General features: G+C 36.7%; 5 protein-coding genes and 1 pseudogene across 5 annotated transcripts; 3 read left to right on the top strand and 3 right to left on the bottom strand.

Annotated features, from left to right (window-relative positions):
• The first annotated feature begins 15,898 nt into the window (after window positions 1-15,898).
• Window positions 15,899-20,506, top strand: LOC122746234 (circumsporozoite protein-like). Its single transcript, XM_043991705.1, has 4 exons — window positions 15,899-15,977; window positions 19,355-19,471; window positions 19,568-20,024; window positions 20,430-20,506. The coding sequence occupies exons 1-3, from the start codon at window positions 15,899-15,901 to the stop codon at window positions 19,981-19,983; spliced, it is 612 nt and encodes a 203-aa protein (XP_043847640.1). The 3' UTR covers window positions 19,984-20,024; window positions 20,430-20,506.
• An 11,452-nt stretch (window positions 20,507-31,958) lies between these two features.
• Window positions 31,959-35,899, top strand: LOC122747271 (circumsporozoite protein-like). The gene is made up of 3 exons (XM_043993392.1): window positions 31,959-32,041; window positions 34,032-34,064; window positions 35,211-35,899. Exons 1-3 carry the CDS (start codon window positions 31,963-31,965, stop codon window positions 35,897-35,899), a joined length of 801 nt encoding a protein of 266 aa, XP_043849327.1. The 5' UTR covers window positions 31,959-31,962.
• Window positions 35,900-111,293: 75,394 nt separating this feature from the next.
• On the top strand, window positions 111,294-115,457 carry LOC122747270 (circumsporozoite protein-like). Its single transcript, XM_043993390.1, has 3 exons — window positions 111,294-111,372; window positions 114,721-114,882; window positions 114,955-115,457. The coding sequence occupies exons 1-3, from the start codon at window positions 111,294-111,296 to the stop codon at window positions 115,455-115,457; spliced, it is 744 nt and encodes a 247-aa protein (XP_043849325.1).
• Window positions 115,458-130,893: 15,436 nt separating this feature from the next.
• On the bottom strand, window positions 130,894-135,062 carry LOC122747269 (circumsporozoite protein-like). Its single transcript, XM_043993389.1, has 3 exons — window positions 134,984-135,062; window positions 131,469-131,630; window positions 130,894-131,396 (listed from the first exon to the last, which is right to left on the bottom strand). The coding sequence occupies exons 1-3, from the start codon at window positions 135,060-135,062 to the stop codon at window positions 130,894-130,896; spliced, it is 744 nt and encodes a 247-aa protein (XP_043849324.1).
• A 16,158-nt stretch (window positions 135,063-151,220) lies between these two features.
• Window positions 151,221-151,425, bottom strand: LOC122745594 (annotated as a pseudogene).
• A 112,100-nt stretch (window positions 151,426-263,525) lies between these two features.
• HS6ST3 (heparan sulfate 6-O-sulfotransferase 3) lies at window positions 263,526-1,075,432 on the bottom strand. Its single transcript, XM_043996634.1, has 2 exons — window positions 1,074,069-1,075,432; window positions 263,526-267,311 (listed from the first exon to the last, which is right to left on the bottom strand). Exons 1-2 carry the CDS (start codon window positions 1,074,746-1,074,748, stop codon window positions 266,612-266,614), a joined length of 1,380 nt encoding a protein of 459 aa, XP_043852569.1. The 5' UTR covers window positions 1,074,749-1,075,432; the 3' UTR covers window positions 263,526-266,611.
• Between the last annotated feature and the right edge of the window lie 78,001 nt (window positions 1,075,433-1,153,433).

Raw genomic sequence — 1,153,433 nt, 5'->3', positions numbered from 1 at the left:
ATATATCAGATTGAGACCAATAGATGACCAAGAATATAACCCAATGGTTAAATAAATAAGGATAATATGAACTGTTTTCTTTTTAAAAAAACCCATCATATTTATAAGTTTTGATTGTGTTGCAATTTAATTTCCAAATCCAGGACACCATTCCCATGGCATTATACCACCCTATGCAAGAAAGAATATAAAAGAAAAAAGAGAAAATATTAGTTTAAAAAAAATAGCCAACAACCAAGTCTCTGAGAACATGCACCTAAATATTTTTTCAGAAGGATTTCAATCAATTTACAACCATTTGAAAGATTGTTCGAAATTATTCATTATGAGTATAAAGTAAAACAACTCTGAAGTTTAGCCTTTTAACTTTCAACTACCAAAATTAAAGATGGACAGATGGATATAATCCATTTGTTAGGTATAATCAGCAGTTAAGTGACACAGTGGATAGAGTGCTAGGGCCAGGAGAGAGGAAGATGCATCTTCTTCAGTTTAAAACTGGCCTCAGAAACTTCCTACATGAGTGACCCAGGGCAAGACATTTAACTCCATTTGCCTTAGTAACTCACCTGTCAAATGAACATGAGAAAGAAATGCTAAACCAATACAGTATGTTTGCCAAGACAATCCAAAATGGGATCACAAAGAGGCAGACATTTCTTTTCTTTTCTTTTTTTTTTTTTAGAATAGAATTTTATTTTCCAAAATATATGTAAAAACAAATTTTAACATCAATTAAAAAAAAATTGTTCCAACTTCTCTTCCTCCTCTATTCCCACCCCCACCCACTAGAACTCAAGCATTTCAAAATAAATTATACATGAGTAGTCATGGAAAACATTCCCACATTAGCTAGGTTGTGAGGAAAAAACAGTCAAAAAACTCCCAAAACTTCAGATTGAGGAATTGTCAAAGAGAAAAAACATTTTTTTAAAAAATGTGTTTCCAGGGGCAGCTAGGTGGTGCAGCGGACAGAGCACCGGCCCTGGAACCAGGAGCACCCGAGTCCAAATCCGGCCCCACACACCCAACACCCACCAGCCACATGACCCCGGGCAAGCCACCCAACCCCAATCGCCTCACCAAAAAAGAAAAAAAAAAGAGGAAAGAAAAAAAAATGTGTTTCCAACTATTTCAGATACTATCACTTCTTTCTCTGTAGATGGGTTGCCATTTTCATAGTCCTTCAGGGTTATATTGGACCATTGCCTTGCTGAAAATAACCACATGCTTCCCAGCAGATCATTTTACACTATTGCTGTTATTTTGTATATAGTGCATTTCACTCTGCTTCAGTTCATGTAGGTCTTTCCAGGTTTTTCTAATAGTATCCTGTTCATCATACCCTAAATAATGTACCTTAAACTTGACAAAGAATTTTCTTCGTATTAGCCCAGCAAAGTCATCATAACTCTTTCCCTCCATCCTATTCCCCTCCCATGATATTTACTCTATTTTCCGTCTTCTTTTAAACTATTCCTCCTCAAAAGTATTTTACTTCTGACTGTCCCCTCCCCTACTCTACACTCCCTTTTTTTCCACCCTTCCTTCCTTATCCTCTTCCCCTCATACTTTCCTGTAAGGTTAAATAGATTACTCCTCCCAACTGGGTGTAAATGTTATTCCCTCCATGAGCCAACTCTGATGAGTTTAAGGTCTTTGAGCTAATTCTATGTTCCAAATTTTCTTCCTCCCTCTCTCCTCAACCCTCCCTATGAAATCAAGCAATTCAATATTTCATACTTGTGCCGTTATGCAGAACGTCTTCACCTTCCTTGAAAGTATTTTGCTTTTTACTACTCTCTCCTAGAATCTGCCCTTCCCTCCTTCCCCTCCCCCTCCCCCTTATCTCCCTCCCCTCCATCAGGGCAAAATATATTACTATACCCACTTGAGTATGTATGTTAGTCCTTCTTTGAGTCAATTCTGATGAGATTAAGGTTCAATCACTCCCCAATTCCTTCCCCCTCTTCCCCTCCCCTCCATAAGCTTTTTTCTTGTTTCCTTCATATGAATAACCTCTCCCCAGACCATCTCTCCCCTTCCCCCTCCCCCAGTCTATTTCTCCTACACCTCAACCCTATTTTAAGGATGTCATTATGGGTTAGTTAGGTGGCACAGTGGACAATGCACCAGCCCTGGACCCAGGAGGCCCCAAGCCCAAATCCGGCCCCATACATAAGACACCCCACAAAGAACAAAACATAACTTCCCTTCATATTCAGTTCAGACCTGTGTCCTCTGTATTATCTTCCCATATAGGAATGTTAACAGTTTGATCTTTTAATATCCCTCATGAAGTCTTTTTCCTGTTTATCTTTTTATGCTTCTCCAGGGTGTTGTATTTGAAAGTCAAATTTTCTATTCAGTTCAGGTCTTTTCATAACAAATGCCTGAAAGTCTTCTTTCTCCTTGAAGTTACATGTTTGCCTCTGAAAGAGGATGCTTCGTTTTGCTGGGTACATGATTTTTGGCTGTAGTCCCAGTTCCTTTGCCCTCTGGAATATCATATTCCATGCCCTCCGGTCCTTTAATGTAGAAGCTGCTAGATCTTGCTTTATCCTTATTGGAGCTCCACAGTATTTAAATTCCTTTTTTCTAGCTGCTTGCAATATTTTCTCCTTGACCTGGGAGTTCTGGAATTTGGCTATAATATTCCTGGAGGTTTTCCTTTTGGGATCTCTTTCAGGAGGTGATCGGTGGATTTTTTCAATTTCTATTTTAGCTTCTGCTTCAAGAATATCAGGGCAATTTTCCCTCACAATTTCTTGGAGGATGGTGTCTAAACTCTTGTTTTGGTCATGGTTTTCAGGTAGTCCAATGATTTTCAAATTATCTCTCCTGGATTTATTTTCCAGGTCAGCTGTTTTTCCAAGGACATATTTCACATTGCCCTCTATTTTTTAATTCAATTGGATTTGCTTTACCATGTCTTGGTTTCTTATAAGGTCACTAGCTTCCATTTGTTCAATCCTAATTCTTAGGCAATTATTTTCAGCAGACAGTTTTTTAATCTCCTTTTCCATTTGGCTTTTCAAACTGTTGACTTTTTTCTCATGACTCTCCTGCATTGCTCTCATTTCTCTTTCCATTCCTTCCTCTCTTTCTCTACATCTTCGTTCTATCTCTCCTACTTTCTCTTCAAAGTCCCTTTTGAGAGCTTCCATGGCCTGAGACCAGTTCATATTTTTCTTGGAATCTTTGGATGTTGGAGCTTTGACCCTATTATTATCTTCTTCTTCTGAGGATGTATTGTGGTCTACCTTTCCCCCAAAGAAGTTTTCGATGGTCTTCTGCTTTCTCTGCCTACTCATCCTGGCTTACTGTTTCTTGGCTTTTTACTCCTTAAAGTGTAGCGCTGCTTCCCGGACACACCGTTCGTGCTACAGCGTGGCCCAGGGGGTGATTGGGCTTCTTCTCAGCCTGCCTGGCTTGTGAGTAATCACAGCCGCTTTCTCTTTGACCCGGAAACAGAAGTCTGATTGAACTCTGATTCTCTATGGTCGGAAGCTTGGCGTGCTTTTACCCCTCCCCCACTGGGCCACCACCACTCGATTCAGCCCACTGTTTCAGACCCAGGGCGCTTTGCCCCAACTCCAGCAGATACTGCCTCCACTTCACCCCGGCCTACCTCTGAACCCCCTCACCAGTCTGTGATCAGAGCCTCAGAAGCTGCTGGTGCTGAAGACTCTGACGTGTTGGAAGCACTGTCCCTGGCTGGGTCGGGACCGCGCGCTGAGCTGTTCAGCCTGATCAGTAGGTGATCAGAATCGCCCTCTTTTGCGGAGAAACAGTCTCACTCTGTTCTTATGTGCATTAGGCTGTTCTGGGTTTTGATTTTTACCGCATTATTTGGGCGTGAATGGACGGGTTTATCTGGAGCTTGTGGGAGTCACAGCCTCTCCTCTGCCATCTTGGCTCCGCCCCCCCCCCCCAGGCAGACATTTCTAAAAGGCATCCACACCCCACCCTCAAAAAAATGGGGAAGATAGGCACATTTATACAGCATAAGTCAAGCTATGAAAAGATTAACATATTTTCACAACAATTTGGAATTATGTAAGACTAGTTAATAAGATTTTTTTTTTAGGCAATTGGGGTTAAGTGACTTGCCCAGGATCATACAGCTAGTAATTGTTAAGTGTCTGAGGCAGATTTGAACTCAGGTCCTCCTGACTCCAGGGCCGGTGCTCTATCCACTGCATTACCTAGCTGCCCCAGTTAATAACATTTTTATATCCTTTTTCTCAATCGCATGACTGCATAAATGTTAAGGAGGTCAAACTCAGAAGACACAATCTCACATCTAGAAAGCTTTTTATAAGTTTACTGTTAAAAATAGATGACAGAGAGGTGGAGCTGTGGTAAAAAGTTTTAACAGTTGGTTAGATAATGGAGAGACGCCAGTTATTTTTTAGGACCACCCTTTTGGGGAGGAGACCAACAGCATGAGCTACGCACACCAGTCCGCCTGTGACACACCAGATTGCCTGCTGAGCACTCGACTTCCGGGGTGCGAGTTTAAAAGGCAAGGAGAGAACAGAAGTGGGAGCTTTTTTCCTGCTCCGCTGGTCTCCTGGCTGCGCTGCACAGACAGATGCTGACTGGAGTTTGACTCGGCCCAGCTCTTGGTTAACAGCACGCACTTGACTCAGTCTCTCTCCCCAAAGGTGGCCTTGGGTTTTGGTGAGTTTTATACTGAATATAGACTAAGCCTAGACTTAAGATGATTTGTATTGTATTTCTACTTTCCTATCCTTCTAATCAACATCACCTTGTTACTACCATACAATAAAAGCTCTAACTAAAAAACCAGAAGCTTCTTCCATTTACTAGTCTGGGAGATAAATTAAGGGAAAGGTTAAATAGGGGAGATTTATGATCTAATATCCAATTTTAATCTCACAGAGCCAAGATGGCGGAGAGGAAACAGCAAGCTGCCTGAGCTCTCCTTCTGTTCCCTCAAAAAGAACATTAAATCAAGCCTCTGGACAGATTCTGAAACTACAGAACCTGCAAAGAGACAGAGAGACATAGTCTTCCAACCAGAGATAATTTAGAAGACTTCAGGAAAAGGTCGGTCTGACTTGGGCAAAAGGGAGGCCCAGCACAGGGCAGTAGCCCAGTGCTGAGGGGGTCAGGGCAAGTCAGCAGGAGCTGTGGGCCACAGCTGAACAACTGGGGCCCCTGGAACCTGGCTCAAAAATCTGGTGGCCAAGAAGGAAAGTGGAAAAACCTACCTGTACTGGCCAAGAGGGCAGGTTGCCAGCTGTAGGGCCACGAATAGGAAAGGTGGGATCGGGGGCCTGGCCCAGCGGGTGCAGACAGGAAGTGCAGGGGGGCGAACTACACACACTATAAAGGCCTCAGAGTAAAAAGCCAGTCACACAGCACCTATACCCCTGCACAAGAAGCCCAAAACAGGGACCCTGGTGCCCCCAGAGCAGACCTCAACCTAAAAAATAATAAATAAGCTGCAATAATGAGTAAGAAGCAAAAAAGAGCCCTCTCCATTAAGAGCTTCTGTATCAATAGGGAAGAAGCCAACACAAACTCAGATGAGGACAATACCCTCAAATTGCCTACATGTGAAGCCTCACAAGGGAAGGTGAATTGGTCTCAAGAACAAAAAGCCTTCCTGGAAGAGCTGAAAAAGGATTTAAAAAATCAGTTGAGAGAGGTAGAAGAAAAAATGGGGAGAGAAATGAAAGCAAAACAAGAAAACTACGAAAAAAGAATCAGCAGCTTGGAAAAGGAAGCACAAAGATTGACTGGCCAAATTGGAAAAAAAAAGTGCATAATCTCACTGAAGAAAACAATGCCTTAAAAATTAAAATGGGACAGTTGGAAGATAAGGAATCCATGAGACACCAGGAATCAGTCAAGCAGAATCAAAAGAATGAAAAAATAGAAGAAAATGTGAAATATCTCATTGGAAAGACAACTGATCTGGAAAACAGATCCAGGAGAGACAATTTGAGAATCATTGGACTGCCTGAAAGCCATGACCAGAAAAAGAATCTAGACACCATATTCCAGGAAATTATTAAGGAGAACTGCCCTGATATCATAGAATCAGAGGATAAAATCATCATTGAAAGAATCCACCGATCCCCTCCTGAAAGAGACCCCAAAAGGAAAACTCCAAGGAATATTGTAGCCAAATTCCAGAATTATCAGGTGAAGGAGAAAATACTCCAAGAAGCTAGAAAGAAGCAATATAAATATCATGGAGCCACAGTCAGGATTGCTCAGTACCTGGAAGCTTCAACATTAAAGGACCGCAAGGCTTGGAATATAATATTCTGGAAAGCAAAGGAGCTTGGACTGCAGCCAAGAATCTATTACCCAGCAAAAATGTGCATTCTCTTTCAGGAGCAAAGATGGACATTTAATGACATTGGGGACTTTCAATCTTTCCTGGTGAAAAGACCAGAACTGAATAGAAAATTCAATCTTAACATACAAGACTCAAGAGAAGTTTAAAAAGGTAAACAGAGGGAAAAAAATAAGGTTACCCAATTAGGTTAAACTGTTTATATCCCTACACGGGAAAATACTCATAACTCTTAAGAACTGTAAATGTATTAGGGCAGAGAGAAGGAGTTTACACAGAGGGTATAAATATAAATTGTCTTTGATGTGATGATACAAAAAAAATTAAGGGGTTAAAAAGGGAGTCTATGGGGAGGAGAGGGAAGGGGAGGTTGAATGGGATGAATTATATCATATGAAGGGGTCAAAAAAACCTATTACAATAGAGGGAAAGAAAGAGGGGTGAACATTGTTTCAACCCTAATCTCATTAGAATTGATTCAAAGAGGGAATAACATATACGTTCATTGGGATAAAGAAAGTTAGCTCAAGGGGGGGATTGATAGAAGGGAGGACAAAAGCAAGGGAGAAAAGGGTAAAGAAAAGAGAGGGGGTGATAAAAAGGGAGGGCAGATTGGGGCAGGCAGGGGTAAGAAGTAAAACGTCGGTGAGGAGGAATAGGGGGAAAGAAGGGGGGAAAGTACAAAGGGGGTAAATAGAATGGAGGGGAATAGACAGTCAGTAATAATAACTGTGAATGTGAATGGGATGAACTCTGCTATAAAACGGAAATGAATTGCAGAGTGAATTAAAAACCAGAAACCTAGAATATGCTGTTTACAAGAAACACATTTGAAGCAGAGAGATACTCACAGAGTAAAGGTAAAAGGCTGGAACAGAATATATTATGCTTCAGCTAAAGTAAAAAAAGCAGGGGTAGCAATCCTTATCTCAGACAAAGCACAGGCAAAAATAGATCTCATTAAAAGAGATAAGGAAGGAAATTACATCTTGCTTAAAGGTACTATAGATAATGAAGTAATATCAATATTAAATATGTATATGCCAAGTGGTATAGCATCCAAGTTCCTAGAGGAGAAGTTAAATGAGTTACAAGAGGAATTAGACAGTAATACTACACTAGTTTGGAACCTGAATCTCCCCCTCTCAGAATTAGATAAATCTAGTCGAAAAATAAATAAGAAAGAAGTGAAAGAGGTGAATAGATTACTAGAAAAGTTAGACATGATAGATGTCTGGAGAAAATTGAATGGGGACAGAAAGGAATATACCTTTTTCTCAGCAATACATGGCACATTTTCAAAAATTGACCATGTATTAGGGCACAAAAACATCATAGTCAAATGTAGAAAGGCAGAAATAGTAAATGCATCCTTCTCAGATCATGATGCAATAAAAATTACATGTAAGAAAGAGCCAGGGAAAAGTAGAATGAAAATCAATTGGAAACTAAATAATTTCATTCTAAAGAACGAATGGGCCAAACAACAAATCATAGAAACAATCAATAACTATATCCAAGAGAATGACAATAATGAGACAACATACCAAAATCTATGGGATGCAGCCAAAGCAGTGCTTAGGGGAAAATTTAAAGATCTAAATGCTTACATGAATAAAAAAGAGAAAAGGAGTTTAATGAATTGGGCATGCAACTTAAAAAGCTAGAAAAAGAGCAAATTAGAAATCCCCATTTAGATACTAAACCAGAGATCCTGAAAATTAAAGGAGAAATTAATAAGATTGAAAGCAAAAAAACCCTATAGAATTAATCAATAAAACTAAGAGCTGGTTTTATGAAAAAACCAATAAAATAGATAAAATATTGGTTAATTTCATTAAAAAAAAGAAAGAAGAAAACCAAATTACCAGTATCAAAAATGAAAAGGGTGATGTTACCGCAAATGAAGTGGAAATTAAATCAACAATTAGGAATTATTTTACCCAACTGTATGCCAAAAAATTTGACAATCTAAATGAAATGGATGAATATTTACAAAAATACAAACTGCCCAGGTTAACTGAAGAGGAAATAAAATCCTTAAATAAACCCATATCAGAAAAAGAAATTGAACAAGCCATTCATGAACTCCCTAAGAAAAAATTCCCAGGGCCAGATGGGTTTATGGGTGAATTTTACCAAACCTTTAAAGAACAATTAATTCCAATATTATACAAATTATTTGGAAAAAATAGGTAAAGAAGGAGTTCTACCAAATTCGTTTTATGACACAAATATGTGGGTGATACCAAAACCAGGCAAAGCAAAAACAGAGAAAGAAAATTATAGACCAATTTCCCTAATGAATATTGATGCTAAAATCTTAAATAAGATATTAGTAAGGAGATTATAGCAAGTGATCACCAGGATAATACACTATGACCACGTGGGATTTATACCACGAATGCAGGGCTGGTTCAACATTAGGAAAACTATTAACATAATCAACCACATCAATAAGAAAACCAACCAGAATCATATGATTATCTCAATAGATGCAGAGAAAGCTTTTGACAAAGTACAGCACCCATTCCTAATAAAAACACTAGAGAGTTTAGGAATAGGTGGAGCTTTCCTTAAAATAATAAACAGTATCTACCTAAAGCCATCAGCAAGTATTATATGCAATGGAGATAAATTAGAGGCCTTCCCAATAAGATCAGGGGTGAAACAGGGATGTCCATTATCACCCCTATTATTTAATATTGTTCTAGAAATGTTAGCTTTAGCAATCAGAGAAGAGAAAGGAATTAAAGGAATTAGAATAGGCAAGGAGGAAACAAAACTATCACTCTTTGCAGATGATATGATGGTATACTTAAAGAATCCTAGAGAATCAACTCAAAAATTACTTGAAACAATGAACAACCTTAGCAAAGTAGCAGGATATAAAATAAATCCACATAAATCATCAGCATTTCTGTACATGACCAACAAAGTCCAGCAACAAGAGATAGAAAGAGAAATTCCATTTAAAGTAACAGTAGATAATATAAAATACTTGGGAGTCTACTTGCCAAGACAAACCCAGGAACTCTATGAACACAACTACCAAACACTCTTCACACAAATCAAATCAGATCTAAATAATTGGAAAGATATCAATTGCTCATGGATAGGCAGAGCTAATATAGTAAAAATGATGATACTACCCAAATTAATTTATTTATTCAGTGCCATACCAATCAGACTACCTAAAAATTATTTTATAGAGCTAGAAAAAATAATAACAAAATTCATCTGGAAAAACAAAAAATCAAGAATATCCAGGGAAATAATGAAAAAAAATTCACAGGAAGGTGGGTTAGCGGTACCAAACCTGGAGCATTACTATAAAGCGGCAGTCATCAAAACTATCTGGTACAGGCTAAAAAATAGAGTGGTGGATCAATGGAATAGGCTAGGCACAGGAAATGCAGTAGTAAATGACACTAGTAATGCAGTGTTTGATAAACCCAAAGACTCCAGCTTCTGGGATAGGAACTCAGTATTTGACAAAAACTGCTGGGAAAACTGGAAGATAGTATGGCAGAAATTAGGCATAGACCAACATCTTACACCTTATACTAAAATAAGGTGAAAATGGATACATGATTTAGACATAAGAGGTGATACCATGGCTAAATTAGGAGAAAAAGGAATAGTATACCTATCAGATCTTTGGAAACGAAAACAGTTTATGACCAAACAAGAGATAGAGTATATTATAAAATGTAAAATGGATGATTTTGATTACATTAAATTAAAAAATTTTTGTACAAACAGAAACAATACATCCAAAAGTAGAAGGGAGGCATAAAGCTGGGAAACAATTTTTGTGGCCACTACTTCTGAAAAAGGCCTCATTTCTTTCTTTTTTTTTTTAATGTATGAGGTATTTTATTATTTCCGTTACATGTAAAGATAATTCTCAACTTTTGTTTATACATGCTTTACAATTTCAGATTTTTCTCCCTCCCTCCCCTCCCTCCCCCGTCCCCTAGACAGCAGGTAATCTGATATAGGTTATATCTATATATCTCTATACATATACATATACATATATATATATATATATATATATATATATATACACACACATATATATACACATAGTAACATTAATCCTATTTCTGCATTAATCCTGTTACAAGAGAAAGAATCAGAGCAGTGATGCAAAACCTCAAAATAGAAAAAAAAAACAACAGCACCCAAAACAAAAGAAATAATATGGTTCAATCAGCATCTATACTCCACAGTTCTTTCTTTTTCTTGGATTTGGAGATCCTCTTCTATCATGAGTTCCCTGGAACTCTTCTGTACCATTGCATTGGTGAGAAGAATATAGTCCATCACAGTAGGTCAACACTCAATGTTGATGATACTGTGTACAATGTTCTTCTGGTTCTGCTCATCTCACTCATCATCAGCTCATGTAAGTCCCTCCAGGCTTCTCTGAACTCTTCCTGCTCATCATTTCTTACAGCACAATAGTATTCCATTGTATTCATATACCACAACTTGTCCAGCCATTCCCCAATTGATGGGCACCCCCTCAACTTCCAATTCCTTGCTACCACGTAAAGAGCAGCTATAAATATTTTGTACATGTGGGTCCCTTTCCCCCTTCCATGATCTCTTTGGGCAAAAGACCTAAAAGTGGGATTGCTGGGTCAAAGGGTATGTACAGCTTTATTGCCCTTTGGGCATAATTCCAAATTGCTCTCCAGAATGGTTGGATCAGTTCACAGCTCCACCAACAATGCATTAGTGTTCCAATTTTCCCACAGCCTCTCCAACATTTATTATCTTCCTTTTTTGTCATTTTAGCCAATCTGATAGGTGTCAGGTGGTACCTCAGAGTTGTTTTAATTTGCATCTCTCTAATCATTAGAGATTTAGAGCATTTTTTCATATGGGAATAGATAGCTTTGGTTTCTTCATCAGAAAACTGCCTGTTCATAACCTTTGACCATTTCTCAATTGGGGAATGACTTGGATTCTTATAAATTTGATTTAATTCCCTATATATTTTAGAGATGAGGCCTTTATCAGAAGCACTGGCCTCAAAAATTGTTTCCCAGCTTTCTGCCTCCCTTCTAATTTTGGATGCATTGCTTCTGTTTGTACAAAAAATTTTTAATTTAATATAATCAAAATCATCCATTTTGCATTTTATAATATACTCTATCTCTTGTTTGGTCATAAACTGTTTTCGTTTCCAAAGATCTGATAGGTATACTATTCCTTTTTCTCCTAATTTAGCCATGGTATCACCTCTTATGTCTAAATCATGTATCCATTTTCACCTTATTTTAGTATAAGGTGTAAGATGTTGGTCTATGCCTAATTTCTGCCATACTATCTTCCAGTTTTCCCAGCAGTTTTTGTCAAATACTGAGTTCCTATCCCAGAAGCTGGAGTCTTTGGGTTTATCAAACACTGCATTACTAGTGTCATTTACTACTGCATTTCCTGTGCCTAGCCTATTCCATTGATCTACCACTCTATTTTTTAGCCAGTACCAGATAGTTTTGATGACTGCAGCTTTATAGTAAAGCTCCAGGTTTGGTACCGCTAACCCACCTTCCTGTGAATTTTTTTTCATTATTTCCCTGGATATTCTTGATTTTTTGTTTTTCCAGATGAATTTTGTTATTATTTTTTCTAGCTGTATAAAATAATTTTTAGGTAGTCTGATTGGTATGGCACTGAATAAATAAATTAATTTGGGTAGTATCATTATTTTTACTATATTAGCTCTGCCTATCCATGAGCAATTGATATATTTCCAATTATTTAGATCTGATTTGATTTGTGTGAAGAGTGTTTGGTTGTTGTGTTCATAGAGTTCCTGGGTTTGTCTTGGCAAGTAGACTCCCAAGTATTTTATATTATCTACTGTTACTTTAAATGGAATTTTTCTTTCTATCTCTTGTTGCTGGACTTTGTTGGTCATGTATAGAAATGCTGATGATTTATGTGGATTTATTTTATATCCTGCTACTTTGCTAAAGTTGTTCATTGTTTCAAGTAATTTTTGAGTTGATTCTCTAGGATTCTTTAAGTATACCATCATATCATCTGCAAAGAGTGATAGTTTTGTTTCCTCCTTGCCTATTCTAATTCCTTTAATTCCTTTCTCTTCTCTGATTGCTAAAGCTAACATTTCTAGAACAATATTAAATAATAGGGGTGATAATGGACATCCCTGTTTCACCCCTGATCTTATTGGGAAGGCCTCCAATTTATCTCCATTGCATATAATACTTGCTGATGGCTTTAGGTAGATACTGTTTGTTATTCTAAGGAAAGCTCCCCCTATTCCTAAACGCTCTAGTGTTTTTATTAGGAATGGGTGCTGTACTTTGTCAAAAGCTTTCTCTGCATCTATTGAGATAATCATATGATTTTGGTTGGTTGTCTTATTGATGTGGTTAATTATGTTAATAGTTTTCCTAATGTTGAACCAGCCCTGCATTCGTGGTATAAATCCCACGTGGTCATAGTGTATTATCCTGGTGATCACTTGCTGTAATCTCCTTGCTAATATCTTATTTAAGATTTTATCATCAATATTCATTAGGGAAATTGGTCTATAATTTTCTTTCTCTGTTTTTGCTTTGCCTGGTTTTGGTATCACCACCATATTTGTGTCATAAAACGAATTTGGTAGAACTCCTTCTTCACCTATTTTTCCAAACAATTTGTATAATATTGGAATTAATTGTTCTTTAAATGTTTGGTAAAATTCACCCGTATACCCATCTGGCCCTGGGGATTTTTTCTTAGGGAGTTCATTAATAGCTTGTTCAATTTCTTTTTCTAATATGGGTTTATTTAAGGATTTTATTTCCTCTTCAGTTAACCTGGGCAGTTTGTATTTTTGTAAATATTCATCCATTTCATTTAGATTGTCAAATTTATTGGCATACAGTTGGGCAAAAAAGGCCTCATTTCTAAAATATATAGGGAACTAAACCAAATTTATAAGAATCCAAGTCATTCCCCAATTGAGAAATGGTCAAAGCATATGAACAGGCAGTTTTCTGATGAAGAATCCAAAGCTATCTATTCCCATATGAAAAAATGCTCTAAATCTCTAATGATTAGAGAGATACAAATAAAAACAACTCCGAGGTACCACTTCACACATATCAGATTGGCTAATATGACAAAAAAGGAAAATAGTAAATGTTGAGAAGCTGTGGAAAAATTGGAACACTAATGGTTGGTGGAGCTGTGAACTGATCCAACCATTCTGGAGAGCAATTTGGAATTATGCCCAAAGGGTGATAAAGCTATGCATAACCTTTGACCCAGCAATACCACTTTTGGGTCTTTAGCCCAAAGAAATCATGGAAAGGGGAAAGGGACCCACATGTTCAAAGATATTTATAGCTGCTCTTTATGTGGTGGCAAGGAATTGGAAGTTGAGGGGATGCACATCAATTGGGGAATGGCTGGACAAGTCATGGTATATGAATACAATGGAATACTATTGTGCTGTAAGAAACGATGAGCAGGAGGAGTTCAGAGAAACCTGGAGGGTCTTGTGTCGGCTGATGATGAGTGAGATAAGCAGAACCAAAAGAACATTGTACCAAAAGAACATAGTATCATCAACATTGAGTGTTGATCTACTGTGATGGACTATATTCTTCTCACCAATGAAATGGTACCGAAGAGTTCCAGGGATCTCATGATAGAAGAGGATCTCCAAATCCAGGAAAAAAGAAAAGAACTGTGGAGTAGATGCTCAATGGACCATATTATTTCTTTTGTTTTTGGTGCTGATGTTTTTCTATTCTGAGGTTTTTCGTCATTGCTCTGATTTTTCTCTTATAACATGACTAATGCAGATATATGTTTAATGTTATTATGTATATATATATATATATATATATATATATATATATATATATATATGTGTGTGTGTGTGTGTGTGTGTATACAAATATATATAAAACCTATATCAGATGACCTGCTGTCTAGGGGAGGGGAGAGGGAGGGGAGGGAGAAAAATCTGAAATTGGAAAGTTTGTATAAACAAAAGTTGAGAACTATCTTTCCATGTAATGGGAAAAAAATAAAATACTTTATTAATTAAAAAAAAAGTAGATGAGAACGGAGCAGCTAGGTGGCACAGTGGATAAAGCACTGGCCCTGGCTTCAGGAGGACCTGATTTCAAATTTGGCCTCAGAAACTTCACACTTACTAACTGTGTGACCCTGGGCAAGTCACTTAACCCTCACTGCCCTGCAAAGAGAAAAAAAAAACACTAGATCATAAAACTTGAAATGACCTAAATGCCACATACTAGTAGATGGTTGAACAAACTATGATCTCATAATTGTAATGAACTATGCATTGAATCATCAGAAATAAAGACTATGATAAAATCAGAGAAACCAAAGAAAACTATTGTGAACTAGATGGAAAAAAACCCAAAGAATGAGAACAATATGTACTGTGACAACAGTAATGTAAATAAAAATCTCAAACATGATTAACTTTAAAGACTATACTTAATCCTGGAAAATAAAGGATGAATCAGTTCCCCCTCAATAGAATAAGGGATAGGTAAAAGTTTGTGCCCCAATATTGCTCTCTACTATCTAAAAATGGAGAAGGGACTTCATCTCCTTGGCCTCATGATCTTTAACTGGAAAGTGAATAGGGTGAACTATTTGTGCTCTAAATTCCCTTGTGACTCCAACTCTATGAAACTAGATTCTATGGCCCTAAGAATTTGGGAAGGAAATGGGCTGAGGGAAATGGGGAGGGGATATCAAAAGGAAATAACCAAGGGGAAGCTTCTCCACCTGGTGCAGTAGCACATGATGGCAGGGATTGGTTGAGCAGAATGTTTGGAAGAAGGAGGCAAGGAAACATAAGCTTTGGGTAAAAATGAGTTCTGAATATCAAATAGTTAAAAGTTAATTTAGTCAGGTGTTGGGAAATATCATTTAAGATATTGGGAAAGAAGAAATGATGGAAACAGGTATGGTGACTTGGTCCCATAAAAGCAGGGATGTGGTCGTGACCAAAGAGTACAGCTACTGATGTTTATGTAACTTCTACAAGGAGAGGATGGGCAGGAGTTTTCCTGCACAATTATTGTACCTAGTGACTTCATTTCTGTTATTTTATCCTTCTATTGAATATTGACCTTGCTGGCTCTTTCCCAGTACTGGAAGAAAGTTAGTGAAAGGATCTCAGGCAATGACATTTAAATGACCTGTGCACACAGGATATCAAAATATCATCAAGGAGTCCGGATTTCTGTATGGGAGGGAAATCATAAGATGGAAGACTACCCATGATTATAATCACAACATTATCTATGGGGTTTCCTGGCAAGAAGGCTTCAAAGGGTTGGGCCAATTTCTATTTGGTTCGTGACTTTTTAGACAGGGGTTTTTGCCACCCCTCAAAGTCAATTCAACCAAAACTCAGGGATGGGTGTGATCTGGACATGGACAATAACTGTGTGTGAAGTTTCAAAGGGGGCATTGTTCTCTGAGGTCTTTATAAGAGCAGTTCCCCTGGGTCCAGGCAGCACAGGTAACATCGCTACCATGGCTGCTACCAAGCTGGTACTGCTCCTTTTCTCAGTGGTCCTGTTGGGCTTGAGCTCAGCTCAATTCAACAATGAGGGTAAGTGGGGGCCACAGAGAAAGTATGATTGTTTTAGGAGGTTGTTGGAGGGAGGGGAATCAGGATATAATTTGACTGATGTTGTTTTGACTTATCCATCTAAGAAAAATGTGGTTTTGTCTTCTCAGAATTAGATAAATAGGAGGTAGTATTCTTGTTTTCCATGTTCTGATGACTCCTGAAGTTTCTTTGCAACCCTGGGTTGGAAGTCAACCCAACCTATTCTCTAAACTTTCCTTACTGTTCTTTGTGCCCAGCATTCCATTTTTTCTCATTTTTATCTGGCTCCCCCCCTCCATGTGCAATACATTTGTTACTTATCTCCATTTCTTAGAATTCCAGGCTTCTGTGGAAATTCTGTTTATGTCATCTCCTAGAGGAAATCTACATTGATTTCCTACCTTACTCCCTGTTTAGATGTTCCCTTGAACTAAAAAATATTATTGGATTTTACATATTTTACCATTTATTTTTTATACATATTGTTTTCTCAAATAGAATTTAAATTCCTCAACTTCAGGGACTGTTTCTTTTTTCCCTGTATGACCAATACCTAACATAGGGTCTGGTAGATCACAAAGCATTGAGTAACTTCTTAATACATTGAATTGAATTGTCTGGCAGGAAATAGTGGTAAGAAAAGCAAACATTTCCTGCCTCTAATGAGATTTTTCCTTTCCTGAAACAAAAAATAAAATGATTGTTCATTTTGAAACAGGCAATTGACTGAGTTTTTCACTTTCCATTCAGATTTTGACACTGTATAGGCATTCAGTTCACTTCTTCCCTTTACTGAATGCCTCATTCCTTTTTCTCAATGGGTTTATCCAATTCATCCAAGATATAGATCTCCCTACAATGAGACAGCTCAATCAGAGACAAAATTATCTTCTAAAGAGCTATGAATTCTTCCCCAGACCTTAAATCCTTTACTCTGGGTTAAAATGAGGCTATGTCTACATAATACCAATAATCAAGCAAGCAAGCAACAATCAATTATTCCTGAAGATTCTAAGGAAATAGGGCAACCAAAATTAGAGTAAAGCAGTCTCTTCTTTCAGGAAGTTCACATTCTAAGCAGAGATGATATAATACTGATAATTTTTAAAATATCCACCATATGGCATCCCAGGACTACTGTTTCATTTTTATGTTACTTGTTTCAGATATAGGTGGAATAAGGTGACAGAAGTACAATTCAGTGGAGAATAAATTTGACAGTTCTTCTGAAAAGACACATCTATCAGCATTTCCCAAAGACTGAGTCTCTTAGAGAGTTTCTTCGAGTACTAAATCAGTAAGCAATTTGCCTATGTTCATATGGCCAATAGGTGTCAGAAGTGGAAGAATTTAAACCCACAATTTTTGACCCTAGATCTAGCTTTCTATCAACTGTGCCTTTCTGCATCCCAGTGAGTGTATCCTTATCATTTTACAGATGAAGAAACTTGGGGTAACAGAGGTTAAATGACTCCCACTGACATAGCAGGCTAGTGGTCTGAAAGCTATGAGATGTGAACCATAATCCCATACCTCTTACTCTTGTTCTTTAGGGAAAAGCAACATGCTGGGTTAAAACAAGAATATTTGCAGTCAAAAGAACTGGATTAAAATTTTCCTTTTGCCAGTACGAGCTTGAGTAACTCACAATGCCTGCCACATTATTATCTGCTTAATAAAGCTTGTGGATCTGACAATTTTTCTTGAATTCCTTTAGTTTTCTCAACAGAACAATGTATCTTCAAGTCACAAGTTCCATGACATTAAAGCTTATGCAAAAAACAAATACTGTGATAGAAAAAAAAACCCTTCTTTGCACAAGGATATTATGGAAATCCTAACAGTGTGTAGAAAAAAATGATTACCTCCCCTTTGTGACTTGAGGTTGTTTTTGTTTTGTTTTGTTTTGTGGGGATGAGTGTGTGGGGCAATGAGGGTTAAGTGATTTACCCAGGGTCACACAACTAGTAGGTGTCAAGTGTCTGAGGCCAGATTTGAATTTAAGTTCTGCTGAGTCCAGGGATGGTACTTTTTCCACTGTGCCCCCTAGATGCCCTATGCCTTGAGTTTTAAGACCCAAGGAAGCCTTATCCAGATTTAACTTGATATTGGCCCAAGTTGGGGAAACCAAACCAAAACAAACCAAAACAAAATGTGTACTAAGTGGAAGAAGCAGAAAAGTTTATCATTCACTGTTATTTTTTCTCCCCATAGAGAACCAGGAAGAAAACTCTGTACAGAATGCAGGTAAGTCTACTGGTAGAAAACATTTTGATATTCCTCTGGATTTCACTTTTCCATTGAAGTGGTCTCTTTATGCATCACAAAGTAGGTTTTTCTAAGACATTAAATATCATATATTGAGTGTTGAGGAGAATTGAACTTGAGCCACTCCTCACTTTTAATGATTCTATCTCAAGTTGTTTTGGATATGTTTTATGCCAAGGGATGAGGCAATTCATTAGGTATTCTGTCCCACATTTCAGAAAAAAGAAACCCCCAAATTTCTCCTGTCCCAAAATCATTCCAGCAACCCGGCTTTGAACATTTTCCCCCAACTATATAGATTGAATATAAGAGGTCATTATTAGTTCAATTTATGACCATAATAATATCTAAATCCAATCTTTCTTTCTCATTTCTTCACTGCCTCTTTACCTCACTTCATTCTTCCCTTCTTTATCTCATAAGACACCTCTCACTCTGTAGCACCATTTAATTGCCCTAACTTCTGGGAATTCAATGTGTCAGAATCTTCTTTAAGAGGCCTCAATGAAGTGTTTTACTTTGTGCCAGTCTGTCACAGGATTTGGTACATTTTAAGCACTTAATAAATATTGACTGATGCACACATAACAGAGGCAAAGACAAATGATGTAAATTAATCCTTCACCAGTCTCATGACTCTCAAAAATTTGCTTTCTAAATATACACTAAGTTGAAGAGTGGACCTTTATAAGAAATGCATACATAGAGAACATGTGGGCATCTACAAATGATGGGGATGGTCATGTCACAAACCCATGGGACCAAGACACACATGGAGGAATATCTCATGATTTTGATACAGCAAGCTGCCAGTCTTCTACTGCTGTCATTTTATGAGACTATGCTTAAGCTTGTTTCCTGCCAATCATTCCCATGGTCACCTAACCACATGCAGGATTACCTTCAGAGAGGGAAAGCTTGGATGTCTAAAACCTTACCAAACATATATAGGTAACCCTGGGTCACCTTCATTCAACACTCATGAGAAGGTATTAATGGTTCCATCTTTGGACAGTTAGCCCATGACACAAACCATTCTGTCTGCAAGTACTGCATATCAGGCCACTTCCTTCCTTTGACTGTTCCATTCCTGTGCTGTCTCCTCTCAGAAGATGAACAAAAAGCAGATGATTCATTAGATGCCCAAGCACCAAGTGACTCCCAGGTGGATGATGAGAATGCTGGTGATAACCAAGGCCAAAAACCAGAAGGTGGCCAGCAAGGAGGTCAGCCAGGTGGTCAGCAAGGAGGTCGTCCAGGTGGCCCTCAAGGAGGTAATCCAGGTGGCCAGCAAGGAGGTCGTCCAGGTGGCCCTCAAGGAGGTAAGCCAGGTGGCCAGCAAGGAGGTCAGCCAGGTGGCCCTCAAGGAGGTCGTCCAGGTGGACCTCAAGGAGGTCGTCCAGGTGGCCAGCAAGGAGGTCGTCCAGGTGGCCAGCAAGGAGGTCAGCCAGGTGGCCAGCAAGGAGGTCGTCCAGGTGGTCAGCAAGGAGGTCGTCCAGGTGGCCAACAAGGTGGTCAGCCAGGTGGCCAGCAAGGAGGTCGTCCAGGTGGGCAGCAAGGGGGCCGTCCAGGTGGTCAGCAAGGAGGTCAGCCAGGTGGCCAGCAAGGAGGTCGTCCTGGTGGCCAGCAAGGAGGACGTCCAGGTGGCCAGCAAGGAGGTCGTCCAGGTGGCCAGCAAGGAGGTCGTCCAGGTGGCCAGCAAGGAGGTCAGCAAGGAGGCCAACAAGGAGGCCAGTAAGCTGTTTAGGAAGTCAGTCATCCACACTATCTACCCAAAAGGTACTTCATTTTTTTTTTATTGAATGAATATCTATTTTTCATGTCTTGGCTGTCAATTGATATCATATAACTCCCAAAATTTCTTTATTACACTTTCTCCCTTTCCATTAGTCAGCCTCTTTTTCCTTCTTCTTTTTCCAAACTCTTTGTTCACCTTTTTTTTCACTCTACACTATTTTTCCTGAGAGAGAGAGAGGGGGAGAGAGCGAGAGCAACTTTACCTATGCTTTTCCTTCTCTGTATTGTGCTATTTATCCTTCTTCCTACCCCTGGTCTCTTCCCTAATTTAGTTTTGTTTTCTTTTTTAAATTTCAGAAATGCAAGACTTTGTCATTGTCATTGCCATTAGTCAAGAGCAATAAGCAAGCACCTTTAATCTCTAAGTCTCTCCTTTTCTTGTTTCAGTGCAGCAAATGGAATATGGAGGTTGGAGAAGCACCACTGAAGTCCTTCTGTGGACCTGGACATTGGGACAGTGTATACCTCTTCATCTTCTCTCTCTCTTTCTTTAAAATACCAATAAATACACTAGTAACCTAAAAAAAGACTCCTGCTTCTCTCTCTCTCTCTCTCTCTCTCTCTCTCTCTCTCTCTCTCTCTCTCTGTCTTTCTTTTCTTTTCTTTTCTTTTTTTTTTTGGCGGGGGGGTGAGGCAATGAAGGTTAAGTGACTTGCCCAAGGTCACACACCTAGTAAGGGTCAGCAGTCTGAGCCTGGATTTGAACTCTGGTCCTCCTGAATCCACGGCCAGTGCTTCATCCACTACACCACCTAGCGGCCCCTACTGATTCTCTTTATGGTTCTTTGTAATACCTTTCATCGTAGTGAGTTCTAGATCTAAGGACACATGCATGATCCCAAGCTACTTGATATTTAGATAATTCCAGATTATTCAGTGGTTGCACAGCTCTGGCCTGGGGAACTTACAACCCCAATTGCTTTAAACATCCAGGGCCATCTCCACTTGTACTGATATATATTTATCTTGGCACTAGACCTACATGGTTCTGGAGGAAAGAGTGAGGTTGATGACTTGGAACAAGCCATCTTCACTTAAATCCAATTCACTGCAAGTCATGACATCACCTCCTGGTGACATAGTCCTCTAGAAGAAGGAAGGACAAAGAACTACAAAAAGCCCACTTCCCATCACATTTACCAATTAGATTTGAGTGCCATTTGATGGAGCACCTGCTGTTTTGAAAGGTATATGAACTATGAGTCTCATGCCATGAATGTGTTTGGCCTAAGAGAGATGGCAACACGACCTCAGTAATAAAATGTGTAAATTACTCAGAAATTATATCTTTAAAGTTTTTTATCATCACAATGCTAAATATGCCCAATTCCATTAAATAATCTCATATGGTATGTAATGGTGGCCCTTCCATTCACCATCTAATGGCTCTTATTTAGCTATTCTAAGCTTAAACACTGAAGAAAAATTATTTTGACCCATTAAACAGAAGACAAAAAATGATTCTATAAGAAACCAGCAATGTCAATTTCATGCCCCTTCTTTTTTGAAATAATGTACAAGAAATGCAACAATTCTTACTTTCAAAACTGTCCAGCTTTTGTGGTTCCTTGTGAACTTCTTTCTAGTCTTTTTCATGCAGTTAAAAAAATGCTACAATTTCCATCTTTTACTAATAATCACCATACCCTACCTTTCCACTCTGCCCCATCCTCACTTTAAAACAAAGAGAAACACAGAAAAAACAAATAATTATGCAAAGCAAAATGAATCCATATTGGAGGCATGCCTAAAATTGTATATCTCTACAACTTGTGTCTATCTATCAACTCTCTGTGAAGAGGTGGGTAACATGCTTCTTTTTAGGTCCTTTTGTGCTATGGTTGGTGATTACATTGTTCAGAGTGCTAATGTCTTTCAAAGTTGTTTTTTTAAAATGTTTTAACTTTGCATAAACTCTCCTGATCCCTCTCATTTTCTTCAACCGTAATTCATACTACCTAGGAACCTTGGAAAGTGTCTCTTGCCATTTCTAATAACACTTCATTGCATTCCTGTACCACAATTTAATCATTCTTCAATTGTCTGAGAGGCAACCTGTTCTACTGATCAATACCTCTATGTTTAATCTCTATTATGACTTTAAAAAAATGATTGCTGATTTATAGTAAAGTTTAAGAATAGGTATTGTTGACTTCCTTTAATTAGCTAAACAATTGAAATATTGCATACCCATTCAGATGGGCTCATTATCATTACATTTACTTAACTGTTTTATTTTGAAAAGAGAACTTCCACAAAATGAGAATAATCTCTGTTACTGTAAAAGCAAAACACAACAATGAAATGAAAAGTTTAAAAAAACCCCAAACCAGATATTTTTAAATAATAGGAATATAGTCTCATATTGGTTCAACACTTGCAGCCTTTTCAGCCTGACAGGATCTGCCTTGTAAACTATTAGGATAGACCTTGACATTCCAAGGACACATCTATCCTAAGAGGAGAAATGAGGTAGGACTTAGATGGAAGTTTTTCTCTTCTTCAGTTTAGAAAAAAATAAGTATAAAATATGCAAACTATTGTGGGGACCAATTTTTAATTGGGGAGTGTTAGCTAAGCGGCTTGCTGCAATATTGGGGTAAGGAAGGAGACTGGCAGCCTCCCTCAAAACAGAACAGGATTTACTTTAACAAGAACAAACTTAAAAAAACCCCACAAACAAGATCAGTAGGATCAAGGGAAAGGAAATAAAATGGGGAAAGGGAAATTTTAATACCTGAAAAAATACCACCGCCCAAGAATCAGCTGACAATACACAACAGAACGCCTGTCACCTTCCAGCTTCCCGCTGGCCAGCCCAATTCTCCCCAATCCCAGAAAACACTCCACACAGCCCCAGCCAATGGGATGGCCGCTCCGACAGTCACATGACTGCCCCCACTAGTCTTCCCATCATTATAATTTTGCCAGGCCCATGTAGGCATTGGCGAGTGGTGATGAAGTGAGGTGCCAGTGCCATGGCAATGGCTACAACCAGTGGGTGGACCACCATGCAGTTTGCGGAGCCCCAGACCAGTGCGCACCAAGGCATAAAAACCTCAAATAACATTAATTCTTTACACTATAGAAATAAAAAACCAATTTTGAGCCAAGGCCAGTTAGATTTTTTAATGGAATGATTTATGGCAACCTCTTTGGAAACAGACTCTTTTCTCACCTTTTTTCTTCATTTAAGCTCTTCAGGATTAGGAAGTTTATTTAGCTCCCTCTCCAATATTATCTTTCCTCTCCTCTCCCTCCCATCCCACTTTGAGTTTGATGTAGTTCAATCCTTCATTGTCCATTTTACTTAAAAGTTTGTTTTTCTTCTGGTGTCTACTCCTTCCAACCATGCTATCAGGTTAATAAACTCTTCTTCTCACAGAATGCACTTACCAGAGATAGAAATGTCCACATTTTTCCTTCTCTGCTTACATGGTACTGTATTTCTTCTCTTACTACCACCTGTTTACCTTACTCAAGTCCTCAAAACATATCCACCTTTGGCTCTCAATTTTTCTCATTTAATTCCCTCAATACCTTAAGAAGACCTTAGGATACTGAAGGGATATCTTTTTTCCCTTCTATTTAAATGCTTGTATGACATCATCATGTGGCTCCTTTCATGTAATCAAATAGCTTTTTATTTCTAAGTTTCTCTCCACTCTTGGACCTGTATTTCAAAATTCCTACTCATCTCTGGTCTTTTTATCAGAAATATTTGAAAGTGCTCTAGTCCATGAAAGTTCAATTTTTTTTTCCTATGGGATTATGGTCAGCATTTCTGGCAAAATTACTCTTGGTTGTAAACCTCTTTCTTTTGACCTCAGGAATATTGTATTCCAAGATCTCCTTTAGTTTACCATTGATGCCTCCAGATCTTTCCTGATCTTCTGTTTAGTTTCTGCCTACTTGAGTTGCTTCTTTCCTTATACTGATAAGGGAATTTGGGTTTTGGTTACTGGTTTTGCCTGACTTTTAGTTCTAGAATTGCTTTCAGGACATTACCGTCAAATTCTTTCTACTTTATACATTGCCCTCTACTTCTAACACATTGAATAAGCTTTCATGTTTTATTTCTTAATAGATATTATCCAAGCTTTTATATTGCCATAGTCTTTTGGTATTCCAGGTGTTCATAAATTGTTTCTCTTTGACATCTTTATGAGACATGTTTTAATATTAGATAGCCTATATTTTATTGCATTTTTTGATCTTTTGGTTTTGTTCTTTATAAAATAAACTATAACTATTCAATTTATTCTGATTTTCAGGAATGTCATCTCTTTTCTAAGCTATTTGTTCTCCAATTCGTTCATTCAGGGATTTTATTTAATCTTTCCTCTTGCATAATTTTTTCTAAGCATTGATAGAGTCCTTAGAAAAATCTATCCGTCCCCTCTTCTGATTGTATCTGCTTACATTTTCTTCCCCTTTTGTTGTGGGGGAATGATCATTAAATTTACAATAAATTTTTATACTACTTTATGTTTTCCTTTGTTAATTCATCTTACATGGATTGGAATAGTATTCCAGGGATAGTCTCTGCCCCTAAATATAATTTTATGTGGGTGCTCAGCAGTGAATCTTTCTTTTTGTCTTCTGGATTCTCAAGCTACATACATATATGCACATAATATAAATAATTGTTTGCATATTATCTCCATTAAACTTTGAGCTCCTTCACATCAGAGAATTTTTTTCACCTTTCTTTTTATCTCCAACATTGGACATGGTGCCTAAGAGCATAAGGACCTAATAAATACTTGCTGACTGGCAAAGTTCAGAGTATTGCTGAAATAATTTTAGGGGGATCTGTTTCCTGTTCAGGCAGCCATGTAGGCAGGAAGGATCCCATTTTCTTTGTCTAGACATTTACAAATTTATCAACGTCTTAAATAAAAGTTGCACCTAGATCTGAAAACAGTTATAGAAATGTGGTCTGACTAGGTCAGAGTATAGCATAAGGATATTTTCTTTATTTTTGAAAGCTTCTCCTAATGAAGTCTATTATTACATTAGTTTTCTTTGCTACCATGGCATACTGTTTAATCATAATTGCTTTGTGGTTCCCTAAAACCCAGTACTCATTTTCAGATGAAATGTCTAGTCGTGCTTTCCCAAACTTTTACCTGGGAAACTTAACTTTGAAAAAAACCCAAGTTTAAGACATTATCTTCATTCCTACACATTTAATCTAAGCATGTTTAGCCCAGTGTTTTATCCTGTTGAAATATTTTAAAATCCTGAATCTGTCACCTAGTTTGTTAAGTGCATCTCTGCTTTGTGTTAGCAGCTAATGAATTATATTTTGATGAAAATTAATGGGCTCAACTAGGTGGCACAGTGGATAAAGTATTGGCACAGGATTCAGGAGGACCTGAGTTCAAATCTGGCCTCAGACACTTGACACTAGCTGTGTGACCCTGGGCAAGTCCTTTAACCCTCATTGCCATGCACACACACACACATACACGCAAAAAATTAATGGAGGAAGAAGCAGAATCCCCATGATTTTAGGCACTAAAGAATACCTTGCCTGAAAGAGTTGACAACAAAAATTTGGGAAACATAAGAACCATTTAAGCAGAACAAGACATAATATTGATGTGGGCTTTCAAATATTTGAATACCTGTTCACATTTTCTCTGTCTTCCAAAAGAAAGGCAGTGGATGCATTGGTCATTTAGTAAAAAAATTTACCAATTCAAAAGGCAGAAGTTGTAAGAGGAGCCTCTATTCTTGCCCTGATAATAATCAACAAGGAGGCTGTGCTCCTGAAGTCGAAATAAAAGGAATCCTGAAGAAAAGTTCCTACTATTCCACCACAGAGTTTATGATAACAATAAAGAAGAAAGTAAAGTTTAGTGTGGCATGCAGCCTATATTTAAGGAGATATTTAAAGAAATGATATGTAGGATTTGATAGGCTATTTTTTTTCATAAAACACCAGCCAAGGAGAGATGGAAAATTCCCTAAAATGCAATCCTGAAGACTCAAGAAAAAATTAATCTAATGATGTTGGTGAAAATTTCTAAGTCACAGTGTTAGACAAAGAAAAGACACCCAAGTCTCCAAGCCAAAAGAAAATAGGTTTCTTGAAAGAGGGATCCTGTTTCACAACAAAACTTGTCTGAAGTCTAGGACCCAAGGACCCTGAGCCTCAGTATCCATGGATATTTATACACCCTGAATCCTCACACAAAATAATATAATCCAAGGGTTACATATAAAATAATTATGGAAGAAGAAAGAAACCTTTAGTCAGATATTAGTACAATCACTTGCCATTCTATATATGCTATTTAAAATGGACCTCTTACTAAGTAACAGGCTCATAACATAAGAAGCCATCTACTAGATTTCATCTTTGCCATCTCTTACAAAGCCTCTCTAGCCTATCTTTCTTTTTTTTCTCTTTCTTTTCTTTTCTTTTTTTTTGGCAGGGCAACTGGGGTTAAGCGACTTGCCCAGGGTCACACAGCTAGTAAGTGTCAAGTGTCTGAGGCCAGATTTGAACTCAGGTCCTCCTGAATCCAGGGCAGATGCTTTATCCACTGCATCACCTAGCTGTCCCACTGGCCTATCTTTCTCTGAGGTGTTTCTTAGCTATCAAGACTTTCCACCATTTTGGCTAAACTTGGTTTTCCAACTTCTCTCCCACCCTGATTGGTTCCTTATAACTCAGAAGATATGATTTTAGGTATCTGATCTTTAAGCAAATTGGTGGGTATACCTTATTAAAACTGGAGGTCAAATGGTTGAATCTTTGGTAAACATTGTAGAGTAGATAAGTTAGCATTTGCCTTAGCTCCTTTTCTTTTCTTTCTTTTTTTCTGCTTCAATTTGTATTTGAAAACCATTAGTTCCTTCTCTGGAGATGGATAACATTTTTCATAAGGCCTTCAGAATTATCTTGGATCATTGTGTTGCTGAGAGTATAATATAATATAACATTATATATATATATATATATTTAAATTTCAGGAAGAAGAGATCTCTGAAATAAGAATGAAGTGCTCAAGAAATAATAAATGTCCCATTCCACACTCTAAAGTGTGATCACTAGAGCAGACATTTATTTTGAGCTTCATGGAGAATACCTTCTATCACTTTCCCCTTAGCAGGGACCAATTGCGACATCCTACAGGCAATCCAAAATGGAGTGGAGTGAGCCTATCATATTTACCTAGTCTTATCTCAAGACAGTTCAGACTCTGAAAAGAAAATGGCATGTTTGTACCTCAGATTTACAAATCTAGAAGATAATATGACCAAATAGGGGAGAAAGACAATAGTGTATCTATTATAAGAGCACAGACTTTGGATAGAAATCAAAGTGACTTACTTTGAGGACAGGATAATCAGAGGTCATAGGAAAATCCCTGATATCTCAGGAAAGCTTTATTAATTAAAGGCCTGAATATATCACTGAAGGAAATAATTGATGCAAAAATGTTCAGAAGTAATAGCAGTGGGAGGAACTTATGACATCTAGAATACAAAGATTGTTACAAGTGAGAATCCACAATCACCAACCAGCTGTTAACATAGTGATTCACCTTTAGATTTTCAAGGTCATTCAAAAATGCCTTCAAGTAGTCATGAGAAAACTTTTAGGTATAATATATGCAAATTCTAATATATAAGATAAAAGAAAAGAAAATAAGATTGAAATATTAAAATTCCCCCTCCCTCAAATGATGAAAACTTCATGTATCTTGGAGCTCAGAGGACCAACTCCTTCATTTTAAAGTTGTGGAAAATGATGACTCATTAAAGGTTATGTGATTTTCAGATGTTCAATAGGAAACAAGATGTGGTAATAAAATAGGATGAAGATAGTTTTTCAATGCATGACTTCTGATTCTAAAACCAGGGCATCTGCCAAGAAAAGAACAGGATACAACTTGGGGTCATATATCCTCAGAAGATAAAGCTACATTTCAATAAAAATAAAAGAAAGTATTAAAAAATGATAGACATTGATTAATTCTACCAGAATAAACTAACATCCTATTTGAAAAGCAAAGATTTTAAATGGGATAGACTCACTTAAGGCATTTGATTTCAATCAACAAGAAAAACTATATAAAAAAATCAACTCTCTTAAAATTCCAAGACAGAATGGTGTTCCTAAAAGAAAATTCATTCTATATTTGAATATCAATGAGAAAGAAAGGAATTATTAAGAAGGAAGAAAGGTCTAAAAGGTTAAATATTTTTGGGGAGAATAACAGTTTCAAGAGAAGAAAAGGAAACTCAACTGAATTAGTATGCTCTGGAATTATGACTAGTATCACAGGAATGGGTCAATATTTTTTTGTGGAAGATATATGGTTAGCTCTGAGGGAAGTTTTTCAGATAAGAAGAAAGAAGTTAAGGGATGGGAAGAACTTAGTAAGCCACTCCCATCTGGAGAAGGAAATATTACTTGGGGTCCTTTGACTCTGGGAGAAAAAGAGAAGCATGAAAGAAGAAATTATAAAAATCACAAGAGAATCAGATAAAGTTGAAAACAAAAAGAATATAGAAAAAAAACAACCTCAGTGCTCATTTACTACCATATCAATCAAATTCCCAAATAATTATTTTATAGATTAGAAACAAATAATAACATAATTTCCTTGTAGGATCAAGTTGTCATGATCCTCAATGAAAGAAATGGGAACAAAAGAGGTATGACTAACAGAGGAGATATGAAAATACATCCCCAACCAATACTTTTGTAGAGCTGGAAGGTCCATTAATGAGAAAGATCCACTATATTTAAAACTTTGCAATATAAATACATAAAATCAATTATTTTATATACAAATAACAAAATAGGAGGAAATTATAAGAGAAAATGTCCATTGAATAGATCTTTAAAACATGACAATATTGAAGTTTACCTAACAACTTAGGTTGTATATTGCTACCACTAGAAACACACTTATAGACAAAAATGAAGAGAAATAAATAAAGCTATTTTTATTATATAATGTCAGGCCACACCAATATGAAAAAAGGACTAGTATTTATATTAATTTATACTTTTAATGCCTTAAAATTAAATTTCCATGAAGTTACTTTTTAGAAATGGTAAAAAACCAAAAACATTTATTTAGAGAAACAAATGATCAAGCGATTAAATCTAATATAATATTTCAAGTTACAATAAGAAATAATAATCATCATAATTTGTTGATATTGGTTCAAAATTGAAAAATAAGTAAATGGAACTGACTTAAATAAGCCAGATTGAGAAACAAATGAATACAATAGTCCATTGTTCAATATACTTAAGAACATAAAGATCAGGAGACAGACTATTTTTTTCAATGACAAGAACTGCTGCATAAAATGAAAGGTATTTAGGCAGAATTTTGTTTTAAGCCTACATGAAACACCACATATCAAAATGAAGAATAAATGTTTATTTTACCTAAATAAAAATATAATGAATGGATGGGGAGAAGAAAAGAAAGAAAGGAGGAAGCAAAGAAGGAAGAAAGGAAAAAAAAGAAAAAAGAAAAGGAAGAAAAGATGAAAGGAAGGAAAGAAGAAAAGAAAAGAAAGAAAACAGAAAAGAGTCCTTTTCATTTATGACTATGGTGAAATTTTGAGTATACAAAATGTAAAATATTTTACATGAATAAAGCCAATGTGACTAGAAAAAGAAGAAAAAGAGTAGAGTAGGAAATGATTTACAGTACATATGTCTGACATTCTGACCTCCCAGTCATATATCTAATATAGACCAATACATGACCAAGAATATTACCCAATACTTAAATGACTAATGACTGTATGAATTGTTCTCTCTTTTTAAAAAAATCCCAAAGTATTTATAAGTTTTGTTTGTGTTGTAATTTAATTTCCAAATCCAGTACACCCTTCCCTTGACATTATGCCATCCCTGGTAAGAGAGAATACAAATGAAAAAAGAGAAAAATATTAGTTCAATAAAAATAGCCAACAACCAACTCTCTGAGAATATGCAATTGAACATTATTTTTCAAAAGGATTTCAATCAATTTACAAATGTTTGAAAGATTGTTCCAAATTATTAATTATAAGATTAGTATAAATTAAAACAACTCTGAAGTTTGTATTGTAACTGTCAACTATGAAAATTAAAGACATACAGATGGACACAATTCACATTTTAGGTATATTTGGTAGTTAAGTGGCACAGTGGATAGAATGCTAGGGCCAGGAGAGAGGAGGATACATATTCCTGAGTTTAAATCTGACCTCAGGCACTTCCTACTGGAATGACCCTGAGCAAGACATTTAACTCTATTTGCCTTAGTAACTCATCTGTGAAATGAACTTGAGAAAGAAATGATAAACCATTACAGTATGTTTGCCAAGACAATCCAAAATAGGATCACAAAGAGACAAATATTACTAAAAGGCATCCCCCCCTAAAAAAAGACATTGGAAAGATAGGCACATTTATATATTGTAGGTCAAGCTGGGAACAGATTCACATATTTTTATAACAATTTGGACTTAATTAAGAATAGTTAATAACATGTTTATATCCTTTTTCTCAATCTCATGACTGCATATAGATTAAGGAGGTCAAACTCAGAAGGAACAATCTCATATCTAAAAAGATATTGATAAGTTTACAGTTAATAGTAGATAATAAAACTTGAAATGACCTAAATGCTGCATACTGGTAGATGGTTGAACAAACTATGATCTCACAATTGTATTGAGTCATCAGAAATAAAGACTATGATAAAAGCAGAGAAACAGAAGAAAAATATTGTGAACTAGAGGGGAAAAAACCACAAAAAATGAGAACAATATGTACTGTGGCAATAGTAATGTAAATAAAAATCCCAAATATTATTAACTGTAATGACTAAACTTAGTCCTGGAAAATAAAGGATGAATCAGTTCCCCCTCAATAGAATAAGCGATAGGTAAAAGTTTGTACCCCAACATTTCTCCCGACTATCTAAAAATGGAGAAGTGACTTCATCTCCTTGGCCTCATGATCTTTAACTGGAAAGTGAATAGGGTGAACTATTTGTGCTCTAAATTCCCTTGTGACTCCAACTCTATGAAACTAGATTCTATGACCCTAAGAATCTGGGAAAGAAATGGGCTGAGGGAAATGGGGAGGGGATATCAAAAGGAAATAACCAAGGGGAAGCTTCTCCACCTGGTGCAGTAGCACATGATGGCAGGGATTGGTTGAGCAGAATGTTTGGAAGAAGGAGGCAAGGAAACATAAGCTTTGGGTAAAAATGGGTTCTGAACATCAAATAATTAAAAGTTAATTTAGTCAGGTGTTGGGAAATATCATTTAAGATATTGGGAAAGAAGAAATGATGGAAACAGGTATGGTGACTTGGTCCCATAAAAGCAGGGATGTGGTAGTGACCAAAGAGTACAGCTACTGATGTTTATGTAACTTCTACAAGGAGAGGATGGGCAGGAGTTTTCCTGCACAATTATTGTACCTAGTGACTTCATTTCTGTTATTTTATCCTTCTATTGAATATTGACCTTGCTGGCTCTTTCCCAGTACTGGAAGAAAGTTAGTGAAAGGATCTCAGGCAATGACATTTAAATGACCTGTGCACACAGGATATCAAAATATCATCAAGGAGTCCGGATTTCTGTATGGGAGGGAAATCACAAGATGGAAGACTACCCATGATTATAATCACAACATTATCTATGGGGTTTCCTGGCAAGAAGGCTTCAAAGGGTTGGGCCAATTTCTATTTGGTTCGTGACTTTTTAGACAGGGGTTTTTGCCACCCCTCAAAGTCAATTCAACCAAAACTCAGGGATGGGTGTGATCTGGACATGGACAATAACTGTGTGTGAAGTTTCAAAGGGGGCATTGTTCTCTGAGGTCTTTATAAGAGCAGTTCCCCTGGGTCCAGGCAGCACAGGTAACATCACTACCATGGCTGCTACCAAGCTGGTACTGCTCCTTTTCTCAGTGGTCCTGTTGGGCCTGAGCTCAGCTCAATTCAACAATGAGGGTAAGTGGGGGCCACAGAGAAAGTATGATTGTGTTAGGAGGTTGTTGGAGGGAGGGGAATCAGGATATAATTTGACTGATGTTGTTTTGACTTATCCATCTAAGAAAAATGTGGTTTTGTCTTCTCAGAATTAGATAAATAGGAGGTAGTATTCTTGTTTTCCATGTTCTGATGACTCCTGAAGTTTCTTTGCAACCCTGGGTTGGAAGTCAACCCAACCTATTCTCTAAACTTTCCTTACTGTTCTTTGTGCCCAGCATTCCATTTTTTCTCATTTTTATCTGGCTCCCCCCCTCCATGTGCAATACATTTGTTACTTATCTCCATTTCTTAGAATTCCAGGCTTCTGTGGAAATTCTGTTTATGTCATCTCCTAGAGGAAATCTACATTGATTTCCTACCTTACTCCCTGTTTAGATGTTCCCTTGAACTAAAAATATTATTTGATTTTACATTTTTACAGTTTATTTTTATGCATATTGTTTTCTCAAATAGAATTTAAATTCCTCAACTTCAGGGACTGTTTCTTTTTTCCCTGTATGACCAATACCTAACATAGGGTCTGGTAGATCACAAAGCACTGAGTAACTTCTTAATACATTGAATTGAATTGTCTGGCAGGAAATAGTGGTAAGAAAAGCAAACATTTTCTGCCTCTAATGAGATTTTTCCTTTCCTGAGACAAAAAAGATTGTTCATTTTGAAACAGGCAATTGACTGAGTTTTTAACTTTCCATTCTATCTGTGACACTGCATAGGCATTAAGTTCAATCTTCTTACTGAATGCCTCATTCCTTTTTCTCAATGGATTTATCCAATTCTTCCAAGGTACAGATCTCCCTCCAATGGGACAGCTCAATCAGAGACAAAATTATCTTCTAAAGAGCTATGAATTCTTCCCCAGACCTTGAATCCTTTACTCTGGGTTAAAATGAGGCTATGTCTACATAATACCAATAATCAAGCAAGCAAGCAACAATCAATTATTCCTGAAGATTCTAAGGAAATAGGGCAACCAAAATTAGAGTAAAGCAGTCTCTTCTTTCAGGAAGTTCACATTCTAAGCAGAGATGATATAATACTGATAATTTTTAAAATATCCACCATATGGCATCCCAGGACTACTGTTTCATTTTTATGTTACTTGTTTCAGATATAGGTGGAATAAGGTGACAGAAGGACAGTTCATTGGAGAATTAATTTCAAACTCCTCACAATACAAATCTATCAGTATTCCTCAATGACTGAGTGTTTTAGAGAGTTTCTTGAACTACTGACTAAGCAATTTGCCTATTTTCATATAGGCAATACATGTCAGAGTTGGTAGAATTTAAACCCATGAATTTTTACCCTAGATCTAACTTTCTATCTACTGTGCCATTCTGCATCCCAGTTAGATTATCCTCATCATTTTACAGATGAAGAAACTTGGGGTCACAGAGGCTAAATGACTTTCCCACTGACATAGCTGGCTAGTAGTCTGAAAACTATGACACATGAACCCAATCCCTCTAACTCTAGTTCTTTAGGGAAAAGCAACATGCTGGGTTAAAACAAATGTATTTGCAGTCCAAAGACCTGGATTAAATTTTTCACTTTGACAATATAATCTTGAGTATCTCACAATGCCTGGCACATAATTAAGTGCTTATTAAAGCTTGTGGACCTGACAATCTTCCTTGAATTCCTTTAGTTTTTCCAACAGAACATGAAAGAGTTCTATTAGATGACCTCTAGGGTATCGTCACATCATAAATTCCATGACATTAAATCTTATGTGAAAAACAAACACTGTGATAGAAAAACATCTCTTCTTTCCTTGGTTTCCTGCCTTTGAGCCTTGAGGTTTAAGAGCCAAGGAAGCCTTATCCAGATTTAACATGATACTGGGCCAGGTTGGGAAAACCAAACCAAAACAAACCAAAACAAAATGTGGACTAAGTGAAAGAAGCAGAAAAGTTCATAATTCATTGTCATTTTCCCCCTATAGAATACCAAGAAGAAAATGCTGTACAGAACTCAGGTAAGACTGCTGGGTAGGAAACATTTTGATATTCCTCTGGATTTTACTTTTCCATTGAATTGGTCTCTTTATGCATCACAAAATAGGCTCTTCTAAGACTTTAAATATCATATATTGACTGTTGAGAATTGTGCTTGAGCCACTCCTCACTTTTAATGATTCTATCTCTCAGAATACAAGCTGTTTTAGATGTGTGTCATGTCAAGGGATGAGGCAATTCATTAGGGATCCTGCCCCACATTTCAGAAGAAAAAACAAATTTTCTCCTCTCCCCAAATCATTCCAGCAATCTTGCTTTGAACACTTTCCCCTTATTACATAGATTGAATTTAAGAGGTCATTACTATTTCAAATCATGACCATACCAATATTTAAATCCAATCTTTCTCATTTTTTCACTCCCTCTTTACCTCACTTCATTCTTCCCTTCTCTATCCCATAAGACACCTCTCACTCTGTAGCACCATTTACTTTCCCCAACTTATGGGAATTGAATGTGTCAGAATCTTCTTTAAACCATAGGCCACAAGGTTTCAAAGAGGTGTTTTACTTTGTGCCAGGCAGTCACAAGAACTGATACATTATAAGTACTTAATAAATATTGATTGAAGCACATAGTTCATAGCAGAGGCAAAGACAAATAATGTAGATTAATTCTTTAACAGTCTCATGACTCTCAAAAATTTGCTTTCTCAATATACACTAAATAGAAGAGTGGACCTTTATAAGAAATGCATACATAGAGAACATGTGGGCATCTACAAATGATGGGGATGATCATGTCACAAACCCATGGGACCAAGACACACATAGAGGAATATCTCATGATTTTGATACAGCAAGCAGCCAGTCTTCCACTGCTGTTATTTTATGAGACTATGCTTAAGCTTGTTTCCTGCCAATCATTCCCATGGTCACCTAACCACATGCAGGATTACCTTCAGAGAGGGAAAGCTTGGATGTCTAAAACCTTACCAAACATATATAGGTAACCCTGGGTCACCTTCATTCAACACTCATGAGAAGGTATTAATGGTTCCATCTTTGGACAGTTAGCCCATGACACAAACCATTCTGTCTGCAAGTACTGCATATCAGGCCACTTTCTTCCTTTGACTGTTCCATTCCTGTGCTGTCTCCTCTCAGAAGATGAACAAAAAGCAGATGATTCATTAGATGCCCAAGCACCAAGTGACTCCCAGGTGGATGATGAGAATGCTGGTGATAACCAAGGCCAAAAACCAGAAGGTGGCCAGCAAGGAGGTCAGCCAGGTGGTCAGCAAGGAGGTCATCCAGGTGGCCCTCAAGGAGGTAATCCAGGTGGCCAGCAAGGAGGTCGTCCAGGTGGCCCTCAAGGAGGTCGTCCAGGTGGCCCTCAAGGAGGTAAGCCAGGTGGCCAGCAAGGAGGTCAGCCAGGTGGCCAGCAAGGAGGTCAGCCAGGTGGCCAGCAAGGAGGTCGTCCAGGTGGCCAGCAAGGAGGTCAGCCAGGTGGCCAGCAAGGAGGTCGTCCAGGTGGCCAGCAAGGAGGTCAGCCAGGTGGCCAGCAAGGAGGTCGTCCAGGTGGTCAGCAAGGAGGTCGTCCAGGAGGCCAGCAAGGGGGCCGTCCAGGTGGCCAGCAAGGTGGCCAGCAAGGAGGCCGTCCAGGTAGCCAGCAAGGAGGTCGTCCTGGTGGCCAGCAAGGAGGTCGTCCTGGTGGCCAGCAAGGAGGTCGTCCAAGTGGCCAGCAAGGAGGTCGTCCAGGTGGCCAGCAAGGAGGTCGTCCAGGTGGCCAGCAAGGAGGTCAGCAAGGAGGCCAACAAGGAGGTCAGCAAGGAGGCCAACAAGGAGGCCAGTAATGTGTTTAGGAAGTCAGTCGTCCACACTATCTACCCAAAAGGTACTTTGTTTTCTTCTTAGTGAACCAATATCTATTTTTGAATATGTCTTGGCTGTCAATTGAAATCATTTAACTCCCCAAATTTCTTTATTACACTTTCTCCCTTTCCATTAGTCAGTCTCTTTTTCATTCTTATTTTTCCCCAACTCTTTGCTCACCTTTTTTTCACTCTACTATTTTCCCTCAGTGAGAAAGAGAGACACAGAGAGAGACACAGTAAGACACAGAAAGAGAAATTTACCTATGCTTTTCCTTGTCTCTATTATGCTACTCATCCTTATTCCTGTCCAGGGTCTCTCCCCTACTTTTGTTTTATTTTCTTCTTTAAATTTCAGTCATGTATGGCTTTGTCATTGCCATTGCCATTAGCCAAAAGAAATAAGCAAGCACTTTTAATGTCCTCTAAGTCTCTTCTTTTCTTGTTTCAGTGCAGCAAATGGAATATGGAGTTTGGAGAAGCACCATTGATGCCCTTCTGTGGACCTGGACATTGGGACAGTGTATACATCTTCATCTTCTCCATCTCTTTCTTTAAAATACCAATAAATACACTAGTCATCTAAAAATGACTCTTGCTTCTCTTTAAGGCTCTTTGTATCACTCAATATTCATCATAGTGGGTTCTAGATATAGGGACATATGCATGATCCCAAGCTACTTGATGCTTGGATGATTCCAGATTATTCAGTGGTTACACAGCCCTGATCTGGGGAAGTTACAATCCCAATTCCTTTAAATACCCATATCATCTCACGTTGTGTTGATATATTTATTTATATATCTAAATATCTATATCTATATATCGATATATACACACAGAGACACACACACATTTTTATGTTGATATATACACACACAGGCATATACATATATATGTATTTGTGTATATATGTAATGCATGTGTGCATATGTATTTGTATATGTATATATGTATATATTTATTTATTTTGGCACTAGACCTACATGGTTCTGGAGGAGAAAGTGAGGTTGATGACTTGGCACAGGCCACCCTCACTTAAATCCAATTCACTGCAAATCATGACATCACCTCCTGATAACATGGTCCCCTTCAAGAAGGAAGGACAAACATCTACAACAAGCCCACTTCCCATCACATTTACTAATTAGATTTGAGTGTTATTTGATGGATCACCTACTATTTTGAAGAGCATATAAACTATGAGTCTGATGTCATGATTGTGTTTGGTCTAAGAGAGATGGCAACATAACTTTTGTTTCATGAATAACCTGCTGGCCTCATTAATAAAATAAGTAAATTTCTCAGAAACAGTATCCTTTAAATTTTTATCATCACAGTGCTAAACATTCCTAGTTACATTAACTAATTCACATATGGTATATATTAGTGTCCCTTCCCTTCACCATCTAATGGCTCTTATTTATGTATTCTTCGTGTGTGTATATGTGTGTGTGTGTATGTTTTGGGGTTTCTCAAGTCTTGCCCTTTATACTTTTTTTGGTGGGGTAGTGAGGGTTAAGTGATTTGCCCAGGGTCACACAGCTAGTTAGTGTCAAGTGTCTGAGGCCAGATTTGAACTCAGGTCCTCCTGAATCCAAGGCTGGTGCTCTATCCATTGCGCCACCTAGCTGCCCCCTTATTTGTCTATTCTAAACTTAAACACTGAAGAAAAATTATTTCCACCCACAAAATAGAAGTAAAAAATGATTATATAAGAAACAATCAATCTCAATGTAATGCCCCTTTCTTTTTGAAATAATATGTAAGAAATGCAACCATTCTTACTTTCAAAACTGCCCAGCTTGTGTGTTTCCTTGTGAACTTCCTTATAGTCTCTTTTTTGCAGTTAAAAAAATGCTAAAATAGCCATCTTTTAGTTGTAATCACCCTTTCTCCCTTTCTACTCTGCCCCACCCTCACTTAAAAACAATGAGAAAGAAATAGAAAAAACAAATAAGCATGCAAAGCAAAATTAGTACATATTGGAGACAAGGTTATAATTGTATACCTCTATACCCTGTGTCTATCTATCAGTTCTCTGTGAAGAAGTGGATAACGTACTTCTTCTTAGGTCCTTTTGAATTATGTTGGTGATTGTATTGTTCAGGGTTCTAAAGACTTTCAAAATTGTTTTTCTTTATAATGTTTTTGTCTTTGCTCAAATTCTCCTGTTCTCTCTCATTTTATTCAACACTGATCCATACTACCAAGGAACCTTGGAAAGTGTCTCTTGACATTTCTAATAACACTTCATTTCATTCCTATACCACCATTTATTCTTCAGTTATCTGAGAGGTAATCTGTTCTACTGATCAATATCTTTATCTTTATTCTCTATTAAGACTTTAAAAAATAATTACTGATTTATAATAAAGTTTAAGAATAGGTATTGTTAGTCTTCCTTCAATTACCTAAAGAATTAAAATATTGCATACTCATTCAGATGGGTTCATTATCATTATATTTACTTAACTATTTTATTTTGTCAGGAGACCTATTCTAAAGTGTTAATAATCTCTGTTACTGTAAAAACAAAACACAACAATGAAATGAAAAGGTAAAAGAAAAAACACCAGAGATTTTTAAATAATAGGAATATGGTCTCCTATTGGTTCCACACTTACAAGCCTTTTCAGCCTTAAATGATATGACTTGTGTGAGAACATTATTAATAATAGGGGTTTTAACCACACCTACGTGAAAGCTTTATTTCCACGAGAGGACATGTTCTATGGGCTCTGACACCAGCTTGAACCAATAGATTGGAGTGATGCTAGCCAATGAGCCTTGAACAGTGTTTATGCGCAGGATTTTTGAGAGAAAGTAAGAGAAGTAGAGGGAAGATTTAGAGAGGCAGAGGAAAAATGGAAAGAGAAATGAGAGTGATGCAGGAGTGTAATGAAAAAAGTCAACAGCTTGAAAAGCCAAATTGGCCAAATGGAAAAGGAGGTACACAAACTCTCTGAAGAAAATCATTCCTTAAGAATTAGGATACAGCAAATAGAAGCTACTAACTTTATGAGAAATCAAGACACAATAAAGCAAATCCAAACAAAGAAAAAAATAGAGGGCAATATGAAATATCACCTTGGAAAAACAGCTGACCTGTCAAATAGATCCAGGAGAGATAATTTGAAAATCAATGGAAAACCTGAAAAGTGTGATCAAAATGAGAGGTTAGACATCATATTCCAAGAAATTTTCAGGGAATATTGCCCTGTTATTCTAGAAGCAGAAGGTAAACTAGAAATTGAAAGAATCCACTGATTACCTCCAGAAAGACATCCCAAAAGGAAAACTTCCAGGAATATTATAGGCAAATTCCAGAGTTCCCAGGTCAAGGAGAAAATATTGCAAGCCTGCTAGAAAAAAGGAATTTAAATACTGTGGAGCTATGGTCAGGATAGCACAAGATCTATCAGCTTCTATATTAAAGGACCAGAGGGCATGGGATATGATATTCCGGAGGGCAAAGAAATTGGGACTAGAACCAAAAGTCACTACCCAGTTTCAGGGGAAAAAATAGGACTTCAATGAAAAAGAGGAATTTTAGGCATTCATGATGAAAAGAACTGAACTGAATAGAAAATTTGACTTTCAAATAGAAGACCCTAGAGAAGCATAAAAAGGTATACAGGAAAAAGAAATCATGAGGGATTTTAAAAGGTTAAACTGTTTACATTCCTACATGGGAATATAATACTTCTAACTTATAAGAACTTTCTCAGTATTAGGGTGGCTGAAAGGAATATACTTACACAGAGGGCACAATTGTGACTTGAATATGAAGGGATGATATCTGTAAAGCATTTTTTTTGTTTATCTTTGTTTTTTGTGGGATATACAGGGTGGGGTGGCTTATGTCGGGCAAGATTTGGGCTCAGAACTTCCTGGGTCCAGGACTGGTGCTTTGTCCACTGTTTCTCCTAGCTGACCCATGCTGACATCTTTAAAATAAAATTAAGGGGTAAGAGGAATGCACTGGAAAAAAAGGGAAAGGGAGAGGTGGAATATGATAAAGTAGCTCACATAAAAGAAACAAGAAAATCTTATGGAGTCGATTGGAAGATGGGGAAGGAGAAGGGGAGTGAGTGAGCCTTACTCTCATCAGAATTGTCTCAAAGAAGGAATAAAATACACACTCAAGTAGGTATAGTAATATATATTTACTCTGAGGGAAAGTGGGTGAGGAAGGAGGCAAGGAGTATGTGTGATAGAAGGGAGGGCAGATTGGAGGAGGGGGCAGTAAAAAGCAAAACACTTTCAAGTAGGGATAGGGTGAAAGGAGATAGAAAAAAGAATAAATATTAAGGGGAGGGAATAAGATGGAGGATACTATAGTTAGCAATAGTAATTGTGAAAGAAATAATGAGCAAGATGCTATCAGGACATATGAAAAAAAGCTGACCATCAACAGAGGAAGAACTGACAGTATCTCAATAGAGATTGAAGTATAATTTTATTTGTTAGTTCCTCTTTCTAAAGTTATTTTGTCTATTTTCTTTCACAACCTGAATAATGTGAAGATGTTTTGCATGACTACACATGTATGATTTTTTAGGGAGGGTTGAGGAGGGAGGAAGAAAATTTAGAACACAAAGTTTTAAAAAAATCAAAAGAAAAAAAAAGAAACATATTTGCACCAGAGACAAGGAAGCTATGAATCTGTATACCATGTTCCACACGTGCAACTGCCCACACCAAAGAGCTTACCAGCACAAAGTTGGCAGCATAATTGAAACAATCATTACAGATGCCTTCCTTAAAACAAATACCTCCATATAAATAGAAGTTACTGAGGGGAAAAAATGCAAGCTTTCTACAGCAATTGATGATATGGAAGCTTATGCTAAACTTAGAGAACACATTTTTCTTGAGATTCTTCACTCTAGTGATCCCAGATTGGCTGAGGCATGAGAGATTTTACACAAAGTTGAATGTCATAAACTATATGAGTTTGTGGGCCAGACTCAGTTGAAAGGGGAAAAAGATTAAAATGGAGAAATATGATCAAATTCCAAAAGATGTTGCTGCTTTGATACCAGAAGGTATAACCCTACAAGTTGAATTGAAGGCTGAAGATTTCACAGTTGATGTTATTAACATGGATTATTGAATGAAAGAAAAAAAATTCTATTGATAATGTTCGTTTCTGCGGTAAGGTTGACAACCTAGTAAAACAGTCATGATTACAAAAGAACATGTTTCACACTTCTACTGGAGTATACTGTAAGAAAACTGATAAGCAAAGGCTAGATGCTGTCAGTCAATATTTTCTTCAGTCGTACATAAACAAAAACTTCACCAAACCTCAGGATGGTGATGTTGCAGCCCCAGAACTAACACCCAGGAAACCAAGTTGGAAATGAGAACATGAAGGACAAAGTCCACATCATGATAGAGAGGGTTCCAAAACCAGAGTCAACCAATAGAATGAGAATGTCCACATATCTGATTCCTATAAAGGAATCTAAGTGTCCATGCTACAAGAAGGCTTAAACATACCTCACATTTTCAAACAAAACTATTCTGTGTATTTCTTCACACTGTAAATAAATCACAAACTTTTTTTTTCTTGAATTAACTCAGGGAGCTGAGAGCTAGAAATTGAGGGATTTTATTATAACATTGGTAACAAAATCCATGGCAATTTTAGGTTTTTAGTTTGCAATAGAGAAATTTTTATTTGAGAGAACAGGAGTATTTTATATCAGGTAGGTATATAATCTGCACACTCTAGGAAAAGCATAAACATTTTTATTACTAAATCAGAATCAGCTTGATATCTACAGCTCTTAATTCTTTATGTTAAAAAAATAGCGCATATTCTTTTTATACACTCAAGTAATGCAGGAGGAAAACAATATATGAGAAGACTTGATAGACTTGGTGTGTTGTCTTCGTGGTTGTGGGATGGGAAACTGAAACTGTCTTGTCCATCCCTGGTTAAAACAGCAGAATCCTTGGGGCAGCTAGGTGGCACAGTGGATAAAGCACTGGCTCTGGATTCAGGAGGACCTGAGTTCAAATCCGGCCTCAGACACTTGACACTTACTAGCTGTGTGACCCTGGGCAAGTCACTTAATCCTCATCACCCTGCAAAAAACCAAAAAAAAAAACCCAAAACATATACACACACACACACACACACACACACACACACACACACACACACACACACACACAAAACAAAACAGCAGAATCCTTTAGAGACATCAGGCCCAGGCTGGTCGTACCTCCCAGTTAAGTGTATGGTTTGGTGAAAGGTACCAGACCTCATCCTGTTATCCTCCTGTAGACCTGAGAGAAAGCATATCTGGAGTTGGTACTTGGGAGAAAAATTGTTTCTAAGGAAAAAGCCCAACCATTCAAAGCACATTATTCCAAATCAAACTGATTTGGACAGAATAAAAGTGGTCTTTGGAGATCCTTGCCTGGTCTATCAGAGTCTAGACCACACCAGAGTCCTAACATAGTGCAATGTTGCCACTCTATAGTAGCTCCACCCTCAGCTAAATAACTTTCCTCTCTCTTAACAGATTTTGTTCCCTCTCATTTCTGAATAAACAAGACTTTTTTTTTTTTAATAAACAAGACGTTAAGAAGGTCTTGCTATACAAAAAACACTTTTCCAAGGCACTTCTCTGATGGGGTCATAAGTGTCTGCTGCTTCAACAAAATAGACTGCATCAAGATGTTGTTCAGGGGCGGAGCCAAGATGGCAAAGAGGAAGCAGCAAGCTGCCTGAGCTCTCCTTCTATTCCCTCAAAAAGAACATTAAATCAAGCCTCTGGACAGATTCTGAAACTACAGAACCTGAAAAGAGACAGAGAGACATAGTCTTCCAACCAGAGATAATTTAGAAGACTTCAGGAAAAGGTCGGTCTGACTTGGGCAAAAGGGAGGCCCAGCGCAGGGCAGTAGCCCAGCGCCGAGGGGGTCGGGGCAAGTCAGCAGGAGCTGCGGGCCACAGCTGAACAACTGAGGCCCCTGGAACCTGGCTCAAAAATCTGGTGGCCAAGAAGGAAAGTGGAAAAACCTACCTGCACCACCCGGGAGGGCAGGTTGTAGGGCCACAAACGGGACAGGCGGATCGGGTGCCGGGCTGAATGCACTCAGACAGGAAGTGCAGGGGGGCGAACTACACACACTATAAAGGCCTCAGAGGAAAAAGCCGGACACACAGCACCTATACACCTGCACAAGAAGCCCAAAACAGGGACCCTGGTGCCCCCAGAGCAGACCTCAACTTAAAAAATAAATAAACAAGCTGCAATAATGAGTAAGAAGCAAAAAAGAGCCCTCTCCATTGAGAGCTTCTGTATCAATAGGGAAGTAGCCAATACAAACTCAGATGAGGACAATACCCTCAAATTGCCTACAAATTTTTTTTGACAAAATACAGCACCCATTCCTAATAAAAACACTAGAGAGTTTAGGAATAGGTGGAGCTTTCCTTAAAATAATAAACAGTATCTACCTAAAGCCATCAGCAAGTATTTTATGCAATGGAGATAAATTAGAAGCCTTCCCAATAAGATCAGCGGTGAAACAGCGTTGTCCATTATCAACCCTATTATTTAATATTGTCCTAGAAATGTTAGCTTTAGCAATCAGAGAAGAGAAAGGAATTAAAGGTATTAGAATAGGCAAGGAGGAAACAAAATTATCATTCTTTGCAGATGATATGATGGTATACTTAAAGAATCCAAGAGAATCAACTCAAAAATTACTTGAAACAATTAACAACTTTAGCAAAGTAGCAGGATATAAAATAAATCCACATAAATCATCAGCATTTCTATACATGATCAACAAAGTCCAGCAGCAAGAGATAGAAAGAGAAATTCCATTTAAAATAACGGTAGATAATATAAAATACTTGGGAGTCTACTTGCCAAGACAAACCCAGGAGCTCTATGAACACAACTACCAAACACTCTTCACACAAATCAAATCAGATCTAAATGATTGGAAAGATATCAATTGCTCATGGATAGGCAGAGCTAATATAGTAAAAATGACAATACTGCCTAAATTAATTTACTTATTCAGTGCCATACCAATCAGACTACCTAAAAATTATTTTATAGAGCTAGAAGAAATAATAACAAAATTCATCTGGAAAAACAAAAAATCAAGAATATCTCGGGAAATAATGAAAAAAAAAATTCACAGGAAGTTGGGTTAGCGGTACCAAACCTGGAGCTTTACTATAAAGCGGCAGTTCTCAAAACTATCTGGTACTGGCTAAAAAATAGAGTGGTTGATCAATGGAATAGGCTAGGCTCAGGAAATGCAGTAGTAAATGACACTAGTAATGCAGTGTTTGATAAACCCAAAGACTCCAGCTTCTGGGATAGGAACTTAGTATTTGACAAAAATTGCTGGGAAAACTGGAAGATAGTATGGCAGAAATTAGGCATAGACCAACATCTTACACCTTATACTAAAATAAGGTCAAAATGGATACACAATTTAGACAGAAGAGGTGATACCATAGATAAATTAGGAGAGAAAGGAATAGTCTACCTATCAGATCTTTGGAGAGGAAAACAGTTTATGACCAAACAAAAGATAGAGCATATTATAAAATGCAAAATGGATGATTTTGATTACATTAAATTAAAAATTTTTTATACAAACAGAAGCAATGCATCCAAAATTAGAAGGGAGGCAGAAAGCTGGGAAACAATTTTTGTGGCCAGTACTTCTGATAAAAGCCTCCTCTCTAAAATATATAGGGAACTGTGGTAAAATATGAAAGTTTTTAACAGTCGGTTAGGATAAGTGAAAGACGCCAGTTTTTCACCCTTTGATTTTTCTCATCGGAATGTATTGGGACAGCATAACGTCCCGACTTAGAGGAATAGTTTACTCAATGGTCCTTCAAAACATTATTGGTTTTTTTCCTCATTCAGGCAGCAAAAAGTTTTTTGTATAATAGTATAAGTGAGAATCTTTGGGAAAATACGTTTAATATAAGTAGATGACTTACTTCTGGCTGCACCTAATGCTGAAATTTGTCAGGAAGATAGCCGTCACTTACTGCTGGAGCTGCACAAGAGAGACACGCCCACCAGCCCGCATCGATTCTGACAAAGGCACACATTTCACTGATTCGATTTTTATGACGCTGGACTAGACTCCCACAGGGATTTGTAGACAGTCCCACATTATTTTCCCAAATTTTACAGCAGGATCTGCCTCTATTACCTTTAAGGGCTCCACACTAGTAAGGGAGATTTATGATCTAATATCCAATTTTAAATTTCACAGTTTGGCGACCCCGAAGGGACCTTAAGGACCCTCCCACCCTCCCTAGTTTGGCCATAAGCCGGCTAATTCGGTGGATTTTCCGAATACCCCCCCCCCCCCCCCCCCCCTCCCCCCCCCCCCCCCCCGCCACGGACTTTCCCTTTGTCTAATCTCCCTTATCCAGAGTGGAATTATAATGATGATAGGGATTTCCAAAGATTAAAAGATGCTAGAGAAACACTTCTGAAGGAATGGAAACTTTCCTCTCTTCCTTTTCTGTATTGTTGTTCGCATATTATTAGGCAGCAAAAGTTATTATATTCTTTTTACTGTTCCATCAAGGAAAACATTCCGTTTCTTGAGGAAGCAAAGGGGGGAAATGTGGTAAAATATGAAAGTTTTTAACAGTCGGTTAGGATAAGTGAAAGACGCAGTTTTTCACCCTTTGATTTTTCTCATCGGAATGTATTGGGACAGCATAACGTCCGACTTAGAGGAATAGTTTACTCAATGGTCCTTCAAAACATTATTGGTTTTTTCCTCATTCAGGCAGCAAAAAGTTTTTTGTATAATAGTATAAGTGAGAGAATCTTTGGGAAAATACGTTTAATATACGTAGATGACTTACTTCTGCTGCACCTAATGCTGAATTTGTCAGGAAGATAGCCGTCAACTTACTGGCTGGAGCTCGCCCAAGAGAGGCCACGCCCACCAGCCGCATCCGATTCTGACAAAGGCACACATTTCACTGATTCGATTTTATGACCTGGACTAGACTCCCACAGGGATTTGTAGACAGTCCCACATTATTTTCCCAAATTTTACAGCAGGATCTGGCCTCTATTACCTTTAAGGGCTCCACACTAGTAAGGGAGATTTACGATCTAATATCCAATTTTAAATTTCACAGAACTGTGGTAAAATATGAAAGTTTTTAACAGTCGGTTAGGATAAGTGAAAGACGCCAGTTTTTCACCCTTTGATTTTTCTCATCGGAATGTATTGGGACAGCATAACGTCCCGACTTAGAGGAATAGTTTACTCAATGGTCCTTCAAAACATTATTGGTTTTTTTCCTCATTCAGGCAGCAAAAGTTTTTGTATAATAGTATAAGTGAGAATCTTTGGGAAAATACGTTTAATATAAGTAGATGACTTACTTCTGGCTGCACCTAATGCTGAAATTTGTCAGGAAGATAGCCGTCACTTACTGCTGGAGCTGCACAAGAGAGGACACGCCCACCAGCCCGCATCGATTCTGACAAAGGCACACATTTCACTGATTCGATTTTATGACCTGGACTAGACTCCCACAGGGATTTGTAGACAGTCCCACATTATTTTCCCAAATTTTACAGCAGGATCTGGCCTCTATTACCTTTAAGGGCTCCACACTAGTAAGGGAGATTTATGATCTAATATCCAATTTTAAATTTCACAGTTTGGCGACCCCGAAGGGACCTTAAGGACCCTCCCACCCTCCCTAGTTTGGCCATAAGCCGGCTAATTCGGTGGATTTTCCGAATACCCCCCCCCCCCCCCCCCCCCCCCCCCCCCCCCCCCCCCCGCCACGGACTTTCCCTTTGTCTAATCTCCCTTATCCAGAGTGGAATTATAATGATGATAGGGATTTCCAAAGATTAAAAGATGCTAGAGAAACACTTCTGAAGGGAATGGAAACTTTCCTCTCTTCCTTTTCTGTATTGTTGTTCGCATATTATTAGTCAGCAAAAGTTATTATATTCTTTTTACTGTTCCATCAAGGAAACATTCCGTTTCTTGAGGAAGCAAAGGGGGGAAATGTGGTAAAATATGAAAGTTTTTAACAGTCGGTTAGGATAAGTGAAAGACGCCAGTTTTTCACCCTTTGATTTTTCTCATCGGAATGTATTGGGACAGCATAACGTCCCGACTTAGAGGAATAGTTTACTCAATGGTCCTTCAAAACATTATTGGTTTTTTCCTCATTCAGGCAGCAAAAAGTTTTTTGTATAATAGTATAAGTGAGAATCTTTGGGAAAATACGTTTAATATAAGTAGATGACTTACTTCTGGCTGCACCTAATGCTGAAATTTGTCAGGAAGATAGCCGTCACTTACTGCTGGAGCTGCACAAGAGAGGACACGCCCACCAGCCCGCATCGATTCTGACAAAGGCACACATTTCACTGATTCGATTTTATGACCTGGACTAGACTCCCACAGGGATTTGTAGACAGTCCCACATTATTTTCCCAAATTTTACAGCAGGATCTGGCCTCTATTACCTTTAAGGGCTCCACACTAGTAAGGGAGATTTACGATCTAATATCCAATTTTAAATTTCACAGAACTAAATCAAATTTATAAGAATCCAAGTCATTCCCCAATTGAGAAATAGTCAAAGGATATGAACAGGCAGTTTTCTGATGAAGAAACCAAAGCTATCTATTTCCATATGAAAAAATGCTCTAAATCTCTAATGATTAGAGAGATGCAAATTAAAACAACTCTGAGGTACCACCAGACACCTATCAAATTGGCTAAAATGACAAAAAAGGAAAATAATAAATGTTGGAGAAGCTGTGGGAAAATTGGAACACTAATGCATTGTTGGTGGAGCTGTGAACTGATCCAACCATTCTGGAGAGCACTTTGGAATTATGCCCAAAGGGTGATAAAGCTGTCCATACCTTTTGACCCAGCAATACCACTTTTGGGTCTTTTCCCCAAAGAAATCATGGAAAGGAGAAAGGGACCCACATGTACAAAAATATTTATAGCTGCTCTTTATGTGGTGGCAAGGAATTGGAAGTTGAGGGGATGCCCATCAATTGGGGAATGGCTGGACAAGTTGTGGTATATGAATACAATGGAATACTATTGTGCTGTAAGAAATGATGAGCAGGAGGAGTTTAGAGAAACCTGGAGGGTCTTGTGTGAGCTGATAATGAGTGAGATGAGCAGAACCAGAAGAACATTGTACACAGGATCATCAACATTGAGTGCTGATCTACTGTGATGGACTATATTCTTCTCACCAATGCAATGGTACAGAAGAGTTCCAGGGAACTCATGATAGAAGAGGATCTCCAAATCTAAGGAAAAAAATGAACTGTGGAGTATAGATGCTGAATGAACCATACTATTTCTTTTGTTTTTGGTGCTGTTGTTTTTTCTATTTTGAGGTTTTTCATCATTGCTCTGATTTTTCTCTTATAACATGACTAATGAAGAAATAGGATTAATGTTATTATGTGTGTGTGTGTATATATATATAACCTATATCAGATTACCTGCTGTCTAGGGGAGGGGGGAGGGAGGGGAGGAAGGGAGAAAAATCTGAAATTGTAAAGCTTGTATAAACAAAAGTTGAGAACTATCTTTACATGTAATGGGAAAAAAATAAAATACTTTATTAATTTCAAAAAAAAAAGATGTTGTTCAGTTGAAAGGACCAGCCTTTGCTACCACCCTTGTGACTTCTTTGCTGACTCTCAGGCCCAGGTCAGTGTAGAATCTTCTTTTTCCCAATGTGTCCAGAGTGGGAATGGATAAAGAATCCTGGGTCCTTGCTCATCCTTCATATGTACATGGCAGCACGGCCTATGTTGTCCAAAGTTTTGGCTGGTCTAGGCCTTGCTGGCAGGGGAAAAGGGGAGTGCAGGCCATGTCCCCAAAGAAGTTCTTTCTGTACATTTCCAGACTCTCCTTGTGGAGGTAAAATCTTCAAAATCTTTCAGCAATACTTCGTTTATGAAACCTTCTGTGATCCCCCATTCGAAACAATCTTTGCTTTTTTGATTCTTTGTGGCACTTTATATACCTTTCATGTTACCTCATTATGTTCTATGTTGTATTGTAGTACAATACACCTCCCTTGCTGGATTATAAAATCCATGGGAACAGAGTTCATTTCTCATTATCTTTCGATCTCTCCCACTACCTAACATGGGGCCTTACACACAATAAGCACTTAAAAAAGCATTTGTTAATTTTTTTTTAATCTTTTGGTTTTGTTGTAAAATATCTTGCTTTTTTATACAATGAAATATTTCTGTTTAGTTTATTCTGATTTTCAGGAATGTTATCTCTTTTCTAAGCTATCAGTTCTCAATTTTTTTTCATTCAGGAATTTTATTTATTCTTTACCTCATGCATAATATTTTCTAAGTATTGATGGAGTCTTTGGAAAAGTGTAATCCCCCCTCCCAATATTGTATCTGCTTGCATTTGTTTCTACTTTTGTTGTAGCGGAAGGATCTCTAGATATACAATAAATTTTTACACTAGTTTATGTTTTACTTTATTAACTTATTTTTCATGAATTAGAACAGTAATCCAGGGATAGGCTCTGCCCTTTAATGTACTTCCATGTGGGTGGTCAGCATCAATTCTTGCTTTTTGTCTCCTGGGTTCTCAAGCTACAGATATATGTAACATAAATAACAGCAGAGACTTTTTTTTTACCTTTCTTCATATCTCCAATATTGAACACAGTGACTAAGAGGGTAAGAACCTAATAAAGACTTGCTGACTGGCAAAGTTCAGAGTATTGCTGAAGTAATCATAAGGGGGATCTATGCCCTGTTCAGGCAGCCACATTAGTAGAAAGAATCCCATTGTTTTTGTCTAGACATTCACAAATTTATCAATGTCCTAACTAAAAGTTGCACCTAGATCTTAAAACAATTATACAAATGTGGTCTGACTAGGACAGACTATAGCATAATTATATTTTCTTTATTTTTGGAAGCCTTTCCTAATGAAGTTTATTATTACATTAGTATTCTTTGCTACCATGTCATATTGTTTAATGATAATTTCCATGTGGTCCTCTAAAACCTAGCACTCATTTTCAAATGAACTGTCCATTCATGATTTCCAAATCTTTTACCTGGGAAACTGATTATTTTAAAAACCCAAGTAAAAGGCATTATATTTCTTCCTACAAATTTAATCTTAGTATGTTTAGCCCAGTGTTTTATTCTGTTGAAATGTTTTAAAATCCTAAATCTGCCACCTAGTTTGTTAACTTCTCTCTGTTTTGTGTCAGGAGCTAATGAATTATATTTTGATTAAAATTAATGGAGGAATAAGCAGAAGCCACATGATTGTAGACACTAAAAAATACCTTGCTTGAAAGAGTTGACAACAAAAATTTGGGAAACATAAGAAACCTGAAAGCAGAATAAGACATTGTATTGATGGGGACTTTCAAGTATTTGAATACTAGTTCACATTCCCTCTGTTTTCAGAAAGAAAGGCAACTGATGAATTGGTAATTTAGTAAAAAAATTTATCCTTCAAAAGGCAGAAGAAGTTGTTAAGGGTAGCCTCTAGTCTTGCCCTGATAATAGTTAAGAAGGAGTCCATGGTTCTGAAGTAGAAATAAAAGGAATCTTGAAGAAAAATAACTACTGTTCCACCATAGAGATTGTGCTAACAATGAAGAAGAAAGTCAAGCCTACTCTGGCATGCAGTCTATATTTAAGGAGAGATTTAAAGAAAGGGTATGTGTGGTCTACTAGGCATTTTTTTTCATAAAAAAAACCAGCCAAGGAGAGATGGAAAATACCCTAAAATGCAATCCTGAATACTCAAGCAAAAATTAGTCCAATGATTGAATAAAAGGGGAACTACTTATTAAGTAACCAATGTTGACAGACAAGAAATATCAAACAAGTCAAATGTTTTTTTTTCTTTTTTTTGTGGGGCAATGGGGGTTAAGTGACTTGCCCAGGGTCACACAGTTAGTAACTATTAAGTGTCTGAGGCTGTATTTGAACTCAGGTACTCCTGAATCCAGAGCCGATGCTATATCCACTGTGCCATCTAGCTGCCCCCCAAACAAGTCAAATTAAAACTACCATTTTTTTTCAGAATCATTTGCTTTGCATTTTAGTGAATTAGGCAGGAAAGTTAACAATGCAAGCATTTTTGACCAGCATCAACTTTTTTTTTGTAAGCAAAAGTTAAAGGGAATAAACTAGCCATATTGGGAATCTGTCTTTTATACCTGTGCAAGCACTGCATTGTGCTTTGATTCAATGATTAAAGATGGGCATGTGTTTTGCAAACTACTATTATGTAAAAGTTGACCAATAAAGCCTGAGTGAGTCTTTGGTAAAATAATACTTTTTCATCAGCAGCAGTAATAAGGATTATATGTTTCCCTATCTACCATGGTCATTTTGAGTTCTGTAGTTTTCTTTATATTCCAAGGTCACCACAAAGGATGTTCTGGAAAACAAGTCTTACTTTATTTTCTGAGTCCTTTTTGAGTCCTTCTATGGCCTGAGCCCAATTTATATTTTTCTTAGAAGGTTTGTATGTAGGAGCTTTGACTTTGTTATCTTCTGAGGGTGCATTTTTATCTTCCTTGTCACCATAGAAAATTTCTAGGGTCAGCATTTTTTTCTGTTTACTCATTTTCCTAGCCTATTTCTTGACATTTAACTCTTTGTTAAAGTTGGACACTGCCTTTAGGGTGGAGGGCACACTGTGCCAAGCTTCAGGGGTTTTGTCCAGATTCAGAGATATTTCTAGGAATTTGTAAGTTTTTAGTTTTTCCAAAGTAGTATGATTTAAGGAGATATATATGTTTATTACTCTCCCATCCTGCCCTCTGGTCTGCAAGCAACCACAGCCCTGCTTTTCTGCCCTGGAACTCCGAACAGAATCCTGCTCAACTGTGTCTACAAGCTCTTGTGTGCTTGTGTTCCTCCCCCACCTGGGATCACTACCCAAGACTATGACCCGGATCCAAGTATAGGCAAAACAAGAGAGTCCTGCCTCAGTGCTAGTAAAGAGATCACTGTAATCTCCTTCTGGTAAATTGTTCAATCCCCTTACCATCTGTGTACTGATTTCCAGAAGCAGCTGCTGCTGATTCAGAGGCTCCCAATGCCTGCTCCTCATTTGCTGTGGCTGTGGCTGGGTTGGCACTGGGTATGGATCTGTGCTGGTGGGCCTGCGCTGGGCTGTGTTCCACTCTTACTGTGGTACATTAGACCTTTCCTGCCAACCTTCTAAGTTGTCTTTGGCTGGAAAATTATTTCTCCCTGTCTTTTTGTGGGTTCTGCTCCTCAAGGAATTGTCATATGGGCATTATTTGAAGGTATTCAGAGGGGTCTTTGGGAGAGCTCAGGCAAGTCACTGCTGCCTTTCCTCCTCCATCTAGGCTCTGCCCCTTGGTCCAAATGTTTTAAAAAACAATTTAGAATTAACTGACTAGTTGATAATATATTTATATGCTTTCCCTCAATCTCACAACTTTTTATATAGGTCAAGGAGGTCAATTTTATTTTTTTGTGAAGCAGTTGGGGTTAAGTGACTTGCCCAGGGTCACACAGCTAGTAAGTGTCAAGTATCTAAGGCCGGATTTGAACTCAGGTCCTCCTGATTCCAGGGCCGGTGCTCTATCCACTGCACCACCTAGCTGCCCCTAAGGAAGTCAAATTTAAAAGCAATAGTCTCAAATCTAAAAAGCTATTTATAAGTTTACTTTTAGTAGTAGAAAACAACACTTAAAATTACCTAAATGGACATATACTAGAGGATGGTTGAAAAATTATGATCATATTAATGTAATGAACTATGTATTGAATCATCATAAATAAAGACTATGATAAAATCAGAGAAACAGAGAAAAATTTTGTGGACTAGAGGGGAAAAATACAAAGTATGAGAACAATATTACTGTGACAGATATTAAATAAAAATCCCAACTATGATTAATTATAATGACCAGACTCAGTCCTGGAGAATAAATGGTGTATCACTTTTACCTCAATAGGAAAAGTGATAGGTAAAAGTTTTTGCCTGACTCTGCTCCCTATTCTCTGACCATGGACAAGCCACTTCATCTCCTTGGCTTCAAGGTCATTAATGGGAAAATGAGGAAAGTGGATTATATGGCCTCTAAGATCCCTTGTGAATCTAAGTCTATGAAGCTATGACCCTATGAATCTGCAAAAGAAATGGGCTGAGGGAAATGGGGATGGGATTTCAAAAGGAAATAACCAAGGGAAAGCTTCTCCACCTGGTACATGGCACATGATGGCAGGGATTGATTGAGTAAAATATTTGAAAGAAAGAGGCAAGGAAAAATAAGCTTCGGGTAAGAATGGATTCTGAACATCAAATATTTAGTTAAAAGTTAATTTAGCCAAGTGTTGGGAAATATCATTTAAGACACTAGGGAAAAAGGAATGATGCAGATAGGTATGGTAGCTCGGTCCCATGAAAACAGGTATCTTTAGGTGACCAAAAGCATACAACTGCTGATGTTTATTTAACTTCTAATAGGAGAAGATGGGGCAGGGGCCTGCTTGCACAATTATTGTATCTAGTGATTTCATTTATGTTATTTTAACCTTCTATTGAATGTTGACCTTGCTGGCTCATTACCAGCACTGGAAGAAAGTTAGTGAAAGGACCTGTGTCAATGACATTTAAAGGACTTGTGCAACACAGGTCATCAAAATACCCTCAAGGAGTCCAGATTCTATATGGGAGGGAAATCACAAGATGGAAGACTACCCATTATTATAATCACAACATTATCTATGGGGTTTCCTGGCAAGGTGGTATCAAAGGATTTGGCTAATTCATATATGGTCATGACATTTTGGGCAGGAACTGTTGTAAGCCCTCAAACTCAATTCAAGCAAAACTTAGGGATGGGTGTGATCTGGACATAGACAATGCCTCCATATAAGGGATTGTATGTGAAGTTTCAAAAGGGACATTGTTCTCTAGGGTTCTTTGTTGGGGTTGCAGGTCAATGTGCTTGACGGGGGATGAGGATCAGAGACGATAATAATTGACACATCAGCATCACATTATATGTGTGAACAACTGTGTGCACTTTATTATTTGGGATAGCCCAGTATTTAAAAAAAACCAACCCAACCATAAAGTAATCAAATAAAGTCTCTGCAAGAATAATTCCAAGAGAATAAGAGTAATTTTCCAACCTTTCAGCCTTGACCTGTTAGAACTTGTTCTAGGCTTAGGCAGAGCAAAGTTTGTACAGCTGAGTCTTTGGACCCTGGGAGGCAAGCCAAGCATTGTCTCTGGAATCCAGGCCTTGAGCACAAAGTCTCCTAGGAGTCTTGATGCTTTGGTAACCATGTCCCAAGCCTGGGGAGGGGGAACTCAGTCAGAGGGGTGACAGAGAGCCCCTTGGGTTCTCCAACAGTTCTTATAAGGGCAGTTGTCCTCAATCCATGCAACACAAGTAACATTGCTACCACGGCTGCTACAAAGCTGCTACTGCTCCATTTCTCAGTGGCCCTGTTGGGACTGAGCTTAGCTCAATTCACCAAGGAAGTTAAGTAGGGGAAACAGAGAAAGTATGATTGTGTTAGGAGGTTGTTGGAGGGAGAAGTATCAGGGTATAATTCGACTGAGGCTGTTTTGAGGTAGCCATTCTAAGTATAATTTGCTTTTGTATTCTCAGAATTAGATAAATAGGAGACAGTATTCTTGTTTTCCATGTTCTGATGGCTCTGGAAAAATCTTTACCACCCTCGGTTTGAAGTCAAACCCAACCTATTCTCTGAACTCTATTTTTTTCCTTCAGTAGCCTACACTCCTTACTATTCTTTTTGCCCAGAATTCTATTTTTCCATATTTTTATTTGGGCTTTTCCCAAGCACATACAGCACATTTGTTCCTTATCTCTCTCTGTCTTAGAATTCCAAGCTTCTGTTAAAATTCTTTTCATGCCATCTCCTATAGGAAATCTACTTTGATTTCTTATTCTATCTTCTTTTCAGATGTTCCCTTCACCTAAAAATATCATTTAATTTTACACATTTTGCATTTTATTTTCTATATGCATGTTTTTTTCCTCAAATAGAATTTAAATTCATTAACATCAGAGACTGTTTCTTCTTTCTTTGTATAACCAATACATAACAAAGTGACTGGTAGATCATAAAGCACTTAATAACTTCTTAATTAATTTAATTGAATTGTCTGGCAGAAAATAGTAAGAAGAAAAGCAAAACTTTCCTATGCCTAATGAGACATTTCCAGTCCTGGGATAAAAAAAGACTACTTTTGGAAACATATAGTTGACTGAATTTTTCACTTTCCAGTAAGATTTTGACACTGTATAGGCATTCAGTTCAATTGTTCCCTTTCTTGCCTGCCTCCTTCCTTCTTAATGTGTTTATCTGACTCTTTCAAGATACAGAAGATCTACCTATGATGGGACAGCTCAGCCAAAGACAAAAGTATCTTCTAAAGAGTTATGAATTCCTCCCCAGACATTGGATCCTTTAGTCTATGTTAAGATGAAGCTATGTCTTCATAATACCAATAATGAAGCAAACTTTTTGTTCTTGTTAAATTTTTGTTGCTTTTTTACCCCTTTGTTCTGATTCTTCTCTTAAAACATGACTAATATGGAAATATGCTTAACATTACTGAAATATATAACCTATAGCAAATTGCTTACTATCTTCAGGAGGGAGGGTAGGAGAAAAATTTGGAACTCAAAAGATATCTTTACATGTAATTGGAAATAATTTAATTTAATTTAAAAAATAAATTAAAGCCCATGTTAATTAAAAAATAATCAAGCAAACAACAATTAATTATTTCTGAATATTCAGAAGAAAAGAGGGCAAAGTCAGAGTAGAGAAGTTACTTCCTTCAAGAAGCTCACATTCCAATCAGAGATGACACAACAATGATAAATTTTTTAAATTAAACAATGGATCCTAATACCACAAACTGGTCTAAACATTTTCAAACATAGAAATATTGAGAATTGTGTAATATTAAAATTAGGGCATTGTAATGAAATTTTATGATATAATTTTATCAGAAGTGTTGGCATCCTACAGAGTTAGTCTAAGTGGGGTAACATAATAATGTCCAACATGTAGGATCCCAGGACTCCTGTTAAATTATTGTTGTGCTTGTCTCAGATAGAGCTATAACAAGGCACTGTAACCACAGTTCAGTGGGGGATAAATTTGAAACTCCTTCTCACAAGAAACATCTATCAGCATTTCACAACAACTGAGTGTCTTAGAGAGTTTCTTGGAGTACTGAGTCAGTAACAAATTTCCCTATCTTCGTATGACCAATAGGTGTTAGAGGTGGTAAAATATAAACCCATGACTTTTTGACCCTGTAGCTAGCTTTTTATTTACTGTGCCCTTCTGCATCCCAGTAAGATTATCCTTATCATTTTACAGATGAAAAACTTGGGGCCAGAGAGGTTAGATGACTTTCCTACTAGCATAGCTGGCTAGTTTTCTGAAAGCTATGGCATGAACCCCAATCCCTTGATTCTAACTCTAGTTCTCTAATGAAAAGCAACATGCTGGGTTAAAACAAAATTATTTGGAGTCCAAAGACCTGGATTAATTTTTTTTTCCCTTTGCCAGTTTGACTCATTATATGAGTCTGTGCTAGGCCTGTTCCCTATAAATCACTTAGGTGATCAGCCATCACATAACCTCATCCAGGCTTAATTTCAGAAAGCCTAGATCTCTTAGATTCTTATCAGACATCAGCCAAGGAAGCCTGAGTCACCGTCATTCAACATTACTGAGAAGGTATTAAGGCTCCATATTTCAAAAGTTAGCCTATGACACAAAACATTCTGTCTGCATGCACTACATATCAGGCCTCTTCCTTCATCTGATATTTCTATACCTGTGCTGTGTCCTGTCAGAGTATGAACAAAATTTAAATGATTCATTAGATAGCCAAGCACCAAACAACTCCCAGGTTGGTGATCAGAATTCTGGTGAGAACCAAAGCCATTAAACTAGGAGGTTGTCAGTAGGGAGGTCATCCAGATGGCCTTCAAGGAGGTCAGTTTAGTGTGCAGCAAGGAGTTCAGCCAGGTGGCTAGCAAGGAGGTCATCCAGGTGAACAGCAAGTAAGTTATCCAGGAAGCCCACAAGGTGGCCAGTAAGTTGGTCAGCAAGGAGTTTGTCCACACTCCCTATCCCAAAGGTACTTCATTTTGCTTCCTAGTAAACCAATATTCATTTTTGAATATGTCTTGGTTGTCAATTGGTATCATATAACTCCCAGAATTTCTTTATTGCTCCGTCTTCTTTCCCATTATTCAGCCTCTTTTTCATTTTTCTTTTTTTTCAAACTATTTGCCCATTTTCGCTTCTCTCTGCACCATTCTCTGAGAGAGAGGGAGGGAGGGAGGGAGAGAGAGAGAGAGAGAGAGAGAGAGAGAGAGAGAGAGAGATCAAAATTTCACCTATGCCTTTCCATCTCTCTATTACATTACTCATCCCTATTCTGTCCTGGGATTTCTCTCCTATTTTTGTTCTGTTTTGTTTTTAAATTTCAGTAATGTATGACTTTGTCATTGCTATTGCCATTAGCCAAGGGACATAAGCAAGCACTTTTAATCTCCTCTAAATCTCTCCTTTTCTTGTTTCAGTGCATGAAATGGAATATGGAAGTTAGGGAAGCACCATTGAAGTCCTTCTGTGGACCTGGACATTGGAACAGTATATACCTCTTCATCTTCTCCATCTCTTTCTTTAAAATACCATTCAATAAACTAGTAACCTAACATTGATTCCTGCTTCTTTTTATAGTGCTTTGTGCCACTCAATTTTCATCATACTGGGTGCTAGATATGGGGGCAGAAATATGGTCCCAAGCTACTTGGTGCTTGGCTGTTTACAGATCATTACAGATGCCCAGCCTTGACCTGGACTTTATGGTATAGTAACGGGTCCTCAAACTGCATCTTGCTTAGGGTTGAATGGAGGCTAATCTTATAAAAAATATTTTTGAGCCCCTGTAACATGCATCATACTTGAAGGATATAAAGAAGTAGAATGGTTCACTCTTTGCAAAAGATATGATGGTATACTTAAAGAATCCTAAATAATCATCTAAAAACTGCTTGAAACAACAAATTTAGCAAAGTTGCAGGTTATAAAATAAACCCACATAAATCATCAGCATTTCTATACATGGCCAAAAAAGCTCAGCAACAAGAGACAGAAAGAGAAATTTCATTTAAAGTAACATTAGAAAATATAAAATACTTGGGAGTCTTCCTGCCAAGACAAACCCATGAACTCTATGAACACAATTACAAAACACTTTTCACACAAATAAAATCAGAACTACATAATTGGAAAAACATAAATTGCTCATGCATAGGCTGAGCTAATATAATAAAAATGACAATTCTACTTAAATTAATTTATCTATTCAGTGCCATACCAATCAGACTACCAAAAAATTATTTTATAGAGCTAGAAAAAAAATAATAAAATTCATCTGGAAAAACAAAAGGTCAAGAATATCAAGGGAATTAATGAAAAAAATGCACAGGAAGGTGGGCTAGCCATACCAAATTTGAAGCTATATTATAAAGCAGCAGTAATCAAAACTATGTGGTGGGCAGCTAGGTGGTGCAGTGGATAGAGCACTGGCCCTGGATTCAGGAGGACCTGAGTTCAAATCCGGCCTCAGACACTTCACACTTACTAACTGTGTGACCCTGGGAAAGTCACTTAACACTCCTTGCCCTGCAAAAAAAAAAAACAGAAAAAAACCCCAATGAAACAACAACAACAAAAACATCAAGAGATACTCAGCCCTTCATTTTAATATCGGCCACCTGTACCTAGGTGGCACAGTGGATAGAGCACTGCCACTGAAATTGGGAAGACCGGAGTTCAAATATAACCTCAGACATTTACCCAGTTGGCTCTGAAGGACAGAGTGAGGTTGGTGACTTTGCACACTCCACCTTCATTTAGATGCAATTCACTGCAAGTCATGACATCACCTCTGGATATTATGATCCTCTTCAAGAAGGAAGGACAAACAAGTCCATTTCCCATTACATTAACCAATTAGATTTGATTGCTGTTTGATCAACCACCTAATGTTTTGAAGGGTATATAAACTGTGAGTATGATGCAATGATTGTGTTTGGCCTAAAAGAGATGGCAACATAACCTTTGTTTTATTAATAACCTGCTGGTTTTATTAATAAAATGAGTAAATTGCTCAGAAACTATGAATCTCAATTTTTTTATCATCATAATGCTATACATGCCCAGTTCTATTCTCTAATTCTCATAAGGTATGAATTAATGTTCCTTCTCTTCCCCATCTAATTCCTTTTATTTATTTATTTATTTTAAATTAAACACCACAAAAGATATATTTCCACTTACAAAATACAACACATGTGACGTTCAAAATTTAATGTATGGTCACCTTATTTCTGACCCAAGTGTAGGGAAAATTAGCTAGCTATTCTAATACATGTGTTACTTAAAAGTTAGGAGGTTTAGCACCAGTTTTGGGCAGTAAGCATTTATTAAAGTTTAGTAAAAAGAGAACACCTATGGGGCGGCTAGGTGGCACAATGGATAGAGCACCAGCCCTGGAGTCAGGAGTACCTGAGTTCAAATCTGGCCTCAGACACTTAACACTTACTAGCAGTGTGACCCTGGGCAAGTCACTTAACCCCAATTACCTCACTAAAAAAAAAAAAAGAGAGAGAGAAAACCTGGGTCAGAAAGTTAAGAAAAGGCCTATCTAGTCTAGAGTTCCAGGCTGTCTTGGTTCTTCCTCAAGTACTACTCCAGGAGCCTCCTAGAGAGATGAATTGCCAGTGAAAGTTCCTTCTGTGTCTTGAGGAGAGGCAGTCCTTATACACTGCTTCAAGCTAATTGACTAGCATCACCCAAATCCATTGGTTCACTAGACTTGAGGGTTTTTCCCTATGCTGAGGTCAGAGTCTCTACCCCCTGAGATCCAGCATCTCGGGTAGGTGTGGTTTCAATCAAATCAACTTCAAGTGAGTCAATCAGCTGAATCAGTCAATCCAATCAACCCAATCAATCCAAATCAATCCCCTCAAGCTGGGGACTTTGGGCATTGGGAACATCCACTATTTCCTCTCACACAAAAGGGTATTATATATTTAACAAGCAATCTCAGTTTCATGCCCCTTGCTTTTTTTGAAATAATGTATGAGAAATGCTACAATTCTTACTTTTAAGACTTCCTTGATTTTCTTTGCTTTCTTCTTAACTTCCTTATAGTTTCTTTTGTGCAATTAAAAATGTTACAATGGACATCTATTAGTTGGAATCACCATGCCCTACCCTTCAATTCTGCCCAGCCACAGTTAAAAACAAAAAGAAACACAGAAAAACAAGTAACCATGGCAAAGTAAAATTTATTTTTTATTTTTAATTTTAATTTTTTTTTTAGTGAGGCAATTGGGGTTAAGTGACTTGCCCAGGGTCACACAGATAGTAAGGGTTATGTGTCTGAGGCCGGATTTGAACTCAGGTACTCCTGACTCCAGGGCTGGTGCTCTATCCACTGCGCCACCTAGCTGCCCCTATGGCAAAGTAAAATTAATCCATATTGTAGCCATGTTTAAAAATGTATATCTCTACATCTTGTGTCTATCACCTCTCTTTCAAGAAGTGAGTAAGAAGCCCAGTCTTAGGTACTTTTGAGATAGGATTATGATTTGTTCTAAAGTCTTTCAGTATTGTTTTCCTTTACATTGTTTTATTTTCTTTGCACAAATTATCCTGATTCTTTTCATTTTTTTCAACATTAATTCATACTACCTAGGATTCTGGAAAAGTTTTTTTGCCTTTTCAAATGATATTCCATCACATTCCTATACCACAATTTAGTTATTCTCTAATTGTCTAAGAGGAAATATGTTTTAATATGACCAATGTATCTATGTTTAATTACTATTAAGTTTTTTTTTAAATTACTGATTTGTAGTAAAGTTTAAGAATAGACACTATTAGATCTTCAGTAAACTATAGAATTGAAATATTGCATGAACATTCAGATGGGTGCACTATAGCATTACATTTATTTTACTATTTTATTTTGTCATGAGACCTCTCATAAAATGCGAGAACACTCTGTTTATACATGTATAAACAAAACACATCAATAAAATTAAAAATGTAAAAAACACAAAAACAAAAACAAACCTAGAGGGTTTAAATTACAGGCATGTAGCCTCCAGCTGGTTCCATACTTGTACCCTTTTCAGCCTGGTAGGACCTGTCTTGCAGTCTAATAGGATAGAACTCAAGATTCTAGGGGAACATCTATCACAAGATGAGAAATGTCGTAGGACCTGAATGGAATTTGTTCTGTTATTCAATATAGAAAAAATTTAGTACAAATAATGCAACGAAATGTATAAAAAGTCAATTAAAAAAACAAAAAAAATTTATTTAGAATTTTCCCCCACCTAACTCTCTCTCTTTTCCTTTCTCATAGTGCAATCCTCTCACCCCTTAATTTTATATTAAAGATGTCACCTGGGGCAGCTAAGTGACACAGTGGACAAAGCACCCACTGTGGCCCCTGGAGGACCTGAGTCCAAGTCTGGCCTCAGGCACAAGACACTCACCAGCTGCTTGACCATGGACATGCCACCCAACTCTGACTGGCCCACAAAAAAAAAAAAGATAAACAAAAAATAAATTCTTTACAGATATTGTCCCTTCACGATCAATTCTCACCTGTTCCCTCTGTCTAAATTTATTCCTATTGTAAGGGCCAAGTTTATTATGGGGAGAGTTAATTGGGTGGCTCACCATAATATTGGGGTTCAGAAAATAATGACAGACCTCTAGGTCCAAAGTTTTCTCCCTTCCAAAGTGGCTTTTTTAGTTATTTCTCCCAGACTAATAAGAAAGGAGATTAACAGCTTCTTTTCCACAAACAATCCAGGTTTATTAATGGGAACAAAATTTACAACAAAGGTGAATTTAATAAAGCCAGGGACAAGGGAATAGGGGAAGAGAAAATGAATAAGCTCCCTGGCTCTAGGAAAGACTTACCCAAACCCTAAACTTTCTTGCTGCTCAGCTAGCTCAAAGAGCTGGCCTCACTTCCACTCACCACCTGGGGTCTGTAGTTTTTCTTTTTTTTTTTCCTCAGGGCAATGAGGGTTCAGTGACTTGCCCAGGGTCACACAGCTAGTAAGTGTAAAGTGTCTGAGGCTGGATTTGAACTCAGGTCCTCCTGAATCCAGGGTTAGTCCTTTATCCACTGTGCCACCTAGCTGCTCCAGGTCCGTAGTTTTTTCAGTGAGAGTCAGCTGTGCAGTCCCTTTCTAGTTCACTCCAAAGCTCTCTCTCCCTCTCTCTCAGCAGAATGACTGTCTATTCCCCTCCTAGTTACTCTCTCCCTCTCCCAAAGAGGAGGTCCCTCAAGCTGGTTGGCTGAGAGTGGTCCCCTGCTGACATCAGCAGTACATCAACACCTCACTCAGGGTTGGCCAGGTTGACTCCATCCAATCATCCCCAAATACGTACTTAGTCAGTTTCTCATTCTCACCCAATTCAAACAATACTAAGTCAATCAGGTGGGGATCCTGAGAGTCTGCCAGATTCCCCTATTTTATCACACTATCATCTGTCCTAATACTGAGAAAGTTCTTATGAGTTAGAAGTATCATCTTCCCATGCAGGAATGTAAATAGTTTAACCTTTTATCAACCCTTATGATTTTTTTTCCTGTTTACTTTTTTATACGTCTCTAGAGTCTTGTATTTGAAAGTCATATTTTCTATTCAGTTCAGGTCTATTCATCACCAATGCCTGAAAGTCCTCTTTTTCATTGAAGTCCCATTTTTCCCCCTAAAGATTATACACAGTTTTATAAGGTAGGTCTTTTATTTGGGCCCTTAGAGAAGGTGACCAAGAGGGAAGTCAAAGAGTTCACCTCAAGGGGAGAGGAGTTGGCTTAGAGACATGTTTATCTGAGTTACCTTTCTCCTTGACTAGGCAGGAGGCCAAAGATTTTATAGAGGATGGATAATGGGGGGATGGGTGGAGTGACCACCTGACTATGGAAAGGTGCCTTTTGGGCCAGGTGGGAAAAGATTCCTAAGAATTAAGTTTTTTTTTTCTTTTGGAATAATAGTCCTGACCTCTAGAGTTCCTGAAGTTATCTGTCTCCTAGCTCAGGTAGTAGTCAGGGACTTTCCTGCTATAGAATTTAAACTCCCCTTACTTCTTATGTGTGTCATGTTGTAAGGGGCTAAAATTCTAGCTAGTCAGTCTAAAATATCTAATGAGTGGGCACCAATAAATTAGGAGCTTTAGCAAGAGTATTTAAGTATTTATTAAAGAGCATTAGGATAAGAAAGGTAAAAAATCTAACTATTTCTAAGAGACCCCATCATCTGACCTGCCATGGTGAGGTCAGGAACAAAAGAGACCAATGCTTCCTCCTTCCTTCCAGAAGCTGCCTGTGAAACTAGGAACATCCTATCCACATGCACAGACAGCTCCAAGCTAATTGGCTGGTAGCTTTGATAGACAGTACCCACGAGCAAATGTCACTTCCTGACACCAAGGAAAAGCTGCATGGCTTACCCTCAGATGCCTTCTCCTCATGGTGGAGCTTTCCTACAGTAACTCTGCAGCAGGTGGCATCACTCCAATCATCACAGTCCCTCGTTTGTTTCTTCAAGGAAAACAGGGTGTTTCCTTGATGAAACAGTAAAAAAATAGCAGAATATAATACCCTATGCTAACAAACAATATGTTAATAACAATATAGAAAAGGGAGAAAGAGGAAATTTTGTCCAGAGGGGCAGTCTCTCATGAACTGGTGCTGTGACACTGCCTGAATCCCTCTTCAGGGCCTCTGCAGAGAATACATGTTACAAATAGTGTATATGATAACAGAAGGGAAAAAGAAAAACAACAAAACAAAACTGTCCATTTAAAGTCTTTGAGTTCTTGTCTTCCTCGAGTGGTGAGATGTTATCATGAAAACTGGACTCTGGTATGGACTCTGGTTGTCTCTGGACTCACTTCTTTAGCTGTTGAAATGCTGGATTTTCACTAATCCTTAGCATAGCATTGTAAATTATCAAATTAAACAGTGAGAGTTCTTCAAAATGTAACTCATACTTAAACTTTATATATATATATATATATGTGTGTGTGTGTGTGTGTGTATGTATATATATATATGAGTGTGTGTGTATGTACATATATATATATATATATATATATATATATATATATATATATATATATATATATATAATTTTACATTCCCCCCTCTTTTTTTTCTTTTTTTTTTTTTAGTGAGGCAATTGGGGTTAAGTAACTTGCCCAGGGTCACACAGCTAGTGTTAAGTGTTAAGTGTCTGAGGCTGGATTTGAACTTAGGTACTCCTGACTCCAGGGCCGGTGCTCTAGCCATTGTGCTATCTAGCTGCCCCCTGACATTTCCCCCTTTTTAAAGCTAAGTATAAAACACAACCTTAAAAGCATGAAAATCACTCTGAAAATCAACCCATACTGTTAATTTCAAAATGTAGATGTAATAGCATTGAAATCTTTATGTAACCTCTAAACTGACATTATTTCTCTGAATGAATTTAGAACACTTTTGATTCTGATGGTGCCACCTGCTGGAGAGTTACTGTAGGCAAGCTCCACCACTGTCCTTTACTTTAGCTTCTCAAGGAGAGTTACCCCAGACCCATATCAAAAAAGGAAAAAAAATGGGGCAGGTTTTTTTTTTTTCAGGGCAATGAGGGTTATATGACGTGCCCAGGGTCACACAGCTAGTAAGTGTAAAGTGTCTGCGATCAGATTTGAACTCAGGTCCTCCTAAACCCAGGGCTGGTTCTTTATCCACTGTACCACCTAGCTGCCCCAAGATTGGTCCAGGTTGTGAAGGGCTTTAAGAACCAAAGAGAGGATTTCATGTTTCATCTTGGAATTAATGGGGAGCCACTAGTTTTATTGACTAAGTAAGTGCTTTAGGAAGATCAATTGGCCACATGAGTGAAGGATGTATTCAAGTGAAGAGACACTTTTCCTTTCGATTGGAGCAAGCCTTAAGCAGCTACATCCATGCTTCCTCCCTGGCTCCTGTAAATGTCTGTGACATAGACAAAATGTTCCCAATAAAAAGCTCCCTCATCCCAGAAAACTTCCAAAGACCTAGCCTTCCCCCATTTCAAAGAAATCTTTAAGTCCAATATCTCTCCAGTATTTTCTTAGTTCTATAATTCCTTAAATTTTCTTACCTACATATTGAAGCCTCCTTCTACCTCTCCTCTCCCCTGCCCCAGCCCCGGTTTTATGAAGTCTTCTTCTTAGGTGGTTGCAGATAGTTGAGGGAAGAACAAAAGTGGTGTTTGGCACAATTTCTGCACCAAGATGGGTGGGGGGGATATATACTATACAGCTTTGCATTCTTTTCTAGTCTCTTATGAATTTCTCTCAGTTTTGGTCTTTATAATTGCATGTCTAGGATGACTTTTTTAAAATCCATTTTTAGGACCTTATGTATGGTTATGGTATAAGGAAGAACATCCCATGTGGGCATGGGGGAGCTATTAGGGAAGGCTTAGTTACATAGTTTCAATAAATGTTCCCTGTGTTCAGAGTTCCTCTTATTTGTTCAATTATCTCCCAAAGTACACATCCAAGCTTACATTTTTTTCAGTCTGACCATAATAAAGCAAAGACAGGGTTATGAAAACCCCAAATCACAATTAATTCCTTACATTCCCTCCTTTCCTTCATTAAGAAACACGGGGTGTGGGACAGCTGGGTGGCGCAGTGAATAGAGTACTGGCCCTGGATTCAGGAGGACCTGAGTTCAAATCCGGCCTCAGACACTTAACACTTACTACCCGTGTAACCGTGGGCAAGTCACTTAACCCCAATTGCCTCACTTAAAAAAAAAAAAAGAAACACGGGGTGTTTTCTTGATGAAGCAATAAAAAACAAAAGAATATCATAACCTATGCTAACAAATAATATGCTAATAACAATATAGGAAAGGGAGAAAGTAAAAATTTCATCCAGAGGGGCAGTCCCTCATGGACTTGCACTTTGACAATGTCTACAGAGGGAAGGCCTTTGCAGAAAATACATATTACAAATTTTATATATATATATATATATATATATATATATATATATATATATAAACAGAAGGAAAAAACCAAAAATGTTCATTTAAAGTACTAGAAATCTTGTCTTTGTTGAGTGTTAAGATGCCATCAGCAAGACTGGATTCTGGTCCAGATTCTGGATTCTGGTTGTCTCTGGATACTTCTACTTCTTTAGCTGTTGAATTGCTGGATTTCCACTAATTTTTATTATAGCATTTTTAGTGATCAAATTAAACAGTGAGAGTTCTTCAAAATATAACTCATATAGAACAAATTTAAACTTGATACATACAGCACATTACAGCACCATATATTAGACTAAATAGTAATTTTTAGTTACAAAGAGAAAGTTGATGAGAAATTTAGAAGAGGGTTGAATGGAGAATTTAAAAGATTATTTAGTTAAGCATGTTCCTGTAAGTGGGAAAGATGGAAGTATGGAAGTAAGGAAGGATGAAGGGAGGAAAAAGAAAGAAAATGTGATGTTGAAAATAATTATTATAGACACAAGTTTTGGATAAGTTTATATTAATTTCTCAATATTATACAAGTAAGGGATAGGCCACATGTCTTCCTAACTTTTCATGGGCCCAGCCCGTGTGGTAGTGGAGACAGAGACCTTTAGTATGCCAGTTAGCAAAAGTCAGAAAAAAAAGTCCCCCAAACACACATGTCGTCTCCCAGTAGTACATGGTCCCAAAGAGACCCAAGAGACAGCACAAGAGAAACAGAGATCATGTATTACCAGGAAGCCAACATAAAAAAAAAATTAAAAAAAACAAAACCTGTCCAGGTTTTTTATCCCCTTTTGATAAGAGGTGAGTAGTTATACACCAATGAAATCTAAGTGGGTCATTATGCATCGAAATAATCTAATTGGTTAATATTATTAAAATCTAATTGGTGGACACGATTGGAGGTTGGCTATATTATAATGAACACCAGAGATGATATTAGAGAAAGGATGTAAGACTGACATACTCAAGTTGGTCTGGGCGACATCCATTCATCTAGAAGTGGTTTAATCTCATCAGTAAACCCTCTGGTATAATAGGGATCTTAGATATCATCCCATTAGAATGGAAAGAGATTTTTATCCAACATTCTTGTTTTACCAATGAGTGTAGAGAGGTAAGATGATTGGGCCAAAATCACTTAGTTATGAAGTAGCAGAATGACCATCTAAAATTAAGTTCTCTCTGCACTATAGCAACGCAGAAGAACAATTAGGCACTTAAAAATGCTTGTTAATTATTTGGTACACAGTAGCAGGAGAGGCACCCAGATAGTCATAAAAAACAAAATAATAAGAAAATACAGGAATAATATCTGTTAAGGGCTAAAATTCTAGCTAGTCTGTCTAAAATATCTAATGAGTGGTCGCCAATAAATTATAAGCTTCAGCAAGAGTTAGACTTTTAAGCATTTATTAAGGAGAATAAGAATTTGATAAAGAGAGAGAGAAAGGCCTAGATTTCTATCTATTAAAGGGAGAGCACATTTTTAGCTCCCTTCTCCGCCAGCATCCCCAGGAAAGAGAGCGAGACTGAGCGCCAGTCTCTTCCTTCCTCCTCCCACTAGCCCGCGTCACTTCCTGACTCCTGGTCTTGCCCTCAAAGACCTTCCCTTCATGGGCAGAACTCTTCTACAGTAAGTATCCAGCAGGTGGCGTTATTCCAATCGTTACAGTCCCCCCTGTTGTTCCTCAAGAAACAAAATGTTTCCTTGACGGAACAGTAAAAACAATATAATAACTATTGCTAACTAATAATATGTGAACAACAATATAGAAAAGGAAGAGAGGAAAGTTTTGTCCAGAGGGGCGATTTTTTTTTTGTCCTCATGAACTGACGCTTTGACATTAGTCTTGCAAAGGGAGGGCCTCTGCAGAGAATACATGTTACAGATGGTGTATATTATAACCGAAAGAGAAAAAAACAACAAAAACAACAAATCAAAACTATTCATTTAAAGTCTCTGAAAGTCTTTTCTTAGATGTCCTCTAGGTGTAGTCGTGGAATGGAAGTCTTTTCAGGGGTTGAGGTGTGGATGCTGGTAATCAGCCAGGAAATTTCCTACAAAATTGAGCTTAACACAACTTTAAAATAGCTTTGTCAATAATCAAATCAAACAATGAAAGTTCTCAAAAACATGTCTAAGGGAATTCAGAATCTTAGTTGTTACACATGAAACATATAATAAAACAACAATTGAACCATTCTTTAAAATTATAATATTACTATAGTCCCCCCCTTATGGAGGGTAATTGAGAAGACAATTGCTGCGATATTAATTATTAAAAATAATTTTTTATCTTTGTTTCATCACTTTTTGCATCATCTGCCTAATTATCCTCATGCCATTATGAGAAATTTTAAAAATCTAATATAATTGGTAACAGGTGTCAAGGCCAAATTCAACACTGTTATTTATCATGACACCTGAGATAATTATGGGGGTTACCATAAAAGAACAGAGAAATGATGGGATTTGAGCATTCCCACACTTGAGCAATATGTACTGCCCATACAGTATGCCAGGCTTAAAATAGGTGGATGGAATATACGTCCATGCCACCGAACATATTGGAGGAAACTGAGTCAGACTTAATCAGATCCATGGGATTAAGATGTCCATGGCATCAGGCATATAGGAGGGAGCATAGAAGCCAGGTGTAGAAGTGAGATGGGTGGGATGAATACTTCCAGCCATCTGTACAATATTGTGGGGAAAAATAAAATAAAATATTAAACCAAGAGAATCCAACCTCAACATTTGTCAAAAGCCGTTCCCTCGGCCATACCTTAACTTCGTGCATGTCTCCCCTCATGTAACAGTTCAATGTCTGCTCTTTGCATGTATTCCTCTTGTGACTGGATGGCATCTTGGCCAACTGGCATCTGATAACTCAGAATAAAGGCAATTAATGTCTTAAATGATAAGTTCCCATAATCCAAGTCTCATATGGATTTAAAAATTGAGGATAATAAATGATTGCAAAAAATGTGAATACATCTTGACTCAGAACACAATATATAATTATGCAACAATTTCAAATAATACCCCTTTTGTTTTACTTAGTATACAATTACTTTTGTGAAAAATCAGAACATATTTAAATACAAGTTAAAGCATAACAGAATCTCAAAGAAAACTTTTTTTTTGAAAAAAGAAAACTTTTACAAATGTTCCCCTCTTTTTTTTTTGGAATATGCTTATTAAAAATAATACTTCTTTACACTTGCCATGGCAACCAATTTGCCAAGGAAATGCTTTAAAGAGTTTGATCAAATAATCAGTTGAGAAAAAAAAATGACAAAAACAAACAACTCAGAATATGGGAGCACAATACTCCTAGAATTAACATTGTATAATAAAATCAAAACCATCTTGCAATGTTTCAAAATTAGATAGACAAATGAATAGAAGAAAATACACATGGAACAATAAAAGACAATGAAATTCAAACTAAGGAAATCCAAATGAATATGAACTTAATATTAATAAGAGTACTATAAAATATAAACTTGATCACATGACTATAAAGCTTTTACAAATATTCTCCTTGTTTTAAAAACTAAGTATGACACAATCTCAAAAGCATTAAAATCTCTATAAAAATAAACCCATACCATTAATTTCAAAATGTATATTTAATAGCATAGAAATCCTATGTAACCTCTGAACTGATACTATTACTCTGAGTGAATTCAGAACACTTTTGATTCCGGTATCTAAAATCCCCAATACTCATATCAATACCTTGCTGCTTACTTCTACATTTCTGTAAAATATATACCCTTCCATGGCAAAAGAAGCAGAGTCTTGAACTATGTTGATGATTGTCATTCTTATTCAGCTTAAGTTTTTCTTCTTTAACCCCTCTATATTGTCTGTCAGTCTTTTCACCATACAAATGCTTTATAAGATTACTAATTAAAGACAAAAGCAGGTTAGCAAAATTATGAACAAAACGAGCATATCTGGAATTTAAAGGGCTTTTTAAGGTTGTCTCAGAAGCACAGCCAGGCTGGGGAAGGGCTGAGCCTAAAGCTGCAAATGCAGGTAGAGAAAGCTGCACATGTGCATTAGATCTCTGGACTTCCCAGGCAGGGGAAGCAATGGGCTTGGCCATGGGAGGAGTAGAGGGTGGGGTTTGGAGAGGAGGGGAGGGACCAGCGCAATTAGAATCAGACTTGATTTTGAACTCAGGCCTGGATTCCTCTTCCCCCACTTTGCCTCTAGGTGCTAGGGGATTAAAAGCTTCCAGAGGGTGGGTCGTTGCCTCCAGGCATGCAAAATTAGAGCAACAATTAGTGTTAGAACTGGGAAAAGCTGCAGGAATCTCTTCAGGTTTCTCTGAAAACGCATGGTTGGGAGAGGGGGGGATATTTCTTTGTGGGAGTACATTGCTGGCTCTTCTAACAAAAATAAAAAGAAAAATAGAAAATCCACAAAAACAAAGCATTAACATGATCTTAGCCCCCATTTGTCTGGTTAAACAGACTAAAATCAAAAATAGGGTAATTAGGGAGTTTAAAAGGTCCATTTGAAAAAATTTAAAGGAAAACACAGCCAGTACGCCAGTACTTAGCAGTTAAAGGGAGAGGGTAGAGAAAATTTCTTACCCAACCAGAAGATCAGAAGAAGACTGAGGTTTAGCTTTCCTCTTCGTGGTCAGCCATCTGTTAAGGGCTAAAATTCTAGCTAGTCTGTCTAAAATATCTAATGAGTGGTCGCCAATAAATTATAAGCTTCAGCAAGAGTTAGACTTTTAAGCATTTATTAAGGAGAATAAGAATTTGATAAAGAGAGAGAGAAAGGCCTAGATTTCTATCTATTAAAGGGAGAGCACATTTTTAGCTCCCTTCTCCGCCAGCGTCCCCAGGAAAGAGAGCGAGACTGAGCGCCAGTCTCTTCCTTCCTCCTCCCACTAGCCCGCGTCACTTCCTGACTCCTGGTCTTGCCCTCAAAGACCTTCCCTTCATGGGCAGAACTCTTCTACAGTAAGTATCCAGCAGGTGGCGTTGTTCCAATCGTTACATATCCATGGCCTAAGATGGCATTCATAGGCATGTAGCAAAGCTAACAAACAAGAACAATTGATCTTCATAAAAGGAGTTGGAATTTGGCTTCATAGGCATCATTGAGACACTGTGGGTTATGGCAGGGCGGGGGCAAAGGTATTCATGTAGGGTACACATGTAGTCAGGGCAACTCAGAATCCTATGAGGGTTATATCCCATCTGGAACCGTTCTTTGTCTCAGGTAATGGAAGCTCTGCCACAAGATGTTCAAGTTGACTAATGGGGTGTCATTTGCTGATTCTCTTCTGTCATTGTCCTCTGATGGGATCTTTACTGGGCAACTTTCTTTGGGTTCTCTGCTACCTTCTGCTCTCATCTGCTAGCCTTCTGCTTAATTGTAACAACTCTGTGGTTTGGCCTTGCCTCTTCTGTATAGGGATAGGCCTCAGCAAGTTGAGCTAGTATGGCATTCATCATGGAAACAGATGGAGTACCTGAGAGTGACTGTGGAGATAAGGATTTGAACCATTGCAGTGGTTTTTGGGAATAGGCTTAGAAAAGAGAGTGAGAGGGAAGTGGACTGAAAATATAAAATTATATGGTTTGGGGGCTTGTGACCACTCTGTTAGCACTTACTTCAAACAGCACATACCAGAATGTAGAGATCAGTGAAAATAAAATAATATTTTGTCCCATACAACTTAGCTGAATTGTGCATACAGCTGAATTTTCCTCTGGGTTTCTGTTTTGGAAGTAGCATCTCCAGGACTGAGATTTTGTGTTATGTAATATTTGAATCAAGAATTATATTCCAGGATACCAATAAAGATGACACTATTAAAGGTCCCAACCAAACTCAACCCACCTCATATATAAAATGCCACAGGAACAATGGCAAAAGATATCAGGGAAAAAATAATTAGTCATGAATGAAGCAAAACTTCACCAAATTCCTTTATTCCATCTGAGATGCCAGGGTGATATCAGTAGAGTTCTAATAGTGGAGGCCTATCCAGGGGAAAAGGCCTAAATTCCTGGATTTCTGGAAGGGGATTGCCTGGGGTCATACTACCAATTTGACTCAGCCTGTCAGTGGTTCTTATCAAGTGTAGTAGTGGCATGTGTGTGTGTGTGTGTGTGTGCCTGCATGTGTGCTGTGTGTGCGCGCACACACAAGCACAATGTGGGTATGGGGGAGACTGCCATTGAACTCACTACAGACAGGAATAAAATTTATACCACTGTATCATTGCTTCTGAGAAGGCAAGGAAGGAGGAAAAGGGAAAGGATAGAAAGGACAAAGACTTCTATTACCTAGCTTGGGGACAGAAAGGTGTCAACATTGAAGTTTTGAGGTAGACCTGAGTGGAACAAATGCCACCCCCCCCCAACTCCTCCCAAAGAGACAGAGACAGAGACAGAGACAGAGACAGAGAAAAAGACACAGAAAGAATGTTGCCTGCCAGCATTCTTCATGGGTATTGCTTTCCAATAATTGATGATCTGAGGCCAGGAATTTGATTCCATTTGTACTTTGTGTACAAAGTATAGGTCATAAATATAGGGAACTCTAGTTCCTCTCCTCAAAAGATTTAAATTCAGTCTTTTGTGTATCGTTGAGGTTTAATAACATGAGAACCATCTCTGTATTTTTACTTTGCATACCTGTTTCAAATGGTACATAATAGATAAAAAAAGAGGGTAAAGAAGCACTGCATATAAAGAAGATACTCATGTAAGGATATTCAGAAACATATGGGGTAAATCATAAATCACCACATCCCCAAACTTCAGAGTTGGAAAGTACCTCAAGAGCTATCCAGTATAAAGAATACCTTCTACAGTATACCCACCAATTGATTGGGCAGTCTCTGTTTAAAGACCTTCAGAAAAGTAGAAATCACCACCTTTTGACGTATCCTCTTCTATTATTAGGCAATTATTAAGAAGCATTATATTTTGTTTTGCCAACATCAAGTTTAAATGTTCATATTTGCAATTTGTCCTTGTGAGAGATGGTGATGGTGGAATCTTTTCAGAATAGCTTGATACGAGAGGGGATCTTCTCAAGCGAAGCATGCCCATATAGGGAGCAGCAGGACAATATTATCTAGTGAATCTTGTCAACTCAAGAAAGAGAAAAGTAAGTTTTTCAGGGCTAGAGATAGAAACCAGTTTAAACTGGCTCTAGCTGGTGTCCTCGAGAAAGTAGGTAAAAGGTTAATCCTAGTCTCTACTGCACTTGCTTAATTTACTTATTAATATTTACTATGCCTCCCTTGTATAAAATCTCCATCTCATTTTTGATCATGGGTAGCATGAGGGTGTATGTTTTGGGGATGGGTATCATATCAAGGAGTATTTACCTAGAACTCTTCTGGGAAGATTGTGAACCTGTGCCTAGCAACCTATGGTGGCTTAGGGACAGACTGATTAGGGCAGGGTGTAGGATAAATACCAGATGCTTGCTTTCAGCATTGGCACTCACTGATTGGCTTTACTGTGTGTGCTCCATTCTCATGAGAGTGCAATAAATGCTTTTGTCATACCAAAGCTGCCTCTGAAAGAACTTATTTTGAGGAGGTGGTCTTCCCCTCTTTTTCACACTACCCATTTCTCTGAGGTTTGTCCCCTGGGGCCCAACAGGACATCTGAAAATCCCTCTTCCACATTACTGCCTCTCAAAAACTTGCAGGACAGCCATCCTATTCCCCATGAAGCTTTTCTTTTTTATATTGTGAGAAATTATTATTAATAACCAATATCTCGGAAGATTCAAGAGCTCTCCCCACTTCTTCTAAAGTTATATTTTTAAGTCCAATTTTCTTGTTGGATATTACTGATAATGAGATTACATTAACTCTCCTCAATCTTGGTCAAGACATCACTCAAATTTACAAGGCAATTAATCTAAGATGAGGCAGCCCATGGTGCTCTATTCAACCTTGAATGGAGACAGACTCTTTTGTCCAGATAGCAAGAAGACTGAGGGTGGGGTGGGGTGGGGGTGGTATGAGTAGTGATAATTTCTCTGTCCAAGGGATCATTCTCAGCCCTCTGTTGAAAAGGTTATACATTCTTTGAATTAATAGCCTAAAGTTATAGGCAGTCTGGTATAGAGGTACTTTCCCTATCCAAGAGATACTCAGCCCTTCATTTTAATGTAGCCCACTTGCCATCACCTTGACCAATTAGCTTTGATTGCTGTTTGATGGACCACCTACTGTTTTGAAGGGTATGTACACTGTGAGTCTGATGCCACATTTGGCATAAGAGAGATGGCCAAATGACCATTGTTTTAATAACCTGGGGGCCTTATTAATAAAATAATTATATTATAGAAATTATGTCTCTCAAATTTTTAATCTTCACGATGTTAAATTTTCCCAATTCTATTAGCTAATTCTCATCTGGTATGAATTGATTGCCCTTCCCTTCACCATTTAATTGCTTTTAATTTTCTATTTTAAACTTAAACACTGCAAAAAAAATACTTCCACTAACAAAGCAGAACACAAAAGAGGATTATATTTGAAAGAAACTCAATCCATGCCCCTTGCTTTTTTGAAATAACATACAGAATAACAATTCTTAGTTTTAAAACTTCCCTGTTTGTGCTTCCTTCTGAACATCCTTATAATCTTTGGTGCACTTAAAAAAAAGATGCAAAGGCCATGTTTATCTGGCATCACCTTACCTTCCCCTTCAGTTCTGGCCTAACCCCAATGTAAAATAAAGGTAAAGAAATAGAAAAACAAATAAGCATGGCAAAGCAATATAAGTCCTTATTGAAGCAATGTCAAAAATGTTATATCTCTATACCTTGCATCTATCAACTCTCTGTCAAGAAGTGGGTAACTTGCATATATATTCATAAAAATAAACTTATGGTATAGGGTGTGTTAAGTCCAATGACTATATTATTATTATTATTAATGATTCACTACTTAGCTAAAACCGTTAGGCTAACTAGAAGGAATTATGAGAGAAATTAGATTTACCTGGAGGTCATAGAAACAAGAGAGGTGCCCATCCATTGAATAATGGTCGAATAAATTATAGTATATGAATGGTCTTAAAATGTAAACTAGTAACAATATGACATAATGCTCCAAAGTACAAATAATAATGGAAATGTGCATCACAACCACCCTGAGGTATTATTTGAAACCCAGCAAATTAAAAAAAGATGAGAGAAAATGTGAATACTTAATATTGGGGGAGATGTGGGAAGATAGACAATGTAGTGGACTGTTGTGGAATGGTGAAGGAGTAACAACACTTTGGAGAGCAATTTGGAATTGCATAAAATGAGAAAATAGTGGGCCCATAGAGTCCACTATTGGCTTGTATACCTCACGGTATACTTTTGAGAAGAAGAAAGCCCTTATTGACATCAAAATATTTATAACAACATTTTTGTGGTAGCATAGAATTGGAAACATTGTAGATGTCAATAAGGTAAGAAATAACCAAGTAAATTGTAGCATTTCAATGGACTATAATTTTATTGTGCTGCAAGAAATGATTATGTTACATGTAGAAACACACACAAAAGATTTAGCTGATCTGATACAGAATGAAGTAAAACCAAGAAAATACAAGCAATGACTAAGTAACATAAATGGAAACAAACACAACAAGAAAAAGTTAATACTATAAAATTTTAAGAGTAGGTATGACCCAAAGAAGAGATATGAGAAGAGATCCCCACCCACTTTCTTTGTATAGGTGGAAGGTCCATGAATGAGATACAGTCACTGTATTTTCAAACTTTTTCAACATATTGATCATGTTTGATGATTTTCCCCTCTTTTTCTTTCACTTATTCTTCTTTAAAAATTTTGTTTATTGTATGGAATGGCTCTCAAGAAGAGAAGATTGATCCTGGGAGAAACAATTTTGGTGAATTAAAAAGCAAAAGACTAATAAAATGTCTTGTTAAATTGCACAGTTATAAACAAGAGAACCTACAGAAGGAGAACTTTACAGGCTGAATTTATTTCACACACACATACATATACACACACATATATATGTATGTTTAATGGAAACTATACATAATATATATTAATGCTTTCACACATAACCCTCTTTTTGAAAATATTTTGTGTTTTCTTGTGAAGAATCATTTTTGCAATTGCGAAGAACAGGGGGCAGCTAGGTAATGCAGTGGATAAAGCACTGGCCCTGGATTCAGGAGGACCTGAGTTCAAATCCAACTTCAGACACTTGACACTTACTAGCTGTGTGACCCTGTGCAAGTCACTTAACCCTCATTGTCCTGCAAAAAAACCAAACCCAAACAAGCCAAATAAAAAAAAGAAAAACAGACAAACAAACAAAAACCAAACCTGATTCACAATTGCAAAGAACAACAAAAAAGTCACTATTCAGAAGATATGGTGGTTTACTTAGGAACTCCAGATAGCCAGCAGAGAACCTAAGAAGTTTTATAGTTTTAGTAAGGAATGGCTATTAAAATAAATATATAAAACTAATCATTTTATATAGAAATAACAAAATAGGAAGAAATAATAGAAAAACAAAGTCCATACAATATAGCTATAAAACACATAAAATATTTTTAAGTTATCCTACTATGAGGAAATGGGTAATGGTCTCCTCTCAATAAGGATATAACCATCACCATTCAAATTACACTCCTCTGGACCTATTCTAGGAAAAGGTCTTAGTCCCTAGTTCTCCTTCCCTCTCCTCTGGCAAACAGATAATATGGTTCAAGTAGTCGTGAGCTGGTCTCAACTAGGTACTCTCTGGGGAGGATTGAAGGAATGTTCCTGTGTCCCCTCCCCATTACCTAAGAAACTGAAGAATAATTATGGAAATTGGGATCAAGAATATTGCATTCTGGTTAGCTAGCTTTCCCATGTAGACTGTAACCCTTGAGTAATCCAGTCAGGGATGAAAAAGGAGAGGGCCCATTCACATTAGGGACAAGAGGGTTAAAACAGGGCCTGTGAGCCCCCCATTCTTTGCACCCACCAGATGCCCACTGGGGTGCCCTTTCTCACGAGAAAGAAACAAATGAGCTTTTGTCACATCGCTGCCCCTGAGTTCCAGAGAATTATTGAGCAGGAGTCATTTTCCTCTCACCTACCAACACACACTTAAGTCTTATGCAGTTCCCACCAGAAATACTCTTTTACACACAGAAAGGAAGGAAAATTATTAAAGATATATTTATATTCCATGTCAGGAAATGTAAATATGATAATAAATGACTTTACCATTCAAATTAATTTACACATTTAGTGATATAAAAATTAAGCTACCAAGAGGTTACATTGTAGAAATATAGTCAAAATGTAACATTTGTTTAGAGAAATAAACCATCTTGAATAACAAGGAAATAAAAAACAGGAATGAAGTCAATCAATAGGATTTCAAGCTATATTGAGAAGTAATAATCATCAGAATTCCTGGGTATTGGTTAAAAATTGAAAAATAGATAAATGGAACTGACTAAATGAGCCAGATATAGAAACAAATTAATATAATGGTCCATTGTTCAATATACCTAAGAAAAAGACATCAGGCAAAGACTGCTTATTTAATGACAAAAACCGTTGCATAAATTGGAAGGCAGTTAGGCAGAATTTCTTCTAAACCTACATAAAACACTACATGTGTCAATAAACACCAAATATATGAGTCACCAAATATAAAAATAATGAAAGAAGGAAGGAAAGAGAGAAAGAAAAAAGGAAAAAAGAAAGAAGAAAAACATGGGAAGTAATACTTTCCGATTGTAAGCATGCTAAAATTTTTAGTATACAAAATGTAAAACATTTTACATGAATAAAGTCAATATAACTAGAAGGGGGGGGCAGTAAGGTGGCAGAGTGGATAAAGCACTGGCCCTGGAATCAAGAGGACTTGAGTTCAAATCCGGCTTCAGACACTTGACACTTACTAACTGTGTGACCCGAGGCAAATCATTTAACCCCCATTGTCCTGCAAAAAAAAAAAAAAAGAAAAAAAAAGAAAAAAATGTAACTAGAAGAAGAAAACAAAGAATGGAGTAGGAAAACATTTGCAATACATATATCTGACTATCTGATCTTCAAGTCATATATGAAATTGGGACCAATGGGAGAGCAAGAATATTACCCAATAATTAAGTAACTAAGGACAATATGAACTATTATCTTTTTCCAAGAAAGCTCATATTTGAATATTTTTGTTGTGTAACAATTCAATTTCCAAATAAACCTCAAACTTCCCTTTCCCAGAACACCATCCCTTGTACTAGAGAATCAAAAGAAAAAAAGAAAAAAAATATTCTATAAAAATAACCAACAATCAAGTCTCTGAGAATATGCAATTAAACATTTGTTCAAAAGGATTTCAAAGAATTTACAACTCTTTATAAATTATTACAAATCATTAATTAGAAGATGAATGTAAATAAAAACAACTCTGAAGTTTAGCCTTGTAACTCTTAGGAAGTTAGGTGGCACAGTGGATAGAGTACTGGGGCCTGGAGAAAGGCTCATCTTCTGAAATTAAATCCAGCCTCATACATCTACTACATGTACCATGTACTGTGTGACCCTGGGCAACCCTTTGCTGACAGAGTTTAACCACAGATGATCCTCATCAGTGAAATGAACTGGAGAAGGAAATCATAAATCACTCCAGGATCTTTGCCAATAAACTCTAAATGGGATCATAGAGAGTCAGACACTCCTTAAAGAATTGGACAAATATAATGAAAATACAGACACATTTTTATATTCTTGGTTAAGATGTGAATAGATCCACATAGTTTACAAAAAAAATTAGGAACTAAGTCTAGTTAGTAAATTGTTTATATCCTTTTTCTCAATCTCATGACTTTGCATATATGTTGAGGAGGTCAAACTTAGATGGAACAATGCTGTCCATGAAAAGTTATTTATAACTTTATGTTTAGTAGTAGAAAACAAAACTTCAAGTTCCCTAGATGGCCATCTACTAGAGGATGGCTGAACAGATTATGATCACATAATCAAAAATAAAGAATATGATAAAATCAGAGAAACAAAGGAAAAAATTGTGAACAAATATAGAGTGAAATAAGCTGAACTAGAACAATATACACAGTGACTATAGTAATGTAAATAAAAATCCCAACCATATTCAACTATAGTTATTAATCTCAGTTCTGGAGAATAAATGGAGAATCACTTTTCCTACAATAGAGAAAGTGATAAATAAGAGTTTTGCACCCTGGCTTTGCTACTTACTTTGGAGAAGTCACTTTATCTCCTTAGCTTCATGTTCTTTATTTGGAAAATGAAAATGTTGGATTATATGGCCACTAAAACCTGTTCTGATTCTATGAACCTAGATGCCATGACATTACGAATCTTGGAAAGGAATGGGTTGAGGGAAATGGGGTTGGGATATCAAAAAGAAATAACTGAAGGAAAGCTTCTCCACCTTGTGCAATTATTCATGATAACAAAGCTTTGGTGAACAGAATATTTGGAAGAGAGAGGGAGGGACACATTAACTTTGGGTAAAATGTGTTCATAAGATAAAATATTTAGTTAAAAGTTATTTTTGCTAAGTCTTGGAAAATATTATTTGAGAAGTGGGGAAAAAAAGGAATGATGGAGAGAAGTCTGGTAGCTTGGTCTCATAAAAGTTGGTATCTTCAGATGACCAAAGAATACAGGTACTGATAGTTATGTAACATCAAATAGGAGGGGAGGGGCAGGAGCTTGCCTGCACAATTATTGTATCTAGTGATTTCATTTCTGTTATTTTAGCCTTCTATTGTACATTGACCTCTCTGCCTCCTTCCAGACACTGGAAGAAAGCTAATGTAAGGACCTGAGTCAATGACATTTCAATGACTTGTGCAACACGGGATATCAAAATATCCTCAAGGGATCTGGATTTCTGTATGGGAGGAAGATCACAAGATGGAAGACTACCCATTATTGTAACCGCAACATTATCTGTGTGGTTTCCTGGAAAGGTGGCTTCAGAGCTTTGGGCTAATTTATTTTTGGTCATGACTTTTTGGGCAGAAGCTTTTGCCAGCCCTCAAACTCAATTCAACCAAAACTTAGGGATGGGAGTGATCTAGACATGGACAATGCCTTCATTTAAGGATTATGTATGAGGTTTCAAAGGGCACATTGTTCTCTGAGTTGCTTATAAAGGCTCAAAACTGGTCTAAGAATTTCCAAACACACCAATATTGGCCATCCTGTAGAAAAAATGTAGAGTGCTAGAATGAAATTTAAAATTTTTTTAAAATCAGAATTGTTGACATCATACAGAGTTAGTCTAAGAGGGGGAACACAATAATATCCCACAAATGGGATCCCAGGACTCCTGTTACAGTCCTTTGTTAACTGCTTTAATAAAGCGTATAATAAACCACACTTCAGTAGGGAACAAATCTGAAACACCTTGTGCAAGGCAAATCAATTTGCATATGCTCTACAACTTAGTTTCTTGGAGTACTGAGGAAGTAAGCAATTAGTTGCCTATATTCCTGTGTCTAATAGGTGTCAGAGGTGAAATTTGAACCCAACACTTTTTGACACTGAAGTTGGCTTCCTATCTACTGTGCCATTCTGCTTCTCAGTGAGATTTAACATCACCATTTTACAGATGAAGAAACTTGGAGTCAGAGAGGTTAAATGACTTTCCCATGGGCATAGCAGGCTAGTAATTTGAAAGCTATGACATGAACCCCAATCCCTTGATTCTAAATTTAGTACTCTAGGGAAAGTCAATATGCTGGGTTAAAAGAAAAGCATTTGGAGTCAAAAGACTTGAATTAAATCTTTCCCTTTGCCGGTATGAATGCCTTCCACAGTGCCTGGCAAATGGCTAAGGGCTTAAGAATGCTTGTTGACTTGACAATCTTCTTGAATTTCTTTGGTTTTCTCATTAGAAAATGAAAGAGTTCTATTAGGTGATCTCTAAGGTATCCTCCAGTTGTAAGTTCTATGATTTTAAATATTATGGGAAAAACAAATATTCTCATAAGCAATATGCACGAAATATATTTATTTGTATTTATAAGTAAAATATACTAAATAGAATAGAGGAGCTTTAATAGAGATATATAGGAGTTATGCATACATAGAGAACATGTAGGCATCCAGAAATGAGGGGATACACTTGTAAGAAACTCATGGCACCAAGACACACATAGAGGGGAAAATTCATGCTCTTGATTCAGCAAGCTGCCTATGTCTTCTACTGCTGTCATTATATGAGTCTATGCTAGGCTTGTGTCCCACCAATCACTTACATGATAATCCATCACAAAATCTCCTTCAGGTTTATCTTCATACTGGAAAACCCTGAATCTCTTATATCCTTATCAGACATCTACCAGGTAAACCAAGATCACCCTCATTCAACACTACTGGGAAGGTATTAAGGGCTCTATCCTTTGGGCAGTTAGCCTATGGTACAAACAATTTTGTCTGCATCCACTGCATATCTTTTTCTTCATCTGACTTTTCTATACCTGTGCTATCTTCTCTAAGAGGATGAACAAAATTCAGGAGATTCACTAGATATTCAAGCACCAAATGGTTCCCAGGTATCCCAGGATGCTGGTGAGAACCAAAGCCAAAAACCAGGAGGTGGTCAGCAAGGAGGACATCCAGGTGGCCAGCAAGGAGTTTGTCCAGGAGGCTCTCAAGGAGATCAACCAGGAAGGCAGCAAGGAGGTCAGCCAAGTGACCAGCAAGGAAGTTGTGCAGGAGGTCAACAAAGTGGTCAATAAGGAGGTCTTTCATGCCTTCCATCTGAAAAGTACTTCAGTTCTCTTCTCAGTGAACCAATGTCCATTTCTGAATATATACTGGCTGTCAACTGACTTCATAACACTTCTAAAATTTCTATCACTCACCCTTTTTCCATTAATCTAATTTTATTTCAATCTTCTTTTCTCCCTGATAAATGCAGATACAGAGGAGACAGAGAGACAATAGAGAGAGGAGAGAGATGGAAGACAGACAGATACAGACAGACAGACAGATAGACAGACTGAGTGAGATAAATAGACAGAGACAAAGAGCAAGAGAGACAGAGAGAGACAAAGAGATGAAAACTTCTCTTATTCTTTCTTCTTTCTCCTTTATGTTACTCATCCCTATCCCTGCCCATTAACTATGCAAATTTCATTTTGCTTTCTTTTAAAAATTTCATTAATGTATGACTTTCTCATTGCCTTTATCATTAGCCAAGGTCTGGCCAGATCAAGCACAGTTCATATCCTGTAAGCCTCTTCTTTTCTTGTTTCATTGCATGAAATGGAAGATGGAGGTTGGGGGAGGGTGTCCTTGAAATCTTTATGTGGATTTGGATATTGGGACATAATAGACCCCTGGATATTGCCATCTCTTTCTTTACAATACCAATAAATACACTAGTAATCAATCATTCACTCCTGCTTCACTTTATGGCATTTTGTGCCAGTCAACTTTCAGCATACTGGGTTCTAAATATAGAGACAGAAGTGTAGTCTCAAGCTACTTGGTGCTTGGCTGATTCCAGATTATTCTGTGCATGCACCGCCCTGACCAGGACTTAGTGGCATAGTCTTGAGTCCTTAAATTGTACCTTCCTTAAGGTTGGATGGGGACCATAACAAATATTTTTGAGCCGTTATAAAGTGCATAGTAGTAAGATATAAAGGAGTAGAATGTTAAGAACTCCTCATGATGAGAGGTTTAGAAGAAGGTTGAATGTAGAATTAAAAAGATTATTTAGTGAAGCATATTCATTTAAGTGGGAAAGAAAAAAGTAGGGAAGAAAGGAGGGATGGAAGGAGGGAAGAAAAGAAAACAAGAAGAAAAAAGTAAGTGGGAGAGGAAAGAAGGAGAAAAGGAAGGAAGAACAGAAGGAAAGAGGGAGAGAGGTAGGAAAGGAATTAGGGAAGGAAGGAAGAAAAGAAGGAAGGAAAAAACCCTTATTAAATGCCTACTATGTGCCAGACCCTATGCTAACCAAGAATAGATAACCACCCAAAAAATGATGATGTCTGAGAATGGGATTCTAGTTTTGGGGCCATTGCTTAAAATATGCTAATGATTGTCTCTTCTTTAGAAATGGACTAGAACTTAAAATTCTTTTGTAGAAGAAATTCTTTTGTCTTGCAAATCTAAGCAAAAGGGCATTAAACCTAAAAAAAAGGGGAGTCAGAAAAGGGTTCTGTAAAGATACTAAACTAAATCTTAGAAATCATTGAGTTAGAATGAAAAGGCACTTTATGTCCAATTTCTAATTTTGCCAATGAAAAAAAATCAAATCTAGAGAGTTATGACCAGCCCAAGTCATCCAGTTGTGAAATAGCAGAATCAGTATCTAAGACCAAGTTCTTTCTTCAGTGAAGCCATAGAAGAGGTTTACTAGTAGGCATTTAATAAAGGCTTGTTAATTATTTGGTCCACTATAGCAGTAGAAACAGCAGATAGTCATAGAAAAGAAAAGAAAAAGAAAAGCCAGCAACAAAACACATGGCCTCATGGAATACAAATGGATGGAATAGGGGCAGATAGCTGGCACAGTGGATAAAACACTGGCCCTGGATTCAGGAGTACCTGAGTTCAAATCCAGCCTCACTCTTGACACTGACTAGCTGTGTGACCCTGGGTAAGTCACTTAACCCTCACTGCCCCGCCCCCCAAAAAACCCCCAAAACAAATGGATGGAATACAAAGGCACAAGACAAAGCTAACAAAAAAAAAAACAGTTTTTTTTTTCATAAAAGGAGTTGGAACTGGGCTTAATCTGTTTCATTGAGACTGTGTGTTGTATGGGACACAGGGCCAAAGGTATACATGTAGGGTACCCATGTAGTCAGGGCAACTCAGACTCCTACTAGGGTTATATCCCACCTGGAACCACTCTTTGTTTCATGTATGGGATGCTCTGCCACAAGATGCTCAAGTTGGCTATTGTGGTGGCATTTGTTGATCCTTTCTTCATCTGATTGGGTGTTTGCTGGGCAGCTTTCTTTGGGGCATCTGCTACTTTCTCCTCCCATCTGTTAGCCTTCTGCTGAATTATAACAGCTCTCAGGTTTGGCCTTGCCTCTCCTGTGTAGTGATGGCCATCAGCAGCTTGAGCTAGTAGTGCATTCACCATGGAAACAGATGGAATGCCTGAAAGTGAGTGTGGAGATAAGGATTTGAACCAAAGCAGTGGTTTGTTGAAATAGTCTGAGAAGAGAGATTAAAAAGAAAGTGGACTGAGAATATAAAATTGTATGGGTTTGGGACTTGTGACCGATCTGCTAACATTCACTTCATACAAGATCTATCATAATGGAGAGATCAGTGAAAATCAAATAAAATTTTGTCCCTTACAACTTACGTTAATTGTGCATATAGCTGAATTCTTCTCTTGGTTTCTGTTTTGGAAGTAGTAACTCCAGGATTGATATACTCATTTATATACATTTTGATTTTTTTTGTCTTTTTGCAGGGCAATGAGGGTTAAGTGACTTGCCCAGGGTCACACAGTTAGTAAGTGGCAAGTGTCTGAGGCTGGATTTGAACTACATTTTAAACAAAGGCAGTTAAAGAATTTTGGAGGGAAAGGTGTGCTTAGTCAGTGATTTCTATTCTCAAGGGAAAGGGGAATGAGGAATTCCAGGAGTCAGGAGATTGCTTTGATACACAAATCAGAAAGCATCCTTGATGATAAGCAGTTGACCATTTAAGGTTTGATTAGAGGATCTCTTAAAAAAACAGGACAATTCAGAGAATCCCATAACCAGAGTTGGGGGAGTACTGGACACAAAAGGAATATAAATAGGATATGTTCATGGTCTCATAACTTGCAGTCAGGCAAGATAGGAATGTCTCTTGGTGGTCCACAGACCACCATGACCAAATAGTTCAGGATCTGCTTCAATGCTGGTATAAACTTAATTGGCTTTTAAGTTACTAATTTTTCAGAAAGGTTGACTTTGTTCACTGCAAAGCATTGCTGGTGTGTTAGCCAATGCAGCCAATCCTCATAAGTTGTTCTGATTACGCGGATAAGTCAGGGACTCAAGAAAATCAAGTTATCCATTTTAACATTTCCTTCTCTTGGACAAAGGGGGTGCCAGAACCCCAAAAGTCAATAAGATGTTTGCCAGATGTTGGTGTCTTAAAGAGGCAGGAGATACAAAAAAAGAAGTTCGGTGACTTAAAAGACACACATTAGCAAGGAGCAGTTATACAACAAAGTCACTAAGAAACTGAAACAAATACCAAAGTAATACAATAGTGATTAAATAAAAATATAAACCAGGTACAGTCAATTAGCATATATCATTTTGAGTTCAAAGTATCCCATGCGGTGGTCTGGTTCCTGGAAACATCTTTTCTTGAGGCAGTCTAGAAAATATCATGTTTCAGGTTCTTTGGTTTCAATTACCTTAGGGACTCCTTAGATGCTTCTGCTAAAATCCTTTACAAACCATCTCAATACAGGAGTTAAGCACAGGTTGTAGTGGTAGTCAGTCTAGTAGACCTGATGCCAGATAGGGATTCTTGGACCCTGAGGAGGAAATTCTGATTATGGATAAATATGGTCAATCAACTTGGTGGGGTTAGTAAGAGAGTACTCTTTTCTTGGAAAAGAAAAGTAGTTAATTAACCAGATAGTGCTTAGTCAAACAGATAACAAAGCAGTCACTCAGAAAGCTGGGTGCCTTGAATTTATAGTATGAGCATAGTTGTGTTTGCTGTGTGATCAGGACCAGGTAATGAAAATAATCCCAAATAAAGAATGTGACATATTTACTACTTCATGTATCCTACTCCCCAAATAGCTAGCATCATCATTTTCCAAACTGCTGTAACTTTATAGTCACTCCCCCAACCCCTTCTCTCCTCTCTAAAACTAAAAAACTGAGTGTATTTGTTGTTTCCTCTTTATGCCAACATTGATGAGAGTAAGGTTTAATCTTTGTCCATGTCCCCTATGTTTCCCTCCATTATGATAATTTATTTATTCATTTGTTTGCTTATTTATTTAAATTTTATTTTTATGTCTCTTTGTATATGTCTGTTCATCCCATTCAGTTTCTCCCTTCCTACTTCTTCCATGCAATCTCTTTTTAGCCCCTTATTTTATTTTCCGTGGTGTTATATCATCAGTGTCACCTTATGTTCATACCCTCTGTCTACATATACTCTTTCTAATCATTCTTATATTACATTTTTTAGAACTTACAAATATTATCATACCTTAACTATTACCTTAAGACCACAAGCTATTTACATATACTCCTAATTGCATTAAAAATTATTTTTATGATAAAGTTACTGAGAATTACAAATATTATTTTATCAGACAGAACTTGAAATACTGTTACCATATTAAATTTACTTAGTTTTCCTTTCTTATTTCTTGTTTTATCTTTTTATGTTTCACTTGAACTTTGTACTTATGTTTCACTTGAACCTTGTATTTGCAAGTCAAATTTCCCATTCAACTCTGGACTTTTAATAAAAAATGCTTTCAATTCCTCTATTTCATCAAATATTCATTTTTTTCCACTGAAAGGTTGTATTCAATTTTGCTGGGTATATAATTCTTGGTTGTAAACCTAACTCCTTTGCCTTTTGGTATATTGGTATATTATATTCCAAGCTCTATGATTCTTTAATGTGGATGCTGCCAAATCCTGCATGATTCTGATTGTAACTCCATAGTATTTGAATTTTTTTCTTTTCAGTTGTTTGCTATACTTTTTCTTTGATCTGTGAGTTTTGAAATTTGGCTATGATGTTCCTGGGAGTTTTCATTTTGGGATCTCTTTCAGGCAGGGATTGATGTATTAAAGGCTAAAATTCTAGCTAAACTATCTAAAATCTAATGAGTGGTCACCAATAAATTATAAGCTTTAGCAAGAGTTAGGCTTTTAAGCATTTATTAAGGAGAATAAGAATTTGGTAAAGAGAGAGAGAAAGGCCTAGATTCCTCTATCTATTAAAGGAAGAGAGCATTCCCAGCTTCGCTCTCTGCCAGAGTCCACATGAAAGAGAGAGAGTCAGAGTGCCAGGCTCCCCCTTCTTCCTAATGTAAGGAATTGGTTGTTATTTGGGGTTTTTGTGCCTCAGTGAGCACTGGCCTGTGGCTCCATGGGCTGCACGGTGCTCCACCCACTGGTTGTAGCCCTTGACAGGGCTCTGGCACCTCACATCATTGCCTCTCATTGCCTCGCTGATGCCTGCATGGGCCTGGCAAAATTGTGGTGATTGGAAGCCTAGTGAGGGCAGTCGTGTGACTGTCGGAGTTGCCATCCCATTGGCTGGGACTGTGTGGGGTGTTTTCTGGGTTTGGGGGAGGGGAATTGGGCATTCTAGGTGGAAGCTGGAGAGCGACAGGCATTCTGCTGTGTATTTTCAGCTGATTCCTGGGCGGTGGTATTTTTCAGGTATTATAATTTCCCTTTCTCCATTTTATTTCCTTTCCCTTGATTTTACTGATCCTGTTTGTGTTTATTTTTTAAGTTCGTTCTTGTTAAAATAAATCTTGTTTTGTTTTGAGGGAGGCTTCTGGTTTCCTTCCTTGCCCCAATATTGCGGCAAGCGTCTTAGCTAGCACTCCCCAATTAAAAATTTGTCCCCACACTCCCACAAGAAAACTTCACTTCCTGACGCCAAAGAAAAGACGCATGGTCTTGCCCTCAGAGACCTTCACCTCATGGTGGAGCTTTTCTACAGTAAGTCTCCAGCCGGTGGTGTCATTCCAATCGTTACAGATGGATTCTTTCAATATCTATTTTGCCCTCTGGTTCTAACATTTCAGGGCAATTTTCCTTGATAATTTTCTTAAAAGATATTATCCAGGTTTTTTTGTTTTGTTTTTTTTTTTGTTTTTTAACTGAGGCAATTGGGGTTAAGTGACTTGGCCAGGGTCACACAGCTAGTTAAGTGTTAAGTGTCTGAGGCCGGATTTGAACTCAGGTACTCCTGACTCCAGGACTGGTGCTCTATCCACTGCACCACCTAGCTGCCCCCAATAATTCTTATATTATCTTTCCTGGATGTATTTTCTAGGTCAGTTGATTTTTCAATGAGAAATTTTACAGTTTCTTCTATTTTTTGCTTTTTCTGATTTTGTTTTACTGTATCTTGGTGTCTTGTAGAGTCGCTAGTTTCCATTTGTTCAATTTTAATTTTTAAGAATTGTTATCTTCATTTACTTTTTGTAATTTATTTTCCATTTGACCAAAGATGTTCTTTTAAAAAAATTTATTTAGAGCATTTTATCATATGGCAATAAAGAGCTTTGATTTCTTCATCAGAAAACTGCCTGTTCATATCCTTTGACCATTTCTCAGTTGAGGAATGACTTGGATTCTTATAAATTTGTTGTAGTTCCTGATATACTTTAGAAATGAGGCCTTTATCAGAAGTACTGGTGATAAAAATTATTTCCCAGGTTTCTGCATCCTTTCTAATTTTGGATGCATTGCTTCTGTTTGTACAAACCCTTTTTAATTTAATGTAATCAAAATCATCCATTTTGCATTTCATAATATTCTCTATCTCTTGCTTGGTCACAAATTGTTCCCCTTTCCAAAGATCTGAGAGTTAAACTATCCCTTCCTCTCCTAATTTACCAATGGCATCACCTCTTATGTCGAAATCATGTACTCATTTTGACGTTATTTTAGTATAAGGTGTAAGGTGCTGGTCTATGCCCAGTTTTTGCCATACTGTCTTCCAGTTTTCCCAGCAGTTTTTGTCAAATACTGAGTTCCTATCCCAGAAGCTGGAGTCTTTGGGTTTATCAAACACTACATTACTAAAGTAATTTACTACTGTGTCCCCTGTGACTAGCCTATTCCATTGATCCTCCACTATTTCTTAGCTAGTACCAGACAGTTTTTATGACTGCCACTTTATAGTAAAGCTCCAGATTTGGTACAGCTAACCCACCTTCCTGTGCATTTTTTCCCCAATTAGTTTCCTTGATATTCTTGACCTTTTGTTTTTCCAGATGAATTTTGTTATTATTTTTTCCAGCTCTATAAAAATTTTTTAGGTAGTCTGATTGGTATGGCACTGAATAAGTACATTAATTTAGGTAGAATTGTCATTTTTATTATATTAGTTCAGCCTATACATGAGCAATTGATATCTTTCCAATTATTTAGATCTGATTTGATTTGTGTGAAAAGGGTTTTGTAATTTGTGTTCATAGAGTTCCTGGGTTTGTCTTGGCAAGTAGACTCCCAAGTATTTTATATTATCTACCATTACTTTAAATGGAATTTCTCTTTCTATCTCTTCCTGCTGGACTTTGTTGGTCATGTATAGAAATGCTGATGATTTATGTGGATTTATTTTATATCCTTCTACTTTCCTAAAGTTGTTAATTGTTTCAAGTAATTTTTGAGTTGATTCTCTGGGGTTCTCTAAGTTTATCATCATATCATCTGCAAAGACTGATAGTTTTATTTCCTCCTTGCCTATTCTAATTCATTTAATTCCTTTTTCTTCTCTTATTGCTAAAACTAACATTTTTAGTACATTATTAAATAATAGAGGTGATAGTGGACAACCCTGTTTCACCTCTGATCTTATTGGGAAGGCCTCTAACTTATCTCTATTACATGTAATGCATGCTGCTGGTTTTAGCTAGATACTGCTTATTATTTTAAAGAAAGCACCACTTATTCTTAAGCTCTGTAGTATTTTTTATTAGGAATGGGTGCTGTATTTTGTCAAAAGCTTTCTATGCATCTATTGAAATAATCATATGGTTTTGGTTACTTTTCTTTTTGATGTGGTTGATTATGTTAATAGTTGTCCTAATGTTGAACCAGCTCTGCATTCCTGGTATAAATCCCACCTGGTCATAGTGTATTATCCTGGTGATCACTTGCTGTAGTCTCCTTGCTAATATCTTATTTAAGATTTTTGCATCAATATTCATTAGGGAAATTGGTCTATAGTTCTCTTTCTGTTTTGGCTCTGCCTGGTTTTGGTATCAACACCATATTTATGTTGTGAAAGGAATTTGGTAGAACTCCTTCACCTCTTTTTCCAAATAATTTGAATAATATTGGAATTAATTGTTCTTTAAATGTTTGGTAGAATTCACTTGTAAACCCATCTGGCCCTGGAGATTTTTTCTTAGGGAGTTCATTAATGGCTTGTTCAATTTCTTTTTCTAATATGGGCTTATTTAAGGAATTTATTTCCTCTTCAGTTAACCTGGGTAGTTTTGTATTTTTGTAAATATTTATCCATTTCATTTAGATGGTCAACTTTATTGGCATACAGTTGGGCAAAATAATTCCTAATTATTGCTTTAATTTCCACTTCATTGGTGGTGAAATCACCCCTTTCATTTTTTATACTGATACTTTGGTTTTCTTCTTTCCTTTTATCAAATTAACCAAAGTTTTATCTAGTTATTGTTTTTTTTCATAAAACCAGCCTTTAGTTTTATTGATTAAATCTATATTTTTCTTGTTTTCAATTTTATTAATTTCTCCTTTGATTTTCAGAATTTCCAATTCATTATTTATTTGGGGATTTTTAATTTGTTTTTTTTTTCTAGCTTTTTTAGTTGCGTGCCCAATTCATTGATCTCCTCTTTCTCTTTTTTCTTCATGTAAGCATTTAGAGATGTAAAATTTCCCCTAAGCACTGCTTTTGCTGCATCCCATAGATTTTTGTATGTTGTCTCATTATTGTCATTGTCTTGAATAAAGTTATTGATTGTTTCTATGATTTGCTGTTTGACCCACTCATTCTTTTTTTAAAATTTTAAAAATTTTTTAATTTTTTTATGGAGTAATGAGGGTTAAGTGACTTGCCCAAGTTTACAGAGCTAGTAAGTGTCAAGTGTCTGAGACTGGATTTGAACTCAGGTCCTCCTGAATCTAGGGCCAGTGCTCTATCCACTGTGCCACCCAGCTGCCCCACCCCACTCATTCTTTAGAATGAAATTATTTAGTTTCCAATTAAGTTTCAGTCTACCTTTCCATGGCATTTTATTAGATATAATTTTTATTGCATCATGATCTGAGAAGGATGCATTTACTCTTTCTGTCCTTCTACATTTGTCTATAAGGTTTTTTTCCCCTAATACATGGTCAATTTTTAAATATGTGCCATGTACTGCTGAGAAAAAGGTATATTCCTTTCTATCCCTATTCAGTTTTCTCCAGACATCTATCATGTCTAACTTTTCTAACATTCTATTCACCTCTTTAACTTCTTATTTATTCTGTGGCTAGATTTATCTAATTCTGACAGGGTAAGATTCAGATCCCCCACTAGTATATTTGTGCTTCCTAGTTCCTCTTATATCTCATTTAATTTCTCCTCTAAGTATTTGGATGCTATACCACTTGGTGCATACATGTTCAGTATTGATATTTCTTCATTATCTATAGTACTTTTGAGCAACATATAGTTTCCTTCCTTATCTTTTTAAATTAGATCTATTTTCGTCTTTGCTTTGTCTAAGATAAGGATTGCTACCCCTGCTTTTTTGACTTCAGCTTGTGACATTTGGAATGACATCCCCTGCTGGACAGATACCATAGTAAAGTTCTGCCATGAGGAGAAGGCGTCTCAGGGCAAGCCATGTGGGTGGAAGGTCAGTTCCTTGGCATCAGGAAGTGACATTTGCTCGTGGGTACTGTCGATCAAAGCTACCAGCCAATTAGCTTGGAGCTGTGTGTGGGTGAATGGGATGTTTCCGGTTTTCATAGGAGGCTTGTGGGATGAAGAAAGGGTTGCTATCTCTCTCTTTCACTAGGACCTCGTGGGGAGTGGAGCAAAAATGCTGGCTTCCTGAGATAGATAGATGAGGGCATCTAGACCTCTTTTTCTCTCCTCACCGAATTCTTATGTTACCTAATAAATGCATAACAGTCTGAACTCTTGCTAAAGCTTCTAATTTATTGGTGACCATTCATTAGATTTTTAGACAGACTAGCTAAAGCACATTATAGACAGCAACCATTCAGATGGTGATCATGAAGTATTGAAGCTGAAGCATAATATATTCTGCTCCAACCTTTTACCTTTACTCTGTGTGTATCTCTCTGGTTCAAATGTATTTCTTGTCAACAGCACATTATAGGATTCTGGTTTTTAATCCATTCTGCTATTCATATCTATTTTATGGCAGAATTCATGCCATTTACATTCAGAGTTATTATTACTAGCTGTCTATTTCCCTCCATTCTATTTACCACCTTTTTACTTTTCCCTGCTTCTTTCACTCTATTCCTCCTCACCAACATGTTGCTTCTTACCCCTGCCTCCCCCAATTTGCCCTCCCTTTGATCAGCCCCTCTCCCATTTCTGTACCCTTTTCTCCCCTACTTCTGACCTCCCTTCTATCAGTCCCCCCCTTTTCTCTTTCTCTCTTACTTCACTAAAGAATATGCTAAGTTTCTTTACCTAAATGAACGTATATGTTACTCCCTCTTTGAATCAAATCTAGTGAGAGTAAGGTTGAAACAATGTTCACACCTCCCTTCTTTCCCTCTATTGCAATAGGGCTTTTGAACCTCTTCATGTGATGTAATTATCCCCATTCCATCTCCCCTTTCCTCTTCTCCTCATAAACTCTTTTTTTACCCCTTAATATTCTTTATATCATCACATCAAAGACAATTTATGCCCCTTGTGTATAATCCATCTGTGAGGACCAATTTTTAATTGGGGAGTGCTAGCTAAGCGGCTCGCTACAATATTGGGGCAAGGAAGGAGACTGGCAGCCTCCCTCAAAACAGAACAAGATTTATTTTAACAAGAACAAACTTAAAAACATAAACAGGACCAGTAGGATCAAGGGGAAGGAAATAAAATGGGGAAAGGGAAATTATAATACCTGAAAAAATACCACCGCTCAGGAATCCACTGAAAATACACAGCAGAATGCCTGTTGCTTTCCAGCTTCCACCTAGAATGCCCAATTCTCCTCCCCCAAACCTACAAACTCCCCACACAGCCCCAGCCAATGGGATGGCCACTCTGACAGTCACATGACTGCCCTCACTAGTCTTCCAATCATTATAATTTTGCCAGGCCCATGTAGGCATCAGCTAGTGGTGATGACTTGAGGTGCCAGAGCCCTGTCAAGGGCTACAACCAGTGGGTGGAGCACCATGCACTTTGTGGAGCCCCAGGCCAGTGCGTGCTGAGGCATAAAAACCTCAAATAACAATTAATTCTTTACATTCCATTGTTTCCGTGATGGAACAATAAACAATAAATAAATTTTAAAAAATAACAGAATATCATAACCAATGCTAACAAACAATATACTAATAACAATATAGGAAAGGGAAAATACATATTTCAGATGATGTATATAGTAACAGAAGGAAAAACAAACATGTCCATTTAAAGTCCTTAAAATCTTGTCTTCGAAGGAGGGTTGAGATGTCATCAGGGGAACTGGACTCTGGTCTGGATTCTGGCTGTCTCTGGATTCTGGTTGTTTCTGGAACTGCTGGATTTTCATTAATCTTTAGCATAGCATTGTCCAAAAATGTTCAAATTAAACAATGAAAGTTCTTCAAAATATACAAAACAAGTTTAAACTTGATATGTATATACAGCATATTGGAGTCCCCCCTTTGGAGGATACTCATATCCATATGCAATACAAAATTGAGACAGTTATGACATTACTAACACTTTTTACCACTATATGTCTGGATTGAGGTCAAATTTAGTTATGTGTCCTTGATGACACCTGAAAATGTTATGGAAAGGTTACCATACCACATCTCATGGTGCATAGAAATCAATATCATAGTAATTGTGCTAGGCCTCAGGTGGATCGATTCTGACCATGCCACCAGATTGAGTGAAGAAGCCAAGTAAAGTTAAACCAGGTGCATGCATTAGGGCTAAAATGACACCAGAACATTTTTGGAGTGAGAGAGGAAGAAACTGGACTATGTCCAGCAATTGTGCTCTACAAACCTACTCTCATAAGCAAACTATGGACTTCCTGAATGTATTTGGCTGTTCTTTCAGCTTCTATCAGGGTATCTTACATGTACCTGTCTCTCCTCCCGTTGTACATATATTCTCTCCAGGAGCCAAACTGGGATTATAATGATCCACAGCAATTCCAAGAATTAAAAAATGCTAGGGAAACACTACTGAAAGGAATGGAATCCTGTTCTAAGAAATCTGACAACTGTCAAAAGTTTTTAAAACTTGCTCAGGAGCCTAATGAACAACCTAATAGATTTTATGATAGACTTTGTGAAGCTGCTAGGCAATTTACAAGACTGGACCCACTAGACTCAAAAGATTTCTATATTGTACGGAATACATTCATATATCAATTATTGCCAGAAATACATAAATTTTTTGTGAAACAGTGTCCAGGCTGGAAAGATATGGCAAATTTGTGGCACAGAAAAAGCTGATGCTAAAGAATTCCATATTTTCTACCATAATGGTCATTATGACAGCATTAGAAGAAGCAATGATGATTCAGAAACCCCTGCCACTTTGGCATGCAGAGAATTGGGGAACCAGTTTAAAAAATGTGGTGTACACCAAATTCTTGCATTATAAGCTTTTACCTTAAACAAGCTTTTCCTCCTACAGGTGAAGAACTTGGCCACCAAGATCACATGGCTCTGTCTTCTAGAAAGGGTTATTGAACCTTATTGCTTGATTTATAAGGTAATTAATGAACATATTGAGTCTCGCTGATGTTTTATTTCCTTTTGATAAATTGTTTATCATTTCAAGTATCTGTTGTTGTCATTGTACTGGGTAGAGAATTCATGGACAAGATGATGTGGTTTACTTGCTTAATGAAGATTCTGTAATAATCTTTAATAATATCAGCCATTTACATTCATTTATCATTTGTATGTCATTGTGACTATGTATACTCTGGGTATGGTTTAGGATTATATATATTTCAAGTACATCCTAAGTTATGCAGTGTAGCATGCATTTTTACCATCAAATTGTCTTTGGTGAAATTAATACGAGATTTATGATTTATGGAAACCATTTCAGAGACTAATTGCTATTACAATGAGCTTAATGGAGATGGTTCAACTCCATGTTGCAGGCCCTGGAGAGAATAAGGAAATAAAATGGGGAAAGGGAAATTATAATACCTGAAAAAATACCACCACCCAGGAATCAGCTGAAAATATGCAGCAGAATGCCTGTCGCTTTCCAGCTTCCACCTAGAACGCCCAATTCTCCTCCCCCAAACCTAGAAACTCCCCACACAGCCCCAGCCAATGGGATGGCTGCTCTGACAATCACATGACTGCCCTCACTGGGCTACCAATCACTATAATTTTGCCAGGCCCATGTAGGCATCAGTGAATGGTGATGACGTGAGGTGCCAGAGCCCTGGCAACAGCTACAACCAATGGGTGGAGCACCATGTGGTTTGCAGAGCCCCAGGCCAGTGCACACTGAGGCATAAAAACCTCAAATAACAATTAATTCTTTACACATCTGTCTGCTCAAATATATATACAGTTCTCAAGAGTTATAGGCATTATTTTCCCAGGGAGGAATATAAACAGTTTAACCTTATTGAATAAGTTTTTCCCCCCTGTTTACCATTTTAAACTTCTCATGAGTCTTGTATGTTAAGATTGAATTTTCTATTCAGTTCTGGTCTTTTCATCAGGAAATCTTGAAAGTCCCTTATTTCACTGAATGTCCATCTTTTCCCCTGAAAGAGAATGATCAGTTTTCCTAGGTAATAGATTCCTGGCTGCAATCCAAGCTCCTTTGCTTTCTGTAATGTCATATTCCAAGCCTTGTGATCCTTTAATGTTGAAGCTGGCACGTCCTGAGTAATCCTGACTGTGGCTCCATGATATTTAAATAGCCTCTTTCTGGATGCTTGGAGTATTTTCTTCTTCATTTCATAATTCTGGAATTTGGATACAATATTCCTTGGAGTTTTCCTTTTAGGGTCTCTTTCAGGAGGTGATCACTGGATTCTTTCAATGATGATTTTATCCTCTGATTCTATAATATCAGGTCAGTGCTCCTTGATAATTTCCTGTAATATGGTGTCTAGACTATTTTTCTGATCATGTCTTTCAGGCAGTCCAATAATTCTCAAATTGTCTCTCCTGGATCTGTTTTCCAGGTTAATTGTCTTTCCAATGAGGTATTTCACCTTTTCTTATATTTTTTTTCATTCTTTAGATTCTGATTTTTGGTGTCTCATTGAGTCATTGGCTTCCAAATGTCCAATTTGAATTTTTAAGGTATTGTTTTCTTCAGTCAGATTGTGCACTTCCTTTTCCATTTGGCCAAATGAATTTTTTAAGGAATTGATTTCTTCACTCAATCTTTGTGCTTCCTTTTCTAAGCTGCTGATTCTTTTTTCATAATTTTCTTGTCTTGTTTTCATTTCTCTCCCCATTTTTTCTTCTACCTTTCTCAATTAATTTTTAAAATCCTGTATGAGCTCTTCCAAGAAGGCTTTTTGGTCTTGAAATCAATTCATCTTCCCTCTTGAGGCTTCACATGAAGGCAATTTAAGAGTATTGTCTTCATTTGAGTTTTTGTTTGGCTCTTCCCTGTTGACACAGAAGATCTCATATGGTAAGAGTTCTTTTTTGTTTCTTACTCATATTGCATCTCATTATTATTATTTTTAAAGTTGAGGTCCACTTCTTGGGCACCAAGGTCGCTGTTTCAGACTTCTTGTGCTGGGAGATAGGGGCCATATCACTGGATTTCTACTCTGAGGTCTCTATGGCTTGTGGATTTCTCACTTCCCTGTGCTTGCTCCCTGTGCTTGCTCCCAATGTGTGTTGGGATGGCCAGACTTGGTCATACCCATCCTGTGGGTGGCCCCCAGATGGCAGCCTGCCCTCTCATCTGGTGCTGGTGTATCTCACCACTGGCCTGCTATGCCACCAGCTGTCTAAGCCAGGATCAAGGGGCTTCAGTTGCTCCATTGTGGCCTAGAGCTTCCCAATGACTTGCCCTGACCCCTGCCACGCTGTGCAGTGTGAGGTGCACTGCACTCCCCCACTGCCTGAGTGAGACAGACCTTTCTTGAAGTATTTTAAATTATCTCAGGTTGGTAGATTGTGTCTTTCTGTCTTTTTATAGGTTTTGTAGTTTCAGAATCTGTTTAGAGGCTTGATTTAATGTTCTTTTTGAGGCAACCAAAGGAGAGCTCAGGCAGCTTGTTGGTTTCTCTCTGCCATCTTAGCTCTTCCCATTCCAAATCTGTTCCTTAGGGAATTATTTTCCTCAATAATTTTTTGTATTTTTATATTATTATTTTGTATTTCTTTTTCATGGTTCTGCTGCATCATTTCCAATCTTTCCTCAACCTCTCTAATTTGATTTTCAAAGTCCTTTTGACACTTTTCCAGTAGTTTATTTTGGGCCTGAGACCAATTTGTACTTCTCTTTGAAGGTTCATCTGTAATCATTTTTTTTTTTTACTGTTCTCCTCTATATTTGTGTCTTGAGATTTCCTTTTATTGAAGTAGCTGTCAATAGTCAAACTTTATTCATTGTTGTTTTCCATTTTTTTTACTCATTTTGTGTCAGCCCAGCCCTGGAGGAGGAGTGATCCCTTTGATCTTCAGGCCCTGTGGTGGCAAGCTGCTGGGTTGTTATGATAGCCTTTTACTCTGTTAACAAGCCCTTGAATAGTAATTTTGTTCCCATCTGCTAAATCCCTGGGGCTGGTTTTGCTCTGGAAATAGTCTCTCTTCATGGAGGTCACAGGCGTTGGAATCTGTTACTGACCTGCTTGGGCAGGGCTTCACTATTGTTCAGCAGGCTCAGTAATCTGTTGTAGGACCCTGCTGTGAGCTGAGAAGCTGTTATAACAAGTAAGAAAAGACTTGGGATAAATATAAATAATCTCAAATTGTAAACAGACAACAGATTAGAAAATGTTTCATATAATAGTATATAGTAAAACAGGTTCAGTTATTAACCATGTAAGCATAACCTTAGGATACTGCCTTCAGAATTTCTTTAAACAGTGGGAACAACTTTCAGGTGAATCAACTTGTTTCCAGGCATTTTTACACATGTTCTAATTCTAGATTAAATAACAAACATAGGTAAATTCAGATATCCTATTAAGGCAATATAAGGTCAGTTACTATTGTTTACTAACATATTTTTACATATGACAAGTTCAGATACTAATTTAACTAATGCTTAATATCAACAAATCCAGCTCAAAACAGAAAGATCTTTCTCACAATTTATTACAGTAATTTAGATGCTTTAGTATTAATTTAATAGCCAATTAATTCAATATTGCAATAAAAATTTCCACTTTGCCTATTCTGATTATAGAAATATGTTATGAGAGTTATAAGCAGAGCACAGCAATACTAAGAATGAAGCTCAAATAAAATATTCGGGTCCCAGAAAAGCTTTCATTCAATTAATAAAGCCTCACAAATCACAGTAGGTTTGTACATAATTGTTATCAATACCAAATTGTCATTGCAATAAATTAGCTTACAAATACATTTAGCTGACTGTCATGGGGAAAATAGGTGGTGGGAGTACTTAGGTATTCCTCTGTAAAGAATTAAAACTCTCTCACACAGTCCAATTAGAATAAAATGGTCTTTTATTTGGGCACTAGAAAAAAATGACCAAGAGGGAAATCAAAGACTTTGCCCCAAGGGGAGGAAATGGCTTAGAGATATCTTTTTCCCCTAATGGAAGAAAGGCCAAAGCTTTTATAGAGGATAGATGGGGTGACCACCTGACATCAGAAAGATCCTTTTGGGGGTGGGGAAAGCTTGAATGAGGTGTGGAATGGGAAAAGCTTCTGTAGTTATCTCTGACCTTTGGTACTGCCCCAGGTCTATAGAATTTTGTCACCCCTTAATTCTTAGGTGTGTCTGTCCTACTAACTAGTTGGCCAAGCTGAACTTTAATAGACCCTTAATTCCTTGATTTGTCCTAAACCCCATGTCACTGACCTTCTAAAATCACACAAGTTTTAATTGAACATGTACACACAAAATATATTTTTTTCTCAAATATCTCTTTCTGAAAGTACCTTTCTTTTAAGAAACAGCTTAAAATTTATCATGATGTTCAAACGAATATTCACCAAAGCTTCATGAGATAAAATACTTTTAAAATGACAACCATCCCTCTCTCATTTCCTTAGGCAAAAACAACCAACCAACCAAAAAACTTTAAAATTGGAATTTGTTCAGGTTAAGTTGATGGAAAGTTATCTTTAAACTAAGTAAATCCTCCCAGTTACCATATACCCTTTCATCAAAATGTGTTTGCAATGGGGAGGAATTTCAGTTTCTTCCAAACCAAAAAGGAAAATAACCAATTAATTTTTGCTTTATTTTAATAACAAATTTTACTAGGCCTTTAGAAATTCACTCAATCTTTATTTTTCCTCTGTCCTTAAATATATCACTAGAAATAAAAAAAATAATTACATAACTGTGTAAAGCATTAGCAGATGACAAACCTGAGTATTAATGTATGTAGTTGTTTGGCATATGGAGTGACCACACTTTCAGAGATCAGATATAAAAGGGAAAAGCAGGGAACAGTAACAAACTGGTGCTTCAGGCTTAGATCTAAGACATATAATGATGAAATATGTATGCCAGGATGGAGTATCCTTGGCTCTGTTTGGGTCCAGGTAAGAATGACAGTTGATCCATCAGACAACTGTACCTGAATTAAAAATCTAAACAATGCCAGTTATGTTTCCTAGAGCTTTTATCTCAATGACAATTTTCATTAATCATAGCTTAGGGTTGGGGGGATTTGTGACCTGGATTGGGGAGGGGGTTCTAGCTCAACCAAAGAATTGGAGGCTCATCATGAATCTTGTAAAAAAAAAAGAGATTTATTTGAAGAGAGGAACATATGACTAGGACACAGGTCACTAAGGAAAGCTGTCCCACTGCAGTAAGAGAAGAACTGGTCTGCTGTATCTTTAAAAAACAAAGAAAGGGGAATGAATTACAAAGTAAATGGGAGGAAAATACAAACAACTTGGGGGGGATATGTAGCCTCAGTAAGATATGCAGCAACCATCCATATCATGCATATCATCTTGAAGACCTTAGAATTGCTTATCAGCATACCAGCTTTATGCTCAGCCACATCTTATTACTTAGTTGTGAGGCAGAGTTGTTTTTCCCTTGGGAAAGTTTAAGGATTACTTGGGGGTTGGAATCTTTGGTTCTTTGGGGTCCTACTACATTCCCACAACATTAGGGCTTCATAGTTTTCCTTTTGGGGAGTCTCAATAAGCAATAACATTTTACTAGAGCGGACATAAACTCATCCTGGTGTAAAGATCAATCAGTAGGAATCACTTCTACATTATACACAAATTTGAAAATTCTCATTAAACCATATTCTTTGTTTAAGAACAACATAACTCAAAAAAGTTCTTTTCCCAGGGTTGATGGTAGTGCCCATATAAATGGGTTCCAATAACCTGGTCAGTATACAAAATAAGGGAATCTACAAGACTGTCAGGCACTCCTGCATTGTGTATCCTATCCACCCTAAGAGCTGCTGTGGGCTTTTCTCTGTGACACCCCAAATCATCATTCCCTCCATTTAACATAGTAATCTATTATCAGTTAAGTATGATAACTGATGTGGGCTGAATTTGCGGTCAAATTGATCATTAGTCGTCCCAAAAGAATTACAAGACTCAGTGACTCAGTTTATTAAATTTTATTGTAATGCTATGAGTGGTGACAGGGAGAGAACCAGAAAAGTGGAAAAGTATATCTAGAATAGCGAAAGGAAAGACAGTTATATTTATAGTATGGACAAATTGATTATCAATCCCATAATTATCTCCACCTTAGGGAGGTACAAGGGAGGGCCTGTCCTACTCATTACAATATTCTCTACCTTAGGGAGGTACAGGGGAGGGCTTATCCTAATTTGGAGTTCCTGGGGTCCTAAACCAATCCCCAAGGTTGGTACCTTTTTCAGTGAAGTTGTGTTTTGGGGCTTTACATGTCATAAGGTGAATGTGGGGACAAATTTGGTCTTTTCTGCACATGTCTCTTTCTGTTTCCCATGGCTTTTTTTTTCCACATTTTTCATTAGAATTTCTATACACCATCTTGGGTATTATTGTTATAAGACCTGACCCTTTATGGTCCCTTTGTGGGTACTGATCACTGTGCATATGATAACCTAGCATCCTGACTTTTATGTTATCCATTAACTGGGGTCTGACTACCTTTTGGAGCTAATATCTGAATTAAAGCTTGGGTCCCAGGTTTCTCCACCAACCCCATCTCTTCACCTCCTACATCAATATCCTTATCAGAATAAGAGTTCCCAAATAAGAAATCACAGAGCCTTCCCCCTTGCACAAAGCCAAACCATCAGAAGATTTCTTAACTTCCCTAAACCTTCTATTCATATTTATGTACCTTTCTTTTATGGGTCAAAACACCCTTCTTATTTCTGTCATGGGAGGATTATGGGCCCCGGTCACCCCAACAATTCTCTGGGGGGTTCAAGGAACCTTTTCCTTAAAACCTCAGGGGTTTTCCCTTGAAATCAAGTAGGCCTCTCCTTGAACACAATCAAGGACACACACACCCACCTAACGGAGATAAGCGGCACAGATTGAACTGAGCATGCTCCAGGACCATCACCCCACATTCCAGTCCTTCTAAGCATCTGGATGAGGTAATCCAGGAGAAGACCACCTGGAACCGCCCATCAGCAGACTGCTTAGACCCATCAGGACAAAGTTGACACCCACCACCAGATCTCTCATGAGGGAGTCTTCCTACCACAGTGCAACACGGGAAGACCACCAGTCCCTCACCCAATAAGAGACTCTTACCCACCCCCCATCTAAACCCTATAAAATGGCACCCCACAAGTCAGTTGGGGGGAAGCGTTTTGTTCTGGCAAAACCTTCCTCCCGGCCGGTTTCTCTTGTACCCCAATAAACCTGTTCTCTTATTCCTGATTAGGTCTTGTGTGAGAGTGTAATTCTTTACAGAGGAATCCTAAGGACCCACGTGCTTTCTCCTATCGCTTTCCCTATATCATTTCTATCACAATTTTTCCTCAAATCTTTATTATTTGTCTTTCCATACCTTCTAACCAAGTTTTTCAGACTATACAAATTTTCTATTCTTGCTTAGCCGTATTTTGGACTTTTTAGTTCTTTGAATAATTTCTTTTTATAATTTTAGAACAAACTCAATAACTTATTAAAGCCTTACCCTTTAGCTGCATAGTTAATTTAAACTCAAGTGACCTCTTGGTTTATACTAATAAAATTACCTTCTTTTCTACCTGTAAAATTTTAACTTATCCATTTCAGGGTTGGGAAAGGTGGAAGGTGGAAAGAAGAAAGAAAAATGGGAAAAAATACTCTTAATTTCCTTAAAACAAATTCTAAAGAAAATAAACCCAGACTTCCAGGGTGGAGCCAAGATAGCCAAATGAAAAAGGAGGTACAAAAGCTCTCTGATGAAAATAATTGCCTAAGAATTAGGATTGAACATTGAGTTTATGAGAAACCAAGACACAATAAAGCAAATACAAACAAATAATAATAAATACAAATAAATACATAAATACAAATAAATACAAATAAAATGGAGGGAAATGTGAAATATCTTCTGGGAAAAACTGCTGACCTGGAAAATAGGTTAAGGAGAGATAATTTGAAAATTATTGGTCTACCTGAAAACCATGATCAAGGAAAGAGCTTAGATATCATCTTCCAAGATATTCTCAGGGAAAATTGCCCTGAAATTCTAGACAGAAGGTAAAATAGAAATTGAAAGAATCCACCAATCACCTCCAAAAAGAGATCCCAAAAGGAAAACTCCCAGGAATATTCTAGCCAAATTCCAGAGCTCTCAGCTGAAGGAGAAAACATTGAGTGGAGTAATCTCTCTAACCCTGCGGGAAAATAGGAGGGGAAGGGGATAAAGAGAGAGAAGCAAAAGAAGGAAGGGCAGATTGGGGGAGGGGACAGACAGAAGCAAATCCCTTTGGATGAGGGATAGGATTAAAGAAGAGGGATAATAGAATCAATATCATGGGGAAGGGAATAGGATGGAAGGGAAACAGTCAACAATAGTAATAATGAAAAAGAGAAAAGGAGGAAAAATTGTACAAAAATATTTATAGCAACTCTATGTTGTGGCCAAGAATTGAGAATCAAGGGAATGTCCATCAATTGAGGAATGATGGAAGAAGCTGTGGTGTATGATTGTGGTGGCATGGTCTTGTGCTATGGGAAATACTAAACAGGATGATCCCAGAAAAACCTGGAAATACTCATGAACGGATGTATAGCAAAGTGAGCAGCACTGAGAGGACATTGTCCATAGTGACAGCAGTATTGTTCAATGAACAATTGTGAGAAAATGAACGCAATCATTTGCTGGCATATATTTTCAATATTTGCAGAGGCATTCAAACTACAATATAGGAATGCTTAGCGAGAATTTACATTTTAATTCCAAATTCAGTTTCTGAGTATTTCACAATGTAAAGATATTCTACAGTCAGACTCTGCCCTTCCCCCACTTTCCCAGCCTGTACACAGCTCAGGAAGGCAAAGGAATCTTAGAATTAGGTTTATCAATTACAACCCAAACTTTCCATCCATACACACAAGTACAACTTGTGATAGACACATAAATGCGCATAAGATGCATATAAGGCACACAAAACAAACCAACAACTATGAGATAATGCTCCCAATATTAAAGGTTACTTCTTCCTGTCTACCTTGAAATTTTCAGAGAGGCCATTCTATCTATCCCATACAAATACATATAGTTTAAGAAGTTATTATTTCCCTTTTTATCAATCATATTCTAAATAAACTTTGTTTTATAATCAATCATACAGTGGGCAAATGCCATTTAAAAGTTCTTCTAAACAGTGCTGAAAAATTGTAATCTTCACCTAGCCTATAGATTTTTAAGTTAAATTTAAAGTGTGCATTTGACTAAAATTCCAGATGTTTAACCATGGTCTATGGAATTTAAGACCAAGATTAGAAAAAGCAAATGGGGAGGGGGGAGACAACCAGAGACCTATTTCAACTCTCCTACAGAGATAACCAAGACACAATATTGAAACATTTATCCTTTTTCCAGAATACTAAAAGAAAAATTTACCTATTCTTCCAACTTTTGGGGCCAAATTTAGAGAGTTAATTGGGTGTCTTGCCATAATATTGGGGTTCAGAAAATAATGAGGGACCTCTAGGTCCAATATTTCCTCCCCTCCAAACTGCCTTTTTTGATATTTCTCCCAGGCCAAAAAGAAAGGAGCTTAACAGTTCCTTTTCCACAAACAAATGAGGTTTTATTAATGGGAATAAAATACACAACAAAGGTGAAATTAATAAAGTTGAAGACAAGGGAATAGGGAAAAAGAAAAATGGATAATCTCCCTGACTCTAACAAAGCCTATACAATCCCCAAACTTGCTTCCAGCTCAGGTAATTTAACTCACCACCTGGGGCCCATAGCTTCAATAGGAAACAGCTAAGCAGCCAGGGCCCACAGGACAAACCGCAAGGAAAAAAACTTTCTCTCTCATCCTGTCCTATTTGACAAACAGAGATTTCAAATGGCTAAAACATATTTAAGATCAATAAGTCCAGTTAATCAGAAAAAACTTAAATAATAAAAAAAGGATTTTAAAATTCCAAGATGCAAATAATGTTTCAAAAAGATTTTTTTAGACTATTTGAATTTGAAAGTGAAAGAAAAGCAATTCTTTAGAAGGAAGAAATATCTAAATGGCTAAATATATTTGGGAGAGTAACAGATTCAGGAAAAGGAAAGGATATTCAACTGAATAAGTGTTGCTTAGGCTAATGCCTAAAGTATCACATGAATGGATCAATATTTTTCTTAGAGGATTCATGGTTAACTCTGAGGGAAGTTGCTCAAATAGAGAAGAAAGTTAAGTGATATAAAGAAATTGGTAAAATACTCCCATCTCAAGGGGGAATTATTCTTTGTGGTCCTTTGACTCTGGGAGAAAAAGAGAAGCATAAAAAAAAATATAAAAATCACAGGAGAGGGGCAGCTAGGTGGCGCAGTGGATAGAGCACCGGCCCTGGAGCCAGGAGTACCTGAGTTCAAATCCGGCCTCAGACACTTAACACTTACTAGCTGTGTGACCCTGGGCAAGTCACTTAACCCCAATTGCCTCACTAAAAAAAAAAAATCACAGGAGAAACAGATAAAGTTGAAAAGAAAAAGACTATGTGAAAAAACCCTGAGAACTCATTTACTGCCATGCCATTCAAATTACCAAATGAATAATTTATATATTTAGAAAAAATACTAACATAACTTATTTGTAGGATCAAATAGTCAAATATTCTCAGTGAGAGGCAAGGGAACAAAAGAAGTCAAAAATGAGAAAATCTCAGACAAATCCTACAAGGCACTAATCATCAAAAATGTTTGGCTCTATTTAAAAATAGGAAAAAAGAAGTTACTCTGAAGAAGAGATTATGTATACATGAAAAAGAATAAAGAAACTACTGGTATAATGGTGTTCAGTCTAATGACTGTAGCTTTTTTATTAAAGATTCAGTATTTGGCCATAACCGTTAGGATAACTGGAATAAATTCTGATAAAAGCTAGGTATGGTTGGATAAATTAAAATATATGAATGGTCTCAAAAATGCAAAGTAATAACAATATGACATAAAACTCCAAAGCACAGATAAGAGTAGAAATACAAATTACAACCATCCTGAGGTATAAAATGGCACCCAGAAAATTAAAAAAGGTAGAAGATGTGAAGAATTAATATTGGAGGGAAAGTAAAATACTGTTGGTGAAACAGGAAAGCAGTACAAACATTTTGGAGAACAATTTAGAATTACATAAAGTTACTAAAATAGTGATATCTTTTGACCCAGAGAGTCCACCATTGTCTACCTGAAAACCATGATCAAGGAAAGAGATTAGACACCATCTTCCAAGCTATTTTCAGGGAGAATTGCCCTGAAATTCTAGAAGAAGCTAAAATAGAATTGAAAGAATCCAGTGATCACCTCCAGAAAGAGATCCCCAAAGGAAAACTCCTAGGAATATTATAGCCAAATTCCAGAGCTCTCAGGTCAAGGAGAAAACATTGCAAGCTACCAAAAAGAAAGAATTCAAGGGACAGCTAGATGGTGCAGTGGATAGAGCACTGACCCTGGATTCAGGAGGACCTGAAGTCAAATCTGGTCTCAGAAACTTAACAATTACTAGCTGTGTGACCCTGGGCAAGTTATTTAACCCCAATTGCCTCACAAAAAAAAAAAAAGAAAAAAGAAAAAAAAAGAAAGAATAAAAAAGTGAAAGAATTCAAGTACTTTGGAGCCCCAGTCAGGATAGCACAAGATCTAGCAGCTTCTACATTAAAGGACTGGAGGGCTTGGTATATGATATTCCAGAGGGCAAAGGAATTGAGATTATGACCAAGAATCTCCTACCCAGCAATACTCATCTTAATCTTTCAGAGGAAAAAAATGGGACTTTAATGAAAAGGAGGACTTTCAGATATTTGTGATGAAAAAACCTGAACAGAATGGCAAATTTGACTTTTCCAAATACAAGACCCTAGAGAACTAAAAAAAAATGGAGTTGGGGGACATGCCAGGGTTCATACAGTGGGTGACTCTCTGGTGTCTGAGGCCGAGATTTGGCTGGGATACCCTTGGGTCCAGGGGTGATGCTTTGTCCACTGTGTCTCCTAGCTGCCCCATGATGACATATGACATATTAAATTGGGGGGTGAGGGTAATGCACTGGGAGAGGAAGAAGGACAGAGGTGAAATCCTACATGAAAGAAATAGGAAAAGCCTTATGGAGTGGGGGAAGAGATGGGAGAAGAACAGGGCAGTAAATGAATTTTACACTTATCAGAAAAGGCTCAAAGACCTTAAACTCATCAGAGTTGCCTCAAGGAGGGATTAACACACACACCCAATTGGGTGGAGTAATCTATTTAATCTGGGCAGTAAATGAGCCTAACACTCATCAGAATTGGCTCAAAGACCTCAATCTCATTAGAATTGGCTCAAGGAGGGAATAATGGACACACTCAATTGGGTGGAGTAATCTCTCCAACCCTGAAGGAAAATAGGAGGGGAAGGGGATAAAGAGAGAGGGGCAAAAGAAGGAAGGGCAGACTGAGGGAGGGGATAGACAGAAGCAAATCTCTATTGAAGAGTGATAGGATGAAATAAGAGGGATAATAGAATCAATATTATGAGGAAGGCAATAGAATGGAAGGGAAACAGGCAGTAATAGTAATCATGAAAAAGAGAAAAGTGGGGAAATTGTACAAAAAATATTTATAGCAACTCTTTGTGGACACTAAGAATTGAGAATCAAGGGAATGTCAATCAATTGAGGAATGATGGAAGAAGCTGTGCTAGATGAATGTGGTGGAATGTTCTTGTGCTATAAGAAATGACAAACAGGATGATCCCAGAAAAACCTGGAAAGACTAATGAACATTGATGTATAGTGAAGTGTGCAGAGCTGGGAGTACATTGAGCATAGTGACAGCAGTATTGCTCAATGAGCAATTGTGAATGACTTAACTACTCTCAGCAATGCAATGATCCAAGACAATCCCAAGGAGCTAATGAGGAAGCTTACTATCCACCCCCAAAGAAAGAACTGATAAAAAGAACACTTGTGGATATATATAATGGTTGCAATCTTGTGGAGGGGGGAGGAAAGGGAGGGAGGGAAAGAGAAAAATTTGGAACTCTAAATTGTATGAAAATGAATGTTGAAAACTACCCTTACATGTAACTGGAAAAAATAAAATAAATGTTTGTTGCTAAAAAAAAAAAAAAGAAAGAAAAAAAGAAAACATTTTGTGTTTTCTTGTGAAAAATAATTTTTTGGATTGCAAGGAAAAACAAAAAAAGCCCCTATTGCAAAACACTTGATAGTCTACTTAGGACCTCCAGATAATCAGCAGAGAAACTTAGAAGTTTTGCATTTTTATTAAAAATAAGATATAAAATAAGTAAAGAAAAGTAAACATTTTAATATTGAAATAAAAAATAGGAAGAAATAATAGAAAAATCAAGACCATTCAATATAGCTTATAAAACATATGATACTTTTAAGTTAACCTAAGAACACACATTTTGGCCCTATATAGCTAAACCTGGAAATATTCTTTGCAGAGAAAAATGAAGAAAAACAATTAAAAATATATTTATTATTCCACATCAATTCTTGTCATGACAATAAAGGACTTTACCATTGAGAATAAATAATACATTTAGTGACATAAAAATTAAACTAGCAAGAGGTTGCATTTTAGAAAGGGCCAAAATGAAACAATATTTGCTTAGAGAGAAAAAATTATCTTGAATCACAAGGCAATAAAAAGCAGAAATGAAGCGAATCTAATGCAAGATTTCAAGCTATTTTAAGAACTAACCACCACTATATTTCCTTCATATTGGTTAAAATCTGAAAAAGAGATAAAGGACACCACCAAAATAAGCAAGTTGCAGAAACAAATGAATAAAATGGACTATTGTTCAATATACCAAAGAATATGAACATCAGGGAAAGAATTGTTTATTCAATGACAAGAACTGTTTCATAATATGGAAGGAAGTTAGGCAGAAATTTGTTTTAAACTTACATAAAATAACATGTGTGTCTATAAGGGCCAAATGCATATGTCACAAATATAAAAATAATGAAAGGAAAAAAGGAAGGAAGGAAGGAAAGAAGGCAAAAAGAAAGAACAAAGAAAAGAAAGAAAAATAAGAAAAGTACTTTTCATTTGTGAGAATGCCAACATTTTTAGTATTCAAAATGTAAAATATTTTGAATGAACAAATTCAATATAACTAGAATAAGAAGACAAATTGTAGAGTAGGAAAATATTTTTAATATCTATGTCTGATAATCTGATCTCCAAGTCATGTGTGAGATGAGATCAATAGATGACCAAGAATATTGCCCAACATGTGGGAATAAGTGACTAAGGAAACGGAGAAGTGGTTTCTCTTTTTAAAAAAATACATATTTGTACCTTTTGTTTGTGTAGCAATTCAATTTCCAAATAACCCTTAAACTTCCCATGCTCAAAATGGAATCCCTTTTAACAGAATCAGAAAGAAAAATGAGAAAATATTAGTTCAGTAAAAATAAACAAAAACCAATTCTCTGAGAACATACAATTCATTATTTTTCCAAATGGATTTCAAATAATTTACAACCATTTTAAAGATTGTTTGAAATCATTAATTAGAAAATGAATGTAAATGAAAACTCAGACATTTAGCCTTATCACTCTCAAACCATCATAGTCAAGATGGACAGAGTCCATTTTTGAGGGATAATAGGCCACACTGAATAGAGTGCTATGGCCTGGAGAGAGGAAGACACATCTTCTGGAGTTTAAATCTGGCCTCAGTCACTTATTAGCTGTGTGACCCAGTCCAAGTCTTGAACCCTATTTTCCTCAGATCTTCATCTGTGAAATGAGCTGGAGAAGGAAATGGCAAACCAATTCAGTGTCTTTGCCAAGAAAACTCCAAATGGTATCACAGAGTCAGACACTAGAGAAAAAACTAAACAACAATAACAATGGGAAAACAGACACAAGTATACATTCTTGGTCAGGCTATGTATAGGTCAACATATGTGTCACCACTATGTGGAACTAAGGAAGAGTAGTTAATAACTTATTTATATACTTTTTCATAATTTCACAATTTTGCAAATAGGTTAAGGAGGTTAAAATCAGAGGGAAAAATCACACATATAGATAGATATTAATAAAATTGCTTTTAATAGTAGAAACCAAGACTTGAAATGGCATGAATGTCCATCTACCAGAGGATGGCTGAACAAATGATGATCTTATAAATATAATGAACTACATACTGAATCATCGGAAATAAAGAATATGATGACTTCAGAGAAACAGAGGAAAGTAACTTTGACCTAATGTAGAGTGAAATAAGGTGAACTAGAAGAACAATATACATGGTGACTACAATAATGGAAATAAAAATCCCAACAATGACATTGGTAATGAACAATCTCAGTCCTAGATAATCAATGCTGAATCACTTCTCCCTCAATAGAGAGTAATAGGTAAAGGTTTGCACCCTGGCTCTTCTGCCTACTCTCAGACCATGGACAAGTCACTTTATCTCCTTGGCTTCTTGATCTTTATCCAGAAAATAAGGAGGTTGGATTATGTGGCCTCTAAAATCCCTTCTCACTCTAAATCTGTGAAACTAGATCCTATGACATGATGAGTATGGGAAGGGAATGGGCTTCAGGAAGCAGAGATGGGATATCAAAAAGAAACGACCAAGGGAAATCCTATAGACCTGAAGAAGAATTTCATGATGGCAGGGATTTGGTGAGCAGAGTATTTGGAACAAGGCAGGAGAGACACAAAAGCTTTAGGGAAGAATAGGTCTTGAATATCAAGTATGTAGCCAAAAGTTAATTTAGCAAAGTGTTGGAATGTATCATTTAAGATACTGGTGAAGAAGGAATGATGAAGAGGGACATGGTACCTTGGTCCCATAAAAGCTGGTATCTTCAGGTGACCCAAGAATATGGCTGCTAATGGTTATGCAACTTCTAGCAAGAGGGGATGGGGTAAGGGCTTGCCTGCACAATTATGGTATCTAGTGATTTCATTTCTATTATTTTATCCTTCTTTTGTACATTGACCTCTCTGGCTCATTCCTGGCAGTGGAAGAAAGCTGGTGAAAGGACCTGAGTCAATGACATTTGAATAACTTGTGCAACACAGGATATCACAATACCGTCAAGGAGTCTAGATTTCTGTATGGGAGAGAAACCACAGGATGGAAGACAGCCCATCATTATAATCACAACATTATCTTTGTGGTTTCCTGGCTAGGTGACTTCAGAGGCTTGGGCTAAGTTATATCTGGTTGTGACTTTTTGGGCAGGAGTTTTGCCAGCCCTCAAACTCAGTTCAACCAAAACTTAGGGATGGGTGTGATCTGGACATAGACGATGCCTTTATACAAGGGATTGTGTGTGAAGTTTCAAAGGGGACATTGTTCTCTGAGGTCTTTATAAGAGCAGTAGCCCTGGGTCCAGGCAGCACAGGTATCATCGCTACCATGGCTGCTACCAAGCTGCTACTGCTCCTTTTCTCAGTGGCCCTGTTGGGCCTGAGCTCAGCTCAATTTGCAAATGAGGGTAAGTGGGGACACAGAGACACTCTGATCATGTTAGGAGGTTGTTGGGTGGAAGGGTATCAGGGTATGTAATTCAAGTAAAATTGTTTGACGTTAGCCATGCTCAGTATAATTCAATTTTGTCTTCTCACAGTTAGAGAAATAGGAGGTAGTAATTCTTATTTTCCATGTTCTGATGAATCCTCAAATCTCTTCTCAGCCCTGGGTTGGAAGCCAAACCCAACCTATTCTTTAAACTCTAATTATTCTTTTTCCTAGGTGTCTATGCTCCTTGCTCTTCCTCATGCCCAGCATTCCTTTTTCCTTTTGGTTAACTTGTTGCTTCCCCCATATACAACCCATTTGCTACTTTTTATAATTCATAGCTCCTGTTACAATTCTGTTTCTGTCAGCTCCTTATGGGGAAGCTATCTTGATTTCTTGCTGTACCCCCTCTTCAGAAGTTCCCTTCACCTAAGAAAGTATCATTTCATTTTAACACGTTTTGCATTTTCTATATGCAGGCTGTTTTCCCAAATAGAATTCAAATTCCTCAGCATCAGGAACTGTTTCTTCCTCCTTTGTACACGCAGTACCTAAAAAGTGACTGACACATAAAAAGAACTGGATAGATTCTTAATGAATTGACCAGAATAGAACTGAATTATCTGGGACCCAATATTCATAAGAAAACAAAAATGGTACAGATGATCTTTCTGCAATGCTACTGCTCAGGCAGAGACAAAACCATCCACCAAAGAGTTGTGAATTCTTCTCCAGCCATTAGGCCCTTTGCTCTTGGTCAAGATGTTTTCATAATGACTTTTTCTTTAGAATACCAATAATCAATCAACAAGCATTTATTGCTGGGCATTCAAACAAAATGGGTAGAATAAAATCAGTCAAGCAGTTTCTGCCTCCATGGAGCTAAAATTCAAACCAGAGATGATACAACAATGATTAGTGATTTTTTGTTCATTAAAAAGGGGTCCTCATGCTCAAAACTGTTCAAGAATTTGTAAACACTCCAATATTGGGCATCCTGTAGAAGAAAATTTGAAGTTCTGGAATGGAATTTTATTATTTTTTTTATCAGATGTGTTTGCATTATACAGAGTTAGTCTAAGCAGGGGAACATGATAATGTCCAACATATGGGATCCCAGTACTTCTGTTACTGTCCTTTGTTAACCGATTCATATATGGCTGTAATAAAGGGATGGAACTGTATTTCAGTAGGGAACCAATCTCAAACTCCTTCTTGCAAGGCAGATCTATTGGTATGTGCTCAACAACTGTTTTCTTGGAGTCCCGAGGAAGTAAGCAATTAGTTGCCCATGTTCCTGTGGCCAATAGGTGCCCAAGGTGGAATCTGAACTCAGGACATTTTGACTTTAAGGCTGGTTTTCTATCTGCTATGCCATTTTCCCTCTAAGTGAGATTTAACCTCACCCTTTTACAGATGAAGAAACTTGGGGTCAGAGAGGTTAAATGACTCTCCCACTGGCATAGCTGGCCTGTATTTTGAAAGCTATGACATGAACCCCAATCCCTTTATTCTAAGTCTGGTATTCTAGGGAAAGTCATGCTGGGGTAATAGAAAAGTATTTGGAATCCAAAGACCTGCATTAAAATTTTGCCTTTGCCAATGAGACCTTGCATAACTCATAGTGCCAGGAACATGGCTGAGGATTTAAGAAAGTTTCTTGACTCGACAATCTTCCTTGAATTCCTTTGGTCTTCTCATTAGAAAATGAAAGATTTCTATTAGGTGATCTCTAAGGTATCCTCCAGTTGTAAGTTCCATGATCCTAAATCTTATGTGAAAAACAAATATTCTGATAGGCAAAATGTCTTCTTTACATGAGGATGTTTAGCTCTCTGGAAATCCTAACACTGTGTGGAAAAGAGATGATTTTCTTCCCTTTGATATGTGAGCTGTACAACCCAAGAATGTCTTATCCATATTTAAGTTCATATTCCCTCATTGTGAGGAAAAAGAAAGCAAAACCTGAAGAAGTTTAAAAGTTCTTCATTCATTGTTATTTTGTGTTTTCTCCATAGAGAACCAGGAAGAAAACTCTGCTCAGAGTGCAGGTAAGACTGCTGGGTAGGAAACATGCTGACGTGCATCTGGATTTTATTTTAATTTTTCCATTGAAATGGTCTCGTTATGCATCCCAACATAGGACCTTAAAGCAGGACCTTACAAGCATTTTCATAGCATAAATTGGGGTTGGGAGATCGAGTTGTGCTTGAGCCCCTCCAAACCTTTAAGGATTCTGTCACTCAGAGCTGCAGCTATTTTGAATGCATTCCATGTCAAGGGATAAAGCAATTCATTAGAAATTCTGTGCCACAATTCAAAAACAAACAAACAAACAGACAAACAAACGACAACAACAACAACAACAACAACAACAACAACAAAAACAAACCAAAAAGAGCCAACACTTCTCCTGTCCCCAAATAATTCTTGGAACCTTACTTTGTTCATTTGCACCCTGTTTAATAGCTAGAATGTAAAAGGTTCAATTCATGACTATAATGAATCTTTAGGACACAGGCTATCAATTTTTAAATCCATTCTTTGCTCCTGATTTTCTCATTCTCTCCTCCCATTTCATCCACCCCTTCCATGACCCATAAGACTCCTCTCACTCTAGAGCACCATTTAATTACCCCAAGTTCTAAAAATTTAATGGGACCAAATCTTGTTTAAACTATTGGCCAAAAGGCCCCATTGAGGTATTTTCCTTTGGACCAGTCAGTTATAGGAAGTGGCACATTTTAGGCACTTGAAAAATATTGAATGATGGACACAGTTCATAATAAAGGCAAAAGCATATGATATAAATAAAATACTTTAATAGTAACATGAGGCTCAACAATATAGTTTCTTACACATAATCTAAATAGAACAATGGAAAATATATGAGAAATATGTAGGAGTCATGCATACTTAGAGAATATGTGGGCATCCACAAATGAGGGAATGCATATGTGAGAAACCCATGGGACCAAGATACACATGGAGCAGAAAACTCATGTTTTTGGCACAGCAAGCTGCCAATGTCTTCTGCTCCTGTCCTTAAGTGAGTCTAGGCCTGTTTTGTCCCAATCACTTACATACTCATCCATCATGTAAGGCTTAATTTCAAACTGAAAAAGCCCAGATGTCTTACTTAGATCCTTATCAGACATCTACCAGGTAAACCAGGATCACCCTCATTCAATGCTATTGGGAAGGTATTAAGGGCTCCATCCTTTCAAAAGTTAGCCTATGGACACAAACCATGCTGTCTGCATGCACTGCCTATCAGGGCTCTTCCTTTATCTCACGTTTCTATACCTGTGCTTTCTCCTGTCAGAAGATGCCCAAAGTTCAGAAGATTCATTAGCCCCCCAAGCACCAAATGACTCCCAGGAGCAAGGTGAGAAACAAGGTCAAAAACCAGGAGGTGGTCAGCAAGGAGGTCATCCAGGTGGTCAGCAAGGAGGTCGTCCAGGTGGCCCTCAGGGAGGTCAGCCAGGTGGCCAGCAAGGAGGTCAGCCAGGAGGCCCTCAAGGAGGTCAGCCAGGAAGCCAGCAAGGAGGTAAGCCAGGAGGCCCTCAGGGAGGTCAGCCAGGAGGCCAGCAAGGAGGTAAGCCAGGAGGCCCTCAAGGAGGTCAGCCAGGAGGCCAGCAAGGAGGTCGTCCAGGTGGCCCTCAAGGTGGACAACCAGGAGGCCAGCAAGGAGGTCAACCAGGAGGCCAGCAAGGAGGTCAACCAGGAGGCCAGCAAGGAGGTCAACCAGGAGGCCCTCAAGGAGGTCAACCAGGAGGCCAGCAAGGAGGTCAACCAGGAGGCCAGCAAGGAGGTCAACCAGGAGGCCAGCAAGGAGGTCGTCCAGGAGGCCCTCAAGGAGGTCAACCAGGAGGCCAGCAAGGAAGTCGTCCAGGAGGCCCTCAAGGAGGTCAACCAGGAGGCCAGCAAGGAGGTCAACCAGGAGGCCAGCAAGGAGGTCATCCAGGAGGCCAGCAAGGAGGTCGTCCAGGAGGCCAGCAAGGAGGTCAACCAGGAGGCCAGCAAGGTGGTCAGCCAGGTGGCCAGCAAGGTGGCCAGTAAGGAGGTCTTTCATATCCTCTACCACAAAGGTAGTTCACTTTTATTCTCAGTGAACCAAAGTCCATTTTTCAATATGTACTGGCTGTCAACTCACATTACATAAGCCCCCAAATTTCTTTATACCATGTTTCCCTTTTCCATTAGTCTGACACTTTCCACTCTTCTTTTCTTCCACCTATTTGCTCACCATTTCTTCTTTCTGAACCTTTCTCCCTACTAGACAAAGAAACATTGAAGGAGACAGAGACATAAGGAGAAGGAAGGAAAGAGACAGACATTGAGAGAAAGATAGACAGAGAGATAGAAACAGACAGAAAGGGACAGAGAGAAATATAGAGAGAGCTCAAACTTTCTCCTATCCTTTTCTCTCTCTCCTTTATGCTACTCATTGCTATCCCTGCCCAGAATCTTTCCAAATTTTATTTTGTTTTCTTCTTTAAAATATATTAATGTATGACTTTCTCATTGCCATTGCCATTGCCATTAGCCGAGGCAACAGATCAGTCACAGTTCATCTTCTCTATGCCTCTTTGTTTTTCTTGTTTCAGTGCATGAAATGGAAGATGGAGGTTAGAGAAGCACCCTTGATGTCCTTGAATGGATCCGAATATTGGGACATTACAAATCTCTTGATCTTCTCCATTACTGTCTTTACAACACCAATAAATACAGTAGTAATCAAATATTGACTCCTGCTCCACTTTATGGCATTTTGTGTCAGTCAACTTTCAGCATACCAGGTGTTAGATATAGGGACAGTTCTATGCTCCCAAGCTATTTGGTGCTTGGCTCATTCCAGATTATTCTGTGCATGCACATCCCTGATTTGGAATTAGCAGCATAGTCCTGAGTCCCTACACTGCACCTTGCTTCAGACTGGAAGGGAATCACCCACAAAAGAAATATTTTTGAGCCCCTATGAAGTGCATAGTACTTAAAGGATAAAAAGAAGTAGCATGTTAAGAGTTCTTCAATCTTCTGTGCCATCTTCAATCATTTCCTTGGAATTATAGGGTCTGATTTTCTCTCTTTTCCTATTTTTGCTAGAGCAAAGACCTATTATGTGCCAGAGACTGTGGTAAGCACCTACATATAGAGACAGGCAGAAAACAAAGAACGAAACCAAAAAACAAAACAAAACAAAAAATAGGCAATGTGCTCTCAGGGAGCTCACAGTCTAAAGGTGGAGACAGCATTCAAAACAACTACATTCAGATGACTATGTACATTGGCCCTGTGGGGCCAAGTAAAGGAGGTCTCAAAGAGAAGGTACTAAGGATAAAGAGAGCTGAAAAGGGCTCATGTAGAAAGTAATGTTTCAGCAGATAGTTAAAGGAAATCAGGAGGTAAGGGTGAGGAGGGACAGAGGTCCAGGAAAGGGGATCAGCCATGAAAAATGCTCAGAGTTGGAACATGGAAAGTTGTGTATAAGAAACAATCATTCCTGGATCACACAGTACATGAGGGAAATAAACGATAAACAAAGTGAAAAAGTAAAAAGTGGTCAGGTTATGAAGAGCGTTAAGAACCAAAGAAAGGATTTCCTATTGCATCCTGGAATTAAGAAGGAATGACTGGGGTTTGTTGACTGAGTAGGTGACATAGTCACACCTTTGCTTTAGGAAGATCAGTTGGCCAGCTGAGTGAAGGATGGATTGGAGTAGAGAGACACTGTCCCTTTATATTGGAACAAATATAACATAATGAGGATCTTACACATCACTTATTTAGAACGGAAAAAGGCTTTATATCCTACATTTTCCTTATGCCAATGAGGAGAATGAAATGTAGAGAGATATGATGACTAACCCAAAGTCAAGCAGTTGTGAAATAGCAGAATCAGCATCTAAAACCAAGTCCTCTCTCTACTCCTGCAATAGATGAGAGGTACAGAAATAGGCGTTTAATAAGTGTGTGTTAATTATTTGATACATGGTAGCAGTAGAGATGCCCAGATGGTCATAGACAACAAAATAAAAAGAAAATCCAGGAATAAAATCCATGGCCTTCACGGAATACAAATGGATGGAATAGAAAGGCACCAAAATGCAGCTATCAATCAGGAATAGTTGATCTTCATATAAGGAGTTGGATCTTGGCTTCATAGGTACCATAGAGACTCTGTGGGAGATGGTACATGGGGTGGTGGCAAAGGTATTCATGTAGGACACACATGTAGTTAGGGCAACTCAGACTCCTATGAGAGCTGTATCCCATCTGGAACCCTTCTTTGTTTCAGGTAAGGGAAGCTCTGCCACAAGATGCTCAAGTTGACTATTGTGGTATCATTTGCTGATTCTCTTCTGTCATTGTCCTCTGTTGGGGTCTTTACCGGGTAGCTTCCTTTGGGTCCTCTGCTACCCTCTGCCCCTACCTCCTAGCCTTCTGCTGAATTGGAACAACTTTGTGGTTTGGCCTTGCCTCTTCTGTGTAGGGATAGGCTTCACTGAGTTGAGTTAGTAGTGTATTCACTATGGAAACAGAGTGCCTGAGAGAGAGTGTGGAGGTAAGGGATTGAATCAATGCAGTGGTTTGTGGGAATAGGTTGAGGAGACAGATGGAGGGAGAAGTGGACTGAGAAACACAAAACTGTATGGCTTTGTGGCATGTAATCTGTCTCCTATCACTGACTTCATACAGAATATACCAGAATGGATAGATCAGTGAAAATCAAATTTAGTATTGTACTGTGCAACTTACTTAAATTGTGCATGTGGCTGAATTCTCACCTGGGTTATTCTTTTGGAAGGAGCATCTCCAGGATTGAGGTAGTCAAAATTGCATTCCAGGCTACAAATAAAATTTCACTAGTAAAAGTACCAACCAAAGCCAACCCACCTCAACCATAAAACACCACGGGAACAATGTGGAAGGCCATGGGAAAAAATGATTAAACATAAATGAAGCAAAACTCTACTGGATTTCTTCATCCCATCTGAGATGCCAGGATGATGTCAGTAGTTTTGCTAGTGTAGAACTATCCAGGGGAAAGGGTCTAGATGCCTACACCTCCGGTGGGGGGTTGCTTGGGGCAGCAGCACCATGACCAGGTCCACTGCGACAAAGTGACCTTAGCCTGTCAAAGCTTCTTTTCACGGGTGGAAGGATGTAAGCCTATGTGAGGGGAAGACTTCTACCTCTTCCACTCATCAACCTGTCTATGTTTAATCATTCTCAAGTTTTTTTTTCTTTTAATACTTACTTATTTGTAGTAAAGGATAAGAACAGGTACTATCAGGTCTCCTTCAGCTAGCTATAGAAATGAAATATTGCATGCACATTAAGGTCAGCTTAATATATTCATTGCATTTACTTAACTTTTATTTTGTCAGGAGACCTCTCACAAAGTGAAAGTAACTTTATAATTGTGAAAACAAAACATATCAATGAAATACATTTTTTAAATAAACCAGGTGTTTGTAAAAAGTAGGCATATACCCTCCCACTGATTTCCCACTTCCAACCTTTTCAGCATGCTAGGACCTTTCTTGCAGTTCAGTAGGATAGACCCCAAGATTCCAGGGGCACATATATCAGGTAGGACCTGAATGGAAGTTTTTCTCTTCTTTAATATAGGAAAATTTAAGCATAGTTTATAAAAACTAAATCAATAAAAAGCCATTTTTTACACAAGGCTTGTCGACATTTTTTAAAGGAACCATCTAAGGTACTCCCTAGATAGTAACCCCTTTCTCATATCTTTTCTGAATTTAATCTCCTCATTGTTAGGATATTTCTTTTGCTCCCTCTCCAATGTAACCTCCCTCTCACAGTCCCAATTTGTGTTTAGTGTATTTCTACACCAAACTATGTGTTCAAACCTTCTTTGTCCATTTCACTGAAGCAGAAGTTTTCATCAGGCAGCTATTCTCTCCCACTCTTCCAACCTGTACATCAACCCTTCTTCTCACATAATCTAATTGTGATGAATAAAAATTTCCACATGTTTGTCTGTCTTCATCTCTACAATGAGGTATTTCTTCTCTTACTGCACCTGTTTACCCTGCCCAAAGCCTTGAAACATATCCACCCTGGGGCCTCAATTTTTCTTGTGTAATTCCCTTAATACCTTGAGATAATCTTAAGATTCTGAATGGACACTTCCTTTCCATCCTCCTATTAAAATGCCATTATGACATCATCGTGTGGCTCCTTCCATTTGATGAGATAAATGTATAATTCCAAGTTTCTCTGGACACTTGTGTCTGTGTTTCAAAGTTCCTACTCAACTCTTGTCTATTATTTTATTTTATTTTTTGCCTTATTATTTTATTTTATTGGTTCTTATATTTATTTAGAATTTGATTTTCCCCCAATTACATGTCAAAATAATTTAAAAATCCATTTTTAAAATATTGTGCTCCAAATTCTCTCCCTTCCCACTTCCCATGAGCCCCCTTCCCTGCCTTTGAGAAGACAAGCAATTCAGCATAAGTTGTACTTGCGCAATCATGAAAAACCTTTGCATATTAGTTATGTTGTAAAAGAAAACAGACCAAAAAAACCTCAAGAATAATAAAGTTTAAAAAATAGGCTTCAATCTGTATTCACACACCACCAGTTGTTTTTTTTTTTAAGTGAGGCAATTGGGGTTAAGTGACTTGCCCAGGGTCACACAACTAGTAAGTGTCAAGTGTCTGAGGCTGGATTTGAACTCAGGTACTCCAGGGCCAGTGCTCTATCCACTGTGCCACCTAGCTGCCCCACACCACCAGTTCTTTCTCTGGGGATGGACAGCATTTTTCATTATAAGTGCTTCACTGCTGATCATCTTATAATCTTGCTGTTACTTGGTGCACAGTATATTTCACTTTGTATTAGATCATGTTAAGTCTTTCTAGGTTTTTCTGAAGGCCTATCATTTCTTATAGCACAATATTATTCCCTCATAATCATATGCTGCAATTTTTTAAAGCCATTTCCCAACTGATGGACATTCACTCAATTTCCAAATCTTTGTCACCAGAAAAGAGCTGCTATAAATATTTTTTTTTATATATTGGTCCTTTTCCTTTTGTTTTCTAGCTCTTTTTGATATAGACCTAGTACTGGTATTACTAGCACAGGGTATACATGGTTTTATAGCCCTTAGGACATAGTTCCAAATTGCTCTACAGAATGGTTGAATCAGTTTCCAAGTCTACCAACAGTTTATTAATGTCTCATTTCCCCGATATCACCTGCAATATTCATCATTTTCCTCTGCTGTTCTATCATCCAATTCACTTGGTATGAGGTAGTACCCCAGAATTTTTGTGACTTACATCTTTCCAATTAATAGTGAGTTAGAACATATTTTTTCACAAGGCTGTAGATTGCTTTATTATTTCATCTGAAAATTGTCCATATATTTTGATCACTATCAATTGGGGAATGTCTCTTATTTTAACAAATTTGACTCAGTTCTCTATATGTTTGAGCAATAAGGCCTTTATCAGAAAAACTTGCTTCAAATTTTTTTTCATAGTTACTATATTTCTCTCCATCCTATTCCCTCCCCACACTGTTTATTCTATTCTCTATATTCTTTCATTCTGCCCATCCTCAAAAGAGTTTTGCTTCTGAATACTTAGTCCCCCAATTGATTCTCTCTTCTATCAACCCCTACCCCTTAACTCCTTCCCCTCCTACTTTCCTGCAGAGTAAGATAACTTTCTATACCTAATTGAGTGTGTATGTCATTCCCTCTTTCAGCCAATTCTGATGAGAGTCAGGTTCACTCACTCTCCCTTACCTCACCCATTTTCCCCTCCACTCTATACTCTTTTCCTTGCTTCTTTTGTGTGAGAAAATTTGCCCTATTCCACCTTACCCTTTCCCTTTCTCCCAATGCTTTCCTCTCTCAACCCTTAATTTTATTTTTTAAAAGATATTATCCCATAACATTCAACTCACACCTGTACCCTCTGTTATATATATATATATATATATGTGTGTGTGTGTGTATGTATATATGTATATGTGTGTATATATATATATTCCTTCCAACTTCCCTCATAAGAGGAAAGTTCTTATGACGTACAAGACATAAAAAATGAAAACTTATTTCATGTGTTAGAACCAGAGCCCTGCTTTAACAAAAAGTTAAAGTCAAAAAATAGGCTGGGAAAATAAGCAAATAAAAAAAAAACTTCTGATCATATAAAGTTACTTTGATGACAAGGAAGATCAAAACATTCCCTCAAAAGATGACAAAGTTAAAGCTCCTATATTTGAAGCCTCCAAGAAAAATATGAATTTGTCTCGTCATGGAGGGACTCAAAAAGCACTTTGAAAATAAAATAAGAAAGGTGGAAGAAAAAGTTGGAAGAGAAATGAGAGTGATGCAATAAAATTATGAAAAAAAGTCAAAATCTTGGTAAAGGACACAAAAATACTGAAGAAAATAACACCTTAAAAACAGACTAGGGGGCAGCTAGGTGGCACAGTGGATAGAGTGCTGGCCCTGGAGTCAGTAGTACCTGAGTTCAAATCTGGCCTCAGACACTTAACACTTACTCGCTGTGTGACCCTGGGCAAGTCACTTAACCCTGATTGCCTCACTAAAAAACAAAAACAAAAACAAAACAAAACAAAACAAAAAACAGACTAGGCCAAATGGTAAAATAAGTACAAAGACCCTTGAAAAGCCAAATTAGCCAAATGGAAAAGGAAGTTCAAAGTGATAAGCAGGGAGATTTCAGGAAAAAAAATCTTGGAAATACTTTCATTAATTGATACTGAATGAAATAAACAGAACCAAGAGGATATTGTAGACAGTGTCAACAATACTGTGTGATGATCAACTGTGATAGACTTAGCTCTTCTCAGCAATGCAATGATCCAAGACAATGCCAAAAAGACTCATGAAGGAAAATACTCTCCACATACAGAGAAAAGAATTGCTGCTTCTTAATATAGATGTAAACTTGCTATTTGTTGTTGCTTTATTGTTGTCATTGTTTCTTCTTTCTTGTGTTTCATTTTCCCTTTCTTCTGACACTACTGTTAAACCATGACTAATGTGTAAATATGTTTTATATGATTGTAATGTATAACCAATATCAGATTGCTAGCTGGCCTTGGGAGAGTGAAGGGAAAGGAGAGTGGGAGAAAAATATGGAACTCAAAATCTTACAAAAGTAAATGTTGAAATCTATCTTTACATGTAATTTTTTTTAAAAAACAAAGTCTGTTAAAAGGAATTTTTTAAAATAAATATGCCCTTTCATTCTTATTACTGAAAAAAATGGGACTACCTGAAAGCCATGATCAAAAAAAGAGTCTAGACATCATCTTCCAATAAATTATCAAGGAAAACTTCCCTGATGTTCTAGAAACAGAAGGCAAAATAGAAATTGAAAGAATCTGCTAATCACCTTCTGAAAGAGACCCTAAAATGAAAACTCCTAGGACTGTTTTAGCCAAATTCCAGAGCTCCTAAGTCAAGGAGAAAATATTGCAAGCAACCAGGAAGAAATAATTCAAGTCCTGTCAAGCCACAAGTAGGATAACACAGGATTTAGCTGCTTCTACTTTATAGTATTGTAGGGCTTGGAATATGATATTCTGGAGGGTAGGGGAACTGGGATTTCAACCAAGAATCACCTAGAATCATTCAGAAAAACTGAATCAAATCCTTCAGGGGGAGAGAATTGGGTATTTAATGAAAGAAAGGAATTTTAGGCCTTCTTTTAGAAAGGACCTGAGCTGAATACAAAGATTAACTTTCAAAGACAAGACTCACGAGACACATAAAAAGGTAAATAGGAAAAGGAAATCATAAGGGATTTTAAAAGGTTGAACTGCTTACATTCCTAGATGGGAAGTTGATACTTGTCATAAAAACTTTCTAGTTATGAGGGCAGTTGGAAGGAGTATATTTAGACAGAGGGCACAGGTGTGAGCTGAATGTTACAGGATCATATCTTTTAAAAAATAAAATTAAGGGATGAGAGAGGAAAGCATTGGGAGAAAGGGAAGCAAGAAAAAGGTTATAGAGTGGAGGCGAAGATGAGGGGAAGTGAGCAAGAGTGAATGGCCCTTACTCTCATCAGGTTTGGCTCAAAGAGGGAATAACATACACACTCAATTGGATATAGAAAGTTATATTACCGTTCAGGAAAGTAGGAGAGGAAGGGGATAATGGCAGTGGGTGGGGGGTGGGGTGATAGAAGAGAGGGCAGATTGGGAGGGGGAGTAGTCAGAAGCAAAACACTTTTGAGGAGGGACAGAATGAAAGGAGATAAAGAATAGAATAAACAGTGTAGGGTGGGAATATGAAGGAGAGAAATAATGCAAAAGAAATTGTGAAAAAAAATTTGAAGCAAATTTTTCTGATAAAAGCTTCATTTCTCATCTATTGCCATATGAAAAAAAATACTCTACATCATTATTGATCAGAGAAATGCAAATTAAAACAACACTGATGTATGACCTCATAATTATCAGATTGGCTAATATGACAAAAATGGAAGATAATTAATGTTGGAGAAGCTGTGGAAAAATTGGAACACTAATGCATTGTTGGTGGAGCTGTGAACTGATCCAACCATTCTGGAGAGCAATTTGGAACTATGCACAAAGTATTATGGCACTGTTCATACATTTGGCCCAGTAATACCACTACTAGGTCTGTATTATAAAGAGATCATCAAAGAGGGAAAAGGACCCACGTGTACAAAAATATTTATGGCAGCTCTCTCTGTGTTGGGAATACCTATCAATTGGGGGAAGGCTAAACAAGTTGTGGTATATAAATGAAATGGAATACTAATGTGCTATAAGAAACAATGAGCAGGAGGAGTTCAGAGAAAGCTGGAAAGACTTACATTAGCTGATGCTGAGAGGAGCAGAACCAGGAGAACGTTGTACAAAGTAACAGCAGCATTGTGTGATGAATGATTTGGAAAGACTTGGTTCTTCTCAGCAATGCAACAATCCAAAACAGTTTCAAATAACTCATGATAGAAAATGTTCTCAATATCCAGAAAAAAAGAACATTGGATTATGAATGCAGACTGAACCATACTGTTTCTACTTAGGGGCTTTTCTTCCTTCTTTTTTGAGGTTTTCCCTCTATGTTCTGATTCTTCTTTCACAAGAGGACTATTGTAATACAGAAGTATGTTTAATGTGAGTGTACATATGTAACCTCTATCAGACTGCTTTCCATCTTGGGGAGGAGGGAGGGAAAGGAGGGTGGTAGAAAAATTTGGAACTAAAAATCCTATGAAAACAAACGTTGAAACTATCCTTATGTGTAACTAGAAAATAATAAAATACTTTAATTTCTTTTTTCAAAAACATCATTTCTCAACATAAAGCGAACTGCATCAAATTTATTAAAATAAGAGACATTCCCCAACTGATATATGATCAAAATATATCGATGGTTTTCAGATGAAATAATAAAGTTATCTTTAGCCATGTGAAAAATATGTTCTAACTCTATCAGTCTTAAACAAGTAAGTCACAACAATTCTCAGGTACTACTTCATACCTATTGGATTGAATAATAGGATAACAGAGAAAAATTATGAATATTGTAGGGGATGTGGGGGAAATGAGACATTAATGAACTATTGGTGGAGTTGGAAACTGAATCAACCATTCTGTACAGCAATTTGGAACTATGTCCCAAGAGCTATAAAACGATGTAGACTCTGACCTAACAATACCACTACTAGGTCTGTATCTATAATGAGATAGAAAACAAAAAGAAAAAAGTCTTCTATAAACAAAATACATGCACACACACACACATATATTTATAAATATATATTTTAATAGAATCTCTTTCCTGGTGGCAAAGAACTGGAAATTGAGTGAATGTACATCAATTGGGGAATGGCAGAACAAATTGTGGCATATGGTTATGAGGGAATACTATTGTGCTATAAGAAATGATGAGCCTTCAGAAAAACCTGGAAAGACTTACATGAGCTAATACAAAGTCAAATATACTGTGTACAAAGTAACAGCAAGATTATGAGATGATCAGCAGTGAATGACTTAGCAATGCAATGATCCAGGACAACTCTGAATCATTTATGACGAAAAATGCTATCTTTCCCTAGAGAAAGATTTGACAGTGTCTGAATACAGATTGAAGCATCATTTTTAAACTTTATTTTTAGTGAGGTTTTTTGTCTGTTTTCTTTCACATCATGAATAAAACAGAAATGGTTTTTTGTTTTTTGTTTTTGTTGAGGCAATTGGGGCCAAGTGACTTGCCCAGGGTCACACAGCTAGTAAGTGTCAAGGGTCTGAGGACGGATTTGAACTCAGGTCCTCCTGAATCCAGGGCCGGGGCTCTCTCCACTGCACCACCTACCTGCCCCAGAAATCTTTTGCATGACTACACATGTATAACTTATGTAGAATAGCTTGCCTCCCCAAAGGCGGGGGGGGGAAATGAATGTTAAAATTATTTTACATGTAATTCAGTGTATATAAAATTCTAAATAAATATGAGAAACAATAAAATAAAATAATAAGAGAAAAATAAAATAACATGAAATAAAAGACCAGATTTGAGAAAGAACTTTGAAATACAGACACAGGAGTCCAGAGAAACTTGGAAATATACATTTATTTTATCAACCCGGAGGGAGCCACATGATGATATCATAATGGCATTTTAATAGGAGGATAAAAAGGAAGTATTCTAAGTTTTTCTCAAGGTATTAAGGGCATTAAACAAGAAAAATTGAGGCCCAACAGTGGATATGTTTTGAGGGTTTGGACAGGGTACACAGGAAGAGTAAAAGAAGAAATATCTCATTGTAGAGACAAAGACAGAAAAAAATGTGGACATTTCTATTCTTTGCAATTGTATTATGTGAGAAGAAGGGTTTGTGAACATGATGGAATAGTGGGAGTGAATAGGCATCAGATGAAAACCTCTGCTTAAGTGCAATGGACAAAGTTTGGTGTAGAAATACACCAAACTCTAAGTGGGATTGGGGGGAGATGGGAGGAGAGGTTATATTGGAGAGGAAGGAAAAGAAATGTCCTAATAGTGAGGAGATTAAATTCAGAAAAGATATGAGAAAGGTGTTAATATCTAGGGAGGGCCTTAGATTGTTCTTTTAAAAATAATTTGACTGGCCTTGTATAAAAATTAGTTTTCTATTTATTTAGTTTTTATAAATTATGCTTAAGTTTTCCTACATTGGGAGACAGCTAGGTGGCATAGTGAATAAACCACCAGCCCTGGATTAAGGAGGATCTGAGTTCAAAGCCAGCCTCAGGCACTTGACAATTAATAGCTGTGTGACCCTGGGCAAGTCACTTAACCCCCATTGCCTTGCCAAAAAAACAAACAAAAAAACAAATTTCCTATATTGAAGAAGAGAACAACTTTCAGTCCAGTCCTACCTGATTCATCATCCCAGGATATATGTGCCCCTGGAATCTTGAGGTCTATGCTACTAGTCTGCAAAACTGGTCCTACCAGGCTGAAAAGGCTGCAATTGTGAAATCAGTGGGAGGGTATATACTGGTTATCTAAAAACATCTGGGTTCTTTTTAAAAATTTATTTCATTGATGTGTTTTGTTTTCACATTTAGAAACAGTTACTCTCATTTTGTGAGAGGTTAAGAGAAGTTAAGTAAATGCAATGATGTACTAAGTCCATCTGAGTACACATGCAATATTTCAATTTTATATGTAGCTAAAGGAGACCCAATAATACCTGTTCTTCACCTTTACTACAAATCAGTAATTATTACAAGAAAAAAAAAACTTGATAATGACTAAACATAGAGAAAGAGATCCATACAACAGGTGGCAGCCTTCCCCCCCCCACAGGTTTACAAGCTACCACCCCTGACAAGAAGATTTAACAGGCTGTCACATAAGGTCACGTTGTCTTAGAGGACCTGGTATTGGTACTGCTGCCCCAAACAATCCCCCCATAGGAAGTCCAGCCATTTAGGTCCTTTCTCCTGGATAGTTCTCCATTAGGAAAACTATTGACATGATCCTAGCATCTCAGCTGCGATAAAGAAATTCAGTTGAGTTTTACTTCATTTATGTTTATTCTTTGGTTTTTTTCCATGTCCTCCATTGTTTGTGTGGTTTTTTTGTTTTTGTTTTTTATGGATGAGGTGAGTTGGGTACCATTAATTGTGTCATTTTATTGGTAGCCTGGAATGTCATTTTGCTTCCAATATCAGGTCCACAGAATTTCTCAATCCTGGAGATGCTACTTCTAAAAGAGTAACCTGGGAGAGAATTCAGCTGCATGCACCATTCAGGTAAGTTGTACAGGACACAATTAGATTTGGTTTTCACTGATCTATCAATTTTGGTATAATCTGTATGAAGTGAGTGCTAGGAGACAGGACACATGCCACAAAGCCAAACAATTTTATATTTTCAGTTCATTTACCTCTGTCTCCTCAGCTTATTCCCACAAACCACTTCAATGGCTCAAATTCTTATCTCCATACTCACTCTCAGGGACTCCTTCTATATCCATGGTGAATGCACTAGTAACTCAACTTAGTTAGGTATGAGAAAATAGGTAGTTGTCTCCTCTCAATGTGGATATAACAGTAAGTCATACTTCTCCTGACCTGTTTGTAGGACAAAGGTCTCAGATCCCCTTCTCCCCTTCAGGCTAGCAAGGTCACATGGTTCAAGGAGCCCTGGTCTCAATAAGGTCCACTCCAGATTTGTGTCCATATAAGGAAGTATAAGATCCACTCCTGACTTATGCCCATACAAGAAAGAGGGGTGGGAATACTGTGTTGCCATTAGCTCATTTTTGCACGGAGAATGTAACCCTTGAGTAATCTGACAGGTGATGAAAAAGGGGAAGGTCCAATTGCATTATGGACTAGGGTATAAAAGAGGGCCTGTGAGCCCCCTTTCTGGGCACCCACTAGCTATACCCTAGGGTGCATTCTTCTCATGAGAAGAAAATTAAGAGCCTTTGCCACACCCCTGTTGAATTCCGGAGAATTATTGAGAAGAAGATGGATTTTTCCCTCACACTAGGCCTATCTCTACACAGGAGAGGCAAGGCCAAACCACAAAGTTGTTACAATTCAGCAGAAGGCTAGGAGGTAGGGGCAGAGGGTAGCAGAAGACCCAAAGGAAGCTACCCGGTAAAGACCCCAACAGAGGACAATGACAGAAGAGAATCAGCAAATGATACCACAATAGTCAACTTGAGCATCTTGTGGCAGAGCTTCCCTTACCTGAGACAAAGAAGGGTTCCAGATGGGATATAGCCCTCATAGGAGGCTGCTTTGCCCTGATTACATGTGTGCCCTATGTGAATACCTTTGCCACCACCCCCACCTCATGTACCATCTCCCACAGAGTCTCTATGGTACCTATGAAGCCAAGATCCAACTCCTTATATGAAGATCAACTATTCCTGATTGTTAGCTGCATTTTGGTGCCTTTCTATTCCATCCATTTGTATTCCGTGAAGGCCATGGATTTTATTCCTGGATTTTCTTTTTATTTTGTTGTCTATGACCATCTGGGCATCTCTACTGCTACCATGTATCAAATAATTAACACACACTTATTAAACGCCTATTTCTGTACCTCTCATCTATTGCAGGAGTAGAGAGAGGACTTGGTTTTAGATGCTGATTCTGCTATTTCACAACTGCTTGACTTTGGGTTAGTCATCATATCTCTCTACATTTCATTCTCCTCATTGGCATAAGGAAAATGTAGGATATAAAGCCTTTTTCCGTTCTAAATAAGTGATGTGTAAGATCCTCATTATGTTATATTTGTTCCAATATAAAGGGACAGTGTCTCTCTACTCCAATCCATCCTTCACTCAGCTGGCCAACTGATCTTCCTAAAGCAAAGGTGTGACTATGTCACCTACTCAGTCAACAAACCCCAGTCATTCCTTCTTAATTCCAGGATGCAATAGGAAATCCTTTCTTTGGTTCTTAACGCTCTTCATAACCTGACCACTTTTTACTTTTTCACTTTGTTTATCGTTTATTTCCCTCATGTACTGTGTGATCCAGGAATGATTGTTTCTTATACACAACTTTCCATGTTCCAACTCTGAGCATTTTTCATGGCTGATCCCCTTTCCTGGACCTCTGTCCCTCCTCACCCTTACCTCCTGATTTCCTTTAACTATCTGCTGAAACATTACTTTCTACATGAGCCCTTTTCAGCTCTCTTTATCCTTAGTACCTTCTCTTTGAGACCTCCTTTACTTGGCCCCACAGGGCCAATGTACATAGTCATCTGAATGTAGTTGTTTTGAATGCTGTCTCCACCTTTAGACTGTGAGCTCCCTGAGAGCACATTGCCTATTTTTTGTTTTGTTTTGTTTTTTGGTTTCGTTCTTTGTTTTCTGCCTGTCTCTATATGTAGGTGCTTACCACAGTCTCTGGCACATAATAGGTCTTTGCTCTAGCAAAAATAGGAAAAGAGAGAAAATCAGACCCTATAATTCCAAGGAAATGATTGAAGATGGCACAGAAGATTGAAGAACTCTTAACATGCTACTTCTTTTTATCCTTTAAGTACTATGCACTTCATAGGGGCTCAAAAATATTTCTTTTGTGGGTGATTCCCTTCCAGTCTGAAGCAAGGTGCAGTGTAGGGACTCAGGACTATGCTGCTAATTCCAAATCAGGGATGTGCATGCACAGAATAATCTGGAATGAGCCAAGCACCAAATAGCTTGGGAGCATAGAACTGTCCCTATATCTAACACCTGGTATGCTGAAAGTTGACTGACACAAAATGCCATAAAGTGGAGCAGGAGTCAATATTTGATTACTACTGTATTTATTGGTGTTGTAAAGACAGTAATGGAGAAGATCAAGAGATTTGTAATGTCCCAATATTCGGATCCATTCAAGGACATCAAGGGTGCTTCTCTAACCTCCATCTTCCATTTCATGCACTGAAACAAGAAAAACAAAGAGGCATAGAGAAGATGAACTGTGACTGATCTGTTGCCTCGGCTAATGGCAATGGCAATGGCAATGAGAAAGTCATACATTAATATATTTTAAAGAAGAAAACAAAATAAAATTTGGAAAGATTCTGGGCAGGGATAGCAATGAGTAGCATAAAGGAGAGAGAGAAAAGGATAGGAGAAAGTTTGAGCTCTCTCTATATTTCTCTCTGTCCCTTTCTGTCTGTTTCTATCTCTCTGTCTATCTTTCTCTCAATGTCTGTCTCTTTCCTTCCTTCTCCTTATGTCTCTGTCTCCTTCAATGTTTCTTTGTCTATTAGGGAGAAAGGTTCAGAAAGAAGAAATGGTGAGCAAATAGGTGGAAGAAAAGAAGAGTGGAAAGTGTCAGACTAATGGAAAAGGGAAACATGGTATAAAGAAATTTGGGGGCTTATGTAATGTGAGTTGACAGCCAGTACATATTGAAAAATGGACTTTGGTTCACTGAGAATAAAAGTGAACTACCTTTGTGGTAGAGGATATGAAAGACCTCCTTACTGGCCACCTTGCTGGCCACCTGGCTGACCACCTTGCTGGCCTCCTGGTTGACCTCCTTGCTGGCCTCCTGGACGACCTCCTTGCTGGCCTCCTGGATGACCTCCTTGCTGGCCTCCTGGATGACCTCCTTGCTGGCCTCCTGGTTGACCTCCTTGAGGGCCTCCTGGACGACTTCCTTGCTGGCCTCCTGGTTGACCTCCTTGAGGGCCTCCTGGACGACCTCCTTGCTGGCCTCCTGGTTGACCTCCTTGCTGGCCTCCTGGTTGACCTCCTTGCTGGCCTCCTGGTTGACCTCCTTGAGGGCCTCCTGGACGACCTCCTTGCTGGCCTCCTGGTTGACCTCCTTGCTGGCCTCCTGGTTGACCTCCTTGCTGGCCTCCTGGTTGTCCACCTTGAGGGCCACCTGGACGACCTCCTTGCTGGCCTCCTGGCTGACCTCCTTGAGGGCCTCCTGGCTTACCTCCTTGCTGGCCTCCTGGCTGACCTCCCTGAGGGCCTCCTGGCTTACCTCCTTGCTGGCTTCCTGGCTGACCTCCTTGAGGGCCTCCTGGCTGACCTCCTTGCTGGCCACCTGGCTGACCTCCCTGAGGGCCACCTGGACGACCTCCTTGCTGACCACCTGGATGACCTCCTTGCTGACCACCTCCTGGTTTTTGACCTTGTTTCTCACCTTGCTCCTGGGAGTCATTTGGTGCTTGGGGGGCTAATGAATCTTCTGAACTTTGGGCATCTTCTGACAGGAGAAAGCACAGGTATAGAAACGTGAGATAAAGGAAGAGCCCTGATAGGCAGTGCATGCAGACAGCATGGTTTGTGTCCATAGGCTAACTTTTGAAAGGATGGAGCCCTTAATACCTTCCCAATAGCATTGAATGAGGGTGATCCTGGTTTACCTGGTAGATGTCTGATAAGGATCTAAGTAAGACATCTGGGCTTTTTCAGTTTGAAATTAAGCCTTACATGATGGATGAGTATGTAAGTGATTGGGACAAAACAGGCCTAGACTCACTTAAGGACAGGAGCAGAAGACATTGGCAGCTTGCTGTGCCAAAAACATGAGTTTTCTGCTCCATGTGTATCTTGGTCCCATGGGTTTCTCACATATGCATTCCCTCATTTGTGGATGCCCACATATTCTCTAAGTATGCATGACTCCTACATATTTCTCATATATTTTCCATTGTTCTATTTAGATTATGTGTAAGAAACTATATTGTTGAGCCTCATGTTACTATTAAAGTATTTTATTTATATCATATGCTTTTGCCTTTATTATGAACTGTGTCCATCATTCAATATTTTTCAAGTGCCTAAAATGTGCCACTTCCTATAACTGACTGGTCCAAAGGAAAATACCTCAATGGGGCCTTTTGGCCAATAGTTTAAACAAGATTTGGTCCCATTAAATTTTTAGAACTTGGGGTAATTAAATGGTGCTCTAGAGTGAGAGGAGTCTTATGGGTCATGGAAGGGGTGGATGAAATGGGAGGAGAGAATGAGAAAATCAGGAGCAAAGAATGGATTTAAAAATTGATAGCCTGTGTCCTAAAGATTCATTATAGTCATGAATTGAACCTTTTACATTCTAGCTATTAAACAGGGTGCAAATGAACAAAGTAAGGTTCCAAGAATTATTTGGGGACAGGAGAAGTGTTGGCTCTTTTTGGTTTGTTTTTGTTGTTGTTGTTGTTGTTGTTGTTGTTGTTGTTGTTGTCGTTTGTTTGTCTGTTTGTTTGTTTGTTTTTGAATTGTGGCACAGAATTTCTAATGAATTGCTTTATCCCTTGACATGGAATGCATTCAAAATAGCTGCAGCTCTGAGTGACAGAATCCTTAAAGGTTTGGAGGGGCTCAAGCACAACTCGATCTCCCAACCCCAATTTATGCTATGAAAATGCTTGTAAGGTCCTGCTTTAAGGTCCTATGTTGGGATGCATAACGAGACCATTTCAATGGAAAAATTAAAATAAAATCCAGATGCACGTCAGCATGTTTCCTACCCAGCAGTCTTACCTGCACTCTGAGCAGAGTTTTCTTCCTGGTTCTCTATGGAGAAAACACAAAATAACAATGAATGAAGAACTTTTAAACTTCTTCAGGTTTTGCTTTCTTTTTCCTCACAATGAGGGAATATGAACTTAAATATGGATAAGACATTCTTGGGTTGTACAGCTCACATATCAAAGGGAAGAAAATCATCTCTTTTCCACACAGTGTTAGGATTTCCAGAGAGCTAAACATCCTCATGTAAAGAAGACATTTTGCCTATCAGAATATTTGTTTTTCACATAAGATTTAGGATCATGGAACTTACAACTGGAGGATACCTTAGAGATCACCTAATAGAAATCTTTCATTTTCTAATGAGAAGACCAAAGGAATTCAAGGAAGATTGTCGAGTCAAGAAACTTTCTTAAATCCTCAGCCATGTTCCTGGCACTATGAGTTATGCAAGGTCTCATTGGCAAAGGCAAAATTTTAATGCAGGTCTTTGGATTCCAAATACTTTTCTATTACCCCAGCATGACTTTCCCTAGAATACCAGACTTAGAATAAAGGGATTGGGGTTCATGTCATAGCTTTCAAAATACAGGCCAGCTATGCCAGTGGGAGAGTCATTTAACCTCTCTGACCCCAAGTTTCTTCATCTGTAAAAGGGTGAGGTTAAATCTCACTTAGAGGGAAAATGGCATAGCAGATAGAAAACCAGCCTTAAAGTCAAAATGTCCTGAGTTCAGATTCCACCTTGGGCACCTATTGGCCACAGGAACATGGGCAACTAATTGCTTACTTCCTCGGGACTCCAAGAAAACAGTTGTTGAGCACATACCAATAGATCTGCCTTGCAAGAAGGAGTTTGAGATTGGTTCCCTACTGAAATACAGTTCCATCCCTTTATTACAGCCATATATGAATCGGTTAACAAAGGACAGTAACAGAAGTACTGGGATCCCATATGTTGGACATTATCATGTTCCCCTGCTTAGACTAACTCTGTATAATGCAAACACATCTGATAAAAAAAATAATAAAATTCCATTCCAGAACTTCAAATTTTCTTCTACAGGATGCCCAATATTGGAGTGTTTACAAATTCTTGAACAGTTTTGAGCATGAGGACCCCTTTTTAATGAACAAAAAATCACTAATCATTGTTGTATCATCTCTGGTTTGAATTTTAGCTCCATGGAGGCAGAAACTGCTTGACTGATTTTATTCTACCCATTTTGTTTGAATGCCCAGCAATAAATGCTTGTTGATTGATTATTGGTATTCTAAAGAAAAAGTCATTATGAAAACATCTTGACCAAGAGCAAAGGGCCTAATGGCTGGAGAAGAATTCACAACTCTTTGGTGGATGGTTTTGTCTCTGCCTGAGCAGTAGCATTGCAGAAAGATCATCTGTACCATTTTTGTTTTCTTATGAATATTGGGTCCCAGATAATTCAGTTCTATTCTGGTCAATTCATTAAGAATCTATCCAGTTCTTTTTATGTGTCAGTCACTTTTTAGGTACTGCGTGTACAAAGGAGGAAGAAACAGTTCCTGATGCTGAGGAATTTGAATTCTATTTGGGAAAACAGCCTGCATATAGAAAATGCAAAACGTGTTAAAATGAAATGATACTTTCTTAGGTGAAGGGAACTTCTGAAGAGGGGGTACAGCAAGAAATCAAGATAGCTTCCCCATAAGAGCTGACAGAAACAGAATTGTAACAGGAGCTATGAATTATAAAAAGTAGCAAATGGGTTGTATATGGGGGAAGCAACAAGTTAACCAAAAGGAAAAAGGAATGCTGGGCATGAGGAAGAGCAAGGAGCATAGACACCTAGGAAAAAGAATAATTAGAGTTTAAAGAATAGGTTGGGTTTGGCTTCCAACCCAGGGCTGAGAAGAGATTTGAGGATTCATCAGAACATGGAAAATAAGAATTACTACCTCCTATTTCTCTAACTGTGAGAAGACAAAATTGAATTATACTGAGCATGGCTAACGTCAAACAATTTTACTTGAATTACATACCCTGATACCCTTCCACCCAACAACCTCCTAACATGATCAGAGTGTCTCTGTGTCCCCACTTACCCTCATTTGCAAATTGAGCTGAGCTCAGGCCCAACAGGGCCACTGAGAAAAGGAGCAGTAGCAGCTTGGTAGCAGCCATGGTAGCGATGATACCTGTGCTGCCTGGACCCAGGGCTACTGCTCTTATAAAGACCTCAGAGAACAATGTCCCCTTTGAAACTTCACACACAATCCCTTGTATAAAGGCATCGTCTATGTCCAGATCACACCCATCCCTAAGTTTTGGTTGAACTGAGTTTGAGGGCTGGCAAAACTCCTGCCCAAAAAGTCACAACCAGATATAACTTAGCCCAAGCCTCTGAAGTCACCTAGCCAGGAAACCACAAAGATAATGTTGTGATTATAATGATGGGCTGTCTTCCATCCTGTGGTTTCTCTCCCATACAGAAATCTAGACTCCTTGACGGTATTGTGATATCCTGTGTTGCACAAGTTATTCAAATGTCATTGACTCAGGTCCTTTCACCAGCTTTCTTCCACTGCCAGGAATGAGCCAGAGAGGTCAATGTACAAAAGAAGGATAAAATAATAGAAATGAAATCACTAGATACCATAATTGTGCAGGCAAGCCCTTACCCCATCCCCTCTTGCTAGAAGTTGCATAACCATTAGCAGCCATATTCTTGGGTCACCTGAAGATACCAGCTTTTATGGGACCAAGGTACCATGTCCCTCTTCATCATTCCTTCTTCACCAGTATCTTAAATGATACATTCCAACACTTTGCTAAATTAACTTTTGGCTACATACTTGATATTCAAGACCTATTCTTCCCTAAAGCTTTTGTGTCTCTCCTGCCTTGTTCCAAATACTCTGCTCACCAAATCCCTGCCATCATGAAATTCTTCTTCAGGTCTATAGGATTTCCCTTGGTCGTTTCTTTTTGATATCCCATCTCTGCTTCCTGAAGCCCATTCCCTTCCCATACTCATCATGTCATAGGATCTAGTTTCACAGATTTAGAGTGAGAAGGGATTTTAGAGGCCACATAATCCAACCTCCTTATTTTCTGGATAAAGATCAAGAAGCCAAGGAGATAAAGTGACTTGTCCATGGTCTGAGAGTAGGCAGAAGAGCCAGGGTGCAAACCTTTACCTATTACTCTCTATTGAGGGAGAAGTGATTCAGCATTGATTATCTAGGACTGAGATTGTTCATTACCAATGTCATTGTTGGGATTTTTATTTCCATTATTGTAGTCACCATGTATATTGTTCTTCTAGTTCACCTTATTTCACTCTACATTAGGTCAAAGTTACTTTCCTCTGTTTCTCTGAAGTCATCATATTCTTTATTTCCGATGATTCAGTATGTAGTTCATTATATTTATAAGATCATCATTTGTTCAGCCATCCTCTGGTAGATGGACATTCATGCCATTTCAAGTCTTGGTTTCTACTATTAAAAGCAATTTTATTAATATCTATCTATATGTGTGATTTTTCCCTCTGATTTTAACCTCCTTAACCTATTTGCAAAATTGTGAAATTATGAAAAAGTATATAAATAAGTTATTAACTACTCTTCCTTAGTTCCACATAGTGGTGACACATATGTTGACCTATACATAGCCTGACCAAGAATGTATACTTGTGTCTGTTTTCCCATTGTTATTGTTGTTTAGTTTTTTCTCTAGTGTCTGACTCTGTGATACCATTTAGGGTTTTCTTGGCAAAGACACTGAATTGGTTTGCCATTTCCTTCTCCAGCTCATTTCACAGATGAGGATCTGAGGAAAATAGGGTTCAAGACTTGGACTGGGTCACACAGCTAATAAGTGACTGAGGCCAGATTTAAACTCCAGAAGATGTGTCTTCCTCTCTCCAGGCCATAGCACTCTATTCAGTGTGGCCTATTATCCCTCAAAAATGGACTCTGTCCATCTTGACTATGATGGTTTGAGAGTGATAAGGCTAAATGTCTGAGTTTTCATTTACATTCATTTTCTAATTAATGATTTCAAACAATCTTTAAAATGGTTGTAAATTATTTGAAATCCATTTGGAAAAATAATGAATTGTATGTTCTCAGAGAATTGGTTTTTGTTTATTTTTACTGAACTAATATTTTCTCATTTTTCTTTCTGATTCTGTTAAAAGGGATGCCATTTTGAGCATGGAAAGTTTAAGGGTTATTTGAAAATTGAATTGCTACACAAATGGTACAAATATGTATTTTTTTTTAAAAGAGAAAGCACTTCTCCTTTTCCTTAGTCACTTATTCCCACATGTTGGGCAATATTCTTGGTCATCTATATTGATCTCATCTCACACATGACTTGGAGACATAGTTATTGTAAATGTTTTCCTACTCTACTCTTTGTTTTCTTATTCTAGTTATGTGAACTTCATTCTTATAAAATATTCCACATTTTGAATACTAAAAATGTTGGCCTTCTCCCAAATCAAAAGTATTTTTCCTACTTTTTCTTTATTTTCTTTGTTCTTTCTTTTTGTTTGTTTGCCATCTTTCCTTCCTTCCTTCCTCCCTTTTTCCTTTCATTATTTTTATATTTGTGACATATTCATTTGGCCCTTATAGGCACATATTTTGTTTCATGTAGGTTTAAAACAAATTTCTGCCTAACTGCCTTCCATATTATGAAACAGTTCTTGTCATTGAATAAGCAATTCTTTCCCTGATGTTCTTATTCTTTGGTATATTGAACAATGGACCACTTATCCTAATGGTTATGGCTAAATACTGAATCTTTAATAAAAAGTTAAACTGAACACCATTATGCCAGTAGTTTCTTTATTCCTTTTCATATCTCTTCTTCTGAGTAACATTTTCCCCCTATTTTTAAAGAGCCAAACATTTTTGATGATTACTGCCTCATAGGATTTGTTTGAGATTTTCTCATTTTAGATTTCTTTTGTTCCCTTGGTTTTCACTGAGAATTTTTAACTATTTGATCCTACAAATAAATTATTTTAGTATTTTTTCTAAATATATAAACTAATCATTTGGTAATTTCATTGGTATGGCAGTAAAAGAGCTCTCAGGGTTTTTTCACATATTCTTTTTCATTTCAACTTTATCTGTTTCTCCTGTGATTTTTATAATTACTTTTTTTATGCTTCTCCTTTTCTCCCAGAGTCAAAGGACCACAACGAATACTTCCCCTCCAGATGGGAGTGTTTCACCAATTTCTTTATATCACTTAAGTTTCTTCCCTTTATTTAAGCAACTTCCCTCAAAGTTAGCCATGAATTCTCTAAGAAAAATAATGATCCATTCATGTGATGCTTTAACCGTTAGCCTAAACCACACTAATTCAGTTGAATATCCTTTCCTTTTCTTGAATCTGTTATTCCCCCAAATATATATTAGCCTTTTAGATATTTCTTCCTTCTAAAGAATTTCTTTTCTTTCCCTTTGAAATTCAAATAGTGCAAAAAATATTTTTGAAACATTATTCTTATCTTGGAATTTAATATCATTTTGCTTATTATTTAGGTTTTTTTCTGATTAACTGGACTTGTTTGCCTTAAGTATGTTTTCCCATTTGAAAGCTTTGCTTGTCAAATAGGATGCTAATTTAAGTGGAAGGAATTAATGACTATTTTGATTTAAATATCTAAGGTAAACTTCTACTCTTCTTTTCAGTCAGTGTACTCTAAATATGAGTTTCTCTATACTCTATTATGGATTGCATGAAGGATAACACAGTTGGCCATTGCTGAGAGGTTGGTGATAAATGGTTCTCTTTATGAACCTCAAAATGGGTGTCTGCCTAGTTAATCATAGTTCGGGGCATGGGAGGGGATGTATATTCTTCTTTTGTACTTCTTTATTATTTCAGAGATATGTCCTCTTCTTCCTGAAATTTTTATTTCTTTCTAACAGTTGTATAAGTTGTTGATTTGAAGAGATATGGTCTAGGAATCATAGGGAAGAATCAGCTTACTCCTCCATATTCTGTCACTCTTTGTTACTCTTTTGCATTTTCTTTCAGGTTCTGTTGTTTTAAGTTGATTTAATTGATGTGTTTCCTGTCCATTTTCATTGGTCCCTTAATAATTAGTTCCTCTTTTCCCTAATCATTGGACTAATTTTTGTTTGAGTTTTCAGAATTGCATTGTAGGGGATTTTCCATTTCTCATTGCCTGATTTTTTTATGAAAAAGCATTAACCCACCAAACCCTACATATCTTTTCTTTTTTTTTTTAAATATGTCCTCAAATATGGTCTGCATGCCAGACTATACTTACTTTCCTCTTCTTTGTTATCACAAACTCTAACATAGAACAACAGAAGCTTACTTGTCTTCAACATTCCTTTTATTGTAGAGCCAATATAATTTTAATAACTTAAATTTTACTTAACTAATCTATAGATTTTATGTCATTCCAATTAATTTTTTTAAAAATGATTTTGATGAGTTAGGAAAAATAATAACAAAGTTTATTTGAAAAAACAAAAGTTCAGGAACTTCCAAGAAACCAGGTAAAAAGAGTTAAAGGATTTAATTTCAGCAGTATTAGACTTCAAACTCTATTATATGATGAGAGTAGTATTGAAATATAAAATGGATAATTTCCATTATTTTAAATTATTTTTTGTTTTATAGATAAAACATATATAGCCAAGAATAGAAGGAATTCAGAAAATCAGGTAAAAATCTTTTATGGACAATCTCTCAGGTAGGATGTAATTGGATAGGAATATTGCTGTGGTATAGGAGATGATAAGCTGGTTGACTTGGAGAGGCATGGAAAGACTTGGACATGTGAAAGATGTTATCCAACTTCACAGATTAATGGAAATAACCATATTATTGTCTTACATATATGTGTATGTGTGTTCATGTGTTTACATGTGTGTTTGTGTGCATATATACACATATACATCTGTATATCCCTTCTATACAGTGGAGATGGGTGGGAAGTGAGGTGGAAACAATAATAAATGTAAAAGCATACAGCAGAAAGTAAAAGAAAACCAACAAGGAAGCAAAGAAATGCAAAGTCAATTTGAAAAGTGGATATAATTTATTATGTTTTCTTTAAATGGAAATTTATTGTTTTATAATAAATCCTCTCATATGTTCTGCTATGTACATGGTTAAGTTTCTTTTATCATTTTGTATTTAAGTTTAAAATGTTAAAAACTTAAAGAAAAAAAAGTATCGGGGTAAAAATATTTCTTTTATTTCTATGTCAACTCCAGGGCCTCTTTGATGATTATTTTTAGGGGAAGAATGGTGATTCCCCTTACCACAGTTGCCTTTGTAAGGGTAAAAATATTTCTAATTTACCAATTTTTCAGCTGCCTTTCTTTTGGAAGAAGGAGACGATGCCAACTGGTTTCCAAATGCTTGAAAGCCTCCATCAATATGATACCAAGTTTTTTTTTTTTAATAAAAGTATTTTATTATTTTCCAGTTACATGTAGAAATAATTTTCAACATTTGTTCAGATAAGATTTCCAATTTCAAATTTTTCTCCCTGCCTACTGTTAAGGGCTAAAATTCTAGCTAAACTGTCTAAAATATCTAATGAGTGGTCGCCAATAAATTATAAGCTTTAGCAAGAGTTAGACTTTTAAGCATTTATTAAGGAGAATAAGAATTTGGTAAAGAGAGAGAAAAAGGCCTAGATTCCTATCTATTAAAGGGAGAGCACATTTCTAGCTCCCTTCTCCGCCAGAGTCCAGAGGAAAGAGCCCCAGAGTCAGCGCCAGTCTCTTCCTTTCTCCTCCCACTAGTCTGCGTCACTTCCTCCCCGCCAAAGAAAAGACTCCTGGTCTTGCCCTCAAAGACCTTCGCTTCATGGGCAGAACTCTTCTACAGTAAGTATCCAGCAGGTGGCGTCATTCCAATCGTTACAGTCCCCCCTGTTGTTCCTCAAGAAACAAAATGTTTCCTTGACGGAACAGTAAAAACAATATAATAACTATTGCTAACTAATAATATGTGAACAACAATATAGAAAAGGAAGAGAGGAAAGTTTTGTCCAGAGGGGCGATTTTTTTTTTGTCCTCATGAACCGACGCTTTGACATTAGTCTTGCAAAGGGAGGGCCTCTGCAGAGAATACATGTTATAGATGGTGTATATTATAACAGAAAGAGAAAAAAAAACAACAAAAACAACAAATCAAAACTGTTCATTTAAAGTCTCTGAAAGTCTTTTCTCAGATGTCCTCTAGGTGTAGTCGTGGAATGGAAGTCTTTTCAGGGGTTGATGTGTGGATGCTGGTAATCAGCCAGGAAAATTTCCTACAAAATTGAGCTTAACACAACTTTAAAATAGCTTTGTCAATAATCAAATCAAACAATGAAAGTTCTCAAAAACATGTCTAAGGGAATTCAGAATCTTAGTTGTTACACATGAAACATATAATAAAACAAAAATTGAACCATTCTTTAAAATTATAATATTACTATAGTCCCCCCCTTATGGAGGGTAATTGAGAAGACAATTGCTGCGATATTAATTATTAAAAATAATTTTTATCTTTGTTTCATCACTTTTTGCATCATCTGCCTAATCATCCTCATGCCATTATGAGAAATTTTAAAAATCTAATATAATTGGTAACAGGTGTCAAGGCCAAATTCAACACTGTTATTTATCATGACACCTAAGATAATTATGGGGGTTACCATAAAAGAACAGAGAAATGATGGGATTTGAGCATTCCCACACTTGAGCAATATGTACTCTCCATGCAGTATGCCAGGCTTAAAATAGGTGGATGGAATACATGTCCATGCCACCGAACATATTGGAGGAAACTGAGTCAGACTTAATCAGATGCATGGGATTGAGATGTCCATGGCATCAGGCATATAGGAGGGAGCATAGAAGCCAGGTGTAGAAGTGAGATGGGTGGGATGAATACTTCCAGCCATCTGTACAATATTGTGAGGAAAAAGAGAATAAAATATTAAACCAAGAGAATCCAACCTCAACATTAGCCGTTCCCTCGGCCATACCTTGACTTCACGCATGTCTCCCCTCATGTGACAGTTCAGTGTCTGCTCTTGCATGTATTCCTCTTGTGATTGGATGGCACCTTGGCCAACTGGCATCTGATAACTCAGAATAAAGGCAATTAATGTCTTAAATGATAAGTTCCCATAATCCAAGTCTCATATGGGTTTAAAATTGAGGATAATAAATGGTTGCAAAAAATGTGAATACATCTTGACTCAAAATATAATATATAATTATGCAACAATTTCAAATAATACCCTTTTTTTTTACTTAGTATACAATTACTTTTGTGAAAAATCAGAACATATTTAAATACAAGTTAAAGCACAACAGAATCTCAAAGAAAACTTTTTTTTTTGAAAAAAAGAAAACTTTTACAAATGTTCCCCTCTTTTTTTTGGGGGGGGGAATATGCTTATCAAAAATAATACTTCTAGAATCAATTTACACTTGCCATGGCAACCAATTTGCCAGGGAAATGCTTTAAAGAGTTTGATCAAATAATCAGTTGAGGAAAAAAAAATAACAAAAACAAACAACTCAGAATATGGGAGCACAATACTCCTAGAATTAACATTGTATTATGAAATCAAAACCATCTTGCAATTTTTCAAAATTAGATAGATAAACGAATAGAAGAAAATACACATGGAACAATAAAAGACAATGAAATTCAAACTAGGGAAATCTAAATGAATATGAACTTAATATTAATGAGTCTTATAAAATATAAACTTGATCACAACTATAAAAAGCTTTTACAAATATTCTCCTTGTTTTAAAAACTAAGTATAAGACACAATCTCAAAAGCCTGAAAATCTCTATGAAAATAAACCCATACCATTAATTTCAAAATGTATATATAATAGCATAGAAATCCTATGTAACCTCTGAACTGACATTAATACTCTGAGTGAATTCAGAACACTTTTGATTCCGATATCTAAAATCCCCAATACTCATATCAATACCTTGCTGCTTACTTCTACATTTCTGTAAAATATATACCCTTCCATGGCAAAAGAAGCAGAGTCTTGAACTATGTTGATGATTGTCATTCTTATTCAGCTTAAGTTTTTCTTCTTTAACCCCTCTATATTGTCTGTCGGGCTTTTCACCATGCAAACGCTTTATAAGATTACTAATTAAAGACAAAAGCAGGTTAGCAAAATTATGAACAAATTGAGCATATCTGGAATTTAAAGGGTTTTCTAAAGTTGTCTCAGAAGCACAGCCAGGCTGGGGAAGGGCTGAGCCTGAAGCTGCAAATGTAGTTAGAGAAAGTTGCGCATGAGCATTAGATCTCTGGACTTCCCAGGCCGGGGAAGCAATGGGCTTGGCCATGGGAGGAGTAGAGGGTGGAGTCTGGAGAGGGGGGGAGGGACCAGCGCAATTTGAATCAGACTGGATTTTGAACTCAGGCCTGGATTCCTCTTCCCCCACTTTGCCTCCAGGTGCTAGGGGATTAAAAGCTTCTAGAGGGTGGGTCTTTGCCTCCAGGCATGCAAAATTAGAGCAACAATTAGTGTTAGAACTGGGAAAAGCTGAGGGAATCTCTTCAGGTTTCTCTGAAAAAGCATGGTTGGGAGAGGGAGAGATATTTCCTTGTGTGAGTAAGTTGCTGGCTCTTTTAACAAAAATAAAAAGAAAAATAGAAAATCCACAAAAACAAAGCATTAACATGATCTTATCTCCCATTTGTCTGGTTAAACAGACTAAAATCAAAAATAGGATAATTAGGGAGTTTAAAAGGTCCATTCGAAAAAATTTAAAGGAAAACACAGCCAGTGCGCCAGTACTTAGCAGTTAAAGGGAGAGGGAGGGGAAATTTCTTACCCAACCAGCAGATCAGAAGACTGAGGGTTAGCTTTCCTCTTCGTGGTCAGCCATCTGTTAAGGGTTAAAATTCTAGCTAAACTGTCTAAAATATCTAATGAGTGGTCGCCAATAAATTATAAGCTTTAGCAAGAGTTAGACTTTTAAGCATTTATTAAGGAGAATAAGAATTTGGTAAAGAGAGAGAAAAAGGCCTAGATTCCTATCTATTAAAGGGAGAGCACATTTCTAGCTCCCTTCTCCGCCAGAGTCCAGAGGAAAGAGCCCCAGAGTCAGCGCCAGTCTCTTCCTTCCTCCTCCCACTAGTCTGCGTCACTTCCTCCCCGCCAAAGAAAAGACTCCTGGTCTTGCCCTCAAAGACCTTCGCTTCATGGGCAGAACTCTTCTACAGTAAGTATCCAGCAGGTGGCGTCATTCCAATCGTTACACTACTCTTCTAATTTTGGACCCATTGCTTCTGTTTGTACAAAAGCTTTTTAATATAATGTAATCAAAATCATCCATTTTGCATTTCATACTATTCTCTATCTCTTGTTTGGTCATAAACTGTTCTCCTTTCCAAAGATCTGAAAGGTAGACTATTCGTTCTTCTCCTAATTTACCTATGGTATCACCTCTTATGTCTAAATCATGTACCCATTTTGAATTTATTTTAGTATAAGGTGTCAGATGTTGGTCTATGCCTAATTTCTGCTATACTATCTTCCAGTTTTCCCAGCAGTTTTTGTCAAATACTGAATTCCTATCCTAGATGCTGGAGTTTTGGGTTTATCAAACAGTACATTACTAATGTCATTTACTACTGTGTCTCCTGTACCTAACCTATTCCATTGGTCCTCCAGTCTATTTCTTAGCCAGTACCAGATAGTTTTGATGACTGCCACTTTATAGTAGAGCTCCAGATTTGGTAGAGCTAACCCACCTTGTTGTGCATTTTTTTCAGTATTTCCCTTGATATTCTTGACTTTTTTTTTCCAGGTGAATTTTGTTATTATTTTTTCTAGCTCTATAAAAATTTTTTTAGGTAGTCTGATTGGTATAGCACTGAATAAATACATTAATTTAGGTAGAATTATCATTTTTATTATATTAGCTCGGCCTATCCATAAGCAATTGATATCTTTCCAGGCATTTAGATCTAATTTGATTTGTGTGAAAAGTGTTTTGTAATTGTGTTCATAGAGTTCCTGGGTTTGTCTTGGCAAGTAGACTGCCAAGTATTTTATATTATCTACCATTACTTTAAATGGAATTTCCCTTTCTATCATTTCCTGCTGTACTTTGTTGGTCATGTATAGAAATGCTGATGACTTATGTGGATTTATTTTATATCCTGCTACTTTGCTAAAGTTGTTAATTGTTTCAAGTAATTTTTGAGTTGATTATCTAGGATTCTCTAAGTATACCACCATGTCATCTGCAAAGAGTGATAGTTTTGTTTCCTCCTTGCCTATTCTAATCCCTTTAATTCTTTTTTTGTCTCTTATTGCTAAAGCTAACATTTCTACTACAGTATTAAATAATAGAGGTGATAATGGACATCCCTGTTTCATACCTGATCTTATTGGGAAGGCCTCTAACTTATGTCTATTACATATAATGCTTGCTGATGGTTTTAGGTAGATACTGCTTATTATTTTAAGGAAAACTCCACCTATTCCTAAACTCTCTAGTGTTTTTATTAGGAATGGATGCTGTATTTTGTCAAAAGCTTTCTCTGCATCTATTCAGATAATCATATGATTTTGATTAATTTTCTTATTGATGTGATTGATTATGTTAATAGTTTTCCTAACATTGAACCAGCCCTGCATTCCAGTTATAAATCCCATAGTGTATTATCCTGGTGATCACCTGTTGTAATCTTCTCAATAAAATCTTATTTAAGATTTTTGCATCTGTATTCATTAGGGAAATCGGTCTATAATTTTCTTTCTCTGTTTTTGGCTCTGCCTGGTTTTGGTATCAACACCATATTTGTGTCATAAAACTAATTTGGTAGAACTCCTTCTTCACCTATTTTTCCAAAGAATTTGTATAATATTGGAGTTAATTGTTCTTTAAATGTTTGGTAGAATTCACCTGTAAAACCATCTGGCCCTGGGGATTTTTTCTTAGGGAGTTCATTAATGGCTTGTTCAATTTCTTTTTCTAATATGGGCTTATTTAAGGATTTCATTACCTCTTCAGTTAACCTGAGCAGTTTGTATTTTTGTAAATATTTATCCATTTCATTTAGATGGTCAACTTTATTGGCATAGAGTTGGGCAAAATAATTCCTAATTATTGCTTTAATTTCCACTTCATTGGTGGTGAAATCATGCCTTTCATTTTTGATACTGGTAATTTGGTTTTCTTCTTTCTTTTTTTTAAATCAAATTAACCAATATTTTATCTATTTTATTGTTTTTTTATAAAACCAGCTGTTAGTTTTATTTATTAATTCAATAGTTTTCTTGCTTTCAATGTTATTAATTTAACCTTTCATTTTCAGGATTTCTAGTTTAGTATTTAATTGGGGATTTCTAATTTGTTGTTTTTCTAGCTTTTTAAGTTGCATGCCCAATTCATTGATCTCTTCTTTCTTTTTTTTATTGATGTAAGCAGTTCGAGCTATAAAATTTCCACTAAACACTGCTTTGGCTTGCTCCCATAGATTTTGGTATGTTGTCTTGTTATTGTCATTCTCTTGGATAAAGTTATTGATTGTTTCTATGATTTGTTGTTTGACCCACTCATTCTTTAGAATGAAATTATTTAGTTTCCAATTGATTTTCAGTCTAGCATTGCATGGCTTTTTATTACATGTAATTTTTATTACATCATGATCTGAGAAGTGTGGGAACCAATTTTTAATTGGGAAGTGTTAGCTGAGTGGATTGCTGCAATATTGGGGCAAAGAAGGAGACTGGCAGCCTCCCTCAAAACAGAACAGGATTTATTTTAACAAGAATGAACTTAAAAAAAAACGCACCACAAATAGGATCAGTAGGATCAAGGGAAAGGAAATAAAATGGGGAAAGGGAAATTATACAACCTGAAAAACCACCACCCAGGAATCAGCTGAGAATACACAGCAGAGCTACTGTCATCTTCCAATTTCCAGCTAGAATGGCAACTTCTCCCCATTCCCAGAAACCCCACACAGCCCCCAACCAATTGTCTGGCTGCTCTGACAGTCACATGACTGCCCTCACTAGGCTTCTGATCATTATAATTTTGCCAGGCCCATGTAGGCGTCAGTGAGTGGCGATGATGTGAGGTGCCAGCGTCATGGCAACGGCTACAACCAGTGGGTGGAGCACCGTGTGGTTTGTGGAGCCCCAGGACAGTGCGTGCTGAGGCATAAAAACCTCAAATAACAATTAATTCTTTACAGAAGGATGCATTTACTCTTTCTGCCTTTCTACCTTTGACTATGATGTTTTTGTTCCCTAATACATGGTCAATTTTTGAAAATGTGCCATGTACTGCTGAGAAAATGGTATTTTCCTTTCTATCCCCATTCAATTTTCTCCAGACATCTATCATGTCTAACTTTTCTAGTATTCTATTCACCTCTTTTACTTCTTTCTTACTTATTTTTTGGCTAGATTTATCTAATTCTGAGCAGAGAAGATTCAGATCCCTCACTAGTATAGTACTTCTGTCTATTTCCTCTAGTAACTCATTTAACATCTCCTCTAAAAATTTGGATGCCATACCTCTTGGCACATACATGTTCAATATTGATATTACTTCATTATCTATAGTACCTTTTAGCAAGATGTAATTTCCTTCCTTATCTCTTTTAATTAGATCTATTTTTGCCTTTTCTTTGTCTGAGATAAGTATTGCTACCCTTGCTTTTTTGACTTTAGCTGAAACATAATATATTATGATCTAGCCTTTTACCTTTACTCTGTGTGTATCTCTCTGCTTCAAATGTGTTTCTTGTAAACACCATATTGTAGGATTCTGGTTTTTAATCCACTCTGGAATTCATTTCTGTTTTATGGGAGAGTTCATCCCATTCACATTCACAGTTAAAATTATTAACTGTTTATTTCCCTCCATCTTCTTTTCCCCTTTGTACTCTTTCCCCCCTTCTTTCCCACTATTCCACTTTACCAGTATTTTGCTTCTGACCACTGCCTCCCTCAATCTGCCCTCCTTTTTATCAGCTGCCCTTCTTTTACTTGCCCCCCTTTCTCCCATTTGTGCCCTCCCTTCCATCAATACCATCCTTTTCCCCCTTCTGCTTTTGGTTCCTTAAAGAGTAAGCTAAGTTTCTTTATACAAATGGCAGTGTATTTTATTCCCTCCCTGAACCAAATATGATGAGAGTAAGGTTGCAACAATGCCCACCCCTCCCTTCTTTCCCTCGGTTGTAATGGATTCTTTTTGTGCCTCTTCATACGACATAATTAACCCCATTTCACCTCCCCCTTCCTCTCCTCCCCCTAGTCTTCTTTCATTCTGCCCCTTTCTTTATATCATCATATCAAAGTTTATTTAATAACAATACCTTTACAGAGATACAGATCCCAAGAGTTAAAAGTATTATCCTCCCTCATACGGACTCAAGCAGTTTAACATTACTGAACAACCCTTTTCTCCCCCTTGTTCACCTCTTTCTATTTCTCTAGTCTTGTATTTGGTGATCAAATTTTCTGTTCAGTTCTGGTGTTTCTCTCAGGAAGTCTTGGAAGTCCCCCAGTTCATTGAATGTCCATTGTTTCCTCTGAAACAGAATGATCAGTTTTGCTGGGTAGTTGATCATGGATTGTAATCCAAGCTCCTTTGTCTTCCTGTATATCATATTCCAAGCCCTGTGATCCTTTAATGTTGAAGCTGCTATGTCTTATGCAATCCTGTCTGTGGCTCCATGGTATTTAAATGGTTTCTTTCTGGCTCCTTGGAGTATTTTCTCCCTCACTTGATAATTCTGGAGTTTGGCTACAATATTCCTTGAAGTGTTCCTTTTGGGGTTTCTTTCAGGAGGTATTAGGTGGATTCTTTCAATGATGATTTTATCCTCTGATTCTACAATTTCAGGGAAGTTCTCCTTAATAATTTCCTGGAATATGGTGTCTAGACTCTTTTCTTGATCATGGCTTTCAGGTAGTCCAATAATTCTCAGATTATCTCTCCTGGACCTATTTTCCAGGTCAGTTGTTTTTCAAATGAGGTATTTCACATTTTATTCTATTTTTTTCAGTCTTTTGATTCTGCTCATAAGATTCCTGTTGTCTCATGGAGTTATCAGCTTCCATCTGCTCAATTTTAATATTTAAGGCCTTATTTTCCACAGTAAGCTTTTGCACTTCTTTTTCTGTTTGGTTAATTTTTTCTCTCATTTGGCCAATTGTATTTTTTAAGGAATTGTTTTCCTCAGTCATTTTTTGTGCTTCTTTTTGCAGTGTAACTCACATTTCTCTTATTTCTTTTTCCATTTTTTATTCACCTATCTTATTTGGTTTTTAAAAGCCTTTTTGAGCTCTTCAAAGAAGTCTTTTTGGTCTTGAGGCAAGATCATCTTCCCTCTTGGGTCTTCATTTGTGGGCGTTTTGACCAACTCATCTGTGTTTGAGTTTTGGTCTTCCTTTTCACCATAGAAGTTATCAATGGTAAGGGTCCTTTTTTGTTTCTTACTCAAGTTGAAGTCTGCTCCTGGGGAACAGGGTTCATGGTTTCAAGCTTCTTACTGCTCTCAGCTGCCCCACTCTCAGCTGTGTTGAGTTGGCCCACTGAGCCAACCTATGCTGAGAGAGCTGCCCACTGAGCCAAGATTTTCTGAGGTGAGCTGCCAGCTGAGATGAGTAGTGCTGAGCCACACTGAGCCAAGCTTTGCTGAAGTGAGCTTCCAGCTGGGACTAGTAGTGCTGGGCTGCCCTCCCCTTTCACCCAGGTGAGACAGACCTTTTCTGAAGTCTTCTAAATTATCTCACATAGCAGGATTTTCTCTCTCTCTTTGTAGGTTCTGTAGTTCCAGAATCTGTTTAGAGGCTTGATTTAATGTTGTTTTTGAGGGAAATATGGGAAATCTCAGGAAAGTTCCTAGCTTCCTTCTGCTATCTTGACTCTGCCTAGATCTCTCTGATACCATGGTTTGATCTCAGGTTTCTGATGTTTCCCAAATTCTGTCTTACTCCTTGGATCAGTGTATTCTTTACTGTCCACTATCATGCTGCTTCTTTTTCTTTCTCTATTAATTGTCACCAAAATATTATTCATTTGTTGGTGACACAAAGCTTGGAAAGATAGCTAACAACCTAGGTGGTAGAGTCGGGATTTTAAAACATTTCAACAGGATAAAACATTAGACTTAACATACTCACATTAAATTTTTGGGGGATGAATATTCTGTCTTCAACTTGGCTTTTTGAAAAATCATCTTGCCAGGTGCAAGATTAGGAAAGTATGAATATACAGTTCATCTGAAAATAACTAATAGGTTTTAGGGGAATATTATACTTATGATTAAATAGGATGGTTTGGTATCAACAAAAACTAATATAATAATAGACTTCATCAAGATAGGTTTCCAAAACTAACAAAACTATAGTTATACCATACTCTATCCTAGTCAGACCAAATTTGTACTATTATTTTCAGATCTAGGTGAAACTTTTAGTTAGAACATTGATAACTTGGGAAAAGTCCAGACAAAGGTATTCTGACTGAGGACACAATATGCTTTCTACTAAATCATGTTACCTCTCACTTACATTACTTCCTATCTACATTCAAAAACTAAGTATTCTGGGAAGCTAGGTGGCACAGTGGATAGAGCACTGGCCCTGGATTCAGGAGAATCTGAGTTCAAATCTGGTCTCACACACTTGACACTCACTAGCTGTATGACCCTGGGCAAGTCACTTAACCCCAACTGCTTCACCAAAAAACAAACAAACCAAAAAGACACACAAACCCCCCCACCCAAAAAAAAACCACCAAGTGGTCTTCAACAAGACATGATTAAGATGGACTGTGCTTGTTAATATACAGCACAGGGCAGAGAACAGAACATTTTCTAACATTTTCACATCCCAAGGGGCAGCTTATTGAAATCTTCATTTCAGTATCCTATTTGAGAAATGGCAACACACAAGACAGTAGAAGGATATTCCCAAGTGTCCTGTGCTTCCCATATTTAAATCATAAGCCTTAGGTTGTAAAGACTGAATAATAAGTGGTTTATTCTTTACCCAGAATGGAGAAGTTTAGTTTAAAAAAATCCACATCGCACCTCCCCAACTTCCTAATAGTGTAACTTGCATCACTGGTGTTTTGAAAATTCAGAAAAATGTAATATTAATTTTTGGAATTAATATTTATGGGAACTACTAGCATTAACTCATTATAGATAAAATACTGTCTTCTCCAGTTATCACTCCACAGAGATGATCTCTATTTGTTGCAGAACAGAAGATATGAAGAAGTTTGTTTTCCCATCCAAATCAGACAGAAGCCTCTTCACTTCCTTTCAAATGGATCCAACCACACTTTTAATCCTGGTGGCTGCACATCTGCTTAGACAATACCAGCTCCATTTATGGCTTCTTCCAGCTTGTACTCCTCCGGTCTGCATCAGGGGCTGGAAATAGATGGGGTAGAAGGCAGTGCCCAGGAGGGCAGCAAAGCTGCCAAAAATCATCACTGTGGGCAGCTTCTGAGACATGACCCAACTCGGGATGCCCCGAACAAGCAGCCAACCAGTACTTCACTTTTCTTCTCAGTGAACCAATGTCCATTTTCCAATATGTATTGGCTATCAACTGAGAACATATTAGTCCCAAAATTTCTTTACATCACTTCCCCCTTTTCCATTAGTCTGACTCTTTTTCATTCTGCTTTTCTCCCAACTATTTGCTCACCTTTACTTCTCTCTGAACCATTCTCCCTGATAGAGACATAGACAGAGGAGACAGATAGAGACATAGATGGTATTAGTGTGAGAGAGAGACAGACTACAGAGAAACAGAGAGAGAGACACAGAGAGACCAAGAAAAACAAAGAGAGGCAGAGAGAGAGAGAGAGAGAGAGAGAGCAGACCTTCTCCTACACTTTTACACCCTTTCCTTTATGCCCAGGAAGTCTCCAAATTATGTTTTGTTTTGTTTTTTAAATTTTACTAATGTATGGCTTTCTCATTGGTGTTGCCATTAGTCAAGGGATTAGATCAAGCACAGTTCATCTCCTCTAAGCCTATTCTTTTCTTGTTTCAGTGCATGAAATGGAAGATGGACATGAAGGGGCAGCCTTGAAGTCCTTATGTTGAGCCTGCTATTGGAACAGACTGGATCTTGTCATCTCTTTCTTTACAAAACCAACATTGACTCTTTCTTTACTGTATGATGTTTTGTGTCAGTCAACTCTCAGCTTACTGGGTTCTTGATATAGGGACAATTATGCTCCCAAGTTACTAGGTGCTTGGATGCATAGCCCTGATTTGGACTTAGTGGCATAGTCCTGAGTCCCCAAATTGCACCTTGCTTAAGGTTTGAAGGGGACCACCCTTATAAGAAATATTTTTGAGCCCCTGTAAAGTTCATAGTCCTTGAAGGGTTAAAAGAAGTAGTATGTCAAAAGTTCCTCAATCTTCTGTGCCAACTTTAATCATTTCCTTGGAATTATAGTCTGATTTTCTCTCTTTTCCTATTTTTGCTAAATAGAGTAAAAAATCTCAGAACAAACCTTATGATCCCCCAAACTACTCTTAGTCAGTGAACTAACATTTAGTAAAGGGCTATTATGTGACAGACCCTGTGGTAAGCACCTAGATTTAGAGAAAGATAGAAAACCATGAAAGAAACCCAAACCACAAAAAATAAACAAAAACCTCTGCTCTCAAGGAGCTCACAGTCTAATGGTACAGACAGCATACACACAACTACATTCAGACAACTATGTATACACAGGACCAAGTGAAGATGATCTAAAAAGGAAGTCACTAAAGAAAAACAGAGCTGGAAAAGGCTCTTGTAGAAGGTGCTGTTTTAGCTGAGAGTTGAAGGAAATCAGGAGGTGAGGAGAAGGAAGGACAGATTTCCAGGAAGGGGGAAGCAGCCATTAAAAATGCTCAGAATTGGAACATGTTAAGATGTGGATAAGAAACAATCATTACTGGATCACACAGTACATGGAGGGAAATAAGGTATAAAGAAACAGACAATCTGAAAAGGTAAAACGTGGCCAAGGCTTCATAAGAAAGGAGTTCATATTTCATCCTGGAATTAAGAGGGAACCACTAGAGTTTATTGATTAAGTGGGCGACATAGTCTGACTTGTGCTTTAGGAAGATCAGTTGGTCAGCTAAGTGAAAGACCGATTGGAGTGGGGAGAAACTTTCCCTTTATATTGGAACAAGCCTTAAAGAACTGCATCTGTGCTTCTCTCCTGGTTCCTTCTCCCTGTTTCCTTTAAATGGCTGTGAGAAAAAACAGAAACAAAAAACATTCCCCAAATAAAGCATCCTCATCCCAGAATCCTACCAAAATCCTCCCCCATTTCAAAGAGATTTTAAAGTCCCTCATCTCTCCAGTACTCTCTCAGTTCTATAATCCCTTAAAGTTTCCTACCAAAGTATTGAACTTGCTCCCTCACTCCCCAACCCTGGCCTAGCCCCAGTCTTATGACTTCTTCTTTTTAAATGGTTCCTGATGCTTAAAGGAAGAGGGAAAGTGATGCCTGCCACAATTTCTGCACCAGAATCAGGAAAATATACTCCACATCTTTCTAGTCCTTTCTGGTCTCTACTGAATTCCTCTCAGTTTGGGTCATTGCAATTGCATATCCAGGATGACTTTTTAAATTCTCTTTTTGGTTACCTTATGGAAACTTATGGTACCAGGAAGAGCACTGGAGTTAAAGCTTTGAGCCGTGAGTCTATGTCCTGCCACCTTCTCCACGTGACACTGGGCAAGTCCATTCAGCCAGTGTCATCAATTTCCTCACCTGCAGAATGGGAATATTAATTCTTTTTCTGCCTACCTCACATGGTTATGGTGAGGATCCAATGAAACAATGTACATAAGTACTGTTGAAACCATGAAGTGTTCTACAATGTATTACCCTCACTCTCTATCTGGTGTTCCTAATCTTTCACAAGATATTTACCTGAGGAGGCTAGGGAATGTGGAGTGGAACACATGTATAATATTGTTGGCAGGCGTTTAGAAGGCAGCTAGGTGAAATGCTGGTAAGAACACTCAGATTGGATTCAGGAAAATCTGACTTTGAACCCTACTTCAGACAGTATTTATGTGACCTAGGTAAATCATTGGGCTTCTTCCTTCCCTAGTTACTTCCTTGGTAAAATGGGCATAATAATAACTCAGATTGCTGTTGTGAAGGTGATGTGAGATAGTATTTTCAAAATACTTCGAAAATCCTAAAGTAGTATATGTGTAATTATTATTATCCTTAGTAGTAGCAATACTAGTGTTGGTGGTATAGTTTGTAGTAGTAGTACTAGTAATTGCTGTTGCTGTAGTGGTTTTTGCAATGGCCCCTTCTGTTTCTTAGTATGTGTGTTTATTTGTGTTTTTTTCCCCAGTCTCTATTATACATGCACTTGGTGCAAATCATTCATTGGTTCAGAGGTGAAAGATTCTTCAAGATTCAGGTAAATAAAAATTGGCCTATTACAACCAATATGAACTAGCATTTAAGATACAATATCAACCTTTCTTGACAACTCAAATGCCATTTGCTTCAGCTGTAGGCAAAATAGACAGAGTTGTGGGTTTTTTTATTATTTTCCAGTTACATGCAGAGATAGTTTTCAACATTTATTTTTATAAAATTTCTAGTTTAAATTTTCTCCTTCCCTACCCTCCCTCCCTCCTCCCCAAGACAGTTTACAATCTGATATAGGTTATATATTTACAATCACATTAAACATATTTCTGCATTAGTCATGCTGTATAAGAAGAATCAGAGCAAAAAGGAAAAAACTTCAGAAAAGAAAAAAATAGAAATAATATGGTTCAATCTACATCTACATTCCATAGTTATTTTTTTTCTGGATTTAGAGAGCATTTTCCATCATGAGTCTTTTGGAACTATCTTGGACCATTGTATTTCTGAGAAGAGCCAAGTCTATCACAATTGATCAACACACAATGTTGTAGATACTGTGTACTTCTGCTCATCTTACTCATCATCAGTTCATGCAAGTCCTTCCAGGTTTCTATGAAATCCACCTGCTCATCGTTCTTACATCACAATAGTATTCCATTACATTCATATACCACAACTTGTTCAGCCATTCTCCAATTGATGAGCAACCTCTCAATTTCCAATTCCTTGCCACCACAAAAAGAACATCTAGCTATAAACATTTTTGTACATGTGGGTCCTTTTCCATTTTTTATGATCTCTTTGGGAAAAAGACATCATAGTGGAATTGCTGGGTCAAAGAGTATGCCCTGCTTTATAGCCCTTTGGGCATAGTTCCAAATTGCTCTCCAGAATGGTTGGGTTAGTTCATAGCTCCACCAACAATGCATTAGTGTCCCAATTTTTCCACAGCTTCTCCAACATTTATTATTTTCTTTTTTTGTCATATTAGCCATTCTGATAGGTGTCAGGTGGTACCTCAGAGTTGTTGTAATTTGCATTTCTCTAATAAGTAGTGATATAGAGCATTGTTTCATATGGCAATAGATAGCTTTGGTTTCTCCATCAGAAAACTGCCTGTTCATATCCTTTGACCGTTCTCAATTGGGAAATGACTTGGATTCTTATAAATTTGATGTTGTTCCTGATATATTTTAGAAATGAGGCCTTTATCAGAAATACTAGTTATGAAAATTGTTTCCCAGCTCTCTGCCTCCCTTCTAATTTTGGATGCATTGCATCTGTTTATACAAAACCTTTTTAATTTAATGTAATCAAAATCATCCATTTTGCTTTTCATAATATTCACTATCTTGTGTTTGGTCATAAACTGTTCTCCTTTCCATAAATCTGAGAGATAAACTATTCCTTCCTCTCCTAATTTACCTATGTTATCACCTTTTATGTCTAAATTATGTATCCAATTTTAGTATAAGGTGTAAGATGTTGGTCTAAGCCTAGTTTCTGCCATACTGTCTTTCAGTTTTCCCAGTGATTTTTGTCAAATACTGAGTTCCTATCCCAGAAGCTGGAGTCTTTGGTTTTATCAAATGGTATAGATTACTATAGTCATTTACTACTGCACTTCCTGTGCCTAACCTATTCTACTGAGCCACCATTATATTTCTTAGCCAGTACCAAATAGTTTTGATGAAGAAGAGTTGTTCTTTTTTGGGGGGGGTGGGGTGGGGCAATGAGGGTTAAGTGATTTGCCAAGGGTCACACAGCTAGTAAGTGTCAAGTGTCTGAGGCCGGATTTGAAGTCCAGTCCTCCTGAATCCGGGGCTGGTACTTTACCCACTGTGCCACCTTGCTGCCCCCAGAGTTGTTCTTGATTATGCAATTCCCATGATAAAAGAGTGGGCCCCTGTTGGGATAATACAATTATTTTAAAAATAGTTTCTTAGGGGGTAGCTAGGTGGCACAGTAGATAAAGCCCCGGCCTTGGATTTAGGAGGACCTGAGTTCAAATCTGGCCTCAGACACTTGACACTTACTAGCTTTGTGACCCTGGGCAAGTCACTTAACCCTCATTGCCCTACCAAAAAAAGTAAGTTCATAGAAATATCTTATTTTGTTTACTTGAAATGTCCCCATAATTCTTTGATGTTAAGAATATGAAAAGTGGGTTGCCAGTTATTTACCTAAGCACCACATTTTAGACTTAACAGCAATTATTAGTTGTGAAGATGAAGTTGATGATGGAAGATTTAAAAGAGGGTTGAATGGAGATTTAAAAAGATTATTTAGTGAAATGTATTCATTTAAGTAGGAGAGAAGGAAAAAGGGAAAGAAGTAGGGATGGAGGGAGGAAAGAAAAGATGAAAAGATGGAGGGAAAAAGGGATGTAGCAAAGGAAAGAAGGAAAAAGAAGGAAAAACAAAGAGAAAGAAGGAGAGAGGGAGGGAAGGAAGGAGAATGGAAGGAAAAAACATATTTATTAAATACCCACTATGTACCTGGCCCTCTGCTGAGAAAGAATAGGTATTCCAAAAAAAAAGGTGATGTCTAAGAATGGTATTCTGGTTTTTGGACCATTGCTTAGATAAAGTAAAGATGGCCTCTTCTCTAGAAACAGACTGGAACTTCTCAGAATACATTTGCATGAAGTCTTACAAATCTAATCAAAAGGTCCTTACACTGAAGTAGAAATGGGAAACAGAAAAGGCTTCTGTACATTCACCAAACTAAATATAAAACAGACCTTAGATATCATTGATTTATAATGGAAAGAGACTTTATTTCCAACATTCTTATTTTGCAATGAGGAAAATCAAATCTAGAGAGTTATGATCACTAGCCCAAGTCAACCAGTTGTGAAATAGCAGAATCAGCATCTTAAATCAAGTCTGCTCTCCATTCTAGTAATAGAGGTTTATTAGTAGACACTTAATACATGCTTGTTGATTATTTGATACACTGTAGTAGTAGAGACACCCAGATATCCATCAAAAACAAAAGTTTTAAAAAGGCCAGAAGTAAAATCCATTGTCTCAAATGGATACATACAAAGGCATGAAACAGAGCTAACCAACAAGAACAGTTGGTCTCCATAAAAGAAGATGGAATTGGGCTTCAGTGGGTTTATTGAGACTCTGGAGAGTATGACCCATATAAGCAAAGATATACATATAGGGAACACATGTAGTCAGGGCAACTCAGAGTCCTGCAGGGCTATATCCCATCTGGGACCCTTCTTTGTCTCAAATATGGGATTCTCTGCCACAAGATGCTTTAAAGTGACTATCTTGGTGTCATTTGATGATTCTCATCCATCGTTGTCATCTGATGGGGACTTGGCTGGGCAGCTTTCTTTGGGTCCTCTGCTGCTTTCAGCTCCCATCTGATACCCTTCTGCTTGATTGTAACAACTCTGTGATTTGGCCTTGTCTATCCTGTGTACAGATAGACCTCAGCAAGTTGAGTTAGTAAGTACCTTCACCATGGAAACAGAGTGCCTGTGAGTGAGTATGGAGATAATGATTTGAACCACTGCGGTGGTTTTTGGGAAGAGGCCGAGGAGACTTACTAGGAGGGAAGTGGACTGAGAATATAAAATTACATGGGTTTGGGAATTTTGACTTGCCTGCTGCAAGCATACACTTCATATAATACATGGCAGAATGGAGAGATCAATGAAAATAAAATCAAATTTTGTCCTGTACAACTTACCTCAATTGTGCATACAGCTGAATTCTCCTCTGGATTTTTGTTTTGGAAGTAGAGTCTCAAGGGTTAAGACATTATGTGTATTCAATTACAGATGTATAATTCAAGAATTACATTCCAGGCTACCTATATATATGACAATATTAAAGGTACCAATCAAACTCAACCTACTTCTACCTTAAAACACAACAGGAACAATGGAGAAGGACATGGAAAAAAATCAGTATCAAAAATAAACAAAAAACCAAACAAACAAATAAATACATGAATAAATGAGTGAGTTGAAAATAAGCAAATAAATAAATGAACAAATGCATGCACAAACAAATAAATGAATAAATAAATTAAAGGATTAGTGCACAAATAACTAAATAACTTCACTGAATTCCTTTATCCCATCTAAGATGCCAGAATGATGTCAGTAGAGTTCTGCTAGTAGAGGCCTATTCAGAGGAAAGGGCCCAAATGCCTGGACTTCTGGTGAGGTTGCAGTACCAATATCAGGTAAACTAAGATACAATGACACTATTTAACTCAGCCTCTTAAAGATTCTTATCAAAGTGGGGTGGTGGTGTCTGCATGTGTGTGGTGAAGACTGCAATTGAACTTATGGAAGAAAGGGCTAAAATCTATACCACTGTATCATTGCTGATTAAAAGTTGCCAGGAGAAAGGAGCAGTTAGGTGGCACAGTGGATAGAGCAATGGCCCTGAAGTCAGGAGGACCTGAGTTCAAATCCAGCTTCAGACACTTAACACTTACTAGCTGTGTGACCCTGGGCAAGTCACTTAACCCCAATTGCCTCACCAAAATAAATAAATTTAAAAAAAAAGTTGCCAGGAGAAAAAAGGGAAAGGAAAGAAAGAACAAAGCCTTCTATGACTAAGTGTGGGGATGGGCAGAGGTCAACACTGAAATTTCTCCCAAGTGGAAACACACACACACACACACACACACACACACACACACACACACACACACACACACACAGCCCAAAACCAACAAGCGCAGAGATGGAAAAAAACAGATTCTTACCTACAGGGGAAATAGGCTTGTGGTCTCAACAACTAGCTGTTCTTTCAGCTTCAAGATAAGCCTAAACAGAAAAAGAGAAAGAGACAGAGAGACAGACAGAGAAAGAGGCAGAGAAAGACAGAGAGAGACAGAGAAAGACAGAGAGAGAGAGAAAGAGAGAGGCACAGAGAGAGATACAGAGACAGAGAGAGACAGACAGAGATTGAGATAGACTAAGTACCAGCCTGCTACTTACTAGATAACAATTGCTAGGAAATGGGACTAAAGAAAAAAAGTCCTGTAGAAGAGAGTGATTCAAAGAAAATCTAAAAGACCACCACTATACCACTTTTGAAACAGTACACTAACTGAAAAAAAAAATCTGTAAAGAGATAAACAATTTAAAATAGGAGGTTAACCCAATGCCCAGTATTGGACACCTTGAAAAGCAGAATTATCCAAACAGAATTCAATGATTAAGCAAGACAATAAGAAATATTTGAACTACATCAAAAGACTGAAAAAAAGGAAACAACAAAAGAGATACCTAATAACAAAACCAACTAACTTGTACAAAAGAATGGAAGGAGAAACAACTAAATTATCTTTGGACTTTCTGAAAAGCAAGACCAAAGAAAAATCCTATCCATCCTATTTTCAAGAAATCATGGAAGAAAAGTATTCAGAACTGTGAAAATGAGGGGAAAATAAAAATAGAATCCACAGGATGCTCCCACTGAATGTAACTCCAAATTACACATACCCAGAAATGTTATAGTCAAAATCCAGGTCAAATCAAAATAACAAGCTGGGGAGAAAAGTAGTACAGTCATGATCCTTCATAATATTGTACTAGTAACTCTAAAGAAAAAATTGGGGGGGCAGAGAGCAAAAGGAAAAGATTTATAAAAAAGAATAACAGCTTGAAAAACTAAAGGGGAAAAATGGGCCTGTAATAAACATTATTACAAATCAGGTGAATTTGAAGAAAGTATTCAGACTTGAATGGAGCTTAAATAATTAAATCCTTCATGAATGTGTGTGTTAAAGAATAAATCACAGGAATACTTTTATCAATGAAATTTATAATAATGAGACAACATACCCACGCTTATAGAATGTAGTTGAAGCAGTCCTCAGGGGAACACTTTCATCAACAAAAAAGAGAGAATGGATTAATGAACTGAGCATACACTTAAAAAAATAACAACAACTATAAAAGAGACAAATTAAAGCACAAAAAAGAGATGATGAAAATAAAATATAAAACTGAATGAAGCTGAGTTTAAAAAATTTTAAAATATGATAGCTTTCATATATTACTTACAGATTTATAAGGAGCTTTACATGCATTATCTTATTTGATCCTCACAACTACTCAAGATAGGTTTCCATTTAACATGAGGAAACAGAGGTTGCCAGAGATTAAGTAACTTGACCAGGGCTACATAGATAGTAAGAGCCTGAAACAAGATCTGACTAAGATGACCTATGGTTAGTACACTCCTTTAAGGTGCAGTTATTGTAGTGTAGAGATGGGGTAAAGTGACCTATAGAAGAAGTAAGATGGCAATAAGACCCTTAGTGGATGGTAGACTGGGAAGGTAGAAGTAAGGCACTTCCTCCCCTGAAGGTATCAATATATGGAGAGGTAGAATTCCACCTCGCAGCAATCCTCTATGTAAGCCTGAATTTGTGTTGGCCTGGTGCCAGGTAGTAACCCTGTACAGGAGGAATGAGTATACCCTGAATGTTAGAGCCTTGGAGCAAAGCCCCAATCACTCCATGCTAGCATGGATGTCACCAAGAATGACAAAATGGGCTGGGGTAGAGAGAATTGTGAAATTGTGATAGTCAAACTGCCACATTAACCATTCTCTGAACTAACATGCCATTTTAGCTTATTACAGGATTATTTCCAAGCTAATGTATCTCCAACTTTTTAACAGAACTTAAGTAAACTGCTTATACAAATATTGCCTTGTGTTAAAGTCGAAATCTCAAATGGTGATTGGTCTTTAAATGTTATGTCTGTGACTTCCTTCATGTACAATTGAATTTAGTCCCATTCTTTCCAATGAAAAGTACAGTTATTTGTTCTATTAAATATTCCACAAAGTAATATTAAGAGTCACTGGAAGAAACTCTAGAATGGAATAGATTTAAGGGCATATTCTCCTCCTACACACTACTCTAAGCAATTTGTTGTTATTTTTCAAAAATGCTTTCAGTTTCCAGTATCTCAACAGTACAATCTCTTCAGATCTGAAGTGTCTTCCATTGAATTCCTGAAAGCAGGGAAATGGCATGCCAAGGGGCTGGCAGACTAGTACCTTTTCCCCTTTCTCCTGGTTCTTCTCCACCCCTTATGTCTTTCTAATATGAGGAAGTAGTCTCACCATGATTATAGTGCAAGACTGTGTTGTGATAGAGAGTGGGAGTCAGCATTTCAAAATGGATTTTCATGGTATTTTTGAAGAGACTTAATTATAAAGAAAGTGGTATTTTGACAATTCTTTCAAAAACTTAGAATAAGAGGAGATTTGGTGCTCAAATGACTCCTTTCCTTGATTATTCCAAATGTTCTCCTATGATGAGGGTCTTCTCCCAGCATGGGACAGGGAGCTCTGGCATACAGTAGAAAGGATGCTGGGTTTTATCACACAAAACAGATTAGTCAAAACTTTTTGCATTTATGGAAAGAACAATAGTAGCCAGACTACATGGTGGATAATGAAAATGTTATGCCTTGACATTCTTCCTGGCTTTCTAGTAGATGAAATGCTATGCCTGATGTTTGCAGAACAAATTGTAATTGTTCCAACTGTGTCCTCTCCTCCACTTCACACCTATTCATTCAAAGAAATAAGAACAGAGGGAGGCAAATTACACGAGAGGCACATGTGTTCACTCTTTGGACCTATGGGGTGGGCTTGTTGTTAAGGAAGGAGTGGGAGGCGTGTGTCTGTTTTCATAAGGGAGTTTCACTGTGTAACATTTGAAGTCCTAAGCTGAGACTTTGTTTTGAGTATGTACAAAACAGGTTCAATCAGACTAGGATTGGTTCATTAAATGAAAATGGGGGAAAGGAAATATATAATGAAAGAAATTTTTAGCAGATAACATTTTAAAATGTCTAAGTTAAAATGTGACTTTGAGATAAAATGGGGCATAGAAAAATCTATCACTCAAACACACATATATAAGATGAACTTGTAAGGGGCTAAAATTCTAGCTATACTATCTAAAATCTAATGAGTGGTCGCCAATAAATTATAAGCTTTAGCAAAACTATCTAAATGTTTAAGTATTTATTAAAGAGCATTAGGATCAGAGAGAAAGGTAAAAATCTAACTATTTCTAAGAGACCCCATCATCTGACCCACCATGGCAAGGTCAGGAACCAAAAAGAGAGAGAACCCTTCTGCCAGTGTCCGCTTCCTATTTCGTGTCCTCCTCCCAGAAATGGGAGGCTCTTCAACTTGATTGGCTGGTAGCCTTGATAAACAGTACCCACAAGAAAACATCACTTCCTGATGCCAAAGAAAAGCCGCATGGCCTTGCCCTCAGAGGCCTTCTCCTTCTGGTGGAGCTTTCCTACAATAAGTCTCCAGCAGGTGGCGTCATTCCAATCATTACAAACTTTTAGTGGTCTGAAAACTTAATGTGTCAATACTTGGATAAGGCAGCTAAAAGAGCTAATGAAATCCCAGGCTACCTGAAGAGGTGTATATTATCTAGGAATAGGAAAGCGATAGAAATGCTATATGCTATCTTGTAAGTTTCTTGAAGGCCAGTACTCTTTTCATTTTCATCCCAAGGACCTAGTACAGCGCTTGGCATATCAGAGGCATATAATAAATGCTATAGATTTTTTATTGCTTAGTCAGATCATATTTGTATACTGAATTAGGATCAGGCTGTCACATTTCAGAGAGGACAGGGATAATTTGTACAGTATTCAGAGTTGATGGACCAGAAATGTCGAAGGACCTTGAAAACATCACAGATGAATATCTCTTGACAGAACTGGAGAGGTTTAACCTGTTAAAGACATCATTTAGGGGGTAACTGATATGGGTTTTAAAGTATTTAAAGGGTTGTCTTATAAAGGAGCAATTAAACTTGTTTTGCTTTGCTCCAGGGGACAGAACAATGAATAGAAGTTACATCGTGTCAAATTTAGGCTTGTTTAAGGAAAATTTTTCTAACACAACTCCCCCCAAAAGTCGAAAGGGCTGCTTTAGTAATAAGTAGATTCCCCCTTACCTGAAGTCTTTGAGCAGTGGTTGGAAGACCACTAATCAAGTATGTCATAGAGGAATTCTTGTGCCAGTATAGATTATGTAAGATGGCCTCAGAGGTCTTTTTCTAGTCTAAGATTCTGTGATTCTCTAAAGATGACCTTCACAATGGTTTCAGAAAAAAAAATACTTGCAAGACTTATAGTACCTGGTGCAAAGTGAAATAAGCAGAACCAAGAGAAAAATTTATATAAAACAACAGTATTGTAAAGATAACCTATGTGGAAAGACTTAGTAACTTTGATCAACACAATGAACAACTGAAAATCCAAAGAACTCATGATGAAGCATCCTCTCTACCTCCAGAAAGAGAATTGATGAACTGAGTGCAAATTGCAGCAAATTTCATTTTCTTTCTTTATTTAAAAAAAAATAATTTTGGACATTTCTAATACCAGAATTTGTTTTGCATGAATATATATATATATATATATATATATATATACACACACACACACACACACACATGTATGTATGTATGTATATAAATAATTTTGTAATGGGTATTTTTTTCCTTGCCTTCTCAATTGCTAGAGCAGGGGGAGGAAGGTTTGAAACTAAAAATGCAATAAAATTGAATAAAAAATAAAAATGACCTTCAGGCATTTCAATATTTATTTATTTATGGTCAGTGGGACTCCTATATATTCTGGTGGCCCAACTTAAAAGTCAACTGAGAAATAAATATCGGGAGTGGAAAGATTGGCAGGGGTCAGAAATAGTTGCAATGTGTCATTCCTTTTGAGGGTCCAGAAACAATTTAACAAAAGAACAGGGCTAGGTGATTGAAACAATAACACCTTATTTTACTCTTCATAGGTAGTTAATGCTCTGCTCCTAGTCAAATCCAATAGCTCTCTGGGACATATGATATGACAGGCTAACTTAAAGTACTTGGGGTCATTCAGATGATTCAAATGACCGAGTAGAATTTATTACACTACCCTTTAGATCTACATAGTCACAACAATTTTTAGGCCAGCCCATCAGAAACCTTGGAAAACATTGATAAGTACTAGGTTTATCAAGAATAAGATTAACAGGGGCAGCTAGGTAGCACAGTGGATAGAGCACCGGCCCTGGAGTCAGGAGGACCTGAGTTCAAATCCAGTTTCAGACACTTAACACTAGCTGTGTGACCCTGGCTGGGCAAGTCACTTAACCCCAACTGCCTCACCAAAAAAAAAAGAATAAGATTAAACATTTAAAAATTAGACTCATAGTGTTTGGACAGATTTACTTCTTTTATCTATTCTGCTTTTAAAAAGCTGAGAAAATGCATCTTTTTTTTTTTAATAGAAGGCAATGGGGATTCTTCTAAATAGCAATACTACCTTCAAGATCCTGCATTAGCTTAGGATCTTAGAAGACCTGGGTTTGAATCTTGGCCCTACCAATTACTGTGTGATACTAGGCCAATCATGTACCAATCAGAGCTTCAGGTTTCTCATCTATAAAATCAACAAACTCGACTAGATAGCCTTTAAACTAGCTGCCCCTTAAAGTCCTTTCTAATTCTGTAATTGTATGACATATGGAGACTTGGATTTGAGCCCTGCTTCTGCCACTGATGATCACTGTGACCTTGGACAAGTCATTTAATCTCTGAGTCCTCAGCTTTTCTCATTTGTAAAGTGTTCTAAAATGCTACTATAATAGTGATTACTCTGCCTTATACTACCTGAGAGCCAGGTGTGTTACATTTCACCCCTCCTTCAGGGTTCTCCAGCAACTGTGTTCCTTCAGTTTCAGGGGTTCTCAGAATATATGTTCCATTTAACCACTTAACAGTCAGATTAGCTTTTACAAAGGAATATTTACTTCAAAAGTATAGTAAGAACAAATATACAAACATTCCCTATTCCCCTAACAGTTGGGGGGATAATACTGTGTACATCATCTCTGGAAAGGGGTGATGAAATTAGGTTCTCAGCTAAATTCAGTCCCTCTATATAATTACTATGACAAAATTTGAAATCTAAGTCCCCCTCAGGCATACTAGTTTCTCAGGACTTCCCTACTGGACAGACTACACCACTTTAATTCTTTTTTTTTTTTTTAAGTGAGGCAATTGGGGTTAAGTGACTTGCCCAGGGTCACACAGCTAGTACATGTTAAATGTCTGAGGCCGGATTTGAACTCAGGTACTCCTGACTCCAGGGCTGGTGCTCTATCCACTGTGCCACCTAGCTGCCCCTGGACTGACTACAAAATCCTGGCTTTGACATCCCCAGTGCTAGAGTTCCTGGAGCTCGGACTCATTGCCTGCACCTAGATCTGAAGAGGGCAAACAAAACAAACTAAAATCTCAAGCCCATTTCTTAGGGCCATAGAGTCTAAGGGGAAAGGGAAAGTGACCTTTCTCCCTACCAAGCTTAATACATGGTGCTCATGTAGTGGGTAAAAGACACCTTCATCAGTAGATGCCACCAGATGGCATCAAGCCTGGTATTTTAAAAGATGTAGTCAGTTCTACCAATACAGCTAATGAAAGGAGGCTGCTTCCACCCATATGATGGGGTAATGTAGCATGTCCTTTACCAGAAGCAAGTCCCTGGCATCTTCCATATGGTTTCTTCCATCTTAAGTGATCTAGGTATATAACAAAGCCTGATTGCAATGCTATATTATTTCCTATCTGAAATGGGGTAGTAACCTTGAGTTGCTATCCAATTTTTCTATGGAAACATTCATCGCTTGTTAAATATAAGCATTTTCTAGAATTTATAAGACATGGATTCCTTTTGTTAAATATTGTCAATAAGTACCTACTTTTTTTTTTGGAAAATATCAAAAAGTGTGTCAAATGAGGATAGATCTTATGTCTTTAAAATGCATGAAATAACTCCCCCTATTAAGCATTTCCCACAGATTATAATTTTATATAACACAAAAATAGCCTAAATGCTAACTTTAGCTGACTACTGGAAAAAAAACACCCTCTGTTCTATTAATTCCTGTCAGCACTATTTCTTCCTTCATGCCTTAAAGAATAGCTAAAATAAATGAACTTGTGAAACTCTTAGACTCATAAAGCATAATAAAAGGCACCAGTGATAAATAGGAAGAATTTTAGAGTCCAAATGTTTGACCAGCTTTGGTTTACTGTGTTCATTAATTTGAAAAAAAAAAAAAGCAACACTAGAGGTATTACCATTAGGATATTGGGGTTTGAGTAGAACATCCCTTCCATACTCATCTAACATTCTGAAATTTTGTTAATTTACCCAGTTACCTGTCTACATATTTTCTTTTAAAATCTGATAATCAGCCTCATAAACACACGCGCACACAAAGAGAAACAGAAACAAACAGAAACAAAAACAGAGCAATGAAAGAGACACACAAAGAGAAAGGAGAGACAGAAACAGATGAGAAGGAAGGACAGAGAGAATGAAAGATGAGAGAGAAAGAAGCAGAAGAGACAGATACAAATGGGGAGGGAGGGAGAAGAGAAAGAGAGAGAGAGAGAGAGAGAGAGAGAGAGAGAGAGAGAGAGAGAGAGAGAGAGAGAGAGAGAGAGAGAGATTTGACTATGTTTCCCTATTTTGAAGCTCAGTAGAAAGGAAAAGATTCTATTCTGCCCCAGTGTTTTGCCATTGGTTGGTGGAAAATCCAATGATTATTATTTCCAGTCAGTGTTCTTCTGGCTTCATAGGATTCTGTATCAAGCCAGGGAAATATTTGATTGAAAACAACAGAATTAGAAAGGGTTTCAGAGGTCAGCTAGCTCAACACCTTCATTTTACAGATGAGGAAACTGAAGAGCAGAGCATTTAAGTGTGTGAGGAAATTATTAATAATAGGGGTTTGGGGAATCACCAGGGACCCCCGCTGAGAGACCTTTCTTAAGGTCAGCCCAGAATCAGGAAGTTACCTCATTCAAAACCACACCTACCTGAAAACCTTGTTCCTGCCAGAGCATCTGTTCTCTGGCTCTGTCCTCAGTATGACTGCACCAAACCACCCTCAAATCCAGTGAATCAATAGATTTGAGTGATGCTGGCCAATTAGCTTTGAACAACGTGTATGGGTGGGCTTTGCTCCTGCCCTAATCAAGCTTGCACAGACACTCACTCTTTTTTGGTGCAGGAACTTGGTGACTGCAGATGCAGCCCTTTAGGGTTCCCCATTTTCTCTCTTCTCTCTCTCTTCTATTTTCTAGCTAGGCTTTCCTATCTTTCAGAGCCATGCACACTCTCAATATTTAATATACTTTAATAAATGCTTAATGTCCCCAAACTGGTGCAGTAGCCTCTAATTTTTAAGCTAATTTTCCCTACACTTGGGACAGTAGTTTTACTCACCACAAGTGGCTCTACCAGGTCATACCTCGCCCGGGTCAAGCTGCTCTGATAAAACACACATAGTCACGTGCATCTCCCAGCTTGTCCATTTGCATGTTGGTCATCTCTCATGGTCTTGTACAAGGGAACTGAAGATGTGGCAAAGCACCAACTGCTACCCTGGTCACATCACTATCATGAGATGACAAATAACCTTTTCTTTCCTCTCTCTCCTTGAGGGTTACCCCCAAAACTGCACCACTGTGCATGAAAAACTCTTTTCCACCATGTCCATCAGTTGCTCTCCTGATAGTTTACTCTCTTCCCAAAATGGGAAGGACCAGAAATCCCAGGGATTTTTGTGGCCAGCCAATAACTCGAGAGGGGTTGTTACACTTGTGATTGGTGCCTTGCTTAACTACCATATTCAAAATTAGTTTGCTCTCCACCCTGCTTTTCAAAGGACTATAATGACATAGGCCTACCTGGCCTTAGGGGTACTGCATGTCTCCTAATAGCACCAATTCTTTTACTATACCAGCCAGCCCAGGACTTGACTAACTAATGGTTATCTATTGGTTTGGTCCTGCTTTCCCCTAAATTTTCCTGATTTCTCTTACCACTCCTACCTTGCTCCACCCCAAACAGCATACTGACCTCAGGCATTTTTGAAAGGGTTTAACTTTATAGGAATTTACTATAAGGAAAATTTTAAAGTTCACATCAGGGCATAACAAATGAAAAAGAGCAATATTTATAAGTTACAAATGTGGATTATTCTTAGTCTTGTATACCAACTACAGGGAATTAAGCTTTGCTTGTTCTTAGCTGCAGTTTCTCTCCTTGGTCTTCTGTCAGATTTTCATATTAGTTCAGTTCTATCTTACTTATTGCAGCTTTGTCTGCCAAAGTTACAGTGTCTCCAGTGTCTCCACCCTCTAGGAGTTCTAGGAGTCAAGGGCCTGGAGGAGGTGCCAGCTTCATCATTTCTGTGAGTAGATTCCTTATCCATTGATTATGACCTGAACAAATGCCCTGGTTTCCAGGCAAAAAAAGATCCATTTATAAATTTTTGATGACATTATCTCCCCTCAATTTTCTGGCCTCTAGTTTCTCACCTTCTTCTAAAGAAGGGATTCTCAACCATGAGGAATCCATGGATAGATTTCAAAATGTCCATGAAATTGGATGGGAAAAAAGATCACCTTAATGAAGGGAGGTTCTGTCTGTCCCCTCCATACTAGTATCAGCATGGAATCTCCTAACAAGAGTCTAATTCTATTCCTCTTAATGGGCCCACCCCTGCCTTCTACAGATTGACAGCTATTCCAGACATTATTCACCACCATTTAGAGTTGGCCCTGAACATAAGGCACAATCCTGGAAAGTCTCCAGATGAAGAGAATTCACAGGTGAGTTTGTACAGCTTGGGATAAAAACAAGCACATTCCATATAGAGACAATGAAGGTTATATTTGTCAAGGCAAATAACTTGTTACTCACCTATATACTGATGTAATAAGGCCTGACCTCAGACCTCACCTCTCAAGGCCCCTTCAGATTTTGCTGTGATTTTGGTTTGATACTACTCTTGTTTTCTACATGGCTTACTCCCTTCAGTTCTCTGACTTATATCCCATGCAACTGATGTTGTAATGTTAATATACAGAAATTTTTTACTACCTGAATATTAGATTCCCTTAGAGGATCTTCCCTCACCTAGGCTCCCCAAACAAGGAAGACTTTGGCCAGTATTATGGGAAAGAAGAGATTTATCTCCCACATTAAATCCTATAGCATGTTATACTCTTCTCACATACTTATTCTTGAATATATCAGTGTATTTTTTAGTTTATCCATGTGGTTAATCATTCCACCGACACCTCCCATATCGGTCCATCTTGAGACCATGCTCAATTTTCTCTAAACATGCAATGTTATCAATGGACCACATGGGTTCTTGCTCTTTGAGGTGACTATTTCCCATCGACAGCTAAAAGACAATAGAAAGGTAAATGGTGGATGTGAGTAGACTACAACATATCACAAATGAATAATTATTGAGGAAAATTGATAGAAGAGAAGTAATCAAAGAAACATAAATGGAAATTTAGATATGCTCAGATTGAATTCTATCTAGACCTATCCAGACTGATTCCCCTACTTGGAAGGAAAGATATACAAAACATGCCTGAGAACCTTGGGAGCTGTAGTTCTAGAAGGATTCTTATTCTCTCCCAACCAAAAGAGACTGGAGATGTAGTGAATTTTTGAGCTGGGAGGGTTCACATTAGTCATACAGTTTTTTGAACTAGGCAGAAGGAATTGAGTACAGAGGGTTTAGATGGAGTGAGAGGAAAGATATGGAAAGGAGAGTGTTGTTGTAGAAAGAACAATATCTGCAGGAGAATTGATACCAGATATGGAAGATCAACATGAAGAGAGATGGTTGTGTGGACATTTGTGATTCACAGTCCAAGGTTAGACCTATGATTGATTGACCCTTCTGAATGACAAAAAGAGCTAACTCTTCCAGTTCTCCTCTCCTATGCCTTTTTTTTTAAACAGATGATTGTATATTCTTTTCCTTCCTATTTCTTTACATTGTTGCCTTTCCGTGGTTTTTGTTTCATATAAAAAAATCCCTTACTGCTTTGTGCTATGTGCTCAAATATTTTATTCATTGCTAGGAAAATACAAAATTAGGATATCAATGGCTATATGGAAATATACAGAATTTAACTTGGATATCTAGATCTCTGTCAATAACATTAAGCTTTTTTTTTTTTTTTGGTGGGGCAATTGGGGTTAACTGACTTGCCCAGGGTCACACAGCTAATGTCGAGTGTCTGAGACTGGATTTGAACTCAGGTCTTCCTGAATCCAGGGCCAGGGCTCTATCCACTGTGCTACCTAGCTGCCCCCAACATTAAGCATTTTTACATTTGTGAGAGGATTTTGTAGTAATTTTTATTAATAACTTTCATTTAAAAGTTACTATTACAGCAAAAGGAAAGACCAATGTCAACAAAGTGGGGCCAATTCAATCCTAGGCTAAAGCTGAACGAGCTATGGGTTTTTTTGTTTTTTTTTGTTTTTTTGGGGTGAGGCAATTGGGGTTAAGTGACTTGTCCAGGGTCACACAGCCAGTAAGTGTTAAGTGTCTGAGACCAGATTTGAACTCAGCTCCTCTTGAATCCAGGGCCGGTGCTCTATCCACTGTGCCACCTAGCTGCCCCTGAACTAGCTATGTTTTATAACTCAACGAAGGTCTTTACAATTCAGGGTCTTCAGTCAAACCTCCTATCTGTAAGAGAGGGGTTTGGTGGGCTTAGGGACCAAAATAAATGCCACCTGGTGGGGAAAAATGGTATGGCCTGAAAGGAATAATCTCCTTATTTGTTCATTTGGGAGGAGGGAATAAAAAAAGAGTGAATATCTGGCCAAACTTTGCTAAATAAGGAAGCCTGCTGGTGATAAATGTGCACCCAATTAGTTAAGCAGGTGAGCTGATTATATAGCAAAAAGTCAAGTGTTCCATTGGTATCATTGAAATTGTTATTAGTTTGAACCATGTATTTTGTGATTTGCAACTTAGAGGTACAATAATTTCCTCTCAGGCCTGAGGGTAATTTGAGCTGGAGCACTCAGAGACTTCTGTTGTGCCTAGGAGAAAAGAGATCTCAGATTATCTGAGCTGAGCAGTAGTGGCAATGTGGGAGATGGCATCCTCTCCTCTTCCTAGGACTTGATGAGTTAAAGTAGAAAGAAGTGATGACACAGGGGTAATAGGCACAGAGAAAGAAAGGAGAGATGAGAATGGGTTGTTGGGTTCCTTCAGGCATAGTAAAATAAAGTATTTTGACAAAACCAAATGGTTGTAATTTTTTTTTAAAGGATTAAAAAATCCTGAAAGGTCTGCTCCTCCCTGAGCTTCCTTCCCTTTCCCATGATTTTCTAGTAATAGGTACTATTATATATCCTTTCAGATTATTTTATCTTTGCATTTCTTGTGCCTTGATTTTATGTTATATATAAAGAAATCTGGGTACAGTCATGAAGGCTTGTGTTATATGCTTACTCTGTGCCAAAAAAAAAAAAAAGGGAGGGAACAAATGGAAGAAATTAAGGGTTAGTTGGAAATACACCACAAGATTTAAATCAAGGCAAAGAGCCAAACTTCTGTCCACACGTTAAGAATTTTCCTAACTGGGGGCTCTGAGCTATTGTAACATTATTAATAACTTTTCAATAAATATAAGCACCATAAGAGAGTAGATAAACAGACATGAACTTCAGGCAATTGGATTCCATCTAAGCCCATCATACTAATTATTTTAATTGGGTGTGAGTGGTTGTATCTCTAGATGCTGATCTGAAAATGAAATATAGGTATGCTCAAGAGGACTTTCTGAAGTAAAAGAGGAAATAAAAAGGATTGAGTAGGAACTGGTTGATTCTACCTTCCGCAGATACACCCATTGTGTTACCCAATGCTAATAGGAATTGAGGAAGACCCCCAATAGTCCACAAGGGATATTCTGAAAATGAACTTTCAACTTAATAATCTCTGATCACTGGTCTCTCTTTGTCTTTTAAATCACTTTTTCCAGCTGGTTATTTTTTAGAATGTTTTTTTTTCTCTTTCCCTTGAGAAATAAATATCTATTCAAACTTCTGGAGAAAGGAAAAGAAGTTACCCCAATAATCCAGATGGTTTCTGTAAATCTGTTGCCAACAATCAAGTAGAGGTCACCCAAGTGTAGCCCTGTCTTGACAGGCTGAATTCTATACCGTGTCTTCCTTTTTTGTTCCATCATTTTTTTTGCCTTTCAGACTGCTATTGAAAAATAAATATTCAAAACTCTTCATTTAATATCAAACATAAGAGGAGGTTCCATTTTCTTCTGGACAACAATCTGCCCCTGCCCCCTTTCATCATCCAGATAAAACACAGGGCTCCGCTGAATACTGGATTTGGGGAATTGGATTATTGTCTCATAAAATAGCATGGCTTTCCTGATATCCCCTAAATAAAGCTGCCATCACACTAGAACAAATAGGCAGAAAGGATCAAGTCTTTTAGCACCTAAAGCAGAAGCAGAAAATAAAAAGTGGATCTATAGGACCTCAGGATTGCTTCATTCTTCTTTAGTAGAAGGGCACAGATATAACAGGTTCTATCATCTTATCAATATGCAGTTTCTATCATCTTATCAAAAATACCCCAAGCCTGAACAGATCATAAGACCATGGAGAGATATCTGGCCCAGTTCCCTGCTGTTCAATAAAGGTAAACATCTAAGTTATCCAGAAAAAAAAAATCTATTCTTTTAAAATATCTTCAGAAATAGAGATCCCCATAATGGTTGCTTGGAACTTCTTTCGGTGTCTTAGTGGATTTGGTTAAGAACTTTCAAGAGAAATTCCTCTAGTTTGCACTTAAAACTGTCTCTTCTTGTGTCCATCATTCTTGTCCTAACACTTTGAGAGCATTCTCTTCTTCAAGTTAATGCTTCTTTGGGGATGTTGTTGACTTATTTTTCAGTTGTGCCTGACTTTTCATGACCCCATTTGGGGTTCTTGGCAGAGATACTGGAGTAGTTTGCCATTTCTTTCTCCAGCTCATTTTACATATGAGGAAATTGAGGCAAACAGGGTTAAGTGACTTGTCCAGGGTCAAACAGTTAGTATGTGTCTGAAGCTGGAAGATGAATCTTTATGATTCCAGGCCCCAGTACTCTATCCACTGTGCCACCTAGCTGCTATGCCTTGGGGATTGTGAATGTATTCATTGGCATATGTTTCTTTAGATATAGCAAATTCAGGGATCTAGGTCATGTGGCCATATTCAGTCACAGTGTTTATGAAACCTAAGAGGCTGTTTTCTGCAGCATGCTATTTCAATAAAAAGGCTAAGTGGGATGAGAAGTAGCCTAAGGCTGCACAGATCTTTCTTTCTCTAGTTATATTTCTGAATCCTGAAACTAATGGGTGTGTATTGCTAACATTCTGTACTGCTGGGTTCTGTCTGTGGGAGGGTTCTGTGAATAAGGTAATAGAAAAATAGAAATTAAGAGAAGATAGTGAAGGATTCTGGGTGGTTACAAGAGGATGATAATTTTCAGAATAAATGTGATTTGATTTTCCTTTGTTTTTTCACAGTGTGTTGTCTGACCTTCTATCCATTAATTTTCCAGTGTTTTGTCTTCTATTTCTATGGTTTTCTAGTATTTCATAGCATTAGTCCATTTGGAGTAGCCTCAGAAGTCATGTAGTCCAATTTTTATAGTATCCCAAACTAATGGTCAGTGTACTATTTTCTCTCCAGTTCAGTCATTTCAGTCGTGTCAGACTCTTCATGGCACCCCTATTTGGGGGTACTGGAATGGTTGGCCATTTCCTTCTCAATCCCATTTTACAGATGAGGAACTGAGGCAAACAGGGTGAAGCGACTTGGCCAGAGTCACACAGCTAGTAAGGGTCTGAGGCCAAATTTGAATTCAGGGCTTCCTGACTCAAGGTCTGCCTTGGACATGCTCAATTTTATTCAATTATTTTGCCCTGGACCTCAGATTCCATTATAAATATAGACTGATACTTGTTCTGAAACACAGAAGAGTTTGCCTGTGTCACCAAGAAGCTAAGTGACTTGTATGACAAGGTCACATAGCCAATATAGGTAAAAGGCAAGACTTGAATCCATGTTTTCCAAACATCAAGGTTTATTCTCTATTCACTATATCACATTGCCTTTCACAAAAAGACATTAAATAAAGGTTTTATGAGGCGAACTGGATTGGGAATTATTAACCTCATCAAGGTTAATAGGACCAAAGCTTTAGAATTGACTCAGAGGTCTTCTGGTTCAAAACTTTTCTTTTACAGGGAGAGCAAGTGAGATTTAGAGAGACTTAATACAAGGTTAGAAAGTGGTATCTCTCAGACCAGTATATTTGCCCATTAAGCTATAAATTTCTGCTTTGACTCTTCAGAATGGGGAACTTAGGACAATAGAGCTTAAAAACTATCTCTATCTCTATCTACATCTATATATGTGTGTATACACATGTATGCATGTGTATATGTATATATGTACATATACACATGCATATCTGTATATACATATGCACATATACACAATAAATGCATATACACAAATACATGCATATATACACACCATATCTATATATATTGTCTGTCTGTCTATCTATCTATCTATCTATCTATCTATCTATCTATCTATCTATCTATCTATCTATCTATCTATCTATCTCCCTATCTAGACATGAGGAGAAGTCAAATAGGATAGGGGAAGCCTTGTGGCACAGTGAATAGGGCATCAAGCCTAGAGTCAGGAAGACCTGGGTTCAAATCTGACTTCAGAAACTTACTAGCTTTGTGACCTTGGGCAAGTCACGTAACCCTGTTTGACTTACTTTCCTCATCTATAAAATGACCTAGAGAAGGAAATGGCAAACCAGTCCAGTATCTTTGCTAAGAAACCCCCAAAAGAAGCTAGGAAAAGTCATACATGACTGAAAAACAACTAAAGAACAGGAAGTAGGACCGGGGAATGTATCTTTTCCTTCTCCCTTTCTTCTATCTCCATGTGATTCTGGGGACCTTTGATGGCAGACCTTCTGACCGAGACCTAGTCCTGATTTTAAAGTTATCACCAGGAAAAGCTATAAATTGCATTCCTGAAAATGTCATCCAAGGTTGATAGGAATCATTTTGGTCTCCTTGGTTACACCAACTTATTTCTCTTGCAAATACCACCTTTTTCACAGGTGCATGCTGAGGGGTACAGTTCAAAATTAAAAGCACCAGGGCACAGTATAGAGATTACCAGGAATCAATAACAATGTTTTAAAAAAGAAGAATAAGGAAACAATTCTCAACAATGCAATATTGATACTTACAGAGGAAGAGTTGAGCTTTTTCACTTTCCCAGCTCAGGCCTGACACCTTCTAGGGGCTGTAATAATTAAGCATTATAACCACATCTGTGTATTATGACTATGTGCCCAGCAGTCAGTTAATGAACTTGTAAAGAGAGGCAAGGAGTGAAGGAAATAAGGTACTATGTTACATCCTTTATAGATATTATCTTGCTTAATTCTCACAACAACCTTGCAAGGTAGGTGCTGTTATTACCCCCATCTTACAGTTGAGGAACTGAGGAGGTAGAGTTAAAATGACTTGCCCAGGGTCACTCAGCTTTTAAGTATGTAAGGTTGGATTTGAATTCAGATCTTCCTGACTCCAGGCTCAGGATTCTATCTACTAGGTCACTTAGCTGTCTCAAGAACAGTGTTTCCTAATTCTCTGGATACTGTTCAGGCTTTAGTAGATAAAGATCTGAACTAAGATCTGTGAAAATACCTTGATTTGCATGACACTCCCCACCCCTCCCCAATTAGCCAGGTAACAACTGTATAAGGACTAGCTTCATTGTCTAACACACCATCAATCCTTTCTGTGACTAGGAGTGAACTTAGCTGGGTGTACAGGGAATTGGTAACCCTGAAGCCAATCAAAGACTTATCTGAAGGCTGGATATGTAACTATGGATAGGGACCTTATCTTCAGGTATTCCCCAGCTTTGGAATAATTTTTTTTTTTTCTTTTTGAAGAGATTTCCTCATGGAGACCTTGAACTGAACCACCTATCATGAAGACAAATTTGACTCAAAAACTTGAAACTTACAAGCTGTGTGACCTTGGGCAAGTCACTTAACCCGAATTGCCATCCTGATATATATCTTACCACTAGACCCAGATGGCTCTGGAGGAGAAAGTGAGGCTGGTGACTTTGCACAGCCCTCCTTCATTTAAATCCAATTCACTGCAAGTCATGACCTCACCTCCTGAAGTCCTGGTCCTTTTCAAGAAGGAAGGACAAACAACAGTAACAATCACCAAGAATATCTTCTAATTTGTGTATCAAAGGTCACATCCTCCACCCCTAAAATTCCACACACACACACACACACACACACACACACACACACACACACACACACACACACACACACACACACACACACACACCCTCCTTTTAGGAGTCACCCTTCCTATGTCTACCTTTCCTCTAAATTCCTTAACAGTCTTTGTTTAAACTGTATATAAACCCTTGCAATCTATAGCATAGTATCTTATTTGGCAATAGGCTGAATAGTTCCCATGATGGTACATGATTGCCTTCTTTGATTAGTAAAACCTTTATTTTAATTTTTATAGTCATTGTCTTTCTCTGTTTTTTCTTTCCTTTTAGGGCTTAAGGGGATTTAAATCTCAAGGAATGGCCTTAGTGTTCTCCAATCTTTCTGGGGAAGATATAAATTCCATTAAGAGAGCACTTGCCTCAGTTTACAAAGCTAAGAAGACTTCTAAGTGGCTTTGTGGTTGGAGCACTGTGCCTTGAGGCCTAAATTCAAATCTGATCTCAGACACTAGCTTCTGCCTTCCTCAGTTCCCTTAATTTGTAAAATGGGGATAATTATAGCACCTAACTCCCAGGGTTGTTGTAAAGACCAAATGAGATGACAATTGTAAAGTGCTTAGTACATAGGAAATGGTATATACAGTTATCATGGGCATTCTGGGATGTGACAAACCCAACATCTGGAAAATTCATATATAATTTTTTGGCCCTTCCTTCATACTAGAGAAAACCTATGTGAATTGATTCAGAGTAATGTGAGCAGAAAAACAGGATCCTAGGGAAGTCTCTAAAAGCTCTTCCCATTTTTGATATTTTTAGGAGAATTGCTCTCGATTTGACAAAAGAAGATGAGCACAATCAGCTTTGGTTCTGTAAGTCATACAGATGGGCTTCACACAGAGCACCTCCCTTGCTCCCAAGCTTCTAATGTCTTTTTTCTTTCCTACCTTCTCCGTGGAATGTGCTCTCTGCTCTCCAGCAGAGCTACAGCCTCCATCTCTTCACCAGCCACATGAGTGAGACCTGACATTGGAACAAAACCAGGAATAAGATCTCAAAACTTTATACACACCTAGAAACAAATCCATAGGAATACTTTTATTTGAAAACCGCTTTTTATGATGTTTTTGGGGTGTGCCAGAGTAGAAGTTATAGATGATAAATAAGGAATTTGATCAGTCAGTTTGGTCAATCAAAAAGTATTTATTAAGCCACTAGGTGGTGCAGTGGATAGAGTATGGCACCTAGAGTCAGGATGACAAAATCTAGCATGAGCTGTTAGCTGCGTGACCTTGGCAAGTCACTTAACCCTGTTGCCTTATTTTCTTCAATTGTAAAATGAGCTGGAGAAGGAAATGGCAAACTACTCCAGTGTCTTTGCCAAGAAAATGCCAAAAGCGGGTCATGAAGAGTTAGACATGACTGAAAACAACTAAACAGTGACAAATATGGCAAGCACCGTACTAAGCAAGTGTGATGAGAAGGTAAAACCTGTCTTTGTCCTTAAGGAGGTCACGGTCTAATGGGAAATAAGCCCACTTCCAAATAACTACATAAAAAGGATATTGGAGATAATCAATGGAGGAAAGGTATTAGCATTAAGGAGAATGGGGAAAGGGTTCTAGTAGAAGGTCAACAAGTCAAATCAAATCAATGTTTATTAAATTCTTACTTTGTTCTAAGTGCTGGGAACACAAATGTAAAAGAAAGAAAAAGATACTTTCTTCCCTCAAGGAGCTTATGGTCTAATGGGGAAGATTATACAAAAAAAGGAAGTTGAAGAGGAGGAGGAAAAGGAAGAATTTTAGAAAAGTCCAGAGTAGCGCAGCTGGTGGGGGAAAAAGATGCCTGGTCTAGTCTCCCACTTTTAATGGAGGTTCTTAAGAGGAGCCCAACACCCTCCAGTGAGGGGGAGGGGCTCTAGGGACAGAAGATACTGATGATGTCTGAGTTTCAGGTCTAAAGTGATATTCTAGGATGAAGAGGTTCCTTGGGCTTGATTGAGAAGTCTGGAGGAAGGCAACAGGGTAAGAAATGAGGACCGGGGTTTGAGGAATCTTGGGAAGCCAGAAGGCAGAAATAAGGAGTGAGGACATTCCAGGCATAGATATATGTTGATTGATTGATTGATTGATTGACTGGTCTCTAAAGTGCCTTTCAGCTTCGGATGTTACAACTTTGTAGATTCACAGATAGAGAAAGAAGCTTGCAGATCATCTAGCTCCTTTCTCAGAGAAGGATCATATTTTTTATTATTTGATAGGTCCCTGAGAGGCCATTTAAATCCAACCCAAACCTCCAAAAGAATCGCTATTACAACATTACTGAAAAATGATCATCTAACCTCTGCCTTAAAACTTCTAGAGCATTTTATGAATTAGTCTATGACACTTTTAGGAATTTTCCTACTTGTTAGGAAGTTTTTATTCATATAAAGTCTAAATTTACCTCCCTACAACCTTTACCCATCACCCTCTGGGGCCAAGCCTGGGTCTCACCTTCTTCCAGATGATGGCTTTTTTGACATTGGAAGATAGCTATTATGTCGCCCTAGACCTTCTCATTGCGATAGTTGACATAATCTTTCAAGCCATCCTCATGTGGATGAACTAAAGAATCTTCACCGGATTACCTTGTCTGGCCACTCTCTAAGTTAAAACCGAGGCCTGGAGAGGTTATTAGTGAATTATAAAGTTTGTTCTTATGCCTCATCAAGAGTGCTTATAAGTAGTTGGGATAGGGGGTTACCTATGCAGTATGATATGAGTATAGAGAAGGACCCCCTAACATAAGCCAGGAAAGTAGATAAAGTATTGGGCTTGGATTCAGGAAGACTTGAGTTCAAATGTGGCCTCAGATATTTGCTAGCTATGTGACCCTAGGTGAGTCACTTAACCTCTATTTGCCTCAATTTTCTCACCTGTAAAAATGAGGATAATAGCACCTCTCTCACTGGATTGTTGTAAAGATCAAATGAGATTATATTTGTAAAAATACTTAGCACAGTGCCTGGCCTTTGATAAGCTCTATAGAAATGCTTATTCTCTTCTCCCTTTCCTTAACATTATTGTTCTGTGAATAATATTTCAGCATAATACTTTCATTTTTTAAGGTTAGAAACCTTAGCATCATTCTTGACTTGTTCCTCTCCTTCACTTTTTTCAGGGTATCCATTGTCAAGCTTTGACTATTCTACCTCTCTGAAATATCCTTTCATTCATTTTGCCTGTTGAATGCAGCTGACTATGAGCTGACCTTCCTGTGATCCTGGAACTGTGAATTGCCTGAGGGGGATTGAAACCAGTTAAAAGATGACTATGGAAACCCATTAAAAAAAAGAAAAGAAAAAAAAAAAGAAAAAGGAGTCCACTCTTTTGAGAAAATATTTATCACTCCTGAACCTCCCTACCCTTTTCTATGGACTTTCTGTTGTTATGGCAAACAACTTATGTAATAGCTTGAGGAGGCTGCACCTTCCATGAAACTTCCTCCCTGTTGAAATGTATTTTAACCTGACTCCCCTGTCCCTTGTGGGCACTCTTCTACCCTAATGTTGTGTGGTGACCTCAGATTGTAATCCCCTTGTATCGATTAAAAGACATTTTGTCTTTGCTACTATGTTAATCCTTCATAATTCAAATTGACATGTCTTTCTCATTTCCACTGCCTCTCTTCTTACCTCTTGCCAGGACTTTCATAAACATCCCTTTAGATGATCTCCTTGTCTCATCCTGGTTTTTAGAATGATAATCCATGGGTCTGATCACATCACCCTCCTGCCTAAAAAATCTTCAATACCTTCCTATTGCATACAGGACAAAATGCAAACTCCTTTGTATTCAAGGTCTTCTACAACTTGCTGTGCCAACTTCCCTTTCTAATCTTTCTACATATTACTTCCTTTCATAAGCTCTATGCTCCAGCCAAATTGGGCTACTCACTGTTCTCTGATGCCACTTTGCCCTTTCCTTCTCTGTGTTTTTGTTGTGTTGTTGTTATTTTTTTTTTAATGGGCCATCCTCAATGTCTGGACCTGACTCTAAGCCTTCTCTACTTTTCCCATCTTTTTCAGATGATATAACTTTCCCATTCTTCAAAAGTCAACCCAAGGTGATGCCTCCTCTATAAAGCCTTTTCTTTGGTTTTTGGTCCTCCTTCCCCATTTAGAAGTAACTCCCACCTACAGTTGATCAAGTTATACTGCTTGACTTATTTATGTAAATGTCTTATCTCCCTATAAGACTATACATTACTTCAGAGCTGGTAATGTCATTCTTAGCTTTATATTCTCAGTACCCACCACAATGTCCAACACATAGTAGGGAAGGGAAAGGAATAAGAATTTATGTTGTACCTATTATATGCCAAACACCTTGTGCTAAGTATTTCACAAATATTATCTTGTTTGTTCCTCATAGTAATGCTTCAAGATAAATAATTTTATTATCCCCAGTTTACAGTTGAGGAAAGACCAGACAGGTTAAATGACCAGCCCAGAGACTTGTAAGTGTATGAATCTGAATTTCAACTCAGGACTTACTAATTCCAGGCTCAGTATTCTATCCACTGGACCACTTAGCCATAGAGATTTAGCAAGTGTTGAAATGGGCTGAATTCATGAGTTAGATAAGAGACTGTGTAGCAGAGAGGACAGCAAACCAGTATTGGAGTTAGGAATCAATCAATCAACAAGTATTCATTAAGTGCCTATCATATCCCAGGTAGGCACTGGAAATACAAAGCCAAACATGAAATAGCAAGCTTTAAAAATACTTACAGGAGGCAGCTAGGTGGCGCAGTGGGTAGAACGCCGGCCCTGGAGTCAGGAGGACCTGAGTTCAAATCCAGCCTCAGACACTTAACACTTACTAGCTGTGTGACCCTGGGCAAGTCACTTAACCCCAATTGCCTCACCCAAAAAAAAAAATAAAAAATACTTACAGCCTGGTTCAACTCCTACCTCTGGTACTTACTATCAATGTGAGCATGGGCAAGTCACAAGAGTAAAAGAAACAGCGTGCAACAGCATCAAGTGTTCAGGCTTTAGACAGAGGATCTGGGTTCAAATGTATTTGCCACCTGGCTAACCTTGGATTATCCACTTACTCTCTATAGGCCTCATTTTCTGTATCTAGAAAACCAGTGGGTTATATACTCAGTGGTCTTTCTGGTCCATTCCAGCTCTAAACCTATGTCCCTAATATTCAGTGAAGGTAGCACAATGGGTTAGAGAACCAGGCCTGGAGTCAGGAGTTCAAATCTAGATTCAGACACTATAACTGTATGACCCAGGCAAGTCACTTAACCCTATTTGCTTCAGTTTGCTTATCTGTCAAATAAGTTGTAGAAGAAAATGGCAATCTAAAGCATCTTTGCGAAGAAAACTCCAAATGGGGTCACAAAGAGTCTGACATGACTGAAAGTAATAAAGAACACTAACAGCATTCACTAAAGTTACTTAACCTCCCATTGCCCCCAGTATATAATGTTGTAGGAAATTTGTGATCTGCTTTGATGGAGGGTATTTTCCAGACTAATGAAATCACCCTGGAATGTCTCATCCTTTTCTCCTACACCCCATTCCCCCAAACAGGATAGATGATCTACATAGACTCATGCAAGTTTTATGGACACGGAATCACACCAAATGAAAAAGTGTAGAGGGAGAGGTTTCAATTTGTACCATTGAAGGGACTACCCACACTGATCTTTCAAAATGTCAAAATCAAAGTTCAATGTCAGATTCAAAGTTTAATGTCATCATTTACCTGTCATAGTGAGTCACAGAAATAGCAGTTTCATTTTTTTTTCTTTGCAGTAATAACACACGTGACAAAAGGATTCCACATGAATAAAGAGGAAATAATTTCTGAACACTTAATTTAAAATTGCCAAAGAATAAAATAAACATTAAATATATAAATGCTACTTACATGTGCTTATTATTCTGATGGCTCATCTCCATTATTAATACAGCCCTCTGTCTCCTGATTTTTCACTTGGTCACAGGTTCCACAAATCATCACCTGTGAGCAGCTTGTCAAGGAGTATTCCGGGTGACAAATGGGAGAAGGGCCCTGCACTTTACTACACGACAGATTTGGTCTGCATCTCTTTGCTTGGAGGAAAATGTAAGTATATGGGCAAAGCATAGAATATTGGAGGCAATGTGACATGCTGGTGGCTATCTGATTAAAGGAAACTGAGGCCCCTTTTCCAATATTACAGAAAGAGGATTTCTCTGTTAATGGAGAAATGATGCCTGAAACATCAGTATTCCCCACAATGTGCCCATGTTAAAAATCTAAGCTGCTAAGACTTGGGGGGGGGGTCTTTATCTTTAAGAGCAAAAAGGACATACTAAGTAGAGTGTCAAATCAGACTCAGGGAGATTTGGGTTCAAATCCGGACTCTGATACTTACTATCTACCCCTTCATGAAGAACAAAGTAGGGGCTGGGAGGGGCTGTTTCCTCCTGCCCCACCCCCACATCACTTTGGCTCTAGCTGACAAGCTGTGTTTTTCATTGTCTTTCCCGATTTCCTCTTCTTAGTTATAGAAATTATTAACCTGAGACTTGCTGAGTAACTCATCTTCATTAAATGGGCAACTCCTAAACATTAATAGGGTTTATCTGTCGTTATTCCATATTACCAGTTGTGGAGAGAGCTTTCAAGGTCTTCTTTATATGGAAGAAGCGTGGGAGTACTGGGCCTAGAGTCAGGAAGATTCATCTTCCTGAGTTTACATCCAGCCTTAGGCACTTACCAGCTGTGTGACCCTGGGCAAGTCATTTAGCCGTGTTTGCCTCAGTTTCCTCATCTGTAAAATGAACTGGAGAAGGAAATGGCAAACCACTTCTGTATCTTTGCCAAGAAAACCCCAAATGGAGTCAGGAAGAATCAGAAACTATTGAAAATGACTGGACAACAACAACAAAAGTGAGAGATGTGAGAGCATGGAACCTGACTGGAGTGATGTTTTTGGAGAGCCCTCTGATTTAACCAAAGCTCACTCAGAAGATTAGAGTGAGGGGGATAGGGGTGGCCTTAAAGGTGAAGTGCTGCCTCCCTTAACAGCTTTTAAAGAAAATATTATTTACTTATTTTTTTAACATTTAAAAACAATTTTTGAGTTCCAAATTCTTTTTCTAACTCCAGCCTTTCCCTCAACTAATGAGACAGCAAACAATATTATCAGTTATACATGTGAAATCATGGAAAACATTTTCATGTTACCCATGTTACAAAAAAAGCAAGAAAAACAAAGAAAGTGAAAAATTATACTTCAAATTGTATTTAGAGTTCATCATGGGTCCTTCAGAATTGTTGTAGAACATTGTAATCATCAGAGTGGCTAAGTCTTTTGCAATGGAACATTATTATAGTATTGCTATAACTGTATACAAGGATCTCTTGGTTCTGCTCACTTTACTCTGCATCAATTCACAGAGGTCTTCCCAGGTTTTTCTGAAACTATCCCCTTCATATTTCTTCTAGCATAATAGTATTCCATCACAATTATATACTATTTCTTCAGCCATTCCCAAATTCATAGCATCTCTTCAATTTCCAATTCTTTGCCACCCACCACAAAAAAGAGCTGCTATAAATATTTTTGTACATATTGTACCTTCTCCTTTTTCATTGACTGGGATGCAGACCTAGTAGTTAGTGGTATTGCTGGGTCAAAGGTTATGCACAGTTTTAGAGCCCTTTGGGTATAGTTCCAAATTGTTCTCCAGAGTGGCTAGATTAGTTCGCAATTCCCCCAACAATGCATTAATTTTCTTATTTTTTCACATCTCTTCCAGCATTTGTAATTTTTTTCTGTCATGTTAGCTATTCTGATAGTTATGAGGTGGTACCTCATAGTTGTTTTAATTTGCATTTTTTCTAATAAATATTGATTTAGACCATTTTTTCATATGACTATAAATAGCTTTTATTTTTTTCTTCTGAAAACTGTCCGTTCATATTCCTTGACCATTTATGAATTGGGAAATGTCTCTTATTTTTATAAATTTGACACAGTTTCCTTATATTTGAGAAATGAGGCCTTTATCAGAGAAACTATAAAAATTTCTGATGTTACCATGGAAACATTTAGCAAAATATGTTTTCTCCAGTTATATTTTATTAAAATTAGGGCTCTTTTTGCTTTTGCTTTGTCTGAGACCATGATTGCTACCCCTGAATTTTTAACCTCAGCTGAAGCATAATAGATGCTGCTCTAGTCCCTTATTATAACTCTGTGTATATATTTCTGTTTCAAGCATGCTTCTTATAAATAACATATTGCTGGGTTCTGGTTTCTAATCGATTCTGCTATCCACTTCCATTTTATTCTGCAACTTCATCTCATTCACATTCACAGTTATGATTTCTGTGTATTTCCCTCTATTTTATTTTCTTCTGTTTTCCCTTCTCTCTTTTTACTCTGTCCTTCTTTCAAAAGTTTGTTTTGCTTCTGACCACAGCCTCTTTTAGTCCACCTTCTCTTTTATCAACCCACCTCCTTTCTCTTATCCCCTTTCCCCTCCTACTTCCCTGTTGGGTAAGATAGATTTCTATATCCAACTGATTGTGTGTGTGTGTGTGTGTGTGTGTGTCTATACATTCTTCCTTCTTCAAACCAATTCCAATGAGAACCCCCCTCATTTTCTCCACTTGTAAAAGCTCTTACTTGTGTCCTTTTTATGTCAAATAATTTCTCCATTCTTCTTTCCCTCTCCCCATCTCCTAGTGCATCCCTATTTTTTACCTCTTCATTTAAAAAAATTCTAATCGGGGCAGCTAGGTGGCGCAGTGGATAGAGCACCGGCCCTGGAGTCAGGAGTACCTGAGTTCAAATCTGACCTCAGACACTTAACACTTACTAGCCATGTGACCTGGGGCAAGTCACTTAACCCCAATTGCCTCACTAAAAAAAGAAAAAAAAATTCTAATCTAATTAATTTACACCTCTATGTAGACTCCTTTTAAATGCCTACTAATGATGAAGTTCTTAGGAGTTACATGTATCATTTTCCCTTTAAGGAATGTTAATAGTTCAACCATATTAAGCCCCTTAAGATTTCATGTTTACCTTTTCATGATTCAATTAAGTATTCTGTTTGAATGTCAGAGTTTCTATTCAGCTCTAGTATTTTCATCAGGACTGCTTTAAATTCCTTTATTTCATTAAATATTCCTCTCCTCCCCCCCCGCCCCCCCCCCACAAAGGATTATACTCATTTTTGCTGGGTAGGTGATTCTTGGTTGTATCCTTAGTTCCTTTGCCTTCTAGATATCATAATCCAAGCCCTCCTATCCTTTAGGGTGGAAGCTGCTAAATCTTGTGTGATCCTGACTGTGGCTCCATGATATCTGAATTATTTCTTTCTGGATGCTTGCTATATTTTCTTCATGACTTGAGAGCTCTGGAATTTGACTATAATATTTTTGACAGTTTTAATTTTGGGATCTTTTAAAGGAGGTAAACAATGGGTACTTTCAAGTTTGATTTTACCTTCTGGTTCTAACATTCACATATAATGCTTCACCTCTTTTTTATGATAGTTTTCAGGTATAACAATAATTTTTAAATTAGCTCCCCATAATTTATTTTTCAGGTGAGTTGTGTTTTTTTTCTTTTCTGATGAGATATTTCATATTTTCCTTGTTCTTTTCAATCTTTTGACTTTGTTTTATTGTTTCTTAATATGCCATGGATTCATTAGCTTTCACTTGCCCAATGCTGTTTTTTTTTTTTAAAGTTCTTTCCTTCAGTAAATTTTTGTACATCTTTTAGCATTTGGTCAATTCTGGTTTTTAAGGTATTGTTTCTTCAGTATTTTTGTGCCTCTTTTACCAACCTATTAATTATCTTTTCATGATTTTCTTGCATCACTCTCATTTATTTTCTCAATTTTTCCTTTACCATTCTTATTTCTTTCTATAACTCTTCTAGGAATTCTTGTTGAACTTGTGTCCAGTTTGTATTTTTCTTTGAGGTTTTGCTTATAGCTATATTCCTGTTATTTTCTGACTCTGTGTCTTGATCTTTCCTATCATCATAGTAGCTTTTTATGATCAGGATTTATTGCTGTTTGTTAGCTCATTTTTTTCTAATCTATTTCTTGACTTTGAACTTTATGTATGGGTTCTGCTGGCTGGGGGATGGGAGTCATTGTCCAAGCTTCAGGCTTTTTCAGATTGCTGCTTTCAGATCTAGTTCTTAGGTTTCACAAGTTTTCACTGCTTCCAAAGTGGTGGGATCTAGGAGAGGCTTGGTCACTGCTCTCCTTGTCTACACTCTGATTATTACCTACAGATGACCCCTGCTCTTCTGTGGTCTCAAGTGCTAGTTTTCCTTTTGGTCCTGGAACTGTGACTAGGTCTCCTGCTCTCCTGCAGCTGCAAGTTCTAGTGCTCTTTGCTGTTCAGGAACTAAGACTAGGACCTCTGCTCCCTTATGAGGCACTATAGTCACTGCTCTCCATCCTGGAACCATGAAACAGAATTATATATGGGCAATGAAGTTTCCAAACTGCTTCTGCTCCTAGTTGCTAACTCAGGAATTTCTATAATCTTTTTCTGACCAATAATCCATTTCCTTACTATCTCTGAACTGAGAATTCCTGAAACTGCTGTTACTGCTGCAGCAGCTACCTTGAAAGCCCATGGTTGGTGTTACCTCTGCTAGCCTTTCCCCCAGTATTACAGACCTCTCCTGCTAACCTACTGAGTTGTCTTGTATTGGAAAAAATGTCTTAATCTTTTGTGGGATATGCCACTCCAGAATTTGAGGGGATGTTGAAAGAGTTCTTCTGGGTTACTGCCTCTACTCCACCATGTTGGTGCTTCTCCCCTATTCCCCCACCTATCATAACAGCCCCTCTCATACTTTAAATTACCTTATAACTTTTGTTTTGGTTTGGTTTGGTTGGGCAATGAGGGTTAAGTAACTTGCCCAGGGTCATGCAGCTAGTAAGTGTCAAGTGTTTGAGACCAGATTTGAACTGAGGTCTTCCTGAATCCAGGATCTGTGCTTTATCCACTGCATCACCTATCTGCTCCCTACCCTATGCCTTTTTTTTTTTACGGCATTATTTGGGAGTGAATGGATCTACCCTATACCTTTTAAAGAAGCCTCAGAGACATATCATTAAAATGGAAGTTTAGTTGTATAAGAAAGTGGTGAAATTATAATTCATTATGTCCTTAATGCAAAATACTTTAATCTTTTATTCTCAGGTATTAGGGAACACAGAAACTAAGGATGAAGGATAATGATGCTGGAAGTCCATGAAAGCTAAAAAAAGATACACCTCATCTAGTTCACTTGAATCTTCTAGTGCTTATTTGTGTTGGGATTCAGGGGTTGGCTTTTGATTTACATGCTTTTAAGAAATATGATGTTATAATTCTTTCTCAAATTCTGAGTCAAAATTCAGCAGATTAAAGAGTTGTCACAATCATTAGTTTTGTTTCACTGTTTTCTTTGAATACATTTATTTTTTTTTCCTCTGGGACCCTCAGGAACCCTCCCCCACTTCCTACCTTCTTCTTATTGAACATATTTATCATGACTTTCTTTTCCAAATTATTAGACAGTAGGAAGTGCCCAAAACTTTTTCTAGTACTTTGTGATCTAGACCTGAAGCTTGTGCTAGAAGTTAATAGACTGTTAGAGACAGTGACTATCCAATTCCTTAAGATGGACTATCTTTTGGAGAGACAGGATGCAATCTAAAGAGGCTCATTGGTAAACCTGGAATGCCATGCTGGTGGGGAATTGGGGTAGGGGAAGATTGGAATGGGACTGGCCAGAATTTCTCAAGCATGAGAACTGGTTGTTTTCTACCACCTTAGAGTTAATCCTTTTAGAGATGTGGGAAATGAAATGGTATTCACACTATCAATTACCCCAGCTGTTTACCTAATGAACCTAGTGGCAGGGACTGCCATGCTCGGGACCAATGGAGTATAATAACCACCTGCTACCCCTCCTGACAGTAACTAGCACTTTGGCCAAGCCAAGGTTTGAATTCACACTATTACAGGCTGCCTACAAGGAGGTGCCATCCTATTATTTATTGATAATGCCATGTTATTTATTGGAATAATTATGCTTTCTCACTCCCAAGGGAACTGTGTAATAGAAAGCAGGCTATTTATTCTTATTCATTCAGCATGAGAGTAAATTCACAATCAGAAAAGACCTCTCCAAATGATATTCTGTGGAGTCAGCCCTGCGGGTGTACACTGCTCTCCTGAAGATTATAGGGGCTCAAAGCCTTGCTGGAGTTCCATTAGTCACTGGAAAGTTGAAAAGCTCAGTTTAGGGAAATGATTTTTTTTTTGTTTCGTTAGTTTTTTCAGAGTTATCTTGCTTTGTTTGCACCCCTTCTCTTTAACTCTCCCTCCACCACTTTCTCCCTGCCACCACCTCCAGGCTAAAGTGCAAACATTTTGGCCCTATCTTCCTACCTTCTCTATTTCCCATTTCCATTATTGGAATACCATTTCTGTTGTTGATGTCATCCTAATAACATCTAATAAATTTCGGGAATTATTCTAACCATACTGTTTTGCTGTTTTTGGTTTCACTTTCATAATTATTTTAGGGAATTTGTGTGTGTGTGTGTGTGTGTGCATGTGTGTATGCATGCATGTTTGGATTATCCAACATTTTATGTCTAGACTACATGAGAATGAAAAATAGGACTTACTGGAGAACAGGAGAACTTTTTTTTTTTGTTTCAGATATATAATTTACTTTAATAACAGGGAGTTGGAGGGAGTGAGGATGCAGAGATGGAAAGTGGAGCTGTTTGGCATCTCCTATGATGGAACTCCCTCCACCTATGCAAATAAGCAACTTGTAGTTAACTTTTAATCCTAGTTGAATATGCCACACAAATTGTACATTTCAGTAGCTGAATGTGAGCCTAGGTGTTTCTGACTCAACTGCAGGTTGAGTATTATAGTGTCATCCTGCCTCTCAGAAAAAAAAAATGGTGGTTTCAATCACAACAAAAACAAAAAAACAAAAATGAAAACAACTTTGCCTCAGGATAAAATGAGAGTTTAATGTTCTCAGGATAATATGTAGTAAAGCCTCAGTAATTTGAAACAATTTGTGAGAAGACCAGTCTGACTTAAATGAAAAGAATTGTGAAATATGTTTAAAAATATATAGTTTTATTTCATTTAATTATAGACAATAACAATAACCTAAATTAACAAAGCAGTAACAAGTTGAGGCCTTATAGGACCTGCTTTAATGAATAGAGAAGAAATCATTTATAATTGGCTATACCCAAATAAATGTCACTAAAGTTACTTTAAAAGCTTTGACAACAATTGTGTTTTCTCAATCAGGCTAATATCCCTCCTGCCAGTTATAATTGTGTCACTAATTTTCTTAATACACCTACCCCATAGAGTTGCTATGAGAATCAAAAAAGACATGAAAAATGAGTTAATAAATGCTGTGTTTTGCAAACTGTAAAACACTAGTTACATAACTATCATGCATAGTATTAATCATATACATAATTCTAAAAAAAAGGAAGAAAGAAATCAAGAAAAAAGAAAAAAAAATTATCCTTAACACAAAGTTTAGAATTTGGCTTTGTTGTTCAATTGTTCAGTCATATCTAGCTCTTCGTGACCCCATGGACCACAGCATGTCAGGCTCTTCTGTTCTTCATAGTATCCATGGGGTTTTCTTGGTAAAGATATTGGAGGGATAGCTAGGTGGTGTAGTGGATAAAGCACTGGTCCTGGATTCAGGAGGACCCAAGTTCACATCCAGCCTCAAACCCTTGACATTTACTAGCTGTGTGACCCTGGGCAAGTCACTTAACCCTCATTGCCCTGAAAAAAAAAAAAAAGATACTGGAGTGGTTTACCATTTCTCGCTCCAGTAGATCACTTTTTATCAGAACTCTCTGCCATGACCTGTCTGTCTTGGGTAACCCTGCAGGCGTAACTCATAATTTCATAGTTCCATTTCACTTGCAAGTTAAGACATCACTTTTCCTCATGTCACTGGTTCTCTTTGAGAATGAAGGACAAACAACAATCTGTGAGTAGTAGTAGCTTTCCCACTGGGGACCCAACTGGCCAGTTTCAATTGGTCAAGGCTCTTTCCTTCCCTCCTTCCTTCCTTCCTTCCTTCCTTCCTTCCTTCCTTCCTTCCTTCCTTCCTTCCTTCCTTCCTTCCTTCCTTCCTTCCTTCCTTCCTTCCTTCCTTCCTTCCTTCCTTCCTTCCTTCCTTCTTCTATCCTTCCCTACCTCCTTTCCTCCATTCCTCCTTCCCTCCTTCCCTTCCTTCATTCCTTCCTTCCTTCCTCTCCCTTCCTGCTCTTCCTTCTCTCCTTCTGTCCACATAGAGAATCATACCCTTATCTGTGAGTGCTCTGGCAAAAGGAATATACGTTTTGATTGCTGAAACTTTGCAAGGTGTCTTGCAGTTTGCAGGCCAGATTTCTTTATTTCTCTTTCCTATTTATTTAATCTATCATTTAAAAAAAAAAAACATGCCTTAAACCAAATTCACTCTGGCTCTCAATGAAGGGCCAACACTAGGTCCCAGCCCAAACCTCACTGAGTCATTGTTTGGGTTTTAGTGGCTAAGAATGAGTCTAAAAAGTAATTGTTTCTGTTTTGGCCAGAAACCCTGAGGGTCTCAGATTGATTTTTTTTTTTTACTAGATAGAAGAGGAATTTTTTTTGCCTCATTTCTTACCTAGTTTTTAATTACTGACCCAGACAAACTGAGACTTGGGAAAGACCTCAGTTTAAAAAGGCTAAGTTTTCCCACTGCATCTGGGGCCATATCCAGTCATCCTGATCTATGTTTTCCATTGGAGTCAGAAGACTCTGGAGGAGTGAGGCTGGTGACTTTGTACAGGCCTGCCTCACTTAAATTGAATTCACTTGCAAATCAAGACATCACCTTCCTGATGTCATTGGTCCTTTTTAAGAATGAAGGACAGGGGGGCAGCTAGGTGGGACAGTGGATAAAGCACTGGCCCTGGATTCAGGAGGACCTGAGTTCAAATCTGGCCTCAGACACTTGACACTTACTAGCTGTGTGACCCTGGGCAAGGCACTTAACCCCCATAGCCCTGCAAAAAAAAAAAAAAAAAGAATGAAGGACAAACAAAACATCAACAACAGCTCATAGTTTCATTGAGTTATTCAAGAACCTGTGTTATGGCAAGGCAGTGGTCCAGGAAGGGACCATAAAATCAGAATTCATGTGGGAATTTCAAAAATTAATAAGAATTTATTATGCTAGGGGCAGCTAGGTGGCACAGTGGATAGAGCACTGGCCCTGGAGTCAGGAGGACCTGAGTTCAAATTCTGCCTCAGACACTTGACACTAGCTGTGTGATCCTGGGCAAGTCACTTAACCCCAATTGCCTCATATATATATATATATATATATATATATATATATATATATATATATATATATATATATATATATTTCTTTAACTTTCAAGTTTACGTCTTATTTATTCTCTATAAGTAATTCTTTTACTTTTTTCCTTTCTTTTTTTGTTCCTCCTTTTCTTTTTCTTTCTCACTTTATTTTTCTCACTTTTGTACCTTTTTGTCTTTCTTTTTCCCCTCTCCTTTCTATTTTTTCCTTCCTTCCTTCCTTCTTTTTCTCTCTTTTTTCTCTCTGTCTCTGTCAGTCTGTGTCTCTCTGTCTCTGTGTTTCTTTCTCTCTGACTCCATCTCCCTCTCTCTCTCTCTCTCTCTCTCTCTCTCTCTCTCTCTCTCTCTCTCTCTCTCTCTCTCTCTCTCTCTCTCTCTCTTTTCGCCTCTTTCCCCCTAGAAAATTAAGGTGATAGACAATATCTCAAATCAGCACCTATGATTAGCGTGGCCATGTCAGAACCAGGAATTTTTCAGATGTGGAAGAAATATCCAGGAATGTAGAGTTAGCAGCATGCCAGGTGCAGAGTCAGTGATTTCTCTCTTTTCCCATGAATTACATTAATTATTACTCACATTAATATAGCATGTAACAATTTTTAAGTGCTTCTCTCATAAGAACCTTACGAGGTAGGTAACATAATTTTATTTTTAGGGCTCTGCACCTGTGATTTTATTGATATGGTGAACTCTGAATGTGGAAACTCCTTCCATGCATGCAAATCATCACCCATATCACCCATAGTCTCAGAGAGTTTTTGTTAGTCCTTTATTCTTGAAGAATGCCATGACATTGGAGTGATATTATGACTTGCAATGAATTGGATTTAAGCGAGGCTGGGCTGTGCAAAGTCACCAGGCTCACTCTCTTCTCCAGAGCCATCTAGGTCTAGAGACATTTTAGATAGATAGATAGATATGTTAAGGCTAAAATTCTAGCTAGTCTGTCTAAAATATCTAATGAATGGTCGCCAATAAATTGGAAAATTGAGGACTTGAGTCTGGGCCCCTTGACTCTAAATGCTCTTTTGATCACCCTGCCCTGCCTCGAATTTATATTCATCGGAATCCTCCTCCTTTTCCTGATCTCCTTCCTGATTCTAGACAGATGTAAGTGCCTGGAAGGGGTGGGGGGAGAAACTGTTACAACATTGAACTTTTCAATTACATTGTAAAAGACGAAAGGTAAAGAAAAAAATGTCATTTTTGTTTGTTTGTTTTTCTTCATGACTTCATACAAGCAGGAAAATATTCCCATCCCTAGGAGGATGGAAATGAGCTCTGTACCCAGGAAGATATCAGATATCCCCAAAACTTTTCAGGGCCCAGAGCCCAGGACGAGAAGCTGGTGATTCTTTCATAGGGAGGCTTCCAACACAAGTGCTGGCTTGATAACCTTGACAGGCTGGTCCAGGTAGCAGTGCCTGGCTGTGAGTGATGTAGAGGAGAGAAAAACAAAAGACTTCCAAATCCTGTCTTCTCACTTCTTCCAACTCAATGTTAACACAGCTGAGTTCTGCTCTCCCCCCTCTAAGGAGACAACAAACTGCAAAGCCAGAGCATCTCCTGTCTCCCGTACACTATTGATGGAAAGGCTTTTAAATCAAGTGCTTAATCTTCCAAATCAGAGAAATAAATGGGATCCTCATGCCTCAACGTCTGCAGAACAGAAGTTTCTGGGAAAGAGAGCAGCGGAGGTCAAGGTTTTCTTGCTCTGTCAATAAAGTTGCCTACATGTAAACAATGGTAGGCACTTTGCCCATGAGCCTTGGGAGGTGGAAGTGGGTGGGGGGTGGTGCAGCAAAAATGTCTCCGCAGAACAAAGATATTCAGAAGCAGAGCCTGGCCAGAAGTCTCCCTATAGCAATATTTCCTACAAAATAAATCAATGCGATCACTTGTTAGTCAGTCAAATAGACAGTCACATTTCCTGCACGCTCAGGTTGGATGTAGCCCCTTGCACACTGGGGTTCATAAGGTCTGGCCACTGGCATTTCTGCTTCTGTACCTTGGGATGTCAGTATAGAAGAGGAGGCAGTAGCAGCCCTTAAGTGGCAACCTTGACATTGGAATTGCCTTCCATTCCATCAGGGAGCCCAGGATCAGGCTTGACCCTCTTTTACCAGGTGTAGGAGAAAGGAGGGGAGGCAAAGGGAAGTAGAGAACGCATTTTAGAGTCAAAGCCCAAATACCAAGCTGTCTGAGAAGGGTTCAGAGCAAGTTTATCAACACATCCAGAATGTAGAATATGGAACCTGTCCCTCTGCAGCAGCTCCGTGACTCATATTTATGTAACTCACAATTCCACATATCCTCAAGATTTACAAAGTACTTCCCTCAAAGCAAGCACTTGAAGGTTTGCAAAATGCTTTAAACATGTTATTTAATTAGATTCCCTACAGCAACCCTATGAGGTAAGCACTAGCATTACTACTAGACAATTAAACTTAGGCTTTAGTGGCTTGCCCAGTGCCACACAGTCAGTCAATAAACACTTATTAAATATCTACTATGTGTTAGGTTCTCTGCCAAATTCAGGGAATACCAAAGAATTGAAAAACAGTTCCAACCCTTAAGGAGCTCATAATCTAATGGCAGAGATGACATTCAAACAACTATGTACAAGCAAGCTTTATGTAGAAAAATAGGAAATGATTAAAAGTGGCAAGGGTTGGAAAATTAGGAATAGCAATTCTTAATTCTAAATAGGAAGGTTTGGGAAAACAAGAATTTTTAAGGGTTCTGAAATGGTTTTTATAGAAAATGGGATTTTAGTTGGACCTTGGAAGAAGCTAGGGAAGGCAATGGAGATGAAGAGGAAGAGCATTCCAGGCATAGAGGATTGGCAGTGATTTTCACTGCCCAGAGACAGAAGATGGAGTGTCTTGTTTGAGAAATAGCAAAGAGGCCAATCTTACTGGATTACTGAGGACCTGAGGGAGTATAAAGTATAAGGAGACTAGAAAAATTTTTGGTAAGGGGAAGGTTGTGAAAGGTTTTAAATGCCTAACAGAGGATTTTGTATTTGACCCTGGAGGCAATAGACAGCCACTGGAGTTTGGTGAGTAGGGAGGTGATGTAGTTGAACCTGCACTTTAGGAAAATCACTTTGGCGGCTAAATAGAGGTGTAGAGCAAGAAGAGGCCTGAGGTTGGCAGACTCACCTGCAGGCTATTTTAATAGTCCTGGCATGAGGTAATGAGGACCTGCAGCATCAGAAGAGAAAAGCTGTGGCAAAGGTGAAATCAATAGACCTTTGCAACAGATTGGATATGAGGGATGAGAGATAGGGAGAAATTGAAGGTGACACCCAGTTTGACAGCCTAAGGGACCCAGTGGATGGGATTGCCCTCAACCATATTATAGCAGTAAGGAGGAGAGGGTTTAGAGTGAAAACTGAGTTCAGATTTGGACATGTCGAGTTGAAGATGTCTATGGAACATTTAGTCTGAGATGTCTGAAAGCCGGTTGGAGTTGTAAGATTGGTCAGTGAAGGAATTAGGGTAAAAAAAGGTAGATTTGAGAATCATTTGCATAGATATAGTAATTAAATTCATGGAAACTGATGAGATTACCAAGTGAAGTAGCATAGATTGAGGCTGTGGAATACTTATAGTTAGAGGATCCAGCAAAGGAGACTCAGAAGGAATGATCTGATAGGTAGGAAGAAAATCAGGTCATCTGAAACCTAGAGATGAGAAAACACTAAAGAGAAGAGGATGATCAACCATGCCAAAGGCAGCAGAGAGGTGAAAGGAGAAAGAGGATTTGGAAAGGCCATTAGATTTGTCAATTAAGAGATCTTTGGTAATTTTGGAGAGAGTTGTGGAATTCAATGGGATGATGAGATTGCAAGAGGAAAGTGGAGACACCTGACTTAGAAGACCTTTTCAAGGAGTTTGACCACACTGTACAGAAGAGATATAGGATTAGTTAGTGGGGATGAAAGGAATCAAGGGAAATGTTTTTTTGTTTGTTTGTTTGTTTTTTGTTTTGAGGAGAGGGGATAATATGGGTATGTTTGTAGATAGTAGGGAAGTGCCTCATAATCAAACATGGATTGAAGATAAGTGATAGAGATGACAGAGGGGGAAATCTCATTGGAGGAGAAGGGATAGAATGGGATCATTTATGAAGACAGAGGGGTGGGTCTTGGTAAAAAGTAAGGCTCTCTCTTCATTTGAGACAAGGGTGAAGGAGGAGCTAGTGACAGAAGGCATCTGAAAGGTATGAGGTGAAGAAGAGGGGATAATAAGGAGCTCATGGCAAATGATCTCATTTTTTTCCATAAAATATAAGGCAAGGTTTTCAGCTGAGAAGGGATGGGGGCAAGGGGTGGGGAGAGGGTGCCATTGGAAGTTTTAGGAAGGATGAAAAAATTTAGAATTGGTAGAGATTCCTATGAAGTGTGGGGTAGTGAGTTGATGAGGAAAGTGTATGATGAGGGAATGTATATAAAAGTGGGACAGCAGACACATGGGTATCAATCATTAAATTCTTGAGTGTGAATCAATGAGGAGCTGATGCAGTAGAATAATCATAGGGTCAAAAGTCAGGCTTCTGGCTGCCAACCCTGGTCAAATCATTTAACCTCTCAGGGACCTTCAGGTGACTCTCTTGAATTTCAGGATATTACTTCATCTGCATTGGTACAGACAGTCATCTCTATTTCAATATAATGGATTTCCTTTTTAATCCTGTGTATTTTATTGTGTTTTATTTTATGCATTTAAAAACATGAGAAAGGGTCCATATGATTGGGGAAGGGGTCCATGGGAAACATAAAACAGGTCAAGAACCCCTGGACTAGTTGCTCTCTAGGCTTCTTTCCATCTCTAAAAGAGGATGGTGCTATGATTTTTTTTTTTTTTTTGGTATCTGAGTGCTAGCTGAGAGACTCCTGTGAGAATGAGATACAAGAGAGTTAAATTTTGACGGGGTTTGGGGATGTGTGTGGAAGAGATAGGACCACAGTACAGGATGATATGTAGGGTGAAAAGTCCTGATTGAGGTGCTGAAATTGGGAACTATAGAGGAAGAGATGGGAAAATGCTTAAGAACTATGGGTGCTGCATACATGAGGATTCCTGCTATGGAATTAAATGCCTGAACATTCTTTCTTTTCTCCTCTTCATTGGAAGAACAACTACTGGTATCACCAAGGCATGGGAGCTATGTAGAAATTCTGCCACAGGCTCAGGTTTGTGTTTCTACTAAGGATAGAATTAGTTAGACTCCATATCTATTACTAAGTCTCTTCTAATTGAATGTCTTCCCCATTAATAAGGTATTGGAGTTTTATCAGCCAGATGATGGAGTGGGGTGAAGTGAGGTTAGGACATTTTATAGTAATATCACTGAGGGCAGAAATTTGACCTCCAGAGGCATGGGGAGCCAACCAGTAAGATGATTCCTTATCTTGTACTTTTCAGATAGTTAACTTCTCCTGTTTATTTTCTTTCTGAAGGTATCCCAGGCTCTGTGTCATTTCCTTCATACCTCATTTCCCTAAGTATCTATCTTATCACTTACAGGAACATTGCCCAGCAGTCATAGTGGCTGGAGGATTCCGTTTCTGCCTTCATTCTTCCTACCATTTTTGGAAATTCATTACCATTTTGGAAAGCTTGGGAATCTGTTCCTTGTTCAAGTAATGGGATTGAAAATAAGTCTTGTCTACCCAGCAATAGAGAATCGTGCAATTGTCCTAAAAATCAAAGGGGAACATGTTCTACACAGTCACTATGGTTTATACAAATAGTGATTTTACCTGGAGTGGACAGAGCCTGTATATAACCAAGTATTTAATTTTGTTTTGTTTTGTTTTTTTTCAGGAAAGCTTTTACTGCTACTGAATCAGGCTGAAGTCTGATTCATATACATGGGAAGCAGGAAGTGAACTCTCAAGACAACTCTGTAAGGAGGAATTTCAGCTCCTAGAAGCACAGCTGGGGCCCAGAGTATCAACCTTTGTGAAACAGTAGATTTGGGAAAAGACCAAAGATATTTTTAAAAGTTGGGGATATTGTAGTGCTTTGTTGTTATTCACTGGATTCAACTGTGTCTGACTCTACATGATCCCATTTTAGGTTTGTTTTGGTTTTTGGTTTTTTTTGGCAAAGCATTGGAGTGATTTGTCATTTCCTTCTCCAGCTCATTTTACAGATGAGGAAACTGAGGCAAACAGGATTAAATGATTTGCCCAGCATTACACAGCAAGTAAACCTCTGAGGCCAGATTTGAATTCAAGAAGATGAGTCTTCCTGACTCCAGACCTGCCATTGTAGTCACTGGATCATCTCACTGCCCTTAAGTGTCTTAGGTTAGATGATTTTGTGGTATAGGGGAGGGAGGCAGATAACTAAACAGACCCCTAATGTAGTTTAATCCTGATTGTTATAATTTTTTTAAAAAAATCAATATCAATGAATAAAAACCACAATCTCACTCAATTATTTTTAATCTCAGGAACCACCTCTGTGTGTGCGTGGGGGGGGGTAAGAGAAAACAACAATCAGACAGAAAATGTTTTTCATCTCTCTCTTTATCATTATGTATGTCAAGCCATTTCTGAGCTCTTTCTTTTTAAGCCCATCTATTCACAATTAAGGACAAACATTAAATGCAGTCAAGGGTAATCATGATTTTATATCAATCGCCAAGGCAGTTTTTTTCATTAAATTATTATTTATAAACATTCTTATCTTTTAAAATTTTGAGTTCCAAATTTTATCCCTCCCTCTCACCCTTCATCCATTCACTTAAGACAGCAAGCAAAATGATATCAACTAATTATATGTGTAGAATCATGCAAAACATACTTCCATATTAGCTATATCAATTCTATTTTACCCTCTGTTTCCAGGATATCAGAGCAGCTGTCCTTGATAATATGTTGAAATATAATATCTCAGCTTTTTCAAAAAAAATCATGACTCTCAGGTAGTCAAATAATTTTAAAGTAATCTCTCCTTGATCTATTTTTCAGGTCAGTTGTTTTTCCATTGAAATATTTCATATTTTCTTCTATTTTTCATTTTTTGACTTTTTTTGATTTGTCATGGAATTATTAGTTTCCACTTGTTCAATTCTAGTTTTTAAAGAATTAATTTCTTCAGTGAACTTTTGTACTTCTTTTTCCATTTGGCCTATTCTCCTTTTTAAGGAGTTTCTTTTTCAGTGAATTTTTGTGCCTCTTTTACCAATATGTCAATTCCATTTTTTAAGGTGTTTTCTTCAGTATTATTTTTGTGCTTCTTTTACAAAGCTATTAATTCTCTTTGTACAATTTTCTTGCATTGCTTTCATTTATTTTGCTAATTTGCCCTTTAACACTCTCATCTCTTTTTAAAACTCTTCTAGTAATTCTTGTTGGGTTGGCATTCAATTAGTATTTTCAAGGTTTTGTTTGTAGTTGTTTTCACATTGTTGTCTTCTCCTGATTTTGTGTCTTAGTCTTTCCTGCCACCATAGTAGTACAAATTGTTGTTGTTGTTGTTTGGCAGTGTTAATGTGAATTGGCCCAGGTTTGAAATGATAACTATAAATTCACTAAATATGGAATAACCTTTGAATTACCACAACTAGGCCTAAATCCTAAAGAGATAAGAGAAAGAAAAAAGTACCAAATTATACAACCCTATTTTTGGCTTCAGTTTTTATTTTGGCAAATAGAAATAATGTGCATTCCCCTTAAACTGAGGGATGACTGATTAAATTTGGTTTGTAAATGTAATAGAGCACTGTTAAATTATAGGAATCATAGGGACAGCTAGGTGGCACAGTGAATAAATCACTGGCCTTGGATTCAGGAGGACCTGAGTTCAAATCCAGCCTCAGATACTTGGCACTTACAAGCTGTGTGACCCTGGGCAAGTCACTTAACCCTCATTGCCCCCCCCCCCCCGAAAAAAATTATAAGAATCATAGAAAGGATGAGAACAGAGAAAATTGGAAAGGCATTTCAACTGATGCAGATTGAATTGAGCAGAACTGGAAAAAAAGGGTTTTTTTAGTGCCTACAACACTGCAAAAAAAAAAACCCACCACAAAACAAAACAATAACTTTAAAGACTTAAGGACTCTGGTCAATACAATAACAAAGCATTACTAGAAGAGAGATGATGAATCACACTACCTACTCCTTGACAGAGATGTGATAGATTAGGGTTGTAGAATAAGATACATTTTAATATGTAAACCATGTGGTTTTGTTTTGCTTGACTATAACATTTGTTACAAGGGCGAACCTTTTTTTGGGGGGGTGGGTTGCACTAAGGAGAGGGAGGAAATGAGAGTAAATTCAAAAACAAAAGAGTTCTAATAAAACATTTTTTAATGCTCAGAAAAGAAGGATGTTGAGAGGCAAGCAGGTTATCTTTGGAACTAACATATAGAATTTGCTATATACTTTGTAAGAATACCAATAAACAAAATATAAGAGATTCACAGATTCATATAAAATCTTTTTTCTTTTCTTTGAATGTGGAATAATTTGTGCTTACTGATATTTCTCAAGTTCAGAATAACAGCAAAGAATAAATGAAATAAAATTCAGGAAAAAAAGTGAGGAGAAAAATGTATGCCTTCATCAGGGCTGTACTTCATACTGCTTTCGACAATATTAAGAAAGATGGGTCTCCAAATGCTCTCTAGCTTGACTTTCTATAGTGGCTTGAATGTACTTCTAATGACACTGAATCCCAGTTATCACATGTCTTTCCTCTGTTCTCACTGTTAGTGCCTCACTAACAGGATATGATTCAGTCCAGATGGGGTACTTGCACTTATGATCTGAAATCCCTGAGTCCCTGGCTCACTATGCCTGCTTCCAGTACTTCCCCTAATAGTAGATTGGAAGTATGCTTAGCCAAGTTATACCTAAACAAAGAATAAGATCTTATGGACCTATTTAGATCTGAATAAGAGAGGGCAGGCACAGGGCACTGAATCTAGAAGAGAAAAATAATGGTAGATAGAAGGTTATTATTATTGTTCAGTTATAGATCATCTGACTCTTTGTGACCCCATGGAGTGAATGAAGTGGTTTACCATTTCTTTCTCTAATGGCAAGTAGAGGTTAAGTGACTTGCCCAAGGTCCCACAGCTGGGAAGTTTCTAAGGCTGGATTTGAATGCATGTCTTCCTGACTCCAAGCCCAGCTCTCTATCCATTGTGCCACTTAGCTGTCACATAAAAGATAGTGAATTCAATCCCCCTGACAAAAAATATAGTATAGTAGAAAGAGAATTATCTTTGGTATCAGGTTAGAGCTTGGTCTCAAATACTTATTGTGTGTCCTTGTGCACGTTTCTAAACCTAGAATGTTAACCTCAGTTTACCTATCTTTATAATAAGTGAGTTGGACTCAATGACTTTTTTTTTTTTTTTTGGTTTTTTTTTTTTTTTTTTTTAGTGAGGCAATTGGGGTTAAGTGTCTTGCCCAGGGTCACACAGCTAGTGTTAAGTGTCTGAGGCCGGATTTGAACTCAGGTACTCCCGACTCCAGGGCCGGTGCTCTAACCACTGCGCCACCTAGCTGCCCCGACTCAATGACTTTTAAGGTCCCATTCCACTTTGAATCTCTGATGCTATTATCTATTATTCTTGGTTTCTGACTTTTCATTCCCGAATACCTAGCACACTACTTGGCACAGAGTAGGAACATGTTAAATACCTGCTCAATTGAATTGGAGACTTAGGAATGACCGAACTGGCAAAGTGAAGACACATGGGAATATCCATTGTAGTAATTCAGGTTATAAAGAGACGGATAATATACATAGACACTGAGAGATTTTAATATTGGGTTATTAGATTTTGTGGACTATTTTTAAAGTATGTGGAAGCTTATCTATTGTTAAGGGTTAAAATTCTAGCTAAACTGTCTAAAATATCTAATGAGTGGTCGCCAATAAATTATAAGCTTTAGCAAGAGTTAGACTTTTAAGCATTTATTAAGGAGAATAAGAATTTAGTAAAGAGAGAGAAAGGCCTAGATTTCTATCTATTAAAGGGAGAGCACATTTCTAGCTCCGCTCTCCACCCGAGTCCAGAGGAAAGAGCCCCAGACTGAGCGCCAGTCTCTTCCTTCCTCCTCCCACTAGTCCGCGTCACTTCCTGAATCCTGAAGAAAAGACTCCTGGTCTTGCCCTCAAAGACCTTCCCTTCATGGGCAGAACTCTTCTACAGTAAGTATCCAGCAGATGGCATTATTCCAATCGTTACACTATTTAGATCCTGAAGTTGGAATTTCATGGAGAAAAGCTGGGAGCTCTGTAGGAAAAAGAGACCTGTGGAAGAATGGAAACCAAGCTGGGAACACCCTGGAAACACAACACACCCACCCGATGGCTAACAGGAAATGTTTATTGGCAAAGTGATTGACTGCAGGAAGGAGGGGATGGTGGGTATCAGGTATTTCCTGTTTGAAAGTAAATAAAAGCAACTTTTCAGAGGGGATGTATCCATTCTTAGGGACATTGATAGTGTACCATTTTGCCTGTTTTCATACAGCCCCTCCCCCCCAACACTTGCAATTTTCCTATTTTGTCATCTTTTCCAATAAGATGGCTATGAGGTGAAACCTTAGAAGTATTTTAATTTTGCTTGATTATACATATTTTTTGCAGAAATTTCTAAATCTGTTTTCATGGATTAGAAAAAATCAATCAAAGTTAATTAATTAAAATTAATATAATTAAAAAATTAAACTTTAACAAAAATAACATAAAATATCACCAAACTCAAGTTAAACATAATGGTACTACATTGTTAAGGTAAAAAAAAAGTAATTTTTTTTCTTTTACCAACAGCTTTTGCTATTCTTAAGTATTATTTTGTTTAATGGTTTTTGGTAAATATGCTTTATGAATTTATGTTGGCTGCAACAAGTCAAAATTTATCAATAAAAACAAGATAAACATTTTATTTTTTATGTGACTCAATACCTATCAGAGCTCAAGGTTGTTAGCTGACTCTACAGGCAGCCTTGACAAGAGTCCAGCTGGAAGCACTGACAATGGTTCCAATCACAAATTATCAACAATTCCCTTGCCATTAATGGACTGGCTGAGAGAAGGCTACCATTCCAAACAGAACAAGTGGCTGCTAACGGTGAGGCAGGTCTGATTTACAGGAGTCCTTGAACTTCTATCTCTGGACATCAAACTACAGGGATGCTTTGTTTTTACACTTTTTTCCCCCAGAGCTTGTTTTAATGAACTCCCATTCCACCTTGTGCCATTGTAATCTGGAGAGCCCCCAGATTTATTTAATTAGTGTTCACCTCCCTGTTCTACCAGGGATTAGCAAGTTTAAGATGCTGGCAGGGATATAGAGCATATCTAAAGTCAGGAGCACAGGAGTTTCAGGCTCCCTCAGTTGGGAAGCTGTATTTACCCTTTTCCACTGAGCCTTTCACTACAGGCTAGAGTGCCTGTAGCTGCTCCAGGCTTCCATGACATCTAGTATCAAGAGAGATATCTCATTGTGTTGGTCCCTGCTTTTATAATTTTGTTACTGGATGCTTACAGGGCTCCCCTTGCTGGTCACCCACAAACAATGGGATCCTTAAATTAAGAATATTCATATTGAGAGTCAATCAGGCAGGGATTTGGACTAATATTACCGTCTGCTTCCAGCTCCAAGGAAAGATTCTGATCTTAACAAGAGGTGCTCCAAATATTAGACCAAGGTTACCCAACCTTCATTTCCCTGGTGGCTCTGCTTCTGAGTTTCTGGATTATAATGCCTTACCTCAGTTACAGTATAACCTTGAAACTTCCTTCAGTGCCTGGGGTTTCCTTATCATGAAACATCACTCCACTATGCCAGTTTCCTTTGTCCCTTGGTGAGTTCTTCCCATGGGCCTCCATTTTGGTAAGCCAAACTTTATTTTTCTCTTATATCTACTTCTGGATTTGTTTGTTTATTATATCTACTTATATCTTATATACTTATATCTTATATTTGTTTCTTATATCTGCTTCTGAATTTGCTACCATATCCTGTGAAAGTACTTTCCTATGCCCACACCTTTTACTTTCCCAGATTTTCACCTCCTTTTCAAGGGTTGTCTCTGCTTATTAGAATATAAGCTACTTGAGGGCAGGAATTGTCTTTATTTTTGCTTTTTATGTGTCCCCAGCTCTTAGCACAGTGCTTTCTTTGCACTCAGCAAACATTTAATAAATTACCGTTGTCTTGCTTTATCTCAAAAATCATCCATTCCCCCATATACTCTCAGACTCACTTGGAATGCTTGTAATCATAAGTCTAATTTACTGAATATAGGCATGGAAAGGGTTTCTATCAAAGGTCTTGAAAAAAATTTGCTTTTTATCCTGAGTTAAGTTATTTCTATGTATATCTTCTAGTTATGGTGAGAAGTCTAATCTATTTAATTTTAGAAGAATACAATGGAATGAGTCAGCCAATAAGTCAATAAATAAACACTTATTAAGTTCCTTCTACATGTGAGGCACATGAGGCATCCCCCAGTGGGATGCAAAGAACAAAAGACAACTCTTGTTTTCAAGTTTAATGGGAGAGGCAACATGGAAACAGTTATGTACAAACAAGCTACATAAAGAATTAAGAAGAAATAATCAGCAGAGGGAAAGCACTAGAATTAAGAGGGATTTGGGAAAGATTTCTTGTAAAATATGGGATTTTAGCTGAAACTTTAAGGAAGCAAGGGATATCATGAGGTGGAAATAAAGAGGGAGAAGATTTCCAATATGGAGCACAGCAAGAGAAAACACCAAGAGAAGAGAGACGGAGTGTAGAGGAAGGAACAACAAGGAAGCCAGTGTCACTGAATCTAAGCATGTGGGGGTGGGGAGGGAAGGTATAAGAAGACTACAGAGGTAATGGGGACTAGGTGATGAAGGTGTTTGAATGCCCAAACAGAGGATTTTATATTTAATCCTAGAGGTGATAGGGAGACACTGGAAAGAGCACTGGTTTGGAAGTTAAAGGAATTCAGTACAAATCCTGTCTTTGATATTACTTGTGTGACCTCATGTAATCCATTTATCCTTTTTGGGCCTTAGTTTTCTCATCTATAAAATAAGGGAGTAAACAGAACTAGATGGTCTCCAAGGTCCCTTCCATCTTTCTAAACCTGTGATATTCATTAAGTGCCTGTTTGAGGAGAGTTGATTAAGGCCTCAAAGGTGACTGTTATATCAGCTACAAGCCATGGAATGTTTACACAAATTAGGGGTATCCTCGATGTAGGTATTAGTAAGGAATAGTCAGTCTTTCACAAATAATGTTTAACAACAGAAATCTTTACCAGCTCATAATTAACTGAAAGATAAAAAGACGTTATACTATTTTTTGTTATTTTTTAAAATTCTATTTAGTAGAGTAAGACATTGCTCTATGAGTTGTTTTGTTGTTGTTGTTGTTTTTAATAGCAGTATGTCCCCATCCATACAGCTCAGCTATTACTACAGGAGCATCCTTGGCTTAGACCACTCCACCTCTTCCCCTTCGGATTCTGATAAAGTATGCCTGTATGACATTCTACTCTACCTTGTACCTAGAGAAATCTTATGTATTTTATTATATATAAAAGCAAGCCTTCAATGGTTTTCCACTATCCCCCAATAAATCTCAATAAAAGAAATAAGTACAGTCAAAATATATCTGTAAAGCTTTTGCTGGCTCTGAAATATTCCTGACATAGTCCTAAGACTACTTCATTGAAGGAATAATATATAAGGAATCGAGGAAAAGAAGATACCAAAATTTAGGAAATAATCTTGGACCTTATTAATACTGAAAAAAGTCACTGTGAAAAGATGATTACTAAACTATATGCTTACTCTTCCATTTATATAAAAGCTTTGTGAAAGTCACCCATGCACAAATCAAAGACATTATTGATGAAGATATCAGTAAGAAATAAATAGGCTTTACAAGGGATCATTAATAGTAGACCATATCATTACCACTTCATAATTAACTTAAAGGTACACAAAATATGATACCATTCTATCTATTGTTTGTTTATTATAAAAATTCATTTAGTAGAACAAAATACTAACTTAGAATCTTTTTTAACAGCATATCTCCCATCCATATATCATGAACATTCTAGACTCCTTGGAAGATTTAACCACACAAGTAATGCTTTTATAATGACCCTCTGATAATAGACAGCAGGTAAGGAAGGCATAAAACAGGGACATGTATACTTGAGAAATATATTCTAGGTGGATGGTGCAATCTTCCAAATGCTAGTGACTGCTGATGACTTTTTGCTGATTAAGCCCTAGGACATTGCAGAAATTCTTAGAAGACAATGAAATTGTAATCATGCAAAGAAATTTGGCCTGCCCCATCCGTATAAGAAAGACCATGTGGATAAAGTATACCTATTGCCCAAATTTCAACATGTATTTTGATGGAAAAACTATAGAGCCTGTTTAGCAGTTTGTATCTCTAAGACAGACAGTACACATGGACATTAAGTTGGACATAGAGCTGAAAAGGAAGAGGAGAATGGCCTCTATTGCTTTTGGGCCTTTTCCCACTCTAAGCTTCACATGGAAACAAAAATCCACTTTTTCACTAGCAATCTTTTATACGTGTTGCTATGTAGTCACAAGGCATGGAAAATCTCTGCCTCTAACTAAAGATGAGTGTCACAGAGAGAAATAGGAAAGGATATGGTAGGTGTGATCAGGCTACAATATATTACCAATAAGGAAACCAGAAAAAGAATGGGGTAAAGAACATTATCAAAGAATTTTATAACAGAAAAAGAAGTTGTCTAGTAACATGATAAGGTAAGGGATGACAAGTGGACAGTCAGGATACTTTACTGGTACTCTTATCAGGAAAAAGAAAGTTAGGAAGATTCTCCACAAAGATTCTCTTTGAGTTTAACTTTTGGGAAAACATCAACAAGGGTCACACAGTATGGACAAGCATGGCTGAGTTTGCACTTCAGGGAAGTCCTAAAATGATGAGATCACAGACCCATTTGTAGACTTGTGCATTTCTGAGTTATTGCTATGCTATATTAAGTAAAGATTTTGGCAGAGACCACAGTGGCCTTGGTTGTATGTCAAGGAACCATCCTAGCAAAAAGGTTTAGACCAATTAAAAAATAGAAATAACTCAAAGTGAAGTTATAGAAACAGGGAATATAATATGGCAGTTCATTTCCCTACCAGTTAAAATGCCAAGAAATACCAAATGGAAATAAGGAAGGTTCAAGGATAGGATTCCTTCTGGGGTACCATTCACTATATATCAGAATACCCTATAATGATATTGTTTTACTTGTCACTGTTATTAATTTGTCCTAAAATGATGACTTTGATTTTGATTTTAATCTTATTATGATGATCAGTTGACATATTTAGGAATACGATGGGAAATGAGATGCCTTGGAAAGATTTGAGGGAAAAGATATTAGGAAAAGAACCATTTATGTATTTGTTAATATGCATGTAAAGAAGGAAAAAAACCAAACCAGCTGCAAAATGTTCCCACAGACAATTCAATATATTTTTCAATGACTTTTATTTACCATGCAGTGTGAAACCTATGGCTACAATAGTTGCTTTTTACTCTTTGCTTGAGTCTATTTTGATCTTGACTTTATACATTGGATCACTTAAGTAGAAGACCCCATTGGTGCTACAAAGCATTGTTGTTGTAGTGTGTAGTCTGATGAATCAACAATCCACCAGCAAAGAGATAATGTTAGGAGGCTGCTCATTGTAATGTTCATGCATAACATGCTGAATCTACAATGATGGTTTTGAGTTGTTCATTTAAATATTGAATCCATCTGAGGTATATATAGAGGAACAGTGGAAAGGATTTAAGAAGTGGCCGCAAAAAGGTAGTGGCAGGACTTTTCCAAACAACCCAGTAAAAAATGAAAAAAAAAAGAAACATATAAATAAGGAGAATTCATTGTTGACTCACTTCTCTTATGCTTCATAGTATTAACTGGGTACTTACTTCAGGTGTTACTACTCCATTTATCTGGGGTAAAGTACCATTATCATTTTAATAACGCATAGATTTCATTACCTTGAAGTTGCTATTCCTCATTTGGTTAATTAACTACTAACCTAAATAGTATACTTCTTACATAGAATAAAATCATGTCGTATGAATCAACATACATAAAAGTATCCTTTACCCAGAATCTGAGCAGAACCAAAATAAATTGGGATGAGCAATATTATGCAAGAGCACTTGTAGTCGAACAAAATCAATGTCAATTAGAGGATGTTCTTTTATCCTCATTTCATTGTCAATTTATTTACCATGTTCTTTAATAAAGATTCCCGACTGTGATATAATGAACTATTATGCAACTTTGTAATGTGTGTGTAGAGATGACAGAAGTCTTTGCAAAACAAGGCTAAACTAGATAAGAGGAATTCTGAACAAAGCATATCTATCCCTACCCTGGGAATCTCACAGTTGTGTCTGTCTCAATTTCCTCTTCTGTAAATTTAGGATAAAAATAACACCTATGTGACAAGGATTGATGTGAGGATAAAATTAAAATGTTTATAAAGTGTTTTGTGATCCTTAGATGCCATATAAATGGTAGTTATTTTTCAAATGAGTTCTATTTGGACATGTTGATTTTGAAACATGCATAGAACATTCAGGAGAAGGTGTATAGAAGTTATTTGGTGATGCTGGATTGATGTTCAGGAGAGAGAAAAAGGCTTAAATATATAGGTTTGGGAGTCGTTTTTCATAGATAGTAACTGAATCCATGGTTTGAATCATAGGTATGCCATCAGTTTTGTGACACTATACAATTCACACCTCTCTCAGCCTAATTTCTTGTAAAATGGGAATAACTTTTAAACAACTTATTTCATAGGGCTATAGGGCAATATAGAACACAAATTAATGTTCCCAAAGGATCAGCAAGTTTTTTGCTAAAACAGAGCCTCAATTAGTACTGCCCATAGAATTTCAGATCTAAGAATTCTTCTTCCGTCATTCCTAGACAAGTAACTGAACATTTGAAAAGTCAATGACTCTCAATTTACTCAGTCCATGCTACAATTAAAAATAAACAAAACCCCCCCTGGCATTTATATAGAGCTTTAAGGTTTGAAAAGCACTTTATATGTTAACTCATTTTGTTCTCACAACAATCCACTGAAGAAGGAGGTATTATTATCTCTACTTTATAGATAAAGGAACTGAAAGAGGTTAAGTGACTTCCCTAGGGTCTCACAGCTAGTAAATGTTTCAGGTAGGCTTCAATTTTAGGTATTCCTGACACCAAAGTCTCTACTTCATTCATGAACCATACAGCTGCCTAGAAGAACCTATGGATATCCCCCCCCCGCCCCATTTAATAGAAATAGGAGCTCTTGGGGTAAGGCATTCATTAGTAAAACTGTTGCAGTCTTGGAGAAGATTCAGAGTGATCAGTCACTCTTGCCTCTTGGCTTCTCAATATCCCAAAAGGATTCATGGCACTTGGGAAAGCCAAATGTCATTTGCCATGTAGATAATGTAAATCAATAGGCAATTTCCTTTGGATGAGAATAAACTAAGTGAAACTCAACTAAAAACACTTAACTGGAAGGCAAAAAAAAAAAAAAAAAGGAAAAAAGCCTAAAGGAGATTTAGGAGAGCAATAACTCAGACTTCTTAGTTCTCATGGTGACTCAGCTTGATGCTTTCATAGGAGCAGCCAGCATCTCTCTCCATTTATTGGAGTTAAATTGCTTCTTCTTCATGTGGTAGTTTTCAGTTGGTGAAGGCCGCCAGCTCCACGCTAATTTATTTGTTCAAGTCAGTAGCACTCAGTTCCCTACAGAGGTTACAAAATTAAAAATTGTCAGTTCCCATAACTGCCTGACCTTTTCAATTGGAAAAGTTCAGAGCTTGGCCCACTGGGGCCAAGAGGTAATTCTGCCAGGAGCAGCCGTTGTCCTCAAAGAGTCAATGTAAATATTTCAACAGGTAAATAATCAGTCAGAGAGCTTGGGTAAAATATTGCTTAGATGAAACAAAATGAACAAGACAAAGCAAGATGACAAGATGTCCTATGTAGGATAAATTAAAAAGGAAAGAATCTTTTTCCACCCAGAGTGGTTTAGGAAGTAGAATTGAATGAGTTAGAGTGGATTTGATTTTTAAAAATTAATGAATAAAACACATACGTGAATATACACAGACACTGAAAAATGCCTTTTTGGGGTCATTTTCATTATAAATATTATGTGGTCATAAATTGTCTTTTTTTAAAGTTGTGCAGTAATTAAAAAAAAAGAGGAAGAAGTTGTCTACAATCCTTAACAGTAGTTGGGATAATGGTGGCATCTCAAAGGAATTCCAGAAGAGAAATGTGCAAATCTCCTTTTGTTGTGATAAAAGGTGAATAAAGGAGGGGAATCTGTTACTGAATCCTTTGAGATCTATTGATAAGTTCTAATTAGGGAAACTTAAGAAGTTTCAAGAAATACAAATATTCACAGTATTGAGAGTCCCTTAAACTATAAATCATTTGTCTTATGTCTTGAGTCATAATGGTTATTGATGAGTTAAGGTAATTTATGCTAATATACCAGCCCTTTGAGATAATACAATATTTTAACAGTGATAAGGGCTGGGAATTTCACCCACATCAGTAAATTGAAGTACTTTCATATGAGAGAAGGGATTATTGATACCCTCCTGGACCTCTAGGTAGGTTCTTAGTCTGCCTTATGGGAGGAAAGATTAAGTTTTACAAGGGAACTCACAAACCATCTAGTCCAAGCACTTCATTTTATAGAAGACAAAATCAAGACCCCTACTAGTTAAGGTTAAATATATAAAAAATAGCTAAGATTCAAACCGTCTCCTGACTCTGAAAATTGTGTGTGCATGCTATCTATGCCTTTATTTCTGATGAACATCTTAAAAAGCATAGAGACAAACACAAAACGAATGAAGAACTACTCTGAGTCTGGTCATCTAACCAGGTCTGATTCCATTGAATTGTATTATTGCCTAATCTACCATCTCTTCATCTTCTCTTATTAGAACTGTTTGAGATACTTTATCACAAGCTTTGCTAAAATCTAAGTAAATTATGTGCAAAGTTCTCCCCTTATCTATTAGTTTAGAAATTTGGACAAAAAGGAAATCAGGTTAGTCTGGCATGACCATTTCTTGAGGCACCCATGCTGGCTCTTTTGAATCACTACTTTCCTTTATAAATGTTGACCAAACATCCTTTTTAGTGATTTGTTCTAGAATTTTCCCAGGAATCTAAGTCAAGCTCACTGTCTTATAATTTATAGACAATTCTCTTCATTTTTTTTAAAAAATAGAATATCGGGACAGCCTTTTTGTTTTATTTAATCTTCTGGTGCTGTCTTCCATGATTAGTAAAGTATCGCTTATAGTGGTCCAACCATCCATCATCATTTCAGTTCATTTAGCACTGGAGGATGTAGTAAATTTGGGCTAGGTGACTTGAGCTCAACAAAAACATCTTGGTACTCTTGTTAAGGGCTAAAATTCTAGCTAAACTGTCTAAAATATCTAATGAGTGGTCGCCAATAAATTATAAGCTTTAGCAAGAGTTAGACTTTTAAGCATTTATTAAGGAGAATAAGAATTTGGTAAAGAGAGAAGAAAGGCCTAGATTCCTATCTATTAAATGGAGAGCGCATTTCTAGCTGCCTTCTCCACCAGCATCCCCAGGAAAGAGAGCAAGACCGAGCTCCAGTCTCTTCCTTCTTCCTCCCACTAGCCAATGTCACTTCCTGACGCCAAAGAAAAGATTCCTGGTCTTGCCCTCAAAGACCTTCACTTCATGGGCAGAACTCTTCTACAGTAAGTCTCCAGCAGGTGGCGTCATTCCAATCATTACACTCTCTTACTACCTCCTAATCTTGGGCATTGATTCCCTGTTCTTTTTGTGTTCTTTCTCTGGGATATTTTTTTTTCTTCTGAGAAAAGAATGGCAAAACAAATATTGAATGGTTCCTCCTTCTTCCTATTATGAGTTATCATTGTCTTATCCACTCCAAAATAAAGGACCTAATCCTTTCTTTTTCTCCATTATTTTTTTCTCCCAATATTAAACAAAAAAGTTTTCCTTTACCAGCCTTGAAATGTTATAAGCTTTATCACTCTTGACAGCATAGTATTCTTTTATCTTCATCCTTCATTCCCTGGCCTTGTTTCTACATATCTTTTAAAAATCTAAGATGGTTGATGGATCCCTTGTGCATCCATATTGGTCATTGGATCCCAAAGTATGATCTGCAGGCTCTGGGGGTCCAACAAGGCCTTCCAGGATGTCAATGTTGTCAACATTATTTTCATAATAACTCTAAAGTGTCATTTGCCTACAAATGATACTCTTAAATTTTTCAACTACCTCTCTATGTGAGACCATAATTTCTTCATATACTCCAACCAAAATAACATTGTAAGAGATTGAATGCACAGGAAATTCAAGAATACAACCATTTTCTACTAAGCCAGACTTTTAAAGAGATTTTCAAAAAGATATACAATGATGTCATTGACTTTTTTTGTTTTGGGAAATAGTTATTTTCCATAAAAAGTTATTTGTTAGTATGTGCTACAGTATTGGGTTCAATCTAATAAGAACACATTTAATAGGGATAAATAAAATCTTACACTTGGGTACTAACAACAATAACTTCACCATTTCTAGGTGGTAGCTGTTCTAAAAACAATCCATGAATTTTAGTGGACTACAGCTTTGGTTTTTCAGTAGTGTAATGTGGTAGCCCAAAATGCTATAGTTATCTTAGATTACATCACTAGAGTAAAAGCTTTTAGGAACTGGGAGGGGATAATTTTAATGTACACTGCCCAGTCAGATCTTTTCTAGTGTAATGTTCTGTGCATCATTTTTTTGGGGTGGATGGGGGTGCTGGGCAATGAGATTTAAGTGACTTGCCCAGGGTCACACAGCTAGTAAGTGTCAAGTGTCTGAGGCTGGATTTGAACTCAGATCTTACTGAATCCACAGCCAGTGCTTTATCTACTGTGCCACCTAGCTGCCCCTTGTGCATAATGTTTTAATGTGGATGTTTATAAGCTGGAGAGTGTCCACAGGAGGGCAATCAGGATGCAGAGAACTTTGAGTTCATGTAATATGATGATCCCCTGAAAGACTTGGAGACGTTTATGTAATACTACTTTGGGACTCACTTGAATAACTCATAACACCTTTAGCAGGTGGGTAACTGTTATTCCTCCAAGACTTCTGGGGCAAACTTGTGGGTGGCAATTATCCTGAATGCTAACTCATGAGTTCCCACTAGTGTGTTTCTCCTTACCAATCAGCTAATAGATTTAATTGTATAGCAAAGACATTTATTCAAATGAAATATCAAGAATGGAAGTTAAGAGCATTTCCTTCCTTATCAGTTGTACACTTTGGGGAGTGAACAAGTGGGTTCAAACTTAAAATAAAATAATAGTGAGGCACACATCTAGTCAAAAGTGTGTTGGTAAATATTTAATAAGTGGCTCTTCCCCACACCTCCCATATGTTCATAGGACACACCTTAAGCTTAATATGCATTATTAACACTTCCTAAAGTCTAGATTGTCCACAAAGCAACACCTCAATGCTTTAATTGTAGACTTTGCCAATTTGTGAGGTGTAAATGCTGGCTATGAAAATTTAACAGTTTATTTGAGCTGGTTCAGTGGTCTCTAAAAGATTCCCTGTATGTGGGGACAGCAACAACTCTGGAACTGCAGGTTCTTGAAGGCCTTTTGCTTTCCAGAAGATCCTCATAAAATTGCCTACAATTAGCTCTGCTATCCAGTTGATCTGGCTCTTGGCAGATTACAGTGTCTTGGATGGAATAACAGGTCATCCTAAACTCCTCAGGTGGCAGTGGCTCAACTCATCAGTCTAATCTGCTGCTTGGCTCTGTTAAATAGATCACTTGCCTCATCAAGGTCTGCCACTACTGGGAAGTGGCTGCCAGCCATGGCCAGGAAGACTACTCTGTCACCAGGCAGCTACTACCAAGCTTGTCCAGGCAAATTGAACTTACTTTTCGATTTTCTACCTTTGGGCACTAGCTTGGCTGGATATCAGAGCACTCTCTTTAACGGGAGGGTTACAATGCTTTGTTCTGCTAGAATGCTATAGAACTCTTTCAGCTAGGACAACAACACTAAGCTTAAGATGAGAAGAATCTTTTCCCCCTTTGGCTCCCTCAGAGCCTCTAATCTAAGGCTGTTGTCACCTCCAGGTAGGAGAATGGAGAAAATATACCTCTCCTGTTGAAAAATGTTTCTATCTTCATAAGTAAGTCACTGCATGTTGCCTTAGGGTGATTAGTTGCAGTTCAGTCATTTACACCTCCCATACAACTTTGGGAATCTTATGTAGATACTTGTCTAGTGACACAGGTATGAATATAGTCTTTTCCCTGGAAAAAATTAATACATTTACTGACCTCTTCATATTCAAATAAAGCATTCAAGCCTATTAGGATTTTGGGGGTAGGAAATGTCTGGGAAGGTTTTCCCCTTTACTCTTCAAAATCTGTTGTCATTTTTTCTCCTGTCCATCAACATGCTGACATGTTAATGAGGCACCCCTCCTATATTTAGCCTGAAGAAGAGAAGGCTTAGGGGACACATGAAAACTGTCTGAGTATTTGAAGGGCTGTTATGAGGAGGCAGGCAAGGAGGGTTAGACTGATCCATTTGGACCTAAAGGAAAGAACTAGAGCCAATGAATGAAAGTTGCCAAGGCAAATTTAGGCTTGATATCAGGAAAAACTATATTAACAATTATAGGTGTCCAAAAAAATTTTAGCAGCTCTTTTCATGGTGACTAAAAATTGGCAATTGAGGGGATACTTATCAATTGAAGGATGGGTGAGCAAATTGGGATATATGTTTGGGTTTTTTTTGTTTGTTTTTGGTTTTGTGTGTAATTTTTGTTGTTGTTGTTGTTTGCAGAGCAATGAGGGTTAAGTGACTTGTCCAGGGTCACACAGCTAGTAAGTGTCAAATGTCTGAGGCTGGATTTGAACTCTGGTCCTCCTGAAACCAGGGCTGGTGCTTTATCCACTGTGCCACCTAGCTACCCCTTGGGATACATGATTATAATAGAATATTATTGTAAAAATGAAAAAAAAGAAAGAAAGATGATTTCAGAAAAAAATCATGGAAAAACTTACATGAACTAATACAAAGTAAAGTGAACAGAATTAGGAGAACATTGAACACAGTCATGGCAATATTGTATGAGGAAGAATTGTGAATGACTTGGCTATTCTCAGCAATAAAATGATCCAAGACAATCCCAAAGGATTCATGATAAAAAATGTTATCTGTCTCCACAGGAAGAACTGATGCTATCTGAATTCAGACTGAAGCATACTATTTTTCTTTCTTTCTTTCTTTCTTTCTTTCTTTCTTTCTTTCTTTCTTTCTTTCTTTCTTTCTTTCTTTCTTTCTTTCTTTCTTTCTTTCTTTCTTTCTTTCTTTCTTTCTTTCTTTCTTTCTTTCTTTCCTTCCTTCCTTTTTTCTTTGTTTCTTTATCTCTTCTATTTCTTTCTTTCTTTTTTTTTGGTCTGTTTTCTTCCACAAAATGACTAAAATGCAAATGTTTTACATGATGCATATGTATAACCCATATCATATTGCTCACCATCTCAGGGGAATGAGGAGGAGAGGGTGAGAGGAAAGAATAGAATTTGGAACTCAACATTTTTTTTTAAATCAAAGAATGTTGAAAACAAACAAACAAACAAACAAACAATTATAGGTGTCCAAAGCAGGAATGAACTGCCTGGACTTAACCAAATATGTTATAGTGGGTATTGTAAGAATTTACTGTGATTTGGGGACCCCCACCTTTGGCTAAGGTTAGAAAGCTTTGGGACACCTCTCACGGCTCACTCTGCCATCCCCACCCCCCACGAAAGCCTCAGGTGTCACTCCCCGTGTCCTCTGCCCAGCAGGGATGAACACAGAAAATCTGGGCATGCCCCAGGTCCCTCCGCCCATTCCAGGTGCATCCTGCACAGAGGCTCTGTGCCCCAGCCGGCCTTGGGCTTGCCCCAGCAAATTAGCTTGGGGGGGTGGGCGTGGCCTGGGCCTGAGGTTTCTGAGAGAGAAGGGTTTTTAAAAAGCAGCAGGAGTAGTGAGAGGGGGACATAGTGAAAAAGAGGAGAGGGCACGACCAAGTGAAGGGGGTTGTAGGTAGATGAGCGTGAGATGGTAGGTGGGATGCGACTGAGTGAAGGAGATGCAAAATGAAGCAGGGGGTAGTGAAGAGGGGGATGTAGTGAAGAAGAGCTACTGGGTGGGACCGTGTGAAAGGGACAAACAGAAGAGAAGAAAATGAGTGAAGGGGGCTGGTAAAAGGAAGAAGGAAGAAGGAAGAGAAGCCTAGACATAGAGCAGAGGGAAACAGGGAAGCGACCAGTGAAGAAGACTTGGCTTGGGGATGTAAGTGCAGGCTATGGCAGCAGCTGCCAGCCACACCCACAGAGCAAGAGTGAGAGCGAGTGAGAGAGAGAAATGTTCCTACAAAATGCAGACAGGTCATATGTCCTATTTTCTTTATCCTTATCTCTAAGTTTATTCTTATAAATAAACCCTGCTTTTGTTGTTAAATCGAAAGAAGGCTTTTAAATCTTGTTTCTTGTTAGTTTGGGAGAAGCAGTTGGGGAGGGGTCAGGCCCTTGCAGATTGAGGGTTCCAGCCAGATAGGAGTTTACAGACTGATTTAGGCAGCTAATAGCCTACAGATAGGCAGCCAGCTAGCAGCTTTCAGATGCCGAGCCAGCTAATTTCAGTTATATATAGTTTCAGTATTATTTTTTTGGTATGGGTTGGACCTAATGATCACTAAGGTCTCGTTCAAGTCCCATATTCTGTGACTTTTTATAACTCTAAATTCAGTGCTCTCTCCATCTTACAGAATGACAGACTTTGAAGGTATTTTAGAAGTCAATTATTTTAAACCATACCTGGATGGGAATCACATTTACACAATCTCTGATAAGCTGTCTTCCAACCTTCATTGTAAGTGAGGAACAGCCTTTGCTCAGTCCACTTTTGGAGAGAGCTCTATAATTATAGCACATTTATTTTCTTAACATAAATGCCTCTCTATCTCTTTTTCTCTGTCTCTCCAACTTTCACCTAGTGATTTTAGTAATGCCCAGCTTCAAGATTGGACAGAGTTGAATTGTTCTTCCACATGACCTTTAAATAACAAGAAAACTAACCTGCTCCCCTCCCTCCATCTTCCCTTCTGCAGAATAAACACCCCTAGTTGTCTTTTGGAATGGTATTTATTCCTCTTACCATCTACCTCTGGAAATATTTCACGTTGTCAATAACATATGACATCCAATGTTTGGGCTGACTCTAGTCCAGTGGGACTATAAACTTCCTTAATGTAGACATGTGCTTTTGTTCAATCAGCATAAATTACGCTTGAATTTTAAATTGATAAAATTGCATTACTATTGTGGATGCAAATTGTGTTGTTGACTCATTGGGTTTAAAGTTCACTAAAACTCTTAGACCTTTTAAAAATTCATTTTATTGTTAACTTTTGTTTTTAGATCAACGAAATTTGTACTGTATCCCTCCTGCCTTCCCCTTCCTCCAGTTCTTTAGCAAATTAACTGTGACATTGATAGACTCCCCTTAACCTGTACTTGACAAGTTGTATATTTGAACACATTAATCCCTACAACATTTCAGTTTACTAGATTTGGCCCAATAACCTAACCTGTTAAAATAATCTTGAATTCTAACTCTGATATCCTACGGGTCAGTTACCCTCTCAACCTACTGTGACTTCAAAATTTGCCATGTATATTATTTTCGTCTTTATCTAAATCAATGATTTTTTTTTTCAAAAGTTAGATACCATAATGTCAAGGAAAGACCCTTTGAAACACAGCATTACTGACATTCCTCTAGGTTGATGTCAACAAACTTTTATTCCTGTCATTTCACCTAATTAATCTTTGATAACTTGTTCTCATTCTCATTAGTGTGAATAAAGAATGTCCTGAAGTGGTGCATGTATTCACATTCATACTACGAAGCTATTATTGTGTGAAATATGGCCATAAGTTCCAGTACAATGGAAATATACAGTATGAATCTGAATAATGGGACCACTTCAGGAGACCTATTATTCACACTAACTGGGATCTACTGGTGCTCTACACCTCTTCATGTTTTTTTTAGGAAAAGAAGTCCGAGTGAAAAAATCTATGTAAATGATGTCTAAAGAAATCTGCTTACTACCCTTTAGCTCCAGTCACCTCATGATGCTTTGTTATTGCTTATACCCAATTCTCTTCTCTACCCCCAAATGTGCTGAATGTGCTGGATCTCTGGGGTACTTGTAGTCAACTTGTATTGGCTCTTAAAAATGACTGTTAAATAAACATTTCAATATCAGAAATTGGAAAATGTTACAAATCAAGGCTTGGTTTATCATTGTGCTGATTAGAGGAAAAATACTAATTATACAGATTATATTAGAATGAAATGTGCAGGTTTTTTTCTTTTGGAGTTCTACTTGTTAAACATATTCCAACACACCACACCACTAATAGATCCTATATTAAAATGTAAGCTCCATAGGATACTTTTATATTTGTATTACCAAAATCTAGCACAATGCCTATAACCAGCTCATAGTAGGTATTTAGTAAGTATTTGTTGACAGATTCAAATTAATAAATTTATAAATTTCATCTTATTAGATTCAGTGCAACTTTCTATCCCATAAAAGCCTTTGGAGATGGGGGGGGTTTGATTCTGTTATCTAATATATAAGCTATACGATGTATAGTTTTACATTATCTGAGAAATGCATTATTTATATTAAGCATTTAAGAATTATATTGAGTATTATAAGTTTATGACATGCTTTTCTAATACATAGTACAATGTCTGTCACCTAGTAGGCACTTGAATATTTGTTGAATTGGTGAATTTACTAAATAAAATGTATTATTTTATACAAGTCATTGATACAAATGTCAAACAATGCAGGGATAAGTATAGATCCCTATGGGTCTTTCCAATTTAACCTCAAACTATTGGTGACTACTCTTAGGTGGATTTAAAAAAAAAAAGGTTGAATGACTGAATTAGGACAATAATACAATCTGGCCCACTTCTTTCCATCTTATCCATAAGGACAGCATGAAAGTCAGTGTCCAAAACTTTACTGAAATCTGGATAAATTCTATCTACACCATCCTTTTAATCTTCTAGCCTAGTAACCCTGTCACACAAGAAAGGGAAAGTGGATTTTTCTGGCATGACTTGGTCTTGATAAGAGGATCTAGAACAATACTAGTAAACATATGGATCGTTGTTGTTCTATGATGAAGAGGGAAGATCTAGAGTCTATAGTTATTCACTCATTGGGAAAGAATAACATGCAGAGCTTTTCTGGATGACTATATGGTAAGTGAAAGTTGTATAGATTGAGTGGAAAAAGGACTATTAGAGGAAGTTTATGGCTTAAGGAGACTCTAAGTGGATACTGCATAAGGGTGCCAGTAGCTAGACAATCTGAATTACAAAGTAGATCCCATGGAACTACCAATCGTCACCTGGGAGGCCAAACACTCCATGGAATATAGTCTGGTTTTTCAGATAGAGAAAAAATAAGATTAAGACTGTCAATTTCAGTATTGTGTGGGTTTCTGAATGAATGTATTAAAGAATGACTTTGTATGCTAAAGCCAAAAGGTAAGAACAATACTAATTAGAATGAAGAATGAGAGATATCTTCTATGTATGTTGTTGTTGTTGTTGTTGTTTTTCTGGAAGGGGGCTGGGTGGGAAGAAAAGCTTCTGGTAGAGTTACATGGGGGTCCCTGATATACTACCCAAAAGACCATTACAAATTATTAAAATTATTCCTAATAATTTGGGTAGAACTTTCAGGGCAAAAGAAGTTTCTGAGGAAGAAGAGAATGCTACAATTCCATGTGCCGTCTTAGACAAATCTAGAATGACAGCATCCATACCATGGGCTGACATATAGTAACTGCTTTGAGTGGTAGCCATGCACAACTGGGGGGGGGTTTAAATAAATACACAAATATAGAAATACACACATAAAATTTATTTTTACTTCAAATTATTTATTATTTTATTATTTATTTTATTGCTTAACATCTATTATCTATTTAATTATTATTCAATTATTTGTTCCCTCTCCCACCCCAACCCCAAGGATAGTAGAAAAACATGCATAGTACAAAAGAAGACATTCCAAAGTCAGACTTCTTAATTGGAAAATAATGGCATGTTGATGTTTTCTGGCATATTTTCTCATGTAATTCTGTGCAAATTCAGTCAAAGCTCTAGAGAGATCAGCTGCTATATTCATTTTTTTCACAGATTCCAGGTAAAAGTCCAAGAAATCCAGCATTTCAGTTCCTGGGCCATTCATCTCTCTAAATGAATCCAAGGGGGTAGACACTAGGGATAGGAGCATGTCTTCTTTGTTGGGCTTTCCTAGTACTTCTTTTCATGCCATCATTCCCATGTAACATAAGCAGATGATAAATGACTCTTCCATCATATCACACAAGAAACAATTGGAGTGTGGAAGGTTTCTGATGATGAACTGGTAATCATAAATTGGTGGTTACTTCCCAAAAGTTATCAGTCAACATTCAAGAATGCCTGGCATTCAAGGTCCTCCCCAATCTGGAGTTACCCTCCCTCTCCAGCCTTCTCCTAAATCTATTCTATATGCCAGCCAAACTGCATGACCCTCTTCACCAACAAATATTCCTTGTGTTCTCCTCTAAGACTCCCTCTGCTTTCCCATCTGGTGATTCCTCATGCCAGAAGTGCACTCTCTTTCTTTTCTGCCTATTGATTTCCAAATGTCCCCTTCTGTGTGAAGCATTCATTGGTTGTATCCATTCTACCTTCTCATAGCATTTAGCTTTGTGATCTTGAGTACACATATCATGGGATAATAATAGAACACAGTCATCTTTGCATTTTTATTCTTTTAAGACTCTGCTTCCCAAGAGTTTGGAATGTATCATCTCAACGATCTAACTCTCACAGAGTCAGACACAGTGCTTTGCACTAAGGTGCTTAATAAATGTTTGTTGATAGATTCACTAAGGCATAATAGAATATGGTATTAGGAGAAAGAGGTGTTTTTATTTATTTTTTTTTGAGTCTTGTGGTTATTGCATTTTTCTTTCATTTTGTGACTTGGGAATACATCTCCTTCTCAAACTCATCAGTAAAATTGGGATAGTAATATTCACATTAACCATCTCCAAGAATTATTAATGATCATATGAGATAATAATAACTATATTCACACAGCACTTTAAGGTTTACAAAGTGCTTTGCCTACATGTTATCTCATCTGATTCTTACAACAATCCCATGAGGTAGATTATATTATTATCCCCATTTTATGGTTGAGGAATCTGAGTCTGAAAGAGGTCAAATAATATAAAAAGGGTCATATAGCTTGTGAGAGATTGAGGTAGGGTTCAAATTTACGTCCTTCTGACTCCAAATATCTACTGTGCCACCTAGCTTTGTGTCTACAAAACGGCATAAGATGCTTTGTAAATATAAGGCCCTAAATAAATTTGTTGTTGCTGTTTGTTCTTTTTTGAAAAGGAATAATGAATGATATTATGGGTGATGTCTTGACTTGTGAATGAATTGAATTTATATGAGGTAGAGTTGAGCAAAGTCATCAGCCCCATTCTCCATGAATCTTCAAAGTCCAGTAGTGGGACAAAAATCAAAATGACTGGCAATGACCTGGGAGACTGTGGATGACTTTGGTGACTTCCATGTCTCCTCACCAAGTTCTAAGCACTTACAATGCCTGCTTCAGTGGCCTTCATGGCTGTTAGAACAATTTTTTCTTATGCACCCATTACACCAGGGTAAGTCTTCATATGCTTGGGATAGACATCCCCTTAACTCACCAATGGATTTGAAGTCTGTTGGTTACCCTCAACCTGGCTTAACCCATTTGCCAAAATGATTTACTGGACTCTTATCATTAACCAACATGGAGGAAAATTCACCAAAGTATTAATTGTCTTTTTACCCCACTCTTATCCCTGCCCCACCTCATTCCATAATGATTTGGTGACATATCAGCTACAATTTCCTCAAATGAAACATCTATATGGAATGGCTCCTCATAGCCTTCTTTACACCACATCTCCCACTAGATTTTCTATAACCAATCCACATTAAACACTGGTGAGATAATCTTGCCCTTCTTCATTTTCTGGAGAGTAGCTCTAACTAGACAAAGAGGCAAAAGCATTTGGTACCTTTACATCCTCTTTGTTGACTAGCTAAATTCAGTGGACCAGAACACTAAATAACAGCTGAGTCCTTCTATTCCTTTCCCATTAAAACCTGCGTTTAGTAAGCTATTATTGGAAAATACCAGAGAATCTAATTCATACTCAGGTGCTTTTGAACAAAACACTTCCTCTATCCTACTAGCATCGCCAGGAATATTTGTATTTTGGTGGAAGACAGTGCTTTGGGCAAAATGAATGAGTCTTTAGTGATAGAATTTCAGATATCCTTCAATATTTTTCTTGAAAGGGTTTAATTTTTTTTAAAATTTGCTTGTTGTTGTTTTTGTTGTTGAAAGGGTTTCTTTACCAGTTCCTTCAATTCCTAACTCTACTGTATCTATGATTAAGACAAACACTGCTCTCAAGCAGAATAGCTTGATTTACCACATCATTGTGTTCTGTTGGCTACTATCTCTATCTCTTTCATCATCACAACAAATCCTCCTGAGTCCTCCCAGTTCCTTAGGATTATTGTCTTAGTTCTTACCTGATTCAATCTTGCCTAGCAAAATATAGCCTCTTCTCTAGATGTACTACACCTCCACTCCCAACCTCTAGCAGTACCCTGCTCTAGTGATTTTTCAAGGTCATTACCCAAATTATCTTCCCTAATTTGTTATATTAACTGGCGATTTTCCATTTGTAATTTCCCATTATATTGTGAAACAAAGCCAATTCCCTTCATCAGGTCTTCCATATATATATATATATATATATATATATATATATATATATATGCTTTGCTTATATACATAAAAATTCAAAAGACCCCTAGTCTATCAAACCTCATTTGTCTCTTTCTACTCTTTCATTCTCCACCTGTGTGCTTCCTGGAACACCACTAACTTCTTTCATCTCACCATCTTAGTCCTACTTTTGAGTCTTCTCCTGAACCCCATCTGGTATTCTTTCTTCACATCAGATGCTTGTTGACTGACATCTGATGCCCAAATGCTCTCTTTACCACCTTCCAAATAAACATGGAAATTCCTCCTCTTCTCCACCTTAACTTTTGTTGAAAATTGAAAGGGCCTTCTGTCTATTTGCCTCAAATTACAGATGTATGTACACATCTTATCGTCACTACCCTTCTCCTTAAGGGAGAAGACATCCCCATGTCTACATTGTCTGTAGCCTAGGTAGAACAGTGTCTTGAAACTCCCTTCCCAAGCTTGAGTAGAGTGCATCCTTGTGGTCAAAAATTAAATTAATACTTTAAATTAACACTTTAAATTAATACAAACCCTCTAAACCAAAACTGCTTAAACTGTGTGGTTGCAAGCTCATATTGGGGTCATGTAACTGAATGTGGGGGTTATGAAAAATTTGGCAATAAATGTTTGATTTGTATACTTATTTTATATTCCTATATCCCTGGGATTGCATAAAAATTTCTCAGGCAAAAAAGGGTCACAAGTAGAAGAAGTTTAAGAAACCCTGATCTAGACTATTTTGATCCTTATAGTCTACCAATAAGGAAAAAACAAACACCCATATCCCACGTCATATCACATTAGCTGAGGGGGTTCAGCTGAACTGTTGGCAAAGTTGCTCTTAGCTTGCTATATTCTGGAGTCTGTATTCCTTTGGAACCACTGCTAGTTGCTGATAAGTATGTTTGACTACACACACACACACACACACACACACACACACACACACCCTTGAATATATAGTAACATTTTTGCCACATGTACCCATGAGACTGGTCACCCTTCTCCATGGATGGGAAATTGGAAGTAAGCTCAGCTGTTATGCTTCAGATAAACATTCCCACTGTGACTGTAATGATGACTTACTTGTACTTACAAATTTATGTGTGTAGGCTTTGGAGCAGCATAATTCACATACCCAGCAACCCTGATGCCCAGGAATTCCCCCACCACTAAAATGAGAGGAGACATAGGACCAGTTGAGTTCTACAGCTGCCCTGTGCTACTTGGTCTCAACTAGTATCTATTTAGGACCTTCTTGAGTACCCAGAAGATTTAACTAAATGAGAACCCACATATCTTGCCTCTGGATTCTAGGATCTCATGAAAGTTTGAGTACACTGTGAGGTTCTGTAAAGTCCTTTGCATTCTTGACTATTCATTGAAAGTGGAACTGAAGAAGCTTAACTTTTAAAAATAACAGAACTCTCTATGTTGTCGTTTTTCCCCCTTGTCTGGAAGTGCAGATATTTCCCATAGCTTTCAAATTATTTTTATTGTTACCAGTCACGTGGTACAGTCTCATTTCAGAATATTCCATGTCTGTCATCTCTCCCTACTGTGTTATAATTCAGGTATGTCTCAACAGTTGCCACAGAAATGCTAGAGTCTATCAGATACACTGGGTGTACTTTACACATTTACTAAGTCAACATGATGAGCTATCATAACCTGATAGGTTGGCTGGTTTTATTATTATCAAAACCTTTCATCAATGTGGAGAATTCTAGATGTAGAAACTCTTGTCACCAATGCAAATCACCAACTTGTCTGTCACTTGTAGCCTTAGGGAATAAGCTGGGGCACTTTGAAATTAAGTGACCCTCCCCTGGTCAGACAGCTGGTATGTAGCAGATGCAGGACTTGAACTCAGGTCAGGTCTCTCTTCTCTATGCCACACCACCTTCAATTTCCACCTAACATCATTAATTGGTTCTATAAAAGCATGATGTCAGGGGAAATGACATTACAGCAGGCAGTTAGTATTATAGGAACAATGTTACATATATTATAAATGAGTGCCTAAAGAATATTATGGCAGGTTTTGTGAGCTAAGATGGAATTTAGTTATAATGCATTAATATTGTTATTGTTGATTAGAGCAACTTTGTGTGGGATGTGCCTATATAAGGATTGCTTTGTTGGCATTTTAAAGTTTTTGTTTTGAAAAATACCATTAATAGTCTGGTCCCTGGGTAACTAGGTAGAAGAAAATCCCCCAGATTTACCTCATCTGACTTTTAATTAAATAGAATTCATTCAATCATGACTCATACACTTTACTTCTCTGTCTTTCTGTACCTAAGACTGTATTTATAAACAATTTAGGCATATGGACTACTGGATTAGAAGCATAATTAAAACCGTGTGCTGCTAATGTAGCTGCACAAAACAACATTTACACTGTTTTCACATAGTGACGATTAATCCATTGCTTGTGAAGGACAAAATGCACTCTGTGTGCCAGATGTGTGAGTTGATTTCATCACTGCACACATTTCTTCTTGTAGCTCCAAGCCCCAAACTCCTCCTGGACCTTTTCTCTTTTTGGAATGTTTCATGCATGTGACCTCTCCCCACTGTGGAATAATTCAGGTATGTCTCAACAGCTGCCACAGAAATGCTAGAGCCCATTAGATATACTGGGTATACTTTATGCATTTCCCAAGTCAACATGATGAGCTATAATAATCTGAGAGATTGGCTGGTTGTATCAATATTCAAGGGTTGACGTGGATTTCTCCTCCCATTTTGGATGGAAGTTGCTATGGAAAAAAAATCAAATGGAAATTCTACCACTAGAGTCAAGGGCAAGTGAAATTGATTTTTTAAAGGGCTGGCTCCAAGCCATAGAAATAAGGAAAGTTGAGACCAAAACGGTGCTGGAAGCCCTTGCTAAAATTGTTGAAATTGTGATGACAGAGAGACATATAATGGAAGAATGGGACCTAAATGCCTCACTTTTTGGCATGCCCAGTTTACTGCAAAGTAAGGTAGAGAGACCCATTTTACAATTAAAAATAAACTGCCTCCAGAGTACAGTGTGTCTGTACTAAAAGGAGATTTGCTGAAATTTAGGCAAAATGAGGGAACATCACAGATTTGTCTTACAACTGGGTAGAGTCCATTTGTTTGGGAAATTTTTTGTAAACAGACAGAAGTTTATAGTCTCTAATGGAATCCATAAATAATATTCTGATGAAATAATAAAACCCATTTGTTCATGAAATCCAGGACCAAGAGTTTTTCCCTCTATCTTGTTATTTGGCTCCCTTTTGTCTCTGACCCTCCCCCGTCCCCCCATCTGTGCCTCCTCATTCCTCACTTGTCCCTGCCTTGGCCAGCTTGGATCTTTTTGTAAACACAATATCCCAGCCTCTCTGAGTATGGGCTTTACACCCCAGAGCTGGCACAAGGATACAATGAGTATGCATGTATGCATGTATGTGTATGTACTATGGTGTGTTATGTATTGTGCATGTAGCATGCATGTGTTCATACATGCACAAATATATAAACATATCTATTATATGTGTGCATGTATGTGTGTGTATATACACACATACACACACAATCACTATGAGAATATAAAAATACATACAGCAAAGGTAAGTACCAATATCCTAAAGGAGTCCTATGCCGTTTATACTATACAGCATCATTATGCAGAAGTTACTATATGTCTATTGATCAGCCAGAGAAGAAATGACCTGGAATAGTTCCTGGAAAGTCACCTAGGACAAGTATTAGTTGTATAATATTTGTATTTGATAAAATCAGGGCCTGTCCTGTTTCTAGTAAGAGAGTCCATTTTCTAAGGGCACATTTATATCTTCTTTCTCATCCTATCTGATAAAGCAGAGGCAATATGTATTTCAACATTATTACAGTGTTATTATCAGCTACAGCAATGATGTAATATTCATGGGACATCAATAATATATTCTCTGTTTTTTTATAATAAACCAAGTTTTACTTTTCTTAAAAGTCATCTGAGCTTTATAAGCTTGGAAATTAATATCCTAAAGGCCCAATTTATCTCCTTTGCATCTTACCATTTTGATTTTTATCTCTCTAGCTTTAACTGTGTTTGTGTGCGCATCATTTGTACATGATGAATTACAAGAGAGTTAATTTAAATATTGTTTGTGGGCCAGCCAGGCTGGGTATTGCTGTCCAGGATACATAAATATTTCAGCAGATCTAGTTTTATATATCCTCAACCAATGATTCTTTAACATATATGGCAAAGAATTAGAGAGAGAGAGAGAGAGAGAGATCACCAATAATTAGTGGTATAATTCCAGTGGGCATGAACATGAAAAGCAGAAGAAACATTTTTTTTATGGACTTTCTGGTCTTACCAGGTTGTTTGGGTATATGTGACTTTATAGCACATAGTAGATACCCTTTAGAATTTTTTTTTGAAAGCAAACTCTACTTTTTTTATTCTTAACTTTATAAGCAACAGATAAAATAAGCATTTCTATATACATAGTGGGATAGGAGAAGAGGATTGTATATGAAAATATGAATCTCTATACTATAAAGCTTGGTCTACTTTTTCTGTATAATAATTCAACGTGTAACTTCCAAAGTTGTCCTCATTGTTTGTGATTCCTTCTGGTCCCTTTTCTCTTTTATTCTCATGGGACTGGTGGTGGTAGTTGGGAGAATATTAAATCTACTCCTGACCCTGTTTTTCTTCACATTTCCTCTTAATCATTAATCTATATGTGTGTATGTATGTATATGTGTGTATATATATATCATATATATGTGTATATATATATATACATATGTATATATACATATGTATATATTTATTTATTTATTCAAGAAAAACAAATTCCACCATTGGTCATGTCTAAAAATATATGTCTCATTAGTTACCTTGAGCCTACCACCTCTTTGTTAGGAAGTGGATAGCATGCTTCATTATTAGTTATCTGGAATTATAACTGGTCATTGCATCTGTTCTGAAGTCTTTCAAAATTATTCGTCTTTACAATGCTGTTGTTTTTTTTTAAATTTTATTTATTTTATTTTTTATTTTATACTTTTATTTTCCAAATTACATGTAAAAGCAAATTTTGACATCAACTTTTTTTTTAAAACTTTGTGTTCCAACTTCTCTTCCTCCCTCCCCTCCCACCCCCACCCCAAGGACTCAAACAATTCCACATAAATTATACATGAGTAGTCATGACAAACAATTCCACCTTATCTAGGTTGTGAGTGGAAACAGATAAAAACAAACTTCAGATGAAGGAATTGTCAAAAGAATGTGTTTCAGTCTGTTTTCCGATACCATAATTTCTTTCTCTGTAGATGTACTACAATTTTCCTAGGTTCTTCAGTGCCTTGCTGAAAATAAACATGTGTTTCCCAGCAGATCATCTTATACTAATGCTGTTATTTTGTATACAGTACATTTCTCTCTGCTTCAGTTCATGTGGGTCTTTCCAGGTTTTTCTCATAGCATCCTGTTCATCACAATTTCTATATAGTACCTTGAACTTGACAGCGAATTTTCTTCGCAATAGCCCAACATAGTAGATACCATGCATTTTGACCTTGTAGTCAATCAATGTAACTATTTCCCTCCATCCCATTCCCTTCCAATGATATTTATTCCATTGTCTATCTTATTTTGCCCTAATCTTCCTCATAAGTGTTTTGCTACTGACTGCCCCCTCCCACTCTACCCTCCTTTCATTCACACTTCCCTCCTTATCCTCTTCCCTTCCTACTTTCCTGAAGGGTTAAATAGATTACGCTTCCCTATTGGATGTGTGTGTTATTCTCTCCTTGAGCCTGCTCTGATGAGGTTATGGCCTTTGAGCTAATTATGTGTTCTAAATTTTTCTTCCTCCCTCCATCCTCAACTCTCCCTATGAAATTAAGCAATTCAATATATGTCATACATGTGGTGTTATGCAGAACATCTTCACCTTCCTCTAAAGTGTCTTTCTTTTTACAGCTCCCTCCCCCAAACTTCCATTCTCTCCTTCCCCTCTTCTTCCCCCCCCATCTCCTTCTCTTACCACTTTTCCTCAGGGCAAAAATATATTACTATACCCACTTGAGTATGTATGTTATTCCCTCTTTGAACCAATGCTTATGATAGTGAGGTTCACTCACTCCCCCTCTTCCCCTCCCCTCCATAGGCTTTTTTCTTGTTTTCTTCCTATGAACTACCCCATTCTACCTCTCCCCTCCCCCTCCCCCTCCCCCATTCGATTCCTCCTACCTCTCCCCCTTATTTTAAAAATGTCATCATGGGTTAGCTAGATGGCACAGTGGACAAAGCACCAGTCCTGGGCCCAGGAGGCCCAGAGTCCAAATCCTGCCCCAAACACCAAATAACCCACCTTGTTTGCTCCACAAAGTACAAGGATATACAAAAAATAAATGCTTTACAAATACCATCCCTTCATATTCATTTCAGACCTGTGTCCTCTGTATATTCCTTGCTGAAAATGTTCTTATGATTTGGAAGTATTATTTTCTCATGTATGACTGTAAATAGTTTAATCTTTTAATGTCCCTTATGATTTCTTTTTCCTGTTTACGTTTTTATTATTCTCCAGGGTCTTGTATTTGAAAGTCAAAATTTTTATTCAGTTCAAGTCTTTTCATCACAAATGCCTGAAAGTCTTCTTTTTCTTTTTTTTTCTTTATTTTGTGGGGCAATGGGGGTTAAGTGACTTGCCCAAGGTCACACAGCTAGTAAGTGTCAAGTGTCTGAGGCCGGATTTAAACTCAGGTACTCCTGAATTCAGGGCCAGTGCTTTATCCACTGTGCCACCTAGCTGCCCCTGAAAGTCTTCTTTTTCATTGAAATTCCATTTTTTCCCTTGAAAAATTATGTTCAGTTTTGCTGGATTGTGATTTTTGGCTGTAGTCCCAGTTCCTTTGCCCTCTGGAATATCAAATTCCATGCCCTCTGATCCTTTAATGTAGAAGCTGCTAGATCTTGCCTTATCCTTATTGGAGCTCCACACTATTTAAATTCCTTTTTTCTAGCTGCTTGAAATATTTTCTCCTTGACCTGAGAGTTCTGGAATTTGGCTATAATATTCTTGGAGGTTTTCCTTTTGGGATCTCTTTCAGGAGGTGATCGGTGGATTCTTGCAATTTCTGTTTTAGCTTCTGCTTCTAGAATACCAGGGCTATTTTCCCTCACAATCTCTTGGAGGATGGTGTCTAAGTTCTTGTTTTGGTCATGGTTTTCAGGTAGTCCAATTATTTTCAAATTATCTCTCCTGGCTTTATTTTCCAGGTCAGCTATTTTTCCAAGGAGATATTTCACATTGCCCTCTATTTTTTCATTCAATTGGATTTGCTTTACTGTGTCTTGGTTTCTCATAAAGCCACTAGCTTCCTTTTGTTCAATCCTACTTCTTAGGAAACTATTTTCATCATACAGTTTTTTAATCTCCTTTTCTATTTGGGTTTTCAAGCTGTTGCCTTTTTTCTCATGACTCTGCTGCATTGCTCTCATTTCTCTTTTCATTCTTTCTTCCCTCTCTCTATATCTTCCTTCTATCTCTCCTATTTTTTCTTCAAAGTCCCTTTTGAGAGCTTCCATGGCCTGAGACCAGTTCATATTTTTCTTGGAAGTTTTGGATGTAGGAGCCCTGTGGTTGATTTCCTCATCTGAGGTTGCACCTTGATCTTCCTTGTTGCTGAAATAGCTTTCTATAGTTTTGAACTTTGTTTACTCATCTTTTAATTGATTTTAAACTCTCCACTGGGGGATGGGGGCTGCTTCTCAGCTCCACTCCTGTTCCCAGCTCCAGAGGGTTCCAGGTGTTTTGGTCTGAACGAGGGCCGGTTTTGCTCTTGCCTGGCCTGTTCTCTGGTCCGGAGATAACTTCAAGCCTACTTACTAAACAACCAACCAGAAAAGCTTTCTGTGGTGTGGTTTGTAGCTTCAGATAAGCCTGCGCACCTCCCTAACCTGAGCCTCCCACCGCTCAGGATTTCTTCCTTGTTCCCCGCTGGGGTGGGAGAGCCGAATTCTTTCCCTGTCCCACTGGTACCCCTTCAGTTTCTGTCTGCCCCCCGTCCAGCTGATCTGCCCTCTCACCTGACCACAGGCTCAGCTCCAGAAGACACCAGCACTGTAGCAGATACAGAGGCTCCAGGCTAAATTCCTCTGGTGGCATGTTTGCTGTGTCTGTTATCCTGATCGTGGGGTTAGACTTTACTCATGGTCCAGCTTAGCCCCCTGAAATCTATCTATAGCTGGAGAATAATCTCAACCCATATTTTTGTGTGTTTTTCTGCTCCAGGGGTTCTTTTATTGCTGTTTTGGGGGTGATTGTATCAGAAACTCTGTGTGTTTAAGGTCTATCCTCTGCCATCTTGGCCATGCCCCCTACAATGCTGTTGTTATATAAATTGTTTTCTTGGTCACTTTCACTTTACTATGCATTAGTTCATATAATTCTTCCCAGTTTTTTCTGAAACCATCTCCTTTGTCATTTTGCATAACATTCCATTATATTGCAAAATTCCATTATATTTGAAAAATATTCCATTATATTCATATGCAATAATTTATTCACCATACCCAAATGATGAGCACCCTCTTACACTCAGTATTCTCTACTATAAAAAGGCTTTTACTATTGATTTTGTACACAAGACTGTTATTTTCTTTATTTAATCTCTTATGGACATAGACCTAGTAGTGGTATCACTAGTGATATTACCTTTAACCAAAAGGTATGCACAGTTTAGTAACTTTGGGGGCATATTTAAAAATTCCTTTCTGGAATGGATGGACCCATTCCCAACTCCACCAATGGTTCATTGAAGTGCATTAATTTGATGGGTTTTGGGTGACACTGAGTTGCTTTATCTAATTATTGTGACACTATTTTTCATTGACTTCTATTAAAAAGATGGTTATATATTAACATATGATGTCCACAACCCAAACTCCTTCCTAAGTTTGGAGTTTAACATTGTTTGGTCATGAAAGGCTTAAGGACAGAGATCCATCAATTAGAACACCGATAAAAGTATTATTTTCTCTTGAAAGCTTGCTATTTTGCAACTCTTTTCTAATTTTAAGATTTCCTTTACTATTCATCCAATCATCTTATTTATTTCCCTAGACCACAAATTCTTAGATATATGTGTGTGTGTGTGTGTGTGTGTGTGTGTGTGTGTGTGCGTGTGAGAAACCTATGGACCCCTTCTCCAAATAATGTTTTTAAATGATTGTAGGAAATGGTCATTTTCAGTTAGAAGCTAGTCAAATTAAATATATTATTTTTTCTCATCCATGTTTGTAGAACCCATGAAATTTATCCATGGACTCCTTGGTGTGGAGGAGGTAAATAATTCTAAATTAAGAACCCTTGCCTTTCACTCAAGTTTGCCATACTAGAGGATTCCTTAGCCCCTCACTCATGTCTCCCAGAACTTTACTACTCTTTTTCTTCATATGTGAATGTGTACCTGTGTCTATGAATGTGTGTATTTAATCATGTAATCCACAGAATTTAATACTGAAATGAGCCTCAGTGCTCATCTAGTACAAGATACTCATTTTACAAATGAGAAAACTGAGGCCCAAAGAAGATTAATAAACATGCCTAAATAATAATAATAATAATTCTTTGATTTTGAGGTTTCAGGTTATATAAGAAAAATTATTTCCTTTTTTCTGAATTTAGTAATAAGTATATGTTGACCATCTATCATATATATATATATATATAAAATTTAAGGTTCTCATTTTATCCTCATAAGAACTCTGGGAAGTAGGTGCTATTATTATCCTCAGGCTTATTTTACAGCTGAGGAAACTGAAGCAAACAGAACCTCAGGGACTTTCTCACAAGGGTCACACAGTAGGTGTATGGATGGGGTTAGGTTTGAACTCAGGTCTTCCTTATTTCAGGTTCAGCACTATCCACTGTGCCAGCTATCTGACTACTGATACTTTTGAGTATAATATTAGTGTAACTACCTAAGAAATTATTGTCAGTGGACAGACGGCTGGACTTTGAGGAAGGAAGGCCTGACTTTTAATCCTTCTTCTTACACCTACTGATTGTGTTACTGCAGGTAATGTCTTTAGTCTCAGTTTTCTCACCTGTAAAATGGAGACTATAATAACTGCTATTATCTACCTCTCAGACTGTTGGGAGTCTCATGAGATAATGAATAAAAAAATGTTCTGCTATCTTTAAAGCATTATATAATCTTCAGTTGCCATAGTCTTTGGGGGGGGGCAACATTTTATTGGGACCAGGTTAGGGAATTCCAAATATAAGACAGCAAGGATCAATGAATAGATTTATTCTAAAGAGGGAATGAGATAAATACCAGCACATTTAGGAATAAGGACCACCATTCTTTTGTTGTTATCGTCCATCATTTGTTTCATTCCCATATTTTAGAATGGTGGAGTCAATGTTCACAAAATCAATAGTCCCACTTTTGTTGGTAGCATTAATACCTAATCTACAGGACATCTCCACAGCTCAGGATAAGGAGAGCAATAACCACCAATGCATTGAAACTGAAGCAGTTGCCTAGGTCTTTATGTTGAACTCAGTAAGGGAAATTCAGAATCTTTGATACTTTTCCTAGAGTTACTGAATAACTATGTTTTCTGCATGTACTTCACATACTCAGACAACTTTTAAGAAAAGCAAAAGTTGGTTTATTACAAAGAAAATATAATACATTGTTGGTGTCCCATGAATATAACATCCCCAAAATCCTAATGTGTTGTTTTTTGTTTTATTTTTGGTGAGGCAATTGGGGTTAAGTGACTTGCCCAGGGTCACACAGCTAGTAAGTTAAGTGCCTGAGGCCGGATTTGAACTCAGGTCCTTCTGACTACAGGGCCGGTGCTCTATCCACTGTGCCACCTAGCTGCCCCTTAAAATGTTGGGGGTTATACAGAAGAGAGAACATAGGAGAGGTCTCCTCCAGAATATGGGATTTGAGCTGCTTCTTTTTTTTCCCTTTTTTTTTTTTTGTGGGGCAATGGGGGTTAAGTGACTTGCCCAGGGTCACACAGCTAGTAAGTGTCAAGTGTCTGAGGCCAGATTTGAACTCAGGTACTCCTGAATCCAGGGCCGGTGCTTGATCCCCTGTGCCACCTAGCTGCCCCTTAGTATGTTTTTAAGCTACTAAGGCTTCATAATGTAGTAAGACTCTTGGGATATCCTATACAATGGTTGAGGCAGAGTGATAACTGTGGAAAATGCACCAGATACAATGTCAAAGGAAAGAGTTCAGATTCTGCATTTTCAGGACCTTGGACAAATGTCTTTGTCTCTGGGCTTTCCTTTCCTGATCTGTACAATGAAATGGTTGAAATAGATGGCTTCTAATGTCCCTTCCAAATCCAGAACTATGATGCTATGACTTATGTAGAAACTTCAGTGTGGTACATAAGCAGGTATGTCAGAATGACTCTCTTATGGTTTACCTTTGTATGGTGCTTTTATATTTATATTCTAGCCTTACCTCTGTCCGGCTTCTGACATTTAATGGCTGTGACTATGGACATGAGCCAAAGACAACTTTCTGAAACTATGAATTACAAACAACTTGCCAGTCTACATTGGTGGACAGGGATTTCTATGCCATATATTCCCTATACTGAGAACATCATGGGGTCTGGACAAAATGGCAATAACAACAACAAAAACTTATTTCATTTAAAAAAATATTTTATTTCACTGGTGTGCATGACACTTTTACCAACATAGATAGCAATGCTATTATACCCTTCTGAATAATTTCTTGAATTTTTAGAGTCAGTAAAATTACTTACCCAGTGAACAGCCTCTGGGCTGCTAGGTGGCACAGTGGATAGAGTACCGAGCCTAGAGTTAGGAAGACCCATCTTCCTGAGTTCAAATATGGCCTCACATATTTACTACTTACCTTTGTGACCCTGAGCAAGTCACTTGCCTCAATTTCCTTATCTGTGAAATGAACTAGAGAAGGAAATTGAAGACTACTCCATTAATTTTGCCAAGAAAACCTCAAAAGGGTCATGAAGAGTCAGACATGATTGAAACTATTGAACAATACCAATGACAATTAGCCTCTGCAATCATTCAACAAGCATTATAAAGACCATATCATGTGTCAGGTTCTGGGTTAGTTGCTGGACTAGGCACTATCGGAATATCCTAGGATCTGATCTAGAGCTGGAAGGAACTTCAGAATTCATCAAATTCTCATTTATAAATGAGGAAATTGAGTCAGAGACATGCAGGGAGAGAATACTAAGAAAGACAATTGCAGAGCCAGCAACTTGCTAAATCTTTAAAAAGGCAGGTGAGAGTTTTCTTCTACAAGTTTTCTTCCTTATAATTGTTGAGACATGATAATATACAGAAAAGAGGACAATGCAGTATAAATACTCTAAGTGGGGGCAGCATTGTGGAAGTTCACAAGCAGCAGGAACTTGGACTAATGCACGCACACAGACACACACACACACACACACACACACACACACACACATATATATATATATAATACATATATACATATGTGTGTACACACACACACACACACACACGTGTGTGCGTGATATAATAAAAATGAATGACAAAACCAGGAATACTAACTCCCTTCTCTTAATTATAACTTGCACTCCTTCTCTCCCTGACAGGTGAAAGAATTTCAAAATATAATTAAACCTTCCAATACCCTTGTCAGATAGGTAGTGCAATATTCATTTTACAGATGGGTGAACTGAGGCCAACAGAGGGAAAGTCTCTGAGTTATCTCACGAATCTGTGGCAAAGCCTGCAGGAAAACATTTAAGCTCCCTAGTTCCTCATGCTCCAATGGGCACTTCCTCATAGTGAGATAGAATTAATAAAGAGAAGGTTCAGTCCAAGTGTTAAAAAAACAATATCAAAAGCCATTCCTTTAACCAAGGAACCAAGTGGTCCTCCTTGTGCTTACTGTATACTATAAACACTGTGCTAAGGCCTACAGTCAACAAGTATTTATTTGGCATCTACCTACTATATACCAGATACTGTGTTAAGCCTAGAGCATACTAATAAAAAGAATGAAACAATCTCTCCATATAATGAGCTTACATTTTAATGGGAAATATAATAAGTATAAATGCAAATATATACAGTAATTACATTATATATATGTATACACAAACACAAAATAAATACAAAATTAAATACAAAATAGTTTGGGAGGAAGGACATCAACAATTGGGCAAAAAGGAAAGGCTTCATTTGTCTGAAATTGCTTCTTAAAAGAAGAGAAGGATTCTTAAAAGAAAGTATTCCAGGCACAGGGGATGGCCAGTGCCAAGAGATAAATGTGATAGAGGAAAAAAAACCCCATGGCTGGATCATAGGATAAGGGATTTGGAATAATGTCCATTGAAATTGGAAAGGTAGGATGAAGTCAGGGTGTACGGGGATTTAAAGGCTAAATGGAAGAATTTATATTTTACTTTAGAAGCAATAGGATGGCACTGGAGTTGGCTGAGTAGGGAAGTGACAGGGACAAATATATGCTTAAAGAAAAATACTTTGGCAGGATAGAATCGACGGGAATAGGTAAAGATCTGAGAAAGGGAGATAAATTAGGAGGCTGTTAGAATTCTCTAGGCTAGAGATGATTTGTCCTGAACTAACATAGTACAAGTGTGAGTAAAGACAAAGGGTCTGAGAAATGTTGCAAAGGTAGAAACAGCAAGCTCTGGCAGCTTATTGATATTTGGCATGAGGCCAGGTGAATTGAGGAAAATACTGAAAGACAAAACTGAGACACTGTAAGGGTCGATGTGCCTTGCCCAGAAAATAAGAAATTTCAGAACAAGGGTGAGCTTGGGAAGAAAGAGAATGAGTCCAGTTTTTGAAATGTTCAATAGGCAATTGGTGGCAAGAAACTCAAGCTCAAGGGAAAGATTGAGGTTGTATATTGGATCCAGGAGTTATTTTCATAGAGATGATAGGTAAACCCATGGGAATAGATGAGTTTACCAAGGTAGAAAATGTAGAGGAAGAAGATAGGTGCACCCAGAACAGAACTTTGGGGACATTTCCAATTAGGAGGAGTGATGTGAATGATGAAACAGCAAAGGAGACAGAACCAGAACATTCAGACAGGTGGGAAGTGAAGCAGGAAAGAATAGTGTCACTATAGGGAGATAATAAAACATTACAGTCCTTTTTGGTTCTTATTATGATGATCTGGGCTGCTGGATATTCTGTACAGGTTTTCAGATAGAAGCCTTTCCATGGGGAATAATTTAGGAAATTTGTAGTTTTCATGCATTTATTTTTGGAGAAATTCACCCAAAGGTCAAAATTATTGGAAAAAGTCAAGTGGTGAACACTAGTTGCTTAGAAAAAACATATGGGCATGGGACTGACCCAGAAGGGAAAAAAAGAAAGCTACTTTCCAGAAGAGGAAAAATGAAACAAAACATGCAAAGCAACAACAACAAAAAGAAGAAGAAAGAAGAAGAAAGAAGAAGGAAGAAGAAGGAAGAAGAAAGAAGAAGAAAGAAGGAGAAGAAGGAGAAGGAAGAAGAAGAAGAAGAAGAAGAAGAAGAAGAAGAAGGAAGAAGGAGGAGGAGGAAGAAGAAGAAAACAACACATTACCCAACAGGAAACAGTCACAATTCTTGTTCTTAGGTCATAGAGCTTAATCGGTAGGTCAATCAGTCAACAAACATTTATTAAATGCCTTCTATGTGGGGCAGCTAGGTGGTGCAGTGGATAGAGCACTGGCCCTGGAGTCAGGAGGACCTGAGTTCAAATCTGGCCTCAGACACTTGACACTTAGTAGCTGTGTGACCCTGGGCGAGTCACTTAACCCCAAATGCCTCACCAAAAAAAAAAAAAGCCTACTATGTCCTAGACACTGTGCTAAATCAGTGACAAGGTATTTTGAAATCCAATATTCGTATACCTAAGATAATCAAAACAAATTTAGAAAGCATTGCCAAGGACACAGCTATCATTGACCTCAGAACACAAAGTCATCATTGCTGTGCTTTTATGTAAGACTCTGTAAGCTCTGGCAAGCTCTTCCAAGCCAGAAAAGGTGCTGTCTGGGTTTAATGAAAGACTGCCTATATGTCATCTGGGAACTAGCCAAGCTAGATCACAAAGGATCATTGTTGAAGGGTGGCCACCAGGAAATACTTTTTAACTTGCCAGGAAATAATTAACATTTGGGAGGGAGTGGGCTATAGTGCTTTCTACATTATTCAATGGTTGATCCATGAAGATGTCATCACAAATTTGAAATTTTAAAATATATTTTATATAATAATTTTAGTTTAAGAAAATGTTTTGACATCCATTATTTTATCTTCACAATAATATATAAAGTAGATGGGATAGGAATTTCAGTGGTGTTTGAATTAAAAAAAAGAATAGTGTTTGGCATAACAGGATCTTAGTCTTAATTATGACCCTGACATTTGGAAGATCCCCTCACCACTTGAGTCCTCAGTTTCTTCTGTAAATTAAAGAATATAGACTTGATCATTAACTGAGATATCTTCCAACTCAAACATTTTTTTTATTTCCAAGAGTCTGTTGCATTCAGGGTTTTACCAAGGGATGGTAGATGTCTTGAGAAATGCCTAGTTTGGCCAAGCCTGAAATAAAAGAGAATGGAACTATCTAATTTGGCTTGGAGGGAGTTATAGTGATTAAAGGAGTTTCATTCAAGAATTCCTAAACATGCATTAGGGACTTACTGTGTGGCAGTTGGAAAGATGCACTAAAGGCCTGGAGGTATTATTTAGTGATAACCTATTATGCAACTTATTAAGCATAAGAAAAGCAAGTTTTCTTTGACATATAAGAAAGGAAGACAGAGTTAACTAGAGAAAGTTAGCGAGATCTGATACACGGAAGAACTGATCTGAAATCCCAACTCTGACACTTAATATCACTGTAACCCTTAGACATACTTCATTAGCTCTCTGGACTATAGTTATTCTCATCAGTCAAATAAGACTTGTAATAGATCATCTCTCTTGTAAAAATATTTTATTTCCCCCCAATTACATGGAAAACAATTTTAATATTCCTCTTTTTAAGTGTTGAATTGCAAATTCTATCCTTTCCTCCCTCCACTCTACTCTCCCTGAGTCAATAAGCAAATAAATAATCTTTCAAAGTCCCTTCTATCTCTAAACTCAAACATCTTATGAATTACCCACCATGAGGAAAATGGACATAGCATCATAATCATCTCTCTGGGTCTCAGTCTCCTGATGTAAAATTAAGAACTTGGCTGGAGTGGATGACCTTTGAACTCTCTTCCAGGTCTCAATCCATCAATCTTATATTTCCTTGAGTCCAAGAGAAGGGATAGGATAATTGGGTGGAGGTAAAAGAGACAGAGTAGGGAACAAGGCTAAGCAGGAGAGAAGAAAACAGAGGATCCCCTCCCCCCCCATTTCCTCACTATTTTGTTGGTGAAAGTAAAAGCCTCAAGGCCATCTTCCACATCAGAATCCAGGCACCATAAAGCCACTGGTGTCATTGACCCAATTCTGACTTGCTTACTTTCTCTGCTCCCTACCATGAAATATTTTCGGCCTTAGAACTGAACGTGGTTTTGAAAACAGTTTCTACAGCAACACATTTTACAGGGCTCTCATCGCCTGTTTCTTTGCTCCGGTCATATCTCTCCCCATGGAGTACACATTCAAATGAAATCTTAAAACAGTAGTCTTCATTTGGGAGCCAGAATCAAGACAGGCTTTCACCTTCACAAACACGGCTTGCCTTTAAAAAACAAACAAACAAAAAAAACTTGACGTTCTTTAAGAGCATCTTTTCTAATTCAGCACATCATTTTTAAGTCAAAACCGGACCCATTATTATTATTATTATTATTATTGTTGTTGTTGTTGTTGTTGTTGTTGTTATTTTGCTTTGATTCCTATAGTTAAACTCCAAAGTTAGTCTCTAGGGGGCAGCTAGGTGGCATAGTAGATAAAGCACTGGCCCTGGATTCAGGAGGACCTGAGTTCAAATCCGGCATCAGACACTTGACACTTACTAGCTGTGTGACCCTGGGCAAGTCACTTAACCCTCATTGCCCCTCCCAAAAAAAAGTTAGCCTCTACACAATAAAATAAATGTTATCACAACCTGTCACTAGAATAGGGAATTGCCTTCTAAGTTAGATCTGTAAGGCAAAACTCAAAATAAGCCTAATGTCAACTTCTGAACATGTAGGGGTTTTCAGAGGGAGTGCTTAAACTTTTGTAATAAGAGCAACACCTATAGAAATCCTCATACTGCTAATAAATATAATGTCTTACCTGGTTGTGGGGCCCTTTACAAAGACTATTCAAGTAGCTCATATTGTAATTAGTTCTCACTATGTCTCTGACAGAGGGAGATTCTCACTCCAAAAATTCACCCCAAATTCATTCAAGAGGGAGATGACTATTAGAAAGAGAGAATAATGCTACCATTACCAGCAAAAATAATAGCAAGAACAACATTTTTAACAGGTTCCTTTCCATACTAAGTGTGGGCACATTTTCCATTCCCTTTTCCCTTTGCTCATCAGGAAAGATAGCAGAATTGAAAGCCCTGGAGATTCCTGCTCAATTAAGCCCTGCAGGTAGTTGATGCTGCCAAAGAACTGTGTGCACAGAGAAAATGTTAACCTAGTTCGAGATTAGGGTAGGGTTGCCAACTGGCTGGTGTTTTACTGACCTGGCTGGCATTTTATCACAGAGGCTGATTGCTTCTTACAGATATGCAGTGTTGTGGCCAGTTTTTAAATTAAAAAAATATATAATTACTTTTGATTAAGACCATACATTCTAATACAGAAAGTGTGACTAGTATTTTTAAGACTCATGAGTCCTCTAACCCTCTGCTCTTGACTCAGCCAAAAGCTAGTTCTGTGCATCTAGAAGCCTTCTTTGATCAACAAAGCACCCCCTTTCTAATTCTGACCCCTCATTTGGTCTAATCACCACAGATGTTTATGCCATATGTATGTATGTATGCATGTATGTGTATATGCATGTGCATGTATACATGTATATATATGTATGTGTGCATATACAAATATGTGTATATGTTTGTATTTGTGTATGTACTGCTTTCTCCTAAAGTTTTATTTTCTTTTTGTGAGTGTGAGTTGTATTTTGCTATATTGATAGCCAATTCACTAAGGATAGGGCTCCCAGTCCTTCTTCCACCTCTGAGACCCAAGCTCAAAGTCAGGACATGGTGGACAGGATGAGAGAGGTCTAGTTTGGGCTCGGCGTATTGGACTTTTACTCATGTCAACTAAGTTTAGAAGGTACTAATGATAGCACTTTCTCTCTTCTGGCGGGGTAAAAACAATTGAGCTTACTATATCATTGGTGAGAAAGATTAAAGTTACATGATAACTTGCTTCCTCCAGATGAGCTCCCCCATGGCCCCATGGGAGCAGTAGGAACTCTGTCTCCCCTACCACAAATTTGGGTTCAAGGGTCTTTCCTCATCCCAACTGAACCACCATCAGTGCCATTCACTAACCGTAGTTGTACATCTCAGAAAATGATTACTGACCAAAAAGGACAGTTGTCTGAGCCAGTCATCTAATAGGATCCTTTGGGATGCTTGGCTAGATAATATGCTAAATGAAAAATTCTGGAGAATTTGTTTATAATGTGGCAGCAGAAGGTGTTAATTTTTATGAGTTGAAAGAAAGAGAAATTCACTAATCAAGTTAATTTTGGCTTCTTGAGATAATTGACAACTTAGAATCAAAACAGGAACCAGGGGTAGGAAATAACCTACAAGGAACACTTTTTTCAGTAAGTTCTATTACAATGTCACAACAGTGGTTTATCTGGGTCCTTTTGTTTGCAGAGCAATGAGGGTTAAGTGACTTGCCCAGGGTCACACAACTAGTAAGTGTCAAGTGTCTGAGGCCAGATTTGAACTCAGGTCCTCCTGAATCCAGGGCCAGTGCTGTATCCACTGTGCCACTTAGCTGCCCCGGGAGGTACAATTTTCAAACCTTGTCTTGGGCACATGACTATCAGCCTTATTCTCTCTGATAGAGAAGCATGGTGGCAAATTCTATTTAAGTAATGAGCTTATTCCAGGGCTAGAATACTAATGATTATTTGAATTGCTCTAGGACACTGATTTATAATAACTTTGGAGGGCGGTGTCACCTTCAACACTAGTGCTATGTGTCAAGTATTGTATTGTACTGCATGTATTAGCTAAAACCTTTGAAACTCCTCTTTAAGCTCTGGTATTGCTATATATGGTATGACTTTAAATTCTGGGAACCACTCCCCCTCCACCTAAAATTGTAGAGTGCGCCTTTTCCCCCTTCATTAATTGTATGTGTCTCAGAGGGAGAGACAGAGAGAAAGAGAGGGAAGAAAGGAAGGAAGAAGGAAGGAAGGAAGAAATGCATGGGAAGGAGGAAGGAAGGAAGGGAGAAAGGGAGGGAGGGAAGGAGAGAAAGAACAGCTGAGAAAAGAAAAGAAAGAAGGAAGGAGATGAGGGAGAGAGGGATAAAGAAAAAAGAGGGAGAGGAGGGAGGAAGAGAGAAAAGGAGGGAAAGAGAGGCAGGCAGACTAATTAAAGGCTTTCAGATTTCCAAATTAAGACATCATCAGTAACTTTGGAAAGAGCAGTTTCATTTGAGTGATGAGACCAAAATATTGATTTCAGTAAACCATAGAGCAGAGAGCTTTCTCCCACCCCTGGGAATTTGATTATGAAAGAGAAGAAAGATAGATGATGAAAGCTTGTGGGGATGATAGGGTTAAAGTGAGAAAATGAGGGGTTTTTGTTTTGTTGTGTTTGGGATGATGTAGAACTTGTATTATTCAGGCAGAAGAGGAGGAGGAAAGACTGGAGAAGGGTGGGGATGATTGTGAGGACAATCTGCTAGAAGAGATGGAAAGGGATATAGGATCCCTATATAAGTAGAAGTAAAAAGATTTGTCCTTGGTAAGGAGATAAAGTACTAGAGGTAGAAAGACAGAAGTGAAATGGTCCTTGTTCTCAAGGAACTTAGATTTAATTAACAGAAATAGCAAGTGGGGCCGCTAGGTGGTGCAGTGGACAGAGCACCGGCCCTGGATTCAGGAGGACCTGAATTAAAATCTGGCCTCAGACACTTGATACTTATTAGCTGTGTGACCCTGGGCAAGTCACTTAACCCCAATTGCCTCACCAAAAGTAGAGAGAAAGAAATAGCAAATAAACATAAGTACAAAATATACAAACTAAGTGTAGACTAAGTTTAACAGTGGTGGAAGGGAACACTCATAGCTAGGAAAACCTAACCTAAATTATATGACACAAACATTAGTAGGTGCTGCTCCTGCCATATCCCATGGTTTGGTGGTAAGTTTTTGAAGGACTTCTATCTTATAAATATCCCAAAAATCATTACTGGAAAATTCTGACTGGTGATGTGAGACTGATGTGAGGATGGTATGGACTTTACTGGAAAAGGAGCTCAGTACAGGTAAAACAAAAACAGAAACTGAATGACAACACTAACTTTAACAAACAGAGGAATGGTCTCTGGAAAGAGTAATTCTATGTGGAGTAGAATGAGGTTCAGAAATCCCAGGCTTCAACTTTCCCTTTTAGGAGGACTAGTTTCTATATCTTAAGGACACCGTCCATTTGATTAACGATGCCAAATTTATTCAGTTCAAACAGGAGTGGTACCAGGAACAACATGGAGAAAAAGGCATCTTTTGGAGAAATAAGGCTGCTGGGAAATGATGAAGAAAGAAGTTGATAGAGTTAAGAGTAGAGTGTGAAGAATAGTGAAAAAAGGATGGGAGATTGAGTGATGTGGATAAGGAGTAAGGAAAAGGACATTTGGGGCTGCAATATACAATGATGCTGGAAAGACAGATTGGAATCAGGTTGTAAAGGGTTTTCAAAGTGAACGAAAGGAAGTAAAAATTAATTAATTAATTTAAAAGTTTTAAAAAATTTTAAAGTGAAGGAAAGAACATAAAAATATTTTTTATACTGGAGGTTACTGGAGTTGATTGAATGCAGGCAGGAAGAGTGACATGGTCAGATCTTTGTGGAATGAAAATCCTTTTGGTAGCATTGTGGAGGATGGAGTGGAATGGGCAGAGATGTGACTCAGAGAGACCAATTAGGGTTCTGTTGCAATAATAATGTAGCAAGAGAAGATGAGGTTCTGAACTAAGTTGGTAGTTGTAGGAGTAGAGACAACGGCTCAGATTAAAGAGATGCTGTGAAGGTGTGAAGGAAAAAGATTTAGCCAACTAATTTGAAATGTGGGGGAAGGGAGAATGAGGAGTCAAGGATAATGTTGAGATGATGAACCTGAGACGCTGGAAGGAGGGTGGTGTTGTCTTTGACAGAAATTGGGATGTTTCAAAGATGGGTTTACAACAGAGGATAATGAGTTCATGTTTTTGGACTTGGTGAGTTTCCTATATTCCTGAATTATCCTGTTTGAAATGTCCAATGGGTGATTTGGGACTGACGCTCTCCAAAGAGACTGGTGCTAGATCTAGGAGTTATCTGTCTAGAGATGATAAACCCCTAGAAGCTGATGTGATACCAAAAGAAAGCATGTCATTAGAAACCAAAGTACTTCCCAATAATTCCATTCTTGGTCTTCCATGTTATCATGGAGAATTTATTGTCTGTGAAACACTAGGTGCTAGACTGAAATCACTGTAGAGGAATCTTATCAATTATATATCACAATAATCAAAGATCTATGACGGGCAGGCCTGAGTATTACTTCTATCCCCATCTTGGTCACTGAGTTCTACCTCTATTCTATTTTCATCAACTCAAATCAAATCTCATCATCTCACCTCACCTCACCTCATCTCACCTCACCTCACCTCACCTCACCTCACCTCACCTCACCTCACCTCACCTCACCTCACCTCACCTCACCTCACCTCACCTCACCTCACCTCACCTCACCTCACCTCACCTCATCTCATCTCATCTCATCTCATCTCATCTCATCTCATCTCATCTCATCTCATCTCATCTCATCTCATCTCATCTCATCTCATCTCATGGGTTCTATTTGACACATCTATTTGAATTCAGTTCTGGATTCCTTGGGGTTCTAGGGATATGCAAGCATGATGTCCCTTTTCCCCCTTCCCACTAACCTTGGCTCCATGCTATGTACTAGAGTCTGAAATGAAATGAACAAGATTGATTCTGTATCGTTTTCTAATTGATGCTATTTACAGCTTATTGATGTTGTCCGGTGACTGCTTAAGTCATGGTTCTGTCTCTAAATTTAGCAACAGGCTTGTCATGGGTTGGATTTAGAAATCCAGTTCACTGCTCTATTCTGGTCTCAAGGAATTATGCTGACCTTGGGCATGTGCATGGACATTAGGGAATCTGGCCCACCAATATGTACTACCAAGCTATCCTTCAAGGATGTCTGGTCTGCTCTTCAAAGAAGTCTGGGCCACAATCTTGCAAGCAGACTAAAACGGTGAACACTTCTTAGTCTAAGGGGAGAAAAGGGAGTAATTTCTAGTCTCTCATTACCTAACTTCCAACCAATCATATTGTTCCCCATGGCTAAATTATGTAACCAAACATGTTGTCCTCAACTCCATAATTTCACCTACCTTTTTCCTGTTCTTTCTTCTGTACTTCGCAAAACCTATTAAGAAAAGTGGGGAAGTTGAGAACCTATTTATTCATGCTTTACCAATAAATTGATCATACTCACAACTTTGTACCTCAGTTTACCTTTTTAACTGTTACAGAACAAAATCTACATTAACCAGTTCTTAAGTCATATTACATAGGGAGCTGCTTTTTCTGTCTGTTTGTTAAATGGGAAATTATTGGTAATTCCAGGAAAGGCCTTGGTAGGGAAGACCAATGTATTTAAAGGCTGGAGGCACAGAGATGTTTTAGATGAATGATAATATGAAGATGTTATGACAGTATCAATTGATGGAACTGGATGTATTTAGTCCAGAAATGAGACAACTACATAAAAGAACAATCCCTAACTTTAAATATTTGAAGCATTAGCATATGGAAGAACAGTATTTTTTTTACTGTTTTTGGGGTAAAACCAAAGGGTAGAAGTATCAGTGTATCAAAGGATAGGAAGACAATTATAAGTGTAAGTGTAAAAAAAAGAAACAAAAACAAAAAAAAGTGTAAGTGTAATGTGAAATGTAAGGAAGAACATCTTAAAAATAGAGCTATCAGAAAATGGAACGGGCTGTCTTAGAAAGCTGAGGGTTTAATCATTACAGATCTTTAAAAGAAAGCTAAATTACTTCATCAGGAATGTTATAATTATGATTCATAGTCCAGGAATATATTGGAATAGATGGCCTCTGAAGTACCTTTCTGTTTAGAGATGCCATGATTTGATGATATTTGAGAATATTCAGAGGGAGTACAGAGAGACTTTGGAACTAAAGAACTCCTGAGTTTTGATGCTTCATATGCAGTACTGTGGAGTAATAGAGAGACTACTGAAACAGAGGAATTTAAGTATTCAAATTCTGTCTTGTCTACTCATCATTGCCTGTATGACCTTGCACAAGTTTCTTAATATCTCCGTGCCTCAATTTCCTTGTCTGTAAATAAGGCATTGGGTTCTTTAAGTATATGATCATATCACCTCAAAATAGTGATCATTTCATTTCTTATTTACTTATGGTTATTTCTTCAATTTCTTTTTGTTGTCTTATTGCTATAGCAAACATTTCTAATACTTAGTCAAATAAAAGTGATGACAACAGACATCTTTGTTTCACTCCTGAATTTATTGGAGAATTCATTCTATTTTATTTCCACCACAAATAATAATAGCTTTTGGTTTTAGATTTATATTATTCATCATCTCAAGGAAGGATCCATCTATTCCTATTTTCTAGTGATTTGAACAGAAACAGGGTTGTAATTTGTTAAAAAGCTTTTTTCTGCATTTATTGGTATTAATCATGAATTTTGTTGATTTTATTATTAACATGGTTAATTAAGTTTGAATTTGTTTTGCTTAGTTATGTACATTTGTTACAAACATGTGATTTTTATTTTTGGTAATGGAATGAGAGGTGGTTGGGAGGGAAAATAGATTTCTGTTCCCAGGTAAAGGCCAAGGTCTCCCACTGAATCCAGGGCCATCCCCAGTCCTCCTGATCTATATCTTGACACAACCAAGATGGCCCTAGGAGACAGACTGAGACTGGTGACTTTGCACAGCCTTGCCTCACTTAAATCCAATTCACTTGCAAGTCATGACATAACTTTCCTGACTTCATGGTCCTCTTCTAGAACAAAAGACAAACAACAATAGATTTCTGTTAATTTTTTTTAATTGGTGGTAGATGCTACAGATGTATATAAATGCATGCACTTTCAGATGAGTTCACTGTATTATCACTTTTATTTAAATGTTTTACTTTGTTACAAGAGGACTTTCACAAAGTGAAAGTAATCTGTAAGTGTATATAATGCAAAAATGAAACCAATAAAATTGAAAGTGACAAAATACAATAAAATAAGGGGTTAGAGTTAATGACTTCTAATGTCTATTCTGGCCTAAAATCTATGAGCCTGTGCCTATACACTGAAATTGTGTACTAATGGTACTTACAGGAGAAGAAACAAATAAATGTAACAATAAGGCAATAGATTTGAAGTTTGAGACTGGACATCATTAAATAAGGCAATGTTTCCAAGTGTAATAAGAATAACCTATATTTATAAAGAACTGAGGATTATAAAGTGCTTTCCTCCGATAGCTTTATAAAAATCTGTATAAGTATTATTACCCCCATTTTATAGATGAAGCATTTAACATTTAAATGCTAAGTCTAGGGTTATAGGTCTAGTAAGTATTACATGTAGGATTTCTTTCAGTGTAGGCCTCAAGACTCTAGGTCCAACTTTTTTTCCTCTGTGTCATCTTTGTGACTCTCACTGATAGCCTATTTAAAGCTTTCTATGTGTATTAATTTTATTTTTTTTTTACCAAACAGTTAATTCCCAATTGTTACAAACTTCTGGATTGTTTAAAGGAAGATTTGATCATGAAAGGACAACGAGAGTGTTCAAGAGTCTGATTCTTCATTTCTATCTAAATTACTATCTCAGGAGGAAAAGAAAACCAATTTACCTTGAGGCTCTCATCAAGGTAGGTAGGAGACAGTCCAGCAGCCACATGCTAAAAAGATAGTGGCTTCTAGATAAGAACAACAAACTAAAAAGTCAAATTGTGCTAAGCAAATATTTTGTAAGTGAGGGTGTCAGGCACACAGTAAACTCTTGTTTACTTAGTTAAAGAAGTCCAGAGAAATGTGGTTCTGATTAATAAATATTTTGGCTAATTCAGAGTTAGCACCTAATGGACACACTATTGGTTTGTAAAAAGGCAAGAAGAAAGATTTAACACAAAAATTACCCAAAGGAGAGGAGAGGAAAGCACAACACTTTCTGGGTATAATCTGGCTTTGGGGATGCTGGGTTGCAAAGAATTCAGAGAAAAGATTATAAAACACAATGTAGTGTGGGTGATTTGAGGATAGATAACAATTCATGTGTAAAAGAGTAGGATTTGGTAGACTATAACCTAAATATAAGTCAACCATGTGACACCATAGCCAAAATACTGTGATTATTGGCTTCCTTAAAAAGACATCTACTGTCTGGAACAAAGGATGTGTTAATGTCATTACACTTGGAACTCCTCAGAGCACACAGTAATCCTGACATTTCTACTCACTTAGGAGTGCCATATTTTAGGAAGGTTGTTTGTCTGCCCTTTATTTTCAAAGAGGACTGATGACATTATGATGTTGGGGCAAAATAGTGGATGATGGGATTTAAGTGAGTTAGAGTCATCAACTCCCTCTCTCTTCCTGAATCATCAAAGTCCAGTGGCAGGACAAAAGTCAAGATTATTGGCAATGGCCCTGGATGCAGTAGATAACCTTGATGTCTTCAGTGTCTGAGCAAGCTCTAAGCGCTCCACAGAGCCTGATTCAGCTGCCTTCATGGTCATCAGAACAAATTGTTCTCATCCGTCCATTCCATTGGGAAAGTCTTCATGTGCCAGTCTGCAAAGTCTGTTCAGTCTTGATATCTGGCTACTCATCTCACTATAAGGAGATTGCACTGAGCTGTGCGATTCAAACTAGCTTAAAACAGTCTAGTCTAGTCATCAACTATTCCCGCAAAACATCCTGCTTCTGTGTCCCACCTGTTCCTGGGAAAGACTGTCCATCCTTTTTCCCACCCCTCCCTGACTTCTCCCTTGCTATTTTCAATCATAAATCTCCCCTGTTTCTTCTGGCTATGGGCTCCCTTCTACTTTGTACCAGGGGCCCTGGTACTAGTGTCTGATTTTCCTCCTGATAAAACTTTTCTGCTTTCAATTCAGTTTAGACTCCTCTGCATTTTGAGTTGTGGGCTTTGCCTGCTTGCCAAAACTAAGGCTCAAACAAGAAAGTAGGAAACCAAGTTCAGATCAAAACCAAAGTCCGGGGGCAGCTAGGTGGTGCAGTGGATAAAGCACTGGCCCTGGATTCAAGAGGACCTAAGTTCAAATCCAACCTCAGACACTTGACACTTACTAGCTGTGTGACCTTGGGCAAGTCACTAAACCCCCATTGCCCTGCAAAAAAAAAAAAGTCCTCTGGCTCGCACTTGAATGTCTTTTCTATTCTACCAAGTTCCTCCCTTCCTCTCATTCATCTATCCCAAGCAACAATTGTAGTATAGTGAAGTCCATGTGAGACCTGATGCTCTGCAATGACTATGATGATGTATTTCAGGTGTCTTTGTGCAAGGGCGGTTTTAGCTGAATGTGCAAACAGTAAACACTGGTAGCAGCATCTTTGGAGGAAAGCAATTCATGTGTGTCTTCATCACATTTTACTGGCAGCATCCCTGAAGCCCATCCTGGGAGCCGTGGGCCGAGTTGCAAGGATTTAATGACTTCCTGTGGCCCAACACCTGTCTCTGTGAGGAGGAGCAACAGAATACAGCAGCACCTGCCTGGCTCCAGACAAAGTGAGCAGGATGGCTTTGCATACTAACTCACTTGCCATTCCTGCGTACTGTTCTCTTTCTTTATTAATTCTATAAATCTCATCCTAGAGCTGAGATTGCCAGTGGTCATATGTACAACAATGAAAAATGTCATTTAAAAAATATTGCCAGTTGTTATTCAATCCATTTCCCTAAAACGTGTGGGCTGTCTTAAATCCCACTGTGTGACCCAATTCAGTTTTCTCATCTTCAAAATGGAGATCAAAATATCTGTAATAGTTGTCTTGCCATGTTGTTGAGAAGATCAAATGAAGTAAACTATATATAACACTTTGAAATTCTCCACAAATATCAGCTCTTATTAAGCCTTTTTACCTATAACACAGAATGCTCTGCTCAAGTATTCTCTCTCTCTTGTCTTAGGCTCTGTTTCTCTCTCTCCCCTACATTAATGTCAAGTCAATGACCATTTACCTAGTACTTACTATGTGTCAGGCAGTGTGCTAATTCCTGAGAATACAAATACAAGCAGAAAGAAAGACAGTTCCTGTCTTCAAGGAGCTTACATTCTAACAAGAGAGGATATTGTTCTGGTATAGTGAAAAGAGAGTTGGATCTGGAGTAAAGAGAGGTCTGGGCTTAGGTTCTACCACTGAAGCTAAAGTGGTAGTGTGACCACGGACACATTATTTAGTATCTCTGAGCCTCAGTTTCCTCATCTACAAAATGGGAGTAATGATACTAGTACCACGTTTTTCCAGAGGGTTGTTGCGAGGCTCATGTGAGATAATTCATGAAATGTATTTTGCATACCTTAATGTGCTGTATAAATGTCAGCTACTATGATTTTATTACAGTAAATTCTGAAAAAATACTAGGTACGGTAGACACAGAACTCCTACTGAAAAAAAAGCTTCCCAAACTATTACCTATCACTCAGAACTGATAGGAGCCACAGAGTTTATCTAATCCAGTCCCCTAATTTTATAGCTGAGGTAAATTCATTCATAATGAATAACACCATCTTGAAATCTAACTGTACCCTAAGGTTCCAGAACATCAGCTTTTGAAGGTATCATTTCCTATTTATCTTCATGAAATGATGCTTCAAATTTCATATGCAACAAATGTTTGAATAATTTAAATGATCATATAAATGTCAACATTACTCAGTAGTACGGGGACTTTCAATTGGAAAATAACTCTTGTTGCCCACTCTATAATGATTCAAACTGCAAACCAGTCTGTGCTCTCTCATTCAAAGTCGCTTCAAGAATGGCATAATGCAAAAATCCCATAAATTCTATTTGAATGGCAAATTTGGTTTCTCCTATATCAAGGTGCTCAATATCCCTTTTAATAATATCATTGGATGCAACTGAGTCTCCCTTTTAAGATTACCTAAGATCCTGAGTAGGAGAACAGGAAACAATCAGCAGCTCCCTCAAAAACTCAGATAGTTTTTCTCACTTAATGACTCACTGAGTTATAGATTTAGAGCATTGTGGGGGCGGGGAGGGTCTTTAACATCATTGAATAGCCCAGAAAGATGATATCACTTAACAAAAGTCAAAAGCTGGTAATTAGCAGATCCAGGATTCTATCAGACCCACAACATTCCATGTCTCAATGGGGAGTTACCCCTACTTTCTTTTTCCCTTCAGGGTCCATCCCTTCCTTCACATGGCTCCACAAAATTGTTATTTCCATATGGGATCTTTCCAGAACTGCACAGATGTTTCCCCTTCCATGCACTCACTCTGTGAAAATTACATTGTGTATAATTTGAAAATATTTTGCATTTACTTATTTGTATATATTTATGTGTCTGTGTATGTGTACACACAGACACCCATACACATGTCCATACATATGTATTTATCTCCAATAGAATGTAAGTTCCTTGAGGGCAGGGTCTATTTTCACTTTTGTCTTTGCATCCTTAGAGTTTAACACAGAGAAAGCACTTTAACATATAGTCTGAATAGAGGCAATATGGTGCAGTAGAAAGAACCCAGGCTTTGGAATCAGACAACCTGAGTTCAAATCCAATCCCTGACATTTGCTAATTAGTGTGGCCTTACATTAATCACTTAACCTCTATGAACCTCATGATCCTCATCGGCAAATTGATGGTGTTGGACTATATCACTGGTGTCAAACACACGCACAGCATGAAAGCCAGCAACATTCCCCAGCGTGGTAGAACCAGATTAAAATATAACTGAAAAATACTGAATAAAATAAATAAAAATACAATAGAAGAAAGATTATGTTAATATGTGGTTTTCTAAGACAATATGGAGGTTGCAGGGATCCTATTTGAATTTGATACCACTATACTTGGATGGCCTCTAACAACTCTAAATTTACAAAACCATGAATTGATTTGATGTGTGCATTAGGAAGATAATTTTGGTAGCTGGGGAAGATGGATTGGGTAGGGGAGAGATTAGAAAACAGATGACTGATTAAAAGGCTATTGGAAGAGGTGATAAGGACCTGAACTAGGACAAGAAGTGAGGCATCAGGTGAGATGGGATAGGTTGGAGAAAAGAGTTGCTGTTAAAAGTAAAGAGGCCAGTCAGTTGGCAGACAGTTCTTCACCATTAACTCAGTTGGACCACTTCTTTCCTCTGAGACTCTAATACTATGTGATATTAGTGCAGCCCCAAGATGGGTTGCAATCTGCACTAGTAGGATTACTCATAGCAATGAAACCATAGACCCTTGAAGTATAAAAGTTAGGATTTAGGAAGAAAGGCACCATAAAAGCCCAATTTTTGTTTTGTTTTTTAAAACATAATAATTCATGAATAATTTACTACATGGTATTATATATATGTAACTATACCATAGTTCATTAAAAAGGCAGTGTTAGAAGGAACAGAGGACAGGAGATATGAAGATTTTTCCAACCTCTTTTGGGTCATTTCCTGACATGCCAAATATCAATGCAAAGATACTTTTGTGAAAACAAATGTTTTATAGCTATAATGACTTATTTTGGTTGCAGAAAAATGCAAAGAAATGTATTTCTTTGGAGAGGGTGAGGAATGTCATCAGATAAGATTGATGAGTTGATTGGGTTTACTTAGCTGTTTTTTTTTTTTTTTCCCTTTGGTAAGGCTTATTGTAGGATATGTCCAGAAACGTGGTTATCTAGTTGTCTTTCTTGAAAAAGTCACTAGAGTGGTTTGGCATTTCCTTCTCCAGCTCATTTTACAGAGGAGGAACAGAGGTAAACGGGGTTAAGTGGCTTGCTCAGGGTCACAAAAAGTATCTGAGTCCAGATTTGAACTTACTAAGATTCTTCCTGATTCCAGACCCAGCACTCTGTCCACTTTGCCACCTAGCTGCCGCTGCCAGAAATGTCTCAAAATGGCCAATATAAGACGAGAAGTATTAGTAAAACGAGGGGGGAGGGAAGTGCTTTTAGATATCTAAGTGATTGGGATACAGTCATAACAATATCCTCATTTGAATCCTGGAATACTCTCAGAACTTTTCCTTCTTCCTCACCCCTGTTGAAGGGTAAATGATTCTTTGGCATCAGGCGCAAAGCAGTTTCAAATATACCTGAAGTTAAGAAATAAAAATGGAAATCACGTTTAAAGATTAAGAGAGTGTCTTAAAAGTACATTCCTGTTTGTTATTCATGTGCTTATAAAGGGCTGGATATTTTAATATCATCTATTGAAAAACAAAACAAACAAAAAAAAGTAAAGAGGCTTGGGGGCAGCTAGGTGACACAGCCATGGATTCAGGACCTGAGTTCAAATCTGGATTCAGACACTTGACACTTACTAGCTGTGTGACCCTGGGCAAGTCACTTAACCCTCATTGCCCCGCCCCCCCCCCCAAAAGAGGCTTAAGAGCAATGCAGACTTAAGAAGTGAGGCAAACAAGTGTAGAGAAAGGGAGAACTGATTGGAGGAGAGAAAGTTGTTGAACACATGCTAACCTGAGAAGTCTTCCTTTAATTCCACAGGAAATATGAAAGCAGATTAAGTTAGTTCATTCATTCATTTATCTATTTATCTGTTTATTTATATCTATTTATCTATTCATTTGTTCATCTACCTATTAATTCATTCATTCTTTCATCCATTTTTTATTTATATACTTATTCATCTATTTGTTTTTCCCTCAATCTGCTTATTTATTTATTTATTCATTCATTTATTTACTCATTTATTTATTTGTTTGTTTGTTTACTTATTGATGAGGCAATTGGGGTTAAGTCACTTGCCCAGGGTCACACAGCTAGTAAGTTTCATGTGTCTGAGGCCAGATTTGAACTCAGGTTCTCTTGACTCCAGGGGTGGTGCTCTATCTACTTCACCACCTAGCTGTCCCCCAGAGTAAGTTTTTTTTTTTAACAAGAATATGCAATTATGAAAATTATGTTTGAGAGAAAGTATGTGGCAGTTGTATTCAGGATACACTGAAATATGCAGGGGCCAGCTCTAGAGGAAAGCGGACCAAATAGAAGGCCTATAATAATATAGATATTTGCTAATGGAGGCTGGGTATATCAGTCAATTGATATACATTATTAAGCACCTATTATCCACTAGGTATTGCATTCGGCACTGGATGTGCTGGAAATGGAGTAAAAGGTGATTACTTTGTGGAGACCAATTTTTAATTGGGGAGTGTTACTGGGGCAAGGAAGGAGACCGGCAGCCTCCCTCAAAAAAGAACAGGATTTAATTTAACAAGAACGAACTGTGGGGACCAATTTTTAATTGGGGAGTGCTAGCTAAGCGGCTTGCCACAATATTGGGGCAAGGAAGGAGACCGGCAGCCTCCCTCAAAACAGAACAAGATTTATTTTAACAAGAACGAACTTAAAAACAAAACATAAACAGGATCAGTAGGATCAAGGGAAAGGAAATAAAATGGGGAAAGGGAAATTATAATACCTGAAAAAATACCACTGCCCAGGAATCAGCTGAAAATACGCAGCAGAATGCCTGTCCCTTTCCAGCTTCCACCTAGAGTGCCCAATTCTCCTCCCCCAAACCTAGAAACACCTCACACAGCCCCAGCCAATGGGATGGCCGCTCTGACAGTCATATGACTGCCCTCACTAGGCTTCCAATCATTATAATTTTGCCAGGCCCATGTAGGCATCGGCTAGTGGTGATGACTTGAGGTGCCAGAGCCCTGGGAACGGCTACAACCAGTGGGTGGAGAACCGTGGGGTTTTCAGAGCCCCAGGCCAGTGAATGCCAAGGCATAAAAACCTCAAATAACAATTAATTCTTTACAACTTCAATGGAATAGGGGGTAATTCTAAGTACTACTATATTTTAATTGAGTAAGGACCTGAAGAGTGCCAGGCAGGTGCTAGAGAATACAACCCCCTCCCTCTCCCCACCCCCCAAAAGGAATAGAACTTGGTCAAAAAGAATTTAAATGACCATGGCTACCATTATTATGGAAATCAGACTTGCTTTGCACTGGAGTAAGGAAATACTGCCCATGAATTACTGGAATTCAACAGTGCCTATAAACACTGGAGATGTAGATTTAGAAGGCATATAAATATAGGTGAAGAGCTAATGGACAAGATGATTTAGTTCTAAAACATATCTGATTTTTAAAAACATGACACATTGTGGGGTTCACACCCATTGTGCACAAACAAAAAAAGCACTCAGCATAAAGGCTCAGTCCTTTGGTGGTAATGCATGGTGTTCAGGGAGGCCTATTACCTCTGGTATGGGGCTCATCAAGCTCTTTTCAAGCCACTGGTCATCGACCTTTATTGTCCACCCTCACACAAGTCTTATCTGTGGCTCCAAGACATTGTAGCACGAGTAATAGCCATACCCTGGTAAATCATCTTGGCAGATGAGCTAAACCAGGTTGAGGGTAATCACCAGACCTCAAACCTGTTGGTGAGTTAGCAGGATGTCTAACCTAAGCATATGAAGGCTTTCCCCAGCAGAGTGGGCAGATGAGAACAATTTGTTCTGACGGCCAAGAAGGTAGATGAAGCAGGTGCTGTGGAGTGCTTAGAATTTAGTCAGACATCAAAGATACCAAAGTCATCTAAAGCATCATGGACTATCCATCACCAATTGTCTTGACTTTTGTCCTGCCCTTGAACTTCAATGACTGATGACTTTGAGCTGCTCTGCCTCACTTAAATCCAATTCACTTGCAAGTCAAGACTTCACCTGTGATGTTTTTGGTTTTCTTCCGAACAAAACATGAACAACAATTTAATTGATTTCTGAAACTCCTTTTAAACCCTGAGATTACAGAATATAAATTACATGGAGACAATTTTTGGCGGCAGAGCGGGAGTAGAGAAGAAGTTGTCCTCCCAACCCCTTTCATAGCAGACTAGGTGCTTCATACATGCTAGTCTATGATTGAAAGAACTCAAAACCACTACACCACTGCAAAATGTTTTGAGGATTAGCATTCAGTAGGTGCCTTTTAGCAAAGACTTGGTAAAACATTTTTAGGAAGTGATATAAGGATAGACCGACTGAACTATAGCATAGTGCTGCTAGGATTATCCACAATCCAAGTTATCTTTGTGATTTTAAAGTTATAAGAGAGAAGATAGAGCACCGGCCTTTAAAGCTGGGAAATCTGATTTTCAATCTCACTACATAAACTTTCTGCTTACATGGTTATTGTTAAATACCTTAATCTTGCAGGGCATCTATTTTCTTATCTGTAAAATGGAGTAGTAAGACTTGGAAAAAGTCTGGCAGACCTCAGATTAATGTGTTGCTGTTGGCATGTCATTTGATTGACCACTCAAGTTGTCTTCAGAGGAATTTTCCAGACAAAATGAATTAAGATTTACCTGGATCAACTTCTTTATGAGCAGCATTATTTTTTCATTATCTGTAATTAACATTTCTATAGCACTTGGCTTTTGTAGTTGTTAATTATAACACACAGTGCAGCTTCAGCTTTTCTAATCCTGAGCATCCCTTCCTTGCCATCCTTAATGTCCGCTCATCCTCAACTTATCATTGGATAGATCCAGGAATTATGAGTGACTTGTAATTTTCTGTTTATTATATATCAAACACCCCTTCATTTGCTAGGTATCTCAACATTTTTATTTCAACCCAATCCTTCCACTATGAATTCCTTTCCTTCTCATTATTTTCATGATATTAGGTTTTCCCACCCTTCCTTTGGGGTTCATCTACTATTATCTTAGGCTCTATGTGTAAATATAAGTGAGGGGAAAATTATACATGACTAGGAGTCAAGAGATTTGGAATCTAGAACTAGGACAGATAATGACAACAACAACAATTATTATACAATTATATATCATGTTATCCATGTTAAATATATATTATACAATGAATATTAAATAAATATTAGTAATAATAACAAGAAAGCACATTAAGGATTGAAAAGCGCTTTGTTTGTATTATAACATTTAATCACTGCAATGACCCTGTGACATAGGTGCTATTATCATGCTCATTTGTTGTGGTTGTTGTTTCAGTCATGGGGTGTTCTTAGCAAAGATATTGGAGTTTTGCCATTTCCTTCTCCAGTCTGTTTTTGTTTGTTTGTTTGTTTTGGGTTTTTTTTGGGGGGGGGCAATAAGGGTTAAGTGACTTGCCCAGGGTCGCACAGCTGGTGTCAAGTGTTTGAGGCTGGATTTGAACTCAGGTCTTCCTGAATTCAAGGTTGGTGCTTTATCCACTGCACCACCTCGCTGCCCCCCAAATCTGTTTTACAGATGAGGTAACTGAAGCAAATGGGGTTGAATTACTTCTGAAGGAACACAACTAGTAAGTGTCTGAGGACAGATTTGAACTCAAGGAGTCAGCCTGAATCCAGGCCCAACGCTGTGAAATATGGCACCACCTAGCTGCCCCTAGTAAAATCTTCATTTTACAGGTAGTGAAACTAAGTTTGAAAGAGATGAATGAAGTCATTGTCTCAAAGTCATACAATGAGTAAGTAAAGGAAGAATTTGAATTCAAGTCTTCCCGATTCTAAATTTAGCACTTGGCCACCATGCCTTTAAGTGTGTGATTTTAGACAAGCCACCTCACCATTCTGTGTCCTATTTTCTTCTTTTCCACAGTTTTACTAGACGATCTCTAAAGTTTCTTCAAGCTATTTCATACCACATACTCCCATTGTGGGATTTGCTTTATATTTCTAGTTTTCACATTTCAGTAGCCCAAAGTAAATAAAGTGATGCCAGATTAAAGATCTCATTTAACAACTGGTAAGTTACAGAACTGGTCTTGGAGCTCACCACTCAAAGTTTTGACTGAATGAAATAATCAACTAGCATCTAATTACCTCTCTTCTTGACTTTCTCTCCTCCCCACCCTATCTCACTAGGAACTATAACAATAGACTTTTAATGATATGACACATTGAAATTCTGAGAAAGTTCTTTATTTAAAATAATAAATAAAAAGGGACTAGATTTCTATCACTCTTTGTTCTCAGAAGATAACAGCTTATAATTGCTTAGAACCTTATAATTATATACATGATTTTACCCAATCCTCACAAAAACTCCATGAGATCAAGAAGTGTTACGCACATTTTCCAGATATAGAAACTGAGGCTCATAGTGGCTAAGTGCTGGAGCTGGGCCTTGGAATTGAGCCTTAGGATTTCAAGGTCAATTCTCTTTCTATCTCATCATACTTCCCCTTTTCTCTCTTTTAAATAGTGTAACGATTGGAATGACGCCACCTGCTGGAGACTCACTGTAGAAGAGTTATGCCCATGAAGCAAAGGTCTTTGAGGGCAAGACCAGGAGTCTTTTCTTTGGCGTCAGGAAGTGACACAGGCTAGTGGGAGGAAGAAGGAAGGGACTGGCGCTTGGTCTCACGCTCTTTCTTTTGGATTCTGGTGGAGAGCGGAGCTAGAAATGTGCTCTCCCTTTAATAGATAGGAATCTAGGCCTTTCTCTCTCTCTCTTTACCAAATTCTTGTTCTCCTTAATAAATGCTTAAAAGTCTAAAAAAAAAAAAAAAAAGGAGAGACAGGTATACGTAAGTCCATGGTTTGCTTATGATGGTGACTATGTAGAGCACAATTACTAGGCACAGTCCAGTATTCATCCTCTCTCCCTCCTAATTTAACCTAATTTAACTGAACTTATTTATCTTTTTATCTCACTCAGTTGAACTAGTTAGAATTTTAGCCCTTAACAATAGGTTAAAGTCATTTAAAAAATCAACAATCATTTGTTTATTTTACCACTCCCTCTCATTTAAAAGGGGGGAAAAAGATAAATTTGTAACAAATATACACTATGAAACAAATTCCTACATTGGCCATGTCCGTAAATATACACTTTTTTCTCCATCCTGAATTCACCTTTTTGTCAGGAGGTGGGTAGTAGGTTTCATCTTCAGTCCTATGGATTCCTGGTTGCCCACTGTATTTATAGGGATCTGAAGTCTTTATGGTTGTTTGTTCTAATAATGTTGTTGTTATTGTGCAAATTGTTCTATTGCTTTTCTCACTTCACTGTCCATCACTTCCTCTTCTGTACCCTTCCTGAATCTAAGAAGCATGTGAATTTGAAATCCTTATGGAATCCTCCCTGGGCTCAGGTGTTCTACGTTGTCCCCATCTATTATTTCCCTGCCTTGGCTTTTTAAAATTCCCTTGCCAAATCGTGGATCATTAGTGTGGGACAAAATGAATTCTGTGTCTGCATTTCTCACCAATTCCTTCAAGTGTTTGAGCAAGACTTTCTTCCTTCCATAGGAAAAAACTTTGACAAACACACAGCAGGAAACAATTGTTCTTGACATCACAATGGTTTAATATGTTAACTTATTCATTAAATTGTGCTTTACATCAATGAAAATCCTCAGTTCTACAAACTATCGTTTTTTAAATAGCAAGAAAAGTTGATAATGCACAATACAGTCTCAGAGTAGTCAAGTTCATACATATTATTGCACAGAAACAAAAGGAAAAGTCCCTCAGGACAAAATAATTACCATCTACTGAATAACTACCCTTTCACCTAAAATGTGGCACCAGATGGAAAATTCAAATTTTCCTTCCAATGTATAATTGATTTTTTTTTTAATGAAAAGGAATACAAGTAAAATATAGAAAGTGTTGTTGCAATCACTGGGGGGAAAGAGTACATACAGTGTGAAGGGAAATGATGGTTTAAAAAAATATCTGATGACAAGCCAAACATTTGAGAAATTTATTCCATTAGAACATGTTGCTGCTGTCACCAGAGAAGACAGCCTTTCCCCTGTTGACACTTTGTCCTTGGATTTATCACCACCCAGAAGCAGAGCAAGACTGCTAGCACATGGTATCTTGTGGGCCAATGTCTCAATGTCTTTTCTGCAGACAACGTAGAACATGTGCTCAGCAGCTACTTGTCCTTTGGGATCTCAGAATCTCAGTATGGCAAGAGGGCCCGTTGCTTGCCCTAGGAATTGAGGGCAGTTAAGTCTTGCAGACATTGCCTGTCTATAAACCTAAGCATTCCTATGACAAATGCAGCTCCTCTGCCCAGTGGGTTGAGTCTATCAATTTCTTTTTGTCAATAGGGCCTGAATACAACAATGAAGCAATAAATCTGCCAATTTCTCATATCTGGGCCACCTCCAAGGGCAAGGCTCCTAAACAATTTCAATGGTAAATTCAGAAGTGACCAGATGTTCTAGAGAGAGGCAGAGCATTGGATGATGGGTACTAACTGAATTGGGAAAGAATGGATAAACAAAGGGCCTAAGAAGAATAGGAAGGGAAGTCAAAAAAGTAGTGGGGGAAGTACCATAGATGAGTCCCCAAGTGACTCTAATATATGTATGGAGTTATTGTCCATCATGATGTAGGTAAAATAAGTAGGCAAGCAGTTTTGGTATCTTAAAAGATATCGGAGGGACACAATTTGTCTAAGTCAGTGAAAATATGATGATCAGAAGACAGAGGTGCTGGTGATGAAATGTAATGATTCTTTGTCCACTGTTCTGGTTAGCTCTGACCCTTCCTACATCATCTTCATCCCATAAAATAGTCCAATAGAACTCTTTAATTTTTATTATTTTAAAAAATTTTATTTGCCCAAATGCTTCTGTATATTTGCTCATAATCTTATCCTTTCTACTTTTGCTGCCAGTGCCCAGAAAATTGTAATCTGCCAAGGGGCCAGCCCTGGCAAAACTGGGTGGTAGGAAAAGTTTGGTTTCTTACCTTTGAGTGTCTATCTCTCTGCTCACTGAATTTCCCCTCACACCTAGAAATCTTTCTTTCATTTCTTTTGTTTTTTTTTGGGGGGGGCAATGAGGGTTAAGTGACTTGCCCAGAGTCACACAGCTAGTAAGTGTCAAGTGTCTGAGGCCAGATTTGAACTCAGGTCCTCCTGAATCCAGGGCCCATGCTTTATCCACTGTGCCACTTAGTTGCCTCCGAAATCTTTCTTTTGTCCTGCTTCTACAATTCATTGTTCTCAATTGGCTTTCAAAATCAGAAACGCATCTCATAATCTATTGATACTGAGGTGGTACTTGGGAAGCCCTTTCTTTAAGGTGTTATCTCTGAGCACTGCCCCTACCACCTCCCCGAATGAAACTTCTGTCTTTGAATACGGGTTTTTTGGAGACAAGCATCCTTTAAGATGCAAAGGAATACATCTCTAATAGGAAAATTTCAGGCACTATCACAGATTTAAGGAGTGAAGTTTTTGAGGGGGCAGGGTTAATCCAAATCCCTCATAGGTGGCAGTACTCAACTTACTCTCAGGCCAGTTCTTAAACAAATAAACAGAGGCCATACCTACTTTAAAAAATGATTCAATAAACATTTATTCTATCAATCTGTCTATTATTCCAGGGTACAGATCACATAGGTTTTTTTCCTTCTCCTTTCTCATCTTGGATTGCCCATCATTTGGGCTTTCACTGATTTTTAGCACATCTACCAGAAGGCAAGGCAAGGTGAACTGCTGGCAGTGTTCTGGCAGTTCTGTGAGAAGGTTGGTAGAGGAGCGTGCTGAAACTGGGGCTTTCCGTTATCTCCCTTCTTTCTCACCCTTGGGATTATCCGTTGTGGCATAATGAATTGAAAAAACAAATCCCAAAGAATACCCATTGAAGCAGGAGTCAGGAAATCAAGGTACCTAAGCATTTAGGTATGTGACCTCAAACAATTCACTGAACTTCTCTGAACCTCAGTTTCTTTAGCTGTTCATTGGGGATAATAATAGCTACTCTATTTTCATAAAAACAAAAATATATTGTAGGGATCTCCCATCTCTGTAGTTGTACATTGGCCATCCCTCACACCTATAATTTACTCCTTCCTCCTAGGAATCTTAACCTATTTTAAGACTCAGTTCAAGTACAACCTTCTACATATAGTCTTTCTTTATTGCCTCAATTGTTAGTGCCCCCTCTTCATAAACCATACTCTATTCACTTTCTATTTATTGTACATATTCTTTATAGGTATGTGTTGTCTCCCCTGATAGAGTGTAATGTTCTTAAGTGAAAGGACTATTTCATTTCTGTCTTTACCTAACACCTGGCGCAGTGACTACCACATTGGAGATGCTGAAAAATGCTTATTGATTGATTGGTCAAATGATAGGATGTATTTGAAAGTGCTTTGAGAAATCTAAAGCAGTAAACAGAGTTCAGACAATATTCTTGATTTCCATTTTATCTCATGTGATATGGGTGAATCATGAAATAAATGACACCCCCACCCCCACCCCTGAAAGAGATTATTTCCCTATACCTTAGCTCTATTTCTTAAAACCTGTACTAATGTACTAAAAAACCTTTATTAGCCTACCTAGTAGAATGTATCCCCAAATACAGTATTTGCTCTTCTTAGTTCTTTGAAAGAAATTTACTTTAATCCTATCAACTGAGCCCCCAAATCTCAGTACTTTAGTAAAAGCAGAGGAAACTGCACAAGGTTACAGTAAAGAGTGAGTACTCTGGCTTCTGAATTTTTTGTGGACCGTGTGCAATTATTGTATTATTTGGGAACATTATTGACCTTATCAAAGATTAACAAGCAAAACCCAATTATATATACTCATCAAGAAAAGGGAACACATTGGATCTCTTTGGTTAGCCAAACATTTGTCTAAAGAAGACAGAATGGGACTCATATATCTTAGTGCCTTGCATGTAGGAGGCACTTCATAAATATTTATTGACCTTAATAAAACCATTTGGAAACCCACAGCATGGTTTAGGCTATGGAGAGAACCACAGGGGAGAGAGAGAGAGAGAGAGAGAGAGAGAGAGAGAGAGAGAGAGAGAGAGAGAGAGAGAGAGAGAGAGAGAGAGAGTAAAAGGGGTAGTGAACGGAGAGCTGAGTATGATTGGATTTCATCCAATTTGGAACTCCCTAGGGTTTTTTTTTGTTTGTTGGCTGGTTTTTGTTTATATTTTCTGTTCTGGGGCTTTGGGTACTGCCATAACTGGAACTGACTTGTGTTTTTATCTTAAGGCTGCTGACTTGCTTTGTAAGGCTTCCCAGGCCCAGGTGAGAGTTTGATGGTAACTTTCCACTCAGCTAGGAGGGATGAATTTGGTCTGCAGTAACAGAAGCACTTTCTCACTTCTCCACTTCCATCACCATAGTATCACCCTAGTACCTTGGGGATTTGAGACCATGCAAAGGCTGCTTTGTATTGAAAGAATATAACAGAACAAGACTAGGGCTGCCTGTTTAATTTGCTCAGTTCTGGCCTTAGGCCAACCCAAATAGATGGCTACCCTTCTGAATAGCCTGATATCCCATCTCAAGTGGAGCTCCATATATCAAGCAAGCAGCAATGATGCTGGGGAAAACCTTTGGATATAAATTCCCTCTGCCTCAGGAACAGCATGATGTTAGTAGTTGATGGCTTAGAGATGCATTAATTCCCTGCCAATATTTTAAAAGTGAGGTTTAAGAGGAAAACCAAAATCAAATGCTCTCTAACTTATTTTGAATTTCCACATGCCATAAAGCTGGATCATTATTGCAGTGTGTGTGTGTTTGTGTGTGTGTGTGTGTGTGTGTGTGTGTGTGTGTGTGTCTTTATGTTCGCCTGCCCGGGTAGATGCACACTTGTGTGTGTTCCCCCGGCAGCAGGCAGAAGAGAAAATTTGCAGCACTACTAGTCTCGGCAGAACCATACCATATTCACGGCAAAAAATGAAGCTGTAAAAATCTGCTCATTAATTCCAGCTGCAACCCTCCTTTCTCTCTGTTCCCCTTACTTCCCCTCCCCATCTCACAGACAAATCATCAGGATGGAAAACACTGATATCTTGTCAGACTGATTTCTTTTCATACTAATCTCTATCATCTAATGAGGCACATTTATATGGCCCATTTTATTTTCTCTTCATGGCTCCAAAAGGACAGGTGCCAAGTCATTCGTGATAATGTCATTTTTGATGGGGTGTAGGGATATATGCGTGTGGGGCTCAGAAGGGAGTGACTTCCTTCTTCAGGTAGGCTTCTGGCCACAGTGAGATTAAACTATCAACCTGGCACAATCCTTATGGATAAGAAGCAAAGGCACCTGGGTAACAGCAGCTGGCTCTTCCCAGATACTGAAGGGATGCTGCTGTCATTGCTGGTTCTATCAGCCGCTTACAAAGTTCTAATCCCAGCCTTTGCTTGTAGATGATGCCTAACTGACTAGACCAAGGGTCATGGAAGAGATCTTATCTACACTTCTACCTCCATCAAATATTTGATAGAACCACAGGGACTGTGCTTAGTCAAGAGAATGAATTCCTCTCTTTCCTCAGCATATGACATGCAACCCTGCTTTTACTAGCCACTCAATGAAGGCTTATTGATTGGTTGATTTAGGGATTCTACAACCCAAGGGACTTATGCTGAGGATGGGATGAAGGGTGGTTCAAGGAAGTTGGTTGCCTTCCAAACTTTTAACTTTGATCACCCCCAAAATTTCAATTCACTTTGCTGATTCTACTTGTATTCGTGTCATGCTTCTGGTAGGAACTTTTTAGCTTCATCTTTCATGGCAATCACATCCTTCTACAAATTGATGACATGACAGACAACATGACAGAGATTCCCTCTCCCACAAGCCCATGGGTTTTCATTTATTCACCTGTTTATTTTGTTTATATCATTTGTACAAGGTCGAGAAGCATGAGAAGCATCTGAGGAGCATCAACTTCCAATTTGATATATCATGGTTTCATGTGTTAAATATTATCACAGGTTTATTCCTACAACAATCAAAGGTTTAAGAATGAAGAAAAAATGTACTAGACTGAAGATATTTGAGACACCATTAAGTCCTGTCTCACTGAAAATCTGGAATAATTATCCCATATCCAACACTCATTCTTGGTAGCCAGTATATGGTGTTATTCATAGAACAACTTGAAGACAATGACCTTGCACACATGCTAGCTGCCTTATCAAGTTCCAAGCCAAAACCTTACAGTCAGTTCTATTATCATAGCAGAATTCCAGTCCTAGGGGCAGTGCTATGCCAAGGAAGATATTTGTTTCCATTTTCCTTGGAAAAATACACATATTAGCTTAATAAATATGCTTCACTAGTAAGTTTAGAACAGGGTAGGGGTAGACACATCACTTTCCTCATATTTTATCTTCAGTTCCATTTTTAATTTTTAGATGAAAAAAACTGGTGTTCACCTGTAAGTGAGAGATCACAAAAGATGATCCTTTTTTAATGGCTATTATGGCCAGTCACTTAACAGGACCTTGTCTTTAGAAAAAGATGATGTTGAAGTTTGTATGGCCTATGCCTAGGATGATGGTCACAGTAAGATTAGTGCAACAGTGATTGCCTTTTGCTTGTGTTCTAAGATACATCCAGAGTCAGGCCATTTCGAAGTCAAAAGGTGCAGGAAGGCTTACGTGTTTCATCCTCTAGCATGAATTCAACACAGCAGTGGAGGACATTCTCTTCTTTTTTGACATAGAGCCTACAATTATTTTTTCTCTCCCTTTCTTGATCACTATAAATAGTCCTATAATACTGTTACAGAGACATTGTGAAAACAGACCAATTTCTACAGAACTCCCAAGTCACAGATTGGTTTTGACATTCGTGCCACTTGCAAGCTCTGGCTTCTCATTCCATTCTTCTACTGTGCAGATGAAAAGGAGGAGGCAAAACCAGACTTTGTTTCCCATCTGGGTGTGGGTCTTTCAGAATGGTTTGTTTGGGATATAACTCTACCCTATATAATACTGATTGAAAAAAATGTCAAGAAAACACAAGAGGAATTGCCCTTTTAGCTGGTTAAAAGCTAAGGGGGGAAAAAGACAAAGGGAGGGCAGATGTTCAAATCAGGTCTCACGTACTCAGAAATCATGGCTCATTTTTTATCCCTCCCTTAGATGATTCAGCAAAATACCAACATTGTCCATGGTCCTCCTGCCCCCCTGGGAGGAGAATCAGAAGGTGTCACCATCGGACTACTTGACTGTTATAGTCCTCTGTGACGGTGGTCTCATCCTCCTTCGGCCACCTGTGAGCCCGATGCTCCTTGAGCAGCCTCCGCTCCTCCCTCCTCTTCTGCCTGTCCCTCTGGTGTTCTTGCTGTTTGGTGTGGTGGTAGCGTTGCAAGAAAAGGTCTTTTGCATATTCATAAAGTTGCATATCCAGGAAATTCAGCTCCTCGATGCGCTGGCGGGCTCCTTCATTGATCTCCACATTAGAGGCCCGTGTGATGTTGAACTGTGTGAAGGGGGAGATGAACTTGAGATTGAATGTCCTCTCAAACAGGAATTGAGTTTTCCTCTGGAATTCTGTAAGCCCAAAGAAGGCCATGTTCTTCAGATTGTTCTTGGCACTCTGCAGAAGGATCGTGTTCCGCTCACTCTCATTCATGAAAGTCAAGTTGTAGCATCCCACTAGGCTAAGGTCAGCCAGCATACGGACCTGGCGGTTGTTGGCCAGGTTATAGCCACAATCCATAAACTCTCTCAAGCTGACACCAGACCAATCATCCCCTGGGTAGCAAGTAGGCAGCTCATCTGGAGTTGGGCTTCTTCCATCACACATGTGAAGAGACGTCTTCCAAGTGGCCCCTCTCTGGACATGTTTCCATTCACTCAGGTAACGGGATACTGGATCCCTCAGCATTGTGATATAATAGAAATTCCTAGAATAAATTACAAAAGAAAATTAAGAGTTGCAATAATACTAACAACATCAACAATGACTAGCTTTTACAAAGCATTTTAAAGTTCATAAAGTGTTTTGCCTATGTTATTTAATTTAGTTCCTACAACCCTGTAGATTAGGAGTTATTACTATTCCTATTACACAGATGAGGAGCATGAGAGAAGTTAAGTGAACTGCCCAGGGCTATACAGCTAGTAAGTATGTAAAGCAGGATTCAAACTCTAGTCTTCCTGGTGCGAAGTCTAGAACTCTCTCCACTCTTCCAACTAGTTACAACAGGTTTTTGTAGTTCTACCACTTTCTAGACTGAATCTTGAGTCACAGTATCATCAATCATAAAATGTTAGAGCTGCAAAGAGACACTAGCATTCTTAAGCTGTGGTTGAGTTAAAATTTTTTGAGAACTTGATTTCAATCTAATTTGTTTCCTTTTCAATTCTATGTATTTCATTTTCTGCATTTACAAATATTATTCTGAGAAGTCTACACTTCACCAGACTGATGAAAGGACCTCCTTCTCATATGCATACATGCACACACAATATTAAGACCCTCTAGACTGTAAAGAAAGAAACAAAAAGAAAAAGAGAATGGATCATGCTGAAGAATAGTCTTTTACTGGGCATCTTTATGATGGGTAGGGATTGAAGATGTTCTTTTACGGAATTTATACTATCATTTCAAGAGTCATAGAAAATTAGCTACTGCTGGGAGTACCTTCCTCCTATTCCTTCCCTTCTTTCCTCCCTGAACCAGCACCACCTAGACCTCACAGGCAGCTTGACTACTCAAGACCCTTAGATAAGTACATAGCACTAACTCTATTATTTTTCTGGTGAGATGGAGGACCAAAAGACCTTATAATATGCTCTAACAAAGCTAATCCCAAGGTCTTCTAGTCCTTACCATCTGTTCTTCCTCTATGTCCTCCAGACACAAAACCCTCTTATCTGACCTATGATTACAACCATAACAAGGACTCCTGAGCCTTGCCATCTGCCCTGCAGTCAAACTTTATTTTATGTATCCTCTCCCAGAAATAGTTTGTGAGATCCCTTAGAACAGAAACTGTCTTGCTTTTTCTGTTCATATACCTAGGGATTAGCACAATGTTAGCCATGTAATAAGTGCTTAACTAGTATGCATATGTATATATATATATATATATATATATATATATACACACACACACATATATATACATACATATATGTGTGTATGTATGTATGTATATACATACACATATGTGTGTATGTATGTATATATGTGTATATATTTGTTTTGTTTTTGGTTTTTCGGGGGTTTTTTTTGGTGAGGCAATTGGGGTTAAGTGACTTGCCCAGGGTCACACAGCTAGTAAGTGTTAAGTGTCTGAGGCTGGATTTGAACTCAGGTCCTCCTGACTCCAGGGCCGGTGCTCTATCCACTGTACCACCTAGCTTCCCCAATCCCTTTATATTCTTAAACATTATCAAAGACCCTCCCCCAAGAACTTTTTAAAAAGTGTATATTCTATCTATTCATATTTATTGATATGGCATTAGACATTTAAGCACACTAGTATTGTTATGAATATAATTTTGACCTTGTGAACCCACTGCAGGTACTCCCAGATCCTTGCTTTAAGAACCATTGCTATAGCACATCCAACTTAGATCATTGCTGCTATTCCACATCATGCTACAGATAGCTATCTCAATTACCTGTGTCAGTAGGGAAGAGAAACAGCACAGGCAGCTCACCAAACCCTTTGGAAAATATATTTTAAAAACTCACAATATTACTACGTCTGACATCCTGGAAATTCATAACACTTCAGACAAGAGTGCAGTCACGTTCCCAACATGGAGAAATAAGGTGGAGGGGAGGAGGACAGAAAGGTATTAGGCTCCATGTTCTGTCTCACTTCTTCCCTAAGTGTTCTTTGCTCTTTATTACTTAAAGGGGATAGCGGAAAAATCACTTTTGAAGTCGTGCCTAACTTGAGCAGCTGACTTCCCTCCTTCCTAGAGTCAATAGTTTGAGTGGTAATTTATTGATTTTCCTTCAAAATCTTTGGTGGTACTTGAGAAAGTAGAGGATATAGGAAATTGTGAATTATTCCTTTTACACTGAGATGGCAGAGGAAGTAGCAATGACAATAGTAGTATTAGAAGCAAAGTATCAGTACCCTACCTCCACATAGCAAAAGTTTAATTTTGATTTACTTCAGAGAATCATGAAACTCATTGATAACTGATTTTTGCCTGGGTCAGGCGGATAAATGATGTGGTTTTTTTTTCTGAAGGCTAGGTTAATCCAGTTTAATGATTTAATCCCAATGATAATTTTTTATTGGATGAAAGTTTGATTTGGATAAAAAACTTTTTACTGCAGACGTCATCCCACTGGACCATGACTCAATACCAAAAGAGAAACATGAGAAGAAAGGGCAAATGGATTAAAATGTTCTGGCTCTCTGGGGCCATAATTACTTTGTACAAAATTGTACAAATATATAGAGAATATAAAGGGGAAAATTAAGAGTTTCATGTTAGGATTTCTGCTGAGATGCTTATTTTGTGACATACAATCTTTATTTCTCTTTTTAAAGCTATTGCTTTTTACCCAACCATATCACCTTAAAATATTAAATCCAACATCATATAAAACATTTACAAGTTAAAGGAGAGAAGGGACTTCTTAAAGTCATATAAAACAGACCCAAAGAAACACATGCACTTTTCTTTAAATCAGAAAAGAGAGTCTATTTTCCCTTAAGAGACTCCAGAGGCTAAGTTTGCCAGCTCCTGTTTAAACATTACACTATAGTAGTCCACCATGATAGAATAACAATTCCTTCAGTAGAACAGAATTTCCCAAAAGTTCAATGGAGATTAGAGCTTTAAATTACATGGGGAATATAGGGTTTTCCATAAGGAGGCCAATATTTAGAAATGTGATATTCTTTGAAGAAACTCTGCATCCTTGTTCAATGAAAACCTATCAGCCTGACTTGCCACTTGGTTAAAACTGGCCTGAGGCTGCCATCCTAAGTAGTCTGTTGTTGGTAGTACCCGCTCTTGGACCCTGTCTTCCCACCCTCTAAACTTCATGGGGGAAAGGTTCAGATTGACGTTTTACTCTCCAAAAATACATCTTTAGAAAATTCTCCATCAACACCCTTATTCCATGCTTTCTGCTCATCTATTTTTTGTATGCCAGTGGTGGATCTTAAAGAGATAGTTAAGACACACTCATAAGCTGATAGTCTCTACAAGTTAGTTTTGTTTTGTTTCTGAAGCAAAATATGTTTAGAAAGAATATATGGTAATATACCTGTCGATCTTACTTTGATCCTAAATGGTGACTTGTTCAGTTTATGAGTCTACTACATAGGTAGCAGGAGCTGATTTCATTTTATTATCCTGTACATGTTAGAACTCAGTCAAGAAGTTACCAAATAATAAACACAATAATGATTATAGCAGTAACAATAAAGTACATGGAAGGATGCCTGAAGCCTTTGTTCACCCAGTTCACTGAACAAAACACAAAATATACAAGTGGAAAAATAATCTTTTGACTGTGAAATGATAGGTCAGCCCTATTAGAGCATCTTAATCTTAGTAGCCAGATTAAACACTCATGGTAGCTCAAAGGATTTGGGGATGAGGATTGCAAAGGTTTGATAAAGCAAAGGTTTAGTTGGGACCTGACTGGAATATGAAGAAAATGCTTTTGTCTACTTGTTAGAGTGGGCTGCAGAATTCATCCTGCCTGTTTTCTCTTTCTAATAGCTGAGGTACAGTCTTAGAAATCTACTTAATCTCCACATCTGACTGAAATTGACCAAGACTAATCTCTTCTCTTGCTCAAAAATTTTGCTGCTGAAGATTTTATTTAATAATAACTAATCTAATCAAAAGGTGATTATCTGTGAAGAAGTCTAAATGCCTAAGGGTTCTGTTAGCCAGGTAGGCAGTGGATCAATTCATAACTCACATGAACACTGACACGGGGGTATAAAAATGGACAGTTGGGCCATTCATACAGCAGTGTACAATGTTCATATATTTAATGGTATGATGGTTTTGGTACTGGATGACAGATAACATTTAAGAATTACTTTAGCTGGTCTTAATCTCATTTTAAAAAATTGATTGTGCATAGCAGCCAAAATAGAAAGCGATTTGGACACATGCTAAAATAAGCCAACAAGTTTTCAGAGTACCCAACTCTTATAAAAACAAAGTTAGACTTTAGTTAAAGACTCCTCCTCCATCTTCTAAACATTTCTCCATTTACAAATAAAGAATACCAAATGATTCCAAGAAAATTAGCAATAATGAATGGTGTCCTTGCTCAACTATTGTTAAAATTGTTCTTACATAATGTTTTATTGATATTGAAGGATAATAATGATAGGACTCTGGAATGCCATTCCTCAAAAGACAGAAGGATGAAATATATGAAGAATGAATCATCATTAAAAAAGTGAAAATAAAACCAACCTTATGCAAGTGAATGGAGATGGAATTCTGAGATCTCTGTTCAGGACATGCCCATTATCTCAGCTTCCTTAATAAAATGAGACTATGCTACAGAATAGAAGTAGGAATAGAAGTGGGAGGTCCATTAAGACATAAGGACTTTGGGAAAAGAGAAGAAAGAGTAGGTGTGCGTCTTTTGTAGAATGGGCCTATGAGAGATAGAATGACAGTGTTCAATAATGACAGTGTGTTAGTGGTGAAGGCAAGTTGACATTCTATCCTAGAAGAGCAGCTAGGTGGTGCAGTGGATAAAGCACCAGCCCTGGATTCAGGAGGACCTGAATTCAAATCTGGACCCAGACACTTGACACTTACTATCTGTGTGACCCTGGGCAAGTCACTTAACCTTCATTGCCCCTCAAAAAAACAAAACAAGAATTCTATCCTAGAACAGTCAGTAAAGAAGATGAACACCACCATCTTGTGAAGAATCTTGAGAAGGTTGAGGTGTGAAATAAGAATGGGAGATTTGCCTTTAATTTGTGCCAACAAATTCTATGACTAGGCTGTATTTGTGTGCCTACATTATCCCTAATCAATGTCTTTTTACTAATATCATCAAACCCAAATGTAAAGCTACAAAACTCCATAGTAACAATGACCAGCAAAATAACAATTTATGGCAGCATTCCTAGGGAATTGATTGGGCCCTCACCCACATGTCCTTTCCCTTAGTTGTTCTGTAGAAGTAGCTAACTGAATTAGCAGTGTATGTTTTCATTAAAATGACTTTCCTGTAAATTTGTCAATTCTTTGGATTTTAAAATTGGTTCATTCTGTTTTTCATATATGTGAATTCATGTACATATATAAATGTATATATGTATATATATGCACATATACATATAGACATTTACATACATACACGTGTGTATGTGTGTATAAATTTGGAGTCAAAGGACTTATGTTTAAATACTAACTCTTTCATGAAGCAGTATGGTATAGTAGAAAGAGCACTAGTGTTGAACTTAGAGGACCTGTATTCAAATCTCACTTCCAACCTTACTTTCTATGAACCTTGAGCAAGTCACTTGTCTCTTTTGGGCCTCACTTTCCTCACTGCTGAAATGGGTATAATACACTATCTACCTCATGTGAGATGTAGGGTAAGTACTATCTATATCTATATGTCTACATATATCCATATATATAATATATATATTTATCCATATTATAGCTATACTTATGGGGTTTTTCCAGATGTGATTTCATTGGCAATTATTGTGCCATGTAGGGGCATAGAGAGTTGCCAGGGTCAGTGAGAGGTTAGATGGATTATACAGGGTGATGCAGTTAGTACATATCAGTCAAGACTTGAATCCAGGTCTTTCAGACTCCCTAGCCAGTTCTTTATCTCTGCCTTGGCAGAGAACCTGGATTAATGAAATAAAAAATAAAAAATAAAAAAATTCTGATCTATAATCTCATAATCACAATGCTCCTCCCTCCCCTCATGTGTAAAATTGTAACTTAATATTATTAGAATATAATAAATGCTGAAAAATTCAAGTCAGGTTAACAAGCATCTTTCTTTTCTGTTTATTTAATTATATTTATTAATATCATTGAAAGGTAGCAGAGTGCAGTGAATAAAACATTGTACCTAGAATCAATCCAAAGTTCTATTGTCTTCTCTCTCTCTCTCTCTCTCTCTCTCTCACGCACACACACACACAAACACATTCAAGGACCCCAGGCAAATCACTTGGCTTCAGGTTCCTCATGTATAAACTGAGCATGTTGGACTTGAATGAATCCCTTAAAGCAGTGGTGTCAAACTAAAAAAGAAACAGATTCCTAATGGCTGCATATTGGCTTAGAAAACCACAAATTAACTTTCTCTGTGTTGTATTGTATTTTCATTTATTTTGCTAAACATTTCATAATGACATATTATTTCGGTTCTGCCTTAAGTGAGTCTGAGTTTGACACTTCTGCATAATGAATCTATTGTTTAATGATCCTACTAGGTGACCAGACAGTGAGATAGGTGCTGGGAATGCAAAAACAAAAACAGAAAAAAGAAAATGAACAGTCCCTACCTTCATTAAATTGTGTGGTGTGCTTTTATGGTTCATTGGTATAGATTGTTGGCAAGCATAGTTAATCTTGACCTTAAAGAATGTGTGTGGCCTTTTGCCTGTTTTTACATCATTTTTTGTATGTTTTAAAAGAATTAAAGAGTAAAAATACATATAATATTCCAATACATAAATTATTATTGGGTTAACGTGCAGGCAGATGAAGTCAAGGCGTATGATTATAAAGGAGCTAGGGGCAGCTAGGTGGCACAGTGGTTAGAGCACCTGCCTTGGAGTCAGGAGTACCTGAGTTTGAATCCAGCATCAGACACTTGACATGTATGAGCTGTGTGAGCCTGGGCAAGTGGTTTAGCCCCAATTGCCTCACTGAAGAAAAAAAGAGGAGCTAGAAAGAATATCCCTTTCAATTAGTAAGGTGAAATTTGTGAAAATAGGTTTCTTTTATAGCATATGCATTGGGTTTGTTTTTCTACTGTTGTATAGTACAAAGTACTCTGTGAATTCATTGCTTATGAAATATACATTTGTACTAGAGACCCTGGGGTGCCAGACCTGTCCTTAATGTTAGGGAATGGAAGGGAGGGGAAGGATTTCTGTTTACTGTTATATACCGTATGTAACAAGCATATTTTTCTTACTATAAAACGTGTCTAGAAGGCAACAGCCTCAGTGGAGAGGCATGACCTATGACTCAGAGACCTGAGACTGACTCAACGAATGAAGGAACCAAGACAAGTAATCACTTAGTTATTAGGGCCAAGAAGTATTTATTATTACTGCCCTACAAATGAACATGATAGCAAGAAAGAGGAAATTTTGTGGGAGAACCATGAGATGCCATTTGTTTGGAAGAAAAAAGAGAAAAAGCCTAAAAGAGAGCCTGTACTAAAAGGAAATTGTGGTATATATTTAAGTATATATGAATGCAGGGCCAGATGGCCTTCAAAGAGGAAGTGTCTAAGAAGTCAGTCTAAGATAATCAGATAAAGAAGTTAATGCCATAACACAGAGTTTAGGACCGGGGAAACAATCTCTTTCTACCCTCCTCCAACTAGATGGCAAACTCTGTCAGGGCAGAAAGGATAGCATACCTAAATTTTGTTAATGCCCCCAGGGTCTAGCATAGTATTCAACATATAGTAGCCCAAGAATTAGGACAAACCTATGGAAGTGTCAGACTGAATTTATTAACTAGAAACCAAGAATGAATCTAATATCTTGTCCAGTCTTGTTTAAGATCCTTCACGGATGGGGAGCAGACTTCCCCCAAGGTAGTCCATTCTTCTTTTGGGGAGCTCTAATTGTTAGTTATTTTTTCATTGCTGTGAGCCTTTCCTTGCCTAAATTTGCTTGTCAAAAATTTTATCCATTACTCCTGGTTTTGCCTTCTAGAGAAGGAACTTTCAAGTTCCTTCAACTGATGCTCATACGGTGTGCACTTGCAAATCTTTATTACAATTGTCTTCCTTAGGGGCGGCTAGGTGGCGCAGTGAATAGAGCACCGGCCCTGGAGTCAGGAGTACCTGAGTTCAAATCTGGCCTCAGACACATAACACTTACTAGCTGTGTGACCCTGGGCAAGTCACTTAACCCCAATTGCCTCACTTAAAAAAACAAACAAACAAACAAACAAACAAAAACAATTGTCTTCCTTGGACATTCTCAAGGTAATCAATGTCCTTTTAAGACTCTGGTGCTCAGAATTACAACAAAATGTGGAAAGTCCTCAAAGAGATGGGAGTACCAGATCATCTTACCTGTCTCCTGAGGAACCTGTTTGTGAGCCAAAAAGCAACAGTTAGAACCAAACGTGGGAACAATTGATTGGTGTAAGATTGGAATAGGAGTATGACAAGGCGTATATTTTCATCTTATTTATTTAACTTCTACTCAGAGTACATGATGTGAAATGCCAGACTGGATGGATCAAAAGACAGAATTAATGTTGCCCAGAGAAATATAAACAATCTCAAAGATGAAGATGATATTACCCTAATGGCACAAAGTACAAAGGATTTAAGAAGCCTCTTGATGAGTATGAAAGACGAGAGTGTAAAAGCTGGCTTGAAGCTTAACCTAACAAAATCTAAGATCTAGGCAACTGGTCCCATTACTTCCTGGCAAATAGAGGAAGAAGAAATGGCAGTAATGACAGATTTTACATTCTTGGGCACAAAAGATCACTACAGATGGTGACTGCAGCGATGAAATTAAAAGACACTTGCTCTTTGGAAGGAAATCTATAGCAAATTAGAACCGTATACTAAAAAATAGAGACATCACTTTGCCAACAAATGTCCACATAGTCAAAGCTGTGGTTTTTCCAATAGAGTGTATGGTTGTGAGAACTGGACTATAAGGAAAGCCGAGCACTGCAGAATAAATGCATTCAAATTGTGGTTCTGTAGAGACTTCTGAGAATGCCTTAGATATCAAGGAGATCAAATCAGTCAATACTTAGAAAATAATTCAGGCTATTCATTGGAAGGTCAAATATGAAGTGAAGCTTAAATACTTTAGCCACCTAATGAGAAAACAGGACTCATTGGAAAAGACCCTGATGTTGGGAAAGATTAAAGGCAAAAGGAAAGAGGGATGACAGAGGATGAGATGAATAGTGTCATGGAAGCAATGGACATGAACTTGGACAGACTTCAAGAGATAGTGGAGGATAGAAGGGCTTGGCATGTCATGGTCCATGGGGTCACAAAGAGTCAGAATGATTGAATAACAACAAAATCCCAGAATCAAACACAAATACTCCACATGTAGTTTGATTAGGGCTGAGTAAAGATGAAAAATAAAAGTAAAAACCTCCTTATTCCTTGAAACAATGCTTTTCTCAATGCACTCTAAGATCACATCATCTTTCTTGGCTTCTGAAATCAACTTAAATTCTCAGATCTCTTTCAGACAAACTACTATCTGATCATGTCTCATGCATCTTGTACTTGTGAACCTGTTTAAAAAAAAACATGCCTGTAACTTTACATGTATCCCTACTTAGTTTTATCAGATTAGATTTATCCCAGTATTCCAGGCAGTCAAGATTTTTGGACCCATCTCTATCCTTCAGTATGTGAGCTCTCCCTCTCAGATTTGTGTCCTGTGTAAATTTTGTAAAGATACCATATGTGCTTTTATTTAAGACATTGATAAAAAAATAGTTAGAAGCACAGATAATAGGATCATAAAATTATAGCTGAAAGGGACCATCTGGTCCAACCCCTTCATTTTACAGAGGGAAAAACTGAGATTCAGAGAGGTTAAGAAATCTGCCAATGGACGAACATGTACTAAGGAGGAGTGTCAGGAATGAACACGTGTCCTTTGAATCTAAATTTGACATTCTTAACACTGTATCATGGCTGCCCCCTGATACTTGGTACACTCCACTAAAGAATATTTCCATGTTAATGAAGAACTATTAATGACTACTCTGGGTCTGTCATTTAAGTATTTCCAGATTCATCTAATTTTATGACATAGTTCTTGTCTTTCCATCTTTTCTGCAAGAATATTATGATGTTATCAAATATTTTGCTCAAGTATATGTAAACTTTATCTACTGTATTTTCTAATAATCTTTTCTTTTCTTCTTTTTTTTTTTTTTGGTGAGGCAATTGGGATTAAGTGACTTGCCTAGGGTCACACAACTAGTAAGTGTTAAGTGTCTGAGGCTGGATTTGAACTCAGGTCCTCCTGACTTCAGGGCTGATGCTCTATCCACTGCGCCACCTAGCTGCCCCTCTAATAATCTTTTCAATAAAAACACTGTTTAATAATTTCATCCTTTGCTCATCAAAGGAATCCTTCTAATTATAGCCAGCATTTATATGTAGCTTTAAGGCTAACACAGTATTTTACATGTTTTGGCTTAATCCTTATCACAATTATAAAGATATTGAAGTTATTAACCCCATTTTACAAATTATTAAACTAAGGCTCTGAGAGGTGAAATGAGAGGCACTCCCCCTATTTGCCATTCTTTGGAGCATGCGGCAGATATTCCATTCCTGCTCTGGGACCATCGCTGGGGAGCATGATAGGGAACTTTGGGCACCAGTTTCCAGTTAGGTAAGACTCATCACTGAGCGTCTGGCTGCTAAGCCAGAAGAGCTGAGGGCTCAGGGGACCTTTGAAAAGAGGTTACATTTTCTAGCTGGCTTCCTCTTGGTTACAGGCTTTCAGGGTCACTAGATACCTGCTCAAGGGAAATAAATGAAAAGGAGGTAGGTCAGCCAGAGAGCCCCTGGCACTGGATAGTCTAGATAAGTCCCCTGGCATTAGCTGTTATGGGGGTGAGATCACCTTTACTCCAGTTTTTTTTGAAAAGGCTTAATCTTCCCAGGAAACTTCCTCTACACAGCAGATATTGTTGCCTTAAGAGCAAAATAGACACCACCTGGGGACTGTTTCCCAATTTAAAAAGTTCACAATCCATCTATAGTGATATGAAAAAATGTTCTAAATCACTATTGATTAGTGAAATGCAAATTAAAACAACTCTGAGGTACCACCTCACACCTATCAGATTGGCTAATATGACAAAAGAGAAAAATAATAAATGTGGGAGAAGCTATGGGAAAATTGGAACACTAATGCATTGTTGGTAGAGTTGTGAACTGATCCAATCATTCTAGAGAGCAATTTGGAACCATGCCCAAAGGGTAATAAAACTGTACATACCCTTTGATCCAGCAATACAACTGCTAGGTCTATATCCCAAAGAGATCATAAAAAAGGGAAAAAGACTTATATGTATGAAAATATTTATAGCAACTATTTTTGTGGTAACAGAATTGGATATCGAGGGAATGTCCATCAATTGGGGGAATGGGTGAACACTTTGTGGTATATGAATGTAATGGAATACTATTGTGGTATAAGAAATGATGAGCAGGCAGATTTCAGAAAAACCTAGAAAGATTTACATGAACTGATGTTGAGTGAAGTGAGTAGAACCAGGAGAACATTGTACACAGTAAAAGCAACATTATACAATGACCAATTTATGATTGTCTTAGCTCTTCTCAGCAATGCAATGATCCAAGACAATTCCAATGTCTTTTTAGTTTACCATACTGCCTCTCTGCATGAAATTATCCCCTTCTATCCAAGAAACGTTACCTAACAAACAAAAATGCTAATTTTATTGTTAGCTTCTTCTAGAAAACTGCTAAGGCATTGTTTTTTGTTCATTTGTTTGTTTTTTGTTTTGTTTTGTTTTTGCCGGGCAATGGGGGTTAAGTGACTTGCCCAGGGTCACACAACTAGTAAGTGTCAAGTGTCTGAGGTCGGATTTCAACTCAGGTGTTCCTGAATCCAGGGCCAGTGCTTTATCCACTGCACCACCTAGCTGCTCCTGGCATTGTTTTTTAATTAAAAAAAAAACTACACTTTTTTTGGCATTAAAAAATTTACTGGTTGGAGGCATTGAAGAGAATTTCTAAAATTAGAGTATCACAGATTTCACCCTGAAAGGGATCTTAGGGATCATTTAGCTCAATGCCCCCATTTTATATCTGAGGAAACTGAGATCCAGAATTGTGACCCTGTGGGCTTCAGGAACCTCGGAGAGTGTTCGTTTTAATTAATAATATGATCATATGATTTTTACAGCACTCAGCTTTGTCAGCTTCTCATTTGTTTCTTCTGTAAAAATTCTATGATTATAGATATAATCACCATCGTTTTACAGATGGGAAAACCGAGATTCATAGGAGTGACTTGTCAATGGTCACCCAGCTAAAATGTATAAGAAACAGTATTCAAATTAATTCTAATCCAGTCCTGTTTCCTCTATACCATGATGTCTCCCTTTGTATCCTAAATAATGAGAAATGACTCAGGTTTAGAACTTATCTAAGCTAGATCTGTTTGAGGATATACAGTATGTTTGTTTGTTTTGCATTTTTCTTTACCTGGAGTAGGCCTTTCCTTATTGCTCTAATTTGGTATTCTGAAATTTCACAGAGATCCTCACATAGTTTGAGACCTAGACCTATAAGCCTGCCAAGAGGGGCCAGAGAATGTTGCATGCAAGCAGCCCAGAGCATGTTTGTATTCAAAATCATGTAGGGGCATTTGGGAATTCTAGAACACAAGACCACTCTTCCACATTTTCATCCTGATCCCCACCTCTGCATTGCAGAGCTGCTGTATTGTCACTGGGCCAATGCTCAGAATAAAACTAATTTCTTTTTTCCTATATAGCACAGCTTGGTCATTCTTCTCTTTGTACTCTACTTTTTACACTGCACTGTATCTGATAGAATTTCTGCACTTAGAACTGCAATAATTAGACTGTACTTTGACATAGTGATGAAAAGAAATTTTATTCAAGCCTTGAAAACAAATTAAAGACTTTAAGACGGATGTTCCAAGCTAATGGGAAATTGGGAGCTGGGATTACTAAACCTCAGAATAGAGAACTTTCAGAGCATTACAGTGTCTGTGGGGGTAGTGCCATTGGTTCCCAGTATGTCCTGTATTGTGATGGGAAAGTGGAGACGTGCATGGGTTGTTATCTCACCTGACATAGAAGGAATAAAAAAATCTAGGTCAAACTGCCACTTATCACCTTTTCTCATCTCACACTAGGGATTTGGGTCCTTTTTTTTTTTTTTAACAGATTGTGAACTTGTTAAGTATGGAGTGATATAGACTCCTCCCAAAGAATGATAGGGGCTGCTTGAAGAGCTAGGGCCTCTGGTGACTTCATTATTCTTTTCCATAAGTCAGGGATCGGACTAACTTGAAGGAAGAATAATTTGGTCAAGATAATCCATTTTATTTTCCTAAAATCTTGAATACATTAAATGGGAGAAGGATGGCCTCCCATGAATCAAGGGGTATAGTATCGTGTCCTGACCATAATAGGTAAAGGGAGGAGAAGAATTGTGGTAGCTTCTAGTTATAACCCTCACTCAGCCAGGAATGACTTAAGGTGGGCCCATGACATTTACTGATACCCCACAATTGAGCTGGTTTACTTTCACAATTCTTTTGTGGAATACTCATCTTCGAGATGGATCATTATTTTTTTTCTGTTTATTGAACTGATTGAAGCTAAAATTTATGTTAGACTTTTTGAAGTCAGTTTTTGCTTGTCCATGTCATGCCTAAATTAAAAAAAAAACTCTGCAAACCTTCTTATTAGAGGACCAGAGCCTCTACACTTGATACCAGTTGTCAGAGAAATAGCACTTTGAGAGGTGGTATACGGAATATATATTGAGTCAAACATTAAGGCTTCTGGGTGACATTGGTCATTTCTCAGGTGATGGTAATTTCAATACTCACACTTCCTTGCAGGGAGAAATGTATTTGTCGATAAAATCATGAAGTTGAATTATAGTAACATTAAATATTTGAGAATCAGACTCACTAACATACCATGTTTTTTCACTGGATTGTCGCAGTTGCCTTTACTTTTCCCAAGAGGCATTACAAAAATAAATGTAAGGGAATACGCAACTACAAGCTTGTTTTTGCTCTCTTGCTGAGTACAATTCGTCCCACTACAGTCTCCTATGTGTCTGGAAGGGGCCTTCTCTTATGCATTATTCAGCATCTTCAGTGATTATTTGTTTCAGAGGCATTGAGCACTACCCAGGATCTCTGGGATTTAGGCAAGAGGGCAATCTCACTGTACTCCACAAAGCTTTAACAGATGCAGCCAGGAATCCAGCAGAAGTCATCTGCTCCTGACATAAGCCCAATACCCAGTCTCAAGCACAGCCCTAATCTCAGCCTGGGATAAAAGAACTACTGGTAGTATGCTAACTATGCTAAGGAAGTAGTATTACCAAATCATCCATTTCCCAAAGTTTTCCCTTTGGAGCTGATTTTGCAGATTCTGCATAAAATGACAAAGGTGGGAATTATGGAGGAAAGCAGGGGATTACCACAAGACAAGTTTTAGAGAGGTTAGCCTGGAAATGGAATGAAGACCTAACATTTGATACCAAAACAAATATATTGCTGCTGACATCTATCTATGATTGCTTTGATAGAGCGCCTGCTGAATAATTTCTGCATAAGACCAAAAAAGAAAAAAAGCATTTGAAGGCAGATTTTATTATTTGTTTAAGCAAGCAGAGGATTCAAATCCTCTATTATTTTGTTCAAATCTCCTAGCTGACTAGATTGCTTTCAGAATACAAAGCTAATGCAAACCCAGGATGAAATAATACAATTAGCACCTTTGGGGTACTGTGGAATCTCAGAGCTCTCATTTTCTGACAGATAGTAGTGGAATGAGCCATGGCTAAGGAGTCAGAAGACTTGAGGTCATCTAGAGCTGGAAGGGATGCTGGAGTTCAACCAACTTCTTTAATGAATGAGAAAACAGAGTCCAGACAATAAGCATTTATTAATCATCTGTATGTGCCAAGCACGGTGCTAAGCACTAAGGACATAAAAAAAGGAAAATTAAAACAAAAACAGTCCCCTGCCCTTAAGGAATGTCCAGCCTAATGGGGAAGACATCATGTAGATGTTTATGTACAAATAAGTTATACATACAGAACAAGTTAGAGATAATTCTATAGGAAAAACACAAAGGACTGGGAAAGGCTTCTTGCACAAGATGGGATTTTAACTGAGCCCTAAAGGAAGCCAGGCAGCTAGGTGGCACAGTGGGTAGATCACCTGGACTGAAATAAGGAAGACCCGAGTTCAAATCTGGCCTCAGACATTTACTAGCTATGTGAACCTGAGCATGTCACTTAACCCTGTTTGCCTCAGTTTCCTTACCTGTTAAGTGAACTAGAGAAGGAAAAGGCAGGATCTCTGCCAAGAAAACTCCACATGGGGTTATGATGAATCAGAAACAACTGAACAACAAAAGGATGCTAGGAAGGAGATGGAGATGAGGTGGGAGAGATTAAGGAGGTCAAGTGATTTCTCCCCATTAGTATATATTAACAACATAGGTTGTCTGACTCCAATTAGTACTCCTTTCTCTGTATTATGCTACCTCCTATTATTATGCTCATTTTGCAGATGAAGAAACTGAGACTCAGAAAGGCTACATGACTTACTAGTGGTCACAGAGCTAATAAGTATCAGATGGAGGAAGGAATCCAAGTCTCCCTTGCCTCCAAAAGCAACATTTTTTTTTTCTATCATGTCACACATGGTAGAAGTGTTGTAAGTGAGGGGCAGCTAGGTGGCGCAGTGGATAAAGCACCGGACCTGGATTCAGGAGGAACTGAGTTCAAATCCGGCCTCAGACACTTGACACTTACTAGCTGTGTGACCCTGGGCAAGTCACTTAACCCTCATTGCCCAGCAAAAAGCAAAAAAAAAAAAGTCATAAGTGTCCTATATAAACAACAATATCCAGGGAGATATTGGCACTTCTGAGCATGATGGGACAGAGGAAGTACTTCCAGTTCTTCTCAACATCACAAAAAAGATGTCCTTTAGCTATTTACAATTGATAGAGAATTTACAAAGCCAGACTTCCCTAAACCACAGAAACAAGAATACCTAAATATTCTGATTTAAGCTTGACAAAGATAAGGGGTGTTTGCGGGGTTTGGGGGAGGACTGGGTGTAAGTTAATGTCACCTTCCTTTTTAACATCTTGAAGAAATTTAGAAGTAGGTCATGATAGTAGAATCATGCCAAAAAGTGGTAAATGAAAATGAGGAGGCCAGAAGATTTATTCATCAGTGGCCACAGAAACACTCCCCTCTGTCAATCTTTTCCTTTGTTTTATTAAAAAAAATCTTATTGATTTCTTTTGTCTGTTAAATTTCCCCCTTTATCCCTCCCTACCTCAAAGAGAACCATTTCATATGACAAAGTAGGTTTTTTTGTTCCTTTGTTTTTGTTTTGTTTTGTTTTGTTTAGGAAAGAGGAAGAAAAGAAAGAAAAAACAAACTGATATATAGGAAAAAAGTTGCCAATGCAATGTTTCACAACCATGAATCCCTTTCTTCCCCTAACAATGCCTCTCTTCACACATATAGGGGAGAGGTGCATTTTCACATGTCTTCTTTGTGGCGAACCATACTTGTTCTCTGTAATTTTGCAAGACTAGTTTTTGTTTGTTTTTTGATGGTTCTTTCCATTTACATTGTTTTAGTCATTGTGTATATTGTTTTCTTGGTTCTTATTACTTCACTTTGCATCATTTCATTTGGCTTTCCATGCTTCCCTGTGTTCATCATATTTATTTTTTGCTATAACACAGTAATATTCCATTATATCCACATGTCACAATTTGTTTAGCAATCATGAGCATCTAATTTGTTTCTAGTTCTTTGCTACTGCAAAAAATGTTTTGGCATATGTGGAGCTTTTCTTTTTAACAATGACCTCCTTAGGACATTTGTTTAGTAGTGGAATCTAAATATTTTAGTCACTTTATTCACACAAACTGCTTTCCAAAGTGGTTGTACCAACTTACAACTTCATTCACAATATTTGCTGACCCAACTTGATGACACTGTGTGAAGTAAAACAATATGATCGTTTATGGTAGCATATATGCTGAAAACAGAAACGCCTATTTTTAAACATTTTTTTTTAACTCTGGGTTCAGTTAATTTCTACTGCCCTGGCTATTTTTCCATGATTCCTTTCCTTAGACTTCAAAGTTATTGAAAGTGTTGTGACAATGACTTATCCATGGACATTATTATTGTTTCCAAAAAATCTTCAGAAGTAGAGATCTATTTTTTCCCCAAATGGTAAAAGAGTAAATAACAACTATCTAGCAACTCTATCTGAGTCTGACTGTTCTATTCTTGTTAGTTTCAGCAATGCTGACAACTAGATTGAGTGTTTATATTTTGGGACTTGAGAAACATTGGTTTCTAGATCATTCTGGTTGTTAAAGGACCAGATAATAAGGGTTTTATTGTAATATATCATAGAGAGGCTGTGTGGTTTAGTTGTTAGGGAATTCCCTCTGTTGGTGTTGTCACAGGTCTGGCCGCACCTTATATAGTCATAAAATTTCAGAGTTGGAAGAAGTCACAGAAGGCATCTGATCCAATCTTTGTTATTTTATTAGTGAGAAAACATTAAGCTCAGGTTGATTAAATAACTTGCCTAAGGTTGTACAGCTACTCAGTGGCAGAGCCAGGGTTAGAAATCAATTATCCAAAATCCCAGACTAGCAGCTATTTCCTTGTCCCATTTGGGCTTATTGTAAGTGAAAACAATAATTTTGATATTTGGATGGCTCTGGAAATAGCCTCAACATCAATGGGGGTACGCCTTCCTCCACTGAACAGTGCAACCTAAACATGCCTTTTTATCTCTTTTCATCATCTTTTCATCCATGTCAGAGTGACTCTTATCTGTGACTTCCTATAAATCCTATAAAAGGTCTACCACTTTCTCTTCTTCTAGATTTCTTGACATTATGTGGGTAACAATGGCACTTGTGGACTATCTGCTGATTTTTTCTCTTTCTTGTGGCATAATTGACCCATTTCTTTTTATAATGTTGATGAGGATGGAAAATAATGATAACAATAATTGGCATTTATAGAGCACTTTAGGTTTGCAAAGCATTTTATATACATTATCTATTTAAACCTCATGACAAATTTGTGAGATAGGTGTTATTATACCCCCGTTTTATAGATGAGGATACAGAATGAGAGAGATGAGGTGACTTACCCCAGTGTCACACAGTTAGCAAGTGGCTGAGTCAGGATTTTAACTTGTTTTCCCTACTATGAGTCCAACGGTCTATGCACGACCCCACCTAGCTGCCTATCATTTTCTACATGTATGTAGGTATCTTTGATGATGTTGCTTATGTAGTTTCTTCCGCACAATTCATTCTTAATCAATCATATGTTGCAGCCTCCTTATACCTGTCACACTCTACCTCTTTTTTCCCCTTTGGGCTATCTACAATTTTAGTTCTTCAGAAATTGAAACTATAGAATACCACAGGGTGTGAGAAATAGTTTTTAAAAGAGAGAAGTCCATCTATCTAAATATATTCTATGATTCAGATGTTTTGATACTTCATGTAATAAGTACCTATTGCATAACTCTTTATTCCAGCCCAGAGGTAGTTCTTTTGTCTTGCATGTCTTTACAAACACTAAGCAATACAGAAGAGATAGAAGGCCAAGGGATATGAAGCCAAGTGCTATTACTCCAGGGACATTGTTCTTTTTTCTCTTTCCCATGCTATCTCCTATCATTATACTCATTTTATAGTTGGGAAAACAGAAACACTGAAAAGCTCAACAGCTTACCTATGTTCAGAGAGTTAATGTGTTAGAGGGAAGTTGCATTTCTCTTAACTGGCTTATCTCTCTTGCTGCCAAGCACAAAACTTTTCACTACATCACATTGGCTGATCCTTTATTCCAACCCACTGGCAGTTGTTTTGTTTTGCATGCCTCTAGCATCAATAATCAGTACAGGAAATGATGGAAATGCCTGGAGATATGGGGAAGCAGTAGTAAGTTAGTAATGGGATAAGTTTGAGTTATTTAAAAAGACCAAACCCCCAACCCCCCACAAATTACCTTATTTCAGTCTAATTTCTTGAGATTTTGAAATTGTGAGAGAAGGTGACAAGAAACCCAAATTCCACTCCCGCCAACATTGAGACAGGTAAAGGAAAGTTGAAATGGACACTGGCAATCAGCCTGAATCAGTAAGATTAAATGAATCATCCTTAAACTCTGCTGACTTCTTAGGGTTGGAGGTGGGGAAAGTGACAGTTGTGTTTTAAGGTATTGCTTAAGGTTAAAACTATGATCTAGTCTACCAGAGCTCTTCTGTACACCCAAAATAATTAAATTATCTCAGCCAACAGGGTTGAGCCAACAAAGATCACCATCTCCTTCCTCCTAATTTGGTTGGAATTGTGTGTTCAAGCCTTTCATTTTGGGGACTCAAATAATGTGGCAAAGATTATTCTATAAGGAAGTTCATATGGGTATGGTGATCATGGAGGTGTAAGGGGGCTGATATGGGGGAGGGGATATTGGGGAACAGGGTGATCATAGGTAAGGCAGTTGGGAGAAAGGAGAGGGTGGGGGCTCAAAATGGGAAGGATGAGCAGATGAAAAATAGCATGGAGAGATATAGACAGTCATTGTAACTATAAATATGAAGATGTTTGAGGCAGAGTGATACATGGTGTGAAATGTAGAGAGTTGAAGTGGCTGGAGCAAGGAAAGCAGGGGTAGCAATTGTGATTTCAGACAAAACAGAGGCAAAAATTGACCTATTTGGGGGAGATGGGGAGGGAAACTATATTTTGCTGAGGGGTTCCATGGACAATGAAGTCATATCAATACTTAACATGTATATGCCAAGTGGTATAGCATCTGGGTTTTTGAAGAAGTTGAATGAGTTGAAAAATCTCAAGGAGCAGATGGATTCACAAGTGAATTTCTACCAAACTTTTTTTTTTTTTAATGAGGCAATTGGGGTTAAGTGACTTGCCCAGGGTCACACAACTAGTAAGTGTCAAGTGTCTGAGGCTGGATTTGAACTCAGGTCTTCCTGAATCCAGGGCCGGTGCTGTATCCACTGCGCCACCTAGGTGCCGCCTCTACCAAACTTTTAAAGAACAATACATCAAGTATTAAGCTGCTCAGAACTATTGTGACTTTATTGTGGATTTTTAAAAATGCATAAGTAGACAAATAAATTTGATAGTATTGAGAATTTCAAATTCTTCTTCAGACTACAATTGGACTTTAAACCTCATTATCCTGAAAACTCACTTCAATCCTGGAATTCAGACACTGAAAGTACCCTCTGCCTATGAAGCTTTTCCTTCTCACATTGGACCTTCTCTACCAAGCCCCTAGTTAGCTTTGTCCCCACTCCCCTGCCCCTCTTCAGTTTCCTTTCATATATCATTCCATTAAGATATATTTTTTTGTTTTGTTTTTTTGTTTTTTGGGGTTCTTTGGGATTTTTTGTGAGGCAATTGGGGTTAAGTGACTTGCCTAGGGTCACACAGCTAGTAAGTGTTAAGTGTCTGAGGCTGAATTTGAACTCAGGTCTTCCTGACTCCAGGGCAGGTGCTCTATCCACTGCACCAACTAGCTGCCTCAAGATATATGTTCTTTGAGGGCAGAGATAGTCTTCCTGCTTATATTTGTATTCCTAGTTCTTAGCACAGTGCTTGAAACATAGTAAGGATTTAATAAATATTTGATTGACTGATTTACAAGCAATTTTTTCTTTCTCTCCTCAATACCACCCTTCCTGTGTAAAACATATTCTCTCTCCCCCTTTTTCCTTTCACCTCACTATCAGTCTAGGTCTACAGTCTAGATTTCAAGTTTTGGTTCAAATCAGTGAGCTACCACAATCTTTATGAATTTTGGTAGGTAAAAGACAGTAACTTCATCTTAATTATACACTGTGTATTACTCTGCTTCCTTTGTTCTATGGTATAGTCAGACTGGCCTATCTTTCCTCATACACGATAATCCATCTCCCATTTCCATTTCTTTGTGCTAATAATTCCTTCCTTCCTCACCTCTGCCTCATAGAATCCATCACTTCTTTTTAACAGAGTTCAGGCAACTCTAACATAAAACTTTACCTCCTTTCTTCAAATACTTTTCCCCTCCCTACCTGGGACTTACTGGTTTAAACTGTGGGGACGAATTTTTAATTGGGGAGTGTTAGCTAAGCAGCTCGCTGCAATATTGGGGCAAGGAAGGAGATCAGCAGCCTCCCTCAAAACAGAACAGGATTTATTTTAATAAGAACAAACTTAAAAAAACAAAAACAAAAACAAAACAAAACACAAACAGGATCAGTAGGATCAAGGGAAAGGAAATAAAATGGGGAAAGGGAAATTATACAACCTTAAAAGATACCACCCCCCCCCCCCAGGAATCAGCTGAGAATATGCAGTAGACCTCCTCTTGTTCCAGCGTCCTGCTAGAATGCCCAATTCTCCTCCCCCAATCCCAGAAAAAACCCACATAGCCCCACCCAATGGGATGGCCACTCTGACAGTCACATGACTGCCTTCACTAGGCTTCCATTCATTATAATTTTGCCAGGCCCATGTAGGCATCCGGGAGTGGTGATGACATGAGGTGCCAGCTCCATGGCGACAGCTACAACTAGTGGGTGGAGCACTGTGCTGTTTGAGGAGCCCCAGACCAGTGTGCACCTAGGCATAAAAACCTCAAATAACAATTAATTCTCTACAAAACAGAATGGCTCCCTCTGCCTTACTAACATGGCTACCCAGGTAGACTCAACCTACAGGTAAGAGAGCATAGAATTCGAATAGAATTAATTTTTTACATTTGTTGAATGTTGGATCTGACAGAAAATAAACTATATATAACATTTTGCCTTTTGAAATGGGGTTACCTTTATTTATGTTTTTTGTTTTATTATTGTAGCAACTTCTCTAATATTTTTAGGTCTCAAATTTCTTCCCTCTCATTGGTCCTACTTTTTATTATTTTTATTGTCAGTTATCTCTCTCTTTCTCTCTTAGGTTCTTTTCTCTACTGCTGCCCAGAATCATACTCCTTTAAACTACTTCTGCACTCAAGCAATTGCCTTTCTGTATGTATGTCTAGCGGATATCTGTATTTCTGTTTAAGTTCTGGATATTGCCTGAGTTTGCCTCAACTGAGGAACTATCTGATTGCTGAATGGGGTGTCTCTTTCTGAGCAAGTAGGTTTTCTGCTGCTATATATAGCCATGCTACATGGCTGATGGATGAGGAGGGAGAGAAAATCCTTTTTTCCCCTCCAAAAGATGAAGATCTCGGTTCTTTGCTATTGTTGTCTCTCTCTTGCACACACTCAATCCAATAAACCGACTAAATAAGAGAAAAGTTAGTGTTCATATTTTGTGAAGGCAACACCCGAGATTAACATTTTATTGCATTAATGCCACATTAACTTTGACTATTTCACATGACTATATTGATTGAGCTGGAGGAAGAATGGAGGGTGTATCAAAATGGCATGTTAAGTCTTATCGAGAGAGAGAGAGAGAGAGAGAGAGAGAGAGAGAGAGAGAGAGAGAGAGAGAGAGAGAGAGAGGGGGGGGGGGGAGGGAGGGAGGGAGGGAGAGAGGGAGAGGGAAGGAGGGAGAAGGAGAGAATCAGCCTATATGCATAAAAATAGCTGTTGATTGCCATTCAAATCTTAGGCTCACCCTGGTAATTTATACCTGCCTTAGTGGGGCTAAAATACTAGATAACTGCTATGCTCTCTATGGTTACTAAAGAATCAAAGATCTTCAATTCCTTACTATTGTGCTGTAAGAAATGATGAGCAGGAGGAGTTCAGAGAAACCTGGAGGGTCTTGCGTGAGCTGATGATGAGTGAGATGAGCAGAACCAGAAGAACATTGTACACAGTATCATCAACATTGAGTGTTGATCTACTGTGATGGACTATATTCTTCTCACCAATGCAATGGTACAGAAGAGTTCCAGGGAACTCCTGATAGAAGAGGATCTCCAAATCCAAGAAAAAAAAAAGAACTGTGGAGTATAGATGCTGAATGAACCATACTATTTCTTTTGTTTTTGGTGCTATTGTTTTTTTTTCTACTTTGAGGTTTTTCATCATTGCTCTGATTTTTTCTCTTATAACAGGACTAATGCAGAAATAGGATTAATGTTATTATGTGTATATATCTATATCTATATCTGTATCTATATATCTATATATCTATATAGATATATAGATATAACCTATATCAGATTACCTGCTGTCTAGGGGAGGGGGGAGGGAAGGGAGGGAGGGAGAAAAATCTGAAATCGTAAAGCTTGTATAAACAAAAGTTGAGAACTATCTTTACATGTAATGGAAAAAATAAAATACCTTATATATAAAAAAAAACCAAAAAACAAACAAAAAGATCTTCTATTCCTAATCTCATCCTCTGTGTGGGGCAGTGTCAACAGTTTGTCAAGGAATATGTGTATATGTGGTTCTAACCAATTAAAATTAGCTCTGAGACCCCACCCACCAGAAAAACCCCATCTCTTTCTCAAACTACATTTTTTTTGCAGGGCAATGAGGGTTAAGTGACTTGCCCAGTGTCACAGAGCTAGTAAGTGTCAAGTGTCTGAGGCTGGATTTGAGCGCAGGTCCTCTTTAATCCAGGGTCGATGCTTTATCCAATGCACCACCTAGCTGCCCCTCAAACTACATTTCTAATCTTGTATGTTAATTTCCTTCTTTCTCCCCTTACTCAGAAGTTCACACTTCTTTCTTTTTCTCATACATGCCATTGAATCTCTGCTCTCTGCCCTTTTGATCTTGCTGTCTCCTTCAGTGGGATGCCTTTAATGAATTCTGTCCTCATTTCTGCAATTTAGAATTCCTTGTTTCCTTCAAAACTTAGTTCATCTATGACTTCTTATATAAAAGCTTTCCTTATTTTTTCATCTGCTGGTGCCAAGCTCCTCTAAATTTTACCTTATATTTACCTTGCATAAAGGTACCTTTGGATATGTTTTTTATAAATACATTGTCTTCATGATAACATATAAGGCAAAGAAGACTTCATTTCTGCTTCTGTATCCCAGTAACTGGCATAGTGCCTAGCATATAGTAGGCATTTAGAATACTTCATTTACTGATTGATATTCAACTTTCTGTATTTCAGAGAATATTAATCTTTTGATGTTGGCATAAAGGATTTGGCCTTCTCTATAGTAGGCATGAAAGTTTGGACACTGGAGACAGTATTTGCTCAGCATAGAATTGAACTGACCTTAAACAGTATATAATAAGTGGGGAAATGCATAACAAAACAATAAAATATCTATGAAGCAGCTGCAAGTCCATCATACTCCTAAACTCTGACAGTCCCCCAGATAAAGAATTGATCTAGACCCAGGCTCAGTCTACATACAACTCAGTCCTGACTGTCTTTTCCCTGGCAGGGAACTCTAGCTACAATTAGCTTATCACTGATTTGGGTGAGAACCCATCAACTAATCCCAGCAAGAAGAAACCCTCCCATGGCCATTGTCACAACGCTTCTGACACTGACTTCAGCACCTCTCTGTCATCTCCTCGCTTCCTATTACCACTCCCCACTCAAATCTCTGGGAGCCAAGAAGGGGAGTGACAGGCAATGAGAGGAATTCCAAACTCAGATTCCTATTTGGGATGTGTAATGCAATACAGACCTTTGACATTACAAAAATAAACAGTCACAATAAATGTTTGCTAATTGACTTCTTTATGCAATGAATTCCTCTGTCTCTGTATTTTGATAAATCTGAAGTTTCCTTTGATTGGCTACCTAAGATGCTGTTGCAAATGTTGCCTTACCTTGAGATTTAGTCCCCTCAGAGTATCTATCCAATCTTCATATATGCCTGTCCAAGGTCCTCACTTGCTGTTCTGCTCATTCTATTTGTTCTAGTCAAGAAAGTAAACGTACTCTCATTCTCTTTGGTCCCTGCTTCATTCTCCAAAGTTCTCAGTTTCCTTTAGACACAGGATAGCCATTAACTCCAAATAACCTCCTTCCCATCACTGAACATTTCTCATGCATTAATTCTTATTCCATTGAAGAGTCACAGGAAGGATTCTCACTTCCAGGAGATGTTTTGTGATATCAGTGTCACCAAAAAGGAATACATTAAGCACTTTGTGCACAGCATGACACAAAGCATGATCACTTTATTCATCTAGCTTAACTACAAGCAGAAAACAGAAAAAATGTAAGGCCTTATGAATTAGAGACCAAGACAAATTCAAGAAACTTAATGTAACAAATAATTATAAAACACTTCCCCAGTGAGGGGTACTATGCTGGATGATAAGGTGAACAGATAGGTTGACATGGTTCTTGCAGTTGTTATGTCATTTTTTAGTTGTGTCCAACTTGTTATGACCCCATTTGGGGTTTTCTTGGCAAAGATTTTGGGATGGTTTGCATTTCCTTCTCCGGTTCATTTTACAGATGTGAAAACTGAGGCAAACAGGGTTAAGTGACTTGCCCAGAGTCAGATAACTACTAAGTATCTGAGGCCAGATTTGAACTCAGGAAAATGAGTCTTTCTGACTTTAGATCTGGCAGTCTATCCATTGTGCCACCTAACTACACCTTGTATTTCTGTTGTTGTTGAGTAACTTCAGTCAGGTTTGATTCTCTGTGACCCCATTTGGAATTTTCTTGGCAAAGATACTGGAGTAGTTTGCTATATATTTCTCCAGCTCATTTTACAGATGAGGAAACTGAGACAAACAGGGTTAAGTGACTTGCCCAGGGTCACACAGCAAATGTCTGAGGCTGTTTTTTGAAATCAGGTCCTCCTGACTCGAAGGCTGACTCTTCTTTCCACTGCATCACTTTGTACTTAAAATGTTTTACATCCTAGTGGTGCTGGGGAATAAAATGCATATATAATTATACTACTAAGTAGAGGGGAAAGCTACCAGAGAGGATCAGACAAAATATTATGAGACTTATCAGGATGGAAGAATGGCCAGCATATGAATGAGCAGTATAATGAATAATGAATGAATAGAATGAGCAATGAATGTGGAGTCAGAGAGGCAGTGTATCCCAAGGGAAAGAACTAGGTTCAAATCTCACCTTTGTCACTTATTTCCTGGATGACTTTGGAAAATTCACCTTACCCTCTCTTTGTCTCAGTTTTCTCAACTGAAAGATGAGTGGATTAGACCAGATGGCTTTAAATTTCCCTTCTTATTTTAAATCTGATTCCCTGACCTGTGTTTACCTAGCTTTGATACCTATGTGAACTTCAGTTAATCACTTAGTCTTTTGGGATCTCAGATTCTTCTCTGTAAAATAATCAGAATTGGATTCACCAGATGATTTCTAAATTCTTGATAGCTTTAGATCCTATGATCCTTCAAGTTCTAGAATGGCATGAGTTCTTTTTTATTGACATAAAAGTATTTTATTATTTTCTGGGTACATGCAGGGATAGTTTTCAACATTTGTTCTTATAAGATTTCTAGTTGCAAATTTTTCTCCCTTTCTCCCCCCTCCCCAAGGGAGCAAGCAATCTGATATAGGCTATATATGTACAATCACATCAAACACATTTTTGCATTAGTCATGCTGTGAAAGAAGAATCAGAGCAAAAAGGAAAAACCTCAAAAAAGAAAAATGAAAAAAAAAGTAGAAATAGTATGGTTCAATCTGCATCTAGATTCCACAGTTCTTTTTTTTTGTTCTGGATTTGGAGAACATTTTCCATCATATATTGGACCATTGTATTCCTGAGAAGAATCAAGTCTATCACAGTTGATCAACACACAACGTTGTTGATACTGTGTACAATGGTCTCCTGGTTCTGCTCATCTCACTCATCATGAGTTCATGTAAGTCCTTCCAGGTTTCTCTGAACTCCTCCTGCTCATCCTTTCTTACAGCACAATAGTATTCCATTACATTCATATACCACAACTTGTTCAGCTATTCCTCAATTGATGGGCTTCCCCTCAATTTCCAATTCCTTGCCACCACAAAAAGAGCAGCTATAAATATTTTTGTTCATGTGGGTAATTTTCCCTTTTTTATAGTCTCTTTGGGGAAAAGACCTAATAGTGGTATTGCTGGGTCAAAGGGTATGCACAGCTTTATAGCTCTTTGGGCATAGTTCCAAATTGCTCTCAAAAATGATTGTATCAGTTCACAGTTCCACCAACAATACATTAGTGTCCCAATTTTCCCACAGCTTCTCCAACATTGAATTATTTTCCTTTTTTGTCATAATTGCCAATCTTATAGGTGTCAGGTGGTACCTCAGAGTTGTTTTAATTTGCATTTCCTCTAATCAATAGTGATTTAGAGCATTTTTTCATATGGCAATAGATAGCTTTGATTTCTTCATCAGAAAACTGCCTGTTCATATCCTTTGACCATTTCTCAATTGGGGAATGACTTGGATTCTTATAAATTTGATTTAATTCCTGATATATGTTAGAAATGGGGCCTTTATAAGAAATACTGGCTATAAAAATTGTTTCCCAGCTTTCTGCCTCCCTTCTAATTTTGGATGCATTGCTTCTGTTTGTATAAGCCAGTTTTAATTTAATGTAACCAAAAATCATCCATTTTGTATTTCATAATATTCTCTATCTCTTATTTGGTCATAAACTATTTTCCTTTCCATAAATCTGAGAGGTAAACTATTCCTTCCTTTCCTAATTTACCTATGGTATCACCTTTTATGTCTAAATCAGGTACCCATTTTGACCTTATTTTAGTATAAGGTGTAAGATGTTGGTATATGAGAATGGCATGAGTTCTGGGCTGGACATGATTTGGGCCAATCTCCTGGTAGTTTAGGTTCGATATTGGAACAAAACGAGATTCTCTTACTTCATTCATTGGTTAACAAAAACAATAAGATTTACTTAGGCCATACCAGGAGAAGGATATAGGTATTGAGGACACTGTGAGTTGATTCAGCTTAGTAAAGCTTCCCTGTCTGATTTATCAATTATAATCCACCAGTTAATGATAAAAGTGTCCCCTAGAGCTATTTGTGGTTGCTTTATGCTTTGGCAGTGAGGAAGTATTTTTAGACCACTAAGCCAACCAATCTCTAGGAAGATCTCATTACCTTTTTCTTTTTCTTTTTTTTTGCAGGGCAATGAGGGTTAAGTGAATTGCCCAGGGTCACAAAGCTAGTAAGTGTCAAATGTGTGAGGCCATGTTTTAACTCAAGTCCTCCTGAATCCAGGGCCCCTTTATCCACTGTGCCACCTAGCTGCCCCCTCTCATTACCTTTTAAGGCAAAACTAGTCCAATTTGGATGAAGGGAGGAGGATTGATTTTTATCACATGATGGTTGTATCTTTTGAAATCTAACATCAATAAATAAGGATTTTAAACTCAAACATATCTAAGGTCCTTTTTGCTTCTTAATCTCACAACCTTCCATATTGTAGATTTGTAATAGTAAAGAAATTCCAGGGTTTTGTTGCTGGTGTGCAAACTTTTCCATAGGAGATGAAAATTCTAATAATGACTGTTCACTGTCTCAGGTAGCATTACCTTTATATTGCAGTCTATTTCCCCCATATCCTGCAAAGAGTATAACTGCTCTTAATGTTAATCACCCATTAGTATCAAGGGAGAAATCAACCAGACATGATTTTTAATCTTCACATGATCTAGAAATCCCAAAGAAGTGAGGGGCTGATGTTTCTCCATCTTTTCCAATTTCTCCCCCTACTTTGAACAACTATTATCCTTGGCTTTTCCTCTTTGCTAAGAATGATAGGATGGATTTAGTAGCTTGTTTCAGAGGAGATACCAGCATCACCCTCAACAAAGTTTTTTGTGGAAAAGCAAATTGTGCTACAAGTAACATAGAACCCTAATCAGGCTCACTCTAAAATCAGCTAATTCAAGATAATATCATGAACTCCTTCCAAAAACCAAGGCTTCCCAAATGAGAGCTCAAAGGGAATCTTTTGCCACAGTGGATTGTGAAGTAGTGCTGTGATGCTACCTAATTAATAAAGCAATTTACAGTAATTTGGAATAAAATATGCATGGTAATTTAAATCTCCTAGAAAAATCAATTTGTTCTGTCTAAACTTTGCCTTGGGTTCCCCTTTATTCATTCAAATGTGAAGCACAGCGACCTTAAGTAGCAAAAATTTTGCAGGCATGCCCTAATGGAAACATCGGACAGCTAACAGGGTTTTATGTCCTTTCCTTAGAGATTTTAAAAATTCTCCAAACTGGGGACATTTCTCATGTAGCCTTCTTTGTTATCTGTATATCTTAGAAAATTATCATTGAAAAATGCAAGTGAATTTTCAAAACAAAACTAGCCAGGGCCAGCTGAAGGTTGCTTCTCCATTTAACTAATCAATAAATGGATAAAAACATGAGGTGGGGGGGGGAGTTAAAAGCAGAATAATGCATTCTTCATGCTTTTTCTCTGAAAAAGCTCTCTAAATAGGCTGTCCTGTATATCTCCCATTCTCTATATCCTCATCATTAATCAAAGTGATAAAGATATAATTCAAATAATTCCAAGAGATATCTAGCTTTTATTGTTTAAACAGATCCTTGTCAACATCCCTGGGTCCTCTTTAAAATCCTGTGAATGAAGTTGATTGTTCCATATGTTCTATATGATTCAGAATCGTAAAGTAAAATGACTTCTGGCTGATAGCATTTCATCCATGTTTAGTGAAATAGATTATAGCCACAAGAGGGCCCTCAATTCTTTCGAAACACTGGATCAAGAAGCAAATGCCTTTCTGGGAATTGATTTGCACGAATCAATATTATCTAGTAATGAAAATAACAGCGACAGGCTACAGACTTTTGCTAACTTCAGTTCATGTTCAAAGTTCCTACTATTTAGTTATCACAGGTCAAGGTTGGAATAGGTTACACTCCTGGTGTCTTGTGACTTCTACAACCTTAAAAGAATCCCATTCCCCAAGACTACCAATTTTATCAGGAGTATAAATAGAATTTGAAACATGATGTTGCATACGATTGAATACATTGACCTTTTTTTTAGAATTAGATATGCTCCCTTTCCACTTCCACCACTAAGAGTTATGGAGCCAACAGGATAAAGAGATGAAACAAGGTGACCCCTTTCCTCAAAACAAAGTGGAATGCATTAGGGCCATTATCCTGTAAGCATTCAATTCATACTGAGGACTCACGGGTGCTGATGATGTTTACCATCTGTACCATGCCATGCATTTTAAAGTTGTGTGTATTTTAATTTTCTATTAAAGTCCAGAGACCCAGACAGAATCCAGCTTCATACCAATGGGGAGCTTCAGCAAGTAAGAGTCATAGTTAGAAACAATGTCTTTTGGAAAGCAACAAAAGAAAGGGGATCAGCAACTCCCTTTTACCTATCCCTGGTAAATTAGGGAGGAAGTCTAAGAATCTTGCTTAAGGAAGGTAGCACGATGGTTAAAATGCACTATTTATAATTGGTTGAAACAGCATCAGAATTAAACATGAACTTGTAGATTCAGAAAGCTATCTTCTTCCTTGAGTTGAAGATGGCTTCATAGCCCACTTTCACAGATCTTTAAAAAAAAAGACAAAAATGGGCAATGGATTCTCTACTGCAGGCATCCTAAACACTCATTTCTTAGGAAGGTAGGGATGCCATTCTAGGTAAGTCAACTCACTAACTGAAGTAGCTCAGATTTCTATATTGGACACCAAGCAATGCCAAGGGCATATGATACCAAAGACCATCACAACATCTTTGGCCCCTTCTTCAATCCCATGGGTACCCACAATTTTTCAGGTCTCTACCACTTCTCTCCCAGACTATAGTAATAACCTGCTAACTTTACTTTTCCAGACTTCTTTCATATTACTGTCCTTGCATTGGACATGTCCTTCAGTCAGACTGGCTCATTTGCTGTTCCCCGCATATCTTCATATCTTCTACATACCTGACATGTCCCTTCTCCTGTCCTCTGTCTATTAAAATATTTAATTTCTTCTAAATATTCCTCATGGGCTACTTTCTTCTCATAGCCTATATAGATCCTACACCAATTACTGCCCTCTACCCTAGGAAATGATGGGTGTGTGCAAAATTTTTACTTATTTGTGTTCAAAGTGGTCCCCCCCCCCAAGTGTAAGCTTCTTGAGAACAGAGATTTTTTTTTATAAGGGTGCGGTCAAAACAAGCCCACTCAATTTTAGCTATGATACCTTAATCAGGTGAAAACATGTCTTAATCCACCAATCAAAAGATCTTAGGCTAAGTACAAAAAAGTCTTACAACTAGAATGATTTGCACAAAATTTGATTTCATTCAAACAGGCTTGAACTTGGCCATATCCCAGGGATCACCTATAAATTATTAAGCAGGTGGGGAAGGGGAAGGAATTGCAGAAAGTGGAGTGAATATATGGTTCTAACTGAATTCTCTGATAAAGAACTGCTTGGGGTCAGAAAGAGGAGGAGGAGGAGCTTTAGCTTCAGCCTAGATCTGATCTCCTTTCCTCCCATTCCTCTCCATTACCCCTTAGCTTTGACCAGAAGAGGACCTTCAACATCCAAAGGGCCAGAGGATGTTGGATTGTGAATCTTCCAGTTGCTGTCCTAGCATCAGATTCCCAGGAGAGCTGTACTTCTAAATAGCAGTCTTGGATCAGTTGGCAATAGCCAAGGATAGCCTGGAATTACAATTCTACAAGGAGCACAGTGAATAGGGGAACTCATACCTAAGGGGAATATTTTGAGCATTCCCCAAATGGGAGAAATCATCATCAGTAAACATGTGCTCTCTAGGCTTGAAGTCCACCTTCCCTTTGACTCTATCTGTACTTGAAAAAGAGTGTGCCTTTGACTTTTAAGGGAATATTTTGAATAAACTGTTCTTATTGTACTACCTTAGTATAAACTTAAGACTGGATGAGTAAATGATTCTCAGCTGATAACTTTGGTGGGGGAAAAACCATTGTGGGGGCCAAGTCAGTGACATTAGAGTGTCACTACTGAGTCCTTATGGGTAATTCTGAAATGAGGATCCAACTCATCTTTCAAAGTGGGAGTTGGAAAGCTCCAGAATATATAATGGCTATATTTTGTCTATATGTCTCCAGCACCTAGCACAGTGCCTGCTATGTAATGGGTACTTAATAAAACACATATTGAATAAATGAATGAATGTATGAATGAGTAGTGAGGCATAGTTTAAAGAGCTGTAGATCTGGAGCAAGAAGTCCCAAAATAAAAAACTAGGATGTTCAGTAGCAATTGCTTGAGATCAAAGGACTATGCCAATTTTATCTTTTTATTTTCAGCACTCAGCTTAGTGTTTTGCCCAAAGTAGGTGCTTAATAAATTATTTCCAATTATTAAGTCCATTATTAATCTATAATACATGAATTAATTTATGCTCATGTAGCAGCAGTTTATATTTAACTTGTACCACATACTGGGGCAATAGATTCTATACTTTTCATTTGTTCAAACTTATATTTTCTTCTTATTTTTTCCTATACTTACCGCTTTCATGTTCCCAGAGCATTTCCTCTAATTTTAGCATGCATCATTTGGAGCACTTTTAATTAATGTTTGGGGAACAAATTTACAGTCATCTTGTCCATATCCAGTTTTTAAATTATATGATCCTAATATTAATTGGGAATGTTATAGATGAGATTCTTGGATTTGCACATGATGGGGCCACCAGGCCTCTGAAGTTTGTTTTTATGACTCCTATGGTCCATTCTTTTTTGTTTCTGTATATTTTGATTATATATCTTCTCAACCCTCCTTTTTACAGACCTTCCATTTTCCTTCTATTCCTAATACAGGGGTTTGTATTAACAGTGCAGGTGGCCTAGAAGCATTCATTAGTAATTCTTGGAATCCTGGCCTTGATTGGAGTTGTTATTGATATTGTTGAGTCATTTCAGTCATGTCCAATTCTCTGTGACTTCATTTGGGGTTTTCTTGGCAAAGATACTGGAGTGTTCTACCATTTCCTTCTCCAGCTCCTTTTACAGATGAGGAAACTGAGGCAAGCAGGGTTAAGTGATTTGCCCAGGATCACAAAACTAATAGTAAATCTGAGGTCAGATTTGAACTCAGATCTTCCTGACTCCATACCCAGCACTCTATCCATTCATTGTACCACTTAGTGGTCCCTTATCTGAATTACTCCTTGATTATATTCAGTCCTGGAATTGAACCATGTAAGGGTATTTTTTAAAGATCCCCCAGGTTAGTTAAGCCCCATATGGGCCACCAATCTGTAAGGGCCTACCCCCTCCCTGTTTCTCCCAGACTGATAAGAAATGAGATTAAAAAGCCTCCTTTCAAATAAACAAAAAGATAGGGCTTATTGATGAGCTCCAATTTAGACATAAGGACAAAGAAAAGTATGAAATACTACCTGTAAACTTGCCCACTGGACTCTCTCTCTATCCCCCTGAGCATCCGTGTTCAACTCTCTTTCTCGCCTGCCGCCCTGAACTCCTCTCTCTCATCTTGTCTCCTCCACTTCTTCTCCTCATCTCTACCTCTTCCCTTTCTCTACCCCCGCTCCCAGAATAAAAAACCCTTCTCTCACAGAAAACCCAGGCCAACCACCCACACACCCCAAGCTAATTCATTGGCACCCCTAAGGGCGGCACCCAAGGCCAGCTGGGGCACGGGGTTTTCCGTGCATACCTCCACTGGGGGGAGGGAGCCGGGGTGCACCCGAGGCTTTCCATACCCGGGGACAGAGGGAGCCATGTGGGGCATGCCAAAGACTTGCAGGCACACCTGAGGCTTTCTAATTTTAGCCAAAGATGGGGTTCCCAAATCGTAATCAACTCTTACAACCAGGGGGTTGGTTCCATGCCATGTTTGACTTATATAGTACTGGATGATGATGATGACAGCTAGCATCTATATTATATTTCAAGCTTTGTAAAAAGTTTTACATATATCATCTCATATTATCTAATTTGATTCTCACACATCTATTAAGTTTATGAGACAGAATTTGACACCAGGGCTTCTTGACTCCAAATTTAGCACTGTTCCCCACTGCTTCCCTGAACTATTGCTTTTCCGGTTGGGATTCTCTAAATTAGAACATCAGAGTTGGGATGAACCTAGTTCAATGCTTTAATTTTATAAGTGAGAAAACTGAGGCTCATAGATATTAAATCATTTACCTAAATTCACCCAATTAAAGATTCAATACTAAAGCTAAGAACCTAACTCTCCTCACTTCCAGTGCAGCATTCTTTCTACTATTCCCCACTAGCTCTTCAACCTTTTATTGCAATAGAAATGGGATAAGTGTGGCTTAACTCTATCCATTTTGGGAGGCATGTTTGACAGAGATTTAACTTTGATCCCACTCAGACTTCCATCTATCATTTCAAGTCTTAGATTTAGTATCTATCAAACATAGGTGATAACCATTTCCAATAATTCCATGAGGCTAACAAAGTCATAGTAAAAAATCTCAATTATTACTTAAACTCAATTTTCAACTTTGCTTAAAGCCTCGTTCCCTTTCCTCTTATTCAGTAGTGCCAGGGTCGAAAATGAGAAGAGCAGGGGTCTCAAGTCATCTACAAGAGACAAAATTTAAGCACAGGATGTTTAGCATATATACAAAAACCTACTGGAAGGCTGGTTAGTGTATCTATGTCAGTGGAACAAACTCAAGCAATGCAACATTAGAACTTTCACAATGATTATTATCAGGAACAAGGTATTTTTCGGGTGGGTATTTTTTGATTAGCATGACTGCAACACTGTTAGTGCATTCTATCTAATCTTGTTCTTGATAACTTGTACTTCTGTTTCTTGGCTATAGCCCTGATGTTATGTTTTGCTGGTCTTCCAGCTGACACAGGGGCTCAAGTACAGAAATCATGCTATATGTTGTTAACCCATTCCAATGTAGCCCCCACACAGTAGTAGCAAGGGTGTTAGACTGAGGGGAGCAGGAAAGAGAGTTGTCCATAAACATGTTTGAACCATAATGCTGACGTTTATTGACAATATAGCTTAGCAAAGCCATTTCTTCTTTTAAGCCTCAGTTTCATTACCTGTAAGGAGGTAATAATAGTACTCTTCAACACACCTGTCACATGGAAATTTGTTGCTATTATCTATATCTATCTATATCTATATATCTATATATATCTGTGCTGAATTTAAATGGAATTTCTTGGACACCCACCATTATTGAGTGAGATATGAACTTTGATATATATTCTAAGATATCAAATATAAAGTACACTTTGATTAGGGGAAAGGATTACTATGGGCAGTAGGTAATGAGAAGGCATTAGTTTACTTCTTAGAAGCTAGGTGAAGTCACAGAGTGTTGTGACAAGCTCATGTGCATTCAGTCATACAGTGAACAATACATTGTTTATTTAGCACTGGGTATCATTTGGCAAATATCATTATTGTTTCTAATCCCATTTTCTCAAGTGTATTATATTTTTATAGATGATGGTGTGCATCATTTAATCTCTCAGTATTCCTCATATATCAATCATCTAAATTGTTTTTGCCATATATGCAATGAGATAACTTTTAAATCCATTCCCCTAGTAAAAAAAAATAACTCTTATCACTTATAAAACAAGTGATCAGAATAAGACTTGTCACTTATTTTGGCTGTAATTTATGTTACACTAATAACTGACTGGACATAGGGATCTCTTATGTCACTTGCAATTCTTATAATTTGGAGAGAACATTGAAGGATACAGCATACAACATAATATTAAACTTAATAGCCATGAGAAATGTTTTACATAGTAAAGACCTACCTATAACAAAAGCACCAGAAACTTTAAACTTGGCTTGAGAAAATGAAACTGATGATTCATACTTAGCATAAGCGTTAGGAGGCCAGTAAAGTAATGAGGTCCGTGTAATGTAATATTTTTGTTCCCAGACCTCCACTTAAATAACCCAAGCAGACCAAAATGGCCTTGTTCATTATCTAAATTTATCCAAAAATCAAACTAAACTTTAAACTTCTACACTAAAAGTTCAACTCTCCTACAAGACAAGAATTTTTTCCACCCAAAATACAAAATGACTGTTAAGAAAAATTAAGAATTAAAAGTATTCATGGCATGTTGGTGAGACTATGAAAGTGATTGTTCTTTTACTGCCATTATTGCAATGAGGGTATGCCTTGAACTGCTATTTTATTTGTGAATGGGACATCAGGGACAGGGAAAAACAAACAACAACAACAGTTTCTACATTGAAATAATCCAACCTCAAAGGAATACACTTGCTCAAGAAAGCAAAATGTGGTAAATCAACCACAAGTTAGGGCTGTAAAGGGGTGTGTGTGTGTGTTTGTCTGTCTGTGTCTGTGTGTTGTGTGTGTTCCCTATGGTTACACACAGAAAATTTGACAAGAAGACTGATCAAAAAGACACAGGTTTTCTTTATCTAAAAATGGTTCCCAAAATCAAAGAGGATATTTGTGGGTCCTCAAACAAGGAAACTTTCAAAAGAGGAATATTTTGAAGAATACATGAAGGAGTTACATTAAAAAATAATTTTAATGTAACCAAAATCTTTTGCCAGTCCTTAGGAACACAATGTTTTTTTACCTAAAAATATAAAATTATGATTCCCATGAAAATGGTGGATGATAGACAAAACCTATAGGTGCGTTTGAAATCACCACAAAAATTATATAGGGCATACCTGTTTTTTGAAAGTCACTCCCCTCCCCGCCCCCTATACTCTCCCTAACACTTTCTTGTTATCCAGGATAATATTTCTATATAGTCTACCCTAAAGGGTTGTTTTGGAGGAAAATAATTTGTAAAACTGTTGGTGCTATAAGAATAGTAATTATTATTACTATTATTTTAGGAAGCTGGTACCAGTTTCCTAAACCACAAAGTAAATATCCTGAACTGTATTCTAGGTGACAATTATTTTTCTTTGGTGAATTTTCATGGACCTGCCATCTCTAAATACACAGCCAAAGTCACAGAACACAACAGTTAAGTGGAAGAGGGGGGTTGTTGACCCTTCTCTAATTTACACAAAAATAGGTACAGCCTCAAACTATCTAGTGAATAGCAAACCCTGGTAAAATTGATAATATATGTTTATAGGTCTAACTGTTAAAGCTGTGTGTGGCTGAAAGTACCATATTACTCTGAGCCAACACACTGAAGGTTCATTTTCCTTATAGCCCAGAGGTAACTAATGCATTGTTTTGCTGTTATTTTTACACAATAAAAAAACCATTATTTTACCTCATTAAAGAGAAAGTGAATCTTACTGTCTGGGGGCCTGCTGTTCTTTCATACAGAACATCTTGTTTCCTTATCACTTAAGCTAAACAGACTCAGTGGAGTTTCAAGGTCTTTGCTGAATTTATGTTGGAAGATCCCCTATTGTTATTATTGAGTGTATTGTTCACAGTACAGAAGCCTATAATTGACACTACAAGAAAAAAAAGAAACAAATGTATTGTAATTTCTTATTTTTCAGTAACAAGTTGCTGGCAAATTAAACAAAACTCTTCCGATAATATGATTTCTATTTACAATTTCTTTAAAGTTAACGAAAAGGCAGCAACCCCCATTGGTCAAAAACACTCATGCACACATGTATAAATGTACATGTTCCTGTACAAAAATAAAAACTAACCCCCAAACAAGCCTTTTCCCTGACTCTTTCTGTTTCATTTAACCCCAAACTGGAAATCTATTATTGCTTTCTGAGATATACTCAGTAAGCTAAAATACCTAAATAAGAATATAAAATGACACCTCATGTATATAGCATCATCCATGAAGGGCAGAATTACAAAATGACTGAGCTGTGAGGGACTTTAGAAACCATTTATTCCAAATCTATGATTTTATACACGGGGAAATCAAGGCCCAGTTGTTGTTTAGTTATTTTTCTGTTGTGAACAACTTATTGTGACTCCTTTTGAGGTTTTCTTGGCAAAGATACTAGGGTGGTTTGCTATTTCCTTCTGCATATCATTTTTTTTTTTTGCAGGGCAATGAGGGTTAAGTGACTTGCCCAGGGTCACACAGCTAGTAAGTGTCAAGTGTCTGAGGCTGGATTTGAACTCAGGTCCTCCTGAATCCAAGGCCGGTGCTTTATCTACTGCGCCACCTAGCTGCCCCTCTCCATATCATCGACTTTACAGATGAAGAAACTGAGACAAACAGGGTTAAGTGACTTCCTCAGGGTCACACACCTAGTAAGTGCCTGAGGCCAGATTTGAACTCAGGAAGATGAGTCTTCCTCACTCCAGGCCACATTGGCCTGCTATCCTTTGTACCACCTAGTTGCCCAGAAGCCTAATAAGGTAGAATAATTTATTTAAGGTCTCTCCCTTGCCCTAGTGCCTAAACAAAGTTTTATGAGTTTTGTGTTTTTGTTGTTGTAGTTTTTTTACTCTAGTTCCTCTTTTAGTTTTCCAAAGAAATGAATTTTACAGACAAACGAAACTCATTTTACATGTCATTTTATTTTTATTTTGATGAAACTCTGTCTCAAGCATAATATATATTTTCAAAGTATTGATAAACCTTGGGTCTGTCAATTAACCCCTCTTGGCCTGTTTCCTCATTTTTATTTATTTGGAGGTTGTTTTGTTTTGTTTTATTCCTTGTTTCTTCATTTTAAAAATGAAAATTCTACTTAAATGGCCTCTGAATTCCCCTCCAGTGTTATATCTATGTTCCTGCGATCCTAAACAGGATATACAAAATAAATGAACTTTTTACTGATGACATGGGCTTGTTATTATTAACATTTATCACTTAACTGTGTTATAATAATGATCTCAGGGGTTACTGAGTAGAAATGTTTGTTCTTCTAGTGACTGGCCCTATCTGATTAAGCCAAAGAAATATAAAATAGAAAAACTCATATGTTTTAATGGTTCTCATGTTTCTTCCCTTTGTTTTCACTGCTATCAATGTGTTCTACTGTTTCTAATTTTTATTTTATAGAAAATTGTCTGAGTGAAGTCTTTCCTACTAGGTAACAAACATTATGAGAACTCATTAATCCTCACAGGCTCTTTTTCTCAGAGTTCTGAGAAAGGATGTAAGAGGAAGACCTGCCTTTTTTTTTGTCCCAGTCATGCCATTGATAAACAGTGTGACATTCAGAAAATTAACCTGAACTGCTCTTAATTACTTAACTTGCAAAATGGCAAAATAATACTTGCTGCACAAACCTCAGTTATTAAGAGTATTATTAGATAGATTAGATAGATAGTCTTAGAGAGGTTCCTCATGCATTGAAATGTGATTTGCTCAAGATGACAACCTGTATATATCAGAAACGGATCTTGAACCCAGGTCTTTCTCTCTTAAAGGCTGTCTCTTTATGTTACATTCCAATGCCTCGTTTTGTTACCAGAGTAATCTTTCTAAATTAGAAGGTTTTGTCACTGTGAAAGCCACAGGGAAGTATTGTGACTCTTATTGAGGCTTCAAGAAGTCAGACCTCTTGTTGAGTATTGTTTACTGTAATTGTAAACTAAACAGTACCTTCATTTCTAAATTAATTAAAGTAGCGAATTCTTGATTTATACTTGACTTTGACTCAAGTAAGTGATTCAGTTCCTGGGAAAATCTGAATGCCTTTCCTGGGTAAATTTGAAGTTTGAATATGAAAAATGGTATCTCTCTCTCTCTCTCTCTCTCTCTCTCTCTCTCTCTCTCTCTCTCTCTCTCTCTCTCTCTGTCTTTCTCTCTGTTGCCTATCATGGAGTTAAACTTGGAAGACAAGACAAAAAACATAAAAATAGAAACAACTCCCCCTAAAATCCCCAAAACAATAAATGTAAGGAAAATATCCAAACATTAATAAATATGGACTTTTTCTTCCCCAAATGCATCTCAAATTCTTAGCCTAGAGATTCTCTGGAGTAGCTTAAATCAACTGAAACATAATTCTTAGTTAGGAGGCAGCATGTTAGCATTGTATCTTAATAAATATTTTATTACAAAGCTTCACTTAAAAGCAATGAGGACATTATCACCATGCTAACAAGAACCACAATTCAAAGTGGTGAGCATGAAGTAAAGAATCTGAGGAACTTTCCTGATTTCTAAAATAATAACCCAATAGCTCAAGTGTTTATAGATACAGAAATGGTTTTTCTTTATCACCATATTGCAAAAACAAAAACAAACAAAAACAAAACCAGGTCCTACTGCTACCTTTCCTCAGTCCCTTCTCAAGTCACTCACAGACTATTGCAATAATTTCCTGCCTAGTCCCACTGAGTTTTTTGTTTTTTAGTGAGGCAATTGGGGTTAAGTGACTTGCCCAGGGTCACACAGCTAGTAAGTGTTAAGTGTCTGAGGCCGGATTTGAACTCAGGTACTCCTGACTCCAGGGCTAGTGCTCTATCCACTGAGCCACCTAGCTGCCCCTAAACCACCTTTCTTATAGGTACTAGATTTTAAAAAAGAATTGTGGACCAACTAATCAACTCCTATTTTAATGTTATCTTCATCATGTATAGAGAACTCCCACTAAGAAAATACCCTCTACCAATTCAGTGCATCACATACTCTGTAACTTAAAAGTCTTAAAGAGGTTCCTAGAGCATTGAATTTGAACCCAGATCTTTCTGCCTTAAAGACTCTCTCTTCATGTTATATTCCAGTCCCTCTCTTACCAGAGTAATCTTTCTAAATAATGGTTTCTTATGTTATCACTCTCTTGCTCAACAATTTACTGGCCCTCAACTTCCTATAGAATATGATCCAAAATCCTTATCCTTGTAATCAAAGTCCACTATAATCTTCCAAGCTATTTTTTGAGACTTATCTATTACTTCTTTCTTTCTTTACTTTTTATGGGGCAATGAGGGTTAAGTGACTTGCTCGGGTCACACAGCTAGTGTCAAGTGTCTGAGCCCAGATTTGAACTCTGGTCCTCCCGAATACTGAATCCAGGTCCAGTGCTTTAATTACTGTGCCACCTAGCTGCCCCCTAGTCTTATCTATTACTAATGTTACTATGAATATATGGATCACCTGGATTTGATGGAGGTACCTTATAATCCAAAAGGAGTTAATAGGATTAATAGGAGCAAAATGTCCTTCAACTGAACTCCAAACTTAACAAAGATAGCTAGCAGATAAAAGACCCTACCTAGTGACTTCTTTTCCCTCAGGATAGTAAGTCCCTATCTTTTGGTAACATCTGAGCTTCCTAGTCCTTGCCAAACCCTTTTTTGGAATCCTGTAGTCTTATCATGATGCTTCTATATTTCCTCCATACTTGTTATAACTGAAATTGTTAAACTACTTTTTGCTTCCGGGTTGATTTCTGTATCATACTATTGAAACTGACAACACCCTGTAATCAGTGGACTAAAACAATACATACCCTCAGAAATGGGGAGTCCCTCCACATGATCATGTGTTTTGTTAACTTTCTTCTTGGGACAATAAAATATTAAATTGATATTTATGTTTTTTCTGTCTGTCTCTGATTTGTTGGAGAAATTAAGCATTATTTATTTGATCTGTTTGTAGTAGACAGGCAGATATATAATGTTCTCTGATCTGGTTTGTTGTAGGAGACATAAGATGTAATTTCTCTGATCAGTTTATTAATTTGTAGGAAAGATTAAACATTATTTCTCTGATCTGTTTGTAGGAGGCAGGCAGATACAAAAGCTATATTTTCATATTTGACACTAATAGGAACTTCCCATTGTAGCCTCTACAATTGCCATTTTCCTAATTTAGCTAGGTCCGCATTAATGTAAATAATGTATCCCCTGAAGTGGTCCCATTATTTGAAATTAACACTGGGGCTGGCATCAATTGCCATATTGTACATAATTATAAATTCAAGTGGTCCAAATGTGAAAACATGCTACCACTTTAGGAAATTCATTATTTCTGCTCATTTGGCTATATATACTTTCTACTTTCCTCTATATTTTTGTTTATATTGTTCCTCCTACCTGGATTTTTCTTCCATTTTTCTAAATCTTGTCTATCCTTCAAGGATTACTACAATTTACATATATTCTGTGATGACTATTCTTAATATCTCAGCTAAAAATTATCACTTTATTTCCTGAACTCCACTAGCATATATTTTCTGGATCAAATATTATATGCTATTTTGTATACTTAATGATATTTTATCATGTACATGTATATTAAACATAATCTTCCCAACCAGATCATAAATATTGAGAATGAATTAACTTTCATATTTCTATATATCTACTACTGTGACTTACATAGCATTGATATCTTAATAGACATTCAAAAATATTTATTGATTGAGTAATTTTTAAAACTATTGTTCATGAAAGAAAATAGTTTGATTTGACATCTCTAAGACTAAATTCCTTTCATTCAAATAATATATTTATCAACAAAAAGGCAAAGTAGTAAGAATTTCTTAAACCATATCCAATGACTAATGGAAATGAAAGTATTTTACTAAGAAATATAAATATAAATAATAATAAATTGTTATTATATAGTCCATATATAAGAAGCTATCAGGGTCAAAGCTGACAGCATCACATAATTTCTAGTAAGGTAAAATGGCTCTTATTTAATATTTATAATAATTTTTATTTAAATGATTAGTTTCTAATGTTAATATTCATCATTGTTATTAGTATTATCATTATCCTAGCGATGTTTCAAGCAAGAACAAGGACAGGGACAAATAAAAGAGAAGGCAGAACTACTTAGTTCCTGTTCTGATACCATATTAATTAGCAGGGTGAAAGGCCATCAAACAGGTAAAGTTCAAACAAATTGTGGCCCAACATAGCTGAGAAGATAGTAGCATAGTATTGATCTACTAAGTGCTAAGGAAAAGTGAAGATATGATATCAAAGTCACTGTATGTGGTTTTTGAAAATGCATACCAAATATTAAAAAGGACTCTAAGACCAGAAACAAAAAAGTCAATCTGATTCTTGAAAAGGGAAGAAACCACAGGCAAGTATAGTTGATGGTGATTCTTTATGCAGTTCTAGCCATATTATCATATAGCTGATTTGTGGGCATTTAGAATAAAAATTGTAGTGGTCTCTGCAAATCCAAATTTGTTCATTTAGATTGGCATGCCATGCTCACTTCATTAACTCTTTTGCTAGTACTATATTAATAGAACAGGATAATGTCACAAATATACTGCATCTTCATTTCAGTAAAACTTCTGACAAAGTTTACCAAAGAATCATATGTATAAGATGGTAAGATATGGGCTATATAAAACATCTGTTAGGGCAGCTAGGTGGCGCAGTGGATAAAGCATTGGCCCTGGATTCAGGAGGATCTGAGTTCAAATCGGGCCTCAGACACTTGACACTTACTAGCTATGTGGTCTTGGGCAAGTCACTTAGCCCTCATTGCCCCCCCCCCAAAAAAAAGTCTGTTATGTAGATTCATAGTTAGTTGAACAACTGTATTCAAAGTTTAATGGTTTATTATAAACTTGCAATGAGGTAGGGCTCTCTCTCTTTGGCTCTAACCCAGGCAAAATTTAAAAAATATATATGTTGAAGAGTTATAGAAGGAATATTTAATAAAAATGGAAATTATGTGAAGATGAGAAAACTGGGTAATATGGTACTTGACAGAACTAAGATTTAAAATTAATTCAGTAGGCAAGAAAGAAGGTCATACTGAAACAAAAGATAGGATATGTATACACTTAGTGTCCAAAAATCCATGTGCACTAGTATAGGAAAACAATAGTGGGGACCTGATATTTAATGTGAAGATAATCTAGGGCTTTTGGTTGACAACACATTTAATCTGATCAAGGTATCATGGTTACTAAAATAACTAACATAATTTCAGGCTTCATTAATAGAAATATAATGGCCCAAACATAAAAATTTCCAACTACAATATGGCAACCCCATAAAACAGTGAAATGTTCCAAAAATGTTGCTGTCTTAACAAGCAGTAAATCAAATGATTCAAGTCAGTCAGTACTGAAAGAAAATATATAGGTCACAACAATTGGGGAGGGGATGTTAAAGAAACAAAATTATTCATGAAAATAAATATATACCAGATAATACCATATATATTAATAGCTATGCATATATCACATATCATGTGGTACATGTAGTATTGGTGACATAGAATAGGTGTCAATAGTGACAATTAGCTATTTTCAATTAAAGATGATCAATTAAATATGAAATTAAGCTTGATCTATTTTTATATCCTTCTAAGATTAATTGAAATATATAATTTTTAAAAATCGGGTACCTATAATCCCATATCTCTTTTCTCTTTTGTGGTTAAACTCCGTGAGAAGGCTGTCTGTATTGAGAGCCACCATTTTCTTTCCTCTCACTCTCTTCTTAACTTTCTGTAATGTGGCCTCCAAATTCGGAATTCAACTGAAGCTACTCTTACCAAAGATGCCAATGATGTCTCCCTCACTAAAACTAATGGCCTTTTCTCAAACCTCAACCTTCTTGACCTTTCTTCAGCCTTTGATAATGTTTATCATCCTCTTCTTCTTGATAATCTCTTCTAACTAGATCTCAACTGGTTTTACACTTAAAGTACTCACCTTCCTTTTCTGGAGCTTTATGCTCACTAACAATGGGTGCCCCTAAGGGTCCGTCTTGTTCCTTCTTCTTTCCTCCTTCTATGGTATTTCTGATGATTCTAAGATGTCCTTATACAACCCTAACCTTTCTCCTAACTAACCTCCCTTCACATCTCAAACTGCCTGTTGGACATCTTGAACTGGATATCTTTTTGATAACTTAAAATTAATATATCCAAAACAGATCTCCTTATCTTTTCCCCAAATCCTTTTCCTCTTTATGATTTTCCTATTTTATCAAAAGCACCACCGTGCTCTTAATCCCCCAGTCTCTTAATGTAAGTGTGATACTTGACTTTTCATTCTCTCTCATCTCTCCTATACCCAGCTGGCTGCCAAGTCAATTCTACCTTCATAATATCTCACCTATTTAATCCCTTCTCACCTTGGGCAAACACTACTACCATCACCCTGGTATGGGCCCATATCCCCACATGCTTGGATTATTGCAACAGTCTGCTAGTTGGTTTGTCAATTTCATCTTTCAAGAGTAGAGGTCTAACCATGCCACCTCTCCACTCAACAAGCTCTAGTGCCTCCCTACACCTTAGGAATAAAATATTAAATTCTCTGGCATTCAAAGCCTTTCATGCCTGAACCCCTCCTATCTTTCCAGTCTGCTTATACTTTATTCTCTACCATGTACTCTGTGATCCAATCATTCTGGCCTCTTTGCTATTCCTTCTACAAGACCCTCTATAACATGACCCTGGACATTTGTCCCTCATGCCTGGAATTCTCTCCTTCCTTATCACCATCTCCTGGCTCTCCTGGCTTCCTTCAAGTTAGACTCAAATTATACTTCCTACAAGAAGCCTTTCCTGATTCTCCTTAATGCTAGTGCCTGCTTTCTGTTGATTATCTCCAATTTATCCTGTTAATATCCTGTTTATGGGGCAGCTAGGTGGTACAGTGGGTAAAGCACTGGCCCTAGATTCAGGAGGACCTGAGTTCAAATCTGGCCTCAGACATTTGACACTTACTAGCTGTGTGACCCTGGGCAAGTCATTTAACCCTCATTGCCCCACCAAAAAAAAAAAATCTTGTTTATACATATCTGTTTGCATGGTTTTTTTCCTCCATTAGACTGCGAGTTCCTTGAGAAGAGGGATTTTTTTTAACCTTCTTTGTTTCCTCAATGCTTAGCACAATGCAGCTCATAGTAAGCACTTAATAATAAACACTTGTTGACACAATTACCGACTGGTCACACTGGACTACCATGTTCATTTTGAGGACCTATGTTTCAAGAGAGACAGTTTGTTTATGTATCTGGGAATGATATAATGTAAAGGAATGGTTAAAGACACTTGGGAGGGTGTGGGGAAAAGAATAAGGGGAACCAGGATACACAAAGAAATGCAACTCATTATGGGAAGTATACTTTCTTTTTCACATCTATTACCTTGTTATGTACTTGGTAAATAAATCATTTTTTTTCCACTGGGGAAGGTTAGTGGTGAATAGAAACAGAAACACAAACACTTTAAAATTATTCTTCTCTTTCTGCTGACAGCCCACTCCTCCACAAAATATCATGGTCAATTCAAATAAATATTGTATCTCAACATCATTTAATCTCTCTTGGTTTTCAACCCATCATCAGTAAAATGAGTGAGTTGGTCTAAGTAGTTTCTAAAGTACCCAACAGCTCATCAAATCTCATTGTTTCTAAAACCAAGTAAGCAAGAATTTTGATGATATCTGCCTAGAATATAAGGCTGGGTTCATTCATTCATTCATTCATTCAATAAACCAGAAAATCCAGAGTTCTAATCTTAGAATTAATAGAGAAACTCTCGTTGGTCTTGAGGGGGAAAAAATCTTTTCAATTTGTGAAATTTAATCTCACCTGCCCCACAGAGCAATGTCAGGATTAATGACTCTTCTGTAATGGTGCCCAAGTCCCTCCCTAGTAGTAAGTTAGAGACTCAGGCCATTAGCTGCAAATGGTGCTCCAGTGGCCTAAAAGAATTAATGTTTCTCCCAAAAGCCTCTAACTTACTGGGGAGAATCTGGTTCAATGAGCTAATGAACTAATCAGTTAAAATCAGAAATTGTTAGGGCTATAAGGGACCTTAGAGATCTTCTAGTTCAACCCCCTCATGCTACTGATGAGATAATTGTCAAATGTTCAAAGATGAAAAGCGTTATTATTATGTACTTTGTTAAAATCTTGAGGATTAACAAAAACAGGGGGATAGGGACTAAATGGATTTGAAAAGCCTGAAAGAGTAAGGCACAGCAGTACATCCATCAACAAACCATTGACCAGGCTCTCCTGGGGGAATGATGAGATGAAACCTGCCAGAAGTTTAGTTGTCATTCACTTTATCCTGAATTCTTTCTGATAATAAAACCAGTTGGGAAGCTGGTTGGAACTCGCCATTTAAAAGTCCTTCAGATTTGATAACCTCTTAATAAACAAATGTATTCAAATCAGTGGAAATTTATTCTGTTTCTGATCAAACAGAATTTACCATCTCTCTCTCTCTCTCTCTCTCTCTCTCTCTCTCTCTCTCTCTCTCTCTCTCTCTCTCTCTCTCTGTTTCTCTCTGTCTCTCTCTCTCTCACTCTCTGTCTCTGTCTGTCTCTCTTCACTCTCTCATCAGTCTGTCTCTGTTGTGTACACTTTCCTCTATTAAAACCATGCTATTATGTCTCACTATATGTAGTTACTTAGTGGGGGAGTAGGCTGACCCTAGGTCAGCAGAATATGAGGTTCTTGCAGTTCCTACCAATTTTGAAAGGTTTTAAGAACAATTCTGGTGACATACTGTGTGTATGTTATCAAAGAATGAGCCTAATTAAATTGAGAGAGACTCATTATCAGTGAGTTGACTAGATTAAAATCATCATAATGGTGCACTAGTTGTTCCTTGTACAATCTCTTCAACATACTAATCTCTAAAAAAGGAAATATATATCAGATTTACAGTTAATAAAACTTAATCAACAAGATTGGAAGACAAAGCTACCTAGCCTACCATGTGACAAATTTTAAGCAACTACATAGCCTTGCACTTCAGCGTCCAACTGTAATGATCTCCGGTCAGTTTTTCCCCAGCTGTGACTCACTCTAACTCTGCTGAACCCTGTAAGAGGTGGGAAAGACTGATTTGTCCCATCCACACAAAAGAAAATTAATCCAACTGAGAAGAGAGGAGGTGGGTACAGAGCTTACTAGAATTGAAGTATCTTTTGTGTCCAAGTGGAAGGAAATATAAGCTTAACTGAGGCCACTCCTCAATGGCCTTTACTTGGATAAAGACAAAGCTGGACTCCCATAGCCCCCAACTCCAGGATTCTGAGGACATTCATTCTTTGGTTTCTGTGGAGGAATAAAGGTATATATCATAGCAATGGAAGGAGGAGGGGTCCAATGAAGAGGAAAAAGAGAGACAAACTACTCGGAATACAAGGAAAAAGCTGAATTACAAAATCTTTAATACAGAAAGACTGTCTCTAAGCCTAGTTCATAAGCAAATATCCCAAGTGACAGTCACAAAGACAGAAGGGAAAATGAGTAAGGATCTTTTTAAGTCCATAATATATTGAATAATATTAAACACTATTAAGAAAGATAATGAAAAATCCTCAATTTCTCTAAAAAAAGGAGTTATGCAAATTGATCATAGACTACTAGAAAGAAGCTTCAGAATGTTTTAAAAGAGAAATACTTTTTTTTTTTAAAGAAGCCCTATCAATGGAAATTAGGTTGGAAATCTGAGCTTTCAAAATATAAATGAGACAAAGGTAGACAATTTAGGCTATAATCTGGGAAATCTCTCCAGAGTAACTGAGAATCAGAAAAATAAAACTATACTGATTTATTTAGAACTCAAAATTTCAGAAGTAGAAGAATACTTGATGAAAGCAAATCAAAACACGTGTTTGAAAGAATGTGAATTTTATTCAACCCAAAGCAACTGACCTCAGAGATAGGCTCCACAAAAATCACCTAAGGATCATATGTCCCAGAAAACACCGCAAATCACAGAACATAAAGGAATGAAGTAAATGAAGGAAAAATACAAGGAAACTTCCTAGAACTTGTAAAGGTGATTGACAAAAAGATCATCATCTCTATAGATTACCACTAGCAAAAATGAATCCTTAAAATTTCAAAGTGGTAGTGGTTATATTTCAATTCTAAATAATGAATTGTGAAAGCAGCCAGCCAGGAGAAAGGATTTCAATTACAAAGGAACATTAATTCAAATGGTCTAAGATTATTTTGTTACCAAAGGTATTTCAAAAAAGATATTAGAATAAAATAATTCAAAAAAGGGAAGAAGCTTGAGATGCCTGCCCTACCCCCATCAAATGGAATTTCCAAAGGCAGATCCTTAGGCTTCAATGGAAAAGGTAGACCTATCTACAAGTATTGAAGACATTGTTCCCCTCTAAAAAAGCAGGGGAGGTGGGAATGAAGAGAACTTGTAAATATTCTGAACAAGAGAAATGCAAGTACAATTATCAAAAAAAGACTAAACAATGAAATCAACTATTGCATAATTTTAGGCTTTTTAATTAAAAAGAATTTGGCCCCAGGGATAAAATAAAGAACAAAGTAGAATCATGAAGAAACAAAAATGATATAGAGTTTTGAAGGCTTTAGGCACTCTTGCAGAGTGAGGAGAAAAGAAAGAGGAGGAATTGCATTACTCTGACCAAAGGGAATCAATAACTCTCATTTTGGAAGAGAACACGGTTGGAAATCTCTGGAGTTGGGAGAGTTGAGCTGTACCTAGATTCCTAAACTACTTAAGAGGTGAGCAAAATAAGACTGGCAATTTCTTAAATTTCTCAAGCAGCTTGGGGGTTTGTAAGAAATTAGGGAAAAGCAGTGGAAGGTTAGGATTGTGTTGGGGTTGGTAGAATGGAAGACCACTCTTGTCAAAAACGAGAAATAAAAGGTGACCATTAAACATTCCCATGGGAAATAGGTATAAATGTAAGAGACCAAAACCTTATAATGGGTTTTATTTGGGGGGAATGAGAAATGTTGGTTGTCATCTTCAGTAAGCAAGGGATGTCTTTCTCAAGACTGCTTTCCACCCCACTCAGTGGTAACCAGCATCTAGGCTAGTTGTAGGGGTGGCAGTGGTGGTGGTGATGGTGGGTAACAAAAGATCTGAAGACAGGCTATATACTGGCCTTATAAAAGGTGAGTAGTTATGGTAAGGACAGAAGGTTAGGCCATATCTCATGACCTGTGATGCAAAGCGACACTTACCATACTTTATTGCCTTCTTCATGAACTGATATTTCTAGAAGTAAGGTACAGCTTAATGAATACAGTTAGCAAGTCAAAAATAAAGAAGAGAGAATCAATGATTAGGCAATGAACTTTTCTTGCCACAGAAACTTAAGAAGCATGGGAGCACTTCTGTTAAGCTATTGAGGGCTTAGGAGTAATCTGCAGTGGGGGGAGTATCAATATTAATAAATTGACATATTTTGGAAATATTTGAGTATTTTAGGGAGACTCAATAAAAATACTCTCTAGAAATTTTTTGAGAATTAGGGAGAAGTGTGAGAATTGGGTAAGATAAAGACAGTTATAATGCCAGATTTAGAGGAGGAAAAAGAATTGTACTTTTATATCTACACCCCATATAGAGTAGTTATATATTGCTATATGCAAGGGAATATGATTTGAGACACACAGTCACTGAATTGCCAAAGATGAGGTACATGATAATAGTATTTTACTGCCATTTTCTGAGAAATTATCAGCTTTAAAGCTTTGTGAAGAAACATGAGAACATTCATATAATGGGAGGGAGATGCAAGAAGTGTTAATATGAATATATACGTCACCTAGATGTGATGGAGGTACCTTATTATCAAAAAGTATTTTTTATGAAACCCTAGGTTAATAGGAACAAAATGTCCTTCAAGTGAACTCCAAATTGAACCCAGATAGCTAGTTGATAAAAGTCCCTACTGGGTTACTTCTTTTCCCCAAGGATAGCAAGTCCCTATCTTATGAGGACATCTTGGCATCCTCATCCTTGTCAAACCCTTTTTTGGAAGCCTGTAATCTTATCATGATGCTTCTGTTACATCCATTATTGTTATAGTATATTTGCTTTTGGGTTGCTCTGTAACTGACAACACCCTGTAACCTATGGACAAAAAACCAAACGAACATATATACCAGCAGAAATGGGGAATCCCCTTAACTCTCTTTTTAGGAAGGGAGTCTCCACATGATCATGTGTTATATTTCTTCTTGGGACAAAATTAAATTGGTATTATGTTTTTTCTGTTTGTCTCTGATCTGTTTTGTAGGAGGACAAGTATGGATATCATGTTCTCTGATCTGGTTAATAGGAGATTAAGTCTCTGATCTACTTTTATAGGGGATCTTATAAGATATAATTTCTCTGATCTGTTTATTAATTTTGTAGGAGAGATTAAATATGATTTCTCTAATATGTTTGTAGGAGACAGGCAGATAAAAAAAATATATTTAACATTCAGCAGAAGACAAGAGCATCCAGCATCTGAGCAAGGGGAAGTAAGGGAAAGTTGCTGAAAAGTGTGTGGTTTGTGGCTCAAGCAACTTGTTTTTAAGGAGAAAATTTTAAAATTTCATGAGACTATGGATGGGTTCAGAATGTATGCATTATCTTGGCATATCAGTGTATTTTTACAGAACTGGAAATCCTACAGAGCAGTCAGAGACCAAACAGTAGATAATTAAGCATTCCTGGTAGAGCAGAAAACATGTTTTATTTAAAGATTTCACCAACAAAGAAGCTAATGAGAATATTGGAAGTGTGACTGGCCAAAGTCCTGAAGTTCTTCCTCTAAAAGTAAAATTTTATTTAAAAGCAAAAGGTGTTTTTTCATTAACCACATCTCAGTAAAATAATTGGATGCCTTATTTTAAGCCCCATTGATCATGAATGTTTTGCTTAGGAGAAATGGTCACAACTTGGCTTCAATCTCTATTTACTGCAGAAAACAATCAAGAGTTCATACATCTCTCAAAGATGACTCAACCATCTATTTAAATGAAGGAATACATACATACATATTATAATTATTTGGTAAAATTCCCTTATTTTTTCATAGGAACTGTATGAAAACCTAATCTAACAAATCAAAGATCCCTTACTATAACAGAGATTGAACCTGGATGATATGCAAATAATCAGACATTCCTGAGAACAATAGAACAACAAACCAAATAGACTTCACTTGAGTCTTCTGGAGACATCATTGTCTGCTGCCTCAGTTCCCCCACAACCCTGAGCCAACTGGGGGATCTCTCTTATCTGCAAAGATCCCCAGAGGTTTCCTGCTTCACATCGACATTGCTTGCTTTCAAGGAGTGATTTATGAGACTGATTTGTATTGTGCAAATGGAATTAAGAGTATTCTATTTTTAAACCCAAGAAGCAGGGAGTTAATCCATCCTGATGTGGCTAATCCAGGGACTGCACAACCTCCTCTTCCAATTGCTTAAATACTCTTCCACATCTCGTGGGAATCTCTTGAGAGATTTCCCATGCAATTGCATGAAATCAAGTTGCTAAGAAGAATAAAAATTGGTGATTGTCTTTATAACTGTGATTCACTCTGCTTATGTTTTTGTGGGGGACAGGTTTCTGTTTAACAATACATATATACATATATACATATACATATATACACATATTTAGCAGAGAAAAACATTTATGCAGCATACAAAATAAAAAGGGATTGGTGGATATACTGACATAAAGATAAATTTCATTTTTAATATTACTAATATAGCATGTTTCACAGGACTTATCATTAAACTTGGAAGGAAGGAAGGGTGGGAGGAGGCAGAGAAAGTTTAAGTGATTTGCCCAGGGTCACGCAGCTTGCAAGTATATAAGGTTTTATTTGAACTTAAGTCTTGCTGACTAAAGGTCCTACATTTAACAGCATTAACAACAGCATCAACAACAACAACAATAACATTTATATAGCATTTTCTATGTGATGGGTGCAATCCTCAAAACAACGCTGGAAAATAAATGCTATTATCATCTCTATCTTAGAGATGAAGAAACTGAGGCAAATAGAGGTTAAGTGACTTGTCCAGGGTCACACTGCTAGCAAGGATTTGAGGCTATATTTGACTTCAGGTCTTCCTGACTCTAGGCCTAGTGTTTCATCCACTGCTCCACTTAGGTCTCTTTAAAGATGGTAGATCCTAGACTCATGTTCTAAAAAAAGATTCTGACAGATTGAAGCATGACTCAATATGGTAAAGGTGACATTTAAAAATGACAAATGTAAAGTCTTGGACTTTTCTTTTGGAAAAAAATCATTTGCATAAATACACTATCAGATAGGTGTCTTAAAAGCATTTTTTTCTGTTTGGAATTGTATTTTCCATATTACATATAAAAACAAATTTTGACATCAATTTTTAAAAACTTTTTGTTCTAACTTCTCTTCCTCCCTCCCTTCCCACCCACACCCCCAAGAACTCAAACAATTCAATATGTTATATATAAGTAGTCATGGAAAATATCTCCACATTAGGTAGGTTGTGAGAGAAAACAGATAAAAACAAAACTTCAGATTAAGGAACTGTCAAAAAAAAGTAGTTCAATTTGTTTTCAGATACCATCAGTTCTTTCTCTATAGATAGACTACAATTTTCATAAGTCCTTCAGAGGTATATTGGATCATTGCCTTGCTAAGAATAACCACCTGCTTCCCAGCAAATCATCTTACACTATTGCTGTTCTTTTTGTATATAGTACATTTCTCTCTGCTTCAGTTCATGTAGGTCTTTCTAGGTTTTTCTGATAGCATCCTGTTCATCATAACTTTTATATAATACCTTAAACTTGAAAAAGAATTTTCCTAACAAAAACCCAGCAGAGTAGGTACCATATGTTTCACCATTATACTCAATCATCATCATAACTATTTCCCTCCATTTTATTTCCTTCCCATGATACTTACCATATTTTCTATCTTCTTTTACCCTATTCTTCCTCAAAAGTGTTTTGCTTCTGACTGCCCCCTCCCTAGCTTTGCCCTCCCTTCTTTCACCCTTCCCTCCTTATTTTCTTCCCCTCCTACTTTCCTGTAGGGTTAAATAGATTGCTTCTCCCAATTGGGTCTGAATGTTATTCCCTCCTTGAGCCCACTCTGATCATATTAAGGTCTTTGAGCGAATTATGTGTTCTAAATTTGTCTTCCTCCCAACCTCCTCAATACTCCCTATGAAATCAAGCAATTCAATATGTCATATATGTGCAGTTATGCAGAACATCTTCACCTTCCTTGAAAGTGTTTTGCTTTTTACTGCTCCCTCCCCCAAACTGCCCTTTCCTCCTTCCCCTCTTCTCTCCCCCCCTTATCTCCTTCCCCTCCCACTTTCCCTCAGGGCAAAAATATATTACTATACCCACTTGAGTATGTGTGTTATTCCCTCTTTAAGCCAATTATGATGATAGTGAGGTTCACTCACTCCCCCACTCCTTCTTCCCCCTCTTCCCCTCCCCTCCATAAGCTTTTTTCTTGTTTCCTTCATGTGAGCTAACTCTCCCCTGTCCACCTCTCCCCTTCCCCCTCCCCCAGTGCATTCCTCCTACCCCTCAATTCTATTTTAAAGATGTCATCATGGGTTAGTTAGATGGCACAGTGGACAAAGCGCCAGCCCTGGACCCAGGAGACCCCAAGCCCAAATCTGGCCCCGGGAATAAGACACCCCACCCTGCTTGCCCCACAAAGGAGGATAAAAAAAATCAACGTTTTACAAATATCATTCCTTCATATTCAGTTGAGACCTGTGTTCTCTGTCTAAGTGTATTCCTTTCAGCCACCCTAATTAGAAAGTTCTTATGAGTTCAAAGTATTATCTTCCCATGTAGGAATGTAAACAGTTAAATCTTTTAATATCCCTCATGATTTCTATTTCCTGTTTACCTTTTCATGCTTCTCTAGGGTCTTGTATTTGAAAGTCAAATTTTCTATTCAGTCTTTTCATCACAAATGCCTGAAAGTCCTCTTTTTCATTGAAGTCCCATTTTTTCCCCTGAAACATAATCAGTTTTGCTGGGTAGGAGATTCTTGGCTGTAGTCCCAGTTTCTCTGCCCTATAGAATATCATATTCCATGCCATCCAGTCCTTTAATATAGATGTTGCTAGATCTTGTTTTATACTTATTGTAGCTCCACAGTATTTGAAATCCTTTTTTCTAGATGCTTGCAATATTTTCTCCTTGACCTGTGAGATCTGGAACTTGGCTATAATATTCCTGGAGGTTTCCCTTCTGGGATCTCTTTCAGGAGGTGCTCAGTGGATTCTTTCAATTTACATTTTACCTTCTGCTTCTAGAGTATCAGGGCAGTTTTCCCTGACAATCTCTTGGAAGATGCTGTCTAAACTCTTATTTTGGTCATGGTTTTCATGTAGTCCAATGATTTTCAAAGTATCTCTCCTGGATCTATTTTCCAGGTCAGCTGCTTTTCCAAGGAGATATTTCATATTGCCCTCTATTTTTTTAAAATTCATTTGGACTTGTTTTGTTGTGTCTTGGTTTCTCATCAAGTCACTAGCTTCTGTTTGTTCATTCCTAATCCTTAGGCAATAATTTTCTTCTGAGAGTCTTTGTATCTCCTTTTCCATTTGGCTTTTTAAGCTGTTGACTTTTTTCTCATGATTCTCCTGCACAGTTCTCATTTCTCTTTCCATTCTTTCCTCTACCTCTCTAAATCTTCCTTCTATCTCTCCTACTTTCTCTTTAAAGTCCCTTTTGAGTACTTCCTTGGCCTGAGACCAATTCATATTCTTCTTGGAAGCTTTGGTTAGAGGGGATCTGAGGTTGTTATCCTTTTCTGAGGGTAGACCTCAATCTTCCTCATCACTAAAGAAACTTTCTATACTTCTCAACTTTCCTTGCTTGCTCATCTTGCTATCTTTTACTTATCTTTTAACTCCCACTTACAGAGGGGCCCTACTTCCAAGCTATACTGTCCCAAGCTTCAGAGGGTCCCAGATGTTTTGGTTGGGGGGGGCATGTTTTTCTCTTCCCTGGCCTGTTCTCTTGTCTGAAGATAACCTCAAGCCAACTTGCTAATTAACCAGCCAGGAGAACTATGTGTGCTGTGGATCGTAGCTTTGATGAACCTGTGCCCCTCCCCCACCTGAGCCTCCCCCTGCTCAAGATTTCTTCCTGGTTCCCCACTGGGGTAGGGCAGCCAAATTCCTCCTTAAGTGTTGAAGACACCACTGTATTTTTAACCCCTGCCCCTTCCCTTGGCCATCCATTCAGGCCTCTCAACCAACTGAAAGCTTAGTTCCAGAAGGCACTGGTGCTGCAGTTGATTTGGGGGCTAGGGGGTAAGTTCCTCTGGTGCAGCATGCTTCGGGTCTGTGTTGGTGTGATTGTGGAGCTGGACTCAGTTTGCAGCCCAGCATGGCCCCCTTTAATTTGTATTTGGTTGGAAAATAATCTCAGTCCATCTTTTTGTGAGTTTTGCTGCTATGGGGATTTTTTTATTGCTGTTTTTTGGGGGTGATTGTGCCAGGAGCTCTGTGCATTTAATGTCTTTCCTGCACTATCTTAGCTCCCTTAAAAGCATTTTATGAGGAATAATTTGAATTTTTAGTTACTACAACCCATATAGCAATAATGTCAGGTCACAGGACATAATACCAAAGGGATCCAAAACTGAACTAATAGTAACATAATCACTAGAAGAAGTGAGATTACAATCCTATTATATTCCGAACTAACTAGATCATATCTAAAATACTGTTTTTAATTCAATGACACACACATTAATATGAACATTTGCAAATTGCAGCATGTCTGGAGGAGAAGTTTAGTTAATGAAGTTTAAAAAATGAATCCATAATAATGGCATTTAACCAAGGGAGGCATGTCAATTAGGCTCCAGGCTATTAAATAATGTAGGGGCCAAATTTAATATGGGGAGAGTTAATTGCATGACTGGCCATAATATTGGGGTTCAGAAAATAATGAGGAACCTCTAGGTCTAAAGTTTCCTCCCCTCTGAACTGCCTTTTTAAAGTTATTTCTCCCAGGCCAATAAGAAAAGAGCTTAACAGTCTCCTTTCCACAAACAAATCAGGTTTTATTTAATGGGAATAAAATATACAGCAAAGGTGAAATTAATAAAGTCAAGGACAAGGGAATAGGGAAAAGGAAAATGGATAATCTCCCTGGCTCTAGCAATGGTTGTCTCAAACCCAAACTCACTTTCAGCTCAGCTAATTCAAAGGGCTTGATTGAACTCACCACTAGGGGTCTGTAATTTCTATGGGAGTCAGCTGTTCAGCCTGTAGTCCGCTCTGAATGCTCCTCCAAGGCCAGAGAGAGACTGAGAATCTGTGTTACTTCCTGTTGGGGTCCCCTTTTCTACCTTTTTCTCCCTCCCCCAAAGGGGAGGTCCTTCAAGTACTGTGGTTCCCTGTTGATGACGCAGTCCACAGCCTCTGAGGACACTCCTTCTTAGGGTTGGCCAAATTTAAACTAGATGGCTAAAAACTAATCATCTTTTTTTTTTTTTAAAGTGAGGCAATTGGAGTTAAGTGACTTGCCCAAGGTCACACAGCTAGTAAGTGTTAATTGTCTGAGGCCAGATTTGAACTCAGGTCCTCCTGACTCCAGGGCCAGTGCTCTATCCACTGCGCCACCTAGCTGCCCCAAAACTAATTATCTTAACTGGGTACTTAGTAGTTTCTCATTCACACACAATTCAACTGGATCAATCAAGTTGGACCCCTGGGTGTCTGCCAAATTCCATTATTTTACCACAATAATATATCATCTCTTGTTTTACCATTTTGGAGCCAAACCACTGTGACTATATTGCAACCCTTCATGAATTTACCAGAATCTCCACTTTCCTAAATATAAGCACCCAGCTAGCCATTCTTCCTCCAATACCTACTTATTAAACAGAAACCACAAAAAGGGCAATGAATTATGAGTAACAAGAAATGGCTTGTTGTCTAGTTCTAACTTTAACTGTTTAATTTTAGGCATATCCCTCCTTGTTTACCTAATAAGAATTTGCAATTTCTTTATTTTTTTAATGAATTTGTCAAACATAAATAAATGTGAACATTTCTTTATAGAAAAAACAAAAAGGAAGACTGTATGACACTGTGAATCTCCATTGTGGGCAGCTTGTTTCTTCTTTATGTTTCTCATTTAACATGATAGTTTCAATACTGTCTTACCTCTTGGTGATCTCTTATGAAGTTCCTTCTGTATTCTGTTTATTATTTAATGGTTCATAAAAACTTTTTTCTCTTTTCTTCCTTTTCTCTTTGTTTCTTCTTGTTCTTTGTGTTCTTTTTCTCCTTCTCTTTCTCCTCTTTCTTCTCCTCCTCCTCATTCTTCTTCTTCTTTTGAAGAACATTATGCCTACCTTCCCACTTACTCCAATTTCTTGTCCCTTTCTTACTTCCTTCCCCCTGCCCCGCCCCCCCCCAAAAAAAAAACAAAAAGCTTTCCCTTGGTATTCTGGTCATTTATTTAGATATAGAGCCTAAATCTTCATTGTATGTTTTTATTATTCCTCTCACTGAGCTCTGCATTGTTAATTCACACAAGTCTTCCCAGGCCTCTTTGAGTGTGTCTCTTTTTATCATTTCTAATGATACACTAATATTCCCTTACATCTCATACCACAATTTTTTTCTGCCATTCTCCCAACTTATAGGTACCTCACTTTGTTTCTAGCCCTTTGCTACATACAACAAAAGGCGTTTCAATAGCATTTTTGTATATATGGGTCCTTTCCTTTTTCTTTAATTTCTTTGGGGAACTTGCCTCCATCAAAGAAGTGATAATCCTAGCATTGGTATTCAAGGGAAAAAGGGTAGGTACAATGTAGTGATACTTGGGGTAGATTTCTCAATTACTTTTGAGAACGTATGGTTCATTTCATAGCTCTACCAACAGTGCATTAATGCGTATGTATACTCCAAACCCCTACAGCAACTTTGATTTTCCTTATAATGGTCCTCTTTGTAAAACTGATGAATGTAAGGTTTTAATTTGCATTTCTCTGGTTATTGTGATTTGGGGCATTTTTCCAAAATGATAGATTTTTAAAAAAGAAATGCCTTTTTACATCCTTTGATCATGTATCTATTGGAGAATAGCTCTTGTTCTTATATATTTGTTTCATTATCTTATATCTTGGATAGAAGACCTTTATAAGAGAAATTTGCTTCAAAATTTTCTCCAGTTATATGATTCTCTTCTAATTTTAACTGTGTTCACTTTGAGCAACGCCTTTTCAAGGTTATATAATCCAAATCATTAGTTTTATCTCCTGTGGTCTTTATCCCTCATTCAATCAAAAACTTTCCATATCCATAGTTGTGAAAGAGATCTCCTCCCTCTATTTTTTACTTTGTCCAAATGGTACTTTTACCATTAATACCTAGATCATTAATCTATACAGAGGTTATTGCAGTATATGGTATGCGATAGTGCTCTGAACATAATATTTGCCAGATAACCTTGTAGCTTTCCTAGCAGTTTTAGTAGTAAGTATTTGAGTAAACCAGGTCCTATAGTTTACTGAATTCTATGCTACTTGCTTCTGCTTCTTGTGTATCTTAGCTATTCCATTGATCACCTTTTCTATTTTTTAACCAGCACCAGAGAATTATGAAAATAGTTTTGTAGAATAATTTTAAAACAAGTATTGTTCATTCTTTTTTCCCTATCTTATTTTTCTTCATTCCTTTTGAGATTTTTGACATTTTGTGACTCCAAATGAATTTGGTTGATTTGTATGACACTGAATATTAGTAAATTAATTTATGAAGCATTGTCATTTTAATTATACTGGAATGGCTGAACCATGAGCAATTTAATATCTTGTGATTATTTATATTTGTCTTTATTTCTGTAAAGAATGCTCTCTAGTTTGATTTAGATGATTATTCTTTTTCTATGTACTTATAGTTTAGTTTGATTTAGATGATTATTCTTTTTCTATGTACTTATAGTTTACATATTCTATAGTAACCTTAAATATCTTCTTCTATCTTTTCCTAGTGTGTTTTGTTAGTAATATATGAAAGTTTGATGATTTCATAGTTCAATTTTATATTCTGATACTTTTATATTTTGTTTCAGTTAATTTTGTAGTTTAATTTTTAATTTTCTCTATGCATAACATCACATCATCTTCAAAAATTACAATATTATTTAAACTTTGCCTATGTTACTCTTTCAATTGTATTTTCTTATCTTATTATTGTAGATCTAAAAAATATATGAAAGGATACTGTTGACAATGAATCTCCTTGTTTTATCCTTGATCTTATGGAAAAAGGCTTCTGCTATTTCTCTATTACAGACAGTTCTAGGCCTTGATTTAAGATAGATATTATTTAATGTATTAAGGAATGATCCAGTTGTTTTAAATGTTTTGAACATAAAAGGGCAGATTTTTCCAACTAATTATTAATAATTTGATTTTTAATTTTTTTCTTTTTTTAGTTGCATGCCAAATTTATTGTACCAATCTTTCTCTTTTGTTAATGAAAAAACATATCAACTTAATTTTGTCTACTTAACTTTGAATCCTTTCTTCACATGCTCTTAATTATTGATTATACTATTTATTGTGTTATGGCTAATAAAAGGTATGTCAATGATTCTAATTATCTGCATTTGTTTTATGAGGCTTTTTATAATATACTGTATAACCAGTTTTTATAAAAGCAAAAAGCACAACTGAGAGATAGATATGCTCCTTTTTATTCCATTTTGCTAATCATCAGAAATTCAACTTATCAAGCTTTTTCAAAATTCTGTTCAGTTATTTAATTTTGTTCTAACTTATCTTTCTGTTATATTACTCTAGGTTTTAAAATGGAGGTAACAGACTATTATACTTTTCTATTTATCCTAGCAATTTAGTTAATTTTTCTTTAGGCACTTAAGCGCCATTCTATTTGGAGCATACATATCAAGTATTAATATCATAATCTAAAGTGTCTTTAGATATAATATAGTTCCTATTTTTTTCTCTCAACCATTTATGCTTTTGATGTTCTTTTGTCTGAGATCATTATTGCTCTTGCTTTCTTAAATTTTCCCAAATGACAATAAATTCTGCTTGAATCACTGTGTAAATCTTCATATTTCTGATTTATTTCATAGATAACACATTGTTGAAGTCTATTTTCTTCCTCCATTTTCTTGGAGAGTTAATCTCATTCATTTTCACTTTTGTCTTTTTAATTGTGTATCCCCTTCCACTATAACTTCTACTTTTTCCTCTTTTCTTCCCATTTCACTTTTTACCAAAAAGGCGGTCAGATAGAGAGGAAAAATCTAATTAATGTTAGTAGTCTATTCTTATTTTTTTTCCCCTTCCTTTCTTTACAGTCCACAGGACATGTTTGCATTTTTCACATTTTCTTTTCTTTTTCATTTTAATCACTGGTTTAGGGTCAAGCCTCTAAAACTGGTTTGTCTTACTTGTGAGTATTCCCTTCTTGATTCTTCTGTTATGCCCCTTACTCTTTTCCCAGTCTTGAGTTTCCTACATCTCTACATCAAAAATTTTTGTGCATGTGTGTGTATTTTTGCATGTTCAACCCCCTGTTATCTAGTTTAGATAAAGGTGTGATCCATTTGGTGCTCCCCCCAATTAAGCCCTCACTCTTGCCCTGTGCTCTGAAGTATCCACAACTGAATATAGTATCTCTATGTAGTGACCAATAGGATTTGGTTCTGTCCCATGCTGATAGGGCATAGGCCAGAATCTCCTTTCATTTGGCCAAGTAATGGGGCTTTCAATGGGTTGCAAACGGCTTAAAGCTTTAGCTGATTTTACATGTGTTAGTTTCATTGGTATATCTCTTTTCCCTTCCTCCACTGGCATATTTGTACAGTTTTGTACTAGATGAAGATTACTTCTTTGGGGTACACCTTAGCATTGGACTTTCTGTCATCCTTTTTAGGTTTTTGCTGGGCTGGGGTTTATGTGTTAGACCTGGTCTTCTCTATGACCTTTCACATCTCCATTTCAGTCATAAGTCTTTATTTTATTTCATCAACATTTTGTCTTCCCCCTCCACATCCTTAAACCCTACCTCTTTAAGGCATACCAGAATTTTTAGTCTTTCCATTTTCAATTTTTTGCCATGATCTTTTACTCATCTATGATCATTCATCTATCATTTAATCACTATAGTAGAGATCATTTCTTCTCCATCCTTTGTTTCGATTTCAGCCAATGATCCTACGGCAGTCTACAACTTGCCAATTTTTAATTTTTGCAATAAAAGGTTCAAGTCAGCATTCAGAGTCTAATAGCTTTATTTCCCTTTTGGAATGCTACCCCTCTCCTCAGAATTGGATTTTTAAAACATGAGCATTCTGAAATGCTTCAGACATTCACTGTCAAATTATGTTGGTGTTTCTATGTTACAGTAAGACCTTTAAAGCTAAAAAAGGACAAAGGAAGGGCAGCTAGCTGGTGCAGTGGATAGAGGACTGGACCTGGGTTCAAATCCAGCCTCAGACACTTGACACTTACTGGCTGTATGACCCTGGGCAAGTCACTTAACCCCAAATGCCTCACAAAAGAAAGAGAGAGAGAGAGAGAGAGAGAGAGAGAAAGAGAGAGAGAGAGAGAGAGAGAGAGAGAGAGAGAGAGAGAGAAGGACAAAAGATACTTTCTACTTGCGAATTGTATCACAGGGAACATTTGCCATAACTTGGACTTATGTTTAACATATGCAACCTCCATTAAGATTTAGGTAGATCAGTGAAAGAAAAACAATTTCTGTTCTCATTCAAGAAAGGGGATAGGTACAAATTAAAGTTTACTGCTGCTTACTATGTCCTTAGCTGACTATCAGGAGGGGGAAATAAGGGGAAAGGGTCGTTTCAATTCAGTCAGCAGGTATGACAAATATCTAATTTGTCCATTGGTTTTGAGGAAGACTATTTTGGGGTGAGCCATGAAGGACTATAGTCTTTCTTGTTATTGAGGAGATAATGCCAACTAGACAGCTTTTCCTTACAAGTAATTTGCAAGCTCTTTTGTGGTAGTTAAGAGTTGAAAATCAAAGGAATTCCTATTAATTGGGGAATGGTTAAACAACCTGTGGTATATAATGGTGATGGAATATTATTGTGCTATAAGAAATGACAAGCAGGATGATTTCAGAAAGGTCTGGAAAGACTTATAGGAACTGATGTATAGTGAAGTGAGCAGAACCAAGAGAATATTGTACACAGAGGCAGCAAAATTATTTGATGAAGAACTGTGAATGACTAAATATTCTCAACAATATGACTATCCAAGACAATTCCAAAGGACTAACAATGAAGCATATTAACCACCTCCAAAGAAAGAACTGATCTTGATTGAACACAAACTGAAGCATGCTATTTTTTACTTGCTTTCATTTTCTTTTGTTTTCTTATACAAAATTACTAATATGGTAATGTTTTACATAATTTAATATTTATAACCCACATGTGATTGTTTACTGCCTTAGAGAGGGGGGGAGGGGAAGGAGAGATTAAAATTTGAAACTCATAACTATGAATAAAAATGTTCATTATTTTAAAAACAAATAAATAAATGGTGGTTGGTTAAAAAACAACACCACCAAGTAACTTTCAAGGTTTAGTGGATTGTTTGTCTTCCTACTTGTAAGATTCATTAAAAATAAACTTAGTTCCTTAATCAAGAACAAAATGGGGCTTAAGGAAACCTCTTACATGCTCTAGCTTATTGGAGAATGAAGCATTCTTAGACAGGTGGACAACACAATCTAAGAAGAGCCTGAGGAAAAGAAGAAATGTGGACACTGGGTTTAGAGACTGGTGAGCAGAAGTACATTATAAGGGAAGAGAAAATACACCAAGAACTTGTGATTTCATTGGTGTGTGAACCTTCTCCACTGACCTGATTATTACACACTCTCTTATAGAGTTTCCTGGTTCTCAGAAAAGTTGTGACTTGCCTATGGCCACATAGGTAGTTAGTTTCAGAGGTAGGTTGAACCTAGATCTCCCTGACTTCAAGTCAAGGATGCTGTCCACTGTACCATGCTGCTCATCAAAGAAGAAAAATAAAATAAGAAATGTCAGTGTATATTATAAATTTAGATTTAAAGAAGTGGTAAAAATGACAGCAAATGCTAATAGCTATAAGGAATCCTGTTGCTAGGCCCTAATGCAGAAATGCATAGTGGTAATTATTGACTTCCTGCTGTAGATTATATAGGTATAGACATATAGACAGGACCTAGGTAACTGAGAGGTGTCCTGTCCTCCTTCAGCATATATCCGAGGTATGATGGAGAAACAGGAATTAACAAACCCACTGATTACTGCCCAATTCTACCCTAGAATGTTCAGAAGAAAAAAATTACTAGATGTGGAGTCAGAAAAGCTGGATCATAATCCCAGTTCAGATATTTTCTTGCTATGTGACCACAAAAAAGTCCCTTAATTCACTAGACACCTTTTTCTTCACCTATAAAATGAAGCTAATAGTACTCACACCATCTTCCTGAAATAGTTATAAAGTGTTTTGCAAAACTTTAAAACAATAATTATAAAAATATCACATTTATAATTACTACTATTTTTGTTGATGATAGGCTCATAGAGTGTTATATACATATATTCATGTATATATGTATGTATGTGTATGTATGTGTATATATACACACATATATATGTATATGTGTGTATGTGTGCGTGTGTGTGTATAGAGGTCATTTGATTCACCCTCCTCACTTTATAGACAATAGAGAGCCTGAAAAAGGAAAGACTTAGAGATGGTATGATCATTCTTTTCAGATATCTGTTATATAGTTGGATAATCCCTCAGCCTGTGTAACTCTAGGAAGCAGACTCAAGATAAATGAGTAGAAGTAAAAGGGAGGGAATTTGGAACTCAATAAAAGGGAAGAAGTTTCTAACAAGGAAAGTCATTCATATTATTCCTTTTATACACACCAGGGTTGAGGTCATGATGGTAGCCACCACAGGTTGGGATAGAAGACTTCCTATGATTCAATTTAAAGGAAAGGCTAAGGTTGAAAATCCTGCAGGCAGAGCAGGGCCAGAAACAAGGGTGTTGTGCAGAGCTCTTGCCACAATAAATAGATGGAAAATGTGATGAGACAATAGATAAGGATATTGAAAATGAAGTCTACCAGGTAGGAGAAGATATTTTCTCCATCACAAAGAGGAGTTGCTATGAGAATCAAATTAAACAATGTAAGCAAGCCACAGTGATGTGAATGAAGGTCAAGTTAAAAGGTTCAATACTTAGAAAAGATTCAGGGACTGAGAAAGAAAATGTGTTCATACCATGTACTATACTCAGTTTCTTACAGGCACATACATACATTTTAGCCCCAAATATTCTTACCTTTGTTTTGTTTTTGTTTTTTTGCTTGTTTTTTTTATAAATTAGCTGTGTTATGTGCATTGTTCAAGAAAATAAGGATAGTCACATAAATCATTAAGAGCTATTGAAATGTATAACAATAATCATAACTCATATATAATGCTTCATAATTTATTCAATTTTTTAAATCTCAGGGTCCAACAAAGGCTACATAAATACGTACCAAGGTACAATGGCTCGAATGCAGCATTTGGAGTCCAAGGTACTGGATTTAAATCCAAGCTCTGCTAATTACACCCCTTGTGACCTTAGGCAAGTCTGGGCTTTAGTTCCTCATCTTTTTTTTTTTTAATGAAGTGGTTTGGCTAGATGACCTCTAGGGTACTGTATAGGGTTAAAATATTAGTATTCTTTTTTTGTGGTCTGATTAGAAAAGAGAAAAACATAGCTTTCATTTGCATTCAAAATAAATGCCTTTTTAAAAACACCATTGAGATAAGTGATGCTTCCCTTAAGCCACTGTTCTCCTCTGTTGCCCTGTTTTATAAAACTAGGTGTATAGTGACCCATTGAGTTATTACTGTATTGTCATATAAGTCAAAAGAAATAATAGTATGGTTCTTTTTAAAATTTTCTTTTGTGTTGGAATTCTCACCAAGACCTGTTTATGACTGTCAAGTGTAAAAACAAAATATGATGAAGCTTGAAATGTTTTGATGCAAAGTTTCTCTTTTCCCATTTAAATAAGGACCTGAAAAAATCAAATGGAAAAATTTCATTGATGAATGACAAATTTGGACAAACTATGAGCTCAAGAAGTGGTAGCTAGATGGTAGTAGTGGGGAACACTGCTTTAAGGATGTGCATGTTAATTATTCTGAAAGGTCCCAAAGAGATTGCTCCTGAGACCTATTAACAATAGTAAGAAAAGTAATGATTTTAATCACAGCAGTTTTTACTTCCATTCTCTTTTTTCCTTCCAAAGACTTCAAGGTTTTTTCTCACAAAAGAATATAGTATTGGAGCTTTTGCCCTGTTTCGGTGACTCTGAGTTCTTCTAAGCTATAGTAGCATGATGAAGTATTTATCCTTGCTCTTTGTTGAAAGGCATCAAGCAACATTTACCCTGATACTTACTGCCTTTGGCACAAGTGTAAGGTGTGTGTGTGAGCGTGCGCGTGTGTGTGTATACATATACATATACATATATATATATATATATATATATATATATATATATATACATATATATATATACACACACACACACACACACACACACATCACACACACATATATACATATATACATACATACAAACTGTAAAGAATTAATTGTTATTTGAGGTTTTTAGGACCCCATCTTTTGGCTAGAATTAAAAAAAACAACAAAAAAACCTCAGTGTGTGCACTGGTCTGGGGCTCCTCAAACCACAGCCACGGGTTGTAGCCATCACCATGACACTGGCATCTCTCGTCATCACCATTTGCCGATGCCTACATGGGCCTGGCAAAATTATAATGATTGGAAGCCCAGTGAGGGCAGTCATGTGACTGTCAGAGTGGCCAGCCAATTGGCTGGGAGCTGTGTGTGCTCAGCCTGGGGTCTGCTGGGAAGAAGGGAGGTTTTTACTCCATTCTAGCTTGAAGCTGGAAGGCAACAGGATGCTGCTATGTGTTCTCAACTGATTCCTGGGTGGTGGTATTGTTCAGGTCATATCATTTTCACTTTCCCCCTTTTATTTCCTTTCCATTAATCCTACTGATCCTGTTTGTGTGTGTGTGTGTGTGTGTGTGTGTGTGTGTTTAAGTTCATTCTTGTTAAATAAATCTTGCTTTGTTTTGAGGGAGGCTGTCAGTCTCCCTCCAAGCTGCCTAGCTAACACTCCCCAATTAAATATTGGTCCCTACAATACATACACATACACACACACACACACACACACACAAACTAATGTAAAATAAAAAGGCTTTCTATTTGAACCTAATTTCCCCTGCCTGGAACTAGTCCTAAAATATTTAGATACTTAAATGGATCTCATTGGTGTTCAACTCACATAGGTATCCATACCTTCTCATCCTGTACAATTCTTAGCCATGTATTGCTAAAGATCTAATGAGGCTTCTAGGTGATACAGTGGATGGAATTCCGGGTCTGGTATCAGGAAAACACAAGTTCAAATCTAAATTCAGAAAATTGTTTGCTGCATTACCTTGGGTAAGTCACTTAGTCTTTACTTGCCTCGTTTTCCTCATCTATAAAATGGCACCCATAACCTATGGTTGTTGTGGGGATAAAATGAGAAAATATTTGGAAACTGTTTTGCAAACCTTATATCATTACAAAAAAGCTAGTTGTATTTATTATTAATACTTATTAAAATTATTATTACCAATTCAAGGCTCTCTAGGCTTCCCTTTAGGTTTTTATTATGTTATAGATTGTTTTATAACATTAAAGATATCTGACAGCCCTTATTTCTGATATGTGAGCAGCACACTTCTTTTCCTGATCCTCTATATTTCTGATGTCTCTCATACCACATCTCACATACAAGTCACTGTAATGGGCTGCAAACTACTGATACTTGTGGTGGATCTTTTCATCATCCTCTCAGTCAATGGATCAACACTTTTGCTTATTTTGGGATTTAAATTATTTTTGATTTACAACCCAGTAGTATCACAAGGGAAACAACAGTGCTAAAGCAAAGTACTATCATGTCAGGGAGGAGATAGAAATAATTTAAGTTCATAAGGCTAATTAGAGTAAGTAATAGCTTAAAGAAAGCACAACTTATAGAAAGATTTCAAAAAAGTGTCATATCAGCAGATGACATCCCACAAACACTCCTGGTCAAATAATAAGATCAACTTCAATATACTTGCCCAAACTAGTCAAATCCTATAATAATATCACTAACTAATTAAAAAGTGGCAGTTGGGTTTGGGGATATAAAATAGGGGACATTTGAGAACTGATGAAAGGTAGTAGTACTGAGACAATTGCTAGAGTATGTTTATATAGAAACATCTTTTAGCAGAAAAATAATTTCTGAAGTCAAGCTAAAAATGGCCCTGCCATCACAAAATTGTACTAGTATGTGACATTTAGGAGAAAACATATCCATGGCTTTTTCCAAAAGTCTAAATAAGAAATTGATCAGTTGGAATAGACATTGCTACAACGTATACTATGCTTTCTGCTGTGGGGAAAAATGCTTGAAAGAAACTTAATATTCATGACTGATTTTCTATGTATTGTCAGTCAACTGGAACCAAATACACAGCCAGTTCGAAAGCCCATCTCCACTTCATGTTACATCTGATGACCTTGTACATCAAATCAAAAACTGTGAAGACAACACAATACATTTTATCCTTTTTCTTTCTTTTTTTTTAGCTTGTGGTTGTAACTTGCTATGCTGCAGTTTGATTCCTTTCAGAACTTTTCCATTTCCAGTATTAGAAATCAAGAAAAGAATAAATTCAGCAACTCTGAAAAAATGGGAAAAGGAGGGAAAAGCATATATATCTAAGTTATCATATCAGAAATGATTTATCTATATGTCATTATAGTCAATAAATCATATGCTTATATGGAGTAATTATAGCCAATGGAATTTGGTAAATGTGGATGGCCATTTGTCAAGGACACTGCAGATGCAATTCATGCTCTGGGTGAAGGTAAGGGACTAGTTGACCTCCAAACCACCTACCAATACAACTGAATTTGACAAACATTTACTAAAAGCCTATTATATCCAGGCAAAACCAAAAAAGGAACTTGTTTTTTCTTGGGTAGCTTATATTCTACTGATGTAGGGATTGGGGTACTACATTTGCATAGGATTTTGAGGATGGACAAAATAATAACAACTGAGTTGAGGAAGGATGTCAGCTAAGCTTCACAGATGAATTGGTATCTGATATGAGCCTTGAAAGAAAATACACTTTCCTAAAAAGCAGTGAGATGAGGGGGGGATTCTAAGCAGGGGTTCATGGTGGTGGGGTAGGGGTGACCCATGCAAATACAAGAATGTAGCAGATGCTATGTAAGTTTCAGCTTATTGTCCAACTTGATGGGAAGATAGAGTATGTGAAGGGAAATAATGTGAAAACAAACTGGAAAGGAAAACGGGAGCTTGATTATTGAAGATCTTAAATATATTTCATCCAAAAGGCCACTAAAAGTTTATGGTTTTGTCTAACGGAGTCAATAAAGGTTTTGGACAGGCAGGGAAGCAGCATGATTAGATTTGTGCATTGGAAGCTGTGTCGAATATGGATTGAGGAGGGAGAAGACAAAAGAGAGAGAAAGAGAAAGAGACAGAGAGACAGAAAGAGACAAAGACAGAGAGAGACAGAGAGACAGATTAGGAGGTTATTATAATAGTCCAGGTCAGAGGCAATAAGGGATTAAATTTGGATGGTATCTGTGGCTGGAGAAAGGAGAACGATTTTAAATTTTGTGATTCTATGATTCAATAAAAGTCAGCTTCTACTTATAGAACATTTGATGATACTTAAGTGATTTTTGTTGGTGTACAAATAATCAACTTGCTCCAAAATACTAAGGATCCCTTAAGTAAGTGCTGGAAAGAAATGGGTGTGTGATGATGTATTTCTATGATACCTTAGATTGTGACTTTTTTGAAAACTGAAACTATCTTTTAAATTATACATTATCTCACATAGTAACACAGAGGTGAAATTATTAAATGCACAAAATGAATTTATGGTTCACTGCTGTTCTAATTTCATATTCAAGTTATATCTTAAGCTTTGTTTTTTCATTAGGGACCAGTTCTTAATTTAAAAAAGGGAGGGGTGGGTGGGAAAGGACCAACAATTGTCCTGACCAAACTCTTTCCTGTGCTAGATGTTCTATAGGCTAATTGTAGCCTGGAGCCTTGTGACACTCTGTTACCCTCCTATAATCATACTAGGGAGATCATGTGGCATGTTGCCATCTGCTGAATGAACAGAAGTCAAGATATAGGGGTGATTTCATTCTTTTTATTTGTTTTCCTAGCACAGTGCTGGGTATATCGTGGGCACTTAATAAGTGCTTGTTGGCCAATCAGTTGGGTGATTTTTTTGTTTATTTTAAATCTCCAAAAACAAAAGAGAATTAAGGGGATGGTATAGCCCTGCCTTCCTCAGGAATTCCACCCTCCTTTGATCTGTTGTTGGCTATTCAACAACAGAAAAAATATTTGGATTACAAAGACAAAATAGAAATGAAATGTGTTATCATCTTTTAACAATGTTTTATGAGGGAGATAATTCTCAGAGACATAACAGTCCCCTTATTGCCTCACAAGGGATTACTTGAAACAACCACGCCAGTCCCTGAGCACCCCAGAAGAAATAAATTCCTAAGACTCCAGCCTTCTTACAATGGATTGCGTGGATTCAGATTTATGTAGTCCTTGCTATTGTCCCAACGATTCTGCTTGCTGAGGTATAGAGCAGATTGTAAAGGGCTCTCTGATGACAGAGTGTTGGTTGTGATCTTATGGTATGGGGGATTTAATTATATGCCAGATATGTAGTATTGTAATGAGAGTTGTGGAAAACAAACAATAAATAAAAAATAACAGGGGTTTGCAACTTGTTGGCCCCAAGGCCAGAACGAAGCATGAGGTGAAAAGACAGTAAATCCCCTTTCAATTTAATGGAATGAAGGGAAATATCATTTTACCATTAGCAACCCACAACTCACTGACTTTGTGTCTCTAATAACAGTGGGGGGTGTTCTATATTTCACAGATGATTGCTGCTTATCCTCTGCCTTCCAACCATCAGGCCTTGTCACCATCACATTCATCAACTTAATACCTTTGCTAATTTTGTGCCAGAATAATGTTTTTGTTTACATAAATCCAACCTCAGTGGTAAGAAACAAATACCCAAGAGTTGCTAGTATAGCACTATTAATGGAAGTTGGAATGGTGAGGAGAGCCCATCCAGTAGGAAATTACAACACTCTCCTATTGCCTGTGTCAGTCCTGACTGTCAGTAAGTGGTGATTAACACCCTGCTGGGTGCAGCTGTACTTTTCTATATAGCTTCTCTGAGAAGGAAGATGTGGAGAGAGCACCTCATTACTACATCTTTTAGTCTGTAATGCAAAGAATAATGTGAAATAAATCCTTTCAACTAAAGGTCGGTGACTCCCAAGGTATGTCAGATACAGGACAAGCTCATGACTCTCCTTTGATCATCTTGCAAGACTAAGCAATTTGTTTCATTTCCCTTTGACATTTCAACCTGGCTCAGTTCGGCATGGGCAAAGCAGCGTGGAGTGGCAGCCACTCTTGGTCATCCCACCAAATTGATGTCATCCCCACACTGAAGGGAAGTGTGCTGATTAGGGAAGGATTGATGACTCCAAATGTTTCCCAGGTATAGACCATCTGGGCAGGTGTCTCTTAACTAAGATTAATAAACATATGTCACCAGAAGTTTCTCATTACGAAAGACATTATAATGGAGAAGCACAATTTCCCATTCAAATTGCCAGCCTGCCACAGCTCCAGATAAATACAAGTACTGCCAACTCAGAATGGAATGCCTCCCCCTCACTGCACCGAAGATGCAAGAATAATGTTCCTCCTTCCTTCTTTTAAAAATGAACGTGTCCCTTAGGCTCCTCTAACCAGGCCAAAAACCAGTACAGTAAAATGTCTCCCAAATGGCAATGGTAGTAATTGACTTCCCTATCCTGAATACTGCCACCTTTGGACTGAGTATCTCACTCCAGCTCCTTGGCCACTAAATGCCCCTTTTAGTTTGGTGCCAGGTTCGAACCTGAGAGGCAGGCTTCCACTTCTCTCCTGGCTCTTGAGTTGGAACCTGGCAGCAGAGGAAGACCAGAGATGATTAGTAAGAAACTTAGGTTCTCCTAGAATATCAAAGGGCCCTGACAAGCAATAAACAACTGGAGGAATACCAGAGAATGGGCATTTGGCTTCCAAATACAAGGCAAAACAGATTGCCATCCTCCAGCAAAAATGGATGGATTTCCATCATCAAGTATTATTTGACACCTTGCAGTGAACTTATCCATTGCAACTTTACTACCAATGTTGGCTATTTTTCTGAAAACAGACAGCCAGATCTCCTCTGGGTCACAAAAGAAAATTTTGTAATTCACCATTGACTTGAACTTGAAGAGAAACAACAATTTATTTCACATATAATGTAAGGCATGCAAAAAATTACACACCTATAGGCACATACCCTCTGCATACCCCCCCCACATATACCCCCCCTCCACATACACATACAGTTTGAAAAGACCACTAAATTTTGGAACTTGGGTTTGAACACTGGCTTTGCTTGTGTGACCTTGTACAATACACTAAACTTGTCAGAATCTCAGTTTTTCTTTTCTGTAAAATGAAGAGGTTGAAACATTTAACTTCTAAGCTCCCATAAAGCACTAAATCTATGATGTGATGACATAAATCCATGAATTAAGATGCAGGGGAAAGCATTAATTTTTCTCTTTCTCCCTTTCCCTCTCCCTCTGTCTGTATCCCTCTCTCTCCCTTTCATCACTCTCCCTTCCTTTCTCCCTTTCTCTCCCACTCTCTCTTCCTCTCTGTCTGTCTCTCTGTCTCTGTCTCTCCCTGTCTCCCTCTCTCTTTGTCTCTCTCCCTTTCTCTCCCTCTCCCTCCCTCCCTCTCTCTCTCCCCCTCTCTCTCCCTCTCCTTCCCTCTATCTCCCTCTTCCTCTGTTTGTCTCTCTGTCTCTATCTCTCTGTCTCCCTCTCTCTCTCCCTCCCTGTCCTTCCCTCTCTCTCCTTCTCCCTCCCTCTCCCTCTATCCCTCTCCCTCTGTCTCTCTCTCCTTCTCCCTCTCCCTCTGTTTCTCTCACACACACAAACACAAAATGGTAATGAAAAGTAGCTTTAGCCTAACTTTTTGTATAGGTTCCCACAAAAAACACACAAAATGTTAAAATAATTTACCACTACCATAATATCAAATGTCTAAATCATTAGTCATTTAGAATATAGTATAGAGTGGTAATTGGATCATGCCAAGGGAAATGCAGGCCAGAGAAAAAAGGGAGGATGAATGTTGAGTTGTAAAAGCAGACACAGCTATCAGGGAGACACAGTTTCCTGTTCCAAAAAGAATCCCACTTCTGTTTGTTCCAAGCTACTTATCACCAGCTATCCAGACCTCAGGATGGTCCTTTGTACACAGGAGGTGCTTAATAATTGTTCATGATAATTAAAGATCCAGCTCTCTTACTCAGTGATGAGCTAAATAATACCTATTTAAAAGCAGGTGCAAAGCTTGGGAACATAAAGTTGTTAAATCCTCATTAAATGTGCCCAGCTTTGCTCTGAATTCGCTTTCTTTCATTGCAGACTGAATGACCTTGGATCAGACCAAGGTCAAATAGGTAATAACGATGAGGAATGTGAGTTGGTCCAAAGCCAGTATTCTTTCCAGTGTGCTTTTGTTTTACAAAAAAAAAAAAAAAAAAAAAAGCCAGAATCATTTAAGGACTTGACACCCCAGAATCCCCTCAGGGCCCAATACTCTACTTATGATGGTAGAATTTCCATAGTGGGGCAAGGTTATCCAAGAACTTTTTTTTCTTGAACTCTGTCTCATTTTCACTCTTACTTATAGGACCTGTAGGTTATTTTGGATAAGTCTACTCAATAATAGGTATTATTAATTCCTTCAAAAGGCTGCTTCAAGAGGTAATGAGTTAATCTTTTGGGGGTTGTCAAACAGTTGAATATGCTGAATATATCAAAGTTGATATGTTAAAGTGGGGATTACTTTCTTTTTTCTATGTATTTGAGAGGACTGTTGAAATTCTTTCTCATTATTGAATTAATAATAATAATAATAATAATAGCTAGGATTTATATTGTGCTTTGTGGCAGCTAGGTGTTGTACTGGATAAGAATTCTGAGCCTGAAGTCAGGAAGACTCATCTTTCTGAATTCAAATCTGGCCTTGGAGTGAGCTCTCGAACTCACGACACAATCGCTCCAACAAACATCCAAATAACACCATAGGAAAATGCCCAGAACAGCAAAACTCACAGAAGAATGTGCTGAAATCATCTTCTAAACAAGAACGGCTTGGAAGGTCAGAAGGAGGGAGCTGCTGTGCTGATACAGGAGTCAAGCCCAACCCTACAGTCACCCTGACACAGATCCATTGCCAGGAAGTCCTCACCAGAAAAAGAGACCCCCAGAGCCTCTGAATCAGCTGAAGTGCCAGTGGCGTCTGGAACTAAGCTCACAGTCTGGTGAGTGGGCTGAGCCCTGGGCAGGGGGGAGACTACAGGGTTCTATGCTGGTCCTGAGGCAGAACTTGGATTTTTCACCCCTGCTGAGAACCAAGAGGTAGGCTTGAGTAGCAGTGGCCCAGGTGGGGGGGGGGGACAGGCTTGTGAGAGCTAACAACCACAACACACAAAGCTGGTTGATTAGCAAGTTGGTCTGGGGTCATCTACAGATCAGGAACAGGCCAGGCAAGTGAAGAACCTGATTCTCCTTAAATCTTACCACCTGGGACTTCTTAAGCTTGGGATACTGCAGCCTGGAAACAGTGCCCCACTTTAAGGAGCTAAAAGTCTAGTAAAAGAAAGGCAAGATGAGCCGACAGAGAAAGGTGAAGACCATAGAAAGTTTCTTCAGTAACAAGGAAGACCAAGGGGCACCCTCAGAGGAAGATGTCAACATCAGGGCCCCTATATCTAAAACTTCCAAGAAAAATATGAATTGGTCTCAGGCCATAGAGGTGCCCAAAAAGGACTTTGAAGATAAAGTTAAAGAGGTAGAGGAAAAAATGGAAAGAGAAATGAGGGGGATGCAGGAAAGACATGAGAAAAAATTCAACAGCTTGAAAAGTCAAATTGCTCAAATGAAAAAGGAGGTACAAAAGCTCTCTGATGAAAATAATTGCCTAAGAATGAGGATTGAACAAATGGAAGCCAGTGACTTTATGAGAAACCAAGATACAATAAAGCAAATCCAAATAAATAAAAAAAATAGAGGGCAATGTGAAATATCTTCTGGGAAAAACTGCTGACCTGGAAAATAGGTCAAGGAGAAATAATTTGAAAATTATTGTTCTACCTGAAAACCATGATCAAGGAAAGAGCTTAGACATCATCTTCCAAGATATTCTCAGGGAAAATTGCCCTGAAATTCTAGAAGAAGCTAAAATAGAAATTGAAAGAATCCACTGATCACCTCCGGAAAGAGATCCCAAAAGGAAAACTCCTAGGAATATTATAGCCAAATTCCAGAGCTCTCAGGTATTGAAAGCTGCCAAAAAGAAAGAATTCAAGTACTGTGGAGCCCCAGGCAGAATAGCACAATATCTAGCAGCTTCTACATTAAAGGACCGGAGGGCATGGAATATGATATTCCATAGGGCAAAGGAAATGGGATTACAACCAAAAATCACTTACCCAGCAAAACTCAGCATAATCTTTCAGCGGAAAAAATGGGACTTTAATGAAAAAGAAGACTTTCAGATATTTGTGATGAAAAGACCTAAATTGAATGGCAAATTTGACTTTCAAATACAAGACCCTAGAGAACCATAAAAAGTTGGAGCTGGGGGACATACCTGTCTTGTGTCTGAGGTTGGGTTTTGGCTGGGATCCCTCTGGGTCCAGGGGTGATGCTTTGTCCACTGTGTCACCTAGCTAGGTGATGAAATCTTTAGGGTTAAATTGTGGGGTGAAGGTTATGCAATGGGGGAGGGGGAAGGCCAGAGTTGAAATCCTACATGAAAGAAACAGGAAAAGGCTTATGGAGTAGGGGAAGAAATAGGAGAGGAGCAGGGCAGTAAATGAATTTTACACTCCTCAGAAAAGGCTCAAAGACCTTAAACTCATCAGAGCTGCCTCAAGGAGGGACTAACACACACACCCAACTGGGTGGAGTAATCTATTTAATCTGGGTAGTAAATGAGCCTAATGCTCATCAGAATTGGCTTAAAGACCTCAATCTCATTAGAAATGGCTCAAGGTGGGAATGATGTACACACTCAATTGGGTGGAGTAATCTCTCTAACCCTGCAGGAAAATAGGAGGGGAAGGGGATAAAGAGAGAGGGGCAAAAAAAGGAAGGGCAGAGTGGGGGAGGGGACAGACAGAAGCAAATCCCTTTTGAAGAGTGATAGGCTGAAAGAAGATGGATAATAGAATAAATATCATGGGGAAGGGAATAAGATGGAAGGGAAACAGTTAACCATTGTAATCATGAAAAAGAGAAAAGGGGGAAAATTGTACAAAAAATATTTATAGCAACTCTTGTTGGAGGCTAAGAATTGAGAATCAAGGGAATGTCTATCAATTGAGGAATGATGGAAAAAGCTGTGTTATATGATTGTAGTGGAATGGTCTTGTGCTACAGGAAATGACAAACAGGATGACCCCCAAAAAACCTGGAAAGACTAATGAACATCGATGTATAGTGAAGTGAGCAGAGCTGGGAGGACATTGTGCATAGCGACAGCAGTATTGTTCAATGAGCAATTGTGAATGACTTAACTACTCTTAGCAATTCAATGATCCAAGACAACCTGAAATGCACCCCCATAGAAAGAACTGATAAAAAGAACACTTGTGGATTGTACATATATAACCTGGTTGAGATCTTGTGGAGGAGGGAGGCAGGGAGAAAAATTTGGAACTCTAAATCTTATGAAAATGAATGTTGAAAACTACCCTTACATGTAACTGGAAAAAATAAATGTTTGTTGCTTTAAAAAAAAATCTGGCCTTGGACACTCATTTCACCCCGCTTCCTCAGTTTCCTCTTCTGTAAAATGGCCTAGAGAAGGAAATGGTAAACTATTCCAGTACTTTGCTAAGAAAATCCAAAGTGGGGTCACAACTGAAATGACTGAACAACAAAGTATAGTACTTTAATGTGGTCAACACATTTTACAAATATCTCGTTTTATCCTCACAATAACCCTGTGAGGTACATGCTAGTATTACTCCCACTTTTCAAATCAGTAAATTAAGGCAGACAGAAGTCAATTCACTTGTCCTGGGTCAAATAGTTACTAAGTGTCTGAGTTCAAATTTGAACTCAGGACTTCCTGACTCCAGGCCCAGCACTCTATCTACTGTACCACATGTTTTCCATGATAAAATTCTATAATTCTGCAATAAATACCATTATAACATCAGATTCTACATGAGAAGGCTATTTCCACAGTTCATTGTAATAGTACCTTGATTATAATGTATTCAGTAAAACTAAAAATTCTTCAATTCAGATTTACCAGTTCTATTCCTAGTGTGCTCAATTCCATAACTTCCTTATTAACTAGAAAGAAAAGTCAAAATTCCAGAATTTGATCAAACAAAAACTACTCTAATTAAGAAAGAAGTTGCCTTCATATGATTACCTATAGATATGACCTGACCCTTTTTATCTGGAAAGTAAGGGTGAATATTAAAAGTTAATAATGTAAAGGTATGCCTTTAGTCAACAAAATACATCACAGCTTTCACTAGATTGTAAATTCTATAAGGCCTGTGACCCTGTCCTCATTTATCTTTGCACCAACCCTAGGTTTTACATATTAATCACTTCATCCATGGTTGTTAAATGAATGAACATGGCTTCAAAAGTTTTTACTGCCACCATGCTACAAAATGGACACAAAATCAGTGTGTCTCTTGCCACTGAATATTTGATTCCCTATCCATGTGAAATTTTACATATGTATATATGTGTGTGTGTGTGTATATATATATATATATATATATATATATTTGTATGTATCTATAGCTCTATGAGAGAAAGAGAGAGAGAGAGAGAGAGAACAGGTGGGCCAAAAGTCACAAATATTTAATAACTCTTATTTGCTTTTAATTTACAATACCATACTGTAATGATTGGAATGAGGCCACCTACAGGAGAGTTACTGTAGGAAAGCTCCGCCATGAGGAGGTGTCTGAGGGCAAGCCATGTGGCTTTCTTTGGCATCAGAAAGTAATGTTTGTGCGTGGGTACTGTCTATCAAAGCTACCAGTCAATTAGCTTGAAGCTGTGTGTGCACATGTGGAGGGGATGTGCCCAGTTTCACAGGAGGCGTTGGGTCCTGTTGGTTCCTGACCTTGCCATGGCAGGTCGGATGATGGGGTCTCTTAGAAATAGTTAGATTTTTACCTTTATCTCTGATCATTAGATCCTAAAGATCTTTAATAAATACTTAAATATTCTTGCTAAAGCTTCTAATTTATTGGCGACCACTCATTAGATATTTTAGACAGTATAGCTAGAATTTTAGCCCCTTACAGAAGCAACATATACAGTATATATAGGAAATGAATTTATATTACATGTGAAAAAACAAATTTCATAAATGGTAAAAAGTAAAGAAAAATAATTTTCAAAAAGTTATTAAGACATCAGAGCCCTTTCATGACTTTTGGCCCACCCTGTATAAGAGGGAAGTCTGTATACATTTCTACCTTCCTATTTATATTTCTTTCTATATTGATCTTTTTGGCTGTTACTCTTCTATCTCACTTTATTTCTTTCTCTGCCTTTTTATCTCCCTCACTTAATTGTGCACAAGTTATATAGAGGCACATATGCATATACTTGGTTTTATATATGGTAAATAGAATTTTATGACATTCTCTATTTTAAAAGCAGGTAAGTAGAATGTGTTATATTTCCATTCTCTCAAAGATACATTATCCCCCCCCCCTTACCCAGTGAGCATTTTTGTCTATTTGTGTTTGCAAGTGGGTCAATAGCTCTTCATAAGGAAAACAATCCTCCCCTCAAAAAAATCCTTATTTCTGCTTTCAACACCTCAAAATCTGGGGCGGGGGGGGGGGGCGGAAGACATGAATACTACAGAAGGACTGAGATGCACTGGGTATTATACAGAACACTGAGCTTGTCCATAGAGGACCTGAGTTTCAATCCTTTTCTATTTCTTATTATCTATGTAAATTTGGGCAAGATTTTTTACCTCTCTGGGTTGGTTTGGTTTCCTTATCTGTCAAAAGAGGTTGTTGCATTAGATAGTCTCTGAGTTCCTTTAAATTCTAAATACTAAAATTTCCTTTAAAACATGGTATTAAGTCTCCTTGAAAAGAATGTTACCAAATACAAATCCCTGGAAAACTATCAAGGATTTCTGTCCTACAGCTCAGATTCTGGGATACATGAACCTAATGACCTCCCTGTTCCCTACAGCAGACAATCCTTTATTTCTCTTTCTCCTATATCATCCCTCAATTTCTTGAATAGCCTATTTCCTATTATCCCCAAAGTCCTTCTAATCCAAACACCAATATACAAATAAAGTTGTGTATCTGAGACGCTAGTCCCAGGAGAGGAGTTTCCCTGCAGGCCTGGGATGTGTGAAGAACCACAGGCAATTACAAGCGTGTGGTATACTGGCCTGGACCCAACTGTTGTGCTTTTAGTCCCAATCTGTCCTTATTTGGAATGCACTAAAAAGTGATTTAATAGATAAAAGGAACCTACTGGGAGGAGGAAGAGGGACCAAGAAAAGATAAATTCAGGAAGGGAACAGGCCAGGCCAGGAAAGGACTAGAAATAGATAGTTTCTGTCAGACTCTGGGGAGGCTGCAACAGATTTCATCAGTTGGTGAGAAGGCTTTGGCTTACAATGAAAAAGATTGCTTTGGACTTAGCCGCAGGAAGAGAATCAGACTACTAATGAGAGGTAGGGTCTTAGGGTGAATTCATAGGAGCAAGAAAGGCGCTTGGAGGCCATCTCATCCAACAGCCTTATTTTATAAAGGGGGGAATTGAGGATTACAAAGGATAAGTGACTTCCTCAGCATACTATAGCTAGTAAGTGTCAGGATTGAAAGCCAAGTCTTCTTGATGCCAAGTCCTGTACTCCATCCAGTGTTATGTGTGGTTAAATAGACATTTATGAAATGCCAATTACATGCTAGGCTTTGGGGATATAGATATGAAAACTGAAAGAAAAAAAATACAACATTGTCCTGGTCCCTTAGATTTTATAATTTAATGGGGAAGAGGCATGAGAAGGGATACTTTTACTTTACCAGTTATGCTGATTTTGTGTCCTTTAATGATTTTGGAGAATGTACATTATCAGGTATCAGTGAGAGGTGACTGACAGGAAACAACACTTCTAACCCAGAGCAGACAGAGACAGAACAAGGGGAAAAGGGGGAAAAATACAATAGCTAGTAGCATGCAATGGTTTAATGTTTACAAATAACTTAATAAATTTCTCATTTTAACCTCACTACAACCTCAAGAAGTAGATGCTATTGTTTTCCTCATTTTAAAGAAGAGGAAACTAAGTCACAGTGAAGTTAAGTTACTTGCCCAGGGTCACACAGCCTCATCTGATGCTGGATATGAACTTGAGCCTTCCTAATTTCAAGGCCACTCAACCTGCTAAGCCACAAAAGGACAGAGATCCAGGAAAGTAAGCAAATTCAGGGAATATGAACCAATTTCATACTATCCCCAAGGTAGACAAAATGCTGCTATGAACTCCATGGAGATGGCTTTGGGACTCTTTAAGGGTTCAGAGCCCAGTAGAGAGCTAGATATACCTAAAGGGAATTTCATGAGGACTCCACAATTTGAAGATTTGTGAGGTACCTTTTGGCTGCACACCTTCCCTACACGGATTATTCATTACTTTTGTGCTTTAAATTTGAGCCCACTATACCTAGGGATCTTGTTTTTGTGCAAAATAATTGTGTATCCTCATCTTTTTTCTTATAGGGTGGGTGGGCATAGGTGTGGGAGTTGAGAGGGATCTTTTGTACCAATTGCTATTACTATGCCACCTTAGCAAATACCCTTTAAAAAAAGCTTATTTGCTAATACCCAATGGAAAGCACATCAGTGTAGTTTGTGAATAAGAGTACTTGAAAAACCCAGTCTCTCACAGTTTTATCCGGGGATAAATAGTAGTCAGTGTTCTGGGGGCCAAACCTGCCAGTTGGATTTCAAGTTGGAAAGATGTTTGGGTTGGAGGGAGGGGTATGTGCCATATGGAACATATGCAATTCTCTCCCCAAGTTGTGTTACCTGGGTGAGGTAAAGTACTAAAAATGTGAAGTATCCAAAACCTACTGAAGAGTTCTTTTATAGATACATTGGCACAGACAGCATTTCTTTTGTTCTTTCCAGTGGAATTAGATATTTGGAAAATTGAAATCTGGAAACGAAATCTAAGTCAATAGTGAGTTAACTAGAATTTATCATCATCATCATCAACAACAACAACAATAATAATGATAATAATAATGGCTGCCATTTATATAGCACTCTAAGGTTGTCAAAGGGCTATGTCTATGTTAACAGTTTTGATCCTCACAACTTTGTGAGGTAGGTGCTATTATTAACCTACTTTATGGATGTGAATAATGAGTCACAGACAGGTGACATATCCAGGATCATACAACTAATGTGTTTAAGGTAGGACTTACTATATTCCATGTACTGTGCTAAGAGCTGGGGATATAAAGAACGACAAACACAAAACAAAATAAAAACAAACAAAATAAAAACCCAAACCCCAAAATACCTCAAAACAAAACAAAAACAAAAGCAAAAATACAAAAAAACCCAGTCCTCATGCTAAAGGAATATACATTCAAATGAGGGAAATAATTTGTAGATAACTAGATACATGCAAGAATGCAAAAGAGTAGGTGAAGACATTCATTAGCTGCTAGTTGGATTGTTAAAGGCCTCCTGCAGAAGATGGATTTTGAGTTGTCTAATATTCTTCTTGTCTTATATCTACCTCCATATACTCATAGAAATTTAGAGCTAAAAGAGACCTTATGGTTCATCTGGTCTCCTCAACTTATATATCAGGAAACTAGGACACAGAAGGGAAATAGCTCACACAATTACCCAGTGAATCAATGGGATAGCCAATGGAAAAGCCAATGGGAGACCTGGGTATCCTGATACAGGCTCCTTACCCCAATAGTCATCTCCTTTCTAAATAATATTAAAGCACACACATCTACCAATTAGACAAATGGAGAAGCAGCATGGTGGTGGAAAAAGAGTACTTGACGTTTGATTTGGAAAACTTGTGTTCAAGTCTCAGCTCTACTACTGTAGACATGTAACCTTTGGAAGGAAGTTGTTTTAAGGTAATTTCCCCCATAAGTCATCAAGGAAACTTCCAAAAAACTGTGGAAATAAAAAATACTTGGAAAATTTCATTGTGTTAACATAGTTGAAGTATGAAATGCCAACAGTTTTGAATTATCCTCTGTTATATAAAGCCAATGTGATTTTGGTTTAACAAACAAGGTTAAAAAAAGCTGTCTGATTTGTGAATGAAATTTTCCTAGATTTTCATCACAAATCTGTCTATAATTTACCTATATGAAATTGTTTCAACTACTCAAAAAATTGTTTCACCCTCTCCAAAATGAGGCTAATAACATTTACACTAGCCACTTTACTGGATTGTTGTTAGAATGCATTGTCAGCCCTAAAGGGCTTTAGAAATTTGAGTTAACAATAACATCTCTAAAAAAGCATTTTATACAATACTTTTTGGCTGACTTGTTAGTTGCATGAAATAGATGTGATCCATTCTCTACTGGTAGCTAAATAAAGCCAAGTCATTTTATCTATCCACAAGCAAGAGTGATGTAGGTTTCATGCTCCACTGGCAGTTATTTTTATATTCGATTGGTATTTGTCATACATGTGTGCATGTCTGTATGTTTGTGTATATATTATGTGTATGTATGTGTATGTGTACATATAGATACACACATTTTCTGCATTATGCGCCCAATATTTTTACCCACCTCTCCCTCCCCTGCCCCCAAAGCCACAAATCTGAGAGATTTTCCAAAAACACATTTATACTATTTTCCCTTCCTCCTCTGCCCTGGCTACATCCTGCTCACCCCATTTCTTGCTGCTTGGGCTTTCTGCCAGAGGGGTCAGTGAGAGAAAGTATACTTACTTCTGAAGGGCTTCTTATCATCATTAATCTTGTATAGCTTCCCCATGGGGAGAGATCAGAAGCCATCAGTATAAATAAACATTCACCTTATTTACTTCTTTCACAATTTACTCCTTCTGGGCAGAAGATGAGTATTTTAGCCCAAGCCAAGGATTTATAAATGGTGACTAATCAAAAGGGTTTAGATGTAAGGTGCTAAGAGATATTAAAACCAAGAGAGAGGCATACGACTCAGCAGGCTATGTATGCCCTTTCCTCCAAACATCTCTATCTATAGGGTACTATAAATAAGCTTTTTAGTAAGTAGAAGGATGCGACAGTGTAGGGCTTTCCAAAGATCAATACTACACCAAAGATTATGGTTTTAAGGCACATTCATCTTTCATTAATCAATAAGAGCTTTAATATGATCTTATAGCTTGGTCTTCTTATGCCTTTAGCTGCCAGCCTCTCTGATCTCTGGTTATCCTCTATTCAACAGAGTGTGTTGCTGCTAGCTATTGCGCACATCACCCTTTCCCCCATAGAAGGTATTAGTTTATTTTGGTTCTTAAAGTGCCAGACAAAGCAGTGTTTCCTCAGTCTGTTCAATATGCTCATACAAATGGAATAAACTGCTGGAAGATTATTTTCTTCCTCTTTTCACTAGGCCGAAGAAAATGTCATTCTTTTTCTAATATCATATAGTTATGGGAAATAGTAGTAATCAGCTGTGGGATTCACAGTTCTTTAAAAAAACCAGGTGTTCTGTTTGAAATCTAAATCTGAGACAGGAACAATAATACAGAAACTGAGGGGAAAGGGGAAAAGGAAGCCAGATTCGGAAATAAACCATATAAATATTTTCCTAGCACTAGACCATCTTGCTCTAGTGTCAAAAATTCAATCCTTATATAGAAATATAGTTTAAATAGGATCAAAACGTAATATATCTGGAATTTGAAGAGACCTTAGAAGCCATTTAATGCAAATCCTTTCTTTTTACAAATGCAGAAACTGAGATCCATGGTTAAATGATTTGCCCAAGGTCACAAAGGTCACATTTAAAGCCAGGATCTTTGACTCCAGAACCAGTGCAATTTCCAATGTATCCCATGACATCAAATGTTTAGATTCAGTAACTGGGAGGGAAAAGAGTTGTAATTTAGTAAGTTATCACATTAAAAATAAACTGAATTCTCATTATAAAATATGTAATTTTTGTTTTGTCTCTCATAAATTGAAGTGACACTAAAATGCTATCCCAATCATATTAATCGCAAAGAACAATTTGAGCCCCAAAGGATGGGTGATGAATCATATTTCTCTCATTTTGGTAGAGTGGTGGGGAGTTTCAGGAGCAAAATACTACATAAGCTACCAAATATGTCTGCTTTGTGTGCTGGATTCCCTTTTCTTTTTTTTCACAAAAGGAAGATTCAATGAGAAAAGGTAATATGGGGAAAAGATCATGACATAAATAACAAAAGGCATCAATAAATCCTTTTTTTAAGATTTAACATATGTGTGGGGATATATAGGACCCCCAACCCAAGGCAAATAATGCATAATCAATGCTTACTTATCATTATATACAAGAAGGTTGCTCTCTCATCAACTAACAAATGACAAACCCCCTTACTACAACTACAAAGTCCAAGTAACTTTGAGAAATCAGCAAATAAATTACTGGCACCAGAGTGTTGTAAAACACAAAACTGTTGCCCATAATTCCTCAAACATAATATCAACTTATTAAAAGTAAAGAACAATGTTTTTAATAGATGTCACCATACTATATACACATAACCTCTTAACTACATGGAATGAAAAGTTTTTATACTGGGATTTGCCATCTGTCAATTTATGAACTATAGTATCTCTATCATATATCATTCTGGTCACTTGATCATATCCTTTTGCGTATTTCATAGATGCTAAGATTTTGCACCCGGCAATGAGGGAATAAAAATTATGTAGAAACAGGAAGAAATACTTAAATACTTATCTGTCATCTACTGGAATGGCCCCAAAGATATTTTCAGTGAGCATACAGAAGATATTCTTAGATTTTAACACATTCTTTCAATCCTCCCCATAAAGAAACCCAAATCATTTTATTCATCTAAGCAATAGCCCACCAATTATTAAGCATACAACAACAGTAGAATTATGCACAAAAATTATTAAATAAGACATGGACATTGATCTAGCTACTAAGCTTATATTTCAAAGAGCACAAAAAAGAGGAAAGGACACTATATATATGAAAAAAAGACAGGAATAGAATCATATCTATATGCTGAATGTACTATAAATGATATACTACAAATAATTATACAGACATAATTATCTATATGTGCACACATACAAATATCTTGGAAATTAAGAGAGAGAATGCTTATCAATTAGGAAATAGCAGATCGTTGTGGTATATGAATATAATGAAATACTATTCTGCTAAAGAAATGAGGGAAAAGACAGTTTCAAAGAGACATGAAAAAGATCTTTATGAATTGATGAAGACTGAAGTAAGAACCAGAAGATAATTTATAGTATAACACTGGCTCTCTTTTTCTCTCTTTCTCCTCTGTCTCTCAATGTCTCTGTCTCCATCTTATTGTATCTCTCTGCCTCTGTCTCTCTGTCTGATCTCACACTCAGCTGGTGCTGACCTATTCAACCCCCATACCAGTACTCTCAACATGAAATCTAAGGCTTGGACCTCATTATCTGGGTCTTCCTTAACCTATGCCTCAATCCCTGTGGAAACATCCATACCTCTTTGGAGCTCCTTATCTAAGGTTTTATTCCTATTGATTGATGATTAATTGTATAGAACCTAGCTCATTTAGCCTACTCCATCTACTAGATGAGCCTAGACACCAAATCATCCTTCAGTTGTGTGCAACTAGGTGGTGCAGTGGATAGCACACTGGCCCTGGAGTTAGGATATAAGTTCAAATCTGGCCTCAGACACTTGACACTTACTAGCTGTGTGACTCTGGACAAGTAATTTAATCCCAAATGCCTCAAACATCCAGGGCTATTTCTTGTCATCCTGATGTATATCTTGGCACTGGACCCAGATAGCTCTGGAGGAGAGAGTGAGACTGGTAACTTTGAACAGCCGTCCCTCACTTAAATCCAATCCATTGCAAGTCATGGTCTTCTATGAAGGACAAACAACTATTACCACCACCCAGCTAATCGCTCAGGCCATCTTTCTGCCCATCTCCACTTCCTATTTCCACAGAACAAAACTCCTTTCCCTAGGCATCTCTTCTCTATGAGAATAAAATCCCCTTGAGAGCAGAAACTGTCTCTTTATTAAAAAAAAAATCTATCCCCAGCACTTAGTACAGTTCCTGGCATATAGTAAGTACCTTTTTTATTCATTCATTCTATTCACCATGAAATAGATCAGCTGATCTGAGCAGATATGCCTCTTCTGTAACACCTAACTCTCCATTACCCTAACCAAGAAGTCAAGGAAGAAATGGTATTATAGGTAGAGTCTCTTGCCCTGCTGTTTTCCATAGCTGTAAGAGCCCTGAAGACCCCTTCAGCCATCTCCCTTTACTGCTCTTATTTTTCTGATACATGCCCTAGGAAGTTTTGGGGGATTTTCTGGTTTTCTCCTCTTCCTTCGGTTCTCTTTCCATAGAGTGACCACAGATATCTTTCTTAGTTAAGCTGTTTCCCCTCAGCAACAAGTTCTGATTATTCTTTCTCCCCTTCCTAAGCCAGGAGTTGGTAGTCTTTGCATCTCTTTTCTTATATTAGTCATTTTTAAGGCTCCAGCAAGACCCTGGATCTTTGCTACCTTCCTGGACTATATTCCATCTCTATCTCTATCTCTATCTCTATCTCTATCTCTATCTCTATCTCTATCTCTATCTCTATCTCTATCTCTATCTCTATCTCTACATCTATCTCTACATCTAATCTATATCTATCTGCACATGTATATACACATACACGTGTACACTTGCACATACAGCCATATATACACATATATGTATATACAGGCACACACACACATGCACACACACACACACACGTGTGTGTGTGTGTAGCCAGAGGTCTGGTAATCTCACTGGGTTATGATGGGATCCCTATCCTTCAGAATATTTCTCACCATCCAGTTAGAAGATACCTTTAATTTCGCATTTATAGAGTAATTCATCAGACTTAAAGCATTGTCTCCAGTTAAAATCTCAGTACATTCTGAGGGAGGTAACCCATTAAAGCTTCCTCACTTATTTATACTTTTGTAGAGAAGAGGGGAAAAAAGCACCTGATAAAAGGGTTAACAGTTCCTTTCCTGATAATATGCTTTGGTAGATTTGATTTTGGTGTGGGAGGCAGGAAATAGAAAGAGAATTAGAAAGCTAGATTTCTGAGAGGAAGAGGGAGGGGACAGAAAGGGAAGACTGGCAACATAAGTGACAAACTTTACTTACTTTATAATTTTTCTAGGTGTAGGTGACACTTGTCTAAATAATCAGTCTTCAAGGGTGTAAAATCTCTATACCATAATAAGGATGATGAAAGTCTAAACCTTCTTCCCACAGCTCCTTTACTGGTACCCAACGGCCACTCAGCATTTTATCACTTTCCATTCTTATTCAAGTATAGCCTTTTCTTTCCTGGAAAATGGTCAAAAGATGAAATTGCTCTTCACTGGCAAGGATGAGGATCGCGAATGGTGGATGAGAAAAACAAAAAAACAAAACCCGCATCTCTTGCTTCTATAAAGATTTCCTTTCCCACAGTGTGTTAAACATTCCAGCATCTTTTTAAACTGGGAATTCTCTCTTTGCACATTACACCAACAGGGATATGTCGAGAGAATGAGACATAGCCAACAAAACTAGATTTACTTAATTTGATTACTCTATCTCTAAAAAGACACATCAAGCCCCAAGGGGTGTGTGTGTGTGTGTGTGTGTGTGTGTGTGTGTGTGTGTGTGTGTGTGTGTGAGAGAGAGAGAGAGAGAGAGAGAGAGAGAGAGAGAGAGAGAGAGATGAAGTGGAAAGTGGGAGACAGGGGAAGAGAGGGGGAGGGAAGGAGAGGGAGATGAGGAGGGGAGAGGGGAGAGAGGGGGAAGGGGGGGGAAACACCAGGATTCAGAGCTTGTCTCTGCGACGAGCCTGAATGCCCACAGTCAATGTAGCTGTTAATATATCACACTAGAGGGCTTATCATTTCTATTTATTTTCCAAATGAATTCCCAAGTCATCAAAAACTGTGGCTGTTTCACATGAGAAGCTTATATTAAGGCTAAGTAGATAGCGTACTCAAGATAATTATTTGGGAACATATTTATGAAAACACGATTACTCTTTCAATGTTTCACTTGGTGCTTTTTCCTTCAAGGTTTGACAACTGACTAATAATAATGCCAATAAAGACTAACAATAATATATTTGTCATTCCTCCATAATAGCTAAGTGCAAGCAATTTTAGCTAACCACGATCATCACTTGAGAACAAAATTTGGATTTACAAGAAGTGAACAAGGAGGCACGTTTCTCCCCATAATAGAAAAAGAGATTATTTTTTCAGGACCGAAGACAACATAAGTTGTTTTGAATTGGGTTTCATCTCATTATTGATATATTTTCATTTCCTGAACTGCAACCGAGTTATGATCTGCTCCGGTTTCCTGGTGAGAGCTTTATCTTTCCCATTTTTATGGTACATGCCTCTTCAAAAGAGTAAACTTCCAGAGCAATTTGTTTAAGAACATACTGGTACTGAATATCAAGATCACCGAGGTGTTGTCAGGAATACACCAGGGTTATTACAGAGAACAAAGCATCTCATACAGTTTTTCACCTCTTTATCTCTCTGTGAGGAAAATAGGACTGACCAGCTAACCTGGAAACTAAGGAAAACCGCTGAAGAATACTAAGTTTGGAGGTTTGGAAAGGGGAAGAATGGGGAAGAGTTTGGGAGTTGGCTTGCAGGGTGAGAATTAGGGCTCCTCCACAGCCCTAAACTTAATCCTAAACCCTGCTCCCTCCCTTGATCCTAAATGGTTGCAGCTGAAGCCAGATACACCTTTATACATGCATATAGACACAGGCAAAATACTTTGTTTATTCACATCAACCCTTTTACTTTCTCTGCCTCCATCCCCCTCCCCCCAACCTCTGTCACATATAATGTGAATATAAGGGAGGGAGGACCATTTAGTTAACCAGCAAATTTCCTCCATTAAGAATCTCACCCAGTGCCACACAACCAGGAAACAAGAAAAACCTGTTGGTGTCCATATTCTAACCTGCCACTTCTAAGCAGAAGGTCAGAGCAGGCACCTTCAGATTAAAGGAGGTCAACAAATGAGCTTCACATGCTGCTTTATTGAATTTGGGAGGTCTCTCCTCTTGTCTTTGTTTTTATCATCATAGATAGGTGGTGCCATTCAGTATTCTGTTTTATGTCACTGTTGTATGTGAAGATGGAGCCTGCAAAGCCTTCTTTTCCTTCCTCGAGGAAGTGGTGGGATGGGGTGGCGAAGGGATTTGGGAGGGAGGTTATTTACTGCTTTAAGGTGCCTTAAAAACTACATGAGGAGGGGCAGCTAGGTGGTACAGTGGATAGAGCACCTGCCCTGGAGTCAGGAGTACCTGAGTTCAAATCCAGCCTCAGGCACTTAACACTTACTAGCTGTGTGACCCTGGGCAAGTCACTTAACCCCAATTGCCTCACTAAAACAAACAAACAAACAAACAAACAAAACCTACATGAGGAATATAAGAGGGACACCTGGGCATGTGGAAATAGAGTCAGCTTTGACTGTAGGTATGGACGCCAAGCAAGGAAGGCTTTAAGATAATACAACAACAGACTCCCACCTTTCTGCCCCTGCAGTTGCACCTTTTCCCCAGACAGTGGTAGCTATCTCTTACACGAACTTGTCAGCCAAGTTCATTAGATGATAAACTGTATCAGGGCAGGGACCATGTCTTATGTAAATTTGGTCTTACTACATGCAACTAACAAATTATTCCTCATGCCAGGCGGTACTTAAGTATTTGTTGAATTTAATTTAATTCTGAGGCCACTTCCTACTCTGATAGGTAGTATAAGCAAGATTGTCGCTGTTCAGGTATTTTCAGTCACGTCTGACTTTTCATGACGCCATCTGGGGTTTTCTGGGCAAAGATACCAGAGTGGTTTGCCATTTCCTTCTCCGGTTCATTATACAGATGAGGAAGCTGAGGCAAACAGGGTTAAGTGACTTGCCCAGGGTCAGACAGTTAGTAAGTGTCTGACACCAGATTTAAACTCAGAAAGAGTAAAGAATTAATTGTTATTTAAGTTTTTTATGACCCCATCTTTTGGGTAGAATTAAAAAAACAATCCTCCGTGCAAGCACTGGTCTGGGGCTCTGCAAATTGCATGGTGTTCCACCCACCGGTTGTAGCCATGGCACTGTACACCTCACATCATCACCACTAGCTGACGCCTACATGGGCCTGGCAAAATTACGATTGGAAGCCCAGTGAGGGCAGTCATGTGACTGTCAGAGTGGCCAGCCAATTGGCTAGGGGCTGTGTATGGTCAGCCTGGGGTCTGCTGGGAAGAATGGAAGGTTTTCCGCCATTCTAGCTTGAAGGTGGAAGGCAACAGGATGCTGCTGTGTGTTCTCAGCTGATTTCTGGGCAGTGGTGTTGTTCAGGTTGTATAATTTCCCTTTCCCCATTTTATTTCCTTGCCCTTAATCCTACTGATCCTGTTTGTGTTTTTTGTTTTTTTTAAGTTCATTCTTGTTAAATAAATCCTGCTCTGTTTTGAGGGAGGCTGTTGGTCTCCTTCCTTGCCCCAATATTGTGGGGAGACGCCTGGCTAATACTCCCCAATTAAAAAGTGGTCCCTACAGTTTAGTCTTTCTGACTCCAGGTCAGCACGCTATCCATTGTACTACCTAACTCTCCATAGACAGAATTATCTCAGTCAAAAATTTTAGTGTCGAGTAGGATTCACTATGGTGCTTTCATCAATGATATCCTTGATTCAACTTCTCTATTTACATATTATCTCTAATATTGGTTAGTTTCTTCCAACCTTGGCTGATTCTCAGTATCTCTATCTTGCTCCTGACCACAACCTTTGGCTAGCTAGTGCCTTGACTGTTTCCCTCCTTGATGCCTGCCTTCTTATTGATACCCAAAACATACCTAGTACCTGGCCCTGCCCTGATTACTCATCTTCCAGACTTCTATCTTTTCATAACTTTGGCAATCACCTAATTTTTTACTCTTAGCCATCCTACTCTAAGTCATGATGACTCATTTGTTTCTCGTCCCTGCTAAATCTAGAGCCATTGCCACATGGTGTGACAATGATTTCTCTCCTTACATGGATTTTATAGAGATGGGATTGAAAGCCACCAGATCTTTCCCCATTACCTTTAGGGGACTGAGCCCACGTAAGTGAGTCCTAAAACAAGCCCAGCAGTACAAAGGTACTCTGAGAATCTCCATAGCAAGGCTATTGAGGGCCAGGCTTAATTTAAGCCAATCTACTGATTCAGAGTCAGGGTCAGGCTCAGGGTCAGAATGCAATCATTTATTCATGGACCACACATGCAATTTTTAAACTAAAATTACTAATAACAAAGGATTTTTATTTTTATGCCCATAATTCCTAAGGTTCAAACTATTGTAATTTGGGATAAAACAACCACTCATCTCCACCTCTTCAATCACTCCCAGCCACACTGGATCAGATAGATGGTCCAAAAGGGCAACGGGAATTCTGCTAAAGCCAACTTCACATAGCCTGGAATTTTTATGATTCAGGTGGCAAGGAAACCAAATTAATTATGATCCAGAGAGCAGCCTGGTGCACCTTTAAAAGAAAACCAACCCAACCTACATAAACAGCTGCTACTACTACCACAAGAAGGAGGAATGATCAGGTCTTATTGCACAATTTGACATGTTACAATGAATGATGATGGTGTCTTTAGGTACTGCCACATTGATGTCACAGTCTTAAATGTTTGAGATTCTTAAACAGGTTCTTGTGATGAATATCAAAAGCCTCTATATTAGGAAGCTTCTCTGACTGCCTAGGAGAAAATAGACCGCCTGCCGTGCAAGAGGCCCGTGCTGCCAAAAATCTCTAATGGTTTGGCACCTCAAAAGAAGCAGGCAGAGAAGAAAAGAACATTTGTTTGTAGTTACGTCTTTAAAACTTACACAATGGTATGCATGCTTTCTTTTCTGCTTATTTCTTTCCTTTCACAGTAACCAGGAGTGTTTTACATTACTGAAAAGCTTAACTTACCTTGCTGAGCATTTCTGATAATGACACATAGATTTTTCTTACTTTCAACAGCTCATCTAAAGCACCCTTCCAAAAAGCATGTCTACCATAACTACTATATGTAATAGTCCATTTTTTTGGTGACTACGCTTGAACAAATAATAGAGCATAAATATAGTGGCTACATATGCTACTATGTCTGAAAGGGAAATATTTACATCAGGAAGCTTGTTCAATTCTGGGGAAAGAACCTTCAGACAGTGACTGCAGGAATGATATGCCACAAAGAAATAAGAGAAAAGCAAATTTATATTCTTGCCTTGATCTCTGATGCTATTTACCTTGGCTCACCCCTCCCAATCAGTCAATTGATCCTTCAATCAACAAGTCTTTGTGGGTTGCCCACTGAAAATGAGTCTAATAACTCACTTCTCTCTAAAGGTAAAAGGACTCATTTTAGTTTAATCCACACCAAGGAATCAAATGGTATATCTTCTTTGGAATTACAGTTTTCTAGCACACAGCCAGAGGCAGAATTGTGTGTTATAAAAACCACTATCCATGTCAAGTAAATATAAAAGCCAATTAGGAATCTCCTGATACAGGCAGACAGGCATGCAAGTGAAATTCAGAAGTGTTAATGCAGATACATGTTTGTCTGAATCTCTACTCATTTATCAATTAGCACAGCTTCATAGGGAAAAAAATTACATACGAGGGAAATAATTTGGGGGTTAATAAATGTCACAAAACATAGGCAGGATCCATTTGCAATTAAGAAATTCATCCACTGGTACTCCAGACAGGCCCTAAAACTAACTGTACTACACAAGGGAGCCAAAATTCAAAGCCAATAGCCTATGATCACAAATAGTTTTGGACAATTTATAATTCTGTACAGTAAATGGCTGACCCATAATTCACAAGCTGAGAGTTAATGAGAATATCTGTCCCTAATACCCATAAGAAAGATAAGGAGTGGTATAATGCAGTTTACCCAGCACTTCTGGGCCTTCCAAGGGCAGGAGGAAAAACCTTCTGACAGCAAAATGTGGCAAGAAATATATCCCTGACCTACAGACTTTCCACTTCCCCATCAAACCAATTCATGTGTTGAGGCATGAAGGAACAATTCATCCTCACTGACTGTTTCCAAATAACTAGATGCTTTTTAATTGCTAGCGTAATTAACCTTAATGATGTAATTGTGTAGCTCTATAAAAGGGAGGGGGTAGGGAGAGTAATTTTACCCTTCTACATGACTCAGCCAGCAAAACTAGAAAAAAAATTACATGCTAAGAAAAATCACGGAATTAGGAGGAAAAAACAAATTAAATGGCAAACCCCCCACAGAAAACTAATTGCTTGTTTATCAGTATAATCTGCTTTTACTGCCAATCTTTGGAAAGTAAATATATACAAGGTCATTTCCCCTAGAGAATAATAAATATTAATAATTACACAATAAGTGGAGGTTTTAAGTGTCCCTTCTAAACCAATGTATCAGCAATTCTCTGTTCCTATTAAACAGAGAATTGATGTCTGCATTAACTGGTTTTGTTTGGTTTGGTTTTAGGTTTTAAAGTCTATGTTGTTCTCAGTGGTATATTCTAATGAGCACCTCACTCTCTGTACTATTTCCTTATAGGTTTCTGAAATGTCTTGTAAAGAAGATAAGTGGTACCAACTCTTTGCTAAAAGGCACCTACTGAATGCTAATCCTCAAAGCAGTTTGCAGTTGTGTAGGTGGTTTTGAGTTCTTCTAATCATAGAGTACAATCTAACTAGCATTAATTAAGGACCTGCAATGTATAAAGTACTATGCTGGGGCTTGGGAAGACAATCTCCCTTCTCACCCCTTTTCCTCCCCACCAAAATTGGTCCCCGTCCTCAAGTAATTTCTATTCTGTAAACTCTGGGGTTAGAAGGCACTTCAGAGGTTCATTAAACTAACACACCTACACTATGAATTCTTCGCACAATCAAAAAGAACATATATAAAGCACTGGGATAGATGAGTAATCAATGTTTGTTGAACAAAATGGAATTTCATCCACAACAACCCCTACAAATAGGTATTAACCTATTTCTGAAGACCTCCAGAAACACCTGACTCCCCAAAGTATCCCATTTCATTTTAAGATGGTTCTACTTGCTAGGAAGTTTTCCTTTATGGTAAGCTAAACTCTGTTTCCCTGTCATTTTCCCATATTGGTCTTAGTTCAGCCTTTTGAAGCCAAGGAGAAGACATCTAACTCATGTTCCCCAGGACAATCTTTTAAGAGTTTGAAGACAAAAATGTGACTCTTCTGTTTTTCCCCCCAGTTTAAACATGCCCAGTTCCTTCAACAGAATCTCATTTGGCATGATATCTAGTCCTCTCCTCACCTTAGGCACCCTCCTCTCAATGCCATCTAGCTTGTCAATGTCTTTCCTATGATATTTGATATACGATACCTAGAATTAAACACAGTACTTCAGATTTGGTCTTCTCAGGACATGGTGAAACTGGATCATAACTTCCCTTACCCTGAAACAATGCATCTCTTTTTTTAAAATTTCTTTTTAATTCATGGAACAAAACAAGCATTTCTATATTACAGTATACTAATAAAAAGATGATTGCTTATTAATGTTGTCTTATTTCCTGTTTGTTCTAGTGACTGCCATATAATACTAAGGATCCATTTTGAGTTTGCAGGCCACTAGATCCTCCAGGTCTTTATCCCTATGAAACACTTTGTAGCTTTAACTTCCCCATGTCTGTAGTCTCTTTTACTGGCTATCTTCAGTCAGGCTTCTCACCAAATGGCAGACCTCTAGGTGTTGAGTTATTGTTGTGCACACCAACTCACCAAACTATCATATTGAGACATGGGGGAGTTGTATTCTACATTATCAAAAAGAGTTCTTTCATAGGAGTAGAGTTTCTTCACAGAAGAAATCAAGTTCCTGGAAGTTTTGAAGTTTCAAGTTATCATTCTCATCTGTTGCTTGTAAAACAAACAAATGCCCAAAGTTCTTTAGGACTGAGAAGTTTCAACTTGATATTGATCCATGGAACAGGCATAAATGACCAAACTAATGACATAGAATGGTCAAATTGAAAGAGCCTTGAATGTAGAATCAAATAAGAAAATCCGAGTTCAAATCCTATATGACAATTTGCTTACTGTATGTCCTTGAGTAAGTTCCTCCACTTCTTAGTCTCAGTTTTCCTATACATAAAATAAGGAGTTTAGAGTAGTTAACCTCTGTAGTCCTTTCAGATTTCATATGCTACGATACTAAGTTTGAGATTTGTGAAAATTTTACATATAAATATGTACATATATACATGTTTCTTATATTCAGTGACATGGTTTACATATTTATTGAAGGGTTTGGAGATTTGTGGGAGTTATCTGCTTTTTTAGTACTCATATATGCAAAAGGTAGTCTAAGTGATGTCAACAATGACACATAGCACTAGAAAAGGAGGTAGAACAATCTTGTAGCCAGATGCAGGGACAAGAGGTGAGTTTTGCAAGAAATATTAATAGACTGTTAGCATAATAAGTAGATCCTCTTTGGAGGAGTTACTTAAAGACATGGGCAAGAATCACATAGGATTGTCATACTCTTCTATTTGTATATCCCCTCTCCTTAGCACAGTGTATTGTACACATTAAGAAATGTTTAAAGCATTCAAGAAAAATAATGAATGGGTTGCAACCTTCAGTCATACAGAGAATACACACATCAATGAGATACACAGATACAAGTACTTATATATTTACCAATGGACAGGAAACAGGAAAACATTTGAGACCAGTTCTCTGTTATGTAATCACTTCCTGTTCCCTTTGACTTACTTTGTAGAAAACTCATTTTATTCCTAGTTTAATCAAGTTTCAGCTGAGGCACAGAAAATTTGAGCATTTGAGTTAAGATTCCATTCTCTAACAGCTGTGTATAAGGAGAATTGAAGAAAAGACTAGATAAGAATATAAAGGGGAATGTTGGAAGTTTGCGATCATTTTCCATGAAAAATTCCAGATATATCCCAAGATGCGCTCTTTGTAAAATGTGATATGATACTCCCCATTAGCAATTTCTTTTCTCCAGAGTCAACTGACTGAGAAGAGTGAATCTGTATATCTTTCTATAATGCAACTCCATTTGCTTTCCTTTATTCATTCACCGACACATCCTCCCCTCAGTAAAAAATGATTGGTAAAAAGCAATCTAGACATATAATGTGGACATTGAGAATCCATATTTCAGAAAATCTAGAGGAGAAATATATAGTATGCCAAACCCACAGACTTATAAAGGGAATATAGGTCAAGAGGGATGGGAGACTTTAAAGAATAAATTCTGATATGTTCCAGGAAAAAGACTGGAGGAAAGAATTAAGTATTTGAAAGGAACCAGTGAGACAACATAGGGAACTCTCTAATGAGCTCAGCTAATAAAAGAACACATAAAGCACTGACCCTGGATTCAAGAGGACCTGAGTTCAAATATGGCCTTAGACACTTGACACTAGCTGTGTGACCCTGGACAAGTCACTTAAACCTCATTGCTCCACCAAAAAAAGAACACATAATAAAAGATGGAAGTAAAGGGGGGACACAAGGAAGGAATACAAAAAGAATGGCACAAATCTGTAAGAAGAACTTCAGGAAATCTAAAGTTCAGAATGAGGTGATGTTTTCTTTTTGAAAAATATCGATTATAACAAAAAGAAAAATTTAAAGATATGTTTGGAGTCAGATATTAAGGAAGGGATGGGTCTTCTGCTTTGACACAGGGAATGATTTTAATAGATGCCAGAAAATCCCTATTATTTAACAACACCACACAATGTTACCAAAGAAATTTGGATTAAATTCTTGAATTAAAACACAGCCAGACTGCTTCATTTGCTTTGTTTTCTCTATCAAGGAGAAGGACCTTCAAATGGTAAAGCCTACAAAAAACATGGTTAAGAAGAGACAGAATAGCCCAAGATAAGTAAAGAGATACTGGGAGAACACACAGATGATTTAAGTTATTTCAACTCTCTACTTCTGGATGTAATATTTTAGGATAGTAATCACAGTCAGTCACTCATAGACTTATTATCAGCAATTCCTTTGGAATCCTTGAAAATGTAAGCAGTGACATAAGACTAGAGATAGGAAAATGCCTCAACTGTCATAAAGGAGAAAAGTTGGAGTCTGGAAACTTTGCACCAATGATCTTCTTACCAAGCTAATGTCTACTCTATTTATTAATACATATCATTACATTTATAAATATTATGTTTAATATTTATAAAAATACAGTAAGGTAGCAGAAATAGTTAGACTTGAAGTCAGGGTATCTAGATTGAAATCCCTGTCCTGATACCTGCCAACTTTGTGATCTTAGGCAAATCATTTACCCTCTAATGGCTCTAGCCAAATATCCAAGACTATAAGTTGCAGAGAAGTAACAACTAGCATCAATAGAGGGAATTTCCTTGTTTGATATCTTCCTATACCAATGAAATCACACGCCTGTTCCCTATTCTTAATAACATCATGAAGATTAAATTAGTGGATATATATATAATGCGTATAAAGAATTTTATAGGGGCGGCTAGGTGGTGCAGTGAATAGAGTACCAGCCCTGGAGTCAGAAGGACCTGAGTTCAAATCCAGATCAGACACTTGACACTTACTAGGTATGTGACCTTGGTCAAGTCACTTAACCCCAATTGCCTCACCAAAAAAAAAAGAATTTCATAATCTTTATCATACTAAATTTATTACCATCACCACCAGCACCATCATCATCAACAACCACAACAACATTAACATCATTTCTTAGCTAAGGTACTATGAATTCCTGCATTGATCTTGGAGTGAAATTCTAAGCTAACTTTGGCTCTTATGGAATAACTAAGTATGTGCTACTGCTGGAGTTTTGGGCTTGTCCAACCAAAAGTGCCACACCCCATCTATGTCCTGATCCCCGGTATCCCTTCCCTGTGTAGAGTTGGAGATTGGGTTCTAAGAGTGAAGAATCAGATGACAGGTGCATTAGGGATAACAAGTTTAAAATATAGCTTTTGACAGTTTTCTAAAAATGTGTTATCTATAGACAAATGAATCCACTGAGATTCTCCCAACAAATGGTTGATGAACCCCTACTGTGTATGCAGAACTATATTATAGGGGGAAAGTACATTATGGTGCAAAAGAACAAGCATGGCCCTCAGAACAAGGAGACCTGTCATCTAACTCTTTCTCTGTCATGTATATGTCTTTGTATATCTGATGCAAGTCTCACATGAGTATTCTTGGACTTGGGTCAATGATATCTCCAACTTGCTAAAGATAAAGGGCTAAACCAGAAATCTCTTGAGGTCTGATACAGTTATGAGACCTGTCATTCGAGAAATATAAGTAAGATAAAAGCATTTCTTATGAATTACTCAGCCTCTTTCGATGAACAAAGCATTTTGTACTTATTAGATATTAGAGGGTAAAGGCACCTTAGAGATCATCTAGCCAAAACCCCTAAATTTTACAGAAGATGATGCCAAGACCCATAAATAGGAGAATAACTTACTTGAGGTCACAAAGTCTGAAAGGTTTTCTGGTCCTGAAACCAGTGCTCCCAACTCCTCCCTTTAAGTGAGTGGTGATGGAAAGGTTGAGGAAAAAAACATTTATTAAGAGCCTGTGTCCCATGTATTATGCAAAGCATTTTGCAAATATCATCTCATTTAATCCTCATAACTACCTGGGGAGGTAGGTTCTATTATGATTCCCGTTTTACAGTTGAGGAAACTGAGGCAGACATAGGTTAAATAACTGGACCAGGGTCACTTAGATATTAAGTGGCTGAGGCTGGATTTGAACTGAGATCTTCCTGACCAAGGCCCAGAGGTCTATCCACTATATTACCTAGCTGCCTCTACACATGCACATGATTATAAATAACCTTTAAACAGTGCTTAAAGCACTTTGCATTGATTAAGAATAGCCAAATTTGAGGGAAGCTAGGCAACACGGTGTATAAAGGACGAGCCCTGGATTCAGAAGGACCTGAGTTCAAATCTGGCCTCAGATACTTGACACTAGCTGTGTGACCCTGGGTAAGTCACTTAGCCCTCATTGCCCTTCCAAAAAAAAAAAAAAGAAAGAATAGCCGAACTCCAAAACAACCCCTTGGAGGACAAATCAATCATATTTGTTAAGTGAAGTGATTCTTTCAAATGAGGTGAGCAGCTAATATATAATTTCTTAACATGAGGAAATATCTCCAATAATCTTTCTTAAAATATCAGAGTAGGCACCTTAATGATCAGGGATATGTAGGAGCACTGAGCCTTATTTTTCCCTTTGTAACAGAAAAATATCCTGTAGTACTTTAATCAGAAAAGGAAAAAAAACCCTACACATTGGAATGACAACCCAACCCAACTCAATCTGAGGTATGAACTTCATTGGTAAATTATCCTTACAAAGGACTCTTTGGGTTCTTAAGGGAGACCTGATCAAGCGGTCTAGGGTAAGCAGATGTGAAAGAATTTCCATCAAAGATGTTAGAGGTTTTCAAAAGCCTCATAACAATTTTTAGCAATCAGGTACTCAATCATCTCCAAACTTTATCCAATTCAGTCTTATAAAACTTTTATCTAATGCCTTTGTTACCCAACTCCTCTTAAGGGAATTCCTGCTTGAGGAAAATAAGGGGAAAATGAAAATCACAGACATATGTTGAGAATTTCCCAGGTTAAGGAAGCAGGCTTGAACTAATAAGCAAAAGGCAATTAGCAAATAGATTCATGCTGTGGAAATCTGCCAAGTTTGGAGCTTTTACATTTCTCTTAGCAGAATGATTAACGTGTTAGTGTCACTTTTCCCTATTCTTTTTGAATAAATAAAAATTCTTGATTATGCCAAATAGATTTAGCTACTTATATCAATATACATCTCAATCGTTCTACCTCCACAAAAGGAGGTAATTAATACTGTGTTTATATAAGCTAGAACAGCAGAACACAGGTTTGGGGTGGGTTCTATCATATTGGAAAACTTTGTGTACAATAACAATGGGAGACTCTCCTCTAGAGTATAGTCAGACTCAGTACTGAGAGACTCAACAGCAGCAGACTGACTACTAAAGGAAGATTACTTTACCCATGGAATTCCATGAAAAAAAGAAAAATGCACAGTGCCTTTCAGTCTGGTGCACCCCCTTTTTGTTTCTACACACAGTTTTTAGAATGTCTACAGAATTTAACTAAATTGTTGCTATTCTAAAGGTGAGACCTTTGCCTAACAACCAGTAAGTTGACATATTGTTGGAGCAAGAGTTCTTATCCTGGGGTCTGTGAACTTTAAAATAGATAAATACAGAAATTTGTATATCTATCTATGACTATATATGTATGTATGCATATATTTGCACCTATACATATGCATTCAATATAAACAGTTTCCTTTGTACTCTTGTGCATTTTATTTTATTCATTTATAACTATTATTCTCAGAAGAGGTCCACAGGATTCACTAGACTACCAAAGGGGTCAAGGACCCAAATAAAGTTAAGAACCCCTGACTTAGAGGAAACGTGTCCAACTAAGATCACATTCTATCTAAAAAAGAAGATCCAACTAAAGGCATATAACATTCACAGGTTCTTGGGGAAGGCAAATAAGAACATTTTTGTGGTTGGTTTTATTGTGGATCAAAAGCAATGAGAAACATAATTTCATAGGGTAATTAGCCATGTTACTTTGCAAGTCTAATGATAAATATGAGCAAATAGCACCATGAAGAAAATAGCATCCTGTGGGCAATCTGGTAATTATTGCAAGGGATAAGGGGATAGAGAAATTCTATTAAGAAGTTGAGGACATCTTCTAACATCATCATAAACATTAATACCCAGTAACATATTTGCAAATATCAGCTTAAGAAACAATGACAAACCATGTATCAGAATCAAGAGAAGAAAGAGCTATAAGTCTTGTATACTACATAGACCTGTCATACCTAAATATGCAAATATGGTGTCAGAAAGAGATTCAGAAGTTGCTGGGCATTTTAAGTTATGAGTAATATTGCAAGGCAATTAGGTAGTATAGTAAATATGGTCCTGGACCTGGAGACAGGAAGACTTGAGTTCAAATCCTGCCTCAGACACTTACTAGCTTTGTGACCCTGGACAAGTCACTCAACCTGTTTGCCTTAGTTTCTTCAATTGTAAAATAAAAATTATATTAGCATCTACCTTCCTGGATTATTGTGAGGATCAAATGAGATAATATTTGTAATCTGTTTAATACAGTGCCTGGCACATAGTAGGTACTTAATAAATGCTTCTTTCCTTCTCTCCCCCCTCCCCCCCCCCCGCCAAAAAAACCCCCATTATACCTTAACAGAGAAGGAATGGCTAGTTAATAGAAGGAGGGGACCAGTAGATGGTGCAGTGGATAGAGCACTGGCCCTGGATTCAGGAAGACCTAAGTTCTTATCCGGCCTCAGACACTTGACGCTTACTAGCTGTGTGGCCTTGTGTGACCCTCATTGCCCCACCACAAAAAAATAGAAGGAATTATTTCCAAAACAACTGTGTCTAGCAAATCCACCAACTTCTTAGAGCAAATATCAAAACCAATGCCGAACTGAAAACAAACAACAAACATAAAGATAAAAAGATGTCAGAGCATCCAGTTAAAATAATTCCGATTTAACTTATACAAACAAGCTATTGGCATTGAAGAATGGACAGTAAATAAAGGAAAGGACATTAACATGAACTATGACCATTTTCTATATTGGAAGTTTTAAATATATAAAACAATTAACATAATAAAGGAAACAAAAAACCCAGAAATTGTTTCAGCCAACAAATATTTGATCTGATTTCTGGGTTGTAGCAAAGTTAACACTGGTCTTTAAAATAATTTCCTTTCAAAAACATTATAAAGAAAATGATATAAAACTGAAATGAGTATTACATCATAAAATAGCAAAAGTGGTAAAGGGAAAATTTGTTTAACAGAATATTTATCATGAGCCCATTTAAGCCAGATCATCTCCAGGGAATATAAAAATGAAACTGGAAGCAGGACCAAAAAATGCATAAAAATGAAAATTATCTATCAATATTTCTATTAAAATTATTTTCTTCAGCAATGAATGTGGAGTCATGATCTGGATTCTATAACACTTCAGTTCCCATTGTGTCCCAAGGGAAAAACGTAAAGAAACTAAAGAGTAGGTGGAAAAGACTTAGTATAAACACAGAGAAGATTCCTGTTGAATGCTACACAAGTTTGAGGTCATGAAGGAAGTTTGAAGTCATGGAGAAATTATTTATCAAGATGACTGAAAGAGGGGAAGAGAAAGAACAATTGCAAAAACAAAATCATAAATATTTTATTACTGAAAAATATCGTTAGAAGATATTAATACAATCAACTCATATGACCACTTTATTACCTCTAGAAAAAATTTCATGAGAATAATTTGCATGTTTATTGAGAGTATCTTTGATTTTTAAAAATGAGAAGGTAACAAGCAGGATTTCAAAAACATCTCTATAGTTAGATAATTTGTTATATAGAGAATACAAGATCCCATTGTGCTCATGTGTTCCTTTGCATATATTGAGCACCAAATAAATGCTTTTCCATTTATTCAATCCTGACACAGACGACAGCTTTGTAGCTAGTATGGAACATTGTCTTTCACCTTAATGAATTAGTTGAATTTAATAAACACTTAATAAATTCTTATTGACAACTGAATTGAAGATGAAAGCATAGGTACCTTTCCATTACTGATATACCATACAATACTCCTTTATATCTTAATAAATGAGATTAAACTTCCTTTTCATTTCTAAAACTTTTTCAATATGTCTATGCCATATACAACTTCTTTCATTTAGCCTTTAGAAACAAAATATTAGGCAAAACAACACAAGAAAATCAAGGGAGCCAACTTTTCAGGGGCTCAGTCACTACCTTAGCACTTTACTGACCATCTGATTTTCATCTTGGGTGATTAGAAAGAGATGTTACATTAGAGTTGGGGCAGCTTATGTAGGCCTTAGGTACAAAACACTAAGTGTGAAATGGTGTAAAATTATATACTATCAAGGATGGGCCTGTACTTAACAGGTTCCTATATAGGCCACTGATTATCTGCATTTTACTGATATAAGCTTTAGAAGCTCTCAGATATAGTGGAGAAAATATAAATCACTGGGGTAGAACAATTTATTTTCCTTTCAGTTTCATCACATCACATTTTATATCCATATAAATACTATTTCACTAAATTTTGCAGGATCAAGTGAATATAATTAATCATAATTCCATACATAAGATATGGAAAATAGAGTCTGTATTTTTAATTTGCTAACTGTAACATAAAACAAACAGAGAATGGCATAGTGGAGAAAATGCTGAACTTGTAGTGAAAAGACCTCTGACATTTACTAGATATGTAAGCTCAAGCAAGTAATTCTTTCTGGACCTCATTTCCTTATCCACAGCATGAGAGGGTTGGATTATGTCATTTTTAAGGTTGCTTCCAATTATGAAATTCCATGATTCTGTGATCAAGCATGGCAATATTTGAGGGCTTATTAAGGAATATAGTAGGAAAATGGAGGTTATGTTCTTGTTTTTCTCTTTCCTTCCTTCCTTCCTTCCTTCCTTCCTTCCTTCCTTCCTTCCTTCCTTCCTTCCTTCCTTCCTTCCTTCCTTCCTTCCTTCCTTCCCTCCTTCCCTCCTTCCCTCCTTCCCTCCTTCCCTCCTTCCCTCCTTCCCTCCTTCCCTCCTTCCCTCCTTCCTTCCTTCCTTCCTTCCTTCCTTCCTTCCTTCCTTCCTTCCTTCCTTCCTTCCTTCCTTCCTTCCTTCCTTCCTTCCTTCCTTCCTTCCTTCCTTCCTTCCTTCCTTCCTTCCTTCCTTCCCTCCCTCTCCCTCTCTGTCTCTGTCTCTCCCCCCTCTGTCTCTGTCTTGCTGTCCCTCTCTGTGTGTCTCTCTCTCCTCTCTCCCTCCTCCTCCCCCTCTCTCTTATTGAGTAGCTACAATTTCACTACCATAGCTGAATCCCAGTGGCCAAATTTTCTCTACCACTGTAGATGACCACTACTTTTGAAACTTAAAATCTTGGAGAGTTGTCTAGGGGCACCAAGAAGTTAAGGTGACTTGCTCAGGTTCACACAGCTAGTGTGTGTCATGGACAGAACTTGAAGCCAGATATTCCTGACCCTGTGGATTAGCTCAGCAGAACAGTGGATAAAATTCCAGGCCTGGAGTAAGGAAAACTCATCTTTGTGAGTTCAAATCTGAGATCAAACATTTCCTAGCTATGTGACCCCGGGCAAGTCACTTAACTGCTTGCCTTTGTTTCCTCATCTGTACAATAAGCTGGAGAAGGGAATGGCAAACCACTCCAGTATCTCTGCCCAGAAAATCCCAAATGGAGTCATGAAAAGTTGTATACAACTGAAAAATGACTGAACAACAAAATTCCTAATGCTGGAGCTGGATCTCCATTATATATATATATATATATATATATATATATATATATATATATATATATATATATATATATATTTTATATCATAGTAAAAAAAAAAGAAAAGCAGAAAAAAAAACCTAAAGAAATAATTTCCAACCCACATATAAGCCAATGTTTGCATATACTTTTGACATATTGAATAGCTATTTTTATAGCACTTTAAGGTTTGAAAAATACTTTACATATATTATCTTATTTAAGATGCAAGAAAAGAGCAGACCAGATTTAGAGTTAGAGTGCCTGGATGCAAATTCTAATTCTGCCATTTTGTATCTGTGTGACCTTTGGCAAGTTATTTGGCCTTTCTAGGCCTCAGTTTCCTCAACTGAAAGTGAAAGAGTTGGAGTAGATGACTTCTAAAATTCCCTCCAGTTCTAAATCTATTATTCTAAGATATTAATTTGTTCTTACAATCACATAGAAATCAAATGTTAAACCACTTTCATGAACTATAATTGCATTTAATACAGTGTCATTTCTTTGGCTTAGATAAAGTCTTTTATCTTTAAATTGAATATGTTCTTGTCTTCTCCTCCCCCCCTTTTTTCTTTTCTTTTTCACTTTTTTTTGGAGACATGTTTCAGACTAAAGCACCTGACAATACAATCCTGAAGAATAACCTGTCTCTGAAGCTCTGGGGCTATATTTGGTACATGATGCTTTTGTCTAATACATTTCCATAGGGTTTACAAAGGTATGAAATAAAAGTAAGAAAGGTATACCTAAAATAGAGTGCTTTTTTCTGGTGGTAGAAAACTTTAAAGGGAATATGCCAAACCAGAGGAGCATGTGGTATCATGGAAAGAGTCTTGAACTTGGAGTCAGAGAATTGCTGCTCAAATTTCAGCTGTGTTTGTTATTTATTACCCATGTGACCCATGAGCAAATTACTCAACCCACTGGGCTTTAGTGTCCACAACCATAAAATGAGGGAACCTAAGTAGGTAGCTATAAACTCCCTTCAAGCTCAGAATCTATCATCCTATATTTCTACTGCCTCATCCCTACCGCCATGACCATCACTCTAGTTTAGGTTTTCATCTCTATCTCTTCTTTTTGGGGGTGGTGGTGGTGGTGAGGCGATTGTGGTTAAGTGACTTATCCAGGGTCACACACAGCTAGCAAGTGTCTGAGGATAGATTTGAACTCAGGTCCTTCTGACTCTAGCACTTGTGTTCTATTTACTGTACCACTTAGCTGCCCCTTGTTTTCATCTCTTCCTGCATTCTACAATCCAGACAAACTAAGCTACTATTAATTTCCTAAGCTCTTCAGGTACTCTCCCACCACCACATATTTGTATAGGCTATTCACATAAAAATTCACACTAGTAGTTGTTAAAAATCTCTCTTCCTTTAAAGCTCAATTCAGATTTCATCCATGAACCCTTTACTGATCCCTTTTTTCCTCAGTTTTTTTCAAAGCATGTTTTCTGGATTAAATCTTTGCTACTCTCACATTTAATCTTTCATAATATTACTTATATACATCCTGTATCTCATCTGTTAGGCTGTAAGTTCCTTGAGAACAGGGACAGGGTTTTGGTGTTTGGTTTTGGTTTGGTTTTGGACCTTTCTTTGTATCACCAGTACTTAGCACAATGGCTGGCACATTTTGAGAGCTTATCAAATGCTTATTAACTATAAGATCCTCAAGGACAAAGATTATATTGCTTTTCTTCTTTATATAGTTGCTTATCCATAATAGGTATTTAAGAAACAGTTAATGGATTGAATTAAATATACATTAGATGGTTCTCTGTATTCTTCTTTTCCCCTTTCCAATTGTGTTTGCAGATATTGTATAAATATAATTTCATTGAGGGTAGAGATTGTTCCATTGTTTGTGCTTATATCCAATGGGCCTCCAACAGAGACTGGAACACAATAGGTACTCAATTAATCCTTATTGATTGATGTCAGAGTTGTTGCCTGACTACATCTGTTTGGCAGAGAGACTTCCCAGACTTCAGATCTAAGCATATAAAAACTTTCTACCAAAACAATAAGTATATGCACAGATTAATCTATCATTAATCATAGCCAGAAGCAGGAGCTTCTCTTCTCTGGTGATTCTAACTCATGCCTTGCAAGATTCAATGGGAAATTTGCAGTGGTGTCACTTTATATATGCAATGGGAAATGAAATGTAAGCAAGGGAACTTCTATCAGCTAAAGTCTACCTCATAGAGTATGTCTGGAGCTTGGAGATTGGTCTATTCTTTTATTACATTTGTCCGGTCATGTTCCAATGTGCACATATGATAGCTCAGTGCTGAAAGATTTGGGGTTTTGAGGTGATAGTATAAGCCCCTGAAGTGAAGAAGGGGAGTACTTCAGAAAGAATTGGTCATTGAACCACGAAGAAACTTCTACGCAGTAGGGAAGGGCAAAAACAATGGCTTGGGTCAACCATGGAAACTACAGCATGTGCTCATTCCAATGAACCTGGTTTGTGGTTTCTGTTTGTCTGCAGATGGTAATGGGAGTTTGAGGGAACAACCGAAACTTAGGAGGGGTAAGAGACAATGATGAGAACAAATACCTGACTAGCCCAACTAAATATGTGCAACGTTATGATTCTTAGATCCCACTGCTCTTTAAAATCTAGTAAGTACTACATGGGAAAAAGAAAAGTAACCTCAGACACAATCTTAAGGAACAGAATAAAACAAAATTTTAAAAGAGAGACAAAAACTAGGATGAATGAAATCCCTAAAGCCTTCAGAAATTAAATAACAATGTCTCATGAATTGAAAGAAAAGTGGTCAAAACAAAAAGTAATTTACACACACACAAATAATGAAAAAAACAAACAAACCCATGTATAAGGGATTTCAGCACCCTAGGAAAAAATGAAAAGTCTGAAAGGAGCTAGCATTTCATCCAGATTTTTTTTTTTAAAACTGGAACAAAATAAAATCAGTGAACAGGCTTACCATTCCGACCTTTCAACTTAAAAGTATTCTAAAGTCATCAAATAGAGGGAAAATACAAAGCTTATATAGGAAAGCTTGTCCTGACATAATCAGAAGAGTCACAGATCTAAAGACATTGCCGAGGTTGGAAAGACCTCTGAGACCATCAACATGGATAGCCATGTTGCTGCTGCATCATGTAGCATTCACCTTGAGCAGATGGGAGGGTTCTAATGGAGAGAACACTTGTTAGTCAGGTTTGCTGGATTTTTATCATTGCTACTGAATTACAAGTGACCTTGAGAAAGTCACAAAACTTTTTCATTATAGCTTCCTCATCTATATAATGACCCATTAGTGAGACTTGGTTTCAGATGTTTTAGAACCAGAGGATGAAACTACAAGATATTAGCATCATATGTCCCCTCTAACTCTCACTGGAGAACATTTTTTCTCTCTCTTGTTAATGAGACAAAGCAACTTCAAACATAACACTCTCATTACCTGTTTTAGAAACATTTTTAAAAACAGTCAGGCTTAGTGCTTATTTTTCTCCCCTTTTTCTTTTTTACAAAAAGCACAACAATGGTAGCTAAAATTAGCATTGTTTATTTAGTAAATTTTAAAGGCTGTAAAATATTTAGATGAGGAGCACGGCTTGTGTGTTGAAGTCCTCATTATTTAAGGAAGTGGATTATTGTGGGTAAATGTTGAGTAAGAATTCTCTTTTAGAATATTCTTAATTGGGTTACAGATGGTGCAGGGTTTGTGGGTGTGGGTGTAATTGGGGATTGACTCTAACCAATTTAATCATTTCTACTGTTTTTCTACTATTGTTTGCTTTAGAGGGCAATAGAGTTTAAGTACTACTCATTTTATCAACTCTCTCAAAGAACTTTTCTTGTTGGGAAAATCATTTAACTGAAAATCTGCAAACTGCCAAATTTAGCTCAAGCAGAGTAGGATATTTGGAAAGAGCCATTGTGATAAGTTCTCATTTCTTTTATATAGCCATGTTCTTCCCTCTTAAATCTTTCTACATTTCAGTTCGATTTAGTAAGCATTTATTAAGTGCCTACTAAGTTGAAGGTACTCAACTGTGCTAGGTTTTATAAACACATAGTTTCATGGATTTAGAACTATCTCTCTCAATCCCCTTGACAATATCCCCCATTCTCTTCTACTTTAGTCTCTATGGTAAGATGGCCCTTCTCCTTGTTAAGGAAAGGCTTTAATATGTTCTCTTGGTCCTATCCCCTCTTGGCATTTCCAACAGATTTTCCCTCCAATAATCAATTACTTCCCTCTAATCCTTAATCTCTGCCTATCTACTGTTTCCTTTCCTACCAACTACAAACATATGCATTTACATCATCCTAAAAATACAAAACAATAACAAGAAAAACAACAATTCCACACTCACTACACCACAACATCTCCTCAAGCTATCATCATGTATCTCCTCTACATCTTGTCCTTTCTACTCTTGTTGCCTCCACTTCCTCTCCTCTTATTCCTAACTCCTTTGTGTTCTGGTTTCTGGACTTGCAGTTAAAACAAACTTCTCAGAATTTACTAATTACATCTCAATTGCCAAATGTAATCCTCTCTTCATGACTCCTCTGAAGTCTTCGATGCTATTGACCACCCTCTCCTCTTGAATACTTCCTCCTCTTTGGGAGTCCATGATATGGTTCTTCTTTAATTCTCCTCCTACCTTTGTGATTATTCCTTTTTAATGTCCTTTGCTGGTACATCATCCAGAGCACAGTACCTAACTATGAATATACTCCAAGATTCTGTACTGGGCCCTCTTCCTTTTTCTTTCTTTACTGTCTCAAGTGGTGACCTCTTTGATTCCCCAAAACTTAGGTATCATTTTTATGTAGATGATTCCTACACACACACACACACACACACACACACACACACACACACACACACACACACATATACACACAGATAGCCATATATATGTGTGTATATAGCCATATATGTAGCCATATGTGTATGTATGTGTGTAGATATAGATATAGATATGGGTGTATATGTGTGTATGTCAATACACCTTAGTTTCTCCCCTGAGCTCTAGTTCCATATCACCAATTGCCTATCATACATTTCAAAATGGATGTTCCATAGCCCTGTCAAACTCAAGTTGTCTAAAATGTAACTCATTATCTTTGTCCCCAGCTTACCCCTCTTATTAAATTTCATATTTACTCCCAAGAACACCACTATTCTGCCAGTTATCTAGGTTTTCAACATGAGTATTATTTTCTGCTTCTTATTCTTTCACCCAATTGTGACATCTTGACATTTCTGCCTCCACACTACCTCTTACAAATGTGCTATTTTATACCCTCAGACTACCATGATCCTGGTTTAGACTGTCTAGATTTATTTCAATAGCCTCCTAATTGGTCTCTCTGCCTCAGGTATACCTCACATTAATTAATCTTTGGTGTTATTTGCGATTTCATAAAGCACAAATATTACGTCACTCCTCTTCTAAAGAAACTCCAATAGTTTCCTAGCATCTCTAGGATCAAAAGTTATTCACAATATGGCCCCAATTTAACTTTCCAGATTGATTATGTATTATTCCCTTTCATGTACTCTATGGTCCAACCACATTGACTTCCTTACTGTTTCTTATACTTGACCTCTATCTCTCATCTGTATGCCATTGAACTCACTGTCCCCCATGACTGGAATGTACTCTCTCCTCACACCAGTCTCTTATAATCAGTAGTATCTTTCAAGATGCAGCTCAAGTACTACGTACATGAGACCTTTACTAATTTTCTAGCACTCCCTGCTCATTGTGGATTTCCTCTAAAAAAGTTCTTATATCTATTTTGTATATTGTTTTTATATACATATAAGCCTCTCTTGTTAGACTGTATGCTTTATCAGGTATAGTTAATTTATGTTTATTAATTGAATGACTGACTTGAAGAAATCTCATAAGTCATATATCCCAACCTCATTATTATTATTATTTTGTTTTTGGTGAGGCAATTGGGGTTAAGTGACTTGCTCAGGGTCACACAGCTGGTAAGTGTCAAGTGTCCAAGGCCGGATTTGAACTCAGGTACTCCTGACTTTAGGGCCGGTGCTCTATCCACTGTGCCACCTAACTGCCCCCGAACCTCATTATTTTTACAGATGATGACATTTAGACCAGAATGATTAAGTGACTTGCCTATAACCACACTAAATTAAATGGTCAAGCAAAGAATTGAACACGGGTTCTCTGGATCCAAGCTAAGGGGTTTTCTACTGTACTACCCCCTACATTCTTGGCTGCTAAACATTCCAACAGAAAACAAAATTTCCCCTGTTCTCAAAGAGTTCATATTCTTCCAAGAACTAGTTTGTTTCAGCAAATGGTTTTGCAAATTTCATGAATTCAAAAACCTTAGCAGCCTACAGTTTTCATCTGTTCCCCAATAAAAGCCAGAGTTGCAGATACCAATTCCTTTAGTGCATATCACCATTTGGAGCAGGGCCATGCAAGGGCACAGGTATTAATATCCTCACTTTCCCCTTTCCTTTAATCTTTATGGATCTGTAAATTTCAAAAGACCAAAGACTTTAAAACAGGATCCCTGAAATAGTGGAGAAGAAAGTAAGGAAGGGAAAAAGAAACAGTGTTGTGGAAAGATACCATCTTTGTCAACCATACAATCAAGTTGTCAGTATGGTTTTCAGTTCTCCCTTAGAAAAGCCAAATTTAGCAAGTGCTAATTATCTAGAGCCTTGTGGGGATAAAGAACAGGTTGGTGCATCAGAGAAATCCATTTAATTCTCCTGGATAGGAATAGCCTTGATTAAGGGCATGTAGCCAGTGAGTTTCTCCATGAATAAGCATTCTAGATAGTTTTGCACATATCCGAGGAAATATGCACTTAAAGAACACACTAAGAATATGACTTTGGTCAGAGGAGAACTGGTCGAGGGGATAGGTGATCCAGTACTGAACATCACTCTGCTCTGTGAAAATTAATTCTCAGTATATAGGAGATATAGAACTCATATCTAAGCAAAAAAAATATTTATACATATACATATTTGCATAAAGTGTACTACATAATTGTTGGGAACTGGAAAGCAGGAGAAAAATCACGGTGTACCACTATTCTCGATTTATGTTTGCATACATGTAACACAATACACACATGTTATACACATGCATGTGTTATATAGTGTGTGTTGTATGTTTATTGTATATAACATGTGTGTGAGTATTGTACATGCACGTGTGTTATATGTGTGTATGACACAGTGTGGAATACTACCACAACATGTACTCCGATTTTGTGATTGAGTCCCTAGATAATGGCTGCTAGTTTGGATTCTATGCATAACCTTGAAATTTTGTACTTTTAATATTATAGTTCATGAGTCTCCACCAATGTGCTTCTCATCCACAGTTATGCCAACAACTATTTATAAGGCTCATTAGCTCTTATAAAGACATTTATACACAAATACCATAGCAAGAACAGTAATTTTGTGTGTGTGTGTGTGTGTGTGTGTGTGTGTGGCAATTGGGGTAAAGTGACTTGCCCAGGGTCACACATCTAGTAAGTGTCAAGGGTCTGAGGCCGAATTTGAACTCAGTTCCTCCTGAATCCAGGGCCAGTGTTTTATCCACTGTACCACCTAGCTGCCCCAAGAAGAGTAATTTAAAAAAATATTACCACCATGAACCGGGTACATATACTTCTATATATGCACAAACCATCTAACGGCAGAGTGGGCTCGAATTTAGGGTGCAGTGGTAGAGAGGTACACATGTGAATGCCTTTGAAGCCGAGCCAACTTACAACTCCTGGTCCCACAGGGTTTAGAAGTCTTTTCTCTCTTTGTAGAATACTCATGCTAGTTCCTATGGCCTGCTTCTTTCCACAGCCTCTCATCTGTAATGGATCGTGTTCCTTGAATCTAATTCGTCACTTGTTTGTTTCTCTGCATCCATAAGCAGAAAGTGTGCAATGTATCTTACCTTAGGTGTGCAATGTTTTCTGTGTGTACATTCACATGCAAGTTTATATATGTAAAAGTATGTGCACATATGCGCACACAAATGCTGTAGAAAAAGTATGAATGTAGTTTTAAGCATATTAAATACATTTGTATATAAGGTTTTGTATATAAACCAAGAGGAGTTAAAAGTACAGTGCAGTTATTTTTCTTCAGTTTGCCATGCTGTAACAAATGCAAAAAGGAAAAAATTTAGAAAAATTCCCTTAATACAACAAGTACTTAGGAGGCATGTTTCATATCTTATCAAGAGGAGGAATTTTAGTGAAGCAAAATTATAATGTAAAAGAAATAGCCCTGTAATCATACCATTGGTTTTTATTAATTTTATTCTTTTTTTGTGGGGAAATGGGGGTTAAGTGTCTTGCCCAGGGTCACACAGCTAGTAAGTGTCAAGTGTCTGAGGCCGGATTTGAATTTAGGTACTCCTGACTCCAGGGCCGGTGCTCTATCCACTGCGCCACCTAGCTGCCAGTTTTTATTAATTTTAAAGAAAATATTGTCCTAGATATTTATTTAATTTATAATTTATCATATAAACATAAATTTATTTTTACAAGAATTTTAAAAAGCTTATAGTCTTTCTTTATTGCCCACATGGCCTCTCTCAGTTCCTTAAAAAGAAGGAGTAAATAAGGATCAGACATGTATTTTTATTGCAAGGTTGGCAAGAGAATTTTTTTTATAGTGATAACACTTTGAAAAAATTTTAAATACCTTTATGTCTTAGGCATGTAGAGCATTGTTAAGACAACTGTCTCATTATGAATCTTATTTATCAGCATTTCTTCCCTGAGAAGCAGATAGGTACCAGTTAGCAGTGTCTTTATTTTACAGGGGGAAAAAAAAGCCTTCTGAAATATGAAGAGGTGGTTTGAGCTACTCAAGGTCACAAAATATTTCAAACAGCTGCCTGAAAATTGAATCCCAAAGTCATGGCTCCTTTTCCTCTTGCTATGAACCAAAGAAATAGAAAATATTAATCCTCAAATAAGTCAGTCAACAAGCATTTCTTAAATATTTACAATGTGCCAGGCACTGTGCTAACCACTGTGGATACAGAGAAAAGCAAAAAATAGTATCTGTTCTCAAGGAATTTACATTCTAATGGGTGTGTTTAAATAATTAGGCACGTAAATCATCTCTATGGAGTTGATGGAAAGTAATCTGAGTGCAAGGCATTAGAGCTAAGGAAATAAGTAAAATTCTCCTCCAGAAGGTGATATTTGAGCTGTCTTGATGGAATCTTGGGAAATTAAGAGGTCAGAGAATTCCACGGATGGATGATAGCCAGTTCAACATCAGTGAGATGGGAGATGCCATGCCACTATGTTTGAAGAACAGCAAGGAGGACAGCCTAGATGGATCACAGATTATGTTGGAGGAAGTAAAGTTTAATAAGTTTGGAAAACTAGGAAAGGACCAGGTTATAGAGAGGTCTAAACGAGAGACAAGATTATAGTTGATGCCAGAGGTAATAATGAGCCACTAGAGCTGCTTGAGGTGGGATTTGACATGATTATACATTGACATCAGAATGGGTAATGGATTAGAGTGGGGAAAGACTTGAGACAGAGACATTAGTTATGAAGCCATTTGCAATATCTAGGTGAAGGGTAATGCAAACCTGAACTAGGGTGGTAGCTATGTGAAAGGAGAGAACGAGACCTATATAAGAGGTATTGAGAAGGTAGAAATAACAAGATTTGGCAATGGAATGAGTGAGAACAAAAAATGAGATAATAGCCTTTCTCTTACCATTGGTTCAAAGTATGTGATAATTAATAAAGTGTATACTTATAAAAGCACTTTGCACAGTGCCTGACACATAATAGATGTTTTCTAAATTCTTATTTCTTTCTCTCCCAACCTGGAACAGATACTGGTATAATGGAGAGAAAATGGAAAAGGGATATCTGTGTGAATTATCAGAGATGATATTAGAGCACATGAGCAAACTTAGTAGCTTGAATCAAGGAAGACATAGTATAGAGTAAGGGAATTCTCTCTGCTCTGAATAAGTGAACAACTTGAAGTATCCTCCAGATCAAAAAACAAAACAAAACAAAACAGAAACTAAGTAAAAACACATATATTCCAATGTGGAAGATTTAAATTTAAAGCTAAAGTTTGGGGAGATAAGCGACTCATTGAAAAAAACTTGAAGAATAACGGTGCCCACTTTTGAGACCACACTGTGACTAGTTAGACTACAACAAAGAACTAGACTGAGTAAGTAACATAGTGAACAGAATCACACTGTACAAATAATCAATGAATATGCTTTAAGAAAGCCAGAAATGACATTTAAATATGAATCCAAGTTTAGGGTAGATCCAAGGTTACAAGCTTGGAGATCTTCAGGGAGAATAAAGGAAGTTATTACAAGGATAAGACAGAATGATATTAAACCCTAGAAGTGATATATTTTAGGCCCAAAAGAGGAAGAGTCTTCCTGATTGAATTCAGGGACCTAGGGGAATCTAGATGGGTCAGGTTGTCTACAAAATAGAAATGTATCACAGCTCAGAATTGCAGTGGTCAACCTGGGGAACAAAACCTATGCATAAGACTCATAAATGTATTCTAAAATGGACATAAAATTCTACTAAGTCTAGAACTGCATTGGCACTATTACTAACTCTAAGAATTTAAGTAGTTTGGTTTAGTATACAACTGTTAAGCCTAGTGGTTGGGCTAGATGGCTTCTAAGGTTTCTCCAACTCTAAGGTGTTTTTTAATCATTGTAAGCCTGGGGCAAGGAATAGCAAGGATACTAAGGTATCTATTGGCCATATCAGAAAAACTAATTTGTGGCAGGATTTCAGTTATGCTTGGATGAAAAGTTAGTATTTATTAAGGTTCTTACTTGTTTGTGCTTTGGGTTGACTGCTAAAATGATACCTAGTGAATATCAGGTCCTTAAAATTGATTGTTGAATTGAATAGATGCAGGAGAATCTAAGAATTAATTATGGTAATTCACATATCCACAGGTTAAGGATTTACAAATTATTATTCCCATAATAACCTTGTCAAATGTGTAGTTTATAGATAAAAAGACTGTGGATCATAGTTTTCTCAATGGTCACACAAGTAATAAATGTTAGACAATTAACTCAAAACCAAGTACCATATTCTGTTGTTTCTACTTGAGGCAGCTAGGTACCTCATGGGAAAAAGTGCCAGATCTGGAGTCAGGAAGACCTGAGTTCAAATTTAGCCTCAGACTGACTAGCTATGTGACCCTGGACAAGTCACTTAACCCTGCTTGCCTCAGTTTCTTCAGTGGCAAAGCACTTCAGTATCTTTGCCAAGAAAATACCAAATGGGGTCATGAAGAGTTGGACATGACTGAGCAACCCTGTTTCTACTATATAGAACTCTTTTTTTGGTAATTCTATGATTTTCCCTTTTTGCTTTTTATTTTACCTTTCTATTATCTTCTCTGTAGCAGCTAGCAATAAAACCTTCAGAAGATTTAAGAAGCTTGTATGAGTATTATGATTTCTTCCCTTGTTATTTTACATAAGCAACAAGAGGGGGTGCCTCCAAGCTACACTTTCACATGAGAATAAAATTGGACTCATCTGGAGTCAGGTTTCAGTTCTGATGACTTTGGTTCATAATCTATCCAGTTCAAAACAGCTCTTCAGTTCCTTCCTACTGCCTACAGAGAGACACAGATCAATGGTTTTCCTACCAAAGGGTCCCTCTTCTTTATCTATGACTTGTACAGCCTTCAGCAGAATAGGGTGGTATAATATCCCACATGTTGCTGTTGTTTTTCTCTCATTAGATCAGCACCTGGGGTTCGTGTGACTTTCTCATGAAACGTCAGCCTTGAAAAAATACCTCAGGGAGCAATGAGTGATGGAAGCTACTAGGGCTTTTCAATGTTGCTGTGGTGATTAACAAAGTAGATGAAACCATTTAAAACTGTTTCTTAGAGCATAAATATGACAGCTTCTTGCACCCATCAATGGGCAGATTATAAAGGATTCACATGGATTTAAACACATGAACCACATGGGATGATATCCCAGTGAGATAATGAAGGATGACCCATTTATGTACCATAATTTATTTTTTCTTCCATAAGAAAGAGTGAAGGGAATAATTTCAGAGAAACTTGAGAAGACTTGTATAAACCGATGTGGAAGAAAGTGAGTTTAACCAGAAGGATAATTTATACAATAATAACATTGTAAAATTGGATAACGTTGAAAGATATAAAAACTTTTTGCAATGTGATGAACAAACATAATTCCAGAGGACAAATCACCTCTTGAAAGAGAGTTAATTGATTCAATAAGCAGGAAGCAGAATACACACACACACACACACACACACACACACACACACACATATTTTGCAGGGCAGTGAGGGTTAAGTGACTTGCCCAGGGTCACATAGCTAGTAAGTGTTGTGTCTGAGGTCAGATTTGAACTCAGGTTCTCTTGAATCCAGGGCCAGCAGAGGTATATTTTGGACATGGTCAGTGTGAGGATTTGTTTTGCTTGACTGCATATTTGTTAAAGATTTCATTCATTTATTTATTTTCTTCTTCTTAAAAGAGGGGGCCATGAAATGGATGTTCAAGAGAAAGAATATAAATAATGTTAAATGAAGGAAAATTAATTTTGTGCCTCAGCATAAGATGTGGGGAGGAAGAGAAGGAGGAAAAGATTTTCCAGTTCCTACTGTACCAAGTGTATCTGAGCAATGTATTACACTATGTTTAATTCGATGATAATCTGTCCTATTGAAGCACAGACAAGCAGATACACCAGGTCACCAACTTTGTCTGCTATTATACTTTACTGCATCTCTCCTATCTAATAAAAGGAAAATTAAAGCTGATGTATCATTTTTTCTTAGCTCCATAATGATAGTTGCTTCCCCTTTTCCAGTTAATGCCTACACCAGGGATCTTTAACTTGGTATCCACAGAACCTAGATTTTGGGGGTCTATGAACTTTGAGAGGAAAAATATATTCTAATTTTCAATAAATGCTGGTTTCCTACATAATCCTATTGATCCTATTTCATATATTTGATAGCAATATTCAAAGGCGGGTCCATAGACTACCAAAATGGTCTGTGACACCCAAAAGGTTGAGAACCCTTGATCTATATATTTATTCTTCCAGCATGTCACTATTTTGATAGTTGACTCTGATGTATTCTCTTGCCTGACTGGTGTGGCTTTTATTATGACTAGCTATGGTCATGAATCCCACCTATAAAATGTCCTCTCAGGAGGGCAGCTAGGTGGCACAGTGAATAGAGCACTGGCCCTGGAGTCAGGAGTACCTGAGTTCAAATCCGGCCTCAGACACTTAACACTTACTAGCTGTGTGACCCTAGGCAAGTCACTTAACCCCAATTGCCTCACTTAAAAAAAAATTTTTTTAAATGTCCTCTCAGCTCTATTGACAGATGTAGCAGCTGTGCATCCATAGCAATTTATTATTTCTTTCAAAGACTCCAGCTTAGGAAAATATGGGAATCTGTGTCCCTTTCTGTAAAGGATATAGTTAGACAGGAACTGATGTAGAAAGTTGGATAGTGGTAGCAGAAGCAAAAACAAGGTCTGATCCCTGGGTCCCATAGGATAAAAAGAAAGAGAAATGAATGGGGAGTTAGCCAGTTCATGCATACTCACACCAAAATGGGACATGGCATTGCGATGAATACTGAGTTTTCATTTATAATTTGTACAATCTTCAGCAGAATAGACTACTTGCAATTGCTTTTCTTTTTTTACATTCTTTTTTAACATTAGAGTAGCACCTGCATTCCCTGTGGCTTTCTCATGAAGTGCCAGCCTTGAGAAAACACCTCAAAGAGCAATGGGTGATGCATGCTACCAGGGATCTTCAAGGTTGCTGTGGTAATTAACAAGGTAGATGAAGCTATTTAAAGATGTAACTTAAAGCACAGCATACACACCTGTCCTAACTGCCATCTCAGATGGTACGTTTCACAGGTGGAGCTCTGAAGAGCTTGTTCCTTCCTAATAAGGGCTTTACATAAAAAGCAAGGCTCTTTCTGGTTTAATTTTAGGATGTTGTCCCAGGAGACAGAAACTTTGAATTCTGTCTCTTCTTTCTTTCGGGTTATTTTTTTCTATATGTTTTATGTATGGAACTTTAAAGATCAAGCCAATGGGTTTCTTTGTTTTATTTTCTCATGGACTTCCTTAGCAGTTTGGTGAACTCTGTGAACCCCTTCCAAGATTAATTTTTGTTATCCCAATTTATAATTGGAAGAAGTGCTAAATTTAAGTTAAAGGTTAGTAAAAATCAATATGAAATATTTTTTCCTATCCATGTTTACCACCCCCCCCCCATATTTATCCATGGACTTCTAAAGAGTTGATAGACTACATTAAGAACTCCTGAGATGGATAAATGGTTGGATGGATAGATAGATAGATAGATAGATAGATAGATAGATAGATAGATAGATAGATAGATAGATAGATAGATAGATAGATAGATAGATAGATAGATAGATAGATGGATGGATGGATGGATGGATGGATGGATGGATGGATGGATGGATGGATGGATGGATGGATGGATGGATGGATGGATCAATAGATAATATATTTATTCAGCACTTAGTATGTACCAGGAACTGTGGATCTCGTACAACTTTTTTTTTTTTAAGTGAGGCAATTGGGGTTAAGTGACTTGCCCAGGGTCACACAGCTAATAAGTGTTAAGTGTCTGAGGCCAGATTTGAACTCAGGTGCTCCTGACTCCAGGGCTGGTGCTCTATCCACTGCGCCATCTAGCTGCCCCCAACTTATTTTTAATGCAAAAGCAAATTGTGTCTGAAGAGGACTTTACTAAGGTCACATAGGTACTTAGTAGCAGAGTCAAAATTTGAACTCAAGTCTTTGGATTCCAAACACAATGACATTTGTATTAGTAGAAGATAGCTAGGTGATTCAGTGGATAGAGTACTGGGCTTGGAGTCAGGAAGACTTGAGTTCAAATGTGACTGCAGACACCTACTAGCTGTGTGACCTGGGGTAAATAACTTAACTTCTATTTGTCTTAATCCACTGGAGAAGGAAACAGCATACCATTTCAGTGTCTTTGCCAAGAAAACTCTGTGGACAGTATGGTCCATGGTTCACAAAGAGTTGGATACAACTAAACATTTCCATTAGTATAATAAATCCTTCTGTTTCCCTTTATATCATATAGAAATTATGACAGTTATTACTTAGAGATATTATAGTGAGGGATTGATTAGATACCAACTTTAAATATCTCCATTCTTCCTCAAAAAATAACTATCAATACATATTGTTATTTATATAATTATAAATTAAAATGATAATTGGCTTAATTTCCCCCTTTGTACTAGGACATTTGTGACCCAAAAGCATGGAAGGAGAATGATGAGTACTCTCTGAGGCCCTCCTTCATTTATGTCCTTCATTCACATCTGCTCCAAATTCCCTTTGTTGCTGCTCTCCAAAAGATCTGAGGAAGCATTCTATTTGATGGATAATGATAGTGCTTTCTCTAAAGAATCCAATCCAAAGCAAAGGGTACATAGTTAAACTTTTAGTACTTACTATTTAGTACATTTATACTTGTATGCCAGGACCCAAAAAATTTTATTTAGACTTTTTTTAGAACAACATATAGTTAATTTTATAGTGGCTTTAGTTAAACAATACAAGCTTTTATCCCTGATTTAATTACAATATAGATCTTGAAACTTCTATTCATAAGAAACAGATTTGCTGATGCTTAAAGTATCTCATTTAAGGTAAGCAAAAGTAAACGATAAATGTAAAAAAAAAACATAAAGGAAAGAAGAAAGGCATCAAAATGGCCCAAATGTTTATAACTGGTTAGGTAAAGAGTGTGACAAGGATGTATATTGTCACCTTATTTATTTCATTGATATGCAGAGTACATCATGCAAAATGCCAGACTGGATGGATCAAAAGATAGAATGAAGATTGCCAGGAGAAATATCAACAATCTCAGATGTGCAGATGATTCCACTGTGATGAGAAAGTGAAAAGGAATTAAGAAGCCTCTTGAAGAGGTTGAGAGAGGAGACTATAAAAGCTGGTTTGAAGCTTAACAAAAAAAAACAAAACAACAAAACAAAAAAACAAAAAAAACCAAAGATCTTAGCAATTGGTCCCATTGCTTCCTGGCAAATAGAAAGAGAAAAAATGGAAACAGTGTCAGATTTTATATTCTTGAGCTTAAAGATGACTGCACATGGCAACTGCAGCCAGAAAAATTAAAAGAAGCTTGTTCCTTGAAAGGAAAGCTATGGCAAGTCTAGACAGGATACTAAAAAGCAGAGATTTCACCTTGCTAACAAAGTTAGGTCCACTTAATCAAAACTGGCTTTTCCAGTAGCTGGAATGTATGACTATAAGAGTTGGATTATAAGGAAAGCCGAGTGCCACAAAATTGATGCTTTTGAATTATGGTGCTGGAAAAGATATTCGAGAGTCCCTTGGACAGCAAGGAAGTCAAATCAACCAATACTTAAATTAATTTAAGCTATTCACTGGAAGGTCAGATACTGAACTTGAAGCCTATATATTTTGGCCACATAATGAGAAGACAGAATTCATTGGAAAAAAAAAAAAACAACAACCCCTGATGTTTAGAAAGTTTGAAGGCAAAAGGAAAAGGCAACAGCAGGGGATGAAATGGATGGAAAGTATCATGGAAAGGATGAACATGAACTTGGATAGACTTAAAGAAATAGTGGAGGGGGCAGCTACATGGTGCAGTGGATAAAGCGCAGGCTCTGGATTCAGGAGGACCTGAGTTCAAATCTGACCTCAGACACTTGACACTTATTAGCTGTGTGACCTTGGACAAGTCACTTAACCCTCATTGCCCTGCACAAAAAAAAAAAAAGAAAAGAAAAGAAATAGTGGAGGATAGAAGAGCCTGGGGTGCTATGGTTCATGGAGTCACAAACAATAAGATATTACTGAATGAACAACAAAATGAAGGAGTAAAATCTTAGATAATATTTAGTGAGCACTGAACATGTTTGCAAGGAATAAAAGAAAACATGCAGATAAGAAGTTGTCCATCTTAACTCAATAAATATATGCATGGTCAGCTTTCAATTATCAATGTTAATGTAGAAGAGAGGGATCAGTTATAAGTGATAATCCCAAAAGTAATTTAAATCAGACTTTTGGAAAATTCATAGGAGCTTTGTATCCTCTACTGACCCTTGAGAGTCTCAAGGGACTCTCAAAAGTCTTCTCCAGAACCACAATTCAAAAGCATCAATTTTTCAGTGCTCAGCTTTCCTTATAGTCCAACTTTCACAGCCATTGTTTTCCAAATGATGCTTTCTTCAGGTAAACACAGTATTGAAATTAATTCTTAATCCCTTGATGAGATGTGGAGAAATGAAATGGAAAGATATTCTGAAATCGGTTAGGTAGGAGAAGGCACACTCCATGGGAATAATCCACAGTCCTTACATGGACAATAAGGTTTATAATATTCAGATGATAATATAAAATGTAAGCTCCTTGAGGTCAGGGCATATTTCTTTTTTATGTCTTCGTCCTCAGTCCCTTAATCTCAAGATCTTAAAAAATGCTTATGGAATTAGACCACTTTGAAGAATTACAAAAGGAAGAGTCATTGTCCCATTCCTTCAAAAGATGCTCGCAAGAATAGGTAATGAAACAACATTCACACCAAGAAAAATGTCTAACAATATACAGAGACCATATAAAAAGGAGCGCAAAAGAGTAATACACAGCTCCAAGTAACTACATAGAAGCTGAAGAGGGAATAAGAAATGAATTGAGCAATCCAGACTGGGTAGGATCAGTCAGGAACACAGGGACATTTTAGCTGACCTTTGAATTTGAGCTGGACAACATCAAGTCACAGTAAGGGACAAAAAACCAGTTGGTCTCAAACTGCAAGCTGAGTATGAGATAGAAAAGGGGACTTTTGTCTCATTTATACAAGAGATGCCTACTACCTCCATTGATACAGATCTTAACTCCTATGTGTATTCCTTTTTTGAATGATTCTTGTCTATGTTTTCCTTTAAATCCTCCATAAAGGATCTGCTAGGCATATATAGTAGCCTTCTTGTTCTCTTACTATCTCAGGGGTTACCAAATGTAGCACTTGGGCTATATTACATGTCATTTCTCACTCTCACTACATGACTACCCTGTTCCTGGTCTTGATAATGCCTCTCATATCACTTTTCATGTTTGAAAACTTACAGATAACAAGATGTCACCTGATAATTAATGCCCACCATGTCTCTTTCTGTCACATTTCCTCTAAGCAAGATACTTAACCCTTCTGTGCCTCAGTTTCCTCAACCTTAAAATGACAATAATAATAACACCTACCTCACAGAGATGTGAGGTTTAAATAAGATATCATATGTATAGTACTTCACAAACCTTAAAGTGCTATATATAGCTGCTAGCTTTTTGAGGTACATCTCAGTGTCTCACTTTTTTTATTTTTTTTTTTAGTGAGGCAATTGGGGTTAAGTGACTTGCCCAGGGTCACACAGCTAGTAAGTGTTAAGTGTCTGAGGCCGGATTTGAACTCAGGTACTCCTGACTCTAGGGCCAGTGCTGTATCCACTGGGCTACCTAGCTGCCCCTCAGTGTCTCACTTTATTTTAATGCTACTATTTATCTTTACACATTCTATGCTGCACATCATCTTAGTGAATAGAGAAACATTATGGAAACCTGGGATCAAGTTCTGCCTCTTACATGCATTGGCTGTGGATCTTTGGGAAGCCTCAATTTCTTAGAGCTTTTAGCAACTTTCTTGCAGAGTTGCAGAAATGATAGCAGTCTGCATAAGTCAGTAGAGGAATTTTCCTAATTTGACATTTCTCTATCCATATGAAATCTTAAGTCAAACACTTACCCCAATTCTTATCTATTTGCCTTCACACAGTCTATGTTCTATTCTCAATAGACTTCTCAAGGTTTCCCAATCCCATCCTTCCATACCAGGATTCCTGTCTACATCAACAATCCATGATCCTGCCCCACCACCCACCTGAAATGATCTCCCTTTTGAAACACTGCCCTCCTTTCAAGGCTTCAATCCTAGCTTCTTACATAATGTCTTCTCTGATCTCCTTAGCTAATTGATTCCTCCTTCCTTAAATATTTCATACCATTATGTTCTTCTCCTGTGGGATTATCACACTGAAAAATGTATTAGAGTTAGGAATATTTTTCTTTTCTCTGTCCTACTAAATGGTAAATTTCCCAAAGGCTCATTCTATTTGTATCTCCAGGATCTTAGCATATTGCTTTGCCCATAGTAGGAGCTTAATTTGTTTGTTAAGTTGAATTGAATTTTTTGGAGATAATCACTAGTGTGTGGAGAAGAGATTGAATGAACTAATGTAAAGCTTTTTGCAAATTTTAACACACTAAAATGTTACAATAAATGTGAATCTGCTGTCATTGTCTTATTGTTTTCATCATTTCTGATGGGGTCAAATAGAAGTCTTGTTATCTTTCTTGCTATTCAGTTCTTTTATATTTCATGCTTTCTCTACATAAATGTTTTGATTAATTGAATAAAATGATTAGGATGTTAGCACTCTCTCTCTATATAGATTCATTGAAGGCATCCATGGTACACCTCCAGTAAACATAAACTTCTTCATGTTCCCACATGATTTTGACCTTCTCTGCTAAGTTTCTAGGTTTTGCAATAGTTTCATTCCAAGTAGCTTGGTGATTATGAGCATTTGATGTGGCAATAGCTAGTAAAAACATTGTTTATACATTTTATGTCCAGAAAACATTAGACAAAAATTTGGTTTGTTATCATGTTTGGATTTATTGGTTATTTTCTCTAGTATATTTTAAGGTATGATTTTGGCATAGAGATTGACTCTGATAGTCAATTAAAGTTAGTGAAGTTACAATGTATGCCATCAGACCATGTCTTGCTAAATTTTGAATCTGTGCTTTTGCAACCTACAGTGATGATTTGCAGTTTCTATTATGTGCTTGCTTAATCTATATTTATCACTATTTTTAGTTATTATTGCAATGTACCATGGAAAGGGTAAAGGTAGAGAGCACGCCTAGAAGACTATATCAGTAATTTAAACATGAAATGATTGAAATATACTATTTTCATCATAGAAAGCAAGATCTGATTTATTCTACCTATGAGAAATCAGTGGGAGTTGATTTGCTCTAGATTCTATATCAAAACATTAAAAAAGCTGAAAAATGATTCCTCCTTTTTTTTCTTGATAGATAACAAAGTCCTTGTTTTCTATGTAGCTGCTAGGTAAATGCATGGTATTCAATAGGAGATATTATGGCAATGAGCTTCCCTCATCTCCATTTTAAATCCCATAATATTCTTGTATATTGATTGCTCTTTAACAAACTTGGGCAAAAAAGGGAAAACACTGTCGTTCTAACACTGCTCCAAGCTAAATATAATTGATTGAGTATTCCATAAAAATTTTTTTTAACCTCATGCTATATTTTTTCAAGAAATACATAGAATTAATTCAATCTGATGAGCAACTGGAATGATCGGACAGGCATTGTGCTAATAGAGTAGTATTGAGCCAGGCACCAATCGTTAATCATAACATTCCCTGGCAAATCTGGAAAGCATAAACAGCCTGCTGTTGCCATATTGATTTCACTTAGCCCTCCTGGATAGAATATCAGAAAGATATTCCAACATATAATGAAGACAGACGGTTCAGAGATTGGAGAAGGGGAGGGGAGAGAAATCTCATAGCATAATAGAAGATAAAAACCATATTTGAATATATTTTATATACATCTCTGTGTATATATATGTATATATATGTATATATGTATGTATATGTATATATGTATATATATGTATGTATATATAATTATACTTTAATAAATAACCAGCATCAAATCAAAGGCATCTATTAGTAGCATATTAAAAATCACTAGTATAATGACTGCATCTTCTACAATATTTATAAGATGCTACTTGTATCAATAAAAGGTCAGGTCACTGAGAATACAGGTGGCCTTCACTTCTTTTAGTCAGTACATTCCCGAAAGACTGTAAAATCAATAAAATGTTATGGCAGAAAACTAAAAAGAAGCTAATTAAAACTAGCTATCAAATTTGCAGTCACCCCAGTGAGAAGGATGTTGTGATTTCCTTCAGTTCTGTTCAGCAGCAAGTGAATTGGAAAGGAGGAGAGTGGTGTGAATACTGTGAAGTCAAGGTTTGGCAAAGCATAATTGATGACAGGACAAGGTGACAAAGGATTAGTGAGTAAAGGACAGTGAATAGTTGAACTGGCTCACCAAGAGTACAAGACTTGGAAGGGAAGTGTGTATAGGCAGAAGAACATGATGGTCTAGGATGGTACTGACAGATGAAGGGATTGAAGGTTACTCTGAGAATAGAGAAGAGAGATAAGAGGAGTGAGACACATGAAGAGATGGAAAGATTAAAAAATGATAATGAACACATAAAGAAATTCAGATTTTTTGAACATGGAAGTAAAACAATTGTAAGTTATGACCAGATAAAGGTATGACCATTCCTGTTTCTAGGTAGCATTGAGTAAAAAAAGGTCATGTCTTGGCATTTGAAGAGACCAAGGTACTAGGAAGTTATGGTATTTGAGGGAACATCAACATGGATGTTTTAATCTTCCCAAGAGGGACAGCTAGGTGGTGAAGTGGACAGAGTACTGACCCTGAATTTGGGAGAACCTGAGTTAAAAATCTCACCTTAGACTCTTACCAGCTTTGTGATCCTGGGCTAGTCACTTAACTCCACTTGCCTCCAGTCATCCTGGTATATATCTTGTCACTGGACCCAGATGGCACTGGAGGAGAGAGGTTGGTGACCTTTGCACAGCCCTCTGTCACTTAAATCCAATTCAGTGCAAGTCATGACATCACCTTCTGATGTCATGGTCCTCTTCTAGAACAAAAGACAAATAACAACAATCCTCCCCACAATAAGGTTAAGGAAGTAGGGATGGAGAGGAAGGCTATAAGCCAGGCATTTAATTACTAGATAAAGAGGTGTATAGGAATGCAAGGGAAGAGAAAAGGTATTTATTAAGCACCAACTATATGCCAGGTACTATGCTAAGCACTTTAGAAGTTTATCTCATTGTAAGGACAGACATCTAGTGAAGAAGCAAAAGATGGTTTGTCCTATTCCCCCCTTGGCAATCCAAAGTAAGAACTGAAAGAGTTGTGCCCTAAGAAAGAGGGAGGACTTGGCTTGAAGATGTTAGAGACATCCACCTCCCTGATGGAGCACTCAAAGTCTCTTCTACCCTCCCAATGGACTTGTTTCCTGTTTTAATTCTCTACACTCCTAGACAGGACTGCCCTGGCATGCCCAACCCTCTAGCATTCACATAAAACAAGCTAACATAGCAACTCAGGATAGTTTCAAAGAAAAAAAGCTTCAAAAGCTTAAAAATGCTATAGCAATATGAGTTATAATAACCACAGCAAGCATTTATTAAGTGCCTATTGGGTGCAGAACTGGTGTTCTTTGTTTGGTGTTATGGGCCCTTTTGGCATTCTGGTGAAGTCTATAGAGTCTTTCTCAGAATAATCATCTAAAGTATTGAAGGAAACACCAAATTTCGGTTAGAGGCTCAGGAAAGTAAAGATGTAATTTTTCTCCCATCCAAATTTGCAGATCCTTTGAAAGAACTTCTCTGTGAGAGGAATTAATATGTTGCACTCCCTCCGGGCTCATACCCTCTACTCACATTGGCACTCCCAGTTGAGGATACCCAGCAAGTGCTGCCGACTTATACCCTACAAGCTTATAAAGGTAACCCTGATCGGTTCTGATTTCTAACTCCTCAGTAGCTGGTGTGTTTTTCATTGATTATCAGCCAGACTCAATTAGCTTTCATAAAGGATATTTACTAAGTAGATCTAGCTAGGATATTTGTTATAGAAACAGTGTCCCTAAATCAGGGGCTCACTCTCCCTTTTCACATACAAGGTCCCTGGGAAAAGGGATTATATTAAAATTTATATTAAAATTGGAGTAAGGCACATGTGTAGGGAACCCATATGCTGAAGGTTAACTCATAGCTCCTGGTTACTACAAATACTGAGAGTCAGCAGGACTTAGATAGTCCTGAAGCTGTCTTTCCTCATTGTTTCTCATTTGTACTCAGTTTGTCTCCCAGTTCCTGATGGACATAATTATTGTGTACTGATGCACTAGAGATACTGCTGACTCCAAGTCAGTCAATAAGCATTTATTAAACACCTACTATGTGTCAGGTACTATGCTAACTTCTGAGAATACAAAGAAAAGTAAAAGATAGTCCCTGCCCTCAAGGGGTTCACAGCATATACTGCTGCTGATGCCTATGGGAATTCCAGGTTTTCTGAATTTTGAAGTTCACAATATTTTTCCTTGGTCAATCCCCTTTTCTGTATAACCTTGGAAGTTGTTTCTTTCTTTCCTCCTCCCCTTTCCTCAAATTCCCTCCACCTTCCTCTCCCCCTCCTTCTCCTCCTCCTTCTTTGAAGCCTTCAGTTTACTCTTGGCATATTTTTTTCACTTTCTTTAGGGAATGGATATATTGTCTCCTAATCAATGGAGAAGAGGTACTTGGAAAATGGTGGCACCCTTCTCTCCCCAGCATCCTTCCTATCCTTAGGTCATTCCTTCTCAGGGACTCACCTCTTAAATTTGGAGTCCTTTAACACTTGACTTCTGGCTCTAGCCTAGATTGACATTTTTACATGTAGTCCAAGAGATGTGACTTAAGTTCAATCAATCAAAAGATTCTCACTTTGTGGCATCATTTGTCTTCATTCTGTGAATCAAAGGCTGTATGATCCTTTCAAATTGATTAAGGACTTATTCACACCTAATTGACTTTTGATTGTTTGATTCAATCTGGGTCTTCTATGATTAATTGGGGTAAGAGTAGACCCCCTCACCCTTAAAAATGAATGAATAGAAAAGCATTTATTATGTTCTTATTATGGGCCAGACACTACACTAAGCAATGCAGATACAAATACAGACAAAGAAGCTGACATTTCAAAATATATTCACACATATAGGGAAATGATGACTGGGGAGGAGTATTTTGGTCAGGGAAGTCACTGGAATCATGAGCGGTGTCATATGGCAAGTGATGGTCACCTTCTTCCCAAGAATGCTAGTGCTGATCAAATTATTCCCACAGCAAAGGGTGAAAGTTGGGGGAGGTATTCACTGAGGCTGAGGAATGAAGAGAAGATTTAAAGTTTGTACCAAAGAGGATCCTTGTACCCAAGGATCTTACAATACAAAAGACCACAAGATACCAGCAGGTACAACAGGGTATGTCCCAATTAGCTTTTAAACTCAGCTCTTCTGTTGGGTTTTAACATTTATTCTAAACTTCAAATTAGTATCTCCAGAACTGGAGCTAAAGCCATAGTTACAAATATAATGCAGTGAATTTACACTGACAGGAAAACTGTACAGGGTACAAGCAATTCTAGTTAGGCATCTCTACAGCGTCTGCAAGTCTAATGAGTGTGTGTTGTGTCTCTTCTGTCACTGCTACCAGATTGGCTCTGTATAGCTCTTTTCTCACAGAATTGACAAGGTAAGCCTGTCAGGGAGGCAAGTTCCAGAGAAGCCAGTGCTTTCTCCCACTTCTCTCCAAGGCTGAAACCCACTCCCTGGGGGTTGCTTACTCGCTGCAGAAGAAAAGTTTTGAAGGTTCCACCAAAACAAGACAAAATGCATCACTACTGTACAAGAGGAAAACATGAAATCAGCAATATGGCCAAATCAAGATTCATAAGAAAATGTTTACTTTTCCCCCCTTAACAACCAGATCAATTCAGGGACTATTAGGAAGTGCTTCAGGTATGCATAGTAAATCGTGTCGCACGGAATAAGAGGCTCAGATCTCATGCATATAATATTTTAAAGTGAATTCAAATAAACTGAATGGACATTATTTGCAGTTTGCCTGCTTTGAGATATAATTGATCCTGACCATATAAATCTTTGAAAATAAGATCTGTAGTAAGAGTTATAAAGCATGACTTTTACACATCCAAGTTACAACCGGGGCATATTGGAAGGGGCCAATAACACTGTAAAGACCACTTGTGGCTCACATGGTGCATTGCAGATCCATAAATACCTCCTGCTATCCTGCAGCCTGTCATTTCAGAGTGTCCAGGGAGATTTACGACAACTTTCTCTAAAGCAACTGATGATCACATCAGGAGCACATTTAGCAAAAGAAAAAAAAAATACACATCACCAATCAGAATGCCCTCTAGCAGATGATTCCAGCTTCACACAGCATCATCTATAAAGCCTATTATATTTATGAGTCACAAACACAAAGTTTGCCACTTATCTATTCTTTGAATCTTCTTTTAGTTTGCCTCCTTGATAGTACTGTAAGCCTCTTAAGGAAAAGGGAAATGACTCACACTTCTTTGTAATACCTAAAGTATTCAATCCAATGTTGATAAGTACCAGTTAGCCACTGGTAACTGGTACTAAATTAGAGTTATCCCTTCCAAATTTGGGGATGGGAAGTGGAGTGAGGGGAATGGAGCCCCCATGATCTGGATAATCAGTATAAAATTTTTGGTAATCCCTTCATACTAGAGTTCTGATTTTTTCTTTTTTTTTCTTTTGTAGGATGTTTACAGTATTTTGTTATAAAATTTGGGTTGATATTATACAATACTATACATATATTTTATGCATTTCTGAGTTTCTAAACTTTTACTGTGTCAGGTGCTGGGCCTCACGTGTCATCTACAGCTTCTGCAAAACTCCCAAAGCATTTCCATTTACTTTCTTATGACTACTGGCGATATATCAAAACTGTGATGGGGAAAGTCATGATGTGGAAGGGATAAGTGTAAATGATTTGCTGATTATGGAAGCAGTGGATTTGGAGTCAGAAACGCCTGATTTCAAATTCTGCCCAAGATTCTTACTTGCTGTGTGACCTTAGTCAAGTCATTAACCTCTCTCAGTCTTAGTTTCCTCATCTGTAGAGTGAGACTAACAATAGCATTTATGTCATAGGGTTATTATGAGGATCAAATGAGATAACATATGTAAAGTGCTTTGGAAATCTTAAAGTACTCTATAATACCTAGATATTATTGATTGATCAGAATTTTGAACAATTAAATAGTTATTAAGTACCTACTTATTATTAAGTAATGAGTTCTGGTCATGTAATGATAAATAAGAGTTTCTTTCTTCAAGAGGTTTATAAAATATTGAGGTGATAAGACACGTATACCAATATTAACAGTAAATTTGGAGGCAGCAGAATGGAAGAGAAAGCTTGCTGACTTTGGTGTCAAAAGATCTGGGTTCAAACCCTGATTTTGTGACTTCCTACTCATGAAACCTTAGGCAAATCACCTCTTTGGTTCTTTTGGTTTCCTGTGTTGTAAAATGAGGTAGCTGGACTATATGATCTTCGAAGTACCTTCAAACTCCAAATTTAGGATTTTATGATTATATACATACATATCCAATTTTGAATATGGTAAATATATTGTCAAATCCTATCAACCTATATAAAGGCTTCTAATAATGTCCTGATGATGGACTGTATATCAATCACCTGAGAACCATGTAAACTTAAGCTGGAAGAGCTAGCTTGTTTGAATAGGTTAATCAAAGAAGGTTAAAAGCAAGTCATGTTATTGTTTATGTTGTCATTATCATCATTTTCTTTTTTGGCCATAGGAACTCATTAATCCATCCACTAAGGTAAGGCAGCATTGCTTATATATGAAGGAGGTAAAATGGATGGATGGTTTAGAATAAGGAAACATCGGTTTGCATGGGATCAGGCACTTAAAAGCAGTGTGATCATGGGCACAACCTCTCAGAGCCTGTTCCTCATCTATAGAACTAACATCATACTTATAGAACCTATTTCACAGTCTGGCTAGGAGGAATGTGTTTTGAAAACCTTAAAATAGAATATAAACAAAAAACCAAACCAAACCGAACCACACAAACCAACAAAGAAACAAAAGTAAACCTGGGGCATCTAGGCGGTGCAGTGGATAAAGCACCGTACCTGGATTCAGGAGGACCTGAATTCAAATTGGGCCTTAGACACTTGACACTTACTAGCTGTGTGACCCTGGGCAAGTCACTTAACCCTCATTGCCCTGCGATGATGATATAAACATAAGTGATCACTATTAGAGAAAGAACTCACATAGATGAAATCCCCATCTCTGAAGGATGAAATTAATTTTGAGAGAAGTATGAGTAATGTGCAGAAAGTTCAAAGAGAACACTAGCATCTCAGAGGTTGGGGATAAGAAACAAAATTCACAATGGGAATCAAATGAGTATGACAAATAGGTAGAGATGGTATGTTCATGGGAACAAAGAGGAGAAATATCTGTCATTGCAGGTTTAGGGAATAGCTCATTCAAAGTTGAAGAGGTAGGTAGAAAAGCACACGGTGTTTAGGGAACTGTAACTTCAATTTGCTCTAATTTGGAGTATGTGATGGGTAGGAGTGTTATGATAAGTTTGGAAAGGCAAGCTAGAGACCAAATCACATTCAATAAGATGTTAGCTCTTTTTCTAACAGAAAGCCCATTTTCAGGTAGACCATTGACAGATCCCATAGGCCACAATTTTTATCTTCACATTTTGCCTTCACATTCTCATCATCATCCTGCTCTTTTGGATATGATTGTTGTGAAATATAATGAATAGGTAAGAATTGAACAAAGCCGTCCTGGAAAGAATGTGAGCACATGGAAGCAACACATTTGGTCTTGATGGGCAAAATAATTTCCATTTTCCCCCTTTCTGGCCTACCTTGTTACCTTTCTGAGTTCTCCATTCTGACTTGTATAGCATGTGGTTACTAGAAGTTGACATTAAAAAAATGCTGCTCATCAGAAGAAGAAAAAGAAAGATGACTATCAAAAGGAGAAAGCTTTTCAGACTTGAAGACAAGCTGCTCCTTTCCCACTGAAAATGTCAAACCATTATTCATGAGGTTCTTACCAGACTTGATGTAGATGAGCAAGTGCCAATCCTCAGACTCCCCCTCACACAAGTGCAAATAAGAAGCCTGTTCATTCAGCCATTAATATCACGTTAGAGAGTTTTGTTTGATATCCTGAATAGAAAATCATTTCTTCCCTCAGTGTGGGAGTTATTGATTTACTCCTGCTGTTTGCTTTAAGGCTTCTAGTTTTTAGCCGTGTTAGTTATTTACCTGACGGGTTGTAAAAGGATTATTATTTTCTTTACTACTTTCCAGAAGTTTGCCTTTTAAAAAATAAATATTGCTTAAAATCTGACTTTTAATTTGAATTTCCATTTTCTCAGCCCACTGAAAACTGTTCTCTTTAAAGGAAATTGGGAAAATACACAAAATCAGATGTAATTTCCATTGTACACTGCTCCGCATCAAAGCAATGGAAAATCCAGGCATTTCTGAAGAAAGTCAAACAACTATCTTTACTTCCTCCTTCTCTAGTCTAATTGACAAGTACTCACAGGATACCCTTCAGTTCCATCACCACATAATAAGACAATTTAAAAGGAAAACTTGAAATTTTCATATGTTGTGGCTGAGAAGATGGGGGCAACCCCTTCATCAGAGACAAAAAACAAGTCTAGTCCTTCAAAATAATTCTCTTAGTTCTGACAGAAAAAAAAGAGGAACCAAAGAGTATGATTTATTGTTCCTAGTGTCTCATAAATCACAGCTTGGCAAAAGAGTTGTAAGGTACAGAGCCCTTTTTGTGATGTGACCCTTCAAACACCAGATTGATAAATCTTCAAAAATTAGACCCTACCCTAAATTTATATCACAAGAGTGAATTGTACCAAATTCTTCCTGATTTATTACAGCCTCTCTATCACCCTAGCAATGAAAAGATGCCCATGCTGCATTTTGGGCTTTACTTTAAATAGCATATGAATTTAGGCCTACACAAAAACTCAATAATGAATCATGGCCCCATTATCCCACTTCAAAATAAATAGAAAGATCGGCAATTCACTAAGTAGGATTTCCACTATAATTACAGGATTTTACTCACAGCATGGAGAACTGCTACAAGAGGGCAACTGGGGACAGTGGATAGAGTATAATGAGTAGTTACTATGGGGAAAGCTGTGCAATCTTTACTAACTGGAAAGAATAAAGAAATTAGGTATTTCTGATAATTCTACCTCCATCCAAATATTCAATCGAATAATAATAGCTAATATTTATATAGAACTTAACAGTTTAAATGCATTATTATCTCATTTGTTCTTTGTGTCAATCCTGTTAGGTAGGATATTATTATCCCTAATTTACAGAGAAGGTAACTGAGGCTAAGCACCGATTATCAAACAAATAGTCAGTTTAGAAGATAGTATTCTAATTCAGTTGTCTCCTGTGTCAAAATTCAATGTACTCACCAGTAGACTATGTTCTATATTAACTAACAATGATTTAATTTTTTTATTTTTAGAATTTTATTTTCCCAAATTACATGTAAATACAAATTTTGACATCAATTTAAAAAAAAACTTTGTGTTCCAAATTCTCTTCCTCTCTCCCTCCCTCCCCCAAGATCTCAAGCAATTCAATATAAGCTATACATGAGCAGTCATACAAAAACATTTCCACATTAGCCAGATTGTGAAAGAAAACAGACAAAAACAAAACTTCAGATAAAGGAACTAACAAAAAAAATTAAAACTAACAATGATTTTAAAGGTAATAAACCTCAGATTATCTGAGGTTAGGGCTAGGGCTGTTATAGTTTCCATATGCTGTTTCTATTATTCTTGAAGGAAAAAAATAGAACTTTACCTCATGATTTTTGTAAACAATTCAACACACACACACACACACCACCACCACAAATTTGGCCCTTTCAATAACCCATAGATCATTCTAATGGAAAAATAAAACCACTTGAAAAAATATGTGGAATTTGACAAAAGGACCTCATAAGTCCCTTCCAATTGTGAGATTCTATGGTTCTATGAAATTAATTTAGCCACAATTGTTGACTAATTAACACTCTTAATTTCCCAAGTGTGCTGGAAAACAAGCTATTTTTACTGGATTCACATTACTACTGCCAAACTCTGTGGCTTGTGGGCTAGAAAGAATACCATTATGATGCAATTTCCTGCAAGAATGCATTTCATTTAAAGTGTCTTCCTTTATAGAGTTTTAATAAGAGAATGAAATTAACATCTCCCATTAATCACAGAAATTCAAACTTCACTGTACTAAATGAAAGTTTTCATATAAGATGACACTGATGTGAAAAATGACTTCAAAAGGAAAGCCACTTTAATACTTGGTAACAAAGGATTGAAGCGGAAATTGTAGGGTTTAACTACTATGTTATCTTGGATAAAAATGGACAAGATTTTTAGCACTTAAAAAATATATTGTCACAACCTGCCCCTCCAAAAAAAAGTAGGAAAATGATGGCCAAAAATGACTTTTGGTTTTGTCTAATAACTTTATGTCTTCAAACAGGTAAGTCTTAGGAGCCAGGGCAGAGTCAAGACGGTGGAGGAGAGGCTGTGACTCCCATAAGCTCTAGATAAACCCATCATACTTCTCTCAAAATTAATTTCATCCTTCAGAGATAGGGATTTCATCTATGTGGGTTCTTTCTCTAATAGTGATCACTTATGTTTAATTATTATTATTATTGTTATTATTATTATTTTGTGGGTCAATGAGGATTACGTGACTTGCCCTGGGTCACATAGCTAGTAAGTGTCAAGTGTCTAAGGCCCAATTTGAACCCAGGTCCTCCTGAATCCAGGGATGGGGTTTTATTTTGGGATCTCAGGTTTAGATATGATTAGAAATTGTCCCCATGGAAGTCATACATTTTCAATATTAGAATAAATAGATATATGTGTTAACAAACAGATGCAGGAAAAATTATGAGAGCAAGGTACAATACTTGGACATATCACTATCAAGAAGCCCATGAGCATGTATGTCAAAGTGAGATAACAGAAGTGGTGTGTTGGGGAACAATGGGACAGGGATATGATCTGTCACATTTAGGCTATATTTGTACAAGCCTACTGCCAGTAAGAGTATTCACAGCTTCCTAACTGTCTTCCTTCCCCTATGATCTAACCTTGAATGCTGACCAGGTTTGGATACAGAAATTGGTTCATCCTTGCCTTCAAAAATTGCCTCAGAAATGAACCCTATGAATAATCAGTTCTTCCTCATGAAATTATTGTTGAAAGGTAATTGAAAGAGAAAACCAAGGCTTTATTGACCAGAAGAAGGGAATTACAACGTTGAGGATATCCTTTCAAATAACCCTCACTCAGAAATAATTGTGGACCATTTTTTAACCAGACCAGTGAAAACACATGCCTTAGACACTTTAGTAGGCTTTTTGCAGCAAATGTTAATTTATTAGATTAGGAATATAATTTATTTTAGGTAATAGCTATTTCCCAAACATTGCTTGTAAATTGATTTTTTTCATTGAAGTCATATTTTAAATGCACTACAAAAGCCAACTATTCAAAGAAACCATATGGTGAATCCATGCGTAATATAAGTCAATTAATAAACAAGTATTTATTCAGCATTTTTTATAAGCTCAGCACTGTACTTAGTGCTATGAGAGATAGAAAGATATATAGGACACGGGCTCTCTCTTCTCAAGAACCTTGCCCAAGATTCTCTCATAAGACTTTTTCTCTCTCTTCAGAATCAATAACAATTGATATATTTCTAGAGCTGTATTTATCAACTCTCTGAGGAAACTCCTAATATTACATTTGCCATCTAAACTTTTCTCCCAAGCTCTGAACTTGCCTTTCCTTTTTAGCAGTCTTCACTCTCCTTAACTCCCTACAGTATTTGACATGGTTGACCAGTCCTTCTTGATATTCATTAAAGCTTTTACTAACATGACACTGCTTTCTACCAGTTTTCCACCATTGTGATAGCTCCCTCTTGATATTTTTAACCATCTCCTTTTCCAACTCCTGACCACCAAATGTAAATGTTTTCCAGTGTTGCATCCTTAGTTGTCATCTCTTTGTTCAACATTCTCTTTCTTTAGCAAAGTCACCTACTGCCATTCCTTCCAATACAACCTCCATACAGATGACTCCAAAACCTATCTATTCCATCCTTACCAATCCTCTGAGTTCCCCCATTTCAAATTAACAACTGTCAAAAGGAATGTAGCCTTTTGTCCATTCTGTTTTCCAAATCTGGAAAACCTCCTTACTATTTATCTCTACCTGTCAAAATGCTACAAGTACTAAAGTAAAGCAACAAATCACTCAACAAGTATTTACTGAGCTTCAATCTGTGATGGAGATCATATTCTCTACTAAGCATTATCTAATTACCCCAAGTGGGAGTGATCTTTGTACTCAAATCACTTTATATCTCCTTGTGGTAAAATTGTATCTGGCTCTGGATCCTTCCAACTCCTACTCAGTATAGTTAGTAAATTTATAAGTAACCAGTATAAAGGTGTGACACAAATGGGAACTTCAAAATCACATACAAAGCATCCCACAGATCAAAAGAGCATAATTTACAAATTGTATCATATATATCATTTCCTGATAATATGTGCTGAATTAGGGAAAGCCATCCAGGCTTGTAGTCAGAGACCTCTGGTCCTAAATCTCAGACAACTTCCAAAAGACCAGTAGATAACCAAATAGTGGAGATAATTTTGAGATGATATGGGCACGTTAATGTTAAAGTTTTACTGACAACTTTGAATTGATTTGCTTATATTAATGAACCAACCCCAAAGATAAGAGTTACTGTTTCCCCCCAAAAGCCTATAAAAATGAAACTTCAAACTCCTGCTCCCTAAGCATTCTTGGTGCCCCCTTCTCCATTGGTGTCATGCTCCCAATTCTAATCCTTAGTTATGTGCTATGCTCTCTGCCTCTCTCCCTCCCCATCCTCTTCTTCACAAAGTCTTCCTTCCTTCAGCTCCCTATTCCCTCTCACCATGCCATTTGCCTCTGTACCCCTTCCCTGTTTCTGCTACTATCATGGTCTTTCACATTAAGTACCTAAAGAACCAGGTATACTTGGCCCCATTTAATAATTTCATAATCAATGATCAATTCACTCCTCTATGCTCTGACTACATTCTGCTATGCATCATATTGTAGGTATTGGCATATGTTACCTCATATTGCAAAGAGAACTTGAAATTGAGTTTTGGTCCATTTTTCACATTTAAATTCCCAGTGCCTTGCACTTGAGTTGCCTGAATTTTAGTCTAACTGAAGAGACAATTTGATATATAGATATAGTTATGGATATAGATACACACATATATACATACATGCACAGATGTATAAACACATATACACATATATACATGCACACATAAATATAAATATATATGGAATACTAATTAAGGGATAATTTTCTGGTAAGGGTTTTGAATGCTATATCAGAGTGGTGCTAAGATCAAATGAGGCTCGGAAAGGATCTGTATCAAGAAGGAACATCATGGGGCAGCTAGATGGTGCAGTGGATAAAGCACCAGCCCTGGATTCAGGAGTACCTGTGTTCAAATCCGGCCTCAGACACTTGACACTTACTAGCTGTGTGACCTTGGGCAAGTCACTTAACCCCCATTGCCCCACAAAATTAAAAAAAAAATTAAAAAAAAAGAAGAAACATCATGGGTCATCTCCTCCTACCCCCTTTTTTATATATGAAGAAAGTAAAATTGAATCAGGTTAAATGATTTGCTCAAGATCACATTTTAAGTGTTAGTGGTAGGATTTGAACCCAGGTACACAGAGTTACTGGTCTTTCCATAGTACTACCACCATCATCTCCAAGTCAAGTAAGTCTTTCTGGGGCAGACAGGACTTGATCTGGACCTTACAGGTGAGCTTTAGAAAAATAAAGAGGAAGAAGAGTATTATAAGCAAAGGAAATAATTTGAGAGAACATAGGGACAGGGATAGGAATTATACCTTTGATTTCACTGGTATAGGGAATACCTTCATAAGGAAATTCCCCAAACTGATTCATGTGAATACTTTTTTTTGCAATTTATAGTTTTAGAGAGGGTTGCCCAGACCCTAGGCCCTAGAACAATGAGTGTTTAAGTGACTTCTTCAGAATCACATAGCCACTATGTGTCATGGACACCATTTGAACCCAGATCTTCCTTGATTCAAGGCTAACTCTATACATTATGCCATGCTATTCCTAGAAAGAACATATAAAGGAGGAAATGGGCTGTTTAAAAAAAAGATGTTTCTGAGTAATTCTTAATTTGCTATAGAATGATTGCTTAAATATTCTAAAAATAATTTTATAATATAAATTTAAACATATCCACTAATTATTACATTTCTACAAATTGTTTTATTTCTTAAGCTGTAGGTATTTCCTTATGTGCATTCATGTATCATACTTTATATGCTGATGGTAGGGGAAGAATAGAATAGAATCATTGAGAGAGAAAAATCTCTTCCTAGAACACTTAAGGAATTAGTAAAATTAATTCCATGACTTCAAAGTGCTAATATCCCTAAGAATAATCTTAGATGTAACATGAATTTCTAGTTATAGTTTTATCAAAATTTTAATAGCTGAATGTGCATATACTGAGTACAAAACAATGCTTACGTATAAATAATCATTAAGCCAGCTTATGTACCAAAATATATTACCATAAAGATTTTTTCATAAATCATCATTCAAAGAAAATGAATCTAGTTTTCAAAGGGCACATAACTACAAATATGAAAGGAAAATTACCAACATGATTGTCAGTCTGAGCAAATGTCCCCTAGCAACATCAAAAGCTAGGAAAAGGATTAGGGAGGAGATATGAATGTGATTTCCAAACTGAAGGCATAATGTTAAAGAGCAAATTATCAAAAGCAAAACCTAACATAATTTCGGCCTTGAAATATACAGGCTTTGTAGATACCATTAAAGTATCAAATACGGAATAAGAAGCAACTTTATTTCACTAAAAGTAGAAATGTCTGCTATTTTCCTAGTCACTCTATTATAAAAAACAAATCATACTGTCAGAAATGTCCAGACCTGGGACTAGGAGTAGGTTAGGTGGACAGCTGCCTAGGGTAAAGCCCACAGTGTGGCATATGAAATCAGACATTTTATTGTTACTTTTTATAAATTTACATATTGTTAATGTCAGGAAATCCTACTTTTCATGGGGCACAGACACCTTTTTTTTTCAAAGCATGTCAAGGCCCTGAGGGGTAGTATCGTATCATGGACAGAAGGCTAATCTTAAAATCTCAGACAGACATTCAAGTCTTAGAACACATATGTCCTAGCTGTACACCCACAAGTAACTCAGCCTCTCATCATTCCATGCAGCATGTTAGGATGGTTAATTTCAGACATGTTACTGATCTACATCAGTAGAGTTTACTACATTGGGAGTTCCCAACAATAATAAATCTGGAAACTTTCCTGTCCCCCCAAACACACACACACACACACACACACACACACACACACACACACACACGAGATAAAAATAAGTAAAACTACAAAGAACAGCAGCAGCAACAACCATCACCATGTCCCCTCAAGTTAGAAAGAAGGTTTGAATCTTTTGTTGGATGGTAAACCCAGCTTTGGCTAGGGTACACTAATGTCTGCTCCGGATGTTCCCTAGAACAATTGGAAGACTTAATATTTTATCAATTCTGAAAGGACTAGAAATCAACATTTTGGTATCTGCAAAAATAGTTAAAATGGTGGAAAGCAATAGAGTAGGAGAACTCTAACTCTCATTAATATTTGCAAAGACATACAAGTCAAGACCCTCAGGAGATAGATAGTTTTTAAGTTAACATATTTTATAATTATATCATAGTTGAATAGCTTTAGTTAGTTCTGACTGAAGTAGTAAAGCTTAGGAAGACTTTTCACTTCTGCCCTACCCACCTAATAATTCTCTCCTTTGTAGATCACTTTGTCCACTATAATCCTCATGCAGACAAGAGGAAAAGGGGAAAAACATATATAAAATACCTACTATGTGTCAGGCACTGTGGTAAGCACTTTACAAATATAATCTCCTTTGATCCCTGCAACAACCCTGCAAAGTAGGTGCTATTATCATACCTATTTCTCAGTTAAGGAAACTGAGGTAAACAGAGATTAAGTGACTCGCCTCGAGTCACAGAACCAGTCAGTATCTGATGCTGCATTTGAACTCAGATCATCCTGACTCCAGGCCCAATGCTCTATCCATTGTGCCAACAGCTGCCTCTAGAATATTAATTATACATTCAGGGAAGCTAGGTGGTGCAGTGAATAGAGCACTGGCCCTGAATTTGGGAGGACCTGAGTTACAATCTCACCTCAGACATTTACCTAGCTGTGTCACCCTAGGCAAGTCACTTAACCCCAATTGTCTTAAACATCCAGGGCCATCTCCAGTTATTCTGATATATATTGTGCCACTGGACCCCAGATGGCTCTGAAGGAGAGACTGAAGTTGGTCATCTTGCAAAGCCCTCCTCACTTAAATCCAATTCACTGCAAATCATGACATCACCTCCCAATGTCATGGACCTCTTTGAGAATGAAGGACAAACAACAATTGAACATTCTCTGTGTATAGTCATTACATTCTAGGGGCAGAGGATGGAAAAAAGGATGCAAAAGGAAAAAGGATACATGGTTCTCTGTCTTCTAGGTGCTTAAACACCAGTTGCTGATGGGATGCATGTGTGGATATATTGTGAGGGGCAAGGGTGGAAGCCATGTTAATTCTTGTTGCTTGCTTTTTTTCTCTTATCTGAGCTAAAAAGAATCTCACCCATATCTTACTTTTTTCATAATTTAATCTACACCTGATCAGGTTATTTTGCATGAACTCCTTCAAATCAGACTTAATAGAATTATTCACATCAAAAACCAACTGTACAGGGGGCAGCTAGGTGGCACAGTGGTTAAAGCATAGCCCTGGATTCAGAAGGACATTAGTTCAAATCAGGCCTCACCTCAGACACTTGACATTTACTAGCTGTGTGACCCTGGACAAGTCACTTAACCCTCATTGCCCTGCAAAAAAAACAAAACAAAACAAAACAAAACAATACCACAATTGTATGGTGTCTTGCCCAATCTTTCTTCTCCATACCGTTATGAGGCTACCCCTGGTTGTACCAGGGTTGTACCACTGGCTTATTTTATGCCTCTGGTGCGTGTGTGTGGTTGTGTTGGGAGAGGGAGAATCTTTTCATTCACTTTCAGATGGCTTCTTGTTAATTTCCACTCTCCTCTGGAAGATGCTTCTTAGTTTGTATGAAGGGCAGATTTATCTTTACCCCAGGAGAAGGGTAGATCGGAATATGGTGAGTAGCAGTCTCATATCTTATATATCATGTCTGTAGTTTAATCTTGACCACATACTGGTACTTTTGATTACATTACCCTATGTTGTCTCCCTTTTATATAATTGTCTTCAATCTTCATTTTTTAGTATTTCTTTTCCCTGTGCTAATAATGGTGCACATAATCAAAATATGTTGAATAGAAAAGAGAAGCCTGGATAAACAGATAGGAAACTGTACCTAACATTGAAGAATAAGCCAGTGAGGGCCTGGCTAGGGCCAGTGCCCTGAGTAAAAATTAAATAAAAGTAACACTAACCCTCATTACTTTTTAGCATGACATTAGTCTGACTCACTCTTATAAATCTTGATAATCAGAACCTGATTATATTTCCAAATAATTTTTAGTTGAATAGCTCTGTAAAATAGATTAGGCCAGTGGATAGGGCACCGGACCTGGATTCAGAAGAACCTGAGTTCAAATTGGCTTCAGACACTTGACACTTACTAGCTGTGTGACCCTGTGCAAGTCACTTAACCCCCACTACCCCTCCAAAAAAAATAGAGTAGGCCATAGAAGAGAGTATGAAGGAAGCCACTAGGAATAAAAGGACAATGGGTGCTGTGTCATAAGATGCAAATTTAGTGAATTTCAAGGATTTTATAATACCATATAACATTGAAAGTCAGCCAATTATGTAGACTTTCCTCCATAAAACATATTTCTGGTGTCAGTAAATTGTTTTCCACTGGGGAAATTGCTCCTTAAAACAAAATAAAGAATTGATTGTTTTCTCTTCTGGATTTATATTCCATTTGAAGAAAAACAATGGATCATTTTAACAAAATGCTTTTGCTTAGCAACATCATAACCCATTTACTTTTCTCCTCCCACAATTGCCTGCTAGCTGGTATCTGGCACTTGGTTGTTCAAGTATCATTTATACTCTGGCCTTGCTGCCAGATACACTGAGCTAATCCACTTAGAGCACAGCTATCCATCTGCTGGCCTCAATCTGCCCCTTCTTTTCTTCCTCAAACGAGGAGATAAAATCTTGTTGATACTACTCAGACACTGATTCGACATTCATCCTGGGAACTCAGGCCCAGTGAGGGCTACTTCTCTGCTTTCTCTAGAAAAGTAGAACACAACAAAGAAGAAACAGTGAACTTTGGAAGGAAATTTAGCACAACTTTCCTGCAGGTGAACCAGGACATATCAAATTATCATAAATACTGGAAGATAAGTAGAGAACAATGTCAGTTATCATTTGCACTAACAGTTCAACTTGTATTTTAACAATAGTTCTACCATGTCCTTCAAGGTCTACTTCATGTACTAAAAAGAAGTCTGGATTTGAAGCCATGGTACCTTGTAGTGAAAATAAGTATGTTAACTTAGGATAAGCAATGCCATCTTAAGCAGGCCTACAACTTGTATCTAAGTAGTTGTTTCATAAGGGGTTTTTTTTGTAATAAGATAAGAAGTTGAATGGTATAGTTTTATGATGTTATATATACCCCAATTTTTATACAACAGTATTTTTAAACAACAGTAATTATGTATGTTTGTTTCAAATTTGGACATTTGTTCAGTTGTTTCAGTCTTTTCCAACTCCTTGTGACTTGACTTGGTGTTTTCTTGGCATAGATACTGTAATGATTTGCCATTTCCTTTTCCAATTCATTTTACAGATGAGGGAACTGAAGCAAACAGGGTTAAGTGACTTACCAAGGGTCACACAGCTAATAAGTATCTGAGGTCAAATTTGAACTCAGTTCTTTCTGACTCCAGGCCTGGAGCTCTATCCACAGTACCACCTAGTTGCCCAAATTTGGTCATCACCTACTAATAACATCTCTAGATTAGATAACTGACTTATTAATAGCAAGCACATGTTCCCCAGATTTGGCAAACACCTTCTAATGCTGCATTTGTATGTGTGTAGGTAGAAGTGTGTGTCACCAGTCTGGTAAACAGATAAACACTAATGACAACTTTGATAGTTTCCTTTCATTAAAAGGTTAGATAATCATCACCAATTAGAATTTAGTTTTAAATTGTAGCTTGTAAATTCCCTTAGCAAGAAACATAAACACACCATGGAGGCCCAAGCAATCACAATCTTCTTGTATCTCCACTAGAAAGGTCTCCTGTGTTCCCTACACATGGAAATGAGAGCATCTAACAAAAACTCAACATGGTCAGAGACTTGCCAGAATGTGACATCAGAGGGAGACATATGGCCTCTGAGTGGACAAAAAGAGAACCTTGTTATAAGCATTGGTTTGAGACATAGTTAAAGAGATCTTCAGGAATAAGGTTTATTCCCAGAGAGTTTAATGTTTGCATTATTGAATAGTCAGTAAAGTTTGATTCCATTCATTCATTAATGATAATAAGTTTTATTATGGTACCATCAGTCCTAATAAGCATAAGTAATGGCAAATTGGTTTTACATATGCTTTGCAAATTTGTATTCAAATGATTTACTACCATTTACTACCAAGATGGGCAATGTAGTATAATGGTGGGAAAAGGACTCAGAATCACTAAGACTTGGATATTTAGTTTCTACTATAAATACTTGCTAGATGCCTGTTTCTGTAAAAATCACTTTACCTCTATCGCCTGTACAATAATAACAATAACAAGAAGAAGAAGAAGAAAAATGATAGCACTCCATGGGATTGGAGTTTATATATATAATTTTGCAAGCCATAATGGCCAATATAAATGTGAGCTATTATTACTATTTGTGTGACCCTGAAACAAGTCATTTCACCTGAGTCTCAATTTGCTTATTCATAAAATGAAGAGGTCAAGCTGTTGACCTTTGAAGTCAGAGGCACAATTTGGAACTGGGCCTTGCTGGTTCTAAGGCCATTTCTCTATCCATTATTCCTCCCCCTTGCCTCTACAATACACACTCTATAACCTTGGAAAAATCACCAAACCACTTTGAACCTCAGTTTTCTCATTCATAAAATGGCAATGCAGCCCAACCTCCCTGGGTTATGAAGGTTATGAAAAAAAATCATTCTGTATACAAAACTTTTTCAACTGTAATACACACACACACACACAAATGAGTTGTTAATTTTATAATTCCTCCTCCATTAAAAGTCCTACTCTAATGTCACCTTGTAGTGTAGATACAACCCTTGACCCACCAAGGTTTTTCCATTAGATTACAAGCTCTAGTGGATCCAACAAAGGCTTTGATAATAGCTCCAATAATGAATGGACCCAGTGTGTCTTTTATTTGAGAATTGCATACCCCTCTAGATAAGTTTGCACAGTGCTCACCTCTCACCAGAGTGTTGACCACCAGATGATAAATATTATTGACAAAAACAACTAATCAACCATTCTAGTAAGGCATCATATTGAAGGTCTTGAAACTCTCAAGTAGGCTACAAACATCTGGTCTCTAAGATTCTTCCTAACTATTAATGCTTCAGCACTTCAGAATTCTGGACATCAGATACTCCTTGTCTTGTAAAAAAAAAAAAATGGAATCCTCATTAGGAAGAGCACAAGGGGGTATATGAATAAAGAGAAGAAAATTCCTACAGACATCATGGCCCAGTAAAGGAACTGAATATTGTCACTTTATGACTCACTCAGCTGCTAATGCTGAAGGCATTGTTCATTTGAGCCTCTCATTAGCAAATAATCACATTAAGGATGAGATGGCCATGATAACACTGATTGACAGAGGAAAACTATGCCTGACTGGGAATGTTCTCATTTACAATCATCTGTGTTTTCATAGTGCAAATCTCGTTTTTCAAGGCTATGAATATTTGATGTATTTCTGAGATGGCCACATCAGCAGTGGCAATGCGATGGCTATAGGAAAATTGTAGTATCCTTAGAGAAAATGACTTTGAATGTGCCACTCACTAAAAGATCTTATGCTTTAGTTCTGCATCCTTGACTTAATGCATGCTTACTTTAAGCCACAACAACAGTTAGGTGGTTGTGACCATTTAAATATTCATGAAAAAAGAAGCTAGGACCACCAGAGGTGTGGAGCTGGCCTGATCTTTCTTCACTGAGATACCTTTTAAGGAGTTATTTTGGAAAAAAAAATACAAGGAAGAATTGCTGTGACTAAAATGGTCAAAAGCAAAGTATGTCTGTCATTTCATTTTCTTTCTTCTAGATGTTTAATTGTTTTTCAGTCATGGCCAACTTTTTGTGACTCCATTTGGTTTGGGTTTTAGTATTTATTTTGGAGTTGTTGTTGGTTGGTTTTTTGTTTTTGTTTTGTTTTTGTGTTTGTTTTTTTAGCAAAGATACCGGAGTGGTTTGCCATTTCCTTCTCCAGCTTATTTTGCAGATGAGGAAACTGGGGCAAACAGAGTGAAGTGATTTACTCAGGGTCAGTATGGAACTTCTCTCTTAAGGCTAACAAAACATGAACAGTTATCCCTTCCACATAGCTATTTTCCCCATGGCAGTTTCCATATATCAGAATAAGAAATTAAATAGGAATTTTGAGGGAGCTTTGCAGAAGCTGCAGACAACACATGAAAGCCATCAGATGATACATAAAAGTTTAGAAACTCAGAAATTCACAATATATATATATTATAATATGAATATGTATGTGTATATATATATCATAAAATACAAAAATATGTATATACATATGTATGTATGTATGTATATGATATTATATGATATAGCCTATGGCCAAATCCTCAACCCAAATTTTATAATAAGGTAATGCAAACATTCCATAAAAGAAAAGAAAGAAAAATTCAGACTTCTCTGATATGAAGGGAAGGCCAAAATTTTTACGTGGATTTTCCAGATTTGGGGGTACCATGTCCGTAACCCCTACAATGTAGAAAGGATAATTTTACATAGTTACTTCTCTCCTTCTCTCACCCCAAACCACACCCTGTTCCCTTATTACCCAAATAGTGAATGAACCTGCAAGGACACTAACTACCATATTTGCATCATAGTACAAGATACAACAAATGATGTCCAAGAGCCTTTATATTTCTGTCCGTTGATCAAAAACAAGTATATCATTCAGGGACTAAAATGCTTGGCTCCCCCAGATCAGAACATTGTTTCCCTCTGAGTATCTCACAGATACTTTGATGCATTATTTAAAACAGCATATCATGATTCACAACATGGTCTCTGCTATGTTGAAATATATCTATACACACACACACATATATATATATATATACATATGTACATATATACATGTATATAAAATAAATATCTCTATCTCTATCTTTATATCTACATATCAGCTGCAAATTATACTTGCTTTCATTGTTGTCTGAAGCAGTGTGGAACAATGGTATCAATCACTGAACTCTTGAATTTTGGGTCAATTTCTATGACATTTACTAGTTCTATCACCCTGGGCAAGTCACTTAACCTCCATGATACACAGGCAACTACTTATCCACAAAGTCTATGACATGTTGCATCCACAAAGTGAGTTCTCATGTCCTATTCAGACTGTGAATTCACTGTCCACATGTATTCATAACAAGATATTATCATAAATTAAAAGGGAGAATATGAAAGGCACTGAAGCTATAGTCTGAATGCTTTGGTTGATTTTGCTCTTGTGTTCTCAAAATTTAAAAAATAAACTGAAGGGGCAGCTAGGTGGTGCAGTGGATAGAGCACTGGCCCTGGAGTCAGGAGGACCTGAGTTCAAATCCGGCCTCAGACATTTAACACTTACTAGTTGCGTGACCCTGGGCAAGTCACTTCACTCCAATTGCCTCACCAAAAAACAAACAAACAAACAAACAAACAAAAAACCAAAAAACAAATTGAATATATATGCTCTATTGCTTTGCATTGCAAGGTGGTAGGGAGATGCCTGCACTGTGATATTATACAGTTGAGGAGGGAAAAGCCTGATATAGTAGTCTAAGAAAGATCCCTTTGAAAATTAACATAAATTGGCTGGATATGAGCACTGTCATGAGGACTGAAAATGGACTGACAGACCCATAAGGAAATGTAATGATAAATGGCAATGTGTCAGGTTGCAAGAAGGTGACCAGCAGGCTGCCATGGGAATGAATGTCAGTCCTGGTCTGGTTTAACAGCTTCATTAGTGATCTGGAGGAAGAGGTAAGTATCACATTAATGAAATTTCCAGGCAATATTAAATAGGGAATTGGCATCCACACCAGTGAAAATGGAGACCTAGTATTTGGTGCAAAGGTTACTAATGGCAAGAAATAAAGGTTAGACATGCAAAGAAATTATAATCATGAAACTGACTAGGCTGAAGAGGTTTGGGGTGGGGAAGCAAGATCCAAAGTAATTTATTTTTATGGGAGAAAATTATACCAAATGAATGCTAATTGAACTGAACAATTCACATTTGTGTAACCCTTCAGAAGTTTATAAGGAGAGTGCCTTCCCTTCTAAGATTTTCTTCCAAATGCTTCAGATTTATATTGTGTTTACTAATTTATGTTTAAGCTGTCTCCCATTAAAATGTAAACTCCTCAAGGGCAGAAACTCCAGTGCCTTGCCCACTGTGCCTTCTAGCTGCCTCCTATTTTTAGTAGCTAGTTTTTTTGTCAGTCAATAAACAATCTCTTTGAAGCATCTACTATGTGACAGGTACTGTGCTAAGTGCTGGGAATATAAAGAGGGGAAAAAAGACAGGGAGCTCACAATATAATAGGGGAAACAACATGAAAACAACTATGTACAAGCAAGATAAATATAGATATAGATATATACACATGTGTATGTATGTATTATGTGTATACATGTATACAGTACACAATACACATATATGCCTATACCTTCCTGTATGCACCTGTATGTATTGTATGTATATGCATGTGTACACACATATACACACATGAGATATATCAACAGAGGGAAGGCAAGAATATTAAGTGTAATCAGAATAGGCCTCTTGCAGAAGGTGAGATTTTAGCTGCGACTTGAAGGAACTCAGAAAAGTTAGAAGAAAGGGAAGATTAGGAAGGAGAGAATTCCAGGCATGGGGGAAAGTTAGTGAAAATGAACAGAGCGAAGAAGAGATGGAGGTTCTTGTGCCAGGAACAGCAAAGAGGCCAGTGTCACTGAATGGCAGAGTATGGGGGAATGAGTAAGGTATAGGAAGACAAGAAAGGTGTGGGGAGGGCAGGCAATGAGCCACTTTGAATGCCCAACAGAATGCCCATATTGGATCCTGGAGGTGATAGAAAGCCACTGGAGTTTACTGAATATGGGGAAAGGTGAAATAAACAGACCAGTGTTTTAGGAAGGCCCATTTCACAACCAAGTAGAGGATGAAGTGGAGAGGAGAGGGATTTGTGGAGGCAGGCCAAACAGCAAGCTATTTCTATGGTCTAGGAGTGAAATGTGAAAGGTGGCAGATGTATCATAAGAGAGGGGGGCATGTACAAAAGGTGTTATGCAGGAAAAATCAAGACTTGGCCATGGATTGCCTTGAGGGAGGATGAATGAGAGAGTGACAGTGACAGTGACAGTGAGAGAGAGAGAGAGAGAGAGAGAGAGAGAGAGAGAGAGAGAGAGAGAGAGAGAGAAAGAGGTACAGAGGCTGAAATCTAAGTCACAACCTAAAAAAAACTGGGACAATGGTGGTACCTTCAACAGTAATGAGAAAATTAGGAAGAGGGGAGGGTTTGGGGCAAAAGGTAACAAGTTAAAGTTTGGAACTATTGAGCTTAAGGTAACTATTGACTTCCAGTTCAAGATATCTAATAGGCAGTTGGTGATGTGATTCTGGAGATTAGGAGAGAAGTTAGGGCTAGATAAGATCCAAGGATCATTAGGAAAGAGATGATAATTGAATATATAGGAGTTGATGAGATGACCAAGTGAAATAGCAAAGAGAAGTGAAGAAGGTTAAACAGATCCATGATGAATACCCACATCAATCAGTGTTTAGCACAGTGCCTGGAACAAGGTATATACTTTTTGGGGGCTGGGGGTTGGGGGCAGGGCAGGGCAATGAGGGTTAAAGTGACTTGCCCAGGGTCACACAGCTAGTAAGTGTCAAGTGTCTGAATCCGAATTTGAACTCAGGTCCTCCTGAATCCATGGCTGGTGCTTTATCTACTGCATCACTTAACTGCCCCCAAGGTATATACTTTTAAAAATGCTTGTTGCTTGCTTGTCTGGCTGGAAAATGCTTTTCCTCACAACTATGTGAGGTAAAACTATCATCTATCTATCCCTTTTAGGTTTGTAATGTGCTTATCTACATTATCCCATTTGTCAGGTAGTATAAATATTGACCTTATTTTACAGATGAGGAAACCGATATTTCAGGGTTAAATGACTTGTCTGGGATAATACAGCTAGTACCTGCTGATCAGAGATTAAAACCTCTAGTGCTGATTTCAAACACAGCTTTCTTTCCACTATACTAAATTGACTTTACAAAAGAATCCAATATATGAATAAGGATGAAATTATTAAGACAATTGAGAGGTTGAAAAATACCTGTTAAACAGATAGTCTTAGAAAAAGCATCACTGTGTGACGTTGGAACACAGAAGGGGTAATGTAAAGAGTCAAACAAGTGATTAAACCAGAGGGAACAATGAGAAAAGAGTTAGTGCGTTTTTTTTTTACGTGGGGGTCGGGGGTCGGGGGGCAATGAGGGTTAAGTGACTTGCCCAGGGTCACACAGCTAGTAAGTGTCAAGTGTTTGAGGTCAGATTTGAACTCAGGTCCTCCTTAATCCAGAGCCAGTGATTTATTCACCATACCACCTAGCTGTCCTGAGTTAGTGCCTTTTCATGCTCTCCCTGTTTCTGCTACTCTTGTGACTATTTTCTTTTACATATCCTTACGCCGCAAGGTTTTGTTCCCAGAATCCTTTCCCTCATTTTGAAGCTAGACATTCTGTCTCAATACTGACATGTATGCTGAAATGGTCTATGTTTAATTTAGCATTAGCTTTGAAGTGAATGGAAGTGGTATGCCCAGTGCTGCCTTGTAGGCCTGGCAATTCACTCTGCAATGCTGGACTTCTACTTCCAGCCAAGAAGAGATGGAATGTCTGTTTTCAGTTGTTATTCAGTCTTTCAGTTGTATCTGACTCTTCATGACCCTGTGAACTAAACTGTCCATGGGGTTTTCTTGGCAAAGATACCAGAGTGGTTTGCCATTTTCTTCTCCAGTGAATTAAGGCAAACAGAGGCTAAGTGATTGCCCATGGTCACACAGCTAGTGAGTGTCTAAGACCAGATTTAAATTCAAGTCTTTCAATTTCCAGGACCAGTGCTCAATCTACTGTGCCTTCTAGCTTCCTCCTGTTTTTAGTAGGTGGTGTCAAAACACATGCAACTAGAAAGCAGATTTTTCCCTCTATTATTTCTCTAAATGCTGCTATGGTTTCTTTAGAAAGTCAAAGAAGACCCCAGTTTGTCTTCTCCCAAGAAGCACAAACTCATTCTCATAGGTGATTAATCAGACGCATTTTTCAACTTGCAGACTTATCATGTGAAGTTTGATTTTTAAAAATCATATACATATACACACACATAAATGTGTGTGTATATATATGTGTGTGTGTGTGTGTAAATGTATGTGTGGCCACATATGCACACTGGGCATCATTATATACATACACATACATACATAGTTTCATTCTTTTCTCTCTCTTTCCTTCCCTTCCTTCCTTCCCTTCCTTCCTATATATATATATATATATCACACTGTCACTTGCTCCCCACACACACACACACACACACACACACACACACATTAAAGTCTCCATTTTTCAATCCCAATAAGTTTGCTTCTTAGAATCTGTGGTTTTCTTTAAGGTCCAGTTCAGGCACCAACTTCTACATGAAGTCTCTCCTGGTCTTTGAAGTTGCTAATGTGCCTCCCACATCTACTATATACAATATACACATATATGCACATATACATACTACAGCTTGCAATACACAAATAGAATATACATGTGCATGCATGTATGAACATATGCAGCACTTAACCAGAGAGGAGAATAAGAAATATGTATATATACATATGGGTGAATATATGTATATATGTATGCATACACACAAACACACATAGATATATAGTTTATAGTGCACACACACACACACATATGTGTGTGTGTATTTATGTGCAAGGGCTTTTTTTTTCCCTTTTGCCTTTGCATCTCCAGTACTTAGCATTGTGCTTGGCACATAGTAAGCACTTGATAAATGCTTGATTGATCCATTGATTGAATAAGCAGCTATTACTCTCAAAGACCTACAGAGTGATTTATAGTTTCTGCCACATGGACCTCTCTCTTGGACCTCCCCAATTCCTGTCTTAGCTTTTTCTTTCCTGATATCTGAAAAGGAAGAGGTGACAGTAGTGGCATTTCTCTCTTTTCACTTTCTGCCAATCTTCTGGCATGTTACATTAGCAAACAGTCCATCAGTTTCTCAGGTAAGGAAGGCTCATTGCTACTCAGAGTTGTTCAATGACATCTTCTCAGTGAAAAGAAAAGGAGCAAAAATGCTCTTAAGTCTTCCTTTTTTCACCCTGATTTCATAGTTGATTTGATCTTTTCTCCAGTTATTATTCCCATTCATCACTAAGCATATCCTTTGGGCCAGAAAATTGATTTTCTTTAGGTAATTTAAATGGGGAAGGGTGAGGGGAGAAGGGGCAACTATCTCTACATTAAATTTGTTTAATTGGGAATACTATATTGATATATTAAGGCCCTTGACCCATGCTTAATTTAATCTTCAATTGTAGAGAATGAGGCAGACAAGAACCCTAAGGAACCTCATCTAAGGGATCAGCATTGAAAAAGATAACCATATGACCCTAGAGCCCTCTGACCCTAAATCTATTTTCTAATTCTAGAGACATGAACTTAGGAAGTCAAAGTGACCATGCTAATGGCTCTATAAACATCAGAGGAAGTAGGTCTTGTTTGGACCTCAGATGTAAAATCCTTTAAAAGGCTGTACTAATTGGGGAAATCATGGAGGCAGAGGATTCACCCTCATTGGAGAGCTGCTGTTTTGTTTGTTTTTATTTTGTTTTTTGTTTTTTGTTCTGTATGATATTAGTGTAAGAGTGGTGATTCCATGCTCCTACTCCAATCAACAGGGATGATTAAGTTTTAAAAAATATGTAAATAAAAGTGTATCTTTAGTTATCCCTTTATCCATTATAAATTCATTCTTTGTTTTAGTTAAGAGAACGTTGTGATTGACGCACTAAACAGCTAACCATGGTCATTCAGGTATTGAATATAAGGAGAAATTTAATTCCAGTAATGAAGGACCCCTATATTCAGGTTACTGAGAGGGAATCACTGGGTAGGGAGATGTGGAGAGAAAAATCAAAATCAATCTCTCTCTCTCTCTCTCTCTCTCTCTCTCTCTCTCTCTCTCTCTCTCTCTCTCTTTCTCCTTCCCTCCCTCCCTTTCCTTCTCCTTCTAGCTCTTCCTCTTCTTCTTTCTTCCCCACCACCCTCCTTCACTATACATGTTATTAGAAAGACTGACCAGCCAATGCATCCAGATGATATATAGAAGACTAACACAGAGTGACACTGACAGAAAAAGGCATGATGCCTTGCACCAGAGATGAATGTCTTTTATGGATTAAAGAAACTAGAAGTTGTGAATTTGCTCTTTGGACACATGTGTTTTCTCTTCATGTTCCACATCTTCCCACCACAAATACAGCCTAAGTTTAAGCCTGAATTCTATGTATATTTGAGGGAGAATGTGTCCCATGACATTTGTGGTGGGGTGTCACACAAATTCTTCTTACTAGTGTAATGATTGGAATGACGCCACCTGCTGGAGACTTACTGTAGAAGAGTTCCGCCCATGAAGCGAAGGTCTTAGAGGGCAAGACCAGGAGTCTTTTCTTTGGCATCAGGAAGTGACGCTGGCTAGTAGGAGGAGGAAGGAAGAGACTGGCGCTCGATCTGACTCTCTTTCCTTGGGACTCTGGTGGAGAGCGGAGTGAGAAATGTGCTCTCCCTTTAATAGATAGGAATCTAGGCCTTTTCTTCTCTCTTTACCAAACTCTTATTCTCCTTAATAAATGCTTAAAAGTCTAACTCTTGCTAAAGCTTATAATTTATTGGCGACCACTCATTAGATATTTTAGACAGTTTAGCTAGAATTTTAGCCCTTAACACTAGACTCTCTTATGAAATACTTTTGTGAAAGCTAAGTGAAATCTTACTTCCTGATGTTGATGGGTAGCACACTAATGGGTCTCAACAGCGACAGACTTGAGAACTGCAGCCTCTCCGTGTTATCCTAAGGATAGTAGTAGTTAACCACCTTCTAGAGATACTATACACCAATGCTAGTGGGAGTTGGAAAAGTGGCCCCAGAGAGGTTGCCAATCAGTCTTGCAATTTGTCCAGTGATTCGATGATAAGCCACCTTCCTAACTAGGACTTTGCTGCTGAGTTCTTGAAATCAGCACATCCATTTTGGGCAACATGCATCTTTGGAACCTAATTTCTGTCCTGTTGAGCTTGGAACCACCAGTATCAACTCATGGTTACCCAATTAATTACATGGAAAAGCCCTATAATTGTCGATGCCTATTACATCGGAACTCCAGTCTTTTATAGGTGGGTGACAATCTCTGCGTTACAGGCAACCCTGACTCAAAGGGGAAGTTTCAGGGTCTCCGACCAGTGGATCTTGGGTCAACTTAGTTCAGCAAAATCAGAAAATTGGTTATGAGGCTGGCAAAGGTGGCTGAGTATCTGGAAGAAATATATCTGTGCTCCCCAACAAGATTCCTTCACAAATACACTCATGCACACACACACACACATATACACATACACATATACATACTGTGTGTATATATATATATCCATATGTGTATTGTGTGCATGTGCATATGCACATATATGTATATAATACACACATATATGCATATATGCACATGCGTATGTATATAAACACACCACACCAAATACTTATCAGGTAATCCAAGAAGGGGAAACAAAAAAAATAAATAAATAAACAGTGAGTCACATTTACAAGTCAGGTCAGAATAGGAAGGGAGGCACACTGGGGGGTGGAGTCAGTGAATGAATAAATAAATTATTTATGTTGTGCTTTCCATGTACAAGCACAGTGCTAACCTCTGGGAAGACAAATAAAACAGTCCCTTCTTTGGAGTTCATATGCTAATAGAGGAGAAACATATATGGAAGATTTCAATTGCAAATCAGATGGAAAACCCCATGCTCTTTAGGGTACAGAAGAAGATGTTAATGCCATTTCTTTATTGTCCTCTACACTGATAAATTTTTCTGTTTCTTGTGTTCAACCTTTACCATCCTTTGCCAACAACTTTGATGCAAAGACCTTTCTTTTCCAGGTCTTCAGTAGCTATGGCTATGGTACTTGAAGAAATAGTTGCCAGGCTGAGTCTCCACATAGGATGCTTCTCAGGGTGATGGCTGTGAATAGTGGATGGGAAATATTGCTATTTCCAAGGCTCTTGGTTCTGGGCTGTCTACATCAAGGTCTGAGGGGAGATGATGGTCAAAGTGTTGTAGTGATTTGATTTACCTGACATATGCTGCCTCCTATGTCTTTTTCAAAGTTCTTTGTTGCTTCAGCTAGGCTGGCTGGCTTGCCATACATATTGACCGCTGGTTGACATTTGGTGGGGATGACTGACTTCTTCTTCACAGGAGTTGCTGAGATAATGGCTATGAAGGCTAAGCTGGAAGCAGGACCTATGGTTTGTTGGATGCTGCCACTCCTAGGACTTATATGCTTATCTGCCCATTAGTGATAGTTGGCCAACAATTGTGGCTGGTGGCGATGATGATCCCTTCTCCCCAATTATTTCTATAATCAGATAGCTGTTGGGACTAGTTTGGAAGTAAATTTGGTGGTTTTGGAGACACTCTTATTCCCAAGAGTCTTGGGTTCAAATCCTGAGATGTCTGCCTCAAGGTCTGAGGAGAGGCAGTGGTCTAGGTGGCAGTAGATTTTCATTTAAAAATAAAATTTTATTTGAAAGGAAAGAAGGAAGCAAGGAAAAAAGAAGGCTGGAAGAAAGGAAGAAAGGAAAAAAGGCAGGAAGGCAGGAAGGCAGGAAGAAAGGAAGGAAGAAAGGGAGGAAGGAAGGAAGGAAGGAAGGAAGGAAGGAAGGAAGGAAGGAAGGAAGGAAGGAAGGAAGGAAGGAAGGAAAGAAGGAAGGAAGGAAGGAAGGAAAGAAGGAAGGAAGGAAGGAAGGAAGGCAGGAAGGAAGGAAGGAAGATTCTGGTTTGTGGGTATATGGCCCCCTCCCCAGAAATTAGGAAAAAAGTATGTTAAGAATTACAAAATTAAAAAAAATTTCAATTCAATTCAAGTCATAGGATTTGTTTTAAGAATCTCTAACCTACAGTGCCTTTTCTGAATGCAATGGTAGTCTTGGATGTCAGTGTCAACTGCGTTGTGAAAAATGATAAAATGATCTGAAATAACCCCAACCTGACCTTTTTCAAGGGAAGAATTTCCTCAGAGTAGTAGGAAGAAGATACAAGGATCACTTTGCCCACTACATATTTGAGCAATATGGGGGAGAGGGATGCAATATATGCAAATTGAATAGCTCTTTCCAAATGACACCATTTTTATTTATTGATTCTGTCCAATTCAATGCAATGTGGGCATAAAGACCAGAAGAGAATCTCTCTAACTGCAATCTATTGTAGACTCAAGTTCCTCTCATCACTGTTTTAACTATGGTTGCTGTATGTTTGCTCTATTACATTCCCTCTGAGCCTGAGAAATGGATGCTTCACTCCCATCCACAGCTTATGTGGGGATTCCCTTTCTCCTTCTCTATTTATATGAACTGCATATTTCCCTAGGTTGTTATACCACTTAGCCAGCCCGAGGCCATCATCTCCAGTTTGAGTACATGTAACTTCTGAGAATGGTTCTTCTGGTAGAGGACCTAACAGTTTGCATAGATCTGTGGGAAAGAAGGAAGAAGCCAGAGACAATCCAGGTTTTGTCAGGTTGTTATGGGTTTTAGAAAGAGAGGGAATCTGGGTTTGGACTACATGAGCCCTCAGTCTGTGAGTGCAGACGCAATAAGTAAAATGTGTTTCTGAGGATTCCCATCTGCTATGCGGTACCACCCAGGTGTGGACCTGAGGAAATGAACAGTTCCCTTATCCCTTCCAAGACAAATATTTAGAATAAAGTAGTGGTAACACCAGATTGAAGGACACATTTAAATGTATATATTACCAGTTTGGAAACTCTGACAAGAAAGGAAAGTGGGCCAATCCAATCTGTGTAAAATAAAGAGTAAAGATTATGAAAAGTAAAACTTTTTTTTTCCTTAAAATGGTGTGGAAATGAATAGTTGAACTTATTTTTATCCAGCTGGGAATTTTTTTTGGAGCATTGTCAAATTCCTGTTATAAGAGGAAAGAGTTTTTAAATGTGCCGACAGGAATGACCAAGGGAATGTAAGTCTTGCTTTCTTTTCAAAAGGCAGAGGAGAGAATACTATGGCAAAGTTAGAAGAGGACTGGCCAGAGGACCCGAGGGTCGTTTGTTGGGTTGGTTGTTTGTTTTTGTTTTGTTTTTTAAGCTTAAACTAGGGGGCAGCTAAGTGGCACAGTGGATAAAGCACCAGCCCTGGATTCTGGAGGACCTGAGTTCAAATCCAGCCTCAGACACTTGATACTTACTTGCTGTGTGACCCTCACAAGTCACTTAAAAGAAAAAAAGAAAAGAAAAGAATAAAAGAAAGTTTAAACTAACAAAAAAATTGAACTTGATCGACTCAAGGGAATTAGTTCTTTAAAATAAAAAAAACACCTGGACTGCAGCATGTAGAACTGGGACACAGCAGAGATGTCACATAGAATGGCTGGCATAACAGAATATCTGTGTAAAACCTATAAAGTTCTGATGCAGAAGAGAAGGAAGCTGGTTAAGAGAAACAGTAAGAGAGAAAGGACTCACTAACATTCAAGCTATGAATGAGCTTTCATGGAAGCTTTTTGCATTCAGTTAATCAAGATCATAGTTCAAAGAATGGGAGTTAGAGCTAGGGAGTTTTTAGGGCATAATGATTAGGACAAGGGAAAAAAGAGGAACAAAAACGAATCACATTCCTAGGGATAAAAAATATCTGGGAGAGAAGAAAAATGGAAGCATATAAAAGTGTGAAAGTGAGGAAAACTGGGCAGAAAAATAAAATACAGTATAAAATAATGGTGAAAAGGAAAAAATGAACAATTCAGAGCATTTAGTTTAGAAAAAATTACTATTTATTATTTGGGAAAACAATTTTGACTTTGATAGGGGGTTTGGGGAAGATATAATAAATATTTATGACATGCAGATATTTTTAATAATAAAACAAAGATCAAGTGGGAATGGATGGGAAAGTATTTTGAATAGCTTTATTTTAAAAAAAGATATATTATTATACAGCCATCAGATGACATTTCCCTTAGCTCAGTTTGCAACAATTTACACTGTGATTTATCAAAATTAGAATGTATCTGTAAATTTAACTAAGCAGAAATATTTTGAAGTTGTTATTATTATAAAAAAAAACAATCATTAGAACACACATTGTAATTAGCTGGCCAAATTTTACTGTAGAAAAATCTTGCTCAGAGACATTATTTTATGCTTGGCAAATCCCTGTAGATTCCTCACTGAAACACAAATCATTAGCTTACCAGAGTAGAGGCAAATATAAGGTCATTAAGCAGATTAAGATTTTTATAATGCTGCATCTTTTTCTAAAATAATATGCATGTGTCTCACCATTAAGGTGATAATAAACCATAAATACTTAAACAGTGCTCTTCAGGCAACCTAAGACATTCATTGTTGGCTTTAGACAACAGACAGTGAGGGAGGGTTTGAGGCATTTTATACTTTAATTTCTCATCAAGAAGTAAATTCTATAGTATCACTTGCAATATATGATGGTGCAGTTTGTGGAACTTTCTTTCTTTTTCATAAAACTCTCAAACGGGTACATTAAACCAAAATGGCAAATAGACTTCTTAATTGGAATTGTCCTTTTAATGGCATTAAAATGTGTTGTATGATAGACAGCAAAAGTATTTCCTGAGTGTACACTATGCTACAGGTGACTATGAGACACAACTAGATTGGAATTTCAGAATCCAAAGGCCTACCTAGTTTTAAGAACTTAATGTAGAGGGGAGCAGGGAAAAGAACAAAAATCTTCATTTCCATTGTGATTTAACATCAGTAGAGTCAAGTTTTATAGAAGACATATCTATCTAAGATCATTCTTGGATAAGCAAAGAAGATGAATTTAGAAAAATCTTGGCTATAGTAGTTATTAGAAGGCTAATGAGTCACTAGATGTTTCTATCTTCATTCATTAATTCTTTCCTTCTTTCTTTTTCATTCATTCATTCTTTCTTAATTTCTTTCTTTCTCTCTTTCTTAATATCTGTCTTTCCTTCTTCCATTCTTCCTTCCTTGACGAATTGTTATGATAAAAAAAAAAATTAGTCACTGGTTGGCCGGTATTCTTAACAAGCCTAGCTTTGTCTTCCCAAGCTTAGCGAGGCAGATCCTCAGATGATAGAGAATTTTTCTCCAGAAAGGTAGGACTTTCTAGAACTTACACTCCACAGGGTTAAGTCCATGACAATGATGCATCAGATTAGGAAATACACTATGTCATAAACTAGAACACTTTCTCAAAAGGTACCTAGAACAACTAGGGGTCAAAGACAGATTCAAGAAGAAAATGAAAAGGCATCCCAAATGAAAACACATTCACTTTATTTGGGGCTTTGGTTAAGTGTCACAAGTGTGCCAAACTGCTACAGGATTACTGTAAAGCACCAAAAAAGCCCAATGTGGAATAAATAATTTTGTTGTTGTTTAGCTGTTTTCATTTATGTACAACTCTTCATGATTCTAATAAGGGTTTTCTTGGCAAAAGATGCTGGAGTGGTTTGCTATTTCCTACTCTAGCTCATTTTACTGATGAGAAAACTGAGGAAAACAGGTTTAAGTGACTTGCCCAGGGTCACACAGCTAGAAAGTGTCTGAGGCCAAATTTGAACTCAGGAAGATGAGTCTTCCGGACCCCAAACCCGGCATCCTATCCTAGCTGCCCTGGAATAAATAATAGAAAACAATAATTATAATGGCAATTACTCGTTTTTAACTGAAGCATGCTGGCTTCAATAAGCCACATATCATGAACACTTTCACTTTTGTTGCAATAAAATTGCACTTCCAAGCTTGTAATTGCTTTATGGACCTAGAAAGAGAAGTTTGATGATATTATTTCCACAGGGATCAAATATTTATGAAAATCTTAATGATTCCTAAACTCACAACATATAAATATTACAAAAACATAAAATAAAAAAAGTCCATGCAGTACCCAGCGTATTGCCATGAAATGGAAATAGTGTGTATGTCTCTATACACATACAGGTATATGATATATATGTGTGTGTGTGTGTGTGCATGTGTGTATACACACATTATGTACATATGTATGTATATGATATGCTTTATGTCTTTCACATTTACCATTTTATTGGGATTTCATTTTAACTATAATTTCAGGAAAGACTTCATAGAAAAGTTTGATCAGTATGGTTGGCTACTTTTAAGACGTGACCTCTTTAAAGATAGATACTCAAAATATTTTATGGCAATTCTATTTTCCTTCTTTCTTTTTGCAGTGCAATGAGGGTTAAATAACTTCCTCAGGGTCACACAGCCAGTAAGTGTCAAGTGTCTAGGGCTGGATTTGAACTCAGGTCCTCCTGAATTCAGGGCTGGTGCTTTATCCACTGTGCCACCTAACTGCCCTTTTATTTTCTTGCTAAAAGCTTCTCTTCTCAGTTGCATAACCACTTAACTGGCTGCCCACCTGGTTGTTATCTCTACAAGGCTGTTCAACCAGACCTTCAAAATAAACATGTCTCAAACAGCTTATTGACTTGGATTCATACACACACCCTCTCATCCAGCCTGGGGACACATTGGTTTCCCCCTGCATCCTCTCTTTCCCTCTGAAGAGACTACTGGGAGCTCAGAAAAAAATTTTCCAATAAGACATCTATTGTCAACAATTCTCTCTTACCATTCCTTTCCAAATTATGATGTGATTATGTAGAATGGTACCAGAACCCAAAGTCATAATCCTGCCTCAGAGTTTGAATGGGCAGCAGTGAATATCATCTTCCACCAGCCACAGCACCTATTCTTTCCATATGCTACACACATCCTTATTCTAGTTAGAGGATCCCTACCATGTTCGGTTCTACAGAACCTTGAGTGTATCTTATTCAGTCAAAACCACATTCCACATTCTGTCACCAACATACCGTGGACCCAATTTTGCTACTTCCACAGCAAACTGCTCCAATAACATCATTAAAGGAACACATTGCCATTCTTGAAAATTGAAGGGATTTGCTAATCACAAGCAAAGTAAATGGTAGCCCAACAGCTTGCAGGCAAATGTTAGCTCTTAGTGCTTTCTTACCGAGATGATTGTCTTTCAATTTGGATGACCCCTGTATCTAACACATTACCTTTTACCCTTGGCCTCTTCCTCTTTCTGAATTCTCAGTTTCTGTCTGTAACAACACTATTCACTCAGACTTTAAAGTTTACAACCTTGGGCTTATCTTTGATTTTTCCCCTTTTCTTCACCTTTTATAACCAATCAGTTACCAAATACTGTTGATTCTACCTTCCCAGCATTTCCTGCATCCATCCTCCCTTTTCTGTTCTCACTACCTTTAGTGTTATATCTTCTTAGCAGAGCTTCCCATTTTCTCAATTTCCTAGTTCTAGATAATATTGCCACTGCTAATCAAAATCAGGAAATTGAAATAGTATCTCTTCCATCCAACACAGAAGAAAGGCGAGTGCCTGAACCTGAACTGGATGAATAATTAAAAAAAAACATTTAATAAGCACCTACTAAGTATTAGGCACTGGAGTGTTAGGTACTAGAGACTCAAATACAAAAATGAGAGTCTCTCTTCTTGAGGATCTTCTGTGTTAATCTTTGGTGGTAACACATACTGAAGAGTGGTGGCATGGAGTTTTTCTGAGGAGAGTGGAGTGGATGAACATCCCTCCAGGAAGGGTGTAACATGGTCTCTGTAGATAAATTGAGGAAGGGAGAGTTGCAGAAAGGGAGAAGCAAGGCAGCTGAAGATGATAGCAATATTCACAAGGTAGATAGATGGCTGTGTAGGATTCTATCATACCACCTTCAGATTTGTGTGCAAAGTCCCTGGATCAGGCAGCTTAATTTTTTAACGACTACTGAGCTAAATACAATTTCAAACCCATTTTCAGATAATACTGAGGAATTTCTTATCATGTTGCAATAATCTGCTAAATCTTCAAATCAGTTCTTTCTTCCAGACTTTGAGTAGGCAGTTTCAATTACCTGCCAGTAATCTTAACTACATACTACATCATTCACATATGTACCTCTCAGCCAACTATACACTGTACAAACAGCTTCTGTAATACTTTTTATTATGCCATCTTATTTAAAGCAGTTATCTTTTTAAAAAAATAATAACTTACATTGCCATTCAAGAGACAAACCTTGCTAACCACCTGTCAGATTCTTGGGGCTTTGTGACACCTTCAATCTATCTATGAGCATTTATTAAGTACCTACTACATGTCAGGTATTGTGAAAGGTACTAATGATACAATGGCAAAAAATGAAAAATCTCCTGCCCCCAAGGGGCTTGCATTCTACAAATGGAAATAACAGGCACACTTATAGGTATATAAAAATAGATATAAGGTGATCAAAGACGAAAGATACTAGCAGATGAGGGGATCAAGGATGACCTCCTTTAGAAGATAGCATTAGCTTTGATCTCAAAGACTAGAAATTCCAAGAAGGAGAGTGTAAGAAGAGTGTGGGAACAAATCAATGTAAGGGCACTGAGGTGGGAAATGGAGTGCTGTGTATGAAATACCAGAAGAAGGTGAATTTGACTGTATTGTTGGGATGGTCAAGGGGAGTCATATGACTCAAAAGATAGATGGTGTCGGGGCAGCTAGATGGCACAGTGGTAAAGCACCGGCCCTGGATTCAGGAGTACCTGAGTTCAAATCCGGCCTCAGACACTTGACACTTACTAGCTGTGTGACCCTGGGCAAGTCACTTAACCCTCATTGCCCTGCAAAAAAAAAAAAAAAAGATAGATGGTATCAAAGTTGTCAAGGATTTGAAATGCCAAATAGGATTTAATCATAGAGGGATTAAGATGGAGTCAATGGCCTTTATTGAGAAGGGGAGAACAAAATCCAACCTGCCCTTTAGGAAATCACTGGAAAATATGAAGATGATGAATGGAGTTGAGAAAGGATTAAGGAAGCGCACAGTCCAAGGGAGAATTTATGAGGATCTGAACTAGTGTGGTGATTGTGTGATGAGGAGGGCATAGATTTGAGATATGTTGTAGCATCAGAAACAACAGTATCTGGCAATTGATCAGACATGTGGGGTGAGGAAGAATGAAGAGGAAGTGGCTCTCAGACTGTGAACCCTAGTGACTAGAGGGCTGTGATAAGAATTAGTTCAGGAGAAGGAAGGGCTTAGCAAGGATTTTAGGTGTGGACACATGGAGTTTGAGATGTCTTCAAAATATTTAGTTCAGGGGCAGCTAGGTGGCACAGTGGATAAAGCACTGGCCCTGGATTCAGGAGTTCCTGAGTTCAAATCTGGCCTCAGACACTTGACACTTAATAGCTGTGTGACCCTGGACAAGTCACTTAACCCCCATTGCCCTGCAAAATAAATAATTAATTAAATCAAAACATTTAGTTCAAAAAGTCTAAGAGGTTGTTGGTGATGAGGGATTAAGCATTATCTTCATAGAATTAATAATTGAGTTTTCAAGGAAGCTGAATTGAGAGAGAGACACAGAGAGAAAAACAGAGAGAGACAGAGAGAGAGAGAGAGAGAGAGAGAGAGAGAGAGAGAGAGAGAGAGAGAGAGAGGGAGAGGGAGACAGAGGAGAAATGAGAGACATAGAGACAAACAGACAGAGATAGAAAGAAGCTTCTGAGAAGAAATGGATCTGTTAGAGGGGAACAAAGATTAGTGTCATAAAATCCCAGGGAGGAAATGGGATCCATGAAGATCCCATCCCATTAAATGTCACAAAGAAATCAAGAAGGATGAAGATTGAGAAAAGGCCATCAGATATATCAATTAAGAACACTTTAGTTTATTCAAGTGATGAATGAAAATGGCTAAAACCTGGGTGGGAGGAGGATGGAAAGCCTTTTGCAACCTTGTTCCAACTTACGTTTTAAGCCTTATTTATTCATCACTCCCATTCAGAAACTGTATAGTTCAGCCAAAGTGGCTTGCTGTGGCTCACACACTAAGCTCTGTCATATCTGTGTTTTTGCATAGGCTGTCCCTCATGTTCTCCTTTCTTACCTCCATAATTTAGACTCCCTGATCAAATGTAAGCTCCTTGAAGGTATTTTCATTTTTGTCATTGTATATCCAGTGCCTGCCACTGTCTTTTATAAATGGGTCTCATTTAAATGATTTATCCTAAATAAAACACCCTAGCCATACTGCTCCTATGCTACATTATTGAGGGGATAAGGTCATTAAATATAGATTATTAAAAAGTTATTTGTTAAGAGAGTGGGGAGGCAGTATGAGAGAGCAATCACAACTATGGAAGATCAGGAAAGGATTCTCATAGAAAGATGGTACTTGAGGTACCCTATGGAGGGAGTCAAAAATTTCAAGGGTAGGTGGCACCTAGGTGACACAGTGGATAAAGCACTGGCCCTGGATTCAGGAGGACCTGAGTTCAAATCTGGCCTTGACACTTACTAGCTGTGTGACCCTGGGAAAGTCGCTGCCCCCACAAAAAAAAAATATACAGAAAAAGAAAAAAAGAAAGAAAAAGAAAAAGAAATTCAAGGGTGGATAGGAAGAAGATATTCCAGGCATGAGGGAGAATGTATACAAACAAATGGAAGCAAGAGATGTAATGGTGTTGGCAGTATATATCAGGTAGGCAAATTTGGATGGAATATAGAGTTGTGATGGGGAATGACATTAATTTAGATGAGAAGAATAAGTTGGAAAATTGTGAAGGGTTTTAAATGCCACCCTGAAGAAATTATATTTTATCTTGGAAGAATGAGGAACCACTGAAGTTTCTTAGTGGAATGATAGCCATATTAAAGGAGCTTATCAATGCCCTTCTGAAAATGTGATACTTAGAAATGAATAAGATGTTGTAGATGTGGTCTGAACAGGGCAGAATAGAGAGGGACCAGGGCACCCTGCCTGCCTTAATGTAGTTGATGTCACATTAGCTTTACTAATTTTCATATGACCCCATTATCTCATATCAAAAATTTTCCACTGTAATGTTAGTTCATTTACAGATTGATTGCTATCTGGCCACATAGCCCCCATCTTGTACTTGTGAGGCTGATATTGTTGAACCCAAGTTTAGACTTACATTTATCTCTATTCAATTTCACCTTATTAGAGTCTCTTTTATTACCATCTTTTGACACTACCTTTGGCAACTTTTCTAATTCCACTTATAGAAGAATAATCCTGGCACAAAAAAAACCCCATCAAATAAAGAATGGATACATTCCATACACACATGAATTATAAAAAAAAGATAGTTTCTTAGCTTTCAGTTCAGAATACCCAAAATAGAAGATATTATACTTCTCATTTAGGGATCTTTAAAAATGAGCTTTCAGCTAAACCTTGGCTGACTGCCTTCTGCCAAATCACCACACAGCAAATCAGTTTTAGAAGTAGTAAAGAAATTGGTTCAACTCACCTACCTTATAAAACATCTCTTATTTAAAACATATAGTAAATAACTCAGCAGCATAATCTCTATACTCTTTGGTACAAAATAACATTCATATCCGGTAGGTGTTCAGGAACTATTTTCTATGAGGAGTTTAAAATAGGCCATAATGCATCTCTTGGAGCCATTATGCCCTGCCATGTAAATAATGTGTGTTTTAAACATCCCTGAATCTATATTTACAATTTTATTATAAATGGCAATGGTTCCAAAGAGAAACATTAAGATCTAATACACACTTGAAATAGCCCCTCAATATGTATTTAATGCAAGGGATCCAAGGAGTCTCAAAACCAGTTAAGTTCTATTTGATCAATGGTAATCAATGATTTTGAAAGTTATAAAATATTCAAAGTTAATATTTTATAACCTATCTCTAACATGTCAATGTGTTTATATTTATCCCTGCTTCTTTCTAGTTTGGGGTAGAGGAGAATTTCTGACCCCCTCCCCAAAAAAAAGAAATTTAAGAAAATTTCACACAGAAAAGAGACAGAAAAAATATATTTAACAACATTAAAGTGGTTGCACCAAACAAGAAAAGCTAAGAGATTCTTTTTATAGGTGGAAATGGATTTCCATTTGATGTTACTCAGTAGAAACCAGTTTGAAGACAATTTCTTCTGAAAATAAGCTTTTGAGTTTCCCTGTGTTTTTTTTAATCCCATTTGATTTGATTTGCCCAGACCCTGGTTTCCATTTCTGTTCTTTCCTTGTTTTAAAATCACTTACATTTTCTATTTTTTTTTCTTTGTTTGCATGGAAAGAAGAAAATCAGACCTAGTGAGCCCTTTAAATGCACCGGATGTGCATATGGGGAATCACATAATAGAGCCCGACTCTCCCTCCAGTTCTGTTTCTTAAAAGGCTTTCTTTGACTGATGGGCTTAAAAGAAATTGTACTGGGGGTTCAGTACCCAATAATGGAAATCATGACAACTCATTCATTTATTACTGTACTTGCAACAACCCTGTGAGGTAGGTAACAAGATCTTTCACATTTTACTGTGGGGAAATTTTATTTAATACATGAAATAACGATAATGAACCATCACTCAATATCTAGAATAGATGTAATCCAAATGAATTTGACTAAAACAATATTCCAACTAAGGGCATGACTGTACTTCTGGAGAGAGTTATAGTGGGACCAGACAATTGGTTTAGATTTCTGGGGATAAAGTTAGATATCTGGTCAGATTTGTAAGAAAACTATGATAACAGAAATGCTGAGCTCATGGTCACAGATGTTTGAAGTTTAAGTAGAGGGACTCTGGAAGACACAATAAGAGTTAGGGTCACATCTGTCTGCAGGCCTCTGTCCAGCATGAGATTTGTGATAGTTATAGGATGTGGATATCAACATGTGAGCTGCATCCTATGACAGTGTTTGGATTGCAGAGGAAGACCAAAGCAAGGAAGTTCCACAAATATGCATAAATTCCTCCTCACTCACATCAGAAACTTATGTGACCCAACAAAGAGAGCCCAGCCAATGAGCAATTGACAGTCATCTTTCTTTGTATTCCTGACTGAGAAAGGAACAATCAGTTTGGCTAGTACCACTTTGTGGTTTCATATATATATATATATATATATATATATATATATATATATATATATATATATATATATATATATATACATATACACATTATACACATATATGCACATACATATACACATACACATGTGCATAAGCACATGCACACAGAGACACAGACACTTACACACACATATGCATGCATGCAATATATAGGAACTTGAAGAGTGACTCTAGTGCAGTGGATGAGTAATCTTATTAACTAATTGCTGGCAGCTAGGTGGAACCATAGTACATAGAGTGTCGGGCCTGAAGTCAGAAAACCTCATCTTCCTGAGTTGAAATCTGACTTTGTACACTTAGTAGCTGTGTGACCCTAAGCAAGTCACTTAATCCAGTTTGCCTCAGTTTCCTCATCTGAAGAAGGAAATGGCAAAACAGTCCAGTACTTTTGCCAAGAAACCCCTCCCACATAGGGTCACACAGTGTTGAACATGACTGAAAATGACTGAACCAATTTGCTGGTGTTTTCTACTTACAGTTACACAAAAGTTACTACCAAAGTCATTGGTAATTTCATCCTCCATAACCAAGTATACAATTATGTGATACAGGAGTTTAGAGATAAAGGTAGGGATAGGGACTGTCCCTGTGTTTGTTTTGTTTTGTTTTTGGCATAGGGAACTCCCAGGTGAGGAAACTCTCTTTAAAGAAGTAAGTGGTCTGTGGTCTGTTATCTTGGAGATGTGATAAGAACAGTCATACCAAACACATGTCCCCAGACATGTATATTGAACCAGATTACAATACAGTTCCTATCTAGTTTTTTTGGGGGGGTGTATTTTGGGAGGGTCAGGCAATGAGGGTTGTGACTTGCCCAAGGTCACATAGCTAGTAAGTATCATGTGTCTGAGGTCGTATTTGAACTCAGGTCCTCCTGAATCCAGGGATGATGCTTTATCCACTGTGCCACCTAGCTGCCCCCTATCTAGTTTTAACGTGTTGACATATTAAGATAAAATGAAATATTGAAATGTGGTTTTCTAGGTCAGCATGCAACCCCTAGGGATCCTCATTTAGTGGCTCTATTTGAGGTTGACACTACTGGTGGAGAGCACTGAAAAGTTAAGTAATGTGCCTGGGGTCACACAGTGAAGATATCTCAAACTCAGACCTTGAACTCAGGTCTTCCTAATTCTGAGACCAGCTCTCCATGCACTACCCCAGAATGCCTGTGAGGATGCAATAGAAAATGCAAAGTGATGGGTAGATGACAAGATGAGATTAGACAAGGAGGGTAATAGAAAGAAAGAAACCCTGGTGTGGATGAGCAAAGAAGCAAATAATGAGCAAACAAGTCTTTTAAACAAGGTTAATTTCATACATCAATATTTCTCTGTCCTTTGCTCTGAGAGGTGATTATGTTAATTGGTCCTTTGAGAACCAAGGACTATGGAAAACAGAGATGTTGTTGAAGAGAAAGAAAAGGGAAAATCCTGTTTATATTCTTATTTTTTTCAAGATTCTTCCCTTATTTTGAAACAAAAAATCACAGTGGTATAAACCAGCAGATGATAGGCACCCTCAGATTCAGATCTTTGTCTCCTTATTTTCTTAGGTCACTGACTCCAAACTCATTAACTGCTCTCTAATAATTACTGAACAGCCAAGTGGCTCATCACTGCAATGTTTATTCCTTTAGCACAAACACACACCATGAGAATTTGTAAAACCATCATCACTGTAAATGCACACACAGCACAATAACTGAATACATTCTGGTGCCATTCTCTTTAAACAAAGACCCCTGGTATTTAATGCCTTCCTTCAGAGTAGTTTAAAGCTTTACAAATTCAATATACTCTTGACATATTTGATTATACTTCTTTACTTTAAAGCCCAGGAGTCTATGAGCTGGTAGGTCTTCATTCTTTTGTGACTTCTATTGACTGATGCTGATTATGCTGTCCTCAGACCTCACAGTCTCCAGCTTTACCTTCAGATCATTACTGATCAATAGAAGGCCTAAGACTGATCACTATTAGCTTGCCTTCATTCTGAGGGCTAACATTTAAAACCTTTCTTTGTTTTTCACTTTGTTCTTTGTGTAGGTCTCTTTGAGTGAGAACAAGGAAATCAAGGTACAGAGCCTAGTTGTGGAATAGAATAATTCATTCTCCCCTTACATAAATGTGCTATAATGTGATTCCAGTATCTTCCAAAGCAGAGAGTGTGATGACAGAATGAGAATTTGTTTCTCACTTACTATTTTCTCTCTCTCTCTCTCTCTCTCTCTCTCTCTCTCTCTCTCTCTCTCTCTCTCTCTCCTCTATGTACATGCATTCATAACTGACACTGGACATGGCTACAATAGACTATACTATTTTCTTCCAGGTTTGCTTTTCTTTTCCTTTTCTTGTTCAAAGTACCTCCTCACTCAACACACATATTATGCCAAGAATGTGGTGGGGATGATGATCAAAAGGAGGACAACTTCCTGGCTGCAGTACAGAATTCCAGAGAGCTGATTTAATGCGCCTGTGTGTGATTCTGGCTAACAGGGAGATGGTCCTTTTCTTGCCATTTCTAGGAAAGAGACATGCCACATCCTAAATGAATTCCCTAGATTGTGTATCTTTATTCATCTTCTTCTTTGTTTCCTTCTATCCCAGAGGAAAAAAAAGAGAAACAGACATATCCTCCTTTCCAAGTTTAATCCCTCTAGCAGTGCCGTACACCTTCTCTAAAACCTATTTCCTTTCATAGCTTCCGTCTCTTCCTACATCTTTAACCTCTTCTCTTCTCACTCCATCCACTTAGCCGACACACCTTTCCTAGCCTAACCAGTTTATTTATTTCTACCTTTTCATTATCCAGTTGCAGCCTCCACTTCCTCATTTCTCACCTACTCTTTAGCCCCTTTTCATCTGCTGCTGCTAAGATTGCACTCCTTGGGGATCAGTACTAATGTCCAATGCCCCAAATACTTTTACTCATTCCTCATTCTCCTCAGGGTCCTCCTCATTCCTCCCCAACGACCTTGGCATCCTCTTCTGCCTTTTCTGAAGATGCCAATGTCAAAATCCTTTAAGTCCTATTTTATCCCTGCCCCATTCTTTTATGTAGTTGGTCTAAGGAAATAGGAACAAAACCTTGTTAATTCATTTTAGACAATCTACCTTATTTGCACTAGAATGGGATATGCTGATCCATTCTTTGGGCTCTTTACCATTATATTCCCCTTCCATTATATTCTCACACTTCAGAATTCTGATAAATGCAGTGATCACTCATGAGTTCAGAAGATTAATGATGAAGCATTTCCCTCAGGGAAAGTAAGTGGTAGGTATCAGTATACCCAGCACACTCTCTATATATAACTATGCAAGCAAGCTATTATATGGCAAGTGGACTTTTTTTTTTCCCTGTGGGGCAATGATGGTTAAGTGACTTGCCCAGGATCACACAGCTAGTAAGTGTCAAGTGTCTGAGGCTGGATTTGAACTCAGGTCCTCCTGAATCCAAGGTTGGTGCTTTATCCACTGTGCCACCTAGAGGTTCCCTATGACAGGTGGAATCTTATAAATTCTTTTTCCTGATATTTGAAAACAGAAACTACTATAACCCCTTGACTGGAAGCACTTTTACATTGTTAGAATATATCTTTAAGGTCAATTAAAAGGACACATGGTCCCATTATATTAGAATCCTAGATTATTGGAAGTCTAAGGGACCTACACAAAGCTCTTTATTTTACAGATATAAAAACTAAGACCTGGAAAGATGAATTGATTTGTTTCAGGTAATCAAAAAGCTAAAGGCAGAGCTGGAACTAGCATCCAGGTTTTTCAAAACAGATTTGACTATTCTTGCCATATCAGTATGCATCTTAGAGCTTCCTTCTAATCTTGTGATTATGTGTTTCTTTATGTCAAACAAATGGAATCAATTATATCTTCATCAATTTTGTTCAATACATTTTAATAATCCATCACCAAGTCATAACAACAATACTTTATTATTTTTCTCTTTCTCTGTTCATCCCTTTGGAACTCATCTATCTACCTGTAGGATTTCAATAACAACTATAATATGGATGACTTCTAATTCTAGAGATGGGTGAGCTTGATATCTATCCCTGGATAGATAAAATAAGTTATTAAACAAGGGCTTTGTGAGTACTTAGAAAGAAAATCAGTAATCACAAGGAAATAGGATGGGTTCACTAAGTTGATTTAATTTTATTTTCAAAAGTAGACATAGACAGTCTAGACAATAAACAGTCAGGTAAAACAAAGGAATTATGTAGACACAGTACAGTAAAATACCATCAAGGTGATATCAAGAATTATCTATCTAAATCTTTCTTTCTTTCATGGACTAACAGATTGTCAAATCTTCATACTACTAATATAGAGCTCAAAATATTCTGGACAAGTCAACTAATAAACTGTACTTGAACTAGAAAATATCATGGACCAAACTGCTAATCATAACTCCCTGGATATAGTATTAATCCATGAGAAACTGAAGAACAATATTTTAAACATGTATCGCCATACTAAACACTCATATTCACCAAGATATATTGAATAAAAACACTTTTATAATAGGGAAACTTAGTAAAGGTCATCAAACATCTTGGAACAGGAAGAGTTGAACATCATCCCAATTACCTAGTTAACTCCTGGAATTATATCAAGGATCCTTTTAATGATCCTACAGAATATGATCTTTTATCTTAATACTTTCTTCAACTACAAAAACAGGTGTTTTTTTAATGTAACTATACTGTAGTGCATACAAATACATGTTAGGTCAAAAGTCATGATGTTTAAATAATTTTTTGAAAATTGTTTTTCTTTACTTTTCACCATTCACAAGATGTTATTTTTCACACATACTGTAAATTCCTTTCATATATATATATATATATATATATGTATATGGTATTGTAAATTAAAAACAAGAAATAAAGGAATTATTAAATATTGAAACCCCTTCATGACTTTTTGGCCCACCCTGTATAAAACCATATTAGCATGATAGCACTTTGTCCCAGAACAATTTCTCAGGACCCATAGAAAAAGATGAGAAGAAAATAATAAAAAAATGATGTCTTTTAAGCATCAAGAATGTTAGAGTCACAGCATACACTAAGTCACAATGCAACTTGAGAAAGTGGAAAAGTCTTTGAAGAAAATAAAAACAGGAAATGCAGCTAAACTAGACCAAGTATATGCACAAAAGATTCATGCTAATGATGAAACAATTGTGATGGAAGTGATAGAGTAATTCTCAAGTCATGTAATAACAACAATCATAAAAATAATAGCTAGGATTTATATAACACTTTAATGCTTGCAAAGCATTTTACATAAGCTAACAACAATATAAAGGAAAATAACATAAAAAAGACTGCAGAATTCTAATAAATGTAGTGATCAGTCATGAGTTCAGAAGATTAATGTTCAAGCATCTCACCTGTCTTTTGCAGAGAAGTGGTGAACTATAAGCACATATAGAATGAAGCATACACTGTCATAAATGATAAATGTTGATTTGCTCTGCTTGACTATACTTAGGATCATATATTTAAAGCTGGAAAGGACCTTAGGGACCATCAAATCCCGCAAGTCCAACCCCCTCATTTTACAGATGAGAAAACTGAGACACAAGGAGATTAAATCATGTATCCAGGGTCACATAGCTAGTTAGTATCTGGTTCAGCATTTGAACTCATATTTCTGACCTCAAATCCAGTGGTTTAGACAATATCTTATATTTTTGGTCAATTAATAAGCATTCATTTAGCACCTATTATATGCAGTCAATTGTCTTAGACGATGTCAATACAAAAACAAACAAACAAAAATAATGCCTGGTCTCAAGAAGCTTACAAAAAGGCATCTCCCAGGGGTGCAGAGAATTAGTGTGAAGTAAAAAGTGATTTAAAATACCATCATAGATGAATAGATATATATTTATATATACATATTTTTTACTTAGGAATAAAGTCAAGGATCTCTCAGAGAACGATAGAAAAGCATACTGTGGGCATCAGTGCCTGAAACATATTTTAAAGGATGAATTTTATGGGATAACGAGTGTAAGAAAAATGTGTAGGAATGAAGGGGGGGGATGTGCTGGTCATATATTGAAATGAATAAATAATTGATGGATAGCCCATATACTGAAATAGTATTCAAACAATGTCAGAGAGGTCACCAAGAATGTTGAATATACCTCTTGCAGTGAATTTTTTGGAAATCATAGACAAGAGTCAGATGAAATAGGAAGTCATGGATGATTGTAAATTAATTTTTAGGGGGAATATCCAAATGAGTGATTTCATTACTCCTTTGTACTATTGGAACTGTCTCAAATTTTTAATTAGACTATATGCAACTTGTAGCCAAGGACATCCTTTCTAATTCTCAAAGTTTTCTAAACACAATCAGCTCTTATCAAAAATCTGACTTTTCTTCCCAATTTTATGAATTATATAGTGTGAAATTTTAAATCTGTATTCAGCCCTCTACCCAAAAGTAAGTTGTATATGTACATTTAACCTCTTTCCAAGAGTTACCTAAAATCTAGACTCTTTCCAATTCATTCTTAAAAGCCATAATTGGGCCCTGTCTATTCATAATTTAGAACATCAGTGAACTAATACATTATTTAATTAATCATTCTATCCATGAAGCCAGTAATTAACACTTCCCCCGTCTTCTCTAAAATACGGTGACTTAAACAAAATGAAAACAGAATGAAACTGTGGCTTTAATGATATGCTGTCATGACAGAAATGTCATGACTTTGGTAGTACAGTGCCTCTTTGGTTCTATGACAGCTAGTGGGAGATCAAACCAACTATTTAAAATGACAGAACAGTGAACAAAAATGTTTGTTCTTCCAGATCCATTAAGAATAATGTTTCACCTATTGAGATGATCAAAACCATAGGTCCAGAAGCAATAATAACAACAGCTCAGAATGTTATAATATATCTTTTACAAAATTCTTTCCTCACAGTTAACCTATGAGGCGGGATGGAAATAATGTTTTCCTAATTTGACAGTAAGTAAATTTAGGATCAGACAGCTAGGTGGCACAGTGGATAGAGTATAGGGTTTAAAGTAAAAAAGATGAGTCTTCCTAAATTCAAATCTGGTCTCAGATACTGACAAGCTGTATGACTCTAAACAAGTCACTTAACTCTGCCTGCCTCAGTTTCCTCATCTGTAAAATGAGCTGGAAAAAGAAATGGAAAACCACTCCAATATCTTTGCCAAGAAAACTCTAATTGGGGTCATGCTAGAAAAGTGACTGAACATTAAGGGCAGCTAGGTGGATAAAGCATCAGCCCTGGATTCAGGAAAACCTAAATTCAAATCTGGCCTCAGACACTTGACCCTTACTAGCTGTGTGACCCTGAGCAAGTCACATAACCCTCGTTTGCTCCCTCCCCCCCACAAAAAAAGGAAAAGAAAAGAAAAAAAAACAACTGAAGAACAAACTGAGAATCAGATAGATTAAAGTGACTTGCCCGTAGTAACACAATCAGTAAGTGGTAAAGTTATTAATGTAAATTGGTTGTTAGTTTGTGGGTTTTTTGGTTATATTTTTAATTTATGAAATCAAACAAGCTTTTCTATAACATAATATAATAAAAAAGATAATGGCACATGAAACCATAAATCTATTATGTACAACTTGCTATTCCTTTTAAATATATAATAAAGTCCCAAAGTAATTTTACTCTGCCACATTTCATCTTAAACTAGTGATCAGACTGATCACCCAAAGATAATGAGCACAATCTCCTGGGGATTGTGATTCCACCAACTGACCAAAATGTTTCTAGTGCAACAAATGGGTCTGGGGTGTTAGTCTTATATGCTGATGAGCCTTTTTCTAGCCTGAGGATCAGACACAATGGGTCAGAAGTAAATAATTTGCTTTAGGCAGATACATTGTCTACTTTGGGCTATGGACAAGACACTCCATCACTAAGCTCCAGGCTTTTTCTCTGGCTGCCTCCCATCCCTGGATTGCTCTGCCTCATCTCTCTATCTTTTGGCTTCCCTACCTTTCTGTAAATCCTAAGTAAAACTGTACCTTCTACAAGAAGCCTTTTTCAATCCCTCTTAATTCTAGTGCCTCCTGTTAATTATTTCCTCTTTATCCTTTATGTAGCTTGAATACTCTCTCTCTCTCTCTCTCTCTCTCTCTCTCTCTCTCTCTCTCTCTCTCTCTCTCTCTCTCTCTCTCCCTCCCTCCCTCCCTCCCTCCCTCCCTCCCTTCCTTCCTTCCTTCCTTCCTTCCTTCCTTCCTTCCTTCCTTCCTTCCTTCCTTCCTTCCTTCCTTCCTTCCTTCCTTCCTTCCTTCCTTTTTTCTGCTTGTCTCCCTCATTAGATTGTGAACTTCTTAAAGCCAGGGACTATCTTTTGCCTCTTTTTGTATCACCAGCACTCTGTTGACCAATTAACCTTGTCTCAAAGTTAGAATCTGACACAAAACTCCATAAAGTCAAGGATAGAAGTAGGTGCTTTCAGCCCTTCTTCTACATTCTATTTTAATAAGGCTTCTTTGCAAAGTAAATCAATATCTGTAATATCTACATAGTTTCAGCTTATTATTCAAATAATTTAATACTTAGAGAAGGGATTAAAAGAAAGGGGTGGAGGGAGGATGATATGCTTGCTCAAGTTCAGTTGCTTTAAGTGTTTCAGTTCTATTGGTTATTAATGGGCACTGTTAGTCATAGTGAATGTGCATTAAGGGTCAAAGCCAGGCCACTGTAACTTTAATTTAAAGAGGAATCTCTGTGACAGGACTACAGCCAATTCCCAAATGAAAGATGTTTAGAGTTTAAGGATGTGAGTCGCAAAGTGTTTCAATTCAGGCTTTATCCTTTGTGAGGGATGTTCTTAGGCTAGCTCTGCCTAATTTCCCTCTAGGTCCTGCTTCTAGCCAATCTGTATTTTACTGTGGGAATAAATAGCTGAAACAATTTGGATTACATTGTAACTGCAGGGAGATTGTAAAGAATACTGTAAATTTTTTTAAAGGCTCAAAGAAAGACAATTTAGGACTGTCATTGGAGGAACACATTTTCCTTTTTGCAGAATAACAAGCTTAGGATTCACAATCATCTAACTATTAAAAATTGGTATATTGAAAAGAAAGATTCAGCTTTCCAGATCATTTGCTTGCCACCCCCACAGTGCAGAAAGCAACCTTTCATACTTAAAAACCAAGTCACTGAAGAAGAGCTAAAGTGAATCTCCTAAATCCAGATTACAGATGGTCACCAATCTTTGGTTATCATCTTGCCTAAGCTGGCAACTGAACTTTTCAAATGGGCGTCATCAATATCCTTTAGGCCACGGATGGCCTTTTCAAGCAAATATAACAGTGTGGGCTTTGTAAAGAACAGACTGTGCCAGTTTCTTTTAAAATAGAGCATTATAGTATACAACAGACTAACAATATCTTCTTCTCCCACACAATGATTCTCCAAAAATATTAGTTCCACATGCATATTCTGAATGTGACAAATGATAGAAACAAACCCATCAAAGAATAAATAGGGAGGAAAAATGAGCAAACATTAGGATTATAAAATACACTTTTCTGGGTATTTACTAATATGACCTATGGTATCTATTTCAGAAAAAAGTCTGCCAGTCCCCTTGCCCCAGACACACACACACACACACACACACACACACACACACACACACGCAAATGAAAAAAGAAACATCTGTTACTTCATAAAGATATTAATATTAATGTAGAAATGAGTTCTTCTGAATCATTCAGTATAGAATTTAATGTAGTTTAATTGTATTCATTCTTAGGTTCTACACTAGCACACTGAATGTACTCTGTGATTAATGTTCCCTTCAAATTTAGAAATAAGCAGTTATTCCTAAAAGTGACTAATCTAATAAGGGAGCCCTTGAAGGTACTCCATAATGGGAGTGTCCCAGTGCTAAGTGGTTTTACAGATGGAGTGAAAAAATCCCTTTCCCCAGAGATATTTGTTTATTGAGAAACCCTGAAAATTCAAATCTTAGTTGTTCTAATTAGTTAAATAATCCATCTTCACTATTCCATAAGCATCATTCTGTACTTCAGCTCCACTGAGTAGATTTAATTAGCTATGTTATAGATATTCCAAACTCTCAGTCCTACTTCTTATATTTTCCCTCCATAAAGAAATGGCTCCATACCCAAGATTGGTAGGATAAATAGTTATTAATAATATTAGCTCATATTTATATGATTGGCTTTTTTGGTAGTTATAAGAAGATTCCTCCAACAATCCTGTCAATGAATATCCCTTGGCCCTGATGTTTTCCTTCCTATTAATGGAGAATTCTTTCTGCCCACACTTAGAGGAGAATAGAATTCTGGGATGTATAACTAGTATGTTGTTTCCTTTATCTGAAAAATGAGAATAAAAATAGCAGGTACTTCTCAAAGTTATTGTGGAAATAAAATTCTATAATACATGTTAATTGCTTTATAAATCTTTAAATATAATTATTATCATCTTTCTGTGTAACAATATTGCTTTCTTGCCCAATGCCACATGGCTACTCAGAACTTCCTGAATCCAGGTCCACCACTCCATTTACTGAACCACCTAAAATCCCCCAAAATCATCTGCTATGGAAATTCAGAGGAGGAAAAAGCAGTCTACAAATTATGAATGAGTCTTACTTTAAAGTCAGTTTGCAAGTAGTTGCTTGGATAATTTCTCACGGAAATTGCTTTGATGCTGGTTACTTTCCCAAGTCAGTTCAAGAAGACTATCTAATCCATAATGCATGTAATGCATAGGGCCTAATCACCATTTAGAACAATATTTTAATGGGAAAATTCACTCAGAATTCTGACATGAAGCAGGAGGAGGAAGAAGGCCGGTTAGCATAAATTCTATTTTAATGTGGGAATAGGATTTCACCCAGGTATAAGCCATGGTAGTTTATAGTAGAAAGCACATTGGTTCTGAATTCAAATCCTGGGTCTAATATTTATTACCCTCCTTATCTTTGTAAAGGCATTTATTCTGTAGTTATTATGAAAAATGAGGATGATCTCTAAGATTTCATCCAGCTATAAAATTAATAATCCTATGATTTCAGCAACTCCCGGGACAGGAGATACAACAGGATAAACTAAAGGAGGACTCTAAAGGTTCTAGGTTCTAGAGGTAAGGAGCTGAGGTGGGACCTATGGGATAAGGAGGAAGATAAATGATGGTAAGGGAATTTTGACTCTGAGATCTTGAATCAGCTTCCTTTTCTACCATGTCTTCAAATCATCCTCTGTAAAAATCTTGGGTCTTCTGCTAATGCCCCCTGACACACACGTGCGCACACACACACACACACACACACACACACACACACAGGGTCCTATACTGTCCTGGAACAGTTTCCTGGTAACCTTCATTTTCCTCAAGAGGCCCCAGAGAATGACTTATGTTCTTTTCATTCTACTGCTACCCATCATTACATTCCACTAGACTCTTCTCTTCTGGTCCACTGTAAACTAGGACCCCTTTTCTTTAATCCATGTAACCAACACATAGCCCTTATGGGTTTTTCTTAAAGGTTTTAGCAATCTTACTCCTTACTTTTGCAACTACATATTTCTATATTTCCTATGTAATCTTAAAGGTTTAACAACAAATTGAAGACTCATGATAAAAGTTATCACTGGTATGCAATGGAGATTTCTTTATTGATACTGGTTTTCTCCCTTTCATTTTTCTTTCTTATCTATGACTCTACCAAACACCATCCCATATCTCTACCAATACCCAGATGACTACCAATAGTCAAGTTGAGAAGTAGAGACAGGGACTTCAGGGTTTTATTTGAAGAATTATGAGTCTTGCCAGCCCAACCAGGCAACAAAGTGTGCAAGGAACAGTGTGCTGGACATGTAGTCATGAAAACCTGAGTTTAAATCCTGCCTTAGACCCTTATTAAGCTATATAAGTTGTACAATTTGCTTAACCTCTAGGCCTGTTTCCTCATCTGAAAAATAAAGATAACAGTAGTACCTACCCTAACAGGTTGTTGTGAGGATTAAATGAGCTGATGCTTGGAAAGCATTTCACAAATTTTAATGTATTATATAAATGTTAACTATCATCACCATTGCCTTCATCCTCATCCTCATCATCTCCCAAGTCTATAGCAGGAAGTAAGGGGAGCTATTCTCTTTAAGAAAAAAAGAGCAAGAAATAGAATCGGTGAAGAGGAAACAGTATTTCCTGAGCAACCTATTAAGGGAGGGGGGAGAGGGATTTATGAAATACATAAACAAGGGATATAGACAAGTCAAGAAATTTTAAATGAGAGACAAACTGCAGCACCAAACACACTAGGAAAAGTTTCTGAGTGGATAAGCAGATGATCAAATCACTATAAATATTGCTATACCATTTATACCATGTAACATGAGAAGCTAAAGAAAACTATATTTTTGCATAAATATAACCCCAGCTTAAAAGGTCATTCTCACAGAGACCTCCAACACTCTGTGCTTTGGGACTGACAAGTTAACTGTCATGGCAGAAGAAGTCTGTGAAATACTGGGAGAGATCTAACAGAACACCATTCCAGAAGAGACGGACACAGTTAACTTTCATGGAAGAAAGCCTCTGTGAGGGACTGACAGTTAATTGCCACTTTAAGAATTCTGTACATTTGTGAGGGATTTGGAGAGTTAACTGTCACCTTTGAGAGCATCTGAAGAGAGGGTGTGAGAGAAGGTGAACTGTTGTTTTAGATGGAGAAATAAGTTTGTTCTCTGTCTTTCATTCCTGATGAGAACTGAATTAAATTAACTCTTATTCTGTGGTGAAGACATTCTGAGAATTCCTGAGAGAAATGAAGATACTTGAAATGCTATTCTGAGAAGAATTCAGCTAACTTTGTTACTGTTTTGTTGCTGTTAATAAATTATAGTGCCAATAAGATTGGTGTTTGTCTAGGGATTCATCTCAGGGTTTGAGATGAAAACAGAAAGCTATAGACCATGGGAAAAGGTTTCTGCAGTTTTGATATATCAAGGTGGGTACTAGGAGCTAATTAATTATTTGTTAACAAGAGATATTGTGCTTTTAATGTAATTTCTGATGTGACTTTAGATCATTCCTTATAGATTATCTTTCAACCCACTAAAAGATAATTTATAAAGTGATAAATTAATAGCAGATTGAGGCATTTTGTTTTGCTGTATTTGTCCTTAAGAATACCAGAGAAAGATATAATTCAGAACCAGTCTTACTTCTTAGTAAGGACACGATTTGTTAGGTCTTGTCCTTGAGAATGCTACATGTGGGATAGAAAAAAAAAGCCTGTTAAATGGGGGTGCTCATCTTTAGGATTTATATAGAGGCCATTATATTTATTGAAGGTGATGCCTACTAGATGTCGCAAAGGCATTTCTAATTAATTATATACAAAATGGAATTCACCATATTTATCCCAAATCCATCCCTCCTTTAATTCCCTATTTCTGTTAAAGCTACTATCATCCTTTTTGTCACCCACGTTTGTAACCTCAAAGTCTTGATTTTCCATTCTTCATCATTCCCCTATCCAATGAGGTGCCAAATCTTCATGATTCTATCTCTACAACAACTTTTCATATCATTCACACCTCTTTACTCACACAACAAGCAACATAATATAGGTTTTAATCATTTATTGCCTCAACAACCATGTCATTCCTCTACTAAGCAATCTCCAATGGTTCCTAACCCCCAGCACCTACGAATATGTCTTATCTATTAGCATTTAAACTCCTTGAATTATTTTATTTTTGTTTTTGTATCAATAGCACAAAGCATAGTGGTTTGCAGATAGCAAGGACTTAATAAATGCTTACTCACTGATTGATTACTTATCTGTGTACAATTTCTATCCACCACTATAATATGATTTCCCTGAGGATAAAGATGTTTTCACCTTGGGATCTCTATTATCTAACATAATGCTCTATACATATAGGTACTTATACAATAAATTTAATTGAAGGCAAATTCTAATTCTTGCATAGATTTCTTTGTCCCAAGCCTTTTTTCCCTTATTTTCTGTAGTAATCCTATTTCATAGAGAGACAGGATCATATAGAGAAAAAGGCATTTCTTCCAGGACCATTTGTAGAGAGATTACTATAAAACTCTAATCAGGTCTAACATGGAGAAAGGTTCACATCATCTTATCTTTGCGAGAGTATCTTAAAACATTCATCTATAATAGTCTGTCATTACAATAATCCTTTATATATGACCTTCTGGCAGCTTATCAGTTATGAGAGAGCTGCCAATTAAATATTTTGGCTGCAAACCTCCCCTCCTTATGGTGGGGCATGCTGATTTGAACTAAATATTTTGCTGAAAAGTGTAATCAGGAATACCCATTAATACTACCACCCATCTGCTCTGGTGTATTCCTTCCCAAAAAGTCTTGTAGACACACTAATAATAACAATAAATTTGTATATGGTGCTTTAATTGTTATGAAGAACTGTAAGTTTACTGAGGGCAGGCAATATTTCATTTTGTCTTTTGATCCCCAGTGTTTATCAGTGTAATTGGCACATAGGAGAAGCTTAATTGTTGAGGTTGAATTAAATGGAGTAAGATGTAATATAAGTAATATAAATTTTATTATGCCTACTTTAAAGATGAGAAAATTGAAGATTAGCAAGGCTAAATGACTTGCTCTGAGTTATATAGCTAGCAAGCAGTGAATCCAGTATTCAAACCCTTGTCTCCTTATTCTGAGTTCAGTAATTGCTCCATTGAGCAATTATGAAAAAAATCCACAGCGAAGCCCATGCAAGAGGAATCTGGCACAGTGAATGAGGACAAAGAACAGCTTAGAGACAAAACAAAACAAAACAAAACAAAAAAACAAACAGAAAAAAAACACAGTATCAGTATTTTGCTAGAATTTCTTTTTTAAAAAAATTCTCTAGAAGCACCCTCAGAGGAAGATGATCAAATTTATTGCCATTCTGCTGCATTACAAAAAGGTTAAGTATCCTTCTTAATGGGGGACAGAGGTAGAGAGAGTCAGAGATTTTGGAACTCAATTTTAAAAACAAATGTTGAAAAACATTTTTACATCTAAGTGGGGATAATTTTTTTAAAAATTAAAGACCTATAAACCCTGGTTAATTATAATGAACACTCTAGCTCCCAGAGAACTGATAATAAAACATACATCTTGCCTCTTGGTAGAGAGGTGAAGGACAAAAAAAATTAGTTAAGTATTCAAAAGGAATTTCCCAATATTAATCAAGGCTCTTTACTCAAACAAGAATTTTTCAGCAATGTATGTATGTGTGTATGTATTTATTAAGAACATATTTTCCCAGTGTTCCAGGGATGAGACAAGATGGTGGAGGAAAGGCAGTGAGTTCCCAAACTCATAACACAATCACTCCAAAAAACATCCAAATAATGACATAGGACAATTCCTAGAGCAGTAAAACCCACAGAAGAATGTGCTGAAATCATCTTCTAACCAGTAACGGCTTGGAAGGTCAGAAGGAGGGAGCTGCTGTGCTCAGACAGGAGTGGAGCCCAACCCCACAATCACCCTGTCACAGATCCAGTCCCAGAAAGGCCTCACCAGAGAAGGAGACCTCCAGAGCCTCTAAATCAACTGCTACACCAGTGTCATCTGGAACTAAGCTTACAGTCTGGTGAGAGGGCTGAGCCCTTGGCAGGGGAGAGACTACAGGGGTGTATGCTGGTGGTGAGGCAGAACTTGGGTTTTTCACCCCTACTGGGAACCAGGAGGTAGGCTTAAGTAGCAGTGACCCAAGTGGGGGAGGGGCACAGGCTCGTTGGAGCTGACAAACACAACACACAAAGCTGGTTGATTAGCAAGTTGGTCTGAAATCATCTACAGACCAGGAAACAGGCCAGGTGAGTGAAGAACCTGATCCTCCTTAAATCATACCACCTGGGACTTCTGAAGCTTGGGATACTGAAGCCTGAAAATAGTGCCCTACTTTAAGGAGCTAAAAGTCAAGTAAAAGAAAGGCAAGATGAGCATACAGAGAAAGGTGAAGACGATAGAAAGTTTCTTCAGTGACAAGGAAGATCAAGGTGCACCCTCAGAGGAAGATTAACATCAGGGCCCCTAAACCTAAAGCTTACAAGAAAAATATTAATTGGTCTCAGGCCATAGAGGAGCTCAAAAAGGACTTTGAGGATAAAGTTAAAGAGGTAGAGGAAAAAATAGAAAGATAATTGAGGGTGATTCAGGAAAGACATGAGAAAAAAGTCAACAGCTTGAAAAGTCAAATTGGCCAAATGGAAAAGGAGGTACAAAAGCTCTCTGATGAAAAGAATTGCCTAAGAATTAGGATTGAACAAATGGAAGGTAGTGATTTTGTGAGAAACCAAGACACAATAAAGCAAATCCAAATGAATAAAACAATTGAGGGCAATGTGAAATATCTTCAGGGAAAACTGATGTCCTGGAAAATAGGTCTAGGAGAAATAATTTGAAAATTATTTTTCTGCCTGAAAACCATGATCAAGGAAAGATCTTAGACATCATCTTCCATGATATTCTCAGGGAAAATTGCCCTGAAATTCTAGAAGCAGAAGCTAAAATAGAAATTGAAAGAATCCACTGATCACCTTCAGAAAGAGATCCCAAAAGGAAAACTCCTGGGAATATTATAGCCAAATTCCAGAGCTCTCAGGGCAAAGAGAAATTATAGCAAACTGCCACAAAGAAAGAATTCAAGTACTAAGGAGCCTCAGTCAGGATAACACAAGATCTAGCAGCTTCTACATTAAAGGACTGGAGGGCATGTACTATGATATTCCAGAGGGCAAAGGAAATGGGATTACAACCAAGAATCACCTACCCAGCAAAACTCAGCATAATCTTTCAGAGGAAAAATAGGACTTTAATGAAAAAGAAGACTTTCAGGTATTCGTGATGAAAAGACCTGAATTGAATGGCAAATTAGACTTTCAAATACAAGACCCTAGAGAACCATTAAAAAATTGGAGCTGGGGGACATACCTGTTTTGTGTCTGAGGTCGGGTTTTCGCTGGGATCCCCCTGGGTCCAGGGGTGATGCTTTGTCCACTGTGTCACCTAGCTGCCCCATGATGATATCTTTAGGGTTAAATCGAGGGGTGAGGGGAATAAACTGGGGGAGCGGGAAGGGCAGAGGTGAAATCCTACATGAAAGAAACAGGAAAAGGCTTATTGAGTGGGGAAAGAGATGGGGGAGGAGCAGGGCAGGAAATGAACTTTACACTAATCAGAAAAGGCTCAAAGACCTTAAACTCATCAGAGTTGCCTTAAGGAGGGATTAACATACACACCCAACTGGGTGGAGTAATATATTTAATCTGTGCAGTAAATGAGCCTAACACTCATCAGAATTGGCTCAAAGACCTCAATCTCATCAGAAATGGTTTAAGGAGGGAATAACATCCACACTCAATTGGATGGAATAATCTAGCAAACCCTGCAGGGGATAAAGAGAGAGGGGCAAAAGAAGGAAGGGCATATTGGGGGAGGGGACAGAAGCAAATCCCTTCTGAAGAGGGATAGGATGAAAGAAGATGGATAATAGAATAAATATCATGGGGAAGGGAATAGGATGGAAGGGAAACAGTTAACAATAGTAATCATGAAAAAGAGAAAAGGGGGGAAAATTTTACAAAAAATATTTATAGCAACTCTTTGTGGTGGCTAACAATTGAGAATCAAGGTAATGTCCATCAATTGAGGAATGACTGAAGAAACTATGGTATATGATTGTAGTGGAATGGTCTTGTGCTATAAGAAATGCCAAACAGGATGATCCCAGAAAAACCTGGAAAGATTCATGAACTACTGTATAGTCAAGTGAGCAGAGCTGGGAGGACATTGTGCATAGTGACAGCACTATTGTTCAATGAGCAATTGTGAATGACTTAACTACTCTCAGCAATGCAATAATCCAAGACCATACCAAGGGACTAATGAAGAAGCTTACTATCCACCCACATAGAAAGAACTGATAAAAAAGAGCACTTGTTGATTATACATATATAACCTGGTTGTGGTCTTGTGGGGAGGAAGGAGAGGGAGTAAGGGAGAAAAATTTGGAACTCTAAATCTTGTGAAAATTAATGCTGAAAACTACCCTTATATGTAACTGGAAAAAATAAAATAAATGTTTGCTGCTAAAAAAAAAACAATTTAAAAAAGAACATTTTTTCCTATAATTATGGGCTATAATAGAAAATTCCCTTTCCTTGTATATAGTGCCATTGTTTAAATGTAGGCCAAAAACAATGCCTTCTGTTACTGACACGAAGGAAAATAGATATTTTAATTTTTATCCATAACACCTTTGCTAGAATTTCTAATACTCCATAAACTCTTTTCACCAGTGGCAAGACTTTTCTATGAAGTATAAATGGACTTATTTTTTTCCCTGCAGGTAGTTTCCATGCTAGTTAATGATCCCCACCATTAGGAATTTTCTGGGAAATTATGAAAAGTTACATTTTAATAAGTTCAGAACATTGTGAAAAGATTTGCTGATAATGTCTGTCCATATCAAATAGGAATGTGCATTGCAAACCACCAAAGCCTGTGTCGTATCTTCTACATTTCCTATTGTGTAGCAAACTATTCTCATTCCACATGGTCTCTGAAGAGCCCAGAACAGCATAGTATAGATGTCTGCGTTGTATTTATGAGAAGAAACTTGGTTTTGAAATAATAAATTTGATGATGGCTGTGAAACAAGGTCTAGAAAAGTCTTTGCTTTAGTCAAGAATTTACAAAAACCTGATAGCCATGAATCAAAGATGACTTGATTGTGTTTTTGATGGAAAATAATAAACAGTATACTATGTCTGCATACAAAGTGATACCTAAGGAGGGGGACAGAATGCTCTCATGTGTAGGCATAGGCCTTACAATATAACCAATATTATTATTGCTTTATAACTAATCCTCACCCTAGATCAGGAAAGTCTATTGGACAGTCCCCTGAGAGCAAACCATCTCAATCCTGGTGCCAGGTTAAATAATGTTCTTCCTTTGTTAGTCCCACATGGACCTTATAGCTCCCTTTCTGAGCCCCTTGGCAAGCCAGTGAATGGTAATGGCCACATGGCACATGAGCAAGTCACTGGGTTCTCTGGGACTGGCTCCAGTTCAAGACCAAGTCATTGCTGAGGGAATCCAGTAATAGAGGAAAGATAAAATTATTCACAGGGAAAATACAAAAATTGTCCCTGGGATCTAGACCGCTCCCATTACCTCCTTCCCCCTACCCCACAACTTTTTTTAAATAAAAAATAAGGTATTTAAAATAAGTGTGATTATATGGGAAATATTGGGCAGAATAATAAGTTTAGAGCTAAAAAGTACCTTTAGTAGATCCAACTTGGTCATTTTACAGATAGGAAACTGAGGCCTTGAGAGGTTAAATACATTTCCAAACATCATATGGGTAGAAAGAGTTATCATATGAACTCATCTACCATATTTAGGCATTTTAAAAAGACCTTTCTAGATGTCCACCTTACTTCTTTAACTTATATGCATAGTATATCATGTGAAATGACAGGCTTGATGAATCAAAAGACAGAATTAAGGTTGTCAGGAGAAATATCAACAATCTCAGATATTCAGATGATTCCACTCTGATGGCAGAAAGCAAAGAATTTAAAAGCCTCTTGATAGTGATGAAAGAGGAGAGGAGTGTAAAAGCTGGCTTGAAACCTAACATAACAAAAACTAGGATCCTGGCAATTGGTCCTATCACTCCCTGGCAAACAGAAGGAATGGAAGTAGTGTCAGATTTTACATTCTTGGGCTCAAAAATCACTGCAAATGGTGACTGCAGCCATGAAATTAAAAGATGTTTGGCCATTGCAATGAAAGCCGTGGCAAATATGGACAGCATACAAAAGGGCAGAACCATCACCTTGCCAAAAAAGGTCCACATAGTCAAAGCTGTGGGGTCTTTTTTTGGTTTTTGCTTTTGTTTTTTTCCAGTAGCAGTGTAAGGCTGTGAGAGGAATTGAACTATAAGGAAAGCTGAGCACCAAAAAATTGATGCTTTCAAATTGTGGTGCCAGAAAAGACTTTTGAGAGTCACTTGGACAGCAAGGAAATCAGATCAGTCAATACTTAAAGAAATTAAAGAAATAGGCTATTCTGGCTATTTACTGGAAGGTCAAATACGGAAGCTGAAGCTTAAATACTTTAGCCACATAAAGAGGAAAAGCACCTCATTGGAAAAGACCCTGATGTTGGGAAAGACTGAAGGCAAAAGGAAAAGGGGATGGCAGGGGATGAGATAAATAGATACTGTCATGGGACCAACAAACATGAACCTGGACAGACTTCAAGGGACAGTGAGGGACAAAGGGCCTAGAGTGCTTTGGTCCTTGGGATCATGAAGGATTGAACATTGTGTAATTTAAGATTCTAAATGTGGATTCTAATCTGTTCCCCCAGTTTTGGGGGAAACTGACTAAAATCACTGATAAAACGAGTTTAGGTTTTTAAGGGTTTATTGAAAAATAGAAAGAGAAAGATTGAGAACAGAATTCCAACAGCCTGGCATTCCTATCTTTCCTCAAATTTCCTGTGAAATCCTCTGCCGCCACCACCACCATCAAGTCAGTAACCCAAAAGAGACAGAGCTCTCCACGCAGGCCCTCTTTCCTCCTTCCTGTCTCTTCCCAGAAAATAGGAGGCTCCTCGAGTTGATTGGCTGGTAGCCTTGATAGACAGCATCCATGAGCAAACATCACTTCCTGACACCAAGGAAAAGCCACATGGCCTTGCCCTCTGAGGCATTTTTCTCATGGTGGAGTTTCCCATAGTAAATCTTCAGTAGGTGGCATCATTCCAATCATTACAACATGATTAATGACTGAACAACAACAACAAAAGGACTGCAAGTTGTGGGCACTCAGGAAGGAAGATACATGATTCCTAATTCCTTGGAGGCCAAGTGGCTATATTTGGAGTCAGAAGACATGGCTTCAATCCTAGTTCCGCCACTTACTACCTGTATCGTCATTGGAAAATCACTTTACTTTTCTAAGCCTCAATTTCCACATCTGCAAAATGAAGCAGTTGGACTAGATAGCCTTCAAGTTCCTCCCAGCTGTAATATCTATGATCATGTGATCTTTCTTTCTTCTATTTCTCCTTTCTGGTTGGACAATTGCCTCAAGTCCTCTCCTCCCTTTTCCTGCACATTCCATCAGAAAACAGTGGTGAACTCAGCTGCTCACAATTCAGATCCCTAGGACTAGACAATATCTGATCTCACATTATGTAATGATGTCGTATTATGTTACCTTATGTTATGTTATGTTACATTATATTTATTATATTGTATTATGTTATGTTATGTTATGTTATGTTATGTTATGTTATGTTATGTTATGTTATGTTATGTTATGTTATGTTATGTTATGTTATGTTACGTTACATTAGACAGTCCACATCATTCATTTTGTCGGGATAGAAGCAAACAGGCCATGAGCCCCAGCTCCATGTGCCCAGCCCCGTACATCATATTCGATAAGTGCAATGTTCTCCCTCTTTATCTGTTTGCTGACTTCCCTGGCTTCTTTCATCTCCGAGCTAAAACACCACGACCTACAAGAAACCTTTCCTGATTCCCCTTAATCCTAGTGTCTTTCTTCTCTTCATTATTTCCTATTTATCCTTTATATAGCTTGTTTGTACACAGTTATTGGCATGCTGTCTCCCCATTTAGACTGTGAGCTACTTGGGGCAGCAGCAGTGCAATGGATAGAGCACTGGGCCTGGAGTCAAAAATATTTGACTTCAAATCTGGCCTCAGGGGCAGCTAGATAGCGCAGTGGTAAAGCACCGGCCCTGGATTCAGGAGTACCTGAGTTCAAATTCGGCCTCAGACACTTGACATTTACTAGCTGTGTGACCCTGGGCAAGTCACTTAACCCTCATTGCCCTGCAAAAAAACAAACAAAAAAAACAAATCTGGCCTCAGATGCTTACTATCTATGTGACCTTGGGCAAGTCACTTAAGCACTGCTTGCCTCAGTTTCCTCATCAGTACAATGGGGATAATAATAGCACCTACCTCCCAGTGTTGTTGTGAACATCAAATGAGATAATAATTATAAACTGTTTAACCCAGTGCCTGGCACATTTTAAGCACTACATCAATGCGAGCTATTATCATTATTTTTTTTATTGATTATTTTTGATTATTTTTTTATTGATTATCCTCATCATTGCAGGGAATGCCTTTTGTCTTTTTTTTAATTTATTTTCTTTTTTCTTTCATTTTTTGTATCTCCAGCACTTAGCACAGTGTCTGACCTATAGTAAGAACCAAATCAATTTTTATTGACTGACTGAAGGAAAGGAGATCTAGCAGAAGCTCCCTAAAACTAAGGACTCCCAGCTCCTACAGCATCCACATATCTGCTCTCTCTGGTTTTACAATAATTTCCCAAATGCACAGCCTTAGGTTCCTAGGTCCACCTTCCCCTGCACACATTTTCTGCCTTCCAAAGACAAATATGTAACCTATCTTCACTACAACCACTGCCTTTCTTTCTACCCTGTAGCACTCAATGCAATCAGGGTGGCTTCCACACATACTGGATCTCTGTGTACTTACTAATGTTCCTGAATTGATCCTGTAGAACCATACTCACTCAATCTCTTTCTAGCTCCCTATACATGTGGCACAGGAATATCCCATTCAAATAGCCAGAGACAGAAATACCACAGTCTGAGAGGGGCAATGTCTCATTAACCAGCATCCCAGAGTGCTGCATGGAAGCGGAATGGAGTAGGGGCCTCATGGATTGTTTTTCTCCCTCACCCAATTTGTAAGCTACAATATCCAAGATCATAATGCTGTCATGCTCTGCTCCCAAGAAGACTTTTTTTTTTTTTACCTTATCCAGCAAACTCTTCCCACCATTAATCAAATGATCTGGACATTCATGATTTGGTCATGCCTAGGAAGATTGATCAGTACCACTTCCATCCCCACTATAAATTCAGATCTAAGCCTCCCCAGTCAGTATTCTTACTCTATCCTCCCTTTCTGCCATGTCTCTTAAGGACCTTCATCTATTGTGATTACTGGATTTAGAGTCAGTGGACCTGACTTAGAATATTGGCTCTAACATTTACTACCTACATGACCCTGGGTAAGTAATCCCCCCCCCCAGGCTTGAATTTCCTGATCCATAAGTGAAGGGAATAGATTATAAGATACTCAAGGTCCATTGCAGCTTTGGAAATATACTTTTGTGATCCTGGCTCTCTTCCTCTGAGATGACTTCAACTTTCTTGGACTCACTGAAACTTTGGTTTCTTTCTAAGATACCACAGCTCTTGCAACCTCTCCAAATCACTCACTTCCCTAAATCACAGGAGCAGGAGGAAGAGTTGGCATGCCCCTTGCTCCCCATTGCCACCTTTAGACTCTCTGTGGCATTTCAGCAGCCCAGTCTTTTCAGATTCTTGTTGCTAACCTCTATAGACATCCAAATCCCTTTTCCTCCTCCTCCTCAGTTAGGTACCAAGTCATAGCCTCCCCCTACCCCCAACTAGATGGTGCAGAAATAAAATAATAGACTAAGTCCAGAAGACCCAAATTCAAAATTCAGACTCAGACTCTTGCTAGTGGTGTGACCCAGTTAACCTCTCCTTGCTTCCATTTCTTCAACTGTAAAATGGTGATCATAATAATATCTACCTCTCACTGTTGAGGGACCAAAATGAGATATCTTTGTGAAGCACTGTGAAAACTCTAAAGTACCATATCAACGCTGGGTATTGTTTTTGTTGCTATCATGTACCACAACCCTCGAATCTCCTCCAACTATCCTAATCTCCCAGTACTTCAACATTCTTCGATTCCCACAACCCATTTCATAAATGCACATAGGCTCATTAATCTAGGTCAGAAAGTGACCTCAAGCCATCTTGCCCAACCCTCTCATGAGGAGACTGAGGTCTAAAAAGGTACAGTGTCTTATTCTGTAAGTGGTAGGTATTAGAGATAGACTTGAATCCAGGGCTTTTCCAATGTACCAAAATCAAACTCAGGTGTGATCTTTCCCCAAGGTTGGTTTGTCTGCATCTTTGGGGTTATTTTAAAGAATTGCAAATTTAGGTTATATATGTTATTTTTATAGATTTGCGTATGGGCACTGATGTAAGTTGATTAGACCAGATAGCCCCAGAGGAGAAGGGAGATAGTCAAACAACAGCCAGAATGATCATCATTACTCCCTAACACCATGATAGATGTATTCCTAATTCTACTCACCATAGACTGATGCCTTTGAAAAAAGCCCCAAGGTGTCAGTACAAAAACTAAAGAAAAACCCCCAACACACACACACACACACACGTTCACACTCATACTCATGCACAGATCATACATACCTCAAGCTACTGTAAAATGATTTATAATCTGTATAGAACTGCTTTCCTGTGGTTACATGTCAAGATTTATTTCCCTGAACCAGAATAATACTGAGAGCCAAAATATGGTAATGATGAAGAATCTGTTTGTTTGTTGAGGTGGAGGAGGGGTTGTTTCTTTTAGTTTTTATTTTTTTCAAGTGAATTTATGCTACTGTGATATGGACCATGCATCCAGCAAAAAACTCCCTCAACTTGAAAATGTCCCCAGCAGGTTTATTAAGCTGAACATGGTCTAGGATGTCTCCACAGCCTGCTATGGAAGCAAGTGATTTTCCTGTTTTCCTGTTATCGCTTGTTTAAGGAGCCTTAAATATGAATGGGAATTGGGAGTACATAGTGTCCTTGTTGTCAGAGACTTTTTTCAATGTATAGTGTTTCTGCAGGATGCTGCAAGCTCTCTCCATTTTGAGCAATCTAGTAAATAGAGTTTTGTGTATTATAATAATAACAAGTTGTTGAGGGCAACTAGGGACCAGGGAAGTCATGTTTGCACAGACCCATACACACACAAGTTTGAAAAAGATATATAGACTTGTTGGAGACATATCATATTTAACTGGATCTGAAATGAAAGATTGAGGGATTCCTTAGGAACAAAGAGTCATTTCCTCTTCTAATCTTTTTTTCTAGCATGTACTGTATTTGTTAACTCCTCAACTTAGCCTCGACAAATGACTTCGCCAAGTCTAGCTCAGGGATCATTCACATTGAGTATCAACTCTCTTTACCAAAAGCCCTTCCCAATCAACCTTAATATAGCATAACAATATCTCATGTTCATCTATTAATTTCAGGTCTTTGTAAGTACCTGTTTTAAGCTTCTCAAGTCCATAATATAGCTGTTCAGAAATGTATCTCCCATTCATAACATTACTGCTTTGGAACTAACTACTCCCTTTGATGTTATTTCAAAGATAAATGTCCTAAGTTGAGGCATGCCTGTTGATGTATATTTGCCCAGAGCACTATGTCAGTCTTGTATCTTCAGTGTCCAGAAAGTAGATATTTTCTTCTTTACATTTGTATTTAAAATGAACATTTCTATTAATTTTCATGAGTTTATTTTACAAAGCCCTGAAATCCCTTTTACAGACCCTGTCTGGGGTCTAAACAAATGGGCTTAGTCTATTATATTGTCATGTTCAATCCATACAATGCAATTGCTATCCATAACATATATCACCATTTTCCTGGAGGAATGGGAAAGATTTACTACTTTTCCTTCACTATAATTTTAAACATGAACACATAAAGGGTATCGGTAGCACTTCTCAAAATAGCCCAATTTCCCTGGCCCCCCATGAATACTATCTACAAATCCTCAACATAGCAGACTGCATATTAGCCATCCAGGGTACCACAACACACCAGCCTCCCATGTGCTTAAAAAAGTGTATTGAAGTTTATACAAAGCCAGGGATGGAGTTTTCTGCTAAACTAAAAAAAGGAGAAACTGGTCATTCACCAGCATAACTGGAAATAGTATTTGTTCAACAGTCAGTCAAACAATATTTATTAATTGACTGCTATTTGCTGGACACTTTTCTAAGCCCTTGTTATACAAGGAACAAACTTTGAAAAACATTATGATTCAGGACATTAGAACTACTGCTAGAGAAGTTAACAGCATTGGATAAGTACATTGTCAAAATCTCTACTGAATTTGTATTGAGTCTGCAGGTAAGTGACATTTCAACTAACTGCATAGGCACTTTCAAGTAACAACAAACTCTTGGTAAAAAGTAACTTAAAATTATATAGGGCTTTGCATCTCCAAAGCACTTTCATGCTTTCATTTTCTCCTCACAACAACTTTGTGGGGTTAATAGTACAAGTACTAGAAAATACTTTTTCTTCAATTACTTGAAAGGCTCCATATGGATGGATAAAAAATTACATTTGTTTTACTTAGCCCTTGCGAAAAGGACAAGAAGAAATGGGTAGAAGCTACAGAGAAGTAGATTTGGGGTCAACATAAGCAAAACAAAACCAAACCAAAACAAACAAAAAACCCACCTTCCTTACTATCAAAGTTGTTCCAAAATGGATTGGGTTGCCTAGGGAAAGAGTGATTTCTACATCAGTGGAATTCTTCAAGTAGAAACTGTTGTTCACTTGTTGCTGATGCTGTGCTGGAAAGTCTTATTCAGAAACAGACTATATTAGATATCTCTGAAGTACCTTCCAACCCTAAGATTTCTAGGATTCAACTGTTATCCTCATTTTCCAGATGAGTAGACTCAGTTCCAGAGAAGTTGAGTGATAAATCCAAAGCTACAGAACTAGAAAGTATCAAGAATATAATCCAGATCCATATTTTCTAATTCTAACTAGAGTACTTTCCACCATCTCACACCAATCCTAACAACCCAATATTTATTGAAGGATTACTTTGATGAAGTTCTGCTCCTGGGGCACAAGGGTCACTGTTTCAAGCTTCTTGTGCTGGGGGATAGGGGCTGTGTCACTGGCTTTCTACTCTAAGGCCTCCATGACTTGTGGATTCCTTACTTCTCTGGCCTTGCTTCCTGCACTTGCTCCAGGAACTGGGATGGCCAGGCGCAGTGCCTGTACTGTGGGCAGCCCTCCATCTGGCAGCCTACCCTCTCAGCTGGTGCTGGTGGATCTCACAACTGGTCCCTGCACCACCAACTTGCTGAGCCAGGATTAAGAGGCCTCAATTGCTCTACTGTGGCTAAGAGCTTCCTGCTGACTTGCCCAGACCCCACTCTGTGCTGCGCTGCACTGCACTGGGCTGAGCTGTGCTGTGCTCCCTTTTTGCCCAAGTGAGACTGACCTTTCCTGAAGTCTTTTAAATTATCTCAAGTTGGAAGATTGTGTCTCTCTGTCTTTTTGTAGGTTCTGTAGTTTCAGAATCCATTTAGAGGCTTGATTTAATGTTCTTTTTGAGGGAACCACAGGAGAGCTCAGGCGACTTGCTGGCTTCTCTCCACCATCTTGGCTCCACCCCCAGATACTTTGATGAAGGGTTACAAATTAAGACAAAGCATGGCCCTTGTCCTACATCAATCTTTGATATTTAAGAACATCAAGACATGTATAAAATATGATTAACAATAAAATTTAATATAATATAGATGTCAAATGAGTGGCACCAATAATAGGTACTACTGAGGAGATAGAAATCAGTTTGAGTGGCGATTATTAGAAAGGGAAGGGAAGAACAAGGATTGAATAAGTACCTATTATTTGCCACATACTTTTCTAAACTCTATAAATATCATCTGATTTTATCCTCACAAGAACCCTGGAGGTAAATGCTATTACTATCTTCATTTTGCAGTTGAAGAAACTGAGGCGAATAAGGTTAAGTGACTTGACCAGAGTGGCACAACTAATATTAAGTGTCTGAGACCTGAGATTTTAATTTGAGTCAAGGCCCAGGACCCTTTCCACTGGGTGAATTAGCTGTCACAGAAGATCTGGGACATGGTTTTGGCTTGGAGAATAGCAAAGATTTCATATGAACCAAGAGGAATGAAGAATCCATACCTTATATGTGGTTACCCTGTAAAATAAGATATGACAAGGTCAAGGAACAGTATGTAGATCAATCTACCCTAAACTACTAAAAACTTACATGTATTTACATGTATTAGAATTCATATAATTTAAATTTTATTATTTGCATATTATTATGTAAAATGTAAAATTTATTATTTATAAATTATTATATAAAATATGGTCATCAGTTCCACTCTAATGGGTATATGCCTTGTGAATTCAAATAATATGATCACTTTAGGGGATTCATTGTTAGCACTAATCAGGACCTAGTTGTATGTACATTTTTATCATCTAAGAGGGTCATAGTTGAATATTGGACTCACATACAAATTGGTGTAATTTATTCATGATAAGATTCTCTAATGAAATAATTAGAAAACTACCAATGACCTTTATAAGACCTGACAAAATTAATGGCATCAATCAGGAGCAGTGGCAAATATATGTAGGACCTTAAGATTTTAGAGTTGGGAGAGATTTTAGAATTATTTAGTCCTACATCATCATTTTATAGGTGACCAAATTGAGGATTGGTTGAGGGTCAGAGGTGGGGTGTTATTAAAGTCACTGGCTGGCCATCCAGCTAATATGTAGTAGAACAAGGATTTGAATGCACCCCCCCTGCCACCCCAGTCTTCTGGGGTCTGGTGTATAAAGGAATGTAAACTGAGTTGGAATGAAAACAACTGATCAATCCCCTATATAACTTTAGGCAAGTCATTAAATCCTTCTCGCCTTCAGTTTTCTTCAAAAATTAGTAGTTGGAATGGAAGATATAAGATTTGTTCTGGCACTAAATCCTGTGATCCTAATAAACATTAAGAAAGCACCTGCCCCTCAGTTTTCTGCTTTGGTTAGGCATCTGTTTCTTCTCACCACAATAAGAATGAGCTACTGGGGGGCAACTAGGTGGTACAGTGGATAAAGCATCGGCCCTGGACTTAGGAGGACCTGAGTTCAAATCTGGCCTCAGAAACTTGACATTTACTAGCTGTGTGACCCTGGGCAAGTCCCTTAACCCTCATTGCCCCACCAAAAAAAGTTACCAATAATAAAATTCCATAGTAAAAATATGAAAAAAATAATTGACTCCCAGTAGCTAGTACTATTCCCACTGCCAGGGACAGTACTATGGAACAGAATTGCTTCTTTTTGAAATAAAATATTTGATTTTACCCCAATTACCTGTTAAAACAATTTTTAAAATAAGTTCTGTAGTATCCCCCCCCCTCTCTCCCTCCTGATGCCCTCCCTGAGACAGTAAGTATAGGTTATACATGTATAGTAAGATGTAGGTTATACATGTGCAATCATGTAAAACATTTCCATATTAATTATTTTGTACAAGAAGACTTGGAAGAAAGGAAGGAAAGAAGGGAGGGAGGAAGGACATAAGGAAGGAAGGAAAGAAAGAAAGAAGAGAAAAATAACATGCTTCAGTCTATGTTGAGACAATAGTGCTTTAATAACACCCTGGAGGTAAGAAGGTCTCTAAAAGAAGGAAAGGGAAAAAAATAGCATTTAGATAGTACCTACTATGTGCCAGGAACTGTGCTATGCATTTTCCAAATATCATCTTATTTTGTTCTCACTACAACCCTGAGAGGCAGGTTCTATTATTATTTCCATTTTATAGTTGAGGAAACTGAGGTATACAAAGGTTAAACAACTTGCCCAGGGTTCCAGAACTAGTAAGTATCTGAGACTGGACTTGAATTCAGGTCTTCCTGACTCCAGGCAAAGTACTCTATCTACTGCACCACCTTTCTAAAAAAGTGACCAAATCCATTCATACTTTTTGGTCTCATTTAATTAATTGACATGAGACTCAATTGTACATCCATTTATTTGGCAATTCAACTTAGAATAAAATAAATACAAAATTAGAATTATAATAAATATAAAATGTTAAATATAACATAGAACATTATGGAAAATTATTTACTAGAAAAATTAGGATTATAATAAATTATAGTAAAATATGGATTATGTGCAAAGCACTGTGTTAGCTGATGGAGATATAGAAATAAAGACAAAATAGCTTCTGACCTCAAGGAATTTATAATCCAGTGAGGTTGCAGGCAAGCATTATGAACACATATCATTAAATTCAAGGTAATTTAAGAGGGCAGAGAGCATTAACAACTATGGTATCAATGATTGTAAGTTTCTAAGATGAAAAGATGGAAAAGTTATTACAGGTATGGAAGATGGCTTGTTCAGTGAGAAAGAATAACCTGTTCGAGGAGTTGTCCAATTTCTTTAGATTATAAAATATGTGTTTCTATGAGATTAATGCAAAATAAGGATTGACACCTCATTTGGAATAGGACTGTGGATGGCCTCAAATATTAGGCTTAGGAATTTGAATGATTTTCTAGAGGCAATAGAGATCCCCTAAAATTTTTGTCCAAGGGAATAGCATTGTTAGATTTATGCCCTGTGATGATTATTTTGGCATCCACATGGAGGACTGATTGGAGATGGTAGAGATGAAAAATAGAGAAACTAACAGTGAGAGTATTAAAATAATCCTGGTGAAAATTGAGAATTGTCTTTTCCTGGTGTATAAGATAATAAGCATCCTCCATGCTAATTTTCCCTCCTCTATTCACAAAAAGTTCCTACAATCTAAAGAGCCTTCCTCCTCTTCAGGATATAGTGGAAAGAGCACTGGTATGTTGGGTTTAAGCATCAACTCTGATATTTTTACTAACTGTAATCTTAATCACTTAACCAATCTATATGTCTCTGATTCATGGTCCAAAATGATCTGGACACGCTGGGACAATGAGTCAAGTCAAATAAGACATAACAATAAAAATAAATGCAAAATGAGAAACTTAACTTCATGGTTACATAGAAGACAATGGAGATGCATTTAAATATAGCTAGAAGCATAAGTGAACTTCAATATGAGTCTGCTGTGCAACATGGCAGCCAATGTCTACAGAAATCTTAAATTTCATAGAAGAGACATAATATTCAGAACACAGGAAATGATCAAGGCTGTGATATGCCCTAATCAGATTATGTCAGGAGCATTTTCTTCAACACCATATTTTAGGGAAAATGTTGAGAAGTGGGTGAGCAACCAAAAGAGGGCAAGAAGTATGGTGAAGAATCATCAATCAATCAACATGTATTTCTTAAATATATGAGAATCCACTGAAGGAACTGAGGAGGGTCAGGCCATAAAAGAGAAGCATTAAGGGGGATCATGACAAATCATTTTTCAAGTATCTAAAGCAAGATTTCTTAAACTGTTTACTTTTTGTTTTGGTTTGGTTTTGGACTTTGACACTTTTGGCAGTCTGGTAAAGCCTACAAACCCTTTCTCTCAATGTGTTTTTAAATGTCCAAAATAAAAAAAAAATTACAAAGGAAATCAATTATATTTCCAGACCCTGGTTTAGTGAACCCTAAAAATATCTTCGACTTGTTATGCTTATCCTCAGAAGGCAAAACTAGGAGTAATGGACAGAAATTGTAGACTGAGAGAATCTGATTCTATGAAAGGAAAAAAAAAAACTACTTAAGAATTAGTTACCCAAAATTGTGATGAACTTCCTGGGAGATTTTTAAATTCTTTTCCGAAAGTCTGTGATTACCCCCTCAAGTTGAGCCAAGTCAAGAAGGATATATGAAGCATTTACTATGTGTCTTGGTTGTTGTAAAGAGATTTTATGCCTCCTGACTCTGAAATTCCATGTTTCAGTTTCCTCATCTCTAAGGTGGAAAGAATATTATCTGCACTATTTATCTTAGAAGGTTATTTTGAGGAAATTAATTTGGAAACCTTAAAAGACCATCTATACTTATTGTAATTGTTGTTGGGGTGGGATGGTACTAGGCCTGTAAGTCCATCAATGTAGGGAGCTCCCAATGAGCAATTTCCTCTCAAATTCATAATTTCAGAGAGTTGCCAGGGATGGTACCAGCATATTGAATTACGAGAATGATGGAGTCAATTTGTGTCAGATGCAAGATTTGAACCTAAGTCTTTTTTTTCTTTTATTGAGGGGCAGGGCAATGAGGGTTAAGTGACTTGCCCAGGGTCATACAGCTAGTAAGTGTCAAGTGTCTGAGGCCAGATTTGAACTCAGGTCCTCCTGTATCCAGGGCCAGTGGTTTATCCACTGTGCCACCTAGCTGCCCCCAAACCCAAGTTTTTTTTGACTTAGAAGCTGGCTCCCTATCCATGATACCAGTTGTTATTGTTATTATTATTATTGTTATATTTCCATTTCAGCCATCACCCCATTTTGAATGATAATGTACCATTTAATTTGTTGTTCTCTTCTCTGCATAGAGAGAACTGCCCACTTGGTATGGACAAGCATATGGTCAGATAGTTTGAAAATTTGGGAAATGCTTTGAATTCTTCAGAGATTAGATGAGAAGTGAATTGGAAATAATATAATTCTTTTCTGCCCTTCACTTCCTACAAATCTAAAATACCAACCACAATGTGTTCAGCTGTGAGCAGGTTTGGGGACATTTTCCACATTGTAGCCATTCTTTAAATCCACCATAAGTAAGTGTCTATGGCAGTATTTAAAGTCAGGGTCTAGCTGTGTTACAAATATAAGTTACCCAAATTCAAAATAATTGACTTCCAGCCAACTGTGACCATATTTCAAAAAAGACAAAAATACATCACGAGCTTCAGTAGGAACAGCACACAGAACTCAGATTTTGATCCTCTGGATTTTAATAGCCTCATCTAAACTACTTTGGGTTGACTACAACATAGTACTTCAGAATATGAACTATCCTACAACAGTCTTTCTTTAACTAATACAATGAGTTCAACACATAGCTGATGCCATGTCGCCCTGCTGCATTGAAAACCTTGGCAGACATGAAACATTTACCCGCACATTTTTAAAAAGTCAGCCAGCTGTGCAAGCATTGCAATGCTCAAATCCAATGCATTTGTTTAGTCCCAAGTTAGAGAGCAGCACTAGAAGAAGAGAAGGCATGGAGGGGGTGAGATGGCAGTCTTGCATATGTTTAATTGCATTGTCATTTCAGATAAATACCAAATGCATTAGAGGCATCATATAGCCTAGCTTGCAGGCATGCAGATTTCCCTGGAAACATAACTTACTTCAAGGTTCCATGATTTCAACTACATCAGAACTCCCTCTATAAAGGATGATTGTACACCCTCTCCCCCCAGTAATCATAATTTGTTTAGTTGATCATCTTGAATTGCTATGGATAGAAAAAAAAATCACCTGGAGTCCTCCCTCTGGACATAAATTCTCAATTTGTGTAAACTGAACCTTGGATGACCTATACAGACAACTAGACTCAAAGTCTTCCCAATTTGGTAGAACCTGCACATCTTTTCATTTAATTTGCCTGAAGCATGAAAACATATTGTTTCAATTTGAACAATTTCACCATGTCATGTGGCATTTATGAATAAATGAAGTACATTTAAAAACATTTATTAAATGCTTGCTATATATCAAGTTCTATGCTAAGCACTGGGGATACAAATATGAAATTGAGACAGTTGTTGTTCTTAAGACCCTTACATTCCTACAGGAAGAAGATTGTGGGTGACCTTTCTTTTCATTAGTAAGTACATTATTTTGACATCTGTGATCTGTCCTATGGTAGGAGGAACTATTGATCTACGTGATTCTACTTAGATGATCCATGACTAATTGATGGATCAAACTTACATTATTTTTATTGTTATTATTACTATTATTTTTGCTATTAGTATTTATCTAGTGTAATTTTAAAAACAGCCCCTATTTTGTTGGGTTCCATTTGCTAAGCAAAAGATTTTTTGGATTATTATATTCTATTTTGCATAAATGTTGACTTGATAGTTTTCTTTTCAGTACATTTGCTTGTAGCCTCATATGTTTTCTTATCATGTGTGCAATAGACTTTTAGCCTTTTCTTCTGTCTTTTACAGAAGGTTTTGCCACCCATCCCCACACTAAGGTAATACTCATACTTGTCAAAGTTATTAGTGATTCTCAAGTCATTTATTACTATCTAGGCTGAGCAGATTGTTCATCCTGAGATTACTGCTCATAGTCCAATGTCACGGTGCACATAGTACCTGGAGGTTAATTATGGGAACCAGTCCATCAAAGATTCCCCCCTGGACACTAGGTTGCTATATCTGAAACTGTTGAGCGTCAAAAGACCAATCATGAGTACTGAAAGGATTGTCCATGAGTTTGGTGCCTATGCTTTGGCTAATTAGCACTCAGAAAAGACTGCCCATGAGTTAAGCACATGCCACCCTGGTCAATTAGCACTTGTAAATCTTCAAGAACACTTGAAAAGCAAGAGGTTTCACTGCTAAGGACTGATGTCATAAGCAATCTAGCCTCAAATTGCATTGCTTCTAAAGACATCCTATTACCCTCACATGGATATGAGTATTTAAGTCAGCCTGAAGAGGGCTAGTACAGGATTAGAAAAGTCCAGAGAAGAATGTTCTTCATCTGCAAGTACTCAAGGGAGCCAAGAGAAGCATTTGTACTTCTCACAGTTTATATTTATCCAAGATCTGGCTGGCTACAACTAACCTCTCTAATAACTAAAATCCTTCAATAAATTTCTTTTTTTGTTGTTTATTTGTTTGTTTGTTTTTGTGGGGCAATGGGGTTTAAGTGACTTGCCCAGGGTCACACAGCTAGTAAGTGTCAAGTATCTGAGGCTGAATTTGAACTCAGGTACTCCTGAATCCAGAACCGGTGCTTTATCCACTGCACCACCTAGCCACCCCCTTCAATAAATTTCAATAAAATATACATGAGTTTTGCCTTGGGTCTTCTTTTATCTTTTAGTGGCCTTGGGGAGGTATGGAAGGGATGTTTATCACTATGAATTAACTACTCATTTAGAGAATATTCACACTAAATTTAGGGGAAGAGGAGAGGGCATGCTCACCTCTCTGACTCTTGCAATTAACTCCCCCCCAAAAAAAAAATAGAAGAGGAAGATAACTCCTACAGGGTAATGGTAGCCAAGATAGGGTTCTGGGAAGTCACAGGGAAGGCGAATGGATCTATAGAAGTACAGATGGACACTCCACTTCCAGTAGACATGGCAGTACTGATTTGGTTATATTTTTCAGAGGAAGAGATAGAAGAGAATAGAGAATATGTACTTGCAGTGGTAGGGTATATTGCCAGGGTGTGATGTGAAGCATGGCTGGGTAGGCTACCTACAGCCTTTTCTGTGAACTCCAGGGCAACACCCATGTTCACCATCTGGTATCCTGGACTCTTCCTTCATTATACATGTTCCCGACAATATCTCTTCTGGATTTATTCACACAAGTCATTATTGGTAGAAAACTGGAATCACTAGTGGGCAGTTCCTTTGCTCTTTGGGATACCCACAATTGTAATTTTTCTGTCATTATGATACCCCATGATCCCTGGGACTCCATGAAACATATCAAATATGTTAAGATCCTAATAAAACATATTCTGGTCACTTTGGGCATTTGTCCCATTCCCCTCACTCTAAGGATAGATAAGATAGAGTATTAGAATCGGTAGGTTATAGGTTAAAATATTAGAGTTTATTATTAGATTTGGAATGGAAAGGGACCTTAGAAGTCATCAAGTCCTAACCACTGTTTCCATTTTAAAGATGAGTAACTGAAGCATCTAAAAATCAAATGACTTGCCCATAAGTAAGTGTCTATGGCAGTATTTAAAGTCAAGGTCTTCTGACTCCAGGTCCGGGTGCCCTATCCACTACACCATGTCGATTCTCAGGGGTATCTAATAAAGCAACCTCTAAAATCCAAACAGCTGTCCAGATGACTTCAACTATTGTATAATACCTATTATTCCATACCAGGGGGAACTAGGTGGAGCAGTGGATAGAGTGGGAGGCCCAGAGTCAGGAAAATGCCTTTTCCTGAGTTCAAATCTGGACTCAAACTCTTATTAGCTGTGTAACCCTAGGTAAGTCACTTAATCCTGTTTGCCTCAGTTTCCTTATATGTAAAATGAGCTGAAGAAAGAAATGGCAAATCACTCTGCTAAGAAAACCCCAAATAAGACCATTTCTAAAATAGGTATTTCAGACCCAGGGAAAAAGCCCATGAATGCAACAACTCCAGTGTGTGTGTGTGTGTGTGTGTGTGTGTGTGTGTGTGTGTGTGTGTATAATCAGACTAAAATGAGCTATCAATGACAACAACAAATTGCTTACCAGAATCCAGTCTTCAATGTTGTTTTCTCAGCTTTCAGTTTAATAACATTTTTGCAGCACTTTGAGGTTTACAAAGATTTTACATATAATAACAGCTCTTTTTTTTCTTCACAACAACCATATTAGTTAGGTGCTATCATTATCCCCTCTTTACAAATCAGAAAACCAAGGCCATGAGACATTGTGATTTTCCAAAGGTCATACAGACAGTAAGTGTTTCAGGCAGATACAGAGTATTTTATTTGAACTGTTTTCCCTCACTTTAAATTCAGTAATCTAGTCACTATATAATCTAGCTGCCTTATTTAGCTGTATGTCCACCATGTTACCCCATTTTACTATCTCAAGGCATCTAAACCTTTTTGCCTCTACCAGCCAAAGCTTTACTATCATTGCTTAGGGTTGGAACAGGGACCATTTTGAAGGGCGGATTGTGAAGAATTCTAAGAACTCATTACATTTTATAAGTTGTTTTGGACACTGCAGCACTGTTAAAAAACTGATAAAAAATCATAATTACAAAAAGGGATTTAGAAAAATATTGTGGATTAAACCCCAATCTGATTTTCACGTCAATAAAAAAATAGTTTTCACTTGATTCAGCCATTTTTGTTGGCTTGAAAGGTCATCAACTGCTTGAACAAATAGAGAAAGAAGAGGCTTTTCAAGCTGAGTATGCCTGGAAAATGAGATCACAAATTGGAGGAGACATGTATGATAATGAGAGGGGGTGATGATGAGTACTGTGTAACTGCAGGCACACACTTTCCTCCTCCCATGAAAACCTAATGACAGGTTCCTCTCCCCATTGGGAAGTAATAACTTAGGTGTGTAAAGTTGCATACCCCAGAAATGAAATTACTTTACATTTTGAGTTCCACTGCTGCAGATGCCTTGCAATTTTGTCTCACTGCCATTAATTAAGCACAAAATATGTATTCTGGAAACCTCGGCTCTTGAAGTACTCTATGGCACTTAAGTTTTAAGGGGGAGTTCTAAATTGCATGACATGAATGTGGAACACACTACTTAATTCCCCTGAAGTCTTAGGAAGTTATTCTAAGTAAAGAAGATAGAAATGAAATATTAGAGTTGTCAAGTTTCCACACCGTGGGTGTTATTTTTTTAAATATAATTTTTATTTCTTTGGAACAAGCATACAATTCATTTCAGTTTTAGCAAATGAAGCTACATCCCCTGGTCTAGATATGATAGATACATATGCTCTGCAGCTAGGTAGTACAATAGATAGATCATTGAACCAGGAATCAGGAAACCTCTGAGTTCAACTCTGGTCTCAGACTCTTAGTAGCTGTATGACCCTTGGTAAGTGGCTTAGCCCCACTGTGCCTCACCTCTAAAGTAGAAATAATAATAACACCACCCTCTGAGGATTGTTGTAAGAATAACATGAGAATAACATAATATGTAAAGTGCTTTGCAAACCTTAAAGTGCTATACAAATGCTGGATAAAAATGCTATGCCTATGTCATGGCATATTTTAACGTAAACTTTCAGAAGACAGGGTCTGTCTCTTCTGCATATTCAGTACAACACATTATGGATGTTCAATGGAAATTAAGCTATCATAGGTACAATACATGCTGATGATATGAACTCTTTGATACAGAAGTATAAGGGACATTAGGTCATCTAACACAACTCTTCATTTTATACCTTAGCAACATCTCTTGAATTTGCCCCCTCCTCTCCTCTGACATTACTACCTCTCTGATGCAGGCCCTCATCACTCCATGCCTGAACTAGTGCAGGAGCCAACTGGTGGGTCAGCCTGCCTCAAGTGACTCTCCACTCTAAGCTACCCATTGAGCCACTAAAGTGGTTTTCCTAAAACACAGGTCCAATCATATAACCACCCTATTTGATAAACTCTTGCCTCCAGAAGCAAATACAAAATGCTATCTTTGGCATCCAAAGCTCTTTATAATCTAGTCCCGGTTTATGTTTCCAGTTTTCTTATACCTTACTCTCTGACATGAAATCTTTGATCCGGTGATACCTGCCTTCTGGCTATTCCAAGGAACAAGTTATTTTATCTTTCTACTCCATGCCTAGAATAGTCTCCTTTCTCACTCTCTCTCTCTTTTTTTTTTTCTTATGAGGCAATGGGGGTTAAGTGACTTGCCCAGGGTCACACAGCTAGTATCAAGTGTCTAAGGTCAAATTCGAACTCAGGTCCTCCTGACTCCAGGGCCAGTGCTCTATCCACTGCGCCACCTAGCTGCCCCCAAATGGTCTTCTTTCTCTATACTGACTCCTCACTTCCCTGGATTCCTTTAAGTCCCAACTAAAATCCCATATTCTACAGGAGGCCTTCCCCAACCCATCTCAATTCCAGTATCTTCCCTGTCTTAATTATTTCCTATTCATTCCATATATAGCTTGTATTGTATATATTTTTGCATGTTGTCTTCCGCATTAGATTATAAGCTCCTTGAGGTAAAGGGCTGTCTTTTGCCTCTTTTTTTTTATATCCACAGTGTTTAGCACAGTGCCTGGCTTAATAATTGATTGATTGACATCACACAGCTAGAAATTAGCAGACCAATGATTTGAACCAAGCTCAGTGGATAAAGTACTGGGCCTAGAGTCAAGAAGACCTGAGTTCAAATCTGTCCTCAAACACTTACTAGCTGTGTGACCCTCAGCAAGTCACTTAACCCTATTTTCCTCAGTCTCCTCTGCTATAAAAATGAGCTGGATAAATTAATGAAAACCAATACTTTTGCCAAGAAAACCCCCAATGGGTCACAAAGAGTCAGACATGACTGACATGATTGAACAACAGTCTCTTACTCCAGAGCCAGTAGTACTTCCACATTACTATGGCCTCTGAATTGGAGTCAAGTAAATAGCACATAGTCCTTTTGTAAATTAAAAATGTGTTAAAATAGAGAGAAAATTAATTTTTTGATAAATATATGTGTGACACTTAAAAATTAGAATATTATCTTAGCTTTCTTCTATTTGCTTAAATATTTCAAAAGACCTATGATTTCATTAGTTTTTTGATTGACCCTCCTCATACTTCTCTATATTCTTTTTTGGGGGGGGGGGTGAGCCAATTGGAGTTAAGTGACATGCCCAGGGTCAAACAGCTAGTGTTAAGTGTCTGAGGCTGGATTTGAACTCAGGTCCTTCTGAATCCAGGGCCAGTGATCTATCCACTGTGCCACCCAGCTGCCTCCTCTCTCTCTCTCTCTCTCTCTCTCTCTCTCTCTCTCTCTCTCTCTCTCTCTCTCTCTCTCTCTCTCTCTCTCTCTCTCTATATATATATATATATATATATATATTCTTTTTTTTTTTTTGCGGGGCAATTGGGGTTAAGTGACTTGCCCAGGGTCACACAGCTAGGAAGTGTCAAGTGTCTAAGACCAGATTTGAACTCAGGCCCTCCTGAATCCAGGGCCAGTGCTTTATCCACTGTGCCACCTAGCTGCCCCCTCTAAATATATTCTTAAGGAGTTGTTATAGATGAAAGAATTTAACATCTTGTGGTCAGTCATGATTTTTTTCTAAACTGAACTAGGTGGTTTGTCAAAGATAAGATACAGCCTATAAGCAGGTTCATATTCAAAATCTTTCCAGCCTAGTAGGATCCCCAAGAGCTTATACCCTGCAGGCCTATCTCTCAAGAACACAGGGTCACTTCCATACCACTACAAGACAACAGAATAGGATTTTTCTGTATGTTATTTCCAATATCAGAATGTTCATGCACAAATTTTTGGCTCAGAAAAAAATATGGTTGGCAATAATAAGAGAAAGACTATATGTGAAAAATATTTTCTTTTCTGAATTCAGCAAAAACACATGTTCAAGTCTATAAATTGAATATAAAGATCTGTCTTGTTCCATATGATGCTGAATAACTGTTCTGACTTTTTCACTTTTCAACTGATTGTTTTGGCATCTTTTAGGCAGTTTCTTAGTCAAATGACACTTATCTATTACAACTAGAAAAATAGAATACCAGAGGAGTCTAATTTTGCTGAGAAGTCACTTATGGGCTCTATATACTTTCATTTGAAGCACCAATCATTTCATTTAACATCCTGTCTTTATCTTTGAGCCAGTGTCCACACCGAGCCAAATTATACATTCTTTGTATACAAAATGGTAACATTTTTCCTAACATACTTATCCACAAAAGAAATTTTTAAATAAACTTGTTGACTTCTTGCTTCAGTGAGTCTTCTGTTGGATTTCCAGCTGTCAATTTCCTCAGCCAGATGTACTACAATTAGCAGAACATATCATGTCATGAGCTACACTACCAAATGATAGCAAGTGGAGACTGTCAGTTCATGTGTCAAAGTGTACAAGGATGGTAAACATTTAGGTGGCAACACAATGAGAATAGTTCAGAGTGAGGAGTTCTTCAAAGTAAGTTAACTATCAAATGACATGCTACTTTGGCAAGAAATAGACTTCAAGGGCCAGTTGGCTCTCATCACTACTTCCAATCCCACCCTGCCAATATGCACATTTAGTGTTGCTCACTCTTAGCCATGGCTTTTAGGAAAGCCTTTAAATCCTTCACCCCCTAAGTTTCCACCCACCATGATTCCACATCTTTTTTTATCAAATTAAACTTCATTTGACAATAAACATTAGGTTAAAAGCAGTTGATCTTAGACACATGTTCTCCCCTTTGTTGAAATTATAGCCCTAGGGGCACAAGATAGGAAGACATAGATTTATTTGGATCCATAGATCCAACAATGGATATAACTTTCAAATTAGAGAACTATTAGAGATTAGAGAACTCTTTGGGAATATGTGCAAGGCACTGTGCTAGACAATGTGAATACAATGACAAAAGTGAAATAGTTATTGCCTTCAAGGAGTTTATATTTTATAGAGAAGACAATATTTATATATCTGAAAAGATAGATAATATACACCAAAAAATTAAATGTAATTTGGGGAGGGAGGACAGTGGCAAGTAAGGAACCAGGAAAGGCTTCATGTCAAAGGTGGTATCTGAGCTGAATTTTGAAGGAAGTAAGGGATTCTAAGAGGAAGAAGGGAAGAGGGAATGAGTACAATGCATGGAGGATGGCTAGTGATAATGGTGATAGTCATAGATGGGAGGTAGAATGTTATACAGGAGGAACAAGAAGACCACTAGGTTGGCTAAGCTGTAGATTATCTTAAAGTACCCTCCAACTAGAGAGACTGATACCATGGCTTTATTGTCTGAGCCATGCATCTGAAGGTCCTTTGGGAAAGAAGTGGATGGACATATTCACTCCCTTAGGATAGATGCTCCTTCAGTAATGTGGTTCATACTCCCCCCTCCACTACTTTAATGTTTACTTTTGTTCGGATGAAAGGATAGGAACTTAGGAGCATCAACTTAGTCCTGAAAGGGATCTTAAAAATAAGAGAATCAAAACAAATTTTAAAAACAAAAATAATAGAATCCAAATCTGTTATTTTATAAAGGAACTGATTCCCAAAGAAGTTAAATGACATGCCTGATGTTAATAAATGTTAATCCACACTGCCTGGCTCCAGATCCAGTATATTTTCTATTATACCACATCATCTTTCAATATTTTGCTAATTCTAGGTGTGTTACTATAATAAGTAACTGAAAACCAAGGACTCAATTAGCTTCAGAAGTTTTTTTTTTAACTGAGTAGGGGGAAACTAAGTCAAGAAAATAACATTTCTGTTAAAAATCTTCCTTACTTGAAGGGGTCCCTCAGTGGGTCCCTCAGTGGGAACAAAACATAGATGGATGGATGGATGGATAGGTAGAGATGGATACAGAGAGATAGAAGGAGATAGATAGATATAAGCACTAAAGTTCAAATAAGTGCATAGAAATATTTTTAAAAGAAAAATGATGGGGGGCAGCTAGGTGGCACAGTGGATAGAGCACCAGCCCTGGAGTCAGGAGTACCTGAGTTCAAATCCGGCCTCAGACACTTAACACTTACTAGCTGTGTGACCCTGGGCAAGTCACTTAACCCCAATTGCCTCACTTAAAAAAAAGAAAAGAAAAAGAAAAATGATGGGAAAAGAAAGTAGAAGGAATGAAAAGAAAAAAAATTATTTACTTTATCCAGGTCACTAGAAAGCAAACAGAGTGGTAGCTTTAGAGCAAGTTCATTCAATTTGGGTTATTCTGATACCAAAATATGGAGAGTTCAATGTCAAAGTTTTGCCAAAGCAAAGTCTTCTCTATGTCACATGTATCTTCTCATCATTGTGAAATTAAAGTGGCTAAGGAAGTAAGGTTAGTTCTCAGCATCATCTTCCAGGCTGCCTGGGTCATGTATTTCATTTCACAGAAGGAGGCAGTTATGAATGCTAGACACAGAAATATCTCCTGCCATTAAAAACTGAAAAACTAAGCCCAACACCCCTCAGCCCACATTCTACATAATTCCTGATTACAGTGTTCTGTAATTTTCTTACTGCAAAGTGAGCACACTGTTCCCCCCACAAAAAAAAATGACATTTCTAATGACATTTGGAGTTTTGCTACCAAATCCTGAAAACATCTTAAAGGATATGACTTATGTGAAGAATTTAAAAAAGTTTTTTCAGGAAAAAAGGAATGGAATAGGGAGAAGAAAGGGAACAAGGAAGAGTCGTTTTCTAATTACTGAAGAATTTTGGTTGTTTTTTTGAGGTTGATTTTGTTTCTCCTAGAAATAAAAGTCTAATCTCTCCTCTGTGCTGTTAAAAAATATTTCAAATATTTTCATTTATGTTAGTATAGCGTAAGGAAAAGAGCACTTTGATGATCTTGGAACCCAAGGGCCTGCATTTCTAGCTCTGACACTACCTGTGTGTCTATAAGCAAGTAACTTTAAATTCTGAATCTCAGTTTTTGTTGTTGTTGTTGTTGTTTTAATGGGGCTAATAGCTCGACTTCCACATGAAGCCTTTCCTAATACTAGAGCTGTTAATGCCTCCCTGCACCCACATACAGAACATACCTTGTATTAGTTTTGTAAATAATTTTTGAATTAGAAGCATCCTACTGTAGTAGTGAACTGCATCTTTGCATTAAATGCCTCTGATATAAGTCTGATATCTAGGAAAGGAAGGAATTGATACAATATATAAGATCAAAATCTTGCGCTATAATACATAATAAGAGAACCACTGAGTCAGAAAGACCTGAATTTAAGTCCCAAATATGACATGATAGTTAGGTGATCTTGGCCAGTTGGTTAATATTTGATTGTCCTGGGGTAGCTAGGTGGCACAGTGGTTAGAGCACCAGCCCTGGAGTCAGGAGTACCTCAGTTCAAATCCGGCCTCAGACACTTAACACTTATTAGCTGTGTGACCCTGGGCAAGTCACTTAACCCCAATTGCCTCACTTAAAAAAAAAAAAAAGAAAGAAAGAAAGAAAATATTTGATTGTCCTAAGCCCCTCTGAAATTATAAAATTGCAGAGCAGATGCAGATCTGCATAATTCAAGGTGTTTCCTCACAGAGAGTTCCTTACAAATGTTCACAGTTGTTTGTTGTTTTTCCCCTATTGGAATGTGGTCTTACTGAAGTCAGGGACTATGTTTTTGTTTTTCTATGTATCAGCTCTTGACACATAGCAAGAACTTTAAAAATGCTCATTGAGTAACAGAAATCACTGGTCCAATCAACGAAAAATATTCATTTAGTATATACATGTTGTCCTCCTTCAAGGCAAGAACTTTTTTTTCCCATTTTGGGCATTTCTCTCTAGGGCCTAGCACAGTGCGTAATATACAGTAGATGCTCATAATTGATATTGATTTGCTTCTAACAACAGCCCTACCCACCTCCAAAAATCATTGTAAGAATCAGAGGAGATAATGTAACTGAAAAGGCTTTGTAAACTGAAAGTCATTTAAATATAATACAGTAATGGCTATTAATAATAAGAAATACAATAATAGAAATTATATATAGTAAAAGACTGTATTCTTCACTAATGTGATTTCACAATGGAATGATAACTGAATAGTCTATCTGTATGAAGCACACACTTCTTTCAGAATTAAGGCTGGTTACTAATAGCCAAAGAACTATGCCTATTATACTTTGGTGTGGGCATAGTGACAGTGAATCTAATGAATTGGGAGGTGTCAAAAACAATGAAAAAACAACCAGAAATACTAATACTTTTGATTGTGCAGAGTCATGATGAATGCACAACGAAAAAGGTTGTGCTTTTAAAGAATTTTCTCTGTAAGTAAAAAATTCTGCCAACACATTATCAAGGCTTAATTAAGATATCAAAATAGGAAATGGGGGAAGAGGGGAGCCTGGTTGACAGATAGATCAGAGAATATCATGGCATTGTCACTGAGCTTTTTTAAAAAAATGAGTTTAGATTCCTTCTTTAATTGACATTTCCAACTGTGGCACAGATAAGACAGATTTAATGGGGGAAGTTATATATAGTTGGACTCTAGCTGCAAGAACCAGTGTTTGACATTTAGATGTAGATGCGGAATTAAGATGCCCTCTCACTGACATAGTCAGTATTAAGAAGGATAAGTGGAGAATACTGTAAATATATGAAGCATATAGGGTAACGCAAGTAATACAAAAGGGTCTGATAATGACATCATATCAAACAAAACTTCACAAACTGCCTTCTCTTTGCTATTTTTAGTGCAAGTTGAATTATTACAGAATGAACAAGGGATAGGGGGAAATCTACATACACTCCAATGTATTAATTAAAACTTCCTGTTTATATGGAGAGGAAATAAAGTTACTAATGAAAATATGCCAAGATTTTTTCCTTATGTTAATAAGATTTTTTTCTGTGTTTTTTCCTTTTCCTCATTTTAATAACCAAAGACATTGGGATGACTGGAGAATACATCAGCCCATGCATGGCTTCACCATGATCAAGACAAAAGGAATAACAACCTAATGTATTCAAAAATATTGATGCAAAAATCTCTTTCCTTTATTAATCTTTAATGAGCTTTTCTCCACAAATATACCTGAAGCACCTTAATTTAGTGAATGAAAATCTGCTGTTGTGAAGTGCTTTCTCTCTCGTCGACAATATCCAAGTAAAAAGAAATGCAAGATCAGTGGGGATGTGGAGCATGAAATTTAATGCCTTCCTGCCTGTCTCCCAATGACCTAGTATCTATTTTGCATATAGGTTGTATTTCTCTGTATGTGCACATGTTGTCTCCCCAAATAGAATGTAAGTTTCTTGATGCTGTGAACTGTTTTACTTTAGTCTTTGTAATTCCAGCATTTGGCACAGGGCTTGCCAATCAGTAAGTGCTTAATAAAGGCTGGCATGGTTACCTGATTGAAATGCCCTGATAGCCTTTCACACCAAAGATTTTTTTCTCAGTCTGAAACCTGGAGATACTAAGTTGCTTTCAAGACTCACTGGAATTCAGTAAGTCTTTAAATATAGCTTCATAGAAACAATAGAAGGGGAAGACATAAAGGCAAAGAGCTATTTTTCTTTCTTACTAAAAACTGCCTTTATGCTGTTAGGAAAGACCAGATTGGGATGTGTTTTGTTAAAAACAGAAAATGAAATTAGAGAAAGGCACAAATGTTGATTAAAAAAACCAAATAGCTAGGACATCTTAATTTGTATATGCAGCCACTTCATGGGATTATAGGGAGCTGGAAGGAACTTCAGAGACCCCCTACTAGAACCTAGCTTCCTGATCATACAATGAAAGAAACTGAGGCCAGAATGATTCAGCTACTTGTTTTAGGGCACACAGGGAGGAGAACCCAAATTCAAACCCAGTTCTTCTGACGGCAGTCCAAAACTCTTTCTGTAGTACCACACTGTACCACATGATTTTTGTACTCACATAAATATATGGAAGAAGAGAAAGGAAATGTTATACTTGTTCATGCTTCTATTGAGCACTAGTATGTGTTGAAGTAGAAGTAAAAGATGTAGGAGATAAAAAAGCGAGTATCTGCTCTTCCCCACACAGCACTTGTCAGGATTGTGCTCTGGTGCATAGAAATATATCTTCTTCACTGCAATTTCTTTTTCTTTTTCTTTTTCTTTTTTTGCAGGGCAATGAGGTGTTTAAGTGACTTGCCCAAGGTCACATAGTTAGTAAGTGTCAAGTCTCTGAGGCCAGATTTGAATCCAGGTCCTCCTGAATCCAGGGCCAGTGCTTTATCCACTGTGTCACCTAGCTTCCCCTTCTTTAATGCAATTTTAATCAATAGTATCATATCAGTTTCTAAAGTTGGACTCTTTGGTGATCCTTGGTTCAATACCAAGAATTGTGATGGTGAGATCTTTCTTTTCTTGTCCTCAAATAGTTGTGGCTTCTGAAGAAGCTGGAACCTCTAGAATGATTTGCCTAAATAAAATTCTACCTCTCCCAAGGAGCCTTACTTAATTTGTCTCTAACAGTAACAGCGTTATCCCCTTGAATCACATATAAATAGTACCTTCTTATGCACCTATTGAAGGTACTTATATAACATTATACACAAATTTTGTTTCTTTTCTGATCACCTTGTAAGACTATATGCTATATTACATTTTTTTTCTCATCCTGCCATCCATCCCCAAGAATGATACATTGCACATACTTAATAGCTAGTTAAAAGTTTGTTGCATGAATGAAGACTCATTGACTGCCTTCTCTTCTGAGCTCCTAGGGTGTTCTAATGACACCATGACAATATCTTATATCCTATTCTTTATCCTTCACTTTTCTTAGCTTTGTTTCCATGACTAGATGGTAGACTTAGATCTTATTCATCTTGTATAAGCTCTGGTACTAGGAACAGTACTCAGCACATAGCAGATGTTTAATAAATAATTACTGAATGTTGCTGTGTGGGTTGTTGTCTGTTAAGTGATTAGTTGAACAGATGCTGATAGCAAATTCTAGCAAGAATGGGATATAGAATATGCCTTTTGCAAGAGGTAATGGGAAATGCCTAAAAGAAGCAGTGGGAGTTGGCCTACAGGGAGCTTTGCTTGCATCACAATTTTACCTTGGCCTAGTACAGCACACATGTATACATACCAGCTAAGTCACAAACTCATAATATAGTGAAGAGGTAACACACCTATATAATATGGCAAAAGGGGGAAAAGAGGCATAAGATGACTATAAAACTGTGGTATCAGAAAGCAATGAGGGAAGAGTAATGATAGAGTAGAGAAGAGCAGAAATTATAAAGCTTCTAATCCTTTTTATAATATAAACTCCTTGAGAGGAGAGATTATTTCATTCTTTATATTTGTATCTCCAATTCCTAGCAATAATGTACTTCATATATGTTTATTGATTGAGTGATTAATTCATAAAAATTAAATTAAATAAATGAAACCAATTCAGGGAGTTGGTCTAGGCTGTCTGACCAGCTCTACTCATAAACCAAAGCAATGATTCATCATCCCTGAAAAGACTCAGGGTTAGAGGTTTAAGGTAGATATAGGCAGACATAGGAAAAGTACTAGTGGAAAGCAAAGGAGCATGAGAAAATAACTCCAAAAATTTGTTTTAAAGTGATAAGGGAGGGGGCAGCTAGGTGGCACAGTGGATAAAGCACTGGCCTTGGATTCAGGAGTACCTGAGTTCAAATCCAGCCTCAGACACTTGACAGTTACTAGCTGTGTGACCCTGGGCAAGTCACTTAACCCTCATTGCCCCTCCATAAACAAAAACAAAAACAAAACAAAACAAAAAAAGAAAAAAGTGACAAGGGAAACAAAAAATAGTTTTGATCAAGTACTAACAAGAGTAGCTCGAAGGCTAATGGGTCAAAAAAAAAAAAAACAGGGATTAGGTTTTCCCCAGGAAGATCTACTGCATGCCCAGAATGGGGAAAAGCAGTAACTTAGAATTATAGAAATAATAAATTTTCAAGTCTGAATTGTATTTTGAGATCTTCTAATCCAATGATTCTTAACCTCAGGTCCATGGGGAACATTTTTTACATGTTTATTTTAATTAATTTTTAATTGAAATTTAGAATTTCCTTCCACTATGAATTAAAAGGGGGGAAATTATCCTGACAGGGGGTCCACAGCTTCATGAAACTGCCAAAGGGTTTCATGACACAACAAAGGTTAAGAATTCATGTCATCTAAACTCCCTACCCCCTGCCCAGATCATATTCAACAATCCCTTCTCTATGAGGCCTCACAGCTGGTTATCCAGATTCTGCCCGAACATTTCCAATGACAGTGAACCTCAGGAAGTAACCCACTGCATTTTTGGCAGGCGTGATTGCTAGAAAATTATTTCTTACATATACCCCAAATCTATCTCTTTTGCTACCCACTCACCCAGATGAATGCAAGTTGAAACAGAGACCCATCAGGGAGGAATTCAGTTCAGTTAAATAGCTGAGTGCTCTTAATCAGAAAGGTTAATAACTGATTAAAAACACCTGGCAAAAGATTTACTCAGTTTGCTTCAAGCAAAAAGGTCATACAATGGACAGAAAAAAAATAGAGAAAAGGAAATGAAAAGCAAACTATATGGGTCTTTACCCTAACTTCTCTTATTTCTTTCACCATGGTCTTTTCCTTAGCCACCAAAGCCTGGTCAAGGGGAGAACAGTGCAGTGGGGGAGAATGCATAGCACTTGGAGTCAGCATCCTTAGGTTTTAGTTTTGGCTAGGCCATTTAATAGCCACATATTAGACCTTGGGAAAATTATTTTACTTGTGGTTTTCAGTTATCTCATATGGGAAAAAAACTGAGCAGCTGCTATAGATTTAGTGACTCAGAAAACAATTATTATGTTATGTACAAGGGACTGGGAAAACAAAAAATATAACTGAATCAGTCTCTGACTTCAGAGAATTTCTCTGAGACAGCACTATATATAGAAAATGGCATTGGAATAGTTACATAGTTCTGGGTTCACAATCTGACTTTGACTTGAATGAGCTGTGTGGTCCTGAGCAAGTAACTTAATCTTTTTTACCCTCAGTTTGCTCAGATGTGAAATGGGAATAATAATGCCAGCTATCTCACAGGGGGTTTCCATGAGGAACAAATGGGATAATGTATCTGAAGCACTTCACAAAAATTTAAAGAACTGTAAAATATGATCCTTTAGATTTGATTTCAAATCCTGCCTTCAATATTTCCTAGCTAAGAGACCCTGCGCAAATCAATTTAACCTCCTTAGTCTGCTTTCTCTTTTCACAATGAGGGTAATAGCAGCCCCTACTGTAGAGTTGTTATGAAGAATAAATAAAATAACAAATGTAAAATGTTTTGTAAACCTTAAGGCATTACATAAATACTTCTTTCTTCTCCTCTTCCTTGTCTTCCTTTTTTTATCCTTTTTTTCAGGGATTGAGGGTTAAGTGACTTTCCCAGGGTCACACAACTAGTAAGGGTCAAGTGTCTGAATCCAGATTTGAACTCAGGTCCTCTTGAACCCAGGGCCTGTGCTTTATCCACTGTGCCACCTAGCTGCCCTCCCTTTTCTTCTTTTTTAAGACTATAAGTTGCAGAGAAGTAGCCAACTTGCATTATTGGAAAGAATTTCCTTACTTGAGAATTTCCTTTAGCCAATGAAGTCATAGTTACAGTCTCTAATCTTAAGTAGTTTAAATAAGAATTATCCTCAGACAATTCATTTTCCCATTAAGTCCAATGTTCAGTGAGCAATTGTGTAGATGAATAAAATAATGTAGGGTTTTTTTTTGTTTTCTTCTTTTAATTAGATGAATGTTTTGAAATGTAAACTCATCTTCAGTATCACTGAAAGGCCTTTAGGGAAAACTCCAATACTTGACAGGAAGATAAGAATTATATGTAACTTTTTCTGTCCCCAAATATACATACATAGATACATATATTTATATATACATACATATGTGTATGAATACACAGCATGTGTGTGCATATATACATGCATATATACATAGACTGTGCACATATATATGTATGTGTATGTTTATCTTCTACTAGGTTTCTTTCTTCTGTAATCTCTTTTTTCCACAAAGTTTGAAGTTTAAGAAGTCTTTGATATAACATCTATTACAAATATTGTTATTGAATTTTTATGGATAAATATAATACATGGGCCTGTATTATGGTACATTCATCTTTAATAAAGTTCTGATTGCAATACAATTTTTTCTTGTTGAATTCTCAAGTGTTTTTTTGAGGATTTTATGTATCATTTTGAAATTGTATCTGTTTATAAAGAATAGCATGCTCATGGTATATAAGTCTGACTATTTGTACATATTTTTTTCTAGGTGTTCTATAGGTGTTAAGTTTTTGCAATCTGGAATAACATGTTGCAGAGTATCTGAGGTTTGCTTACAAAATCTCGCTTCAGTTTAGCCTTAGTATAGCAAAGTTAAATGCTCCATGGTTTGTTGGGTTGGGGTTTTTAAGTGCCATTTCTGTTTTCTCCTGCAGCACATTGGAGACTATGATGTTGACTTGAATTCTATTGACTGCATTGTCATTGATAAAAAAAATTGGTTTGCTATAAAAATCTTATAGATTGTTTCCATTTTTTTCATCCCTAAATGTCCTTGCACTGATATGGATTGTTGGGTCTCTTGTCATACTTTCTATAAATATCATGTCCTTTTCACCACTTCTTATTGTTTTATGTGACAATACTGCTCATAATCTTCAATCATCCTTGTCCATAAGGTTTTATAAATAATTTTATATTCTAACCTAATGTTGCATTTCATCACCACATTTTGCTACTAAGCAAGAAGACCAAAAATTTGCTGGTTGAGACAGTTTCCACCATTTTTTTTTTGGTTGCCTCATTTCCTTAAGAAATGTTATGTCAATTCTTTTATCCATTTCCTATTTCTTAGCATCAACAGCTTCTTTTAAAAGATGAGGTAGGAAATGCTTACCCCATATTTTATATGTTATGCTTTGTCTTTGGTATTATTGTCAATCTTTGCTCTAACATGTTAATGTTATGATTAACCACAGAGAGATGATTCAGAAATGAATCCCACATCAGTAACCAGTTGCTTTTCATCTGTGAGAATATGATCAATTTTCTTACTTTATGGGAGATTTGGTCCTTGCAAAATCCAGCACCTTTTAATTTCCCTCTTTATGGAAACATTCATGGTATATAGATATGAAGGGTATATAAAATTGATAAACCTTTGTTTTCCCTTGTTTCTTCCTCCTGAATCATTTTTTCAAGCTTTTTTCTCCTATTATTTTAATTTATGCCTACCTGTACTCTAAAATCACCTAGTATATGCTGACATAATTTGGTGGGTGTTATAATGTTCTTTCTATTATTTCCCTACCTTTTTATCTTGTAAAATAGTACATAGGATTTAGTTATCTTCATAGTCTTTATGTGGTTTTATGTATGTGTGTATGTGTGCACATGCATAGAGGCAAATATAGTCGTTTTCATTTACAAGGCCAGCTTTCACCAATATGTGCTTGATCCAAACCTTTCCCAATTTCTCTGGTATCTTGCTCCATCAATTATCTTCACTTCTATCTCCAAATTTATGTGATATTTTTACCCATTGACTACTTCAGTACCTCTAAAAATGTCTAGGTTTCTTCCCTTCTTGGAAAATGTTTTCTTCAAACGATGATCCTATAATCCTCTTATAGATAAACTCTAGAGAAAGCAAATCACATTTCTCACATTCAGCTCATTGCTTCCCATTCACTTCTCTACCCTTTGCAGTCTGGCTTTTGGCCCCATCTCTTGACTGAAACTGTATTCTCCAAGGTTACCAATGAGCTCTTCAATGACAAATCTAGTGATCTTTTCTTAGCCCTCATCCTTTTTGACATCTTCATACTTTTGACATTGATTTTCCCCTCCTCTAATATGCTTTCTCCTCCATCAACTTTTGAGAACACATTCTCCTGGGTCTTTTTCTGCCTTTTTAACTATTCTTTCTGTCACTTTGCAGAATATTCATCCACAGCCCAATTTTAAATGTAAGTGTATCTTCAAGGTTGTCTTCTGGGACTTCTTGCTCTTTTTACTCTATACTTTGTCTAAATAATAACAATGCGGGGGGGGGCAGCTAGGTGGCACAGTGGATATAAAGCACCAGCCCTGGATTCAGGAGGACCCAAGTTCAAAGCTGGCCTCAGACACTTAACATTTACTAGCTGTGTGACCCTGGGCAAGTCACTTAACCCCCATTGCCTCTCCAAAAAAAAATAAATTAAATAACAACAATGAGATGCAATTATCCTGAAGATGACCCCTGTATCTACATATTCAGTTGTCATGTCTTTCCTAAATTCTAATCTTGCATTATCAATTGCCTGCTCTATGTATTCATCTGGTTATATACACTATCAGCATATCAAACACATGTCCAAAATAAAACACTGTTTTTCCTCCTAAAACTGCCTCTCTTCCTTACTTCCCCCTTTCTCTTGATTTTTCCCCTATCATTCTAGTTACTCAGGTTTGAAACCTTGTAGTCATTCCTGATTTTTCACCCTTTTTCACTACTCATATCCAATCAGTTGCCAAGTCATCTTAATTTTACCTTCCTCATCACCTCTTGTGGATTACAAAAATACTTTTCTAATTGGTCTTCCTATTTTAAGTGTCTGCCCATTCCAATCAAACCTCTATCCCGGTGGTGTCAAACTCAAATTGATATAGATTCCTGAAGCCTGTATATTGGTTTAGAAAATCATAAACATTATCTATATGGTTTTGTATTTTTAATAATTTTGTTAAGCATATCCCAATTACATCTTAATCTTACTCCAGTGTTTTGCTGATTTCTTGCCCCTAGAAAGTTTGACAACTCTATTCTACACAGTCATCAAAATAATTTTTGTGAGCATTCTCCTATGTCCTTGTTATTCTTCTTCTCCAGTGGCTTCAGTGGCTCCACATAACCTGCAGGTAAAACTATAAACTCTTCAGTTTGGAACACAACCTAGCTCTAGCATACCTTTCCAGATTTATTTCACATTTCTCCCCAATCACACATAATATATGTCATCCAAACTTATTTTCTTGTTGCTCCTCATATGTAGCATTCCATTTTCCACCTCTGACTCTTTGTCACTCCAGCTCTAAATGTCCCCCCCCCCAATTTCCTTCCATGAAACCCCTAGTTCTCTTCAAAACTCAGCTTAGATACCACTTCCTAAACAAAACCTTTATCTCCCCAGCCCTAAATTTTAGTGCCACAAAATCTCTTTGTATTTACTTTGTATGTTGGGTACAGTTGGTATGTCTGTATAGAATACAAGTTCCTGGAACTCAAGGAATATTTTATTTCAATCTTTATATTCCTGGCATTTATTGGTACTTTGCACTTAAAAGAGACATAATGACTGTGAATTGAATTGAGTTGAATTATAATGAATTCTGCAAGATAGAATAGCCACAGATCCCATGAAATGATGTTGTTGTTTATTTTGTTGCCATTAGATGCAGGATAAAATCAACCCCTTCATTTACCTCCCAAAGAACCATTGAACCATTCTTTCATTTAACTGCAACTTCTTTTTTATATTCTAGTTTCATTTGCTGTGAGAATGACAAGGCTGATATGATCAATATGTATTACATGCATAAAAATTAGCACAGGTCTTAGGACCAACACCTAAAAATAATTGCTTGAGAGAAATCGATGTGTGGGTAAAGACAGCATTAATTAAAATGTTAAGTGGTACTTTTAGATTTATTGCTTTATTTCTTCTACTGTTGTTCCCTGAGAAAAGAGGGATCATCTTTCTAAGTGTGGACATATATTAGAGAATCTTTTCATCCATATTTTGGTCTGTAAGCATATATAGATATATAAATAACTATCAACAAATGTTAACATGACATGCCTAGAGGTAAAACCTAAGTGTAGATGGAGCTGTGCAAAATCTTTTAAAAGCATTTTTCCCCTGAGGAAAGAACTCTCAGAAGAGAGAAGGAGAAAAAGATTTATTTTGAAAGTCACTATTTTGGTATTATCATTTTATTTTCTGATCACAGACCAGAAAACATCTTAGACAAAAAAAATTCTAATGGGAAATTAAGAGGCCAAAAAATGGATATTCATGGCCAGTAAGGATGCATCATCCTACTCACCTCCTGTTCAGCAGATAAACTTACCAACCAAATGCAGTTATTGCCATGAGAGCAGCAAGAGGAACAGGACATCAAAAAAAGGAGTATGAATAGAATGCCAAGAAAAACTCTTTTGTTTATTGCCTTGTGTGCCAATGCCATACATTTCCATCCCTCATCATACAGAAAGAACAATAAAATCCTTATCTCAATTTTAAAAAATGGTCCTGATTCTTAAAAAGAAAACAATAGATTTCCTTTAGTCGATTAAGCCAAGTAATATACGACTTGGTTTAACTTTTAACAAGGAACTCCTGCTTGGATTTGCTCCTTTAATCTTGAGGTTAGAAGGTTAACACTGACCTTGACTGGCTTCACACATTAGCTAAAATGTGCATTACATGCATGACAAATCAGCATTGGCTGTAGGCCTAGAACCTAAAAATAATTACTTGTAAGAAATCAGTCTGTGGGTCAGTAAAACATTAATTAAAATTTGAAGATGAGACTTATGGGTCACAAACTTTTCCCATTTCTTTTGCTTTTCCCTATTAGCAAATATGTAAGTGTAAATTCATCATTTTATGTGTTGGCTAAGGGAAAGAATATGACTAGGAAATTAGGAGAGACAGTGACCTTGTCATTTCTCTTAGTTTTATTTCTGTGCCTTTCACCTGTCCATGCATCCATTCCATTACATAATACTGCCATCAAACAATCAATCAATAAACACTTATTAAGGGCCTACTATGCATCATACATTGTGCTAAATGCTGGATATACAAAAAGAGGTTTAAAAAAGTCCTTGACTTCAAAGAGCTTAGAATCTACTGGGGGAGACAACATTCAAACAAATATATACAAACAAACTATATACGGGTTAAATAGAAAATAATGAACAGAGAGAAAACAGTATAAATATGTAGAATTAAGAGGGGGTGGGGAACAGAAATTGGCAGGGGTTTTTTTAATTGAAGACATACCAAAGCCCAGTTATTTGGAGTTATGTTAAACAACTACAGTTTCTCTTTCAGAGACTGAATTTGTTAAGAATACAGAATGCTCAAAATAAATTATTGAGATCATTCATGGAGACTCAAATTCAGAGAATAGGAATTTTAATTTAAAATAAAGATTAAGTCTGAAGTCTTACCTAACTGGGAGTACCCTGATCTCAAAAGAAACAAGAGAGGAACTTAGTTAAATACAAACAAACAAACAAAAACACACACACACACATATATACACACACAGCAGATGTGTTTCTTTCCTTTGGAAGGGCTATTACTGGTATAATGGTTGAGGCAAAGAAGACTACTTTTGTAAAAGAGCTTTTAAAAATAGCTTCTTGTTATTAATCTAAAAGAAGGTGGGAGAATGCATGGTTCTCATAAGGAATAAATAGCACCATAAGCCAAAGACTTCAAATGAAACCAGAAACTTGAAGCACACAGAAAGAAACCAGTGGCTCTGCACCTAACACTCCCCAGAAGAGACCACATATTTAGTGGAGCAGTTTCTGAAAGCAACTGTGTCAAAGAAAGAATAACATACATACTCAGTTGGGTAGAGAAATATATCCTATCGTATAGGAAAGGTGATAGCCAGAAACAAAACACTTTTTGAGAATAGACAGGGTGAAAGGAGAGAGTAGGCTAAATCGGGGGGAAATAGGATGAAAGGAAATACAGAGTTAGTAATCATAAATGTAGAAAAATGTACAGCAAGTTTCTCTGATAAAGGCCTCATTTCTCTAATATATAGAGAACTAAGTCAAATTTATAAAAATAAGAGCCACTTCTCAATTGATAAATGGACAAAGATATGAACAGGGAGTTTACAGATGAAGTAATCAAAGCTGTCAATAATCATATAAAAATCCTAAATCAATATTTATTCAAGAAATGCACAGTATAAAAACTGAGATACCACCTCACATCCATTAAACTGGCTAATATAACAGAAAAGGAAAATGATAAATGCTGGAGGGGGATGTGGGAAAAATAAGACAAATACACTGTTGGTAGAATTGTATATTGATTCAACTTTTCTATAGAGCAATTTGTAACTATGCCCAAAAGGTTATAAATACTTGCATACTCTCTGACCCAGCAATATACTTACTATGTCTGTATCACAAGTAGATATTTTAAATGGAAAAGGACCTATATGTATAAACTATTTATATCAGTTCTTTTAGTGGTAGCAAAGAATTGAAAATTGAGGAGATGCCCATCCATTGGGGAATGGCTGAACAAGTTATTGTATATGATTGTGATGGAATACTATTGTACTATAAAAAATGACAAGTAGGATGCTGTCAGAAAAACCTGGAAAGACTTACATGAACTGATGCAAAGTCAAATGAGCAAAACCAAGAGAATATTGTACATAGTAACAGTAATATTTAAAGATGAAACTGTGAATAACTTAGTTATTCTCAGTAGGACAATGATCCAAGAAAATTCCAAAGACTGTGATGAAAAATGCTATCTCTCTCCAGAGAAAGAAGTTATAAAGTCTGGATATAGATTGAAGCATACTTTTATTAAACTTCATTTTTCTTGGTTTGTTTTTTCTGTTGCAATATGACTAACATGGAAATATATTTTGCATGACTGCACATGCATAACTTGTATCAAATTGCTTGACTTCTCAATTAAGGGGGAGAGGAGAGAGGGAGAGAGAATATGGAATCAAATTTTTAAAAATTAAAGTTAAAAATTGTTTTTATATGTAATTGGGGGAAATAAGATATGAAATAAATAATATCTAGGTAAATGTAAACAAAACAAAACAAAAAAATCATCATCTTCCAGAGAGGAAACCCACAAGAATAGTCCAACATCATGGTAAGGGAGATAAGAGGATGATGGTTGGAGTGAAAATAGAATGTATCTTTGACACATATGTTGCCTATATATGTCTATTCCTCCCCCTTTTGGAATGTATACATTTTTGAGAGTGTAATGGCACAAATGTTTTAAGACTACATTTCTTAGTATGCCATTTCATTAAATGCCTTTTCTTTGAAGTAATTATATCCATTGGCCAACTATTAAAGGCAAACCCATTCATAGGAGCTTATTAGTTACAATTTTACTGCATGCAGACTCACAGAGCACCTAGGATCTAGTATAGCTGTCTCTAGACAATGTCATATCCCCATAAAAATGAAAAGTGTTTCTGGGCTCTATAACTACATCCTTTTTCTATGATTTTTATATTATTTTGATCTATATTTATGGGGCCCTCACAAATATAATGATAAATAATCATCTTTAAATAAATATAACAAAAATAAGTAAATTATAATTTTAATAGTCTTTAAACATAATAGAGATGACCCCTTGAAATTGAAGGTGACAGGGTATACTGATGGAACAGTTCACTCACTAATAAGCACTTCAAAATCAGTAAGTAGAAAATGTAAAAAATAAAAATAAACACCTCAGCCATGCTATTTACTACTTATTTAGCTCATTTTCCATGAATCTGAAACAACAAATGTGGAGTTTGCAAATTATCATACCTAGAAAAGGAGACAACCTTAGAAAGAGCCAAAATAAATACTGAGAAGACCAAATCAAAGGAATCTAAATTACTTCTTTGACAAAGGCAAGAATCTGACAGATGGGAGGAAATAGATGTCATTTATCTTTGACTTCACTAGATCTTTTCCACATGACCAGTTCAAAAATATTTTAGGAATTTATAGGTTAGTCCTCAATGTTGCTGTGAAGGATTACGACAGTTGGAGTTCATTTAAAAATTATTATTATTATCTGTATCTTTAGGGTATGGATAGGGTATGTTATATTTCTTTCGCCTAGCTGATACTATTTAATATTGGTATTAGTGACCTATGAGTTGGGAAATGGTATGGAATATACATATTGATCACTGTCATGAAGTCAAAAGAAAATGCTTGTAGAAGGGGATAAGAAATCAGAGCATAAATTCTCAAAGTACCTGGAGTCAAATGGTGATAGTTAGGAAAGCAGAATTTATTTTAAGTCTTGAGAGTGAAAAGACATACAAAGGATGAAAATTTGATGTTCTTTTGTCCTCCCACTATAGGTAATATGGTGGGCAGAAAGATGGTGATGATCAATCTACCAATTGGAAATTGGTATAAGATGTCCCCATTGATCTACTTTCCTTTGGGCTCTCATAGTTAATCATTGAAACCCAAACCTAAATTCAAAGATGACTAAATACAGGCAGCAATCCAGCTGAACTCTGCCAACAATCCCCTCCAAACAATGTTAAAATAACTCCTCAAATAAGATTTTGAAGCAGCAGAGCCAACAAGAAGTCAAAATGAGATATTTTTCTAGCTTAAGTAAGTCAACTTCAGATATCAGCAAGAGAGGTCTTTGGGACAAAAGTGGAAGTTGACCCTGAGCACAACAAGAACACCAGACATGGACCTTGAAGGAGGCTTGCAAGAGCAACAGCAACATCTTAGGGATCTCTTAGACCACAGAATGGAGAGGGGTCAGACAACTGGTCAGAAAGAGACTACAAAAAAACATTGTCTGTCACTGGGTAAAGTGCATAGTACTGTTTGGCAACTTTAGTGCCCATAGTCACAGTTCTCAGCTGTAGTTCGAGGGTGGACAGGAGTGCTTTTCATAGGTCACAAGGGAGCAGGGGCCCTGGTTGCAGTGCTAAAGTTAAGAGGAGAACTTGCAGCTGCAAGGCAACAGGGACCCTTCTTGGAAAAAGACCAGAGCCCAGACCAGGAGGGCAGTGACCACACTTCTCCCAAGATAACAACTCCTAGGAAGTACTGAAAACTTGCAGACCCCCGGGACTAGCTATGAAAACAGCAACACACACACACACACACACACACACACACACACACACAAACACACACACACACACACACACAAACACACAGAAGATTTAGAGGATTTCATGTTAATGGAGCAAAAGATTGGAATATGATATTCCAGAAAGCAAAGAACCTAGGATTTACAGTCAAGAATAACCTACCTAGAAAAATTGAGTATAATCCTTTTAAACATGGATATTTAATGAAATAGAGAACTTTCAAGTGTTCCTGATGAAAAGAGATGGATAAAAAACTTGACACTGAAACACAAGACTCAAGAGAAACATAAAAATTTAAACATGAAAGAGTAATTATAAGGAACTCAATAGTGTTAAACTGTTTACATTCCTATATGGGAAGATGATATATTTAACTCCTAAGAATTTTAACATTATTAGGACAGTTAGAAGTATTCTACATAGAGAGAGGCATGAATGCTAGTTGATTATGTTGGGATGATCTTAAAAAAATTAAGGGGTGAAGCCATTCTAGAGAGTGATTTGGAATTATGCCCAAAGGACTATAGAATTGTGCATACCTTTTGACCCAACAATAACACTACTAGGTCTGTATCCCAAAGAGATCATAAAAATGGGGAAAGAACCCACATGTACAAAAATATTTATAGCTGCTCTTTTTTTGGTGGCAAAATATTGGAAACTGAGAGGAAGCCAATCAACTGGGAAATAGCTAAACAAGTTGTGGTATATGAATATAGTGGAATACTATTGTGCTATAAGAAATGATGAATAGGCGGATTTCAGAGAAACTTGGAAGGACTTACATGAACTGATGCTGAGTGAGATAAGCAGAACCAGGAGAACATTGTAGACAGTATCAACAACATTGTGTGATTATCAACTGTGATAGATTTAACTGTTCTCAGCAGTACAATGGTCCAAGATAAATCCCAGTGACTCATGATGGAAAATACTCTCCAAGTCCAGAGGGAAGAACTGTGGAGATTTTCTCACATAAGAGGTATACAAGAAAGAGCTTTTATAGTGGAGAACAAACACATACATATATTTATACACATAATATGTGCATATGTGTGTGTGTTTACACTCAGTTGGATATCGAAAACTATCTTAACCAATAGGGAAATAGGAAGTGATGGGGGTAAGAGATATGGGTTTGGGTAATGATAAAAGGCAGGGTGGATTAAGGGAGTCAATGGTCAGAAGCAAAATAGGCTTTTGAAGAGAGACAGGATTAAAAAAAGAGAAAGAAGAATAAACAGAAGAAAACAAGATAGAGGGAAATACACAGTTAATAATCATAACTGTGAATGTGAATGGGATGAGCGCACCCATAAAATGGAAGCAGATAGCAGAACGGATTAGAAAACAGAATTCAATAATGTGTTCTTTACAAGAGATACACTTGAAACAGAAACACATACACACACACACACACACAGAGTTTAAATAAAGGGTTGGAGTAGAATCTAATAAGCTTCAGCTGAAGTAAAAAAAAATAAAGCAAGTGACGGCAATCTCAGACAAAGAAAAAGCAAAAATAGACCTAATTAAAAGAAATAATCAGGGAAACTACATTTTGCTAAAAAAAGATCCCATAGACAATGAAGCAATATAAAAAAAAATTCACAGCAAATTTCACTGATAAAGTTCTCATTTCTCCAATATGTAGAGAACTGAGTCAAATTTATAGGAAATAAGAGTCATTTTCTAATTAATAAATGACCAAAGGATATTAGCACACAGTTTTCAAAAGAAGAAATCAAAGATATCTGTAGCCATATAAAAATGTTGGAAATCACTATTGATTAGACAAATTCAAATTAAAACAACTGAGGTACTACCATTACTACTATACTCATATTCCATACCCTCATGCCTTCAACCTTAAGCTCAACTTGTACCTACCTTTTTCAGATCCTGTATTGGTGCTGTCTTTCCCCAAAAGAATTCAAGTTGCTTATGGGGACAAACCCTCGGTTTGTGATTAAATCCCCATTGCTTAGACAATACTTCACATATAGTAAACATTTAAAAAAATTTATCTATCTTTCTATTTATGTTTATCTACCATTCTTTTCCGCAGGACTGAGCAAAGAAGCTTGAACTCATTCTCCGGCCCTATCTTTTCGTGGCTTCTCCATTTTCTCTCTCCTTTTCTTTTTACTAGAAGACTACACACGGAAACCTGTCCATGAATGGCCCACTTGGTATAGGAATTAAAATATACTCCTCTTTACAGGGAAAATTATATGCCTTTTAAGTTTTACATTGTCATTATCCTATTTTTATTATAGATTTTTATATTGTATTTGTCATTAATGGTTGTCATTAGTTAAACCAATGATTCCCCTCATGGCCAATGTATTTGGTAATTCAGCTTATATTATATTATTACATTTATTTATGATCTAAGAATTCCTCTACAGTCTGTTTTAATGATCCCCATAAAATAGTTCTCTCTCTAATCCATGAGTTCTTCACCCTTTTGTGTGTGGCATGGATCCCTATGACAGCAAGGTGAAACTTAGAGACCCCTTTAAAAAATAATGTATTTAAGTATATACAACAAAATACATGGGATTAAAAAAGAATCCTATTATCAGGATATACAAACAAAGAGTCCACAGACAAAATTAAGAACCCTTGATCTAGGGCAAAATCATTGAGTTAAATTAAGCTTTGCAAATGCACTAGAACCAAGACCAAAAGATCCTAGGGGTTCTGCCACCTCCAAAATATTTGGAGTCATAGCAGATTCACTAGCCATAGGAAGTGGAGGAATTTCAACCTTTCCATCCAGGGTTCCCTACTTCTCTGGGCCCACTTTTTTTTTTAAACAGGGCACCTATATGCAAATAGATTGCCACATGTGCTGTGTGCCAGAATTTTAGTGTAAACATTTCTAAATCTATCAGGCTCCCAGGTATGCTGGCCAATGGAAATTGAGAGACAGAAAAACTAGAAAATCTCAAACTGGAGTATGGCTCTGAGGAGTACATTCTTTACTTCACAAAATTCAGTTCAACAAAGCATATATGAGGTGCCTACTCTGTTCATGACCATGTGAAGAAAAAATTTAGGAAAACAATTATCACAATTTTGACTTGCAAATATCATGAAGAGAAAAGGCTGAATGAATAATAAAAAAGCACAGTTCTGAAAAGAACATCTTCTTTTGGAGTTATCTCATTTATTTTAATGTTAGTGCCCTGGGCATGGTAGATTGAGGGAAAGAAATAGGGATATTTGGATTTAAAGTTACTAAGAATAGGGGTTCTTCTTTTTAAGCATTATAACATTTTCAGGCGATGGACAATCCTTGTTCCTTGATATAACAAAGAACAATGAGGAAATTGATTATCTTTCTTTTAACACTTTGGCTACAAAGGCAAGCAAATAACTTCAAAATAAAATAAATATTATTAATTGATAAGTAAGCATTCATTACACTTCTACCTACTCCATGATAGACAGTTTCTTAGATATTGAGAATACAGCTAATTTATAATCATATGAAAAAGTGCTCTAGATCATTATTGATAAAAGAAATGCAAATTAAAACAATTCTGAGATATTACCTCACACCTATGAGAGTGGCAAATATAAAGAAAAATGAAAATATTGGAGGTTGGGAAAACTGGTATGCTAATCTACTGTTGGTGGAGTTGTGAAAATATCCAACCATTCTGGAGAACAATTTGGAACTATGGCCAAAGGGTTATAGAATTTTGCATAGCCTTTGATCCAGCAATAACACTGCTATGTTTATATCCCAAGGATATTGCCCAAAAGAGAAAAAGAACTATTTGTGCAGAAATATTTGTAACAGCTCTTTCTGTGGTAGCTAAGAACTAGGAATCAAAGGAATGCACATCAATTGTGGAATGTCTAAACAAGCTGTGGTGTATAATGGTGATGGAATATTATTGTGCTATAAGAAATGACAAGTAGGATGATTTCAGAAAGACCTGGAAAGGCTTGTATGAACTGATGTATAGTGAAGTGAGCAGAACCAAGAGAATATTGTGCATAGAGACAGCAATATTGTTTGATGAACTGTGAATGACAACTTTTCTCAACAATACAGTGATCCCAGACCATCTCAAAAGATTGGTGATGAAGTATACTATCCACCTCCAAAGAAAGAACTGATATTGACTGGACACAGACTGAAGCATTTTCACTTGTTTTCATTATTTTATTTTATTTGTTGTCTTATACAAAATGACTAATATGGTAATGTTTTAGATAATTGAACACTGTATTGCTTACCACCTCAGGGAGGACATCAGGAAGGGATGGAAGGAGGGATAAAATTTGGAACTCAAAATTATAAATAAAAATGTTTATTATTAAAATAAATAAAGTTTTTTTTAAAAGAGAGAATACAGCTATTCCTTCTACATCTCAGCTTTCCCCATCATGATCTCAATACATCACAGGTCTGGCATAAAAATTAAATGGAAATTTGCGGGGAGTTTTGTGGAAGCCACAGATGACACACAAAGGCCAGCAAACAACTCAAAAAAGTTTACAAACACAGAAATGCATAAAATATATGTATAGTATTATAGAATATCAATATAAGACTCCCACTACATTCAAAAATCCTACAGGTCTACACCCAGCATCTGGTTTGCTGGATGGCAAATAAACTCTCACTAGAAGGGCCAGGAGAGACATTCTTTAGAAGGTCACATTTCTACTGATCTTTGAAGCTGAAATGGAGGTTGAGTTCCTAAAAGGCAGAGATAACAAGGTGGAGCATTCTGAACACAGGGTACAGCTTGTATCAAGTCAAAAATAAAAGAAAATTTCCGCTTTGGAAAGAACCTCAAAAGTCTTCTGGATCATCAATCCAGAGCTGAAAAAGACTTCAGAGGCCATGTAGCTCAACCACTTATTTTACAGATGAAGAAACTGAGGTCCAAAGAGGTTATATCATATCACAGGATGCCTTTAAACCTAGATCCTCAGATTATAGACTTGGCACTATTTGCCCTACAACATATTGCCTCCTTGTCTAATCTGTATTAGAGGCTGACCTGAGGATATTCTGTCACTGCTCTGAGACTCTACTGACCGTACCTCCCCAGTAATGTTCTGGACACACAGCCAGGATTCATTCACTGAAGAAAAATAAATGGTTATTTTGTGGAAGACCCTAGTCTAGGCCCTGGGCATAGAAGAAAACAAAATCAATATTCCCTGCCCTAAGAAGCTTACATTCTATTTGCGGGTGGGAGAGTGGATCCAGCATACAAACAGAAAAGTAAATAAAAGCAATAGATAAAATACTAAGAAGCATTGCGAAGAAATAGAGAGTAATAACTGTGGGAATAAGATGGCACACTAATCCTTGATAAATATATGTGTCCCATCAATAGATCACACCAAGATGAGAAAAAACATGTTAATATACTCATAACAGTTCACTTCTTCTGGGTAGGCTCTAAAAGCTTCATCTTGGGAAAAAATAAGTGCAATTCCCCCTAAAATATCAGACACAAGTATATGTAAGTGTTGCATTTACCCTCAAGGATAAGATTTCATGCTGCTAAGAAGTGAGCTATAAAATATGGATACCATGTCTCCAGTATTTAAGGATAAAGCGATAAACATACAGATGGGGCCATTAATGAACATTAATTGCCTTGAATTAGATTTTATTGTGTAGTGGGTAAATTGGAAAGTACACATTTGCATTGGTAATAGAAAATTAATTTAAATGCTCTAGGAAGCAAAATATCACCTGATGTGCTAAAACCTGTTTTTTCTTGATAGATTTAAAGACATTATGGAGAAAAGGCCTGTGCTAAAGAGATGTAGGGGGAAAAAACACACACAAATATGATACCACTTTCCAACATTGTTTTCCTCTTCTGCTTTCAAGGTTTATCTAGATATGGAAAAGTTTCTTCGTGTGATGAATTTCATATTACTTTTTAAATTCTCAACTATGAAGCTATGTGGGAGTCATTATGACCTCATGGAGTGAATCATAGAGATGGATGGGACTTTAGGAAGTAATTGAGCCCATCATCTTGTCACCAGATCAGACTGGTTGTCTAGAAACCACACAGGACATATTCCTCTCCTCTCTTTTCTTGCAAGTTCTCTAAGGAAAGACACGTTGGTCTTTCCTTATGTTCATTCACCTTGGGAACCCATCCCAAGGATTATTAAGCCCAAATATTAAGAAAATGTGTTCAGTTTCAGTTTTGACAATGTCTTGGAGCCATTTCTCTACATTTAATCCTCAGACAAAGTGACAAATGGCTGGCGAAGTACTTGAAGTCAATGACCTAATAATTCCTTAACCTTTTTTCTCCCCCAGCATAATACAGCCAGACTTTTTTTCTTAAAGACATGATTTTTCAGGGAGGTAGACTTATATTCATTTTCAGGTCTTTCAGTTGGGCCTTTTTGTCATCATTGTCATCTTAAAATATCCTAATACAAAGGAAGGGTTACATTTTTTTCTCCTGAAGGGCTCCTAGAGCATAATAATATGGCAAGGCAAAGAAATGACTCCAGTTAGGAAAGAAAATCAAAACTGTACACTGGGCTACCCTTATCTAGAGTTTCCTTCCTTTTCAAATTTGATCATTTTGGGGGATAGTGATGCATTAGCTTTTGGGCTAACAACTTTTTAGGTATCTCTGTAATACGGCCATTAGCCTTCTCCAACCCTTCTACTCTATACAATTTGTGGTTTTTCAAGTGTAGCATGGACATGGGCAGACCCTCCCTTCCCTCTTCTCTCTGATTTGGCTTGCTCACCAAAGTACATCAATTTTGCTAGCCTGAGAATTTCCCAGAGGGGTTGCTACTGTTATAACTCACTTCCAAGATTCTAGGGAGTAAGGGTACTACACTTCAGGTATACAATCCCCACTGGTATGCTTCTTCTTTAACACATCAATCAAGATGTATTTCATTAAGTACTAATAAGAAACATTTAATAAGGCAAGGCAAGAATATTAATAATGATGATATTCTACCTATAAGCTGGGGAAAGGGGACACATTCTCCTATTGATGCAAATGGTGTCCATGGGAGATAGAGAACACAAATTTATAGAGCTAAAATAGGTAGTCACATACATGTGTATGGAACTCAGCCCAGGGCAACTAAGAACTCCAGACTTTGTCTCCTGTTTTCTTCAGAGACAACCTGCACAGGAATTCACTGATAGTTAGGGCTGCTTCAAGAGGACTTGCTCTTTCAACTTTTTCACTCTCTTGATGGGCAGAGCTGTTCTATAAAATCAAAGTAATGGTACATCCTTTTAGCAAAAACAGGAAACCAAAGCCTAGATTTTTCTGAATCCACTTTGAGTTCTAAGGTGTTTTTTTCCTCTCAGACAGCAGGTGGCAATTTAATTACCACTGTCTTAAATTTGGCATATAACCTTTAAAAACAAATGGTGAAGGGGGCAGCTAGGTAGAGCAGTGGATAAGGCACTGGCCCTGGAGGAGGACCTGAATTCAAATCCGGCCTCAGACACTTGACACTTACTAGCTGTGTGACCATGGGCAAGTCACTTAACCCTCATTGCCCTCCAATGGTGAATAATAGAAACTCACAGTTTCATATATACATATATATGCATATATATGTATATATGTATGTATATGTATGTATATATGTGTATATATACACACATATATGTATATACACATATATATGTATACATATATATTTGTTTTATGTCCATTGGAATGTTTGTGTTTATTGATTTTTTAAATTTTTGAGTCATTTCACCCATGTCTGACTCTCTATGACCTTCATATGGGCTTTTCATGGCATAGATACTCAAGTGGTTTGCCATTTCCTTCTGTAGCTCATTTTATAGATGGGAAAACTGAGCCAAATGGGGTGAAGTGACTTGCGCAGTGTTACATAGCTAATAAGTGTCTGAGGCCAGATTTGAACTCAGCTCCTCATGACTCCAGGTCTATGATCTATCCACTGAGCCACTTAACTGATATTATTGATGATTATTGTTTAAAATATTATTGTAATGTGAATAAATATAAAGAAGGAAAGTCTTGCCTAGGCCAAAGTAAAAAAAATTGTTAAAATACTAGAAGTACAGAGAGTTTGAAATTTACAGTCCGAGCAAATGCATATGTCTTGCAAGCATATGTACTTTTTTATATCTATTTATGACGCATCAGTTCCATCTTCTAGCTTCAGCTGGACAGCTCCCCACTCCTGTTCTCCACTGCCAGTTGCATTGTCCTTGGGAAAGGAAGAGTCTCAGTCTACATAATGTCAGACAAAAGCCTTTATGGCACCTCTTGCAACCTTAAGGGCTAATACCTAGAAGTAACATTAGTAAGGTGGTAGAGCCTTACCCTATATGAATTAATGATAATAATATATTAATGGGGGGATGATTAGATGGCACAGTGGATAAAGCACTGGCCCTGGATTCAGGAGGACCTGAGTTCAAATCCGGCCTCAGACACTTGACACTAGCTGTGTGACCCTGGGCAAGTCACTTAACCCTCATTGCCCCGCAAAAACCAAACCAAACCAAAACAAAACAAAACAAACAAAAATATATAATAATATATTACTGGGGCAGAATTCATATATACCTAAGAGGAATGTTCACCTGAAACTTTTGACACCTCACTGTGTAGATAGGCATTTGGGGTAGAAGGGTAGAAAGGCATTTGGAGTAGGAATTCTGGGATGCTACTAAACATAAAAGGCATTTTCAATGAGAAGCACATGTTTTCAATTTGTAATAAACATTGGTTGACTTTGGAGCATCTACATGCTACTGAAACAAAGACGGCTCCGCTGGCTCGATCATGTGCACCGCATGCAAGACGGGCACATTCCTAAAGACCTACTCTATGGCGAGTTAGCCTTAGGCCAAAGACCTGCTGGATGCCCCCAGCTTCCCTACAGAGATGTATGCAAGCAAGACTTGAGGGCTCTGGGAATAGACATCAGCAGCTGGGAGGAGATGGCCAAGGACCACGCCCAATGGAGTTCAGTACTCAGGAGCAGATTGTGCACAGCTGAGATGGGCCTTCAAGCTCCGGAGGAAGAAAAAACGAATGAGACACAGGAACCAATGGGTAACAGAAAGTGCAGTTTTCCTATGTCCTCATTGTGGCAGGAGCTGCGGCTCCCATATTGGATTGCACAACCACACTGTGGCCTGTGGCTCTTCAAGGCGCTGATCCATGGTCTTCTGTGACTGGTGGAAGCCTGCTACTATATATATATATATATATATATATATATATATATATATATATATATATATATTTTTTTTTTTTTTTTTTTGGTGAGGCAATTGGGGTTAAGTGACTTTCCCAGAGTCACACAGCTAGTAAGTGTCAAGGCCAGATTTGAAATCAGGTCCTCCTGAATCCACTGTGCCATCTAGGGTGCTCCTGTCCATTCATTCATTCATTCATTCATTCATTCATTCATTCATTCATTCATTTACTGCAGGACAATGAGGGTTAAGTGACTTGCCCAGGGTCACACAGCTAGTAAGTGTCAAGTGTCTGAGGCCGGATTTGATGTCCATTTATATTTAAATGGAATTTTTCTTTCCATCTCTTGGTACTAGGCTTTGTTGGTAATAAATAGAAATGGTGATGATTTATGTGGGCTTATTGTATATCCTGCAACTTTGCTAACGTTGTTAATTATTTCAAATGTTTTTAATCAATTCTTTTCAAACTATGCTGTGTATTATCTAGTGCCATTTTCAAAGTATCTGCAAGTTGAAAATAGGATGCTTTTTTCCTCCTTGAATTTATTCAGGTTTATTATAAAGAAAATGATCAGGAATACATCCAATATTTTTCTTCTTTCCTTTGTAACTCCTTTAAAATTGAAAATGAACCATCATATAATCTTTGTGTACTTTCTCTGTTGGCTTAATTTTCACATATTAACTATCAATTTCTTATGATTAGTGTAGTTAATAGCTATTTTTCTGCATACAAGCACATAGTTAATGAAAGGTTTAAATTTAAGAATTAACACTTGTTTCAGGATATGACATTTATAGATTTATTTTTCATTTTTATTTAAAATAATTTTATGAACAAAACATTAGAAATTCATGTTAGGAGACATTGAAATTACCTCCAAACCTCATATGAATTTGTTTCAATTGTGTCATACCATCAGTGACAGCCTACACTAATAAATTTGTTCAAGATTTTATTATGTTGGGTGTGATTTAATAGTGGAACCAAAAATGTATTTCCCATGCTAAAATAATCTTTCAAGCCAAGCTAAACACCAACTGTCCCAATTATGTTTGTTTTATGATGCCAGTAAAATAGTTTGGGCACAGAATGTGTGTGCAGTGATTTCTACTTTGCTAATACCCAAATCTTAAAATGACACTCATTACCTATAAACTATGACTCTATTTCTGAGGCAATATTTGAGCAAAGAAGTAGATCACAGAAATTTGAAGGCTTACTCTCTTTCTGCTTAATATCTAAACTTCTAGAAAAATCTTCTGGAAAGGTCAGTATTCAATTAAACTTCTGTACTAAATATTGAACACTGAAGCAGTTGTTTTTCAATGTAAATATGCCTTCTGGAAAGTTATATAATGCATGTAAGGTTTGGAAGCATAGGAAAGCACATTTGTTACACTAATTCAGAACTAATTGCTTGCCATTAGGTTCATAGGCACATAACTTTTTTTCATTTCTCTCAGCTAACTTGTCAATTTCTAAACTCTATCTCATCTGCCCCACTAGTGAAAAGCCAAAAATCATTTTTCTCTCTACCAAAATGGCAATGACTGGTAAATACAAATTTCAATGAAGCCACAAATATGGATGGAAAATGTTCTTCTGTCTATCTGCTGTCTCTGTCTGCCTACCCGCCTGTCTGTCTTTCTGATAACAATCAGTTAAACTGGTCTTTCTTTCCTCCCTCTCCCCCTGTCATCATATAGCTTCATGTGCTCTTCTCATGGCAATGGTGTAAGAAAAACATTGAATTTTTCAAAAACTATTTATGTCATGAACTTGAGCTAAGAAGAAGGTTGCTGCCCATATTCCCTCCTATAGGTAGGTATAGAGTAAACTGAACTTCTTGCATAAACTCTCATGTCAATATGTTGTTGCCCTCAAAAACTTAATGTGTACCAGTCAACATATTCATAATCCTACTTAAATTTAGGGGGAAGTTTTGAGTATTTGAAGGAATAGAGATTGTCTACTTCAGCAGAACAATCTACAGGAATATTTCCAAGTCAGAAATTCATCATAGTTCTCCTATAGTCACACTATCTTATGATGTCCATGTTCCTGCCAGTGCCTTAGGGAATAGCTTGTCCTAGGGTTGTGCAATCCTCCAATTACGGTGTATTTCCACAAGCAAAAATAGGCATGTGTGTTGTTAATGGATAATTATAGGCTCCCACTTCTTCATCTCCACTTCTTGGAATCTCTAGCTTCCTTCAAAGAATAAGCCCTTTAACTGGTAGTGCCTCCTTCTTCAAATTACCTTGTATTTACTTTATATGTGTTTTGCATATACTTAAACAGAACTATATTTGTTCTCTTGACAGAATGTAAGGTACTTAAAAGTAGACACTATTTCATTTTTATCTTGGTATTCCCAATTCCAAGGCACTTTTTAATTGATTAATATAATATTGATGAGTAACATACCAATAGTGCTTAAAAGTTTGCAAAGGATTCAACATACAGAAACATCACCTTTTGCTTTAGTTGGTACTCATCTAGATTAATTTCTGTTCTACATGTCTGACATCAAGCATCCTTGCATGCATAATTCTCAGCCAACCAATGTATAAATTGAAAAGATGTGCTTCTCATTGAAAATGCCTTTTATGTTTAGTAGCATCCCAGAATTCCTACCCCAAATGCCTTTCTTTTTTTTTTTTTTTTTTTAGTGAGGCAATTGGGGTTAAGTGACTTGCCCAGGGTCACACAGCTAGGAAGTGTTAAGTGTCTGAGGCCGGATTTGAACTCAGGTACTCCTGACTCCAGGGCCAGTGCTCTATCCACTGCGCCACCTAGCTGCCCCCCAAATGCCTTTCAACGCTTCTACCCCAAATGTCTATCTACACAATGAGGTGTCAGAGGTTTCAGGTGAACATTCCTCTTAGGTATATATGAATTCTGCCCCATTAATATATTATCATTAATTCAGATAGGGCAAGGCTCTACCACCTACCTTACTTCTAGGTATTAGCCCTTAAGGTTGCAAGAGGTGCCATAAAGCACCTCTTTTTTTTTTTTTTGTAATTTGACTGGTATGGCACTTTTATAATTTTGGGTAGAATTGTCATTTGTATTATATTGGTTTGGCCTACCCATGAGCAATTGATATTTTTCCAATTGTTTAGATATTTTATTTGTGTGAAAAGTGTTTTGTAATTGTGTAAATATAGTCCTTGGATTTGTATTGGCAGGTATTTTATACTGTCCATTTATATATATATAAATTTTATATTGTCCACTTATATATATATATGTATATATATATATATAAATTTTATACATATACATACACACATATTATATTACTGAAACAATATATGTGTGTGTATGTATATATATATATAATTTATATATATACACATATAAATGGACAATATAAAATTTATATATAAATGGACAATATAAAATGCCTGCCAATACAAACCCAAGGACTATATTTACACAATTACAAAACACTTTTCACACAGATAAAATCATATCTAAACAATTGGAAAAATATCAATTGCTCATGGGTAGGCCAAACCAATATAATAAAAAAGATAATTCTACCCAAAATTATTCAAGTGCCATACCAGTCAAATTATAAAAAAAATTATAGAGGTAGAAAAAATAACAATAAAATTCACCTGGAAGAACAAAAGGTCAAGAATATCAAGGGAAATAATGAAAAAATGCAAAGGAAGGTTACCTACCAGTAACAGATCTCAAACTATACCATAAATAAATAGAAATAGAGTGGTAGATCAGTGCAATAGATTAGATATACAAGACACAGTAACCTAGTATTTGATAAGCCCAAACACCCCAGCCTCTGGTTTAAGAACTCACTTTTTGACAAAAACTACATGGGAAAACTAGAAAACAATATGGCAGAAACTAGGTATACCAAGATAAAATTTAAAATGGGTACATAATTTAGTCTGATCTCTTTCAATGGCAGGGCACTAGGCACGGTAGATGGAGTAGAAATAGTAGGTGGGTTTTGAGTTTAAAGGCATCAGTGATGCAGTTTCTTTGATTTGTTCATAATTTCTTTCAAATAATAACAAATGTATGTTCCTGAACCCTCATATAACAGAGTAAAGTGAAAGCTGAGGTGCAATTTCTTGAGACCTAGTCTGCAAAGATCAATGTGATTATCTTTCTTTTTATTCTTAAGTTCCCAACAAAAAAACCCAATCATTTTCAAGTAAATCATTTTGTAGACATTGATTGCAGACATATATTTAGCACTAGAAGGCACCTCAGAGGCCATTGAGCCCACCACTCTCATTTTATAGATGACAAACTGAGAAACAGAGAGTATATTGTAATTGATTTACCCAAGGTAAAACAGGTACTAATTTTCAAGGCCCAAACTTGAACCCAAGAACCCTGAGCCTAAATGTCTTGTGCTTTCTCCTGAATCATATCAAATTTGGGGATAATATTATGAATCATCAATCAACAAAAAGATTTTATGCATCTACTATGTTTCAGCAACCATTTCTATGTATTACCAACAAGTCTAATACCAAGAGATAGAAACGCACTTGGGATACAAAAATGAAAGTAAACCCGTTGGTGTGCTCAAAGGGTTTCTATTCTATATCTTGTTAACAGTGAACATCCTGTTGACTAAGGGGAGTCAACATATACACACACACATACATTAAAGAATGAGTAGAAAATAAATATAAGGTAATGTTGGGAAGGCACTAGTAGCTGCAAAAATGAGGCAAGCATTTAGAAGATGGCACATCAGCTGAATGAGTCTTAAAGGAAGGGATTCTATGAGGTGCAGTGAGTTGAGGGTACATTCCACAAATGAGGGAAATCCAGTATAAAGGCATAAGAAGATGGAAGACAGTGTGTCATGTATTGGTTCCTGATCAATTACCTGTATTTTGGCTTCAATCTTCTTTTCCTTATTCCCACTTGATTTCTGTGACTCACTGTTACTTATAGTCTCATTAAAATTCTAATTATTTTAATAAAGATATTTTTGTAACAGCCAATGATACTATTTTTAATCATATTTACTTCTCAATAACTAAGACTTCACCAAAATGCTTACCTGATTAAATAGTCTTAAAGACTTTTACACATGGCTTTTTCCCCTAATAGAATATTATGTATTCTGTTTTGCTACTTCATGTTTGACCTGCCCTCTGACATTTCAAGCCTATCACAGAAAATGGTATTAGAATTACATGACCATCCATCCTATTGGGCCATAATAGGCACAGATGTCAGCAATAAATAATCAGTGGGTAAGAATCCCGTGTGTAGCCATAGATGAACTGTTAAGTGATAGAGATGGATTTGTGAGGAACTATGATAAATAACCAATTTACTATATAATTTGTGTTTAGCAATATATTGATAGCTTGCATCCTGGGAGTTAGCTCTGGGAATAATTTGGATAAAATGTAGGGGATTATTCAAGAAATCCCCTGTAACCTACATGCTCTACCTAGAGCTCATCCTCATCCACCAGAAAATGACTTACTAGGGTGATTATAGACTTAGGAAAATAGATTTCTCGTTGTGTCCATATTCTTGACACCAAAAGCTATAAAGTCATCCTCCACTGCCAAAATAAACCTTGTCTCACCTTTTCCTTTAATCACCATGCAGTAATTCAAAGTGTCTGGTTTTTATGGTTGCTTTTTTTTGGCGGGAAGCAATTTGCCCAGGGTCAAACAGCTAGTAAGTATCAAGTGTCTGAGGTCAAATTTGAACTCAGTTCCTCCTGAATCCAGGGCTGGTGCTTTATCCAATGTGCCACCTAGCCGCCCCCTTTATGGTTGCTTTTTAATAAAATTACATCAGTTTTTCACTTTAATATATGTCTAGGGGTGTGTATGTATGTATGTGTGTGTGTGTGTGTGTGATCCTTGTCTGTATTTTGTTTCCTTCTAAATGCCGTTGTGATACATTGTCTACTCTGTCCTTTCAGAATGAACCACAGAAGCAGAAAATTACAAAATTGGAAAGGAACTGAGAACAATAGTTATCATATATATACACCAGCATTTCTTTGCCACTCCTGATTTTAGGGAGAAAGAATACTTGTAAAGATACTTTGCAAAAAGTATTATCTTTTCCATACCATCTTCTCTAATTTTTCATTCAGAAGATTGGCTTACCCTACTTATGTATCATCTCATCAAAAACTTCCATTTTACAGATGAAAAAACAAAAGTCATAATTTGTCTAATAACTTCTAGCCCTCAATGCAGTAATTCTTGATGGGGGGGGAGTATGTATGTATTAATCACATGAAATTCCCTAAAATCAGCAGATATGTTACTTATGTTTGTATAATGCAACATCAGAAAATAAGCAAGTAAATTGTTTTAATAATTGACATTTTAAAATTTTACATGGAATTATAGCCTGACATTTAGGCCTGTCATTTGGGGACTCATTATTCAATGAAACTTGTTATTGTCACATTAGTAATCTTAAATAATGTGTTTGAAAAGTTAGACCAAGACTAATTCAAATAATGTATCAGTTATCAATTGGCACCATCATATTCCTCAAAATGGTAAATCCCTTAGGGTGGGCTTATGACTTACTACATTTCACACATTAACTACTTTTCTTTTGGTACTCATTTTAAATTATAATTATGTATAGTATAACATTAGTTAAGTAAATAATGGTATATAAAATAGCATATTCAGGCTACCTTTGTCCTCAATAAGTTCATCTACAGATCAAGGATTTCTTAGATGCAGAAACTTCTTTCAGGGGATTTAGTTAAGAAATGCCAGACATTGGAGGGAAAGCTAGGGAAACTAGAAAGTGTTTTGGCTCTGGTATCAGAGGACTCAAATTCAAATTCTATCTTGGACACTTGCTACCTGTTTAATCTTGGACAACTCATGATTTTGCAGGGCCTCAGATTCTTCATCTCTAAAATAAAGGGATTGTGCTAAGTGGGGTCTGAGGCCTCCTTCCAACTGTAAATCTCTAATCCTATGAGTGATTATTACTGCCCCACTGGTCACCCTCTTTTTCACCCATTTCTAGTAGCCAACATAAAAATCTACCAATGTCTATTTATGGGAGTATGTTGTTTGTGGGGCTTGGGTTTATTGTTGTTTTATTAACCAGTGAGGTCCATGTAATTCTATTGTGTGTTTATCACACAATAGAATCTTTATATAATATAGAATTATATTCATTATCTTAGTATAACAATATTGATTCATATAAATATTAATATTATTAGTATTCTGCTTGACCAAAATGGGAAGAATTAGGATGAGTACAAATTGCAGAGAGGCAAATTTAGGCTCGATATAAAGAAAATCTCGCTAAGAATTAGAGATGTTCCTAAGTGGAATGAACTAGCTTAGGGGTACTGGACTGGAAGTCTACGTGCAATGCCTACCTGACTGCTTGGTGAAGATGTAGCAAATTGGATAATTGTTCAGCTACAATTTGAACTAGAAGGTCTCTGAGGTCCCTTTCATCTATAAGATTGTGTGACTCTGTGAGTATTCAGATGGAACATTCTATTTGGACATCTCATTAAAAGTGCATTTTGTAATGATTAAAGGATATGAATAAGCAGTCCTAAAAGAAGAAATTTGGTTTATCAATAACCATCAAATCACTCGTAACGAGATAAATGCACAATAAAACTAGTCTGAGGATTCACCTCATACCTATTAGATTGGAAAAAATAACAAAGAAGGGAAATAACAGTTGTTTCAGGGGAGTTGTGAGGATAGGCATCCTAATTCTTTATTAGTGGAGCCAGGAGTTGACACAAATATTCTGTAAAGCAATTTATAATTAAACCCAAAGCCTTTGAGACAGTGTACTTCTAAGCATGTATTCTAAAGAGATAAAGACAGAAAGAAATGACCTATATGTACAAAAATATTTAAAAGCAGCACTTTTTGTTGTAACAAAGAACTTGAAACAAAGTAGGTATCCATCAGTTGGGAAATGGCTGATTAAAGCATGACACATAAATATAGTGGAATATTACTCTATTATAAGAAATCATGAAAGGTAGATTCAGAGAAATATGAGAATCTTTGTATGAACTGATGCACAATGAAGTTAGCAGAGCCAAGAAAACAATTTGTATGATGTCTACAATATTATAAAGGAAAGCAACTTGTTGGTTAGTTTGCTTTGTTTCTGAGACTGGGTCTCCCTATATCATGCAGAGTTTGAAGTGCATTAGCCACACATTTACAGTCATGGAAGCTTTAACCAGCTCCATTTCTCTACATCAGTTTGCTACTCCTTGGGCAGTCTACTTGCCCTCTGCTCTGTAGGAGCTCACCATAATGCTGATAAACTTAGTACGAGTATTCCATTGGCTTTAGCCCTATTGTGGCCCAGAACTGAATTCAAGCGATCCATCAGCCTGAGACTTCCCATCAGGGATTTCAAGCATGTGCTGCCATACTCAACAAAAGAAGTAATTTTGAAATGCATAAAAGTCCTAAAGAATGCAATAATCAATCAAGACTTCAAAAAGCTAATGATGAACCATGCTTTCCTCACCTCTTGATAGAGAGGTGATGGACTAGAGATACAAAATGAGACATACCTTTTCAGCCACTGAAATGTATAGATTTTTCACTGAATATACTTACTTGTTAATAATAATAATAATAATATTTTATAGCACTTTAATATTTGCAAAGTACTTTACAAATATCACATTTTATTTTCATAACAACCCTGAGATGCTGGAGCTATTATTATCCTCTGAGACAAGCAGAGTTTAAGTTTCTTAAGAGTGGGGGATAATTGGGGCAGCTAGGTGGCATAGTGGATAAAGTCCTGGATTCAGGAGGACCTGAGTTCAAATCTGGCCTCAGACTCTTGACATTTACTAGCTGTGTGACCCTGGGCAAGTCACTTTGCCCTGCAAAAAAAAAAAAGAGTGAGGGATAATGCCACCCAAAAAAGAATAAAAGAAAGAAAGGAGCACCAATGTGGAAAAATTGTGAAAATTACAGACAGAAAAAAGTAGAAAGTTCAGAAAGAGACTCATTCAGACAGTGTAGTGCTGTTACTACTATAATAAATTGAACATTATTATTTAAAAACAGCCTCATATAATAGATTCATATTTTCATATGTAGTCCTTTGTTTTTATCTACTAGTATATGAAAATTCTCATTTTTTGTTATTTGTTAAATTTAGAATAAAAATATTTCTTTTAAAAAAGATTTTGTTATCATAAACAAGGTGATGGTGAGGATGAATATGATGATGGTGGTGGTGGGTGTTCTTCATTCCATTCACTCTCTTATATACATAAGCAGGATACTTATTCTCAGCAGCCTGTTTTGTCCCCACTGTATTCCTTTCTTGCATTTCTGAATACCAGTGAAAATATCCCTTCAAAGAAACCTAAAAGAAACTTATAGACTGATAGTCAGAAGTTTATTGTGTCTTTGGTCCTTGTCATGATGAGAATGGTGGATTCGAATGTTTAGTTGAACTGAAAAGCATAAAGTAAAGAAGCAGCGGGCTCGTTTAGCTTTCCCCTGACAGATATTGGCAAAGAGAAAATAAAAACTTAACAATGTCCTGAGGGCTCAGGTGATCTTTCCGCCCCCCTCCCCCCCACTTATAAACACTTTAAAGATGAGGAAAATTGCCGGTGTGCTGGCTGAGGCAAAAGCATTTGCCTTCTTCCACATCTTGTAATGGAAACTCAAGGGGGAAAAACTATTACTGACCCTGTCAAATTAAACTTTCCCTTTAGACATGCTAACTCCAAGTTCTTTACTAATAATGATGACTGTAAGAAAGGCCATGTCCAGTATGAGTGGCGAAAGAAAGAGAAAAGGGGGAGGAGAGTCCTTAAATGGATGATTAGAAATGAATCATAACATGCCATACAGAAAGTGTCTGGTTCACACTAGTTTTCGCTTCCTGCCTCCCGGCAGGACCATATTCATTTGTGCAATTTGATGTTTTCAAAGCAAAACTATTAAAGATTTAACTCCAGTCTCTGTTGCCTTGGTAGGAAAGAGGAGGAAGATAAGCACTAAACAACCATGTTCAGACAACTGGGATTATTTGATCTTGAGGAAATGTCTCTTATTTAAAGACTATGCTGAGGAAGTCAAGTCAATTTCCTTTCCTCCTTTTCCCCACACCGAAAAGAAGTTTTGACAAAGTACAAATATTCAAAGAAGCCTGACAATACCATTGCCTTTACAGCTGCATTTCTATTTTCCTACTGAGCAAATAATCAACTGCTCTGGGTTAAAATCATCTCCTCATCAGTGCATCTTTTGATGTGATTTGTATTCTGAGGCACAATAAAAAAAAATCCCCACTATCTCTAAAGACAGTCTTGATGTTCTTTTTTCTCCTCACTAAGTACGGGTGTTTGCTGCATGTTAAAGAAGTGCCTAAATATGAAGTGGGAGATAACCCCACATCATCCTTCACCATTTATATCTTCTTTGGCAATTATGAGGTATCTTGCTGACTAAAGCAATATTTTCAAGGTTTTTGTTAGAATATCCTCAAGGACTGGATGGATAATTTATGCCCCAGATTCCTGGGTACCCTATTCTACTGAATTCAATCTTTCTTTCAAAGAAATGCAGAAACAACTTCCTCTACTGCACCATTGAATCAAGAAGAAAATGGGTAAGAAGCCTGTAGGACTTCTGGCTAGAAATCAACATTAAATAAAATTTATGGTTATCATTTTTAATCATTGGTGCTTTTTTATTAAGACTACCCAAAGTGAAATCAAATTTTCTTTTCTAAGAAAATATATTCTTGGCTTAAAGGGTAGCCTCTAGGCTGTGTCTGTACCTGTACTGGAAATGATTGACAGGAAACAAATCAAATATATTTGGAAGAGAGTGAGATAATTTCTTCACTAAGAGAAATATGTTATTCAGTGAACAGGTTAGTCAGTTAGAAGACATAGATTTATGTAATGCTTACTGAGTATCATGTACTTTTCTAAGCTTTGGGGATATTAAAAACTCCAAAACAAAATAAAATTTTAAAGTCATTACCTGACTTCAATGAGCACTCATTCTAATGGGGAAGACAACAAACAATATATAAGCACTTAATTACCTAGAAGATATTTGCAGAGTAAGTGGGCCAACTGAAGAGACTAAGAAAGACCTCTTGCAAAATATGAGATTTGAGATGAGTCTTGAAGAAGGCCAGGGAAAATAAGATAGGGAGTTTAGAGGACAGAGGCACAGCTGATGGAGTATTATGCTCAAGGAATTGAAAGAAAACAAGAATAGCTGGATCACAGAGTTCAATGAGGCAAGTTGAGTGTACCAAGCCTGTAAGGGTAGAAAGGCACCAAGTTGTGGAAGGCTTTACATGCCAGAGAACTTTATATTTGATCCCAGGCATGAGGAGGAACCAAGGTAGCTCATTTCATATGGGAGTGACATAGTCAGACCTACAATTTAGAACAATCACATTGGCAACTGAGTGGATGATGGATTGGAGTGGAGACCAGTTACAATGCAATTGTAATACTCCAGGTAAAAGGTAAGAGCTGGACCAAGTCTAAATACTTGTGGGAAGAGGAGGCAAAAAAAAATGATCCATCAATGGAAATGCTATTAGAGAGTTGTTTAGTTCTAAAATAGACTGTAGACAGTTCTCTCAGTAGGTACCTATGTGATTCCCCCAGAATTGCCCAAGAGTGAGAAGGGGAGGAGGAGGGAGAGGGAGAGGGAGAGGGGAGGGAGAGGGAGAGGGAGAGGGAGAGGTTTAGTGATTTTTGACTCAGTTTTTCTGAATACTTGGTACAAGAGTCCAAAGCAAGAGGCCCAAAGGACTCTCTATGAATGACCAAGACCCATTATGTCCTTCTCTGTAATGGTACAGCATTTCCTAACCACAGGGCTATAGAACTTGATGTGACTTGAACAGATTAAAGGATCATGGGTTGGATGTAGGAAGAGTGGCTAGCAGGTTGTTATGGTATATCACATATTGAAATTAATGAAAGATAAATAATTACTAAGCAAGCTTGGTTGTATTGAGGTTCAATAATAAGTTTTTAAATAAATTGCATAATAAAAAGAAGAATAAGTTGAAGAAATGATTTTTCCTTGTGGAATTTTACTTTTTTATTAAAGGCTTATTATGAAAGGGAAAAAAAGCCAATGTTGTTTATACTCAGTTATTTGGAAGGGAATAATGGGGAAAGATAATAAAAAACAGTGAGGGCATGATTAAAAAAATCATTTATATCAGGACATGCTTTGCATGGGTTTTCCCCTTTCCCCTAATTTCAACTCTGTCACTTTTGAAGCCAGCTTCTCTTCCTAAATCTGCTTTGTTTAAGCTGATTTAAAATTAGTTTGCATTTCCATTGAGTACATTGGGCTGGTGTACTGGGTGGCAGCAAGAAAACCCTCCCAGGATTAAGAATTCACTGTAGATAACATGCAAAATGCCTAATCCACATGTTGATTATGTCAGCATTATTAAGATGACATAGCCAGGCCTGTGTTTCTGTAATTTATAAAATGTAAATCAAATGTTTGCCTCTGGATCTAAAGGGCTCTGTGTTCTCATTGAATAAAAATAATAAATGTGGTTCGGGGGGAGTTGATAGGAGGGTTGATACAGGACACAAAATAGTCCCTGTTTGCATTAGTTCCTGACTGAAAGCCAAATCTGAAGCAATGACCCTTTTATAAAGTGAAAATCAAGGATAAACACACACACACACACACACACACACACACACACACACTGCTTACTCTCTTGGGTCCATATGCTATCTTCCACAGGGGGCTCACATGAAATGAGGACAATATGGGACCTTTATGTTCACATCATTGCTCTGCTTTTATCCACAAAGAGGGATATAAAAGTCACAAATTATTCACAGCTCGGTGCTTTTACAACTCCCATCTAGCACTCAGAACCATCAGTTCCCTCTTAATTTAATTAATCTGAGATTAGACCACATGATCTCAGTTGTTTAATTCTATTTGTCACATTTTGTTTGAAATATTTTCTTTTTATTTTTGCAAAATGATGCCTTTTGTAGGATTCCTTTTATATCTGAATGTCATTAAGTTTTCCTCTACCTCATTCCCCTCCCTAGTCTACCCCTTTAATTTTTCTATATATTGGAAGCTCTTGTCACACTAAGTGTCAATTCAGCAGTTCATAATCACAGTGCATAACATTTTTAATCATGGAAGCTTAGCATGATGCTTTGAATATGGTAGGATCTTAATGGATATATATGAAATATAACTAAATAAATGTTTATTGGTTTGAAACAACATGTGATAATTGGAGAAGCACTAAACATGTGGTCAGATGATTTAGATTCAAATCTCAGTTCTTCCACTTATTATTTGTGTGACCTCACTCAATAAACTAACCTCTTTTTGCTTCATCATTAAATGAAATCATTAGACTAGATGATTTCAGACATTTACATTTTACTAAAGGGAGGAGGGCATACAATATTGACCTAGATAAATAAATACAAAGAATATATGGAATAATTTAAAGAGTAAGTAAATGCTAATGACTTGGGAGATGGGGATCAGCAAAAACTTCCTGTAGAAGAATGCATATAAGCCATGTTTTTAAGAAAGCTAGGAAATTTAAGAGGTAGAAATGAAAGAGTGATGCCCTGACAATGGGGGACCACTAGTACAAAAGAATAGAATAGGGAAATGGAATGCCAATGATGCAGTAAAGCTAGCAGGCTAGGTTGACTGTAAGAAGACATTGAAGGAAAGGGAACAATATGAAATAGACTGGAAATGGAGGTGGAGAAAAAAGGTAAGGGTATGAGGTTTCATTTTATCTAATAAAAGTCAAGGTGTTGCTTAAGATTTTTTCAGCAAAGCAGTGAAATGATGAGATTTTGTCTTCAAAAATATGACTTTTGCCAGATACATGAATGAATTAGAAAAAGGAGAGACTGAAAAGAGAGACAGAGTAGGAAACCATTACAGTCATCCAGGTGAGAAATTAATAAGTTAATAACTATAGTAGAGGCTATGCAAATGAAGAGAAATTACATGAGGGAAGTTATAGAGGTAGTATTTGCAAGACATGTTAACTTGTTCAAAATGGGCGGTGGGAAAATGAAAGAAGACTTGAAGATGACTACATGGTTGCAAATCTATATAACTGGAATAAGTGGTTCCCTCAATAGAATTAAGGAAATTTGGAGGAGGGATAGGTTTCATGGGGGAAAAAATAATGGGTTCTGTTTTGGACTTGTTGAATTGGAGATGTCTATAGTAAATAAAAGTGAAGATGTCAAATGAGAAGTTGTCAAATTGGGATTGATGTTCAAAAAGGAAATTAAGGTGAAATATATGAATTTGGGAATTATATTCATAAAAAATATTAAGTGAATCCATGGAAGTTGGTGAGCCTCTACTTAATATGTGGGAGAAGGATGATGATTTAGGAAAAGAAATGAGCACCAGTCAAAAGACTATCAAGAGAGAGCAGTATCACAGAAGTAAAGGGAGGAAAGATTGTCCAGGATGAAGGTGTGATTGGGCAGTATCAAAATTTGAGGAAAAGTCAAGTAGAACGAGGACCCAGAAACGTTTTTGGATGTAGCAGTTAGAAGCTTTTTTTTCTGATCTTGCAGGGAGAAGTCTTGGTGGAATATTGAGATCTGAATTGAATTATATGGGATTAAGAAATAAGTAGGAGGTAAAGGAATGCAGGCAATGAGTATAAATTCCTTTTCAGGAATTTGACTATGAAAGAAGAAAGTGACAGGATGGTGGCTTGAGGGAATGGCAGGTCAAATGATATGTTTGTTGTTATTGTTGTTTTTGTTTTTAGTAAGGATAGGTGGGGAAGGACTCTATGGCCAAAAAAAAAGATTTTAAAATGATAAGAAAGCAAACTGAAAGGAGAGAGGAGAAAGGAATTAAGAGCCCAAGCAATGAGGTTACTCTTGCCAAGGAGAAGGTCCTTATCTTCATCAGAGGGAATGACTAGAATAAGGGATGAGACATGAAGTGGACAAGACAGATTCTCTATTTTTCTTTTTTGTAAAGTAGGATATGAGAAAGGTACTCTGATGAGATAAAAGGACCTTTAAAAAAGTCTTGTGGAAAGAGATTAGATGAGCAGAAGTGGAAGAAATGATAACAAATCAATGATATAAGAAGAAAGGAATGCTATTTGTCACTGAAAGATCAGTTGAAATTAAAGAATATAAATATATAGTGAACCTAGTTTTCAAAGTTGTGTTACTTTCTCCACGAGCATTCAAATGAGTGGTAACAGTGAAAAAGGATTAGGACTTACATAAGAGTTGGAATATAGCAACTCGTGTTGACAGATAAGGCAGAAAGGAATATAAGGATGACCAATAGTGACTGGTTGGACTGTTAAACTCTAGAGGAAGACTGAAAGAAAGGAAATGGATCCATAGTAGAGAAAAGAATTGAGAGAAGAGGTAGGCTGGATGCTAAGATACTATGTCCTATGAGCCTGTCAATTGATTTGAATTGAGTCGAACTTGATCAGAACTTAGTATTTATTTATAACCTTTCTGTTTCAGCTTAAAACAAAATCTTTAATCCTGATAGCCTTCAGAGGTAGGAGGTTACTAATTTTCATCTTTGCTACTAGGGACCATTTAAAAAAATAATACATCCCCCCAAAATTTCTGTTTGAATGTCCCCAGAGATATCACCTTAGTTCATCATTCTCCCTGGAGGAGGACTAGTAAACATTTATAGAAACATAATTCCCTGTCTCATAGTAAACCATTTTAAAGGAGATAACTCCATAACTTCTATTGAGAATGTGTTTTATAGGAAAGGCAGTGAGCTCTCAAACTCATGACACAATCACTCCAAAAAACATCCAAAAAATTCCACAGGACAATTCCTGAAGCAGCAAAATCCACAGAAGAATGTGCTGAAATCAACTTCCAACTAAGGACAGCTTAGAAGGTGAGAAGGAGGGAGCTGCTGTGCTAAGACAGGAGTGGAGCCCAATCCCACAGTAACCCTGACACAGATCCTGTTGCAGGAAGGCCTCCCCAGAGAAAGATATCCCCAGAGCCTCTGAATCAACAGCAACACCAGTGTCATCTGGAACTAAGCTCACAGTCTGGTGAGAGGGCTGAGCCCTTGGGAGGGGGGAATTACAGGGGTCTATGCTAGTGGTAAGGCAGAATTTGGGTTTTTCACCCATTAGGAACCAGGAGGTAGGCTTGAGTAGCAGCGGCTCAAATAGGGGAGGAACACAGGCTTCTTGGAGCTGACAAACACAACACACAAAGCTATTTGATTAGCAGGTTGATCTGGGGTAATCTATGGACCAGGGAACAGGCCAGATGAATGAAGAACCTGCTACTCCTTAAATCATACCATTTGGGACCTTCTGAAGCTTGGGATACTGAAGCTTGGAAACAGTGCCCCACTTTAAGGAGCTAAAAGTCATGTGAAAGAAAGGCAAGATGAGCAGACAGAGAAAGGTGAGGACCATAGAAAGTTTCTTTAGTGACAAGGAAGATCAAGGTGCATGCTTAGAGGAAGATGTCAATGTCAGAGCCCCTATATCTAAAGCTTCCAAGAAAAATATGAATTGGTCTCAGGCCATAGAGGTGGTCAAAAAGGACTTTGAAGATAAAGTTAGAGAAGTAGAGGGGAAAAATGGAGAGAGAAATGAGGATAATGCAGGAAAGACATGAGAAAAAGTCAACAGCATGAAAAGCCAAGTTGACCAAATAGAAAAGGAGGTACAAAAGCTCTCTGATGAAAATAATTGCCTAAGAATTAGGATTGAAATGATGTAAGCTAGTGACTTTATGAGAAACCAAGATACAATAAAGCAAATCCAAATGAATAAAAAAAATTGGGGCCAATGTGAAATATCTTCTTAGAAAAACTGATGTCCTGGAAAATAGGTCCAGGAGAAATAATTTGAAAATTATTGGTCTACCTGAAAACCATAATCAAGGCAAAAGCTTAGACATCATCTTCCAAGAAATTGCGCTGATATTCTAGAAGCAGAAGGTAAAATAGAAATTGAAAGAATCCACCAATCACTTCCTGAAAGAGATTCCCAAAAGGAAAACTCCTAGGAATATTAGAGCCAAATTCCAGAGCTCTAAGGTCAAGGAGAAAATATGGCAAGCTGCCAAAAAGAAAGAATTCAAGTACTGTGGAGCCCCAGTCAGGATAGCACAAGATCTAGAAGCTTCTACATTAAAGAACTGGAGGGCATGGTATATGATATTCCAGAGGGCAAAGGAAATGATATTACAACCAAGAATCACCTACCCAGGAAAACTGATCATAATCTTTCAGAGGAAAAAGTGGGATTTTAATGAAAAAGAGGACTTTCAGGTATTTGTGATGAAAAGACCTGAACTGAATGGCAAATTTGACTTTCAAATACAAGACCCTAGAGAACCATAAAAAAAATTGGAGTTGGGGGACATACCTGGGGTTGTTCAATGAGTGACTGTTGTGTGTCTGAGGCCAGGTTTTAGCTAGGATACCCCAGGGTCTGGGGTGGATGCTTTGTCCAGTGTCACCTAGCTGTCCCATGAGGACATCCTTAGGGTTAAATTGAGGGGTGACTGGAATACAATGGGGGAGGGGGAAGGGCAGAGGTAGCATGGGGTGAAATCTGACATGAAAGAAACAGGAAATGGCTAATAGAGTGGGGAAAGAAATGGGGGGAAGAGCAGGGCAGGAAATTAATTTTATCTTCATCAGAATAGACTCAAAGACCATAATCACATCAGAGTTGCCTCGAGGAGGGATTAACACACACACATCCAATTGGGTGGAGTAATCTATTTAATCTGGGCAGCAAATGAGCCTAACATTCATCAGAATTGGCTTAAGGAGGGAATAACATACACACTCAATTGGGTGGAGTAATCTATCTAATAGTGCAGGAAAATAGGAGGGCTAGGGGATAAAGAGAGAGGGGCAAAAGAAGGAAGGGCAGATTGGGGAATGGTACATAAAGAAGTAAATCCCTTTTGAAGAGGGATAGGATGAAATTACTTTGATTATAGAATGAATATCATGGGAAAGGGAATAGGATGGAAGGAAAACAGTTAACAATAGTAATCATTAAAGAGAGAAAAGGGGGAAAAATTGTACAAAAATATTTATAGCAACTCTTTGTGGTGGCTAAGAATTGAGAATCAAGGAAATGTCCATCAATTGAGGAATGACTGAAGAAACTGTGGTATATAATGTAGTGGAATGGTCTTGTGCTATAGGAATTGCCAAACAGGATGATCCCAGAAAAACCTGGAAAGACTCATATGAACTGATGTATAGTGGAGTGAGCAGACCTGGGGGGACATTGTGCATAGTGACAGCAGTATTGTTCAATGAGCAATTGTGAATGACTTAACTACTCTCAGCAATACAATGATCTAAGACAATCCCAAGGGACTAATGATGAAGTATAGTATCCACCCCCATAAAAAGGACACTTGTGGTTTGTACATATATAACCAATATCAGATTGGTTGATGTCTTGTGGAGGGGGGAGGAAAGGGAGAGAGGAAGAAAAGTTTGGAACTCTAAATCTCATGAAAATCAATGTTAAAAACTACCCTTACATGTAACTAGAAAAAATAAAATAAATGTTTGTTTCACTGAAAAAAAAAGAGTGTATTTTATAATCCTTACAACAACCAACATTTATCCACTGCAATGATATCTCAATATTTGTTTCTCTACACATTATGCCAACAAATACTCAAGTTTCTCATAATTTCTCCCAGAGTACTTTCTTCAGCCAGAAGGAACATTCAGTTTAGATTGTGTTAATCCTGATGGAATGCTCACTACATGTCAGAGATGATATCAAGTAGAAGACCTGGGTTTTAATCCAAGCTTTGCTACTAACTTACCTGTATAATCTTGAACAAATAACTTAAGGTCTCTAAACTCATTTCCTCATTTATAAAATGACAGAATTGAAGATGATCTCCAAGGTTCTTTCTAGACATAAATGTTATTGTAGAATTCTATAGACCACATGCACCCTGCCTTCTAGATATTTATTGACAATATTATTAAAATAGTTATTATAAGCATAATGGATAGTTGGTTAACCTTTAAGTTCAGGAGACTTAAGTCATATTTATTCCTCTGAAAGACCGTAGTTACCCTTGGTCAATCACTTAAACATTGGATTTCACAGGCAACTCTCTAACGGTCTATGTTACAGACCAGTTTCTGATCTTCATTGGTAGAACCCTCCACCAAGAATTCCCTACACTGATGTAATCACAGATTTAAACCATTCCCCCCCACAACAATTTACCTCCCCAACTCTCCCCTTCCCCCCCAAAAAAGTTTATGAATACTAGGTATTGTATGAAATACCTCTATGAGTGGCGAGAATGGAACATATATAAGAGATGCAATAAAGATAGAAACAACAAGATTTGGCAATGTATTAGATATATATGGTATGAGAATGAAGACACTGAAGTTGTGGGATGGGATGATTAGAAGACAAGTATTATACTTCACAGTAATAAGAAAGTTAGGTCTAAGGAAGCATTTTGGGGAAAAGATAATGAGAGTTGTTTTGAACATATTGAGTTTGAGATGTCTGTGGGATATCCTGTATGAAATATAATGAGGAAATTGAAGGTGTGGGACTGGAACTAAGGAAAGAGATTAGAGTTGGACATATAGATCTGGGAATCATCTGTAAAGAAATTATTATTGAACTCTTAGGAATTGAGTGTGGGCACATAGGAGGAAAAGGGTACAGAAGTGTGTGTGTGTATAGTGAATATGTATGCAAAATTGAAATGTAAATACTTTTTGGATTACCCCAGTTTTATATTATCAGTGCCACTTCTCCCCTCCATTTCAAAGATAACATAAGATTGAATGCAGATAAGATTTGGAATTGACTTATGGTATATTAGATCTAGAAGGGATATCAAAGGTCTAAAAAAAAATCTTCATTTTAGAGATTAGAAAACTGAAGCACAGTGGGATTAAGTAGCCTAGAAAAAAAGAAAATCAACAGGCAAATGTATATGTGGAGGTATTTCAGAATTTGTCAGACTGTTGCCTTATCTCTCCTTCCTCCAGAAAAGCAGACAAGTTAAAAAATATGACTAAATTCAGTGCGGAATTAAGACCTTGACCTTTCCATTTGAAACTGCAGTACCTTACTCCTTTATATTCTAGTGGCAAAGAACTAGAAATTGCAGGGAAGCCCATCAATTGGGGAATGGCTGTACAAGTTGGGTATATGATTGTGATGGAATACTACTGTGCTATAAGAAATGAGCTCAATGATTTTAGAAAAATAGGGAAAGATTTGCACAAAATAATGAAGAGTGAAATGAGCAGAACCAAGAGAGCAATATTGTTTTAAGAATGACTTTGAGTGAATAAGTTATTTTGTTTATTATAAATACCCAAATTAACTATAAAGGACATATGAAGACAGACATTATGTGCATTCAGAGAATGAACTGATAAATAGAGGTATATATAGAATAATTTTATATACAAAAACATATGTATGTGTGTACACACACACACACACACATACACACACACACACACATACACACATATATATGCCTATTTGCGTCTAATGTAGCCATCTCTGTGGCAGGGAGGGGGGAAGGGGAAGAAAAAAAGACATAATAATTTTGTTGTATATTTGAAAGGAATAGAAAGTTTTATATAGTATATTTGCAGTTTCATGTATAATTATATTTTTAAAAATTGTACTATGTTATGGAAATGCTTATTTTATTCTATGAATTAAAAAGACAAAGAAAAAATGTTCTGGATGCATGCAAAAGCATTCTGAAGCACTACAACATTTTTTGTGCTCTGGTTCCAAATACTTTATTGAAGAAAATTACGTCCTATAAGTCAAAGGATCTCCTAATCCCCCAGCAGTCCAAGAGCAGGCTTATTTCTAGTGACAGAAAATTATAGCTCTTTTGGTCTTCATCATCAGTATTTTATGACAAGAACTTATGACAAGAACAAGTGCTATTGTTACAAGGCTCCTGCCTTATTCTTATACTGCAACTTTGAGGACTACAATGAGGACTACAACTTTCTCTGGAAATCCTCCCCATGATCCTCCACTCCTATTCCAAGACTATGTTGGAATCAATGACCATCAGAGCTTTCCCTGTCTCAAATGTAGTTAGTCTCTTTGTTGCACAGAAGGGAGACTGGGATTTCATAGCTGAGTATACGAGGCTTAAGCCAAGTTTACTTTATATTCTTTCAGGTCTTTAGAGCCACCTGCACTGTTTCCTGTTATCTGAGCTTGTTCTATTGCTTTTCATCTCCTATTCTCTTTCCAGTCCACTGTCTACTAGGAAGTCAAGCCTCCTTACATGCCTCCATGAATAGCAATCAGCACAAGGAGAAAAAGACTCCTCCTATTCCACAATCTATAAAAGCCTCTGGGTTGGCCCAGGTGTAGAGTAGGTACCTATGACCACCTAGTACTCTGAAGCCAGGCCAGCTTCCCATGAAGAAGAAACCCATAAGAGCTGGTCAGTTAGGTGAAGGACCCAGGTAGAAAGTGCGGTCTCCTATATAATGTTGCTTCAGGGACCTTATCCCCAAAGTACTTCTTCTTGCTCCCTGATGCTTGCATTTTAGTTAACAACCTGCAAAGCATTTAATCACTCAATTAGAGGTTACTTAAAATGCAAATAGCCTTCAGAGAAGTCGCTTATTGACTAAAATTCACAGTAAGGTTAGAGTAATTGACTGATATACACTGACACATATCAGACACTTTTTGTAGAGTAGATTTAGAGACCCTGATCATGTAAAAGTAGAGAAAAACTGAATGGGTTCAGAAAAGGCATCCTAGGGCCACCAAAAACTTTCATATTCTTGCCAAGAGCCAGCCATGTTTATCCATGTAACTAGGCTCCTTTCAGCAAGGAAAAAAAAAAGTTATTATGGGTTTGGCAGAAACCTGGCTGAAGTCCATTCAAGTGAGATAAAATAAAAGGAACAAATTATATTTACATGGTCTTCTAACTCCAAGTCCAGGGCTCTTTCTACTGTGTCATGATCTGTGAATAGAATAATAAATACAATTCTTCAATTAGAGATGGCTCAAAATGCAAATTTCCCTTGGAAGGTGAAAGGAAGAAGCATTTACTAGACATTTACTATATGACAAACATTGTGCCAATCACTTTACAGATATTCTCTCATTTGATCTTTACAACAACCCTTTGAGGTAGGTGTTATAATTGTACCCAACTTTACAGTTGATAAAAGTGAGACAAAGTTTAAGTGTCTCCCCCGGTTCACACAGCTAGTAAGTGTTTTAGGTTTTAACTCAGATCTTTCTAACTATAGGCTCCTAGCTACCTAGCTGCCTAAGAAAGGTAGCATTTACTCAAATTCTCAATATAGTAAAAAGAACTGATATCTGATGATGAAGCCAATGAAGATCATGATGATCATGATGATGATGCTATGAGCAAGGCTCAGAACTGAATTTTCCTATTCTGAAAACTCCCTCAGAATTTACATGTACAATTCTCTACTATGCAATAAACACTTGCTTATATATTGCCTTTGTTTTATTTTTGACATGTTTCATGTATGTGTGTCATATTTCCTCAAGTAAATATTAAACTTGGAACAATTTCTTTGATGTCTTTCATATGCCTTTACAGTACCCTGTACACTAATGTTGACCACAAGAAGTAGGTTATCAATAAATACTTGGTAACTGTATTGAATTTAATTGAGTATACTAAACATTATCTTAAATCCTGTTTGCACCATTAATTCACTAAGAAAACTCTTTCCACAGGCAACAGAAAGAGAACCTTCAGTCAAATCCCTGTCTAAATTATGATGGATCCTGAGCTATTAGAGTTGAGACTAATAAGGCTTTCAATCCAGTTCAATTCAACAAACATTTATTGGCTTTATAATAACAGTAACAAGATCAAAGGACTTACTGAGTCCCATCAATATTTGAGAGAGTATAAAAACATAGCATTTACCATTTGTCAGTAGTGATTTTCTAATTTTTACATAGAAAACTGGCTATTTCTCTCCAGCTTTTTGGCTATAATCTACCCAGCTCTTAAACACTCTGCCCCTTCTTTATTCCTGAAGAGGACATGCAAGTTAAGTACATAGTACTGTAGTGTATTTATTTGACTTCCCTAAAATTCAATAAGATTTATCATTGAAGAGTGGAGAGGGAATGTGTAAGACAGGAATCTTCATAGATAGAAATAGAAATACATACATATCCATACATATAGTATTGAATTTATGTTGAATATATATAACTGCAAAAATCCCTATTACACATACCTATGTGCACACACATGTATATATTATACATATGTGTGCACAGTACACCACACATGTGCAAAAATTTACATATACTCTGCATGTATGTACTATGTGTGTACAATGTATATGCATTCATGTGTATATATACATATTGAAATATATGTGTGTGCAATTGGGCTTTTGATGTTGTGATGGTCAATATAAATTATATATACATGTACTTATACATCTATCCACGCATATGTATGTATATGTATATATGTAGGTAGATGATAGGTAGGTCAATAGATAGATAGATAGATAGATAGATAGATGATAGATAGATAGATAGATAGATAGATAGATAGATAGATAGATAGATAGATAGATAGATAGATAGATGGATAGATGGATAGATGGATAGATAGATAGAATTCTCTGCCCAAGTGTCCTATACACTGTTCAATGGCTAAATTCCATTGAATAACTACCCTGGACAGCTCATTTAGAACAAGATTTTCAAAATGCCACAGCAATCTGGTATCTACAAAGGAATTTTCTTCTTTTCTATCATGGGTACTCTGAGTTTCTAGAAATAGAACTACTTGAAAAAAGCAAACACACCATCACATTCCAGTTAGTGCTGGCAATAAGTAAGGGCTGGAAGTAAACTGATTCACTTGGGTTGTGTGCTATTTGTTGAGAAAAGAACAGGAGAGAGGGCAAGAAATGTAGTTTATGGACCTGGCTTATGCCTTCAGCTGAAGATGTCAGCTCTCTGAGTAGCAAGTAGCACTGATTATGCTGAATACTATAAGCCAAATTTTTCCCATAAGAAATGATGATGTGAGGAATTCAGAGAAACATATGAAGGCATTTATGAAAAGGTACAGAATTAAGTAGAACCAGGAAAACAATAAACACAAAAACTACAGCAATATAAATGAAAACTAGAAAACAAATTTAAATTCTGTATAATTATAATGTCAGCCTTGTCCCTAGAGAAGAGATGAGAAAATATCTCTTCTTCCTTTCACTGGACAGTTGGAAAAACGTATAGTTGTGAAATATTTGTTCAATACAGTCTCTGTGTTGGGTCAGTTTTGCTTAACTGACTCTTTAAAAATCACAATGAAAGACAGAGAGGCGGAAAAGAAAGAATTCTATATGGGAATGATTGTGACATTAAAAAAAAAGTTTCAATAAAACGTAACCAAAGGACAAACCTCTAACCAACCAACCAAAAATAATTTTTTTTTCCTTTGCCAGCATGGAGAATATTTGTCAGAGGTCTTATCTTAAAAAAATAATTGTCGGGGCAGCTAGGTGGTATAGTGGATAGAGCACCGGCCCTGGAGTCAGGAGTACTTGAGTTCAAATCTGGCCTCAGACACTTAATACTTACTAGCTGTGTGACCCTGAGCAAGTCACTTAACCCCAATTGCCTCACTAAATAATAATAATAATAATAATAATAATAATAATAATAATAATAATAATAATAATTGTCAAACCTGAATGTCTTCTTTGCTTATATGTTTATGATGGCCAGATTTCTGAGGCAATTTCCTGGGACATTTTTTAATTTCATCATATCATAGAGGGAAAAGAACCTAGGATTTGAACCCTGGATTTGTGGTATAAAAGCAAAAGGGCCAATGTCTCAATTTTGTTGATTATTCTAACCTCTTTCTAATTCACATTCATCATCTGTCAAATTAGAATGTTGGACTAGTTGATCTCTAACATCTCTGCTAGCTCTAAATATTTGAACTTAAGGTCTGGAGGGGACTTTTGAAGCCAACTAACCCAACCTTCTCCAATGTACAACAATTCCAACTATCTGTATATTTCTTAAGGGAAGGAATTCTGGGCAGATGTGTCAAAGAGCTTGAGGTTTGAGCAAGAAACAATAATTAAGCCAATTCCTTTGAGCAGTGAGAAATTCAAAGGAGACAGACTATTTGTGGTGGAGAGATTACTGAAGTGACCCTGTGGTGAATGAACTGCTAGTTGTCATTTGATTAAATAGTTTCTTATACTCATTCATAATTGCTTCTCACAAGAAAGAAAACAGTTCATAGAGCACTGGGCCTGGAGTCAAGAATATCTGAATTCAAATCCAGCCTCAGACACTTCCTAACTCTGTGACCCCAGCAAGTCACAACTTCTCTCTGCCTCAGTTACCTCAAGTATAAAATAGGGATAATAATAGCATCTACCTGCCAGAGTTGTTATGAGGATCAAATGAGATAGTAATTGTAAAGAACTTGGCACAGTGCCTAGCACATAGCAAGTGGTAAATAAATATTAGCTATTATTGTTATTATTATTATCCACCAACCCTTAGGAATTGCCTGCAAGAAAGTATAGTTTCCTCTCTCCTTCTAGTTCTTTCTTTCTTTCTTTCTTTTTTGTTACTTCACCAAAAATAATATAGCTAGTACAGTAGATGGAGTACTTGGTCTGGAGATTCAGAATTGCTTTGAGAAGACCTGAATTAAAATTTGACCACAGATACTTCCTAGCTGTGTGATCCTGGGCAAGGCACTTAGCCTCTGACTGGTTAAGTATACTTCCCAGGGTTGTTATGAGAATCAAATAAGATATCTACAAAAGACTTAGCACAGTGCTCAGCACATAGTAGGTGCTTAATAAATGCTTGTTTTTTTCCTTCCTCTGCATCCTTACCATACCTATCAGAAGGCCTTCCTTGATAGTACATGAACAGTTATTGACATTAAAACCTGGGTTCCTGATCCCTTCTTTCTCTACATTCACTTTTCCCAAAATAGTAGTCACTTCTACTCTTTATACTGTGGTCTAAGATCAGAGTTTAAGGAAAAGAAGGCTTCACTGGAAGTCAGGAATTAAAGGGTCAAGAGATGTAGTGGTACTATGGAAAGAACACTGGTTTTGAAGTCAGAGAATCTGGCTTCAAGTTTCAGCTCTGCTGCCTTCTACCTCTATGACTTAGGTAATCACTTAATTTTTCTTAGCCTAAATTTCCACATTATAAAATGAAGAGGTTGTATTAGATGACTTCTAATGGCAATTTTAGCTTTCAACCTATAAGAATTTTTTTTTTGGTGGGGCAATGAGGGTTAAGTGACTTGCCCAGGGTCATACAGCTAGTAAGTGTCAAGTGTCTGAGGCTGGATTTGAACTCAGGTACTCCTGAATCCAGGGCCGGTGCTTTATCCACTGTGCCACCTAGCTGTCCCCCATAATAATTTTTTCTATGTTGTTGTTTAGTAGTTTTTCAGTCGTGTAGAAACTTTATGAGTCCATTTCAGGTTTTCTTGGCAAAGAGACTTGAGTGGTTTGCCATATCCTTCCCCAGCTCAACTTATAAATGAGGAAACTGACGCAAACAGGGTAAAGTGACTTACCCACAGTCACATACCTAATAAATGTCCGAGGCAAAATTTCAAGTCAGAACAATTAGTCTTCTTGATTTCAGGCCCAGCATTACATCCACTGTATCAACTAGCTGCCCTATGTAATTTGTAATAATTTAAAATCATTTATAATTTTAAAGGACTGTATAGCTTTGGACATGTCACTTTCATGTTCAGGGTCTCAATTTCCTTATATGTTAAATGATAGTGGGATTAGATGGTGTCTATGGTGGCCTCCTTTGCCAAACTTCCGTAATTCTAGAATTTATACTTTCTAAGTCCTTCTTATGTTGACTGCATATGCCTAGTATTTTCTCCCTAATTCAGTTTTTGGAGACTATAACTTTGACACCTTCCCAATCAGTTCCTCTTCAACTCTGTCTGCTCTCTTGTATCCATACACATGTCTACATTGGATAGCACCAATCTAGATGCCCATGTGTACTGATAAATGATACATGTACCAGAATCAGCTCATATTTTTCTTCATCACAGACAAGAGGGAGGGACATTGTCAAGTCAGTAGTATCTGAGGTAGAGAGGAAGAGAAGAAACAAAATGAAAGAATAGGAAAGATAATTAGGAAATGAAGTTGGAAGTACAAGTATAGCACATGGAAGAAACACATACAACATCAGTGTTTAAATGATCCACCTAATTGAAATGGAACTATGAAAAACTCATTCAATTTCTCTCCCAATGACTTGTCTGGCTTGCTTAGATGATAAGCCATATGGACAGAAACAATGTCTTCTTCCTGAATACTCATAATATAATACAGAATTTCATTATACAATATTAAAACTTCATCACTGAAATAGTAAAAAAATTATTTTCTATTTAAGTGTAGTGATTTGTTTTTCCATCAGGTATCCCAATTATGTTTTATTCAATGTTCAGTAGTCTGTAGGCACCTAATGAATGGGATAAAAGCAGTAGGCCCATACTCAAAGACATGCATGGTTCTAAGGATGAGGGTAGTTATTCTATTTCTGAGGAGTAAAACTAAGTGTTTCCTAGGTGACTGGTACAAGAAGAATCAGAGAAAGAAAATAAGTGAGTAGTGGTAGTTGGTGACTCCTTATACAAGGGTACTGAAGAAACTATTTATTGATAAGAAAAAGATAAATCTGTTGCCTTTGTAAGGATAAGATGTAATAGTGATTTTCCTCTGAACTATCTTAACAGATGACTACTACCCACTTCTGGTGATTCATATGGATGCAATTGGTAATACTGAAATAAACTTAAAATTTATTGCCAAAAACTATAAAGTTTTGGGAAAGAAACTGAGAATTATAGAGACAGAGATGTTATTTTCAATATGGCTGCTCATCAAAAGCAAAGGATGTAGAATATAAAAAAGCAGATTTGAAAAATGAACAGCCTATTAAGAAAATGGCATAAGAGAATGGGATTTTGATTTCTGGTCCACAGTTAAAAGTACAGGAAATATAGACTCCTGACCAGGGACGGAGTCACCTAACAAAGGCTGGTAAGAATGTATTTGTCTGATGTTTTGCAAATCTAATCAAAAAGGCTTTAAAATTAAAAGGAAAAAAAAGAAGAGGAAAAACTAGTTATGTGCATCCATTGATCTGGATGCCATAGAGAGCAGCTGCAAGTCAGGAAAAACAGTAGCAGCAGAAATATGCAGAAGTTCTTAGAGGATAAAATCTAAGGAAGGAACAAGGAATAACATACTTGTATAGAAGATTGAAGCAATGAGAAGTTCCAGAGGAATAATAATAATGATAAATAAATAATAGCATTAATCCAGTGTTATATAGCACATTGCAAAGTACTTTATATATATATATATATATACATATATATATACACATACATATATCTATATCTATCTCATTTGATGCCCCCAGTAATCTTATATACACATCATCATACACATGTGTGTGCATATATGTCCATACACCCATATAAACATATGTATATATATACATGTGTGTGTCTCTTAGAGACAGCATGGGTCTTTTGGGGCTTTTTTTCTCTACCAGACAGCCTGAGACCATGAGAACTTAGGGAGCCACACACTCAATTCTTTACTGGTGTGTACATATAGACATACATGCATGCATGCATGCATAATATATATATAATATTAATAAATAATAAATGTTTATTGTCAAAACTGCTGTAATAGCAATTAATTTAAAAACACAGTTTAGCTTAATTTTTAAAAACACATTAGTTTGTGATATAAAGGGCATGAATTAGATGATCTCTAAAGCCCTTTCAAGCTCTAAATCACTGATCTTATGATGCTGTCCCATCATTTAAAGATGGCATCACAAAGTGGTTTTTTATATGTAATAAATTGATTCAGGCACATCACAATATTTTGCAAGATTAGCATACATCATCCAGAGAGCCTGTAGATTGAACATTACTTAAGCAATGGGCAAAATTGGTCACATATCTCGATAATCAAGATAAAAATAAACATTTCAATGGTTACTCTGATTGTGAAGTATTGCTACTTTTCATGTGGCATAACTCCATTAAATATGTCTGGTACCACACCATTGGAGACAGAATGTGCACCATAATCAAGATTTATCTTTCTAGAATACAAGTTACAAAGTCCCTGTACTCATCTCTTGCCTGAGCTGCCCTCTCTCTCCTAGGTTATATGGCTTTGACCCTGACTAATGAAAGTCACCATTAATGAGATTTATCTGGGTTTCTCAGACTCTATCCAATAGAAAGCTTTTCTGTAAGCAAACAGTGAGGGAAAGGTATACACAAAACAAGTGTAATCTGCATTTTAAACAGCTTGAAAACTGCTCAGTTAGAAAATAGTTCATCTGTATATTACTCCAGCCTCATGGATTACAGCCTCCTGTTTGTGTGAGACCACATGCTTTTTCAAAGGCTGTTCAAGGAATGACAATATGTAAATGTCCCTGACTAAATCCAGAAGGAAACTGGAATTTAAGAGGTGTGCGGAAGTTGAAGAAAAGAGTAACAGACTTTTTAGAGGATTAGGAAAGAAACATCTCTTTATGAGGCCATGTTCATGCTGAAAACACTGTGGAGGGATCCCAAGTACTTCCCTCATATACTGGGTATTTCTAAGGGTTCTGGTTACTTCTAGTCCAACAAATGTTCATAGGCTTAAAACAACTGACCAGTCATCTGTCTTCCCAGGAAGCTGAGAGAATCTGCCAGTACATCTGCTTTGTATCATTTCCAAAATCAGAGGTACTAAAAATGGCTTAAAGTCTGAAAGACTGTCTCTATCCTTTGATTCAGCCCCTCACATGTTGTGGGTGCCTGCCACTTGTCAACCTTGCCCAACCTCCATGAAAAGGCAGCTGTGAGGGCTTGTGTGCCATTACTATAGAAGATGGGACATTAAAATAAAAAATATTCCAGCTCTTTGATTTCCTCTGATTTTGTGGGTAATACAATAACCAGAATGAGATAGCTGAAACCAATAAAATCTGATTTATGGCATTAAAGGCAATCTTTATAGCACTTATTTATGGTACATTACATCTAAAATCCAATTTCACAGGCTGCTATTTGAAACTTTCTGTTCAATCATAAATATACTACATACACTGTACCTCAGTTCCATAGAGTTAGATTATATAAATGTCTGTATGCCCAGAAGGTATTAAAATTCGGTTACTATGGTGGTGAATGAGCTCAACAGTCATTTCCCTAACCAACTTTCCAACCAAGAGGATCCAATCAGCATTCGAAAAAATACTGAAAACACAGGTTCTCCTATTATCATTTTTTTTAAAAAAGACCCATTGTTCAGGCCATCTTTGAAATTAATTGAGGAGCAGTCACAGAAAATGTGACATAGTGTAGGACTGGAAGATATTCATAGCAGACTTCTCTGTGGGGTAAATGTATAAACCAACAAGCAAAAGCATGTGGCTGTTCAACACCCACCAGTACTAATGGAACACACGTGGCTAAGTCCACATATGCTGTCTACATTCATCCACTAAAATGTAGAAGGCTATATTCAGTTCAATTACTATAATCACTTTCCAAGAAAGGGCAGAGAATACAATCTGACTTTCAGAAAAGTACTGTCATTTGAGCATAAGCAAGTTCACATTGATTTGCAAAGGTTTTCTCCTTTAAAAAAAAAATCTCTGAATACTTTGCTTGCTAGGTATTAGGTAAATTTAAATTGAACGGATTCTCCTTATCTGTGACAGGAAAGCAGGCTCTTGCTTTGTAAGAGATTTTACTTCTCAGCACTTGGGATTTATTTTCTGAATAAGTCTCAGCATCATTGTCATCAACAAACCCATATTGAGTTCCCATGGTATGCATGGCTTTGTACTTGGGGCTGTACTGATGAGCTACCCCAGAGCACATTTCAGGCTTGGTATTGAAAGCAACAAAGATGCTTCACAGTGAATGGTATGCATGCATGGAACCTAACAACCCTTTGCTGGATTTCAAGAGACATTTAAGTTTGGATCTGGCTGAAATACTCAAGAGCTTGGAATGAATGAAAGAAACAACATTTATTAGGCAATTACTATGAACAAAGTAATATTCTAAATTCTGGGAATACCAATAGAAAGGGTAGGTAGGTCTTACTCTGGAGATCACGTTCTAATAAGAAGAAAGAATACAACTTCAAGTCAGATGGAAGGGTCTACAGGTTTCTAGTGTACAACAGATGGTAATGAATTTTCTTTTATGTCATTTCCATTGATAAAACAAAATCTGCTTTTTGGGTTGAGTTATTTTAACGTGCCAAAGAATGGCAATGAGAACTTACTTTTCTGGGTTTTTAGAAGCAGTGGCTGCTTGGGAGATGGGTGCTATAGCACCTGGAGAATTGATTGATGGGTCACATCTCCACCAGAGTTTCTCCCTTGGTTGATATCTAAGGGTACAGGCTGGTAGTATGGTTGGCTATTCTTGAGGATCTTGGGCTGACCAGCCTGTCAAGATCAGTGATAACTATAACTGGTGGTTGTGGGTATTACAAGCCCCTTCTCCACCAGAACAGCTCTCTTCAATGGCATTTGTGGGAGCCTGGCTAGGAGCATGACTGGTGATCTCTGAAGGATACTTTAATTTCTGGGGCACTTGCATCTGCCTGTATGTCTCTGTCCATCTCTCTGTCTCTGTCTCTCTCCCTCTCTGTCACGTTTCCCTCTCACTCAGTCTACCTTGTTACTTAAGTCACTTGAATGCCCAATCAGTGGCAGTTGGTGATGAGGTGGTGGTGATGAGGCCCCTTCTCCACAGAGTTTGCTTCTGTAGCTGATGGCTTTGGAGATTTATCATAAGGTAAGATGAAATGGAATACTGGTCTCACTAGCAATAGTGGATTCATAACTGACATATCTGCCTGTACTTGGGGAACACAAACCAAAATTAGGGACAATGGAATATGATGGTATAGAAAATGGCACACAAATAACATTTTGAACTAGTATAATAAACCTCCATGGGCAGAGATAGCATGACTTCCAACCTCCACTAAGGATGCTGTTTCTACAGGAGAGAGGTAGTATTGCAGGCTATGGAAGATCTTGCCAAGAGTAGGCTGCCACTGTGAGAAATGACTATTTATCTCTTATATTTATTTATTTGTTTCTTTGTTTCTTTGATTACTTATTTACTTATTTGTTTATTTGTTTTTTGGCAGGGCAATGAGGGTTAAGTGACTTCCCCAGGGTCACACAGCTAGTAAGTGCCAAGTGTCTGAGGCCGGATTTGAACTCAGGTCTTCCTGAATCCAGGGCCAGTGCTTTATCCACTGCACCACCTAGCTGCCCCTGTCTCTTATATTTAATAACTAATTATTGTATTAGGACTAAGGTTTTTCTGCTTTTCTACTTCCTCATCCAGAAATCAACCAGTGCAGGAAATCTCTCAAAGATTTACCCAGGCCAAGATCTTATCAGACAGTAAAAAAAAAAAAAAAAAAAAAAAAAAAAGTTTTGTCTAATGGGTATATATATTCCTGTTCATTGTGTTTGCGCAGACAGCTCTGGGGGGGAAAGTTGATTCTCCCTGTTTATGAAAAGAGGTGATATAGAAATGATTTTTTTTAACCAAAATTTGAGTGAACTAAGTTACTAGCCCAATGTGATTAACCAATCAGAATTTATTAGGCATCTCTTGGGAACACCTCCTCTTTGAAAGACATATAAACAGTGACCACACTGTCATTAGGGGTCCTTGTTCTAAGAGATATGGCCAAATGATCATCCTTTTATTAATCACTTGCTAGCCTTATTTAAAAAAATGACTAAATTACCCAGAAACTATGTCTCTCTAAACTTTTTAAATGTCACACCAGGGGGAGCAAATGAGCCACTGGTAGCATCTTATTTTATATAATTAAGTCTTCTTGCTAACCAGGTGCTAAGCTCTGTTGTATCTAGACTACTGAGAGACTACAAAAGTTCAGTGTCTTTTAAATTTGGCATTCTAGAATAAAACCCCATGCCTTAGGTATGGCTTTGGTCAACATCCCACAGGGATCTTCAACATTTGAAATCCAAAAGCTTTTCAGCCATTCCGGTATTTCTCTGTGACCCTAGTGGGTTTTAATTGCTACTCTCTAGATCCAGTCTGAACTAAAAAGACAAAAAGTGATTAGTTTGTATATATTGAGTCTTCTGAAGTATATTATTTAGAAGTAAATACCCTGGGGAATACCTAGGGAGCCTAAGGTCAGAATGATCCCATTTGGAATAAAAATGATACAAAGGGACAACTGAAAACAAGGAACCATGTGTGGAAGACAAGCTGTCTCTTAAAATGCACCTCAATTATCATAGAATCAATATACATGGTTGGAAGCCAAGAAAAGGGATTAATCATGTGGAAAAACTAACAAGAAACAGAAACCAGAAACATGCTGATATACTAAATTCCTTTGGAAAAAGAATTTGTGAGATTTAATCAAGTTATCATTATTTTATAGCAGGGAATCTAGACAGCTCAAATATGGAAAGTGTAAGTTTTCCCAATGAGGTAGTGATGGACAATAGGGTGGCTATCCATTAACATGATTGTGGCCTAATGAACTCTACAGCTTGGTGAAGAAGTCTCTATAATGAATAAGTGGTGCCGTAACCCAGAAGTGAATACATTTAGTATTTATTTCAACACGCACTGACTAAAGACTTACAAATCTTCCACAAAGCCCTACTCCGATGTCTCATCATGTAGAAGAGGTGAACTTGGGTTCTCCAATCCTCTCCCAGGTTTGACCATAATGGAAAAGCTCCAGTTACAGTATAGATCAACAAATCAAGTATATTCCCAAGGACTAGCTTCCCTAATCAATCCAGTAGCCTGACCACTGGATTATGAATTCTTCAATCATTACAACCCATGAAATAACTAACAACACAAAATGGCCTTCTCCATTCTGTAGAAAGATTTGAGCTTCTGTGTTGACAAAGACATGATGACCAAAAAGAGAAAAGTGTTCTAGATACCAGAGATTTTTTTAGACTGTCTATAAGGGATCATTTAGCAGTTGGTTCTCTAAATATATTTTGTTCAGTGACCTACAAGTATACTTACTAACTAAAGAAATCAGTTTCACATTCTTGCTATAAAGAAAGTGGAAAGAAAGTAGAAAGTTGCAACTAAATGGCTCAGAGATTCTCCTAGAGGAAGCAAATAAGAACTTGGCAGAGTTCATTTTCATCATAAGTACAAAGGCAACAGAAATAATGATTTCATGGAACATTTGGTCATCTCATAACACAGTGCTTAGGTTAAGGATTTGCAAAAAAGATTATTGTGAAAATAATTGCAGCCTATGGATAAATAATTTTTGGAGATTATTAAGTGGTAAAGCACTTGATGAGGGCCTCCAAATTAGGTGAATACATTTTAATACTGTGACCTCATTAGAAAGATATGAGATATATATTTGGGGGGGGGGGGGGTGAGATGAGTAGATCAATAACAAGGAATGAGGAAAGCCAAACACTTATTGTAGACTACACAGAAGTCTCCCCCTGTAGATAATGAATGTTTTCTTTGAGAAGAGAATCAGAAAATGATGAGCATGGCACTGAACAAGATTTTTTTAAAAATCCCAAACATTTGTTTTTATTTTTAATACACAGGGAATGACTTGCTATTGATTGGTAGTCATTCCTAAACCAGCTGTTTGTGTGTAGTCAGACTACTAACCTCTTAGAATGAAGAACAAAATTCATATGAAGATAGAATAAATAAAAATGAGAGAAAAATATACCATGAAATTAAAATAACTAATCTGACTTTTTAATGATGATGAAACTATAATGTAGACAGAAGAAAGTACATATACATGAATTATAATCCTTTCATATAGAATTTTAACCATCATAAATCAACTACTATAACACAGAGACTAAAAGAGTCTAAAAGATAAGTTAAACAAAAAACATTTGACTTACTTGTGAAGATGAATAATAAAACTTTTTAAAACAAATTAATTTGTAAAATCTTAAAGGGAAGAATAATGGAAGATTATAAACATTGTTGCATCATAAATGAGAGGGAAACAGAGTAGGGGAAACATTTTATTTATTTATTTATTTTTTAGTGAGGCAATTGGGGTTAAGTGACTTGCCCAGGGTCACACAGCTAGTAAGTGTTAAGTGTCTGAGGCTGGATTTGAACTCAGGTACTCCTGACTCCAGGGCCGGTGCTCTATCTACTTTGCCACCTAGCTGCCCCGGGGAAACATTTTAAAGAAAGTTTAGTGAGTGAAACAACTAAACAAAATAATTTAGAAGGCATTTAAAGATGGAAATGTAAAAAGGAAAACAAATAGAAGAAAACTAGAAAAGGTTTTTAAAACAAACTCATTTTTTTTTTAACAACAGTATTTACAGAGCCATCACAGATGGTCCTAAATGTGCCTAAAAGGGCCATAGAAATGGAGCCAAAGAGAATAATGATAGGAAAAGAGGATGAGTTAGATCTAGGTAACCCAAAGGAGATCAAGGTTGAAGATACAATCATAAAGGCAATGAAGTTTGACCCTTAGGATATTTGAAGGAGAGAAAGATACTTGGACCTTATTAATAACCAAGAAGTAACTAAGAGAACAAATATATACCAACATATATGACTATTTTCCTATCTCTTCTTGACTTCTCTACAGCATTTGAAACTGAACAACTCTCTGTAAAACATTCTCACCTCTCAGGTTCTATGACACTGCTTTCTCCTAGATCTCCTCTGATCCATCTGACTACTCCTTCTAGGTCTCTCTTTTTTTTTTTTAGTAAGGCAATTGGGGTTAAGTGACTTGCCCAGGGTCACACAGCTAGTAAGTGTTAAGTGTCTGAGGCCGGATTTGAACTCAGGTAGGTACTCCTGAATCCAGGACTGGTGCTTTATCCACTGAGCCACCTAGCTGCCCCTCTAGGTCTCTTTTTGCTAAATTACTGTCTATATTATTTCCATTATATGTCTTTATGTGCCCAAGGCTCTTAGGCTGTTCTGTTTCTCTACACTCTCTCACACAGTGACCTTGTCAGCTTTCATAGGCAAAAATACCATGCAAATGAGTCCTGTGTATATGTATATATCTAGGCTTATTCCTCCAACTCCAGGCTCATATGACATATGGTCTCCTGAACTAATGGACATTTCAAACTGAATGTCCCATAGGCATTGGAAACTCTATATAAAAATTTGTCTTTCAGATTTACCCTTATCTTGGGGCTTCATATTTATATCAAGTAAAAACTACTGTTCAAATCTTCCAGATTTTCCACTTAGATACCTTACTTGGATATTCCTTCTTTACCACATATACTCAATCAACTTGTCCTTTCAAGCTTCACAACCTTTCTTAGCTATATTTTATTCTCTTGACTCCACCATAACCCTAATTCAGGACCTCATCATATCTCACCTAGATTATTTCAATTCATCTTAGTTTCTTTGCATGAAATCTGTCCCCTCTCCAAGACAATTTCACACATCTACTAAAATGATTTTTCTAAAACACAAATATGACTATATCACTTTCATCCTCAAATTCGCATAACTATTGGGGGGCAAGGCAGATTTAAGAAGAAATAGAAAACTTTTTAAGTATCTATAAAGAGAACAATTATTTTATATTTTGTCTGGGATTGGTTGTGCTAACAAGAAACTGGCTTTCCTTAAATAAGTATCAAGACAAGCTTCAGTGAAAGTTCCCCAAATAAGGCATGTTTTTGCAAACATTTCACATGAGAAATTTGGTTACTATTTCCCATTGTGCAATTAGAAGGGGGAGTGGGGCAAAGAGAATAGAAAAATAAAAGTATTATTTTAGGATAACTATATAGTACAGTGGATAGAGTTCTGGACCTAGAATCAGGAAGATCTTAGTTCAAATCCTACTTCAGACATTTACTGGCTCTCTAGAATTGACCCTGGCTGAGACATTTAACCTCAGTTTCCTTGCCTGTAAAATAGAAAAAATAATAGCATCTACCTCCCAGAATTGTTATAAGGATAAAATGATATGATAAATATATTTGCAAACTGTAAAGTATCATAAAAATCCTAGCTAGTAATAGTAGTAGTGGGGATAGTGATGTGGGTGGTGGTGGTGATAGTGGTTATAGTAGTAATGCTAGTGGTAGTAGTAGTAGTGGTAGTAGTAGTAGTGGTAGTAGTAGTTGTCATCATCATAGCAGTATAGTAGTAGTAGCAGCAACAGCAGCAACAGCAGCAGCAGCAGTAGTAGTAGTAATATTGATAGTCTGCTCACTTTCATTCTTTCCCTTCTCTCTACTCATGTGTCTACCAGCCTACTTCTGCTTTCACTCCAAGACTTGTTTACCAACTTCCCAATTTGTCTTGCAGTCTCCTATCTCTTCATTGTCCAAATTTATTCTCCCCTGCCCTTCCCCCCCAAAAGAAATCTTCCTAAGGCACAATCTTATCTATATAACTCTATCATATAGTTTTTAGACTCAAGAACATTTAAAAAATCAGTCTTGCTTCTGAGATAAAATCAAACTCTTTATCCTGACATTCAGGGGCCAATCTGTTTTATTTCACATTACTCTGTCCCCTTAAAGTACACTCCTTTGCAGCCAAAAAGGATTAATTGTTCTCGGAAATTAACACTCTATTCCCTGAGTCTTCTTATGCTTTGATACAGTATGTTCTCTATGCTAAATCAAGCCAGCCAGTCAGCAAGCACTGTCTTTTCATCTTTTTCTCTAAGAATCATTGTCTCTCTTCAAGGCTTAGCTCAGTTGTCACCTCATTTAAGCCATTTCAGATTTCTTAAGTTGTTAGCTTTCTCAAAATGCTTTATATTTAGTTAATAAATATTATATCATGCTTTTAAATGTAAGCTCCTTGACTGCAGGGATTGTTGTCGTCTTTTTTTATATTTCCGGCATGAAGCACAGTGCCAAAATGATAATAAACTTGAAAAAATTTCTTTTGAATTCATTTAAATTCAATTGGTTTAGGACTTGACTATATGAAAGATACATATACTTATTTAACAATTCTTGTTAAGGAATGAGGGTGGGGCACTGGATCCATTTTGTTGTTGTTGTTTTTAATAAAAAAAAAACATTTTTATTTAAAGTTTTTAGTCCCAAATTCTATCCCTCCCTCTTTTCCCCCCTTCTCAAGGTGGTAAGCAATCAGACATAGGCTATTCATGTACAATTATGCAAAACATCACCATATTAGTCATTTTGTACAAGAAAACTTGTATAAAAGAAAAAAATGAAAAAAAGAGAAAAATAACATGCTTCAGTCTGTGTTTAATCAATATCAGTTCTTTCTTTGGCAGTAGATAGTATGCTTTACCTTTAGTCATTTTGGATTATCCTAGATCATTGTATTGCTGAGAATAGTTAAGTCACTCACAGTTCTTCATAAAATAATATTGCTGTCACTGTGTACAATGTTCTCCTGGTTGTGCTCACTTCATTATATATCAGTTCATACAAGTCTTTCCAGGCTTTTCTGAAATCATCCTGCTTGTCTTTTCTTATAGCACAACAATATTCCATCACCATTCCCTGACTGATGGGCATTCCCTTAATTTCCAATTCTTAGCCACCACAAAAAGAACTGCTATAAACATTTTTGTAAAAATAGATCTTTTTCCCTTTTGGGGATGTCTTTGGGATATAAACTTAGCAGTGGTATTGCTATATCAAAGGGCATGAACAATCCTATTGCCCTTTGGGTATAGTGAACTGGATCCATTTTGAATTCTCCCTGATCTCTTTAGCCAATGAAATATATCATGGTTTGGGAATAAGGGTAGAGAGACTTTTGGAGGCCATGAGAAAAAGAGTAAAGAGTCCAAGGAGAGAGGCTGAAGCCTCCCCCTTTCAAATATGCTATGACACTTATACTATATTGTTGTTTACTATATTCTATTTTAATGGAAAGTAGAATCATGTTTTATATGTATATGCATATATAGACATATATTTCATATATACATATGTATGTGTGTAATGTTTTTCAGTTGTTTTTCAGTCCTGTCCAATTCTTTGTGACTGTTTGAAATTTTCTTGGAAAAGATACTGGAGTGGTTTCCCATTTCCTTCTCCAACTCATTTTAAAAATGACAAAACTGGGGCAGCTAGGTGGCGCAGTGGATAGAGCACCGGCCCTGGATTCAGGAGTACCTGAGTTCAAATCTGGCCTCAGACACTTAACACTTACTAGCTGTGTGACCCTGGGCAAGTCACTTAACCCCGATTGCCTTACCGAAAAAAAAAATGACAAAACTGAGGCAGACAGGGTTAAGTGACTTGTCCAGGGTCACTAGTGTCTGAGACCAGATTTTAATTCAGGTCTTCCTGACTCCAGGTCTGGCATTCTACCTGTTGTGCCACCTAGCTACCCCATGTGGGTATTATATATAAATATGTGTGTATATATATATTTTTATGTATATTATATAGTAAATATGTGACAATTTTGTGTACATAGCTATGTGCATATATAAAGGAGTGTATTGACCATGTAAGTTATGTGTCTACATGGGTCTGTAGAGATGTGCCTCAGGTAGGAATGAATAGACATCTCTCAAGTCTCTTCTACCCATCCTTCTCCAAGATAAACTGATTATTGCCAGGAGGGGAAACAGGATATTGATGGCAGAGACTAGCCATTCTGTTCCCAGAGAAAGAGTATCAGGCTAGAATTATATCTATCTACTTCTCAAAATATTATTAGTCCAGGTGAAATAATTTTGGGGTTAAAGCTTAGATTTTGGTTTCTATCCCTTAACAGGGAAGTAGTGTCCCAAACTATATATTCAATGGTAAACCTCCTCATCCTACAAATGTCAGTTCCACAAAGATCATACATGGAAAACAACAAATAAACCCACTGATCCAAACTGATGGCAAACAGAAATCAAAGAAGGTAAACAGATGAGAATATGCTAAACAATACACAAAGTATAGGGGCTCTCTACTGGGAATGAAATCTCTCATCTGAACCAAGAGACAGAATCCCAAATCTGACCCAATTTCTAGAAGTTTCTGGTGTAGTAAATTGGAGATAGGGCCATGGATGTTCACGCCTATATGTGTAGCCTTATTCCTAGAGTCTTTCTCTCCCTTCAGGGACTACTCCCTGAAGAGAATTTGGAATTTTTTGTTTTCTCTCTAGAAGCTAGAAGCCAGAAGACCAAGATCTTTTCTTTCAAGCTCTAGAAAATTCCACTCCTTCATACAGGTCCTGAGAAATAAGTAATCAGTCTCCAGCAATGAAAAGTGTCTTATGTGAATAAATGCATTATCCACATTCATAGTACAGAGAGAACTAAGCACAACAAAAAACAAATGCCTTTAAGTGATATCCCTAGATAGCTTTTTGGTGAAAGAGTAAAAACAGCTTTTCTACAGGCAACAATTTTTTCTTTAAAAGTAGCTTCTCTTTTAAAATGAAAACTATTTGTTCTTTCAAGATTTTATTTTCAATAAATTAAATTTAAAGCATTATATGTTCCATTTCACTGAATTAGTATCTTCTCTGTTTTTCTCTTTGAAAAAAATGTTTTAGGAATGCTGCACAAGGTTAAAGGGGAAGTGAATGAGTCAGTGAGAAAGGGACCCGTTACATCTCTTATTTTTCAAGCCTGACCCTGGCAGAGGATATGGATAATAGCCTTGAGCTTTTCATGATATGGTTTTTTTTTTTAATCTTGAGATAATATTTCAGTATATGGCTAATGGCAAGATTCCTTTTTTATCTTCTCTTTTTTTCCAAAATTTTTTAAACTACAGGCTTCTCTTGGGAGGTCAGCTTTAAAACAAAGATTCATTGTTCATTTCTCCCATTTCAGGAAAGTACAAATAATTTCATTTAAGGGGGGGCAGAGTAAGGAATTGATTGTATACAATACTTCAGTGAAATCAAAATGATTGCAATCAATATAATTAGCAAATACCTTTCCTTTGAGACTGACACATTTTGTTACTTTAGAGAAAGACTCCATACTAGCCTATGCATTCTAAACTATTCATAAAATCACTCCATTTGAAACACAAATATATACATTTAAGGTAAAGAGGCAAAGAACCAATACTAACTCCAAATGATCAATTCTTTATGGTTCCAACAGCAGCATTCTCTAAAATTTGTACTTATCTATTAGCAGAGGCAGATAAATTTTGCACATTAGATTTCTATGACTTTCATCTTTCAGTTGCCTAATCTTACCTACAACTAGGGAAGATAGTACTTATTTTTGGTCTGTAAACCATCACAATAATATGAAAGCAATATGCAGCATTAAGTTGCATATAGTGGAAGTGCCTGTGATGATTCCTTGGATGTATCAACTTAGATACTTACTAGACTTAGAACACAGCCTCCAAATCAGAGTTGTTGTTGTTTTTTTTTTTAATGCAGCCAGACCATATCCATGCCCTACTCCACAGAGAAAGAAAACTCAATAGTAGTACATTTGTTATTTAGTTATATCAGCCATGTCCAACACTTTATGACCCCATTTGGGGTTTTCTTGGCAGAGCTAATGGAATAGTTTGCAATTTCCTTCTCCAGCTCATTTTACAGATAAGGAAACTGAGGCAAACAGGGTTAAATACCTGCCCAGGGAAACATAGCTATTAAGTGTCTGAGGTCACATTTGAACTCAGAATGATGAGTCTTCCTGACTTCAGGCCCAGCACCCTATCCTCTGGACAACCTAGCTGCCCTTGCCTTGCACACAGTAGAAAGTAAGAGGTAGGTAAGTATTAAGGTTTAGAACATGGTTTCCCAGCCATTAGACTACAATTATACAGGTTTAGATGTTCAAGACTAAACTTTAAACATATGCAAAGGAATTTTGACTAGGTTTGCATGATGTGCACCAGACACAACTGGGAATTTTATCTTGAGTAGTATGGTTGAGTGTTTCTAATGTCATGCTTGGCTCCTCACATTTCTTCACATTACCATCCAATCAGCTCTGCCAAACCTCATGATTTCTACTTCTATATCTCCCATATCTTCCCTCTTCTTTCCATACATGTAGCCATTACTTTAGTTCAGGCAGTTCTCTTTTCTCCCCTAGACTATTGAAATAGCCTACTACTTGGTTTCCCTGCATCAAGTCTCTGTCCAATCCATCATCCACACAGCTTCCAAAATGATTGTCCTAAATCTAACATCTAACCATTTTACTACCATACTCAATAAACTCTAATGGTTCTCTATTACTTCCAAGTTTAAGTATAGCCTGACTGCAAGCAACCTTCCTAATCTTATTATATATCACTCTCCTTCACCTATTTGATGGTCAACCTAAATGATCTTCTTGATGTTCTTTATATGACATTCTATCCTCCATTTCCAAGGTTTTTTTGCACAGGCTCTTCCTCATGCCTAGAATGTACTTCTCCTTCATTTCTACTTCTTAGACTCTCTATCTTCTTTGTAGACTAAATTCATGTGCCATCTCTTAAAAGAAGTCTTTCCTGATCACTTTGTTCCAAATTCTAGCCTTGGCATTGACAAACACAATGAAGTGGCACCAGTTAAACAATCTCTGCATGCTCAATTTGCTAATGGGAAATGAAGGTAATAACATTGGCTCCTGTCCTCTTCTTTCTGACTGCTGTAAATTTTTGTGGGGGTGCTGCTGCATGGTCTGAAGATTGGTGTACTTCATGCTGCCTCAATAGGTGGAGGTGATCCTGGACACTCAGATGTTTTATGTCAGTGAAGGACAATTTCTTGTAGGTACCTCCAAGTTGGGAAAGCCTGAAGTTGTAATGATTGGAATGACGCCACCTGCTGGAGACTTACTGTAGAAGAGTTCTGCCCATGAAGCGAAGGTCTTTGAGGGCAAGACCAGGAGTCTTTTCTTTGGCGTCAGGAAGTGACACGGGCTAGTGGGGGGAGGAAGGAAGAGACTGGCGCTCAGTCTCATGCTCTTGCCTTTGGACTCTGGTGGAGAGCGGAGCTAGAAATGTGCTCTCCCTTTAATAGATAGGAATCTATGCCTTTCTCTTTCTTTACCAAATTCTTATTCTCCTTAATAAATGCCTAAAAGCCTAACTCTTCTAAAGCTTATAATTTATTGGCGACCACTCATTAAATAGTTTAGACAGTTTAGCTAGAATTTTAGCCCTTAACAAAGTTCAGGCTCATCAAGAGATTATGCATCTTTCATCAATTAACAGAATTAACTAAAAACAGACTCATCACAAGAAATTTAGCTACTTAGGTGATAAATTTTTCAGCTAGGACAATTCTTGAAATGTAAATAGGGGAAGGGGTTATCTGTATCAGTAGAAAGAGTGCCCACGCAGAAAGAAATTATGGTTCTTTTAAATTAATAATGATAGCTTCTAATTAAATAGCATTTTGCTGATTTAAAGATGCCTTGCTTACATTAACTCATTCATATGAATTACATACATCTGTTTCGAGATTTACAAAGCATTTTTCCTCAAAAAAAACCCTGTGAAGTTGGTGGGGTTCATATAATTATATTCATTGAAAGAGAAGGAAATGATAACTCAGAGATCACAGGACCATAAATACAGGGCCAGAAGGTACTCTAGAAAATATTTAGTCTAATCTCCTCATTTTACAAATATGGAAAATGAAAGGTTAAATAACTTGCCCTAAGTCACACAATACACACCATGGCAGACAAATCTTAAACCTAGGACTTCAGATTCCCAATCCTGTCTACTATACCACAACTCTTTCCACTCTACCATAAGGTTAATGGTAATGACCTGGTTGTAAAGATAGGTGAACACACCCTCAGCTCCCCACATTGTAAAAGCAGTAGAGATTTTACTTTTAAGACCCTACAAGTAAGTGATTTGAGTGGTTGACAGAAAAATATCAGAAAGACAGGTGGGTTAATGGATTGGGAAACTAAATTTGAATAGTTTGTCAACAATGGAATTTAATAATTATATATCCACTGCTTCCCCTAATGTCAAAACCTCCCCTAAAAGCTACATTTATATACTTTAGCCAAATCTGGATTCAAGAACTCTACTTCAGAGTAACACAGTAGGTATTATGCTATTAAAACTTACATCTGTTACAGGAGGCATGATTCTCATATGTCCCAAAAGCCAGTAATGTATCATCAACCCCAAAGAAATAAAGAAGCAACAGAAAAAAAAATTGACTAAAAAGTTATATGACTTTAAATAATAGGTAATTAGCTTCTATGTAGGTAGAAGGATAATAATTAGGCTATACTCAGGCTACCACAAACCCAGTTTTAAGAATCAACATAAATTATACATTTTCTGCTTTGTTTTACAAGACCTAGTCTCATCATATCTTTCCTAGATGTCTAATTCCCAGAGGTGCCATTTGCTTCATTTGAGCATTTGGTCCTTTGTAGAAGGTTTTCCCATAGCTTTAGATAATTAAGAAGAACCCAATGTGGATGGCAGGATAAAGGCTGGAGAATATTTTCTCAACACCATGGACAAAAATTTCCCAATTTCAGTATCACCACATCACTCATTCCAAGAGAGCCTAGAGGCTAATGAAAGACTTTCTTAAATTTATTTGAAATTAATGGAAAGTAGAATTATACCCACTGCCTCTATCTTTTAGAAAAAATATTTTCACAAAGTAGAAAACTGTTTCCACTCAGTAAAAATGATAGATTATTGTGTAGTGTGAAAAAAAAGTTAATGAACAGATGGAATACCAACCCATTTTTCATTAAAATATTGCACTGGTTGAATTCAGCAAATAAAAATGGAGACTAGAGCAGATGGCCATTTATAGTTCTCCTGATTTCTTAAACTACTTCTTTACAGCCAGAGCTGTTCCTATATTTAACTTGAAATGCACAGTTCTAACCATATGCACAGTAAGCAAGCATCCGTGTGACCTCATAAACTTTTCATATTACACAGCAATGATTTTTATGATTTTGCCACCAGAGAGCTATGCTCTTAAAAAGATAGCTACTCCCAAACCCCTGACATTCTGGGGGTAAGCTGAAATACCTGATCTCAGTAGATACTACTGAGTCTAACAGGGGCTATCATTTCCTGGACTAAAGAGAGTTCAAGAAGTCATAGGATAAAACAAAATGAAAGGCAATGGGCAGCTATGTTATGAAAGTCTTGAAACACTTCTTGAGGCTTTATGCAGATAAAAGAGAGAAAAACATTTAAGAAATGTACCTTTTTTCTCCCTTTTGAATTAATTTTTTTTCCTTTAAAAATGCCTTAATCTCACAAACAAATATATTTTCAAATATTCTAAGGGTGGTTTATATGACACAAAAATGATGACAGAAATTATAATCATTTAGGAACCACATTTCATTGTAATTCTCACACAATTTGGTAGATAGTACTTAAAAACTGCCCAGTAACTCTTCCACTTAAACTTTTCCAATTGTTCCCCATTGCCTACCAAATAAAATCCCAGGCTCTTTGGCCTGACATTTAAGACCCTCCCTGATCAGCACTCAACCTATCTGAGACAAAGTATTGTACAATATTCAGTCAGTCAATAAGAATTTATTTTCTATTAAGTGGGCTCAGTGTTAGGGATAAAAAAAGTCAAGACAATCCCTGTTCTCAAGAAGTACAATCAGAGGAGAAAACAAATATATACAAACTAGTTATTTAAAGGATAAATACACAATAATTAACAGAGGGAAAGCACTAGAATTGGGGGAAATCAGGAAAGGCTTCCTTTTGAAAGTAGAAGCTTGTTTATTATTGTTCATCCTTCCTTCTGGAAAAGGACCAATGACATCAGGAGGGTGATGTATTGACTTGCAAGTGAATTGGATATAAGTGAAGAAGAGATGTGCAAAGACATCAGCCTCACTTTCTCTTCCAGAGTAGTTGGAATCCAGAGGTACCAAACATAGGTCAGGACAACTGGTGATGGCCCTAGATGCAATGGGAGACCTTAGCCTTTTGAAGCTAAATTCTTCCCCAGATCTCAGTTTCTCTAAGACAGCACTCATTCAGCTAGGCTGATAATTTAGCACAGCCCAGCCTCCCTTAAATCCAATTCATTTGCAAGTCAAGACATCACTTTCCTGATATCAGTAGTCCTCTTCCAGAATGAAGAGCAAACAATAATCTGCAAGTAGTAGCTGCCCCACCTCCTGCCCTGGGGACTCAACTGGCCAGTTCAAAGAAAGATTTTCAGGCATAGGAAGTAGCCAGAAAAAATGCCTAGAGCCAGAAGATGGAGTGTCTTGTTCAAGGAAAAGCAAAGTGGCCAGTGTCACTGGATCAAAGATTACATAGGGAGGTGCAGGTGTGTAAAGTATGAGAGCACTGGAAAGCAGACCAGTGCAGGGCAGGGTGTGTGGGATAATAGAGTCAGAGGAATGGGGTTCAAATCTTATCTCTATCCCTTATATCCTGTATGACCATTTTAGTGACAATCCCTCTAGACTTCAAGTCCTTCACCTGTAAAATAAGGGGAAAGATAATAAGTTCCCTTTTAGATATGTTAGTTAAGAATCTTATATATTCAACAAGACCAAATAAAATACTATCTCTTTCATGAAACCTTATCTGTCAGCTTAAAATGGCATTTTGCTACACAGTATAAGGTTGTAGCTCTCTTGGAGAATTTGTCATATACTATCTTGTATTATAATTATTGTATGTATATTATTTGTAAACCTACACCTAACTAGATTATAAAATTATTGAGAGCAAGGAATGCATTCTGAGCCTATCCTTAGAAGAATTAGCACAATGCCTTAGACCTAGTAGGCATTTGGGAAAATATGTTGAATAAATGAATAAATCTAAATATATACAATTGTTATATAATTAAAAAGTGGCAGTGTGGCCTTAAAGTCAGGAAGCTGGGCTTTCAATGCCTACCTCTGATATGTACTGGATGTGTGATGGTAGAAAAATAAATTAACTTCAATGTCTCCAGGAAATTCTTTAAGATTGTAAGGTATAGACAATTGGCAATTTGATAACCTGCATCAGAGAAAGAAATGTCCATATAGGAAGTTCCCTTTCTATATCAAAGTAGGGCTCTGGAAAAAGAATAATAATAATTTAACAGAAGCAAGAAGTTGAATGGAATCCTAAACACAAAACTAAACTGAGAAAGAAAAATTCATAAATAATACTTTAAAGAAGAACTAACCTCAAATATATATGTATATAGATATGTGTGTATAGATATAGATATAGATATAGATATAGATATAGATATAGATATAGATATAGATATAGATATAGATATAGATATGGATATGGATATGGATATAGATATAGATATAGATATAGATATAGGTATAGGTATAGGTATAGGTATAGGTATAGGTATAGGTATAGGTATAGGTATAGGTATAGGTATAGGTATAGGTATAGGTATAGGTATAGGTATAGATATAGATATAGGTATAGATATAGATATAGGTATAGGTATAGGTATAGGTATAGGTATAGGTATAGGTATAGGTATAGGTATAGGTATAGGTATAGGTATAGGTATAGGTATAGGTATAGATATAGGTATAGATATAGATATAGATATAGATATAGATATAGATATAGATATAGATATAGATATAGATATAGATATAGATATAGATATAGATATAGATATAGATATAGATATAGATATAGATATAGATATAGATATAGATATAGATATAGATATAGATATAGATATAGTTTAGCCATGCAGTTGATCTTATATACAGCTGGTCCTGATCTGTAAATATATCCATAGTATAACATCGTATTCTCATATAGCACATTTCTCTTAGATTGTCCCAATAACAACTGGAGAAAATATTTTAAAAATTGTTTTCTCCTTTTCTTCCTAACCAAAACGTCAACTTTCTTATGAACTTCCCCATGACAGTTATTTTTAAGTATTTTGAATGGCTGTCATTTTGTAGTGATATTAGACTTATTTAGTTTGGTTCCACAGAGGAGAGCCAAAGAAAATAGGTGGATTTTTTTTTTTTTTGCAAGGCAAGAAGGGTTAAGTGACTTGCCCAGGTCACATAGCTAGAATGTGTCAAGTGTCTGAGGCCAGATTTGAACTCATGTCCTCCTCAATCCAGGGCCAGTGCTTTATCCACTGCACCACCTGGCTGCCCCAGTAGGTGGATTTTTTTTTTTAAGGGAGGTAGATATATTGGAGCTTAATAGGGAAACCTCCTTAATAATCAGAACTACCTAAAACTGGAATGAACTACCTTGAAAGTTAGTGACCTCCTCCATTACAGGAGGTCTTCAATCTTTGTCAAATTTGTACACTGGCATATGGGGCAGAATATGAAACCTACATTCATAAGATATGCATTTGAATACTACCTTGGACATCTACTATCTCTGTATTTTGACCCAGTTGTAGAAAGGAATAATGTTCATTAATGAGTTAAACTGAGTTACTTCAAATTCTGAAATTCTATGATTCTAACCATTATTGGTACCACCATTTTACCTCTTTGGTAGCTCCCTATTATTTGTCTTTTGTAACTAATAAATGGACATGCCCTTCTTATTAGGTTTTTACAATGTCTCTTTCATTTGATACTTTCTCACCTTTTGCAAGGCCATTCTTCTTATCCATTCCATCATTCTTCACTATTCAAAATTTAAATTACTTCAATTATGTCTTGGTTTCTCTATTTTCCTCCAGTCCCTTCCCACTCCAATCGATTTAGCATAGGGCCTTCAAGATAATATTTCTCAAACACTACATTCAACATATCATCCAACTAATAAAAAAATCTACAGTGGGTCCCTCTAACTCAATATATCAAGTCTAAAATACTAAACCTAGCATTAAAAGTCTTCCATCAACTATTCCAGTTCCCCTGTCTTTGTCTATACTGTCTCACAGAGTGATCTATTACAAAGTTTCTAACCAACCTTATCTTATTGGGCCTCTCAAATCCATTTTTTCTTATTTTCCACTTTTTAAAAAATCTTTCCTCCTTCACTGGCCAGACTTCTAGAAATGCTCAATGCATACCTCCTCAATATGAATAGATGTGTATTGCTTCCTTCAACACTCAAGTCACCTTTCTTAACCACCCTTTCCTTGCAAACCTCTGGCTGACATTTTGCCTTTTCTTGCTTAGCATCCCACTGTACTTTAATGAATGGTTACTATTTAACAATATCTCTTCAGAGATATTGTTTTTTCTTAAAAGAAAGAGTGTACAGGGTACATGAGATCCCACTATACCATGGCTACTCAGATCAATTGCCATGAAGTTAGCTAATTGCTTGGAACTACAGTCTTTTTTTCACCATAAAAGTATTTTATTATTTTCCAGTTACATGTAGAGATAGTTTGGTTTGGTTTTCTGGGTTTTTTTGGTGAGGCAATTGGGGTTAAGTGACTTGCCCAGGGTCACACAACTAGTAAATGTCAAATGTCTGAGGCCAGATTTGAATTCAGGTACTCCTGACTCCAGGGCTGGTGCTCTATCCAATGCGCCACCTAGCTGCCCCATGTAGAGATAGTTTTTAACATTTGTTTTTATAAGATTTATAGTTTCAAATTTTTCTCTCCCCTCCCCAACGCAGCAAGCAATCTGATATAGGTTATATATGTACAATCACATTAAACATATTTTTGCATTAATCATGCTGTGAAAGAAGAATCAGAGCAAAAAGGAAAAACCTCAAAAAAAGAAAAACAACAAAATAAATAGAAGTAGTATGGTTCAATCTGCATCTAGATTCCATAGTCCTTTTTTTCTGGATATGGAGAGCATTTTCCAACATGAGTCCTTTGGAACTAGCTTGGAGCATTGCATTGCTGAGAAGAATCAAGTCTATCACAATTGATCAACACCCAATGTTGTTGATACTGTGTATAATGTTCTTCTGCTTCTGCTCATCTCACTCAGCATCAGTTCATGTAAGTCCTTCCAGGTTTCTCTGAAATCTGCCTGCTCATCATTTCTTACAGCACAATAGTATTATATTACATTCATATACCACAACTTATTCAGCCATTCCTCAATTGATGGGCATCCCCTCAATTTCCAATTCCTTGCCACCATAAAAAAGAGCAGCTATAAATATTTTTGTACACGTAGGTCCTTTTCCCTTTTTTATAATCTCTTTGGGAAAAAGACGTAATAGTGGTATTGCTGGGTCAAAGGGTATGCACAACTTTATAGCCCTTTGAGCATATTGGAAATACAATCTAAAAGGAGGCTGTTAATGTATGTGTTTAGAAGGTAACCATAATATTCTGAGAGTTGTAGCATATAGGTGTGAACAGATAGGAGTGATGTGAAGTTTGCCAGCAACAGAAACCCAACAGACTCTGAATGTATCTCTCACATGGCATGCCATATGCCCTCCCTGTTGACTTTCTTTGGGAAGAGTATCTGGGAGGTAGAGCCAAAATGTCAGAACAGAGGCAGAAATCCAGCTGAACTCTCTCAACATTCCTCTCTAAATAACTTTAACACATCACATCAAATTTTGGAGTGGTAGAGCCAACAAGAGATCAGAGTGTGACATTTTTCTGGCCTAAGGAAACTGAGGAGGTCAGCAGGAAAGGTCTGTGATACTAGGTTGGAGGCCTGACCAGTACATATGCATGCAATGATAGCACTAGTGGCAGCAGCAGCAGCAACAGCTTCTGAAGCTCTCAGTGCACAGATAATCAGGAGGTCATACAACTGGTCAGAAAGATGCTATAGGGGATCCTTTGCTCCACTGGGTAGAGCTGGCACTGGTTGACAACTCTATTGACTGTAAGCAGTTCTAGGTCATAGTTCCAGGCTGGTGAGAAGCACTAGTGGGAAAGTCACATGGGAGCAGTTCCAAGGTGAGGAGCACTAATGCCTGAGGCCATAGGAGAGCAAGGGAACTGGTCAAAGTTCCAGGACCAAGAGGAGCACTTGCACTTGCACTTGCAACTTTAGGGGAGCAGGTGCTTTTCCTGGGTAAAGACCAGAGTGCAGACCAGGAGATTAGTGACCACACCTCTCTCATACTACCTAGGAAACACTGAAAGCTTGCAGATCCCCAGAACTAGTTCTGATAACAGTAGCTTGAAAAAATCCTGAAGATTAGGACAGTGTCTCCCCACAATCACGTGAGCAGAGCCCAACTTATACATAAAGTTCAAAATGAGAAAATAACAAAAAGGAAACTTGGCCTTAAATATCTACAATGGTGGCAGAGAAGTTCAAGCCACAAACTCAGAAGAAAAAAAATGTCTACAAGCAAAGTCTCAAAGAAAAATGCTAATTGAACCCAAGCTCAACAATAGTTCCTCACTTAAAGAGTTTAGAGTGGTACAGGAAAAAAACTGTGAAAAGAAATGAATGATTCAAGAAAATTATGAAACAAGAATTAACATCTGGGTAAAAGAGGTACAAAAATACTGAAGAAATATATTAAAAAACAGAATTGGTCTAATGGTAAAAGAGGCACAAAAATTCACTAAAGAAAAGAACTCCTTAAAAAGTAGAATTTTCCAAATGGGTATAAATGTTCAAAAACTTACTGAAGAAAATAATTTCTTAAAATTAAGGTTCGGCACGTGGGAGCTAATCGCTGCATGTGATATAAAGAAACAAACAAATAAAAACAGGAAAAAATTAAATGAATAGAAGAAAATGTGAATTTTTTTTTCAGGCAAACAACTGACATGGAAATAGATTGAGGAGAGATAATTTAAGAATTATTGAGGGGCAGCTAGGTGGCACAGTGGATAAAGCACTGGCCCTGGATACATGAGGATTGAGTTCAAATCCAGCCTCAGACACTTGATATTTACTAGCTGTGTGACCCTGGGAAAGTCACCTAACCATCATTGCCCCACAAAAAAAGCAGAATTACTGAAAAAACACAATCAAATAAAAAGCTTAAACATCATATTTCAGGAAATTAGAGGATAAAATATATTTTTATTTTTTTTAGTGAGACAATTGGGGTTAAGTGACTTGCTGAGGGTCACACAGCTAGTAAGTGTTAAGTGTCTGAGGCCAGATTTGAACTCAGGTACTCCTGACTCCAGGGCTGTTGCTCTAGCCACTGTACCACCTAGCTGCCCCGAGGGTAAAATATAAATTGAAAGAATCTACTGATCATCTCCTGAAAAAAGATCCCAAAATGAAAACTCCTAGGAATCGCCAAATTCCAAAGCTCCTGGGTCAGGAGCAAATATTGAAAGCAGCCAGAAGGAAACAATTCAAATATTCTGGAGCCATAGTTGGGATCACACAAGATTTAGGAGCTTCTATGTTAAAGGATCAGACTGCTTGATATATGATATTCTAGAAGGCAAAGGAGCTAGGATTATAACCAAGAATAACCTACCTTGAAAAACTGAGTGTAATCTTTAAGGGGGGAAATGGATATTTAATGAAATATAGGACTTTCAAGTATTACTGATGAAAAGATCAAAGCTTAATAGAAAATTTGGCATTCGAACACAAGACTCAAGCAAAGCATATAAAGGAAAATATGAAAAAAGTAATCATATAGATGTAATAAACTATTTATATACCTGGAAGATGATACATGAAACTCTTAAGAACTCTATCATTATTAGGGCAGTTTAAAAGAGTTTACATAGACAGTAGACATGGATGTGATTTGATTATATTGGTATGATCTTCCCTCTCCCCCCCCCCCCCAAAAAAAATAAGGGATGAGAAAGAGGGATGCTGGGAGAAGGGGAAAAGGAAGGGTGAAATGGGGAAAATTTTCTCACATAAATGAAGTGGAAGAAAGATCTTTTACAGTGAAGGGGGAAGTAGGGGTATGTGTAGCACACAGTTCTTAAATCTTACTTTTATTGGAATTGGTTCAAAGATTATGTATGTGTGTATATGCGTGTACATGTATATGTATGCATATATACATATATACAAATACATACACACACACAGAGTACCAAGACTGAGGTCCAGGTTCTTTCATTTAAAAATGGGGGAAAATTACTTATATTGCATACTTCATATCTAAAAGCTCACCTATAAAACAGAATTAAATAGCAGAATGAATTAGAAACCAAAATTCAACAATATGCTATTTAGAAGAGATTTATGTTAAACAAAAAGTCACACACAGAGTTAAAGTAAAGGACTGGAGTAGAATCTAATATGCTTCAACTGAAGTGGAAAAGGTAGGAGTAGCAATCATGATCTTACAGAAGAAAGACAAATAAAAGTAGACCTAATTAAATGAGATAATTGAGGAAACTACATTTTGCTGAAAGGTAGGTACCATAGACAATGAAATAATATTTTGTTTTAAATTTTATAAGTTTATCTGATAAATGCCTCATTTCTCAAATATGTGTGTGTGTATAAAGTGTAGAACTGAGGCAAATTTATAAAAATAAGAGCCATTCCCCAGTTGATAAATAGACAAAACATATGAATAGGTAGGTTTCAGAAGAAGAAATAAAGCTATCTATAGTCAAATGAAAAATGTTCTAAATCACTATTGATTACAGAAATGCAAATTAAAACACCTCTGTAGTACCATCTCACACCTAACAGAAATGAAGAATGCTGGAAGGAATGGGGAAAAATAGACACACTAATGGATTTGTGGGGTTGTGAACTGGTGCAACCATTCTGAAGAACAACTTGGAACTATGCCCAAAAGACTATAAAATTGTTCAAACCTGTTGACTCAGCAATACCACTACTAGGCCTATATCCCAAATAGATCAAAGAAAAAGGAGAAGAATATATATGTATATAAATATTTACAAGCAGCTATTTTTGTGGTAGCAAATATTTGGAAGTCAAGAGGATGCTTATCATTTGGGAAATGTCTGAACAAGTTGTGGAATATGATTGTGATGGAATACTACTACACTATAAGAAATAAGGAGGAGGAGTGGTTTCAGGAGAAAAAACACATTGAAAGACCTATATGTACTGATGCAAAGTTAAGTGAGAAGTGGGAGATCATTGTGCAAAATAACAACAGTGTTGTAATGATGATCTACTATGAAAGATTTGGCTGCTCTGATCAATACAATGATCCAAGATAATTCCAAAGAACTCAAGGTGAAAAAAAATCTAACTCCAGAGAGAGAACTGATCAACTCTGAGTGTAAATTAAAGTACAATTTTCTCACTTTCTTTTCCTTGCTTTCTTTTTTTGAAACATAACTAATACAGAAACATGTTTTGCAGGGTTTCATATTTAAAATGATATTACATTGCTCACCTTCTATGTGGGTGGGAGAAGGGGTTGGAGGGAGGGAGAGAATTTGGAGCTCAAGTTTTTTTTATAATTAAAAAAATTGGGGGGGTTCAAATTTCACAAAGAAAAGAATGTTAAAATAAATAGTTAGAAATAAGATGTTCTGAGCTGAACACACTCCTTAAATGGAGGTTTAGATTTCATGCCCCCAACCTACCAATCAGAGGCAGAGATCAATGATGAGGTGGAGTGCCAAAACTGAGGTGTAGGTTCTTTCATTTAAAATTAGGGGAAAATTGCTTATATTGCATACTTTATATCTAAAGCACTATGATAACGTCAAAACTATAAATGCAGTCTAGTATTAATGGGGAATAGAGATGGGAATATGAAGCTGCTCTCCATCATGGATGATATGAGTCTTCTCAGTATGGTAGGAAGGAGACTGTTATTTTCTTAGAACTCTGTGTGCTATCTTCTGTACCTGCCAAGTGAGATTAGATATTTAGCAATATGAATATCTGAGTTCTGTATCTGCTTAATAGAAAAGGATTTTTTTCTGGTTATCTTTTCCGCTATATTTTTATTAGTACCTAAATGGCTTTTGTACTCTACTTTTTAAAAATTGAAAACAAATACATGGAACACAGCAATTGAAAAAAAAGAAAAACCATCTGAGGATCTTAAGGGGTTGATCTCCATGAGGGGCTCATTCTGGATGCTTCTGTCCAGGCTTTCTGCTATCATAAAACCACAGGGCCTGTGATACCCAGAATTGGTCCAGGTAAGAAGATTTTGTGAGCCTTTCATACTTACGGACAATGATTCAGTGATTCTACATATTTAGAATTAAAGACTCCTTGACATATTACCTGTCAGTTTTCATATTCTCTGCTTCATGTAAGCTCATCTTCTTTCTTTAAGTAAAATGCATGGTTTCTAGGGATTCTGATATCATGCTGGGCACACAAAAGGCACTCAATAAATGCTGGTTGCATAAACCATGCATGTAATCAGTATGCCAATAGCAAAATGCTCTATTTTCTTCTTTTACTACAGTTACACTGGGAAGCTTAGTTAAAATGAGTAATTTCTCATCCTATGTTTAGGAAATATGATGTGCAAATGAACAAAATAGAATGAAAAATGAGCAATACTTTCCTAAGAAAAAAAGTCTCTGTTTAATGTAATTTAATAAAAATTCTTCTATACACCATGGTATTTCATTCTATATTTTATTTCACATGGTAAACTTGGTTCTGGGACACATAAGAAATTCAAATTTCACTTACCTCATTCTTGCCAGTTTTATGAATATTAAAAATTATGGATCAAATTTTTCCATCATTTTAGAAAGGTTTCTGCAAGCTTATGTAAATGTCATAAGGATTGCACTAGTGAAGTATAACATCCTGAGGAGGTTTATGTAGGTCTATTTAAACATAAAGAACTATATAAAAGGTCTGAATTGGGATATATGGTAGGAAGAATGTGTGCAGCCCATATAAGTAGTTACCCAGATTCAACCTAAACTAAGTATTATGCAAAATAGTAAAACTGCTACCAGACGCTTCGCCCAAATATCTCAAAGAAGAGCTCACTTTTAAAAACTCAGGCTAGGAAAACATTCCCTCTCCAATCAAGACAATGTTTTTCTCTGTAAGATATAAATGCTGCAAAATGCTCAATGTCAAAAAATAATTAGTCAAAAGCGACTCTCAGCAGGGGTTCGAAAACAATCTGTGTTTTCCAAAATCAGTTTCTCTTGATGTGTTGTCAAGCTCACAAGGCATAAAGAATCTAAAATGGGCTTGCTGCAGAGAATTCATCCATGAGATACAGCCACTTCAGTTTGGTCCTTTGCAAAATGGTGAACCAGGAGGTGGACACGCATGACTTAGCTACTTTTAGAACAGACTCTTAGTGAAGGTGAAAACAATGACAATGTAAGCTTTTGAAATCTCCTGTTTTCCAAAAGAAGTGTGGATGTTAATGTGCTACATTAAATTGGAGTCAGGTGTACAGGTATCCTTACTAAAAGAAATTGGTTATGATTTTATTCAGACGGCTTGAAAATTCATTACTTAGTAGTTATTTTTAAAATTTAGTAACAAAAAGGGCTATTGTCAATAGGAATCTGTTTATTAGAAATGAGGATGTTAAAAACACATGTAGCAACTTGTTTGCTGATTAGTGGAAACTCATAGGGAATCAGGTAGATGTGCAATCCAAAGTAAATTGTGAATAATACTGAAATAAAGTTAACTAACACGTCATATTAAATAGTCAACCCTTGGTTATTCACAGGTGGATCATCTACATTATGCTTTCTTTAATTTAAATCTGACCCCAAATCTTATGAATTTGAAAAAAATAATAGCCAACATTTATATATGATTTTAGAGTTAATAAGTCCTTCAAACACATTATTTTATTTTATACATACACAATCCATAAAGTAGTATTATTACTACTTCATCAGTGAGGAAATTGAGACTCAGAGAGATTAAGTGAATTGTTGAGGGTCACACATCTAAGCCTCTGAGGTAAGATTTGAATTCAGGCCTTTCTGACTTGAAATCCACCACATACTTACTGGACTATGTGGTCTCCCTAACCACAAAATGATGGAACTAAAAGGAGCCATAGACATTGCCTAGTCTAACCCCAGTATTTTACGAACAAGGAAACAAGAGAGCCAGTAAAGTGAATTGACCTGTTTAAGGTCATAGAAGTTAATGGGCATATCTGTGAAAGAACCTCATAACTATGTTTATTGAGAGCAGATATTGTCCTCTGCTTGATCTCTTGTACCTTTGACATTTCTTTTTCACGCACGTCACATCATAACTTGGAAACCCAAATGCTTATGTTATTACAGAGAAAGTCTCTCAGAGGACAGTTCTGTTGACAGGTAGTGTTTTGCATCAGGATCAAAAGTACAAAAGACTTTTCTCAGCATGAAGTAGCCTGAGGCGATCTTAGCCAGCTCTGGATGTAGAACTACTACAACAAAGTCACATTTATCAGGCACTTTAAGGTTGACCAAGTGCTTGCGAAGTCAGCTGCTCTTAGAGATATTTGTATTCCCATTTTACAGATGACTTAAAAGATATTAGGAAACTTTTCTAAGGTTAATACTGCTAATAAGAAATGGTGGTGGGGTTTGAGCCCAGGTCTTATAAGCCTGGCATTGACTTGTAGTAAATAGATATCGGATTACCTTGACCCTCATATTGATTTCCCTAGAGAAGAGGGAAAGGCTCAAGCACACAGTTGTTGCCAACCTTGTGACACTGATTCATCATCATCATCATCAAAACAATAATAATACCTAGCACTTGTATAGCACCTACTATGTGCTAGGTACTAAGTGTTATACAAATATATCACTTAATCCTCACAACAACTCCAGGAGGTAGGTGCTCCTATTATTCTCAAATCATTACCAAATCTCTTTGGTATCATTTGAGTCTCAAACCCGTAAAGAATTAATTGTTATTTGAGGTTTTTATGCCTTAGCGCACACTGGCCTGGGGCTCCGCAAACTGCACAGTGCTCCACCCACTGGTTTTAGCCGTTGCCATGGTGCTGGCATGAGCCTGGCAAAATTATAATGATTGGAAGCCTAGTGAGGGCAGTCATGTGACTGTCAGAGTGGCCATCCAATTGGCTGGGGACTGTGTGGAGTGGTGGGGGTAGGAAGGAAGTTTTTTTTTCTTTCTGGCATTCTGGCTGGAAGCTGGAAGGCATCAGGAGCTCTGATGTGTATTCTCAGCTGATTGTGTGGTGGTGGTATTTTTCAGGTTGTATAATTTCCCTTTCCTCATTTTATTTCCTTTCCCTCAATCCTACTGGTCCTGTTTGTGTGTGTGTTTTTTTTTATAAGTTCATTCTTGTTAAAATAAATCCTGTTCTGTTTTGAGGGAGGCTGCCGGTCTCCTTCCTTGCCCCAATATTGTGGTGAGCTGCTTAGCTAACACTCCCCAATTAAAAATTGGTCCCCAACAACCTCAGTCACATAGGCCAGCCCAGGATTCTTCCGCAGAATATAAAAAATAGGGCTGGAATACCCACAGACACACAGAAAAAAGCATACAGCAACATGTGAATACCCAGAAATAGTCCCATGAAGTGCTGTTTCTGCTTTCCCTTCTTCAACATTTTAAGATTCTGCTCAAGTAGTATCACAAAACCTAGTCTCAAACACCAGCAATAAACCTCTGTGGCTCCTTGCATTTATAAACTCTCAGCCTGAGTGAGGGGCTATTCCATTTCTGAAGGGTATTGCTTGCAGCTGCTGCCTTCTCACCCCCATAGCTCAACTTCCCTACCTTCTTTGCTGTGTGTGCCAAAAGTCTTCAATGTGCAGCTTCCTCATTTGTTTGAAATGAATTTCCATATTATCAGATATGTTTATCCTCAAATGTCAACACCAGGGCTAATGTAAGTCATTTGGGGATTTTCCATATCTTTCCTCTCCTCTATTATTATGGATAATGGAGAGTTGATTATAACTGCTTTTCCAGCACAAGCCTAGGACTGGCAGAGAGCATTACATCAGCATGCTGCTCGTGTGTTTTAATACACGAACTCATCATATGCAAATATCCAGCTGTGACATAATAAGCAGATTTAAGAGGTCACTGATTGCTATGCTGGCAACCACCTTAACCAAGAGCAGAAATAATACATTAAAACTTCACTATTTCTGATTAACTTGATGGGTGATGTGAGAGATGAAACAGCTGGATGTAAAAAGTCTAAAATTCAAAATGTTTAAAAACAAATTACAGATTTATGATTTTCAAATATATACAGCAAGGAGAAATAGGTACTAATAAAATGTTGCCAATAAAAATCCCATTGGGTCTCCTTTAATGGTTATATGACTCATTTGTAATCACACATTGATTGTGTATATGAACATAGATTCTAAGTATAGGAACATATTTCTTTTGTCCTAACCCTTAAACATTACCCTTTTAAATTTATTTGAACTATCGATTTGCTTAGCAAACCCCTTTTCATAAATAGGACAAAGATGAGACAGTTTAATTTATCAAAAATTATGAAATAATATTTTCCACTTATATCAGTTTATAGACAGTCAATAAGCAGTTTAAGCACCCATTATGTACAAAGAACTACGCTAAACACCAAGGATATAGTCAAGCTCCCTCAATGAGCTTAGAATCTGGTGGGGAAAACAAGCAAACAAACAAATATATATGAACAAGCTATGTACAAGACAACAATTAATGAAGGGAAGGTGCTAGAATTAAGAAGGGTTGGATAAAGGTTTGCTGTAGAAGATGGAATTTTAGTTGCGACTTGATGAAAGCCAGGAAGTGGAGATGAAAAATATTTTTCAATATATTATCTCACCAAAATCACCTGAAAGGTAGGCAAATACTTTTAAATACTCACTAAATATGAAAATTGATTCCCACAGATATAAAGTGTTTTGTCACATAGCAAATTATTGCCAAGAGAACCTATGACTCTTAGTGTCTCCTTGAGTTATAAAACTGAAAATTTTTAGAATCATAGACTTATAGTTGGAAAGAGCTAAAGATCATCTAGTCCAACCCACTAATTCTACAGATAAGGAAACATGCCCCAAAATATTAAGTTCCTTGTCCAAGATCACACAGGTAGGAAGTGGCTGAACCAAGATCTAAAACCAAGTCCTCTAATTTCACATCTTATTCTCTTGTCTCTGTAACGATTGGAATGACGCCACCTGCTGGAGACTTACTGTAGAAGAGTTCTGCCCATGAAGCGAAGGTCTTTGAGGGCAAGACCAGGAGTCTTTTCTTTGGCATCAGGAAGTGACGGGGGCTAGTGGGAGGAGGAAGGAAGAGACTGGCGCTTGGTCTCGCTCTCTTTCCTTTGGACTCTGGTGGAGAGCAGAGCTAGAAATGTGCTCTCCCTTTAATAGATAGGAATCTAGGCCTTTCTTCTCTCTTTACCAAATTCTTATTCTCCTTAATAAATGCTTAAAAGTCTAACTCTTGCTAAAGCTTATAATTTATTGGTGACCACTCATTAGATATTTTAGACAGTTTAGCTAGAATTTTAGCCCTTAACATCTCTTATGGATTATGTTTTCAAAGCAGAAGACAGAGATGATGTATAATAAGCACCCATAGCTATTGCATTTTCATGAACTCTTGGACATTCACTAGATTGTTTCTTGTATTTCAAAATCTCTACTTCTCTTCCTCTTTTTCTTTTCAAGCAAGTATTAGTTGATAAGGCTGAGAGTTTCCATCAATAAACATTTATGTTACAAGATTGAATGAAATGGGTAAGATCTTATGTTAGTCATACCTCAGAGTATAGGTATGACTAACACTGTACAAACATATAGTGGTAATCCAGCAACTCAGTACAATCCAATTCAAAACACAATTAAATATTTACTAGGTGTAAGGCACTGTGCTAGGTTCCAGGGCTAATGAAATGAGACAAGGTCCCTGCCTCATGGAACTTATAGTTTAATTGGGATGATGGTGATAATGGCATCATGAATTTGGAGTTAGAAAAGACTTCAGGGGTCACCTAGTCAAACACTCTAATTTTACAGAGGAGACAACTGAGATAGATTAATTTATATGAGGTCATACAGATAGTGAGTGAGAGTGACAGGATTTGAATTCAGGCCCTCTAACTCCAAAGCCAGTAGTCTCTTTACTGTCCCATGCTGCCTCATGGATAAGACAAAGGCACAAATATTAGGCATATATGGATATGGATATGGACATAGACACAGACACAGACAGATATAGATGAAATAGATATAGATATAAATGATATAGATATATGATAGGTGCATGACAAGAGACTCCAAATACTAGTATCTATAATTTGGACATTTGAGGGAGGATTAGGGAAGACTTCATGGAATTTTTGATAGCTGATTCTATTACTTTAAGAAAGGGACAGATTTTAAAAGGTAGAGGTCATTGTGTGTGGCTAAGGTGGGGAGGCACACACACTGATGGTAGGGAAAGAAGTACTATATCATAGGTTGTCATGAGTTATTTTTATGATACCCCCTTTAAATTGCTGCTCCTAAACTCAAGGAAAGGTGAAATTAGCCAAGGAGCAAGCCAAATACAAGTAAGATTGATGTGCTCTGCCAGATGGCTCTGTAAGCCATCCTAAAAGCAAACATGCTGGGGGTTGCTGATCTACCTATATAATATTGAGCTGAAGTTGCAGCCACTTGTCCTGCAGCTAAATCTGCAGATCAGAGAAGTCCTATACATCCCTTTTATAGTAATGTGGGATTAGATTTAGGTTTTACTTCAATCTGGGGGTTTAATTCTAACAGAACTACCAACAGAAGGCTGCAGTGTTAGTTAGTCATGGGGAAATCTATCTGTGGGAAAGATTCGGCTTTCAAAAGGAATGAGGCTTTAAATCAAATTACAGCTTCAGGAGGCAAAAAGGCACAGATAACAAAATGTTGATATGGCAAATATTAGGCTTAATATATTTTACAATTCAATCAGAATGAAAATGTGCCAATACTTTTAGACTTGCGTGCATCAGAAAGGATCAAAGCCTATGTACAAGGGCATTATGTATATGTATACATATATGTATATGTACATGCACACATATGCACACATATACAAATATACAGTACACATGTATATATGTATTAATGTACACAAACACATTTATACCTATAAACATTTCCATACCATTGGGTACTGTAGTGCTTAAAAAGTTTGAAAGACATAATTTCTGGGTAATTTAATAATTTTATTAATAATTCCAGTATTTTAATAAAAGGGTGGTCATTTGGCCATCTCTCTCCTAGACCAAAGACAATTATGCAGGTTTATATTCCCACTTGAAGAGGGCTGTTTCTGAGGGTGGCAATCAACTGTGATTGGTTAACAATTAAAGAGAAAATGAGTATTTCAATGAGGGGCTGAGTCTATTCAAATGAACTTTGATTATGTTATTTACTTCTATGTTTTCCCTCCAGCCTTGGGCATTCTAGTCAAAGAATTTATCCCTGTCCAAACCTGAGTAGAGCAGAATGACTTCCCCTGCTTGCTGGGGTATAAACAAGAAATCTCATTATCAAAAATGTCCTTGAAGAGACTGAACTTTTGAAATTAGGACTTTAGAAAAAGGGAGGAAACTCTGGATCTCCCCAAAACATTGGTTATAAATAATCATTTCTCTCAAGTACATGATATGTTTGTATGTGTATGTATGTATATATATCATGGTTTCTTTCCCACTAAACATAATATGTTTATAGTACTCCCTTCCAAAATGATACCAGTATAATAGAACAAAAGAAGACCAAGTTCAAGAGGTCAGGTTTTGAATCTGGTTTGGTTTGGAGGAAGCAACAGCAGGAAGACAGAATATGGTTAGAGTGCATTACTCCCAGAATCATACCTTTTGGGACTTGGGGTATGGAGGAATGACAAATGGGTTTTCTGGAATTTGAGCCCTCTATAATTTCCTCCCTTAAATCCTTCAGATGTTTCTTGCCCTGATTTTTGTCACTCACTCTGAGATGTTATGCTTCCTATCTTTCTGGATAAACCAGTAAAGGATGTCTTTTAGTCTAATCAGACTCTTTGTCACTTAGGGCAAATCCATTTTAGCAAGAAAGCCCAGAGCCTACAAACAAGCAGCAAAAACTGCTGAAAAAGTTGTCACTGATGGCTTCCAAGTACCTCCTGGTATGGAAAAGTTTCCATTATCACAAATTATTTGCAGGTCCTCTTCTAAAGTATATAACACTTCTATAGAACTAAGGAGGTCAGAAGAGGGAAGCAGTAAATGAAAGTGTAGCATACTTTGATTCCTGGTAAAATGACTTTTCTCTTTTAAAGTAATAGATCAAACCAAGGACCTTACAAGGAAACCTTGTACCCTAGTTAGAGGTGTAACTTAGCTGCTACTAACCATGTTCATTCTGAATATTGGGAGCAACTTTAATCAAGCTTGGATGGAGACAGATAGTGTGGCTCATCATGTTGAAATATCCCTTTCCAAAATCAGTTTGAAGACTCAAGATGATTGTACTGACTGAGTAATATGTATAACTTCTAGGGTATGAGATAGTTGTGTTCAAGTATATGAAGAGGGGCAGCTAGGTGGTACAGTGGATAGAGCATTGACCTGGGAGTCAGGAGGACCCGAGTTCAAATCCAGCCTCAGACACTGGACACTTACTAGCTGTGTGATCTTGAGCAAGTCACTTAACCCCAATTGCCTCACCCTCCACTCATGCAGGGGCCTTCCTTCTGAGTTTACCTTCCATTTATACTATATGAAACTTTTCTGTTCATTATGATTTGCATGTTGTCTTCCTCACTGGAAGGTTTTGCCTTTCGTTGCATGCCCATGGTTGAGCACAATGCTCAGAATTATAGTAAATGTTTAATAAATAGTGTTTGATTGACTAGGGAGGGTATTCCTATTCAGATGTGAGTTGGAACCTCTGAGGTTCCTTCTGATTGAAACTCAATGTAGACTGTAAGGTTTCTTTTTCTGAAAAATGCCAACATAGATTTGGAAAATATACAATCTCTGAAATGTTAAAGACTGCAATTAGCAGAGCAGCTAGATGGCGCAGTGGAGAGAGCACTGGCTCTGGAGTCAGGAGTACCTGAGTTCAAATCCGACTTCAGACACTTAACACTTACTAGCTGTGTGACCCTGGGCAAGTCACTTAACCCCAATTGCCTCACTAAAAAAAAAAAAAAAGACTGCAATTAGCAAAAGTGGGGATGGTAGAGGAAAGGAAATCATTCTTCCTAAAGCCCCGCCCCTCCATCCCCCAGGAAGAATACAATTTTTTTTTTAGTGAGGCAATTGGGGTTAAGTGACTTGCCCAGGGTCACACAGCTAGTAAGTGTTAAGTGTCTGAGGCCGGATTTGAACTCAGATACTCCCAACTCCAGGGCCGGTGCTTTATCCACTGTGCCACCTAGCTGCCCTGAAGAATACAATTATTAAGGGAACATAGATATACTCATTTTAATATCCTTTTAATGTATCTAAATAACAGATCTATTTTCAATTTAGAAAGATTAAAATATAATCTGTACAATTTATTTTGTCATATTTGTCACCTTAAGAAACAAAAAGGTAAAGATGAAAAACTTGGGGAAAACTTTTTCCCCCTCTTTTTTTCCAGGAAAAAATTAATAAGGAGGGAAGAAAACATCATGTTTCTTTCCTGAATTTTTCTAAGCCTTCAAATGTCTATCTCTGTTACCTTTCTGATCTATTCCCTGTATAGTATCTCCTCACTGTCATGGTTCCTTATCCTATATATATGCTCTTCACTTATAAATGGAGACAGCTAAGGCATGGTCACAACAATTTATTCATTAATGGTGAAGAGAAGAGGAAGATGCTATTATACTATTTTGTTTCTTTATCAGGCTTACTTTTCCCAAGTAGATTTGGAGAACATGGGAGGATATAAAGGAACTCACTTCACACACAACACACACACACACACACACACACACACACACACACAAAACCATCTACTCACAGAGCAGTTACATTTCAACTCCAAATTCATATCACAAAGTGATTTCTCAAGAATATTCAAGGCAAGTTAGCAAGTATTAATTGATCACCTATTATGAACCCTTCACTAGAGTGCTATAGTGGAAGCATAAAATGAGGGTCCTGAACTTAAATTTGCTGCCTGGTGGAAGACCATAGGATAGCCATTATAGAAAAAGCATCATCATGTCCTTGATCCTAATCCCCACCACACCTCCTCAGCTGAGCAGAAGTCCCGCATCACCAATAGCCAATGGATATGTAAACTGGATTGGCTGTAAGCATCTCAAACTCAAAATGTCCAACACATAATTCAGTGTATTTTCCTCCATATTCATTGGGGGTATCACCATACTTTCATTCACTTAGGTTCACAACCTCATTGTGCCCTCACCCGCACTCTGCTTCTTATCCAATTGGTTGCTAAGTCTTATTAATTCTGTCCTCACACCATCTCTCACACCCATCCGCTTCTTTTCCTTTACATGGTCACCACCCAGGTCATTTTGTTGTCATCTCTCACCTGAACTATCAAAATAGCCTCTTAGTCTCCATCCCTTCAAACTTTTCTCCAATCCAATGTCTTCATAGACACCACAATAATGTTTCTAAAGTACAGGCTTGATCATGTGGTTCCTTCTGCTCATGAGGTTCCATTGGCTCTGCCCTGTCTTTGATAAACCCCTTTGTTTAACAATTGAAATCCTTTACAATCTAATTGGAATCTGCATTCCTGGTATTTTTTTTTCATGTTACTCTCTTTATTACACAAGACAAAATGGTTTATTTGCTTCTTATCTCCAATTGTGGATCATTTCATAGCTCTGCATGACTGGAATGCCTTCTCTCCTCACTTCTTTCTACCTTTTAGATTTCCTAGATTGCTTCAAGACTCAGCTCAGGTGCTATGTCATACATGAAGACTATCCTGACCCTTCTTAACTGTTCATGTTCTGCCATCCCAATATATTGACTTGGGGGGAAGCTAGATGGTGCAGTGGATAAAGTACTGGCCCTGGATTCGGGAGGACCTGAGTTCAAATCTGGACTCAGACACTTGACACTAGCTGTGTGACCCTGGGCAAGTCACTTAACCCTCATTACCCTGCAAAAACAAAAACAAAAAATCATTTAACCAATATATTATCTTGAATTTACTTTGTGTGTGTATGTTATTTGTACAAATTAGCAAAAAAGAATATGTGTCCATATTATTAGCAAATTCATATTATGTTATGCTGTTATATTATGTTATATTATATTATGCTATGTTGTGTTGTACTGTACTGTATTGCATTACATTACATATCATATCAGTCATATATCATATCATATCACATCATATCATATCATATGATATTAGCTAATGTGTACACATACTGTTATTCCAAATTTGAATGTAAGTTCCTTAAGGACATATGCTATTTCTTTGCTTTTGATTGTTTTGGTATCCTTGTGACTTACTAGTACAAGACCTGATGTGTGGTAGATGTTCGATCAAAAAAAATTATGTTTCTATTTGTCTGGCATTGTGTTACATGAAAGGAATACCAAACAAAAGCTAAAAAACACATATATGCCCCAAACTAAGGGCCTACTCCATCTCACTTAAATATTATCAAATGTGACCTCAGACACTTAATAGCTGTGTGACCCTGGACAAGCCATTTAACCCTGTTTGTCTCAGTTCCTAATCTGTAAAATGAGTTGGAGAAGAAAATGGCAAACTATATAATAACAACAGCAGCAGCAGCAACAACAACAAACAGGTGATATACCCAGCAGCTTTTCCAAGAAAATCTCTTTCTTTTTTTTTTCTTTTTTTTTTTGTAAGGCAATTGGGGTTAAGTGATTTGCCTAGGGTCACACAGCAAGTAAGTGTTAAGTGTCTGAGGCCGGATTTGAACTCAGGTCCTCCTGAATCCAGGGCCAGTGCTCTATCCACTGTGCCACCTAGCTGCCCCAAGAAAATCTCAAATAGGATAACAAAGAGTTGGACATGATTAAAAAATGACTGAACAACAACTATAGCATCCAGAAAAATGGTTATCCAGACCCATCACCAGAGAGAATCTATAATGAGGAGTAGCTAAGCACTGAATCATCTTCTTGTTCTGAGTCTATTATTCTATGACAGCATTCTGGCATGATATTCAAAATAAACCATAAATTTATACTGATAACTTTTGCTTTCATGTGACTTACATTTCCTAATGTGTTCCTCTCCCAATCCCATCCCAGAGAACACTACCTTATAACAAAGAATTTGAAAAGGAGATAGGGGAAGAGAGTCATTTTTTTAAAAGACTGTCTTATTTTAAAAATCTGCAGTGTTCCATACTCAGAGTCCACCAGCTTTACAAAAGCCTAATGGGAATTATATTCTTATATGTCTTCTTTGGAACCAAGTTTTGTCACTATAATGTCATTGCATTTAGTTTCCATTGTTTTGTTTTGGTTGCCTCTCCATTTGAATTTCTATAGTAATTTATACACACATATAAATACATATACATGCATAATACACACATACAGAGATGTGCATTTACACATATGTGTGTATATATGTGTGTGTACACTTTCCTGGTTCTTCACCTACTTAACCTTGCATCAGTTAACCTTAATCTTCTCATGTATTCAACACATTCAATACTTATTAAATAATAGTAATATTCCATTATATTAATGTACAATAATTTGTTTAGCCATTTCCCAGTTTGAGGGAAGCTATTTTATTTCTATGTTGTAGCTGTTTTGCCACCATAAAAAGTGTGGGTATAAATATTTTGGTAGATAGATAGATCATATGTATGTATGTGTGTGTATATATACATACATATATATGCATATTTGTGTATATATAAATATATGTATGTATAAAACAATCTGGAAACAAAAGACACATATAATATTACATATATTATATATGTGTGTACATATGTGTGTACATGTGTGTATACAACCTTCATTTTTCTTATTGACCTTCCTGAGATATGTACCTAGTAGTGGAATCTCTAGATCAAAGGATTTGGACATTCTGATCACTTTCTTCCATGTGAACATTTTTTTATTGGCCTCAAATGTGCTGCCTTCAGATATGATCAATTGTTTCCTAACAAGGGAATTGAAAGTTTTATTGCAGTACAAGAAGAAAGAATAAAATGATGGAATGTATTTTAAAATACAGTCATATGGGCTTAGAAGACTCCCATAATCAAGGAATAAAGAAACTAGATGGGTGATTTCTTTGGTATAGAGAATTCCCGGATGAAAAAAATTCTTTTATCAAAGCAGGTTAGCACAATACCTGCAAAACAAAGTCTTAGGAAGTTGATTAGAACACTGAGAAGGTTTTAATGCCTTGCTCAGGTTGCCACTTCCAGTATATGCTAAAGGCAATACCTGAACTTGTCTTCTTTGCTCTGAGACCAACTCTCTGTGAACTACATCATGATAAGTACTCACATATGCCACTATGCTGAGTGCTATTTAAGAGTAAGTTAATAAGAATATGAATGTGAATAAAATATTAATATAGTGATTTAAGGTTTGCCAAGAACTACATGTATATGTATATGTGTACATATATATGTCTGTCTGTCTATCATCTATCTATCTATAATCTCATTTGTTCTTCACAACCCAGTGAGGTGGGTGATATTATCCCCATTTTATAAATGAGAAAACTGAAACTGAGATAGGTTATATGACTTTCCAAGGGTCAAACAGCTAGTATCTGAGGCTGAATTCTAACTCAGATCTTACTGACATTCAGCACTTCCACTCATTGTGTCATCTAACTGCCTCCAAAAAGCCTCTTCATCAATTGTAACCATCATATTTATGAATAACAATTCATAACAATAGGAATCAAAGGCCTAAAATGTTTTCTTTACAATGCTTATTTAAAATAGATAGTACAACATAATTATTCCTATTCTCCAGGTGAAGAAGTGAAGGCTCTGAGAGATAACTTGCCTTGTCTGTAGTCACACAACTAATAAGTGACAAGCAAAACTCGAACACAGGTCTATTGACTCCAGGACTAATATTTTTCCCACTCTACTATACCATGCTATATTCTGAATAAAATATTTTAAGAATATTCTTTTCAAACAGGATAACAGGTTAAGAAACATGAGCAGGCAAGAGTGGTGTCAAAGAGAAATGAAATTGCTATGATATTATGATAACAGATAAAACTGAGCTAGCTCTCAGAATCCTTTCCTCCAACTCTAAATACCTACTGTCCTTACGTTGCCCCAGACTTTATATTGGATTGTCCTAACACTTAAAGCCTCCTACTTTACCAAAGCTATGCTTCCCTAATATCAGGCAACTAATGATACCTCAGTTTAGAATCTGGTGCTCTACTATGAGTCCTCAGTTTCCAATTTTGCCCAAATATCCACAGCAGATTTTTTTATAATGCTCTCTTATCTAAGCAAAAATAACTTTTGGGTTTGGGTTTTTTTCTAGACCACAATTAACCTAGTTAAATTTTAAATTTTTTCTATATTCTTTTGGAGTATGGTATGCAGTAGATTTTATTTCTCTTTTCCCTGTTGATTTTGATTTAATGTGCTATAAATGCCACTTACAAATAGGTACTTGTACAGAAAGTATATTGATTTATACTAGACAAGTCATAAAAAATGCTGATTTCATTTATTTTAAAGCCTATACCTCCTAGGGGAAAGAATAGATGGTTAAATATCTTTATTTGACTAGTAAATTTGCTATACCTATTGGTAAGGTTGCTCTAAACTTATTGCTTCCATTTAGATGCTTGGAGTTTCTGTTACTTGAATCAGTCTTCAAATCCATATTAATGATACCATCAACATGAATATTCCAAGGGTGCCAAACACAGAAAAAAGGTCAGGACTGTACTTCTTTTACTATCTGGCATGAGGAATGTCAGGCAGATAGGAGGCCGATAGATGCCTTGATGGTGAGAGTGCTGAGCCTGGACTCAGGAAGTCCTGGCCTCAGACACTCACTAGCTGTGTGATCCTGGCCAAGTCACTTTACTTCTGTTGGTCTCCATCCATTGGAGAAGGAAATAGCAAACCACTCCAGTATCTTTGCCAAGAAAACCTCATGGCCAATACTGATATGCTAGGGTCAGTTGTTAGTGCCCTCCCCCCTCCATTTTTTTGTTTGTTTTTTGGGGAGGGGTTGTGTGTGTGTGTGTGTGTGTGTGTGTTTGTGTGTGTGTGTTTTGTGAGGGGGTTTTGGTTTTGTTTCTGTTTTTTTTGCAGGGAAATAAGGGTTAAGTGACTTCAGCCAGGGTCACACAGCTAGTAAGTGTCAAGTGTCTGAATCTGGATTTGAACTCAGGTCCTCCTGAATCCAGGGACAGTGCTTTATCCACTGCACCATCTAGCTGCCCCCCCATTAAAAATATAATAATTATATATTGGTATTAATTTATTTGTGTATATACTGTGCCATCTCCCTTTACCCCCAACTACCACCACTACTACTTCACCCAAACCAAATTCTTACAAACCAGAGACAAATTCATTTTTGTCTCTCTGTGTCCAATATCTGTCACAGCACCAATAATATAGCAGACGCTTCAGAATGAATGACTTAAATGTGATGTTTCCTAGTGGATAGAAAGAGTTACTAACAATTTTTGAAATATGTTTTTAAGACAACACAAAGGATGATTATACATTAAGACAATAACGTCATAGATTGAGCATTGAAAGAGACCTTGGGTTCCAAATCTTTCATTTTATAAAGAAACTGAGGCCCAGCAAGGTTCAATTCAATTCAATAAACATTTCACTCTGTTTTGTCCTATTGAGATAACATGCTTGTCTAGGACAACATGAAAAGTCTACTTGAGTAGCTTTCTACTACAAGAATTTACTCACCCAATTTGGTAAAGGGATACCAGCCTTCCTCCTTTTCTGCATAGAACCTGTGGTTCTATGAAGCCCTTCTGCCTCTCAGAAAGGCTACTTCTGCTATCTATGAGACTAAATAATTCTTAAGCAGTATGCGAATGAGATCTTCATTATGCAAGGTGCTAAGACAAAGTAGCCACTGATCTGTGAAGGAAATTGAGCTTCATCTCTGAGATTTCAAATGGACTTTTGAAGACAAATGACAGGGCTCCGAAGTGAAGGATAAAACTGGAGGTATGTTGAATTCAGAGGAACAGCCAGTATGTACTATCTTCCCCTAAAAATGAAAATGGCATGCAGCCTGGGTTTTTCCATAAGCAAGGAGCTCCCAGGTTAGGTAGAGAAAAACACTTTACAAAAAATGCATCAGCCAAAAGTGTTGGGTTAAATTGTCCAATTACTCAGGCTAGACAGAAACTTTTAGAATGCAGCACACACACAACTGGCTGAACTTGTTAGCTCGTTTTCAATCACAATGAACAACAAGGTAGTTTCTTTTTTCTCTGGGATGAAAAACGAATAAGGTCATGAACCAGATATGTATCATTATTGTTCCTATTTGAAGGGGCCATGGCCAATGATATTATTTCCTGTGTTAGCCGTGAGACTTGATAGAAGCAGGAGAATAGGCAAGAAGACTGCAGATCCCTATTTTCCTTAAAGGAACCATGTTCCCAGAGCTGAAGGCCTCCTGAAAACTGTGAGGCATAGAAAGTGGGTAGCAGAGAGGAAAAATATTGCTGACAAACTAGCACCACATATATATATATATATATATATATATATATATAGTCACTGTTGAATAAAGTAACTAATGACCATTTATTTAATAAATGCCTTTGCAACACAAAAAAGAGAAAAGGAACAAACTTGCAGATCATTTGCTCCAGCCCCTTCATTTTTTAAATAAAGTAATTTAAATATTATATGAATTCCAAAAACATACTGAATGGAACATGAGTTGAAGCTTAAAATAAAATTTAATAGGAATAAATATAAAGTACTGATCTTGGGTTTAAAAACTTAATTTCACAAGCTTAGGATGAAGGAGACCTCATGAGTAGAAAACAGGTTATATGGAAAAAAGACATTGATGAGCTGGTGAACTAAAAGCTTTGATATAATTTGGCAGTATGATGTGATATCCAAAATAGTTTATGCAATCAAATTCAATTGATCAGAGGTGGTATTGCTGCTGTATCCTGTTCTAGTCAAACCACACTTGAGCTAAGTTCTGGATGCCATATTTTGTCACAAATATTGACAAACTAGAATATACCAATCAATCAATAAGTATTTATTAAACAACTATTATGTGCTAGGCACTGTGCAAGGTGCTGATGATACAAAGACAATAGTAAAAATAGCACATGCCCTAATGGATTCCATAATAAAAGCTAGTTAGGGGAGACCACATGTACATTTGTAGTTGTATGTACATATGTAGTTATCTCTGCAGCAGATATCATACACATATTTAGGGCATATTCAACATAGATATGATTTTGGAAGGAAGACAATAGCTAAGGGGAATCATGAAAGATCTTATGGAAAAGCTATTGCTTGACTAATCTTTGAAACTTTGGATTTTGAGAGAGATGAATAAAAGAATATATGGAAAAGAGACTGAAACCCAAGCTATATGAGAACTTTTGAAGAAACTGGGATGTATAGCATGGATGAAAGAAAGGGTCTTAATAGCTGACTTGGATTCTATAATTTACCCCAAATCAAAGTTAGCAGCAAAAAACAAGTGCTTTTTCACTATATAGTACTATGCTGCTTCTATTTTCACAAAAGAGACCATGCATGGAATAAAATATGTATAATTCAGGCAGCTCTCTCATAAAGCCTGGAATCAACTTCAAAGTTTCCTGCATTCTAAAGAGTTTGGAGAGTAATCCAAGCCAGAACTCAAAATTCCTGCGATCATATAAAATAAGGATTCCTTGCCCCTTTCCACTCTCTTCATCCCAATTCATTTACAACTACACTGCCTACTTATGAACACTCTGCTCTTTACCTCCTCTCCCCCTGAAAAACATACACCACCATATTTCCATAACAAACACAGGATTTCTATTAGAATGCTTCTCTTGGAGTAAATCTCACATCACCATAGACAGATCCTTCTGGGAAATAGTAATGAAATACTTATGACAAAGCCAAGGATGGAAATATTCAACACTACATTTTTTATAGGATAGAGCTGGTTACCTACTGTATATTAGAAATTGTTGTCCTTTTATTGAATGTTCCTGCCTCTAGTTGTAATTACTACTCAGACATAGGGTGCATCAGTGAAGATAAAATGTACAACCAAAAGTCCACAGTACACATACATAAAATCATTTAGTAAACTTAAAACTTTAGCTTATTGACATCATCATCATGAAACTAGGTGGCATTACAGTAGATAGTATGGTCCATGCAATCAGGAAGGACTGAATTGATAACCCCTTTAGAAACTTACAAGTGGTATGACCCTGGGCAAATCACTTTAACATCTCTATGTTTTAGTATCTTCATCTATAAAATGGTGATAATAATAGTACTAATAAGCACCTACCTCAGAGAATTCTTATAAAAATCAATGAATTAACACATGCAAAATGCTTTGGAAATTTTAAAGTGTTATGTACGTGTTACCTATTGTTATGATCACCACCCTAATTACTATTATGATTCTTGGTTTTACTCTGCCAAGACCCTGTCACAGATCTCACTGCTATTTGCAACCATGCATCTCAGTCTTTAACATGATGCCAAGTCTTTTTTGGGGAAGGACCACCCCATTCCAAGTTTTTGGATATCTGTCTGTTGTAGCAACCTGCCTGTTGCTATTACTTATGATTGAAAGTCATGTTTCACTGCATCTGTATATCATTTATTTTCCTTTTCAAAGCAATCTTACATTGTTAAAGTGTTTCTTTAGTCTACTTTTCTGTCATCTCTTTCACACACTAAAAAGCCAGAACTAAACTATAGTTTGTTCAGTTGTTTCAGTTGTGTTTAACTTTTTATAACCCCATTTGGGGATTTCTTAGCAAAGATACTGCAGTGAGTTGCCATCTCCTTCTCCATATCATTTTACAGATAAGGAACTGAGGCAAACAGGATTAAGTGACTTGCCCAGGGTTACAAAATTAGTAAGTGTCGGAGGGCAGATTTGAACTCGGGAAGATGAGTCTTTCTGACTCCAGGTCTGGCATTATATCCACTGTACCACCTACCAGACCAAATTATACTTAGTGAGCCTCAATTCTATTCCAGAAGACTGGGATACTATGTCTAGTTTGTATCAGCTCCCATGGATTTAATTATCATCTCTGAAGATGATTCCCATATAAATAAATCCAATCTTTGTCTCTCTCCTGAGCTCCTAATATAACCAACTGCCTATTGGCTATTTCCATCTGGATGTCCCATATGCATTTCAAACACATGTCCAAAACAGAATTCACGATCTCTGCTCTCAAGGCTGTTTCCCAAATTTCCTATTACTCTCTAAGATGCTACTATCCTTCTATTCACAGGGTTGCAACCTTGGGATCATCCTCAACTCCTCTCTCTCATACCACATATTCAATCAGTTGCTAAACCTTGTCATCACTTAACTTGTCTCACATCTATCTTCTTCTCACTCACACAGTCAGGTTTTGATCACTTTTTTGCCTAAACTACTGTAATGATCTCCTAAATGCCCTTCCTGCCTCAAGTCACTCTTCACTCCAACCCATTCTTTTGCCCAAAACACAGGTCTAGACATATTTTCATAGTCAGTAAACACTTTAGTGGCTCTTTTTGACTCAAAGAGGAAATACAAACTTCCCAGGTGGAATTTAAAGCCATTGACAACCTTACCCCAACCTACCTGTCTAGCCTTATAACATAAGATTTCCCTCCATTCATTGTATGGTCCACTCAATCTGCCTTTTCCTATTTACTCCTACATAGCACTCTATTTTTCATCTGTGTACCTTTGTGATGTTTGTCCCCTCAGCATTCATTACACTCCCTTCTCACCTAAATCTGTTAGATTCCCTGCTTCAATATGCAAATAAGAAGAAGAAAGAAGGTTGTTTTAAAAAGTGTGAACTTCTGTTACATTCAGTTTATTTTAAAGAAGTATATATGTATAATGAATTTGATGAGATAGTAACAAATTTGCTCTACTTCTTTGTGTTCGCTTCTGTAATTCCTTTTTCTTATATGTAAGAAAATATTTCATTAATGCTCCTTTTTGCCTATCTTTCTCAAGCCACCATTTGGTATAGAGGCCCTTCATTTGCTTGGGGGAACTGAGAGATTAAAGGATTTGCCCAGGGACTTAGAGCCAGTAGGTGTCAAAGGCACAATTTGAAACAGTACTAAAAAGGTTCACACATGTATATGTATATGTATATGTATATGTATATGTATATGTATATGTATATGTATATGTATATGTATATGTATATGTATATGTATACGTATACGTATACGTATACGTATACGTATATGTATATACACACATATAAACATATACATGTATATACATACATACACACATATGTATATATAGTTTTAAGTAACTTACCTATGGTCACATAATTAACAAGGGTATCAGCTGGGATATGAACCCAATTCCTCCAGATTCCAAATCCAGTGACTGATAAATCTACTGTATAACTCTGAGTCAGAAACCCTGGGTTCAAGTTCCTGTGTGATCTCAGATAAATCACATTATTTCTCTGGGTCTTATTTTCCTCCTCTCTAAAATCACAGGATTGTACTAGATGACATCCATCAGTTTTATAGAGCTTCATTTTGGGTCCTATGATCTTTTGCTTAATGTGGGAGGTTATAGTTGCTCATTGAATGTTTCCTACTGTTGTTCACCTTAGTATAGACAATGTAAATACTTTATTTAATTTGTCTGTACAACTCCCCGGGTTCCCCTACAACTTCACTGGGGATTCAATGTTGCCTATCAATGTTGCCTATTTGAGAATGAAAGCTCATGAAAGCTGGTGACTGACTACGACTCAGTCTGCTTGTCACAGTGCCAAGCATGGGTGAATAATAAACAAGAATTCTTTAATAATGAGGAAGAAGGTCACTTCTTTTTAAAAATGTATTTCTGTGTAGCCTCAAAGGGAATACTGATTAGACCAATATAATGAAGCCCTCATCTCTACTTCCCTAAAAAATATATTTTAGTATCCTGATGGTTTAATAAAGATTACTACACTGAAATTCCCAGTCACATAAAACCTATTCTCAACCATGATCATTATAATCCTGTTCTTTATTAAACATTTGAAAGGAATGGCATAATGGTTCTTCAAGGACATCTCCATTAGAAAAATGGAATAATCTGCTGTGCAATGTGTTTAAAATGTTTTCTAAAATACTGTTGTCATTAAGGAAATCAGTACCTGCTGATCAAAGAATTAACAACGAGGTCTCTCATGGTCTTTTTAAATGGAGGAGAGAGAAAAGCTATATCCCTGCTTTCCATACAAGTCTTACTACTGTAAATCATACTAAAAGAGGAGTCTCCCAATAAGATAAAAAGAGGAGTCTCCAAAATATGCCATATACCAAGTCAACAGTCTACGTGTTCATTTTCTTGATTCCAAAAAAATCTGGACCCTCTTTGTACTATCTGTTCCCACATTGTTTCCTTTGTATATTCACAATCATCATAACATCATGGATCTCAGAACTGACATCTAACTGAGATAGAATCCAACCCACAAGCAGGCATTACTTCTATAATAATACTAAAAAGTAGTCATATTAAATCCACTTGATGATGTCTAGTGAAGAGGCACCTAAGCCTAGAACAGTTTGGATGCTTATAATTATTAGGAAGTTTGTCTCTATATAAAGTTGAAAAGCTGAATTCTACCTTCCTCCTCCACTTCCACCCACTTCTTCTAGTCCTGCCGTTTTGGGATTAAGACAGAAACAAGACTTATGTCCTTTCTATATGCCAGAGTGCTCGCTCTCTCTCTCGCTCTCTCTCTCTCTCTCTCTCTCTCTCTCTCTCTCTCTCTCTCTCTCTCTCTCGCTCTCTCTCTCTCTCTCTCTCTTCTCTTCTCTTCTCTTCTCTTCTCTTCTCTTCTCTTCTCTTCTCCCTTTGCCTCCCTTCCTCCCTCCTCCTCTCTTCCTTACACATACATACATACATACATACATACATACACTGATGAATGATACTAATTATGACTTAAACAATATAAGTACTTTAAGTCTTCTAGTTGATATCAGAGAAGAATATCTCCTTCTTTTAAGGGGAATATATTTTTTTAAAACAGGGTCTCTACCATTCAGGCTTAGTTGAAAGTAAACCAGATATCTGGGATGAGTCTATTTAACAATAGCCAAATTATATTATTCAATCAGAGCACAAGGTTTCATTTAAGTGGATTCACTCATCCGATCTATATTTTTAAAACAGAGATGTTCTATTACCAAGGATGTGAGCACATTCTACTCTCTTTCCATGATCCATTTCTTATTTTCCCAATTCTACAGAACAGGGTAAAGTTCTTCTTAAATGCATCTGCAAATGCCTTGTGAAAATGGAAACTTTTATATCTCAGAAGGTTATTTGGCAGTCTTAAGTGACAACTCTTTGTTTCTACAGCTTTGGCTGCTCTTCTGCAGGCATTGGGATGATGTGTCAAAATGCAGTTACAGTGGGTAGAAGGAAGGAGTCCAATAAAAACAAAGAATACTCTTTACTAGTTCATTTCAAAGTTAAGTGAGTAGATAAAAATGCAGGGCTAAGAAACAACCATTGGAGATAAAGAAGGGAAGTACAGAGGGATAAAACTCCATATTGGCAATCATTTTCCCCCACTTCAAACCCTAAAGAGCATGGCTTTTTGAAAGAATGTTGAGATAGAAAGAATGTACAATCTATTGGTTCTTAAATAAGATTAATGGTGACCTTCTGTTTGTATCCCCAGATTTACATAATAATTTTCATATTTTCCCTCTAAACTTCAGAATTCATGCCCTATAATAACTGTTGATTATATAGCATATTTTGGTACTGAAATGACTTAATTCAACAACATTTACCAAACATTTATTAATGAAAAACTGTATGCAGGACACTATTCAAGGCATCTGTGGGATATCTAAAATTAGATTATACACAGTCTCCATTCTCATGGGACATTTGGGCTAATTATCCAGATGAGACATCTTGAAATAGTTAATAAACAATATCATATGGTAATAATAACAATAATAATAGCTTACATTCATGTAACACTTTAAGATTTGTAAGGAGTTTTACAAATATTACCTTTTTATCATCAAAATAACCCTAGAAGACATTATTTACTATCCTTATTTACAGGTGAGGAAACTTAGATAGACAGGGGTTAAATGACTTATTCAAGGGCATAATTTGAATTCATTTCTGCCTGATTTCAGATCCAAGCCTCTATACACTTCAAGTATACTAGGGATAGGGGCAGCTAGGTGGCATAGTGGATAAAGCACTGGATTCAGGAGGACCTGAGTTGAAATCTGGCCTCAGACACTTGACACTTACTAGCTGTGTGACCCTGAGCAAGTCACTTAACCCTCATTGCCCCACCCCCAAAAAATATACTAGGGATAAAATAAGGGGTAATGTGAGGTTTAAGGGATAAGGTCATTGCAATCTAAATCAGGGAAAGCTTAATGGAGAAAGCTACATTTGAATTTGGTTTAAAGTAACTGTCCTCAAAGTGTCATTTGAATACATCTAGAAAGCCACAAGTTCAAAACTATTTTCATAAAATTGCTGAAATATCATTTACCTATTAACATGATCCTCCCTTTCCTAACTACTTATCTGTGTGAAGCCAGATTCCCTTTATATATTTTAGACAGGCAAAAATTCAATATATTGATTGTAGAAGCAGATATTAGAATTCAGCTATTTTCTATCACAAGCAGGTAGGTGGCACAGTAGATAGAGTGCTGGGTCTAAGTCAGGAAGACTCATCATGAGTTAAAATCTGGCCTCCAACACTTGCTAACTCCATGACACTGAACAAGTTACTTAACCCTGTTTGCCTCAGGTGTCTCATCTATAAAATGAGCTGAAGAAGAAAATGGCAAACCACTCCACTTGGAAAAGATATTGCCAAGAAAACTCTAAATGGGGTCAAAGATGACCGTAAAACGACTAGATACACAACTTCTGTTATGCTAGATATTAAAGGCATTTGCCATGATGTATAAAACAATGTCATTTATCTTGTTATTTTTTCTTCTTGGAAAATAGTTATTTACAAAAAAAATTATGTTAATATGTAGTGAAATTACTGCCATCTTAAATGAATTAATCTATATGTTTAAATATATTAGTTTTAATTTCTAATATGGTAAATATTGATTGATACAATCAAAATAGAAAAAAAGCAATTTTGAGTCCTCAACAATTTTGAAGAGTATAAAAGGATCCTAAAATTAAAACATTTGAGACCTGCTGGTTTAAAGGATGGTTAAAGATTCAAAAAGTGAGGAGAAAGAAGGAAGTAATGCCAATTATGGGGATTTCCATGAGCAAAAGCCTGGAGGTAGGAAACAGAAAGAAGGACAGTATAATTGCAGCATAGAACATGAGAAAAGGAGTAATATGGAATAAAACTGAAAAGGTAGAATGGCCCTGGATTGTGGATGAGCATTTATATAAAAACAAAATTAGCCCTCCTGGATTCTATGGTCCCTAGAGAAAATTTGAATATATTAACTCATCCATTAAGAATTTATTAAGAACAGGCTGGATTGATGGAACCAAGATGGTGGAGGAGAGGCTGTGACTCCCATAAGGTCCCCATAAACCTGTGCACTCACTCACAAATAATGCCATTAAAAAACAAACAAAAACCAGAGCAGTCTAACACACATATGAAAAGCATGAGACAATTTTCAAGCCAAAGATAGCAATTGGAATTACCTGCTTATTGGGCTGAGAGAGGAGCTCAGTGAGCAGTCTGGACCCAGCCAGGAACAGACAGTGCTTCCAGCACCTCAGAGTCTTCAGCGCCAGTGGCTTCCTCTGAAGCTTTGCTCACGGACCATTCAGGGGGTTCAGCAGCTGCTCGGGGTGAAGTGACTGCAGTTTCTGCTGGAGTTGGGGCAAAGTGCCATGGTTCTGAAACAGTGGGCTAAATTAAGTGGTGGCAGCCCAGGGGGAGGGGTGGAGGCATGCCAAGCATCTGACCATAGATAATCAGATTTCAATCAGACATCTACTTCCAGGCTAACATGAGTAGGCAAAGGAAATAACGGACAATAGACAGCTTCTTTGGGGGAGGGGCAGACCACAATACACCCTCAGAAGAAGATAATGACAAAGTCAAAGCTCCAACATCCAAAGCTTCCAAGAAAAATATGAATTGGTCTCAGGTCATGAAAGCACTTAAAAGGTACTTAAAAGACAAAGTAGGAGAGATAGAAAGAAGAATTAGAGAGATGGAGGAAAGAATGGAAAGAGAAATGAGAGTAATGCAGGAGAGTCATGAGAAAAATGTCAACAGCTTGAAAAGCCAAATGAGAAAGGAGATAGAAAATCTCTCTAAAGAAAATAATTGCCAAAGAATTAGGATTGAACAAATGGAAACTTGTGACTTATCAGAAACCAAGACACAGTAAAACAAATCCAATTGAATAAAAAAAATGGAGGGTGATATGAAATATTTCCTTGGAAAAACAACTGACTTGGAAAATAGATCTGGCAGAAATAATTTGACAATCACTGGACTACCTCCTGAAAGCCACTATCAAAAAACAGAGCCTAGACATCATCTTCCAAGAAATTATCAGGGAACATTGCCCAATATTCTAGAAGCAGAAGGTAAAATAGAAATTGAAAGAATTCACCCATCACCTCCTGAAAGAGATCCCAAAAGGAAAACTTCCAGGAATATTATATCCAAATTCCAGAGATCCCAGGTCAAGGAGAAAATATTGCAAGCAGCTAGAAAAAAGTAATTCAAATACTGTGGAGCTACAGTAAGGATAAAACAAGATCTAGCAGCATTTACATTAAAGGACTGGAGAGCATGAAATATGATATTCCAGAGGGCAAAGGAACTGGGACTACAAGCTAAAATCACCTACCCAGCAAAAGTGAGTATTATCTTTCAGGGGGGAAAATGGGACTTCAAAGAAAAAAGAGGAATTTCTGGCATTTGTGATAAAAAGACCTGAACTGAATAGAAAAATTTGACTTTCACATACAAGACCCTAGAGAAGCATAAAAAGGTAAACAAGACAAAGAAATCATGAGGGATATTAAAAGATTAAACTGTTTACATTCCTACATGGGAAGATAATATTCTAACTCATAAGATCTTTCTCAGTATTAGGGAAGCTGAAAGGATAATACTTAGAGGGCAATTGAATATGAAGGGATGATATCTGTAAAGCCTTTATTTTTTGTTTATCCTTCTTTTTTGTGGGACAGGCAGGGTGGGGTGGCTTATGTCTGGGGCTTGATGTGGGTTTGGGGCCTCCTGGGTCCAGGGCTAGTACTTTGTCTACTATGTCACCTAGCTGACCCATAATGACATCTTCAAAATAAAGTTAAGGGGTAAGAGGAATGCACTGGAAGAAAGGGAAAGGGAGAGGTGGATTGGAGAAAAATTAGTTCACATAAAAGAAACAAGAAAAATCTTATGGAGTAGAGGGGAAGATAGGGAAGAAGCAGTGGAGTGAGTGAGGCTTACTCTCATCAGAACTGGCTCATGTCTCAAAGAGGGAATAACATACACACTGAAGAGAGTATTGTAATATATCTTGCCTGTGGGAAAGTGGAAGGGGAGGGGATAAGGGGGAGGGAGGCAGTGGAAGGAAGGGAAGATTGGGGGAGGGGCAGTAAAAAGCAAAACACTTTTGAGGAGAGATAGGGTGAAGGAAGATAGAAAATAGAGTAAATATCAATGGTAGGGAATAAGATGGAGGGTAATACAGTTAACAATAGTAACTGTGAAAGAAATGATGAGGAGGATGCTATCAGAAGGATGTATGAAAAATGAAAACCATTAACAGAGATAGAACTGATGGTATCTGAATACAGATTGAAGTATAATTTTATTTGTTAGCTTCTCTTTCTAAAGGCATTTTGTCTATTTTCTTTCACAACTTGACTAATGAGAAGATGTTTTTCATAACTGCAAATGTGTGACATATTGAATTGCTGGATTTCATAGGGAGGGATGAGGAGGCAGGGAAGAAGAAAATTTAGAACACAAAGTTTTTTTTAAAAAATCAATGTGAAAAGTCATGATGAGCAGGAGGAAGTTCAGAGAAACCTGGAAGGACTTACATGAACTGATGCTGACTGAGAAGAGCAGAACCAGGAGAACATCATATACAGTACCAGCAACATTGTGTGATGAACAATGGTGATAGACTTGTTTTTTTTTTTAGCAATGCAATGGTCCAAAACAATTTCAAAGAACTTCATAATAGAAAATTTTCTCAACATCCAGAGAAAAGAACTGTGGTTTATGAATGCAGATTGAACCATACTGTTTCAACTTTGGGCTGTTTTTTTTTTCCTTCTTTTTTGAGGTTTTTCCCTTGTGCTCTGACTCTTCTTTTACAATATGACTAATGCAGAAATATGTTTATTGTGATTGCACATGTATAACCTATATTGTATTGCTTTGTGTCTTGGGGAGGTGAGAGAAGAATTTGGAACTAAGAATCCTATGAGGGCAGATGTTGAAGACTATCCTTATATCTGGCTGGAAAATAATAAAATACTGAAGAAAAAAAACAAAACAATAACAAAACAAAACAAAACAGAACAGGCTGGATCCCTGGATTTGAGAGATCCAAAAGTATTGAAAGCTATAGACCTTCCCTTGAGACACTTAGAGTCTTGCTGAGGTGATAAAGAAGCACATTAATGAAACAACTAGAGAAGTATTCTAAGGCCAATCATAAATGGGTATAATGAAAGTGTTATATACATAATATGGAATTCAGAGTCAGGAAAAAATGCTGTGGGACAAGTCTAGGTCAGGAAGGCTTTTTGGAGAAGCTTAATCTTGAGTTGGGTTTTGAAAGATGAATATTATTTGGATTAGCATAAAGGAGAGAAAATATTTCATTTAGAGTAAAAATATGAGTAAATGTGAAAATAGGATGCATATCACTCAGTTTAATTTAACTGATATTTATTCAGTGACATACTACATGTTCTGTACTCATTACTGAGTAATCTAGAAAGGTGGGGGTGTGCATGATCCCTGTTTTCAAGGAGTTCATATCATAGTAGGGAGAAATAAGACTTGTACATATATAAACAAAAATCAAAATAGGGTATGAAAGTGAATGACTTGTCCACAGTAATATAATTATGAGATAAGGCTAGATAGGTTGGACCCAAATTGTGAAGGTCCTTGAAAGCTAAGCTTGGCATCTGGGCTTTATTGAGTAGGCAATAAAAAAATGCATGTGTCCAAAGAAAATGCCAGTCAAGGAAGAGCCAACACATGTACAGTACCAGAGAGGAAAGAACAATAAATTTGGACAAGATGTGACCTTTTTATAGAAAGCTTTGGAGACAAGAGTAAGGAACTTGTACTTGATCTAAATTAGTCATTTAGATTTTTGAATGAAGACAATATGACAAAATCAGGGTATAGAAAGATTAATCTGGCCCTATTAATCAAGATAGAACAGGGTGAGAAGGCTTACTTCAAAGAAATTACTTCAAGAAGGCTCTTAGAATAAGAAAAGAACAAGGGATGAGCGAGTAAATTAGAGTGGTCAGAGTAAAAATTATTAGGAAGGGATACATCCCAGAGACAAGAGACATTGCAAAGGAAAACCTGAAAAGGACTTAATTACAACTTAGAAGGGGGCAGGATGTGAAAGGGTAGGAGAAATCCAATAAAACACCAACATTTTAAAACTGGAGGATGGGAAGAACAGGATTATTGATGAAAAAATTGGAAAAAGTGGGAAAAGAATCCTATTTTTGCTTTGATGAGAAGTTATGGGTTTGGTTTGGTTTTTGTTCTTTTTTGTTCTTGCCATTTCTTTCTTCAGAAGTAAATCAGGAATTGAAGATGAGGAGTTTTGCTTAAGGCACACTAAATAAAAATGTCAGCAATACATCTAAGTGGCCACAGCACAGAAATTCCAGTGATAATGCCAAATCAGTCAATTTGGTGCATGGAGTAGGGGGAAGGAATCATCAACATACAGACAAGAATTCAAATAGTGGAAATAGATAAATAAAGTCTGGGAGAGAATGACTACAGATGGAGAACAACTAAGGATCAAAGACTTGGAGAACTCTCAGAGTCAGAGAACAAGAAGAGAAATAGGAAGCAACAGGGGAGGGGAAAGCAAAAGGGCAGCAGGGGCAGCTAGGTGGTGCAGTGGATAAAGCACCAGCCCTGGATTCAGGAGGACCTGAGTTTAAATCCAGGCTCAGACACTTACTAGTTGTGTGACCCTGGGCAAGTCACTTAACCCTCATTGCCCCAGCAAAAAAAAAAAAAATAGAGAGAAAGAGCAGCAGCCAGAGAGGTAAATGAATGAAGAGAGAACAAGGACATAGGAAGCAGGAGAGCTTCAGTGATGATTGAAAAGGTAATTCAATGGAGATTCAGTGTAAAGTTTCAGGGATCAGTGGTATCAAAAGCAGCTAAGAAGGTGAGGAGGCTAAAGTTAAAATAAATCCCATTATATTTCAATAGAAGATGACCTTTGGTGAAGACAAAGATTATTCATGTTTATCTCAATTAGGAGATCTTGCATAATATTAGACTCAGTTTCAGGTAGTATCTATTTAACAATGAAGTCCCAATGTATATGCATTATGTCCTTAATTATATCGATTCTCCTGTTATTTTGTTTTGTTTTGTTTTTTGATCTGAAGCAAGGAAAGAAGGAGAATTGTGGTACCATAGACAGAAATGGGAAAGTTGCAGAGGAAATCTAGGCTTTTTTGTGGGGATGGGAGGGTATTTTCCTTTACAAGAGGTATATGCATGTATATGATATATGCATGTTTTATGTAGGCATAGAGAAAATGTTACTACTGCAAATCATTTGTATGCATCTGTACAAATAAATGTTTATGAATATATACATATGCACATGTATATGTGTGTATTATGAATATATAGTCATATATGAATAAAATTATACTTATCAAGTACTTATTTTGAACATAAAAACCAATACTCAAATATGAAAAGAATTAAAATCATGCATAAAGATATAAACTTTCATAATTTACATTATACTTAATAACTGTATATATTTATTTTAGCAAGACAGCAACAAAACACCATGTTCGCTTTCATTTCTCTTTGTGCATTCTTTTCCCTCTATTTTTTCAGAGCTCCCATATTATTCTGCTTCACCTTGTTGAATTTGTATACTTGAAAAGATCAATGCTGAATTTTCCTAAGGCCTGCACAAGTGAAGACTATATGTCAGTATAAAATTGTACTTCTTGTAGGAATCAGAGATAAGTGGTTTGTTTTCTTTAACTTATTTTAACTTTTCTCAGAAAGAGCTTTCCATTTCTGATTCCTACATGCAACATAGGCTTTCTTTTGCTTTCATAACTGATTAGATATGGGAGGAACCATTTAGCTACTTTTCATTTCACTTGTGGGTAAACTGAGTCCTAGAGAGAAGTAATTTCTCCTACCTTATATTTCTAATCATTGGCAGAACTGAGAAGAGAAAGCATTTCTCCAGTCTGAAAATCTTATCAAGGTTTTTTTTTTATTATAGCACTTTGTAATAACCTGATCCTCGAAATGTTTATGTCATAGGCATAGCTATATTGCTAAGAGATTAAGCCTGATGCTTCTATTTCCTAACCACAGGCCCTTTATAGGGTACCTCATCCCTAGGATGATGGCTTTAGAGCAGGCATGGATCTTAGATGCCATCAAATTCAACCCGCTTAATTTTAGCACATAGTGGGGGTGGAACCAATTGGAGCATTTTCCATGAGCTTTCCATGCATATTTTGGCTCTATGGGAAGGAAATATATGCTCTAGTCCCTTGCCAAAGCACATGGATGACCAGATCCCACTGGCTGTTTTCCTGACAGTTAAGGATATTTTCTGTTAGATATGAGCAACCATAGGATCTACAGTTGCAAAGGACCTTAAAGGTCATATACTCCAACCATTTCATTTTAAAGATATAGAAGCTCAATCCCAGAACAGTTTAGTGACTGGTCCTAACTTCCACAGGTAATTAATGGCAGAGCTGTAATTTAAACTTCTCTCACCACAAATCTATTGTTCTTTCCATTTTGTTGTACCATCTGAACATTCTGTCCAGTCCATTAGTATTGTTCTAGACTTTTGGTCCAAACAGGATTCTATGATGAAGTTTGTAGTTTTAACTCCCACCTCCATCCCCTCCCCTCACATATCAATTATTGATTATATTTTATATAGCCTATAAGCTATTTTATATAAAACATGAAATGTTTCTTGAGGAAATAAATGGGGCTATGTCTTCTAGGATTAAAGGCAAAACTTCACCATTTCTTTAATCATTCTTTTATTGACTTTCCTTGCAAATAAAAATAAGAATTATATTTAATATATTTCAAAGAAACATCCACCTTAATGTGCCCTCATACTCCAGAGGTTATATAAACTAGAATTCAACAAAAATCAAGGTAAGAAGAAATCAAGGTACAGGGTATCCTAGTCGATTTGGAAAATGACCACAGGAAACTGACTAATAGACATTAAATTCAGGGCATCAAGATCCAAGATAGTTGATTTGGATGGAATGTGATGGATGATAAGATTATTCCAGAAACATGAACTACTTTTAAAATAAGATTCACATAATGCAAAATGGCCTGACCAAAAAAAAATTGAAACTGAGCCAATGTAATACATCTTTATCAACTAACAGTTGATAGAAGCACAGAATTTTAGCTATTGGGAAATGTATAACTTCAGAATTGTTACTATTTTTAGAGCTTAAAGTTTGTCAGGTGAAGATCATATATTCAGGAAGGTAGCAATCAACAATTACCCAGTCAGTCCCTTTTATTTTATAAATTGTGAAACTAAGGTCTACAGTTGGTAAAGTGTCTTGACCAAGGTTACCTAGCTAGTGAGTGTTAAAGCCAGAACTAGAACACTGATATCATGAATGTTGTTTTCTTTCAAATTAATTATTTTTCAGAAAAAAACATGAGGCCACTTTACAATTTTGTAGAAAACTAGATGTAGGGGGCGGCTAGGTGGCGCAGTGGATAAAGCACCGGCCCGGGATTCAGGAGTTCCTGAGTTCAAATCCGGCCTCAGACACTTGACACTTACTAGCTGTGTGACCATGGGCAAGTCACTTAACCCCCACTGCCCTGCAAAAAACAAACAAAAAAAACCAACCAAACAAAAAAGAAAACTAGATGTAGCTCTCAGAAGGATGCTAACTGCATATCTCCCCCAAATTCAAAAGTAGCCTTGAGAAGGACAAAAGTGGATTGATCCAATACTCATTTCCATGGAAACAAGAATGGTCCAGGTAAGAAGGAGAGGAAAAACTGTGAGCCATCTGGGCCTTTAGATTCTGCCTGCTAACTTCAGTTTCCCTTAATTCCCATGTAGAGTGTATATTGATTTATTGATATATGATGCTAGATGAAGCCAACTGAGATTACTTGGGAAGAAATTATTTGAATCAAATTTCCTGCTAAAATCTAAAATTTATAGTCATTGCTGAACATTTCTTGTCACTGGCATCTGTGAAGATTTTCATTAAAGAATGTGTTTTCTACTGTTTCTCTTTCCAGTTCAGGCTACTATATTCTATTTAAGTACCATCTGCTTAAAATGACTTTAATTATTTATTTGGGTATATGTTTTACATTTGTACTCCTTACAAATACTAAATTTTCTAATAAGAAATCATTCATAAATGTCTAGGAGCAACTTAGCACGATAATATAAGAAAACAGGTATTATACCCATATCACAAACATGTGTTAGTAGAAAGTTAATTCTTCCATAGTATAGTCCTTGTTTTGAAATAATATAATAGCACATTATCGACAAACTTAGGCTATAAAAATATAGTGAGTGCCATAAAGTTATACATTTCCTAATTACTACAATCCAATGGCAGGCTTTCATGACTAAGGCCTGGTGAGCACCATGGTGAAGATAGCAATCATGTTTTCAATATAAGTACACTTACAAATTTCTAAATATTAAACTCCCCATAGCTAAAACATTTATAGTTTGATTTTTCTTTCTGGAATAGTTACCATCAAGTGTATAATTCCTTATAGCAAATCTTCTTTGATCATTATAAAATGGCAAGGCGATAAGAGATCTTAAAGATCCACTAATCCATAGAATGTTTGCTGTGGTAGTGACATCACTAGCAATCTACCCCTGCCTCTACCTTAGTGAGATTTTTTTCTACAATGTCCCAAACATAGTCATCTGGCCTTTGCATAAAGACCTCCAAGGAAAGAGAATCCACTGTTTTTCATGAATAAACAATTTCATTTCTGCATAGCTATAATTGTTAGCAAGTTGGGTTTTGGGGGGGGGCTTTTTAAATCTCATATCAAACCTCATTTTCAGTCTTTTTAACTTACACCCCTTGTTCCTAGTTATGCTCTTGTGGGCCAAACAGAACAAGTTCGATCTCTCTTCCTCACTACAATGGTAAAAATACTCAGAGACAGCAAGATGTCTTATCTCCTTAAGTCAAAACATGTTGACTTATAAGTCAATATAAATTCTTACATACAATTTTGTAATAGCAAAGAATTGAAAAACAAGAGTATGCCCACTACCTGGGGAAAGACTAAATAAATCTTCATATATGAGCATAATGGAATCTTTTTTATTGTTGTTGCTGTTGAGTTGTTTCAGTTGTGTTCAACTCTCTGTGACCCCATTGGGGGTTTCCTTGGCAAAGATGTTGAAGTGGTTTGCTATTTCCTTCTCCAGCTCATTTTATATAGATGAGGAACTGAGGCAAACAGGGTTAAATGACTTGCCTGGGGTCACACAGCTAGTTATATGTCTGAGGTCAAATTTGAACTCAGGTCTCCCTGACTCTAGGTAAAACACTCTACCCAACATACCACCTAATTGCCCAGTGGAATATTATTGCACTATAACAAAAGATGAAAGAAATGGATTCACAAAACCCTGTAGAGATGTACATTATGTGGTACAGACTAAAATGAACAGAGCCATATTTTACAATAATGAAGTTTTTTAAAATGCTTTTATAGACTTAAGTCTAGTTAAGGCAATGACCAACCATAATTACAGAAGACTTATTATGTTGTATGTTAACCATATTTTGACTTTTTTTCCTTGGCTATGTATTGTGGTAAAAAAATATGAAAGTTTTTTAACAGTCGGTTAGGATAACTGAAAGACGCCAGTTTTTTTTTTAAGGACCACCCTTTCGGGGAGGAGACCAACGGCATGAGCTACGCACGCCAGTCTGCCTGCTGCGCACGTCAGACTGCCTGCTAGCACTCCACTTCTGGGGTGCGAGCTTAAAAGGCAAGGAGAGAATGGAAGTGGGGGTTTTTTCCTGCTCTGCTGGTCTCCTGACTGCACTGCATAGACGGTCTCTCTCTCCCCAAAGGTGGCCTTCAGCTTTTGGTGAGTTTTATACAGAATATAGACTAAGCTTAGACTTAAGACGATTTGTATTGTGTTTCTACTTTCCTATCCTTCTAATCAACATCACCTTGTGACTACCATACAATAAATGGTCTATCTAGAAAAAAAAAAAACAACAAACTGGCGTCTTTCAGTTATCCTAACCGACTGTTAAAAAAACTTTCATATTTTTTTACCACAGTATATTTGATACAAAGGATTTATTTTTCTTTTCTAATGGGAGCATGTAGGAGAGAGGTGCTAGAGAGAGGAAGGAAGGAAGGAAAGAAGGAAGGAAAGAAGGAAGGAAGGAAGGAAGGAAGAAAGGAAGGAAGGAAGGAAGGAAAGAAGGAAGGAAGGAGCTGTGTTGCACAAAAGAGAACAATCTGACAGTCAAAAAGAACAGACAAGCAGAACACCTACGAAACCTACATGTCAAATTTCTTATATATTTAAAAAGGAAAAGCAAGCTGTACGTTATAGATTTAAAAATTGGTGTGACGCCACCTGCTGGAGAGTTACTGTAGGAAAGTGACACCATGAGGAGAAGGCATTTGAGGGCAAGCCATGTGGCTTTTCCTTGGTGTCAGGAAATGATGTTTGCTTGTGGGTACTGTCTATCAAAGCTACCAGCCAATTAGCTTGGAGCTGTGTGTGCTTGTGGATGGGATGTTTCCAGCTTCACAGGAGGCTTGTGGGACGAAGAAGAGGTGAGGCTTGCTCTTTTGCTTTCTTCTTGGAAGACCTCGGGGTAGAGGAGCTGGAGACATTGGCTCCCTGAGATAGACAGCTGAATTTAGGCCTCTTTCTCTTTCTCTTCACCAAATTTTTATTCTCCTTAATAAATGCTTAAAAGTCTAAACATTTGCTAAAGCTTATAATTTATTGGCGACCACTCATTATGTATTTTAGACAGACTAGCTAGAATTTCAGCCCCTTACATAGAGATGTGTAGTTCCACATAGTTTCTCTGTTTGACTACTTACATACAAATGCCCATTTTATTTAGTGTTTATCACTTGCAGAAACAAATTTAAAATCAAATGAAATTTCCCCATTCCCACCTTTATCCTTAGCAAATGATGTATCAATGTTTTATTAAGAATACTGAGATTATCTGGTTTGACCTCCCTCTATTTCTTTTTCCCCCCTCTATCTTCAAACTTATCTGTTTGTTTGCCCATCTCTTCCTTGTCTACTATTTCAGATAATGAGTCCTTTTTTCCCCAAAGTGTCCTGTGCCCTTGATCCTTTCCTCTTCTACCTAATCCTGAATCTTATTCTATCAATTAGCCCTGTATTTTCTCTTCCTTCTCCCCTCAGTCTAATTCTCAGAAATCCTTGATTTTAAGAGATGAAACTTTCTTTGATCTTGCTACACTATTATTACCCTCTGTCTCCTTCCCCTTGGTACTAAACTTCTAGAAAGAGTAGTTTAGTGCCCTTTCTTACTACTCACTTATTCTAGAACTCTTTATGACCAGGCTTCTATTAAAAAAACAAACAAACAAAAAAACAACTCTCCAGTGACAGTTTGCTCAAAGATCACAAGTAAAATCCAATGATCTTTCTTCAGTCCTCATATTCTTACACTTTTTGCAACATTTGATACTTTTAACATTCGCTTACTTTTTCCTCTCTTAACGTTGATGATACTGGATTATGCTTGTTCTTTTTTTAGTTCTTTGATAGTTTTTTCTCTGTATAGTTCAATGAGGTAATTGGGGTTAAGTGACTTGTCCAGGATCACACAGCTAGTAAGTGTTAAGTGTCTGAGGCCAGATTTGAACTCAGGTCCTCCTGACTCCAGGGACAGTGCTCTATCCACTGTGCCACCTAGCTGCCTCCTACTTCATTACTTTTTACAATTAAGCCATTGTCTTAAATATGGGAACTACCCAAGGTGCTGCCCATAATATATTTCTAAACTTATAAAGTGGAAAAACCACTGAGGTCAGAGGTACAAATTAGGAGTTTCATAGAATTATGGCCTTAGAGGCAGAAAGAAACTTAGAAGCCATCCTACTTGAAATTCAGTATACTTATTTAACATGAGTGGATTGGATAGAATTCATAGTCAATTCTGATTAGGTTCCAGAATCCTTTCCATTGTTTCATATTAATAACAGCTCTGTGCGTCTTATTCCCTCTCCTTGAAGGAGGAGATTAGCCACTTCATTTATTATTTATTCAACCATTCATTAAATACACTGTACTAAGAATTGGGAGACATATAAAGATCCTGATTTCATGGACATTTACACGTAGAAGGGTTTATAAGACACATACAAACATACCACAATATGCAATATTGATCCAGTGATGACAATAAATAAAATAAGAACATAATACGAGTACAAAAGTTTTGTGGGTCTTTTGGAAACAAAAATAATTTATGAATGATGTAATCAAGTAACAATCCATGGAGGTAGAAGCATTTGAGATGTACCTTGAAGGATGAGTATCACAAAGCTTTGACCACAGTAGAAATTTAATCAGTAAAATTTGAATGGTGCATGATGAAGTAACTATAATAAAGTCTTTTGGATGAATTGGAATAATACCACAAAAGGATGTGTTGGTATTAACTAAGGAAACTCATCCATGTCTTGCAAGTTTTGTATAAAATTCCAAAGCAGTTCAGAACCCTAACATTTAAGTGCATAGAAAGCTAAGTGAAAACCAACCTAGCAAGCCCCTAAGGAAGAATCACTCAGGTAGAGGAAAAAAGACCATGCCACAGCCCTGACCTTAATCTCCATATTCTTCCCCCTCCTTTGGCTAAAAGAGGACTTCTAATCTTCCAAGGGTCTAAAGACTTTTGGACTATCCACCCACATCCTAGCAGTGATCCCAAAATAGCTTATAGGAATGTCTGTATCAGGAGCCAAGCATAGAGGGTCCATGATGAGAAAAAGCATATTCAAAGTTCTACAAAGACCCCAGGAGAAAATCTATACTATACATTTGAACATTCTGACAAAAGGACTTCCTAGAGTTATCAGTGACCCCTTTTGACACACATGCAGTAAGCTTAAATCCACTTTTTCCCAGACTATGCATGTGTTGGTATAAATTTGTCATAAACTTGGGATCATGGTAGCATATTTTGTGCTAATTGTACCAATTTAGTAAGTAGCTATTTCTAAAAGCTTATTAATTCTGGCTGAATAATTTAACATCATCCAATAAATATAGATGAGAGTGAGAACACCAGTAAAGACTCATTAATTTTTGGTCTCTATAGAATTAGATGAAGACTACATCCCCACACCTCAAGATTACTCCCAGACTCTGAGCAGGAACAGCAGCCTTGCCAGTGTAGTAATTGGAACAGTCATCCCAAATAGTTTTCTAAACAAGAGTCATTAAAATGGCTTCTGGCCAAGGCTAATCTTGTACTCCATGTATCTCAGGAATCAAGGCAAAGGATAATTTGAATTGGATACAGATCACAGTATCACAGGATAAGAACCTGGAGAGGTGTTGAGTTTGGGGTGTGTGCGCGTGTGTGTGTGTGTGTGTGTGTGTGTGTGTGTGAGAGAGAGAGAGAGAGAGAGAGAGAGAGAGAGAGAGAGAGAGAGAGAGAGAGAGAGAGAGAGAAGAAACCATTTTGGCAGTCTGGCAGATCACTTCCAGAATGAAGTTTTCAAAATATAAAATAAATAAAAAGGATTTCAAAGAAACCAATTATATTGAAAAACAACTATCATTTTTTAAGGATCACAGATCCTAGGTTAAGAACCAACTCCTGAACTAAGTAAACCTCATAAATTTACAAATGAGAAAAATGAGATCCAAAAAGATGAAATGATTTACTCCTAGTGAATAGAATAATTTAAATGTACTGATTACTTTCCAGAGTATTCTATCACTCTATATAGCCTATGTTGTATTGCTACAGTTATATAATTAATAAAATCAATTTTGAATGACCCTTTAAATGCTTATTGTTAAGACACACACACACACACAAAGTTTTTATTAGGTCATAAAGTATGACCTTTCTCACTTTGCAAAGTACCATGACTTATTCTATAATCCTATAACTTGAAAATAACTGGATCAAAAACCTTCAAAACTGGCAGGATTACAGTCCTCAAATAGAAAAGAAGAAAATGAAGCCAACTTGGAAGAGAGACAATTAAGCATTTTTGTATTTATGAAGACTCCAACCTACACAGCTGAACATAAAAAGAATATTTTCTAGTCATTTTTCAGGTCACCTTGGATCTAGCTGACATCAGAAACATAGGCAATATGATATTGGCTTTCTTTTCCAAAGTAAAAAAAGTGTGATGTTGTCGATGGAAATTGCCCTTTACTGATAATCATGAAACTCATTATGCCATTTCACTTCCCAAAGTTCTATGGAACTCTTCATATTGAGGTGTTGATTTCACTAAGTGAATTGCAAAAATGTGGGTTCTTATAAACTCAGCACATAAAAATCGATCACAAAATTGGCCATAGAACTTATATGCTCAAAAAGTGCCTTAAAATTGAAATATTATGAATTCTCAGAGTGCTCAAATGCAATATTGTATTTTGATTGTGTTATTGGAACTTCATGTATTCATGCCAAATACTGTTTTCTTCAATTTCATTTTCCATTGCTGGCTGCTGTACATGAGTTAGAATGAGAAACACTACATTGAACACTATAAGAAAGTATTAACAATTACTTGCCATGAAGTATAATGAAAACATAGCCCCTGGCCTCAAAGAGTTTACAATTAGAACATCTAGGAGGAAATCTATAAAACTGTTCAAGAAACTACAACACACCTATTTTCCAGGCTTTCTGGAGTTTCTCCACTGTATAATGAACTGCTATGTAGGCACAGTGAATTTCCTGAGAATAATCTAAATGAAAGTCATCATTAGATATTTTAATTTTTGGTCTCTTAAAAATAATTTTAAATAAAGGTCACTAGACCCCTCACTGTGCACCTTATGAGTCTTAACTAATAATTTTCTTATCAAATATTAGTATTTTTGATTGCTCCCAGAATAAATCCAATTTATACATAAACTTAGAATGACAGTCAGAACCACAGATGTTCCTTGATATAATCAGCATTTAATATTCTAATCTCCTGAACTCTGATACAACAACCATCTGCTTTTGAAAAGCTCTAGAATGTTCTATCAGCATTTTCTCCCATACTGGAACAAATTTCCTCAACCTCTTTATACACATGTATATACAGAAATGCTCATTATTTGGGTTCTTATTGTGTGATAATATTTCAATGTACATAATATACTCTGTGGTTATGAATAAATAACATTACTGATGATCTGGCCACCCCTTTACAGAAAGGTTGTGGATTTATTAAAGAAGAGTTAAAAAAAATAAGGAGAAGAGAAAATGAAAGCCCATGAAGATGGCTGACCAAGTGGTTCTTAATAATATAATTCTTCAATGTCACCTGAAAATAGCAACAAATATAGCAAATAAGGTGAAATCAAAATATTTTCAAAGAAGCAACAAAATAAATATATTAACAGAAAGGGGAGAAACCTTGTTTAAAAAAAAAACATGAAGAGGGGTAGCTAGATGGCACAGTGGATAGAGCACTGGCCCTGGTGTCAGGAGTACCTGGGTTCAAATCCAGCCTCAGGCACTTAACACTTACTAGCTGTGTGACCCTGGGCAAGTCACTTAACCCCAATTGCCTCACTAAAAATAAAAAAAAATAAAAAAAACATGAAGAGAGAAAAATTATTGCCACCCCCAGGCTCCATCATTATATGGGTATTTGCCCTCACTTTTACATCTCTGTCTCTGAGAACAGTAATCAAATGATCACTAGCATTTTTGAAAAGGACATATCAATCAATTGCCCTAAGACTTCAATAACAATTCCTTCTGACTTCCTTGTCCAAAACAGTCCTCCATGGTTAACATTGCCCTGTCTGCTATTGTACCCTATCAGAATAAAAGATTCTTGAGGGTATTTGTATTTGTTCCTTGTATTTGTATTCACAAAGCTTAGCCTACTACCTGGCTTATAGTAAACAATTAATAAATGATTTTTCATTAACTCATTTTATTCAAGTAAAAATGAGGAGAAATCATTAGCAACAATATGATTATAAACAGAAAATTAGACTAGAACCACAAGATGATTCAAAGAATGCAAGAAAACAAATATGAGAAACAATAACACAGAAAGGTTGATGAAAAATCTTAATAAAGTAGTGCCATCTCTGATATGTAAGTCAAGCAGAATAAAAAATGAAACTACATACACACACACACACACAGATATATATACATACATACACACAGATATATATATATATATATATATATATACATGAGGCAATTGGGGTTAAGTGACTTGCCCAGGGTCACACAGCTAGTAAGTGTCAAATGACTGAGGCTGAATTTGAACTCAGGTCCTCCTGACTCCAGGGCCGGTGCTCTACCTCTGCCTAACTGCCCCAAAACGATATTTTTTCAATGGTAAAAGTGAAAGAAGGCCTCAAATCTCTACAAATCAGAGCAATAGAGAAAACCAAAAGAAAACTGAAAGAAATAAAGAGTGTAAATGTTATATTCCAGTAAATCATAAAAGAAAACTGCCTGTAAGTATTTGAAACAGTTGTCAGGTTCTAAATATCTAGAATCTGAAAGACTTTGAATGAGAATAACCCGATCTTTAAGTCACACAGAAATGTAGTCACAAAGTTTCAGAAATTCATTTATAAATAAAGAATCTTTTAACTAGCTTGGAGAAAGTGATTCACATATCATAGAATAGCACTTCACATGCTGTAAGGTTTTGCCATCGAAATTAGAAAGGAAAACTGGAAAAGACTATAAAGTGTGTGTGGGGGGGGTTATTGAATTATGCCCCCAAATTCCTTTTCCTCCAAAAGTGAAAGCACTTCCAAATGAAAATTACTTTTCAATGACATTAAAAAAAACTCATTCTTTATTCCTAGAGAATTTGGACTTGGACAATGTCTTTGACATACAAATCAAACAATCAGCAGAAGTATAACAAATATGTGACAATGTAGTTTAAGAGTTAGCTACAGTTTCATTGTTGAATAGAATTAATTTTTAAGTTGGTATTTTCCTGGAATTTTTGTCCTCTGCCTGTATGTGGGTTCATTTTTCTTTACCCTATTTTTCTTTCTGAGATTGGATTGTGAAAAATGATTTATCAGGTACTATGCCAAAAATATGTAATAAACAAATGCAGAAAAAGCCAAACTTAAAACATCCTTAAAAATTCTAACAATAAAATTATTCAAAATAAGGAAACATATAGACATAAAATATATAGAAGGGGAAAAACTAGTGAAAGGATCAAAAAATAAGTCATAAAATCTCATATACATATAACGATAAAAGAGACAATATTATGATTTATGAGATGAATCTAAAGAATTTCTGACAAGAAAATATTTTTACTAAGTGCATATTAACAAAATAACATAGAACTAATGGTTTCATCCTGTAGTATAAATAATCAACAAGGGCACAAAAGAGGAGATTTTGAATATATAAAGCAAGATAATAAAATTGAACTTTTTAAAAAATGGATTAATAAATCACCTGTGATTCTAAAACTAATGAAACTAGGGGCAGCTAGGTGGTGCAGTGGATAGAGCACTGGCCCTGGATTTGGGAGGACCTGAGTTCAGATCTGGCCGCAGACACTTGACACTTACTTGCTGTGTGATCCTGGACAAGTCACTTAACCCCAACTGCCTCACCAAAAAAAACCCAAAAAACAAAAAAAACTAATGAAACTAGATAATGAAATAGGAGAGATCAACCAAACTGCCAAGGTTTTTTTAAGGGTAAAATTCCCCCAAATGGGAGAAGAAATAAAGAAAATTGCTCAGAAATAACTAGAGTAAATTATATGGTGTAAAATAGGAAATGTAAATGACTTAGGAATACATCTTTAAAATTATTAACTACAAAATGAGTAAAGCAGATAAACCAAATAAGGGAAGAGAGGACTCTAGGAGAGGACATATTTACAAATGAGTTATGTCAAATACTAAAAAGTACAAACCAAGTAAGGGTAAAGAAGAGAAAGAAAACTATAAGCAAAAGCTAACAAAGAATATGGATTTAAAATATTAAAGACAATATTAGCAGGAAAAAAGCTATACTTGTTACCAAGTTGAATTTATATCAAGAATGCAAGAATGATTCCATATTAGGACAATTTTGCATAACCATTTGCATGAATAAAAACACTATTATTTTCCTGAATAAAAAGACACATTTAAGCTCAAAAGTATTATTATAAATGTAAGTATAATATAAGTATTATTATATTATAAAATTACTTTTTGGTAATGTAATCAAAGCATTTACCTAAAACAAGAGTTAGCACTGTCTGTAGAGGGGAACCAGTAAAAACTTCTTCCAGAAGATCAGGAGTAAAGCAAAGATTGCCATTGTGATCATTGATTTTTAGAATAATGCTAGAAATTATAGTCATGGCAGTAAGACACAAAAATAAATTAATGGAAAAAGCATAATAAAAAATAAAACAGGAGTCAATAATATCTTTATTGAAAGTAAATACATACATTCACAACCCAACATAGAAAATAGGGGAATAAATCTTGAAAACAAGTATTAATTTCAATGAAGAAGATATGTCCACAAAATCATTACTATTCATGGATATTAAACAAACCTTTTCTATTAATTTTTACAAGATTTGGAACACAGTATGTACAATAACTTTACTTAATAAATGTACTTTAAGATGCTTCATCTACCTATCTATACAAAAAATTTGAAAATTTTATATAAACAAATTAATAAGGAGAGAATTATTTGCTGTTTTAAACCTTCTTATTAAATATTTCTAATAAACATTTTCTATATAAAATGATATATTTGTTCCTCTGTGTGTGTACATCCAACAGCTGTTCTCCAATGTATGATAAAATCATAAAATTCTCAAAAGAAGAAATATGAGGCTTTAATAGTGCTATGTAAAACTGCTCCATATCATTAATAATAAGAGCAATTCAAATTAAAACAAATATGAGGTCTCACTTCACACATAAAATTGGCTAAGATAATAAAATATTGTAACAATATTAGAGGGGGAATTAGGCATAAGAATATATTTTGGTGTATCTATGAATTGATCCAATCATTTTGAAAAACAATAAAGAATCATTTGAGAAAAATTATCAAACTTTATACAATTTAATACAGTGAGTGCACTGCAAGACAAACTCTAAGGAAGTAAATGGCTAAAAAAAAAAAGGTACCACACATAACAAAATATTTTCAGTAGCATTCTACAGTAGACTAAGTGTCCATTGATTAGTGAATGGCTGAATAAACTATGGTGACAAATTAATGTGATATTATTGCACCATAAGAAATTATGATTGTAAGAAATTCAGAGAGATATAGAAAGATTTATATAAACTGATGGTGCAAAGCGGAACTAAAATAACAATAGAGTGACCAACACTAAAATACACCGAACTTAGAGTACCATAATGATCAAAATCTTATTCTCAGAGAAAAAAATACATATGTACACAAACACACACACACACATGCACACACACATATACAGTAGGCTGAAAGCTATAGATAAATAGGGCACCCATTGAAAGAATTTGATGTACTTTGTCTTCTTCCCATAACTAATGATCCACTTATAAATCTGCCTTGTGGTCCCAGCTACTAGTGAGTAGTTTTGTCACTTTTAAGGCTTTTCAAAATGTATTATGAAGTGATACCTAGTCCTTCACACTGTCCTTTCTCCTGCTTACTCTGTACTCTTATGTAAAAGATGAGTAAGTTGCCTAAGCGGTCTGTATCCTCATATTTGATTACCTCTTTAAAGGAAATCACAGAAGGGGGAAAGAGTCTGGACTATGTATATATGTGTGGATGGATGGATGGATGGATGGATGGATGGATGGATGGATGGATGGATGGATGGATGGATGGATGGACAGATGGGTGGATAGATGGATGGATGGATGGATGGATGGATGGATGGATGGATGGATGGATGGATGGATGGATGGATGGATGGATGGATATGCCCACATACACACATGTATGTATATCTACATAATTGTTATTATTTAAATTGATTTCTTTTCTTTGAAATTCTTCATATTTTATTTTTAAGTATTTAAAAATATTATTATAAAAAGGGGTTTATAAACTTCTACAGGCTCCCAAGGGGATACACAAACACCAAAAATATTAAGTACAGGTGCAAATACAGGCATTGACCTTAACTAGCCTGGAGTTTACCCTTACATGATTTCTGATTCATGTTATGTGTATCCTCAAGTAAAAAAATACACTTTTACTTAGGTATTCATTTCTATTAAATCCATAAAATGCATATATGAGAATGACCTGGGGACATTATAAGAATAAAATCCCTTCCCCATCCTGTCTTGCACACTTATATTAAATGAAAGAAGAGTAGTCTTAGCCTACCCAAATGATGTTTTTATGCATTCTTACAACTAACCAAATTCTTTCCATGCTCAAAATTTTCAACTGCATATAAAAACATGACTGAATTTATGTGGCATTTAAAAATGATGTTATGTACATTGTAAAGCTATTCCATCTCATTTATAAAGAAGAGTGCACATAAAAAGAGGCCACAGCATAATTAATTGCAAAATGATTTGTGGCATGAGCTGATTTTCCACATACTTTCTGGTATTTACTCAGTTCTTATCAAATATTTTGGCCTTTCGGCTTACAAGAAGGAAAGAGATCTGCATTTAACTCCTATAATGTGAGGGTAGATTTCTACTTTTAAAAATCCTTTTTGAGTTATTTGAACAGAATGAAATGTAAGTGAAGCTGAGATTCAGGTCCAGGAGCATCATCATTTTAAACAACATGGGGAGCAAACTTGAATCCCAAAATTGAAGTCTTTTCTCCAGTCCTGATTTGCCTTACTAGTAATGATGTCTGCATTAAACCTTTATACTATTTTCTCTACCATATCTAGTAATGAGCATCATTCAGAAGACAATGGATAGATGCATGGTGGGTATGACTATTCATAACATGTAATAAATAAGAGACTGAGGAATTAGAGAAAGTCATCAGGGAAACACAATCAAAAAAGAACATGGGCTAGTCACATGGTAAGAGAAAAGAAGAAGTGATGAATATCCTATAGGCTGTGCTGATAAACTTGTAATGGTAACAAAGTGAGTAAAGTTCCTAGCACATTGTTTGGTTACTTTGTGATGAACTTATGTAGGGTACATGAAGGTAAGTCAAATAGACTCTGCAGTCAAAAGATAAGGTTCAATATTCATTAGATCACAGACCTGTTGAGTAGCTGAAGAACCAGTGTTGTGGAAGGCTGCATGACTTTGGAATCCTTAATACCCTAGTTTAAATTCTGCCTCTATAAAATACGAGTTGTTTGAACCGTGGACAAGACCCTGAAACTTTCAGTGACCAGACAATGTTCTAAGGTTATAAAGCATGGAGGAGTGACCAATGTAGAGGTGACGTTTTGAATTTCCATACCATAAGTTTCCACATTGGTGAAATCCAGCTCCAGACTGAGCAGTCTATGATTTCAAGATGCATTGTGATTTAAAGGATCATGTAGGTATTCTCGAGTCAGGAAGACCTGTGTTTAAATCTAGGTTTTGACATCTGTGGGCCTCTAGGCAAGTTATTTCATTTCTGTGGGGGGTGATGTTACTCCCTACTAAGTCAGGGAGGGGTTCTATTGATGTTAGGAGGAAAGGACTTAATAACAGGAGCTTGTATTGTGGATAAAAACATAGATCTTTTGCATATCTATGTATCTAGGTGGCATCATGAATGGAGTGCTGGTCTTAGAGTCAAAATAATCTACTGACTTAACCACTTACTAGCCATGGGACCCTTGGAAAGTCACTTTACTGTTCTAAGCCTCTAAGCCCTGATTTGAAAATAGGGATATTAATAACACTGACCTTATAAGATTATTATGAGGATCAAGTGAGATGACATGTGCAAACTTTAAAGTATTATTAAAATATTCCAACTACAATATCTACAATTGAAACATCTATAGTGTTACAGATATTTAACATAAATTAAGCATGAGGAAGTACTGTGGATATAGTTCTCTCCCTACGTTTTTATATCTTTAAGCTCATCTTTATAATATGAATGAATTCACTCATATTATGAATATAAATTGTGAGTATAAGAATATTTAAAATAGGAAGAGAAGAAATATCTGTATCATATATCTTTATAAAGACTAATGAATATATTTTTGCAATAGCTAAGAATATCAGAACATAGTATTTAATAGATTTTTAGGATAATTATCATTTTACAGAACCACAAAATCCATTTACTGAAAAACAAATGAGTTTTTTTCTCATACTAAAGAGTCAGCCCACTAATAAGACACTAATAAGATGAAGAAAAAGAAATAAGGAAAGTTTCAGCAAAATAAAAATGACATTTGCCATCTCCATGCCCCTAACTTTGGTAACTTAATTAGAAATTCAGAACTCGGGCCAGCTGGGTGACACATTGGAGAAAGCACCAGCCCTGCATTCAGGAGGACCTGAGTTCAAATCCAACTTCAGATACCTGACACTTACTAGCTGTGTGATCCTGGGCAAGTCACTTAACCTCAATTGCTTCACCAAAATAAAAAAAGAAAGAAAGAAAGAAATTCAGAGCTCTCCCCATTGATATACAATACCTGGGATTTATTCTTTTGGGGAGGAGTTTAAATCCATTTTTGATCCAATTCTTTTTAAATCCTAAAATTTTCAAATAAGATAGTAGTTTAGGTAAGAAAGAAATTGGTCATTTTTTAAATAGTATGTTTTGTTTTTGAAAAATTAATGTCAAATTAATTTAATTAGTTATATGAATTTTATTTTTATTTTAGGTGAGTCCTGTTCTTCTGCTGTCACTTTTAGGGAAGAGGCAGAAGTAGGCCAGAGCTTACTGTGATTAAATGGAGATTTAGGACAAAACCAAACAATTTTAGCTATACTGCACCTACTATGAATTACTCATAATGACTGATATAAATGAACAAATTCAATGGAATAGTAGTATATGGAGATTTTCTCACAGCTCAAATCTGTAACAGGTTTAGAGTATATATTTCACTGAATTAATAAAATCTATACTACAGAGAATGACTCTAAAGTGTTTATTCCAAATGCAAATATAATCCCTTCAAATGATTTTATTAGCAATGCTGTTGCTCCTGAAAGCTAGTCTTACTATCATGGTATTATATAAGCAAATTCCCAACAACATAAAATAAAAACAATATAATAAACTAAATTTTAACTAGCAAGGATAACTGGGATTTTTGTCCCAAGAAAGAAGGAAGGAAGGGATAAGCATTTGTTAAACAACTACCTTGTGCTGGGTCTTCTCCTAAATACTATACAAATATTATCTCATTTGATCTTCACAAAAATCCTGTGAAGTAAATACTATTATGATCCCTATTTTATGGTTGAGGGAACTGAGGCAGACAGAGGTTAAGTGACTTGTCTAGGATTACAAAACTAGGAAGTTTCTGAGGCCAGGTTTGTACATAGGCTTTACTGACTTTACAGATCCACTGTACCATCTAGCTGCCTAGCATCAAAATATCAGGAGGGGAGGCATACTTCCTTCCTGCAGAGGTCATCATTCCCACTTTGGTATGCAGCACCTTGTTATCCTTTGTCAGCCTTGACTGTTCCATTGAGAGACAGCCCTTTTTTGACTACTCAGATCTCTGATAATGAACCATTTGGGTTCCCAGTGGGCAAGCTATTCCATTGTAGAAACCTGGGCCTTTGGGAAATAACAGAACTGCTCACTTCACAACAACAATAATCTACCATGCCAAGTGGGACTATATAACTTACTGCATATATTGTCCAAAGTCTAGAGATCAGTGATACAAAGCATTAAAATGTAATTTTGGGTACGCACACATTTAGTTCAATATAGTTATTGTTCAAGGAGGGAAGAAACAAGGGAAAGTCAAAGCATTAACTTGAAGGTCATGTCTCTATGACAGCAATAAAAATGTTGGCTAAGAAATTGTTGCTACATATAAGCTATGAGTGTCAGATAACAAATATGAAAAAATGATTCTAGCCTGTACAATGTTTCATCAAAATCTTTGCCTTAAACATAATTCTTTGAATTCAGCTAAATATTATGGAAACTGGATTCATGTCACCATATGCAGAGAAAACTTGTAGTGTTTTACACAAAAGAGAAGGATTGAATGTTCCTGAATTACAGAAGATGCAGAAAACATGCTTTCTTCAATGGACAATTATCAAAGTAAATACTGTTGTTTCCCAAAAAAGAAAACATAAAGATGCAAGAGAGTTTCATTTTTTATTTTTTTAATTTTAAAAGCCCCACAATTTAAAAAGTTGAACTTCAACATCAAGCAATAAAGAACATTTCCTTTCTGTTTTTCCTTCCTTCCTTCCTCCCTCCCTCCCTCCCTCCCTCCCTCCCTCCTTTTTTTTTGCAGGGCAATGAGGGTTAAGTGACTTGCCCAGGGTCACACAGCTAGTAAGTGTCAAGTGTCTGAGGTCACATTTGAACTCAGGTCCTCCTGAATCCAGGGCCAGTGCTTTATCCACTGTGCCAGTTAGCTGTCCCCCTCCCCCTCCCTCAAAACATAAATGGAAAATGTTGGACAAAATAACTAAAAATACAATGAAACAGATCATGTTCATTTGTGGCTTCCTGTGTAGCCTGCAAGGGATCTATTTCTATCTTAAATTTGGCACCATTTGTCTAGAGGATTGGCAAAGATCATGTACATAGTCTGTAGGCTGATTCAGAATATGAGTTCAAGTTCCATCACTAATACATTCTAAATATATTTTTTTTGGTAAGGCAATTGGGCTTAAGTGACTTGCCCAGGGTCACACAGCTAGTAAGTGTTGTGTCTGAGGCCGGATTTGAACCCAGGTACTCCTGACTCCAGGGCCAGTGCTCTAGCTGCTCCCACTAATACATTCTAGAAACATGATTTAAGGCAAGTCCCTTACTGTCTCAGTGTCCCCGGCAACTCTTAAATTGCAAAGAAGGGGGGGCAGCTAGGTGGCGTAGTGGATAAAGCACTGGCCCTGGAGTCAGGAGTACCTGAGTTCAAATCCGGCCTCAGACACTTAACACTTATAAGCTGTGTGACCCTGGGCAAGTCACTTAACCCCAATTGCCTTACCGAAAAAAAAAAATTGCAAAGAAGGGATTGATTTACATTGCTAGAGAAAGTTCCTCACTCACAACTCCATAAACCAACATACAACCACAAGCAAATGGGCTGATAATTCCTATGTTTTCTTCTATGCTAATTCCTTATGTAATTATATTTAATAAATATTAAACATTAACTTTTGGGGGGAGGGTTAAGAAAAGTAGGACAAATAACGTTATTTTTAATGAATTATAGGGTACTTGTTTGCTTGCAGTATCAGGTGGATGTGGGGGGAGAAAGGGAAGGAGGAAGGGGGGTGAGAGGGAGAGGAGAAACAGGGGGGAAGGAGAGAGGGGAGAGGGAAAAGGGAAGAGGGGGAATAAAGGGAGAGAGGGAGATTATAATTTGCTTTCTATCTCCAAATAAAGCCATGGTATGACAGGATAGACAGTAGTAGTGCTGAGGAACTAAGAGCTCACAGGTTTTCCTGGGGCCAATAGAGGACAGAAGAGGTCTGTTTGGGAACTATCAAAACAAAAACTGCTATCAAGTCTGACTACTCCCAGATCAAGTATTGGGAATCTTCCATACTGAGAAGTGGGTAACCAGCATGAAACCTAGGAATGAAGCCAGCACTACAGGCAAGACAAGAGAAAGTGTGAGGTATAAGCAAGAGGGAAGAGATTTGAGGTGAGGGTAGGCAGACTTGGTAAGGCTACAGGGGAATAAGCAAGAACAGAAACAAAGAGCTGGACAAGGAATTCAGAGTAAAGAGATCTATCTATTCATAAGAAACATCTATGTAAGCAGGTTTTGACAGCATGACTTTACCTAAGCAGGGGCTTCTGTTTCTTATATTTTTATATTATTATTTTCTTGTTCTCATCCTTTACAATAGAATGCAGATAGAAACCCTCCTGGACCAACTGCTATCTTAATATTGCTCTAATTTTCTACAAAACTCAGAAATCAATAAGCCCTTAGACTAATGAAACTTAGAGATGCCACTGCTAAAATTGGGGTAGAGCCAAGAGAAAGAGGTTGTCAGCTCTATGAGAGCCATAGAGAGCTTGATGGCAATGTAAACTAGAGAAAATAACTCCTTGGGGAATTACCAAAAATAAATAAAGTCAAGAACTTTAACAGCAACATTCCCCCAGGAGTTAAAAGCAATAGAGAAAAAAAAACTACTTAATAGATTAGAAGAGGACTGTGAGGGGGAATAGGGAGGAAGGATGAAAATTTGGAACACAAAGTTTTATAAATCAATGTTATAATTTGTTTTTACATGTAAGGTGGGGAAAATTCTAAATCAATAAATAAATATAAATATTTTAAAAGAAAGAGGACTGTGAATCTGGGAGTCATGATATTTCAAAAAAAAATTTTAATCATAAATGTTTCCACTATTAAGTAGTTTCTCCCCAGCTACCATTTTGTATAGAGTAGTAGAATAAAAACAAGCACAAGACAATCTTGTATACAAAGTTTATAATCTAGTTGGTAAATACTAGTTTATTCATTACAATCCTTTCTTCTGGCCTATTTCCAAGTAGAATAAAGATTAAATAAATAAACAAATAAAAATGGTCACAAATTAGAAATTAAAAGTTATTCCAAAGTAAGTTCTAAATTTTCTGTATCACTTAGATGTTGCTTAAAACAATTTCTGCCTGCTCAAATAATTCAACTAGGAAATCTCATAACATTTAAAAACCAAACTATTCTTTCCATTCTCAACTTATTAATATATTTATAAAGCAAAAGATCTCCATAATTAATACATAAGACAAGAGAAGAATGGCCATATAGTATTTTTCCAAAGCATCATTAGAATTACTGCATAAATTATTCACATAGCCTCCTCAAATAATAAACACAATGCCTCCTTCTACATAAATCAAATGACTTATTTGGACTTGTATACTGATGGATTTATTCAATGAGAAGTTTTTTTGTTTTGTTTTGTTTTTTTAGAATTTTGTTCTAATACCATAGGACAAGTTATAGCAAGCTGTATTGGCATTCATCTTCTAAGTGGACACTGGAGAGTTCTCCAACTTGCATCCATATCTGCTTTATCTACAGCCTATTATGTATCAAGCAGACACTTTAAGGCAGAGCATGCCCTAAGCAAAACTGTAAAGTGGAAGATGTTTGTCTGAATCAGTCTCCCTTCCTACACTTTTGATAAATTTCTGTGTCATATTTCTTTCTGTTGCTGCTACATTTAGAAATGATAGGTAGAAATCACTTGAGACAGGATTCAGGTACAATAATTTTTTTAAAAGTCTGAAATTTCTTGATTCATGGCTTTCTTCCTACTATAATTGACAGAGTGTATTAAATATATCATGATATTTCCTCTATTTTTTATTGGAGCTGAAACTTTCAAATGTTGTATCCCCATTTGGCTCTCTAAGAAAGATAGGATGCTACAAGGCAAAGAGTGAGGATTAAGAGTCAGAGGATTGGGGCAGCTAGGTGGCGAAGTGGATAAATCACTGGCCCTTGATTCAGGAGGATCTGAGTTCAAATCCGACCTCAGACACTTGACACTTACTAGCTGTGTGACCCTGGACAAGTCACTTAACCCTCATTGCTCCACCAAAAAAAAAAGTCAAAAGATCTAATTTTAATTCTTACCTCTGACCCTACTTGAATAACCTTGGGCAAATTCTTTAACTTCTCTGTATTTAAAAGTAGAGTATTCAGGGTTGTGCTGGTAATGTATAATAACTTACCCCCGAGGAAAAAATATTCATGACACACTTTTAAATATAATTGGTGTTATTATTGTTTCCATCACTGCATTATTTTTCCCTCACTTTCTCAACTTTATACATTCAACAAAATAATAAATTAAGCCCAGATTTTTAGTGTTTAGATTGCCAAGGTGTAAGCACTCCCACTGAAAATATAATTACTCTGTATAAGCTGGAGGGAGGTGGTGCTAGCACAACCTAGGAATATATAACCATTAAGAACCTTTTAAGCTTTAAATTTGTGATTCTTCCCCTAAATATCGCCATCAGACACATGCACATACATACACACACAATGTTTTAATATTGTTTTCTCTATTCCTAGGACACATGTTAATTTCCTATATTCTATACCTTTTTTGGGGGGGGGCAGTAAGGGTTAAGTGATTTGCCTAGGGTCACACAGCTAGTAAGTGTCAAGTGTCTGAGGCCGGACTTGAACTCAGGTCCTCCTGAATCCAGGGCAGGTGCTTTATCCACTGAGCCACCTAACTGCCCCAAGACTTCTTGACTCTAATGCTCCATCTAAATTTGTTTATCTCTTCTACCACTTCTTCAGGTCTCCATTCTCCATGGCTTTATTGTTGTTCAGTTATTTCAGTTGTGTCTGAATCTTCATGACCCCTTTTGGGGTTTTCTTGGCAAAGACAGTGGTTTGCCATTTCCTTCACCAACTCATTTTACAAATGATGAAAATGAGGCAAACAGGGTTAAGGGACTTGCGAAGGATCACACAACTAAAAATGTCTGAGGCTGGATTTGAATTTAGATCTTCCTGACTCCAGGCCTAGTGCTCTATCTACTGCATGATCTTAGATGTTCTAGTAAATTAAATTAAACAAATATTTAATGTTTTCTCTATTCAAGGCATTATGCCAAATTATAAGGGTGCAATATTATGTACCAGTCACTGTGCTAAACATTTTACAATTATGTCATCTGATGCTTATAACACTCATGGGAGATAGGTGTTATTATTATTATTATTATTATCATCATCATCATCATCATTATTATTATGATCATTATTATTATTATTCCCATTTTGTAGTTGAGGAACCTGAGATAGACAGAGCTTAAGTAATTTTCTCAGGGTAGAACAGCTAGTACATAGTTGAGGCCACATTTGAACTCAGACCTTCCTGATTCCAAGTTGGGTACTCTATCCACTACAGTAGATTCAAGCTGATAAGACATGTACAGAGGAAGGATGCACACAAAGTACTCTAAGATTAGAGGTTGGAAAGAATGAGGGAGTATGGGAGGGCTTCATGGAAGAAATAGACTCTGAGCTAGCCCTTGAAGGGAAGTACTAAAATGGTAATAGGTGGTTACAAATCCAGTGTATATCCTCCCTAGGTAACATATTTTTATTTTAAAAGGACCTCTCAAAATTTACCTCGAAGACATCATTTTAGTGAAAGGTAGTATAGGTCCTAACACAGGATGTTGGGAAAGTCATTTAGAGAAAGAATGGATGTTCATTCTTATCCATTCTAAGTAGACAGACTATGTGTCAGTTTCTTCCACGTGGTTTTGTATGTAGTTATTTCTGATTATCTTGTGAGAAGAAACACCCAGAATACATTGAAAAAACTTTTCCAAAGTTTTATCCACTAGAATCTGCTTAATTTATCAAACACTGATCAAATATCTATTATGACTAATTCAATTGTTTTAGCCCACTACAGTTCAGAACTTGATTGTGGGGAAATTGAGAGAGAAGAGGGCAGAGGGAAAGAGGGAATAGGGAGAGAGGAATAGTGAGAGGGAGAGAGAAAGGGTGAAAAAAGGGAGAAAGGAAAAGAAGAGAGACAGAGACAGAGATAGGAAGAGAGACAGAGGGACAGAGACAGAGAGAAATTTCTTCTTAAGATCAGACCATGGCTTCAGTTTAACTCTAAATCTTGAAGACTTCAGTACTTAAATTAATTCAGGTTATTTACTAGAAGATCAAACACTAAAGCTGAAGCTTAAATACTTTGGCCATGTAATAAGATGATGCAACTCATTGGAGAAGACCCTGATGTTGAAAAAGAGATTGAAGGTAATAGGAAAAGAGGTTGGCAGAAGATGAGATGGATAGATGGTATCATAGAATCAATAAAGATGAACTTTGACAGACTTTGAGAGATAGTGGAGGATAGAAGGGACTGGTGTACCATGCTCCATGGGGTCACAGAGTCAGACATGACTGAATGACTGAACAACAAACAAAAATCACTAAGCTGTCTCATTGTTATGTGAATCACCAGATATTTAAGGTGGGAATGGTTAGTCAATCATCTGTTCACTTCTTGATGAAATTTGACAGGTTCATACCTAATAAAGGCTCTCGAGGGTTTGATTTTTTTTTTTTTTGTATTTTTAAAACATCATGGGGCAGCTAGGTGGCACAGTGGATAGAGTACCGGCCCTGGATCCAGGAGGACCCGAGTTCAAATCCGGCCTCAGACATTTGGCACTTACTAGCTGTGTGACCCTGGGCAAGTCACTTAACTCCAATTGCCTCACCAAAACAAACAAAAACATCATGAATGCTAACAACAACCTGTAATTACTTTAGCTGAGCTGAGAAGGATTCACATTCCCCTTCTCTAATATTTGCATCATAGATTTAGAGTTGGAAGGAACTTTGGAGATCTTCTATCCCAACTCCCTCAATGTGCAGAAGAGACAACCAAAGTCCCAAATGTTAAGTGACTGACTCAAGGCAACACATGTAAGAAATTCAACCCCTTAAATTTCCTTTCTTTTGTTAATGTTCTACTGATATTTTTATCAGTTACTTTTTTCCATATTATACTACTCTCCTTGTGATAAATACATATAGTTTAGAAAAAAATTGAGTATTTAACTTTTTTTTTTTAGCTTTGATGCTGATACCCCTTCTGAAATCATCCATGAAGTTCTGGCCACCAATATTCCACTTATCTTAGCTTGAATAATATATTCCTTATCTGGCTACAGGCAACTGCCACCACCTCTTCCCTAAAGTGCTCAGATTTCCCTTACACAGGCAGTGTGGCCCTTTCTAGATGCCCACTTTACAATGACAAATATCACAAGTATTTCCACATTATAATAATGCACAGTAATCACAATGCACAATTTCTACCAACAATGAGAGAGAAACCATTACAGAAGACAGGCTTAGTCTTCAGATCTTCAGCTGAGTGCAATTAGGACACTTCCCAGGTCAGCCTTTTCCCCTGCTCTTTCAAAGTTATCAAGAAAAAAGTACCTCTTTCACAAGATTCATAAAACATCTACTTAGCCTGAACCCCAAAGCAATTGAAGGCAGCTCCCCAGAGGGTCATCACTTTCTCTCAGTCCTAGACCAAGAAGCAGGTGGTAAAGACACTGATGGCATTAGCTATGGATGCCCTTCATACTTGATAATTTCCAAGGTCTACTGTATGAAATTGATCTCTATACATCATCTCTATGTGTGTTATGTGCATGAAGAGACAGCATCTTCTTTTTATGCTGTCTATTATAAATTTTAAGTGCAACAGCAGGAGCTTTTTCAAACTTATTTGTAAATGCAGCCAGAGGCCATTAAGTGATTGGTGCATCAAATAAATATAATTAGTAAATAACAAAATAACATGTTTGCAAACTGCCTTTGGTAATATGTGATTAGACCAAAAATTACTCTTCCTGCCAGACCTTTCAAGTGTTTCCTGGAGATACCAGAAAAATGTCTTAATAACTTATTCACAACTCCAAAAAAAATAAAAATAAAAATCTGCTGAGATGATATTCAGTATATCACTTAGGCTGAGCTCCCTTTGAAGGCATCATATTGAAAAATATAAGCTCAGGCACAGCAGAAGTGTGTATAATCATTCTTCAGAGGAGTTAAAATGTGCATGATTATTGACTATGAGATTAAAAATTGGCATTTGATGAAGTTAAGAAAAGAGAGCTATAAATATAACTCAGTGTGAGATGTGTACACATACTGTGGATATATTCTCAATTACCAAAGACTACAATTATTCAATGCAGTTAATCATTTGGGTGAAAGGTGAACTAAACACTAACTTTCTCTTCTAATTCTACTCTCCTTTAACATACCTCTCAGAAATTTGAGACCAATTTCTCTACTTCAATAAGGATATTCCTCATTTTACTTTATATATTTAAAGGAGAAGGAAGATTCAGTCCATCATCAAGTCCTCCAGATTTTTTTTCTTTTTGTGGGGAAATGAGGGTTAAGTGACTTGCCCAGGGTCACACAGCTGGTAAGTGTCAAGTATCTGAGGCTGGATTTGAACTTCAGTCCTCCTGAGTCTAGGGCTAGTGCTTTATCCACTGTGCCACCTAGCTGCACCCCCACCCTTCTCTCAATCAATAACATGCAGCATAAATATCACATAATTTCCTACTTAAATTGCCTTGGATAAGTCATGATTACTCTTCTCTTTTCATTTTCCATAGTGCTTAGAATAGTCATGGATACATGGAGGGTACTGAAGAAATATTTATTTACTGATTGACAGAGAAAAAAAAACTTTTTTATTTTATTTATTTTTTTATTTTTTGGTGAGGCAATTGGGGTTAAATGACTTACCCAGGGTCACACAGCCAGTAACTGTCAAGTGTCTGAGGCTGGATTTGAACTCATGTCCTCCTGACTCCAGGGCTGGTGCTCTATCCACTGTGCCACCTAACTGCCCCCCCCCAAATCTTGATAATTAATTTTATAACCTGGAACACATTAAATTGGCCAAAGGAAGAATAGTACTAGACCCTGCTGACTGCATAGTGAAGATAACTTCCTTCATACATGCATACATTTTAGGTACTATAGACACTCTCTTTGTTTTACCATATTGCCCCAAATACACAAATATTCTTCATTTATATTCCCATCTCAAACCTTGGCTAACATCATGGATATTTCCATGCTTCAAGAGTCTGCATTTTCATCAATGTGGTTATTCCACACCACAGCAGATTGCAATGCTAGAGATTGATAGATACTCTTTAAGAATAGTTATTGCAGAAAGAAAATTATGACACTGCAAATAATCCTAACTTTGGTGGGCTCATCCTAAAATGACAGATAAACAGTGGATCATTAGGCCTATACTTGTGCACATCTTTTCTTTGAGAGGCAGTAGTAGTCAATAAAAGCACTAGATACAGAGTTGGAAAGTCAGGTTCTAATTCAACATCCAGGCTTTACTTTTTGTGTGTAACTCGAGGTCAACCCACTTCACCTCTCTGAGCCTCAGTTTCCTCATCTGTAAAATGGAGATGATGATATTTGCAGCTAGAGACTGTATGGGAAAGTGAAGAGAAAGCTATCCTCAGAATCAAGAAAATTTGAATGGAAGCATTCTTTCTGATACATAGCGGCTATATAACCAATAGAAGTTTACTTGACTGACTGTGCTCTAGGACACTTTCTAAACATTTTAATTGCCACAAAAATGTGTCTATCTTTGGAAAGATGGGGAAAATTTTCTTGATAATTGTTTGCTGGAACACATTAAGTTAATCAATGGTAGAAGAAGTAGTTCCTCACTAGAAGGGGCTCCCTATCAAGAGAGAAATCACATGTCTAGTTTAAGTAAAAAGACTTGAAGTACCTACCTCCCTAAATTGTTGTGAGGTTTAAATAAGATAATGTACAAAAAGCACCATACAAATTTTAAAGTACTTTATAAGTGTGTATCATTATTTTTATTATTATCTCACCTACTCCTCCTGCCTCTAGGAAGGAATTTTCAGTTTCTGGGGTCAAGAGTGATTCTAACTCAAACCAATTTGCACCTGTAATTTCATACACTTGTGGGGAACTGGATTATCTGCTTCTGGGTCATTTTGTTTGTTTTTCTTAATTTTATTTTGTTAAATCTATTGTATTTTATTCAAAGCAGCTCTTTAATATATGCACTTGAAAATAAAAACTCTGAAAAAGATCCCCATAGTTAAAATTTCACTAAAGTTCTCATTAACCAAAACAAAATCTTAATGGTTTAGATAAATATGATTATTTATGAAATTTATGGGCTTGACCCAGGACAAGCCATAATATATGAGTTGGAAAGGAATTTAAAAGTAATAGGGTAGGGGCAGCTAGGTGGCGCAGTGGATAGAGCACCGGCCTTGGATTCAGGAGTACCTGAGTTCAAATCCAGCCTCAGACACTTAACACTTACTAGCTGTGTGACCCTGGGCAAGTCACTTAACCCCAACTGCTTCACTAAAAAAAAAAAAAAAGTAATAGGGTTCCAGATTTTATTTGGGTTTTTTTTGTTTGTTTGTTTGTTTTTTTTTTTTTTGTGGGGCAATGAGGCTTAAGTGAGTTGCCCAGGGTCACACAGCTAGTAAGTGTCAAGTATCTAAGGTCAGATTTGAACTCAGGACTTCCTGAATCCTGGAATGGTACTTTATCCACTGCACCACCTACCTTCCCCCAGGTTCCAGATTTCAGAGCTAGTTATGATTGTCTACTACCTTCCATTTAGTATTTTTTTTTCATATGGCAATGAGGGTTAAGTGACTTGCCCAGGGTCACACAACTAGTAAGTGTCAAGTGTCTGAGGCCAGATTTGAACTCAGGTCCTCCTGAATGCTGGTGCTTTATCCACTGTGCCATCTTGCTGCCCTCGATTTAGTGTTTTTGCATTTATTATTTATATATTTATTCTATGTTATCTTACATACATAGGTTTTGTCTCCCTTGAAATAATATAAGCTCCTTGAGCAACAATTCTGTTTTGTTTTGGTTTGGTTTTGGTATCTGTATACCCAGCATGGTGCCTGGCACACAGTAAGTGATAAATAAGGTTTGTGGATTAATGTGTGAACTCACTTACCGTAGAAGTTATCATTTAATGGATAAGAGAAATCATCAGATCTAGCCTGTTCATTTAACAGATGAGGAATCTGAGATATAGGAAAGTTAATGACATCACAGTTCATAGAGCACTAGACCTGGGGGCAGCTAGGTGACCCTGGATACAGGAGGAACTTAGTTCAAATCCATCCTCAGACACTTGAAACTTGCTAGCTGTGTGACCCTGGGCAAGTCACTTAACCCTCATTGTCCCCCCCCCAAAAAAAAACACATAGAGCACTAGACCTGCAGTCAGAAAGGCTTCAAATCTCAGGAAATATATCAGATATTTACTAAATGTTTGAACCTTGATACATAACTTAATTTCTCAGTTTGAGTTTAGTCATCTACAAAATGGGGGTAATAAGAGTACGTACTTCTCAGGGTTGTTGTGAGAATAAAATCAGATAATGTTTGCAAAATGATTTGAAAATCATGAAGTACCATATAAATATTATTCATTATTACTGTTGCCCCACTGTTAAGCAAACTTTGATTGGAACCCAGGTCATTTGACTTTAAATTTAGAATTTTTTCTACAATTATATGGCCTTTAAATTCAAGTCTGATATACAGCATGAATTCCTCCACAAAATACCCAATAAGTAGTAATCCAGTGTCATAAAGTATTATAAAGACTTCTTTGATGGGGTTACTCAATGCAAGTATTTGGATTACAAGTACATGTATCTCAGTCCTATGCTCAGACTTTGGGTCCATACATCCCAAAAGAATCAAAGAAAACCAAAATTATATGAAATACTAATGTCACCCACCTACCCCCATGTCCCCCTGCCTAAGGGGATATAGATTATGGTTAAGGCATGGACAATTAGGAAGAAAAATAACATTTATTTATTTAACACTTTAAAATATGAAAATTCCTTTACATATGTGATTCCATTTGAATCTCACAACAGCCTTGTGAAAAAGATGTTGCAGATAGCATTACCATTATACTGATGAAGAAACTAGGTCTTAGAAACATTAAGTCTCTAGCTCATAGTCCCATAGGGAGAGGAGGTTTCAGAAGAGGGATTTGAACTTGTCTTCTTTGTTCTAGGTTCAACACTATCTGTTATAGCACACTCTCTTAATAAATAAACTAAATCGAGGGCAGCTGGAGTCAGGAGGACCTGAGTTTAAATTCAGCCTCAGACACCAGCTGTGTGACCCTGGGCAAGTCACTTAATCCCAATTGCCTCCTATATAAAATCCAATAGTTATTTTCAATATTGAACCACAAGAATAGGGAAAGATAACAATAGTGATTATATTATTGTTGTAATCATTATTACCAATACTATCATACAGGGAGAAGTATTAGTCATATGATTTCATTGTTGGAAGAAGCTCCCAGATGAGGACATTACTTCTGCCAATGAAGGTCAGCACTGTCTCTACAATTTAAGAGTTTTGGACCATTGCCTAGAGTAATAAGAGAGTAAGTGACTGACAGAGACAGGATGTGTCAGAGATTAGACTTGGATCCATGTCTTCCTCGCTCGTAAGCTGGCACTTTATTCAACACAACACCCAGTCTTGATTTAAGTGGAATTTAGCTAGGATGTAAAGGTTTATAAACATTATATGATAGATAGAAAATAGATATAGATAGATAGAGTAATGATTGGAATGACACCACCTGCTGGAGAGTTACTGTAGGAAAGCTCCACAATGAGTAAAAGGCATCTGAGGGCAAGCCATGTGGCTTTTCCTTGGCATCTGAAAGTGACTTTTGTCCGTGGGTACTGTCTATCAAAACTACCAGCCAATTAGCTTGGAGCTGTGTGCGTGCATGTGGAGGGGATGTTCCCAGTTTCACAGGAGGCTTGTGGGAGGAAGAAGGGGAGAGGCTGGCTCTCTTTCATCATGACTGTTGTGGAGAGTGGAGCAGAAATGTGGGCTTCCTGAGATAGATAGCAGAATCTAAGACTCTTTCTCACTATCTTTACCAAATTCTTTTTCTCCTTAATAAATGCTTAAAAGTCTAACTCTTGCTAAAGTTTATAACTTATTGGTGACCACTCATTAGATGTTTTAGACAGACTAGCTAGAATTTTAGCATCCTTACAATAGATAGATAGAAATAGAAATCTCATTCAAGTCTTACAATTGCCTTGTGAGATTGGTTATACCCATTTTGCATATAAGGAAACTGAGGACAGAAAAGTTAGGTAAGTTGCCCATGGTCATAAAGTGTTATAGGTGGGATTTGAGCCCTATCTCTTCTTGATTTCAAGTCCAATGTTATATACACATTATGCATATGAAATGAAATTATGTATATGTATGAAAATAAGATTGATTGGGGTAGGTACCTAACTAGACACTTGTTAATTGAACTTCTGGATGGGGAAATTTAGGACTGAAAGAACTTGGTAAAAATTTACAGAAGAGGGGAAAAGAAATCCTAAAGTACTGGGACAAAGGTCTTGAGCAGATACTTGTCCATCTGCAGTTTAGGTGTGTGCATAAAATACCTCAAGGCCAGACTGAATGAGACTGTGCTTCTAGCTAGGAAGTCGCTGGGGATTGCTTTAATATTGAGCACTTAGTCATCATGCTTGATGGTCTAGGCTGCTTCATTTATCAGGGATCTAGAGTTAAATTTAATTTTCGTGGGAGTGGAGGACAGCCATGGCAGCCGTGCTCCGTGTTGCTGATCTGCACCCGTTGATGTCTTTTGAAGTGGAAATGATGGATGCCACATGTTCTGGCTGTGATTAAATTTGCTTTGACAAAGCAGCATGGAAATCTGATTTTCAATAGACTTCTGCATTTCACCTAGTGCTGAGTAAACAGATACAAAGCATAATGCTTACATGGCTGTCAGACCAATAGCTAATTCATTGTACCTATCTAATCAAGCTGTCCATTAAATTATTATTTGTCAATAACTCAGAGGATCATTTTTGAAACTCTGAGAAATGGGAATATTGTTTTTAAATAAATAAACAAGGAAAGCTTGGCTGTGTCCAGGACTTTTCCCACTAATGTCCAAATAAGTCATCAGTCTCTATACCCCTATACCCTTGAACAATAAAAAGCACTGTTTAATATGTTTTTAGTTTCAGTTCACTTGACACACATTTCAAATGCAAACATCCAATTACAACAGAGACTAGAGCTCCAAAACACTGACACTCCGGCTCCCTGGTTTATCTTTAAAGGAAAATGAAGCAGAAAATCACATTAAGAGTACATCAGATGTTTGAGCTTTTAACCTCCCACCTACACATACTGTATTTCTTCTACCTCATGAAAAAAAAAAGCCATCTTGTGCTTGGGAAGCACCAGACAGCCACAATAGGCAGGAAATGGAACTCGAAAGGAGGGGATTCCCTACCAAACTTTTATTTCTCTCAGTATGCCTTTTTGTGGCTGAGTGTTAGAATTTGAAACACTGGCCTTCTATGGAAAATTCTTTGGAAATGTCCTGTTCCTTCAACCCCAGCACAATCTTTCCTTTACTACTCCTATACAATGCCAACCCACTCTGCCCTTCATTGTGTGTCATGTTCTTAGATTTTTCTAATTCTAATTCTTGCTATCCAATCCCATGCTAAAACTTGGATACTGTGTTATTCCTCAGATATACTGTATCTGGCTTCGCAAGAGAAGATAAAACTTCCTTTCCTAACTTTCCTCATGAGTCCCTGTCTGGGCCCTGTTATTCTGACACTTCTTTGATAAGCACACACGCACACACGCACACACACACACACACACACACACACACACACGCACACGCACACACACACGCACACACACACGCACACACACACGCACACACACACGCACACACACACACACACACACACACATGCACACATAATTCATAAGCTGTTTTAGTGAACTAACAATCATAACTAAAATTGAGGTTCTTTGACTCTATTAAGTTTATAACACTTATACCTATAGCATTTATTTTTTGCTGCTTCTTTACCAAACACAAATTTTATATAAAAATAAACAAAAACACCGGAAATTCCATATTACTTTTCTTCTACAATCCTTCTAGGAAACTAGATTAGATTTCTTGGTCCTTGGAATTATGTTTTATACTTTTCTTTCAACTGCCCCACTTCTAATCAGACTCCCAGTCCTATCTATCCATCTTTCACATCTCCTTGACCCATATCATTCTTTCTGTTTTCATTCAGGCCCTTATCACTTCTCTCTTAAGACTATTGTAATAACCTGTCAGTCCCTACCTTCAGGATCTCGCTGTTATAATCCATACATATTCACACAGATGCCAAAATAATATTCCTAAGGTACAAGTCTTCTACTCAAAGTCCTACTTAATCTTTTACTCAAAAATCTTCAGTGGTTCCTTATTATTTCTAGTTTAAATTTCATTTGACTGCTAAGACCTTCCACGAGAAGACTCCAACTTACCTTTCTGGTATTTTTTCACATGACTCCCCTTCAAAGACTTGATATTTTAGTTAAAATAAATGATTAATTATTCTCAGAACTGAGGACTAGAAACTGATTAACTATATGGTTGTTAAATTCAATTCTAGTGACTGACTAGAAGTGAGAGAGGAACCTCAAAGATGTTTTCATTAACATTTTTCTCATACACTTGTAAGGGGCTAATTCTAGCTAGTCTGTCTAAAATATCAATAAATTATAAGCTTTAGTAAGACTTAGACTTTTAAGCATTTATTAATGAAAATAAGAATTTGGTGAAAAGAGAAAAGCCTAGATTCATCTGTCTATTAAAGGGAGAGTGCATTTCTCGTTCCCTTCTCCACCTGAGTCCTGAGGAAAAAGAGCGGGAGAGCCAGCTTCGCCCCTTCTTCCTTCCACAAGCAAATGTCACTTCCTAATGCCAAAGAAAAGCTACATGGCCTTGCCCTCAGAGGCCTTCTCCTCATGGTGGAGCTTTCCTACAGTAAGTCTCCATCAGGTGGTGTCATTCCAATCGTTACACATTGGTATGTCAGGGCATGTCCCCAAAGGGAGAGTCATGTAATAACAACTCACTGTCAGGGTGCTAGAGATAACTTCAGTGTAGAGGAAGTATATTTTTACAATTTATAATTGTAGCTCATGTTCCTTCCATTAATCTGCTACCCATTTAAACACATCAATCAAGTTAGCACCATTAACTCTTTTTTTTTTTCCTTTTTGTTTGCAGGACATTGAGGGCTAAGTGACTTGCCCAGGGTCACACAGCTAGTAAGTGTCAAGTGTCTGAGGCCGGATTTGAACTCAGGTCCTCCTGAATCCAGGGCCAGTGCTTTATCCACTGTGCCACCTAGATGCCCTCTCCATCAGCTCTTAATCATGAAATCTTTACTAAGTAAGAAGGCAAAAGCAATAATAACCATGATATAAAAGTTGATTCAAAAATTGGGATAGCAATTTCCTACAAAGGAATTCAGTGTCCACTGGGGAGACGGTGAAGGGAGAGTGGGAACAAACTTATAGAAACCTAGGTGGGAGTCATATGATTATGGAAACCTTCCAGCCAGCTGGGCTTATCTGAATTTGGGTCCTTTCAAGTAGCAAAGAACAATTTCAGTACTTCTCTTCCTCTGTTTCTCTGGCTTCTTCTGTTTCTGTCATTATCCTATGCTTCTATTTCTCTCCATTTCTGTTATCTGTTTCTCTTCCTGTCTCTCTCTCTCACTTAAAAGTAGGACTTCTGCATAGTGACTCATCTTTATCTTATGATAAGAAATTCCATATGAATTTTTTTATCAGCAACATCAAAGATGAGAAATATACAATTGTTCCATAGTCACTAAACAGTTCTTTGATTCCAATCATCACCTCCACAGTTTTTAAAACAATCGTATGTATATTAGTTACTGGGAAACAAGACACTCCATCTTTACCTTTAGTGAGGTAACTGTTTCTGAACAAGTACTTTTCTCTGAGAGGCTGATTTTCTCAATGTTTTTCCCACAAATGTTTTCCTCCCCTGCCCTTTTTGATAATCTTTTTTAAAGCTTTAAATCACTACCTTATACATGTCAGACAGTGATCTTTTGAGAGTCAGTCTCAAGATTGGAATCAGGCTAGGAGTTCCAAAGTATGGATTACATCCATATACAATAATTTCCTTACAAAAAATTTATATAAGCCACCTTCCATGCCTGCTATATACTTTGCCTCATTTCTGCTTATCAGGATACTTATTTTTACTAAGCAAAGAGTAAATGTTTCTCCCTCGTCATATTTTCCTAAACTACTTTGTCTAGGTTTGTTCTTTGCTCTCATCAAACTCAATCTTATATTATACTAATCTATTTTCATGCTGTATGTACCCTACTAAGCTCCTTTGAAAACACTGATATTTCTTCATTTTTGTATTCCCTACATTGACCATGATACCTTGCATCTAGTAAGAACTTATGAAATATATATATGTGTGTGTGTATTGTGCATATATATATATATTGTGCATGTATGTATATACACATACATGGGACTTAGGGAATATTTGGTTAATATTTAGGAAATATTTTTTGGATTTGAAGGTCAGGGCCTACTTTTATTTAAATATAAATTTAATTAAGTAATGACATGTGAGCTAGTATTTATATTCTGTGTCTACAGTCTTCAGGGGGTCTTAATTGAATATACTGTGGTGTTGAGTATTCTCTCTCCCTTGAAGCCTCCCTTGGTTTGAAACATATGCTGAACTAATGAATCCAAAGTTGAGTTTAATCTCTATAATACATCATATGAGCAAAATATTGGCTTTGAAAGTAATACATTTAAAATGTTTAAAATTAACAAAATATTTTAATCATCTTATCTCCCTCTGTTATATTAGAGCCCTTTAACTTCTGGCTACTATCAGAGTAATCTGACCTCTGATGTTGACATGGCCCAAGAAGATTAAATGGAACAAAAGGTACTGACAAGTGTATAGCTCTCTTCTGACACATATTCATCAATTCCCTGGATCTTAGATCCCAGGAAGCTCATCAGCATACCCATAGAGAACACACATAGAATAGAGGCAACACCATGGACAACCAGAGAGAAAAACTTAGCGGGAGCAGGAAGGGAGGGAAGGAGGTGTGGGGGGGGGGGAGAGAGAAGAGAGAGAGAGAGAGAGAGAGGGAGAGAGAGAGCTAGAAACCACCAAATCCTAAGGCTGCAAGTGTATGATTCATCTTCTTTCTGATCTCTCCAACACTACACTTCTGTGCATTCAGTCTTACAAGGGCTAGTCTCAGATACCAACAGCAAAAGGACTGTTCATCCCTGCTTTTATGTGCTAGCTACTGGCAGTCCTAAAATAAGAGAGGTCAGTGTACTGCTCAAGGTTATTAAGCACAGCTGTTAGCATCCCTCCTCCACAGCCCAGCTACCCTCTCTTCCTGGCTGCTCTATGACACTTAGTAGAACAATATATCATATCAGCTCTCTTACTTGCCTGGTATAAGTTGCTACTCAACCTAGGTAAATGGGCAACTGGCTATTTTGGTTTTAAAAAGACTGGTTAAGTTGAGCCACTCAGCTAAAAAATTCATTCATTCATTCATATTACATTCTTATTGAAAGAAACAATCATGTATAATGGAAATGTCTTAGAGCATTTCTGAACTTTTATTTGTTATGGTAGTATACTTTTATAGCACCTATCCTTCATTCAAAGTCATCTCATCATTCTCAGGTTGTTGCATAAAGCAACATGCATGATTAAATCAGTTTGCTCTTTTCTAAAGAGGACAGAGTGGCATGTTCTGGAACATTATTTCCCTTCGTCCAAATGCCCAGGATTTTAGGACACACTTATTTTCTCATTTGGGCCGAAAAGTGCCTTTCTGAATACATAAGGGGTTTATGAACCAAATATTGAAATATCATTTTGATTTCTTATAGCAAGTTGTGTAAAATGGCCAACATTACTTACAATTCCATTTTTTTGTCATCATATGATGAAGTTGATCCTCCCTAGCATACTGGATGGTATGTTCATGTTGCTGGGACTTAGAGAAAGGAAAAAGTGTTTTCTAGTATTAAAACTCATGGCTTAGAGCTTATACTCTGCTGTGTTAATCAGATGCTTGAGTGTTTGCTTGACATTTTACACTGCAGGAAAGGGGTGTGGTGTTTGTTGATATGCTCTCTAGGAAGGTGCTGGGGTGGGGGATATGGTGCTGGGGAGCTCTTCAATCTCCATGCACCATGAAAAAGAGGTGGCATGACTTTCTGAGAGGTTTGGCTGTACTAGATCAGGTTTCTATGCTTTGAACAACTATACTTTATCCTTGCCAAAAATCAAACTACCACCATTGCTCACAGTCTTTACTGTTGGGCAGCAACGAGCAAATCAAGTTTTTATATATTTTAACCTAACCATAGGGAGTCTTGGATATCTTTCAAGTGTGAATTTATTTTAAGGACATATTTCCATCTGAATCTTTCAATAGGAAGATAACTTCTAGGTTTTAATGGTCTGTTTGGTTAATATATTACATGCCTATATACATACATTTATGCATATAGGCATGTAATGCGTATGCTACACATAGTGAAAGTCTCTGGATTTGGTTAAGTAATCAGACACTCTCCACACCAGTGAAACCACAGGTAGTAATGGTACTCCTTTTGCTAATGCAAATCTTCAGCTTCTCCACAAATTATACTCTTAGGTTGTTGCAATTTGCCCAAGGTCACAGACAGTCTATGTCAAAGTTTAATCCTAGTCCTACTAACTCTGAGGCCAGCTATCTATTATGTTATAGTGCTTAATAAATGCATGCAAGCCTTATCTATAAATCTATGTAGATAAATACCTATAGAGAATAGGTCAGAGTGTCAAACATGCTGCCTGGGGGTTTCACAGAGCTCACAAAACTCCCAAAGTGTGGCCCAGACCAGAGTAAAATGGAATTGGGAAATAGCTTACAATAAAGGAAAACACAACAAAAAATAGACATTCTATTTAAAAGTAAGTCAATGTGTGGCCTGCAGAGACCTTTATGTATGGATTAGTGGCACCTGTTTCTACATGAGTTTGACATTCATACTATCAATATAGTATGTATTTGTATGGTGAACTGCATATATGTACATATACATGCACGCATACATGAATGGAACATCATATAATAGATGGAAAGCAGGGTTCAGAGTAAGAAAGACATGGGTTCAAGTCCCTCCTTTGACAAATGCTAGTCATGACCTTTGGCAAGTCACAACAACCTCTCTAAGACTATAATCTGCAGAGAAGGCACAGATCTTACTTATTAGATTATATCTATTACCACATATTTTATTTCATAAGTATAAGGAGTTCCTAGAATCTTAACTGAAAGGGTTCATAGATGGGCAAAGGTCACAAGCCAATATATGGATATGGATATGTGTATATGTATATACAATATACACCCACATATATAAACATATATTTATATATGAAAGTATAATATATTTTAGAATATATATTAGCAGGTGTTAATTTACTAATCTCAATATTTTGGGCCTTTGTTCCCTTGTCTATAACAAGAAGGGTTTGGATTAGATGACATCTATGAGCCCTTATTGCTCTAACTCTTTGAATTTATAATCCTAGTAGGAGGCATCATGAGGTAGAAAATAGTGTAAAGAGATCTAGACTTAAGGCAGATGTTTATTAGTAAATTAGTGTTATTGGACCTATCTTCCACTATATTACTTTGATGAAAGATTCTAATGATAAACCTATTCATTTAGTATGACTTCTTGACTTTCATTTCCCAGAACATTATTATTTCCTCTTATTTAAGCACAAAGTGAAAGAGAAGAGTGAAGAAAATATTGTGAGAGTATCCAGGGTTGGCACTTGATAAGATGTGATCAGCAATGGGCAATGGCTTAGTCAAGGCAGTCAAAATCGGAGGATCATTTAAACTTGAGTTGGTTCGCTAAGGAGTTGAGATAGGAAAAGGAAGAAAATACTGCTAGCCTAGGGCTGATTGTCTGGGAAAGAACTAAGGTATGCAAGGAAAGACCACAATGATAATGAAGAACCAGATAGGGATCAAAAGGCATAGGGAAAAGTAGAGTGATGAGAAATTATGATTAGATAAGGAACATTGGGAATTCATGAACATAGAAGTGGAACACTTGCAAATGATAGCAAGGTCAAGGTTGTGACCATTTCTATGTATAGCTGAGGTCATGAAAATGCAATACATAAAGGAAATCGAGCATTAGGGTATTTAAGAGTTTTCAATGTCATTCATGACTTAGGTGCTATTTTGTCATTTGTTGCATTATTAGGGAGAATTTCTTAAGTTTTCATTAAGTGAAGAGTTTCAATGAACTGAGCTTCAACATTTTTCTTTTCAGAACTTAGTGGCTTCCCAATGTCACTTCTTATTTCATCTAATCTAGGTTTAAAGGTGCCACTTTTTTGTTTTCTTTTTAATTTTTTGATTGCCCTGCACTGGAACCAAGGGAACTATTGACAAAAAGCAGTATAATGTCCTTACCTATAAGTGATGAAATCTATTTCTAGTTTTGTTATAAGGCAGTACTGTAATATAATGAAATTATTAACCTCTTTTGTCCATATTAATGTCACTTTGTCCAATCACATGCTTGGATTGCCTAATTTAATAGTCATTATCATTGAACAGAAGCATATTCAAAAGGTGAGACAATGGCATTTGTGTTTTATTCTGACGTATCTTTTCTTCTGCTGCTTCCAGAATACAAAAGGGTACCATTCACTCTGTCATCCTCCATCTCAAGCTGAGATCATCACAACAGTTTTGGGTTAGGGCCAGCCTACAACTCTATGCTATCCCAACCTATTTTTTTTCAACTCAAGAGCAGTTACATCTCACTGAGGCCCATCTTAGCATTTGACTGCTATTGCTATATGGCTGTGAGACATGGAAGATAACTGCCTGTAAAGAATAAAAAAATATTAATCTCACCCAAAGGACAAAGGAGAAACATGTGGTAGGGAGGAACAGGCACCAACATATAACCAAAAAGGAATTCTGAAGAACAGTAATAAAAGACATCATCAAGGAATTGTATAATAGAAAGGATACGCTGTTTGCACAGCTACATGATACTACTACCATAATGCTCTGCTCATAGCCTCATTATGTTGGGAGAAAGAAAGGAAGGCCTCTAGCACATTGAGTGTACTGATTCGGGGAAGGATAAGGACAAGAGTTAAAAAGGATGAGTAGATATAGATGAGTTGTGACCTTCAACATTGGAGGACATTCCTGAATCTGCAAGATCACAGATCCATTTGATTTGTTTGGGTTTTTTTTTGGTTTATTTTGGTTTTGTGAGGCAATGAGGGTTAAGTGACTTGCCCAAGGTCACACAACTAGTAAGTGTCAAGTGTCTGAAGCCAGATTTGAACTACTCTGGTCCCCTTGAATCCAGGGTCAGTGCTTTATCCACTGTGCCACATAGCTACTCCCTCACAGATCCATTTGAGAGAGTTAATAGACTCCTAATAGGGCTCACAGCCTCAGTACTTTTGTCAAGTCAAATCAAGTCAACAAACATTTGTTAAGTACCTACTACATGCCAGGCACTGTACTAACAGGAGATACAAAGAAAGGAAAAAATAGCCCATCCTTGAAGACCTCACAGTCTACAGAGGGAGGCAACATGTCAACAATTATGTATAAACAAGATGCATATGGGGTAAATTCTACACACTGTTGTCAATTTGCGGAGCTTTTTTGGTTTTGTTTTTTGTTTTTTAGTGAAGAAGATTGACCATGTTATGTTATTCCACTGCTCAATACCTTTCAGTAGTTTCCCATTGCCTATCAAATATAAACTGAACCACTTATTCTAAGTATTCAAGGCAGGCCCTCCACAGTTTAGTTTAATCTGTTTTTCCTGCCTTTCTGTATACTTCTCCCTACCATCTAAATATAATACACACACACACAGTATTCCAGCTTCATGAGCATATTTTAAGCTTTAACATTTCTGTGTCTTTGCTTACACTATTCTCTATTAACAACAATAATAACTAAAATTTATATAGCACTTACCAGGTGCTAGCTACTATGCTAAGCACTTTATAATTATCTCATTTGATCCTCACAATAACCCTGGGAGGACTGGATCCTCCCATTTCCATTTCTTAAATACCACTCTTCCTCTAAAGTCCACCTCAAATACCACAATCTTCAAGAAATCTCCACTGATCCCTCCTGCTAGAAGTGTTTTTTCTCCTATTGGATCACTTTATTCTTTATATATTCCTCTCATGAATTCAGTATGTTGTACTATTTTATCATTTTATTTGTTTTTATTATTTTGATATTTTAGTTGTTTTATTATTTTATTTTGCATTTATTTTATTTTTTATTTATCATTTTATTTCTCTCTTTACTAGTTTTTAAGTTGCCCATGGGCAGTGCCCTTGTCGCATTGATTTTTGTTTCTACCAGGTACCAGACAATAAATTACACATAGTCGCTGTTTGGTCATACAAAACCCTCATTTTAAAGAAATAAAAATAGAGGCCCAGAGAGGGTATGTGATTTCTGAAGGTCATAAAGTTATTTAAAGATAGAATATCCAGTACTCTTTTTTTTTCATATGCAGTACTCTTGACAACTAATCTAGTGCACTTTCCACATACATGCATGTACATAAGTATATGTATGTATTTGCATGACTGACTTATTTCCAGAGCTAGGAAAAGATTATTCACTGTTTTCTGTTATGAGGGCATAGCATATATTGTTGAAAATGCAAATCTACATGTCTCCTAATCCAATCCTCCCTTCTCATTACAAAGATACTAAGAAAGACAAAGCAACTTTTCAAGGACCACACAGTAAGTAAGTAAGGATAGGATTCAAACACAGGCCACCTGACACTAAGTCCCAAACTTGCACACTAATTTAGGGTACATATCTCTCAAAACCCATTCCTCCTCCACTGGGAAGAAGTAGATCTTCATTTGATGATTAATTAAGAGGTGACAACCTACCAAATGGCTTTACTCTGACATTTCTTTTGCCTCTTCAAATAGCCATGCTTTAATGATGTGATTTTCTCCATCCCACTGGGTGGAAACTGAGGAACAAAACACATAAGTAAGCTCACTGAAGAGTCTATAGAGAAAGCCTTGAGCTAACTCCTGCTATGGTATGGCAATGAGACACAAAAAGAGATTATGCCCTTCCTCATCTTTAGTTTAAAGTCATCCTGTCCAGCAGTTCATGCTTTGCTTTAAAAATACACTGTGCCAACCATAATTATTTCTCAAGTAGTTATTATAATGTCATTATACACACCAGAGGTTAGGGTGGGAGTGTAGTAGGGATGTCTCAGCTTTGGCTGGATTCTTGTTGGAATGATTTTCAGTTCACTATACTTAAATTAAGTCTTTAACAGTCCCATGTAATTATTGCTCTCCTTGAGCCTGTCCAAAGGACAGAGGGTAAGTTATGATTTATTGATGTTAATGTAGTTAGAAGCCTCCTTCTTGCTCCAGAGGGATCAAAAGGCCAATCCTATAGTCATCTTTGCATCAAGCAATCAGGATATACAAGCTTCCTTGCTAACATAAGAGTCTTATGTACAGGGAACTTGGGATCTAAAAAGCAAAATTACTCTCTCCATGCCTCATACTCTATGAGACTGGAATAATGACAATGGAAATGAGAGATTATACAGAAAAATTAATGAGATTTACCAGTAGACAGGGATCCTACTCCAATTATGAATTTTTAGGGATTGCTTTTCTGTTGCTACTACAGCCATTGATGCTGCTGTTATTGATGTTATTTTTCTGGACCTATGATGTCATGATGTCCTCAACATAAGAAACTCTCACTGAAGAAATTATTTATACCAATATGTATTGACACCTGCTCTGCAAAGTATAGTCTTGGAGACATGTGGTGGCATTGAGAGGTTAAGTTACTTGCCCAGAATAACAAAGCCAGCATATGTCACAGAAAGGACTTGATCCCAGGCCTTGTACTCTGAGCTGGGACTCTAATCAAATAAGAGACAGGATAGCAACATAGTGTAAGGGAAAGAGCACTGAACAAGAAGCCTGAATATATTTATTCCAATCCTGTGCCGCTTACTAGCAATGGGAGTTTGAGCAAGTCACTTACCTTTAGTGGACCTCAATTTCACTATCTGTAAAATAGTGAAAGGGATACAATGCAATTGATGCTTACTTAGAGAGGGTATGGTAAGCATAAAAGGAGATAAAGACATGTTTTGCAAAAAGAAAATCATTAAATGAAGGAAGAATTATAAAGAGAGTAGATTGGGGTGAGGAAGCCCACTTGCACTCAGGAAGGTCAAGAAGACCTCAGGGGAAAGGTGATGAGGACCTGAAGATTTCAGGGAGAGTGAAAATTAGAATACCAATGCTAGGAATATGTAGGGGATATAATTGACAGGACTTGGCCATATAGCATTTTTTTTCAAAGTTTGTTTTGCTAAATTAGAAAAGGAGGAGGATCACAGAAGAGATTATGTTGTGCATATCCCATATTTACCTCTCTACAAAGACATATTCCCCTAGCACAATATAAGCACCTTGAGAACAGTGATGGTCTCACTTTTGACTTTTTATCCTCAATACCTAACAAAATGCCTGGGGCACAGAAAGTACCTAATATCTACTTGTTTATTGGTAATGATTCACAGGGAATATGGGATGATGCTGATGCCCTGGAGTTTTCAGGGGTGCTTAACTTTTATTTTGCTTCTGTCTTCTCTGCCAAGGAAAACAATATTTGGACTTTAAAGGACAGAAGAAAAATGTTTAAGTGAGAGTTGGCACACAGAATATGTAAGTGTACATATAAAATACTTTGTTGGAGATGAATTGAGGAAACCTGCTCCAGATTAACGAAATCCTATGATATGAAAAAATGGCAAATATGGTATCAATGATATTCAAAAAGATCATGGAGAATGAGAAAAATATAATATGATGGTAGAAGGCAAATTCTCAGCTTTGAAAAAAAATAAAAGGAATAGAATGGTTTCTGGAAGTCCTAGACCTATAAACTTAACTTTTATTCCTAGAATATTCTAGAATGTATTATTAAAAGGATGATCATTAAGCATAGAGAAAAGATGCAGTAATCAAAAAGAGCCAACATTACAAGCAGTAAGCCAGACTAACCTGCTTTTTACTTTGATAGGATTACAAAAGTGGAAGTGTAGGGAAATAGTGTAGCTATTGATACCAAGATTTTAGTTAAGGCTTTGATAATGATTCATGCCATTCTTGTGGAAAACAAAGAAATGTGTGTGCTAAATGGTATCATACTTAAGTAGATTTTTAAGAGGTTAAATAGCCAGAACCAACGAATAGTTACAAATTCTGAAATGTCAGCTTGAAAGGAGGTACTTCCCAGGTAAGTGCCCAAGGATCTATGCTCAGGTTTATGTTATTAACATTTTGTTTTTGCCAATGACTTGGATTTTTTGTTTGTTTTGTTTTGTTTTGTTTTGTTTTTGGTGGGGCAATGAGGGTTAAGTGACTTGCCCAGGATCACACAGCTAGTACGTGTCAAGTGTTTGAGACTGGATTTGAACTCAAGTCCTCTTGAATCCAGGGCCAGTGCTTTATCCACTGCACCACCTAGCTGCCCCCATTTGTCAATGACATAGAAGAAGGTATCGATAAAATATTCAAATGTGTAGAAAACATAAAGCTATAAGGATCACTAACAAATGGTTATATTTAAGATTCTACAAGGTCTTGACAGGTAAGAACATGGGCCAAATCTGATATGGAATTTAATTTTAGTTTGAATATATGTAATATGGATAAATTTAAGGTCTTAACTTCAAGTTAAAAAACCAATTTCACAGGTCCAAGATGGTGAAGGCTTGGCTATATATGAGTTTTTCTGGGAAAAAAAAAAGATTTAGAGGTTTTAATGGATTTAAAATTCAGTAAGAATATGATAAGGCAGCAAAGAAAGCCAATGCTAAGAATAATGAAGGGACAGCCTATTCTACTCTGCTTTTGTCAGATAACATCTATAGATTTAATTTATGAAAAATATGTTTGTGAAGAATATCATAAAGCTGGAGAGTTCCCAGAATAGATAACCAGGATATTGAAGGGCCTGCAATTCATGTAATATATAGATTGTTTGAAGAAACTAGAGATGCTTATCCTAGAGATATGAGAATTTATTATGCCTCAGAAAAGATGGAAAACAGGATGTATTTTTGCCAAAGGTGTTTGCCACTTTAAAAGCAGGGATTTAGAGTAATATCTGGGTCAACTATGGACTCCCTTAGATGCTGAAGTTCTCTAGATGTTCTTCCAGATGATATTGTGCTGATGGTGTCAAGATTGAGAACATTTCCTGGCTATTTCTGAGCTGTTTGCCTTGTCCATCTACACAGGAAAGACCAAATGGATGATGAAAGACTGTTGCTTGGATTTTAATGGGCATTTCAACAAATATACCTTAAAGTATGGATTTTTCACCTAGATGTTTGTGTGTGTGTATAAAACTACATTTCAATAGTTGGTTTCTTTTGTAAATCTCTGTAATTGCAAAGCTCTTTTATTGACCTCAAGCTTCCCATGAAAGCAAAGACCCATCTTTTAAATACTAATATATTTACCAGTAGAGTTATATTGTTATAACACAGAACAGTATGACCCCCAAAAATGAAAATTCTTTTCACACAAAGGGCAACAAAGAGGCACATGGTAGCTATGAGCAGGTTGTGACATATAAACATCAGGAAATAATCATAGAACAAGAGACAAAGATGTTCTCAGTGAATTATATAATCAGTGCTCACTTCAGCAGCACATATACTAAAATTAGAATTATATAGTCAAATTAAAAGATGTGTTAGTCAGATAGTAATAGCAAGATATGATAGGTAGACAAACAGTATGCTCCATAGGTAGCTTTGTGATACCAAGAGGAAACAAAGAAGACCTTCAGCACATTGAATGAATTTTCCATGGCAAATTTATGGCAGAGCAAGGAAAGAAGTCGCAGAGGATGGGGAAGCATGTCTTAATACAGGAAACTCACAAATAGATGACATCTTAGGTCTGTATGAATACTTTAGATATATAAGGAACTTTCCTCACAATTAAACTATAAAATAAGTAGCATAATCATCATTATTATTATAAATTATAAATCTGGGGCAGCTAGATGGCGCAGTGGATAGAGCACCGGCCCTGGAGTCAGGAGTACCTGAGTTCAAATCCGGCCTCAGACACTTAACACTTACTAGCTGTGTGACCCTGGGCAAGTCACTTAACCCCAATTGCCTCACTAAAATATATATATATATATATATATATATATATAAATCTAAGGCTCAGAAACTTAAATGACATGGTTATTGTCACAATTACTGTGTCACAGTTGAGTTTCCACATCTGGTCTTCTGACTCCAAATTCAGTGCTATTCCACCCCCACTATACTATTCTAGGAAGATAATAAATTTATAAATAAGCATGTATGCAAGAGGGAATTGGAAATGTGGGTGTGGAGAGAATATGTGGGTGATGGTACTAGGTTTGTACTAAGTTTGTAAGAAGTGATATTTGAATATATGGGAATGAATACGCTCAGAAATTGAGACACTAAAGAAGAGAAAAACAAAATAATCATGGATAAAACCATGAGAAAATGCAAATATGGGGGTCAAAAATAGAACAGTGAACCAGCAAATGAGAAAGGGAAAGGACAGTTGGAAAGGTAGTATCTAAAGGCACATAAGCCATCAAAAGAAAATTTTAAAAATAATGTATGGTTAACTGTATCAAATGACTCAGAGGTAAAGGAGGATGAAGAGCTTTTTTGTTTGGTGATGATAAGGTAATTCCCTAGCATGAAGAGAGGAATTTCTTTTTTTTTCCGATAAAAGTATTTTTTTTCCAGTTACATGTAAAGATAGTTCTCAACTTTTGTTTATACAAGCTTTCCAATTTCAGATTTTTCTCCCTCCCTCCCCTAGACAGCAGGTAATCTGATATAGGTTATATATATATATATATATATATATTATATATATATATATATATATATATATATATATATAAACATTAAATATATTTCTGCATTAGTCATGTTATAAGAGAAAAATCAGAGTAATGAGGAAAAACCTCAAAATAGAAAAACAACAGCACCAAAAACAAAAGAAATAGTATGTTTCAATCAGCATCTATACTCCACAGTTCTTTTTTCTTTTTCCTGGATTTGGAGATCCTCCTCCATCATGAGTCCCCTGGAACTCTTCTGTACCATTGCATTAGTGAGAAGAATCTAGTCCATCACAGTAGATCAACATACAATTTTGATGATACTGTGTACAATGTTCTTCTGGTTCTGCTCATCTCATTCATCATCATCCCATGCAAGACCCTCCAGGTTTCTTTGAACTCCTCCTGTTCATCGTTTCTTACAGCACAATAGTATTCCATTACATTCATATACCACAACTTGTCCAGTCATTCCCCAATTGATGGGCATCCCCATAACTTCCAATTCCTTGTCACCACATAAAGAGCAGCTATAAATATTTTTGTACATGTGGGTCCTTTTCCCTTTTCCATGATCTCTTTAGGAAAAAGACCCAAAAGTAGTATTGCTGGGTCAAAGGGTATGCAGAACTATAAAGCCCTTTGGGCATAATTCCAAATTTCTCTCCAGAATGGTTGGATCAGTTCACAGCTCCACCAACAATGTATTAGTGTTCCAATTTTTCCATAGCTTCTCCAACATTTATTATTTTCCTTTTTTGTCATTTTAGCCAATCTGATAGGTGTCAGTTGGTACCTCAGAGTTGTTTTAATTTGCATCTGAAGAGAGGAATTTCAATAGAGTGGTGGGGGGAGGAGTCAAATTACAAGATGTTAAGGTATAAGTGACGAGGAATTGGAGACAGGGATTGTAGACTACTTTTCCGTAAGTATGACAGCAAGAGGAGAGAAATGGCATGATCGCTTGTGGAGGAAAGATAAAGACAAACTTAAGGGAAGACATTTTATAGGCTAAGGGAGGCATGAACCTATTTGTATATGGAAGGAAGACTTTAATAAAGTTGAAGCTAAAAATATATGAGGGAGTAAAGATGACTGCTGAAGTAAGATGCCCAACAAGACAGAGGGGAAGGAAGGTGTCTCAAAACTATAGGTGTGGCTGTAGAGTATTTCCTAGGTTAGATGAAATCTACCTGGTCCCCACCCAGTATAACTTATTCTCCAGATTGAATGTGTCCAAATCTTTCAAAGCATGCTCAAATGGAAAAATTTCAATACCTTTCACCATCTTGGTAGCTATTCTCTAGATCAGTGGCATCAAACGCAAATAGCAATGGATCCCAGCTGTTGCATAATGACTTATAAAATAATAAATTAACATCCATGTTGTATTGAATATTATTTATTTTATTAAACATTTCCCAATTTTAATCTGGTTGAGGTAATCTGATTTGGGATGCCAGAATGGCCTATAAATTTGATCCCTCTGTGGATATTTTTACATCTTATCCATACCTTTCCCAAAATGTGATGCCATGAGCTTAACATAATGTCCCAGATGTGGTCTTAACCTGAAAGAATAATTCAGGACTATAACCTGCCTTGTTCTAGATGTTATGCCTCTTCTGATGTAGTATGAGTGTCTATTTGTTTTCTATCATACCACTGTGCTGACTCACATCAATCTTCTTGTTTACGAAAACTATAATTTTTCTTAAGAAAATCTATCCACAAGTCTCAGATACTATATTTGTGAGGTTGGTTGCTTTTTTTTTAACCAAAAGAGTAAACTTTGTAATTATCTCAATTAGAGTTCCTCTTATTAGATTCACTAGACATTTTAACTTCTCAAGACTCTCTGGACAAATATGGATATAGTTATTTTTTCACCCTGTACAATGGAGGAAAATATGAAAATATATTTATTTAAGATATTCATAAAATTTTATATAAAATATTTAATGCTTATATTTATTATTTATATATTACATAAATGTGGGAATATATTTTATATAAGGCTTTAACATAATTTTGAACATTATTAAAATTATTAAAAATTATTAAAATTGCACAGAACACATACAGGAAGTATTTTAAAATTCTAACTAAGAGTCTTGCTTCTCAGCACTGTAATATAAATCAAGGTAAACCTGAAATGTTATTCTGACTAGTATCCAAGAGAACAAACTTATATTGGAGTCCTCTTATCTTTTATTTGTCCTGGCCTTTAAATAAAAACTATTTGGTCCCACTGAAAGGCAAAAAAAACCTTGTTAAGGTCAGTCCCTACCAACCATGAGAACAGTGGCAGATTTGTAAGAAATAGTAAATGGAAAATATGTCATGTATCACTGACATCTACTCTATATTCTGCTTGTGACACACATCATTATCTTTTACATTAAAGTGTAAGGTTAACCCAAATATTACACATGACTTATGCACCAACTTGACACATTCAACAATTCTGAGGCAAAAGCCACAATCCAGTAGTTCTTGATATCTCAGGTTATTTGAGTTAAATGAAGTCTGACATATTCCCCCATGGAAATGCTAAGTACAAAATATATATCTCTATATACTCTTCCATCTATTAAATTTAATTTGGACTGTATATTTTCCCTTATCAGCAATCCAAATTAATTTTTTGCCATTGTCAAAAAACTGACAGCCTTAAACATCTTTAAATCCTGGCACACAATATTTATTCTGACTTCCCAGACCCATCGGTCTAGGGATTAATATGTTCATTCCATTAGGTGTTAGCAAGGTTTTAACAATTATACAAAATAATTTATCCCTAGACAATCATGTGCAGCTGTAGCTAACACCACCTGTCAATTTCCATTTCAGCAGCTGAAGTTGTTACACTCTCAGGAGACAAATGATTGGTTTTCAGTTACACAATGCTACAGGTGGAAGTCATCTGAAAGCCATAAAACTAGCATATGGATAAGTGGTAGAGTAGCATAAGGACATCTGTACCTACCTCACAACTGGTATAAACCTGTATGACTATGACAGTTTAATCAATGAGTTGTATGGGGGAATAGAAGCTACATGGACATCTGTGTTCATTGATTTCATTCAAAGCAAGAATCATCTTCTAAAAGGAAGGACTGATCTCGATGGTGGAATAAATAGCAAACCAAAAAGGCAGTCTCACTCCAGGTTTTAGAAAGGAAAATGATATATAAAATTTCTATATGAAACCTTTCCAAGCTGTCTCCCCACTAATATTCTGGAAAGATGGAAGCTACTGTGGAGCTAATGGATAAAAGAGGGATAGCTTTGTGACCAAACTTCATGGGCACAGAGATGCCAGATTCCCTTTGAATACATTTAAGGACCTTCAGGATGAGTGCTCATTGTAGAGTGGTTGGAAACTGACCTTGATGTGGTGAAAGCAGTAAGACCTGAGAGATAGCATTGGGGTAGAGTGAGCTTCAAGAATTTAGGTTACTGAGAGAGTATTTTTGTTGGGTGTTTGGAAGTTCATGAGATGGTTCTTGGAGACAGAGAGAGGAGAGACAGAGACAGAGACAGAGAATTAGTGCCCTGAATGAGCGATGTATCATTGGGAAAGGATTCATTAAGAGATATAAGACAGAATGAGTGATAAGGCAAGCATGAAGGATGTCTTATGCTCCAGTTCTTCATCAAGTCTTGATTCAAAAAGACTGTACAAAAATCTGGAACCTAAGGCTTCCCCTATATAGCCTAAATGTATCATGGAAGAACAGTAATGAGAAGGTATTTTTAAATTTAGCTGCATACCACTCATTTGAAACAAAGTCTTTACTGAATTATACTACTCAGATTTTGGGAAAAAAGTGTCCTTTAGGAGTGAGAGCAGAATGATCTTCATGATGGGGCATGGATAAAACTGGGTTTCATAGCATATATTAATCAATAATTTTATGGTAATTTATTTTTATTTGTAATTCTGCTTATTTATATATTTTATCATATATTTTCTATTTACTATATATTATATTTACTAATATGCATGTTTTATTTATATAATTTATAATATAGAATTTGTTTTTATTATCATTTTAAAATCAGAAAATGTTTCTAAAATCAATCCTCTCAATTAGCAGTCATATTCTTTTTTGTGCTTCATTTCTCTTTTTGCTAATCAGCAGTTCTGTTTCTTTTAAGCTGACAGCAGGTGGACCCCATGAGACTGTACAGCCAAGACCCACAGTGGTATATAAGGAGCATATGCTCAGCTTAAGCCAAGTCAACCACTCAGCTACTTTCAGTAGAATTGGACCATTAAAGCTCAAAAGATCAGGGAGAATAAAGTGCAAAGCTAAGAGCAGAGCAACAAGATAGCATTTTGTGTCTATCTGAAGTACTTAACATAAGCCTAACTTTTTTGGGGGTGGTGGGTTGGGCAATGAGGTTTAAGTGACTTGCTCAGGGTCACACAGCTAGTAAGTGTCAAGTGTCTGAGGCCAATTTTCAACTCAGGTCCCCCTATATCCAGAGCCAGTGCTTTATCCACTGTGCCACCTAAATGTCCCTAACATCAACCTATCTTAACTAGTATTAGAGAATACTAATGATAATGATCTGATCTGTCCTCCACCACATCACCTCAAACATTCCAATTACTCCCTTTCTATCTTGCTAGAATGTTGCTAAAGAGTATGGATTATGTTTCTATAGTATATATATATATATATATATATATATATATATATATATATATATATATATATATATATATAATACATATAGTATATGTATATATATACATATAGTATATGTATATATATATGTGTGTGTGTGTGTGTGTGTGTGTGTGTGTGTGTATATATATATATATATATATATATATATCATGGTAGCCATTATCATACCATCTTGATGTATCTCATGTCCTGCTCAAAACTGATTCTTTTGTGTGGGGGGGCAGCTAGGTGGCACAGTGGATAAAGCACTGGCCCTGGATTCAGGAGGATCTGAGTTCAGATCTGGCCTCAGATACTTGACACTTACCAGCTGTGTGACCCTGGACAAGTCACTTAACCCTCACTGCCCCCCCCCCAAAAAAAACCTGATTCTTTTGGATGAGTTTGTGGGACTCATTATGGATCATTGTTCAGAACCAGCCCTACATTAGTCTAAGTAGACACATATCTGACCCTGAGATTCTTCCTTGTCCCTGCTACCATTTGGGAAAGGGAGAGTGCCCAGTCACTGCAAAATAAGGATACCAATGTTTTCATATTTCTGCCTAATCGAAGTTTTATGAGGAAAAAGGAAAGAATAAATGTCAAAGTGCTTCTCACTATGGGGAAGAAAATTCCTTTATAAATGCAAGTTTTTGCTATTATTGTCATTATCAACTGGGAAATGACTTCAAATCACAAATCCTGCAGCACTTTCATACATCTTGTTGTTGTTTATCCTTCCTTCTCAAAGAGGACCATTCCATTGGGGTGATGCCATTACTTGCAGTAAATTAGATTTAAGTGAAAGAGGGCTGTGCAAGGTTACCAACCTCACTCTCTCTTCCAGAGCCATTTTGGCTCAGTGGCATGATACAGATCAGAACTAGTGGAGATTGCCTGTGATGTCTTAGGCAGTTGGGGTTACGTGACTTGCCCATGATCACACAGCTAGTGTCTGAGGTGAGATTTGAACTCAGGTCCTCTTGACTCCACGACCAGTGCTCTATCCACTGGGCAACCTAGCTGCCCCCAAACATCTACTATTCAAATGATATAAAAGGAAGGAAGAAAATGAACAGATTTTCCTTACTTCAGGCTCAGCCCTATATCCACAGTGCCAACTAGTTGCCTCTCCTAAAATTCCTATAAAACTTAGTTCTTTGTTATATATGGGTAAACACAGATGCAAAGAAAATAAGAAACTTACTCAAGGTCCCACAGTGGCAGAGCAGGTAAAGAAAACTAAGAGGTGGGATAGTAATATAACTAGGGCAGTGGATAAGACATGTACAGCCCAAGTTCAGCACTGGTACCTATGGAACATCAAAGGACCTAGAGAAAGAACTCCATTACATTGGGTAGGATGCAGGAGTTATGGGAGATTATTGAGAAAAATTACACAGAATAAGAAAATATGAATAGGTTGGTATGAGTATAACGAAATTGAGCAATCACTCCAATGAAGTCACATATCCATTTATGTATTTAGCTCATTTTTCCAAATAAAGGCATTGAAATATTGTTTAAAATGTCTTAATTGGATTAATAATATATTTTATTAGTATGCCTTTATTTTCAGGATGATTTTAACACAAGCACTACAACAAAATGATATCTTCCTGGAAGAAGAAGAATACAGTTTAATTCAACTGGATTTAATTAAACATGTATTTATATAAACAAGTCTTAAAATTTGAAAACGCTGTGTGCCCACCACTGTATTAGGTGTTATGAGAGGATGTAAATGTGGGAAAGTTTAAGAAAATTCTAAGACTAGTGTCCTGACCTAAGGGTCATGCTATTAGCTTTTTTTTTTTTTTTTTTTGATGAGGCAATTGGGGTTAAGTGACTTGCCCAGGGTCATACAGCTAGTAAATATCAAGCCTCTGAGGTCAGATTTGAACTCAGGTCCTCCTGACTCCAAGCCAATACTCTATCCACTGTGTCACTTAGCTGCCCCTAACAGACAGATTATTATACAGACCTTGTAATACATTCAGTTGAATACCAAGTCATATTCTTCACAAAATTCAACTCTAGTTGATATCTGGGATCGACTACTGGGAATTCTCAGACACTATCAACCAAACTAAGAAACATTATTTTAAAAAGTATTACAGATGGCACTGTATGTATATTTGCATGTAAGTGTATATGTGTGTGTAATAATTCTGTAGGTGCTTCACTTATAGAATGCACTTGTTCTTATTAATGCTCTTTTGTGGTAGCTTTCTTATTCACATTTTTCACATGCTTTTGATGGATTTAAATTGCAACTGCCAAATTTCTGGGAATTCTCCCATGTGGTTATACAGGATGTAATGTGGCAGTTAAAAAGAAATAAATGTGTTACACATTAAAGATATTTTCAGCCACTTTGGAGAGCATTTAGAAAATTTTGGAAAGGCTTCCATCCTGTTAGGTTATGATTTGCACCTTCACAAGAAAAGTATGCCAAATATTAATATTCAAATGTGTGATACAGTGGATCAGAGGATTGTTTGGGATGTTTTGTGGTGTTGGTTTTTGTTTGTTTTTTGTTGTTTGCTTTTTAAATAGAGAGCTATTTCCTAAATAATGATTGTCAACCAGCAGATCCATTCCTTGGGGTGTTGACTTGATTTAACTTTTAATGTTTAATAGCAATCTCTTTCACTTTGAAAAACTATGGTGGTTTCATTCCTCCATTTTCATCCTTGAATGCCTTCCACATATTTTGCCAGCTACAATTATGTGTCTATGGAAACTGATTTATGCCTTCAACATATTTCTGATGGAGGAAGGAAGAAAAGAAGGAAGGAAAGAAAGAAGGAAGGAAAGAAGGAAGGAAGGAAGGAAGGAAGGAAGGAAGGAAGGAAGGAAGGAAGGGAAAAAGGATGGTTATTAACTGGTTGTGCATGTGTTTGTGTGCAGTAAACAAGTAGGCATATATAGTCATATAGTTTCTCCCTGTGCTCATGACCTTCCTCTATAATATTCACCTAATCTTCCCCACCCTACCCCAATCCCTCCACAAACACACCCATCAAGTCTTTAATCTACCCAAAGGAAAATCAAAACTCACAAATACATAAATGTCCCTGACCTGAGCAACATGGCTATTGCTATGGGTTCTGTCTTCTCAAACAATCCATAATCATTTATTAAATTCTTACTATGTACCAGGAACTAAACTAAGTGCTAGAGTTGAAAAGAAAAGCAAAAAGAACTCTTGTCCTCAAGGAGCTTACATTCTAATGTTCACAAACAACACACCTGTAGTCAACCATTTATTTCCTGAAATAAAAAAACATCACATTGATCCATGCTGAGTAAAACTTACCACATTCCTATATGAGACATGGATTCACCTTTGACTCTCTGAGTGACATAGTTTAGCATTCCTGGTATCATAACACTCAACTTCCCAAAGCCCCTGCCCTAATCACAAATCAGGGAAGTAGGAAAAGAAAATTAGCTTTCAGAAATCACAAAAATGCAATCATCTCATGACCCCATAGATACAGAGCTTTATGAAACCACATCAATTACATTGCTCTATTCCCATTTTCCCTCACCTCTCTCTTGTTGGAATAAGATTGGGATTTTCATTAAGCTACTATATAACCCCAAAAAGGCACTGTGATGGCATCATGCTGTCAGTAATTTTAGCTGACCTTTTGTCACTGCTTACGTGAGATTAGAGAATTCAACAGAGGGAACAGTCATCAACACAACTTTCTCCTATCGCTCTCCTGTGATTTCCCTTATCTCCCTCTACCTAAGAGCTTAAAAAAATAAACCCAGATATTTTCTTTAAGGGAAATTAAATCATTTTTCTTAATGAAAAAGTATTTAAACATATACTTAATTGAGACTTTTTAAATCCCTTGTTGGGGGAAGGGAGATTACAAATGACAACATTTTTTTTTGAAACAAAAACCTTTATTAATAAACAAGTTGACTCCAAAAGCAGTGGGGTTTTCTCATACTAACTCTTTGTACTCGTCTGTACCCACCTAGAAATTCTTGGTTTATATTCTGTTCCCAGTGACATTATGAGGCAAGGAGCAGAATATGGGAGGAAGGAAGAACCATTAAACTGTCTCCAAACTAGCAAAGAGGTAGAGAGGGGAATCCAAGCTAAAGAGTTCTGGTACCAAGAGGTAGGAGAAAGGGAAGAAAAAAGCGGGGAGGAAGGTGGGAAATGGAAGTTTTCACAATAATTTTTGTAAAAGTTACAAGGCTTTCTCTCCAATGCTTGCAAGCTTCATGTGGGTAGGGATAATGCCTCATATAATTTTGTTTTCCACAGCATCTTGCACGGTGGTATGTTTAATAAATATTTATTGAAATTGATGAATTAGAGAGGTGAAATAGAAATCATGTACCCCACACAAGCCTAACTGCAATGTGCATCCCAAACTAGCAGTATAGAGGTGGTTCAGGTCCCTAATCTGCTGCTCACAACCTGCATACCCATAAGTAAATGATTTTACATAACTTCTCTGGCTATATATAGTTAGTTGCCTTGTAGGTAAAAGAAAGGAGTTGTACTAAATGACCTCCGAGGTCTCCTCTAGCTCTAAATCTATGAAACTATGAATAGACTGAGGCTAACATTCATATTACAAATTTTCAAATATCAAACTACTTTCGTAAAATTCCTTTTCTTATGGAATGACAAGGATTCTTTCTCCTTTATGATCAACTCCCTTTCAGCTGAAATATGGAACTTTGTCCTTGATCTTTTTAAACTATGCCTCACTAGCTTTGGGACATTATCCATAACATATGTACAAAGACAAGCCAGATGGAACTCATATGGCTCAGAAACAATGCGTAGTAGTAGTTTTTTTTTTCTTTAAAAATGTACTTAGTGACAGGCAATTTGGGAAATCCTCGAGCTCAAATGAATGACCTAATACACTTAAGTTTCATTTTAGCACTATCTATGTCTTAGACTGTATGCCAAAAGGTGTCCCTTTTGGGGAAGACATATGAATACCTCATTATAAAATTACTTTACCTAGAAAATGGTCAACCACAAAGGCATTACAGCTAACTTCAAGTATAACTGAAAAGTTGTCACCCAACCATGTCCATATGTACAAAAGAAATGAACTAAGGCATGGAAGTAGCCATCAGCACAAGTCGTCATGGCCTGTCCACTCAGGCTTTCCAGATGTGCTACAAACTAGTGATAGCCAGTGGCAGAACATACTAATGGTTTAGAGGCCCACAGACAGCTATGATGACAGAGATGCCTGCTTTTAAGTCACTAATAGAACCACCTCCTATTCTGTAAAGGCAGCAAAAAGAACCATATTTAATGCCTCAGCACTCTGTGTGACACATGTACTCCGGAGAGAAGTTCTATTTCATAGTGATGTTACTGTGCAAGCTTCATATGAGGTCTCTGTGAAATATAACTCTTCTGTGGCACTGCAGGCAAAAATAAAAAAGACAATGCCTTATTTTGCTGTTGTTTTAACTGGGCTAAAATGACTTTGTGGCTATGTCAGATATACAAATGTATTCATTACTTATGTATTTTATGCACATTCATTATTTGTGTACACAGTAGGTCAAGAAGTATATAGTCTATACATCTTTAAGTTTAATGCTGATTTTAGTTTAATCATCCAGTTCTTTCCAAAGGGGCTAAAATGTACAATCATTTTGATATCTATTCAAATAGTATTTCTCAAACAATACTATGATTTCATTTGGGCTGTTTATTGTCCCATTAATTTTCTAAGGTACAGATAGATGGATATCTGTATCTACATATTTATATCTATGTATACCTCATAAAATATGTACATATATAAATATATATGCTTCTTGGGGTCAAGCTATGTAATTTTAAAGATAAATCTTTGTATTTATTCTCAACTACCGAGTATGTCACACTGCATATAATATATGCTTAGAGTCAGAACAGAGAGTTATTTACATAGCCCAGAGATTGAATATATAACCATGGGTCCTACCTCCATAAGGTTTAGTTTCCTAATCTGTAAAAACAATGGGGATAATAATGTTGTGTAGCACCTACCTTACATGGATGTTTGGAAGATCAAATTAATTAATGTATCTAGGAATTTTTGCAAAACTTTTGGTACTTTATAAATATGATTATTATTGTTGGTTATTTACATTTTTAAGGTGTCAGATTTTCCACTTTGGACTCTCCTGATGAACAAAAAAGAAAGGTGATGTTGTTTTGTCCCCTTGTTCTGTTTCTCTAATAATGATATTAATAATAGTGACAAGTATGGAGAACTCTGGTTATGGAAGAAATTGTTCTACAAAGGTTACAAATCCTGTAAATTTGGGGAACTAAGTCCCAGTAAGTTGCTAGAAGCTCATAGATGTCAGGTGAAATGTTTATAGGCAATATTTTCATTCAATTCTTTCTCCAATCCTCTCCACTGGAATACACTGCCTGACAGCACATACCCTCAAATGTGTCCTGCATTGCTCCATCCCCATTTTTCTTGTTTTTTGTAAATTTTTTTCCCAGAAAGATACATAAAAGTTTGTTTCTTTTTCCTTTAAAAAATGAAAAAATGTGGATAATCGATATGGAATATAAGTATATGTGAGATTTGGATATAAGGATGCAACCAGATCTTTTAAGTACATCTGACCTATGCTGCCCTCCACCCCAAGAAAACCAAAAATTCAGAATTCACACATAAAATAGACTAAGGAGAGAACATTTCTATTATCATAGAATCTTTTTTTCACAAAAGGATTCAAGCAGAGAGTTCCTGGTCCATTTGTTTTCATTTAAATACAGACAATAGATCAACAATATTTTAATGAAGGAACAGGGAAACAGAAAAACTTTTGTTTTTCAAAATATGCAGAACTACTGCCAGTGGAAGATCAATCAGAAATGAAGACAAAACAACTCTGAAATTACAATTTGAGCCAGTACAGAAAAAATGATTGGATTTGCAGTGAACTTTTCAGAAACTCATCCAATGTGTAATGTATGGCAATACTATATTCCTGAAAAGGTTGGATATACAAATAAGACCTATGTTCTAAATAACAGGGCTCTTTGGCAATCATTTAAAGAGTTTATAATGGTGCCATTCAAAGACGTATCAATTTTCATGTTTAAAAACAATATATTGTTCTTAGTGCATAAAGTAAACCTCTGGAAAATCTTTAAAGTGATTTACAGCACCAAGCCTAGAGACCTATGTAACCAGAGCAATGAAGAAAATAAGAGTCAGCAAAAATCTTCCTTCTTACCTGTCATATGTGAAAAGTCATTGTTCAGAGGAGGCACACACACATAGCCAGTGGCAGGAAGCAGCAGAATAAAGGAGACAAAAAGGAACAAAATCATTTTTTAAAATGAAAGCTAAAGAACAGGCAAGACTTTAAATGAATCATTTCCCAAAGAAAACCATTCCTTAAATGCATTTTCCCTCTACAGAAAGCTTCTGGTTTTAGAGAACATCCTATTTCTTGCAACTATATTCATTCAATTAAATTCTAACTTCTGCCCATAGGTTTGAGTTAATTTGCTTGTACTGTGGTTCATCACTCATACCAGATACTTCAAGGTGGCAGAGAGTCATTGCTACATTTTTCCCCTTGGTAGTAGATGATATATATCTTGCATGATGCCTTGAATACAATTCAACATCATGGAAGAAACTAGCAAAGAGAAGCCATAGTGTGTTATCAAAATGAATAAGGTCAAGAATCTTTCTAAAACAGTAAATTAGCCTCCATAATGAAAATTGCTTTGAAAGAGGAGAGTGAACCTGAATCTAACTAGACTGAATGTGAACATTTAACTAATTGCATTTGTGTTGGATCTTCATTGAGAGAAATCGTTATTTCTCTCATATAAATAATCAATTATTGAATTAAGAACAGGATATTTTCAGGATCTTGTAGTCTCTGAGGGGCACTGTTGATGGATGAGATTGCTCAAATTCCCAGGGTACATGCCTTTAGATACTGGCTGGGACACCCCACCTAATTAGAGAACCTTACAAAGAATTTAATCTAAAGTGAATACCAGCCTAATGTGTTCCATTCAGGAAAGCTAGATTGCCCAAGTCTGGGGGTGGTCTGGCTTGAGATATCTCTTTGTCCATAAGTGACATAATCAGCCCCTCACTAGAATAGGTCCACCTCTGATTATAATATTCATTCTCTCATTAATTGTGTAAGCGGCTAAAATTCTAGCTAGTCTGTCTAAAATATGTAATGAGTGGTTGCCAATAAATTATAAGCTTTAGCAAGAGTTAGACTTTTAAGATTTTATTAAGGAGAATAAGAATTTGGTGAAGAGAAAGAGAAAGGCCTAGATTCATCTATCTATTAAAGGGAAAGCACATTTCTAGTTCCACTCTCCACCAGAGTCCAGATGAAAAAGAGAAGGAGAAAGCCAGCCTCACCCCTTCTTCCTCCCACAAGCAAACATCACTTCCTGATGCCAAAGAAAAGCCACATGGGCTTGCCCTCAGGCACCTTCTCCTCATGGCTGAGCTTTCCTACAGTAGCTCTCCAGCAGGTGGCTTCATTCCAATCATTACAATTGTTAACCAATAAGAGCTGATTGCTGCCTGTCAGTAACCCCCATGCATCCAAAGGCATATAAGCATGGAGAGGCCACCATGATTTGTCTTTAGCATTCAAGAGTGTCTCTGGCCCTTTTTAAAATTAACTATTGCTAGTATAATTAATAAAATGATTAGTTACCTGGAAACTGGCTCTCAAACTTTTTATATATCACAGCATGAATGTTCCTAACATGTAACAATGAAATCTGGTAGTTGATATACAGCATATAAATACAATGGTATCTTTGCCCCCCAATGCCTTACATTCTAAATAGGTATGATAATCAAATAACAACTAGAAAGGCAGATCTTTAATTAGGTAGAGTAGGAGGTTACCCATGGGGCCCAATTTGAAGAATCTCTAAATATCTCCCAACCCACCTCCAACACCTTTCCATAGACATTGAAATCCCTAGGAAAACATCTCCAGCAGACCCCTGTTAAAATGTAAATGTGTTGCTTGTGAGTGGTAACACACTGAATGAGTATCCACATCTTAGTGCAAATACGTTTATAATATTAGTTATAAATCACCTAGAAAGACCTTAAAGGAATAGGACAGAGGGAAAAAATAGTATTAATTGAAATGTAATAGGAAAAGGAAGAAAGGTAAAGGCTGGAAAAGGTCTCAAATATGGACAAAGATAGCCCCAAAAGTCTTTATTTTCTGGAGTTGGGCCCACTCTCAACTGAGTCTTGAAGATGAAGGCTACTGCCCCAATACACTGTTAATGGGGCTTTGAATTGGCCCAGATAACTGGAAAACATTTTAGAATTATATATGAAAAGTCATTAAGCTCTTAATCTTAAAGATGTTACCATTTGCTAAGACTCTTCATAACCTTTGCCCTATAGATACTTCTACTTGATTACCTAAGGTAGTCAATCATATATAATGAAATGTTGATTGAAGAATTATTCATAGTACCAAACCACTAGAAACAAACTGGTGATCCATCCATGGAGGAACAGCTAAACAAAATATGGTATATGAATGTAGTGGAAAATTATACACCATAAAAAATAATGACAATGAGGAATTGAAAAATGTGTATCTTGTAACAGTGATACAGAGCAAATAAAGTGAATGACTATAATGGCATAAAAGAATACCATACCGAAAGGCAAATGAACTCAGATTAATTGTAATGAATAATCTTGATTGAAGAAAATGAATGAAAAAGCATTTATCAAGGTCTTAAAATTACAAAGCATTGTGCTAAGCACTGAGAATAAAAATAGGGAAACAAGACAATCTCTGTTCTTAAAGAATCCACATTCTAATAGGGGGAGATAATGAACATAGGATGTTTCAACTTTGTCTCATAAAAAGGTCCAGTGGTCATTAAGGTACTATGATAAAGCACATGACAATACATCTTTTTTAATGCCATTTTCACTATATTTCTCCAACTATTTGACAATGTCAAGGATTTTGGTAGTGAACACTTTCCTGTTTTAGGTCTTCAGTAGCTGTGATTACTGAGGAAGCCAGGACTGTAGCACCTACAGAGGCATGTAGCCACGTCTAATCTCTCCATAAGGCTTGATTCCTTGGATCATGGCTGGGGATGGCAGGCTGGAATCAGAGACAGTGTTTTAGGAGGTATGCTATTCCCAGTTTGCCTACTTGGGCTTACACTCTGGTAGGTGTTTATGTTGAGAGTGGTGAGAATGGAAGGTTCCTTCTCCACAAGGATTACTCCCCTGGATGATGGAAGTGATGTGCATGATGAAAACATCTTGTGGTCTAGGAGGTAATGCTGAGAAAAGATGAAACATACATCCTTTCTCTAGTTGAATATTTGGGGGATATGGATGTGAAATGTTGCTTATACTTTCACTTGGATTTATTTTTGGTCTCTTTAATTGTATTTCTTTGTCATAGCAGAGGATTCAATTGGCCAAGGAGAAAAGGGATATGTCAGGAAGAGATAATGATATAAAATATGGGATTTTATGAAGGATTTTTATTTGTTGTTGTTGCTCAGTTTTTTCAGTAGCATCTGACTCTTCATGATCCCACTTAGGGTTTTCTTGGCAAAGATACTGGAGTGGTTCCTTCTCTAGATCATTTTACAAGTGAGGAAACTGAGGCACACAAGGTTAAGTGACTTGCCCAGGGTTGAACAACTAATAAGTGCCTGAAACTAGCTTTTAACTCAGGAGCATGGGTCTTCCTATTTCTAGGCCTAGCACGCTATCCCTTACACCATCTACTTACTTGCTCTTTAAAGAGGAAAGAAGCCACTATATACTGATGAGTTACTTTATTACTCTATACAACAGAGTACTAAAACTACTGCAACAATGACCAGAGTACACTTAGAATACAGAGCCCCTCTCTAAGTTCCATAAAAACACAAAATTGGAAATATCCAATCAGACTAAATGACAATATGATACTCCAAATGTCAATAAAATAGCTACCATGGACCAAGTAAAAAGGACTTTCTAAGATCCTTCATGCATCTTTTTTTCTTTAAAAAAATGTTGCTGGGCATAGTGGCACATGCTTGTAAAACCTTCTAGTAAGGAGGTTGAGGCTGCTGGATTGTTTGAGCTCAGGATTTCTGAGCTGCAGCTGGTTTAATGACTATTGGGTATCTGAACTAAATCTGGTATGGTGCGTCCCCAGAAATGAAATTTTACCAGGCTTCCTAGGGAGGGGAAAATTATCCCAGGTTGGAAACCAAGCAGGTCAAAGCTTCTATGTTGATTAGTTATAGGTTTGGGGTCATGAGTAGCCACCATATTTCCAGCTAGGGTGTAATAGGGAAATGAAATCTCAAAGAAAAAAAAAAGTTTATGTTCTTTTTAAAAATTTACTATCATTTCCCAGTGACTCATCTCACTGCAGGTAATAAAGAAGTACCCTAAAAAATTGCTATTCCTAACTATGCATGCTTACCATTCCATACCAAAAATCTGCTATCTTTGCTGATAGGCAAGAAGTATGGTTTAAGACATCCTCTGGGGCAGCTAAGTGGCACAGTGGATAGAGAACTGGTCCTGGAGTTAGGAGGATCTGAGTTCAAATCTGACCTCAGACACTTGTCACTAACTAGCTGTGTGACCCTGGGCAAGTCACTTAACCCCAATTACCTCAACAAAAAAATAAAAAACTAATCCTCTGAAGTAATGATTGGTCACTGCACTGATCAGTTTTAAAATCATCATCATCATACTTTAAAACTTCCAAAACACTTTTGCTTATATAAGCTTGTTTGATCCTCACAACAACCCTTTAAGGTAAATGCTATTATTGTCTCCATTTTATAGATAAGGAAACTAAGGCTAAAAGGGATCAAGTGACTTGCCCAAGATCACATAGATAATATATCTGAGGGAGGATTTAAATTCAGTTCTTCATGACTCTAAGTCCAACATACAATTCACTGGATCACTTAGCTGCCAATATTATTTTCCTTTATGTCATTGTGGTCATAACATAAATTGTGTCTTGGTTGTATTTACTTCACATGCATTAGTTCATATAAGCTTTCCTAAGTTTCTCTGAATTATTCACATTCTTCATGTCTTCTACTTAACATATTTCATTCCTAACCATAATTTATTCAGCCATTCACCAGTCAAATGATACCTACTTTCCTTCTAATTATTTGCTTATTCAAAGAATATATATATATACATATGCATGTATAATGTACATATATAATGCATGTGTAGATTATATACATGTAATTATATACACATAAGTAATGCATGTGTGTTATATACATATGTAATATATGTGATGTATATATGATATACATATATACACATAAATAGTTATAGATAGAGATGATAGGGCATAGAATAGAAAATCTTTACTTCTGTCTTTGATTTCACATATAGACATAAATAGATATTTCATATATATATACATATACATATACATACATACATATATATGTATATATATATAACTGGTTTCACTGGGTCAAAAGATATACAGTTTAATAATTTTTCTGGCTTAAGAAATACTTTTGGAGGGAAAAGGACCCACATGTACAAAAATATTTATAGCTGCTCTTTTTATTGTGGCAAGAAATTGGAAATAGAGGGGATGCCCATCAATTGGAGAATGGCTGAACAAGTTGTGGTATATGGATGTAATGGAATACTATTGTGCTGTAAGAAACGATGAGCAAGCTGATTTCAGAATAACCTGGAAGGACTTACATGAACTGATGCTGAATGAGATGAGCAGAACAAGAAGAATATTGTACACAGTATCAACAACATTGTGTCTTGAGCAACTGTGATAGACTTGACTTTTCTCAGAAATACAATGGTCCAAGATAGTTCCAAAGGACTCATGATGGAAAATGCTCTCCAAATCCAGAAAAAGGAACTATGGAATCTAGATGCAGATTGAACCAAATTACTTCTATTTTTGTTTTTTTGTTGTTGTTTTTTGAGGTTTTTCCTTTTTATTCTGATTCTTCTTTCACAGCATGACTAATGCAGAAATATGTTTAATGTGATTGTACATATATAACCTATATCAGATTGCTGGCTGCCTTGGGGAGGGGGGAGGAAGGGCAGGGAAGGAGAAAAATTCAAAACTGGAAATCTTATAAAGACAAATGTTGAAAAATATCTCTACATGTAACTGGAAAATAATAAAATACTTTTATGAAAGAAAATTTTGTAATATAGTTAGAACACTGTAATAATGACCAAATGTGAATGACTTAGTTACTCTGCTCAAGACAGCAATCCAAGTCAGTTCCAAAGGACCCATGATGGGAAAAGCTATCTACCTTTAGAGAGAATTGATGAGTGCAAATTGAAACATACATTTTTTTTGAACTTTCCTTATCTTTCTTGCTTCTGTCCCAACATGGCTAATATGGAAATATGTTTTGCATGATTTCACATGTATAATTGATATCATATTGCTTGCCTTCTCAAAGGGTGTGGTAAGTACAGAAAGAAGAGCATTTGGAACTGTAAATTTTTTAAAACGAAATTTAAAAAGAAAAAAACATTAAAAAATTAACTGTCACAAGTCAGTCTTGAATACATACATACATATGTAGTCATAGGGATAGAAGAAAAGGAAGAAATGTGAGAATGGAAGAAAGGGGGATACATGTGATAATAATATCCAATCTCTAGCATTAGAAGTTGGGAGTTCCAGTGGAACCAGAAATTTCATTGATACATTATAACACCCTCAAGCAGAGAGAGAGAAAAAAACCAATTCAAACTTGGACACAGAATGAGAGACTATTGGAGGGGTGTGGGAATTGGGATTGAAAGGGTGAAGGAAGAAAATGGGGAGGGTAATCTTGGAGGAGTGAGTAGGATGGGGAGTGGGTGTAGGGCAGAAGGTTAGGTAACAGGGATAGGGTATAAAAAGAGGTTAGGAAGGAAAACAGTGAGTAAAAATAAGATGGAGGGAAATACGCAAATAATAATTATAATTTTGAAAGTGAATGGAATATTTATAGCAGCTTTCTTTGTGTGTGGCAAAGAACTAGAAATTGCAGGAAGCCCCATCAATTAAGGAAATGTTGTGATGAAATACTAACTGTGCTATAAAAAATGATGACCTCAATGATCTTAGAAAGGCATTAAAAGACTTGTATGAAATGGGTAAGAGTGAAATGAGCAAAACCAACAGAACATTGTATGCAGGAATGACAATAATGTTTTTTGTTTGTTTTTGTTTTTGATTTTGCTGGACAATGAGGGTTAAGTGACTTGCCCAGGGTCAAACAGCTAGTACGTGTCAAGTGTTTGAGGCCGGATTTGAACTCAGCTCCTCTTGAATCCAGGGCCGCTGCTTTATCCACTGCACTGCCTAGCTGCCCTGATAATAATGTTTTAAGAAGAGACTAAATAATTTTGATTCTTATAAATACACAAATTAAAAATAAAGGACATATGAGGAGAGATACTATCTACATACTGAGAAAGAACTGATAAAGTATGTATAGAATAATTTTACACACACACACATTTGTGTCTAATGGAAGACATCTCTAGGGCAGGGGTAAGGGGAGGGAAGAATAAAAGGGAAAAAAGAGGTTTACATTATAACTTTATTATACATTCAAAATTAAAATAAAATTTAAAAAATAGTTTTAATAAAAGAAAAAGGAAGTGTATGCAAGGTGGTTACACATGCATTTTCATTTTTCCATCCCACAGAGATTTTTTTTTTTTGGTGAGGCAATTGGGGTTAAGTGACTTGCCCAGGGTCACACAGCTAGTAAGTGTTAAGTGTCTGAGGCTGGATTTGAACTCAGGTCCTCCTGAATCCAGGGCTGGTGCACTATCCACAGTGCCACCTAGCTGCCCCTATATCCCACAGAGATTTAAAAGAAGGAAGCCCATCTCCCTAAGGGTCGGGGTCAAAGTTGTTGATTAAAGGAAAATGAAGGACCAAAAGGGCAGAGCAAGGAACAGAGAGGCAATACTTATTTGAGCTAGACCATCTAAAAGAGAGTAACTACTTCTCCTTAGCCAATCACCCTATACCTTACACACTGCCAAAAGCATACATAGAACACAATTAAACATGTCATAATGCTTAACAAAACATACATACACATCCAACTTTGCTCTGAATATCTTTTAAATTTATCTTTATATTTTCAACAATGCATTTTGATGTTTTAATGAACTTTTATTAAATTCCAACTATATGCAAGGTACTATGCTAAGTGCTGAAGAGATAAAGACAAAAAAAAAACCAATTCCAATCTTTAAGAAGTTTACATTCTACTATACATAATCCATACACAAATAAATGTATTACAAAATAATTTGAAAAAGGAGAGAATGCTAGGAACTAGGAGAGGAGAGTTTAAGGATTTCACAGAGGAAAACTTGTTTTCTTTAAAGACTTGAATTTTAGGTACTTAAAAATGCTTAAGGGAGCAGCTAGGTGGCGCAGTGGATAGAGCACTGGCCCTGGATTCAGGAGGACCTGAGTTCAAATCTGAACTCAGATACTTGACACTTACTAGCTGTGTGACCCTGGGCAAGTCACTTAACCCTCATTGCCCTGCAAAAACAAAACAAAACAAAACAAAATGCTTAATAGACATGAAATAAAGAATGACAATCATTATGTACTGAAATTGAAGGTAACTCATTTTGACATATACTCAGAAAACAGGTAACTTCAGCCACTTCTGCATGGGAAATGGCTCTAATCTAATAGTTGAGACTTGGAAGCCTCTAATTCACTAACCAAGAACACTAAGAAGGGAGGAAGGGAGGAAGGAAAGAAAGAAGGAAGGACAAGAGGGAAAGAGAAAGAAAATGAGCATTTATTAAGTGCCTACTATGTGTCAGGCACTGTACTAAGAGATTTGTGAATGTTATCTCATTTTATCCTCACCACAACCCTGAAAGATGGTTGCCAAATATTTACCCATATTTTGCCAAATATGGTTATGGTAATTGAAGCAGACAGATATTAAGTGGCTTGTCCAGGGTCACACAGCTAGTAAGTTTGAGAATTCAAACTCAGATCTTCTTAATTCCAGGGCCAGCATTATATCCACTTCACCATATAATAAAAAAAAAAATCAGTCCCCACTGGATACATAACGCAATATAGGTATCAAAGAACATATTGAATAAGAAAACATATTCATGTATATATATATACACATATACATATGTGCATATATGTATATTATTCTGTGAGCAAAAATATATTGTTTGATTTAATAACATTAATTAATAACTAATTATTTTAAAATTAGTTATTAATTAATAAATCAATCAAGTTCATTATTTTATTATTATACCAATCTCCCACTCTTTATTGCAAGGGATAACCAAGAAAGACAAACTGGGAGGCAGTTAGTCAGTCAACATGTATGTTTTAAACACTTTCCATGTGTCAAGCCCTGTGATAAGCACTGTAGGCACAAAGAAAAGTAGATAGATAATAGATAGATACACGGAAACAAAGAAAAACAGCTAGAGTGTAACTATTAGTAACTATTATCATTTGACTAGACAGACACATTTACCTCATACTGTGACTAACAACTTTCAACATTGCAATATATCTGAGGTCCTATCCACTATATACCAGAAAACAACAATATGGAAACAAATAGGGTACTTTTGCCAAAATATTAAAGAGATATAAAAGAACATTTAAGGAACACCTAGGTAATGCAGTAGATAGAGCACTGGGCCTGGAGTCAGAAAGACCAGAGTTCAAATTTTACCTCAGACACTTATCTTGGCAAGTCACTTAACCCCTGCCTGTATAAAATTAGAGAAAGGAATGGCAAATCACTCCAGTATCTTTGCAAAGAAAACCCCATGGACAGTTGGTCCATAGGGTCCTAATGGGTGAGAACAACTACATAGAAAGAAGAACAAGAAACATTTTTCTCATCATTCTTTTTTGTGGTGGTAGTGGTGGTGGTGGTGGTTTTGTTGTTTTAAGGAAGATGAGTGTAAAGGGGGAAGGAAATGATTAAGGGGAAAAAGACAAAATTAGTGAAGAGGAAAGTGAACAAGTAATAGGGAGAACAGAAGAAAGTGGGAAGTAGTGAAGGGGAAAATGATGGCAATGAAAAAAGGGTACATGAAGTAAAAGGAAGGATGTGGAAAGAGGAGAAAAGGAAAAATAGGACCATTGTATTTAGATCAGGAAGATACTGTAGATATTATCTAGTGTAACTCTATCATTTTATTATGGAGTAAACTGGGATTTAGAGAGATTATGTGACTTGCTTAGGATCACACAAGAAAGAAAAAGCCAAGTCAGGATCCAAACCCAGTTTTTATGAGGACAGATCCAGTATTCTTTCCATTGTACCATTCATTCTACCTAATATTTGTTTGATGCTTTACAACCCTTCATGTACATTATCTTATTTGATCTAAAAAACAATCTTCCAAGGAAGAAAGAACAAATGTCAATATCCTCATTACATGAATAAAGAAAATGATGCTCCAAAAAGTAGTTATCGGACCCTACCAGAACCAGGATACAGAAAATACCGTTTCCTTTTAATTAAGGCAGATGAACCAGGAAAAAGCAAAAACATTTTAGAAGAAAATAAAGAAAAATGAAACCACCCTGATCAAAAAATCAGTTAAAGCATTTCACCAAAAAAAGTAATGATAATGACCATTATTTGGCATGAGGCTATACAACTGCTATTTTCTCTTTGTCTCTATCAGCAAATGTAATATTGAGTTAGGATAGGGGCAATAGCTTTTCCTTATGCGTCACTTATCTCTTTCCTACTGATCTCCAGAATTATGATAAGGGACAGATAAGTAGGCTGCCTCCAATGTCAAAGCCAAGTGCTCTAAGGTTCAATTTTAAACATATGTATATATGCACATACATAAGCATATATACAAATATACAGATGTATTCACATATATGTATGCATTGTATTTCTCTATATATCTACATATGTTTGTATGCAATAATGCCAGAAAATTATACTCTGTATGATACAAAGATTTTATTTGGATTGTCAAATTACATTTGTTTCAGGAAAGGTCCAAAAGTTCCAGCAATATGCAGGAAATACAATTTTTCCCACAGGCAGAGATGTAATTTTCAAAGCTGGTTAGAGTTTGCAGGTTCCTTGTCTCTGCCTTGCCTACTGCTCTCCCTCTACTTACACAAGAAAACTGACCATCACATACTGGTTTTTAATTGAAAAAATTTGGACTTTTAAAAAATGTCACCATACTCTATACATTTGTCTCTTTAATGTTTTTGGAATAATTTAGTTCAACTTTTCTTTGAATTCAGATATATTTTATTTTAATTATTACTTTTACTTTAGAGATAGGTTCCAGACTGGTGACCTTCACAAAAGGGCATAAAAATGCTACAAACAAATGCAGAAAAGCAAAAAATATGAAATGCATAATTTTCAAACCATAATGTGATAAAAATTATATTCAATTAAGGGCCATGGAAGCATAGATTAAAAACAACTGGAAACTAAATAATCTAATCCTAAAGAATAAATAGGTCAAAGAACAAATCATAGAAAAAATCAATTTCATTAAAGAGAAAAGCAATGATGTAACATACCAAAATTTGCAGGGTGTAATCAAAGTAGTACATGGGGAAAATGTCTAGCATTGCATGCATACATAAATGAAAGAAAGAAAAAATCAATCAATGAATTGGGCATGCAACTAAAAGCAAACTAGAAAAAGAACGAATTAAAAATCCCCAATGAAACACCAAAATATAAATCCTGAAACTCACATGAGAAATGCACAAAAATGAAAGTTTTTAAAAAATCGAATGACTAAAACAAGGAGCTGGTTTTATAGGGAAAAACCAATAAAATAAACCACTGATTAATTTGATTTTTTTAAAAAAGAAAATCAAATTACCAGTCTCAAAAATGAAAAGGGTAAATGCAATATCAATGAAGATGAAATTAAAGCAATTATTAAGATCACTTTGCCCAATTTTAAGCCAGTAAAACTGACAATCTAAATGAAATTGATGGATATTACAAAAATACAAATTGCCCAGATTAGGGGAAGAAATTAGATACTCAAATAACCCTGTCTTTGAAAAAAGAAATTAAACAAACCATGACTTGAGTTTCCTAAGAAAAAATCTCCAGGATCAGATGAATTTACAAGTGAATTCTGCCAAGCATTTAGAGCATAATTAATTCTAATATTATCAAAATTATTTGAAAAAATAGATTAACAAGGAATCCTACCAAATTCCTCCTGTGAAAAAATGCAGTTTTGATACGTAAATTCAGAAGAGCAAAAACAAAGAAAGAAAACTATAGACCAACTTTTCTAATGAATATTGATACAAAAATGTAAATAAAATTTTTACATTAAGATTACAGAAATATAATGACAAGGTGAGATTCATACCAGGAATTCAGGGCCAGTTCAATATTAGGGGAAAAAAACCATAACTGACCATATCAATAAAACAAAAATCATAAGATCATCTCAATGAATGCAGAAAGAGCTTTTGACAAAATACAACATCCCTATCTTTTCAAAACTAGAAAACATAGGAATCAAAGGAGCCTTTCCAATGAGTACTCTTGAATTAATTTCAAGTATTAACTGATTTGATCCCCTTGCTATCCAAGGGGCTCTGAAAAATCTTTAGCACCACAATTAGAAAGCATAAATTCTGTAGTGATCAGCTTTCCTTATAGTCCAACTCTCACAACCATTCATTACTACTAGAAAAACTATAGCTTGGACTATATGAACATTTGTGGGCAAGTTGATGTCTTTGCTTTTTGGTAAATTGTCCAAATTTTTCATAGCCTTCCTTCCCAGGAGTGTCTCAAGCATTATCTATAATAGAGATAAGCTAAAAGCTATCTCAATATGAACAGGGGTAAAGCAAGGACATCCATTATTACCACAATTATTCAGTATTGTCCTAGAAATTCTAACTAACAAAGTAATAAGACAATAAAAAGAAATTGGAGGAATAAAAATAGGCAATGAGGAAACAAAATTGTCATCCTTTGCAATGATATGATGGTATACTTAGGGAATCCTAGAGAATCAATTAAAAAACCAGTTGAAAAAATTAACAGAAAAGCTACAGAATATAAAAGAAACCCACATAAATAACTCTCATGTCTATAAGCTACCAACAAAACTCAGAAGGAAGATATAGAAAGAGAAAACGATTTTAAATAACTATAGGCATTATAAAATACTTGGGAGTCTACCTACCAAAACAAATCCAAGAACTATGTGAATACAAAAAAAAAGTTTTTCACAGAAATAAAGACATATCTAAAACAATTGGAGAAATATTTACTGCTCATTGGTAGGCCAGACCAATATAATAAAAAAAGATAACTCTACCTACATATTCCATGACATATCAATCAGAATTGTTTGATGGAGCTAGAAAAAATAACAAAATTCATCTGGAAGAACAAAGGGTCAAGATTATAAAGAAAGCACTGAAAAAAAGGAAGATAGCCTAGCAGTACCTGATTTCAAACTATATAGCAAAGTAATAATCATCAGAAAAATCTGGTACTTTATAAGGAGTGGTGGATCAACGATCATAGTAATTTAGTGTTAGATAAACCCAAAGACCCAAGCTTTTGGAACAAGAACCCACCATTTAATAAAAATTGCTGAGAAAACTAGAGAACCTTTTGGCAGAAACTAGGCATAGCCCAACACATCACACCATGTATCAAGATAAGATCAAAATGGAGAAATTATTTAGACATAAAGGCTGATATAAACAAGTTAAGGGAGCATGGAAATTTTTAATTGTCAGATCTATGGATGAGGGAAGAGTTTATGGCCAAATAAGAAATAAAGGTGAACATGGGAAGTAAAAGTGATAATTTTGACTATTGGAAATTAAAGTTTTTATACAATCAAAATCTATGCAGCCAAAATTAGAAGGAAAGCAGAAAATTGGCTTTAAAAACTGACAGGAGGTTTGATAAAGGCCTCATTTCTTAAATATATAGAAAAGTGAGCCAAATAAATAAAAATAAGAGACATTCTCCAATTGATGAATAGTCAAAGGATATGAAGAGGTAATTTCAGAAAACGAAATTGAAAATATCATTAATTACATAAAAATATTCTAAATCCCTATTGAGTGCTTTATTGTTTTATAAACAAAAATAATTACACAATTTCAATTATAATAAAACTACTGTAGAAAAATAACTTTTCTGAAGACATAGCTATATTCAGAATGAGAAAGGTTTACCTAAATAAGTTAAGTGCTCACCATATAACATCATCTAGTGCTCAGTATTAGTGTACATAGAGAATTGGCATGAAGAAGACCTGCTTTTGAGTTCTGTCTCTCACTCATAATTTGTAAAGTTGAACAAGCCATTTAGCCACTCATTTCTAGCTTTTGTTTTCTTTCTCACCCTTGCTCCCTATTAGAGACTACTCATGACCCTGAACCCATGCTAATCAGCACTGGATCTTTGACCTGCCGTGTTTCCAACCTGGTTTACCTCTCCTTAGATAACCTGGGAACTCACAATATTACTACTGAACTTGGTGTATACACTAGATCAGCATAGCTCACTCTTCCCCACAACTCCTGTGCTCAAGAGATTGGCCAGCTTCAAGGCCTCCCCTATAGCTGGTGGCTATAGACCTTTACCACCAAACCTGGCTCCTATACAGCTCTTTAAGACTATAAATTGCAGAGAAAGGGTTGATCTGAACCAGTAGAAAGAATTTTCCCACCCCAGAATCCCCCATTATTGATGAACTCATAGGTCTAGTCCAAAACCTACTCCCCATTCCTAGGGTTCATTAAAAATATTAATGAACATTGTAAGTAAAAAAAAAAAATCCAGTAGCTCTTTTGATGAGCCTAAGCTGAATCAAATTGCATTCATGTTTATTCATTTTCCTACACATCATAAATTAAGAACCTATAGCCAAAAAATGAATCAAATCTATACAGGAAAAGCAGTTCATTGGACTTAGATTTGGGAGGCCTGGGTTTGAGCTGAGCACCTAGGTGACCATGGGAATTCACTTACTCTCTCTGAGACTCAGTTTCCTAATTTACAAAATGGCAATAATAATATAGGCACTTATCTACCTAACAGAGTTGTAGTGCAGAATGTGTTTTACAAAGCTGAAAGTTCTACATAAGTGGAAGTTTGTAAATTTTTATTTATTAAACTGAAAGTCTGAAAATTATATTTAAGCATTTACAAATAGTAGTATGGCAGAGTGGAAAGAGGATTGGATTTAGAAATATTCTCTACCACTGTGCCAAGCACACGTCACCCTGGACAAGTCACTTATCTTCTCTAGGTATCAGTTTCCACATCTATGTAATGAAGGAGTCAACAAGTCAGCAAGTATTTATTAAATGCTAACTATGTATCAAGCTCCATTGAAAAAATTGAATAAGACAACTTCTTGGGTCTGTTCCAGCTCAAAATCTATGATTCTATGATGCTAAGTCATGAGAATTTATCCTCATTTTCAAAGGCTCCAGGGAAGAAGATTCTCTAGGCTCCTTCAGTCACCTGATCTGATATTTAACAGTTCTGACTGTCAGAAAATACTCCCTTACTTAAATCCTTCAAATGTGTGAAATACTTTGAATTATTTAGAGGAACTCAAGGACACTTTATCAATTCAAGGTGTTATTATTATGAGCTGCACTCCACTAGCCTTTGATATCAGCATTTCCCCAGGGAATCTGTTTCCTCCCCATTAATACCACAAAGATGTTTCCCTGTCCAGATTTTGTGATTCAAGATACTAAGCCACGGATACAACACATCCGAGTGAGCAACACTTAGCAAATTCACAAGCTCTGCCATTACCATAAGGAAGTAAATTGTCTGAAGGATGGATTAAAGGCTTAGATTCTGTTCTCTTCACCACCCCCTCTCCAATTACTCCAAGGGATACACAGTAACTGTCTAGGGAAATTAACCTAATTATTTTGTACATGGAGAGTTGAAAACCTCCTGGGGAGATGAAGATATACCTGATTTTACTGTGTCCATCTCAGATTGGTTCTCTGCATTGAACAGATGACAGCAACTACAAAGTGTATTGTTTTGTTTTGATTTAATTTTGTTTTGTTTCTTACAGTGCTTATTTTTTAAATGGAAATCTAACACTTGCCAAGGTTTCTAGCACTTTGATATATGGAATCTGCATCTCAGCAGGATGTTTTGTTCCTCTTTAAACAGACTGAACAGAAGGTATGAGAGAGCCAAGTGACGTTTTCAATTTAAGGATGTTCTAGTTTCTCCTACTGAGGCAGCATGAGGCAGTGGGAAGAACATTTGATTTGTAGTCAGAGGGCCTGGGTTCATCTCCTGGCTTTACCATCTATGGCATGACCTTAGACAAGTCTTTTAATCTCTTGGTCCTTAGTTTTCTCATCTATTAAATAAGGCAGTTTGCCAGATAACCTCAAAGGTCCCTCCCAGCTCAAAATCTCTGATTTTATGATGGCTCAACAACCCTAAGGCTTCTGAGAAGTGCCAGGAGGTTAAAGTGATTACAAAGAGCAATCCCCACTCCTGGAAATTCTTTAGTATATTTCAGTTCATTCATCTTGTTCTCTCACCAGCAAGCATAAAACAGGCTGGTTTTTGTTTGTTTGTTTGTTTGTTTTTTTGCCATGCTATGGCAATTTCCCAAGTTACATAAAGAAATTAGTTTTTTGGTTGTTATTGTTTTCACTGTGTGACTAGTGTCAAATCACTCTCTCATCCTCAATTTCCCCTTCTATAAAAATGACAATAATACAACTTGCATTCCCTATATCATAGGGCTATTGTTGTATGTGTGTGTATGTGTGTGTGTGGGGGGGGGCAGGGATGACTCCATACAAGTTAAAATTCTCAGAAAAGGAATGTTGAGTTGTTGCAAGAAATAGTACAAAATGAAAGTTCCCATTAAATTTCTTGATAAGGTCAAGTAGTGCTATCAAAAAGGAAATGAGGACAAGTAGGAATTTTCTTACCTACTTTTATCTCAGGTAACAATTCCCACAAATTAATCATGTTCTATCCCTCTAGATCTAAAGATCCAAATATGGGGTGAATTGTTTTATTTTTTTCTTTATTTTTCTTTTACTGTTTTATCATCCACCATAAGTATGATTTCCATTATTTCTTTAATCTCCTTCTTGCCTCCAACTGTGCCTCTTTACCATCTTTAGCATTTATGGCAAACCTTGACCCATCATGGGACTTAACCTCATGACCTTGACATTCTTTTGTAATTGTCATCATTTATTTGGCTTCCCTTCCATCTCTTCTAAGTTTCCTTTTAAAATTTCAATTTGTTGATCATTTCCTCATTCAGCCACACTGACATGTTTATACACCCTTTTGCCTTTTTTTTTCCTGACTGTAGTCAATTTGGATATATCACCAACATTTGTATTTTCAACAAATTGGGTTTTTGATACTGTTATTTTGTTTCAGATAAATTTGTTTATTGTATTAATCAGAGTTATTAAGGATTTCAGACTTCTTTTTATGATGCTTTCAATGTTATTTTACAAATTACTCAGTTTCTCAGTTTACTCTGAATCAGTTCAAACACATCTAAAATTTTTCTAAAATTGTTCCTTGTGTGTTCTAGCACAATAGTATTTAGTTGCATTTATAAAGTATAATTTACTTAAGCACCCCTAAAGTGATCATTATCCCCTTTGTTTCAGGTTCTTTGTTACTATAAAAATATACTATAAACATTTTTATATAAATATATGTTTCCCTTTCCCAAGTTCACTGATCTATTTGGGGTATGGGTTTATTAATAGAATTGCTGGATCAAATTACATGTACAGTTTAGGAACTTTGGGATTATGGTTCCAAATTGCCTTCCCGAATGGTTGGACTAATTTATAACTACACCAACACTGCATTAATGTTCATGTTTTCCTGTAGCTCCAACCCCTAACAACTATCATTTTGATCTTTGTCAATATTGCCTCAGCTTTAACTGACATTTCTCTAATTATTAGTTATTTTGGAGCATTTTTATTTGGCTATTGATAGCTGTTTTTTCTTCCATGGAGAATTGTTTCATCATTTTTCATCTGGGGAATAGCTCTTCCACTGACTGACCCAATTTTAACGAGTGCCAAATCATTTTGATGTTTAGTACTTTGTAGGATATTTGGAGATCTGGTACTACTAGGCCTACCTCCATTTCCACTTTTTTTGGTCGTTATTTTTCTCGAAATCATGACCTTTTATTCCCTTAATTTCACATTTTTTTCTAGCTCTTTAAAGTAATCTTTTGATAGTTTGATTTTAATAGCATTGAAAAATAAACTACTTTAGATAATCCTGTTATTTTTTATTATATCGACTTGGCCTAACTATAAGCAATTAATATCTAATTATCACAGTCTATTCTTCCTTATCAGACTTTTTCTCAGCATTTTCCTTATCTATAGACTTATCATACTGCCCTTGTACTGAAATATCCATAGGCTTACAGAAAGTTACAATGGGGCCACAACACTAATCTTGCCAATTGCCCTGTGATCACATAGCGTCACCTCCCTTCCCAAACCACCACTACCACTATGCTTTTCAGCTCTAGAATAGTAATCAAGTCAATAGTGTTCTTGCTACTAGAAAGAGCATGTTGATTAGTTCCTAAAACTTTATTTAACTTCCCTTTAACTTCCCAAATTAAAACATCCCTGCTTGGCCCCCACTCCCTTATATTTGTAGTTGTCTGCCCCACACCTCCACCATTAGGATATAAATCCCTTGAGGACAGAGGCTACCTAGCTTTGTGTCTCTAGCACTTGGCACATAGGAAGCACTTCATATGTATTACTGCATTCATTATTGTTTTAATTTGCTCATTTATTTAAACAGCTTCTATAAACCCTTTAACATTTGGATGCTAAAAATGTCAGGGTTTCACATATACATACTGTCCTATTTGCTAATAAATCATGGGTAAGTCAATAAAAATATTCATACTACTCACTTCACAGTGTTGTGTTTCAGTGTTTTATAAACCAAAAAAAAAAACCAACAAAAATGAAAGCTTTTATTATATTACTATTATTATCTTTCAATTCTATGTGATGTTATTGATCCAAGATATCATTGATTCAAGTAAATAAGTTAAAAGGTCAAGTATTCTAAGTATCAATAAGAGAATTGGATTAGCTTTAACTTTAAGTCTGTTACAAAGGCCATAATTTTGGACAGCACATGACTTGATAAAAAAAAAAAAGATTGATAATGAGTAGCTTAACAAAGGAGAGAAAAGAGATCGGGTATATATATATATATATATATATATATATATATATATATATGTATGTATGTATGTATGTATGTCTGTATCAGATCTCTTTTCTCTCCCTTGTTAATATGTATATATATAGTAGTATAGTAGGCCTCCACCAGTCATGGATGACCACGGATCAGCACCTTGTGGAACAGCCACAGTGTGGCTGTGCAGTCCAAAACAGGAGCTGCAGCTCCTGAGTGACTTATAACCGGTAACTACCGCATCCCATGTTGTATCTACCCCATGAGGAGTAGCTGGAGTGTCCTCTCCAGGGCACTGGCCTGGGCGGGTCAATATGGAAAACAAGCTGTTGCCCATGAAGCAGGTTTTCCCTCTCCATGACATTGGTGGATCCAAAGGAGAGGCAGAGCCAGTACAGTGTGGCACCAGTGCTGCCGCAGGAGTTGCCAGAGGGATGTGATGTTCAACATCCAACTGCCTAAGGGACTCCAACTCCTGATTTTTCCTCAGGGTTAACTCCCGAAGCCTTTCCCATATATGGGTATAGCTGCAAGGCGGCAGAGGTAGTATATATATATATATATATATATATATATATATATATATATATATATATATACACACACACACACACACACATACATATACACATATCTATATGTGTTGCATTTTGCAATATATTACTATATCTACCATCTATGTATCTATCACATATTGCTAGATTTAGAGTTATAAGACTTGGTTTTGAATCCTTTCTCTGACAATTATTGACTGTATAACCTTCAACAAGTCACACATAAGTATAATAATTACATTTATTTTTGCTTAAATTCAATTAAATTACTTAGCCATAGTCACATCCATAGTCCTGTGTTCTCAATCTTGGGCTCTTTCTACTTCATGTTTCCTATTTTAAAGGTCTGTGTGTGTGTGTGTGTGTGTGTTGTATTTTTTAATAAGTACTTAACAAAACAATATTTAGTTAATTTTTAGTTAAACACCAAAAGTCTAAACTGATATCACAGTTCCTTTGCTGGTCTCCTTTCCTCTAGCCTCCCAGTGCAACAATCCAACCCACATCCAGAAGCTAGAAGCCTCTTTCCAAAGCATTGTTTTGATTATGAGATGTCCTTCCAACTTGACACTGAAATCATTAATACCCACTGTATGAAAAAGAGGAAGTACACCAGTCAAGTGCGTTAGCTGCACTGAATGGAAAACAAAGCAGTGACATTAAAAAAGTTCCAAAGTTATTTTAAAGGGAAAAGACAAAATGAACAAGATTCATTGAGCAGCAAAAATCAATAGAGTGAAAATGGGCCATTTTCCCCTCATTGATTTTGACTGCTCATTGTTCACTAAAGGTAGCTTCTCTTACTTTTTAGCCCTTGTTTAGTTCCTAGAGAAATCAAAACAACCAAACAGGAACTGCTGCACCATCTGGTCTGGCCTTTACTTACCTCTAGAGTTTATATAAAACATACTAGAGTTTATATAAAACATACTAAAAAGGGATTCAGAAAAAAAGAAAACAAAACTCATATTTATATGAATCCTTAGAGCAAATGAGGTCCTTTTGGTCTTTCGCATTTCTCAAAGACTTCTATAGCAGATTTCAGAGGCAAAATATCCAATTTACTAATAGCTTTATGAAAATATTATAAATCACTAATAATTAGATAAATGCAAATTAAAGTCACTCTGAGATTCTACCTCACCCTCATCATGTTGACAATGTTGGCATGGGGAGGAATATTACAAATGACAGAGAGATCTAAAGGGGGAAAAGGTACATCAATTTGCTGTTCATAGAGATGTGAACTGATTCATTCTGGAAAGCAATTTGGAACTAAACCCCCAAATTTACAAAAGGCATTTTGAGCAAGTAATACAACTATAGGACTAGGTCTATGCTCCAAAGAGATTTATAAAAAGAGGAGAGGGATTCATATTTCTCAAAATAGTTATAGTAACTTTTTTGTAGTAACAAAGAACTAGAAATGAAATTCATCAATTTGATAATGGCCATATGAATGTTAATGCTACATTATTGTTGTATAAGAAACAATTTAGGGGCAGCTAAGTGGTGCAGCGGATAGAGCACTGGTCCTGGAGTCAGAAAGAATTGGGTTCAAATCCAGCCTCAGACACTTACTATTTATATGACCCTGGGTAAGTGATTTAAACCTGATTGCGAAGGAAGGAAGGAAGGAAGGAAGGAAGGAAGGAAGGAAGGAAGGAAGGAAGGAAGGAAGGAAGGAGGGAGGAATCTATGGAACAGTTTCAGAGAAACCTTGTATAATCTGTATAAACTATATAAACTGACTTGTATAAACATGTAAAGTGAAGTGAGCCAGAACCAGTAGACCAACTTATACAATAATAACAGTATTGTAAATATAAAGTACTTTCAAAGATTCAAGAACTATGATCAGTGTAATGACCAAACATTGTTTCAGATGAAACATATCATATACCTCCTGTTAGAGATGTGATTAGATTTATGGTGTAGGTCAAGAGATATTTTTTGGATATGATCAATGAGGGAATTTATCTTGCTTGACTAGTCATCTTTGTTACAAGGGAGACGAGAGAGAAAAAATAGATTTTTGTTCATTGAAAAATATTTTAAAAAATGAAAATGTTAAAACTTTAAAAAAACTTTTGTATACCTACTCTCACTGATAAGCATTGTAAAAATAACACTATACCAAGGGGAACCATTCGCTAGTTATGTGTGATATCTCCTCTCTAAACATCAGTTTCATCATCTGTGAAATTAGAAATTTGAGCTAGATGATTTCTAAGGTCCTTTCTAGCTAAAAAAATTTGATAAACATATGGTTTATGGAGCCTTAGATAATGACATTAATGGTTATTTTTTTTCCTATAGCAATCATGGATTATACAATGTTAAGGCTATAAGGGACCTTAGAAAACATATAGTCCACCTCTCTCATCTGAAGTGATTCCTGCAGTGCTACTGCAGGGCAAACTTCCCCTATTCTAGACCGAATGTATTTCACAAATGCTATTCATTGTCTGAGATACTAAAAAAGTTTAAGCTCATGCCTGAAACAAAAACTGATCTTTTTAACATGAATATTCTTCCAGGGATGTTATATGGCTACAAATCATGGAATGTCAGAGTCTCTGAGGAATTAGAATTGCAGGTCACCTGAAGGGCAATAGAGAAATGCATGGTGAGTGTAAATAGACTGCAGCATATTATCAATGATGAATTACATAAAAAAGCATCATAAAAGATATCATCAAAAATTTCTCTCTCCGTGTGGTGAGTGAAAATGAGGAAAGCACTCTATGTGACTACATCATCAGTTATAAATGTCAAATAATTCATTTATTAGGCTATACTTCCATAATCAAAAAAGTAAGTCAGTCCCATAGGAAGAATGAGGGATAGCAGATGGATTGCCCATATATTGCATTGCTACTCACACAGTGTCAAGACATTTAGAGAATGGACTTTTACACTTTGAGTGCAACTCCATGAAGGATTTAAAAAACATGGACAATGGTCTGAAAATAAATCAACAAAATGAGAAGGCATAGATGTGTTGCAACCTCCACCACTGGAAGGAATTCTCACAGAAATGAACTCATAGATTTAAAAAAGAGTTGGAATTGTAAGATAATGCCAAAGAGTGGGAAGAAAACCTCCAAGTAATTGCCAATCAGCTCTCCAAACCCAAATCCATCTATTCTGTTTCACAGCAGAAGTCAAGAGGGGAGGTGACTAAAATCCTGCTCCCAAGCAGAGGCAGCAGTGTCAGGCACTTCCGATTTCATCTCTAGAGACAATCAGGTGTTTGTCAACCTCCCTGCCTATTTTGAAGCAGCATATGCATTCTAAAAATGTCAGCCTACACATTTAAAAAAGGTATTTACCATGATGTGCCATGGCAGTTATGAAAGCCCCAGAGAGAAATGAGACCACGGTGACACTGGCAGACTCATGATAAAGATAAACATGCCTATTGGATCCATGACTAGAATATCGAGTCATTTGGCACTTATTGCATTAAACACCATTTGTTTTCCCAATAAGAAAATGACCTAATAACGACTAATGCAAATTAAGTCTCCATTTTCCTTATTAGAGTTCCAACAAGGGTACATCATGCTGAGCATTTAACTATACATCAGTCAATGACAGAGCAAGAGAGCTCCAAATGTAATTAAAACCTTCCATGTACAAGCTGTTACCAGGAAATGTTTAGGAAAGCAAGAATCATGACATGTTCATACCCAAGTATAAGAAAGGAACAACAGGAGCTTGAGATGGGACTCTTAGTTTTGACATGGATTTGGAGAAAAGTTTAAGGAGTCATGTACTATGTTTTTGGTTGGCATTGACCAGGTATATACATAAATGAACTACAAATGAAATAAATCCATGTCATTATAATCAAGGGTCAGAATCTCAAAATTTTGAAGAAAAAAGTCTTCTTTTTCCTCATGAACTCAAACTCACTGGGGTACTAAAGCTAAACCCAAATAAGAAACTCAACAATGAATGACTTTGATTTTTAACCCTGAGCGAAGTTCTTTACACCCTTGGCCAAAATATTTGAATAGAGAATTCTGTTCAGACCCAATTTTTATCAAGCAGCTATACAAGGCATTGAATTCTATTAACAGGTTCAACTCCTGGATAGGACTATGGGTCTGGAGGCAGAGCCAAGATGGCAGAGAGAAGCCAGTTAGCTGCCTGAGCTCTCCCAAGTTTCCCTTAAAAACAACATTAAATCAAGCCTCTAAATAGATTCTGAAACTACAGAACTTACAAGAAGACAGAGGGACACAATCTTACAAATGGAGATAATTTAAAAGACTTCAGGAAAGGTCAGCCTCACTCAGGCAAGGAGGGAGCACAGCAAACCTCAGCACAGTGCAGCATGGAGGGGGTTGGGGCAAGTCAGCAGGAAGCAGTTGAGGCCCCTTGATCCTGGCTTGGTGGGCTAGTGGCGCAGTGGGCCAGTGATGAGATACACCAGCACCAGCTGAGAGGGCAGGCTTCTAGCTAGGGGGCCACCCACAGGATGGGTGGAACCAGGCCTGGCCAGCCCAGCCCACACTGGGAGTAAGCACAGAGAGCAAGCCCAGGGCAGTGAGAAATCCACAAGCCATAGAGGCATCATAGAAGAAAGCCAATGAAACAGCCCCTATCTCCCAGCAGAAGAAGCTTGAAACAGTGACCCTGGTGCCCAAGGAGTGGACCTCAACTTTAAAAAAAATAAGCTGCAATATGAGAAAGAAACAAAAAAGAGCTCTCATCATTGAGAGCTTCTGTGTCAACAGGGAAGAGCCAAACACAAATTCCGATGAGGACAATACTCTCCAATTGCCTACATGTGAAGCCTCAAGAGGGAAGATGAATTGGTATCAAAGACGCAAAAGCCTCCTTGGAAGAGCTCAAAAAGTATTTTAAAAATCAATTGAGGCGGAGCCAAGATGGCGGAGAGGAAGCAGCAAGCTGCCTGAGCTCTCCTTCTGTTCCCTCAAAACGAACATTAAATCAAGCCTCTGGACGGATTCTGAAACTACAGAACCTGCAAAGAGACAGAGAGACACAGTCCTCCAACCAGAGATAATTTAGAAGACTTCAGGAAAAGGTCGGTCTGACTCGGGCAAAAGGGAGGCCCAGCGCAGGGCAGCAACCCAGCGCCGAGGGGGTCGGGGCAAGTCAGCAGGAGCTGCGGGCCACAGCCGAACAACTGAGGCTCCCGGAACCTGGTTCAAAAATCTGGTGGCCAAGAAGGACAGTGGAAAAACTTACCTGCACCGGCTGAGAGGGCCACGAACAGCGGGATCAGACGCTGGGGTCTGGCGCCTGGCTGGCCGAGCACAATCATACAGGAAGTGCAGGGCGGAGCATCTCCACACACCATAAAGGCCTCAGAGAAAAAGCCCGGTCACACAGCACCTATACACCTGCATAAGAAGACCAAAACAGGGACCCTGGTGCCCCCAGAGCAGACCTCATCTTAAAGAATAAATAAATAAGCTGCAATAATGAGTAAGAAGCAAAAAAGAGCCCTCTCCATTGAGAGCTTCTGTATCAATAGGGAAGAAGCCAACACAAACTCAGATGAGGACAATAGCCTCAAATTGTCTACATCTGAAGCCTCACAAGGGAAGGTGAATTGGTCGCAAGAACAAAAAGCCTTCCTGGAAGAGCTCAAAAAGGATTTTAAAAATCAATTGCAAGAGGTAGAAGAAAAAATGGGGAGAGAAATGAAAGCAAAACAAAAAAACTATGAAAAAAGAATCAGCAGCTTGGAAAAGGAAGCTGAAGAAAACAAAGCCTTAAAAAATTCATTTGGCCAAATGGAAAAAAGGCTGCATAATCTCACTGAAGAAAACAATACCTTAAAAAATTCACTTAGCCAAATGGAAAAAAAGGTGCATAATCTCACTGAAGAAAACAATGCCTTAAAAATTAAAGTGGGACAGTTGGAAGAAAAGGAATCCATGAGACACCAAGAATCAGTCAAGCAGAATAAAAAAAATGAAAAAATAGAAGAAAATGTGAAATACCTCATTGGAAAGACAACTGATCTGGAAAACAGATCGAGGAGAGACAATTTGAGAATCATTGGACTGCCTGAAAGCCATGACCAGAAAAAGAATCTAGATACCATATTCCAGGAAATTATTAAGGAGAACTGCCCTGATATCATAGAATCAGAGGATAAAATCATCATTGAAAGAATCCATCGATCACCTCCTGAAAGAGACCCCAAAAGGAAAACTCCAAGGAATATTGTAGCCAAATTCCAGAATTATCAGGTGAAGGAGAAAATACTCCAAGCAGCCAGAAAGAAGCAATTTAAATATCATGGAGCCACAGTCAGGATTGCTCAGGACCTGGCAGCTTCAACATTAAAGGACCGCAAGGCTTGGAATATGATATTCCGGAAGGCAAAGGAGATTGGATTACAGCCAAGAATCTATTACCCAGCAAAAATGTGCATTTTCTTTCAGGGGAAAAGATGGACATTTAATGACATTGGGGACTTTCAATCTTTCCTGGTGAAAAGACCAGAACTGAATAGAAAATTTGATCTCAACATACAAGACTCAAGAGAAGTTTAAAAAGGTAAACAGAGGGGAAAAAAAAAAAGTTACCCTATTAGGTTAAACTGTTTATATCCCTACACAGGAAGATAATACTCATAACTCTTAAGAACTGTAAATGCATTTGGGCAGAGAGAAGGACTTTATATAGAGGGTATAAATATAAATTGTCTTTGATGTGATGATACAAAAGAATTAAGGGGATAAAAAGGGAGTCTATGGGGAGGAGAGGAAAGGGGAGGTGGAAGGGGATGAATTATATCATATGAAGAGGTGGAAAAAAACCTATTATAATAGAGGGAAAGAAAGGAGGGGGAAACATGGTTTCAACCCTATTCTCATTAGATTTGACTCAAAGAGGGAATAACATATACGTTCATTGGGATAAAGAAACTTAACTCATTCTTTAGGGAAACAAAAGGGGAAGGGAAAGGGGGGGACTGATAGAAGGGAGGACAAAAGTAAGGGAGAAAAGGGTAAAGAAAAGAGAGGGGGGTGATAAAAAGGGAGGGCAGATTGGGGGAGGCAGGGGTAAGAAGTAAAACGTCGGTGAGGAGGAATAGGGTGAAAGAAGGGGGGGAAAGTACAAAGGAGGTAAATAGAATGGAGGGGAATAGACAGTCAGTAATAATAACTGTGAATGTGAATGGGATGAACTCTGCTATAAAACGGAAGCGAATTGCAGAGTGGATTAAAAACCAGAACCCTACAATATGCTGTTTACAAGAAACACATTTGAAGCAGAGAGATACACACAGAGTAAAGGTAAAAGGCTGGAGCAGAATATATTATGCCTCAGCTAAAGTAAAAAAGGCAGGGGTAGCAATCCTTATCTCAGACAAAGTGCAGGCAAAAATAGATCTCATTAAAAGAGATAAGGAAGGAAATTACATCTTACTTAAAGGTACTATAGATAATGAAGTAATATCAATATTGAATATGTATGCGCCAAGTGGTATAGCATCCAAGTTCTTAGAGGAGAAGTTAAATGAGTTACAAGAGGAATTAGATAGTAATACTATACTAGTGGGGGATCTGAATCTCCCCCTCTCAGAATTAGATAAATCTAGCCAAAAAATAAATAAGAAAGAAGTGAAAGAGGTGAATAGATTACTAGAAAAGTTAGACATGATAGATGTCTGGAGAAAATTGAATGGGGATAGAAAGGAATATACCTTTTTCTCAGCAGTACATGGCACATTTTCAAAAATTGACCATGTATTAGGGCACAAAAACATCATAGTCAAATGTAGAAAGGCAGAAATAGTAAATGCATCCTTCTCAGATCATGATGCAATAAAAATTACATGTAAGAAAGAGCCAGGGAAAAGTAGAATGAAAATCAATTGGAAACTAAATAATTTCATTCTAAAGAATGAATGGGCCAAACAAGAAATCATAGAAACAATCAATAACTTTATCCAAGAGAATGACAATAATGAGACAACATACCAAAATCTATGGGATGCAGCCAAAGCAGTGCTTAGGGGAAAATTTATAGCTCTAAATGCTTACATGAATAAGAAAGAGAAAGAGGAGATTAATGAATTGGGCATGCAACTTAAAAAGCTAGAAAAAGAACAAATTAGAAATCCCCAATTAGACACTAAATTAGAGATCCTGAAAATTAAAGGAGAAATCAATAAGATTGAAAGCAAAAAAACTATAGAATTAATCAATAAAACTAAGAGCTGGTTTTATGAAAAAACCAATAAAATAGATAAAATACTGGTTAATTTGATTAAAAAAAAGAAAGAAGAAAACCAAATTACCAGTATCAAAAATGAAAAGGGTGATGTTACCACCAATGAAGTGGAAATTAAAGCAATAATTAGGAAATATTTTGCCCAACTGTATGCCAATAAATTTGACAATCTAAATGAAATGGATGAATATTTACAAAAATAAAAACTGCCCAGGTTAACTGAAGAGGAAATAAAATCCTTAAATAAACCCATATTAAAAAAAGAAATTGAACAAGCTATTAATGAACTCCCTAAGAAAAAATCCCCAGGGCCAGATGGGTTTACGGGTGAATTTTACCAAACATTTAAAGAACAATTAATTCCAATATTATACAAATTATTTGGAAAAATAGGTGAAGAAGGAGTTCTACTAAATTCGTTTTATGACACAAATATGGTGGTGATACCAAAACCAGGCAAAGCAAAAACAGAGAAAGGAAATTATAGACCAATTTCCCTAATGAATATTGATGCTAAAATCTTAAATAAGATATTAGCAAGGAGATTACAGCAAGTGATCACCAGGATAATACACTATGACCAGGTGGGATTTATATCAGGAATGCAGGGCTGGTTCAACATTAGGAAAACTATTAACATAATCAACCACATCAATAAGAAAACCAACCAAAATCATATGATTATCTCAATAGATGCAGAGAAAGCTTTTGACAAAGTACAGCACCCATTCCTAATAAAAACACTAGAGAGTTTAGGAATAGGGGGAGCTTTCCTTAGAATAATAAACAGTATCTACCTAGAGCCATCAGCAAGTATTATATGCAATGGAGATAAATTAGAGGCCTTCCCAATAAGATCAGGGGTGAAACATGGATGTCCATTATCACCCCTATTATTTAATATTGTCCTAGAAATGTTAGCTTTAGCAATCAGAGAAGAGAAAGGAATTAAAGGAATTAGAATAGGCAAGGAGGAAACAAAACTATCACTCTTTGCAGATGATATGATGGTTTACTTAAGGAATCCTCGAGAATCAAGTCAAAAATTACTTGAAACAATTAACAACTTTAGCAAAGTAGCAGGATATAAAATAAATCCACATAAATCATCAGCATTTCTATACATGACCAACAAAGTCCAGCAGCAAGAGATAGAAAGAGAAATTCCATTTAAAGTAACGGTAGGTAATATAAAATACTTGGGAGTCTACTTGCCAAGACAAACCCAGGAACTCTATGAACACAACTACCAAACACTCTTCACACAAATCAAATCAGATCTAAATAATTGGAAAGATATCAATTGCTCATGGATAGGCAGAGCTAATATAGTAAAAATGACAATACTGCCTAAATTAATTTACTTATTCAGTGCCATACCAATCAGGCTACCTAAAAATTATTTTATACAGCTAGAAAAAATAATAACAAAATTCATCTGGAAAAACAAAAAATCAAGAATATCCAGGGAAATAATGAAAAAAAAATCACAAGAAGGTGGGTTAGCGGTACCAAACTTGGAGCTTTACTATAAAGCGGCAGTCATCAAAACTATCTGGTACTGGCTAAAAAATAGAGTGGTAGATCAATGGAATAGGCTAGGCTCAGGAAATGCAGTAGTAAATGACACTAGTAATGTAGTGTTTGATAAACCCAAAGACTCCAGCTTCTGGGATAGGAACTCAGTATTTGACAAAAACTGCTGGGAAAACTGGAAGATAGTATGGCAGAAATTAGGCTTAGACCAACACCTTACACCTTATACTAAAATAAGGTCAAAATGGATACATGATTTAGACATAAGAGGTGATACCATAGGTAAATTAGGAGAGAAAGGAATAGTGTACCTATCAGATCTTTGGAAAGGAGAACAGTTTTTGACCAAACATGAGATAGAGTATATTATAAAATGCAAAGTGGATGATTTTGATTATATTAAATTAAAAAAATTTTGTACAAACAGAGGCAATGCATCCAAAATTAGAAGGGAGGCAGAAAGCTGGGAAACAATTTTTGAGGCCAGTGCTTCTGATAAAGGCCTCATCTCTAAAATATATAGGGAATTAAATCAAATTTATAAGAATCCAAGTCATTCCCCAATTGAGAAATGGTCAAAGGATATGAACAGGCAGTTTTCTGATGAAGAAACCAAAGCTATCTATTCCCATATGAAAAAATGCTCTAAATCTCTAATGATTAGAGAGATGCAAATTAAAACAACTCTGAGGTACCACCTGACACCTATCAGATTGGCTAAAATGACAAAAAAGGAAGATAATAAATGTTGGAGAGGCTGTGGGAAAATTGGAACACTAATGCATTGTTGGTGGAGCTGTGAGCTGATCCAACCATTCTGGAGAGCAATTTGGAATTATGCCCAAAGGGCGATAAAGCTGTGCATACCCTTTGACCCAGCAATCCCACTTTTAGGTCTTTTGCCCAAAGAAATCATGGAAGGGGGAAAGGGACCCACATGTACAAAAATATTTATAGCTGCTCTTTACGTGGTAGCAAGGAATTGGAAGTTGAGGGGGTGCCCATCAATTGGGGAATGGCTGGACAAGTTGTGGTATATGAATACAATGGAATACTATTGTGCTGTAAGAAATGATGAGCAGGAAGAGTTCAGAGAAACCTGGAGGGTCTTACGTGAGCTGACGATGAGTGAGATGAGCAGAACCAGAAGAACATTGTACACAGTATCATCAACATTGAGTGTTGACCTACTGTGATGGACTATATTCTTCTCACCAATGCAATGGTACAGAAGAGTTCCAGGGAACTCATGATAGAAGAGGATCTCCAAATCCAAGAAAAAAAAAGAAAGAAAGAACTGTGGAGTATAGATGCTGATTGAACCATATTATTTCTTTTGTTTTGGGTGCTGTTGTTTTTTTTTTCTATTTTGAGGTTTTGCATCACTGCTCTGATTCTTTCTCTTGTAACAGGATTAATGCAGAAATAGGATTAATGTTATTATGTGTATATATATATATGTGTGTGTATATATCTATATCTATATGTATAGAGATATATAGATATAACCTATATCAGATTACCGGCTGTCTAGGGGAGGGGGGAGGGAGGGGAGGGAGGGAGAAAAATCTGAAATTGTAAAGCATGTATAAACAAAAGTTGAGAACTATCTTTACATGTAACGGAAAAAATAAAATATCTCATAAAAAAATCAATTGAGAGAGGTAGAAGAGAAAAATGGGGAGAGAAATGAAAGCAACACAGGAAAATTATGAAAAAAGAATCAGCAGCTTGGAAAAGGAAGCACAAAGATTGACTGAAGAAAACAATTCCTTAAAAAATTCATTTGGCAAAATGGAAAAGGAGGTGCATAATCTGACCAAAGAAAACAATGCCTTAAAAATTCAAAACTCAAAATTGGACAGGTGGAAGCTAAGGACTCCATGAGACACCAGGAATCAGTCAAACAATCAAAAGATTGAAATAAAATAGAAGGACTAAGGACCAAATAAATGGATATGAGGAGGGCATGATTACCACATATTATGTTGAAGACAACATTGTTGTAAGCTGCCTCAGAAGTAAGATTCCTCTAGCATAGGGGCTAAGCTGTTGGTAAAGTACAACTTGAGATACAGTCTCATTAAGATTCTAGAGTGGTAAACTTTGGGTAAGAAAGGAGTAGGAACCGGAAAGGAGGAAAACACTGTATCAAAAAGTAAAGGTTACAGGGGCAGCTAGGTGGCACAGTGGATAAAGCACTGGCCCTGGATTCGGGAAGACCTGAGTTCAAATCCAGCCTCAGACACTTGACACTTAGTAGCTGTGTGACCTTGGGCAAGTCACTTAACCCTCATTGCCCTGGAAAAAAAAAGTAAAGGTTACACATTTAATTATTTATGTTTAGTAAAACTAAGCAGGTTTTATTATGAGCCAACTGCTTGACACAAATCTTAAAAGAAAAAAAAAACATTATTACCATCATTTGAAATGCCAGATAATTAATTAATTTTTGTAGATTTCTCAGCTTCATATTTCACCAATGTGTTATTACTATAATAATTCTATATTGCAACATGTAGGATGGAAAAATATTATGAAGACTATACACATATAAATAGTAAAGGGAAAAATAAAAGGGGCTGGCGAGAGGGCTTCTTTAAAACTTCTAGTCATTTCTATGATAGGCCTCTTTAACACTGATCCAAGGGAGCTAAATAAGATCATCAGCCTACACAAGTGAATCTTTATCTTGTTTGTAGACTCTCCTATATGTGTCATAATGTGTTTCCCACATTTCCGTTATTCAAAATAATTTAACTTTTGAACACATATAAATACAATTCCACAATTAAAAAAAAATACTTCAGAGAACTTAGCAACTAAAGTTGGAAAGAGCCTTAGCGATCATCTTTAAGGGTTTTTAACCTAGGGTCTGTTAAGTTATAAAATGTTTTCATTACCATTTCTTTTTTTTTGTTGTTGTTTTGTTTTGTTTTTAGTTTTTTATGTATGAGGTATTTTATTTTTTCCATTACATGTAAAGATAGTTCTCAACTTTTGTTTATACATGCTTTACAATTTCAGATTTTTCTCCCTCCCACCCCTCCCTCCCCCCTCCCCTAAACAGCAGGTAATCTGATATAGGTTATAATTACCATTTCAATATAACTGATGTCTTTATAATACTAAGAATTTTCTTTTATGCATTAAAAAGTTATTAAGAGAATCTGAGGAGTCTATAGGCTTCAGTGGATTGCCAAAGGGTTAGTTCGTGACATGAAAAAGTTTAAGAATCTCTGATTTAGATCAACAATGCAATCTCTCTAATCTGATTAAATATAAGATCATTGATTTTAGAGCTAGAATGATCCTTGAACATGATTGAATCTAATCTTTCATTTTAAAGGTGAGAAAATTAAGGATTAGAAAGGTTGAATGACCTAACTATGATCACACAGGTGATAGGTGTCAAGCACTGAGATTTGAACCCAAGTTTCTTTTATACCTTAAATGCAATGTTTTTTTGTTTTTTCACTTACAGTCTAGTACCCTCTACTTATGGATATAAAAACACTAGAACATAGAAGGATTGAAAAATAATGATGGGAGAAAAAAAACATAATGTTAAAATTCAAAACATAAAGCTTGGTTTTGATGAAGAAAACATTTGGTTCCCAATGCTGGGGTTTCATTTAATTCATTGATTATAGGCAGAGCTAATATAATGCTTGAAAAGTTCTGGATTTCTTTGAATTCTGGAAACTGAAATTCCTCTTGGGCCCTACTTCTGCTTAATAAATAAGTAAATATGACCAAGTGGCAGGGTAGAAAGTGGAGAATTAAGTCTCACAGCGAGAAGTGAAGAAGCAGGCCACATAGTAGCCATGCTACACTAATAACCTCAACTCTCAATGGGCACTGGGCTGCTACAGAATGGATTTTTGATAGGAGCTTACAAAAATAGCAAGTGCAGCCAGGGTTTTATTTTTAATGTCCCTGCATTGATCAAAAAGAAGGATTCAGCTAAGCCAATGACGGAGAAAACTAATTTCATGGTAAAATAATTCTAAAATGTATTTAAGGTGTACTGGCAAGACTATTTTCTAAGAAATCTGCATTACAAAACATGCATGGGAATTGAAGACTCTATTCAGACAACTTCCAGCTGCTAAAGGAAAACTGTTATTCTTTAGCATTCTCCTACTGTTTCATGTAAACAATTTTATGGAGGAAAAGAAGGCTTCCCTCCTGCTTCCTGGCCTTGTCAAAAGAAAGACACAGCATGGTGTAAATATTTTGTTTTGTTTCTTCCATTAGCAAATATTTTTCCTGTCTAGTAAAAGACATGAATAAACAGGAAAAAACAGTGGTGCTGAAATTATTTAGTAGCTTCCTTGAAGGAGATCAATATGGAGAAGTAATTGAAAATGGCCTTTAAAAAAAGACTAGGCAAAACCAAAAAGATTACCAAAGATACATAACTGGGGAAGCTGTAATATTTTATGTTTGGTGCAAAAATATTGTCAAGATAAGTAAATTACTTATAAAAATTCTGAGTATTCCAAATTATTGTTTGCAAAGCAACCATAACTTGGCCTTTTTTGCAGATATCCAGTGTAGTACATCGTCCTATATGATGATAACATCTCTGCTTCAATATGTTTGAGTGCTCCAGCTAAGTCACATTTCCAGGAGAGCCTATAATTCAGATATAGCCTCGAGTTAACTTCTCTTTTGCATTTAGCTTCTGTGGTTTAAAAAAAAATGGGAAGTTATTGATAGCATGAGAGGAAAAATATGCATTTGTTTTTACCTTCAGTATAACATACAAACAGTGACATTGCTATTAAATTTGCTAATATTATTATTAAATTGCTATTAAAGTGTCCAAATAACCCCAATGAATGTTTTCAGTTTTATTTTGTGTTCTTAGTCACACTTATTTAAATGTAGAAGACCCAAATTCTTGTACTCAGAAGACACTTAAATTTTATAGTCACTTTGGTCTATTTACTATGCATGTTATGATTATTGTAGACATCAATGATGCCAAAGTCCAATATCACACATTTTAAATAAAATGTTTTAATTTCCTGATGAATGAACTTTCCAAAAATCAACTTTCAGAACCAGTCTTTTCAACTGAAATCTCCTGCAGCCGCACACTTCTAGACTGAGTTCCCTTAAGACAATATGCTGAGGGAGCAGCTAGATGGCATAGTGGATAGAGCACCAGCCTTGGATTCAGAAGAACCTGAGATCAAATCCAGCCTCAGACACTTGACACTTACTAGATGTGTGACCCTGGGCAAGTCACTTAACCCTCATTGCCCTGCCCAAAAGACTACGCTATTAGTCATCAATGGAAATAAATGAAATCAAAGGATAGAAGCTCAGGAAAACCTCTCACTGATTTGGAGGGAACAACTTGAGGTACATGCTCTGATTCCAGCATATCATTCAAGTACTATTTAAATCTCTGTTATCAACACCAGTATTATCATCACCATCTCAGCCTACTCAACTTTGTTTTCAATGGAGGTCAAATAAAACAATCCTAAGACAAGTTTTGTTCTAATTATTTTTTTATGTTTTGATTTGTGTTCAGTGAACTATTGAGCAGCTAGAAAAAAAATTTTTTTCTAATGTTTCTTAATTGAATAAGGGTATTAGAATGCAAGCAAATTTAGGGTAATTCTAGAAGAAGATAGGATGACAAGGGTGGTATATACCCTCTTAATCCCAAATTGCTTTATTTTCTTCACTAGACCTTTGTATTTTGAAAACTTTTCATTCCTCTAAGTTTGAGAATCATGAGTATTCAATATGGCATTATTGAAACTTTGTTATTTTTTTTTTACTTTGATGGGTCAATGTAATACCCTGAAGTATTCAGGTAACAGTTTTGTCAGTAATGATGCTTTCATTTTCAGTAGAATTCAGTTGTTAAATTTTTAAGGTTATTTAGAATTTTGCATATGTAGTATGGGGACTTTTAATTTGTTAATTACTCACTTGAGTAATTGAATTAATAAATTAATCTCATTACTGAGATTACATAATAAGATAGTACTATAGATTATCTAATAAGATTCCTTTCACCTTTTTTGCATCTATAGTTGTACTTAATTCCCATCTAATAAATATAAAGAATATAAGTTTACATTGCAATAATTGCAAAAATTCTGTCATAAAAGTGGTAATTTATTTACCTGCTCAGTAGTCCACAGAATACAAATCATAAAAAAGAATAATGGCAAAAAGTATGCTTTTTTTCAGAACCCCATTTAAACAATGAGAAGAAAAATAAAAGTAATGATGACCATCAGTTGATGTTGGCCTTGGAGTTTTGATTCCATTCTTGGCTCTCATTCATGTCACAGACCTCATCCAGAGATAAATGGATCAACAGATCTAGTGTGTATACCTATTTTCTGCCTTTTTAATGTTTTGTGAAGTGGTTAATTTTGTACAAAAATATTTTCATATATTTAAAAACAAATTTATCATATTCTCAAATAATATATTATTTTCCCCCTTAATATCACATAATAACCTTGGAAACAAAAGCCATGTTGTCTTAATTTTGTTTGGACACCTTCTGGATCTATTGTCATCTATTTTACCCCAACAAAATATAAGGTAAAACCTATATAATAAAAGAGTTGTTTGACTAAATCTGTTTTTCCAGTTAGTGTTTGACTGCAGGATGCCAGTCATTCTCTCGACATACATAGACTCAGCTTTATAATTTCCTCTTTGTCAGCTTTCTCTTGATTATAGAAAACTCTTAACTTCAAAATACTGCTTTCATCCAGTTGTTCAATTTGTGCTCTGGATTCAAATGCAAAGCTTTCAGTCTCTATTCTTCCTTATCATTCCTAAAAAAATTTTATACTTATCAAGTGCAGATGACATTTTGCTAGCACTGAAGAAAGTTTCCATGAGATGAACTAGCTATTTAACGTCCTTTTTAGTGGAACCATATAATTTGATGTCATCCATGTACATAGAGTGATTTATATGATGTTGTGGTACAACTCACTCTTGGAATTGAAAGCCATGCTCAGTTCTATTCAGGAGTAAAGATGATGGATTTTAAGGATAGATATAACCATAGTAAACTTAAACTGTTTTCCCGGGAGATGCCACTTTTTATATCAATTATACTCTATATTGCTGTGTTGGTGGCACACTTTAAACAGAGAACAGGGAAATCAAGTACTTGCAAATTTCCCCTATGCTTTAATCTATTTTATATATTTTATATGACTAAATGGCAAGTATGGAATATTATATTATATAATCATCATCATTCATCTCCATTTTTATGAGGTTTGGATATAACTATTCCCAAGACAGGTCTTTATTTACCCATTATTCCTTTACATCAAATGTTCTAATATATTATTTTTAATCTATGTACTATTCATAATATTTTAGGGGATTCAATGTAAAAATGGTTTATGGGATTTTTATAATTCTTAGGATTATATTCACATGATTATAGGCAACAATTTAGTCTATGATTCTACTCTGATTTTGGAGTCATTTATTCCTTGAGTTCTCAGAAGTATATTGGATCTATACATGAGTTATGATCAGCTGCAACAGCATTAGTCTCTCCCAAATCTAATATATCCTCCACACTGTTGCCAAAGTAATTTTCTGACCACATCAAAGACCCCATAATCAACAAATTTATTATTATTGTTTACTAATTTTTCAGTTGCATATGACACTTTGTGACCCCCTTTGGGGTTTTCTCGACAAAATATTGGAGAGGTTTGCCAGCTCATTTTCCAAATAAGGAAATGGAGGCAGACAGGGTTAAGTGACTTGCTCTGCACAGTGTCATACAGTTAGAGTCTGAGGCGAGATTTGAACTCAGGTCTTACTGAGTCCAGATTCGGTGCTCTATCCACTGTACCACCTAGCTGCCTTTCCAATTAATTTTTAGAACAAACAAAAATTAATTTTTTTTAGCATTTTGAGCTCCTCGTATCATGGCCTTTTCCTATTTTTCTAACCTCCTTACACATTATTCCCATCCACCTGCTCTACAATCGAGCCATAGATGCCTATTTTCTCTTCCTCAAACATGATGCTCCATCTTCTATTTGCATGTCTCTCTACTAGCTTTCAACCCTAGAATGCCCTCCTTCCTCCTCTTCATGTCTTTGAATCCTTGGCTTCCTACAAATTTCAGCTTAAACACCAACTTCTGCAAGAAGAGTTTCCCACCCCACCCCAGGTATTTGTATGGATCTTGTATATTGCTTTCTCTATAGAAATATGACAGCTGCATTAGAACATCAGCTCCTTGATTGGAAAGACTATTTTTACCTTTTTATTGGTATACCCAGAACTTCACACAACAAAGTAAAAAATTAACAAATACTTCAAGTGTTCAAATGCAGTTATGGATGTATAACTTGGGAATTCACCTAGGATCCTGGTTTAAGTTTCACTTTCTTTTTTCTTATAGACAAATTTATTAAGATGGGATAAAACACACATTAAGTAACACATTTTCTAGTTCTGTGATAATATCATATTACTGCATTTATTATTGTTGGTGTTGTTGCTACAGATGTGAAATGGATATACTAGTGATATATTTTCCAATTTGGAAGGGGATCTAAGAGATCTTGAAAATCAACTAAAAGGGATGGAATCTGGACATATATGGCGCTTAACTCAGAGCAAGCACTAGAGACTCAAAGACAATAGGAAAACTTAAGTCGCACTCAAGTTATAAAGCATCTGTGCAAACCTCGACATTTTCTGCCTAACCAAGACCCAAACAGTCGACAGAATATATTGCCAAGTTGAAAAAAAAGCAATCCAAACCCTATCTAAAGTGACTATAGTCCTAATTCCTATTAAATTTAGACATGGGAGAGACACCGCTGAGAAGCAGAGAAAAGGAAAAGAATTGAAACAACACAAAATGGTTTCAAATGGTCTCCCATGACACTATTTGTTTCCTTTTCAATTCTTCTGACATTTTTTTGTCCCAGATGACAGTGGAAGTTTATCTTCAGTTTCAATGTGACTAGGATGATGTATTTTTCATACCTTACAGAGGGCCATCCTTAGAATCACAGATCATTTATTATGTACTTGAGGGCATACATAACTTTGTATTACTAAATTTTTTAAATGACAATTTTTGTCTTCTAGACAATAGATACCACTGATAGAGAAAAAATGCATAGAAAAGAATGCTAGCCAAATGGCAAAATAAAGCATGTAATAGAAAAGTACATGTGGATATCAGTTTTGCTGGTATTTTTTAATTGCTTAAAAAATTAAGAGGCAACTAAGCTGGAATGTGCATAATGTTGCAAATGGGGTCAAGAAAATCTGAGTTCAAATCCTCCCTCAGCCATGTAATAGCTATATGTCTTAAGGCAAGTCACTTAACCTCAGCCTCAGTTTCTTCATCTGTAAAATTAAATTAATAATAGCACCTACCCAACAAGATTGTAAGGATCAAATGAGATAATGTATAAAGTACTTTTAGAACATTTTAAATAATTAGCATTTGTTATTAAATAATTGAAATTAATATTTTAGTATTATTTACCTAGTTTCCCAGTGAATTGAACTAATAAATTTAAAGGAAAAATATTTATTAGAAGAGTATAAAGATAAGAAAATTATATTAAAAAATATGAGCACCAACATGATATAATGGATGGAATTCTGGACTTTGAATCAAAAAGCCTTACATATGATTCCTCTCTCTGATAATTATACGCTGTTTGATCACTGTTGTCACCTTTCTGATACACAGTAACTACCTCATAAGGTTGTTTTGCGGAACAAATTAAATAATGCATATAAGTCCCTCTGCAAACCTTGAGGTACCATATAAAAGCCCATTGTCATTTTTGCTATTGTTATAACATCCTCATTTTCATATTGAGGGGAACTTAGGCAGAAATGGTACTGAGACAAGTCTATATCTTGGTATTATTCTTTTATGTTTAGTGTTCAGTGAAATATTTTGTTGGTGAATAAAATATTTGTATGTTGTAAATGACTGAAAATACATTCAATAAAGTCCAGCAGTAGACAGAACAATTATGGGACAGGGTTGATACATATTTTTTATTTCTTCTGCCAGACACTGTGCTTTATAAATATTTTCTAATTTGATTTTCACAACAACTTTGTGAAGGGTTCTTATTACCCCCATTTTGCAGTTGAGAAAACTGAGGATTGAGACCAACAGAGGTTAAGTGACTTACCTAGGGTCACACAGCTAATGAGTGTCTGAGGAGGGATTTAAACTCAGTTCTCCCAAACTCTAGCCACTACACCACTTAGCTGCTTCTTAATACCATTGCACAGTGGATAAAATACAGTAACTTCTTTTTATAGCTAAATTTAAAAATCAAGATGTAACAAATTTGTTGTTGTCTTTATTGTTCAGTCATTTCAAATTCTTTGTGACCCCGTTTGGGGTTTTTGTGGTAAAGACACTGGAGTGGTTTGCCATTTCCTTCTCTAGTACATTTTATAGATGAGGAACTTAGGCAAACAGGGTTACATGACTTGCCCAGTGTCACCCAGAGAGTAAGTTTCTGAGACCAGATTTGAACTCAGAATGTTGAGTCTTTCCGACTTCAGGCCCAGCTCTCTATCCACTGCATCATCTAGTTTCCCTGATATAATAAGTAGGTATTTTAAATAGAGAACATATAAACATCATATGCCGTATTATTGTTGTTGTTATCATTATTATCATTGGGGAAACTTCTAAAAAGGAAAAGATACTGATACCAGAGAAGCAGATTAAGTCAGACAGAGGAAATAAAAACAGGAAATCATTGATTATTACCATTTTCATTCAAAATGGCAAATCAAAACAGTAGACACTTTTGTGTGTGTGATTCTGTGATGAACCCTGTGAAGTACCATGTACTCAATGCAATATCAATATGTCTCTACCTGCTGGTTATTTTCTCTTTTTTACATAACAGCAATGAGAATACCATGAGTCTAAAATATGAGAAGAGAAAAGTCATTGCAGCCCAAAGAAGCACCATTTAACTTGGAAGCTATGCAAAGAATTGTTTTGTTCTCACACATTCCAGATAATAATAACTGACATTTATACAGAGCATTAAATTTTTCAAAAAGTTTTAGGTGCATTATCTCATTTGATGCTCACAACAACCCTGTTTAGGAAGGGAGTATTTTTATCCCCATTTCACAGACAAGGAAACCAAGGCTTTAGGTTAAGTTACTTGTCCACTACACAGAGAGACTTTGAACCCAGGTCTCTCCCTGTGTTCAAAAGTCTTTCCATTGAAGGAGCAAGAGACTAGATGTGTGTTTTCATTGGTATGGGGAGCTTCCTGATTAGAAAATGCCATCTATAAGTGCAGGTCAGCCCCTTTTCTTTGACCCGAGAGTTGTAGAATTTGAGACAGACATTTCCTGCAGTCCTTCTAAGTTATTTTGACCTTGAAAATTTTCTCACCCCCTCCTTTTGTGGCTTTTGTCACTCCTAAGGCTTGATTTAAAGTTGTTTTGAGGGATACTTCGGGAGAGTTCAGGCAACTTCCTGCCTTTTTTCTACCATCTTGGCTCTGCCACGTCATTGTACCCTTTTCTACAACTTAGAGTCTTAGGAAGGTTCCTGGAACCCTAAGAGATGGAGTGACTTACTGATACGACCAACGTGTATAAGGTAGGTCTTCAACCTATGTCTTCATGGTTACAAGGCCAGCTCTCTATCCACTATGTCATGCTGACTCTTGCATATACAGCTGCCTCAGAGAATGAAGAATGTTTTTTTTTTTAAATCCTCCACGACTGTAGTACTGAGTTGAATCAGAGAACACCAACTTCTCCAAAACAGAGCCTCCAAGGAGACCCCTGATAGTTCAGAAACAGAACAGAATTTTGCTTTGCTGCAAGAGAAACTGAAATATTCCCATCAGCACTGAATAGAGGCAGCCAGACTCCCATTGCTAGGGGTCAACCGGGACTCTTCCATTAGGAGGGTGAGAGATAGAATTATCTGTGAAGTTCTGTGCTATAGGAACAGATATGAGGGGTATCTGTGGTTGGTTCCTCAAAAACCATGGTTCTGATGATTTTCTCAACATGAACACATCATCTACACATATGGTGTTTTGTGACAACAGCTGCTGTGGCTAAGTCCTTCTCCTTCACCATTAAATAAAAAATCCATGGCACCTAGTCCATGTTGAGATATACACACATGCATATAACCATATACATGTACATATATATATATATGATATATATGTATATGTGTGTGTACCAGTAGATGTGTATATATTCATTTATTTGTGTGTATATGTGTTTAGATTTTAACAAAAAGCTGTTAAATATCCTATCAAAACTGTGCTTAGTATATGTCCAAGGAAACTGTGATGCAAACTGCTAAATACTACACTAAATACTACTGCCTTTAATTGGCCCATCCCCCATTTTGTTGAGGAACTTCCATATACTTCAGATAAATAAAAACATACTGCAATTTTTCAAAAACATTGATGATGCTTTCTGATGTTCTTCCTCTAGGTATCTATTCTGTGGCAGAATGTCCTGCTGCCATGCACATTATCTGAACATAGCTTAGAGTTCTTGACAGTAATCTTGGAATGCACCATTAAAACACAAGGTTTTCAGGAAAGATTTCATGCCCAAACCATACCATGCAGAGTAGGCAATCTGCTAAGCCTATTTTCAACTGAATATTGCATATAAATAGGCTCTTTTATGATTATGCTTTTTAAAACTTAATATTGGCAGTAAATAAAGGTGTTGATATAGGGGACTGCTAAGGAAAAAGATAGCAAAATCAAAATAGATGCAAATATATTTCCCTACAGTAAATAAACTGCATTGCAATAAGAGACTGCACCTGGTGAAAGACAGGACTACATGGGCAGGCCAATAGTTATGTTGATCCAGCTGCCGTTTTAGCCTGGAGACAGCATGAGACTGTCAGATAACTGGAGCTTGATGGAGGGATACCAGTAATAATAGAGAAAAACAGATGCATCTTTCAGAAAACATCTAAGTCTGATAGAGGAGGCACTGCCCAGTGAAGAATTGGTCACTGGGTTCTCTTTGTTAAAAAAAAAAGAGAAAGAGAAAAGAAAAGAAAAGAAGAGAAGAGAAAAAAGAAAATCTCTTTATCAACTCCTTAGCTGGCTATAAAGCAGAAGAAATCCCAAACAATGTGAATTGCTTTCCACTATGTAAGCTCTTTTTATCTTTTAAATTCCTCCTGTCTTGAAAAGTGAAGCCCGACTAATCTGTTCATAGTCAGGTTTGCTTTCTATTTCCGAAAGACTGGTATGGTGGTTGCATTCTACAAACTGCAAAGAAATGGTTAAAAGAAAGAGGAAAATAATACTTTTACACCAAAGTGATTCCATTTGTTATATCATGTGAAAATTCTTGGCTCATTCTTGGGCTACAACTAAAAGAATCCCAAGATGAACATTTTGTTTTAGTAACTGTGGCAATGTAGTAAATTATTATTATTATTATCATTATTATTATTATTAGAAGTAGTAGTATTATGGTTGTTATTGTTAAAAACTATTAAATTAAATATTATTTAATGATAGAATTTCTATATCATGTTAAGGATTCAAAAGAAATTTACATATGTTATCTCCTTTACCTCATATCAATCCTTTGAGATAGGATACTATCATTACCCCCATTTTACAGATGAGGAAATCAAAGCCTTTTTGTTGAATAATTTTCTTAGTCATTGTCATCACAGAACCAAGCAATTACCTTTCGAAATTTTTCTGAGGTCAGCCTTCAAATACTGTACAGAACATTTAAAGATCATACATTAAAAGGGATCATTAGAATATATATTCAAGTTCATTAATAAGGGAATTAATATAGCTCTTACTTAAATATCTCTTACACATTTCTCTCTCATTTTCAACAATGAGAGGCAGCATGGACTAACAGATAATAGGGTGAATAGTGGAGTAAGGAATTACTTAGTTTCAGAGCAAATCATAATTCCTCTGTACCCACCCACCCCCCAGGAAACTCTCAAAGCCTATTACTTCTTTCTGACACAATACTGATTCTAACAACAATAATAACTAAAATAGATGTTTGAGCATTACAAAACACTTTCCTCAAAACAACCACATTAGTTCAAGAATTATTATACCCATCTGATCAATGAAGAAACTTGACTAGCCTCACTCGCATAACTTGTAATTGGCAGAGCTGGGATATAACCTCAGTCTCTTGGGCCCTCAGCGGATGCTCTTACTACTTTGAAGCTAGGATCTATTCTATCAGGAAATCCACAGATGGTAAAACACCACTCTTAAATGCTCCAGGGAGCCTTTGATACCTCCAGCCTGGAGCCTATGAAGACCTGCAGCTTAAAATATTGGCTTTGAGGAACTGTGAAGCCAGATATCAATCAGACCTCATCCTAAGATTTGTGTTTTCACTTGAGTCTAACTCTTCCTGATGCTATATGGAGTTTTCTTGGCAAAGATACTGGAGTGGTTTGTCATTTCCTTCTCCAGTGGATTAAGGCAAACTGGTTAAGTGACTTGCCCAGGGTCAAATACCTAGTTATTGTCTGAGGCTGGATTTTAACTTGAGTTTTCCTGACTCCAAGCCCAACTCCATATCCACTGGGCCTCCTAGCCACCTCCAAGATTTGTGTACCAACTAGCTTTGAGCCTAGATTGCTGAAAGCAAGACAGAGGGCCTTCTTTAAAGGTGATACAAACCCAGCTTATAATGAAGTAAGAGTTCCATCATCGGGGCAGCTAGATGATGCAGTGGATAAAGCACTGGCCCTTGATTCAGGAGTACCTGAGTTCAAATCTGGCCTCAGACTCTTAACACTTACTAGCTGTGTGACCCTGGGCAAGTCACTCAACCCCAATTGCCTCACCAAAAAAAAAAAAAAAGAGTTCCATCATCCCTGCTTTTTATAAGAATAATAGGATAATTTACAACTTATGAGACACATCTTTTTCTCAACATGTTTTAACAGTTCTTGTCCAGAGGATCTTGCCAGAATCATCATCCTGGTGAGGTCATCTATATTCTTGAGCTAAGGCATCTATTTTAATACAGAAAACTCTGGGACTGCTTAGATATCATATATTGTGGAATTACTCTGTACTCACAATAAAAAATGTAGCTCACAATGAACCCCTCCTGTAGCCTCTCCTTTTGAATGAACTAAACTTGATATCCTTAATGGCCCAAGACAAAAAAAAAGGTGGTACTCTTAAGTGTGCCTTGAAGATGGCCAGAGTACTCTTATGTAGACCTGGATGTTAAGAGGCCCCAGAATGGGAGGTGAGCTAGCCAATGTAAAGTGGAAGTCCCTAAAATAAGTTTGCTGATTGATTGATTCATTGATACAGATGAGGAAACTGGGGGAAGGAGAGGGAAAAAGATTTGCCTAAGGGCATGTGGCTAGTTGTGTGTCCCAAGATCTTTAAATTAATGTATCCTGGGCAACCCAGAGGAAAAACTGCCTCATTAATTCAAGCATTGTGAAGTCATCTAGATAAGGCTTCTGCCTACAAAGGATGCCTTTTTAATGGAGAAATCATGGTGTTATTGCAAATTATGTTTGCTATATTATCTTGTCCACAGTAGTAGTAGTACATGAAGAAGACCTTAACATGAACACAGTGATTCTCTGAGGTGACCTAGAGTTCATTCTGATATTAAAAAGAGCATCATGGAGCAAACCCTTTGTTAGATTATGCAATCTAAATTGCCAGAGAAACACATTTTTCAGAATACAGGAACTAGGAGACCTCAATAAAAAATTCAATCTGCTTTTCTTCATTTTCCCCAACTATTACTACTACTCCGAAAAAGAAATACTCTGTATGTTTTTGTATATATTTTGCACTTACTCATTTCTCTACATGTTGTTCCATATCAGTAGAAGATAAGGTCACTGACAAAAATAACTATTTCATCTTTCTTTTTATCTCCAGCATCTAGCACAGGGCTCTGCACAAAGCAGGCAAGTAATTATTGCTTCTTGAACTGAATCAATTAAACTGAACTTATCTGAAATGAATTGAATTAAATCGAATTGAATTGAATTCTGCAGGACTATGTCAAGGAAGAATGCCTTAATTATGGCAGACTCCTCAAACTATTCCATTCTAAACCCCTTAATGCAAGAGTTCATGGACTTGTTGGAAGTTATCATTGTTAACTATACGTCTGTACTTGCCTCACTTGGTTCTCAGAAATTAATGAACTTTATCTGAGTTATCATCCTTGTGCCTCATCACCCACAAGCACAATGTCAGCCAGAGGGATACTGAGAGACAGAGCCTATTAGGTAGGTTGCAGAGCAGGGGTCTTTAACCCTAAGAAAGGAGTCAACAGATAGATTTCAAGGAGGTGCATGAACATGGATGGCATAAAGAGATAGAGGTAGAGAGACAGATGAATATTATATATATATATATATATATATATATATATATATATACACACACACACACACATACATACATATGTGTGTCTTTATTTTCATTAACCTCTAACTGAAATTTAGCATTTCCTTTCATCATAAATGGGGGCAATAAACCACAGTAGTGTCAGGCTTCACCAAGACGCCAAAAGTTTTCATGACTCATAAAAAGGTTAAGAATCTTCTCTAAAGCAAACTGCTAAGGGAGATCAACTACCAAGACTTGTCAGGTCTCTCTATATAGTGTTCATTCAATAATTATCCATCCTTATCATGCTTCCAACCTGTCAGTCAGTAAGTCAATAAACATTTATTAAGCACTTATCATGTACCCAGGTATTATGCTAAATGCTATGCTAAACTTCATTATTTCAAGGACCTGTAATATCATTGGCATGGTTTTTCTCCCCACTGAGGCAGATTGCAAACGTTGTCCCCATTAATAGATAATCTTCAAACATTGCTACAGCTGGAAAAAATCATCACTTTGCAGCCAATCTGATAATGAGTTCTTTCCAACATATCTAGTTATTCCTGGGACAATAAACATCCGTCACTGAACTATATTCATTTACTAGAGCCTTGCCTGCTTTTGCTTTCTAAGTGCAAGGACCCAGATTTACTACTATGCCATAATGAGGCATCAGAATAAGATTTTAATGCAGGTGTACATTATAAAATGATAATAAGAGTATTTAGCACATTGATTCTATAATTTGTTACAGTACTTCTTTAAAACATAAAGAAATCTTCAAGTATATCAGTTAACAAGCATTCATTAACTACCTTCTATATGCCAGATACTATAAACACAAATACAAAAGATGAAACAATAGCTCCTCACAAAGAACTTATATTTTAACTGTATTATCAATGTAAAATAGAGGTGTCAAACAGCCAACCCTCCAAAGTGAAGTCCAAAGCAGATTAAAATATAATTGAGGAATATTTAACAAAATAGATAAAAATACAGTAAAAGGAACATAACATTACATTTTAAAATTAAGTTAATATGCCACTTCAGGGATCCTTAAATATGAATTAGTGACTCTTGTTTCTATTTGAGTTTGACACGCTAATGTAAACTATCTGAAATTCATAAAAAGTAATTTATTAAAAATTAGCTCTTATTTCCCCTTAAGAATGCTGGATGTTGGGGATAGCTAGATGGTGCTGTAGGTAAAGCACCCGCCCTGGATTCAGCAGGACCTGAGTTCAAATCCAACCTCAGACATGTGACACTTACTACCTGTGTAACCCTAGGCAAGTTACTTAATCCTCATTGCCCCCACAAAAAAAAAAATTGACCTAGCTTTGATACTACTAGCTGTATGACCTAGACACTTAACATCTTGACTTCAGTTACTTCATGTATAAAATAAGCAATTGTTGGAGATGTCAATAGAAAGCTGGCTTCATAGTCAAGATGATCTGGATTCTGATTTTGCCTCTAATCCTGGCAATGTGACCATGAGCAAGTCACTTAACATCTTATAGTTACGGGTAATTCTAAGATATATAATTTGCAGCCATTGTCGATCTGCATTAGAAGAAGAGGGAGGAGTTTAAGGGGTTAGGGAGTCAGGAAGGGCCCTACACAAATAAAACAAATCATATATTTGAAGTAAAAGCAAAAAGTTAGGAGTATTGTGATTGAAATTTAACAAAAAGCTAAATCAAGGCAGGCTTCTCTGAGCAAAGTTAAGGTTTATTAGTAGGGATGCTAGCCACCAATAAAGCAGTTTTTGACCCCCTCAAATAATCAAAGGCACCCAAATTGAGGGTGAAATACATTTTTATGAGCATAGAATGAAGAAGAGAACAAAATCCTATCACTGCTTATAGAATTGGTAACACCATGGGATTTGGGATAACATGATTGGTTACAGAGCTGAGGCACAGACAACAATATGATTGTTGGAAGTTTGGTATTGAGAGCTAGCAAGGACCCCCTTTTTCCCTCCTGAACTTCCAGCTACAAAATAACAAACCAGACATCCTTGAAGGATAGCTTGGTGGTACTAGATTGGACTCCCTTGTGTTCATAAGCATCCCCCAAGGTCAGTTAAATTCCTTGAGGCAAGAATAGATCAGTGATTAGCTGGGGAGCTGGATTTTTAAACTTAACCCATTACAGATCAGCTGAATTCTGAACTAAGTTCAGAGACAGAACCATGATTTAAACAATTACAGGACAAAAGCAGTTACAGGACAAAATCAATTACTTGTAAATGTGATCTATAAGAAAATGAATTCATAGTATTCATTTCAGGAGGTTGCACTATATTACTTCAAAGGTAATTTCCAACTATAAGTCTATGAGGCATTATCTATAAAGGCTTTTGAATAATTATTTGAATGGCTTTTCAGGGCAGCAGTCTATATTGGAAAAAATACTGACCTGAGAGTCGAGATATCTGAGTTATACAGTTGGCTGCTACTAACTAGCTGTGTGACCTTGGACAAGTTAGATAACCTCTCTGGGCTTCAGTTTTTTGTTAGTCAAATAAAAGTCTTGGTTTCCAAGGATGTTTCTCATCTATAAATATTTGATTCCGACTTGAGTGGCATAGGTTCAGGGATGAAAAATGTTTCAAAACTGTTGCTTTTATTTATCTTCTTTTATTATTTTCTCCTCCCTGTCCCCCACAGTGCCAAGGGCAACCTTGAAAGAGGGAATATTCATAAAAGAACATCCTGTCAGGGCAGCTAGGTGGCGCAGTGGATAAAGCACCGGCCTTGGGTTCAGGAGGACCTGAGTACAAATCTGACCTCAGACACTTGACACTAGCTATGTGACCCTGGGCAAGTCACTTAACCCTCAAAAAAAAAAGAAAAGAAAAGAACAGCCTGGTCAAATGTTTTAATATTCCTCAAACTGTAGCTTTTTCTGTTACTTCCCAATTTTGATTGAGAGTATCTAGAGTCCAGAAGTTCTGACACCTGTGACTTTTCCTAATGATGCCACCACTCACATATGGTCATCAAGTCCTGTACATTTTAGTTCCACCATATCTCCAATGTGTTTTCTCCTACCTATTGCCAAGAAGGTATTTCAGGTCTTCTTGTTGGTGCTATTTCAATAGTCTCCCAACTGCTTTCCCTAATCTCTTCAGCTTCCAATCTATCTTGCACAACACTACCAGACTAATTTCCCTAAATTAAAGCTCTGACCATATAATTCCCCTGATAAGAAACCTTAGTGGTTCCAAGTTCTAACCACAAAAGTCCAACTTGCCTTTCTAGATTCATTCATATTACTGCCTTCCATTAATTCTGTGTTTTAGCTAAATTGGTCTGCTAGCTATCCCCCAGAAAACAATATACTATCTCACTTTTAATTGTTTGTGCACAGCCTCTTATTTCCTATGCCTGTTCAATTGTGCTGAAGCTTTTCAGAGTGGCATGCAGCATGTACCTATTCTTTTATCTCTTTGTCACAAGTCAGTCTGTGCTGGGAATTTTGATGCTGGACCAAAGTGGATTCCTATTACTAGAAGTGAGATTCTGAGGCTTCTGTTCTAAAAGCTTCAATGTCTGGGCTTTTGTGGCCCTATCATGCTGATCAAATCTGAAAGAATTCCTCCCAGGGTGCCTTGACAACAGTAGATCCATTAGAACTATTGCCTCTAGAGTTATCCGACATTGATCAATCTTTCAGCTCTACCTCTTGAGTCCTCTCTTACCAGAGCTACATTTTTTAAAGTAATAATTCTTCTCTGACCACCACAACTGCTTGAGGCAGAGTGATATATATATAGATAGATAGAAAGATAGATAGATAGATAGAAACACACACACATATATACATTTATGTATAGATAGATATATATGTATGTGTGTATCTATATATGTGTGTATCTACATATCTATACATCTCTATATGTATAAAGAATGCAGAAACCACCTCACCAGAGCAAATACTGTCACTGATTAAAAGGTAATTTTAGCTGAGGGGAGAAAGCCATCATATACATAATCTAATGAGTGTTCTTACAACACTGGTATTTTATTCCTTTTGAGTTTTTTTGAGATTGTTCCTTTTATATCCCAAAGGATATGATTAAAATGTTCTTAGTAAAATTGTTTTGTTGTTGTTTCAGAAATTAAAGTTTAGTCATGCTGAAGGTTGGCTTGTTTCTCACCTTCTACTGATGCCTAACACAAGAAAATAATTATTACATTTAGCATTCATTAAATTGCACTAAGCTTGACAGAACAAAATATGTACATGGAGTCAACATTTTAGAGCATATTAGAGAGGGCACCTAAGTTTTGAAAAGGAACAGAAGCTTTATATTCTACCTGTGGCTGTCAATTCCTTTAAAAACAATGTGATTTGCTTGAGACCCATGAAAATGTAAGGATAAAGTATAAAGTGATGTTGTGTGATCTTTGTTAGGAGCTGAACAGGTTGAAGAAGTACAAATCTCCTTTATATTCGTAATGGATACATGCATTTTAGTTATACATATATGTTTGTGTATATTTTCTATGTGCATATGTAAATGTGGTATATATGTATATATACATATGTGTGTATCCCTTCTTAAAATGTGATATTCTAACAAAGTAACATAGTAAGCAACAGAGAATCAACAACCACTTATAAGAGTTCATACCTGCAAAACCATGCTAGAGAGCTATTTAGGTCAATGTCTGTAGAGTCAGCATATACCCAATCTTTTTCAATATAACTTTCAATATGACTTTCAATATGACTCTCAGGATGACTTTCATTGTTGTTTCAAATGCAGTGATCAATACTAGCTTCCGCAGAAGCAACTCCATGGTGACTCAGGGATCTCATTGCTGAGGTCATACCTTCCTGGGCTTCAGGAAAATAAAACAAATTCAAACCTTAAAGTTTCCTCTTTTATTTGTCTCTTTAAAGGGGAATTTGGTTGTTTTCCCCTTTATTTATAATAGAATGGGTAAAAGTCAAATGAGCTTGGCATCTTAATCTCAGGAGATACTCCATGTTCTCATTTACATCTTATCAAGTCAAATCATGGGTTGTAAACATTCTCCTAGTCCACATTATCTGTTTCTTACAAACCTCTTCATTTTTATCAATATCTACTATGCTCTCCAATTCCCTGTTAGTCATAATAATGACCCTGCTCCCTTAGAATATGTATAGTCAATACATATGATCAGGGAATTTCAAATCTCCAACTGTAATTCAAAGACCATTTTTGTCTTGAGAACATGATGATGCTAACAGGTTAGGGAGGTGATTCTCTTAGTAACTGTTCCAAATTTAAAGAAAGAAAGTAAAATCAAAGCCACTCCAGCTTGAACATTAAATGCACTCACTTTTCAAGGCTTTGTCCCTTCTTGATTAACTCATCCCCTGTGGTTTATACTTGAGTCTACAAAAGCTGCTCAGATGAAAGAATCTGGGTAGGAAATTCTTCAGAATTCTATTTCTTAGAAAGATGGTGGCATCATTTAGACTCAGGTTATTGATTACACTATGCATCAATGTTATAGGGGTTTGTCCTCTTTTTCTCTCCACTTCTGAAAGGTGGCATTTGCCATAATCTAGCCTGAAAGTGTCAGGATATGATGCACTCACCTGGAATGAACTTGCTACAGAAGCCAGAAGATAAAAGCCAAGTCTTAGCTAAACAGCCAGTATTCAATATAAGCTGATATTGATGCTAACTGAGAAAGCCACATTTACGAGTAGGATGGGGTGGGGGGAAGTGGCTTCTAAACTTAGTCAGGGAAGACAATATAATGGAAGCATTTGATTCATGGGAAAAGTCAATAAATACATAGTCAATTGCAATGCCTTTGTCAATGGAATGATAATCTTAACAACTATAAGAGACTCCAAGCTTAATGAACTGGTTAGAGAAGAGAGTTGGGAGCCAAAGGGAAATGGAATACAGGATTTGAGTAAAACTAGATAGGAACTAGAAAAGCTAGACAGAACCTCGTAAGGCCAATTTGTAATAGTTTTCATGGTCCATTTAATAGGGAGTGATAGTTGGATATGGGTATACCTTACTCTGATGTCTAAGAGAATCAACAATTCTATAAGCCAAGATCAGAGCAGGAGTACTTTTTCCAGACTTAATACATAAGGATTGCTAAAATGACTCATATTAATTTCTTATGCCTTCTACCTTCAATATTATCAAAACCTTCAAACCCTGAAAAATCCAAGAATACAAATGAAGTAGCATTACTACCAGAAGGAATAGAAAGGACATCCAGGTTTATGTGCCAGATACTGAAAAATATTGCTATATAGTCTGGATTATTACAACCACTTCCCAAGAAAACACTTGAAATCTTGGAAGGAAAAAAAAGTTACTTTGTAAAAATGTTGACATTTCACTGATATCTTTAACAAAATATTTTGCATCTTCTAACTCAATAACACCTAATGATGAGACTTCCAGGCCTAAATTAAAACAGCCACTTCTCCTGGCTACGGAAATAGGTTCCTATTGATCAAATTTAGTAGAGGGCAAACTAAGCAGTCTTGTCTGCCCATCGGTGTGTGTTTTGTCAGCTGAGACTTTCCCTAAAGAGGAAAAGAAGTGCTTGGAATCAATACTGTCCAATCCAATTTTTTCTTATAGCTATCAAAGACAAGGTCTGTAATTAAGAAGCAATTCCATTAAAATGTCTAGCAACTACACTATAATCAAGAGAGACTCGGTTGTCCATTACAGAAATATTGTTTATGTTTGCTGTGAGCATCATGTTCCTATAATTCATATATTGACACCAAGAAAAAAAATTTTTCTTCTTCCACTATACGCCATGATAGTAAATCACTGTGTGAAGTTTAGCACATCCCAAAGGTGACCCAGTTTGAGAATGAGAAATTTCCAATGTTCAAAAGGAGTGGGGGGACAAGGTGCAAGCTAAAAAAAAAATAAAAATGTTTTCAACTGGAATACTGAGGGGAACAAAAAATAAATCTATTGTAAATGTGGGTATCTGGATGCCATCTGCATCTTAAAATCAGAATCAACATTTCTAAAATGAAACTCATTATCTCCACCCTGACTTCTCTTTCCTACCCTCCCCCACAGAAAACAAAACAAAAAACTTTTTCCCCCCAAACTTCCTTATTTCTGTTGTGAGCACTAACAATCTCCTAGTTGATCACATGCATAACCTCATGGTCAGGTCTAATGTCTCCCTCTCTCTCTCTCATCCAAACAATGACCAGTCTTCAAACAGTTGGAGGCAGATAAGTGGCTCAGTGGTTGGAGTGGTGGGCCTAGAGTGAGAAAAACCTGAATTCAAATCTATCCTCAGAAACTTACTAACACAAGTAGTCTGTAAGAACTTTTGGAATGGAGCTGTCTCTGCATTTGTGCAGTTCACGTTTCCTTTATGCTACTGAGATTCTGCTTTACCACCCCTTCTTTGTTGCAGGCAAACCATGGTGGGCAGTCCTGTGCCAAAATCTCCCATGTCTCACAACTGATACTAAAGTTCTTCAGAGAGACCTTGAGAGTGTTCTTATACTGCTTCTTCTGACAACCATGTGAGCACTTGCCTAGTGCAAGTTCTCCATAAAATAGTCTTTTTGGTAAACACTTTCAAACTATGGGACCAACCCATCTGAGTTTTGCTATCTGAAGTAGAGTTTGAATTCCTGGAATTTTAGCTCAAGAAAGGACCTCAGTGTCTGGTACATTATCTTGCCAGGTGATCTTCAGAATCTTCCTAAGACAATTGAAATGGAAGTGGTTCCGTTTTCTGGCATGCCATTGGCAGACTGTCCAGCTTTCAAAGGCATACATACAACAGTGAAATCAGCACAGGAGCTCTGTAGACCTTCAGGCTAGTAGGCAGCCTAATACCTCTTCTCTCCTACACTTTCAAACCCTCCCAAATACTTGGCCAGCTCAGGTAAAGTGTACATCAAACCTCATCATCTATGTGGACATCCCTGGAAAGTATACTGCCAAGGTAAGTGAATTTATCCACAGCATTCAGTTTCTCCATTGGCTTTAACCGGTGGTTCCCTGTACGAATGGTGTGGTGCTAGCTGGTGGAGGACTTCTGTTTTCTTGGTCTTCATTGTCAGGCCAAAATTAGCACAAGCAGCAGAGAATCGATTTATACTTCATTACATTGCAGCCTTAGAGGCTCCATTGAGTGCACGATCATCTTTGGATAAAATGTCTCACATCAACTCTCCCTCCACTTTAGTCATAGCTTGAAGTCTTTTCAGGTTAAATAGTTTACCATTGGTATGGTATCTGACTTTGACACTCTTTTTGTCCTTGTTGATGGTATCTGACAACACTGAAAAAAACATCATGCTAAAAAGCACACAGCCCTGCTTCACTTCTGCATATAGCAGAAACTTAATAAATGCTTGTCCCTTTCCCCCTCATCAATTTAATATTTACATGATTCATAATCATCCCTTTGGTTTACATAGTCATTAACTTATTTTAGGCCCTCATCATCTCTTGAATTAATTATAATAGCCTTTTTTTTGGTGAGGCAATTGGGGTTAAGTGACTTTCCCAGGGTCACACAGCTAGTGTCAAGTGTCTAAGGCTGGATTTGAACTCAGGTCCTCCTGACTCCTGGACAGGTGCTCTATCCACTGCACCACCTAGCTGCCCCATAATAGTCTTTTAAGTGGTCTGTATTCCCAGGTTCTCTCATCTATAATCTGAGGATTATAGGAGTGTGGGTCTAGTGTATACATAACCCTAAGTATAATATGGAGAGAGTAAAAGGTCGTACAAGGACCACAGCACTTATGAGCCCCAATTTAGTTCTCAAACAAATCTATATATATACAAATCTATTACTGTTTGTCCTTCATTCTTTTTTTTTTTTTTGAAGGGCAATGAGGATTAAGTGACTTGCCCAGCGTCACACAGCTAGTAAGTGTCAAAGTGTCTGAGGCCAAATTTGAACTCAGGTCCTCCTAAATCCAGGACTGGTGTTTTATCCACTGTACCACCTAGCTGCCCTGTCCTTTATTCTTGAAGAGAACATTAGGAGGGTGATGTCTTAACTTGCAAGTGGATTGGATTTAAGGGAGGCAGAGTAACTAAATCTTGTAAACCCTCAATAGAATGTAAGCCCTCTCCCACTCTGCCTCCTGCTGCTCCAATTAGTACTTGATTTAGGGCAAATCCTCATTTGGTTTTAGTTCTACTGCAACTCAAGAGTTCACCAATTTCAGCTTCCTCTGTGGCAGGGGTTATAGGGGGCACTATGATGCCTGACAAGAACACTATTTTTTTATATTCAGAATATCTAGCACAGTGCCATGCATATTTACTAAATATTGGTTTGAATTCTCTATATTCATAGAACCTAAGAATTGGAATGGAATAGACCTCAGGAATCATCTAGTTCAACTTAACTTCCAACTCTCAAAAATACCCCTTTTAGATTGTTCTCTATGCTCTGCTTGAAGAACTCCGGGAATGGAAGTTCCAAGGAATAGAATAATATCCAGACCATTCAGGACTTCCCATTCTACTTTTGGATGGTACTTCTTATCATTAAGGTTTTTATTACATCAAAACAAAATTTTTGACTTTTTGGTCTTAGTTTTATTTAGTTCTGACCAAGGTTTCTAAATGATGGTCCTTCAAACAAACAAAAAATCACATTTATCTTAATCTTTTCTCTAGATTAAACATCCAAAGTCCTTTGGAATGACCAGCATGTCTTGATCTGTGGCTCTCTTCCAAATATCATTGTACTTTGGGATCCTGAAAATTGAGCACAATACCCCAGATCTCGTTCTAACTGGCCAGAGTACTACACACTGTTCCTTTCTTAAAAGATCACATTAGCATTTTAGGTTTGCTTGGTTGTGGTTTTTTCCAAATCAATTCAAGAAATATCTAGTAAGTCCCTACTATGTGTCAAGCTCTGGCCTAAACACAAAGGATATAAAGATAAAAAAACAGACTCTGTCCTCAAGAAGCTTATATACTACTGAAGAGAGGATAGATGTAAACAAAAAAATGAATATGAATTAAAGGAAATTAAATAAATTATTACAAAAAGAACACAGAGTATATATTTAGTAAAAACAAAGTAATTTTTGGTAACAGGAAAAAAATCACAAACAACTAGAGAAGAATCTGGAAGAACTCTTCTGTAAGAAGTAGCCATTGTTTTCTCAGGGGAATTAGGTTATCCTGAATGCAAAAAAAAAAAAAATACAAGGAATGGTCAAAGAAGAAGAGAAGTTTGTTACTAATTTAAATGACAGTTCTAGAAAATTACCACCATGAGCTTTTGATTCATATTGAATTTGAAGTTCACTAAAAAAAATAACCTCCAAGTTTTATATTAACCATAATCTAACCACATCTCTCCCATCTGGAGTTCTGCAGCTGAATTTTTTTAAATGAAATGAAGAATGTTAATCATTATTAAATTTATCCTCATAGGATTTACCATCTTCTATCTCCTTGCCTTGATGACTATACTTGGAATACCCACCCTCCTTACTTCACCACCTCTTGGAATCCCTAGTTCCCTCAAGAATCAATTTTTGCCCCACCTTGTACATGAACTTTCCTGATGGACTGAGCTGCTAGTACCCACCTTCCCATAATTTCTTTGTATACCTTTCTTTGTATTTTATCTAGTTATCTAGGTACATGTTGTCTCCAATATTTGAGTATAAGCATCTTGAGGGCAAAAATTGTTATACATTTGTCTTTGAATCCCCAGAACTTGATAGAGTGAATATAATAAGTTCTTAATAAAAGCTTGTTCAATGATTGATTCAGCCCATTGCTCTACCCTATGGAAATCTTTTTGAATACCAATTAAATAAATCAAGAAACACTTATCAATTGTCTACTATGTACCAGGAACTATGCTAAAGCATAGAAGGGAGCTAATAAAAAAGACAGAAAAACAGTCCCTGCCCTCAAGAGTTTATAATCTGATACAAATAAATGCAGGCTGGTTAAGAGATAAGTAAGAATTATATTATTGAAATGAATTTCAGGATAAGGGCAGAATAATAATTTTTAAAGGCTTAGCCAGTATAATTTCATCATCTTTTGCAATGCTTTATATACCCAACAGCACTTGAGATTTTATGTGGATATTATTTACTTACTGTTTTATATTCTCATAAAAAGTTGCCATTTCAAGTTTCTGAGAGCCTAATTATCATTTGTGATTCACTAAGGACTAATGAAAAGATCATTTCTGAAGGATTTATCTTTCATTTAAATATATGTATATCATATATATGTAAACACACATAGAAGTTTTAAAGGCTTTATAAAAACCTTCAGTTTACAAAGTGTCACATTCATCACCATTATCATCTTAGCAAACTTTTAAAAGCATGTAATTAAATAGAGCACAAATCTAAGAACTAAAAAAATAAGCTACCTCACAAGACAAAAATAGATGATAGGTAGAAATTGTGGAGGGACAGACATCTGAATTAATAAAAGCACTAAAAGAATAGATGAATTAGATTACATATTAATACTCTGTACAACAGAGTAAAGTGCATTTGTGGAGACATAGTCAGCGTGGAAGGGTTGTTAATGATCAAATTTGGAGGTATTGGACAACTATTCTCATTTATTTCTTTTTCCTCACTTGAAAAATTGGAATAATAATGATCTGTTTAAAGGGAGAGAGGTAATACTGTTTCTACCACATCTACTTTCACATAGAAAATAATAATTTGTACCAGGAGAACATTTTTTTAAAATTCATACACATTGAATAAAAACCAATTTTGCTATTAAGTATTCAGCCACACTTGTATAAAAAGAACCAAAAAGTAAGCTTTGCCTTTTAACAATTTGTCTATAATAAACTGTCTTTAATAACTTCACTTATTTCTGCAAAACTCAGATACATGTACACACAAAGAAAATCAAGAAAATTGACCATTCTACAGAGGATAGCACTACTTACTCATCCTCAGAGGAACAATTGCAAGATGGTGAGTACTCAGCTCAAGAGACCTTGCTTCAAAGATAGGCTTTAAAAATGGATTCAGTCATTTCACTGTGGTAATTCCATTGACCTAGCTCTTTCTGTTCTGTGAAAGTACAGGCTTTGCAACTGTTTCCATTACAAAACTCCACACTGAAGAGTTTTTAAAACTGACCTAAAAATCTGAGTCAGCCTGAAAATAGGTAAACATTTAATACAGTCGGTGCCCATTTACAATGAAGAAAATGTTCTAAAATGGTCTATAGCTAAAATTTGATTCAAAAAGTGAGCCAGAAGAGCAGTTATTCAAGTCAATTCTTTCCGTTTTCTTCTATCAATTTATTCATAGACACCTCATTCCTTTTTTTTCAAGATTTCAAGTAAAAGGTCCTAGTGATGCAGTTTGTGCCCATCAGCACTTTCTAGAGTGAGTTCATACTAAAATTAGCATACATATCCTAAGTCAACAGATAGAATGGAGTAGAAATACTTTTGCCACTAAATAGTCATACCTTCAAAAGTGGTCTTTTTCAAGTTAAATGGATAGAGTCTCCTAGACAAACAAGGTTTATGGGCTAGTGAGATCCATTGAAAGGGGAAAAGATAAGTTAGGAATTATATCTTCCTTTTGCATTTTCACATTAATATCCTCAACAAAACATCTTCTACAGAGGCACTTTGTTTTACTGGATTGAACACTTGACTAGGTCAGAAAACCAGCTTTGTAATAGTCACATGTGAGTACACATGGGATGGCCACCAATTAGTTTCTCCAAGTTTCCTCAATTTCCTCATCTATAAAAAAGCAATAATAATACTTGTACTACTTATCTTACTAAGACATTATAGGGAATGGAAAGCTTGTTATAAATTACAAAGTGAGGTGTGTGTATGTATTTTGTGTTATGATACAATCCTTGCTTTCCATTTCTTATATCTGCAAGTTAAATGGAAAGGCTCCATGTTCCTTAGAGTCCCATAGCAAAGCAAATTGGTAATGCAACCATATCTATTTCTGATGCTGAACCCTTTGATGATCCAAAGACTTGAGTAACAAGAACTGGTATCTGAAGTAGCTTTGACTCCTGAGAAGGCAGGGGCAGCATACTTGAAGAGGAAGTTTACAGGTCTCATATACACAAAGATTGATTCCCTGGATGATTGCTGAGGTTTATGTATAGAGGATGGAATGTTGACTGTTCAATCAGTTTCTTCAGTGTATTGTTATTCCTAGGGCTTTGGGGGTCAGAGTCCGGGGCTATGTCCATTAGGATCTGAGAGGAGATGGTGGTTGAGGGGATGGTGATGATTTGACTTGCCTAGCACATGCTGCCTTCTGTTTCTCCCTTAAAGGGTCTTACTACTTTAGTTAAACTCTCTTGTCTACCTCAAAGGTGGCACTTGGGTAGTCTGGCCCTTTCTCCCTAGGGGCTGTTCCCTTGGATGATGACCACAGAGGGTTAGCCAAAGGTCTGAGGGATACACCAAATGCAAGAGTTTTAGGGCTTACCCTGAATAGGAAGATGTTTCTTGGATAATCACATAACTGAAAATATGACTCCCTTAATCTTCCAATGATTTCAACCTTCCACCAGGAAAAGTAGACTTTAGAATGCTTTGTTAGACCTTCAGTTATCCAATAATCAGGCAATAATGGAAGAGACAGGACCAATATGGGAGAAGAATTAATATAACCTATTAGGGGAAAGAGTTGGGGTCTAGGTCAGTATAATTTCATTGGTATAGAATGTCTGTTGAGTAAACTCCCTCTACCTATGTAGACAACTCTTCAACAATTTGTGATTCATAGTAATAGCTAATATTTTATAGCACTTGAAGGTTCAAAAAGAACTTTAAATATATTGCCTCATTTAATCCTCACAACGATCCTGAAGGCTTTGTGCAATGATTATTCTTATTTTACAAATGCAGAAAATGAGGCTCAGAGGAATTGCGACTTTTATGGCCAACTTTCTATCCACTATTACATGATTCCTGAGTAGATTATTTATTAATTATGATGGAACTTAAGAAGGAATAAAACTGTTATGGACATAGATTTATAGTGCTCCTCAACACCAATACACCCACCTAAAACTGCTTGCTTCATACATCTATATACATAATGTGTTCATGTGTTACTATCACCTGCTGCCTATATCAAAAATGGTTTGCTTCTTTAGGGAAAGGTTAGATTCTGCCAACACCCCCACTCATTTTTGCTAAACTGTGAAGACACTAGCTACATGAGCAATAAGCCACAAAGAATGGGCTGAATGAATGGTCACAGGATTTGAAATCCTACAAAATACATTTAATGATGTACAAAATTGTTATTGTTTTTTGTGCTAATTGTGCATGAAACATAAACAGTCAACTGAAATTCCTACAGTTAGTATTATGTTTATATTGAAAATCATGTTTTGATTTTTGTGATATCCAAGGATTCAAAACAAAATTGATGCCAATTGATTGGAAATGGTTAAACAAATTGTGGTATGTGAATATTACTGTGCTCTATGAAACTATGATTATGACTACAAAGAAGTATGAAAAGCTTTATACTATTTGATGCAAAGTAAGTAAACAGAGCCAAGAATATATGCGCAATTACTAGAACATTAACAAAAAGAATGCTCATCCCCTAAATCAAAAGAACATGTTGGAAAATTACAATGAACAAGCATAGCTTGAAAGAAGACATATAAAAAGATGCCTACCCTATCCCTTCCTTTGCAGAGGGAGGAAGCCCACAAGTATGTTACATTATATTTTTTCAAACTTTTTTTTTACAATTCATTGGTCAGTTTTGCTGATTTTTATCTTTTGGGGTTTTTTTGGTGTTTATATTTGTTATATGGGATAGCTCTCACTGGAGGAGAGATACTGGGGAAATTTTGGTGATGTAAAGGAAAGTCATGTAGCAAAACATTTAAAATATATATATATATATATATATATATATATGAACATTTTTCTTTTCATACTTTGCTAAATTCTCCAGGGAAACAAAAAAGATTTTTGTCAAACTATACCCATCTTTAGCACATACAAGGGAGAACATGTTCAGAGAATTAAGGTGGCAAAAAAGAGAGAGGGAGTGGAATAGATGGATCAATCTATCTATTTTAAGGCAAACTTCAGGTCTCTTTGTGCCCTTTTGACCCCCAAAAGTTCTTAATGTTTCCAAAAAAATAAGCATCTGCCACCCTTAGTCAGTCTTTAGTGTCAGGATGAAAGAAAAAACAGAGCACTTACATGGCTGGGAGAAGTAGTTATGTTGACAACGTAGAGAAGTTCTTATTGGACATTCAGCTACTCTGGGGAAATAACTGAGGCACATGAAAGCTGATTACTCAGGTACTTTTGCTGGTCAGCTACAGAATTGCTTATAATACACAGGGTTTTGATGCATGTGGAAACTTCCCTGTCCCAAGAGAAAAGAACTTGTTAATGAGCAGAGAGTGCAGGGCGAGTCAGAAGATGTCAGATCAGGGCAGAGGCTGCTTAAGGCTAGGAGTAGGGTGGCAATGGTGTTTAGTTCTGTAGCTCATTCTTTTGTACCATCCCTGTGATACCTCCATCAATTCAGGGTCACAATGAAGGCTAATCAGAAGCCTAAAACTCAATGAAGGATTGAGGATAATGAACACTGAAGGATTTGGATAATGGTGAACTTGCATTAGGCCATCAAACAGCTGCATCTTTGACACCAACTTTTGAACTCTTTACTGATTTTTTTTCTTGTGTCACTTTTGTTTCTTATTTCATAGTTTTTTCAAAAGTAGTAGTATTTTATTTTATTCCAGTTACATGTAGAGTTCAACATTCATTTTTATAAGATTTTGAGTTCCAAATTTTTCTGCCTCCCTTCCTTCCCTTCTCAAGACAGAAAGCAATCTCATATACGTTATATATGTACAATCACATTAAACATATTTCTGAATTAGGCATGTTGTGAAAAAAAGAATCAGAACAAAAGGGAAGAACCTTAAAGAAGAAAAAAAACGAAAAAGAGTAGAAATAGTATGGTTCAATCTGCATTCAGATTCCACAGTTCTTTTTTCTGGATGTGGAGAACATTTTCCATCATGAGTCCTTTGGAATTGTCTTGGATCATTGTATTGCTGACAGGAGCTAAGCCTATCACAGCTGATCATCAAACAATGTTGCTTTTACTGTATACAATGTTCTCCTGGTTCTGCTCACTTCACTCAGCATCAGTCCACTTAAGTCTTTCCAGGTTTTCTGAAATCTGCCTGCTCATCATTTCTTATAGCACAATAGTATTCCATTCCATTCATATACCACATATTCCCTTGTGTTCCCTAAATATGATCCTAAACATACAATTTTTCTAGGAAGCTCTGTACAGAACAAGGGAACACAAAGACACACAGGAAGAATAACCCAAGAACAGTATACATCATCTACCCCTCCAAACACCAGCCAGACATGTGTACTGCTCTCCCATAGATCTGGCATATGGCTCACCATAACTCCCTGTTTCAAAAACAGAGAGATCTTCAATGACCACTTGGCCCATAGTAACAAACACCAACCAGGAAATTTTGCTCACCCAGCCTTTATCTGTTGCCTTCAGGTAAACTAAGAGTGAGCTACATACAGGTCAGTATAGTATTCATGACCACAGTGAAAGCTGACCACATAGATCAGCTGCCCCAATCTGCTGACTTTGGTAACCATTTTTTTAGGCAAAGTAAAGAAGTAGTCTGCCTTTTTCACATGATAACTCTTCACATATTTGAATACTGTGATCAGATCCTCCTGAAATCTTTATTTTTCTTTTTAAAAACCCCCAGATCCCAAGGTCATAGTATTAAGGGGGCAGCAATTTCTGGAGGAGATATGATTGACCTAGAATGTAAGTAAAGAATAGAAAATGCAAACACGCACTATAAAAGATCAAAAGCTTTAAGGAATAAAGCAAGGTGAGACTCATACTCCCTGAGACCTAGACCTTGCTTTCTGATCCCCTACTAATTTGCCAGTTTAAATCTTCATTCCTGCAACTGGTTTCCTATTTTCATTTCAATGGCTTGGATTTAGGTGAAGTTTTGTTTGAACAGGGATGAGGTCTGAGTCTTGCTTGCTTGGATCCCAGTTTGAGTTCCATCCCCTCTCCACCCCCATTCCTCTCCTGTACCAGCAATTGCCAAAGTCATCTGCAAATGCCATGTTCTCCTGGGCAAGATACAACATGCAGTTCTTTCAAGTGAACCTCATTTGACAAGGTTTTGAATCTGCTAACCATCCTGATAGGAGATGCTGAATAAAATCCAAGTGGACAATGTATGTCCTAAAAATTGCTTTCAAAATTAGAGTTTTAGATGTTGTTAACCAGGAAAAGCTTAGTGGAATTATCACTTACCCTTGCTTGGATTTTCTTGAACCAAGCCCAGGGAAAAGGAGCAGAGGCCACATCTCAATAGGAGCTCAGCTAACAGCCTTCCCCAGGCACTGCTGACTCATTCATTGCCTAGAGCAGGGATAGTAACCTTTTCTGTGTGTCATGGACTCTTCTGACAATCTGAAGAAGCTCATGGACACTTCTCTGAATGTTTTTAAATGCATAAAACAAAAAACATAGGACTACAAAGGAAACAAATTTTAAAGAAATATGATTTTAACAATTAATTAAATCACAAAACTCAGGTTAAGAACCCCTGGCCTAGAAGGATTCCTTGAATAAATAACCCCTTTTCATTTCTCTGTCTCTTCTCTGTCTCTTCCCTCTGTCTGTCTCTTCTCTGTCTCTTCTCTGTCTTCTCTCTCTCTCTCTCTCTCTCTCTCTCTCTCTCTCGCTCTCTCGCTCTCTCGCTCTCTCTCTCTCTCTCTCCCCCTCCCTCTCTCCATCCTTCCCTCTCCCTCTCCCTCTCTCTCTCCCCCCTCCTTTGGAAGTTATAATTCTCTTTTTTCATCTTTGAGACTTGGGCCAATAAATTCCTGGCAAAAATACAACTTAAAAATCTATTTCTCCCTCACTCTCCCCAGAAGTAGTTCCCCAGTCATTCTCCTGCACTGCATTCCCAATAAACTCAGATTAGCAATGCCTATTTTTAAGAGTTCATCATAATTGCCAAATTAGGAGAAACAATAAATTGAAATCCAAATAAATGTCTACAAAAAGAGATAAGGCTCCCATGCCCTAGCTCCCACCCTTTCCAAAGCAGGGTAGCAAAGTAGCCTAAGGGTTAAAGAGAAATAAAGAATCACCATGGTGTGTGTGTGTGTGTGTGTGTGTATTCTTGTTATCTTTTTTTTTTTTTTTGCAAGGCAATGAGGGTTAAGTGACTTGCCCAGGGTCACACAGCTAGTAAGTCTTAAGTGTCTAAAGCTGGATTTGAACTCAGGTACTCCTGACTCCAGGGCCAGTGCTCTATCCACTGCGCCATCTAGCTGCCCCTGTGTGTGTATTCTTAAAAGGATCTGTGTATATAAAGGAATAATGGTACAGCACATAAGCATTGTTACTGACACAGGGCACCATACACAATCCAGCCACTAAGCCACAGTCTTAGAAACAGACTCATGATACTGCTGCCCCTCCTCTGTGTTCTGTGACTCCTCAAAGCCTTTCATAATTATCCCATAACCACCATCATCACAGACAGAAAGAATCCCTTAGGACGGGAGGGAATCATTTGTCAATAAAATGACCAGTCCTGCTGGTCACAGGATGAGGGCAAACTCCCAGGGTGTAGAAGAGAGGAATCCTGGGCATATTTCTGCCCAGCCTGAGGGCAGGTCTCTGGCAATGTCTTCTCTCTGTCTCTCTCTCCATACACATACATATACATGTTTAATATATACACACACACATATAATTTTATATACATATGATGAAGAAATAGAGAGAGATGATAGAAAGAGAGAGAGAAATAGCAGAATGTTTCCCTCTAATTTCCTTGTATTCCCTTGAATTTTGGTTAGAACTTCTTTGACAAAGTTTTCTGCCTGAGTACAAGATCAGCCGCTATCCTCCAAAAAGTAACAATTTACCTTCAGAGTAGTTTCCATAATTTTTGCAAGTTTATAATGTAGTCTGTGCCAATGGTTATGGTTCTTCCTGGTTAATTAACACTCTGCAACATTTAATTTTGCATTGCATAAATACCAGAAAGGAGAGAGCAAATAAATAAATAAAACCAAATGCAAATTTTATGCTCATTGCTATTCTCAAATTAGGCCATAGAAAATCCCTGGCTGGATTCAGTTTGCTTATGCCAGCCAGAACCTCTAAAAATGTTAAATTATTTTTCAACAATTCAACAGAGGTAGAAATGATCACATAAAAACCAGACCAAACAAAAACAAGTCAATGAAGCTGCTATACAAAAAGCTTTATACAAATGATGAACTGTCAAAACGTTTCAGCATGTTAGAAATTCAACTTAGAAATTTATAGTATCTCCAAAAAAAAAAAAAAGAGCACCCAATTCCTGGCACCAATTTCTCCTTAATAAATTTTATCCCAATCACTCCATACCACACACACACACACACACACACACATGTACACCCGTATACACACACATGTATGCATATGTGATCCTATGTACTCAGTTCTTAGCACTGTGTATGCAGCACAAATATATACATTCCAAAGAGCTTGCCTGGGATACATCACAAAAGGTACCATGGGCCCACTGGGTCATAGAGAGAGTCTGATGAAGATAGCCAAAGAGGACAATAGAGTTGACAAAGAATCACCATCTTGCAAGCAGGATGCTGAGTTCTCATCAAACAAAGAGATCAAAGCTTTGTTTGTGTCTGCTCACCTTACTAATGGAGCTTAAGAAAAGAATTCAAACATCAGCCTCAGATCAAGTCAGGTAGGAATGCATTTGACGTAATCTAATACTACTACGTGGACAGGATATGCTACACTCACAGTGACTGACTTCTCATGCTTAGATAGTAGAGCCACACAAAGGTATTCTTTCAAGCAAAGAAAAACCCGGAGAAATTAAAACCAGCCTTGGAGATCTCAAAAGTTCAAAATAAAAAATAGATGATTATTATTGTTAATTAAATAAGGATAACAGGGACAGCTTCCTTCACACTGGTAGAAAAATATAGAGGGGATTATCAGTATCCACCAGGAATCCCATTGGGCTTAAGGTAATTTTTACTATGTTAGAGAAGCACATGCTCTAAAAATCATGAGCAAGAGCCAAGAAGAACAGAGATAGGGAAGGTGCCAAAAGAGATTGAATTGAGTTCATAAAATTGGCTGTCCTCCTGACATGGCAAAAATCAGCACTGTTTTCCTACTGGGACTCTCTTGCTAAGGGCAATGAGGAGCTCTCTCTCATTCTGATGACAAAGGGGTTAGCCAGGCTGTTTGTCTAACATGGTGCATTCCATACACACCCCAGATTGTTTTGCCAGCATCATAATTCCACCTCTTTAACAGAAGTGCCAAATGTTCTGGGAAAGGCTCTAGCTGTACTCAGAAGAACAGGATGGAAAATTAGGCCAAGTCAATTTCATAATGAACAAGGCTCCTCAGTCTTTTCCCCAGCAGGGAGCATAGCTCTGAAAGCAAAATAACTTATTAAACATAAGCAGCAATTCAGTAGAGAACTTAACCAGAAACCTCTTGGGCATTGTATATGCTCGAGACAATCATCTGAGATTCCTTGGGGATGAGTAAATATTAGGGTTGAAGACTGGAAGAATGGTCCTTTGAGTTTAGAGAAAAGATTCAAAGGTACTTCAAATTCGAGTCTAATGTGACAGAGACATGCACTACCATGGGTCTCTCTGTTCAAAAAAATATTCTAAGGACTCCTCCCTACTTACTTAACAATTGTTAGCTTTTTTAAAATGGCTGGATTTTAAAGTGTTGTTCATTCTTTGTTTTCAAAGACCAATAATATCATGATGATGCCTTTACTCTCAAGTGAGCTGGATTTAAATGAGACACAATTTTGCAGTCTTGTCAGCATTGCACTCTCTTCCAGAGTCATGGAAGTCCAGTGGCAAGACAAAATAAATGTCATTTTGACTGGCAATGGCCTGGGAGGCAGTGAATGATCTTGGCATCTTTGATGTCTGACCAAGTTTTAAGTACTACACAGGACCTTCTTCAGCTGCCTTCGTAGTCATTGGAACAAGTTATTCTCAACCACCCATTCCATTGGGAAAAGTCTTCATATGCTTGGGGTAGGCTTCTGCCTAACTGACCAATAGGCCACAAATGACCTATTGGTTACCTTCAACCTGATTTATCCCATCTACCAAGATAGTTTTACCAGGGTATGACCACTGTGCACGGTACAGCTTCTTGGAGCCACAGGTCAGAGTTGGGTGACAGGTAGACACCAAAGGTGGGTAAGCAGCCTTGTAAAGGACTGACCATGCCCTTTTCACCAGAGCTGCTAGTCCTCCCTAAACACCCTATACACGATATATTATTATCATAATCCTATGACGAAGGCAAGGCAAATGAGATATTTTGAAAACATCTATGAGGTCAATAGATAGGTTTAAAAAATAAGTATTGAAACAAATCATAAGCATCACTGTGGCAAATACCAGTTGCAAAATATGGGAGTAATAGCCCATGAAAAAGACAATAAAGCTAATTTTAAAAAACCAAACATTAATGTGCCAAAAATGACTGTTCAAGATAATCCATTTATAAAAAAATACCCATCTCACAGGATGTACACATATTTTCCCTGAAAACTGCTGGACAAGGTATATGTTTGAAGAAGCTTTAAACACCATATAAAATAGATAAAATATATGCTCTAACAGTGGAGGGAAACAGGACAGAAACCTAAGACAAGGATGGAAATAAAGATTATTCATAAACTGGAAGGTATTATTTTTGAGACCCACACAAATATATTTATTTAAATTATCTAAAAGCCAAACAGAAAAGATGCTAAAGGTCTATTAAGTATTGATTGACAACTTCTTCCACCTCCTATGTGAGACCTTTCCTGATTCCACCAGTTTCAAGTGTCTTCCCTTATCAATACTGAAGCTAACTGGAACAGTGGATAGAATGCAAGAACTTGGAATCAGGAAGACTTGAGTTCAAATCCTGACTCAGACACTGACTAGCTGTGTAACCCTGGGCAATCAATTTAACTTCTCTGAGCCTCAGTTTTCTCATTTGTAAAATGGGGATAATATCACTTACCTAACTGGTATCAAGTGAGTTGTGATTATCAAATGAGTTGGTCTGTGTAAAGTGCTTTACAAACCTTATAACACTATATAGATGCTAACTCATTATTACCATTGTTCTTATTATCTTTTTGAATATAGATGCATATATATATATATATATATATATATATATATATATATATATATATATATATATATATATATATATATATATTTGCATGTATACTTATTCTCTCCCTGGAAAGAATGAAAGATCCTCATAGGTAGAAACTGCTTCATTGTTTTCTCTATATCCCCAGATACCATAAGTTAGCAAAAGGCCTGACATATAGTAGGTGATTAATAATTGCAAGAGTTTTGTTTTATTTTGTTTGAGCAGCTGCTCATAGGCCCAATCCCCACTACTGATCAACACAGAAGCTTTGACCTGTTTTATTTAAGATCTTAGCAGCCCCTTACTTCAGGGGGCTTACCATATTGGCACTTGATTTATTTTAGCCCATTATAACTCAGAACTCCTGAGCTCAAGTGATCCAAGTAGCTTCAGTCTCCCAAGAATCAAGGAACACAGATGTGAACCAAAACATTCAGATTAATAAATATTCATTGATTTGTTGACTGATCAATTCAAAATACTCTCTACCTCAGAAATTTCATGGTTCTATGAAGACAATGTTCTTCTGTATAACTTCCACTCTTTTCCCATTTAAAATGTAGTCATGAAAGTATTTTGTATAATGTTTTCTTGTTGTTATAAAATGCTTTTAACCTTACAAAGTGCTTTCAAAGCTATGATTGGATTTTAAAAGGGAAGAGAGTAGTAATGATGTAGAAGTCTTTTGTCTTCGTGGAGTAACAGAATCCTAAAATTATGCCAAAGGTTATTTAATACAATGTAAATGCAAAGCTGGAATCCAGCTACATTGACTTATTTTCTGCTCCTTGAATTCAATATTCCATCTCCCATCAGTCTTTGTACTGACTGTCCCCCATGCCTTCTTATCTCTGCCCCTTGGTTTAGCTGGCTTCCTTTGACTCAGCTCAGATCTCAACTTTGGCAAAAGGCCTATCCTGCTCCCCTCAGTTACTAATGCCTTCACCTTTCAGATTATCTGCATCTACTGTATATATAATTCATGTGCCTTTTATTTATATGGCATGTCCCTCATTTAGAATGTATGTTCCTTAAGGACAGGGATTGGTTTTGCCTTTCTTTGTATTCCCAGGCCTTGTCTCAATGCTTGATACATAGTAAAGTGCTTGCTAACTAATTTAATCACCTCTAAAATGTCCCTCTATGTAGTTATCCATCTTCTTCTTAAAGATTTGAGACTGGAAACTCCTTACCTTGTAAAATAGTACATTCCATCTAATGGTACCTCTAATTCTCAAGATTTTCCCCTATGATGAGCCCAAAAAGTGCTATTCAGTAACTTTTACCTATTGGTGCGAGTTTTATACTCTAGAAAAATAATAAATCTAACTATTTTTCCATACAAATATCTTATTGAAATGTCATTATTTCCATCCCTATGCCATCATGTCTCTTTTCCAAGCAGAATGTAGATTCCTTTAACCTATCCTGATAAAGTATTATAATTTTGCTCACTTTATAGACAAGGTTGCAATGGGCAAATGTACCTTGCCCAAGCTGCCGCTGCTGAGAAATGGCAGACTCAAGATTCAAATGAAGAGCTTCAGATGCCAAGTATAGTACTCTCCTTAATACAATAGGCTGAAAACATTTCCCTTTTGACTAGAGGCTCTCCAAAGCACAGCTATTTTGATGTCTGTCAATATGTTTGTATTTTTTCACTGCCAAACACTTATGCCCTGAATAGAACCAGCCGAAGAATAATTGAACCTCAGTTCAAGGTTGTCAATTCTATTAAACATCATCTTCTAAGCAGGAGGTCACATTCTCACTGAACTCCTCATTTATTTATTCTTATCCTTGTGAAAAGCAAAGAAATACTGCTACTTGTATGGCTGTATCAGAGCTCTCAAAAGATGAGAACTTCCTTTATCAAACAGCAAAAGCTTCAGAAATATATACACATTTGTAAGGGGAACTTGTGGATGTCAGAAAACCATAAAATGGTGGTGGTTTCATTCAGTCCCAGCTTCCCCACCCTAAAATTTAAAAAAAAGTAATAAATATGCAAATGCAGGAACAAATAAATAATTGACATCTTTTGGGATTGTTTTAAGTGCATGGCTTAAGTCTTCAGAGCAGCGACCAACCTGTATGTTCCACTGAAAAATGCATCCCACTGTTTTGCTCGAGGATCACTGCAAGTAATAAAGTTTACATTTCTTTGAAAGTGATATGAGAAAGACCCGTACTTAGAAATCCAATTAAAATTATTTATTTATCAATGCTTGGGTACTAATTAATACATTAAGACTTTTAGAAGTCTACATAATATTCATAAAAATTGAAAACTAATTTATGTAAGGCATGATGAGGCATTTTTTTAGAGGAATGGGAGTAGTGAGGACATAGACATCATGTTCTCTTTGTGAACCATATTCCCTTTACATCTCTGTATGAGCTTAGCAGGTGAAGATGGAACCTCAGAATGAACTTTGATTGGATAGGTGAGCTTTCAGTACCCCTGGTTAGAAAAGAACCACAAGGGTCTTGATAGAGTCAAATAATGAGCTGGAGATCAGGTGTGGCAGAAATAGAAGAAAAGAAAATGAGAGCTACATCCAGACTACAGCAGTTCTAAATCTCTCTGGTAGAAGTGGTAGTGAGAAGCTTTCCCTTCTTCAGTTCCTGAAAGGAAGGAATGGCATTTTTCTAAAATGATCTATAGGGGGGCAGCTAGATGGCTCAGTGGAGAAAGCACCAGCCCTAGATTCAGGAGGACCTAAGTTCAAATCTGACCTCAGACACTTGACACTTACTAGCTGTGGGACCCTGGACAAGTCACTTAACCCTCATTGCCCTAAAAAAAAAAATTTTTTTTTAAATGATCTGTAGTTCCCATACTAAAACTCTGAGACACCGATATTTCAGGCTTCTTGTGCTGAGAAGCAGTACCTTCTAGACATTGAGGCTTTAGAATTAACCCAGTTGCCAAGTTTTGAACAACCTTTCTGTTGCATAGAACGTGGTGATGTGTTGAGATTCCAGTGTAGAGAAAGGAGGTTGAAAGTGGTCTAGTCAATGTCCTTGTGGATGCAAACCTCTATAACATCATCACCACTACCACCACCTTCACCACCACCAATTAGTATTGATGTTATTGTTGTTATTTTGATAGCCAGCATTTCATTTCGTTGTTTGCTTATTTATTTCTTTTATTTCAGCAGCTACTACTTTAAGATTTGCAAAGCACTTTACAAATTTTAGCTTATTTTGTCCTCACAATAACCCTGTGTTGTAGATGATATTATTGTCACTATTTTATAGATGAAGAAAATGAGGCAAACAGAGCTTAAGTGACTTGCCCGTGCTCACATAGCTAGGGTTTGAGGATGGATTTGAACTTGAATCTTCCTAACCCTGCATCTAATGTTATACCCATTATTCCACCTACATACTTCCATACACGTTAATGGGTGAAAGTGACCCTGTCCTTTTTTCATGCTGACAATATGAAGGAAGAGAATAGGTAGTAGATTAATAGCCCCTATTACACATGGGCAAGTGACCCAGTAGCATTAGACAAAGAGTGGCCAATGTGCTTGTTTCTGCCTGATTTAATTCTTTTTTTTTAACATTACAATCTGTTTAAGTAAATGCTTTGCTATAGTCACATGTTACAGTTTGTCTTGTTTAAGGAGATCCCATGGAAATGGGGGCTTGTGAATTGTAGATTGAGGCAGACAGCTACCTCTTATGTGCCATGGACCTGAGAGGGGCATTAGAAGGGCTTCCAGGTCTGGCACTTAAACTAATATAAAAGTGCTAAACAAACAATTAATGCAGTTGTCCTGAGTTAATAAAATATGAATTCTGCTTACACAAAATGGTTGTGAAGTGTCCACCTGACATACTTTATTGGCCCAATTGATTTTTTTTTCGTTCATAAAAATAATGTACTTGCCACTGTGTTTTGTTCTGTAAATACTAGGTGATCTCTGGTTCAGTGCTTCACAGCACAAAATTATAGCAAAGAAAGGCCAAGGTAATAGTTTTGACCTATTATTTTTACCTATTTCTTTCCAATTTCCACAACCTATTGTACCATCAAACATCACTAATGCAGGGTAATTCATTTTTGACTCATTGGATGAACTGACCCCTTCACTCACTAAGGTCATTCAGAACCTTTGGTAGTTGCCCACCCTTTTAGTAAGTAACTGCTCCTTTCTGTTGAATTATAGTATTATTTAGAAATTTTTTTTTTACTGCACGTTAACTCCCTTGATCTACAAATAATGAATTTATGAGTTTCAAATGCAGCTTGAAAATGAGAAAAACAGAAATATATCATAAAAGTGCTGTTTCAGGGAAAGACGTTCATTCAGGCTATTTATAAAAAGCACCAGATGAAACCTTTGGTCTCGCATTACCATCCTTAGAGCTTGCACTTATATAAATAGTATAGCAACAATATCACCACACAGTTTTGTACTTAATCATGCTCATATCTTCTTAGCCCTTGGGGGTGAGGGTCACTACTATATATACTGCCTAATAAGCATCCCATCACTTAGGTTTCATTCTAACCCAAACAGCACAAAATGAACAAGAACTATTTTACTTCATAATAGCAACCTAAAAATTAAAAGATTTCAACATGACAAAATAGTGCTTAAAGACCAAATTATTAGAATGTTTCATATTTAATTAAATACATACAGCTCATTAAATTGCTTAAAATATTATTTCATTTAAAATATATGTCTATATGGGCATACATGCATTTGTTAGTGTGTATTTTTTTATTATATTTGTCAAGCTTTGACTTTTTTTTAATGTATAATGTATTTTATTTTTTCCATTACATGTAAAGATAGTTCTCAACTTTTGTTTATACAAGCTTTACAATTTCAGATTTTTCTCCCTCCCTCCCCTCCCTCCCCCCTCCCCTAGACAGCAGGTAATCTGATATAGGTTATATCTATATATCCCTATACATATAGATATAGATATATACACACACATACATATATATACACATAATAACATTAATCCTATTTCTGCATTAATCCTGTTACAAGAGAAAAAATCAGAGCAGTGATGCAAAACCTCAAAATAGGGAAAAAAAAAACAACAGCACCCAAAACAAAAGAAATAATATGGTTCAATCAGCATCTATACTCCACAGTTCTTTCTTTCTTTTTTTTTTCTTGGATTTGGAGATCCTCTTCTATCATGAGGTCCCTGGAACTCTTCTGTACCATTGCATTGGTGAGAAGAATATAGTCCATCACAGTAGGTCAACACTCAATGTTGATGATACTGTGTACAATGTTCTTCTGGTTCTGCTCATCTCACTCATCATCAGCTCACGTAAGACCCTCCAGGTTTCTCTGAACTCTTCCTGCTCATTGTTTCTTACAGCACAATAGTATTCCATTGTATTCATATACCACAACTTGTCCAGCCATTCCCCAATTGATGGGCACCCCCTCAACTTCCAATTCCTTGCTACCACGTAAAGAGCAGCTATAAATATTTTTGTACATGTGGGTCCCTTTCCCCCTTCCATGGTTTCTTTGGGCAAAAGACCTAAAAGTGGAATTGCTGGGTCAAAGGGTATGCAGAGCTTTATAGCCCTTTGGGCATAATTCCAAATTGCTCTCCAGAATGGTTGGATCAGTTCACAGCTCCACCAACAATGCATTAGTGTTCCAATTTTCCCACAGCCTCTCCAACATTTATTATCTTCCTTTTTTGTCATTTTAGCCAATCTGATAGGTGTCAGGTGGTACCTCAGAGTTGTTTTAATTTGCATCTCTCTAATCATTAGAGATTTAGAGCATTTTTTCATATGGGAATAGATAGCTTTGGTTTCTTCATCAGAAAACTGCCTGTTCATATCCTTTGACCATTTCTCAATTGGGGAAAGACTTGGATTCTTATAAATTTGATTTAATTCCCTATATATTTTAGAGATGAGGCCTTTATCAGAAGCACTGGCCTCAAAAATTGTTTCCCAGTTTTCTTCCTCCCTTCCAATTTTAGATGCATTGCTTCTGTTTGTACAAAAATTTTTTAATTTAATATAATCAAAATCATCCATTTTGCATTTTATAATATACTCTATCTCTTGTTTGGTCAAAAACTGTTCTCCTCCAAAGATCTGATAGGTACACTATTCCTTTCTCTCCTAATTTACCTATGGTATCACCTCTTATGTCTAAATCATGTATCCATTTTGACCTTATTTTAGTATAAGGTGTAAGGTGTTGGTCTAAGCCTAATTTCTGCCATACTATCTTCCAGTTTTCCCAGCAGTTTTTGTCAAATACTGAGTTCCTATCCCAGAAGCTGGAGTCTTTGGGTTTATCAAACACTATATTACTAGTGTCATTTACTACTACATTTCCTGAGCCTAGCCTATTCCATTGATCTACCACTCTATTTTTTAGCCAGTACCAGATAGTTTTGATGACTGCCGCTTTATAGTAAAGCTCCAGGTTTGGTACCGCTAACCCACCTTCCTGTGAATTTTTTTTCATTATTTCCCTGAATATTCTTGATTTTTTGTTTTTCCAGATGAATTTTGTTATTATTTTTTCTAGCTGTATAAAATAATTTTTAGGTAGTCTGATTGGTATGGCACTGAATAAGTAAATTAATTTAGGCAGTACTGTCATTTTTACTACACTAGCTCTGCCTATCCATGAGCAATTGATATCTTTCCAATTATTTAGATCTGATTTGATTTGTGTGAAGAGTGTTTGGTAGTTGTGTTCATAGAGTTCCTGGGTTTGTCTTGGCAAGTAGACTCCCAAGTATTTTATATTATCTACCGTTACTTTAAATGGAATTTCTCTTTCTATCTCTTGCTACTGGACTTTGTTGGTCATGTATAGAAATGCTGATGATTTATGTGGATTTATTTTATATCCTGCTACTTTGCTAAAGTTGTTAATTGTTTCAAGTAATTTTTGACTTGATTCTCGAGGATTCCTTAAGTATACCATCATATCATCTGCAAAGAGTGATAGTTTTGTTTCCTCCTTGCCTATTCTAATTCCTTTAATTCCTTTCTCTTCTCTGATTGCTAAAGCTAACATTTCTAGGACAATATTAAATAATAGGGGTGATAATGGAAGCTTTGACTTTTTTGATGATCAATAGTAAATGTTAACTCCCAGGATGAGTCAGTACATAGGAATTAACAATGGCTAACATGTATATGATATTTTATAGACGTTTGGATTTGGATTCAGAAGATCTAGGTTCTAGCATCAGTTCTACTGTGTGACCTGGGAATTGAAGTCGGTTTACCTCTACAAGTATGTTTTTTTATTTGTTATATTAGAATAATAATACTTTGAGCCATCAACCTCAAAGTGTCATTGTGAGGATGAAATGAAATAATTTATAATGTATAAAAGTGCTTTGAAACTGCAAGTCTGACAACATTTTATATTAGACAAAAGATACTGGAATTAGAAGACTTAAATTTAATATCTTTATTTGTATATACTTTATGTTTGCATCAGTTCTATATCCCCAAGAGAACCTAAGCTCTTACAGAAAAGATACTTTGTATTTCTCTTTAGCCCAGTGCCTCATACATAGTAGGTGCTTAATAAATGTTTATTGGTTTGTATTCAGTGTTAACTGGCATATACTAGGAGAATGACTTTGAGTAAATTATTATCTCTCTTGACATCAATTTCTTCAACTATAAAATGAGGGGATTGGACTAAGTGATCTCTAAAATCCCTTCTGCTCCTAATATTCTATAATTTTGTGCTTTAAAACTGTATTCAACTATGTAACTAAAAGGTAGTTATGATTATTATACCAAGAAAAAGTGCTATTTCCCTCTCACTATGTATGTCTTTTGCTATACATTCAGTATTTCTCCTAAAAAAGATAGTGATGTTCAGGATAAATCACCATCCTTTTCCTTGCCCAGCCCCTTTCCAGACCCCCATTTTTCCACAGCTGAAATCTGATTAAAAGTAGTTCCAGAAAGGTAACATGTAGCCTAAGAAGCACATATTTAGCTGGAAGGGTAGAAGGGAGTAACTACCTTCTTTCCTTGTTTGGCTGTGTAAAAAGAGTTTGGGATTTTTGTCAGCACCTGCCTCCCCTTCCACCTTTCTGCTCCCCATGGAGATGTTCCAATTATACCTGTCCAAAGAGGCACAGGGCAGTCTTTAGAAGTATTGGGTTCCCTTTCCCTAGAGGTCTTTAAGGAAAAGTTGGATGCCTACTTTTCAGATATGTTACATAGGGTATTCTTATTCAAGGCTAGACTGGTTCAGAGGTCCCTTCAATTCTAAGATTCTATGATGTTATGATTCTGGTGAAATGGGAACCAAGGAGGTGAATATTTCAAAGTGCGGTATGGCAATCAGCTCCAAATGCAGTTTATATTAGGAAGGATGAAAAGTGAAAAAGACCTGTGGATTAACCAAAAAGGAGGTCATTGATGGACTCAAAGAAAGTATTGCCACTGGGATGATGAGGACAGATGCAAGGATGAAAAATTTAATTGGGAAAAGCAGAGAAATGAATGATAGTTGAAAGGAACAGAGGGTCAGCTTATGATTTTTCTTTAAAATGGTGAGATTTGAACATATTTCACTGATTTATAAAGTTTCAGTGCTAAAATGTATGAGTAAAATGAGGCCCAAATATTTTAAGTAGTTCCAAAGTGATACTGTTTGTGTGCATGTATATATGCAGATATGCATGCATGCATGTATGTGTGTATATATACATACGTATGTATGTATGTATGTATGTATGTATGTATGTATGTATGTATGTATGTATTCCATCTCCTAATTCCATTATTTTACCTGAGTCATCCCTATGCTTCCTCACCTTTGTCAGGACTAAATCAATGTGGATATATATTCTGTATGTATTATGATCAGGCATACAAAAACAGGCACAAACATATACATACATACATATATATGGTGTGGGGGGGAGCGACAGAAGCAGAGAAAATGAAAATGAGGATTTCCTGAGGCAATAGTCAAGTATACTAGGAAAACTACATGTCACCAAATGTCATACCTACTGTGTCTTTATTGGTGGTATTGGAGATACAGAAAATGTGTCTGCTACATTAAAAATCTATAGAAAGAAGGGAAACAAAACCAGAAGCTAAGATTTTTTTTTAATCTGGCAAAAATGCAGATTACATAATAAATTTTAATAATTTGCTTTCATTTTGACAACCAACTGCCAACGGAGGCAGATGGTGGGAATGCAGGGAATAGAATTCTCCCATAATTCATAGCAAAAGACAAACTGAGAGACCAAAGAACAAAGTAAAATCGAAAATAGACATCAATCCTTTGCTTCAGCAGAATACATGTTGAATGAATGAACAAGTGTTGAGAAATATACCTTAAGAGCAATGAAACTCTTAAAAGATGAATGCTACTGACATTTGTAAAGAGTAAAAAGTCATGACATCATAACAAAGAGTCCCCAAGTGAGTAAATTGTTAAGTGTTACTCCTATCGAAGACAGGTTGGAGATGTTCAATAACATTTGTCTGTGCCTCTATGTGTCAAAGGAATTTATTGTGTATTTACACAAGCAAGAGTGAAAAATTACGAGACAGATCCTCATGCTTTTGAACAAGTGTTAGATCCCCAGTAGGGTTACTAGAAAAACAAAAGTTTCCCTAAAATAATTTGTAAGCCAATTCATCATGTGCATTGACCTATCAGTTACAGCTCATTCTTTTGAACCAATCAGGTAATTACTTCATAAAGAAGCCAGAGAAAGTACTGATTGATTTGATATATATGAAATGATATGATGATATAACAATTCTATTTTTGTATTCAAAAGGAATAAAGCCCTCCTTTCTGAAGCCAAAATTAAAAATAAACACTATACCTATAGTTCTTATGAACCCATTACTATTACTATTACTTTATCTCTACTGCTGATGAGAAAGAAGCATAAAATTTCCACCCATGAAGATTCAATATTTGGTGAGTAGTTAACAGATAACACCATATCAGGCACTTTAGAAGGGCAAAAGAAGAAAAAGGTATTACCCTGGCCCACAAGGGCTTTTCAAAGAATAACTAAAAAATGCATGAACATAGCCTCATAAATTAAATTTAATAACAAAAATGTAAAAGCACAAATAAATATATAACAATACAAGTGCAGCTCAACTCAACTTCCTCATAGAATTGAGACATTGCAAAATTGGCCCGGGGGTAATAATAAGGCCTCTATCATTGATGAACTCACACGCATTGATGAATTATTTCATCGTCAAAGGCATGTAAGGATTTTAGATGAACTGATGCTATCTCAAATGATTAGAAGTTTTATAAAAAAGACTATTGAGCCCTAACTGAGGCTCATAGGAATTATGCTGATAGAGTACAGTAAACAATGAATTTGGAACCATAAGTCTGCGTTCAAACCCTAACTTTCTTATTTACTACCTATGAGACCTTGGGCAAGTCATTTTGCCTTATTGGGCCCTAGTTTCCTTATCTCTAAAATGACTTATTAATCTTTGATCCTATGTACTCAGAAAAAGATAGATGATAGATGCATACGTGGAGTTAGATATATATACAGATTATATATTATACATACATAGATGATGATGTTGACAGATAGATAGATAGATAGATAAGGAGGGAGAGAGATAGAACATTTATAAAATGCCTACCATATACCAGGCCCAGTTTTTAATGCTAAACTTACATATACAAGAAAGCAAAGCAAAACAGTCTTTAGAAGAGGCTTATAAAAAGGAAATGTGGAAAAGGAAGAAGGATGGAGGGAATAAATTGTAGGGGCATGGTGTGAAGATGTCAGAAAAGTGGTATGGAGTCCTGACATTGGGCAAAATAAGGTAAAAGGTCACCTATCTGAGCTCAATGTTCTAGAGAAAAGGCCCAAGCTTCTGGAAGTAAAAAGATGGGGAAAATATAGGCATTATGCTGTAGAAATAGCTAGGAATTACATGGCTTACTATAACTAATTGACAATGTAACAAATGATATCTTGGAAAGGGTAGAGAAAAGTATCATTATGCAGAAAAAAAGCATGTAAAGGTTATCATTAGAGAGAGGTATGGCCTGGAAATGTAAGGGGGTGGGGGGGGGGGTGGAGATGTGACCTGAATCAATGAAGGGAGTACCTACATCAATGATATTGCAGATCCATGATAATTAATATTTTAAAGCAAAAACTACAAGAAAAATCTGAAGAAGATATGGCAAGTCTGAAAAGAAACTACTGTGTCAAGATAATGGAATGTGATAGATGAGGTTTAGCAGATATTCAGGAGCCCACCTGGAGACTGAGTTAAACTGATTGAATTGGATAAGGCAACTGAATATTGACTGCTTACTAGATTGTAAGCACATCTGGCTGGTACTTAAGAGTACTTAATAAAGTAATTGTTCTCAGAAGCTAACAACTTTGAACTTTGACCACCTTTGGGCCCAGTGAACCAATCAGCTTGAAGAACCTCCCATTTCTGGGAGGGGAACAGGAAGGTAGAAGCGGACGCTGTCAAGAGAGCTAGGCCTCTTCGGCTGTGAGAGATCCCTGTGGTGGCAGTTGACTTCAGAAGTGGGAGCTTAGGAAGTTTAGGATCGCCAGGTATAGGAAATCTGTTCTCAATCTTTCTCTTTCTTTTACTATCTTTCAATAAACCCTTAAAAAACCTAAACTTGTTTATCAGTGATTTTAGTCGGTTTCCCCCAAAAACTGGAGGGACAGATTAGAACCTATATTTATAAGTTTAAATTACACACTACAAATCTATCAACAAAGGGTTGTTTTATTTTTTTTGTAATAAACATTTTTATTTATAGTTTTGGGTTCCAATTTTTATCTCACTTTCCCTCCCTCCTCTCCCCTTCCCTGAGGCATCAAGCAATCAGATATGAGTTATACATGTATGATAATGTAAAACATTACCATGTCATTTTGTACAAGAAAACTTGATTAAAAGAAAAAAAATGAAAGTGAAAAAATAGCCTGCTTCAGTCTGTTCCATCAATATCAGTTCTTCCTTTGGAGGTGGAGTATGTTTCATCAGTAGTCCTGTAGGATTGTCTTGGATCATTGTATTGCTGAGAATAGTCAAGTCATTCACAGTTCTTCATCAAACAATATTGTTGTTTCTGTGCACAATGTTCACTTGGTTCTGCTCACTTCACCATACATCATTTCATGCATGTATAAAGGATTTAAAAAAATTTCAGGTCAAGAATCCAGCTAGAGAAATAACATGATTATTTTACAATGACAATATGATTACTTGGGTTTAGGCAGAAACAGGAGAGGGTAGACAGCAGCGGAAAGCTTAAGAGGAGCAGAGCTGAGAATATTACTAGAAATGGTAGTCAGCATCCTAAGATTAGCCAGCCAGAAGTTAATTCTAAGAAGATCAACATCTGGATTATTGATCTAGGCATACCTGGAATTTAACCCAAGTCATACAGCAAGGATCAGGGACCCAGGGCAGGAGAGTGGGGAAGATGGAGCAAAAATCAAGAATTCAAGTTAAGAAACTAGAGAACAAAGAATATAGGGATAAAAGCTCTGACCAAAAAATAAAAGGTCAAAAACCCAGTTCCAAAGATTTTTAAAATAATTAAGATGTATGACAATTTACAGCATGTTAATACATTTGATATTTTAATATTTAACTGTATGGTATCACTTGAGCCTCAAAATACATCTATGAGATAGATACTAGACTTTATTTTTCTGACTTTACAGGTAAAGAAAATGTTACCTAAAGAAAAAAACATTCTCTAAAAACATTGCTGCTCTGAGGTTCAGAGAAGTTAAGTCATTCGTTTGGATGTACTCTCTGAGTAAAGATAAGAATCAGAATTTGATACAAGGCTGTACAGACTCTAAATTCAGTGCTCTATCCATTATACCACACTGTCTTTCCACTTAGGCACCAAGAAACAAATTAAGATCTGAACAACAGTCTGAGTAACAGGCAAAGAATGATTTAGATTCTGAGTTGTTTTAAGCAAAAGCTACTTCAATACCTCCTACCCACTGCTAGCCACAGTGTGGAAAATTCTGAGTTCATAAGAAGCTGAAACATTCCTACCTAAGTGGGAATGAATACTGGCCAAGAGGCAGGGATCCAGACCATTCTTGACACATAAGCGATTAACTGTCAAATATCTGCAGGCCAAGGGACATGTAAGCTGCAAGCACTTTGCTTGATTAATTTTTAGAGGGTGAGGGAACAAATGTATTGATTCCTTCAAAAAACAGCAACACATTATCAATCCCTCAGTCAAAATAAAAACAATAATTGCTGTCATTTATACAGCACCTTAAGGTTTACAAAACACTTTGCAAATATTTCATTTTATACTCACAGCAACCATGGGGGATAGGTGCTATTTTTATTCTTGTACCATAGATGAGGAAACTAAGGTAGAAGGAGTAAAATGACTTGTCTAGGGTCACACATATAGTCATTAAGAGTCTGAGGCTAGATGTCAGTTCATGAACGGTACTGCCTAGCTGCCTATGCTCAAGATTCAGGTTTAGTCACGAATACACCATCAATTCCCAGAGAAAAAGGGAGTAAAAACTTAGTGCTCCTCATCTGTGCAATCACTAAGAACCTATGTTTTTCCCTCTTATGGAAACTGAACAGAAAGCACAACTTAATAGGCTGCTTTCTAGAAGTACTAAGACTTTCACCATTGACCATTGCTCTACATCCAACATAAACAAGCATTAAAAGATCATTTGTTCATCCACTAAGTGCTTCTGAAACCTTGGCAAATGCCCAATTTCCATCTTCTGGCTTTTTTATATTCCAATAGATATGTTAGGGGATAAAAGACAAAGGAGGATACATTATGATGTTAATCATTTTATGATTTCATATCTTATAAAAGGAGCTTCAAGGTCTTTTATGTCTCACATTTTGCACAGGGCCATGAAGTGTCTTTAAAATTTTTATTGGTTTTAATTTCTTCTGGGCCACCTAGAACATCAGGCTACATAGGGACTGTAGAGATAAAATTATTATTACTGACTGGCATCAGAAATACAATTATATGCAATTTTAGCTCTTCCCTCATTTCTGTCCTTTTACTTTCTTCTTACAATTCCTAAATGTTCTATGACCATGATGAGTTTACTGACCTTTTACTAAAGAATATTTAGTGAATGGTAGTTGATTATTCCATCTTGATTCAGAGCTCTGAAACTTTCATTTTCTAGCTCCAGTTCTTTCACAGACATCCTCATTATAACAACACTGCTTTACAAGAAGCCTCAACTCAAAAGAGAATGTTAGAGATAGGAAAGAAGAACAAATAATTCAACTGATAAGGAGACTCAATTAGGTAGTAGAGCACAACCATAATTCAGATCAGCAACTTTATCCACTTATTAAGAAAGTAATTTAGTCAAAGATTGTTTTAAGAAAAAGAATAAAGAGATGAGATGAATTTTAAAATCTCTTATTATTTAGAGAATCTTTGCTAACATGAATTGAGAGATGTAACCCATGGAAGTTTCTCAATATTTGGTCTCCATTTCAAACCACACTCTAAGTACAACTTTGCCTCAATTGAGTCTCTTGTTTCACACTTGAGCCTCAAAAATGAAACACTGAAATAAAGGTCTTTGCATTCCACTAAGAGTTGAGAGAAATGATTATTAATAACCAGTGATTTAGGGATATAGAGAATTCCCTTTTCTAAAGTCCTCATTTCCTTGTTCAAAGCCCAGCCTTTGAAAGACATTACTGAACTCTGCCAAAAATTTACCCCACCTATTCCATTTTATCTAGATGAATTCCTGTCCATTGTGTTCCATAGAAGCAACTTTGGGTGGAGGTAGATCCTTTGTCTAAATTGCCCAAGGCTGGGGTGGTCTGGGTGTAGAGACAGTCTCTTTGTCCAAAAGTAACTTGATGTCACTCTCTCAGTCCCTCATAGGAGTGAGCCCATTTCTTTTGTAAAGTATACCTCTCCTTGTTAATCAGTCAGAGTTGATTGCCAACTTCCGGAACATTCACTCTCCCCAGGGCTTATAACTGTGAGCCTACCATCATGAGTCTTCTTTGGCCCAAGAGAGATGACCCAACCACCATTCCTTTTATTAATAAAATGCTAGCATTACACAGAAATTATGTCTCTCAGACTTTTTTAAATGTCACAGTCTTCACATATCTGTACAGATATATGGACCATATATTTAGAAGTGTTGTATCAATATCTGTTCTCAGAAAATTTTTTTATAAAGCAAAGTATTTTCATTCCCATTAATAAATTCCTATTTACAAATAACTCCCACTTCATAAAGAGGAAATTGAGCTCTTTTTGATTTGTCTCCAATTATTCAGAGAGTGACAGCACAAATTACAATGCCAAGTTTCTAACTCTACCTTCTATGCCCCAAACACTAGACTGCTATTCTCCAAGGATCTGACTATGTAGTAGACATCCTAAATCAAATTATCAAATCACAATGATTTAAATCCATCCAGTTCTAATTTACAAATGGACCATTCAACTGTATTGAATTATTTGTTAAAGGTTTTTAAACTAAAATTGAACAATATTTCTGTGAAAAATAGGAACACCTAAGGCTTAGTCACAGTTGAATTTTCTAAACTATGATTTGTTCAACAATTTATACCTTCTTTGGAACAGAAGTACTGACATTATTCTCACACATACAATATTTTACCTATTCCCTGCAATTTTCCATTGGACAGAACTAATACATGTGCTTTCTCACCTGAATTCTGATGAGGAAAATGAAAACCTAAGACAGATTTTGTGACATTATAAAAAAAAATTTTTAATAATATGGAGCTGGAAGGGATCCATATAGTTCAATTTCACAATTTCAGGTAGCAATAAATTTATAAGTGATCCCAGAATGGCAAGAGTATTGCATTATTTCTTGGGATTATCTCTTGCTCCAGTGGAAGGAGTATAAGGATTGAAACTAGAGAAATGGGGTTGCAGTCTTAGCTCTGCTGCTTACTACCTGCATGGTCTTAAGCAAATTATTTTACATGTCTGGCCCTCTATTTTCTCACTTGCAAAATGTGGGGGTTGAACTAGATCAAAGATATAGCCTGCAGATAGATTCAGTCAGCAAAACTTCTAAACACAGGCAGGTCTAGCTAGATTAATATGCAATTGAGAAATGTTTGACAGAATAAATAAAAATACAGTAAAACATAGATAATGTTGACTTGTGGTTTTCTAAATACCTATATAGCCTAGGACTTCTTAGGTCTCTTCCAGCTCTAAATTTGATCCTATGATAAAGAAGGAAACTATTAAATCTCCCTTAGTAACAATTATAATATTTAACAGTAATAAATATTAGACAATTCTTCTTCACTAATCTAAATCTCAGATATTATCATTCAAGCCTTTACAGGGGTTCTTTTCTCAGTGGAGATTGAAAACAACTCATCATCATAATATAGCTAATAAGCTTTTCTCTATATGAGACCATTATGAAGTTATTTCTTGGTTATTTCTTCTTCTCTAACTTAAAAAAATTCTATTTCCTTTAATCTTTCTTCCTTACTCCTTTGCAAACTTTAATTACCTTAATGTATTCAATTATTTGGGCAGCTAGGTGGTACAGTGGATAAAGCACCGGGCTTGGTGTCAAGAAAACTCATCTTCCTGACTTCAAATCTGGCTTTCAGACACTTACTAGCTGTGTGACTTGGGTACATCACTTAACACTGTTTGCTTCAGTTCCTTAACTGTAAAATGAACTCAAGAAGGAAATGGAAAACAACTCCAGTACCTTTGCCAAGAAAACCCTAAATGGAATCACAAAGAGTCAGGCATGATTAAAAGCAACTCAATAATAACAATCTAATTATTGTCCTGGTTTTCAAAAGTATAACACTAGTTACTTTTTTTATGACCCCTGCATTTTTTTCAAACACATCTGAGTTGGAAATCACCTTAAAAATCATATTTTTAAAAAATTCAACTTAAGCGGAAACATTATCTTCAACATTTTGGCCATGCAGCCTCTGCTTGAACACTTAAATGATAGAGAACTGACTACCTCAGAAAATAGATCATTTTCTTTTGACAGCTCTGAATGTTAGAAAATTCTTCTTTATAGTGAACTGAAATCTTCCCACTTCTAATTTTGTCCATTGTTCCTAGTTACAACCTAGGAAAGTAGTCCTAGTTTCTGGAAGGTTAATGACTATTATGGGAATTATGAAACACACATTTTTAATAGGGTCACAAAGAGTTGGATATGACTAAACAATAACAAACTTCAATTCTGATGCTATCCTCAAAGTCTTTGGCCACCCCTGACTTTCATTTTGTGATACCTACTAACTTCATGATCATCTTCTAACTTTCTATCATTTACTTTCCATCCTTAATTAGCTTAATTAGCTCCTAGGTAGGGCCAACTTCTCAAGAACTTTAAACCAGTGATAATTATTCTCTAAGTATGATTCTCTAGCCCCTATAAATCCACCCAATTATGACTTTCCAGCTTGTTGCTAATTATGTCATGGGGATCAAAGTCAAAAGCCATGTTAAACTTGATCCAATTTAGAGTTACTGTTAGCCCTCAATCTACAAGGGATGTGTATCAATGAAAGAAAAAGATTATTCTTTACAAAGCTATACAATATGTGTTTGTGTAATGTTTAAGAAAAACATAAACACTAAGCTACTGCCAAAGTGTGCCAGTATTCCAGAAACTGTTGAAGTTTTAAGTTGTTATATCCTCCCAAAACACACATAGGGAATGAATGATTCCTTTCTTTGAATGCTGCAAAAAAAAAAAAAAGAATGCACTGGGGGCAGCTAAGTGGCACAGTGGATAAAGCACTGGCCCTGGAATCAGGAGGACCTGAGTTCAAATCAAACCTCAGATACTTGACACTTACTAGCTATGTGACCTGACACTGGGCAAGTCACTTAACCCCCATTGTCCAACAAAAAATAAATAAATAAATAATGCTGCAAACCATATGACTCACTAACTTTGATTTAGCAACTCTGCTGTGAAAAGATTAAAACACTATGTGTCTAATTAAAAATAAACAAATGACTTCCTGCTTTAGAAAGGGATTAAAGTTGGAAGAAATTGAGTAGCTTCAAGGTGAGTCATGAAATACATCTGAAAGAGATGGACGAACTAAGATAAAGGCAGCAGAGGGCTTGGGGGAGGGGGGAAGGGGGAAGGGGAATAAGGCTGTATGGTAAATTGGCAGCCTCAAAGGCATTTTCAAACAATAACCAACTTTAGGAAAGCAGCATAGAATGTGCAAGTCAGCACTTTGATACTTCTAATTATAAGGTTTATTAACTGTATCTTAAAAAACACAAATATAGACAAGGAGAATTATATCAACCCTGGAAAGAGGCTAGGTACTTTATTTGCTTTCCCATATTGGCACAGCAGTGGTAGATTCAGTAGTCACTATCATTTACTGGGGAACAAGCCTAGGGAGAGACCCCTGCCTACAGTACATCTTTCCTGTTGGTTTTTGGGTTTGGCCTGTTGCATTTAGGATTTGGGCATATACACACATGCGCGCGCACACACATACGCGCACACACACACACACATATATATATCCATGTAGGTATGTGCATAGGTATAGATATAGGTATTTATATGTGTGTGGGGGGGGTGGTAAACATTTCAATGTAGTTTTTTTGGGTAATTTTATGAATTTTAAAATATTATTCTGAATAATCGTTCATAAGCTTTACCATATTGTCAAAAGGGTCCATCACACACACACACACACACACACACACACACTGTTAAAGACCCTTTCCATTTTAACTAATTATTCTTGCTAAGTGCTACTATTTCTACCTGATGAACATCTGCAAGTGTAGTTAGCACTTTCCAAATTATCTACCCAAGAGAAAACTAGAGCACTCTACCTAGTTACAGATCTGATGGCAAAGGGAGTGTCTTAATGAAGTTCAAGGGGCTTCTAGAGGCTACAAATGCCAAACAGTTCAGTGTTGATATTTGAGTTGGGAGATGGAATGTAAATAGAATGAGCTAATAAGTCTCCTCATCCCCTAAACCTTTCCTCTGATCTCTTGTCTTAAAGATAAACTGCAATGGTGATAAGGAGATTGGTAGTACAGAGTTTTAGAAAGTTATGCAATGGTTACCAGAGTACCTACCAAACAATACTTGGACCCTTTTCTCCCCTTAACTATGTGTAACTGGTGGGATCTCCCTGATCCAAAGAAATTGTATGCTGGTAGGTTCTGTGGACCAAGAACGTAATTAATCAGCTTACTATCATAAGTGCATGGGCAGAAGGAAGTCAAGACAGTAGGAATATGCTGAATGGACTTTTATTGGGAGAGTGTAGAGTACCAGAATAAGAGGTGGATCATTTAAGGTTTTAGTTTTCCCTTTCAATTGGGGATATGAATCAAGGGACTGAGATGGAGAAGTGGCTAGCTTTTTGGCTCCTTGACCTTTGAAAACTTTGAAGAGTTTAATAAAAAAAATAATAGTGGACTGATGCTTATGGAAATAATTTCTCCAGAAGATCTAGTAAAGGACAGTGATGTGTTCTGCCTCTTCTTTCTCCCTACTTCCTTCTCATTGCCCAAGACTGCAGATGATAAATCTAAAAGCTTTTCTCCCTTCATTAAAATTGCTTGCTTTCATTTTTGCTTAGTACCACAACCAACATGAAATAAAAGATAAATCCTATTTTTGGTTGGGTGCTTCCTTACTTGTGAAGGAGGAAACAAATGAGCCAGGGAATGGTTGAGAGACTGTGTGTATGTGTGTGTGTGTGTGTGTGTGTGTGTGTGTGTGACACACATACGCACACGCACACACACACCTAAGAAATAGACAGACAAGCAGACACAGAGAGACAGAACAGAGACAGAGACACAGAGAGAGACAGATACAAAGATAGATGGACACAGAGAGAGAAATAGATAGGACAGATAAAGAGGTTCAAATTCTTGGGCAAAATTGCCAAACTTCTATCCTGGGGGCTTTGTGCTAAAAGTAGGGAAAAAAAGATTTCATTAATATTTATTTTTTTATTATTTTATAAATTTTCCAAGAAGAGTTAAAAAAAGAAACACATCAAGCTGGACCTCATCATTCCCCCTGGGCACTATTGAGTTAAAACAGTGACATTAACAAAAGAGATTTGCTAAGTAGGATAATTCATTATCCTTTGATCTAATCTTGAGAGGTAGTATGGGGGCTCTTTAAAGGCAATATATTTGCCTATATTTGTACCTTCACAACTTAGCACAGTGCCTGAATCACAGCACTTAAAAACATCTTGCCTGAGTGATTAAGGAAAAATAATGCCCACCCAGGGCTAAATGAGTATAGCATTCAGGAAAAGGTTGCTATCACTCTCATCCAGAAGTAGGGGGGAGGATATAGGTCATCCAAGGAGAAGCAATTAGTTTCTGCTCATCCAAACACCTCCTAAATATCCTAGACTCTGTTTCATATGTGATAGTAATATGACTGGTATAGTATCACAGAATGTCTCAGAGGGCTTCCCAGAGAAAAAAAATTGAGAACTGATCTAGCAAAAAGAGAAAAGATATGAAACTAAAACTAAAGAGCTTGTTCCAAGGTAGGCTAAATTGCAATTTTATTATTATAAGTTATGTGTGTAAAAGAATGTCTTTGCAGAAAACATAGTCACGTGAACATGTGATGCCTTGTTTATACTTCTAAATGGAAGATTGTCAAGTGATATTATGCTTTATATGGTTAAACTACATCCTTGATGTTTATGGATTTAACTTAATTGTTTATAGGTATAATTCCATTAAATAGAACTTGGCTAAATTTGAGTTGTGTAAAAGTAAAAGTAGATACAAATTGAGTTGTAAATACTCTAAGAAGATTTATTCCACTATAATATAATCTAATTGTTTGATCATGAGGACAGTGTAGATAAAAATTGTAACAGGTTAATGTGTTCATTATAATTTGGTTTAATCTCATCCTAATTGATAATGAAATCACAAAAGTAACAAACCTACAATAGGATATTATTTTCCATAGTATTCTGGATGTCACAATTATTATTAATTATAAAATTGGAAAAATATCCACCACTAAATCTACATAGCCTTTTCACATCAGTACATTGGTATTATAAACTTATTATATCTAAACAGGAGATACATTGGAAAGCAAGGAGAGCCTTACTTGATTGTGAAGAGATGAGGTATAGGACAAGAAGAAGAGAAGTGAATAACCTAGGTATTTCTATCCAAACTACTTAAAATATCAACTATCATATACTAACTTGGGAGGGGTGGAGCCAAGATGGTGGAGGAAAGGCAGTGACTCCTGGAGTTCTCCCCAAGAACCCTCCAAATTCCTTCAAATATGCCATAAGGCAATCCCAGGAACAGTAGAACCCACAAAAGGACAGGGTGAGATAATTTTCCAGCCAAAGATGACTTAGAAGGTTGGCAGGAAAGATCTGTTGTGCCTGGGTGAGAATGTAGCACAGCCACATGGCTGTGCTATGCAGATCCAGCCCCAGGCAAGCTGTTCCAGAGAAACCTCTCAGATGTGGCTGCAGATGCTTCTGGAACTCAGCCCATGGATGGTGAGGGGGTCAAGCAGTTGGCCAGGGGGAGATTACAAGGGTCTCTGCTGGCACTGTTGTTTTGCCAAGCTAGGATCCAGGCCAAAGTCTTGAGTGGTAGACTAGGTGGGGGAAGGGTACAGGCAAAGCTTGCAGAGACAGTGAAATGGAATCCTTTTCTGGGTCAGAGGGCAAGCAAGCTTGTGGTTGCTTGTAGACCAGACCACAGGCCAGGGGAGTGATGAATATGTCTCTCCTTAAATCATACCATCTGGGCCTCCCTGAAACTTGGGACAGTGCACCCTGGAAGGAGTGCTGCACTTTAAGAAGGAGTTAAAAGTCAAGAAATAGGCTGGCAAAAAATGCTGACCCTAGAATGTTTCTTTGGTAACAAGAAAAATCAAAAGACACCCTCAGAATGTGATATTTTAAATTGGATATAAGATCATTAATCTTCCCCTTTGACTTTTTCCCTTATATATCTCCCAGACCAGTAAGAAAAGAAGCCTCTGAGCTTTAACCAGAGAGGGATTAGCTTTTATTGCTTGGGAATTAATTAGCCAACAAACAGGTGATACTGATTAGGGAAAATAGGAAAGTTGAAATACAAATGAATAGTCTTAGATCTAAGCTTAGTCTATATTCTTTTATAAAACTCACTGAATCCCAAAACTGCCTCTCAGCCTGAGAACCAGAGTCAAACGCGTGCCGCCACCGAGAACCAGAGCCGATCACCAGAATGCGCGGTCAAACCGGAGCCAGAGTGTGCGAGGAGAGAGAGAGAGAGAGAGAGAGAGCTTCTGTTCTCTCTACTCCATTTTTTAAGCTGGCACCCTGGAAGTCTCATGTGCTTGGCCACGCTCTCCCAGGCAGCAACAGGCGCACAGCTGTTCGTCACGGTTTCCTCCCTGAAAGGGCAGTCCTTCAAAAACTGGCGGTCCTTAAAAACCGTTTCAGTAGTATGCATTCAACTCTTAAATTTCAGCTAAAACTTCCATTTTTTACCACAAGAAGAAGATAAAGTCAAAGTTCCTATATTGAAAGCTTCCAAGAAAAATATGGTCTCGGGCCAAAGAAGTGCTCGAAAATGACTTTGAAGATAAGGTAAGAGAGGGAGAGGAAAAAATTGAAAGAGAAACAAGAGTGATGCAGAAGAGTCATGAAACAAAAGTCAACAGCTTGAAAAGCCAAATTGGCCAAATGGAAAAGGAGGTACAAAAGCTCTCTGAAGAAAAATAATTGCTTACAAATTAGGATAGAGCAGATGGAAGCTAATTATTTTATGAGAAATCAAGACCCAATAAAGCAAAACCAAAAGAATGAAAAATAGAGAGCAATATGAAATATCTCCTTGAAAAAAAATGCTGACCTGGAAAATAGATCCAGGAGAGATCATTTGAAAATTATTGGACTACTTGAAAGCCATGATTTTAAAAAGAGCTTAGACATCATATTCCAAGAAATTATCAGGGGAAATTGCCCTGATATTCTAGAAACAGAAGATAAAGTAGAAATTGAAAGAATACACCAATCAGCTCCTGAAAGAGATGACAAAATGAAAACCTCCAGCCAAATTCCAGAGTTCCCAGGTCAGGGAGAAAATACTGCGAGCAACCAGAAAGAAACAATTTAAGTATGGTGGAACCACAGTCAGGATAACACAAGATCCAGCAGCTTCTACATTAAAGGATTGGAGGGCATGGAATATGATATTCTGCAGGGCAAAGGAACTGGGATTACAAACAAGAATCACCTACCCAGAAAAACTGAGCATAATTTTTCACAGGGAAACATGGGAATTCAATGAAAGAGAGATCTTTCAAGCATTGGTGATGAAAAGACCTGAGCTGAATAGAAAATTTGACTTTCAAATACAAGACCCTAGAGAAGCATAAAAAGGTAAGCGGGGAAAAGAAATTATAAGGTATATTAAAATGTTTAGCTGTTTACATTCCTACATGAGAAAATGATACTTGTAACTCATAAGAACTTTCTCATTATTAGGGCAACTGAATGAAGTCTATTTAGACAGAGAGCACAGGTGTGAGTTGAGTATGAAGGGATATCTTTAAAAAATAAGATTAAAGAGTGAAAATGCAATGGGAGAAAGGGAAAGGGAGAGGTGGAATGGGGTAAAGTTTCTCATATAAAAAATGCAAGAAAAAGCTTATGGAGTGGAAGGGGAGGTGGGGGAGGTGTGGGGGAGAGAGTGGGCCTTACTTTCATCAGAATTGGCTCCAAGAGGAAAAAACATACACATTCATCTGGGTATAGTAACCTATCTTACCCTTCAGGAAAGTAGGAGGGGAAGGGAATAAGTGGGGAGGAGGGGGTTTGAAGAAGGGAGGGCAGATTTGGGGAGGGAGCAGTCAGAAGCAAAACACTTTGGAAGAGGAATAGAGTGAAAGAATATAGAAAATAGAGTAAATATCATGAGGAGGGAATAGGATGGAGGGGAAAACAGTTAGCAATAGTAACCATAAAACAACTGAAGCAGAGGCAAAAGCAATGTAAGGTGAGGAGCAGGATGAGGATAAGGATGATGAGGATGACCATGATGATGGTAAAAGTATGCTACTTTGTTGGGCTATTGTGAAGAAAATTCTTTGTCAGGTATTAGGTACTACATAAATGTTTTCTATTATTGTTGTTGCAATAATGAACATCATGGGTTTATTGTAAGAAAATTTCCCTTTAAAGTACTGTATAAATGTAGTTCACTATAAAAAAAAAATGATGAGGGGCAGCTAGGTGGTGCAGTGGATAGAGCACCAGCCCTGGAGTCAGGAGGACCTGAGTTCAAATCTGGCCTCAGACACTTGCCACTTACTAGCTGTGTGACCCTGGGCGAGTTACTTAACCCCAATTGCCTCCCCCTCCCCCCCCCCCCCAAAAAAATGATGAGCAGGATGCTATCAGAAAAACTTGGAAAGACTTACATGAGCCGATGCAAAGTGAAATGTACTGTATACAAAATAACAGCAATATTATAATATGATCTGCTATGAATGACAGTTATTTTCAGCAAAACAATGATCAAAGACAACTATGAAGGACTTATGAAAAATGCAGTCAATCTACTGATGGTATCTAAATACAGACTGAGGGATAATTTTTTTGTTAGTTCCTTTTTCCAAAGTGTTTTTGTCTGTTTTCTTTCACAACCTTACTAATGTAGAAATGTTTTGCATGACTGCACATATATAACTTATTTTTAATTGCTTGAGTTCTTAATGGAGTTGGAGAAGGAGAGAGGAAGAGAATTTGGAACACAAAGTTTTGAGTTAAAATTTGTTTTTACATGTAATTTGTGAAAAATAAAATTCTAAAAAATTAAATAAAGGATCAACTATCAATCAATATATACATTTTGGTAATGCATTTAAGTCTGAAAGATTTTAGGTGACAATATAACTTGCAATTGCATTGTTGTAAAGAATTTTAGTATGAGAAAACTCCCTCTACAAGTGCAGATAGGCACCTTCTCTGCAACCAGTATTCTAATAGAGTTGCCTTTACACTGAATCAATCACTATTGGCCAAGGCTACCATAGATAGTATGTGTCTGAGACAAACCTTGAATCTCCTATTAAGATATAAGTGCATTCTCTGCAGGCTCACCCTAAAATAGCCTTGGTCCAAGACTAGTTGCAGACAGTACAATAGGGAAGAAATTAACATACCTTAACAAGTCCCCACATGATTTTTATCTCATTGAATTTATTTTTATACTTTGAAAGTTTTGTGTTCCATACTGCTTGGAGATTATAAATATTTGGGATGACATCACCTACTAATAATTTTAAATAAAGGTTATACTTGAGTTTTTATGTAGCAATGTTGTGTCCAGTTGATTGTAGGAAACCTTTCAGTCTATGAAAATGATCAAATTTAAGTACTATTAGTTGAGTTTTCCATCATATGTTAAGTGCATTGTTTCTTTTATATATATATATATATATATATATATATATATATAATTTTCCAGTTACATTTAGAGATAGTTTTCAACATTTGTTTTTATAATATTTCTAGTTTCAAATTTTTCTCCCTCCCTCCCTTCCCTCCCTCTCCCCTCCTCAAAACAGCAAGTAATCTGATATAGGTTATATATGTACAATCACATTAAACATATTTCTTCATTAGTCATGATATGAGAGAAGAATCAGAGCAAAAAGGAAAAACCTCAAAAAAGAAAAACAACAACAAAAAAACAATAGAAATAGTATGGTTCGATCTGCATCCAGATTCAGCAGTTCTTTTTTTGTTCTGGATTTGGAGAGAATTTTCCATCATGAGTCCTTTGGAATTATCTTGGACCATAGTATTGCTGAGAAGAATCAAATCTTTCACAGCTGATCAACACACAATGTTGTTGATACTGTGTACAATGTTCTTCTGGTTCTGCTCATCTCACTCATCATCAGTTCATGCAAGTCCTTCCAGGTTTCTCTAAAATCCGCCTGCTCAGCACTTCTTACAGCACAATAGTATTCCATTACATTCATATACCACAACCTGTTCAGCCATCCCCCAATTGATGGGCAACCTCTCAATTTCCAATTCCTTGACACCACAAAAGAGCAGTTATAAATAATTTTGTACATGTGGGTCCTTTTCTCTTTTTTTATGACCTCTTTGAGAAAAAGACCTAATAGTGGTATTTCTGGGTCCAAGGGTATGCAAAGCTTTATAGACCTTTGGGCATACTTCCAAACTGCTCTCCAGAATGGTTGGATCATTTCTCAGGTACACCAACAATGCATTAATGTTCTAATTTTTCCACAGCTTCTCCAACATTTATTATTTTCCTTTTTTGTCATATTAGCAAATCTGATAGGTGTCAGGTGGTACCTCAGAGTTATTTTAATTTGTATTTCTCTAATCAATAGTGATTTAGAGCATTTTTTTCATATGGCAATAGATAGCTTTGATATCTTCATCAGAAAACTGCCTGTTCATATCCTTTGACCATTTCTCAATTGAGGAATTACTTGGATTCTTATAAATTTTATTTAGTTCTCAATATATTTTAGAAATAAGGCCATTATCAGAAGTACTGGCTGTAAAATTTTTTCCCCACTTTTCTGTCTCCCTTCTAATTTTGGATGCATCTATTTGTACAAAAAGTGTTTAATTTAATTTAATCAAAATCATCCATTTTGCATTTCCTAATATTCTCTATCTCTTGCTTGGTCATAAACTGTTTTCCTTTCCAAAGATCTGAGAGGTAAACTATTCCTTCCTCTCCTAATTTACCTATGGTATCAACTTTTATGTCTAAATCATATACCCATTTTGACCTTATTTTAGTATAAGGTATAAGATGTTGGTCTATGCCTAGTTTCTGCCATACTCTCTTCCAGTTTTCTCAGCAGTTTATGTCTGCTTTTCAAGGACAAGCCTACTTCAGTATGAAGAGACTCATTGTTTAAAAAAGAGGGTGCTAAGAATCATAGAGTGAATAGACAACTTTTCTTACATAAAATAAGGGTTGTTACTCTAAAGTTGAAATCCTTATCCAGTGACCAAGTATATATGGTATTAGAAGACTATCATGGGGCAGCTAGATGGTTCAGTGGATAGAGCACCGGCCTTGGAGTCAGGAGTACCTGAGTTCAAATCCAGCCTCAGACACTTAATACTTAACTAGCTGTGTGACCCTGGGCAAGTCACTTAACCCAAATTGCCTCACTAAAAAAAACAAATAAATAAAAAATAGAAGAGTATCATATACTGGGAATGACTTCACTATTCTCAGCAAAACAATGATCCAAGACAATCTCAAAGGACTATTGATAAAACATACTATCCACCTCCAAAAAAAGAATTGGTATTGATTAAACACAGATGGAAGCACGCTCTTTTTCACTTTCTTTCTGCTTAGCCCCTCAAGGAGGGGGGAAGGGAGGCAAAGAAGGAGAGAAAAAATTTGGAACTCAAAACTATAAATAAAAATGTTTATTATTTTTTAAAAAGCAATAGAAATCCAAAAAAGAAGACTATCATATCAGTCTTGACATTCATGCTGAAAAATATTAATAGTAAATTATAGATAAATAGAATGGCTAGTAGGGTCTTCTTGTAGAGATGAATAATGCACTTTGTGGAGTTGGTTTCACTACATGTTCAATGTTACATAATTTCATTAATATTTGATTATCTTATATTGTTAGTAATAAACATTTGCAAAAAGGCCACCATGATAATAATTTTAGCTTATATGCCAACATCTGCAAAAAGTTACCTTGAAAATAATTGTAGTTTATGCTCCAGCATTGGTTGCAGAAAGTCAGGAGGTAGATTACTGATTAAATGGAAAAAGACCACTATGTTAAATCAGAATAAACTTTTTTTTTCTTTTTTGAGACTGGGTCACCCTATTTTACCCATAATGAAAGTGCAGTGACTACCTGTGGGCTTGATGCCACTGTTGATCACAGAGGCTTTGATTTGCTTGATTTATGACTTTGGACAGGTCCCCTCTCTTTAAGGAGTCTAGCGGCTCCTGCCTTAATGAACTGAATATGTTGGTGTGGGACTTGGTAAAATTTTGATCATTCTAGCAAACAGCAGTTAAGGTCTCCAGAACAGTAGCAGAGATTACAAGGTAGCACTGCCTTCAACATCAACATAATCATAGGAGAAACTGATTAAAAATTCATTTCAAAACATGGTCTAGGAGAATGATATGAAAAAGGTCAATAGGGGCAGCTAGGTGGCACAGTGGATAGAACACCAGCCCTGGATTCAGACCTGAGTTCAAATCCAGCCTCAGACACTTGACACTTACTAGCTACATGACCCCAGGCAAGTCAATTAACCCCAATTGCCCTGCAAAAAAAAGAAAGAAAGAAAAAGAAAGAGGTCAATAGCTTCTAGACTATACAGAAGGCAGCATCTACGTAAAATGAAAATTCTCTTCAAGAGATTCATGAGGCACTACTACATAGGTTAAGCACCAAGCAATAACATGCCAAAAGAAATTGATTATAATCTAAATTACTAACTGGTTACTGATGTGGACATCATTTCCTAAATTAGACACCTGAATACAGTCAGATAATAGACTTGTTAGAACAAAGATAAAAATCAATGAAAAATTAGAAAAAGTAATATTCATGAGAAGAAGATATTGAAGCAATTGAGGTACCTATAACCTGACATATTTAAGTAATCTCTTGGCAGTGAAAAATGGGAAATACATATAGATTCATCAATACATATTAGAAACATTTCCCAAGGAAGTTTAACCAATAAAATCAATTGTCATAACGAGAGAAATATTATGAAATAAGGATGAAAATTTGGTAAGTAGGAGATAAATTGTAGGGGACCTTCAATGACAGAATCAGAAGTCAATATTTTACCCTACTAGCAACAGAGAACCATTGAAGTTTTTATTTTTTTTCCTGTACTATTCTCTCGATCTGTTTTATCTCTTTATTCTTTTCAGTAGATATTTTGCATTTTTCAAATGTGATGAGTAAAACTAAATATATGGTTGCCTTATTCCTTTCCCAAGTGTAGGGAAAACTAGCTAGGGTTTACTTATAAATTAGAAGCTTTAGCACCAGCTTTGGGCATTAAGCATTTATTAGTGAAAAAGAAAACACCTGGGTAATAAAGCCAAGGAAAAGCTATCCAGCCTACAGGAGAGATAAAAGTTCAGCCTGGCCTGCTTCTTCTTCAAGTCCCCCACCATGAGGCTGCTCAAGAGACAAACTGAGAGAGGAAGCTCTTCCTGTATCCCCAGAAGAGACAGTCTTTACACACTGCTTCAAGCTATTTGGCTAGCATCACCCAAATCCATTGGTTCACTGGACTTGAGGGTGGTCCCATGTTGAGGTCAGCTGAGAACAAGACCCTATTGAAGGGCAGGCAGGTGTGGCTTCAACTGAATTAACTTTAAGTGTGTTAATCAGCGAATCAATCAATCTCAGTCAATCCAATCAGTCCAAATCAATCTATGGCCTTTGGGCATTGGCAAAGTCCATTATTTTCTTACAGTAACAAGGAAAAAAGGCAAAAAAGAAAGAAAGAAAGAAAGAAAGAAAGAAAGAAAGAAAGAAAGAAAGAAAGAAAGAAAGAAAGAAAGAAAGAAAGAAAGAAAGAAAGAAAGAAAGAAAGAAAGAAAGAAAGAAAGAAAGAGAAAGAAAGGAAGGAAGAAAGAAAGGAAGAAAGAAAGAAAGGAAGAAAGGAAGGAAGGAAGGAAGGAAGGAAGGAAGGAAGGAAGGAAGGAAGGAAGGAAGGAAGGAAGAAAGAAAGAAAGAAAGAAAGAAAGAAAGAAAGAAAGAAAGAAAGAAAGAAAGAAAGAAAGGAAGAGAGAACGTCTATGCATAGATAACTTGGGCAGGGATAAGCAAGGGGAGGTTTACACAATACTTTATACTGTATCAAACTGCAAAAAATAGAGAATGTGCTCCTTGAAGATAAGTTCAGATCCTATTGCAACAAATATCATTACAACCAAAAGTCCACTGTACCAAAAATTATTTATAAGACCTAGGCAATATGCATGCAATTATTTTCACAATTTTAAAAGTTGTGCTGATTCCCTGAGGTAGGACTGCCTGTTGTCTATTAGGGTTCAGGGACTAAAAGATTTGAATAAAAGAATTTGTATTTTATTCTCTATATAATAGGGAGCCACTAGAATGAGAATGTCATATCAAGACCCTCCCTTTAGGAAAATCACTATGCAACTCTGTGGAGGCTGAATCAGAGTAGAAAGGTACTTAAGGCAGGAATGCCAATTAGGAGGTATGCTCCAGGGGAGAGGTGATGAGAAATTGAATTAGAGTGGTGGCTATGTGAGTAGAACAAAGGGAATGAATGTGAAAGATGATACAGAAATAGAAAAGATTTGAGAATTGATAGGATATGTGGAGTAAGATAAGATGAGGAGTTAAGGATGGCAACAAGTTTACAAACCTGGGTAACAAGAAGGATAATGGTGCCCTCAGCAGAAATACAGTTTATAAAATGACTGGTATTATGAGGAGAGTAGGCAACATAATGGGTTCCATTTTGGATATAGTGAATTTATGATGGCTATATGACTACAAAGACTTATGTAAACTCAATGTGTTGTTGGTAGTTATAGTGTCCAACTCACTATCTAGCACAGTGCCTTGTCCATAGCAAGCAAGCAATGAGAATTTGTTGGGTTTACTTATTGATTCAAGGAATTCAAGGGTACTGACTTGTGAGAAGAAAAGCCACATGGAAAGTCTGTTACTGAACATTTTTTTCTGGGGGGGGGGGGTCCTTTTATAAACTATAAATCTCCTAAAAGACCCACTTGCCAGTGAGGAAATTAAATGGACCCTCTTTCTCCTGTATTCTTCTGAACCTGAAAACATCAAATAAGTGACACAGAATTTGATTTTAAAATTAATAGATTACATTGGGGTTGGGGAGGTAGAGCAGTCTACAGAATACCCAATGGCCCTTTCACTGGCTCAGAATAAGGGCAGTCCCAGCATTGGGACTTTAGAAAATCATGTAAATTATGGCAGTAAGTAACTTGAGAGATAATGAAATTTGTCCTCTCTCATTTGAGTAAATCATGGCCCTGAAAGATGAAGTTGCTTGCCCAAAGTCCCTCTAAGGGTAAACAAAATGAAAAAAAAAATCATTATCAGATAAGATAAAGTTCCTTACAATTTTATTATCAGTGGTTCCTGGATCCTTGTTTCTTCGGGTATATTGCTAGGGGAAAGGGGAAATAAACACTGGCTTTGAATCTCAGAGCCTAAGAGTAGTTCATTACTCATATTAGGAGGAGCCTACTTGAGCTGCTACTGTCCCCTAATTTACTACAAATTATATTAACCTTATTTTTTATTTCCCCTGTGCAGTTGGTTCACTAAAATATAATCAAACATTTATGAACAGAAATTGAAATATGAAATACCCATAACAGATGACCTATTAGAATAATGAAATTAATCATGAAACTACGTCTTTTTGTCATACATACAATCCTAGTTGAGTACAAATTGTTGCTGATACAAAATATTTTCTCAGTCTACAAGCAGGTGCTTCTGGGCCAACCCTTTCCAGTAATTAAGAAACTTTAGGAAGATTTTTTTAAATACCCTACAGATATTTTAGATGCTGTTTTCCAAGGAACTGGCAATACCAACCAGATGAAAAGAGGCAGTTTGGCCTAGACAAGATTACAGGTGCCAGTTGCCATCTTGCCACTAACCAAAATAGCGAAGGACTGCTCAGAAAATCTCCTAAATAAAAAACCAATCTCATTTCTGGCAAGAAAATCAGCAATGGCCATTTCACATAAATGAATCTGTCATGAGTTCATTTGCATGTCAGCCTAGTGATCCAAAATAGTAGAAACAGTACACTCTGGTCCAGAGGGTCTTTGTTTATCATAGATTGTGCCTACATCTCCAATCTTAAATGGGGAATTCTACCAAGGAAAAGCTGCCCTGCAAACACACACACACACACACACACACACACAAATATAAGAAGCAATGATAATACTTTAATATGAATTTACTTTCACAAGATAAATTTCACCTTTCATTTTGTTAGAGTTTTATCAGATACCCAGAACAAGACTGAGTGCTAATGTAATGATCCCTTTAGGTATCATCATCCAAAGAAGATAACTGGAATATGATGAGCTATAAAGCCCACACATTGCTCACTGGTATCTTACCACACATGTGAGGCCCACCTGTTCCAAATTATTTTCCTGCCTGCCAGTGACAGAAGGAAGTGGAATAAATGAAACATTTTTTTTTAAGTAAGATTCACATGCAAGATCCACAGAGAACACAAACTAGCATTTTTCCAAGACCAAACAAATAAAGGTCCTCAGTGCCAATATATGTTCCCACATTGCTTTGCAAGCTGGTCTTATTTTTTCTCAACTTCTGCTATTCTAGTCACACATTGCCAATGCTATTTCATTCGGCAGAGTCAACAAAGATAGGTTCTCAATTGGCAGTGAGTATTTCATTCCAGATATAAGCACTCCCTGCCCCCACCATGCTTCAAAAACAATTGAAAATTACTGTAACTGAACAAGAGAATTACGGAAAGTAAAATACCAGGATCGGAAAGTTGTATGTTGGATCATGAGAGCTAGTTTAGTATAACAGTCAGTCAAGAACACTTGGGCTGGAGTCCTGTCCTTTACATATAACTAATTATGTGACTGTGCCGATAAATCATAATCCCTTATTGCTCTCATGCAACTCTCTAAGACTAAAAGTTGTTATGGTGCATTAGTAACTGGGCTATCCACACCAGGAATTTCCTATACTAATGAAATCACATGACTAAATGTTTTTTGGCCTTCATTCTGCAGGAGGACCATGATATCAGGGTGATGTTATGAATTGCAGTGAATTGGATTAAAAGTGAGGGAGGGCTATGTAGTCACTAGCCTCAACCTCTCCTCTAGAGCCATCTGGGTCCAGTGGCAAGATATATATCATGATAAAATGAGATGGCCCTAGATGTTTTAAGGCAATTGGGTTAAGTGACTTGTCCAGGGTCACACAGCTAGTAAGTGTCTGAGGTGAAATTTGAATCCTTTTCCTCCCAATTTCAGGGCCAGTGCTCTCTCCACTGTACCACCTAGCTGCCTCACATGACTAAATAAACAAAAAGTAATAGCATAAAATCAAAGAAACTTGAGTTCGAAGGGAATTCCAAGAGGTGATCTATTCCAATCTCTTACCTGATGCTCTACTGCCTATTACAATATCCCTGACAAAGACTCATTTAATCTTGCTTTAACACTTTCAGCATATAGGAACTCTCTATCTTTCAAGGCAGTGTATTCTATTTTCAGACAGCTCTTGTCACTAAAAAATTCTTTCTTATATCACACTGAAATTTGCCTTACAGTAATTCTCATAAATTAGCCCTACTTCTACCCTAAGAAACCATAAAAAATATTAATCCCCCCTCCGCCTGAAAGTCCTTTCAATATATGAAAATAGTTATCATTCAACCATTGTCTTCTCCAAACAAAAGATTCCCATTTCATTGAGTGGTTCATCATATGACACTATTTCCAGACCCTTCAACATTTGGCTCATATCCTTGGGAACCATTTCAGTTTCTCAATGTGCTTTGTAAAGCACAGAGCCCCAAACAGAAAGGAATACTTGAGATCCAGTTGCACAAGAGTAAAGTACAACAGTATTTTCATCTCCTTTGACCTGGCCACTAAATTTGTATTAATGCATACTAAAATTACATTAGCCCTTATAGGAATCCAACCATAATATTGCCACACAACAATCACTAGGAGACCTAGCCATAAAGAATTTGGTATATAAAACATCAATACCCAGTAAAACCTCTACCCATGATTTCTTTAGGAGAAAATAAAGAATTAAAAGGTGATCAGCAGTTGAGATCAACAAGATGGAAGACTAGAAACTTTCTCTGATCCTCATAATCTCTTAACACTTTCCAAAATAAAACTAATACACAAAAGATAAATGAACTTCTGCTATCTCCATCATCTAGGACACATAGTACCCCAAAGAAGGTTTAAAAAATACCTCATGAACTAATACCTAAGGAGCTCGCTCAGCACTTACTCCCCCATAACCCACCATGTTCCTTGCAGCAGGAATGCACTGGCTATTACAGGCACCCAGTCTATGGTCTCACAACAAAAACCACATTCTGGCCCCCCTTCATGTTTTCTAGTGTCATGGAGATCTGGGCTCTTATCTGCAGAGGTTTGCTGGGGCCTTCGTGGTAGCACCATGACAGTGTTCTGTGCTATAAAAGATTTCTGCTGGAGAGTAGAGGAATAGAGGCAAAACATATCTGTGTTTGAAACAGAGCTCAAGCTCACACACCTAGAACCATGAAGATTCAAACTACAAACTACAAAAATCAATCTCAACTGGATAGCATTAATGTGTCTGTGCTCTGCACTGCTGGGCCAAAGGACAAAGAACAGAAAGAATGGGACAGGACATTATGGAGGAGGAAAGAGGGGCTGTGTCCCATTCAGCAGAAATCCACTAAGCCTGAGGGAAAGAGCCCATAATCCACCTGGGGTTGACTCTGTTCCCTGCAAAAGTCACTTGAGGCTGAGATTTATACTGGTGAACCCTGAATTACCCATTGTTGAAAGAAGCTGAAAAGCATCGGGATTCCACCCCACAGAAACCAGTACTAGAGCAATAGGGGAAAATAAGGGGGAAATAATAAAACTATCAAAGATTTCAGGAAAAAGGAAACTCACTGATCTTGAATATAAGCAGATAAATCAACAGAGAAACATTAACAGCAGAAGGAAATGTGGTCTCCAGATCTAGTAAATTAGTTTAGTATTTGTGAATAAATAACACAAAACAAAGGAAAATCATCTAACACTTGATGAAACAGAGGAATTTGGGGAATTTGAGGAGAACATGGCACAACAATATGCTATTTCAAAGTAGTTTAAAAGAAAAATAAGAATTATGAGAGTAGGATGTATGGCATGCACACCAAAAATTATTTAGATTAGAAAAACTTGAATCTGAAATGGCAAACCTGGCTAAAGAAACAAAAGAAAACAACCAATTAGAAATGTAAATACAAAGAAGTGAAGTACTAGAGAGAGGAAGAAAAGCAAAAAACAATGGCATTAAAAGATACTGTACTTTCTATCCAAGCAAAACAATTCTCTCAAAGACATGATGTATAGGGCAAACCTAAGGATTATAAGTCTCCCTGAAGAACAAAAGTCAAAAAACTTAAACACCATAATGCAAGAAATAATACAAGAAAACTCCCAGAACTTCTGAAAACTGAAAATGAAATAACATTTCAAAGAATTAAAGATTACCTCCAATAGAAAAAAATGGCAGCAAAAAACAAATCCTCTTCCCCCCAAAAAAAACACTAAACAAGGCTAAAATCTCTAAGACACATAGTGGTTTAATTTAATAATTCAATTGAGAAATAAGTTTTGCAAGCAACCTGGGAAAAGATCTTAAAATACAAAGGAAAGGAAATTTGAATAACACAAGACCATTCTGCAGCCCATAAAAATAGAGGAGGAAAAGGAATATGTATCAAAGAGCAAGGGACCTCAGGATACAACCCAACTATCCAGTAAGTCTGAGTTTAACCTTTATATGAAAAAATATGGAAATTCAATAATAAAGGGGAATTTGAAACATTTTCAAAAAGAAAAAACATATCTTAAGCGATTATTTACTTCTCAAACACCTCCACACACAAGAAAAATGCAAGAGGGGAGTGAACAAATACAGCAGCCAAGGACAACAATAGTAACAGAGTGACAACAGAGAACAATGAGATATCTTTCTAAATGCAATACACAACAAAACTATGGTGAAGGTAAAAGTCAGCTGTAGGTAACAGTAAAGAGATAGACCTGGAGCTTATAGACAAACCTCATACCTATAGATGAATGAATCTGGGGGACAGATTTGTTAGAATTACATTACACAATGGAAGGATGGACGAAAGGGGGAAGGGGAGCATGTAATAGAGGTGAATATGTGGTTTGCCTGGGTCAATTAAAGAGCTAGCAAGGAGGAAAAGGTGACCACTGAGGTATCTCAGGAAGAAAAGCACTGCAATGGGTGAGAAGAAGGGGGGGAAATTGAATAAGGAGGGAGAAGGGAAACAACACTTCAGTGATGGGAGGAGGTTCCACTGATGAATGCTCCTATGGGTATAGAGAGATGCTCTGTGAATGAAAATGGGGGCCTTTTGGTAGATATTGTCAAGGGTATTTAGGACTTGAAACAACCTTGGTGGGTGGAGAGGGAGAGTTACAACTCCTAAGAAACAACTAGTACCTGGGGGAATGGGAGAGCATGAACCCAGAGTAGAGATTTTGAGGCAAATGGGAAAAGAGGGTAACCAAGGAGATGGGTAGAGGTCAGTAGTGGGCTACATAATAATGGATATGTTAGAGGGAAGAGTCCTTCCCTAGAGTACTGCCCTCTCTGTCATAGGCAGGAATGGAATTATTCTAGGAGTGAAGCACAGTGGAAGAGGGGACTCTGGGGCAAGTTCTAAAAGGCAGTGGAAGAAACTGCTTACATGGGAGAGTTCAGAATTTTTTTATTCCATTAGGAATGCAGAGAAGAGATAGGGACTAGATAATTATAATGGTCATGCACCAGAGAATGGACATTTAAAGTAGACAGAAAGAGAGAAGGGATAATGAAAAGAGTGAGAGAAATCCTCTGTAGAAAGGGGACACAAAACAATATATTTTTTTAAATAATGAATGGATGTAGTTGAAGAGGAGGAAAGGAAGATGGAATATGACTAAATTGGGGGGGGGGGCCAAGAGGGGAAGAATTAAATCACCAGAGAAAAGAAGGAAATAAACAAAGAATTATTTAGCAAAATTCCAAAGGAAGGGGTAATAATAGGGGAGAACCAAAAGTGAGAAGAGAGCCAGTGAGAATGGGGCCAGTTTTTTTTTTAATTCAGCTAAAAGAACATAAGAGACATAGTATTATTTTTACAGAAGAAGAGGGGGAAATAATTTGAAAACAAAAACAAAAACTATTAGCAATAAAGGAAAATATAAAACTAAATCTCATAACTTTAAATGCAAATGGATTAAATCATCATATAAAATACAAAAGTGTTAGACTGAATAAAAAACCAAAACCCTATAATGTTACATATAGAGTAATAAAGACATACATACACACCAAACAAAATTTATGGGATGAAAAAAATTACTATACATCAAGTGAATCCAAAAAAGTAGGAATTGCAATCATACCACCTGATAAAGCAAAAAATAAACTATACTATGCTTAAAGAAACCATAGATAACAAATCAATATCCATTAAAAATAACAAACTTATATATTCCAAATGCCTTTGCATCCAAATTCATAAAGAAAACATTACCTGAATATAAGAAGACATAGATAGCAACACAAGAGTGACAGGAAATATCAGTATCCCTTTCTTGGTTTTATTTGTTTTTGGTTTTTTTGTGAGGCAATTGGGGTTAAGTGACTTGCCCAGGGTCACACAGCCAGTTAAGTGTCTGAGGCTAGATTTGAACTCAGGTACTCCTGACTCCAGGGCCGGTGCTCTATCCACTGCACCATCTAGCTGCCCCCCTTTCTTGGTTTTAGATAAGACTAACAGAAAGATAAACTAAAGGAAAAATATGAAACTAACCAATTTCTGGAGAAACTAGAACTAAAAAGGCATATGGGATCTTCTAAAGAAAACATATATATATATATACACACACACACACACACACACACACACACACACACACACACGCACATACACACACATGCATTTTTGCGTATGTTTTTCTTAGCATCACATAGAACTTTGACAAAAATTGATGATGTGTTAGGGCACAGATATATTGAAAACAAATGTAAAAAGGCAGAAATAGTTGATATACTCTTTTTCTCTTTTTTCTTAATAGTATTTTATTTTTTCCAATTGCATGTTGTGACAAGTAAAACTGAATATGTGGTCGCCTTATTCCTGTCCCAAGTGTAGGGAAATTTAGCTAGGATTTCTAATATAAATTAAAAGCTTTAGCACCAGTTTGGGGCATTAAGCATTTATTAAAGCATGCGAGGTATTAATAAAAAGAGAACATCTAGGGGCGGCTAGGTGGCGTAGTGAATAAAGCACCAGCCCTGTAGTCAGGAGTACCTGAGTTCAAATCTGGCCTCAGACACTTAACACTTGCTAGCTGTGTGACCTTTGGCAAGTCACTTAACCCCAATTGCCTCACTAAAAAAAAAAAAAACCCAACAAAACAAGAGAACATCTGGGTCAGAAAGTTGAGAAAAGTTCTATCTAGCCTAGAACTTCAGCCTGGTCTGGTTCTTCCTCAAGTCCTCCACCATGAGCCTATCCAAGCAATGAATTCCCAAGTAACTGTGTGTGGAAGCTTTTTATGGGTCTGGAGGAAAGGCGGTCAATACATACTGCTTCAAGCTAGTTGGCTAGCATCAACCAAACCTATTGGTTCACAGGACTTGAGGGTGGTCCTATGTTGAGGTCAGAGTTCACAGCCTCTGAGAACACTCCCTCTTGGGAGTCAGGCAGATATGGTTTTAATCAAGTCAACTTTAACTGAGTTAATCAGTGAAGTCAATCATTCTCAGTCAATACAATCAGTCCAATTCAATCTGGGGCCTTTGGGCATTGGCAAAAGCTCATTATTTTCTTACAATGTAAAGATAGTTTTCAGCATTCATTTTTGTAATATTTTTAATTCCAAATTTTTCTCTTTCTCCCTTCACTTCCCCATCCCCCAAACAGCAAGGAATCCAATATAGGTTATATAATATGCTCTTTATAAACCATGACACAATATAAATAGACATTGGTTCAGGGACCTCAAACAAAAGATACAGACCAAATTAGAGACTTAACAAAAAATCCTACATAATTAAAGGGCCAAAGAACAAATCACAATAATAACTAATAATTATGTAAAAGAAAATAATGATGATTTAACAACACGCCAAAATTTTTGGAATGTCATCTAAACAGTTCTGAGGGGGGAAATCATATCCCTACAAAAATATAGTAACAATATAGAGAGGGGATTAATAAACAAAATATACACTTTTTAAAAGTAGCCAAAAATAAACCTAAAATAAACACAAAGAGGAGATATTAAAAATTAGAGAACATAAATTGAAAAGAAAAAAAGAAACAATAACTAAAACTAAAAGTTGGTTCTTTGAAAAGACTAATAAAACTGATAAACCTTGAGCTAATCTAATTAAAAGAGATGAGAGCAGAAAATCAAATAAGTAAAATATCAAATTAGTCATGTGAAATCACAACAAAACCAGAATCAATAAAATAAATGATCAAAATAATTGTTAATAAAACTGAGAACTAGAGGGCATCTAGGTGGCACAGTGGATAGAGCACTGGCCCTGGAGTCAGGAGGACCTGAGTTCAAATCCGGCCTCAGACACTGACACTTACTAGCTGTGTGACCTTGGGCAATTCACTTAACCCTCATTGCCCAACCAAAAATAAAAACAAACAATAAAACTGAGAACTCAAAGGAAACAGAAGAATCACTTTCAAAATATAAAATATCAAACTATCAGAAAGTCAGATAGGGATCTTCAATAACCTAATCTCATGAAAGGCAATAGAACTATAAAGGAACTACCAAAAAAACCCAACCCAAACAAAAACAAAACAAAACCTGCTGGTCCCAATGGATTTATGGAAAAGAGGATTCTATCAAACTTTTAAAAAACAATTAGGACACCTATCACAATTTTTTTCTAAAATAATACAGAAAGAAAGCACTCTACAATATTTTATGAGACATATAGTCTTAATACCTCACCCAGGGAAAAATAAAACAGAGAAGGAAAACTATAGGCTAATATCATTGATAAATATTGACTCAAAAACTTTAAACAAAATTATTTCAAATAGACCACAGTGATTTATGCAACAAATCATTTATTATGTCCAATTGGGATTCACAAAAGGATGCAATGAAAGTTCAACATTAGGGAAAATTCAGCATAATCATATTAAAAATCAATATATCCAAAACCAAATAATCATCTCAAAAGATGCAGAAAAAGCCTTTGATAAAGTACAACACTCTCTTCTGATAAAAACCCTATAAAGTACAGATGTAGAAGGACATTTTTAATATCACAAAAATATTTAAAACCAAGAGTAATCATCATATGCAAGGGAGATACACTAGAAACTTTTCCAATAAATACGATACCGAAGAATGCCTACTCTCCCCATTTAAAACTGCAATAATTCTGGATATACAAGTAACAGCAATAAGCCAAGAAAAAGGAATTAAAATCATAAAAATAGGTAAAGAGGAGATAACAACTATCCCTATTTGCTGATGACATGATGGTATGTTGGGAAAATCCTAAATAATCAATATAGATATTAGTTGAGACCATAGATTCAGCAAAGTTGCAGACTCCAAAATAAACTCTCAAAAATGGACAGCATTTCTACATAATAGTAAAACACAAAAAGCAATAATAGAATAGAAACCTTATTGGAAAAAACTACAAAATGAATAAAATCTCTGGAGATCAAAGCACATGAAGGACTCATACAGATTCAATTACAAAGTGCTTGTTAAAGAAATAATTTAAATAGCTGGAGGAATATTCAGTTCTCAGAGCTAGAACAAGCCAAAATAATAAAAATGGCAATGTTACAAAAGTTACTTTATGCTTTTAATGCTATCCTAATAAAATGACCAGAGGGAGACTTTATAGCACTTCATAAAATAATAACAGAATTCTTAGGTTTGAAAAACAAAAGATCTAGAACATCAAGGGAGATGATGAAAAGAAGTAGTAATGACTGGAAAATAGCACTTTCAGATGTCAAACTATTATAAAACAGCAGTCATCGAAACCAAAAGGTACTGGTTTAAATATAGAGCTACATATTAATGGACTAAGTAAAAAAGGGAGAATCATAAATAATGAAACTGAATAACCCAATGTTTGATAAATGGAAAAAACCTAAATTACCTAGGTAAAAACTCCTTATTTAATAAAAACTGCTGGGGAAACTAGAAAGTATCAGAAAGAATTTGGATTAGGGTCAATACCTCACACCATTTTCTGTAATACATTTTAAATGGATATATAACCTAAATGTTAAAGATTGTACTGTTAAAAAAATTAAAAGAGACACAGATCATATACCTCTCATAGCTACAAACTGATGTATTCTTAATTAATAAGTAGAGGCAATTACAAAAGATAAAAAAAATAACTTTGCTTATATTGAAAAGCTTCTACATGAACAAAATTAATTCATTATTATAATAAGAAGAAGGGATGCAATTGGACAGGAAAAATATTTTTTATCAAATTTCCTTGATAAGAGTTTAATATCTAAGATATATAAACAAAATATAAGACTAATAGCAATTCATCAATAGATAAGTGGCGAAAGAATATAAACAGTTTTCAAAAGAAAAATTGCAATATATTCACAACATACAAAAGAATACTATAAATCGTTAGCAAGAAAAGAAATGCAAATCAAAGAAACCCTAAAATTTCTCCTCACACCATAATGATTTGCAAAGATGATGTGTTAATAGTCAGTGGTGGAGGAGTTGTGGAATAGGCATACAAATACACTGTTACTGAAGCTGTGAAAATGGTATAGCCATTTTGGAAAGCAATTTGGAATTATGAAAATAAAGTGACTGAAATGCCTATAACCTTTGAACCAAAGAATTCCATTACCGGGCTTATACCTCAAGGAAGCCATTAATAAAAAAGTTCCCATGTACTCCAAAATATTTTTAGCACTGCTTTTTCTGATAGCAAAACACTGAAACAAAATAAATGCCCATTGATGGCAAAATGGCTAAACAAATTGTAATACACGAATCTAATGGAATATTACTGTGCTCTAAGAAATTGTGTATGTTATGAATACAAAGAAACACGGAAAAATTTACTTGAACCTAAGCAAAGTGAAGTAAGTAGAGTAAGGAAAAAACACAAAATAGCCACAATGAAAAAGGAAAGAATAACCACACCAAAAGAAATCAAAAGTGAATACAGCAAAATTAAAGAGATCAAGCATGACTCAAATGATGAAATAAGAAAGGTACCCCCTTATGGAGGTGTTTTCAGAATTTTTCAATATAATCAGTCACCAATTGCAGTGTTTTTCTCCTTTTTTGTCTTTAAAAATACTATTTATTATATGAAGTGGTTCTCTGGGAAGGGGACTAGTGGGGATAACTCTAATGATGTAAAAATAGAAAACATGAATGAAAAGTTGTTTTTGAAAAGAAAGAAACCAGTCTCAGTCACATTATATAAAGTCAGTTTGTACTTAATAGGCCAGGAATTGGCAGAGGGTGAAAGTTCACATGTGCCCCAGTCATCCTACCACAGTCTTGGTCCTTGAACAGCTATATGACTGTTCTCTAGTGGTTGTTGTTTTTGTTGTTGTTCTGTTAGCCAATGGTTATTAGCTCACTTAGAAAGACTAAAAAGAAAACACAATAAGAAGCCTGAAATGTACTAACAACACTCAACATGAATTAAGAGCTAATGGATGTATGAAGAAGGTGCCTTATAATTAAGAAGGCTATGGGGATGTTTGCCAAGTCAAAAGATGGACATGAATAGAAGGTAAAATGAGCAACAAAGAACCTTGAACAAATTCCTCCTGAGAAAAGCAGCTATGCCCATTTGTGTGAGGCAATATCTACCATATACTACAGGTTGTTGGTTTTTTTTAAGGATTTTTTTTTCTTTTTTTTTGTTGTTGAGGCAATTGGGGTTAAGTCACTTGCCCAGGGTCACACAGCTAGTAAGTGTCAAGTGTCTGAGGCCGGATTTGAGCTCAGGTCCTCCTGAATCCAGGGCCAGTGCTCTATCCACTGTGCCACCTAGCTGCCCTATAGGTTGTTTTTTAAAGGTATAAAAGGGGCTTATGGACCTCTGCTCATGATGAAGTGCAGAGTTGAACAAATGACTGAGTGAATTTAATAATTAACACTGTTGTCTGTCTCAGTGACTCAGAATCTAATCTGTTATATCCTCCTACATTACAAGGGAGGGAGATATTATACAAATATATATAAAGTTTACTCCGGGTCTCTATTAAAAATTCTAGAACTTTGGGGATGTTCCATTAATTGATAAGAGGTGTGAAGGAAGATGGGCAGATAGTAGAATCACTAAGAATATATTCCCCAAAAGGAGAGGCATTCCCAGATATGGGGGAAACTGTGTGCTTTCTAGAGCATAGTTAGTTTCTCATGGCGAGATTCCCTGGGGGAAAAATAACGAGAATACTTACAACTGGACACCCCTACATAATTACAGAAGGCAAGTTTGTGTTACCTGCTACATATCATAGGAGAGGGGTAGGGACTAGACCTGTGATTTCATTAGCATAGGGTATACTCAGATGAGAAAAATCCTCTCACCAATGCAAGTTGACACCTTCTCTATATCTTAGAATCTTAGACACAATTTGGCAGTAATATTTCATTTGTACACCTTTTTTATTTAGCTATATACCCAGGGTCACATAAAATTTCTCAGGTAAAAAGGGATCATGAGTACAAAAAGTTTAAGAAGCCCTGGCCTAGAGTTTAAAGGTTGTTGTGTACCCATGGTCACATAGCCAGTATGTGTTATAAAGAAGATTTAAACTTGAATCCTCCTGGATTTGTGAACAAAACTTCTGTCTGTTTCTGACTCTCTGTGCCTCTATCTCTCTATCTCTCTGCTTGTGTCCATCTGTCTCTCTCTCTCCCCCCAATAGGGTAACAAGAACTTTCTTTGGGGGGGGGAGGGTTCTTCAATAGATGTGACTATAGCAGCTGCAGCAGCAGTTCAAACATCAACTTTTTCATGAAGCCTTTCTTACTTGTACCCTGCCCCCAACCACTAGTTTGCTTTCTTCAAATTGTGTTTTATAAATTTATATTTGTTCACTTTATATTTATGTGGTATATAGTACTTGTTTTCTCCCACATTATAAGGTTCTTTCTTTGTTTTTTATTCTTTGTACCTGTATCCCCAGGGACTAGCAAAATTCCTGGTGCATAATTAAACACTTAAAAAAAGCTTGTTGATTGATTGATTGATTGATTCCTGACATGAAGAATAAAAACAAAACGATTTAATGACTAGTGACAAATACACATGGGAATATGGTGAAAGAAAAAATTGTGATCTTTGCTTAAAGAGTATTACTATAAGACTCCCCCCCCCCCCCCCCGCCACCAGACGCTTGTAGATGACCAATCAGCCTAAGAAGTTCTTAGATAAGTCTGTAGGCAAGTGTACAACCCACAAAAATCCTAAGCATACATTCTGCCTTCCATGCCATAAAGTATTTGAGAGGAATAAGTGTGGGGGGGGGGGGCGGGGAGGACGCAGGTAGAATCAATACAACTATGAGCAAAACGCAGATGGCTTTTTCTCCTCTGTGCGATAAATCATTCCACTCATAACCAACCTTAAAGAGATAGAAAATTATATGGCCCAATAGGACAAGAGCCTAAGAGGATTCTTGGCTGCAGTTTGTTTTCATAAATAGATCAGTCAGCTTAATAAATGCCCATTCAGTCATCCTACCTTCACCAGAACTAGCACCTAGGGCAGAATCTATGACTCGTAAGGCTGGCAAATTCCAGTTTTCTGATCACAAGATTGACAGAGGGATTAGATTGCTCTTCATTTCCCATTAAAAGATGGCCACGGGGCAGCGAGGTGATGCAGTGGATAAAGCATGGGCCTTGGATTCAGGAGGACCTGAGTTCAAATTCAGTCTCAGACACTTGACACTAGATGTGTGACCCTGGGCAAGTCATTTAACCCTCATTGTACTACAATTTTTTTTTAAATGGCCACCAAGAACATGAAAAAGCTAGAGGAAAATTGACTTAATAAAAACTCATATCTACAGCTTCTTAGTATTTGAAGAGCTTCTTTTTACTGGTGATGTGAGAGATTTTTGTGCTCAGTTATTTTTGTTATTAAAGAAAGACCAGCTGTTTGAAGGATTCCTTTCACTCTGTTCTGTAAGGGTCAGAATATTCATGCAGCATATGATTTTCAAAGCCCAAATTAATCTAGTAAAATTGTAGATTTCTATACAAAGTCAGTTATGAACTCAGTATGGAGGGAGGCAGAGTAGTGTAATGGAAAAAACAGAAAGAGAGGATTTGGGCTTACTTGCTATCTCTGATGTTTACTAGCTATGTGGACAATTCACTTTAGTTCTCCAGTCCCCAGTTTCCTCATCTGCCATTTTTCCAAAAGATGAGTTACCAAAAGTTAAAATTTTCAAAGGCAGAAAAACATACCATTATTTGAAATTTTCTTCAAAAACACTAAGAATCAGAACAGAACATCAATATTTTTTTAAAAAAATTAATGTAAATGTCTGTTATTGAGCTATTTAACCACCAAGGAGACTTCAAATATAGTCTTCACTAGCATCCCTAGCCATATTGCCAAATTTGTATACACAACAAAATTTACTTTGTCATTGACACCACAAAAAGCTCATTTTGGTATTTCTTATAACCTGCTGTTTCCATTATCAACTGTTGGTTTTTGTCATCAAGATAGTGAGAATAGTAATTCACTAGTAATTTTAATTTTGCTGTTGTTTTTCCCCTAGAGAAAGGAGCAATGGCTTCTTTGACAAGTAGGTAGCATAGTGGATAGAGTGTTGGTCTAAAATCAAGAAGATCCAAGTTCAAATCAGATGCTCATTTCTCTCAGCCTCTGTTGTAAAAATGCAGATAACAGTTGCACCCATCTCTCAGGGCTGTTGTGAGGATCAAATAAGAAAACATGTTAAGTACTTTACAAATTTTACATAAAGTGCTATGTAAATATTAGCTGTTATTTTTCTACATTATTAAAACAAAAATATAACCACATTTTACTATTTGGTATCATTCTACCATATTGAAATGTTTAATGTCTAAAAGAACACATTGCAAAAAAGATGACAGCTCATCCATAGCAGAGTAGGTAATTACTATATTTTGTCCACTTTACTATACAGAACTTGGTTACCATTTATAGGCATATGTTTTCAGTTGTATTTGGACTGGATCTACATGTCACATTCTCAAATACTTATTTCAGAAAAAAAGTAACTTTCTGTTTTATACCACACCATGAAATCCATCTCCATTCTCTTAATGTATCATCTTAAGGCATCAGTATCCAAAACTGGATGCTCTCAATTATAAATGGTATATCCCATTTTGAAAACTATCATCTTAAGTAATGAATTCTTATAATTATAGCAGTTGGGTTTTTAAACTAAAGTTAAGCAAGAATTGTTTGCCTATTGGCATGCTAATTTTAGTGAGGAAGTTTGTTATCTACCAAACAAAATGAAACCCTAGGAAATGTCCTTTTTCCTATTATGAAAGATGTTATATTTATGAAAACCAAAGGGGTAACATTTTCCAAAGCAAAAGAAAAATGCACGTACATTCAAAGAGTAATGTAAACTTCCAAATAAAGAGCAAAATGATTTTCTATGGTTACAAAATTGACCTAATCTATTAATGCTTGTAAAAAAATCAAAATTAAAAATAAATTCAACTATTCTTTTTTTGAAGACAGTCCTCCATAAATATGAATATTTTAAAAAGTTATACTTAGATTTTTCTATAATGCACATTACTATAAAATTCACATCAGCTATTTTTAAGATGAATAAACAAGGCCCCAGTATAACATTTCAGAACTGTAACAAAATCAATAAAAGCTACCATCTGGTTCTAAAAAGAATATTTCTAATTTTTTACATTGCTAAGTTCTGTAAGGAATATAATTATTGCCCAGTTTAATTGATGTAACATTTTGTTGTTCATGTTTAATGTAATTGCATACATGATATGCATGGATAATTAAAGCAAAGAGATAAACTAAAGGAACCTAATTCCTTTCCTATTAGAAAAAGACCATCAAAGAAGAAATCAAAAACATTTTTTAAAAAATTTTGATCAATCAGGAACAAAAGAAAGGAGTAGCAACATGTAACGATTGGAATAACGCCACCTGCTGGATACTAACTGTAGAAGAGTTCTGCCCATGAAGCGAAGGTCTTTGAGGGCAAGACCAGGAGTCTTTTCTTCAGGAGTCAGGAAGTGACGCGGACTAGTGGGAGGAGGAAGGAAGAGACTGGCGCTCAGTCTCGCGCTTTTTCCTTTGGACTCTGGTGGAGAGCGGAGCTAGAAATGTGCTCTCCCTTTAATAGATAGGAATCTAGGCCTTTTTCTCTCTCTTTACCAAATTCTTATTCTCCTTAATAAATGCTTAAAAGTTTAACTCTTGCTAAAGCTTATAATTTATTGGCGACCACTCATTAGATATTTTAGACAGTTTAGCTAGAATTTTAGCCCTTAACAGATGGCTGACCACGAAGAGGAAAGCTAAACCTCAGTCTTCTGATCTTCTGGTTGGGTAAGGCATTTTCTCTACCCTCTCCCTTTAACTGCCAAGTACTGGCGTACTGGCTGTGTTTTCCCTTTAAATTTTTTCGAATGGACCTTTTAAACTCCCTAATTACCCTATTTTTGATTTTAGTCTGTTTAACCAGACAAATGGGAGATAAGATCATGTTAATGCTTTGTTTTTGTGGATTTTCTATTTTTCTTTTTATTTTTGTTAAAAGAGCCAGCAACTTACTCACACAAGGAAATATCTCTCCCTCTCCCAACCATGCTTTTTCAGAGAAACCTGAAGAGATTCCCGCAGCTTTTCCCAGTTCTAACAGTAATTGTTGCTTTAATTTTGCATGCCTGGAGGCAATGACCCACCCTCTAGAAGCTTTTAATCCCCTAGCTCCTGGAGGCAAAGTGGGGGAAGAGGAATCCAGGCCTGAGTTCAAAATCAAGTCTGATTCAAATTGCTCTGGTCCCTCCCCTCCTCTCCAGACCCCACCCTCTACTCCTCCCATGGCCAAGCCCATAGCTTCCCCTGCCTGGGAAGTCCAGAGATCTGATGCGCATGCTCAACTTTTTCTACCTGCATTTGCAGCTTCAGGCTCAGCCCTTCCCCGGCCTGGCTGTGCTTTTGAGACAATCTTAGAAAACTCTTTAAATTCCAGATATGCTCGTTTTGTTCATAATTTTGCTAACCTGCTTTTGTCTTTAATTAGTAATCTTATAAAGCATTTGTATGGTGAAAAGCCCGACAGACAATATAGAGGGGTTAAAGAAGAAAAACTTAAGCTGAATAAGAATGACAATCAACATAGTTCAAGACTCTGCTTCTTTTGCCATGGAAGGGTATATATTTTACAGAAATGTAGAAGTAAGCAGCAAGGTATTGATATGAGTATTGGGGATTTTAGATATCGGAATCAAAAGTGTTCTGAATTCACTCAGAGTAATAGTATCAGTTCAGAGGTTACATAGGATTTCTGTGCTATTATATATACATTTTGAAATTAATGGTATGGGTTTATTTTCATAGAGATTTTCATGCTTTTGAGATTGTGTCTTATACTTAGTTTCTAAAACAAGGAGAATATTTGTAAAAGCTTTTTATAGTCATGTGATCAAGTTTATATTTTATAATACTCTTATTGATATTAAGTTCATATTCATTTAGATTTCCTTAGTTTGAATTTCACTGTATTTTATTGTTCCATGTGTATTTTCTTCTATTCATTTGTCTATCTAATTTTGAAACATTGCAAGATGGTTTTGATTTTATTATACAATGTTAATTCTAGGAGTATTGTGCTCCCATATTCTGAGTTGTTTGTTTTTGTTATTTTTTCTCAACTGATTATTTGATCAAACTCTTTAAAGCATTTCCCTGGCAAATTGTTTGCCATGGCAAGTGTAAATTGATTCTAGAAGTATTATTTTTGATAAGCATATTCCAAAAAAAAAAAAAAAAGAGGGGAACATTTGTAAAAGTTTTCTTTGAGATTGTGTTGTGCTTTAACTTGTATTTAAATATGTTCAGATTTTTCAAAAAAGTAATTGTATACTAAGTTAAAAAAAAGGGGTATTATTTGAAATTGTTGCATAATTATATATTGTGTTCTGAGTCAAGATGTATTCACATTTTTTGCAATCATTTATTATCCTCAATTTTTAAATCCATATGAGACTTGGATTATGGGAATTTATCATTTAAGACATTAATTGCCTTTATTCTGAGTTATCAGATGCCAGTTGGCCAAGATGCCATCCAATCACAAGAGAAATATATGCAAGAGCAGACACTGAACTGTCACATGAGGGGAGACATGCATGAAGTCAAGGTATGGCCGAGGGAACGGCTTTTGACTAATGTTGAGGTTGGATTCTCTTGGTTTAATATTTTATTTTATTTTTCCCCACAATATTGTACAGATGGCTGGAAGTATTCATCCCACCCATCTCACTTCTACACCTGGCTTCTATGCCCCCTCCTATATGCCTGATGCCATGGACATCTCAATCCCATGCATCTGATTAAGTCTGACTCAGTTTCCTCCAATATGTTTGGTGGCATGGACATATATTCCATCCACCTATTTTAAGCCTGGCATACTGTATGGGCAGTATATATTGCTCAAGTGTGGGAATGCTCATATCCCATCATTTCTCTGTTCTTTTATGGTAACCCCCATAATTATCTCAGGTGTCATGATAAATAACAGTGTTGAATTTGGCCTTGACACCTGTTACCAATTATATTAGATTTTCTAATTTCTCATAATGGCATGAGGATAATTAGGCAGATGATGCAAAAAGTGATGAAACAAAGATAAAAATTATTTTTAAAAATTAATATCGCAGCAATTGTCTTCTCAAATACCCTCCATAAGGGGGGACTATAGTAATATTATAATTTTAAAGAATGGTTCAATTTTTGTTTTATTATATGTTTCATGTGTAACAACCAAGATTCTGAATTCCCTTAGACATGTTTTTGAGAACTTTCATTGTTTGATTTGATTATTGACAAAGCTATTTTAAAGTTGTGTTAAGCTCAATTTTGTAGGAAATTTTCCTGGCTGATTACCAGCATCCACACATCAACCCCTGAAAAGACTTCCATTCCACGACTACACCTAGAGGACATCTGAGAAAAGACTTTCAGAGACTTTAAATGAACAGTTTTGATTTGTTGTTTTTGTTGTTTTTTTCTCTTTCTGTTATAATATACACCATCTGTAACATGTACTCTCTGCAGAGGCCCTCCCTTTGCAAGACTAATGTCAAAGCGTCGGTTCATGAGGACAAAAAAAAAATCGCCCCTCTGGACAAAACTTTCCTCTCTTCCTTTTCTATATTGTTGTTCACATATTATTAGTTAGCAATAGTTATTATATTCTTTTTACTGTTCCATCAAGGAAACATTTTGTTTCTTGAGGAACAACAGGGGGGACTGTAACGATTGGAATAACGCCACCTGCTGGATACTAACTGTAGAAGAGTTCTGCCCATGAAGCGAAGGTCTTTGAGGGCAAGACCAGGAGTCTTTTCTTCAGGAGTCAGGAAGTGACGCGGACTAGTGGGAGGAGGAAGGAAGAGACTGGCGCTCAGTCTCGCGCTTTTTCCTTTGGACTCTGGTGGAGAGCGGAGCTAGAAATGTGCTCTCCCTTTAATAGATAGGAATCTAGGCCTTTTTCTCTCTCTTTACCAAATTCTTATTCTCCTTAATAAATGCTTAAAAGTTTAACTCTTGCTAAAGCTTATAATTTATTGGCGACCACTCATTAGATATTTTAGACAGTTTAGCTAGAATTTTAGCCCTTAACAAACAAAAATATTCATAGAATAGAATAAGCTACAGTGGAAACAACTCAAACCACTTTTTCCATTAAGGTCCAAATTCTTCTTTAGTTAGGTGAAAAGAGTGAAGTCTGCAGATATTAACTGATCAATTGGGGCCTCTCAGAGAATGTCAAATTTTATTTATGAAGTATGGAAAAGCCTTAAATGTCTACTAAACACTTTTTTCATCATTGTTTATTGCTATTTCCACCCTTCATTTCTCCTCAAATGCCAAACAAAGCATGAGTATTAGTCATAGAAAACAAACAAACTATTTAAAGACTACCTGACTCCCATTGAAATGACAGTATTGAGGCAGAGGGGAAAATAATAATAAGAGTTATATAGTTCTTTAAGATTTACAAAAAAATTTCCTTACAAAAGTGTAAAGTGTGTAATATAAGCATTATTATACTCAGTTTTGAAATAAGGATATTGAATTTCAGAAAAGTTAAGTGATCCCCATAAGGTAACACAACTAGTAAATGTCAGGGCCAGGATTTGAACCAAGGTCTCTCCTAGATAGAAGTCTAGTAATTTTTCTGTACCACATTGAATGTCATTAAATATTTTTGTTTAATATAAACTATTACTCCATAACCAATAAATACCCTTAAAGATAGTGCATAGGTTCAGAGAGTTAGAGTTTGAGGGGATGATATAGCCCAGCAAGTCTAACCCTTTCATTTTAGAGATGAGAAAACTAAGATTGTAAAATGGCTGAGGTAGGGGATGAACCTGTCTTTATCTATCTATCTATCTATCTATCTATCTATCTATCTATCTATCTATCTATCTCTTAATTCATCTATCTCTCCATCTATCTATTTCTCAACTACATATAAAACAATTTTAACATTAATGTTTAAAATTTTGAGTTCCAAATACTTTTCCTTCCTCTCTACGTCCTCTTCCCCCTCATTGAAACAGCAAGTGATTTGATATAGATTGTGCATCTGTAGTCATGCAAAACATATTTATCTATTTTAGCTATGTTACAAAAGAAAACACAGAACAAAAAAAAAGAAAAAAGAAAGATGAAGAAAGTGAAAAAAGTATTCTTCAATCTGCATTCAGACTCCATCAGTTCTTTCATTAGGGATGGATAATATATTTCATCATAAGTCCTTCTGAACTCAAGACTTTTAAATTCCAAGTTTAATACACATGGGCTATACCAAGCTGCCCCTGTAGTAACCACAAAAATTATTTGAGAGACCATGGCAAATATGGGTTGTATGGCAAATATTGGCTTATAAGCTACGTATTTTCTAGTTTATCCAAGCAACTTTCCAAGTCTACAAGTTATAGAATGGTTGCCAATTTACATTTGTAGAAGGATTTTCTTCACCAAGAATTCTCTATATTAATGAAATCAGAGGTCAGGACAAATTAGAAAGAGAACCAAAATGGGAATGGAAGGAAGAAATGGATAATAGAAGGGAAAAAGAAAAAGGTAAGTTCTTGTTCCCAAGAACTGATGATAAAACACACTACTCTCAGTAAAAAGATAGTAGAATATGATTGCAGAGTATTGTATAAACAATTAGACAAGATTACTGTGTCAGTAGGTTTTGCTTCACTGTTTTACTTTCTTATTAGGGAAGATTCAAGGAATGGAGCAAGGAAGTGGCTATTAACATATATAGAAAACATTTTTTAAAGAATTCCTATTGGGTAATATTTAATTTGTGATCTACATTGAAGGGGACCCAAAGGAAAATAAGTCTATATCCAGAGTGGATGTCTAAGTAGGTTGTAGGATACTACCATCAATGTTTTAAGTAAAATATATCATTTTTTAAAATCAAAGAAATTTAAGACTTTTAAAAATCAAAGAAATATATGATCAGAAAAAGGGGTGGGTTGCTTATGAAATGAAAGTAAGGGACAATATATGAATAACTCTAGAGTTACAATGGCAATCACAAAATAATAAAAGACATAGAATGCCAACAGCCTGTTGTATTGATTTTATGATACATGTAGAGCTAAAAAGGGCATCTGAGGTTATTTTGTTCAACTAATTATTTTATAGATAAGAAATCCAAGGCCTAGACAAAAGTGATTTTCCCAAGGTCACATAGATAGTAAATAGGACAAAAAGAATCCCAACCTATATCTTTAGGTTCCTAACCCAGTGATATTTCAAGAGTACCATGCTATACTAATCTCATAAAAAGTCATAAACAAGACTTATACAGAATGAGAAAATATGTATGGGTAATGATTTCCATTAGAAGAGGAAAACCATCAGTAACACTGAAGATCATCCTTCATGTCACATGATTATAGTTTAGTTTTTTTTTTCATCTAAATCCATTCTAAAGTCACTATCCTGGCTTTAATTAAATTTCTTCTGATGTATATGTATATTGTATTTATATTGGTATTTAGTGTGTTTTTTTCCAAAAAAACTTTCAAATGCAATCATGCTAGTAATGATACTCAAATTGGGGGTACTGATAAATACAATAAAAGACATCTTCCATGACATTTCCATATATTCATTAAAATATGAAACTATACCAGAAGATATTTTTCTTAAGAACAGTTGGTAGTACTCTGACAAATTATTAGTACTAGTTTCAAAGATCAGAAACATGATCAATGGGCAAAAGTAACAAGAAGGAAATTTCATTTCAATATGAAGAATGCTTTTAACAATTGGGATAGGGATAGGGCCAGAAAGTATAATTTCATTGGCCTTGGAAACTCCTATCAATTCATGTGGCCACCTTCTCTTAATTTATAGACTTAGCAACAAATTTCTTAGAGAACTGAGAAGTTAAATATCTTGTCTAGGATCACAAAGTCAGCATGAGGAAAAGGGACTTGATTCAAAGTCTTCCTGGTTCTAAAGCCAGCTCTTAACCCACTATGTCACATAGCTTGTCTTTGAAAGATAGGGCAAATAATGGAGATTAGTGTAAAATAAATCTGGAAAGATAGATTGAAAATAGATTGATCTGATATCTCAATGTGATTTTATTGATATGAGTTGTGAGAATCAGGGTGCCACTCCCTGCTGAGAAAGACATTGTAAGAACCAGGGCAACACCCCCCTGAAAAGAAAGCATGTGACTAGCATCCAGAAGCTTCCTGGCATCTGGAAGTTATGTCTATTCATAGATCACCTGTAAGTCATGTCAATCAATGGACCAGGCAATTAGCTTGGAGCTGTGTGGGGGGACTGCCCCTCTTCCAGTCCCACAGGAAGCTTCCACTGGAACAGACTCCTTTTCAATGGGGAACCGTCATGTGGTGGCAATTCATGGTTAAAGCAGGCTCATGGTGGAGAACTTGAGAAAGAACCAGACCAGGCTGGAACTCTAGGCTAGATAGGTGTTTTCTTAACTTTCTGAACTCCACGTGTTCTCCTTTTATTAATACTTAGTATGCTTTAATAAATGCTTAATGCCCAAAGACTGGTGCTAAAACTTCTAATTTAAGGCAACCACACATTTAGATTTTAAACATCACGGAGTGTGGCCACCAATGGTGTAGATCTCCCCATTTTAACAAATAATTTATGTGGAATAAACTTCCTTAGGAAATGCTGTCTATTCCTTTATCCATTTCCTATTTTTTGGCATCAACAGTTTGTTTATGTAGATCTGAGTTGCCAGAATTGTACAACCTATGTTCTAATTTGATTCTTTTTTTTGTAATTTAGTATTGAATTTTATCATTATTTTAACAAGTCAAAGTCAATGCTGATTTACAAATGACTCACTCCCATGTCAGTAAGTAATCTTTAACTATTACAATTCGTTTTATTGTTGTAGTTATATTCACTATTCACTATGTCCAGAATTTCCCAAGCCTCTTCTTAACAAAATTATAGAGCTAGGCAGGATGATGGACTCCAATAACCCTTGTTACTTAAGGAGGTTGAGGCTGGTAGATTACTTGAGCTGCAGTATAGCTAAAGGCTATCTGCACAGTCTCATACAAGTATGGTGGACTACCAGGAACAACCAAGGTTACAAGGCAGTGATGACTGGGAGTGAGGGAGGTAAACCAACCCAGGTCAGAAAATCAGAGCTGGTTAAAAATGTTTTCTACCAATCGGTGATGGGATCAGGCCTGTGAGCAGCTGCTGAACCTCAAGCTGGGGATGAGATTGAGGAAGAGAGAGAAGAAAGAGAGAGAGAGAGAGAGAGAGAGAGAGAGAGAGAGAGAGAGAGAGAGAGAGAGAGAGAGAGAGAGAGAGAACGAACTAACTAGGGAGCATTGGGAATAGCTTCTCATAGGGGATGGTAGGGGCAGCTTGGGTGGAACTGCAGAATAGAGTGCTGAGCCTTGAGTTAGGAAAACTCATCCTCCTGAGTTTAAATCCACTTACAGACACTTACTAGCTGTGTGACCCTGAGCAAGTCACTCAACCCTTTCAGCCTTAGTTTTCTCATCTGTAAAATGATCTGGAGAAAGAAATGGCAAACCACTCCAGTATCTTTGCCAAGAAAATCCTAAATGGGGTCACAAAGAGTTGGTTATTACTGAAAATGACTAAAGAAAAAGAAGATGACACATGAGCTGAGATAGGAAATATAGAGACACTAAGAAGCAAGGGTGTGGGGAGGAGCAGGGTGGGGAAATAATATTATCCAGCCATGGAGGACAGGCCTTGAAAAATCAAAGAGGTTGGGAGATTAAGGGCTGGAGTTAGAATGTCTAAAACACTAAGCCTGGAAAGGTAGGTTAGAGTCATTTCATGAAAACCTTTAAAAGTCATGTTGAGGGGCAACTAAGTGGTGCAGTGGATAAAGCACCAGCCCTGGATTCATTCAGGAGTACCTGAGTTCAAATCCGGCCTCAGACACTTGACACTTACTAGCTGTGTGACCCTGGGCAAGTCACTTAACCCCCATTGCCCGGCAGGAAAAAAAAAAAAAGAAACAAAAAAAGTAATGTTGATGAGTTTGTATTATATCCTAGATATTAGGGAGGTATTGAGGGTCTTTGAACAGAGTAATCATATAGCCTAGCTCAAATACCTTTTTCATATGACCCTCTCCCCTGATTTCTCAACCTCTGGTCTCTCATTGAATTTATTCTGTCTCTGCTATGCCATTTATCCCAACTCTGAGTTACATTTAACTTACATATTTATATTATCCTAAATTCTTATATTGTTAATTCCTTAGGGACAAGAAGAATCACTCATTTTAGTATGTCCTAGAAGTATTTAACAAAGGGCAAAACAATTTATCTCAGACAATGTTATTATCTGTGTGATGAATGGAAAATAATTTAATGTCTCAGAACCTGTTTCCTCACACATAAAATATTTATAATAATATGTAAACTATGTTCCTCATATGACTGTGATGAGAAAAGTGTTCTGCAAACATTAAAATGTCATATATTAATGTTAGCTTTCAATATTAATGGAAATACTAATATTGGCAGTAGTACTTTAATTAAAAGAAAGGACACTGGACTAGAAAACAAGAGACAGATTATATTTGGGGTTTTTTCTTGGTTTTGTGTTTTGTTTTTTGTTTTGTTTTGGCTGGGCAATGAGGGTTAAGTGACTTGCCCAGGGTCACACAGCTAGTAAGTGTCAAGTGTCTGAGGCCAGACTTGAACTCAGGTCCTTCTGAATCCAGGGCCAGTGCTTTATATACTGTACCACCTAGTTGCCCCGAGGCATAGATTATAGACTTGAGTTTGGTACTAAGCAGCCATTTAACTTGATCATCTCATGAGCTGTAAAAAAAAAAATTCATACTTTAATTTCTTATATATTTATCTCTTCTTACAGATTGTCATGTAATGTTATCACAGGGAGGTACCATGTATTATATACTTATTGCTTTGTATTTTCTATAGTGCACAGCAAAGTATTTTGTATACGTTAGAATTTTTGATTTTTAAAAATTTGATTAATTATTCTTTTTTTTTATTTTTTATTTTTTGAAGGGTAATGAGGGTTAAGTGACTTGCCCAGGGTCACACAGCCAGTAAGTGTCAAGTGTCTGAGTTTCGGATCTGAACTGAGGTCCTCCTGAATCCAGGGCCAGTGCTTTATCCACTGCGCCACCTAGCTGCCCCCATGATTAATTATTCTTAAAAGTTCTTATTGATTTGTTAAATATGACAGTCAAGTTTCCTCCCTTTGCCTTTGTATACAAAAGTTTTCATGATGCTACTGTTACTAAAGGAAATGTTTGAGATGACTAGCACCATAGATATTAAATGCAGATGAGAGCTAAAGCAATTTGTTTACTTTGGATTTGCCCTGTTCAATTTTGCTGCAGTAAGTTTGCAAATATTATACATAAAATACTCTACTATCATACTTCACAGATAATGTATTTCAAAGTTCGCATAATAGACATAATGATAGAGGAAACAATCTAGATTAAATAAAGATATGCTAGGTGGATTGAAATATGGAATGATTACCCACGCTTTTAAGCCCCAGTCTTTTAGATCAAAGAAATTAGTGTCATTGAATCAGATCAGCATGATGCAATTTTAAAAATACAAAACATATACATGAATATTTTAAGTTAAGAACTATTGGGGGCAGCTAGGTGATGCAGTGGATAGAGCACCAGCCCTGGAGTCAGGAGGACCTGAGTTCGGATCTGGCCTCAGACACTTGACACTTACTAGCTGTGTGACCTTGGGCAAGTCACTTAACCCTCATTGCCCAACCAAAAAATAAAGAGAAGCAAGCTTAAAAAAATAGAACTATCATAAGCATTTCTGTATCATTTTTATGAATTCCTGAATGCAAATACTGAACTGATTAGTAAGACTGCAAGAATAATTAAAAGGACCTAATCCCAAGTACATACAGAAGTTTAATGCAATTAAGAGTTCTTGCTTCTTAAACAGTCATAGTATCTGGTATGAAAGGTTTATCAGTTCAGAGGGAAAGAAACCCTTCATCACATAAATGAGAAGTAAATTAAAAAAATAAAACTAAAACAAGCACTGAAAAATTTGTCAAAAATTTATTGAGCCCAGCTTCAAAATTTTAGTTTCCATTTTATCAGCAGAGTTGGAAGAAATGCATTTCAGGGTATTGAAACAACTTTAGGGTACTATTGCAAAGGTACTTCTTAAAATATTTGTGGAAATGTGTTGAGAACAAGATAGCTGTGCAGAACTGGAGATGAGTATATGAAATGATTCCTTTTTTGGAAGAAGGAGAGTAGAAATCGAGTTTTCCTACCTCTTTCCATATGGAAGTGCAAAGGCTATTCACTACCTGATCCCATTAATGAATGGCATGGGAGCTTCCCAACCTAATTTGGTTTTCCTCTCCTTGAGCAGCTTAGTATGCTCCCTCCACCTCACTCTTGGGGCCTCACCATATAAAAGCCAGACTTAAGGGCACCTGTCCTAAGCCCAATACAGCTTAGAATTCATGAATTCAAAACATCTATCAGCCTCAGCCTCCATGACAATAGTGACTGCAGGACCACACAACAATGATATTTCACCAGCAATGTGCACTGATAGGAAGGCAAAGTCTTCAAATGCTAAAGAAGCAATGTTCTAGAATGTTTTATTTGCTTTATTGTGTCTTTGGTTTCTCATAAAGTTGCTAGCTTCCATTTGTTCAATCCTAATTCTTAGGCAATTATTTTCTTCAGAGAGCTTTTCCATTTGGCTTTTCAAGCTCTTGACTCTTTTCTCATGACTTTCCTACATCACTCTCATTTATCTTTCCATTTTTTCCTCTACCTCTCTTACTTTATCTTCAAAGTCCTTTATGAGTGCCTCTATGGCCTGAGACCAATTCATATTTTTCTTGCAAGCTTTGGATGTAGGAGCCCTGATGTTACTATCCTCTTCTGAGGGTGTACCTTGATCTTTCTTGTCACTAAATAAACTTTCTATGTTTCACATATTTCTGTTTGTTCATCTTGCCCAACTTTCACTTGACTTTTAATTCCTTCTTAAAGTGGGGCCCTGCTGCCAGGCTGCAGTGTCCCAAGCATCAGGGGATCCCAAGTGGTACGATTTAAGGAGGGGCAGGTTCTTCACTCACCTGGCCTATGCTCTGTTCTGTAAATAACCCCAGGCCAACTTGCTAATTAACCAGGCAACAAAATTTTGTTTGCTGTGGTTTTCAGCTCTGAGGAACCTGTACCCCCCCTCCCCCACTTGGGCCATTGCCATTCAAGATTTCTTTCTGGTTCTCAGCTGGGGTAGAACAACTGAATTCCTCCTCTGCTCCTGCAGAAACCCCTGTACATTTCTCCCCGCCACCAACCAATCAGCCCTCTCACCAGACCATGAGTTTAGTTCCAGAAGATGCTGGTGCTGCAGCTGAGTCAGAGGCTCAGGTATAAATTTCTCTGGCACAACATGCCTGGGGCTGGATCTGTGCTGTTATGACTGCACTTCCACCCCAGTACAGCAGACTCCTCCTGCCAAACTTCTAAGCTGTCTTTGGCTGGAAAATTATCTCAGCCCATTCTTTTTTGGGTTCTGCTGCTCCAGGAATTGTCTTATGGCTATCTAGACTGTTTTATTAAAGGGATGACTTGTGAGCATTTGGAAAGGGAGATAATGATCATGATGAGTCATGCTGTGTTTATCAAGAACATACCATGACAGACTAATCGTACTTCCTTTTTTAAACTGGTTGCTAGACAGATTTGGAAACTATAATCAACTTATTATACCTGAAATTCACCAAGGCAGTAAGCAAAAATTTCTCATTAAATCCTTGTGAACAAAATGAAAAGAAGTGGGCTATGTATCAGGTCTGAGGTTTGTTTAACACCTAGATCTAAACAATTGTTTATCCTAGAGGTAAGGCTATAAGAATCTTATTTGATTTTGTTCTTTTAAACAATTTCCTCAGTTACTTAAATGAAAATATCGATGGTATTTCCATCAACTTTATAGAAAAAGTTTGGAGGGAAAGGTAACAAATTGGATAATAGAACCTGCATGTTCATGTGTGGAAACAAGAGGTTAAATCCAATAACATTAAATGTTATAGCAATAAATGTAAATCTTTGCCTTCATGTTAAAAAATATAAGCTCTACTGGTATAAGATGGGGACATGTAGTAAGACAATAATTCACACATAAAAATATCTAAAGATCTTAATAGATTCCAAGTTCAATATGAGTCAACAATATGACAGGGAAGTCAACTTAGCCTCTATTAATAGTTCTCATTTGGTGATGGAATATTATTGTGCTATAAGAAATGACAAACAGAATGATTTCAGAAAGGCCTGGAAAGACTTGTATGAACTGATGTATAGGGAAGTGAGCAGAACAAGAGAACATAGTACATAGAGACAGCAATACTGTTTGATGAAAAACTGTGAATGATAATTATTCTCAACAATACAATGATCCAAGACAACTCCAAAGGACTAATGATGAAACATACTATCCACCTGTATTAATGTCTTGGGATTGTTATAGTATAATATATGATGATATTTCAGGTGTTACTAAGAATGATTTAGTCAACAAAGATTTCAGACTCAAAGAAATAAGTCAATTCTCACCACCACAACCATCCAAAAGAATGTGCCTTAATAGGCATTAATCAAGACACAAACTGCATATGTGTGTATTATATCCATGATCATATATTTATTGCTCAACATTTATGCTTATAATAATGTGTTTGCATGTATACATGTGTGTTCTATATTATATATGTAAAATTTGGAAATGGGACCTAGATCCAGAAATTCAAAACGCAAAACTAGTGAAACCCAACTGGTATCAATTACAGATATACTACCTTCCCCCAAAATCATTATTCAAAGGAAACAGTTCTTTTTTTAAATGGATCAATTAGAAGAGATTACAGAAGACAAATCAAAATATCAAGAGATTTCTCATTTATATTCCAGGCTAAGGATTAGAAGAACAGCCCAATTACTCATCCAATCTTCCCATTTAAGCACCCGTCAACTAAAGGGATTAATATGCCTTATGTTTATGGAATTAAGGGCAGCTGTGTCACTGTCTTTGCCTGAGCCCCATTAACAAACACATTCTAAGTACGTATTAACATTTCTTAACTGACACCACTGAAATGACCCTGAATGCAAATTAATGGAAGCATCAGACCTTTACATCTCCATTGTCTTCTAAGGAAAGGGAAGTTGAAAACAAACAAGGCAACTTGTATGTCACTGCTAACACCCAACTGATAAAAACTAATTATTCTTATAAGACTCTTGTTTTTCTCCTTGAAGAGATAGATTAAAGCAATGTGGGAAGAAAATGATTAAGTTACAAAAGTATAAAAAGAGGCTGAACTACATAATGAAGAACTGAGTTCCTAGAAATGCCAGCTGTGGCATCTGCCAATGATCATTATGCTCAGATCCTAACAACACCTGTTTTGGCCATGATAATGCTATATGAATCTTGAGATCAAAAGCATTATTACTTGATTGTCTTTTAACTGATAAAGAAAGTACTCAAGCAATGATTTCTTATCATAAAACAAAATATGTATTTTCTATGGTGTACATTTGTGCCTTGTTGTGGTAGGGGATGATCCTGAAGTCTCAAAGGTAAGGTCAGTGGAACATAAGCTCTGGCATTTTCTAAGAAATTATTAAGGCTGCATGCAGACTAGGCTACATAAAAATGAAGAGTCAAATGTCCAGAAAGATGACCGCTAGGTGACGTAAAATGTAAAATGTAAAATGATGATAGTAAAATAAAAAATGATTCAAAGACCTTCCAAAGTAACAGTGGCACAGTAGGGAGAAGAGGGGCATATGCTGCTAAAATTACTCAATTCATGGACCATTCACAAACATCAATTCAGTCAATTAATAAGCAATAATTAAGTATATTAATATATGCCAGGCACTGTGCCAGACCCTAGATCAACAAAGACAATATTGAAACAGTCGCCTGCCTTAAAGAGCTCACATCTCTGGAGTTGTCAAAAACCAACACATGTACACATACAAGTATGAGGAAATATATATGTACATAATTATACAAAATAAATAAAATGTTATGAGGGGAGGCAATAGCAGCTAAGGAGATCATAAACAGCTTCACATAGAAAGGGATGATTAAGCAAAACTTTAAAGTAAACTAGGGATTCAAAAAATGGAGGTGAAAGGAGAATCCATTATAGGTATGGGAGACTGTACAAAGGTTGAGAGACAGGAGATGGAGTAAGTTAGTGGTTAGTATTCTGAACATGTGATATTTGTTTAAAGATTAGCAATACCCTGACACTTTTCTCAGGAAATGAATCACTTCCATGTTGACCTTCTCACTGTGTATGAAATAAGCAATAAAATACTTGTACTTAAATGCAAGGAAGACTCCAAGGTTCTCCCTATCTCATTTCCACCACTTCTTACCTGTGCCATTAGATTAGGAAAGTAATTGTTGGACCCAGTTTCATTGTGTATGCAAAAGCAACCAGAAATGTGATTTCATGGAACTCTTGGTTTTAATAATTTTCACATACTAAATATAAATCAACAAATAGGCATGAAGATACTTGCAGCTTAACAATATTTATTGTAGAGAATGAAAAAGTTTGGTGATTATGTAATAAACTTGAAAAGAAGCACCAAACCAAACCAATACTCTGATTTTCTTTCACCTCAAAGCAAAAATAAGCACAGGAGGGAATGACCAAAACCATGATGGGAAAAATGACCCAGGAGACTTCTCAGAAATCTCAAACCTGCAAATCAAGTATTTTAATGAAGAGGATTTGTTTGACATTATAAGTACCTAAATCATAAAAAAAAATGAAATAGATGATATCTAAACTGACAGGAAACAATGGTTACAAGCTTTGGAATCATTTCAGAATTGGCTAAAAGCTAATTGTGAATCAATCTGAAAGCAGTATGGTCATTGATGGTTTGAAGCAAAGGTCAAATTAAATACTTTACAAAGGAAGTATAAAGAATCAAGATATTAAGATGACAATTAAAATGCCTCCAACACAAATTATTCAAATAAACTGTCCATTAAACAAAAAAATGCTGGTGGGGGACAAAAATCTTTCTTTTTTCTCATTATCTTTTCTTAGAAGACTAACAAGTGCAATGTAGTTGCTGCAACAAAGAGATGGCCTGAAAGCACCTAACTAGTAGAGACAGTTCCCATAGAAAGACATGGGAACCAGATAACACTAATCAGGGAAGTTGTTGGATAACTAAGAGCAGTATTAATTCTAAAATAAACAAAAACCAGTTGAGGAGAAGAAGCCCATAGGCATCAAGGCACAAGTTTTCATTAAACCAAACCATCACAAAGGCATCTGAAATAAAGCCAGAAAACCAACAATCTGAAAATTCAAAAAATTTGCTGATATATTTGGAGTACTCCATTATACCCTATTTTTCTGTAGGTGTTTAGCACAGAAAAGAGAAAACTTGGGTGGGCATAATTTTATATAATGTTTTAAAGGTCTGTCATATGAAAGAGAGATTAATGTTTTTCTGTTTTTCTCCAGAGGACAAAAACTAGTAACATTTGTATGACTTTCACTGAAGCAAAATTTTGATCAGTTTAAAGGAAAAAAGAAATCTTTTAGTAACAGACATCTCTGAAAATGGATTGAATTACCTAAGAAGATAGTAGGTAACCTAAAATGGGAAACTGTTATGTAGAAACCATTTTTCAGAGATGTTGCTGGGAAAAATTACTTTATAGTAGTTACTTGACTTTTTTTTTGTCATGGAACCCTTTGGCAGTATGATGAAGTGACAGTCATGGGAAAAATATCTGTCAGTAAAAGTTTTTTTTTTTTTGATAAATAGAAAGAGGGGCAGATCTAGAGAGAGAAAGAGAACCCCTGGGTTAAAGTTTTGACTTTGCTCCTTGTTAGCTATGTGACCATAAGCAAGCAAATAATATTCTGAGCCTCAATTTCTTCTATCCAATGAGAAATATATGTTACATTCCCTATTGCAGGGAGTTGCTACAAAATTCAAATGGACATAAAGAACATAGAAGGGATCTTTTGTAACCACAAAAACAATATATTTTTCATCTACTACATGTGAGTCCTACCAGTTTTCTCATCAACATATAGGTCTTAGACAAGCATTGCAGTTGGAACTAAGTTAAAAGAAAAATTACAGAATTTCAAGCAAAAGAAAATTTATCTGGTTTTGATTTGAGAAACTATTCAATGCTTTCAGATTCCAAATCGCTTGCTAACACAATAACCCACCTTGTTACTCCAATATTCTCCATGTGGTACCATATTTTTATGAGTCATGGAGTAACAAAACCTCAGAAAAATTCAAATTACAGAGTACAAAAGTTAATGGAAAGAGGCATAGTGGGCAGAAATAGACCAGAGCAAACTCTCTTTACATCCTTTGTGTCATGAACTCCTTTCTTGCAAATACAATGGACCTCTTCTAAAAATAAAGATTTTAAATTTCTAAAATAAAATATGTAGGAATGCAAAGAAATTATATTGAAATAGAATTAACAGAAATTATAGTTCATGGGACCCAGGTTAATAATTCCTGGGCTAGAAGATGTTACCATAGATTATTACAACTATATAAATTCAGTTGATTCCTGGTTTAAAAGGACATACAAGAACAGTCTCATGAATGATATCAGTTTAGCAAGTGGTATTCTTTATGACACCCAGTTTTGAAATTAAATCATTCTGGTTTTAGTCCAACTAGAATTATTTTTGCTTTGCATTTTTCTAGCTGTTGGTCATTTCTAATACTTTAGACATGCTGGCAGAGCCATTAGTAGGAAATTTTGGACTGGGATAAATGTTACAAAGCATGCCTGTAGAAGCTTCAAGAAAGAGTTGGATATGTCCTGATGGGGAGAGACAGATAATCTAAGACAATAAGAATTCAGGGCACCATCAGGTTTGGTTGATGCTGGAGAATTTAACCCCTGAAGAAGTAAATCATCTACTAATTTCCCATTTTAAGTAATTTTTTTCTTGATAATGTGCAAAATCAGTATATTCATATTTGACATTCATTGAGGCTAATTTGTAGGATTTAGAGGTCATCTGATAATTACTGCAGTAAATAGATGTTTTGAGAGAAGGGGCTGATAAGGGCTTAAAGCTGCCCCTACCAAAAATTCCCAGTTTTATGACAATATTAGAGCAGGAAAAGATTTCAGGGATTATCTATTTTAACTTAATTTTTTGTTTTGTTTTATTTTTTTATTTTAGGGGGAGGGGATTGGGATTAAGTGATTTGCCCAGGGTCACATAGTTTATATGTCTGAGGTCAAATTTGAATTTAGATCCTCCTGACTCCAGACCTAGCACTCTATCCACTGTGACACCTAGTTTCCCCTTCAATTTCATTTTTTAAAAAGAAGAAATTTATATTCGTGGGGAAAAAATGACTTGCTCAGGGTCACAAAGGACAACTTAATTCAACTCTTATTGAAATTGAAGCTGATTTAATTGTAGACAAATGAAGTTCCACACTCATAAAGAAGTAATGGGCCTTAGAGACCACCTTATCAACCTCCTCAAAAGGGAAAGAAAGGAAGACCAAGGTTAGTGTCATGATGAGAGCCTAGCTTGAGTCCAAGGCCCATATATTTTCAGTTAGGTTGTTTCAGAGATATGGCCAAAGCATATATATTCTACTTTTCTTATAACCCTTATGAATAACTGAACAGGGAAAAAAGATTCTTTGACTTTTCTAGGTACACTCAGACCTCAATTTCACTAACTCTAAGAATAGCCCAATAACCTCCTCCAAGGGAATTGGGAATGGTCAGCCCTACCCTACAAAAGAGAATGAAGGGGAAGGATATAAGGGCCAGCATATCTACCATTCCCACCTGCCCTATCCCATCTGTCTCATCAACCAGGACCCTCCCTGCCCTCAACTGCTGTTAGTCCTGAAGGGTCTCTCCTGAAGGTATTAAACTCATTTCCCTCCCCAGTTCTACATCCAAATAATGATCAGAAACAACTAATTCAGCCAATACACTTTCTTCCCCATTTTTACAGTTAAGGAACCTGAGACCAACAGAAGATGAAGTGACTTACTCAGAGTCACTTAGTTAGTTATCTGAAGACAGATTTTAACTCTGGTCTTCCTTCCTGCAGATTTTACTCTCTATCCACTGAACCACCTAGCTGCCTTTAATGTTGTTGGGCTATCAACCTTTCTCCCTTCAATGTGGCATCTCTTCTAAGTTTCACTTGCTAATAGCTCTTCTTCCTATGGCTATGGTTCTCTTTCCTTTTTTGTCCTTTTCCCTTTTTGCCTCTATTACCACCTCTCTGATAACACTTTATCATCTGAAAGACAGCATTGGTATTGTTAAAAAACAACAACAGGAGTTTTTGATTCAAGTGTTCACTCTAACATATGCTGCTTATATATGCTATCATTTGGTTATTTTTCAGTCATGTCAAACTCTTTATGATGTCATTTTGGGTTGTCTTTATTTTTTTTAGTGAGGCAATTGGGGTTAAGTGACTTGTCCAGGGTCACTAAGCTAGTAAGTGTTAAGTGTCTGAGGCCGGATTTGAACTCAGGTATTCCTGAATCCAGGGCCAGAGCTCTATCCACTGCTCCACCTAGCTGCCCCCCATTTGGGGTTTTCTTGGCAATGATACTTGAGTGGTTTGTCATTTCCTTTTCAAGCACATTTTACAGATGAGGAAACTGAGGCAAACAGGGTTAAGTGACTTCTCCAGGTTCACATAGCTAGGAAGTATCTGAAATGAGATTTGAACTCAGGAAGATGAGTCTTCTTGATTCCAGGCCTGATGCTCTATCTACTTAGCCACCCAGCTGCTCACTGCTTATATGAAATGTCAAATCACTTAACCTCTCCAAGCATCATTTTCCTTATATGTAAATGAGACTTAAGGCAAGGAAAACTCTTTATAAACTATATGCCATATAAATCCAAGTCATTACATTATTTTTAAAAAATTTTTATTTATTTTTTTTCCATTACATGTAAAGATAGTTTGCAAGCTTTTGTTTATACAAGCTTTCCAATTTCAGATTTTTCTCCCTCTCTCCCCCTTCCCCTAGACAGCAGGTAATCTGATATAGGTTATATATATATATATATATATGTATATATATATATGTATATGTATATGTATATATATATACATACACATACATATATATACACATAATAACATTAATCCTATTTCTGCATTAGTCATGTTATAAGAGAAAGATCAGAACAATGATGAAAAACCTCAAAATAGAAAAAACAACAGCACCAAAACCAAAAGAAATAGTATGGTTCATTCAGCATCTATACTCCACAGTTCTTTTTTTTTCTCTCTAAGTCATTACAATATTAACATTAAAAACTTCACAATTAATGTTCCTTTTTCCACCTATTAATCAAAACATCCAAATATTTGTTGACCAGATACTTTGTGCTCTATGCTAAATGTTATGATGAATGAAAACTGACCAGGTCTTAATTTTTAAGGCATTTGAAAACTACATGTGGAGACTCTAATAGGCAACAATAATAGATAGCATTTCTATAGTGCTTTAAAGTTCAAAAAGTAATTTAGAAATATTATCTCATTCTCACAACAATCCCAGTAGGTACCATTATTATTACCATTTTAGAAATGAGGAACTTTCATTTATATATTAATTTTTCTACATGCTACATTTCAATTCAAGTTAAAAATAACAGAAAAAGTTGACAGCAAAGATTCCATCCCTTTTATTTAAAATCACAAATCAAACCTAAGAGTTAATCTTGATATTCCTTTAATAACAGATCAAAGTTTGCCCAGAGACACACAGATTTTAAGTGTGTGATATTGGATTGGAACTCAGGCCTATCCTGATTCCAGGTCTAGTTGCCTATCCACTCATCTATCTAGATGTCTCTAGACAACTACTTTAAAAAATTAATAACAGATGCTAAATTGTAACCCAGGCAAAATAGTCTGTTAGCTTGAATGAGCCCAAGTTAAGAATTCATGGAGACTGGATTTGAATTGCAGGTATGAGAATGAATGGAATTCAGATAAGTAGAGAAGAAGTGTGAGTACTTCTGGGAGAAGGCATGGTGTAAGCTAAGACTCGGAAGCAGAAATTTGTGTTCAAACAATATTAACTAGCATTTGTATAGGGAAGTCAGGACCTGAGGATTGAAGATTTGGGGTCTTGATTGTGGGAGTACTCAAGTGACAGATTGCATTTGTATTTTATTCTATAGGAAACATAGAGTCAATGAAAGATTTTAAGCAGAAGAATGCCATGATAAAAGGAACATTTCAATAATATTAGTTTTACTGTAATATACAACTGGATCAAAGAAGAGCAGAGCCTGGAGTTAATCTCCACTTCCTGCTAGCACGGGCTTGCCAAAGTAATTTTTGCCACTCTTTTGTCAATGGCCAAGGTAGTAACCAGGTTATTTATAGTCACAGAAACCTGGAAGGGCCATTGTAGCTAATCAATACACTCTCAGACACAACACACCTCCAGAATTAATAGCAGTCTAGTCCAGTGGTAAGGGCTTTGTTGAAGTCAGTTGTTGGAATCCTTAGAATGACTCAGCACATGGGCATGCCAGATTCATGATTCTCTTAAAATCTAAATCTAAATAATGTAAATAGTAGTTAACTATAGATCTCACAATTACAGAAAATACTGAGTCCTAATTTTTCATAATGTATTCCATCCCTATAATTTCTTTTACATGCTACATTTCATTCAAGTTAAAAATAACAGAATTTTTCAAAGACTCCATCCCTTTTATTTAAAATCACAAATCAAACCTAAGAGTTAGCCTTGCTATTCCTTTTATAATATATCAAATTTGGTTTAAACATTAGCCGATTCCTTTTAAAGTTCCCATAATACCATAAATTGAATAATCAATTTTGAAATACTGACTGTATCAATTAGAAAGAATTTCCTGCTTATGCTTATAGATAGGGATTGTTTTAAATGGTTTTGATGTAGAAGGCCATGGGATCTTCTTCCGCAGTAAACTCAAAAACAGAGTATTCATCATTCAGGGTTATTGTATAAGACTGCCTTCATCCTAATATACTTAACTAGGTGGTTTTATGGGGTCCTTTCTAACAGAAAAATTCAGTAAGTCTAATGATAGTCTAACTCGATTGATTTTGCTCTCAAAACTTCAAAACCAGGAAAGATCTTCCTGATATGACTTTTGGGAGGGAGAGTCAAATTCTTCTATCCCCATAAAATCTTTTATTTGGGTTAGGGGTAGCATATTCTCATAGACAGCCTGTTTGATTTAGAGTCAGAGGCCTGATGTTCAAAAACAACACTGTCACTTATTCACTGTGTGACCCGAAGTCACAACTTATCTAGGTCTCATTTTCCCTGTCTGCAAAATGAGGAGGCAAACCTTTCAGGCGCTTTTCAGATATGGTTCTATGATGTCTATACTTTAGATTGACATGTAAGACAAATGGGCTGATCTTGAGTTTAGTCGATGTTTAAACTGGGATAAAACCTCCAGATACAAAATATTAAGAAGATCAGCAAAGGAAAATGCAAAGGAATTATTGATTCAAAAAAGAAATAAGATCTCAGAAATATTTAGTCAAAACTGTAATGGAATCAAGAGAGAGCATGGCATATTTAATAGCCAGCCAGGCTTTGAGTCAGGAAGATTTGGGTCCCAGTCCTGCTTCTGACACATACTGTATAAGCCTGGCAAGGCACAACCTCTTGATGCCCAAGGCGACTCTCTAAGACCACAAGGTGCAGATCAAGTGCCAATCTGAAGAGGTATAGGGAGTTTTCTCATCAGGTATTCCCTATACCAGTCCAAGTAACAGGTCTGATGCAGTAATTAGTACAAACAACAACAATTAATAATAATAATAACAGGAGACAAGAACAATGATGTGTTTTGTAGTCAGATAGTCATATCCTGTTAAATAATTAATCCAAAATTGCTGTGATTTCCCAGGGAAGGAATATATTTATCCAATCTTTAGTGATCTTATATCGCTTCACCCTCACAATCTCACTGGTTTTGAATTATCATAAACAATTCATTGGTTAAAATAACTTCCTTCAGTCTCCAGGGAATACCTGTCAGATATTCACAGTTATTGAGCACTCCTGGGCATGGAGGGGCTGTGAACAGATACCAAAGTATCAGAAAATCATAGTACCTGCTTTTATGGATCTAAATCTAAATGAGACAGAGTTGATATAAATTAAAAGAACAAAAAATAGCCAAAGAATAGGATTTAGAATTGAAAGGGATTTTAGGAGACATCTAGCATGATCTGTTCATTCTACCACTGAGCACTAGTGAGATCACTCACCAATATTACATAGCAGAATGTCAGGATTGGAACTGAGATTTTCTGTCCCTAAATCCCATTTGTTTTATATTCTGGTATCCTATCTTGACATACATACAGACAAATGCATTGTAAAGGCTGAGAACCCAATTCACAGCACTAAGTAAATAGATAGGCCTACATATATGTTTACACACATATGTAGACATATGTGTTTGTGTTTTGGAAAGCATCACTGTTTTACATAGGGTGGTTTCTATGCTGTGATGGGAGTTGTTATAGAAGAATATGGATTAAGTAGTGAGAAGAGGAAAGGACGAGTGTATGAAAGTACAGAAAGAGGAGTGTATATACCATTTTTATGAGTTTGAAACACACATCTTAGGAACTGATTTAAGGGCTACAGAACAGAGAAAAACAGAAGTGAACAAGAGACTTTAGCTCCATTATTGAGCTGCCATGTATCCTAAAAGTAGTCACTTAATTTATCTCCTCCTTTCTTTCTTGATCTGTAAAATGGGAATGTGTGAGGAACCACCTTCACAAGGATGATATAAACACTAATAAACAACTTTATTTTTTGTATTTTTTAAAGTTTCATAACAGTTGTTCTCCTTAAATAACAATTCACCATTCATTTTCTCTTAATTGGAGAAAAGGAACAAAACCTAAAAATTACCCTCAGGAGTAAACAGCAATCTTTCAAAGAGCATAAATGCTTTACCGAAAAAATTTACTCTTGAAAAGAATACATATCATGAATAGATGAACAAATGTAAATGAATACCCAACAGAATAGTTACTGAGTTGCAAATAGGGAAAGGCAGCGATTATGGGAGTACTTAAGGTTATTTACCATAATGTTTTATTCACCTGAAGCTGCCTAAAATTTTTCTTTTGACTTGGAAAAAAAAATTCTGTAGTTTTGATGATACTGTGCAAAAAGTCTAGACAATTAAAGCACTTGCTATTGTAATCCTGGGTTCTCTCTCTGGGTCTTTTTTTGTAGTCTCATCTTTGTGTAGAAAATGAGTTTGAATTTGCAGCATTCTTTTGCTATTCTATTATAACACTAGACAGTGTAGCAAAAGGCAGTGCAAATCCTTGTAATAGGATCATACTTTAAGCTCTTTATTTCAAAGATTATTGGCTAAAGCTATATTCATGCCTTTATTCATTTGCTGTACAATGAGGATTATGATTCATTTTTACATAAAAAAGAAAACCATATTTCTAGAAGATATGCACCTTATCACCTATAGACAATTTAACAAGCTTTGGGGGCATTTTCATACACTGAAACCATGTTGGCTTAAAGCTGAAAAGAAAAAATGGCACCTATCTGGTTTAGAAAAGTTAGACGGAAGATAGAATAGCAGTAGTGGTTGGAAGAAGAAGCCAGTGCCTTCCTAGAATGGAGAATAATGTCTAAAAGTGAACACTTACTATTTCCCAAAAATGTTGGATTGTCGAGTGAAGCAGCCCCTAATACCTATGCTGTAGAGACATGCATGGGAGACAGCATGGTACCCTGGGTCAAGCCCTGGGTTTAAAGACTGAGGGCATAGATTCAAATACCACCTCTGAGACTTACTACCTTTGGGATCTTGGACAAGTTACTTACCTTTTCTGGGCCCCAGATTCTTTATCTGTAAAATGGGTCTAAGGCCTAGAGAGGCTTGGAGAAGATGGCTTCAGAGGGAGGTCCTTTCCAGAACTAGATCAAAGATCCCTTGTTCTTTAATTCTATGATCTCACTGGAAAGTAAATATCTTTAAGCATCAGGAGAAAATCAACTCATTCTGATCTTAACTCTGACGTCTTAAATAGCAGAGCACTCTTTCTTTCATACAAAAGGAAAAAATGCTAAAATTGAAGTCATAGAATCTGAGTTCAAATCAGAACTCTGGAATCTTGGGTGAATTACTTGACTCCTTTGGTACTTAGTTCTCTCCTTTATAAAATGAGTGTGATTAACATGACCTCTAAGACTCTTTCAGCTCTTTGAAACAAGTAGAACTGATTTTCCAATATACCCCACTCCTACTTTCAGCCTCCTATTTTATAGTATCCTCCATACAGAGGCAAGAGAAGGATAAGTTGATGCCCCAACCAATAGCTTGATGAGCATTGATACAATATTAAAGATAACTAGGATTTGTACATTGCTTTGACATTTGCAAAATGTCATCTTTTTGATCATCACAATGACCTCAGGAGAAAGGTGCTACTATAATGCCCTTTTGACAGATGAGGAAACTGAGACGGATCAATTAAATGATTTGCCCAGGGTCACATGGCCAGTAAGTATCTGAGGCAGGATTTGAAATCAGATCCTTTTTTACCTTAAGTCCTATACTTGTATCCATTTTACATTATTTTACTTCAAATTGTTATTACTGCCCCTAAATGTTTAATATTTGATGCTCTAACACTAATTTGTTGGCATGGGTCATAAAGGCCTCTCCACAAATTTATAAAATTAATAAATCTCCTTCTAGGCAGCTGACAGCACAGTGCATAGAGCTCAGGGTCTAGAGTCAAGAAGAGCTGAGTTCAAATCTGGCTTCAGAAATTTCCTAGCTATGTGACCCTGGACAAGTCACCTCTGTTTGCCTCAGTTTTCTCAACTGTAAAATGGAAATAATAGCACCTATTTCCCAGGGTTGTTATGAGGATCAAATGAGATAATATTTGTAAAGTGCTCAGCACAGTGCCTAGCACATGGTAGATGCTTAATAAATGTTTTCTTCCTCCTTCCTTTCTCTTTTCCTTCTTTTCTCCCTCCCTTCCTTCTTTGTTTCCTTACTTTCTTCCTGCCTTCCTTCATTCCTTCCTTTCTGCCTTCCTTCCTTGTTTTTTCCTACTTTCCTTCCTTCCTCCTTTTGTTTCTCTCTTCCCTCCTTTCTTCCTTCCTCCCTTTCCTCCTTTCTTCCTTTCTTCCTCCCTACCTTCTTTCCTTCCTTCAGCCATCCCCCTCCTTTCCTACCTCCCTTCCTTCCATCCTTCCTCTCTTCCCCTCTTTGTGGACTCTTTTCTGCCTTCCTTCCTTTCCCTCTTCCCTCCTTTTTTCCTGTTTTTTCCTTCACTCTTCCTTTCACTCTTCTCTTCCTTTCTCTCTTCCTTCCCCACATTCCTTCCTCCTTCCCTTCCTTACACTCTTTCCTCTTTCCCTCCTTCCTCTTGACTTCATTAGATAGCATTGCATTGTTCAATGGGATATGGGACACTACAAATCAATCTACTGACCATATCATTTTGGTGAAGTGCTGATAGCCTGCTCAATTCAAGAAATTTTCAGTTTCTCTTCTATTTATTTCATTAAGGGAAAAATAATTGGACATTTTATAATGTCCAAAGAGAGATTTTCCTCTTCCCAACAACCATACCAAAGCAATTAAGTTCTTTCAAACATACGTAAATGTAATACACAATATTTCATGACTAAAGTATTAAAGAGGTATTAAAGCAGTGTTATGGGAATTGCAAGGGGAGAGATCATTATGCATAATGAGGCTCAGTTAAGCCAGACAGCCTATGAAACATTCCTCTTCCTCCTTTAAAAAGGTATCCTAAATCTTTCCCTTTAAACAAATGTGTTTCCCTTCCATTCTCTTGGACTCCTCTTGTTATTTTTTTCTCTCCAAGGTGAAACTTTTCAGATCCCTTCTATTACCTGAAAATGGCTTAAACATAGATGCTAATTTTCACATGTTACATAAATGATTATGACACCACATCAAAAAGGAGATGAATCTAAAAGGGAATTCAGAGAACATTTATTTCACAGTTGAGGAAACTAACACACAAGGAGATTAAGTGACTTAATAAGATTGTCACATAGACAGCAAGCATCAGAGAAAAAAAATTAAGCTCAAATCTATTGTACCACACTCTCTTATTTCTTATTTTTAAAGTCATTAATTCAGTTCAATTGACATAAATAAAGAATTTTACCAAATGTTTGGAGAAATGCAAAGGTCAAGAAAGAAAATACTCTTGCCTTCATGGGCCTTACAGTCAAATGGGAATTGGGAAGCTAAGAAACACACATATACATTATATTACACATATGAGGAAAGGAGTATGTGAGTCACCAAGTTCATCATCAGCAGATGTAGTCATTGGATACAGTAACAAATTTTGAGGCTTTAAATGTGTTAATAATAAGATACTTTTATGAAGTGTGAACACCTGAGTCAAGAAGTAAACAACATGACTGGGTGAGCAAGTATATTAATCACACTCCTGGTGGTTTTAAATCACTAAGCACTGAATATATTTCAGCAGTTCAAGAGTAACAGTTTAGGGGAACTTTAAGGAGGAAACATCTGTGAAGGGGTATGGGTAGGGATGGGATTTCTTTCTCTTCATTTTGACAATGGCCATGGAATCTATCAGAAGAGTGGGAGATACCCCATCCAGAAATTTGAGATTTTCAGGTCAAGAAAGTTTGAAGAACCATTGAAGGAGGAGAGACAAACATTCCAGATAGACGGAGATACAGAAACAAAACTCAAGGGAAGAATCAGCTTTGAGATACAGAATACCAAACATCAGAGATCAACAATGAGAAACAGAACCTGGGAAGTCAATTGAGAAATTCAACAGAGATGCTCCACCACAGGGTTCATGCATGAGGAGTCTACAAAGAGATAAAGGACTTCTATCTCCCACAGTAGAAGTTTTGAGTTTCCTTTGCAACAAGTGTATCCTCTTCATGTGCTTTACTAGTTTTCTACCCTAAGTTTGAGCTCATTCTTCAAATGGACACACCTGTATGAATTTGTGGAAGAATATTACCCAGGATTATGAGGTAAATATTTTATAACTATTCCTTTTACTGTGTCATTTGAGTAAAGAGCTAGGTGATTGATTGTTAATCAGGCGCCCACCAGTGGAAGCTCAGGAATTATTGTTAGACATAATATCCACAAGCTCATCCCCTAAAACTTCAAATTCAAATTCACCCCTCTATAAACTTGGGCAATAAAGAAAGATTCTACAGAGCATATGGCATTTGAATTAGATTTTAAAGATTATTTTATCTCTAAAGCCAAAGGGGGAGATACTATCCAGAAAGTTAAAGAGAGGGGTCAACAGCATAAAATGTTGTTAAGAGTTCATTAGGACAGGGGGAGAAAAAGAGGACATTCTCTTCGGTTACCAAAAAGTAAGTGGTGACCTTCGAAAAAAAAACACTTGCAGTAGAATGATGATGAAAACCATAATAGATTCGTCTGAAGAAAGTGCAGGTGTTGAGAAAGTAAAAGCAATGAGACAGACAACTTTTTCAAGAAGTTGGACCAATGTGCCTTTCATAACTATGGCAGAAGGTAGAGGGTGGGGCAGTGGATAAGAAGTGGAAGGGAATCTTAGCCAAACAAAGGGTAGAAGTGATCATACAAGTTAAATTAAATAATTTTGATTATATGAAATTGGGAAGCTTTTGTACAAACACAGTCAATACAACTAAGATAAAATGGGATATTGTACCCCAGGGCATTCTCTCTTAAAGTTTTAATTCACACCCAGAAAATTAGCAAAAAAAAAAAATAACAAGAATATGTAATCAATGTATGAGGAGTTCTGGAAAAAATAGGTACACTAATATACCATTGGTGGAACTGTGAATTGATGCAATAATTGTGGAAAGGAAATTGGAAATATGATAGGGAAGTGCTGTCTCTTGACCAGAGATCCTATTTTTATTTCCCAAGGACATGAAAAACAGAAAAGTTGATATAGAAAGAGTTAGAGCAGTTCCATTAAAAATTGTTTCAGAAAGTATAAAATATAAGGGAGTCAATCTACTAAGACACACATGGAAGCCATATGAAGGAAGGGAGGGAGGGAGGGAGGGAGGGAGGGAGGAAGGAAGGAAGGAAGGAAGGAAGGAAGGAAGGAAGGAAGGAAGGAAGGAAGGAAGGAAGGAAGGAAGGAAGGGAGGAAGGAAGGAAAATTATTAAAGCATCCATTTTTAATGGAGAGAAAAGAACAGAAGGAAGACTAGAAAGGCCAGACAAGTAGTATGATTTGAAAAGCTACATGTTGATTTTATTGTGTATTTAAAATGAAAACAAATCTGTATGTAGTAGAGACTTGCAGTTACATGTACAATCCTCTTTTTTCTTGGCTAGATTATATATATGCAAATATCTATTCTATTTGGTGTTTTTTAGTTCAGAATAAATATGATATAATTCAAATAAATAGATAAATAAAAATTTTGAAAAGTTCTAAGGAAAAGAAAATTATATAAAACAAAATATATCAATATAATTAAACAATTAAAGACAGAAACAAAGAGTGGGATCACAAAGGAAAAGAAAGAGATGGATTAGTGACTGGATGGTGTGAAGTTCAAGAAAAGCACTTTTTTTTTTTAGGTTGGAAGAAATTCAAGCATGTTTGAAGATAGGAAGATGTGATTGGAAAGAGAAAAACCAAAGGTTCATGAGAGTGATGGAAGGGTTATCAGAGCAACATATCAAGGAAATGGGGAAGGGATAGAATGCTTTTTAGATAAGCATTTATATAGTGCTCACTATGTACCAAGTACTATGCTAAGCATGTTCAGAGAAGGTTAAGTAATTTTCTTTAAGAAAAGGTGGACTGGGGCAGCTAGGTGGCACAGTAGATAGAGCACCAGCCCTGGAGTCAGGAGTACCTGAGTTCAAATCCGGCCTCAGACACTTAACACTTACTAGCTGTGTGACCCTGGGCAAGTCACAACCCCAATTTCCTCACTATAAAAAAAAAAGAAAAAAGAAAAAAGAAAAGGTGGACTCGTTTATAAATAATTTCCATCAATTCCTTGAAACATTTGAGTCAATAATGAGACTCATAGTCTTGCAATTTTGTTCTGAGGTATTTGAACATGCCATTTGTTAGATTACTATAAAATGTTTTTAATTATGGTACACATTGAATTTTATTTGTGTTTGTGTGCAAGTATTTTAATGTTTTAATATTTTACCCAAGAAAAAATACAATATGATAGTAGAACCCCAAGAGGAACTCTGAATGTCAATAACACCCTGTAGGCTTTAGATTGAAAGCATTTGTTGCAATAAGTAATAAGGACTAAGGGATCAATGAATTTTCATTGGAATGATGATCTACCTTTAAGGTAAAAGTGTCAACAAATATTCTACAAAGAGATGGTAAAAGGACTGTATAAGTATAGAAATGGCTACTACAGAGAATGAATCTTGTTGAATGTAATTGAATTGTAATTATGAAGTAAATTTGTGGCTTTAAAATATCATAATTGAACTAAGCATAAAAATAAACCAACAATTACTACATCCAAAAAGAGTTACAACCATTATTTTCACATGAGAGATCCCTAATTGCTGCTATTTTGTGTTCATAAAACATGCCCATACTATTATACAAAGAGCTTATTTTTTTTCCTGAGGAAAAAAAAATGTATGGGAAGGAATGAGTCAAAAGAAGTTGGCAATATTCCAATGCCTATCAGTTTTATTTTTTTAAAAAAGGAAAGCTATAGATTGGTCCTCTGATTTCATGCTGCAGATAACTGCAAGATGAGGAAAATTCTTCCACCAATGTAGGCCAGCAGCTTTAAGCTATTAAAGCTCAAAACTATGCTGACTATTGGAACAGCTTATATAGTCTGGAACACTGAAAGGTTAAGTGAATTACCCAGGGTCATAGGCCAATAGAAACTTAAAAGTCAGTTCTCTGGCCACTATAACATCCTACCTTTCAAGAAAAAACTAAAACTAAAACTAAAATCACTTACTTATACATTTTGGAGATGATCTTAGCACTTTTGACAGCTATTTACATAAACTAGGAATATATATATATATATATGTATGTATTTATATCCACCTGACTAGTCTCCTAAAAATTTAATGAGCCCAAATAACTTTTATAAGACCTTTTCAACAGTGTCATAGTAATCTTATAGATGGTGGCAAGTTGCATTGTAATGCATGTTATAGTGATTTGATTGCATTTTAATGTATTGACATTTTTCTTTCCTATATCTAAAGATTTTATGTAGTTTCATCCTTTTTCTCATGAGTTCTGAGCCTTCAGAGAGTCTAATTTGAACGATATACATGATATATAATGTGATATATGAACATTCCTTGGAGATTATTTTAGTCAATTACCTCATAAATATCAGCCCACTCAATAAATTAGTCCTTTCTTACAAGGCATATTTTCTAAAGAATGTATTTATTGGATATAAATGCCCTCCCAGAAAAGACTGACAAAAATATATGATATTGCTCCACTTGCCAAGATAAACTTCCCGTAATTCTACATCACTTTCTTGTTAGGACTTGTGCTCGACATTTTAAATATCCAAATATAGATATTTTTCTTGCCAGCAATGATGAGGCAGTATTTGAAGACTTCCAAATTCAGGCAAGTGCCTGCTTTATCATTGACAAGTTGATGTGATTCTCCTACTAATTGGATCTTTCCCTAAAACTCTCAGAATGAAGTTATACCAAATGTGCCTCATTGAAAAAACTTGGAAAGGAGGCACTTTCAATAAACCACAAAAAAGAGAGAAAGAGAGAGAAGTGACGACACATTTCAAAGAGAAATTTACAAAGCTACACTTTTATGAGATACATCAAGATTCTCTACTGGTTATTTCAATAAAATATAGAAATAGTTAGCAGGACCTTACTCATAATAGGAGATAGGTTGACTGTATTGAAGAACCACTAACTCAACTTGGGCATCTTAGAAAAAATGTAGTTAAGTTGATCTATGTCATTATAAGTGTTGTTTCACTATTGAAAAATTTTAAGTATACTCATATTGTAAATTGGAAAGTCTACACTTTGATGTAACTGTGGATCCATTGAAATATTGAGTATGTAATCAGCAGGTATAAGACATTATACAAATGTCATTGCAAGTAGCATTGACATGATAATAATAATAACAATATATACAATCAAGAAATAGTAAATACACAACCACTTAAAGTGGCATGTGCTCAATACAATAGTAGGTCATAGAGTCATAGATTTAGAATTGGAAGAAATCTCAGAAGCTGTCTAATCCAACCTCTCTTTTTTATAGCCGAGGAAACTAAGACCCAGGGATATTAAGTGACTTGTCCAAGATCATAAAGATAATAAATGACAGAGATTAAATTTGAACCAGTAATCTTTGACCCCAAAGTTAGTGTTCTTTTCACTATACCACACTTAAAATAAATACATTATATGGTTCCAGCCTTTCAAGAGCTCATGTTCTCATTAGGAATACAAGATGTCATACATGAAATTGTAAGAAAATAATAAATGGGAGTATAATGTAATAGTAGATTTATGAGACAAACTAGAATATATAAGAATTCTGGGAAGAAATAAAATAGTATGAGCTAAGGTAATGTTACTAAAAAATAGAAAACAAACAAACAAAAAACAAACCAACTTCATGTTGTTGAGAGGTTTTGAGTCTGGCTAAGATATTTATGCAAACCATTTATACCATCTTGTCTTGGTTTTTGTTGCCATCATTTAACTGACTTCCAGGTCATTCTTTTAAGTTCCTCAGTGACTTCATCACCTGCTCTTCTTCTCTATTCTATACCCTGCCAATATCTTCAGAGACTTCAACACTCATATTAATGAATCATCTAAGACCCTGATCATACAACGTTGTCTATTACACTTCAAACACCTATTGGCACGGTCACATCTTAAAGTATTTTGACCCCTTGCTAGGGCCACAAAATGGTAGAAAAAACTTACTCCTTTCTAAATCTCCCTGTATACTTGACTTAAGTCCTTTAAGTCTCTTCGAGGATCTTGCTCCATCAATTATGACATCTTTCATGTATTTTTAATTGCTCCCTTCCTATTGACTCCCTATTGTCCATCAATAGTAAATAGTTGAATTGTTAACTATTTGCCAGTCACTGTGCTAAAATCTGTTGTTGTTTTTTGTCCTTTGTTCTCGAAGAGGACCATGACATTGGGGTGATGTCATCACTTTCAGTAAATTGGGCTGTGCAAGGTCATCAACCTCACTCTCTGCTCCACAGCCGTCTTGGTCCAATGGCAACATATATGTGAGGACAAGTTGAGATAGTACCAGATGTTTTAAGGAAATTGGGGTTAAATGACTTGCCCAGCATCATACAGTTAGTAAGTGTCTGAAGTGAGATTTGAATTCAGGTCCTCTTGACTCCAGGCCAATGCTCTATCCACTGCACCACCTGTCTGCCCTGCTAAACTCTAGGGATAGAAAGAAAGTCCAAAACTTAGTCCCTGCTCTCAAGGAGTCCAATCTAGTTGGAGAGCCAACAAGAAAACAATGTATACACAAACCACACCTAGGATAAATTGGAGATAATCAGTATTGGGAAAGCACTAGTATTAAGTGGAATCAGGAAAGACTTCTCATAGATAATCGGATTTTAACTCCAGCTTTGAATGTTCAGATCTTTGCAACTCTCAAAAAATCACCTTCTCTTGATTCTTCTATCCCATATGGCTATGGTTCTATCTCTCTTCTACCTGAGAAACTGTTTTTAAATTGTCAACCATACCGATTGCCTCAACTGCAATATTTCCCACTCTCCTCAACTTCTTCACCCTACCTTACATCTGCCCCTCCTCCTGACTCCACTAAAATCACTCTTTCAGTCATTAGCAAATAACCTTTCTTTATCAATCCAATGAACACTTTTTAGTTAGCCTTCATCCTCCTTTAATCCCCCTGAGGCATCTGATGCTAGTGGATATTCTTTCCTTCTGGATGCTCTTTTATGTGTTGGTTTTAGGGGTACTGTTCTGTATTGGTTCCTTTCCTCTCTACCTCTTTCTTTTCTGTTTCCTTTGCTTATTTTAGGTTCTTTTGCCTCCAGGCAAATGAGTGTTTTACCAAGATTGTGTACTTTTCCCCCCTTTTACTTCCCTTATCTTTCCTAGTCCTCTCATTCAATTCCACAAATTTAACTATCACTATTGGTTTAATGACTGGAAAATCTATAAAGAAGTCTATTGCAACATTCCAGGTATAAGATACTAAGAGTCTGACACATGATGGTAACAGTGGGGAGAGGCAGGGAGATATCCAAAAGACAGTTCAAAGTAAGAACTGACAAGACTAGGTGGCAATATGAAGGATGAAAGCAAAAAGAAATGAGTCCAGGGTGTTTTAAAACTTAAGCTTGGAATTCTGTGTTAACTGACAGTACTGTCAAAAATGGGGAGAAATTGGAACAGGAAAGCTTAAATGACTTGAATGTATGTGGCTTTAGGCATGTTGTTTGATATAACAACTGGATACCCAAATACAAGGCAGCTATGTGGCATAGTCAATAGAGCACTGGGTTGAGTCAGAAAGACTTGAGTTCAAATTCTCAAGCACTTACTAGCTGTGACACCCTAGGCAAGTCACTTAACCCTCTTTGCCTCAGTTTCATCTATAAAACAAGCTGGAGAAGGAAACAGCAAACTGTTCCAAACTACATCTTTTTCAAGATAACCCCAAATGGAGTCACAAAGAGTCAGACACAACTGAAAAATTGCTGAACAACAAAATCTACATACACCAAATGATTTCTTTCTTAAATGCCTTTTGTACTGTTTTGTTTAAAAGACTGCAGCTATACCACCCCACATAATTAATGTGTCTTACTCTTTGTCAAATCAATATTTATCCACACAAACCAATCTCGTTTCTTTGTCCCTACAGGCATTTAACTAATATGTGTCACTGTGTAAGAAGGGTTTTTCTCGGGCCAGCTCTATTTTTTTTTCCTAATTTAATCCCAGTATTATTTTTAGGTACCTAATAGTTTCCCCTTTATTCCCTTGTTTTGCTTAGTTCTAGCTCCTCTCATGTTTACTAAGTACCCTCCCCAACCCCCAAAGGCAAGAAAACATTTTCACTGCTGAATCTAACAAATCCAGTTCTTTGATTTTGTTATTTCACAGAATCACAAAATGACAGACCTGGAATGGACATCATAAGCAGTCTAGTTCAACTTATAGCTGAATAAGAATACTTTCTACAACACATCCGCAAAGTGATCATCCAGTATATGCTGGAAAACCTTCACCTCTAGAGTTAGCTCATTCCATTGGAAATACCTCTAATTATTAACAAGTTCTTCTTGACATTAAGCCTAAATTTGCCTCTCTGAAACTTTGATCCATTGCTCTTGATTCTTTCCTCTGTGTATAAGCAGAACAAATTACTTCCCTCTTCCATGTGACAACATATCACATACTTAAGAAGAGCTATAATGTACCTGCAAAGTTTTCAATTTTCCATTCTTAACATACTTTTTTTTCAACTGATCCTTATATGAAATGAACCTGGGGCTCATCACTACCTGGTTACCACCCTTGAAGAATCCCAGAAAGTATCAAAGTGTTTCCTAAAGTGTGTTGACCTGAACTAAACACAATACTACAGGTGGGGTCTGATTAAGGCAGAGCACAATGGGACTATTAGCCTAGTACTGGGAACTTTCACTCCCAATTTAGAGTGGGGCCAAATGAGCTTTCTTGGTTGCCAAGTCATTGTGTTAATTCATATGGAGCTTGTAAATGCACTAAAACTCCTAGACGAATTTCAGTTGAAACACTATTAGGCAGATGTTACTCATTTTGTAGTTATGGAACTGATTTTTAGAACCCAAAATGATTTTATATTGATACTTATTTTATTCTTTCTCATAATAATATGACCTAAGTACTAGATTATCAAGACCTTTTTGAATCATGATTGTAATATAGATTGCTACATATTTTTTTCTTTACACTCTTTACAGTATCTGTAAATTAAATAAATATACCATATATTCTAATATCTAGTGTGTAATTTAAGATTCTAAATGTGGATTCTAATGTGTTCCCCCAGTTTGGGGGAAACTGACTAAAAATCACTGATAAAACGAGTTTAGGTTTTTTAAGGGTTTATTGGAAAATAGAAAGAAAAAGATTGAGAACAGAATTCTAACAGCCTGGCATTCCTATCTTTCCTCAAATTTCCTGTGAAGTCCTCTGCCGCCACCACCATCAAGTCCGGAAGCCAAAAAAAGGCCAGCACTCTCTGCGCAGGCTCCCTTTCCTCCTTCCTGTCTCCTCCCAGACCATAGGAGGCTCCTCCAGTTGATTGGCTGGTAGACTTGATAGACAGCACCCATGAGCAAGCGTCATTTCCTGACGCCAGGGAAAAGCCACAATGCCTCTGAGGCATTTTCCTCATGGTGGAGCTCTCCACAGCAAGTCTCCAGTAGGTGGCGTCATTCCAATCATTACACTAGGCAAACAATATTTATGTAATGATATACCAAAGTAGTAACCTTTTGAAAATAAAGAAGAGAGAGAAAGAATGGAGAGAGGGAGGGAGGTAAGAAAGAAGAAAAGAAAGAAGGAAAGGAGGAGGGAATGAAGTGGAGAGGAAGGAAAGGGAGGAGAATGGAAAAAGTAGGAAAGGAAGGAAAGGAAGGGATCAAGGGAAAGAGGGAAGGACAAAGGAAGGAGAAATGTTATTCTGGCCTAACCTTTTATTAATGAAACATGTTGATATTGTGATCTTCTCTTCTTTTTCTGTAAGTGCAAAAAACTATACATATTTGTGTGTGCATGTATGTCTGTGTGTCTATGTATATATACAATGTTATAGCACTTTTTACAAGAAGCAAAGTGAGGTTCATTCCTAATAGTTTTCAGACTCTGTTCTTTTAACTTGTCGGGAAGAGGGGTGATTCTTAAATATTATCAAATCTCCCCCATCTCCCATGATTTCTGAAAAATCACTGACAGTGACTCAACAATAACATTTGATTATACCATTCTTTTATACTGGTATTTATTCCTATTTGCTATCATCGTTATTGGTTAGATCTCATAATATAATACAGTAATCCCATTTATAAAAGAATTTTATCTTACATTTATATATGTGTGTATAGACACACATATACAGAGAAAGAGATTCTCTTTTTACATCACCAGAATTTCTCTCAATTACTTTTCTAACCCTACCTCATAGACATATTCCATATAACAATATTTTGTTTAAAGAAAAGGAAAGGAAAAGGAAAATCAAATAAGCAAACTAATAAGTATATCAAGCAAAACCAATAATTACATCAAAAGTTCTGGAATATATAAAGTAGCATATCCATGGATATCCCACCTCTGCAAAGGGGTGGAGTAGAGACATTTTCTATCTCTTCTTTGGGGTCATGTTTGTTCTTTTTAAAACTGCAACATTAATTTTTTATTGTTTTGTAGTTGTTATTATTATATTCACTTTGTTTACTTTTTTCTTGGCATTTCTTATTTTCATTCTATATCAGATCATGTCTATCTTTTCATGCTTCTCTGAATTTAATATACCAATTATTTCTTTTAGCACAGTAATATCCCTTTACACTCATTCACCATGACTTGTTTAGCTATTCCCAAACAATTGATATCTTCTACTTTCCCCCCAATTCTTTGCTAATACAAAAAGTTCTACTTTAAATATTTTGGATATATGTAGATTTTCTTCTTATCAGTGACTTCCTTGGGTTATAAGTAGAATATCTGAGTCTATGGACATTTTAATCACTTTATTTTCATAATTCCAAATTGATTTTCACAACTGTTATACTGATTCATAGTATCACCAAAAATTCATCAGTATACCTATCCTTCAAACATTGACACTCACCTTTTGTCATCTTTGCCAATTTGCTAGGTGAAAGTTCAGACCTCTGGACTGTTTTGAATTACATTTCTCTTATTACTTAGTGATTTGGAACATTCTTTCATGTGGTTGTCAATAGTTTGTAATTCCTTGGAAAATGGCCGATATCCTTTGGACACTTGTCTATTGACCTATTTAACCTAGCTTGTTTATTGAAGAATATGTTTTAGTTATAAATATTTATTTCTACTAGTGTTCTAAATATCTTGGATAACCCTTATCTCATAATCTGATGTAAATTTTTTTCCTACTTGCCTGATTCCCTTCTTATCCTAGATGTATTAATTTTTTGTATAAGCTTTTCAGTTTGATTCAGTTATCTTCTTTATCTTTTGTAATTGCCTCTATCCCTTCTTTCATGAAGATACATCTCCTACCCATAATATATAATCTACTACTCTTGCAACATTTACATGATATGATGTTTAATAAAAGTAAGACATGTTTGTGTTTGAGAAACTGCAGAGCATTTTCAATAATTGCCCCAAGCTTCTCCTTGAAACAAAACCTATCTTTTAATGCCAATATTTATTTGATAATACTAGATGGCCACAGGGCAGCTAGGTGGCACAGTGGATAGAGCACCGGCCCTGGAGTCAGGAGTACCTGATTTCAAATCCGGCCTCAGACACTTAACACTTACTAGCTGTGTGACCCTGGGCAAGTCACTTAACCCCAATTGCCTCACTAAAAAAATACTACATGGCTACAAATAATGGAACACCACAATCTTTAAATTCAAAATCATAGACCCTCCAAAGAGCAACAGAGAAACATATAGAAGACTTCAATACATAGTAGCATATTACCAAAAAGAACTTGAGAGTAAGAAGTGACACACAGAAAAAATCACCAAACAGATATATGACTGGTGTTGACACTAGAAAGAAGGGCTAGTCATGCATCAAAAGTGAAGTATTAGAGATGGGTGGCATATGTATAGAGCTAGTTAGATAGTGCAGCGTGTGGAGTGCTCAGACTAGAGCCAAGAAAACCTGACTTCAAAACTGGCCTCAGACACTTACTAGCTATATGACCCTGGGCAGTCATTTAACCCCATTTGCATCAGTTTCATCATATGTAAAATGAGCTTGAGAAGGAAATGGCAAATCACTCTAAGCATCTTTTATAATAAATTTATTTATTTAGAATTTTCCCCAAGTTACATGTAAAAACAAATTATCACATTGATTTTTTTAAACCTTTGTGTTCCAAATTCTCTATCCCCCTCCCTACCCACCCCTCCATAAGAAATCAAGCAGTTTAATATAAATTATACATGTGTAGTCATACAAAACATCTCCACATTAGTCAGGTTGTGAAAGAAAACAGACAAAATAACTTTAGAAAGAGGAACAAACAAAAAAAAATATTCTTCAATCTCTGTTCAGATACCATCAGTTTTTTCTCTGTAGATGGATTGCATTTTTCATACGTCCTTCTGATAGCATCCTCTTCATCATTTCTTTAATAGTTACTATTGCTAATTGTATTACCCTCCATCCTATTCCCTTCCCTTAATATTTACTCTATTTTCTCTCTTCTTTTACCCTATCCCTCTTCAAAAGTGTTTTGCTTCTTACTGACCCCTCTCGCAATCTGCCTTCCCTTCTGTCACCTCTCCTCCCCATCCCCTTCCCCTCTGACTTTCCCACAGGGTAAGATATATTACTATATCCACTTGAGTGTGTATGTGATTTTCTCTTTGATCCAATTCTGATGAGAGTAAAGCCCACTCAGGTTCATGCTCCTTCCCCATCTTCCCCTCCACTTCATAATCTTTCTCTTGTTTCTTTTATGTGAGCTACTTTACCCTATTCCACCACTCCCTTTCCCTTTCTTCCAGTGCATTCCTCTCACCCCTTAAATTTATTTTAAAGAACTCATCATGGGGCAGCTAGGTGACACAGTGGACAAAGCATCAGCCCTGGACCCAGGAGGCCCTGAGCCCAAATTTGACCCCAAACATAAGCTACCCTACCCTGACTGCCCCCCCCACACAAAAGGATAAACAAAAAATAAATGCTTTATAAATATCATTCCTTCAAATTCAATTTATACCTGTGCCCTCTGTCTAAGTATATTCCTTTCAGCTGCCCTAATATTGAAAAAGTTATTATTACTTAGAAGTATCAATTCCCATGTAGGAATGGAAATAGTTAATATATTTTGCTCCGATCCCTCATTTTTGTTTTGTTTTGTTTTTATTTTGTTTTTGCAGGGCAATGAGGGTTAAATGACTTACCCAGGGTCACACAGATAGTAAGTGTCAAGTGTCTGCGTCCAGATTTGAACTTCAGTCCTCCTGAATCCAGGGCTGATGCTTTATCCACTGGGCCACCAAGCTGCCCCTAAGCATCTTTGCCAAGAAAACTCTAAATGGCATCATGAAGGGTCAGACACAACTAAAACAACAAAAATGACCAAGCCTAACACATTATACTTGTATTCATGTATATTTAAAATAAATAAATTCCTTCCCATTATTTTGTGAATTCCTGACATAGGACGAATGGAAAGACATGGAAATGACAATGGAAAGAATTGACAGGTTGGAAGGGTTGTGATTTGTTCTATTGGAAAGAATAACTACCTATATTAAAGCACAGATTCACTGAGAGGCAGAAATATAAGGTAAAAGGAGCACATAAAAAATTAAAAATGGCATTCACCACAATTCATCTGGCTTTACCATTGTGGAGAATCAAAACAATGAAGCAAAGATTTTTCAATAATATTCGCCACTTAGCCAGTGGAGACATGTTGGTCAACTTTCTGCCTTTTTTTCCCACAAAGTTTCTAAATATCTCCAAAACTGTTAAAGAAATTGAACAAGAGCTCTGTAAAAGGCAGGATATTCTCATAAATGGATAAAAGTAAATGGATTACAAATTGCAGTGAAATAGGCTCCCTCCTGAGATTTCCTGTTCTCAGACAACTTGGAAATGTGTAACAAAAAAAGAAGGAAATAAAAAACTCTCTTTCATGTTATCTCCTTCTCCTTTTCCTGGTCTCTGAAACTACTCATCCTTCTATGTGAAGTTAGTCCACCCCTATTAAGTCTGGTAGTTAGAGTTCTTTTTTTTTTTTTTTTGGTGGGGCAATGGGGGTTAAGTGACTTCCCCAGGGTCACACAGCTAGTAAGTGCCAAGTGTCTGAGGCCGGATTTGAAATCAGGTCCTCCTGAATCCAGGGCCGGTGCTTTATCCACTGCGCTACCTAGCCGCCCCTGGTACTTAGATTTCTATGGATAGGCTTCTCCATGTTTATTTATAATATATTTCTCAATGGTGTTAGAAAGATCAATTCACTATCCTGGTCAGAAAATTTCATTTCTCTTATTAAAAATCATGCTGAAGGGGCGGCTAGGTGGCGCAGTGGATTAAGCACCAGCCCTGGATTCAGGAGTATCTGAGTTCAAATCCGGCCTCAGACACTTGACACTTACTAGCTGTGTGACCCTGGGCAAGTCACTTAACCCCCATTGCCCCGCAAAAAAAAAAAAAATCATGCTGAAGATATTTTCTAATGAAGGATCATAAATGGAAGTAATACAGGACTCTAAATTTGTACGATAGTACTAACATCTCACCTGACCTCTTTCAATTTAACCTAAATTCAACAAATGTCTTTAAGTATTATTAAAGGAGGAGCACTGTGTTTGTTGCTGGAGATAATTCAATGTTTAGATAAGCCATAGTTCAAGCCTTCCCAGGGCTTATAATGTCATAAGGAGATACACGCAAAAAGATGCATTTAACAGAAAATATATGAGCATTATAAAATAAAGTTTAATATGAAGGGAGCATTTGTTACTATCAAGTCATATCAGGAAATGCTACAAAGAGGAGGTAATGTCTGAGTATTTTAAAGGATGAATAGGAATCCAACAGGTCATTAAAAGGATGTCGATGATCACAGGCATGGAAGTAAGAAAGTGTACACAGTTTATGTGGAGGCAGAGAGTAGCCCAATTTGTTTTGAGTACAGAGTACATGGAGAGAAATAATATGACTAGAAAAAAAGGGTGGCATCAGAATATAGAAGACTTGGAAAGCTAAGCAAAAAAAGTCTAAATTTTGCTTCTTAAGGCAACTGAGATCAACTGAGTATTTAGAGCAGGGGCATGAAATAACCAGATCTACACCTAAGGAATGTTAGTCTGCAAGTAAAGATAAAATGGAAGTGGAGAGAAAGTGACAGTAAGACCTATTGGGAGGTTGTGGTAATAGTATAGGGTGGTGGTAATGAAGGTCTACACAATGGTAGTAAAAGTAGGAATCAAAGAGAAGGGCAAGATATCACCTCACTATCAAGAACATTTGCTTTTTTATTTAAAAGAATACCCCAAAATGCCTTTCTTTTCCCCTCTACTGTTGCACTCCCCCTATTTTGGTGTCCATTTTAAAAGGGAAATGATTCAACACCCAGAAAACCAAATTAAATATAAAGTAAATACATAAAAAAAACCCAAACACAATCATCACCACCAACCCGAACAAAGAATTCTATGATAGAAAGCCCGCAGAATTCTCCTTCCAGAGGAGAGATACTTTCACCTTCAAGAGTGAAACTGTTTTCAAGCAAGACAAATTTTACAAAGATAATATTGTACTCAGATTTACGAAACCGACAAACTGACTTCAGTGAAAATGTCACTGAAGAGACAGAGTTATCTCAGGACTGAATTACTTTGTTATTTATGACTACTTGACACAGAAGATAATACAGTGGGTTTCATTCCTTCATCTGTTTACCAGAGAAACTGTTTCAGAGAATATCAGCTTCCATGCAATAAATTATCACTGGGTAGTTAATAATCCAGAGGTAATTTTAAGATTCCACAACCATAAAATGCAAAAACTGCTGTCATGAATTTACACATCCTTCTATGGCAGAAATAAAATAGATTAGTTTGGTCATTTGGAGACACGTTTCTTTATATTCTCCTAGACTTTTTTTATTCCCCAGAATATTATCATCCCCAGTTTGTAATTCCATCTGCTCTTACCACTTGAGTCCCAACATCTATTTGGTAGGAATCTAGGTTGTGATGATCCGTCTGTGTTCCATATGGTTCCGTGACCATTGTTATCACATTGCCCAGCTTGTAATGAAGGGAGAACAGATTATTTTGGAAAGGAAACACTAGGGACTCAAAACATGAGAAACTAAATATGTAAATAAAACCAGAGGAAATGTCTTAAATTATCATTGCAATACTACTTCTTTTCTTTTAAAGACAAGTACTCATCTTCCAAAGGTAATTGAATAGAAGTTTCACAATGTGAAAAAAATAATTATTAATGATAAGTTTCCTGAAGAACCCAGATTAGTTTCAGTTGCTCTCTTCCCCTCACCCTAGAAAGTTCAATTCTTGAGGAGATTCTAATCTCCTTTGGGGTAAACCCAAGGGTACAATAGAGATGGAGATTGATTATTTTGTTTAGCTAAGTGAACTGATTAAACCACACTTGGACTTAGCCTTTACCCTTCAGAGATAGTCTTTTTCACACTTGCCCCTTATGTCATCTGTAGAGCTCATTTTAATTTAGACCACCTTAAGCCATGTAAACCAATGGAATTGAATGATGCTAATCAATTAGGTTTTTTTTGTTTGTTTGTTTTTTTTTTGTTGTTTTTTAGTGAGGCAATTGGGGTTAAGTGACTTGCCCACGGTCACACAGCTAGTGAGTGTGTAAAGTGTCTGAGGCCGGATTTGAACTCAGGTCCTCCTGAATCCAGGGCCGGTGCTCTATCCACTGAGCCACCTAGCTGCCCCTAATCAATTAGTTTTGATCAATGTGTAATGACCTACCTCTATCAAAAGAGGATAGAAAACTTGACCAACTTGAGAGTTGCCATCTTGGTTCCATTTTGGCTCACACTCTTGGCTCAGAATGCAGTCTCTTCGTGTGCCTCTTCCTCTTAGGACTTGAGACCATGTGCTGTCTCTCTGAGAGACAAAATGGGTATGGGGCTTTGCCTGTGCTAACTGCCATGTGGTCAGTCCTTTACTGGTATATATAATATTAATTAATAATAAATACTTACAGCGAAAATGGGTACAATAGCCATTAATATATAAGTAGCAATAATTTGAGAAAGTACAGTTTAGCAACAAATAACCTTTTTAAATGCAATAATCAATAACATTTTAAAAGCCAGTGGTTGTTTAAGATTTTTACACTAGGAGGACTATGTGCACCTATGATTTAATTGGTAATGGGGATTCTCAGTGACCAAAGTCCCTTGCCAATGCACACTAGCTACTCTTCTACATTTTAAAGTCTCACAGAATTGCCCGGGGCATTGAGAATTTAGGTGATTTGCCCAGGATCATGTAGTTATTATGTGCCAGAGAAAGCTAAGTATTTCTGATTCCAAGGCTCATTCTCTGTCCACTAGGCTATGCTGTCTCTTATGAAATATAATTTCCCCTAAGTTTGGGGGGTGCTGGATTCAGGTCAAACTAAGTCCCAAAAGTCTACTGTGAGATTTTCAATTTGAGTTTTTATTATAATTCAGAAACTGGCAAATACCACAAATTAGGACCTTATCACTTTATTGTTTTCTAGACTTTTAAAAATGAGAGGGAAAATATTTATACTGCAGATTAAACATAAAAGTGTGTCATATGTAAATTATTTGGTTTTTTTTTCCAGAGAGTCAGCTATTAAACACTTATCAGCATACCCCTGCCTCCATGGTATACGTTTATTATAAAAATAATGAAAAGCAGCAAGCCTACTAGAGAGAGAGAGCTAGTCTGAGAGTTGGGAAGGCCTAGGTTCATGTCCCATATCTGACACATATTATTACCTTGACCAAGTCACTTAAGCTTTCATAGCCTCTGAATACTCTTTAAGACTCTAAATTGGGGCAGCTAGGTGGCACAGTGGATAGAGCACCAGCCCTGGAGTCAGGAGGACCTGAGTTCAAATCTGGCCTCAGATATTTGGCACTTACTAGCTGTGTGACCCTGGGCAAGTCACTTTACCCCAATTCCTTCACCAAAATAAAGATTCTAAGTTGAAGAGAAAAGAAGTGAAATAAATGCTTATGAGGGCCAGGCACTGTGCTAAGTACACACTTTCCAAATACTATCTTGTTTGATCCTCATAACAACAATGGGAAGCAGATGCTTTTATTCTCATTTACAATTTAGGAAACTGAGGCAGACAGAGGTTAAGTGACTTTCCCAGAGTCACACAGCTGGCAGGTGCCTAAGGCAGAAATTGAATTCCTCATGCCAGGCCAAGTGTTCTATCCACTATTCCATTTAGCTGCCTTGAGAGAAAAGTAGATATCTACCTGTATTGGTAGAAGGAACATTTTTATCTAGGAGTTTCCTTTACCAATGAAATTATAGGTATAGTCCCTATTCCAATGTCTATGAAAATAATCAGAGCAGACATTTATATGGCATGTCGAGGTTTACACAACATTTTATGTGCCCTAAATTATTGGATTCATCATATAACAAATAAATGTCAGGGCTAAATTTTCCAGTTGAAAGGCATGAGGTGTACCATACATACATGTCTAGACTCTTGGTGTAATGTTGTAATACGCTATAGGGCTACAGATATATAATTGGAAAACAGAATAGAACACCTGCCACCCACACTGGCTCAGGCTACTAAGTTGAAGGCAGTAAAATCTTAAAATACCCAAAGACATTCGTTGAATGGACACCATAAAAAAATCAATTTGAAGTACACTTCAGCATAGTAGCAAAAGTCAACAAGACTGTTCAATATAACTGGTAGTAGGTCAAATTAAGATGTCTATCTGGTACATATAAGATGTACATTATGATGCCAAAATATAAAACCAATAATCTATATATAGTATAGCAAATTTGATGGAAAATAAAAGCTAATCTTGGAATGCATTTATTATATTATAGACCAAACAAAATAGAGCTTAAGATGCCTGAAAGAATGGAACCCTAGAATCTGAATCCTGAATGGAAACCTAGAGATCACTTAGTAAACCATTTTGTGAATGAGAAGACTAAGGCCCAAAGAGATAGACTTGAAGTCTCAGAGTTAGTGAATGGCAGACATGGGTATTCTAACACCACCACTACCACCCCATTCTAGTGTAATGTTCTTTATGTTATAGCATGTGTTTGGATAAAATAATAAGGAAAGTTGTTGTACTCATTGCATTTTGTATCCATTGTACTTTGATCTGTGTCCTAGGAAGCAGATAATTAGTGGAATACTCCATCAGAAGTAATATCTGGAAGTAATATCTCAAAGATAGAAGATGGAAGTTGACTTTACTTACATTAAAAAGGCTAGTCTGATGGGAAAATCTTAAAGGACCCATTGAACTCCCTTTCTCAGATAAACCATATCTGTCAATGGAATGAATAGAAAGAATAGCAGAACATCATTTCTGGTAAACCCAGAGTTAGGACTAAGACTCTCAAACTCCTCTCAGATTCCTTAGGTTCATGGATAGAAAGAAAAATAATACAGACATTGAGAGTGTCATATAGCATGTACAGATTTATTATCAGCTCTCATGGCCTTGGTCTGAGGTACTAGAAACCAGTCAGTCCTTAAGCTATTATAGTGATCCACCAGATTGGTCTTTGCATCAACAACCACCCCCTTATCTAAATTCTCCTTCATATCATTGTCTGAGTAGGTTTTCTAATGTATCTCTCTAATCTTGTAACTCCCTTAATAATAATAAAAAATTCCACAGCAGCTTCTCATCACCTTCTCAACAAAGTATAGATTCTGCTTCTGTCACGGAAGGTCTTTCACAATATGGATCCAAGCAAATTTTCTGCTTTTGTCTGATATACTTCCAACCATCTCTTCTATATTCCAGATAAACTAGATACTGACTATAAGGTAGGGAGAGCAAAGAAAAAATAGGCTTGAACTACAGTCAAAGAAAGGGCAGCTAGGGGAAGCAGTGGATAGGGTGCTGAGCCTGGAGTAAGGAAAACCTGAGTTCAAATGCAGCCTCAAACACTTACTGGACAAGGCATTTAATCCTGTTTGCCTCAGTTTCCTCATCTGGAAAATGAGCTGGAAAAGGAAATGGCAAACTGCTCCAGTATCTTTTCCAAGAAAAACCCAAGGAGGCAGCTAGGTGGTGCAGTGGATAAAGCACTGGCCCTGGATTCAGGAGGACCTGAGTTCAAATCCGGCCTCAGACACTTGACACTTACTAGCTGTGTGACCCTGGGCAAGTCACTCATCTCTCATTGCCCCACCAAAAAAAAAAAAAAAGAAAGAAAAACCCAAATGGGGGTCATAGAGAGTCAGGCATGACTGAAAGACTGAACAATAATCAAAGAGTTTAGGAAGTCTGTCTAAATAAACATATCTTCCATGCCAAAAAGAAAATTCATATAAGAATCTCCACTGGCTATTAATCAGTAAACCCCAATAAGTTTTATGGGTGAAAAGCTTTCTATTGCTAAGTGAAGAGTTGGAACGGATTTTTCAAAATGATTTTCAGAACCTGATTTATTTCATTTTGGCTAACAAGAGAAACAGAAGGGAAAACATCAGGAACAAAATGGTAAAGTATAGTCATTGAACATTTATTAAGCATCTACAATTTGTGAGGTACTGTGCTAATTACTGAAGATGCTAAGAGAGGCAAAAGATCATTCCTGCCCTCAAGAAGCTGACCATCTAACAGGAAGAGACCACAAGAAAACAAGTGTGTACAAACAAGCTATATACAAAATAGATAGGTAATAATAAAGGGAATTATTCAATAGAATCGAGAAGCATTGGAAAAGTTTAGGAAATTTCTTCCTTCTCCTCATATAAAGATAAGACTCTTCTTGATTTTACTACTGATTAAGCACTAAAACAGGTTACCAGGGAACATGATGGAATGCCTATTCCTGACTATCAGTTTTTACCTGGCTAGAAGCAAGAAGTTGGACCAAATAACTGCTTCCATTTTATTCCAAATAATCCTAAAATCTCTGAGCATGAAACATGATTAAAAGTGCTAAAAACCTGAACAAGATTGAAGAAATGATTTAAACTAACATCATGAGAAAATAAGATAACTTCCACCTAAAAGTTGTGATAGTCAGACATAAGCACTCCTTTTAAATGTCAATAACAATATATCAGGTAGATCATGATTTGTACACCCCAAGGATTATATTGGGGGAAATCAGTTACTTATTTCAATCAAACTGATAGAAACCAACTTGCTTGAAATAAGCAAGAGTATATTATAGCAAGAATTTGCTTTATGTACACAGATTTACAAAAATTCAGTGCTTTTATAGCTAGTTGACTAATATATGAAAATAATTCATTAGAAGTCTAGAAGGGCCTGTTCTCTAACATATTAGATTCAGGGAGAATTAAACAGGAAAGGTTCCAACAAGGGAAGTTCCACCTTATAATGCATTATTCTAAGAGTTTTATACTGATACTGAATTATGAAAGGCTGAGGTTTCAATCATTATTCATAGGGCAACTCTTAATTTTAATAAATATATTACATACCAATACTCTTTCTTCATTTCTAGCCTCATATATTTCTATGCAATCAGTGTCTTCTATAGGCATGTTTTCAAAATATCTGCATGACTGAGGATTATTCCCCTGAATGCCAGAGGCATAAGCTTCAACTTTAAGTGGAGTGTGTGACTTGCTCTCCACATATAGACCAAGGGCCAGATTATACAGATAGACATTTGAAGGTTACTTGGATTCAGCTTATTTTGGAGCCCAAATGTGAATGGCCAGATCATAAGGGACAGAACCAACAAAAATATCAAGGAAGATTAAGAAAGATGGAGGAGACAGACAGACAAAGACAAAGATTGACAGAGGGAGAGAGAAAGAAAAAAAGGAAAGGACAGAGAAGGGCAAGAAGAAGGGAGGAAGAAAAAAGCATTAATAAAACAAAAATTTAAATACAGAAGAAAACAAAAAAGTTCAGAAGGGAACACACAAGCAATTTTGTTACTAAATTGTTGCATTTAATATACACTTTAAAAATGTACATAACAGAAGTTCAAAGTTTTATATCCTGATATTCCTTTGGGGGAGTTTTTTCTTTATATATTGGTGTGCTTTTGATCATTGTTAAATTCATAATAAAAAAGAAAGAAAAATAATGTGAATGGCCAAGGGGTTATAAAACCATGCATATACCACTACTAGGTTGGTATCCTAAAATTGGGGTGATGACCATCAGTTAGGGAAACACTGAACAAATTGTGGGATGAGATTAGGATAGAGCACTATTGTGCTGTAAGAAATGATGAGCAGGATGCTATCAGAAGGACTTATGAAAATGCAATCTATCTATAAAGAAAGAAACGATGGTATCTGAATATAGATTAAAGTATAATTTTTTGTTAAAAAAATAATAATAAATTGATGTGTTTCCCTTATGCCCCACCTTATCTCTAAAAATCTATGTCCAGAGACATACAATACTTCTGGCCTGCTTAAAGAAGAAAATGAGGTGAGCTATATCAAATTTCCATTTTCATTACCATCATAGAGTAGAAACATGTATAACTACTAACTGAGAGGCAGCCCAGCCCAGTAGTTAGAAAGTCAACCTCAGAATTATCAAGAAGACTTTGGATCAGGCCGCGCCTCTGACACACGTTGGCTATGTGACAACCTCCAAGCAACTATCTTAGATTATAAATTATAGACCACGTTCTGATATACATTGAGTCTCCTCACAGAGAATTCCCTACACCAATGAAATGATATTTTTATGATGAAATGATATGTCCATGAGCATACTACTGGGCATAAAATATTTTAAATGAGTCTTGACCTCATTTAAAGCTATTGGGAATTAGTATACCACTGTAATGGAAAGCCCCCTTCCAAATTAGCTTTGCATCATAGATTGTCTAGAGCCAGATTCCAGTGTACCTACATATCCTGTTATCAATTTCACCAGATAAATAAATGCAATCTTGAAATTGAAAAAAAAAGAAAAATAATGTGATAAATGAATTGAGAAGGATATGTTTCCATTAGTCATAGAAGTATAGAGCCATAAGGTTAATATATATATATATATGTACATATATAGGAGAGAGTTTAATATATAGAATTATATTTATATATATATTACTAAAATACTCAAATAGATCTGTAATCTTATCTGTTTTATAATTTTCTTTAATGATACACCCCCCAAATCCTTCATGCTTATTCATTTTGTGTGTTTATTGTCCATGATTTCCAAAAATCCACAAAGTGCATAGCCAGAGTGTTAGAGAAAGTCCTTGCTTTCTTACCACAGTGGAAGTACTCTGTCTACTTGCTATTGCCAAGTGAATTGCTCACTTTCTCATCTTTCCACATAATTCCTTTGTGACATGCCTTACTCTTGTTCTTCACAATTCTTTTTTGGTGATGTATTTGAGTTGTTTCTCTCTCTCTCTCTCGCTCTCTCTCTCTCTCTCTCTCTCTCTCACACACACACACACACACACACACACACACACACACACACACACACACACACACCATGCATCAGTCCATTGTCCTCTGTGTGATATTCATCTTTAGTTCTTTTTAGGCTGTAGTGTTCAACAAAAATCTTGCTGATATGCAGCAGCATCACTTAAATGTTAGTATTGAAAAAGTAGGACATTGCTTTAATCAGAATGTCAGGGTCAGTAAAAGAGTATTGAGATATCCCTAAAGCAATCCATACCACTCTCTTTGTCCTTTTTTTAACTCTTCATCTAGCTCACTATCCATTTCCACTCTCCTCCCAAATTAGTCATAATGAGGGACAAGCTCTCTAGTGTGCCCATCCGAATTCATGTCAAAATAGGCAATAGACATTCTTCATCAAAATGTCCAATGTCCAAATCCCTAAGTGATTAATGATTTCTTCCCAGAGGATCAGTGATGGATGTAATCAGTATAATACTATCCACACAAAAGAGCATCTGTAAAATCACACCATCATCAGGGAACCCTCATCAACCTGGTCTTGCTCTGAATCTCCTCCATCATAGTGATGAATAACTTTGGTGAGTATACACCTATCCATTTTATGTACCAACTGATATTTATCATAAGAGAATAATAAAACAGAGTTATTTCTACTATTACATCTTCCTATGATTCCTGAATTCTTTTAATGTATGCACAGGAGGTATCATGCTATAAAAGACCTAGTAAGGTGGAATTTTAATCTATTCATTAAAATGTTTCTTTCATAATCAATAAGCATTAAGAACAATAAAATATTATACCCTCTGCAAGTTTTAGTTATTTGGGAGATGGCAGAGATATGGTCCATTAATAAATATTATTTATAAAATCCTACTTATTTCCCACTATCATGTTTATTGTCTTGGCAATAGATGACTCTCAAAAAGATATTGTATAAATGAAAAAACAAGCACATAAGTCATTAGTTACTGATACTTTCTTTGTTATCTTTTTTTCTACTGACAGTTTCTGATATTTTGTCTGCACTTTTGGTGTCTTTTCCTGTTACAAACATTGGTGTCTCATTCCCTCGATTCAGTGACAATTTAAATTTGCCCCAGTATGTGTGTGCGCGCGCACGAGCATATGTGTGTATGTCTGTCTGTCTGTCTGTCTCTGTTTCTCTCTGTCTCTCTCATCCAATCTGGCTGCTTTTCCCATTTTTGCTTTCTTTATTGCTATCTCCACCTTCTCTATAAACACTTTTGTGTATGATGTTCGAGTCTAATGGGTGTTTCCACTACCCATGATACAGGAAATCGTATCTCTAAAAATGTTTTTCATAAATCTTTTTCCATTGTTATATTTGTAATTCTTCCATTTTCATCCTTGGCATTATTTTGCTTAGTTGGATATCTTGTCATGCTGACTTTAAACTATTTTGCCTCCCACTGCTTTTTTCCACTTTATGAGATGAAACTGCTCATAATTGTCCATCATTCTTCTTCTTAAGATTTTATAAATGAGTTTGTAGTCTATATTAGAGCTACATTTGGCAGACATATCTCTGTGTGGCAAGTGAGGAAGATGCTTGCTAGGGCACCTTCTCAGCTCTTTGGTTTCTTTGTTATGACAATTAACATACATTGCTTAAACTTTTAGGTTTTATAATTGGTGTCAATGTCAATTCTATTGTCCATTTCCAATTCATTTGCAATTTTTATCTTCAATTATTTGTTTAAATCAATTTCCAGTTGTTCTAATTGTATTCTGTATCTATTTCTTATTTCTAATTCTTTCTAAAAACATACTCTGATCTTATTTATGAGTCAAGTATCTGACTACAGATAGCATAAAGTTACTATCAGTTTAATAAAATCTATTCCATTCTTTATTTGATGCTTACTATGTCCTTCATCTACCAATTGTTTTTAAGACAATGTTTGTGATAGAGAAGGGTAAGGCTTTTATGTAATCTACAAGTCTTTGTCCTCTCATTTATTTTTCTTGAACCATACTTTTGTGGACTGCATATATGTGTGCATGTGTAGAAATAGCTAATACAAATTAATTTCTAGGAGAATTATAACAATTAGGTGGATCTCAAAAGTCTTCATTTAGTAAGTAGCACATAGGTATACTTTGAAGGAAGTTACAAATTTCACAAAGCAAAGTTGAAGAAAGTTTATTTCTGACCCACAACAGACAAACTGTGATATACAGAGAATAGCTAGGAGGATGGTTTGATTTGAATATAGAATGAGGCTGAAAAAGTGGATGGAATCCAGAACATGGAAGATTTTTTTTAAAAAATTTCATTTATTTATTTTGCGGGGAAATGAGGGTTAAGTGACTTGCTTAGGGTCACACAGCTAGTAAGTGTCGAGTGTCTGAGGCTGAATTTGAACTCAGGTCCTCCTGAAGCCAGGGCCATTGCTTTATCCCCTTTGCCACCTAGCTGCCCCAGAACATGGAAGATTTTAAATGCCCCTCCAAAATTGTTCCTATTATCATTCGGGCAGATGTTATATAAAGCTTAATTTTATGTCTACCTTCTCTGAGTAGATAGAAATAAGTTGTTCTCTACCCCCCATTTTTGGCATCTTTTTGAAAGTGCAACCTGGAGATGTGTCTGACAGCCTCATCGCTTTACTTTTCAATACCAAACTGCTAAGAAATGGACAGGTCTGGCTAGAAGGAGTATGTGTGTGTGTGTGTGTGTGTGTGTGTGTGTGTGTGTGTGTGTGTGTGTGTGTGTGTGGGTCTGTAGGTGAGTCTATGTCTGTGTCTCTGGGTCTGTGTGTGTGGGTCTGCATCTGGGTCAAGGTCAAGGTCTATGTCTATATCTATATCTAATCTATATCTATGATCTTTAGATCTTCCCCCAAATGGACTCTAGGGGCAGTTCATTACATGGAAATATAGTGAGACACTAGATTGTACTCACATAGTATGTATCAGACAGCTGTTAGCAAAAGCAAAGGCAATCAAGTATTTTACAGAAAACTGGTGAAGGGAGCACTATCTTTTGATTTAGTAGCCAACTTTTATCATTAAGGGCTCTGAACCAAATACTACCTATTTCCATTATTCTACCATCAGTTCTAAGGAGGAAACAACCTGCCACCACATATTAGTTTTGCCCTAAGAAACACTTTCTCTTTTCCTTTATATTTGGCAGGAGGATTTGAATGAGTTAATTAATTGGAATGCTTAGTATTACAATAACAATCTGGAGAAATGGCCTGCTAAAATACGTATGTATGCATGCATGCATGTATGTATGTATATGTGTGTTGTACTGTGTATGTATATGTATATATGTATATATTTGTATTTAGGACAAGATAAGGAATTCTCTCTTGGACATGTTGAATTTGAGATGTCTATGGTATATCCATTTAAGAAAAATTCAAAAAATTGTTGATACGAGAATGGAGCTCAGTAGAGACACTATAGCTAGATAAAGAGATCTTAGCATTTTTAGCAGAAATAATTGAATCCATGGGATATATACATATATATGCACATGGGCATGCATGTGCATACATATACATAGATATACATACTTATACACATACATACATACATGAACACACATACACGTGCATACATACACACATACATGTGTGCATACACTACTTATATGTGACTCCATATTTAAGCTTTCCTGGAGCCAGAGATGGAGTTCCTAGCGATGAGATATCATTCTCCTCATAGCTCTCAGTAATAATAAATTGTGAGCATACTTCCTAGGTTATCTTGGTCTTTATAGGTCTAGTCTAATTTGAACTTATCAGAGATCTGGGAAATAAGAAGATAATGCAAGGTTGGGCTCTTGCATTTACTGCCTAATGTGCAAGACTGATGATGTTTACTAACCTACTTGATAACCTCCGAAGACTCTTTATTGCCTTTAACAACCAATGTAGACCTTGCTCTTTGGCTTTTAAAGATCTGACCCCAAACTACCTTTACAAACTAAGTTTACATTACTCCATTTTCTATACTCTGTGGTCTATTTCAGTCTTGCCTTCCTTATTTTCCATGGAATCAATTACTATCTCTCTGCTGAAAATGCTAAGGTCTCTTTATTTAGCTATAGTGTCTCTACTGAGTTCCAGTCTTGTATCAACAATTTCTCAAACATTTCTTAAATGGATATACCACAGGCATCTCAAACTAAATCTTGTCCTAAAACCCCACCTTTTCTTTCTTCTGAATTTTGCTATTCAAGGTCACCACCACCATCATCATAGTCTTCCATTCTTGTCTCCTCACTTATCACACATATCCAGACAGATGCCAATGTAGTCATTTATTTTTCTATAATGTGTCACATATATGCTCCCTCCTCTTTATTCACGTAGCAGCATCCTTAGTTCAAGCCCTCATCACTTCTGAAATATTGCAATATCCTTCTAGCTCATCTCCATGACTCAAGCATCTCCCTACTCCAATCTAAACTGCAAACAGCTGTCAGTGATTCTCTTAAGGCAGAAACCACATCACTCAAAATCCAGATGTTTCCTTTTTACTTCTAAGACGGACTATAAACTTTTGTTTTACATTTTTCTTTTTTTGAGGCACTTGGCATTAAGTGACTTGTCCAGGATCACAGGGTAAGTGCCTGAGGTCAGATTTGAACATAGGTCCTCCTGACTCCAGCTGTAGCACTCTATCTACTGCACTAGCCCCTTGTTTGCATTTAAACATCTACACGACCTGGCCTCTTCTACTTTTCTAATTTTATTGCATATTATTGTTCTCAATTAACTCTGTGATACAGCCTACCAGCTTTTCCCAATACAAAACATTTTTTTCCCCTCTCCATTTGTCTTTTTACTAGTTGTTTCCCATGCCCAGTATGAATTCCCTCCTCATCTGTACCTCCTTCAAGGCTCAGCTTAAATTCTACCTTCTGCATAAAAACTTTCTTGATCAAGCCAAAACCTCCCCAGTTGTAAATGCCCTCTCCAACATAATTACTTTGCATATATTTTGTATATGTTCTGTATATATTTATATATGTACGTGTTAAAACCTCTAGTATTCGGTTCTGCTTAATCTTTGTTTCTCCAGTGCGTGGCACGTTAGGGACTCATAAATGTGTACTAGTTTATTGTTACTGATTACCAGTAGGGATTGTAGTGAGGATGGAATAGATCAATAGTTTATACCATATCGTGCACTGAAATAAAAATGAGGAAAATTAGATCCAAAACTTTGATTTTTTCATATGAATATCATAATTTGTTTATCTGATGATGATAGTACATTGTATCAGGGGAACATACTTTTGAAAAAGATTTCTAAAATAAAAATTGAGTTTGGCTATATAAAAGCAATATTAACCATACTAATTTATGTAAACTTATTGCAATTTATACCTAATTATTATGTAGCACAATAATGGATTCTTAGCATTTAATATGTCAAATTAACTTTGTTCTATGTTTTCTTTTTTATTACAATAATAAAATCTCATCCTTTGTATTTGCTACTCAGGTTACATGGTTGTGTGATAAAAACTTTAAAATATTAGGCACACCATTTCTCTTGATTTTGGTTGGTGAGATGGAAAAGTACATAACTCTGATAAACTACATACAGTTAGCCATAGTGTTCATGTGAAGATAAAATGAGGTAATATTTGCAAAATGCTTTGCAAACTTTAAAGTACAATATAAATGCTATTATGATTATTATGTGTTGGTTATTTTTTGTAAATTTACTTCATTTTCTATTTCAAATCAGTTTAGCACAGCAGCTAGTTAAAATTATTACAAAAGCAAAATTCAAATTTAACTTTTATTACATTTATTTAAATTTAAATTTATTAACTTTATTAAAATTATTCAGAATCTGATTTATATCTGTATTAATAGCTTGTGCAATCCTGCACAACTAATGGTTTACTCCTGCCAAGCATCCAGCATGAATAAATCTAAGTGATAAAGTAAAATTCTTAGCTTTGACCTGAAAAGCTTAGTTAATGATTATTTCAAATCTTCAAAAGCAATACCAGCTATATCACAAGTCTGTGGGTTGAGTCCAGCCAAGTCTAGGAAGAATATGTTCTTTCCTCTGCAAGATGAGACTCAATGTCAACAATCCTAGGATGTTGTAGATTCTCTTCAAATTTTCTTTTTTCCTTCCTATACGCCTTCAAACAGAAATGCCAAACTGTTGAACTAGAAGTGGAGGTCATGGGATCATGAATTTACAGCTACAACAGGACTCTGAAGGGGCCTTTGTTTCAAGACCAATCCCTATCCCAAAACCCCTGAAATGTAAGGGAGAATCCCTAACACTTCTCAAAAGTGGCATTTTGTCTATAAAACTAGGAAAAGCTGAGAAGCTATCTTGGGGTTTCTGTATCACCATACCAATATCTGCACAGCATCTCTGCCTTCCCTGGTCTTTTGGAGGCTATAGTCTGCTGAGCAGAATATCCTTTAATAAATTTCACTCTGAGATATGCTTTGTGTATGCATTTTTTTCCTTTTCTCTTTCCTCCTGCAAACTGTGATACCAATAACTCACTTATCTATAGAGGCCTTGGCTACCAAATCAAGGAAATAAAATGAATAGGAGAAAGTAATCAGGGAAAGCTAGGTGGTGCAGTGGATAGTGCACCAGCCCTGGATTCAGGAAGACTTGAGTTCAAATCCAGCCTCAGACATTTAACAATTACTAGCTGTGTGACCCTGGGCAAGTCACTTAACCCCAATTGCCACACCAAAACAAAAAAGAAAGTAAGTAACCAAATATCATCAATTTAAATTTTTTTTTAATTCACAGAGAGAACCCTTGTTTGTGACTAATCCAAATCCACATGTTTTGTTTCCCCAAAATATGTCCTTGGTCTTCTCTTCCTTCATTGCACTTTTTTCTTAGTAATATCACTCTCACATCTCCAATTACTACGTATATGAAGTCTGTGGCCAATTTTATATTTCTTGCCCTGAACTATCTTCTGAACCCTAGATTTTCATCTCCAGTTCCCTAGAGAATAACTCTACCAGCATCTCAAACTCAATACAACCAATTGTGTTTATAATATTTACCACAAAACCTGCTCCATTTTCACTTGATTTATAACTAGGATATATACATAAACCTCATCTCTAACTTTTACACCATATTTCACCCTAGTATACCTCTTACTGCTCATATTCAATATTACCAAACCCAACCTCAATTCAGAAATCTAACCTCTATTCACATTATCCCATTGTTATCCTCTTGGTATAGTCTCATGTTGTAACCTGGACTATTGCAATAAACTCCTACCAGGATTTTCAGACTAGATGGGCTTTCCCCAAAAATCCATCCTCCATACATCTGACAGACTAATCTTTTTTATGCATAAGTTGGCCACATAAATCCATTACTTAAAAAAGTTTTCAATGGTTCCCTCCTACCTACCAAGGAAAATAATAGTTCTTTGGAATGAAACTCAAGGCACTTCCCCAATCTGACACCACCCTATTTTCTTTCCTTATTCTTCCTCTTGCACTGCACACTCCAACTAAAGTGTACTATTTCTTGGTTGTCCTTGGACACACTTGGTTCTCTTCTGTTTGCATTTATTTTTTTCACAATGTTCCCTATTCCTAAAATGTAATCTGGCTTCTTTGCCCCTTAAACTTCTTCCCATTCTATAAAGCTAGATTTTTAAATTTTATTTTTAATTTATGAAAGAAAATAAGCATATCTATAACATAGTATAATAAAAATATGATTGCACGTGAAACTTCAAATCAATTATGTACAACTTACTATTTCTTTTAAATATATAGTAACACTATTATGCAAATTTCTCCTTTTTTTCCTTCCTCCCTGCTCCCAGAGTTGGCTAACATTAGACCCAAATAGGTGTTTGTTTACACATCCACACACACACACATATTCATATACATATAGACATTTATATACAGAGAGAGCACATATATATGTCAATTTATTCTTTACAAGCTTCTTTTTATTAGTTCTTTCTCAAGATGCAGGTAATGTTTTTTTCATATGTTCTTTATAGTTAATTTGGATATTTATCTTAAAACAATATTACTGTTAGAGTATGCAATGTTCTCTTTCTTCTGCTCACTGTTCTCTTCATTATTTAGTACAAGTCTTTCCATGTTTTTCTAAGATTATTGAGCTCATTATTTCTTACAGCACAGTAATATTCCACCACAATCAAGCTAGATTCAAATGTCATATTCACTAGCATCATTTCCTAATCCTCTCGATTGACAATAATCTTTGACCTCATCTGGCACTTTTATCTTGTACCTCTCATGCTTATCACTTAATGCAGAGATGTCAAAATATTGCTGGAACCAGATTAAAATGTATTTGAGAAGAGTTTAATGAAATAATAAAAATACAACACAGGTAAGGTTAATTCATGGTTATCTAAGTCAATATGTAACACTGCAGGGATCTGATCCTATTTGAGTTTGACACCACTGATAATGTTTTATATTATAATTATCAGGATATATTTCTTATTTCCACTATATACTGTCATTTCCATTAGAGAAGGAACCATATTTGATCTATTCTTTGTATCTCTCCCAGAACCCAGATCAGGGCTCTATACATAGCAGGCAAATATTTTGTGAACTTAGCAAAATTTCAGAACTGCTCCAATAATAATAACATTATCTACCCCTTTAGGACTTGCAAAGAATTTTACAAATATTATGTTTACAACACTCCTAGAAAGAGAATGCTAGTATTTTCTGCATTTTAGATGATGAAACTGAGAAGGCTTATGTGTACTGATGTAAAGTAAGCAGACTAGAATAATTTATATTGTGATACCAATATTAGAAAAACAAACAACTTTGAAAAATTTTATAAAATGATGATAAATGTAATGAACAAAACTAGGAAAGCAATAATAACAACAAATGCAAAGACATACAATTTTGAAAGTTCTAAGAACAATGATTATCAAAAACAACCATCAATGATTCTGCACCCTAAATCTATCTGTTTGAAGGTGAATAGTAAGTTTCAACATCTATCCTTTAGAAATATTCATGTCTATGTATTAGATATAGTGAAACATGAGATATCTTTCATTTTATATGTATACATATATAGGGTATAATGAGATACATATATAAGAGATAAATACATATATGAGAGGTATGAGATATATTTTTATATGTATATATTATACAGAAAATGAGGGAATTTATGTTGCTTGACTACATCTATTTGTTACAAAGAATTTTTAAAAATATGTTTAACATGATTGTACTGTATAACCTATATCAGATTGCTTGCTGTTGGGCAGTGGGGAGGGAAAATATTTGAAACTCAAAATCTTTCAAGAATGAATATTGAAAAGCTCAGGGTGTTTGTTTGTTTTTTTCCCAGTAGGGAAAGGGGTAAGAGAAATAAAATAATTTTTTTAACTGACAAGAAATTTGAAAACATAGAGTTTGAGGGTTGCTACATATGGGAATGTCTCATGAGATTTCAGATGAGATCACTATTGTTAGAGTTGTTTAGTTGTTTTTCTTTGTTATAAGGGGTAATTTATAAATGGCTGTAATATGAAAAACAACACATCACTAAAACATTTTTAATGAGGAAGACAAAATTTATGTTTTGGTTTTTTTTGTTTTGCACGGCAATGAGGGTTAAGTGACTTGCCCAGGGTCACACAGCTACTAAGTTGTCATATGTCTGAGGCAAGATTTGAACCCAGGTCCTCCTGAATCCAGGGCAAGTGCTTTATCCACTGCACCACCTAGCTTCCCCAGGAAGACAGAATTTAAGTGAGATAGATAGTAAGTATCTGAATTTACATTTGAACTCATATCTTCTTGGTTCCAGGTACAGTTGATCATCCACTGTTCTACTGATTATGTCTAAGAGGAATAACCAACCTAGAGAATTGAAAGGTGGGGGTGAAGTAAAGAATTAGAAGCATAATCATAAAATTAGTTTAGTTTTAGTTTGTTTTAAAGAAAGGAAACAGGAATAATGTGCATGGATATTCAATTCAAACCATTGGAAAAATCAGAGATAATAATTCTCCATGTTAGAGTAGTAAGATAAGCTACCAAAAAGCATTATACAAAATTATGAAAAAATGTGTTTGCTGTACAAGAGAATGTAACTTTATTTTTTGCATCCATTTTTCAGTCTATGCTGATGTTTTTATAATCACTGCTGCATTGTAAGGTTGCAAGTAAAGGATTATATGAAATTTTATTATCCAAGTATTCCTATGTTAGTGTATTTTATATGATAGGTATAGGTAAAATCATACAAAATATTATAGCTCTTGTCTTACATCCAATCTATATTGCAATGAGTTCTAGAAAACAGGCTTTGTCTAAATTATGTATATCATATAAACAAATGTCTTTCAACCCTAGATGGAAAATGAACCTTGAAAAAATTCAAAACCTGATTTAACAAGGCATTCTTTACCCCCTGAAATGAAATTAGATTTTCCACATAGCCATAATGAAAATCCCAGAGTTCAAAGAAGTTGAACATCTGTACAATTTTATCAGCTGTAAACAAAATAATATATCCTACCTCTCTTAAGTGGCAACCAGTGAATGAGTTTAAATTCAGAAAACCTAAGAAAATGCTCCATCTCTTAAGATTCCTTAAGTGCAAAATAAACTCTCTACTAATGGGTCCTTTTGGAATGCTAGGGTTGTTTAGCTTTGAGCATGTGAAGCAGGGTACATATCCATGCAGTAGCAAACATCTACAGAGAGTATAGGCAGCCATTTAAAAACTCACAGGTGGAACAGCCTGTCACTGGCATACAATAGATCTGTCTTCCGTCCTTACCAAAGCCACACACCAAGCTTACTCATGGAGCCTTAGAAATTACATAGAAGAAAGAACACTGAAAGACCTGTGTTCTAGTATTAGATTTGCCATTTACTACTTGTGTGAACTTGAACACATCATTTATTGTCTTTGAGTTGTAGTATCCTCTGTGAAATAGGCAGGCTGGATTAGATGATCCCCAAGGTCCCTTCTAGCCTGCAAAGTCCAAGACTCTTTGACTTTTGTGCCAAAAATATGTCATTTTAAGTTCCCTTGTAGATTCCAGATTGGAGGCTACACGATCGAAATTGGCATGCACCACAATCAGACATGCAAGGAGCAGTCCCCAAGAAGGGGCATTAATTCCTCCTCTTCAAATGCAAACAGTCTCAAATTTTATTTTTGGTAGCTATCTCCTTCCCAAACTTCTACTGGTTGGTCCACCATAATTCTCCTTTGAATTCTGGTATAGATCTGAATTGGGGGTAAAAGGATAATGCCCTGTCCAATACCCCAAAGGTAATTAGGGAAGCAGAGATAGGCTATTTGCTTGAGGGAATCAATAAAAAACATGAACTATGTAGATAAATATTTTTTTAAAATGCAAAAAATATTTTACCAGGTAATGGGCATTCATTCTCCTTTAAATTTACCACATTTTAATAATATTATAAATAGATTATAATCAACATTTTTCATAAGTAATCATATGATTTTATAGTTCAAAGAGTCAAGAGATTATCTAGTTCAGCACCCCTTGAAGAGACCATTAAGTTATTCTGATCTCTGAGATAAGAGCAAGGAATTATTGACTTAAGGATTTAAGTATTTAATATCCTTTGTTAAATATTTCCTTTCAAGTATTTTAGGAACATTCCCCAAAAATCTGCAATGAACTCTTGGGTCTTTTGAGTTATTGAAGACATAAAATGGAGGTCCAAATTCATATGCAGTATTTCTTTTTCATTGTCAGGGACACCCAGTTTTTTAAAAAAATGATGAATTATATAATACTTATTTAGATACATATCTTATAGAATAGAATACATTAAAATGAGGTCCTTTTATAATATATTACTTTAAAATATAATACAATTTTTAACACTTTCATACTTTTGCCTTATCCATTGTGCTTGATGAGGGAGTAATAATATTTAAATGATGATACAAGAACAAATGGATTTCTTATCTTTGTCCAACATAAAAAAAATTCTTAAAATAAATAATATTTCAGGAGAGACTTGAAGAAGGCAAGAGACTGTTACAGATGTATTAGTAAAACCTCACTTATTTAGCTTCACCATTAAGTGATGAAACCTTTAAAATATTGACAATTTATAACGTAAATCTTCGTAAAATTCATTCCACATGCCCATACTATCTTAAACAGAATATACTTAACATTATTTGATCCCAGATCATCACTGTGGGTATAAACTGTCATCTAGCATAGTAGCTGCTGAGGCCTTAGTAAGGCACATAAATACTAGATGAAATGACATAAGATTGCTGTACTTTTTTTGTGAGTATTTTCAAATGATTTTCTGCTCTTTTCCCTCACTTTGAGACTGCCAATGGTTTCACTCCTGTGGATGTGACCTACTTAATTCACAAGGTTATTGTGATGATCAAATGAGATAATGTATGACACAGCTCTTTGGTATCTTTGCAAAGTAATTCAACTTGAACCAACAAATGTTCATTAAAAGCCTACTATAGGGGGCAGCTAGATGGCACAGTGGATAGAGCACCAGCCCTGGAGTCAGGAGTACCTGAATTCAAATCCGGCCTCAGACACTTAACACTTACTAGCTGTGTGACCCTGGGCAAGTCACTTAACCCCAATTGCCTCACCAAAAAAAAAAAAAGCCTACTATAAGGGCAGCTAGGTGGCGCAGTGGATAAAGCACTGGCCCTGGATTCAGGAGGACTTGACTTCAAATCCGGCCTCAGACACTTAACACTTACTAGCTGTGTGACCCTGGGCAAGTCATTTAACCCACATTGCCCTGCAAAAAACAAACAAACAAAAAAAGCCTACTGTAAAGATACACACATATCATATTTCTTTTGTGTGAGAAGTTTACAATCAATGAGGGAGGCTGAAGGATAGGATAATAAGGACATCGCTATTTGGGATACAAAGGGATATGTAATAAGAACAAGGAAGAAGTCAAGAGAAATGTCATGAAAAGTTTAAGGAAGAAGAGATTGCTTTCATTCTGCAGTTCAGGAAAGGCTTTAAGGAGTAGGAGGAATCTAATTTGGGCTTCAACTTCAATAGATGTAAAAGGAGGTAAAGTCAAGTTTATTTCAGGTATGTGAGGGAACACACATAAAATATCAGCAAATATAATTATTGTTATTGATATTCTTGTCATTATTATTTCCCTTTTCATGCCTCTCTATATTAATAATATTCATTTTTTCTTACAGCAAGAAATACTCCATTACATCCTTGTGCCATAATTTGTTTAGCATTCCAAAATTAATGGTTATCTACTTTTTCCCCAGTACTTTACTACCTTAAAAATTCTTGCATATATGTGTGTGTGTGTATATACATATTATATATATGTTTTTTAATTAATAAAGTATTTTATTTTTTTCCCATTACATGTAAAGATAGTTCTCAACTTTTGTTTATACAAGCTTTACAATTTCAGATTTTTCTCCCTCCCTCCCCTCCCTTCCACCTCCACTAGACAGTACGTAATCTGATATAGGTTATATCTATATATCTTTATATCTATATACATATACATATCTATACATACATATATATACACATAATAACATTAATCCTATTTCGGCATTAGTCATGTTATAAGAGAAAAATCAGAGGAATGATGAAAAACCTCAAAATAGAAAAAACAACAGCACCAAAAACAAAAGAAATAGTATGGTTCATTCAGCATCTATACTCCACAGTTCTTTTTTTTTTTCTTGGATTTGGAGATCCTCTTCTATCATGATTTCCCTGGAATTCTTCTGTACCATTGCATTGGTGAGAAGAATATCACAGTAGATCAACACTCAATGTTGCTGTTACTGTGTACAATGTTCTCCTGGTCCTGCTCCTCTCACTCATCATCAGCCCACGCAAGACCCTCCAGGTTTCTCTGAACTCCTCCTGCTCATCATTTCTTACAGCACAATAGTATTCCATTGTATTCATATACCACAACTTGTCCAGCCATTCCCCAATTGATGGGCATCCCCTCAACTTCCAATTCCTTGCCTCCGTATAAAGAGCAGCTATAAATATTTTTGTACATGTGGGTCCCTTTCCCCTTTCCATGATTTCTTTGGGGAAAAGACCCAAAAGTGGTATTGCTGGGTCAAAGGGTATGCAGAGCTTTATAGCCCTTTGGGCATAATTCCAAATTGCTCTCCAGAATGGTTGGATCAGTTCACAGCTCCACCAACAATGCATTAGTGTTCCAATTTTCCCACAGCTTTTCCAACATTTATTATTTTCCTTTTTTGTCATTTTAGCAAATCTGATAGGTGGCAGTAATACCTCAGAGTTGTTTTAATTTGCATCTCTCTAATCATTAGAGATTTAGAGCATTTTTTCATATGGGAATAGATAGCTTTGGTTTCTTCATCAGAAAACTGCCTGTTCATATCCTTTGACCATTTCTCAATTGGGGAATAACTTGGATTCTTATAAATTTGATTTAGTTCCCTATATATTTTAGAGATGAGGCCTTTATCAGAAGTACTGGCCACAAAAATTGTTTCCCAGCTTTCTGCCTCTCTTCTAATTTTGGATGCATTGCTTCTGTTTGTACAAATTTTTTTTAATTTAATGTAATCAAAATCATCCATTTTGCATTTTATAATATACTCTATCTCTTGTTTGGTCATAAACTGTTTTCCTTTCCAAAGGTCTGATAGGTACATTATTCCTTTCTCTCCTAATTTACCTATGGTATCACCTCTTATGTCTAAATCATGTATCCATTTTGACCTTATTTTAGTATAAGGTGTAAGATGTTGGTCTATGCTTAATTTCTGCCATACTATCTTCCAGTTTTCCCAGCAGTTTTTGTCAAATACTGAGTTCCTATCCCAGAAGCTGGAGTCTTTGGGTTTATCAAACACTACATTACTAGTGTCATTTACTACTGTGTTTCCTGTGCCTAGCCTATTCCATTGATTTACCACTCTATTTTTTAGCCAGTACCAGATAGTTTTGATGACTGCCGCTTTATAATAAAGCTCCAGGTTTGGTACCGCTAACCCACCTTCCTGTGAATTTTTTTTTCATTATTTCCCTGGATATTATTGATTTTTTGTTTTTCCAGATGAATTTCATTATTATTTTTTCTAGCTCTATAAAATAATTTCAGGTAGTCTGATTGGTATGGCACTGAATAAGTAAATTAATTTAGGCAGTACTGTCATTTTTACTACACTAGCTCTGCCTATCCATGAGCAATTGATATCTTTCCAATTATTTAGATCTGATTTGATTTGTGTGAAGAGTGTTTGGTAGTTGTGTTCATAGAGTTCCTGGGTTTGTCTTGGCAAGTAGACTCCCAAGTATTTTATATTATCTACTGTTACTTTAAATGCAATTTCTCTTTCTATCTCTTGCTACTGGACTTTGTTGGTCATGTATAGAAATGCTGATGATTTATGTGGATTTGTTTTATATCCTGCTACTTTGCTAAAGTTGTTAATTGTTTCAAGTAACTTTTGAGTTGATTCTCTAGGATTCTTTAAGTATATCATCATATCATCTGCAAAGAGTGATAGTTTTATTTCCTCCTTGCCTATTCTAATTCCTTTAATTCCTTTCTCTTCTCTGATTGCTAAAGCTAACATTTCTAGTACAATATTAAATAATAGGGGTGATAATGGACATCCCTGTTTCACCCCTGATCTTGTTGGGAAGGCCTCTAATTTATCTCCATTGCATATAATACTTGCTGATGGCTTTAGGTAGATACTGTTTATTATTTTAAGGAAAGCTCCACCTATTCCTAAACTCTCTAGTGTTTTTATTAGGAATGGGTGTTGTATTTTGTCAAAAGCTTTTAACTCGGGTCCTTCTGAATCCAGGGCCCGTGCTTTATCCACCATGCCAGCTGGCTGCTCCTTCCCTACCGTTCTTATGAAAAGAGAGTTCTTTTCTAAATAATTTATGCTTTGGGATTTATGGAACATAAGTTATTGAGTTCTATTATTTCTGATTGTTTCTTGTTAGTTGGTTCCATTTATCTATTTTATATTTTGATTTTTATAAATGCTGCTTTATAATAGAGTTTGAGGCTTGGAAGTACTATTCTTGGTTAGAGAATTTTAAACTAAAAGTATTAACTGATACAGACTGAAGTAAGCAGAACTTGGGAAACCATATAAATGGCAACAATATGAACAGAAAAAAATATGAAACCAAATATTGTGTTATTATAATCACCAACCTTTCCACAAGAAGAGATGATAAAATATACCTCCTGCTCTTCTTGGGAAAAGTAGGGATCTATGAATATGGAATGTATAGCATAGCATTATCAGAGTCCATTGATATATTCATTAGACTTGATACTGGGGTTTTTTTCCTTTCTCTTTTTTAATTTTTTTATTACAAGTGATAGTTTGCTGCATAGGGGAGGAGGAAGGATTTTATTTGGAAAAGAAGGTGCCATAAGAACAATAAAAGGGGAAGCTAGGTAGTGCAGTGGATAGAGCACTAGCCCTGAAGTCAGGAGGACCTGAGCTCAAATTCGGGCTCAGACACTTAACACTTACTAGCTGTGTCACCCTGGGCAAGTCACTTAACCCCAATTGCCTCACCAAAAAAAAAATCCGTAAAAAGGATAAAGATATGTCAAAGTATCAGCACATTAGATGATAACAGAATTGCAGAGTATAAACAAAATGTTTTTGGCATCTAATCTGGTTCCTATTGGAAGCATAAATCCCATCCAAAACATCCCCAAATGACAATCATCAAGACTCAACTCAAAAGTATCCAGTGACAAAGAATTTAATACCTACCAATCCAGTACATTCCATTTCTGGGACAGCATCACTAATTAAGTGGTTATTCCTTATATTGAGCAGAATTCTATATTGTAGCTTCCACCGAAGTTGCTATTGATATCACCTAAAATCAAATAAAATAATCGAATCTTTCTTGCATATAACAACCTTCAATCTGAGGATACTCAAGCTATTACCCTTGTGCCTTTTCCTATTCCTACTAAATAGCTCCAGTTCTTTCAAATAGTCTTTATGTTACAGGGTTTGAGAGTTTGAGGGTCCCTCACCATGCTGGTTGTTTTTTAGCCGACAAATGTCTCTCCTAAAATGTGGTAGCCAGAACTGAAAATAATACTCCAGATGTGGTCTGAACAAGATAAAATACAATGGGAATATTTTATACACTAGGTTTTTCCTCATTCAGTATTTGGTCGTGATTTTTTTTTTTTTGCTGGAAGTAAAAAACTCAGGTTTGTGTTATTAGCACATATACATACACACTAGACTGAGAGACAGATAGCAAGGAAGGAAGGAAGGAAGGAAGGAAGGAAGGAAGGAAGGAAGGAAGGAAGGAAGGAAGGAAGGAAGGAAGGAAGGAAGGAAGGAAGGAAGGGAGGGAGGGAGGAAGGGGAGTACAGGAAAGGGATGACCTTGCCATAGGATTATAGGAATACTATGAAAGTATATTTTGAAGTAATCTAGTCCAACTGCTTCATTTTACAGTTGAGGAACCCAAGGCCCAGAAAGATTAAGTTACTTACCTAATGCCACACCATTAGTAAGTTTATGATTTGAACCCATATCTTTTGATTCCAAACCTAGCACTTTTGTAATTGACTATTCTATACTGAAATAGTACTTTGGAAAACAAAATATTCATCAGCTCTAAATTGTGGCACTTTCCCTTCTTCCAGAGAAGCAGATTTAGATGAAGATGTCTGAAGACAACTGCATTTACTTTAGATCTAATAATATTTACAACATATACAATTTTGTTGGACTAGATCTCAACATGAAGAGACATCAATAATTTCGAAGACAATTTCTCCAACTGCTATGTTAACAGTTGTATTGAAAGATTCCCCCACCAGAACCCCCAGTTGATTTCTTTGCCTGAAATATAAAACCTGTTTTTATATTTGAAATAACTGGTTCTGTCTACTCATTTTTTTTCAGCTGAAGTTAGTTTATTATGCTTGGGGAGATCATTTCAAGCAAGTCTTGTTATCAACCCCTTATAAACATCAAAACAACAAATATTAATTTCTTTATTGACACTGTTCTTTTTTGTTTTGGTACTCAATTTTTACCCATATGTCAGCTTAGTTTTTAAAATACCATCACTTAAATATGCCTCAATTCAATAAAGGCAAAAACCAGGAGAGGGAGAGAGAGACAGAGACAGACAGAGACAGAGAGGCCTTAAAGTGGAGGACTCTTTCATTGGAGAGAAAAAAAAAGCTGGAATTCAAATAGTGTAAAATCAAATCTGTACTTTTGATGGACAACCAGTATGAGCTTTTAGAGTTTTAAGTGCAATTTCTGAAAACCTTGAGACTAAAAATAAACTTCAAAATGAAATAGGATTGAGAAGCAGCAACTGGGAGTATTTCTGAGACCCAAGAAAATGAGAAAGTGATATGATAACTGATAAATTGATTCTTAATAATGTTAGCTTACAATGGTTGTCTCATCATCAACTTGCACAGTGGGAATACACAGCTGGTGTTAAAACACCCCCAAAGGATTTTCAGGTTCATCAGAAAAGCCAAAACAGCACCTACATAAAGTAAAATGCTTCATTATTCTTGAGGGTCTCCTAGTGTCAATTTCTACCTTCTCTGTGATTAACAGAAGAATGTTTGTTATTTTCTATAGGACACAAGGCAAACATATTTTCTCAGAGTAAGTGACCACTTCATCTTATAGGCTCCAGTTCTTACAACATATCTCACATCTAAATGATAAATCTACTTGAACAGAGCCCCTTCTGTTCTTTACTGCAAAATGATAAGTCAGAACTTCCCAAAGTGACACATCACAGTGACAGATTATTAAACAAAGCTTTGACAAACATAAACAGGATGGTTTCAAAGCAAACATTACTGAATTTATAAAAATCCAGGGCATGGGAATAGCTGACATTTCATAATATTAACTCACATTTATATATCACTTTAACAGTTTACAACATAGTTTCTCACAACACTGTGAGACGGGAAGTTCGATATTCTCTCCATTTTTAAAGATCAGGAAACACAGATAAAGTGACTTGCCGAAGGTTACACAAGCAGTTAATGGCAGAACCAAAGTCCAAAGCTGCTGAGAACTTGTATGTTTGTTTCTCTAGTACTATGACTTAAAGATTCTTTAATATTTAAATAATGTACCTTAAGTGAAACTATGACCAAAAATCACATTATTCCTTACCATTTTGATACCATTATTTGTTGTTAAAATATTTAATATAATATGGAAAATGGAGATCTGAACTTACAAATTATATCATTCTCGAGATTAAAATGTACTTTTTCTCATACCTTGACTTTTAATTCAACTTCATTTCCCATTACAGGTTCAAATATGAAGATGAGAGGTGGCAAAATGTACCTAGAGAAACAACTGATAATGAAATAATATTGCAATGTTTTGTTGCATTCCAAAATACATTCCATTCTCTCTCCTTCTCCCTTTCTTTCTCCTCCTCTCCCTTTACAGTAGAACTGTAGAAGAAAAATAGATTTTAAACTAAGAGATCTCGGACTCCAGTTGAAGACAGCAGCTGCAATTAGGTACAGACTTTATAACCTAATGCATAGTGAAGCGATGCCTGGAAGTACCCAGAAGCAACAAGAGGATCTATAGAATATTATCAAATAGTGGTCATGTGTTATTATCACTATAAAATTTGGGAAAGATAATATGTGACATCTACACATCCAGCAGAAATTATTTACCTGGTGAATACTACATACCATGTAAAATAATGAGGAAAGAGGCTTGGTAGTAACAGCAAGCGCCCATAAAAAGAAGATATTTCCTTTCCTACAGTATGGGATTTTGAGTTAATTCCATACACATGCATACTGAGTGTGCATGTTCCCTAAATGTGTGACCATTTTGGTGTTTGCTCTCACCAAATATGTTCCCTATACATGTACTCCCTTCCTTATTGGTGGTATGTATTTGTGGAAGAATGTTCCCCAGATTATCTAGGTACTGTTTTCTTTCTACTTTTTTATTCCCTTCTATTTTATTACCTTCTTTGAACTAATCATATCCTTGATCTGTCTAGTAAAAGTAAAGACATGTCCTAAGTACAAGCACACAAACTATGGGCTGTTAGTGGATGTAGTCCCACGGAGTACTTTGAACCTGAGATTCTGGGAAATACATTTTATAAATTGGGATCATATTTCTGCTTAACAACTACTCTGTTTAGACCAGTCTATATACAATTTCTAGCATTTGTTATTAGAGGCAGCATAGATGATAAAGCAGGACCAACCTTGGAGGCATCATCGACTCATTCATTCAGATCCTATCTTTGGCACTTACTAGATATGTGACCATTAGCAAGACCTAAGCTCTTAATGCTTAGGAAATTTCAAAGATTATAAAGATTGGAGGTGAGGGAGGAAAAGAGAAAAATCGACGACATAATAGGCATGCTCCAATACCAATTCAAATATGCAATAGAAGGCTGTTACTGAGTTTGGTATACATTATGGAAGACACAATCAAGGTTACTAACTTTGTCAAGGAATCTTAAATTACATCTGATTGGCTTCACATTTGGAGGCTTCACATCTGGAACTCAATAGAGAGTATTTTGGGAAATTGTTTTGAAGAGGCTTAGATGATAAAAGCTTTATTTTAGTCCTGCTCTAGAAGAGAGGGTTTTATCTTTGTTTCAGATATTCTCTTGACTGAGGTTATATATTATTCTTGGTAATAAATATTTTATTGATTTATAGCACCCGCTATAAAGATCCCAGTTAACATTTAAGGCCACTAAAATATTTCCTTTTTTCTGAACATTTTCTTGTTAGGCTCTGCTTAACATTCCAAGGCCTTGACATTAAACTGCATAAGACAAATTTTGGGCTCTAGGAACACTTTTGCAGCTGTATTTACTTTGTTGAATTTTTCCTTTTCTGTTCTTGAGATTGAACTGAATAGAATGAAGGTTGAATCATCCAAAAGATATGATAAAAATTATAACTCACTAAAATATTATAGTTTAAGCTTTCAAAGCCCTTTGCTTACAGCCACTCTGTGGGAGTGGTAGTGCACAGGTTATTATCGCCATTTTACAGATAGGAAAACTGAGGATCAGAAAAAACTGAAATGAAAGCATGAGAGAGTTAAAACTTAAAGCCAACTTTTATGCCTCCAGACCCAGTGGTTTTTCCACTTTGCCACAGGCTCTTCCATGTGAAAATTATTATGAAGGAAAAAGAAAAGAGCATACCATCAAAATGAAAAATTAAAATGGATATAAAATGTAATCTCCATAAACACAATTTAAATTTGATGTGAGCAAGTCAACAAGTATATATTAAGTGCCTACTATGTGCAAAACACTGTGAACATATACATGCCCTTTCTCATTTATACTGATATGGGTTCAGATAGAGCTGTAATGGTAAATGTGATCAGGGAAAAAAAATTCACTGATCAAATAAAACTCTTGAAAGCCTCAAGACTTTTGGGGGAAAGTATCTATAAAATATGTCATTGGCCATGGAATACCATTAACCATATTATATTGTTCTACTAAACATCAGGTATTAGATATGTTTGAATGCCCATAAAATGAATAACAGAGATAATAACTCATTTATATAATAGTTGACCATTTGCAAAGTACTCTCCTTTCGACCCTCTGAGTTAGATGCTTTGTATTATCTTCACTTTGAATGTTAGCAAGTCCTCTGCATGGATTTCTGGAATTTTGAGGTTTTTGCTCATCTACTGAGGTAAAAAAAAAATAATAATGCCTGGTTTATGCCTGGGGTGAAATTAAGAGAGTAACACAAGCAAAAGGAAAGTGAATAAATATAAGGAGAGGAAGGAAGGTGGTAGGTCTTTTCTGACACATGGAGCAGTGATCTTGACAATCAGGATGGTAACATCTTCAGGTCCCTTCCTCAAACCCAGGCCTCTGAGAAGACTATATTTTTTGTTTGTCTGTTTGTTTTATTCTTGGGGTGCCTATTCAAGTGGCTGGGGGGAAAACAGCCAAGAAGGATCTGGTGGTCCTCATATCTCTTCCTGTCTTTTCTCAGTTGGATGCTAGTAGTCATCATTTCAAGTGATTTTATTCTCTTAAAAATTGCATCTGGGGCAGCTAGGTGGCACAGTGGATAGAGCAACGGTCCTGGATTCAGGAGTACCTGAGTTCAAATCCGGCCTCAGACACTTAACACTTACTAGCTGTGTGACCCTGGGCAAGTCACTTAACTCCAATTGCCTCACTAAAAAAAAAAAAAATTTCATCTGAAGGAAAAAAATCTCATTTTTCATAAACACTTCTGGGGACAGCTAGGTGGCACAGTAGATAGAGCACTGGCCCTGGATTCAGGAAGACCTGAGTTCAAATCCAGACTCAGACACTTGACACTTACTAGCCGTGTGACCCTGAACAAGTCACTTAACCCCAATTGCCTCACAAAAAAACAGGAGAACACTTCTGGTTAACCCTGTTCTTTGCATTTCCTTATGTCTCTCTGTCCAGGGCATGAAGGCACAAGATAGCACTGGGTGCTAAAAATGGAGGAAGTGATCTTTGACCTTTCCTAGGATGCTAATTCTTTAGTTTATTGGATTCTTTTTGTTGTTGTTGTTTCTTGGTTTTTGTTTTTTTGCAGGGCAATGAGGGTTAAATGACTTGCCCAGGGTCACACAGCTAGTAACTGTCATGTGTCTGAGACTGGATTTGAACTCAGGTCCTCCAGGATCCAGGGCCAGTGCTTTATCCACTGCACCACCTAGCTGCTGCCATCTTTAGTTCATTGTTGAAAAGTTTCCTCTTGGTTACAACACATATAATCATACAACATTTATACGTGTCTTAACAGCACTCCCAAAGGCAGAATTACTATGAGTCTTGGGATTTCTAATCTGTTCCATCAAATCACAGGTCTACACCTGCTGTGGAGGCAGGTTTAGGCCTAATTCATTCATTAATATTACATATTGATCAGGAAAATTAGGTTTATAGGGGTTAAGGAACTTAACCAACAAAAATGAGAACTTGAACACATGACTTATGACTCTAAATATGCCCCTTTTTTCTTACACAATAGTTTTCATATGAATCTGTCAACTAAGAAAATAAATAGCACATTAGAAAAAGCTATTGACCTGGTAGGGAAATGAAACAATGATATAAAAGGGAATATCTCCCATAAAGTAAGTTGCTGGAAGCAGCATTTTAGATCCTAAGTAATTGTATTTCTCAAGAAATGATAGCCTATGAAAAGTATAGCAATACTAGTTTCTTTTCAAGATTTCTCCTCAGGGGTGTCTTACCTCAATACAGTTATTCTCTCTTAGAAAATACGTGGTTAACTCTACCAACCCTTCTACAAGCATTTCAAATATCTCATCTTATTTTATTTATTTGGGGGGTGTGGGTGTGGGGGAGGCTGAACCTGTAATTTCAATGGTATGGATAAATCCTGGTAGGAAAATTCCTTCCATTAATATGGATTGGTAATTCATCTATAACCTAGAATCTTAGAGAATTCTCTTCAGACATTGAGAGGTTAAGTGATTTGCCCATGATTACACTACCAGGATGTGTCAGAGGCAAAATCTGAGCCCAGAGCTTTCAGATCACAAAGCTAGTTCTCTATCTGCTTGCTATAAATCTCCTAATTATAATGTCATCAAATGTATTGTGGGATAAGTTTATCACTTATTTATTCTTTCACCAAAATAAAACTTCAAAGTAATTTCATTGAAAAATATGAATGTCTCCTGCTACTTCAATTCAAATATGACCTTCAGATAATTGAAAAACATTCCATAATCAGCAACTGTTTACATAGAAACTACCAGGCTACCATACAATGCAGGAACAGATAAACTATTAAGTTATTACCTAACATCTGGATATTAATTCCATTGTCCAGGCTCATCATATTGACACATCTAATGATGATTCATAAGAAGAGTCACTCTGCTTAAGAGCCATTAATTTTGTAAATTACAAAATTTAATCTAAGACAATAACAAAAGGGGAAATTATATATGAACTTGTATTTCTGCTAACAGAATTCTCCAGGGTCCATGCTATTTATTCACCACCATAGAAAAGAAAAGACAACTTTCAATGTGCTTATGTCAGTATTTGAACAGTAAACTGCTAGATCATTTTAAAAATTTTTAGATGGCAATTCATGGTGAAATTAAGACTGTAGTGTCACATATATATATATACACACACATATATATGTATATATATATATACACATATATTTATAAAGTCTTTATATGTTTAATACATAGTTTCTGTTGTTTATATAAAGAAATTCTTAAACATACAAATTCTTGAGAGACAAAGGACAAAAGGAGACTGAACAACAGAAAGAGATATAGGAAGAACCATATTTTCTTAACCAAAAATCCATACATGCTCTCTGATAAAGGATAAGGTTTTTATAAAGCGTTATATGCACAGATAGGTGTGTATGTGTATGATCACAATTGTCTGAAAATGCAGGTGTATAGTATCCTGTAGAGGGAAAAGGGGAAAGAAGGCAAAGAGCAGAAAAAGTTAAGAGGAAGAGAAATGAAACCAATCAATCAATCAACAAATGAAATAGATAAGAGTAAGAAGGAAAAGAGGTTTTGCAAGTGAAGAGTGAGAAGTAATAAGGTAGGTTGATCTCTGAGGCAGAGGAAAATGATTATAAAACCAAGGTGGCATTCAGAATAGAAAAAAGGAACAAGAATGAGAAATTGCCTTCAATCAGTTCAAAGTGCACACCTGATGAAATAAATGTATGTTGGTGTCCTCCATTTCCCCACTGTTGGCCAGTATTCTGCCTTAGCTCTACAAGACCACGGGCAAGAACTTTTAAGTGAACAGTAAAAAGTACAAAAAGGGGCTTTAGGTTTTTAAATCCCTCATAAGATAAAAGGCTTTTGGAAAAAAAAAGTCTTGAGCCTGAAGTCTTTTTGGAAAGTTACTAGTTATTCTTAAGTAAAAGACAAAATGAAAATGTTCTCTCTTCCCTGTCTCAAGCTCAGCAACGGTGAAAAGGGCAGGAATGTACCCAGATAGATGAGTTAACACTTGACACAGCAGGACTTCTCTCTGTATAGGATGACATTCTTAGCTGATAATTAAGCACCAAATGAACCATTTGAAAATTTCAGTGCCATGAGCAGAGGAAAATTAAATTAAAGCAAAATTAACATATTATGTCTGGGTTGAGTAAAGACAGATTATTGCTTTGTCTGGAGTCTGTCTTATTAAGTAGAAGCTATTCTTTGAAACATTCAACCAAAAACACTATTGATGAAATGACATTAACAAGTAAACATACTAATGGAATCATTTAGGTTCATACTAATATGCAGATGAATTCCTCTTCATTTGTTACTTGGGAAAGGCATCAGTGGGACTTCAAAAATTTATTGTTGTTGTTGTTTTTACTGTCATTATTAGCTATGCATTACCTTCAATTTCACAATTTGTATTCATATTTGTATCTGTTAACCATTTAACCAATATAAGTGTAGGCAAGGAGTCAGAAGCTGGCAGCAGCTCCCTCAGCTTCTGGTTTAATGCCTCTCCCTTTCACTCTCTCTCTTCCTCTCTCTCATCCTAAGCCACCCTGCTCTCTTATGTTTGCTGACCTGGAAGGTCGAACTGGATAACCTCCAGGACATGAACAATCAGAATGCCTTCTGTAGAAGGGGAAAAGGGAGATGGAGGAGATGGCTGTACTCTTTTTGTATATGCCTAGTATAACTGTTATAACACATAGAACCAGGGGCAGCTAGGTGGTGCAATGGATAAAGCACCGGCCCTCGATTCAGGATGACCTGAGTTCAAATCCAGCCTAAGACACTTGACGCTTACTAGTTGTGTGACCCTGGGCAAGTCACTTAACCCTCATTGCCTATCCAAAAAACCACACACATAGAACTGAAATTTTATCCATTTTCCCCATTTTGTGAAGACTCAGATCACCCTGAACAAATATAGAGAAACTTTTAGGACCACCTTCTGTTTTGTTCATAGTGAGCACTTAATATTTGTTGAATTTAATTCAAATTATAAATACTGAAGATTTAAAATTCAATTCAATTCAGCCCATATTTATTAAATGTCTACTGGAGGGTATGTGGCTTTTTTTGTATTTTTATAATATTGTACTAGCCACCTGGGAAGATACAAAGGTCAGCTAAAATATATTCCCTGTCCTTGGGGATTTTACAGTCTAGAAGAAAAGAAAGCATGTAATATTCGTAGGAGTTAATAGGAAATCCAGTCTAGTCAGAGATAATATGCAAAATGTTATATGGTAATTGCATTAGAGCATTGAAAAACAAAGGCCTATGGGAGGAACAAGAAGTAAAAAGATTGTTACTGACCATAGGGAGGTGCCTTTATAGAATAGATAGCATCTGGGTTGGACTTTAAAGGATGGACAGAAATTCAACAGATAAGATTTAGGGTTAAGGAAAACATTCCAAACACACAGAACAATGCCAACAAAGGTGCATGGCAGGAGGGTGCAAGGCATTTTCAGACAGCTGTTTGGCTAGACTGTATAAAGCATGGAAGGGACTTCTGTGAAAAGCATAACATGAAGATTCACCCATTGAAAAGTATATGTCTGATGCTAAGAACTTAAAACAACAGAAATCATGTGTTTCTACTTAGGGATTTGCTTCTCCTGCTTATAATAAGCTAATGATTCAAAAGGAAGTAAACATTATTAATTGCCTACTATGTGCCAAACACTTTACAAATATAATTTCATTTGATCCTCACAACAACCTTGAGAGGTAGGTGCTATTATTATCCATGTTGTCTACTTGAGAAAACTGAAGCAGACAGGTTAAGTGACTTGCCCAGATTTTAATTCAGATCTAACCCCAGTGCTCTATTTACTGCCTCCTTAGCTGCTTCTAGGAAAATTTTATCTAACTTTAAACAGTATCACAGGGGGCAGCTAGGTGGCACAGTGGATAAAGTACCAGCCCTGGATTCAGGAGGACCTGAGTTCAAATCCAGTCTCAGACACTTGACACTTACTAGCTTTGTGACCCTGGGCAAGGCACTTTAACCCTCATTGCCCTGCAAAAAAATCCGACAACAATAAACAGTATCACATAGTGGAGCAGAGTATATCTGCTCATTCACAAAAAGATTTTTATAAGTGCTTAGGGGTCTCTCCTCTGTCTCTTCTCTCTCTCTGTCTCTCTCTCTCTCTGTCTCTGTCTCTGTCTCTCTCTCTCACACACACACACACACACACACACTCTCACTCTCATTCTCTATGCCTCTTAGTACTGACATAACCACTGTCACTATACAGGCTGGGATCCAAGAGGTCAAAGGCCCTCCCCTTGTACTGATTACCACCTATGAAACTTCATCTCTCGGTACAAAAAACTGTTGCAGAGCACAATGGAGCACCACCTTCATTAGTTGATCATACCTGTTCCAGTCCGTTACTCCTCCCTTTACAGACTTAACCAATAGTTAACTTATTTAACAACGTATTGTCTGTGATCCTTAACTTCATTGTCCTCCTGTCCTTTCTCTCACTTAGGACTTGTCAATTCTTAGCTATGGATTACTCCCACCGCCTGCTTCAAACGTTCCCAAGCTATTAAACAATTAACTAATAAGGGAAGTTTTTATATATCAACATCTCAATTTCCAAAACATCTATTTCCAGCCTTCTCTTTTCTCAAGTTCCTAACATCATCCCCACCTTCTTTTCTCTCTGTAAATGCTCTTACCTCCACTATTATTTAGAAAAAAATTGAAGCTTCATATGTGGTCAATCTTCTGCTCTATTTTTGACAACTCAAAACATCTACAGGTCTTTATCCACACCTTCTTCTTTTGTTCCAGGCTCAAAGGAAGAGATGGCCCTTCACCTCACTAAGGCGGGCACATTTATTGTACTCTAGGGTCTATCCCCTCCCATATACTTGAGGATTTTGCCCTATGGATCACACCATCTCTCTAGTCTTCAGTGTCTCCCTATCCTTCCTGCCTAAAAACCTGCTCAGATTTCCTATATCCTTTAAAAAAAATCATTACTTTACCCTCCCTTCCCCACAAGTTTTTTTTCCCTTTATCTAGTTTCCCTTCTGTTATCAAACTCTTAAAAAGAGTTGTCTACAGTCACAGCCTAAATTTATCACCTACTCTTGTCTCAATCTATTTTAAATTGATTTCCAATCCCTTCAAGTCCAATAGCCTTTATATCAACCCTCATCCTTCTTTACTTTCTCTAACTTTTGACTGTGTTGACCATCCCCTCCTCCTCTATAATCTCTTCTCCACTGACTTCTAAAATATTCTTCTCTTATGGTCTGCCTCTTATTGAAACCCTTTCTGAGTTTCTTTTGTTAGATCAATACTTTTCTCCCACTCAGTAAGCATAGGTGTCCCCTGTGGCTCTGTCTTGGCACCTCTTTTCTCCTCCCTCTACATAATTTTGGTGATATCACCCACTTCCCTAGATTCAATTATCACTTATACAAATGACTCTGAAATCAAGATGATTAACCCTAATCTCTGTCCTTAATTTTAATCCTAAATTTTTAATAGTTTTCTAGACTTTTCTATTTGTATGTTCCTTTGGTACCTCAAATTCAACATGCCCCTAACAGAATTAATTATATTTTCCCCAAAACATGTCCCTCTCCTCTTCTAAACATTTTTCCCCCTGAGGTAACTGGGGTTAAGTGACTTGCCCAGGGTCACACAGCTAGTAAGTGTCAAGTGTCTGAGGCCGGATTTGAACTCAGGTCCTCCTGAATTCAAGGCCAGTGCTTTATCCACTGTGCCGCCTAGCTGCCCCTAAATATCTTTATTTCTATTTTATAAAAGAATCACCTCCACAATTATCCAAATTTCTAATAAATGCCATAGTATTTTACTTTTCCTCTCTGTTAACCATTCATATTCAATTACGTTGTTCATAGATGATTCTTCCCAGAACTCCATCTAAAGATTGTGCCCAGGCCAGCCATATTGGATTCCTCTCTAGGCTTCACTCTTGACCTTCTCTAGCATGCTAGGCCACTTAGATGGTACAGATAAAGCACAGGGTCTGGAGACAGGAAGATCTGAGTTTACTGTTTCCTCAGTAAAATGGAAATGATAATAGCACCTGCCTCCCAAGGTTATTGTTAGGATCAAATGAGATAATATTTGTAAAGCACTTGGTGCAGTGCCTGGTACATGGTAGATATATAAATGTTAGCTATCAATTAGAATGTAAGATCCTTAAGGGCATGTATGGTCTTTTGCCTCCTTTTGTATCCCCAACATTTAACACAGTGCCTGACACATAGTAGATAATGAATCTTGATTTATTGATTGATTGAAAAGAAAGACTCAAATATCAAAGACATTGAGACCTGTGTAGAGAAGCAAATAAGCCAGTATGACTAGACCACAAAAATGTGTGAAGGGTAGTGATGTGTAAGATTGTAAAAGTAGAAAGTAACCAGGATGTGAAGAACTTTAAATGACAAATACAAGAGTTTTTAATTGATCCTGGAGGTAGTAGAGAGCCACTAGAGATTGAGGAGAGGGCATCTTGAAAAGAGTAACATGGTAAATCTATGCTTTAGGACAATCACTTTGTAAGACATTTTACTAGATAAATGGTGCTTTCATATCTCAAAATCAAGTAGTAGTCATTTGTTTGGTTCTAAGAGTCTTTCCCAAGTTTAGTCCAAATGCATGAGTTGACACTCTTAGATTAAGTAGCAGCTAGAACAGCATGTGAATGTTAAGGGTGGCACTACATGTAGGGTAGCAAGACACTTTCTCAAGAGTTAGAGGAAAATGGCTTTTAAGCAAGACCACACACAAACTGAATCTTGAAGGAGTTATAGCAAAATGCTTGTCAGCATCAACAAGCATATCAGACATTCAGCACAGTGAAAATGCAGTCATAAACTTTCAAGATCTCTAAAGAATCATGAGTAATCAAATGAATTACATCTGCTCACTATTTGTAAAGGCTATGGATAACACATTAGCTTTGGGACACACTCAAATGCCCACGGTTGATAACCAGTACTATCATATAGAGAGGTAACTCCTAATTTATGTATAATACACACATATAAATACATACACATACATACATATTATATACATACACATAAATAAATGCATGAATACAAGTGGATAAGACACTGGGCCTGTAGTCAGGAAGACTCATCTTCCTAAATTCAAATCTGGCTTCACATTCTTACTAGCTGTGTGACTCTGGGGAAGTCACTTAACCATGTTTGCCACAATTCCTCACCCATAAAATGAGCTAGAGAAGGAAATTGGCAAACCCATCTATTACCTTTGTCAATAAGATCACAAAGAGTCTTACATGATTGAAATGACTGAACAAGAACAACAAAATATGCATACATGTACCTAGAAATAATAGTTCATATTCATTATTTGAAACAGTCTTTATGTGCCTGCTTTGGGAAACACTAAGAAGAATCTGTGAAACTATTCTTTTTCTTAGTATGCTAAAAAATGAGACAAACACTGGTCAGAATCAACAGGTGGTAATAGAGGAAAGAAAGCAGACTAGTTGATCCCAAGGGCCATCAAAAGAAAAGTAACAGAATTGTTTTTTATAAACTTATTGGGATGGTGATGTGTCTGGGCTTGGTGGGTGGGGGTGTTATGCTGACAGAATACATTTGCCATAATTTTCTAGAACCCTTGTCTCTGAATTATGGAAATTGCTGCCAGTGGCTTGAAGAAAAAGTTCTTTGCTCATACAACTTGACAGATAGGTGAAGTAATAGGAGAGAGAACTCCCAACCCCATTGCAGCAGGAAGAAATGTGAGCACTAGATTTTAAGTCATAAGAATCAGATTCATTTCCATGCTGTAACCAATACTTCATAGCTGGGTGACTACAGGAAAATAACTTAACCTCTCTGAACCCGTGTTTCTTATACAAATCAGAAGAATAGCATTTCTATTACCTGCTTCACAAGACTATTATTTAGGAAAACCTCTGTAAAACTTATAACACAAGATGTGTAATTATTTGTATGTGAATTCTCAATTTGAACTATGAACACATTTTTCCATGGAAACGTAGTAGTTAAAAACCAGTAGTAATTTTAGTCCAGTATTACCAGAAATCATAAGAATGATTCACATTTACATAATGCCTTAAAGTTTTTATATGTTTTCCTTTACAAAAACCCTGTGCAGTAGATAGTACTTGCATTGTTTTTTCTTATTTTACATATAGGGAATAAAGTCTCTAAGGAGTTAAATGACTTACCCATGATCACCCAACCAGAAAGTGTAATGAAGGATTCAAACCTAGGTTTCCTGATTATACAATTCAGGCTCTCCATCACAAATGTTGCTTCTACACACATGCACATGCCTTGAGTATTCAAGTACACAAATACTCAAGTGAATCTGCAACTCCCTGATGTGAATATACCCTGTAATGAAACAGACAACATCCAATCCACAATGTTTGCCCATGTCATTCCATCAGTTCACAATGCCAGTTCTATATGTTGCTCCACAGAGCAACACGGGAAGTTCAACAGTGGATATCCATTGAAATGTTATGAATATTACTAGGTAAAAACAGTATTTGTGGGATGCCCTAAGACCCTGACTTCCACCTTGGAGTGAAAAGCACTTGTTTGTTTGGTTTTCCTACAGAAATGAATACTAACTTAAATCTGAGCTAGTACAAGAACGTATCTTATATTTGATGAAAAAATACAATTTCATCTTTGATGCATTAAGTTTATTATTTTCTTCTTTTTGTGATACTCCTCCAGTATTCTTGAAGGAGTAGATGAAACACAAGAGAAGAAAACATTTTATCAAATATAACTATAATCTAATCTCAGAACCATCTAATCTTGCAATTAGAAGTTTGGTATTACTATACTATCTCTTTGATAAGATTTGTATGTTGTTTTCTGTCCAAAAGGAAGTCTGCATTTTAACCCAGAACCATAAAGGTTCATAATATTTGAAATTCTAATTGACTATCTCATTTAAGATCTCATTTTTCTGACATTCATTTTCAAAATATGGTAAATATGTTTAAAAGACACCAAAGTATTTACATCTGAATATCTTCTCTAAGTATTTCATATGTGTAATGAATATAAAAGGGGAAATATATATATATTTAACTTTTGAAATTCTTTTTAAGCTTTCTGCTGGTAATTAAGACTGAAAATTGAAAAGGATCCTGAATATCAATCAAACTTTTAAAAATCAATTTAAATGATCAATTTAAATCAACATCTATGCCCTCTAAAAATGTCCATAATGTCCTAGATCACATTTCCCCATCACCAAACTTCCCAGAGCTAGCATTTTGTAATTGACTCAGCATGTTTTATTTCTAAAGAAAAGTCTATGGGATTATTATTTATGTATTGTGTGACATATTTTATGACATTTGTCCACAAACTTAAAATATGGCCTAAAATAATTACATTCACAATCTGACTCCAATCCCAAAGTTAATACCCTAAAAAAGATATGTGAAATGGAAGGTAACAATTTTTTGTATCCACCAAAGGTGTGACAATATAGGCCATGATGTTATCAGAGAACAAACAAGCAACTAATGGAAAATTTTTCATTGTCAAAAAAAATTGAAACTTACAAACCAGTTAGAAGCACAAACCCTGTTCAGTAATAAAGAAATTAAAAAGAGTTACCAACAAAATATGGTAAAATTTAGCAGCATAAACAATGCAGTCTCTCAAACATTTGAAATACTCTGATTCTTAGAATTATACTTATTCTACACTAAAACCAGTAGATAGAAATTATAAGGATGCAGATTTCAGTTCAACATGAAAAAAAAACTTTCAAAAAATGGAGCTGTTCAAAATAGTCTAATCCAAAGCTTCTTAAACTGTGGGTCACGATCACATGTCAGGTTGCGAGACTGAATGTGGGGGTCATGAAAAATTTGGCAACAGTAAAAGTTTATATACACCTATTTTATATGCCTATATACCCAGAGTCACATAAAAATTTCTCAGGCTGTAAGTGAATAGGGGTCGAGAGTAGAAAAAGTTTAAGAAGACGTTGTTTAGACTATTGGAAAGATGGTGCAACTAGGTGGTGAGGCAGATAGAGCACAGAACCTGGAGTCAGCAAGACTGATATTCCTAAATTGAAATCTGGCCTCAGACATTTACTAACTCTGTGATCCTGGCCAAGTCACTTAACCCTTTTTGCCTCAGTTTCCTCAGATATAAAATGAACAGGAAAAGGAAATGGCAAACCACTCCAGTTTGCCAAGAAAACCCCAACTGGGGTCATAAAGAGTTGAACAGGTCTGAAACCACTAAACAATGACTGGAGATGTGAATTCACTGTTACTGTATGCCTTCAGTCAGACTGACCATTTGTCAAGGATTTTTGTATACAAGATTCATGCTTCAATTGGCACCATGTGACCTCTTTGATCTTTTTGAACTCTGCAACTCATTATAATTCACTAAAATTTAAGATGCAGATGGAAGAGATCTGTTTGATTACTATTGTGAACTCACTTAAGATGTCAGAAAGCAAGGCTGCTCAAAAATATAATTACTGAAACTATTTTCTTCAGGAACCATAGGGAAGAAAGGAATCCAACCTCTTTTAGTCTGTTAGTGTTTCATTATATTCAATGCTAAATTCTTCTGTGAATATCCCTCATCACTCTCTTTTCACCAATTGAAGACTGTTGACTAGCAATAAATCTAAAGCATAATTCAGTGGTCTTAATATAGATATAGATAGGCATACCTATCCATATTAACATAAATCAGTAAAGTTGGAAGGGAAGTGCATTTATTCCCATTTGTCAATAAGATTCAGAAAAGAAATTGTCAAGATCTTTTAATCACTATATCATATATGTATATGATAGTAATTTATATATGTGTATTGTATTGTGTACATACATATATGCATATGTGTATATGTGTGTGTGTACATATGTATATACACCCATACATACCCACATACCTAGGTCTTCCAATTCACAGGTCTAATTATGGAAGAAGTATTTTTTAAAATCTGCATTTTTGGTAAGTTTTAACCAAAGTTAGAAAAAAATCAAAACATTAGCTCTTCTCGGTTGGCCTTTTATTTAGATCCTTTAAATTGGAGGAGTCTTAGAAAGGAGAAATAAGCTCTCCTGATTTTCTACTATTTTCACATGTTTTAACTTATGAGAATTGGATGCTTTCACATTTAAGTAAAAACTTGGGGGAAAGGATGATGTAGAGTATGATAGAGTCATGTTTTTTTCCTTTGAGAGTTCAGTTTCGTGTCAAGAAAAATCTTTAATACATTTTGGGCAATGAATGAAATCAACAATTTCAGATACGGAAAGGGGAGGAAAAAAATCTGAGACAGGAGGTACTGTAACTCTGGGACAAGAGGTGTGGAAGATCAGAGAATTGAAGGTACACTCAGAGTATATTTTTTAGGACAAAAGAGAGCTGATTTCTAGTGAACCAGTGAAGTTACAAGGGCCCAAACCAGTTAGTATTTTGTCTCTTCAATTCCTTTTTTTATTTTATTTTTTAACCACACTCTCCCTGCCACTGGAGCTCAAAGAGAAAGCAGCTGAGTTAATAGTTTCAGAAAATCCTACCACCAAGGATGTCTTTATCAGAAAACCTCATCAGAAGCCAAAACCAGAGAATCATATCGGTTATCCTAAAAGAGCACAGAAAGTCAATTTCTGAGTAGAGGCCAGGTTTTTCCAATGGTTGAGAGAGCTTCAGTATTAACAATTTTTCTGATGCCTTAAAGATTCTCTGACATCATCCATGCCTGATAGAAAAGCTGTTATCAGATTCTTAACAACCAAATCTGAACATGTACCTGAAAATGTCTCAATAGACATGTCTGATAGTATTTTCTGTCATTGCCAATTTAATATTAAAGCTGTACATGGACTTCTTAACTAATGTGAATCAACAATTAAACAATAAATAGGGACTGAGGAGAGACGCACAAATAAAGCTATGATTCTCATTTCATGTATGTCTGTAGACTTTCAAGTTTCATCGTCCAATTCCATTGTTAGAATGGAACTCGACAACAGCCAGCATCTTATTCTATGTACTTTGATGAAGGACCCCTGTCCATCTTTCCATGCTGTGCTACAAACACATTGGAAAGTCAGGGCCTAGGAGGGTTTGTTGGAAGCAGTGAAATAAACATCCAAAAGCCAGAAACACAGCATCTGTTCCTGCCGCCTTTTGAGTAAAATTATGCCCTAATTTAGCTTTCAACTAAAATCATCATAATTGAAATACAACTAACAAACTGGATGTGACTTGCAATTTACTCTTCATTTAGGGTGGAAGGGACCAACTGGCAACTCAGCAATTGCCGGCACACCCCACTGAAAGCTATCCATGTGGTTCAGTGTGGCCAAGCATCACTCTTTCTCTCCCTCCCCCAATAACTGGTGGGTTCCCCTAGTCTGTGATCAGTTAAATCACAATTAGAGAGAAATAAGGAGAGACAGTGGTAGGTAACAGCTCATGAAAGAACCTGAAGCATCAAGGCTTGAAGTTTCTTGAATGTTGTTTTTTTGTATTGTTCAATCATTTCAGACATGCCTGACTCTGTGACCCCATTTGGCATTTTCTTGGCAAAGATACTGAAGTATCTTTGGCTATTTCCTTCTCCAGCTCATTTTACATATGAGGAAACTGAGGCAAATAGGGTTAAGTGACTTGCTCAGGGTCACACAGCCAGTAAGTGTCTGAGGCCAAATCTGAACTCAGATCTTCCTGACACCAGACCCAACGCTCTATCCACTGCACAACTTAGCTTCCCTTTTTCTTGTATATCTGATATAAACAGCTTTATCTTATACTGCTGGAGCTCTTAAGCTTTGTTGTGTCATGGATCCCTTAATAGAATACTATTTAAATGGATAAAATACAATTTTTTAGGACTACACAGAAAAGAATTCTATTGAAAATACATTATCCTTTTTTTTTAAGTTCAAGGTGTTCTGGTTAAACACCCCAAGCATAATGGTTCTGCAGCTCTGCTGAATACAGCATACTATAACCTTCCTAAGGTCAGATGCCATACCATTACAATAACCTCATATAGTATCTGCAGTAGTGCTATCCTCATCCAAGAGTAAACTTTATATTGCAAAGTAGTACTCATAAAAATGTGCTTAACAAGCTATTAATAATAATAACACTAAAGATAAACAAACCCAACCCAAAGAGCACACATCACAATTCTGGCAATTTGCCCATCCCTAGTGTGGCTCCCTGCCAAAACAATACCCACACCTGATGTACTACCAAGGGAAAGTCAGAATTTGGTCTCCTAACAGATCAGGAGACCAGCACAATAAAATCTTTGACTTCTATTTTCTCTTCCATCACTGACATTTTATGTGACAGTGAGATTCTGTTTAAAAGTGGTAAGGGAACTAAATATATGAGAATTAGAGTAAAATTATATTGTATGGAAAGATTTTGTTTTATTATGAGTTTCTGAACATATATCTTGTATAGCTAAGATTTCTGCTCTGTCAGTTCTTTACCTATTTCATTTTTAAATCACTGAAACAGTTTCTAGAATTAACCTTATATAGAAAAAAGCATGTGTATAAGCAGAACATTTTCCCAACTTTTGAATCCAAAAAAAATTATTCACTTTAAAAAATTGATACAAACCTTTCTGATAATTTTCCTGTATTATAATACATTTTAATAGTAAAATATTTGCCAATAATAACTATCAGGTTTATGTATACTTTTCTTTTTTCCTGGGAAATGCTGATGGTTTGTCCCTTTCACTCTGCAATGGCTTAGGTCATAGCCAACAATACCAGTTGTCAAGATCTCAGAGATATAGCTGAACCACCCTAGAATAATTAATCTAAATCCTTCCTGCAGACTCTGAGTGTAGTATGATATGAGTCAGTGATTTTCTCCTCTACAGTTGATGTATTCAGCAGGAGGAAAGACTTCTTGCTTAGCAGCAATTATACTCCTCCACACCTTTGCAAGGTCAAGAACATTTGGTTATTCGATTAGAGGTAGACCTGATGCCCATATTGTGAATTGAAAATTAGTTTTCTAAGATCCATTTTGCTTTGTGAGGTTTTTTTTTTCCTGCTTGAAGTTTCTTTTACTTTCAAAGATAAGAAATTGATTTACATCCCTGGGGAAGAGTGGGAGGAGATATACGGGGCTGCATGCTGACTGTAGTATATGCTGAATATGTCACATAAGGGTATATGTTGAGTGGGCTGAGAAATCAGTTCCTCAACCCACCCCTTACTTGAGAAAAAATATTCCATTAGTATCCAGTCTACTATGACATACTTTGTAACGTACAGATTCAAAGAAGGGCTACCTCCTCATCTTCTTTATCTAGTAAAATTTGACTTTTTCCTTCAAAACCCCCTTTTAAGTTCCACACCTTTGATCACATGTTTCTACTGACCCTTGAACCACAGAATTTCAGAGCAGAAGGGGACCTAAAAAGCCATCTAGCCTAACTTATATCTAAACAGGAATTACCTCTACTACATTTTTGACAAATAGTCATCCAGGCTTCACTTGAAGGAGGGAATCCAGTAACAATAACAATAGCAACATTTTATTAGTACTTTAAGTTTTGCAAAGCAACTTATAGATATCATCTCATTTGATCCTCACAACTGCCCTGGGAAGTAAGTGCTATTATATTCCCATTTTATAGATGAGGAAACTGGGACAAACACAGATTAAGTCATTTGCTCAGGGTCACACAGCTGGTATATGTCTGAGGCCAGATCAGAAATCAGATCTTCCGGGGTGGCTAGGTGGCACAGTGGATAAAGCACCGGTCCTGGATTCAGGATTATGTGAGTTCAAATCCGGCCTCAGACACTTGACACTTACTAGCTGTGTGACCCCAGGCAAGTCACTTAACCCCCATTGAGCCCCAAAAAAAAAAAAAAAAAAAAAAGAAAAGAAAAAAAAAGAAATCAGATCTTCCTCAGTCAGTCAACAAATATTTTCTAAGCACCAAACATGTGCTAGGTACTGTGCTAAGTGTTAGAAATACAAAGAAAGGTTAAAAAAACAGGCTTTGCTCTCAAGTGACTCAGTTTAATAGGGGAGACAATATACAAATAACTATGTATAAGATAAATTGGAAATAATCAGCAAAGGGAAGGAACTAGAAGTAAGGCTTCTTATAGAAGGGGATTTCAGCTAAGATTTGAAAGAAGCCAGGAAGCAGAGATGACAAAGGAGAAGAACATTCTAGGAATAAGGGATACTCAGTGAAAATGCCCAGAGACATGAGTTGGAGTATCTTGTTTGAAAACAGCAAGAAGACTAATGTCACTGGATTGAAGAGTATGGGGGATGCTGTAAAGTATAAAAAGAATGGAAGAGTTGGGGAGAGGGACAGGATATAAAGGGTAGTGAATGCCAAACAGAGGAATTTATATTTGAGTCTGAAAATGATAGGGAACCAATTGGGGAGGTATGGAGAGAATTACATGGTCAGACCTGAGTTTTAGAAAAATCACTTTAGTAGTTGAGTGGAGACAGACAAACTGACTATTGAAGAGTCCACATATGAGGTAATAAGGATCTACACCAGAGTGGCAGCAGGTTCAGAGTACAGAAGGAAGAATATTCTTGGCAACAGCTTACAGGTGAGAGTGAGGAGTCAAGGATGATACCCAAGTTGTGAGGATATGAGGATAGTGGTACCCTCAACAGTAATAGAGAGGTTAGGAAGAGGGGATGGATTTCAGGATAATGGGAATTATAATCTCATTTTGGACATGTTGAGTTTAATACATCTTCAAGACACCCAGTTTGAGCTGTCTAATGGGCTGTTGGAGAAGATAGATTAGAGGTCAGGAGGGAAGTTAGAGTTCTTCAAGTCACTAAGCCACCTAGCTGATTAAAACTTTTATTTTTAATTTCATGAATCACCCATTAAGAACTCATACATAAGAGGCAGCTAGGTGGTGCAGTGGATAGAGCACCGGCCCTGGAGTCAGGAGTACCTGAGTTCAAATCCGGCCTCAGACACTTAACACTTACTAGCTGTGTGACCCTGGGCAAGTCACTTAACCCCAATTGCCTCACTAAAAAAAAAAAGAACTCATACATAGTGATTCATTATCAACTGAGGCAGGACATTCCTATTTGGATGGTTTTAATTGTTAGAAAGTTTTCCTTATATTGACCCTAATTTTGTGACACTGAAAGGTCCATAAACCAGTCTAAGTGTTTTTGTTTGTTTGTTTGGTTGGTTCATAAGCAACGAAGATGCCAAGACAAAACCAAAACAGTCTCTACCCTCAAGAATCTTATATTCTACTCTTAAATACGTTCAAATACATTCTAAATGGTGCATCAAAAAGAACATCTTCATAGTTTGTTTTTATTTCATTTTACTTTGTGTAATTTCACTAAGTATATGCAAAAAGAGCAAATTGAACTTTTGAGAAGAGATAATACAATTTGTAAATTATGCTCCTTTCATCTTTGGGATGATGTGTGCAAGACTTCTAGGTTTCCCTTTGCCATCTTACTTCCTGCTATTGCCACTTAATACTGGCTATTTATTAACTTACTATACTGACTAGAAAGAGTAGAAGGAGTATGGGCAGGGGGACCAGAACAAGATATAATTTTAACACATAGCCTTAGAGAGTTCCCTAAAGTACTTAGAAGTTAAGTGATTTTCCTAGTATCACACATTTAATAGCCATTAGAAGTGGCATTTCCTAGGTCTGAACCACATTGCCTCTATATCTTAGGAAGCTTACTCTTTTTTTAAAAAAATGCATTTAATTGAAAACAGCAAATTTCTCTAAATGTATGATTATATATGATCCTATTTTGCTATGGCCCAGCTTAATTTTTCAGTTGGAATTTAAACTACAAATAGCCATGTCCACATACTACAAGAACAAGATGTACACGAGATACTCAGTAAGTATACTTTCATAATCTGATCATGAAAATGACCTTTATATCATCTTCAAATATTGCTTTAAATGGTGGGTCAAAATGCATCTTCCTCATTATCTTTCCCAAAAACCCATATGTCTTCCTAACATTCCTACTAACCTTCTAGTCACTCGGTTTTGCAACCTTGGATTCGTCTTCAGTTACTTTCTATCATGCATCCCACACTTAGAAACAGTTTGCAAGTCTTGTCAATTCTAGGTCCACAACATCGCTCCCAGCTATCTCCTTATCTCTATTCATTTGGCTACCACCCCATTTCAGGCTCTTATCACCACTTCTGGATTACTGCAATAGCCTGATAATTAATCTTCTTCCCCCAAATATTTCCCTTTATGTATCCATCCTCCATTCAACTGACAAAATGATTTTTCTAAAATGCAGGTGTAACCACATCATTCCCCTGCTTAAAAAGCTATAGTAATACTTCAAGGCCCCCTCCCTGGGGTCCTGCAGGTGTCATTGGCGAATGACCAGAACCCTCTTCAGCCCTGTTAGAGCTGCCTTTGCTGTGATCCTGACTTCTTGCTGTGCGAGACTTGCTGCCACCAGCCTCCTGGCGCACCCCTTCCTCCATATTGTATCTAGATCTGGCACCCCCACCTATGAAGAAGTTCATCAAATAACCCAAGTTGACCTGGGCCAGTCATTGTGTGTCGGGATTGGTGGAGAGCCTTTTAATGGCACAGATTTTATTGAGTGCCTCGAAGTCTTCCTGAAAGACCCCACCACAAAAGGGATCATCCTGATTGGCAAGATTGGTGGCTATGCTGAAGAAAATGCAGCAGCCTACTTGAAACAGCATAATTCAGGTCCAAAAGCCAAACCTGTAGTGTTCTTCCTTGCTGGCCTGACTGTCCCTCCAGAAAAGAGAATGTGTCACATCAGGGCCATCATTGCCATAGGGAGTTGGGGGGAAAGTGGAGCTAAGGAGAAAATTGCAGCTCCCCAGAAGACCCGAGTGGTTGTCAGTATGCCCCCTGCCCAGCTGGGCAGCACCATATACAAAGAGTTCGAGGGGGCAGCTAGGTGGTGAAGTACACAAAGCAATGGCCCCAGATTCAGGAGGACTTGAGTTCAAATCCAGCCTCAGACACTTGACACTTACTAGCTGTGTGACCCTGGGCAAGTCACTTAACCCTCATTGTCCCACAAAAAACAAAACAAAGAATTCGAGAAGAGGAAGATGTTATGAGAGATCAAGAGTGAGAGAGAGCAAGAGAGAGGAAAAAGCTTTGGAATGAATCACTATAGAAATGTGAACCAGCCACAGTGGAGCCGTAGTCCACTGTCTGCCTCCTGTACATGCCCGCCCATTGCTCGCCTTCCCATCCAGCCGGAAGCAATATGTGATGTTTGGGATGTCCTACATTCTGATGTATTTACCTGACTGTACATCACAGTCAAACAATAAATCTTTGATTTGGTAGGAAAAAAAGGCTCCCTAATTTTTTCTACGATCAAATCCAAACTCCTCTAGCTGACATTTGAAGCCCTTCACAATCTGTCTTTAGCTGAGCTTTCCAGGTTTAGTACACATCACTCTCTTTCCACATATTCTTCAGTCTGGCCAAACTGGCCTACTTTTTGTTCCTCACACATGAATTGCACTTTCAATCCTTGTGACTTAAACAAGTTGCTGTCCATGGTTGGGATGCATGCTGACTTTGAGAATCATTAGCTTCCTTCAAATCTCTCAGCTCACACAAGATCTCCTACAGGAGATCCTACTGGTTGTTAGTGCTTCCACTTCTGCAAATATATATACACACATATGCATCTGTGTGTGTATATGTATACAAATAATATATACATGCACACATGCATGCATAAATACACCAATAAATTTTTTTAATAGATGCATTGATAAATGGATAAAAGACAGATAAATAAAATAAAATAACCTACCTTGTTCTTATATTGCATCTATTTTGTATTTTTCTATTTGTATATTATAAGGGTTTGAGAATTAACTGACATTCTGAGATTCATATTTCAGAGGAACAAGCATTCCCTCTCAGCTCTGAAAGTGATTTGTAACTGTATCAAATGTCTGACTTGAGTCATGCCCAGACATTATTGAAGGAGTATAGATAGTCTGTGAGAGAAAGACTTAGAGGAAAGAGTGGGGTCCTGAAGAACTAAGTAACAGTAGCAGCACTGAGAATCAGCCTCCCTAACCCTGTCCAGGACTAAATGATCTGAACTTGAAAGAATCTGTGGCACAGGGACAGCATAAAAAAGATAATCCAAAGAAGAAATTGAAAGGACAGAACTGTAGCAGAGAAAGGAGAGATCGAGGAGGGTCACTGCTTCCCATAGGCACTTCAGAACAAAAGACTCAAGCTAAACTTCACACTTATATATACCTACTGAAAAGAAAAGAAACAACAACTCTTTCCCTAATTGCCCCTCCCCAAGTCTGTCCAGTAACACAGTAATATACTCTGCTTGCTTCTTTCACTTAAACATTTCCTGTACTCTGAATTTTTCTCAAACATAAGGATACCAAGGAGTTAAAAAGAAGAAAAATATAGGGGGCAGGTGGCACAGTAGATAAGCACCAGTCCTGGATTCAGGAGGACCTGAGTTCAAATCTGACCTCAGACACTTGACACTTACTAGCTGTGTGACCCTGGGCAAGCCACTTAACTCTCATTGCCCCTGAGAGAGAGAGAGAGAGGAGGGGAGGGGAGGGGAGGGGAGGGGAGGGGAGGGGAGAAGAGGGGAGAAGAGGGGAGAAGAGAAGAGAAGAGAAGAGAAGAGAAGAGAAGAGAAGAGAAGAGAAGAGAAGAGAAGAGAAGAGAAGAGAAGAGAAGAGAAGAGAAAAAATGTAAACTTAAATTAGAAAAGGAAGACAAACATCAGAAGCATTCTAACTGGGGGCATAGGAACTTTGAGCAATCATTGTACTCCTTTGAGCTTATGAAAAATGAAGAAATTACTATTGATAACCAATGGTTTGGGGAGATCCAGAATTTACCCTTTTTCTATAGTCCTCATTTCAAAGTTCAGTCTCTTGAGGGACATTGAATTAGGTAGGGATATTTTTTTTATTAGATTGCTCAAGGCTGGGGGTAATTCCAAAGTAAATGACATAAACAAAGTTCATTAGAATAGGTCCAAACCCTCATTGTAATATTCATTCTCTCATTAATTGTAAACCAATCAGAGTTGATGGCTACCCTTAGAAACATCCCCATTCACAAGGACATATAAGCAGTGAACCTACCACCATGAGGGTCTTTATATTTGAGAGTATCACTGACTTCTTTTATTAGTTAACATTATTAATAAAATAAATAATTACCCATAAATTGTGTCACTCAAATTTTTAAACATCATAAGCTTATAATTGTCCTCTTAACATTCTCCATGATAAAAAAAAAACCCATAAAACAGAAGAGGAAGAGATCATGTGGATTTAAAGAGTTTTCCAATTATTCATAAGCTAAAAGGAAAAAAAATGCTAAGCATTCTAAGAACTGGTTCAATCCCTAGTTTTAAAGGGGTCTGATAGTGCTGGTAAGACAACTGAACCTTCCTGCCCAGGGACCACTAACGATGGCATTATATGCATACATGCTGTTTCTCCTGAAAGAATATAACTCCTTGAGGGCAAATACTGTTTCACTTTTTACTTTGAATCTTTAGAATCTAGCACAATGCCTGGCATATAGTAGATGCAAGATCAATTCTTGATGAATGACTGTGGTAACTTTCTCATATCATCAATAACTTTTATCCTCATGTTTGCAAAGCAGTAGTAAAAGCATTTGCAAGTCAATATGTCTCTGAAAACTAGGGTGCATTTATTTAACAGTAGATAAATGTGTTTCCTTAGAATATTCACCTGGAAAACTTTCAAAATCATTTCCAGATGAGAACATAGGCATATAAGTATTTTGTGCCAAAGATGGGGTAGGTAGACATGACTTCCCTTTCATTTTTAGCACAATGAGAGATGCTTACTAAATGCTTATTGACTGACAGACTGGAAACAAAGGCTAATCTTCCCAACCACCCACAGAAATGCTGTTTATTTTTCTGCTTTTATTAAACCTTTTTTTTCAACATAGGTTTGGCATTTTCCCACCACTACAAACTATAGCCTACCCTTATGGGCAGAATTTTTTTTGCATTATACAATAGCAAGTATGTTCCTGATGAGAAAAGGGAAAGTTACAAGCTAATCATGTCCAAAAATGATTACTTAGTAAGTCATCAGGAAGTTAAGTGAAAGGAAGAAAAATAGAACTGGAGAAATACAAGTTGACATCCAATGGAAATAATGTGGTACCTTGATTTTTTTAAACATCTCTGAGAGTCTATAATTAATCAATGATTTTACAATATTTTTAAGTCTTGTTATTGTTCAGTCTTTTCAGTCATGTCTGACTCTTCACTAACCCATGTGTGGTTTTCTTGGCAGAGACACTGAAGTTGTTTGCCACTCCTTCTCCAGCTCATTTTACAAATGAGGAAACTGAAGCAAACTGGATTAATCACTTGCCCAGAGTCACATAGCTAGTGTTTGAGGGTGGATTTGAACTCAGAAAGATGAGTCTTCCTGACTGTAGGAACTGCACTCTATATATTATACCAAATATTTTTAATAACATAGATAAATGGATAGGTAGATACATGTGCACACCTATACATATGTATGTGTATGTATATACATACATACAGAAATGTATGTATGTATACAACATGATGCACTATGTAGTAAACAAATATAAAAAGCAATGATTAGTCATTATCTTGATGACTTGATGATCATTATACTTAATATTTAGTAGAGGCTACAATTAAAATTCATTTGGGATATTGTTTGCCTAACTGTACATTAATCTCAACAGCAAACCCTTAGTTTAAATGCATTAGTAGATATTTCCTAAACTAAACTAAATTTCACTGCTATTCAAATAAGATAATAGACTGATAACAATATTTGCAGATCATCATCACAAATTTCCAATTAAGAAGCATATAAAAAATACATTGCATTACAGGTCTTTTTGTCTGGGTAAACGAATAAGGAAATACAAAGAGTATGCTTCCGGTTATAAGCATAATTAATTTTTTAAAAAGATTTTGGAGGAAATTTATTATAATAAGTTTAATAAGTACTTTCATTTCTTTTAATCACTATGTGTTTAAATGCTATTACCTTTCTCTGAAGTATTATAAGACCATCGCTTTATCTTGCCTCTACCTTTAAATAAAATTCATTCATTTCTCAGTAACTGACAGAAGAAATACTAATCTAAAAAGCATCAATTATGTAAAAATTCAAGTCAAACCATTTTGGGTTTTTTCTTTCACTAACAGCTTGTAAGTATAATTAATCAAACCAAGCCTCCCTCTCTTCTTGTAGAGCTGTAATTTCAAAGAACAAATTAGAGCATCCTTTGGTGTTTGCACATCACATATATATATATATACACACACACACACACATACACATGTATGCATATATAATATACAATCACATGTGTATATATTTGTATGTGTACATATACATGTGTGTATTGTGTACATACATAAATGAAGTAGGGTACCTTAATTGATGTACAACTTTGTATAAGTTATGGAATATATAATATTTCTACACAAGCTAACATTTATGGATAATATAAGATAATATAATATTTCTCATTGCCATTACAATAATTTTTTAAACTCTAAACACAAAATATATAAATCATCAGCATTTCTATATATTATCCACAAAGTTCAACCACAAGAGGAAAAAAGATAAATTCCTTTTAAAATAACTATAGACAATATAAAATACTTGGGAGTCTTCCTGCCAAGAGAAACCCAAGAACTATATAAACACAATTACAAAACACTTTTCACACAAATAAATCCAGATCTAAACAACTGAAAAAACATTAATTGCTCATGGGTAGGCTGAACCAATATAATAAAGATGACAATTCTACCTAAATTAATACCACACATAAAAGTATTTCAGAAGGCAAAATCAAAAATTAAAAAAAATGAATTATTGCACACCATAATCTCAATTCAATAATTATCATGTGCAAATATCTTGATAAGAAATGAAGATGCAAAGACAAAACCAAAACAGTCTCTATCCTCAAGATTTTATATTCTACTCTGAAATAAGTTCAAATACATTCTAAATTGTTCATCAAAAAGAACATCTTCATAGTTTGTTTTTATTTCATTTTACCTTGTATAATTTCACTACATACATGCAAAAAAGCTAATTGAACTTTTGAGAAGAGATGAAAAGGCACATCTGCAAATTCTGCATGAAGAATTTCCTTACATGAATGCCCACAAATAAAAATCAAGAATTTTCAGTGAAATAAACATGTTTCTTTCAGAAAACAATATTGACTATTCTGATTTTTTGCATAAATTAATTGTCCCTGTGCTTTATTTTCAAAAGTAGCATTGATTCTGTATCCAAGTATTTAAAAAAATATTGTGGATTGTGTTTGTGGAGTATTTTATACACAATAATTAATATCCAGTACAACAAGAATTTACTAGGTGCTTTTATATGTAACGAACTGGACTAGCTACTATAAAACAAAGACAAAATAAAAATAACCCTTACCCTAAAGGCATAAGATTTTGTTGGAAGAATACAACATGTAAGTAGATATATGTACATGTGTGATGATGATATCTCATAATATACAGTGCTATTGAATTGTTTTTAATGAATACACTTTGGTTCAGTTTTGTATGCCTTTAGATTTATCTGAATCACAGTTGTCTTGGACTATATAACTTGTATAGTTCTCTTTCTGGGCTAATTTGCCAATTCTCATTCACACTGGTTGCTGGATGCCCAGAGGGTCACTGACCACTTCTCCCCCCAGGATTCTAGGGCTCACTGAGAATGAGCCATGAACCCTATCTGGAATGCTTTTCATGGATTATTATCCAATAATCCCAATTAACTGTTAGAAAAGAGTATATATGGGGCAGCTAGGTGGCACAGTGGATAGAAGACTGGCCCTGGATTCAGGAGGACCTGAGTTCAAATCCAGCCTCAGACACCTGACACTTACTAGTTGTGTGACCCTGGGGAAGTCACTTAACCCCAACTGCCTCAACAAAAAAAAAGTCTATACTAAAGTGTAGAATATGGTAAGGACAATTGATATGAAAATATCCAATCAAACAGGGGCATACTCTTCCCTTGCACAACAAGGTCCCCAGGGAGAGTGATCTCAAATGTAAAGAGCCCATGTGGACAAAGGGTAAATTCACAGCTTCTGTTTACTAACAGCCCTTTTTCTTTTCCTTAATTGCAGTTCTCTGCTAGATTGAAGGGTCCATGTCTTTAAGAGTCCTCAAGTTGTTTTTCCTTTTAGTTTCTTGCTTGTCTTCAGTCTGTCTCTGTATGTATGGACACTGTTGCTGGGGAAGGGGGAGGACTGCTCACAATATAGATGAGAACTCCCGCTCTTCCAACTTCCTGACATTCATAAGATCATTATTAAGTCAAATGTGCTCTAGGCTTTCTCTCCCTGTCCCTACTTTTCCTCCCTCTGGTATAATGTTAAGGGTCTGACTCTTCTAGGCTCTTTAAACTTATAGTTCCAAAAGCTGTACTGTTTTGCTGCAGAGCACGAGTTTCCAAAATGGCTAGGAATTACCCCCAAAGTGCTACAACGCACTGTCTTCAACCAGACACAAATTATTTCCTATGTGAGGTCATCTGTTTTCATCCAATGATCAAAGCATTTCAATACTCCCAAATTGATTAAAGGCTAATACACACTGAGATTTTACCTCTGATGGATTAATTCAATTTAAAAAATCAGGGCCCTCTATGTTTATATTAATTAAAGTGGGAATTTCTATACCCAAACATACTTCTATAGCACCTATCACAGTGTTCTTTGAAATGAGCCACAGTTACAATATACATCATTATAAACCTGATTGTCAAAATGATTTGTAAAAATAAGATTTCTTATCATAAAGGATGTAGGCTTAGAGTGGAATACATATTTTTCAATATTGAAGATGATTTTTTCCCACAGTGTCTGTAATGTAAAAAAACACAAATTTTTAAAATAAAACGTCATCAACACATACACAGGAGAGAACACATTGTTCAGACTAAGCATCCATGCTTCCTAGAAGAAACTCACATCCAATAAATGGGTTTTATGGGCTGTTAGTAAACAGAAGTTGTGAATTTACCCTTTGTCCACATGGGCCTACCCTCTTAGGAACTCAAAACTTCTAGAAAGATGAATTACTTAAATTGCAAATCATTTAAACTGTAAGGAAGAATTTTGGGGGGTTACTTTACCTAATCAGAGAATTTGAGCTCAGTTGGGCAATAGTGAAGAGTATTTAGGATAACAATTCTATAAAAAGACATGTGACTATAAATCCCTATTTACTTAAATAAGAATTACAGCAAATTACACTAATTATTGCATGCAACTAGAATAATTTTGAAGTATTTTAAGACAAATTTTGATGGTAGAACAAATCATTGATTGTTCTTTGCCAGATTTAATAAATATGAAAAAAATAAAATGATTTGAAATTATAAAGTACTCAAAAGTAGCTCCTGCATTTTATAGTATAACTGTATGGTGTCAATTCTTCAGAAATAAGTTTTTCAAATATAAATACAAGAAAGTTAGATTATTGAAGCTCTATTCAGGATAGAAATTTTTCCTTCATGCAATAGTTATATTTGTACTCATAGACCCAGGAAATTGTATATGGACTGAATCCAATGACTTATGCAAATGTGCACATGCCTACACTTTTTGAAATGAATGATAATTCAGCTCATTTTTAGCAGTGAAAGGATTAGACTAAGGACAGGCCATCTTCTGCAGGCAGCTTTTCTGGGTCTCTAACCTCATGCCCCACTGCTTTTCCTTTTAGAGTATCTCCAATTTGTGCTGCAGATATTTTATATGTTTTGTTACTTGTGTGTTGTCTTCCTCATAAGAATGTGAGCTCCTTGAGGGTAGGTATCCAGGTTTTGCTTTTTAAGAAAAAAAAAACACCTTAAGTAAACCAGTGCCTGGCACTACAGTATGTGCTTCATGGCATAAACTTGCAAAAACTGGAGTTCTCCAAATTGAGGAACTTATAGCTCCTGTCTGACAAACATGCAAATGTAAATTAAAGGAGTAATTTGTAATTATATAAATAAGCTACAATTTAAAATTTAATATATACCACATGTTACCTTTGTAAACAAAATAATATATGAGTTCCCAGAGTAACAAAATTATTTTTGATCTACAAATGCCACTATTTTTAATGAATCCATGATCTCATCCTTCATCAGTGTGATCACAACCCATCCTTATTTTCTCATCCTATGCCAACAAAATACATTACAATATAACAATTTATGTGGTTCAAACTTCATTTCAATTAGACAAACATTAAAATATATACTACATGCAAAGAAATGTGATAGACACTGAACCTTATCCCAGTATATCTCCGTACATACACACACAAACACACACACACACACACAAACACAAACAGCCAACCTATATGTCTTCATCCTTTTTTCATACACATATATGTGTGCATGCATTTGGCTTTCTTTTTCCATGATTTAAAATTTCTGGAAATTTTAGCTTTCTAAACATGACCACCACCTAATAACTATTTAGAATTTTAAAATTCTGGTCTGCACAAACTGCACGAACAGTCCTCCAGAAAATGTAAGGATTTACATATATTTGTGTATATGTGTATGTGGACATATGTATACATAAGTATGTATCTACATGGATGTTTGTATACAGATACACTTATGTGTGTATATATATAAATGTGTATACACATATACACACACATAGAGAGATAGAGATAGAGTTAAAGATAAAGATAGAGATAGAGAGAAATAGATATGCATGTTTGTATATAGTAACTGATAAAAAATGTTTGAGACAGTTTCTGGGTAATTTAATCATTTTATTAATAGAGCCAGTAGATTATATTAATAAAAGGATAGTCATCTGGATATCTCTCTCAAAGACAATCATGGTGATGGGCTCACAGTTTACATACCCTCCTAAGCAACAAGGGGCTACTGGTGACATCATGTCAGTCATGGACATAGAAATATCTACTCGGACCACCTTGAACTATTTAAACAAAAGGATCTTTCACCACTCATTTTTAGTAGAACACAATGGGCTTCTTTCCTTAGATTCAATTCCTTGTAAGGTTGGGTGGGGTCTGACCAAGATGAATAGAGTTAATGCAATCTAATTATCAGTAATGTCCTTCAAAAATGAACTGAACTTGAAGTCAGGACTCTGGAACAAGGGGCTGGAGCTCCCAATCACCCTAAGATATTGGTTATTAATAATCATTTCTCTCAATACACACTAGTGTATGCACATACAAAAACACACAGCACCACTCTCTATTTGTAGAGAGAGTTTTATCAACCTGGAACATGCCCTTTTTCACACACATGCATACATCAAATCATACACACACACACACACACACACACACACACACACACACACACCTACATATACATACTATACTACTGTAAGAAACTCTCCCTAAGGAAATCAAATATTATTGGACCAACTAATCCTTTCACTTCTAGCTTTCCCAAGGTAAAACCTTCTATTGTAATTCCTGGTAAGAAAACAAAGCATGTCTGAAATGCTATGTTCATTTGGAGAATTTAAAATTTTAAAAGATATTCTACTCTACTGCTCTCAGACATGGGAAAATAAAAAAGATTTTCTATCCCTCCTTCATTTCCAAAAGGTACAGGAAAACCACATTTCTTCCTTTGTAATAGGAAATATCTTTCATGTAACCTCGGGTGTTTGGCAGGGCTGGGAGCAACCAGAGACAAAAAAAAAAGAAAGAAAGAAAAAAAGAAACAGATCCTCAGCTTCTCTTTGCTGAGCCTTCAGTTCTCAGCCTTAAAATAGGCAGAGGACATCAGGGTCAAGTAAGATAACCTTTTTTCCTTGTAACAGGTCGACTAATATCTATAAAGTTGAAATAGAGTTCAGTAATATTTTTTGCAATTTCTAGAGAACCATTTGGACACTGCTTTATCTTGATTTAGGCAGCAAGCTATTAGAGATGTCTCAGGAATCAGAGAACATAAACAGGGAAGGGTTGTAGTGATAGGCCTAAGAGAATCCTCTATAAAACGAGCAAAGCTAGCATTCTTGATCTTAGCACCGGTAGTCTTTTCCAATAAGAATAAGTTCAGAAGGAAGACCCCATGACATTCTTTGGGAAAAAGTCCCAAATGCCCTTTAATCACTGGGGTAACTTTTTAAAGTTTAATTTATTTTTATTACATTTTAAGTTCCAAGCTGTCTCATTCCCTCACCTGTAGTAGAGAAGGTCACCATTTATTCTTTTTGCGGGTGGGGGCAGGGCAATGAGGGTTAAGTGACTTGCCCAGGGTCACACAGCTAATACATGTCAACTGTCTGAGACGAGATTTGAACTCAGGTCCTCCTGAATCTAGGGCTGGTACTTTATTCACTGTGCCACCTACCTGCAACCCACTCATTTATTCTTAATTTTAAAGGTAATTTGAGGCAACTAGATGGCACAGTACATAGAGCAGTGGGCCATGAGTTAGGAAGACTTGAGTTGAACTCCAGCCTCAGATACTTACAAGCTATGTGACAGTGGGCAAATCACCAACCTCAGTTTCCTCAATTGTAAAATGTGGATATTAATATCAACCCAGGTACTATTAACTATCAGCAACCCCAGGATTGTTTTGAGGTTCAACTGGATAATATTTGTAAAGTATACACCATTGACACAGTACTAGGTACATAAAGGCTTGTTTCCTTCCTTTTATTTTTTTGCATTATCTCTTTTTCTGCTGCTGCTCCTCCACATCCCTTACAACTGATACAAGGTTCACTGATTCTGTTTATATACCTATAGTACCTAATTTTTTTTGTGACTGAATCTCTTTATAATTGAATGAATGGCAATCTTCAAAGAAATTAAAGACAGAAAGACCCCATATACACACTAATATTCTCAGCAGCATTTTCTGTGGAAGCAAAGAATTGAAAACAAAGTAGGTAGCTATTGATTGGGGAAAGGCTAAACAAATCATAGTATGAATATGATAGAATATTATTGTGCTGCAGGAAAAAAATGACAAATTCAGAAAACAAGGGAAGACACAAATGAACTGCTGCAGTAAAGCAAGCAAAAATAGCAGAGAACAATATGCACAAATAACTGCAATAATGTAAATGGACATTAAAATGAAAAAGAATGAATACTATATAAGTATAACAATCAACCAGGGGGGAGGGGAATTGAGAAAAATGCACTTGTCTCCCTTCACTACAGAGGTAGAGATCAATGAGAGTTGATTGTTGCATATTCTGTCAGATATGGTCAATATGTTGATTTTTCTATGAAAGGCTTTTTTTTAAAACAAAGTATGACAAGCTAGGTAAGGAAAAGGGGAAAAGATGGGGGTTTTATTCAAAAAAGAATGGGATTGGAGCAGCTAGGTGGCACCAGCTGTGGATTCAGGAGGACCTGCAGCCTCAGACACTTGACATGTACTAGCTGCATGATCCTGGGATTTATAACAGCAAAAACATCAATAAAATACTTAAAAGAATTAATGAATGAAAGTTACCCTCTCTCAAGTGCTCTCCCTAGTCCCTCCTTCCCTATTATTTTAACTAAATTTTGATTCAATAAGGTATCTATAGACTCTTACTATTTATCTTTAGCTGTACAAAATAATAAAGGAATCATTTCCAGGCATTTAATCAGAAGTCTTAGATGAGGTACCAAAACTGAAGTTTCCCCTTAGATTTTCTTACTTCAAAGAGATGAAATAACTTTTCAAAGAACAGAAACAAAGCATTTGGTCCTACAAAGATATGTGGTCAATGAATTAGTTTTAGACCAAGAGATGTACAATAATCCTTTATTTTTCTAGCTATCAGGCATCCAGTAAAAGCACAAAGGCTGAACATTTCCAAGCTAACACAAAAAAGCTTCCCAATATGAGCAGTAATAGAAATAGTTGTTGCTTTATTCCAAGAAGGAAATGGTGTGACGAATATGCAGTTTTAATTGTTTGGAATGCCCTAGAATCAAGAAGTCATAGCTGGGTTTCAAGGAAAGACTGAGTACTAGAGCAGGCCAAGGCTAGACTACTCCATTGCTATTTTGAGCACCAAAACTTTATAAAACTTTGGGTTCACACAGATTTCAAAATTGGGGTAGTACTGCTGTGTTTATATCCCAAAAACATCCCCCAAAAGAGAAAAAGATGTATCTGTACAAAAATACTTATAGCAGTTCTTTTTGCGGTGGCTAAGAATTGGAAACCAAAGGAGTGCCCATCAATTGGGAATGACTAAACACGCTGTGGTATATGATGATGATGGAATATTATTGTGCTATAAGAAATGACAAGCAGGATGATTTCAGAAAGGGCTGGTAAGGCTTGTATGAACTGATATATAGTGAAGTGATCAGAACCAAGAGAACATTGTACACAGAGACAGAAATATTGTTTGATGAATAACTGTGGATGACTTAACTATTCTCAGCAAGACAATGTTCTAAGACAATCCCAAAGGACTAATGATGCAGCATGCCTTCAACCTCCAAAGAAAGACCTGATACTGATTGAACACAGACTGAAACATGCTATTTTTCACTTTCTTTTTTTCTTTTATTCAAGTTTTCTTAAACAAAATTACTAATGTGGTAATGTTTTACATAATTGCACATGTATAACCTACATCTGCTAACTGTTTCTGAGAGGTTGGGACAAAATTTGGAACTCAAAACTTTAAATAAAAATGTATATTGTTATTATCTTTAATTGGGTAGTAATAAGAGCCCTGGCAGATGAAGCTTGCTGGCTGACTAGTGGCATCAGCAGCTCAACACAAGAAAAAAGTGCTTAGAAAGAAATTGAGATCGTGTGTGTGTGTGTGTGTGTGTGTGTGTGTGTGTGTGTGTGCATGTGCATGTGCACGAGTGCGTGGAGAGAGGAAGAGAGGGAGAGAGGGAAGCAGACTAAGGCTAAATTTGCCAATGTCGTTGAGATAAAAATGTCATTCCAACTGGTATGTATGTGTGTTCAGTTGTTTTTTAGTTATGTCCAATTCTTCATGACCCTATTCAGGAAGATGAGTCTTCCTGACTTCACAGCCAGCACTGTATCCACTTAGCCACCCTGAATTTGGTACACAGACATTCACAATTACCAAGCAGGAGTTCTTCCTCCCTCCCTCCTGTTCTTATTCTTAATGCTATATTCTCCTCTATGAAAATTCCTTCCTCTTCCACTTTCAAGTGGAATTACTAAACTAGAGAACAGAACCAGGTGGGAATTTCTAAAAGACTCAACATAAGGAATGTTTTTTTTTTCCTAAAAATGAGAATTATATAAAAGTGGGATAGCTGACCTCACATTCTCCTTTACCTAGCAAGATCTCAATGATCACTTTTAAAGAATGTTCATTGGTCACACAATGAAATAAAAAAGATAATAATCATGAGGTTAAATGAGATAAATAGGAAGGCAAATGTTCATTCCTCAAGGAAAAAGCAGGCTTTCTCAATTTAAACTGACAATGACAAAAAGGCTACATAACCAACAATGAAATCCCTTAAAAGACAGTGTAATATAAATGGTAACACTGTAAACTGAGATAGGGTCCACTGGCAAGCCAAGTATTTAAAACCTGCAGAATAACAGTTTACAAAAGAAAACCAATCCTGAGGCCAGAAGTCCAGAATTCTATTAACAAGTCCTCAAATGAATGGATTCAATCTATTGTATTGACAATTTGTTTACATAAAATAGCACTTGTTTTTGTAACTAGATTCATTCTTTATTGTTAATCAAGTAACCAAACCACAAAGCATTTTTCATTTCAAACTAATATCAGCAGCTGGTATTAGACACCCAACTAGACAGTCTTATTAGTGGATGCTCATGTTGTCTGTCTTTCACAAAGCCTTCAGTAGAGCAAAAATATATATATTATAAACAAAATGTTCAATAAAACCTGACAGGCTATTAATAAGACACACGGGAACAAACTAATCCAGATTTCTGTAGACAGATACTTCATAAAAGGTTAATCAAAGGCTCAGTCAATGCAGAAACATCTGTATCAGGATCAGCACAATTTTTTTAAGGAGAGAAGAACATCTGCACTGAGACAAGGATTATTCCATAGGGACAACACTTAGCCTTAAAACCCAAAGATTTGTGGCTCAGTCTACTGTTTTACCCTAAATGATAGCTTTTCCTCAACAATCACTTCTAAATCACAATATCCCTTTCAAGAGAGAGAAAAGTCCATCTCCAGAGTATAAATTTTGAGAATTATAAGTAGTACCTGTATTTAGTAAAGTAAATGTAATTTTCTTTCACGAAAAATATGGAATGTCTAGAATTGAATAAACAATGTTCTCATTATTTTGATGATAAGTTTATAAAGAAGAAAACATAAAATCTTGAGATATTCATATTTACCAAATTAGTAAGGTTTAAATGAAAGGGTTTGTACCTTGCTCGACGTGACCTATCAAAGTGTACGTATAACTAGCTATGAACATCTGGTTAAACAGCTGGAGAGTAAAGACTATTCATTGATAACCATTTTGTGACTGTTAATAAGGACTAAATTTTAACCTCATGCTGTGTACTAGAAATAGCTGATTATTAAAAATCTTCCCTTTTTTGTTTCATGCTGGGGAGTTTTAAAATAATTGCTATTCCATGCATACCACTGAAGAAAAGAAAAATCTAAATTATAGAGCTTTATAGTGATGCCATTAAAAATCTGTCAGTGTTTCAATTATGTACCTCAATTGTGGGGGACATTTATAAAAACATGCTTGCTCCAGACTCACAAAAAGTACACTTTTATTAACATCTGAATTTTATTACTAAATTTATAGCCTATAAAATCATAGTATTATAAAAACAAAATAAAGCCATTCTGAATCTTTCTCTTAGTAACTACTGTTGCATCTAAAGATTAGGGGTACTTTTTTGTTTCATTTTTGTTTTGTTTTTAATGCCTACAATAGTAGGCTATAAATTTTAGGTGTACACACATATATATGACCCTGCTTATAAGTAGCAAGCTATGTTTCCCACACACTTCTTCCATAAATATAACATATCCATTATTTTATTGTTCCATAAGGTTCCATCAGGTTAATCCTGCTAGAGTAAAACTGACCCATTCAAAATGATAATTCAGTATAGGAAAGAAAGAATCACTTTCAAAGTCACATCCATAACTTTTACGTATTGTTAGTGGAGTTGTGAACTGATCTAACCATTCTGGAGAGCAATTTGGAACCATGCCCAAAAGGCTATAAAACTGCATACCCTTCAATGCAGCAATAGCACTACTAGGTCTATATCCCAAAGAGATCATAAAACAGGGAAGAGGACCCACATGTACAAAAATATTTATAACTGCTCATTTTGTGGTGGCAAAGAATTGGAAATCGAGGGGATGCCCATCAATTGAGAAATGGCTAAACAAGTTGTGGTATATGAAGTAATGATATATTTATTGTGCTATAAAAATGATGAGCAGGCAGATTTCAGAAAAACCTGGAAAGACTTACATGAATTGATGATGAGTGAAATTCACAGAACCAAGAGAACACTGTACACAGTAACAGCAACATTGTGCTATGATCAACTGAGATAGATTTGTCTCTTCTCAGCAGTACAATGATCCAAGACAATGCCAAAAGACTCATTATGGAAAATGTTCTCCACATCCAGAAAAGGCTATGGAGTCTGATTGAAGATTGAAACATAATATTATCATTTTTGTTGTTGATTTTTTTCATTTCTTCTTTCTTGGGATTTTCCCCCTTTGTTCTGATTCTTCTCACATGAGTAACACGGAAATATGTTTAACATGACTGTAATGTATAACCTACATCAGATTGTTTGCTGGCTTTGGGAGGGGAGGGAAGGGAAAAAATATGGAACTCGAAATCTTACAAAAATGAATGTTGAAAACTATCTTTACATGTAATTGTAAAAATAAAATGAACTACTATTAAAAAAAGTCACAGGGCAGCTAGATGGTGTAGTGGATAAAGCACCGGCCCTGGATTCAGGAGTATCTGAGTTCAAATCCGGCCTCAGACACTTGACACTTACTAGCTGTGTGACCTTGGGCAAGTCACTTAACCCCCATTGCCCCACAAAATTAAAAAAAACAAAAAAACAAAAAAAAAGTCACAGCCATATATTTCAATTTTTGTCATTTCTACCTTTACAAAACCACTTGCATGTCTTCTTTTCTCTACTCACATAGACACCATTTTATAGTTCAAGTTCTCATCACCTTTCACTTGGGCTACTACCTCAATTGTCTTCCCATCAAGGTTGTAAGCCTAGGTGACTCAGAAGATGGTAGTGCCCTTCTACACTATATCATCCTCTTGAATTAATGTCTTACATAGTAAGAGAAACATAAATGGCCTTATATCACAACCGAAAGGTAAATTGAACAGAGAAAAAAGATGAAAATAAGAACTGATAATACTAAAAAGTAGTGGCCATGAAATCATTTTCCCCAAATAATATTTACCATTAAATAAATTAACAAAATCTGCATGAAATAATGAAAGTTCTGCCTAAAGACCAATAAATAAGCTATCTAACTCCTAATGATTTTAGCCCTGTTTTTCTATGAAATCCCAAGTAAATTGTGTATACTAATCTAAATACCATATAAAGTATCAGAGCTCCCCAAAATGCAAATTAAGATCTATTGAAGATCTTGAAATGTTTACCCAGTCAATTTCCAAACCAGTTGTTACAGAACCTAAGACCTCCTCTCCCCACCCCACTACAATATCACCACCCTTATGAAAAGATGCCTGAGGCAGTCTATTGGAGACCTTCCTTCAGTTGATATTTACCTATTAATACACAATCTGTGTGAGATCATTCAATCCATTTTTAATATATAATTATTTTGGAGCCCAAGCCTCTCTTCATGTTGTCAAAATGCTAGAATTTGAAAAACTGTCAAATGCTTTGGGGATCCCAGGTGTGCTGTCTACAGTATTCCCCTGTTCTATCACTCTAATAATAATATAAAAAAGGGGTAGCTATGTGGCACAATGGATAAAACACCGGCCCTGGATTCAGGAGGATCTGAGTTCAAATCCGGCCTCAGACACTTGACACTTACTAGCTGTGTGACCCTGGGCAAGTTACTTTACCCCAATTGCCTCACAAAAAGAATAATATTAAAAAATGAAATTAAGTTAGTCTTGCATGTTTTTCCTTGATGAACCTAGATAAGCTCTAAGTGTTAACAGCCATTCTAAAAGCTTACAAATGATCCCTTTATAACCCAATCATGATTCCCATCTCCACCCCCAATCAAAGTCAAGCTCTACATTCTATATTTTGCACTTTTGAACCTCTTTTTAAAAAAAAAAATTGGTCTACTTGCCTTTTTCCAGTCTTTCAGTACCTCTCCCTTTTCATGAGTATCCTGGGACATTGTTCATCCTGGGATAGTGTTTATCATTGTTTGGTAATTTGAAAGCACTGAAATGAGCTAAGTGTTTGGTAACTATTACCTCACTGATCTAGGACTTTAATTTCCTGTTAACTATTTTTGTTCTAATTTTCTCAGTCCCAAAATCATTATTTATGTTACTGAAAATAAAACAAAAATAAAATTTCAGGAATTCTAATTTCTCTACATCTTTTATTATATTTGTTCCATAATTTACAATAAAGAGCAGTCTCTTGTCCCTTTCCCCAAATTATCATTAAGGCAAATGAAAAATTTATAAGGTACTTTGCTTTTGTCTGAAATAGTACTACAACAGATACCTGAATAATTCAAGACCCTTGTCACCCCTCTAGAAACCAGGGTTAGATATTTCAATTTGGGAGATGCCTGCATTGACATGATAACTGAAATCATGGGAATTGATGAGATCTTCAAGTGACAGGGTACAGACTGAAGTGAGAAAAAGGACCAGAACAGAGTCTCAGGGTAAACCCACAGTAATATACATGGCATGAATAAACATGTAACAAGAAAAACCAAGAGATTTCAGAGAGATAGAAAAACTGTTGGAAATGATTGGATTCTCTTCCCATTTTCATAATTATTTCTATGCCATATCATATTTCTTCTATACTATGAATACAGGGAAGAAGAAAAGATAATGGTTTCTTAAGCTTAATACAATACAAGTTTAAGCTGCATAATTCAATGTTTTAAATCTTTCATATTGACCTAAAGGAAAAAAAATCTAGTTCATTTTCTTATTTTTTTAATCTTATTTGTAACATGACCAATGAGAGAAATTATTTTACTTAATGACAGATATTTTTAACAAGTTTTGATTTTCTTCTCAATGGGTGAAAGTGAGAGAAAGAAAAATTAGAACTGAAAATAAATTTTTTAAATAAAAAAGAAATCTTACTTTAAAATAGCTAAGGATTCAAAATGTGTTTATTTTGAAATAATTATATGCAATTATTAGAGAATAAAAATATCTAGTAGATGAGGAGTTTTTTGTTTTATTTAAAGAAAATAGTTGAAACTTAAATGTCTATTATTTGATACCTAGTATTCTACTATAGTGGCAAAAAAATTAACCTGAATATTTGTAATTAATTTTCTAATTAGAGGAAGGTCATCACCCTCAGTTAACTATAGTAATTAAAGAAATTATGATTGTCATCAGATATGTCTGAAAAATTAATTTGTAAAAGTATCAAAATAAATCATTGTTATAAAATGTACTCAATAGCTCTTCTAGTAATAGTTTCTGAGTTATTAAGAAAACGTTTCACCAGGAAAGGAACATTTTAGTCATTTTTCACATTGTTACATCAAAAAGTATTTTTTAAGGAATGTAATTTATTTTGAATAAAATGTATCTTACTCACCTGACAGATTTATTAATGCTTTTATCAAAAATGTCATTATCAATATAAATCCAAATCAATCATTTCTCTTTAGAAAAATATTGTTTATGCATGGATATTCCCCATATCTCTCTTCATACAGGAATTTACCAGAGTCCAATTCATGCTGGAGATGATCAACATTACTTCTCAGACTAACAACAAAGCCTCATTTCTCTGCCACAACTAACATCTACAAACACCTTAGGAGTCTTGAGCAAGTTTTTCCTCTAACTCCCCAAATATCTACCATTCCTTATCTTTCACCCTCAGAAGCAGGAGGTTCTGAACTTGGACCTTGTCCTTGGAACAATAACCACAACACTGTGATGTCCTTGGAATCAACTTTGTTCATCTGCACTTAGTTTTTTGTTTTGTTTTTTTGTTTGTTTTGGATTTTTTTTTGTGTGTGTGTGTGAGGCAATTGGGGTTAAGTGACTTGCCTAGGGTCACACAGCTAGTGAGTGTTAAGTGTCTGATGCCGGATTTGAACTCAGGTCCTCCTGATTCCAGGGCCAGTACTCTATCCACTGCGCCACCTAGCTGCCCTGCACTTAGTTTTAAAGATATATAGATATATGTATGTGTGTGTGTGTGTGTGTGTGTGTGTGTTATAAAGTTTAAAGCACTATATAGATTATGGATTAAAGATTCTATCGTTGTTATTGTCATCATTGTCATCAATCATTATTACTATTATTTTATACTTCAGAAATTTAAGAGGGGGATATTGATAGTTTGCCTCTTGATCTGACCATAGGAAATAATTGCATTTTTGTTTTAAACATTTTTTTCCTCAAAGCTTCTGTTAGATTATAGGTTGAATTCAGAAGTAAAGTAAACAGAGATGGTGATAATGTTGATAAAAGTTTTAAGGAAGCAAACCAGAAATTGTGGTTTACCTCTAATAGACCACAAAACAGTTCATCTTTCTAGCATACTCAAAAATTGATAGCATATAACAGCCAGACTTAATATTTATTAACACACATATAAAGGATTTTTAAAGTACAATTACTATTATACTGGTGATAATCTATGCTTTGACAAATACTGAAAGGCAAAAATATCTTCAAGAACTTTTTTCAAAGTTAATCTAAATAATATTACCACTTATAAAAACGCAGATTTTAATGGGTTATAATGAGGGAAATATAATTCTGTGAAGATAGCCAGGCCTCCATTAAGCAAGTTCATCAATCTATTGGATACTAGCATGTACCCTTGGACCAGGTGCAGGCCCTTGTAACCAGAAAACTGGAGAAATTCCAGAACCACCTGACTCAAAGCACCATGCATTGCAATGACAAAGCTAAAAATTTGAGAGACACCAGGAGCATGGAGCAGCAGATAAAGAGGCAACTAGAGTCCTATGTGACAAATATGTTGATGGCCACTTGCACACCTCATTCCTATAATGACCAAGAAGATGAAGGATTCCCTTACTTCTATTGCAAAAGAGTCATTGTCAGTAGTCATCCAGAGTGAAATAATGGGTCTACGTATAAAAATGTATGGAAATTTTTACCTTTAAGTGAAAATTTAAGAATGAAGAAATTGAGGCTGGCAGCAATACCTTTATGGAAATTTGATATCTGCTTCTAGACTCTGATGGTTCCATTATATGTTTTATCCCATAAGTGAAAAAATGGAAGAATCTGTTGCTCAGATCTAGATTGGAGGTAGCATAGAGGGCTAATAGTACCCAAACCCAAACCACCAGTGAAGCTGACCTCTATTCTACCTGTTGGATACCTTAATGGCTTTCACCTGCTTCATAAGTATTTGATTCCTGGAAGCTGGAATAGCCCCTTGGATTTATAAGTATTAGTGATGTATTCTCCAACCTAATATCCTACTTGGTGTGAATCTTTGAGGTAGTCATCCACTTTTGTTTGTTGCTAAATCTATGTACCCCTGATTGAGCCATTTCCCATAGATGATAAAGTAGTAGCCATGAGTTCACTACCGATTGGAAAAGAGAAACACAGTTGTGCTTTTCTTCCCAGTATAAGAACATGGTATTCAGAAGGGAGTCTGAGGAAAGAGGGTTATTTGAATTAGAGTACTGAGCAGCTCCCTGGTGATCTTTCCTTTGATGAGAACAATACTAACACCAGCTTTCAGCTAGGACACCAAGCAAAAGCATAAAAGGGAAATCTCCCACCAGGCATGAGAAGCTCTCATTCCTTCACATTGGTTTCTCTGGGATTGCTGCTCAGGTTACATTTTCTTGCCCTTCTGCAAGGTACTACAGGGACAAGACTTCAGCTTAAGTGTTTTTTTGAGACTAACATGAAACAGTTTTGAGTTAAGGCAAAAGATCCTCTTTTTACTTGAAGAACAACCTTAAGACTCTTGCCTACCATTTGGTAGGTGACTGATTTATGGGAAAGTTCATTTCCCCAAAACAGAAAAAGATGTGGTGCCTGATCCAGAGCTTTTTGAGAGGACCCTCTGACAACAGGAAAGAGTAGGAAAACAAATTAAGCTTCTAAGGGGTAGGAAAGTTGCAAGGAAGAACATTTGCTCCCCCAAAGTACAAGCAGCAACTGGCACCAATTACCCATTTATCAATGTTCATTGAAACTCTGAGTAATAGGGGGCAGCTAGGTGGCACAGTGGATAAAGCACCGGCCCTGGATTCAGGAGTACCTGAGTTCAAATCTGACCTCAGACACTTGACACTTACTAGCTGTGTGATCCTGGGCAAGTCACTTAACCCCAATTGCCTCACCAAAAAAAAAAAAAAAAATCTAATTGTTATGACTAAAAGCTTCACCTTAAATTAGAAGCTTATAGCACCAGTCTTTGGGCATTAAGCATTTATTAAAGTATATTAGAAGTTAGCAAAAGAGAAAAAAAGAACATGTGGAGTTCAGAAAGAAAAAGCCTAAATACCTTGGCCCTGCCGCCACCACTGAGACCTCCAACAGAAAGAAGGCAGATCCTCAGTCTCCTAGAGTGGAAGCCCCCTGGGGGACCACAAGAGGGGCAGTCCCCACACACAGCTCCAATTTAATTGGCTGGTAGCATTGATGGACATGACTTACAGGCGGTTCTATGAATAGATGTAACTTCCAGATGCCCCGCAGCTTCTGAAGGCTAGCACATGCTTTCTCCTCAGGGGGGCGTTGCCCTGGTTATCACACTGTCTTTCTCAGCAGAGGGGGTGGCACCCTGATTCTCACAATACAGCACAATAATATTATATTACAATCATATACCACAACTTGTTCAGCTATTCCCCAATTGATGGGTATTCCCTCATTTTTCAATTCTTAGCTACCACAAAAAGAGTTGCTCTAAATATTTTGGGGGGGAAAAATTTTTTTCCAGGGGCAGCTTGATTGTGAAGTGGATAAAGCCCAGTTCTGGATTCAGAAGGATCTGAGTTCAAACTCGGCCTCAAACACTTGACACTTACTAGCTGGGCAAGTCACTTAACCTTCATCAGCCCACAAAAAACGATTCTTCCCCTCCTTGTTTAAAAAATCTCTCTTTGGAATATAGATCTAGAAGTAATATTGCTGGATCAAAGGGTATGCACATTTTTATAGCCCTATGGGCTTAGTTCCGAGTTGGAGTTGCTTTCTAGAATGGTTGGATCCACCAGCAATACATTACTGTCTCAATTTTCACACATTCCCTCCAACATTTATCATTTTCCTTTGTTTTTGGTTTTGGTGAGGCAATTGGGGTTCAGTGACTTGCCCCGGGTCACACAGCTAGTAAGTGTCAAGTGTCTGAGGCCGGATTTGAACTCAGGTCCTCCTGAATCCAGGGCCAGTGCTCTATCCACTGTACCACCTAGCTGCCCCTATCATTTTCCTTTTTTTGGTCATATTAGATAATCTGATAGGTATGAGGTGGTATGTCAAAGTTGTTTTAATTAAACAATTCAATCTTTGAATATTTTAAGACAAATCCATTTCAGAACATTTCTATTGTACCTTTGCCACCATGGATATGTATCTAAAATAGAAGGATGGATTCATGTGTCCTAGATGGGATACATATGGTAATACCTTATATTTTTTTTTCTTCATCCAAGGTCAAAGTTATATTCAGAATGACATAAATTATTGTGATGCAAATTGAGACTCAAGATATAATGACTCATTTTACCCAACTGAATTGTTTTTAAAAAGCCATAATATAATAAATATAATGATATAATATAATTAATATAACATAATATTAAATACATATAAATACATAAAAGGTATTTATAAATTTAAGATTATATATTAAATTACATTTTCCCACTGGCAATTTTAATTTAGAAACTACACCTCAATTTCTATTTTTAATTATAAGGCAATCCAAATATTTTAATTGTAAGAAAATCCAAATACTTAAATATAGGTTTAAGTTTCCCTTCCCCCTGATCTATCAAAATCTAACCAATTCAGAAAAATTTTGAATCACAATATAGTTGAAAATATAGTTTTCAAATATGTGTATGTATATATTTGAACGTTATATATAGTATATATTTGAAAATTATGTATAATATAAATTATACTATATAATACTATAATATATATTTGACAAGTATATTTATGTTCAACTATGTTATAATTCAAAATAACTCCTTATTTTTCTGAATTGATTAGATTTTGATAGATTAGGAAACAAGGAAACTTAAACCTAAAGGGGGGAGAAACAGAAAGAGAAACTTACCTACATAAAATGTTTCCAAACAGATATTCTACTCATTTAAGGAATGGATGAGACTTGTTGTTATTTGCATTATTAATTGGTGTTATAAAGTCTTTACAACTTCAAAACTGCTTGGTGTTTTAAGATAAAGTCTGTCCCCTACAATTTCATACACATTATTAACCTGGCTAGCTGACTCTTTCTTTAGAGACAACCAGAACAAAACTGAACTTGGCCCAACCCAGGTAGATAATTACAAGTTCCGAATTACTGGGGGATAAATTAAGATTTTATTCTAATTAATGATCCATAAACAAATGATTTTATGCATCAGTGGAATTGAATACATAAATGGAATTTTTTGTATGGTAATGCATCTTTTTATAATCATTTGGGAATGACTGATCTGAATCTGTTTTGTAAGTTTTTGTCTTTAAGCAAGTAAACCCCAACAAGTTAAAGGGTTGTCTTCCAAAACTTCATTTTTAAGTAAGCTATCGAAAGAGAAAACACATACCTACATGGACACTAAGAAATAAGTTCTTGTTAGATCATAAGATCAGCCCTCAAAGTCCTCTCTAAACTTTACTGTACCCAAAATATAATCATTAGTATTAATATAAGACCAAACTCCAATGTTTAACAATTTTTCCTTAAGAATTTTTTTTGGAAAACTCTAACCTAAGACACCACAAACACATCTCACCTCACATGCAGTGCCATCAAATAGTCCTGCTCCTTCCTGAAACCCCTTAGAAACAGAAACTAGAAATAGACATCTGTCTAACTCTAAGACCCTGGTATCAGTTCTTTTAGGGCAGGCTTTACATAAGGAATTGGTCTCCCTGCTCCACTGACATGACATCACCTATTCTTTCTCTCTTTTCATACCCCTTATTCTCCTGTCTCTAAAACAAACAGTTCTTTGGGGAAGTTTAAAGTGTTAGTAAAAGGAAACTCCCCCAAAAAAGTCTTACAGCAAGGCCTTATTCATGGCATGGCATGTTCTCAAAGTTTATACCAGTAGATTGCAAAGTGGCTGTTCCTACCAGAATAACAGGATTGAAAGCTAGAAGGAACCTTCTATAAAATGAGGAAAGAGAAGTCCAGACAAGGGGAAGTAATGTTTTCCAAGTCACAGGACCACTGAATGTCTGAACCAAGATTCAAACATGGGTCTCTAGACTCCAAGTTTAGCATTTTCTCCAAAAATAGAAAAAATAAATAAAACCTTTTCATAAACATAGGCTCAGTAATGAATGGACTGAAATATACTGAGAAAACAAAGGTTTGAGCTTCAAATTGTGGGAATTGAGTGAACTTTGGTTCACTCTATACAACCATATACAGCTTGGTCCCTTCCAAATTTGGGGAGGGAGGGCAGGGCAATGAGAGTTACGTGACTTGCCCAGGGTCACACAGCTAGTAAGTGTCAAGTGTCTGAGGCCGGATTTGAACTCAGGTCCTCCTGAATCCGGGGGTGGTGCTTTATCCACTGCTCCACCTAGCTGCCCCCCCTTTCCTAATTTTCTAGTCTTAATATAATTACTTCCCTTCACATAACCCCAATATAATTACACTGGCCTGTGCCTTTTCACTAGCTATTCCCCTATACCTGAAATACTCTCTATCCTTACTTCCCTCTCACGGGTTCCCAGTCTTCCTTTAAAACTCAGCTTAAATCTTATCTTCTGCAGAAGGCCTTTCTCTGCCCCACTACATACATTGCTAATGACTTCCCTCTGAAATCACCTTCCATTAACACTGTATATATCTTATGTGTAAGATGTTATAACAGGTAATCAGCCTTTTTAGGCTGTAATCTTCTTGAGGGTAGGTTTTTTGATTGTTTGACCTTTCTTTGTATCCCCAGTACTAAGCACAATTCCTGGTGCTGGTTAAGTACTTAATAAATGTTTACTGGTTAATGGACAAAGCCTAAGACAGTTGCTTATCTGTAAAGTAGAGATAACAAAAACACCTCATATATAGAGTTGTTTTGAGGATCAGTTAAATAATTATTTAAAAAAATAATAGCTAGTACTTTGAATTTTGAAAAAAATTGCAAATTCAAAAAATGCTTTTTCTACATTATCTCAGTTGATCTTGTACATACTTACTTTGCAAACCATAAAGTTATATAAAGGTATACTATTATTATTGGATTATTGTCACTGTTGTCCTCATTTTTTTTTTTTGCCATCATCACTGTAGTTGTTAGAAGCAGGATAGACAGAAGACCTATAATTTCAATGGGATAGGAAATATCCAATTGAGGAAACTTTCTCTACCAAAGCATCTTCTCTGCAACTTGAAATCTTAGACCGTTGCCCAGGGTGGTCCTAATGACTAGCAGGACCTTTTCACTAGAAAGAACCTAGAGGAGACTTTTGCTATTTTAAAGTGTACTTCCAGGGCAACTAAGTGGCACAGTGGATAAAGTACCAGCCCTGGATTCAGGAGGACCTGAGTTCAAATCTGGCCTCAGACACTTGACACTTACTAGCTGTGTGACCCTGGGCAAGTCACTTAACCCCCATTGCCCCACAAAAAAAAAAATAAAAAATAAAGTGTACTTCCAAACTTTGGAAAGCTCCCAGTTTATTAAAAAATAAAACAAATCTTAAAACCCACTCTTCAGCTGTGAATAACCAATCCACCTGGATAACCCAGAGGTCTTCAAAGGCATCCCAGCTTCACCCTCTTGCTTTTCATGAAGTTATTCTTCAGGCCCCTACCTCTGGGCCACTCTTCTTAAATAAACATAACACAATGGGGAACTCTGAAAATGAATTATCCTTAGGCTCATTGCATTCTTATCCTCCCCCAAACCTATAAATACTGGAGGAAGTTTTTGTTTTGTTTTGGTTTGGTTTTTGGTGGACTCTACTTTGCTCAAGTTAGTGTTGTGTCTGTGGTAGTGATTTCATTATTTTTGCTTTGCCAATATCTTTTCACCATTACTACTAATTCTAAATACAGTCTTTCTATAAAGTTATATTATGCTGATTTTTTTAAACATCAGAAATTATTTTTGATATTACAAGTATTGTATGAATCTGGAATGATTTACCATGAGAGTCTATGTGAATAATAGTTAATAATAAACTTGGAGTTATATGTGAGGTTTTGCTTTAAGTTTTGGAATGAGTTTTACATATTATAAATTTTGAAGAGTGCAAGAACCTCCACAATAGCTTAGTTGCAGTTTCTGCCTAGAAGCAGGAATCTCTCAAAGGTCTCCATTTCTCAAAAAAAAAAAAATCTCCACCATTTCTTTCCCTGAAACTTAGCATTAGCCCCCAAAATAGGGCAGGAAAGAGAGGAGAGCAATCTTATTTCATTCCCTCAACCACCTGGACCATTCTCTACTATATGACTGCATGGCTTAACACAATAATATACTGCCACACTCTCCATTTCTTCAGAGGGTGGACATGCCAGCTACTATAAAACTGCAAAGAGAATCTAATATAACATTTAAATGTTTATGAATTTATATGTGGAATAAATTGCACTTACAAGCATCCTTTAGACTCTTTGGAAGCACAATTATTCCTAAAGAGTGTATCTTTAAGAGCTTTTGATGAGATGTCAGCTTTCTCCTTCATATCTATTTGCTTCAAAGCACAGGGATAAATCATCTACATATCAGAGTTGTTGATCTGACTGAGTCACACTGAAGAAGTGCACAGGATTCCTTCACCCATAGTTTTTGTTTTTTCCCCTTCTCTTCAATGTTGGTACAGTACTATCAGGATCTTATATGAGCCAATATTTCATGAAGTTGGAAGCTTTAAACAGTACCTTCAAAATCTAACAATAATGATGAGGCATTAGAGTTGCCTAAAAGATCATAGTTTCCCTGGGAAGAATGACTTATATCCTCTCTCTCTATGAGTTTGACTGGTAACAAAAGCATCTATTTTTTCCCTCTTTCTATTTTTAAGCAGTCTTCTTTTTTCCTCCCCATTTCCCTATCTTTTCTATAACCCTTAAAACAAAAAAAAAAGTGTCCAGATAAGCAGATCTCTACACTGTTCCCAAGGAGGCAAGGTTGAATACAGTCCAAGTGATTCACAGAATCTTAGATCGGGAGAGAGAAGGACCCTCAGAGGCTATCTTTCCAGCTTCCTCATTTTGCAGATGATAAAACTGAGAGTCAGAGATATTAAGTGACTTGCATAGGGCCACACAGGTGGCAAGAGGCAGATTTTAAACTTAGATGCTATGACTCTAAAGAAAGGACTCATTCCTTTGTACCATGCTTTCTCTCTAAAGAGGGAAACTGTACCATACATTAACTACTCTTAAAAGAGAGCCCAGTTCCAAGCATTCCCCTGGAATTTTTTCATAAACTTGATATTGAAAACCAGTAGCCTAAATTAAAAGGATTTTTAATATCAATTCCTACTCGCAGGAGACTATGGCTAAACTCAATTAACAAGCTATTTGTATTAGCATGATGGACCATCTATTAATTAGCAACAATTTGTATTCTCTCTAGGAGGGCAAATATGAAAAACCTGAATTTCATTATCTTTTTCAACCTTGCCAACTCCATAAAATGTTATAGATTACTCAGTCCCATGAAGAGGAAAAGGGCATACAATTTGAGAGTAGGAATAAGGGAGGCTAAGAGGTATGAGGAAAGAGAGAAAGCAGAAAAAAAAAGTAACACATTATACCCTGACGTAAGGAAGGAGTTCAACAATTCAATTAGAAACAGTTAAGTGAAGAACTGCTTTTTCTCATCTCAAAACTTTCTATTATTTTCTACTGTTTTCCTTGTGTCCACCTGCCCAGGGATTAAAAACTACCTACCGTGACTTTTCCCAGAAATGAGCATTTTCTCTTCTTGTTGAATAAAAGAATATTTTGGTAATGGACTTTTAAAATGCTCCTGACACAGTATGTCTCCTTCTCATGCTGTCATACATCAGAGAATATGGTCATAAAGACCCAAGAACTGGAGTTCAAAATAACTTCAGCCGGCTTTGCTCCAGGCCCTTCTTTGCAGCCATCTGAAGGGGGTAACAATCAGACTTCTGGGCATTGTGGCAGCTGCCACTTACGAAGCAGACACCGACAAGTTAACCTGAATATTTTAAATTGCTATCACAATTGAGAAATATTTCACTGAAAATGGGATGGGAGAGTGAGGAGAGTCTCAAATCATCTCAATTAGGAGGAAAACTAGGAGGGCTAACAATTATATAATACATGCATCTTAGCATTACTTGTATACAGAAAGTTGAAACTTCCAAAGCTGTCTTTAAGGGATCTCCTGAGCAAGAAAAATCATTTGAATCAGGGCAGTAAAGATATTTTATTACTACCTGAGAGAAATATATTAGAAATAAATTAATAAATTATATTTGTTGAATTGGTTGGATATTCTTTGCTTTACTCTATAAGGTTAGAATATCCAGAACTGGGAAACAATTTTTGTGGCCAGTACTTCTGATAAAGGCCTCATCTCTAAAATATAAAGGGAACTAAATCAAATTTATAAGAATCCAAGTTATTCCCCAATTGAGAAATGGTCAAAGGATATGAACAGGCAGTTTTCTGATGAAGAAACCAAAGCTATCTATTCCCATATGAAAAAATGCTCTAAATCTCTAATGATTAGAGAGATGCAAATTAAAACAACTCTGAGGTACCACCTGACACCTATAAGATTGGCTAAAATGACAAAAAAGGAAAATAATAAATGTTGGAGAAGCTGTGGGAAAATTGGAACACTAATGCATTGTTGGTGGAGCTGTGAACTGATCCAACCATTCTAGAGAGCAATTTGGAATTATGCCCAATGGGCAATAAAGCTGTCCACCCAGCAATACCACTTTTGGGTCTTTTTCCCAAAGAAATCATGGAAAGGGGAAAGGGACCCACATGTACAAAAATATATATAGCTGCTCTTTATGTGGTGGCAAGGAATTGGAAGTTGAGGGGATGCCTATCAATTGGGGAATGGCTGGACAAGTTGTGGTATATGAATACAATGGAATACTATTGTGCTGTAAGAAACTATGAGCAGGAGGAGTTCAGAGAAACCTGGAGGTTCTAGTGTGGGCTGATGATGAGTGAGATGAGCAGAACCAGAAGAACATTGTACACAGTATCATCAACATTGAGTGTTGATCTACTGTGATGAACTATATTCTTCTCACCAATGCAATGGTACAGAAGAGTTCCAGGGAACACATGATAGAAGAGGATCTCCAAATCCAAGAAAAAAAAAAAAAAGAACCGTGGAGTATAGATGCTGAATGAACCATACTATTTCTTTTGGGTTTTTTTTCTATTTTGAGGTTTTTCATCATTGCTCTGATTTTCTCTTATAACATGACTAATGCAGAAATAGGATTAATGTTATTGTGTGTGTGTGTGTGTGTGTGTGTGTGTGTGTATATATATATATATATACATATATATATATATATATGTATATATATATAAAACCTATATCAGATTACCTGCTGTCTAGGGGAGGTGGGAAGGAGGGGAGGGAGGGAGAAAAATCTGAAATTGGAAAGTCTGTATAAACAAAAGTTGAGGACTATCTTTACATGCAAAGGGAAAAAAATAAAATACTTTATTAATTTAAAAAAAAAAGAATAGGGGGCAGCTAGGTGGCGCGGTGGATAAAGCACTGGCCCTGGATTCAGGAGTACCTGAGTTCAAATCCAGCTTCAGACACTTGACACTTACTAGCTGTGTGACCCTGGGCAAGTCACTTAACCCCCCTTGCCCCGCAAAAAAACAAACAAACAAACAAAAAGAATATCCAGAACTTCTGGTGCTCATCCAATTGGCAAAGCTAGAACAGCATGTGCTTGGAATAGAATGAAGGAGGGATATGTAAAGAAATGTGGAGTAATTATTTTATGACAATTTCCAATGGTAGGGATATTTGGAGCCAAGGTCAGCTGGGTAACATACTGACAGTCAGCAATAGAGTATCATAGCTTCACAGAAAGTCAGACTTGGAAGGGACATAAGGGACCATCTAGACTAGATTATATGTGACTGAGAATCCCCTCTACAATATAATAGCAAGCGATTATCAAGTATTTGCTCAAGGACCTCAAGGAAAGGAAAATTCATTCATTACCTGCTCAGAAGCTCATCCTAAGAGTCCAAATAAACATGTGCTCCTTATTTACAAATTTAGATTATAGTATTCTATGCTCTAAAGACCATCTTCAAAGCAACTTTATGAATAAACCCCAAAGTCAACTGTTTTAGTTCTAAAGAAAATAGTATGTTTCAGCAAACATGGTATCTTGTATTTGTACAATATCTATCCTAAAAAGTAGAAGGGCTACGTTGTTTGGCAAATGTGACACCAATAATATTCTCAGAAAGATATGTGTTTGCAAACAGCCTATTTTGAGACAGCCTATTTTCTGAATCATAGGTTTGTTTGTTTTTTCTGTAACAACTCAGACATAGCCAAATGTTAATAAGAAATACATAGTTCTCCAATGGGTACTGGGAACACTGAGGCTGAAAATGAGAAGAACTATTGAATCAAAGACTTTATATCAAAGACTTAGATATGGTTGAGAAATAATTATTTCCCAGGAAAAATCACTTAACCATAACTGTCCACCATCAAGTTGCTCCCCCACCCCCAAAATGATGGTGACATATCAACTTTGCAGAACCATCCTTGGGTTAAATAAGATAAACTTGGGCCAGCAGGCCCTGAGATGTTACAGTATAATGTTGGCAAATGAATGGGTGGAGTTGTAAAGGTGTTCCCATTCATCTGAAAGTGGAACGGGTAGTAGAGGAGAAGGGAGAGAAGAGAAAAACTTGTAATATTGCTCATAAAAGCAGCCATTCTCAACCTTATGAAGTTGTAATATCCTGTCGTTATTTATTTATGTGACCTTAACCATTTATATAATATATTTTAAATGCCAGTATTTTATAAAGTTTTAAAATACATTCATATTTTGTTTTGTGATAACCTGCTATAAAATGTAAATTTTACTCAATTTTATCATATTTTTTTTGTTCAGTGGTACATCTTATGTTATAAAAACATGTTTAAATATTTCAATGAATCTAAGATCTCATTGATGTGGACACTTCCTCTGCCCATATCTTATGCAGATTCTACCAAGGGGACAGTTTTAGTGCTTTATTCTAGCATATTTATTCATGTCAAAAGGCATCATGGTGTAGTTAAAAACAAAAAAAAAAGTCAGATGACCTGGGTTTAAGTCCCATACCCAATGACAGCCATATGACCTTATATGTCTCCAAAGCTTAGTTTTTTCACCCCCCAAAAATAGTGAAACTAATATTTGAACTATCTCACCACTTTTAACTAACTCCGTTATCTTTTTTGTGTGTGTGTGAGGCAACTGGGGTTAAGTGACTTGCCCAGGGTCACACAGCTAGTAAGTGTTAAGTGTCTGAGGCCGGATTTGAACTCAGGTCCTCCTGAATCCAGGGCAGGTGCTCCATCCACTGCGCCACCTAGCTGCCCCCCTCCATTACCTTTTAAACTTTTATTTATTTTATTTTTAATTTATGGAATAAAAAGCATTTCCATAACATAGTATAATAAAAATGAATGTATATGAAGCTGTAAATCTATTGGGTATGTTTGCTATTCCTTTTAAATGTATAATAAAGTTATCATGTAAATTTCTTTTTTCTTTTTTTTCTTCCCCTCCACCCTAGAGATGGCTATCATTAAACACAAATGTGTGTGTACAGACATGTAAAATCATTCTATACATGCTTCTATTGATCAGTTCTTTCCCTAGATACAGATAGCATCTTACTTCATGGGTCCTTAGTGGTTAATGTTGGTGTTATGGTACTCAAAATTATTTACTAGCTCAAAGACATTCTCGCCACTTGGGGGGGGGGGGGTGTTAGGGCAATGAGGGTTAAGTGACTTGTCCGGGGTCACACAGCTAAAGTGTCAAGTGTCTGAGGTCAAATTTTTTTTTTTTAACTCAAGTCCTCCTGAACCCAGGGGCAGTGCTTTATCCACTGCACCACGTAGCTGCCCCTCAAAGATATTCTTAAGATATTGCTGTTACTGTATACAACATTCTCTTGGTTCTGCTCATTTTGCTCTTCATTTTCTTGTGCAAATCTATCCATATTTTTTCTAGGATCATAAAGCTTTTCATTTCTTATAGCAGAGTAGTATTCCATCATGAGCATATGCCACAATTTTTTCAGCCATTTCTGAAATGATAGGGAATGCAATTTGCTACAATTTCAAGTTCTTTGCCACCACAAAGAGTTGCTATTAATGTTTTAGAACACACAGGTTCTTTTCCTTTCCCCCTAATCATCTTTCAAAATAGGCCTAGTAATGGGATTGCTGGGTCAAAAGGTAGAGGCATTTTAACAACTCTCTGGGCATAATTCCTGATTGCTTTCCAAAATAATTGAATCCATTCACAATTCCACTTTTCACTAAATCAACTAAGAAGGAAATATTTTGTAACTATAAAGCATTAAATAAATGTATGCTATTATGATTTAGACATAAAAGGTCTTTAATTTATTAAATTATATTTTTAAATATTTAAATATTAAATATTTAAATATTAAATTAATTTTATTTATCCATAGGTAAATTAGGAGAGGAAAGAATAGTTTACCTCTCAGATTTATGGAAAGGAGAACCATTTATGACCAAACAAGAGATAAAGATTATTATGAAATACAAAATGGATGATCTTGATTACATTAAATTAAAAAGTCTGTACAAACAGAAACAATGCCTCCAAAATTAGAAGGGAGGCAGAAAGCCGGAAACAATTTTCATAGGCAGTATTTCTGATAAAGGCTTCATTTCTAAAATATGTCTGGAACTAAATCAAATTTATAAGAATACAAGTCATTCCCCAATTGGGAAATGGTCAAAAGATATGAACAGGCATTTTTCTGATAAATAAATCAAAGCTATCTATTGCCATATGAAAAAATTCTCTAAATCACTATTGATTAGAAAAATGCAATTAAAACACCTCTGAGGTACCACCTGACACCTATTAGATTGGCTAATATGACAAAAAAGGAAAATAATAAATGTTGGAGAAGCTGTGGGAAAATTGGAACACTAATCCATTGGTGGTGGAGCTGTGAACTGATCCAACCATTCTGGAGAGCAATTTGGAACTATGCCAAAAGGGCTATAAAGCTGTGCATACCCTTTGACCCAGCAATACCACTATTAGGTCATTTTCCCAAAGATATCATAAAAAAGGGACAAGGGCCTACATGTACAAAAATATTTATAGCTCTTCTCTTTGTGGTGGCAAGGAATTGGAAATTGAGGGGATGCCCATCAATTGGGGAATGGCTGAACAAGTTGTGGCATATGAATATAATGGAATACTATTTTGTTGTATGACATTATTAGCAGGCGGTTTCAGAGAAACCTGAAGGGACTTACATGAACTGATGATCTATTGAGATGAGCAGAACCATAAGAACATTGTATGCAGTATCAACAACATTGTGTGTTGATCAGCTGTGATATTTTTGACTCTTCTCAGCTATATAATGGTCCAGGATAGTTCCAAAGGACTCATGATGGAAAATGCTCTCCAAATCCAGAAAAAAAGAACTGTGGAATCTAGATGCAGATTGAACCATACTATTTCTACTATTTTTGTTTTTCTTTTTGGAGGTTTTCCCCTTTTGCTTGATTCTTCTTTCACAGCATGACTAATGCAGAAATATGTTTAATGTGATTGTACATATATAACCTATATCAGATTGCTTGCTGTCTTGGGGAGGGGGGAGAGAGGGAAGGGGAGGGAGGAAGAAAAATTTGAAACTATAAATCTTATAAAAACAAATGTTGAAAACTATCTCTACATGTAACTGGAAAAGAATAAAATACTTTTAGGATTAAATAAATAAATAAATGTATGATATTATATCCATTTAAATATCAATTAACTACCTACTATGGACTAAGTATGATACAGCAGCAAGGCATAGTAAATAGAATACTGGACTTCGAGTAAGAGATATATGCATTTAAATGCTAGCTCTGAAAATTACTAGCCTCAAACAATTACCAAAGACTCACCTACTAATTCATAAATATAGGTTGAAGTCTGCACTAATGGAAGCTATTCCCTACTATAAGAAGAAATATATGCTTCCCATATTTACATATATGCAAAGCACCATGCTTCATTTCCTTTAAGGACCTTGCAGTCTATTATGGAAGTTATGTTCACAGGTAAATAAAACATAGAATATATTATAGGAAATGGTCAGATAGACAATACACTCATTAAGGGCAGGTTGTATAATCTAAATTTTGCCTCTTCCTTCCCTCCACCCCCCACCCAAACACACACACACACATACACACACACACACACACACACACACACTTAGCACAATGCTCTGAAAACAATAAGCAATTCAGCTTTTACTAATTTTTTTTTTTGGTATACATGAAGGAATTGTTTTGATGGTTTTGAGAAAAAGGTGACATTAAGTTTGAGGAACATGACATTGTGTTAAAAGAACTTTTGACTTAACTGTCTTACTACTATTTACTTTAGTTGAGCACATCACCTAACTAGCTAGAGCCTGCAGAATCAAGCTGAGACATCAAACTGTATCTTCTGTGTTAAATGGTTAGTTTGCAAATTCTAGCTATATTCCCATGTTTACTGACAAGTATTCTGTTTTACCTGATACAGATTTTCCCCTTCTGCCATGGTCTTTGATGTTTAAATCATTAGCTACCTCTTTTACTTTCTGTAAAATTCTCTTGTGCCTATCCTACCTACATAACTAAAACCCACAAAAGGTTGTCTGAAACTGTTGCTCAGGACTCATTGATTTTTGGATACAATGAGTCTATGCTCTGGGCATATTAAACTAGTTTTTATCATACCTCTGAATCATTGGTGGTTATGATTGGCAGCAGACCTATCAATAGTTCCTTGGACAATTTCTGTCACAATATTAAAAAACTAGATAAAGCATCTAAAAACAGTTAAATCTCATCTGCAGAAGAGTTGTGTGGTTTTTTTTTTCTTTTCATTAAACTCACTTCTGAGGAAAATCTACTAGTTTAGTTTGGAGAAACTTACCGATGAGTCAAGTCCCACCCCCCTACCCCAGGAACAAACATCAGAAAGACAAGTTACCTGTTCTTCTTTGTGCTAATGCTACAAGATTTAATTAAATAAAATTTTAAAGATTGGAGAATTTCATCATGCCACAGCTTCCAAAGATATCACACATTCATCTTTTGCTCCCGAAACCCAAGCATTAGAATGGATGATATTTTTTTCTTATTGGTTCTATCATCTTTTTCATGTTCACTGAAAAGTAGTAACACTGTTTAGTGTTACTATTACAAGCTAGATGACCGTCTAGCTTATCCAAAAATTTTTGTTTTCTCATCCCCTCCATTATTACCTCTTAGATTTAACGTATGGACTATGGTGTTATTCAGAATGTAAACTGATTAACACCATAGTCCATACATTAAACTATTTTTTCCCAAAAAAGATGTCATGAAAAAGTCAAGCCATCATTCAGGTACAATTATAGTCCTTTCAATCTCATCATGATATTAAAGATAAAATTTTTAATTTTCCTTGTGCCTAGAGTTCTGTTAAAAAAATTAAAGCATGAAGATGTTTGAGAAAATTGTGGCCTACTGTCATGTCAGTAAAAGTGTCATCTCCTTGTTCTGATCATAAAGAATGTTTAGACATTGCAGTAAGCCCTCACCCAAACCCTCTAGCACAAATTCTTCAAATGATGAGGGATATTCCTCCTTCACACCTTGTGAACAAACAGTGCAAGTAAGATAGATCAGGTTCAGGCTGACAAGTAGCAGCCTGTGGTCCACTGTCTTACCCTTTCAGAAGTCATTGATCATGTTTTGAATGATGCTGACATGCCAACGCAAAACAAAAGCAGTCATGGAAAAGATTTCCAGAGCAAGAACAAAAATCACTTTGGAGAAGTTTTGATTCTGCCTTTGATTCATGAATTCATTTTTTAGAAATACAGCTATGTTAACCTGACCAAGAGGTCATGCTTTATGTTACCCTGACAAGAAAGTGCGAACAATCTCCAGGACAACCACTGGGATCAGTGCCCATTCAATACTTTTTTCCCATAGTGTCTAAATCTGTAGCCATATCTACAGCTGCAGTGGTAAAATATACTGATGCTCTTTTTTTTTCCTTTCATTTTTTTCTTTTTATTCAAGTTTTCTTATGCAAAATAAATAATATGGTAATGTTTTACACAATTGTACATGTATAACCTATATCTTTTTTTTTCTTTCAACGAACATTTATTTTATTTTCCATTTACATATAAGGGTAGTTTTCAACATTCATTTTCATAAGATTTAGAGTTCCAAATTTTTCTCCCTCCCTCCCTCCCTCCCTTTCCTCCCCCCTCCACAAGATCACAATCAGGTTATATATGTACAATCCACAAGTGTTCTTTTTATCAGTTCTTTCTATAGGGGTGCATAGTATGCTTCCTCATTAGTTCCTTGGGATTATCTTGGATCATTGTACTGCTGAGAGTAGTTAAGTCATTCACAATTACTCATTGAACAATACTGCTGTCACTACGCACAATGTCCTCTCAGCTCTGCTCACTTCACTATACATTGATGTTCATTAGTCTTTCAAGGTTTTGGGGGGATCATACTGTTTGTCATTTCCTGTAGCACAAGTCCGTTCCACTACAATCATATAACACAGCTTTTTCCATCATTCCTCAATTGATGGACATTCCCTTGATTCTCAATTCTTAGCCTCCACCAAGAGTTGCTATAAATATTTTTTGTACAATTTTCCCCCCTTTTCTCTTTTTCATGATTACAATTGTTAACTGTTTCCCTTCCAAGCTATTCCCTTCCCCATGATATTTATTCTATTATCCATCTTCTTTCATCCTATCACACTTCAAAAGGGATTTGCTTCTGTCTTTCCCCTCCCCCACTCTGCCCTTTCTTCTTTTGCCCCTCTCTCTTTATCCCTTTCCCCTCTTATTTTCCTGCAGGGTTAGAGAGATTACTCCACCCAACTGAGTGTGTACCTTATTCCCTCCTTGAGCCAATTCTAATGAGATTGAGGTCTTTGAGCCAATTTTGATGAGTGTTAGGCTCATTTACTGCCCAGATTAAATAGATTACTCCACCCAGTTGGGTGTGTCTATTAGTCCCTCCTTGAGGCAGCTCTGATGAGTTTAAGATCTTTGAGCCTCTTCTGATAAATGTAAAATTCATTTACTGCCCTGCTCCTCTCCCATCTCTTCCCCCACTCCATAAGCCTTTTCCTGTTACTTTCATGTAGGATTTCACTTGTGCCCTTGCCCCTCCCCCAATGAATGCCCTTAACCACTCAATTTAACCCTAAAGATGTTATCATCTAGCTAAGTGACACAGTGGACAAATCATCACCCCTGCACCCAGGGGGATCCCAGCCAAAACCTGGCCTCAGACACAAGACAGTTGCCCACTGTATGACCCCAGTATGGTTCTCTAGGGTCTTGTATTTGAAATTCAAATTTGCCATTCAGATCAGGTCTTTTCTTCACAAATATGTGAAAGTCTCCTTTTTCATTAAAGTCCCATTTTTTTCAGCTGAAAGATAATGCTGAGTTTTGCTGGGTAGGTGATTCTTGGTTGTAATCCCATTTCCTTTGCCCTTTAGAATATAATATTCCATGCCCTCCGGTCCTTTAATGTAGAAGCTGCTAGATCTTGTGCTATTCTGACTGGGGCTACACGGTACTTGAATTCTTTCTTTTTGGCAACTTGCAATATTTTCTCCTTGACTTGAGAACTCTGGAATTTGGCCATAATATTCCTAGGAGTTTTATTTTGGGGATCTCTTTCTGGAGGTGATTGGTGGATTCTTTCAATTTCTATTTTAGCTTCTTCTTCTAAAATGTCAGGGCAATTTTCCCTGAGAATATATTGGAAGATGATGTCTAAGCTCTTTCCTTGATCATGGTTTTCAGGTAGACCAATAATTTTCAAATGATCTCTCCTGGACCTATTTTCCAGGTGGGCAGTTTTTCCCAGAAGATATTTCACATTACCCTCTATTTTTTTATTCATTTGGATTTGCTTTATTGTGTCTTGGTTTCTCATAAAGTCACTGGCTTCCATTTGTTCAATCCTAACTCTTAGGCAATTATTTTCATCAGAGAGCTTTTGTATTTCCTTTTCCATTTGACTTTTCAAGCTGTTGACTTTTTTCTCATGTCTTTCCTGAATCACCCTCATTTCTCTTTCCATTTTTTCCTCTACTTCTCTAACTTTATCTTCAAAGTCCTTTTTGAGCACCTCTATGGCCTGAGACCAATTCATATTTTTCTTGGAAGCTTTAGATATAGGGGCCCTGATGTTGAAATCTTCCTCTGAGGGTGCCCCTTGGTCTTCCTTGTTACTGAAGAGATTTCCTATGGTCCTCACCTTTCTCTGTCTGCTCATCTTGCCTTTCTTTTACTAGACTTTTAGCTCCTTAAAGTGGGGCACTGTTTCCAGGCTGCAGTATCCCAAGCTTAAGAAGTCCCAGGTGGTATGATTTAAGGAGAATCAGGTTCTTCCCTCACCCCAGGGGTTCTTCCCCTGTTTCCTGGTCCTAGATGACCTCAGACCAACTTGCCAGTCAACCAGTTTTGTGTGTTGTGGTTGTTAGCTCTGACCAGCCTGTGCCCCTCCCCCACCTGGGCCACTTCTACTCGAGTCTACCACCTGGTTCTCAGTAGGGGTGTAAAATCCAAATTCTGCCTTAGCACCAGCATAAACCCCTATAGTTTCTCCCCTGCCCAGGGCTCAGCCCACTCACCAGACTGTGAGCTTAGTTCCAGACGACACTGGTGCTTCAGCTGATTCAGAGGCTCTGGGAGTCTCCTTCTCTGGTGAGGACTTCCTGAGACAGGGTCTGTGTCAGGGTGACTGTGGGGTTGGGCTCGACTCCTGTATTAGCACAGCAGGTCCCTCCTTCTGACCTTCCAAGCTGTTCTTGGTTAGAAGATGATTTCAGCACATTCTTCTGTGAGTTTTGCTGCTCCGGGCATTTTCCTATGACCTTATTTGGATTTTTTCAGAGCAATCGTGTCATGAGTTCAGGAGCTCACTGCCTTTCCTCCGCCATCTTGGCTCTGCCCCAGAAGTCTCTGTACTGATGTTTTTAAGCAGTAGTGTCCAATTCAAATGGAAATGGGGGCCAATAATCCATAATAAGAATCCCTATGGGCCACATATTGTTTTACTTTTTAAATGTAATATTGTGTTTTATTGTATTTTTTATTTATTCTGTTAAATATTTCCCAATTACATCTTAATTTGATTCAGCAGCATTCAGGTGCATTTCGGAACGTAGGCCGCATGTTGGAGACCTCTACTCTGAAAAATGAAACAGAGAAACTAAAAAAAGCTCTACTTCAATGCCAAATGATGGCATGGTCAAAAATCTGGGTTCTCAAAGACCATACAAACAGATAAAAAGTTCTGCAGGATCCTATATCAAGCTATCAAGACTTTGAATGTGGGTCAGATAATAATATGTCTTCCTTCCAAGAACCATCCTAGCTAACAGTAGAGGGGTTCATCATCAGGTTAGATAAAGAATGATTAGCTCATTTTGGCTACAACAACTAAGGAACACTGTATACTGAAAGGATCTCTCTTCTAGTGGAGGTAATACCTACAATAATAAAGAGTTCTTTGAACTATTGAAGTATAATTGATTTAAGAGAGCAAATTTAAGTATATTTTAGAAAGATTCTCCTCAAAAAGTTAAAATTTAAAAGTACTTATACATAAAAGATTAAATCTCCATTATCTAGGATATTTATTTGCCAGAAGACTTCATTCCTCAAACATGTACTCTGGTGAAGGTTTTACTGTGCTAAAATGTGTAATTAAAAATTTGCTGGGGCAGCTAGGTGGTACAGTGGATAGAGCACCAGCCCTGGAGTCAGGAGGACCTGAGTTCAAATCTGGCCTCATACACTTAACACTTACTAGCTGTGTGACCCTAGGCAAGTCACTTAACCCCAATTGCCTCACCAAAAAAAATTGTTGCATTGGTCAGTCTAAAATAGAAGGTGATTTTGGAGGCTACAGGAGATAAGAGGGAAAATGTTGTCTAAAAGAGAGAAGCTATCCCTAAGAAAAATAGACCCCTGTCAGGGAGTAAAACCTTGATTTATGTAAACCAATGCAGCATGGTACATATGAAGGAGGGCTGAACATTGAGTCACTGAATGTACATTCTATTTTGAAATCTGCTATTTTATATGACCTTGGACATTTTAATTGTCTGGGACTCATTTTCTTCAACAGCAAAATTAAAAGACTGAATTGGATGACCTCTATGGTCCCTTTCAACTCTAGATCTAAGATATAATTATCCTAAAAGCCAAGTTCTCTAAGGTAAAGAGAAAAATGCAGTAATACTCATCATAGTTTAACTGAAATGGTGACTGAAAACTAAGCAAGTCAAAATTGTGTCCCTAGTCAGACAGTCAAGAAAAAGATAGAAATGATTTGGATGAAGCCAATGAGGTAACAAAACAGAGATACAATTGAAGATTTCGGTACCTGGGCTGTGAAACACAAAATTACCCTAAAATCAACTTTGTGATTTATGACATGAAAATAATATGGGAAGTAATTTAGACTAATGCGGTTGAGAGGAAAATGTTATTATTTACAGTAGTATGTTAATTAACTGGGACAAAGTAAAATAATTATCTTTAGTAACATACAATAAATCTAACAACTTTTTACATCTTTTAAAAAAAAATACCTGTATATTCAAAGTGTCCTCTTTTACTGCAATCACTTATTTTTACAAAATCTGGTGCTGTGAGTTCACAAGATTTTGATATATATTCTCTAATTCTTAACATTCAATGTTAAGCAAAACTTTGATTAACACATAATTTTTTCCAAGTCTATTCTTGTTTATAGGCTACAGGTTTTTAATTGTATTTAAATCAGGCAAGTTCCAAGTCTACTGAAACATGTAATATCTCTACCTCATAGGTAATTTTATTAACCTTTTATGACATCTGGCATAGTGAGAGGTCCTATTTCAGTATTATATCTTCATATGGGAATTTCTATAATTCCAGAATAATTCTACAGTATGTCAATATATTTATCAGAATTAATCATTCCTTCTATGAAAACAAGACTTCTAAGCTTACTGGAAGTGGGGAAAAAAAAAAACAAATACTGTACTTGGTAGATGTGAGTACAGTCTGATGAAGATGACCCAATCTTAGAGGCTCACCTAGACTTTTATGGAAAATGTTTTTGGCATAATCATGAATGAAAAATGGAGCTTCTTTGGTAAACATTATCTTTTTGTCCCATGTGTAGCGTTCCAATATTCATATTGCCTTGCCCATAACTAGAATCTTTTCTTCATAGTAATTTTATTGTTTTTTTTACCAATATTTTTGCTATTCTTCCTATTTCGTGTCACACAAGAGTAATCAATACAAGTCTTATAGTATCAAGTCCATTTGAAAGTCTTTGCATGCTTTATGAGTATTATTTATGAGTATTATTTTGCAGTAAATGTTTGGCAATTCATGGTACTGTTCACTTTCTTCTAGTCTTTCCTTTGTGCTTCAGTGTGACTAATCCTTTATCATTGTGAACTTGAATGATTGTTGAATGTTTGATATTGCTACACAACCAGTTGCTGCCTTATCTTTAATGATCATTTAACTATACACTTTAAGAGTTACACATTTCTTTGGAGTAATAGCCAATCTTAAAAACCAAATAATTAACAACTAAAGATAGCAATGCAATGTGCATGTGGCACAAAATCCAATACTCAATAGAAAAATAAGAGCTGACAAACCAGCTCAATCTGCTTTAGTCAGGTCAAGGTCAAATTATCTGAGTCAGCCTAGTTTCTGTAAAAGTACACATGCATAACCATGAGTGTAACAAGATGAAACCATATCAAAATGACTGATTGTATCAAATAATTCATACATGTACTATAGTGGTTTGAGGATAAAATCCTGGAGTTGAGAGACACTTCAAAGTTCAAGGAGTCAACTGCAATGGGTTATGGGGAGCAACATTCTTTTTATTCAGTCAGAGAGACCTCAGCAAGTCCATCTATCAGACTCAAATAGAAAGGACAAGTTGTACTGGGATTATTACTCATCCTAGCTGAGAGGCAAAGAAGGGGAGTGTTATTTCCTGCAAAGGAAAGATGAAAGAGAGAATGAAACCTCTCCAAATAAGGGAGTAATAGAGAAATGCAGGGGGAAGGAGGGCAATATGAGAAAATTAGGGATTTCTTTATGGAATGGATGGGAAAAGTGAGAGGCTGAGCAAGCTGAAGTCTATCATCCTTATAGACTCCCAGAAATCAAATCTACTCTTCCTTGCTCTTGGGTGAGTATCAGAGCTCACAGTTGTCACCTCCATCTACTCTGTTGAATTTTTGAGCCTTATAAATTTCCCACTTACAGAAAAACCCCAGTGGCTAGGTTCTGGTTTCAGCTCTGTAATAAGATCAGCTAATATTGGTCAAAATGAACAGTAAGGAAAACTGTCCATGAGCTGGCTAAATTAAGTGAGATTTTTTTTACATCATTTAATTGATTAATGGAAGACCACCTCCAAACTGGACTAGTTTAATGAAAATCTGTATCTGAAATGAAATGGAATGATAGTGAGAACAAGTAATGTTAAACACTCTGTCCTTAATGACAACAGATATTTGAGTCAGAAACTAACAAGATCGAAATTATATTGAAAAGATATCTCTAATCTAATAGAAGTATATTTTTCCTGTTGCAAATTTGTCCTAATTATTATTGAAGCTTTGATAACTGCCATGTTATAATAATTAACATACTATACATCTAATTATAAAGAGCTTATCTTTTGTTTACATAATGATCCAAAATCTTTGTTCATTCTGTATTTAAACTTAAGTTATATATTCCCAAGGTTTTGAGGCTACTGTCATCACTGCCAAATAAAATGCTATTTTCTAGTCAAATTATTGCAACAGGTAGCAATGCATAAATGCTAAGGTAAATTTTCTTATACAGGATTATAAACAGCTAGTTAGGAATTACCACAAATCTTCAAAACAGTAAGTGGGTAGGATGCTACCTAATTCTTGAAAACTAGAGATTTTGATATTTTGATAGTACCATAATTCCACTGCTGTGGGTACTCATCCCACCAGTTCAAGTAAACAGTCCTCCATACTTACAGACCTACTAGGATACTGTAAGGGTGCAGATCACAACACCAGAACACTGACATGCTAATTCTCCATTCCTGTGCCTTTGTTCAAACTGTATGTTCAATCTGAGAGACCCTTTCTTCTCCTCTCCCCCTACCAAATCCTTCTTCTATTTCAACTTTGCTTCATGTGTGTTGCTTTTATCTCCTAAACTATATCATGACCTCCTTGAAGCCAATATTCATGTATAATCTTTGTATTCCCCACATTGCCCTAACATAGTACTAGAGACAGAGTATGTGCTCAGAGAATACTTACTGACTGATTCACATAAAGGTTTGTCTTTCTGAAACAACGCTAACACTTCATAAATTATTTCTCAAAAAATACTGAAAGGGAGATTTGCTGAAACTCATAAGTAGATTGATAAGGTAAACAGATGCTTTAACTCCTGCCAGAATCATCTAAGACATTAAATAAGGTCATAGAATCATAGTGTTAGAATATGTTAGAGACGTAATGTGGCATATTATTATATAATATGAACCCAGCATGTTTCAGTACTATAAATATTGTAATTTAAAGATATGGCCTGAATATATTTTAAAGTCAATGGAGGACCAATGGACATTATTAGATGGTATGGAGTAGTAGTAGAAATTGCACTAAAGGCCAATGACCTTCAGAATCCCTATTACTTATCCTCCTGCTCATATCTTTAGCTATTGATTCTTATGTATTTTTACACAACACTTTCTCTTAGAAAGTCAGTTAATATGGAGCAGCTAGGTGGTGCAGTGGATAAAGCACCAGCCCTGGATTCGGGAGAACCTGAGTTCAAATACGGTCTCAGACATCTGACACTTATTAGCTGTGTGACCCTGGGCAAGTCACTTAACCCTCATTGCCCTGCCCCCCAAAAATTAATTAATTAATTAATTAATTAATTAAAAAACAAAAAACAATCCAAAAAAAAAAAAACCTTAAGGGGCAGCTAGATGGAGCAGTGGATAGAACACCAGCCCTGGAGTCAGGAGTACCTGAGTTCAAATCTGGCCTCAGACACTTAACACTTACTAGCTGTGTGACCCTGGGCAAGTCACTTAACCCCAATTTGCCTCACTAAAAAAAAAAAGTCAGTTAATATATTGAGAATATGCAAAATACAGAGTATAAATATAAGCATATTAGTGTCATTGCCTATGATACTAGTAACTAGCAAAACCTCATTAACAATATGGTGACGTTAAAGACTGTACATAATCTATGAACAAAATATCTATATCTATATCTATATATCTACATCTATATCTATATCCATATCTATATCTACATCTATATCTATCTCTATCTTTCTATCTTTTTCTCTCTCCCTCCCCATCTCTCTATCTCTCTGTATCTCTACCTCTACCTCTATTTCTATCTCTATCTATTTCTCTATCTCTATCTCTATCTCTATCTATATATTTGGATCTAGAATGGACCTTAGAAATCTCTTCCAACCCCACACTTTACAAATAAGGAAATGAAAACTTAGTAACATGAAATGACTTGTTTAAAATCAGACAGGTGAGATGGAGCAGATCTGAGGTCTGAATCCAGGTGTTCTCAAATCCATTGCTCTTTTGACTTCACCATGCTGACTCTCAAGTTACATCATAAAATGTTACTATGAACAGAATGATTGTAGATGTTTCACTTTGGGGTGGGGACAAGTGAAGGGTACAAGTTTACTCACAGCTCATTTCCTCTTAGACGAGAGACTGAGCATGGCGTAGACTGAAACAGTAGTAATAAACTCTAGTAAAGCACAGTGCTTTACACCTAACAGGAGCTTAATATGTGTTTGTTGAATTTTATTAAATTTGTAGTTCCTAAGCTACTACATCTTGGAAGTGAATCTTTGTGGCAATGGACAGCAACTACATCTTTGAAAAGAGAAGTTCTATCAGCCATTGAGGGAAAAGGGAAAACAGAAAGGAATAACTACTGCCATACAGACTGATCCTTATCTTGAAGCAGGCTTACTCTAACTGCAGGTAAGGTTCCTTGGAGAATATGTACTGCCTCCATGAACATATTGAGAGCAAGCAGGGCAAGGCACTATATATGCCCCTTATCTTCACCCTTCCAACATCCAGGACATAGAATCAAAACTTTAGATCCAGAAGAGACCTGAGAATCTTAGTCTAGTGCTCAGCTAACCTGTTACTTACATTCTTTAAGCAGTTTCCAAAAATAAGGGTTAAAATGACTTCTGACTCATTTTTATTCGCAGCTGATTAATTACAATACTGTATCAAAATTAAGCAGTTGATGTGAGACTTTAAAAGAAACAATTGATTCTTCTTTCTTACAAGAGCCAATTAAAACAGTAAGGCGCAAGACTGCTCTAGTTGTTAAGTCTTCTAATTTGAGATCTGTTTCCTCTTGTTTTTTTTTTTTTTTGAAAAAAGAACACTATAAGGACTTTAAATTAGCACTTTCCTTTTGGCATTCAAGATCAATCACCCTTAGTGTGCCTATCATTTTGTGCAGTCCTTCTTTAAAAGATCCTGGCCAGCAGCACTGTGACTGGAAATAGGTGAGGAAATTACCAGGGCAAAGCTCTTGTTATTATGTGCTTCCTTTTGTTCCCTGGTAAAAAACCTACAGGACATTGTTATGTGGGGAAAGATGATTCAAAAGCAATGAGTTTAGGTTTTTAGTTGGGTGTGGGTGTTTTTTTATTTTTGGGGCCACATAAACAGAACACAATAAAACCCCATAAAGGGATCAACTGCAGATTCTGAATAACAGGAAATTAAGGGCACTGGTGATTTGGTACATCTTACATTTCAGATACACTAGGAGCTGTACTACTTTTCAGAGGAGAATTGAACAAATCCCAGCAGGAAAAGATAGGAAGAAATTTCATTTAAAATAAGTGCATACAATATAAAATATTTGGGAGTTCACCTGCCAAGACAAACCCAGAGACTATAGAAACAAAATAATAAAACACTTTTTCATACAAAGATGCAATCTAAACAATTGGAGAAATATTAATTGCTCATGGGTAGGCCTAGCCAATATAATGAAAATGACAATTCTACCTAAGTTAATTTATTTATTCAGTGCCACACCAAACTACAAAAGAATTATTTTATAGAACTAGAAAAAACAATAACAAAAATGAACTGTAAGAATGAAAAGTTAAGGGGCAGCTAGGTGGCGCAGTGGATAGAGCACCGGCCCTGGAGTCAGGAGGACCTGAGTTCAAATCTCAGCTCAGACACTTAACACTTACTAGCTGTGTGACCCTGGGCAAGTCACTTAACCCCAATTGCCTCACCAAAAAAAAAAAAATTCATGGGAATTAATGGAAAAAATGTGAAAGAATAGGGCTTTGAAGTTCCAGATCTCAAATTATATTACAAAGCAATAATCATCAAAACAATCTGGTACTGGCTAACAAAGAGACTGATTGGTCAGTGGAATAGATAAAGTACACAATACACAGTAATAAATGACTATACTGATCTAGTGTTTGATAAATCAAAAGATCTAATCTTTGGGGGATAAGAAATTAACCATTTGACAAAAATCACTGAGAAAGCAGTTTAGTATAAACTAAACATAGACCAATATGACACACCATATACCAAGATGAGGTCAGAATAGATCAATGATTTAGACAGAGATTTCATAAGTAAATTGGAGGAACATGGAAAACTGTTTCTCCCAGATCTATGGACAAGGCAAGAGTTTATGACCAAGCAAGAGATAGAAAGGATCATGGGAAGTTAAAAGGGATAATTGTGATTACATGAAATTAAAAATCTTTTGTATAACAAAACTAATACAGCCAAAATTAGAAGAAAAAAAGAAGGGGGGGTTATAGCAAGTTTCTCTTAAAATGGCCTCATTTTTCAAATATATAGGGAATTAAATCAAATTTGTAAAAATAAGGGCCATTCCCTAGCTGATAAATGGTCAATGAATATGAACAGTTTTCAGAAGAAGAAATCAAAGCTATCAATAGTCACATAAAATGTTCTAAATCCTTACTACTAGAGAAATTCAAATTAAAATAACTCTGAGATATCACCTTACACCTATCAGATTGGGTAACATGACAGAGAAAGGAAATAACAAATGCTGGAGGGGTTGTGCAAAAACTGGAACACTAATGCATTGTTGGTGGAATTATGAACTAATCCAACCATTCTAGAGAACAATTTGGAACGATACCTAAAAACCTTTAAAACTATGCATAGCTTTTGACTAAGCAATACTATTACTATGCCTTATGTCCCAAAGAGATCAAAGAAAAGAGCAAAGTGCACATTTGTAGAAAAAAAAACATTTATAGCAGCTCTTTTTAAGGTGACAAAGAATTGGAAATCAAGGGGATACCCTTCAATTGGGCAATGTCTGGAACTAGTTGTGCTATATGATTTTGATAAAATACTATCACACTATAAGAAATAACAAGCAGGATAGTTTCAGAAATACCTGGGAAAACATAGGAACATATGCAAAGTGAAGTAACAGGAAAATATTGTGCACAGTAACAGCAATATTATGGCAATGATCAGCTGAAAGATTTGGCTACTCTGATTAAAACAATGAACTAAGACAATTCCAAAGTATCCATGATAAAAAAAATGCTATTCACCTCCAGAGAGAGAACTGCTGAACTCTGAATGCAGGTGTAAGCATACTTTTTAAAACTCTCTTTATATTTCTTGTTTTTTCTTTCTGTCTGTGATTTATTTTGTAACATGGTTAATTTGAAAATATGTTTTGCATGACTTCACATGTATAATTGATATCAAATTTCTTGCCTTTCAAGGAGAGAAGAGGGGCAGGAGGGAGGGAGACAGTTTGGAACTCAAAGTTTTTAACAATGAAAGTTTTAAAATGTTTTACATATATATTATAAATACCCACAATCAATGAAGAGTAAAATTTGGGTGTTTTGGTATATTTATTAAAAGTAATTTCAAAAAGTCTCTCAATGAATTTTGAACATCTGGTGGCTGGCTACATTGACTACCATGGTTCTGGCAGGAATAAATCATAAAATTACAATGTAAAGGACCTTAGAAAACATATGGTCTAATACTTACCTAAAACAGTTATTCTTTTAACACCATCTTTGACATATTTCCAATTCCATTTTATGGAAAGATTGAAGGGCAGAGCGAGTAAGGGGTAGGAGATAGAATAAGACTTTGGAAAAGGTAAAAAAAGAAGGGGAGTGGGATCACAGGATGTAAGAGGAAGACAACAGAAGATGTCACCACTTCCTCTGGGATAGGAGGAAGGAAGCAGATGACAGTCAAAGACACAGGAGTTTTCAGTTGAAAAGGAAAGGAATTGACAACTGTCTTGACAAATGATCCTGGTTTTCACATATTAGATATAGAGTAATCACATTCTATGAGCTCATTAGAAAAGAAAGGGTAATGAGAAGGAGAAAGATGATAGTTGCTATGGTAGCACAAGTAACTTGATATTCATTGGGAAAAGAGATTATGCTTAATGGATATGGGAAAATGGGCATCTTGCCACTCTTGGGCTGGTTTCTTATTCACCCTTTTCTTTTCTTTCATATGTCTTGCCTTCTTTATTCTCCTGCTACCATCCTTGACCTGCCTCACCATAGAAGATATAGGTTCATAGTCTCTACTTTCCCATTCTTTTCTTTCCATAAGCAAATTCACCTTGGGAAATTTTCCAAGAGATTTTATTTATGGAAACTACATGAAATAGGAACCTAGTTTTTCAAATAAGGAAGAAACAAATTAACAAGTAGCTTGTTATCCCTGATATCCAAATTAATTGGAATGTGAATTTTTAAAAGTCTTGTGTTTCTTAATTGCCTTGCTTTATATCTCTATTACTATGCTTTTGAAAGGGGTAGGGTAAACAGGCTTGTGATTTCATCAGTGTAAAGAGCTCCCAAAGAGGAAACTCCTTTCACCAATGTAGGTTTGCAACTCATATGAAACTTAAAGTCTTGGAGAGTTGTCTTGGGTATGAGGTTAAGTAGCTTGCCTTAGGTCCCAAAGCCAGCATGTGTTAGATGTGATACTGGGATCCAGGTTTACCTAACTCTAAGAATCAGCTCAATATCCATTAAACTATGCTGGCTTTCTCTTTTGGATCTTCTTGGGAGTGATCCTCTTACCAACATCTTCCTTTCTTTATTCTCAAACATAAAGATTCTGTAGGACCTCTAGAGCCAGGATCAGACACACACACACACACACACACACAGCCAATTATGTCTACAAAGACTCAACTGTGATCATATTTATCTCAGATGAAACAGATCAGCCATCTAAATCAAATGTCTGTGTTTTAAACATAAGAAAGTTGTTTTACTTCATTTTCTAACAGTGCAAATCTTTGTAACTTTGTAGCTTTGGCAAAAGCCATAAGAAAGAGAGAAAGAAGAGACTTGTTCTGCACTGATTACCTTAGCAAAATAAAATACTGGACAGCTAGGGTTCTAATGAGTATAATTGAGGTAAGCACATGGGCACTGGAGCATCTTATTTGGCTTCTGACTCCAAGTAAAAGTTAAGAGTGAGTTAGAATTGTTAGGAGGATACTTAACCTAGATTAAATTAAGAAGTAACAAAGTATAAGTAAATTTGGAGTTAAGAGGGCAACAAACAATGCCTGAAGTTCCTTTTAATTTTAAATCTTGCTACAGATTATGTTGCCACTTGCTCACCTCTAATGTAGTATGAGTAACTAAATTACATTATTTTAATTAAGTTAAGTATTTCTATAATAAATATATCTAACTTAAAGTGTGTTTTTCTTTCTTAGGTATCAATTATCTATTCCTAGAGAAAGCCAACCCATTTATGGCTTCTACTACCCTAAATGGAATCACTGTTCACAAAAGTGGATGCTATAGCTACATAATTACAGGAATAGCACTTCTGGAAGCTATAACTTCTGTATAGTAATACATTACTTTGCCCTGGCTCTGAAGTGACTGCCTTCAATAGGCTCATGAATTATGACTTTTCTACTACCCTTGCCTACCCATCCTGGCTCAGGTCACCATATATAGCTTAAATAATGAGAATTTAGATTGGGGGTGGGAGTTGCTCCCGCCAAAAAGAAAGGAGTTCTGATCATCCAAAATAGCCCTTTGTTGTAAGTTCATCAAGTGCCTTCCATTCTGTATTAGGGCTATATTTAACAGTAACAATAATAGTAAAGATGGGGGTTGTTGTCCTAATTCTAGGCATGTTTTATATATGAATTCAGAACATTACACTGGCATTTAGAATATTTCATTTTGAAGCTTTTGTTATTTCATTAAAGCTATAATTGTCACCTGCTTTAGTCTTACATAAAGGCCAAATATGGAATAGAACCAAACTTGAGTAAACAAAGGTTTTAAGATAGAATGCTTAACTTATAAACATTAAAGTTTTTACTCATTTTAATAACAAATTTTGTTTCATTTATAATTTATTCATAGTATATAGCTAAATGGAGAATTATGCATGGTTGGATTTACTTATAGAATTTTAATGAACAGAATTCATTTATAAGAAAAAAATTCTATATGGAAATCTTCGGGGAAAAAAGAGACTGAAAATTCACTGCTTGTTGCTATATGGCCCAAATTCCCCAAATAATTATGGGAAAGGTCCATTGCCATCTAGTTGTATAAACATAAATGAGCCCTAGATAACACCCAAAGCTCAAAGAATAATGACAAAGGTGGAAGAGATAGTCTAGTCAGGCATGAAATTGATTTTATAATAACAAATTTCTGTTGCCTTCCATGTGCTAAGTAAATAATTCTGAAGCAGGGGGTAAAGATAATAAAAACAAAATCATTAACTGCTTCTCCTAAATCAAACACAGAAGGAAAGAAACCTGTTGTCATGTTGACCCTGAAGTCTGTTTAATGGCTAATTAAAGCACTTGCTTTAGGCATGACACAGTCTTTAATCACTGATACCTCCAGAGCTTTTGTAGAATGTTTTGAGTTTCCTAATAGTTTTCTATCTAGTATACCTCCAAGTTTATACTAACAGACTAGTGAAGAATCGTACTTTATTTAGCAGAACAAAATGAACTTCCTTGCATTCTGGAGTCTATAATATCTCCATAGACTGCATTCTAACACCTGAAGAAAACTAGTGCAATTTGCATCTGATAATAAGGTGAAATTACTGGGATGAGGCAATACACACAAAACCCCAAGAACAAATCCTTCTATTTTCAGGTAATGGAACTTAACATCACTTTGCATGCAGTCATCTTTGCCAATTAGATAAAGATATTGGATGGATTCTGGTTTCAATACTGAAGTGGATCAGCTGAGTTTTGTTCTGTTCCATAGCTACTGACTTCACCCTTAATTTCACCTATAAATTTGTTTCAAAAATATGTGTTGTAATCATAAAAGGAACCACATGAGAAAAGAGTAAGTGAAAGTACATGCAGGTCAGCACAAAACCAAATGCTTCTGCAAAAACAACTGTATGAGACTGTTTTTCTTTGTACACACACACACACACACACACACACACAAAACACACACACACACACACACACACCATGTGTAAACTTATTCGTAGGCAATACATTTCTACACAGAAGGTAAATCTAGCCCTGATTTTCCTTGAACTTTGGCTAGGAACTGACTTTCTGATAGCTCCCTGTTCCCATTTCTAGATTCAGAATTCTTTGGGGATACTCTGAGGATTTTACATCCTGGAAGGAAGGGGAAGGAAGGCAGGAAGGCAGGCAGGAAGGCAGGCAGGCAGGTAGGAAGGAAGGAAGGAAGGAAGGAAGGAAGGAAGGAAGGAAGGAAGGAAGGAAGGAAGGAAGGAAGGAAGGAAGGAAGGAAGGAAAGCAGGCAGGCATTTTTCTATGTCATAAACATTAAAATGTACTTTATTCTGACTGGAGAATTGGGAGTCTTTTTCTTATTGCTGTAGCCCAGTCAAGGTAATGGGGAGGGTGCATTTCTCATTTCCACTATCAAGGATGCAGTGAAAAAGATGTGTTCCTGAAATTAGGAATGGCAATATGGAAAGAATTTTCATAATTTTGTTCAATCTTCAATATGCATTTATTAGGTTTTTACTGAATGTCTGTGCACTGTTAGATGTTGGGGATGGAAAGAAAAAAATCAAAATAGTATCTAATCTCCAGGAGTATGCAATATAATCAATACCATCCTTTTCAGTAGTACTAATAAGGCTTAGCTATGTTATGGGTTAAATTGGCTTTTTTGAGCTTTCATAAGACCCTAAGACCCTAAGACTACTATTTATTCAAGAATAACTAATGGCTTCTGAATGTTAAATTTATAACATTTCTATAGGAAAATTGAAAACTCCTTATGAGTTCCAAACAACTGACTTACAAATCACCCCTTAGGAACCAACCTTTTCATAAGTTGTAACAGAACTTAAACTATATTTGCAGTATAAGTCAAGGTTCATTCAATAATATCTCTAAGTAAACACTTTGTTTTGAAATCTATTAATATTTATTGTGGCCATATCACCTACTTCCTAAGCATTAGGCATAATCCTCATAGGGCTGTAGTTGATGGACATCTATTCTACAAACCTATGAAACCTCATAGAAAATTCATAATCCAAATTTCATTACATGAAACAAAAATATGTTTGGAATAGAAGGTGCAGCGAGAATTTAATGTGTACAGCCACTCAAAGTAGAAACTAGAGAAATATAAATTGGAATAGTAGCCTAAGTATATTCACTATTAGGAGATGATGTGGCTTAATGCACTAACAAAGTTCAATCTCCTATTTAGTTTGAAAATATAAATGTTCTTCTATGAAAATCCAGTTACTATGTTCACTACTGGATATAGCATAGAAGAGAACAATATCAGTATACTAAGAAAAGACTAAAAAAAGTAAGTCACTGTATTGTATAGATTATAAAATTTAGGGCTGAAAAGAATCATGGATTGAATCTAAACACCTCATTTTACAGATGAAGAAATGGAGATCCAGAGAGGTTACTTGTCTAAGATAAAGAAGTTGGAAGTGACAGAGTCAGGATTTAAAAATCTTTTGATCCTAAATTCTTTTTAATACTAAACCCTTTTAAACCCTAAATTCTTTTTTTATTTTTATTTTTAATTTTTCTCAAGTACATGTAAAGATATTTTTTGAGTTTCACATTCTTCTCCCATCCTCCCTTCCCTCTCTCCTACTGAGGCTAGCAAGCAATTTGATATAGGTTATACATATGTTAAACATATTTCCACATTAATCAGAACAAAATGAAAAAATGCAAGAAAGAATAAGCAAGATCAATAACCAAAAAGCAACAAAAATAGTGAAAATAGTATGCTTCAGTCTTCATTCAGACTCCATGGTTCTTTTTCTGAATGTGGAGAGCATTTTCCACCATAACTCTTTTGGCAGTGTCTTGGATCATTGTATTGCTGAAAAGAGTAAGTCTATCACAGTTGATGATCACACTGTGTACAATGTTCTCTTGTAAATCCTAAATTCTAACTCAAAGTCTCTTGACACCAAATCTAAAACTCTTTCTACTACACCATACTGTCTTCCATATGCTTAAATGTTAACAGTTCTTTCCAGATTTTTTACAAAAATCAATTCTTATCCCTTATCCTTTCAATCATCTGAAATAAGGAAACAGTATTAACTTACTTTCTTAATGCAAAGTTGAGGTGTAAATAACCAAATTCTGTTTATTAAGATTTAGGTGGACATAATTGAATCCAAGAAGATCAAGATTCACCTAAGATACTGACTGATCCTGGGCAAGTCACTTCATCTCTTAGTACTCCAGGGCAAAGCTTCTTAAACTGTAGATCATGACCTCATGTGGGGTCATATAACTGAATGCAGGGGTGGTAAAAAAATTTTATTAACATTAAAAGCTTATATATGGGGGCAGCTAGATGGCACAGTGGATAAAGCACCGGCCCTGGAGTCAGGAGGACCTGAGTTCAAATCCGGCCTCAGACACTTGACACTTACTAGCTGTGTGACCTTGGGCAAGTCACTTAACCCCCATTGCCCCACAAAAAAAGTTTATATATAACTATTTTGTATACCTATATACCCAGAGTCACATAAAAAATTTTGGGGTGAAAAGGTGTTACAAATGAAAAAAAGTCTAAGAAATCCTGCTCTAGGGGACTATAAAACTAAAAAAGAAAGTTTCAACCTGCATTAGTAAAGGGAGTTTCCTTACCTGAGCATTTCTTTTATCAGTGAAACCACAGGTCCAGTCTCTATGTTCATTTATAAAATATTTTCCCTCTCCTAGCCATGACATAACACTGCATTCAGAATTCCTCCTTTCTAGAGATATTTTGTTAATAGGCATGATTCCTTTGTCTTAGATTTTTCATGTGTGATTTTGCAAGCAATCAGGGAGACAGAGATAATATAATCTGAAAATCTGATGGTGCCATGATATATTAAATATATTACTGGTAATTTAAAAAGCTTCCAGGTTAGAACTTTTCTTTTTGGTAATCTTACTCCCTTTAATAAAAACTACAGGTCATAATGGTCTTGGAATCAGAACATCTAGGCTTAAGTTTCAATTCACACCTTCAAGCTGCAATGGCTCAATGATCACAACCTCTCTGAACCTCACTTTTCTCATCTGCCAATTGAAGATAATGATACTAGTATTCTTTGCTTAACCAGTTTGTAAATTAAGAAGTTTATAAACCATGAAATGCCATGTAAAAGTTTTTATTATTGTTTTTTAAATGATTTGGAACACCTCTCTGACTCTCAGGACATCACAGTAGACCTTGTCTTGTTGTTCAGTCATTTTTCAGTTATGTCTGACTCTTCATGACCCCATTTGGAGTTTTCTGGGCAAATATACTTGTCTACTAACATCCAAAATCTGTGCAGTTTACTGTGGTCATAATGTGTCTATAATGATCATGGGGATATGCTGTCAGCACCTGTGCTGAGGACAGGATGTCATCCCTGGAACCCCACCTAGATAGAACTCATGCCCAGCTTGCCCCTCTTGATGTGCCTGATCATATGAAAACTGAACCTTGGTCTGTCAATTCAATTCACACCCTGCCCATTTTCTCTCAGCTGCGCAGTTCCCACATGCCCCTCTATAAAATAACTCATCTCCTAGATGAGTCATGTTTTGTTTTGTCCAGCCAGGTTAGGGGAAGGGTTTGTTATCCATGAATACAGAGGAGGAGTCTGATCAAGATGTAAAAGAGGTGAACTAGGCAGAGCAAGAACAGAAATGAGAACCTGGAAAAGGAGCCTAGTTAACCCAAAAGATAGCAGCAGCTAGGTGGTATAGTGAATAGAGGACTAGACTTGAAATCACAAAGACTTGAATTCAAATCCTGCCTCAGACACTGAACTTAATCTCTCTATACCTCTATACCTCTCTATATCTGTAAAATAATAGCAACTCAAAGGGTGATTAGGAGGATCAAATGAGATAATATATGTAAAGTGCTTTGTAAGCCTGAGAGAATTATATAAAATATGAGTATTATAATTAATGAGTTGACATCTTTTATGTTTAAATAGCATAATAGGCATTCTGCATCCTTCCCCCATACCCTTCAGAGAATGTAGAACAATCACTCTGTGATTGTCCTGAATCTAAAAGTTTGAGGGGAAAATGTGCTTCCATAACCTCTAGAACATATAGAATAGGGGACGTCGTAGAGGAAAGAGCAGACGCCACCAAGTCAGGCCGGAGCTGCTGCCGTCGCCATGACCCGCGGTAATCAGCGTGAGCTTGCCCGCCAGAAGAACATGAAAAAGCAAAGCGACTCAGGCAAGGGAAAACGCTGGGATGACGGGCTCTCTGCCGCTGCCCCGAAAGCAGAGGGACTCGGAGATCATGCAACAGAAGCAGAAAACGGCCAATGAGAAGAAGGAAGAGCCCATTTAACTCTATGGCTCATGCCCATCTCTCTTGCCGGTCGACCGTGTGCCTGGAGCCAGTCCCGTCACACTCTCGCCTCCTCCTGTAGCGCTCACAGGTCCCAGAACTGATGGCATTCACTTCGCCCTGTGTCTGCAGTGGGTTCCCTCTGTGCATCCTTTGCCCCAGGCAGCCTTGCTCTCCTCCAGGGCATTCCTGAGGGTGAGGGGGGCTACCCTCTCCCAGTGTTTTTTATTCCTTATGGGGCTTACCCCAGAGTATTAAAAGTAGCTTTGTAAAAAAAAAAAAAAGAAGAACATATAGAATAGAAGAAGATTCTCAAGTTCTTTTGTTCTTTTTTTTTTGGTGAGGCAATTGGGGTTAAGTGACTTGCCCAGGATCACACCGCTAGTAAGTGTTAAGTGTCTGACACCGGTTTTGAACTCAGGTCCTCCTGACTCCAGGGCCAGTGTTCTATCCACTGCACCACCTAGCTGCCTCTCTCAAGTTCTTTTCCTGACTATATAGCACTCTCAATCTATGGAGAAAGGATGGAGACAGTTATTATGTACTTGCTATGTATTTTAGAGGTGACTCCTAATGTCTCTGAGAACCAATGCTTCTTCACCATGAGTTCCTTCTATATATCAAAATACCCTTAGCAGGGGGGCAAAGTTCAGGATTACTTTTGGGTCAAGGGTTTTAGCACTGATGGCAAGTCACAGGGAATGCTGAAGGAGGAAGTGAATTTCTCTACAAGGCTTCTACCAACCACCATCTCTATCCAAATCAGTTCATTCCAAATGGGATATTCTAGGCCAATCAGAAATATATTCAGAGCTTTATCTTTTTATGATGAATCCTGACTTGGCATAGAGAAGCAGATGGCAAATTCAAATGGCAGATCCTCGCCCTTGCATGCAAATCTGGCAGATGGATAACTTATGGATTTAGGGATTATGAAAGATAGATCAGAGTTCCTTCCCCAAAGTGGCTCAATGGGAGATTATTCCCCACCCACCCCCCCCCCCGCCCCCCTGCCCCTTGCTTTCCTTCTTGGTACAGAACTTATGAAGACACAACTTTACAGGCAGAGTTTTACTTGTTGCAGGACCCCTGGAAGGGCCCAGAGCAAACTGCAATACTTAATAGTTGGCAGGAGAGAACAGTTGACTCCACTTATTCTCAAGACTGGTCATCTAGTAAAGGAGAAGGCAGAAAAAATTAGGAGAAAACACACAGACAATAGAAGCAAGGCAGTAACATGAGAAAATCAAGTGAAATAATAATTAAAATGGCAATCAAATCAAAGTCAGTGTGAAAACATGGAAATCAATTGGATGTTGGCATACACTGATAGCGGGACAAAAATGTGACCTACTTCCTGCATTCCTAGCAAAGCCATATTGTATGCTGGTGTGGCATGCTAACCACATCTATGGATAAGGCAGAGCAGCTATTTGTTTCAAATAGCTGGCTCACCTCCTACCCTCTGTGACTGGGCACCAACTTTATCAAATTTGGGTTTCAAATCCATATTTAACACCTAAGTTTAGCTATTTAGAAACATCAAGATTTGATTTTGCATAATCTTTTACTGACATGCTTTAAATACCACAGTCAAAAACTTAAGGGGAAACAATGACCACTTTTTGAATATGAGCTGATATAATAAAGGCTTGAATAACAAAGGGTACTCAAGTATGCTCACCAGGTTTTCTCCATCTCCACTGAGAAGAGACTTAAAAGAAAAAAAGCTTAAATTAAAACCTAAGGGACTTGGTTTTAATTGTTATACTGAGTCTGTCTATCCAAAGAGATTTCCCAAATTTTCTTCCCAGAAGATCTTTAAAAATCAAAAAGAAACTCATTTGTCAGGGATAATTATGTCTAGAACCCAAGACTTGTTAGTATCAAAAGACAAAGCCCTAAGGAAAACCTTATATCCCAGCTTATAGCATGCCCTTTGACTTCTTCCACAAACTTATGCTAACATAATATAGTCTGACATTTAAAATATGGGATTTTTTATAATGCAGTCAGACAAAAGTTTGATTTTTATATGCAAAACATGTTTTTTTCTGCATAACATCTACAACCTCTTCTCTCCAAGAATAATTCACTATTTAAAAAAATTCCCTGCAGAAATTTTAACATTCAACTCTGAGCTAAGATGAGATATTAGAGCCTGGAAAGGCACCTAGTTGGTATAGGAGATAGGGGTCCAGAAGGCTTGAGTTCAAATCCTGCCTCTGACACTTACTAGCTCTGTGATGCTGAGCAAGACATTTAACCTCTCTGGGGCTCTTTCCTCATTATAAAATGAAGATGATAATAGCACCTGCTTCACAGAGTGATTGTGAGGCTCAAAAAAGATAATATATGTAAAGCTCTCTTCAAAACCTAAAGTGCTGCATAAATGTTACTTATTAATATTATGTTATAGTTTTATATTATTTTGTTATATGGTTAAAACCATGTTATATGGTTAAAATATGTATATGTGTACATGTATAATATGTAATATAGTTTAATTCCTTCCTTTGGCATATGAAAAAGAAGAAAAAAGACCCAGAGGTTCTCTTAAGTCACTTCAGAGATTCATCGAATGACTGGAACTTGACTCTTTGTCAGGTGCTTTTTATAGTACACCTTGTTGCTATCATCTAGAGGCCATGGCCAGATAAAGATCAATCAGAAAGTATAATAAACATGGAATGATCCCGGCACAGGAAAATTTAACAAATATTCACTTTACATCTTCTTTTTCAACATATCTACTTTCAAAAACAAGAAGTAAAATGAAGAATAAAGAATGGTTATTCTCTCCTATGTCAGCATCAAGACCTCACTCATTCTTCTATCAAACATATCACCCTTCTCTCTGGATAAGATGCAGTAGTTATGCCTATCTGAACAAAGCTTTGTACTAGAAATGCTCATTTCTAGCATTAGAAGAACTTGTTGAGAACTTGAACTAGCCCTCAGCCTTATATCATCCCATAAAAGTCTAGATGAGAAATTACTCTTCTCTATGTAGCCAATAGCCAGTAGCCACCTAACCAAAATAACCTTCCTATGGCAAAGGTCTGACTATGTTAGTCTCCTAATCAAAAGCTTTCCCTTGTTCCTTACTGACTCTACTATAAAGCCTAACATTAAAGGCTCTCCATAATCTAGCTCTAATCTCCCTTTTCAGCCTTATCTCACACGAGAACCATTCATAAATTCTACACCCCAAGCAAAGTAACCTACTAGTTATCATCTCCCATCTTCATGAATTTGGCCACCTTGACCCCTTGTCTATATGATAAACGATAGGGAGTATTCAGGAGGACTAGTACCTCTAGTGTTGGGGCTTGCTTAACCTTTTGCAAGGCTGCTCATCCACCTTTAGTGTCCACCTGATTCACCCAACTGTGGCTCTAAGAAGCAGGAGCATGTGCAGGGTCCACACCCTGCAGACCATCTCAGCAAATAGGCTAAACCAGGTTGAGGGTAACTGATAGGGCTCAAACCTGTCAGTGAATTAGGGCGGTGTCTACCCCAAGCATTTAAGGACTTTCCCCAGCAGAATGGGCAGATGAGAACAATCAATAGCCATGAAAGTGGTGGAAGCAGGCACTATGGAGCGCCTAAAGCTTGGTTGGACATTGAAGACACCAAAGTTATTCATTGTATCCCGGGCCATCCATTGCACCACCTAGCTGCCACAACTCTTCACTGTCCATGAAAACTCTACTATGTAGATGCCTACATTGCTAAACTGAGATGATCCATGTTGTGCTTAACTTTTGTCTCTTGATGACTCTGTAAGACAGAATGAGACAGACAACTTTGCACAACTCTGCCTCACTATAATCCAATTCACGCTTGAGTAAAGACATCACCCGATGATGTCATTGGTCCTCTTTGAGAATGAGGGACAAACAACAACACGCTGTTCCTTTGAGGTTTGGTGCTGAGCTAATCCTGCTCAGAGTTCTGAGAGATACTCTGAGAGACAGCTTCCAGGGGTTTAGTTGCAGTCAGAGTTCTGAGAAAATAAAATACTACTGAGTTTTGAATTTGATAAGTTGTAATAAATTGGAAAATATGGGAACCATAACTGTGGCAAAACTACAGGAATTCAATGTATCTGATTTTGTGTGTGTATTCATACATACATACATATATAGATTACAGATAGAAGATGAGGATTTGGTTACTAATCATTTGCAGAGGAAATTCAGATGATCTAGAATCAATTCAGAAAGAGGATGGAGAGCTGAAAGGAAAGATTTCAGAACTACATCTGCTAAGACTGAAGTTGGAATGGATAGATAGTAACTATAATTGCTGTTGATCATAAAAGCAGAAGAGCAGAGGCATAGTTTGGAAGTAGAGAAAGGAATAAATAATTATTAAGCTTCTGCTATGTGCCAGACACTGTGATGATCTTTTGGTTTATTTTCAGTTTTTGTAGGGCAATGAGGGTTAAGTGACTTGCCCAGGATCACACAGCTAGTAAGTGTCAAGTGTCTGGGATCACATTTGAACTCATGTCCTCCTGAATCCAGGGCTGGTGCTTCATCTATTGTGCTACCTAACTGCACCCTGTGATGATCTTTTAATAAATATTATTTCATTTGATCCTCGCAACAATCCTACAAGGTTGATTCCATTACTGTCCCCATTTTAGAGTACAGGAAACTAAGGCAAACAGATAAGTGACACACCCAGGGTCACACAACTAATAACCAGCTGCTTCAGTAAGAGAAGTCACTCAGTGGATTGACTAATTTAATGAGACATCTTGATCAATGTGGTGTTAAGCGCAACATGAATCAGCTCAGCTTAGCAATGTAAGCATCTGCTCAGCAGAGAAACTACATACATAGTAGAATTTTCATAAACACAAAGAGGACAGTAAAGAATTATGGCAACTAGGTGGTGTAATAGATGGTCAAAAAAACAAAGGAAGGAAGGAAGGAAGAGAGAGAGGGAGGAAGGAAGAAAGGAAGGATGAAAGAAAAAGAAAGAAAGAAAGAAAGAAAGAAAGAAAGAAAGAAAGAAAGAAAGAAAGAAAGAAAGAAAGAAAGAAAGAAAGAAAGAAAGAAAGAAAGAAAGAAAACAAAAGTGATGCAGTAGAGAGAGTACTGGACCTGAAATCAAGAAGACTCCTTTTCCTCACACTAGCTGTGTGACCCTGGACAAGCCACTTAATCCTGTTTGCCTCAGTTTCCTCATCTGTAAAATTACCTGGAGAAGGAAATGGCAAACCACTCCAGTATCTTTGAAAGATACTGATATTTTCTTCTTTGAAAGAAACCCCCAAATGGGATCATAGAGAGTCAGACATGGCTGAAAAACATCCAAACCAATTACTGGGAATTCAACTAGTTAGGAACTACATATAAAATGTTCAACCTAAAGTCTCTATGGCTATAATAGAGATGGTGTGACACAATGAAAAGAGAGTGCTACTGGATATGGAGTGAGAGAACCTGGCTTCAGATCCCATCTCTATCATTTATTGTGTGACTTTGGGCCAGTAACTTAACCTCTCTGGGCCTGTTTTCTTATCTCTAATGAGTGGATCAGAGCAATCAAAGATTGCCTTCAGCTCTAAATCAATGATCCTCTGAAATCCCTGGTAGTGGAAGTACCTGCTTTGTCAATAAAGTTAAAAAGAGAAGTATTTGTTGCTCTAAAAATGTTTCCTTCATGACATTTTTTTTTTGTTTGCCTACCAAAACCAACACCATTTTTATTACTCAAAGAAAAAAAAATATTCTTTAGTTTCCCTGATTTAATCTCCACTAAGTCATCTCTGGAAACATTTTGAATAGAAAATGACTGTTGGAGAAAATCTAAAGTAGTATAACAATTTGCCAACCTAATTTAATTAGAAAGCAACAATACTCTTGATTTTGTTATTAACATAACAATCCTTTTCAAACATTGCAACCACATTTATAGCTTGAAAATGTAAAATCCTTCCTCATGAATTTCAAAGAAAGTAGATATGAATACACAGACTGATCATAAAACAGGCTTACAAACTTACACCCTTTGTGGGAAATTCAGAGGTTCCAGAATAGATTTTGGGCCTAGGCCAAGAGTCCTTTGAAACCCCCATGACATGTTCATTGAGCCCACAGGGGGTACCTAGCAGGCTTGATAAATGTTGCTTGTGTTGGCAGGGATGGAAAGGGAGTCCATGCTTGCTTTCAGTTAAGGATGATCAATAGGATCTGAGGGGAAAATCTTCAGAAGGAATAAAGATGTCAAGTCAGAATTCATAGGGAAACTAGAATCATAGTTTTAGAGGAGGGAGAAACTGCATCTATTCCAGCCACTGCCTGAAAAAAGAATCCCCATTACAATACACATGACAAGTGGTCATCCCTTTGCTTGTAGGCTTCCAGTGAAGTGGAACATATTACTTTCTAAGGCAGATTATTCTATTCTTGGATATTTCTAATTCTCAAGAAGGTTTCCCTTACATCAAGCCTTCTACTCACTAGTCCAAATTCTGCTTTCTGAGGTCAAGGCCACATAGAACAGATCTAATTCTGTTTCTGTATGACAATCTTTCACATACTTGAAGATCATTATCACATTGACTCTGAGCCAAATCCAAAGGGCAAGCCAAGGGATGGGAATAGAATTTAGAGCAGTAGCCCCCAGAGTGAGAAATAAGCAAAGGAAAACATGTTAGAGGGCCTCTAGATGATGTGGTAGATAGAGTGCTAGGCCTGGAGTCAGGAAGACTCATCTTTCTAAGTTCAAATCCAGCCTCAGACACTTAGGGGCTGTGTGACACTGGGCAAGTCACTTAAGCCTGTTTGGCTCAGTTTCCTCATCTATAAAAGGAGCTAGAGAAGGATATGGCAAACCACCTCAGTATCTTGGTCAAGAAAACCCCAAATGGGGTCACAAAGAGTTGAACATGACTGAAAATAAATGAACACCAGCAAAAAAACTTGCTAGAGAGAGACCCTTTGGTTTTTATTTTTTTTGTTTTGTTTTTGTTTTTATTGCGAGGCAATGAGGGTTAAGTGACTTGCCCAGGGTCACGCAGCTAGTCAGTGTCAAGTGACTGAGGCCAGATTTGAACTCAGGTCCTCCTGAATCCAGGGCTGGTGCTCTATCCACCGCACTACCTAGCTGCCCCCAACCCTTTGGTTTTGATGAAGTGTTCCAGGCAGCATAGTTTTTATGAATTGAGGTTGCTAGCCATCCCTTTTTCCTTCCCCTTCCCCATCCCCATTCATTCAGCATTGTAGTATGTCTAAAAAAATGGGGCCCTCACTGCTTCCCATTAATTTAGCTCATCTTCAGCACTATAATGTGAAAGGTACTGTACTAGGTCTTCAAAATTGATAGATAAAATCAAGACAGTTGCTCCCTTACAAGAAAATGAACTACTAGATGGTGTTAACACCTTACACCTCTCACTTATCACCTGGGTGTGTGGATACCATTCACTTTCTGGGCTGGTTTGATCACTCCAAACTGCCATAACATTGGAAGATTTGGGCTTTCAGAGAAGGACAACACACCACATGGTTATACTGAAGTTCTCTCAAGGTATTATGAGTAACCTTGCTGCCGGTGAATATTATCTCCATTTCATCACTCTACCTCTTGAGCCCTCCACTGGTACATTTTTATTTATACAACCAACTACTTATAATAACAATACTTTGGGGGTGCTAGGTGGCACCAACCCTGGATTCAGAAGGACCTGAGTTCAAATCCAGCCTCAGACACTTGAAAGTTACTAGCTATGTGACCCTGGGCAAGTCACTTAACCCTCATTGCCCCACAAAAAACAAAACAAAAAAACCCAATACTTTCAGGTTTTTAAATACAACTACTTAAAAAGTAAAAGAAATAATATTATAGGCATTGATATATTAAAGCATGTGCATGAATAATGAGTAATAAAGCACTTAAAAATCTACAGACAATCTGGATCCTACTCTCCCACTAATGTGCTCATTATCTGTTGGGGAGCATGGACACGCAGTTAAAGAAATTTGCCAAAGGGGAACATGAGTGAAAAAAAATCTATGTGTCCAGAGTCTCTCAGAAGAGAAGGTGAAGGAGGGGAAAATAAGCATTTGTAGAATGCCTCCTATGTGCCAAGGACTGTGCTAAGTGCTTTACAAAGATTATCTCACTTGATCCTCACAATAACACTTCAAGGAAGTTGTTGTTATTATCTCCATTTTACAATTGATGAACCTGAAGCAAACAGAGGTTACATGATTTGTCACACAACTAGTAAATGTCTGAGGCTGGATTGAAACTCAAGAAAAGGAGTCTTCCCGACTTTAAGCTCAGCATTCTATCCACTGTGCCACACAGTAAATGGTAGGAAATGTCAACCCCCTATTCATTACTGTTTAATTAGAATATGTTTTAAAGTTATTTTCAAACTTCATCATTTTACAGTGTCAACACTTCACACTTAAAAGAAATTAAAAAGCCTTGAAAATCAAGTTTAAGGAAAAACCCTCAGAGATATTAGTTGCTTTACAATACTGAAAAATCTGCCACCCCTTTCAGAGTTCATCTTCACAGTTCCTGCAAAATAAAGAAGGAAATAGGAATTGAATAGAGTTTATAATAGTTTGAACTCTGTCAATCAGTTTACTTTATGTACTCAACCTTCCTAATTCTTTAACAAGTAAAAATTCCTCCTTCTCCCCCATTCAAACAACTAAAAAGGTGGTGGTTTTTAAAATATTTTTCCAAATTTAATGTAATGCTATAGAAACTCCTTCCTGACATTAAAAAAAATACTTTAGAAATTTATCACACTTTCTCTCATCAGCCCCACAAATGGGGAGCCTAGGAACATCAATATCTGGGACTCCCAAGAGAAGCCATCAGTTATCCTCACATGAATTCAACTTTACAAGGTTTTAAAAGTAGTAAAGAACACAAATCACTTGCAACCAAGTCTGTTAAGAGCCAAGACTTTCCCCATCAGTGGAACACCTACCCCCTCCCAGATCATTCTGTCTTTTTCCACTTCAACCATTACCACCACCATCATAATGCCCTTACAATAAATACTGGATGCCTTATATATTTATCATATACTATTAACTTGGGTTTTTAGAATAACCATCATCTCTTATGTGTGAATGTTCTGAAAACTTGCTTAGTAAAGATAGAGAACAGCTACAAATCAATTAGTCTTTATTTAATAATGAAAACAAAAGAACAAAAGATTTCTTCAAATACTAATTTGCAGATTTCAATTTTATCAGATTCATTTCCCTCCAGATTTGTTCTGTTCTCTGTGATAGCCCCTCAATTGACAAATGAACAGAAAACTAACCATCTAATATTCTCATTATCAAAGAGCTAGAACTTAACCAGTCTGACTGGTCATAGGCTAGACTCTGTGTTATGTATTGTTGCTAGAATGAACTTTGAACTAACTGTTCTTGATGAAAACTGTCCATGGCCACAGTTCCTCTTAGGCTCTTTGGAGGTTGTCCCATCTTAGTTATATAATTTACCATCACATTTAGTCTTATTAGAAGCTGAAAGCATTATTGCATGGAGATAAAATAGCAATATGAATAGTTTTATCCAAATTTTGCCAACAAGGCATATGAAACATTATATCACAAATAGGGCTTTATGGAATGTAGACTTGCCTAGAGACTCATCTAGGAGTTTCTTATCTGATCGGTCACCCAAAAAGAGGGTCCAGGCTATAAAATACTTTTATTAATTTTATTATTTGTACTTTGTTTTTGTTTTGTTTTTTGCAGGCAATGGGGGTTAAGTGACTTGCCCAGGGTCACACAGCTAGTAAGTGTCAAGTGTCTAAGGCCAGATTTGAACTCAGGTACTCCTGAATTCAGGGCCGGTGCTTTAACCACTGTGCCATCTAGCTGCCCCTATTTGTACTTTTTAATAAATATGGGAAAGAGTTGGGATTTTGTTAGCGCAGGACCAGTAGGAGGAATTCCCTCTACTAAGGAAATATAGGTTTCAATTAATACTTAATATAGTTGTAAATCCTAGGTTTGCCTGAGGTACACTGAAGTTAGGTGACTTCCCTAGCTAAGAAGAGCCAGAGGGGAAAAAAATCAAACCCAGGCTGTCTTAATTTGAATCTCAAAAATCTTTTTTACTACCATGAAACACTTTAAAGCAAATAAACAAACAAAAATTCCAATTTCCCTATATTTCATTTTCTTGAGTTTTTCTCACCAATAAATGAGCAGTGAGGTTTTTTTGGTTTTGTTGTGTTTTTTTCTTGTCTTATCTTCATGTCAATAAAACCCAATGGTTGAATAGACTTTTTTTGCATTTTCCTGGGACTTAAAAGTTTCTGTGCGTGTTATGGAGGGGACAACCTCGTTTGCTCCTTTAATGAATGACAACTGTGATCCACCAGCTGGAATACCTTCAGTCTACACAAATATAAACCACTAGGACCAAATGGATTAGTTTTCATAGTAGTATTTTATGATGTTTCTGTGAATTCTGGTTTGCATCTTGAATGAAATAGATTGGTTTCTTCTATATAGGACCTGTTTTTAGGTCATGAATGTGTTTGTCTGTGGACAAACCAGTCATCTAAAGAACAGCACTTTGGGTCATTAAATAGTTTTTATCTCAAAATTTTATATATAAAAAAGTGAGGAACCTTTTCTATTGTATCATAATCTAAACTGCTCCCACATTCATAAAAGTCATAGAGTGAATGGAATAAATAAATGTATGAGAAGAGCATTTTAGTGATCATTTAATCCAGTAATCATCAATGTAGAGATGAGAAAACTGAAGCCCACAATGGCCAAATTACTTGCCAGAAATTTGACAGAGGCTGAACCAAGACTAGGACCCAACTCTTTTGACACCCAATCTAGTGATTTACCGCAGAGGTGTCAAAAACACAGGCCAGATTACATGTAGCCCACAATGCTCCCCAGTGTGATATGAACCAGACTTTCAAAACTGTAATTGGGAAATCCTAATTAGAATGCAACACTTAGATAATGTTAATTCATAGTTTTCAAAGTCAAGATATGGGCTATAGGGATTTGACACCACTAATCTACAACATACTATACCGCTTCCTATCCCCCCCCCATGCATTTTGCTGTTTTCTTACTCCCTTGAACATTTCATCATTATATCATCATCTTTATTTTCCTGATAATTTTTTTTAATTGCAGTAAAGATCAATAGCATTGTATGATGAAAAGCACAGTAGAAAGCCTGGAGTTACAAATTTCATCTCTACTATTAACTGGCCATATGACCTTGCGCAAGTCATTTAACTTCCACAGGACTTAATATCTTCACTTGGAAATTGGGGATACCTATACTATCTCATAGGATTATTGTGAGAATCACTTGAGATAATGTTTATCGAAGTACTTTGATACTATAAAGTGCTACTTGTAAATAAAACATTATAAGTCATTCCCCACTACTTAGACATGTGTTTTGATTTGTAGGCCCTAAATATGATGATTTAGGATTGGAAGGACTTTCTGTGGTCCCCTTTGGCAGTGCCATCATTTAACAGAAAAGAACAATAAGGCCCTGAGAGACTAAGTTAATCATTCAAGGATACAAAAGGTAGAGAGCGGCAGAGCCTCTGATTCTAAATCTAGTACTCTTTTTCAATTGGACTATAAAAATATGAACAGCAAAAATACTTCAGAGTCCGAAATGTGATATATAGATATATAGATATACATAGATATAGATATAGATATACTATTCATGCCAATCCAAATACTAAACACCTAACGTAGTATTATTTTTATTGTATTTCATTAAAATTAATTGGGAGCTCACACAAATTAAGTCAAATCAAAACAATTGGAGAAATATTAATTGCTCACGTGTTGTTATCATCCAGTTATTTTTTCAGTTGTATCTGAATCTTTATGAACCCATTTGGGGTTTTCTTGGCAAAGATACTAAAGTGCTTTGCCATATCTTTCTCCAGCTCCTTTTATAGAGGAGGAAACTGAGAAAAACAAGATTAAGTGACTTGCCCAAGATGACACAGCTGGTAAGTCTCTGAAGCCAGATTTGAACTCAGGAAAATGAGTCTTCCTGATTTCAGGCCCAGCACTCTATCCATGAAACAATTAATATTTCTCCAATTGTTTAGATCTAACAGAATATCTATAATCTATATGAAATTTCTTGCCTTCTCAAGGGAAAAGAGGGGGAAGAGAGGAGATGAAAATCAAAATATGAAAATCAAAAATGTAATTTTTGATAAAAAATAAAATGAAAATTCAATCCAAAAATATTAATTGGGAGTTATTGAAGATTTCTCATTAAGCTTGAAGAGGAGTCCCATTATAATTCATAAGCTGTTTGTAATCAATGGATTTGTTAAATCCAATGACCTCTGACCGAATTATAATATAGATCAAAATAAGATTTTTCTTTGTCTACAAATCCTGCTTAGCTTTTGTTATAAAACCTAAAAGCTCATCTCTTGTAACAAGGATTAAAATAAGAGGACAATAGCCTAAACTGGAAACTGGAAGAAGATAATTCAGACTGTGAAAAACATCTTTAAAAGATTAGGCCACTCAAAGGGGAACTTTAGCAAGGGAGATACTCAAATGATTCAGTCAAGTATGTTGAAGAAAATATAGATGTAGTAGTAAATGAACCCCCTTTGCTTTTTTTAGTTGTAATAATAAGAGCCCACAGTTTTGAAGACTTTTATATATTTGTAGAATTAAAAATAAGGCATTAGGAAAATTTCTCCATAAACACTGTCCCAGAATCTTGATAGGTCTAGGAAAGGATTTTATTAACCTAGGTACAATTCTAATGGGAAAATAATATTTTACTGAAAATATAGGCTCAAGGATACACATGAGAAAGCCTAAGCTAACCCAGAGAAATTAAATCCACTGTTTTTTTGAAGTTTAACCTCCACACTTATACCTAAGATTAAAACTGCCAAACAGGAAGCAAAATAGGCTGGTGAGATTTATCTGGGCTTTTTTTGGTCTTGCCTGATCTGCAAACGAGATGCAAATAAAAGCTATTGCTGAATTGTTGTTGTATTCAAATACTTCAGTAGACTAGATTTCATTGGTATGATTGCTCCCTGCACCAGGACATATTATGATAGAGATGGAGAGGAAAACAGATAGAGACAGATAGAGACAGAGACAGAGCACTTACATAGTGCTTACTATGTTCCAGGCAAGGTGCTAAGTGTTATACTAATTCATATATAATCATCCTTTTGTTATTTTTGTTCATGTCTTTCCATAAATTCCCCATAGATGAGCCACACAATGCCCCTGAGAACTTCCTCTGGAAGGTAATAAAAATAAAAGAAGAAAGAAGGCTGAATAAGTTATAAACAAAACTATCCCTCAACATTTAAGAAGTAGCATCAACATTCAATAGGTTACAAGTATAAAATATAAAAATTCACTCTCTACTAGAAAGCTTGGAATTATCTGATCCTGTGTATCCACTGCAATACCCAAATTTGAGCTCTCTTCTGGAATTGAGTCAGATCATTACTCATTCATTTTCTGGCCTCTTATTTCTGATACCTGTAGAAACTAGACTGGTATATAAACCCGTTCTAATGACGTTTTTCATTATCCCATTGTTGTACTTTATCCACCATTAGTCTAGGGTTCCCTCATTTTTTCCCCTTTAAAAAGAATAAGTGTTGCAAATATAAGGTTAGAATCATATCCTCTTAGTTAGAAGGAGCCTCGCAAATTATCTAATCCAAATCCCCCAACTGAAGTATGAATTTCTTCTATAACATTCCCAATAAGTAGTCATACAGGCTCTGCTCCAGTGGTGGGGAGTTCATTATCTAATGAGTTATTCTGTTTGGGGAAAGAAAGAAGGAAGGAAAGGAGGAACAAAGGAAGGAAGGAAGGAAGGAAGGAAGGAAGGAAGGAAGGAAGGAAGGAAGGAAGGAAGGAAGGAAGGAAGGAAGGAAGGAAGGAAGGAAGGAAGGAAGGAAGGAAGGGAGGGAGGGAGGGAGGGAGGGAGGGAGGGAGGGAGGGAGGGAAGGAAGGAAAGAGGGAGGGAGGGAAGAAGAAAGCAAATAATTAGTAAGAAAATACATGTGTGGGGCAGCTAGGTGGTACAGTGGATAGAACACTGGCCCTGGAGTCAGAAGGACCTGAGTTCAAATCCAGTCTCAGACACTTTATACTTACTTAGCTATGTGACCCTGGGTAACTCACTTAACTCCAATTGCTTCACAAAAAAAAATAAATTACATGTGTACTTGTGCTAGGCATTTTACAAATATTATCTCATTTGATCCTTGGGAAGTAGGTGCAATTATTAGCCCCATTTTATGGTTGAGGAAACTGAGGTAGACAGACACCTAGTAAGTGTCTGAGGCCAAATTGGAACTCAGGTAGATCCACTCCGGGCCAAGCACTCTCTCCACTTTTCCACCTAACTGCCTCTAATTGCACCAATCAATAAAGAGTTATGAAATTAGCTCCCTAAAACTCCCATCTCTTGGCCCCAGTTGTGCTTTCCAGGGCCAATGAAAATAATCCATCTTCTATGTAAAATTATCTAATTATGCCTAGCAACTTTCAGATAAAAAATAAAACACTAGATAAGAGTATTAAGATAGATAATAGAAAACTGCAAATAAATCATCAGTGATTTTTCAGGTCCTTAAAGGCTAGCTGCTCCATAACAAGGAATTTGGCCATAATCCCTGCTGTTTAAGTAGAGCCACACAAAAGCCAGGGTGTGAGGTCTCTTTGGGGACTGGAAAATGAGACAGAAGGTATTAAAGAAGAAGAGCTCCCTGGAATTCTGTTGCTGCTGCAGCTGAACACTTAGTTCAGGGCTCCAGTCACATTCCTCAGGGCACTTGTTGAATTGGAAGCAACAATAACAGACAGAAATGTCCCTAATCCACTTGGCAGAACTCCATACCCCTAGTGACCACACGGGTGCTTAAGAAGTAAGACTATGATCTAAATTCAACTGGAGGACTTGAGAATCCATTCCTGAAACATTCCACCTTCCTGCTGAATTGGATCCAAAATTAAGTCCAACCACAAGTAATTTGGGGTTGACTGTCTAATGTAAAGACATGGGGGGGGGGGGGAATCAATATGGCCTGGGCGGATCAATATGGAAAACAAGCTGTTGCCCATGCAGCAGGTTTTCCCTCTCCACAACATTGGTGGATCCAAAGGAGAGGCAGAGCCAATACAGTTTGGTACCAGTGCTGCCTGCAGGAGTTGCCAGAGGGATGTAAAATCCAACATCCAACTGCCTAAGGGACTCAGACTCCTGATTTTTCCTCGGGGTTAACTCCTGAAGCCTTTCCCATATATGGGTATAGCCACAAGGCAGTGGAGGTTTAAAATCAGGGTTTCCTTCCCCTAGGTGGGTTGTCTGCCAAGGCTAAAGAGCCCCTCCTGCCCTAAACGACTGTTTTTAAGGCGCCAGTGACTTGCTATAGGAGCCATAGGAACCGATTAAATTTAAGCTAAGGTACCTTGCTCTCAAAACACAAAAACTCTAATTAGCTTATATATATATACACATACATACACACATATATATTTATTTATCCATTCATTCATTCATTTTTTTAAGGGGAAAAAAGGTTTACAAGAAAAAGGTTTTTTGAAATGCACTGAAGCCCTTGGGTCAACCTATATAAAAATGATTAACAAGATAAGGGAGTATATAAAGATCAAATTTTTTAAAATCTGTCCTTGGATAAAGGATTAGATGCCTTACTTGTCAAAATCTGAAATGATCCAAAGGTGAGAGATTATAGATTGGGTGCCAGAGACAGAATCCATAAAAATTTTTGACAAGCTGGAATAATGGAATCAATATATTAAATTTAATAGGGATAAGTATTTATATTTATCTAATTACTGTTATTAAATATTATTGTTACACATCTAATAGTTATTCATTACACTAGGTTTATACAAAGTACAAGATGGAAGGCACAGCTGGTCTATGTCAAGACACATGGGGTTTCAATGAACTGTATGCTCAATATGACTCAAGTATAACATAGCAACAATAAAGTAAAGCAATCTAATGTTGCATTAAAAGGAATATTGTCCAAACAATGGGGGTAACATTTCCACCATCCTCTGTCCTGGTCAGATGGCATCTTAAATATTGAGTTCAGTCTTTTTCTCAATATTTTAAGAATAAAATAGAAAAGCTAGAACACAGAAGAGGGTAACCAGATGGTTAGGGGATTAGAGACAAAATCATATGAGAATTAATAGAAGGTATTAGGGATATTTAGGATGTAGGAAAGAGAAGATTAAAGGGAGAGTATAACAATCTAAAATTTTAAGACCTGTACCATAGAAAAAAGGATTACCCTTGTACTACTTGGTAGGAAAGGACAGAACTAGAACCACTGTATGGAAGAGGTAGCTTTTGACTCAGTATAATGCAATCCTTTCTAATAATTCAAACTCTGCCATAGTGGAATTGGTAGCCTCTCTAGGTAGCTAGTTCCTCAGCAATGGAGATTTCCAAAGAGAATCCTTTCCACTTCTAGATACATGATCTTGTGACCACTAATTGAGCATATTATATTCCTGTAAACTCTTAGATCCTTTCCAACTGAGATTGTATAACTCTAAGTCATTCTGTTCTAGGGTTCCCTTACACTGTTTTTAAAGGAAGGAAAGGAGATACCACAAAATACCTTCATGCCCCTAAAAACTATAGTTAGATTTCCTCTTTGACTTATCTTTCTCAAACTAAGCATTGACAGTTTCCCTAAGTGGGTTTTTTTTTTAAATTTTCCTCCATAGACCTTAATCAGTTTTGCTACTTTTCTCTGGGACAAACCTAAGTTCTTTCAATCTTGTTAAAGTTATGGGAGTTCATATCTGGACCTAACTAATACCTAATCAACTCCAAGTAAAATAATGGAATTACTTCAAGGTTTTTGCCTGTTATACCCTAATTCCAAATCAGTAATGGAATGATGATTTAGATTATATGGGATGATCTAGCAATAAAAGATAAAATTGGTGGCACAGTTCTTGATCATATTCAACTAAGTGGGTTATGAAGTAAAATTTCAATGCTGCTGATAAAGATTAAAATTAATGCTCAGAACATGCTGTGACTTTCAAGGCTGTAGCATGTGAATTCTATTGAATATTACTGCATATTAGCAGAAGCAGTATATGGTGATAGTACATTCTAAATTGATTTGGTTAGAGCAAGCTAGATGGCTCAGTAGGTAGATTGCTGGGCCTGGAGTTAGGAAGATGTTAGTTCAAACCTGGCATCAGATATTTACTAGCTTCGTGACCCTGGGCAAGTCACTTAACTTCCAATTGCTTTAATCCACTAGAGAAGGAAATGGCAAACAACTTTGTGTTCAAAATTCTCTCCTCTCCTTCCTCCCTATCCTGCTTTGAGAAGCTAGCAATTCAATATGTTATACATGTGTAGTCATGCATAACATTTCCATATTAGTCATGTTGTGAAAGAAAACAGACAAAAAACCTTAAGAAAAATAAAATGAAAAAGATTATGTTTCAATCTGTATTCAGACACCAACTGTTCTTTCTCTGGGGATGGATAGCATTTTTCATCATAAGTCCTTCAGAGTTGTCTTGGATCGTTGTATTGCTGAGAATAGCTGTCATTCACAGCTGATCACTTTACAATATTGTTGTTACTCCATACACAATACATTTTACTTTGCATCAGCTCATGGAAGTCTTTCCAGTTTTTTTCTGAGAGCATCCTGCTCATCATTTCTTATAGCACAATCATTACAATCATGTATCACAATTTATACAGCCATTCCACAATTGATGGGCATCCCCTCAATTTTCAATTCTTTGCCACAAGAAAAGAGCTGCTACAAATATTGTTCTACATATAGGTCCTTTTCCTTTTTCCTTTTTTATTTCGTTTTGGATACAGACCTACTGATGGTCTTGCTAGGTCAAAATCCTTTGGACATAGTTCCAAATTGCTCTTCAGAATGTTTGAATTACTTCTTTCACAACATGACTAATGTAGAAATATGTTTAATGTGATTGTACTTATATAACCTATAGCAGATTGCTTTCTGTTTTGGAGAGGGGGGAGGGAAGGGAATGAGGGAGGGAGAAAAATTTGGAACTCAAAATCTTATAAAAATACATGTTGAAAACTATCTTTACATGTCACTGGAAAAAAATACTATTAGGATTGAAAAAAAAAGAATGGTTAAATAAGTTTACAACTCTACCAACAGTGCATTAATATCTCATTTTCTCTTTAGGGTTTTCTTGAACTCCATGGACAATATGATCCATGGAGTCATGGAAGAATCAGACATGACTCAGCAACAACAACAACCTCAAACAACAAAGGGGGAGGAGAGAAGGAAATCTCTATTTTCTTTAAGCAAAAACTGATAACCGGACAATAATACACAAGAACAGAATATGTCACATTTGGCTAACATTGTGAGTAGGTTTGTCATGGACAACAACAAGTTACAAGACTCATCTCTGTAACTAACACCAGAGATTTAAAATTCCAGCTTTATTGTGTCCTGGCAAATTTATAGGACTAGCCTATTTTTTCCTCTTCTATCTTGAAATTGCATGCAATTTATTGAAAAGAGGAGATTTTGTAAATTTCATTTAAATAATGCAGAAGCAAATAAAATGCATAAGGAATCCTTATGTGCTTTGTATCATACTGAGAATAAGCAAGGCCTAATCGTAGGGCTGATTATCAGTATTCCCTTTAAACTTTTGGCAAACCAATTCTATTTCCAGGAAATAAATTAGTTTACCCTCCTGATCTCTTTAAACATAGCAGTCAGGTCTACTGATAAAGCATGGTCTTTTCATGAGGGAGATTTTAAGTCAACAATTTTTACAAGGCTCTTTGTAACAAAACTGGCTTTGAGGTGATAAGACTACTTTGGGTTTTCAAGTCATTAGAACAAAGTGATCTCCATGCCAACCTCCCCCTCTTCTCAGTACACCTAAAAAACGTACTGATCTCACAAAGCTGCTTGGCCTATTGGATTCATCATATCAACATCTTACTGCTACAATGGGTGAATGTGACCAAAAAAGAAAAGAGAACTCTGAATAGCTAATAAATAATTTTATTTTTCCCCCACTGGTTAGAGTAATATACAGGCTTTCATTCTTGGCTGGTTTTGTTTTGTTTTGTGTTGCTTCATTCTCTTCTATTTGTTTGATTTGGATAAATTAAGATTCTTAAGAGTCCAGTTTCCTTTCATATGCAGGCTGCTTACCCTGAGGGCCACTGTTCTGAGTACAAAGGCTCATCTAAAGGAGATAATGATATGGGAGGGTATAGAGAATAGCAGGGTAGCCCAGGAAAAGATTAATTTCTAAAGCAGTCTTGAGAGCAGCTAAATCAGCAATTTTCAAACAGGAGGTCTATGGAATCTGAAAAGGATCCATAATAAAACTGCAACAAAGACTATCTCATTTTGCTTTTAGACATTACTTTCAGACCTTTATTCATTTAGACTCATGGATAGGATTTAGAGCTAAAAAGGACCCAGCAAATCATCTAGGCTAAACTCCAAAATTTACATAGGAAGAAATGGCATGAGTTATGAAGTAGCAAAGCTTGGATTCAAACACACTACCTTTGACTTCAAAACTTAAGCTCTTTTGACTGCTTTAATTGTTGTCCCTGGGCTCCAAGTTCTGGAGTTCAGTCCCAGACATGCCTGAAAAGATCTCTCTTTAAGCTTCCCACTCAAAGTTCACTTTGGGAAACCTCAGTCTATAGGTTTTACCTAGCTGTCCAAAAATATAGAGAACAGGATATACAGCCATGCCACTATGTAGTACAATTATCCCTAAGCTACCAACCCTAGTATTCCTTCTCCTGGGTTATGCCTTTCTCCCCATCCCTGAAGATGTAAACACCAGAGTCTATAGGGGATAAGCTGCCATTTCTCCTAGCACAACTGCACATCCCCAGTCAGAAGATCTCTCTGCAGAGCTGCCCCCAACCCACATCCCAACTGAATTTGCCTCAGGCAAAATAATTTCTAGTTATAGCTCTGGTGCTATAGAATCAAAAGCATTTTGAAATGTTCCATCCATTTCAAAACCACCACTCTCTAGGGCCAGGGAGCAAAGGATGCATTTTACATCCTTGGTTGTATATGAAATTATGACTTCCTTGAGATGCTAAATTTCCATTCTTATAATAGCCATTATTTTAAATAAGAAATGAAGGTTGCAAAAACAGAGATGGAAATGCTATCAAGCAACTCCTGAGCCACAAGGTGGGGAAAGGAGATAGTCACTAAAGGAGAGTGATGAAGACCCATTTGTTTTGCAATGAACAAAGGGCAAGGAATAGATTTCTAAAACACTGACTTGAAGGCCAGAATTCAAATTTGCAAAACTGTTTTGTGGTCAAATGAAAATGAAGAATGTTACAGTATTAATGGAGTTGATAAGCTTGCTATAGATAAATTAGATTAATTTTTTTAAGTCCTTTTTTTAAAGTCCTTCACATTGTTGCATACACACACACACACACACACACACACACACACACACACACACACACACACACACATATATCACCACCACCACCACCACCACCAACAACAACATGAAGATGATGAGTTCCTTCAGGCAGGGACTATCTTTTGCCATTTTTGGTATTCCTAGCACTTAGCACAGTGCCTGGCACATAGGTGCTTAATAAATGTTTATTGATTGACTAATTGATTCTAGACTATAACTGCCCTCTGTAGGAGTAACTTTATGGATTATGCTGAACCAACAGACATGTCCCAGACAGGGATAAGAATTATTTTTGTTAGTTCACAGAGTTACAATTATTTCCCACTATAACCTGACCTAAGTCCAAAAAGTGCTCCCCTATATCTACTAATGCTATAAAAAGTTATAGGGGGGCAGCTAGGTGGCACAGTGGATAAAGCACCAGCCCTGGATTCAGGAGTACCTGAGTTCAAATCTGGCCTCAGACATTTCACACTTACTAGCTGTGTGACCCTGGGCAAGTCACTTAACCCCCATTGCCCCACAAAAAAAAAGTTATAGGGGGCAGCTAGGTGGCACAGGGGGATAAAGCACCAGCCCTGGATTCAGGAGGACCTAAGTCACTTAACCCTCATTGACCCCCCCCCCCAAAAAAGAAGAAAAGTTATAGTCTGATTTCTCTGTTGCTGTTCCATTTATGTGTATAATTGATAAATTGGAGTAGACGGGGTACTCAAGGAGACTAGCACCTCCCTTTTATGTCCACCCATCACTCAACTCTCACCTGTGACTCCAAAAAGCTATAGCATGAACACTGGACACACCCAGGTAAAATCATCTTGGAATACAGGCTAAACCAGGTTGAGGGTAACCAACAGGTCCCAAATCCATTGGTGAGTTAGGGAAATGTCTACCCCAAGCTCATAAAGACTTCCCCTGAGGAAGTGGCAGATGAGAACAATTTGTTACAATGGCCATGGAGGCAGCTGACACAGTTGCTCTGGAGTGCTTAGAACTTGGTCAGACATCAAAGACACAAAGGTGATCCACTGCATCCTGGGCCATAGCTAGTTGTCTTGATCTCTGTCCTGCCACTGGACTTCTATGACTTAGGAAGAAAGAATAAGGCTGATGTCTGTGCAACTTTACCTTACTTAAATCCAAATCATTCTTAAGTCAAGACATCACTCCCATGAAGTCATTGGTCCTCCTCAAAAATTAAAGATGAACAACAATTGATAAATCAAGATTGATCCCCTTATTTTATTTGCAAGTCAAATATTAATATGTGGTCAAATAAATATCATTGAAGCATTTGAATCTTCCCATATGCAGCTAAAAGTATATAACTTTTTTTCACTAAGGAAATGCAGGAGTATCTCTATATGATTGCATATATAAAGACTCCTACTATATAAGTGATTCATTTTGAGTAGTTCTAATTGAAGTATGACAAAAGTCCCAAAAATAGAATGCAAAGAGAATAAGTTACTTGGCTTTTCATGTCTTCTGAGGAATTTATTCAACAACTCAGTTGAATTAACATTTATTATGCCCCAATATGCAAGTTACTCTGCTATATCCTGGGGATATTAACATCAAATAATAATTGATGTTGTAACAATCATGATACCAGACTCTAACCTCAAGAGCTTATGATACTGTGAACATCTTTCTCAAGTCATTCTATAAAACCAAGGTTTCATTTTCATCAATATGATTCACGTATATATAAAATCAGAGAGTCACAGATAGTAGGTGAGAAATTTAATGATTTCACTAGGAACTTTTTACCTCAGAGTTCATTTACTGTCTGTTTACTAAAGGTATAAAAGAGTGATCACTAATTTCTGAAGAATTTTCATATATGATTTAAAATGTCTGCCTTCCCTCTTCTACAGAAAACATGTAATAAGATAGTGCTCATTATTTTGATCTTCATGTTCATAGTAACTGACAAGCAAAATGTGTAATTGGCTTTTAAAAAAAAAGAATAATACATAAAACAGAAAAACAACCATATGCCTAATAATAAAATTCTGCTGTATCTTCTTACAGAGTTAGCTTTATTTAACCATCAATAACAATTGCTTCTTTGGATGTCATTTTCATACAAAAGTGTTTCACAAATTGTCTTCAATCATTAATGACATTTTTGTAACTACATAAATGAAGATAATCCACCACAAAAATCCCCAAATCTGAGACATATGAAAGTAACCAAAAGAATCTACTTAGAACATCTATTCATAATAAAATTTGCTCACAAAAGACTAATCTATCCAATCCAATACTGTGCCTTTTAATCCATTAAGGATTAAAGGATTCCACTGAATTTATTCTTCCTGGAGTCTACCCTCACTTGGTTCCTCTTCTCTCCCTATGTGACATAAGTTGAGTACTTTATTTGATCATTGGGTCTCTCTATTCCTTTATATGGTCTTTTAAATTTTGCAAAGTGTTTTATAAATATTAACTTATTTTATCCACACAAAACACTGTAGGTGCTATTATCTTCACTTTAAAGATGGGTAAACTCTGACTGGGAGAAGTTAAATGATTTGTCCAGGATCATATAGCTAGTAACTGATGCTTGATTTGAACTCAGTTACATACTAACTCCAGGCACTATACCACCTAGCTCACTTCTCAATTAGTTAGCTGCCTTTCATTTAATTTGGAGAATATTTACTGAAACCACCACATTCCCTCCTAGATCCTCTACAAAATCTCTTTTCCTCTATCATCTTAAAGGCACCATCATTACCCTCATTTCCAAGCCCTATACATTGTTATTATTTGGACTTCTCCCCATTTTTGCCTCTACTTTTCACCTAATAACCCCTTCCCTGCCATCTGAGTTACCTTATTCACCTGCTTCTCCACTACCTCTTCTAACCTCTTCTACCCCTGCTAACAAATTCACTGAACAAATATTGAGGCACTCCCATACCTGAATATTTCAACGCTTCTTTGATCTTCTTGGTGTACACATTTCCTCCAATAGAGCAGGAAGCAACTAACCTATCTGGACTTTCTAATCCTGTGCCATTCATGTTCTTATCCTCCCATAAATTCTCCTGAGATTTCCCATCCAGAACACTGGAGGTCTTCCTCTAGGTCTCTCGCCATTAAATAGGTACCAGTGCAACACATGGACTGTCCAGCTGTTCCTCCTCAATTCCTCCTTATTCTATTTCCTCTTGACCACACTAGATATAGAGCCCAGGTCAATTTCAGGGCATGAATGGTTCAGCCAAAAGGTTCCTTTGGCTGTTATAGCTCCCATGACCTCTCTCTGGGTCAAGAAACTTCTTTTGCAAATATATTCTTAATTAACCATAATGTTTAACAACTAGAACTCTACACACTATCCCATAATGCAGTAAATAACAGTTTCGGTTTCATACTTTTCTCCATTTCTCCCTACCTCAGTTTGACCTAGACCTTGAATTCAAAACTACTTTGTCCATGCTTGTCATTTTGATCCCTACTTAACATCCCCAAAGCTCCATATTAAATTTTCTCTCTTTCATTATTTCAGCATCCCACTATAGCCTTCAATTTAGTCACTTTAGTTTCTTAACTGACAGATTCCCTCCTCTTCCCCTATGCCAGCATCATAAGGTTACTTTTTTTCCTATATCAAGTTCAATTTTTGGATGAAAGATACCATATAAACACAAATTGTTATTTCTTCTCTTTCTATCCCCCATTTCATTATCTGCCTCATTATTTTCCCAATTTTCTTCTGTATTTTCCCCTTAGTATTATAATTGACTTTAGTGGATTGGTTGAGTCTCTTGTTTTTCCTTTGTTATCATTGCATTTCTTTCCATTTCAGATGTATTTATCTGTAGCTCTACAAACTTTATTTTATTACTCTGGTGCTTCAAGTCTTTTATAGGAACAAGAGAATTCAATGTTTGCAAATCCAAGAATCACACTTCTGACTCCTGCTTTCAATAAGGCTATAATGATTAATCTGTCAAATTAAATGGGGGGAAAAGAGTGAATGACCACCATTGCCAGGACTGGAGTACTTCCAATGATCCCAAGCCTTGCCTCAAAAGCCCATCTTTTCAACAACATTCTTCTCTACCATTACTAGATTGTAAAATATCATAATATCAAATGAATCAAAATTGCAAGGGACATAAAGAACAATAACAAGATGAATGATGAGTTTAAGAAGGCAGCACCATATTGGAAACATTAACAGTGATGTAAAGGGCATTAGCTATGTCATGTATTTCTGAAAAAAGAGGTGGGATAGTCATGTAGCAAAAGTGAAATTAAGGGAAGGATAGCCCAAACTGAACACAAAATACCAGTTGAACTAGGCCTTTAGCCTGTTGTGTAGATCCTTTAAAGAAGATCTGAAGAAAGACACAAGCAAGAACTAACCAGGATGAGAATACTTAAATGGATTATAATCTGCATTAGGGGAAGAAGAGTCAACATCAAAATCATAAATATATTAAAGTGGGAGCAGCTAGGTGGCACAGTGGATAAAGCACCAGCCCTGGATTCAGGAGGACCTGAGTTCAAATCTGGCCTCAGACACTGGACACTTACTAGCTGTGTGACCCTGGGCAAGTCACTTAACCCTCATTGCCCTACAAAAAAACAAACAAAAACAAAAAACATAAATATATTAATGCATGTTTTAATTATTTTTTAAGGATTAATTAAGGATTATATTTTTAAGGATGCCAAACCTCACTGATGTGTAGATTAAAATTGCACCTAGAAAAAAAGGTTAAGACTATCCTTAGTACAGCACTGGCATAGTAAAAAACCTATAGATATGTAAAGACAGCAGATATTGGGGAAGGTAGTACAGCTCTAATAAAACACTGGAAAAATATTTAAATTATCCCTTTATCCCAAAAGACACCACCAACCTGTGCTCTAAAACACGGAGTCAACCCAAGAGAGATTCTTGCAAGATCCAGTGGCTTGGAGGACAATTTAGGAAGGACACTGACAAACCAGAAACCATCCTGAGAAAAGTGATCCAGTTGACAAGGAGAATCGAAAGCAAATTCCACATGAGCACCAGTTGAAAGAAGTAAGGATATTTAGCCCAGAGAAAAAAAGTTTCTGTGGAGGCATGGTGGATATTTTCAAGTATTGTAATCGAGGGATTGACATACAGAAGACATATATACCCACAGAGAAAGATTAAGTTTATTCTGTTTTACCCCAAAGGGCTAGATATAGGTGAAATTGCCAAGAGGCAGATTTAGGCTCAACATGAGGAAAAATTACCTATATCTCCAGTTATCCTAAAAGTAGAAAGTGCTCCCTTGGGAGGTAGTGAGATCTCTCTCATAAAAGGCCTTCAAATAGAGATAGATTGGATTGACTTGTCAGGAATTTTGAGAGTTTAAATGGGGGGAAAAGAGTGAATGACCAGGTACAGATTGAATTAGATGACCTCTCTGTTCCCTTCCAACTCTGTTATTCTGAGATTTTTACTTAAGGTGAATTTGTCATGTACCCACAATAAACTTTTTTGTATGTCATGTAGGTCCAAAGGTAAAGGTAAGTGTAACTCAGCAGAAATTCTGCTATTTTGCATTCAGGCACATACTTCTCTGGACATACACTCTGGTAATAACCCAAGGTCCTGGTTACTAATGATGGGATTGGTAATTGTCTGATTGTTATAATCATTATTATAAACAAAAAATACTTACATATAGTTTTAAGATTTACAAAGCACTTTATACATTATCTGTCTCATTTGATCCTCACAACAAATTTGTGAGGTAGGTGGTATTATTATCCCTATTTTACAAATGAGTAAACTGAGTCTGAAAAGGGTTAAGTCACCTGCCTAGGGTCACATGTAACGTATAAAGAAAGGTTCAAACTCAGGTCTGCCAAGTCCAGCACTCTATCCACTGTACACCTAACTGCCTTGGCCTCACCAGAGATACATATACACACACCTACTTAAATAATGGTTTTCAGAACTTACAGAACCTGGCTTTATTAGCCAGCTAACAATGTGTCTTTGTTTTATTTTTCTTAATGTTTTATTATGAGGTAGCAAGAACATAGAATGAAAATGTAAAGGCTTTCTTATTTGTCATAAATAGCATATAGTAATGACCAACAATGATGTGCCCTGTTAATTTAACAGTGATCCAGACCCAACCAAATTAGAGTACAGGGCACTTGGAGGCTTATATGAGCTAGAGCAGGTGTGTCAAACTTGAGGCCAGATGACCATGAGCAAAACTCTGCAGTGCTGCCCAGATAAGATTACAATGAAATTAGGAAATGTTTAACAAAATAAATAAAAATACATTGCAACACTGATAATGTGGTTTTCTAAGTGAACATGTAGTCCACCTGGAACCCTTCTTATTTGAGTCTGATACCACTGGCCTAGAGTACAGACAATTTCCAAATACTACCTCAATTGAACTTTGGTCAAGTCGTAGCTCCATGGAAAAAACCATAACAAAAGATTGAGTACAAAAATGGTCCAAGTTTGTATTGTCATAGTTGACTCTCACTTTCTCTTCCTGTACCTAAAAACAATCCTCATAGACTCACTTCATTCCTAAAATTCACATAGTCTATACCACAGTTTAGCCATTAAGTATATTTTTGTCTTGGTTCTCCAATCAGATTCCAAATATCTTCAGGGCAGGAACAATGTCTTCTGTTTCATCTGTATCTCCCAGTGTTTTACACAGTCCTAACACTTAGTGGGTTCTCAATAAATAATTAGCAATTAATTAGCTATGAGATCTATGAGAATTTGTAGGAATCTGGAGCAGCTTAATTAAATTTATTATGATTCTCATAATTGTTATAATGAGAAAAGTCCCCTGTTCAGAGCCAAGAAATCTGAGTTGTAGTTGTAGCTTTGCCACCATCTTGCTATTTATTATATAAACTTTAGAAAATCACAACCTCTGTGAGCTTCTGTTTCCTTATTTTTAAAATGGGAGGAAAAGGTTGGACTAGATGATCTCCTCTCTTCTTTCTAATTCAAACATTATATGATAAATATCACCCCCCCAAAAAAAAACCACCATAGGAATTAGTAGAAGAGATGAAAGAAGTAGAAATTATTTCTTCTAGGGTTGATTCCCAAATAACTCCTCTGCATGGCACACCATGTGCCTTGTCTAGCACTGCTAAATCACACAGTGAAGTGTATTTAAGAGTAGAGGAGCCAAAACTGGCCCCCTGGGTTCTTTAGACAGACATGCCCCTTCTTGACTCACTTAGTCAGCAATCTCAGCAAGATAACAAGTCTCTCTACTTCCTAAAATGTTGCCAGATGTGTGTTATTAGTGACAATGACTTAGGGTTTTTTTATCTGCACTTGTCTGTTATTTTCCTTTTAAGTCATGGTCTTTGTGAATCCTGCAGAGTCTACACCTCCTCACCTCTTGAACCTTGTCAGTGGTCAGCAATCTCCCCTGGTCCCCACTAATTTGTTTTTTTTGAACTGAGGTATATGGGTGGAGCTAGGATCTTGGGCAGAAGCAGAGAAGGGAGAGACCATCTCTTTCCCACACACCTATTTGAGGGACTCCCAAGCCATAAAAAAAATGAATACTCACCTGAGATTGGTATAGTCAAGAGTCACGGCTTCCCTTCTAAAGATCCCCAGTCTTTAGAGGTTCCCAAGTGAGGCCTGGTGAGCCCAGTCAATAATCCATTTTGTCTCTTGTGAGGCCAAGGTCATGCTTAAGTGCTGCATTTATACCAGATGGACTTTGTATGAAGAAAGAAATCCATAAGGGAAACAACCCTAGCTATTCCTTAACTAGACAACCTATCCTGAAATTAATGAAAGATGACATAAAAGATTTTTGTTCACAACAATTTAAGGCCATGTTGTCCGGAGAGAATATGAATCATTTTCTAAAAACTATGTGGCCTCTTATCTAATTAATCATTTTTAAGCACGTCTCTCACTGCGGGATAGGGATTAGTGAAAAATGACCTGAAGGGGTTGAAATGTCCAAAGCTTTAAAAAAAAACCACAGTGAATAAATAAAAGCTAAAACCAACAGTTTTTTTCAAGTTGTTTGATCAAAATGATGGTGAATCCAAAAGTGGGTGCCTTGACTAAGTTAATAATGCACTACATTTACTTTATTTATAATCTGTACTTGTCTGACTATATCCAGATAGGTGCCAACACATTAACTCAATAGACTTTCTACCTGAAATCTCAGCTTAATTAGGACCATTTATCAAAATGACATCTGTTTTATAGGACCAGATCAAATTGATTACTGTTGTCCTGTTGGATCCCCATAAACGCTATTAAGAAACTATTTTTAGCAGGGGGAAAAATGTGGTTAAGTATTTATCTCAAAAAAATCATAGTAAACATATTATTAGGACTAAAGAAAAGCATTTTATACTTAAAGAGCTCCCACATTTAAAAATACCACCTGATTTTCATTCACCGTATCTGATCTATGTATATCTATAGAAAAATCCAATGTGTCAGTACCCATTCTTCTAAATAGATCAACAAAATGTCAGTACCTAATATAAAGTTTTGCTGGTTAATCCAAATACTTACTGATAAGTACTTAGGTGGTGCTGTTCATTCAGCATCAGGACTGACATCAGGAAGACTGGAGTTCAAATTCAACCTCAGACATTTATTTAAATGTGTGACCTTGGGCAAGTCACTTAAATTCTATTTGCCTCATTTTCTCCATCTGTACAATGAGGATAAGAATAACACCTACCTCACAGGGTTACTGCAAGGATCACATAAGAGAATATTGGTAAAGTGCTTAGCCCCATGTCTAGTAAATAGTAGACAGTATATAAATGCTATCATCATCATCATCATCATTAGACTGCATAAGAGCACAAGGTAAAATACAGTGAAGTTATTATCTCCATTATTTTAGCTGCCACTTTGATTGATATACCTGTCAATTTAATTAATATACCTATGTCATGTTTCTTCTTCTTCCCCTTCCCCTTTCCCTTTTTTTCCTCACCCTTCCCTTCCCCTTTCCCCCCTCCTCTTCCTCTTCCTCTTCCAACTCCTCCTCCTCCTCCTTCCCACATCATACCATTAATTCGAACAAAACTTGAAGTCCACTGATATCCTCAGGTCTTTTTCATATAATTGTTATGTAGATATTTATCTTCCAAACTAGTCTTGTACATGTTTGACAAGAATTATTTACTTCTATGATATTTCACCTTGTTAAATCCAGACCACCATTCCAACCTATTGGGACATTTTATCATTATTCTTTCTCCCTTCCTTCCTATTTTTAACTTGGGTGGCCATAAACCTTTACAAAAAAGACTAGGAAAGACTTCCTTTAAAAGAAGGTAATTGAGGGGCAGCTTGGTGGTGCAGTGGATAAAGCACTGGCCCAGGATTCAGAAGGACCTGAGTTCAAATTCTGCCTCATACATTTGACACTTACTAGCTGTGTGACCCAAAAAAATAAATAAATAAATAATAATGAAAGAAGGTAATTGAGCTTAGCTTTGAAAGAATCTAGTGAATCTATCAGAGAGAGGTGAAAGGAGAGAACATTCCAGGGATGGGTGATAACCTGGGTAAAGATACATCAATTTTGACTTTTCTCAGAATTCTTTACATATTATGAAGTCTAAGATAGGAACATTAAGAGGAAGGGACAATTCTATCATTTGAATTTGACCAAGTAGTTCACCTAAAATACCAAAATCAGGTCCAGAAGAGCACTTCTCCTTGTTTTTTGTAGGCAAGCCAAATAAGTTATAAATATTCTGATTGTAGCAGAAAGACCTTCGACATCTATATAAATAGTTGAAATTCCCCCATCACAATAACAATCCATTTTCATGGTAGTGCTTGTGATCTGCAATCATCATTCATTTCTTCTGTCTGATTGAGTGGTCTGTAGTATCATCCTACTATGATATTGCCACTATTTCTCCTTCCTTTTTTCCCCAAATGCTTCCTCTATTTCCTCATCTCTCAGGTGACTATGACGATATTCTATATATACATGCTACTCCACTACTTCTTCCAGCTTATATGTTTCTTTCCACAAAGGTATATCCTTTCTTTGGTGTGCTCTAATCATGAGTTGCATTCCGCTAAATCTCCATGATATCCATGAGGTCATATTAACCAAATAATAAAAAATATAAAAATAAAATGTATTGCAGACTCACGATTAAGGTGAATAAGGAAGAGGGAGAAGCAGAAGGACTTTGTTAATTATATAATCTTCTCCATCTGTACTTTCCTACACAAAGGAGAATGCCATTCATTTACCAAGCAAACAACAATTAAGTACCTTCTATGTGCAAATCTTCGCACTGAAAATTATCTAATGATGAAATTTAATAGAAAAAAAGATGATGAAATTTAGCAGAAAAAAAATCACACTGCACTCATCAGTGTATGATTCATTTCTCTTCCTTCCTGGAACATTCAAATTGTTGCAGCAATAGCAATTCTGAGTACAGATCAGTTAACCTACAACATTTCATTGGGCAGAACAAAGTTTTATACACACTGACTTCACAAATAATTTCACCTTAGAGATACTTGTCATCTAGTACCAATTAAGTTCCCTGTTTACAAAGGATGTGAGTGATCAAAATTCATATTTTGCTCCTCCAACATATTTAAAATACATTCATGAAGTAAAATTGTTGTTAATGATTTCCTCAATCGACCGTGCATTCAACTTCAGAATAATTCAATTATAGGTTGGAAAAAAATTTAATGTGTTCCTGATAACAATGAAGTATGTTCTATTTTTAAAGGCATAAATGCCCATTTGAAAAGTTTAAAAAGAATAACCCAAAATTGTCAGTAAGGGACTTCAGAACAGAGCAGATAGTTTTTAAGAAAGTGCTAGATTTTGAGCGAAGTAAATAATCACTCCAGAGAGGATCCTGAGTAGGGAGCTAAGAACACTGCATGCTAAACTTGGCTCTACCATTAATTAGGTATGGAGCCCTGGACAAATCATTTAATCATTCTTCAATTCAGTTACCTTATCTTTAAAATAGGAGAAACACCTACCATACTGGCATTGCAAAGCTTTGAAAAGTGTTTGGAAAAGGTATTTTTATTTCCATAAATTGCTAAGACACAGCAATTTTCCTAGTCAGAATTCAGAGGTTGTTCACTACAAAACACACTAGAAAAACCATTGTTGCCCAATGATATGACTAGGGTGGCACACTACAAACACCATGCACTAGAATATCTACCAGGGGCAGCTAGGTGGTACAGTGGATAAAGCACTGGCCCTGGATTCAGGAAGACCCAAGTTCAAATTCAGCCTCAGACATTTGACACTTACTAGCTGTGTGACGCTGGGCACATCACTTAACCCTCATTGCCCCACCAAAAGAAAAAAAAATATCTACCTGATGGCTGTTATGCTTGACTGAATCTAAAGAAATACAATATTTTAATAAGAAGTTAGAGTCAAAGGATGTATAGGTAAGAAATACATGGGGCTCTAAGGCTGAACTAAGATTGGATAGTATTGATCTTAAAACATTCCTGTACATATTCAGTAAGATGATTTATATTCTCAAAAGGAAAAGGGGGGGAAAAAGTAAGAGATTGATTCAGTCTCTAGCTGAGGCTGAATACAGAACTAGTTTCTATTTTCCAGTAATTTTCATGGCAGGTGATTTGAAACAGGAAGCCAGATATGACACTGAAATTTGGGTTTTGTGGTAGTGATTATCACAGTAAATGAGATTTTTTTTTAATCAAAATAGGAGCAGTTAGGTGGCACAGGGAATAAAGCACCAACCCTGGATTCAGGAGGACCTGAGCTCCAATCTGGCCTCAAACACTTGACACTTACTAGCTATGTGACCTTGGGTCACTTAACCTTCACTGCCCAGCAAAAAAAAAAAAATTTAATTTAATTAAAATTTTTAAAATAGAATAAAATGAGCAAATACACTAGACAAACTAGAAATTGGAACTTTTTTCACATCTACTTCAGAAAGGATTACAATTTTTACATACCTCATGTTATTTTATTGTATCATCACACAGCATAAGTGTTATATTTTAAAAGGTTTTACATTTACAGAAGACCATTCCATTGACAGCATTACCAAAGTTGAGGCTTTAGGTGTTATAGACAAATTGGGGAAGTTGCTGTTTACCTTTGGTTTTCCCCACTCCAACCAGAACTAGGACCTCAATATACTAAGCAGTTCTATTGGAAGCCCGGGGAAGTTGTAGTGATTACTAGACATAGTTTCCCTGAGGAAAGGAAAGAGTGTTCCTAGCTGTGAATACAGATTGCTATCATACATGCAAAGGTTGTCCTTATGCCAGAAGTTCAGCAATGGGAGAAAGGCAACAGAATCGACATTTAATGCTCCATGCTTGTATCAGTCCTCTCTCCTTCACAGTATCACCTCCTCTCTTCCTCTAATTAAACAAGCATTTATTGAATAACTACTGTATGGAAACCATTGGAGATATGTGTGTGTATGTGTGTGACAAAAATTATACAGTCCCTGGCCTGATGAAGTTTACAATCTATTGGATTGTACAACAATCCCTTGTCACAAAGAATGATTTATCATTCTCCAGCCCACCTTGAGTTAAATGGGAACCAATCAACAAGCAGTATATTAAATATAGGTTTTTTCTATTTCCATGGTAGGTAATATCCCACCTCAGATATAGCTACCTATGATGGAACAGCACAGATTACTCACATAACTATTGGTGACATGGGGCCTAGAGAAAACAAAAACCTTTGTTATTATTTATTCATTCACATTAACTTCTTTTTTAGAAAAACTACCTATAAGCAGCAATGTCAAGAAGACTTCTGATTAGATAACTTCTACTGTGCTATCTGCCTAGAAAGCCCTACAGCAACCCCCAAATATTTATGCACTAGCTATAAAAAGGTCATTTTGCTAAAAACCAAGAAGAATTCTATCATTAAATTGTGTGAGCTGAAGCGTGTTTTAGATAAATGAAGAAAATAATGTTCTGAGAGGGAAAAGGAGGGAAACTAAAATATTGATAGCATCGGGGCCCCAAGTTTTAAACCACATAATTATTCAACTAGAAATTCACTAACACACATAGTAAATCTCTGTAAATAAATTCATTTTGATTATCCTGCTGCTGATTCAGGAACAGTTACAGCCATCAGCGCAATTACTAGCTGTTAAGCCTGAATAATGTGCTCCTATTTAAGCAGCAACACCAGAAAGAGAAATTCTCAAAAAGCTAGGCATGGCAAATAGGTTTTCTACAAAGCCAATTAGCAAGTATAATTTCAGTGGACAGTTTTCATCAAGGAAAGCTAGGTACTCATGTTAGCCTTTACTGATCTTATTAACTTCTTGCCTCGGTACTGACCTAGCTCTATCTATTTTGCCTCTGATATTCTCTGGACTTTGCTCTTTAATTTCCTGTAGCATTAATCTCTGGCACAGAGAGAATGGGGATGGTGCAATGCCATGAGAGATGTTGCTGGTCACCTTTCAACTACCAACATCTGTTGCATCTTATGGGGCCTGGACATTATTAGAAGTCCATTTCAAAGCCTTTATTTGCTGTCTCTGTTACATGGGTTATGCCTCGTTAGGAAAAGAAATCAATTTTTCCCCCTGTGCACATTATAAAGTAACTGGGAAGAAAATCACATTTATTGCACATTTCAAATGACTTATGATGTATTAAATAAGGAATTTGATTTGGGGCATTATTTCTTGAATTTTGCTGCCCACAGAAAATAACTGATTTTGTCCAATCATACTGTCACTATTCACCATTCATGGATTTGAGTCTTTATAAGCTTCAACATGTTGCAGTTTATTGTTCAGTCATTAAAACTACTTATAAAATTAAAAATGGTATTATGTAACAACTCAACTGGGGGGGGGAGAGGGATTTATATTCATAGTAAAAATCAACTATTTTTCCTTTAATTTGAATATATAAACTAATTTATCTCATATACATACACAGTCCAAATGCACAGATTAGTTAGTGGAAATAGGTATTTTACAAGCATCTTGTAAAACTCTGGTTTAGAAGGTCCTAAATAAAACTTTAAAATATAGAAAAAGGGACATTCTACCAGTTTGAGTAAAGTTACCATAATATTGAAAAAACCCATTCTAACCCACCCTTCCCCAAATATTCATTCTGTGAAAAGGAGATAAACTTCCTGAGAAAGATGTGATATAGCAAACATAAAGGGAGAAAAATATTTTAGAAGCATGAAAAGGTTTTTTCTGCTGCTCCTTATTTTTTGGACTAAATTATACCCCAATCTTGAGGAAGACCCTTGCTTTCTACATAGGTACTGCCCCCTAGTGTTTGTAAGACTGCTAATACCAATGATTCTTACACAGCCTATCAAGACAGTGTATAGCCATGTTCTTACCATTCAACAAAGTGCTGCCACATCTCCTTTAAAATGTTTTAAATTATCTCTAACATAGAAAAAATAAGATTTTCATATCAATGAATTTTGACTAATTTTAAAATGCAAATCCAGAGCAATAAAGAATTGATTGATATTAAAGCTACTGTGTGGCAGTGGCAAAATGGTTAGAGACATCCTTCAAGTCAACAAGAATTGGGTTCAAGTCATTTAATTCCTCAGTACCCCCAAACAATTTTCAAAGATTATGTTACAGAGGGAATTAAGAATTTGCAGTCAGTGGAGGCAGTGTCTACAATATCATTTCCCTATACTAATGAAATAGTAACTCCAGACCAATCAAAGCTACTAAAACCATCAGAAACTGCCAAATTTCTTTTTGTCTAATATGGTTTAACTGTCAGAAAGATAAAATAAAACCTCCAGAATATATTTCCTTTAATGAAATAAGCAAAATTCAAATAAAACAAGAAAAATTGTACATTATAATTACACTTGTTCATGTTCTTGTTTTATACCTATGACCTTAGGAAGAAGTTTTCTTTTGTTTGAGACTAACTTTATCATTATATTTGTAGTGGGAAGCCAAGGTTTTGGTGGCTGAACCACGATTCCTCAATTTTTTCCTTTTACCCTAAGGCATAATTCATGAGAAGACCATGGCAACTCCAGACAACATTAATTCCAATAACCACAAGATCAAATTCAGGAAGCTAATGAGGCAACCACAAGAATATTCACATCATTTGGTTTGGTTAGATAGTATATGAGTCTACAGTAGCCCAGAGTCAGATTTAAATAAAAAAAAGTCAACCTTATGAAACTATGAATAATAAGAGATGCCTTGGAATAAAGTTTCTTATAAATAAAATTAATTAAAGCAGTTACTACAGAAAGTATATATGTAGTGGAAAGGGTATACAAGTTTTAAGGGTCATGAGGCTAATAGAGCTTACTAGAGTCCTTTAAGAGTTGGGTGCTACTGAGAACCTTGATCAAGGTATGGCTGGCTCAGATAAATTGTTTATGCTGAAGGCTAAAAGAATTATGACCATTTATAATTAAAGCTACTCAGACTATAGAAGGAGGGGGGAAAAGGTAACTGTAGACATAATATAGATAACAGCTAGGATTGCATCCCTTCTTTCTTTACAAACACCCCCCCCCTTCAAAAAAAAAAGCCTTACTTTATGTCTAACAAAACAAGAAAGCTTAAAAAAAACTAAAAGCATTAGTGGTGTTTTATATTTATTCAAGGGTCTCAGAGGGGGGGAAAGATGCATTTAGGACTGTTAGTCATAAAAAAAATCACAGAAATTCTCTAGGAAAATTGTGGCTGCCTAAGTGTTGCTAAGTGGTCTTCAATGATTGGGCATAGGGAAAAATACCATGAAAATTCTGTTCACCTCAGGAAAATCAAACACAAATTCCCACAGCAATTAATTGGCAATAATTAGGTAGTTTCATCCTTAAAATACCTTAACCAAGAAATATACAAAACCACACTGCAACCTGTATCTCTCTGTTTGGACTTACAATGCTCTTCTTGTGCCCCAGTAACAGAGCCTGGGTCCACTTACAGAGGCCAAAGTCTTCCTGACTCACCTCCAAAAACTATCTGGGTTGTGCTGGAAAAACATCTCTAACCTGGAAGCTCACTCCACTGCTACACTGCTCAGATTAGAAATACTTTCCACCCCTGTAGTCTTTACCTCTGATTGGCCGATTCCTCCTAGAACCTCCATTTTAAGGAAAAGGTCCAAGACAATTATGCACTCATTCCTCTCCAGGTTGCTCTCCTTACTCTCTTACTTTGTCAACCACGTTCTCATGATGGAAACCTTTATCCCATTCTCGCCACCCCATCTTCTAGCCAGGGATGCTTTTGTTTTGTTTGTTATCTTCCCCCATGAGAATGTAAGTTCCTTAAGAATAGGGACTCTGTATATTTTCACTGCTTAGCACAGGGCTAGATATATGCTTAAGTGGCTGATAAATCCTTCTTGACTTAATGTGATTTAGAATCAAACTATGTTGCCTGAATACCCGTGTATATAACACAGATGACTGAACAATATTTTTGATGGTAGGTCTTCAATTTCACCCAGTACATAGGGTTTCAAAAGGGAAGATGGGATTATTTTTTTTGCTCAGCCCACTAACTTTGAATCAATTGATCATGCCTTAGTGAGATGCATCCTATTCTTATGATTCACCGCACAGTGTAAGTGCCCCTCAATTCCTGGAAGATGCACCAGCAGAGCTGATTCTAACTTACTCAACAGGAATTGACAGTGATTTAGTGACAGGATAGTTTGTAAACATAAGACTAGGCTACTTAAGTTTGAAGAGGCTCATCATTACAGGGGTGGCCACCAGGTAATGGTAATTTCAGCCACAATAGTTCATGAACATACAGAAGACAAGTCCACTGGGGCACAGAGGAACTGAAATGAATCCAACTCACTAAGACAAAAAAGAAGCATGGAAAAGGTGCCAAATTTGGAGGCAGATGGCTTGGGCTTACATACCTACTCTTAAACATTTAAACATATCTCTATGATCATGAGCAAGCCACCCACCCTCTCTGGGTCTCAGTTTCTTCAATTGCAAAATGAAGGAACTGGACCCAATGACTTATAAAGTCTCCTCTAGTTTTGAATCCATGATGCTTCACAGCTACTGAGTCCCACAGAAACTAGAAAAGTCTTTTTAAAGGCTTGTAAATGAAACCTCAATTTTCAGGTAAAACTCTATAATGCTGCTAAGTTATATAGAAGAGAAAAAATAATAATGTTAAAACATTCCAAAAAGAAAGATACTACTGACAATGAGCGTATGTGAAGAAAAACAGGAGAAGAACAATCCCCTTAACGTTTTTTACTTGATTGGTTGGGTAAGTCCCTTGATATTGGTTCAAGTGCACATCCAGAAGTTAATGTAATGGAATAATCAATTGTTTCTTCATGTTATTTATTTTAAGAGCCAAATGAACCATTAACAGCCAAGATAATTACTTCTCATTCAGTGTGCTGAGTGCCATATTAAAAAAAAAAAACATCTAGCTCCTGCTTTCACACAGCAAATAGCTTATATATGACAACTATAAGATAATTGAATACCTACAAGATACACAAAAGCACACTTTCCTTGGGAGCATAACTATTCAGTTGTCATTGAAGTAGAAAAAATATATTCATACACTTTGCCCTCACCTCAATTGTGAGACAGAATAAGGTAGCAGAAAATTCTGATTGAAGGGGAGAGAGGGCTATTATAGCCATATGAAATGGTGGAAAATCACAAGAAAAGGAGGGAATACAACATCAAGGTTTAATTTCATGTGGATGTGGTGCTGATAGTGAAAAATAGGAAACAATGGAGAGATACCACAGGTCAAAAATACTATCATTTGAACTGGGCATAACGAAGCACTGCTCCCATCCATAACATTGGGAGAAGAAATGAGAGGCACATAAGGGCATAAAAGGGGATATAACTTAGTTGGAGCAAAAAAGGAGAAAAGAAGCATTCTGAATATATGCTATAAGGTTATATCAATAGGGTCATCCTATGACTGATCCATTCAACAAACTCAACAACCATTTATTAAGTGTCTACTATGTACAACATAGAAGTAACATGGCAAAGTGAATAGAGAGCTGTTCTTGGAGCCAAGAAGACTTGAAATTAAGTGTTGTCACTGACACATGCTTCTGGTGTGACCCAAAGCAAGTCAGTTATGTTCTTTTTGTCTGTGAGGCAATTGGGGTTAAGTGACTTGCCTGGGGTCACATAGCTAGGAAGTTTTAAATGTCTGAGGTCATATTTGAACTCAGGTCCTCCTGAGTCCAGGGCTGGTGTTCTATCCACTGTGCCACCTAGCTTCCCCCACTTAGGTTCTTAATGAACCCAGGCAACTCTCTAAGACTATAAGTTATAAAGCAGGTACTACTCCATATTGATAGAATTATTTTTTTCATTACCCCTGTCCTGCCCCCCAAAAAGTCCCTAACCATATGCTAGGTGCTAAGGGAAATGTGCACACAAGAAGACATGATCACTGGTCCATACCCTTATCTCCTAGTCCTATGATGAGGAAGATACCACTTGTATAAAAACTAGAGAACCTACATCTGTAGCTTCTTTAATGAAAACTCCATTGGGGTAAAATTGGGCCCTTTTTCTGAAAAAAGTCAATAGTTGGATTTGCAAGGTCCAAGATAAGCCAACGCAAAATGGTATAGAAATCCTTTGACCCAACTCACAATTTATACATTAAGTCAAACCAAAAATAAGTTATCAACTGCTCTGTCAGTACAGAAAATCAATATTTTCCTATCATAGCATCTACTTCAGTGGTGCAAGTTCATAAATTTAGCTACTGGATTTTCTTCTCTCTTTAGTTTCTAAAGGAAGAAAATAGCTTTCCAATAGTTAATCTTAACCACTTACAATACAGAAGAATGAAAAGCAAAACCACTGTTATTTGAACATATATGTTCACCTTGCGAGGGATAGGATTCTTCACCATTGATGAGTTTTATCTTACTGAAAATTTTAGTTCCACATGTCCAATTTTCTCCCTTAAAGATTTGACAAGTAAGGTTGAAGGGAGGGGGTGGAAGGATAGGCTTGGTAATACTTTATATTTGTAAAACATTTTACTATTCACAAAGTATTTTATTACCCTAGCTTCAGGAAGAAATTAAGTGTTTGGAATCCATAGGATTTTGTATATTTTGTTAATCTGAGGAAGGGACAAATTAGATTTATATAATATAAATATATAATCAGACATTGATATAAATGAAATCATTTGGTTTATGGCTAGAAAAGACCCCCAAAGCCCCTAATTCCAGTCTCCTCAGTTTGTAGATAAAGAACCTGAGGTCGATTAATTAATTTTTGACTTGCTAAAGGTCACAAAGGTTCTAAGTAATCAGGTCACCTGATTGCAAATCCAGTACTCTTGCCACTATACCACTTTTTACAATCAACCCTCTTTTTGGATAGAGGGTAATGTACTGATATTTGGCCTGCCTGCAAAATTTCTGACATTTCAAAGAAAACTATAATATTATATATTAGTTATTTTGACCTAGTCATAAAGGCTACTATATTAAAAGACCTCCCAGGGAATTTTTCACACAGTAATGTCTTTCTTAAACACCAAATTTATGCCCGGCAATGAGTAGCATGACATGTGTAAGTAGATGCTGTTTTCTAATAGGAAAACACACATTTACTTACACAGATTAATTATTCTAATTAAATGATATGTTCATACAATGTCAAACTGTACAAGAAATCGTGTTTTGTAAGTTTCACCACAGAGAAGTTTCTATGTTCATCTTCTTGGCAACACTGGGTCAGACAAATAAAAACCCATTCTGATATAGATTCTAGGTTATACCAGGACTCTTATTATTTGGGAAATTTTGTGATTATAGATTTAAGGTTAGAAATCAGTTACACAGTCTTGCCATTTTTATAACTTTATGAAAGATACCTAACCTTGTGTACCTTACCTTTCCACCTCTCATTTATCTGCTCCATGAGTGGCATAGTATACAGAATGCTGGACTTGGAATCAGGAAGATCTAAGTTCAAAACTTTTCCCAGACATTTACTAACTGTGTTACCCTGGGGGAGTCATTTAACCTCTCACAGTCTGTTTCTTCATCTTTAAAATGGGGATAAAAAAGGACCTATATCACAAGGTTGTTGAAAAGATCAAATAAGATAAAAAATCTAAAACTCTTTGCTTTAAAGTGTCATAACTGTGAGATCTTCTGGTTTTCTAGATAGAGCCTTTATTGGAGGAAACTGAGTCAGACTTAATCAGATGCATGGGATTGAAATGTCCATGGCATCAGAAGCCAGGTTGGCTTACCTTCCAGAGACACCCAGATGCCATTGATCTGTTTTGCCTTAAATTTCTTTTTCCACTTTTCTACATTTTGAACACTTTAAATCTTAGCTATTAAATACCTTTATCATATATTAGAATTCATATCTACAAAAGGCTTTGATCTTTCCTGAGAAGATGGCAAGTGATACCAATGGTTCAGTATCTTACTTCACTGTGAATACTAAAGTAAACCTTGCACAATCACAATCTAAAATTTATGATCATGTAAAAATATGCAACCTAAAAAAATACCTCTGTATCCTAGGGTGAAAAGCAAAGAAAGAGAACTGAAGAGGAAGTTTGGTACGGTGGATAGCTTTAGAATCACAGGATATGGATTTAAAAACCTGACTCCACCATTCACCACCTGCATAATCTTGAACAAGTCACCTAATTTCAGAGTCTCCATTTCCTCATCTATTAAAGAAATAGGCTAAATTAAATGAACTTCCAACTCTAAATCTCCCATTCTGTGATCATATGATCCTAAGCACGAATAGCAAATGAAGGAATTAACAAAACAAACAAAAGGTATCAATAATTATTTTTAAATATCTAAACTATTTTTTTAATCCAGACCTGGATGAAGACCTTCACCAATACTGTTTGTCAACTAATCTCCAATTTATAGTTTGGAACTTGGTCTGGGCATTGAGAGGCTAAGTGATTTATGCATGATTGCCCAGCTAACATACATTAAAATCAGGACTTGAATCCAGCTCTTTCTGATTTCTAAAGTGTTCATTATATCTACAAGGTCACACTGCTCCGCAAGATAGTCTAATTCCATGTAAAAATAATATTTTGTTTTGCTTTTTCCTACAAGGGAAAACTAAAATTGAAGAGGAAAGAAACTGATAACAAAATAATCAAAACTAATAAAGCTAAGTGACTTTGATATTCTCAACATTGTTAAAGAAATTTAGGAAGCATATAATTCTGTTCTTTGGTTCTAATGCAGCTATCACAATATAATGCTGAAAAATACTCCACTGGGATGGGGTAAGAAAACAATTTTCATTTCCTTGGGTGAACTTCCTGTTATCAACTACTTTTACTAAAGGAAATGATGAGCAGGATGGTTTCAGAAAACCTTGGAAGACTTATATGAACTGATGCAAAGTGAAAGGAGCAGAACCAGGAGAACATTATACACAGGAATAGCAAAATTGTTAATGATGATCAATAGTAAAAGACTTAGTTACTCTGATAAAGACAATGATCCAAAAAATTCCAAAGGACACATGATAAAGAATGACATCCACATCCAGACAGAGAGGAGATGAACTCTAGGTACAGATATAAACACGTTTTTTTTAAAATTTGGGGGTTTTGTGGGGTTTTTTTGAAACATGGCTAATATGGAAATGTTTTGCATGATTTCATATAAGTAATATTCTATCACTTGCCTTCTCAATGGGTGGGGAGAGGGAAGAAGAGAATTTGGAAATTGAACATTAAAAAAATGAGTGTTAACAATAAAATATAGATAGACAGATGATAAACAGATGATAGATAGATTAAATAGATAGATAGATAGATAGATAGATAGATAGATAGATAGATAGATAGATAGATAGATAGATAGATAGATAGATAGATGATGGTCTTCTTTAGGAAAGCATACAAAGTTAAATTCATTATGTATGCTGTTTCCTAACTTCTACAAGACATCTGAAGACATGACTTTTAGACATCCTTCCCCCTTCACCAAATTCAACCATAGAGAAATGGGACTAAAAAGAAACGGGTTGGGGCAGCTAGGTGGCGCAGTGGATAAAAGCATTGGCCTTGGATTCAGGAGTACCTGAGTTCAAACCTGGCCTCAGACACTTGACACTTACTAGCTGTGTGACCCCGGGCAAGTCACTTAACCCCCATTGCCCAGCAAAAAAACAAAAAAAACAAAAACAAAACAAAACAAAAAAGAAACGGGTTAAGATTTCACCATCTTTCCCATATTGTCATTGTAGGACAAGAAAATTATCCTAGGATCATAGATTTAAAGCAGGAAGGAATGAATCTTAGAGATCATTTAGATCAATTCCTAATTCTACTAATGAGAAAATTGGTTCAGCGAGTAGGAGTAATTTGCAGTTACACAGATAGTAAGAGACAGAACTCAAAACTGAACCCAGGACTTGAAGTACAAAATCAGCCCAAAATGAACTTGCCATAAAACAATATCATTGATTATATACAATATCTATTTTTGAGATGGTCAATTAGTGTGGAGTCTATCCAAATGGGAGACATGAACTAATAGCATTTTACTGGATCACCCAGTGACATTAGTCTTAAGCAAGAAAGGTTTTAAAACAAAAGTTCCCACAACAGTACATGTTGAAGGGAGAGGTTTCCCACCCATAGCAAAGGCTAGAGTTCCTCCTAGAAAAATACTCTACTAGAGAAAGGAAAATGACAGGACTTGGAGCCCTATAGCTCTAAAGACAATATGTGATCACTCTTATATGTCCTGATAATCCTAATCTGTCCTGATGTCCTTTGAGACCATTGAGTCAGCCCTGAGGTTTCAGCAAGTTGGGGTCATCCTAAAGGGGACTAACTGAAAAAGAATTGGTCTGGTTCCTTCTGAACAGGGATATAGAGGAAACTAGAACAGATGTCTTTTTTCCATTTCTAAAAGTATCACAGACTAAATGCAGTTATAGGTTTGCTATAAGCCTCAGTCCCAACCTAAATTCTCAGAACAGTCTCAGGATCTCTGAAAGGCCACGATGTGTCAGTGTGAATAGCACAGAGCAAACTGCAGAGAAATTTAATCATTTCAGCAGGGTGTCTTGCCCCTCATGAGGAATTGAAGATTATTGTACAGTCTCCTGCATAACGGTCCTATGTGAGGGGTAGAGGTATGTGTGGTAGTTTCAAAGCAGGAGAGATTCAGATATATACAGGGAAGGGCAAGGAATCTGGTCTGCCTAAAGCAGAGAAGGTGGACTGAAGTATAGAAAAAGATAAGAGTAGCTAAATCTTAAAATCCTTTTTGCTTAATACTAATGTTAGTGGGTGAGCCAATAAAATCCTATTGCTTCCTATACATGAATATAGCTCTGTCTCCTTTTTGTATAGACTTCATACTGATAGACAATGTCAGAAACAGATATTCTATATAATCAATGAGAATATCTTATGCTAAGTTTATTTTGGGCTGATTTTGGGGTTGAGGTGGCTAGAAAAAAGAAAAAGAAAGGCTGCAAAAGGGTTAATAGCTGGAAAGTCTTAACACTTTTCACAACAAATTTTAAACTGCTATTGGAGGCATCAGAATAGGAAAAAGACCCTTTACCTACACCTCCCACTCCTTCCCTCATTCTATGCAGCATGTAGAGATTAAAAAGCAAATCTTTAGAGAGAGTCATTATAAAACCTTCATTGGTGTCAGATAATTTATTTTCTGAAGACATTAAGACGAGGATTTGTGGAAATGGAAGAATTTTTTATAGCCACTGCAATGTATCATATTTCTCAACAATATAAAGGTGTTAATCTTAAGTTATTTCAAAACAGAACCATATTTGTGTCACTTTCTGTGCACAAAACTATCACCTTTTTAATTACACATTTTGTTCGAGCTTATAATATGCTAGCTCTTGACATAAATGTTTTAATTTCTTTGATATATTATTTGGCACGAATCACCTATTTTCTGGGTAGTGCCAAAACAATGAGAGACAACAGAATGCAATGGAAAGAGGGTTGGCCTTGGAGTTGACTACCTGCCTGTGATACATAGTAACTGTGACATCATGGACAAGTCACCTAACTTCTTAGTACCCCAGGCAGATCTCTGAGATTACAGACAGTTGCCAATCAGATTAAAGCTCCAATCTAGATCCTTAAAGATATGGGGAAATTGATTTGTACATAAGACTGTGATAAAAATTTTAAATGATCACTGTTCAGTATTTATCAAGCCTCTGCTAGAGTAAGTATCAAACAACTTTTTATAAAGGGACACTCAAATTACATTATGTCTGGTGCTTTCAAAACAGCCCTTGACCTTTAGTAGCTTTTCATCTTGATCTGGAAACCTATAACCTTTCACAAAGTAGTAAGAGAAACACAGAAGATTCACAGAATTTTAGAGTTGGAAGGGACACAACTCTAGAGGAAATTAAAATTTAATGTAGTATTACATGAATATTACCCAAAATAACTATCCATAAAGATATTTTATTTTCTCTATTAGTTTTTAAAATTTATTTGCTAGACTTTTGTGTTTGTTCATAAGAAAAACAAACACTAGACTAAAAATGTTATGAAGAATCTAATTCATTTAATCTAAAAATAATATAAAGTTTCTTATAAATTATATGAGAATGGTGATTAAATTTGACATTATCCTTTGATCCACTACTGGATATATGCCCCAGAAAGGTTGAAAAGAGAGGAACACAAAGATCCAACGTATACCAAAACATTTATAGCCACATATTCTGTGATAGCAAATAGCTAGATAACAAATAATAATATAATAATAATAACAAATGATAAATAACAAAGGGAATGTACATCAACATAGAGACTAATGGAGCACACTGTCATATATAAAGGCAATGAAATACTATTGTGGAATAATAGAGTATAAAGAAATTAGTGAGACTTTTGATGATTTGTATGAAGTAATAAAGTTATCACAAACAGAACAACAAACTCATTGACTTTAATAGTACCAATAAAAAGAACACTGAAATTAACCAAAATGATAACTGTAAAAAACATACTTGGCCTTAGGGAGCAGATAATGATATATAATTCCTGCTTCTCAGATGAGAAGTAGGGAACCACATGGACAGCGTATCATTACAATGTCAGACATGATCACTTCTATCAGATATTTTTGCTTAACTATTTTCTTTGTAACAAAGAATTAATTTTTGGAGGTGTGGGAACGTAGAGTGGAATGTCCAGAAATTATAGAGACAGGAGGGGGACTATAGTAAAAATAAATAATTTTATTATTTTAGAGATCTCAGGAATAAGAAAACTCCCTATACAAATGTATATTGGCACATTCTCCACAAAGTATAATCTTAGAGACTTGCCTAGAGTACCAAGAGGTTAAGTCATTTGCCCACATAGCCAGTATTAGTCAGAAGCCACCCTTCAACCCAATCTTCCTGGCTCCAAGCCTGGCATTCTATCCACTGTGCCCTACTGTCTCCCATTTCAGAAATAATTAAAGTATAAACACTGAAAGCAGTAATACAACATTCTCTTTAAAAGGTACCTCTTATACCAAATGAAATCCAGGAAATTTGAATGAAAAGAAAGACTGGTGAGCAAAATGGGAGGAAACTTTACTTCAATCAGAAATTTTAATAGTACAGGATCTCTAATAGTCAGAGAGTTTTATCTATTAAATGATACAAGAGTCTAACTCTTTCCACATACTTATGTCCTGTCATCTGAAAATCTGGTCAAGACAAAACAAGTGTGCTCAAGCATTCTTCAATTTGAAGAGTGAGTAAAAGTATAGCCAGTCCAATACACTAGAAAATAAGACTAACAGATGCTTGCAACCTAACATTGGGCATTTATATTTCTCTGCTCAGTCATCAAGTAGGTTACCTCTGCCACCAATAATGATATGTCAATAAGTTTCCAGCCTTGCCCATCATTTGGGAAAGAGCTGAACAAGCTGTAATATATTATTGTCATGGAATACTATTATGCTATATGAAATGACAAGCAAGCTGATTTCAGTAAAACCTGGGAAGACTTACATGAACTGATAAAAAGTGAATTAAACAAAACCAGGTAAACATTCTACAAAGTAACAGCAATATTGTACAATGTCCAACTGTGAATGATTTTTTAGCTATTCTCTGCAATAAAACAATCTAACATAATTCTGAAGGACTTGTAATGCAACATGCTATCCACTTCCAGAGAAAGAACTGATGAAGTCTGAATGCAGATTGAAGCATACTTTTTTTTTTTAGTGAGGCAATTGGGGTTAAGTGACTTGCCCAGGGTCACACAGCTAGTAAGTGTTAAGTGTCTGAGGCCAGATTTGAACTCAGGTACTCCTGACTCCAGGGCCAGTGCTCTATCCACTGTATCACCTAGCTGCCCCCGAAGCATACTTTTTTAAACTTTAATTTTTTTCACTTTTTTGGTCTGTTTTCTTTCAGAATATGGCTAATATAGAAACATGTTTTGCATGACTCTACATGTATAATCTATATAAAATTGCTTGCCTTCTCAAGGATGGGGTAGGAGCAGGATGGAGGGAGAGAATTTGAAAGTCAAAAAATTTTTAAAAGAATGTTAACAATTATTTTATATTTAATAGAAAAAAATATATAAAAATGCTCAAAAAAGTTTCTAGCTGGACCTTTTCACATTGGAACTGTGTTTAAGTGGCAAAGAAGAAAAAGAAAGAAAGAAAGAAAAAAGAAACACAACTAGATGGAAAACTAGGCCCAAAAGACCTAAGAGCAAAAAATGAAAGCTCATGTAGGGGAAGAGATTAATAGAAGGTTCACAATATACAACAAGCTTCAAATGGATACTGTGAATGTCACATGTACAATCAATTAAAATACATTCTGCAGTGCATGCTTATGCCCAGTTTTTGCTTCTACAGTGTACAATAAGACAAATATGCTTCCTCATAGATGTTTCCTAAATAGTGGACCACAGGAAAGCAATTTGAGATGGATATATCAAAAAACCTTGCTTCAACACTCCTTCCCAAAGGGGCTTCAGTCTTTGAAACAATTGAGAAGTGAATATGACCTATAGTTATCAAAGTAGCCATATGCAGAAATTTGGAAATGGATTTGACTGCCAATGTTATTCATGTTTAAAGGAGACATTTTTCTCCTTCCTCCTAGTGGCCAAGAGAGAGCTTTTCCCTCAGGCTAGTAAGTACTTTGAGTTTAACTTAATTCTTGGGAATAAATTTTAACTTTATTTTGTCTCTGGCCTAATAGTAAAATCTTCAAAGTAAACCCATCAAACTAGAATCTAAGTTTTCCTGTATGGCCTTTCAAGAGGCTATTGGCTGAAAAAAAGTCTCCATGCTGCTTTGTAGCCAATAGGCTAATAAGATTTTAAATCAGTTGTTCCCTGATGTTCCCTGCCTTCAGCTTTCAGCACTAATTAAAAAGTAAAGCATATTATAATTTGTAAGCTCCTCAATGTTGCCCTGAAACAAATTATAGACTAGCTTTTGAAAATCAAAATGAAATGATGTACACAAAAGCAAAGCAAAGCAGAAATTAGAACAAAAAAAATCAATAGCTGTTTAATGGCTCTCATTCCTTTGTAGCAGATACTCAGTTATTAATATTAATTGAAAGCTGAATAGTCACTTCGTTACATAATGTAGCCCACTGTGAGTTCTTATCCAATGAGTTTATAATCACTAAAGAGTTCAAAAGTAAGATGACTGTTTGAGAAGCTAATGAGGAATACATAACTACCATAAAAGCTCTCATAGCTGTTCCATTTCCTTTAACTAAAGCACAGCACTAGTAACAGAGATTATGGGTATGTACAGTCCTACCACCATATGATTTGTAATAGAAATAATAGTTCAGCATTAGAGAGAGTCTATACTCGTGGCTTCATTTGTATCATTTATTCATTCACATGGGGAACTCCTGGATGAGGAAATTCCCATTACCAAATTAGGTCAGCACCTTTTCTGCAACTTAAAGTCTTAAAGAGTAACCTCCAGTAGTAGAAATTTAAGTGACTTATCCAGGTTCACACAGAAGTGAATCTTGAACCTAGTCTTCCTGGTTCAAAGATGAGCTCTCTATTCACTATGTCATGTTGCCTCTTTTAATATTACACAAGAAAAATGTAAAGAGTCAACATTGTTGCTGGTTTCATTCTGTCATTTTTTAAAAGTGTACATTTTTCCCTTTTATTATAAAAAAAAGGCTGAAAAGGATTAGCTTTCCTGGATGATTTCTCTTACCATTTACATGAGAAAAGTTTTATACCTATGATAGAACAAATAATCCTAAACAGATTTAAATCCAGGGGCAGCTAAGTGGTGAGTGGATAAAGCACTGGCCCTGGATTCAGGAGAACCTGAATTCAAATTCAGCTTCAGACACTTGACAGGTACTAGATGTGTGACCCTGGGCAAGTCACTTAACCCCTATTGCCTCTCAAAAAAAAAATATTTAAATCCATAGAATTGAAGAAATATCTCAAAACCCAAAACAGAGTAGACCCACAGTTAGAAGGCATGAACTAGATGAAGAACCAATGAAGGAGACTGAGAAAGAGAAGTCAGATAGAAGAGCCAGAAAAGAGCTGTGTCATGAAAGTTCAGAGAGAGTATCCAGAAGGAAAATGGTGATGAACAATTTAAAGGATACATACTGAGAAAAGGACATCATATTTGGCAAATAAGAAATAATGGATAACTTTGTAGAGAGCAGTTTCAGGTAAATGATACCGTGGAAGTCAGATTACAAAAGGTTTGGAAGAGAGTGAGAAGATAGAAAGCAGAGGCAACAAGTGTAAATTACTTTCTCAAGGAATTTATCTGTTGGCGGGGAGGGCCATAGGATGATAGTTAGCAGAGATTGTGGGATCAAGTAAGGGGTTTTGTTGTGTAGGCAGTAGTAGAGCAAGAAGTAAATGGAAAGAGATTAAAGATGAGGGTGGAAATGATGGTTAGGAGCAATCTGTTAAAGAAGACAGGAGGAGCTAAGATCAAGGATACATAGAGAAAAAGTGGCCTTGGCAAGAAGGTCACCTCTTCAGCCAAGATTGGAGTGAGTGAAAAAAGAGTAGAGGAAGATGACTGAGTAGTATGAGATGAGGAAGAGAGAAGGAAGGGAAGTTTATTGCCAATGGCCTAAATTTTTTAATGAAAGATGAAGTGAAGCAAATATAAGATAAGTAGTCCAATTCAGCTATAGCAGAGGGTTCGTGAAAGGGAAGTGTAATGATTGGAATGACGCCACCTGCTGGAGACTTACTGTAGAAGAGTTCCACCCATGAAGCGAAGGTCTTTGAGGGCAAGACCAGGAGTCTTTTCTTTGGCGTCAGGAAGTTACGGGGGCGAGTGGGAGGAGGAAGGAAGAGACTAGCGCTCGGTCTCATTCTCTTTCCTTTGGACTCTGGTGGAGAGTGGAGCTAGAAATGTGCTCTCACTTTAATAGATAGGAATCTAGGCCTTTCTCTCTCTTTACCAAATTCTTATTCTCCTTAATAAATGCTTAAAAGTCTAACTCTTGCTAAAGCTTATAATTTATTGGCGACCACTCATTAGATATTTTAGACAGTTTAGCTAGAATTTTAGCCCTTAACAGAAAGGCTAGGAGACAAGGAAGCAAAGGTACCCAGGGGCTGCATCATAAAGTGTTTAGAATGTTAAGTTTTAAACTTTATTCAGTAGGAAATAAAGAACAATCAAAGGTTTAATTAATAAGATGAAGAGACTCTACATTTTCACTGGAATGTTCTACTGACACCTTCAAAGCTTAACACAAAAACAAAAAGAAAAAACATGGGCAGCTAGGCTGTGCAGTGTTTAGAGCACCGGCCCTGGATTCAAGAGGACCTGAGTTCAAATTCGGCCTCAGACACTTGACACTTACTAATTGTGTGACCCTGGACAAATCACTTAACCAAAAATGTACCAATTTCCCAAAAAATGACTCCCCTCCATCTAATCTTTTTTTTTGGGGGGGGGAGGGGCACGGCAGTCAGGATTTTAAGTGACTTGCCTAGGTTCACACAGCTAGAGTCAAGTGTTTGAGGCCAGATTTGAACTCAGGTCCTCCTGAATCCAGGGCCAGTGCTTTCTCCACTGCACCACCCAGATGGCCCCTCCACCTAATCTTTCTAAACATAACAATGACACCATAATTTTCTCAATTACTCAGATCTGTAAGCTCAATGATCTTCCTTCTCCTTCATCTGAAACATGTTGTCCAGATTTGTCAATTATATTTCTATAACATTCCTTGCATCCATCTTTATACTTCCACTACAACTGCCTAATTCTATGCCCTCATTTCTTTTCTAGACTATCATAACAATTTTTTGAAATTGGTCTTCCCCAAATCTTTCCATTCCAATTCATCCTTCATACTGCTCCACCAGTCGTCCTAAAGACACTTTTCCTCAAACAACTTCAGTGTCTCTTTTTTGGTGACTGACTACCATCTGAATCCAAGCTACTTTTCCTTCTTTGTCTCATACTGTTGTCCATTACTATTCTATGTTCCAGCCCAATTGGATTATTCTTTGCATGTCACCTCCCTCCCCAGTTCTTAACTTAATTTTTCCCATCTCTGTTCTCTTGCTCACTTCATCTTCCAAACCTGGAATGTACTCACCCTCCATACCCACCTGACCTCCTCTCTATTGAAAACCCTACTTTTGTTCAAAGCCCAACTCAAGTGCAACCTATTTCATGAAGGCTACCCTAATCCCAATGCCTTCTCTGCTGAAAGAGGTCTCTATCTCTTCTAAATCTCTCAGAGCATTTAATCCAGACCACTCTTTTCCACTTACGTCACTCTTTGTTTTATGTTTAATTTTGTACATGTTTTTATTCCATTCATTTAAAAGTTCCTTGAAAGTGGGGTACGTGTCACATCTATCTTTGTATTTCTGGAGCTTAGCACAACTCTTCATACCTAGTAAAACAAATTCATGTTTGTTTAATTGAATAACATTCAAAAGAATACTCTGGAATCAGTATGAAAGATGATTGATTTGAATAGTAGAGAAACCAAAGAGAAGATGAACATTTCTCCTGGAAAAGAATTAGTGAAGTCCTGAAGCAGGATGAGAATGGAAGGGAGGAAATAGAAAATGGGTAACATCTAAGAAAAGCACAAAAATATGACCCTGGAGATCCCTGCCAGCTCTAAATCTGTGATTCTATAAAGAATGATGAGAAGAACTCATCAACTTTCAGTGTAGTACAAAAAGAATCCATTATTTGTCTATATGTGTTAGGAACTCTATAATTCATTCCCAAGGATGAATCTTCTTCTAGGCCTTGGACTCAGAACTTTAAAATGTTTAGGTTAAAACTATACCAAATACTGGTGTGAAAACACAGATGGTTGAAAAGCTATTCAATAATTACTGTGACCACTGTCAATTTATGGGGGTGGAATAAGCAATATTCCTTGAAGGAGAGACCTAAAGAAGATGCTCAATAACATAGCACCTGATGATGAGGAACATGGCAAAAGAATGCAATGAGCACAAACTAAACTTTAAAATTTCCATGCATGGAGTGCATAAACAATTGTCATCCTTGATCAATTTTTACATCAAGCAGGAGAACTCCCTGTACAGTCCTGCTGGCACCTACCCACTATGAAGCTATATTCCTCCCTGACAGAATTTATACACACACTTGAAGATATGTAGTGCTATGAAGATGGATTGAGCATGCCACTGGGATTGTGGGTAGGCACTGAGTAGAGAAGATGCATTGGAAAGGATAAATATCTCTGAAAGAATTTTTTTTAAAGCTTTGAAGCTAAACAGTGGTTCCTTTTATGAACCAAAAGCCCAAAGACAGCATTAAAGATTTTCTTGTATTATTCATTATTATTTTCAGGAAGAGGTAGGGTGTTACTAAATAGAGAAGTTTACGGGAAACATGCTCCATCTTCTAGTTTGACACCACTGAATCTGCTAATGTATTTTTTAAATTCGCTTTTTAAGTTTTAACATTTTAAATGGAAAATTCTGGGTACTGTAAGAGTAACTCTGACCTATTAGTGATCCAGGCCCAGGCCTTTCCAATATGCTGTTCATATGAGAGAGATATTTTATTTCCAGGGATCAGAAGTTGTTCTCCCAAATAACCATTAAATATAGTATTAGCATGAATTCCAAAGGAAACACAAAAATTCTAAGGCTAAGCAAGAGAAAAACTCTAATGAATTTTCAGAAGTTAGAGTGGATTAAAAATCTAGAACAAAACTTCTTAAACTGTGGGTCATAACTAGGGGCACGAAAAATTTGGCAGTAAATGTTTGATTTCTATATCTATTACATATACCTATATACCCAGGGTCACATAGAAATTTCTTGGGTGAAAAGGGTTTATGACTGGAAAAAATTTAAGAAGCCCTGATCTAGAGAAGGAATGGACATCAGAAACCACCTAGCTCAACTCTCACATTTTACAAATAAGGAACCTGAAGCCCAGAGAGGTTAAGAAGCAGTGGGAAGTGGGGTGGCTAGGTGGTGCAGTGGTAAAGCACCGGCCTTGGATTCAGGAGTACCTGAGTTCAAATCCGGTCTCAGACACTTGACTTACTAGCTGTGTGACCCTGGGCAAGTCACTTAACCCCCATTGCCCAGCAAAAAAACAAACAAACAAACAAACAAAAACCAAAAATAAAAAAAAGAAGCAGTGGGAAGTGATGGACCTGGACTCAGGGAGGCCTGAGTTCAAATGTGGCCTCAGCCACTTATTAGCTGTATGACCCTAGGAAAAGACACTTAGCCTCTGTTTGTTCCAGTATAAAATGGGGACAATAATAGCACCTACCTCCCAGGGTTGTTGTGAGTACTAAATAAGATAATATTTGTAAGAAGTGCTTAGTACAGGGGGCGGCTAGGTGGCACAGTAGATAAAGCACCAGCCCTGGATTCAGGAGTACCTGAGTTCAAATCTGGCCTCAGACACTTGGCACTTACTAGCTATGTGACCCTGGGCAAGTCACTTAACCCCCATTGCCCCACACAAAAAAAAAAAATTTCAGTAAGAACGGTTGAGTCATTCAGAACTTCATTCAAATATATATTGGCATTTACGTCATGTTTCTCTACTATAGTAATAACAAGGTACAAAAACATGATATTAACACTATTTCATAAGGAATAGAAAGATCCATGTCATATCTTTGTGTCAAAGAACTTCAAAGATGTCCACAAAGGTTCTATTTATTCATGTTTATCTGTCTCCCATTTCCCACCCAGGCGTCTTTTCTCATATTATCCCCTGAGCCTAGAATGCACTTTTCTACAAGGTGGAACCTCAGAAATGTTTTAATTTTTATCGCTCTAATTAATAGTGATTTAGTGCATTGTTTTCACACAGCTATTGATAGATAGGATTTCTCCATTGAAAACAACATGCTCGTGTGCTTTGACCATTTATCATTTGAGGAACTGCTATCCCTTTAGAGTACAATTGAAAAGCATCAAAGGAATTACATACTTATTTTTATACGGGAAGTCCTCAAAGGAAGTTACTTTCTCAGGATAGGCTCTTTAATTGAAAATAAAGGAAGTACTTAATAAAAACTATAATAAAGGTATCTAGATTGAATCTGGTTTTGCTATAGAAACAGCATTGTAATGGGGAAAGGAGAGGGATGCTACATGTTTGACCAAAGATCTGGTGTTCAGGCTTCTTAAAAAAATGGCCAAATATGTCATATTTCATAGATTTTCATTGTACATCTGTAAATAGGACAGAAGAAAACTGAGTATGTCTAAAGTACGATAAGGAACTCTTAGGCAATTATTTTCTTCTGAGAGCTTTTGTACCTCCTTTTCCATTTGGCTTTTCAAGCTGTTGAATTTTTTCTCATGACTCTCCTGCATCTCTCCCATTTCTCTTTCCATTCTTTCCTCCACCTCTCTAAATCTTCCTTCTATCTCTCCTACTTTCTCTTCAAGTACCTTTTGAGCCCTTCCATGGCCAGAGACCAATCCATATTTTTCTTGGAAGCTTTGGATGTAGGGGTAATGAGGTTGTTATCCTCTTTTGAGGGTGCACCTTGTTCTTCCTTTTCACTAAAGAAACTTTCTCTAATTCTCAACTTTCTTTGTTTGCTCATCTTGCTGTCTTTTATTTACTTTTAACTCCCTCTTACAGTGTGGCTCTACTTCCAAGCTACACTGCCCTAAGCTTCAGAGGGTTCCAAGTATTTTGGTTTTAAGACGGGCAGGTTTTTCTTCTCTCCTGGCCTGTTCTCTGGTCCGAAGATAACCTCAAGCCAACTTGCTAATTAACCATCCAACAGAACTTTGTGTGCTGTGGTGGTTCTTTGCTCCAACAAGCCTGCACCCCTCCCCAACTTGGGCCTCCTGCTGCTCCAGATTTCTTCCTGGTTCCCTGCTGGGGTGGGATAGCCAAATTCCTCCTTGGTTCCTGCAGACACCCCTGTATTTTACACACACACACACACACCCTGGCCAGCCATTCAGCCCTCTCATCCAACAGTAAGCTTAGTTCCAGAAGACACAGGTGCTGCAGCTAATTTCGAGGCTCAGAGGTAAGTTTCTCTGGTGCAGCCTTCCTGGGGACTGTGTTAGGGTGATCATGGTGTTGGACTCTACTCACAGACTAGTACAGCCCCCTCTAAGATGACTTTGGCTGGAACATAATCTCAGCCTGTCATTTTGTGGGTTTTGTTGCTCCAGGGGTTGTTTTATGGCTGTTTTGGAGGTAATTGTGTCAGGAGCTCTGTGCATTTAATGTCTTTCCTCCACCATCTTGGCCCTGCCCCCCACAATAAGGAACTCTTAATGATTGTGTGACCAAGAATCAGTCATGGCCTAATGCTGTTGTTCAGTCATGGTCAACTCTTCATGACCCCAAATGGGTTGTTGTCAAATAAACTTGAGCGATTTACCATTTCCTTCTCTAGTCCATTTTATGGATAAGGAAACTGAGTCAAACAGGGTTAAGTGACTTGCTCAGGGTCACACAGCAAGTGTTTGAGGCCATATTTGAACTCAGGAAGATGAGTCTTCTGCCTCCAGGCCTGGTACTCTATCCATTGCACCACCTAACTGACCCACGGGCTATTAAAGCAAACTGATTGCAGTCTCAAGTATTTCTTTTTTTTGCAGGGCAATGGGTGTTAAGTGACTTGCCCAAGGTCACACAGCTATTAAGTGTCAAGTGTCCGAGGCCAGATTTGAACTCAGGTACTCCTGAATCCAGGGCCAGTGCTCTATCCACTGTGCTATCTAGCCACCCCCTAGTCTCAAGTATTCTTGAGAAATGGGGGGAATTTTGCCTCTTCCCTTACAATTTTTTCCAAAGTGCCTGCGGAATAAAGATAGGGGTTGGAGGTAGGGTGTGAGGGGATACTTCTCTTTTGCTTCAATATTGCATTTTGAGAGCTGCCCATGGCCAGCACAACCTCTGCTTTATCAGTGTCAGATACTCATGGAATTTGGTTATTTGAGAATAAAAGTACTATATGGTAGACTCCATCTAATATTAAATACCAACATGAGGAGGGATGGCTGATCTTTAGTTGCCAACTACTATAAGTTCCCTGTATGTCATCTGTTGCCTTCAAACAAAATTCCATATTGTATAATCTCATGGGGATAAATGAAGAACTCCTCAATTAAATTATAGACTCCCTTAATCTACCCTCCCCTACACTTATATGACAATGTCCAATCAAATCCAAATGATCTGGGTTAAACTCTAATTCTGATAAATTACTGAGTAATCTAATACAAGTCACAACCTTTTGGGGCTTCAGGAAAATGGTAGGCTGTAGGAAAGGGAAGGTAAACTTAATGACCTCCATGTTCCCTTCATCATCTAGAATTATTCTCCAGCTTGTGCTGGTCTGACTTATAGCATGTGCCACAGGCAAATTCTATACTGTGTATTCTGTGTGAACAGCATTCCTAATCACATATTAGTCTTTTAATGTATGTCCATTGTTTTCTTGGATGATACCAAGATCAGCAGTCTCACTTTGAAGCGAAACAACAAAATACATAAATCGAATGAGTCCATTCATCAATATAGAATAAAGGCAAATAAAAATATATAAAGAACATTACAAGTACCAATAAATTGCCTTGGGTTGGAAAGAAGGGAGAGAGGGAGGAAGAGAGAGTGATTCAGAGAATTGTTTAAGAACTTAATAAATAATTCATATCTCTGCGCAGAAGGGGCAAAATAGAGAGATACTACTTAGAGAGAAAACCAGAATACCCCATAAAGAAATAATATTCTTTAATTCCCTCAAATAGCAAAAATGATGACCCTGGTATATACAATTTATTTGATTTTCCAAAACTCTAGATCAGACTCTAAAGTCCTAGGGTATTTTATATCCACACAGAGAGAAGAATGCCCTCTGAAAGCAACTAGACTTTCCCTTGTATCATATCATCAAACTTTCAGCACTCATTCACAGTACCACAGAGTGCATAATAATAAAAAGTCAAAGTTTAACTTGTGTATGTGTAACATAAGATTCTGCAGAAGAAAGGGTATAAAAGAAAGGTTAAGAAATGGTCCAGTCATTGCCTAGAATCAGATGTGCTCTCTCTTCCAGGATTTGGGTCAGGATGTGAGGCCTGGAAGGGCAAATTCTAATGAAATCTCTGGGGCCTTACCCTTCTCAGTCTTTGAATTGCAGAAGATGGGAGCATATGACCTTTGCTCCCTAAGCCATCTTTATCTTTCCATCTCTCCTTTTCTCAAAGGGAGAGAGCACTTTTTGAAGCAATTCCATTTTTATTACTCATACTAAGAGTGCAAGGTCTTTATAAAAATACCCAGACTAGTCATTTCATTGTCAGAATTTTTTAAAAATCACTCTTTACTGAAGTTCTAGATTATAGATATCTACAGAACAGGATTTAATTAGCACAGAGGTGAGCTTCTTCATCACATATGTACAATCAATAAGCATTTAGTATGCAACTACTATGTGCTAGGCACTGGTCTAAGGGATAAAAAAAGAGGCAAAACACAGTCTCTACCCTCAAGGAGCTTACAATCTAATGGAACAGGTGATGGAGACTAGGTGCTATGGTGCCACCTTATTTTAAACAAATCTCTTTATAGAAAATAATTTTCTGCCTTAATTTTTTTATAAAAGTTTCATACAAAACTTCAGAAAAGAGAATAGTTTAAAATATGAAATGATTTATCACATTTCATAGGAAAAGCCAGAAACAAGTAAGGACCCATGAAAGGACAATGAAGCACAATGAAAAGAATGCTTTCCTTGGAGCACCAGCCCTGGAGTCAGGAGGACCTGAGCTCAAATCCAGCCTCAGACACTTATCACTTACTGGCTGTGTGACCCTGGGCAAGTTGCTTAACCCCAATTGCCTCACCAAAAAAACAAAAACAAAAACAAAAAAGTCATTGTCATTGTGTAAAAGATAAAAGTTATCAATAAAACAAAATAGTTTAAAATATTCGTGAAGAAAATATTTGCTCTCCTTTCTTTTAGGCTAGTTATTTCATTTTTATTAAGGGTTTTCCTTATTTCTTATAGCCTTTTAACATGAACTTTTTTCATGGCTTGTTTTTTAAACTACTACATAGTAAATATATTAGGTATTATACATTGTCCACATCTGCTTCAAAGAAGATGATACTTTACCAATAGCACATGTTTGCAAAGCTCAACCCCCTCAATATGATGAATAATGTATATCTTTCCCTGGAATAAAATTTTCATCAAGACAAATGGCACATAACTAGGTGTCTCTATTGACTGAAATACTTTAGAGCTATATCAATAGAGAACAGTCAACACCTAAACAAAATACACTTATATAAATATTCAAGAATTACCCATAATTTTCTGTTAACTAATTAAAACCACATGACAAAATCTATTATTAGTGATGGCTAATGTATTAATGCATAAGCAAGAGGAGATTATCACAGAGAATATGTTTGGCAAAAGCAACTGGAAAAAAGTAGCTGGTTAATTGCCAAGGAGTGCTATGCAATCTTGAGAAACTTTAAGTCTTCTGTCTCCAAACTCAAAAAGCAATATAAGCCAGTTCAAACAACATTAATTTTCTACTCTGTTCAAGGCAGCAGGCAAAGTGCTAAGATAGACAAAAAAGTAGATAGTAATGACTGCAAGAATGCTTAATTTCTACTTAAGGAATTTATATTCTAGTTTTGAAGTTTTGTAACTTTTTTCAAAAGATCACATACACATGTATAGTCATATATTATATATCTGTGCAAGTGCACATACATGTATACATGTGTGTGCATAAATACACATGTGTGGAAATTTGTGTGAACATATACATAGATTAACTGCACAAATACCTAAGGGGAAAAACTGTTTTTATCTTAGTAAAAAAATAAGTTTGGAATTTAGTCATGCTATGTAAATCCCTAGAAAATAAGATGCAGCTCCTTTGCTTTTTTTTAGATTTGTCCTTTTTTTCCACTTTCAACAGTGCCCAAGTACTATTGATAAAATAAGACTAAAGTAAAAATCTGTATTGATTTTTACAATATACTGGAAGTGATGGTAGGAGGAAGGAAGAATTCTTTGCCTTCTAAAAGATGAGGTGATACAATGTTATAGAGTGGAATGAGTGCTGAATTTGGAATCAGAGAACTTAGTTGAAATAAGAACTTCATCACTTAATACTTACAAGACCTTGGGCAAGTTATTTTACCAACTTAGACTTTGGTTTTCTCTTCTACTATTGTAGGGGATTAGACTTGTGTGCTTATGAGGTTCCTATTAGCTGTTCACAATAGTACAGTAATTCTCCCTTTAAATTAATCACAGGGTTATATAAGATAATCTTACAATTTTACAATTTTACAGTAATCTTACAATTTTAAAAAGTAATTGTCAACTACAAGAAAAAGCAATACTCTTCATTAAGATCCTACTTCCCAAATATAAGAGTATAGTCTGCAAATATTTAATTAGTTTTCCTTGAAGAATTAAGCTCTATTTTGGACCTTGGTCAACTTAAAAATGAGCTTCTTTATCAAATTAGGGAGCAAAATTGTTTTAGAAATAAAAGATTTATTGTTATATCACTAAGATGTAAAGGCTCACCACACTTTTAGCAACTGCTGGGATTCATTGCTTTGTCCCAGTGGGCACTTGGCAACTGCCAAGTTTATCATAATTTTAGCATTTATCAGGTTATAAATACAATAAAACGTAGCTAACGCAGAATATTTGTTCCCCATGCTAGGAATTCTCTTCTTCCTCACTTCTACTTCTTAGTATCCTTCAAGGATCAGCTCAAGCACCCTGGTCCATTCCCCGTATATACCTCCCTCAAGCTAGTAATACCTTCCATACCAATATTACCTACCTTGTATCTACTCTGTATGTGTTTAGTCTATATCTACCAATGTAGATGTTGTTTTCTCCATTAGAATATAAGTTCCATCAATTGAAGAATGGCCGAACAAGTTATGGTATACGAATGTAATGGAATACTATTGTGCTGTAAGAAACGATGAGCAGGTAGGATTCAGAGAAACCTGGAAGCATTTGCATGAACTGATGCTGAGTAAGATGAGCAGAACCAGGAGAACACTGTACACAGTATTAACAACATTGGGTGTTGATCAACTGTGACAGATTTGACTCTTAGCAATACAATGGTCCAAGATAGTTCCAAAGGACTCATGATGGAAAATGCTCTCCAAATCCAGAAAAAAATAACTATGGAATCTAGATGCAGATTGAAGCATACTATTTCTTTTTTTGTTTGTTTCTTTTTTGAGGTTATTCATTTTTGCTCTTATTCTTCTTTCACAGCATAACTAATGTAGAAATATGTTTAATGTGGTCGTACATATGTAACCTATATCAGATTGTTTGCTGTCTTGGTGAGGGGAGAGGGGGAGAAGGAGGTAGAGAAATTTGAAACTAGAAATCTTCTAAAAACAAATGTGGAAAAATATCTCTAGATGTAACTGGAAAATAATAAAATACTTTCATGAAAAAAAATAATATAAGTTCCTTGAAGGGAAGGACTATTTTGCCTTTGTCCTTGCATCCCCAGTGACCCTCACAGTGCCTGGTGAATAATTGGTGTTAAATATATATGTTGTTGTTACTGTGTCCAACTCTTCATGACCCTGTGGACCATAGAATGCTAATACTGTCCATGGGGTTGTCTTGGCAAAGATACTGGAGTGGTTTGCCATTTCTTTCTCCAGTCTATTAAGGCAAATAAAAGTTAAATAACTTGCCCGAGGTCATAGAGCTAGTAAGTATCTTAGGTCAAATCTGAACTCAGGTCTTCCTGACTTGCATGTTCAGCTCTGTATCCATTGAGTCATTTAGCTGCCTCTTTTAAATAAATACTTGTTGTTTAAGTGAAGACCAACAAAAATTAGAGAATCTTTATATGGTTCTTTTCTTTTGGGGTGGGGCACAGTGAGAGTTAAGTGACTTGTCCAGGGTCACACAGCTAGTAAGTGTCTGGTGTCTGATGCCAGATTTGAACTCAGGTCCTCCTGAATCCAGGGCTGGTGCTTTATCCACTGTGTCATCTAGCTGCCCCCTATATAATTCTGAAAACATAGTTGCGTGTGTGTGTGTGTGTGTGTGTGTGTGTGTGTGTGTGTGTTTAATAAACACTGTAATATGCTGGAAAGATCACTATACTGGGATTCAGAAAACCTTAGTGGTATTTCTATTTCAACAACCAACTAATGAAGGTAAAGTAATGGTATGTGGTCTTAAGGGAGCCATTATAACTCTCTCAGTCTCACTTTCTTCATCTGTAAAATAGAGATAACTGGCTTCTCCTTCCAACTTTACAGGGACATTGTGAAAATCAAATGAGACAATGTTCATGAAAGGGCTCTGAAAACTATAAAGCTATATACAAAGGCAAGTAATTAAGATGTTACCAAATAAAAAGATTGCTATGCCTGCTGTAATGAATAAGCAGGTTCCATGAGATAAATGTTGCAAGGAAAGAATATTCAGATGTCCAAACCAAAGATGGGCTCCTTTTGAACTGGAAAAAAACACTCTTGGGGGCAAGAACCTGATCTGGCTAAAGATAATATTCATAATCTATAGGGCTGATTTAGAGGTGTGAGGTTATGCCAAGGGAAACCAAGGGTGGACATGAGGTTCTGGACTGAATTAGATCTCCCCTTTCCTGCTCCACCCACCTATAAGAAGATAAAAATTTAAAGAACAATCATAGAACTAACTATCTGATCTTTCCAGGAGGTCCTTTGTAAAGGTCAGAAACAGACCATTTTCCTGCGAAAGGAGAATGAAGCAAAAGTTAAAAGGGGTATTTTTCTCTGTCAGATTTTTCCATGCGGTGCTAGAACAAACAGGCACCGAAGCAATTTCCAGTGTGACAAAATACCTCCAACTTGAGTAAATCTGAATGTCTGTAACTATATAAGTGCCTAGCACAAGTATGTCTGATCTCTCATTTCTTTGAAGGACAGACTCTAAAAGTAAATTAACATTTAGTTTAGCAGTGACCTTACTTGCAGTACTCTTTGGTCCTGTTAAGAAGGTCAAAGGAAGTACTGAGAGACATAGTCCCTGCTCTTAAAAAAAAAGTTAAGAAATTTTACTCTCTTCAGAAACTATCTCAAACTCCAGCCACTCAGACCATACAATTAAGATGTCTACTGAGAAAGGTTACACTTTTTTCCACTGTTGTCTTTTAATTACTTTATGCTAGTCAAATATATATTTATATGTACATATATACAAACATATGTATACACATGCACATATATCATGTATACATATACATCATATATACATAAGAGACAACATACAATTTATACACATACAATTTCTGTATCCCTCAGCTAGATTACAAACTCCTAAAAAAGAGAAAGACCCTTGCCATCAAAGTTTTCAGTCTCCCTAAGTGTTAGGAAAAGGGAAGGAGACAAAGTACATTGTACACTCTTCTAAATTAAAAGAAACAGAGGAAAGCCTCCAGCATATTGGAGATATTGGCTAAGGAAGATTTATTGAAAGATTGACGATAGTAATTTACAGGAGAAGCACATAGTCATAGGAGTTGTTTCCTGGAATACAGCATGAAAGGAGAATTCAGAGAAACCCCAAACATCAGTGTAGAGTAATTAATTTTCTAAATTCTGTAGATAGCATGATCCTAAATTTTAGCCTTTTACCAAGTACTGGGGACTCCTAGGCAGCAACAGTTCTGAGAGTTGTCTCTGGGTCACTCCAAGTTCAAGAGTTCCTGAGTTCAGTTTTGGATCTTTGAGAAAGATTTCCTGGTATTTCCTTATCCTTAAAGAAGGAAGGAGATGTCTACCTAGTTTCTGCACAGTGTTCTACTTGGAACACAGAGAGCTCACAAAAACTAATCCAGAAGCTAGAGACTATAGAAATTGGAGTCAAGCTGGTTCTAAAAACAACTTGAGGGCAGTCTTAGCAAAGACCAAGTTTGCAGGAAGCAGCATTGTACCTCTAGGTGTATTTGTGAAAGAGATTATGCATCAGGCATAAGGGCAAGATGTATTGTTGCTACTTTTCTTACTGTGGCATTTATGTAAATATCTTTGAGGTTCATGAGCTACTCTTTTTAAAGTACAGACTCCGAGTACTTTGAACCTGGGAAACTTGTCTCTTTGGAGAGAAACCTACACTGTAACTACAATTTTTTTAAGAAGGGAGAGTGAGGGGCAGTTAGGTGGTGCAGTGAATAAAGCACTGGTCCTGGATTCAGGAGGACCTGAGTTCAAATCTGGCCTCAGACACTTGACACTAGATGTGTGACCCTGGGCAAGTCACTTAACCCTTATTGCCCCACAAAAAAAGAAGGGAGAGTGAGACTGGTATATTCTCTAAATATATATTTGTTTATATTGATAGCAAATAGAAGTTGAACTAGACCTATAACTCAGTTTGAGAAGAAAATGAGGAATAATTACATTTATGAAATGGTATACCATTTTAAATAATTCCATACAATGTACTCTCTGCTATAAAACCATATTTTTATCACCAACATTCTCTCGGTGATGCTATATGGCTATGAATCATATTACACCATAATCTCAGAAGAATCAAAATTTCAAGAGATATAAAGGACAATGGAAAAACATATGGTGTGTGGAGGTAGGCTATTGCTTATTACCAATGATTTGCATAAGAAAAGTGACATAAGAGACAAGATCAAAGATAGGTATGGTGGGAAAAGATGAGTCAGTCATTTCTTATAAAGAAGTGGTAATAGCCAAATGATAAGTTGGTATCAATAAAATATTAAAAGAATCAGGAGAAAGCAAATGGTGAATTGCATAGATCCTCCTGGGTAAAGCTGATGTCTGTTGTTAGAGGATCTAGCTTCACACACTAACTTTACTATGTATCTTGGGGAAAGTCCCCCTACCTTTCCAGGCCTCACCTTAGCCATCTGTAAAATGAGGGGGTTGGATGTGATGACCTCCAGTGTCCCTTTCAGCTCTCTATATATATTCCCATGATTTGCTGGAAGATTTAATATTCAAAAATCAAACAGGATAAAAAGTAATGGTTGGATTATGATAATAGCAGTAGAGATATTACCCATACCAATAAAAATATAGATGCTATAAAAGTCTGAAAATTCAATTGCACATTGAATATCAATTATAACCAAATATAAGCTCCTTGAGGACAGGAAATGTTTACTTATTACATTTGTAACTTCAGAACCAACCGTAGTTTCAGGTACATAAGAGTTATTCAATAAATGTTTATTGAATTGAACAACATGTAACAAAACTCCTGCACAAATACTAGGGGTAATTAAATGGATTGTAGATTCATGGCTTTCATATCATTATCATATCAATTTCATATCAGTCTTTCTCATACTACTTTATGTGAAGTTGTGTTGTTGTTTTTTTAAACTTGTCATAGGGTGTTTGCAATCTAGAAAGCAACTACTGTTTTCTGGAGTAATTTAATTCACATTACTTATGGGCACTACTAGACAATAAATTGAATGAAAAGATAACCAATAAGAGGTTCTTGAAATTATCAAATCTATGACCCCAATGGGATGGACATAAAATGAAAGTGGATAAAAATGTTATTTCAACATGTTTTTATTTTGTGAGTTGAAACATCCATTCATTCAAACATTTATTGAGTATCTATTAACTGTAATGCACTTCTACAACTAAATGCTAAATCCCGAATGAAATGCAAAAGGTAAATAAAATGCAGACTCTGCTGCCAATGACTTCATAATCTAGCAATAATTGTTAGGATTTGTACACAACATAATGTGTTACAGCATGAGTAGTGCACAAGGAAAATAATATGAAATAACGTGAAATCAGATAAAGAAGAGATCAGAAGGGAGCTGCAAACAAGAAGAGCAGAAGAAACACTCATTTTCCAAGAAACTCTTTTTATGTGTATGCAAAGATTTCCTCTTATGGCTAAGCATAATAATCATAGCTGACATTTTAGGAACACTACTCAATTGCAAAAATGTCTGAATCTAAATGACTTACAGTAAGAAATGCAAATGAACACAAAGTCAAAGACCAAACTGAAACTATTTGGAAATATGTCTTCAACATTTATCACAATTAAAACTATAACAATTTCGCAGTGTGCTAGAAATGGATATTGTGTTTGGAAATCAAACTAATTATTTTAAGCTTAGTACTATATATAGTTGAAATAAATGGCCTAAACTTAACCACATTGGGCAATTTAGATTGAAATATAAGTGACAAACTATAAAATGTTTCAATTCTGTAAAGTAAAATTTAATAACATGCAATTAGTTACTTTTCAGTAAAAACCAAATACACACAGTAATAGGACGTTAAGAAGTTTGGGATTTTTTTAATCAAAATTCCACGGTGAATTAAGTCATGCACAAAACCATACCAATAGAGTCACATATGCATTCATTCACAAGATGACAGAGTTTTAGAAGTGGAAGGAACCTCAGAATTTTAGAATTGGAACAATCTATTCCAATTGATATCTGAAAAGGAATTACCTGAAGAGTGATAATTTATCCTCTAATTGAAGACCTCCAATGAAGGGGAAACAGCTACCTCCTAAATCAATATGATCTACTTGTTGGATTGCTCTAATTCTTAGGAAACTTTTTTTTTTCATCAAGACTAAATTAGCATTTTTCAAATGAAAGGCTTAACCTGGAACAATGAGGAGAACTTGCACCAGAGCTGGCACTGCCTGGCTTGCAGCATCCAGGTAGGCACACAATGAAAAACATTTTTAACATTATTTTTATAAATTCATATATTTTAATGCAAGAAAAATTATGCTTGCCATAGCCTGAAGGTATTTATTTTGTGAGGTCATTAGTCTGACTTAAGATTTTAAGAAAGAGTACAGTAAATAGTAACACATAGGGCATACAACTTTCAAATGCTAGGTAAGATAATTTTTAAATCTTGCCTTGGGCACACAAAAATATTTTACCAGCTCTTAAGAATCCACTATTTTATAAATTAGAAGATATAAAAATGAAATAAGACACAGCCCAGACCTCAAAAAGCTTACTACCCTGTAGTAGAGACAAAAACGCATCTTAATATAGTACAAATAAGAATATAATCTAGAAGTACAAAGAACTAAAATAACAGAAGAGATATCACTACCAGGTGTGGTAAATTGAGGGTACGCTTCTTGATGAAGTTGAGCCCGTAGAGTTATTAAGATGTCATCAGTCGGATGCGAGGAGAGGACTTTTCATAATATGTAAGGGTGGGACTAAAACCACCATACCCAATTTTAGCTTTAAACTCTTAACTAGGTAAGAGCATATGCTTTACACTAAGTGCTAAAATTCAAAATTGGATTCAGATTACACAAGAAATATGTTTGGATAGACTAAGGAAACTTGTCCATTCCCAGGATGTTTTCCATAAATTATTGAGCTAGTTAGAACTAGATTCATTTGAAAGGTTGGAGCAGGCATGGAGATCAGATAACCACCCCTAAGAAGAAACTGCAGAAAGAAAAGAGAATTATAGGTTTGAACTATAATTTCCTCCCCTCCCCCACCTTTGGCCAAAGGAGGAATGTTAAAGCCTCAGAAGGTTCCCATCTTCCCAGCAGTGCCCTGGATCAGCTGATGGTAGCATATTTCTTAGGAATGAAAAACAAAATGTATAAAGATTAATGGTTGCACAAAAGGATCATAGCAAAGAAACTACAATATACCTAAGGGGAACTTTTTCCAACTAAAAGAACTGTAATTTAGCCCTTTGCCATGTGGACTTTCTAAGCTTGAGTCTACTTTCCCCAATATGTATTCAACTGGACAGGGAGTGTGTCATAGACTTTTAGGGGAACATTTTGTGCCAATTTCTTACTGTACTATCTTAGTAAAGGCCCTTTTCTGAGAGGTACTTAAGAATGACCAAATTGGAGAGTTAGGGGGTTGAGCCAATGGCATAAGAGAATAATCTTTCACTAGTACCCAAGACTTACTTTTGAGAAGGGAGTTATGATAAGGATCCTCAGAGCTCATATGGGCAATAAATAGCTTAAACAAATATACAGAAGTGGAAAATTATATAGAATATATTTGGGGATATTAAATAGCCCAGTATGGATAGAGAATAAAGTACCTAAAAGGACATTGTGTGAAATGAGACTAAAGTCAGCTTCACTCTCATTTGTAGAGATCCTTGAATACCAGGTTGAGTAGTTTGAATTTTGTATAAATGATTATGTATGGATATGTATATATACATATGTGGATATATATGTATACACATAAATGTAAAATATGTATGTGCATGTATTTATTCTTTATATGCATGTTATAGTGTTTGTGTGTATGTACAATAGAGAGTATAAATATGCCTTCTGGAAAATGGGCTTCAATAACTGGGGCTATTTCCAAGAATAATTAATTGGCTTAGACATTAGGGCCAGAATCACCCCACAGCAGTGGATTATAAAAGCAGTCCTACTGAGGACTTAGACTTCTTTTTGTCTTTTTCCTTATTCTCTTCTACTTAAAAGATACCAAGAGTTCAATCTTGGAAGATCCTTGAAGATCCTACCTACCCAAGAGTCATTTAAGTCAGTCTGAATCAAAATAGACATTTGTTCATCCATGTGGCCCAAGAAGAGTTTCTGGACACTTGCACCATTATTTTTCACAAGAAATTTAAAAATGGGCTTTCCCAGATGGAGAAACAGCTGTAGTTAGGGCAATGTTGGAATATTAAGAGTTTTTGCAGAAGCACAATGGTAAACTTAACAAATTGATTAAGGAAGGACATTGATTTACTGGACAGTGCTTGCCTCATAGATTGCCTTGCATGAAATCTCAAAATCAAGAGTCCTAAAATCTAGCCATCAAACCAGAAAAGGAATATTTGGGGGGCAGCAATAGCCACAGGAGTAACTTTATTAGTAACTCCAAATTCAAGGAATTGGGAATCTAGTTCTCTATATAGAGAAGGAACATTTCCTGAGAACTATACTTTTGAGAGAAAGAGGAAGAGAGGGAAGAGAGAGAGGAGGAGGAGGAGGGGAGGAAGAAGGGGAGTAGGGGAGGGAGGGAGGGAGGGAGGGAGGGAGGGGGAGAGAGAGAGAGAGAGAGAGAGAGAGAGAGAGAGAGAGAGAGAGAGAGAGAGAGAGAGAGAGAGGTCTGATGGGAAGAGAGCTGCCTATTTAGCAGCAGCCTCAAAATGTATTCCCATTCTGGGGGACTCCAAGTACCCAGAGGAGTATAATGGGAATACACCAGATTATTGGGGGTGCTACCTTTCTCCTTTTCATTCCTACTGTAACAACACTAGTTCTTGCCACCACCTTCTTTCCTAAACTATGGGAATAACTAGCTAATCAGTATTCCTAACTTCAGACTCATTCTCTCTCACTAATCCATTTTTCACACTACTGCTAAAAACTACTAAATGCCCCTAATGAATTTGTGATCATTTCACTCCCCTTCTCAAAAATCTTCAGTGGCTTTCCACTACCTAGAAAATGAACCATAAATTGGGTCCTGGCATTCAATGCCTCCCCACAATCTGTTTTCAACCTAATTTTTACCCTTATATGATCCTGTATTTCTTCATATTATCTATATTACAATCAAACTGGACTCTGCTTGCTTTTCTTATACTACTCTCCCATTGCTATGCTTTTGCTGAAATATACCATCCCTTAGCCCTCTCTGCCACCTTCAACTCTACATGTTGAAGTCCTTTCATACAAGACCCACCTCCCCCACCCCCAACTGAAAGAAATCCCTTCCTGCTCAAATTTCTCAGGCCAGCTTTGTTTAGAATGCTCCTTTGCAAATATTTGTGCATGAGTGTTTCCCCTATTTTAGATCATAAATTCTTCAAGAGCACATATTGGGCTTTCCCTTTCTTGTACAGTGCAATTCCTCACAGAGAATGGGCTTTTACTGAATATTTGTTGAATTGAAATAAATATGGGATATGTCTCGAAAGTCATAATGCAGTTTAAGCTTAGATGGCTTAAAACAGAAGGAACTAGATGGCTCAATGCATAGAGTGTTGGATCTAGAGTGAGGAAGACCTGAGATCACATCTGACCTCAGCCACTTATAAAGTGTGTGATCCTGGGTAAGTCATTAAACCTCTCTTTGCCTTAAACCACTGGAGAAGGATGTGGCAAATCACCCTAGTATCTTTGTCAAGAATACCCCATACACAGTCATGAAGGGTCAGACATGGTTGAATGACTGAAAACCAACAAATATACAGGGATACTCTGTATGTCATATTTACTGTATGGTTTTATATTCTTTTTAAGTTGGTAAATTGAACATTTTATACCTCCAGAAAAATATTTTTCATATTTTCCCCAATATATTAAGTCTAACAGTTCTCTTCTTTCACATGTTAATGAACACAGAATAAACAACCATGTAGCCAACAAATTATTTTTTAAATGGATAAAACAAAATGCTAAAGTTGGAACTTGAAAGGAAAGACACAAAAATCCAGAAGTTAACAAATGTGACCACTCTGTGGGAAGGAAAGTAAAAGAAGTAATAGAAAAATATAGTTATTGAAAATGCTATAGGAAGGTAAAATGAAAGAGAAAGCAGAAAATATTTCAAGTTGATGAATTATAAATGATCAAGAATGAGCTAACCTTACAGGTGACAATTTCATGATGTTTTAAAACAAATCAAAACAAAAAAAACCCCACTAGAATGAAGTAGGATGAACAGCCAGCAGAATTAACAAAATAGCAGGGTGTCAGAATAAGGAAAAGAAGTTCCCAGTGCAATTGGTATAAGAGATCACAATAGCACATACCAACATAAACATTTTTCCCTATTTTACAAAAATAAATAAGAAAGAAAAGTGCATATATATATAATATGTATATGTGTGTGTGAGAGTGTGTATATATTTATACATATATACATATATATTGCTTTGCAAGTGCTGAACTATACAGTATCTGCTGGATAAACTAAATGACTTTGTTTAACTATCTAAACACTTCTTTCTGTGTTGATTTACAGTGAGGGGGGAAAAAGCAGAAAATGAGAAAAACAGTGAATCATGAGTGCTGCCCATTTTTATAACTTTGGTTTTTTAAAATCAATAACATTTTTCTTCCAAAGAAAAAATAATAATATCCTAGAATATTCGCCAATGAATGACTTGGACTTAGAAAAATTATGCTATCAATAAAATTTCATGAACAATTACTGAATGCCTACTATTTTCAAGTCACTGTCTTAGGTGCTAAGATTACAAAGACAAAAAGATTATTTGCTTAAGCAGTTTGTGTTCCTGCCTCTTATCAGAGATTTCACTTGCTTATAGAATTTAATAGAAATGGGACTCCCTAATCACTGATTTTCAGGGGTTTTTCACAGATACAAGTTACAATCGAAATCCTCAAATATTCTGTCACAAATACCATTTTAATATGCAACTTAACATTTTGGCTAACATTTTTAGCAATTTCACCCTCAAGTTAAGGGCTCTTGGATAAAATCTACCTAGTTCTGATAAGTTAACTAAATCAAATTCATCAATCAGTGCTAATAGTAAATATTACCTAAAACTAATATTGGAATTCTTTTCTGTAAAGATGGAAGCTAAGAAGTCATTGTTATGTTTCTGCCCTGTCGTGACACACACTTTTTAGACTATCAAGTATTTTTCCTGGTTTTCTATTGGGCTTCCTAATTTAATGTTGGTTTCAACCTTTAATCATAAGCTTTGGAATCCCTTGAAGTTATTTCTTAAATTTTTCAGGACCTAATTTCTTCTTTCCACTTGATGTGTCACACTGTGGAGGTTTCCTTTATTCTTAATAGGGTAATCTTTCCATTTTTTCCAGAGATGCTTTTTGTCCCCCTCCTGAAAACTTCTTTCCATAAAATGGTTTTTGGTCAAGCATCTGATATTTTTTCATCTATGGCAAACATTTTTTCACCTGAGCTTCCAATAAGGTGGTGGTGTTGTTAGGATTTTTTTTTAATCTCTTTTACATCCTATGATGTTTTAACTTTCTTCTTTTTCTGTCCTAATACTATTCTTTAATGATAGTTCCCTCTTCTAAAACTGAATAACTGAGTTCTGGATTATGGAGTAGATTAGGGAATGGGAAGGACTCTTTACTCTTCAGCAAAAAGAATGAACTGGTACAGTATTCACTATTTCATGGCAGACCATTTAACAAATGCATTCCATACTTATGTAAGTTCCTGTCCTTGACTTTAGAACTTTTCCTTTTGAATTCTAAAATGGCTTAATCTAAAGTCATTTGTTTTATCTTTAAAACATCTTACTGGGGCAGCTATGTGGTGCAGTGGATAAAGCACCGGCCCTGGAGTCAGGAGGACCCGAGTTCAAATTCGGCCTCAGACACTTAACACTTACTAGCTGTATGACCCTGGGCAAGTCACTTAACCCCAATTGCCTCACCAAAAAAAAAAAAAAAAGTCTTACTTATGCATCTCTTCCCAATGAGATATTCAAGCGATCTAATGAAGTCTCTCATTACTTTTATCTAGCCCCAGCTAATAACTTTCCAATTTTTAAAAATATTTCCACCTTAGTCTCATTAGCCTAGAAAAATAATTTATAGGAGAACTCTGTAACCATATTTTTGTTATTTTAGTTTTTGTTTTTTTAGTCCTACTCTATCTATCCATCTATCTATCCATCTATCTATCTATCTATGTTCATAATAGTACTCTTCTATCAAGTTTCCTAGGTGCCAAAAGTTTCAAGGTCCTCCCTTGCTGCTAAGCATTCCAATTAACTATTTAATACTCTAGGCTTATTGAAAGTGAAAGCATTTCTACAAAATAGCTTTGCTTTCCTAATCCTTTCCACACTAATTAGTGGTATCTAAGTGGCTAAACTATTGTTATTCCCACTATATAAAAAAAAACAACTGAAATTTCCCTACCATTCAAAGGTCTTTATCAGTCTGAAAGATCACAGAATTCAGAAATTCTGAATTTAAATCTTATCTCCAACTCTTGCTAGCTTTGGGACCATACTCAAGTTATTCAACCTCAACTTCTGACTCAATAAAATAGAGAAAGTTTGACTTACATTACCTGCCTCAAAGGGTGCTTATGAAGAAAATGCCTTAAAGTACTACATAAATGTGAATTTTGACCGTTGTTTCTCATTGTCTGTCTCCCCATTTTTAAAGTGTTCTGCCACTTTTAAAATTTTTCAAAGAAGAGTTCTTTTTCCTTGCAACTTGAATTCAAGCAAATACATTGATTGGGTCATTGCCCCCATAGAATCAAGGCCCTAGAAGAACTGAATAACCATCTTAGGGGCTTCCAATAGTTTAGCAAGTCATGTTCAAATTCCTATGCCTAGAATTCAAAGGCCTACACAATCTGTTTGTACAATACTAATATGGTGGTCAAGGAGTTAAGACTGAGTTGAATACTGGCATCAGGGAAGCCTGGTAAAGAGCTGGCTCAGACTCCTAGGATGTCGAGTGCCCCACAGTGGTCTCTAACAACCTTGCTAGCTACAATTTAAGAATGTGTTATGTTAAGCAAATCATCTCATTGATATGAGATACACAGGAAGGAATCTGCCAGTACAACAGGATTTATCAGATGACAACTAAACCAGAAAATGCCATGTCAGGATAACCAGAGAATGACCTAAGTTACTGAAACACAACCACTGTAGAGAAAAATCTTTATCATTCAGGGTTATACCATCATAAGCCAGTGATATTATGAAAGTAAGCAACAAGAGAAGTAGAACACAAAGTACCAATGCTTAACATTTGAGGAGAATCAAATGAAAAGTGATAGGAATAATGGATATAGTAAGAAAGAAAGATGTGAAACACTGAATATAAAATCTTATATTCCTATATGAAGTTGGGACACAAGCTTTGAACATACCACAAGTTCAGTCCTCATAGGTACTATGGTCTCAAATAAAGTAATTAGATAAATACAGGTTTCCTTTATGTTAAATGTGATTCCAGAAGTCTAAAATGGGGGTTTTCAGCCTCATCTCTAAGTATCCTATGCTCCAGACAAAGTTAACTGTTTTACATCCTTTAAAAATCCAGTGTTCTCTCCCTCTTATGTCCCTTTACTCATCTTATTTCTTTTTTTTTTCAGGGCAATGAGCATTAAGTGACTTGCCCAGGGTCACACAGCTGGTAAGTATCAAATGTCTGAGGCCAGATTTGAACTCAGGTCCTCCTGATTCCTGGACCAGTTCTTTATCCACTGTGCCACCTAGCTGCCCCCTCATCTTATTTCTTATGTCTAAAATTCTCAATTTCTTGACCTGATTCATTCTAACCCAAGTGCTCCTCTTGAAAGTATTTCCTTGACCCCCTCAGATAAAATATTTTGTTTAATCCATCTCTGATGCCTGTAAAATCTAATATTGTAGATAACTCTTACCCTATAATGTCCTACTTTTACTAGACAGGAAGCTCCATAAATCCAGGAATTGTGTCTTGCCTAAACTTTGTACCTCTCCCAATTTCTAAGACAATACAATGTACAAGTTGGTGACTAATAAATAGTTGTGAACACACATACATTCTTGATGGCTACAAAATGGTTCAATCAGTAAAGAAGTAACTTGAAAGTACCTAAAGTATGCCACACCCTTCCAAGTCGACATCCCATTGCTAAACATATATCCCAAAGAGGTAAAAAATTAAAACGGTCCTATATGCACCAAAATAGTTATTGTAGTACTTCTGGTAGTGACAAAGAATTGGAAACAAAGTAGATATACATCAATTGAGGAATGACTAAACAAATTGTAATGTAATGAATTATTACTGGACTCTAAGAAATAAATACAAAAAATATACAACCTGATGCAAATATAAGTACAAACAGAAAAACAATACACACAAGGACTATGATAATATGAATGGAAAGAACAACAACAAAAATAGAAACTGAATGCTACATAATTATAATGAGCAAGCTTCACCCCTGAAGAAGAGTTAAAAGAATGTACTACCCTCCCTCCTTTTCAGAGATGGAGACCCTGTTTGCTATGGAACACTTCATGTAAGTTGGACTTGGTTGGTGTACAGGTTAATTTTGCTAAACCATTTTTTCTCTTTATTTTTTATTTTGTTATTTAAAAAGACAGCTGTCTGAGTGATGGTAGGGGGTGAAATATTCTGGGAAATGTAAATGAAATCCATAAATTGTAAATGAATTAATAAATATTTAATAAATTAAATGTCTATTGAACTGATATTATAAACATATATAAGTAAATATAATTTTGATGATATCAAGTTGTTAACTTATAAATCCATCCCTTTGTTTTACTCTCAATTGTTTTAACTAATTACTAGCCATTTAGCATATTTGACCATGTTCTCAAAATGAAAAAAAAAAGATATGAATGAATTTTGAAAATTGCAAGGCACTGTGCAAATGTATATTGAAGCAGCAGTCTCTGAAGCTAATTATTTCACTACCAACAGGAACATATGACTAGACATTGAAATCAGCAGCTTCCTAGCTAAACTTGAGGCACATAAGGAAGACGTACAGGTAAACAAATATACTCACTGGCATGACCAGCAAAATGCATAAAAGCTGTGCCTCTTTTAAATGCCCATGAAACAAAGTTGATCAGAATGGAAGACTGGAATCTTCTTTGCTCTACTTACCCTCTCTTCAATACTGTATTACCAGGAGTCCAAAATGCTCATGATTAGTGGGTCCAGGTCAACTCAATTGCTCCCCTAGTATTAAAAGCACTCATGATAGAACATAGAGACAAGGTGATGGATTATAATTTTCTCAAGGTTCTTTTTCACTCTATTTTTCTACCCAGACTTCTAAAATTCAAAGCCAAACAACTTTTCTCCAGCAGCAATACTTTAAATGGAAAGATTCTAGTACATATACAAAAAGAAAAACACAGGGTTTTTTATATTGGTATAAATCAGTGTTTAGTATACACTCCCTGAACATTTGTCAAATAACCAATTTTCAGACCTGCTATGTGATTATGAGAGGCAGTGTAGTATAGTGGATAGAGGATAGGCCTTGGGGTCAAATAGACCTGGGTTTAAGTCAATCTTACCTCTGGTATATGTTAGCCATGTGACCATGAATTAGTCACTCAATACCCAGACAACTCTCTGAGACTATACGCTACAGAAGAACTGCTGATCTGCATTAATGGAGGGAGTTTTCATTCCAGTTTAGAGGCAGATAGATGGTCTAGTTGATAGAGCACTGAGCCCAGAATCAGGAAGACCCAGGTTCAAATCCAGCCTCAGACACATAGTAACCATTTGAATCCTAAGAATCCACTTAACCTCTGTATTCCTTGGTTTCTTCAACTGTTAAATGGAAATGATAATAGCACCTACCCCCCAAGACTATTGTGAAAATCAAATGACATAAGATTTGTAAAACACTTAGCACAATGGTGGGCACAATGGAGGTATGTAATAAATACTTGCTTCCTTCTTTCCTTCCTCTATTTGTTTTTATAGGGGGAAAAACCCCTCTAATCATACCATTATTATCTCTGGGATGGAGAGAAATTTGCTTAAGGGCAATAAAGTCATTTTTTTAAAAAAGCACCCATAAAAACACATGTATGTGATGTAAAAAGTCCTAGGAGATAAGTATTACAAATATTATTTTCCCCATTTTAAATATAAAGAAACTGAAGTTCAAGGAGATGCTCATGGTTACAGAGTAATTAAGTCTTAGAGAAAGGCCTCAGATGCAAGTTTCCTAGTTTCAATTCCAGTGCTCTGAGCAACTGCATTTTCATATGTTTTAAAGACATTATTTTAGGATAGGGAAGATTGCTCAACATGTACTCCTGCAGAGGAAATGGTCCTGTGGAGCCTCTGACCATGCTTCTGCATGTTCAGATTGATGATTTAAAAGACTCAAAGAACTGTCTCTGCTGACCATTATTGAACCTCCACCACCACCCCTTTAGGGTGCATGTTCTTTCCTTTTTGCTAAAGAGAATGCTTAATCAAGTTCCTCCTGGACTCTTTCTCTCCCCAAAAATAATTCAAGGTGGAAATACCTTACAATACTTTTGGGCCCAAATTTTTGTTCACTCCTGAGGTAAAGAAGGCCACAAGAATTTAAAGCCTATAAAATTTCATTACCAATAAAAACTTTCAGATTTGTGAAATTCTGTAAGACAATCTACAAATGGGAAAAATAAGGTTTTAATGACACTTAAAATAATTATAAGCCCTGACTTGTACTTATCAAATTAAGTCCATACATATAAAAAATTTAATCATAAAACATATATCAATGTATAAATTAATATTTAATACATTAAAATCTTACATTAAGTATTTCATGTACATGCCAAGTGAATTTATATGGTATATAAAATATATTTATCTGTATATATTTATAAATAGGCCCAAAGAATTTTCATGATTTCTTACATGTATTGCCTGATGCTTGCAAGTAACAAAATATTAATTACCTATTCATGAAACACTTGGGTACTTGAAAAATTCAGTATCATTAATGTAGGATTAATATTTCTATGGACAAAATAAAAATTGTCCAATGAAGCTTTTCTCAAGACCCTGAGTTTATGGAGAACACGGCAGCTCAGTAAATGACCCAATGGCCTGGCAGATAATGCTTCAATCTGTTCTGGAAGAGGTCTGGTCTCTTCCTGCTCTATTTGATTTAGGCCAGACATATCACAGGGGAGATCCTCGGGCTGTGAGGGAAGATGGTGTGCATACTGCACTTAAAAGCCTCAGGAAGCTAACTTAAAAATAGACCAATGTCCTCCTGAATAAGTACAAAACTCAGGATTGTAATGAAGGAGGTAGATAGAAAGAAGATAAAACTCTGCTAGCTGGAAGGAAAAGTATCCAATGTTCAAAAGACAAAGATACAAGAAGAGTAGTGAAGCTTCCATGGCTAAGGGGGAAAGAATCCCTCTATACTCCTCTCTGGTCAGATCTCATCTAGAAGACTGCTCATTTCTGGGCACCACAGTTCAAGAAGTATATGGCTGAGCAAGAGAATGTCCAGTGGAAAGGAATAAGAATTATGCAGGACCAATATGGACGTAATTTGATGAGTACAAGTCAATGCTTATAATAATTCAAATATCATCAAAACCTTACTTTTTCCATTCATAAAGATTACCTGTAAAAGCATTTGTTAGCTTTATCTGTAATCTTTTAAAAATTACAGAATTTATCAAATCTTGAAGTTTTTATTGGCAATAAAAACTTGCCTCATGAGGATAAGTTGAAGGAACTGGAAATGCTTCTCTTGGAGAAGAAATGATTCAGGAAGGACAAGAAATCTGGCTTCAAGTATATATAGTCATAGGTTCACCCATCTAAAACTACAAGTGGGGCAGCTAGGTGGCAGAGTGGATAAAGCACTGGTCTTAGATTCAGGAGGACCTGAGTTCAAATCCTGCCTCAGACACTTGATACTTACTAGCTGTGTGACCCTGGGCAAGTCACTTAACCCTCATTGCCCCATAAAGAAATATAAATAAATAAAAATAAAATAAAACTACAAGTGAACACAGAAGCAATCTAGTCCAACACCCTCATTTTGTTGATGAGTTAGCTGAGGACCAGAGGGATTAAGTGATTTACCCAAAGTCATAAGCTGTAAGTGTTAGAAGTGTGCATTGAACCCAAGTTATCTGACTCTAGAGCCAATGAATTCTCTTTCCACTTTAAAGGAGCAATGGATAGAAGTTGCTAAGAGACAAATTTAGTCTTGATGTCAGGAAAACTTATCAATTATACTTATATTTTATCCCAGTATGGATTGGGCTGCCTCTAAGAGTAATGGTTTCTCCCTCATTGGAGGTCTTTGGTCAAAAGTGAGATAACTTCTTGTTGAGTATGTTTTCAGATATGGATTGGTCTAAATGGCCCCTAAGATTCTGCCCCAAAATGAAATTTTATAATTTGATTTTCCTTCAAAAATGCATCATGGAAACTATTTTTACTGAGATAAATATTTTTACCTCATCTTATGGGGTTCTGAATATGTCACTTGCTTTCAGTGAGAGAAAAAAAACGTTAAGTGGGGAAAGGATCACAGGTTTAAAGCCAAAAGGGGTCATAGATCATATCCAGACCAACTTGCTTATTTCCCACATAAAGAAACAAAGGTATAGAGGGTTGCCTGAGATTATACAAGTATTATGGGGCAGAACAGGGATTTGAACCCCACTGCTCTACATTGCCTCCACTGTAATGGTAAGTGGAATGCTAAGGAGAGAAACCCAGCAGGTAAAACATGCAATGACTGGTTCCAAATACCTAATTCTTTGCTCCTGAATCAAGAACAAACACTTGAGAAATATATATATATAGCCTATATCAGATGGCTTTCTGTGTTGGTGAGGGGGGAAGGGAAGAAAGGGAGGGAGAAAATTTTGGAACTCAAAATCTTATAAAAATAAATGTTGAAAACTATCTTTAAATGTAACTGAAACAAAATAAAATACTATTAAGATTGGGAAAAAAGAACAAATACCTCAAACCTTTACAATCAACTCCAATTTACCTTCCCACCCCTATTTCCCCCTTCTCTTCAAACACTAGACATTCCACTCAAACTAAATAATTTATTGTTCCCAGATCTCATCTTGTATTTTGCTGCCTTTGTGTTCAAGGCAAGTTTCTTCCTTTCTGAAGCTTAGCATCACTTCTTTCAAGTCCTAGCCAAGGCAGTGCTTCCACAATGACTGTTTTCCTGAGATTCTCCCTTTTTGATACTGATTGACCAATCAAGAAGCATGTGGGCCCTCATTATTTATTTTGGAATGTTACAGGGATGGTGAGCAGAGCCCTAAGGGAGTAGATTGACATACCCTTTCCTGGAGCAATGACAGAATTGATTTGATTATGGTTCAAAAACTGGAAGGGGAGCAGCTGGCAAAAACAAACAGGGCCCACATGCTTGTTGACTGATTCATTACAAAGGAGAGGTCAAATAGTAGTTGGAAAGATTCAAGGAAGGAACATCTCAGGAAAGGAGTTAACTACATAATAAAAATAAATTGTGTTCATTTCAAAAATATATCCCTCACATCAAGTTCGTTTATAAAAGTAAAAAAAAAAGAAATATCTAAAAAGCTTAGGAATCATAAAGAGGATTACAAGAGTAATACAAAACTGACTGGGGGGTGTCAATGCTTTTAATATATCTATTCAGAGTTTCAGTTGAAAACATAACAGTGTCTTAGCTTCGCATTTGGGCATCATGAGTTCAATAACATTCCTGAAAAATTACTTAAAACTAGTCACACTTAAAATCCTTTATGTAGTGTGCTTCATTTAACACTGCATTAATGTTTTCATTTCAATTAGAACTCATGTAGTTCTCTAAAAGTTATTTGTTGTACACAAAAATTGCTTGTTACAGCATCTAACCAAGTCTTAAAAAAGGAAAAATTGATATGTTAGCTGTCCCTCTATACAGTTACTAAGTCCTGTAGTTTCTTCCCTGATAACATCTCTTGTATACACTCCCTTCTCTTTTCTGATACTGTCACCATCCTGATCTAGTCATGCCTAGACCATGCTATAGACTTCTGTTTGGTTTCCCTGACTCAAGTCTCTCCCCCGCTCTAGTCCACCCTCTAATCAGGTGTCACATGATCTTCCTAAAATATGGTGATGCTGGGTGGTGCAGTGGATAAAGCTCAGGAGGACCTGAGTTCAAATCCAGCCTCAGACACTTGACACTTACAAGCAGTGTGATCCTGTGATCCTCATTGCCCCACAAAAATAAATAAAATAAAATAATAAAATATAGTCTAATCATGTCAATTCCTCCCTTTCCCTCCCACCTGCCATTCAATCCATTCATACACTTGAGTGGTTCTCTATTAATTGCAGTATTATAAAACCCCTGTTTGACATTCAAAAGCCCTTCAAAAACCTGAACACTTCCTACCTCTCCAGTCTTCTTACATCTTACTCTACTTTCTCCCCACCCCCAAAATATTCTTCTATCCAGTGACACTGGCATCTTCCCTATTTCCCTAACAAGACACTTTGTCTTTTTATACTGAGTATTTTCACTGGCTATACTCCGTAACTGGAACTTTCTCCCTTCCCATGTCTCTCTCTCCCTTTCTTCCTTCCTTGACTTCCTTCATGTCTCAGTAAATTCATGCCTTCTCTTAGAAGCCTTTCCCAATCCCCTCAATCTTAATCCACTCCCTCTGAAATTACCCCCATTTTATCATCTAGACATAGACATAGATACAGATATATCTTATTTGCATATATATATGCATATACCTTGCATGTGTATGTATTTTGTTTCTACATAGTTGTTTACATTTTGTCTTCCCCATTAGGCTGTGAGGTCCTTGAAAGCAAGGACTGTTATTTCGTTTGTTTGGTTGCTTTTTTACTTTCTTCGTAGTGCCTGGCACATGGTAGGGATTTAATCAATGTGTGCTATTTACTTGATTAGTGTTCTCAGTTACCTAGTACAACTAGGTGCACCCCAAACAACTCCTCAGTCATTCTATCACTAGATGCCATCCCAACATAAATGCAGATAACTATAACATGCAATATGAAATAATAAATTTATTAGAGATGCTAATCAAATTACCATGGGGAAAAGGTCTAGGGGAAAGGTGGTCACTGATGGGTTGAAATTTGAGTTGGGCTTTAAAGAATGGGTAGAAATTCATCAGGTGAATAAAGAAATAAGTAGGGTATTCCAGGAAAAGGTGAACAGCATTCTTTTTTTTTTTTGGTGAGGCAATTGGGGTTAAGTGACTTGCCCAAGGTCACACAGCTAGTAAGTGTTAAGTGTCTGAGGCCAGATTTGAACTCAGGTACTCCTGACTCCAAGGCTGTGCTCTATCCACTGCGCCATCTAGCTGCCCTGAACAGCATTCTTAAAGGTACAGAAATGGGAAAGTAAAAGATATGTTTGAGTACAGTCTTGTACAGTTTAATGGAGGATAGAATATAAAATAGTGTTGGAGAGACTCAGATTATACAGAACTTCAAATATTAGGCAAGGAATTGAAATTTATTCAGTGGTCAGAAGTAAGCTCATGAAAACTTTTAAGGAGAGGAGTTATACTGCCAGATTCATATGTAAAATCATAGTATCTCATGGATTTAGATACATTTATATTGTACCAAAGTTGTAGTTAATCGTTTGGGAAAATCCTGTCTGTTGTTTCAGGGAAACTGTTTAACACTATGTTTGAACTACCTTTGTTATGTGTATTACTGGTATACAGAAAGATATTGTACTAATATGTATTTTATGGATTCATAAAATATGCCTAAAAAGAAACCCTAAAGTCATTTTTGGAAGGAGCCTTTCCAAATATCATGGGAAAAAGTCACTCTACAATAACAATTCTAGAATATCAGAAGAAGCTTCAGCAAAGCACCAAAAATCAGTCTTGTGGCTTCACTGAATATTTAGAACTATATTTTCCACAACCTGTGTCATATTTCTTAGAAAGCCAGCAAACTGTAAAATGTTTTCCCAGTTTTATACATATTTAAGAACTCACAGGTAATATTTCTAAACTTTCCTACCAAATGAACCTTTGCTTTCACTGTACTGTTGAATAAGAAATTGCCAGTGTTAGCAGATTCAAAACTTCTGCTGAGGAGAATTTACCATGTGACAGGTAGCAACATAAACTCACTGGTTAGAGATGCATCTGGGACAGTTATTCATGTTAAATTTGCTTCAATCAACAGAGCTTCATTATAAACTCAACAAGCATGGTGACCTTATAGCATATCATTTAAGGAATCCTCCAAATTCCAGTGTTGAAACAGAAGAAATAATTATACAATATAAAAATAATTCTATGACCAGACTATTCATCAAATAATCTAGTGAAGCTGTGATGTCATTGTTATAGATATTCTAACAATGCAGATGGAAAATGTATGACTTATGACAATGACCTCCATTAAGTTCAGCAGGATGTTCTGGGCATTGTCTGACCTTCTGTTGACATCATGCCACTGTAGGAGATGAATTGTCCATCAATTATACCCTCACTTTTTTCATATAACAAACCTTTCTTCATTTTTTATCCTGTGTTTCTTTGATGATGTCTTTTACTATGTATCTATGTAATTCCTTCTTTATTGTGTTGCAGCTATGCATCTTCAGGTTGCCCTTTCAATGATATTTGTGTATAAATCTTCAGATATTGCAGAGTTCCATGACTTACAACCAAACACCATCCCTTGTGGAGCATTGCTATTAAAATTATCAATCTTTGTTTCTGGAAAAAAATAAAAGTCATTAAGAAGTTTTGTAATTTCTCCAAAGCAATCCAATCTGTTCACCTTCTATTTAATTTGGGGGCAAACTCATTGTCCCTTTGTAGAACTGATTAGGAAATATAAATTACTTAACAATGAATAAGAGAGAAGTATATTTTAAATAATTTGATAAACTCATCTAATACCTTAATCTTAGGTAAAACAGAGTTATAAGTGTCATATATTATAGTAAAGCTAGATGTCACAAACTGTTGGTTTAGTATAGAAGTAAAATTGTTATATATAAGAATTCAAGGATACTTTAAGGACATCAAACCCTACAATACAGCAGCCATTTTAGAACAAGATCTTCTCAGGTTGCAAGATAAAGACCATATTAAGCTGTTTACCTAAAGGACCAGAGAGGGAAGATACATTACTTTCCATTATTTCTCACAATAAGCCTTTAGCCTCATCTCCCAAAAGTAAAATGTGCTTGATATAAGGTAATAGTCAAGAGATTAACAGGCCTTCTCTTGACAACCTGTTTATTGCTATAGAACTACCCTAACCAAAACTACATTTTTAAAGTCACTACAATCTCAAAATAGAATAAAACACTAGAACTCAAAATAAGAGAAAACTTAAAGGAACCAATTACAGGAAGGAAGGGAGGGAGGGAGTGATGGAGGGAGGGAGGGAAGGAGAAAATGGAGGAAGAATGGAAGAGAGGAAGAAAGGAAGGAAAGAAGGGAAGAAGTAAGGAAGGAAGACAAGAAGACAGAAAGAAAAAGAAGGAAAGAAGAAAAGGAGGAAGGAAGGAAAGAAAGAAAGAAGGAAAGAAGGAAGGGAAGGAGGGAGGGAGAAAATGGAGAAAGGATGGAAGAGAGGAAGAAAGGAAGGAAAGAAGGGAAGAATGAAGGAAGACAAGAAGACAGGAAGAAAAAGAAGAAAAGGAGGAAGGAAGGAAGGAAGGAAGGAAGGAAGGAAGGAAGGAAGGAAGGAAGGAAGGAAGGAAGGAAGGAAGGAAGGAAGGAAGGAAGGAAGGAAGCATCAATAACATTGTACATGTCATGCTTGGTATCAATATAATACTAAAACATAAGACCAAAAAACGTGGGGCGAGAGAGGCAAAAAGCACCATGCTTTTATTTCTTCATCACCTCACAATAGCCGCAAACAGACAACACTGTAAATTCTCATATTTTCTAGGGTTGTGAATGTGATAGTTCTATTCTTGTTTGAGATTCAGATGTCCTCATATGGGCTTTATATTTTGTTCTCCATGTTAGGTCTGCATGGCTATTTTTTGCCTGTCACCAGGTAACTGTTGGTGCTGCTGTTTAAATCAATATAGCAATTTAGGCATGACAAATTTTAGGAGTGAAAGAAGCATATATTTATGGAATAGGTATATATTTATTTAAGTGTATATTTTTTATAAAGCTGTATTTTCATTTAAAAGAACTACACAAAGCCCCTAATTAATTTCCCCAGCAGGGTTAAAAAAAAAAAAGCAATAGTAAATAGCACAAAAAGGAAAGGAGGTAGTGCAGAACCTTATAAGTCCCCCAAATTGAACAAGTTGTGGTATATGAATGTAATGGAATACTATTGTGCTGTAAGAAAAGATGAGCAGGCAGGATTCAGAGAAACCTGGAAGGACTTACATGAAATGATGCTGAGTGAGATGAGCAGAACCAGGAGAACATTATATATAGTATCAACAACATTTTGTGTTGATCAACAGTGATAGACTTGACTCTTCTCAGCAATTCAATGGTCCAAGATAGTTCCAAAGGACTCATGATGGAAAATGATCTCCAAATCCACAAAAAAAAGAACTATGGAATCTAAATGCAAATTGAACCATACTATTTCTATTGTTGTTGTTGTTGTTGTTTTTCTTTTTTGAGGTTTTTCCTTTTTGCTCTGATTCTTCTTTCACAGCATGACTAATGCAGAAATATGTTTAATGTGATTGTACACATATAACCTATATCAAATTGCTTGCTGTCTTGGGGAGGAGGGAAGGAAGGGAGAGAAGGAGAAAAATTTGAAACTAGAAATTTCATAAAAACGAATGTGGAAAACTATCTCTACATGTAACTGGAAAATAATAAAATACTTTTATGAAAGAAAAAAAAGTCCCCCAAATGCATACTTCATTGCTAACTGTGATAACTGTGCTTTGGACCTCAGCATATTCTGTTTCTGTCCCTTTTTAAACTACAATGTTCACACTATTTTGTCACTGCCTGTGTTACTTAGAGCCACAGTGGCTTGGTTCCCAGGGTAGCCAATATCCTCTCTGGTCTTTCTGGAACTGCCTGAAGCAACCTTCTAGCTCTCCCTCCTCAGCAAGTTCTCTATAGTTCTCTATAGTGGAAGTCTGGCACCAAATAAGCCTTGCCACAGCTGGTTCTAATTAGCAGTTCTTGGTGGGGAGATGATTCAGCAGTCTCACTTTTTAATCTGGACAGGATATTTTCAACCACAGTCAAGGTAGGTTAAACACAGTTAAACCATTTAACACAATAATTATTAGACTTTTAAAAAATAGCTTTCTGCACACTGACATTATACCTACGTTTGCTTTTGAACATCATTCCCCACCTTTTAAAAAATGTTATCTATACCTTTTGCTTTTATATAATCTTCCTTTCCAAGTATATCCCCTCTCCTCCATTACCCACAGAGTCATCCCTTGTAAAAAAAAAAAAAGGGGGGAAAAGAGAAAGAAAATGTCAGCATCTGACAATATATGCAATATTCCACAAAACATAGTTACTAAGTCCTATAGAAAAGAGAAGTGTTATATATTTTCTATGAGACTAATGATTCCCCAGCTCTTAAAAATGCTTTAAGGTAGTTTATACAATTAGAGTGAATATCTGTTTGAAGAATTATATGAAACCCTTCAGGTAATCTTAAATTGGATTTTGTGTCAATGATTGTAAGTTGAGACCCTGACTCTGCTACTTATTACCTGAGGGGTATAAAGAAATGTGGTATGCTAGAAATAGAGCTAGACTTCATTCCATAAGACCTGACTTCAAATCATACCTTGGAAATGTATTAGTTGTGTCATTTAACTTCTCTAAATTTTTGTTTCTTAATCAATAAAATGGAATAAATGATAGATAATTAGAGTACCCACCTCACAAAGTTCTTCGAAAACCTTAAGATGCTATATGTAAATAGCAACTTTTATTATGGTTACATATAACACTAGGAATCTCATTTAACTTCTCTGGGACCGTTTCCTCATCTGTATAATGAGAGGATCTAACAATATGAGTTCTGAGATCCCAATTATACTAATTCTTAGCATTCATGTTTGGTTACTAAGATTTCTGCATCATCCGAGGCATTTCAAACAGTAAGACTATAAAGGGAAAGAAATAATATATGCAAAAGACCTAAGTGTTGGGTAATAATAAACAAGTTACATAGAATCTTCATAAAATCTCCAGCACACTGGAAGTATTATTAAATCTATTAACTCATTTGTTCTCAGAATTCCCCTGTTCAGGGAAATAGAATACTGTCCTCAACTTTCTGCCTTAAGGGTTGCCTGAACTGAAGGCTGATTTTTAAATCCCACGTGCACACTCCAGAAAAATTGTAAAATTCTTAATACAGTGAATAAGAATCCAGGAAGCCAATGAAAATTATATAAAGTGCCTTCCACCTCAGAACTACACAAAACGTCAGCCAGGTGACAACAGGGAAAAGGAAAGCAAAACCAGTGCCATCACAGGTGAACAACCTGGCACCCTTGCAGAATACCCAAAAGTAGACCAGAGACATATATAATTTCCATGTTCTATGTCCACAGGCAATAAGTGCCAAATATAAGCTACCCCAAGAAAGCACCAGGGTGGAGAATTGAGATGCCACAGGGAACATCAACAACAAGAGCAACATGGCAGAATTCAGACCAAGACATATTAAGTAGTTCTAACTTCCTTCCAATTTTATACTAGGAATGTTCTCAATCACTACTGATTAGAGAAATTCAAATTAAAACTACTCTGAGGTACCACCTCACACCTATCCAATTGGATAATATGACAAAAAATAAAAATGATAAATTTTAGAAAAGATGTGGGAAAATTGGAACACTAATGCACTGTTGGTAGAGCTGTGAACTGATCCAACCATTTCAGAGAGCAGTTTGGATCCATGCCCAAAAGGCTTTAAAACTGTGCATGCCCTTTGACCCAGCAATACCACTACTAGGTCTATATCCCAAAGAAATCATAAAAAAGGGGAAAGGGCCCACATGTACAAAAATATTTGTAACTGCTCTTTTTGTGGTAGCAAAGAATTGGAAATTCAGGAGATGCCTATCAATTGGGGAATGGCTAAACAAGTTGTGGTATATGAATATAAAGGAATACTATTGTGCTGTAAGAAATGATAAGCAGATGAATTTCAGAAAAAACTGGAAAGACTACATGAATTGATGCTGATTGAAATGAGCAGAATCAAGAGAAATGAGAGTGATGCAGGAGAGTCATGATAAAATAAGTCAACAGTTTGAAAAGCCAAATGGAAAAGGAGATTAAAAAACTGTCTGATGAAAATAACTGCCTAAGAATTAGGATTGAACAAATGGAAGCTACTGACCTTATGAGAAACCAAGACACAGTAAAGCAAATCCAATTGAATAAGAAAATCCAGAGTAATGTGAAATATCTCCTTGAAAAAACAGCTGACCTAGAAAATAAATCTAGGAGAGACAATTTGAAAATCATTAAACTACCTGAAAACCATGACCAAAACAAAAGCTTAGACACCATCCTTCAAGAGATTGTGAGGGAAAATTGCCCTGATATTCTAGAAGCAGAAGCTAAAATAGAAATTGAAAGAATCCACCAATCACCTTCTGAAAGAGATCCCAAAAGGGAAACCTCCAGGAATATTATAGCCAAATTCCAGAACTCCCAGGTGAAGGAGAAAATACTGCAAGCAGCTAGAAAAAAGGAATCCAAATACTGTGGAGCTCCAATAAGGATATAGCAAGATCTAGCAGCTTCTACATTAAAGGACCAAAGGGCATGGAATATGATATTTCAGAGGGCAAAGGAACTGAAACTTCAGCCAAAAATCACGTACCCAGCAAAACTGAGTATAATCTTTCAGAGGCAAAAATGGGATTTCAATGAGAAAGACGTCTTTCAAGCATTTGTGATGAAAAGACCTGAACTGAATAGAAAATTTGACTTTCAAATATAAGACCCTGGAGAAACATAAAAAGATAAATAGGAAAAAGACTTCATGAGGGATATTAAAAGATCAAACTGTTTACATCCTACATGGGAAGATAATACTTCAAAATCATAAGAACTATCTCAGTAAGAAACTCAGAGAAGACACAGGTCTGAACTGAATATGAAGGGATGATATCTGTAAAGCATTTATGTTTTGTTCTTTGTGGGGCAGACAGGGTGGGGTGTCTTATGTCTGGGGCTGGATTTGGGCTTGGGACCTCCTGGGTCCAGGGCTGGTGCTTTGTCCACTGTGCCACCTAAATAATCCATGATGACATTAAAATAGGGTTGAGGTATAGGAGGAATAAACTGGGGGAGGGAGAGAAGGGGAGAGATGGTCTGGGGAGAGGTAGTTCACATGAAGGAAACAAGAAAAAAGCTTATGGAGGAGAGTAGAAGAGGGGGAAGGAGTTGGGGAGTGAGTGAACCTTAATATCAGAATTGACTCAAAGGACTAACATACATTCTCAAGTAGGTATAGTAATATATTTTTGCCCTGAGGAAGGGGAGGGAGAAAAGGGGGTGGGGAGAAAGGAAGGAGGAAAGGGCAGATTAGGGGAGAGAGCAGTAAAAAGCAAAACACTTTCAAGGAAGATAAAGATGTTCTGAATTACTACACCAGTATGACATATTGAATTGCTTGATCTCATAGGGAGGGTTGAGGAGGGAGGAAGAAAAATTTAGAACACAGAATTAGCTCAGAGACCCTGATCACATTGGAGTGGGCTCATGGAGGGAATAGCTTTCATACCCAATTGGGAGGAGCAATCTATTTAACCCTGCAGGAAAGTAGGAGGGGAAGAAGATAAGGAAGGAAGGGTGAAAAAAGGGAGTGCAGAGCGAGGGAGAGGATAGTCAGAAGTAAAACACTTTTAAGGAGGAATAGGTAAAAAGAAGATAGAGTAAATGTCATGGGAAGGGAGTGGGATGGAGGGAAATAGTTATGATGATTGATTATAATGGCAAAACATATGGTACCTACTTTGCTGGGCTTTTATGAAGAAAACTCTCTGTCAAGCTTAAGGTACTATATACTAAGGAAAACACAAGACCTAGCAAATTCTACTTTAAATAAGAAGAGATTTTGGAATCAGATATTCCAAAAGCAAAAGATAATAGCTTACAACCAAGAATAACTTACCCTTGAAAGCTAAATATAATCAAATAGGGGTGGGGGTGGAGAGGGGATGGCTTTTAATATACTAGAGAACTTTTAAGCATTTCTAATAAAAAGATCAGAAATGAATCAGAGCTTTGAAATACAAAGGCAAACCTTGACAAAAGTCAATAAAACCTAGAAAGGAAGTAATTTAAGCAATCAGAAGGGATTGTATGATGATGATATAGTGCTAATATTCTAATGGAGAAGAAAAACTGTTCCTTCAGAACATCATCTTCAGCCAACCAACAAGCATTTATTTAATGTTTACTACCTGCCAAGTATATGGAGTAAATTGGAGATAATATCAAAGGGCAATTTCAGATGCTCTTAGGTTGTATGAACTGATACAGAGAGAAGTGAACAGAATAAAAAATACAATTTATATAAGGGCTACGGCATTTGAAAGACTTGAGAATTTTGATCACTGTGATGATCAATCATGTCTCCAGAAGATCTATGACAAAACATGTTACCCACGTCTTGACGGAGAGGTCATGGACTCAAGGTACAGAAAGAGACACATTTTCATATCTGGTCACAATGTGGACTAGTTTGTTTACTATCACCATTTTTACAAATTATTTCCCCCCTTTCTCTCATTTTTATTTGGACTGGGGTTATAGGAAGGTTTGGGGCTAACAAAGTGATGCCAAAAAAGAAGGCCATTGACATATTTCTTTATATACAGGGAAGCAGGGCAGCTAGGTGGTGCAGTGGATAAAACACTGGCCTGGATTCAGGAAGACCTGAGTTCAAATTTGGCCTCAGACACTTAATACTTACTAGCTGTGTGACCCTGGGCAAGTCACTTAACCCCGTTGCCCCGCCCCCCAAAATTACTTAAAAATATATATAGAGAGAGAAGCAGGACTGCTTTGAAAATTATGTGTGCGCTTTATTATATTTTTTCCAAAAACAAACAAGACATATGAAATAGAGATTTCTATATTCTGTTGTGATATCAAAAGTTCTTTCTCCTTCCCTCCCCCACCCCTCTTTTTCTCCTCCCAATATAGTCCTCCCTCCATTAGGGGGCTATGAAAAGGAAAAAAAAAACTTAAAGCCTCTATAGAAGATACAAGTTTTTCATCTTTTCCTTCACAATATGAAACCTGCAGGAGAATATTCTATATCACGAGGGCAATAGCTACTTGAACTTTCTTTTGACATCAAAATGAAAAGAAAAACCTTTCCACAACAGAGCAAACAAAATTGACCTTTAAATAATCTCCAGGATTCCTTTTTAATTCAGTATATATAATTAAAAATAGATTCCAGAATGAAACAAATATGTAAACAAAATGTTTCACAGTACTGATTATTAATCACAGCATCAAAATATCTAGGCTGACAAGGGGAGTTCTTATTGATATATCCTATTTTAAAGAAACTGAAAGTAAATTCTAAACAGTGCTTTTCCATAGTGAACAAAGAGTGAAGGAAAAAATGCATGTGACTGACTAAAGTTTTATGTACTTTCCTCCAAAACAAGAAAATAGAATTAATGATTGTGCTTCTTGCCACTGGACCAAGAACCAGATCAAAACAAAACAAAACAAAACAAACAAATTTATGCATTTTCACTGTGAACAGGGATTATTTCTGCTATACACGCATACTATTTTCCCATTTCTTTAGCACTTGTGGGGAGGAGGAAACACATCCCAACAAAATAGGAAGAGTTAAAGTGAATAAATTCTGTACTGACCAACTATGACTGAGAAAACCTTTAAGAGTAGGAAAAAGAATCATCTGTCTGAAAGGGTTTAGATATCATTTTGGCTAGTCATGGGCCCAGAATAAGTGATTTATTGATATATCTTCTAACCCTATAATATTTTATATATAATTTCTATTTTAAATTGCATGTCTATTTTATATAAGAATATTGTAAAATATTTTAAATAAATTAATTATAATTTTTATAACCCTCAAACTTCTATGTTAATATTTATCCAAGTTATACAAAGTAGGTTGAGTTCATTTCCATGATCAGTCAATCAACAAGTATTTATTAAGTGCCTACAATGTGCTAAACACTATGATAGACAATGGATGTCACTAGGCAGAGTTTTCAGGAACAAGTCATTGATATTCTATCCAAAACACTAAGCAACCCTACAGTCCCCTGGGAAAATACTCTATTTGACTCTCTAAGATACAAATAGGATCATAGATTTAGAATTTTTCCAATTGTTTGTACCAAACATTTATACCAACAGAAATAGCCTGACCTATCAACTTTACTGCATTTCAAAAACTTTTTTCAGAAGTGTTTATTCTAAACACTCTTCATTTCAACAAGTATTTATTAAGTACCTACAAAATGTAAGACTACTGTCTCAAGCAGTTTATAATCTAATAGGAAGGGGGAGCATAGAAAATATGTTTCTAAATTACTATAACACAAGGGAAAATGAGATCAAGACAAAAGAGAGGTCTAAAGGACTATGAAAAAATAATATAAAAGCTATTGGCTTCATCTATGGCACTCAGGACATTCTTAATGGAATAGTTGAGATGGAAGACTTTGGGTGCTTTCAGTGTTAGCAGAAGGGAAGGCACTTTGAGTTTAATATTAGCCAACAATGTAGTCGTGCATCAAAAAAAGGATAATGCAATCCTTTGCAAGGAGGCAAATTGCCTAGAATTAGGAATATGTTGGTCCTGAAATATTGTTCCCAGTTCAGGGGAACACTCTTTAGAAAGGACATTGAAATGAATTTCCAGAAGAGGGCAATCAGGGGAAAGAAAAGCCTCAAGTACATGCCCAATAAAGGTCAGATGAAGAAACTGAGAAAATTTAGCTGCCATAATTTCCGGATGGGAATTTTTTAATCATGCCATAATTACCATAACAAAAGTGTTTTGTTTTACTAAGTTGTATAGAAACAGAATATTGGATTAGACCTGTGATTTCTTTGATACAGGGAACTCTGAGATAAGGAAACTCCCTCTATCAATGCAAATTTTCACTTTCTCCACAACTTTTCTTCTCAGAAAATTGTCTAGAGCATGAAGAAGTTAAGTGACTAGCCCAGGATCATACAGCCAGTATGTGTAAGAAGCAGGATTTGAACTCAGGTCTTCTTGTCTCTAATGCTCTCTATCCAGTATGGTATGCCTGCTTCACCACTAAATTATGATCCTCATAAAGTATTCATTTTTCCCAAATTACCACCATTGTTAGAGGGTAGCTTAGGTGGTGCCAATGACAGAAGGTTAGACTTCCAGTCAAGTAGACCTGAGTTAAAATCCTCTTCAAATAAGTTACTAGCTGTGAGATATTGGGCAAGACAATTGGCATATTTCAACCTCAGTTTCCTCATCTATAAAAAAAAACAGATAATATTAGCATCAGCCTCATAGGGTTGTTGTGAGGATTAAATGAGAAAACATATATAAAGTGCTTTACAAACCTTTAATTACTAGATAAATACTAGCTCTTATATGTTGTCCTCACAACCTAAAATTCTATTGATTTACTGTTTAGAACTCTAGGAACAGTTATAAATCAAGTTCAACTGATTGTGTTTTTTCCTTTTGTCCAAACCTATAATTTCCTCCCCTCCCAGATTAATTCTTCTATGAAGGCGAACTAGGCCATCTTTTGTCTCATTTCTTACCTAGCCTTTAATCACTGAATGGGTGTTGTCTCAGACAAACTGTGACTGAGGAAAGAAGCTTAAAAAGGTCAATGTTCCCCACTGCATCCAGGGTCATCTTCAGTCATCCAGAACTATACCTTGCCACTGGACCCAGATGGCTCTGGAGGAGAGAATGAGGCTGATGACTCTGCACAGCTCTGCCTCACTTAAATCCAATTCACTTTGCAAGTTAAGACATCACCCTCCTGATGTCATTGGTCCTCTTTGAGATGAAGGATGAATAACAACAATGATCTCCTCACATAGTGACCTAAATATAGAAACTCCCTCCACTGATGCAAACATTTTTAACTTGTGGTCTTCGTTCTTAGGTAACTGAAAGATTACGCTATTACCTATAGTCATATAGGAAGCATGTGTCTAATTCACATCTTTCTAACTCAAAATCCAGCCCAATAACTGCAGCATGCTCCTTCTCAATATTATTAGAGGAGGAATTTGAATTAAAATAACCACTCTCATTTTTTAACCTTCACTCCAAATGTCTACCTCAGCATTGCTTTATTCAACAGAGGCTTAGGACTAGGAAGAGAAACGTAAGGATACAGAAAGCATAACTAGGATAGAGGTTTAAATGTCTTGATGTGCCAAAGGAAACCAAACCTATATGTGCAAGTTTGAATCATGATTGATAATAAAATAACTTGACACTAATATTGAGAAATGGATAGATCAAAAGTGTTTGTTTAAAAAGTTCATTAAACTGACTAGTGGAAACCCAGCATCCTGGGCACTAACAATTAAAATAGTTAAGAACTAAGTGTCTAGCTGTATGACCCTGGGCAAATTACTTGACCCTGATTGCCTCAAAAAAGAAAAAATATGAACAAAATAACAAATGTCTATGTTATTTTAATTTTAATAAATATATAATATCAGAAAGATGTACTAAAATGCAAATAATTTAATCAGTGATATCAAAGTTTAATTCATGAAGTTCTTTATTTGAGGAACTCCTCAACAGTATACATTAAATGAATTTGATAAAATTTTCTTTCTAAGTTTACTTTTAATAAAGACTGAGTCTATGGAATTTTCATATTAAGGATCATGTTAACTATACATTTTTTGAATAGTTTCTTGAAAGGTTTGTACCTATGTTCAGGACTTGGAACATTCAAAATTAGGTAACACAACACTGATGACTTGGGACTAGGTGTGATCATGAATTTTTTAAGAGTTTATAATTATTTAATAATTAGTTTTATTTTCATTTCATTAAATTTATACATAATATATTAGAAATAAAGCATCCCATTGTCTTTACTAATATTCCAAAGTAACCAAACATGTAGCATCAATAGAAGAAAATTGACATTGGGATAGATGACAAAGCTTTAGCTATCAAAAATACAGTCCTGATGTTTGAAAAAAACACTAATGTGCATAACAATAAAAGGCCTTTTCTGAAGTATCTGTCGAAAACCAATAACTAGCATTATTTGCTCTTAAAAAGAGTAGAAGTTTTCCCAATAAAAACAGTGGTAAGGAAGTGATATCTATGGTCTATATTGCCATTTGAGATAATGCTAACTATGGAAAAGAAATTGAGGGCATAAGCCCAGGAAAAGAGAAAACAAAGTTTCTCTATTTCCAGGTATAATGGCTTACTTAGATAAGTCCAAGCATTCAATGCAATGAAAAAATTAATCAAAACCAATAGCTTCAATAAAGTAGCACAATATAAAATAAGCTCACCAAAATCATAACACTTATTTTATTTGGGATAAAAAAAGATATAGAAGCCCATTCAAAATAGCCATGACATTTTAGAAATGTTTATTATTAAATATGTATCAAAGTACCAAAATAAAATCATAACTTACATAAATATAACTTTAAAACATGTTTTACAGAAATTACAGAAAACAAAATATTAAAGAGACAACCATTTTTTGTAATAGGGTCTTACCAATAGGATACCTAAGTTACAAGATTTACTGTTTTAGCAATCTTGCTATTACTTTACAAAACCAGCCAAATATGATACCAAAATTCACTTTGAGGGAAAAAAAAGCATAGAACCACAAAAAGAAATAAGAAATAAGTAAAAAGAGGAGGCCTCCTCTCCTTGATTACTGCTTTGTCATGGCAAAGGGGTTTGCATATATCAATGAAACTGTGAGATATGCCATGCAGGATTACTCAAGAAGGATGGATAGGTCATGGAAAGTTCTGACAAAAAGTGATGCACTGGAGAAGGAAATGGCAAACCACTTTGGTATTTTTGCCAAGAAAACTTCATGGACCCTATTAAAATGCTAAAAAATGACACTGAAATTGCATGCTATGGCCCACAGGGTCACAGAGTCAGATGCAACTGAATGACTGAACATCAATAAAAGGAGGCCTAGAAATATTTCATACCAAATTATATTATTAAGGAGTAATCATAAGATGATTTGGTCATCGACGGGTTGTGAACTTCACTGTTGGAGGAAACAAGCAAATCTAGATCATAGATCAATGTGAGTACTTCATTGGTTAAAAAACAGAAAAGTGGGGCAATGAAATATACTTTACAACCAAGATGTAATCAAATACAGAAGTCGCATTTTGGATGAACCCATGAACACAAACCAATGTGGAAAAGCCTCCTTTTTCAAGAAGAATTTCTGGGACAAGTGGAAAGCAGTTGGGCAGAAAATAGAGACAAAGATCTTATAAAACATATGACAATAAGCCCCAAAGGGATATGGAACTTAACTACAAAACATCAGATACAAAGATCAGAAAACAATCATCTGTGTTTAAGATTAGAGTTCTCAAACAAGAAAGGAATAGGTATGATCATAAAATATAAAGTAGACAATCTTGATTACATAAAATTGTAGAACTTTTTGTAAAAACAAAACAGTGCAGCTAAACTAAGAGAAGAAATCAAATTGTGGAAATCATTGTATCAAATGCTTTTGATAAAAATCTAATATGTAAGATAAACTGAAATTTGATACAAGAATGTGAGTAGTCATTCTTGACTTTTCATATTACCATCATCATTAACTGATATTTATATCTCTTTAATTATTGCAAAGCATTTTACATAAGTTACATCATTTGGTCCTCATAGCAACCCTTTGAGTTAGGAACTATTATGAACCCCATTTTACAAATTAGGAAATTGAGGCTAAAAGAGATTATATGACTTCCTCAGGGTCACACAACTAATAATCATCAGAAGCATAATCTGAATCCAGATCTTCCTGATTCCAAATTCAGGACTATATCTACTATACCACAATGCTTATTCTCATATATTAAAAAAATGTGAGTATGTGAAGGATTGATAATTTCGTCATCATAAGGAACTCTTGATTTTCCAATATGGAAACTTTCTCTACTGATGCAGACTCTAAATACATATGATTTACATAAGTCCTGGAGAATTGCTTGAGAAAAACAAAGGTTAATTCATGTGCCCAAAGTTATATAGCTAATAAGTATTAGAGGGAAGATTTCAACTCCTTATGCATATTTTGTGTACATAGGTTCTTTTCTCTCTTCAGAGAAAACTGATGTAGAAAGAGCTACAAATACCACCTGAAAAACTTATTTGCTCTGTGACTGGAAAAATACACAAAAATACACACACATGCAAATATTAACTAATAATAATAATAATAATAATAATAAATAATGTCATTTTTTGATTCTGTTATCCTCCACAAAAACTATCCAAAAACAAGAAACTTCCCAGAGTCAAAGGTACTAAGTATGGTCAACACCCAACAAGAGTATTATATATGTCTATATACACACATATATATGCATGTCTGTATATAACATGTATGTATTGTATGCATGTATGTATAAAACAACTAGTGTTGTAGTTAGCATTTGAACCATAAGATTAAACATTAGTTGTGCATCTCTGAGTATATAGGTGTGTATCTTTAACAAATAATACAATAACCTATTTTTTGCTTCTGTAGATATTACCTATAACTATTCAGAAACCCCATGTTTATATAGTAAGAGAAGACTCTCCCAGAAGAGAGTCAGAAAATACTAGATATACCAAACATTAAACAAAAATATTTTAATGTAATTGACTAGATCCTAAATTTCTCTATCACTTTCTTCTGCACAGTCCAATCATCAGCTGATTAGAGTAAAAGTATGACTAAAATTCAAATTATAGAAAAGATTAAAAAATGACCAATTCCAATAACTCTAACAGTCTCTTTAAATACATTACCAATGCTGAAAAAATACAAAATGGCAAAAAAAAAACACTGAAGACTCCTATTCTAATTATTACCTTTTCCTAGAAAAGTTTGACTGATTTAAAATAGTCACCACAACTGTCTGAAACAGCTGGGGTTCAGAAACGACCTTAACCAGAAAATACTAAATGTTCTTGTTAAGAAAGCCATGGCAACCCAGGGACAACAATGGTTCAGAAAGAAGGTACTTTTTTTACATATTATGGGGGAGGATGATGGCATATTAATTACCTAGCCACTGTACTAGGAACTGAGAATACAAAGATAAAATAAAATATTGGCATTTTCTCCCCCAAAAAATTATATAGGCAATGACAGGTAGACAAATAATCATAAACAAGCATCAGCTCACAAACAGTTGAGAAAAGCTTGAATATAATCTTGTGTAAAATCTAAGTGAAACATTATTCCATGAGCTTTCACAGATTGGAATGGAAGGACAATAAATGAAATAGGTTTATGAACATTTACATAGTGACCTACTCTCATCTGCAGCAATAGTGTAAATACCACATTCGGAGTTTCCTTACACGGTATGTGTGAAGTATTATGTGAAGAACAAATCATTTAATTCATTTTAAAAATAACAACCTATAACTATGATAATCCCATAGGTTAATGGATTAATTTGTTTTGTTTGACATTTTTAACAATGGAAGGACTAATTAGAAGGGGGAAAGCAAGAATGGTATTCATAATGATAAGGAAAGAAAGAAAAAAGAGCATTAATGAAAGAAAAACTATACAGGGAAGAGAAGGGAGTTCAGAAAGGGAAACAGATGAACAAAGCAAGTTAAATTAAATGTGATTTTAAAAAAATAAGCTGTACAGTCACAGATAAATTATTTTTTCTTCCATTCTTCTTTATATATTGAAATGTTTTTGTGTGTTGGTATTTATTGACTTATAATAAAAATTATATCTTTTTATACCAAACGGAAAAGGGGAATTCAATGAAAAGTGAAGTAGGATCAAGGAGATTTGAGAGGTTTTTTCTAGCAATCTGACAGTGAAATGGTGGAGAGATACAGGACAAAAGCTTGAAGGGATAGCAGGGTCATATGGAGGTCTTTCAAAAAGAGGGAATATTTGGGTATGTTTATAATCTATACAGAAGGACCCAATAGATAAAGAGACAAAGAAAGTAAAAATCAATTGGGATCCTACCTGTTAATTTATTTATTTAGTGATATACCATTCAAACTATAAAAAAATTTATAGAGCTAGAAAAAATAATAACAAGATTCATCTGAAAAACCGAAAGTTCAAGGATTTCATGGGAATCAATGAAAAAAAAATACAAAAGAAGGGTAGTCTAGCAGTACCAGTTCTCAAACTGTATTATAAAGCAGTAATTATAAAAACAATCTGGTACTGGCTAAGAAATAGAGAGGTAAATCAGTGAATAGAATAGATTGAAATTACACTATAGTAAATGATGATAGTAATCTGGTATACAATAACCCAAAGATCCAAATTTTTGGAATAAAAACTCATTATTTAACAAAAACTTCTGGGGAAACTGGAAAACAGTATGGCAGAAACTAGGTATCAACCAACATCTCACACAATATACTAAAATAAGTTAAAATAGGTATATGATTACACATAAAGGATAATACCATAAGTAAATTAAGGGAACATAGAATTATTTTTCTGTCAGAATTAGTGAGCAGGGGAAAAATTAGGACCCAAAGAAGACATAGAGAATAAAATTGATTGCAAAATAGATCATTTTGATTATACACAAATTTAAAAAGCCTTTTGCATAACAAAACTAATGTAACCAAGATTACAAGGGAAGTAGAAAACTGGGAAAGAATTTTTGAAACAAAAATCTCTTATAAAGGCCTTATTTCTCAAATATATAGAGACTGAGTCCAAACTTTTATAAAAAATATAAGTAATTCCAGTATCAGCTAGGTGGCACAGTGGATAACGCACTGGCCCTGGATTCAGGAGGACCTGAGTTCAAATCCCGCCTAAGACCCTTGACACCTACTAACTGTGTGATCTGGGCAAGTCACTTAACCCTCATTGCCCTGCTCCCCAAAAATTTCATATTTATATAGTATATATATATATATATTATATATATATATATCTATAAATCCCCAATTGATAAATGGTCAAAAGATATGAAGAGGCAGTTTTCAGACAAAGAAATCAAAGATATCTATAATCATATGAAAAAAATACTCTCAATCATTATTGATCAGGGAAATGCAGATTAAAACAACTCTGAGGTATCACCTCATACCCATCAGAGTGGCAAATATAACAAAATCAGAAAATATTGGATGTTAAAGGGGAAGTGGGAAAGTTGGGACTCAAATCCACTGTTAATGGAGTTCTGAAAAGATCCAACAATTCTGGAGAGCAATTTGGAACTATGCCCAAAGGGCTGTAGAACTCTGCACACCCTTTGATCCAGCAATACCACTGCTAGATTTACATCCCACAGATATCCCCAAAAAGATAAAAAGACATATTTGTACAAAAATATTTATAGCATGCCTTTTGGTGGTGGCTAAGAATTGGAAATCAAAGGAATGCCCATCAATTGGGAAATGACTAAACAAACTGTGGTATATGGTAATGGAATAATATAGTGCTATAAGAAATGACAAGCAGGGTGACTTCAGAAAGGCCTGGAAAGACTTGTATGAAATGATGTATTATGAAGTGAGCAGAACCAAGAGAACATTGTACACAGAGAAAGCAATATTGTTTGATGAAGAACTGTGAATGACTTGATTATTCTCAACAATACAATGATTCAAGACAATCCCAAAGTACTATTGATAAAACTTATTATCCACCTCCATGGAAAAAACTGATATTGATGAAACAGACTGAAGCATGCTATTTTTCACTTTATTTCATTTTTTCCTTTTAATCAAGTTTGCTTGTACAAAATGACAAATATGGTAATGTTTTACATAACCATACATGTAAAACCAATATTTGATTGTTTGCCACCTCAGGGAGGGGGAAGGGAGGGAGAGAAATAAGGATAAAAATGGAACCCAAAATTATAAATTAAAAAGTTTATTATTTTAAAAAGTCAATTGGGGAAAATTGGGGATGGAATGATGATTGGATGGAATCAAGGACAGAGACAGGAACAATGAATTTTGGAAATGAAAATAATTATTCACTTACTCTTTTTTTTTTTGGTGAGGCAATTGGGGTTAAGTGACTTGCCCAGTGTCACACAGCTAGTAAGTGTCAAATGTCTGAGGTCAGATTTGAATTCAAGTACTCCTGACTCCAGGGCTGGTGCTCTATCCACTGCACCACCCAGCTTCACTTACTCTTAAAATGAAATAAAAGAATTATCACCAGGTTGGAATAATATCAGGAATCCTTGGTTATTCCATCATAAGGAAGATTATAAATATAATAAGTTATGTGAATAAAATAAACAATAAAAACTGTATAATTATATCAATAGATTCTGAAAGGGATGTTGGCAAAATCCAATACCAATTTTTATATTTTTTAAAAGCTTTTAGGAATAAATGGACATTGTCTTACTATAGTAAGTAATATCAATCTAATTCCTAGATCAAACATTACATATAATGGAGAAAAAAAGGTCTTTGGAACATGACCAAACGTAAAGCAAAGATGTTCATTGCTACCACTACCATTTAACATAGTGCTAGAAATTCTAGCTCTAGCAATAAGAAAAGAAAGAAAATTGTAGCAAAGAATAAACAAAATTATTCCTTTTGGGCAGTGATATGATGATTGACTTATAAAGCCCCAAAGAGTCAACTAAAAATTAATTAAAATATTAAATTCAGCAAGTTCTATGATAAAAATCAGTCCACCTAAATCATCAATATTTTTGTATGTTCCCACAAAACAAAACCGAAGAGAAATTTCAATTAACTACAACAACTATAAATATAAAAATCCAAGAGTAGATATGAAGATATACATAGGAAATATAGTATATGAATCCAATCATAAAACACTCTTTATAAAAAAAAAAAAAGATAGACCTAAATGCTCGAAGAAACAATAATTGGATAGGTCACGAAAAACTAATAAAAATGACAATACTACTGAAATTAATTCACTTGTTGAATGGTATACCAATCATGCTACCAAAGGAGTATTTTATAAAAGTTGAGAAAAGAATAAATAAAACTCATATGAAGTAAGATCAAGACTGATAGGATAATAATAATAATAGGATAACAATAGGAAAAGTTTCAGGAAAGGAGTCTGCCAGTATTAGATTTCAAAATATACTAGAAAAGAGTAATCATAAAAATCATTTAATATTACTTTAAAAATAGAGAAGACAATCAGTGGAGCAGATTAGGTACAGAAGCTAAAGAAGCGAACACAGTAGTATAATATTCAATAAACCTAAAGAAGACAGTTACTGGGGAGAAAGATTCACTATTTAGCAAAACTTCTAGAAAAGCTGAAAAGCAGTCGGCTGGTAATTAGGTATACAGCAACACCTCATGCCATATACCAAGACAAGCTCTGGATGGATACATGGCCTAGATATGAAAGATCACATCATAAACAAATGAAAAGAGCAAGACAGACATTGCCTTTTGGATCTATAGATTCAAAAATAAGAGGAGAGTTCATGATTTAGCAAGTAATAAGGAGGATAAAAATCTTTTTTGCACAAATAAATCTAATGTATTTAAAATTAGAAGGGAAGCAGGTAAATGGGGAAAGGACTTTCAATTAGTTTATCAGATAAAAAAAATCATAACCAAGATATATAAGGAACTAATTCAAGTTTGCTTTTCCCCAACTTCCCTTCCTGGGCTCATCCACTAACAGACTCTGCCTCCTTCTTACTTAAACATTTCTTATGTCCTGAATTTTCCCTCAAACATAAAGAAGTCAAAAGTTAGTGAGAAATAAAGATAATTTTAATTTAGGTCAGAGAGCCAAACCTGTCTCTAATGTTACGAATGTTTTTTAACTGAGATTTTTCAGCTATTGTGATTATAATCCTAGTTTTTTTATCTGACAAAACCTACATAAAATACCAAAGTAGGGGAGCACAAGGATTCAAGGGTTATAATTTTGTCCCTAGAGAGGAAAAAGTAAAATAAATGTTATAATAAAAAGTGCCTAATTAGATCTCGGGGCAGGGGTCGGGGGGGGGGGGGGTGGATAGGGGAGACGGTTGTGAGAAGTGCAGCCTGCCATTGTTCCCTCACAAAGCAACAAAACCACGTGGTTCCATGTTACCTAAGTATCTACAAAAACTAATATGATTTTAGAGGAAAATATAACAGCTGAAAGGCTCAGAAAAGGATCCTTCATGAACGGCAGTGTTTGAGTCAAGCTCTGAAGAAAAGTAGGAATGCTAAGAGGCAGAAGTAAGGAGGGAATCTGGATACCTGTAAGATGGCATAGTAAGGTTTGGTTGGTTGGGACTGGCGAGTGCAGAAAGGGAAGGTAGGTTGTAACCTACTGTTAAGGTAGGTTGGATGGGAAGAGCTTTAGTTCTTCTACAAAAGATTTACCGGATCACATAGGGTGAATACGCACAGAGTTTGAAATCTATGTGGTCACAGTACTTGTTCTGATGACTCACAAATGGTTCAAATACCGTAATGGCAACCAACAGCAACAACCATAAGAAGAGCATTTACATAGGACCTTTTAGGTTGCAAAGCACTTTACGTATAGTATTCACAACAACCCTGGAAATAGGGTGCTCTTTATTAGTCTCATTATTACAGATGAGAAATCGAGACCCAAAAATGTTGTGTTGCCCAGAGTCTCACCATAGATAATAAGTGTCTGAGGCAGGATTTCGAACTCATCTTTCTGACTCCCAGGTATCCTACTCTGTTTATTATACCATCTAGCTGAATCAAAGCTTAAAGGGTTATTTGCAAAAACATCTACTTTTGTTTTCTATCTAATAATAAAAATATATTCTTTGTCTTTGTACCTGATATATCTAATAAATTATTTGCTCTCACCTGCAAGCTACTTCCTCTTCTTTACTCTAGTTCTCTTGGTTTTTCTTTTCCCAACATGTCATCGTGTGCTTCTTTTTATACTATTTTGGGGGCATTCAAATCTTTTTTGCTGCCTTTGCTTGACCCTATATTTCACTCATTTGTTCTACTTTAGAATGTTAATACTTAAACAGCCATCATCTAGTTTATCTTGAGCCTTTTGCATTCAGACTCTTTTTCCTCTTATTTCCTTAAGTTTATTGACGATGATTTCCTACCAATTCACTTTGCATCATATGGCTCTTTTGCTTCTTTTGCATGTTTGACCAAAGATTATAGTGTTTAACTGAGTTTTCTAAATAACTTAGATGCTCATTAACGATAATGACTACCATATGCAGTGCAAAGAAAATGGCTGAATTACAAACAGATATAATGTCAACTCCCATCACTCCTTCAAGCATGTACATACATACCACTTACACACCAAAAGGCCTTTGTACCTGACTACCCATCAGATTGCCATTCAGTGTTCTTCCTCTTACAATCCATCAACTTTTGCCATAATTATGATGTATGTGTGATGAATACACTGCCAGTAATCACATAGGCTGATGATTGGTGATACTTCAATCTCTTTCTGATTTCTTTCCTAATAGCAGGAGTCTCTAGTCTAGACGAAGATTGAAGGATTACCAAAATATTTAATATCCATCAATGACACACGAAATGTTACCAATTTCCATAAGAGTAGTATAATAAGTTTGCTACAAGTACAACATAAGAGTCTGTTTTGAAGACATAATACATCTTTTCTCTGAAAATATTCCTATTTTAGACCTTGGATTTATATAGATGATCTCTGGGCTTTCATCTCTAATATTTTATGATTCTATTGTGTGTTGAGGCAGGGGTGGAGGGAATTGTGAAACACCCCCCAAAAAAAAGCCTTAAGTCATTACTGGAAAACCGAACTTTCTACTAAACCATAGTGTAATGACTAGAGTAGAAATATCAATTCTGAAAATAATTCTTAATTTAAATTAATCACATTTATGGGGTGTTGTCCATTTTAATATTTTTCAAATTTTTACTTTTTAAAGAACATAAGGGTATAGTTTCGAGTGTAATAAATTTCATGAAGCTATATATATATGTGTGTGTATATGTATTATATATATATATATATATGTATTTGTGTGAATCAAACTACTTCTTACAAGTCTTCAATGTATCCAGAATTTACCATATGACATCATAGGATGTTTACTTAAAGTAAAATGCAAAATAAATACCTAACACATCAAATAAGGGAGCAAGTAAGCTCTCATCCATTTTGTCCAAATTATAGGAGTTTTTTCTAAAAGTCCCATTAAAAAGCATTTATTACATCACTGCATATAAAGCATTCTGCCCAACACTGGGAAGATTTGGTTTAAAAATTATTCCTGCATCAGGAGCTTAACATTAAGAGAAGAAGATCCAAATAGCTATAATCCAAACTGATAATAAATTAATGACAATGCCATGATAAGAAAAAAGCAATTTCCAAATGTTAGAAATAGAGACATCTTCATAGGCAAGGTGGTATATTGAGCTCCGTCTTGAAAGAACCAGGATTTAACAAGAGCATTATAAGTCTTATATGTGTGGGACCAGTCCATACAGAATGCAGGTTGTATATTTTAAGTACCATGGACAAAATAGGACTTATTTTGGGTTCATAGTACCTGGCTTCAACTACCCTATCATACCAGTAGTCACTCTGGATAAATTACTAACCCTCCTTGGGAGGTTTCCTTATCTATAAAATGAGGGAGTTGGAAGAGATAACTTCTAAACATCCCTCCAGCAAAAAAAAAAAGTCAACCTTCAGGGTCAAGATGGTGGAGAGGAATCAGCAAGCTGCCTGAGCTCTCCTTCTGTTCCCTCAAAAAGAACATTAAATCAAGCCTCTGGACAGATTCTGAAACTACAGAACCTGCAAAGAGACAGAGAGACACAGTCTCCCAACCAGAGATAATTTAGAAGACTTCAGGAAAGGTCAGTCTGACTCGGGCAAAAGGGAGGCGCAGGACAGGGCAGCAGCCCAACGCCGAGGGCGTCAGGGCAAGTCAGCAGGAAGCTGCGGGCCACAGCCGAACAACTGAGGCCCCTGGATCCTGGCTCAAAAAATCTGGTGGCTCAGCAGGACAGTGGAAAAACCTACCTGCACCAGCCAAGAGGGCAAGTTGCCAGCTGGAGGGCCATGAACAGGATAGGCGTGACTAGGCCCACTGATCCTAGCGCACTCAGACAGGAAGTGCAGGGCAGGGGAACTGCACACACCATAAAGGCCTCAGTGTGTAAAAAGCCGGTGACACAGCACCTATACCCCAGCACAAGAAGCTTAAAACAGGGACCCTGGTGTCCCCAGAGCCGACCTCAACTTAAAAGATAAATAAATAAGCTGCAATAATGAGTAAGAAGCAAAAAAGAGCTCTCTCCATCGAGAGCTTTTGTATCAACAGGGAAGAGGCAAACTCAGATGAGGGCAATACCCTCAAATTGCCTACATGTGAAGCCTCACAAGGGAAGGTGAATTGTCTCAAGAACAAAAAGCTTTCCTAGAAGAGCTCAAAAATGATTTTAAAAATCAAATGAGAGGGGCAGCTAGATGGCGCAGTGGATAGAGCACTGGCCCTGGAGTCAGGAGTACCTGAGTTCAAATCCAGCCTCAGACACTTAACACACACTTACTAGCTGTGTGACCCTGGGCAAGTCACTTAACCCCAATTGCCTCACTAAAAAAAAAAATCAAATGAGAGAGGTAGAAGAAAAATGGGGAGAGAAAAGAAAGCAAAACAAGAAAACTATGAAAAAAAGAATCAGCAGCTTGGAAAAGGAAGCACAAATATTGACTGCAGAAAACAATGCCTTAAAAAATTCATTTCTCCAAATGGAAAAAAAGGTGCATAATCTCACTGAAGAAAACAATGCCTTAAAAATTATCATTGGACAGTTGGAAGATAAAGGAATCCATGAGACACCAGGAATCAGTCAAGCAGAATCAAAAGAATGAAAAAATAGAAGAAAATGTGAAATACCTCATTGGAAAGACAACTGATCTGGAAAACAGATCCAGGAGAGACAATCTGAGAATCATTAATCTAGACACTATATTCCAGGAAATTATTAAGGAGAACTGCCCTGATATCATAGAATCAGAGGATAAAATCATCATTGAAAGAATCTACCGATCACCTCCTGAAAGAGACCCCAAAAGGAAAACCCCAAGGAATATTGTAGCCAAATTCCAGAATTATCAGGTGAAGGAGAAAATACTCCAAGCAGCCAGAAAGAAGCAATTTAAATATCATGGAGCCACAGTCAGGATTGCTCAGGACCTGGCAGCTTCAACATTAAAGGACTGCAAGGATTAGAATATGATATTCCAGAAGGCAAAGGAGCTTGGATTGCAGCCAAGAATCTATTACCCAGCAAAAACGTTCATTCTCTTTCAGGGGAAAAGATGGATATCCAATGACATTGGGGACTTTCAACGTTTCCTAATGAAAAGACCAGAACTGAATAGAAAATCCAATCTTAACATATAAGATTCAAGAGAAGTTTAAAAAGGTAAACAGAGGGAAAAAAGTTACTCAATTAGGATAAATTGTTTACATCCCTACATGGGAAGATAATACTCATAACTCTTAAGAAATGTAAATGTATTTGGGCAGAGAGAAGGACTTTACACAGAGGGTATAAATATGAATTATCTTTGATGTGATGATACAAAGAAAATTAAGGGGTTAAAAAGGGAGTCTATGGTGGATAAAGCACCAGCCCTGGATTCAGGAGTAGTTGAGTTCAAATCCAGCCTCAGACACTTGACACTAGCTGTGTGACCCTGGGCAAGTCACTTAACCCCCATTGCCCCGCAAAAAAGGGGTTAAAAAGGGAGTCTTTGGGGAGGAGAGGAAAGGGGAGGTGGAATGGGATGAATTATATCATATGAAGAGGTGGAAAAAAAACCGTATTACAATAGAGGGAAAGAAAGGAGGGGTGAAAGAACGGGGGAAAAGTACAAAGGGGGTAAAGAGAATGGAGGGGAATAGACAGTCAGTAATAATAACTGCGAATGTGAATGGGATGAACTCTGCTATAAAACAGAAGCAAATTGCAGAGTGGATTAAAAACCAGAATCCTACAATATCCTGTTTACAAGAAAGACATTTGAAGCAGAGAGATACACACAGAGTAAAGGTAAAAGGCTAGAGCAGAATATATTATGCTTCAGCTAAAGTAAAAAAAGCAGGAGTAGCAATCCTTATCTCAGACAAAGAACAGGCAAAAATAGATCTCCTTAAAAGAGATAAGGAAGGAAATTACATCTTGCTTAAGGGTACTCTAGATAATGAAGTAATATCAATATTAAATATGTATGTGCCAAGTGGTATAGCATCCAAGTTCTTAGAGGAGAAGTTAAATGAGTTACAAGAGGAATTAGACAGTAATACTATACTAGTGGGGGATCTGAATCTCCCCCTCTCAGAATTAGATAAATCTAGCCACAAAATAAATAAGAAAGAAGTGAAAGAGGTTAATAGATTACTAGAAAAGTTAGACATGATAGATGTCTGGAGAAAACTGAATGGGGATAGAAAGGAATATACCTTTTTCTCAGCAGTACATGGCACATTTTCAAAAACTGACCATGTATTAGGGCACAAAAACATCATAGTCAAATGTAGAAAGGCAGAAATAGTAAATGCATCCTTTTCAGATCATGATGCAATAAAAATTACATTTAAGAAAGAGCCAGGGAAAAGTAGAACGAAAATCAATTGGAAACTAAATAATTTCATTCTAAAGAATGAATGGGCCAAAAAACAAATCATAGAAATGTAATGATTGGAATGATGCCACCTACTGGAGACTTGCTGTGGGAAAGCTCCACCATGAGGAAAATGCCTCAGAGGCATTGTGGCTTTTCCTTGGCATCAGGATATGATGTTTGCTCATGGGTGCTATCTAGCAAGTCTACCAGCCAATCAACTTGAGGAGCCTCCTATTTTCTGGGAGGAGACAGGAAGGAGGAGAGGGAGCCTGCGCAGAGAGCTCTTGCGTTTTTGCGTTCCTGACTCAGTGGTGGTCTCGGCAGAGAACTTCACAGAAAATTTGAGGAAAGATAGGAATGCCAGGCTGTTGGAATTCTCTTCTCAATCTTTTTCTTTCTATTTTCCAATAAACCCTTAAAAACCTAAACTCGTTTTATCAGTGATTTTAGTCAGTTTCCCCCAAAACTGGGGGAACAGATTAGAATCCACATTTAGAATCTAAAATTAAACAGAAACAATCAATAACTATATCCAAGACAATGACAATAATGAGACAACATACCAAAATCTATGGGATGCAGCCAAAGCAGTGCTTAGGGGAAAATTTATAGTTCTAAATGCTTACATGAATAAAAAAGAGAAAGAAGAGATTAATGAATCGGGCATGCAACTTAAAAAGCTAGAAAAAGAACAAATTAGAAATCCCCAATTAGATACTAAACTAGAGATCCTGAAAATCAAAGGAGAAATTAATAAGATTGAAAGCAAAAAAACCATAGAATTAATCAATAAAACTAAGAGCTGGTTTTATGAAAAAAACAATAAAATAGATAAAATACTGGTTAATTTGTTTAAAAAAAAGAAAGAAGAAAACCAAATTACCAGTATCAAAAATGAAAAGGGTGATGTTACCACCAATGAAGTGGAAATTAAATCAATAATTAGGAATTATTTTGCCCAACTGTATGCCAATAAATTTGACAATTTAAATGAAATGGATGAATATTTACAAAAACATGAAATGCCCAGGTTAACTGAAGAAGAAATAAAATCCTAAAATAAACCCATATTAGAAAAAGAAATTGAACAAGCCATTAATGAACTCCCTAAGAAAAAATCCCCAGGGCCCGATGGGTTTAAGGGTGAATTTTACCAAACACTTAAAGAACAATTAATTCCAATATTATACAAATTATTTGGAAAAATAGGCGAAGAAGGAGTTCTGCCAAATTCGTTTTATGATACAAATATGGTGGTGATACCAAAACCAGGCAAAGCAAAAACAGAGAAAGAAAATTATAGACCAATTTCCCTAATGAATATTGATGCTAAAATCTTAAATAAGATATTAGCAAGGAGATTACAGCAAGTGATCACCAGGATAATACACTATGACCAGGTGGGATTTATACCAGGAATGCAAGGCTGGTTCAACATTAGGAAAGCTATTAACATAATCAACCACATCAATAAGAAAACCAACCAAAATCATATGATTATCTCAATAGATGCAGAGAAAGCTTTTGACAAAATACAACACCCATTGCTAATAAAAATACTAGAGAGTTTAGGAATAGGTGGAGATTTCCTTAAAATAATAAACAATTATCTACCTAAAGCCATCAGCAAGCATTTTATGCAATGGAGATAAATTAGAGGCCTTCCCAATAAGATCAGGGGTGAAACAGGGATATCCATTATCACCCCTATTATTTAATATTGTACTAGAAATGTTAGCTTTAGCAATCAGAGAAGAGAAAGGAATTAAAGGAATTAGAATAGGCAAGGAGGAAACAAAACTATCACTCTTTGCAGATGATATGATGGTATACTTAAAGAATCCTAGAGAATCAACTCAAAAATTACTTGAAACAATTAACAACTTTAGCAAAGTAGCAGGATATAAAATAAATCCACATAAATCATCAGTATATCTATACATGACCAACAAAGTCCAGCAGCAAGTGATAGAAAGAGAAATTCCATTTAAAGTAAAGGTAGAGGGGGGCGGCTAGGTGGTGCTGTGGATGGAGCACAGGCCCTGGATTCAGGAGTACCTCAGTTCAGGTCCGGCCTCAGACACTTGACACTTACTAGCTGTGTGACCCTGGACAAGTCACTTAACCCCCATTGCCCCGCAAAAATACAAACAAACAAACAAAAAAAGGTAAAGGTAGATAATATAAAATACTTGGGAGTCTACTTGCCAAGACAAACCCAGGAACTCTATGAACACAACTACCAAACACTCTTCACACAAATCAAATCAGATCTAAATAATTGGAAAGATATCAATTGCTCATGGATAGGCAGAGCTAGTATAGTAAAAATGACAATACTGCCTAAATTAATTTACTTATTCAGTGCCATACCAATCAGACTACCTAAAAATTATTTTATAGAGCTAGAAAAAATAACAACAAAATTAATCTGGAAAAGCAAAAAATCAAGAATATCCAGGGAAATAATGAAAAAAAAATTCACAGGAAGGTGGGTTAGCGGTACCAAACCTGGAACTTTACTATAAAGTGGCAGTCATCAAAACTATCTGGTACTGGCTAAAAAATAGAGTGTTAGATCAATGGGATAGTCTAGGCACAGGAAACACAGTAGTAAATGACACTAGTAATGGAGTGTTTGATAAACACAAAGACTCCAGCTTCTGGGATAGGAACTCAGTATCTGACAAAAACTGCTGGGAAAACTGGAAGATAGTATGGCAGAAATTAGGCATAGACCAACATCTTACACCTTATACTAAAATTGGGTCATTTACCATAGGTAAATTAGGAGAGAAAGGATTAGTCTACCTTTCAGATCTTTGGAAAGGAAAACAGTTTATGACCAAACAAGAGATAGAGTATATTATAAAATGCAAAGTGGATGATTTTGATTACATTAAATTTAAAAATTTTTGTACAAACAGAAGCAATGCATCCAAAATTAGAAGGGAGGCAGAAAGCTGGGAAACAATTTTTGTGGCCAGTACTTCTGATAAAGGCCTCATCTCTAAAATATATAGGGAATTAAATCAAATTTATAAGAATCCAAGTCATTCCCTAATTGAGAAATGGTCAAAGGATATGAACAGGCAGTTTTCTGATGAAGAAACCAAAGCTATCTATTCCCATATGAAAAAATGCTCTAAATCTCTAATGATTAGAGGGATGCAAATAAAAACAACTCTGAGGTACCACCTGACACCTATCAGATTGGCTAAAATGACAAAAAAGGAAAATAATAAATGTTGGAGAAGCTGTGGGAAAATTGGAACACTAATGCATTGTTGGTGGAGCTGTGAACTGATCCAACCATTCTGGAGAGCAATTTGGAATTATGCCCAAAGGGCAATAAAGCTGTCCATACCCTTTGACCCAGCAATACCACTTTTGGGTCTTTCTCCCAAAGAAATCATGGAAAGGGGAAAGGGACCCACATGTACAAAAATATTTATAGGAATTGGAAGTTGAGGGGGTGCCTATCAATTGGGGAATGGCTGGCCAAGTTGTGGTATATGAATACAATGGAATACTATTGTGCTGTAAGAAACAATGAGCAGGAGGAGTTCAGAGAAACCTGGAGGGTCTTGCGTGGGCTGATGATGAGTGAGATGAGCAGAACCAGAAGAACATTGTACACAGTATCATCAACATTGAGTGTTGATCTAGTATGATGGACTCTATTCTTCTCACCAATGCAATGGTACAGAAGAGTTCCAGGGAACTCATGATAGAAGAGGATTTCCAAATCCAAGAAAAAAAAAACTGTGGAGTATAGATGCTGAATGAACCAAAATATTTCTTTTGTTTTTTCTTGCTGTTGTTTTTTTTCTATTTTGAGGTTTTTCATCATTGCTCGGATATTTTCTCTTATAACATGACTAATGCAGAAATAGGATTAATGTTATTATGTGTGTGTGTGTGTGTATATATATATATATATAAAACCTATATCAGATTACCTGCTGTCTAGGGGAGGTGGGAGGGAGGGGAGGGAGGGAGAAAAATCTGAAATTATAAAGCTTGTATAAACAAAAGTTGAGAACTATCTTTACATGTAACGGAAAAAAAATACTTTATTAATTAAAAAAATAAATAAAATAATAATAATAATAAATTTTTTAAAGAAATAAGCAAAAAAAGATAACAAATAAGCAGGTTTCACATTAAATCTGAATATCTTTCTCAGAAGTTTCCTTCCTTGGATTTGCAACAAAAGGCCTTTTTCCCCACATTTACGTATCGCTATATCCACCAACCAATCATCAAATATTTATTGAGTACCTACTATATGTAAGTCTCTGCACTGGACACTATACATGGGACTAAGTCAAGGCAAAAAATAGAAGCTATAAAATATAGTTTTGTACATCTAGCATAGGTCCTCCCATATAAATAGCATCTAACCAATCTTTGTTGAATTAAATTTACAAGATCTAAAAAATATGTTCCTCATTTTAGGTTAAAAATATTCTCAGTTATTGCTCAGCTACCTTAAACCTAATTTGGGGATTTTTCATCAAAATAATAAATAACAGGCAGTAAAAGCCATGGTTAATTTATCAGAAAATATATTTTGTTCATTATTTTCCTATGAACTATTTATATTTGTAACACACTTAGCTCTTGATCCAATAGGAAGAGTAATTGTAAAAATACAAAGCAATCAGTCAGTCAACAAGCATTTATCAAGGATTTACTATGTGCCAAGCACTTTGCTAATCAAATCTTTAAGAAGTTAGTCACCTATATTTGGTTTTGGAATACAGAAACACAAGCTCTTCCTCACAAGTTTGTCCCTGATTCTTTCCATCCTTACTTATCCTTAATATAATTTTTGTATTCCTATACCTGGTGCTTAGCAAGGTTCCTGGAACATTGTAGGTATTTAATAAAAGTTCACAGATTCATTTATGCATGCATATATACATGCATGCATGCATCCTCTCATTAACTCATTCATTTTGACAACAGGAGGAGGTAAGTTTACTAGTCACCAAAGAATCCACAAAACAAATAGAAGCTGGCTATGTACTGGCATACTTGACACTTGTAATGGAAGCATAAGAAGCAAATCAATATGGTAGATACTGGGTAGATCTTAGGTTCAGAAAGACTTATGTTCAAGTCTAACACATTCTGGCTTTGTGACCCTGAGTAAATGACTTAATATCATGTTTCAGGAAACTCTAAAACTCAGTTGGGAAAGAGATGCTGACCTACATTGATAGATGGAGTTGTTTCTTCACTGAGGTTAAGTAGTGGGTCCTTCTGAAAATGGTGGCCCAAAGGAGGGAGTCACCAATCCAGAAAGGAGAGTCTTAGGGTGGAAGTTACTCTAGTGTGGAAATGTGTCAAGAAAGGAGAAGGATGGGAAATGTAGGTGACAAAAATAAAATACAAATAAAAAAATTTTAAATGCAAAAACCACACTTTTTTCTAAATAATGGTTAGGTGGTGAATTTCCTTGCTTTTTGCTATGGGAGTTGTCTCTATGGAAGGGGGTAGGGAGGAAGTTTGTCTTGGAATATGCAGATGAGATAAAAATAAAATATCAATAATTTTTTAAAAAGAAAGGATGGGTGGGGATAGCTAGGTGGCACAGTGGATAAAGCACCAGCCCTAGATTCAGGAGGACCTGAGTTCAAATCCGGGCTTCAGACACTTGACACTTACTAGCTGTGTGACCCTGGGCAAGTCACATAACCCTCATTGCCCCCACAAAAAAAAGAAAGGAGGAGTAAGAAGAGAGTATAGCCATGAGTAAATGAGGGGAAGAATGACTAGGATCTTTCCCAAATGGTGATGAAGAAGCTGAGGTACTAGATGCAAATGACTTTTCCAAGAAAAAAAGCAAAGAACCTGGATAATCTACAAATTCAACAGTCATTTCTTAAGTAATTGAATAAACTATATTTTTAGAAAGGGTTTCTTTCTATCATAATAAAGGAAAGCAATATATTTGCAATTAAGAGAGTTCATCTGCATATTAATAGTACATTCATTAGACATGGATCTCTACAGAGCATCACTTAGGAAAGTGCTGCAGGGACAACATGCCTAACTATATACAGGACATAAAACATGCACATTTCAATAGTACATGCATATCCATATCATACGGCAATCAATCAAAAGCAAAAAACATGAATAACTAACAGCAACGCTATCGAGCTACAACAATAACACTGTCGATAGGCCTGTATGTAAAATCCAACCTAACTATAAGCAATTGTAACTATAAGCAACTATAAGGCAATTAACAAACAGACATTGCTACAGCATAAACATAACACTTAAAATATGGTAAAATGAAAATAACAGCAAAACAAATAAACATATTCACACATGCAGTATTTCATATGTAATTATATTCAAGGCACATTTCACACAGGTGATCTATAGTCATGTCACCTAGAGACAATGAACTATACCTTCAGATTTACCTGTAACATCGTAACTCAGTCTAATGATTGGTCTAAAGGCCCTAGTTCTCTTGTAACTGACTGATCTCTCAGCTCTTAGTAGTTGGTATGGGCTGACCATCAGGATCATTATAGACTTGCTCGTTTCTACACCTGGAATGGAAGCCATATCAAATTGTCTATCAGTATGTTTGAGTTATATGGGTTGAATCTGTATCCTAGAAGTCTCTGTAGCAACTCTGAGCAGGAGAAGACTTTCTTTGAGTTTCTTCTGTATGCCTTTGAGTTTACAGTTGTTTCAGGTGCATCTGGATTCTAGCTTCAAGAAAAAAGATGGATTATGCTGACCCTAGTTCAGGAAGAAACTGACAGGAGAGAATCTAGCAAATTCCATCATGTTCCTATCCCTAGATTGCTACACTAAATTTTGAGGAATTTTCCCTTGGGTGAGATATGGAATATTCTCTGTCTCTCTCTGTCTCTGTCTCTGTGTGTGTGTCTCTGTCTCTCTGTTATCTCGCTCTCATTGGGAGAGCACCTTCACTCTGTTTTGTCTAATATATATTCCCCCAAGTATATTGTATTTTTTCTCTGATTTCTGTTTGCTATCAATTTGGATAAATGGGTTTCTTTTCAGAGAGAGGGAGAAAGAGAGAGAGAGAGAGAGAGAGAGAGAGAGAGAGAGAGAGAGAATCTGTATTTTTCAGTTATCTTCATTTTAAGTATGAAGAAATCATCTAAATTACCTAAATCACATTAAGTATTATTTTTTTAAAAATCACTTCAACTTAAATGACTTAAAGATTTCTCCCTCTAATTACTTACATTAGATTCTGTAGACAAGCATTTCACAGTTAGACATGAATCTTTTGTATCTAGAAACAACTATGAGATCATTTGCATAAATATAAAGTGGTTAAGAAGCACATGAGAATCACTATTTTTACTCCAACTTTTTGTTTTGATCAGTAAAAAGCTTCTGGTAGCCCAGTAAAATTTGAGAGTTCATTATTTTATCTTGTGCACATTATTAGTTTCATTATGATGTAAAAGTGAGACATTCGTGCATTTCTATCAATAAGATCAGTGTTCAGTCACATGGTCATTTTAAATGAAGCGGGAAGAGTTTGCAGGCTACATTATGTTATGATAATGAATTATGTTAAAAGATGTCAAGTTATGCTTGAAGAGTTTTACATAAAATAATATTTGCATCAGAGAAAGGTTGGGAGAAGTGAGAGGTGTAAGACATCAGAAACTAAATAATTTTTAAAACCACAATTAAGAGCCTCTGAAATCTTCAGTACTTTAAATTTGATTTACCTTCTTGATTTAAAAAAGCTATAACTGGGGGCAGCTAGGTGGTACAGTGGATAGAGCACCAGCCCTGGATTTGGGAGGACCTGAGTTCAAATCCGGCATTAGACACTTAATACTTACTAGCTGTGTGACCCTGGGCAAGTCACTTAAACCCAATTGCCTAAAAAAAAAAAATTTAAAAGCTATAACTGGAAAAGCATATTGATGCCCTTGATTTCCAAATGTAGGAGTAAAGGTAGGCCTACATTTTTTTCTGGAAAAAAATGGTAGAACTTGTTATAAAGAACAAAATAACTCAGACACAAATGAGACTAAAATACTTAATTTTATCATTTTGTTTTACAAGATTGGTACCATCTACCTGGGATTTGCATTTTTATAAAGGTCTGGGCCAATACTACTTCCCCTAAAAGAGAAAAAGGAAGTTCAGTGAAAGATTTTAAAATTTTAATAGTCTATCCAATGATGTCCAATAGAATTTTCTTTCAGTAAACCCATAATGGTCAGCTTATAATATTAATCAAAACTAGATAAAGAGGGTAGCTAGGTGGCGCAGTGGTTAGAGCACTGGCCCTAGATTCAGGAGGACTTGAATTCAAATCCGGCTTCAGACACCTCACAATTACTAGCTGTGTGACCCTGGGAAAGTCACATAACCCCAATTGCCTTACCAAAAAAAAAAAAACCAAACAAACAGATAAAGGCTGGTTTGTGCTGTTATGTGTTTAATAACTAGCTCTCCAGGAGGGAAAAAATATGCAACACACATTTAAATTTAATCTACTTGTTAATATTCCCTATGTTGCTTTTTTTAAGTCTGGGAAATATACAAAATAATAAATTAAGCTATGATTTTTAGCATTTTCTGATTTCAGAAATATAAAGGAGTGCATTGAAAATTTAACAGTCGACTCTGGCAATGCCCTAAATGTGTAGGAATATAGGGATGAATACAGATACAAAGGAATCAGACTTTGACCCAGGGGTGGGAAATGATATGGATGACATTCCTTTGATATCATAGAAACAACTAAACTAAGCATCTACTTAGCAAAAATAATTAGAATGAGAAAATACCAGATGCCATATGCTTCTTCTCTTCTTCCTTCCTCCATATGCTTCTTCCCTTTCCAGTTGTATTAAGAAGCCGTACTAGTTAAGCCTTCAGAGCAAACTTAGAAAATGTTGATGGATGAGTCCAGTCATGTAATACATACATCCAGAAGAGTCAGAGATGGTTCTGGAAATTCAATTCAATTGAATACAAATTTATTGAGTACTATATTCCCTGCACTGTCCTAGGTGCTGAGGTATAATGCTTGCCAACTTTCCAGAGGAGCTGCCAGAAGAAACATTAGTCTCTTCTTGAATCTTACTGTTTGGAATAATGTCCATTCCAAATCATAAGCTGTTTGCCCTAAGTCAACACTGCTATCCTTTAAGAAGTTACAGGTCTGTTCCCGGAATTACTCGACTGAATTCACCTACTCTCACCACACCAAGAATTTTATCCAGGCCTTATCCACTAAAACTTATTTTATAAGATATATAGCAGCTAGGTGATATAGTGGATAGTGTTGGTCTTAGTGTCATGAAAAACTGAGATCAAATCCTACCTCATAAACTGACTAGCTGTGTGTCCCTGGGCAAGTCACTTAACCTCTCTAAGACTAAATTTCATCAAATGCAAAATGAAGACAATAATAGCACCTACATCCAAGAGTTGTTATAAAGTCCAAATAAGACAACCTACATAAAATACTTTTAAAACAGTAGTAGTAGTAGTAGTAGTAGTAGTAGTAGTAGTAGTAGTAGTAGTAGTAGTAGTAGTAGTAGTAGTAGTAGTAGTAGTAGTAGTAGTAGTAGGCCTCCAAGGCCTCCACCAGTCACGGACAACCATGGCTCAGTGCCTTGAAGAGCCACAGGCCACAGTGTGGCTGTGCAGTCCGATATGGGAGCCTTAGCTCCTGAGTGACTTATAACCGGTAACTGCCGCATCCCATGGTTGTATCTACCCCATGAGGAGTAGCTGGAGTGTCCTCTCCAGGGCGCTGGCCTGGGCAGATCAATATGAAAAACAAGTTGTTGCCCATGCAGCAGGTTTTCCCTCTCCGAAACATTGGTGGATCCAAAGGAGAGGCAGAGCAGTGCCGCTGCAGGAGTTGCCAGAGGGATGTGATGTCCAACATCCAACTGCCTAAGGGACTCTGACTACTGATCTTTCCTCAGGGTTAACTCCTGAAGCCTTTCCCATATATGGGCATAGCCGCAAGGCAGCGGAGGTTTAAAGTTCCTTCCCCTAAGTGGGTTGCCTGCCAAGGCTAACAAGCCCCACCTGCCTGAAGCAACTGGTTTTAAGATGCCAGTGACTCGCCTTCGCCCCTTCTCCTGTTAGTAGAAACACTTCTGCCACAAGAAGGTCAGGAGTTGGGCTTCAGTTGTCAGAGGCTATTTGAGACGCACGCCATTGGAGCATTTTATAGAGAGTACCAAATACATACTAGCTCTTATTATCAACAGTATATTATCCAGTGTTCAATGGAATAGTATGCATATCATTCTTCATCTTTCTATGAAATAAACTATACAAAAATGAAAATGGGATAATACTACTTAAAATCCACAGGAAATATTTACTATACAATCATATTATTTGCACTATTGTACTTTATATCCTTTACTCATTAAATGGGAGGCAGTATGGCCCTTGGAATCTAGAAAATTTGGGTTCAAATTCCACATAGGACACACACTGACTATTTGGCAAGTCATTTCATTTCTCAGTGCACTGGGCAATACTTGAAGACTCTAAGTTACAGAGTAAGTATCAAACTGAGTTGATAGAGAGAATCCCCTCACTGAGAGCTCCCTAAATCAATAAAATCTTAGGTTCTGTCCAAAAAAACCCAAAAACAAAACAAAACCCTCAATTTGTTAAAATAAGTAAAACACAAATTACTTTTTTTAAACAGTTTGTGTTTGAGTTATTTAATGAGTTGATATTTTTCATCTGAACCTCTGATTTCACTGGTAAAGGAAACTCCAAGTGAAGAAACTCCTTCTACCAATAGAGACAGACAACTCTTGTGCAACTTAGAATTGTCCAAAGTTGCCTAGAACATTTCAAAGTGATTTGTCCAGGGTCTCATAGCCAGTATGTGTCACAGATAGTACTTGAACCTAGGCTTTCCTGACTCTAAGACAGACCTCCTATTCACTACACCATGCATCCTTCAATACCACAGGGAGAAAAAAGTCCTTTATTCATTTTTTACAATAGGAAACAGTAATTCATTCTTAATTTATTAGATGACATTTTCAGCCTCTTACATCTGTCAAATTATGTGTTTCATTTTATTAGGGATGTAGAGTTATGGTGTGAGGTCTTTTTATTGTAATCCATTTTTATGTATTCTTTCTTTTGATTTGTGACTTTCATTATTGAGAGTCCTCAGTTAAGTTCCAACAGGATAGGCAACCAGAAATATGTAGGAATGTAAGAAACACCAGTTATTAACATGGTCACTCATAGAAGTTATGTTACCAGACAAATAAAACTTGGAATCTTAAATACTTTTGGAATGGTTTTATCACATTTAAAAAATTTTAGCATATAGTACATATTCTGACCTAATTATAATTAAACTTACTAAAAAAATAAATTCAGGTGCTAAGGAAATATATAATGAAAAGGGTTCCATACTATGTATCTGTACAGGGCCGGATCCTTCCCCCATGGAAGTTTGCTATTATTTATTGTGTATAGCAAGTATGTTTTCCCTCTTTATAAAGGCTGGCACCTAGAAAGGATCTGACCAAGAAGCCCAGAAACAGAAATTGGATTAGAGTTGGTGATGGGGTTTGAACCAAAGAACCTAGTTTTAAATGGAAAGTGTCTTTAGGCCTACGAGCAAAAGATCTGAGGAAACTTTGGGAATTGGTAAAGTCCAAAGAAATGTTATCATGGAGGTTGTGATAAAATAATGGGATTTGGCAGATACCCACCTGAGGATTGATTTAGAATTGTTTGAATTGGGTGAGACTGATAAACTAATTACCTACTTAAGGGGGATTGGATAGAGACCACACCTGGCTGGCCTGGAGTGATGTGTTGTTCTCAGAGGCATTGTACTACTGACATCAGCAAGAGACCACTCTCAATCAATCAACTTGAATGACCTCCCCTTTGGGGAGGGAAGCAGGAACTAGGAAGTAGAAGCTCACTTGCTGAAGCACACTCTCTTTTCATGGAGGAACTGGTGTGGCAGCAGATGGGAGAAAAAGAAGGGTCCCCCTGGTCATCCACGACTTTTGGCATGGTGAGGAATTTCATGTGGGCTGCTAGGAAAGGAAGGTTTCTTTCTCTCTGGCTATACTGATTAGATCCAAGTTAGGCTTTCCATGCTATAAGGAATATGTTTTCAAAATCTCACTCTCTTCACTAACATATAATATATATTTAATAAATCCTTAAAAGCCTAAACTCTTGCAGAATTTATTGGTGATTTTAGCCAGCTTCTTCCCCAAAAAACCTGGGGGGGAGTAGATTAGAACCCACAATTTAGATTTAAACAATGCAAGGTCAAGACTGTATCATCTTGGAAAGGAAAATTGAGCATATAGACAAATCCAAAGAAATATTATCATGGGCTACACTGTATCACCTTGGGGACAAAGTAACTTCAGTAATGAGGAAACAGAGATACCTATATAGGGTAAAAAAAAAGCCAGCTTCATCAATGAAGTCAATAATAGCCATCAATAAGTGAGAAATAAACATTTATGAACCACCTGTTATTCATCAGGAACCATGCTCAGCATTAGAGATAGAAATATGAAAAAGAGGAGGACAGATAGTTGGTGCAGTAGATAATGCACTGGCCCTGGATTCAGGAAGACCTAAGTTCAAATCCAGTCTCAGACATTTGAAACTTACTAGCTGTGTGACCTTGGGCAAGTCACTTTATCCTCATTGCCCCTGCTCCCCCTCCCAAAAAAAAAAAAAATATATATATATGGAAAAGAAAAACAGTCTCTGCTTTCAAGGAACTTACAGTCTAATGGAGAGGGAAGGTACTGAGAATGGGGAAATGATGAGATGTCCAAAGGAATGCAGCAGGGTGAGAAACAAAGAGATGGCTAGCATGAGGGCCCTTCTTAAAAGGAAAGTTCTGGCAAGAGCTCTCTGCCATGCCCTCTAATCAGAGGGATCCCATGGGTAGTGAGTACTAATGAAGTCTGAGTTCCAGGGCTGATATGATCTTATATGATCTGAGTTTAGGAACAGGCAACTAAGTGGCACAATGGATTAAGTACTGGACTTGAAGTCAAGAAGATGTTAGTTCAAATCCTGCTTCACTAGATTGTGACTCTGATAAAGTCACTTAGTTTCTATAGGTCTGTTTCCTCAACTGTAAAATGGAGATATGATAGCACCTGCCTCAGTGATTCTCTATGGTCATTTAGATATACCATCAGAAAGCAATGACAATGGGCAGCTAGGTGGCGCAGTGGATAGAGCACCAGGCCTGGATTCAGGAGTACCTGAGTTCAAATCCGGCCTCAGACACTTAACACTTACTAGCTGTGTGACTCTGGGCAAGTCACTTAAACCTAATTGCCTCACTAAAAAAGAAAGAAAGAAAGAAAGAAAGAAAGAAAGAAAGAAAGAAAGAAAGAAAGAAAGAAAGAAAGAAAGAAAGAAAGAAAGAAAGCAAGCAAGCAATGACAAAGGGGTCATCTAGGTGCAGTGGATAAAGCACTAGCCCTGGATTCAGGAGGACCAGAGTTCAAACCTGACCTCAGACAATTACACTTACTAACTGTGTGACCCTGGGCAAGTCACTTAACCCTCACTGCTCCAGAAAAGAAAGGAAAGGAAAGGAAGCAATGACAAGGCTCTCTGCCAAATCCATGACCAGAGTTTCAAAGTTAAAAGAGATGATTATAGCTTCCTCATTGGACAGAGACTCAGAAAAAGTCTTAGGGATGCATATAAAAGGGTATGTCTGTTAAAACCAGATCTCCCATCCTGAAAAAATTTGACAAGAAACCTTTCCTGATCCCCCTTAATCCTAATTTCTTCCCTCTGTTAATTATCCTCCAATGTGGACTGTATTTATTTTGATTGTACATAATTGCTTTCATATTGTCTTCCCCATTAGATTGTGAGCACCTCAAATATAAGGACTTTACTTTGCCTTTCTTGCACAGCACAGTGTCTGGCATATAGGAATCACTTAAAAAATACTTATTGACTGACAGAAAACTGAGGGCTGGGGAAACAAATTCTAGAAAGGCCAAAACCTCCAACACTTTGCCAAAATGAATCCACTAGCTATAAATGGAGATATCATTGATGATCTTGCACAGACATGTATCAGGGAATTCACTGAACAATGTGAGAGAAGTACACCTATCCATAGGGGTCCAATGACTGTGGCTCAAATAGGAGATCAAACCGAAAGCAAAGAGATTCATTAGCATACCCCAGGTTCCTGGGGTACAAATTTTGTTTTTATAACCTTTCAGGACTGATAAGAGTATGGAGGCAAAAGCAGCATTCAATGGCGCCTTAAGATAGACAAGTATAACATTTCAAAGGAGAGGAAGGGGTAGAGAAAGAAGGGGATGAGTTGAAGGAGAAAAGGAAGTGTTTGGAGGACAATTGGCAGGATTTGTTATCAGAATGATAAAACATCCCCTGTTCAAAGAGAGGAGACAATGAAGAAGAGGCCAAATAATTTTTAAATTATGAAAGAAATCCTTTTAGACAAAACTGCAGAGACCTTTATCCAAGGTCATCAAGTAGTTGTTACAACAGTGGATAAGTAAACACTATACCATGTCCTCGAACAATTTGTTAATATTTTGTTTCTCTTTCAACAAGGTTTGAGAACTTTATACTATTAGGCCACCATGTGGTTGTGGAATTAGTCCATCAAGATGTTGCAAAACAATTGTGGTTCCTATTCTCTACATACACAAGATTGGTCTGATAGATCTTGAGGAGACCTTGTAGAGACCAAAGGTCAAAACAAGGAAACAAAGAAGAAATATTTGATTCCTGTGTAAGATCATAGCTCCACTAAGTGACAAGAATTTAGCATTTGTAGTTATATGGAGCCTTGGGTGAATTAATAAGGCCTATGGAATTGTTTTCATTGTATCCCCTCTACCCACTCCTCTAGGGCTTAGTAGAAAATTTATAAAACCACATGAAAGAAAAATTATTTGTTCTTTTCAGAAAAGAGGCAGTAAGGCAGAAGGGAAATGGCAGCTTCTTCTCCCATAAGGCTAAGCTAAGTGTTGAAGGGCTCAGGTTTAGAACAGAGAGGAAATACCAGGTACAATTCAAAAGGGAATCACTTTCAAGCAAAGCAAAGAGTTCAGTAACGAAGACCAGGCTAGCAGGAAAAGTTGAATCACGTAATGTCAAAGCTGAGTGTAACCTAAGACCAGCTTCCATATTTTATAGATTATGAAATATAGGGAGGCAAAATAACCCTTCTTGATCTTAGCATCTATTCTTTGAACTCCACTTTATCATGTATATGGATTTTTGTACATAATTGCTTGCATGTTGTCTCTCCCATCAGACTGTGACCTCCTTAGGAACAAGGACTAGTTTTTAGTTTGGAGTTTTTCATCGGGTTGGCCTTTCTTTTTAACTCCATTGCTTATCATAGTTCCTGGCACACAGTAGACACTTGATAAATGCTAGCCGACTTGCTGACAAGTTCAGGAGGCCTGTGGCATAAGAAAAGATCGATTGTTTCACAGCTATGTTTCTATGAGGGAAAATCAGCATGTATTAAGACACTAAGAGACTGGGAGACAGAGAAGTCCCAAAATGCTGCACTTCACAAAATGTTAGGATGTATCTCTCCTACAATCACAGGAAAAGCGAAGGAAAGAATAAGTTAAATGCACTGGCTTTATGGCCAGCAGTATTTGAAAAGATGGAGTAACAGAGATTAAGACATATTAAACTCTACATGTCTAAAACTGAACTCATTATGTTTCCCCAAAAACCTCCCCTCTCCTAAACTCCCTCATTTCTGTCCAAGTCACCACCACCACCACCACCACCTCCATAAAAACAGCAAGCATTTATTACGTGCTTAATATCTACCAGGCACTATGCTTAGTACTAGGAATACAAAGAAGGGGGGAAATGTTTTCTGCCTTCAAGGAGCACACATTCTAATGTGAAGACAACAGGGAAACATCTATATATCTATAAAATATATACAGGATAAAACTGGAGGGTTTCTAAGAGCGAAATCATTAGAATTGAGGGGGATCCGGAAAGCCTTCATGTAGAAGATGGGATTTTCCGCTAAGTCTTGAAAGGAAACCATAGTAGTAGTGAGGAGAGATGAAGGATTTTCCAGCCACTGAAAATGCACTATTATGGATGTAGTATTCTTGTGCAAGGAATAGTAAACAGGTCAGAGCAACTACACAGTAAAGCAAGTAGAGCGGAAATAAAGGATGAGAAAACTGGAAAAGATGAAAAGGATCAGGTTATGAAGGGCTCTGAATATCAAACAGAAGATTTAATATTGGGCCCTTGGGGTAATAGGGATTCAGTGAAGTTTACTGAATGAATGGAGAGAATGACATGGTCAGACTTGAACTTCATAAAGATTACTTTAATAGTTGAGTACAGAATGGAGGATGGAGTCCAGGTGTTGTGGGGATTCCATCTGCTGTTCCTAGAACTAAAAGAGATAAACAAAAGAGAACAAAATCCCAAGCCCAATTCATGGGGCCACAGAGCCCAAAGATGAGGAGGGGAAGGTAGTCTCCCAACTATGTTCATAATATACATGTTGTGGATGAGCAGGACCTTCAGTCCCTTGGATACAACTGGAAAGAGAGTTAAGACTGTCCCAATCTGGTAGTTTTAAAGATGAAGCCTGTTCCAGCTATGCAATCAATGGAAAAGAAGCTACTCCCACCCACTCAGTAGGGGAATGCAAAATGTTCTCTCTCAGAAGTAGGTCTCTACACTTTATGTAACATGGGCATGTGCAAAACCCATACACACATTTATCCATTGCTGCTCTTTTATTTTAACTCAATGTGGTACAGCAGAAAGGTAGAAGACATGATTTGACATACTGGCTCCGCTACTTACAAACTTTGGCATCATGGATCACACTTAATCTCACTAAGCCTCAGTTTAATAATTTATAAAATAGGTGGGCTGAAGGTAGTTCTGAAGCTAAAATCCTAAAAACCACCTTTTGTTCCTACATCTGTCCTTTAAGGCTAAACAAAATAAATTCAACTCCTCTTTCATATGATGACCCTTCAAATCCTTTAGGAAAGGAATCAGGTATACCTTTCTCCAGATGTTTAGGCTAAGTATATTCTCAAATCTTACACCTGAATGGCATATCCCATAGTTTTGGGTGCCCTCCAAAAATAATTTTTACCAGTTGGCTAAGCCATGTGGATCCTGAGCAGACAGCCTTTGATGTTTCAGAATCAAAGTTGTGGCTTTTTCAGAAGATTTATTTATGAATACAATCCATACCATTAACAACTTCAGAATGTTGATGAATTTGGTCTCTTTTGGCAGTCTTCACCATCTCCAACTCTGACAGGTGCCAGTAAATCCAGTCTCCAGGTTTTTTAGCAGAATAAGGATAAGTTGTATGTTCTTGCATGTGCCAACACTGCAGGCTCCATAAAAATAAAAACCTCTGGTAACTGTAGAATTTCATCATCTCAAAATTTTCAAAAATGTCACCCCTGTTGTTTACAGTCCACAAGCTAATGCATATGCTCAGTGAACAACACAAAATAGAACCTGCCTGCTTCAATTCCCTCACTTTTAGCAAAGGATCATTTCAGAACCAATGGCTTATCTGAAGATTTCTAGGCTACTCTACTGCTAGACAAGTGTAGATTTCACCCTGTCCAAGCACAGTTTGTATCTGAGAATATTTTTACCATCTCCTACCCCCAACGTTACCTTACTGATATTACCTATGGTGCAAGGTTATTCATAACATGAAATGTTATTACACACACAAAAAGAATTTAATGAGAAAACTGATTTTCTGGTAGAGGCAATACATAAGACTTTCAATCTTATTTTAAGATAAAAGATTCAATTATAATGCTGCCAATACCTAGAATTCTGTGCAAGGATAAATATTAAAGAGAGTTTAGAGAAACTTGTAACCTAGCATCTTTTCAAAAGAAGTGTCACCTTTATCTGACAGTGATTATAAGGAGCATAGATATAGAGCTGAAAGAGATTCTTGGAGCTCCTCTGCTCCAGCTTCTCTTATTTTATTTTTTTGTGTGAGGCAATTGGGGTTAAATGACTTGCCCAGGGTCACACAGCTAGTAAGTGTCAAGTGTCTGAGGCTGGATTTGAACTCAGGTCCTCCTGAATCCTGGGCCGGTGCTCTATCCACTGTGCCACAATTACTCAGCCTTGTCATCTGTAGGCTAAATTTATCAGTATTATCACCTCATTCACTGACGGCCTAAAGACTAATAAATGTACATTGTTTCTTCTAACATGCTCTGACTTTTTTGTGTAGTGATCCATTCTTACCTCTCCATTTTCTGGATTTCCTATTCATTCACATTACCTGACTTCATTCAGATAAACAGGTCTTTTCCCCTTCTATTCCCCAGATTTGTCCAGTCATTTAACCACAGAAATAGTCTGTTTATTCAGCATCATAGGGGAATAAGCTATTCCAGAAATTAATTGTATATTTAATTGACTATTAACCCTTTAAGTGCTGAAATGTTAAACCATTTCTTATAGAAATCTTTTTAAACTGTATTTCTGTCTCTGCCTTCTTTAAGGGAGTGCACTGGACATAAGTTCACATTTTATTGATGACTATAACATAACAATATGCTCAAAGTTCATTGAAGTGAACAGAATTTAGTTTTCCTTTTTATTGAAGTATCTTTTTATCAGGAAAATATCCCTGTCCTAATGTGGTAAACCTTAAGTGTGTCAAAATGTGGCCATCAGAGATTACTCAGGTACATAGTGCTGAACTACCCTTAAACTGCAAAGCTATTATTTTTTTTATTCTCTCTACATCTTGTGACCAACTACTTTCTCTACTGTTACTTATTGCCACTATTAGACTATCACTCATTCCTGTACCTATTTGCCACATTCTCTTCTTGACACTTTTACATTTTTCCTGCTCTTTCCTCTATCCTTTCCAACAATAATAATTATGATATCTGGTACTTGTGTAGCACTTTAAAGTTTGTATAAATCTTTATATCCATTATCTCATTGGATTCTCAAAGCAACACTGAGAAGTAGGAATACTACCCTTCTACTTCTACATTTCCCAATTTTCACACATGTGAAACTTTGTTTTTCTAGCAAACTCCAGTCAATGAGAACACTTCTTGAATTCTGGTTGGCAAAATAGCCAATCACATTATATCATATCTAACAGAGTATTCATCAATTTCTATTTTTGTTCACTGATTAAAGTCTTTTCCTCCTTCTTCCTTGGAGGTCTGGGGCTATCTATGTTTGTGGCACTAGATTTAGAGTAAAAAACAATATCTGAATTCAAATTCTGTATCTATCACTTGCTATCTCTGTGACCTTGGACATCACTTCTTCTCTCTGGACACCACCTTCCTCATTTGTAAATTGAAAAGGAGACTAAATGATCTCTAAGGATCCTTCCAACTCTAAATTATGAGTCTAAATGAGGTCACTGAAAGTCTAACCTCTTCCATACAGTAAAAACTCAATAAATATTTTTAATTAATGAGTTGAATTGAAGGAAGGTATTATGATTTATGGTAGGCTAGCCAGACTTTAAATTTCACCACATGACTCTTATTTCTGGATCCAGAAGATGCTAACCACAACAGGGCATATCTAGTACTAGTGACTGGGACAGTGTGAAAGACCCACCATTATCAAAGTGTTGTCTTTTCAATAAGATACTACTTCAGATCCATTGCCAGTGATGCTTAAAATAATTTTTCCAGGAGTAGAATGTGTCAGATTGGCCTGAGCCATTAGCACTTACTCTATGCCTAGGATCTAGTCATGAATGGCCCTCATTTAAAGTTAGCTAGATGGCAGGTACAATCTGAGGTGATTGAAAAGAGATTTGCTTTGGAGAAGTAAAGATAACTTGTCTCTTCAAAACTGAACTTGCAACCCAGGTCTTATTAGCAACTAAGCTAATTGTTCCTATGGTGAACTCACACAGACACTCCTACAGGCAAAGAAACTATAATCTCAGTGTTCCTTTCTTATACCAAAGTCCAGAGAGAAATCCCAGTTAAATCATAAGGCTGGCTGTCCACAGAAGTAGTTAAAAGACTCCTGGAGCTGAGCCTAAACCATGAATCTCCACTCTCTGTGGAACATTTGTTGACTTCTTGGTCATCCTTTTAAAACACAGAGGCATGAAATAAAGTTACTAGTTGTCTTAACATGGTTTCCTTACTCACCAAAGGTAAAATAATTAAGAATATAGTTATATGGATTGAATAACCTTGACTTTAACACTCAGGAGCTTTTACAATTATATTTCTCTTCCCCTTTTTTAAAGATCTGGGAGACAGAAAGCTAAAGACAAAGAAGAGTTTCAAAGAAAATCAAAGATAATGAAATTTTGGCAAGGCTTATAAGCAGGAGAGAAGATTAGCAGTCCTCATGAAAAAGTAAAGGAATGAAGTTAAAAGGGAGAGATTTTTCGAACAGAAAAAATGGGAGTGGTGTCCTTGTCTTCCTTAGTATTAGAATCTAAAAGTTATAACTGCCCTAGAATAATCCTTATGTTGTTGTTGTTTGTCTTTCATTCTCAAAGAGGACCAAAGACATAAGGAGGGTGATGTCTTGAATTGAAAGTAAATTGGTTTTAAGTGAGGCAGAGCTGTACAAGTCAACACCCTCACTCTCTCCTCCAAAGTCATCTGAGTCCAGTGGCAAGACATAGGTCAGGATGACTGGAGAGAGGAAATTAAGACCCAGAGAGTTTATGTGAATTGATCGAGATCCCAGAATTTCTTAGCAACAGAGCCAGTTAGAACTGGGTAATTTTGACTCCTAGCTCTTTTCACCGAACTGTGGTTCTATTTACATCATGCATAGTTCCTTAGAAAGTAGAAGAAACAAGGAAAGAAACCCAAGGCTAAGGGTTAAAGAACCAATATAGTGAGGGAAAAAAAGGAATTTGTAGTAGAAAGAAAGCATAGGTCTAAAATAAAGAACATAAGTCAATTTCAATAACAAAACCAAGAGAAATCACAGGATTATCTCAATAGACACAGAAGGGCCTTTGACAATATACAGCACCCATTCTTATTTTAAAAAAACACTGGAGAGCATAGGAATCAAAGGAGCTTACCTTAAAATAATAAGTAATATTTATCTAAAACCATTAGCAAGCATTATCTGTAATGGGGATAAGCTAGAAGCCTTCCCAATACAACCATGGGTGAAGCAAAGAAGCCCATTATCACTTCTATTATTTAATATTGTACTAGAAATGTTAGCTATAGCAATAAGAGAAGAAAAATAAAGGAATTAGAATAGGTAATAGGGAAACAAAACTATCACTCTTTGCAGATGTTGTAATTAGAAAATCCTAGAGAATCGACTAAAAAGCTACTTGAAATTCTTAACAACTTTAGCAAAGTTGCAGGATACAAAATAAAACCACACAAATTATCAGCATTTCTATATATTACTGAAAAAGTCCAGCAACAACAGATAGAAAGAGAAATTCCATTTAAAATAACTGTGGCCAATAAAAAATACTTGGGAGTCTGCCTGCCAAGGCAAACCCAGGAACTATATGACCAGAACTGCAAAATACTTCTCACACAAATAAAATCAGATCTAAACAATTGGAAAAACATTAATTGCTCATGGGTAGGTCAAGCCAATATAATAAAAATTACAATCTTACCTAAGTTAATTTATTTATTTAGTGCAAACCAATCAAACTATCAAAAATATTTTATAGATCTAGAAAAAAATAACAAAATTCATCTGGAAAAATTAAAGCTCAAGGATATGATAGGAATCAATGAAAAAATAGAAAGAAGGTAGTCTAGCAACACCAGATCTCAAACTGTATTTTAAAGTGATAATTATCAAAACAATCAGGCATGGCTAAGAAATAGAGAGATGGATCAATGGAATAGAATAGGTACAAATTACACTATAGTAAATTACTATAGTAATCTAGTATATGATAAACTCAAAGATCCAATGTTTTGGAACAAAAACTCATTATTTGACAAGAGTATAGGTCATCTGAAAGGGAGAGAGAGTTATAAAGGAAACTAGGATGGAAAGACAAATCAGGGAAATCTTTGTGGTCTAGAGAAAGGAGTAGGTAACAGGATACCTATGAGAGTCAACAGCAAGGGAAATGTGAAATATGGCAAGAGAAATGTAATCAGAATTAGAAAAGGTGAAGGTAAACTTTGCTTTGCAATTAACACCAAACTTTCACAAACACCTAGTGTTAAAGGAATGCTAATCACAGATAATGAAAAAAGAATGCTGCCCACAAAGAGGTTGAACCAATTTAAATCTAATTCACCTTGTCTGGAAATTTTGCTGAGACTTCTCTACAGAAACTTTTAGTGTTCTAATACAACCAGTCCAAATGGATTTATAGTTCAGCATTTCATGGAGAAAATGATATAAAAAAGTCTTATATCCAAAAAATTAGAAAGACAACTACAATTTTTCTTCTGACACTGGGATGTAGTTTGCCCAATAAGATCAGAAGTCCTTTACAATACTTGTTTAAAAAAAAATTACCCCACCCAAACCACTAATCCCACAAAACTCAGACTCTAATCCTATAGCCTAGGTGTCTTATTTGGCAATATTTGGCCTCAGATACTTATTAGCTAAGTGACTCTGGGCAAGTCATTTAACCTCTGTTTGCCTCAGTTTCCTCATATGTAAAAATTACTCACAAGAGTAGTATCATCTACCTCTCAGAAGTATTGCTAAAAGTATAAAATGAGATAATATTTGAAAAGGGCTCTTCAAACCTTAAAGCACTATGTAAACCATATTGTTTTGGTAGCAGTGGTGGTGGTGGTGGTGGTGGTGATATGGGAATAGAAATGGAAATGGGTTAGGGAATCAATGTTGCATATTTCAAAATTAAAGAAAAATCTCAACTAAAGTATCAACTCCAAACTAGTCCTTGTATTCAGGTGACTTCCAAATCTACATTTTTATTCCATATTTTTAATTCTATTTTCAATATGTCCACAAGTTCAGTTTTCTTCTCTCTCCCTATCCCCTAATAAATTTCACTTCTCCAATTTGCTCAATAATATAAATGAAAAAATCTCCTAGATTCCTTTAGTCTCACCTTATCATGATCAAGGAGACAAAACAGTGAATTATGGTGACAAGAAGGTAATGGCAGTTGTGAGTAACTCTAACAGTTTAACAACCTTTATTCCACTCTAAAGCTGCCTATAGGTAGCAGATAAAAACAGAAATAGAACCTCCAGCCTAGACTAGAATTATCCTTGAGAAGTGAAGAAAGACCTGAGAGTGTAATAGAGCAGAGTGCCATCTGTTATTCATTAGTGGCTCTTCCTCTCTATTACTCTGTTGTTTGTTTTTGTCACTGATGATGTTTTGAGATAAAGCCTCAGTCTCCTCATCCATAAAGTGGGGATGATAACAATAACATTTATTTCAGAGTTGCATTTAATGAAATATTTTACTTTGCAAGTTTTAAGGTATCTATATGAATGTGAGCTATTATTAATTCTCCCAAAGTAAGCAATAGTAGAATCCCTAAAACCTTCTGAACCCATTCCTAGTCTTTCTGGTATATATGTATCAGAGATCTTTCTGAACTACCTTCAAAAAGTAATCAAGTGCCCTTGAATCTTCTATCATGACACCTTTCAATTTCATCCTTCACTATACTTTCACAGGCATAGTCCTATGCCTGAATTACTGCCACAGCAATCAATAAATTTATCAAGTGCCCACTATGTGCTAAGTTGCCAAGTGGATAGAGTGCCTGGCCTGGAATCAGAAAGACTCATCTTCCTGAGTTTAAATCTGGCTTCAGGTACCTAGTAGCTGTGTGACCCTGGACAAGTCATATAACCCCTATCTGCCTCATTTTTCTCATCTGTAAAATGAACTGGAGAAGGAAATGGCAAGCCACTCCAGTATCTTTGCCAAGAAAAGCCCAAATGTGGTCACAAAGAGTCAGACATAATTGAAAAGGCTAACAACAACAACAACATGTTCCCAGTCGTGTGCTAAGCACTGGAGAGACAAGAGGCAAAAGACACTCCCTGCCCTCAAAGACCTTACTTAGAAGGACTACATGGCAATTGTTCTCAGTTTCCAGAACTTCTCCCCATACCTCATTTCATCTTGCACACAGCAGCCAAGATAATCTTTACAAAACATGATTGTCAATATTTAACACCTCTGTTCAAAAACTTAGAATATTCTGCACTTATTCATGCCTAATTATAGTCATCTTTGGGGTGGAGGGCTGGAAAGGAAGAAAAGAAGGAACAAAGAAACTAATATGATAACTTCACTATATAATTACAAGGAATAGCAAGAGTTGTACATAAGAAATTTGGAGTTTCATGTGCAATCATCTTTTTATTATACTTTGTTATGGAAATGCTTATTTTATTCTATAAATTAAAATAAAGGTGTTTTTTTAAAAAAACTAGAAAAATGTTCCAAAGTATCCACTAAACAAAATCTAGACTCAATGGCCCAGCAAGTATCAAATGATATGCTATCAAACGCCCATCTCCCTACCTCCACTTAACTAATTTCTTGACTCACTTACCTTTCAGTAAAATCATTCTTCTCACCTCCTACCACATTTATTTTCCATTCTTGCTTTTTCTCATGCTATTTCCCCTTATAGAATAACTTTCTTCAAGACAAGCACAAAAACTATATTATCTTGTTCAGATGAGCCTTTATAATTATTTTCTAGTTATTCTATGAATATGCCACATGAACTTCATTAGACTATAGCTACCTAAGACCAGGCCTTTTACTTACTCTGTATTCCCCCATAGGGTTTGATATAGTGCTGTGTGCATTGTCCAATACAGAATTAATGAAGGTGTAGTAGGAGACTGGCCAGTGAGGGTCCATCCCCAGAGGTTGCATGTGCAGTGTGCTCTTCTAGGAGTCAAACCCTATGGGATGAACCTGTTTCTGGAAATGGGCAATGAAAGAACATGCACAAGATCCTGTGACTGATACTTATTCAATTACCCTCTGATGAAGAAAAGCCTTTTAAAGGATGACTAAGCCAGAATTGAGTATGCATACAACAGAGGCTCCAAAAGAGGAACTAGATACCTCTCCCCTGCCTAATGGTGATCAAGGGAAGAACTACTTATAAGTAAGTATCTGAGTAAGGAAAACAGGCCACTGATATTATATCAATGGCATTTTTGCCCCATCTGAGCCAACATATGACCCTGAACACATCACTGCTGTTTTTTCTCTCTATTGCATTTCTTCTTTCCTACTCTTGAATGATTGTTGAAGATGGAACTGATGAAGCTGAGACCTCATGAACATCAGTGATTAGAAGAACAACCAGTGGTCCAGGGGCCAAGCTCAGGAAAAAGCCAACTCTGAGAATCAACCTGCTTGATTTAGTCCTGGCATTGTGTCCTATAAACAAGGAGTGAGTCATCCTTTAGCTTTGTTACACCCAAAATTGAAGTTGGTGGTGGAAATGTTTATAGTTGCTCCTTTAAGTTTGGGACATATTGGAAGTACAGAAAAGAGAGGACACCCCTGGTTTCAAAAATGGTTCTTGCTACATCTTTTCAGCAAATACCCCTATATTAAAACTAAATGATAGTAAATAATAACTTTTTAAAATGATACTGGGGGAAAACTAACTGAAACTAAATGGCAGGGAGCAGCTAGGTGGCACAGTGGATAAGGCACTGGCCTTGGATTCAGGAGGACCAGAGTTCAAATCCGGCCTTAGACACTTGACACTTACTAGCTGTGTGACCTTGGGAAAGTCACTTAACCCTTATTGCCCTGCCAAAAAAAAAAGAAAGAAAAAAAGAAACTAAATGGCATTGGGTTTAATATGAGGAGAATATACCAGAATGTGACTGGATCCTAAAGCATTAGAAAGATACCCTAATGTTTCAGGGTACACCTATAACCTTGAAAGGAAAATGCAGCTATCCTCTTGTGACCTGACTTACCAGTATAAAGGAGTTAGGATAAGGATTCAGAGAGTGTTTTTTTTTTTAATTACAAAGGGATGAGAATAAAAGGAGGTGTGATTTCATTAGCATAAGGAACTCCCAGTAAGGAAATTCCCTCTACCAATTTGATTAGCAACTGCTCTACAACTTATATTGTGGTCTTGGAGACTTACCTTTGGCACTGGGAATTTAAGTGACTTGCCCAGGGATATATAAACAGTATTTGATGGAGGCAAGATCAGAACCCGACTTTCTGACTTTGAAGCCAGTTTCCTATCTGTTATGCCAATCAGTGAATAAATAGAAGATAACAAAATGTAGAAGAAAATATTTCATTGTCAATCTGTTTAAATCACTCATCAAAAATCAGTGAGTCAGGATTCATGCAGGTCAATATTGCTTTTGAGCTATATTGTCATGTTTAGCATCTTCCAAATCCTGTTGGTTCTGCATACTCAAAAAATTCTTTGTAAACACAAAAGACTGTTTTCTATCTTTGCTTAAATGATAATAAAAATGGTTGGCCCATTAGTCTTTAAATTATGCTGCATATGAATCTTTCATTAACATGCAAACATAACTCTAGAAGTTTCTTACTTTCTGGCCAGAAGTAACTTTTGCTATGTTTGTAGTTAAAAGGAAAACCAACCTTATGACTGACTCAATATATTATCTCATCTTAAATCAGTCCAAATGAAGAGTACCTACATGTTCAATTCAATTATAGGAATTATTTTCCTATAGCTAGAATTGATATCTTTTATAGTGATAAAGACAAAGTCATAAATACAAAATGGAAGATACTGATTTGGGGAAAACTCCCTCAAAGGGTAAAGCAATTAAGAGGCCTTCAGAAGAATGATCTGCTGCCAGATCCCCAGTCAACAAAGATCTCATGGTCTAAGAGAGAGAGCTGTGCATTTCAATGAACCTCTCCTGAAATATTATGTGAGATGATAACAGGAACCAACCACTGTTCTAATAGTGAATATAGCATATTCTTCAGTTTATACTATTGTTACCCCAATTTTGGAAATTCATCTGTCTGCACATGCTGAATTGTAGATTAATTGTAACTCCAAAATCTGAATGTCTTCCCATATCCTATTTCATACCAAAATGATTCACAGTATTGTCCTTTCTAATACCCAAGATTCTCTCCTCTTTCATCACTCACTGTTGGTTAAATTGCACTCCCAGTGTCTTTATACTCCCCTCATATATGATATTTCCAAAATGCTCTGAGCTTTCTTCTTTTCTCCACTAAGACTTCCAAGATGATGCATAGTTATCATTTATCGATAACATTTATGTTGTGTCTGCTTTATAAAGGGCATTCTTTTAGGTACATACAAAATTAAGATAACAATGGACCTTTAACACTAAGAACTTAGAATTCAGTTAGGGAGAATGGAGACTCAGGAAAAATGTGTGAAAATGTAACAAAAACATAAATAAGGATATGTTAATATAATATAATAATATCCTAGTTTGGTTATTTGGAGTTGTTTAGATGTATATTCTAACACATCTATAAGACAGACTTTCAAATAGCTTCACAGTCTGTTTTCCAATTTCACAACACTCACAAGTAAGTTAACTTGCTCTATGTGTCATTAGTAATTCATGAGTTGCTTGTGAAAGTGCAGGACCAGCACTACTATAGACCTAATACAATGAATATCTTATTAGAAAGAAATTAACAAATGAATTGTTGTCAATCGATAGGTGTAGAAGAGAAAATTACAATGATAGTAAAGCCTAAATAATTTATACACTATATTGATTTTTCATTACATTAATTATTCTTTATAGCACAAATAAGGAACTTGGCGAGCAAGCTTTCAAAGCACAGAAATTTATCTGTGGTTGTGTTTCAGGTTTGCTTCTGACGGTGAAAAGGAAGCGAATGATGCATAACAGCTCACAGTAAAGTTAACAATAAGCATGCATGAGATAATATATTTAGTTCATCTCATTTATATCAGCTCCTTCATGCTGAGCTGAAATTGTTAAATACAATAATGACTTTTTTCTCATGAAAATATTAAATAATCCATCCCTTTCAGAGTAAAAAGATAAAATAATGTACCCTTTTAAGCCAAAGTGAAAAGAAAACTTACATACAATATCACCATAAGTACACTGCTATTAAAAATATGGATCTTTATTTTAAAGAGAAATGGGTTCACTGAAAGAACTGCTCTCTTTTTCTGGTTTAGTTCTGGATGCTACTCATTATTCATTTACTATCCATTTATTATAGTCTAGACTATAATATGTAGTTGTATAGACAACCTATAGAGTTCATTGATCAAAACATATTCTCTGAAACTTAATATGTATGCATGCATGTATGTATGTCTGGGAATATGTATATGTGTATAAAATAGTAGGAAATGTTCAGTAAGAAAATTAAGAGCTGAGAGAAAATTCTGTAAGTTAATCAAGAAGAATTTATTAAATACTAACTATATGCCAGGCACTCTGCTAAGTCCAGGGAATATAAAGAAAGGCAAAACAGTCTCTGCCTTTAAGAATGCTCACATTCTGGGGACAGCTAGGTGGCACAGTGGATAAAGCACCGGCCCTGGATTTAGGAGCACCTGAGTTCAAATCCAGCCTCAAACACTTGACACTAGCTATATGACCCTGGGCAAGTCACTGAACCCTCATTGCCCTGGGGAAAAAAAGAACTCTCACATTCTAGAAGGGGAGATAACATTTAAATAACTAGGCACATACAAGATATATAGAGAACAGATGAAAGTAATCTCAAAGGGGAAAATATTTGTAGCTGGAGTGAAGGAAGGAACTAAAAAGGCCTCCCATAAAAGGTTAGATTTGGACTAAGTCTTGAAGAAAGCTTGGGAAACAAAGAGGTAGAGGTCAGGTGGGAGAACATTCCAAACATCAAGGACAGCCCATGCAGACACAAAGTCTAGAAATAAGTTTTCATATGCAAGGAACAGCAAATAGGCTAGTCTAAAATGTAAAGTAGGTAAAAGGTAGTGAAATATAAGATTTCTGGTAAGATAGGAGGGATCAGGTTTAGATGCCAAAAAGAATATTCTGTATTTGATTCTTGAGGTAATAGGGAGACATTCTAGTTTATTGAATAGAGGAGTGACTGGCAGCTATGCTTTTTAAAAATCACTTTGGCAACTGAGTAGATGTTGGATTAGTATTGAGAGGACCTTGAGATAGAGAAAACAATCACAATGCTGTTGCCATAGCACAAGAAAGAGATGATAAGGAGCTAAAAACTAGGATGGAAAAAGTAAAATACAAGAAATGTTGCAAAGTCGAATCAATGAGGCAGCTAGGTGGTACAATGGATAAAGTGCCAGCCCTGGATTCAGGAGGACCTGAGTTCAAATATGACCTCAGATATTTGACACTTACTAGCTGTGTGACTCTGGACAAGTCACTTAACTCTCATTGCCCTGCAAAAAAAAGTAGAAGCAACAAGATAGGTTGAGGTACTATTAGATATATGAGGTAACTGAGGTTAAGGAAATGAGGATCACAGTGAGATTGCAAGCCTTGGGGATAGGTGTGATGGTGCTTTACTGGTTAGATATAGAGAAGTTTAGAAGAGGGGAGGGTTTTGAGAAAAAGATAAGGAGTTCTATTTTAGGCATGGTGGCGTCACTCCAATTGTGACAATGGTGAGTTTGAGATGCTTGCAGTATATACAGTTTGTCCAAAAATATTTTAATGATATGGAACTGTAACTCAGGAGCACAGCCAGGACTGGATATATAGATGTAATAATCATCAGAATAAAAATGGTAATTGAAGCTGTAGGTGCTTATGAGGTGACTGGGTGAGGTAACAAAGAGAAATGAGGGGGCAGCTAGATGGCACAGTGGATAGAGCACCAGCCCTGGAGTCAGGAGTACCTGAGTTCAAATCCTGCCTAAGACACTTAACACTTACTAGCTGTGTGACCCTGGGCAAGTCACTTAACCCCAATTGCCTCACTAAAGAAAGAGAGAGAGAGAGAGAAATGAGAAGAGGGCCCAGGAAAAAGTATTGGAAAACACAGTCAATTTTATGTCATAGATGAAAAAAATAGAAAAGAAGATGGAGAAAAGGTGATCAGATAGGAGAATAGTGTCATGAAAACCCAAGCATACAGCAGGAGAGTACAAGCAAATTTTGAATAGTTGTCAAAAAAGGATAAGGATTAAGAAAAAGACCATTCATTTTGGCAGCTAAGGACATCATTGGTAAATTTGGAGAGAGCAATTTTAATTAAAACATGAGATCAGAGGAGGGTTTATAATAAAGTGAAAGGAGAGAAAACAAATGGAGGTACCTAGGTCAGACATTTAGCAGAGAAGGGGGAAGATATGGTGGTATTACTTAGCAGGGAATAGGGAAGACATAGGTATGGTTGTTGGCAGAAGAAAAGGAGGCAGTAGATAGGGTGACATTGAAGATAAGAGATAATGAGGATTAAACTGAGAGAAATCTACTGGAGAAAATGGGATGGGATGACTGGCCATGATAAGGAGAAGAGGCACTTCTTCATATGATACTGAAATTAAAGAAGATATAGAGGAAGATTCTGAGTTATATGAGACAAGGTAGGGAGAAATGGGAACTTTGGGGGAATGGCCTCAATTTTTCTGTAATGTATGAAATACATTCCTCAGATGAGAGGGTATAGGAAGAAGGTTCTGTGAGAGGCTTGAAGAGGCACAAAAAGACATGGAATAGTCACTGTAAAGAGTGAGTTAGAAAAGTGATGAGGAAAGAATAGAATAACTGCCTTGAGGCAGGGAGAGCCCAGGTGAGATTATTAAATATAAACTTGTAGTGGAACAGTAAGCATTATATTATGATTTCTTCTAATTCCATTAAGCAGCACAGTACTGGGAATGGATGGTACAGATGGGGGGGACTAATACAGAGTTGATATTTAGCAATGTTTGGTAATAGGATAAAGGAACAAGATATTCAAAAGGATAATGTTGAGTTGATTAGCCAAGGGGTTGAAATACTGAAATGAGCAGAATATATAGCCAATGCAAGAGTGTCTAGGAAAGAATTGGAGAGTGAAGGGATTGAATTAAGATCAGAGTGCAGATAAAGAACAAAGTCTGGATTTCTATGGCATAGAAAAATATGGAGTGATATAAAATTATTATCAGAAAAGGTAATTTCATAGTTCGTGAACATAGAAGTGTTGATGAATATGAAGTCAGTGATGGCAACATTAATGGTCTGACCATCTCTGTGTGTAGCTGAGGTGGAGTGGATAAAGGCAGGAAAAGAAGGAAGGAGGTAAATATACCTTTATTAAGCACCTAGTATGTGCCAGGAACTGTGAAAAGTGCTTTACAAATATCTCTTTTGGAGGATATTTCATAAGAATTAAATAGGTGGAAGAACTGAAATGTTGGGATATTTAAGAGAGTATTATATATGTTGAAGTCTCATGGTATAAGGGCAGGAGATGGGGAGAAGAGAAAAATTGTGAGCCAGGTACTGAACTTATGGACAGAGGAAGGGAAATGCACTGTGTTTCTACAGATAAAATCCACCAGAATTTAAATTGGGTCTTTGGATAGTTTAGATAGTGTGAACCTCAAAGGAGAAGAGGTTGCTTAGTGTAAGTGAAGGTCTGTAAATTGCAATAAGGAGTAAGGAATATTCTGACACCTCTGCCATGACCAGAAAAGACTAAGCAGTAGGGAATGAAGAGCAATGTTTATTCAATGCAAGTGAGAATACAGAATCACAGGAATGGAGATTATGAAGGAATATTATTAAACATAATGCAGTATGACCTATCTGACAAGATTGTTATGAGGCTTATGTGTTAATGTACATAAATCACTTTGTAAACTGTTTTTGTTTTTGTTGTTGTTGTTTGTCCTTCATTCTGGAAGAGGACCACAACATCAGGTTGATGTCTTGACTTACTCTAAATTGGATTTAAATGAGGCATGGCTATACAAGGTCATCAACCTCACTCTCTCTTCCAGGGCCATCTGGGTCTAGCGGTAAGACATATATCAAGATGACTGGAGATGGCCCCAGATATTTAAGGCAATTGGGGTTAAGTTACTTGCCCAAGGTCACACAGCCAGTAAGTGTCTGAGGTGAGATTTGAACTCAGGTCCTCCCAGCTTCAGGGCCAGTACTCTATCCACTGCACTACCTACCTTACAGGTAGGTGTAAAATTTAAGTGCTATACTAATGTCAGATGTCATTATTATTCACTTTATGAACCTATAATCAATCATACCTTCAGATTTCCACTCATACACAGCGCGCTTAGACAGGAAGTGCAGGGGTGGGCGAACTACACACACTATAAAGGCCTAAGAGTAAAAAGCCGGTCACATAGCACATATACCGCTGCACAAGAAGCCCAAAACAGGGACCCTGGTGCCGCCAGAGCAGACCTCAACTTAAAAAATAAATAAGCTGCAATAATGAGTAAGAAGAAAAAAGGGCACTCTCCATTGAGAGCTTCTGTATCAATAGGGAAGAAGCCAACGCAAACTCAGATGAGGATAATACCCTCAAATTGCCTACATGTGAAGCCTCACAAGGGAAGGTGAATTGGTCTCAAGAAAAAAAAGCCTTCCTGGAAGAGCTGAAAAAGGATTTTAAAAATCAAATGAGAGAGGTAGAAGAAAAAATGGGGAGAGAAATGAAAGCAAAACAAGAAAACTATGAAAAAAGAATCAGCAGCTTGGAAAAGGAAGCACAAAGATTGACTGCAGAAAACAATGCCTTAAAAAATTCATCTGGTCAAATGGAAAAAAAGTTGCATAATCTCACTAAAGAAAACAATGCTTTAAAAATTAAAATTGGACAGGTGGAAGATAAAGGAATCCATGAGACACCAGGAATCAGTCAAGCAGAATCAAAAGAATGAAAAAATAGAATAAAATGTGAAATACCTCATTGGAAAGACAACTGATCTGGAAAACAGATCCAGTAGAGACAATTGGAGAATCACTGGACTGCTTGAAAGCCATGGCCAGAAAAAGAATCTAGACACAATATTCCAGGAAATTATTAAGGAGAACTGCCCTGATATCATAGAATCAGAGGATAAAATCATCATTGAAAGAATCCACCGATCACCTCCTGAAAGAGACCCCAAAAGGAAAACTCCAAGGAATATTGTAGCCAAATTTCAGAATTATCAGGTGAAGGAGAAAATACTCCAAGCAGCCAGAAAGAAGCAATTTAAATATCATGGAGCCACAGTCAGGATTGCTCAAGACCTGGCAGCTTCAACATTAAAGGACTGAAAGGCTTAGAATATGATATTCTGGAAGGCAAAGGAGCATGGGTTGCAGCCAAGAATCTATTACCAAGCAAAAATGTGCATTCTCTTTTAGGGGAAAAGATGGACATTTAATGACATTGGGGACTTTCATACATTCCTGATGAAAAGACTAGAACTGAATAGAAAATTCAATCTTAACATACAAGACTCAAGAGAGGTTTAAAAAGGTAAACAGAAGGGGGAAAAAAAGGTTACTCAATTAGGTTAAACTGTTTATATCCCTACACGGGAAGATAATACTCATAATTCTTAAGAACTGTAAATGTATTTGGGCAGAGAGAAGGACTTTACACAGAGGATATAAATAGAAATTGTCTTTGATGTGATGATACAAAGAAAACTAAGGGGTTAAAAGGGGAATCAATGGGGAGGAGAGGAAAGGGGAGGTGGAATGAGGTGAATTATATCATATGAAGAGGTGAAAAAAAAACCTATTACAATAGAGGGAAAGAAAGGAGGGGTGAACACTGTTTCAACCCTATTCTCAATAGATTTGATTCAAAGAGGGAATAGCATATACGTTCATTGGGATAAAGAAACTTAGCTCATTCTTTAGGGAACAAAAGGGGAAGGGAAAGGGGGGGACTGATAGAAGGGAGGACAAATGCAAGGAAGAAAAGGGTAAAGAAAAGAGAGGGGGTGATAAAAAAGGGAGGGCAGATTGGGGGAGGCAGGGGTAAGAAGTAAAATATTGGTGAGGAGGAATAGGGGGAAAGAAGGGGGGAAAGTACAAAGGGGGTAAAAAGAATAGAGGGGAATAGACAGTCAGTAATAATAACTGTGAATGTGAATGGGATGAACTCTGCTATAAAATGGAAGCGAATTGCAGAGTGGATTAAAAACCAGAACTGTACAATATGCTGTTTACAAGAAACACATTTGAAGCAGAGAGGTGCACACAGAGTAAGGATAAAAGGTTGGAGCAGAATATATTATGCTTCAGCTAAAGTAAAAAAAGCAGGGGTAGCAATCCTTATCTCAGATAAAGCACAGGCAAAAATAGATCTCATTAAAAGAGATAAGGAAGGAAACTGCATCTTGCTAAAAGATACTATAGATAATGAAGTAATATCAGTATTAAATACGTATGCGCCAAGTAGTATAGCATCCAAATTCTTAGAGAAGTCAAATGAGTTACAAGAGGAATCAGACAGTAATACTATACTAGTGGGGGATCTGAATCTCCCCCTCTCAGAATTTGATAAATCTAGCCACAAAATAAATAAGAAAGAAGTGAAAGAGGTGAATAGATTACTAGAAAAGTTAGACATGATAGATGTCTAGAGAAAATTGAATGGGGACAGAAAGGAATATGCCTTTTTCTCAGCAGTACATTGCACATTTTCAAAAACTGACCAGGTATTAGGGCACAAAAACATCATAGTCAAATGTAGAAAGGCAGAAATAGTAAATGCATCCTTCTCAGATCATGATGCAATAAAAATTACATGTAAGAAAGAGCCAGGGAAAAGTAGAATGAAAATCAATTTGAAATTAAATAATTTCATTCTAAAAAATGAATGGAGGGGGCGGCTAGGTGGCGCAGTCGATAAAGCACCAGCCCTGGATTCAGGAGTACCTGAGTTCAAATCTGGCCTCAGACACTTGACACTTACTAGCTGTGTGACCCTGGGCAAGTCACTTAACCCCCATTGCCCTGCAAAAAAAAAAATTAAAAAAAAAAAGAATGAATGGGCCAAACAACAAATCATAGAAACAATCAATAACTATATCCAAGAGAATGACAATAATGAGACAACATACCAAAATCTATGGGATGCAGCCAAAGCAGTACTTAGGGGAAAAATTATAGTTCTAAATGCTTACATGAATAAAAAAGAGAAAGAGGAGATTAATGAATTTGGCATGCAACTTAAAAAGCTAGAAAAAGAACAAATTAGAAATATTCAACTAGATACTAAACTAGAGATCCTGAAAATCAAAGGAGAAATTAATAAGATTGAAAGCAAAAAAACCATAGAATTACTCAATAAAACTAAGAGCTGGTTTTATGAAAAAAACAATAAAATAGATAAAATACTGGTTAATTTGTTTAAAAAAAGAAAGAAAACCAAATTACCAGTATCAAAAATGAAAAGGGTGATGTTACCGCCAACAAAGTGGAAATTAAATCAATAAATAGGAATTATTTTGCCCAGCTGTATGTCAATAAATTTGACAATCTAAATGAAATGGATGAATATTTATAAAAATACAAACTGCCCAGGCTAACTGAAGAGGAAATAAAATCCTTAAATAAACCCATATTAGAAAAAGAAATTGAACAAGCCATTAATGAACTCCCTAAGAAAAAATCCCCAGGGCCAGATGGGTTTATGGGTGAATTTTACCAAACCTTTAAAGAATAATTAATTCCAATATTATACAAATTATTTGGAAAAATAGGTGAAGAAGGAGTTCTGCCAAATTCGTTTTATGATACAAATATGGTGGTGATACCAAAACCAGGCAAAGCAAAAACAAAGAAAGAAAATTATAGACCAATTCCCCTAATGAATATTGATGCTAAAATCTTAAATAAGATATTAGTAAGGAGATTACAGCAAGTGATCACCAGGATAATACACTATGACCAGGTGGGATTTATACCAGGAATGCAGGGCTGGTTCAACATTAGAAAAACTATTAACATAACCACATCAATAAGAAAACCAACCAAAATCATATGATTATCTCAATAGATGCAGAGAAAGCATTTGACAAAATACAGCACCCATTCCTAATAAAAACACTAGAGAGTTTAGGAATAGGTGGAGCTTTCCTTAAAATAATAAACAGTATCTACCTAAAACCATCAGCAAGTATTATATGCAATGGAGATAAATTAGAGGCCTTCCCAATAAGATCAGGGGTGAAACAGGGATGTCCATTATCACCCCTATTATTTTATATTGTCCTAGAAATGTTAGCTTTAGCAATCAGAGAAGAGAAAGGAATTAAAGGAATTAGAATAGGCAAGGAGGAAACAAAACTGTCACTCTTTGCAGATGATATGATGGTATACTTAAAGAATCCTAGAGAATCAACTCAAAAATTACTTGAAACAATTAACAACTTTAGCAAAGTAGCAGGATATAAAATAAATCCACATAAATCATCAGCATTTCTATACATGACCAACAAAGTCCAGCAGCAAGAGATAGAAAGAGAAATTCCATTTAAAGTAAAGGTAGATAATATAAAATACTTGGGAGTCTACTTGCCAAGACAAACCCAGGAACTCTATGAACACAATTACCAAAACTCTTCACACAAATCAAATCAGATCTAAATAATTGGAAAGATATCAATTGCTCATGGATAGGCAGAGCTAGTATAGTAAAAATGACAATACTGCCTAAATTAATTTACTTATTCAGTGCCATACCAATCAGACTACCTAAAAATTATTTTATAGAGCTAGAAAAATAATAACAAAATTCAACAAAAAATCAAGAATATCCAGGGAAATAATGAAAAAAGATTCACAGGAAGGTGGGTTAGCGGTACCAAACCTGGAGCTTTACTATAAAGTGGCAGTCATCAAAACTATCTGGTACTGGCTAAAAAATAGAGTGGTAGATCAATGGGATAGGCTAGGCACAGGAAACACAGTAGTAAATGACACTAGTAATGGAGTGTTTGATAAACACAAAGACTCCAGCTTCTGGGTTAGTAACTCGGTATTTGACAAAAACTGTTGGGAAAACTGGAAGACAGTACGGCAGAAATTAGGCATAGACCAAAGGTCAAAATGGATACATGATTTAGACATAAGATGTGATACCATAGGTAAATTAGGAGAGAAAGGAATAGTCTACCTATCAGATCTTTGGAAAGGAAAACAGTTTATGACCAAACAAGAGATAGAGTATATTATAAAATGCAAAATGGATGATTTTGATTACATTAAATTAAAAAAAATTTGTACAAACAGAAGCAATACATCCAAAATTAGAAGAGAGGCAGAAAGCTGGGAAACAATTTTTGTGGCCAGTACTTCTGATAAAGGCCTCATCTCTAAAATATATAGGGAACTAAATCAAATTTATAAGAATCCAAGTCTTTCCCTAATTGAGAAATGGTCAAAGGATATGAGCAGGCAGTTTTCTGATGAAGAAACCAGAGCTATCTATTCCCATATGAAAAAATGCTCTAAATCTCTAATGATTAGAGAGATGCAAATTAAAACAACTCTGAGGTACCACCTGACACCTATAAGATTGGCTAAAATGACAAAAAAGGAAAATAATAAATGTTGGAGAAGCTGTGGGAAAATTGGAACACTAATGCATTGTTGGTGGAGCTGTGAACTGATCCAACCATTCTGGAGAGCAATTTGGAATTATGCCCAAAGGGCAATAAAGCTGTCCATACCCTTTGACCCAGCAATACCACTTTTGGGTCTTTTTCTCAAAGAAATCATGGAAAGGGGAAAGGGACCCACATGTACAAAAATATCTTATAGCAGCTCTTTATGTGGTGGCAAGGAATTGGAAGTTGAGGTGATGCCCATCAATTGGGGAATGGCTGGACAAGTTGTGGTATATGAATACAATGGAATACTATTGTGCTGTAAGAAACAATGAGCAGGAGGAGTTCAGAGAAACCTGGAGGGTCTTGCGTGGGCTGATGATGAGTGAGATGAGCAGAACCAGAAGAACATTGTACACAATATCATCAACATTGAGTGTTGATCTACTGTGATGGACTATATTCTTCTCACCAATGCAATGGTACAGAAGAGTTCCAGGGAACTCATGATAGAAGAGGATCTCCAAATCCAAAAAAAAAAAAGAACTGTGGCATATAGATGCTGAATAAACCATACTATTTCTTTTGTTTTTGGTGCTGTTGTTTTTTTCTATTTTGAGGTTTTTCATCATTGCTCTGATTTTTCTCTTATAACATGACTAATGCAGAAATAGGATTAATGTTATTGTGTGTGTGTGTGTGTGTGTGTGTGTGTGTGTGTGTGTGTGTGTGTATAACCTATATCAGATTACCTGCTGTCTAGGGGAGGGGGGAGGAAGGGGAGGGAAGGAGAAAAATCTGAAATTGGAAAGCTTGTATAAACAAAAGTTGAGAACTATCTTTACATGTAACAGGAAAAAAAATAAAATACTTTATTAATTAAAAAAAAAGAAATATAGCAGCCATTCAAGGGGCTGATCCTACTACTGATTGCAGCTGTTCCATTACTAATTGGGGCCAGTTGACATCCATTTAGGTTACTTGGTGGCCCCATATACTAGGAGTGGGGGTCACCATATTGGTCCTAAACTTAGTCAAATACCCAATCAGTTTTAGCCCTACTGCAACTCAGGACTCCTGAGCTCAAGTGATCCAATAGCCTCAGCCTCCACAGTAGTGGGAGTTTGCCACATTTAAGTTTCCTCAAATTAAAAAAAAACACTATGCTACTGAAATAAAATTCAATGTGTAAGGCTCAATATCCAGTTCTGAAAGTAACACAGTACATATGGCTTCTTTAAAAAGCATAACAAGATGTGTTTAAAATAATGACAAAATGCCAAAGACCTGCAATATCTTTTCACACTAAGGCCGCTCACAACCCATCTGTAGCTTAGAGAGTCACCTGAAGCTCCAAGAAATCAACTGGCTTTCATGTCATGAAGCTAGTATCAGACATTTTAACCAGTCTTCTGACTCCAAGTTGAGTCTATTTTCTACCATACCACACTACTTTTTATATACTCAGTCTATGTACATACTTATAATAGAAAGCTACAACTATGCATATACTTACTTAATTAGCTCACTTGTAGCTCACTTAATTTTATTGTTAGACATTTCATTTCCAAATTTTGTTTGGAGATGAAATTTTTATCAGTTTTTAGATGGATTAGAATGTAAGAAAAAATATTGTAATTGGAGTCAAGAAATCCCTTAGTTAGAAATCCTTTGTCAAGAAATCCCTTAGTTAGAATCACTTTGACCACAAGAAATGCATGTAATTATTTGAGAATCAGTTTTCTGATATATAAAAGAGACATTGTTGATTGCTCTTGCAGCTATTTGTCCTTCATTCTGGAAGAGGAACATGACAATAGGAGGTAATGTCATGTCTTGCAATGAATTGGATTTAAGCAAGACAGAGCTATGCAAAGTTACCAGTCTCATTCTCTCCTACAGAGTCATCTGGGTCCGGTGGCAAGACATAAATCAAGACAACTGGAGATGGCCTTAGATGTTTGAGGCAATTAGGGTTTAGTGACCTGCCCAAGGTCATAAAGCTATAAGTGTCAATTGTCTGAGGCTGGATTTGAATTCAAGTCCTCCTGACTCTGGGGCCATAAAAATCAAAGTAACAATACCTATATTACCTATTTTATAAGGTTGATATGAAAACAAAATGAGATAATATATGAAGAGTACTTTGCAAACTTTAAAGTTTAAGGCCAACTCCAGATTTTATGTAGTGGTGGGAGCAGTAGTAATAGTAGTATTCACAATTCCTCTTAGCTATTCCAGAACTTGACATATAAGTCACAGAAGAAAAAAAGCCAGGATGAACAATTTGGTACCCCACTTGTGAAATGTTGTCCCTCCAAAAACTAAAGAATTCATTTCAGTACCCATATTAATATGACTTAAGTTATCAAATGACCACTTTAGTTGCCCAAAATAAGCAATAACATACAAAAAAATTCAGTTAGTATAGGGAACATGAAAAATTCTTCTCCTAAGAAATGGCAAAATTATTTTTAAAGAGCTAGGCATTTAACTTATTCAGAGCCTTCTGTAAACTTACTGATAGCTTGCTATCTCTAAGAATTAGAACTATTGATAGTATGACTTTCTTTTGTTTGAGCTCAATTCACCCTAGAGCATAGTTCTCATGAAACACAGATACCTTGCTAACCTTAGGAAAAGCCCCTACTGTGATTTATGAGCACACTATAGTTCTTAAGACTTCCTTGTATATGTCTTTCATATGTCAAAAAATGTGAAATGTGTACAAAAATTAGTTCATATTTTTGTTTCATCCCTCCCCATCTGACTAAAGTCTGTATGCAAACCAATGTCTTTCTAATCAGGAAAATTTTACCCTAATTACTAAATTTTTAACTTAATTCCCCCATCTTCTTTTATCAATATGCAACTGGTATTGATCTGCTACTTTGCTAAACCCTTTAGTTTTACAAATTTCTCAGGAAATTTTTTCTTGAAGGGGCCAAAGCTTTTCTAAATTCATTTGAATATAACATAATGGTTATTTATTGATGCCTTCTGATTTAATGTTAGTTCCATTATGATTTACTCTACATGTATCAATAGAAAAACTTTAAGGGAAGACATGGAAAAATTCATTATGGACAGTATAAACTGGCTTCATTTACATCTTCCTCAAAACTAAAGGACATGCGAATAAAAGAATGAGTTTTAAAATGTCCATTGCTACATATTAAGAATTATATTCTCAGGACAGCTAGGTGGTGCAGTAAATAAAGTACCAGTCTTGGGTTCAGGAGGACCTGAGTTCAAATCCGACTTCAGGCACTTGACACTTACTAGCTGTGTGACCCTGGGAAAGTCACTTAACCCTCAGTGCCCCACTAAAAAAAATCATTATATGCTCAATCAATCAATGGGGAGAAAAATAATGACTTAGGATTTCTTAAGTGAAGGAAATAGAAAAGGAAAGCCTATGTTCTATTCCTGAAAGAGGTAGATCTCTTGGAGTTATAGACATTTAAAGGAAGAAATGAATTATTTAATCTGATTAGTCATCTGAACTCCATAGGAACTTGGACACCATCATGAAGTTCTAACATAAGACAACCACTCTGGTAAGGATATTTTAATATTGGTATTAGGTAAAAATTATATAGGACAGGCCAAGAATGCCCAGAACCTACAAGAATATGCTAATAAGGATAAGAGATTTAGGAAGGTCCTAGTCATGGATAAGTATTAACAAATTTGTCATACATCAGGAGAATTTCTCAGTGTGTCTAAACAGGCTCATAATTGAAGTTAGTAAGATACAGGTTAATTGTTAGCAGGAGAGGTTCTGGCAGGCAGGTAGAATCATGGAGGGAGTAGGTGGAGATAGATCTGTCAGTAGTTACAAGGATAAAGACTAAGCAAGAAACTGGGCATCCTTGAGAGATCTGGCAATAGACAATAGACATGCCAAAAGACCTGGGGTTTAGGGACAAGACCGGTTCAGCGGGGAGATTAACATAAGTAAGGCTGGATCCCAGTTTGAAAGGAACTGAACCACTAGGTAGAATATCCATGCAGAAATATATAGAATAAGACAGTGAGCTAGGGTATAAGGTAGTACTTATTCATATGGAATAAGGTACTACCCAAGTTACTTAGAACCAGGTTTCAAGGTCAAACTGGAATCAGTAGCTTGAAACTGGAGGCTAGAGTGGAGTTCAGCCAATAAGTGGTAGTTAAGTAACATCAGTTTGGGGGCATATAAGGGATGTGGGTACAGTGGTCAAATTCTTGATAACATGAGGCTATAGTTCTAGACCCATAGGATGTAGTTCCAGTATTGATATAACAATGAGGGATTTCCAGTTTAAAGGCAGAACTGAGTAATCCTAAGAACAAATATCCTGAGGAGCTATCCAAGGTCCTGAATTCCCTCTGGCAGATCTATGACCCCTGCCTAACTTGACTTTGTCCTTTTTAAAGGAGCTGTAATACCAGCAGCCTATGTCTTCCTCTGATATCATTATACTATAACTATCCAAGGTTTTGCTTTCAACTACCACCTACTTACGATTATGACTGTTTCTATATTGGTCCTGAACTGTCGGCCTATTTCCCCAATTGATTCTTGAAAGAAGGGAAAGAAAAATGTCTTTTGCAATCTTATTAATATAAAATATTTAAGTTACCAAAAAGCAATATGAGGTAACAGGCATGGATGCATAAAGGAAAAATAGGTCTACTTATGTATGAAAAATCAGCTAAAAGGAATCGTATATTTATAGTATTCTTTGTTAATAAGATTATAGTTTCTATAAAGCAGACTTATTTATCATCCAGGACTATTCTATCAACCAGAGCATTTGTACTTGATTTCAAAATTGGAGGTTAGGTTGATTGATTGACTTACTTTTCACTAGAAACTTGCTAATCTCCTTTGTAATAAAAAAAGTAAAACACCTTGCCCTAAAATTTTAGCTTAGACTTGCTTTGTTTAGGAATAAAATAGACTTTTTAAACTTTAATCCTAATTTAAATTTTTGGGGGGGAGAAATATAGAAGGTATTAATAAAGGGATGATATTGAGAACTTAGAAAAGGAAGCATAATTCACTAAAAGCCAGAATAGGTCCAATAAGAACAAGTCATGTCAGGCTAATCGCATTTCTTTTGTAACAGTGTCACTAAAGTTAGATTAGGGAATGCCATAAAAATAATGTCTGGATTTCAGTAAAGGATTTGACAAAATCTCTCACAATTTCTTGTTGATAAAATGAAGGATAATGAGATGAATAATAGTAAACTAATTTAGAACTGATTAAACAACCAAACCCAATTACAGGAGATCAATGGATTGATGTTAACCTAGGGCAGGGTTTCACAAATATTTTTCTGTCATGGAGCACTTAGGTATCATAAAGTGAGGTTCATGGACTCCTTTATAGAATTTTTAAAATTCATAATTGAAAGAAATTCTAAATTTCAGTTAAGGGTTAGTGAAAATAAAGATGTAATTATTTTCCAATCCAATTTTACAGACCCCCTGAAATCTATCCATGAAACCATTGAACCCTAGGGTAGGAACTCCTGACCTAGAGGAAGATCTCTAGTGGATGCATTAGAGTTCTGAGCTTGGCCTTATTCTGTTTGACAATTTTAATCAATAAATAAGATAAAGGTATAGACAGCATGCTTATGAAACTTATGAATGATATGAAGTCAGGAGGAATATATAACATATTGGATAATAGAATTGAGATTCAAAAAAAGCTTAACATGTTCACTTCTACTCTCTCTAATTCATCCTCTGAATAGCTGACAATATAATCTTCCTAAAACTCATCTCTGATCACATCACTGCCCTTCTAAAAGAAATCTTTTGTGACTTCCTGTAGTCTTTTCCATAAAATACAAATTTCTCAACTTGGTATTTAAAACCTCCAGCCTACATTTACAGATGAAGGAAAAATCCTATAAAATGACCCTTTTATCATATTTTCTGTTTTTTGACTTTGAAAACAATGAATTAAGATACCTACTTTGTTCGTAACAAATAACAGGATTTTTCCTAATATTAGCATGGTTTTTGTTTTGAGAACTAGCTTCTTTTGGGGGGGGGGGCAATGAGGGTTAAGTGACTTGCCTAGGGTCACACAGCTAGTAAGTGTCAAGTGCCTGAGGCTGGATTTGAACTCAGCTCCTCCTGAATCCAGGGCTTGCACTTTATCCACTGTTCCACCTAGCTGCCCCCTGAGAGCTAGTTTCTTATGAGAGTTAAGCCCAGAAAAAGGGAAGCATTCTATTAACAGCTCTCATTCATTCAATTATTCATTAATTCAATCAATGAATAAACAAGTATATATTGAGCACATACTACATGCAAGGTAAAAACAAAATGCCATCTACCCTCAAGGAGCTTAGATTGATTTTATTGAGATCCCACAGCTAGTAAGTACAAGATTTAAACTCAGGTCTTCTTGACATCAGGGCAGGTACTCTATCCACTGTAGTGCACATTCTCAAACCTAGATTATTTCAATAATCTGATGTCTGGTTTCTCCCCCATTCTTATTCATTTTATCACCCTTGATGCTACTGTGTTCACTCTATTGATGATCTCCCATCTATCCTGTATATAACTTGTGTTTGTACATAGTTGTTTTCTAATTGTCTCCCTCATTAGATTATAAGCTCCTTGAGAGCTAGAACTGTTTTTGCCCTTTCTCTGTATTCTTAGGACTTAGCTCAGTGGTAGGCACATAGAAGATACTCAACAAATACTAGTTAACTGACTTACTGATAATAGGCAGTTGGCAATGCACAGCTTAAAGCCAAAAAGGAGACTGGGGCAATCAATTAATTTCTTTTTTTTTTTTGGTGAGGCAATTGGGGTTAAGTGACTTGCCCAAGGTCACACAGCTAGTAAGTGTCAAGTGTCTGAGACCAGATTTGAACTCAGGTCCTCCTGACTCCAGGGCCAGTGCTCTATCCACTGTACCACCTAGTTGCCCCAATAAATTAATTTCCATAAACAAATTTCTAGAAGTCAATGATATGGATTGTTTTAACCACCAGAAGCACTGTACATTGAAAGTGAAGGTAACATAGACCTAAGGTTTAGAAAGGCAGTGATACATAATGGCTCTGTTGCTTACAGAGTTGTCAATTTCTGTCTCAGTGCTTGAAAATTCTTGTTCCATATTCTAGTTTGCCTCATATTTATAATTAATAATTAACATTTAAATCATTTCTTCTGATAATTCAATTTAGTTCTATTCAATGGAAAAGTATAAGAAAGCTAAATAATGTATTATTTTTGATGTTAAATGTCCATCCCTATTAGAAAGCTAAAAACCTTGGACATGCACAGCCAAACACAAGACACAAATATTCACCTGGCTGCAGCTATGGAAGTTGTAGACTCAGCTTCAAAAATGAAATAATGGGGAGCCAAAATGGCAGAATATAAGCTGCAGTTCAGCTGAACTCTACAAGCATTCACCTCCAAACAACTTTAAAATAATGCCTCAAATCAAATTCTGGAGTGATAGAGCCAACAAAAGGTAGGGCTGAGACATTTTTGCAATCCAAAACAACTTAAAAAGTCAGAGGGGAGAGGTCTATGATACTGGGGTTAGGAATGGCCCAGAGTGCAGTACACATAATGGCAATACTACCAACAGGCTTTGGAGGAAGCTACAACTGGGCAGAAGCAGCTTCTAGAGATCTTAGTCCAGAGACTGTAAGTTGGTTGGAAAACCAGTCAGAAATAAATTATATGGGGCCTTTTGCTGACACTTGATTGCCTATATGCAGTTCCAGCTTGAAAAGAAGTACTAGCAGCTATGGCTGCATGACAGCAGAGACACCCGAGCCCTGGTCACAGTTCCAGAGCCAAGAGGAATCTTAAGGTTACAGGGGAGCAGGGGTCATAGTTCTGTTTTGGAGAAGAAATCAAAGAATCTGGTCACAGTTCCAGAACCAAGAGGAGTGATAGCACTTGCAGCTGTAGGGGAACAAGATCCCTTCCTGGGTAAAGACCTGAGGACAGACCAGGAGAGCAGTGACCATACCTCTCCATGAATCATACTACCTTGAAAGCACTAAAAACTTTCAGATCCCAAGTAGTAGCTCTGAAAACAGTATCATAAGAGACATGAAGCTTGAGACAGTACCCCTCTTCCCCAAGGAGCAGAGCCCAATTTTAACATAAAGTTCAAAGCAAAGAAATAGGATATAAAATAAGCAAACAACAAAAAAGAACTTGGTCATTAAAAGCCATGGTGGTGACAGGAAAGATCATGAAACAAATTCGGAAGACATCAAAGTAAAAACATCTGCAAGCAAAGCCTCAAAGAAATGTGAATTGAACATCAATCCAATAAGAATTCCTAGAAGAGCTGAAAAATTAATATTAAAATCAAATCAGAAAGGTAGTGGGAAAAATGGAAAAGAAATGAGAGTGATGGAAGAAATTTATTTAAAAAGTCAATAGCTTGGTAAAAAAAAAAGGCACAAATATTGAAGAAAATAACACCTTAAAAAACAGAATTGACCAAATGGTTTAAAAAGGCACAAAAATCCACTGATGACAAGAACTCCTAAAAAGTAGAATTGGCCAAATGGAAAAGGATATTCTTAAAGGCAAAGAGATGATTAGAATTTTAGAAAATTTAAGATGATAGACTTCTGGAGAAAAGTGAATAAAAATTCAAAGGAGTTCACCTTTTCTCATCTATACATGGCACCTTCACAAAAATTAACCATATATTAGGGCATAAAAACCTCACAAACAAATGCAGAAAAGCACAAATATAAAATGCATCCCTTTTATATCATAATGCAGTAGAAATTACAACCAATAAAGGGCCATAGAGACATAAATAAAAAAGTAATTACAAACCAAAAATCCAATCCCAAAGAATGAGAAGGTCAAAGAACAAATCAAAAAAATAATCAATAATTTCATTAAAGATAACGACAACATTAAGGTCATATAGAAAATATGCAAAAATTTCTAAGATGCAGCCAAAGCAGTACATATGGGGAAATTTATCTCTCTAAATGCTTACATCAATAAAATAGAGAAATATCAGATCAATAAATTGGGCGTGCAATTTTTTTTGGTGGGGCAATTGGGGTTAAGTGACTTGCCCAGGGTCACACAGCTAGTAAGTGTTAAGTGTCTGAGGCCGGATTTGAACTCAGATCCTCCTGAATCCAGGGCCAGTGCTCTATTGACTATACTACCTAGCTGCCCCAAGCATGCAATATTTAAAAACTATAAAAAGAACAAATTTTAAGTCCCCAGTTAAATGCCAAATTGGAAATTCTGAAAATCAAAGGAGAGATTAATAAAACTGAAAGAAAAGCATTGAACTAATAAATAAAACTAGGAGCTTGTTTCATGAGAAAAAATAATAAATTGATTTTAAAAAAGGAAAAAATTACCAGTATCAAAAATGAAAGAGGTGAATTCACCACTAATGAAGAGAAAATTAAATCAATTATTAGGAGCTATTTTTGCCCAATTATATGCCGATAAATCTAACAACCTAAGTGAAATGGATGAAATTTACCAAAAAACATAAATTGCCCAGATTAACAGAAAAGGAAATTGAATACTTAAGTAATATTATCTTAGAAAAAAGTTACATAATAACTATTATATATTTTTTAAATAGAAAGTTGTACATAATAGATTTTTAGTTTCATGCACAATTATATACAGGGCTGGTTCAATATTATGAAAACTATCAGCATAATTGATCATATTGGTAACAGAACAAAAATTATGTGATTATCTCAAAAATGCAGAAAAAGATTTTTGACAAAAGACAATACCCATTCCTGTAAAAAAGAAAAAAAAAAACACTAGAAAGCATAGAACTCAATAGAGTTTTCCTTAAAATGATAAGTGGTATTTATCAAAAACTATTGGCAAGTATTCAAGTATTATCTGTAATGGGAATAAGCTGGAAGCATTCCCAATAAGATCAGGGGTGAAGCAAAGACAACTATTATCACCACTATTATTCAACATTCTACTAGAAATACTAACTATAACAAGAAAAGAAAAAGAAATGGAAGGAATGAGAATAGGCAATAAGGAAGCAAAACTATCACTCTTTGCAGATGATATGATGGTATACTTAAAAAATCAGAGAGAATCAACTAAAAATTTAAGTAAAATAATTAACAACTTAAGCAAGTTGTAAGATATAAATAAACCCACATAAATCATCAGCATTTCTACAAATTACCAACAAAGTTTGAGGAGGAAGAGATAGAAAGAGAAATTCCATTTAAAAGAACTTCAGGCAATGTAAAATACTTGGGAGACCACCTTCCAAAACAAACTCAGTTAACTATATAAACATAATTACAAAAGTCTTTTCACACACACACAAAAAACCTTTATCTAAATATTTGGAGAAATATTAATTTCTCATAGATAGATTGAGCCAATATAATAAAAATAATAATTCTTCCTATATTGACTTATTTATTTAGTGCCATACCAATCAAATTGCCCAAAAAATTATTTTATAGAGTTAGAAAAATAATGACAAAATTCATCTGGATCTTGTAGTCAATTAAAACCTCAGAGATATTTTTCTTCATATGAACTACTGTCAAGTCTCACCATATTTTTTCATATAATATATTTTTGAACCTAAATACAAAGTTTTATATTTACTTCTGTTAAATTTAATTGTTTGGTTTTGTTCTAGAATTGTAATCTTGATTTGTCATTTTTATATTAGCTATACTGTGTCATCCCTGGAAAGATACTAACCTCTCAGTAATCTAGTCAACTAAAACTATAAATTGCAGACAACGTACAAATTGCATTGATGATATTTCCTAACCCAGGAGTTCCCTGTACTAATGAAATCACAGGAGGCATTGGAATAGTAGATGGAATACTGGACTTAGCATCAGGAAAACTGGAGTTTGAATACTGCCTCAGCCATTGAGTAACAGTGTGATTATGGAAAGCCGTTTGATGTCTCCAAACCTCGGTTGACTAACCTGTAAAATAGAAATAATTATAGTACCCAAGTCACAGGGTTGTTGCAATGTTCAAATAATATAATATAAACTACTTTCTAAATGTTAAAGATAGCATAAATGTTAGCTGTTGTTGTTAACCCTATCTCTTTTGCAAATAAATTTGATAAGTATGATTTCCGTCACTCCCCTGTTCAAAAAGGTCCAGTAGCTCCCTCTTGCCTATAGAATAAAATATAAACTTTTCTATTTGAGTTTTAAAGCTCTTATCAAGTTTTGCTTTTGAAGGCCAATTACACGTTTTGCCTTGCACAGTTCATGGCATAGAGTTCTTGAAAAAAAGACTTGTGGAATGAATGAATGTCTTCACCCAAGTCACTGATAAAATCAGTGATAAGTAAAATGCCTATTATCATATTACTAGGGACATTCCTTTCAATCTATTAACCAACATTTATTTGGAACTGTTGTTTAAGAAAGAATGGTTTTATTTAAGTTTACTATCATCCATGATATACATCTTCATCTTGTCTATAAGGATTTCTTGGAACACTTTGCTGGATTATAGTACAAGCTACAGAAATCTAGAGCTGAACAACAATGCCAAAAGAGTATTAATTGTATGAATGACTTGGATAAAAATTGAATGCATGCTTATCATATCTGTGTCTGAGAGGAACAGCAATTAGAATATATGACAATATCCCATGATCTATCAGCCTATCATATCAGACAAGCAAAGGAAGCTAGTCTGACATGATTTGTTCTTAGTAGCCTCTTATTCCTAAATTCGAAGATTTATGAAACCCAGAATCTTGGATAAGAGTGTAGTAACAGCTTGAAAACTGCTTCCCTCTGTAGAAAAGCAATCTCTTTTAAAAAGGGGGGAAAGTCTTTCAGAGCAATAGTAACCAGAATTCTTTACCCAAGGGTACTCTGGAAGGCTACTTTTGCTAAGGAGCTGACCCAGAGCTAAGAGAACCACTACCCTAAGGACCAGTTAGAATTTGATCTATAATTGTGCTTTGAATGAATAATTTTCTTAATCAGAACTCCTCAAAGTGAAAAATTATCTTTGAGAAGAAGCTTTATTCAATCATTAACAGTTAACATATAACCACAAAAGCCCCTAACACAGTATCAGTGGATCACAACAGAAAGAATTATCCCTGTCCTTGGAAAGCAAACACATAGATTTTCTAATCTTACCGTATTTTCAAAATGGGAAAGATACTCATCTGTCTAGAACAGCTTAGGCAGACCTAGAGGCAGAGGGATAAATGGAATTTCTGAAGACTTTTTCAAGCCCATCATTTCTATGATCTTATGTTTAAAATCACAAATGACCAGGGGACTACAGTGACTGGAACCCTGGCTAAGAAATCAGAAGATTTACTGGCTGTAAAAACCTCTTGGAGACTTATTTTCCTTAACTATAAAATGGTGATAACAGCACCTTGCCCTACCTACAACACAAGATTGTTGTAAGACTGTCAAATGATACCATGAAGTGAGATAATGCAAGGAAAATACTTGCCATAGAGTGAGGGTGCTACTATTCCTACAACACCATCCCTGAGACTCAATGAAATATCTATCTACCAAGTTTTTCCTACTCTTTTTTCTAGCCCATACTCAAGAAATATTGCTAACACTGAAATTTGGACATAGGATCCCTATTCACATTGAAGGAACCCACAGAACACTTTGGAAAATACCTTTTATGAAAAATATATTGATTTACTGGTTCTCCCCAGGAACTAATTTGTTCTCAAGCCTATAATTAAATTGATGTTACTCAATTCAACAAATATTTATTAAGTACGTCATATGCAAAATCCATAATAATGTGACAGAATCCTGATCCCATGAAATCATGACTTAATTTTTCCTCTATTGATTCTGCTTCTATGGTCAAAATGACATAGCAACAGGGGCAGCTAGGTGGTGCAGTAGATAAAGCACTGGCCCTGGACTCAGGAGGACCTGAGTTCAAATCCGGCTTCAGACACTTGACACTTACTAGCTGTGTGACCCTGGGCAAGTCACTTAACCCTCATTGCCCCACCTAAAAAAATGACATAGCAACTTTATGCTTTGGCAAACCTGAATGGTTCTTTCACTTATCTACTAAATTTTCCACAATAGGGAAAAGAAATTATAGCCAAAATATAAAGTATTACAACAAATAAAGGAATGAGCCCCTTGATTTAGAGTCAGAGGACTACAAGAGGCAGGATGGTGTAATTAATGGATGGAGAACTGAACCTGCAAGTATTTGAACCACATAGGAATTCTCTGAGGCAGGGGGTAGATATATAAATATATAAATAGAAATATATGTATGTATATATATATATATATGTATATATACAGGCATATATACATACATAACAAAACCTGCCTCAGTGAGTTGTTATATACTTCAAATGATTGCAAGTTTAGCTCCCTATAACTGATAGAGTATACTTTAAAGTTTGTAAATCATTTTACATATACTATCTCATTTGAACCATATAGCAACTCACTGAGGCAGGTGTTGTATTATGATATCAGTATATATTATTATTGATAAATATGTATATAGGGACAGGTGTTAGTATTATTACATATTGATATGTACCAGTATGTAATATATCAGTATATAAGAATACTGTTAATGTCTGCATATATATATATATATATATGTATAACTGGTTATACCTGCCTCCATAAGTTGCTAAATGGTTCAAATGAGATGATGTATGTAAAATGATTTACAAACTTTAATGTACTCTTATAAGTATCTGTTATTGTTTTTAAAAAAAGCCCAATTCCACTATTTACTAGCTGTATAACCCTGAGCAAGTGACTTAACTTCCTGGACCTCAGTTTCTTCATCTATAAATTAGAAGATTGGATTAGATGATCTATAAGATCTGTTTCAGTTGAAAAGTCCACAATCATTCAAATAAGACAAAACAAAAGCAGGTAATTTAAATGAGATTTTATAACAAGTAATTACACTGATATCTTCAAAATAAAGAAATCTTCTATTTTGGTTATTATCATCTCTATTCTACAAAAGAGTTCCTCATACATACTTTAAAAATAAAAGGATAACACTGAGACAGATTGTGTGGAACAACAGCCCAAGGGCCAAACTATAACTACCCCTTCCCTAATTTAAGTGACAAAGGAGATTAGGTCCTATCTAAAGAGCAAAACTGTGCTGTAAAATTTAATTAAAAATCATTGGTCAAAAACAAAAGTAAAAGTTTAAAAAATGGAGAAAATATAGCAAGAAATAACTACCCAAAAAAAGAAGGGGAGAAACAGAAAGACTATATTTATAGTATTATTAACAGATTACAATAAACATACAATGTTTAAAAGAGAAAAAAAGGACTTGTAGACTCAGATATTTAGAAAAGAACTAAGGATAAACAAATGTCAAAAATAAAAAGAGAAAGGACAGCATAATATAGATGGCTTCACACATAAATCAAAGTAAGTAAGCTCCCAAAATGCCAAATGTGGGACAGTGAAAGAAAAAAAAACTGACTAAAATATCCTTGTCCAGATGAAGCGGATCAGCCCTATCAAAATACAGTATGATAATACAGTGAAAATATTCCAAGTGAGAGATACTACAAAGTCAAGTCAGCAAGCACATATCAGGCACCTACTATGTGCCAAGCAATGTATTAAGCAATGAGGGCATGAAGAAAGGTAGAAACAGTCTCTGACCCCAAGGAGTTTACAATTTAACAAAGGATACCAGAAAGAAAAAAAAAAGATGATGATGAGCAGAAATCAACAGTAATGGGATAAAAGACTAAAAATATTGGAAGTAGGGAAATAACTGTAACATAATCAATAAAGTAGCATAGAATAGTCAAATTCTAGCTACATCCCTCTTTAGTCTAGATAACTAAGGCTATATACATGTGGGGCCAATCAGTACTTGAGCATCATTCCCCTTTGCTACCATATTCACAGGCTGTTTTCCCCACCACTTCCATCCAGTTGATTCCCAGCATAGTAGGTCAGGAACAAAATTGGAACATTTGTCCCATCTGTAAAAGCAAACACCAAGATATTTCTCCTCTACTCCAGGTTTTGATGTTTAATATAATCAATAGTTATTTCTAGGGTCCCACTAATGCAAAATTCCGTAGGACACCCTGCAGGACTAGTTTTATTTATCTCAACTATACTCCTTATTGTCTGCCCTTTCCAGGTGTCTTTAGCTCAAATATATGTGGGTGTTTAAGGTATATAATAGACTTTCTTGACCTCAAAGTAAGGACAAATATTATTATCTTCATTTTACAGAAGTAATTACTATTCTTCTCAGCTACCCCTACTACTATCCTGACTGTTCATTAAGGCTAACCTTACTACAATAGGCAATCTTCTATGTAGAATGCTTCCAGGGGCACTGGGAAAGCACTATTGCCCTGTTCCTCCTTATCAAATAACTCCCTAGTCCCCTGAATGACATCTTAAATTCCACATTTAACATTTTAAAACCTATTAAAAGGCCACATATGGGTGGTAGGAGTAACAGGGAACTATCAGTTACTTAGTGTGAATGACTTCATCAGATCTTTCCTATAAGGAAGTTAAATGGGGGAATCAAATAAGATGGGCTACTCCTAGATGGGGAGAAGAAAGAACACAGAAGGTGGAGGGGGTCTGAAGAGTAACTTCATCTATTTTATCATTTTGCCTCAGGCCAGCCCTGACAGTTCCTCAAGTGAAAACAATTATCTTGTTCCCCATATAGAAACAGATTATCTGCCATTTTCTATTGTAGATATTTGTGCATTCTCCATTATTGAGGGTAATCCAGTAGATCATAGAAAACTATGTATAGACACTGCAATGGCTGGTAAATAATTATATCTATACTACCCTGGACAGTAACAATTTTCAGCTCCTGCTATCACCTTATCACCTACTCTCCCTTAGTCCCTTAATATAGTGCTTCTCAAATAAAACAGTACAATTCTTTCCCACAGTACCTAAATAAGAAAGAAATGGGAATACCCCAGGGCACCATAAAAAGTGAGACAGAAAATAACACTATAAAGATCAGAAAACAAAGGGAAAACTAGAACAGGGTGATCAGTGCCTAATAACCTGTAATTCAAGGTAGAATATATGTTCATTGTGAATAGCTATTTCAAAAAAATAAATTTGAATGCTCAATAGAAAGCATGTGTTAGGGAAATTGTGTTACATATGTGAAAATCTCAACCAAGATACGGAGAAATGGAGGGTTTTGTGTAGAAAGAAGATTGTGCTATTTGTAATGGATGCAGTTAGCTATGTGGCATTTACTACTTCTAATATTCAGAACCATTTCACAGTTAAGTCAAAATTCTCAGGTCTGTTGGAAATTTCTTTGTGTCCTAGCATTGTCCAGTAGGAGAACTAGACCTTGATTTGAATGCCTAATATTCCACTTACTATCCATGTGACCTTAGACATGTCACAACTTAAACCTGGTGGGTTTTGATCTCCAAAATGAAGCGAATAAAATGATGATACCAAAAGCTCCTACCAGCTCCAAAACTATGTCCCTATGAAGACGTTTGAGTACTGTGGTATAACACACTCTTGAAATTAACCCTAGATTAATTCTGAAAAGGTTAAAGAGTACTATATTGAGAGGGCAAAGGGCAAAGGAAGATGAATGGAAAGGAAATTTCCCAAAAAAGTGTAATACTGACTCGGAAACCAGAGTATTAATATATTATGATGTTCTGAAGTAGTAATTTACTGAGAAGCAAAGTTTGAAAGTATACATGTGACAGCCTAATACCATAGACAATCACAAATCTTTGTAAAAAAATAATAATAATAAATGCACTAAGCAAGAAATAGTATACTATGACCTTTATTTCAAATTTCAAGCCATTTCTTATTCTGACAAAGGCCTATTTTTAAATGGGAGAAACAAAAGTCCTTGAACAACTGCCACTGTAAAATTCCCATAATGAAATTATGTTCATTCTCAGAGGAATGAGGTAGAATTAGATGCTCCAGTGGTGCTGAATTCCTAAATCTGGGTAGCTTCCAGCTAGCTATGGAAGGTTTTCTGTAAGTGTCAAATGGGGTTGGGGGTGGAGGGAACCATCTGCTATAAACAAATTAAGAATGAGCTTTTTAATTTGTAGTGCTTGACCACACAATTTCTAGAAACATTGGTGTTAAAACACTGTTTGAAATAATACTTCATTTTTAAGAGAAGGAATAGGGTTGAGAAGAGTATTTAAATTGTAGTAAGCAGGAAAAGTATCCCCCTCCTCAAATCTTTGCCCGTGCCCTTCTCAAGAATAGCTGAAACAGTAAGCATTTGATTGGCTATTGAAATGTAAAAGTTTCCTAATTCCCAACAGTATGCTTTTATTTTAAAAAATAATAATCACTTATACTCTGTAAGAAAAGGACAATGTTATTCATCCATGTCCCAATAGCCACCTAGAACAGTGTCAGGCACAGAGTAGGTCCCCAATAAATATTTGTGCAAGATATGCATAAACAAATGCAAAGATTATTACTAAGGGGCAGCATCATAAGTCCAAAACACTAGATGCTGGATAGTTTGGGTTAGCTCAACCCTCAGAGTCTGTCAAGGAAAAGCAAGGATTTTAATTTCTCTTCTGAAAGAACATCAAGAGAGTCCTGTGCCACAATGGCTGAGAGCCACTTATCTTAGAAGTGTTTTCTTTCTTTTTTTCACCTGGGACATTCAGCATGCAGGCTATTCGTATATCTGTGGAGCAGTTTGCCCTCTCTATATTTCCCACACGCACAATCAACTCACCTTCCACCCTTGTTCATTTATTTGCTTTCTTGACTGACTTGGAAGATTATGCATAAGATATAACGGTCCCCTGGATCTAACCCTTCACCTTTGAACCAAGCAAGCCTACAAGCAATACACATATACCCAGTCTTTCTAAATTTCTTGGAATATGGGGCTGGGGAGAGGATGGGGTGAGGAGTGAATTCGAAACCAGAGGATCAGCCAGAGGTTTCTTTTTACCTCTTTCCACTACCCCAACCCGAAGTTAGGAAATACTTTGGTCCAATACACGAGCTAGATTGGAACTGCCCTGTGTCCGAGAAATCAGAGGCAAGGGAAAAGGGTGCAAACCACGGTGTGGGAAAGAGGAAAGTCTCCGAAAGAGAGTGACCGTACCTGGTGCGGCTGTGGTTTCGAGGGCAGTCCTTCTTCTCCATGATGGCCGGCACACAGTTGGTGAGCTCTGTCCAGTCGGCGTGCAGCCCACAGCTCCAGCCGGTGGAGAAGCGCGAGAAGAGCCACGTCTCTTTTTTGCCTGGTCGGTGGCAGGTGCATTTTTTCTGGCCAGGCTTGCAGCTACAGGGCTGCTCCAACCGGATATTCTTCACCAGGTGCCTCCCGAAGGTCGTGCCCCCGGTCTTCTGGATATGCAAGAAGACAATCACGTCCCGCCCTTTGATGTTGAAATCCACGAAACGGGTCAGGTCCTTCACCGAGAAGTTGAAGCGGGGCACAAATTTGGGCAGAGAGCCATTGTCCGGGGATTCTCGGTCCTGCTCTTCCTCCTCCTCTTCCAACTCCTCGAATTCCTCCTCCGTCTCCTGCACTGGCCCGGAATGCTGTGCCGCCGGTGCCCCCCGAATCTCGGCTTGCTGGTCCCGGGGCGGTGGTTGCTGCTGGTCCTCTCGGGGACCCGCTAGGGCTGCTGCAACCTGGCCGGACTCCCCGGCGCGGAACTTGTCCCCGAAGTTGGTACAGGAGCTGGTGCAGGTCGGGGACACGTACTGATACATGATGATCAGGAATAGGAGCGTGAGCACCGGCGTGAGCAGCCACTTGTTGAACCTCTCATCCATGGTCCTGCTCTCAGGCCAGAAGGCGAAGCGGCGGCGGTGGGGGGGGGCGGCGGCAGCTGCTCCACTGAAAGCCCGCGCTGAAGTTTGGACTCCGGGCTGCGGCTCGGAGCCCGCCGCACCTCCATCCCCCTGTGGCCAGGCAGGCGGGACCCCCCGCAAAGGCGTCTGGCTGGCTGGCCGCACTCCGGGGCTCTAGTGGCTCGCTGCTGCTGCTGGCTCCCGCGGGGCTAAGGGGAAATGGAGAAACGAACCTGCGTCCCCTAGCCCACCGCTGCTGCGGAGGAGAAAGAGGAGGAGGAGAGCGAAGATGAGGTGTCTGTTCCCGGCACTAAGGGGCGGCGGCTGAGCGAAGATTGTTCCAGAGCTCAAAAGGGACTCTCTCTACTCTGCCCCCCTGGACCCCTAGGGCCGTTAGTCCTGCGCCTAGCCGGAGAAGGAGAGAGCCTATTAAGCGTCTCTCACACCAGGAATGCGCCTCAGGGAGCCAGCCGGCCGCGGGCTCTCAAGCACTTAGCTGATCTTGGGTCCTGAACCTTCCCCTCTGGTAGCTGGAAACCGGTGCTTCGACCCACACCCAGAGGCTTCATCTTCTCCTGGAGCCAGCCCGGGTACCAGGAAACAGAAGGAGGAGCTTCGGCCCCTGGCCCCTACAATGCCCCGCCCGCCCTGGCCCCTGCTCTTCCCACCACCACCCAGGCACCTTCGCACTCTGGGGAGCCTTGGGGCAAGGAGAGCCCAGTTCTGCGTGCTGGCTGGCTTTCTGCTGCCAGCCCCCGCTGCAAGTTTGCAGATGAGCTCTAGAAGGGGGAGGAGAGAGAGAAAGGAGCCTCAGGCGAGTCAGTGCACCGCCTCTTCGGAGAAGTCCCACTGCTGCTTCAGGTCTATCAGCCAGACACAGAGGCGCGCGCGCGCGCTCGCGAAAGGCTGGCACCACCGCTACCCACCAGCCGGTGTGACAAGGAGTCCTCCTACCCGCAGCAAAAAACCTGCCCAAGGTACGGAGCATGCGCCAAGCCATTCCCGGCCCTGGAGGAGTTTCCAGGGGAGGAGTCCAAGTCTCTTGGTTTTGAGCCGCGCCTGGAGAGTAGGGAGTAAGGGGAGATGAGAATTCTCAGCTGGACCCTGAAAAGGAATTTGAAGATTAAGGAGGTGAAATGGGAAGGAACCTTGCGCAAGTGTTAGGAACAGGAATTTAAGATGTCTTAAATACGCAGCTTTTTTCTGTTTTGAGCACAGGCACAAAGCTGACTGGTTTTATTTGTAGACTCGGACACCTGAGCATCCACCAGCATGACTTGTTTGCAGCAGACTCCCAGTGAAGGAGAGGCTGTACTCACTATCAGTCCAGGTGTTGGCTGGCCTCTTCTCCGCAATGGAAACTTACCAGAGACGATTTTTTTTTCTTTTCATCTCTGGAGTTTGGCTACCTGCCCAAAAAGAAAATCTGACTTTGATGTTAAAATTTTAATCTGTTTTCCACAAACTACAACCAGTCTTTTACTCTTTTGTGTATCCAGCACCAACAGTCCAACCTAGTATCTTAGAAGCTTTAGAACTGAAAGGGCTATCATTGGTCATTTAATTCACTCGGCCTAAATATTTATTCAATCAAAAATATTTTTTCCTAACAATTTACTATATGCAAAGATACTGTGCTATGAGTTCTAAGGGATAAATACTATAAAAGACATTCTTGTCTTCAAGGAACTTACATTCTAGTTTCAAATATATTTTAGTTAAAGCTGTTGTTAGTACTAAGATATTGGAATCCTGGTGTGTTTTTTTTAATTTTAAAAAATCTTAGAAAGGAGTTAAGAATAAATATTTTATTTCTTTGGGGTTTTTTGTTAAGTATTTTTGTTTTAACTTAAGCTCTGATTTCATTAATTCTTTCTTATCAAGCCTTTTTATTCAGAGAAACGGGGTGCACTGAAAAGAGTATTTCATTTACAGTCAATGGACCAGGGTTCAACTCTAAGCTCTACCACTCACTAGCTCTGTCACTTTGGGCAAGTCAATTAACTTATCTGGTTTTTAGTTTACTTATCTGAGGAATGAGGTAATGTCAGAAGCACCATTGAAGTTTTCTTACATATTGTTCATATCCTAATTTGCATAATAGTATGTCTTATCATCTATGTTCAGGAACTGGGACGTGTCATATATCTGTATCTCTCCAATGCTTGAGGAATTTATTGTACAAAGCATACAATTAACAAATGCTTGTGGAGTTTAGCATTTACTGTCTTATACACATCATCAAAATTGGACAAAATGCACTATCATTAAATTGGAATTCCTAGTCTTCTATATTCACACTCCTTATTCTGACCTTGAAGTTTAAATAGATGATGGTTTTTCATGTAGTTAAGAATGAAAGGTATGACTCTATCATTTCCTTTTTCATGTACTCTTATTCAGCCAGTCTAGTATCCACATGCAAGCTCACATCATCATAAGAACCTAACCTTACTTCTTTAAGATCCAGGAGCTACCATAACACAGACTGCATTTACAATCCTCACATGCCCCTGGATTGCTGCATTTATCTGGATATCCCTATTTTTAACAACAATTTGTCTTTCATAATATGTGTCTATACCTATGGCAGGAGGAGAATTATTTCATGGTATGCTGAAAGTAAGCTTTGAAATTAAGCATATTCATTTTCCTACTTGGGTGTGATCTGTCACACAAAAGCTCTATTATCCTATTACCCTTCCTCTATCTTCAAGTATATGGACAATGATAAAACTACACAAGATTCTGAGCCAATATTAGTAGCAAAGGTGTTTAGCAAGATGAATTAGCTCCTAATAGTTTGTTTGCTTCTGTATTTTTTTCTCATTTATCTAAAATATCCTGCTAATAATATTGCAGTATTTTCAAAAGCAAGAAATTGATATAATAAAACTCAGTGAAACACTACCACATTTCCTAAGTTTATATTAACAGTGTCTTTCCTTCAGTCAGATAGAAATGTAGCAAGCTTCTATATTGCTTGATGGAAAAATTTTATCATTTTATACCATAGTAGGTTTAAAAACAGGATAACTGGGGCAGCTAGGTGGTGTAGTGGATAGAGCACTGGCCCTGGAGTCAGGAGTACCTGAGTTCAAATCTGGCCTCAACACTTAACACTTACCAGGCAAGTCACTTAGCCCCAGTTGCCTCACTAAAAAAATAAAAATTTTTTAAAAAGAATAATTAAGGCCTTAGAAACCCACTTAGCCTATAAAAATGCAAAATTTTAAATGTGGAGATTTTGTTTTTAATGTTATATTTGGCTTTAGTAATAATATGTAGAACACAAAGCCCTTCCAAATCTTTGGATTCTCACAATTAACTTGGGACATAGAAAGGGCAAGTATTGGGGGAATCATAAAATGTTATAGCTGAAAGGGTTTTCTTCATTTAACAGACAAAACTGAGGCCCAGAGTCTTTTCTCTATTTTATTAGGGAATCAGTGGCATATTTAACTCAGGTCATCTTATTTCTAAACCAGTGTTCTTCACACTACATCACACTAGCTCCCCCCTTAGGAGTAGCATTGCAGAGTTAAGGAAACAAATACAAAGAAATGTGATAGTTTGTATGGGATCACATGTTGAGGTAGGTGTAAAGCCAAGCCTGGATTGTGGCCCAAGTTTTTTTCTGTTCCACTATACTGCTCTAAGTTAACACCTTAAAACAAATTCAACCCCTTGTTCTAAAAAATTCAATATTCACTTAACAAGGAACTGCAGAGCCCCTTACTTCCTGACCTCTCAACTGCTGAAGCCATTTGAGTCAAAAGACAGGAAGGGACAAGTAAGCAGCAGTACAACTTTTAAAAAGCTCCTTTTTGCTGTGGTGGCTAAGCCAATGGACTAACAAAGATAAGGAGGCAGTCCAGTTCTAAAGTATTTGTTGTTGTTGTTAAGCCATATGCCTATACTGGTCTGCAAATAAAGAAAAGCTAATATTAATCGCAAGAGTTAAATCCCTTGGGATTAATGCTAGCTAACAGTATTATTATGAGTGTTAGTATTATTATTAGCTGGTATTAATCCCAAAAGGTAAATCCATTGGTATTAACACTAGCTAATAATTCTAACACTAATAATATTTAATATTGCTAGTATTAATAATACAATACACTATTACTAATAATACTATTATTAGCTAATAATAATACTAGCTAATTAATACTAATTCATTTTGAAAAGGCAAATGAAAATCAATACTTAGTTAAGAGATGAGATTTGGAGGATAGGTAGGTAGGACAAAAAAACTTGAGTAGGCCAAATATTACAGCTGTGTTGCCTCCTTGACTATTAAAGCATTGATGAATTAAAATAACACTTTGTATTTTGCCTTGCTTTTATCAGTATAAATATCCAGTGGAATTATACTGGACTAGGGCAGGTCTGGACAATCAAAATAAGGCATAAAATTAAAGAAATTACCCACTTAATTCAAGTAATTGCCCAAGATTTCTTATTTTTTCTTTATTTACATAATATCTAAGACAATCATTCACAGTTGTGGTCTTAATCTCATGGCTGTGAAATAGCCTCTGACCTCTGATCAGAGTTCTAATATAATTGTAATAAACAGACTCTTTCCCTTGCAAGACCAAATTCCAAGTGAAGGTAAAAGCAACATAGAGGCAGCTAGGTGGTGCAGTGGATAGAGCACCGGCCCTGGAATCAGGAGTACCTGAGTTCAAATCCGGCCTCAGACACTTAACACTTACTAGCTGTGTTACCCTGGGCAAGTCACTTAACCCCAATTTCCTCACTAAAAAAAAAAAAAAAAAGCAATATAAACCTTCCAGAATTGAATCTTGTCCAGGTAGAAAGGAAAAGCATGTGTATCTGCATCCTACAATGGTTGCTCCACAATGACACCAGCTGGCAAGTGCTTCTGGCTAACAGATTGCAGCTCCTGCTACTGTGATTCCTACATAAATTATTAAAATAATAAAAATAATATTTTCAATGTGTTTTCTTCCACTTCCTTTGCCAGTCTAGCAATAAGCCTAACACTATCTGTGAAACAATTTGTTCACTTTATTTTTATGCCTTAGTAAGATGTACTGCAATTATTTCTTTTCCTGCTTCATCCTCACTTATTCCTTCCTGTTGCATCTTCTATTTCATTGCATTGTCTTTATTTCTTTCACTTGGTCCTAATTCTGTCAGGCATATTGTTAAAAATTTTGGCTAGAGCAGAGCCCTTTTAATCAAATTGAAATGGGAGACTCCGTTTCAACTTCTCTTGTAGGATAAACAGCTTTTGTGCTATAAAAGGAAGTGTTTAGTGAGATACAGATAGACAAACTGAGCAACTACAGAGAAAGATTTTGGTTACTCTATAATCGCATGGACACAAATCTAGAGATGAAAAACAGAAATGTATCTTTAATTGGAGGTGAAAGTTAAAAGAACCTTTCCAGTCATTAACAGCAATAACATCTTTGAAAATAGAAAACCTCCTACTAACTACCCTGTAGAGTTTATTTTCTATTTATAAACAAAAATCAGCCCCCAGTCTAAGCAATCCTGCCAAAAACCATCCACACTCTGTCTGATGTGGGGGCTAGAGGGAGGGTAGGGAAGGTGGACTGCCAGAAACAATTATGAAAATAGTCAAAAGGCAATAGACAGAAGAGTCTGCAAGAACTGGGTGGATGCTGATGTCCTACTCTTTCTAATAGATACGACTCTATATCCTGCTCTCTGTAAAGCTAAGCTCCGGCCAGGTTAAAGAGTACATTTTCATAGTTTTAAATAAACAATAAAGATTTAAATAATGTTTTAGCAGTATATTTACCAGAACTGATGTAGCAGTATTTTGCTGATGGTTCAGAACTATATATAATTGTTTCTGAATCTTCTCTCATCACCTACCATAATGTTCTACATGTGCTTCATTACTTTTAGTCAGCCAATAAACATTTATTAAGTACCTACTATGTGTCAAACATTGTGCTAGGAGCTGTAAATACAAAGACAAGTTTTTTGGTGTTGTTTTTGTTTGTTTGGTTGGTTGGTTTTTGTGAGGCAATTGGGGTTAAGTGACTTGCCCAGGGTCACACAGCTAGTAAGTGTCTGAGGCTGGATTTGAACTCAGGTCCTCCTGACTCCAGGGCCGGTGCTCTATCCACTGCACCACCTAGCTGCCCCAGTGTTTTTTGTTTGTTGTTTTTTTTTTAAACTGGCCCTAGCCCCAAGGAGTTTGTACAATAAAATGGGGAAAGACCACTACAAAAAGAAACTGAAAAGCAGAGTGGGATGGGGGAGATACCCAGTGTGGCTAGAGACATGTTGAAAAAGTCTAAAGGAACCCAAAAGCAGGGTAGCTGGTGGGAAATTATAAGAAGAGTGTACTGAGCCCTTTCTTAATTAAGGGCCCTAGAGCCCATGACCCTGCTCCCCAGTCAGAAGGTATAATCATAGGCACAGAGTATACTGATGAAATGTGAGTACCAGGCAGATTCATTCTTCCATTATGAGTTTCCAGGGGAAAGAAGGCATGGTAATCCAAAAGCAAGATAACTTGCGAAAAGTGGAGAGAAGACAGTTCTGAACCCCCTTTTTCCCTTGGTAGAATTTTATTTTCCAATTACATGTAAAGATTGTTTTCAACATTTATTTTTCTAAGATTTGGAGTTCCAAATTTTTCTCCCTCTCCCCCTCCCCAAGACATCAAGCAGATATGTTTATATAGACATACATAGAGATATATAGATATAGTTATATACAATCATATTATACATATTTCCATATTAGTCATGTGGTAAAAGAATCAAAATGAAAGGGGAAAACCACAAGAAAGAAAAAAATAACAACAACAAACAAAGTGAAAATAGTATACTTTGATCTGCATTCAGACTCCAAAGTTCTTTTTCTGGATGTGGAGAGCATCATAAGTCTTTTGGAATTGCCTTGGATCATTGTGCCATTGAGAAGAACAAAGTCTTTCACAGTTGAGCATCACACAATGTTGCTGTTACTGTGTACAATGTTCTCCTGTGAACTCCTTTCTTAAAGAGACGACATGAAGCTCAAAGTTCAGGGCCTCTATTTACTCCAGTACGTCCCTGGCTTGTACCTCTAATTATGAAGCTCTCATCCTTCCAGACTTGCTTTCAAAAAATCATAGGGGATGGGAAGAAATCTATGGAGCATACTAGGTACCTTCCTTTCTATCCCTTTATGTTTTATGGATAGCAGTGAAATATACAAGTATATCTCTGGCATCCCTCACTATTTCTATATGAGTGACCTTCCTCATTTTCTAGTTATTCATCTCCTTGGTCCTATATTCTATGCCAATTCTTTCACACAGTTCTTTGTTAGTGATATGTTGCAGAGTTCTCCCCACCAAGTTAATTCTCCATTGATTTTTCGGCCATTTTCAAATTTATTTCATCGGAGACTGTCATATTCCATAACTTGTTACTATATGGTATCTCTAGATGAATATCAATATTAAAAATAATGGGCTATTGTTGATCGGAGAATCTTAGAATCACAAACATCACCAAAAGTCATCCAACCCTCCCTCTTCTACATAGGAATCTCACTTTACTTACTGTGAGTTGATGATAATAAAGCTTTTGATTTACTAGAACAAAATATCTCCTTGATGGATTCATTTCTAACCAAGAATCTCCCATGCATATGTCAAAATCATATCAGATTCCTTGAAAGATATAACAATACAAATAGTCTTGTTTGGCAATCATCTGATTGCATCAAGTGAAACATAAAACAGGGAGCTATATGCTTGCCAAAAGTCTACACTTGGCTGTCCAGTGTAGAATTCAAATCAAACAAGGATTTCCTGTAGAGGGTAGAGTCCTCCAGAAATGTTCCTCTTTGTGCCTGACACTAAGATAACTGTACCAAACCCTATAGCATTACACAACTTCCTAAATGAGATCCACAACAACGTAAAAAAGTTATATGCCCACAAAAACCAAGTGGATAAAGAATATTTTTGTCCAAAATATATGCATTTAAACAGGTAACCCTAAAGCTGCTTCATCCTTTGATGGACATATTTCTTGGACAAATACTACACAACAATAATGAACTGGTCCCAGAAATTTAACTTTATCTATAGTAAATAAACAAATAATAAAAACAGTTACATTTATATAATACTTTATGCTTAATAAAAGAATTCCCTAGCCATCTCATTGAAGCCTCATCTTTGTGAGATAGGTAGTATAAGTATTATCAGACCCATTTTTTAGATAAAGAAACTTGGGCTTAGTAAGTAACCTACCCAAGCTCATTTAGCTAGTAAGTAGGAAAGCTGTAACTCAAATTTTGGTCTTTTGAGTCCAAATCCAGTTCTCTTTTACTGAAGTGAAATTCAATTGAATTTAATTAAATAGTAAATTAAAATATATTTGCATTCTATAAGTAGGTTCAAATTTCACAGTCCTTATGTCTAATATCAGAGAAGCAAGCTCAGCAAATATATTTTCATTTTCTAATAGCTCTGTCAAGTCAAAAGACATTAGTTAAACAGACTATTGGGCCTTAGAAATAGAAGGTAAAACTCATGTATTATTTATTAATTCATTAGTTGTGCTTCCCTCATTTCAGACATGGACTACATAAGCGATAACAGGTTTTTGAAAGTTGTTTTCTCATTTAGTCATAAGCTCTTGGACCAAAACATTATTCTAAGTGGTATTTTAGTATATTAGAAGATCATAGATTTAGAGTCAGAGGACTTGAGAGGTCATCTATTTAAAACCTCTAATTTTAAGGATGCTGAGCCTCATAGAATTTAAATGACTTATCCAAGGTCATACAAGTAGTAAGAGAAAGCAGAGGTTTTAATTGAGGTCCTCTATCTCCAAATTCAGTGTTCCCTACCTCCACAGACCATACATTATTTTCCTTCATTAAGCTAACACTTTAATAGCTCTTTGAAGATACAGATAGTTTAATATCCTTTAAAATCTCTAGAAAAATTTCTACATAAAGTTGTATATCATCATGTCTAACAATTTTTCATCATTCTGGAAATTTATATTAAACCTAAAGTGTGATGAGCACATATTTTATGCTTTAGTATTAATTCTGAACCATTGATAGCAACTTTTTATCATAACCTTTCACCTATATATGAACTTGAATACACTATATTTTCCGATTTTATTGATGAGTGTGTTATGTAAGACTGAAATAAATGTCTTGATAAATTTAAGCTATAATACATCTAGTCTTCACTTCTCAATCAAAGCTGTCACCTTGACACAGGAGGGTATTAGAAGATTTTGAAAAGATTTGTTCTTTATTAAACCATGCTAGCTAGTTATTTGTTAGAATCTATTTCTCTTCAAGGTCATTTATATATATATGTGTGTGTGTGTGTGTGTGTGTGTGTGTGTGTGTGTGTGTGTGTGTGTGTGTGTGTGTGTACACACATACAAAATATACACATCTCTATAGGTATATGTGTACATGTATGTACACATATGTAGATGCATATAATTGTTTCCTTTCAGATATAACCTTCTAAGCCAATAACTACTTCTTGACCACAGAAGAGTATACTATATTTTGTGACACATATGAAATGTTTCTCTAGCTATTCTATTTTCTCATGGCAGCATATTCTGAGAAAGAATTTCTGATGGCACCTGTCTCATCAAATTGGATTCAAGCTCCAGTATTCCAACTATAGCATAGTTTACATATTTTTTTTTGTTTTTGTGAGGCAATTAGGGTTAAGTGACTTGCCCAGGGTCACACAGCTAGTAAGTGTTAAGTGTCTGAGGTCAGATTTGAACTCAGGTCCTCCTGACTCCAGAGCCGGTGCTCTATCCACTGCACCACCTAGCTGCCCCCCCCCATAGTTTACATATTTTATTCAATCTCTTAAAATAGATATTTATAATATGTGGTGAAAGCAAGAGATAGTCAGTGGTCAACCTATGTGCTCCATTTATATCATATAATATCAAGAAAACTAGAGAAAGACCCCAATCACATTGGGTAGACCTCCTATGGAAGACTTACAAGAGGGCATGGAGAAGAGTTGCACAGGGTGAAACAGAATGGAGGGTAATGGTATAAGTTTCAATCCATACTTTTGGAAATAGAACCCAAATGTATGAGATCACATAGACAATGAAGTGTAGAACCATTTGTAAGGCATCATGCTGTGAACCTCAACCTTGTTCAGCCAATTAATTCTGATTGTACTTAAGATTCCCAAATTCAATATACTTTTTTTGCACAAAAAGTCTTTTTGGAACAGTTGCTTTTTCATTCTTCTCCAGTTTAGGAGCATAGCTGACTATTGAGCTCTCTCTCTCCAGTGAATTGCTCTTAAACATTTAATCGCTAATTCTTTCCAACTATTGTTAGTTAAAGTGTAGCACTTGTGATTTTATAAGGCAATGTTACATCATTTAAGTGTGTAACTCTAAGGTGCTGTCCCAATGTAGCAAATGCAAAAACATCTCATTTCCCTGAAAAAAGAAAATTGAAACATCTGTCTTGCTATGACTTTGTTGTGAGTCATTCTATGTGCTAAAAGCACAAAATGGTAGAGTGGAGAAAAAAACTGAATCATGTGCCTCATGATGGTTACTAATCCAAAATAAGCACATCACCCACTGAGGAGCCAGCTTTCAAGGTTTATTTGTTTATGGTTTAAATGAAACAACAACAATTTAACTGCTATTCTCTCCTTTGTGGTTTCTACTTTTGAATACAGTAATACCTCACATGAAAGGCACTGTGATATAACAGATAGACAGCTGGCCTTGGAATCAAGAATGCATCCTACCTCTAACACATACCATATATGTGATCCTGGGCAAGTCATTAAAACTTTTTGTACCACAGAATTTATCTTTCTACACTGGGAATTCCCTAAACATATTAAATCACAAGTCTCATACCACCCCTTTACCCTACATACACACACACACACACACACACACACACACACACAAAAACATGTGCATTTTTTAAAAACCACTCATATTCCCATATGAGGGAATTTTCCAAATTAATGAAGTGATTAAACATTAACATTTTAATTGATTGTTATTTCTAAAATGCCAGATACATTTCTCTGCCTCAATTAATACAACATAATAATATAATTCATTCAATTCATTCAACACTTATTAAGCACATACTATATGCCAATAACTGTGCCATGAATACAAAGACAAAAATAAAGCAGCCCTTGTCTCAAAGAACTTACATTCTCTTTGAGGGGAAACGTCATATTCACAGAAAAAAATATACAAAATAATTTAGGGGAAAGATCATTAGCAAGTAAGATGATCAGAATAGACTTCCTATACAAGGGGATATTTGAACTGAGTCAAAAAGGAAGCTAAGATTCTACAAACTAAAAGTGGGAAAAGAATATTTTAATGACTCAGTGACATAATTGTGAATATATTTAATACAAAGATACCTTCTGAGACTACTGAAATCAAGAGACATTAGCATGACATTTTGCAAAATGCCCCCATCAATTGCACAGATGCTTGTAGGCTTTTATCATAGTTCAGTGATGGTGTCTATCAGAACTAGAATGTGTAGAGTTATTTGCCCCCATATTATAGAACTGTTCTAGGTTCTCTTCTATGTCCTTCCTGTGACTAATCATTTTTAACAGTTTTGTTTCATTACTGTTTAAAGTAATTATTACTCCCCTCACTGCCATATCTAATTTACACCACTACTTCCATCTTGTTTCTTTTGTTGGTCACTTCTGTGTTTTTCCCTCTCTATATTTCTGCTTTCATTTTTTCATAGAATATTAATTTTTAGAAGCTCAGAATTTAGAGCTTAAAAGAGACTTTACGAGTTATCTAGGCCAACCTCATTTTTACACATGAGGAAATTAAGATCCAGAGAAGCTAATTGACCTTAACAAAGTCGCACAGTTGGAAAATTTTTCTTTGTTATCTCATCTCTTTTTTCACTGGCACTTCTCCCACATTTCTTGGCTTCTGCACCACTGGGTATTGGATTATATAAACATCATTACCAATGAAGGAACTTCTTACCTTCTAGTAAGTCAATGGACCAAGCTGACTGAATCATGTATAATCTTTATGCCCTTAGCTATTTGAATTTTACTTTCAGCTCAGTCAGCTGTGTGACCTTGGACAAGTCAATGCCCACCTGGATTTCAGTTTCTTTATCTGTTAAATGAATGAGGTATACATAATCTCTAAGGTCACTTCTGGCTCTAAAATTGTATCAGGTTCTACCATGTTATTTTCAATAATTATTGCTGTTCAGAGGTTACTTCTTTCTATTTTTTATATTTAACTCCAAATTTAGGTATATTCCAAATGGTTAATATTGCCAAATGTTTGACTTCTGTATAATAGATTTAATTATATATAGATGATATGCCCAATAAATTGCCTAGGATCTATTGCTCTCCACATCCTTGATATCATCATCCTATAGCATTAAGGTGATTCTCCTAATGCATTTTTTCCTTAATAGTATTTTATTTTTGCAGTTACATGTAAGGATAGTATTCAACATTCCTTTTTATAAGATTTTGAGTTCCAATTTTTTCTCCCAACTTTCCTTCCCTCCCCCCTCCCCAAGACTGCAAGCAATCTGATATTCTCCTATTGTTTCCAATGACAGCACCTGACTTGAAGTCTTCCTGTCTACTTTATCCCCTGATACAACATTAAATATTCAATATTAATACTGATACATTTAATACTCTGATCACACAATTGCTCAACCTTCTTGTATTCAGTTACGTCCTTCTTCAACCCTGGTCAGATACACGTTGGCATTGGCCAGAATTATAATTTACTATCCAATGAAGCTATGCCATCTCCAAGATCATAAAATTTTTATTTATTTTTTTTAGTGAGGCAGTTGGGGTTAAGTGACTTGCCCAGGGTCACACACCTAGTAAGTGTTAAGTGTCTGAGGCCGGATTTGAACTCAGGTACTCCTGACTCCAGGGCCAGTGCTCTATCCACTGTACCACTTAGCCGCCCCTGATCATAAACTTTTAAATTCTACTCTTTAACCAAAACATTCCATCTCTCTACCTCTTCTATTTCCTCATGTTAAACCTTCTATTCAACCTTTTCCTGACCTCCAGGCTTTCAAGACCTTCCTATTATCCTAGTGTATTAGTCTCATCTAGTCTCATTTTACTTGCTTCCATAACTAGCCTTGAATCCATGACCAGTCACTTCACTAGATAGTACCTAGGAGCCCCCAAATGCACCCACACAGAATTTCTAAGCAGCTGAACCTGCTAATTTCCAACCTCTGTAACCTCAACTTCCATTTTCTCCACTCTTACTGCTGGGCTTCTCAGTATTGTTAGATTGAAGTAATCTAATCTACTATAAATTTGTAGTATATCTACCCCTCTCTTATAGAGTCACATTTCATATACCACAGAAACTATCTCAGAGCTTTTCTCCTCTTCTTATATCTCCAAATGAGAGAGAGGGAGAGAGAGAGAGAGAGAGAGAGAGAGAGAGAGAGAGAGAGAGAGAGAGAGAGAGAGAGAGAGAGAGAGAGAGAGAGGACAGCCTCTTATTTTACTATACTGACAAGTTTGAGGTCATGGGATAGAAGGTGTTCCATATTCCCTTAGTTCCTCAGTATCCTGGTCCTCTTAAGTTGTAGGATAATGACAACAGAGATTTGGAACACTTCTTATTGTGAGACAAAAATGAGAGGTGAGAAGAAAACAAGAAAGGGGGAAGTGAAAATGTCTAGAAGCTTGATTTCTTCAGAGGACCTGCATACCTACAGAACATATCAACTATTTACATAAAGGGTTCTGTCATTCAATCAATAAACATTTATTGCATACCTACCATTCACCAGTGCTGTGCTAAGCACTGGGAATAGAAAGGCAAAAGACAGCTCTGGCCCTTGCAAAGGTCAGAGTCTAATAGGGAAGATCACACTTAAAAAGAAGCAAAAATAGGGTGGAATGGGCTTGGTGTAGGGGACATGTTGAAGTCCAGTAGAGTCCAGCTAGTGAGAAATGAAGACATGGTAGCCAAGGGACCAGTCCCTCCTTAAATGAATGAGCTGAGAGGATCTCTCCACCGGCTATCCCTCACCCTCTCCCATCAAAAGGAGGGGGGAGCTCCAGGGTCCAAGGGACACTGAGCAGGTATGAGTTTCAGAGTTGATGTGATCTCATAGGATGATGAAATTTTAATGTTATCCAGGAATACAACCTGATGGAAAATGATGAGATGCTTGTCCTCAGCAATGGCAGTTCTGTTGCACTGGCAAATTTGCACATTGCAAATATTCTATAGATTTTTTTCAGAAAAGGAGAATGTGAATTCTTCAAACTGTAAGCTAATGAAGTTGACTTTGATTTGCTGTTGCTGTTCAATGGCTTCAATTGTGTCCAGCTCTTTGTGACCCCATTTGAGGTTTCTTGGCAAAGATACTAGAGTGGTTTTCCTTTTCCTTCTCTAGCTCATTTTACAGATGAGGAATTGAAGCAAACGCTTGCCCAAGGTCACACAGCTAGTAAGTATCTGAGGTCAAATTTGAAGTGAAGAAGAATCATCTTCCTGACTTCAGGCCCAGCATATTATCCACTTTGCCAGCTAGCTGCCCTGATTTTATTGACTGGCCAAATTCTAGGAAACATCAAACTAATGGCTTATGAATACTTAGAAAAGTAGTTATTGTTAAGTTCCAACAGAGACTCACCTAAAACAAATCTTGCTAGATTAACCTCAGAGACCTGTCATGGACAAAATAAACCTGGATTCCAACAAAACATTGGGCAAATTTTTTTTATAATATACTTCAACAGAAGATAAAGAGATATAGGTTGGATAATAGCATAGTTAGATGGATTTGGAACAATTTAATGTTTATAATATAAAAACTAAAGATAGCAATAAAATTTACTTACAAAAAGAGGCAAAAAGCAAATAGATAGAGGTTTTAGTGGACTACATGATTGATATGGCTGCCATGTAGCAGCCAAAAATGCCAATTTCGACTTCAGTTGCATTCACAGAAGCATACTGTCCAGGATAAAGGGGACTATAGTCGTGCTGCACCCTGTCCTGATCAGATGGCATTTTGACAATTGTTTGTTCTGAGCATCACATTGTAGGGCATGCTATAATATTTCTAGAGGATAATGACCCAGATAGTGAGGGAATTCAAAGCCATTACCTACAAAGAGGAAGCAGCATGATACTTCTCTGAAATGCCCTCTGATGTCAAAGTAGTTGGGTTCAAACATTACTTCTTCCACTTACTAATTGTGTGACTCAATGCAAATAACTTCATATTGCTGGCCCTCAATCTCCTCATCTGTAAAATGACCTCTGAAGTCCCCTCTATTGCTAGATGTATGCTCTTCTAAGGATCGATAGAAAGAACCTGAGGTATTTAACCTGAAGAGAAGACTTTGACGGAGGGAGGAATTATGGCTGATATTTGATATTTGATAGGTTGTCATGAACAAGAAGGATTAGATACCTTTTTCTCGGCAGAAGCCAGAACTAGGAACAATAAAAAGTATTTGTTGAACAGCAAATTTCATCTCAGTATACAATTTCCTAACAATTAGACCTATCATTTGTATGGCATCTAAGGCATTCCACAACCTGGTTCCATTTTGTTTTTCCAGTCACCATATGATACCTATCTCATACAATTCTCTTTTATTATCTCTTTGTATATTTAAATCAAACTGTACAACTTGGCATGGGTTGGTGACTGAGACAATTACCAGGTTTAGGATAGGAAACACTTCTGATCAAGAGGAGAGAAGGGAAAAGCATGAATTCGCCTTTCCCTCACCTAACATCATCTTGTCAGCATAATCGTGGTCCAGATCAATCTGGAGTGGTCCATTCTTAACCCAGTAGTACCAGGAGAGTCATATGTTAAGACATAGCCTATTGAATTTTTATTTGTCCTGTAAAGCTCAATAAAATGCCACTTTCTCAAGGAAGTTTTCCATGGTCCATTAGTCAGTGGTGGTCTTTCCTTGCTTTAAGCCTCAGGTATTATAGTACATATATAAGTAATATTGTGTTTGCAATTTATCCCCCTACTAGAACATAAGTTCCATGAGAGGAAGAAAAGTAACTTATCTAACCTTTCTACCTCTTCCAGATCATATTTTTCAATATACCATATACATTTAATAACATTGTTGAAAGAATAAACTATGATATTGTGGATTATTTTGTATGATTTGTCTATGTGTATGTAAGAAGGACCTGTGTGTATGGATATAACCTTAGACTCTCTGGTTGATATTTTCCCAGTGAGTACATTTACTCACACCTTTCTAGTACCAATACAGCTGAGACTGGTTGAATGGGCAGGGAATGGAGAAAGTGACCAAAAAAGATATATTTGTGTGATTTGTGGTTAATGTGAAAGTGAGGGGACAGAAAGGATTGTGAGAAAGTAGTTGAGCTATTTTCTCCCTCCCTATTTTATTTTCCCATGGTAGTTTCTGTTTGCCTAGATCCACTAATGTTTGATATTACACTACTTTTCTTAGTAGCAACTACCTTATATCTTTAATAAACTGTTTTATATTTACTATGATATGAGGTCAAACAGATTTGTTAAGAGTTGGATTTAAAAAGAGAAAAGTTTCAGAGGATAGGGCCTAAGACAAGGCTTAACACTAATATGGGCCAATAAATAGGAAAGCAGTACTAGGAAAGTTGTAGTTACAGGCTTAACACCATGTAACATACTTCTTACATATGTTATTTTGTTCTATTAGACTGTAGGTTCCATGAGGTCAGGGACTACACCTAATCTAAATTTTCTGTCTTCTAGTGCTTAGCATAGTGTTTTACTATTCAGTGGATGGTTAATAAATGTTTGTCAAATTGAAGTGTCCAGTTGATTTAGAAGCTTTATCTGGGAGAGTGACAAGATAATTTCCTACCATCCTCTCCCTCAAGTTTTTGAAATTCCAACCAGGGAAGGAAGTGCAGCTAGAGCAATGAAGACACTTTCCCCATATATTCAAGGAATTGACAAAGGCATTCAGTGAGATCCAGGAGAACAATTTCACAAAGATATATCATTTTCAAAGATTTAATTCTCATCTACACAGTGCCCAACCACAATTCCAGAGAACACATAATAAAACTTGATATATACCTCCTGAGAGGTGGTAAACACTGGCTGCAGGTTACATATACATGTATGTGTTGTGCACATGTACATGTACATACACATGCTCACATACATGTACACCACATATATACACATATTTGTGTAATATATACATATATAGAAGGATGGATGAATTTGTTTTAATTGGGTTTTTTGTGTGTGGGAGAGGCTGTAGGACAGAATTTGGAGGGAGAGGGAATATGTTTAATATGCTTAATAATTGAAAAAATAAACTAAAATTTTAAAAATTCAAAGAGTAGTTGTTCCTTACAAAATGGTTAGTGGGATGGAACATTTAGATGCAAGGAGGTATTTGACCCCCAACCCTACCCAGACTTTCAGAAGCATTGCTAAAGATTCCTCCAGGGGAAGAAGATTAAAGATCTAAGAAACCTGTGGGATGCAGGACAGTGTCAAAAGGAGACAGTGTCAGAGAGACAGAATTATAACTAGGCTTGGATAAGAGACCAAACTTATTCTTGCCTGAGAAAGTTTTGAACTGGAGTCTGAGACAGGAATAAAGTGAGATGCAAAGGCAGGTGGGTAGAAGAGGTGAAGAATGGTGTTAAATACTCCTGGACTCCACCAGGTATCTTCTTCCACCAGAAGCAGACAGGGCAGAGGTAAAAGTCTGTTTCTTAATGAACATTCCCCTGGAAGAGAAGAATCCAGGCAACTGGTAAGTTTCCTTCTATTTTTCATTTTCTCTTTCCTATTATTTCCATCTGAAAGGATGGAGATTTAGATCCAAAATTCTCTATTTTCCTTTTTAAACTTCTTTTTGGGGCAACTAGGTGGCATAGTGGATAGAGCACTGGCCCTGGATTCAGGAGGACCTGAATTCAAATCTAGCCTAGATACTTGACACTTACTAACTATGTGACCCTGAGCAAGTCACTTAACCCCAATTGCCTCACCAAAAAAATTAAAATTTAAAAAACCTTCTTTTGGGGGGCAGCTAGGTAGTGCAGTGGATAGAGCACCGGCCCTGGAGTCAGGAGTACCTGAGTTCAAATCCAGCCTCAGACACTTAACACTTACTAGCTGTGTGACCCTGGGCAAGTCACTTAACCCCAATTGCCTCACTTAAAAAAATACCTTCTTTTTAATAGTACAGTAATATGTTATTTGGCTTTCTCTAAACAAAAGATAAGATCACTCTCAATTTTTCTGCCCACACATTTTTAATTGTCTTCACAAAGTACATACAGGGATAGATTTGGTCTGGGGATTATACAGAATAACTGTATGTAGATCAGAACTAACTGAAATGTTTCATTTCCAACTTAAAAGCAAGTGGCTACTTGATGACCTATCATTTCATTTTTTGAATAATTCTATAAAACTTCCAAAAGCATAATTATAAAAAATAACAGAACTAGAGGTTTTCTTTCCATCCCTGGCCTAAATAAGTCTTTGATTCAATGCTATAGCTAACTGTAGATCACTTTGATTGTTTGAATACGCCTGGAGGCTAGACAATCTCCCCTTCCCAGGAGAGACAGATCTGAAGAGACAGAGAAACAGAGAGAAGTAGAGATAAAGAGAGACAGTGAGGGACAGAAAAATGAAAGGGACAGAGACAAGGACCAAAAGGAAAGGCCTCAAAATGAGCTACCCTCAGTTTGTAAAAATAGGCATATTGGGGGATAATTTTGCTCTTTGAGGAGAGGAAGGAGGATCAGTTATCTAACTGCTTTACACAGTGACACCTGCTGCATTTAGAGGGGAAAAGATTTTTGCCAGATTTTTTTTCATTAAGAAGAAAGTGATGACTTGTTTTTCTCTTTCATCTTGAAAAAATATGGCAAATTTTTTCTCTCTTTTTGTCTATTCAAAAGGATTTTCCCAAAGAAAAAAAGGCTTATATTTCCATAAAATAGGCATAGTTTGAAGTATAATTTGAGAGATGCAAAGAAAGTCTCTTCTCTAAATTATTTCCCCAGCTCCCTGCCATTGATGTTTGAAATTCCAGTATTAGATATTAATTCCCTTGGGTTCTCAAATAATCATCTCCTATTAACATATGAATACTCCTTGAAAGATTGTATCAAACCTTATTAACAACTTAACATGGGTTTATTCAATCTTTTCCAACCTAAAAACAAGCATCCCATGTAAGGCCATACAAGTACTGAAGTTTCAAAATCTGAATAGAGAAAGGGATCTATACTTGGCGTAACTGCCAGGAGAAGACATTGGACTGCAACCATGCCTTAGGGTTGAATGAAATTCAAGGTTGGAGAGAAGGTCACTACCACCAAAAGCAAAGACAAACTCTGTATTATATTACCTACTTCTGGTACCTTTTGGGGACAGCTAGGTGGTGCAGTGGACAGAGTATCATGCCTGGGGTTCAGGAAGATCCACCTTCCTGAGTTCAAATCTGGCCTCTAACACTTATTAGCTGTGTGACCCTGGGCAAGTCACTTAACCCTGTTTGCCTCAGTTTCCTCATCTGAAAAACAAGCTGGAAAAGGAAATGGCAAACCACTCCAGTATCTTTGCTAAGAAAACCCCAAATAGGTTCATGAAAAGACAGACATGACCGAACAATAAAAGTACCTTTTTTATTTTCAGCAAAAGCACACGTTTCACACCTACAGTTCTTTGTTAGTACCATCTGAAGTATAAGTATCAAAACTTACTAACAACTCCAAAATCAACAATTCCAATGTCCTCAGTTTTACCAAATGAAGATAATTATCAAGTATAAATAGAAAAGCAACTAGTAAACTATGTAGGCTTAGGTTTGGTATATAGTATACATATACTAATCTTTTCCTTGCCTTACACTCCACAAGGAAACTGATCTGGGATATAACCTTCACCCAAAATTCTCATAATTCCAGTCCTTCAAGGTCACCTGTTGGAAAGTTATTGGGATGGTTTCTATCCTTCCATCAACATTCTTTTACATAATCTAGGAAGACTAAAAGTAAAGGGTCACTCATGGGGGAAAGTGGTGGATTTAGTCAGAGAACCTGACCTTAAAATATCTTTGTTATTTACTACCTTTGTTACCTTGGGCAAGTTACTCAAACTTGTATCACAGGCCCTAGTTTCCACATTTGTAAAATGAAGGGGCTAGAATAGATCTATCTTTAAGGTAACTTCTAGCTTTCAGTCCATGTTCTTTCTGTTTGACTGTATTAGTCCAATGTCCTATCTAATGACTTCTGAATCTCCTTCTCTTCTATAGAAAACTCCTTCTAGGTCTGGTTATTTATTATTGTGAGGTCATCTTACTTCCTCCAATGCTTAGAAAACTCTGAGCTTCTCGCTCTCAATCGCTCTCTCTGTCTGTCTCTCTGTCTCTCTCTCTCTCTCTCTGAACCTCTAGAGGCCAACATAAAATCAAGTCCTTCCTGAACCCTGTAGTGGCCACATAGGTCTTTGAGGAAATAGGGGGTTTGTTTGTTTGTTTTTTAAAGGAACTTGATTAAAGTCCACAAGAGTTGAACTAGGAAAATGGATTTTTTTTAACCAGACCTGTGATTTCACTGGCAGATCTATCTCCTAGGTAAGGAAACTCCATCTGTCAATGCAAATCAGCAATTTATAGTCTTAAAGAGTTACCTGTGGCACTGAGAGATTAAATGCCTTGGTCAGGGTCATTCAGCTTGTATGTCAGAAGGATGACTTGAATCTAAATGTCCTTGATTCCAAGCCTAGCTTTCTTTCCATAATGCTATATTGCTGTTCCCCAGATGAACTAATGAAATGAATATAAGAATCAAAAGAGTGTGTAGCCCTATCTAGTCTTTTGGTGATGCAAAATGATGTAAGACAGGTTCAAATCTCATATCTGTCACTTACTACATCTGTGACCTCAGACAAGTCATTTAACTATTCTTTACCTATAAAAGTAAGTTTCACTTAATCAGGGAAGTTCTTAACTTTTTTATGTCATGGATTTTGGTGAAGCCCATACATGCCTTCTCAGAATAATGTTTTTAAATGCATAAAATAAAGTACATAGCATACAAAGGAAACAATGTCTTGAAACTATTATAAAGTTTTTAAAAGAAGTTTATTCACCCTAAGTTTAAAAACCTGAACACCTCTCCCCACAACTCCCAATGCCAGTTCTCTTCAGAGTGAATTACAACAGCTCCATTAAGAGGAAGATATACATAGACATTTATTTTGCACAAGCATCTCTTATCATTTGGTCTCTCCTCTTTGATTCCTTCTCCTGACTATTGGCTTCCATTTTATTTATGTATGTACTAGCTATTCATTTGACTTCATAGAGACTCAAGTTCACATTTTGTTTTCCCTGCTGTTACTATACCTCATCTTTATATCTGATCTCCCTTTCCTGCTTTGTTTTCTGCTGCATGAAGATACTGACTCCACCTTCAATGGTTCTCCTGAATATTTCCCCTTTGCCTATTGTTCATAGGATGTCATATATTCAGTATGTTGAATACTGTGGCCAGGCACGAGTCCACAAATATTCCTTTAATTCAGGCCAGCTTTCATAATCAACAAAAGGGCCCTCAGAGCATATGGTAGTGTAGAGAAGTATTTCCCAAATACCAGTCAAAAGAGAAATTTTACTGGTCTATAAAATTTTTATTACCAAAGAGTCTTACTTATTCAAATCTGTAAACTTTAAAAACCAACCATCTTACAGCCTTATATTTTCAACCCAAGTTCTTCTCTTCTCTTTAAATCATGGTCCCTACCTCCTAAGCTAGGAAAATCTAATGCACTTGGGCTTCAGAGGGAGGAGCAATAAAGAATTTAGACAATTTACCAAGTTGCAGTATAGTTTGAAAGGGCCAACACTCTCCTATCAATGTGCAAATTTAGGCATATAAAGGACTTTTCAATAACCTCAAATCCTTCTTTGTAAACCCCCTGCCCTTAGAGGAAAAAAGGTACAGATGCAAATCAAATTCCAAGAATATGCTTGGGTATGACATAATTCTTCAAGAGAAATGTGCAAACCAACTGCAATAATGACCCTGAGTGGTATATATTTACTGCTTATTGAATAATTTATATTTCAAAATTTCTTCCCTTGACAACACAAGTAAACAAACAACATTAATAAAACAAACAACTTGCATTAAAGTTTGTTGGGTGGCATAGATATGAAATATTACTATCTGTAATCTAGAGATGCAGAAACTGAGACACTAAGAAGCTTTCCCATTATTATACTCTCTAAAGAATCTGAACAAGATCTCTGATTCCAAAACCAGATAATTTTCTATATGTATTTATATATGAGTATGTGTATACATGTGTGTATGTATCAAATGGAGGACCTAGAAGTGGCTGTATATATCAAGTATACCAACTCTCCTCTTGGCCCACTATACTCATGGGAAATCAGGGAAGAAGCAACTAGTACTAGAGACTGATGAAGAATCTTCTAGAAAGAGTCAGGAGTCCTTAAGTCTAAAATAATAGATGGTATATGAAAAGAAAAAATTATTTATTCTCTTACCCTAATTATTTTATGATTATATTTATTATTTATGTTTACTGCTCCAAGTATATAGTTTCATTATCACTATAACAACCAATGGTTCTTCCTTGTTTTAGTCCCTCGGCTGATCAGTAAAGATGAAACCTCAGGTTGTTTGAAGATTGTTTGTTTTGCATTGAATTTCTTTTTTTTTAATTAATAAAAATCTATTTCCTCTCCTCTCTCCATTGAGAAAAAAAAATGAAGAAAAAGGAAAACAACCCTCATAACAAATACGCATAGTTAAGCAATATAAATTGTCACATTGGGTATACTCAAAAAAAGATATGTTTCATTTTGGATCCTAAATCTCATTATTATTCTCTCAGGATGGGTAGTATGCTTGATAATCTATCCTCTGGCATTGTAACTGGTCATTGATCAAAGTTCTTAAGTCTTTCATGGTTGTTTGTTTTTATAATATTATGGTTCTGCTCACTTCACTCTGTATCAGTTCATACAAGTTTTCTCAGGTTTCTTTGAAACCATAACTTTTATCTTTCCTTATGGGTAGTTTTCCAGTTCTTTGTCACCAGAAAAAGAGCTGCTATAAATAATTTAGATGTAGGTTATTTTCCTCTTTGTTGCTCTCTTTAGCACAACTGAAGAATTTTATAACTCAGACAGAAGCCAAAGGATTGATTCTCATACCAAGTCATCGCCTAGGGAGACTTAGTCTACAAAGAACCAAGAATTACCCAATTTAGAAGTTGCAGAGCAGTAGCCAGGAAAAGAGAAAAGGTTTTGGAGGAACCTTCTATAAAACTTATCCATTGTTAATAATCATTTGTATTAGTCCCAGTCTTTCCCCGCCCCTGCCCAGTACCTCATATTCATACACAAACCAGAAAAGCCCCATAAGGGAATTTTAGGTACATAAAGACACCCTGGCCTAGTGTCAACATTACTGACAAGGAGTATGACACACCCAACTCAGAACACCTAACTGACCACAGAGGCTCACCACTGGAGAGTGAAGGAAGAGATTCTTCAAAAATCTAAGCCCTAATTTTGTTTTTGTTGTTGTTGTCGTTGTTGTTGTTTTGCAGGGCAATGAGGGTTACATGACTTGCCCAGGGTCACACAGCTAGTGTCAAGTGTCTAAGGCCGGATTTGAACTCAGATCCTCCTGAATCCAAGTCCGGTGCTTTATCCACTCTACCACCTAGCTGCCCCCATCTAAGTCCTATTTTTAAAATAGCCCTGGGGCAGCTAGGTGGTAGAGTCAGGAGGACCTGAGTTCAAATCCGGCCTCAGACACTTAACACTTACTAGCTGTGTGACCCTGGGCAAGTCACTTAACCCCAATTGCCTCACTAAAAAAATAAATAAATGAAATAAAAAAAAAATAGCCCTACAACCAAAATGTTTGTTCTCTTCCTTCCTACTGCTCTGTGACTTCTAAATTGTAAAATGCCAGGAAAGTCACTTAGCTTTTCTGGATCAGTCTAACATATAAAATGAATGGGTGGGATTACTAAACAATCTCTAAGGTCTCTTCCAATTCTTCATCCTAGAACACCAGATGATCTTGTTAGGTAGGCACTAATTAATAGAAACTAGAATTAAATTTCCTTTTAGGTAAATTTCCATGATGATTTAAGAAACTTCAGTTAAGTTCTTAATTTACTCCCCAAATCCCAGTGACATACATAAATAAATGCATACTTTTCAGAGCTCCTCTGGAAAATACACACAAAAAGATTCTCCCTCTGGTTCCTAAAGTTAGAAACCTTAAGGAACCACGCAAAAATTACATAGGAGGTAAAAAAATGAACATTTTCCATTGACACTGAGGGTACAAAAGATACACTGATCCTGCAGTCATTCCAACCTGCTATTCAGAAAAATATACCTGAATGATGCTACAAGCTCTGTGGCATGTTCGAAAAGAAAACAGCAGGTTTAACAGCAGCAATAAACTTCTGACACAGCTTTTTTTAATGCCTACCTGTAATTAGCCCCTCTAGGGGCATAATTACCAGCACCTGCCCCCAAGCCGCTAGCATGAGCTACCCTCCACACAAATATTCACTGATAACAAATACAATTGTGACTCTGATATATAAGATCATTCTACAGAAAATGGAGTATGCAAGAACCTTAGAAAATACCTAGTTGAATGCATATATTTTTTTAAAGTAAACTAATGCCCAAAAAGGTTAAGTCCCAAAAGGTCAAAGAAATAGTAAGTAGTAAAACCATATGGGAACCCAGATTCTCTCACTCCAAATGCTGTAAACTTTACAAAAACTTTACACTCTAAACTCTTGGGCATTTCTAACAAGTTAATAAGAAAGTTAAATAAGAAAGTCTGATCCAGGGGTCCTGTTTAGTTATCATTACTGAAAAAATTGGTTTGTGTTGCTATCAACTTGGAGCAGGAAACTTCAGAGTTTCCCCTGACAATACTTACAAAAAGGGATCTGCCCACAGCACTCCAGCTTCACACCAGCCCCTATTTAATTAATTCCCAAAGTAAAAAATCTCAGGAAACCATACAAAACTTACATATACTTTATATGTAAGAAAGGAGAACATATTCCTATACCATTAAATGTAGTCAGCCACTTCAATCTGCCATCCACAAAATATACCTTGTTGCAATTCCAACTATAAGTACCTTGAGAGAGAGACAAAATTGAGAGGAGTTAGAGATCATTTGTGCTTTGGGAGCTCAGAGAAGTCTTAATGAAAGATGTGGCATCTAAACTTGACTTTCAAGGAAAGGACAGATTTCAATAGGTTGATATGCAAGAGGAGAATTCAATGAGTAGAGAAGTAGAAATGTACACGTTAGAGTAAATGTAGCATTCTAGGCTTTAATTTAGGTAATGTATATAATAATAGTAGAGGATCCTAAAATGCTCTCCATATTTTTCTTCCTATGTTTTGTTTTTATGATGCAAAAAATACTGGAGGTGTACTCAAAGGACCTGGATTCAAATACTACCTACACTGCTTCCTGCTTTTATCACTTTAATCATGTCTCTTAACATTTCTTAGACTCATCTGTGGCATTAGATCACTGAACTAGATCATCTCTAAGTTCCTTTTTCTCTGTTCCAAGTCCCATTATCCTATTATATTTCATAAAATAAAACTCTGTCCCTAGTTACTTCTCAATCATCAAAACAACATGGAAAGGGGCAGCCAGGTGGCGCAGTGAATAGAGCACCGGCCCTGGATTCAGGAGTACCTGAGTTCAAATCTGGCATCAGACACTTAACACTTACTAGCTGTGTGACTCTGGGCAAGTCACTTAACCCCAATTGCCTCACTAAAAAAAAAACAACAACAACAAAAAAAAAACAACGACATGGAAGTCTGTAGATTATTTGGAAGGCAGTAGGAATCTCTACTTATCAATGCATTTTCCATTTATATTCCAGTTACAAGATAGGTATCATTTTTCCATTTTAAAAAAAAACTCTCTACTGTCATCATTACTTTTCTTTATGTTCTCAGGTGAATAATCTTTCATCCCTACCACCCTACTTACAACGGTGTTTGCAGTTCATTACTTTCTACCACATACATGGCTTCTTGTTGATTCTTCCCAAGGGTAGCATAGTCAAGCAGACCCTATTTTGAATATTCATGACTCAACCTGTGCAATGAAAATATAACCCACATTCAACAGCTGTCAACAACTATAGAATATTCTTTTTCTTAGATTAAGATTATAGGATACACCTGCAGATAAATGTTATTGCATCTTTCTGGGCCCATCTATTAAGCAAAGAGATATTACAGTCATCGATTCCCACAAAGTCTGTTAATAACCAACAGCATCAGGTGCACACAAGTAGAAGGTAGTTAAGGACACCCTGTTACTGCCAAGAACAATCCCCTGGAGCCTCTTCTTCCTAATCTTTTACTCCCACAAATACATAAGACAAGAAAGTAAGTGCAGAACTAATGTAAAACCCAGGGGGCAGAAAGTAATAGGAAACTAAACTACTCAAGCTTCCCAGCTCTCTGGAGAAAATCACTTCTAAACAATTACGGTACATTTTGTTAGCATCATTTCCTCCCAGCCAAGAACTAGTATAGTTTTAGGATAACAAGGACAAAAAGTTGAAGAAAATGGTGGAATGCAAAAGCCAACTTTGAGTTGAATTTGTTGGTTAAACAAAAGTTATTTTTTATTTGTTGGTTTACTAAAAAAGATCTCACATCTATTTAAAAAATATTTAAGTATCCTTGAAATTTAAATGCTTTCTGGGACCTTTGGATTGTATTGTTCTTCAAGAGAGTAGTTTGTATGAAACCAGAATTAAGACAACATTAGTGCAAGTTTTATCATGATTGGACATCATCAAAAATATAATAAGGAAACATGGATATAGCATCCACTGTGCAAAGCATAATATTCACTGGAAGAGATGGAGACCAACATGTTGAAAAACTTGAAGGTGTTACTTGGATTTGCAAGAGGGAACCACCATTAGACAAATTATGATTAATAAGCTCTATATTTTCTTTATACTACATTTAGGAAAGATGTCCTCAGCTATCTCAAAACAAGAAGTAAAGGAACTGCAATGAAATTGTTGGATGAAATTCAACCAAGGCAAAACATACCTTCCCTCAGAACAAGTATATTCTTAGAATTATAAGTATTTGCCACAACCATGCTAAATCACTATGTTTTATATATGCCAGTTATAGGTGGTGATAAGCATACCTGTGGAATCTGCAAAATGTCTTTCTTTATCATCCCTTTGGAGAAGAATGAAAAATAGCCCCAAAGAGGATCTGTAACAACAGCTCATACTTCTATAGCCCTTTTAGTTTACTAAACACTCTTCTCATTCCCTAAGGTTTTGGTGAGTAGTTATACATAGGATTTGGGGGAGTAGTTAGTACCTGCTGACAATCACTAGGATTCAAATTAAAGTTTCCAAAAGAAAAAACAGAATGCCTTCATCCTTTCCTTTAATTTTAAGCTAAACAAATACTAATTAAATGTTTACTATTAGTCACTAGGTAAATACTAAAGTACATACACAATAGCCTCTGTTCTTACAGAGCTTTCATTATAAGGGAGAAAAACATATACATATATTTATGTGTATATATGTGCATGAATATTTATTCATATATACACACACATATATATATGAAAAAATATATATATATACATATACATGTACACATACACATTGTATGTGTGACCAAACTTTGTAAATGCATAGGAATTGTAGAGGCTCATGACTCAAGGTAGGAAATATTTCTGTCTTAGGGTTGAGGAGAGGGAAGAAATCAAAAACATCTTTATGAAGTGATATTTGAATGAGGTCTTTAAGTATCCTTTGAGGTGGGTAGGAGTTTAGAAGATGGTCATGAATCTGGCTATTCCAGTCCTCTATTACCCATGAACTATTCTTTCACCAGGAAGACTCTGTTTTATGACTTAATATTTTCTTACTCATGAACCCTAATTCTGATATTCCTGAGAACTGTTTCTTTCTTGTGCTTCTGGTGCAATTCCAAAGCAAGTAATGACCAGAAAATAAATGAAAAACATTAATTAAGTGCTTACGACATTCCAGGTACGGTGCTGAGCTCTAGAGATACAAATACAAAGAGAGACCATCCCTGCTGCCAAGGAGCTATATTCTAATAGGAAGAGGCAATACAAAAAGAAGGGTAGTGTCCAGGGAGAGGTTTGGGTCTAGGAAACCATAATAATAGCAAATTGATCTATAAGGCAGTCAACTGCACCCTTTTCAGAAGCAATTGTCATAGATTTGATTACTATGGCCAAAGCAAGATGAGGAAAGTTAATGATGGTGTCTTTGCAGGGGAGCAGAAAGATGACAAAATGGCCTGAGTGGACATCTGAATGGGATGTTAAAGTGAAGGTATTGTATACTAAATGTACTAGTTTATACTTTATCATTAATCAAGAGAGGTGAACCTGTGTAGGGGAATGCTGAGGAGAAGGGTAGTGTTCCAGAGATTCCAAAGATGAGTGTATTAATATCCTTAGGAACTGATGGAATGGATTCTGGAGATCTGTTGCAGAGGTCCAGTGTATAACTTGTTGGTCTGGGTGGGGAGAAGTATGACAGTGGCAACAGGTGGAGAGAGGGAAAGACATCTTTGATGGGTGTCTGGATGGGTAAAGATCAAAGGTAAAATATGATCTGGGTCCTGGAGCCATGCCTGATGCAATGCCTACTCTACCTTGAGCCTGAAAGCCTATAACTCCATAACCTGACATAAATTTATATATGGCTGGCTTGTTTGTACTATAATTTCAATTTTATGCCTTCATTTGAGAGACTCCATCATAGAATGCTTGCCTCAGATAAAATGATAGTTATAAAACAAAAGAAAACTTAAAACAATATCTGGCATAAAGTGGGTTCCCTATAAATTCTTATCCCTTTCCCTTTACCCTATGACTTCAACATCAAAATCAATATGGGATAGTTTGGACTTACAATTTCAGTTCAAGCCCTTCCTCTATCACATACTGGCTATGTCAAACTAGCCAAGAAACTTAACCTCTCAAGATCCCAGGCAACATTCTAAGATGACAGTTGCCACAATAGAGGTCATCTACTCACCGAAAATCAAACTACTTTGATGAAACAACAAATGCGAGCCATTTAAAAAAAGATTAGAACACTACAATGTTTTTCTTGATTTTTCTTAATGTTAAGAACTGTTTGGTTCATGATTATAGCTCTTACTCATTCAGGTTCCTGGAGACTGTATGAAAACCTAACATCCCATTATGTTGTTGTTTTGTCATTTCAGTCATGTCCAACTTTTCATGAACCCATTTATGGTTTTCTTGGCAAAGATACTCAATGGTTTGCCATTTCCTTCTCCAGCTCATTTTACAAATGAGGAAACTAAGGCAAGCAGGGTTAAATGAATTGTCCAGGGTCACACAGCTGTTAAGTGGCTAAGGCCAGATATGAAATCTGGAAGATGTCTTCCTGACTCTAGGCTCATCACTCTATGCACTGTACCACGTAACTGCCAATCATATTATCTCACCTCAAAAAAAAAAAGTTTCTTCAGTTGGAAGAAGGCCAGAGTCTACCCTAATGCTGATAGACTCCAGATTCTTGCAATCTCTTCTACTAGCCACCCAACCAAATGTGCCACCACTTTGTGGAAGAACATTAACTGTCCCAGAAGCAGAGGATGTGATACAACATACCCATAGTGTATTTGGTTATTTGTGGCATAATTATAACTATAGGCAAAATATACATGTTCTTGCTGCATATCTACACCAATATATAGTCCAAGTGGACTCTTTCTTTGGCTCAAACTTGAACCATGAATCAAAGTCCCACTGGACTGACATAGATGATACAGTTACTTTGCTCTCTCATTCAAACAACAAGACTTGAGGCAGCTAGGTGGATAAAGCATCAGCCCTGGATTCAGGAGGACCTGAGTTCAAATCCAGCCTCAAACACTTGACATTTACTAGCTGTATGCCTCTGGACAAGTCACTTAACCTCCATTGCCCTGCAAAAACAAACAAACAAAAAGACTCTCTTCAGCCACTTTGGTCTCCTAAATTTCAGAAGACAGTGTGGTGCAGTAGAAGAAAAAAATGGCTCTGGAGTCACAGAACATGAGTCCAAATCTTGTCTTTTATACTTATTAGCTGTTTGACCTTGGACAATGCACTTAACCACCCTGAGCCACAATTTTTTCTCATTTGTAAAATGAGAGTGTTAAATCAGGTGGTCTCTGGTGTCCCTTTCAGTCCTAAAATCTATGATACTATTTTTTTTGCAGGGCAATGGGGGTTAAGTGACTTGCCCAGGGTCACACAGCTAGTAAGTGTTAAGTGTCTGAGGCTAGATTTGAACTCAGGTCCTCCTGAATCCAGGGCCGGTGCTCTATCCACTATACCACCTAGCTGCCCCCCCCAATACTATTTTTTTAATCTATGGCATAGCCTGCATATTTAAAAGCTGGTAGTACCCACCTTTATTTTGAACTTTCCCTATAGGAAATGAATTGGCAATGGACCAAAAACACTACGTTAGAAACTGTCCTTATATTTAATTATAATAAATATCATAATTCTCTAGTTGCTATATTTTTAATTACTATTCATTTATTTTTTTTAATGAGGCAATTGGGGTTAAGTGACTTGCCCAGGGTCACACAGCTAGTAAGTGTTAAGTGTCTGAGGCCGGATTTGAACTCAGGTACTCCGGTGCTCTATCCACTGCGCCACTTAGCTGCCCCCTATTCATTTATTTTTAACTTTTAAAAAAATTGAGTTACAAATTCTCTCTTCATCTATTCCCTACCCCACCCATTGAGAAGGCAAACAATATGATATCAATTACACATGTGAAATCATGCAAAATGTTTTCCTATTAGCCATGTTGAAAAAAGGCAAGAAAAATAAATTGAAAAAAATAATACTTCAATTTGCACTCAGAATTCATCAGTTCACTCTCTGGAAGTAGATACCATTTTTCATCATGGGTCCATTGGAATTGTCTTGGATCATTATATTGATCAGAATAGCTAAGTCTTTCACAGTTGATTATTATTACAATGTTGCTGTTACTATATATAATGATCTCCCAGTTCTGGTCACTTCACTCTGCATCAATTCATGCAGGTCTTCCCAAGTGTTTCTGAAACAATCCTACTCATTTCCCACAGAAAAAAGTATTCCGTCAGAATCATATACCGTAACTTGTTCAGCCATTCCCCAATTGATGGACATCCCCTCAATTTCCAATTCTTTGCCACCACAATAAGAACTCATTATAAATATTTTATATGCCCTTTTCTTTTGGGGGGCCAGAAGGATCTCTTTGGGATGCAGATCTAGTAGTAATATTGCCAGATCAAAGAGTATGCATAGTTTTGTAGGCTTTGGGGAATGGTTCCAAATTGTTCTCCAGAACAGTTGGACCAGTTTACAAGTCTACCAACATTGCATGTGTCCCTTCTTATCTACTTGTTGGTATACTTCTGGCAAACTTTTATGATAATAAGATATACTTTAATGATGTATCAATGATGAATATGAGTGATAAAACAATACTTTTATTTAGTACTGCCTTCCAAGTATCCAACATGACAGTAGCCACCGGGGTCAAGATAGAGGTTGGCATAAACTCAAAGTGTGACACCAGAGGCATCCACCAGGTGATACTGTGATTAATGTATTCCCTTTCTGACCTACAAGTGAAGAACTATTATTAACCTTTCAATAGGCTATCATGTCTCTTCTTGGCACCAAAGAAAGTTCAAAACTAAGCTGTTCCTTTTGATGGTAGCTAACTGCTTTGCCTTTTCAACTGCTCTCAAGGCAGCAGATGGCACAGTGGATAGGAATCAGAGATTTGAGTTCAGATCTGGTCTCACTCACTAGTTGTGTAATCCAGGGCAAGTCATTTAACACATTTCCTTAACTGCTAATAGTAGTACCTATCTCACAAGGCTGTTGTGAAGATCAAATGAGATAGTAATTGGAAAGCACTTCACACACTGTCTAGCACATTGCAGGGTATTTAATAAATGCTTATTTTCTTCCTCCCATGGCTGAAAATGACTTTGTCCCCTTTACAAGCTGTGATTTCCCTAGTTTGCATTTAATGAATGAATGCTTAAATATTAAAGTAGTGGTTGCTTCAATTACCTTGGCTCAGCACCCATCTTATAGGAATAATTCTCTCATCCTGTAACCTCAGAGGATTTAGGTAGACAACATATAGGTTACTACAGCTTAATTTGAGTAAAATTAAAGGGGTATAAGGCAGGCATAGCTATTCCCTACATGATTGTAAGCTACTCTAGATGATTTAGATATCTCTCTGCTCCTTTCTTTTGTCATTTACAATATTCTTTTATGCTGGGGATTTTTCATTCAGTCATATAGCATAGATAAGTAAAGGTGTGGTAAAAATGCTAGATGAATTCCCCAAGAACAAAGAAGGAAGATGCAAAGACTATCCTTGGTTCACCACGTCTAATCATAGCCTATGGTTAGTAGACATTTTGATAACTGTTGAAGTCTTCAGCAAACCTGGACAATGGTTGTTGTAGCAACAGACAATGTAAAAAAAAAAAGTTCAAGGAACAGCAAGTAGGCTAATGTAGATGGCATGTAAAGTATGTGGAAGGGGGTATTGTTTAATAAGATTGGAAAGATAAAGAGCCTTAAATGACAGAGGAATTTATATTTGATCCTAAGGGTCATTGGAGTTAATGAATCAGAGAGAGGGGTGACATTGTACACCTGTGCTTTAGAAAGGCTCATAACTAAGTTGGCTTACAGAGTGATGAATTTTTCAGCCATTGTGACACCCAAAAATGATCCACTAAATTATTGATGTTACAAACCACATGGATGAAGAGGTATACAGACCTACAAAATAACAGGCCCTTGACATATTTAAGTATTATGAATACATACGAAGTATTGATTTCAGGAGACTCCTTTTCAGAAACAAGAGCATCTTGGCAGAACACAAAAGGTTATAGTATCTTGAATTAGGTTCCCATAATTCCATCAACAGAAATCTGCCATTTAAAAAAAATTAGTTCAAAGTGGAAAAATTCTAAGTTGTACCTGAATTAGAAACTTTTGAAATTATTTTAGTGCCAATTGGGACTTCAGATCCTTTGATACAATATTAGTTTCAACATTACATTTACTATAATATTGAAATTCTTCCAAAATCTGAGAATAGCATCTCCCTATGGTGTGTTATTCACTACCCATGGATGTTTCAGTAGAGATATCATTTGAGGGGGAAAATATTAGTGGTCATGTGTATTACTATATCATCTGGGGCTTTGGAAGCCCAGTGTCAAGGACCTTGTTGTTTTTTAGCAGAAAATCATTTAACTACTCTGTCATTTTTTCAGTTGTTACAAATAAAAAATAAAAATAAAAACGCCCAATCCTGGCCAACAAATTGTTTTATCTTACTGATACTTGTAAGATACTACCTATGAGAAATATGATGGGAAAACTTGGCAAGATGACATGTTGCCTGTGAGAGAGCAAACAGTGAACATTAGAGAGATACTATGGAAAAAATACTTTATTATTTATCATTTTTAATTTTGTTTGAACCTAGTTTAATGTGGCTAGAAAATTGTCTAACCCAAAAGCTTATTGTAGAGGTCAGACTGACCTCAGAGAAACTCCAGGTAAGCCAGTGCTTAGATGCTACTCAGTGCTTGTTTTAGATCCACTCAGGTCTTAAATCAGGTTTTAAATCCATCCAAAGTTTGTTTTGGGTTCCTCCCAAAGCTTGTGTTTTAGGTTGCCCAAATTAGATCTCTTTACTTACTGATACACATCTCAAATTGTCCTTTTCTGGAAGGGAGATATCTACTGCCTACATGAGGCAAATATCCTTATACCCTTATGCCCTTGTCTGAATTCTATACAATATATACCTTGCAGAAACTGGACAAGGAATCACACCTCTTTCTGGGTCTCTAACAAAATGAAAAATATATATATTTCTAAAACTATTTAAGATTTGAGGATTCATTCTTTTTTTTTTTTTTTTTGCGGGGCAATGGGGGTTAAGTGACTTGCCCAGGGTCACACAGCTAGTAAGTGTCAAGTGTCTGAGGCCGGATTTGAACTCAGGTACTCCTGAATCCAGGGCTGGTGCTTTATCCACTGCGCCACCTAGCCGCCCCCGGGATTCATTCTTATGACTAAAAATGCCAATGAGATTAAAGGGTAGGGCCTGTCACAGGGATTTTAGTACTTTGAAGCATGGCTCAGAGTGTGTGTATTCCTTCACTTGGGAATGTAGTTGATGGTCACACTCATCCAAGCACTTTAAAAGTGGCCAGGATGGAGGGGCAGCTAGGTGGCGCAGTGGATAAAACACCAGCCCTGGATTCAGGAGTACCTGAGTTCAAATCCGGCCTCAGACACTTAACACTTACTAGCTGTGTGACCCTGGGCAAGTCACTTAACCCCAATTGCCTCACTAAAAAAAAAAAAGTGGCCAGGATAACACTAAGGAATAGTCTGAGAATTCAATAATTTCTATTATTGCTCCAGTCTTTCCAGAAAAATCCATGACCACTTTGCATCCGCATAGGGGAAAGACCACAATACTGGCTATAGAGTCAAAGGACATAGGTTTTAAACTCTCCTCTGCTCCTTCCCACTTCTTTGACCTTGGACAGGTCACCCTGTCCAAGTTGATCTAGATGACCTCTGAAGTGCCTTCCAGCTCCAGAGATACATTTCCATGTCTCTACAATCCCGTATGCTGCCTAGGACTTTTTGAGATCATAAAATCATAGAATCTGAGAGTTGGAAGGAACCTCAGAGTTCACTTGGTCCAAACTCTACCTGAGCATGAACCCCCTCTACAACATCCTCAACAAATGTTCATTTGGAGTTCTTGAAAAACTCATCTATCAATTTAGTCCATTCTCCTTTTAGACAGTTCTAATGATCAACCAATCAATCAAGAAGTGCCCACTACATACCAGGCACTTAGTGAGGTACTGTGGATACAAAGATGAAAGTAAAACAACCCCTGTCCTCAAGAAACTTACATACTAATGAGTAAAACAACATGCATGGTTATAAGTATATACAAAATACAAGCAACCCAATATATTAACCATGGAGAATGGGTTGGGGGGGAAGGGGGTAGGAGACATTTGTATCTGGGAAGACCAGGAAATGTCTCATGAAAAAGGTGACATGAGCTGAGTCTTGAAGTAAAAAAGATATCTCAAGAGGAAGAGGCAAGAAGGGAGTGTATTCTAGATACTTGGCACACCGCTGCAAAGGTATAGAGACGTAATGGTACTATGTATGTGAAGGAAAGCAAGGACAGGTTGACAACCATAGAATGCAAGCATGGGACAAACATATTAACAAGACTGAAAAGTAGGCTGGGACTAAGTTTTAAAGAGTTTTACATGCAAAACATAAGGGCTTATATTTTATACTAGTGGTAATAAGAAGTCACTGGAGTATAATGAATAAGACAGTGACATCAGACTTATGCTTTAGGAAAATAATGTTGGTAGCTGTGGGGAAAATAAATTGAAGTGGAAAGAGATTTGAGATGGGGAGACCAATTAGGACAATTAAGAGATAATTAGTAAGTTTGGAGAAAGTAGTTACAGTTGTGTGATGAAATCAGAAGCCAGATTGGAAAAACTCTGAGAAGGGAGCAAAAGGAAGAAAGCGAAGGCAATGAGTACAGACAAATTTTTCAACTTTGTGTGAGATGGATGGGAAAGACAGGGCTTGAGAGAATTATAGGATCTCAAGTGGTAGTAAAGGTTTTTTAAAGAGGCAAGGAAGGGGTGACTTGGGAGTATTTGTAGGCAAAAGGAAAACAACCAGTAGATAGGGAGAGATTGAAGATTAGAAATAGAGAAGGAGGGAGCAGCTAGGTGGTGCAGTGGATAAAGCACTGGCCCTGTATTCAGGAGGACCTGAGTTCAAATCCAGCCTCAGACATTTCAACACTTGCTAGCTGTGTAACCTTGGTCAAGTCATTTAACCTTCATTGCCCCGCAAAAAAAGGAAAAGAAAAGAAAGAAAAAACACACAAATATAAGTCATTAAAATTTTTAAAAAGAGAACTAGAGAAGAAATGATAGTAGAGGTAAACTGCTGGAGAAGACAGAAAGGGATAGGGTCAAGGAATTATAGAATAAGTTTTTCTGTATATTGGACCAAAATCTTCCACTCTGCAACTTCCACCTATTGCTCCTATTTGTGACTCATGAATTACATACTCTTGAATCCCTTTCATATTATCTCCCTACTAGAGATCCTTCTGAATAGTTCAAGAGTACAAGGTCAAACTGGAATGGATTTTAGGGTATATGAACTAGCTTGGGACTTGGGGTACCTCTTGGATCCTACAAAGAATACAGAATCACTCTTCAGATGAATTTGGGGATACATATGATTCGGGTTGATATCCAACCAGGTATCCCAGGTGAATTATATAATGGATGAGAGAAAATAATGGGGTTCTCTGAGACCCAGAGAGCCTGGCTGACCTTTCCTAAGGTCAGCCCATAGTCAGGAGAATTTCAAAGGAAATGTAGATTGAACTTCCTGACTATCTAAAGGAAGTTAGCTCATAGACCACCCTCTTCAAGTCCAGTAAACCAATAGATTTGAATGGTGCTAGCCAATTAGCTTTGAGCAGTGTGGAAGGGCTTCCTCTCCTCTGGACCCTCAGGAGGTTTTTGCTCTGACACACACACTTGGCTTTTAATGCTCAAGGAGGCAGGATGCAGTTTATTCTCTCCCCCCCATCCTAGATAGGCCTTCTGATCTTTCAGAGCCATGTGTGCTCTATCTTTACTAATATTTAATATGCTTTAATAAATGCTTAATGCCCCCAAACTGGTACAGTAGCCTCTAATTTCTAAGTAGCAATATATTAGAACCCCAGCTAATTTTCCCTAAAACTTGGGACAATTATAGGGCAACCCCATATAATTTTAAATGCCACATGCACTAGAACTTTCACTGAAGTGTGGAGAGCACCTGGTTTCTTAAGAAACTGTAAGGGGGATGCTGAATCAGAAGATAGATGGATAGATGGATAAATGGATGGGTGGGTAGGTGGGTGGGTGGACAGACAAAAGGATGGATGGATAGATAGATGGATATTAGTGGATATGTGTATGTATGTACATATGTGTATATGTATATTTATATCTTTATGTATGTGTATACATTTGTGTATGTTTAGGTGTATATGTGTATATGTGTGTGTGTGTGTGTGTATGTATATGTCTTCTTCAAGACTTTTGTAACTCAAAAATACTCACCTGACCCACCAACCTCTCACAGCAGCCTCTCCTCGGGGAAAGCTGACATAGATTTACTGCACTTAAGGTAAGCATTCACCTCTCTATTGTTATCTGAACTATTCTGTTACCCTTTGGTAAAAAACAAACAAACTCATGATCACAAAACCAAATCATTCATATAGATATCTTTTAAATCATCCAGAAAGAGATTATAAACAAATAAGATAAGAATATATTTTTTTAAGTTAAATGGTTGATCATTTTGTGAGTCATGAAATATAAAGGTACAAATCACATAAATATCACAACTCTACCGTTCTGGAGAGGTAAATAGTAACAGGAGCAGATAGAACAATATATAATAACTACCTATGTATTCATGTTTCTCTGAAAACCATAATTTTAATTTCCAGAACTTAGCACATTTAATTTTGCATCCACAATGCTGTTTTAGCCTAGTTTTAGCGATCTTAAATGTGTGTGCTTATGTGAGTATGGGCACGTGTATGTAGAACATCATAAGTGTATGTACATAATTATAGCTGAGCTCAAGGGACCCCTCTAATGATTTAATAACAGGGAGGGGGATATCAAAACTAGAAGCAATAAATCCATTTTAATTATATGTGTAATAGCTTGTGGCTGCAGTTTTTGATTCACACTCATTCATGGATGCCTTTTATTTTTTTGCATTGATTTTAAAGCTGTGTCTTCAATGGATTATAATTATGACCCCATGTAAATCACCATAGTTGAAAATTTTACATATTTAGATTAATGGGAAAAGGTATAAAATGTTAATTTTCATTACTGAAAAGTAATTCTTATATGTTCAAAGTAATTAAATTTGATATAAATAATTGTGTGGATTTTGAGTGGATGAATGACTGTAACTTTAAAATTCTATTTAAAATCATGAGAATAATATGCCGCAATATACTCCCAACAATTTTTAAAAGCATTATTTAACTAATAAAGGATTCTTTCATCAATCACTTGAACATGTTATCAAAAATCTAATTTATTATACTTTACAAAGATAAATCAAATATCAATTACTTAATATTGTTTTGTTTTTAATTATTAGTGGGGGGGGTGTTGTTTTACCATAGTTGATATGCACAGGCTCCTGATTACAGTAGAATTATGTATTGATCCTATTTTTTGTTTCAACTGATTATAATAACTAAAGGAGCACATGAATCTTCTCTAAATTCTCTGGGAATTTTTCATGCAAAAACTGAAATTGTATATGGTTGTCAGTGAACTGAGACTAGCATTATTATTTGGTGAAAGCATGTATCTGAGGCTGGCTAGCCTCTATCTATATGTGGCATGAGAGAGCCATCTACAGAGAGCTAGGAACAGAACTGTCTTATTGAAATCAGAATGATACAAATGTTACAAAATCACAGGGAGCAGTTTTGATACAGGGGAAAGAGGGCTAGGTTTGGAGTTAGAAGACCGGGGTTCAAATCCCAGCTCTGATACTTACTATCTCTATGACCTCAGACAAATCCTTAATGGCAAGAACCATCTTTTGACTCTTTTTATATCCTCACCACGTAGCACAGTCCCAGACACATAGTAGGCACTTAATGATTTATTGATTGACTGAAATCATTTGGCCTTCCTGAGACTACACTTCCTCATTGGTAAAACAAAGGGGTTTGTCCTGGATGACCTCCAGATATGAAGGTATGATCAGAATATGTAAGTATAAATGCTTTACAAACCTTTTAATAGTGGGCAAAAAAGAAATGTTTTTATAATGTGAGGCTAGGTACCACTGTAGAAACTCCTTACCTTCACATTCCCTTTATAGGATGGGCAAGGGGATTCACAAATACAATTTTAGACTTAAAAAGGATCAGGGGGCAGCTAGGTGGTGTAGTGGATAAAGCACCGGCCCTGGATTCAGGAGTACCTGAGTTCAAATCTGGCCTCAGATACTTGACACTTACTAGCTGTGTGACCCTGGGCAAGTAACTTAACCCCCATTGCCCTGCAAAACAAAACAAAACAAAAACAAAAAATAAAAAGGATCTTTGAGGTCCTCTAATTCAACTCTTTATTTTATTTTACATATGTGCAAACTGAAGCCCAGAGAAGGGAAGTAACTTGTAGAAGACTATACATCTAGTTAAAAAAAAGAGGAACTAGAAACTAAGCCTCCTTTCCTCAAATTCAGTGCATTTTCCAATATACCAGGAAGCAAAAATCCTGTCAGGAGAGCAAGCAAGCCTGTGGTTGCTTGCAGACCAGAGCACATTCCAGGGGATTGGTGAATGCGCCTCTCCTTAAATCATACCACTTGGGACCCCCTGAAATTTGGGACGTGCACCCTGGAAGCAGTGCCCCACTTTAAGAAGGATTTAAAAGTCAAGAAATAGGCTAGGAAAATGAGCAAACAGAAAAAAATTCTGACCCTAGGAAGTTTCTTTAGAGACAAGGAAAATCAAAAGACACCCTCAGAAGAAAATAACAAAGTCAAAGCTCCTACATCCAAAGCTTCCAAGGAAAATATGAATTGGGCTCAGACTATAGAAATGCTAAAAAAAGAAAAAAGAAAAGAAAAGAAATAGAGGAAAAAATGGAAAGAGAAATGAGAGTGATGCAGGAGGGTCATTAAAAAAAACCAACAGCTTGAAAAGCCAAATTGGCCAAATGGAAAAGGAGGCACAGAAGCTCTCTAAAGAAAATCATTGCTTAATAATAAGGATTGAGCAAATGGAAGCTAGTGACTTTACAAGAAATCAAGACACAATAAAGCAAAACCAAAAGAATGAAAAAAATAGAGTGCAATGTGAAATATCTCCTTGGAAAAACAGCTGGCCTGGAAAATAGATCCAGGAGAGATAATTTGAAAATTATTGGACTATCTGAAAGCCATGATCAAAAAAAAGAGCCTAGATATCATCTTCCAAAAAATTGTGAGGGAAAATTGCCCTAAAAATTCTGGAAACAGAAGGTAAAATAGAAATTGAAAGAATTCACCAATCACATCCTGAAAGAGATCCCAAAATGAAAACCTCCAGGAATATTATAGCCAAATTCCAGATCTCCCAGATCAAGGAGAAAATATTGCAAGCAGCCACAAAGAAACAATTCAAGTATGGTAGAGCCATAATCAGGATAACCCCAAGATCTAGCAGCTTCTACATTAAAGGATCAGAGGGCTCAGGATATGATATTCCAGAGGGCAAAGGAACTGGGATTACAACCAAGAATCACCTATCCAGCAAAACTGAGTATAATCTTTCAGGGTGAAAATGGGAATTCAATAAAAAAGAGGACTTTCAGGCATTAGTGATGAAAAGACCTGAGCTGAACAGAAAATTTGACTTTCAAATACAAGACACTAGAGAAACATAAAAAAGTAAATGGGGAAAAGAAAGCTTAAGGGATATTATAAGGTTAAACTATTACTTACATTCCTACATGAAAAGATGATACTTGTAACTCATAAGAATTTCCTCATTATTAGGGCAGCTGAATGGAGTATATTTAGACAGAGACCACATGTGTGAGTTGAATATGATGGGATGATATGTTTTAAAAAATAAAATTAAGGAGTCAGAGGAAGGCACTGGGAGAAAGGGAAAGAGAGAGGTGGGATGGGGTAAAGTGTCTCACATAAAAGAAGCAAGAAAAATCTTATGGAGTGGAGGGGAAGATGGGGGAGGTATGGGGAATGAGTGAGCCTTACTCTCATCAGAATTGGCTCAAAGAGGAAATAATATACACACTCAATAGTAATCTATCTTACCCTGCAGGAAAATAGGAGGGGAAGGGGATAAGGGGGGAGGGGTTTGAAAGAAGGGAGAACATATTGTGGGAAGGGTCAGTCAGAAGCAAAACTCTTTTGAGGAGGGATAGGGTGAAAGAAGATAGAAAATAGATTAAATATCATGGGGAGGGAATAGGATGGAGGGAAATACAGTTAGCAATAGTAACTGTGAAAAAATTTGAAGCAGAGGCAAGAACAATGTAAGATGATGGTGGTGGTGGTGGTGGTGGTGATGATGATAAACCATATGGTACTTTGCTGGGCTATTGTGAAGAAAATTCTTTATCAAGTATAAGGTACTATATAAATGTTATCTATTATTGTTGTTGCAATAATCAACATCATGGGTTTATTGTAAGGAAATCTCTCTTTAAAGTACTATATAAATGTAGTTTGCTATTAAAAAATCATGAGCAGGATACTATCAGAAAAACTTGGAAAGACTTACATGTACTGATGCATAGTGAAATGTTTTGTATACAAAATAACAGCAATATTGTAAAATGATCTGCTATGAATAATAGTTATTTTCAGCAATACAATGATCCAAGACAACTCTGTTTTTGTTTTGGGTTTGGCGGGGGGGGGGGGGTTGGGGGTTTTTTGCAGGGCAATGGGGGTTAAGTGACTTGCCCAGGGTCACACAGCTAGTAAGTGTCAAGTGTCTGAGGCCAGATTTGAACTCAGGTCCTCCTGAATCCAGGGCTGGTGCTTAATCCACTGCACCACCTAGCTGCCCCCGACAACTCTGAATTACTTATGAAAAATGCAATCCATCTACAGAGAAAGAACTGATGGTATATGAATACAGATTGAAGCATAATTTTTTGTTAGTTCCTCTTTCTAAAGTAATTTTGTTTGTTTTCTTTCACAACCTGACCAGTGTGGAAATGTTTTGCATGACTATACATGCATAACCTATATTGAACTGCTTAAATTATTAAGGGGGGCTAGGGAGGGAGGAAGGAAGAAAATTTGGAACACAAAGTTTTAAAAATCAATGTAGGGGCAGCTAGGTGGCACAGGGGATAGAGCACTGGCCCTGGAATCAGGAGTACCTGAGTTCAAATCCGGCCTCAGACACTTAACACTTTCTAGCTATGTGACCCTGGGCAAGTCATTTAAGGCCAATTGCCTCACTAAAAAAAAGTCAATGTAAAAATTTGTTTTTATATATAATCTTGGAAAAATAAAATTCTAAATAAATAAAAGAAGAATCTAGATTTGTATTCATAATGACAGTAAAATCAATTCAATTTGTATATGCGTGTGTATGTATGTGTATTTTTTTAAATTACTCTTTGTGCACTACCTACCAATCATTCAAGAAATGCTTCCAGGAGGTCCATGATGTCTTGAAATAACTATGTATAGCAGGGAATCAAGTCATCAAGACTTTGTCAGGACTGGAAAAGATTATACAATATATACAGTTTTTGTAATACAAGTATACAGTTACCAGAAGTCAGTGTTATAAAGCACATAGTTACCAAAGATAGTATCAGGTAGTGATTCTTCCAGATGTTTAGGGTAAAGTCTATAATACAGAGAAGGGAAACATCTCACAAGTGAACCTAAAACTTCTATAATTTTTGTGGCAGCCTCTGACCCAACGCTTATTATATCTGTGATCATCACTCCCCTCCCACTGCCTATAAGTCTTCCTTGGATTAAGAAGGTTTGACCTTTAAAACTCTTAACTGGAGTGGGATTAGATTGCTACTGCATGGATGGTTTTATGAAAATGGACTCAAGAGGCAGCTAGGTACTGCTGTGGATAAAGCACCAGTCCTGGATTCAGGAGGACCTGAGTTCAAATCATGCATCAGACACTTGACACTTACTAGCTGTGTGACCCTGGGCAAGTAACTTAACCCCAATTGCCTGAACAAAAAAAAAAGAAAGAAAGAAAGGATGGAAGGAAGGAAGGAAGAAAGAAAAAGAAAGAATGAATGAATGAAAGAAACAAAGAAAGAAAAAAAGAAAAGAAAATGGGCTGAGGAAGTGTAAAGTTGCTATCTAGCTATACTGTCTAAAATATCTAATGAGTAGTCACCAATAAATTATAAACTTTAGCAAGAGTTTAGACTTTTAAGCATTTATTAAGGAGAATAAGAATTTGGTGAAGAGAGAGAAAGAGGCCTAGATGCCTACAGCTGTTTATCTCAGGGAGCTAGCATCTCCAGCTCCTCTCCCCCCTGAGGTCCTCATGAAAGAGTGAGAGAGTGAGCCTTACCCTTCATCCGTCCCACAAGCCTCCTGTGAAACCCTGAACATCCCATCCACATGCACACACAGCTCCAAGCTAATTGGCTGGAAGCTTTGATAGACAGTACCCACAAGCAAACATCACTTCCTGACGCCAAGGAACTGACCTTCCAAACAACATGGCTTGCCCTCAGACACCTTCTCCTCATGGTGGAGCTTTCCTATAATAGATCTCTAGCAGGTGGCATCACTCCAATTGTTACAGAAGCAAAAAAAACAGGAAATCCAAGAAAAATCCAAAAATTCTAACTGTTGCTCCTACTCTGCCTTCCCATTTTCCTTTATGTGTTATGTCTAGATATCATAAGCACTTAATAAATGCTTATTTACTGACTGACTGTCATCTTCCCCCATTAGAATGGAAGTTCATGAGGCTAGAGATTTTCTTATTTCCTTTTATACATATCACCAACAGCTTAGCCCAGTGCCTAGTGTGTAGAAAGAGCTAAATAAATGCTCTAAGTAGATAAAGAGCTATCCATCTAACTATTTATGTACAATCAAAAGGCCAGGTCCTAGTAGCTCAGAATTGGAATGTATCTCAATGGTCATCTAATCCCATTTATCCCAAAAGAGAAATTCCTAACAAATTGTAATGCATACTCTGTTTGTAGACCCACCTACCCAGTAAAAGGGAACTCACTACCCACCGACCAGACCATTACATGATTGAACAGTTCTATTTTTGGGTGGTGGGGCAATCAGGGTTAAGTGACTTGCCCAGAGTCACACAGCTAATAAATGTCAAGTGTCTGAGGCCAGATTTGAACTCAAGTCCTCCTGAATCCAGGGCCAGTGCTTTATCTACTATGCCACATAGCTTCCCCAAACAGTTCTTCTATTAGAGTAAGATCTGTACAAATTTTGGGAAATCTAGACCATATTTCAATGTTATCATGGTGCAAAATCATTACCCACCACCCACATTAGTGATATTCTAGAGAGAACTTGGGTTTTTAGATATATTCCAAGTTAGACCTCAGATTGGACTTGTAATTTAAGACACATTTCTAGAAAGGTAAATTTGTAGAACATTGGGGGTAAAAAAAGATCTTAGAAATCATTTAATCTAGCATCCTTGGTTTAAATATAAGGAAATTGCAGTCCATAAAAGTAAAGTGACTTTCCCAAGGTAACAGAGTTAATTGGTGGCAGAGGCAGCATTATTACCTAAATTTTCTAAATTCCAGCTTAGTGTCCTTTTTATGTCATCCTAGGCAAAGTTCCCTATGAGTGCTAGATAAACTAACATTAAACTCCAAGAGAATTCCTCCATGTTGAATCAGAACTTATCACCTATTAATCTCTTCTTCAGGTGTGGATTCTGAGCTCCCTTGCCATTCAGAAAATTTTGTCCCCTGAAAAAATAGAGGATTGAATTATCAGTCTATTCCCCACCATTTAGGTTATTAACTGAAGTATGCCCTCTAGAGCAACGTATGACATGCAAGTGCATCTTATTTCCACCAATCTCTGTTCTACTGTAGCCCTAGTAGATTCTCCATTTTTAGTACCCGTCCCCCACCCCATACCCACTCTCATAAGGATTCTGGTGATGACCTGAGGGAAGATTCTAACTAGGTTATCCCAGACTACCATTTCTAACATGTTCATATCTACTATCTCCTGGACTTAAAAGCATTAACTTAGACATCATACATGGGAAAAGTTTCCCGTGTCCACACTCTACAACTCATCTTGTATTTCTTTCATCCTGTCATATCCCAGCCTGGATCCCATCCTAACCCTGAAGATAGTCCTAAAATGGGATATGGTGCCAAATTCCAGGGACTGGTCTCAGTAAGAAGTCTTCAAATCCAAATTCTTAACCTATAGTACCTTGCTTTCAAAAAGAAATAGTCAGTTCCTCTCCTGTTAAGATAATGTAATTGTCTTGCTCTACTCATTCTCTTCTCTGAAAAGGAAATTCACCAATTATTCTCCCACTCTGTCTTTCAACCTCCATAGTAACTTAGCTATCACTGTGATCTCAGACTTTTTAAAATGTGAGTTCATGCTAATAATGAGTGAGATGAGCAGAACCAGGAGAATGTTGTACACAGTATCATCTATATTATGTGTTGATCAACTGTGATAGACTTGATTCTTCTCAGCAATACAACGGTACAAGATAGTTCCAAAGGACTAATGATGGAAAAGACTCTCCAAATCCAGAAAAAAAAAACCTGTGGAATATGGATGCAGATTGAACTATACTGTTTCTTTTTATTTTGGTGTTGTTGTTTTTCTTTTTTGAGGTTTTTCCTTTTTGCTCTGATTCTTCTCTTATAACACAACTAATGCAGAAATATGTTTAATGTTATTGTACATATATAACCTATATCAAATTACTTGCTGTCTTGGTGAGGGGGGAGGGAAGGGAGGGAGGGAGAAAAATTTGAAATTGGAAATCTTATAAAAACAAATGTTTAAAACTATCTCTACATGTAACTGGAAAATAATAAAATACTTTTATAATTAAAAAAAATTTTTAATGTGAGTTCGTGAATATAAGCTTTCATTGCCACCATCCCCAGCTGATGTCTTCAAACAACCACCTCCATATCTAAAATATATACCTTCATCATCTCTGACTTTTGGAATCATTATATTTTTTGGAGACTTAGGTCAGGTGACAGATCCTCTGTGAAGTTTTCCCTAGACCTCCTAATTTTTATTGGTCACTCTCATCTGAAATTATTTGTACATACTTATCTCTACTTGTGGTAACCCCTCCCCCATTAAAATATAAGCTTCTTGATGTCATGGACAAATTTATTTTTGTATTTACAATCCCAGTGCCTACTACAATTCCTCTCACATAATATATGTACATATATGTGTGTACACACACACACATGCATATACAAAACACACATATATGTGTGGATCTCAGAGGTCACTTATTCCAACTCTTTCTTTACAGATCAAGAAAGTGAAGCATACAGAGGTTAAGTGACTTTCATAGAGTCATACTGCTAATAAGTGTGTCAGGTAGGATTTAAACTCAAATCTTCCTGACTCTAACTTCAGTATTCTATTTACTCTTCCACCTAGTTGCCTCAAGAGAGCAAGGGGAAGGACAAATAGCAATTTTGGTTACTAATCCACTGGGTACTGTAGCCCAAATGTTGTTGACTGAATACTGTCCTTGAGATTACCACCAAAAAATAAAGAAGAAAAAAAAAAAGATTACCACCACCATCACAATCACCCCATCCTTGTAATAATGTCCACAGATATTCCTTATTTTATTTAAATTTAGCTTTTTTCCTTCCAAATTTAATCCTAGCACCATCCTTTGGTTTCTAAGAAGCAGATATCAGAAGCCAACATAGGCATTCTCCATCCTGATAACTAGTTTTGAACTTCACGAGCTGCTACCTTGTACCTCTCCTTGTCTTTTGTAGGTCTTTGCATAATTTCTTCTCCTATACTACATATTGGCCCTGTTTATCTTGGTAGCAGTTGCTATGGACTAGCAACTAGTTTCTAATGGACTCTATAGATAAGGAAAGAAGTATGGGAGCAGAAGAAGAGCCGCAGAGTAAGTGGAGTGGCTAACACCACTGTGTTACCTGCAGTCCAAACATCCCTCTCCCAGTTGATAATAAGAACTAAAATTTCCTACCTCACATTTCCAACTGCCATTCAGACATCTCAAACTGATGTCCAGTTCCCCCTAAGCCCTCCCTCTCCCACTTTCTCTATTAATATAGAAGGGAACACTATCCTCCCAAATCTCTCAGCCTCATGATCTAGAAGTCATCTCGGATTCCTCATTATCTCTCACCCCCACATCATATCCAATCTTTTGCCAAGGTCTATCAATTTAACTTTTACAACGTCTCTCATATACAGCCTCTTCTCTTCCCTGACACTGTCACCACTCTGGTACAGGCCCTTTTCACCTCACATCTGCACTATTTCAATAGACTGCTGGTGGGTCTGCCTGTCACCACTTTCTCCTCACTCTAATCCATCTTCCGTTCAGCCACTAAAGAGATATTCCTAAAGCCCCAGGACAACCATGTCGCCTTCCTATTCAATAAACTCCAAGGACTCCCTATCACCTCTGAGGAATATCCTCAGGTGTTCAAAGGTTTTAATAACCTAGCTCCTTCCTAACTTTCCGTTCTTCTTACATCTTACTCCCTACTACACACTCTTTGATTCCAGTGATACTGGTCTCCCTACTGTTCTGTGAACAAGATACTCCATTTCTCAGTTCTAGACATTTTCTCTGGCTATCCCCACAGCCTGGCTGGAATTCTCTTCCTCTTCATTTCTACTACTGCCTTCTTTGGCTTCCTCTAAGTCACAGCTAAAATGCTACCTTCTATAGGAAGCTCTTCCCAACTCATTTTAATTCTACTGACTTCCTTCTATTAATTATTTCCTTATATAGCTTGCTTGTACATGTGTTTACTTATCTCCTCCATTTGATGGTGAGCTCTTTAGGGCAGGAAATGTCTTTTACCTCTTTTGTATCCCCAGTGTATAGCATATGCCTAGTGCATAAAAGGTTCTTAATAAATGTTTACTAGGGGCTTAATGAATGTTTACCAACTGACTGTTGCTGGTCTCCTATCTAACCTAGGACCTAACCTTTCTGAACCATTGCTTTAAACCTACACTATTTAACCAGGAATCCCACCACATGCTGACACTGAAAGTAGACATCACTCTTCTCCCACCATCAGTTTCCATGAAATGTAGACAATTGTGACTTGGCCAAATGAATGCACTCCATGAATTTCTTCTTGGTCCTGAAGAATGTTAAATGCTTTTCTTGCCGCTATAGTTTAGAATCTAAAACTTTGAAGAATGCTAGAATGATGAAATACCTAAGCTTTTCACATGCTACTGGCCTTTGAGTTAGGCTTGATTGGCTCAGTTATCATTCTTGAAGTTTCCATTTGAGGAAAAAAGTCATTGAGAAACAATTCCAGCTTTCTCTAAATGCTTTAATCAACATGAGTATGGGTTTCTTAGTGAAATTCTAATCAAAGCTGTTTTGGTCCCAATGATCATTCATGTGTTCCTTCTTATTTATTATTGGTAGTGAGGTCTTATGGACTTAAAGTCCTTGCTTGATAATGCACTGATTCACTGTGTAGCATTTTTGCCCAATGGGCAATCTGGAGGACAATAACTGTCAGCTCTCTTTTGTCACCACCCTTGCTTAATGTCTATGGGAAGCAGTTGAGTGAAACAGAACAACATTTGGGTGTCACTAGCATCAATATGCTGATGTAGTAACATCAGTATGCTGATATAGGCTTCAGTCTACTGCCAGCTGGTATTGCTATTCAACTCTTCCAGCCTGGCTGAATGAGGCATATGAATAAGAGCCAAATGCTTAAATTTCAGTCTAGACCAAACAGAAGAGAATCTGGTAGGACACCTTCAGAAACTCAGAAGGGATGTTGCTGACACTCTGAATTATAGGAACAAAGAACACAAGCTTTAAAGGAGGAGGCAGCTATCATTCTTCACTAGGATGTAATGCAGAGGTTAATCTTTTCTCTAGCAGAAACTATCATAGTCATCTATACCAATGTTGCAATAATTTTAAGTTGCCAGCAAATGATCTGGTTATATTAGCTATGAGAGATGGAGCATTCACGAACAAAGTTCAGTATTGTATTAAAATAAAATTCATAGGAAAGATAATCTGATGGTCAAGTCTTATAACCATTGTTCCTCATGACAAGCTTTAAAAGGTAAATACTTCATATAAATGACTGTAATTAAGCATTACTGTAATGCAACAAAATCTACAATTTTATAGTTTTTCTCTTTTCATTGTTAGTTTTACAATAGCTTTCAATAGTGTCAATGTTGATGGTTTCCCAATATTGTGTCCAGGTTAGACCTAATAATGATATTGTTATCGGCCTAGCATGCCAGAAGTTCTCTGGGGGACATCAAAGAACTTTCTCCTTGAGAAACTAAACCAAAAGACAGACACACCTAAAGAGATAATTGGCACCTCTTCAGGACTAAGCTAGCTCCAGGAACACCACCCTTCATTCCAGTCTCCCCCACCCCTAGGGAGATAAGATTAGGTGTGTCTGCTGCCTTTGTGGCATGAGGAGGAGATGGCTTGAGAGATCCACAGCCACCTCTCACCCAACTCCTCCAGCCACCACCAGTCGGGGATGGTCCTCCCTCATAGGGGAACTTCCCCAGCCCCTAAATAAACTATTATCTTATTCTATTGGATTTGTGTACAAGAGGGTGTAATTCTTTAAAGAGGAATTCCTAAGGACCCTAACCCCTATCACAAACCCCCACCCTATTTTCCCCATAACAAAGTGGCACCCAACATTGAAGGATATGGGAAATTTCCTCTTTCCTCTTGGCAGCAACCTCCTTTCTGGGGTTTTTTTCTCCCTCTCCCACCTGACTCGACCTCCCATTTGAGTCACAGAGAGGTAAAGATGGTCAGCTTTTGCACTCGATAGCCAAGGGCAGCCTGGCCAAAATTCAAAAGGAAAGGAACAGAACAGAATATGCCCAGCAAAACCAACTGAATCTAAGGAGGCTCTGGATAACCCTAAAATGCCTCCTTCCTCACAGGAGGCTTTCCATAACCCTAAAGTGCCTCATTCCTCACAGGAATTCAATGATTCCTTAGATGACTGCCTTCTGCTGATACAAAATCACAGCAAGTCCAAGCAATTAGCTAACCTTTCTGGCACACTCTCCTCCTCTGGGACCCCATCCCCTCCTGCTCCTCAGCATCATTCCCTACCTGTTTCTAGCTTCACCCCTTCTTCCCTACCTGCTTCTGTACCTATGGGTCAACCACTGTCATACCACTCCATGACTGGGACTCCACTTTGCACACTGCCTGATTTTAGAACCAATCTACTGTGCCCTCCACAGCCGAGCTCAGGCCACACTTGGAATGGACCTCAGTACTCTCCTATTTGCCCCACCTAACAGTGGTCTCCACAATCTATCCAGCTGTACCCCTCACTGCTGTACCACTATCACAATCTGGGGGAGCTCCAATATGTTCCCTATTCTCCTAATTTTTTTCCATTCAGCAGCCACTCCCATCCGCATTCCCTAATCTGCAGTTGCCTGCTCCCATTCCCCCAGTCTCCTTTACCCTCCTCCACCCACTCCACAGGCAAAGACTGCTATCCCTCCCCCAGTGCCAGCTCCACATCTACCTGATCCTTTGCAGGTAACTATACCTATTCCATTAGCCCCTGTGTCCCCTCCCCAACCAGCTTCACCCAGGTCTCTACCAGCGTCTTCCACTGCTCCCCTGCTTCCATTAAGGGAATGTCCCATTGGGAATGGTACAACCTTAATACATGTTCCTTTTTCCATGAGCGGTTTGTCTCAGATTAAAGAGAAATTGAGGGGGCAGCTAGATGGTGCAGTGGATAAAGCACTGTCCATGGATTCAGGAGGACCTGAGTTCAAATCCGGCCTCAGACACTTGACACTTACTAGCTGTTTGACCCTGGGCAAGTCACTTAACCTCCATTGCGCACAAAAACAAAAACAAAAGAGAAATTGGGGTGTTATTCAGAGAACCCCAAAAAGTTCATAGATGGCTTTATATCTGTGACAATGCAGTTTGACCTTTCCTGGACTGACTTGAAAATTATTCTTGCCAGATGTTGTACCCCCTATGAGAAAAAAACAGATTTGTGACCTGGCTGTACAAGTGGGTGATGAATACTCACAGGTTGGAAATTGGGCTGGGGTTCCTAGAACTACAGCTGTTCCAAATGTGGACCCAAAATGGGACTATCATGATAGAAAAGATAGGGCCCGTAGAAATCACATAATTGCTTGCCTTGTTGAGGGAATGAGAAGGGGAATTAAGAACCAGATTTATTATGAGGAAGTAAATAGATCACACAGGGCCTTGACGAAAACCCAGCTCTTTTCATGAGTCACCTCATGGACTCTCTGAAAAAATATACTAATCCAGATCCAGAGAGGGATGTAGGAATAACAGTCCTCAATATACATTTTATTAGCCAATCTGCTCCTGACATTAGGAGAAAACTCCAGAAATTAGACTGTGGTCCCCAAATCCTACCTTCACAACTCCTTGATATTGCTTTTAATATATTTTATAACCGGGACCTTGTGATAGCCAAAAAGAAAGAAAAGAAGGCTCGTGCCTGCTCCATAGAACAAGCTTCGATAATAGCAGCAACCATCACATCTGCTACTAGCAGATCTCCGGGTGGGCGAGATTCTGACAGCTGCAGTAAACTGGGACACTGGAGTGAGGGATGCTTCTCAAAGGTGAGACCACCTCCCCTAACTCCTTGTCCCTAGTGCAGCCCCCAAGAGGTTGGCCGAGCAAAAAAACAGCCCCCTGTTACTGACATCTCTATGGCCAAGCACAGGATTATGTTGAATGTAGGAGGTAAGTCTATAGATGACACAGGGGTGACCCCTGTCTTACTCTATCATTCAGATCCTACTATTCTATCAAACCCACAAGCTGTGGGTAGTGGGGAAAGACCCCTTAAATGTAGGCCAACATTGCCTTTAATGTGTATTCATGAGAATCACAAATTCCTTCATCCCTTCCTGGTTTTACCATCTTCACCTTGGCCCTTATTAGGGCATGATGTCAAGAAAAAGCCAGCTCAGTAAGAAATTCATAACCTATGGAGTCTTAGTTCACTGCATAGACCAGAAGAAATAATCTGTAGCTATCTCACAGTTGTTGATCTGTTTGCTGCTACTCTTAAATTATTTCATGGTAGAATAGTTTAAAATTAGGAATTATTTGTAATGTGTAAAAGTTGCAGAGAAAAATATTTTTTTAGTCTAACCATTGGACTGCACAGAATCACAGAATTAAGCTTTGATCTGATTGCTTAACTCTTGTAAGGCAGGCCTCACTCTGTCTTGCACTCAGCCTCGCTGGCTTCCACTGGAAAAAATGTGGCTTACACTTTACTCCTTATCTGATAAGTTTCTGAGGTATGGGAAGAGAGTTTTGTGTATGGAGTATAGCACATTTGACTTAATTGGGAACACCTGATTGAAAAATTGATTGGTTTTGTTTCAAGTTAAAAAAATTTTTAAATCCTAATATTATTTTAAAGTATAACATTTTAACACTGAATAAGAAATACCTTAAGAACACCTTATTTCACATGTACTCTTGTCACCTTAAGTCCTTTTTTATTTTTTATTTTTTGCCTAGGACTCTTTTAAATGTTTGTTTAAGTCTGTTCCATCTGGGCTCAAGGATTCAACCTCATGGCAGCTACCCACTGTGCCTATGTTTCTCCCACCCTCTGGACCTCACATCTCCTTGCACTCTGGACCAGGCCTTCCCCATTTTTCCTCACTCCACCCCCCCACCCCATGATTTCTTCAACCCCACTCAGCATGAAGCAATTACAGAAGAAGAATCTTCACTCCTTTTCCTTATGTATAGAGAACTTGGGAAATGTTATGGGCCTAGCACCCCAGAAATTTTCTGGGGTACATCAAAGAACCTTCTCCTTGAGAAATTAAACCAAAGGACAGACACATCTAAAGAGATAAATGGCACCAGAGCTAGCCCCAGGACCACCACCCTTCACTCCATTCTCCCTCACCCCTGGGAAGATAAGATTAGGTGTGTCTGCTGCCTTTGTGGCATGAGGAGGAGATGGCTTGAGAGATCCACAGCCACCTCTCACCCAACTCCTCCAGCCACCACCAGTCGGGGATGGTCCTCCCTCAATAGGGGAACTTTGCACAGTAAGACAATCACCTCATCAGACCTCTATAAAAGTATCTGCCTGTCTCCTGCTTCATGTCAGAGCCATGCCTCTGTGCTTTGCCTTCTCCCCATGAGAAGAAGTCCAAGGATTTCTCTCTTGGTTTCCTTTCCCCAGCCCCTAAATAAACTATTATCATATTCTATTGGATTTGTGTGCAAGAGGGTGTATTTCTTTAAAGAGGAATCCCTAAGGACCCCAACCCCTACCCCCACACCTATCCCAAACCCCCACCTATTTCCCCTATAACACCAGTTACTTTTGTCTTCCCTTGCTTTTCAGCTCCCTTCTATGTTTGTCCTTCCCCCATTAGAAAGCAAGCTCTGGGGGCAGCTAGATGGCACAGTGGATAGAGCACCTGCCCTGGAGTCAGGAGTACCTAAGTTCAAATCCGGCCTCAGACACTTGACACATACTAGCTGTGTGACCCTGGGCAAGTCACTTAACCCCAATTGCCTCACTAAAAAAAAAAAACAAACAAACAAAAAAAAGAAAGTAAGCTCTTTAAGGACAAGAGGTGCCTTTCTACATGTATTTGTATTCTTAGCACTTGGCATAGTGCCTGGAACATAATAACTGCTTAGTTAATGATTGTTCAACAAGGGCATAAGCATCCAGGAGTAGATAAAATTCTTTCCCACTGCTATTCCCATGCATTCCCTTACAATCAAACAATCCTATTTATTTATCTATTATTATCATTATAATTTGTTAGTGAGATTTTCCCCACCCCTTAGTTATAAGAGATTTAATATAGTTCTAAGTGATTTAATTATGATAATAATCAGCACATTAACTGAAAAACCATGATTTATTATATTTAGATATTTTATTTTAATTGTGTCATGGGGAAAATGGGGTAGGGAGTTTGGTTAGGGGTTAGGGGTTTGGGATAGGGGTACGGGTTTGGGGTACTTAGGAATTCCTCTTTAAAGAATTATACCGGGGTGGAGCCAAGATGGCGGAGAGGAATCAGCAAGCTGCCTGAGCTCTCCTTCTGTTTCCTCAAAAAGAACATTAAATGAAGCCTCTGGACAGATTCTGAAACTACAGAACCTGCAAAGAGACAGAGAGACACAGTCTTCCAACCAGAGATAGTTTGGAAGACTTCAGGAAAAGGTCGGTCTGACTCGGGCAAAAGGGAGGCCCAGCGCAGGGCAGTAGCCCAGCGCTGAGGGGGTCGGGGCAAGTCAGCAGGAGCTGCAGGCCACAGCCGAACAACTGAGGCCCCTGGAACCAGGCTCAAAAAATCTGGTGGCCAAGAAGAACAGTGGAAAAACCTATCTGGACCAGCCGAGAGGGCAAGTTGCCAGCAGTAGGGCCACGAACAGGATAGGCGCGACCAGGCACACAGACACAGCACGCTTAGACAGGAAGTGCAGGGGGGCAAACTGCACACACTATAAAGGCCTCAGAGTAAAAAGCTAGTCACACAGCACCTATACCCCTGCACAAGAAGCCAAAACAGGGACCCTGGTGCCCCCAGAGCAGACCTCAACTTAAAAGATAAATAAATAAGCTGCAATAATGAGTAAGAAGCAAAAAAGAGCACTCTCCATTGAGAGCTTCTGTATCAATAGGGAAGAAGCCAACACAAACTCAGATGAGGACAATACCCTCAAATGGCCCACATGTGAAGCCTTAGAAGGGAAGGTGAATTGGTCTCAAGAACAAAAAGCCTTCCTGGAAGAGCTCAAAAAGGATTTTAAAAATCAATTGAGAGAGGTAGAAGAAAAAATGGGGAGAGAAATGAAAGCAAAACAAGAAAACTGAAAAAAGAATCAGCAACTTGGAAAAGGAAGCACAAAGATTGACTGCAGAAAACAATTCCTTAAAAAAATTCATCAGGCCAAATGGAAAAAATGGTGCATAATCTCACTGAAGAAAACAATGCCTTAAAAAATTCATTTGGCCAAATGGAAAAAAATCATTGAAGAAAACAATGCCTTAAAAATTAAAATTGGACCGTTGGAAGATAAGGAATCCATGAGACACCAGGAATCAGTCAAGCAGAATCAAAAGAATGAAAAAATAGAATAAAATGTGAAATACCTCATTGGAAAGACAACTGATCTGGAAAACAGATCCAGTAGAGACAATTTGAGAATCACTGGACTGCCTGAAAGCCATGGCCAGAAAAAGAATCTAGACACAATATTCCAGGAAATTATTAAGGAGAACTGCCCTGATATCATAGAATCAGAGGATAAAATCATCATTGAAAGAATCCACCAATCACCTCCTGAAAGAGACCCCAAAAGGAAAACTCCAAGGAATATTGTAGCCAAATTTCAGAATTATCAAGTGAAGGAGAAAATACTCCAAGCAGCCAGAAAGAAACAATTTAAATATCATGGAGCCACAGTCAGGATTGCTCAGGACCTGACAGCTTCAACATTAAAGAACCGCAAGGTTTGGAATATGATATTCTGGGAAGGCAAAGGATCTTGGATTGCAGCCAAGAATCTATTACCCAGCAAAAATGTTTATTCTCTTTCAGGGGAAAAGATGGACATTTAATGACATTGGGGACTTTCAATGATCCCTGATTAAAAGACCAGAACTGAATAGAAAATTCGATCTTAACATACAAGATTCAAGAGAAGTTTAAAAAAGGTAAACAGAGGGGGGAAAAAAAGTTACTCAATTAGGTTAAACTGTTTACATCCCAACATGGGAAGATAATACTCATAACTCTTAAGAATTGTAAATGTATTTGGGCAGAGAGAAGGACTTTACACAGAGGGTATAAATATAAATTGTCTTTGATGTGATGATACAAAGAAAATTAAGGGGTTAAAAAGGAAGTCTATGGGGAGGAGAGGAACGGGGAGGTGGAATGGGGTGAATTACATCATATGAAGAGGTGAAAAAAAAACCTATTACAATAGAGGGAAAGAAAGGAGGGGTGAACATTGTTTCAACCCTACTCTCATTAGATTTGATTCAAAGAGGGAATAACATATATGCTGATTGGGATAAAGAAACTTTGCTCATTCTTTAGGGAAGTAAAAGGGGAAGAAAAAGGGGGGGACAGATAGAAGGGAGGACAAAAGCAAGGGAGAAAAGGGTAAAGAAAAGGGAGGGGGATGATAAAAAGGGAGGGCAGATTGGGGGAGGCAGGGGTAAGAAGTAAAATATTGGTGAGGAGGAATAGGGTGAAAAAAGGGGGGAAAAGTACAAAGGGGGATAAATAGAATGGAGGGGAATAGACAGTTAGTAATAATAACTATGAATGTGAATGGGATGAACTCTGCTATAAAATGGAAGTGAATTGCAGAGTGGATTAAAAACCAGAATCCTACAATATGCTGTTTACAAGAAAGACATTTGAAGCAGAGAGATACACACAGAGTAAAGGTAAAAGGCTGTAGAATAATATATTATGCTTCAGCTAAAGTAAAAAAAGCAGGGGTAGCAATCCTTATCTCAGACAAAGCACAGGCAAAAATAGATCTCAAAAGAGATAAGGAAGGAAACTGCATCTTGCTAAAAGATACTATAGATAATGAAGTAATATCAGTATTAAATACATATGCGCCAAGTGGTATAGCATCCAAATTCTTAGAGAAGTCAAATGAGTTACAAGAGGAATCAGACAGTAATACTATACTAGTGGGGGATCTGAATCTCCCCCTCTCAGAATTAGATAAATCTAGCCACAAAATAAATAAGAAAGAAGTGAAAGAGGTGAATAGATTACTAGAAAAGTTAGACATGATAGATGTCTGGAGAAAATTGAATGGGGTTAGAAAGGAATATACCTTTTTCTCAGCAGTACATTGCACATTTTCAAAAACTGACCAGGTATTAGGGCACAAAAATATCATAGTCAAATGTAGAAAGGCAGAAATAGTAAATGCATCCTTCTCAGATCATGATGCAATAAAAATTATATGTAAGAAAGAACCAGGGAAAAGAAGAATGAAAATCAATTTGAAACTAAATAATTTCATTCTAAAGAATGAATGCATCAAACAACAAATCATAGAAACAATCAATAACTATATCCAAGACAATGAGAGTAATGAGACAACATACCAAAATCTATGGGATGCAGCCAAAGCATTGCTTAGGGGAAAATTTATAGTTCTAAATGCTAACATGAATAAAAAAGAGAAAGAGGAGATTAATGCATTGCGCATGCAACTTAAAAAGCTAGAAAAAGCTAGAAAAAGAACAAAATTAGAAATCCCCAATTAGATACTAAATTAGAGATCCTGAAAATCAAAGGAGAAATTAATAAAATTGAAAGCAAGAAACCTATAGAATTAATCAAGAAAACTAAGAGCTGGTTTTATGGAAAAACCAATAACAAAGATAAATATTGGTTAATTTGATTTAAAAAAAGAAAGAAGAAAAGCAAATTACCAGTATCAAAAATGAAAAGGGTGATGTTACCACCAATGAAGTGGAAATTAAATCAGTAATTAGGAATTATTTTGCCCAACTGTATACCAATAAATTTGACAATCTAAATGAAATGGATGAATATTTATAAAAATACAAACTGTCCAGGTTAACTGAAGAGGAAATAAAATGCTTAAATAAACCCATATTAGAAAAAGAAATTGAACAAGCCATTAATGAACTCCCTAAGAAAAAATCCCCAGGGCCAGGTGAGTTTACTGGTGAATTTTACCAAACATTTAAAGAACAATTAATTCTAATATTATACAAATTATTTGGAAAAATAGCTGAAGAAGGAGTTCTGCCAAATTCATTTTATGAGCAAGAAAAAATAATAACAAAATTCATCTGGAAAAACAAAAAATCAAGAATATCCAGGGAAATAATGAAAAAATGCACAGGAAGGTGGGCTAGTGGTACCAAACCTGGAGCTTTGCTATAAAGCGACAGTCATCAAAACTATGTGGTACTGGCTAAGAAATAGAGTGGAGGATCAATGGAATATGCTAGGCACAGGAAACACAGTAGTAAATGACACTAGTAATGTAGTGTTTGATAAACCCAAAGACTCCAGCTTCTGGGTTAGGAACTCAGTATTTGACAAAAACTGCTGGGAAAACTGGAAGATAGTATGTCAGAAATTAGGCATAGACCAAAATCTTACACCTTATACTAAAATAAGGTCATAATGGATACATGATTTAGACATAAGACGTGATACCATAGGTAAATTAGGAGAGAAAGGAATAGTCTACCTTTCAGATCTTTGGAAAGGCAAGCAGTTTATGACCAGAGATAGAGAATATCATAAAATGCAAAATGGATGATTTTGATTACATTATATTAAAAAAATTTTTGTACAAACAGAAGCAATGCATCCAAAATTAGAAGGGAGGCAGAAAGCTGGGAAACAATTTGTATTGCCAGTACTTCTGATAAAGGCCTCATTTCTAAAATATATAGTGAACTAAATCAAATTTATAAGAATCCAAGTCATTCCCTAATTGAGAAATGGTCAAAGGACATGAACAGGCCATTTTCTGATGAAGAAACAAAAGCTATCTATTCCTATATTAAAAAAATGCTCTAAATCTCTAATGATTAGAGAGATGCAAATTAAAACAACTCTGAAACCTGTCATATTGGCTAACATGACAAAAAAAGGAAAATAATAAATGTTGGAGAAGCTGTGGAAAAATTGGAACACTAATGCATTGTTGATGGAACTGTGAACTGATCCAACCATTCTGGAGAGCAATTTGTAATTATGCCCAAAGGGCTATAAAGCTCTGCATACCCTTTGACCCAGCAATACCACTTTGGGGTCTTTTTCCCAAAGAGATCATGGAAAGGGGAAAAGGACCCACATGTACAAAAATATTTATAGCTGCTCTTTATGTGGTGGCAAAGAATTGGAAGTTGAGGTGATGCCCATCAATTGGGGAATGGCTGGACAAGTTGTGGTATATGAATGTAATGGAATACTATTATGCTGTAAGAAACGATGAGCAGGAGGAGTTCAGAGAAACCTGGAGGGTCTTGAGTGGGTTGGTGATGAGTGAGATGAGCAGAACCAGAAGAACATTATACACAGTATCATCAACATTGTGTGTTGATCTACTGTGATGGACTATATTCTTGTCACCAATGCAATGGTACAGAAGAGTTCCAGGGAACTCATGATGAAAGAGGATCTCCAAATCCAGGAAAAAAAAAGGAAAAAAAAGAACTGTGGAGTATAGATGCTGAATGAACCATACTATTTCTTTTGTTTTGGGTGCTGTTGTTGTTTTTCTATTTTGAGGTTTTTCCTCATTGCTCTGATTTTTCTCTTATAACATGACTAATGCAGAAATATGTTTAATGTTATTATATATTTATGTGTGTATGTGTTATATATAACCTTTATCAGATTACCTGCTGTCTAGGGGAGGGGGGAAGGGAGGGAGAAAAATCTGAAATTGGAAAGCTTGTATGAACAAAACTTGAGAACTATCTTTACATGTAACGGGAAAAAATAAATAAAATATTTTATTAAAAAAAATTATACCTTCTTGCACACAAAAGCAGTTAGAATAAGATCGAAGTTTATTTTGGGGCTGAGGAAGAGAAGGGAAGGGAAAGGAAACCATGAAAGAAATCCTTGGACTTCTCATGGGGAGAAAGGCATGCCACAGAGGTGGCTCTGAGATACCAATCTCCTCAAGCAGGAGACTGGCAGGACACAAAGACAGCAGCCACACCCAAACTTATCTCCCCAGGGTTGAGGGAGACCAGAATGAAGGATGGAGGTCCAGAAGCTAGCTCAGTCTGATCTGGCTCCACTTATCTCTTTAGGTGTGTCTGTCCTTTGGATTAGTTTCTCAAGGAGAAGGTTCTTTGATGTACCCCCAGAGAACTTCTGGGGTGCTATGGACCCATAACAATTGTATTAGTAGATTAAGTCTCTCTTCTTACTACTTAATAATGTCAGATGATACTTTCCAATGTCAAGCATTAAGTAATATCAGAAGATACAATAGTCAGCAATACTATATTTTAGAAACCACAAGTGTTATGCTTGACTCAAGGGGGTCATGCAGCTCACTAGTGATATACTTGATTAAAAGGGGTCATGCAGCAGAATTACGGCCCTGTTGCCACAAGAAGGCTGATGTGAGTATTGGAAAATGTTGACATTTGTCATGTAGGCAATTTCACTATTTCCTAAGAAGATGCTTTAATTTTAGATACTTCTAATTAATATGGTACATAAGCATTCAAGCTCTGTAGGGGTATAAAAACTCGATTCTGTAACTCAATGTCTTTCAGGTCCAATCCCTGACTGACCGGCTTTATTCTGAGGCCTTTTCTCAATAAACCTATTTTCTATGGCTTGGAAACTTTGTTGTTTCTGTTCCTCAGTCAGACTTAGAAATTTTCCCTACACATTTAATGAGGCTTCAGGGCAGTCATCCTTAGAGAGACAAGGCAACAGGTATGGAAGTGAAGCAGATAGGAAAGGGAGAAGGAAGTGAAGATACAAGTGCAAAGAATGAAATAATATGTATTCACAAGTAGTTCCTAGTCTAATGGGTCAGAGGAGAGAACAAAGAAAGCCATAGAGAGCTATAGATCTATAGTTAATATACATATATGTACATATGTATGTATCCCTATATACGCATATATAGAAACATATACAAAATAAATACAAATATATCCTGATAACCACAAATTTACTGAGAACTGACTGATCTCCACCTACTCTCCATTCCCAGGCCAATGAATTGCCTGGGGCTGACCAATCTTTGTTAATTCCAGACTCTTGATTGACTTATGGATTTCCCCCAAACAAAGTATCCCCTCCCAAAGATTCCCCACCTTACTTACTCTCCAGACCTGTTTTTACAGGTCCATTTACATTAAGTATTTTCTATTTATATTTAAGTAGTTTCTATACTTAACTCCAGGGCAATCTCAGAGTTCCCTTTGTTCTGTGACCCCATATAAACCCTGTCCTCAGTTCCCATCTTTGAGTATTCCTAGCATTCTTGCTTTGTGATACTCCAAGCTATAACTCCTCTGCCCTGATTAAAGACCTTATTTCTCCTACATTGATTGTTTCATTAATTTCCAGGTTAATAATACAAAGTACTTAGAAACAAGATAATTTGAGGAGGGGACCAGGAAGTGGTTCATACAGAAAATAGTCTTTGAATTGTTTCTTAAAGTAAGAGAAGGATTCTAAGAGGCAGATTTTTGTAGGGTGTGAATTCTAGGTATGTGAATAGACAGTTTAAAGATAGGTGGCTGAGTACTATGAAGAAGCAACCAAGAGAATGCCAATTTGGCTACATTGCTTATCAAGTAAGAAAGGAGGGGCAGCTAGGTGGCACAGTGGATTAAGCATCAGGCCTGGATTCAGGAGTACCTGAGTTCAAATCCAGTCTCAGACACTTGATACCTACTAGCTGTGTGACCCTGGGCAAGTCACTTAACCCCCATTGCCCCACAAAAAAAAAAAGAAAGGAGTAAAGTCCAACAGAGCTAGAAAAATAGGTTGGGGGCAAATTGCTCAAGTCTTTAAAAGCTAAACAGAATTAGAAGCCTACATTTTATCTTAGAGGCAATAGTAAACCATTGGAGTTGGTGAAGGAGGGAAGTCACAGGACAGATTTCCACATAAGGAAAAATATTTTAATGGTAATATGAAGACTAAACTGGAGTGGTAAGCAACTTGAGAAAGGAAGACCAATTAAAAGACTATTGCAGGGGCAGCTAGGTGGCACAGTGGGTAAAGCACCGGCCCTGGATTCAGGAGTACCTGAGTTCAAATCCGGCTTCAGACACTTGACACTTACTAGCTGTGTGACCCTGGGCAAGTCACTTAACCCCCATTGCCCCGCAAAAAAACAAAACAAAACAAAAAGACTATTGCAATCATCTAGGCAAGAAGTGATGAATACTTGAATGGAGAGCAGGGGTCTTATGTAAGAGATATTGTAGAGGTAGAAATTGAGATTTTTGCAATTGACTGAATAAGTAGGGTGAGGAAGAGTGCCGAATGCAGAATAATGCCAGGGTTACAAACTTGGGAAACTGAAAGGATGGTGGTGCCTTTGACAGAAATAGGAAAGTTTGGAGAAGGGTGGGTTGAGAGGGAAAGATGAGTTTTATTTTTCAGTCTGATTGGAGTTTGAGATGTCTCTAGGACATCCAATTTGATATGTCCAATAGACAATGCATAGTGCAGGACTGGAGCACAAGGGAGAAAAAAAGGGGGCTGGATGAGTTATCTGCATAGAAAGGATAGTTAAATTCAGCTGAGGAGATTACCAAAACAGAGAAGGCCTAGGACAGAAACTTGGGGAATATCCCTAGTTAAGTTATATGATATGGACAATGAACTAGTTGTGGAATATTATTATGTTTTTGAAGAACTTGAAATGACTTTCAGTCAAAGAGCAATGCAGAAGTTCATGGGGGTCATAAGCAAGCTATAAAACGTTACAAAAAAGGAATTACACAAAAGAATTGTAAAAGAGGAAAAAAGAGGAGTCAGATAGGTAGGAGGAACAGAGACAACATGAAATTCCCTTGCAGTCAGACTGTCATCTAACTCCTGGCTTCTTAAATTGTGGGTGGCAACCCTATATGAGGTCATATAACTGAATGTGGGGGGGGGGGGTCACAAAAAAATTGACAGCAGTAAAAGGGGATATATATATGTGTGTATGTATGTATATATGTATATACACATAGACACACACATAGACATATTTATAACATACATAGACATATATATATTCCTATTTTATATACCTGTATAATGGGGGTCGTGTAAAAATTTCTCATGCAATTCTCACTGTTTCTTCCCAGAAATTCACCAGAGGATTGATTAAATGTGCAGGGGCATTTCTCAATTTCTCTTCACATTGCATTGGGGAAAAAATGGGCTGGCTATCAATTATCCCTTATTGTGGACCATCCCATATTTTTTCAGCTATACATTTATCTAGGCAGCTAGGTGGCACAGTGGATAGAGCACTGGGCTTAGAATCAGGAAGATTCATCATCCTAAGTGCAAATCCAGCTTCAAACACTAACTGTGTGACCTGGGCAAGCCATTTAACCCTGTTTACCTTAGTTCCTCATCTTGAAAAATCAGCTGGAGAAGTAAATGGCATACCAGTCTGTAACGATTGGAATAACGCCACCTGCTGGATACTTACTGTAGAGGAGTTCTGCCCATGAAGGGAAGGTCTTTGAGGGCAAGACCAGGAGTCAGGAAGTGACGCGGGCTAGTGGGAGGAGGAAGAGACTGGCGCTCAGTCTCGGGCTTTTTCCTCTGGACTCTGGCGGAGAAGGGAGCTAGAAATGTGCTCTCCCTTTAATAAATAGGAATCTAGGCCTTTTTCTCTCTCTTTACCAAATTCTTATTCTCCTTAATAAATGCTTAAAAGTCTAACTCTTGCTAAAGCTTATAATTTATTGGCGACCACTCATTAGATATTTTAGACAGTTTAGCTAGAATTTTAGCCCTTAACAAGTCCAATATCTTTGTCAAGGAAAACCCAAAATTGAGTCACAAAGGAAAGACATGACCAAAACAACTCAACTTCAGCAACATATATTTATCTAGTGATAGCCTTTACTAGAACCCCTAGATAATTCCTTTTGTGTAATGTGCTATATATTGCTTTTTCCCACCATGAACTTCTCCATTGCTCTCTGGCTGAAACACTTTAAATACTTCAAAAAACATATTATTCCACAACTTATAGCCAAAAAACATTACAGGAAAAATATTGGTGTTTTTAAAAATGGACTTTTGTTTCAGGGAGAAACTTGAAGGAAAGGAAAAAATGTGACATTTCCCTAAATCCACTCTTCTCTTCCTTTACACAGGGAGCATAGAAATGGATAATCATTCTAGGCTGTAAATTCAACAGCATATCAATCTGGACCATAGACATTCTTCATCCATTTGGATTTTCCCGTATGGATAATTAAACCAAATGCTTTTGCATGATTATGGATCACTTGCAATACTCTTTGGCTTGATGCAATTGGCACAAGTGTCATCTGCAAACTAAAGTATCTGAAGGATTTCACGATATAAGAGAATGCTTTTTCCATTTGGACTCTGTTCTAGATGTCTTCCAGGATATTGGAAAACAACTTTATGAAGAACATTACTTATTTTATCCTTTGTTGATGTTCATAATCAGATACACATAAAAATGTTTTCTGTTAATATATCTTTTAGGGAATCTTGTGGGATTTTTAATTGTTGTAAATGAGTATCCTAAGGGTGATATTTTGTTCTACTAAATTAAATGCTTCCTTCATAGTTAACAAAAAGTAAGCACAATGATATCTTGTGTTCTCTAGATCGTTCAATTCATTGTATGATTGCAAAGACATCTTCCACTATTTATTATCACTTGTAAAACCTGGCTATTCCGTTCTAATATGCTAATCAAAGATATCAGTGTTTCTGTACAATCTCTGTATGAAAATTTCATAGACATGAAAAAGTGGGCATATAGGTCAGTAGTTATTGATAGTTTCAGTTGTCTTTTTTGGTGATAATAAAGTTTAAGGATCTTTTGCAAGTCTTTGATATTCTCACTTATTTCACAGAGCTTGAAAATCAATCCCTCAAAATTTTGTCATTGCCAGAATAGACCTCCTTGGTGTATACTTGGTCTAGTTCAGCTGCTTTTCCCATCTTTGTTTTCTTCAGTGTCATTTCCACTTCTTCAAGCTCAAATAGCACACCTAGGATTGTTAAGTTAATTTCCAAATCTGTAGGCTCCACTGTAGTTGATGAAAAAAAGAATTTGATATAAAAATCTGAAAAGCTATTTTTCTTTTTTTTCTCTTTGTTGCCCTCCTTCCAGTTTATCCTTAAATGCCCTTTGGATAACTTTGCTTAGTTGAGTTTCTTTACTTTTTTTGAAATATATTTTATTTCACTAAATATTTCCCAATTATATTTAAAATTTTTTCTTATTTATTTTTAAAAATTTGAATTCAAAAGTCTCTCCTGGGGAAGCTGGTGGTGCAGTGGATAAAGCACCGGCCCTGGATTCAGGAGTACCTGAGTTCAAATCCGGCCTCAGACACTTGACACTTACTAGCTATGTGACACTGAGCAAGTCACTTAACCCCCCATTGCCCCACAAAAAAAGTCTCTCCCTCCCATACCTCCCCATCCCTTGAGAAGGCAAGAAATATGATATTGATTATACATGTGAAATCGAGAAAGATATAACTTCATATTAGCTATTCTGCAAAAGAAAACACATGCAAAAACAAGAAAAATAAAATTTTTTAAGTATGCATCAATCTGCTCTCAGAGTACATCAGTTCTTTCTCTGGAGATGTATAGCATTTTTCCTCATAGGTCCTTTGGAAGTGTCTTGGATCATTATACTGATCAGAGTAACTTAGCCTTTCACAGGTGATCATCCTTACAATATTGCTGTTACTGTGTACAAGGTTCTCCTGATTCTGCTCTCTTCACTTTGCATCAATTCACATGAAACTTTCCAGGTTTTTCTGAAACTATTCCCTTTATCATTTCTTTTAGTATTCCATCCATACAATAGTATTCCATTACAATCATTTACCACAAATTGTTTAGTCATTCTCTAATTAATGGGCATCCCCATAACTTACATTTATTTGACACCACAAAAAGAGCTGTTATAAATATTTTTGTACAAATTGATCCTTTGCCCTTCTCTCTGATCTCTTTGGGATATAGACCTAGTAATGGTTTTGTTGTGTCAAAGGGTATACACAGTTTTACTATCCGTTGGGCATAGTTCCAAATTGTTCTCCACCATGGTTGGATCAATTCACAATTCCACCAGTAGTGAATGTGTTCCATTTGTTCCATATCCCTTCCAGCTTTTGTCATTTTCCATTTGTCATGTTAGCCAATCTGATATTTGTCCAGTGATATCTCAGTCTTGTTTTAATTTGCATTTCAGTTGAGTTTCTTTTCAAACTTTCTTTAAATTTGTTTTTCTCCTCTGTACTTCTTTCTATTTTAGAAGGTGATATTGCTTATAATCTTCCATTATCATTCTCTCTAATATTTTATAAATTAATTCATATTCTAAACTGGTATTTCCCTGTGGGGCCTTATTTCCAGATTTGACAAGAAGATCAAGTATTTATAGGAGAAGGCAGTTTCCAGCCTTTTTTGGTCTCCTTAAAATGTTAATTGATTTAACTTAGTCAAACTTCTTAATGAAAATGTTAAAGTTAGTATTAATAAATAATACTCCATCTACTTCCTATTCTTCTTTTTTTTTTTTTTTGCGGGGCAATGGGGGTTAAGTGACTTGCCTAGGGTCACAGAGCTGGTAAGTGTCAAGTGTCTGAGGCTGGATTTGAACTCAGGTACTCCTGAATCCAGGGCCGGTGCTTTATCCACTGCGCCACCTAGCCGCCCCCTACTTCCTATTCTTCTTAATTAATAATTCTTTAAAATTATCAGGTTGGAGAAGTTTAGTTGCAGCCATATTTTTTTCTCATTTTTATTCTTTATTCTAGTTTTGTATTCATTTTTATCTTTGTTCTAACAAGACACTGGTCTAACTATATGCAAACAACTTAGGTAAGAGCTGCTGGTTCAGATTCACACATTAGAAATATAACATTTCAGGGGGCAGAGCCAAGATGGTGGAGGAAAGACATTAAATGCACAGAGCTCCTGACACAATTACCCCCAAAAGAGCAGTAAAACAACCCCTGGAGCAGCAAAACCCACAAAAAGATGGGCTGAGATTATTTTCCAGGCTAAGACAGATAAGAGGGGGCTGTATGTGCTGCAAGAAGAGTTCAACACTGGAATCAGGCCAACACAGACCCCAGGTATGCTGATACAGAGAAACTTATCCCCAAACCTCTGAATCAGCTGCAGCATCAGCGTCTTCTGGAACTAAGCTTAAGGTTGGGTGAGAGGTCTGAACAGCTGGCTTGGGGGAAAATACAGGGGTGTCTGAAGGACCTAAGGAGGAATTGGCTATCCCACCCCAGCAGGGAATCAGGAAGAAATCATGAGAAGCAGGAGGCCCAAGTGGGGGAGGGGTGCAGGCTCATCAGAACTAAGAACCACAGCACACAAAGTTCTGCTGGATGGTTAATTAGCAAGTTGGCTTGAGGTTATCTTTGGACCAGAGAACAGCCCAGGTGAGAGAAAAACATGCCCTCCCACAAATCTAAACACCTGAGATCCTCTGAAGCTTGGGACAGTGTAGCTTGGAAGTAGGACCCCACTGTAAGAGGGAGTTAAAAGTCAAGTAAAAGACAGCAAGATGAGCAGGCAAAGAAAGTTGAGAATTATAGAAAGTTTCTTTAGTGACAAGGAAGATCAAGGTGCACCCTGAGAAGAAGATAACAACCTCGGGGCCCCTCTATCCAAAGCTTCCAAGAAAAATTTGAATTGGTCTCAGGCCATGGAATTGCTCAAAAGGGACTTTGAACAGAAAGCAGGAGAGGTAGAAAGAGGATTTAGAGAGGTGAAGGAAAGAATGGAAAGAGAAATGAGAGCAATGCAGGAGAGTCATGAGAAAAAAGTGAACACCTGGAAAAGCCAGATGGAAAAGGAGATTCAAAAGCTCTCAGAAGAAAATAATAGCCTAAGAATTAGAATTGAACAAATGGAAGTTAGTGACTTTATGAGAAACCAAGACACAGTAAAACAAATCCAAATGAATAAAAAAATAGAGGGCAATATGAAATATCTCCTTGGAAAAACAGCTGACCTGGAAAATAGATCCAGGAGAGGTAATTTGAAAATCACTGGACTACCTGAAAACTATGACCAAAATAAGAGTTTAGACAGCATCTTCCAAGAAATCATCAGCGAAAATTGCCCTGACATTTTAGAAACAGAAGGTAAAATAGACATTGAAAGAATCCCCCAATATCCTCCTGAAAGAGATCCCAAAAAGAAAACCTCCCAAAATATTATAGCCAAATTCTTGAGCTCCAAGGTCAAGGGGAAAATATCTCAAAAGGAATTCAAATACTGTGGAACTACAATAAGGTTAACACAATATCTAGTGGCATCTATATTAAATAACCAGAGGGTATGCTATATGATATTCCAGAGGGCAAAGGACCTGGGACTATAACCAAGAATCACCTACCCAGCAAAACTGTGTATAATCTTACAGAGGAAAAATGGGACTTCAATAAAAAGAGGACTTTCAGGCATTTGTGATGAAGAGACCTGAACTGAATAGAAAATTTGACTTTTAAATACAAGAACCTAGAGAAGCATAAAAAGGCAAACAGGAAAAAGAAATCATGAGGGATATTAAAAGATTAAACTGTTTATATTCCTACATAGGAAGATGATACTTTGAACTCATAAGAACTTTCTCAAGGGGGCAGATAGGTGGTGCTGTGGATAAAGCACCGGTCCTGGATTCAGGAGGACCTGAGTTCAAATCCGGCCTCAGATACTTGACATTTACTAGCTGTGTGACCCTGGGCAAGTCACTTAACCTTAATTGCCTCACCAAAAAAAAAAAAAAAAAGAACTTTCTCAGTATTAGGGTAGCTGAAAGGAATATACTTAGAGAACACAGGTCTGAACTGAATATGAAGGGATGATATCTGTAAAGCATTTATTTTTTTGTTTATCCTTGTTTTTTTCTGGGGCAGGCAGGGTGGGGTGTCTTATGTCTAGGACTGGATTTGGATTCGGGGCCTCCTGGGTCCAGGGCTGGTGCTTTGTCCAATGTGCCACCTAGCTAACCCATGATGACATCTTTAAAATAGGGTCATGGGGTAGAAGGGATGCACTGGGGTAGGGGAAGGGGAGAGGTGGACTGGAGAGAGGTTTTTCACATGAAGGAAACAAGAAAAAGCTTATGGAGGGAAGAGGAAGGGGGGAAGGAGTGGGGGAGTGAGTGAACCTTACTATCATCAGAATTGACTCAAAGAGGAAATAACATACATACTCAAGTGGGTATAGTAATATATTTTTCCCTGAGGGAAAGTGGGAGGGGAAGGAAATAAGGGGGGGCAGGGAGAAGAGGGGAAGGAAGGAAGGGCAGATTGGGGGAGGGAGCAGTAAAAAGCAAATCACTTTTGAGGAAGGTGAAGATGTTCTGCATCACTACACATATAGGACTTATATAGAATTGCTTGATTTCATAGGAAGGGTTGAGGAAGGAGGAAGAAAATTTAGAACACAGAATTAGCTAAAAGACCTTAATCTCATCAGAGTTGGCTCAAGGAGGGAATAACATACACACCCAATTGGGAGGAGTAATATATCTTACCCTACAGGAAAGTAGGAGGGGAAGAGGATAAGGAGGGAAGGGTGAAAGAAGGGAGGGCAGAGTGTGATGGGGGCAGTCAGAAGCAAAACACTTTTGAGGGGGAATAGGATAAAAGAAGATAGAAAATAGAGTAAATATCATGGGAAGGGAATAAGATAGAGGCAAATAGCTATGATGATTGATTATAATGGCAAAACGTACCTACTTTGCTGGGCTATTGTGAAGAAAGTTCTTTGTCAAGTTTAAGGTACTATATAAAAGTTATGATGAACAGGATGCTATCAGAAAAACCTGGAAAGACCTACATGAACTGAAGCAGAGTGAAATGTACTGTATACAAAATAACAGCAATAATGTAAGATGATCTGCTGGGAAGCACATGGTTATTTTCAGCAATGCAATGATCCAATATAACTCTGAGGAACTTATGAAAATTGCAGTCCATCTACAGAGAAAGAACTGATGGTCTCTGAAAACATATTGAAACATAATTTTTTTGACAGTTCCTTAATCTGAAGTTGTATTTTCATCTGTTTTCTCTTATAACCTAGCTAATGTTGAGATGTTTTCCATGACTACTAATGTATAACATATTGAATTGCTTGAGTTCTTGGTGGGGGAGTGGGGGGAGGAAGGAAGGAAGGAAGGAAGGAAGAGAAGTTGGAACATAAAGTTTTAAAAACCTGATGTCAAAATTTGTTTTTACATGTAATTTGGAAAATAAAATTCTAAACAGAGAAAAAAAAGATATATCATTTCCTGTCCAAATCAATTTTGTGTGTGTGTGTGTGATTTTGTTTGATGTTTGCCATGTCCTGTGTCTCCCAATTCACTTCTTAAAGAAAGTATTCCCTAAATATAAAAATGTAAGACTTCCTATTTTGGCCTTTCCTTTTTTTTTCTTTTTTTGGTGAGGCAACTGGGGTTAAGTGACTTGCCTAGGGTCACACAGCTAGTAAGTATTAAGTGTCTGAGGCTGAATTATTTTGGCCATTCTTATTCCTACTTTTGTGCTATTTCCCCATAGTACTTTGTCATATTACCCAATTAACCAATAAGTGTTTGTTAAGAACTTATTATACAGCAAAGCACTGTTCTAGGTGTTGGATTATACAAATACAGAAGCATATGAAGAAAATACAAATAAGTACAAGGTAGGGAGCAAAGGCATTAGCATTTGTTAAAATGAACAGTATCTTGAAATAAGAAAGAGATTCTATGAGGAAGCAGTGAGGAAGGGAGAAAATTCCAGAAAGGGGTGGCAGACAATAAAGCAGTGTAGATGTGGGTGATGGAATGCCATTTCTGAGGAGCCTCTATTCCAGAAGGAGAGTTTGATTGGATCACAGACTATAGGAGGGAGAGGATAATATAAATACTGGAAATACAGGTTAGGACAAGTTGTAAAGCTAAACATAGGTGTTTATCTTTGATCTTAAAGGCAATGGGAAGTCACTAGAGTTGGTAAAGTAGGGGAATCAGAGGTTCAGATCTACACTTAAGGAAAATCACTTTGGTATCACTTTGAACTTAAGTGGGGAGGGACTTGAGATAAGTAGGCCAGTAAGGAGGCTGTTAAAATAATTTAGGCAATAGGAAATGAGGTCCTGAACTCAGGTAGTAGCTATGTGAATGAAAAGAAGGGATCAAATGTAAGAAATGTTGTAAAGATAGAAATGGCAAGATTTAGCAACTTGTTAGTTGTGTTGAATGAAAGCAAATGGAGTGTTCAAGATAATACCAAAGTTACAGACCTGAGAGACTGAAAGAATGGTAGTGACTTCAATAAAAATGAGAAAATTTGGAAGAGGAATAAATTTGGGCAGAAAGAAAAAGTTTTGGATATGTGGAGTTTGAGATGGCTCAGGGACATACATTTTAAATTATTCAGTAGGCCATTAGTGATATAGGACTAAAACTCAAGGTAGAGAAAAGGCAAAGGATATAGATAGATACATACATACATGCATATATACACACATACATACACACACATATCCAGAAGTAAACTAATAGAGATGACATAGTCTTTATTCCCATATTTGCATGGAAGTCACTGAGCATATCAATATGTATGTTGATTTAATTTGGGGATATTTATTTACCAAGTTCTTCATAGAATTTCTCTACCTGCCTATTTATCTATAACAAATATTAGCACATTAGCTAGAGTTATTTTCATAGTGATCATTTTGCTAATATTTATCATGAACACTATAGTACATGACCAAATGTCTTAAGAAAGTATGTTTCTTGTTGTCCTTGGATATATGATTAAAAAAAAAAGATCTACCTTTGTACCTTCAAAGAGAAGCTGTGAGCCTTTCTTCCATTTAGCTGCAGCTTCCTTTTATCTTCTACTTTCAGTTATACTGAGAATGTGGAGATTTTTATGTTCCTTCAGTGTTACATTCACTTAGTCATGGACAAGTATTTCACATTTAATTATATATAACTAAATTCATCTTTATATGTGGTTTTTAAATGTGATTCTTAGCATCCCCTGCCTGTTTGTCGCCTCTCTATGACTCATTTTTGAGAGCAAAAGAGGGTCACACCTTACTGAGAGTCACATTCTCTTTCTCTTTGTATCATAGGCTGCCATGACCAAACATTTCACCACCAGATAGTCAGCCTACTGGTGATGAACCTCTCCATCCTTAGCCAGCCTGGTCTTCAGAAAGCAGGTGCAGTCCTATCAGGATTGTCCTCAAAGCCTTTTCAGCATGGTGGAGTCTGCCAGAGCTTGTGTCCTACTGGCATTGCTTTTAAGATTTCACCCACATCTCCGCACCACAAATCAGAGTTGAACTTTGTGGATCACCACATTTCAAGGAAAGTGTCGAGGCATCCTTCTGTGTGTCTTCCATGTTTGCTCTTCTGAGCTGAAACTTTTATTGCAGCACGCCCTTCATTTCTTTTGCCCTTATCCAATTCTGCAGTTTCTTTCATTTTGTCTTTCATGGCTATTAGCTGCTTGCCAATAAACATTAGCTAAGCCTATTCTAACAGAAAAAAATACCTAATGAAAACTCAACTGTTCCTTGATGCAGCCTCCTTTTAATTTTCCTTGCCAAATACATGCTCTGCATTTTAATTTATTATCATTTAGGCCACATAGATTGGCCCAAAGACATTTGTCCCTTAGATCTATAAATTCTAGAGAGCAAGGAATGCTGTTCATTTGGGCACATTATATTTTTATGGGGAATTGTATATGTTTACAGAATTACAGAAATGGTAAATAGCACTAAGGTATAATACATTATGCTTTATGTGGCATTCTATTATTTCATCATAGGTTTATAGGTTTTGTAGCCTTGTATTTTCAGGAGGAAAAAACCTAAGGCTGAACTTGATTTTTTGCCAGTAACTTTGCTGTCAAAGTAGGTACTTTATAAGAATACCAATTTTCTCATACTTCTACTTTAAAGAATTTTTCACCTGATTGAGTTTTGTGTGATTTTACCCATCAGAAACTGGCAAGACTAGTGAAGAAAATAATGGAGACGCTCAATTATCTTCACTGATGAAGAAGATGGATAGCATAGATAAGTGGTATCCACAAATTGCCCCCAAACCTCATTTTAGTTAATGTGGTAGTTTCAATCTTCACTCCAACTCAACCTTTTACCAGAGCACTTAATACAAAGCACAGTTGACTGATTTGAATTTTACCTTTGCTTCTTTCTGTAGGTGCTTTTTTAAAATCAAAGCAATATCCCACCTTACCCCCCCCAAAATTGTGCAATACCATTGATACAAACCCACAGACTCTATTAATTGTGAATTAACAATAAAATAAGAAAAATCATTAATTTATCAGAATCCTGTAGGACCACTGCAATCAAACCACCAAGGCTATCCCTGAAACAATTCAGATAAAAATACTTGCTAAAACTCAGCAAATTTGATTGGTAATAGCATATATGTGAAGGGTCACATTTCATCCATAAAATTAGCCAAAGCCACTTTTCCTTTGGGCCTTACTTGTGCCACCTGACCAAGCTCCCTTCTGAAGTGCAATGCCTAGATTTGATTTTCCCTGATTCTCACTCCTCACTCGATCAATGCAGGGGTCAATGCCTAAAATCACACATTTAAACGAAAGTCTTCTTGACTCCAGACCTAGCTCTCTATCCACCACACCACCAGCCTCCCCTTTCACAGAAATGAGATTTACTCTCGTCAGTCTCTTCAGGTGCTTTTAGCTTCTAGCTGTGAGAGAGATGGCCTTTCCAACCTCTCTTCTGCCTCTCTGAAGAAAGGCTGGAAATAAGCCAGCATGTAGAAATTCAGTCATGTCCCAATCCCCTGTTTGCTTCACTAGAGAATTTGGGGATTTTCCCTTTAGTGGAGATCTAGGAATCTCTTTGTCCAAGTGACTCTCTTGGTTGAGCTAAGCAGGTAGCTTAGCTCCCAATGAGAGCTGATATTTCCTTTTCCTGCCCTTCTCTTCCCTGTCTATCGAAACAGGAAGCAGTTGCTGCCTATAATAAGTATCCTACAATGAAAACCAGGGGACTAGAATGAGAAGCTATGCTGTACCTCTGAGATACCCTAGGAGAACCCCTCCCTTGTGGGGATCTTCCTATGGTACAGGAGGGAAAGAAAGCAGCTCCCTACCAGCTTCCCTGGTTTAAAAAGGTGTATATATTCACATGCATGTAAACACACGTACATATATACATACCTATACACATACACATATGCAATGTATAATATACACGTGTGTATTATGTGCATTCATTCCATTATGTGTGCATGTAAATATATTTGAACATGTATGCATGTGTGTGCATGTTTGTATGTAATGGAGTGAATATATGCAATGTGTTGGACCAGGGGAGGTGGAAGAAGGAGCTGCTTTCTTCCCCTCATGCACCATAGAGAGGAGCCTGGGATGCCTCATAATATCTCAGAGGCAAGCCTCTCTCTAGCTCCTTGGTTTTCGTTGGGTTCAACATATACATGTGTGTGTGTGTGTGTGTGTATATATACACACACACACACATACATACATACATACACATGTATAGATGTGTGTATATATGTAAATACATATGTGTGTATTATGGAGTGAATGTATATACCTTGTTGGGCTAGGGGGAGGGGAAAGGGAGACGTGTGTATGTATATACATACATACATACATACTCTCCATTCTGAGGGAAGAATGAATATCCATGGCCCCTTTATTTCCTCCTTGCTGGCTGTGTACACTTATTTATCCTCCCCAAATCACTGCCCTCAGGATTGGCTGTTTCATTTTGGAAGATATATCCTGGGGATTATAGTAAAAATATCACCCTGAGTTTAGGAACAGAGAGCTCTAGGTAAAAATGGGGGTGGGGGGGTGGACTGGAAACTTGATTATTTGTGTTATTTCTTACTTGTTGGTTTGTCTTTTAGTTTTTGGTGAAGCTGGAATTGAGTGTGATTTGTATCTGGGATGCCTAAACACAAAACAGAATAGAAGGAAGGGGCCAGTGGAGGGAGATGGGAGAGGAGAAGTGAGGTGCTGCCTATTATCAGCAAAGCCTGAGCTCTTCTCACTCCTTCTTTGTAATCATTTCCCCTCTTGTATATGAGAAATGGACATAAAATTTGAATAACCAGGGGGGAAAAGAAAAGAAATACTATGTATTCTACTATGTTTTTCACTTGACAGTATGGTTTCAAGCATTCTGGGGTCTATGCAATTAGTATAATATGTTTGAATAAAAGCATTTTGAGAAGCTCACCACTGTTAGCAAATTCTTCCTTCTTTTTGTTGGAACTCTGCAAAGAACATAAATAGTGCAGATAAGCAAATGGCCCCATGTTTTAGGCCCCACTTGATATTATACTCAGTAGATCATTAAACAATTATCAAAATAGCTTGATCTGGCACAAAACCTTATTTAATTTCAGACCATGATGCAAGCCACCTTGTTTTGAAGACAGGCCAAATTTTGTTTTATCCAAATGATTTTTTTAAATTTACAATCATAGCAAGGTCTCATATTCTCTATACTTCTCAGTCCTTTGTCATCCATTAATGATCATTTCTATCCCTTTGAAAACCCCTTTGAGGAGGCAGCTAGATGGCACAGTGGATAAAGCACTGGCCCTGGATTCAGGAGTACCTGAGTTCAAATCTGGCCTCAGACACTTGACACTTACTAGCTGTGTGACTCTGGGCACGTCACTTAACCCTCATTGCCCTGCAAAAATAAATAAATAAATAAATAACCCCTTTGAAATATCTTGAAAACTGATTCCTAACATCCTTTGAAATTGTGTCGCCTCTACCTCAGGTTTCTTTACCACATGGTAAAGACATGGTCCATTTCAATATGATGTGACTACCACTTGTATTTATAGTTCTTTGTGTATTGAGATAAAAACCTAAATGTGGTGGTTCTACTATAATTATTAATGATCAATCACTAATAGAAGTATTTGTTTCATTTTGCTGTGCTTCCATTTTCATCTTCAACTGTGTAAATGAGACTCTTCTCTATTCAGAACTGTAGGGTGTCCTCATCTATGATTATGGGATGGTATAGCACTTAACTCCACATAAACTAAAGAAGGTGAGATTTGGCAACATCTGGAAACCATTATCTTTGGCTTGTTGTTAGTCCCTTCTAGGCTTGGTGTTGGTATCATCCTGGCTTTAAAGACCCAACCCAGAAAGAGATAACAAAGAGATAAATTCAGTAGGGATATAGATGCCAAAATAATGAATGAAATATTAACAAAAAGGCTACTGCAACATATTAAAAGGTTATTCACTATGAGCAGATTGAATTGAAACCAAAATATAAGAATGATTCATTAGTAACAAGGGGATTTGCCAATGAGCAGTCCGTATCCCAAGTCAAACTCACCCTCTTAAGTTGGGTCTCCAGAGGGTGGCTAATTTTCTCTCTCTCCTTCCTACAGTTTTAGGAGCATCTCAGAAATGTTCGAGTATGTTTCTAATCCTATTATCTCAACCTCTGATTCCAATGGTTCCCCAATATCAATCACCAGTGCCAGTTAATATCTCTTCAATATCACTGATACCAACGATTGTACTTGACTATCAATTTAATCATTTGAGTTTTCTTAAATATTAATTAATCAATTGACATAAATGAACTTAGAGAGATATGTAACCACATTTCCACCCAAGACTAAAGTAATTTTCTGAGGGAATCTTATGCCAGCTAAGTGCTGTGTATGCATGGGAGATGTGATTTCTGAGTGGGTGATAGACTTATGAGCTGGCAACACTATATACCTGTGTAAGTGAAGAAAAGACTTATTGGGTTTGGGAGAGCCTGCTGGGACTTGGAAAAGGAGTTTGAGAGAGAGGTATGAGACATGTGTAAACTTTTGAATAACAGATGGGAGATCTCCCTGGAGCCACAGGCATTTGGAGAGGTTGGCTCCCAACATGTCCCTTGATTTTCAATCCCTGCAAACCTAGAGACTGCTACAAGTGAATTCCTTCTAGGAGAATGTTCTCTCTCCCAAAGAGCTCATTTACTCTTGTATATTCATTTATCCACTCTAATCTGATTACTTCTCTTATTTCTGTTTACTACTTACTTTGATAAAGATTTGGCTAGTTTTCTGTGATCGTCTTTTATGTAATCAGTATTTGGTGGAAAGGCACTAAACTGGTAAAAGTAATCAGTATTATTTGTTTCCTTTAGAATGATGAAGGAAAGTGCCTTTTATTCTGAATTCCAAAAAAGAAGCACCATACCCCTTAGAATACAAATATTTAGATTGGATAGAATATTGGACCTAGAGTCAGGAAGACTCATCTTCCTGAATTCAAATCTGGCCTCCTCAGATACTTATTAGCTGTGTGACCCTGGGCAAGTCACTTAACCCTGTTTGCCTAGTTTCCTCATCTTTAAAATGAGCTAGAGAAGGAAATCGCAAACCATTCCAGTATCTTTGCCAAAAACAAACAAACAAACAAAAACAAAAACAAAACCTAAATGGGGTCATGAAGAGTCAGATATAATTGAAAAACAACTGAAACAACCACTGAAAGACCCTGTACTTCTCTTGGAGATAGGAGACCAAAGGATTGATCACCCAGCTGTCTTTAGACTAGATCTTGCCTGTCTTTCTTCTGCTAGGCTACTGGCAAAGAAGTTGTGGCCCTTCTCCTACTTTTCACAAAGGTAGTCTCCCTTTGGAGATATGGAATAGGGCTTTCTAAATCCCAGGGTAGATATCTATTTATCCATGTCTCACATGGGCCAGCTGTTTTATGCTAGGCACATCCATATCTATATCACACCTGATCTCAAGGTTCCATATTCCCCCTTATCTGAACATAAGCTCCTCTCAAACTGGAGCAGTCTAAGGAGGCTACTTTGAACCTCATATCTGTTAGTCAGCTTTGAGTGTTCAGTTGAAGCCTCCTCTTTCCTGCCCAATGTTCTACTCACGAAACATCAAGGATTATTAGGGGCTGGAACAACCATTAGTTGTAGTTGTGTAAGGGTTCTCATTGAAACTATAGACCAGGAGGTCTGAGGATATCAAGGGTATAGCATAGAATTAACAATAAATTACCTCAAAAGTGCTACACCCTTATGGACAGTGATAAGTGATAAGGTTAACATGTCATGCTTTAGTGGTAATGGAAGAGATGATATATGTAGCCAGATAATGCCCACTGGTAGAGTGTGTATATGTATATTTTTGGTAATTTTAATATGTAATGGTTTACATCATATATGACCTCTAGATTTTGTCGATTCCCTATTATGGTATAATATATGTTGGGCATTGTATTATATATTTGGCCTTGAATAGAAAATTTTGTACTATGTACTACATATTATTTTGGTTTTGGTTTTTTGCAGGGCAATGAGGGTTAAGTGATTTGCCTGGGGTCACACAGCTATTGTCAAGTATCTGAGGTCAGATTTTAACTCAGGTCCTCCTGAATCCAGGAATGGTTCTTTATCCACTGTGCCCCTAGCTGCCCCTACATATTATTTTTCTGCAGGTGGTATGCTTGTGGGATATACTACATGCAACCACAACATAGGTATTATATACCTGTGTATGTACAATGTCTTTGGGATAATTACATTTTTATTCTATATGTCAATGAATATGTACCTGCAGATGTGCACATAAGATTAAGGGTTTTTAATTTGGGATCCACAGACATCATGGGGACCTGAAAATAGAT

The sequence above is a fragment of the Dromiciops gliroides genome, chromosome 3 (assembly GCF_019393635.1).
Source record: "Dromiciops gliroides isolate mDroGli1 chromosome 3, mDroGli1.pri, whole genome shotgun sequence".
Lineage (NCBI taxonomy): Eukaryota > Metazoa > Chordata > Mammalia > Microbiotheria > Microbiotheriidae > Dromiciops > Dromiciops gliroides.
Note: the sequence above shows the minus strand (reverse complement) of the source record. Positions and strands in the feature narration are given on the sequence as shown.

Coding starts and splice junctions, on each gene's coding strand:
- LOC122746234 (XM_043991705.1), top strand. CDS start 15,899: ATGGCTGCTACCAAGCTGGTACTGCTCCTTTTCTCAGTGGTCCTGTTG. Junction 15,978..19,354: donor AGCTCAATTCAACAATGAGG/GTAAGTGGGGGC, acceptor GTCTCCTCTCAG/AAGATGAACAAAAAGCAGAT. Junction 19,472..19,567: donor AGAAGGTGGCCAGCAAGGAG/GTCAGCCAGGTG, acceptor GCCCTCAAGGAG/GTAAGCCAGGTGGCCAGCAA.
- LOC122747271 (XM_043993392.1), top strand. CDS start 31,963: ATGGCTGCTACCAAGCTGGTACTGCTCCTTTTCTCAGTGGTCCTGTTG. Junction 32,042..34,031: donor AGCTCAATTCAACAATGAGG/GTAAGTGGGGGC, acceptor TTCCCCCTATAG/AATACCAAGAAGAAAATGCT. Junction 34,065..35,210: donor AAATGCTGTACAGAACTCAG/GTAAGACTGCTG, acceptor GTCTCCTCTCAG/AAGATGAACAAAAAGCAGAT.
- LOC122747270 (XM_043993390.1), top strand. CDS start 111,294: ATGGCTGCTACCAAGCTGCTACTGCTCCTTTTCTCAGTGGCCCTGTTG. Junction 111,373..114,720: donor AGCTCAATTTGCAAATGAGG/GTAAGTGGGGAC, acceptor TTCTCCTGTCAG/AAGATGCCCAAAGTTCAGAA. Junction 114,883..114,954: donor CCCTCAGGGAGGTCAGCCAG/GTGGCCAGCAAG, acceptor GAGGTAAGCCAG/GAGGCCCTCAGGGAGGTCAG.
- LOC122747269 (XM_043993389.1), bottom strand. CDS start 135,062: ATGGCTGCTACCAAGCTGCTACTGCTCCTTTTCTCAGTGGCCCTGTTG. Junction 131,631..134,983: donor AGCTCAATTTGCAAATGAGG/GTAAGTGGGGAC, acceptor TTCTCCTGTCAG/AAGATGCCCAAAGTTCAGAA. Junction 131,397..131,468: donor CCCTCAGGGAGGTCAGCCAG/GTGGCCAGCAAG, acceptor GAGGTAAGCCAG/GAGGCCCTCAGGGAGGTCAG.
- HS6ST3 (XM_043996634.1), bottom strand. CDS start 1,074,748: ATGGATGAGAGGTTCAACAAGTGGCTGCTCACGCCGGTGCTCACGCTC. Junction 267,312..1,074,068: donor CGAAACCACAGCCGCACCAG/GTACGGTCACTC, acceptor AATTTATTCTAG/GAATTTCTATTATATCACAA.